Consider the following 957,469-nt stretch of genomic DNA (forward strand, 5'->3'; position numbering starts at 1 on the left):
CTTACTATACTATGTCGTTTTTTTGTGGAAAAAAAGCCTTACAATACTATGTCGTTTTTGGCGATAAAAAGCCTTACTATACTTTTGTTTTTTTGCGATAAAAAGCCTTACTATATTATGTCGTTTTTTAAAGAACAAAAAGGCTTACTATACTATGTGTTTATTTTACGAAAATAAAGCTTTACTATACTAAGTCATTTTTTACGAAAATAAAGCCTTACTATACTATGTCGCTTTTTTTTAAGAAAAAAAGCCTTACTATACTATGTCGTTTTTTTACGGAAATAAAGCCTTACTATAAATAAAATAAATTTACACCACAACCAGTTTTAAGATACTCCATTTTTTTAAATAAATAAATAGAAATTTGCAATACAAAACATCTGAAATTTTGTTTTTTATATGGCTGAACAAATACTTGACATTAACATAACATCCAATACAATCTCTGGCCATGTAAAAAAAAAAAAAGTGCATATATAGTAATGACTTTTGCTATTATAAGTAGACTAACATTGTAGAGTAGCATGTGTACTTTCCATTTTGAATTTATTCTAATCAGAAGGTAAATTAGACCTAATTTTTGCCTATCATAATGTTAAAAATAAAATATTGTATTTTATTCTATTTTAAAATAAGTTTTAAACTACATTACATAATAGTTTTTCCTAAAGTATGTTGAAGAAGACAGAATATTTAGAGAATACAAGTATTTCTATTGGAGTATTTTGGCTATTTCAAGCAAAGGATCCATCATCAACATAACAGCCGCCATCATACAATCGCTTTGAATGCGAGACGTCATCACATTCGTCCTGATTGATGATGACGGCATGCACATATCTGACAGACCACTTTGCCTATTATCCTTACATTTAATGTTAATTATATTACATTATCTTTAAAAAAATAAAATTCTAAATGGTTAGTAAACAGTACTCTACAAAACCACCCTTAAAGCCCAAAACATCTATTCTAATTTTAACATTCTTTTCCTACATGGCCAAAGTCACATCAAACATGAATAGTCCAACCTGACACATTTTCCAAGAGTGCAAATGGCTTCCTCTTCTGACCTCCAAGTCGTCTCCATTAGAGAGTCTTCAAACAGTTAGTCCTCCAGTCCACCTGTCACATGGTCTAAAAGACATTGGCACATTCATTTGAAATTTCCCTGCCCATACTTTTTTTAAATTAAACATTCTAAAGAACAGATATTGACTTGCTAGCATTGCCCATTAGCCACTGTAGGCAGCACTTAATATCCAAACCATGTCAACCGGGAGAGGGCATCAAATGGGTCGACAACAACCTAAACATTAAGCACCGTCTACAGCAGTAACAGCAACACTATTATAATGTACTCCCAATTTACTCTTAAAATGAATGATAATACTATACTTAACTTCTGGAACTCCATCAAGGTCACCCACAATTCAGCAATCTCACCTAAATGAGGGAAAAAAAACAACAACATGGATTAAATCATTTGGACAAAATAACACATTCAATGTAATGCTATGGCTATCCATTACATTACTTTATTTGGTACTAATTTAAGTGATACCATTAATACTATAGATGTCACTGACATAAACGTCACTCCACATCCAAGCTGTCGACCGGGAGAGGGCAACCGTCGAGCCGACAGGGTTGAGACGTGGAGCTCCATCTACGGCAGTGACAGCCATCTTAAATTTTAAAAAAGGTAAAGTTAGATATCCAAACCAGTCCAAAAGAAATGGAGTCGTTTTCAGCCTTTTCTTCCACCAAGCTTCTTGATGCCACCATCCGCCTCCTCTTTCTAAAGAAGAAAAAAAATAAAGAATGTTAGCACATAAAAGCTAATTCAAATGCGTTAGGCGACAAACCACTGCATGCCAGGAACTCTTCTGGTCACTCCACATTGGGGCCAACACAGCAGACCTAAGTGAGGAACAAAAGAAAAACTACATTGGCATTTGGCCAATAGATTTATTAAAGTCATCCCAATAACACACTTTATATATCTACTTTTTTAATGCTCAATGGGATTGTTTGCCCACCACAGACGGACCTCCACGTCCAAGCCCCGTGGACTCGGAATTTTTGCCCTCTCCCGATCGACAGGAATTGGACGTGGAACACCATCTACGGCTAAGCTTATTTAAATATCACCACATATGGATGATAAGGACAATTTAAGACACGATTGAGCTCCAAATACTATGAAATATGCCCACCTTGTCTTCATTTGATTTACCGTACTTGGCATATCTTCTTGATCTCCATTGCAGTCCATTAACAGGCCCCACCTAAGTGTGGGAAAGACAAACATTTATGGCAGCCATTAGACATGACTTGGCTCAACTTACCCAGACTGCCATGATCTTCTTGGCTCACCATTGTGTCCCCTTTTTCCTGAAAAAGAAAATCATGCCACAGCAAACCATTAGAAGAGACTCATCGACATGCCACCGGCTACAAACCACAGAAAGTCTTCTGGTCACTCCAACTTGCACACTTGTGTCTTCCCATCTCAAGCAAACATTACAACGCGCAAACACCATTTAACAGCTTTATTTTAATTTTAACAAAGGTGGGGCCTCCAGCCACCACAAACGATGTTCCATGTCCAAGTGGCATGGACCCAGAATTTTGCCCTCTCCCGGTCGATGCGGATCGGACACGGAACATCTGATGTGGTGATTTGGACTATTTTAGGACACCCAAGTCAATCTAGTCGCCAAATCTATTGACTTGGACTCGATGGCGGTTTAAAAACATTTGTATACTATTACATTTAGCGTGACAGCAAGTCGTCCGTGCCTAAGTGAAGGAAAACATTACCATTAAAACAGGTACGATGCGCCATCGAGTTGAAAAACAACGGATCGTCGAGATTAACGATGATCAAAAGGCTAGTTTCAAGTCGAAAGCGACATTTTGGACAAACATGCAATCGAAGACGACAACATTTCTTACCTTTGAGAATTAGCCATGACAAGTTGGTGGATCGAGAACGAGCGTCGACGAGGACCGTTTGAATTTGAATTCTGCTTTTCCGTTTCCGGTCTAATGAGTCACCTGAACGGAATTACGTCACACTTCTGGGAGCACTCCCCCTGACATTTTGCTAATACGCATGCGCCAAATGTGCTAAAGATTTAAATCAACCAAGGTGTTAATAGGTCCTTATAAATGGTCATTTATTTCAAAAGAAGAAATTATGGCTTATTATAGGCGGTCATGTTTATTGAGATTCTTTTGGTGTGATAAAATGCCTTACTATACTTGGTCAAGAAATATGCCTGACTGTCACTTTAAAAAAATGTTTTATGATAAATAAGCATAAGGACTTATGGTGTTTAACAGTTACCCAATTTACTCCAGTAATTTTTGTAATTCTTTATTAAAATACTGCTGTACACACAAATTTTACAAAGTTTGAGACATTGTAACACAAAAGAGGCAAAAAAATAATAATAATAAACTAACGGATGGATGTGGTTTGTGTGTGAGGAGTGGGCGAAGAAAACGGCCTGCGCATTTATGTCCGGGGGTTCAAAAGCACCGCATTCAAAAAAACGTGTCCAGGGTTTTCACCAGTGCGTGATTAAACACACTCACCAACCAACCATACTCTTCTTCAATCCCGACCTACGGCGACCAATCACATTCAATCATTGGGATGGTAGAAAGGAGTAAAAGGGGGCGTCGTCCATTTCTGCTGGCATTGGTCCACAGATGAGAAAGTTTTGGGGAAATAAAGAGAATAGCTCCCCCTCCCAAAAAAAAAATTTCATTCCATAAAGAGGCAGCTGCCAAACAAGGTGGGTAATCTTGTCACCATAGTAACGGGGTACCACCCCAGTGGTTTGTCCTATCCTCAGTCGGGTGCCCAAATTTCAAAATCTTGCACTTCATTGTCCATCTTTGTGTGCGTCTTTCTGTACACCGCGTGTCCATTTTCACATAAAAAAATAATCCCGCAAATATTTTTCTTTAAATCTTAGTGCATCCTCCCATTAAAGGTCACCCCCCCCCCAATTTACCGATAAATCAACCCCCACCCCACACACAAATGGTGGTTGGTAGAAAGAAACGGTAGAAGCAGGAAAAAACTTCTTCATAAACCATAAGGTTTGTATAGGTTTGTTCCCCCAAATATTAAAAAAAAAAGATTCTCTGTCTTGCACGTCCACGATTTATCTTTTTCCAGCTTGCAGGTATTTTTTGTTGTTGTTTTTTATGTTTTTTTTTAGGAAAGACTAAAAAAAATGTATACACTTTGGAGGGGGAAACAAAAGCCTTCCCGGTTGGACAGTGTAAGCGACTGAGGCCTTTCTTGCTAAAAATGCTGATGTTGAAATGTCTCGGCCGCCGTAGTGCGCCCGGCGGGCCGCTAAGGGGCGCCGCTACAAATTACCAGAAGCCGCCGCCTGCAGTTCCTGGAAGGTGCTATCGAAGCAGCGTTTCAGGTCCGAGTACGTCACCACCAGCACGCTCTTTTCGTCCCGCGACACTAGACTGATCTTTTCTGGACCGCCCGCGTCCAGCTAGACAAATAAAATCCAAAAAAATGTGGCGTTTAAGGAAGAACAAAATAATTCTAAATAACAACGCTAGATCAAAAAAGGGACTGACTTTGTTGAGGCAGGAGACAATGTGGCTCAGGTCGATCCACGGCGTCCCCGATTCGGTCACCTGGTGGAAGAGGTGGTCCCGGAATAGCTTGAGTAGGTAGCGGTCACCCGTTTCCGACCAGGTGGGATCCTTCTGGAACCTGCCGTTTGTTTACAAGGCTCGTTAGCGGCTGCGGTCTAACGGCACCAACGGGGGTGGCCGACTCACTCGGGCCTCTCGTTGATGGTGCCCAGTTTGGCCAACAGGCGGAAGAGGCGGCCATTTTGCACCTCCTGAAAAAGCACAAATCTCATCGTTATTTAAGAAACTACCATTTACGAAAAAAAAGCCTTACTGTAGTACATGGTCATTTTTTTAAATGTGAGAAAAAGCCTTAAAAACATACTATACTTGGTCATTTGTTTAAGAAAAAACCCTTATATGTATTATATGGCTCATAAGCTAAAAAAAAAACCTTATATGTATTATATGGCCCATAAGCTAAAAAAAAGCCTTGCTATACTTGGCCATTTTTTAAGAATAAACCCTTACTATACATGTTCATTTTTCTTTAGCGGCGCGTCACCTTGGCCAAGTCCTCCTCGATGACATCATTCCTCATTTGCGAAGCGTCGAGTTGCGTATAAAAGCGTGCACCAATCATGGGCATGATGTCATTGACGCTGCGCAGGCGGGACTGTTCCGTCAGGAGATATCTGTGGGCGTAGATCGGTTATCGATGGCCACTTTCAAAACCGGACCTAATTTTCTCACAGTATGAGATTCTTCAGGTCGGACGAATAGTTGATGGACACCAGTTCCATGGCCTTCTGCAGGTTCTCCCTCTGAATTCCGGCTGGTGAGTTGCAGGCCAGGGCTAGCACCACTTTTCCTAGCAGCACCAAATCAGCTTGCTGGAAAAAAAATAAAAATATATATTTAAAAATAATAATTATAATGTAAAAGCGAGCTTTGCGACGCCAAACCTGGTATTGCGGCATCAGGGCCAAGTGGTTGCTCTGGCTGTTATCAAACGTTAAGACGTCTAACACGCCGACGCAGTTCACACGTAACCTGCGGGTGAGGGAATAATAAGTACAGTATTTAAAAAAAAACATTCGTTTTCTGACACTACTTTGCTATTTTTCCATTATTCCATTATAGATTACTATAAATCTCCCTCTAGTGGATGTATGACGCAACTGCCATGTTTGTAAGACAACAATAACCCACCTAGTTTTGCCCGTGATGAGGATTTTGCTGGGGTCCATAACTCGGCACGCCAATCCGGCCGTGTGGATGGTGCGCAGGGCCGAGCTGAGTTGGACGATGTAGGCCCAGATCAGCGACTCGGGCAGTAGGCCGGCATGCTGTCGCGGCGGTGGAGCTTCGTGTTGTCCTGCACGCACGCGTTAAGTTAATACTTAAGTTCTTTTTTTCTGTTTATGTTTCATATGTACTGTTAACGGATGCACTTTTTTATATAGTTATATTATATCAGACCATTTTTTTAACTTCAACTAGCGAGCCAACGTCGGCTACTCCGTTCCCCTTTAGCCCGACGACGTAGCGCACCTGCTTCTAATCGCTTTCAGCCACAGTTTCCTCCTTACAACCACGTTTGGATTAAAAAAAAATAAAGAAACGAAAATACTAAGCACTCCTGACTTTGTCTGCTCCCGCTGGTTTCCACATCAAAAGACATCCGTGCTTTAATAGGATTGAAGTGTCTAAGCGAGTGACCTAATTAGCGCCCGCTAGCTAGTAGGTCATCAAAACAAGTGTGGCCGGCTGGCGAAAATCAAAAATCAAAAGGCCACTTTAAGAGGGAGGCAAACTCACCCCACTTTCTCTTGGTGAAAAAGGAGTCAGCTCCCGGGTCGTTGAAATGTCTGCTGAACATGGTTTCCGCACCCGCGTGGAAGTCGTAGGAGAACACCAATGCTTTATGGGAAAAATGACAATAGAAATATCAAGTTAAAATAAATCATTTGGAAGGTCTGCATTTACTTTTGTATACTAAAAAACATGACCTCAATGAAATCTTGTCAACTTACAGTGGTCTCCAAAGGCCTTGGTGGTGAAGACCTCCCTCAGAGTGACAGAATTGGAGTGCTGTATCTTCTTCCACATGTCCACCAACATCATGCATTTGGTGTTTACCAAGCGGAAGCCTGAATAGGACAACAAAACACGGGGTTTAATGCAACACAGAGTGCAGGCTTTCCCCCAGAATACTTCAGTGGTACTACATACAATGCAATTCAGCCCAAGTGATGTTGACAAAATGTCAGCGTTTAGCTTATCTCCAGGCTCGATTGAAATATTGTTATTGTTTATGCCACCATTTTACACCATTTATGAAGAATTGGGGGAAACCCAGTCAGGTTACAGTGCGATTAGGCGAAGTGGTCACCGTGTATCCTCCTCAGGCAATACGGCAGGTCGTCTTTGCTGTTGACTGCCTTGTAGCAGGACGTTATGTAGCTAAAGTTGCTGGTCTTCTGCATACGGTTGGGTGGGGGCAACACCTCCAGTGGAAATAGGCTGTGGTAGCTGTCCACTTCAGAAGGAACATCTGCAAAAAAAAAAAAAAATAAATAAACAAGATGGAGGTTTTTCCTTTGGGATTTTTGGCGCTTTGGGATCCGAAAACTCTACCTGTGTTTTCAGAGTGGTCGATCTGAGCCATGGTGATCAGGTGCCTGTTTATTAACTCCTGAGGGAGGACGTCAGTAAGTCATTGTTTGTGTTAGATCGGTTTGACCAAACTTCCGGCCCACGATCCACAGGTTTGACACCATCATGGTACGGTAAAAAAACGGGTTGGTACCTGTCGTAGTTCATCGGCCATGAAGAAAGACGGTGCATTGGCTTTGGGCTGCATGTAGGCCACGTGGGGTGCCGTAGGGGGGTAGATATGGTATGTAGGAAACACCTGCCGCCAGAAAAAAAGAAATCCGCTTCCTATTAATCGAGAAATGAAAACTTTGAGGGAGAACCAGACAGACTATGACTAAGAGACAAGTTTCAAAACAAAAATAAAAAGCACATACCATTCCGGCCATTGGCGCAGGGGTGTTGTCTGTGAAGAAGTAGGTGGTCCCCCCGACCGTCTCCTTCTGAATGATGTGTCCGCTTTGGTCAGCCGCCGAAGTGGGCACCATGTAGTTGACCGGGTTGGGCGTGTGGCTGCGGCGGCGTGGGGCGGGCGAGGTGTGCGGGGTGATTTTTGGCGAGTGAAGGGGAGACGAGCCCGCCGATAAAGACATTCCTGGAATGGGATCGTTGCGGGCTGTTTAGAAGGATGACTTTTCAAATAGATAGACATCAATAATAGGCGGCACCTGGAACTAGAGATGCCGCAGTGGAGCTGCTGAGGCCCGGGTGGGCAAAGAGAGGCGAGGGGAAGGCCTGGACAGAAGATGGAGCCATGGTGGTCATTCGCGGAGCTCCTTTAGGGATGAACTCGCTTGCGGTCGGGTTGGGTGCCTTAAGGAAAATAATTGAGGGTTACACAAAAATTCTGAAGTCAAACATCCATCATTTTTACTCACTTTTCTCCGTTGGGAAATTCCCAGAGCACCAAAATCGCTGAACAGCGACGAACTCGGAGAGTTGACGGGATCTACATGACGGAATATGCAAAATTTAATATAATGAATATGAAATAATAGGGCAAAGTTGGTTTTACCGTGAGTGCCGTGGCTGAAATTCTTAGCACCATCGTTGAGCAGACTTGGGGAGCTGCTGCTGGTTGTAATTCGCTATAAAAGTCAGAGAAAGTCGGTCAAGACAAGGGTTTTGTTTTTGGGGGGTCCACGGATCAGGTGAGGGTTTATCTGTACATTAGAATACCTGCATCATGGAGTATTTGGACTCGGTAGGACTACCAAAACCATTCACTCCAATGAAACTGCTGCTGAAGTAGGAGTTGGTGAGGTTGGCATCATTCAGACTCGCACCCTCCATCCCAGGAACTGTAAAAAGGCAGAAACGGAGCATTTTATTCACTTGAATGCTGCAAAGTCGAGCAACCGTTCTAACGTAAGCGTAACCAAGCACAAGGCTCGATTAAAAAGAATGTAAACAATTCCACGAGCGCAAGTGAGCGTGATGATAAACGACACCAATCTTAACCGTTTAGTCATTTGACAGTTTAAATAACCGTTACTTCTGACGCTAAATCACTCTTCACTTTATTTGGACGAGCGAAAATGGGAATGTACAAACAAAAACACTACCGCGTGGAGGGCTAGGTTAGCTACGTTATAGCAACACAGCTACACTTCCCCGACGCTGTGTAAACAAACAAACTATATACAATAAAACGCTGAAGGTGTTTATTATACTTTTATTCGATTTTTACAGTGAACATAATTGAAGGGAAATTAATCTCAAAGTGGCCGTTTAAAAGCAACACGGGGGCTGACGTTGAGTGTTTTCTGTCCACTGGCAGCTGTCAGACAACCAGGCCGCCATGGCGTGAGCGGCAACAGGCTATTATTACAGCTTCATTTCCACAACAACGGTCACGTCAGTGTTAAGAAGACCCCCGGTGAGCTCTAAGCCGGAGTAAATGTCCCCGCCAAATGGCAGGTGACGGCCCGCCGTGCTCCAATTTGTTCGGAAGAGCCCGAGGCCGCGCCAAATCCCCGCGCTCAATTTTCAGTCAATCCCGAGCGAGGTCCCCTTAAAGTCGGCTTATGGCCCAAGTGAGGTCCCGGCTCTGAAGTAAAAGTGGTACTCACTGGCTAGCAAAGATCCGTCCAAAGATGTCCCCTGTGGCCCCATGGCTTCGCTCTTCTTGGGTACGCCGGTCCCCGCTGCTCCTCCGGGGCAGGAGGCCGCGGAACCGCCGAGGGAGTACCCTCCTGGCGTCCCGCCGCCTCCGGACAGAGACAACGGGACGGGGCTGAGGCTAGCCATGGACGGATCTTCGTGCAGGAACTGGCACTCGTCTCCATAGAAGCACGTTTTGTCTTTCGCGTAGTATCGGCAGAACTTCACCTTGACGTTGGGTATCCCGACACCCCCAAGCGGAGCGGCCGAAGCTGGGAGTCCGCTGTTCATGGCGCCAACGCCGCCGCCGCCGTTGCTGCCGGAAAACACTCGAACATCGAGAGGCGCACGGAGCCAGCGAGCTAGCCGGGGCTCGGCTAGCTTGCAAACAACCCCCGCTTCCCCTGCCTTTCCGCAGACTAATATCGTGGCATCGGGACCACTTCAAAATAGCCCCGCGGTACTCACGTCATCACGCTGGGGTGCATGTTCACCTTGCCGATTTAGATCATCGCACACGCGGAGCAGCGATCGCGGGGGTCGCCGTCCATGCGGACGTTTTTCTTTGCTAATATATCAAAGAAGGAAAAGTGCAGCTAGCCTCTTGTTGTTTTTGCTCACTGGCAGGCTGCCTGCCCAGCTCTGCTTGCGAGCCGCGATGCATTGTGGGTAAACCACTCTACTGTTTTGCAAGGAATTGTTTTTAATAAAGTTGATTCAAAACATTGCAAATCAAAGCCATTTCTAGCAATATTAGGAGTTTAACAGATCAATATGCATTATAATATTTCCTTTACATTTGAGTATTTTCACTTAAATCAATAAAGTTTTTTGGAGGGCTAAAATGCTTATTAGCCCACTTACATTTAAAATAAACATTGGTGTGCTAGCTAACAGAATGGATATTGGCTTATGTATGCATTTATTGTTGGCAAGCTGATTTGGAGTGTGTCATAAATATATTACATTACAATACATTTGTTTGAAAAACTAGCCCCCCTCAGCACCTGAAATAAGGTCAAAAGGTCACCAAAATCAATTATGAGTTAGAAAAACATAAGCATTCAAAATGATGTAAAATTCAAACTCAATTCAGTAATAGTTTATATGTAGTATACCGGTTTATGAACACAAAGACGTAGTTATTGTGGTCGTGCGTACATAAATGATTCAAAAAATTCATTATTAGTCCCAAATGACGTATCCTTGGACTGAAGTACTCGGACCATAAATATAGTACAAAATAATAATAAAGAGCAAGTGCACAGGACATAAGCACCGCTCGGATGTAGTTTTCGGAACACTAAAGTGGGAAGTAGAAGATTTATCAGATGGCCAAGTGACTTCTTCCCCTTTATTAAATTTGAAAAAAAAAAAAAACACCACTCCACCTTAGAAGTTTCAATGTCAAAGACGCAGACAGACTGATGCTCATCTTGGGACAAATGATTGCGGGTGATTGGGCCGTTTTTAAAAGTATTTGAAACTACAACTACACATGGAATGACGGACTCATGTTTACTATTTTAGGTGTGCTGCTGTGTGTAGTGTTTTTTCGTGGCTGCCATGGATTGGTCGCGCTTGAGAACACCTGCCAATCCAGTCGAGAGGTACGAAATGTTTTTTACCTTTTTTTTTCACTTGTGTCTTCCATCAATTTGCTTTCCAGGTGGAGTGTTTTCATCCAGCAAAGCACCCGAATGCATCGTTTCCAGCGTATCTGGAGGTAGATGCAGGCAGGACGCTGCTCATCTCCACTGATGGTCTCCACAACTGCAGTTTGAGTCAAGGATTGGTCGCCGTGCTCACCATGTAGGTCTCAAACGTTTGTTTTTCCTGCAAGTGGATGGCTGGAGTTAATTGTGGACAAATTTAGAGAAACTGAGTATGTTACGTATGCAGTACAGCGTGTATTTTGATATACTAGGTATATTCGTACTGTGATAACTAAAGCTTCAACTTTGTATGCACTAAAAAAATTATAATGTCTTCAAATGGCACTGTGTAATTTTAATTTAATTGTAGCAGTTGAACGTAGTATTACATTCACTTGAATCAAATGATGTAACTACTTTTTTAAAACTAGCTATTAGAAACTCTACTTAAGGGAAAGCAAATAATTCTCATATAAACTTATTGATATGTACATAAATGCTAGTCATTCGGTCCATTTGTGTTTCTAATTTGAACTTTTGCAGCCCCTCGATGACCCCGCCGGTCCTTTCCGAGTCCGATTCTGGCGAATACGTTTTACAGTGCGGTAGCGGCTTCTCGTTGAACTTTTCTCTGCGGGTCGTCACCAGTGAGTACTCGCCACTTTTCGCCGCTGTATATCCGCCGATTTTCTCAACCCGACTTTTATTTCCACGTTCAGAACGTCCCACTGTCCCCCATCTGACGCTGATCCGCTTCAATGTCCGCATGAGTTCCCCTCATTTTCAATGTGAATCCCAAGGGATTCCAAAACCCACTCTAAGTTGGCCTGGGTACGTTTTTAAAACGACATCCTCTCAATTCCGGTCAAATGATGACTTTTTTTTTTTTTTTTTTTTTTTTGGACAGAGGCAAAAAGGGAAAAGAAACAGTGGATAAAAATCAGATCTCCATTGAAAGTGTTAAGTTAAAAAACAACATGGTGGTGTGTTGCGCCAATAACTCTCAAGGCCGGGAGTGCTCCCAATTATACGATTACGGTAACAAAACCTACATTGTGTTTTGGGTCACAAAAATCTGATATTAAATCCTACCTGGGGACATTTTGAGGTTTGGACGGCGACCTGGAGAGTGAAGACCAAGTCTCCAATGTGATCAAAAGTCCCGGCCAGGCTCTTTTGCTTCGTTGCAGGACCAAACGTGAAGACCTCCAATGGGTGATCTGGGAAAAAGACGGCCTGGAATTGACGTCCAATGATTTCAAGTGCTCCGCCAAAGCCAAAGAGGTGCGGAACCGTCCTCAGTTAAACCCCAACCGAAGCATTTAGGCATTCCGTTTCTACTTTTCCACCAGATGTGCATCAAAAACGACACGCATGGAGCGAACGCCATGGCTTACCTGTTCGTGGACTCGTTGACCGCCGCCCACAATGGCACGTACGCCTGCAGGAATCGGGGAAATGTGTCCAAGTTGGTCCACGTCGGCGTCTCGGGTGGGTTGGGACGACGGAGCCGTTCTGGGGAAATTTGAGAGATTTTCATTAAGTTTTGGAGTGAATTACTCAGCGGAAGGATTTCTGGAGGTGTGGCTGGATCCCAGAAAAATTGTGCTGGCTCGGGATGTGGCGGGAGCGTGTTTGGAAGCCGCCATCTTCTATCATCCTACCTTGGAATCCTGCGAGTGGGAAGGTCCGGATGGGGTGACGTGGAAATGCGTCACAGAGGACTGGGTCGCCAAGCAAAGGTATGGAGATACCTAAAAAAAAAAGAATCAAAAAGTGAATAAAAAAATGAACCAAAAAAATGAACCAAAAAAATTAACCAAAAAAACATGAACCAAAAGAATGGACCAAAAACATGAACAAAAAAATGAACCAAAAGAATGAACCAAAAAAAATGAACCAAAAAAAAATGAACCAAAAAAATGGACCAAGAAAATGAACCAAAAAATGAACCAAAAACATGAACCAAAAAATAAACCAAAAACATAAATCAAAAAAATGAACAAATCCTCTTCTTTTTAGGACGGTGAAGCTTTGTCATGGAATCAAATCGGGAGAATATAAATTAAGCATCAAGGCGGGTGGACAAACACAAAGCCAATTTGTTTCCGTTTGTGTTGTGGGTAAGACAGTTTGGAGCCCAAAAATACATCAATTGCTGGTCACAGAAACAGTTTCGTCCTCCCTTTTGTGCAGACGAACCCAGTTTCCAATTGATCGGCAGGCAAAACGACAGCATCGGCATTCGGACCGTCAACTCCGTTCCAGCCAATTACACCTGGATGTCTTGTTTACCCGGGAACGACAGGTACAGGTTAATCATTCGGAACGTACCGCCATTTTCTGCATCCTTTACGTCCATCCAATCACAGCTGTTGGGGTCACTCCACCTGGACGGAGGTCTCCGAAACGTGGCAAGCCGACTCGGACCAACTCTGCATGAAGACCATAGAGAGCTTCGTGAGGACGGATTTTCCAGATGAAAAATACTTCAAGTTTTGTTTGGTCAACTTGGTGGGCTCTTGGTGTTCGCCTCCATATCCCGTGCATTTTTCGTCGTTGCCACTGGGCTCCGCAGGTTTGTATGGAAAGAATCTGAATGTTGAGAAAATGGATAAAAACGCAGAATTATTTTCAGGGTTTCCCAAAGAAGACAAAAACATCTACATGTTAAAAGTCATCAGTGTGGTTCTCATCGTGGCTTTGCTTACCGTCACTCTGGCACTTACTTACCACATTAAAAAGAAGGTAAGACTCGTCAATCGTCAAACAACAACAAAGACAACGATAAAATGTCCAACAGAAACCGCAGTACCAACCCCAACTATGCATGATCCAAATGGTGGGCCCCAACGATAACGACTACATCTACATTAACTTCAAGGACTTTGAGTATGATCGCAAATGGGAGTTTCCCAGGGAGAATTTGGAATTAGGTTGGCATTCGCCATCGTCCGCCTCGTTTTCGCTCAATTCTAACGATTTTTTTGTGCTCCTCAGGTAAAGAATTGGGCTCCGGGGCGTTTGGTACGGTGGTCCGGGCCACGGCACACGGCATGGGGAAGGCCGGGGTGTCGCGGCAAGTGGCCGTGAAGATGCTTAAAGGTCAGTGAAGGGGACGTCTGGGTTTGAAGGAGCCAATATGATGGGAAATTTTGGTTGTTCGTAGAAAAACACCAAGCAGTGGAGAAGGAAGCCTTGATGTCCGAGCTAAAGATGCTAACACACGTCGGTCACCATGTCAATGTCGTGAACTTGCTCGGAGCGTGCACCGAATCCGGTACATCCATCAAGTTTATTCTTTTCCCGACAAATTCAGGAATGTCCCTTTTTTCTCAAACAGGTCCTGTTTATCTGATTTTTCAATACTGTTGCCATGGAGATTTGCTCAACTATCTGAAAAGTAGCGGCGAACGCTACCACAAGTCAGCAAAGGACGCCGTCGCCAAGGACCGCAACGGCGGAATTTACAACAACATGGCGCCGGGGAAAAGCTCTCCCATGTAGGGACTTTAGAAAACTATTTGGTGTACTATTTTTTTGAGCTGGCGAGTAATCACGGAGGTTGTTGGATAGCGATCACTCAGCAACATATACATATATAACAGTATTACAGAATAACTCCAACATTTGTAGTCTGCAGGAAAGCGGCCTAGAGACGTACATCCCCATGCAATCCATCTCTAGCAAAAGTCCAGATGAGCAATCTCTCCTCCAAGACTCGGACCATCTCGAAGGTAGCTACCCGAGTATTCAAACCAACCCGGATGCTAACATTAGCCAATTTGCTAGACGGAGAAAGCGACAATGACGAGGAAACCGGCGCCGACGACCTGCGAGCCCTGACCTTTGACGACCTCTTGAGCTTTGCCGTCCAAGTAGCTGAAGGCATGAACTTCCTCTCCGCTAAAAACGTAAGTCGACGTCCGCCCAATCCACGGACGGATTCCCTCATCCTCATTTTGTTCGGCAGTGTATCCACCGTGACCTGGCGGCTCGCAACGTCTTGGTAACCAAAGGCCGACTAGCCAAGATCGGCGACTTTGGATTGGCTCGGGACGTCGACAATGACTCCAACTACGTCGTTAGGGGAAACGTAAAGTTCCCGTGAATTTTTTTTTTCTCTCTCCCTTCTCGACGCAAGGATTCTTTTTCGACAGGCTCGTTTGCCCGTCAAGTGGATGGCGCCGGAAAGCATCTTCCATGGCACCTACACCGTGAAAAGTGACGTTTGGGCGTATGGTATTCTCCTGTGGGAAATTTTCTCCCTGGGCGTCACCCCGTACCCGGGGGTGAAGGTGGACCAGGGCTTCTACACCATGATTCAAAACGGATTCAAGATGGACTGTCCTTACTACGCCGACGAGTCTGTGTAAGTAGCGCAAACTTTTAAAGCTAAACGTCCCCCCGGACTTCATATTTCCTTTTCCAGTTACGGGATTATGTGCAAGTGCTGGGCTTCGGAACCTGGAAATCGTCCGTCTTTCTCCAAATTGGTGGCCTTTATGTCGGAGCATCTGACGGACAGCGAGGAGAAGGTACCCCGGTTTCTAACCTATGATTCTCGCTTCCCCTGACATAGGACTTTCTTGTTTCAGCTCTATCAGAACACCATCAGCCACGAAACTAGCGAATACCACAATGCGTCATCCATTTTGGACGCTTCTGCTTTCGCCCCCGAGAACGAGGCGCCGTCGGGGGAAAAAATAAAAGGCGGAGGACAGTGAGAAACAAGTGGTTTAGCGCTAGTGACAAATAAAGGAAACGACCTTTACTGCGCGTTCTCAAATAAAACCATGAATATCATCCTTAGCAAAAACATTGTATCCTAGCATTAGCCTGTTTTATGTAACCATAAATGCATTGTTTTGACTTTTAACAGGGCAGCTATTTGTTTTCAATTTTTATATATATTTGCCACAGTGAGTAATATTGTATTCCACGTTGAACAACTTTTAAACGTCGCTCACTCAAATGTATCTAAAGTTTGAATGTAATGCAAAGTGTATTTTTTCAAGCCAACACAGTATTAAACAGTAATAGCAATAAATGCATTTGTAAACAATGGCCGGGCTACTTTGTTATGGTTTTGTCTGACCTATCAGCGTTCAGTCTGCAATTGATTGACAGGGACCTGGCCAATGGCCGCGTTGACGGAAATGCAATACAAAGCGAGCCAATGACAAGAAGCTTCGAGTTGAGGACCGCCATTACCTTCTGCTGTAGTTTCGTTGTTTACAATTAGATACGTTCATCCCACGCAACTAATCGTTTTTTAACTAGATGTAGTAATATAGTATCGCGCTTGCGTACGAGTTATTTTTACGTCTAAAGGAGAGAGTTTGGAGCATAGAAGCAATTACGTAGAAACAGTTTAAGTGGTGTATTGCACGCTAGAGGGTTCGCCATTTTGAATGTGGCAAGGCTAATCTAAGAACAAAATGCCTCATACGTGTTGCGCCGTGGGTTGTTCCAACCGATTTACACCCGAAACCAGAGGTCGCGGGATTACTTTTCACAGGTAAAATTACATTAGGAATATTTATGTTCTTTTTAAAGTTGTATTTTACCGTAACGATACCTGTTTGCAAACGAGATTTACCTAGTTTTTAGGCGTATGTCCTTTGCATTATTTTTGAATCCCTACCGCGGTGGAAATAAGCCTCTAAATGCCAAAAAAAGTCTATCTCGCTCAATTAATTTGCACCCTGATTATTTTATATGTAAAAATGCACACATGATCAATGTTGTAGTAGTACAACGACTGTCCGCGGGGAGGCAGAAAAGTGCCGATCGGGGGAATAGAGAGTGGCAGAAATTATCAGAAGAAATAAAAGCTAGGCTAGCTATTTTATTATTATTATTATGTTTATATGCATTAACCTTTGAACTAAGCTTACTTTTATGATTTAAATGCAGGTTTCCCAAAGACCCAGGAGTGAGAAAAAAATGGGAAAAAATGGTTCGCAGGAAAGGTTTCACTGCCAGTTCTTCCACCATGCTATGCAGTGAACACTTCCGAGCTGAGAACTTTGACAGGACGGGTCAAACCGTCAGGCTGCGAGAAGGAACCATCCCTCTATCCGTTTTTAAACCGTCCCAAGAAAAGGTAGCGACATTTTTTAATTTTCACAATCCGCCACATTGGTCCATGTCGACGCGATATTATTTCCATGTTACAGTTTACGCTCAAACCTTCGGACGCCAGAACGTCTCGGACCTCCATGAAGGCGCGGGAGACCCCACCACCCGGCGCTCCTCGACCCACGATCGCCCCCCTAATATTGCCCGAGCCGCCACCCTTGCCTGAGCCCACCATCGTGAGTACTGATTGGTCAACTACAAAAACGTTGTTGCCATACCTATGGATGATTTGTCGTTTTTTTTTTTCAGGACCACGCGTATGCCTCGACGCCCGACGACCTGCGGGTCAAACTCAGCGAAGCCCTGGTGAGGGTGGAAAGCCTGGAAAGAGAGAAGAGGAACGCTAAGGACAGAGAAAGAAGGGTTCGGCAAACTGTCAGTTGTCTTCTGGAGGATCTGGAGTTGAAGAAAATCATGAACGAGGAATTGAAAGAACGTCTCGACATATATTCGGGTAAAATGCCTCACCTTTAAAAGTTTGCATTTCAATCCATTTGGAGCCGTGGGCGTCGACCTGTGAACAAATAAGAGAGTTGAATTTTTTGAACTAAAAGGCACATTGTGGAATTTCAGATCTTCCAGTTCACCTGTTGTCCAAACACAGCCACGAATACACCAAAGAACAAAAAGATTTTGCCATGACCCTCCATGATTACGGTCCCAAGGCTTACAACTATCTGAGGGAGTGTCTCCATATTAATCTTCCACATCCACACACATTGCAAAGGTCATTTTTTTAGACATATATAAGCCACCACATATGTTTATAACTCATTTTAAATATAATAATGATGTTTTTTTCCTGCCAAGGTGGATTAATTCAGGGGAGTCTAAGCCCGACTTGATGATGCTGGACACGCCAAGTCAAGATGAGGACGATGCTAATTGTTGCGGTAGTGTGTCGCTCTTTCTTCAAATGATTTCTTTGGGGGCTGAAAATTGAAATCGTTTACAATTTTTTTTACAGGTCGACAAAGAACCATCCAGAAAACCATGAATCTTTCCCAAGTCAACGCGCTTCCCTATGAAGATTTTGTGAACGTTTTCGGCAACGTGGTGGAGAGGTGCCCCGTCGCGGCGGCCGCCATTTGGTCCAAGCTTCCCTTCGCCGACGTCGACGCTTTCCAGGCGGCCATTTGCGATTTTGTCGATTCTTTGCCTGATTCGGGTGAGTGAGTCGCGACCCCGGTAAAACCTACACAAAAAAATATAAATCCCTACGGTTAACTACAAGTTTATCGACGATCGTTTCAGGTAAAGAAGGAATCCTCAGGTGCCACGCGGACCGTGTGGGAAGAGACCTGGAAAGTGGCAGACAAGTGGAGGGAGAACCGGACCCGTTGATCTCGGATGAGTCCTGCACCATGTTCTGCCTAAACGAAGAGTACAAGGAACGTTTCAGCTTCCCCTTCATCATCTGCGTCCGCGCCGACGACAAGGCCGCCATTTATCAAGAGATGCGAAATCGTATCACCAACGACTGCGCGACGGAGAGAGAGCGCGGGATCGAGGAGGTCAAGAAAATGTGCCGTCTCCGACTAAGGGACATGGTGCTAAATGACGAGCCGTCTTAATTTTAACAATAAAATCACTCACATTTAACCATGAGTTTGTTTTTTTGGGTGGTGAGGATATTATCTTATGTTAGATGGAACGTTTTTTCTCTATGGTTTGCCTGATGAGTCGGCATGTACATTTTTAAATGTAAACAAACAATTTCACACTAAATCAATTAGTAAGAATGAGTACAAAGTTGATAAATTTACATTGGATATTTAAATAATAACGACAATAAAGGGAGTGGATAATAGTAATAACATGAGGCGATGGCATCGCTAAGTTTAAATGTTAGTTTTATAACATTTGGAGTCATTTGTGCAGTACAAACAAACAAATAGAGATGATCATACCTGACACCTGCGTTTGAATCCTGTAAGGGTCCTTCCATTGATATGTTTTGTTCCGCCCAAGTCCGTGCCTGATTAAAATTGAAGACAGAAAGACAGAAAAAGCGTTAATTACTAAATTGTCTTAAATTCTGAAAGACAAACGAAAACAAAGTAACTTTAAATAGCAATAACTCCATATAATTAAATCATTTTTAAACATTAGTATTCAAATGGATTTAATGTAGACTTACACATTGTTGACTTGATTAGTATTTTCCTATTCATATTTACCAGCCAGAAAAGAGACGATGGGTCTATGCACGTTGTGTCCGCCAGACGGCAGTAAAACATCCACAATACGAAAGTATTAGGCCACAATGCGTGTATAATAAACAATTGGGGCATAATTTGTACATTTACAAGATTGCACACCATACATATTTGATCAAATCACACTCCTGTAGCCGCTTGTGTGTTTTGTCATTTTTCTGACTAATAAAATAGGTTCAATATCCACAAAATGACAACCAAGTTATCTCATTGGAGGTGGACCCCACAACGTCCATCTTCAAAAAAGCGTTTTTTCCCGTTCTGTTTGGGGTTCCGGAGAGGCCCCCGTTCCAGTAGCCGGCGTCCCCTGGTCCCCAGAGGTGACGGCCGAGTCCTGGTCGGGTTCGCCCCTTCTGGCCCGCCGTCGGTCCTCCTCCTTCTTCCACTTCATGCGCCGATTCTGAAACCAGATCTTGATGTGACGTTCGGTCAGGCCGAGGGTCAGCGCCAGCTCCACGCGGCGCGGCCTGGAGATGTAGCGGTTGAAAAGGAATTCCTTCTCCAGCTCCAGGAGTTGAGCGCGGGTGTACGCCGTGCGGGTGCGCTTGCTTTCCTCGGGCTCCGCCGTCACGTAAGGACCTGAATGGGACACAAAGGACGTGTTTGTGGGTCAGGATTAACCTGAAAGTTTTGTCATATTGACTCTCAACATGCGTTGCTGCACCATTTGTGTTTTGCTGTTGTCAACGGGTCAATTTTTTTCATTCATCTATTTCATAAAGCGAATCAATTCCAAAATATACACATTTAGCTATATAGTTTCTATAGCATTTTTGAAAAAAATACTTTTTATTTTCTGTCCATATTTTCTATATGCAGCAACGAAATGACAGAATATGGTATTTTAAACTGAGGAATTGTATTTTATAAATCCATTTCATTTTTATGAGTGCATTTAAAAAAAAAAGGTGAGTCATACGTGCATTAACTCCAACGTACAAAGTCACGCCATACTTTACGACTCTGGACCTAATAATAATACTGCATTCATAAATGCTAAAAATAGCCTTTTTCAACGAGGTTTGATAAAAGGTTCAAAAAACCAAAGTAAGCGCGACAAAACTAAATTTCAGTTTAAAGTCCACACAACCACAAAGACTCAAAAATCACTTATTTAAGAAATTTAAAAAAAACTATTTCATTGCTCTTATAAAACGGCCTAAAAAGCAAATAGTGGAGCAAGGTGTTGTTTTTTTTCTTACCTGTCCATTGCGTCTTCCACGTGTGGGGGTGACTTTTGGTGCTTTTCATCCAGGGGAAAGGCAGCTGAAACCGGCTTTGCTCATCCGCATCCACGTAGGTCGAAACGGGGGTGAACGTTTGAGGGTGTAGGGGCGTTTGCGGGTGTTGGGGTGCCTGCGTTTGCTGGTACAGGAGCGGGATTCCCAGGTCTTCGCGGAGAGGTAGCCCATACGCGGCCTCCGCCTCCGGATAGGCGGCCTGCCGGCTCATGTAGAGGCAGGCCGGCGGCGGCGGGGTGTGGCCGCCCGGGTCGTCGCCTCGTGGGTACGCACACGGGTCCTTGAAGGGGTTCTGCTGGTACGCCTGGTGGTCCCGATGCATGGCTGCCGCTCGCCGGCCGGCCCGGATGGACGGACCTTCTCCTCTGGTCCGGGTGCAGGTGTGCGGGGGACACGTGAGCGGGTGGCGAGGACAGCCATTGGCTGAGCCGGGACTTGACTAAATGACCTGGAGGAGGTGTGTCAAGAAAAGGTCTCACGGTCAACAAATCAGTTTTTTTTAAACTTTAACTAGGCAGGTTGACATGTTAGACCAGGGTGGTCAAACATATGGTCCGCGGGCCGATCAGGGCCAGGAGGGGTTGGATCAGCGGTCCGATCTGTTTTTCTTTTCTGTTTGGGGAATTGAGTTATCAAAGTGGAGATAACATGCAGGAAGATGAACTCTTACAACAAACTGGACTCAAATCTGGAAATATAATTTTTAAAGTCATTTTAGAAAGTTTTCAGGAACAGTGCACTACAGGGAAGAAACAAGAGAAACAAAACTTGCCAAAATAAAAGCAAATCAGGCATTTTGGTCACAAATTGAAGGAAATCCAGTGCTACATTTTGGGAATAAACACAATACAAATAAAATAAACAGTAGAACAACCCAAAAAGAAAAGTTTATGAGGCAGTAGTCCATCCAAGACAAAGTCTTTTGTCCACAAAAAGTGGCCGATATGGCCGCCTCATTTAACAGCACTTAGCGTCGGCGACAAACAAGAAGCTTGGCGCTCTGCTCGGCCATTAAGGGCCGCCTCTGTGTACGCCGCACGTTAGGCCCCATTAAGCAAGCGCTGTCGCGGTTAGACGTTTGAGATGGAACTCAATTAACGACCCCCCCACGTGTCAACTCTCACGTCAATGCCGCACCTCCGCCAGCGAGTCGGCACATCGCCATAAAAAGGGCGCCCGTACTTAAAACATCCAGGAAGGAAACTGTTGAAAAGGAAGATATATCTTCCAGGTGGATAACGGGAATTTATGATCCAGATGACCTAAGTGGCGCTGTGCCTATTTTTTTTATGGGGAAAACTATTAAACCCACGTTTATGCATTAAAGTATAAAACGTATAAACAACTTAGGCTTCGATTTTCACCATCTGTCTTTTTCCTAGACATAAAAAAACACTGCAATTTGTGAAAAATTACAACTTGTTGACTAACAAAATGGCAATTTCAAGAGTTAAAATCTCAAAAGGCCAAAATGTTTTGATTTGTATTACTGTCAATACATTAGCTTAGCTTATTGGCTAATCATTTATGCTAGCAAGCGACACGACTAGCCTGATCTAAACGTTACAAACGCTCATGTCAGTGTTCGACATGTGTTGTTTCAAGGTGGAATGGAGCTATGATCGGTCGTGGCGACCAATCCAGGTCCTACCTGGCTTCTGGCCTCCGCAGTCAGCTGTGCTACGCTCCGACTCCCCCACGACCCTGTTGCCGAAATACAAAAAAACGGGGAGATTAAAGTCAGTCCTTCATTTTGTCGACTTGGACTTCCGTCTGTCTTTTTCCGTCGTGTCTTCCCGCTCGCCCTTGCGTCCGCGACTCCCGTCCCGCTCACGGTCTCGCTTCTTGGTATCGCCGCCGTACACGTTTTCGCGGTGACGTCGGCGACCGCCTTCTCGTCTATTGTTTGGCGACCGACTCCGGCTCCTCCGCCCGGGGGAATCCCGCCTTGCGGCGTGAGACGCATGTGCCGATTTGGATTCCCCAGGACGGCGTTGCAGTTCCGTCGAGCGGAGGGTGTTGAGGAGGAAGCGCTTGTTGGTGCCCCGTAGTGGACATTTTAGCCTGACGAGAAAAGGACGCACCTTTCATTAAAAAAAAAAAAAACGATCAAATATTGATGTCAATGGCTGTCAAAGGCAATGGAACACACAGCGGTTGAAATGTTTTTGATATACAATATGTTTTAGACTGTATGGGAAAAATAAGGAAATGTCCAGAGACATAATAGTATCATTTTTTTGTTAAGTTAAATAAATGTCAATGTGTATTCATCAATTTGGATGCAAATGACCTATAAACGACGTCATCTTTAATGGACTCACCATCCCGCGGGGCCCATGGTCTCGGCTCTCAAGCGAGCCCTGTCAGTCTCCCTCAGGAGCTCTTCCACAGCACGTCTAAAACAAACACAAATGAGTTCAATGAAACATAATCATGAAGGACAACACGCCGAGCTCAATTCGAAAAAAAGACGCAATGAGTAACGCGAATCATTAGTAATGACAGGCGGGCAGTGTCCCATTTTAAACTGAGGAAAGCCAGTTTGTTAGCGGCTAAGGGCTAATTCTAACAAAACACTAAATAGCACGATGGAGTAATGCATACTTTTCCAATTCCCTCTCCTCTTCTGTCATAATTCCTCGATCGATTTAAGGTTTCCTGGTATGAACTCCCTCACAATGACTTTTTAATGAGACGAGAGCAGACGGCTTGTTTACGGCGATGGGGCTTAGCGGAGTGAATTTAACGGTTGGCCAGCTAGATGCCTGACTGGAAATTCAGGAAAAGAAAATACATAACTTTTATATTATATGGGTTTATCAACGTGTGTAATGCCATTAAAAACTGTCTGCTATACATTTCCAAAAGTACGGCACAAAAAGTACAATGAAACTATGTGTAGAGTACTCTATTACTTGCAATACTGTCTACTTATTTCGTTATTACCACATTTAAGCCTATTAATCCACGCAGGCATATTTTCTCAAGCCCCTTTCCTACGGCTGCGCGCGCCGCCTCCCCCCGATGATTGACAGCGGTGGGCGTTTTCGTACAGGCTCGCAGGGACACCGCCACTTTGCGGTGAATGCGTGGATTTGAGGTGCGAGACGCTGACCATCGGCCCCCCACCGCCAGCTCCTCTTTCCCCCCTTTTTGGGGTAGGGATGCAAGGTCCGGAGGAGCATCCGGATGAGGTATTATGACATCTGCATTGTACAATGTCACTGGGTTCGTACAAATGTGGATGTGTGAGTGTGTGAGTGTGTGTGTGTGTGTGTGTGTGTGTGTGTGTGTGTGTGTGTGTGTGGTCGGGGGTCTCGGCTTTGCATTGCTATTGACGTTTGTTGGATGGAGTCAGACAGATGCTCACATTCCCATCATGACACTGCAGTGTAGGTGGCAGGACTGCAGGATGGAGGACAATGGTGGAAAAAAAATTAAAGTGCTTTTGCAGGCAGGGATTTTCTGTCAAAGTGGAAAACAACAGCCTCTGTGGATTAAAAAAATAACTACAAAGAGGACTTGGCTAAAAAAAAGGCTAGAGTGACAGATGGGATGGATTGGTGGATTTTGCAGTGAGATTAGATGACAGGTGACGGGATGACAGTCAAGTTATCGATGTAGGAAGGCGGCAACGACAACCTTGGGATTAAGCCAGACATTTTTTTATGTCTACGAGTGCGACGCGGTGATGTCACAGCTTTGTTTTAAAAGGCAGACAGAAGGAGCCTTGTGTTCTGATGCTTCATTCATGTCCAGCTGTGGGGATGGAGAAACAAGCGAGTAGTCACATCCAAAGAGGAAGAGAAAGGGAGAACATCCTTAAAAATAAGGGGAGGCTGGAATAATTAACAGCCGGACACTGGGTAGCCAAGGAGACGGGTTGTCACGGGGACCGTAACCAAGGAGACGGGATCCGAGGGAGGGCTCCTTTCCGACGAGGCCATTTTCGGCATCCTGTGAATGTCAAGAGAACGGGACGGGACCGGTGTTCGCTGTCGCCACGGCGACGATAGAGAAGGGGGCGGGTTATTGAGGTACGGGAATATTTTTATAATTGTTTGTATATGCTTCAAATGAATTGAATGTCCATCTGAGATTTCTGGGTAAAGGTCGTCATGGGAACGGAAGTCTGACTCATGATGGGATGGAATGCCAATGTTAAACATGAATGATTTTGGGGTGCACATTTGTGATGAAAGCCATTTGGAGCCTATTTAAATTTTGACATTAAATGGTAACCATGGAGATGGTAAATATACCCCCAAAAATTCCCATAAACTGTTTGTTACCTAAAAAACTTACAAGTATTCATCATTTCCTTTTTCCGATGCTTCTTTCCTGCGACAATCCTAGATAATTCCCTCCCGGCGGAATCTGCAAAAAAAAAAAAAACACAGATTATACCGTCAGATTAGTAGACGGGAGCGGCGATACATAATCTCTATCATGGCGCACGTGTGCAAGGAATAAACGTAATCGCACGCTTGTTGTTGTTTTTTTTTCTCTCCCCCAAACAGCTGTCTGAACGAGTTGCAATGCACCATCCTCCCACAGGGGGCGCACTTCCCGTAACTCTTATGGCCTAGGGATTCCGAAGATGGGCAGCCCGGGCTGCGAGGTGGCTCTCTCCGGGCCCGCCGGGTCTGGGGGACCCCCCGAGCCCGCCTCGGAGACCCCCTGCTCGGAGTGCGGGCAAGCGCACCGTAACCGGGAGAACCACCTGTACAACTACCGGCTGGAGGTGGACGACGACCTGGTGTGCCATATCTGTCTACAGCCGTTGGTGCAACCATTGGACACGCCCTGTGGGCATACGTTTTGCGCCCGCTGTTTACGTAGCTTCCTGCAGGAGAGGGATTTTTGCCCGCTGGACCGGGCGCGGCTACAGCTAGCGGCTTGCCGAAGGTCCAGCATCCTGGTACACAAGCTGCTGGACAAGCTGTCGGTTACGTGCCCGTTAGCACCGGTTTGCTCGCTGAGTATGCCCAGGTGCGATTTGGAGGCGCATCTTAAACGCAGGTGAGTGTTTTGAAGAAGATGTGAAATGAAGCAGTTGAAACTGGTCAAATTTATGAGGTCTGATTGCCAAAAAATGGCATTGAAATGAAGGTTTTCATTATCAAAGGAGAATCTTGGCTAGCAGTCGTCCTATTGGACCAGATCAATTGCCCTAAAGTCTTTCACTTACCCATTTTTTGGCCCTCGGCCCGTTTAAACCAGGTGTTGTGAAACCTTGGGAGGGCGAAAAGCCAAGGGAGGAGGGATTACCAGGCTGTAGGTCATGTGACAAGGGATTAGTGGCGCCCAAGTGGTACGGTGGTGGGTTGGCCGGTCAGGTCAGAAGCTCCTCTCCGAGTTCCCACGTTCCTTTTGGGCAACCATGTTAAGCAACTTTAACACCAGAGATCTTTTCAATCACTTCTTTTGCGAGACGGCCAAAGGAAACCCTGGTTTGTGGTGAGTAAGCAACTTGGCAATTAGCGGTTAGCCACAAAAGACGGACCATTACGCCGGGAAAGTGACTCTGAGGCATTTGGCAATTGTCTGAAAATGTCTCCAGTAAGGACAGATTTTAACTTTAAGTTGACCAAAAACGACCTCTGACGGCTAACAAACTGCATTTAAACTAGGCTAGCTAATGGCTTCCAATGTGAAAACCCTCCCCCTGATCCAAACCCCATAAAGAACCTAAGAAATTGTGACTTGTTGATATGTTCAACTGTGTTTGGATGCTTCACTCATTGACAGCTTATCCCTCTCGCCAAGCATCCTAAGGGGATTTCCTTGAACCGGCTTGGGCTAACGAGCCTTTTCGCTTTTCTGACTCAGCTTTTCGTCGAGAATTTCACCCGTTTGTCATTTTCCCATCACAAGCCACTGGATATTTCCCACCGAAATAATTCCAGACAGATAAAGAAAGGCAGGTTCAATTTCTGGGGATTACCGTAACTCCATTTGAAATCAAGATAAGACCTCTGATCCCACATGGGTTTTTTTCCTTGGGGACTTAGAGGTCCAAGATAGCAACGGGAATCAAGTGTCGCCATTGTGTAACCGTACAACTTCAGTCCAGATGATTAAAAAGGGAAAGCGCTATCTGTGCAGTGGTAAAAGTCGGGATTTTAGCGCATTAACGCTACTAAATCCAACACGCTAACAACAACAACGGTAAAGATAAAGAACCGTGTCTTTTTTTAGGTGTCCAGGAACACGATGTCAACAGACCAGCGTGGACGGCCCACGCAAGGACATCGGTGACAACAAACCACCAGTTAAGAGTCCTCCGAGATCCCCCCTCTCGGCCCAGACCGACCTAGGCGAGGCTGGTCCTTCACCGCCACTCGGACTCAATGGCGTTGAGAACGAGGCGCCGGGTGGGACCACCCAGGCCGGTTTGGACAACCCTGCTTTTGAGGAGAGCACCGAAGAAGACAGTGAGTTTCCATAAAAAAAAAAATATTTGTGGCGGTCTTGGGTAACTAATGTGGTCCCTCAGGTGTGGTGGGAATGGAGTGCATCATCCCCCGAGTGAAAAGACCCCTCAGCAACCCTTGCATCCATCTTCTCCGCTCGGTTAGCTCCGCCTCCTCGGGTTGGGACTGTCCTGAATCCCCGCCTCTTTCTGCCGAAGAAGGTAGGACATTTTAATTGATGGGGTTTTGGGCGCAAAGTTGAACCCTTTTTTGACAGGTTGCGTCAAGCTACCATCACTCCCGGAGGGCGAGATTACGGCAGTGGAGGTCCACCGGGCTAACCCGTACGTGGAGTTGGGGATTAGCATCGTCGGTGGGAACGAGACCCCCCTCATCAACATCGTCATCCAGGAGGTTTACCGGGATGGGGTGATTGCTCGGGATGGGAGGCTACTCGCGGGGGACCAGATACTCCAGGTTGGATAAAGTTCCCTAGCCGAGAAGCTAACTGAGCAGCTAGCTAAGCGGCTCATCCACGTATTACCTTCCAGGTTAACAACGTGGACATCAGCAATGTCCCACACAGTTTTGCACGTTCCACACTAGCACGACCGTGCACCACCCTGCAACTCACAGTACTCCGCGAGCGGCGTTGTGCCTCGCGGGCTCCGCCCTCCACCACGCCGGCCATCCCCAAGGCCCCCTGCCCGACCCCCGAAGGCAACCCGCCCAGTCCCGTGTCGCTGAGGATCACCCTGCACAAACGTGACTCGGCAGAACAGTTGGGCATCAAGCTGGTACGTCGCACTGACGAATCTGGGGTCTTCGTGTTGGACCTGCTGGATGGGGGGTTGGCGGCCAAGGACGGTCGCCTGCGAGGCAACGACCGCGTTTTAGCCGTCAACGAACAGGACCTACGTCATGGGACGCCAGAGCAGGCTGCCCAGATCATTCAGGTGAGGACCAGGACCGGCTGGCTTGGTGCTCAACCCTTACATAATTCGCCATATTTGACATTGCAGGCCAGTGGCGAACGTGTTTACCTCCTCATCAGCCGAACCAATAAGGCAACGCCACCGCCGCCACCCAAGTCCAGCTCCACCAGAGATCTCTACTGCCTTGATCACTTCCTGCCTAACCACAGCGCCAGTCCGAGCCCGGTGCCGTTGCACCTGTCCCGGAGCAGCACACACCGGGTAAGACCGCGGGTATTAGCTAGCTTCAATGGGAATGCAAGGCTAGCCTGACTTTGGATCCACTTTCCCTGTCTTCTTGGAAGGACCTATCCCAGTGCGTCACATGCAAGGAAAAACACATCACCGTGAAGAAGGAACCTCATGAGTCTCTGGGCATGACGGTGGCCGGCGGACGGGGTAGCAAGAGCGGAGAGCTACCTATCTTTGTCACTAGCGTCCAACCGCATGGATGCCTGTCCAGAGATGGTCGAATCAAACGAGGTAAGAACGCCATCATCACTGTCAACTTATTCCAGATTGTCTATGTTCATCATATAACAACTTTAGTATGGGATTATTTTGTAACTCCTCCCTCTAGGGGACGTCCTATTGAGCATCAACGGCCAGGACTTAACATACCTGAGCCACAGTGAGGCGGTGGGCACCCTAAAAGCTAGCGCCGCCTCGGCCTCCGTCCAACTACGAGTCCTGGAAGTGAGCATGACGGAGGAACGGGAACGGGATCGGCTCCTGCACCACCACGCTCACGATAGCGACTTTGACGCTAACTGGTCGCCCTCCTGGCTCATGTGGCTTGGACTCCCCAGGTAAGTTTGCGGTAATGGAGGACAGTAGTCAACTCCAGAGCTACATTTGATGCTTTGTGGTGTCCAGTTACTTGCACAGCAGCCATGAAATCGTCCTAAGGAGGAGCCATCCAGGCAGTTGGGGCTTTAGCATCGTGGGGGGCTACGAGGAAAACCATGGCAACCAGGCTTTCTTCATCAAGACAGTGGTCCTGGGCACACCCGCCTACTACGATGGCCGCCTCAAGTAAGTCTAACAAAACGCGGGAAACTAAAAATCCAACCTGATCTAATCATTACAATTTTTTTTTTTCAGGTGCGGCGACATGATCGTAGCGGTCAACGGCCTATCCACGGCGGGCATGAGCCACTCGGCGCTAGTCCCCATGCTAAAGGAACAGCGTAGCCGTGTGGCGTTAACTGTCGTCTCTTGGCCTGGGAGTCTAATCTAGCCGGGCTACTTGTAAACAGAAAAAAATTTGCTTACTGTACAATGGCCCACCGGGTTTATAATCCAAGACCAAATGGCGCGGTTTGACCCTCAGCTGTGCTCATAAGTCCACTTCACTCTAAAAAGGGGGAAAAACAAAGTCCTGTTTTAGTTTCAAAGTGAACCCTTTCCACATCGAACACCAGCGTTGGATCCATTTCTTTAAGCTCCTCCCCCTAAGGCCTCGTTTTTCGCAAGCTGTCACAAAAATGGAGCTCATCATACAAGACAGCCGGATTGGTTGTTATTTTATACATGTGAATGTGTGTGTCTGTTTGTTTTAATAAATATTTCCTGAAAAAATAAGAACCATTTTTTTGCAGTACTTTGGAGGCTTTATTCAACCCAAAATAACCTTTCACCCATCTTTAATGGTTGCCCCCCAAGGTGCTATGCATAAATTAGCGAATCGAACCATTTGGGAGGCCATGAAGGGGTGTCTGAAATAGGGTTTTATATTTTAAATCGATATTTGAAGTAGTTTTGTGAAGTTAAGAGTCGTAGAGGGAAGATTATTGTCAACTAAAGGGAGGCTCACGTGGCTTTAATGGCGCTTAAACATTGTAAAAGTCTGACGCTCTTTTATCCATTGATTGATTGATTTCAGCTTTAAAAATGTCACCCGTGCCTGCAGGATGGAGACTAGTGTCTAGCTTTTACACACACACACACACACATACAATTTAATCTTATCAATGGTCCAATATAGTTTTCTTAAGATTCTGGAAGAATAGTACAACACACCAAACTTTTAGGGCCTTCTAAAATATAAAGTTTCAATTTCAAGGTATGAATGGAAAAAAAATGTGTTATTGTTTTTTTACTGATTATTTTTTCAGTCATTTCCATTAAATATTATTGCCATCTAGTAGATAGATTCTGAAAAATAAATCATTAAAATGTATGAACAAGACCATTGTCAAAAACATGAAAGTGACTTTTTTATGACTATATATAAATTGTAAATCATTGCTATACTGTAATATAATAACATATTGCATGGCAGACTTTGTAATAACAGCAAATATTGTATAATTGTTCAAGTAATCAATGTAGTATATATATGTATGTATACGCCATGTATTGTTTTTAATATACATATATACTGTGTATATTTGAGATCACTAATTATTAGCATTTTCATCCATTGAAGAATTCCAAGTAGGGATTGACTGACTTTCTTTTGACGATCATTCTCGTATATGTGGAAAGGTTTGTGTCTTGCTAGGAAAAAAATCCCTAAAAAACACAAAGAATGGCGCTATCTCTCTGTCTAAACATCACCTCGGTGCTCCCACGTGAAACCTTTTGACTGTTCAGTGTGAACGAGGCCTATCCAGAGGCTGTTGGACGTTACCTCGCTGCCCTCCCACGCTCCAGGTGAGTACGCCGGGGGGTCGGGCGACGTGCTTATCGGCCCCATCCGGTCCCCCGCCCGCCCTTTTGCGATCAATAAGCGCGTTCCCGCATACACACACGATCCTGATAAAGGCTGACACACCTAACACACACATTGTGAATTCTGTTTGGCCTATAGTGGGATTAGACTCCATTTTTTTTCGTCAAAACGACCTAGGGGCAATTTTAGCATATGATTAGCATAGCATGCATGTTTTTGAGGATGTGGGAGTACCCAAAGAAAACCCACATAAGCCCTGAGTGAAGGATTGAAGCAATTTTGTTCATTCTGACCAACTTTTATAGGGACAATAATACGTTCTGTGTAGGCCTAATCCATCATTCATCCATCACATTCTTGACTGTATGTGTCTGTGTGTGGTTAATTTGTAACATGGCCGGTCGATGAAGCTGCTTGAAGCTGCCGGCTGAGCGCGTAGACGCAACTTGTGTGTGTGTGTGTGTCAAATGTGTGATTAAGGAGTGCATACTCCACACAGCTTTTATCCAAATATCTCCTCTCCACACACTCACTTACTTGTGTGTCCTGGGCCTCTCTTGTGTGTTTACTTCTTGGTCATTCAATGAGTAACCTCTTGTGAATCATGGAAATGTTCAGGTGGATGGATCTGTGGAGGAAAAAATGGTAGATTTTAGGTTGATTGTCTTTGGAGACTATTATATTTATACCTAACTTGGTTTTTGCTAATATGACTAAATGGGGTCTTTTTTTGGGGGGTCAATCTTTTATTTTGATGTGACAGTGGGATTTAATGGTCATGTTTGGGGTATAAAGTCAAGGATTTAGTTACCTGTCATTTTGAGACAATATGAATACAATGCAGTATTCCTCATACCATTACATTTAAAAAAAATTGGAAAGAAAAGTTCACACAACCTTCCCTTATTCCAAGTGATTTTTAAAAATGTATTATTATTTTAAACATGTACATTTGCCCAAGTGCTAAGTCACCAAGGCGCTATCGGGGCAGACCGGTGCTAATTTGTGTCAATATTGGAAAAAGTACCGAGTTTGCACCAGATAACCATTTGTCACGTAAGCAATCAGCCCTGTCGAGTTTGCACTGATTAAACAAGTGGTCCTTCTCACGCGTGCAAAACATTGATGACATCTTTTGGTTTTATTTTAAATTTAGGGGAGTGATCATCACCATTAGAAATGTTACAAATACATTAATATCTATGCAAATAAGTCCCTATCAACAATGACGAGCTGTCCATGAATCCATTAATTAGATAGAAAGTAGTTAATTGCAAGCATCTTTTGGGGTATTTAAAACAATTTAAATGAAGCAAACCTGTCTCCTGAAAAGAGAAAAAAAATCTATTCAATATTAGCATGTAACTTGCGCTACAACTCCCTCCGGTGGACACATTTAGCATTACAGCTGTGCTTACAAATTCTATTCAATATTAGCATGTAACTTGCGCTACAACTCCCTCCGGTGGACACATTTAGCATTACAACTGTGCCTACAAATTTGAGAATTTTACAAGATTTCCCTGGAAAAAAATACAAAACATAAGATATTATTTGTATGTTTAACTTTGCAATTAATTTTCATTTGAGATGCACTTACCCTCATCAAACATCTTTAAGAAAAGATGCACGACCAGAGCCAATAGTGTACAAACAATGTGTTTTATTTTGATTTTTTGTAAGCACTTTATGCCATAAACTCGTAAGGGATGGGCTCCAGCGTTTGTGGCTTGTTCTTCTTGGTGCTGACAAAGTGAGCCTCACGAGGAGAAGCGGGCTGTGGATGATCACGTTAAAAAGTTAGACCCATCAGCACTGAGGACATTCTGGTGCGTTTTTCCTACCTGGCGCTTGAGTTCCACAAAGGTCCCGTTCTTCTTGGCTTCCGTCTTTTTCCTCTCGTTCTCTTTGACGCGCTGCAGGAAGCTGTCACGACTCTTTGAGTGCTTCACGTGCTCAATACGCACGTTGATCTTTTTAGCCAGGATTTTGCCCCTGTTGCCAAATCCAAAATTTAAAAACCAGCTCCCCTATGACTATTTTTTTGTCAGAACCTCGCTAGCGCCTCGGCTTCGACGAGATGAACGAAGCCGCGGACATTGGAAGCTCCGATTAATTTCCCCCGTATGAATGACCACAAAGGACACGATGCACGTCCCAGTGGCAAAGTGAATTACGGGGTTCCGTACCCATCATTTTTTTTTTTAACTTACTTGACTCGCTTGTTGACGATAACGCCAACAGCGTGTTGGGTGACGTTGTAAACTCGCCCGGTTTTTCCGTGGTAGCACTTGTGTGGCATACCCTTCTGGATGGTACCTGTGCCCTGTCAAAATGAGATATCACGATTGTTAATACCTCAGTTGATGATCATATTAAAGGAGAAAAAGTTACCTTGATGTCAACAATGTCACCCCTCTTATAGATGCGCATATAAGTGGACAGGGGAATTGGGCCTGTCAAATTTGGAGGAATTTTAGTATAAAATGCTCAGATGTTAGAATGTGTACCTACAAAACTAAGAGGAAAAAAAACACTCACCATGCTTGCGGAACGGCCTTGCAAACATATACCGGGTCCCCCTCCTCTTTCCTCTTGTGTTCGTCATGATTTCTGATTACTGAGAAAATATGAATATAATGAATACAGACTGCTAGGTTTGCTAATGACTGAATTCCCGAGTCGGTTATAACAATTTTATTTCCCCCTTTCTCAATAACAAAGTATAACATCAACAAAATAAGCTTCTGTGCATTATTAGGCAACATGAACTGTCACGAGCAACCCAGAATTATGACTTTTAAACGTGAATTGATGCAAAAATATGCGTCAACGCTGCCTTCCAGGCCCACATGGGAGCCGCCACGCCGCCGCTGCGGCTTACATTTTGCGGGTTTTATAACCTTTACCCAGAGAATTTTCAAGAAGTTTATACACTTGACATACAATGGAGATATTGTGCTACATACGCGGCCGTATATTTTGACTTTGCAAGATTATTTATAAGTGAATTTGAGGTTTTAAGCGGAGAACATCTTACCCCGAGTCACAACAAGATGGCGGGTATGGTGAGAGAGGACTCTGCGGTCCAGACGCCCCGCCTTGTTGGGTAAAAAGTAGGGATGCCATGGAAATCGCCTGAACAAAAATATGAGTTTATTTAACGTCAAAAAATGCCTGTTTGTAAAAGTATCAATTAAGTACAGTGGGTTCTTGACTTCTGTTAGTGATGATAAAGCAATCTAAATGACGTGCAATATAAAACGTATACTGTTCCTTTGATAAATCCTTACATTGCTGGGCTTGCCAAACGTGTATTGTGCCTCAAAAGGCAATGCAATCATATAGTCATGTTAAACACGAATATGTACACGATTTAAATTGATAGATACTTAGATGATTAAAAAGATTAAAACACGGCATAATTTCGCAAATTGTGTTCACCAAAGAGGAAATAACTTGAAGGGAATCTCTGTCTTATAACTCAAACATAGATCTCAGATAAACAAAACTAGATGTGTTTGGTCATCAATGCTATTTTAAAGGAGTGAACTTTTCCACTACAGTAAACACAACGTGAGTAATTTTCTCCTCTAAAATGTAACATTTCAAAAACTTAATGTATTGTATAATTATGTTTATGATAAGTCCAGATCTTTACACGTAGATTTGGCCAGATGTCCAATGCGGAAGTAACGTGCAGTGAATGCTCTCGCTTTTTCTGTATTAGCCTCTGGCCGTGTCCGCTGCCTGGGCTTCTTACGACTATGTTTTAGCAAAGCAGTCATCGAGGGGTTATCTATCTGACAGAGCGAGGCGGAGTACTTGGAAAATGGCGCTGGCTGAATGGAAATCCTAATGACATTCTCCAAATTTGCCTCTTTATGTACCATGGTGAGTGTCTTGGTTGCAATCGAACGCCCATACAGCCCACAGTGTAAGTTGATACTCCTACCACTCGAGCCCTTGTTTGTAGCGAAGGGCGCTAGTTAGCCACCTTGCTAACACTAAGCTAACGAGCAGTCATACGAGTGACAGCTCGCAAACCGCTGTGCGTACCCAACTGGAAAAAAGACGGGCGATCGTCGCGTGGATTTCAATTAGACTGAGTATTCGCTAGATGAGATGTTTGACCTCTTGGACAAGCTACTTAGTATTCTGAACGCGAGGCAATGACGACATGGTTGAACATCAGCTGCGCAGTTGTGGAGTCCACTCTTAGCGCATTTACGGGTTTCCTCGGGCACCTGAACGCCCCACAATTTGTGTCTAAATTAGGCTAACGGTCTGTTAAGCACATAACGAAAAAGATGAACATAAACATTAACTGGAGGTCGTGAATATATAACTGTTTTGTTTTTACAAAAAATCTGTTTTGCCGCAAACTGAGAGTCACTGTCGCAAAAGTCTCCCCAGAGATTGTGTATTGACTATAAACTCCATTCTATGACTATGAGTCCATTCTTCTGTGACAATTGGCTATTTGTGAAGTCACAAGGGAGTTCACTTCCTTGTGACCCATTCTACATGGTAACAAATGCTATTAAGAGCCGTCTATTCACTTGTGCATGCGATAATGATGCATTTTTTAGGGCGCCAATGCCTCTGCTCTGGAGAAAGAGATTGGATCTGAGCAGTTTCCGGTCAACGAGCACTACTTCGGCCTCGTCAACGTACGTACACATACATTATTTCCCCCTAGTTTTTGCATGCATTGATCTTTTTTTTAACCCCACCTCCAGTTTGGGAACACCTGCTACTGCAACTCGGTGCTGCAGGCGCTTTACTTCTGCCGGCCATTCCGGGAGAAGATCCTAGCCTATCGCGGGCAGCCTCGGCGAAAAGAAAACCTGCTCACCTGCCTGGCCGACCTCTTCCACAGCATCGCTAACCAGAAGAGAAAAGTCGGAGTCATACCGCCAAAGAAGTTCATCACCCGCCTGCGAAAAGAGAACGGTAAGAAAAAGACAGCTACAGTTTTACCATTCAGATTGAATGTAAACCCTCCATATGACTTTGTTTTGCTTCCACGCAGAACTGTTTGACAACTACATGCAACAAGACGCCCATGAGTTCCTAAACTACCTTCTCAACACCATCGCTGACCTTCTCCAGGAGGAGCGCAAGCTGGAGAAGACCAATGGCCGCCTAGCCAACGGCACTTTGGACTCACAGAACAACAACAGCAATGCCACGCCAGCGCCCACTTGGGTGCATGAGATTTTTCAGGGCACCCTAACCAATGAGACCCGTTGCCTCACCTGCGAAACGGTAGGTAACTCCGGCAGAGTAGTCCAATGGCGAGATGGGGAATTCTCTTCTCCTTCCAGATAAGCAGCAAAGACGAGGACTTTCTGGACCTTTCCGTAGACGTAGAACAGAACACCTCCATTACGCACTGCCTCAGGTAATGACCGCCATCTTTGTGCCTGGAATAAAGAAATTAAAGTTAAAAAAAAATTTTCAGAGGCTTCAGCAACACGGAGACGCTTTGCAGCGAGTATAAATATTACTGTGAAGAATGTAGGAGCAAACAGGAAGCGCATAAGAGGTTAGTTTGTCCCGCATTTTAGTTGAAATTTAGCACGTAATGTTTTTTTGATGGCTGCTTTCAGGATGCGCGTAAAGAAGCTACCAATGATCCTGGCCTTGCACCTGAAGCGCTTCAAGTACATGGAACAGCTGCAACGTTACACCAAGTTGTCGTATCGTGTCGTCTTCCCGCTGGAGCTCCGCCTTTTCAACACATCCGGGGACGCTACCAATCCTGAAAGGCTCTACGACCTTGTTGCCGTCGTGGTGCATTGTGGGAGGTGCGCGGCAAATAGATTTTTTACTCTGTCTTGATTGGTAAAATGACCCACAAATCTTTATATTGTTTTTCCAGCGGTCCGAATAGAGGCCACTACATCGCCATCGTCAAAAGTCACGACTTTTGGTTGCTGTTTGACGACGACATCGTGGAGGTGAGCTCAAGTTTAAACATTTTAAACATTGTTTAAATGTTAAAAATATATAGTGTAAAAAAACAACATAACATTTTGAAATTGACCTTAAAAAAAGGAATTTACTCTTACCTTGACGCTATAACAAATAAAGTCGATTATTTTTTGGATGAAACTACGCCCTCCTGTGGACAAATAAATATCGTCCTCTATATTTGTGCAGAAAATCGACGCCCAGGCCATTGAAGAATTCTATGGCCTCACTTCGGAGATCTCCAAGAACTCTGAATCGGGCTACATCCTCTTCTACCAGTCCAGGGACTAATGGAGAGAAAAGATGGACATTTTAACGTTGGCGTAAACATTTAAAGGCATCGCTCGCGTGCCTGTTTTGTACAGACGTTTCTTTTTTCTTTTTTGAGTGCCGTTGTACTTTGAGGGACGAATGAATGATCATAAACTAAGATACTTAACAAAGGGCGACATGGATTGTGTATTTCTACAGTGTACAGAATGGTATTTGTATAAATATACCCCCCAAAAAATGATATCGGAAAACGTCAGAGATGTATTAATAACACTATGGTGCACTTTTGATACCGTTTTGTAGGTGTTGGTGAGTTTAACGTGAGGGAGCCAAGGAGGAGGCCTGAATCGTGATCATTTTCTGTTTTAAAGAAAAATAAATAAAGCCAGTATTGAGGCTATATGCTCTATCTCTCTCTTTTTCTTTCAAAGTCACAGTGATGACTCATAGTTGCTCAATGTCGCCCCCCAGTGGTGCAGATTTACACTTGCGCTGCAACAAGAGCTATTTTTAAATCGCTTGAGTCCCTGCGGGTAGGTAGGTGCTTGCCTTCTGGAGAAAGTTTCTCATAACAGATTTAAATTGGGACATAAGTCATCAGGACTAGATACAAAAGACAAAAATAGCCCCGTAGTTCTAAGATAGTTCTATTTTTTCCCTCAAATGTAAAGCCGTATAATACTCACTAAATAATAGATGTATTTTTTTCTAAGGTAGACTATTTACAATTGGAATATTGCTACATTAAACTACATATGTAGTCTTTCCACATTGGGGATTTCACCTATTTTGGAATCCTAGTGGCATAACAAGGTCATAGCATCAAACCCCAATGCCCAAAAAGTCCAAATTCACGCATGAAAAGGTTAAAGTGAAAAAAAAATCCTCCTGCAGACGCAGGTCCCCTCCCATCTTCCCCATCATGGCGCTATCCGGCCCCTCCCATCTTCCCCATCATGGTTACAATCCGGCCCCTCCCATCCGGCCACGCAGCCGCAGTATGCGTTCCTTTTTTTGTCCTCCGCTCCTCCTCCTCTCTGTCCCCATCCTCGCATCAGCAATCCAAAGACAGAAAGCCGCCCCCCCACCTCCCTCCATCCCGCCTCCTCTCCTCCATCCACAGCTTCCTCCGCCGCCATGGACATAGACGGTCGCCTCTGAACGGCTCCAGCTTTACCAAGTCTCAAGGTAAGACCACCCGTGGACCCTCCAATGGAGGTTGATCCACCCACCCCCTTTTTTTTTCATTCCCGCTGAAGCATCCTTAGAAATAGCCGCGGCGCTAACATATGGCCACTTTGTGCGTCGGCCTCCCTCCGCCGGTGTTCGTGTTCCGTTAGCCGACGTGCTCCGACGCCCTCCGCGTGTCATGCTGATGGAATGGTCCATCTGCGGCGAGATGCACGCTCTTGTAGATGGCGTTTTGGGAAATGGCGTTTTTTATAAGAATTTTGTGAGGTCCTTTTCCATAGGCCAGATGAAAAGTTTGATGGGAATGGGGGGGGGGGGGGGGGTCATGTCATTATGTCGGGGCCTGATGTCCATTAATGAGTTGACGTTGTTAGGATGAGAATGAATTTGTGATGGTAAAGGGGGTCAAATACCATTTGTCTTTCCAGACGGGGGCCACGATGAGCCAAGGGCCAACGGCTACCCCGGATTGGCCGAGCCCCGAGCCCACGACGTGGTCCGTCGTCGGCGGCGGGGGATCGACGGACAACGCCAGCGTGTCGTCCACCTTCCCGGCCGAAGAGTCCCTGTCTCCCCGCCAGCTTCCACTGCTGGTCAACCCGTGGGACATCGTCCTGTGCACTTCCGGGACCCTGATCGCCTGCGAGAACGCCCTGGTGGTGCTGGTGATCTGGCAGAACCCTTCCCTACGGGCACCCATGTTCCTGCTAATCGGCAGCCTGGCGTTGGCCGACCTCCTGGCCGGCTTGGGCTTGGTCCTCCACTTCACCTGCGCCTACCTCCTCCACTCGGACTCGGCCCAGCTCCTGACGGTGGGCCTGGTGGTGGCCTCGTTCTCGGCCTCGGTCTTCAGCCTGTTGGCCATCACCATCGACCGCTACCTGTCGCTATACTACGCGCTGACATACAACTCGGAGCGCACGGCGGCGTTTACCTACACCATGCTGGTGCTGCTATGGGGGTTGTCACTATGCCTGGGCCTGCTGCCCGTGACGGGGGTCAACTGCCTGGCCGAGGAAGCCAGCTGTAGCGTGGTTCGCCCGCTGACCAAGAACAACGTGGCCGTACTGTCCGTCTCCTTCCTGCTCCTCTTCGGCCTCATGTTGCAACTCTATGTTCAGATCTGTAAGATTGTCATGCGCCACGCCCACCAGATCGCCCTACAGCACCACTTCTTAGCCGCCTCGCCGCATTACGTCACCACACGGAAGGGCGTCTCCACGTTGGCTATCATCTTGGGGACTTTTGCCGCCTGCTGGATGCCCTTCACCGTCTACTCGCTAGTGGCCGACTACACTTACCCGCCGCTATATACCTACGCCACGTTGGTGCCCGCCACTTATAACTCCGTCATCAACCCGGTCATCTACGCCTTCCGAAATCAGGAGATCCAGAAGGCGCTGTGGATGGTTTGCTGCGGATGCGTCCCCGCCGGGGTGGCGCGTCGGGCGCGGACTCCCAGCGACGTCTAGCCCCGCCCCCGCCGGATGGAACCTGGAATTTGAGAGTGAAAGAGACGTGGGGGCGCCCTAACCCGGGTGAGAGGTGACAGAAAGCGCGGGTTGACCTGGGTGACCCCCGCAGCCGGGTAGGAGGAGCCACTCGTCGACCGCTGGGTTCTTGGAGCAGAGTGGCGGTGCCCTGTGATTGGCTCTCGCCAAGAGTGGGTTGCCAAAGTGGGTTGAGTCACATAAGAGGGTTGAAGTGGGTCACTGCTGGGTAGCTATTGAGAGAGGGTCAACCTAGGGTCAATTACACAAAAAAATAGAAGATTATGGGATGGTTTAAGAAGAATAAACAGACCTTATGGATGAAAGATGGGTAGATGATCCCAGGGTGGACCCGGATGGATTTCTCAACATCACCCAAGTATTTTTTCTTTTTTTTCTTCCCCCTTCTGTCTTCCTCACTGCTGAGAGCAACCACGTTGCATGCTGCCCACCCTGGGGTCCGCCCCGCCCTCCTCGCCCCGCTCTGCGGAGAACGCACATCACATGTTCCGGCGGCGCGGCGAGCCAGGCGGCCTGGGCCGCCACGTGTTCGTCCTTTGGGATTATTGGTCGCTGAAAAGGCAGATTAAAAAGCAGGCAGACGATGGCAACCGGCACGCAGGCCTATCCCCCCCGCCCTCCACCCCTTCCGGCAGCATCAAAAGTCTACAGGAGCAGCCCCCCCCCTCCCTCCCCCAGCCTGCCGCCCTCCCGCCACCCACCCCGAACGTGCGTGGCAAGCTAAAGAGGTGCGGCGTGCTAAAAATAGACGCCGGCTTCTCTTGTGTAAATGAGGCGGCCTCGCCACTCTTCTCGTCTTTTACTGGATTCTTGGGCGCCATCCTGATAAAGGCGGACCCCCAAGCCCCCCCACCGTTGACCACGCCCATCTCTGGAGGCTATAAAACAATGACATTTTTTTTTTGCTTGGATTTTTGAATGCTAACATGTCTGAAGTTTGCATTAGAGGGCAGCTGTAAAAATAACAAATCAATGGAATTATTATTATTATTTTTTAAATTAACCCATTGTGGCCAAATTCAGTTTTCCATTTAAAAAAAAACAACATAAGGTTGTCATGGTGATTTCCCAGCATTCTAATAAGTGCCATAGTAAAGTTATCTTGTCAAAATGGCCGCTCGTGATTATCTAATTGTCGTTTTGGTTAAAATATTAAAGTCAAAAAAAGTAGAAACAAACCCTATTGAGTAATATCTCAAACTACAGCTCTATCTTAGCTGTAATTAATTTTTGTTGCTAAAATAGTCTCATATAGTGCCACAAAAAACGTTTTTGAAAAATACAGTGACTGTGCTTTCCCTAATGGAGTCATTCTAAAAGTGGTGCATCTGCTTTTAGGATGTTTAAGAGCTCCCGACCATATATCTTTTTTTATGTTGTCAGCAATAACTAACCTTTGGACGGTAGTTATTTTCTAACAGGCGCAGCAATACTCCGACAGCAATAACATCCACGGCACCCCTTCCAGTGATTCTTCCCGCACAGCCAACACGACAAAAGTGTTTGCAAAATGCGCTTCTACCTTAAAAAAAAAATATTTTAATTTCTTGCTTTGTTATGTGAGCTCAGAAAATAAAATTAGCAGTTTTAGTTTTGGTTTCCACTCAACAACAAGGTCAAAAAATTAAATAATTTAAATAACAAGGTCCAAAAAACACTGAATCAAACCCTACCGAGTACTTATCTCAACCTACAGCTATTTGTAATTATTATTTTTTGTCCTAAAATGTCATTACATAATGTTTTGGTTTAGGTAAAAAGGTAAAAACCCTCCAATTATCGTAATTACAGCTTTCACTTTGCATTTGTGTAATGACAAAAACCAGCATGTCATGTCAATGAGACGAATGCTATAATATCAGCACAAACGCCCGCCATTTTTTATGTGGCGGCTTTTTTTCCCCAGCTGCCCCAGTTGTCGTGACCTCAAGTGTCTTTTGTGTACGTTTGTCGTGCTACGAGTTGCATGGCCGCATGTGATGGAGTGTGTCGCTACATTACGCTTTGGATTTATTCATTTTTTTACCTTTTCGTGGATGCTGCTGCTCCCAATGATGATGATGATGATGCCAGTCTTCCTCATCCACCCAGACAGAATGACCACCATTTTTTTTAGCGTTCCACCACTAAAAAAAGCGCCGCAACTTGAAGCCAAAGCGAAAGAAGGATGGAATAAATCAGATGACCTCGGTTAACAATCTTATGAGCTAAAACTGGGGGGGCCGGAAGACATTTTGGATAGTGCCCCCCCATCTATGTTGACATCACGACAATGACAAAAGTCTATTTTGTTATATTCATTGAAAAGTTCTATTTTTTTCGGCTTGAATTCTTCACAGCGCTGTTTTTTCCTGATTGTAGTGACACACAAATTGTTTCTTTTCTCAAATGACATTGTGTAAATAATGAAAATAAGGCATGCTTTCCCAAATGGGGGGACTTTACCACCGTGCATGGTGCTACCAAAGGAGTCACTCTTTGTGATAGGAGTTGGATCGCGCCACTTTTTTGACCCCCCCTCTCGGTACGTGTCGAATTTTCCCCTAAAAATGGGGGGCGAAAAGGGCTTTTGTACCAGAGAATAGCAAAAGACTGTCACATTTATCTGTGGACGTGATTGTAAACTTAAGGAGGGGCTAGAAGTGGTTCGAACTAACTAATATGATGGTTAAAGGTGGCTTTTGAATGTCTAAGGGGAGGGGGGGTTGCCATAGTAACAGCATCATGTGTTGTTTTTCAATGTGAAATGCACTTTATTGTCGTTTATTTGGTGGGCTGAGGGTGCTGTGGGGGGGAATCACGATGGCACAATTTAAGTATCTGCAAAATGAGAATCGACATGCACTAATTTAACTGTTAAAAAAGGAAAAAAAAAACAAAAAGCATTTGTGTCAAGTGTGTGCTGTCTATTTTTCCAAAGTGTTCTAGTTGTATTTTTAATTGCTTTGGTTAGTTAATTTTCTATTAAAAAAAGAACCACGCAAACAAATGACGCCTGTTTTGTCGAAGTCCCCCCATCCTGCACTCGATCTGGTCACCATAGCAACTAGGCTGCCGTCACTATGGAAACAGGGGAGAGCCAGGTACAGTACGCGTGACGACAGTGTGCTCCATTCATGTTTTTTCTTTTTCTTTTTTATTACTCTCTGGGGTTACAAAGCTCACTCTGGATCGTATACACAAAACAGCCTGAAGACTCCATCATTTTTTTTAGTACATTTACTTCCTGGTCATTGTCTACAGCAGGCCTGGGCAATCTCCCTCCCTCTATATTAGATACACAAGTATGCGTGGAGCCATTTTGGAGCCGTTAGGGACATTTGCAAAGGTCATTTAAAGCATAGCTACTCCTATATTTTGCATTGGGAAATGAAGGAACCAACTTTGGAATTTGAGCTTATGGATCATATATTTTTACAGATTATTTTTTATTTTAATATTTAAGAATAGTTGTACCCTGCGATGTTAAATTTTGGTCAGTAGGTGTATTAGTAGTAGCCAAAAGTCTCAAGACTTCGTGAAAAGGCACAGTAATTTTTGGGGGATTTAAAAATTCAGCCATTTATTTTACTTGTCTATCATTTTTAACCCTTTTGCTTGAAAAATGAAAATTAAAAAATATTTCATCCGTGCTTGTCTTTTGTTTACATTCAAATAGCTGTTTTGTGCTTTGGCAGTTAAAGAGTTAATCTCCCAAAAGTTTAATTTCCAAGAAGTATTGTATTAAGCGCTCTTTTGTCATTTTTTTAACAGCCCTTGAAATAAAGATAAAAAGATATTTGGGATATTTTGGAAGACTGCACTAACTCACCTCGATAAAGTCACAATAGACCAAGTATCCTAAGAGATTCATAAGCACCCTCTAGTGGCCAAAGTGTATAGATGCAACAACTCCTGATTTTCTTCATATCCTCAGCCGTAGGTTGCCCAGCCCTGCTCTACCTGGTCATCTATAATATCGTGTCGAGTAAAAAAAAGAAGGGATTAGCTCAAGAGGAATATCTCTAGTTCAATCTAACACTTTCAAATGTGGTTTATACATCAAATGGTACGCGAGGGGTGAGTGCGGCGATACAACGGGTACGGCGGGGTCACTCATGACGCTCGCGGGAAGCGGTCGTGGGTTAAGCTACGTGGGCTTGACGGGGTTTGAGCCCTGCTCTTACGGGGATGGCGTGGGTGAGTGCGCGCTTCAGTCGGACCAGTCGTTTTCTTCCAGCTCTGAGTCGTCTTCGGAGTCCGAGTATTCCACGGCGATGCGGCGGGACAAGATGGTGGCCACGTCGTTGCCCACTGGCTCACGTTTGGCTTGTTGCTCTTGCTGCTCTTGAACCTTCTTCAATTGGATGCCTAGTGGTAGATAGAGGGGAAAAGGGGGAATGGGTGAGTGGTTGTTGTTGTTGTGTATGGTTTTTACATTCCATTAAATAGCTTTTTAAAATGTCATCAACTATGGTTATTATGATTTCAACATACCCATGCGTATGGCTGCCAGCAAGTCACTCCTCGCGTCGGTGACTGTGCCGCTCTCCATGGGCACCGGCGAGGATATTTTGTGCGCCGCACCTTGGAGAGGAGGCGGTGGGGGTCCGGGTGGCGGTGGCGCGGCAGGACCACCATACAGGAGCGGCGGGGGCGGAGCATAGCCGCCGGGCGACACGGGGCCTCCGGGTGGCGAGGCGAAAGCCGTCAGGGCGGAGGGGATGAGCGGCGCCGGTGGTGGGGGTGGAGGGCCCGTGTTGGCGTAACCGTCCATGCTGCCAGGAAACAAGGTTTGAGTTCTAAATCTTGTATGAGCTGGACCAGGTTTGTCGAATTACCTGTAGTCCAATGGAGGCAGTGACGTGGAGCCGCCATTCATAGCCTCGGCAGGTGGGGGCGGTAGAGGGACTTGTTGCTGATGCTGGTGGTGGTGGTGGGGCCGCCCGAGAGTGCCGCCCTGGTAAGCCGCCGGCCTGCCCTTTGCGTCGGGGTGGTGGTGGTGGTGGTCGCCTCCTCCGCGAGGACCGTGGCCCGCCGCCATTTGGGCGGCTAGGAGGCTGGGAGGCGGGCCCGAGTAGGTGTGGGCGTGGCCGGCGTGGTTCATGGCGTTGGGGTAGTGGTGGAGGTCCATGCCGTGAGCCCTGATTATAAAGTCAAAATTTGTATGGTTAGGACATTGACTGATATGTATAGGATTTTTACACTTACTTAACCCCTTCCTTACCTGTTCTCTGGAGACATGGAGCCTTCAGAAGAAGCCCCCCTATCTCTATGTATGGTGTGACGGTGGTCTGGTCTCAATTCTTTATCCAGGGCCATCATGTTCCACTCCTGCCGACGGTTCCTGGCCTTGCGGACCTTCTTGACCTCTCTCTGCAATGTCCCGTCCACGCAACGCTTCTGTTCCTGGGTTCGAGGGGACAAAAAGGGTCTTTTAATCACGTTTATCAAACTATGAGGAGGATGAGCGATGATGATTTGGAGACCTTTTGCTTCCTCTTCTCTTTCCTCTTGTCCTCAGTGTCCTGCAGCATCTTTTCTTTCCACAGGTCGAAGAAGTAAGATGGGTCAGTGTAGAATTTGAGTGCTTCCTTCTTGTCATCTCTGCACAAAGGAAAAAGGTCAAATATATTGTGGATATATTATGGATGACTATAAATGCCATGTTTTTGTTTCCATCAACCTGTAAGATGAGAGGATGCTGAGGGGCGGTGGCTTGTCACTCAAATTGTACATCTCCTTGACAGGATTGGGCACGCTGCTCTTAGACACCACCTGCTGGTCTTGAATGGTAGAGCTCTTGAAGGCCTTGCGCATGTTGATGTCTTGCAAGGAAACTTTAAGAAATAAAATATAAGATAAAATTCACAACAATTGAAATATATTATTTAACAAAAACTATTTGACGCCATTTATTGTGTCTTTTGGAACTCAAATATAATATTTGAGCACATTTCTTCATCCCTACTGTCCACTTAAGAGAAAATAAAGTAAAGAAGATGCCCCACCTTCTTCCACAGTGGAGTCTAGCTGCGTAACCTTGACGGACAGCCGGTCAATGCGGTCCTGGAGAGAATTGGCGCGCAGGTAGAAGGTATTGGCCTCTTTGAACAGCTCGCCAAATATGTCCTCTGCATGTTTGCCTGGTCAAAAAAACAAAATTCAAACCCATGAAAAGACGCCATGTCTCCATTTTTCCAAGCTTAACTGATCACCAAATAAACAATTTTAATGCAAGTGTAGCTTATGGAAAGCTTAGAGTGGAAATACCAAGCAGGGGGGAGGGGGCTATTTGCAGGCCCCCCACTGACAGGATGGGCTTTGGGACAAAATATTCTGCGGAAGGAAAAATCCCGGATGTGGTGTGTTGAGCCCTTTAAACTTTGACCTCTGGGTGTTTTATGTGTGTGTGTGTGTGTGTGTGTGTTTGAGCGCTTAAAATGAAAGTTAACCCACGCAGCTGTAAAGAGGAAAAAAATAGTTTCTGCTGAACTGACGGTGGGTCAATTAAAAAGAACACACACACGCACACACATAGGCAGCTGTCAGAGCTTTGCCAGCCTAAGTCGACGTGTGTCTTACTGAGGCTGCTGAGCTGGCGGATAATGGCGGCCAGCGTGTTGTTCATGACGCACTCCAGCTCGCTGCCGATGCCTTCGGGGAGCTCCCCGCGGCATAGATGACGCGGCTCGATATTCCTCTTGACCAGCGGCATGGTGGCGACTGCAAAAAAAAAAAAGGAAAAATGTTTGAGAAAAAACATGGATGGAAAAGTGTAAAAATAGTAGCAAATAATATGAAAAATATTTGGGCAAAATTATTAAGTTAAGAGAATGAACTAAAAATATACTTAAAAATAAAATTCTAATAAAATTCCAGCATATAATAGAAAAAATAAATTATAAAAAGAGTAATAAAATGAAAACATTAAGAAAAAAAATCTAAATGCTACTGCAAAATATCACACACTAAATCAAGAAATTGATTCAATTCTGCAATACCAAAAAACACCGCCAGGCGGCATTACCCTAGTGGTACGACAGGGTGGAGCTGTCCTTAAATCAATGAAATCTCCAAATCTCTCTAATGATCACCAGTGTAGAGTGACCACTAAATCCAACGTTTTGGATGATGACGGCGATGGGCGACCCTCCCTCGAAGTCCCACCGCGGCCACCGGCGGCGAGGATTAAAGCATTAACCCTAGCAAGACGCGGCGTGCCGGCTAATCCTGGCCCTGCTCGTCAGCAGCAGCCAAGTTGGAACCCTGACACGAACGCATAGAAAACAGACGCTCTTAAATGTGGATGTCGCTTTCCTCAGGGCGTCTGTTAAAGTAGGGGAAAAAAACAACAACAAAAAACATGGCACTACATCATGCTATCTCATCAGCGCCTCCCTTCCTATTTTGGCGGCCTCGGCCCTATTCCTGTTTCCTGTGTCACCTCTCTGCTTCCCGTCCAAACCCTTTGGACAATACAGTTCTGTCTCTGGTGGAGAACAAAAGACTGCCTTTGGCACTTCACCTGAATTTTTAGCTTAAAATCTGCTAAAACGATCATCGCTAGTTAGCTAGCTAGCTCATAAACAGGTTGCCGTTTGAAATTGCTACTATCGATTGTTCGCTTTTTGGGCACGACTTGAAATTAAAGTATGTGTAAAAACGTTAATGTATCATAAAAATATTTCTAAACAAAGTAGGGGTCAAGAGGTCAGACCCATTTTGCTTGACAAGTGGAATAGCACTGAAATCAATGTGTGTGTGAGTGGAAAGTGATGGGTGACATTTGTGTGTTTATGTTGTTCAAGTAAGGGGGCGGCGGTGGGCGGGTGGGGGAGGGGTAGCAATAGGGTCCTCGGGGGAAGCCGTGTTGAAAAGATTCCCGGGACAATGGCGCTGCGTTCACACGGCAACCGCGCTAGCTCTCCCATGCATCCTATGAACCCCTTTTAGTAATTTTCTCACTAGCTTCCTCTTCCTGTGAAACCCAGCTAGACTGTTTATTCATGTCTGGTAGGACATTTGTTGAATGCAGCTCAAAAAATGACTCTTCTATTCATTAAAATGAATGAAATATCAATGAAATATCAATGTATTTTTTTTCTCTTTAACAAACTTTAAATACCGCCGTCTGGTGGCCAAATTAGGAACACCAGAGGGAGAATCACAATTAATCAGATTACAGCATGAAAAATAATGCCGTTTTTGTGACCCAGGAGTTAGATCTTACGCTCTAAAATGGCCGACTTGGCCCCAGATGTGAAGCGAGGGCGGAGAACTTGTTAATTTATGAGCCGGCATTTCAGGCGTGCGTTTTGACCTGGTAAATAATGCAAGTGGCATTGCGTCACTGCCACTTTGCTACATGCGTGATGTCATTCCTTCTGCGGCACTTGTACCTGTCGTTAAATATTCATCGCTGCCACAATCGAGTTTTGTGGTAGTAGTAATAGTTGTAGTATAGTAACAGGGGGATGCTTATGAAAAATACATGGCTACTTCAAAGCAAACTGGAAGAATTTCGCTTTAAAGCGTATATACCTAGTTCTGGTGAGCAAGTTAATTCAGTTTAATAAAAATTAAATCTCTTGTAGTACAATTTTATAAAAACATGATATAATACAGACCTTTTTGGACGACACAAAATTCCTGATGTCACAGTCGGCCACAATTTGATTCAGACGAGGAGCTCCAGAACAACCTAAAACACACATTAGGCACACATTTTAAAACCTTATTAGCATTTCATTGCAATTTTGATGATTTTCACATTTTGTTCCTGAAATATTGTAATACTTCTATTGTATCGTGACACTTCTACTACTACATACCATTAAATTTGTTACCTCAATATAACATGTCAACAAACTATATGTGACAATGGCTAATGTTTTGTCAACTTTTCAGTAGAATATTCTAGAAACCCTATTGTCATTTTTTATGAGTTTTCTACAAGTGATTTTCTACAAAAAATACTTACATAATGGCCAATATTATGACTGCTTAATATACTAGCATCACTGTTTGCAATGCAGTCACATGAGCATCATGCCTTGTCATTCCCATTTGATCCTTTCAGTACTTTCTCCTCTCTTAAAGATACCCCACATGCACGCGCCCACATATTACACACGCACATGCACACGCACACAATAATGGCCACCGCAATCAATCAGTGTTCCGCACCGGTGCTTCCCGTATCTGATGGGCTGACCCACATCTGTTCAACGGAGGCACCCCTCCATCCAACACCGCCTGTAAAAGTCCACGCCGGACGCCGTCGTTCTGGGCGTTTACACCGCCCGTTTCCCCCAGACACAAATAGGTGCCAAATTACACTCGTGGAATGGACGCCGAGCGAGAAATATGCCATTATTTTAAAGCAGGTTTTAGCTAACACGACTACTAGGAATGACCACTCGGTTAGCTAGCTTAGTCCAAATGGTTGGAGTCCTGAGTTAAAAATACAATTATGTGGGAATATTCATTCACGTTTCAGAGTTATAATGAGGGGAGAGGCTAGTTTTTTTAGTAAATGATAATAAAGACCTCACCAGTTGTTGAATTAGTAGAAAAAAAACAGCCGGTCCGCATGTCCCGTTAGATACTCATATTAGCACTGCCATCCTAACATTACATCCCCCCCTCAGCCTGTCTGGCCACTCCGGGGGGAAATCCTTTGAGCATAGGGACACGCCCAATGGACCAATGAGAGCTCGAATTAAAGGCTTTAACACTTGATGGGCACATGTGGCAGCCAATCAAATGTGGAATACAGAATGTATGACAATGAGTAGTCACGGTGGGGTAATCGGTGAATATTTGGGCGTTGTTTGTATGTTTTTTATTTTATTGTAACTAAATTATAGTTAAAAGTGAAAATTGTAAAATCTGATGACAATTACATAAAAAGGTTTGATAATCAGATTGTGTCATAGATTAAGGAAGAGAATCAATTGAGGGGATTATGTTGGTAAGGTTGCCAGGTGTTCAAAAACAGGTTTGTTATGACATTTATCAGGATCAGATTTTTTTGTCCCCTTTCAAAAGTATATTTATTAGAATTTACAGCCAGAAGATGGACTGTCAAACATTACCAAAATTACTGTTATGAAATGTGACATGTAGCTCAAAGCCATGGATGAGCAGGACTCAGTTGTTACAGTGACATTTTACATAACCCCCCAAGTAGTTCTGCCGCCACTTTTATTGTCAGGATACTTGTAAAATATTTCAATACGATAGAGTACAATCCATTTCCATCTGCCATCCTCCATGTGATTAGTTGTATTTATTTGTAAAGGCCCACAGCCAATGTATAGTGGATGTAAAGTCATAAGATCCCACCAATGTTTACATATCAGGTATTTGTGAGATATATTATTATTATATGACCAATAAAATGTGTGACTGATTTAAATACACAAAGACAAAGCGCAATAGTGTGACATCACAAAGACCTGAAAGTCCTCATAAAAAAATCACAGGAAAAACATTAGGTAGCATGAATTTCTAGTAAGAACTGAACAATTAGTATGTTTGGTAAGGGTGGAAATATTAGGTTGTGTACAATGAATAATTAAACATATTAGCTACTTTTTGCTTGTCTTGAGTTTTGTTCTTTTTGTGCATTTTAACAGGGGTGTGTAGACTTTACATTCACTGCACATATTTGTCTGATCTTGCTTTAGCACAATTTTAAAAACCCATGACATTAAAAACTACTCCGATCACGATGTCACTTTTTCTTTGTCCTTTAAGAACAACAAAAACGCACACAAAAATAATCACCATAGTTGTGTGGTCTTTGCCATCCTCCCAGCACCCTTAGTTAAGTCCGCCACTGGGTAGAAAGGGGGCGGGGTCACACTGGGAAAAGAGACAAACGGACGGACGTGGAATCTGTTGACGCTGGCAGTCAAATAGCAGCTTTTCAGTCTCGTTCCCGGCTTTGTCATTGACGGGGCTACTGGCTGGGGTGGGCACGTAGGCGGGGGGGAAATGTGAAGACCGGGCGATTGGCGGGCGGATTGGTTAACTGGTCCGTCCTTGTGTTCGTCATGTGTCATTTTTATGCTAGCAGTGCTATGCTGTTTGCTTGTATATCTTCACAAGTGGAGGGTACTGCAGCAGAGAGGGCGCCCCATGTCCCTCAGTACATTCTTTCAGGCAGGGGTAATGAGGGCGACGATGGGTAAGGGGGGGGCGTGTATTGACGTGTGGGTGTGTCAGTAGCGGTGGGTCTGGTGGGAGTACTGCGGAGGCTGTTGGGAGGTAGAGGAGTATCCCATACTGCTTTGGGGCAGTGCTGTGCTTGGTCCAGGGTTCTGGTAGGCAGCGTGTGGATTGGAGCGCTAGGGGGAGGGAATTAAAGATGTTAATTTTGGCAGATTTGGGATATTTTGAGGTCATGGTGAAGGGTTACCTGGTAGTCTGAGGTCATGATGAGGCCACCTGAGGTAGTGGTGGGCGGGACCACGCGCACTTTTTTCAGAGGCGGGCCTTGGGCGTGGCTGTTGTCGGGGTTGCCAGTGTGCCCAGCGCCGTTTGTGTGGTTGTTTCCCTGTTGCTGTTGTTGGTTTTTCTAAGGGTAAACAGCAACAATTTGTTTGATTTTAAGGATATATTTAGGGTTATATATATATAATATAAATGTCTTACTTTGTCTGCCTTGTCCTCGGGCTCCTCTTCTGTCAGGAATTCTCTCTTTGGGTAAGGAATTTGACATCCTGCAAATACGCTGCAGACAAAAAAATAAAAATGAATATTGGGTGGACTTTTGGTACAATTTAGAAACATACTCGGATGTGGGAAGGGGTTCTTCTAAAAAGTAGGGATCCTGCATGGCCTGCTCCGAAGTGATTCTCCTGATTGGGTCCATGGTTAGCAGCTTTTGCAGCTGTCAATCATATTTTTAAATGTTACTCAAGATCCTTGCGTGTATATTCTTGTGCGTTTCTGCTTACCAAATGGAACGCTTTGCTGTCTGGCTTGACTTTGTGTTTCTCCATGTACTTAATAAGGCTGCAGTTTGTGTATCTGTAGAGGCGGAATGGGGCAAAAGGGACCGTATTAAAATGTCGGGAGGAGACGTTGACGAGTGTATCGGCCGGCTAGGCGGACTTACGTATTCCTCCTAAAGTCTTTCATCAGCGTGGAGTGCTCGGGCATCTTTTTGATGTCCTCCCAGTCTTTATCTGTCAAGATGAAGGAAGGATTATAGTGCGTCACGAAACCCAGCCCCTCCCATTCTTAGTTCTCTTCTACAGACTGGATTACTATTTCAAAAATAATCTAATGGCCAAAAAGTCGGCAAGATTCCGCTAATGTGAGAGTTTTTTTCTTCAGTGGGAGAACAGTGTGTTCAATTGGATTTAGGTCTGGTAATCAGCAATTTTGAGGGAAATACATTTTGCTTCCCCTTGAAAAAGGAAAACAACATTCTTCACTGATGAATTAGAAAACAAGAAGAGGCAGGCTGATCCACTGAACTGGAAAAGATAGGCGGAAATGTTGCTCTCACATAAGTAGACTCTTCTTTGTTTGAGACTTTTCTGCTCAATGCACATTAGTGCCAATAGAAGCAGTTAAGTACACAAATTCTACTTTTTTGTGTGTAATGTCTTATATTTTGGGAACAACCCTAACCCTCTCACCAGCTGGGAAACCCATGACATTAAAGATGCGGTCCAGCTGATCATGATGGTAGGGGTTACTGGTCTTGATGTCCTCTTGGCGACAGTGAAATATGGGTTCGGATGTCAGGAGCTCAGCGAAAATGCAGCCAATCGCCCAAATGTCTGCAAGACAACATTTTGTGCTCAGAGAACGCCACTGAGGATTTGTTAATAAACTCACCAATGGCTTTGGTGTAGTGCCGGGCCCCCAGCAGCAATTCAGGTGCTCTGTACCAGAACGTAACGACCACAGGGTCGAGATCGGCTAAAGGCTTCAGCGGTGAATTGAAGAGACGGGCAAAACCCATGTCAGCTGCGCCAAAGACAAAAATAATTAATTAACAAACAAACCCAAATAATTTCTTCTCAAAAAATGCATCCATACCTATCTTTACTCTCCCCCTTTCTGGCCCTTCCCCCATCACTAAAATATTTGCAGGTTTCTGAGGAGAAAAAAAACCAACAATTAATAATAGCTTTACATCATTGCCCTCTAGCGGACAAAATAAAACAACAGCCTTAGATGAAAGGGTTTCATGTAAATCCCTTGACAAGATTAGCCTAGTTGTTTGGGGTTATTTTAAGAACACGGCAACATGATCCCATTTGTACAGTACAGTGCAGAAATCCAATGTATTGACTCCAAACAAAATACCGCACTGAAAAGACTTGAGTTATTTAAAAAGCGTGACTAAATGGAAGCAGAGGAAAGTGATGCTTGCGCTCTGCCTTGGTTTTTTTTTCTTTTTTTGCTAGCCCAAAATATTCTCTTCCCCCTTGCAATCGGCTTACAAGGTCTCTGTGAAGGACCCAGTTTGCGTGAAGGTAATGAATGCCGTCCAGGATCTGGTAAAGCAAAGACTTGACCATCCCCCTTGGAAGCTGAAGTGGTTTTTTGTTGGCCTTGGATGCTCTGTGGAACTTAATGATGTGCTGTAGCAAGACAAAAAACACTCATGATTGACATTCCCGGGCCACACAAAATGATGCGGCGGGCCAAATTTGGCCTCCGGGCCACCACTTTGACACATGTACCCCAGCTGGAATTGTCAACTTACCCAGAGGTCGTGTTCGGCGTAGTCGAAGAGCAGCCATACTTTGCGGTCGGCGTGCGACAGGAAAACCTTCTGCAGCGAGATGACGTTGGGGTGCTTCAGTTCTCGCAGCAGCTGTAAAAAATAAACACAAAAACAAATTTGATTGTATAAAATATCCTCATTTATGTATTGCTTGGTGAAGGCAATTGTAATTGATCTGCAGGTAATTGGCCGCCATTGGGAATGTCGTCATGTTATGAACACAATAATAACAACCAAAACAAACAACCCTTACCGCAATCTCTCTGCAGGCTGACATGGAAATGCCGGTGCCTTCAATCTGTTTGAGGGCGTAGTCCTTGTCGTCCTTCCTATGAAAACATGAGACGCTGAGCAACCACACCACCGTAAAGGGGTGAAGGTGGGTAAAAGGGGGGTGTCACTTGGCAGCTGGTAGTAATATTTTCTTTTGTTGCAGTATATATGACTGTGTTTACCTACCCTAGAGTGTAAAATTAAGGGAGGTTGATTTTTGTTTAGTTGAATAATCAAATCGAATTAGCTGAGGGTTTTAATCGTTGTCATGGTAACTGAAGTGCACCTGCCATTGGATCAGTAGTGTCAACACATGAACTCAATGGTAGCTAATGAGTTAAAGTATATAGAAGTCACTTAGGAACGGTTAAAATTCGATGAAGCAGGTGCAAAAGTGGACTAAATGTAAAATATTTTTAACAATATGTAGTGTATTTTCTTGAGTTTGAAAAGAAGCCAAAAAGAAGTCGTCAATAAACAGGGTCGACATACACGTAGGCCTCGCTTACCCACAATCCTTTCTGTACTCACCCATCTTTTCTCTTCGCCTTGAAAACATGACCGTAGGTGCCTCTGCCCACTTTGCATCCTTCATACTCAAACAGGTCCTCGACACGTTCTCGTTCGCCGGTCAGCTTCACTTTGAAATCATAGTCCATTTTTTCCCACTTCTGTTTAGGGGCCTGGAACGCGTCGTCCCCTTTCTTCCTCGTTTTTTTTTAAAGCGTCGTTTCGGGAGGCAACTAGGCTACTCCCGTTGAGCTCGGTTCGGTAATTCAGCTAGTTTCCTTCCCCGGCGTGGCCCTTTCTTACCTCGGCCCTGCGTCCGCTCCAAGTTAACCGAGAGCTCGCGGTGCACCGGTGGGGAAGTGTGGAGCTCAGGTAGTCCGGGCAGGGAAGCGAGCGTCAAAGTATATTCCTTTCTCTTGATGCTGCGTTTCCCTCAGCCGGTATCTGCTCCAAAGAGACGCACTTTACTCGGTAACGACGTCGTATTCACGGGGGGCACTGTCGTAAAGTGTCGTAAAAGACAGCGACAGCTCCCTGCAGCAGAGAAAGTCGAGGAAGCAAATAAAACAAAATAGAAAATGTGTGTGTATATCAAACTATTTAGCACCAAGATTATGTCATTAAAATTACAACTAAGGATAATTAATTTTCCATGGTTTCACGAAATATTTGTTGAATAAGCTTTTCGTTGTCATAACTTGGGAACATTGGGTGAGTTTGTTTTCACACGAACTATGACAGCGTAACACCCTCTTATGTTACGATTTTGATATCAAACTAATGTTTCACAAATCTTCCACAAAAATAGGTATTTTTGCCATCATGTCACCTTCACAGTGAAAAAAAATACAATTGCTGTTACTAAAAAGGGGGAAACGACGAGAATTATTTTCCACTGTTTAATGATCACCCAGTTTTTCCCTCTAGCTCTTCTTTTTATTTCTTAAAGTAGAACCTGAACGTTTGGATCTTTTAAATCTTAAATCTTATATGTATTGAGATTGGAAAATAAAAACGTATTTTATAATACATGGAAACATGAAAGCAATGATCCGTCGTTATGAAAAACAATACTTTTCAAGAATATTCGTCACATGGAATCATAAAATGAACTCATTATAAAAAATAGACCCAATAAAAACCCAATTAGGGTAAAAAACGAGAAATGAATGTGGGTCATATTTGACCATTGTTCTACATTAGAACACAATTTCATATGTTGTAAATTAAAGGGTTTAATTCAAGTCATGGCTGTATTTAGAAAAGAAATATTGACCAACACGTGAGGTTTTTATTGGGTTCTTTAGCTTCAAAATCAGCGTTTTACTGACTCAGGAACCTAGACAGCAGAAGACAATATTGTCTGGTATTACACGGATTGCATAGCCCGTAACACCACTTGGTCCCATCTTGGGTAGAACGAGAGAAGGGAAAACGAAGGGAACCGTCCATATTACAACGGCTCTATCGGGTACTATGTCATTTCTCTATCATTGTCATCTCACGTAAATCCACGCCTATGTTTGTCGGTATCGACCTCGCATGTTGACTCCATAGTACGACTGTTTATACGATGTATAACGGCGTCAATTATTCGGCTACGGGTCAGCTAACGTTGTGTTCGGGTTGCTATTCGCTATCGTCACTTGCGCTAACTAGCTGGGACTCCGCTAGCCACTAAGGCGTTGCGCATTCATATTGTTTCTTAGCGTTGTCGCGGTGGGGGCCCAAGTAGTTCTGCGTTAGCTGGTGACACACGCTTTGCTTTGTGCAGATTTTCCGTAACACTTGCGGGGAAAAAAGACATTCTTTTGTCTTTGCTTTCATTTACGCGTAGAGCCTGTCCTTTGAGTATGTCCCACCTTCGCGCGACACGATTGGAGAGTCGTCATGTCAGTCATCGCAAGCGGGCTCGCGATTGGCTGCCGTCCCGGGTGGAAAGCGCCACTTTAGCTTGCTTTATCGCCCCTGCCTTCAACGTGGCCTTCCGTAGCTACTGTCAAAAAACTTAGCTAATATGAAAGCCCGTTCGGAGTACGTCGACGCGAGGGGGTCCTTCAGCGGCAGTTTAGTGGCTCAAATTTCAATCGTTAGCCTTTCAAAGAATTCATCCAACCAAACGTAAGCAAGTTAACCGACGTTTTTTTTTTGTCAGTATGCTCTCCGTGGGTCTCCCGAGCCAAAATGGATGACGCTGACAATATCTGTTTACAGATTAGGCACATCGCCTCATTCTTGGTTTACAAGCGTAGATGTTAATGTAATAACTCCGGTGGGCAAATAGTGACATTGCTGTGTTGTTTTTGCCAGCACCGTTCATGGTGATGGACCCTCCTGGCGGGGGAGACGAGCGTCGGAGACAGGCCGAGCGTCTTCGCAGGGAGGAGGCCTACTATCATTTTATTAACGACCTGAGCGAAGAGGAGTATCGCCTCATGAGAGACAGCAACCTGTTGGGGACCCCCGGTGAGGAGGGACGCTTTTGTTATATCGGTAGTGCACGGACAAAATGACTTAACGTCTTAACACGAAAAACATAATCGTTGGACCGTCATCCTATCTTTCAGGGAATGGTTCTACTTAGCAAGGACAGACAATTTATTTAAAAAAAAAAAGCTTTAACTGTTTTTTTTTTGTTTTTGTTTTTTTAATGGCAGGAGAGGTAACAGCCGAAGAGCTCCAGCAACGTCTTGACGGCGCCAAGGAGAGAGAGTCGTCACAGTCCGGAAACGAGCAACGATTGCCGGTCGTCGAGCCGCCCGAGACGCAACCGTCCAGCGGAGAGGACAGAGTGCCTGCAGGGAGACGAGGATTGGGTAGGACTGGCTTTCATAACACTGGAGACTAGTTTTCAAACCTCTCAACCAGCACTGTAATTGGCTAATGTTAACAATGGAGATATTTACATTTTTAGTACTTTCACTTTGCATTGTCATTACTGAGATACGTCCTCCACTTGCAGGAAATACAGATCCAAGTGCAGAAGCATCTAACGGCGACTCATTACTCGAGTGGTTGAACACATTCCGCCGCACCGGAAACGCCACCCGTAGCGGGCAGAGTGGCAACCAGACTTGGCGCGCCGTTAGCCGGACCAACCCTAACAGCGGCGAGTTTCGCTTCAGTCTGGAAATCAATATCAACCACGAGCAGCCGGACGCGGGCGAACACGGTGACACCGTGGATCCACCCCAGCAATCGGCCGCCGCGCCGAGTTTGACCCCCATGGCGAGCCGGGCCGCTTCTTCCGGCGCCTCCCGCCCGTCCGCCGCGCCCAGGCCGGCCCCATACCCCACGCTTCGACCGGCACTCAGCAGAAGGGTGCAGACTCGGCGTACGCGCAGCAGTAGCACCGCCCCTTCAATTTCGACCCCCGCCACAACACGGAGAGGAGATACCATGTACTCTTTAGTACCACCGCCCACTGTTTCCCAGGCGCGCCAGTCCACGACTTCGCCGCACCTGCCCGCCAACGCGGAACTGGAGCAAAACCGAGACGACGTGACTTTATCTCTCGACTGCCCCCGAGTTTCGCCCCAGGCAGAGTCCCAGACGCCGCCGGCGGGACCGGAAGCGCGTCGGACTCGATCCCGGGGGCGTTGGCGGCGAGTGGCGGCCTCTTGGAATGGTGGCCCCCCGACCCGTGCGACGAGAAGAAGTCGCTCTCCTTTGCAAAGAAGTTCTGCTAGCGTGCCGGCGTCCAGCGGCACCGTTAGCGGCTCCAGCATCCACATCGTCGACGCCGGGACCAGCTCCGTCTCCACGGAGGTCGCGCCGGTCGCCGGTCCCGCCGCGGCCAACGCCGAAAATGCCGAGAGCGAATCGCAGTCCACCGGAGCGGCAAGTTCTTCTGTCCGACGTCACCCAACGATCATGCTGGACCTGCAAGTGAGACGGATCCGACCCGGAGAAAATCGGGACCGCGACAGCATCGCCAGCAGGACGCGCTCCCGAGCCCGCGTGGCCGAAAACACTGTCACCTTTGAGAGCGACAGCGGCGGCTTCCGCCGCACCATCTCCCGCTCGGAGCGCGCCGGGATCCGCACTTACGTCAGCACCATCCGGATCCCCCTGCGGCGGATCAGTGAAACGGGCCTGGGCGAGCCCAACTCCACCGCCCTGCGCTCCATCCTCCGCCAGATCATGACCGGCTTTGGGGAGCTCAGCTCTCTGATGGAGACGGAGGCGGACTCCGAGAGCGCCGCCCCCTCCGCCCACGTGGATGTCTCCGCCCCAAACCCCGACGCCGGCCCTGCCCACGAGAACGCTTCCCTTCAAGTGGTCTCGGGCGTCCCCCAACAGGAGAGAGCGGGTCCGACCAGCATGGAGGAGGAACCGGTCGGTCAACCTCGACTGGGCGGGAACCCGGCCGGCGTGGCCGACGCCCGCCCCACGAGCAGAGACACCAACAACCTGGTGGAAAATGGCACTCTCCCCATCCTCCGCCTGGCACAGTTCTTCCTCCTGAACGACGAAGACGACGACGAGCACCCACGCGGCCTCACCAAAGAGCAGATTGACAATTTAGCCACGCGCTCATACGGCCAAGCCAGCCTGGAGGGCGAGGCGGGTCGCGCATGCAGCGTCTGCATCAACGAGTACGCACAGGGCAACAAGCTACGCCGCTTACCCTGCGCCCACGAGTTCCACATTCATTGCATCGACCGCTGGCTCTCGGAGAACAACACCTGCCCCATCTGCCGCCAGCCCATCTTGCCGGCGGCGCCCGTGGCGACGGCAGCGGCGGCGCACCACGACTGACCCCACCGCTACAGGCTGCTTCTTCCCTGTGTACATAACTAGTGCGTTCATTTCTCCCAGGGAGTTGAGATGGAACCCAGAGTTCTGTAGAGTATGGTTGAAGAAAGGCAGAAATTCAGAAAATAAAGTTTATTTTTTTAGGCTTTTTTTGATTTAAGCTTCCTCCTTCTGTATCTGTCAGGATTTTATTGGCAGGTGGACTTTTGTTAGCTGCTGCTCATAGTCTACTCTTTCTTTTTTTAAACATGATTTGCTCGCCTTCGACTGTAAATACCCAACCAGTAATGCAGAAAATTTGACTTGACGCGCTATTAAATTGTCCTTTTATAGTCGCTTTAACAAAATGGATTACGGTGGTACCTTGACTTGCAAATTTAACCCTTTACTGGACAGCATTTGAGATAGGAGTAAATTGGATTTAATCCAATTTGTAAGTCGAAGCAGTGCGATATTTGAGTTCCTGTATTTAATTTGCAATTGATTTTGTATTAATCTTGGTTGAGTACTTATAATTTGTCACATTCTCTCCACACAACAATGCAGAAGTCATCCTAAAAACAAAAGCCATTCACCTGTCAATGATTTAGACGTGCAATACAGTTTCAAATAAAAGAACTAGGATTTTAAAGTCATGCTTCTTGAAGTATGAATTTGTGCAATGGAAGGATTTCGCCTGGTTCTTCTCCGAAGAACCGGCACAAACCCGCTGTGGGCTCCTCATGTCACGAGTCAATATTTATTCCGTTTCTATTTAAGATGGGGGAAGATCTAAAATTATTGAAACCACAAATGTGTGTATCAAATTGCCATGTGTTGACAGTAAATAAAACTTCTATGGTATGATTTGTTTTCCTTTTTTAAAAGCACACATGTTGACAGTTCATGCACTGACAACCTCATAAGAATATACAACTTTGTTGTAAGCAATGACCGGTTTCATTTCATTATAAGTTATGAAACTATGGAACTAGCTAACTGCTAATAGGAGTCTGGTGAAGAGAGCAGAAAGACAAATGGTAGTCATGTTTTTCTCTTCAAAGTAAAAGGAATGACGCATACAACTATGGTTATTGTCTCCTGTTTCACAACTATTATGAAAATACAAATTTCAAAATTAAATATTTGATAAAATTAAAGTCGAAACAAGTGTTAAAATTGGAATAAATCATAATAATTGTCCCTTTCAACTACTTGTTTTGAAATCGTGATTGCGTTTGATCATGCACCTGACGTGAGGGGGATTAGAATTGGCGCGAATGCGTTGTCAAGCCTGACAGAAAAGAAGTGGACGTCGTCTATGTCTTTTCAAAACAAAAGAGACTGTGCATACTTTGTGAAGATATTTATTATATAGAGTAACAAATGTGATGATAATTTTACATAGTGATAAAACTAGAAATTAAAACAAGAAGATAATGGTAAAATGAAGTAAATAATGTAAACCAGCCCTCATTCTGAGGCTACATCCTCTTATTGTGATGAGATGCTCTCGGACAACACAAGCTAGTCTGTTCTTCTTCCTTCTTTTCGGACCTCCACTTGCTAAGCGGTCAGAACAAACATGGTCCCCCGTCGTCAGCGACGTCTTCGGCCGCCGTCCGGAGCAACAACTCGCCTTCGCCTCGGCTCCGCTGCGGGCGAGCCGTAAGCGAGTATGTCCCCGTTGTTACCACTACCAGTACCGCCAGGACCGCCAGTACCTCGTCGTCCCAGCCGCTCCAGCGACCCTCGTCCACGGCCACCATGTATTTCAACCGGGGGGCCAAGAAAATTCACAGCGAGGGAGGTAAGCCCCAAATAACATTCAAAACCAGCTTTTGACTTGTATAACCTTTCCCTGTTATTATTCAAATGTATTACGTATAACGTAACGTTAATGTTGGTGAGGTGCACTGCGCGAATGTGATGAGAACGCAAATGACGTCCTTCAAAGAAGAGGGTCGTGACGTTGCCTCATGTTACGAAACTTCTTTACATGTATTAGCATTCGGTACTTGGGGAATTTGTCAACATTTAACGTGCTAATTGATAAGAGCGTTTTATGTCTTTTGGAGTCAAATATTCAGGCACCAGCTGGACGGCTAGCCTATTAGCAAGCCGATTTAAGCGTCACGTGACTGTCTGACGCGGGTATGGCTTGATAAGTGTAGCAGTGGTCCTCGGGTTACGAATACCCCGATATACGACGCCATGAGACTGCAGTAAACACGTCATAAGATAGTAGAGGTCATCCTGGAATCTTGGATGGAGTACCAGAGTAGTATCTAGGACCTAGATATTACTATGAGACTTCATGGTTCCTTCTTTTACTAACTACCACGTCACATACTATGCTGTAAAATAGTGTCTGTGCTTGATATAGTACAAATAAATGATAGACTTCAATGACTTTTTGACTAGACAATAGGTTTTGTTTCCATTTTGAGTGACTTTTATTGGATTGTTGCATAACCAATCAATAGGGCGATCCCAATTGATTTTTACTCGAGTACTTTATAGATAATGTGATCATTCACTCCCTGTTATAACAGATTGGACTCTTTTGTTATGTGTGCGAGTGCAATTACGCTTCCACAAATAGAAAGCAGGGCAAATTATGAGCAGATAAATCATTAGTCATGGAAAGAAACACTCGAGCATGACTAAAGTATGTCGTGCATGTTTCTCTGTATAGAGTGCATAATCCCCTTGAATTTTGAGCTCTGAATTCTTTGCTCCAATTAGCACATACACATTTTTGTCATGATCTCCATTTTTAGCAAACTGTTACATTGACACAATATCTCAAATACATTGTATATAAATAATAACACAATGTTTTCAACATGACCCTGTCCTAAAACCTGTACAATTAATCTCAGATTACCAACTATCTTTATCTTTTTCCATTCAAGGAGGGCAATTTATATTCTTTGTAGCATTTATTTCTTTTTCTGATAGCTTAAAGGCCAATACAAGCACGGTATTGTTCAAAGCCGGGCCTCTGGTGAGTGATACCAACAGCCAACGTGTGCTAGTCAGATAAGAGGGAGGTTATTATACATGCCGGACAACAGGGGGCACTATTTTGTCATCAATCTTGTCTGCTCGCCTTCCTCCACCTCATTCATCTCCTCACACATGTATAGCAATACAAATGTGTGCTTTTTTTGTGTGTGTTTACCTGTTGTCTCGTTGTTGTGTGTCATTTTCTCCTGCCCGCCTGCCCACTCGGCCACAGAGCAGTTAGTGTTGACCGCCATTAGACAGGATTCTTCCGAGCCCCAGGACCAGCTAGACGGGTTTGACAAAAGTGAGTGAATCCCCCCCCAAACGGGACAGGACAGCTGTTACCGGCCCACCGTGGTCGTCCCCCTGCACTTCAACACCGCCACTTCCCGGCCCTCCAGAGCTGCAACCCGGCTACCGATGAGGTGGCTCGGAAATGTGAGCGCTAGGGGTGCTTGAGCGTAGCTCCACGGGGCCTGGAGTGATGAGTGCCACATTTAAGACCCTCGTGCTGCATGTGCTTGTTTGATTTTTTTTAAAAGAAATATCAGTTTTTACTTTAACCATTTCATCCCCATTTGCAGGCAGTAAATAAAGTGTCAAAGCTGAACATGCTTGAAAAGTGAATGCATTTTTACTGCATGTTACCACCTCGCATGTGTATATTTCTTTCAGCAATAATGCATCCTTTCATGCTAATTTTTTTAATTGCCCTTGAAATACTGTTGATGTAAAGATCTGTCGTTATCTTTTTTTGGAGATACTGTTAATATGACCACCATTTTGATTATAAAAGCTCACCCGGCATATTTTTAACTGTAATTCTCCACACTAACATAATTCTACTTGTAAATGGTGGAAAGAATGCATTTTTCATGCCTATTTTGTTGTCGCCATAGTGTGTTAAATGAGTCTCACGTGGAGGATTTGACTTAGCCGGCAGGTGAAGTTGCAGAGCAGACACGGCGAGGATTAGCATGCTCGCGGTGTGTCGTAAGAGGCTTTTTTTCCCCGCCGTTCTGCTCCCCGCTACTCTGTGACAGTGGGGGAAATGGGAACCGGCTCGAGGAGAACCTGGTCTTAAGGGGGCCATCTTTCCTCGAGGGTTCACCATGGGAGCGAGTGGTCAGGCGGGCAGACGGAGGCGGAGTTCTATTGGTAATGTGTTTACTTCAAACATTTTGCTTCTTTTAATTGTGATTTGTGGTAATTGATTGTTGTTTTTATAAATTCATAGGGTTGTTTATTTAGTTTTTCTATGTGTATTTTATTGAGGTGGTAGCACGGAGTTGTCAGTGGTTCTAATTTTGTCTGTTTACGTCATATATGAAAACAGGGGTCACCACATAGGGGTTTAAGGACCACACGTTTGACAGCCCTGTTTTACGTAACGTGCCAGAGAAATGGCTGCCTTGACCTCGTCACGCCGCTCCACTCATCTTGATTGGGATTGTGACTTCTCGGCCTGCGGGTAATAGCCATCTCGCAGATCTGCAGATAGCTCACTTGTTATCATTTGGCCATGTCAGACTTTGACCCATGTAGGGAGCTCACGGTGTAGAATAGAATCGGCGTTGGAGCGCCGCGGGACACTCAATCCACCAGATAAGGTCTAGTTTTTATTAGATTTTGAATTATTGAAGCGCCATGTTGTTGCATTTGATTAGAGGGAGTCCTGGAAGGTTGTTTTTTTTACAGATAAATGAATAGTTTTCACTTAAGTATTGTATTGGTGGAGTCAATTTCAGGTCATGTGGGCTATGTTGTGATATCAAGCTAAGCTAACAACAGGATGCTTTGTGGTTGGCTGCTAATGTGTTAAAAGTTCCAAAATAGCAGATTTCCTGGCCGTCACTGTCCCTTTAAGGAAGCGGCGCCCCGGCTTGGCCCCTCCTCCTCCCCCACTCCCACTCTCGGAGGCGTTCCACTCCATATGGCTTCCTTTCGTCGTCTGGGCCGTCGGCATTGGGAGCGGCGACGAGAAAACCCGCTACAATCGTAGTCATTCTCAAGTTCTAGTGGTCCGAGGGGAACTCCCTAATGGGGCAGCTGCGGCGACGTATGGGGGAGCCCACATCTTGACATTTGGACTTCCTCTTCCTCGTCCGTCCAGGTCTGCGACTGGGACGATTGTTGCGTCCCTTCTTGACACTTTGTCAGGGTTCTCCGTGTGTGATCCTGCTGTGTTTGTTGCCTATTGTGTAGGGCGTCCATTATTTGTATGTGTGTATGGGAGGGGGGGTCCCACGGGCACTTAGACAGGCAACACATACACCCTGAGCTAAATGTCTTTTGCATGTCTGTGTGTGTGTTTGTGTTTCCCCCGCCATAACTACCACCCCCGCCCCCTTGTGCCTGTCTGCGCCCTACCCGCCGGCCCCGCCCCCGACTCACCCAGCCTCGCCTCTCTCTCATCAATCCAACGGCGCAGGACCCGCTTGCTCGTCGGCCGGATACCGCAAGGCGGATGATGAGATGTCCGGCACCACGTCGCAGGCGGAGCCCGTAGACGCCACGGCGCGTGCCGTGCTGCTCAACCGGCCCCAGACCACCAAGTTCTGTGACAACCACGTCAGGTAGGACGCCAATATTTTGGAATTTTGCATTTATTTATTTTTTTGTCAACAAGAAGTGACATTTTTTTTATCTTATATCAATTTATGTCTTCCATATTTGGCTCCAATTAAAGAAAATAAAGAATGATCTATCAAAATGAGTTATTAACAGCAATTGATTAGATGTTCTAGTAGTTTTTTTAATTACTTTTTTCTAGTCAGGTGAGATTAATTGATTCAGGAGAAAATTTGGCATCAAGAAGTGGAACTCCCTTCAAAATTGAGCAATAGATGAGAAGGTCAGGGAGGCTGCCAAGAGGTGGATGGAACATCTGGCAAGTGGCTGACTCTTTAGTGTATGCCACAACAATTTACAATCAGAAGATACAATTTGCAATCTGTTCGACTCAAGTAAGGGGAAAAAAATCTAAATTATTTAGCAACAACATGCATTACTTTGCTAATTTCTACTTTTAAGGTCTTGAAGGGAAAGATGGCTCTTTTTAGAATTGGTTGATAAGAAGGTTAAATAGCTCATCTATTATCTGATTATTTGCACAAGTCCCAAAGGTGAGGCCCAAAGTGTACTCATGGTCGCTTTTTCTACTTGACGTACAGCATAATCAATACGTTCATGTGAATATTTGAAGTTCCATTTCTTTTTATTGATTTTCCATTTGTTTGTTTTTAGGCCAATACTTTCTTATTTTGACAATATTGCATTTAAAAAAAACAAAGTATTCTCATTTTACTATTCATAGTTTTAATACATTTTATAACATATTAAAGTTGTATTTTATTTAAATATTTACCCCAATATTTGTAGCTTTTTTATGGCTTTTTGGGCGATATATTTTTACTCTAGTATATTTTTCTAGTTCTTTTAACAAAATGTTTTTGTATTATTTAATTTTGCTACCATTTCTTTATCTTGTCAAGGTATCTTTGCATATTAGATTTTAACTATCACCATTACAGTAAATTGATTGGAATGCCTTAGTTGTCATTATACAAGTAGAATGCAATTTATAGCTTCCCCATAAAGTGCACATAAATACACATAAAAATATACATAAATTACATACAACAAATGTGAAATAAGCCAAGAACATTAAACTGTGTTGTCAAACATATTGACTCATGCCACACCCAAATTCTGAACTATTTCTTTCATGAATCTGTCATTTTGTTCACTCGACCCCACCTAATTTCTCCTTTAAAACATAATTGTTCCCATCCATTGAGTAAAAGTGTACATTAGTCAGCATGTCACTCATTACAGATGTCCGGCATTGTGTATGCAGCTGCACACAGTGGGAGTCATACTTTCCCGCTGATGTCTTCTGTCCTTGGCAAAAAAACAATTCAGGCGTTCTTAACTTAAGTAAAAAAAAAAAAAGGACACTCAGGTTTGTAGGCAACACTAATGCACAGGTTGCATTAAAAGTGGCAATGGTGAAATATGAAGCCGCAAAGAGGATCCAACGTAAAAGCACCTACGGTTTTAATCTCATCAAAATCAATACAGCTATCCAAGTGTTTTAGGGAAAGACCTGTGCTCCAAACCTGTTTGGCTCACTGCAATACCATCGACGAAACTATATTTGCAAGGCAAAATTGCAAATCTTGTTAAATCCTCGCATCCCAACAAGAAACAACGACAGACCCGCATTAGCCTCCCTAACGTGATTATCGCCAGGGACTGAAATATGAGATATTAAAACTGAGAAGCAACAGAGAACCTGCATTCTCTTGACAAATGACTCTTGAGTCACGACAAAAGCATTACAAATTTGTCAAATGTTGACATTTGAATGGTGACAGAGCTACTTTTACCACATCCTTGTTGGTTGGCTAGCTGATATACACATGATAATGTCATGGGCCTCATCAGCGAGCCACAAGCCGACCCTCTGCCCATATGTTTGACACCACTGTAGTACATCCGCCATTAAAGCTTTCTATATTTTCTTTTTTATTCTCAAGGCCTTTTAAGAGCACTTAGTAAGCTTTCAGCAGTCAATGCAGTTATGTGATCAATTCATTGGATTGAGATCATCATGAGATCATGTTTCTGCTGTCTTCACCACTCCAAATTTAGTTTATTTATAGGCGCGTTCCGTGGGGACGTTTTCTCCAAGGTCTGAAACGATGCAGCGATTAAAACCTGGACGGCAAATGTTGTTATTGAGTTAGCCAAGTGATGCATGGTTGTTGACTGTGACTTTCTCTCCCTGTCCATCTGCCCGATAGTACCACCAAGTATGGAGTCCTCTCTTTTCTTCCACGCTTCATGTATGAGCAGATCAGGAGGGCAGCCAACGCCTTTTTCCTCTTCATTACACTTATGCAGGTATGTAACTTAGTGGGCGTTATCAAGTGGAAGAGAATGAATGTAATTGTGACAAATGAATTGGAAAAAGTTGGAATTTAGTGTGCTATAGTAATCTAGCAATACAGCAAGTCTACTTTTTATGGTTGTTGTTCAATGTAGGTAAGTATTTTGAATATTTAAAAAATATTATTTAATGTAGTTTTTAGTACTGTATATAATTGTAATTATTATTGCTATTTCCATTTCTTTTAAATTATATACCTCGCCATATTTAATATCCCCATCTGGAAAAGATTTTATTTTTATATTAGTCACCAGTTTAGTTATTTTTGTATTTTCCTTGAACTAATATTTTTTTTAAATATTTTTGTCATTTTTTGTAGTATTTTGGGTACAGAATTGTATTTTCTAAAATACTATTTATTACCTCCTGATCATTATTATTGTACATTGATGTCATGTAATATTATCTTAATCTCAGTTTATTTTCTGTCAGTTTTATTATTATTTTTTTAACCATACAATTTACCCGATCCTAGTTAATATTAATTTTGTGTACACATTTTTTTTCAGCAAATCCCCGACGTGTCACCGACCGGCCGCTACACCACGCTGGTCCCACTCATCTTCATCCTCACCGTGGCCGGCATCAAGGAGATCATCGAGGACTACGTAAGCAAACACCCACTCAAAGACTCCGTCGACACATTCTCTCATTTCAAGCCGTGTCAACCCTTGTCTCCCCTCAGAAAAGACATAAAGCCGACAACACTGTCAACAAGAAGAAGACCACAGGTACCCGCTAATCAATTAGCCTCCACTTTACTTGCCCTTTCAGAAGTGCGCAAGTGTGTGGTTTTGCCTTCTTTGTACTGTTGTGCATCGCTCATTAGGCACTTTGCTATGAATAGTGCATGAGAGGTCTCCTCTATAGGCTGACTGACAGCTGCTGTTGTCCTTCTGTGTGGCAGTGTTGCGTAACGGAGCCTGGCAGACCATCATCTGGAAGCAGGTAGCGCTTCATTTGTCTTTGGATATGTAGCTTCACGCTAACCAACGATGCTAAACATACTTAGAAAAACAACTGCCTGGAGTGCAGTAATGGAATTTCCATTGATTTTTTTAAGGCAAAATGCAATTTGTGACATCTTGAGTTGCGAAGACGCTCCTGGAATTTTAATACTCGGTATATTTGCAATAAAACTAACTGATGGGAACGATCTCATCTCCATGTATGGCAGCCTGCTTTGTCAGAGTCCAATTAAAAGACGGATAAAAGAATGTTCCAGCTGTGCCGACTGTCACTTAATGTCATCTCGAATGGCTGACCGACTGTTCGTTTCGTTTTTGGTTGCCCTGACGACCATCAGGTAGCGGTAGGAGACATAGTGAAGGTGACCAATGGACAGCACCTCCCGGCCGACATGGTTATTGTGTCGTCTAGGTCAGTGAGTATAATGAATGCACTTTTTCATGGTTTTTGTCCCTTTTTTAAGATTGTGATTTAATGGGGTTTTTGCTTGTGGTTCACAGTGAACCTCAGGCTATGTGCTATACGGAGACCTCTAACCTTGACGGGGAAACTAACTTGAAGATACGACAGGTACAAGAATAAGAATGAAATGCTAATATTTTGTATTTACATTATTTTTCAATGGAATTTAGATTGCAATTGTTAAAGTACTTCTTTAAAGTATTAAAATACTAGTCAGATTTTAGTTTTTTTTAAATTTCTTTTCTCAGTAGGGCATTTTTTATTGATTTTATTTTATACTTAATACAATGTAAAATATTATCAAATAGCATTGTGTTTTTTGACTTTGCTATACTATATTTAGCTTGAAAAAAATGGCATTTTTGCAGGGTCTGACACTGACGGCGAGCCTCCAGACTTTAGAAGACCTGATGTCCCTATCTGGCGTTTTGGAGTGTGAAGGTCCTAACAGACATTTGTACGACTTTACCGGCACACTTCGACTGGAAAACCAAAAGTACGACACACACACATACATGGATTATTACTACATTACATCATGGATCTTTTCCTCTCTCTCTCTCAGAGCGGCTCCTCTGGGCCCAGACCAGGTCCTGCTACGTGGCGCCCAGATCCGGAACACTCAGTGGGTGGTGGGGATCGTGGTCTACACCGGCCATGACTCCAAACTCATGCAGGTGAATGATAAAACATCATTTGACTTTGGGATTCCTGCTCACAATGTTTATTTTTTTGGGTTGAAGAACTCCACCAAGGCGCCTCTTAAGCGCTCCAATGTCGAGCGGGTCACCAACATGCAGATCCTGGTGCTCTTTGGTATCCTTCTGGTCATGGCATTGGTCAGCTCGGTGGGAGCCGCCATTTGGAACAGGCAGTACACTGAAGAGGCTTGTTGGTATCTGTCACGACAAGGTGAGACCCAGAATAACACATTTTTACATAATCAGAAAGTTCAATTTGTATTTCACTGTCATCAAACAGGCGACATCTCTACAAATTTTGCATACAACCTGCTGACGTTCATTATCCTGTACAACAATTTGATCCCCATCAGCCTGCTGGTCACCCTGGAGGTGGTCAAGTTCACACAGGCCCTCTTCATCAATTGGGTAAATGACAGTGGTCGTTTTAATCCATTCACTAGCATTTGAACTCCCAGTTCAAATAGATTAGCCTCCACTTTGTTTTTGCCTGCCATTTATGGTGGTTCATGTCCAATCCGTTTGAAAGCACTTTTTTTTTTTAAGGATGTTGAAATGTACTACGCCGAAACGGACACGCCCGCCATGGCCAGAACGTCCAATCTCAACGAGGAGTTGGGCCAGGTTCTCTCTCTTATTCCACATGGTTAATTAAGCTTGTTTTGCTTCATCCTCATTTTAAAATCATTTTTTCTTCAGGTGAAATATCTATTTTCTGATAAAACGGGAACACTCACCTGCAACGTCATGCATTTTAAGAAGTGCACCATAGCGGGTATCACTTACGGGTAAGCATTTATTTTTTTTCCTCTCGGAAAGCTACTTTCCTCGTTTTTTTCGACCTTCCAATCCTCCCAATCGGAGACTAATTCTGAGCTCTCTGGTCATTAATTCAACTGACTTGTTTCATTTAACGCCGGCATGCCTGACGGGACCCACTAATCAACTCATCCGCTCGATTCCCCCCCTTTTTGCGATCTCATTCATTATCGCAGCCACTTCCCCGACCTCGACTGCGATCGTTCCATGGAGGACTTCAGGTGAGTCTAGTCGTCGTCTTTTCGCTCTGTCTGTTAAACTTTTAATTCTGATAAGCGAAATTGCCTTCTTTTCTTTTTTGGATCCGAAACAATTAGTTGTTAAATGCATTGTCGTCTATAACTGACTGAGTTGTTGGTTTTGGCTTTTGACAGCAATCTACCGTCCAGTAGCAACAACTCAACGGAATTCGACGATCCGACCCTCATCCAGAATATCGAAAAAGACCATGTAAGTCCCATTTAAAGCCTAAATAACAAAATTGAACATTTTAAGAGCAAAAATATGGGCTACAGCAAATAACGTAATGCTCATTTTACTTTAATTTAATTACATTATCCCTACCATGACCGACACTTCCATTTAATTTGATGATTTATGCTTTTCTCCTTTCATTTAATAGGCAGTTTCATTTAAAATAACATTTCAATTAAAAAAGTCTTTGTCTGAGAGTTATTGACCTTCCTCAAATAATATTTAGTGTTTGAATTCAATGTGACTTTTGCATTTTGAAGATTTTTCTTCCTGCTAACAATGAAAAATAATGGTATTAGATGTTTAAATAGCTTTTTTTTGCAATTTTCCTATAATAACTACTATCCATCATCTTATGATCATCAAAATAGAATAATTTGTGTTAATTTAACAATTTGTTTGCAGCCGACGTCTCCTCAAATTCGCGAATTCTTGACCATGATGGCCGTGTGTCACACTGTGGTCCCCGAGCGTGATGACAACCAGATCATCTATCAGGCCTCCTCGCCAGACGAGGGCGCTCTGGTCAAGGGTGCCAAAGGTCTTGGCTTTGTCTTCACTGCCCGGACTCCAGATTCGGTCATCATCGAGGCAGTAAGCATCACTCATGGGTTTCTTGGCTGGAGAGAAATTGACCTTATGTTGTTCTATTCCAGAGAGGGAAGGAGATGAGTTACCAGCTGCTTAATGTGCTAGAGTTCTCCAGGTAGATAATTGTTTTCAGAATTCACAGGGGGGTGAAAAAAATGTAATTCATGTACCTTTTCTTATTCAGTAATCGTAAGCGAATGTCCGCGATTGTAAGGACGCCCAATGGGAGGCTGAGGCTATATTGCAAAGGAGCGGTGAGAAGAATTATTTGACTCTACATTCCACACTATAAAAAGCCACATGACTTTAAGCTGCAGTTTTAAGATGGGAAATATACACAGTACTGTCATAATACAAAAAGATGTTATCAAAAAGTATTTGACTTCTTGCAGCGGACTGAGTGACGATCCTGTGGCTAAAAATATGGTAGAATAACTTATTTGCCATTTTTATTTCAGGATAATGTTATATTTGAACGTCTGACTGAGGACTCCCAATACAAAGACTTAACCATCGCCCATTTAGAGCAGTTTGCCACAGAAGGTAAGTAATCCAAACCCAGATTATAGATGTATTTTCCTTTTGCATGTCTTGAACCTGTTTCCCTTTGTGCAGGTTTGAGGACTTTGTGTTTCGCTTATGTGGACCTGCAAGAGGACGCCTATCAGGAGTGGCTGAAAGAATACAACCGGGTTAGCACGGTGCTTAAGGACAGAGCTCAGAAACTGGAGGAGTGCTACGAACTACTGGAAAAGGTTCATAAAAGTTAACTTCATTTATTTACTGCCAGTCCAAAAATATATATAGTAGTCAATGAGTATGTGCCATGTTAGTTAGTACAAGATGCAATTTTATTGATGACCACCAGGCGGCGAAGTTACCCTCTTTGCATAATGCTATGTTAGCAATGAAGATGCAGAAGTGCGAAAAGGAGTAAAAAAAAACGACTCAGTAGGAAAGAGCGCTCATACTGGGAGACCACCAGACTATTTAGCCGACATGCCAGCCTGCCAAAATTCCCCCCCCCCACCCACACTCACAAATGTGCAGTCAACAACACAACAGTGTTAGCGCACGGGGAGCGTTTGTGTGCGCATCCGAGTGTGTCTAATAAGCGTACATGTGCGTTTAATTGCGGAGCAAATTAAAGTGAAGGGGGAGGAAAGAGGTGGGGGGGGGGGTTGGCTGGGGGGTGGAAGTGGATAGATTCTTGGCATCCGAGTCACGGGGAGTCCCAACAGCCGCCTTGGACACCAACGCGGTGGCCCTCGACGTTGTAATTGGAAGTGAATGATGTTCCTTGGCGTGATGGGAGCACTCACACACACACACGCACACACACGCACTCACACACAAACTGTCCTCTTCAATTTGTACTTGGAGATTCACATTCAATGGACATGAGCATTTGCTCTTTGCAGGAGGTAAAAGCAACAGTGGAGTTTAACCAAAAGCCAATTGGAAAAACACATTCAAATGCTCTCTTCTGTTGCTTTTGGTTTACCTTGAAGAATACAACTTCTAAATACCACACACACACACCTTACTTGGTATTTCTTACTCAGTTTTGCCTCTGCCAATACCAAAAAAAAAAGTTTAAATTATACATACTTTTGTTATTTTAAACAAAAACATGTCAAAAGTTAGTGTGATAGTATGATACATCAACTAAAATATATGAATGTATATAACCAAAGTTCATTAATGGAAACCAATGCATTATAAAAAGTATTTTTTTCCCCCCAACCCAACAGAACTTATTGTTGCTCGGCGCCACAGCCATAGAGGACCGCCTCCAAGCCGGCGTTCCCGAAACCATCGCCACTCTAATGCGGGCCAACATCAAAATCTGGGTCCTAACCGGAGACAAGCAGGAGACGGCCATCAACATTGGTAAAAAAAAAAAAAAAAAAGCTTGCCGTCATTGTTGTCAATCAAGCCTTAGATCTCAAAGAACCCCACCCCCTTTTCTCCTCAGGCTACTCGTGCCGCCTGGTGACACACGGCATGTCCCTCATCATCGTCAATGAGGACTCCTTGGATGTGAGTACAACCTCCCTTGCTGCTCACCGGTTGCCGTGGGAACCGGGGCGGGGAACTTAGTGTACTGGCAGGTTCATTAAAGTCTCCGGTGTCCACTGTGTTTTTGGAGATAGAGTTTTAGCCGCCTTTGTGACGCCGCCACACGCTTACTCTCGCCACGTAGATTACAGTCACGACTTTATGCTTAGCCGCCATCACGCGTTCTCGCTCTAAGTGTTTTGATTTGATTCCTGTCATGGGTCCGTCTGACACGCACACTTGCCCACTGTTCGTCTTTGTGAACACGTGGACATTCTGGCTCGTAAATTGTCAAAGTCAGACGAGGGGGACAGTGTTTATTGGCCAAACGTGTGAAAGTGTACATCAAGACGCTTTCTATTTATACTCGTAGCGCTCTCACTTCATCACGGTTATTATACGGATGACGGATTGCTGTGAACGCTGCCAACTTCTTTCCTGACAACCTAATATTTAACTCATAACAAATGATGCTTTAATGCTTGGAAGACTTGAACTCATTGACTGCCTTTGATAGAACGAGAGTTTAGACAACTATATAAAAACTACTGTTATCAGGTACAGTTATTTTTTGTGCCAGGCAGGCTTATAATATTTTCACTCACTTAAAATAACTTGTTAAAGTATTAGTCCAAGCAGAACAGGCTTATCATCAGCCACACCTCATGTGTGACCTCTGGTCTTTTCACATGAATGCCAAACTGAGCTAGCTACTCCAAAAGATCTGTTTTGATAGTTGGCTAATCGCTAATTATGTTAGCATTGAGACCACTAATCTGCTAATATTTCATTCACACAGTATTGACTGTCGTATTACTTGCTGTTTATAGAGTTTAGCTGGAAATGTACAAAAAAACAAAAGCTGTACTTCCAAAATACGATGGATACTACAAAAATATTGAAATGTAAATCTGGGAATATTTTGTCAGTTTATCTTTATTCATTGAAAACAATTCATATAATAGATTGGACGTCTAGCCCTGTCAATTTCCGCCATTAGATTAACTTTTTAATCCAAAAATCAACTATTCCATCCCTCTCCAGATCTAATTGGCATAAATATGGCTCGCGTCCCAAAACTTGAGTTTGACACCGTTGCGCTAATCTTTTTTTTTTTTTTGCTATGGTGGATTGGCATTCCTCCTCAGCGGGACATTCCTTTACTTCACATCTTCACACCGCCAAGTCCACATCTGTCAACACCTTCTTTTTTGCACAGGAAGCCACAGCACACTCGCTTTATGTGCGCACGTAGAAATGTACGCGCGTGCGTGGAAACAAGCACTTAAAATCCGCTCATTTCTTGGGTGGGGGGGCTCTCCTTTTGGAATGCCCGTTAGCTTGACGTGACTAATGCCATCTGTCCCCCCTCCACGCTAGCAAATACTGCGACGCCGCGTGGGTAACGTCTTATTTCGGTATTCCCAGCAGACCCTCAAGTAACTTTCCCACAATCCTTTTTTTCCGGACTGGCAATTCATCATCTCTTACCCACGTAAACAAGTACCCAGACTGTATATATACTGTAAGTGCCAACATGGCGGCCTCTTCTGGTGTGTTTCCTGGGCATTCATCACCTCTTGACATTTTTAGACACACGTGTGACTGGCGTTTATTTGCGCAGATGCACGCCTGTTAATGAAATGATATGTTTAAAGTCGGAATGGTGACAGATTGCGCACCTCGGAAATGACTCGGCTTTATTTACCCGCGTAGCAGCTGCTAGTTGGCGTCAATGCGAATGTGTGTTTGTGTATTAGGCATTCCGTTGAAATATGACACTTGGTTATAACATTTAAAAATGCTTCTTAACCATACATTAAGAAAAATGCAATTTTATTCATTGTTATGTTAGTTTTAACAGTGAATTTATAAATTAGTGACATGCTAGTAGAAGCTAAATATACTAGAAAATGCTAATTAGATAGTTGTTTGCAGGTGGGCAATGTTGTGACACATATCTGTGTCATTCACATTTGTTTTATATTTAGTTTTATGTCATTTTTCGGTCACTTTTTGTTTATTTAGGGTCAATATTAGGTTAATTCATGTTTATTTGGGCACATTTTTTGTCTTTTCTGAAAAGTAATCTCATTCCAGTTCATTTTTTAATGCTAAATACTACATTATTTACTAAGCTAACATTTACAGCATTTAATGTCCAATTCATTTAATCTAGGAGGAATGGCAGAAATCCTCAGTTTGGCATTGAATGAGTTAACCAAAATTTGCCTCCATGTCTGGGCTGTTTAAGCATCTAAATATAATCCAGATAAAAATTTAGTATGTGAATGTGTGTGTTTTTCCAGCTTCTTCAAGCTCAGATGCATGCGATAAGTCAATATTTATTTTGGCGGATTAAATAAAAAAGGGAGGAAAAAGGCGCAATCAAACAAGTAAAGCAGCTTTTTGCTACGAGTGAATGGCCGTCTAGAGAAAAAAAAAGTGGTAATTTAGCGTGAGAATGGTACGTCGTTAAGACGTTGGGCACTTTTCTGTGTCTCGCCTTTGATCCGTGCAAAGAGGCGCGACGTGGACTTTTTGCGGTTTGGATTTTTGCGTGTTAGCCTGAGTTTTGGATGAGTTGGAAGCGTTTTGGTATGAGCAGGAAAGTTTTTGGGTGCTTTTCTCGTTAGTTCAATAAATACACAAATAGGATGTTGCATTAGGGTGTAAAAGGGATTTTTTGAGGTATTTAAATGGGTTTTTAATCATTGTCGCCTTGTTGTTCAAATAAAAAAGGGATATTTTAAATGTAATATAATATGGTGAGTTTTAATAAAAATGTAATAATAATAATAAAATGTATTTTATATCAAAAAATAGTTTTCAAATTATATGTTCAAAGTTTTTTAAAATAGCTAAAATAAACAAATGGTTATTGGATATAAATAAATACAAATACAATACATAATAAAATTAATATTTGTATCATTTTAGTTGTTGTATGGACTTTTTTTAATACATATTTAAGTCATTAGCATATGCATTTGTATTTTTAAATAACTGAAAAATATCTAAAATAATTTGTTACTTTTAAAACATAATTTTGAGGAAGATATGGTTCTATTTTATTATTATTATGCATTCATTTCATTATCTTTAAATGCTTCCCTTTTGAATCTCAATCCTTTTGCACTTATGTCACATTTTGAATTCTTATACTTTGTTATCGTGGTTTACCGGTAATCATTTTGATTGACGCGTTCCAATTTAGCAAATAACTTTTTGATCATTTCCCCCTCCACACTTTGTGTACATTCCTACGCGCGCGGGTAGAACGGCGCGTCTTATCTGGCGCAAACGCACTTTTCCCAGCACACACATGTCGCCACTTTTGAGTCGGAGAACTGTGACAACCTGTAATCTACCGTTAATCCCTTCATTATGTTTGTGTTTTGCTTTCAGGGGCGGTGAAGGGGGGCCCATAGGTTAAGGCAAACAGGAATTCCGACATACAAAGAAAAACACACAGCCCCGGGCTGAGAAAACATGAGCGCCGAATATTCGGCTGGGGTTGGGGGGAGTAGGGGGGAGGGGGGGACAGATGTGCGCCAGGGTTCGGGGAGGCGTAGAAAGAAAGGCCGCATTGTTCGGGTAATTGTCTTGTGGGGCGATGGGTATTCTCGTGGTGTCTGTTTGGGTCTCTTCGGTCTTCTTCAAATGGAGTTTTTGTGATGTAGAGTGGAGGCTAACTTGCGTCCTGTTCTATGGGTGTAGAGGGTGGGATTAATTTTGGGGCGATTACTGTTGTTTGGGCATTTTAAATGTAAGATTTGTGTTAGATTTTTGGATTGAACGGTTAGATTTGGGAATATTTTGTGGTGTTTTTTAAAAATGAAAAATGGCATGCATTTAGCTGACAATTAAATGGTAAATTAGTGTTTAATCAAATTTTATATCTGGAAAGAAATCTTTAATTGTTGTTTTTATTCTAACAGCAATCTTGAATATTTTCAAAATATAACTGGTTTTAAAAAATATATATTTTGTGTACTACTCTTTCACAAAATCCCAATTTAAAAAAAAATATTGAATTAGATTTTGAATGTTTTTTTTATGCCAAAGCTCTTAATAGATTTTTGTATTCAATTAATTAAGATTACTATATTTAAAATAATATACATGCTATTATATTTTTTATGATCATTTTTCAAAGAAATTCAAAACCTCTTTTAATTTTGACTACTCATTGAAACACCAAAGTCTTTGTAAAAAAAGGAATGTTAATATTGAGCATTGCGAGCATTGATGTCTTCCCCATTTCCTTCTTCTAAAGTGTTGCTCTTAATGGCCGTTAGAAGCCTGCTGCTTTTTACAGCGCACATTTTAGTCGCCCGGCAACCAGCGGGCCCAACGGGAGCAACCGTAATAGCCCCCCCAACCCCAATAAAGCGCCCATTAGTGCGTGTTTTGCACTCTCGTTAAAAGCCGCACCCATTTCCCTCACACTTTCGCCGACCAAAGACGTTTGATGTGGCATTTTGTTGGGGCCTTACCTTAAAACGTATTTCCCTCGTTTGCAGGCCACCCGCTCCACGCTGACCGCCCACTGTTCCAGTTTGGGCGACTCGTTGCGGAAGGAGAACGAGCTGGCGCTCATCATCGACGGCCAGACCCTCAAGTATGCGTTGTCCTTCGAGCTGCGTCAGGCCTTCTTGGATTTGGCCTTGTCTTGCAAGGCCGTCATCTGTTGCCGGTGGGTGATGCCCAGATGAAAAATTTGCCCTTCTTTGACAAACTACCGTGACCGGACGTTTGGCCGCCAGTCTTTTGGTCCCTTTTGGTTGCCAGTCAAATGTACTTAGACATTAAACAGTACTTAGATATTAAACAGTACTTAGATATTAAACAGTACTTAGATATTAAACAGTACTTGGATATTAAACAGTACTTGGATATTAAACAGTACTTGGATATTAAACAGTACTTAGATATTAAACTGTACTTAGATATTAAACTCTCTCTTAGATATTAAACTCTCTTAGATATTAAACTCTCCCGGACCAAAAAAAACGGGGACCAAATGTCCGGGGACCAAATGTCCGGGGACCAAACGTCCGGCGACCAAACGTCCGAGCACCCAAACGACAAAATGCACGTTATTTGAAAAGCATTAGAAAAGTGGTCACAAAATTTGAAAAAATCTCTTTACACATGAAAATCTCATTTTTGGAGGGAGTTTGATGACCTTGGTCCAATCCACAGCTGTCAAAAATTGAACGTGTTGCAATGCTGCTTTTTTTTTCTTCATAAAGTTTCCATTCACCATGCCTAACAAAAGACTTTCCACTCATCATCTTTTATGTGTACGCCAGGGAAGGAGAGAGCGTGTGTGTGTGTGTGTGTGTGTGTGTGTGTTTAGGCAGGAGGGAAGTAATTGACTCATTGCATTTCCAGGCCGGCCGCATCCGGACTCGTGCTTTCCAAGGCAAGGCAAACAAAACAGCGGCTTCCTGTTTGTTACCTGCTCTTCGTCTGCTTCAAATAAAATGCCAATTTTTTTTCCCCCCTAATTAGCCCAACTCCTCTAACACTTCCATTTTCATAAAGCCAATCAATCCCGATCCAGTATTCCTCCCACATCCCAAAAACATGTATGCTAGGCGTATGTTTAGCTTTAGCCACGTTATCCCACCAACAAAAGTAAAGACGTACTCAACAATGTACTTGAACTGCATGTGGCTGCACTTGAAATTCACAATGTTGTCGGATAAAGAAACACGACAAAATAAAGAAAAGGGAACGTTAAACTTTAACAAGGAAATTATGCTACTTTTGTGTAAACACAGAAATTAACCGCTTTCTTGTCAAAGCCGCAGGGGGGAAAATAGTGGCGTATTGTTGAAATAATGCAGTAGTTTTGCAACTCCCCCCTGTGACCTGTTTGCTCTCAGTAGCCCCTTAAGCGGAGAATCTCGTAATGGAGCCTTGTCATTGTCTGATAACAGACAGAACCGGTTTTGGACATGAGATCAGTGATGGACATGGGTCAAAAGGGTGGAGTTACACCTCAGGCATACATACTACTTGAGCCTAAATGGCATAACAAGGAAGTAAAAAAAATGGTTGTACTTCATAAAAATGTACTTTTTAATTAAAAGTATGAATTGTGCAACTCCTCCTTGGAGCATTAGCCACCAGGGGGCAGGACACTGTATGTAAACATGTAAATACACAAAGTACCAAGGATAAAGAATCTGAAGTTTGATTGTTTTTTAATTTTTATTCTTTTTTTTTACAGGGTGTCGCCTCTGCAAAAGTCTGAAATCGTGGACATGGTGAAAAAGCATGTGAAGGCCATCACGTTGGCCATCGGCGACGGCGCCAACGACGTCGGCATGATCAAGACGGCGCACGTGGGCGTGGGCATCAGTGGGAACGAGGGCATGCAAGCCACTAACTCCTCCGACTACTCCATCGCGCAGGTGAGAATTATTGTTTGGTTGAAATCAGGTCACCAAAATGTCTATTTGATAAATATAGTAGTTGTCAATGCATAAATAATAACAAGGGTAACAGTTAATCATCAAATAGATAAGGACTAAAAACTCAAAAAATTCAAACAACTCTTATCTCGTCTTTTTCCAATCTTGTGCCCCCCCCCCTGGGGGCTTTCCCCCCATTATCTGATGGCCAACCGGTCCGCACTCTTCCCCCCCAAATCCCGTCTTATTTTGACAGTTTTCGTATCTGGAGAAGCTGCTGTTGGTCCACGGCGCGTGGAGCTACAACCGCGTGACCAAGTGCATCCTCTACTGCTTTTATAAGAACGTGGTGCTCTACATCATCGAGGTACGTGCGACGTTTGGCAGCTGTTGCCTGACGCTGATGGACGAGGTGCCCGCGCCGTGTCTGCTTTTCGTCTCCCGTGCGAGGCTAAATGTTTAGATAGGCGCTCTTGGCTCCGAGGTTAAGATCGCAATTGTGTGTCTGTGTGTTGCATGTGTGTGTGTGTTTACAATGAGTGGCTAAATCCTGTTTTAGAAGTGCAAGACAAACAGAGAATATTGGATTAAGATTTAATGCGGTCTTAGTGTAGCTTTACTTCTAACCTCAAGAAATAATGTGTACTACATCATTCAAATATGATTTAAATAGGACATATGAGGTGTTTTAGAATTATGACTAAATTCTTGTATGTTAGTTTTCCAGTAGTTTTTGAAAATATTTTTTACCCCACCCAATTTAGTTTTTTAAATTTAGTTATATTTTATTATATTATAATATTAGTAATATTTTTGTATTTCTTAGCTACTATTTATAATATAGTTTTAGATTTCTTACCCAAATTCTATATATATTAGTGTATTTTGTATACTATTTTTCTGATAAGCTAGGCTGTCAACAATGATGGTAATTTAATATTTTTTCCAAATCTATATAATGTTTTGTAAGCTCTCCATGTTATTTGTGACTTGGTAAAATCTTGTCTTCCTAAAATTGTGCATGAAAAAGCAATACAATTTTATGACTTTTAGCTGTATATGTGCATATCTGAGGTCAGCTGCCCTTACTTGTCGGTTAAGACCGAGGGAGGGGGGGTCCTGGCAGCTGTAACCCAAACACCCCCCCCCTCTCCATCTGTCTGACATTTTAGGACGTCAGCAGGTGCAGTTTAGCACACCAATTCCTATCTAATAATTTCAAGAAAGGAAATCTGCTAATTCCATGTTAGCTTTGCATGTCGATACCAAAAAATGAGGAATAAACTCTGACCTCCAAAACTTTCACTTGAAGGTGTTGTCGAATAACCTGTTTTGTTTCTTTGGGTTTTCAGTTGTGGTTTGCCTTTGTCAACGGCTTCTCGGGCCAGATCCTCTTCGAGCGTTGGTGCATCGGCCTCTACAACGTGGTGAGTGGAGCGAGCCGTCGACGGGCCTGCGGTCAAGCGGACTATCTGCTCGCCCATCAGCTTATCGGATAATCAGTGCATGCCGCAGACGCTTCTTGTCTTTTCTGATTGTGGCGTCACCGAGTCGCCTAATGCACAGTCGCCTGTGCACATTCCCCCCATAAAAATGACTTTTCTGGTCATTAGAAAGTATAGTCCTGCAAAAAAACACTATTTTTTATGTATAAGACTAGTTTTGGATAAAATACACTTACCCATATGTATTTTATTTATTTTTTCTAGATCTTTACGGCCCTCCCACCCTTCACTTTGGGCATTTTTGACCGACCATGCAGCCAACAAAACATGCTCCGCTTCCCCCAACTCTACCGTATTACCCAGAATGCCGAGGGCTTCAACACCAAGGTGCGCACGCAGTAGTAAACAAGGCTGTCAAAAAGGGGCGGGACTGAGCCTAAGTGCCGAATAAGGAAGTCTTTCTTCTTCCATTGCCAATTATGTGTTTACAAGATGTGTTTTTTTCCTCCCAATGTGTGGGTGTCTGCAGGTGTTTTGGGGTCACTGCATCAACGCCTTGATTCACTCCATCATTCTCTTTTGGTTTCCACTTAAGATGTTAGACCATGGTATGTGACTCACATAAGTCATAACTTTTTTTTTTCTCTATTAAACAACTGATTTGTTTTTTTTCTGCAGATTCACCCTTTAAAAACGGTCAAGGCAACGACTACCTTTTTGTTGGCAACATGGTTTACACGGTAAGTTTGTCATATTTCACAAAATCCAATCGGCGTGATCTAAAGTGTTCGTCAATTTTCGTCTGCGCAGTACGTGGTGGTCACTGTGTGTCTGAAAGCCGGAATGGAGACCACCGCTTGGACCAGGGTAAGAATGAGCAGACCCCTTTTACTGATTTTCCCCCTTTTGAATCACTAATTATCATTTTTTAATCATTTTGTAAAATCTAAAAATATATATAGCAAAAGCAAAAATAAACATTGTTTTAGATCTATAAAAAAACTGAATATTCAGGGCTATTAATCCAGTTCTTTATATCCATTTATAAAAAAAAATCAAAACAAAACAACAATCATTATACATTCAAATAACAAGTCCAAATACGCACCTGTTAATGTAACACGAGCTATTTACAGTAAATGGTCGCTATACCAGTAGCCTTGTCCCTTCAGCTGTTTGTTGCAGCAGCGTGACCCCTGTGACCCGCACGATTCACAGGGGGGCCCCCTTTGTGGAATTCAACGCATCGGGGGCCCCATGCATCTATATTAAGAGCCTCTATTATTTGTACTATTTGACCTCCTGATTTTTTTATTTTGGCGTCCAGTTCTCCCACCTGGCCGTCTGGGGAAGCATGCTCATGTGGCTGGTCTTCTTCGGGATCTACTCGGCCATTTGGCCCACCTTCCCCATGGCCCCCGATATGCTGGGTCAGGTAAGTTACTCATTTATTTGTCTCTGTTCCGGATCTAAACTTCCTGGGTGTCCCCAATGGTTTGTAGCCCCCTCTAAGGACGAATGTCCCGCACCTGCTGCCCACCCCCTCCGTCCTTTAGTGCCCTTTACGGAGGTGTTGACTCAAGAGGGTGGGCTGCTGTCACTCCCCCTGCTCAAGAGACTCATTGGGGGATCATAAAATCGGGCAAGTGGGTGGGTGGGGTCTCTCAGACCATTAATTCAATTTGTGTCAGAAATCCGGAATGCGCTCAAATATCCCGGCAGCTGCTCCTTTTTGAATGGGGGAGCGGTCAAACCACACCAGACCCCCCAATCCCCCCACGTTACCCTGTAAAAGTGGAGAATACGTCTCCATTTTCATTTGGTATCGTTTGAGTCCAATTTTGCTTCCCATGGTTGACTCATAACTCAAAAGTTGCTATCAATTGTGATTACAAATGTTGCCCAAGAGATTTTCTCATAGTTTTCCGCCCATTCCCGAATTATCCATGCAGATTCTTGTACGGCACAGCTGTTGGGAGAGCCAAATGAAGGAAGAAGATACACTAGATATTTTGTTTTACAGCCCCTCTATCTTTTTTTAAATTACATTTGAATATTTCTTAAGACATTCCTTTTTACTTGACTTTGTACTTTATACTTTAATGATGAGTGATGAGTATGTTAATACTTGAGTCCTTTTTTTCTGTTTATGTTTTGTATGTACTGTAAACGGATGCACTTTTTTTATATGTATCGTATCTTGTGCTGACCCCCACCCATCTATTAACCCCTGGTTTAACCTAATGGAATAAAAAGTCCGCCATTTTGAGATGAATGAAATCTGAATTAAAATGTCCAATATGCAACCACAACAAATACATAATTTTGCTTGTCATCACATTAGGCTGGAAGCGTGATGCAGTGCTGGTACTTCTGGCTGGGTCTCCTCATGGTTCCCACCGTTTGTTTACTCAAGGACTTTGTTTGGGCCGCGTAAGTACATCGTTCAAAATCCGTCACCCTGGTGCGCCAATCCATTCTCATCCACAATCTGTCTATCCTCAGGACGCGTCGTTCGGTGAGAAAGACCTTACTGGAGGAGGTTCAAGAACTGGAGGCCCGCGCCGTCGATCCCGGCGCCGCCGTTCTGCGGGACGCCAGCGGGCGGAGGTAAGGCCCACCCACCCTTCCACTTCCATCCACCACATGTCTTTGTACTATCTATTCGATTTTAGTAAAGTCCAAGCCGAGGTCCCGTAAAGGCACCGTGAAGGTAGACGCACGCACTTGTGTGTGTCAACTGTTTTGCCGTGTGACCTTCAATGACCTTTTGGCTCGTCTTATCTTTTTGCATGCTTAATTTTTGCTTTTACGTTCAAAACGCTTCAAAGGTGGACCAATTTGACCTGCTGCTCAGACCTGGTGTGTTTCGATACGCCGTGTGTGTGTTGTGGTGTGCGTAGTAGTCGTCGTTAGAATCCCGCGCTTGTGCGTCAATTAGCAAGCCGCCCTCAAAACCCTCCTTTATGTGGAGACAAGCCGCTTTCTGTCCCACGACCTCGCGCCGGGGAGGCGAGAGGCGCTTTCATCAGGTCCGAAACCAGAGAGGAAGCTGGCCGCTCGGCGTCCGGAATGAGAGGAGTTACAGTGTAGCGTTTAAGAGGGTGAGAAGGGGGGAAAAAATGAGGGAAAAGAGCACATCTGTGTTTAGAGATGTGGAAAGGTAGGAGGAGAAATCCCTCGGGTGGGGTTGAAATGGTGCACATCTTTTATGTTTTCTATTGGATGGACATCATTTACTTTGGTCTTCACTTGAAAGACTTGAAATTCTTTGGAATGCTCCTGAAAAATTCCAAAAAAGACTTTAAAACGTATCCAATTGCACTATGTCAAATGCCCATAAACTAATGGTGTTCTTCACCTGACCTGAATACAATCGAGCATCCATTTTAGTGATTGGCTAATTTTTTTTGCGCATAAACCTCCATTCATTTGAGTAACGAGGGACGCGTTCGCGGCGACGGTGATGACGAGGTGTTAATACTAGCAAGGCGCTTCGTTATTTTTGCACGGCGGGAGCTGAGACGGCGTGTGGTCTTTGCACAGAGGGTCCAGTCTTCTTCTGGGGTCGGGGGTGGGGCGGGTACCCGAAGGCCAAGTCCACCGCGGGCGTCCTGTTTGCCGACAGCCACGTTTCCAACATGCCGCCGGTTAAGGCTAAGCGCTAAGTACTTCAACTTTTTTTCAGGCAGTACTTTTGTGCCATTGAAGTGATCCAATCAGATTTGGCATCCTAAACTGGTTGCCAGATATTTTTTGTATTGAATTCCTGTTGAATTATTATTGGCCAGGGCCCCTAGCAACCCCTTGGCTCGCCTATCCGCTGTCAGTCATATTTAGTCGAGCTGCCCGACCTGCTTTCTGCAAACACTAAACGCAATAAATGTTGACCCAGTAGAGTAGCTAGTTAGCACGTGCTAACAACCTAACTTGTCCTAGCTAGCAAACTTAGCATGTGTGTTCTCCCGCAGTCTAAACGAACGTGCCCATCTGCTGACAAGAGTCTTTAGGAAGACGCCCTCCAACATGGGACGCTCCAACTCGCTGCAGCAGCCCGTCACGCGTAAGTACGCCGGCCCTTTAAAAAAAACAAAAACCTTGCCAAACGCCTAGCTAACGTCGCCGTTTTTGCGCCCGCAGACGGCTACGCCTTCTCCCAAGAGGAACACGGCGTGGTGTCCCAATCCCAGGTGGTACGCTCGTACGACACCACCCGTCAGAGGCCTAGTATCTAACCCCGCCTGCCCCCCCTGAAACTCCACCCCCCGCGTCCAGATTTTGCGGGATTTGAAAAACTTAAAATGCCATCATGCAAGCGAGCAAAGTCAGAGACTGTTCAAGAAGCCTGATTGGTGCGTTCCAATGTATCCGCCTGTGCATGTATGTGCGTGTGCACGTGCCCCCCCCTCCGAACCCCCCCATTGCACGGACATTGCCCACCTCCCCCCCTCCTCCCTCCCTTCGCAATTCAGTCATCACATGCTGACATCAGAAGGGGGGGGGGGGCGTCCAAATAAACACGCACGGATGAATTCCATTCCGAGCGCTGCCAAACGCAGCGGGGGGGACACGACTGAGGCGGAACGCCGGGTCGGACCCCCTGCCCGCCCGCTCCCACTACTGGAGCGTCCATCTTGCTTATCGCCTCTTTTACTATCTTCACTACTGGACTTTTTTTTTTTTAACTGAAATTCTGTCATATTTTTTTTGTATTTGTTCCGGTATAGACGACTTTTCCATCCAAAACCAGAAGGTTTTATTTTTATTGTTTTGTTTGTTTTTTGTAAATGTTGAATCTCGTTACGGGGACAGACGGCGCTCTGCTTCTGGAATGCCAGAATGACGGCTCGGAGGAAAAAAAAAGGGGAGAATTGTCCCGTCCGATTCTTAATCATTAAATCGAATTAGTCCAACAAAAAAGAAAAGAAACGTCTGACTCGTCTGTTGCTAGGCGGAAGATTGTGGTGAAATCTTAACCTCGTCAAATCAAGCCAAGCCAAAACAACCATTCCCTGAAAGTGACGTTTTTTTTTATTTTTCCACATTAATCTTCAAAACACACCCTCATCGACACTCGCCACTTCTACGGACGACCATTTCCTGAATTTCCAAAGCAGGCGGGGGCCTCAGGGGGGGGGGGGTATCGTCTTCAAAGTGCCGCCTGGCCATCCTTCGGGTGACGTCGGCGTTTTCTCACGCCGGGAGGTAAAGTCCTGAGCGTCACGCTCCGCGCTCACTTCATTAACTGTTAAATAGTCTGCTGGGAGAGCGCCATAACTGCACGCCAACGCGCACCATAAATCACGTTAGTCAGCACCGCTTTTTCACAGAGGGGAAATATTTAAGGAAGTCGACACCAGACACCAATGGCGGCGTTTCTGACAAACTGCTTTAAAAAAAAATGGGGGGTGCGTGTGCCAAGTGGTCAAACCGTCACTGGAGGGTACTTCTGATCACTGGCAACACTGATGCTTCCGGCTTGGGGTGGCGGGCACGGGGATTGAAGGGGTCGATACCCGCCTTGGGTGGGGTCCATGAAAGCTGGGCCAACTGGGTGTGCGTACCCGATGTACTGGGGGTGCAGGAACTGACCCTGATGGGGCATGATCTGTGTAGCCTGCTGGCAGTTGAGGACGGAGAAGTTGGTGGGCATGTTGACAAAGACGCTGGCGTCAGGTGGGAGACAGCAGGAGGCCTGTGCCCGCATTAGGGGTGCGGGGGCGCCGGGTCTGGGGTTGGCGGACGGGGCCGAGGAGCTGGACGAGGCGGCTGTGCTGGATTGGCGTGATGATGAACCTCTGGAGGTGCTTGACATCATGGGGATGGTCTCCAGGGGGCGGCCACCCGAGGTTGGGGAGGGTTCCCGCTTGGGGCGAAGGCAGCGGCAGCAACACATGGCCACCACCGAGCCCACCAGGATGAAAGCCACGAAGACGGAGCCCACGATCAGGAAGGGGACGTAGATGGGGACTGGAAAGAGGACAAAAGGAGGTAGTATTAAAACACCATAATTCCTCATTTATCTGACCTAAACACTATTGAACATGCTTTTCTTTTACAGAAGACAAAACTGAAGGGACCTTATCAGTTTTTCCAAAAAGAAGATTCTGCCCTTGCCATCGACTTGGACAACTGGGAGCTGATTGGCCGAGACAAGTACACAAAAAAAATGTCTGGACCTTTCCCCGTTTAGTGCGAAAGGTGCGCCGGGGTTTGCTTCCCGGGGTGCCCGAGCCTCTCATTAGCACTTCTACACTTTGTTTTGATCTGGTCTAATCCCGTGCCCCTTGCTGTGCCCCCCCCATCCCCCCCTTTTGCCCCAGTCATCTGGCTTGTGAACATGTGTTTAGGTCATTTATAGTTGTGTCCAACCAGTTTTTTGGGATAGTGTAATGTAACTTGTTGAAGTGGCCCATAGTGCGTAAATCAGGTATTTTGGGTGTTTTTATTCTTGGCTGCGTTTTAGGGCGCTTGGCTTGCGCTTTAAAGAAAAGAAGGCATTGGAACGAGAATCAAAGACGCCAGGCCGTCTTGCCTGGCTGACTTTTCGCTTCCAAAGAGCAACTGTTGACGAGGCCCAGGGTAAATAAATAAATGTAGTCATGGGAAATTGAGATTGACTTTCTAGTACATATCACTAAGTTTCTTTCTCCATTTTAGCACCCCCCGACCCACCCCTCCTTTGCGGTTATTTTCCATTCCGAGGGTGCGTTCCGGGTCGTAACCGTACGCCAAACGGGTCGAGCCAGGCGACCGTCTCCAGTTTCCTTTTGTCTGGGTGCACTTTTCTTTCAGTCTGCTCATCAAAAGCAACAGAGTATTAGCTGTGATTAAGCCCAACTTTTTTTTTTAAAAGGAGGTCTGGCGTGAAGGAGACAGCGAGGAGGGCAGGTGACACCCAAGCCAGAAGCCAGGTGTCAACTTCTAACCTAGCATCTCATCCGACACCTCCCTGAGTTCCCCTAATAAACAGCTTATCACAGAAAAAAACTGTGTTATGGCTACATGTACAGGGGCAATGTCCCTTGGGCAAAAGGGGAGGTTGCCAGATGCTTTTCCTGGACTTATAAGGATGTCCAGCGCTGGGTTTTCTAGCATTAAGGAGCGCCTCTAATTGTATCCTATAGGCTAAGGTTGTCAGAATCGGGTTGGCTCGCGAGCCACATTACCGTCAACTTGGTTTCATGTGGGTTGGACCATTTTAGATATAATATTTAGATTTTTTATTTTTATAAATGGATTAAAAGCCCTTAATATTCAGTTTTTTATAGATCTAAAACAATGTTGATTTTACCTTTTTTATATAAAATTTTAGATTTTACATAATGATTTTAAACTGAAAACAAAAAATGATTAAAAAATGACAATTCTTGATTTAAAAGGGAGAAAATCAGGAAATTTAATACACATTTATACTCTTCATTTGAATTTGATTCTAAAAGAGAAAGTCTGATTTACTTTCCCGGGCCGCACAAAATGATGCAGCGGGCCAGATTTGGCCCCCGGGCCGCCACTTGGACACCAGTGCTATAGTTGGTTGTCATATTTGTTTCATCCGTGGGTATTTTAATGGTACTTCTACTTCCAAATGCATTGACTTGGGGAGTACATTAATAACGTCCTGCCTGTTAGTCATCAAAGGCCCTCGCTGTATTCCTTTCCTTGAGTGATTAATAGCCTGTAAAACGCAGGGAAATGGATCAAATGCAAGCGATCCTTGGACGAGGTGAAGCGGGGAGGGGAAAAAAAATGTATGATTGGCTGAAAGCCAGTGCAGGAAATGTAGACGGCAGTTCCTGCCATGATCACAAATGACGGTTAGATTAAAAAATTGAATCTGGACAACCAGGATGCTTCTTGTCTAATGCTAATGTCACTTATAGTAGGACTTTATTCATTACTATTGTAATGTTAATCGATTTTGAATGTTAACAAATATTTTTAGGATTTTTTACAATTAAATTAGAAAAAAAATATCTATTTAAGAGGAAGAAACAGTTTATTTATTGGAGTGTTTACAAGAATGGTTCCAAATTGCAATTAAAGAAACAAGTATGCATATACAATTCAATCCTGGACACCCAAACGTCCATCTTAAGACAGATTTAACCCACATTAGATCCCTAAAAAGCGCATGGTCTTCAAACTTGAAGTTGTTTTGACAACCCGCATATATTTTAATGGGCAGAAACGTCATCACCTTCCAAAGACCAGTCCAACTGGACACTCCAATCCTCTTCAAGTCCCGACTCGATTCTGCCAAACTCTATTTTTAAGACAGAGAGCACTTTGGAAGCCCCGTTTTAACGGCCTATTTTTTTATTATTGTTTTTTTTTCTTCCTGTCTTTCTTCTGGGCTGTCTGCAGCTGTCGCTGCCAACCTGCCGGCCGGCAGCTGATGCGCCTCTCAACAAGGACATAGTGTAGCCATGTAATCGCACACCATCCCATCTTAAAACCCACCGAGGGTTAGCGAGTACAATCTCGCGTCCAATGTATTTCCAGACAACGTTGCCAGCTGGCTTTTTGCAAAAATCATGCACTGTTGCATGTTTTTTTTTTACTTTTTAATAGTGAATTGGACATCTGTTATTGTCCATAGTAGGCAATTACATAATTATACCTCACTTTATTACTTAAAAGTCACTTTTGGTCCATTTTGGATTATTTACTATTGTTTTTTTAGGATGCTTCTTGTTAGTTTGTCACTTTATGGGGATTTTAAAGTATTTTCAGGTGACCTGGTGTTGGATTTTGGGAAATAAAGTAAAGTTGCATTTAATTCTGTACATACAGTAAGAATAAACTACCGTGCGGGCCAGATTGGATCCCCTAGTGGGCCTATTTTGGCCCTCGGAATGCCTGTTTGACACCACAAAAACTCTGCTTTGACTATTAGACGCTTTAAAAGGACCCGAGAGTCTCAGTGGGAAGTTTTGTTTAGTGCATTAGGATATTTGGTTTCAAATCTATACTCTTAAAGGTTGTTTTAGTATCTTATTTTAAGGGGGACTTGGAGAAAGGTTTTGAGCCAAAATAAAATGTATGAAATCCCCCTTTTCCCCCCAAGGGTGTACTTAGGGCAAGCATCCGCATCCTGGTGTACCTACCTGCATCAGATTCCTTGCTCTCTTTCCCCTCGGCACCGGGTTCCAGAGCTCGCCTGTCGTTGTTGCAGCTGCCTTGGTCCAGTCTGGCGTCCGTACTGGAACAGCAGTACCTCAACTCACATTTCCCACAACAGATGATGGCATCCACGCCGTCAATCTTCTCCGGGCATTGGAATCCTTCCTTCCAGGCGCCCTGGGCGTCATGCCATCCATGGCAGTACTCGCCGTTGGCCTTCACCTCCACGGCGACCACCAGGAGGGTCGCAATCACGGCGATCGGGAGCTGCCGCATCCTTTGGGCTGCAAGAGATGCTACGATTGGCCCCAAATCCTGGGAGGGGATTCGTGGGAAAATACACGAGGAATGATGCTCAATTTAAGTGATGGCATTTGTTTGACAATGGACACATTCCCTGCGTAATTGCGTCTCCAAGAAGGAATCCGGGCGGGTGAAGAGATCCACTTGAGTCTCCGGGTGACACTTTTTGTTGTTGTTGTTATGGTAGTGGTTTAAATCCGCTCATTGGAAAAAAGTAAGAGGAGTTTTCCCCCTTTCCACCAGGTTCTTGTGTCCTGAGAATCCCTCGATCGACATGTTGCCGGGACGTCCGAACGAGAAGAGATTGCAAGTGGAGTCCAGGTTCTGTTGCAAGTCCAAGCGGGACCTCCTACTTGGCGTCACGGGTGGGGCGTGGAGACCCACTTTGGAATGACAGCTGGGCAGGTAAAATAGCAACTATTACGTCTATTGACTCGTCAGTACGTGATAAAAGTACTTGTTTTTGTCAGTTGAATGTTTATAAATGAGGAGAATCACTTTTAAAAGAATGAGAACGTCTTTAGTTCTATTCTTGGGGTACTTATTTTAAACTTATATTGTTGGAATCGTTTAATAGAGTCTTAACACTGCCGTCTTGTGGACACATTTGGTCAGTTCAGTCTTCGCGTTCTTTATTAAGGGACACTTCCCACCGTTTATTCTATATTTGAAAATACATATTGTTAAAAATAGATAAGTAAATAAATTACATATATAATGGTAAATAGTGTAGTGGTATATGTGCAAAACTAATAAAAGTAGTTTTGATGTTTTCGCTGTTAAAGTGGTTGGCAAATACTTCATTTCCCACAATGCTAATGACCGATTTTGCGCGGGCTTTCAGTGAGAAGGACTACCAATCCCATGATGCTCTTCGCTACTGGCGTCATTTACTGGGAAGTATAGCGGGACGGTTCAAATGATCAAACTTCGACAGTAAAAGGTTAGAAACTTGCTATTTGACGCCAAATATAAGGCGTATATAACTTTAGAACAAAACGTTCTGTTTTGCTGTTTCGTTTTCAAATGAACCGCTAACCTTTTTGCTAAATGTGAGTCAATTTGCAAGTGTAATTAGCTAGTAGCGTCAGCTAACGTAGTAGCCGTAGCTAACGCTCCAGTTTGTGATAAGTCGTTTTTATTCCGTTCATTTTTTTTCATTTATTCGCGTTTTACGTGTCGAACATGTTTGCTCGAGCAAAGGGCCGAGCACAAAACGGCAATGGTTTAAAAAGGGCCATACGTCCAAAGAAGACGACGCCAATTCATAAAAACGAATGGGTGGTGAGTACCTGCTAATTACTTCAATGAAACAACACAATTCATATTCGTTAACGTGAAGGACGTTCAAACCATTTCAATTGGACGCTTTCAGTTCAACTGGATTCGACGTCCCTCACCGTCAATACCAGAGAATGCTTTAAATCTCTGTTTTTCCATATTTAATGACGCTTATCTGCATTTATATGGTTTCAGAGCACCGTAAGTGACTTGTCCGTGCACAAAATGACCCCTGCTGAATTGGTAAAACTCGTTTAATTGGGCTTTAATTGCGTGTTTTGAAACGTGGAAAGTACAGTATTTTTTTCTTGACATGTTCTCAGAATTATCGTCGTGAGAGCCGCAAGTCCCACAACAAGGTCGTCGCTCAATGGGAGATGCGAGAAAAAGCCTTGAGAGACCGATTTAGGCACACTGGAGGTAGTCCACTGGACAAGGACAGTCAAAGAATCATAAGAGAGGTGTGTTATTGTTTTAATGTATGACAGTGATATTACAGAATCAGTAAATGTGTATTGATTTATTTTTACAGGTCTTTTCTGAAAAGCTGCTTTTGCAGGATATCCTGGCCCGCTCAGACAAAACCTTGGCTGCGGTCAATGAGCTTTTTGGAGACCCTCAATACAAACATATTGGTAAATCATGTCATGTAATCTGAAAAGTATTCTCTATATTCATATAAGTATAAATGTGTGTATTTAATTTTTTAATGGCCATTATAGCTGTATATAATAGCTGTTTGTGACTGCCTATGTTCGCTCATACACGCGTGTATCCTTCCACAGGACAACCTAGCATTACAATGGCCCCGAACTCAGACTCTCCTATTTTCCGGGGTTCCACTGAGCCGTCACCCCGCAGTGAGTCCGTCTACGGGCAACAGGTGTGTGTCAAAGAAGTTTTGACACAAAGCTTACAATTGCTAATGAAAGTTATACTTTTAAACAAATCTGTAATACGCACACATTTCAGGCTGAACCAGAGGACGAATACTACTCCGAGAGTGACGAAGAGCCTGCAGTGGGAAGACCATTCCAAAGGTAATGTTACGACCTCCAAATGCATAATTAAAGACATAGTCACATATTGGTCTAATTTGTAGTATTTGCTATTCAGTAAAATGAAGATTTTGGTGGGAAGGTCCCCGCGACAACGTGGTCGTCATGCAGTCAACGAATGCACACCAGCCAGAACACCTGTCCAAAATGGTATCATTTGAAAAAGTGTATTTTTAATTGGCTACTTGTAAACTTACCAATTTTTGTTTTGTTTTGTTTTTAGCTCTCAATGCCTCAGAGGTGGTCCAGCGTCTGCGGTCCAGGTGCGACCGCTCGGAGAAAGCCGACGAGCAGTCCTTTTTGTTGCTCTCCCAAGTCTTAAACCCAGATATTTCCCCCAGACAGACGGGTGAGGAAAACATTCTTATCTCTCCTGGGTCACTTGGTAGTTATACATTTTTATGGAGTTTCAGTAGAAATTGTGCTAATTCTGTTTCTTTAAAACTATCATTGTTTCCATACAGGTAATGGTCACTCTTCCAGAAGCAGGAAGCAAAGCGGCAAAACTGCCCATTTTACCGACAGCTCCTCTGTGGCGTCCTCCCATGGCCAGAAGTCCAGCCTGAGCCTGTTGCAAAGCATGTTAGCCCAAGTGGAGCACGAATTGGATTCCCTGAGTCCGCAGACGTCGACGCAGGGTCAGCCACAGCCGGCGGAAGGCCTCACTGGGTTCTCATTGGCTTTGGTGTCCATTCTGGCGCGCCTCGTGGGAACCATTAAAGAAGTACTGTCTTAAACCAAGGGCCCCTCCTAAGTATCATTTGTATTTCTGGGTGATGAATCTAGCTCTTCTCTTTTTTTAGCGACAACATGAAGTCGAAACTGGCATTGAGGAGAGACGAAAATTGGAGGAGACGCTGAGAGAGCAACGGGGCTTGATTGATGCTCTCACTGCGGAGACCATGACTCTGAGAGAAGAGACCTCCTTCTTACAGGTGATATTTTTGAGCAACCCATCAATGGAAACTATTGATCTGGTCAACAAAATCATGTTTCTGGTCTTGTTTGTGCATTTTCAGGCTGAATTTAAGCAGCGGACAGCCCAATTGGAAAGAAAGTTGGACTCAGCCGTGTCGGCAATGGCAACGCATATTAACCAACGGCAAGGCGCGGATGTCATAGCAACAGGTATTTAACTGTCACGTATTGAGGTGCGAGTAAATATGATTTGGAGTGCAATTTAGTATTGATAGGGTATTTTTTTTTTTACAGTTCAGCAGCCTATTTCGGAGAAACCACCAGTTTCGACCATACCCACCATTCAAGTTTCCTCAGCTGGGGAGGGAGATGTCAGGAGGACAATTCCTGGTAAGCACTACATTTAGTGAGTACTTTACAGCATTGTGGAAAAGTGGTATTAATGTTCATCTGCCACTTCTGAGACTAAATCTAAGCCTAATCTTTCAACAGAGCCAGAACAGAACTCCTCCAACAAACTGCAAGCCCACAACTCATCATCCAATTTTAGGTCGCAAATATCTCCTGACGACGAGCTCGCCGAGCTCCGCAGACTTAAGGACGCCATCAGCGCCCAGCTCAGCCGAGTTGAGAGGGTCGCAAAGTCACCCGAGATAGGCCATAATGTGTGTTTTCTTTTTCTTTTCCCCCACAACTCCTGAGTATTTAGACCGAAATGTAAATAGCATTATTTTGTCCTGTTTTCAGGTGGCTAATGTCAATACAGCAGCATGTGGAGTGCAGCAGCGTCTCCTAGAGCTCAATAGGCAAAGCACAGCAGCCAGGGAGCGATTGCTGGATCTCATTGAATTGCAGAAGCGCAACATTTGTGCTGGAGTTTCCCCTTCCGGCTCCCCCGTTCCTCCCTCGGCATTCAGCCCGCAGCATTCAGGTACAGCAGTTAACAATGTCTTTTATTTTTTGGGTCGTTGAGTTGTTACTGACAGCTGTCTTATCACTAAGATGGAAACCCTGATGGATCCCCGCCAATGCGACCAGAAAACAGACGGTAAAACGGTTACACACAATAGGAATACACAGAGAATACATCCTGTTACGACCCCAATAACATTCACATTGACAACATGTTTAAATTTCCTGTTTTTGATTTATAAATAAAAATAATTGCAATTTTTTCTGCTATTTAAATCAAAATAAATTCACTCAAGAGTTAATTCCTTCTGCTGTAGGTCAACTGGTTCACAAGTTCATTTTCGGCATTATGAAGAAGCACAGAGGGACGGAAGCGCACAGGTACACACAAGCTAAAATGTCAAAATATGAAAGTTCAGTTGTTAGATGAAAGAAGGATTAAAAAACAAAAACATCCTTTTGTCCACAGCCAAGAGACAAGCAAAATCAGCAGAGCTGGTTTGCTCTTTCTGCTCATGTTCAATGACCAAAGGAGTGTTTTTTTCCCCCATTGACTGCAATGGACGCCAGATCCAGGTACATTTTGACATGAAAGTATATTAATTAGGACGTCGTCCATGCAATATCATTTTGAACTGCTGTACTTATTTTGAAGATTGATAGATAGCACAAATATATATATAATATATATGGTATTGAAAAATGAGCGCTGCGTGCCAATCGGGACTGTCGTTAACATTTGTCGGCCATTTTGTGTCAGTACTGGTGGGTAATGAAAATTTTGGGTTAAGACACAAGTGTATTCTCCAGAATATTAGTGATCAGTCAAGTTTTCAATGCTCATTTGAGCAGGCTTCTTCAGTTTGTTCACCAAGATTTAACTTATAACTTTTTTCCTTCATTATTGCAAGTCTTGTTATTTATTTTTGTTTGTTTTACCTTACAATCCTGTTTGTTTTTACTCTTGTTTTTTCATTTCTCACATTTTATTTGCTGTTATTGTTTTCTGATCCTGTTGCAAATTTGCATACTGTTAAGCACTTTTGGAGATTAAAATGCAATTTCTTCTTTTCCAAGTTTTTTTTTCTTCCCTTTTTATTGTTACCTAGCAAAACAAGCTGACAAAATGGCTTCCTGGATTTTGGATGAAGCAAATTTGACTAGTATTACTATTTTCTGTCTATCCTTCAAACATTTTATATATATAAAATATTAGATTTTTAAAGGGTCAGAAAACATGAAATATATATTTACTTTTTTATTATTTATACTTATATATATTTTTTTTAAAATAAAAACAAATATATATAGTCTTTCATTGAACTAGGAGATTCAATAAACAATATAGAACATTAACAATTCTCTAATCACTTGCTATGTTCCTTAAAGAAATGTGAAGAAGCAGGGGGCGTAAAAACAAACTCCAAAAATGGTGTGGACAGAAGGTTAGTGCTTAGTGACCAAGTGGGCTGATTGCAGATTAACCCCAGCCGAGTGCCTCTCAATACACCCTTCACCCCAATCACAACAGGGGCTCTGACCTTGTCCAGAGATTGACTAAAAAAAGAACCAAACTACACTTTTGTGTTTTATATACAGAAGAAATAAGATTACGATATCCATATTTCTTCTATATGGGCTTTGATTAAATGCTTGAATAATTGGCAAGAACAAGAATTTCGTTTCCATGTGCCCCCACTTCACCTTTCACTATGCAAAACACACATTTGGGTTAAAAGCACACATTAGACTGGCCTTTTTGTGTATGAAATTGTACCGCAAGAGGGCGACATTACGACACTTTGAGTCAGGATCTGATTTGGAAAATCACATTTAAAACATGAATAATATTGATGAAGTCGATTTTTTAAAATTAAAGTTCATAAATTTTAAGTCTATATGAATTACAATAAATTTTTAAAATATTTAACTACCAAAATAGTTTGTATTACCATACTATTCATTTTTCCTCCCCATTTTTTGTTTTTATTTAAAGTAAAGATAATAAAAAAGCAAACATATTTCATGTTTTCTTTCCCTTTAAAATCCAAAGAACAGTAATGAGTAGAATAATTTGAGATATATTTTTTAAAAAGTGGTCAGTTCAGTAATTGTGGCAACCCTAGTTATTATTTATGCACGTGTGTGTGTGCGCGTGCAGGCGTGTCTTATGCAGCTGCGCAACCTTCTGATCTGAAGCGGCCCATTGCTTGCTGTGAAAATATTATCGCAAGTGTTTATTATTGCTTTGGTGTGAAACAGTGGGAGTGTTGTACGCGCTTCGGCTGCGTCTGCATGCGTTTAAGGCCCAGCTTTCAGAGTCCGGGGGCGGGCGGGCTGCGTAGTAACCCTTTTTTCCCATCGGCCGACCCACGGCCCTGTTGTACCCTGGGTAATGGGGAGGCCTTTTTGGAGTTGATTAGTTCCGGCTGGATCTCAGATAGAGTTCTGACAGGCAGGAGAAACGATCTCTCAGCGTGAACTCCCACATTCCCTTGGCACAATAGGGCAAGCAGGGGGGGAGAGAACTTTTTAAACAACTCCACTCAAATCTTATAGTAGTATTACCTTTAAAAAATGGCTCAGATCTGATGCAAATATATACATTTAACAGTGTACTCTGATTGTGGGGTTTACTCCTATTAAGTAAGTATAAAAGAGGGTACTTTGTGATTTTTAAAAAGTTGTTTTGTAAGAAATATATATTTTTTTGCTTTAAAAAGTGTGGGTATATCGGATATTTTTCAATCAGAATGAAGCCTATGACATGTTTTTACCTGCTTATAATTCCATATCTGATACATATAGCAATTGTACATACAAACTTTAAAGTCTTGTTGATATCCCCCCCTTGTTTGACACCCACTCAGATGGGCCCCATTGACTGTTTGGAGTGTTTTTAGCGGCGGACAAAACGCGGCATCCGGCGTGTCGGACACCTGTGGCCCTCTCTGGCATCCGTCACAGGCATTCCCCCCCCCCCTCAAAAAAAAGGAGCGTCATTCACACACACGTTCCCGCTGCGATGCTAGCCCTGCCCCCCACTCCTGACACTCCTTTACTCTCTCCCACTGAGATGTGCTCTTTCTCCACACTTAATTGATTAAGGGCCGTTTTCATAAATCAATTTGGGATGCACATCAGTCAATGCTGAATAGACCCCCCCCACCCCATCACACACACAAAAACTAGCTACCTCTCTCTGCCTGTGAAGCCTGTTATGAATCTACCTCAGCATGCCTTGCCACTCTCATTTACAAAAAAACGCCTTGAGCTCTAGAGTTTGTTTTCTTTGGCTTTGCAATATAAAATATGCAAATGGAGGAGTGAGTGCAGCCATACATTTTCCTTGACAGGTTTGTGCAATTTAGGCATATAGGGCTGAAATTTCAAATGTATTTCTTTAATCGTGATTCATCGGTTTCCTAAGCATTGTGAGTTGGAATTTGCATTACTAAAGGTAATCTAGGCTTGTTTTTCCAACCCTTTACCAGGCACTCATTGGCTGACTTTGACGACACCGGGCGTCCAATCCATTTTGACTGGGAGAGTGGCAGTGAACAAATGGATCAACAAAAAAATTCAACAGTATGTATAAAAAAAATACTCCATCAATAGACGCATTCATATCCAGTCCTCTTTTTCAAAATGAATCTGACATGATCCGTCATCAGTGGCAGGCCCAATGTTTTGGACAAATAATGTCTCAAAAACAATATTTTTTTACAGAATGTTATGATGTGTATATATATATATATATATATATATATATATATATATATATATATATATATATATATATATATATATATATATATATATATATATATATATATATATATATATATATATATATATATATATATATATGTACATTTCAGTGTATGCAATCTGGTTTTGGGTGTAAATGAGAGCTTGGAGTCCACAAGTCAGCCACGGTACGCGTGACGCAAACCACCACTGTGGTTTGAGCAGATTATACCCGAGTAGAAATGACCAAAATAAACACACGCGCAAATGTTATCTTAGCCTGGGGCGTGGCAATGTCGTTGCCCCTCAGGCTCCGCTTTGCTGGAGGTCAAGCTTCATTTCTCTGATTCGTGATAGCTGGGATTAAATCCACGGTTGTTTTTCTTTTTCAATGTACTTTGCTCACCACTTTTTACAGCGTTATACCTCGCCGAGTTTTGAAAAGGGAGCGCGTTGCGACAGCAAACTTCTGTTTCTAATTACGTTAGGCGATTTGTCATTATCAAGACCGTCATCGCGGCGAATGTTTTGACAGCCACGTCACCGTGACACCACTCTGGCTTATTAAAAGAGCCGTGTGCCAAGTTGCAATGCATTATGGGATTTAGTCCAACAGCTGCAAATGATAATACTAAACCCCCCTTCGCTAAAATCCTTTCTCAGTCTGGATTTTCTTACACTTTGCCCTTTTTCTGTCTCACTTTCGCCTTCATCTCCAGCTTTTGTTCTTCTTTAGCGCCCCCCCCCCCCCCCCTCCCCGAAATACCTCCGTTATACCCCATGGCTTCACTTTTGACTTGTTTCTCATTCCATTCTCAGTCCATCCATATTTTTTAGGCCCCCTCCTTTCTCAATGTTGGCTTTAAGGCTAGTGAAAGTGCCGCTGTCTTTGAAAACAGTTTGTCCTAATGACAAACGGGGAGCGAGGGGCTACACGGCCCAGAGCGGGGGGTCACAGCTGAAGCCAATTGCGTCCCTTTCCTGTCTGAGGTGCCGCCGGACCGGGTCGAGCGAAGGGTCGAGCTGGGCCGTCGTTCCGGCTGCGTCCCGGTGCCGGTTCTGAATGGCTGCCAACTTGCGTGTTAAGTAAAGAAGGGCACATCTGTTTCTGATCCCCCACAATGCTTTGCGCTCGGGCCCCTAGGTGCTGGCGGGCCTGTTGTGCACACTTGAAGAGGAATTGGGGGGGAACAAAGACAGTTAGAAAATATTTAAAAATAATAATAATAATAATGAAATTATCAATACCACTTGTTGTTAAACCTTGTGAAACTTTGCTAACGTTAGCCTAGCTTAAGGTTGTGTTGTAAAGCTGCCCAAGGCTCCCGCTGCAGATTGTTAGCTTCGCTTTTTAATACGCGTCTGTTTTATGTTTTAGCTTCAAAGAACTACTCGACTTTTGATCGGCGGCTCACCTTCGGGGAGGAGACGTCGGGGGATTGGTCAAGGTTGAGAGGAGCCACAACAGCTGGACAATGTTGGGAAATGGCCTCAAATGCGAGGAGGTAAGAACAAAAAGATACCATTGAAAGTTGGAGGGAATTTATTGTTATAAAAGCAATGGAAAATGTGATTGGTGGGTTAGTTCGATTTTTGCGGCGGAACAAAATATGCGGGAAGAATAGTTGGGCAATAAATATTACAGGAAAGCAAAAGCAGATGTTTTGATGATTTACAAATATAACTTTAACAGGTATTCAGAGATTGTTTCCCTTTTATTATGAGAAAGAGTATTCTATTCAGATTAAAAACAGAACGTATAGTATTAAGATAAAATAACAACTTGAAAATGTCAGAATTTCAGCCACAACTTTTTTACAGTGTACTATTACACCCCCTTTTTTTGAAAGAAAACGGAATAATCCTGTCATAGGCGCTCCTCAACTCTATATTAACTCCATTTCACATAGCTCATACACAGCTGGAAAAAATGCTGCCCATAAACACACTCCCAACATGAAAAAATAATACATCACTCACACATACACACACACACACATTTTGCAACTACCCCCCCCCCCCCCCCCACTTGCTCCCAGCTCAACGCACCTGAGCCAATAAAGCCTAGGCATACATCTTTGCCAGGAAAAGTAATTTCATTCCCTCCCTCCTGCCCCCCTTTCCATTTCACTCCAAAAAGCATTAATGCCATTTTGTTATGCCCAGGGTACACAAAAGCCCTTCCCATAATTTATATTATCAAATGAGAATTTAACATATTCTTGCCCTATATGTCGGGTGTCTGTTAATTACACACCCACTTTAAGAAATTCTCCTGCCCTTAAAGTCTCCCAAACCCGGATAACATGACCTCCCCCTGTATTTGTTTTTTTATTTATTTTTATTGAATTATTTTTACAAGGCCTGTCATCCATGCCAGGTTCGTAAAATGCACATCTGGAATCACACTCAATCCTCCCTCACTCTTCACACACACACACACACACACACACACACACACACACACACACACACACACACACATTAGCACAATAGTACACATATGAATACACTCTCATAACAAACTACAAACACTAAAATAACAGCAGCGTCCGAAAGTGAGACGTTCCTAATGAGGAGCGCCTTTCTGCGGCACGGTTGGAAACCCGACCCGCTCTCTCTCCCTGTGCCCGCCCACGCGGGGCCCAGGCCATTTTGGATTGGGCCCACAGTCTGAAGCGTGACTATATATACATTTAATAAGGGCCTTTGCGGCGACGTAATGGGCACTTGGGCTCGGGCTGCGACCCGCGTGGGTCGGGATGCGTCGGCGGAAGATACCAGGGAACTAAAAGGGAGGAGAGAAATTGATTCCCCGCCTTTAAAAATGGAAATTTGGTGTATTTTATGGGAAGAAATCAGCCAAAAAGTCATTGTTAACATCACTATTGACTGTCCGAAAAATGAACAATGCTAATCATTGTAACAGTTACAATTTGTAATAATATAATGGTCAAATTATGACAAATTCATGTAAGAACTAACCCCATTCTCCCCTAAACTTCTCCAAATAGACAGAAAAAAAAGTTAGTGGCTGTTTTTCTTAGTTTCAGTGAATCACTTGCGGCATTATTTCCAGAAAGCGTTGATTCCCAAAATTCATTTTGGCAATGTAAGTTAAAAAAAAACTAAAAGTTGAGTTTTTTTTCTGAAATACATCCAGTGTTGGATAATACAAGGCTCCAAAACCACCCAGAAATCTGGCTGTTTTTTGTACGGGGAGCCTAATCAGAGTGAGGGGTTAGCCGTGGACACGGAATCAAGTGAAAGACGCGGAACAGCTTCCTGGCTTCAGAGATTGGGTTGCGTTAGGAACTTCTAATCAACAACATGTGCCACTTTTACTGTATTTCTATGGGTTGCGTTTCATCAAGAAGTAAGAGGGTCGCGCTGGAGTAAAGGGGGGTGCCGTTCTGCGGTAGGTGACCCTCGGGTCCGCCAATAGAACGCTCTGTCAGAATCTTTTATTGTTTTGTGCTTTTTTTTAAATTCCTCTTAGACTCAAATAGGGGGGAGAATAATAATGTGGAAGTGTATGGGAGGGGCCATTTAGAATAGAATCAATTCATCTTGACTAGGCTGAAATGTGAGTACATAAATAATGATTTTATTTAAAAAAAACTTTTTTTAATGACTGTTCTTCTTATTTTCCTTTGAACATCTTAAAGGCAGCTTGGGAAAAGTTTTTATCACTCTCGGAAGAATTCGCTGAAGTGCGTTGGAAAGCCTTTATTGGACTTTTTGTACTTTTTGAACATGTAGTTTATCTTGTTGGATTTTATGTGTGTTACGATATATCGTTTTGGATCAAATTAGTAGTTGTTGCTGTTTTCTCCCTGTTTTAGTTTATAGTTCAGGGACATTAAGGAAAAGTCAAGCTAGGAGTATTTTGGATGAATATTTGGATGACGTGTGTGCCCTGTTTTTGGTAGTAAAAGGACATTTTCTTTTACTTTCTCCTCTTGCGCTCTCTAATCGTCGTCACTGCCTTTGATTGCTCCCTCGTTTCTCCCCCCCATGCCAAAACCTTCCTCCCCCCTTCCCTGGGCCTTTGGCCAATTTACTGGAGCGGTTTCCTGAGTCTACTCAGATTAATGAGTGTATAAATCAGTGTGTGTATGTGTATGTGTGTGTGTGAGTGAGTGAGAAGGGGGAAAGAAAAAAAGAAGGGAGGATGAATGCTTCACCACACCACAAATTGCGTGTGTGTGTGTTCATACTGTACTAGCCTGTGTGTATGTTTATGTTGGGGGTGGCTTCATCTGCGGCCTCCAAACCAAACTTTTCATTTTGCGGATTTTCCTCGCAGTACTCAGCGGATCCATTTGGCCAAAAGTCCCTCAAAACCATCGTGATTGCAATCAGGCGGCAAAAAAAAGAAAAAAAAAGAAAGTGTGGTGACCTTTGACCTCAACCATTGGAGGTCATAGGCTGGGTAAGCTTGGCCGATGAGAGTGTAGTTGCGGAAATGGAAATTGGGAATGATGAGACCGTCTGATGAGCATCCCTCTTGATTGGGCCCACGTGTTGACTTGATGGTGCGTTCGAGTGCACGTGCGCGGTCCGAAAATAGGCTGTTTCGAATCAAAGCGGCAGGGAAAAAAACTGTTTGTCTTCTCCCCGAGCTTGAATAATAACGCCACGCGATTCCTCTATCGCGCTATCGTGTTTGTTGCCTCTCACAACTGGCCCACGCTTTCGCTGACACACAAACGCACCGTCATGTCAACACGCCGCGAATAGGTGTGTGTATGTGAATGTGTGTGTGTGTGTGTGTGTGTGTGTGTGGGTGTGGTGGGGGGGGGGGGGGGGGTGTAGTAATGGCCAGGTGGTTTCAATTAGCGGAAAAAGAAAAGAAAATAAATGTGGTTTTGAAGCAGGTACGTTCACGGATGTCTGAAATCATCATTTGATTGCCATTGAGGCATGTGAATGAGTGCTGCCGACCTTCCCAGTACAAATAGATTTGACGTTTAGTAGCCTTGAGGGAATAGAAAAAAAAGCTTGTTTGTTTGCAAAGAAAAGCGAAGCTGTTAATTTTCAGTTGCAAAGCCGCAATGTTTCTCCAACTGAGAGCTTACAGGACTTGGGGGCGGAGTCGCCAATTGGAGGATGCTGCTAGGACGGCCGCCTTTTTTTCAAAAGGCTCCGTTGCAACAAATCGTACGTGTCAACTATTTTCCAAAGCATGTGGAAAACATTAAGGTTTAGGAATGGTTTGGCCTCCTTTTTTTGCTTCAGTCAGTTGTGAATTAGAATTGTTGGATGGATGAGGAATTGTAAGAGTAATGTTATCATATTTGTGATATAGACTAGGAAATGCTACTCATTTTTTAATCATCCATTCGTCCGTCATTAATTGCCCTAAAAGTCCCATTATAAGTAAATATTTTCTCTATGTTGTTTTTATTTTCTTGAATTTTCAGAATTGGTTACAAAGGAGGTTCACAGCTAAAATGTGATTGATTTAAAAGAAAACTTTTGCACTATCAATTGTATAGCATGCGTGTGTGTTAGTCTAAATATTGTGTCGCGCTCCAGTAGCAGCTCTGGCAGTAGCTCCTCGCTTGCACTGTTTATTTTCTTTCCCAACGGACGACTTCTTATCAAATAAGCAAAGCCCGCTCTACTCCGCCCAAGAACGCTCCGCTAGCATTTGCCTAGTCCGCTAGCATCGAGCTAGCTTAAATGATGTCCAAATACTCTTTTTTTAAAGCCACTTCATGGTCAATATTTTGCTACCTTTTTATATTATTATCTATTATTTTAAATTTAAAAAATACTTATAGTCCTTAATGAAATCATGATAATTTTCTATTATATTTTGGCATTTTAATTTCTTTATAAATATTTACCTTTTTAGACAAAAAAAATAATAACTGTAATAACACTATTTTTTGAGCCCATGCTTTAATTTGTATGACATATTTTATTCCCATTTCTGTAATCCTAAACAAAAAAATTCTTGTAATGCATTAAAAAAAAAATCCTGACCTTAGTGCTAATAGCCAAAACCAAATAAAACTATTATCAACAAACAAAATCTAACCATCTTTCCCCTCACATAGCTTTCTTCAATTCCTAGTCTAAAAAAAATCCCAAATTGCAGCATTTAACTCCCTTTATTCTTCTTCTTTGATGTTACGTAATCTTGTTTTTGTGTGAACGTCCCCTAGAGGAGACATTGCTTGTTTGTTTGGATAAGGATGGAGAAAAAAGGTAGTGGTACTAAGCAGTGGGGAGGACGCCAAGGGATGCAATCAAGACCCCGAGTGATTCTGAGTGACAGATATCATCGTGGTTCCTTATCATCCGGGCCCCGCCTCTTCCCTCTGATCTGGAATCAGCCAGGGAAAACACGGCGACATTGTACATGGAAGGTAGTGGGGGTCTTATTTCTCTTGGCTAGCAAGTGGGCCGCTCTCAAGTCACCTGGAGGGAAGGCTGAGATCATTCTTGCGACATAAAGACGCATTGAGCAAAGTGGGACGGCGGCCCAAGTCTGGAGGTACGCGTACACGTAGCCAGAGACACACTCGGGCCAGTGTGGAGGGCTCCCCCGGGCTGGGGGCTGGGGGGGGGGGGACTATCGTTTTCTCCATAATTACAGCCGTCTGGCAGGCTAGAACGCAGGAAGTCCAAGTAGAGAGGCCACGCTGGAAAAAGGGAGGGAGGGATGGCAGATAGAGGAGGATAGAGACGTACAGGTTGGGTTTGGATGGTTAAACCAGGTGTACGGTTTTATACTTTTAGACAAAATACCTAAAAAGTGTAGACTTGAGCGTCATTTTGTTGCACTAGTAAAAAGTGTCTGGGTTATTTAGTAGCAGGTGTGGTTAATTATGTTGGCTTTTGTCTTTTTGCTTGGTTGTATTTGTTTTAAGTTGTTTAGAAAGTATTGTTTTTCATTTTTCAGCACTTTTCAGTCTATGAGAAGTTGGGTTTTTTTGTGTAGTGTAGGAAAAAAATATGTTGCCTGTTTATGTCATTTTTTTAAATATTGTTTTTCCACCCATGTTACTTTTTTTCCAGATTTAGCTTTACAATCTGGCCCTTCGACTCCCCTCTTGCTCAAGACGTGAGCTTGAATACAAAATTTTACTTTATACAAAAAAATATGTATGTATGTATATATATTTATAGATAAAGTGCAAAAGTGGGCCGAGCAGCTGCGGATTTAACTGGCTCCAGGTCCAATTACCAGTGTCTGCCGCATCTGGATGCAGTTACCGAGGCGAAACGCCATTAGGGATATAAATTCACAAGTTTTTCAGACGGCGGCCGCTCCATGATGTGAGTGGAGAAACTAGACGCAGCGACAGAATCATTTGTTTTGTATGACAACATCAAAACCAGATTGAATAATAATTCACTTAATACTTAAAACAATTCAAATACTTTTTCCAAGTCATCAGTAAAGCACATTTCAAAAGCAAATAATTCATTTTATTGATCATAATAGATATACTAAAACAATAAAAGTAGGTAATTGTCCATTAGAATTTTAACCAAAATACATTCATTTCCATTAGTTTTGACTTTAGCATGTAGCTAGCTAGCGCGCTTCCACAACAAAAGCGGTACTTTTTCTTTCATATTTCAAAACAAGAGTACACTAGAGGAATTTCAGCATAGGGCAAATTTAGGAGCCTAACTTATTTGTTCATTATTATTTCTCCCAGATGAGAGTATACAACACAAAACACACTTTTCATGTGAAGCATATGCCAGTTAAGCAGTGTGTCATAGCCTGGGGAACTTTTCATATCCGGGAGATTTTATTGTTCTTTTTCATTTGCTTATTAAAGCTGACTTAATCGTGTGTGTGTTTTTTTCTCATTCCAGCCCGATTGTTGCTGCCCAGGCGGACGTCCAAACTCAGGTGGGGTCGGACCTCAGGGTGAGTCGTAGCACCGCGTGTGTCAACCATGACTCCATGTTGTTGTTTTTCTGCCCGCCGCCTCTCTCCATGGAGACGGCGGGATGTCATTTTGCTTGGCCCATGTTCATTATGAATTTTGGGTTCATTCGCCCGCCAACGTCGACTCGCTAAAAGTCATAAGTGGGATCCTTGAGGCGAAGCGCAATATCCGCTGGGCTTATGCGATGCAATGTTGTCTATATATCGACCATATTGTGATATGAATAGGATTTGGGAGTGGACAAGTATGCCCAAGCATGGGCTTAAAAACAAAGAAAAAAATAAAATATAATCTTTTGATGAAAGGAAAATAAGGTTAAATGTTAAAAATATTTGAGTACTATTTAATATTTAAGTGCTGTTTAATATCTAAGTACTGTGAAATATCTAAGAGAAATAGTTTAATATCTAAGTACTGTCTAATATCTAAGTACTTTTTAATATCTAAGTACTGTTTAATATCTAAGTACTGTTTAATATCTAAGTACTGTTTAATAACTAAGTACTGTTTAATATCTAAGTACTGTTTTATAACTAAGTACTGTTTAATATCTAAGTAAATTTGACCGGCGACCAAAAGGGACCAAAAGACCGGCGACCAAATGTCCGCTCACGAAAAAAAATGAAGTAAAGTTAAAATGGATTGGTCGATAATGGGGAATACATTTAAAAGTAAAAATTAATAATACAACAAAAATAGTTCTTGTTGGGGGTCAGTAAAAATGCAACAAAAATGTACACATCCATTTTCAACATTATAATGTTAGCCAGTGTGTTAATGGCGTCCTCCGCTTTTTTTCATCTGGCATAAAAGTTTTTTTTTTAGACTTTGCTGTGGCGACGTCATCGGTGAGTCTGACGAGCGACGTCCGGGCGACAAACGCCGCACCGAGCGCTCGTCGGCGGGCGAGAAATGCGACGCGTACAGACATGTCGTCAACCCGCATAAACCGCTGTTTTGAAACGGCAAGGGAAAAAAATTGGGCTGAAAAAAAATACACAGGCTGTAAAAGCCACTAATTTTTCGATGACGCAGTGATATAATTTAAGCCTCCACTCAAGATTAATGGCCGCCAACAAGGAGGTTTTGTTATTGCGGTTGTTGCTTCGCTTTTTTTTATTAAACAACAGAATACATTATCAGCGGTTTAAAATTGTATTTTTTTTCATTGTTTTAATTGAAATTGTGCACACATCGTGTACATTTGACTTAAAACAGATCATTTTTAATGACCCCCAAAATATATTAAGACAATATTTACAGTTTTCAGGGTTATTTTTCTTAAAATTATAAATATATAATGAATAAATGAAATCAAATATAGTAAAATAAACAGAATAGTTACCTGTACTAAATTTAAACACAAAATATCTATAACCCAACTTTTTCTTGTTTGGTAATTTAAAAATAAACTAAAATATGCAGTATTTAAAGTCTAAGAAAGAAGTATTTGCACCATTTTAAAGTAAAAATCTCCCTAAACGGTTACCCAATAACTGATAGTTTGACACTCTTTAAAATAAATAGTATTTAACTAAATTAAAATGTAAAACTAATAATCAAACAAAATAAATTAATAGCAAGCACAACCTTTAGAAATGTAACACTCCATAGAATAACATTGAACCTTGACTGACCAGGTAGTAGACACCCCCCCCCCCCCCAAGTTATTTATACGTGCTACCCCAACCCACAGACCCCCTCTCCCCCCACCCCTAAAAACAAGCCCCCCCACTCGAGCTGTCCATGCTGGGCAGGATGAATTAGCGTGGGACAAAGGGCTTTGTGGGCCGGCCATGAAAGGCCTATTAAACACGCTGCACCCCCCCATAGACCCAAACCCCCCACCCCCCACCCCAACCCCAGAGGGCCTGCCCCGTTGGACGCCCTCCTCCCAGAATGCCCCTCTCTCCCAGCAGGCAGTGCGCCCCTTTGGAACTGTCACGGCAGCACATTGTCAGCGTGATGATTATTAATGTTGTTATGAAAGTAATAGAGAAAGGAAAGGAGAGCTGTCCTCTTGCAAATACCACGGCCCTCAGTCTCTATGTAGCTACGGCACCCTTTTTTGTGGATGTCTTTAGGGATGGCCAATGGTTGTCTTAGTTTGTCCCATGGATTGGACGCCCACTGCTGCCATTGGCGTTGAGTTAAAATGGATTTAAGGATCATTTTTTTGTTAAATTGAGGGATTTTCAGTCAGATGAATGTTGTCATAAATGTTAAAAATAATTTGCAGGTTTTATGACTTTGGTGTTCAACCCGAGGCCCGGGGGCCAGGTTTGGCCCATTAAATCTTTTTGTGTGGTCCTCGAAATAGTTGTAACAATAAAAGTGTTAACTTATTATTAGAATTTATTTTGTAAGCTGAGATTAACATTGTAGGAAAATGTGTTCTGAAATTAACATTGTATGAAAGTGTGTGTGTGTGTGTGTGTGTGTGTTGTACAGTTCAAAAAAGCGACCCACAACAGCACAGCTGCACTGGAGGGGGGGGGGGGGGGGTGCCGGGGTCAATACAAACTCTGTGCATACCAAATTAGGAAAGGGGAGGAGGTAACTGGAGTGTTTTTTTTTTTTGGAGGGGGGGGGGGGGGATTTTATGGTCCATTCATGGAAAGGTATAGTATTTTAAAAAAATATTAATGTGTAGTACAATTGGAGATGTCATTGCACTTTTTGGTTGGGATTTGTAGAACATTGGTAGGGTTTTGTGTGTGTGTTTTTGAGGGAGGGGGTGCAGGATCCAGTCCCCCTGCATTGTTGAGTTCCCTCCTCCTGCTTTGGGAAATGGGAGGACTGGGAAGGCAAAAAAAAGGAGGAGGGAGGAGAGTTGGGGGGGAAGAATTGTTTGAGAGCTCAGTCATCCAAAAACCTCCTTTCAGTGTGAGAAACTTTTTCGGGGGAGCACGTAGAGAAAATGTCGCTGCAGTAAATTAAAAACAGCATAGGAGTAGAAAAGGGAGAAGAAGGAGAAGACAGGCTTTTTCACTTGCTTTTTTTCTTCTGCTTAGTGAGGAGGACTACAACAGAAGTCGTGCTGAAGATAGCTTTTGCTGAGAAAAAAAGAGCTGCAAGCGCTAAATCCAGCCGTTTCGGTGAGTTTTAAGCCTTCTTGTTCCTTTTTTTTGAATGAAGTAGGCGATCGGAGTCTTTGCAAAGTTGCCAAAGTGGAAAAAAAGTGCCAAAGTGATGTTTTGCTGCTGCCAAAGTGATGTTTTGCTGCTTTCAACATGGGCATGCTTGTTAGCGTAGTAGCATCTGTGTAGTAGGTTACAACCGGATTGATTTATCATGGAGAAAAGTGCAGAAAATTGAATCTCTTTTTCTATTTTGTGGTTTAAATGTGGGTTTTACGCTTTTCCTGGATGTGTATTCGGCATGCGGACGCGCTGCGAGACTATTTTAACCTCGGCTTCTCGCTCTATTTAACCCTTCAGAGCATGTTTTTGACTCCAAGGTAACACGTCGTCAATGTGCTAACCAGGATTTATATAATGATTATTTTTATGTTTATAAACATGTTATTAGACATTGGGAAGGCCGCAGCCTAGACGATCTCCACCATTGGGGGACACGTTTGAGGTCTACTTGGTTAACGTACCCATTCAGTAACAATGCTTGGGGAGACATCTGTAGAGTAGTGGATTGTCCCAGCATGACTTGAACGCAACACTCCTGTTGAAATAGGCTTTTTTGGCATGTACTGTACTTTTATGTAAACGTGTGTGCGTGTGTTTGCATTTACTTAACTCTATTTACATGCCATCATATAATAACATTGACCTCAAAGTCGCGTGTTGATGAAGGCTTATTGCTGTTTAACCTATTGGCTTTAATAGTCATGAACTCATTTCAAGGAGGAAAACAGATGTTGCATTTCAATTGGATAAGATTGGGGGCGATGGACTGACGTCCAGTCCTGGTTTAAGTCAGCTGGAAAGGGCCCCAGCTCACCCTAATTAGGGCGAGAGCTTTTTGAGAGCATCATTGTGTTCTTCTAGATCGCTTCTGACAAGTTGAATTGATTCCAATGCTTATTATCTGCCTGATTTGTAGCCTGGTTGATTGAAACAGCAGTGGCTTGTTTTCAAATTTGTGGTTGTGCTCTGTAATTTTCATCACATCATAGTACTACTTTGACAAATATACTGTATACTATAGTAGTATTTTTTTTCTGGTACTAATGGGACTAAATTCCCTACTTTAACAAAAATACTGTATACTATAGTAGTACATTTTTTATGGTACTAATGGGACTAAATTCCCTACTTTGACAAATATACTGTATACTGGAGTAGTACTTTTTTTCCGGTAGTAATGGGATTAAACTCCACTTAGAGTTGGTTAATAAACAGCATATTTAGTTACAACAGTCTAACCACTTTTTTTTTTTAGTATTTGTGACCGCTAAATTATAGTTAGATTTAAAGTGCTGCGTATGCAAATTACCATGATGTCCAAGCACCCCGAACGCACCGCTGTTAAAATTGTACATTCAGTTTGATCTTCCCAAATAAATATTTACATAAAAATACTCTGTAGGAATACATGGTGTCCTTTAGCATAGCAATGTATACAAATAGTCATCCTTGTCTATTAAAAACAATTTACAGATAATTTCTTTTCTTCTTCTTCTCCCCTTTATTCCTCAACCCAAGTAAGCTTGCCCCTAGAGGACAATACGCACACAGCAGGACGATCCCCCCCCAAACAAAGTTTTGCTAGTTTAAAATTTTGCACGGGGTGTTAACGACCCACGTTGCCCACCCCTCTCCAAGAGGGTGTTACATCGACGACAAAAGAAAAAGGGAAGGGGGAAAAAAGGCTCCTTCCTCGAGGGCACGCTTTCATCTATGACAGCGGGGTGCTGGTGCAGCCATAACAAGACGTTTTCGGGGCGTCCAATCGGGGCGTTCAGGGCCCTCACCTGTGTGGTCCTTCTGGATAGGAAAAAAATAGTCGTAACGGAGCGCTAGTTTCAACTCAATTGCCTCAATGTGTAAAAGAAAAGTCTAATTTGGTCTGTAATAATGAGTCAAAAGTATTTGAGTGATTCTACTCATCCATAAAAAGGCACCTGGACAAGCAGGTGGCTTAATAAACCATAGCCACGTTGCCCCCCCCCTCAACTGTCACTCATGATTCTCGCTGTCAGCCGCACTGAGAGGATGGAATGTGAGGGTTGGAGAAAAAAAACACAGAGGTGGACTTGTGAGGCTAATTAAACATGCCGCCATCAAACGGGGGGAAAAAAATCCCTTTTCCGCTTCAGGTAGCTTTTAGCAATGGGTGCAATCTTTTCCCACGCATTTTTTTAGATTATTTGGGAATTCTGATTGGCTCACGTTGTGGTTATCATAAGAATAGTGCAAACATGTAGTTGTATTTTTAATAGTAACTTGTTCTTGCTAATTTCTAATGTAAAGATAATGCTACTTAATTTAGCTAAATGCTTTTTGTTAGTATAGCAACTTTGATTCCAACAAAAAATTACCAATCAATACTATGAGGGAAGGTTAACAATATTATTGTAGTTTTTGCCATTCTTTATTTACATGTTGGACTTGAATAAAATATTGTGATGTTTTTTAAACAATTATGTAGTATAGAAATAGTATAATGACAACCCTCCTTTCAAGCTAATGAAGTTACACATACTTTGTCAAGTGTAAGCGCATGTTTGTTCACCCATCCAAAGGAAGGGTCAGCATGTGTGTAAAGTAGTAGTGTTTGGACAGAGATTACAGGGTGTTGTTAGCGACAGGCTAATAGCTCATTCACACATTTACTTAACCTCGTCGTCCGTGTGAATTATTACATTGGAAAATGCCAGCATATCAACTTTCCCATCCTGAGAATCCAGGCGCCGTCCCAAGGACGTTAACCGATAATCGCACCAAGACTGCCAGGGCCCGATCAGAGTAGATAAATCTCCCCCTCGAGGGGCTGGAATTTTCCGTTGCTTTCTCCTGTCAGCTTTGTTTTAGTATTGTCTTTTGCTTTTTGTTGTTGGTGGGAGAATCACAGTTGAGATGTTTTGTCATGCTTGCATATTTCTATTCTAACTTGGCTTTATTTATTGGAATTCATGCTGAGAGACGACAATTGCGTGTCTACTAGAGATATAGTGTTGGCTGCAGAAGGATGATTGGACGCCACGTGATTGGTTGGGTAGTAAGTAGTAGTTTATTGGTAGTCATGTATATATTTGTGTTAACTTTGCCTTGACATCAAACCATCCCAGTTTAACCACTGCACAGGACGTGTTGATTCGTCCTTCCCATTCAAAATGGATTGGACGTCTGACATCGTCAATGGCAACCAATGAGTTAATACTGAGCTCACTCTGCAATTTTACTTTGCTTTTATAAGTTCCTCCCAGGAGAAAACCACAAGCAGACTTGTGAGTGACGGAAGAAATGGTAACTTTCAGAATTGAGAAAAAAGAAAGAAAAGAAAAAGTGTCCACCTCCAGAATTGTGGTCCAGCTGGTTCTCCTCTCAGGAAGCTAACTCTTCAAAAAGCCCACCACCACCACCACCAGCCCACCCCACACCCCACTCCTCCTCCTCCTCCCCACCCCAACCATTGCTTCTCTTTTCTGCTAATCCCATACGACTCTTGTGACTTTACAGCCGGGTCTTATCTCAAGTTCCCAATGTCTGTTTTTCATATAACTTTTGAACCCGTCTCCCCCTTATCCCGTCCCCCCTCACAACCCTCCCCGTCCCCCTTTCCTGCGTACTCCCGCCGAGAGTTGCCGAGCCAGGCGGCGGATCTCTTCGTGATTTCCTGCTGAATAATAGGCAAAAATTGCTCTTGATTTATAATTGGTTCCATTCAGTCTGCAACAAAAAAAGTTTTCCTCCTTCCTTCTTACTTTTTTTTTTTTTTAGATTTAACTCCACAATGTAGGAACTCACAAGTAGATAAAGTATACAAATACATTTATCTGAGTGTATAATAAATATAGCAAACATAGCTAATAACACTTAGGGACTATTTGGGAGATTTTATATTAACATTTAAATGGATGTTCTAATAGTTTTTGTGGTTTCTACTGCCACACAATAGTAATTTCACTTTGTAAAAACACTGTAGTGAACCAAAATAGCTAAATAGTCATTTTAATAACATATTTTTAGCAGCCTTACTCATAAAAACACTTAAATTTAATTTCTAGGACTTGATTTATAACCTATACACATTTTTAAAATGATTCCTTATTTGTACTTTTGAGAAAATAGTCTAATAAAATGCATTTAAATCAACTAGTTTAGTGAAATGGACTAAGGGTTAAATGCAAAATAAAAATTCCTTAATAATAACAGCATAGTAGCATCTAATTTAACATTTGTGCTATAACTCTGATTAATTTTCGACCAATAGATTGCAAGAGCGATCCATTTGTGACCCGCGTGCCACACTTTTCCCACCAGTGGAAGAAAGCCAGTTGTTTATTGGAGGAAAAAAATCCTGAGGTTTGCATATTTGTGTGTGTCTGTGTGAGTATACTTTTACCATGTAATGGGACATTGTGTGATTGCTCGCGTATGCGCGGCCAGAAACAAAAAAAAACAGCCGCCAAAGCATATTTGTGGAAAGACCAAATATGTAACTGCATGTGTGTGATGAGTGCAACCAAATTGGAGGCCATTAAGTTAGCTTCCCAGCTAAGATTTATACTTCGACGTATGCTACCGTCAATGGTCGCTAATCCGTTTTTCCCAAATTCGCGTTCCGTTCCCATGACCGTGCAGGAATGCGTCCACGCGCTCCGTAATTAGCCCGCGGCGGTTAATTCGCCTGGGCTATCTAAATCATGCAAATGAGCCGACATGGCCCAATTGATTGGAGCGGCCTCCCCACAGCCAGCAGCCAGCCAGCCAGCCGGCCGCCTTACAATTCCGTCCAGATTTCTTCGGTTAATCCCCCCGAGACGCCGTGTAGCTCGTTAGTGTCGGTTTATAAGGACAGATCTCCGGATTTGGACTAGCGTATAGCTCATTATTATCTTGAAAGATAGTTCGGAGGCATTAAAGGGGGGACCCCGGCTCGTTAGGGATGCTTGGTTGGGTTTTTCTATGGCATGGGAGAAATGGTTTTTCCACTCAAAGTCTTGTCTGGGAATTTTCTCTTGACTTCCCACTCTTGTTTTTCTCTTACAGTGGATCTGAAAGTACATTTTGCTTTTGAGTTCCAAACCTCGACTATTTACGGCTTTAATACTAGCCCTAAAAGCATAAAAAAATGGCTAGAGGTCACCCCCATGAGGGGAAAGGACAACTTTTTACAAGCAGTGTGATAGGGGGCTAATGGTGTAGCACTTAACAACAATTTCTGTTCTAATTTTACAGGTTAAGTTGGTATGTTTTCAGGTCTTTTCCTCTTTGCATCGTTGTGTGACATTTGCTAGAAGCTTTGACGTCAACTGCTAACAAAAACATCCTGAAGTGGAAACATGACCATTTTAATAGCATTTTACTTTTGACAATTTAGTTAGCTTCACCTAAAATTGTTGCATTGTGAGACCTAGCTAGTTTTTGTGGCTTTTGATTTTTATACTATAAGACAGGGGTAGGGAGCCTATGTTCTTTTGATGGGTGTATATGGCTCTCCACTTTTTAAAATCATATTTTTTTTCTTCATTAGACTCTTTGGCATGCATTCTCTCATTGAAACTCATTGATTAGCAACAGTGAAATATTTTTTTCACTTTCAAAGTGGTGAAATTGATAATAAATGCTCACATTTTCCTGTATTTTTACTTGTAGTAAATTCTGAGTATGGCTCTCAAGGAATAATGTTTGAAAATATGTATTGTTTATGGCTCTCAAATAGGTTCCCGACCCCCTGACCTATAAGATATGACACATAGGCCAATAAGCAGCTTGTTGCAAATATGTTGGCACATTGCAACCTCTCATAGGGGGGGCTCGCCCCTTTTTTTTCGCGGGTGTCACCGGCCGCCATCCATAAAACCCTCCACTCACCACCACTTGGTCATTGAGCCCCCCCCCCCTCCTTTTTTTGTCATTGAACAGCGGCCATCAGCTCTTCCCCGGGCCCTTCAGAGCAACGTCTCCCCTTTCTCCAGGGGTCCGCGGGGGTCTTTGTCCGTGCGCCGGCTCACTGCTTTACAATGACTCTCCACTCTATTAAGGTGCGTTCTGCCTGTTAGCGTCGCCCGGGGCAACCGGCCTCCCGCGCCGCAGCTATGCATTGTGGGACGCCGAGGCCGAGCCGGCTCCGTTGAAACGCCGCCACTCCTCACACTTGACACCGCATGTGTTTATCTAAAGGGGGGGGGGGGGGGGGGGGGGGACAAAACGTAAAAGTAGGGGTGCTAGGCTAGTGATAAATATTCAACAGGGGGGGGGGGGGTTGCTAGCTTGCTCACCCCCCTTTTTCCTGGTCCTCGTCTTCATGCCAAAAAGCAGATGGAATGTGAGCACTGGGAGAGGAGGCTCCAGCCTGGTTTTGTCCAATTAGCAAGGTTGTCAAAATGAATTTATCCACCCGGGTGGGACTACAAAGAGAATGGGGGCGGGGGGCGGCTTGGGGATGGGTTCTGGGGGTGTCTTGTCATGCGACCACGTATACTATGGACATATAAGGTGACACTTGTTGCTCCTTTTCGTCATTCTTGCAAGTTTTGTAGGCTATTTGTTGTTAAAATGATGGAAATCAATGCATGTCAGGGTGTATACAAATGTAAACAAATGTTTCCTGTCTGCTAGCATGCTAATCTTGGACTTTTTATGCTATTTTTTGATCATTTTGTACTCGTTAGCATAGCACTAGCAAGCTTGGTGTGATCATTAATTATGGGCGTGGATGTTAGAATCAGAATTTATGGAAAAAAAAGTGGGAATAACTATAAAGTGGTGAAAGACAGTAAGATTCCAAGGCCAATTTCTAATGTTATATGTTCATTTTTTTCTTTGGACAGGATTTTTTAGGACTTTTTAAGATACAGCTGACCTTTCCCCCCAATCTTAATAGTTTGCAGTTGTAGAAAGTTGGAAAAAAATGTACTCTCGCTTCCATTTTTTAAGGCTACTTTTGGGCACGTATGGATTTCTCATAGTGGGGCGGCGGGGGGAGTCCAGACTGGTTCTGGTTTTCATCATCCTTCATGCTGCTGTGTAGGAGGCTGCTGTGTATGGCTCTGTTTTTTTGCTAGATGGAAAATTTTGGACATAGATGTCAGGACAACTTTTCATCTGGAAGCAGGGTATCTGCTAAGCAAACACAAAGCCCAGCTGACTAATGAATCACATTCACAGAGACAGTCCACAGGGAGGCTGTTTTTTGGCTTGTTTTTTCAGCATGGCTGACGTATTACTCCTGTTTTAACGAGCGCCCGTAACGCACTGGGCATGTTGGCTAAAATGTTTTTTAAGTCGTTAGTACACTCCAGTTGAAGTGGTATTGTGTCTTGAAAAAAAGAAAATATGCTTCATGTTGTAGTTGTTAGCTTAATGTTCATTTACAATGGAATATGGCATTCACACGCTAGTGGAAATTAGCATTGTGATGCCATAGGCAACAAAGCTTTCTTCTTCTACTACTTTTTTTACCATTAGCATTTTTTATCCCCAAAAAGGACGGTCCGCAGTGGGCACAGGTGCCGGATTCCACTTTTTCTGATTGGCTATCGTGGCTAAGGCCACAAAAGCCACAAACCTTCGGCCTGGCTCGTGCACTTGTTTGTTTACAATGCACGCCTGCCACTAAATGGCCTCCATCCAATCTGTAAAAGTGAGACTAGCATGTGTGTGGCATGCTCCATTTATTTACTCAAAATACCCAACTTTCCACCAAAGCAAATATTGGCAAATAGTAGCAAAGTCACATTTTGTTGTCTTGTTACTAAGCGACTATTACTACTAGAATTTCATGAATTTATTATGCCTCATTGTGTCGTCATTTGACCTGAAAACAAGTTTTCTGTGTTTTTTTCTTCTTCGCAGTTGTTAGTGGTCTATTAAAATACGACTAAATGATGCCTTACAACATAGTTGTAACGCTTAGAGAATTAACATTTGGGTGGAAAAAAAGGGAAAGCAGACTGGATAAATGATGTGATTATTACAGCATGTGTTGTTTTTTGACAATTGGCGGGTGGTCGCTAATCTAATATTGCTCTTATTAAAGGCATACAGTGTGTGGTCGCATGTGTGTGTGAGTGTAAGAGAGAAGAAAAAAAACTCTTGGCTTTAGTTATTAACAACACTTTTTCCGTCAGCTCAAGAATTTCCATCCTCGCTGCTCTTCCTCGCCGTCTCTTTGTCTCTTGCGTCCCGGCGGCCTCGTTCATCGAAGATAAGCGGACAAACATGTAGCCCTGTATGAATATTACGCATGTTCAGTACCCGGAGGAGGGGGGGGAGAAAGAGAGGGGGGTTTGAGAGGTGCGGGACCACCCTTCTCATCCTGAGGGGAAGTTGTTAGTTTAACCTGACAGGAAAGAATTTGGGAAACTTGGCAGCCTAGGGACGTTGGAGAGAAGATGCATTTCTTGCTCTGCGTTGACTATTAACTCGTTCACTGCTCTTGATGGTGCTAGACTTTTGATTCATTTCAATTGAGGTTATTACAAAAATAGTTTATATATAGTATATAGTATATGCAGAATATGCTGGGTAGGTTAGCTAACTAGCTAGCTTGGTACTAGCAACATCTGTTAAAGCAAGTAAGCAGTGGATAACTTTGTTTTTTAATATATCTCTAACAAACTATTATTTGCCTTGGAAATGCTATGCTAGGAATAATGCTAACTTTGCTTTCAAAGTCACTTTGTTATTGAACTATAGTCTTAAAAAGTAATAGTAGCATAAGATAGTTTTTTGTCTCCCCCCAGGTTGACCCCAAACCTTCTGTCAATGCAACATGTTGTCCCCCCCCCCCCTTCCTTAAATGCAAACCCCTCACCCATCCGGGACCCTCTACCTGTATCACTTACACCTGAGCAGGAAGGCATCATGTTACAGGCTTCAGAATAAGGGAGCCTCTTTGATGAGCTTGGGGTGAAGGGGCCACTGGGTGGGTTTTACAGGTAGACCCGCTCCTCTAAGAAAGACTTCATTTGTTCACCGGTTTGAGACACTTTTTTTTCAAGCAAAATGCACAGAAATGTGACGATTCGACAAATGTCTTCCTGGTGATTTACCATCTGTTCATCTTTTATTTTCAGAGGGGCCGTGCATGGAAGATGTCTGGAAATCACGACCGGTCTCGAAGGCGAAGCGTTCCTGTCTTATGCACGCTAGGCGCAGTCTTGCTATGTTGCCTCCAAAGCGCCGCCTCCATCTCCGGTGAGTCGACCTTCACACCACGACAGTCCGCCTTATGTTCCAAGGATAAGGACGTCTATTTAGTAGCATTTATTTTCCCAACACCTGGCCAAGGACAAAATATTCCAGTCGACAGCCAAGAAGTGAACATGTTCTGCCAGCTTTACTGAAGAATGCCATTTTTATTGACCATTTACAGACGCAGTCCCGGAGTTTGTGGAGGAACCCGGATCGGTGGTGCAGAAACTGGGAGGCGATGTCAGTCTACGCTGCGTCGCCAGGCCCTCGTCCGCCGCCGTTAGCTGGCGTCTGAATGGGAAGACGCTGGAGGACGGAGACCTTGGCGTAGAGGTCAAGCCAGGGGGCTTGTTCATCGCCACGCTGTCCAATCTGACGTTGGGTCGGTACCAGTGTGTGGCCAGTACCGGGGTTGGAGCTCTGGCTAGTGTACCCGCTGATGTCACCGCAGCAAGTGAGTAAACACCCACATAGTTTTTAATTTTTTTTCCAAAGTGTGTCCAAAAGAAAGCCCAAAAAGCATAAGTTGTTGTAGTTTTCTTAATTAGAAAAAACGCCCACTATAATGTTAGTGCCCCCACTTTACCTTCTAAAAGGCAAGATAATGCTACATGCTAATAAGTTAGCCTTAGTGCATCCAAGTCTCCAAAATTAGCAGAAACCCTTTTACGGAATTGTCATTTTTCTAAACATACTAAAACACCCTAAAAGGGCAAAACAACACATTTTGGACTCAAAGTCTTAGATGTCTTAAATCATTTTTTTTGTTTTGTTTTAAAAATACGATGCACTATTGGGGTTGAGCCCATTCTGTGCATGCGGGGTTACATTTGATATGCATCATGGGACTTCCAGGGGGCCTAAAGCTGTGTAACATGAACCCTAGGAATGAAGGGGGGGACACTTGGGGCCAGTCGGAACAGGAAGAGTAGCCCCCCCAGCCTAGCCCCTATTGGACAAGGTTAAAACGCACAACCTGGCACAACGCGACGATGTCATCAGCGTAAACCCGGTCTGGAACTCCCGAGGGAGCTCCTACGTGCCCGCTCCCGTCTCCGGGTGTTTTCTTTTAGTCACGGGGGTACTTTGATTCCCCCGGATACCCTCTTCGCTATGATTTCCAATCCATAAAGATGAGGGATGGAAAACAAGCAAGGAAGGCGCTCCGGTGCGGGAGGTCCGCCCAGGCTTTATGAACGCAATCAATCCTCCCGCTCGGTGCACGCAGGCACCTGAGAGAGGCGCCCATATGCGGGAAAGAATGCGGGTGCGAGGCTTGGGCTGTAAAAACAACTGCACCTGATTGATTTCCCAAATGGAGCGATCACAGCACTTAGGCTGACATGTCTTTGGCTTGAGTTAAGGTGTACGTTTTGTACAGACTTTTAAGCATTTGGACTCATTTAAGAGCAACTTTGCTGAAAGATATTTCACCCATTGATGACAATAAAGTATTTTTGATTTGATATAAAGGTGTAGTATCCCATAAGAATAGGTTTTCATTTCAAATGATTCCATAAAATGTAGGTTTTTATAAAGATTATGTCATGTAAATCTTGCAGAGAAGCCGTTTGTTCTTCGGGCTTTGGCTCGAAAGGACGCCAAGAAAAATACACTTTCTCGGGAAAAGATGTGAAAAATAATAGACAACATTTCTTCCCTTTTTTTTGGCTTAAAAATCCTACTATCGCTTTCCATCCATTGCACTTGAGCAAGAACATGGGTCTGTTTCTTGCTCAAATAAACCCCCAAAATACAGTTTCTAATCCCATTTGGCCCCATTGAATTTGATCCATAAGCAGGTTTTTTTCCCATTGTTTTAAATTTGTTGTTAGCATACTGCTACCTTATCGCTAAATGCCAATTCTTCATTTTGTGCAGGCCAGCAACGGGTTAAAAGTGCCCCGTAAAGGGTTAATGGAACCCCCTGGACTCCCCACTTGTGTCTTTTTTTTTCCGGGCTCTTTAGAGCCGCGAGTGGCGCTTCCTCCCCAAAAAAAACCCAAACTGGATCTATGTCCCTGAAACTCTAGAGCGTGGACACCTCTCACCTTTGACCCCCTCCTCCAGGCCTCTGCCAGGGGATTTAAAGGGTTCAAGGGTCAGATCGGTGTCTGCAGACTGTGTGTCTGCGGGACACTGGCGGGAGAACCGCACCCCCCCACACATGTCCTCCCCTTTTGGTAATCCCACTCTCTCCCACATTTCCCACAGAATGCGAAACCGCTGTAATGTTTGACAAGATTATTAATGACAACTTTACGGATTTGGATAGTTAAATGAGAGTTAAGCCAAAAAATCGCCACAAAATTTTCAGGGTTTCGTTTGGTTTGATTTTTTCTTTACACTATCCAAATTACTGTATTGTCTGGACTATAAAACTCACTTTATTTCATAGTTTGGGTTGAGTATGTGTAAATAATTGTACTCTTGAATTCTTTTATGAGACAAATACTGCAGTTTACCATTACTTATTGGTCCAACAAGTTACAATTAATATAGTTTTATTTGTAGTATTGCAAAGTAGTCGAATCAAGAGTAATCTATAGTTTAATAATAAATACAATTGATAAATGACATAAAATTATGACACAAATTAGTTTAGCTCATTAGCTTATGTGGCTAATGGAGAAAATACAGAAGTAAGTTGATTATTTTGTGGTCTACGTTATCGACTTTTATTCTTTCCACTAAAAAAGTCAGCCTGATAAGCCAGATGTACCAAAAAAATGAGTGATTGTTGTCATGTGTACGCAGGGAACATTGAGTACTTGCCAAAATCCCTTGAAGCTCTTTTTGATGTTCCTGTTGCCCTTGAATGGAAGCCATACTAGTATATAAAGTTTGACAGGATTATGGTCTACTTTGAGGCCTTGGAACGTCAACAACTAGAACGCACAATTTACAGCTAAAGTTTGGCCTTTTTTTGACTTCAAGTGTTGATCATTTCTTGGCTTTTTTTGCGAGCGACGTGACCTGATGGATTTTTCTCTTGTTTTCTCAGAGCTGCGCGATTTTGAACCCGATGACCAGCAGGAGATCGAAGTGGACGAAGGCAATACGGCCGTCATCGAGTGTCACCTGCCCGAGAGCCAACCCAAAGCGCAAGTGCGCTACAGCGTCAAGCAGGAATGGTTGGAAACGTCAAAAGGTATCGACAATGTCAAAATATGTTGTTTATTGACTTCAAAAATGTGTGAGAAGAAAAGCGGCACTTCTTTGATAATTCCTGCGAGCTGTAGCTCCTCAAAATAGACGCTTATCGGCCAGGAAATGAAATTGGGAGCGGATTTCCGTCACGGTATGCTCGACGTCGCCCCCGTCTGGTGTAAACTAGTCAAATAAACGCCAGGTTACATACATTTTTTTAAGGGTCATTCACTTGCATTGTAGGGAATTAACTGTGATGAATGGTACTGTTTTGTATTTATAGTTCTAAATTAAAATACATATTTTCACCACAGCGAGCTCGATGTCGCCCCCGTCTGGTGTAAACTAGTCAAAGTGAACGCCAGGTTACAAACATTTTTTTTTTTAGGTCATTCATTTGCTTTGTAGGAAAATTAACTGTCATGAATGGTACTTTTTTATATTTATAGTTCTAAATTAAAATACTTATACGTCCATAATATACCTTTTAATGACAAATAACTGAAAATACTCTTCATTAAAAATTCCATTGAATTATTTTTTCCTCTTTAGTAATGTTTACAATCTGGTAGATTTAGACTCCTCCCCCCTCCAAAAAAAAGTTGTCAGCAGGAAGTTTCCACAGCTCTTCCCCTCGCATAAAAATAACCCCGCAGGAAACGCATAAAGCTGGCGCGCACACGCCCGTCGCCTTTGTTTTCACATCTGCCTCACGCGTTATTACCATTGGCCCTTGGCCGTAAAAAAAAAAAAAAAAAACACTTTTATAACTGTTTCTCTCCCTGGCCTTATAGGGAACTACCTCATCATGCCGTCGGGGAACCTACAGATCGCCAACGCCACACGGGACGACGAGGGGCCGTACAAATGCGCCGCCTACAACCCCGTCACGCAGGAAGTCAAGACGTCCTCCTCGGCTGATCGGCTGCGTATACGACGTGAGTAGAGTTCAAAACCAATAAAAAAATCAAAAAAAAAATCAGCCATTGACAGATTTTGGCATACGTCAACACTAACATGAAAATTGTGCAATTCATAAATTGTAAACTTGAATAAGCTTTTTAATTTGGACCGTACGCCACATATGGCTCACATGTGCCAGTTTGAAGTTGCCTGGTGCTCGTAAGTCTTTAAAACGCTTGGATGGCGTTCAAAGATGGAAAATGGCCGCCACATCAATTAGGAGTGGGACTAATGTGGGTGACGGCGCGGTCCTCTTTGCAGGCTCCACGTCGGAAGCCGCCCGTATCATCTACCCACCGGCTTCCCGCTCCATTATGGTGACCCGGGGTCAGCGGCTGGTGTTGGAGTGTGTGGCGAGCGGCATCCCCACGCCACACGTGACTTGGGCCAAAGATGGCGAGGAGCTGCGTGTGCATAACAACACACGCTTCTTGCTCAGCAACCTGTTGATCGATGCCGCCGCCGAGGGAGACTCGGGGACGTACGCCTGCCGGGCCGACAATGGCATCGGCGCCGCCGTCGCCGCTATTGTGCTCTACGACGTCCAGGTTTTTGGTAAGTGAAAATGGAAGTCGTTCAGTTTGGCTAACTTTTATTGACATGGATGGTGGTTGTTCAATTTGATGTTACAATGTTTTTAAATGAGCATTTTAAAGTTATTTTAGTTTACAGTAATAGTAGTTCACAGTGTTATTTATTTTCTAAATGGGGTAGTTATTTTTCAAAATAAGAGTCATGAACAAATCATGTTTTTAAATAAATGTTTACCTTATTAAAACTAAACAACTAATACAACTTTTTATCTTATTGAAAATATTTTCATTCCTATTTAAAAAAATAAAAATAAAAATAAGTCCTAAATATGAAATATTCTTCCTGACAACCGTGGTAGCAACTAAAGCAAAAACTTTTTGTTGTGAGCACAAGCTGGTACAGACAGACAGACATGTACATGATATTGTATGGAGCTTCTTGATGACTGTTTTTCCAGCCATTTCTTTTTTGGCCCATGTTGTCACAGTCCCTCTCAAGCAGCTGGCTCCAATTAAAGTCAGTAATGAGGACCCCTCCCCCCTCCCCCCTTCCCCCAAAGAAGTCAACCATCAACTCAGCCTTGACGCACACGTGCATAATTTACACTCCCTGTTGGAATGAGCTCTGTACATTTTTTTGGCAAAAATAACAGATTGTGAATTCTCCCTCCTTTTTCAGAACCACCCCAAGTTGCCGTGGAGCTTCAACATCAGGAGGCGGCATTGGGCGAGACGGTGCGTTTCAGCTGCCAGGCTCGAGGCAAACCCTCCCCCACCGTCACCTGGCTTCACAACGCCGTCCCCCTTTCGCCGTCACCCCGACACCGGGTCACGTCGCGGATGTTGCGGGTCTCCAACGTGGGCCCGCTAGACCAAGGCTTGTACCAATGCGTGGCGGAAAACGCCGTAGGAAGCTCGCAGGCGTCCGCCAGGCTGGTCGCCGCAGGTGGGTAACCATGACAACGCAGTGTCTTATGTGGACTAGTCCGCTGGGTGTGGAGTTGAACCCGTTTTTTTGTCTGTGTAGGGATTCCACCCAGAGCCAAGCTGCCCACCATGTTTCGACCACTCAGCCCGGATAAAGTTCTGAGGGAGCAGCCGCCCATCAGAGCGGGCTCGTCGGGGGCAACCTTGCCTTTGGACTGCGTGGCGCTACCGGCTCAAATTCTGCCCGCCGAGGCGCCCATCATCCTCAGCCAGCCCCGCACGGGAAAAGCCGACTACTACGAACTGACGTGGAGACCGCGACATGAGCGTGGGGCGCCCGTGTTGGAGTACATGATCAAGTACAGAAAGGTACAAATATGTCAGTGTAATTAGCCCCGCCCTAAAAATAGTCTGAATTGCTATTAATTGCATTGTCGGACCAGTAATAAATTGCTGTCTTCTATTGTAGCGCTACTTCTAGCTAGGTAGCATACTTATGTTTCCATATTTTTTTACAATTTAAATAATTGACTATTTGGCAAGTTGACTTAAGGTTCCCCTCCTTATATGTGCGGCAGGTGGGCAACCCTTCAGCCGACTGGACGTCCAGCAGTATTTCAGGAGCCCTCCACAAGCTAACGTTAGCTAAGCTTCAACCAGACAGCCTGTACGAAGTGGAAATGGCCGCCAAGAACTGTGGTGGCTTGGGCCAGCCGGCCATGATGACCTTCAGGACGGGGAAAGGTAAAAAATTTCTCCAATGTCATGCATGGTGTGCTTGCAATTTTGCCCTCTAATGGAAAATGTCACTTTAGGTCGTAAAGGCTTAGGCGCTCACAATGATCTGCCTAAAACTCCTGCGGTTCCGTCCCCGAGCCTATCGCGTAAGTATCGATCCGTTGAAAATTCTACTAACTAATATGTGCTTTTTGTTGACTAACATGCACTTTTCTTAGTCTCTCTTTCACTTCTGTCTGCTGGATGAGCTTTAAGTAAGTAGCATATTAACATTCACCCTTTGAAACTAACTGAAAAATTTCCATTTGGAGTTGTGTGCGTTGAACTCTTAATGTTTATTTGATATATTTCACACTTAAAATTCACACAAAAAATGAGCTATTCATGCTACTTTTAGCTAGCTAGGTAGCATATACTGTTTACTTTTTGTATTTTTTTTAGTACTAAATCCCATTGTATCTGTTTGTTGATTTTTGACCGCATTTTTTTTCTCCACAGCTCCTGAAGCGCCAGATAAACCGACAGTTTCCACAGCCACGGAAACGTCGGCCTACGTGACGTGGATCCCCCGCGGCAACCGGGGCTTCCCCATCCAGTCCTTTCGCGTGGAATACAAGAAGGTGAAGAAGGCCGGGGAGGACTGGGTGACGGCCGTGGAGAATATCCCACCGTCGCGCCTTTCCGTGGAGATTACTGGACTGGAAAAAGGTCAGTGGCGTGGTGAGCATCTTCGGGAATTCCACCGAAAAGTCGTCTCACCCGCTCGTTTTGTGTAGGCACGTCCTATAAGTTCCGGGTGGTGGCGGTCAACGTGATCGGGTCCAGCCCACCCAGCGCCCCCTCCAAGGCATACACGGTGGTGGGTGGGAAGACCCACGAACGCCCCGTGGATGGACCCTACATCACCTACAACGAGGCTATCAATGAGACCACCATTGTTCTCAAGTGGAAGGTAAGAATGGCAAAAGAGTTTTTGTTTTTGTTTTGGTGGTTCGAATTGTGTTCAAGTTCATGTGGGAATTCTGAGTTGTGGTTGCCTCTAGTTTTTGCCCGCTCAGAATTTGAATGTTTTCTTTTTTTTTGTGGCAGTACACTCCTGTAAACAACACGCCCATTTTCGGCTTCTACATCTACTACCGCCCGACGGACAGCGACAACGACAGCGACTACAAGAAGGACGTGGTGGAGGGCAACCGCTACTGGCACTCCATCAACGACCTGCAGCCCGAGACGGCTTACGACATCAAAATGCAGAGCTTCAACGAGAAGGGCGAGAGCGAATTTGGCAACGTGGTCATCTTGGAGACCAAGGCCCGCCCACATCACCACAGGCCCGCCCCTTCTGAAGGACCCCGCCGCGAGACGGGTCGGGGCTCGGGTGGGCCCGTGCCTCGCCCGGGGGACCTGCCTTACCTCATTGTGGGCGTGGCACTGGGGGCTTTTGTCTTCATCATCGTGGCCTTCATCCCCTTTTGTCTATGGAGGGCCTGGGCCAAGCAGAGTAAGTCCTGTCTAAATTGGATTTTCCTGTTTTTTAATGTTCTTAAATTTACGCCACATTTGTTTTTGTCGTAACTATTTTTATTTTTACTTTACAGAACAAACATCAGACTTGTGCTTCGCGGCGGTAGCCCCCCCGGCGCCGTCGTCATCATGCCAGTATACCATGGTTCCCCTACAAGGTCTAGGCCTGGTGGGTCACTGCCCTTCCGACCCTCACCGGCCACCCCCACATGCCCTTTGCCATCCGGACAGCGACTATGGGCACAAAGCCCGCCACTTGCACGATGAAACCCTACCCGATGCAAGCACGGTATGTATGCTTAATGCTTATTGGCTGACTTTTCGGGGGTGTTGACATGGTGTTTTACTCTTGTAGGAGGAAGCAGATGTGGAGAGATACTCGTTATTGGCCGATGAGTGCCTAGTCCTTGACGGGTATGTTTTTTTTTGTATACATTGTCAGTCAGCTTTGACCAGATTTGGACAGATTTTTATTTTTTCATTTTTTTTATTCAGGCATCAAGACGGTCACGAGCAGACGTCAGCCAATGATTTTTCGTGTAACAAAGACGAGACGAGGGAGGAGCTTTCCCCAAGTAGGTTTTTGTCTCTTTTTAATGTCTTTTAAAATTCAAAACAATAATAATGTATGCATTTCTCTTTTTCTCTCCCAAAGCAGTCACGCTGTCTTTCCCAGAATTCTCATCGACGGAAGATGAAGGAATTTTCAGCCCGTCGTCATCGTCGTCGATTTCGACAAGCGCTCCGCCGCCATGCGTAGAAGTCTGCCAAGATGACGTCCCTTCCGTGTAAAAAAAAAGACTCTTTGAAAAGAAATCTATTTATTTTTGTATCGCAGATATTTATGTATTTATGTCTTTGTATATACTGTATGTTTGAAGACTGTAAATAAGGATATTTTCCTATTGAAAGATGTTCTATTCACCTTTCATTTCACTCCTGGCTAGTTAACAGAAATATTTTTTATCCATGAATCGAATACTGTATTGTTTTCATCAAGTACTTGATGTGTTATTTCCCCCGTTATTACAGTTCTGTCAGTTCCACTTCTCTTTATTACTATGATTTGTAATAGTACTTTCATAATTGACATTCTATTAGAAAACACATCAATGTTTTTGTCCACACGGATGCTATATTGTACAGTTATTTATTTTTGGAAGTCACTGAACGGGATGCTTCTAACAGTCGTTGATAAGCTGAATTTGTTACCAAAACAGTCGCCGCCAGGCGGCAGTATTTCTCGCGTGGCTGTTTTCTTGTGCCAGCAACAATGAAGGAAATTACTATTCATCCACAATGCAGCTTATTTTTTATATTTGTGTATGCTTACACAAGTTGGAGCACTATTGCATGTAAATAAAAGCTTATGAAGCCGATTTTTCTGCCTTTTATTGGAATGATATCACGTATTTGGTGTTCCTCAAACCTCTGAGCTAGTGGAGAAATAAATATAGTAATTAAACTTTATATGACTTTGCGCTAATAACTTGGACTTTAACGACTTTGTTGTGAGCTTTTTATTTTGGAAGAAGAAGAAAACGCTTCCGCCCGAACAAAAACATTGGGAGAATTTCCGGTGTTTGCACGTGTGGAAAGAGTGACGTAGCATCCAATCAAATCAGATGCACCTTGACAGCATCCAATCACATTGCAGAACACTCGGGGCAATAGACATGCTTCCCAAAGCGCCGGTTTTAAACGTGGTATCGAAGATTGTATTGTTTGTGGGCAAAAAACTCAACTAAAAACGAATTCCAGTGTCCAAAAACATGCGAATCTGAGAAGAAACAACTTTGAACTTCATTCGACATTGGAAGTTGCACTCATAAAGGTGAGTAACAATGTTTATTTGCTAATTATCCTTGCTAGCTGTGCACTCCATGTTACTGTAAACTCATAACGTTGCAATTGGGTTTATTTTCAGACTCCGACTTTCACTCGAAATGTGGTGACAAAGTCGTCCAAAGCCACAAAATACCCCAGCGGATGCTTCATGTATGTACGTATTTATTTATATATGTATTTATATTTGCCTCGTTGACTGTATTCTAATGTTCATATACTTGACGGCATGTCGTAACGTATGACCACACCTGCTGTCAAATTGCTACCGTAAGTTTTTTCCTCATTGACGCGTCTATCGTTTTTTACTACTTTGCCAAATGTTGCGAACTGATTACATGTTGTAGCTTCTATTCATGGGAATACGTACTGTATTTTGTTGTTGCAACCTATCAATGTTTCCAGTACTAGTTAATATAGCTATACTATCCACGTGAATATCTGTGTGACTTTAATTCCTGCTCATTTGGATGCGTCTGTAATAGTATTACGGTAAGTGCAGTTTTCAAACGCTTTTCCTGTTTGTTTTTGCATGAATGTCCACTGTCCGCTAGAGGGCAAAAATAACTGGTCAGGTATATATCAATAGTATATTATCAATGTGTATCATTTGTTAAATAAATGCTTCAATTCTGAATTATTTCTAAAAAAAAATGTATTTCCATTTTCTTTTAAAAAGCTTTTGGAGTCGTTTTATACAGTGAATTAGGATAGTGGGAAAGCAACTTATAGTATAAGTATAAGAATAGACTAAACTAAAGAAAAATCAGTAAAGATAATCACTCAAAAGATAGATTTTGTCGTTCCCTATTTTTTTTTTATTTTTAGGAAATGTAAATACTCTACTATTACTATTTACTATTACTATTACTATACTCTTACTATTTTTAAAAACTGATTAGAGCAATACTTTCCTACATTTGTTGTTGTTGTTGACCCAATAATAAATGACTCTTTGCAATATACTTCTGTACAAAAGTACTCTTATAAACTTTATTAATCCGTCTTTATCTCTGTACAAATACACAATCTAACCTTTGATATGAAATGTGTGTATATACAAAATATGTAGTCCTGATTCTGTACAATGCAACCTGATATAAGTTAGTCAATTACAGTCATTCCAAACGTAAATCGCCTTTTGTTTACAAACAAAAACAATAACATTGCCCGTATGTCACTTTTGCGGCCAACAATCTGTCCAAATCGTTGGTCACACGGCCGAGCTGCCGTCGTGTCCGAGGATGTGGCTGATGTTGTGCGCCGGCCTGTTGGGTTGCTTCCCCGAGTCGGCGGCGGACGCGTTGGCCAGCGACAGTAGCGGCGACATGGGCATGGCCGAGCCGTCGGCGGCCATCCCGGGAGCCGCCATCTCCGGGAAGAGCGAGGTCAAGCTGAAGTTAGAGATATGCGGCGTGATGCCCGAAGAATTGGCGATGGGCATCGGAGGCATGTCGGGTAGCAACGGGAAGCTAGCTTGAGCAAAGCCAACCGGCCGTGGCGGCGACAAGATGGAGCCGAAGCGATTGTTGAGGGCCGGCGGGGCGCCGGATTTGTCACCACCGGGCCCGGGGAACATCTGGTTGGAGAAGTACTGCAGGGTGACGTCGCCAGCCAGGCCGGGGTGGGCGGCCGGAGAGTAGGAGGGGTAAAAGGAGGGCAGGCTGTTCTGGGGCTCCACGGGGAGAAGTGAAGGGGTACGCGCGCTGTTGGGCTGACTGGCAGGTGGCATGAAGGTGGTGTTGGCGTTGATGGGTGCGTTGACCCCGCCCTCGGGGATGAAGGGGAAGCCGAAGTTTTGCGTCAAGTGTTGCTCGGGGGCCGGGTTGTTGTCCGCGGGTGGTTGGCTGTCCGCCATGAAGCGGACGATGGCGCTGCGCCGTGACTCGCCGCCCGACTGGGGGCGGCCCAAGAGGACCCCGCCTCCAGGGGGAATGGGTGGAGGGTTGTCGGGCTCGAAGGGATTTCCGGGTCGAAGCGAGCCCGGCCGAGGGCGCTCGCCCGGTCTCAGTTTGGAGGGCGGTGCGTGGCGCGAGTGTTGACCAGCGGCGGAAGGACGGTTAGGCTCAGGGGGGTGGGCGCCGCGGACCACGCCGTGCATGTTGTTGACCTGGGAGATGTGGCTCTTGTTGACAGAGGGGGGCTTCTGGCCGGGGCTGGACGCCTTGGCCCGGACCTCCCCCGACGAACTTCCACAGCTGTAGTCCATGTTGACGGGTGGGCAGCACTGTGTTGCCCTCTGGTGGTTCCCGTCAGGGGTCAGGAGGCTCTGCATGAAGCTTTGGTGACAGGTGTCCTGGTCGCGTAGCAAAGAGGGTCCCACATGGGCCCCCTGCGGACCCAGGTGGACACCCGGGTAGCCAGTCCCGCGGTTCCTCCCGTCCGGTGGGGGTCCGACGCCCATTCTGAAGCTTCCCTGCTGCTGCTGCTGCGCCCTCTGTGATTTGGGCGCCATGTCACTCCCACGGGATGCCTGGGCCTCGAAACCGCCCAATTGATGCGGCCCCCCCGCCGCACTTTTGAAAGGTGAGCAGTCTGACACACGCTGGACGTCGGCCGACCCCGGGTGGTCCGGGGGGAGCCGACCCTGCGTGTTGTGCGGCACATTGGCCTTGCCCCTCCCTGACGGGTCCACATAGCCCCCACCACGGTCTGGTGCCGGGCCACCGCGGCCCGACTGGAGGTGGTGCGCCAGGCGCTGCTGTGGATCGCCGCTACTGGAGCTTTTACCAATGAGTGCCTCGGCAGAGTAATTGGAGACACGGTGGCGTTCCTGGCGTGAGGGTGCGCAGGACAGGTCAGATGTGCGGGATGCCGGGTTGCCAGGTGGGGAGAGAAGCTGCTGTGGGTCTAGAGACCTGGAGGTCATCATCCGCTGCATTGTGCTGTGGTCTGGACCGGGCTGGAAGGCAAAGGCAGAAGGTTGACTAAAAAATCTGGTTTAAAATGGCTACATGTTAGCTAACATGGGGACTAACCTTGTGGTGGTCCTGTTGAGCAAGATGGCTGTTGTGGTGGGCTCTGGCTCCGCCATTTTGCGCCTCACAACTCTTTTCCTGGTGTCTAAAGTGCTGTTGCTGCTGCTGTTGTTGGATTTGTTGTTGAAGATGTTGCTGGTGTCTACTGTGCGAGTTCTGTTGCTGCTGAAGCTGTTGGTGGTGCTGTTGTTGTTGTTGTTGGTGCTGCTGCTGACTTTGATGCGTGGGCGCTTGGTGTTGTTGAGGATGTGACTGCTGGTGCTGTGTTTGTTGATGTGGCTGTTGGTGAGACTGCTGTGGGTGTTGTTGGGGGGCCTGTTGTTGTTGTGCATGTTGTTGCTGATGCGCATGCGAGTGCTGCTGTTGTTGGACTCCGGATTTTTCCATGTGATGCTGCTTCTGCTGCATGGTGGCAGTGGGTGGGCCAGTCTGGCCTCCTCGAACCAGACCCCTCTTTTTCTGGGCATGCTGCTCCTGCTGAAGCGCCCTCTGGTGCAGCGAGTGCCGCTGGCCGGGTTCAGGCTGCGTCAGGTGGTGTTGCAAGTGGTATAAGTGGTGTCTTTGTTGCTCTTGTTGATGCTGCTTCATGTATATGTTGCCTCCCAAATGTTGCACGGGTGGGTTGGCAGCATGCTGGGGCTGGGGGTGACCTTGCGACAGGTGGGGCAAGGTTGGGTTCTGCTCAGGGGGACAGTGGGGGTCACTAGGTCGGACGACTGTGCTCATGAAAGAGTTGGTGGAGAAAAGGGAGCCCTCGGAATTCATTCTGCCAGACGGAGGAACTTGTCCAACCATCATCTGGTTGCGCTCTGCCACTTTGACATCCATGTGGCCCACGGTGGGACCCGGAGGGGGGCACGGCTTGGCTCGTTTGCCCGAGTGGAGCATGGCCTCCTCCTGGGCCTGTCGTTTGGAGAGGATCTTGCCTTGTCGCTCCGCCTGAACCCTCATTAGGGTCTTCATGGGGGTGTACTCGTTGAGCTGGGCCGCGCCCGAACAAGGCGATAGTGTGTTGTTGGAAGCGTGGACCGAAGTGGCGGCGGGAGAGGGCACGGAACACTGACTGGGAGAGCCCGTGTAGGGATGCTGAGAGGAGGTGGAGCGGATTAGGTTGTTGACACTCAAACTGGCCACACTGCCACTTTGGGGGGAAGTTGAAGCCTGGACTTGGAGGGACTGGGCTTGGCTATAAGTACCCAGGTGAGATGAAGTTTGTGGATGCCTTGTGTCGCCAAGATGTCCTCTGACGGCCCCCTGAAGCGGAGCTTTGGCAGTAACTGTGTCTGCCCCTTTTGGTAGTTTACTCTGCTGCCCAGAAGGAGCTTTTTCTTTACCCGTGAGAACTTTGGGAGGTTGCCACGGGGCGTCATTCCCGGCACAGCTAGCGGCCCTTCTTCCAGGACTGTCCTGTTCCAGCATGGCTAATGCTAGCATCTCAGCTTGCTCCGATGTGAAAGTGAAGGATCCAAAGGACCCGGCAGATGCGGTCATGCCTTGTCCCTGAGGAAGCATGGACGCTACAGAGAAGCCTCTGACACCACCTGCGACCACGGACATGGAATCTGTCACAGGGGGATCCATACTTTGATCGTCCAGGTTAGTGTAAATACCGTGAGATGGTAACAAGTCTTTCTTAGGTAACGAAGTGGACGCTACTGTGCTTGTAACGGGTCTTGAGTCCAGAGTCTGTCTGTTTTTTGCCGCTGTTATGGGAAGTTTGTTTTCAGATGGCACATTCGAGTCTGCCAGTGGCGTCTTCCTGGTCGCACTGGCGCTGACCAATGACGACGGAGCTGCAGTGGTGGTGGAGGTAGGAAGCTCATATTTAGCACAAGGCGCCGTATCTGTTCGGACAGGTTGCTGGGGACATGGGCCTGATTGTGTACTTGTGGTTGTTGCGGTAGTGCATGCCATGGTGGGATTAGTCACCACATTGCTGGTTGCTGTAGCCGTGACAACAGTTCTGCTGGTTTTAGACAGCGTTGTGGGAACTGCAGTGCTACTTTGTGTTGTGTTGGTAGACTCGCTGCTAACCGGTTGTTTTGTTTTTAATTGTACAGGCTGGGTTCCCATTGAGAAGACATTTGAAGCTATGGGCGCTTTGTCATTAGTGGCTACGGCTCCACTCGCTGATGGTGCGGTTGACGCCACGGTGATGCTCGCCACCGTGGTCGCTGTGACACTAGCTTTAGCTTGACCCAAAGTGACAACATTGGGATTCGCCCCGACAGTGGCCACACTTTGCGGTGGCGTAAATACTGTCTGGGCACTGGATGCGATGCTAACAATTGTTTTAGGTGAACTCTGTGGAGAAGTGATGCTTGGCAGAGTTTCGCTAGGCGCTGTGGCGAGGACTATGGGAGGAAGATCCGAGGCTTGAGGTGTTCTCTGATTTTCTGAACCAGGTGGGTTGAGCTCAGTCTTCTTAGACGTTTTGGTCCTTTTAGCCGCCGAACACTTGGTCCGGAGAGTCGTCTGCAAGCGCTTTCTGGCAAGCTTGGGGGCGCTGGATACCAGTCCGGGTTTGACCGGGCTCACGCCAGGTACTTGTAGTTGCTGGGCAGGTAGGACCACTGTGGCTCCCGAGATGGTCACTGGAGTAGAGGGTGCTTGTTTCTGCTGGACATCGGTGGGTGGAGTGGCTTGTGTAGCGTTGTTGTTGTTGATGCTCTGGCTAGAAATGCTAAGCGAAAGCCCCTGAGAGATGCTCTGGTTCAAACTACTTAGGGCTCCCAGACTGTTGAGGGCCACATTGGTGGTGGGTTCTTCAGTTGTGGCAGGCTGGACCAGTTGGATTGTACTTTGGGAAGCATTTTTGTCTGAAGTCTTCATGGGCTGTAAGGCGAACACCTGACCGTTTACAGTGATAGTCTGCGGGCTAGCTTGGACTCCAGTGGCCGGTTGGCTCATCGGCGACGGATGGTTGACTGGAGGTTGTGCTGGGCGAGGAAGAATGTGCACCAGCTGCTTACCACCCACGCTCTGCAATGTTGGTGTGGAACTGTTGCTTGTTGGAGTGGCGGGGATTGGAGCGGGGATTGGAGCGGCGGCGACGTTGGGGACCAAGCTGGGATTCTGAGGTGCTGGTGCCGTTTGGTTGGGGGCTTGGATGATGACAATATGCTGGCAGGGGGTCGGTTTGCTTGCTTCTTCTCCAACGATTGGCTGACTCGGGCAGGAGTTGGCCTGCTGCAGGATGACAACACTGGGATTGTTAGTGTTCTGTGGGGCCGAAACCGTGGCGCTGCTCGGGTTGACCTGCAGGACCTGCATTGTTTGGAGGAGGGGTAGCACTGTGGCCTGCTGTTGACCCTGGGCGACCAAGGCTGCCGGCTGGGGCTGTGAAACCATGGGGTGGGCCACTATTGCCGGTTGGGGCACAACTGAACATTGGGGTTGTGGTGCCAAAAGCGGGATGGCCGGTCGTAGTTGAGGTGGTCGTGGTTGAACGTGGGCTGTGTTGGGGGCTTGGCGCACCGGTGGAGGCTGCATCTGGATTTGAATAGGTTGAGCTGGAGGGGCTTTGGTTCCCACTGGGCATACAGTCACCTGCTGGACGGCTTGGTTGCTGCCGCTTAGACTCTGGCAGACGGGCTGGACTGTGTTGCCCGCCATTTGCAGTGTCGTCCATGTGGTCTGTGTGCTTCCGGCGGCCCCAGCCCTTAAGAGGGTTTGGCCGTTGGGGATGGCGCTGTAGCTTACCAGGGTGGTCTCAGGGACCTTCTGATTTACTGAGGCAAAACAAGAGACAGTCGGTGGAGGCAGAGAGGCCAAAGTTGCAGCTATGTTGGTTTGGGGTGGGACTGCAGGAGGCTGGGGGAGTGCAGTGTTTACGCTGGGAAGCTGGAGGGTGATGTAGGACATGGAGGCTGGTTGAGGCGGCTTCTCCATCACAGACTGCTCCACGACAGCCAGGGTTGCAGTTTGGGTGACGCTTGAACCAGGAGAAGTGGGCTGGAGAGAGGCTTCGTTGGCTTCCGAAGGGGGCCGGAGGATTAAAGTTTCTGTCAGCTGTTTAGCAGGACTGGCGTCTTTTCCAGGAGGACACATCACGTTGCCATTGGAATAGACGATGATTCCTTTGGGGAGTTGATGCGTGGGGGTCACTTTGGCCACTTTGGCACAGCGATTCTTGCCTTTCCAGTGGATGGTGGGGTCTTCTAGGATGTTGATGTCATGGGCTTTGAGCAGCTCGATGTAGTGGGCGCTCTCCTTGCGAAGATCTTCACATTGACGACGCAGTCGACGGATCTCCTCCGCTGTAGAAATGTACGAATGTGGTGAAAAATGTACGTACATGCTAATAAATGCATGAATAAATGAGGGTTCTTGACTTTTTTATTCAATACTAATGATGTTACCTTGAACTTTATCACCACCTTCCAGAAGCATGGCATCATTTTGTTTCTTCAGCTCAGTGATGTAACGAAAAGCCTGGTCCAGTATCATGTTCTTACTCTGTATACACAAACAAAAAAGTAACCCGTCACAAAAATAACAAATACACTTGAATCTTACCTGTTTAAGTGCCTGTGAGCAAGGCAGCAGATTGCCAATCCGATTAATGCCTGAATTTATCTTCTCTTTCCGGTGCCTCTCAACTGAATACAAAGGAAGACAAAGTGAGCAACCACCAATTGACCTCAGGTGAGTTTTGCATTAATATTTTACCTGCATTATGGGATTCTTTATTTTTCTTCTTTCTGCCAAAAGAGGGGGGGATTATTACGTATTTTCGTATGGGTGATTGTGCTTTTAATTAGAGCTTACTTTGGTTTTCGACCAGTTTCGGATTCAGTCATCTCTGGCATCCTTTTACCAAACACACACCAATTTGATCGGGCACCAGGCAAGTCACCAGGTTGACCTGAGGTCCTTCCTACGGCCTTCCTGAAATGTAAACACACTTTACACATATTTTACATTTGCAATGGCAGACCATGCATACAATAAGATCCATTCAAAAGAATACATATATAGATAGGATGGCCCATTAATTCGTTAAAAAAAAATAATACAACCATCAGTGCTTTTTTCTACAACCAAAAGCATCAGATCGCCTCATATTTGCATGCGTTTATAGCCCCAGTGCAACCAAAAACAATATATAATGTTAAGTAATGGGTAGTAGATGGGATTTTTTAAAATGAAGACAAAGTAAACAGCAATCTTGCATAGCCCGGCTAGTTCGCTGTTAACCGAGCTCATCTGTTAAACTACAAATCGAGTAGAGTTTCGTCATCGCGCTGCTGACAAAACGCCATAATAAAAGCGTATGTTCCCCACTAACCTGATGTTTAGACATTTTAGCCATCATCCGCTTCTATGATAACTTAAGCGAGATCTTAGGGAAGCTAGTTCTTTGCTAGCTACTTAGCATGCTATTTCTACCCAGATCTCAAAACAATCCTAGCTTCAAAAATAGGCGGGCACTAGTGAGCTGACAGCCAATCATATTTTGACGCAGGCGCGCCACAGCCAATTAAAATGCGCAAGAGGCTACTATGGATGTTTATATACTGTAATTTCTATGCCCTTGTAGGTATAGTTTCTTTTTAATATTACCCCAAATGCGTCGCACAATGTAATTAGTTTTATTTTTAAGATATTTAACACAAGTTCCAAATCTATTATTCTTTTGTTTGCTTATTGTAACATTATTAAAAAGAAAGTAGTACCCTTTTTTACTTGGAATAAAAGTAATGACAGAATTCACCTTTACTGCAAATAGTAATTATTTATTTAGACGTTAAAAAGTCATACAATATAGAGCTCCAGAAAAAGATAAAATTCTTTAAAGAAAGAAACCATGCTTATACTACAGTAGAGCGAGGACACAAGTCTCCTTGCATGCATTCGGAGTCAGAGCTTCCTCTGGGTAATACACCCACACCCACACGAGCGCTTCAAAACAACACAAGCGGACCACGCGGGCAGTGGATACTCGGGGGTGACCGGCTCTGCCATGTCGCCGAGACCAATTCCGTCCTGTAAGCTCTCGCGTTTCCTTTTTTTTTGGAGGAGAACGCCATTTTCCAAACCCAGGAGAACCTCTGAAATGCTTAACCTCTGTGTTGTAAAATGAAAATAAACCAACCAGGAACTTTTTTTAAATCTTTTTTTTTTTTAAATCAGTAATTGAATGATATAACACCGAGCATGTTGACTGTTTCGCGTCGATAAGATGGATTGCTCTTGTAAACTGTTCCAATACCAAAAAAAAAACTATGGACAACAGACCCCGCCCCCATTTAGCATGAAAACCAAGTCAAACACAAAGTATGCATTTCAAACACCACACTGCGGTTGTCAATCAAATGAGCACTTTTGGGACACTACAGAGTCATTTGCCAGGTTCAATTTGTTTTCTTTTGGTTTCCCCTTCCCTAATTTTGTCTTTGAAAGCATCATCGTGGGGGCGTTTGTCACAGTTCTTTTATCCGCAGGTCAGGTGAGCTGACCCGCCTCCCCCAAACCCCCCAAAAAACAAAAACAAACTATTCAGTCTTCTGAAGCTCTCTGTTTGGGGGCGCACTCAGACTGCGCAAACTTTTCTGTAGGACATGCGCATCTGCCGGTTCTATCCTCTTGTAGTAGTTCTTCTTAGTCTCGATGATCTCGAAACCAAATTTCTGGTAGAAGTCGATGGCTGACTCGTTGCTGATCTGGACGTGACTGTCAAAAAAATTGAAAAACATTGAATTAGAGTGTCGTTGCCATTCAATGTAGGAATAAAGGAGACTTACAGGTAAATGTTGTCTAAAGTGCCATTCTTCTTGCAGATGTTGAGCACATGATTAAGCATCTTTGTACCTTTTTGGACAAAAGAGCAACTTTAAAATGCATCTAGGTTAAGATTTTCATCCAATTTTGCAGGGCTCACCGATGCCGAGTCTTCGGTATGGGGCAAGACATCCCAGCGTCATGATATACAATCGCTTTTGGTTTTGAGAGTGGTCCACTCGGCAGCATACGGCTCCAACTGCGATGTCATTGAAATACGCTGCAAGGAAAAAGCCAACTTTAACATTTAATGATTTTGTTTAGACTGTTTTATGTCATTCAGGCTTTACCAATTCCATCACTTACCAAGTTTGGCAAGCTCGCCCACCTCCAGCACATCCTTGTAGAACTTGTCATTGTAGCTGACTGGAAAGATGACCTGGTTGAGGCGTTTTAACTGCTTGATGTTGTGAGGCGTCACGTCCCCCAGCTCGATCCGGCTACTGGAACAAAATACAAAAGGGTCAACAATGCAATCTCCATAAGACTTTATTTTTTGGGGAGTGACCTTAACAAAAGGCAGGATAAACAAAACTGTGGATTGTTATTTTTTTAACAATACCACTAGTGTGAATGCACTGTGCATTCAGTGGCCTTGGTGTCAACACACACTATTCATAGTCTTGAATAGAAACTGTTCCAATGACAATGCATGAGAAAGGTGAGGAAGACCATGGTGAACCTATCTATACCTAAACATCTATTTTCTACAGTATTTATCATCCTTAGGATTTCAAGGAGAGCTGGATATCATTTTAGGTGACTTTTAGGGGCCAGATAAGCGAACCTAACTGTGGACACCGTCTAAAAGTTTGAAATACACAAAACTGGGATTCGAACTTGTGAGGTCAGGGGTGCGAACCACTTGACCCCAAAACGCACACGCCATTTGTGACATTACAAACACAAGGAACAATGTTTGATCTGTGAATTTTTATGCATCAACATCAACTGGTGGTTGCATATTTATATATTCATTCCATTAGGTTTACTTTAATAAGTATCTAAACACACCTAACATGGAAAAAAAACGCTCACATTTCAGAGGTAAACACTAGCCGCCAACGCACCACTAGAAGCGGCTTGAAACTACCGGGCTTTTAGGGATCGCGATCTGTTATTAACATCGCTGTCTCGGGATTCTTTTAACAACGACCCAGAGCTCGGGTACCGAGTTTAAAAATAGCTTAGCGAGCTAGGCTAAGCTATGTAGCTGGTCCGCCTCGCCGTCTCCTCCCCCGGTTACAAAATACAGCCGTGAACGCCTTCTTAGCAGGTTAAAAGAACGGACACTCACCCTTTCATCTTAAACGGGTATTATTTTCACCGAGTCTTGACTTTTAGCGTCTGAGAGGGTCGACACGGGGAGATTTGACAAGAGTTGGGGTCGGGGGTGCCTTCTCGTTTTACCCTCCACATGTAGCTTTACGACGGTTAGCTTAGCCACCGCACCGCTTTCCACGATTGTGAGCGGACTGTCAACCCTGACCCCGCGCATGCGAAGTCACATGTGTGCAAAGTACTATGCCCTGACGTGAGACTGTCAGTATGTGCACAAACTATACTGTAGTATTCGAATTATATTATCATTTTTTGCAAGTCTTCCATTATTTATAATGCATAATTGCCTATAACTTATCCTAGCATTATATTTTTTCTTAACTAATGTTAAAGGAAATACAACTCTTCTATTCTAGCAGAAAACAATTCTTGTCTAATACATTGCCATTGAAAACAAAAAGAACAAAAACAGGACAACATTGTATTTTTCTTATGTTATATGGTAGTAAAACGCAATTGGACATTTATTAGAATAGATAATAAATTCCTAAATCACATTTGGTCAATGTGGAGGAAAATAAATATGAATAAAGCGAATTATTTTGTTAATTCACTGTAGGTATTTCCGGGGAGGATCCAAAATGGTGGCTTGCGCAGCAGTAGCTTCCGCTTAGTGAATGAAGTCAGCTGACCTCAGTCTGCTGCTGTCACGCACCACAGCGCTCATCGTTTTCTCTCGAAGCAAGACAGCAAAACCACAGCTTCGTGACCTCACGGTGAGACTAGTATATTCTTTTAACCGCCACGCGTTCTTTAAACACCCCAGTGTACCCATTTTTATGTCTATTTACAATTGCTTGGTTTAAGACTGGTAACCCATTGCACCAAAATGCCGGAGATCCGCAGGCCAATATAGTCTCACGTCGTGACAATGTAACCAAATACCCCCAATAATTCCACTGTAACATTACATCTAATCAAAATTGACTTAACAGTTTCCTTTTGCTCGTAATTACATTGAATGACACGGTGACTATTAGCATGCGTAAAAGGGAGCAGATGCGCTAAAGACGATTCTCCCTATCATAACGGTATTCCTGCAAAATCTTACCAATTCGCTGCGTTTCACGGGTTAACACGTTTATGTAAGATTTTAATTCACACCAGGAGCCTAGAATCGTGCCACTAACATGCAACATTCTCAACACAATATTTACCTGCGCCCACTCACACTGTCCTTTTAACCGCTAGGTGACCAGTCAGAATACTTAAACGCATTTTAACCACATTAAAGCATTATGTTATTACATATAATTCTGTTCCCTACTCACAGTTCAAGTGTTCACTCATATTTTCCACTTCCCCATCTATCCAGTCAGTCATGTGCCACCGTCACATGATCATGAAATATCACTTCATGTTACCATCAGTTTTGTGGAATGCGCAAACGATTCTAAAAACGCATTCACACAGCAGCGAGCTGGTCAATATTTCACATTAAATGAATCAAGCAGACCTTTATCAGTCAAAACAAGCTCCGTTATCTTGCTATTGTTTGAGCTTGTCAAGAATCAGTGAAAATCTTGTCCTTCCAGTTAAAATCCAGTCAAGATGGACACATCCAAGCTGCCCAAAATCCGGGATGAGGACCGGGAAAGCCAGTTCGGATACGTGCACGGAGTCTCCGGACCAGGTTAGTACTTCTCCACACACACATTGTCACCATTCATCATCTTTCTAAAGGTCTTCCTTCTTCACTCTTACAGTGGTGACGGCCACCGCCATGGCGGGGGCGGCCATGTACGAGCTGGTCCGCGTGGGTCACAGCGAGTTGGTGGGCGAGATCATCCGACTGGAGGGAGACATGGCCACCATCCAAGTCTATGAGGAGACATGTATCCTCTTTTAGACAACTTATACTTAACCTTCAAGTAGGAATATGTATCTATTTTCCTGAGCCAGCCTCCCAGCCGGTGTGTCCGTCGGTGATCCGGTGTTGCGGACCGGGAAGCCCCTTTCCGTGGAGCTGGGGCCTGGCATCATGGGGTCCATTTTTGATGGAATCCAGCGGCCCCTGAAGGACATCAACGACATGACGCAGAGTATTTACATCCCGAGAGGAGTCAATATTGGATCCCTCAATAGAGATATTAAATGGGAGTTCTCGCCTGTTAACAGTCTGCGGGTATGTAGCATGAGAGTGGACATAACACATTTTATTTTTCATTGCCCATTGTTAATATGTGCAAGCCACACCAATGCAAAAAAAAACAATCTAATAGAGAGAGTTTAATATCTAAGTCCTGTTTAATATCTAAGTGCTGTTTCATATATATTTTTTTTCGATCAATTTTTAGGTTGGCAGTCACATTACAGGTGGAGACATCTACGGAGGGGTCTTTGAAAATTCCCTGATTAAGCACAAGATTATGCTCCCACCCAAAAACCGAGGCACTGTAACCTATGTGGCTCCCCCGGGACACTATGACCTCTCTGTGAGTCCCAACTTTATTCCTCTTTACCCCTTTAAGTTTCTTCACATTGCCACTTGCTTCGCCAGGATGTCGTGATGGAGCTGGAATTTGAAGGCGTGAAGGAAAAGTTCACCATGGTCCAAGTGTGGCCCGTCAGACAAGTGCGACCAGTCACGGAGAAGCTCCCAGCCAATCATCCGCTACTCACCGGACAGAGAGTCTTGGATGCCCTTTTCCCGTTAGCATTTTAGCACTTTTTCGCTCTGTAATTTTATTATTATTATTTAAATCTTTTCTTCTTCTGTGGTAGGTGCGTCCAGGGAGGAACCACCGCCATCCCCGGTGCTTTCGGCTGCGGGAAAACTGTCATCTCGCAGTCGCTTTCCAAGTACTCCAACAGTGATGTCATCGTTTACGTCGGCTGCGGGGAACGTGGGAATGAAATGTCTGAAGTGCTGCGGGATTTCCCTGAGGTGGAAAATCAAACTAATTTCCTACTTTTTACAATATGATGCGCTTTAGATGTTCCTTAACACTCATTTGAATACATCTATTAGATTTACCGTTGACATAAATTGGTCCAAATCCACTTTTCACTTAAAAAAAAGGACAGTAAATATTCTCTTTAAAATTAATTTGACTTTTATGTTCATTTATTCATTTTAAATGTACTTATTTTTTTAGTTTCAATTGCATTTTCAGTTAAAGAGCCACGTCATAATTTTTGTGTACAGCTGACCATGGAGGTGGACGGTAAGACGGAGAGCATCATGAAGCGAACTGCACTGGTGGCCAATACCTCCAACATGCCCGTAGCTGCCCGAGAAGCCTCCATTTACACAGGTAACATACTGCCATTGGACTCCTTTTTCCTCACATTAACGTGCTTTTCCACCATCTGGGTAGGAATCACGCTGTCCGAATACTTCCGAGACATGGGCTACAACGTCAGCATGATGGCCGACTCCACTTCCCGATGGGCCGAAGCCCTCCGCGAGATTTCCGGACGTCTGGCCGAGATGCCCGCCGGTGGGTGATGTCACCAAAATGGCCCCCATTGGTGAAGCCTCTTAGTCAATGTGATGCCAAATGTATGGTGTCTGTTTGTATAGATAGCGGCTACCCAGCCTACCTGGGAGCCCGTCTGGCGTCCTTCTATGAACGGGCCGGACGGGTTAAGTGTCTGGGTAACCCTGAGAGGGAAGGCAGTGTCAGTATTGTTGGAGCGTGAGTATTGGCAGCCATTTTAGCTTCCTTATATGACTCATTTTTCCATTAGTGACCATTTTTACTCTGAAAAGAATTCAAAAGTTTTTGCTAAGTCTTAGTTTCCAACATTTGTGGTACAAAGTGATTTTTAGGCTAGTTTTATTCCTGCAAAATTGATGTTGTTATGAACGCATTTATGCTAACAAGCTGAAGTTAGCCGTGCCAAGGAGCTCAAATATTAGCTTGAACTGAGTGTTCCATTTATCTATTTGTTTACAGTGTGTCGCCCCCTGGCGGTGACTTCTCTGACCCCGTGACCTCAGCCACGCTTGGCATCGTCCAGGTAAGGAAAGCACAGTCGTTGGCTGGCTTGGCGCTTTTATTGATGTGGAGTCTTGCGCTATTTTAGGTATTTTGGGGTCTGGACAAGAAGCTAGCTCAGAGGAAACATTTCCCCTCGGTCAACTGGCTCATCAGTTACAGCAAGTACACACGCGCACTTGACGAGTACTACGACAAGCACTTTGCCGAGTTCGTGCCACTGCGTACCAAAGCCAAGGAGATCCTCCAGGAGGAGGAAGACTTGGCCGAGATCGTGCAGCTTGTCGGGAAGGTAAATTGTCGCCGGTTAAAAACGGCAGTCGGTTACTCGGTTACTCAACAAACTGGATGCTGCAGGCGTCTTTGGCGGAAACGGACAAGATCACTTTGGAAGTGGCCAAGCTGATTAAAGACGACTTTCTGCAGCAGAATGGCTATACGCCTTATGATAGGTAATTTCACCATTAGCTACATTTGCTAAGCTAACTAGTGCATTGATAATGTTGTGTCCAATTTACATATTGTTGAGGCATTTTTTAAAGAGAAAATACTGTGTGTCCCTTTGGTAGGTTTTGTCCTTTCTACAAGACAGTAGGAATCCTGTCCAACATGATCGCCTTTTACGACATGTCACGCCACGCGGTGGAAACAACAGCACAGAGCGACAACAAGATTACTTGGGCCATGATCCGAGAGCATCTGGGAGAGATTCTTTACAGGATCAGCTCCATGAAATTTAAGGTTTGGATTCTAATTGCCATTTTGCGCTATTTCACCAGTGTTCAACATTGTGTGTGTCAACACAGGACCCGGTGAAGGATGGCGAGGCCAAGATTAAGGGCGAGTATGCGCAGCTTCTGGAGGACATGCAGAACGCTTTCCGTACTTTGGAAGAATAGATGTTTTGTTTTTCTCCTTTTTTTGTTGTTGTTAGTCTTGGAAACACCACATTCCACCTTTCTTGCTTCCCTGTATGTGTGTGTGTGCAAATTATGGAGGTCAAAGAGAAAAAGATGTACTGTATTTGTGATGATTTTGTGCCTCTAGTCAGCGCACTCTGGGTCCGGATCTTCTGCATGATCTTGAATTTTCGTGTGTCCCTTTTTTGTTTACATTGTCATCGTATGTGTGCGTGGTTGCCGTTCTCCATTTTTTCATACACTATCATCTCTGTACAGAAGAATTATGAACAAATATGTAATGAAATTAGTTTATTTATTGGAGCATTTTTGACGTAATTGTGCCGTCGTCTTTGTTTTTATGCTCGTACGCGTGTGTTTGTGTGGTGTACATTTGCCGCGTGGATGTTAGTACGAGTCTGATGCCTTCCAAGCAAATAAATGGTTGGGGTTGGAAAAAGAAACAAAAGACAAAGGAAAAACTTGGCCTTTTCTTGGGTGCTGTCTAACTGGTATCACTGCATGTCACAAATAACTTAAAGATGTGGTGATTATATGCTTTTCAGTCTGTGAGAAAGTCTTAAATGGGGATAAAAAACGTCAAAAATATATATAGTTTTGTATAATTGTTTAATGTAACAGCTGTATATCAATTTGCAAAGTATAAGGAAAATATATACGTTGGTATAGTCCACGGCCCGCAGGTTTGAACACCCCCGCCTAGCCATAATGGATTCGTCCACAATTGTCTCATTAAGACCAATCAGCAGTCAGGAAGGCAACTGCACCCTTAAAAGTTTGACATACACTTGCAAACTTGACAAAACACTTGATAAAGCACCAGTGTGGAAGCTTTGCCCAAACAAAGCAGAAAAGAGCGTTTTAAATTAAGATTGTGAATCTCGGCACGCCATCCTGGGTACTCTACGAGTCAGGTAATTTGTTATTATGACAATTTTTCATGTTATCACGGTGTTTTTTAATTATATTTTAATTCCAGTACTTTGTAAGAAGGAGATTTAGCAGCAAAAATGTCGTTTTTCGAAGCAGAGTCTGACAAAATGTGTTATTGTTTCATTTAACGATGTAAAACGAGGTCAAATTGTTTGAAATTGTTTTAAAAATGGCGGCACAGATCAGAGGAAAATTGTAAATAACTACGTTTGAACAGTTTTTAAGCTTACAAATATTATTATTATTATACTTTGTGTATATTTTTGATTAAACACGAACATAAATAATTATCAAATATTTAGAATACCTTTTAAAACAATAGCTACTAAAATACACTAGCTAGCAAGAGCTATGAACTTTTTTTTCGTTTTCAATAAATCTTTATTCAAAACGTTAGGGTGAACAAACATTAATTAAGCACAAGCTGCGTTCTTTTTTCAGTGGTCAGTCATTGAGTATGAAATTTAGCCAAATTTGAAAACAAAGATAATAACAAATCAATCTATGACAGGTGGATAGCCCAATTAAACATTTTCAATCAGTAGTTGACTTTGGAGTTAATAAAATTATTCAAGATGTGAGCCTACCCTCAAAATAAATGGTCAATATTTTCATCATGCAATGAAGTACTCCAATCTGCTTTTTAAGATTGCTCCATTACTTGTCGCTAGACAGACTTCATTTGCCAAAGTATTTTTAATCAAAAAGCCCTAATGGCAGTCTGCTTGCAATAGCTGTTTTAGTTATCTATTTTTCAAATGGGGCACTACACCAGCCATGCACAACCATGTTTGAAAGTTTAAAAAATTTATGGTTTGTGCATGCGCGTGTGTGTGTTAGTATATTTTCATGAAGTCAGACCGGTTCTAATGAGTTCCCTGAGGGCCCACGGAGATGTTTGATGACATTCACTTTAGAGCTCATTACACAGAAGTGTCCAAGTTCGCATTTGAGAACACAAACGAGGAGCTTAGAGCTGTCAAAACAAAAACTCTTCCAACTGATACATTTTACACTTCTTCAATAAATCTGGGATTTTATTTTTTTTATTTGTACTTGTCCAGCGAGCCAGAGCAGATGGACCAGGGGTCAAACCAGGTCGGCGAGGAAGATGACACCACAGACGAGACCACGTCACTGTTGGAGGATGATCATTCTATTGAGGAAGACATGGAGGTAATGACAAAAGACAAAAAATAGACTGGAGAAAATATTTTTTTCTTGAATGGAGTCACAATTAACTTTTATGATTGTTTCTACTGGTTCCCGAGGGGAAAAATAATCTCTTAAATGACTACCGTGTTTTCACAACTAAAAGGCGCACTGTATTATAAGGTGCACCTTCAATGAATTTAACATTTATTTTTTTTCTCAAATATAAAGCACACTGGATTATAATGTCTATTTTGGAGAAAATTTAAGACTTAAATGCTCCTTAGTTGTAAAAATACATTATTTTGATCACCAAGTATCCTAATTTAATTTAAAACTATTTAATTTCATCCACATGTAATATTAGATAATTTAGCTAATAGATCTTCAGGCATGTACCACATGAAAAGTAACTTCAAATTGTGAAAATAACACTATCTTTCAGAGCTCAGACAACACAACAAACTGTATCGGCCCACCCGCACCCCCTGTCCCAACCTACAAGCAGAGACGTGAGGAGTTCCGGAAGTTATTCAAAGACCTGGCCAATTCTGATTTACTTTTACTTGGTGAGTTTTTTTTTTAGGAGGGCTTCCCATCTGGGTGCTATCTAGTCAGCACATTACCATGTTTTTGTTCATGTTGTGTTTCCCCTCCCAGACTACCCATGTGCTCTCCAGCGAGACATCCTCCTACAGGGACGCCTCTACCTCACCCACAACTACCTGTGTTTCTACAGCAATGTCTTCCGTGGCACTAAGGTAATGAGATGCGAGGACCAACACACTTGAAATGCATCACGGTAATGTCAACTTGCAATTGACAATCTGTAGATAAGAGTGGCCCTCAAAGACATCAGCCATATGGGCAGGGAGAAAACAGCAAGGCTAATACCCAACGCCATCCAGTTCTGCACCAGCAAGGAGAAGGTGCGGCCATTTTTATCTTTATATCTTTATTTTTCATAGTGAGCTGATGCAAATATGTCTCCTAACAGTCTTTTTTTTTTTTCGTCCCATACACAAACAGCTGTTCTTCACTTCTTTCTCGGCTAGAGAGAAAAGTTACAATGGGATTTTCCGCCTGTGGCAGAATGCCTTGCTGAACAAGGTAATACACACAACAGCCTATTTGTCTTCTACAGTCGTCATGGTACTGTACCTGAGCTTTAAAAATTTCAAAACATAAACTTTAAAGCTTAAAAAATAATTAAAACCCTTTTAGAATGATCAAATTAGCCCAATTTTTGAAACACAAAAAGATAATCTTTAAAATATATTTAGCTATTAAATTAAATAAAAAATGGCTGCATTTTTGGGTTTATGTAATCCAAATTAAACGGTAAGTATGAGTACTAAAAAGGCTGGTGCACTATCAAAACATAGCAGGTTAAGCTAGTTTGATAGTGTTTTTGTTACATTGACAATTCCTGGTTGTCACCTTAAATGACAGTTGTCTCCCGACTTTTCAGCCAACATGTGACTTTACCCTGACCGATAGAACTGGCTGGAGTTATCTCATCGGCCCAAAGTCCGAATGAGACAACTCCAGCTGGAGTGTACAGGCTTTGGTGCTTATCGGGGCTTTTGCAACCTGCAGCAGAAACGGTGAGGTGTATGTGTATGTTAATTCTACAGTATTTAGCCTATAATTTTTAAATTCATATTAACAGTAAATAATCTGCAGCCTTCACTATTTTGTAATATTTAAATGTTATATTTTGGTATTATTTGAATGTATTTATTTAAATTTTGCCAATGGGGAGGGATATTAGTTGTCAAATGTCATTTATGGGTGACAGAAAATCGATGTAAATTTTATTTTAGAAATAAACATGATTTTTTTTTCGGGCCACATAAAGTAAACTTTGTGGCCTCGATGTGGGCCGCGTGCCGCATTTTTGACACCAACCAAAAAAATCTCATTGGTATAGAACTGTTTTTAAAAAATGGTATTATTTTGTAGGGTAGACTAAAAAGCTCATCCCTTTGCATTTGTGTTGTATTTACATGTTAGGTGGGACAAAGTTGACGGTTATTTCGTCATTTTTCGCAGTAACAGGTTCGCCCACATTGGTCTGTGTTAGTATAGATTAGGAAACAAAAAACGTCCTCTGCAAAAGTTCATTAAGGTCCTTTTTGACTTTCGAAGGTGAGCAGCGAGGTGTTTGTTTTGAATATGACACATATTTCAAACTATTCAAATGGCGACATTATTTGATGTTTTACTCTTTTTGAGATGAATTGAAGCGAGTGAAGTGGGCGGGGCGTCTTTACTTCCGTGAAGTAAGCAACATGTTTTGTGTGCAGTTTTTTCTCTCTCTTCCATTTCATACCTTGACCGCCTGTTGAAAAGTCAACCGCAGAGGTATGACCTCTTGCAAGTAAGCCTTTTAAAAACGCGTTTTAATTGTCTTTATTGTTGTTTTTAAGAGTCGAACGTTCAAGAGAATGGTGTTACTTACACGTGCCGTGGTGCGTTTAGGGACTAGTAGTTACAACTGAGAATTTTGAGTTACGCTGGGTGTACAAACTACAATTAAAACTGAAATTACTCGATACATTTCGGACTTTGTGAAATATACGAAATTATGGAATTGCTGCGTTTTTGTTTTAGGGAAAATCCTAGACAGTAATTTGTACGAGTGTATAATTTCGACTGGAAAAAACGTTACTATAAGTAAATGCAGTAATTATTTATATTATGCAACTGCGTGAGTGTTTAAAACTGACAACTTGCACTGTTGTCTGTCAAAGTCTGAATGATCAGACTGATTATAATCGCACATTGTCATCTTAAAATGTATTGTAATACTCCTGAAACAACTCTTATCACTAGTCTGACTGTCTGTGTTAATGATAAGTGTCATCCTATTTCCCCCTTATATTTTTTTCCTCAAACTCACTGTACGTATGTTAAAAGACAGCCTAAACATTATGATCAGTTACATTTTAAAATTCCATTTATATTGCTATTTTCCTCTTGTTTTACTGCTATCGGTCTCCACTGGAAACTGGAATAAACAATGTAAATAATACACACAAACCCGTCTCTTGGTTACACACAGCTTGCTGCTTCTTTTCAAAATAATAGACTGTGAACTACCTAAATAACCAACTTTTCTTCCAATTCCAGACGCTGACCAACGCAGAGGTTTGGCAGATGGTCAAGCAGCACTATGGAAATGACCTGGGACTGAGCCATGAAGAGATGGAGAGCACCCAGTATCACTCAGACATAAGTAGGCAGAGCAGGTGAGTGCATACTCTCCCAAAATATTGTTAAGACTTTAAAAATGAGGTAAAATGACCATCCATTTGAAGCCTGACTGCAAAATCCGTTGGCGATGATGGCGGTTTGCCAAAATTCGATCGAATGCCCTCCGTTCGACTTCCCGGACTAGAGCTGCCGTCCCTGGATAGCGAAGAAATTGCTTCTACTTTAGAGGTAATGCAACGACGTAATCCCTCAAGTATTCTTTCAAATGACAATTTTGTGGGGTCACCCAACAGGAGGAGCGCCGTCAACAGCTACCGTCCCGCCGCAGTCCCTTTCCGGGATCGGAGCCGTTCCTCCGCCATTCGTCACCGTCCCAAGAAAATGACCGAGTGTCTCAGGGGACCGGATCGGAGAGTGTGGAAGAAGGTACTCCTTTTTAAATAAATTGTGTAAAATGATGACATTTAGATGTGTGAGTGTTAGGGATACTGAGGTAAACAAAAGATGGTGGCTAGAATTCTGGTTTAAATCTACAGGAAAATTAGCAAAATCACAATTAGACTTTAATGTCTCAGTATAACATTTTAACAGACTTCAATAGGAATATATTGTCAGAATTCTGAGAACTTTTAGAATAGTCAGAATCTTTTGGCTCTAACTGCTCTTCCATTAATTCAACGTCTTTTTAGTAATTAAAAAAAACAATGACAACATTGTCTATCTAGTGGAGGAGCGAATTGGACTGCCTCAAGAACAGGGTCGCCTGTACCTCAACAAGGTCTTCCACATGAGCGCCAGTCGGATGTTCGACCTGCTTTTCACCGAATCCGCTTTCATCCGCCACTTCATGAATGTTCGCAAGATAACCAGTTAGTTCCTCTCCCAAACCACTGTTGCCTTCTGGCCAAATACAAAGTAAAAATGGAACTAGAGTCAACTTAGAAAATCTGTGTCCTTTTCAGATCCCCAATTTATGCCATGGCAAAATGACTCTACAGGGGACATGAAGAGAAGTCTCAATTACACTATAACCATCAGTAACCCTTTAATTGGCAAATTCTCCACGGCAACAGAAAATCAGGTGCTTATACATACAAGTTTTAATGCCATCCATACAAATCAGTTCATTTTTTTTCTTCCTAACAATCCTGTTTGTTTTTCAGATATTATACAAAGAGTCACGAGAGGGGGAGTATTACCTGGTAGATTCAGAGGTCTATACGCACGATGTCCCCTATCATGACTACTTCTACACGCAGAATCGCTACCAAATCAAAAGTCACAGCAAGCGAAAGTGTCGACTCAAGTAATGAGAGACAAAAGTACTCGTGTATGTGACTGGGTGACATTTTAAAATTGCTATGTGGCTGTTTTCCCACTAGGGTTTACACGGATGTGAAGTACAAAAAGCAGCCGTGGGGCCTGGTGAAGTCCTTCATCACTAAGAACTCCTGGAGTGGCATTGAAGATTATTTTCGACAACTGGGTAAGCTATTTTTAATGCAGTTAATATGTCCACGACTTAAGGTTTTGCACACTTTTGTAACTAGAAGCTGAGCTTTTGGAGGAAGAGGCCGAAATCAACCCGGGAGTGACGGAAGCTGGTCAGCGGCGGAGACGGAGGACACCCAGTCGGACGTTGCCGGAGCCTAGAAAGCATCATGGGCAAAAGCCTGAATTACATCAAGAAGGCAAAATGGGTATGACATCATCCATATGTTTTTCAATGTAGGTCTGTTGAGCTTTTTCACTTCCTTGTGGTTCAGGCCCGTCGGAGATGAACAACCCGTATGGATGGAATATCTCGGCCATAGTAGCCGCAATGAGTTTAATGTAAGACAATGAGCACATATTTTGTTGCAATTGGAGTATTTTTTTTTCTTTTGGGTGAGTGGTCTAATTTGGTGTATGTACTTTTTAAATTTCAGTCTTCTCATCCTTACTGTGTTAAACGTGGGCTTATTTGTCAAGTTATGGGCAATGGAGGACGTAGCCCATCGCATGTACTTGACCACAAAGCATCGTCTTAGAGAAAGGACTGAGGCTAGGTTTGTATTGTAGTAAGCCCCAAATAGACTGTATATTTTACATGTAAATACATAACTATTTTTACATTGTTTTTAAATACAGCATGGTGTCAGAGTTTGCTTCCAAGCAGTTTTCACCATTCAGGAGCAGAGAGGAGGCGGAGCTTCTCAAGACTGTACTTCAGGACTCGATTAATCTTTTAGCACAGGTAATAGAAATTGAAAACATCAATGTAAATAATAATAATTAAACACTACTTCTCTCTCTTCAAAGCTTCGACGCTCTCTAACTCTGCTGCAAGAGAACTTTGCAGCGGCGAATCTTACCGCTGCTCCTCAGTGACATGAAATGGGTGTTATTGTAGCCATTTCATGTTTTTATTGTGTTGACTGACCTCTTGCAATGTGCCTTCTGTGTGCATCACACAGTGTAAATATTTTATTTTTTATTTTATCATCAGAATGTGATTATTTAGTCCTTTTGTTTACAAGTTTGCACATTTTTAATTTTTTTTTGCACAACGGTAAAGAACCCAGATTGTGTTTTTATAAATTTCTTAGAGTAAGTTAGATCATTGCAGCCTTGTTTTTATGTTTTTCTGCACATTTAGCCCACTCTTTTGTTCAAGGTTTTGCTGTACAGTGCACGTCATCAATGCATATTTTTGCTGAACACTTGCGGGTACATTTTCCATTTTATGTTTACATTGCTGCCTTCACTGTTGTCATTTTGGCTACTTTGGTGCACTTGCAACAATCAATATATTATGTTTTGAATTCCAAATAAATTCATTTTTAAATATGAATCAAGTTGCAATACGTTGCAATTATTATTTTTGAACTCTTTTACAAGAACAAAAATGACTTAATTTTATTATGCCATAATTGAATACATTTTAATGACCGTTTTTCAATGTATAATGCATATAATTGCAAGACGTGAATGACGTCATGCTTTAGTAAATGTGAGCAAGTAGTAATTGTAAACACACGTGCGATGTGTGACGTCACTTGTGCGACAAGGAAATGCGCCGAAACTAACCACGCTTAACCAGAAATATGACGCGCTCGGACTTGAATGATAATATTTCTTGTGAAAACATACTTTTAATAATGTAATTCGTATTTAGGAATGTTATTGAGTAACTTCCGGACACTGAGGGGACAAATCGAACGAAGCGACGGACATGTAAGTACCTCAATTGTTTGGTATGCTTGTCTTTCACAACTTAGTACGTCATGATAAGCATTAAACATTACATTGACGACTTTATATATCTCTATGTATGTATAGTTAATGTAGCGAGAACCGAAAAGTGTTGATATTTTTCTCTTTTTCGATTAGAATGTTAAACGTGTGCGTGTGGTGAAAAAGCAGGAAGTTTGCTCCTTTTTGGTATTTTTGGGGGGGCGTTAACTCGTATAAAGTGTTGTACTTCATGTGGTAGAACTTTGAATTAATTAAGAAAATACAAGGGAGTACTATAGAGTAGGATTATAAATGATAAAAATTATAGTGGCGAAAAAGTCGTCTGTTGCAACTAGCATTAAAAAAACCCACACGTGCAAATTAGCTCTGAATAAAAACACCTGAAGGTTTAAGAATGAAATGCATTTTCTAGCTTACGACTTGGCATCGTAACATACTTTTTTTTTAAATGAGCGCATTTGTCTCATGCAGTGAAAGCCCCCTACCGTCCCCTTTTATCATAATTATCATTTGAAGAACAAATAATACTATAAAAAAAATCATAAACACAAATAGCAATTCCTAATAATGGCATTAATAGAGTCGAAGGTCAAAGTGCAAATGAGAGATAACTCAGGTGAAGATCCTCTGTATGAAATTCAGGCAGGCACTTTTTAGTGGAGGAAAAAAGTGTGGGATAAATCACTTCAAATCTGTGTTTTCAGCTGTCAGACATGAAGAAAATGTGGGTTGATGATGAAAATGAGCGCTTATGCTGCTGCGAGTACGTCAACAGACATGGCGTTCGTAGTCATGTGGCGGCCTGCTGCTGCGATTGCGAAGACCTGGACGACGCCTGCGACAGGTAAGGCGGAAAAGACCGGAAATTTGCTTTAAATATGATAAAACATTTTATCATAAAATCTATACATATCTCTCAATTTATGCTACCATGGCTCATTGAGTGTCAATTTTATTTGCATTAATTTCAATGAGAAAAAGTCTATTATATGAAGGTCGAAGTCAAGGTGGCATTAATAGTCTATGGATAATCATGACATGATAATGATGATAATGTGCAGATATTCAATATGAAGAGAGGCAATCATTATTCATGTGCCTGTGAAAAGCAATTATTAACAGTTAGAACTCAGGGACAGAATGGGCCGTTTTGATGATCCTTTATGAGCTCCACTATAAAGAGTGCGATTTTTCGGACGTGATGTATCGGCGGGCTGTTTTATGATGGGGTCTCCATTTCGTTTCCTCAAGGATTCCACTTCAGTGCAGCCTTTAAAACTTATGTCACTCATAACTCAAGGGAGAACTGTTAGCACTGAAATTGAGGTTGGAATTCCCAGTATGCCTTGTATGGCATTTTCTTAAAAGTTATTTTTTTTTAATGGTCCAAAAATATTATTTTCTCACATATACGCCATATTAATATAAAAAATGATGACTGACATTACCCAAATATTTTTCCCCTTATTAAAAAAAAAGTATATATGCTGTTTTCAGGTTTTTTAAGCAAGAATCTCAGAATCCCGGCTCTATGTCCCGCGTGGTTGCCGACATCAGCGACCGAGTCCGCATCCCCTGGTTAAAAGGCGGCGCCCGCAAAGTGGACTTGACCATCATCCCCCCGCTAGTCCTCCTCCCGGCCATGCTCCACCTCGCCGCATTCCATTTCTTGCTCGGCGCGGTGGTCCTGATCACTCTGCCGATTTTGTTACTGTGGTACTACTACTTCACCCACCGCAAAAAAGCCCGGAACATGTTTTTCCTCAGCTTGGCGCTTTTTTCCTTAGCCTACATGTACTATTTGTTCGTGGCCGAAGTCGTGCCACGTGGGGGCGTCGGAGCCGTGTCGGTCGGCATGGTAACCGCTGGCCTTTTGCTCACCTTGCTCAGTCTGGCCAACACTAAGAGAGGTCCGGGCTTTGTGGAGGTGGACCGAGAGTCGGTTACACTCCTCCCAGAAGAAGATGGAGGTTTGGACATCCGACGGAAGAACTGGTGCTCGGTCTGCCGGGTGGTCCGGCCCCCCAGGGCGGGACATTGTCGGATATGTGGGATCTGCGTCCTTCGCCATGATCACCACTGTGTTTGGTTGGTTCTTGTGACAATATTAAATGCCTATTCATTCCGATTTTGTGTTTTTTGAGTTGCTCAATTTCTTGTTTTCAGGATTGACAGCTGCGTGGGTCTCGCTAATCACCAAAGTTTCCTATTGACGCTCATCTTCTTCCTATCCACGGCCTTCTCGGGCATCTTCCTGGTTTTACGGAGCGTCTGCCCAGAGCAAAACGTCTTCACCGCTTTGTTCTACTGCCCAGGAGTTTACAAGGAATACCGGTAACAAACACCAAACTTAATTAATTAATTAGCAGAGGTCAGGTGTCCAACTTGTGGCTCATGGGCCTGATTCAGCCCATCACCTCATTTTTATGGCCCACCAAATCATCTTGTTTCTCGATAAAATACAATTTAAATCGCTTTTCTGTAGTCCTAAAGAAAATATCATGGATTATAAAAAGTTGGTGTGTTCTTTTTAGGGCCGCCCTGTGCTTCACATGCGCCTGGTACTGCACTGTGGTGTCCTTTGGTCTCCTCCACCTGTTGCTGACCCAACTGCTCAACATCAGCCGCAATGTCACCGAGCGTGAGGCGCGCACCGCCATCCGGGAGCGCGCCGGACGGCGGGCCCCATGGGGTCACGTTGGCATCCACTCGCGAGGCCTGCGTGCTAACTGGCTGGAATTTTGGAGCGGGGCAGACCAACAGAAAGACAGGTGAGCGTGGCTGGGGTAGCTATTCCCCTTTTGGCCACCGGGAGACAGCCTGGTGCCTTGCTAAGTGTGGGTTCCGCTTGTTTGGATTTATCTAGAGTGCGATGGTGATTTAATTTAGAGAAAGTAATTCATTTCAAATCCTTGACGTATTGTGCAGCTTCTTAAAAAAATATTATCAGATATCTTTCCTTTTACCAACTCTTAATTCACACTACCACTTGAGTAGAAAATGCCCCTTGAGGTCAATGTTAGGGATATTTTATTGATAGCTTATTTGACAGCCACCAGCCTCCTATTTTCGACTTTGACTGCACCCATTCGATTTAACCTTGACTGTGTATGGCGCCATCCTCATCTGTCACCCGCCTCCTTGACGTTTTCTCAACGAGCGTCGTCTTTTGTTTCTCCTTTAGTGCCAACTGCGGAGCGGAGGCGACCAGTAAGGCGTGCTACTCAACATCTGATTCGATGAACGTCCCACTATAAGACGCTTCTCTACCTCAAAAGACTCAGGTAGTCAAGACCAATATTTCCATGAAGTAGGCAGGTAGAGATATACTATGTGTATTTAAGAAGTGTGTAAAGTTTGCAAATTCATTTTAGTCTTTTCACCATTGAAGAAGTGGGACAAATGCATTGAGAAATATGAATACATTTTATTTCAGCAAGAAACTAGTCAAATTACATTATTTACTTTCACTCAAAATGATGCTGGATTAGGCTTTAAAAACCAAAAAGTTAATGTTCTTAGAACAAAAAAAATGCAGTTTTCAAATCACAACAGTACTTTCATTTCTAATCAGGTTAAAAATCAAACTCAACAGAATTTTTTGTTTTAATCTAAGCCTGAGAATTACTTTTTTTTTTTTTTTTTGGCAAAAAATGATTGACCAGGCATCCGCGAGTGTGTCCGCCTCTGGGCATTTTCACAAACGGCGCGACCAAAAACTGGGCAGCACCTCAGTCACTTTCCTACAAAGCCTCTCCCTCCGTTCCTCGCGTTCCCGTTCCTTTCGCTGCACCAACGGAAGCCGCTTCCAGGCCCGCAAGCATCGGCGTAGCGCCGCTCTGAAGTCAGACACAAAAGAAAGAGAGGAAAAAAGCTGTCAGAAACTAAAGCGTTCCGCCGCATTGACGAAACCTTAATGAGATTTCACGTCACGGGGTCGACCGTCCACGGGCAAGGACGCCTTTTACTGCCGTTTAGAGGAAGACTTAGTCAATTTTTACTGCGTTTGACTTTTTCCTTAACTCTGACTTTTGAGATTACTGTATTGTCTGATAAATATTATCAATTTTTGAGATTCGTTCACGATCGAAACATTATCAAATATACAAAAGGGATTTCAACTGAACAAAAACAATCAAAATCCCTTTTTTTGTTACAAGTCAGTTGTGCAGTACTAAAATAATGTTGGAAATACATGGTTTACAAGATGTATATTATGTGAATAAACTTATAATGCAAAAAAAAAGTATATCAACCAGTGTAATGGATTGACATTTGTCTTTTTTCATATATATATATATATATATATATATATATATATATATATATATATATATATATATATATATATATATATATATATATATATATATATATATATATATATATATATATATATATATATATATATATATATATATATATATATATATATATATATATATATATATATATATATATATATATATATACATATATATGTGTATATATATATATATATATATATATATATATATATACATATATATGTGTATATATATATATATATATATATATATATATATATATATATATATATATATATATATATATATATATATATATATATATATATATATATATATATATATATATATATATATATATATACATATATACACATATATATATGTGTACATACGTGTACACATATATGGGGGGGGGGACTTTTGCCTTATAGATGTGAAACATGTTGTACTTTAGGAATATTTAGTCACTTGTTATTTTAACTGCCATAGAAAGTATATCATCCAATTTGACTGGTTGGCTGGCATCAATCAAAAAGTTTTTACTTTTGCCAAACCCAACAACTTCTTCACATCACTTATTCACATCCAAGTCCTTTTTAAATTTTGCTCTGTTCTTTCCTTCCTAACTGAGCAAACTTTCCAATCCAGCAGGGGATTAAATAATTCACTCCGACTCTACACGGCTTCGTTTTATGCAAATACAGTTAATCAAAATACATTGTGATAATGGCGTACAGCCAGCAGCAAAATGTTCCACGTGCTTCCCGACCTAATTGACCGCTTAGGAGCTCCGAATCGCTTAAGCAAAGAAATGAATTTTCCATCTAAACTCTCATTTATCATCATCTGGAAGGTGACGCTTATTGCCTTTGCGACTAACTCCAAACTTCAAAAAGTTCCAGGTGAACTGACCTGTTGTCGTGCTCCTGGGCCAGCGACTGATGTTCCAACTCCAGTCGCTTTTGCTGGTGGGCGTGGTCCTGCAGAGCCAATAGGAACCTCCTCTGCGTGTGGGCGCGGCAGAAGACGTGGGCCTGTGCCTCCTGAAGTAGACGCAGTTCTCCCAGCTGTCATAGAGGTAACAAAATAGTCAAAATATGGAAAATTTTATAATCTAATGAGGTCCTTTTGAGATTGTCTTCATCCAAAAACAAGCATGTGAGCTATTTTTGGAGTGAATGAGAAGAAAAACTCTTATTTGTACTTAGAGTTGTGCAAAATGGTATTATCAATAAAAAAAAATCAAAGTAAGATTCATAATACACAAAAATAGAGTACTATACACTTTGTTTTTTCATTTTTTTGACTTAAAAACAAAGTGTTTCAAATGAGAGAATATTTTCAGTTTTATTTTTAATTAAAGAATAAAAAATTCCCTTTTGTGGTTTTGACTAAAAAAGTAAGTCAGAAAAATGTAGTTTTATTGCTTTTTTTAACATTCAAAAACATTTAAAAATCACAAAAAAGTATATACTAAGAAAGCCTACTTCTTCTTCATCTCTTGAGATCACCAAAATCCCCTCCAGAAAATACAATTCCCACCCTAGCATGATTTATACCCCCAAATCCCTTCTATACTTCTACTCCAAACAGCCATCTAATGTATCAAAGCTCACTAAACCGCATACACAATGCGTACGTGCCCCTAACTGTCATTTTACCCCCATCCCTTGGTGTCTAATGCTTCCAAGTATGGAGTAAAGTGATAAAGGCTGAACTTGTATTAACCAGAAATCCCAGGCAGAGCTTATTTTCTCACACGGGGCAACATAATAAGGAACGCCGGCAGAGTGGAGATTAGTCACTGCCAGGGGATGGACTGCTGCTCTCGTAATTGACTGTCTGCTGTTTGTGTTTGTGTCTACCTACTTTTTTCCAGTAGCGCAAACTCTGCCGCAGCAGGTGTCGACGGTGTAGTCCGTCAGCGCGATCTTCCTTCTTGGATGAGGAGTTTCTGGCCGTCTGGCGCCATCGCTGGAGGCATCGCCACTGGAGGGTGTTTGAGTGATGACTCTCGGCAAGCTAAGGTATTGAAATGAGGAAATAATGCGATTTTTTAACATGCTGTATTTATAAACCATTTGCATATGTCAAATTTAAGACCCACAGAACATACTATTTTTTGTAGTTTAACTTGAATACAATAAAACATAAAATAATAATTTAATTGGGCAAACATTGACTTTAAAATTTTGACAGATGGGCCGGGTCAGCACAAGATAAGATACAAATAAAAAAGTGCATCCGTTAACAGTACATAAACAGAAAAAAGGTATTAACATACTCCTCACTCATCATTAATGTAAAAAGTATAAAGTACACAGTTAAGTAAAAAGGAATGTATTAAGAAATATTAAAATGTCATTTAAAAAACAATAGTAGGGGCTGTAAAACATGAAAAATAGATAAGAGTGGATAGAGCTACTGGCTTCTGCGTGGTGGCGGCATCTTGGAGAAAAAAAAACTAAAAACTAAAAATTTGGACAACGTCGGCGGGCCGGATTAAGAATCCTGACAGGCCGTATGTGGCCCGCGGGCCGTAGTTTACCCATGTTTGACTAGCGCCATGCTCATCCTCGATAACAATCAAACATTAATTATCAAGAAATAAAACTTTCCCTAGAAGTCAAGTTAAAAAAAATTCAATAACATTTTTAATCGCGTGCAGACAGACGACGGCTTTTTTAGACGCCTGTTAAAATTATCTGCAATCATGTTGCTAATCCCCGCAAACATGAAGTCGACTTTGAAGAGTAACTAAAACGCATCACTTGTTTGCCTCCCAGTTGCCGCGCGTACATTTTCCGTGTCCGTCAAAAATGAGAGGATTTTTAGCTGGCAAATTGATGCGCTGTGGAATTGGGGCTCTTAGGTCAGAAATTCTCTCATGTAGTTAAAATAGTTAAAGAGTTAGTGGGCTGTCAGTCAAAAAACAAAATCCAAATTGGGAAGATTACCTCTGCGTTGATGTGCGTGAGCTCCATTAGCCGTTTCCACGGCGCCAGGCCTCGGTGACGTAGTAGTTTTCTGTCATAGTGTTGACGAGCCCGATCGTAGAGTTGTTGCTGCAGTTTCATTTGCCTCAATTTCTCGTCTTCCCTCTGCACAGCAAAAGAAAAATCTGGAATCCCCTGACCTGAACCCAATGGAGACCCGGCTTCCATCTCACCATTCTAGCCAGCTTTCTCTCTTTGCTCAACTGAGCTTTTTCCAGTTCCTCCATCTTTAGTTTTTTCTCCTCAGCAGCCTTTTCCTCTGCTTTTCTCTCCTCTTCTTTTACTTTTTTCAGTTCCTCAGTTTGCTTCTTTCGCTCGGCACGGAATCGAGCTCGCTCTTCCATGGCTACCGACCAAAAAAACATTCGTCAAATGTTAGCGTCTTGCTAATTTTCTGAGTTAAAGTACCACCTGAGATGATTGGGCACATTGGCGGTGGCAGATTTTGCCGTGGAGACCCGTCAGATTGGCCAACTTCTGTCATCGTACTGCAAAAAAAGGACATTTAGCCTCATCTTGAAGGTCCATAAACAAGGAAAAAACTTAATTTCTGTCCTTACCTTGGCTGAGGAGTAACCATGGTGGCCATAACCTTCTCCCGCTTGAGCTTGGCGATCTCTTCTTGCTGCTCCTTGAGCTGCTGCTTCTGCTTCATGATAATCTTCTTCTGGGCCTCATTTCGGTTCTTAAAACAGCTTCCATACTTTGACTTGGCTTCGCTTGATTCCACTTCGCATTCGCCCTGGTTTGCGTCGTCGTCTATTTGTCGGTCCTCCACAGCCGTTTGCGTTTCCTTGCAATGGCGGGAACGCACCCGGACGACCACTGTAGTTGGACGATACCGCATCTTGCCGACCTTTTTGGAATTATCCTACAAGGCACAAAAAAAAGTTACATTTGGAACAGCCCAGTACTTGCTTTTGTGTAAAAACAGCTCATCTAAAAGCCAATCCAGTCCACCATAAGGTCCACTCTACAACAATCTCCATTTACACAGCATCACTCCTCCATTACTTTGCCAAACCTTTTGAACCCAAACCGCCTCCAGCACAACATCCGCTGACAACTGGGATAAACCCGATTATGAGAATAGCCTCCATGTTGACCTCAACACTGGAAAAACTTCCATCTTTCATTGGCCGCATCCTGGCGTCCCCCGAGCTCTGTTCCACTATCCTTCCACCTCTTATTTCCTATACCAAACCCGACCTCAATATACTCCGCTCACCTCATAAGCTTCCTTCAGAGTCGGCGATTAAAGGGAGGTTTGTTTTATTTTTTTTGCAGGTGATGCATTTGGGTCATCCACCAAAAGGTTAAAAGATCCCATAGTGGATTACTTGGGCAAAATTGTTTGGACAAAATCCCCATTAAACTCAGTTTGTGAGGAACCAGTACCTTGGCCGAGTTCTCGGGTGGGTCTCCTGTCGGCGTCTCTGGAGGTTTAAACACTCCAGACATGGCGGCGCTGATTAAGGCGTCCATTTTGCGCCGGGTTTCCTCTTGTTGGACCAGAAGCTGGCGTCCCTCGCGCTCTTGCCGACACCAAAACTGCCATTCGCGAAGATATCGCCCGAGAAGACGTTTGCGGTCGCTTTCTTCGGCCTGGTGGAGTTGTCTAAGGGGGTTTAATGCATGGATTTACTAGGCTATTAAAAATATTGTCAAGTATTAGTTGTTATGTTTGGTGGGGAAACGATAACTCTGTAAAACACATATAAAAATCCATTAAGTGCTTTAGTAAGCATGGATTTTATGGTATAGTTTTGCAGGGTTTTTACATTTATGATAGAAAAATATATGTATATGGTCTTGGTAGTAATGGTTTTCTGTTATTAGACAGTAAAAAATGTTATGCACAATATTTTCCTCTAAATGTACTTTTGTTGTTGTTGTAATAGTCCTGATAGAAAGGATAAAATCATTTTTGTGCCTGTTTTCAGTGCGGAGATCTTCTTCAGTTTTGGAAACCTCTCGTTGATTCCTTTTGGCCCACATGATGGTTCGCCACGCCCGCCAACCCTGAAGCAGCCTCCTCCAATCATAGAGCGCTTTGGCTTTCCCCATTCGTAGCCGTTGCTCCATCACCGCCGAGTACCAACGGGCGAAATGCCTTTGAAGACACTGTCAACTCAAGAATGAATATCCAGAAGATGTCTACCAAGTCATGCCAGGTAAGTAACCTTCAGATTTCGTAGGTGTACAAAGAGTTCGACTTTGTTTTTCTGAGGCCGTTCCGTCTCTTCCTCTGACGTCGACTGAATGGTGGGAGATGGAGAAGGTGGTTGGGGTGTCAAGGTAGACTCTTGACTTTCTAGTTTTTCCCTTAAAGTCAAACATTGGTGGAAAAACATTCTCATGTCAATATGACATTAGTTACATGTTGTCACATACCAATATATTTCATAAGAAATTGGATAAAATGGGACTACAATACAAAAATTGCCTGTTCGATTGACGACAGGGTTAATTGGCAACGTTAATATGTTACGATTTCCACAGTAATTGTCCTGTTGAAATCCCTATTCCGAAAGACGAAGTGGGTCCTTGATTTATTGATTTTTCTTTCTTTCCACGGATACTTCAAACTAGCATCGTGCGTCATCCGATTTTAATCATTTCCTGTAGTTTCATGTTTTTTTCTAATAACGTCAAACTCTTTTGAGTTTCACAGAGTGTGTTGTTATGAGCTTTAACCTTACCGCTTCATGGTCAAACACTATGTATTGCAGTATTGTTGTCCTACCTTTGTCTAAGGCGCATTTCCAAGCCTTTTCTTTCTTCCCTCTGCCTCCGCATCCTGACAATCTCCTGCCGCACCATCTCCTGTTGCCTCTTCTTGGCCTCCAGTCTCTTTCTCTCCTCTGACTCTAGCTCTCGCTTCCTTTTGGCCTCTTCTGCTGAGGCTCTATTCTCACGCACCTTTTTAAAGATAAACAAACATACCATATAACACGGAAATAACAAATAACTACATTTTAACGGTAGTTCCATCAAATAATAGTAAAAAGCAGTGTGTATCACTTTCACAGTAGCAGTCAAACGTCCTGACTACTGAGCTAATAGCCGTCGTTATTAAAAAAATAAGTCAAAACATGTTTTACTGTGTATTTACCTGCTGGTGACGCAACTCCATGGTGACCACAGGATCTGCAAAGTTCTTGTTAGTTCCTATGCCATCTAATGCTAGCTTCTCAACCATCCGTTTCTGCAACACTTTCTGCTCTTTCAGGTCTTGCAAAAAATTGTTTACGGCATGGTGATCTTCTTCCTCCACCAAGTGGTCGTACAGATCTGAATCGGATTGACATTGAATTGACCATTCCCAGTCCGGATGAATTCCCTAAACATTTTACCATTGAAGTTGTCATAGTTGAAGTCAGATGTCGGCGCTGGCGACGGCGTTGCTGGGCTCCCCTTCTCGCATGTCATGCCTTCCATTTCCAGCTGGGGATTCCACGTTACGTCCAGCCAGTCTCCCAACAGGGCCTGAGCTGTGACATACATTCTTTGGACACTACATTTCAAGTTTTTCTTCATACCCTACCTTCATTGTAGGCCTCGTCGCGATCATTCATCTTTTCCCAGCTCTGCAAGGCCACAGCTAGACGTTTGCTTCCCGTCTTGGCTCTCTTGGGGAAGAAGACCTCAGACATTGCGAACTCTGAGGCCTTCTCCACTTGCTGACAGAATAAAAAATTAGCAAAAGGGTCACCATCTGATGTAAATAGTCTTCATGCTTATGGAGGTATAATAGCCTCCAGCTCAATGAGGCAATGTTTGTTTCAGTGCTAAACAGATGCCGAGACAGAAAACATAATCAAGCTGCACAATGAATTCTGCCGACCTTTCTCCAGTGATCGATGTCCTCTTTGTTGCCATGCTTCTGGAATAGAGCAAGAACAAATCTAGTGTGAGCACCTTGAGCGATTGTAAATAACCTATTTCACAAAGTAGCATCAGCCAACATCCAACAGCCAGTACCAGCAAATAAATAAAATCTATACCTTAGATTGTGGTAGTTTTACTGAGCCAATCTTCCCAATGTTCTTAGATCTCAATAAGTGAGACCTAGGATAAGGTAGTGCCGCCATCTTCTACAGAGATAATATTATATATAACATATGTTAATAATGTCTTTGAAATGCAGTCGGTAGTGTATGCATAAGAACTTTTATGATAAAAAAAAGTAAGGGCTTGGATTCTGGGTAATGTAGTCCTCCGGTATGTTTTGCTGCTACTGTAATGTCATGGTGGACTCTGTTTTCCACAATGCATTTTTGTGTTTAGAGCGTCTTTCTGGTAACCATAGCAACGCCCTAAGAAACAAAAAATAAAAATGGAACACAGTAAAACGAAATAAAACTCATTTTATTTAAGAAATATTATATCGTGGGACCCGCAAAAGTGTTAAAAGAACAGTAATATTTTTTTAGATTACGCGAATTACCGAAGTCTCTTAATGATGACGTTGCAACGACGCGACTTGTAGTTTCCTCGTGCGTCGTAGTACGCAATGTGCTTGTAAAGCGCACATTCTTCCAATAACTCCAGCGTTTCCTTGCAAGTACTGACTATATGTTTATTTTCTTCTAGTTAAACATTTTAGGGGTTGATGGCATTCTGCAAATCGATATCGGTGCAGAAGATCGCAGGTTACTACTAGCTAAGTTTACCATTCACGCGCTTGTTGGCAGGATGAAACTCGAGTTATCTCGGGTTCTCCAGGGAGGAAGCCGCTTAGGTGTACTCAAAGGGCTCGGCAGGATGGGAAAACACTCCCTGGAAGTACCGGGATGTCTCTTGTACTCACGCTGCGGTGCCGTTCCGCACCTCACCCAAGATACGCTCCACACCTTGGACAGACTTCCATCCATCACACAAGTCTCACTGGACCATTTGTAAGACCTGCATCATTGTATACATGCATTGTATTTACACATGTTTTACTGTGAATTTATCATCTATTCTGTTTTTTTTTTTTTCTACAGGGCAGAGCACAAGGAAGTGTTGGAAGATTTCAAGGATGGATTTAAAAAGTTTGCAGGTATTTGAAAGGGAGCACATTTAGGGTCAAACAATAGTTAAATTATGTTAATGCTTGTGTAATGGTCGTTTTTAATATTCAAAAATGAGTTGAGATGCATTTTGTATTCTGAAAAGGAACAACGATTTGAAGTGTTAATGTAAACGTACTATACAAAAAAAGTGTGAGGACATACTCATCTCTATCCTGACATTGACATTATTACATTGATATTATCACATACATAACATTTTACCTACCTTCAGAATGCCATTGTTACCACTCCATTTTTATCTCTCCCATGGAAAGAGCAAATGTGCTTTATATGATGATATCGAAAAAAAAATGCAAAGCACTCAAGGGGGGAAAAATGAATGTTGTTTCAACTGCAATTTCCAATTTGTAGGCGTGTGCATCCGTCATGTCAGAATAATTCCATCAAAAAACTTGCTGTGCTGCTGTAAAGTAATAGCAGGTGTCTTGGGTAAAAGATGGACGCCTTTAAGACAAAGGGAAACTTAATATTGACGGATAGCTTGGAAACAATAATTCTGTATCGCATCACTATTTCTTTTGAATCCAATTTTATGACCTTAAATTGCCCGTTCTCACGCCCACTTTCTGCATCCCAAGCAACTAGTTAATGATCCGGGTTAACAAGTGTCATGTTGTGAAGTTAAAATGAGCACGATTTGACCTTCAACCTGGAGGCTGATTCGCTCCCATATCGAGGATCTCTACAAATTACCATTCCAAATCTCATTAGCTTGCGTACCGTGTATTATTTATAGAAATGCCCCGCAAGATTGACCTCATCAACATTGCTTTACGAAGGTAAACGCGCTTGCAAAGTTGCAAGCTTTTGCCTCCTCGGGCACCTGAAGTGGAATTGTTAGTGTTGCTTTTTTATAAGGACATCAAGAAATTATGTTTCTGTGACATTTTTGCCCCGCCAAATTTGTGAGTCATTTTTATTTTGCTGACCTTTTGTCCTCCGCAGGTCTTCATGACACAGTCTTGTTTTGCTCGCTGCATGACCCTGCAAGTCGCAGCCCCACCGGCTACACAACCAACAAGGTTAGAAGGTCTCTTTTATTTTTATTATTTGTTCCTTGCCTGTTGTCTATTTCTCTAGTTTAGCTTCTGAGTGTTTTTGATAGATTTAAATCAGGGACGGGCAAAATTTTTGGCCCGGGCGGCCACATTGACTTTAAAAATTTGACAGACAGGCCGGGTCATTAACTAGATATGATACATATAAAAAAGTGCATCCGTTAACCGTACATGTGAAACATAAACATAAAAAAAGGACTAAAGTGTTAACATACTCTTCCCTCATCATTAAAGTAAAAAGTATAAAGTACAAAGTCAAGTAAAAAGGAATGCATTAAGAAATATTAAAATGTCATTTAAAAAAAGATAGAAGGGCTGTAAAACATGAAAAACAAATAAGAGTGTACAAAGCTACTGCCACTGGCTTCCGCATGAAGGCGCCATCTTGGGGTAAAAAATTAAAAAAATAAAAACAATAAAAATATAAAAAAAAATTGGGACAATGTCGGCGGGCCGGATTAAAGAGCCTAACGGGCCCGTACCTGGCCCGCGGGCCATAGTTTGCCCATACTAATTTAAATAGATCTATTCAAGAGTAGATATTTTATTTTTAAACAAGACTAATAGGATTTGAAGGTTTTGTAATTAGTGATTACTGTACATATTTGAAATTATTAATCATAATAACTACAATGGACATTGTGGCCAATTTTTAGACAGTGTCCGTATGGGGAAGTGGCGGACGTATCGAGCTAACTGCAGCCAAGTTCATGGACCTGCAGAAGCTAGTCCGGCCCGACTGCTACGTTAGCATGGCCGACGGTGAGACCTGGCAGGACAACACCTCTCGCAAAAGGGTCCGAAAGTCGGTAGAACGAACCCTCGCCCACTTGGACGAGTGTCTGCTGGTGCACCAAAACTCACAGGTAGAGTCACAGTTTTAATCTTGTAGGAGCTTTCGCAAATGATGTTCTATTTTTGAGAGAATCACATCATGAAACTGTCGCCAGGAGCTGAATGAAGCAGCACTGTTTGGCGCGGTGGAGGGCGGCGATATCCTGGAGGAAAGGGTACGCTCGGCCAGAGAGACGGCGAAACGCCCCGTGGCGGGTTTCTGCCTTGATGGCATCCAGACGGGCTGCGTGGACGCCGCTTTGAGTAGTCAGATCATCGCCGCCGTCATCAAGGAACTGCCTGAGGAGAAACCAAGGTGAGCCATGTTGATTTTCTCATGAGAAAATAAGAAAAGAGGTGATGACCCCATTGGCTACACTGGAAATTGTTCATTATTAATGGGAAATATCTTGCTTACATAGACTTTAGACATCAGTAACTGGCTGAAATGCCTTTTAAAATCCCATATTGCCTGACCTCTAGATAAAAAGACATTTTACCCTGTCTATATTTGTTTATTATCTGTTAAAAACAAGTGACTCCTGGCTCCTCCACTCAATAAACTATTCTTTTTTTTTATTGATGGCTAGTGAAAGGCTTTCTACTGCATGCTCTCCACAGTCTTTCATTAGCACAGCGTGATTGGCAGCACAACACAATTGTGGCATTTACCGAACAACCCCTGGGTTCAGAGAGTCCATTTTTTTTCAGCTAGTTATTTCACGTAACCTCTTTTTGTCTTTTGAGAGTTAAGAACTGTTTAGCTTCTTCTGAGAGTGACATTAATAATCTAATATAACAGTCACCAATCTAATCAATTACTCGCCTGCCATCGCCAGTTAATTAAATAGTCTAATCAGGATGTCCAAACTTAAGCATTTTTTTCTAAAGAAGATACAAAATAATCCAGATGTATAAATATAATACAGTTTTTTTTACACTACTGAAAAGATTCCACAGATTTTTCCATTTACTTGATGTCACCTAATAGTGAGAAGGTAAGTTAGGGAACCTATGGGTCGGGAGCCATATGTGGCTCTTTTGATGGGTGTATATGGCTCTCCACCTTTTTAAATCATAATTTTTCTTCATTAGACTCTTGCATTCTCTCATTGATTAGCAACAGTGAAATAATGTTCTCAAAATAATTCAGACTTATTTTTTGACTTTCAAAGTGCTGAAACGAATAATAAATGCTCACATTTTCATGTCTTTTTACTTTTAAATTCTCAGTATGGCTCTCAAGGAATATTGTTTGAAAAATATCAATTGTTTATGGCTCTCTTCGGCAAAAACTGCAATCGAGGTTGAATTCAAGCTTCTTGTGTTTGCCACATTTAATGATATTTCCTCTTCTGGTCTACATAAGCAACGGCAACTAAAGAGCTCTCCACATAAGACCCATCTATTCCTTAATCGTCTCAAGGGGGGATTCTCAGGGAATACAAAGTCAATGTAGTCCTTTTTTTTACTGTGAGGTAAGCAAGAGACCTCTCATCAGGTTTAGAGAGATACCTACGCTACGGCATCGTCGGTACGGTGTCTGCCTCGAATGCTAAATCGTCCTCGACCTTGACGCCTGTAGCCAGTTATCTGCCGGCTCAGAGGGAATGTGTAGAACACTCTTCTGCTGACAGTGTAGAGAAATGCTGCTTGTGGCTTTTTACATCCTTTCAATGCATTATGGGTTGCTTTTTGGGTGTGAAGTGATAGTGATGAAAGAAAATGACATTCTCATCATATTGAAGCTTTAGTAAGCTGGGAATGGAAAGATTGGGATATATTTTATTCATTGGTGATACTATAGTATAATATCTTATGAGATTTGAGTTACACTTGGAAAAATAGTTGAGTGTAACAACTCTGATGGTAAAGTATTTTTCCAAGTGTAACTTTTTTGGATGAAGAGAGCCATAAACAATTCATATTTTCCAATGTTATTTCTTGTGAGCTATACTCAGAATTTAAAAGTAAAAATACATGAAAATGTGAGCATTTATTATTCATTTCACTACTTTGAAAGTAAAAAAAAGGCTGAATTCTTTTGACAACATTATTTCACTGTTGCTAATCAATGAAAGTCAATGAGAGAATTCATGTAGAAGAGTCTAATGAAGAAAAAATATGATTTAGAAAGGCGGAGAGTCATATATTTCCCGAATACTGGCTTAATGAAGTTATCCAATCCAATATACACCCATCAAAAAAGCCACATGTGGCTCCTGAGCTATAGTTTCCCTACCCCTATGTTAAAATAATGAAGTACTTGAACTAAATAAGTCTGAAATTTGTTTTTTTTAAGCAAAATGTATCCCACTTCTTTAACATATTTCTTAGCCATGATTGTTAACATTTTTTCGCTTCTTTCCCAGACTTGTGCAAGGTGTAGGCCGACCCGACGAAGTTCTGGCATGTGTGGATGGCGGTGTGGATCTGTTTGAAGGATTCTTCCCCTTTCTGGTCACCGAGCGAGGCTGCGCTTTATGTTTCCGCTTTGACATTGCAAACAACCCCGAAAGTTGTGATCCAACGACTCCTTCAGGTAAGAGGACTTTTCTAAGATGTATTTGAATGAAGTACTGCGTGGAATTTTCTGTTAAAATAGAGAAAAGACTTGCTTGTTCTAGTTCTAACCGGATAATGCCAGACAAAGACGCCCACCAAACTGCTGCAGACTCCACATTTTAGTGGTAAAATGACCCTTTTATTTTCCTCGGGCGGTGTGACCTGCTTAGCTAAAATATCATCGCACCCCTCACTACCTCCAACACACTCGCACCGGATACAAAAAGGAGGACAAAAAGGTTAAAAGCAAATCTGTGACATTTGTAATTTTGCTCCGCTGACAAATAGGATTTCTTTTTAGATGGCAAAATGAAGCAAGTAAACCTACAAAGAAAGTTTATATGTGAATGATTGGTAGTACAAACAGAGGCCTTTAAGGGAAATAGTTACTTGTGTTTTTTTAATACATTTGTAGTTGAATTTTTGATAAAGGTCCAATTTTCTACTTTCTTTACCTAGAATTTCATGCAGTTCAATTTCTCATTATAATGTGAAATGTATAAAACAGGTTAAATAACTTAAATTTAATTCTGTGGGAAATTTATATTCAAAAAAAGTTGCCATTGACAGGGATTTTGAGCAAATGCTAACTATTAGCTTTTCCAAGCAAAATGCATTGAAAAAGTGAGTTTTTTTTAAAATTGCGGAAAAAAATTGACTTTTTTTAAACATTTCTGTAACATATCTTCATTCCTGAGAGATGTATTCATTTTCAGGACCTCAAAATCTTCTATGGCAACACTATGGTAAAAAATATAGTATGTAAAATAATGAGGCCAATATGTAAATATGCTACACTCAAGATTTTTCCCTATCTAATGTTCATATATTTCCAAGTCCCCTACACTATGGTGACTCCACCAAAATTAGATCTTCAGATAATGACATTGAAAATATGATCAGCGCCAAGTCAAGAAACTCATCCTTTTGATTTAAAAATAATTGGAGGGAATGAAGAAAAAAAAATGGCCAGACAAGTAAATCAATGGTAGGTAGCGACGCTGTTCCTCCCAAGTGGGAAACTTAACAAGTGTTATGACAAGGAGACCAGCCGCTTCATTAAAAAAAAGTTGCGTTAAACTGGCCCCATTCGTGTCAAGATGGTGCAAATCGATTCGCTGCTGGGTAGCAAGAGAGCAAGCCCGGCTGGTGTTAAACAGGAATTCCCGGTCCCCCTCCGACCAATTACGAGCATCCGTCGGGGGGCCTCGGGGCACGGGACATAGCGGCGGAGCGTATGCTAATGGTTCTCCGCGTATTCGCCATCTTCTCATTTTATCTTTTCATCATTTCGCTCAATTTGATGTCGCTCTTGCTTTGTGTCACTTTCAAGAGTGGTGGACCCTATAGAGAGATATTTGGAGATGTATATCAAAGTCAAATCTAATATAAATATCTAATTGAGTTATTGTGGAGTTGTAGGAATGTTATTGTGTTATTCCTGGTATTCTGTCTTCTTTTTTTATTGTCTTTCTTTGTCAAAATTTTAATTTTACTGTGTTTTTCCTAATATTTTCTCATTTTGTAATCCCGATTTAAGGAAAGTGATGTAATTAGTTAGTAATAATTAATCTAGGATGGTTGACACATAGTTTTTGGTTCCAAAGCACATTTTTAGTAAAATATCAATATAGCAATACCTAGTCTTTTATTTTTTAACTAATCGGTAATTAATCGATTATCATCCAAATTCACAAATACGCATTCCTTCAAATGCATTGTCAATGGCAACTATTGAGTATAATGACATTCTCCTCTCTATCAATATTTAGAATTATGCTCTATTTGGGTCACATTTATATTGAAAATGTTATTAATTTATCTCAGCGAGAATTGGCATCTCAAACAATGGAAAAACTTCATCCTTCCACCCTTAATTGTCAGCTATTGGTATCCTCGTACTGCCTTCTTTCATTCTTGACTCCTTAAAGCAGGGTTCACTTTTCGGCAAAGATAAATCAAAGTTTTCGGTATAACCATGACACGGTAGGTATTGATCGACATAAATAAAAAGGGCCCGCGAGTCAGCAACTCTCGACTTTAGCTCACACTAAATAATGCCGCTTCTTCTACTTCTACTAAATCAGTTTGGAGGACTTGGTTATGTTCATCTTGGCTTTAAATTATTCACATTTCAAGTTTATATTACACTGGTCCATGAAAAAAATGGCTGGATTTCATACTGCAGTGGTTGTTTTCATGTATAGTTAAAGTTAGGTATCTGGTATTGGAATGCTACATTAATTTTTAAAATGTGACAAATGGGCTGGATCAGAACAAGATATGATACAAATAAAAAAGTGCATCCGTTAACAGTACATATGAAACATAAACAGAAAAAGGACTAAAGTATTAATTAACATACTCATCACTCAGCATTAAATTAAAAAGTATAAAGTACAAAGTCAAGTCAAAAGGAATGTATTAAGAAATATTAAAATATCATTTAAAAAAATAGAAGGGCTGTCAAACACCAAAAACAAATAAAAGTGGACTACTACTGCAACTGATAGTTTGAACTCACTCAATAATTTGTAAACTAAGTTACTTTTAGTCATTGTGTGTAGATGTGGTAGCAAATGAGATGATAGCGAGGATTAACGAAGTACTTTTTTGTGTTTTAACAGAGGACATGGCGGAGAAACCCAACAGCGAGGACGATCCAACACTCGTGACACCTTTTGAAATGGACCTTAAAGACAAAAGGTACTTTGTAAACAAATAATCGATAATCGCAGTTCTTCCAATCTCACCACCCGGACTGACCAGGTACCGCGATGACCTCCGACCCCTAGTCGACGGTTGCGGCTGCTATTGCTGCCAGAATCACCAGAGGGCGTATGTGCACCACCTACTGGCGACCAATGAGCTGCTGGCAGGGGTGTTGCTGATGCTCCACAACACGGCCCACTACCTGGCCTTCTTCGTGGCCCTAAGAGAAGCAATGGCCGCCGATAAAGTCCATCTGCTGAAAAGGCGGGTCCTGGCTCGGGCGGAAAACTAACGTGTAAGAGGATAGAAAAGATCAATTGAGCGTGGCGAAGAGGTTTTTTGCGGGTAATCGGTCTGCTTTTTTTGGCACGGATTGACAGATTGCCTCCACGGAAGCAATCAAAAAGTCTGATTTCGCCAAAAGTCCATACAAGGCAACTTAGTCCATGAAATCTCTACTGAGTTGAAGAAAACCTTGAAATATATGTTTGTAGACTGGTGTTTTGAATCAAGTGTTTCACAAAAGGTGAAAAAAATAACACTTTATTCACTTATCATCAGTTAGTGAAGTATCTTGTCAGATTTTAACCAATTTCGCTTTTTTTCTTTGGTAGGATTGTGCGACGACAACGTAACCAAAGTGTGAAATGTTGTTAAGAGGCCTGGCCAAAGGCCAATGAGGGAAAAAACCCAGGAAATTTAGACGCACAGCCAGGATTTTTCCAGACAGATTTAAATTTAAAGTCATACAAAGAGGTGAGTTGATCTAAAAGATATTAATGTAAAGTTATTGTGACCATTGAGTTCTTTTGTAACCCTAATCTAAAAAAAAATACTGTTTAAAATGTCAAATTATGGTTACTTATGGGCAAATAGACAGAAAAGCCTGGCAACCCGGCAGGTTTATAAAGTACTGTAGAAAACCCTTAGTTTCAAATATTCAAAAACATGCTAATTACTACCTGTAAAATAGTTGTAAGTTTTAGGCATTTTTTGTATTACACCCAACGTTAATGGATATAAAGTTTTGACATTTTTTTTCAGTAGTTATTCTGTTATATTAATGTCAAATTAATATTTAAGTTGGACAATGATACAAGGCAAAATTGCATATTCTTTTGTATTTTTGTTCTTCTTTTTTGGCCATACAAAATTAATGTTAACGTTGCAAAATATTCTATTTTTCGATGATAAAGGAAAAATATCCTTTATAAATAATACTTGCATTGGAATCAGGTCATCACGTTTTTCAGATTATCTCGTGTCAACTTAGTAAGTTTTTAGTTGAAAAAGCACAAATTTTGGCGGTACAGACATGGCGCCGTTCCACTTTGAGATTTTGACAAATGGATGCTCAATCTGATTACTAAGAAAATTCATATTAAATGGGTCAATCATTAAGCATATTTAAGGGAAACACTTTAGTTGCACTTATGTTTTTTTTTCCATTAAACTTGCCTTTATGGCTTTTTCACGTGTAGACAAAGTGGTCATTGTGAGTCATGCACAGTTTACAATGATCAAATAGGCTTTTCTATTTTGTAATCTCAAAATCTGACATTTTAACAATTTTCTCAGTTAATCAAGAATGACTTCCTTCATTCGTTAAAGTCCAAAGACCTCAACTTTCTAGTTTGTAATCACATTAAGAATCTTCTACTAAATTCCCTCAAATTTATGACATGGAAAAAAGCTCAATCAGAGTCATAATTTAGTGTTATTTATCTCATGTATTGTCATTTGACCTCATTTTTTTGTACCTGGGCATCAATTCCATCTTTGCCACAGACCTTATTGTTATTAATAGTAATGAATCAAGTGTAATTTTGAGAGACATTGTCCTAAAAATTTGGGTGGATCCTTTTTTGTACCTTTTAATAGAAAATATACACATTTATTTTTTATGTTCTCATAATTAAACAGGTAAGACGTATACTGTTTTTGTATTTATTGTCTATATTTTTGTACAACCTTTTAGTTTTTAATTCTAAAAAGTTTGACACCCATCTTTTATTACACTAGGCATAAAAAAACTTCTGTATTCTCACGGAAATTCTGAATTAATGGATCAAAATGACTCCTATTCTAAAATAGTTGTCGCTTGTGTTTTGTCTTACACTTTTGCAGGCTTTATTTTATTTTTTTCTTTATTTTTTATCTAAGAGAAGGTTATGTGAAGGTTTGAGCTGACAGTCGAGACAGTGGCGCTGTAGGGAAAGGGATGAAGATAAGATAAAGACGCCCGTCTTTGAGTTTTGGCGACAGGTGGATACTCAACTGTATTAATACCTATGTGAAGAGAAGCATTGACCTATCAAAGGTTATTTTCCTTCCAACATTTTAATGTCCTTGTCAGTGTAGGGAGGGTTTTTTGATGCAATTCTTTAGAAATTAACCAGTAAAAATACACATTGGGATGTGGAATTGTACCAAGATGTAATGGTTAGACTGGAATTGGCACATTTTTCTTTTAAAACTTCTACGTAAAATAATAACTGGAAAGGCTGGCAGCAAGTTTTTTTTGTTTTCTACGTAATTGGCAAAAACTGAAAAATCGTGTTGGATTGTTGTCTTGTGTTTTGCCCAAAGGCTAAAGGTTCCGCTTTTTATGCATGCTGCTTTATTCCTGAACACTATGTCCACTTTAGGGAATTTGTTGAAAAACTGCGACCAATTGGAGAAGCAAAGAAAAGCACTTGTGTTTTTCTCACTTTTTGTTGTTGTTGTTGTTGTTGGTGTCCTTGTCGATTGAAGTTGTTTGCTCGCAGGCAGGCGTGGAGGTTGAAGTTGAAACAAAGGTCACCCGCCGGCGTTGGCTCTCGTAGGACGTGCGTATTTAACCTTTTTGGTGAAAAAAGTCGTCATTCTCAAACCAGAACGGCATGTAGCCATTTGTAAAATTGAACAAGTCATCCATATGGAATACATTATCTCACATATTGCGATGATTCCAGCTGTATAGTCGCAATCTAGATCGACGTTGGTTGTCATCTTTAGATTCTGCACGATATCGCTATTTTTTTTTTGTGTAAACAGCGGTCTTGAGAAAAAAAATGTCTTTTTTGGTGGCGGTAATGATAGCTTGCGAGAGTCGGTCACTCACCCGTGGGATCATCAACAAGGAGGCTGACATCAAGGAAGCGTGATTGCAAGGGTGGTGGGAGAGCGTTGACGAACCAACGGCGCACGTCCTGATGAAACGGCGTTGCTGGAAAGCATCGCCGACGCTTCCTCACATTGATGACTCCGCTGGGGGAAAGTAGACATCAGAGGAAATTGGAGGGAAATCATACAGGGATAAAATTGCTGTGCATTTTCTAGCTTTATTGACAAAACATCAAACAGATTGGCTCGGATTTTTCTTTTTTTGGACGGTTGTCAGTACAACTCTAAAGCCTTATTTTGGAAACTACAGTAGTTGTATTTCGTCTACTAATACTCGGATTTTAACCATGTAGCGTATTGAGATTGTGACGATTAAGGTAATTGTGGGTAGTACAGACGTACATATTGTAATACATCATTTAGATTAGTTTATTTTGGGGAAATAATGATACTATAGGCTTCACGCTGTATTGTAGATAGTATTTCAATGATGCAGTACCAAGGTAGGTATGATACATTTTTATATTTTAACAGGGGTTGTGAAGACGTGGCTCTCAAGCCACATCTGGCTCTTAGCATATATTGTATTTACTATTTCTCTTATTTTTATTCTATGTTTAAACTCATTCATAAGGGCCCATTAAAACATAATAAACTATATTTAAAATAGAATTTGGCAGATTTAATTTTTTTATGCTGTTTCTAAGGTAAGTCTACTTTTAACTCTTTAACCGTCACAGTTTAAAATGCTAGGTCTTTATGTCCAACTTGTTGTATTTGTAATATCTCAGATTTGATCATAAGTATACATAATATACAAACATGTAAGGATAATTATTCTTGGTAAAATACTACTTAGAGCAGGTCTACCTTTATTTTTGTTATGTCATATTTTATTTGTATTTTTTTGTCCCTCCTCAAAATGATAGACTTTCTATAAATAAGAAAAGACAGTACATAGAATCCATCTGATTGGAACAGAATCCTCCGAAGATTTGCCACTCGTCCCTAGCCTCAAAATAATCCCATTCTTCCATCTATGCGCGTCACCCCTAGTGGCATGTTTTGAAAATTTATTATGAATGACTGAGTCAAACTCTGGAGTCAGCGCACCCGCGCCTTGGGGGCCGTTGATGAGAAAAGGCCGGCAAGGTAAAAAGGAGGTGAAAAGCGTGGGTGAGACCAGAGTATGCCACGACTACATTAGTTTGCAAGTGCACGTACGCTTCTATACGTTCATTTCAAATGCATAGAATGGGCTGCCAGAATACCCATGGCCAATCACTTTACCTGCATTCAGTGCATTTGTGCTATATTTGATGCACCTTGCTTGTTATGTTAGCAATAGGTTGATAAAAGTTTGTTTTTTTCCAAATTAGCAACATAGACATGTTAGGTAAAGACAATTCTAATCCTTGTTAGAAAGCAATGTTAAAATGTAATATAATACAAAAAAATAACAGGTTTTTGATTGAATTAGATTGAAAATCAAATTTTAAAAAAATCAGTTTTTTAGTTAAAATATTTTCTATTGAATTTTGCGCAAAATAAATTAATGAAATCTTGTTTTTTTGCCATTTGATAATTGTTGGAAAATGTAAATATACAAAAAATACCAAAACAAAATATTAAACAGTCAATTGCATTTTGAAACATTTTATTAGAGAAATATTTTTCTTTAAATTTAAATTGACACATTAGCATTCCTGAAACTACATAAATACTTATAGTATTCAATAACAAAACTTTCAATGTTAAAACTATTAATCATATACTTAATATATGTTTCCAATGAACTAAAATGATGGTCATATTTAATCATTAAAAAATCACATCTATCCCACGGTAAGTACAGTACAATACTGCAATAATATAACAAGTAGAATAATACTATATAGTATCATTGACTTAATATGTGATAATTCAAGAGTTCTCCTGAGTTGATTTTCATTCCGTGAGTATTCCGAGTCAACTTGATTATCACGATAATTATGCCACTATCATTTCATAACTACTTATTACCCAGCACTATAATTATTTTTGCTGAGGGCCACTCGTGCTGCCTTGACAAGCAATTAGTTGCTCCGCCAGCTAGTCTGGAGAGAGTCGAACTTTGACAATGGCTTCTTGTCTCGGAAGGGCTTTTCGCTTAAGTGAAGACCTTTTAAAAGCTTTTAAAAATAGACACTTTGGTGTAAATATGTCTGATTTTCATCTGACATTACGTTCATCTCTTATTCATCCAAAAATTAAATACAATGTCTGGTCTCTTTTGGAAAAACGTGGGAAAAATACTGGAAGACAAAACATCTATTTATTACTCATATCAGGCACTAAGTCATTGGTGTCAAAGCTGCGGTCCTGGGGCCAAATCTGGTCCGCCGGATGTTTTTTTGCGGCCCGATAAGGTAATTCATTTCTGTTTTAAGATCAAACCAACTTGAGTTTGACACCAAAACATCTCATGTCTTACAGCAAATATTGACAGTGGTCTACTGATGTGATGGGATATCGTCATGGCAACACCAAACCCAGCTAGATTTATTTTAAAACTCGGGCAGAAGTCACAAGCGTCATCAGCTGTGTTTTTTTTTGTTGCTTGAGGCGGTTCCTAAAACAAAACAAAACAAACAGTCTTTTTTGTTATGATTATTTTTAGGCAAGCAAAGCCACTCAAGTTCACTTCAAGAAAAGACACGGTCATTTTAGGCTATTTTTTTTCCACAACCCTTGAGACAACTGATTGATTTTTTTGGTGTCTGCTTTTCAGCTGTGACGGGCGATCATGATGATGATGTTTGGAGCCCAGCTGGGATGGGCGGAGGACAGACGCCGCGGGGAACAAAACAACAGCTGGGTGACATGGGACGATGTTTATTGCGAGGACAAAAAACCCAAAATAAAATGGTAAGTGTTGAAATTTACAGTCAAATAGAAATATTTTGTCATATTTTTGATCAAATTCAGCAAAATCCCTATCAAATCTCTCAAAACAATGGCGGATAATTGAAACTGATAATCATCATACCCGAATAAAAGCAGCCATGGTAGGCGTATCATTCTTATCAAGGTTTACCGTCTGCATATTGATTAAGTATAAAGTATAAAGGTATATACTGCTCCATTCAATTTTGTAGACGTTTTTTTTTTGGATAAAAAAATCACTTAATTAACCTGGTAGGTCATTTTCATCATGGTAGAGATAAAGTGCAATTTGCATTAGATTGAAAACAAGCTACTTTCAGTAAAAAGTCGTCAGAAATGTTACTTACGGAGACTGTTATTCGTTTTTTTTGGTAGTAGAGTGAAAAGGTCCCTAAAGTGTCTTGCCCGGAAGATTGGTCGTCCTCGTGAGAAGGCGAAAGTTGTCCACTTGTGACACCTTCTGTGATTCAATTACCGGGAAGGAAGCAAGACGAGGGAAGTCAGGGATTCCGGAAACAAAGATAAAACTAGGATTGGGGGTGATGGATTTGAAAACATAGCTGTTTCATTTTCGAGTTAACTACAACTAGCTGCAACATTATCTCAATTGCTAAGCCAACTTTTTTCATAGAGTTGCTTTTAAATCTTTTAAAATATATATTTATCTATTTTTTAATGTATTTATTGAAGTGTTTGTATTAAATTTGTCAGAAAACAGGACTCAATATCCAATGATGCACTGAGTGGAAGAATGGACCAATCACACGGGAGTACTTTAGTGTTTAAATATCGGAACCATGAGGTTAAAGGTCACTGGGGTCCAAAATACATGTTCAAGTAGCCAAAAACAAGTAAGTATTATGTTTATGAAAGGACAAAGAAGTACTCATTACATTTTGTAGTACTTGATGACATTTTAAGGGACCAAATATGGTAATACTTCAAAATTTGGCCACTTAGGCACAAATACTGTCATTCAGATTTCTTGGTTGAGTACCCTTTCTCACCTTTCATCTTAATGGAACTCTAAATCGATAAAATAAGTGCTTTTGGAGCATTTGAAAAGTTTATCTTCATTTCAGAATCTGCCTGTGTGACTTTTGACTCTTTCTGCTAAGGCTAATTCACATATATACCAAAAAAGTCACCATCAAGTTCAAGGTACCACCTATGTTAACTTAATGATAACGCTACCCATCTCCTCTGTGTTACTCCTTTTCTCTTGTGTGCTGCCATTGGAGGCTCCACTGCCAACATGGCGTCAAAGTCTCACTGTAATTGCTTTCTAGATTGACGGAATAAAGGAGGGGGGGGGTGTTATTGGACGGACGTCTGGTGCCTGGTGTAAGAAGGTGTACATGCTGAGCATAACTTATGTACTCTGACTCCTTAATTGAATGCGAAAGGGCCTCTATTTAAGGCTGATCTGCTTCTAAGTGCCTTTTCCAGTAAGCACTCTGCTCATCTGTTAAATTTCATTGCTGTCATTAGTAGTACTTTAATGATGGAGAACGTTGATTGTGTCTTCAAGATGGCACAAGTGGAAAAAGGACTCTGGAAGTTCATGGTGGCCATTTTTGCAAGATTTTACTTGTCTCCAATCGTCCTTACTTTGTGTTTATTGGGTTTTTTATGATTGACAAGGTGGATAATATTTTACGGGCACTTTAGCTTGTCATCTACATGCACTGGCAACTAGCTAATGTTACGTTCATAGCAGTAAATCTTTGTTTTTTTCCAGGACGGATGTTTTCTGAGTTCAGAGGGATTTTTTTCTTTTGCAAGTCACCCGAGAAAGGTAAGAACCTCAATTATTCTCAGTTATAGGCCAAAATTAGCATCACTTTGTGTATAAAATCTATAAATATGACCTCTGTGGCTACCGTTGAGAAGGCGATCAAGCGGATTGGTTGAAATGTAAATGTTGAGTGTAGTTTGGAAGTTGGTGGAGATTGCCTACATTGACCTTCGTCACATAGTCATCGGGAGAGGTAATCCGGCTAATAAACATTTCTAATCAATCCCAATTGGCGACTAATCAACGGAAATCACGGCTGCCAATCTCCAGGGTGAATCTTGAGAGGTGGAACATGCAGTTGGGAAATGTAGACCAAAGTCAGAGAGATCAATCAATGCAACGTGACTCAAAGGCCTTTATTTCAATTTGTTTTCTTTACTGCTACATTTTTAATAAAACAGTTGTTTTATTTTGAAAAATCTTTTTATTTTTATTTATTCAATAATTTATTCCATTGTTATTTTGTTGTTTTTAAATAAAAATAGGTTTTTCTCAGTTTTTTTTTACATAGTTTTTAAGCGCACTATGATTTTATTTCATACTTTAATGAAGTTTTTGTACAAAATTTTCCTCTAGTTAATTCAATCTTATTCCTATTGCTGTTAGGGCAAAATCTTCCTAAATTGCAACTAGCTTGGATGCTTTTTCCTTTAAAATATACTTACTACGTGCCTCGTAAGCTACTCCGTCCGCCGCTCATTAATCTCACTTGTGTACGTGTCTCATTCATTTCTCCCATTTGTTCATTTTTCAAGGCAATATGCAAATTGACCCTACATTTTTTTTCTTTCCGACAGTGCATCTCATTATCAGACCAAAATGAGTGTGCGAAATCTGCGTCAACTACACGTTCACTTTGATCCCCTGCAAGCGCCCGCTGCCTTTTTAAAAGGCTTTAAGTCGCCCTCGGGGCAAGTTGTGCATTAATTATGTTCTCGTAGCGTTAACTTGACATCGCGGGAAGCTTAGGTCAAACACAGATACGTGGGATTTTATCGATTTAGTAACTTGAAAGCCATTTATACAGTCTCACTCCCCAACAGCTTAGTTTTTAACAATTGTACTGCCCCAGGCGATCTAATTTTACATCTCGCGCTATAATTAATCGGCATGCTTTTTATTCTCTACTGTTTTAGCAAATTTGATTCGTCTGTGAAAGGTAGGTCTTGTGCAAATATAGATTTTTCGGTAAGGGAGACATTCTAATGAGTTTTGTTGTTAGTGTATCGATACGTGGAATGTTTACGGGTTACTGATAGGTATCTGATTGGTTTTTGTGGGTGGCAGGTGTTAAAAAAGGTTAGCGGAATAGTTAGGGTCAATGGAAAGTTCATGTGGTTAACAGGTTAGATAGCATAAGTGAGAGTGAGTTCGCAGTAAAGTGTAGTTAATAGATTCAAAAAGGGGGAAAATGAGGTCATCTGAGGTCTGCTGATGTTGTTCTAATTGCTCGAAATATCAGTACGGTAAGTCTATAAAAATTGTTTTTTCACTATTGCTAAATGACGGGGCTCGGACGTTTGGTCGCCGTCAAATGGTGACAGAGAGTTTACTGTTGAAACCAGCTCTCAAAATTATATTCATGATAAAGTTTAATATCTAAGAGGTAGAGTTTAATATCTAAGTAGTGTTTAATATCCAAGTACTGTTTAATATCCAAGTACTGTTTAATATCCAAGTACTGTTTAATAGCCAAGTACTGTTTAATATCCAAGTACTGTTTAATATCCAAGTACTGTTTAATATCCAGGTACTGTTTAATATCCAAGTACTGTTTAATATGTAAGTAGTGTTTCATATCTAAGTACTGTTGAAACCAGCTCTCAAAATTAGAGTTTAATATCTAAATATCTTCTGTTGATTTGTGAGAGAGAGAGTACAATATTTAAGTACTGTTGAAAAGAGTAAATATTTAGATATTTAAATCTCTCCCATGAATATAATTTTGAGAGCTGGTTTCAACAGTACTTAGATATTAAACAGTTCCCATGAGGGATTTAATCTGTGAGGCGGATATAGATATTATTATAGCAAAAACTGTCATTTTAGTTTTCATTGTGTTTTGGTGTACTACTATATGCATGGTAGTAAAATGTTGAAGTTTATATAAGTCTAGATTTTAAAGTCATTTCAATTTGTCCTGATTTTTTAACAAGTCTTTAGTTTGGCCCAATTCAACAATGTATTCATTATTACTTTTAGATGAGAGCAGCTTTGAGCTTTTTTGGCAGGCCATTTTTTTTCCCCAAAAAGCCTCTCAGCTCTCGTAAAGTCTCAATCTGCCAGATTTGACTTAAAAAAAATGGACCCCAAAGACCATTTGAGTGTGTAGCAGTGATTTTGTAACTGGGATTCTATTGCTTATAAATTCAATAGGAAAAAAATCAATTGAGTCAATTTTAAAACAACATATTAAAAACCAATTTGGACTTTAACCCCCAGGATTTGGTCTTTTTTCTTAAGTATCCAATCCTTGTAGGCTCTTATCAAGCAAAGCACCTTATTTCACCTGGTATTTGCAATTGGCCGGCATCTTTTCCACGCGGCTTCACCTTTTTTCAAATTCCAAATGCGTGAACTTTCCATTAGAAGGGAGTCAACCTCCAGGAGCAAATGTCAACGATGCACACACAATGAGGTCTTGTGATGTCCAAAGCGGATTGCCATGAAATTGGATGAGCGCATTCAAAGTCCCACTGGACAAAACTCTCCTTTTTTTAATGACCCGCTAACCTTTTTTTCCTCCACCCAATGTTGTAAATCAAGCGTTATCCCGGGAAGCAAACGGCTACCTTATCGCTCTTTTGAAAAAGCGGGAGAAATTATGGTAATATCACCAAGATGAAAAGTGCAACTTGAGAGGGAATTCAAGCCTTAGGGTTTAATATTTTTACTCCGTTTAGGCCAGGGATGATTTTCATATCATTTTTTTTTCAAATGTCCGCCAGGGGCCTGCTAAATTGATGAAGAATTTTCATTATTATGTATTATTAGACATTTTTGGTTGATTATTTTGGGCCCTTGAGATAGAAAGAGATTGTTTTTTTTTCGTTTTTAGTCTCGTATGTTGGTTAAAATATGCCAAAAAATTGTTTTGCCATAGCCTCATGAGAAATTTACTTTTTTGACTTAATAAAATTATTAAAAAAATAATAATTAGGGGAGTAGACCTTTTAAAAGGAGTATTTTATGACCGCAAGCTAAATGTTTAAATATTGGTATGTGTTATTAGCAGTTTTTGGTTGATTATTTCGGGCCCTTGAGATAGAAATAGATTGTTTTTTTTTTCGTTTTAGTCTCGTATGTTGGTTAAAATATGCCAAAAAAATTGCCTTGCTTTGCCATAGCCTCATAAGAATTTTTTTTTGACATGGCAATATGAAATTAGTCTTAAAAATATATACCTGTAAAGACAAATGCTTTAAAAAGTCCCATCAGGAATGTTCTAAAAAAATGTGCCCCTGAATTTAGTTTAATTTAATGTGAAAATTGATAGACATGCAGAATAACGATTAACTAATCTCTTGTTATTTTTCCCATTTCCAGATTGACCTCCCATGTTTTGTCCAATTGCCACAAATTGAAAGTACCATCCCGCCACCAAAAACAAGACAGCTCATCCTACATGTACGTATACGCATTTTCTAGTCTTTCGGCAGGAAAGCTGACTGACTGGCGATAACTGCAAAACTGTCAAATTGCAAGTTGTCGGCACCACACTTCATCTGTATTCAAATTCTATGAACTGATGGCGTGTGAGTGTGTGTGTGTGTGTGTGTGCATGTGCTCATCACCGTGAAACAGAGTTCCTACTGTACCTTCTGATTACACCGCTTTAAATAAGCACTTGCTTATTAAATATTGATATCGCACAGCTTTCAGAGTGCAGAAACAGCCTAAAAAAATTATACAATGTATATTCGCTTTTCCATATTTTTAACTTAAACAGAACGTAGAAAAGTTTCTAAAAAAAAATCTAAGTTTGCAAACACAGAGAAATTCATTTTGCTTTTTTATCATAAAACTAATCCGCCCCAGCTTTCATTTTTTACACGTTTTTTTGCAGTTTTGTTAGCATACTAGCTAACAAATAATTCACAACAACCTGCTGATATATGGGGGAGGATTTTATTTTCTCTTTTTGATCCCATTTGAGTCAGAATCCAAAAATGGCAGTCTTTTGACCTCTTTTTTTCTTCTTTTTTTGTAGCTAGTTCCTTCATCATATGCTTTCCTTCCAGTCATTATTTTTGTTTTGTTCAAATGTGACATCCCAAGTCTTGTATCCACTCCCATTGGTCATTCCCACTTTGCGATTTGGTCGATGGAAACATCACAACGATGGTTTTCTGCATTTACCACAAACAACAGAACTCGTAGAAGCGGCATTACATCACAGGGACAAAAAAAAGCTCCATTTAAAAAGTAGTCTTCCATCTTTTTAATCCCAACGTCCTGCCACATTTGCATGCACGGTGTCCAGGACACAAGATGTCCACCAGAACCCACGTCCTCGGCGTTGTAGTTCTTTTTTGTCAGGAAAAAAAAGCAATCCAATTCTTGTCCATTGTTTTTGTTTTGATTGTTTTGTTGTGTTCTTTCTCAACAGCTGAGGATCTTGATGAAGGCCCTTCGGAACTCCACGTTGAAGGTGGTGTAGATGACGGGGTTGAGGGCGCTGTTGACGTAGCCCAGCCAGGTGAAGGCGCTGTAGAGGCGAGGCGGGACGGCGCACGTGCCGCAGTGTGTGTTGAGGATGTGCGTCACGAAGAAGGGAAGCCAACAGATGAGGAACACACCTAAACAGGTATGGGAAAAGAAAATGGAGTTAAAATGGTTGATTATTTTGACACAGTATTACACAATAGTTCTGTACTACAATATATATATGTATATATAATGTTAAGTGTATGAGTGGAGGCAAAACTCATAATTATTGCGTTATTTTCACCAAATAATTAAAATTGTATTATATCATGGCAAAAATATATATATTTTATAGGAATTTACATGAATAATAATACATGATAAATACTGGTCGGAGTTTACTCGAAAAATACTTTTACATTTATGACATAAAAGGCAGTCAGTTCTTTAAAAAGTCAGTAATTCTACAATATTGCAAAAATTTAAATATATCAGAAGAAAAATTATAGTCCGTGTACAAATAAGTGTTTTTATCAGAACAAGTCAATAATAGTCATCTTTTAAGGAAAAATGCCCAAAATGTTAAAGAATAAAAGTCGAAAAAAATGCCTATAATGTTAAAGAATAAAATTCGGAAAAATGCCTATAATGTTAAAGAATAAAACTAGGAAAAAAAATGCAAAACAAAAACCAAAGTCTGAGCACTCCAATTTGAAACTAGTTATGATTTTCAATTTTCTACCATCTCCACTCCTAAATACTTTAGATTAATTTCCTCACCAAGCACAATGGCCAACATCTGCGTAGCCTTCTTCTCGCGGGCGTGCATACTCCTAAACCGCGAGCTGTTAGCATTAAGCGACCGCAAGGTATTGTGCGAGCGTCCATTGGAATGATTCTTCGCTTCGCCACTAGCGGGCGCCGACTGCGCCGACAACCCCGCCGTGGGCCGGCTATTTGCCGCCGACCTGGCCGCGACTTCTTCGCGGTCATGATCCGCGTCCAGCTCGGTGCGACCGCAGGACGCGTGGCTGATGCTGCAGTAGTTTTGCGAATCCACCGGGGGCAGCGCTGAGTTGTCCACCGGACCCGTTTTGGGACGTTTGCGCCATAAACATCCCGATAGTAAGTCGGATTTGGACGGACCCGAAGGTTCCACGCACTGCTGTCGAAACAACATGGAAAATCGTTTTTTACAAAGAAAAAATTTAAAAAGTACTTTTTTTTAAGCCAATACTATAGTTTTCCTTCAAAATAAAAGCTAAACTCACCACTTTAATCTTTATAGGTGACAAGTCGTGATTGGTTTTGACAGTTTCGTCTTGTAAACATGTCTCCTGTCAGATAGAAAATAGAAAATTGCATTAAAAAGTGGACATTAATTATCTGAAATATATAAGACGCTTTCATAATCATTACGAAAACAAAACCTAAAAACGTCTTTTCATCAAGCGCATTGTGACAGCTCGTCAAATTCGAATGTTTATTCCTAATTTCAGACCACTGTCATTCATCTCAATAGAAAATGATGTTTTATTAAAGCCTTGTTAAACATTAAGTGTGATCAAACTCCCTTTTTTTTCCTCCCTTGTCCTTTCAAGCCGTGTAATTTTCTGAAAATGGCTTTTTCAGACTAAGGCTTAATAACTGTTTTCCCATTATAATATCATATTTGCAGGACTACATGTTGCTGTCCATCAGTGTGATTACATGTGGTGCTGAAGGTTGCAGAATTTGTGTGTGGGTGTGTTGGATCTGAAAATGAAGCCCACCCCTCCAGTGTTGTTTTCCTTACATTTAATGTGCTTTTTTTCCGTTAAGAATATCAGTTTAATGGTTACTGGTTCCAAGCAAAATGGATTGGACAATCTCAAAATCCCTATGCATATTTGCCTATATAATCAATACCCTTGAATAGACTCACCTCAGAAACTTTCACTTTACATTTTTAAGTGTTTTTTGACTGATTTTGTTAGAAGAATTTTCTTAAACATGAAGAAAACTAAAAAAAAATGTTTTTAAAGAAGTTTTAACTATATTTACAGTTTATGGTACATGCTACACATATGAGTATTTTCACAATACTTATTTGTGTACTTATTTGTAATGATTTTTAAATGAACTCCCACCCTAGAAACCTTCATTTCAACTTTAAGACTACTTTTACTCTTTGTACTTATGTGATACTATTTATTTACTCCTTCCAGCGATATCTTAATTGTGCCAACTTTTCTTTTACAGTGTACATAAAAATCTCAGCCTCAACTTTCAATGGAGTTGAAGACGAAGAAAAAAACGCTGACCACTGAAGGCGGCGTAGATCCAGGTTGTACTTTCCCACTGGCTTGGCTGAAGGTGATCCTCTTCCTCCTCATACGCAGGAAGACATAGATGCGGATATAGACCAGCAACGTGACAATAAAAGGCAAGTAGAAGGACACTACTGACGAGTACACCACAAAATCCGGGTTGGAAATGGAACACACCATTGGGTCGTCTACATTAACACAAAAAACAACCAAATAGACAAAAGAAAAGGCACACAAAAGCACAATTCAACCATTGAAACTCTTCATGTAAGCCTTTCTTTAGCTCACCAATGTGTAAACATTCTCACTAGAAACTTTAAACGACAGCAAAAAGGACGCTGCCCCCCTAGTGAACCCCTTCTGACCCCGTAGTGAACCCCAATCACAATCCCGCCCATTGTTCGGAATGGCGCGGGATCAAAACACGCTCATAGCATTGGCTTTTGATGAGTGGAAAGTAGTTATTTTTCTTGTCACACGCTTTGCTTTCTTTACAACTGCTCGTGAATGATATTAAATAAGAAATAGTTGAGTAGCTAACCTGTGGTGTTGAAGCCAAAGAGCAAGGGGCAGGACACTGTAAAAGCCAGCACCCACACGGTGCCGATCATCACGAAAACTCTCTTGCGAGAGCGATGTGTGGTGTTGTACAATACGGGCATCACCACTGCTGTGTACCTGCGCGCCAACAATAACACAAACCAGATTTTTAGAAGGTATTCCAAAACAAGTACCGGAAAGAAAATTGGAGTTAAAATTGTAGATTTTTGACAGTATTACAGAATACTTCTGTACTACAATATATCTATCTATATATAATGTTTAGTGGCAATTAAAAAAATGGAGTGGAGGCAAAACTGTCATAATTTTTGCATTATTTTCCCCCAAAAAAATAAAATTGTATTATATCATGGCAAAAAAACATATATTGTAGGAATTTATATGAATAATGTTTTGTTGATAATTACTGGTTGAAGTGTACTCCACCAAACATATGCTAATACAGCAGTATTTTATGAAAAAGTACTTTTACATTTATGATATAAAAGTCAGTCCGTTTTTTAAAAGTTAATAATTCTTCCATATTGCAAAAACTTAATAACAGTGTTGAAAAATTGTCTTTTTAAAGGGATTTTTTTAGGAGAATAGTGAACATTTTGTCAAGGGGAAAAACTTTATTATTATGAAATCAGAAAACGGGAACATTGCAGGAAAGTTTTAGTTAAAGTGATCAGCAACTTGAAGAAAACGTCCAATAACTTTTTGAAGCTAAAAAGGCGTACTCGACAGGATTTGCGCGTAATGAGCTTGCCAAACGTCAATCTGGAAGAGACAGCAATTAATGGCCGACTCGAAGCCAACGTGGCTGTCGTGTTATTTTGTTCATGCCAGGATTGTTTATCCTCATCGAACTAATTACTCCGGTTGCGCTTTGAGACCCAAAATGGCGCACATCGGCTGTTTTTTATCCATCTGGGAGACCAAAAATCAACAAGTCTATGGACTGAGTTGCCATTCTTATGAACTCAAATGCGATTCCCATATAACTTTGCAGTTCATCTTTAAGTCACCAAAATAACTTATTCAAGCGCAATACAGATTTTACGAGAATGTGGAAAAATTTGAAGGTAATAGATCCATCACACCATCTGCATTTCCACGATTGATCACACCTGGAAACTTGAACTTATATTTGACATTTATCCAAACAGGACCATGGCAACGGCTAGCTAGCTGCTGACGTCCGAGAACGCTCACCTGTCGATGCTGATGGCGCACAGGTTGAGAATGCTGGCGGTGCACATCATCACATCCAGCGTGACGAAGACGTTACAGTACAGGCGACTGAAAAGCCAGGCGCCACCGACCACCTGTGTGTGTGACACACATGGGTAATTACCATTTGTTAACGTCACTCAAGTATTTCCAGATTGAGACGCTGAATCAGAAATGTAATAAAAACATGCTAATGTAGGGGTAGGGAACGTATATGGCTTTTTTGATGGGTGCATCTTTGCTAACCTGTGACCTAAAATATGGAAACTGTTGGTGACAGAACTGAAATACTTTATCTAGAACTGCTTTAATCTTCATTTTTTCACTGTAGATTCTTCTGGAATGCATACTTGCATTTGATTGGCAACAGCATAAGAATCTTTTTAAGAAATATTCATTTTTTTCCACTTTAAAAGTGGTTAAATTACAAAAAAAAATGAAAAGGCACTCGTTTACATGTATATATTTTGACTTTTAAATTTGTAGTATGGCTCCAAAGGAATAACATTAGAAAATCTAATTTCCTCTTCTGGTGTTCCTCAGGGGTCAATGATTAGCTCTCATTATTTTCTAACATTAACAATTTAAGTTATGACTAAAAATAAGTTTGATCTCAGATTACACTGAATTTACATCCCCCTTTAAATAGTGTTTGTTAACAAAATACTTTCTCAGTTTCCAGATTATTTTCTCAGGCTAAAACACAAGACAAAATCTACATGCCCTGAATGAACTGAAAGTGACCCACAGGAGTTTCGGGAACAAGAAAAATCCAGGAATTGCATTTTCCAATTAACTGATAAAATCACCAAACTGGCTGTAATATATTCTGAATTTTGTGTTGCTTGCATTGTAGGAAAACTCACAACTGGTGAGCTTGCTGGCTTGCGCACCAATCACTCAACCACCATTCCTCTATATATCCACAAATTGAGATATTGAGCAATTGTGTACACAGTGTGGGAAAACCACACAAATACACATTGCGACGTTCATGTGGAGCTCACGCTGTGTAAAACGACTCAGCAGGAACGCCGATTGTTGGAAGCCAAGCGAGGGGGTGAGTTGTGGGGGGGCCGACATCAATTAGGGAGGAGAAGCCGACAGGAAGCAACATTGCGCGAACGTTTTGTGCCCAGTCGCCAATTACGAAGGAGTTCAGTGACAAAAATCGGACATGTTTTTTTTTTGCACTGTTTATTTTTTTTGTATATTATTTCATTCTAACACTTTCTAGGGGTGCCCTTTAAATATTGGTGGGTGGTTGGGAGTCATTACTTTGACAAAAATTTAATTGTTATTTTCCTTTTTTTTTAGGTAAAATGATAAGTAAACAAATAAAAACACAAGATCGAATCGGTCTTGAAAAGAAGAAAATCCGCTGAACAGACGACTCTTCAATAAATTACAAGTTAATCCAATTCCACAGATTACCCCTCTTGCAGAGTCTATTCTTCTTTAAATTGTCTTTAAGTGAGAGGAGAAGGCTCCAATTCCTAAGAGGCCATCTTTGTCTTTTGAATTTGAAATGAGGACACCACTCTTCCAGAGTCATCTGCTGTTTTTCTTCTGGTTTCTCAGCCTCTCTTAATATGTCTGCCTTCCATCTTGGCATCCAGCAAACAATCTGCTGACTGTGCAAACCTAGCAAGAACCCCAGACGCCTTCTTATCGGACATATTTGGAATATTATACCTCGACTTGCCCAGCTTGTATTGATTCTGTCTGTACCATTATATCACATTCCTGATATATTTCCCCCTCTGGTTCTCTCACCTCCAGGTAGACGGCCCAAGGCATGACGAGGGAAGCCACCAGAAGGTCGGCAACGGCCAAACTAACCACCAGGTAGTTGGTGGTGGTCTGCAAGGAACGCTCCCTCAACACAGCCAAACACACCAAGACGTTGCCAAACACGATGGCTAAAATGAGGAGGGAGTAGAGCATGGCGTAGTAGTTGCGCTCGTTGTCATCGCCCAGCTCCGACACCCCGGCACTGCCGTTGACGTCGTCTGAAGCGTTCCACCATGGCTGCTCTGCTCTGCGAAACATCGCCATAGCCCGCCGGCATGGGGAGGGACACGTTTGGCAGACCTATGCAGGTGAGTGAGTTTAACAGTATTATGTTATTTGGGGAAACGTCATTGTGGTAAACATGATCTGTCTTATTAGCAAGTGGTGCTAGGTCAGGGGTGGGCAAAGTTTTGGGTCCAGGGCGGGCCACATTGACTTTAAAAATTTGACAGATGGAAAGGAGTCAGCACAAGATATGATACAAATAAAAAAGTGCATCCGTTAACAGTACATATGTAACATCAACAGAAAAAAGGAGTGATGTATTAACATACTCATCATTAAAGTATAAAGTACAAAGTAAAGTATAAAGGTTGAAACTTTTACGTGACAAACTGAACCTGATTTGAATTTTTGTTGACATTTGAAATTCTTAAGCTGTCAATGTCAAAGACTCAAAATGGTTCTTTCAGGCAATGGTTTTGCTACACTGCTTCCATGTCAGTTGGCCAGCCAGGTGCAATAGGAAGGTTATGCATGCTAAAATGGCAAAAGCTGTCAAATGCTGCTAGTCTGATGGCTGTCTGATTTATAGCTAAGCTGAAATCGAAAACAAACTTTCTTTTTTAGACTTAAAAATGTCTTTTAATGTAACCAATTGGCTCTTATTGATGGATAGTGATGGAGAAGCAAGAAAAAACTTGATAGATGGAATGAAATCCTACAAAATTATCAAGCTTCAGAGTAATATTGGGGTTTTATAGTGTATTTCTTCTTATTCAAATGTTAATTCAAAACATTTCTCTGCCAGCCTTTCCAGTCCCAAAGAATTGAACATCTATTGTTGTCAACAGAACCAATAGATCGCCCTTCAAATGGTAAGAAAATTGTCTTTAGATCCTCCCATCACTTCAAAATAATATTTTTTTCCCATTTCTTTATACTAGCCACATTTCTAAACAAGTGACATGTTGGTTTCTAAAAATAATCATGACGGAATTTCCCATGACGCGAGATAGTCTTCCCACACACATGCAAATAACGTAATAGTCACCTCGTTTCTTCACTACATCAAACAGAACCAGCACCAAAGCTTATATTTTCACATCCACCTAAACATTTTACATTTCCATATAAAAGAATCCTGCTCTTATCCCTTCACAAAAACCATGTCCCTGCTTTTGACCGTCTCCAAACAGCGCATAAAGAACATCAAACACTCCTCCACAAAACAGCGTGTCCGAGCCTATTGACTTCCATCGTGCCTCTCCACAATCTGTAGTGATTGACGGGTGATTCTTTCAGGGCGTACGCCACCTTTCGCCCTATATCAAGCCATAATTAGCTCCAGCTTCCCACTGAGTGACCCTGAAGGGTTACCAAATTGCGATAGACTGACTCTAGGTGTATTTGACGGATGCTAATGCGCATTAAAGCGCTTTTTAAAACACAACAAGCGTTATTTAAGTCTACTGTTTGTGTATTCAAAACATCCCAAATCCAAGTAGCATCATGATAACTGTGTATAATGTAATTTAACCTTTTATGGCTTAGAACACTCAATAATAAACAGCAAATTAAAATTGCCCTTAACACAATATATATGAGAAGTCAATTTTTCTCAGGCCATAAAAATATCATGTTCCTCAAATTCCAGATATGAAATATGATGACCTAAAAGGGCCAGACATAAATATTGCAGCCATAGAAACAGACAATGTACAAATACACAGTATATTTTCATGTAAAATCCCCACTATTACCGCATCTTAAAATATTATGAATAGATACTTTTATAAAATACACTTACACAATATCCCTGTATTTAGTCAAGTGTAGTACAATGTAATCATCCATCTGTCACTCCTTTGGAGTTAATTAGAAGTCATTTACATCTTCCCATTGGATATTATCTTTTCATATAGATTGACACACACACACACACAGAGGCACACACATTTTTAAATTGGCATAAACTAATGAAATCATTGCCAGGGAGACTTAATTAACACCACGGTGAAATCCAATTAAAGGCTGAGATGGCAGCAGCGTATCATACGTCACCATCGCCCCCAAGTCATCATTCCAAGTGGGAATAATTACATCTCCACTCCGTCCGCTAAATCCATTAAGAGGCCATTAAAAGAGTAAACTTACCACTTAGTTTTTCCTCTGTGAGAAAACATCAGATTCCAAGAGAAATAGGGAAAGTTATGGTGATCTTGATTGTCCAGGTTCTGCGTCTGGGTGCGCTTTGGTAGCGCGGCGGCCGTCCCGGTGCGCTGGCTTCCATTGCGCGCCGGCGAATGCGCGGCTGGAGGCTCTAGCGCTCGAATGTGATGCACGCACGGCAGCCCGCCCCCTAACCCACCTTCTTTTACCCCCACAGGATGACGTTTACTTGCGTGGATTACAAATGAACGCGGGCGGACATGTCAGGTACCCAATCAGATGCTTAGATTTGACGAGTTTTGAATGGAGAGTCTGTTTGTTTGTATTGGTTTATTTTTTGTTAATGTTTTGTGGTTGCTTGGATTCTTGTCTTTAGTTTAAATTCAGGGAAATATGAAAGCAATTTATGTTTGTGTTTTAAAAATGAAGATGTTATTTGATTCATCAGTGGATAAATGTTAGGAAAAAATGTTTAGTCATTGGCTACTTTTGACGTCATTGGCACTAAAACAGATTTGTTTTTAGTTTGTTTATTTTACTCCTTTTTAAAAATAATTTATTTAAAAATAATTTATTTACTTCAAATTTATTATGATACATTTTATTCTCCATAGAAAAATATGCCCTGGCTTAAAATATTACAGACTAATTGACCTTTGGGTTGCAAAAATAATGGGACGGCCATTAATGACAGTCATAAGACGACAACATGTAAAAATACCGTATTTTCATGACTATAAAGCGCACTTAAAAGTCTTAAATGTACTCCAAAATAGACAGGGCGACTTATAATCCAGTGTGCTTTATATATGGGAAAAAAAATAAAATGTGTCATTAGTTGAGGGTGTGCCTTATAATGCAGTGCGCCTTATAGTTCTGAAAATACGTAATTTAATATACATGCTACATAACAATTAGTGTTGCAAAACTTTTTATATACTATGAACTTATTTTGTTTATTTAAAACTATAACTAAGGCCTTTTCTTTATTGTCTAAATCACCACACTAAACAGTGCTAATGAAGATTCCAATGTTATTTTGAAATTATGAAAAAGAGTAGAATAAGTATGTTAAATAGGGCATAAGATGTTAGTGTATAAATATGTGTCATGTGGCAGCCAGCCTAAAAATAACTGCCACGCATTTTAAAGTTAGCAAAGGACTCCCTTGTGATTTAGTGTTTCGTATAGCCTACATTTATGGTTATGGAACTCTCAGGGCACGACCCTAGGGTCCATCCAAGTGGCTTTCCCTAACATCACGACAATGACAAACTGGGCCACCATTGTTCTTTTTTTTTTTTCAGCCGCCAGCGACGTGTTTGAACCCGCGTTCCCGTGTCCAAACGACCTTGACGTAAGCGCGGAAATCTGAGCCATCCTTCTTAGAGCGGAGAAGCGGCTAAATAGAATCCTGGACAGTATCGCAAACACTCACACTTTTGGAAAATGGAGGTGAAGTGTAATCCGTCTTATAATGCACTTTTATATGTCTGGCAATCGTCATGTCGGCTAATCAATCTCCCCGTGCGTGAAAAGGGAAGATAAAGGGAATTGTGTAATTCTAGTCGCCAAATGGACTTGATGATAGATGATGTGGACTTGTTCTTGTTGTATCACTATGTGTAAAGCATTTTAAAGGTTTTTGGCAACTGGACCAAATGTGCTGTCATTGGTCACTTTTGCAGTGGGCCGCAAATTTTAAGCCAAATTTAACGTTTTGCTGCCTTCTTCTGGCCAATGGCTCTAAATACTTATTGAAAAACTTCATTTTTAATTGACAATTGGCTTTAAAGGACAAAAATACAAAAAAAATTTGCATGTATTTTAATACAAGCAAATACACTATGCATAAACCAGTAAGTTAAAGGTCAACAGTTACTTTTTTTTACAGTTAAAATATATATTTTCAAAAATAAAATAATAAACATAAAGCTATTTATTTTCCAGAATAAAATATTTCATATTGTCAGAAAAAAACAAATAACATAAAATAACAACATAAAAAAATGACATCTTTAACATACCAGTGAGTTTTTCCCTTCATTCAAGAATTCCGTTTGACGGTGAAGATAAAAATCACTACAACCCTCACAGGTAAACTTAATTTGACTTAATTGTAACTTACTGTCATGTGCATTGTGACCACATCTATGGTGGTCTATCCATTCAAGTATAATATTAACTACAAGACTTCACTTTATCTTCATTTCTTCTCTTCTTCATCCCCTTTGTCTATTCTCCTAAAAACAAATATATAGCATTTAATCCTCAAACACTTAATTTTTGTTTTGTTTTAGAGTTCCTCAACTCACTTCAACTCAACATGTTCCTGAAGTTCTGCATTGAGGGTCTCTGGCAACAGCATACAAAGCCCCCCAGCACTAATAGGTATGACCCCATACAGTATCATAGGGATGGCATCGTGGTAGACCGCCAGGAGTCTTATAAGAGGAGTCAAAATGCCTCCCACACGAGCACACATAGAGTTCAGACCTACACCACTCTGCCTAGCAACATGGAGAAAGCAACACATATTTTCAGAGGAGAAAAGTTCTTGGGAAAACTCCACTTTAAACCATTAGATATCCCAACTGCACACATAATTTCCAGAAAACATCATGGTTTGAACACCATTTTTTTCCCAGTTCTTGCAGCCCACCCCTTCAGACATGGCGGGTCACATACCTTACCTTAGAGAGGTGGGGTACAATTCTGCTGTGTACACATACACGATGCAGTAAGAGCCAGTAGAAGCGAATTTTCCAAGGACGGCAATGACAGTTGCAACCACAGGAAGGTCTGAAGTCACGAGTCAGTGGCAAAGCAAATTAAAATAAACATCACAAACTAATTTCTGTATGTTAACTTTACCTTCAGGTACAGCCAGGATGCTGAGGCAAGCAACTCCTCCAAAGATCAACAAAGAAGCCTCGCAACGTTTCCTCCCGAAACGCTCGATGAGTGGCAAGGAGCCCAAACGAGCCGGAATCTCCACCAGGCCAAAGATGAACTGCGTCAGGTAAATGTTCAAACCGAAGTTTCCCACGTTGAGACTTAGACCGTAGTACATAACACTGATTCCAAACCTGCCACATCCAGAAATGCTTATTAGGCATAGCACCAGAAATGTACAATTTTGGCGATTTAACTGTTAAAACCTCACCAGACGCAGCCCATGAGAAGCGCTCGTTTTCTTAGATAAGAAACCCTAAAGATGTCCAACATGGTGCCTCTTTTCGTCGTCCCATCCACGTCCATCTAGACAAATGTGAAAATTGCGATGTTAGCATTACTAAAACAATACTTTCAGAAATATTTTGCATTGGTGTTTGACCTTATCTAGCAACTGTGTTGGCACTTTTCGCTTGTTAATTTTTGCCGCTCTGCGAACTTCTTTCAGGGCCTCCTCTTTCCTGCCCTGAGTGAGAAGCCAACGGGCCGATTCCGGCAGAACCCTGGTGGGATTCAAAGGTACGTCACATCAGGCATTTGCCAATTTTTATCAACGATCGATACGGTACGGACCAGTAATATACGGCCAATACGAGAAGTAGTGGCCCGTAGAGAGCCAGTTGGAGAATCCTCCAGTCAGGGATTAAATAGGCCAGACCGGACAACAGCATGAGGCCAATGGGATAAAAAGCATGACTAACGATGGTGCAGAAGGCAAACTTGGAAGACTCGCACCATTCACCACCTTCAGCAAGACACAAAATGTGCAATGACCTTCTGCTATTGTGGAAAAATACCTTTTGATACTGAAGAAATGTTAGAAGTTTTATGGAAATTGGATCTGGTCTTGGCAAATGGTGAAAATCTTCTACAGTGGTATTTGTACTAAGCCAGGTGAAGTCAGTTGGGACAACTGGATTTGTAGTAGTAGTAGTAGTATTAGTAGTATTAGTATTAGTAGTAGTAGTAGTAGTAGTAGAAGCAGTAGTAGGAGTAGTAGAAGCAGTAGTAGTAGTAGTAGGAGTAGTAGGAGGAGTAGTGGTAGTAGAAGGAGGAGTAATAGTAGTAGTGTTAGGAGGAGTAGGAGTAGTAGTAGTAGTAGTAGTAGTAGCACAAAACTCACCTATGACAAACGCATTGGTCAGGATACCCGCCATGGACACACCACACAGGAATTTGAGAGCAATGTAAGTGTAGATATTTGGAGAGAAGGCAGAACTAACACCAAACACCATCAGAAGAAGAATGGCAAGCAACACCACGAAGCGCCGACCAAACCTTCAACAACAACGACAAAAATTCAATCATCACAAAGTTCATTTTGTGGATTTTCCTAACAACGTTTAAGAAACACATTCATCGTTCTACCTGTCAGCCATAGAACCTGTTACAAAAGCTCCAACTAGAAGCCCAGCCATGTAAATGGACTGCGATGCCTCAATAAACGTCTTCCCTTCGCACGATAGACCGAACTGATGGAGATGAGAAATAAACCAGTCAAAACAAGGAAGGACAGTCCACCATTGCCGAAGAAAACCGTCCTGGTCCTACCTCCGTCACGATGCTACGTGCCCCAGTCGGCAATTCAAATCGGGTTCCGTTCTGGCAAGCCGTGGTGGAGTTAAGGCCGTACCTCTCGATGGTCTCCAGGTCGGAGTCCACCGGGGCGTACATGATGCAACTCTGAAAACCTCCATCTGGATCTCTGGGGATGGTCAGCTCTTTCTGGCGCTCTAGCGTCAGGTTGGAATCCGCCAGATCCAGAATCCAGTCCGTGTTGCAGTAGTTGGGGTAACTGAGACCACTAAAAACCTGGCCGATGATATCGAAGGCCACGAAGATGTTGGGGACGCACAAAGCCGCCACCAGACGTTTTTGGAAGGGGCCAAACTCCCCGATCTCCTTGAGGACTTGCGCAAAGGTGCTCATGGTGGAGGGCTTGCCAGTCTGCGGGAAAACGAAAACGCCAAGCCTTTTCAATCCAGGAATTAATCATTAAACGGACATGTGGGCTTTTATCGATGGACGTTTTGTTGCTTCACGTGAAAAAGTGAGAAAAGCGCTGATAACCACCAAGGAAAATGCTTATTTTGTTTCTCTTACAGTAGGACACTCAAGTAAGTTATTAACACTTTTATCATGCAAGGACAAATTCCAGATGGCACTAAAACGTTTTGTACATCAAGTTCTGCACAAAAGAAATGTCATTAAATTCCAAATTTAATAGAGGCTAAAGTCAATTCTATTTACGACAGGGAGAGAGCCACAAACAATTCATTTTATCCATTTTTTTTCTTGTGAGCCATACTACAAATTTAAAAGTCAAAATACATACATGTAAATGTAATTTTTTTTGTAATTTCACCACTTTTAAAGTGGAAAAAAATGAATATTTTTTAAAAGATTCTTATGCTATTGCCAATCAAATGAAGATTAAAGCAGTTCTAGATGTAGTATCTCAATTCTGTCATCAGTCGTTTCCATATTTTAGCTCACAGGTTAGCAAAGAGCCACATGCACTCATCAAAAGAGCCACATGTGGCTCTCGAGCCATAGGTTCCCTACCCTTGCTTTACACATTAAGCTTGACGGGAAGCATGTAAAAAAGCTATAAGAAACAAGTCGCCTGATTGGTTCAAAATGATAACCATGCAATTTCCAAACACTTGGATTGGAGCTCTTTTGCTATTGCATTATATCATATGTAATATTACATATATTTTGTCATGGCATCATGTAGTTATATTACATTTTATGCCAAATAAGGACTTAAGGAAAACAACCTTGCACCTAACATCATTTTCTCAACTACTTGACACCACCCCCAGCAAGCAAAATGTCTTTTTAAACCAGTTCAAAAGTTTAAAATAATAAATCTTTCATCATTCAATAATTTTACTATTCCCTTGCCACATTCTGCTCCTTCAATTATTTTTTTTTAGAAAGCACAGTTCCTGTGGTTCTTTTTATTTTCCCTTCACTGCCTTCTTCTCTTCAGTACATATCACTCATATTTACAGTACAGTACATATGCTATTTTTGGGGCCTGCATAGTAATTGGATTCCACATAATCATGACTATTACTGCCCTTTTACTGCTATACACTCTATTTACTGTATCTGCTTACGTCCTTGATGCCCTTAATCTTCATAACCCTTTGCCACAACCTATTCTAACATTCATTACCTTGTTGTTACTTTGCACTCACCCCTGTTATTCCTTTGAGAGCTGTCTCCTCCGATTGGGTCTTGTGATCTTTCAAGTAGTCCCCCATTTTTATCAATGGCAAATTCCACACTTTTACTGTCTGCAATTGAGTCGCAACTGCAATGCCGCAGCTGTACGATATAATAACGTTTTAAACTGGTCGTACTAATATGTTGACATAAGACTTTTGGACTGGAGGGGAGGAGCCAAGGTTTTTGTGATCATTTATTGGAGAGATTTTAACATATGTGCGTGTATGTATATGTACAAGTACTATATTTTGATATTGTTGTTGTTGATTATTAGTTTCAATGTTGCTTTAGTGTTGCATATTTTTATAAATAGACAGATAAGATAAAATATACTTGCTTGTTTATTATTTAAGATTAATAACAGCAAGCAAATACAGTCAATATGAATGTATATTATACACAAAATGTAAAATAACATTTCTAGCTGACTTCAAAGCACTAAAAAATATGACATCGTGTATTTCAGGTTCTCAAAAGTGTTCCATTTGCTTAAACACATATCAAAGTTGTTTCAGGGCATCATATTAAACTCACAAATTTTGCGTATTTTTTTTTATTATTCTCCCAAAAAATTGAAAGACTACAACTCACAAGGATTAAATAATATTTCTTTTTAAAACCATTTTGTACTCTTGATCTTGTCACTTTCAGTCATCTACAAAGCTGTGCTTAGGTCTTGTTTTTCTCCCTCTTGGTAACCATTGTCAATCCTCCTGGGGAAAAAAAAGTTATATTTTACAAAAAAAAATACATTAATAAACTGTTATTTTTGCAGAGTCGGCGATTAAGTCACTTTTGCTGGGCATGGTCCTGAAGTTCTGTATTGAGGGTCTCTGGCAGCAGCAAACAAAGGCCCACCCCACCTACTGGTACGATACCATACACCACCATGGGTATGGCGTCATGGTGGACCCCAAGGAGCCACACCAGGGGAGATAGAATTCCTCCCACACGAGCACACATGGAGTTTAGACCAACACCACTCTGCCTAGGAAGCAAAAGGAAGAAAACATCATTCCAAGGTCAGTAAAAGTTCCTGTTATTTTTTCTTTGTGTGTAAACAAAACAAACCTCGGAGGTCATCCACCTTACCTTAGCGTGGTAGGGTACAACTCTGCCGTGTAGACGTACAGAATGGTGAAGCAAGCAGGGGCGGCAAACTTCCCAAAGACGGCGATTGTCGTTGAAACTACGGGAAGGTCTGAAACAACAAGTCAGGAGTAAAATTGCACTATTCGAAAACACTACAAGTAGAGTAGATTGCCGATAACCTTTGGGGACGGCAATGATGCTAAGGCAAGCAACCCCTCCGATGAGTAACAAGAAGGCCTCGGTCCGTTTCCGTCCGAAGCGGTCGATAAGCGGCAAAGAACCCAAACGGGCGGGAAGTTCCACCAAGCCAAAGATCAACTGCGTGAGGTAGATGTTCAAGCCGAAGTTGCCGACGTTTAGACTCAGGCCGTAGTACATCATGCTGATTCCAAACCTGTTGTGGGCATTCAGGTATGATTTTTAGTTTTCCCTTAAAAACTGTAACTTGAAACCAGCTGTCAATTTCTCACCAGAGGTAGCCCAGGATAAGAACTCGTTTTCTCAGATAGGAAAGCTTGAAGATGTCCATCACGCTGCCTTTTTTAGGTGTGGCGTCCACCTCCATCTGGACACACTCATAAAATGAGTCATTTTTAAAAAGAAATTTACTACAACTGGGTTTTACCGGTCAAATGTACTTAGATATTAAACAGTACTTACATATTAAACAGCACTTAGATATTAAACAGCACTTAGATATTAAACAGTACTTAGATATTAAACAGTACTTGGATATTAAACAGTACTTAGATATTAAACAGTACTTGCATATTAAACAGTACTTACATATTAAAGAGTACTTAGATATTAAACAATACTTAGGTGTTAAACAGTGCTTAGATATTAAACAGTACTTGGATATTAAACAGTACTTAGATATTACACTCTCTCTCATGAATATAATTTTGAGATCTGGTTTCAACACTAGGTTTGAATACCCCAATGTCTGAGAAGAAAATTTGATCTTTAACTAATCAGATTTTCATTTTCATTTTAGAAATTGCTGCTGACCTTGTCCAATAGATCTTGGGACACCTCCCTCCCATTAACTTTGGCCGCCCGCCGGACCTCCTTCATGGCTTCCTCCTTCCTGCCTTGAGTCATAAGCCAGCGAGCTGATTCTGGAAGAATCCTAACGGGTGGAAATATACACAGTAAGTACAAGCTTGACTATTTTCTATCTCAAATGTTATAAATAAGTGCCCAAGTGCCATATGATAATGGTATGGACCAGTAAAATATGACCAAGACGAGAAGAAGAGGGCAGTAGAGGGCCAGTTGGAGAATCCTCCAGTCCCGGATCAGATAGGCCTGACCGGCCATTAGCACCAGACCAATGGCATAAAAACTGTGACTGATGATGGTACAGAAAGCAATCTTGGACGAATCGCACCACTCAAGACCTTTAGCCAAACACAAGACACAACAACTATGCAATCGAGTTTTGCGAGGAAAAATCAAGATGGTTTCCAATCCAAAAACCTCCTCCCAATGACAAATTTTGGCATCCTGGCCACGCACTCACCTATGACAAATGCGTTGGCAAGTATTCCAGCCACGGATACTCCACACAGGAACTTCAGAACAATATAAACATAGATGTCAGAAGAGAAAGCCACACTGACACCAAACAAGAGTAGAAGAAGATGGGCAAGAAGAACCACAAAGCGCCGACCAAACCTAAAAACAAAACAAAAGATAGAAAGTCATCTTTTTCTCTTTGTACATTGCCATTAATTAAGGAAACAGTTTGTACCTGTCAGCCATGGAGCCCGACACAAGAGCTCCAATCAGAAGTCCTCCCATGTAAATAGACTGAGACACCTCAATCAAGTAGCTCCTGTCACACACCAGATTAAACTGAGGGTTGAACCCAAAAGTGAGTGAGTTCCCAACCAATGGAAAAGCTGACATGGTGACCCCCCCCAACCACTCCCCACCTCTGTCACAATGCTAGACGCTCCAATTGGCAACTCAAACTGCGATCCATTGAGGCAATGGGTGGTGGAATTAAGGCCGTACATCTCGATGCTCTCCAGGTCGGAGTCCACCGGCGTAAACATGCTGCACCTATGGAAGCTTCCATCTGGCTTTTTGGGGATGGTTAGATTCTTCTGTCTCTCCAGTGTTAAGTTGCCGTTTCCCCGATCCAGGATCCAGTCAGTATTGCAGTAGTTGGGGAAGTCCAGACCCGTGAAGACATGGCCGATGGTGTCAAAGGCCACGAAAAGGCTCGGGACGCATAATGTCGCGACCAAGCGCTTCTGGAACAGACCGAACTCGCCGACATCTTTTAGGATGTGTGCGAAGGTGGTCATGGTGAAGAAAAAGCTTGCTGGAGGGGAGGGCAGAAACACGTGCAGAGGACAGGATTTTCAATCTCAACCTTGATGATTGGATGAGTAAGTGTCTCGTTTTATCATGCAAATCTGCACTTTGGCGCAGGAAACAACCCTCTTAACCTTATGGTTAAGAGTTTAAACTGTTATGTATTAACATGTTTATCATGTGAGAACAAAATCCAGTTGGCACTAAGCTCATTCATTGACTAAAGTAGGTTCACAGTCAAATTGGATTGGTCGTATTTGGCAGTGGAGCACTTTCACTTATGCCAATAATATCCAATGTACTGTTAATGTCCCTGAATAATATAAATATAAATAATAATAACTTTAACTAGACTCCAAATAATTTCCAAATTTAAAATAAATATATTAAAAGTTGCAAATCAGATTCAGTTACTAAGATAGATGTATTTGCTATGTAATCCCTATCATTTAAAAAATATATCTATTTTAAACATATTACAAAACTGTTGTTATGAAAGGCGTGCTTGATTACGTCACCGAGTCCTCAACAGCAGTGTGGCCGCGTGAGGGAACCTCAAACTGGGCACAGAGTAACCGAGTGAACCGCTTTGTTACGGTGCCTGTTTTTGCTGTAGTTGGGATTCGTACTGACGTACAATTATGTCGGCTTCTCGCACAATAATATGTTTATTAAGAAACGATTTACGAATCCACGACAACGAGGTAGGCACGCTAAGTTATGTATTCTTTTTAATTTTCTTAAAGATCCAATACATGACATTTAAAGTATGCTTTAATGCAAGTGTTTTAATGTGAGTACGTTTTGCTACGTTAACGTTTTAGGAACAATTTAGATGCTATATTGTGTTTTATGTGCTTGTTTTGCTCTAGTTAGCTTTTTTGCTACTGGCTTGAATTTCCGGCATTGACCTCCACAATAAAGGTATCCAGCCATGCAATCAGGTGAAATTATAGCCTAATATGAAAATGTATTTAAAGGTGCAAAATCTAACTTTTATACCTTTTTTAGATGTTGTCCTTTTGAAGAGCTGGATGTGTTTTCCTATTGCAACCAGATGTAATTTTCTTTTCTTTTTTTAATCTCCCAGTCTAAAATTAGCAAAATATCAGCTTGTCATGCTTGCTGCAAAAAACTAGTATAAAACTAAGCAAAAATAAAAACAAATACAGATATATTAAAGAAACTAAGTGCTCATTGACCCAACGTGACTCAACTGAAAAAAAAAAAAAGATTGTTAAAACTGCTCCAACACTGACTGGGTGTGGTCTTGGCAGTTGGCATTTCATTTTCATTACAGTGCCTACAAGCATTATTTTTAAAGTGGCACGACTCTAAAAAGTGTAACCTGGCAATGTCTTTACTCTGTGCAGGTATTCCACTTTGCTCAAAAGCACGCCGATCACATCGTACCACTATACTGCTTTGATCCAAGACATTATGTGGGAACACACAAGTACAACCTGCCAAAAACGGGACCCTTTCGCCTGCGCTTCTTGTTGGACAGCGTTCGAGACCTCAGGAATACACTGGTTAACAAGGGCAGGTGATTTCTGAGTAACAATACACTTGTAAACAAACCAATAAGTAATAATGAATGTGTGTGTGTGTAATAGCAACCTGGTAATAAGACGTGGCAAGCCAGAAGAAGTCGTGGCTGACCTCATCCAGCAACTTGGCTCCGTCAGCACAGTTGCATTTCATCAAGAGGTTCGTTGATGTCCCCAAATAACCTTTGTGATCGTCATATTCTCCTAATTTACATGACAGATAACTTCCGAAGAGCTGGCGGTGGAAAAAGGTGTGCTGGATGTGTGCAATCGTATGAAAGTCCAAGTTCATACTTGTTGGGGTTCAACGCTGTACCATCGAGATGATCTGCCTTTTCAACATATTTCTAGGTGAGTCATGCCAAATTAAAAAAAAGTGATAAATCTGCCAAGTTAAAAGGGATCAGACGTCTACTAAGGATAAATTAATTGTTGGGATGGTGCGTCCTGGTCTTTGTCTTTTTTTATTTGAAACATAACAGGAAAAAATGATTTTTTTGGGAGATTTCAAAAAGTTGATTTAATCCTTTTTGAATAAAATGTGAGAAAAATAAATTTTATATAGATATATAGATATAGAGATAGACATAGATATATGCATAATGTAATGTGAGTGCAAAACTGAAATATAGTTTATATTTTTAACAGGTTGCCAGATGTTTACACTCAGTTCAGGAAAGAAGTGGAATCCAAGAGTCGGGTCAGGCCCGAGTTTCCCACCCTAGACCGGCTCAGGCCTCTTCCATTGGGGCTCCAGGAGGGAAACATTCCCACTGCAGATGACCTGCAGCAAATGGGTAACTATCAAACTATTAAAATAATCCATATTCATAAAAAATATGACCAAAAATGTGTACTTTCAGAACCTTTAAACGACCCTCGTTCCGCTTTCCCATGCACTGGCGGTGAGAGTCAGGCATTGAGCAGACTTCAGCATTATTTCTGGGATACTGTAAGTACTTTGAATAAAAATTAGCATCGTTTAGAAATTGTAACACTGTTATAATGAAAGTTTTTTGGGGGTATTTTGTCACAGAATGCAGTAGCAGCTTACAAGGAGACACGCAATGGTTTGGTCGGTGTGGATTATTCAACCAAATTTGCACCATGGTAAGTTTCATTTTTATGGAGATGATATCTTTAGATTTAAAATGTGGGATTCTTTTTGCAGGCTAGCGATGGGTTGCATCTCCCCGAGGTACATTTATCATCAGATATGCAAATATGAGAAGGAACGGACAGCCAATCAAAGCACCTACTGGTCAGAAAATGTTATATAGATATAATAGAATTCTGTTAGTATGCTTTCTTTACAATTATTTTCAATTGCAGGGTTATTTTCGAGCTTTTATGGCGAGATTACTTCAAATTTGTCGCCCTCAAATTTGGAAATCGCCTGTTTCATCTTAAAGGTAAATTGCATTCAATTTTTATATAGAAGCAAAATTACGTCTTATCCAAATTGCTTGACATTTTCTTTTTTTTTTAATTCAGGCCTTCAGGACAAAACAATTCCCTGGAAGACAGACATGAAGCTTTTCAATGCGTGGAAAGGTCAGGATTTTTCAAGTGCTTTGTCATGACTCATATGGTTGCTAAATACACTTTTTCCATCATATTTTTTCCAGAGGGACGCACGGGGGTCCCTTTCGTAGACGCCAACATGAGAGAGTTAGCCATGACTGGCTTCATGTCCAACAGAGGGCGTCAAAATGTAGCTAGCTTCCTCACCAAAGACCTGGGTCTCGACTGGCGAATGGGAGCCGAGTGCTTTGAGTACCTTTTGGTAATTAACTTTTTAACATTGGAGAGTCATAGTATGGTTTAATTCTTGGTTTCCATTTCCTTGTTATTATTATTTTTTGAACTATTAACCATAGCTTCTCCTTTATGTGAAAGTCGTGTCTGTCACTTACCGAAATAGGCATGTAAATATCTTATTGCAGGTTGATCATGACGTCTGCAGTAACTATGGAAACTGGTTGTACAGCGCTGGTATTGGAAACGACCCCCGGGAAAATAGAAAATTTAATATGATTAAGCAAGGACTCGACTACGACAGTAACGTACGTTATTATTATTATTATTTTTTGCTACGACTTATGCATTGTTGTTTACTATTAGTAGTGTGAATTTTAACCATTTATGTTTATACTTAGGGTGACTATGTACGGCTTTGGATTCCCGAACTCCAGAAAATCCGAGGGGTTGACGTCCATACGCCGTGGACCCTCAGCAAAGCGGCGCTTTCGCACGCCGAGGTGGTCCTGGGTGAGACTTACCCCGCCCCTATCGTTGTGGCGCCCGAATGGGGGCGACATGTTGGCAAGAAGCAGGTCAGTCAAATGATGGGATTCATTTAAAGGTTAGAAGTTCACAGGTTTTTGTTGATTCTTAGGGTGCCAGTGGGCCGTATCCGAGAGGCAGAAAGGGTCCGTCTCATACCCCCAAACAACATCGTGACAGAGGGGTTGATTTTTATTTTTCCAGAAGCAAAAACTTGTGAGCTTGGATCAACTCCAGTTTCCACAATGGCATATTTTTTGTTACACAACCTGGTTAAGTTATGCTCTTGTATTGTGGTTTGTCTGGCATACTAAATGGTGCTAAATTCCAGTCCGCTTGACTTCTTCTTTCAGAGTTCAATCACATTTTAATGGTGTGAGAAGTTTGCGGCAGGAAAGACACGTGAGACGAAAGCCAGAGATGAGTTGAGGAAGTGCCCAAAGAGATGAAAACAGAACTTAAAAAAGCAGCTGTGGGGAAAGTTTAGTGTTTGAGTGGGTACTTATATTTTTTAAATGCACATCTAAGTTGTAAATAGGATCAAATATGTAAGTATATTATGGTAATTATAGGAAAAACTTTACCTAACAAACATTAATTGAACATTTTTTTATTAAAATAGTTGTTTAATCATTTGATATACATACAAAAATATAAACAAACCAAAACAGTTTTGGTAGCACTTAAGTACTTTTATCAAATACATTCATTTTTTTATGTCAATGCAAATTAACAAAAACAATAATTCAATTATGCATATTTTGACAGTAAAAATGCATTTATCCAAAACTGCAACCAAGTAGTAAATACTTATTGTTTCTTAATTACCGTAAAGCAATTGTTTTGGTCTGAATTGTGCAATTGACCTGTTTTTCACGTGACTGTCGCAAAAGGATTGCCGCTCTGCCGTCCCGCCCACGCGTGACGCACTTCCTTTCCATCAGGTATGTGTCGCAAGTTCGCAGACAAAAAGTTGAAAAGAAGATGGCAAGTGCGTTGAAAGAGGACCTTACCACCGTCCCTCTGGTCGCACTTAACATGACGGTGAGGAGGAAACTTGGTCTTTACTTAAACCCGAGAACCGTAGTAGCCGCCGACTGGACGATGGTGGCTGAGAATATGGGCTTCTCCTACCTGGAAATTGTCAACTACCAGACGACACAAAACCCCTTTTTGCGGGCGTTGGACGACTGGCAGGCGGCCTCCACCGAGGCGACTGTCGGTAACTTGTTGTTGATCTTGGAGAAGTTGGAAAGGAACGACGTTGTGGAGGATCTTCGTCCTATGATGGGTATGTTTTTATATTTTATTTTAGTAAGACTTTTTATTCTTCTGTCACATGCGCTTCCTGTTTGAAAGCGAAACTTTGCATGGCTACTGCGCATGCGCCTGTCAAAATAATATTAGTATGCAATTAACTTTCGCCTACCCAATTAAAACTAACTAGACGTCTATCGCGGTCAATAGCAGCTGACGAGTTTCTTTGTATGCCTTAAAAAATCTATTATAAATCAAAACAACCTGATATATTAATCCAGATCTAACCAAGTACATTTGTTTTTGCTTTCCAACACTACCTAACTGTACATTTCCACAGAGGATGACGTGAAGAAGTATCATGAGAGTTTGCAGAAAATGACCGTCCGCCCCTTGCAGGTCCCTGAGGTGGACAGCTGCGCCCCCCGGACCCCCGAAATGTCTGGCCTAACCTTGGGGGATGATCCTAACGGTCAGTCAATTAAGACTTCTTAAACTTTTCTTCCTTCTGTATTCATTCAAACATGTGTACTTTTTCTTCAGGTTCGCCCGAGCTTTTCGACGCCTTCATTTGCTACTGCCAAAGCGACATTCCATTCGTGCATGACATGATCCGGGAGCTGGAGAAAACGGATTATAAACTCAAACTATGCGTTTTTGATCGCAATGTCCTTCCTGGATCGTGCGTCTGGACCATCACCAGTGAGCTCATTGAGAAAAGGTGAAAGTATAACTAGTAACTGATACCATTTTCTCCCCAGTTTGTTGATATTCATCACTTTTTTATTCCTTTGGTTTTAACATTTCCGTTTGTCCATTCAGGTGTAAACGGGTTGTGGTTGTGATCTCCGACGAATACTTAGAAAGTGATGCCTGTGACTTCCAGACCAAGTTTTCTCTCAGCCTTTCGCCTGGTAAACATTTTTTGGGGGGCATATTTCACTATAGTCCACATTTAGCTTTTTATGCAAAACAATTAAACTGATTTTTTCATCCTTGTCACAGGAGCTCGGCATAGGCGACTCATCCCCGTTGTATACAAGTCTATGACAAAACCCTTTCCAAGGATCCTCAGCTTTCTGACTGTGTGTGACTACACAAATCCGTACACAAAGAACTGGTTTTGGGAACGGTTGGCCAAGGCTCTTTCTCTGCCATAGTTGGAACAATTGTATGTGATTTAGGGGTTATTTTATAGAACAACAACAAACATTCAGTAGTTTGTCTGTGAAAATGTGATTTATGGTACATTAGTCTTGTTGAATAATTTCTATTTTGAACTTCAAATACTGCAATTATTCTTAAATTACTCCATTCAACCTAATACATTGACTACATTGGGAAATGTAAATAGACACTTAGTCATATTTGACTGACTATTTTTACAGCCAGTGCCTTATATTTCATGTTGTATTTGTACTTTTTCACAGCAAGTAAATATGTGTAAATAATGCTATTGGTTTTAGTTTTTAATGTAAATCTCTAATGTAAATTTTTTTATAGTACCGTAAATCTAGCATGTTGTTCCACCAACCACCAGCATTGGCGCTATTAAGCAGGAACTACTTCCTTTGCGACACTAATCTATATCCAATAAGAGCGCGTCATGTTGTAGTATCGACCAATCGGAATCGATGGTGACGCCTCTGAATTGTCAGCATGTTTGCCCTTTCTTTGTGCTACCGGTTAGCTTCAAGTGTGGTGGTAAGGAATACTTCTTGCAATTATATCTAAACATCAACGGGGAAGACAGATCTGGTAAGTTAATGATCTCAACAAAAGATGCATTTTTAATTGACACGACAGATTTGATTCCTAAGATCCGTTAATTCGAAAAAATGTGACTCGTTGCAGCTATTGAAAGTTTTGCAGACTTCAGTCTTGATCAGTTCTTCAAAGTAGCATTCCTTGATCGTGACTCATGACAAAGAATTACGTGTTGCACTCTTAATTGTCAGCCATCCGGCGTCACTGTGTGTTATTTTTCTTTTTGCCATGTTCTATCGGCACCGAAGGGAAGAGGAAGCCATCGAATGACCACAACCAACATGGCCGCCGGGGGAGTCCACATTTGCCGAGGAGGAATGCAGTAGGCGGGGCCGCGAACCTTGTGTCAAACTTTGGGAATGACAGCAGGAGTGCTGCAGGATTCGCAAAGAAGGGAAAGTGTCGCCTTCGTTCCCGATCCTTGGATTACTTGGGACTTTTTCATTTAAAACGCCCAGCCCGTGGAAGCGACACTTTTCCCTCGACGGTGTCGAATGGCATATACCTCAGCCATGTCGGAGGACCTGAGTTCCCAACCGTGGACCATCGACAAAGATGACTATGAGCTACACGAGGTGATTGGTATGTAAAATATCGCTTGCTTGCTTGCTAGTTTTTGTCTCGGATCGGGTTGTTAACGATCGTACAAACTGCGATGTTTCGATGTTAGAATTCTATTTAAGCATCTTCTTTTCCCCTTAAAATAAAGGGAGGGTGGCTAATTTGTAGGACAGTCCGTACCGGGCGGTGTTAAAACTTGGAGCCGGTGGAATGTTTCCACTAAGAAAAAGACAACCCCGCCCAGTCGGGCTATGTCGGTCAATGAAAGGAGCGTTTAATATTAAAAACATTGTGTGGCATGGCTAAAGGCATATTTACTTGCAGAAAGCACATTTTCACTATCAAATCTTCATTCTCTGCACAGAGAATTAATTAAATACACCCTGAGATCAAATGCAATTACAATAATTTTTAAATTGATAGTCATTTGAATTCCTGTAATGAAAAAAACATGTTTCAGTTAAAAGTTTGCATGAATCCAGGTTGAGAAAGTGCTTTAATACTGATCTAGGAGTGGAAATGGTAGGAAAATAATAGAAATTCTGCGTTTTATGGTTTTATTTGTCTTTAGAAGTGCTCTCAAGGCTTGTGCTGGCCCACCCTTCAGATAAGTGACCCTACCCACTTTATGAACACAAAGGTGTGCACAGATACACTTGGTTAGTAGTAAGTCAACCCAACAACTTGATATGTTTTCTAGCCTGCAAAATATATATTAAGATAGGCAATGCAGTTGTTATAATTTTCTGAAATAGGAATTTGAATCACATGCATATGTGCATGTGATTCAAATTCCAATTTCAGAAAATTATAACAGCTGCATTGACTTTCTATACATTCGCTCCCTTGGTGGTTGGTGTATTTGAGGAAGGGGGGGGGGTGGACATCTACAAGTACACCATTGAGTGATCCTAATGACCCACAGATCACACAGTCACAAAGCTAATTTGTACTTGTGAGGGTACACAAACTGTGTTGTTCTTGTGGTCAGGCCTCCTCACAAACAATCATTTTTTGCAGTTCAACATTTAGTTGTAAATGTGACTGTAAATATGCTGTAATTATCATTTTTTATACCACAAAAATGAAAGCATCACAGCTTTTGTTTTGCTATCTTCCCTCTTGGGGGGGAAAGTGGTCTTGTGATTACATGGCTCACACCCACTCTTTTCAACTCATTGTGCTGTGTCGGACTAAACGAGACGGCAAAAGAAATACAGTCTGCCCTCTCACTTTTTTGGAAGCGGCCAATGTAAATCAGTGGACGATGTGCTAATAATGATTGTCTGTTTCTCAGCGGAAATTGCTTGCAACAAAGAATAGTCGTAAACGGTGCTATAAAATGGACGCGCACTTGGCAGCACTGACAAAAAAAATGCACCTAATTGTAATAATTCGATAAATTGTCTAGCTCGAGAAAAGTCATGATAAACTAATCATGGATTTTGATTTCTGTATTTTGCTCATTGAGGACTCCAAAAATTTGTTGTTAGCAAAACATTGAGGCAACACATATAGCTTGCGTTAGAAATAATATGCTTACAGAAAACACAAGGTGCAAAGAGCAAGTTTGTTTTCATTTTGTCCTTTCTACATTGTCCAACAATTAGGATACCGAAGGACGCTTCACCTGAAATGCCCATTTGGCTGTACTGGATACATAGGGGCATTTGTGTTAATGACAGTAAAAACAACGTAGATGGCAGGTTTTTTTGACAGATTGGTTCATTTGTCCTAGCAAATATGAAGTGTCTTTGATGCAGGTGCAGAATTTAAGTGTGTAAAATGTTTTCCAATGTTAACCATAGTGAAACCATTGATAATTTGTGGTCTCAGACTTGTTCAGCTGGTCCCTCCGCTTCTTTCCTCGTCCATCATTACCCTAACAAAAGCCTCTGAGCGATGATTTATGACTACAGGCAGCCTGTCAGTTTACGTACTTGCAATTTCACCATTCTATTTCTTTAACTCAGTAGCACCCATTGATGGACGGCACTAAAACAGTTAACAATTCTTCCGTCAGATTTGAGTACTATTACATTGATCACGACTTTTAAAAGTGTTAGATCCATTACTGTGGTTTTTAGCCTACATTTGTACACTTCTTCCAGCTTGCCTGCCCGGTCATCCCTGACGACTAGCTGTTTGTTTGTGTGGACAAATTTACACCCCGGTGTGGTCTCGGCAACTGGATCAGAGGGTTTGTGTGTGTTTTTTTCAGCCAAGGCCTCTAAGGGGAGGATGAGGTAGTTTGCTAGCTAGCGTTTGGAGTTTGGGTAGTGATTATTAGAAATCTGGATATTGGGCATCTAGTTTTTAAGGCATCCAAGAGGCTTTGTCTCAATATCGTAATACAACTTAACAATTTACCATAATTGGCAATGAAATGTGATCATACACTGCATTTATTGGGTGTCTATTGGCCTCAATGGCAGCCCGTAAATTAAAAACAAATGAAGTCACAATTTATGATTCAACTGCGTGCAGGAAATGACAAAGGAAATTGCTATTTTATTAAATTAGCATGTAGACTTGCATTGTCGCGTCATGGAAAAACCTTTTGCATGGCTTGAAGCGATATTGAAAATGTAAACAGAGAAATATCACAAGGTCAACTCTATTTTAATTAAAATATGGGAACTGTTTCTTCCTTTTATGTAGCTCCTCCCCTATTTCTAAATCGCTACCGGCTCTTGGCTCAATGAAAAGTCTAAACAATGGACACTTTGTTAATATTTGGGCATAGCCAAGATGAGGGCAATGGGGGTTAGCAAAAGCTTACTGGAGGGTGCATGAGCTTGTTGGCTCATTCGTCCTGCCGCTCTTGGCTTCGCACCCAGAATCATCAGATTTTGTGTGAAGTGCACGGCGAGGTAAAACAGTATCAAAGTTTCCAGTTGTGTTCTTTTTGCCATACACCAAAATATTATGTATTAATATATATAATACTTCAGTCCTTTTTTTCCTGTTTATGTTTCATATGTACTGTTAACGGATGCACTTTTTTATTTGTATCGTATCTTATGCTGACCCGGCCCATCTGTCAAATTTTTAAAGTCCTAACCCTGTCCTAGTATCTTACTATGCATGTTTTTATTTTCAAACTCCATCCATAATGGGACTATTCTTCTGTCTTTCTTCCAGGTAGTGGGGCCACAGCCGTGGTTCAAGCCGCCTACTGCACCCCCCGCAAAGAGAAAGTGGCCATCAAGCGAATCAACCTAGAAAAGTGCCAGACAAGTATGGATGAACTCTTGGTAAGATCCACAACTCCTTTAACCCGGTCACATATCGTTAACTAGTATGTAGTCAGGAAGCTCGAAATAGAACCCAGATTTTCTTTGTTTTGGTTTTTCGGGAATCCCAAAATCTTTTCTAAGAACTCTTGAAAGGAAGAAAAAAATGCTAAGCGCCACATACTCGGCTTATTGTTCTTCTGGCCCGATAATCCCAGCAGTTTAGATTGATTCTTTTTCTTTGAAACGAATCCCTTGTGGACATTCCGTCTTTCCACCTGCCGGACATCTGTCCTCCGCGGAGTGCCTTTCCTAGTCGAACAATCTATTTATGTTTGTCCGCCATGACGCCACATGCTTCCACAGTGGCTTCTCTTGTGCGATCGCGGCACCGGTTTGTGACAATCGGCGATTTAGCTCGGATTTCCCCCGACATGGGAGCGTTCTGACTAGATCTAGGAAAACACAACTGTCCCTGCGATAGGCCCGTTTTTCCTGGAGATGGGTCACTTGGTTCATTCCTTTATTGACCCTGAGCTTTAAGTGAGGACATCCATCATTGGACAGATGACGTTATGTTCAGTTTGATGTCCTATGACTCATATTACTGAGCAGAGTAGGTTCTTAAACGCAGTTTTGATTCTAATTCTTGACACCCAAATGGATGTAGTAGCTGTTTTGGGTTAAATTCTGATGAATTTTGTTTGTTTTTAATTCAGGCAGGTGGTCATCTGGTCTTGGTTGTGTTTATGACACATTAGTAAAGAATATTTATTAAACCGTTTGGTTTGCAACTTCAGGTCGGTTTAATTGTATTATATTTATTTTTTTAACATTTATTTATTTATTTTCTTTGACAGTGTAGGCGGAACTGAACTCGGTGGTAGTTTCCACACGGACACATTTGAGTGCCGGGACACGCCAGGATGAAAATAAGCACACGTTAGTTAAAAACAATTTTCCAGTTTTTTTTATTTTTATTTCTCGTTTAGATTTTTACCGATCTGATCAATTTTAACGTGACAAATTAAAGCAAGAATTTGGCTCCAAAAGATGCATCGTGGCATGCAAGAAACGCTGTTGATCTCTTCAAACTTTGCAAAGCATGAAGGCAAGTGGATCTATCATACTTACATAGTCATTAATATAATAAGCCTTAACTTTACTTAAAATGGCACGATCGGGCAATGAATATTGAATTTACGTGTTATAAAGTCAGTTAGATAAACCATTGCAGGCATATACATGTGCTTTCTGCAGAAAATATTAATGTGGGTAATTATTATTACACTGAGCTGCTTCCAGGTTAGTGTTTATCCATAATTGTAAAATTTTAGAATTGGTTCAATTATTTATTATTTATTTTTATAAACTATTTTATTTGAAATATCATGCAAAATGTTTACTTTTACTTCCATAAATTGTATTATATTTACATTTGAAAAATTATAGTATTTTAATTTGCATCACTTCACCTAAACTAGCAATTCAAAAACTGAACCAAAATGACATTTTAATACATTACAGTTGCACCTTTACACACTAGTAACAACAATTTACAACCCAGGGTGTCAACCTGTTATTTGTGGGTCAAATCACCATAAATTTTGATCAAATTACATCCCTGTGTATTTACAGCATACAAGATAACTATCAACAATTAATTGTTTTGTTATGTGCTATCCATCCCATTTATTCTAACCATTTGCTTGACTCCCATATCAGCATGAAAGGCTTCTACTATGAGAACATGTCAGGAAGTCCCCCCCCCCCCCCCCCTCCACACACACACACACACACACACACACACACACACACACACACACACACGCGGCCCGCGTTTACAGTGACCTAATCCCCCAAACAAAGACCCACCCTGGTTGTCACATTGTGTACTGGAAAAAGATGGGCAAAGCGGCCAACTGCCGGAGCACGATATCCTCCCTGTTAGACCATTGTTTGTCTTCTGGCCCGACGCACCCAGCCGACCCTCCTCTTCCACTGAGCTGAGGACAGTAGGGGGGTGCTGAAACATAGCTGCATCATGATCATTGTTAAGGATGGGGAAGGCGACCCATCGAGATGTTTGTCGGGCCTGCCAGACTGGAAAATATTAGGATAATTGAACAAATTATTGGGTTCAAATTTAGGTGTTGTGTGTTTACCTGTTGCTCAAACACAAATAGTTGCTCATTATATATTTTTTTGCAAAAGAGGGTAATGCTATTTTTCATCCTTGTTCAAAGGATGGAGTACAAAAAGTATTTTCTAGGTAGAGCTACTTCTTTGAAGCAGGCACATTTTTTTAGTCATTTCACGCTTGTCAATTACTTGCAATGTTGGAATAATGCCAGTTTTTTTCTTTTTTACAGTCATACTTTGTCTTTCAGGACAGAGAATAGTAGACAATTAATAATGTGTTGGGTTTTTTTGCTTTCCAAAACAAGATCAGGGTATTCTATTGTTTATTTTTCAAAATAGAACCATTAATTTTTCAACTTTGCTAGCCAACATTTATGGATGAACATCTTAAGGCCCTTTTTTGTTGCTTTTTTGCATCCCACTTACTCAAAATCTGATGTCACCTGCTCACCAACTCTCAAAGGAGCTCTGCAGTGATGACTTGGCGTGGAAAATTGACTTAGCTAAGCATTTGTTGCCAAAGGCTTGACCTTGTGGGGTGGGGGCGTCGACTGATTGATGGCCGCACTTTAAACATATCAACTCTAGGGATGATCTTCATTCAGGACTAACCTCATATTATTCTAATGTAAGTATCTAGTCATTTTTCTGATCATTTGCATTTCTTCCGTGTGTTTCAGAAAGAGATCCAGGCCATGAGCCAGTGCCATCACCCCAACATAGTGTCTTACTACACGTCATTCGTGGTGAAGGATGAACTGTGGCTTGTTATGAAGCTGCTAAGTGGCGGTAAGTCAACAAATATGATGGTAACCAGTTGACTAAAAAATGGGGTTGGTCTAGCGCTAGATTAGCGTAGCATTGAGGGGCTGGTGATGGGGAAGTCAAGGTAATAACAGTGTTGGTGTGGCAGAGCCGTAATTTACCCATCGAGGAAGGAGTGCAGCTGTATCTGATTACATTGTTCCTTTGCTGGAATGCTTGCAGTCATTTGACTTGTAGGAAATATGGGGACCACTTACTAGTTGTGGGGGGTAGACCCCATGAATGTAAGAGTCAAAATTGTCATGTAAAATGGCCATAGAAATGCAGTTGAATGATTTTTTTCCATTTTTGAAAGTATCCGATAGGGTGTCAAAGTAGCGGCCCGCGGGCCAAATTTGGTCCGCTGCATCATTTTTTGTGGCCCGAAAAAGTAAATCATGAGTGCTGACTTTTATGTTTTAGGATTTAATTAAAATGAAGAGTATAGATGTATATTAAATTTCCTGATTTTTTCCCCCTTTTAAATCAATAATTGTAATTTTTTAATCATTTTTTTCTGTTTTTTAGTTCAAAAATCATTTTGCAAAATCTAAAAATATATAAAAAAAACAGCTAAAATAAATATTGTTTTTGATCTATAAAAAAATTAATATTCAGGGCTTTTAATCCATTTATAAAAAAAAGAAGAAAAAAAAGTCTGGTAGCAAAAACATTGCCTGAAAGCAATACAAATTTGACCTTCAACCGACCAAGCAAGCGATAATTGTTAGCCGCATGTCACTGTTGATCTAGCTTTGTCACCAGCTTACCGCATTTCTCCACACCGTGTCAAAACATTTGGCTATTCCAACCAGATCCAAAACTGCATTCATGCTTTGTCATAGGTACTTTTCCCCTTCCAAAAGAAGACACGTAAACCCCCTTCATTCATTAAATTCGCATCAGAGAAAGCCAATAGGAGTCATGCTAGAGCAGGCACAGGAATGTCTTCCCCTGAAAATGAATCCCAACCCTTTTACCAAGCTCGTACCGGTCACCACAACCCAGAAAGGTTGCTATCGACTTTGCAAATTTGAGCTCAATCAGTCGATTTGTTGCATGGGAAAGCCACCTGGCAATTATCCTTGGAACTGCTGACCAAAGAGCTTTACTCAAGCCTTGATTCAATCCCATAAACCAAGTAATCCATAACTTTATTTATTTTTTTTAGTCTGAGGCAGCAGTCTTTTACTCTCTTACACTACTTCACCCGCGTTAAAGCAACACTTAGCGCCTCCCGCGTGACAACTTGGCGTTGTCATTGGCCTTTGGCACAGCTGGCATCTGTCCTTGTTGCTATGTGACTTGTATACTTTTTTGGAGGGTTTGTTTGTTTGATTTTTAAATACAGTAATGGGAAGGGATATATTTTTTTTTTTTTAATTTTTTGGTCAATGGTTCAAACTTATAATGTAATAATGAAAATATAAAGGCATGATTCATTTGCAATTGGGGTCGTTTTGAGGACAACCTTGTCAGCTGCTTTCTGATAGGACGGAAAGAATACGTCATTCATAACATGTTTTCAGGGCTTGATGCTATGTGGCACTTAAGCAATTCAATTTTTTTTTTGCATAGAGACTCCAGTTATTGACATATTTTTTTTTAAAGCTATGTTTGGTCCAATGCAGATTTGAAAATATGACCTATTTCTGGGTTGTTCATTCATTTGAATTGCTACTGAGTTTAGTTTTTTTATGTTATCACATTTGTTGTTAGGAGTTCTTTCTTGTTTAAGTGTATATATTAAAGTCTTCTTTTTTTTAATAGGTTCGGTGCTAGATGTGATCAAGCACATCATCTCACGAGGTGAGCACAAAACAGGCGTCCTGGACCAGGCCAGTATAGCCACTGTCTTAAAAGATGTGCTTGAGGGACTGGAGTACTTGCACAAAAACGGACAAATACATAGGTAAGAATTAAAATATTTTTAAGCTTTCTCTTTAAGCAAAAAAGACTTTAGCGACAATGCCTTTATATCAAAAATAAATTATTTGAAGAAAGAGGTAGATCTGTATACAAATATGTATTTTGACCCCCTAAAAGCAGTTTTAGCAGAATAGTACAATTTTACAAGTGTATAAAACATTTTTACAACCATGAAATCCCCATAACACACTGTTAAAATCTTAAATTTTTAATTTTGAGTTGAAAATTGAGATTTATTTTCTTTGTTGTCATTAAAAATGTTCCCCAATTACTTATCAGTGACAAGCTACAGAATTATTAAAAGTCACAAATATAAAATGCCTGCTAAAGAACAAAGCAATCTTTGAAATGTCATCAAACCCAATTCGTCGACAGGGTGAAAATGTTAACATAACGCCGTATGCGAAAGTGATTCTTATTGTTGACCGATGACCGTATCAAGGACGTGACATTTACTCAAGACCGCAAAGGTCAGCGGTGTCATGGAGATGAAGCTGTAAATGGTGCCGACTCAACACTTTATGGCTTATCGCTATGCTATGCTGATGAATTGAGGGATTAAATAAATATGACTCACCTTTTTAAGGTCATGTCGATAAAGAAAAAACTTGCCTAAAATTGACATAACATAAGATAAATGTGGCCATATTTTCATACCACTACATTTTTAAGGGAAGCCCATTTTCTGATGTTTTGATCCAAGTTGAGGCTTTTTTTTCCACTTTGTAGGATAATGACATTGAGGATGAATGAGACAAGTCGCCGCACATTCCCAGCTTGTTTAAGCCCGATCACATGAGTGGTCGTCTCGGGGCAGAGGGGAAGGGTGGGCTGGTGGGCACTGAAATGTAGTTGGATGGTCCTATCTTGACCTAAAGTAATTAGAGTCTTGCGGCCTTGGCTGTTGGTTGGAGGAAGATATTTGCCATGTGCAGGCAAACTGCAAATCTCACTATTGGTCAAAAGTTAGGATGGTACTTTGATATGAACACCTACTGTATTTTTATGACTATAAGGCGGCTTAAAAGTCTTAAATTTTCTACAAAATAGTAAGGGCCGCCTTATAATCCAGTGTGCTTTATATATGGAACAAAAAAATTAAATGTCATTCATTGACAGTGCGCCTTTAAATGTGGTGCGCCTTGTAGTTGTATAAATATGGTATATTTTTTAGAATTCAATATTAAAGGAGTAATGGTAGAAGTTAGAATTGCATAAAAAGTCACCATAGTTTATTTTTATTAAGTGTAGGCGGTCACTAATGTTTATTATGTGCAAAAGATGACTCATGAAATTTTTGTTGAGTCATAACTTTCAACATTGACTTTGAAATTTGTCCCTTTTTACAGAGATCTCAAAGCTGGAAACATTCTTCTTGGAGATGATGGTTCTGTACAAATTGCAGGTATTTTGAACTGATTTATACTCTGGTTTTGTGTGTTTTTTGGTATTGTGTTTGAAATATGATTGTGTTTTTGTCAGATTTCGGCGTCAGTGCCTTTCTAGCCACGGGTGGCGACATGACCCGGAATAAAGTGCGCAAAACATTTGTCGGAACGCCATGTTGGATGGCGCCCGAAGTCATGGAGCAGGTCAAAGGCTACGATTTCAAAGCGGACATTTGGAGTTTCGGCATTACGGCCATCGAGTTGGCCACTGGGGCGGCTCCTTATCACAAATACCCTCCCATGAAGGTCGCTATCTTTTCTATTGTCGGATTTCTGTCCTTCCGAGGACTGAATAAATGTATGCTGTATTTTCAGGTGCTGATGTTGACGTTGCAAAACGATCCGCCAGGTTTAGAAACCGGAGTCACCGACAAGGAAATGGTGAAAAAGTACGGCAAGTCCTTCCGAAAAATGATCTCCATGTGTCTGCAGAAGGATCCGGAAAAAAGGTAAATAATATTTATGGAACGTAATATTTGCACTCGTGTAACTACACACACATTGACAGAAAATTAAACCATAAAATTCCCTCCTTTTTTAATTTTGTAGTTCTTTTTTATTTGCGATTTAGTATCAGAAAAATACATCTGAAATTCTGCATGTAAAATGAATTTATGCCTTTTAGTGAATCTGGAATAATGTTGTTTTTTTAAAAAAAACTTAATGTTCTTTGAGCTTGTCACCATTTGGGAAGATTTTATTGCGGCGGCAGACAGTTTGACAGCCCGTAAAAGATATTTATACGACTCCTGGCCGTGTCGCAATCAAAGCAACGGCGCTAACGATCCGCCTTTCTGCTTCTCAGGCCAACGTCCTCGGAGTTGCTGAAGAATAAATTCTTCCAGAAAGCAAAGGTAGGTTGGCCTCAAAATGCCTCAAGATGCTGCTGCAATATGACTCAGCAATCATCAATCTTTGCATGGGGACGGCTGATTAGTCGCTTGTAATGTTAAAATGGGGAAAAGCAGTCGGACTGGAACAACCAGTGTGCCCACTTGGACCTTTAGCCTTTTTTAAGTGATGGTTTTCTCATTCGTTTTTTTGGTCCAATGCATTTTGAATCAGTGTGAGCATTTTTAGAAGTGTTGGTGATTGGAATAAAACTCAAAATGCTCTTTCTACCCTTTGCAGACCCACGACTACCTCCTCGACAAGCTTCTACAGAGGGCTCCCACAATATCAGAGAGGTCCAAAAAGGTACATGCACGTTTTAACATTTTACAACACTGAAAAATTGGATTTCACTTGATGGTATATGCTTCATTTGTAGCCTATTGGTAACAACTAGTTTAACACAGGCTCTCTCTAGTGGTGAAGATCATTCTGTACAACTTGAAAATGTCCTTTTTGGTTTAATGTTGTTTAATATCTAAGTACTGTTTAATATCTAAGTACTGTTTAATATCTAAGTACTGTTTAATATCTAAGTACTGTTTAATATCTAAGTACTGTTTAATATCTAAGTACTGTTTAATATCTAAGTAATGTTTAATATCTAAGTAATGTTTAATATCTAAGTACTGTTTAATATCTAAGTAATGTTTAATATCTAAGTACTGATTAATATCTAAGTACTGATTAATGTCTAAGTAAGTACTGATTAATATCTAAGTACATTTGAACCCACGGCCAAAAGACCGGCGACTAAACGTCCGGTCAGTGTTTTTTTTTCAATTTTATTATTGTTTAGTGTTCTTATAGGTTTCACTAATTTACCATTAAGACAAAAAATCGTTTCTCGTTCAACATCAAGACTTATTTTTGATCCATCCACAGGTACGCCGCGTCCCGGGTTCCAGCGGCCGGCTCCACAAAACGGAAGACGGCGAATGGGAATGGAGCGACGACGAGTTGGACGAAGAGAGCGAGGAAGGCAAAGCGGCCGTCGCCGCCTTGAGGGTATGCCACAACAACAACAACAAAAACACTTTGTTCCCCACACAAACCCTGTCTTGGTCCGCACGACCTTCTGTGGTGTTGTATATCTGACGTGAGTGCGTATGTGTGTTCTGTTTGACGGCAAAAGGAGCAGCAGGGGAAACCTGCTGGCACCCCCAGGCGACAAGTGCGCTTCGCCTACCCACTCGAGCTGCCTGCGTCCAGGGTTGTTCGTTCACTCCACTCCGCAATATAGATGGCGTTCCCCTAACAAGGAAGGGCTCTCCATAGCTAGATGTAAAAAGCCCAAGTGGGGATGGTGAGAGACGTTCAAATTCCTTGGACGTCTAAAACCGTCAAAGTCAAAAGGGAAAACAAAAACTAAACAAAAATAGTCTAGGGCAGCTCCTCTGAGAGTTCCCATTCCTGGAAGCCATCTGTATTATTATTTTTTGATTGCTTTCTCTCTTAAATATATATTTTTTTGAATGACTTACCAAATCAAATCCAATCAGTTGCAGCTTTTTATCCAAATTCTGGAAATTTCAGTTGCACTTGCGTTGCTTTTTTTTAATGGACAACCTCGGTCAACTATTTTGTGCCAGTTTGACGTGTGCGCTTTTCTGTTTGCGACTGTACTATTTCTATATTTCATCATTATTTTACGTTGTTATTAGCCGGCAACGCTAAAGAATTTACTAAACGTGTGAGCCCTTTAACTCTTCTCATTTCCTGTATTTTGTTCCCTTTCTGTGTGTTCTTTAACAGGTGCTTCTTAGTATTTCAAACTTTGTCGGAAAAAAGTTTTCAGAGACGTCCAATCTGTTGCAATAGATTTGACGTCTGTCACTCACTATTTCAATTTAGCTCCTTTTTAATTGCAATGTCTTAAACTTCAAGTGACTGACTTTTTTCCACAATTTCTGAGATACCTGCACTTGGTGTGTTTACCTTAAACTTACTGTGTGCTAATGCTATTTAAAATAACGCAGTATTTCTCTTTTGTTAGTCGCCGAGAGTGAAGGAAGGGGCGCAAAACTCGGAGGTGAGTCTACCAAGTATTTCTTTTGTTTGAAGCAGATGAGTATGTTAATATTTTAGCCCTTTTTTCTGTTTATGTTTCATATGTACTGTTAACGGATGCACTTTTTTATATGTATCCTATCTTGTGATGACCTGGCCCATCTGTCAAATTTTTTAAAGTCAATGTGGCCCTCGGCCTCAAAACTTTGCCCACCCCTGGTTTAAACCGTGCAATGCCATTTTTATGTCTGCCCTCCAGGTATTTCAAACGACAGAGACTTCAGGTGGAGCCCCTCCGGCGAATGCTAGTGACGTGGAATCGTCACCAGCTCCCCCCAACCCTGCGTCACATGCTACAAGTGGAGGGACAACTACAGCTACTGCTCCGACACAGGTAGTTTTTGTTATTTTGTTGCTCATGTTGCATTTGTTAACCGTGTAGTCAAAGTTGTCATTTATTTGTCCCTGTTCAGGTTTCTCCGGCACCAGGCAACGAGACGTCGCCCATTAGTTTGGTTCTGCGGTTAAGGTGAGTTTTGGCCTTCTCAATTGAGTCTTATTGGATTGGATAACTTTATTCATCCCTTATTGGGGAAATTTCGTTGTCACAGTAGTAAGAGGGTGAGGATGCAGAAATAGGAAAGGCATTTTAGACATATATAGATGTAATAAGTAAGTTAATAAATAAATACATGTTTATTCATTTATATATTTATTCGTGTTGCTGAAATATATTCATATACATACATACATATACAAATACATATATACATATACACATGCATATACATACACATATACACACATATACATACACATGTACACACATAGACATATACACATATACATACACATACATATGCACATGTACATATACACATGTGCACATGTACATGTGCACATATACATACATGTGCACATATACGTACATGTGCACATGTATATGTGCACATGTATGTGCACATATACATACATGTGCACATGTACATGTGCACATATACATACATGTGCACATATACGTACATGTGCACATGTATATGTGCACATGTATGTGCACATATACATACATGTGCACATGTATATGTGCACATACATGTGCACATACATGTGCACATACATGTGCACATACATGTGCACATACATGTGCACATACATGTGCACATGTATGTATATGTGCACATGTATGTATATGTGCACATGTATGTATATGTGCACATGTATGTATATGTGCACATGTATGTATATGTGCACATGTATGTATATGTGCACATGTATGTATATGTGCACATGTATGTATATGTGCACATGTATGTATATGTGCACATGTATGTATATGTGCACATGTATGTATATGTGCACATGTATGTATATGTGCACATGTATGTATATGTGCACATGTATGTATATGTGCACATGTATGTATATGTGCACATGTATGTATATGTGCACATGTATGTATATGTGCACATGTATGTATATGTGCACATGTATGTATATGTGCACATGTATGTATATGTGCACATGTATGTATATGTGCACATGTATGTATATGTGCACATGTATGTATATGTGCACATATACGTACATGTGCACATATCCATACATGTGCACATATCCATACATGTGCACATATCCATACATGTGCACATATACATACATGTGCACATATACATACATGTGCACATGCACATATACATATGCACATATACACATATACATGCACATATACATACATACATGCACATATACATACATATGCACATATACATATACACATATACATGCACATATACACATGCACATATACATATACACATATACTTTTAAGTACTTTTGTTTGTTCGGCAGAAATACGAAAAAGGAGCTCAACGATATCCGCTTTGAATTCATGCCAGGCAGAGGTAAGTCAAACGGATCTGGACCATTTGTGGTGCATTGCTAATTGTTGATTTCATTGTGCAGACACGGCAGATGGAGTATCTCAGGAGTTGGTGTCAGCAGGGCTGGTGGATGGCAGAGATTTAGTCATAGGTGAGTCAAGTTATGATAGAAATGTCTTTTTTTTTATTGATAGACAATAAATACCTTCTTCCTTTGCTTTGCAGTGGCTGCAAATCTGCAGAAGATAGTCGATGAGCCTCAAACCAACAAAAATGTCACTTTTAAACTGGTGAGTTGACGCCATCAAAGTTGCTGCACTCACCACGTCTTAACATTTTTGTCTTGTTTCCATCGCAGGCTTCCGGAATGGAAGGATCGGAAATACCAGATGACGTCAAATTGATGGGCTTTGCGCAGCTAACCATTAGCTAAACTGCTGTTTACCACCTTGGGACCCATTTGCCTAAAAGATGTGAAAACAACAAATAAAAGACACTTATCATTATTCAGAAAAAGAACATTATTCCCCCCATCCTGCCCACCTCAGCTGTTAAAGAAAACCACTACTGCCAAAGAGAAAGCATTCATCCAACGGGCTAAAAAAGTATGACGACGTACACTCCAAAAACAAGAAGCAACGTTTAGACCCGGAAAGCAAGACCACCCACTACCATACAGTAGGTCCCAAAATGTTTGAGCCCATTTCTTAGGCCAATCATTTTGACTTTGTTGCACTGCATGTATAAAAATGTTTCAAATTTGTGTGTAACCTTTGGCATTTCTCTCTTCTCAGGTTAATAAATGGCGTTTACTGCAAAAGAAAAGGCATTTTGACTGTTAAAGTATGCTGGGATGCTGTCATCTAAGATAGTGCAGCTTGGCTACTGCACAGATTTTGCAAAGAAGGCACCAACTACAAGACAAATTGGTGCTAAAATCCCAATTTGTTTTGTAGTTGGTAACTTCTTTGCAACATTTGTGAAGAAGCCACACTGCACTGTGTTGGATGACAGTATTTGTGCATACTTTAACAGGCAAAAATACCTTTTCTTGTGGACTGAATGCCATTTTGTTAACCTGAAAAGAGAGAAATGTCAAAGGTTACACACATTTGAAACGTTTTTACATAAACTGTGAAACAAAGTAAACATTTTTGGCCTAAGAAATTGACTCAAATATTTTGGAACACCCTTATTTGATGCATTTGCACAATCTTAACTAACAACCTTGAACCGTATTACAATGCCTTGTAAACTCTCCAAAAAAGAAGACGCTTTAATCAATTGAAATAATCTTGTCAGTCAACTTTCCATAAAAATCAATTTGTTTCAAAGTATTGTGTTATAGTACTTACTGAAGTGGTCAGTTGCTTGAATCCTGCTGTGTGAAACTTGGTTGTATCGCCCCAAAATGTTAGCATTAGTTCCATCTTTAGTTGCGGGGCTGCTTTTCTGAAAGAAGTTCAACTGGTAAGTACACGTCTAACTATTGTATGCTATTGAATACTGTGTTAAATCACCAAAATTGTCTTACTTTAGCCATGGCAGAGTTCCAGGTTAGTTGTCGTGTACTCGAAAATCAGGTGAAGACAGGCCATCTGTAATCAAATGACAGAGTCAACATCAACAGGTAATCTATAACGTTAAATATCGTATCAGAACGACACAACAAACCTTGACGTAATTGTTTTGCAATACTTCGTTGTTTAACAGAATTTACCGTCTTGTAATAGATTGACTGTGAAGTAAAAGACTGTCAAACCAGTTAGTTAGTCAACAAAGTTGTTTTTTAAACAGAATCCTTACGTTTGAAGTGCAGTTTTTCGTCTGCATAGAAAAAAACGCAAGTACTTTGGAGTTATCTGCCTTTTTTAAGCCAACAAAGTCAATAGGTTATTTACGCTCGCCTTATATTTGAAAATGACCACTCTGCTTGTGTCAAAGTTCCCAATCGTAAATATTTGTTTACACGATTTGTCCGATAAGACGAGTGAGTGTGTGTGAGTGGAATGTGTGGGTTATCTGCCAAGATAATTTTTAAGTGTTTGGGCAATAAATTATTAGTCATAACTGTTATTCTCACCCTTTGAATCATTTGCTTTTTGTTTTAGCTCGGCATATCAGTCTGAGCTTCTTTTATAAGAGGAAATGCGGATCTGAAAACGGCTTCATTGCATGGACGGATGGTGCTACGTTTTTAATCTCGATTGCTGGCAGGACACCAGGTTTATGACAAGGGATGGTGTTCAAACTTTAAACGCCTGACTTCTGTGCCCTACGCGCATTTGGCTTCGCCATGAGTACCTTCACACGTGTCCTTAAGGAGATCGGTGAGTTTGGTTTGTTCCAGAAGCGGCTGGTGGCGGTCTTGTGCATCCCCAGCGTCTTTGTGGCCTTCGACACCATCAGCCAGGTTTTCACCGCTCTCAGCTTCCCCAACTACTGCGACACGGACTGGATCTTGGATCAGGTGGATGCCAACTTGACCCTGGAAAAGCAGAGGTGAGAAGACAAACTGTGGACCTGGTGAAAAACCAAAGATGAGATGTTGGATGCCTGTTAGCATATTTTGGGTGCATGGACGTTTGGTTGACAGTCTTTTGGTCCTTTTTGGTCGCTGGTCAAATGGTGAGAGAGAGTTTACTGTTGAAGCCAGCTCTCAAAATTATATTCATGAGAGAGAGTATAATATCTAAGAGAGATAGTGTAATATCTAAGAGAGAAGTACTGTTTAATATCCATGTGCTGTTGAATATATATATGTATATGTGCTGTTGAAAAAAAAAAAAATATATATATATATATATATATATATATATATACATATACACATATACATATATATATATACATATATATATATATATATATATATATATATATATATATATATATATATATATATATATATATATATATATATATATATATATATATATATATATATATATATATATATATATATATATATATATATATATATATATATATATATATATATATATATATATATATATATATATATATATATATATATATATATATATATATATATATATATATATATATATATATATATATATATATATATATATATATATATATATATATATATATATATATATATATATATATATATATATATATATATATATATATATATATATATATATATATATATATATATATATATATATATATATATATATATATATATATATATATATATATATATATATATATATATATATATATATATATATATATATATATATATATATATATATATATATATATATATATATATATATATATATATATATATAATGTATATGTGTATATGTGTATATATATATATATATATATATACCTACCTATATACATACATGCATACATACATACATACATACATACATACATACATACATACATACATACATACATACATACATACATACATACATACATACATATACATACATATATGTCGTTTTTTTTAAGAACAAAAAGCCTTACTATACTATGTCGTTTTTTTTACCAAAAATAAAGCCTTACTATACTATGTCGTTTTTTTTTTTACCAAAAATAAAGCCTTACTATACTATGTCGTTTTTTTACCAAAAATAAAGCCTTACTATACTATGTCGTTTTTTTACCAAAAATAAAGCCTTACTATACTATGTCGTTTTTTTTACCAAAAATAAAGCCTTACTATACTATGTCGTTTTTTTTTTTTACCAAAAATAAAGCCTTACTAAACTATGTCGTTTTTTTTACCAAAAATAAAGCCTTACTATACTATGTCGGTTTTTTTTTAACCAAAAATAAAGCCTTACTACACTGTCGTTTTTCTACCAAAAATAAAGCCCTACTACACTATGTCGTTTTTCTACCAAAAATAAAGCCTTACTATACTATGTCGTTTTTTTCTACCAAAAATAAAGCCTTACTATACTATGTCGTTTTTTTACCAAAAATAAAGCCTTACTATACTATGTCGTTTTTTTTACCAAAAATAAAGCCTTACTATACTATGTCGTTTTTTTTACCAAAAATAAAGCCTTACTATACTATGTCGTTTTTCTACCAAAAATAAAGCCTTACTATACTACGTCGTTTTTCTCCCAAAAATAAAGCCTTACTATACTATGTCGTTTTTTTTACCAAAAATAAAGCCTTACTATACTATGTCGTTTTTTTACCAAAAATAAAGCCTTACTATACTATGTCGTTTTTTTACCAAAAATAAAGCCTTACTATACTATGTCGTTTTTTTTTAACCAAAAATAAAGCCTTACTATACTATGTCGTTTTTTTTTTTTACCAAAAATAAAGCCTTACTATACTATGTCGTTTTTTTACCAAAAATAAAGCCTTACTATACTATGTCGTTTTTTTTTTACCAAAAATAAAACCTTACTACACTATGTCGTTTTTTTTAACCAAAAATAAAGCCTTACTATACTATGTCGTTTTTCTCACAAAAATAAAGCCTTACTATACTATGTCGTTTTTCTCCCAAAAATAAAGCCTTACTATACTATGTCGTTTTTTTACCAAAAATAAAGCCTTACTATACTATGTCGTTTTTTTTTTACCAAAAATAAAACCTTACTACACTATGTCGTTTTTTTTAACCAAAAATAAAGCCTTACTATACTATGTCGTTTTTCTCCCAAAAATAAAGCCTTACTATACTATGTCGTTTTTCTCCCAAAAATAAAGCCTTACTATACTATGTCGTTTTTTTACCAAAAATAAAGCCTTACTATACTATGTCGTTTTTTTTACCAAAAATAAAGCCTTACTATACTATGTCGTTTTTTTTAACCAAAAATAAAGCCTTACTATACTATGTCGTTTTTCTACCAAAAATAAAGCCTTACTATACTATGTCGTTTTTCTCCCAAAAATAAAGCCTTACTATACTATGTCGTTTTTTTTACCAAAAATAAAGCCTTACTATACTATGTCGTTTTTTTTTACCAAAAATAAAGCCTTACTATACTATGTCGTTTTTCTACCAAAAATAAAGCCTTACTATACTATGTCGTTTTTCTCCCAAAAATAAAGCCTTACTATACTATGTCGTTTTTTTACCAAAAATAAAGCCTTACTATACTATGTCGTTTTTTTTTACCAAAAATAAAGCCTTACTATACTATGTCGTTGTTTTTTTTACCAAAAATAAAGCCTTACTATACTATGTCGTTTTTTTTACCAAAAATAAAGCCTTACTATACTATGTCGTTTTTCTCCCAAAAATAAAGCCTTACTATACTATGTCGTTTTTTTTTTTACCAAAAATAAAGCCTTACTATACTATGTCGTTTTTTTACCAAAAATAAAGCCTTACTATACTATGTCGTTTTTTTACCAAACATAAAGCCTTACTATACTATGTCGTTTTTTTTAACCAAAAATAAAGCCTTACTATACTATGTCGTTTTTTTTTTTACCAAAAATAAAGCCTTACTATACTATGTCGTTTTTTTACCAAAAATAAAGCCTTACTATACTATGTCGTTTTTTTTTACCAAAAATAAAGCCTCACTATACTATGTCGTTTTTTTTAACCAAAAATAAAGCCTTACTATACTATGTCGTTTTTCTCCCAAAAATAAAGCCTTACTATACTATGTCGTTTTTCTCCCAAAAATAAAGCCTTACTATACTATGTCGTTTTTTTACCAAAAATAAAGCCTTACTATACTATGTCGTTTTTTTACCAAAAATAAAGCCTTACTATACTATGTCGTTTTTTTTAACCAAAAATAAAGCCTTACTATACTATGTCGTTTTTCTACCAAAAATAAAGCCTTACTATACTATGTCGTTTTTTTACCAAAAATAAAGCCTTACTATACTATGTCGTTTTTCTACCAAAAATAAAGCCTTACTATACTATGTCGTTTTTTTTTTACCAAAAATAAAGCCTTACTATACTATGTCGTTTTTTTTACCAAAAATAAAGCCTTACTATACTATGTCGTTTTTTTTTACCAAAAATAAAGCCTTACTATACTATGTCGTTTTTCTCCCAAAAATAAAGCCTTACTATACTATGTCGCTTTTCTCCCAAAAATAAAGCCTTACTATACTATGTCGTTTTTTTTTACCAAAAATAAAGCCTTACTATAATATGTCGTTGTTTTTTTTACCAAAAATAAAGCCTTACTATACTATGTCGTTTTTTTACCAAAAATAAAGCCTTACTATACTATGTCGTTTTTTTACCAAAAATAAAGCCTTACTATACTATGTCGTTTTTTTTAACCAAAAATAAAGCCTTACTATACTATGTCGTTTTTCTACCAAAAATAAAGCCTTACTATACTATGTCGTTTTTCTCCCAAAAATAAAGCCTTACTATACTATGTCGTTTTTTTACCAAAAATAAAGCCTTACTATACTATGTCGTTTTTTTACCAAAAATAAAGCCTTACTATACTATGTCGTTTTTCTACCAAAAATAAAGCCTTACTATACTATGTCGTTTTTTTTACTAAAAATAAAGCCTTACTATACTATGTCGTTTTTTTTTACCAAAAATAAAGCCTTACTATACTATGTCGTTTTTTTTACCAAAAATAAAGCCTTACTATACTATGTCGTTTTTCTCCCAAAAATAAAGCCTTTCTATACTATGTCGCTTTTCTCCCAAAAATAAAGCCTTACTATACTATGTCGTTTTTTTACCGAAAATAAAGCCTTACTATACTATGTCGTTTTTTTTACCAAAAATAAAGCCTTACTATACTATGTCGTTGTTTTTTTTACCAAAAATAAAGCCTTACTATACTATGTCGTTTTTTTTACCAAAAATAAAGCCTTACTATACTATGTCGTTTTTCTCCCAAAAATAAAGCCTTACTATACTATGTCGTTTTTCTCCCAAAAATAAAGCCTTACTATACTATGTCGGTTTTTTTTACCAAAAATAAAGCCTTACTATACTATGTCGTTTTTCTCCCAAAAATAAAGCCTTACTATACTATGTCGTTTTTCTCCCAAAAATAAAGCCTTACTATACTATGTCGTTTTTTTACCAAAAATAAAGCCTTACTATACTATGTCGTTTTTTTACCAAAAATAAAGCCTTACTATACTATGTCGTTTTTTTACCAAAAATAAAGCCTTACTATACTATGTCGTTTTTTTTAACCAAAAATAAAGCCTTACTATACTATGTCGTTTTTCTACCAAAAATAAAGCCTTACTATACTATGTCGTTTTTTTTTTACCAAAAATAAAGCCTTACTATACTATGTCGTTTTTTTACCAAAAATAAAGCCTTACTATACTATGTCGTTTTTCTCCCAAAAATAAAGCCTTACTATACTATGTCGTTTTTCTCCCAAAAATAAAGCCTTACTATACTATGTCGTTTTTCTCCCAAAAATAAAGCCTTACTATACTATGTCGTTTTTCTCCCAAAAATAAAGCCTTACTATACTATGTCGTTTTTTTACCAAAAATAAAGCCTTACTATACTATGTCGTTTTTTTACCAAAAATAAAGCCTTACTATACTATGTCGTTTTTTTTAACCAAAAATAAAGCCTTACTATACTATGTCGTTTTTCTACCAAAAATAAAGCCTTACTATACTATGTCGTTTTTTTTTACCAAAAATAAAGCCTTACTATACTATGTCGTTTTTTTTACCAAAAATAAAGCCTTACTATACTATGTCGTTTTTCTCCCAAAAATAAAGCCTTACTATACTATGTCGTTTTTCTCCCAAAAATAAAGCCTTACTATACTATGTCGTTTTTCTCCCAAAAATAAAGCCTTACTATACTATGTCGTTTTTCTCCCAAAAATAAAGCCTTACTATACTATGTCGTTTTTCTCCCAAAAATAAAGCCTTACTATACTATGTCGTTTTTCTCCCAAAAATAAAGCCTTACTATACTATGTCGTTTTTTTTTACCAAAAATAAAGCCTTACTATACTATGTCGTTTTTCTCCCAAAAATAAAGCCTTACTATACTATGTCGTTTTTCTCCCAAAAATAAAGCCTTACTATACTATGTCGTTTTTTTACCAAAAATAAAGCCTTACTATACTATGTCGTTTTTTTACCAAAAATAAAGCCTTACTATACTATGTCGTTTTTTTTACCAAAAATAAAGCCTTACTATACTATGTCGTTTTTCTCCCAAAAATAAAGCCTTACTATACTATGTCGTTTTTCTCCCAAAAATAAAGCCTTACTATACTATGTCGGTTTTTTTTTACCAAAAATAAAGCCTTACTATACTATGTCGTTTTTCTCCCAAAAATAAAGCCTTACTATACTATGTCGTTTTTCTCCCAAAAATAAAGCCTTACTATACTATGTCGTTTTTTTACCAAAAATAAAGCCTTACTATACTATGTCGTTTTTTTACCAAAAATAAAGCCTTACTATACTATGTCGTTTTTTTTAACCAAAAATAAAGCCTTACTATACTATGTCGTTTTTCTACCAAAAATAAAGCCTTACTATACTATGTCGTTTTTTTTTTACCAAAAATAAAGCCTTACTATACTATGTCGTTTTTTTTACCAAAAATAAAGCCTTACTATACTGTCGTTTTTCTCCCAAAAATAAAGCCTTACTATACTATGTCGTTTTTTTTACCAAAAATAAAGCCTTACTATACTATGTCGTTTTTTTTACCAAAAATAAAGCCTTACTATACTATGTCGTTTTTTTTACCAAAAATAAAGCCTTACTATACTATGTCGTTTTTCTCCCAAAAATAAAGCCTTACTATACTATGTCGTTTTTCTCCCAAAAATAAAGCCTTACTATACTATGTCGTTTTTCTCCCAAAAATAAAGCCTTACTATACTATGTCGTTTTTCTCCCAAAAATAAAGCCTTACTATACTATGTCGTTTTTCTACCAAAAATAAAGCCTTACTATACTATGTCGTTTTTTTACCAAAAATAAAGCCTTACTATACTATGTCGTTTTTCTACCAAAAATAAAGCCTTACTATACTATGTCGTTTTTTTTACCAAAAATAAAGCCTTACTATACTATGTCGTTTTTTTTTACCAAAAATAAAGCCTTACTATACTATGTCGTTTTTCTCCCAAAAATAAAGCCTTACTATACTATGTCGCTTTTCTCCCAAAAATAAAGCCTTACTATACTATGTCGTTTTTTTTACCAAAAATAAAGCCTTACTATAATATGTCGTTGTTTTTTTTACCAAAAATAAAGCCTTACTATACTATGTCGTTTTTTTACCAAAAATAAAGCCTTACTATACTATGTCGTTTTTTTACCAAAAATAAAGCCTTACTATACTATGTCGTTTTTTTTAACCAAAAATAAAGCCTTACTATACTATGTCGTTTTTCTACCAAAAATAAAGCCTTACTATACTATGTCGTTTTTCTCCCAAAAATAAAGCCTTACTATACTATGTCGTTTTTTTACCAAAAATAAAGCCTTACTATACTATGTCGTTTTTTTACCAAAAATAAAGCCTTACTATACTATGTCGTTTTTCTACCAAAAATAAAGCCTTACTATACTATGTCGTTTTTTTTACCAAAAATAAAGCCTTACTATACTATGTCGTTTTTCTCCCAAAAATAAAGCCTTACTATACTATGTCGTTTTTCTCCCAAAAATAAAGCCTTACTATACTATGTCGTTTTTCTCCCAAAAATAAAGCCTTACTATACTATGTCGTTTTTCTCCCAAAAATAAAGCCTTACTATACTATGTCGTTTTTTTACCAAAAATAAAGCCTTACTATACTATGTCGTTTTTTTACCAAAAATAAAGCCTTACTATACTATGTCGTTTTTTTTAACCAAAAATAAAGCCTTACTATACTATGTCGTTTTTCTACCAAAAATAAAGCCTTACTATACTATGTCGTTTTTTTTACCAAAAATAAAGCCTTACTATACTATGTCGTTTTTTTTACCAAAAATAAAGCCTTACTATACTATGTCGTTTTTCTCCCAAAAATAAAGCCTTACTATACTATGTCGTTTTTCTCCCAAAAATAAAGCCTTACTATACTATGTCGTTTTTCTCCCAAAAATAAAGCCTTACTATACTATGTCGTTTTTCTCCCAAAAATAAAGCCTTACTATACTATGTCGTTTTTCTCCCAAAAATAAAGCCTTACTATACTATGTCGTTTTTCTCCCAAAAATAAAGCCTTACTATACTATGTCGTTTTTTTTACCAAAAATAAAGCCTTACTATACTATGTCGTTTTTCTCCCAAAAATAAAGCCTTACTATACTATGTCGTTTTTCTCCCAAAAATAAAGCCTTACTATACTATGTCGTTTTTTTTACCAAAAATAAAGCCTTACTATACTATGTCGTTTTTCTCCCAAAAATAAAGCCTTACTATACTATGTCGTTTTTCTCCCAAAAATAAAGCCTTACTATACTATGTCGTTTTTTTACCAAAAATAAAGCCTTACTATACTATGTCGTTTTTTTTACTAAAAATAAAGCCTTATATACTATGTCGTTTTTTTTTACCAAAAATAAAGCCTTACTATACTATGTCGTTTTTTTTACCAAAAATAAAGCCTTACTATACTATGTCGTTTTTCTCCCAAAAATAAAGCCTTTCTATACTATGTCGCTTTTCTCCCAAAAATAAAGCCTTACTATACTATGTCGTTTTTTTACCAAAAATAAAGCCTTACTATACTATGTCGTTTTTTTTACCAAAAATAAAGCCTTACTATACTATGTCGTTGTTTTTTTTACCAAAAATAAAGCCTTACTATACTATGTCGTTTTTTTTACCAAAAATAAAGCCTTACTATACTATGTCGTTTTTCTCCCAAAAATAAAGCCTTACTATACTATGTCGTTTTTCTCCCAAAAATAAAGCCTTACTATACTATGTCGGTTTTTTTTACCAAAAATAAAGCCTTACTATACTATGTCGTTTTTCTCCCAAAAATAAAGCCTTACTATACTATGTCGTTTTTCTCCCAAAAATAAAGCCTTACTATACTATGTCGTTTTTTTACCAAAAATAAAGCCTTACTATACTATGTCGTTTTTTTACCAAAAATAAAGCCTTACTATACTATGTCGTTTTTTTTACCAAAAATAAAGCCTTACTATACTATGTCGTTTTTTTTAACCAAAAATAAAGCCTTACTATACTATGTCGTTTTTCTACCAAAAATAAAGCCTTACTATACTATGTCGTTTTTTTTTTACCAAAAATAAAGCCTTACTATACTATGTCGTTTTTTTACCAAAAATAAAGCCTTACTATACTATGTCGTTTTTCTCCCAAAAATAAAGCCTTACTATACTATGTCGTTTTTCTCCCAAAAATAAAGCCTTACTATACTATGTCGTTTTTCTCCCAAAAATAAAGCCTTACTATACTATGTCGTTTTTCTCCCAAAAATAAAGCCTTACTATACTATGTCGTTTTTTTACCAAAAATAAAGCCTTACTATACTATGTCGTTTTTTTACCAAAAATAAAGCCTTACTATACTATGTCGTTTTCTTTAACCAAAAATAAAGCCTTACTATACTATGTCGTTTTTCTACCAAAAATAAAGCCTTACTATACTATGTCGTTTTTTTTTACCAAAAATAAAGCCTTACTATACTATGTCGTTTTTTTTACCAAAAATAAAGCCTTACTATACTATGTCGTTTTTCTCCCAAAAATAAAGCCTTACTATACTATGTCGTTTTTCTCCCAAAAATAAAGCCTTACTATACTATGTCGTTTTTCTCCCAAAAATAAAGCCTTACTATACTATGTCGTTTTTCTCCCAAAAATAAAGCCTTACTATACTATGTCGTTTTTCTCCCAAAAATAAAGCCTTACTATACTATGTCGTTTTTCTCCCAAAAATAAAGCCTTACTATACTATGTCGTTTTTTTTTACCAAAAATAAAGCCTTACTATACTATGTCGTTTTTCTCCCAAAAATAAAGCCTTACTATACTATGTCGTTTTTCTCCCAAAAATAAAGCCTTACTATACTATGTCGTTTTTTTACCAAAAATAAAGCCTTACTATACTATGTCGTTTTTTTACCAAAAATAAAGCCTTACTATACTATGTCGTTTTTTTTACCAAAAATAAAGCCTTACTATACTATGTCGTTTTTCTCCCAAAAATAAAGCCTTACTATACTATGTCGTTTTTCTCCCAAAAATAAAGCCTTACTATACTATGTCGGTTTTTTTTTACCAAAAATAAAGCCTTACTATACTATGTCGTTTTTCTCCCAAAAATAAAGCCTTATACTATGTCGTTTTTCTCCCAAAAATAAAGCCTTACTATACTATGTCGTTTTTTTACCAAAAATAAAGCCTTACTATACTATGTCGTTTTTTTACCAAAAATAAAGCCTTACTATACTATGTCGTTTTTTTTAACCAAAAATAAAGCCTTACTATACTATGTCGTTTTTCTACCAAAAATAAAGCCTTACTATACTATGTCGTTTTTTTTTTACCAAAAATAAAGCCTTACTATACTATGTCGTTTTTTTTACCAAAAATAAAGCCTTACTATACTGTCGTTTTTCTCCCAAAAATAAAGCCTTACTATACTATGTCGTTTTTTTTTACCAAAAATAAAGCCTTACTATACTATGTCGTTTTTTTTACCAAAAATAAAGCCTTACTATACTATGTCGTTTTTTTTACCAAAAATAAAGCCTTACTATACTATGTCGTTTTTCTCCCAAAAATAAAGCCTTACTATACTATGTCGTTTTTCTCCCAAAAATAAAGCCTTACTATACTATGTCGTTTTTCTCCCAAAAATAAAGCCTTACTATACTATGTCGTTTTTCTCCCAAAAATAAAGCCTTACTATACTATGTCGTTTTTCTACCAAAAATAAAGCCTTACTATACTATGTCGTTTTTTTACCAAAAATAAAGCCTTACTATACTATGTCGTTTTTCTACCAAAAATAAAGCCTTACTATACTATGTCGTTTTTTTTACCAAAAATAAAGCCTTACTATACTATGTCGTTTTTTTTTACCAAAAATAAAGCCTTACTATACTATGTCGTTTTTCTCCCAAAAATAAAGCCTTACTATACTATGTCGCTTTTCTCCCAAAAATAAAGCCTTACTATACTATGTCGTTTTTTTTACCAAAAATAAAGCCTTACTATAATATGTCGTTGTTTTTTTTACCAAAAATAAAGCCTTACTATACTATGTCGTTTTTTTACCAAAAATAAAGCCTTACTATACTATGTCGTTTTTTTACCAAAAATAAAGCCTTACTATACTATGTCGTTTTTTTTAACCAAAAATAAAGCCTTACTATACTATGTCGTTTTTCTACCAAAAATAAAGCCTTACTATACTATGTCGTTTTTCTCCCAAAAATAAAGCCTTACTATACTATGTCGTTTTTTTACCAAAAATAAAGCCTTACTATACTATGTCGTTTTTTTACCAAAAATAAAGCCTTACTATACTATGTCGTTTTTCTACCAAAAATAAAGCCTTACTATACTATGTCGTTTTTTTTACCAAAAATAAAGCCTTACTATACTATGTCGTTTTTCTCCCAAAAATAAAGCCTTACTATACTATGTCGTTTTTCTCCCAAAAATAAAGCCTTACTATACTATGTCGTTTTTCTCCCAAAAATAAAGCCTTACTATACTATGTCGTTTTTCTCCCAAAAATAAAGCCTTACTATACTATGTCGTTTTTTTACCAAAAATAAAGCCTTACTATACTATGTCGTTTTTTTACCAAAAATAAAGCCTTACTATACTATGTCGTTTTTTTTAACCAAAAATAAAGCCTTACTATACTATGTCGTTTTTCTACCAAAAATAAAGCCTTACTATACTATGTCGTTTTTTTTACCAAAAATAAAGCCTTACTATACTATGTCGTTTTTTTTACCAAAAATAAAGCCTTACTATACTATGTCGTTTTTCTCCCAAAAATAAAGCCTTACTATACTATGTCGTTTTTCTCCCAAAAATAAAGCCTTACTATACTATGTCGTTTTTCTCCCAAAAATAAAGCCTTACTATACTATGTCGTTTTTCTCCCAAAAATAAAGCCTTACTATACTATGTCGTTTTTCTCCCAAAAATAAAGCCTTACTATACTATGTCGTTTTTCTCCCAAAAATAAAGCCTTACTATACTATGTCGTTTTTTTTACCAAAAATAAAGCCTTACTATACTATGTCGTTTTTCTCCCAAAAATAAAGCCTTACTATACTATGTCGTTTTTCTCCCAAAAATAAAGCCTTACTATACTATGTCGTTTTTTTTACCAAAAATAAAGCCTTACTATACTATGTCGTTTTTCTCCCAAAAATAAAGCCTTACTATACTATGTCGTTTTTCTCCCAAAAATAAAGCCTTACTATACTATGTCGTTTTTTTACCAAAAATAAAGCCTTACTATACTATGTCGTTTTTTTACCAAAAATAAAGCCTTACTATACTATGTCGTTTTTTTTACCAAAAATAAAGCCTTACTATACTATGTCGTTTTTCTCCCAAAAATAAAGCCTTACTATACTATGTCGTTTTTCTCCCAAAAATAAAGCCTTACTATACTATGTCGTTTTTCTCCCAAAAATAAAGCCTTACTATACTATGTCGTTTTTCTCCCAAAAATAAAGCCTTACTATACTATGTCGTTTTTCTCCCAAAAATAAAGCCTTACTATACTATGTCGTTTTTTTTACCAAAAATAAAGCCTTACTATACTATGTCGTTTTTCTCCCAAAAATAAAGCCTTACTATACTATGTCGTTTTTCTCCCAAAAATAAAGCCTTACTATACTATGTCGTTTTTTTACCAAAAATAAAGCCTTACTATACTATGTCGTTTTTTTACCAAAAATAAAGCCTTACTATACTATGTCGTTTTTTTTAACCAAAAATAAAGCCTTACTATACTATGTCGTTTTTCTCCCAAAAATAAAGCCTTACTATACTATGTCGTTTTTTTTTACCAAAAATAAAGCCTTACTATACTATGTCGTTTTTTACCAAAAATAAAGCCTTACTATACTATGTCGTTTTTTTTACCAAAAATAAAGCCTTACTATACTATGTCGTTTTTTTAACCAAAAATAAAGCCTTACTATACTATGTCGTTTTTCTCCCAAAAATAAAGCCTTACTATACTATGTCGTTTTTCTCCCAAAAATAAAGCCTAACTATACTGTCGTTTTTCTCCCAAAAATAAAGCCTTACTATACTATGTTTTTTTTACCAAAAATAAAGCGTTACTATACTATGTTGTTTTTTTTACCAAAAATAAAGCCTTACTATACTATGTCATTTTTTTTAACCAAAAATAAAGCCTTACTATACTATGTCGTTTTTCTACCAAAAATAAAGCCTTACTATACTATGTCGTTTTTCTCCCAAAAATAAAGCCTTACTATACTATGTCGTTTTTTTACCAAAAATAAAGCCTTACTATACTATGTCGTTTTTTTTACCAAAAATAAAGCCTTACTATACTATGTCGTTTTTTTTTTTTTACCAAAAATAAAGCCTTACTATACTATGTCGTTTTTTTTACCAAAAATAAAGCCTTACTATACTATGTCGTTTTTCTACCAAAAATAAAGCCTTACTATACTATGTCGTTTTTCTCCCAAAAATAAAGCCTTACTATACTATGTCGTTTTTTTACCAAAAATAAAGCCTTACTATACTATGTCGTTTTTTTACCAAAAATAAAGCCTTACTATACTATGTCGTTTTTTTTTTTACCAAAAATAAAGCCTTACTATACTATGTCGTTTTTTTTACCAAAAATAAAGCCTTACTATACTATGTCGTTTTTCTACCAAAAATAAAGCCTTACTATACTATGTCGTTTTTTTTACCAAAAATAAAGCCTTACTATACTATGTCATTATTTTTTACCAAAAATAAAGCCTTACTATACTATGTCGTTTTTTTTTACCAAAAATAAAGCCTTACTATACTATGTCGTTTTTCTACCAAAAATAAAGCCTTACTATACTATGTCGTTTTTTTTATCAAAAATAAAGCCTTACTATACTATGTCGTTTTTTTTACCAAAAATAAAGCCTTACTATACTATGTCGTTTTTTTTTTACCAAAAATAAAGCCTAACTATACTATGTCGTTTTTCTACCAAAAATAAAGCCTTACTATACTATGTCGTTTTTTACCAAAAATAAAGCCTTACTATACAATGTCGTTTTTCTTCCAAAAATAAAGCCTTACTATACTATGTTGTTTTTCTACCAAAAATTAAGCCTTATTATACTGTCGTTTTTTTTTTACCAAAAATAAAGCCTTACTATACTATGTCGTTTTTTACCAAAAATAAAGCCTTACTATACTATGTAGTTTTTTTTTTACCAAAAATAAAGCCTTACTATACTATGTCGTTTTTTTTTACCAAAAATAAAGCCTAACTATACTATGTCGTTTTTTTACCAAAAATAAAGCCTTACTATACTATGTCGTTTTTTTTACCAAAAATAAAGCCTTACTATACTATGTCGTTTTTTTTTTAACCAAAAATAAAGCCTTAAACGACATAGTATAGTAAGGCTTTTTATGGCAAAAAAACGACATAGTATAGTAAGGCTTTTTATCGCAAAAAAACGACATAGTATAGTAAGGCTTTTTATCGCAAAAAAACGACATAGTATAGTGAGGCTTTTTATCACAAAAAACGACATAGTATAGTAAGGATTTTTATCGCAAAAAACGACATAGTATAGTAAGGCTTTTTATCGCAAAAAAACGACATAGTATAGTAAGGCTTTTTATCGCAAAAAAACGACATAGTATAGTAAGGCTTTTTATCGCAAAAAAACGACATAGTATAGTAAGGCTTTTTGTTTATAAAAAAAACGACATAGTATAGTAAGGCTTTTTATGGCAAAAAAACGACATAGTATAGTAAGGCTTTTTATGGCAAAAAAACGACATAGTATAGTAAGGCTTTTTATGGCAAAAAACTTCATAGTATAGTAAGGCTTTTTATCGCAAAAAAACGACAAAGTATAGTAAGGCTTTTTATCGCAAAAAAACGACAAAGTATAGTAAGGCTTTTTATCGCAAAAAAACGACATAGTATAGTAAGGCTTTTTGGCTTCAAAAACGACATAGTATAGTAAGGCTTTTTATGGCAAAAAAACGACATAGTATAGTAAGGCTTTTTATGGCAAAAAAACGACATAGTATAGTAAGGCTTTTTATGGCAAAAAACTACATAGTATAGTAAGGCTTTTTATCGCAAAAAAACGACAAAGTATAGTAAGGCTTTTTATCGCAAAAAAATGACATAGTATAGTAAGGCTTTTTATTGCAAAAAAACGACAAAGTATAGTAAGGCTTTTTATGGCAAAAAAACGACATAGTATAGTGAGGCTTTTTATGGCAAAAAAACGACATAGTATAGTAAGGCTTTTTATCGCAAAAAACGACATAGTATAGTAAGGCTTTTTATCGCAAAAAAAACGACATAGTATAGTAAGGCTTTTTTATCGCAAAAAAACGACATAGTATAGTAAGGCTTTTTGTTCTTACAAAAAACGACATAGTATAGTAAGGCTTTTTGTTTATAAAAAAAACGACATAGTATAGTAAGGCTTTTCTTCCCTCCCAAAAAACGATATAGTATTGTATGGCTTTTTTCTTTGTCCAGTGGCAAAAACATTGGGTATGAAGCAGAGGTGGGAACAGGTTCAAATCAGGAATGAGTTTGAATCATTTCCCGAATGTCATTGAGGTAATGGAGAGGAGAAATATAACTTCCAGTCTAGTACTGTTTTTAGCTGTTGCTGTGGTCGGTCCAGTGGCAAAGACATTGCTTCAGAACTTGAATTGGGAACAGGTTTGAATCAGGAGTGAGCTCCAATCCAGGACACAGAGCACTCATCTTGTTTACCAGTGGAGTTTAGGTAATTGTCAACTAATATGACTTTTGATCATTTCTTCTTGTGGTCATCATAGTTCCAAAAATGCTGTATCTGACTGAATCTTTGGTGGAAACAAGTTCAAATCAAGAATGAATTCCAATCCAGCACTGAGAATGCTCATCTTGTTTACCAATGGAGTTGAGGTAATGAAGAGAATAAGTCTGACTTCTGATACTTCTCCTTCTTGTTGTTACCGTGGTCAAGTGGCAAAAACACGGGGTTAGAACTTGAGGTAGAAATAGTTTTAAATCAGGAGTGAGTTCAATTCCCCTCTTTGCAATTCTTAAATTGTTTTTTGAGGTGATGAAAGTATGAATATAACTCCCAATCACTTTATTTCAGAAGTCACTGTGGTCCAGTTGCAAAGACATTGGATCAGAACTTGAGATAGGAACAGGTTCCAATCAGGGGTGAGTTCAATTCCACTTTTTGTCCTTCTCCGATTGTTTATTGAGGTGATGAGAAGGACAAATATAACTTCCAATCACCCTATTTCAGATGTCACCGTGGTCCAGTTGCAAAGACATTGGCTCAGAACTTGAAGTGGGAACAGGTTCCAATCAGGAGTGAGTTCAATTCTGCTCTTTACAATTCTCAAAATGTTTATTGAGGAAGTGAAAAGGATAAATATAACTTCCAAATCATATATTTCAGAAGTCACTGTAGTCTAGTGGCAAGTACATTGCTCAGAACTTGAGATGGTGAATCCAATTCAGGATTGGGTTCGAATCCACTCTTAGCAATTCTGCAATTGTTTATTGAGGTAATGAAAGGATAAATATAAGTTCCAAATTGTACATTTCAGAAGTCACTGTGGCGCAGTGGCAGAGATACTCCTCAGAACTTGAGATGGTGAATCCAATTCAGGAGTGGGTTCGAATCCACTCTTAGCAATTCTCCAATTGTTTATTGAGATGGATGAGAAAAGGATAAGTATAAGTTCCAAATTGTATATTTCAGAAGTCACTGTGGTCCAGTGGCAAGGTTATTGCTCAGAACTTGAGATGGTGAAGTTCAAACAGGTGTGGGTTCGAATCCCACTCAAAGCTCAGAACTTGAGATGGTGAAGTTCAATTCCCGAGTGGGGTCAGATCCACTCAAAGCTCAGAACTTGAGATGGTGAAGTTCAAATCAGGTGTGGGGTCAAATCCACTCAAAGCTCTGAACTTGAGATGGTGAAGTTCAAATCAGGTGTGGGTTCGAATCCCACTCAAAGCTCAGAACTTGAGATGGTGAAGTTCAAACAAGTGTGGGTTCAAATCCCACCCAAGGCTCAGAACTTGAGATGGTGAAGTTCAAATCTGGAGTGGGGTCAAATCCACTCAAAGCTCAGAACTTGAGATGGTGAAGTTCAAACAAGTGTGGGTTCAAATCCCACCCAAAGCTCAGAACTTGAGATGGTGAAGTTCAAACAAGTGTGGGTTCAAATCCCACCCAAGGCTCAGAACTTGAGATGGTGAAGTTCAAACCCAGAGTGGGGTCAGATCCACTCAAAGCTCAGAACTTGAGATGGTGAAGTTCAAACCCAGAGTGGATTCAAATCCCACCCAAAGCTCAGAACTTGAGATGGTGAAGTTCAAACCCAGAGTGGGGTCAGATCCACTCAAAGCTCAGAACTTGAGATGGTGAAGTTCAAACAAGTGTGGGTTCAAATCCCACCCAAGGCTCAGAACTTGAGATGGTGAAGTTCAAATCTGGAGTGGGGTCAGATCCACTCAAAGCTCAGAACTTGAGATGGTGAAGTTCAAATCTGGAGTGGGGTCAGATCCACTCAAAGCTCAGAACTTGAGATGGTGAAGTTCAAACCTGGAGTGGGGTCAAATCCACTCAAAGCTCAGAACTTGAGATGGTGAAGTTCAAACCTGGAGTGGGGTCAAATCCACTCAAAGCTCAGAACTTGAGATGGTGAAGTTCAAACCCGGAGTGGAGTCAAATCCACTCACAGCTCAGAACTTGAGATGGTGAAGTTCAAATCTGGAGTGGGGTCAAATCCACTCAAAGCTCAGAACTTGAGATGGTGAAGTTCAAACCCGGAGTGGGTTCAAATCCACTCACAGCTCAGAACTTGAGATGGTGAAGTTCAAACCCGGAGTGGGGTCAAATCCACTCACAGCTCTCAAATGAAGGGAGTGTCAGTAGTGGGGTCAAGTAGAGGGTGGGGGAGGGGGCAGGATAGAGTAGAGGGAGGGAGAGGGAGGAGGCAAGGTAGAGTAGAGGGAGGGGGAGGAGGTAGGATAGAGTAGAGGGAGGGAGAGGGAGGGAGAGGGAGGGAGGAGGTAGGATAGAGTAGAGGGAGGGTGAGGGAGGAGGTAAGGTAGAGGGAGGGGTGAGGGAGGAGGTAAGGTAGAGGAAAGGTGGGGGAGGAGGTAGAGGAGAGGGAAGGTGGGGGAGGGGGAGGTAGAATGCAAGGAGAGGGAGGGAGATGGTAGAATGCAACAGCGACCTGGTAGAGTTAAAACATTGGCAAGTACATTATACTTTTAATAATTAGATATACTTTATCTCCTCCCTCACCTTACCTCTACTCTATCCTACCTCTACTCTATCCTACCTTTTCCCCCACCCTACCTCTACTCTATCCTACCTCCTACCCCACCCTACCTCTACTCTATCCTACCTCCTCCCTCCCTCTCCCTCCCTCTACTCTATCCTACCTCCTCCCCCTCCCTCTACTCTATCCTGCCCCCTCCCCCACCCTCTACTTGACCCCACTACTGACACTCCCTTCATTTGAGAGCTGTGAGTGGATTTGACCCCACTCCGGGTTTGAACTTCACCATCTCAAGTTCTGAGCTGTGAGTGGATTTGAACCCACTCCGGGTTTGAACTTCACCATCTCAAGTTCTGAGCTTTGAGTGGATTTGACCCCACTCCAGATTTGAACTTCACCATCTCAAGTTCTGAGCTGTGAGTGGATTTGACTCCACTCCGGGTTTGAACTTCACCATCTCAAGTTCTGAGCTTTGAGTGGATTTGACCCCACTCCAGGTTTGAACTTCACCATCTCAAGTTCTGAGCTTTGAGTGGATTTGACCCCACTCCAGGTTTGAACTTCACCATCTCAAGTTCTGAGCTTTGAGTGGATCTGACCCCACTCCAGATTTGAACTTCACCATCTCAAGTTCTGAGCTTTGAGTGGATCTGACCCCACTCCAGATTTGAACTTCACCATCTCAAGTTCTGAGCCTTGGGTGGGATTTGAACCCACACTTGTTTGAACTTCACCATCTCAAGTTCTGAGCTTTGAGTGGATCTGACCCCACTCTGGGTTTGAACTTCACCATCTCAAGTTCTGAGCTTTGGGTGGGATTTGAATCCACTCTGGGTTTGAACTTCACCATCTCAAGTTCTGAGCTTTGAGTGGATCTGACCCCACTCTGGGTTTGAACTTCACCATCTCAAGTTCTGAGCCTTGGGTGGGATTTGAACCCACACTTGTTTGAACTTCACCATCTCAAGTTCTGAGCTTTGGGTGGGATTTGAACCCACACTTGTTTGAACTTCACCATCTCAAGTTCTGAGCTTTGAGTGGATTTGACCCCACTCCAGATTTGAACTTCACCATCTCAAGTTCTGAGCCTTGGGTGGGATTTGAACCCACACTTGTTTGAACTTCACCATCTCAAGTTCTGAGCTTTGAGTGGGATTCGAACCCACACCTGATTTGAACTTCACCATCTCAAGTTCAGAGCTTTGAGTGGATTTGACCCCACACCTGATTTGAACTTCACCATCTCAAGTTCTGAGCTTTGAGTGGATCTGACCCCACTCGGGAATTGAACTTCACCATCTCAAGTTCTGAGCTTTGAGTGGGATTCGAACCCACACCTGTTTGAACTTCACCATCTCAAGTTCTGAGCAGTAACCTTGCCACTGGACCACAGTGACTTCTGAAATATACAATTTGGAACTTATACTTATCCTTTTCTCATCCATCTCAATAAACAATTGGAGAATTGCTAAGAGTGGATTCGAACCCACTCCTGAATTGGATTCACCATCTCAAGTTCTGAGGAGTATCTCTGCCACTGCGCCACAGTGACTTCTGAAATGTACAATTTGGAACTTATATTTATCCTTTCATTACCTCAATAAACAATTGCAGAATTGCTAAGAGTGGATTCGAACCCAATCCTGAATTGGATTCACCATCTCAAGTTCTGAGCAATGTACTTGCCACTAGACTACAGTGACTTCTGAAATATATGATTTGGAAGTTATATTTATCCTTTTCACTTCCTCAATAAACATTTTGAGAATTGTAAAGAGCAGAATTGAACTCACTCCTGATTGGAACCTGTTCCCACTTCAAGTTCTGAGCCAATGTCTTTGCAACTGGACCACGGTGACATCTGAAATAGGGTGATTGGAAGTTATATTTGTCCTTCTCATCACCTCAATAAACAATCGGAGAAGGACAAAAAGTGGAATTGAACTCACCCCTGATTGGAACCTGTTCCTATCTCAAGTTCTGATCCAATGTCTTTGCAACTGGACCACAGTGACTTCTGAAATAAAGTGATTGGGAGTTATATTCATACTTTCATCACCTCAAAAAACAATTTAAGAATTGCAAAGAGGGGAATTGAACTCACTCCTGATTTAAACATATTTCTACCTCAAGTTCTAACCCCGTGTTTTTGCCACTTGACCACGGTAACAACAAGAAGGAGAAGTATCAGAAGTCAGACTTATTCTCTTCATTACCTCAACTCCATTGGTAAACAAGATGAGCATTCTCAGTGCTGGATTGGAATTCATTCTTGATTTGAACTTGTTTCCACCAAAGATTCAGTCAGATACAGCATTTTTGGAACTATGATGACCACAAGAAGAAATGATCAAAAGTCATATTAGTTGACAATTACCTAAACTCCACTGGTAAACAAGATGAGTGCTCTGTGTCCTGGATTGGAGCTCACTCCTGATTCAAACCTGTTCCCAATTCAAGTTCTGAAGCAATGTCTTTGCCACTGGACCGACCACAGCAACAGCTAAAAACAGTACTAGACTGGAAGTTATATTTCTCCTCTCCATTACCTCAATGACATTCGGGAAATGATTCAAACTCATTCCTGATTTGAACCTGTTCCCACCTCTGCTTCATACCCAATGTTTTTGCCACTGGACAAAGAAAAAAGCCATACAATACTATATCGTTTTTTGGGAGGGAAGAAAAGCCTTACTATACTATGTTGTTTTTTTAAGAACAAAAAGCCTTACTATACTATGTCGTTTTTTAAGAAAAAGTATATCCTTTTCAGTACCTCAATAAACAATTTAAGAATTACTCAGAGTGGAATCGAACTCACGCCAGATTGGAACCTATTCCTACCTCAAGGTCTGACCCAATGTCTTTGCAACTGAACCACAGGGACTTCTGAAATGGAGTGATTGGAAGTTCTATTTATCATTTTCTTTTATAGGAAAAAAAAGCCATACTATACTATGTTTTTTTTAGGGAGAAAAGCCTAACAATATTATGCCGTTTTTTTAGGGGGGGGAAAAGCCTTAATATACTATGTCGTTTTTATGGTAAAAAGCCTCACTATACTATGTTGTTTTTTTAGAGGCGAAAAAGCCTTAGTATACAATGTTGTTTTTTAGAGGCGAAAAAGCCTTACTATACTATGTTGTTTATTTTTAAGAGAAAAAGTCTTACTACATATTTTGTTTTTTGAGGAAAAGAATCCTTCCTGGATCATGATGTTTTTAAAGAAAAATTTGGTTTACTATACTCTGTCATTTTTTTCATTTTTTAAAGCCTTAGTATACATTCTAATTTTTAAAGAAAATAATACTTACTATACAGTGCGTAGTTGTCCATCTCCTTGTACCAGCCTTGTAGTTGACAGTGACATCCCAATGTAACTAAAAAATACTTAGAAACTCATTGTACTACTATTACTGTCAAATGAACATTTTTATCCATAATTCTTTATCACTAATAAGTGTATATTATTGTTTTATTTATCATTAGAATAAAATCAATCTTGTGACATTTGCTTTCTATTGTGCTCCATCATAAACAACTTTCCTCACTTGGTCCATAAAATGTCCCTTGTCTATTTTTGTCTTTGCTTATGATTTGTGACAAGCTTTCTTAAAAAAAAATACCTATCATCACATACAAATATATATTTCTTTTACATACTGGTATATAGCAGGAAGGATAATGATTAAAGTACTTTCTGTGTTACAGTTTAGCCTTGGCGAGTTGATCCCGCAGTTCTAGACGAGCGATGGAGGACAAGTGGACCTCGTCCGGGCCGTCGGCCAGACGAAGAGTTCTCGCCAGGGAATAGCTAAAGTTGATAAAAAAAAAACTAAGTCAGGTTCACTGCTGGTTATTCCGTTGTTTGACAGAACTTACATTCGTGCCAGAGGAAAGTCAGCAGAAACACCAGCGCCACCGTACACCTGGATAGAGCGGTCCACCACTTTGCACACCATTCTTGCTGCTGCCACTTTGATCATTGCAATCTGCACAAGTCAAAAAGACACTAGAAGAGAGAGTGCAATGTAAAAAAAATTAATAATAATCATGAACAATTGTCTTTGACCTGTGTGTTGTCTTGTTGAACAAAATAAATGTTTGCTGACAATCAATTCATTACAAAAATAACTTTTTTCCCCCCAAAGTCCTAATTTTTGTTGGGGATGGGCTCCCAAAATTTTCCAAGTGTTTACATGCATTTTTCAATGTAGTTTACACAGTGAAATAAGTGTCCATAATTGTTGGCCTTACTATCTCTTAACTCATGAAGTGATACATTGATCTTGGACACATCAAACCTAGGCCCAGTTAGATTTAATAAATACATTTGCTGATAATAAATCCATTTCAAAAATAAAAAAACATTCCCTCCCAAGTCCTAATTATTGTTGAGGATGGGCTCCCAAAATTTTCCAAGTGTTTACATGCATTTTTCAATTTATTTTGCACAGTGAAATCACAATGTATCCATAATTGTTGGCCTTACCGTCTCTTAACTCATGAAGTGATACATTGATCTTGGACACTTCAAACCTAGGCTGAATTAGGATTCAATTTGGCACCTTTTGGTGAAAATGAGCCATCTCCGCACGGAACTCAGGGCTTAATCACATTACTCAAGGCTTTAAATTTCTACACTACCTGTTTGCGTGCAGCACGACCTCCGAGGGAATCGAGCGCGTGTGCGGCGCTGAGCACGAGCAAGCGGGTTTGCTCAATCGCCAGCCGGCATTCCGCTATCCAATGAGCCACCACCTCCTGTGCAAACACACACAGAGGCATTTATTAGTAGTGGTGTCATTTGCTCGGTAGGGGTCAGGAGCGGTCCTTTGGTTGCTTTACGTGTTGGTAGAGCTTCTTGCCAAAAGTTTGCCTGGTGGCGGCACGGCGGCAAAGGAGCTCCAGCGCTAGCTCGGCCATCCCCACGGCTCGCATGCAGTGATGTAGCCGGCCAGGTCCCAGACGACCTTGAGCGATTTCAAAGCCTCGGCCTTCGCCTGGTGAGAAAAAGGAAAGTTGTAAAAATGGTATTCACAACGTTTATCGACTCAAATCATTTAAATTTAAAGTGGAAGGATGAAAAGAGACATTTTTTTAAGGGTAGAAAAATAATTTCGTTTTTACATTTGTAATTAAAAAACAAATAAAATACATGTTTAAATGAATTATGTTTCGTCATTTGTATTTTAAGCTGATTTTTTTATTAAAGAAAAATGAAAATGCTATTTTTCCTGCATTAATCTTAATTTCAATTTGACTTAACGTGTTTATACAGGGATTTTAAAATGAATACAATTTTACTTCTTACTATTTTAGCCAGTACTTTTATAAAAAAGAAAACATTGGGGGGCAAATATGAATGAAAAATAAATAACATAGCATATATGATTCCCAAAGTTGAGTATGATAATATTTTTTTTTTTTTAAATCTCCACCTACCTAGAATGATGTTGGCAACTGGAACGCGCACGTTTTCAAAGTGAATCTCAAAATGACCTCCATGAATAGCATCTAGGGAAAAAAAAAACAAAGAATGTGACTTTCCATATAATAACGTCGTCATCACCATTGTATGATAGCCAAAGTCTTTATTTACCGTCTTGTCCAAAAACAGTGAGAGGTCTGATTAACTTGACGCCTTCCGTATCCATTGGCACCACAATCATACTGTGCCTTGTGTGTCTGAAAACATTAAATACAATTATAAGACTATGTCTGTCTTTTTTTCTTTTCTAGTACTGACTGAGTGTATATCCTGGGTATGTACATAATAAAGGAAATGCAACAATTTAACAGTAATCGTAAAACAATGTAAAAGTTATTCTAAAGTGAAATTAAAATGAGCGTGTTCTTTAGCAAAAAAATGTCGTCATGTTAGTCACAAAGAATATACTTTGATGCCCGAATTAATATATTATAACTGTATTTCACTGAAATTTCTATCTTATTTTCAGTTCATTTTGATTGTGAGAAATCTAGCACACAATTTGTTTCAAATTAAAATTAGCATTCAATAAAGACAATAAACTTTCACTTGAGAATGCTCATATTTTGAGACCAACACACATTTTGCCACATTTTAAAGGAATGATATAAATGTAAATTTTCTGTCATTTTTGTCGTCGACTGACCTGTTGCCATCACCCTCGTTGGCATTCCTGCACATCACAATGGCCAATTTGCATCTGGGATTCCCTGCACCTATAATGACACACAAAAATAACATTTTAAGCACCTGACCGCCATGCAACCCCTTCTACGTGCACAGAATGGTCGCCCCAGCTGATTTCCACTTCCTAAAATGTTGACATTTCGTGGCGAAGCTGGGAAAACAAAACCATTACATGACAGACGGGGGCACACAAGGGCAACACAAGAAACATTTTTTTTCTTTGCCGGCTTTTAATGTCAACATGCGGCTATTTTGTCTCACACAACTTTTAGAGACATCTGTCGTCCTTCCTGTTTTAATTTCCATAAAGCAGGAGACGGCGGACATCTGGACACCAGACTGTTTCAAAATATGGTGGCGATATTGGACATCTGTGCTTATGCTTGTAAATGCTCCCATACTAAAACCTCCATAATCGACTCATCGGCTGCCAGGATGGTAATAGACGACCAATCTTTGCACTAAAGTGAAAATATTTTGGGGTTTATTGTAAACTTGAGTCCTTTGTGCAACCAGAAGAGAGACAATATTCTGGGATTTTTAACTATATTGCAAACAGTTGAAATTGTTCACAAGTTGAATTTGTTCGCAAGTTGAATTTGTTCGCAAGTTGAATTTGTTCGCAAGTTGAATTTGTTCGCAAGTTGAATTTGTTCGCAAGTTGAATTTGTTCGCAAGTTGAATTTGTTCGCAAGTTGAAATTGTGCACAAGTGGAATTTGTTCACAAGTTGAATTTGTTCACAAGTTGAATTTGTTCGCAAGTTGAATTTGTTCGCAAGTTGAATTTGTTCGCAAGTTGAATTTGTTCGCAAGTTGAATTTGTTCGCAAGTTGAATTTGTTCGCAAGTTGAATTTGTTCGCAAGTTGAATTTGTTCGCAAGTTGAATTTGTTCGCAAGTTGAATTTGTTCACAAGTTGAATTTGTTCACAAGTTGAATTTGTTCACAAGTTGAATTTGTTCACAAGTTGAATTTGTTCACAACTATTGAGTTGAACTATTGAGTTGAATAAAGTGCCTTACCAAGTCTTAACTATTGTTTTTTTAGTATTCCGGGTTGTTCTTCCACAAGTGATAAAATTTCAAGCCCAAACATGTTCCATCTGGACTGGAATGCAATGACATTTTTGAGTGTTCTTTTTTGTTTAGTGGAATTTCTGCAGGTAGATTTAGACCCCCACCCGCACACAAGCCAGGAGGAACTTTCTCCTCAAGAATTTTTGCAAGCACAATTGATGCTTTGCAGACAGACAGACACAGACAGACAGACCAAAAAAGGCAAGTATACTGGGTTAAGGTTCAGGGCCACAAATTATTCAGTTAGTTTTTACAACACTGTTTCAACTGACATTTTGATTATATCGCTTAACTATAACCTTTGCCACATTGGAAAAATCTAAACATCACAATAAAAGGGTAGAATTGCATAAAATAAATTAAAAAATATGAATAAAGTGTTACAAGAACAGGATTTTAAAAGCTATGATTAAAAAATAATATGTTGAAGAGTGATTTTATGATCAGGGAAAAACTACTTGAGAATTCCTATTACAAAAAACTACAAGACCTTTGTATTAAATGTTAATCAAAATAATTAAGTTGAAACGTAAAGTATTTTTGGAGAAAAGTTGCAATACAAATATTTGCAAGTGGCAATATTAAGAGTATTTATTTCTAATTTCCATTAAACTTTTGTGAATAATAACATATTGGTAGCTAATTTTAGTCGGTCAGGGAGAATAATGCAGTTATTGTGGCTGAATGCTTTTAGTGTACAAGCAGTAGTAGTGTTTTTTGTTGTTTTTTTTGTTGTTTTAAATGGCATGCCACACTTGTTGCTGTGTTATGACAGACGGGGCGTGCTCCGCGGTTGGAGGGAGGGGCTGCAGAGTTTACATTTTGCTCCGGCAACTTTGCTCTGCAGAAACATACGACAAGCGTGAGTGAATGTTGGAAGGTTTTAGCTGGGATAACAGGCTAAAAAAAGGGTAAGAATTTAACAATTGTTTTTACACTGTGGTTTCAATTCATGTCAAATTTAATGCCTATGTTGTTTTTTGTATATATAGTTTTTTTTTTACATTTTGGTTGTGTATCAGAGTTTAACAAGTCAGTTATTTTATTACCAAATGGTCATAAAACTGGATCTTAATCAGAGATGCTTATTTTTTGGTTTGTTTTTGAATTGGGGAAAAGAAAAATGTTTCTATAGTTCTACAACTCTCAATAATGTCTGCATTTCAAATACTTTGGATTCTACTTGGGTTAAATAAATCTTTAAAAAGTTGTTTTAGGAGAAGAATGAATGCTTCCAGGCTGTCACTTTTTATTTACAATAATAATCCTTCCCGGCTTAAATATGTGGCTTGTGGCAGCAAGGGAAAATACTTGACATGTTTTGGAGCGTTCCATCTGTTTTATCCATCGGATAACAGAGAAGAACATGGAAATCAATTAATCACTGTTGATGGAGGAAGATGGCTTTTTAGTTTTGGATTCTATGATTTTAGATAGAAAGTCAAATTTTGCTTTCATTTGTTAAAGACCTATATTTATTTCAATTGTTAAAGACCTATGTTTATTTAATTTGTTAAATACTTATGTTTAATTTATTTGTTAAAGACCTATGTTTATGTTTTTGTTCATATTGTTTATAATACAAAATTAAAAGGGGAAAAATAGTTTTTTGGGGGAGGATAACACTTAAAACGCTATATTTATTATTAAAGTATCTATGTTTATTCATCCTAAATTTTGAAAAAAACATTCAAATAAACCTAAATGTTCTCTCTTACCTATTCAGTTTTTGATCAAATTTTAAGTGCAATGGCTTGTCATCATTCTTAAGAAAAGAAGGAAACAAGTTCAAGAACGAGTAGATACTCACTGCCCTGTTGATTTTGAGTCCATGCAGGGTCTGCGGATTAAACCATTAACAGAGATTCCTCTCAAAATTTTTCCTCTCACACAGAAAAAAAAACATGGAGGATTTCTACTACCACGACGACCAGGACCTCAACCACAACGACAGCTACGAGTACAGCTACGACCACTCAGTGTGCGACAAACAAGCAGTACGCTCCTTTGCGGGGGTCTTCCTCCCGGTCATCTACTCACTAGCCCTAGTGGTGGGCTTGGCCGGGAACGCTCTGGTGGTCAAGATCTATGCTTCACGTTCCCGCCTGCGCACCTTGACTGACGTTTGCATCCTCAACCTGGCCGTGTCAGACCTGCTGTTGCTGGTCACGCTACCCTTCTGGGCGGCTGACGCCGTACACGGTTGGAGGTTAGGCACCCCCGCCTGTAAGATGACGTCCTTCCTCTATAGTGCCAACTTCAGCTGTGGTATGCTGCTTCTGGCATGCATCAGTGTGGACCGCTACCGGGCAGTGTCTCAAGCCGCAACCGGTCGGACTGTTCGGGGTCCGAAGCTACGGAAACAATGGCTCTTGGTCTGTTTAGCTTTGTGGGCCGTGGCTATCTTTTTGGGGATCCCTGAACTGGTCTTCGCCACTGTCAAGCATTCCCACTACAGGGTGTTCTGCACTGCAGTGTACCCGCCAAGCATGGGGCGTCCTGCAAAGGCTAGCCTGGAACTTCTGGAGGTGACTCTTAGGTTTGCGTTACCGTTCCTAGTGATGGTAGGGTGCTATGGCTTGGTGGGGCGAACCTTAAGCCGGGCTCCAGGTTTACGGAGGGGCAAAAAATGGCGGGCTTTGCGTGTTCTCTTGGCAGTCGTGGCCGTCTTCTTGTTGACACAACTGCCCTACAATGTGGTGAAGCTATGCAGGGCGCTGGACATCATCTACATGCTGGTGACGGACTGTGAAGTCAGCAAGGGTCTGGACCATGCCTTGCAAGTGACTGAGAGCCTAGCACTAACCCATGCCTGTATCAATCCCCTCCTCTATGCCTTTGTTGGGTCCTCCTTCAGGGGACATGTCCTCAAAACCGCAAAGCATCTGGGACAACAACTTGGGGGACATCCCAGAACAGGGGAAGGCGAGCCGGCAGTAGAGATTGCGCTTAATACGCGAAATCCAAACCAGTCACGTTCTGGTTCTGAGGAACCGGACACAAGCACCTTCACTATGTAAAAGGAATAACAATAGCTAGTTTTTGGGGTCCTGAGAATGGCTAAAAATATGTGACCAGACGTTTGGTCGCCCAGACATTTGGTCGCCCAGACGTTTGGTCGCCCGGACATTTGGTCAAAAACAAGTAGGCGGCCCAAACCTGTTCTACAGTAAACAAACTATTCAGGTGGATAAGGACTGAGTCATACGAGACAATATGCTAGGTTAACGAGTAGATAATCAGGGATTGACACAGATTGCAAAAATCTTATCAGTTTGATTGCGTTGAATCATTTGGGTGACTCGGTAAAAAGATAAGGGGTCGCATGCTCGCACGTGAGGTTTTGTGGGCAGAAGTCAAGAGGTTTTAGGATTACAGGTTTTGGCTATTCAGAAGAGAAAATCCTTTTTAGGGATAATTCATTCAGAAAAATATTTCATAACAATAAACTACTTGATGCCATGTTGATGCCTTAAACATTTTTTGGGTTTTTTTCCTAAAAAGTGAGTTTTTGAAAGACATTGTATTGAACATTTAGATGAATATTTATGTACATTAATTGTTTACAAGCACTGTTTAATCAGATTGTGTGTAAATTGTTTTAATTGAATTAAAAGGGTTTACAATACCTATCATGTTCTATACAATCATTTTAAATATGTTTTCACTCGGAATACAAGTTGTTTGCTTTTATCTTAACTGTATACAAAGAACTATGTTTTAAGTTGACGTCAAACTGAAAGTATTTTGGAAAATAAATATTAGATGTATTATTAGTTTAAAACTGATAGAACTATTTTATAGATGTTCACTTCAGTCAAATGAAGGCCAATATTTTTATAGTCTTCAGGATTAAAAGACGCCATGGAATTGCTAGACAACTGTTTATTATTCTACATTGCACAGACGGTTTCATGTTTTGGTTAAGAACTTTCATCTTCCCTTGTTTTTTTTAGACAGCTAAATTATTTAAAGTACCTCAAAGCAAGCTGAATTAAACTCACGCACCAAAGTTGATCATTCTTTCCATCCTCAGGACCTGTTAGTCATCCTCTTTCCACTGCACTGGCTAAACTAAAACGGTAGACCGCAACCATTTGGAAGGGATTATGGTGTCCTGAGCACTGTTTACTAAGCAACAATGGGGAAGGGAAAAAACCTGCTGCGTCACAAATGGGGATGTCATTGGAGAAAGCCAAAAAAAGTAAGCACGGGAGAGGAAAATACCCTGAAAACGCATTGGGTCATTGTCAACAAGGTCGACTTTTGTTTTGGCTTTTGCTAAGATTGCAGTGAGAGGCGTTACGACTCCCTTCAGAGCAGGGGCGGGATATTTTTTCCTTAGTTTTTAGAAAACACAGGACCATTACAGCTAATGTTTTGCAAGATTCCTGATAAATTATGTTAAATTATATTTTGTGATTAATCTAGGATGGCATCTGAGGCATTGGTTAGCGCGCATAAATCTCCAAAAACGAGAGTATGGAGTTGAGATAGATTTTATCAACAGTAGGATTTTTGAGGTCAACAAAATTGCATTGGATTTTAAATTAGTTTGACCCATTTAGATGGAGAAAAAAACAGCTTAAAATATTGGAAAAATCTCCATAGAGCTTCTATTTAGATCAAAATTTTCCTTTTTAGCCATTAAATTGCACAAAAAAACATGGCTTTGGTAAATTCCTGGCAGTCAAATGAAAAAGTACTGTATTTTTCAGACTATAAGTTGCATTTTTTTCTTTGTTTAGTTATTTTAGTATATTTCAACAACTAGGCTATAGTTATCCAATACAACTGTTTATATTACATTATAGGTGCCAATTTAATTTGCTAAAAATGCAACTTATACTCCAATTACAAATATATATTTTTTCTCTTCCATTGTGCTTGGGTTAGTGCAACTTTGAACCAAAAAATACTGTATTTATTTCCCCTAAAAGAAGACCTTCCAGAAAAAACAACCCTCAACCTGCAACATTGTATTTGAAAATCATTCTGCTAAATCCACTTAAAACCCTTTCAATTGACAAAACAGTTCCACGCAAGTACTCAACAAGTAAACAAGTACACGCACGGACAGTCTAGGAAATAAACACTTCCAGGATTGCCGTCACATGCACTATCACGAACGATGACTCATATGAAGAAAACAAGTAGGTGTGGACTTACCACTGCTCCACCACTTCTTCCCATTGATGACAAATTGGTTTTCCTCTCGATGGAGACTGCAAGCCACATTGGTGGCGTCGCTGGATGAGACATCGGGTTCTGCAGAACCACAACTTTGTTTTAGTTCAATGTTTGCATGTTTTTTTTAACGACATACAATCTAAGTCAGTCTGTTTTTCTGTGATTTCAATTGGATTTCCATTGAGGTCCAATATCGACTTAAGAGTCATAGCATGTCAGGAATCATAAGGATTATCTCACAATATGGTGATACAACATTGGGAGGGCTAAGAAACCATTAATTCGTATATAAGTATAAAAAATAAGAAAATCATGTTAGCTAGTGTTTTATGGTAGTGAAATACAGAATGTATTTCTCTTGTATTCTTAGCTTTAGCAACTAGAATAGAATTTTACACAGATGCTGCCTTGTGGAATTTTACAGCAATAACACCTATAGGTTAAAAGGCCCATCATCTACTACTTAAATAAAAGTCTTGCGGCCCTCTATCGGATGTGTATTTGGCAGGGGGAAGCTAGAGGATGGACGTATGCTCTGTCCATCCGCCTGCTCCCCCTATGGAGAGGGGAGGGGGTCCATTTTGAAGAAGCGACCTAACATTTCACCACCCCTGAAGGCCAATGGAGTCTAAAACTATTCCGTGCGATAAGATTATTTTGATGTTGGGGATTAGCCCTAACAATGGTACCAGTACCTCTAATAGTACCTGAACTTTAATACCACCAATATGACTATTTGTATTCAGATCAGCTTTGACTAGGTCATTTTAGCATTTGACATTACATCATGTTTCCCCCCCCCCCCATAGCGAACATCCAAATAACATCCAGGAAATCCATATACACGGCAATGTATGTCATATTTGGAAAGCCTGAGGGGGATGTTGACGCCCAATGTGATTACCTCCGGCCAGCAGCTGTTTCCATAAAACATAGTGAACAAATGGATGAGGAAACAAGGAGAAAATGAGTCATTGCCTTTCATAAAAAAACAGTTGAAAAAATACGGCATGAAAAGCTCTCCAAGAATGAGTTTTGAGACATTCCTGGAATGTTTTCTATTAAAAATAAAAGGTCAATTTACCTGTCATGCAGAAACAGGATCGAATCTCTCCTCTGAGTAGAGGCTCTAACCATGTGGTCTTTTGTTCCTCGCTGCCAAACATGTGCAGGACTTCCATATTACCCGTGTCTGAGTTCCAAAAACATAGGTTGAAATTAAACAACTTTGAAACTCTAGTGAGGGTTTAATGTGGTAACATATGCTGGGCTTAAGACCACACTTAACAGTTAAGAAAGCTTCTCATTAAATATGGTTATTTTCAGACTATAGGTCGCACTAGCCACAGAATGCTAAGGGAATAAAATTGGGGGAAAAAAATACATCTGGAGTATAAGTTGCATTTTTATGGGGCAGTTTTTTTTATTTATTAGAAACCAAGAAAAAAAACTATATGTTAAATAAACTGAAAAATAAGCAACAACATACAAAATAGGGATCTGTATTGTAAATCACTTTTTTGGGATAACAATAACCTAAATAAAACACAAAATAAGTTGTTGGGGAAGAGTGAAAAAAATAGGAGATAACCAGGCAAACTATGAAAAAAAGTGTGACTTATAGTCCGTAAAATACGATACATTTTGCAAGTTGTTCATGTTAAGGTAGGATTTTATCCAAAAAGGTCATTAACCCCTGCTTTAAACAGTCATGTGAATGGTTGTTTTTCTTCAAGAATAGCTTCCAGTTCACCGACACTGATGACAAATGCTACACAAAATGGATGAATTGTTTGCTTTTGGGGGGGAAACCCTGGTTCTCAAATGACAGACTTCCTGCGTCTTTTCATGCAAGAGGGCCTCAATAATAAACCTACAGATCAATCTTTGTCATGTAAATGAAGTGTCAAATGCACGGGATGTTTACCTGGGGCCTGGCAGTTGAAAACTTCCGGAGCATAAAGACAGCGTCCGGTCTCCTCGGCGATGTAGGCGTAGTCGAGCTGAGTGAGGCCGCTTTCTGCCGGCAGGAAGAGGTTCCACAGCCCAGCTTCTCTGGCTTTCACCTAACCGCACAAATATGTCACATTATAACTTCTTCATCTATTTTTTTTGGCAAATGATAACACTTACCTTCATATCTTCTATTATTTGAGGCGTGGTCCATCTCAGTGGGGAGTGAGCATACTTGATGTAGTACTCCTCAACTTCCTATGCAAAGAAATGTAGCATCCAAATAATCTTACTTTCCTTTTCATTGGGCACAATAAAGTGGCAGTAATGGTGCCAAAAATGATGAATAGCTGTGTATTCTTATGAGTGAAATCAATAGCCGTCTTGTTCTCATGCTCAGCCAATCAGTGTTAATCAACTTTCCCTCATTTGGAGGGTTTAATGGGGAGGCCAACAAGGGGCTTCTTTGTGTCTTGTTGCTGACCTTCTGTGCGGGAAGCACGTGCTGTCTCATGAAGTCCTTCACCTGTTGGAGCACGGCCCGGCCCTTGGCCGTTTGCAGAAAAATCCTGGCTTCCCGCCGAGCCGGAGGTCTGTAATGAGAGGAGATGAATGAGAAAAGGTCTGCAGCTGGATGGTAAATTCCCAACATTGTTTGTTGGTATAAGCTCTTTAAAGCAGTTGGGATTTTTTTGTTTTATTGCTCCGATACAGATGTGTTGGTTTGTGGCCCACAGTCATGCCAACTAGATCTCAGTCGACCAGTCTATTTATGACCCAAATGTTAATTTACCCGCTGCCATTGATAAAACTTTTATTCGACCCTCCCACTAAAAATGGATTGGTCTAGTCAGTTTAAGTGACTTGGACATAATTGTCAATAGCAGACAATGAGTAAGTTTTACTTTTTTTTTTTCCCAACACCCCGGGCCGAATCGGTCCCTTAGCGGGCCATTCCATGCCCACGTGCCACATGTTTGACACCACTGATTAAAATTCCTTCAAGTCAAGGTGATGACAAACCTTTGCACGAGCTCCAGGGCAAGTGCGGCCAAGGGTTCGACGCACTGGCCTAACTCGGCGGCATTGGGGGCGCTGGCGTTGCCTAGTAGGTGGCGTGCGTAGACCCCCTAAATGGGAAAAAATAACAAAATAATGGGAGGATAATGTTAGGCTTGGTTAGAGTAGGAAATGTTAAGACTTTAACAAGAAGTATTTTTTGTAAAGTTTTTGTAAGGGCTTTTCTATATCATTGGTGTAAATAGAAATAGTAAAATGTAAATATTTGCCATGTTAAAAGAATTCAAAAGACATTAATCCTATTTTTTAAATTACAAAAAATTGCAAATAAATAAAATGAAAAATATTTACATTTAGAGCCTCAAAAAAAGAATTTTTTCAGTTCAACAATGCCTTAAAATAATTCTCCAACCATCAGAATTCAAAAACTTACCTGAGCGATTCCTGCCATCTTAAAAAAGGAGAGTGCCAGGTAGAAATTTAAAGGCGGCAAAGCAGACGGAATCCCCCGGCAGCGTCTATAGACGGACATCAGGTCATCCACTGTAGGAATACCTGCTCAAAAAAAGAAATTATTGTATAAATAAGTCTAATTTTAAGTTTTACATAAACTCAATGTCGATGCTCAAACCTTCTATGCCCTTCAAGCTGCCCATGGAACTTATCACATTAAGACCAGAAGGCCAGTAATGAGGCATGAGGAAGTACGCTAGATCAGCCAATGGTTGCCCTGTGGTGGATAGCTCCCAGTCCAACACTGCTAGCACACGTGCCTTAAAAGCCACAATGCGAGCATCACTGTTTACATTCCATTAAAAAACTACAGAGCCAAAATGCACCTCAGTTGGATGAAATATTAAGTTGTCCACTCGGAAATCTCCATGAACCAACGTGACTTCTCGATCCTCGGCGGGGAGATTGCTTGCCAACCATGTTGAGAGTTCATTCATGGCGGTGATGTTTCTGTGAGATGATGCATTGTACTGCTTAGTCCAGGTAGAAACCTAGAAGAAAAGTTTTTTTGTTGTAAAAATGTGGGAATTAGTGAATGGTGGGAGGAAAAAATCAAAAATACCTGTCTTCTGCAATATCCTGGTCCTTTTCCAAAGCCATCCAATTTAAGTATGGCCAAGTCTAGTGAATGCATCTTGGCCAGAACCTCCACAGCGGCCACATATAGAGCTGCCCGTTCTGCCGGGATGACTCCAGGCAGGCGTAGGTCCCGAAAAATGCGCCCCTGTAAGTTATCAATTGCATTACTTCATACATTCCATTCTATTTAAGCAATCTAGCAACTATTTTCAAATGTACCACAACATGCTCCATCAGATAGAACTCTGTTCCGATGATGTTGACATCCGTACAGTGGAGGAAAGGTTCGGGAACAGGGAATCCAGCAGAATGCAAGGCTTTCTGGATGCGATATTCTCTGTCCACCTTATAATATTTAACAAAAAATCCCAAAAGGATTAACTCATTATTTATTCACATGAATTGAAATTAAGTTATAATTAAACATAGATCCGTGTTGTGTGCATTAAAGTTGATGAATGTATAGTGTGGGGTCATAAGAAATTGCAAGAATTCAAAAAAAGAAGTTGTATTTTTGCAGTTTTTTTTCAATATGTACAATACAAAGTACAGTAGTACATATATATGAGCCCCGCCACCTAGCTTACAAGCGTTGCAATTACAAGTACAAACGATCGATAAACCACATAAATATTATTTGTTGGGATCTACCTTATGAGCACCTGGAAGTAGATCTCCGGGAGGTTTTTTCCTGAGAACATAACTTTTGGATCTTGTCCGGATCAAGAAAGTGGGATTAGATTGTCCAGAACTGGAAAATCAAGTAGTATGTTAGCATCATCGAACTTAGTGATCGGAAATGTTTGGGCCGCACACCAACTCACGTGTACTGCCTAACTGCGAGATCGTCGTCTTGTGACACGAACGAATTGATATAAAGATACTTTTTGAGTTTATCCTCGTCAAATCTATGTTGGGGACGGATCGGAGAAGTTATTTCGTCCATGATGAGCGATAATACGAGTTGACGATCAATAACTTTCCAGGTAGTGCAGTTCTGGGGTTAGATATCAAAAACATATACCAGATGTCAAAATACAATTTACGCAAACCGCCAAGTCTGAGATCTTTTTCTACACAATCTTTTTAGCAATGCTTAGTAATAAATGTATATTTGATTACGTTTTTCGGTTAGTATTTGGTCAACAATACTATACCCCGTCACGATGCACTTCTTCGATTTCCTATTGATTATGTCGTTTCAAGGAAAACTCTGACGCAAAATGGCCGACAGGTGACAGCATTAACCCGTTGGCTTGCAGTGCACATCAGACGACTAGGCTTACATGAGTGCAATGGTGTAAGCGACTGGGTCGTTTGACTAAAAAAATGTATAAAATAAATTTAATGATTTATAGTCCTTTCCTACTATGAATATGACATAATAACTAAGAAAATATATAATTTATTACGGAGAACATGTGAATATTTTGTGTTTCGACCCGGATTGTATACACTGCAACACATCCTGACAGCTGATTGGACTTGTGAATACGTGTACTTTTCGCGTCAATTTTTGTTGCTTTGAGCTACAATCGCGTTTTATTATCAGATCAGTCTTTAAAATAATATAGTTAATTTTGTGAGTCTTCATGGCGACGTTACTAAACGAACTAAAGCTCCGCGTGAGGGAGTTAGAGAATGAACTAATCAAATGTAGGCAAAAACAATGCGCAGCTGAGCAGCTCTACAGACCCAAAATTGAAACGATGAGCGCAGAAGTTGTTGATTCCAACCCTTACAGGTACTATTTTATCATTATAATATAATTTTATTATTATTTAGGGGTGCCGCACCCTTTGGGAGACTGATGACTCATTCGATCTTATTTTTTGCTGTCTTGCAGTCGCCTGATGGCTTTGAAGAGAATGGGAATCGTGGATAATTATGAGGCAAATAAACCTAATTTTCCCTGCAATAATAGTTTTCCTTAGATTGACAGCAATAGACGTCCAATCCTATTCTGTAAAAGGCTGTCAACCACAATGAATTGGACGTCCATCACTGTCAATGGTAGCCAGGTTAAGATAATATGGTATTAATTTTAAATGTGTTGCAGAACATCCGGACTTTTGCAGTCGCCGTGGTAGGAGTCGGGGGAGTGGGCAGCGTAACAGCCGAAATGCTTACTAGATGTGGCATTGGTAAGGTAAATAATGCAAAATATTTTCAGTACTTACATTTCCAGTGGAGTGTAGTAGAAGAAAGAATGTGAATGTGTCATTTCCATGTTTTTTTTTCCAGTTGCTGCTGTTCGATTATGACAAAGTGGAGCTGGCCAATATGAACCGACTCTTCTTCCAACCTCATCAGGCCGGGCTTAGCAAGGTGGAGGCTGCAGAACACACACTGAGGTATCATTTCATAACATCTTATAAAATAAAATATTAAAAAATACATGTATAGTTTGCTTACTTGTTCATTTCATCATTTGTGGCTTGCAGAAACATCAATCCGGATGTGTCATTTGAGACACACAACTATAACATCACCACCCTGGACAATTTCAATCACTTTATGGAACGTTTAAGGTGACTTTTTCCCTCTATTTTAGACAACAATCAGTTTCCTAATTGTTCCTATCTTCTCAGTCATGGAGGCCTAAAAGATGGCAAACCTGTGGATTTAGTTTTAAGCTGTGTGGACAACTTTGAAGCCCGAATGGCTATCAATACGGTAAAAAAATGACAATCAACATCAATATTTAACATAGATTAACCTGTGTTCTCCTTGTGAAGGCCTGTAATGAACTGGGACAAACATGGATGGAGTCTGGGGTCAGTGAGAATGCCGTATCGGGACATATACAGCTCATCAATCCAGGAGAAACTGCATGTTTTGCTGTAAGTAACACATTTGGCAATAAAAAAAAGCAAATAATGCAATTTAAAAAGATTAGTAAGTGTTTTGAACCTGTTTTTTTTCCTTAGTGTGCACCTCCTTTGGTGGTGGCGGCCAACATTGATGAGAAGACCCTGAAAAAGGAAGGCGTGTGTGCTGCTAGTTTGCCCACCACGATGGGCGTCGTCGCTGGTATCCTTGTCCAAAATGTCCTCAAGTAAGTGTTATACACACACATGCAATAAAAATCTGGATTCCTAGAGGGTCATTAAGTATATTTTGTTAGTTACAAGAATTGTATTTACACAAAAATATTTGAAGTTATTAATAAAAGCAAGTTAAAATTGATTAGATTACTTTTTTTTTTTTGCTTCTTAAGTCCAAATATAACTTTTCATTATGTTTTTTTAAGCCTGTGAATGTTTGTTTTTTTGTCATTTTCCTAATAGTAGACTTTAATATTTAAATGACATAAGTTATTTTTTTGGAGTACTAATTTAATAAAAAAATATGCTAATTGTGTCTTTCAAAACTATCTGGATTTTATTCCAAGTAGCTACTTTACTTCTATAATGTACATTAACCCACTATTTCTAATGATTTTTTTTTTGCCATGTAAACATGATACTGTCAAAATTCCAGGTACTTGTTAAAATTTGGTCGTGTCAGCTACTACCTGGGCTACAACGCCATGCAAGACTTCTTCCCCAGCATGTCCATGAAACCCAACCCACAGTGCAACGACCGCCACTGCAGGACACAGCAAGAAGTATACAAGGTGAATAGCAATAGCAATAACTATAATCCATGGTTTTACCCTAAATCCATCTCCATGTTCCTCCAGGCGAAAGAAGCAGAACGACCCAAAGTTGAGGAGGTCCAGGAAGAAGAAGAGGAGGTAGTTCATGAAGAGAACGAATGGGGAATTGAACTTGTTTCAGAGGATGCCAATGAGGATACACAGGAATCAGCGGCTTGTGTTCCTGACCTCCCTGAAGGCATCAGTGTTGCATACACCATCCCAGCTTCGGTCAGTTTGCAGCTGATGGTTATTCTTAAGGTTTAAATGTTGTCAATTGATCAATTTTCCTTATTTTTTGGAAGCAGAATAAAAGTGATGGAGAGATGGTGGAAGAGACAGAGCAGAGTCTGGAGGAACTGATGGCTCAGATGAAAAAGTTGTAAAATGTAAAGCATTTGGAATGATCATGGCATATTTTGAATGGCATCAATAAAGACCAATAGAGAAGCTAAATGCATGAAAAATGTGGCAGTGCTTCTTATGAGATTGTAATCTTCTCAATAAAGTATTTATTAGCACATGGAATATCAAGTGCTGTTTCACTTTTACACATGGCAGACTGGGAATTGAAAAGTAAAGTCATACAGTGCAATTGCACTATTTTTGTATCATAAAAAAAACTTTTTTTGCATTATGAAGTTCTTCAATGGAGGAATTAGACACAATTTCATCTTTTGGAAATTAAAGGAGTAAACAAAATAGAATCATTTATAAAATTAGAATATTTAAATTGTAAAATATAATATATATTGTAGTACTACTCTAAACAAAAATATTTTTGGGTGTTCTCAATATTGCAGTGTAAATAAATCATCTTGACCATAAAATAACTTCTCAACATAAAATACCATTTGGCTAAATTACATATTTCACAAAATATTTTGGCATATTAATACTTTTTTTTTCTATAATACTGTTCCAAGTTTCCAGGTAGGCAAATAGAAGTTCTATTCCTAATTTGTACCTACATGTGTGCAAATATTATTTCCCTAAGGATTGTAGCATACCTTCATTTTAGTGGGTTGGGGTCACCTGGGACTATAAGGAAGGGGGGCGGGGCCTCTCAGGCAGAACGTGTCGGCACTGGACGAATGACGAGAAGGTGCGTTCCCGCATGCTAATGATGGCTCCGCCTCCTTGATCTCCATGGCGCGTTTGTACAATTCGGCTGCTGTTTCGAAGTCGCCTTCCTCGTAGCTGCAAAAAGTTCGACAGTTGGTTCTTGTTTTACTGCCATTTATTCATTATGAAATTAAATGCAATATGTATCCATACACAAAATGTAGTCTTCATTTTAATGTAGTTTTATCAAATGTAGACACTTTTTCAAATACATTTAAAAAATTAGCAATTAGTTTAATATCTAACACTTACCTAAGCACGGCAAGGTTCTTAAGCGTCTCCCCAACGCGAGGATGCGAGCGTCCCAGACTGTCTTCGTAGACTTTGAGCGCTCGCTTGTAAAGAGGCGATGCTTCGCTGTGTTTCTTCTGAAAAATGACCATAATTACACATACATTTAGTAAATGAGATAACAGTAATTGGGTTGAGTGATATGATCACCAGCTGGCAGTAGATGACGGCCAGATTGACCAGCGCCGTGGCGACACTGGGATGTTTGGGCCCAAAACTCTTTTCCCGAATGTCCAGTGAGAGCTCGTACAAGGGGACAGCTTTCTCCAATTTTCCCTGCAACGCATTTGACGTCATTAGGTGCACATTAGAAGTCCAGATGATTGAGGTGCTCGGACGTTTTGGTCGCCGGTCAAATGGTGACAAAAAGTTTACTGTTGAAACCAGCTCTCAAAATTATTTTCATGAGAGAGAGAGTTGAAAATATAAGAGAGTGAGTTTAATATCTAAGTACTGTTGAAAAAAGTAGATATCTAGATATTAAACTCTCTCATGAATATAATTTTGAGTGCTGGTTTCAACAGTAATTAGATATTAAACAGTACTTCTATTAAACAGTACTTAGATATTAAACAGTACTTCTATTAAATAGTACTAAGATATTAAACAGCACTTAGATATTAAACTCCTTCTCATAAATATAATTTTGATATCTGGTTTAAACAGTACTTAGATATTAAACAGCACTTGGATATGAAAGAGTACTTAGATATTAAACAGCACTTGGATATGAAAGAGTACTTAGATATTAAACAGTACTTATATATTAAACATAACTTAGATATTAAACAGTACTTAGATATTAAACAGTACTTAGATATGAAACAGTACTTAGATATGAAACAGTACTTAGATATGAAACAGCACTTAGATATCAAACTCTCTCTCGTGAATATAATTTTGAGAGCTGGTTTCAACAGTAAACTCTGTCACCATTTGACCGGCGAGCAAAATACCGGCAACCGCATCTTACCCTGCGCTTGTAGAGCATGGCCAAGTGTTTGAGCGTATACGCGAGCGAGGGATGATCCGGAGAGAGGGCCCTCTTCCGAATATCCAACGCCCTCTCGTACATATCCTCCGCCGCTTCGTAGTCTCGCCGCTCCGTGTGCAGCGCCGCCAGGTTGTTGAGGGACTGCGCGCAGTCGGGGTGCTCGGGGCCCAGAACGCGTTGGCGCATTTCCAATGAGCGCGTAAGGAAGACTTTGGCCGCACTGTTGGGGGACATGGCGCAAAATAGACGTGATATTTCCGAAAAAAAACCTTGGGGAAATTATTAGAGACTTACTCCAGGTTGTTTTGGAGGTAGTAGAGCACGCCCAGTTCGTTGAGCGTCCGGGCGCAGTCGGCAGAGTCTGTGGCGAGGGTGAGCTCTTCAAGCTGGAGGGCTCGGCGACGTAATAGCGTGAAGCCGTACTAGAGTGGAGGGAAAAGTATTGTTGTTGTTCTAGTGGCTGGTAATGTGGTTGTCAAAACTTTCTAGTTACCATATGGCCTTTCTGACGAGCTGTTTTTTGCCTAATCTTCATGGACCGCTTCCGGAGTTTTTCTGCTTGTTCATACCTGATGAATATAAGGCACTTCATTTGAACAGTTAATATAAAGTCTGAGGGCTAGTGTAAGTAGCATTAATGTGGCCTGCAATTATTCTGTAATGGGCAATAGAAAATGTAAACAAATGATTTATGTGAAACTAAATGAGGTTGAAAAACAAAAATAATAATCAAAATCAAACATGCCGTGGGCAATTTTACTGTATGTGAATAATTGTAAAATTATTTTAAAAGCCAAGCTAATTAAAAAAATGTAAGCAATCTAAAAATATCAAAACCAAAAAATTGTGGTCCATTGTATTTTGTTCTAGGAACTATTTTGTTTTGAATCTCATAGGTTATTTTGTTTTTACAAACTAGTTAACCAAAGTTAATGAACAACATTTTTGTGGAGAATTCTTGATACAGTCAATTCAACTCCAGCAAGCCCCCAATAAATTGAGTTTGAGCCCCCTCCTAACCTGCAACATAGCCAACATACTTGTTTTGCTTCTGATAAAGCACAGCAAGGGACTCCAACTCTCGCGCCACGCTGCCATGCTCAGCTCCATACGCGTTCTCGCTGATGTCCAGCGCCTGTTTATACAGCTGCTCTGCATTGCCATATTTCTTCCACTGAACGTACACAGCGGCGAGCTGGTGCAGGGATCGCGCCACACTGGGATGGTCAGGGTCCAGGGCGGTCTCTCGGATTTCCAGAGATCTTTGGAGAGGAGCCACGGCCTAACCAAGAAAATATATTTTAATATTCCAGTATTAACAAAGCATTTTTTAAAAATAAGGACCAGCACCTGACTGGGTAAACCCAGATCTTTAAGGAAACGTCCCAAAGTTTCGTACAAGTTGGCCAGCTTGGTCATACTGTCCTCACTTTCACAGTTCTTCTCATAGTGCTTCAGGGAGTCAAAATACTCGGTGGCCATGGAGCTTTTGTCTTTGCCTACATATTGCCAATAGGCCAGCAGCTCGGAGAAATGACCCCTGAAGATGACGGAATGATCGATTGCAAATGAAACAGACTTCAATGGATGACATTGTGGGAAATGCACAAACCTCTTGTATAAGTTCTGAGAGACAAATAGGTTCAAGAGGCTCGTTTGCAGTTTTATGCGGTCTTCCTGCTGTTGGAACAACCACGGCAGCTCATCGGCGACACGCCATGTTACACGATCGTGACTATGATAAAAGCACACAACCAATTGAAAGAACAGACTAAAAGTGGAGAAAATTGAGGTTCCCACAAAAAGGCAAAGATGGTTGTTCATCTGTACCTGAGTTGCTGGCTGAAGTAGTGGATCAGTTTCTCTCTGTAAGTGGCGCAACTGCGTTCTACGCTCAGAAACTCCAATTTAACGGCTTCCCTCGCCTGGAAATGCACAAATAGAATAAAGTGAGAGTGAGTTTTATCCTCTTTCCCCAAGAGTCAATTTGGTTCTCATTAACTAAAATGTAACCTCTATTGGGTTGAGATCAGGTGAACCAATTTTTGGCATTTTAAAATGTTAAAACTCTGTTATAGTGGTTATCAAACCTTTTCACCAAGTTCCCTTTAAAAATTACAGCATTTTCCGAATACATGTCAATTTTTTTTTATGGTTTGGATGGGGCTTGCTACTTAATGCCAGGTCACCTATAAACACTTTCAATGTGAACCAATTAGAACCGCCCAATGAGGTTCAGGTACCTGTAGATGCTGGAATCTGATGAGGCCGCAATGAAGCGTGACCACACAAAGTCTACTCAAACCACATAACATGGACGCCAGGACTGGAAACTCCAACTCCGGGAAAAGATCAAGAAGTTCCGATTCGCTCACTCCATTGTGGCTGCAATACACCAGGCAGAGTATCTAACCCAGGAGAAAAAAACAATAAAATAAATCAGTATTCAGTCATTAACTTTTGGAGTTATTAACCACCAATAAATCTATCACCTCTTTCATAATGTGTCGCTCTCTGTCCAAGCTGAGAGAATCCAGAGTCATATTAAGTGCCAGACGGTAGAGAGACAACGTATCATCACACTGCAAGCACTGTTCCAGATTCTTCTCAAAGGACCATCCACTGCTGTTGGAGGGAAACAAAATGTCTGGTTCTCCTACCTGAATCCACTCAATACACAAAGACAAGACAAAAGAACCTGGTGCTGATCCTGGAAAGCAGTTTGACATATAAAGCATTGCAGGTTGAGGCCGATCTGCAGTGGCGTTCCAACTTCTTCTCCTAGAAAACAAAAACGTGAATTATTGCTGTTCTCCTTCATGGTTACATTTCTCCAACCTGATCTTTGACGAGTTGAATGTCTACATTTAGGCACTCTGTAGTCACCACACTTCTGACCTCCCTGGGACTCAATGGATCCAAGTGAAGAGTGGGCCACAACCTCCATGCTTGAGGACACGTCTCCACGTTAACAGACACGACCACCCTGACGTTGACGGGTAGTGGGTCGATCAACCACTTCATATTTCGTTCAGCTTGCTAAAAAGAACATGAAAAAACATCTATTCCAAAAGGAGAAATTGTACTACCAAAGTTGCCATTAGTACCTGAATTTGATCAATGGAGTCAATGATAATAATGATGTTGCCCTGATGGCGTCCTGAAAGTCTCTCCAGCCAACGTGGAAACTCTTCCAGAATCTTGCTGGGCTCCATGGATAAGCCAGAAATGGACCAAAAGTGTTGTAAAAGCTACAGTACGAGAATCAGACAACAAACTAACCAGTTTGCAAGACAATTTGAATTAAACAGTCAAATATGGACCCCTTACTTTAACCGTGAGGCGCTTGATGATGAGAACAGGCTCCGAACTGGAGGAGAATGGTCTCCCAACAAAATGGTAGAGGAACAAATTGTTGGGGGACTGTTTCTGTTGTAGCTCGATCCTACAGAACAACCCAAATTCTAATATTTTTCCAAAACTTTCAAGGAAAAAAAATCAGTATCTTATTACCATTTGGCAAGGAGAAGGGACTTTCCAGATCCCGGACCACCCGAGACCAACAGTGGTGGCGTTGGAGGAGGGGCGGCGATCATGTCGTTGAGCCGGTCTACGTACTAGAAAAAATACAAGTGTGGAGGTTTGATCTGAAGTGGTGAAGAAGAAGAACTTGGAAGCATGGAAGGTCACCTTTTGGAAACCAAGTTGGGAATTGGTGTTGCCACAAGCTTGCTGGTACGATTCCATCTGTTCTTGCTCATCGTGAAGGTCCCATAATGCATCGCTTGAATCTTCTTCGCGACCCTCTTCGGTTGCAGAGTCTTTTGGATCGGTGTTTGTTGCTTCCAAACCAAGTAGCTCCTGAAATAGGAAAATGTGTGCGGATATGTTGATCTCCAAAAAAATACAATTGACCTTTTTGCCAATCATCTAATGTCTGGGGGTAATAGTCAGTTTTACAGGCGCTTTGGGGGTCTATTTAGTCTGATAATACCTGTTTAGTGAATGCTTACCTTTGGCTCACATTCAGATTTAAAAAGCTATCCAGATCCAAAAATACTTTTGAAGATGGAAATACCTGTTTGATGACTTTCTCCAGCTGATCCGAGATAAGCCTGGCCCCATCTTCAGCAGAACCGCTATGATCTAAAACCTTTCCATATTAGTAATACAAAGAGGTAAGTTACTTAAGCTATAAAGTCTTTCAAATTCATCCTTCAAACAACCGATACATAAAATACACCTTAATTTTAGCAGCCTTGTCTGCGGCGTTGACCCTTTCCAGAAGCTTCCTGGTAGGCCCAGACAAATTTCCATCTCCTTGGGTTCTGAGGTAGAGCACTAATGGGTGGCCATCTGGATTCTTCACAAAAGCCTCTTCGCAGTCTTCCACTACCGAGCTATGACGTCAAAACATCACCAAGTAAGAAGCTCAAACTTTGGTCCAGGACAAAACATGCTACCTGTTAACAGTAGATTTCAGAAGCAGTACACAAACAGAACTCCTTTCAATTTCTTGTTTGCGCACCGAGGCGAACGAGGCATCGGCGTCTTCATAGAAGCAGACGTTCAGGTAGAAATGTCCTAGACCTTCACAAAGCCTTCTCAGCACCGTTGAGTGTTTCTGCATCCAGGAAGATTTTTACAAAGCAATTATTAGGGTTAATCCCCGACATAAAAATAATCTTCAAGCAGAGAAGGCATCAAATACAGAATAGATTTAGACTCCATTGGCCTTCAGGAGTGGTGCAATGGCAAACCACTGTCCAAGATGGACGCTGCTCTCTCGCTTCTTTGAGACAAACTTTAGGCAGGAATACATGCACAAATAAAATGGGTGGTGACATAGTAGATGACACACTTTTTAACCTATAGATGTTTTTGCTGTAAAATTCCACAACTCAGCATCTGTGTAAAATTCTGTTCTAGTGACTAAACTACATGGAAGTATAAAATAATATATTACATATTCCACAGCGATCTTGCAAAAAAGAAAAAAAAACTTTATGACAAACCTTGGTAAAGAGCTCCATTTCAGCTTTGGTCTCCGGTGTAAAAATGAAGTAACAGCGCACTGTGTTGCTCCACAAGGCTTGAGGAACGTGAGGGGAGACCTGCAGAAGACTGGCCACTGCCGCATCCCAGTCGTCTATAAGCACCAGATGGATTCTCATTCTCAGAAATGGCAACCGAGTAGAATTAACTGACTTACCTCTGCTCACATTGGCAAAGGGACCCTCGACGTCGATGAGGCTATGGGCAAACTCGGGACCCCGGAACGTCTGCTGGAGCTGCATCATACTACCCATAGATGGTTCACTTCCCAGCACACCCCCAGACCAGTATTCACACTGAGTTCCTGCAGCTAAAGACAAGAACCCCTTTTGAAATTTGCCATGAATGACACAAGATGATTCCCTAATTTAGCTTTACCCGTCACAGTTGTTTGGTTATCGTCAGAATCTGAATCATTTGGAGAGTAAACCTGGATGCCCTGAGCTTGCAGTTGTTGCATTTTGGATTCCAAGTCTCTCTTGGCACGGAGGAGGTCCTGGATTTCCTTCTCCTTAGTCTCCCGGAAAATCTGACAGCAAAAGAACCCAAGACAATAAGGATGATAGAGAATGTTAGAGTGAGTATGGTGTACCTTGAACTGTCTTTTGACTTTATCCCTGTCGTGCTCAAAGGTGGAAGCCCTCTCCATGGCTTGGTACTTAGCCTCCAGGGCGCTTTCTTTCTCTCGCAGGATTTTCTGGTAGGTCTTCTGCAGAGCCTGTAGTAATACTTTTAAGTGAGCGGAATACATTCAGGTGCAATTTGAGTTTTTGGGATGCAAGCAGTCAGATTTTGATAAATTTAGCAGCCATTGATGATGATAGATATGCAATCTGTTGGCTGAGATTATTTGAAAATTGCATGTTTTAAAACAGGATACACAAAGTTAATTTGACAAAATGTACATTTATCTTTGGATTAGTGCAGGGGTCGGGAACCTTTTTCACAAAAAGAGCCACAAACAATTTATATTTTTAAACTTAAAATCAAAATTATTCCTTAAGAGCAATACTCAATTTAAAAGTAAAAATGCATGAAAATGTGAGCATTTATTATTCATTTCAAAACTTTGAAAGTAAAAAAAGTCTGAAATATTTTGAGAACATTATTTTACTGTTGCTAATCAATGATAGAATGCATGCAAAAAAGTCTAATGAAGAAAAATGATGATTTAAAAAGGCGGAGAGACATACACACCCATTAAAAGAGCCACATATGGCTCCCAAGCCATAGGTTCACTGCCCCTGGGTTAGTGTAATATATTATTTTAGAACATCATGCCTTGATTTGAAATGAGAGAATATAAATCAACTAATCAAGCAGTTGAAGCAGTACATTAGAAGTACTACAATGCATACTGTCACCATGATACTTTAACATTATGGTAGAAGGAATACCTGCAGCTCAGCTCTCAGCCTTTTATTCTCCTCATCCAGTTTGGCTTCCTTCTTCTGCATGGACGCGATCTCGTTATTTTTGCTCACCCGAAAGATCTCATACTCTTTCCGAAGCCGTTCATACTCGGCTGCATACTCGAGATCCACGGATCCCGTTGACTTGAAGCTGGCCCCGATCACCCGAGGTCCCCGGCGGAAGGAGCTCCGCAGAAGCCGGGCTTTGGGCTTCACTTCCACGGGGATCTCGCATGCCTCACCACCCTCTCCCCCGTAGCCGTCTTCGATCACCTCCCCGGGGCTGACGAGGGAGGATGCCGTGCCCATGTTGGCTGAATCCCCCTACTAATCTTTTTACAAAATCAGACCATCAAGATCCTGCATGCTAGTTAGCAACTGGCGATTCCAATCGGTTACTGGTTTAGATCGTCCTATGAAAAGAAACAATTTAAGATATAAGTTATTAGTTTTATCGACATGATCGTGTCACGTGCGAAAAAGTTTGTCTACTTTCGACAGACTAATTAGGATCCCTTCACAGCTACTTCCTGGCTGCCTTGGCAACAAGGAGTGGCTACGGAAATCCAGGAAGGACAAACCAGAATATTTGATTTTTTTGTATAGTTTTCTGCAGTGGTGCAGGAACAGGCTGAATAAGCTGGTCAGGGCTGTCCTTTTTTGTCCTGTGGAGGAAGTGGGAGAGTGGATGATGCTGACCAGGATGATGTCCACCATGGACAGCACCTCCCACCACCATGCATGAGTCTGTGGAGTCCCTTCGATGCTCTTTCAGCAATTGACTGCTGCACCCTCATTGCAGGAAGGAGTGCTTCTGCAGATCCTTCCTCCAATCAGCTGTTAGGCTCTTTAACAAAAAAAAAAGGACATGTTAGGACATACCGTATGCATGCATGTACATCTATGTGTATGCATATATGTGCCTATATATGTATGTATACTTATATATGTCCTTATAAACATGTGTATATATGTGCTTAAATATATGTGTATGTACGTGTATATGTGCTTAAATATATATGTATGTGTATGTATATATTTCAGCAACATGCTTATTTATTCATTCATGTATTTGTGTATTAACTTACTTATTAACTATCTATTTATGTCTAAAATGCTTTACCTTTTTCTGCATCCTCACCCTCTTGCTACTGTGACAACAACATTTTCCCAAATACAGGATGAATAAAGTTATCCAATCCAATAACACCCAAAGGTGATTTCTAATTTTGTTACAGTACACTATAATGTATTGTAACTTTGTCATACATAAATGTATGTATATACATATATACACATACATATACACATACATATATACATATACACATACATATACACATACATATATACATATACACATACATATACACATACATATATACATACACACACACACATAATTAAGGAATGAGTATTTTGTGTTCTATTCAATAACACACAACACTTCCCTTTCTTTTAACCTTTTAATCAGAAAATCCAAATACAGAAGCTTGCCTTCCAGCAAGAGTAGACAACCTATTTCCTTTATCAAAATAACAACTAGAACAAAAAAAAAGATGTGATGATCAACCAGCCTATTTAGTCAAATGCATTTTCTAAAAGGTTGCCTACCCCTGCCTTAAGCAAGTTGCTGCTACTCGACATGGCGATATGACTTAAAGCTTTACAAAAACAAAAGAAAAATGCGGAAAAAAAATATTTACATGGTCCGTCTGTGCAAACATTTAATTTTTTTACACTACTCTCCTAAAGTATTTGATGGATAGGCATGCATACATAAACTTTGGTGTGTTAACAAAACTACTTATTGGAGAAGCATTTACTATATGTACACGCTTTTTTGATTTGTTTTTAGTACATTTTACACAACATACAATACACTAATGCGTTTTTTCCCCCCCTTTAATTTCCCTCAAAAGCGGACAAACTTTGGCAAATAAGCAGACTTTTGTTATGGGTCAGTATATAGACCCCATTTCTATTGCCCTCCCCCCAAATATTGGCAGTTGAGACGCGTAAATTTTTCTGAGAAAATACTCGGTCTGTATACAAGGCATTTACAAGGGTGAATAAACATTGACGGATTAAATATGCTACACTTATCCAAAGCTCTGGTACGAAAAATAAAACAATCTGTACACCGTTTGTAATATAATACATCTGATTCTAACGTAGTATCTCCTTTCACACTGGCTCTACAATTTTACGCGGCTAAATACTAAATGAGGACAAACAGACTAAATGGGGAGAAAAGGCCAAATACGAGATTCAATTGGGGAATTGTGCTCGTAAAGTTAATTGTTTCTCCCGTCTTCTTGCTTCAAAAGCAATAGTCCACAAAATCTTTTATATGCTAACATCTTTTGACTATACCCACATTTTACAGAATTTGGGTATGAAACTGACCTATTAATTTTACACATTTGAAGTTCCTATCAGAGCTGTAACAGAGGCTGGAAATGCTCTGGGAAAATCAATGGCAATAAGATGTAAATGGAGCATCAGTGCTTATAATTATTATTATTTTTTTAATGTTTGCTGGTTCTGTTTATTAATTATTGCATTGCTAATAACTGATAACATCATCACAGCTAAATAATGCTTACATTCTGGCTATATTTGATGTGAAAATCTGGTAGGATGTGGTTAGCAAAGTTCTAGGGTTGAGGGTTCCATCCCATGTTGGTCCTCACTGTATAAAACTTGTGTGGGTTTTCTCCGGGTACTCCGGTTTCCTTCCACATGCCTAAAACATACATGGTAAGCTGCTAAAGTACTATGAATTGTGTGGACATAAATTGTTGTCCATCTCTTTGTGCCCTGTGATTGGCCAGCCACCGATTCAGGGTGTCCTCTGCCTGGTCCCCATAGTTGGTTGAGATAGGCTCCAGCACCCCCCTTGTGCGGATAAGCGTTTTGGAAAAATGTAAGAATGTAAAAATATGAGCTAGTTGCAATAGTATGTGTAAAGTTTCAGCTTCTTGAAATGAGGAAAATGATTTTTTGACCAATTTTTTGTAAAATGTCAACATCTATTACAGCTCTGATGTGACTATTTTGCACTTTTTGAAAGAAGAGAGATAGTTTGAAAAGCACGAAAGCCCACATTGCAAGTGAGTGAATCACTTCCAACTTGCACAGTAAAAGATGCCTTGCTCTACAAGAGGTTTTTTTTGGGGCAAGCGGTAGGGGGTTGGGGGGACGGCGGAGGGACTAAGACTGGAACTAGTCCTTAGCCGCCGAGGCTGTCGGTATGCAGGATTTCCCGCTGCTGCCGTTGTGGGACCTGTAGCTGGTGAAGCTGGGAGTGTGTATGGTGCGGATGCTCTTCCCACCCGGGCCCAAAGGGGAAAGAGGGGAAGGGGATTGGGAGGAGGAAGTGGAGGAAGAAGAGCAGGAGAAGGAGGAAGAGTGTGCTCGACCGTTGGGGGTCTGCGAGGAGAAGGAGAGAGCTTTAGCCGTGTGTTGCGAGGGGGGTTTGAGGGAACCGTTGCATAGGGAGGGGATGTGAGAGGAGGGTAGGGAAGCCGAGCGAGTGCCGTGGGGGTGCGGGTGAGGGTGAGGGAGGGAGGACTTGGAGGAGGACGGGTTAGTGGGATTAGCCACGTCTGAGCCGCCTTTAGTAGCACTAGGATAAAAAGCAGGGATTTTAGAGACGGGTATAGTGGGAGAAGTAGTTTTATGATCCCCGCCCACTCTTTTAGTACTTCCGTTAGCCTGTGAACAGAGATGCCAAAACACATACTGATTCAAAACATATAAAACAAGTAAGGCAAACAATAAAGACGTAAAAGTCTAAACAAAGAGAAAGAACAACAACAAAAAGTCAGGACTAATGACTATAGAGACACGACACAATGAAAACAATATGTCTACTGGGGATTAAGGTGAAGGAAGAAGTAGTAGGGGTGGGACTTATTCTTGCGTTCACCACAACGCAATGACACCTGTTTTTGAGACGCTTGAATACAAAGGTAAGGGATTATAGAAGGTATTTGTTGAATTTGAGGAAGCCATTGGTCAAAATCTGTTTTTAAAACCTGGAAATAAATCATTTGACCATTTACTATAATATAATTTTGCTGTTTTCTATGGATACTTTTGTCCCACCCCTACTGAACAGAGACATGTTACCGGGAAACAGGATGCATAGTTAGACAAAAAGGGACATCTCTTCAGCTTCCTTTGTTAGTCAGGAACATCAAGCCCAGCCAAGTGGCCGCAGGAGACGTTTCAGAAGATGTGTGGAAGGTTTTTTTGGGGGGGAAAAGTTAAGGGTTGTGTGTAAGGGGTGATAGAAGTGAGAGCAGGCAGGCTGGGGTAAAACGTAGGGCCGGCCGGCACTTATCTGCCACGACTGCTTGTGAGAAGACCAGGACGTGGTGGTGAGTGGAGTTTGAGATTTACACAGGAAAAGGAAACAGCTCTCAGTGAGGTTAAGAAGCAATCAAAGTAGTCGTTTCGGGTTGAGAAGGGGTGCGGGAGGTGTGAAATAGAAACATCCTGGAGGGAAAGGGGAATTGACGAGGGGGGCTTGGCAACACTGTTAGGAACTCAGCTGTGGTGGGAACTGCAGATGCGATGACAACTTTGCAGTTGGGTTCCGCTTTGCTATGTCTGCCATTGGTTCCAGTTATTATTATCTGTTTTTTTTTACATTTAGTCACCAACACAGTGAAAACCATGAGCAGTGTGGACATGCAAAAGCATCCAGTACAAGTGATGTTATGGGGGGTAACAGTCAAGAGTCATCATGCCTTTCCTGTCAAAGTCGAAAAACATCGATAGATCCACATTCCAAAAAAACTTTGGTACTTTTTCCCCCGCCCAACTTAATGTATAGACGTCTTCCTAAAAAATAAAAACCATTGTCCTCTACCCTTGTGTAGTAGGTAAGGCCCTACAGTAAAACTACCTGTCGGAACTGCCTTTGCGCGTCCTGTAGTTTTGGTTGTTTTCCTGCTTTGTCAGTAGTAGTAGTAGTCGACGACTGCCTGGACTTGGCGGACAAAGGGACGGGCATCCGACTAGTGGGGGAAGCGACACTGGTGTTCTGCAGGGGGACCCAAACGAAACAAAAACAAGAAATGAAACAAAAGAAGGGGAAAGGACAACACAACATAGGAAAAGTGAGTAACCAAGGTACTGATAGTGGTAAAAACCTTGATTGTTAAAACACCAGTGAAAGACCATGCACCAAATGTAGAACCTTTTATGACTAACGACACATGCAACCAGGACAAGAAGTGGTTTTGATTATTGATTGCCGAAAACATTACGGCAATGAAGGGGTTAGGTAGGTAGGTAGTCGACAAAGTGCCACCCCCAAATCATGTTCGGCATGATTGCTTTTGCCTTGTTTGCTGTTGGTATATTTTTGTTTTTTTTTAGAGAAGGAGAAAGCCAAGGTGGACTTTTTGGGGAGATTTTCCGTGGAGTGGATTAATGCTTTTGTCATTTGGGTAAGGTTGGAGTGAAGGTAGGTTTGGAAAGACAAAAGACCCAAAGCCTTGTGGAGCGGCAAGAGCTAGAGAGAAACCTGTTGGCTGGTGCTGAGGGCACTGGGGTTAGCCATGTTGGTGGTGGAGGTGCTGGTGCTGGGGATGACTACAGGTCGTGGGAGGAGTACTGGTTTAGTCTTCTTCTGGAAAGAACCTTTGCTGACTAGTTTAAGCGCTGATGCCTTGGAAGTCGGAAGCGAGGCGGTCCTCCTCAACCCAAGCCCTTCGGATACTTTCCCGTTTTCTCCCTTTTTCACCTCGGCGTAAACCGGCTCTTCAGTGGAGGCGGGTCCTATCTCGTTGATGGTGGTCTCCAGCTGCTTTATGGTCTGTTCTAGGCTATCCAATGTTTTGTAGGTGTTCTTACGGATCTCGTCTGTGCGGCAGACCGAGTCTGAATTCTGCCTTTTGAGCGGAGTCGGACTCTGAGTCTTGAGGGTATCCACAGAGGATTTTGAGCGCGAGACCTCGAACCTTTTGGCTTCTTTGTGCTGTTTCAAGGTTCCGTCTGATTCCTCCTCGTCCTCATACACAACAACCTGTAGTGTTTTCTTACCCGACTTGGTTCCTGTGCGAATAGCTTGGGTCAACGCCGCAAATTGTTTCTTGGGGAACTTGAACTTAAACTTCTTTTTGCCCTCCTGCCTGATGTCGCCATTGGACACTCCAGTATCCGCCAATTCCGAGATGGACGAAGCTGAGGACGACAGGCTGAGGTGGTCCCCTGCCACTTGAGATAGCGTAACTCTTTCCCCATCGGATTTAACCTGTTGCCCAATGCTCCTGTCCGTGTCCGATTCCTCGCTTTCCTCGTCGATTCGTTCCGCCGCTAGCATCCTGTCCAGCTCTTCTTCGCACTCAAAGACAGTGGAAAGGCGCTTGTACGCCGCACGGATATCCATAGGTTCATCGAAAATGATAATGACTGGTTTCTTGTTGAAGGCGTTGTCCAGAGGCATGTTTGGATCTGCCAGATTATTCCCCACGGTTACAGTCTGGACATTTCCTTTTTTAGCATTAACCAGTTCCTTGTACTCCCCACAGGAAAGGGCTTGAACCTTAGTGTTAGTAATCATGAAGGCAATGTTGTCTGGTGGAGGTGGTGCTTCTTCCCCTGGTAAATCAGGACTAAGACTCGCCTCTTCATTGGTGTCGTCAAAGTCCGATTTTGGTGGCTCAATCTCCTCGTTTGATAATTTTCTCCGCGGTGGTGGTAGAGGAGCGGCTTTTTTCGTTGATTCTCTAGCTACAGTTAATGGCACAGTTTCGGGATTCACATTATTTGTGGAAGAAACTGACTCCAAGACCAGCTGAGTCTTATTCTCCATGTGGATTCTGTTCAAGTTCTTCCCCTTTTCGATTTCTGCATTGGTTTTCAAGGACTCAGAGCGTTTTAGGGGCTTCTTAGGGAGTTTGAATACGGTCAGACCTGCAGGTTTGGGGGAAATAGGTGGTGGTGACTTAGGTGGTGGTGACTTGGGTGCTGGCAATTTGGGTGCAGGCGGTTTGGGTGCCGGCAACTTGGCTGGCCGCTGCTCCTGTTGCTGTTGTTGGCTTGGAGAATTGTCATTAACAGTGACATTTGACACCTGTGATGGAGACTGGGCAGGCTCCCGGTGTTCAGGAGATTCCTCCGTTCCAGAATGGGGCGCTTGCTCTTTTGGTATCTTTCCCGTCACGTAGTATATGACCTGCAAAGTTGGCATTTGATGTTAAAATGCCCAGAAGTGGTAACGGACTCAAATGGTATGGTAAAGACGGTCGGAAACATTGAAATGTGACAAAGGACGTACCCCTTGGCTTTGCCTGGCTGGAGCATTCCCATTTTCGTCTGTGTTTGGATCTTTTTCATCCCGAGTGGGCTCTGAGCTCTGCTATGACAATTTCGGGAATTATATCACGATGTACAACCTTTTCTACTGCGAATTAGAATGAGTATCTACCTTAAGAATCTCATTCATTAGACGTTTGTTTTCCATTCATGAACCATCTATGGATTAACTCTCTATACAGCCAGACTTGCATTCAGAACAGTGCTATACTTTACTTATAACTATATTAGAAGTTCAATTGAATATACATTAACAGTGAATTATTTGCAAGATATGTTTTGTGTTGGAAACATGATCCAAGTGATTATTGAAAAATAAAGTAAAGTAATGTAAGGAAGCTGAAGACGTTAAGCTGAGGAAAATTGAAGCAAAGACGGAAAAAGCGAGGCCACGCAAGAAAAGCATGCGAACTAAGCGGCACGGATCTATAGTGAACAAAGTCTGCAGTGATAGTTTTTTTTTTTTAATCAGAGCATATATTTTGTCTAATTTAGAAATGGTGATCAAATAAAGACGCAAATTTAGGGGAGGGCAGTGCAGTGATTTTTTGTTTATTTGGGAACTGCAAGGTAGGAAAACAGTGTCCATTTTTGGCATCCAGAGGATTCCTTTCATGCAGACTTAAACTTGACTGTTTTGAATGGCAAAATCCAAAGAGGGAAGAACGAGGAAGAAGCAGCAAGAGGCTCGGAGGTTAAAAATGTTGCTCAAACCCAAGCGAGTGTTACGAGGCGGTACGGGCAGCAGGCTGGCGGCGGTACACGGGGTTTAGGGGGCTTTTACCTTCTTGTCCGGTCTTAACTCTCTTATTTGTGCTTCCAAGTGAGAGGAGGAGTCCACCGTATTTGGCGGCCCTAATTCCTGAACTGTACACTTCTGGAAAACCTGGTGTACAAAGGTTGTAGGACAAGGAATTTGAGGCAAAATTGTATTCGTGATCAGCTGCCAGCGCCCCCTTGCATTTGCCACTTCTGAGGTGGAGAGGGAAATCACCCAAATGCCAACAGTGTGGAAATCAAATAGCAAAAAAAGTCAAATCACCCAAGAAAAGAGAGGAGAATGGATGTGTGCTTTTGTTCATGTAAGAGTGTGTGTCGAACCTGGAGTTCCGCCATGATCCTGTCGCTATCGTCCTCCTCGTCCTCCCCCCTGGCAATGATGGGAGGAGTGGTGGTGGGCTTTGTGGGTTCTGGTGGGGTGCTTTTGTTGGGCTTGATTTGAGCAGCAGGAAGCGGTCCATCCTCTTCCCCTTCCTGGAATAAAATTAATTGGGGGACGTATTTGTTACTCTAAAGAATTTTACATTCATGACTTAGATATTTGAAAAGTACTCACTAACCAAATTGAAGTTCACAGAAAAATGTTCTTGTAGTTGTTGTTTTCAAGAGAAAATGATTACTGTATTTTCACGACTATAAGGCACACTTAGAAGTCTTACATTTTGTCCAAAATAGACAGGGCGTCTTATAATCCAGTGCGCCTTATATATGGAGAAAAAAATTAAAATGTGTCATTCATTGAGGGTGCGCCTTATAGTCATGAAAATACTGTATTTACTATCCCAAATCAGTATTTGTATTTAATGTTAATTTCAAAGTCATTACTTGGACCTGGATTGTACTTGCACTCTTGTAAGGACAGAGTGAGAGGACTCCTCCATTTCAATGAGATTTTTAAAAGATTGACCTGTGAATCCTTCCTGCTGGTGTAGACCATCTCGCCAGACCGCGTGGTGGTCATGCCAGAGGCGGAATTGCTGAAGGTCTTCCTCGGAGGTGGCGGTGGCGGGGACTTGGTGGCCTTTTCGGATATGAGCTTGTTAAATGTGTCAGGAGAGGCGGGTTTGGAGATGGTCTTGGAGGGTTTTTCGGCTACTGGTTTAGCAGGTTTTTCCATCCCTGGCTTTGGAAGTTTTTCTGGAACCCTCTTGGTTGGTTTATCCAACTGAGAATCAGGCTCTAAAGGGGACAGAAATGTGTTATTTCATTGAAATCCCACCATTGCATGACTATTGTATTGTCAGAGTATATTTAGTAGACCTGTTGGGGACTCCAATGGTGTTTTTGTTTGCTCTCTGGCGGCAGCAGATGTCAGTGATGGTTTACTTTCCACCTCTGGACTGGGAAGGCCTTTGGTCATGTTAGCCTCAGCCTCTTGGAGAATTTTTTCAAACTCTTTTTCATCGTACTGACCCATGTTCTGCCTCCTCTCCTCCCACTCCTTCTCAGCTGCCTATGGTGAAGAAAAAACATGTGGAGAACATTTACGGTCAATGGGCAGAAAGACAACCAGTGTACCAGTGTGAGCGACATCATCATTGCTTGCTATGGGCACACCAAATAGAGTTATCATTGGATTTGACAACGTACCTCTATGGACATAGCTCTGTTCTTGCATTTGTCTTTACTATGTTGCAGCTCCTCGATGACCAGATTCTGGCCGGTGGAGCCGTTCCCTTGATGCACAGGGCTGCCACGAGTCTTCTTAGCTGGCTCGGCGGGAGTCGTCCTAGGCGACTCTCGGCCTTGAACCTTGCTCAAGGCGTTGAAGTGAGTGTGGCTGGGTGTAAGAGGCGGACTGTTCTGAGCGATAGACAAGCTGGCGGACTGCTGGCACGGCCGCAATGCAACTGGGGAGCTCTGGATTTGATGGATAACCACCGGAGATGGGGGCTTAGTTTCGGATTTCATGCTAGAGCTCTGGGAGTCCGGTGGGGCCGCTGTGGAGATTGACGCTGGTGTGGTCTCCAGTGGAGATGGGCTGTTATAAGACGGATCCACCGCTCTCGGAGGACCTTCACTTGCAGATCTGCCATTATGAAAATGACTGGTAAGGGGAAGCATGTGGTGTGATGTCTTAAAAATATGGACTGTACACCTCACCTTCTTAGACTGCTCAGCATATCTGTCAGGCTTTTCACCCTTTTCAGCATACTGTCCAGTTTGTGGGGCTCCTCCTTGAGAAACTTGACGGCCTCCACTTCTACGCGGAGGACGGCACGCATTCGGGTTTGGAGGGCTGGAAATTCTCCTGGGTAAACAGCAACAAAAGATTCCATACACAAATTTGTGGAGTGACCACAAGACAGACTTCATTTTTAATCCCAAGTGATTTGTGAAAGCCTTTATCTGTCAGTTGGTATTAAAAAGGAGGACGAGGTCCACTAAATTAAACTAAACACTATCATTAATGAGTTGACTCTTTGCATTATAGTCATTTGAGGGTACCTTTAAGTCCCGCAAGAGACTCCCCAACTTTCCTTAGAGTCACCGCCCCCTCTTCTACATCCTTGAGGGTTACCGCTCGATGATTGCCTGTCGAGTCCTTCTGTAGAGCCCCGACATACTGCTCCAGATCCCTAAAACAGATATTATTTGGATAATAAGCAGTCAAATACATATGTTGACACATCATCTCTTCTGTTTACAGCACGGGTGTGCCAAAGCAGACCGGTTCGGACACCTATAGTTTACAGAGTGACAAAAACAAGTGTCACCAATTAGCGTTGTACTTTTCCGACTGCTTCAACCTGTTTTGCATTGGGAGCTTGCCTTGAAAACCACAAAATATTGCACACCGACATCCAAATTGCTAACATAGTGTTCCCTATACGTTATATCTAAGCAGCTTTTCTAGAGAATAGCCAAAGAATGGCTGCCTTCATAGTGTAGTGGCGATAACGTTTTGTGCTGAACTGAACAGAACCCCTGTACTCCTTAAATTTGAGGTAGACATACTAAGCAGTACCCCACTATGCTTTGGAATGGATTCAATTATCTTAGGCAAGATAACACAAGCAGAAAGAGAATCTCCTGGAGTTAAACATCCCTTGCCTGTACAAACCTGTGTACTGCATGCAATGCGAGTATTGCCTCGACTTGACGTTAATCAGGCCGTGAAAAAACATTTTGACATTGATGGGCGTGTGCTTAAAGTTACAAGTTGCTTTCTTGAAAGTATTGAAAACAGGTGTTGCCCTCACCCAAGTTGTGTGAGTACACGTTCCTCCAATCCCAAGTACTTTTGTCGGTCCTCTTCCACCAGAACTCTTTGCTTCTGGACAGGGTCATCCAGACGTCGCACGGCTTCCGCTAACTTGGCGCCGATTTCCTGCTCGGCTCGCTTTAGCTGGACTCGTAGGACTTCCTGGTTCTGGAGCTGATATTAGGAGATAAAGACGGGTGGTCTTTTGTTGGGTTTTTTTTGGAAGAGTGGATCCAAAATAGCTCATTACCTGCAGCTGTTTCATCTGATGCAGTTGCATCCTGAGGTCAGACACATTCTTCCTGAACTGCAGGAGGTTGGCTTTGAGAGGAATCTGGTTTTGCTTATCTTGTGGTGCCACCACCGCAGTGGAAGGGTTGCATTTCGTCCCTAAAATTGGCGAGCTGCCTGAAACCGAGAAAAGTCACATTATTAACAAAACAAAGAACCAATGATACTTTATGTTTAACCTGCCATTTAAAATTTGGATGACTTTTTCAACTCCAGCCACCTAATAGTTTGACCTTCTACTATCATGCAGTTTCTACCAAATAGCATAAATGACTCTCTTCTTTTGGCACTTGGACTAAAAACTATGAATATTTTTTGCACTGTAAAAAATCAGCAGTAGTTTTCATCACATATCCAAAATGTTACATTGTTAAAACAGTTAAAATGTTTCATAGCTTGAAATTCAGCCAGGCAGCATTACATGATATTATTAAATGGCAATTATTATGGAATGTAATAAAAAGTTAGAAAGTAGCCAATTTTGATAGAAAAATGCAATTCCCATCTACTAATGAACCAATTCATTTTTGGTTCTTGAATAAAAAGTCAAAACTGGCTAAGTAAACGCAGTATTTTGGCTTGCTTTGCAATCTCAAAACATAATCATAACATTGCAACCCAGAAGCTGCAAACAAAATGATTTTGCAATCCAAATGTGTCACAACAATATGGTATTCATTAAAAAAAACAACAACACAAATGAGCACCATAAAACAATGTTATCTCCGTTCCCAGAGGCACCACAAGTCATTCAGGGAGTTCATTCAGAATGTCAATCTTTGTTCTTTAGGAGAATAAAAGTATGTCTCAACCATGCTAAAAATCATCAATGACGGCCACTTATCTCCCGAGCTGACTGACAGCTGCCCTGACTTGAAGTGCAGGTTCTATTCTACCCAAGTGTCATGCAAAGTTCAGCTGCAGTTTAAGCAAGTGTAAGCATTGCTTTGCTGTCTCACAGGTGACACGACCATTGCAGATTAAACAGGCCTTGACTTGAGCTATGTTGTCAAGTCACATCATCACGATTACCTCAGATTATGTGACCATTTTAAGCCCCACACCAATTTATTTCAAATCCACTTCAAACTCCTGACAGCCTTGGCACACATTCGACTTCATGACATTCTGAGTTTAGATAATGTCTCACAGTAGAAAAGTTTAGCTACTACTGTATTTTCACGACTATAAGGCACACTTAAAAGTCTTAAATTTTCTACAAAATAGACAGGGCGTCTTATAATCCAGTGTGCTTTATATATGGAAAAAAAAATGAAAATGTGTCATTCATTGAGGGTGCGCCTTATAGTGCAGTGCGCCTTATAATGTGGGGTGCCTTATAGTCGTGAAAATATGGTAATTATTTTGCTGATTGAGTTTTGAGCCAGATTTATTTAATAAGGGACAGCACATATTAATGAACATATTTATATTCATGTTAAAGAACATATATATGTAAATATGGAAGATTGTAGCCAAGGGCTAAATTCCATCTTTAGTCCCTTATGTATAATGAAGATAAACAATGACAAATATTAGACATAGTTTTAGACAGTATTGTAATGGTAATTTTGTTTGTCCAATAGCCAGGCTTTAAAATGATTGGCCAAGAGATTCATGTTAAATCGAAGTGAAGGTGCTTTGGCTGAATGGGAACTACACAGTCACCTCTAGAGCCAGCCATTGATAATGTATTGTAATTTTTTTGGTGCAAATAATACCATATCCATGATAGCAATCTAAGGTGAGTACTCACAGCAAAGTTTGTGAATCTCTGAATGTAAATAAGCCTTAAAATACAATATAAAAATGCAATATAACTTGACTATACTCACTTGAACTGTGCGCACTGTGGGCTGGAGACGACGTCTTGGAAGGTCGCTCACTGCAGCCAGAAATAAACATCCGTTAGCAAGCTGATAAACAGGCAAGAATTGCAGTTCATTCAGGTTATATAGTTAGTGACATAACCAAAGACGATGGGAATAGTCAGACAAACGGATGATGTTAATGATGTGATCTTTTAGAACTATGTGACAGGCAAAAGTCAATACAAGGACGAGTTGGAAATTAGAGAGATACAACCTGTTTAAATGTCAAATCTTTTTGTATTCTGAGTTGTAGTTGCCCTTAAAAATGGAGATTGATATTTGGAAAGCCTTTTGATTTGCACCTTTCTGACTCCTGTATTCTAACGGTCTTACCTGAGAGCCTCCTTGGTGCCACTACTGTCTGGCCCCTTTAAAAGTGCATGCTGAACAAGACCAGTCAAGCTGGCAATCTGTTGCTCCATTGCCTTCATGCGCTCTCTGCAGAAAACATCAAAAAATTCTACTTTCAGCGCTAGAGGCTGAGACACGTTGGCGGGAATATTATCATAATTCTAGTCTGTAGCGAGACAGACGGCCTACAGACTTGTTGGCCGAGTTCTTCAAGTTTTTTTGTGTGTGACAACAAGACGCCAGTTTATCATCTCTGGTTCAAAGTCTAAAACTGTGAGCAAACATTGTGTTTATTTGGAAACTTAAGAGTAATACTTTTCCAATCTTTTTTAAGACTCCTTTGGTATTTGTCACTGTTTGGTCATACAGGCGGTCCAGACCAATGTGTTGAACTGATTAGTTATTACAGCTCCCCCATGGTTTTGTTGTTTTTAGTTTCCTAGCAAAGTAACGTTAGTAACCCCCTGAAAGGGTATGAAAACTTTCAATGAGCTTCTCATATTTATCCTGCCGGATTTATCTTGAAAATAATCAGGACAGAGATTGTGAAAACAATGGCCCTAAAGTGAAACTACTCTAATCTTCACGTTAGAGTGGTAAAAAATAATAGAGCAATCTCGCACTCTGTCTTGTGTCAATATCCAACGGAAGCCGACCATACTTTTAAATTCAAGTCTATTTCAAATCATCTCTGAGGAGTAAGTCAGAGTTTTACACTTTTAGAATTGAGTTTCTTTCAAATGGAGGGAATAGACTGAGAGTTTCTGTAATAAAACCTTAAAAAACTACTCTTTACTGCTGGTTTCTGTGCTCAGAGAAGGGATTAGAAATGTTGGTTAGCTTGAAACAGGGATGCAGAGTTGGTTAGTTCATGCTATGATGCCATATTTTCATTCCAATTCTCTCCATTTTAAACTTTACCGTGTGTGAACGTCGTTGGCAGCAGGAACGGTCCCTGGAGGGTGACCTTGAAGATCTGAAGGCGCCACATTGTTCCTTGGTTTGGTCCCCGTGGCATCGTCTTTCCGGAAGGACTGGCGTAGGGACGAGCTCCTTTCAATGGGAACGCCACCGTGGATGTCAACCAGACGCATGTCGCCCATTCGGTGAGGGGATGGCGGAGGGGTTTTGGAGCCTAGTGTTGGAAGTTGGCTATTTCTTGACTTCTGCCTGTAGAGGGAAGGGTGGTCCACTGAGTCTGTGGGGCTAGGCCCGCTGTAAGAACCAGTGGAGCGAATAGATGCTCGGTGGAAGGCATGTTCGGGACCATCGTGGCCAGGACTGTGGTGCACTCCGTGGGCCATGCGTCCTTCCTGGAGAAGGTATGGGTCGGCGTATATGCCTTCGTTCCCCCTGGTCAGATTATGACCTTTCCCGCTGGTGTCCCCGTCGGGTTTGACGTCCCGTCTTTCCAGGATGGCGCTGGGACAGGGCGAATTGGAGCGAGCCGGGGAGTTGGCGGTGGATAGGCGCTCTCTGGGCACGGAGCCGTTACCGGGAAGAGAGCCCTGCCGTGGACCGAAGGGAATTCGGGAAGGAGAATGCGGGGAAGGGGGGATGGCCGCCTGCAAGGGGTGGTGTGCCGGTGGGCCCATAGGAGGCTGCCTTAGGGGATTCGCCATTTCATTGTGCATCTGGAGAAGAAAGAGTGAAAATTCAGAGTCATTTTTCTGTACCACTTCATCAACACTAGACTAGCCAATCACAAAACACATATCAATTCATTTCAATTAGTAAAGGATAGATTTTTTTTGCTATTAAATTAATAAAGGCATTTTTTTGGTTGATATTTTGCCCAATCTTGCTCTGAAAATCTGACCATAAGGACAAATGAAGAAAATAGACTGATCTCTGTGAAATGTGTTTTGTATGGGTAAACCACCTGAAAACTATAAACATTGGACTTCTGCCAAACTAGTACTTTGCATGTGCCTACAGTCCACCAAACCGGTTTACACATTGTTAGAGCATTTTTCTTCTTCCAGCTCAGTAAATAACCCAGCAAAATTTTAAGTATAGGCAGAAGTCATGTGTTAAAGTTCCCAACTTATTCCCCATTGACACTCTACACTGTATAAATCCTACATTTCTGGAAACTGCACTTGAAACAAAAACATTAGCCGAGCTCATTTTTACACTGTTGCCTTTTACAACAAAAGCACAGGCATCAGCACATTTTCCAGACAAGTTGGCAGAGCGCCGACTGACAGGGTACACACTCGCTCGTACCCACGAATCGCGGCAGAGTAATAGCGCCACATTTTGATAGGTTAATCTGCGACAAAAACATTTCAGCAGTCAGCTAATCTGGGGCCGTGGTTTTGAGGTGAGATAACCTAACATTGTGCTTGGGCTGGTAAAATAAGAAAGGGAATTAAAAGGCAACTTGAGCAGATTGGGACATGCCTGGAAAATAAAAACTTTCCAGGAAATACTTGTAAAAATAAAACAGACTTTTAACAGTAACTAGTAAATGTATTCAATCTGTACTTGAAATTGTTGCATATCGATGAGATTGCATGGAGGGGTGTTGCCGTGCAAAATCAACACTCTTCCTGTCAAACAAACAAGCTATTGTTCACCAGGGGTGCTTGGCCTGAGTCACGGGAAGTCAAAGCCTCATGCAAAGTTCACTTTGGCTTCAGGTATCTTTTCTTTTTGTCCTCTGTTCGCATTGTGCGTTTCTTTATTTCTCTCGGGATGCCGAAAGGAGAGAGCACAATTGTAAGGGTGTGACGCTTGCAACGATTCTTTGAGAGGAGGATAAATACTTGGCTTGCAACTTGGAAAACGCATCATTCTAATGACCTTGGCATTTGCCTATTCTATCCATATATAGTAAGAGTCGTGTTTGGCAAGCTCTATGTACAATAAGTGTAAATCTTTAGGTATTTGCAGCTTACAGAAAGTGGTCTGAATAAGTGCAAAAACATTCATGTTTGGCAGAAGAATATTTGGTTTGAATTCAGACTTCTATTCTAGTCTACAAGTCATTGGTTGCCATTGACTGGAAGTTAACAGCACCATTGACAACAATAGATAACCAGTCCAAGAAAAATAAAAATATATCGGATTCAAAACTACGTTTGTATAGGTACAAGTCATACCTTGTAAACAACCTTTGTATCTATGTCAAATACAACCCGAGTTAAACAGTGATAACAATTTTCAAGGAAATGAGGTCAAGAAAAGTGTTGTTGACAAGCCTTGCTTGATTTGCTATGACAGACTAACTTGATAAATTAAATTTAGAGGGTCTTGGGCTGGATAAAAGGTGGTCCGACTACAGCCCAGGGCTTTTCAGGAAACAGATGCGAACAAAAAGGTTAGAAACGTGTTGAATTGAGTTCAAGCTGTGGATCGGTTCAAGCATGTGGAACAATATAAGACTCCTCGCCACCTCCCCCATCCACAAGTCCTACTACAGATTAATAACAAGTGGTGGACGGGGGGGAGAGTTGGGGGCACATTCCTTTCCTTTAAGTGCAAACAGGATATAAACCCGAGATGGATTAACAAGCAATTAAGACCTCATCTAACAATCGCAATATACAGTAACTTCAACACTCAACTACTCCAACTATTTCATTTATCCAAGGCTTGAAGCACCAAACGTACTCACCCTGGCGTCACCGTTAGCCGGCCGGGGTCCGTGGCTGAAGGCCTGTGCCGGATCCTTGTGGTAAACCTTCAGACAGGAATGATCCGTGATGTTTCTGTAAGGGAAAGAAGTCCGTAGGGGTAAATAGGGGGCCCATGTATCGCCATCGGAATATGGCCGACGCGGGGTCATCCCACTCCCGTTGCGCCGCATGAGCAGCTCGGCCAGCGGGACGTATCCCGACACGGGTGTGGAATATCTGGCATTAGGTTGCATATTGCTTAGAATGGACGGCGTGCCTGACTCCCACTAAGACAGGCAAGGCGCGAGTGGCAACCTTTAGCAAGCGCAAAAGCAATTTTACAGCCCTGATAATAAAAAGTGTTGGGCCCAAAGTACACATCGTAATAGAGGTGGAACTGCTTATCGTTTGCACTGTGAGATAACACAATGTCTGCTTACATATTGAGTGGACCAGACTCACACTCTGTTTTTAAGCCTTTATGACAGTATTTTTCAAACTATAAAAGGTGCTTAAAATGTTTTATTTTTCCCCTAAAAATGGTGTTGGGTAGGAATTCAAGTTGGCCTTAATGAGTCATATTCATTATTCATCAAACCTATGAGTAAAAGATTAACATATACTAATTAAAGTTTTAAAAGGTGAAGAGGAATGCAGCACAATGACGATCTAATGTCTTCTAATCATCTTTTGCATGGGAATAAATTTGTGAATTGGGTTTGTGTCTTAAGTAATGACAAATATAGGACATGTAATGACCCAAAAATGTCATAGCTTCTTTACCTGACGTCACTTAGCTCGTAGTACATGTTCCTCATATCGTCTTTGACGTAAACAGCCACGCTGGGCGATTCCAACATCTTCATGGTCAGCATCTGCGGGAAGGCGCTAACGAACAAGGCTCGCACTGTGTCGATGCTGGTGATCTCGTTGGGCATACGGATCTGTTTCGTTTCATCTCCGTACTGCAGGTACAGCACACCTGAGGGACCACCATAGAAAAATCCATCAACACAAATTAACTAATGAGTTTTCCCAAGACACCAGCAGTGAGTCACCATTTACTTACTCATCAAACTTGTAATGAAATGTATTTTCATGACCCGGAAGGCAACATTTCCCAATCTCCACATTTATGAAGACAAATCCCATTCTTTTCCAATGACAATCATTTGTTATTGGGTCATTTTATTCCCCATTTGTCCCCAAACTATGTGTGAGTTGCGTATGCTGTGATTTGCGGGAGAAAAAAAACCCAGATGTGTGCCACAGAATGCCTGGACACGCCCACACAGCACTTGTACAAACAATAGAATCCTAAAAAACAGGCTTAAAATTGAAAGTTTTACACTGGTTTGGAGTTAGAGCCTAAATTTGTTGTGGTGTCATATTTCTTTGCATCTAAAAAGTGCAAATAAAGTGTCCTTTTACTTAGTGGTGTGAGTTGATAAAAGAAGAGAGCTGATAAAAGCTACCAGATGTCGGTAAGATTGTGAGATTCCAAGCGGCGGACGACTTTCTCCCTTGTGAGAGTTGCTCTGTAAGTACTTTGCGTCCAGATGTGTGACGCGACAAGCGGTATGGATACGTAATGACGACAAAGATGGATGGATGCCAGTCCCAGATCGGCAAAGACATCTTGAGACCAATTAATTTCAAGCAAATACTAGGATCCAAAACATAAAAAAACTACTTACTTACATCTCTCCCAGCAGAAGAACAGCAGACTTTTTGGGAGAACGTTTTTTTTAATTTTGCCTGAGTGTCACTATGGGAGGGACGATGGAGTGAAGACTAGTTTTTCTCCACCCCTTTTGTCACGCCATCACAAACCCCCCACCCAACCTCCCTTGACTCGCCTTGAACGCTTTGAGGTGGTAAATCTACTCACACTTTGTACTTAATTACAGATACTTTTTTCCAACCAGACTCTGGTAAAACATAAAGTCCTGATTCAAATCCTTTCACTTAAAAGGACAAATAACATATTAATCATGTGTATCATAGCAGATTTTAGCAGGACAAAAACAACAGTAGTAATAGTGGAGACATTTTTTAAAGCCCATCCTTCCTTGTGATTTTTTTTAATATACACTGCAATAATATAATTTTCTCCATTTTCCAATAACTAACAATTCTCCCAAAGTACAAACAAATAGTCTTAAGAACAGTTTTTTCCCCACATCCATCAGGACTCTAAACTTGCGGTAGCACGACAAACAATCCCTTCTGTGTAATAACTTTGTTGAGTCAATGATATTATTTTTATTATTAATATAACTAATTCATTTTCTATTCACATATTTTAATACTTTGAATACTCTTTGACATGGTCAATCATACTCACTTTTGTGTTTACTGGTCATAACTTAACCTTATTTTTTGGATATTGACAAATATATTGAAAAAGCAAATGTTCAAGCATTGATTTTCCAACTTCACTCAATGACTGATGGATTGACTAATTATGTATTTAAGGTTTAGTCAACTAAATACAAGGTCATTACTCGCAACTTACCGAGTGAGCGATCTCTGGTTTGGTTGGTGGATCGTACCACAGGCAGACTGGCTCGAACCCGGCTCCCCCGGGTGAAACCCATCGGCACGTCCACTTCCGACATGGCCTCCAACGAATCCAAAGAGGTGAGGGAGAGGTGGTCTAAGTCCACGCCGGGCTGTGGGCTGGGGCAGTGTTTGGGGCTTCTGCTCTGGAAGCAAGAAAAAATGCGATACATCAAAATCTGCAACGTGACGTTGCCTTTCAATACATGCGATAAAACCACACACGATGCATTCAGGGGCGACTTTTTTTCACACGGAAGCCAACTGGAAAAGTTGCGACAAGTCATTACGAAGTTACGAGACGTGACCATCGCCCGTAATCGGATCAGGCTTTGGCTAAGCGAGGTTTCAATTCGCCGGTGTGTGCGACAGGACTAAGGAGCTTGGCCAGCTTTTGTGCCGTGTCGGTAAGATGATCTGCATCGCTGGGGTGAGGTGGGGTGGAGTGGGGTGAGGGGGACGGGTGGGTCAGGGAACAGTAGGGTCTTTATGCGGTGACCTTCTTCTATCGTCAGTGCCAGCCAGACCAGAGACTGCTGTAAAAATGTGTCTGCATGCTCATGCTGCTACTTGACACACATAGTAGGGATGAAAGCTGACAGTTTTGGCAGGTCAAAAGCTTAAACTCTATTCCAGTTCGTTGCATTTCTGGGGAGTAGGAAAAATGTCAAATCAGGAAAAAATATAAAGAATAATACAAATATGGGATTCCGTGGATTTCTATCTAAGACTTAAACACAATCGAGGTGATAAACAGAGCAAGCAGGGAGTATGATTATGACAATTCAAGAAAGTTCTATTATGTGTATAATGAGTGATATTATATGTTTTAATATGTTTAAATTTAAATAAAATATTAGCATATATATATATATACCCTGAGATAACACCTGAGGAAAATGAATGAATGAATAAACATGATATTATTTGTGTATTGTAAATTAAGTGAAATAAATTACATCATTTAATTGTTTAGTTAAATGGGATTTGGTGAGTTTATGATAAAATACATATTAAAACTGGCTGTCAATTTTTATAAAAATGTGTATTATTTTCTTAACCTCTATTTTGATATATAGGTTAGGGTTAAGTTAATATGACAAACAGATGCACATTAATAGGATGTTGGATTGTAAGGATGCACACAGCACAAAAAAATGCAGAAAGATGAGGAAAGCCGACTGACTGTGCAAACTGGCGACTGGATTGTCATCAAGTAGCTCTGAAGGTCAAGTTCAGAGTACAGAGAGGAGAGCATGGCCTGCAGAGACTGATGGAAAGGAAAAGAAGGGAATAAAAATGCCAGCAGGAGGCCTAAGATTGGAAAATGAGATGGTCATCAAACCCAACAGAGTGGGGTTCCATGGCAACAACATCAACACAAGACAGATCTACTGAACGTTTTGATCCTTTTAAGGTTTGATTGGACACTTATTTGACACAGCAGGCAAAATGTGCCGAGTTGTAATTCTCATCAAAATATGCTTAGCCATAAAGGATTAAAAAATGAATACAAATGTGGCTTTAGGTTGTGCAGCGAGAAATGCCCGCGAGTAGACGGCTCACTTGAAACCACATACGTGCTGACACTGGAGAGCAAATGCTTTAAAAGATTGATGTGCATCTACGGAAACTTCTGTCACTTCGGAATTTCCTAACTCCAACTTTTGGGAATTATTTCCCAAGCTGGAGCTCCAAACGGCAAAACAAAGTCCCCATTTTTTTGTCCATTTGAACAACCATCCATGAAACTAGTGCATTTCTGTACATACGCCCATAAGATGCAGTCCATCAACTACAACTGAATGCGTGGTAGGAAAAAAAAGCGGCATCACGTTATGCTAGAGCAAGTCATCAGTGGGTTTTGTGCAGCCTGTCAGCAGGTACATTACACTATAATACCCTCGCAACAGGCTCCCGATGGCAGCCGCCATTACTCCCGGCAATTTTCTTTAATCGCGCCATCTTGGCCCACCAGGCCAAGCCGTCTGTCCGCCTGACAGCTGACAGGTCGTTGGCTTGAAAGCTTTTTTTTGCGTCGCTATTTATGATCGAAACGAGCTGCCGTGCTGACATTTGAAATTTGAATAGCATACAAATAAGGAGGAGCGGAAATGTTTCTGGGTTTCGCGCCAACAATGGGTATTACTCGCTTATGCATGTCACTTTTTGTGAACTTTACTGCAAAAACACACAGTAAGGCCCTTTTTTTTGATAGTTTCTCTGTATCTGTCCATATTTGTGTATGCATGTTACCACAAAAGCAACATAAAATGTCCTACTTGACTTGGTAATTAAGAAAACAGCCTCTTGGTGACTTAACAGTGCCAGAGCTGAATTCCTCATGGCACATGTGAACTACATTAGATATGGTTTTGGACTGGAGGGGTAAAAAAAAAAAAAAAAAACACTGACAAAAACAACACCTTTGTGGAATTTCACTGCAGGTGCGAGCGGGTTGCGGCAGGTTTTGTGGCTTCCCCATCTTGCAGCCTGAAGTGTTTAGCTGGGACGACAAATGGCAAGTCTGCATAATCTTGTGCATGATGAACGATTGAAATGCTTGTCCTTTAGTGAGAAGACATTTATCAGAGAGTGCGGTGTTTGGAATGAACCTTTTCATTTCGAGAAGTACACAATGAAGCTTTTATTCGGGAGCGAAGACGATAGGCAAGTAGTGTAGGGAAGATTGGATGTTTTAGATAAGAAGATAATTGGCTCGATAAGGTCTGTAAAACATACAGTTAGGAATAGGAATAGTCTTTAGAAAGTCAAGACTGGCCTCAAAACGAAGACTTTGTTAAGTCACAATCCCAAAAGTCATGTTCTTTGATTTTTGTTAGCAATAGTATACATATTCTGGACACTAAGAAGATATAAAAAGCCAATGTAGATCAGTGGGTATGAATTAAGGTAAGATAAGGCATACTATAGCTTGGTAAGCAGATTGGTTGGGTTATAGGTAAGTAAGTATCGCAGATAAGAAGACTTAGTAAGGAAATTGGTATTAGAATTATGGTAGAATGGGCAGTAGGTTGGTGCTCTATGTAAATAGTACAAATGGGAGAGTTTGTAGTTCAATGGGTGTTTGCGGCAGTTAACTCATTGAGCTTCAAAGATGTACTTTTACGTCTGTTTATCGGGAGGGTGAGAGAATGTCAATCTACTGTGAGTTCCAGGCTTGTAGACAAGGTTAATATACATGACTGACTCTATGTAGTAGTCAAAAACTCTTGGAGGATGTCTGAGTGCCTTTAAAGCAATGTGATTCAGACATTTTTGGGTGAAATACCTGCATAGTTTGAGCCATTCAAGCAACCACCCAATGCCTCTGCCCATTTGCTGCCTGACGCGGCGACCTTTTTGTCTTCCTTAATGACATTACAGACAAATCCCCTCGTCATCCATTCCTATTGTGGCTTCCTCCTCTGATGCATTCCTCTTCTAATCCCCCAGGCCCAACTCCACTGACGGACTTTCTGATCTGCGCTGACTCGTTGCTTTGCGTATTAAGAAGGAATTACTCTTTAGTTTCCAGTGTCACGATTAAACGTGACTTTTGCGGGCTCCTTTATCCCGCCAGTTATTAAAGATGCAAAATGGACATGGCGCCCATAACAAAAACCCTGTTGACATTTCCGACGTCTAAGCGGATGCCGTCCAATTGATTTCACGGTCTCGGGCGTATACAAATTAGTCGTGGTTATCACCAGTAGACATCAAGCCCTCCGCCGCTTAAGCGCGAAGGGGTGGGGGTGCTGGTTCAAAAGTCAACTTTGCATAACCATCAGATATGTACACCACTGGGAACAGCGAGCACTCACGGATTGTGCTTTGACAATTTTGGAGGGATTGCTATTCTATTAAAAAAAGTACAAATGGATGACGCTTACAAAGTTGTAGTCTTTGACATAATACAGAATAATTCAAATAAAAATCACATTTTACCATAGTGGATCTGTGTGGAGCTCCATTCGGCAGCTACATCCATATGGAAATGGAAAGACCCTGATCTGGAGGAAAGTAGGTCTTCCTTTGGGTGTTGTTTTAGACCTTGTAACAACTCTCTCACAACAACTGTTCCTGTTCCTGCCTCTTTCCTTTCTGCCTTACCTCCGCCCCCACCCTCTCTTGTACAATTTCAAAAAGCCTCTCAACACAAGTACCCGTGTTCGACTAGGGGTTCTGATCTCTTGTGTCCGAAGATAAAGAGATACAAGTCATATCCCACGGAGATAAGACTAGAGTCTATGCAAGAAACACAGCAGGTGATGGCCGTAACACGCAAATAGACTTTCCCATACTCCTCCACTCTATTGTGTCTTTATCTTGGGGAAAAAGTAACTTTTTGAAACAATGTTACAGGTTTCCTGAAATCACTCACATCCAGATTTCACTCAACCATGTAAAATCTGGTCTTACATCAAAAATACTGCAAAACTACAATCCTAAAGACAAAAAAATGTACCAGACATGCAAGAATGTGGCCAAGACTTGACATAACTCTTGCTAACCTTGAAGAAAATGTAGCTCCTCCCTAAAACACTGGCAGGCAGGTCAGTTAATGTGACTCAAAACATTGCCATTTTCATTGATAGTAATATTTTTCTCCAGAAATCTAGACACACACGGAAAAGTATTAGTGCAAACTTCAAGGAAATGCATGCAAACTATTTGCTGACGGTGTACCGATCCGTCCAGACTTGCCCTTTAATATCGCTTAGGTTCAAAATAACATGCGCCACTTTAATAGTGCAAAGTAGTGGAATAAAACGAGGCACACACCCAATCCATTGAGCCAGATTGCGTCAAGCTGAAGTTTCACACGGTTTTTGTGAAAAGGTCTACTCAGGTGAAACAGTTGTGTCTCCAGAGAACATCTCAGATCATAAATAAGGGTTGATGTTATATAACGAGAGAGGCGAGAGCTATCCACGACGTTAGCTTGTTAAAAGCAGGACTTGCTTTTCTCCAGGCTATTGGTGATTAGGGAGTCTCCATCGTGTGAATGTGAATGTTTGCTCAGGCAAAAAAAGAAGAAATGAAGTACGCGTGGTCTGCCGTGACAAAATCCTGAGCCAACTAACCACTCCTAAATCCTTCAGTACGACTCATTTTTTTACAGATCATATGCAGGAGAAAATTCCAGGTGCTCTACCACGAAAGAATCCCATTTCAAACAAATCCGATCATTTTGATGCCAATGTCGTTCGTCTCTACGGAGGAAAATAAAGCCAGTTTGATCCAGATCTTACTCAGTCTCTGCACTACTTTTTAAGTAAGTGAATACCTTGAACCCAAGGTGGAGTCCAGATGTTGGTTGGGACAGCGTGAGAAGACTCTACGATTGAAGATAGCAGCGACAAAAAGACCAGTTTAGCCCGAGATGATATACCGAAGAGAGTCGTTAACAATTGTGTCGTTAAAATTTACGGGTATGGTTTACAGTTCTTGGGGGCAGTCAATGTCAGAGCTCTTAAAATGTGTTCCCCAAGTCGCTACAGATTTTAAACCAGGAGTGATATTGACAACTAACATGAAATTTAGAAGATTTAGCGAAAAAAATGTAGATTTCGGTCTTTTGGTCCCTTTTGGTTGACGGTCAAATGTGCTTAGATATTAAACAGTACTTAGATATTAAACAGTACTTAGATATTAAAGAGTACTTAGATATTAAACAGTACTTAGATATTAAACAGTAATTAGATATTAAACAGTACTTAGATATTAAACAGTACTTAGATAATACACTCTCTCTCATGAATATAATTTTGAGAGCTGGTTTCAACAGTAAACACTCTCTGTGACCATTTGGGCAGATTGACAACTAATTATGTCAGTGTCAAAAAGTATTTTTAAAGAAAAACGATTTATTCGCTTATCTATTTCCTCAACTGACTGCTTGTCATAACCAACAGAAAACTCATTCTTTGTACACAAGCAATTATAACGTCCATACTTCTTTGATCAAAACGGATAGCAAAAAACAAGTGACAAATCCACCCCCCAAGCATTCTTCTTTGTGCACACTCTTAAGACCCTGTTAAGGCTCATCATCGTCAAGGTCAGAAAGACACCACTGCTGTATTCGTCCTCCTCTCTCTAAGATTGAACTCCAACTCCCATAGGAAACAATTATTTACTGTCCTCCTTCATTGGGCGTGATCAAAATAATCGTCTGGTCCTAACCAAAGCGCCTGTTTCCAATCATCTACACTGGCCCACCAAAATCAGTAGCAGAAGTCTTAGTAATGACTTGAAGTCTTGTAAACAAGCAGCCAAAAAGTCCACATAGTGTGCCTTGACCCTTTGGGTTAACGAATGGGGGGATGGGGGTTGGAGGTGGAGATCCAGGGGCGCGGCACCCCGACCGTGGAGGCCAAGTGGCGCGTGCAGTGGCGCCGATGCCCCCGTCTAATCCGCCGTGTCTCTGGGGTTAAGCCATTCCTGACAGAAGGCGCGATGATTGGCCCGTTGCGATGGCCGTCGATAACGAGTCCAGCCAGACGGTGTTTTTTTCTCTTCTTCCATACACGACACAATGCTTGTGTCTTAATCAGAGAAGCTAATCGGGTCTGAGCTCCTTCCTTTTTTTGAACGGAGTACTGCTGGCCTTGTTAGTCCTAATTTAGCCTCACAATAGAAACGGGGATTATCTTGCAGTTGTCAACATGTATGTCTGGTGAAGGTGACATTTTTATACTTGTGGAAGGCCATCTTTTTGCATTCCTTCTGATTGTTTGAACTAAAAAAGTGGATAAGGATGGAAATAATAGCCAAAAATGAAAAATTATCTCAAATTGAAAATGTAAAAACAGAACACAGAAGTGAGAAAATACACTATAGATACGAAAAAATGGTGGTACCAATGTGGTATGGTTTTTCCACAAAAATACAAGTGCAGGGTAAAACTGACTAAAGAGTATCAGTTAAGAGTTAAAGAGACCAAGGAAAAGTGTAGTTACTTCGCTCTTTAACCACATGTGTGCTCTGTAAACAAGTACAGTGCAGCTCAGCCTCTGGCAACCCAATGTCATGGCAACATGGCCTTAGAACTCATGCAAACTTTAAGCAAGCTCTCCCTAAGCTTTTTGCACAAAGTGAAAGTACAAAAACTGAAAATTCCTAGCAACGCGAAACAGCCACTTGCAGATTTAACCGACTTTATGTCAACTTGCTACTGAAAGTGAGTGAGAAGAGTCTTTTAGACAAGTATAAAGTCATTGGTAACAGGCTTGCGATTTGAAACTGGTCCACAACAGGCCTAAAAAGGCAGTTTGACTGCGTGGAAAATAACTATTCGCATTGGGATTTACGCCTCATCACGCATAGACACACACATGGACGGAAGGAAGGAATTGTGTGTGTGTGTTTGTGAGCGGCCAAGCGGTTCAGTTGCTGTTAGCTCGCGCTGGTCTTGCCAGTGGGATGTTATCTCATCTCCAATGATCCGTGATCTTTCTTTTAAAGGTTTGGGTGAGGGTGACAAATATATAAACGATGACTTTAATAAAGCACTCCAGACGTGATAATTGAGGAAGTTATGCTAGTGATATTATTGTACTTTGTAACTTAAAACTCCTGAGACTTTTGTTTTGCTGCACCATTGCCAGCGGGGTTGCTCGTCCAGTATGGTCGGCAAGCTTTCGTCATCAGTGTGGGAAAAAAACAAAAACCCTCCACTGATTAACAAGATGGCAGTCCTTAACGCTGCCTGGTTTTAAATATGATATGACTAAAAACAAGTTATATTAATTCCCAAAAATGTGTAAAAATTAGATTGTAGGAATATTAGCAAAAGCTGGAGTAGAATTGGAATATACTTGTTTTGCAAAAGCTGAAAGGGATGGACAATAATAATAATTTAATATTATCAGACTAAAAATAATCGAAATGTGTTATACAGTAATTGATCAATAAATAGTATATGATAACTATTAGTGGGTAAAGTTTATTTTAATTTGACTATTTTAAAAGGAATTGCCAATTTTTCCATGTTGACTGCGCATTGTTTAGCAAAAATATTGCTCAAAATATGAATGCAAATTTTAACAAATATGTTAGATGATAAACAGTAAACGGATTAATACAATCACATTAAAATTTTGCAAAAACAAAACTGCTGTGAGCCCTGATGACAAAACAGTCATAAAATGATATATAGATTTGAATTCTGATGATTAATATTAATCATAACTTCAAAATAAGAATATGAAGCATTTCTGCCACTAGAGGGTCCCTCTCTTGAAAACACCAGAGTTCATAAATATATTTTACATGACAATTATTAAAACACCAGAACATTCCCACCAACCTCCAAGAGAAAGATAGAATTCTGTGCACTACCTGTATGTCCTCTTTTTGCAAGTATAATCCACAAAACAAAAAAAAAACATTAGGAATATACTTTTTACAATTGACAACCTATTTTACATTAAAACATACAAGTGTCATAACTATAGAAATACTGAAACTGCCCAAAAACTGCAAAATGATCAACATTGCAGCACTCAAAACTGTCAATTTCCATCTGAAATAACCAAAAAGTACAAAACAAACAACTGTGCATGCCCTCTTTTTGCACAATTAACCTAATGCGCACCTGCCCAGCGTGCAAGTTGACAAACGAGTCCGCCATATGAGTAGAAATTCAAAACAACAGGAGATCGAGGACGCAAAAAAAAAAACACCACCTACCTTAGTGGTCAATCAGCTGCAGAAAGAGTGCGAAAACCTTGTTTTTCTCTGTTAAAAATCATGGCAAAGTCCATGTGCCCACTCAGCCACGCGACCATCGCTGGTTTCCTGCAAGTGGCTCTCTTTCAAAACGCGCTTCTCTCTTTCTCTCCCTCGCAGGCTCCTACAAGTAAAACGACGGGCCCCCTCCAGCGGTGACATCACGCCTTGTCGTCAAGGCAACCGACCTGACTCCACCCCAAACTAGCCCGGTCGGGGTGCAGCTGACGGAGGATCCTACAGTACCTGTCTGACGAGCTTTTACATTCTGCACAACTCAGCTGCCAAGAGCACACTTTTGTAATATGTTGTGACCACAACAACAAAGAAGAACAATTCTTAAAGTTGAGGAAACAAACGATGATGCCCTTGATGGCAATAGTAGCCCAATCCAGTTCATCTAAAATCCTTCACATTTCTTGCCAAAAATGGGTGTATTTTCCACACTAACTTCTATACTTTGGTCTATGAGTAACACTCACCTTTCCTAAGCACTTGGTTGTATTTAACTTTGAAGTACACAAAGTAAAGCCTCACTCTGCCACTTAGCCCCGAGCATCCCCCATGGCCCAATGCCAGAGTCACCATTACCCGGATTATTTTGGCTATACACGGTCCCTTTGCCGCTACCTTTCATTCTGCTGTGAACAAACAGACAATGTGAGCAGGTGAAGGCCGTCAAGTCTGTTAAGTCACGCAAAGCAAGATTAGAATCGGTCAGAACAGTCATTTGGAAAATGAATACCGTGTTTTGAACTTTAGTATCTAAGAGAGAGAATGGAATATCTAAGTAATGTTTAATATATAAGTAGTGTTTAATATCTAAGTAGTGTTTAATATCTAAGTAGTGTTTAATATCTAAGTAGTGTTTAATATCTAAGTACAGTTTAATATCTAAGTAATGTTTAATATCTAAGTACTCTTTAATATCTAAGTACTGTTTAATATCTAAGTACTGTTTAATATCTAAGTACTGTTTAATATCTAAGTACTGTTTCATATCTAAATACTGTTTAATATCTAAGTACTGTTTAATATCTAAGTACTGTTTAATATCTTGCACAACTACTTAGATATTAAACAGTAATTAGATATTAAATTCTCATAAATATGATTTTGAGAGCGGCTTTCAACAGTAAACTCTCTGTCACCATTTGACCAGCGACCAAAAGATACCTGTTGATACTGTTGCAGCAACTATGTAACAGAAATAAAAATGCCATCCTACCTGTTCCCGTAGCCTCTCTTGGTGTCCCATGATGGCGGAGGCATGATGGGGGTACTTGTGCTTGAGGTGCTCCAGGAAAGCCTCCCTCTTCTTGTCCATGTCCGGTGGCTGCATGGCCAAAATTTCTCGGCTACCTCGGGCACCTCCTAACGTGTGTCTCCGTGGGACGGCACGGCCGTTGCCTTTGGCGTCTGCTCTGGGAACGGGCGTCCCATTTGGCGAAACCTGTCTCCTGCCGGCGTCCTCGGGGGAGGTGACCCTCAAGTTGCCTTTAGTCGGCTCTGAGAAGGGAAGACACAAAAAGATACAAGGTCAAGACACTCTGCAGTTCTGTCGTCAAGGCAGATTGTATCGAAGCAAGTTGGTCTGTGTACAGGTCAAGTAGAGGGTATGTTATTGGAAACTGTAAACGTACACATTGGCAAACTACTTTATCTTGACGAGCGAGATAAAACTCACAGTTTTATAAAAGCAGTGACAAAATCCTGGCAATACAATATAGTTCTTCGATATGTTAACTGCTCCTAAAAGCCATATTTCCCCACAGCAGGTATTCGGCAATCAGGAATGACTCTCAAACAATGTTGCCAAGGGAACAGATTGCATTTTTGAGTGGTGTTGTAGTACATTTTTACATAAATACATATGCCAACGCAGAGAGTCGGCTCAGACAGGCTATGGGCTTTTCTAAATCGAATTGTTTCGTGAGCATAAACAGCGTTTCTGCTTGGCAGCACAAGAAACATATTATCATGGCCCATTTCACCCAAAAATTTCAGATGTGGATCGATTCTTTCCAACAAGGCACAGAAAATATCAACTGATGAGAAAAAGGGAAATAAAGTCTAGATGGCAGGGCCAATGGCTCCAGTTATTTTGCGGCTGCAGGAACTGAATTTAAGTGGTGTAAATATGGATTTTATGCAAGATAGCGTCTTCCAAAGTCAGACATCTTTCCAGCTAGGGAGAGGGAAAAAAAGCAAATGAGAGAAAACCTTATGCAAATTTGATTACCCTGCTTTCCCCAGTTTTGAGTTCTAATTGCGGATCTTTTGAGGAAACCCAGCTTTGATCCGTAAACACACAGCAAAAATGATGGAGGCACGGTTGTCCCAACACACTTTAGGGCCACGTCGTTCGTGTCTGATATACTTGCAGACCTATTTTTAACTCTCAAACACTTTCCCCTCACCACCAACAAAATGATACCCGGCAGACTAAACAAACTCGGAATGAACTGGTACGCAAAGATAACAAAAAAAGTCATTACCTTCCGCACGGTAACAATCATCATCTGCCATTTCGTCCTCCATTGCGCCTTCAGCATTCGCAAAAAGACAAATGAAAGCCTATTGTGGCTAGACGAGACGAATCTACCGGCTGACCCACCGACTGCCTACTTTGCTTTCTGGCTTTTAGATTCCAGGAGCAGCTCACGTGGAAAAAGAAAGAGAGGAGGGGGGGGTATTCGAGATAGGCCCTGCCCAGGATAGACTTGCTGGGGGGATTTAGAAAGTCAACTGCATTCCAGGACAAAGTGCGACCAGCCTTCTTTTCGCCCTCGGGCTGCGAGATCTGCTGCAAGAGTGTCAACACGAGTCAGCAGAAAAAAAATAGACAAACAGGTGTCATGTTTTTTCGTTGGACTTTGGTTCCAGGAAAGAAAAACTAGCATCTAAACCAGTTTTGCAAGATTTTGGTCCAGGTTTGATCGGGGATTGAAATAAATGACATATTTGACATTGTAACCAGTAATGTCACATTGCACAGATTGTTTCTAGACCTGAAACCAGTTTGGCTTAAATAGACAGTGTATGACTGCTTAAAGTCTTCATTTTGAGCTAAAAGTACAGATGAAGGTACAGTCTGGAGGAAAATGAGACAGATTAACCCTTTCTGTGGATTTTTTTAGCCCTTTTAATGCTGTAAGGTGACTTTTTAAGTTAATCAGGATGTCAGTCACTTAGACCTTTCTGTAAAGCCACATTTCAATCTTTGAGCTGACAGACTGAACTGAAAAAAACTTGCATTACAAAACCAGCAATACTAAGAAAACTGTCTTATTTTCAGCATGGGTTTTGACCCAGAGAGTACACTTGAGTGGCACATCCAAATGTTTCTGTGCATTTGGCAACCAGCGAAGTTGTAATGAAGTCTAATCAAATCAACAAAGAACCCAGACAGCACTTGTTCCCAATTAAGGACCTCGTAGGAGGCACTGGCCGTTGTTGTTTTCTTTCTGTCTGGTCTAAGGACAGATGCGTCTGGCAATATTAGGAGCACATCTTTCTCCTCAAGGCGCCCGCCAATGATGGCGAGCTCGTTGGCCTGTAGCAGTCGGTATCGATCCGAAATCACAAGGAGACGGCGCGACATTGGCGCACCTTCACGGTGGTCCGAGTAGAGGAGCGCAATCAATGGAAAGGTTTGTGGTCCATGTAATTGAAAGCGGTGGGCTGAGTGCATGGGCGACTTGGGTAAACGCAAGGGGGCGCGGCACCCCTCTTCCAACACCACTTTACTCTGACAGAAAGCCTAAAAAAACTTTGCAGGTGAAAACATCTGTAAGTGGAAATCATCGGAATCAAATAAGAACATGAAGTATAAAATGTATTAAAATGTACAATTAATCTTAAGCTATGGTGGTTGTTTATGTTTCATATGTACTGTTAACGGATGCACTTTTTTATATGTATCGTATCTTGTGCTGACCCATCTGTCAAATTTTTAAAGTCAATGTAGCCCCTTGCCAAAAAGTTTGCCCACCCCTAGTTTAATCATGTTGGTTATACATTTCTATGGAAGTTATCACTTTATAAAATTCAAAATGAGCTCGACCCAGAGCTTCAGATTAAAGTGTATCCAGCCATAACTAGAATCACAACTTGGACTCCCCAAAACCTTCCTACTTTCAGCATTCCTCATGGAAATAAAAGGAAAAAAATGACCTCCTTTTTTTTCCCTTGCTTTCCTTTAGCATCACAAAGGATCCACAAGTAAATTATTCAGCATTTCCCTATAAACATTCAGCTTAGCGGGCCTCCCTACCGGTTGTACGCAGGAATGAATCCTTGGGCTTGAGCCAAAGTCTGCCACGCAACTAAGCCTGGATACACAAACTGCTGACGTGTACGAAAAAAAATGACTACTCCAATGGATTCATTCAGATGAAATAACAGTAAAATGATGTTTAAAGTTCCTGTTGTCATCTCACATTCTTCTTTTAAAGTGAACAAATTGCCTCTCTTTCTTAATCCCTTTCTGACAAAAAGTAAACACTGAAAACTGGCCTCCAGACAAAGCAGCTCAAATGAGACTTGTCACTGATGGGACTGATGGGAGTGATGGGTTATTTCCGCATAGGTAACACACACCAGAATAGCGGCAAAGCCCCACACAATGCAACCCGGGCTGGTCACATTCATTTCTTACACTAACGCACTGGGAAATATCACATTTCCCGTCTGGGTCTCTGTTTCTCTTTCTAAATTTTGGTTGTATATTAAAACATGTCAGAAACACTGAGCAGGAACATATGTTTTATAACTGAAGAGGAAGTTCAGATCCATTACAGCAATGGTGTCAAAGTGAGGGCCCACGGGCCAAGTCTGGCCCACCATATGGTTTTGTGCGGCCTGGGAAAGTAAATCGTGAGTACTGACTTTTTGTTTTATGATCAAATTCAAATGAATATTATAGATGTATAGGGAATATTTCCAATTTTGTTCTTATTTTCAAATCAATAATTACATTTTTTTAAAGCCAAACTGTATATTTAGGGCTTTTGATCCAGTAAAAAATATCTAAAATGTTTCCTCTTTACCTGTAGATATATTTTTTTAAAAGTCAATATTTACAGTTTTTCCTTAATTAACTCAAAAACAAAATGTTAAAACATATGATGCATTTAAAATTTGCCTTCTTCTGATTAAAACAAAATGTAATTCATTTAAAAACAATCTATAACAAGAGAATATTAAAATGCTCGAAGAGAAAATTTGCACTCATTATAATATCCCACAATCAGAAAAGCTGTCAATTCATTATTCAATGAATTTTAGCAGCCTAATTGAAAGACATAACAGCCCTGTGGAAAAAGCCAAATTGCGACAAAAACTGAGTTTGACACCCCTGCATGACAACCTCTAAAATCCTCCTTCCACAATAAAACCTCCCTTCTTTGTTAACATCGTATTTCCCTCTCAGAATACTGCACTTCAGACATTTCACATATCCAACGAATTGGCCAGCGTCTCCTTCTTAAAATAGAATCCGGGTGCGGCATTCATCCCGCCCGCATGCTGCGTGGTGATCAGCGAGACTTTCTTCCAGCCTTTTGCAGTTCATTAAGCAAAGCCATGCTTCAGGAGTGGCCATGTTTGTTAACGTGCACTTCATTAACTGGTGGCAGGAGTGCGGTTGCAAGCCGGCGGATAAACGTGGGCCCGAATACTTTGCCGGTTTCCCGTGACAACGGCGATCTCCGGGCCAACACGGAGAGTCCAATGGCGTCTTGAGGGGGCTAAGTTGATGGAACAGCTGCAGCCTGGTGGAGGAAATCCGCCCGGGAATCGGAGACGAGTACTGTTTGCTTTAAAAACTTTACCTAAGGAAGTTATAAGCCCCTCGGAATGGAGGGTTGGATAGTAACGGGAAATAGCCAGGCTTGATTTGTCTTTTTTTAAATGGCATATCTTACTTAAGCAAAGAAGAAAGTGGATTTATGAAATTGGGTACGGGTACTACTTGTGCTAGGTCTCGAAAAAACCACTACATAAGTACATTTTAGTTATGTTAAGCACCATTTTTGAAGGACTGTTACAGTTGAAGAATTATTATTCAAAGTTACTGAAGGTAGTATTTGGAATTTGAGAATTTGTGGCCTAAAGACTTCAAGATTTATCAACAAACTAAAAGAAAAATCCATGAATCAATGTTTCAAATCATTCTACATGAGCAGATAAGAGTTAAATAGCCTACTTGACGGCTAATCATTAAACAGAGAACGATGCTTAAATACACCATGGTAAACATAGACAACTTCTCAGAGGGAAGAGCATTAAAATTCCTCCACTTTTAACAACTCAAGTTGCCAGTGGAAAATTACACATGATCTTACTATTTAACAGATTGTAAAAACAGATTACATGGCAGAAGATTATCATTTCAACTGAATTTAGCATCTATAAGAGCCTTTTACAGGCAAATGATGGTAGATGGCCATCCCAATCAATCAAATGCAATTATTCCAACCCTAAATCCAACTCCAAGTCAAATATTAGAACTGAAAGCACCACATCTCCTTAATAAAGCGCAAGATATTACCAGATTCTGCAGTAAGCTCTGATAGGTTATTGAGGACATGATCCTCAGGGACGGCCCCACCCTCCCCAAACCGGAGAATGTCATCAGTGCCGAAGCATCCCGCTGATGTAATGCAGGGAGGAACCCAAAGTGACGTTCAAGTACCGTTCCTTTTCTTCCTGCTTCTCTCTTACCGGCTTTCTGCTCAGATAAAAAAGCCCACCCGCTTGTTTATTAGTGCTAAAAAGCCAGCGCCAAAGAGATTTACAGCTAAGCCCCGTGAGCTATTTAAAAGATGAGGCTAGGTGAGAGTATTTAGATTCCCCAAATCCGGGTTGGTAATAAAAAATATGGATGAGGGATGATGCCAAGTGTGCTTTGAAAAGAAACGTCATTGGAGTTGAGACCAATTGCGCACTACTCTCGTCTTCTCTGCGCAGCAGCAATCATATGGCGTGCAGTAAATAAAATCCAAACTTAATTTAAATTAAATTAAATTTGTTCAATAGCAAGAGAACAAATGAGGCATTATTTTCTGCATGTTAGACTACTCAAGCACTTTTGGGAGTCACCTTCTTAGCATTTGATTGGTTGGTGTGTCTTCCAAAATTTATAAAATGCATCCAAAGTTGGACATGTGAGAGTTATGTCACTTCCTATTTAATTTCTGCCCCTTGTTTTGGCAGGGTCTTCACATCTGCCTTTTAATCACAATTTGAAAGTGTGTATGTGTGTCCCGGGCAAACATCCACGGCTCAAGAGGATTAGCAACGGGACTCATCGTTGATCAAAGCAGCAGCGAAACCGGCTTACTGGGACACACAACCTCGGAGGGAGGAAATAAGGCAAACTTGTAAAAAAATGAGCGGGACAGAAAGAAATGTAACAGAAAGAACACTAACTCAATTAAAATCTGCAATCCAAACAAACCCACTCAGGATATCCTTCTCAAGAAATCTATTGGTTCGTTATTCTCACATGGGAGGGAGCTACCAAGGACATGATTGGTCAACGGATGTCTTCCCTTCTCATTATTCTTCAATGTTCAGTCCTGAATGTGGGAAATGGGAAATAATATCTCTAGAGTTGAGGTTTGTAGCCACTTGACAGTCTCACTGCTCCCAATTAGAACCATTGTTTATATGTATCTTCATGTTTTTTAAAGTGTTTATTGTGCCAAGTGTGATAGAATGTTTACTCTTCCTTCGTCGATACTTAAATGGCGAAAAAAAACATCTCTGTTGTCTTGTATTAGTAACGATGCCATTCCAAAACAACGTGTAGATTTACGTACAAATGTGTGCCTGGGTTTGTTTGCGGTCACCGGAAATTATCGGCATCCCGCTTTTATGGTTCCCAACAGTTTTAACGCGGCACTTTAGTATCTCTCGGCGCATTGCTTGGCATTTACAAGCCACGACTTTTACTATTTGCTTTGCTCTAAAACAAGCTGCTCATTAAGACTGGCCAGCTGCAACAAACCCCTAAAAACAAAATCAATGCAATAAAAATGTACTGAATCCCTATGCAGATATTAAAGTGAGCAAAATGATCGAAAGCTCGGTTCGACTATGCAATCACTTCATTGCCATAAATTAGAATTGGAGCGAACTATGGCAACTCCAACTCTGGTTTTAGCAAAGACAGCATGGAAGAAAATGGGCTCCCACGATTGGTAGGCCCTAATTAGGAGCGCACTGATTGCGAGGAACTCATGCATTATGAATGTGGTGCTCGGACATTTGGTCGCCGGTCTTCTGGTGACAGAGTTTACAACTGAAACCAGCTCTCAAAATAATATTCATGAGAGAGAGAGTTCAATATCTAAGTACTCTTTAATATCTAAGTAATGTTGAAAACAGTAGATATTTAGATATTAAACTCTCTCAGGAATATAATTTTGGGAGCTGGTTTGAACAGTACGTAGCTATTAAACAGTACTTAGATATGAAACAGTACTTAGATATTAAACAGTACTTAGATATGAAACAGTACTTAGATATGAAACAGTACTTAGATATTAAACTCTCTCTCTTAGATATTAAACTCTCTCTCTCTCTCTCCAAAAGACCGGCGACCAAACGTCCGATCACTATGAATGCTGGCAGTAAATTCACTGTGCGAAAGTACGACTATAATTAAGCTTCTCTCAGGTTCTACCAAGAAAGTCCTCCATCAAGCTGTCGGAGCTGAAGGACTCGACGGGATGTTTTGGAGTCTATTAATAAAAATCTCTTGCAGCAGGCGAGAGGAGAATTGACCTTTGGCCTTGGAGGAATTCAATTGACTAGCAGCACAAAGCAACTGAAATATCCCGAAATAATGAAGGAGGCATCCTGGTTGAAGGAAGCCTGACAGGAAGGAAACCTTGAAAGTGAATGCCATAAAAGTACACAAAGCCTTCTTCCTACCATTCTTAAAAATGGAAACGGATACGTCACGGAATGTTCTGTAAGGTAGTGGGGAATATAAAAGCCAACCCACAGTCTCCTCTTTCTTACACGATTCATAATGACAGAAGACAAAACACAAAGCCACAACTGTCCCACGATACTAATTCATATCGTCAGAAAATCTTTACAACACATTTTCTCGCAAGGGAAATTATCCAAGAACCTTGTTTGACCCCTTATATAATTTCATCAGTTAAAAAAATAACATACTTAAATATTTCCCTACTTGAGGGAGCATTTAGCTTTTATTAACACGAGTAACTGTAGACTTCTGAGGTAAAACGGTAATGGCAAAGATAGACTACGAAGTGCAGTCTAGACTTTGGAGGATATGACTGCAAAGCAAGTTTTTGACCGCAAAAATACTTTGCGTCTACTGTGGAAAAACTGAGGTAAAAAGTCTGAAGGATAGGAAGATTGTCAATGTATTATAAAACACTACTAGTTCTTGATTCTGTCCAAATAAACAACTACCTTTCTAATACCATTGTAGCTACATATGTATCCATGTCCTTTTTCACTGTACACAAGTTCACAAGTACAATACTACAATACATCCTTCCAAAATATGACTCCATTTTACAGTCACTTCTTCCTTCAATCTTTCCAATCGACAGAAGTTTTATTCTGCCTTTTTACGTTATACTTTCAACCAGGAATCTATGACAAATGGAAAGTTAACCTAGTACCGACTCCAAATAAAGTACCTCGCCTATGTTGACAGTCTAGGGGGAATTCCCGCACTATGTATAAAATGCTAAACACTAACGGTCAGGAGAAATGAGGAAGCTAAGTTTGCTTTTAGCTGCACGGTCTGTATATCCACATTTAGGGTTTTAGAATTGTCTGACAATGTTTTTTTTGGGGTGCATTATCAGTCCCAAACAGTTTGGAAGGCGAATATGTTTGTATATATAATCCTTCTCCGACTTAAGGATTGGATTGGACTTACTTTGCATCAGGTTGAGTATTTACACAGTGCTGTCAAGTTATCAGTCAGAACAGGAAGGAATTCTCCAAACATACAGTGAGCAGACACCAAGTTTCCTCTTAAAATAGCTACCGCAAAGAAAAACATCCCACGGCTGGTCGGATTTTCAGGAACGAACACTTTAGTCCAATAGATCTGAGATAGGAGCGATTGTCTGGCGGCCATGCAATTACAAATGGGGTCTTAGTAATGAATCATGAAAAAGCGGGTGAATGAAAGCATAAAACGAGGCAGTGAGTTGTTTAATTGCTGTCATAGATTTTATGAAGATTAGCCCATTGGAGTCGTTTTCTTTTACGCCATGAACCTGTCAAGGGTTTTCTTGGCGTTTCGTTCTATGACCTCCACCTTAATGTGTTCACTACGAAACAACTGGGTCCTTGTGAACTATCGTATAGCATTCACTACACTTCTAGAAGAGAGGCACAGTGATGTTTACACTGGAATAAAAAGAGCTTGGCAGTTTAATGGCGCCAGAAGAGTGCCGGGCCAGTGTCCTTTCACGGCTAGAGGACATTTGTCTTGGGCCTCCCTTCAATTGGAAGCCAAGGAGATGGACAACAAGTCACTTTGACTATTGAGGGTGTCATAGATGTATGTGGCAAGGCCAAAACCTGCAGACAGATTCATAGGATTTGGGATAAGGTACTCGGAAACTGTGTGGAGATAGGATGTTATCTGTGGGTTAACAAAAGGTATCTTGGTCATGGATTAGAAAAAGAAAAATAGGACAAAAGATAAAAAGCATATCCGTGTTGGCTACTCTAGAAAGTACGAGTTTGATTTGAGGCTATTTTTGTTGGGTCTTAACTGCTTTGAAGTCTTTCCAATGAGTGTCCAGTCCATTTACGGCTGTTAAAAAATAAATACACAAGCATGGGAAAAGAAGGACACAAGAGAGAAAATGGACATTAATGACTCATTACCAGCAAGACAGGCTGTTATTAGATTTCTGTCTATGGGGCATAATGTTAACTAAGACTAATTCACTCTTCTGACTGTAGATGAGCATTACAGCTGTTCAAGGAACTACACTGTTTATACAACAACTCATTAAAGAACAACAACAAGAATGAATGAATTAACAGCATTTCCTTAGGGATGAATTATTTGAGCTCCAAAAGTGATCCAGTAAAAGTGTGTCAAGATAAGGTCAAGGTAATGCCTGTGTTTATATCTCAAAACTAACAAACAACCTGATGGTAACCTTGTATCAAGTAGCTGCAGGATTTGAAAGGGTAACTCCCTGCAATATGGTCTGATGAAAGGGTGCCTTGATACGATCTGATCGCCAGTTGGCTCAGGGTCTCGATGAGGGACGATATCACAGACCGACAGGCGGAGAAACACCTGGACGGACCTTTTGAGACACCCACCCTCCACTCTTCAAACTTTGGGACTATGCCACGAGTCCAGGTGTCTTTTCACGTCCGCTCAATGACCCACCACGGCCATCACATTCCAGATGTATCGGCTAACCGCTCAGGTCAGCGTTTACCTCGACCTCCCTGGCCTATTCGACACGTCCGTCCAGGTAATCGAGACGGAAGCTGATAACGCAGAGCTGCTGCTCATTTGGGAAAACTAAGTAGGACACGTGCCTGTATTGGAAAGAGGGACGGCTTGGCTGAAGTGAACTGGCAGCTATGGCTTTTCACTTAATAATAGTTTCCTTGCTGCATCAGCACTGGGCAAAAGGCAGAGGAAACTCGGGAAAGACAACTGGAGCCATGGATGATGAGGTTCTATCTGATTGTTGAGGACAGCAAAGGATATTTTGTTGCTTTGTCTTAAAAATGCACTGAAAGAAGGTCAAATATTTACGCTCCATAGCTCAAAGTAGTATCGCAAGCTCATTAGGACTACCTCCACCAAGGAGACACCATTTGTCGTGGGACAAACTCAAGAAACAAATATATTCTCAAAATTGACATGATTGTCATTACGTGTGGGCCATCAAAAATGGAAACTAAAAAAGTTATGTACAATTTTTAAGGGCCAACAAGAAAATGCATCAGAGTATGCGTAATTGCATCAATGGCTGATCACAAAACTATAATAAATACTATAATATTTAGATTTTTTTGTAAATGGATTAAAAGAACTGAATTAAAATCCCTGCATATTCAGTTTTTATAGATCTAAACGTATGGTCTTCAGGATTTTTTATCTAACAAGAATTTGTCAAATCAAGTCAGACAATAAGTCTACTTCACATTGCCTCTGCAAAACTGCCCTGCCAACACCATCCCTCCCCAGTTCATCTCAGTTTCTCCACAACCAACAAACCCATGACTCTGGCATTAGATGAAAAAAGATCAAAAGGGTCTGCGAAATAACTCCTCTGAAGGAGCGCATCTTCCCCCGTGGGAAAATCTCACCTTGCGTTTGATCCTCCGCGGCAAACTCGGACACGGGCGGTCAAATCTCAATGCGAGCCTGCCAAAGAATCGCCCATTTACTGTCAGCCCATCTGCCTCCTCGTGATCCGCTAAAAGGGAGGTGAGCTCCTCCGTACTGATGATGACTTGATGACTATGCGGCGGTAGGACGACGAAGCGCTTCATTTGCGACATCTATTTTGAGTTCCTATAACTAACTAGCCTTGCTCCCTACCCCTGCACTCCCATTAGTTTAATTAGACCCAGCCACACACACACATTAGACTTCCCTCCTTTTATTCCTTTACTGAATGGTTGGCTGCAGTTCAGATTAGGACTAAAAAAAACACAAAAAACACAAGACAACAGCTATGCAAAACAGATTGAATTAACCAAGCAGTAAAGACAAAATAAAGATCCCATTTTCTCTAAGAATGGCAAGAAATAAGTTATGACAAAGCAAGAATTGGTGGAGTTCTTGGATGACTCACCTTCGCTCTCAACCCGACAGTCCCGAAAACTTTTTCCGCTCCCTCCCGTTGGATCTGCACACTTTTCCCTTCCCTCTCTCTCTCTTTTCCTCTCGCTTTCCTACTTCAGCACTTCCTGGGCTGCTGTTTATGCTCCAATCAAGTTATCCGACAGAACGGCGCAACCCCTCCTCCTTCTCCTCCTGAGCCAAGTCTTTTCGCTCTGCCATTGTTTGGAAAAGGTTTCTCACATGCATGCCTGCGAGGGACTGCATTGTATCTAATGATGTCCCGATCCTATATTCAGCATCGGTGTCGGTGCCCGTTACGGCTATTTTGGGAGTATCCGACAATTATGATGTCAAAATTGCCTAGAGTACCTGAATGAGCAATTTGAATTTTTTAACCATGTGACTGATAAAATAGGTTGGTATTGAGGAATATTTTCTTGTAGAATTTTTAAATCTGGATGTTTGATCTGGTACGAAATTTCCTCATTAATGCTTACATTATTTTATGGGTTAATATAAATAAGGGGATTGGATCAGCATCCATATTGGCATACATACGAATCCAAAAAGAAATGACTCTAAGTCCATATGACTATAAGTGACTATAAGTATAACATGACTTACTGCTTAAGTTGGTCATCGGATTGCAAAACAACACTAAAACCATTTATAAGCAATCTCTGAAAGTATTGCACAAAAAGTCAAAACTGCAACACCAAAGTCAGGGATTAAATATGTTAAATATGCAGATGCCACCTTAGTCTACAAAATCTTGCAACACAAAACTCCTCCTTCACTGCAATTTGTACCAAAAAATCCAACACATCAACAAGGGCTGGCTCTAGAAGTGAATGTGTAGTTCCCTTGAAAAAGAATGCATTCAGCCAAGAAGCTCTTGGGCAATCATCTTAAAGCCTGGCTATTGGACAAACAAAATTGCGATTACAACATTGTCTAAAAGTACATTTGTCTAACATATGTCATTCTTTATCTTCAACCAACACAAGGGACTAAAGATTGGAATTAACCCTAGACTACAATCTTAAATATTTACAAATATTTGTTCATTAACATGATTATAAATATGACCATTCATATGTCCTTATTAAATAAACAAAACTCAAGCTCAGCATGGATACATCCTTAGTGGTATAGCCCACAAATCGAAGGATCTCCCACAGGAGCCACCAAATTTCAAACACAAGCTGCCTTGACTACTTTTTCTGCCTGCACTAAAGCACCATTAAATGCCGCATTGTGGCTGAGGCCTGAAGGTGTGATTGGGGTGTTCGAGGGCCGGTGAGGTGAGAGGTGACACAGGGGAGGAGACAGGTTGACAGGAGCACACTGGGCTTTTGTTTGAGGTTGTCAACACCTTCATCATTGCGTTGCGCTAACACCTCCTGACCTGTGGAAGAGTTCAGCGCTAACCTAAAGACACTCTGAATGCCCTTCAAAATTTGTAACAGGATATTACGACTTCTTGTCGGGTTCTGTACAAACACTGCGATATTTTTCACCGCTGCCGATAATGTTCTGCGCAAGTTTGTTTATCTAATCTTTGGTTGGAGGATGTAACATGTGTAAATAAACGGTGGGAATTTGCAGTAATAGGACAAAGTAAGCAAATTTCTTGAGTAATGAGCATTAGGACAAATAAAGTCCTAAGAATGTTGCATTTAGGGTACTTAGTTTGCAGTTTAGTGGGTGGCAGAGACACTCTCTTTAGAGAAGAGAAGATTTTCTGTCTTTTTTGATCACTGTAAAGCATCTGGTTCTAACATTGACTGCAATTTTCTGTCTATGGAGTAGCGCCAGAATCGTAGGTTTTTAATGAACTGATCTCTGTGGCGTGGTGATAGTGAAAACCAAAATACAGCTTTCGTTTTCTTTCCTATCCACTTGTCGCTTGTTTATTCCCAAATTGTCCCTGGAATGCCAATCAAAAGAGCCACGAGGCAAACTGAGGCAGCTGTTTTTGCCAGGTCAGGTTCTGGAGACATTCATCTTCTTGTTTAGTCTGGCCACCACATGTTAAAATGAAGGGAGGGTGGAAAGGGGGCAAGTGGCCATGTTGATTCTTGCATCTGTGCTTCATTGTTCTAAGGGAGAGATTGTGGCCAGTTCACTGGTGGCAAATGAGTTAAATAAGGCAAAAAGCACAGAATCAGACCCAGAACTTAAGTGCTCTATATTTGTGCAGATTTGAAGCAAATGAGACATTTTTGCTTTCTTACTACATCAGACGCACACAAAAAAATCCCTGCCAGATAAATTCTCCCTTCATTGAAAGGCGAGCGGCACAAAACGCTACGAAACAAAAATACGGGAAGGCATCAAAGCGAGCAGGTGAGATTATACATTTCAGAGTTGAATTTGGGAGTCTCCTTGCTCTTTGTGTCGCAGTGGCGCTGTCACAGAGACACCTGCGCCTGACGGAGGGAAAGCGAGTTGCCTTGCATTGCATCTGAAGTGACAGATGGAAGACTTCCAGACTCACAAATCTCAGCAGATCGAAGGGAAGCCGATAAAAGTCATCATTTCCACGCATATCAAGGGCACAAAGTTATTCTATGAGAATAAAGTGAAGTTGCTTCGGCGCTAATATTGCTTTTTTCACAAAGATATCTCACAAAATTCAACAAAAATGATCTCCTCCCCTTGTTAAAGCTGAGGTACTATCTCAGAAGATGAAAAGACAAAAATATTTGAGTCTATCATGCGAACAGTCACTTTTAAATGCCAACTTTAACATCTTATTAGCAATTCATAAACATTTCTCTTATTTTCACATTCGTAAATGTGTCCAAATCTGTCAACTGTGACTAGGACAAAAATAACTAAATCTTATTCTCACCATTTGCAGCTAATTTTCCCTCCATTTCAAAGCCAATGGGAAAGACCCGAAAGCCAGACTTGCTGGCTCATGTGAGTTTTTGCTCGCAGGGCATGTTCCTACCAAACTGATAGCAGAGAACGGGGAGAGCATCAAAAGGCCTAAAAGGCCTTGGCTTCTATCCCCTTAGACCCCCACCCCCTCTAGACCAACCAAGCCTTTATACATATATTTAGCCCTGAAATGAGTCAAAGCCCCTAGTGAGCTTCTCCCCTGCGCTCCAAAGCCACTTTCCTAATCTTTTCATGGAAGGGCTTGGAAGTTTAGGCAAGGCTGGCAAACCAGACAAAAAAAATAAAAATCACAACCAGTAATGTTCACAAAACAAGAACAACATACAAGACATTGCTTTGACGTTACGAAATGTGAGGTAATTGTGTGCTGAATTCTATTCAAGACGCAACCAATTTCAAGGAACTTTTCGGCCTTATCGTTTCAAAGTAAGCAATCATTTACTTTAAAAGCAACATTGTCGTCATGGAGATGTAAGTCCAACTTAAGTTTGGAGAACAATGCAGCGTGTTTATCTTAAATGCCGACCGAGGAATGGGGCTTAAGTGGGATCTTTTCAAGGTGATGGAAAAATAACAAGCTTGTATAGAGTTTAATGAGGATGCAACAAAAACGGAAAAAAACACGATTATTCAGGTTGATGTTTTCTTTCTTAAATCTGACTCCATTAGATCAAATCGCTTGGGACGGAGATCGATTTAAAGTAGATTTAAAGTCCAAATATTTTAAAGATAACACTGCCCAGTCTTGTTATTTAACATAGCGATTTCTTGGGCCTTTTGATAACATGTCAGCCATGAATAATTGATAAATGCTGGTTGCACGTCAAATGAAGTGCCAGCTGTCGCTTCCATCATGGAGCCCCACCTCCTGATTTGCTACTGAAGGGAATAACATTGGCTTGTCAGAGCCTTCCGCGACAACATACAAATTTGTTTTGACGTTAAACAAAGTTGAGGGGCTCTGGGCTCCCTTGCCATGGCGAATGAACTTGTGATATATTTCGCCGTTACACATTTTTGCAGAGTAATTCCATAATGTCAAAGAGTCTTAAAATATCCATTTGCAAGACAGATCCATAACTATTGAAATTGTGCAATAGCAAGATAGTATTTAAAAAATTGTTTGCACTTTTACCAAGAAAATGCCAAATCGGGATTAGAAAAATTCTGTCGAAAAATTAAGTCTGTTTTGGTTGAGTCTACAGACGCTTGAACTTGGGCTTTTGTCTCTAGACTTGCGATATATGCTATACTATGCTACTATAATGAAAACCATATGAAGAAGCTATGTCCAAACAACACCACCTTTTTCTTTCTTCTTCATGGTATTCTTGCTAGATACTTTTAAAATCACTCCATCTGTTTTCTATCATGCTTGCCCTCATTAGGGTCAGGGGTCAGATGGAACCTATCCCAGCTGACTTTGGGCGAGATGCAGACAAAACACTCGATTGGTCACTGGTCACTCACAGAGAATGTGAACACTTTTCCACCAAAACAAGAAGGTCTAGAAAATACAATATAAGGCTGTACTTATTGAGTTTTGGACAGAAATTCAAGATGATAGAAATTGAAAAGATGCTTTAACGAAAAACTTCAAGGTATATTTGTACTTTAAATGTTTACTATGGGTGTGTAAACTAACTAAAAGTAAGACAATACATTCCAAAACAAAAACATTAGTCCAAATGGTATGTCAACACACACATCCCAATTTTCCAGAAGCATTAAACCCTCATTTGTTAACAAGATCTCACCAAAAAATCCCAAGCTTTCTCTTCCCACAGCTTATCGAGTCAACCGAGTTAAAACGCAACGTCAACGAAGCTTCCCACTAGTTGACAAGCTAAAATGTCTTACAGCTGACTTCACCACCCTACTAAAGCGTATTATTCCCCTTCAGAAAAAAATCCCACTGATCCCCGAGTCAATGATTCTGTTGGTTTATACAAAGAAGATGAGAAAAGTTCAGAGTCAAAACCATCTGGTAGTTTAGTCAGAACTTCTCCACTGCGGTCTAATAGAACAAGTTATGCTCCGAGGGATAAAAGTATAACCATCACATGGTGCGCTGCTGACGTAACTCCAAACAAGACATTAAGGGTGGGTTTCCAATCCATTAGCTACACAGCAGGGGGCGCTAACTGCCAGGTGCAAAGGAAAGAAGCCCGGAGGAGCAATTACGTGAAGAGTTTGAGAAACCTTTTGTGTCATACACTTGAGGGCGATTCAAAGGTGGGCAGGAAGTGGCTTTCATTTGCCGTTGCTCCGAGTGCATTGCATCGGGGATAAATCTCAAACAGCCTTCTTGTTTTATGCATCCTGCTTGTGTGATGTCTGAGGGTGAAGGTTTTTTGTTTTGTTTTCCCAGTTACTAAAAAAGCCTCTGGGTCTTGTAAACTTTTTTTCCTCAGTTGGACTTCAAAACTGAGGACCAGTCAAAATGAGTTGAAGGACACTAGTGGCTTCACATTAGTCATCACATAAACTGACATTTTTTAGGTACCGAATGTCCTTGAACTTCATAAAATTGTCAATAAAAACCAGTTCATTAAAAAACTTAATGAGGCTTCACTGTAGAAATAACATGGTATTTTTTGTCTTTGAAAGAAATGCTACTAAAACTGTAATTCTTGAAGGATTTGTTAGAAATAGTAACGTGAAAGACCCTAACGTGAAAAATACCATATTTACACGACTATAAGGCACACTTAAAAGTCTTAAATTTTCTCCAAAATAGACAGGGTGTCTTATAATCCAGTGTGATTAATATATATGGCAAAAAAAATTAAACTGTCATTCATTCATTGACGGTGCGCCTAAAAATGCGGTGCGTCTTATATACCTGAAAATACAGTATTGTTCAAACTTCTTTGAAGACCAACACAATATAATTCAAAGTCTACTGCTAAAAAATTCCAAAGTCGAAATTCAACAAATGGAGTCTTAACTCCACGGTGGTCTTCTATGAAATGACGTCTTTTCTTCACTCTACAGCTGCAGCCAATCACCTCTCCAGTGTCGATTGGCACAGGAGCCAAAAGAAAAAACACACTGCAAATTACACCCCCAGAAGCAAAACACCGCAGTCCCGGTGTGGAGGATTTACAATACACACACTCACAAGTGAACATATAAGCAACACTATTTATTTCTTGCTCATCAGCCCAATTTTTCGTCTGTTTCTGTTTCGGGGTATGACTCACGTCCACTCATTTGCAAAACCAGACTGCGGGTGAACATACTGTTAGCCCACATACTGTCATCTCATGTTGCTAATGACTCACCAGGCTTTTCTTTCACTATATCTAAACTACGTATTTTAAATATCCTTTTACCGTGGTAGGCAAAATAGCAACTATCTGTGAAGTTTTAAATGTCAAAACCATAGAAAAAAGGCCATAAAATCAAATAAACATAGCTTGATACTGTAATCAAGCTTTGACCTTACACAGTTGGGTGGTCTGATTCCATTTGTTTGTTTAACCTTAACGACAACTAAAAAAATGTCTGCTTTTTGTCAGTCTTGTGTATTCGAGACTCGATCGTGCTGCGACTTGCTAGGTGACACAAAGTCAAGATGTGAAGAATTATGAGTTCTCAGGCTCATTCTAGTGACTCACCATGTTAAATCGCTCACCAAGACATGAGTTCATCACAGAAACGTGGCCAACTATGCGAATCCTTGCATGATAGGGCACGATAACCCAAGGGCAAAGGTTTTGGAGGCATTGGGTTACTTCCAAGTTGAGCAAGAAGAAAACAGAAAATGAATGAAACGAAAACAGCAATCCCTTTCGTTGAAGTCCACCATGGCTTCATCTACGGGTCCACGCCTTGTTGGAAAGGCCCCATTTAATGACCAGAAGGAACCTTTTGTTCCACTTTCGGGGTTAGCAAAAATCACTAAGAGTCTGAAATTGCAGCCTGTGTCAAGCAGCGGTCAGCTCTTAAGCTTTGGCGCAGTGGAAATGTCAGCTGTCATGTGCACTTATTATCTTTGCCTTATACATGACCTCGCTGTTTTTTTTCTTCTTTCAGCTGGCATCATGCCCTAGTCTTGGCAGTTCCTATGAGAATCGGACAAATCCGTTTGCAGGGGGATCTCCAATGTTTGCGTTCCCCTTCATATATTTTCTTCATTCCTCATGTTCCGGATCAGTGGTTGTTATTTTGATAGCTGAATGTATCCAAAGAACCTTGACAGACTAGGACTGGGAGCAAGATGGTCTTAGGGTGAAATATTTGAGACATCATCCTGATTTCTATTCACCAAAACATCTGGTTTCCAGTTCAAACCTGCCCCCTTATAACCCAGAAGCTCACTTTTTTGTAACCATAGGGAGTTGATCCATTCACAGGGTTAGACTGGAGACCTGTTGATTTCCCAGCATGCCCTACTCACATTCCTGACCTCCTTGTGTCACTCACTCCTTTACTAACTTCACCCCCATTTTGGTTTCCTCCAAGCCCATCTGACTTAAAGTTAAAGCCCCACCTGCCTCCTTCCGTTAGTTTAGTGGAGAGCGACTGACGGGAAGATATACGATCTGTCAGTCAAATGCTTACAATGCAATCTACAAACCGGGCGAGATTCCTAATGTGAGTGTGACCCCGACACGACAGTGAAAGCTGGCGCCCTGCAGAGTTAGAAGTCTGGTGAGTGTTTCAAGAGGGAGTGATAAGACTCCATTCTTTAAGAGCAGATCCCTTCCTGGCTAATCAGTGCATGCTTCAGTGAGGCAGAGTAGCATTGGCTCAGAGTTCTTTTGGCAGAAACTGTTCCTTTTTCAGTTTTTCAAATGAACCCAATGGCCACGCGTTGGCATGATTGCAGGCAAAGTGGAGTTGTTTGTTTAAAAGGTTTACCGTGGATCAGAATGCCAGAGAGAAATCCATCGGAATATGAAAGAATGTTTACATAAAGTGGGTAGTTGTACTGCATTTTACGTACAAAGAACATTGAAAGGTCTTACTTTAACTCTTCTGTTCTTGCGAGTGTTCAAACTACTGTCATTTTAATTAATATCTTTACAGGACCTGTAGCGACAAGTCTGTCAGTGGTTTTTTTTTGTGGTTGATACAAGAAGAAGTGAATTTCCCTCCCTTCAGGGCGAGGACACGAATAATCAAAAAGAAAGTCTTAGTTGCAAAATTTAACTAAAACTCAAGTCCAGAGTAGATGCACATTGACGATTGTTTCATGCTTACTTACTGTGCACAATGCCTTGATGCTGACTGGACGCTTTAAGGTTGCTGGTTCTACTTTTCACAGAGTTCACTTCCACTAAAGGGGCCTTTGGTTCCACCTGGTTTTCGCTTGGTACTTTATCCGTTGCCGATTTCTGCCTGGTCAAGGCATTGTCGTTTCCAGCCCTCATCAGCTTTTCGCCCACGCTCTGTACCCGGACTGAAGAAGCCGTGCCAGGGCATTCCTTTCTGGGGGAGGGGAGTTTGGATGCGGCTCCGGCCGATGGAGGCCGGGCCAGCCTGGAGGATTTGGACATCCCGGCTGGCTAATTCTTCGTCAATCTCTCCGACTCTGTCCTTTGGTTTCTCTTTGAGCTCCCTACCGATCTCCAGCGTGTTCCGACTGGTGCAGGTAAGCTATGAGACCGGTGGAGGGGAGGGGACTTTTGGGAAGTCAAGAGGGTGGGGGATTGTTAGCTCTCTCTGGAAGGTGCTCCCCTCTCCTGGCGTGCCCTCCTGGGATCATTCTCCAAAACAAACTAAGTGTGTGTACACAAACCTGTGGAGTTGCAGGATGAGCTGAGCTAAAACTAACAGAATCTTCATCTCAAGTGACCCTCTTTATGGGACCTTATTTCTTCCTTCAGCATCCTAGACTTTGCACTCCTACCTTGTACGTTGTGGTCTTGTTTTTCAGTTGCACATGCTGGACGAGAAAGCATTCCAGAAATCCCAAGAGATTGAAATTAAAAGAGGTCAATGGAGAGAGTCCTCCTTCAGGTGCAGCGGCTGAAGCTGTTCCAGATGTGAGCGCACCGCTACATGTCATCAGCGCTTCGTTTCGGTTCAATCCCCGAGCCATTTTTACTCTCCGTCTTCTCTCTATCCATCTTTCCCTCGTTTGTCCGTTTGCATTCCTTCTCTTTACGTGCCAGGTGGCGGTCTGGCAAGCGAAGTCCTGACAGAGCGCGCTCAGATCCTCGCCCCCCCTCTGCTCGGCGGGTGGAATTTACGTAGAATTGAAAAAGCGCAAAAGGAGAGATGGCGTAAGTCTGTGCGATTTGCTGCGCCGGGAACATCAGCTGTGACAAGAGAAAAAACGAGGAGGGGGGTGTGCAAAGAGAGAAACGAAGAAAAAAAACTTGGCTGGAAGGGAAACACGAGCAGGAGAAGATCACAGCTTCGAGCATGAGACAAACCCATTTTACTCCTTTGACAAATTGCTGTGAGCCAAAACTTGGCCCGCACACAAACCCACAGTTACGTTTGCCAAAGTATGTCGCTCGTGGGGCAACTTTGCACGTGAAAAGAGGATTTCACGGCTGAAAAAAAGTCTATTTTGCAGAGATTCTGATTTGTGTACTCTGGAGACAAGTCTATTTCATCTGGATCTTTCGACACTTGCATAATATGCCATCGCACATGTGATAAATGACATTAGGACGCCATCGGATGGCGTGCTGGCTGACTAAACACCAGAAAATGGATTATAGATAGCCGCTGGCTCAACATGTTACAAAAGAGCAAAACAATATGCGTGTCATTTTACTAGCAATCCCAACATACATTTGATAAATGAACGCAAAGCTCGATTTGCCGTGAAACGTCATCGACTATACGGATATGGAATATTAATATCTGCGTGGCTTTAGACCAGGCAAAGAAGATTGACCTACATACGGTCCCCGCAAAAAAAAAAGGGACTTCACATTTCTGACGGATTTTGGGAGGCGAGGGAAAACGCGAAGAGGATAGAGCTCCCATTAGCGTGTGATTGGGTATCGGAAACGTTGTGGGATTTACACGAGTGCGTCACCACTGGCGGGTGGGGTTTTCGGTTTTGCCGCGGTAGCGACGTGCGATCGGAGATTACCTCAAATTTAGGGAGACCGTGACTTTATATGGGTTTTAGTCCAATTCTATCTCTACGGTTATATTGCTATTTGTGCATGTGTTAGTAGATGAAAAGCTCTTCTGCATGAACTGGAAGCATCCCAACATTTAAGCCACTTCTTAGAGTTTGGTATAGTATACAAAAGTGAGGCAGAGCTCAGTTCAAAGGCTTTAAATAGCATAGCGCTTAGGGAAGGTTGTAATTTGAGCGTCCTGGTTAAACGATGTGTTTTTGCAAAAAGTGATGGCACGTGAAACGCATCTTTATACCAAATCATAAACTCTGGTGTTAACATGTTACTTGAAAAATGTCCTGCTATGGAATATTTGCATGGGTGCAAAAAAAGTTGAGCCTACATGTGTATAAGGTTAAAAAAAGGGATTATTTCATTAAAGTGATGTAGTTGTTGGTTGTTAAAGGGGCCGTTTGTGGTATTTCTGCAAGTGACCTTTCGGTCTGTGAGTTATTAGGACGGGAGGTTCCAAGTGACTTATTATGGACCGACTTACTCCCCACCCCTTGGATAATATAGACTGTCCCAACAAAGCATGTAGCTTGTGAAAACATAAACATCAAAGATAGGCCAACTAGATGAAGCTTTACCGGAACAGATGGTAGACGGCTGAGTCACGTCAATTCAAGTTGGTCCAAGTTCTTTGCTCATTAATACGGGAGTTTTTCTCCTTGCAAGCTCTAATGTGGACCACTTTGTTGTGTGGGAGGCTGGATGATGCCACCAGATGAAATAGAAATCTTGTGAGAGAGCGAATGTGCATTTTTTGGGAACTTTAGAACTCATTATAGCTATGAGAATTATAGAAGAATAAAAAATGGTAAAGTATGCAGAAATATACTGGTTCTCTGACATAAAAGTATTGAAGTTTTTGAGTACGGAGATGTCATTTGGCTGATTTTTTTTGCTTTGTGTTGCTAGCCATGACTTTGGGGAAAAAATGTTTTTCTTTCAAGATATGTCAGCTGAGGACTGAAATAATTGACTAAATCGACAAGTCACATGTTGAAGTTGTACAAAGTTATGCTCACATGCCTTTCAAATAATTTGCAGTATATTCGTGCATCACATGAAAATGAAACAGGTTTTTGGGGGTGATATGCTGCCACCAGAGCTGGACATAGTACAAAATGAATTTGAAGGGACACTAAATTAATCTGGGAAAAAATTCCAGGCCAAGAGTTTAGTAGGAAGTAAGAGAAATCAAGTATGATGACTGTGGAAATTTAGGGGATAAACAACTACAATAAATGACTAATAAAACAGACAAATATATACGATAAGAGCAATGTTCTGCCTTGATGGAGGTCGGTTCTTATCTGAGTTCTTCATCTCATTTGCTCTTGCGTCCCAGAGGAGCTATCGCTCTTAGTTGTTCTATCTGTGGGGCCCCCATGTGGCCTGATTAGTCATTCCTTCTTGTTTTTTTTTTTTGAACGCTCATTAGATCTTGACGTGAAGAACCCCCGGATATTTTCACCCAAGCACACGTTCGAAAGAATGAGAAGCAATTCCTTTGACTGAAAGTCTTTGAAAAAAACTTTGGTAATGTTGCATTTCCTCAAATTTGAGATGACAAGAAGGTAGTAATAAGAAAGTGAAATCGTGGGTTTAACATTAAGAGCATGATGACATATGAATAATGAAAGAGGAACAATATTGTTTCCAGTGCAGGGGGAATCCTGTTTATGAGATTTCGACTTGATTTGTTTAGCATAAGTCAAAGGAGGAATGTGTTAATATTTCTGGGTATGTGATTAAAAATCACCCATTTTTAATAATGTTTAATTTTCAATTTGAACTCTTGAACTTTTACTATAACTCTAACTTTTGTAACATTTAGTTCATGGAACAAGAAAACTAAGGGTGAAGAAAATATTCTGTTTTGTGAAATGGTAGCAGATGCTAAAAATACATTTTCTAAAAGAGAAAGAAAAAAAATAACTATAAAGCCTGATGAGCAAAAGTATGGATCCAATGACACGTGAACTGCAGTGGCAGCAAACGCTGGCATCAGTGTCACAATGCAGGACAGGAAGCACAGCAAATGCATGAATCAGTGTACACATACCCGCGCGCACACCCACAAGGCTTCAGTCAGCAACCCAGATGTGCTGAGCCAACAACACGGGGCGGAGCAGATAATCATCAGATGGATCCCAACCGACAGACTGACTGAAAGAGCGCTAGATTTAAAGCAAGAAATATGTGGGATTCGAAAATAAATCACCCCTTAAATGGGCAGAGATCGGGGGTAAAGGAGGCCAAGTGATCTAACATATCCATACGCCAGAGACCTAAAAAAAAATGATGCTTGACTTCCCTCCGTTGGATTTCTGTGAGAGTAATGATGATCTCCGCTCTTGCCGTTTTTTCTCGTTTTCCACTGAAAGGAATTAAAAGCGCTCCTTGTGCTTGATTATGATGAACAGCTGCAGGCTCTCAATTCTGCAATCTTAAAAGTTGGAATAAATTTGGCAACATAATGATACTGCAATTCAGAACTCTCAGGTTTGTTGTTGAGTATTGATCCTTTAAAAATGAAATATCCGCACTTGAGTCATACACGTTACTAATTCACCTTCCGTTTAAAAAAAACAAGGGTCATAAGGGGCTAACCCTTGTCTGACCTTTGACCTCGTCACAGATTTGTGTACGTGTGTTTTTTTGTTATCCGGGCCTGAGCGAGTTTGCCATGGGAAACATCGAACTTCTGATTGGACGAGGACTGGCATAATGGACTTATTGACAAGCAATGACAAAGATGGATGTCCATCAAAAACGAAATAATGTTATTTGTTTCATTTTAGCAAGAAAAATGGGCCGCAAAAAAATAGCTGGTGGGTCAGATCTGGGCTCCGAGCCTTGAGTTGGACACCACAGTGCTTAACTGCAACCTTGAGGCGCCGATGAAAAATCTTTGGGTCTGGATGACTTCAGAAGCCTGAGGTGCCAAGTCGTCTGATTGAAGAATGATGAGGAGTCCACGAGATAAAGCATGAAAGGAAGGGAAGGAAGAACGGAGTGTCGCTGCTTAAGGTCCGTCCTGGTGCTTCTTCAATCCACTCTGATGGCAGCTTTAGCCCGAAACTGTCTGGTCTGATCCTCCTTCCAAACATCAAAGACCAAGTGTGGTGGTCCTCTATCAGTCCGGAGCACCCACTTTCCCCGTGATATGAAAATGGCCGCACTTTTCAAGCACTGAGGTTAATCTTGAATGGACTCTGAATGGAGTTGAGGCTCAAAAACTTTCCATTCCGAGTGTAAAAACACAATGGGAGACTAGTTGGTTGCTCTCATTTGCCAAATTCACCAAAACAACTTTTCCGCCGCCGATCAATTTGAACTTTTTAGGGTTAAAGAGCGTCTTTGTCTTTAGATTACAGTCAGGAGTGAAGGATGATCCTTCAGCATGCTGCTAATTAGCCGACTTTCCCAAGAGCAAAGTGGATTAGCCCAACGTGACCTACAAACATTGGCAGAAAGTTTTGGAAAAAAAAGGGAATTTGTTTCCTCCCTTTTTAACGTACTGCTGATGAGGCAGTATGTACTTTTATCCCCGAAAAAACAGAAGTCCACTTGACTTGAAATGTACAAATGGTTGCTAGGTGTTTTTCTCATGAAAAGACAAAGCTTTCTCAGCATTTTTCTTTCACTTTCCCACACATTCTGTAATGTTCTTGGCGCTTATCAACATCAGTTTGCTTCCTCACGGTGATATGACACTTGCCTTCAGGGACTTGTGGTGTCTTCACTTAGGGATTTATTTCGATGTTATTTCAAATGAAGATGAAATTGAGTGAAAGCAAAATGGCACACGACTAGCGAGCAGGGGAAAAGAGGGTCAAAACAAGTGACATGTTCACGTGTCAAACAGTGAGGACCGCAGACGCGGGAGTTCTTTTGTTTGTGTTCCTGCCAGTTGACCTCAGTGGCAGCGACCCAGATCTTTTGATTGATTCGGAAAGTCATTAAAATCGCAGTTGGTGAGCACGGAACTCGACTGTGTGCCATTTGATGACCTGCCAAAGGAAGGCTTTGTATCAGGTATCCATTTAAGGGACACTTGTTGGACAAAATGTAGGATTTCCAAACTGGATTCTACCAAAAAAATGGCAACATACTCCAAAAACGAAAGAAAAAAATTCAGTTAAATCTATTTACCCAACAAACTTTATCAAATTCTAAAAATCCTCCAGTCAAAACAAGCAAAATTGTCTCAAAACCTCCCAAAAATACATCAACACTTAAATACAAAACCTCAGACGCAATTGCTGCCACTCCATTATTACCAGGACGCCACCCCAGCTGACGCCATTGCTCATTTGGGAAAGACTTTGAAAATGTTACGAGTACTCCGTTAGAAGAAGAATGCAACCAGGTTGCCTCTAATTGCCGATAAAGCTGCTCGGGTATTTCAAGAAGACGGCTTGGGGGGAGGCTTTTGGAATCTTCGCCATCCATCACTTGTGCATTCGATGTCTTCGTATTAAAGCGCTTGGGATTCTCACGGTCTTGAGGTGACCGTAAACTTGATAGAAGAGTTTGTTTACTCCTTTGCGGATCCCGGCGGCGAGTAGGCTGTGGTGGGGGTGCTGGGGAGGTATCAGTAGGCGCCAATGTGTCACTTGTTGCTGACAAACAGGTGAGTTTCATCAATTTCTGGACAGGGCTTAGAGGATAACGCTTGAAGGGGAGGATAAACATGGCTAAAAGAGGCAAAAAAGCATCTGGTTCTTCTTGGTATCAGGGTAATGCTTCCAAAAAATGAAGGATGGATGGATTTTGAGGTTGTCGACTGTACTGAATTTACTGGGCAAAGCAGCCGGAAGCGATTCAAGCGGACCATCACAAAAAAATTACAGTCGGGAACTCTTTGCTGGATATGAAGCCATTAAGAAAAGCGCATTGGAAAAACTGTGGTCCTCGAATCGGGTTTGGAGCCTCCACCTAGATTATGTAGTGTATTATATTGGATTCCGAACCGCAAAAACAAGGCGTGATTGCCATGAAGAAGAAGGCAGTCATTAAAAAGATGTTCAGGAATAGGTTAAGATTTCTGACAAATACTTATGCATGTTTACGTTCTGGTGTTTTACCATGAATTGCATTTTCGAAGCAAAAAAAGTCCCTTCGAGGTCATTATTTTGATCTGAAAGTGAAGGGAAAAAAATGACAGCATCAGTTTGCTCTGAAGACAAGAGAAGGCGAGCTATGGAGTACTGGTGAAACATTGCACTTTATGAGAAGGGGAACTTAAGAGCCCTTAAGAGAGAGGCACTTAATCCACCATGGAAACAGCTGTTTAAAATCTCAGGGGTCCATTTGCTTTCTTCTCAAGGTATGGATAAACAATTGAGGAATATTTGACCTATAGTACAGTCGGTAGGAGACAAAGTGGACATAGACAAGTCATTGAGATGCAAATCAAGTGGAGTTGTGCTAAATGTGAGAAAATGCTTGGACAAAATGCCTGAATACAAACCATAAATTCATCATTAGCCATTTTAGACAGGCATGGGAAGTAGTTTCACCCTCAGTACTAGTTCACGGGTTCAAGAAATGACATCCTATGTGTTCCATATACGTCATACCAGATGCCGGCAATATGTAAACATTGCTAGATTCTGTGGTTAAAGCCATATTGCCAAATCCACGGATGAACAATTTTATTTATCTTTGAATTCGACTAATCTCCAATCTAACAAGATCCCGATAGCCACAGAAATGAGGGCTAAAGTTCAAAGACATGCTTTGGACAGATAAATACAGTTCTGAATTGATATTTTTACCATGCTTGAACAATAATATATTACAAGGAGGACATGAAGGCTAAAATGACAAGCAGGTGGTTTGCTTTGAGAGACTAAAATACTCTTAATTTGTCTCAGCCTAGCCACTTTTGCAATGGAACCCTTCTTGGAGTGGCTTCCTGTTAAGATCACAAGAATGATTGATGGCAAAACGTGCGCTCCGCCCAGAGTGAGCAAATGGTCCAATAGAATAGGAGCGTCTTACTCTTGAGGACCCGCTGATCTACAAATACGTCTGGACTGGACAAACGGGCGTACTGGGAGCACCATTTTCACAGTTCAATACACACAGGGGGTCAAAATTCCTATGGCGATATGTTGAGCGGAAGCCGTACACCACACGTGGTGGCTCGGGGGCCAAATCTGGTCCACAGCATCATATTGTATGGCCCGGGAAAGTAAATAATGAGTGCTGACTTTCTATTTTAGGATCAAATTAAAATGAAGAGTATAGATGTATATTAAATTTCCTGATTTTCCCCCTTTTAAATCAATAATTGTCATTTTCTAATATTTTTTTTCTGTTTTTAGTTCAAAAAATCATATTGTAAAATCTAAAAATATATTTAAAAAAAAGCTAAAATAAATATTGTTTTAGATCTATAAAAAACGGAATATTCAGGGCTTTTAATCCATTTATAAATCGAATATATATCGTCAAAAGCGGTCATCGAGTCATCCGAATACGAGAAGACACCTCAAGAAGGAACTTGGCGGGATCATGCAAAGGGCAACTGCCACTTCCAATCAGAATGCACTTCTTGCACCGACCGGTGCTGACTCGCCTCCATAAAAAATAAAAAAAATAAAAAGTAAAAAGCAGAGCAAGGGGCTTTACTTCTGGTCTGCTTCCAAACTTGAATGATTTAATTACGCTGAGAGCTTTGGCACTAAATTAAACTGAAAACTGCAAGTTAAATCAAGTTTGGCCATTATAAAGTTCAACTTTATAGAGTGGAGAAGATCCCTGTTACTTGCTATACTGCGCACACGACTTAATTATATACTGAATATAAAATCACACACACACAAAAATACACTCTAGTCTGCAAAACGACCCACCCTCAACTTTCCAGTAGAAATACAGTGTACCATAATACCTTTATAACTTAGTATTATTATGATTAAATCAAAACTAAGCAGTCCACATCCATTTTCAAACTAATTTTGATTGAAGGCACGTTAATAGCAATTTTTGAATGTCTTACAATTAAGGTCACTTAGGAAGATTAATTAAAAAAATGGGTCTTACTGTGAATTGTGCCCCCTCCTCTGTGGTCATTGTTGGTGGTGGGAAGGTCCGCGAACTGCACGCGGTGGCGCGACATGGCCAATGTTTTCCACTGGCGGCGGCTGCTGCTTGCCGCTCTCACTCGCTCGACTCTTTTTTTTCTTTTTTTAAAGAGTCCGCAGAGTGAAGTTCAACATCCCGGCTCAACTGAGTCGGGACGCCCCCTTTCCACCGAGGGACGTCGCTTACACTGTGGATACAAATGATCAGAGTTCAGGATTTGGTGTGTGTGATTTGGGTTTAGGAATAATTTTTATAGTCTTGCTACAATGTTTTTTTTTTAATTGACTCCCTTTCAAAAGTCTAATAAAGTTAAATGTGTTTCAGTACTTTAGTTTTTAACTCCCCTTGAAAACAGTACAATATTTTGACATTCAATTACATTAGATTTGATCTATTTTGTGGAAAACTGTAAGAAAAAACAACCCCAAAAATATAGTATATAAAGTATTACCTTTTGTTTCTCCATCTCTTGCGTGGATGACAAAAATATTGCTCAAGATGATGATGATTGATGGTCTTCCCTTTTTTGGGCATTTTTCCTCGATTCTGCTAAAATAAAAGCAGATTATGTTTAAAAATTGGTCTGTCAGGTCAGTTTTATTCAATGTCTATGATAGAAACTGCTTTTCAACTGCAATCTTTGAGTGAAATACATTGCAATTATCTTCCAGCAATGTTAACAGTAGATTTAAATAAGAGCATTTCTTTGGGCAATAGATTTACTATGAAGTTGGTCATAATGTAAATAAGCATTGGTGGAAGAGGTCTAAAAATCAAGTAAATGGGGGCAACAATGTCCTCTAGTGGAAGGAAAAAAGTGCATGATTTAAGGCTTCACACTGACTTAAAACATATCGAGTAATCTGGTGACAAAAATGTCAATTATCATTTAAAAAAAACACTTTTAATTGAATAAAGGCATATTTTATGGGTTTAAAAATAATAAAAAGGGATTTTCATTGACATTCTGCAACAATTAAGTGTATTTTGAAATCAGATGGAGCTTTTCTGGATTTGTTTTGAAAACAAGTCACTAAGTGGGTTAAGCAAAATATCCAAACATAGTAACAACACGGCTAAGAACATTTTACAAATGCCCAATTGTGAGTGGCATGATTTAAAAGTAGGCCAAAAGACTTGGGAGAACTTTTTTTTCTGGAATCATGTTTGTTGATTGAGGTTAAAAATACCCCTGCTTGCTAAACTCTGTTGTAAGTATTGACAAAAGCTTCAATCATGACAGGCAGGCAGTCTGACCCAAAAAACACTTCCCAGCATTCCACAGAGACAAACAAGCAGTCAAACATGGATGAGTCACAGATAAGGACACTTTTGTTGATGCAAAAATTGTAGATTGCATTTAAAAAAGACACAATTCTAAGGTTTTCAACTACAATAAAAACTTGATAAACTTCTTAAGCGTACACGACCTTTTTATAATTCAAAAATAATGTTTTCTCATCATTTAGAGCGTTACAAACCTCATTAAAAATCAGCAGCAAATAAATACCCATTTGACTCATATGAAGAAGTATTAAGAGAACACCTGAAAACATTTTTAACCCTCGTTTAAGGATAATAATATTTTTCAAGACTGAAAATTGAGACATCAACTCATTCATATAAAAAAAAGTACTCAGGCAAGATTTTTTTTATCCATTCTTCTAAGTTGTATTGCAAAAATGGCCTACAAATGCAGTATATATACACACAACTATATAATTTGTATTTTTAGACATACTGATTACAAAAATATGTAATACAATGATTGTATATGTACAATAAAGCTTGTTAACTGTAATATTTCATTTATTGTTACAAAAGCACTTTAGCAAATCTATATTTCTGTACTTGGGGTCAAGATATTTCATGTGAAAGGTCATGTATTTACTTGGTTAAGTGCTATTTTGCCAAGAAGTGCCAAGTGGTATAAATAGAAAGCAGAAATCACCAAATATTGGAATAATAACAACCACAAAAGCAGAGTAGTCAAGTAATGTGCACAGCACTTGGTTAAATGTCATTTTATAAAAATATACATCATTCAAAGGCACAAAAAACAAATCGTCGTCATGGCACTTCGCCTTTACACTGCGCCATTATTCTCAATGTACATTTTGGACAAAGACGCCGCCATGGATTTTGCCATTTCCTCATCCCGCCTTCTTTGAATTTGTGAGCTCCGACACCAGTCGTCATATTCCGGGTTGTCCATGTGGGTGTCGGTTAGGACGTCGTAGTGTCCATTGCTGAGCCAGCTCAGCCAGACTGCCGGCTTGGCCGCGTCTTCCTGGCCTAAGAAGTGCACCATGGTGGACACGGTAGGGCTCTCAGCGCTGCCCCCAGTGGTCAGGTGTATGTTAACATCCAGCATCTGGCTCATGGCCAGGAGTTCAGGGTACCCGGCCCAGGCTCCTTCCTGCGACGCGTTGATGAGGAACTCGCCCACGTCGCCCTCGATTACGGGGTTAAATTGCTCCAAATGGTCGGCGATGTGGTGGATTGTGCGTTCCCGTAGTTCCCCGTGCGCCCCCTGGTTTCCGTAGGTGGCTTTGCACACGGCTCGGTAGAGGCAGTTCCCATCCGGGATGATGTGGTAGCGGAATTTACACTTTTGCTGTAGGTACTTGTTTTGGGTTTCCACTTCAGCTAGGTAGCGGGCTAGCTTGTCATCACTTCGTTGTTCCTCCTGGACGCTCGGCTCAAAGTGGGCGGGACACGCCTCACCTTTGGGCGGAGCTTCACGAGGTTCCTCGTCTATTCTGACGTCAGAAAAAATACTTTCAGGGGAGTCCTCCATGTAAAATCCATCATGGATGTCTCTAAACTGGTGGATCAAGTCCTCTACATCATCTCCATGGGACGGGGTCTTCGATACCCTTGTGATCTGGATGGGAACGGTCCTCTCCACGCCATCGCCTCTGCGTACGAGTAACTCGGCAGTGGAGGTGAAGTACACGGCCCTCTGTCTTGGGGAGGCGGCTTCGTAGCAAGAAAAGGCAGGCATGTCTACGGAAGTAGTCGCCGCTGGTGGTGGCTCGCTGATGGTTCCTCCAGGGAGAGTGACAGTAACTTTGCTGGACGATCTCGGGTAGTGCGTTAAGGCGCTGTTGTAATGCTGCATGTCGAAAACCGTGTCTTTTATAGCGAGCCAGCCCCCGGCCCAGCGCGATGACAGCCACGGCTAAAAATACCGACGCTTGTCAGTGACATGGACGCGGACAGAGTTGCGGAGGTAGTTTTTTTTTTTTTCCTTTAGCCGCCGCCCCCCTGCTTCCCGATAAGCAAAGAGGAGGTGGTGGGGGGGGACGCGACTGAATTCTTCGGCTCCCCTCTGGCGTCACTCGCAATGGGGGTTCCTCCCAAGTTTTGGAAAGACGAGCGCTTTCGAGTTGTGGGAAGTTGTCAAGCTACACGAGGTGGAGGTTGTTTAGTTTCCGGTAGGATTTATTTCAAAACAAGACAATGTTTGCATATTGTAATGATGTGCCTTTCTTCAAATAAACTATATGACTGACATCTAATGTAAATAATGTGTGAAGCCCTTAAGGATTTTATTTATGTATGGATTTTTAAATAAATAAAGGGAAAAAACTGAGTTGCTACTGTCACAGTTATTTTCCATTTTAACCGAATCTGAAATGTCCGTGACTGGACGTTTGGTCGCCAGTCAAATGTACTTAGATATTAAACAGTACTTAGATATTAAACAATACTTACATATTAAACAATACTTACATATTAAAGAGTACTTAGATCTTAAAGAGTACTTAGATATTAAACACTACTTAGATATTAAACACTACTTAGATATTAAACAGTACTTAGATATTAAACCGTACTTAGATATTAAACAGTACTTGGATATTAAACAGTACTTGGATATTAAACAATACTTAGATATTAAACAGTACTCAGATATTAAACAGTACTTAGACATAATATGTCCTAAAATTACATGGCCTGTTAAAAAAGGTGTTTTGTGATGTTGTCACCATAGTGATGATTTTACAGGGTATTAACTGGTCTAATTACATGCATGACATTTTTAAACCACAGCGTCCCAAAATGACTCACGTAACAGACGCCATGTCGATATAAATAGCACCACGTTGTTTCAATAATACGTGAGTGAGGTCATCCGTGTTTTGGTAATAGTTATATACCGTTCGATGGGGGGGGGGGGGGGGGGGGGGGTACATCTTGTTGAGATAAAAATTGTTAACTAGGGTCTTACTGTATATGGGCTTACGCAAAATTAGAAATACATTGTTACAATCTGGGCCACACTGTATTGTTTGGGTAAGAAATACCCATTTATCTTTTGAAATATTGAGGCAAGGATTGACATACTTGGTAAAATTTCTGACATACCTTGTCCATGGTGCTGAAATGGTTATTTTTCTTTGGGTGCACGCCCTGCAACATATGGGGGGAAAAAGATCAGTATTATGTTAGAACATTTTATAAAGTACATTTCGCACTATAATATGTTCAGTTTGCTAATTAAGAATATGGAAAGTATTTTCATTAGTTAGTTACTACTTTGTTGATAACGGTTTTCATTCAAATACCTGAAATATTTAATTAAGAAAAAACTACATATATTAATTTGACCTTGAATTTAATCAAATTGATACAAACTGTGTAATATTGTATACATTATGTTGACTACTTATTCATGTATTACTTATTTATTCATCATTTTTTATTGGTTATTTTAATGAATAATGGATTTTTCATTATTATTGATATTTCCTTCATTATTTGTTATTGATTATTTATCTGTGTACTTTACATCTCATTATAGTACTTGCATAATACCAAAAGTGACAACATCAAATTACTCAGCACCACTGCAGTCCTCTTGTACTACCTCTACTACCAGCTAGAGAGCACTATTTCCCCATTAGAGGACTTTTCCATTTTTTTCAGAGCAGCTGTCGCATGGTTGTGCATCGCATACAAATGAACGCATTGATCGTCCACTGTTTTTCTTTTCTTTTTTTAAAAAACATGTTGACGATTGCACCAAACCTCAACTGAACACAAAACATCAACACACACACCAAATAACCATTTCCAAGACAGTACTAACCAATCAGATCTTTTGAAAGGAGGTTTGTACTGAGATTGTAGACAAAATAAACAAATACTATATTTTTTTACGTTTGTTTTTGTGTGTCAGTGGAGCGGAGAAGGGGGCTGAGCTGATGTCAGCGGGCGGTGGGGGAGAAAAAGGAGGGAGGATCCTCCGTGGGTTGAGTCACGCAGCTGTCAAAGATAGCTGTCACCCAATTCCCCCATCAAATACAACCCAGTCAAACCTCGGGAAAAACCACGCATAGAAAGAGAGAGAGAGAAAAAGAGAGAGAGAGATCTCAGGTGACCCCCCCACCACCACCTCCTCCTCCACCACCTCCTCCCCCAACACAGCCTGCCTACCTCCGCCACGGACTAGCACACGACACGGACCCCCCCCAAAACGGGATACATTTTCATTCCTTTTTTTATGAATAAGATTTCTTGGGATACGCGTTAAAGCCGCAGAAAAACAACGAGGGGACGTGCGTTTGTTTGTTTTTTTTCTTCTTTTTCCACAAGATCTGATTCAGAAAAGGGAATGAAGACGAAAAAAGGTAGGATATGTTGTAGATATGTTGTTATTGGAGGTTATGGTGGAAGGAAATATGGATTTATGGAGCGGTTTGTTCAATTGGGGGTCTATTGTTTGCCGTGTAGACATGACAGGAGGGCTCAGTGAGTGCCATGTGCTGGAGAAACGTCAACGCAGATCTACATTAGATCCCGATTCTGCTCGAATTATTTACTTGATCGAAGATCGGAGGATGCTGAATGCTTAACGTCGATTTTAGGGTTTAAAGTAACGTTTTTCCTAGCGTATGTTAAGCTACTCTTTGTTGGGAAGTTTGAATGCCGAGCGGGAGTGCGCCACATTTCCAAACGGAGTTTTGCTTGAAAAGTTATCTTTTGTTTTGATTTTAGATTATACGATTGTTAAATTACTTAAACGGATGATAATTGATGTATTTGCGATGCTCGTTTTTGTTTGATTGTGTCTCGGATCCGGTCGAAAGAGTGTTTTGGGAGCTGACCTCATTGTTGGAAGTTTGTTCACCGCGTGTCGCGCACACACAAAAGAACGCAAGTTTTAAGTCGTGGAACGTTTACGGGCAATGTGTGAAATAGAGTTTTGGTGTGTTTACTGACTATTCTTTGTTTTAGTTTGGGTTTTTCTTTTTAACTAGGGAGGGGGAGTTTAGAAGTTTTTCTCGTAAGGAGTACAAAGAAAGCCAAGCAGCTCCAGATTCTTTTGTTTAGTCTGGAGACGCTGATTTGCAACAGGTCTCCCCTCCTCCACTACCACCATCATCTCCCCAGCCCACGTAATTACCTCATCCTGTTGGCTGCTCCACACTTTTCCCACTAGAGTTACAGCCTGCTCAGTTTCCCTCTATGGATGTTATTTGTCTTAAATATCTCCCCCATTTTCATTCATCTCTAACTTTCAGTTACGTAAAAAGGTTAACTGACGTGGACAGGAGTCTATTAAAAACATGATGCCCATTAATGCACCTTTTTAACGAACTACAATATGGCTGACGTGACCCACATCTGTCAAACGTCTAATAAAATGTCATTTTTTTCAGAGTGGAAATTATTTTCTTTTTGAATAAAAAGTAATACATAGGTCATTCATATATTATTAACAGTACTTTGAGGCTTGAGAAAGTTAAAAAAATAGTTGCCCTAATATTTTTCAAAAAGGGCAAACATGATATAAAAAAATATGCATTGTGACTTTTTTTTTACAACAATAATAATATGTTAACACAATCAGGCATTAACAGTGATAGACGACCAATTCAATTGAACTAGATGGACTGACAGTGACTGTTTTTGTTTTAGTGACACTGAGATCATCCGCTGCCAATCAAAATGGATTTGACATATGTCATGCTATAGTTAATGCATGAATTACTAAACAACCATGGAAGAAAAGGCTTTAAGATATTCACTGAAACTCCCAACTCAAGTTTACTACAAGCAAACCTTTGTTTTTTGGCATAATATCTTTGGATTGATACTGACTCACTTGACACTGAGTTAAATTGTTGCATTTCATCTTCTGAGGCCCATTTTGAAACATTGACATGCTTTCTGATGTGTTGACAAGTTGGAATTTGCCTATTTTAAAGCTAAAATTTCTTCTAAAATGAAACTGGCTGAATACTCAGACATCCTTGCCACGTTTTGTGTGACTTTAAGTCCAATGTGGTCATCCTGACTCACAGAAGTTTGCGAGTTGCACGGCTTTTATGGTGGAAAGACACATTTTGTGACGTCCTGCTGCCTTTTGCCTTTGTCACACATTTCCTGGCTCCAAGGATGAATCACACTGGATAACCTGACAGCTAAAAAACAACAACCTCCATCTCTCTTTCTCTACTAAGGTCTGATGATGCTGTCGGGAAGCGAAACGGACGACGACGATGGCGTCGACACCCCCCTGGACCTATCATCCAGCGGCGGAGGTGGCGGCGGTAAACGAAAACGACGCGGTAATCTGCCCAAAGAATCGGTGCAGATTCTCAGGGACTGGCTATACGAACACCGCTACAACGCATACCCCTCGGAGCAAGAGAAGGCACTACTCTCGAAACAGACTCAGCTTTCTACACTGCAGGTATACACAAAATACACACACACATATACACATACACATGCACATTCACAAAGGCTGCAATCCAAGTAGGGGGGGAGGAAATGTGGGCTGAATCACTTCCTGTCAAAACATGACACTTTACTGCATTGGAGGTCGTCTGCTTTTGTGGCGCAACTCTGCAGTGTGTGAGGAGGGGGGAGGAGTCAGAGGGTAGTATAGTGCGTAAGTGAACGCTGAGGAATTTCCCTCCCTGCAGCCGTTCCCATCCCAGCTGTCTGGGAACAATGCAGAGTCATTTACATAGCTGCAGCCAGTTACGACTAGCCCGCGGGACCAAAGAAAACAAGGTGGTTGACCTCCGATTGCTGCTATGGCGACCAGCGTTTTATTGCTAGATTTTTTTATGTTGTTGCTAGCTTTGATTACAACAGAGAGAGAGAGAGAAAGAGAGAGATCAACGGAAAAAGGAAAAAGTGTATCAGTCAGCAAAATAAGCTGTTAGAGAACATGCCAAGGCTACATTGCTCAAGAGGTGGTAATGGGAAGAGATACATGAAAAATGCTGGTTTTCTTGAATTTGTTTTTTGTTGTTGATGAGATTGGCGAGAGGTTATTGGAGGAATTGTCATGTTTTAGGAGTTGGGTTGTTGTTGGGTTATTTGATTGGGGGAAAGGTTGACTGAGGGTTATTTTGCATCTCAATAGTTGCTGTGGAAAGACTAATGAATCTCGACCACAGCTGAAGCCAGGCGTCATTGGCGATTGGTTGGTCAGGAGACCTGTCAACATTGGCTACTAGTACATCTTCTCCACCTGAGACTGGTGCTGGTCTGGTCTTGGACTTCACTTGACAAGGAATACGTTTTTGGTCTCAGTCTTAAATATATCTTGGTAAATTTTGAATTAAGTTGCTCATTTTTTTTCCAAAAGTTGCTCATTTTTGGGGAATGTTTTTCCAAAAGTAGCTGGTTTTTCTGGGAATATTTTTTCCAATAGTTGCTTATTTTCTGGGAATGTTTTTACAGAAGTTGCTTGTTTTTTGGGAATGTTTTTCCAAAATTTGCTCGTTTTTTGTTTCCAAAAGTTGCTTGTTTCTGATCTCCTCGTAAGTTGTCAATGCAGGTTGCCATTGGTTGTGGAGGAAAGTTGTTGACATCAAGACTGCTTTTGTTCCTGCAAAACGATTGATGGGAATGTTACCAGTGACTTGCTGATTGTAAACTGGGAAGGTTATAGTGGTATTTTGGCCCTTGATTTGCTTTTATGTAAGGTCTTGTTGGCCTTGTTGTGGGAACATGTTGTTCACCAAACCTTTCGGGGGAGGCTTGTTTTTCCCTGTACATAAAAACAGGGAAGTGTATTGGTGTGTGGCGGGATAACCATTTGTGGCCAACTAAGGATTGGGTTCCTTTGGTTTCTTAAATTCTAGTGACATATGTTTTTTGTCAAAAAAAGACTCCAACTCATACCTGGAAAATCAGATACTAGTTCTTCTGCCCAATAATTGTTGTTGATATCACTGAAAAATTCCTGACAATTCCACAAACTAACATCACCTCCCCATTTTTCCCCAGGTCTGCAATTGGTTCATCAACGCCCGACGACGACTCCTCCCTGAAATGTTACGGAAAGACGGCAAAGACCCCAACCAGTTCACCATCTCCAGAAAATGCGGCAAGACAGCCGACAGCTTCTCCGACAGCTCCCAGTCGCCCAAACACGACGACTACGATAAACGGGTCCTGCACCCTTCCTGCTTCGAGCCTGCCGCCCCTGGCGTCCTACGCAAGGCGGTTTCACCCACTTCCACGGCGACCTCTCCCACCTGCACCTCCCCCACGTCGGGTACTCTACCCACTCGACCTTCTGTCATCTGTCACACCACTGTCGCCAGCCCTACCGCCCTGCACCCGTCTCCGCCGAACTTTGACAAGGCGAGCGAACGGTTGCAGGCGGCACAGGCCCTTCTCAGGTGTCTGGATAAAGGGGCGGGATCCCACCTCCCTACCGGTGCTACCACAACCATCCTAGAGGGAAACTTGAGCCCCCGCAGTGGGCTCTTCAACACCCCTCCACCCACTCCGCCAGACCTCACACAGGACTTCAGTGGCTTCCAACTTCTGGTGGATGTGGCCCTGAAGAGGGCTGCTGAAATGGAGCTCCAAGCTAAACAATTGGTGTCCTAAAAAATCTATGAACTGATGAACAAGACCCTTCCTCATTTCTATCTTTTCTAAAAACCAATCAAATTGTTTTTGTTTTGGGAAAAAAACAATAACAACAGAGTACATCACGGTGCCTTGGCTCTAAATGGTTTCTTCATATCTTATTTGCACCCCTGGGACCAAAAAATTGGGGACAAACGCTACCTGTCTTATGACTGTCATCCAATCACATTTCAGGTCCAGATGGATCTCAGTGTCTTAACTATTTTTTTATTTTGTTTTTGTTTTTTTACCCTTTTGGCATCGACGTATTCACTACTGTAGTTAATGTTACACTATAGTTTGTCATTTAGCGGTTTTTAAAAATGTTATTTTTCATTGTTTTTAATCCTTTATTGCCCACATAAGGGACATATTCCAGATGAAATATGTAGCAGGTTGGGCCAGTGACACACTACACGTTTCTTGACGCTGTTTTTCTTTTTTTTTTTTTACTTTCTATGGACAAAGGCAGCCCGGAAAGAAGCATTCATGTACAATAGGACCACGTGTATAGTTTTAATGTGATGACATGACGCCCTCTGATGTGATTTCTTTTCATACTGTGCAATGTTTGTGGCGAGCGAGAGGTCATGCGGGATTCAAAAATAAACTTCTGTTTTTTTTCTTTTCTATACGCCCTTGCGTGCTTGTGCTGTGTCGGATAATTAGCATAATCCCGCATAAATTAACACCCGTCGTGCCAGCGGGGTATTAAGCAATGCCGCGGACGCCGTGTAAGGCCGTTTCCTGTCTGGCCTTGACAGCTGTTCTATTTCAAAGCTTCTCAATAGGATTTGTCTGCTTGCAAAGACACGTTCATTCATGAATGAGTCAAGTTCTACCAAGGATTTACTTGATTTGGATTTTTTGGGGGAATACTCGATAAAAACTGTCACTTTTTTAGGCTGGATTTGACATATGTCGGATGTTACTGATTCTGGAAGACGTCCAATCTGCTTTGGCGGGTGTCCAGTCAAATTAGATTGGACGTTTGAAGCTGTCAAGGGCAGGGAAATATGATAACTTCATCTTAGTTCAAATTAATTGGATGTCTATCATAGTCCATTGGAGTAAATGTGTTAACAAGCACCCTTTAAAAAAAATAAGTATCCCTCCACCATAGAAATGTAAATTTATATAAAGTTACCACTTACCTAAAGAGGAATGGAAATGGTTCTGAAAACATCTGCCAAAAAGAAATGCAATGTAAATTGGTGCATCCATCACTTATTATTATTATTTTTTAATACTTTTAAATGCCCAACTGGTCATGCCTTTTAATACTGGCCCAGTTTTAATAAGGAAAAATATTGCAATTGGACAGAAGAAGGATTTAAAAGGGATATAATTGCAAGTTTTAAAGGGACAGACTGAAAAAAAAGGACCAGGAATAACTATATAAACATCTTAACTTGCTAGTTAACTCATAATAAAGGAAGGGGAAGATAGGAAAGATTAGAGTATGACAGGACAAAGTGAGAGTAACCTCTGAAAATTCCCTGTTAAGATATTTTTACAATTTTTGTCCCATTTTTTTTTTTATGTTAGTACTGGCTGACATTTCTCTCGGCCACAACTTTCAAAGTAAACGTAATTACGGGGCACCGCCTTTTTCCCTCCTCGATTACAGCCCGATAGAAAACACATGCGAAAAGAGCAGAGGAATGGCCACAAGGTTTCCTTTTTAATGCTCGCACACGTGTCCCCCCCCCCACCCCCATCACATCCATTGAACACGTAGCAACATTCATTACAAAAAAAAAATGCTGCTGCTCCGTAGGCTTATCTTGATTTCATTTTCAATTTACATAAGGGTAAAACATTCATTTATATACAATTAAACTACATCACTAACTCCCTGCTACACCAGGAGTTGATATGTTATTATTGTGATTATGAACAAAGTGTCCTTTTCCGGGGACTTGACGCACATAATTGAATCGATAAAAAAATAAAAGTTACAACGGCGTCCTAAGACGTGATTTCCCGTAAACGTTAGCCAATCAGGAGCCCCTTTGAAACAGAGTGCGAGCAATGTGAAAGGGGCAAGTGATTAGCAGGCAAATTTTGTCACTTTTAAGTCCAATGGCACAAAAAAATACGAGCAGGTCAGTCTAAATGGTACTTGGACGTTTGGTAGCCGGGACGTTTGGTCGTCCAGACGTTTGGTCGCCAGACGTTTGACAGCATGACAGTTTACTGTTGAAACCAGCTCTCAAAATTATATTCATGAGAGAGAGTTTAATATTTAAATATCTACTGTTGAAACCAGATCTCAAAATTATATTCACCTGGGCGACCAAACGTCCGGGAGACCAAACATCTGGGCGACCAAACGTCCGGTCCAAACGTTTCAGGTCTTTTAAACTAAGCGAGCTCTCTTACACGCAAAAACGCAAAAAAAATGTCCTCCTCAGAGCTCGACTGTCAAAAATTAAGGCGTGAAAAGGAAAAAAAAATGCGGAAAAAATAGTCCAGAGCTTCGAAAGTCAGTTTTCCGGTAAACGATTCACTACTAAAATAAATAAATGTTTACAAAATACAAAAAAAATATTAGAAAACCTTGATCACACAGTGAGAAGGAGAAGAAAATATAAAAACAAATATTAAATATATATTTTAAATGAACTTCAGTAGAGGTTAGCACAGTGCGGAGGAAAATAAAAAGTTGTAATACTGTTCATATACATAGTACTAACTGATATATAAAAAATATACAAGCAGTTTCTTGAAAATAAGTCCTTCATGTTTTAAAAGAACTTATTTAAATGTGACAAGGTTAGTTTGATGTCACAATATTAGGTACACCCACGCAATACCAAAAAAATACTTGGAAAAAATGGATATGAGCTAATATATTATACATAGAAAGTATTTTAATACAAATGATTAAATAATTTTAAGTTATTTTTGGAATTTCTTGAGTTTGTGCAGGTGTACCTAAAGTTTTATCAGGAATTGTTGATTAAAATAATGAATTTGTCATTAACACATACCATAATTTTAGTCTAAACATCTTCATTAATGTGTGAGATTCCTACAAATATACTTACACACACCATAGACAAGATGGCCTTTGTTGATAAAAAAAGAAATCTGGCATTCTTTCCCTTTTTTTTTTACTTTCTTATTTTTTTTGGAAAAGCTGCACACCTGTGCAGTCAAAACGTAAGCTGTCAATCACTGTGAAAGACTAATTTTGTCTCACAAATGCACGATTGTGGGCCCCAATCCAACTCAGGGCACTTTCATTTTGAAGTCTGTCATTACGCTACAATGTTGAGCCTCATTAAAAGGCTAAATAAAGTTACTTTGGGGATTGTTATTCCAAAAAAAAAAAATGGTACCTCTACTTATTAAATAAAAATCACCTTAGCGAGATATTTAGTTCCAACATACGAACGAAATTGAAGTTGCAAAACGTAAATACTAAACAAAACGTAAATACACAATTTTGAAATTGAATTGATAGGTAGATAAGTTTTTTAATTGTCCTTAAAGTGACTTTATTCCTAATTTACAATTTTGGACCCCAAGAAAGTTAAGTTTGAAGTTAAGTTGTGTGTTTACATATATTTTGTCTTATGCCAAATGTTTGTCTTGACGTTTTTGCATGTTTTTGTATTTCATTTTAATGACTTAATGAATAATGTTATCTTTTTAATGTGTTTCTCACATCTTTGCTACAAAATGTACACACTTTAATCATTTTAAAATGGTTTAGTTTGTAGAATATCAAAGATTGTGGAACGAATTCGAGAATTTACATATAAAGTGCATGACTACTTACAAAAAATCCAAGTTACCAAACCGCTTTTGTAAGTAGAGGTACCACTCAATCTATAAAAGTATTATGAAGTGTGATATATGCGATTTATGTATGTATGGAGACGGATTAAAGAAAGTGTGGGTGCTACATCAAAGCTGAAAGTAGAGTGTTGTTTGCAGGAAATTAACTGGCTAATCGAAATCTACAATTTTTCAAACATACTTCATTGCGTTTCATAGTCGCGTCTGCGCCTCGGGGATGTAAATCTCGATACTGTCGGCGCTCTCCGTGGCGGAACTCTGGCGCACCGAGGCGGCGCGCTTGGCGGCCAGCAGCCGTTTGCGGGCCTCCACACGCTGCCGCTCGGAGCTCTCCAGCGAGCGGTCCCTCGCCAGCGGGGCGTGGCCCTTCTGGGACCTCTTTGGCACGGGTGGGGGGACGCGTCTCTCCTGGACAGGTGGTAGAATAAAAATGATTTAAGTCATCATGGCAGTTATAAATGGAAATTTGATAGGGCAACAAATAACCTCTTTTTGGGGAGAGCACATGCAGTGAATGTTTGTGTTGTTATGGTGGTCGCAGGCAGCCATTTGTGAAGTTTAAAAAAATTAAAAGTGTAATTGGAGATGGGCAGGCTCTCCAAAATGGTGGCTCACTGTCGATAAGACAAAAGACAGCAAAATAGAAATTAAAAGGCATGCAAAGTAAAGTAAGAAGCAATTGAAATGTTGGTTGGGTTCAGAAAGGAGGTCAAATATTGATTTAGACAAAATTTAAATGCTATATTGATGTTATTTTGAGTTAAATCAATTCAAAATTGCATCTCACAGTTGACAAGACAAAACATAATTGGACAAAAAAAATGAAAAAGGAGCGATATCATATCTTAAGGAGTTTTCGATATGATTATGTTTAATGCATTAAACAGCAATAGGAGGTAATATGCAGTTTTGCAGTATTTAGACATTCCCAAATGATAAAAAAATGATAAGTTTGATGTAAATTGGGAACCTGGATCTCCAGAGGCGTCAGAGGCTTCCAGTTGTTAGCTTTGAGCTGGTGCAACTCGTCAAACTTCAGACTGATGTTTTCAATGGACAGCTGCAGCATGTCCCAGAAGCCCGCCAGGTCTTGCGAGACGGGCCGTGGGTTGGCGTCGGGGTTCTAAATGACACAAAACATTACAATCATTTGTACAGGGAAATACTAGTGTCAAAGTGGTGGCATGGGGTCTAAATATGGCCTGCTGCATCATTTTGTGTGGCCCGGGAAAGTAAATCTGGCGTGCAGACTCGCTGTTTTAGCCTCACATTAAAATGAAGATTATTGATTATTTTATATTTCCTGATTCCCCCCTTTAAATCAATAATTGTTATTTTTTTAATCAATTTTTTCTGTGTTTTAAGGTCAAAAATCAATATTGCAAAATCTAGAAATATATAAAAGATTTTCTAAAAATAAAAAAAAATGTTTTCATGTGAATTCCTGATAAAAAACATTGCTTGATTTTATTTTTGATTTAAAAAAATGCTTAATTTGGTAGTTTGGCCAAACCTGGCATTGTGAATGATGCAAATTTGCAGTGTTTGACATCTCTGGATCTCTATTTTTATCCTATATTGTGCATTTCTAATGGCGTTTATTCCATATCGCCGTTGGCGAGCGCCTTGGCATCGGCGTCACTTTGCCTGGGACGTCTCACACGGACGCACGCTACCCGCACGCATATTCAATGAGCGCCATCGGGGTGATTTGTGCAGGATGACGTCAGCGAGGACGGGAGGTGAGTGAGCGTGCAGAGGATGAAGCCACATACCAAATTCTCCTCACACAGCTCCCGGAATTGCTGGAACTTCTGGGACATGAGCAGCTGGGCGCTCCCCACTGCACTGCGGATCTTGCCCAGGACTGCAGACACACATACACGTGCACGCGCACGCATAACACGCAATTACTCACGGCACCCCGCGCACACTGCAGGCATGTTGCTGCAGCGGGAGGGAGAAGGCATTAGTGAAGCACCAGCAGCATGACAGTAGCAAGGAGGTGACATCATGACTGGAAATGTTGTTCCGCATCTGAATACTGCCGATGATGTCATGTTGATGTTCAGGGGTGACTTTCTAAGGATTGGTGGCATTAAATGGGGTTTTGTTTCAAGGTGGATGGGGTTCAGATTTATTTTTGTTCAGGATTTGGGAGTTTTTAGGATGGGAGTGACTGTATATGGGTAGGCAACCTATTGGGATGGAGATGCATTGGGAAAGCGTAGATTTTTGTTTTTTTTTTGCATATCAATTAAACCTGTGCTGGTGATAATCTATTTTCTTTTTTGGTGTGGGTCAAAGAAAAACAAATATTGTTTGGTAACAGTATATTTTAAAAATGGGGATTTTTTTTAGAGTGAAATTAGCTTTTTGGGTGAAATAATATATGTAAAGGTTCAAAATATTTTCATAATTTAGAGTAATTTGGTTATTAGTATTGTTTTTTTTGTAATTTCAATGCATTAAAATGGCTTAATTCAAATGTGATCAAATTTAAGTTAAATACATTCTTAATTTAGAGTAATTGATGATTATTTACTATTATTACAGATGATTATTTAGTATTTTTAATGCATTTAACTCCCTTCATTGAAATATGAGCAAATTTAAGTAAAGTTGAACTATTGTCACAATTTGAAGTAATATTTACTATAATTTCAGATGATCATTTACTATCTCCAATGCATTCCAATGCTTTCATTCAAATATAAAATATTCATTGAAATGGATTGCACGTCTATCCCCAGCAAGGGCGTCCAATCACTCAATCATTTCAACAGCCATTATTCACATAGTGTTGTGACACATAAATGGGCAATTTGTCAACTTGTGAAGTTGTTCTTTGTTTCCAAAAATCTGTTTTTCCTTTCCCATAAAAAAAACAAACGTACTGTAAATGTGACTCACTGTCATCGGACAGCTGGTTGTCCGTCTGGTCCTTCTCCATCTGACGACACCACCCTTGCATGCGATCCGTCTCGGCCTCCAGCAGATTGAGGAACCAGCGCCCGTCTCTTGGGCACACCGAGCGGCCCACGACTTCCGTCGTCACGTCGGGGTCGACCGCGCTGTCCATCCACGGGTCGGGAGGCGGCAGGATGGACGGGTCGAAACCCCCCTCGCCGTAGTCGTCCCCGGCGCAGGCGTGGTAGTGGTTGCCCGAGCCTTGGATGCGAACCGTGGAGGTGCCGGAGCCGGAGTCGCGAGAGTGCTGGCGTGGCATGGTGGCGCAGTGGCGTGGCGGGGGGAGCCGTGGACCGTCCGATTGGTCGTCCAGGTCGGCCTGGACGGCGGTGGTTACGCTGTTGGAGCGGGTCATGCGGCGTTGACTGTGGAAAAAAAATGGGTAAGAAAACCATTTTTTATTATTATTTTTTGTTAATACTAATAAGACCCAATAATAATACAATATATGTCTGTTTTTAAAAGTATGGCACCATTTAACTTGGATTTAAATATAATATGTGCATTCAGATGAATATTCCCAAAGCAATAGCATAATTAATAAATGAATACATTGGATTAAAAGGCATTCTTTTTTAACATAAAAATCTTTAACATTTTGCTCATTTCACAGTAAATGAATTGGGTTCAATCCCTGTTTTCTCTGGGTGGCAAAAAGCAAGAAAATATGTAAACTATGCACTTTCCAGAAGATTTTTGCCATCCATCGTTACCTCAACAGAGCCAGGAACATTGTCAGGGACCCATACCACCCTGGTTACAACCTGTTCCAGGTGCTGCCCTCTGGCAGACACTATAAGTCTCACAAAGTACGGACAAATATGCTTAAGGACAGTTTTTTTCCCCACATCCATCAAGACTCTAAACTAAACTTATAATGCGGTGCGCCTTATAGTCATGAAAATACGGTAAGAGTGAGAAATGTACTTTCCTGACAGGCTTCTTAACCCACCCACACACATAAGAGTGAGGTCCACCTCATCTCCAGACGAGTACTCCCCCGTAAAGCCCCTCATTCACGGCTTCCTCCCTCATTCATCTCCCCCATTGCACGAAACAGCGCAAGGGAGTTTGAGTTCAAGCGCATGTATGCGGCACGGTTAAAGAATAACTCCTCCGAGCAGGTGTTCAGTCATAATGACCTCAGCCGCTCCGTATCGGCCCAGCTAACGACTTCCTGCGGGGGGCCGAGACGGCGGGCAAGGCCAAACACTTGAAAGCAGACATGGGGAGAGCTTATCGAGTAGATAGCAAAGCACAGGGGAACAGTTTTTCCATGACATAAGAGCGACACGGAAAGTCTGAGATTGACTTGACCGGGATGATTTGCATACAAACTGTTAAAAAGTCCAACTTGAGCACAAACAAGGACGAAAAAGAGAAGCGAAGGGGTGTTTGTTTAATGATTGTTTCCACTCCCTGCTTACTTGATTCTAGTTCAAATAACAAGGTGAAAGTGTGACCTGCAATTGTTGTACATGGACATGGAGGGGAAAAGACAAGATGCCAAATTGGGGAGGACGATAAAAGTGCGACAAGATGTCAAAATTTCAATATAAATCATGCTGTTATTATTTGAATTCCATTATGTTTTGTTTTTTGTCAAGTAAACTGTTGAGTCATGGTGGCATTGAACTTTTACTTTCATTTTGAGACTTCTGAAACTAAAAAACTAAACAAAAGCACCAGAATATACTGTCTATTTTAAAAAAAATTCTAAAACTATGATTTAAAGTATGTATGTTTTTACTACAAACTATATCAACTAATAACTATGAAATCTTACATTTGTTTTATAAATAATATAATGTTTTGCAGTAATATTAATGGGCAATTATATTGGCAGTTCATTTTTTTCTATTAGCAATGACCTCCAAATTATTTTGCTCATTAAAAAAATCAATTAAATTTAAAGAATAAGAAAACAAAGTACATTTTTGTAGACCCAAGTGAAAGGAGTTTTGATGTAAATATTATTGTCTGAAAAACAAGTTTCCGTTCCTACTTAAAATCAATGCTTGTACAACTACTTCCACTTTTACTTGAGTACATCCACAGGAATCCACCAAACTAAAAAAGTACATTTTGCCAATCTAGTAGCGTGTATTATTCGGGTTAAAAAAACATTCTAAATCTGCATGCAAGCCAGTGAAAGCAAGCATCCCCGCAGTAGCTGACTTGTAAGCCCATGAAGCACACTCGGCTGCTTCTTTTCAAGCGCACAACTACTCAAACCCCGTGAAACCGAAACAGCCCCCAAAGGGCGCCCCGCCCCTCCCAAAAAAGTGTCTCGAATCACAATGACTGCCGCAACAGATGGCTGTCAAACACCCTCCCCCCCTGTATTTCTACCTTCCCGCTAGCTTCAGCGCATCCTCTGGGCCCAGCTGTCACTTTGGGGGCCCCCTGCTTGAGGAACACCAAAAAAAAAAGTGCGGGTGTGTGTGGGGTCACTGTGACGCCAAGCATCAGCCAACGGAGACAGCTGCCGAACACTGGACACAACAAACCCTGCTCTGTCTTCCTGTTCTTTTGACTGTTAACTCTTTTGCTGCCTTAGATGGGATTAAACGTCCAATAGGTTTTGAAAGGGAGGGATGGTAGCTATCGTTTTTTTATTTAAATGGGTGTGTGGAATTAATTTGGCAGGATTTTAATTTAGGTTTTTGAGGTGTTTTTGTTTTTGGGGGATAATAGTAATATAATATTGACTTGATTATTGATTATCATTTTAAGTGACAACTGTTCATTGTTTGGACTTAAAATTGACCAAAAACATGGTCTGCGTGTGTACTTTTATCATTTTAGTTGTATGTCATTTCTTTAAGAAGTTTATATTTGTAATAAACTAATAAAATTGAGAGAAAGTAGATATTCTCATCTTAAGTACTGTGTTTTGTGTGTTAAATCTCATAAAGTATTTTTTAAATGTTTTTATTTATCTAAAAGGATGCTTTCAATTGACAAAATGAAAAGGAAATTGTATATTTATTTTTAAATCCATATTAGTTAAAAAATATATATATAATTGACCAGTTTATATTTGGGGGATAAACACACTAAGGAAAAAGTTAAAAGAGATGTGACAATTTACTAAAAAAAAATGAAGAAAAATGAACATTTTATACTAATTTTAAGTCTATATTATTATTATTTTGTTTTAGTTGGCAGTTTATTTTTGGGGGATAAACACAGCGGGCAAAAAGTTAAAATAGATGTTTGATTATTTACTAAAAATACATTGGCATTGTAAAAGGGGAAAAATGGGAGTACTTTAAATTAAAAGTAAACACTAGGTGACTAATATGGAGAGAATGGGCAATCAGTACTATATTTGTTTCCGGTAGGGAAAGCTTTTTGCTTTAAAATAAGTGCCATGACTCAATAAATGTTGGTAAAAAAAAGCATTTCACAAGCCACTCATATTTCACTTGTCTTTGTCTATTGTTGTCTTTTGACTCACCAGCGCTCATCTTCCACCTGAATTCCTATAGAATGGAACTTGGACAGCTCTTGCGATGGCCCCTCCTCCTCCGGCTCCACCTGTGGGGGAACCAATCAGCCATCAGAACCACCACTCAGTCAAATTGGTGTCAATCGAAGGGTTCGACGACCACCTGAATGCCGATGGAGAGGCACTTCCGAAGAGCTTCCCTTTGCGCTTTTCCGTCGACGGCGGGGACGACGGCGCTGTCGCTAACGTGTTGACTGGCCGGTCCGTGCACCTGCGCGTTGGCCGCTTCGATGGCGGCCGTCAGGGCCTTCATACTGTCGATGCTCTCGGTGGAGTTGGATAAACCAGGTTGGGAGCCGATGCCTTTACGTGGACCCGAGCCGCCTCCGTCCATGTAGGCGTCTTGGGCCGATTCGGTGCTGCTCTGTGCCGTGATGGAGATGAAGGGTTTGGATGGGGTGCTTCTGGGGGGGACTGGTGGTGGGGTCTTTTTGTAGGTGGTGATGCATGATGAGACTATGGTATAAGGTGGAGACAAAAAGGGGGTGAATTAGGGGGTAATACAACAAGAAATAAGTCAAAGTATTTGCTTTGAAGGAGGTATAATGCCCAAAATGACAAAGAATTGTTGGAATATCTGGAAATTAACACTAATTCATTTATATAAGACAGCATTTTTATTATTAGGAATTCAATGTGCAGTTTTTTAAAGCTGAAATACAAATAATTGGAAAATAACATGATACTTCTTTGCTTAGAGCTAAAAAGTAGTATTAGTATATTAATATTATTGTAGTTGTTTTAGAAATTCATGTTTCAGAAAAAGACAATTCAAGTACAGGACCATTATTTTTCAAAAGTAGAGTATTTTTTAATGGTTTTTTAATGACATAAAACTACATTTTGTCTGAGTGGCTTCAAAATGTTTGTATGATATTTTTAGATATAATATTCAGATTTTTTTTCAATAGGGTAAAACCCCTGAATATTCTGTTTTTTTTATAGATCTAAAACTCTCATGATTTACTTTCCCGGCCCACACAAAATGATTTGGTGGATCAGATTTGGCCCCCTGGGCCGCTACTTTGACAAATATGGCCTAGGACGTCGAAATAGCACAAAACAGTATTGCATGACAGTAAGTGTAGTAAGTGTAGTACTTCCACGGCAGTCCAAAAGAGCAACAGATTAGGACGGACTTGAAGAAATGTCAACGCTTTAACAAGATTAGAGCGTGAGCTTCTTGACCTACTGATCTAGATGACTGAATTCACCAGCGGCCAAAAACGGAATCCATCCAAACAGCCAACGAAAAACAGTTCGGATTACACTTAAAGCATTTACTACAATGAGGCCACTCAAACATTCCCCAGCACTCACTACTTTCCAACGTATCGTCCTTAACGTCAAAGTATTGTCAAATCAAACCATTTTGCAAGTAAACAATGGATGAAATCGTAATTTTAGTGCACTACGGCACCCTCAAAACAGCATGGCGAGATTCTGGGATATAAACAAGCTACTGCGGGCACACAGCCTTCAACCACACCCAAAGCCAAAACCGTCAGAGCGTCCGCCGCGTTTCTCTCTCTCTGGAGAGGTCAACCGAGAGGCTGACATCATCCTCCGCCCCGCCAGTCAGTGAACGGACACCCGAGCCGATCTTCAAACGCTGGCACGGTGACATCAGCGCTCCGAAAATAACAGCCGCAAAGCAGATGAGAGATGCTTGACTTGCTCAAACAGCCGCTTGGGCTTTTTAGACGAATTGGAGTATTTATCCTGCAGCCATGGACGGAGAAGTCATTTCCAGCTGTTTTTCTTTGGGTTAAAGTTAAAAGGAGATGAACTGAACAGGGAATGTGAGGGATAGTCAATGGGATGAATTTGAATTTTTAACAAGGGTCATGCATGTAAAAAATGAAATCAAATATGAATATGAAATTACAATTAGTTTAGATTTAAACATTCTATTGTGTTTCACTTTTAAAGTTTTCATGATTGATACTTAATCAAGTACTTATTTAATACAAAATATATTTAAGGTGCAGTAATGCATATACTTGTATTTAAACCCCTGTTTGTGATGACTATAACTGCTTATTTTATTTAAAGTATAAGTTGAGTATTTGTTTTTTAATGATTTTAATTCCAAAACTCTTTAGAAAAAGTATTATTTGTATTTAAACTTGATTTATGTCATTGATTTTATTTATTATTCATTCAAAAGATTTAAAAATGTTTCTCTATTCAAAATTGGCTTATTTCTGGGTAATGATAAATGAGTCCTAAAAAATTATAGTTACAGTAACATATTCAAATATTATCAATTAAAAATGTCTGTGTGCGGACTACCATATTTTACGTACTTTACGTTTCACCTGAGTATAAGTCGCACAAACCAAAAATTGTAAAATAAAAAGTACAAATGTTATACAACATTATGGCTTAAAATAATTGTAACCAACAGTCAAAAGCACATTTACCATTAACAGTTTTAGTTTTTTTTACATAGCTATAACCTAAAATAAAGCGCAATACAAACTGTAAAAAATGCAGATATACAAATAATAATAATAAAACATGATATCAATAAACCAGTAGTCCCAATCTATCTGAGGGTATACGATTGACACAACAGGCTTTATCTAGACAAAAGGTCACATTCACAAGGGCGAGGTCTGAGCCCCCTCGTCCGCTTAGCAGGTTCAAAGGATAGAATGTCAGGCTCTACTATCCCTCCCCTCAAGTCATCTAAAAGTCAGTCAGATAATCAAACGAGAGAGACGCTGTCAGTGTGGAAGCCAGACGCTCCAGAGGATGACAGCTGTTTGGAAAGCTCAGACAGGTTAAGTAAACAGCCGGCAGAAAGACGGAACCATACAAACGCCCCACGTTTGACGCGGCGGCTTAGCCACATCAACGCAGACCACAGACTTCCTGCCACCGATACGGCAGCCAAGAAGACCCCCCCGCCCACGTGAAAAAAAAAAAAAAACTGATACTACAAACGCATCAGGGAAACCGCACCGAGTAACGTCGGCGCCACTGAAGTGACGGAGAATGGATTGGGCTGCATGTCTGAGTACCCAGATCCGATTCATCATGTGTGACAGCGACCATTCCTCCAGAGGTTTTACTCATTGGAAGGTTTAAAATACAGGAAGTGATACACAAGCTGTTGTTTTGAAATGAATGAAGGCAAATTGACTTTTTGTTTGCTAAATAAGTTGGCCCATTCTAACAAACACTAACCAAAATCTGACAAATAGTAATGGCATTTTGAAGTATATTTTGATAGTATAGTGTTGTGTTAATGACTGAGACATGACCAACACATGGTTGCAATCTGGAATCAATTAAATTAAGTCAAGATCATGACTTTTGGGAGTCAAGACCAAGATATGACCATGGCTTACTTACTTGCAATCCAGAATAACTAAAATTAAATGAAAATCAAGACTTACTGAAGTTAATATCAGGACCAAAACAAGTGCAAAACATGCCTGCCATCTGGAATCACTAAAACCAAATCAAGATCAAGACTTTTGGTAGTCAAGATCAAGATTTTTGATAGTCAAGATCAAGACCAAGATCTGAACAAGACTTTGCAATCCAGAATCACTAAAATTAAATAAAAATCAAGACTTTTGCAAGTTAAGACCAGGACCAAAACAAGTGCACAACTAAATAAAGAGGATCTGGCCTTGACATGCCTGCAATCTGGAATCACTAAAACCAAGTCAAGATCAAGACCTAAACCCCCAAGAGCAAGACAGACTCCTTTGGGATTCCAAGACCTTCAAAATGTGTCTAAAAACCAAACACTCCTGTCAGAATGTCCTACACCACGATATGAACAAGTTAGCAAAAAAACACCCATTAAAAAAAAGGCTAAGCGGTGCCATTTAAGGTTTCATCAAAGTCTTTAGTTTAGGGTCATAGCTAGGTTAGGTCCCAAATGTTGTCATGTAAACATCTGCTTTCAGTCAGCCCTGATCTCAATGTAAACCCTGCCGGTTGCCTCTAACAACTTCAGGATGCTAAAAAGTGGTTAAGGCATGCCTAAACCACTACTGCAAAGAAACTTGTGGAATTTCTTGGGGTCTACAAGCACCCGGGAGTCAATGAACGACAAGACTCCCCGCTTCAAACGCTGACACTTCGTTGTGAACTGGCCTGTTCCTCCCCCCCTTCTCGAGACCACTCATTTTTGCAGCCCTCCTCACCAAAATAGACTTCCTCTTCTTTGAGGTTCACCAGAGTGTGTCTGTGAAGAGGTGTTCATGCTGGTTGGTGCAGCTCTGTGATAGGCCACTTCAAAAACAACCCGCAAATCAAGCGGGAACGAGCTCCCTCAGGCGGGGGATGGCGGAAAAATATTTCGCCATCCAAACAAATGAGGATGGAGGGGGGGGTTTTGAGACGTTGACAGCCCAGCTGCATCGTTTCGGGGGTCCGAGGAGGGTCCGCCATTTGCCTGTGTGGCACAAACACATCCATTTGTCCGTCCCTTTCTACCGCATGTCAACGCGGCCGGGCCAGCTGGATGGCTTTTGTGATAGAGTCGCCATGGCGACACTAACTTCACCAGAAGGGCGGGAAGCGGGGGTTAGCTATTGTTGCCCGGTTGTTTACCTCTGTGGTGGCCCCACACTGCAGCTGCGACAGGCGGCACCTTAATGGACATGTGTCAAAGTGGCGGCCCGGGGGCTAAAATCTGGCCAGTTGGATCATTTTGTGTGGTCCGGGAAAGTAAATGATGAGTGCTGACTTTCTGTTTTAGGATCAAATTAAAATGAAGAGTATATATGTATATTAGGTTTTCTTGATTTTCTCCCTTTTCAATCAATAATTGTATTTTTTTAATCATTTTTTCTGTTTTTAGTTAAAAAATAATTAGGTAAAATCTAAAAATATATATAAAAAAGCTAAAATGTACATTGTTTTAGATCTTTAAAAAACAGAATATTCAGGGCTTTTAATCCAGTTATTTTAATCAATTTATAAAAATAAAAAACATTATATATATTACTAAATATTATTTCTAAAATGGCCTGCCAGCCCGAGAGGAGGGACAAATAGATCCCAAATGGGCAAAAACAAGCTCCAAATCGCCATGGCGATGGGAACACGCTTGTTGTCAACTGTTTCCAAGCCACGATTTTTTGTTATTTTTTTTATGCAAGGGTATAAAACGCACAAAAACTCCACTAACCGGTCTGTTAAGGGCATTTTTTTCTGGGCGTTTCACATCGTGTGACATTACACGGACACAATGCAGGCCAGTTCGATGTCACCATGACTCGCAACGAAAAATTCTCGTTTGGCTCCACACAAACTTGTGGGAATTTTCCCCGTTTCTACTGACGCCGCCACGAGTCACCTGACATCGTCCGCGTGGTACTCGAAATGAGCCGAGGGGGTCTGAATGCTCCAGATGTCTGAGCACCATCAGACACAATAGCCCACACTGTGTGTGAGTGTTTGGAGCAGGTTTTATGGCACTATATTTAGCACGTGGAAAACTGGGCCACTTGTAAAAACAGACTGCTCTTAAAACTGCTGCAACTTGTACATTTACGCTAAGCGTAAGTATAGAGGTATAACACTTGTTAATTGTTGTGAGGGGGCGGGCGGGAAAGTGTCAACAGTGGATAGCTGACACCAAATCAGGGATTTTCAAACACAGTCAATGATCCTGTTTCAGTCACATTGCCAGTGGGGCTGTCATTCACTCATTTTTTTTATCCTTACAGGGGTTGCAGGGGGTGCTGGATCTAAAACAATGTTTATTTTAGCTTTTTTATGTATTTTTTAGATTTTACAAAATGATTTTTGATTTAAAAACACAAAAAATGATTAAAAATGACAATTATTGATTTAAAAAGGGGAAAATCAGGGAATTTAATATACATCTATACTCTTCATTTTAATTTGATCCTAGAATAGAAAGTCGGCACTCATGATTTACTTACCCGGGCCACACTAAATGATGCGGTGGGCCAGATTTGGCCCCTGGGCCGCCGCTTTGACACGCAATTTAGAGTTTTGCATGTTTTGGGGCGGTGGGAGGAGACCAGAGTACCTGGAAAAAGGCCACACAAGCACGAGGAGATCATGCAACAATGAGAACTGAACCCAGAACTGCGAAACTCACATACTAACCACTTGCCTACTCACTATTAGTAATACCTTGAAGTTGCTAAGTAGTACTAGTGAAAGTACTGCATTTTCACGACTATAAGGCACACTTAAAAGTCTTAAACTTTCTCCAAAATAGACATTATAATCCAGTGTGCTTTATATATGGAAAAAAAATAAAATGTGTCATTCATTGAGGGTGCGCCTTATAATGTAGTGCACGTTATAATGTGGTGCACCTTACAGTTGTGAAAATACAGTAGTCAATAATAGTAATCAAGTGTTTTTTGATTTGAAATAACAGCTTTCAGCCCAGAGTAAGGCCCAACCTAATAAATAATTCAGATAGGAAGGCTGACGTCACATAAATGAGACATTCCACACTTCTAAAGAAGGTCATTCTAAAACAAGCAAAACAGTTCTTGAGAAATAACTGCCCATGACAAACGAGAATTTCACTTTACAAGCGCCAACATGGCCAGCAGCTGCGTGCTATTCACTTTCTACTTCCAGACGAGCAATTTTCCCATTTTCATCCAATCACCAACAAGCATATGTTCTTCTCAAGTTCTTTTCCTATTTTTCCTCTCTTTTTTTGAACTACCCAGGAGTGACAACATCAGGCTTTTGTTTAGAGGCCGAGATAAGCGTCGGGGAGGAGGTGAGCAACAAAAAAGGAGCAGTGGGGAAGTTTTCCCAGCCCTTTCTGTGTCCTTGCGCATTCCAGCTGCTTTGTGGTGCAGAAACCCGAGCGCTGGCTAAGCCCGTCGCGCCCACGCATCTCACGCATGCTTTCCCACTAAGCTGTTGCCGGAGCGCCCGTTCGCTCCTGACACATCGAGGCGATGTTCTTCTTACAACTCGAACGGCGGCCGTGCCAAAGCCGTGACTCGGAAGGGGGAGAAGTAAAGGGGAACGGTATGCGTGACTCAATGGTGACTGGGTTTGGACATGTTGATTTGGGGGAAAGGACGCCGTCGAGTGGACGGGAAAAAAGGGACGGGTGAAACTGATTTGGGGAGAAGGACCCATGCAAGTTGACGCATAGTGGTGGAAAAGTGTTAACTGGGTTTAAAAGCATGGTGACAAGCTTTTGTGAGAAACAGTCAGCTTAAGGGGTGTTGATATTTTTCAGAAGAGGGGGAAAAAGGAAAGAAAAATGGGACTGCTTAATGAAAAGGTTTTAGTTGCATATTTAGTGATTTAATAAAAGAGCACAAGAAATTCCCATTTGAATTGATTTGTGAATGGAATGACTATTAAAATATTTAGTTTTTCTTAAATTAACTCAATGCATTTAAATATTTTTTCATAATTTAATGAACATTGCTTAGTTATTTTAAATATTCGTTTAAGAATATTAGAGTTAAACATGAAATTTAGATACCATGATTTGTATATTGATTCATAAATGGATAGAATATTAGAATATTTAGTTTTTCTTAAATGAACTCAACACATTTAAATATTTTTGTAATTTAATGAACATTGCTTAGTTATTTTTTTTTAGGAATATTGAATTTAAACATGACATTTAGAGATCATGAAAATGGAATTATGCAATTGTAATATTAAATATTAAAATAATTACTCTTAATGTCCCCCAAAAAATAAACAGGGGGAAAAGTACTTAAGACCTATTTCAAAAATATTCTAAAAATGTCAATACATTGCACTTCAATTCAAATACATAAATTATTTCATTTGTACAACTGAATTTAATCTACAACAAATAAAAATATCCTATTTTATCTATAATCTAGACCTTTTGAAAACACATTATATTAAAAAAAAAACACATTCAACTACCCTTTTTGTTACCTTTTCCCTCCAAATCATTTTTCCCTACCAAGTTAACCAGGTTAACCTCCATAAAGAATACCATTCAAAGACCTTCCCTTCGAAATTTATTAGCACATCCTAGAACGTCACATGAGAAGCTGCCTGCTCGCTCCATCTAAAAGCAGCAGCATGTGGTCAAAAGTTCACCTCCCAACCCCCCTTTTTCCAACCCAAGACCACTCACGACTAAACCATTCATCCCCCTCCCAAAAAAACAAAAAAACCCCACAAAAAATATCAGCAAACTCCCTTTTTTCCCTATCAACACTCATTGAGAACCACTGTTAAACATCAGCTTCAACTTGCCCGCCTTCTTGCATTCCTTCCCCCCTTCATCCTTCTTTTTTTTGACGTTCTTTGTCCTGACCACTCGCACATGGTTGAGGGGTGAGTGGGGGGGTTATGTGGAAAGGAGACACTGCAATGGCGGGGTCTTAATCCACAGCCAGAGGCACTAGTTTCCAAAAAAAAAAAAGAAAAACATCTGGGTTTGGAAAGCTAACGTCAGAAAGCTCTCTGTGTATCCACAAGTTCTGGATGGGAGGGGGCATGGAAACTTGAATTTTTGGCAAAAAAAGTGCCTGCATGAAACGTCTCGGTGGGCCTCTCAGGTGTTACTTTTCGCACCCCCGTTTTTTTTGCACGAGGGTTAAAAAACGAGGAAAAGAACGGCTTACAATGGCCTGTCCGACATTCCCACTCTCCTGCCGAGAGTGCTCGTTTGTCTCCCTGCATTCCTTTGCCCATTCATCTCATTCTCCTTAAGAGGAGGGGGTCTTGAAAACTAACCCTCCCACAGAAACACACACATAAGGCCTAAAATCTCCCCCTTCAGTTTTTTCCTTGCTTGGTTAGTGAAGCAGCAAAAAAAAGGGAGGAGATGGTTTTTTTGGGGCTTTTTTTTGCTTGGGTTGTCTCTCAATGTGCATCAGGGCTGAGCTGTGGCTTATTTTTAATGATGGGTTCAAAAAGGAGACAAAAAAGTAGGCGGGGCTGCTAGACGACGCACACATAGACTACTGTAGGGACTTTCACAGAGAGGTCTTTAATTTGCCAGCCCCCCCACATGGCAATGGCTCTAAAGCAGCTACTTCTATGTAGAACGCTCAAATGGAAAAAAAGTACTGACCCTAGATCAGCTACTGCAGCTTGTTCAAGTTATTTTGTCGCTAGAACATGTTATAATAAGGGATTTTGGTGAATTGTAAATATATTGTGTGGATGTGTGTTGTTTATTTTAAAGTTTTGAATTTAGATGGATTCAATTAGTATGTTTTGATTGAAATTATAGTCGACAGAAAATGATTTTTGGGTGATTTTTTTGGTTTCATTGCAAATATACTGTTTGGATGTGTTGTTCGTTTTAAAGTTTTGACTAGTAGGATTTTTTGTCTATTTTGATTGGCTTTTCAGTCAAATGAGAAGCATTTTTGGGTCATTTTTTGGGAGTTTTTGACCTCTACCAGTAGTTGAAATCTAAAGAAAGCATGATTTGTGCATTATGTTCCATATATTTGTCTTAAAGATATTTTTTTGTATAAAATGGGTGAGGGTATTCAATTTGGGAGTTTTAAAGGCAAAGGTCAAAAAGGTCAATAAAGTAATTTTGCAATAACTTAAAGAAAATCAACTAAAATTGGAGGGTATTAAATATGAAGAGAGGTCAAAAATATGGTGATGCTTTGAATTTGACTGATTAAACTGAATGGCTCCTTTTTACCCATCAATATGGTCTATTAAGTCAATTGGCAGCCAATGAGTTAAGGCTTATCCAATTTTTCTGTTAATCTCCCCAAGTCATATTTATGTGTAGTAGAGATTTGGGGGGGATCATCCAGCGTCTTCACTGAGGAAATCCTTAGCGTTTCCTTTTCCAAAACATAAGCATGAAGGACAAGAAGCAAAAGAGTGGGGGTGAAAAAGCTGATCCAAGACACCATTGGGCCGACTCGGCCTTTCTTTCTTTTGGCAGGAAAGCACCCTGCGAAGCCATGCAAACAGGGAGCGACCGTTCTTTTGTGTCCAATCCCTCCCCCTCCCGTCCATCTGACAGCACATGGACGGCAAGGGCGGGCTGAAAGAGTGACGTTGCGTTTCCTGTGTCAAAAGACATCCAAACATCGTCCTCAAAGTCTAGTAGGAGACCCTAAGTCGGGCTATGTAAAAAGTTGATATTTTAAAGTAAAGGGGAGGGGCTTAATTGATATAAAATGTTAGATTTTGAGATAGGAATTCCTCCATGTATATTTATTTGAAACAAGTTGCTGTCAAATGATATCTGACTGTCCAATACTTAAATGAGAGGGCACAGTTGAGCCTAGAACGACCTCTAGCGGACAACATTCTCACTCCAAGGTGTCTCAATTCAAGTTCTTTGACTTGGAATTATAATATTATAACCAGGCATCAGAAATAATCCATTAAAAGAGCCCAGATTATTTGACAGAGGGGCCATAAATCTGGTTTGAGGATGCAAAAAGATCCTGATTTTGTGATTTGGGCAAGTGCAAGTCCCCACTGGTTCACATTCTCAGACTTCCGTGACAGAATGAAGTCATTACCGACATGCACAAACATCAGCATAGATGGATTTATCTCAACAAGCATCCAGTTTGGACCTGAAGCTGAAAATACAAACATGAATGCAGGTTCTATGCCAGACAGCCGCTGCTATATGCTAAACATTAAGTCAAAGGATGGAAAAATATGCAGGAGGCATTCATGTTGTCTCTTATTATCATTGATGCACATCTCACCTGTCTCCACCTGGCCTTTTTCATCCCTCCACATACCCATAAACGCCCCCCATCCCTCTTTCAAGCATCAAAGCGAGTGGAATGACAACATTAAGCAGGTGCGAGTGGAAGCGAGCTGTTTAATTCTCACTTTGAATAATAATTCTACCCAAGAGGTATGGCGGCTTTGATGGGATGACACACAGGTGCCGCTCACATGTACCGCCGCCAAAACCAGGCGTCATGCAGGCCTGTAATTAAAGGCAAACTGGGGGAAATGGGACTGGAAGGAGGGGATTGACAAAGACATTCTTGTGGTGGGCTACTGCACATCGTTTGATGTGATTAATGGCAGGTATTTGCTCTTCTAGTGTTGGCAGGACATGTAAATCTACATCACAGTTGTCATTATGTACTAGTTAGCGTCATACTAGAAAGCTAGACATGATCAAAACATGTTGTGACATCACAACCAGAATTGCTGGGAAAAGTGGGCGTTCCCTGACTATGACTTTATGTACTTATAGCCTTAAGTTGTGGAGATCAGTGAATGTGAAGCGTCACTCCCCCCAACACAAACCCACAAAGACCAAAATAGAAAACAGCCTGGAGTTCCCCCGCAACCTCAGGGCAAGCACAAATAGTTTTATGTTTGAATTTTGGCAAGAGTATAGTTATTAATAGATGATGACGTCAAACAAATAATGATTTAGTTTCTGCTTCCTGATTCATTTGGATCCAATGGATCTTCAAATGAGTTTTAAAATATGTAGTACTAAGAATATGTGGCATTCCTATTATTATCATAATATATCGTTATAGCAACTTAATAACATTTTGTTCACATTCAGAATGAGTAAACAATGAAACAGGGATGGGCTCGGAACTGACACTAAATGAATACTAGCATGTGTTAGAATAAAAACCTCCGTGCTTGTTTTCAAAATTAAAGCAACACAGGTTCAACGCTCACATCACAGTTCACTTAAGTACAGAAACATGTCATCTTTATCCTTTCAATAAAATGAATTTAGCTGGTAAAATTCAACAACAACGCAATATAAACACTTGTTCAAATTCACTCTCACATGGCATGCTTTTAATTTGAAAGCAGTGTTCCTGCTCTTCCTTGCCAAAACAGCCGGCAGACAGAACTGGGCCATACAATCCAAGTCAAAACACAGCCACTCTCGCCTTCTTTCTTTACTTACAATAGCGAAGCCAGTCATCGCAAACTCCGTAGAAGCAATGGAAGAAAAACGCCATGTTGGCAACAAAATGCCAAGATCAGCAAAGCCCAACCGGCACAAGGAATGAGCCTCGAGAGTGTGTGTGACGGTGTGACCGGCTCATGTGTCAGGAGACGGACCCTCCCTCTCCATCCCTAGCCAACACCCGTGACCCCCACCTTCTACTTATTATTTCAAGCTGACCTTTTATGATTCCGATAAAAGTCATAAAAATAAGACAGTCAAACTGTCATTATGAAAGGCAAAAAGGCTTAAGTTGAGAAGGTAACATGTGTAGTGAAAAATGACAGCCAACTGACAGTACTGTGGTGTGTGTGACACTCCAAGCCCGAGGAGGGCGCTGTTGTTCAAATTATGGTGCAAAGCAGAACAAAATCTACTTAAAGTCTACATTTAATATAAAGTTACATTATTTTTTCCAATGGTGGTCCATCATGTGAATAGAAAATATGAGTTTTAAATATATTTGTGAAATTTGACCATTTGGATTGAGCACAAATCTAACAAACTATTTTTTATAATGACATTTTTGCAGTTATTAATATAAAAGCCGAAATGCATGTTAAAATAATTGCATTTTATCATGCATATTCTATTTTCAAGTTATTTTATATGGCATGTATTCTTAAAAAAATAAAAAGTCCATCTGTCCCCTTATTTTTGTCTGTACTACATTAGTATTTTGTATTATAATGTAACAACAATTTTGAAAAGCTCTGAAAAGGGGATTCAAAATGTTAATTTAACACATTTTAACAGGTAAATTAACTTATTCCCTCTCAAATACTAAAGATTCTCCAAGTTATGACATAACACCAAGAAATCATGCATGCATGTTAACCAGTACATTTCTCATATATATTGCATGATCTTCCTGAATAGAAAATTCCGACTTTGAGGAGAATAAAAGCAACGACGCAGCCTCCATTTATAGTATATTCCTAAGTATGGATCTTTTATGCATACCCAACTCAAGCACACAAGGGGGAAAGATGACATCAAGCGCTCTAAGTTTTGAAGCTACAGTTAATATTGATGACCTTCAATAGCCACGGTTGAAAAAAAAATATGGCGGCTTTGATCACTTGCCTTTTGAACATCAAGTGACTGCAACACAGGCGTAAACAAAAGTATAGGGACAGCAAGGCTGGGGAAAACGTACCTATTTTCTAACATCGACAGACAAGATAGTTGAGCTCTAAAAAGAATTAAATTTAAACATGTTTCTGCCCAACAAGAACTCATAATTGAGGTGCTTAATATTTTAAAAAATGAACGAAAGCGGAGAGTTCAAACGCTTTGAGCTGATAGATGGTCTTCATTAGCCGCCTCCCACCTCATGGGACGGCGTCTCAAAGAACAATAACCAACAATCAAGTTAACGCATGGCGAGCTTGCTGTAATTGAGTCGTTATCATAGACTCCTGTGGGTCGCTAGTTTCATTCTTCAGGGATCAATTTCGGATTTAAGGCCTCCTCAGACTCTTGGTCCCCAGATGTTTGGTCACCCGGACGTTTGACAACATGACAGAGTTTACTGTTGAAATCGACTCTCAAAATTATATTCCACTGGGCGACCAAACGTCCGGGCGGCCAAACGTCCGGGCGACCAAACGTCCGGTCACGCCTCACAGGGGTCTTGTCAATTAACGAAAAAACAAACAAAAACTGTGGATGTTAAATCTTGACTTTTAGAATCGCAAACGACCACTTTTAGAAGGTTTATTCAACTTTAGGGGTTATTTAAAGACAAGCTTAAAGGAAACTCAGTTCAATTAATTGGATGTAATTTAATGTCTATCATTAATAGAGCCACTAAAAAAGTCTAAAGAAGCCAGGCAGTATTTTTAAGATGACTTCAAAGGCAAACTACTTTAAGATTTTGATTGATTACCAAATTAGAACAAATTAAGGACACAAAATGATAAGAATTTGCATGCAAGACCAACCTGTGCTGCTTTGAATGGTCCTGACCGTGGTGGTTGTCCGTGGGGGTGATCCTCCCTTCTGATTAGCCCCGCCTCCACCTCGCCCAGACGCTTCCTCCTCCTCTTCTTGCGAGCATCCCTTTTCGATGGCTCGTACGTAACTGTGGCTGCGCATTCGGAAGCAGCCGGGAACGGGCAGATCCAACGCATCCACCGCCTGCGACTCCATCTCGCTGAACACCGACTCGCAAACCGCCTCGATCTGCCCATTCACCTCCACTTCGCTCACCTGGCAATGAAGGAGAAAGACACTTGTGAGAATGTACAACATAATAAAAATGTGCGGGATAGAGAAATGAAAAGGAGAATATTAAATGTCAGCGCGGAAACATTTGATTAACGTTTCGGCAAGTACAAACAATAATAAAATAGTTATTGCCAAGGACATCTTGTGTCTTGATCGTGTATTATTCCAAGTAGTGATTCCTAAAAACTGGGATATCTCTACTTAGTGTTTTTACATACAAAATATTCAGGTTATGAAAAAGCTTGATGGGAAAATATTTGTCCTAAGATAGGAAAAAATATCCAATTTACAAAACGTCAAATGAAATCATACAACTGCCAAAATTTAAATACACATCCAATATATCATTTTTTTTATTGTGATGATGAAGTTGTATTGGCTATCTTCCAATCACCTTACTGGCCTCCAATTGGCTAGAAGGAAGCTGGCTGTGGAGCTTGTTTACGTATGTTTACTCAGCTGCTATTCACAATTTCATATCTTTGTAAGTTTAAATATTTTCAATGGCTTAATAAATATTATTCAGCTATTTTATGTATATAAATATACATATTTGGGGGTTGAATTCCTGATTCATGTGTGTTTATGAGCTTGTTTACGTATGTTTACTCAGCTCCTATTCACAATTTCATGTCTTTGTAATTTTAATTAATTTCAATGGCTTAATACATATTTTCAGCTATTTTATTTATATAGAAAAAATGGTGCAGGATGTTTGCCATCTTAAATTACTTTGTTTTAAACCCTTTATTCCTTTGAGTGAATTATAATCAGGACCTGCACTCATCAAAATTGAAATTCAGTTTAATCCTGAATAATTCATGACACCCTCAAGGCTGCATGTTTATTTGTTTTAAACGTCTCTCTATATTCTGTTTGACCATGCAAAATTCCAAAGAGAAGAAACGAGCAGAGGTTAAATACGGCTTGTGCCCATCATCGGGTTTAATTAGTTATTCCAAGCTCCGGCAGAGCGGCACTGCTACACAAAGGCTCTAATTGGGAGATGAGGGGTTTAGTTCCTCTTCATAATCTGGTTGGATTCTGACCTGATTGTAAATTCAAGAAGGAAAACCTTGCCTACCTTTTGTTTTGTTCAGTGGTTAATTTTTTTATAGCATTTCTGCACAAAGGAACTATTTTGGCATGAGTTGAAGAGCTTCTTTTAGGGAAAAATAAGTGTTTTGTCGCCTCCTTGTGGTCTATAACAGTGTTTCCCAACTGGTGTGCTGCAGGAAATTAAAATTGTAGTAATTTAGGAGAGAAATCTCAATATTAAGAGATTAAAATTGAACTATGAGGTTAAAATTTCAATATGAATTTATAGAGTGTAGTATAACAAGATTTAAATTGTACTATTATGAGATTAAAGTCATTTTGTTGGTTATTTTTATGTCAAGTAAACTTTTGGTTTTCTGGGCTTCAAATTTTGTCAATGTTAAGTTTGTATGAGCACAAAACTGCTTTTGGTTGAAGTAATATTAGGAGGAAAAAATGTCATAATATAACAAGATTTAAGTCATTTTTCTGTTTTTACGATACGTGAACCATTTGTTGTTTAGTCTAAAAATTAAAATAGGGTTAAAAAACACTGCATTCATTATTTTAACATCAGTCGAACTGAAAGTTGACGTTAAATTTTGGAATAATTTGATGGTGAGAATGACTATCATGTTCATATAGGTGACATAGTTTTAAATGAGACAATTTTCAGCTAACATTGTGCCTTGAGATTTTTTTTTTCCGTGACCCCATTTTAAGAACCGACGGCGTAGGAGGTGTATGCATGAATAACCTGGCTGATGGTGCTCATGGCTCTCATGTAGCTCTCGTTTCGGGAGCGGAACTTAGGAGAAGCCAGCAGTCCCGCCGGGTCCAAGCTGTCCAGGCTCCTATTGATAGAAACCTCGCTCACCGCCCGCAGATAACTGTGACTTCTGATCTGCAGCTTGGGCGAGTGCTCTGTGGAAATCCTGTCACAGGAGAGAAGGGGGGAAGAAGAAGAAGGGTTAGGGGTGCCATGGCTTATGATGAAAACACAACTCTGCGAAATGAAGCTGTAAGAATTTGGAAGGGGGAAAAAAAAAGAATAGTATTTGTAGAACGATATGCATCAATCCACAACTGCTTCAGGAGATACTTTCTGCTTATCTAATCGCCGAGAGCTGTTGAGAAACTCTCACAATGGTTTACAAGAAGCGTCCTTGGAGGTTTTATTTTTTTTCAAATACTTAATAGCGAGAACACTTACATGAGAGTACAAGGCCTCCAGATTGCGATAAACATTTGAGAATCCTTGACAATGGATGGAATATTGACATTTAATTTTGTGACCGGACGTTTGGTCACCCGGATGTTTGGTCGCCCGGATGTTTGGTCGCCCAGGTGAATATAATTTTGAGAGCTGGTTTCAACAGTAGATATTTAGATATTAAACTTTCTCTCATGAATATAATTTTGAGAGCTGATTTTAACAGTAAACTCTGTCATGTTGTCAAACGTCCGGCGACTAAACATCCGAGTAACGATACAATTCAATGGCCCAAAAAGGCTAACATGCATTCAGTGTTGTCAAGGATGATGAAAAGGTGCCTCATTAGAGCTCTCCTGTCTCCAATCAATGTGCACAGCATGACTTTCTTGAGTGTCAAACTGTGAGTGTGTACAAAGAACATCAGGCATCTGTTAAATTGAATCTAAACAATTAATACGAGAGGGTAAATAAAGCCTCCTACTTAGGTATATTAGCAACTACCATTTTGCACAGTTTGTGAAGAATTGAATCTTACCAGCAAGAAAACACATCTAAATATCATCTATTGATTAACAATATAGCTAAATAAGATGAATAAATTTATGAGAATCAATGAGTATCAATGAGTATCAATGAGTATCAATGAGTATCAATGAGTATCAATGAGTATCAATGAGTATCAAAGAGTATCAAAGAGTATCAATGAAAGTATGCATGCAAAAGAGACAAATTAAAACAAATATTATAATTAGCGATGCTAGTGGTAGTGCCAACACCACAGTGGTGCTCCTATTGGTGCATTCAGGACTCTATCACCATATTTTAAACTCACAAGGGAGCCATATATGGCTCAGGAGCAATAGGTACCTTACTCTATTCTATTGGAACAAAGAGGTAGTCAAATACAGTTGAGCAGAAACGAAGAAAAATAGGGGGAAAATCTATTATTACTGCCTTGCCAGAGTAGAATCTAATCATAGCAAAGCAAAAATTGAGCAGGGAAGGACATGAATAACAGAAAATGTGATCGTCCCTAATCTGAAATTTCTTCTTTGAATAGATGACGTGAGGGAGTGCTTGAAATGTCTTCCTTTCATTCTCAATGCAACATTTCCTATTTTGCGCTTCGGAATTGCCTACGTCGCTCGCCTGGTCTTTGCACTCTCGGGGTTTGATTGAAGGAAGCAAAGAGGTGGTGCATGACTGAGACCCCGACAGCAATAATAAGACTGGAAGCCTGAAATTATCAACCACCCGGCGAGACAGTGAATGGCCAAAGAGAAAAAATCAGGTCAAAGAACACTCCACCAGGACTCTTATCTCCAACTACATGTGGTTCTGATTTCCCAGTGGGGCTGATTATGTACAGGGCCGACCCAATGATGTCCATTCAAGCGACCTGAATGGATAATCACCTTCAATTCATGGGGGAATTCAGCCATTCCCGGGTGGAGGGCTTCTCTGGGAAGATGTGACATGGACGGACCTCGCCATTATTTCTGTCAACTGATTAACATCATCGTCTTTATCCAAAGATGTTCCCAATTTAAAGCCGGTTTTCAAAGCATTCCGGAATAACCACTCAAACCATAACCCCTATTTTTTCCCACATGTTCCCTGTGCATTATTGTCGTCTTCTCTGCGCAGTAGCAATCTTATGACGCGTAGTAAATAAAGTCCAAACTTTCTTTTTACCCCTTTTTCCATAATTGCGCCGTTTATGCGGTATTTTTGTATTTTGCAGCATGTTTTACATGACAAATTAGAGGGAATATTGCATGTAGCGTATAAATCCATCAAAACACTCACTTGAGCGTGGTCATTTCGGTGAGTGACGGCTGTGTGGCCTTCAGGTAACTGGCTCGCCGTGCTTGAACCTTGGGGGAAGGCTTAGGGCTGCAGTCGGAATCGCCGCTGTCGTCCTCGGCCATGGCTTTGATGTAGCTGCCGCTGCGCATCCTCCGGCAAGGGATTTCGTCGTCCTTTCCCAGTGGGGAAAATGCGCCCCACTCATCTTGAGGGACCTGCGGGGTAAGAGCAAGCTTGTCAGATACACTGTCCAGCAGAGATAAGCACATTTCAGTTGGTGGGTTCATAAAGTGGAACAAAATACACATGGTCAGCGGTGGCATAAATGTGAAGTGGGCCCAGGCACGAAGACTATGCTCCTTAATCCCTGATCATGCAAAATCCATGAATCACCCACGGGAAAAGTGATTCTAAAATGATTTACCTGAATGCCAACCCCTATTTCCTTATCCTAACTACTAATTATCTCGATTCCTTCTTCTATGCCGAACTCAAACTCATTGGATTTTCTTACCTTTGACAAAATCCCTACTTCGATTCAAGCCTTACTCAACCAAAAACCTAAGCTACCTCTAACCAAAGTTTTTAACAAAACAAATGGAGTGTTAAGACCTACCGTAAGCATGCATGTACATCTATGTGTATGTATGTAGTACATATATGAATGTGTTTGTATGTAGTATATATATGAATGTGTATGCATGTATTATATATATGAATGTGTATGTATGTATTATATATATGAATGTGTATGTAGTATATATATGAATGTGTATGTAGTATATATATGAATGTGTATGTAGTATATATATGAATGTGCATGTAGTATATATATGAATGTGTATGTAGTATATATATATGAATGTGTATGTAGTAGATATATGAATGTGTATGTAGTAGATATATGAATGTGTATGTAGTAGATATATGAATGTGTATGTAGTATATATATGAATGTGTATGTAGTATATATATATATATGAATGTGTATGTAGTATATATATGAACGTGTATGTAGTATATATATGAATGTGTATGTAGTATATATATGAATGTGTATGTAGTAGATATATGAATGTGTATGTAGTATATATATGAATGTGTATGTAGTAGATATATGAATGTGTATGTAGTATATATATGAATGTGTATGTAGTATATATATGAATGTGTATGTAGTATATATATGAATGTGTACGTAGTATATATATGAATGTGTACGTAGTATATATATGAATGTGTACGTAGTATATATATGAACGTGTATGTAGTATATATATGAATGTGTATGTAGTATATATATGAATGTGTATGTAGTAGATATATGAATGTGTATGTAGTATATATATGAATGTGTATGTAGTAGATATATGAATGTGTATGTAGTATATATATGAATGTGTATGTAGTATATATATGAATGTGTATGTAGTATATATATGAATGTGTATGTAGTATATATATGAATGTGTACGTAGTATATATATGAATGTGTACGTAGTATATATATGAATGTGTACGTAGTATATATATGAATGTGTATGTAGTATATATATATATATGAATGTGTATGTACTTTGTATTTCGCGAATACGGGATGAATAAAGTTATCCAATCCAACCCAATTCTCGTCTTTGACCCCAAATACTAAAGTCTGTTTCCCAAACTGTGACCACAAAAATATTTCCAACTTTGGTCGACCTCTTTGTGTCTGTCCTCTAACATCATCGATCGTTGAGAAGTACCTCGGCCAATACTTTCTGCTCGACTGACTTTTCAAACACACCAACAATGCTAAAACCAAAGTCCTCATGAGAAAGAGGGAAAAAGTCAGGGAGACAGGGACAAACACTGGCTTGATTCAGCATTAAAAAAAGTAGCTTGGAAATGTGAGCCAAAAACCTCTGAAATCAATGAGAGGCATTAAACCCGGAACACTTCATAGAGCGAACCTTCGCTAGGCAACCAGACTTGACCTTGACATCAACTAATCTATTAAGAAAATACTCCCTATTTCCTCATTAGCTAAATAAGGTCATGCTTAGTAATCATATCATTCCTGAGACGTTGGTTTGGCTATCATCCAAACATAGCGGAAACCATTTTGGTGAGAAACGAGAAGAACAAGAAAAGATTTCCTCGTGTTTGTCATTTTTTTTAACGGGGGGGGGGGGCGGGCAAGTTTCTTTGCTCCCACTTGCTTCTTTCTATCCGAATACTCTTAAAATGCAACACCACACTAAAGTTTCTCTCCCTCTTTTATGCCTCTTTACCCTGTTTTGCAACTTCTTCTAGTCACTTCCTCCTCAGTGGACCTTATTTGCTTTTTCCCCGACAACAGCCTCCCCCTCTTTCAAGCGCCTGTTTTCCTCACCGGGGGCTTTCATGTATACTTCACTCAGACAAGAGGAAATGTAAGCCATTGGTAAGACTTTCATCTTTAGCAGAAGAGATCTGCGATAAGGTGGCTTGATCCGATTGCATGTTTATCTGTGCAAAACTCAGGCTTGGGTGTGAGCTTTGATAAACACCCAGAATCGGTTATAAAACCAAAAAGGCTGTTGGACATGTCTGATGGGGTCGTGAACTTTTTGGACAGATTTGTCCAAGACGAAATTTTGTTCAAAATCTTTAAAAGAAATTTTCAGGTGACAAGCTGACTGAACTTGGGAATAACTTTATGGGGATCATACGTTAATAATGGTACTTAAATATTAAACAGTACTTAGATATTAAACAGTACTTAGATATTAAACAGTAATTAGATATTAAACAGTACTTAGATATTTAACTCTAAGTTCCTCTAATATCTAAGTACTGTTTAATATCTTAGATATTAAACAGTACTTAGATATTTAACTCTAAGTTCCTCTAATATCTAAGTACTGTTTAATATCTAAGTACTGCTTAATATCTAAGTACGGTGTAATATCTAAGTACGGAGTAATATCTAAGTACTGTTTAATATCTAAGTACTGTTTAATATCTAAGTACTGTTTAATATCTAAGTACTGTTTAATATCTAAGTACTGTTTAATATCTAAGTACTGTTTAATATCTAAGTCTTGTTTAATATATATGTACTGTTTAATATCTAAGTACTGTTGAAAACAGTAGATATTTAGATAGTAAACTCTCTTTCTTAGATATAAAACCTTCTCTAATGAATATAATTTTGAGAGCCGCCGACCAAACATCTGAGCACCACCAAGCACCCATTGTGAATTTAGAAAGAGTACCAAGCAAACGGATAGAACCAGAAACCATGACCGAGAATCCAAGACGTAAACATCACAATGAAGGTGAAACCAAAAAAATGAATGACTCAAGAGACAAGAGGATTGTCATTGAGGATGCAAGGAAGGTGACATGCTAGATATGGGGTTGTGGTAACCGTCCTACCTGCAAGAAGTGGCAGGTGCGCCCCTGCTCGGCTTTCACTAGCGCTTTATCTAGGTTGACAGAAGCCTTCTGGTAAACCTCCCTTGCTCGGCTCACCGTCAAAGTCGAGGACCAGGAACTCTTCTTCAGCTGCACCTGGCCATCCAAAGGGCCGACTAGTGGGACCAGCGGCAGTCCCCCGCCGCCAACCCCGGAGCAGGACGAACACTTGACGTCATTGTTGCTTCGGGATGTCTTCAGGGAGTGTGCGCTGATGGTGTTGTAGGACTCCATGAAGTACTGCGATTGCGATTTCTCCGGGTGCCTTCCCATGGTCATGACACCTGACGGTTGTCCTCCACCGTGGTGTTGGTGGTACAAGCACATCTCCCGGTCCAGGGTGTCGTCTGAGCTCCAGTACCCAGAGATGGCACTCTGCATTTTAGGTTCGGACTTGGATCTGTCTTTGTTCTTGCTACGTTTGCTGTGTTTCAGAGTTCCCGATGAAGAAGGAGGGTCATCAGGGCTGGATTTACCGCCATTCATCCTCCCCGTGGTGCCGGATCCGGAGGGTCCCTCTAAAGAGTGAGACTTGGTGAAGAGCTTTTGGACAGAGTGAACCAGGTGGCGGATTCTCCCCGGGCTGTCGCTTCGTTGGTGTTCTACCGCCGTGCGTTTGTACTGTAACGTGTGGTAGCCTTCTCTCCGCAACGGAGCCTGGTGATCGAACTGTTCCAGCAGGTTACAAGGTACCTGGTTGTTGCTATTTTTACCACAGCTCCCTTTCCCAACTCCCTGTGGCCCCGTGTAAGGGACCAGCGCCCCGCACTCGTCTTTCAGCTCATGGTGGGAGCTGTAATGTCTGCGGGGGAAGGTACAGCTGGCCAGATCTGGGTAGGCGCTGCATTCCGATTGGAAAGAGCTGCGTTGGGTGTAGCATGGACGCTGGCCGGGGTGAGACTCCGCCGTGTTCAGGAAGCAGGGCTGACGATCCGAATGACCGAGGGTCATGGAGTCGTAGGATGGGTCGCAGGCGACGGCGTGATGCCGAGTGTGGCTGCTGCTGGACAGGCCTTTCATCGTCATGGTGGCTGTAATTGGGAGAAGGACAACCCAAGAATTAGAAATTGCTTGTGTATCTGAGCTTTTCGGGTTACTGTAAATTTTAGACACGTTTCCGCTGGTCAGAAAGTCAAACTTGGGTATAAGTCACAAACTATGAGGAAAATTATACCTAAATATAGCATTGGATTGATTGGTCGCCTTGTTTACTTTGTGTTGCCGAGTCGAGGGGCCGTTGTTTTATTTTGGAAGAATTAAGAACCTAATGAGAAAGCAGAAAATTGCCTCTGAACATAAATCCTGTGCTTATTTTTGGAACTACCAATTGCGTCCCGACTCCAAATCGCTTCTTTCTAGCGCCCACAAGCAGTGAAGATAATCACATCGCCGGTCGTTTCCCTTCGAGAAAACTAATAGGCCAGTAAAAAGCAGCCTGAACCCGGTAATAAAGAGCCTCGCCCTCACGTGGATACGCGACAACATCCATCCACACCTTTTACTCGTCTCTCTCTAAGCGACTGGTCGCTGCGCCAGTCTAACGAGACAATGATGAGAGCCAGCGTAACCCCCGGCGTGGCGCGGTGACGGCGGCGCGGTCGAGGAGGCGCGATTCATTACTCCGATTTATAATGCACAGGCGAAAGGCCACGGTGCTCCAAATGAGGGGGAGGTGGCGGGGGCACGTGATGGAAAATCAAACAGAGTAGTGCAATAAAAGAGCAGTTTTGTGCAAAAAAGGGACATTTATGGATTCACTTGATCTTTTGGTGCTTTTGCACAAACGCCATGACATGCTACAAGTTTGTATTGTAATTGTTCGTCTTGGGAAAAATCGAGAACTGTTATGATTGGCTATCAAAAGTGAGCAGACTGTGATTACAATGATGGGATTACATTGAGCCTTGTTAGGTGGGAGTCAGAACACCAACCACCATTTAATTTAATTAGTTTTCCTTCTGATACTGATCTTCTAAAGATGATCACATTACTTTAATTCATAGTCAGCGGTCAAGTGGTTGTCACAAATCCAGGTACTCCCAAAATCCTGCATGGTAGGCTGGTTGAACACGAAGTATGGCCAAGAATGTGGGTGTTGGTCTCATTGGCTGGCCACCAATTCAGGTTGTTGGCTGAGGTAGGCTCCTGGACCCTTGCAGTACAGAAAATGAACCCATGTAAAAACTGACAAACTGGGAAAACACTAGTCCTTTTCACAGCGATTTGAAACCACGTGACTCCATCACAAATTAAGGCACAACATTAGCCTGCAGGCCACCCGTCGCTAACCCCCATTAACACTTGACTTCTAGTGAAGCGCTTCCAGAGCAGAGACCACGTCCAGCCGAAGGTATTCATGGCATCGGACAAGAGATCCCTTCTGTTGGCCGCTGGAGCGTAGAATGTGACCTAAATAAAACGGCCCTCGCGGTGATCCACCGCGGCGCGTTCGCAGCGCAGCTGTCCACACGCCGCTGCGCTAAAGCTGAAGGTGGGTCACGCTGGCATTCTGCCTGCTAGCCGCACACATACACAATTACATGCCAGATTGAGATGTGGACGCCTGGTAGAGTTTGTCCAGCAGAGTAGGAGGACCTGCTCGTTATGTTATGCTTGTCAAACAGACACCATTGACGGGGTGTCGACTAATGGACAGCTGTGCCTCTGTGTTACAAACTGTGGCCAACGTTGATGGATTCACAAGGCCGTTTTTGGAAGGCGTTAAACTGGAAATGAATGGTTCCAGACCAGAGATTCCAAAATACTCGGATTGTAGAGTAGTAGGTGGTGGGGAAATGAGCCTTTTGGGCGTAATTGTTTTCAAAACAAACTTCAAAAATGACTGAAAGAAGGCCCCAAATGTAAATCCAAACAATCGCCTTGCCATCTATTCAAGATGATGAGCCAGTCTTGGATGAATCCTCAGTGGGTTTGCGATGTACTTTTCATTTCGACTAAAGCTCAGTTTGGAAAGCGACCGAATCCTCTCGCAACCTGCAATCCTCGGAGAGAGCGTGAAATCAATCTTCTGCGGACGCCTCGTGCACGGAGCTCGCTTTATCGCCTTCGATCAACGTCACTGGCAAGTTGAGAGAGCGAAAAGCTCAGGGCAGTCATTTCCATTTAGAGGCCAAGTCGGTGAGGTGCGGGGAAAAATGTCATTGCATTTGCATAAGATGCAAACTTTAAAACAAGGCTCAGAAGAAGAGAAAGACAAAATAAATTGTTGGTTAGGTTTACACGCACAAAAACAATAAGGTAGCTTTAAACCAAATAGAAAGACATTTTCGCCTCTACATTTCCCAACTACCATATTTTCTCCCATATAAGCCGTATCCTTAAAATCGTAGAATTTTATGATTTCTCTCGTATAAGCCATGGTAAAAAACTACAAACGCATATACCAAGGCTACTCTTGTCTGGCCAGTCAGAGAAAAACAGCATGGACACTCACCTCAATCAACTATGCCTACTTAGCGAGATGAATATTTCAAACAATGGGAGAAACATTGAAATGGAAGCAAGGAAAAGAAGGGAAAAAAACAGCCACTACCATGTCAAGGAAAGGTTTTAAAAGCAGGGCAAGGAAGCATTAAGGGACCTGCTGAATGTTCACATTATGTCAAAGTGGCTTTTAAGCAATGTCAGGAGAGGCCCAGTGTCACCGCTTTATCTCTCATTACTGCCGCCATGTTGAAAGAGTTGGCTTTTTTTGGGGGGGATTGCTCTGTGTGCATTGTCAAGGTGACATCAGTCTTGCCAAATTATCCTCAACTTTCAAGGAAGGCTTTGGAATTCCCCTGAAAACAATAGTCGTAAAGACAGAGTACAAATGACCAAGTACAAATTGTACAGGATCAGTATGTTATTTGGCAGTACTTCGTGATACCAAAATTTTTGGCGAATGAGCATCTCCTTGACATTAAAATTGAATCTCAACGAGTAATGAACAAGGGTCCGGCTGGCGGCTTTTTCGAGACAGCTCTTTTGTTAAGAACGAACTAATTAGCCTCGCCACCATAGCTCGTTCTGACAAATGGAACCTCCACATCGGCGTTTTTCGTGGGTCAAATTCCTTGTGCAATCCTGAAGAAAAACTATGCATTGGATACTTAGCTTTTTATGAGTTGTTATGAGGGATTTTGGAATGTTTAATGCTAATTTACTAAGAATACCACAGTAGTTTATAAACTCAAAGGCTATGAATGAAGTCCAATCCATTTTGAGTGCAAGGGATTGTCAGTGAATGATCGGAAATGAGTTAAATTGGCTGGCTTCCCCGATGAGCGCAAATGGCAACACCAGCTTTGTAAACACATTCTCTTTCAACAGCAAGGGAATGCGTGTCCAAATTTGCGGCCGGGACTCTCGCTGGAGCTTATCGATTATTTGACACGAGCGCTTTGGCATCGCACTGCCGCTACGGGTCCGCTGACATATTGATGGTTCCAAACATGGCCCCAGGCAGAGACCTATTGCTACATAAGTTGCTTTAACATAGACCTACGAATGTACAGATGATTTGACATCAGCCCCCTGGCTGTTGGGTCCTTTGATAGAGGAGTACTTAATCGTTTTGAGACGTACGCCACAGTTATTGGATAGAGACCTGACATGGTGCAATGGTTCTTGGAATTGTATGGAAGAAATAGAGACATTTTAAAATGACTGCATATACAAATATAAGATCCAAAGATTCAACATAAATGCAGAAATCAAAATAAAAATAAAAACCAAGACGAATCAAATCATCAGAAAAACCTAGTTCCTATGTAAAAAGTAAGGAAATGGAATACTTATGTACTGTAAATATTGTTACATTGACTGTCTATGGGAACGTCATTCAAATATTTTCCTAATTTTCAGAAAGTGATCTAGATTGTCCCCATTATTCCAGCTTTAGTTGCCAGATATGCAATTAAAATTTGCTGAAAATCACTTAGCCTTAGGGGCCTCCCCTGGAATCCCCCCCTCCATTGATGCTAACTCTTCCAGGCACTTGGACATGACTATAACCTAGTGAACATACTGTCCAAACGCATGCATAAAATCAATGCCCGTCCCTACTGTGAACAATAAGGACGTTCACTGAGTGGGTGGAGGATTAAAAAAACAAATAAATCCCCCAACGGAACGGGTTCAATTATGCAACTCGGTGTGTTAAGTCAAATTGACTGGGCTCGCCCGGGTTTTCGCGTCTCCGGAATCGGCGGCTAATGGCCAGTCTGCTTCTCTTTTATTATGGGGTGGAAGAAAACAAGTGCACCAGAAGCTAAAGGCAGAGATCACGGCTGCTGTTTGACGGGCTGCATTGTGATGCGCAACACAAAGCATGAACACTGGCTTTGATTAGTCACCACCCTCACAAGCGGGGTTGAACCATCCGGGCCAGCAGAGCCTCTAAACAATCACTGACCTACATTTACGAGCTAAACTTTAATATTTGCGCCGTATTAACCGATTCCCGGTGGTCTATTCTTGGTATTTTATAACATTTTGACTAAGTGCAATGAATCCAAAACAACGTGTCGAGAGAGATGACCAGGTGGGTTACGGGAAATGATTCAATGCACCTGAGTGGGGCTTGAATCTGGCTTCATTTACGTCAATTAATGTACACTGGTGCTTTTGGATGAGATTAAATTTGTTTTGATCGGATATTAAATGTTTTGGGGGTTTAAATGTGTCATTAAAAAATAATTTAAGCTGTTCGTGGTCAAAAATTAAGGTAGAAATTAAATTTAAGTTGCAGTACCAATCCAAACGACAAACAAATTGCGATTTATAGTGCGTAAAATCCAGCATATAAATAGAAAATGTTTTCAAACTTGTTAATATTTTTAGAGGAACTAATGCCAAAATAATACTAACAAAATTCACCCACTTTTAATGGCTGTTTTTTAACCAACTGAAGTAGAAAGAAATACTTATTCAAGCGAATGCCTTCACGAGGGGACTCATTTTAGTATTATATCTTGCATAAATACAATTTCCCCCCACATTAGCCCAGTTTAGTTTGGAGCGCTAATTAGAAACCAAGTGAAAAGGTGATTTATGACAGAGCGTTTTCAACTGAACTGTGAAATGCGCATCCACGGCCATTGGCTTCCGACTTCATAAATGGCCCGAGATAAAAGCCTTTAAACAAATAGGCACGGCGGGCGCGATGACAAATGCTTTCCACACAATCTGCCGTTTCATTTTCAAGCGGCGTGTTATCACGAGAGCGCTTAGGATGCGAAGCGTGGTCGACCTCGGCCCCTCACGTACGCAGATATGATCTTCAATTGGGCTTTGAGAGGCAGGCCAGTTAACAAATAAGTCATTAGGAATTGATGAAGTGGGGAAGAGCCAAGATAAGGTGGGAACGCAGTGGGGAATTTCAATGTTCATTGAAAAATTCGAAAATGAAGCAAATAAAGAACTCGATTTCTTGGAAATGCGGCGACATAAACACAATTTGCAAATTATTTTATTTAGCCTTTCATTTTAAATGGAGGAAATGTCAATCATGTTTCCCTTCTTTTCCTGTCCTCTGACTTAGAATATGCTATGCTAGTAATTAAAAATGATGTCTACTGTATACAATAAACAGTCCAATTGATTCAACCAAATGTATATTTTAAATGATTTTTTTAAAAATTTAGAGCAGGACTAGAAATCATAACAGAAAAATATACTTTAGGATTGCAATACAAATTTTAAATGTATTACTAGTACTTAGTATCAAAATATTTTTAAAAATAATTTCCAAAAATAGATGCATAATTAATTTTAAAAGGCAGTTAATAACTGCAATATTTCTATTATTTAAAACTGTATTACAGATTTGAAAAGGCAGTTAATAACTGCAATATTTCTATTATTTAAAACTTTATTGAAAATTTGAAAAGGCAGTTAATATCTGCAATATTATATATATATATATATATATAATTATTCCAAACTTTTTTGTATTGATTTTTAAACTACCTTCATTATATTTGTTGTACTTTAGAGTTCATCTATTTTGCATCAATTGTTAAAATAAAGAATATAATTAAAAAAACATTTTACATTACTATTTGTATATAACATTAAGATTAATTACATGCAATTAGTAATTGCTTATAGACTTGATACTATGCTTCTTAAGTCGAAAATGTGTACTTTTGTAAGTATTTTGACCCCAAATGCAATTCACAGGACCAATCACATAACCCCCCCATAAGCCCCCTTCAAACTGACCTCCTTCAACGTTTCAACTTGGGCATCTTCCCCCCGTCTGCTTTTAATTCTGCCGCCTGTTCCCAACACGCACGCTCATCTCTGCGCCTGCAAAACAAAACAAAATACAAAAGGTCAACGGCTGAAAAAGTCATCACCGGAAATTACTAGAAAACAAGAAAAAAAAATAAATAAATAACACGTCACACTGCAGCTTGCATTCCTGCTGCCGAACAGGCGGTGGGCGGATTCTCATTGGAGGATAAAAAGGGGGAAAAAAAACTACAACAAATCTCCCACGAAAGGAAATCGAAACGCTCCATCTTCAAAAGAGCGCAGTGTGGAGAGATTAGAAGACCTTAAAAGGTGGCCGTGAGAATAACAAGTTGTCTACTGTTCTAGAGCGAACATGCACAATTCATGGCCAGTTCATGGAGAGAAGACTAAAAGAAGGGGAGAGGGTTCATTTTAAAACCATCTGTTTTCTTTTGGGATGTACTATACAAGATAAAGAAAGGATACTGAACATGTACATGGTGACTTGATATGTGCATTAACCCTTGAAAACAAAGCAGGAAAAAATAACCTTTGGTATACCTGTCAACTTATACACTTTTCATATATTTTATTAGTTTTTTTGGTAATTTCAAATTGTAAAATGCATAACAACTTTTGTATGGTATTTTTGTACGATTTTTTAAACATATTTTTTGAAGTATTTATTGAAAGTATTTTTGAAGTATTTTGAAGTATTTTGAAGTATATTGAAGTATTTTGAAGTATTTTGAAGTATTTTGAAGTATTTTGAAGTATTTGGAAGTATTGTGAAGTATTGTGAAGTATTGTGAAGTATGTTGAAGTATGTTGAAGTATGTTGAAGTATTTTGAAGTATTTTGAAGTATTTTGAAGTATTTTGAAGTATTTTGAAGTATTTTGAAGTATTTTGAAGTATTTTGAAGTAATTTTTAAAGTATTATTAAAATATTTTTTCTAAGTATCTATGTATTTATTCTAATAAAACTGACCTTGTTTTACCCATTTTGGCTGTAATCCGGGTCACTGGTAGCAAACAAAAACATCATCATTGACTTCTAATATTGTCATGCTTTAAGCATATGCATCCACCTTTTCACTACATACATATAGCGTGTCAGCAAGCAATGTACCCAAACAATTAAGCTGTCAGCGCCATACAGCAACATTTACAGAGCCTTGAATTTAGTGTGCAACGACTAGGGGATTTTTTTAAGACATCTAAGAGCGCCCTATGTGAGTAAATATGTGCCACATTGCATTTGGTATGGTTTATTATCACTTAATAAGGGGAATTGCAATCATTAATAAGGGCCTGAGGTTGACAGTTATGCGTTGGACTGTAATTGAACTAATGGTCATTTCAAAGAGCGATAGCAACATGCTTTCTTTCAACTGCTCAGATAAAGCAAGATCAAACTGAAAAAAGTTGACTCAAAAGACTTGGCATCTGTTTTGTGCTCTACTCTGTGTCAATCACAACAGCGTCTGCTGGGAAGAATTTCAATTTCACACTCTGCTGGGGAGCCACGGATACAAGCACATACACACATGGCAATTCCGACAACAGGAGAGGTTGGGCTTGTAAATTAAGGATTAACGTGTGTATTTGCAAAATGAGGTGACGGCAAAAAAAAACGGGAAGAGGCAGATAAAAGTGCCAAAGCCGACTTCGACGACAACAAATCTAAAGTGCAATAAAAACGAAGAGCGGGACAAATAAAAGCGGAAGAAAAAGTTCCATATGCTACAGTGCGATACGGAAATAGGCTTGACTGTATTCATAAAGCTCCCACGGCAAAATAAATGGACGAAAGCGATACATAAAAGATGAGGCAACTTGACCTCTGCTCCAAGACTGGAGGTGGATGGATTGAAGTCATGGCAAAGGAGGGAGGGGCTTCAAATCTCCGACATTCGCAGTTCTGCTTGCAATGAGTCAGCAAGAGTTGTGACGCATCATACAAGATACAAAACATTTCGAGAGTTCCTGACATTGGCGGATACTCAAGTCAGTATGACTTCTGACTGTGTGGGTGACTCACAAGGGGAATTCTGGGTAAATCCCTGTACGATATAAGGCCCAGAATAACGATCTCACAATATAATGATACAACAATCAAACATTAGACTACAAGCAAAATAATTATTGGATAAAAGTAGTGGGTATGAGTATGGATCAACCTAATTAGACTTTGTAAAATAAAATAAAAAAATGGCTATACAAAATGTACTACCGTTGCACTCCTGTTACGCTCCTATTTGTTGATGCCTTCCGATTACAGCAAAAAAAAAATGTGTTGGGTTGATTTCAACGAGAGAAAATCCCACAAACTGTTCAATTCGAGTGTGCTGTTTTAATTAGAGCTTTGGTTCTACTGGAATACTCATTAAGATCCTCGCCAGTTTGGAATCTATCCCTCGATACCCATGAAACGTAGCCAAAACAATCCGATACGATTTGTTGGAGAAACTTGGCGATAGCGCAAGGAAGCACGCGGTGAATTACATCCAGCTGTGTTAACGTTAGCAAGTCTCAGATGAATACGAACGCCAACGTGACTTATAAGAAATGAAAGAGCGTGTTCGAGGCTGGTGGCCGACTCGTTGGATTCGAAATGATCTGGCGCATGCCTTGAGTGCCACCCAGCCGCTCTGCCGCCCATCTGCTTCCTTGTCGCTAGTCTGGAAAACCTCCGAGGGGACATCTGTGACTCACTCAAGTTCATATTTGTAAGCATTTTCCGGAATTTAAGGTGCACTTTTCGCATAGTTTGGCTGGGGACGAAAATGAAGAAGAAGGAAAAAAATGTAAACTTATATTTTACCGCAGTATAATGCCACATTAGTTTACAAAATCTTCCATCACAAAGCTCTTCCTCCACTGCAAGAATTTGTAATAAAAATATTTAAAAAAATTCCAACATATCAACCAAGGCTGGTTCGAGAGGTGACTGTATAGTTCTCTTCAGAAAGACTGCATTCAGCTAAAACATACCTGACATATCTGCAACTCAATACCAAATAACATGCATAAAATCCCGTCTCTGAATTTCTTGGCCAATCATCTTAAAGCCTGCCTGTAAGACGAACAAAATTGCCATCACAACGCTGTCTAAAACTCTGCTACTTGTGTCATCATTTACCTTCAACCTGCACAAAAAACTAAAAGAAATGAGCTTTAAACTATAATCTTACATATATATATACCCTTAAAAGTCCTAAATGTTCTCCAAAATAGACAGGGCGCCTTATAGTCCAGTGTGCTTTATATATGGAAAAATAAAATAAAATATGTCATTCATTGAGGGTGCGCCTTATAATGCAGTGCACCTTATATGTGAAAATATGGTATGTTCATTAACATGGATATGTCCATTAATAGGGACTGTCCCTTTATGAAGTAAATCAAACATCCTAGCCGACACAGGCAACTGCAATCTATCAGAAAATTTTCGAAAACTGGGAGAAGCAATGTTTTAGGTCGGCCCAATGGCCTTATCGTATTGTAACACCCAATTTTAACGAATGATCGGAAGGTGGGTCTGAAATTTTGTCCGAACATGCCAAAAAGAAGGAAATGTACTCGGTGATTAAGCAGTCCCACAAAAGCGGCGGTCTAATCAGGCCTAATCAATGCAAACTAATCCCGCGCCAATTAAGGAAGCGCGGTTCAACGTTCGTAACCCGTATCAATTTCCTTCCTTTTCCCTGTGTGAATCCATTGATTTGAGCAGCCTGTGCTGAAGACAGACAAATGAGGGGATACATTTATGAAGTTTTTTTTCCTTCTCTCTTCCCAATAGGCATTTAAAACCACATTGATTAGAGGCTACACTTTTGCGCCTTAGTTCACTCGCCTGCTAGCAAGATGAGGTTTTTTTTTCCTGGACATATTTCCTATGTATCAGATTGGGATGTAAAAATATACGATTGGGCCATCCCTAGTCGGGAACATTTCAAAAAGGAGCCTCACGGTCCATTTGTTTTTAGGTTAAAAATATATCTCGCGAGTTAAGAATACCAAAACCCGGGCCGCTCCCGAAAAGCCCGAAGGCCCAACAAAGGAAAGACTAGATTTAAGTATAAATGAAAGTAGGGGGAGGGCGGGGAAAAGAACATCAATCTTGAGGGATTTAGCCTAGATTTATGAAAAAAACGGACTTTTATAATCTGTATTTAAATGGAAATCAGAAGGGATCACACGGAGTGACTTTAAGAGCATGTCAGCATGACAATCATGCATAGTACAGTTGCAGTATTACATTAAGACTCTCTTGCAAGGATTTGAAGGCTAAAGATTCAGGAATTTAGTACTTCTATAAAATAGGAAATGCTAAACTGTCAACAATTTTGACAAGAAAATGTACTGGGATTATCGGAAAGACCTTTTTATTGAAGGACAATTGTAGTGGGCGTAGTGTATTTTCATATAGAAGGCGCACTGCATCATAAGGCGCACCCTCAATGAATGATATGTTTACATTTTTTTCCATATATAAAGCACACTGGATTATAAGGCGCTCTGTCTATTTTGGAGAAAATTTAAGACATTTAAGTGCGCCTTATAGTTGTGAAAATACGGTAGTTTTATGGAATATCTGACAATATTAGTACATATCTTCCTTGCATGGAGTATAAAAATTCCCAGGTTAATTCAGAGACGGATTGAGTTAGCATTTGAATGATGTACGCCGCAAAAAGAACTAAAAGTGTGGGTGGATTGGTTAGCAAAACAAGACAAAAAATAAATAAAAATCAACTGATATCTTTACTGGCCAAAAGAGAGAAACAAGGTTAAAAGTTCAAAGCAGCCAGAGATGAATAAAACATGAGCACAGTGTTTCTTACATCTTTTCATGCTCTGCAAACTGGACATTAAACAGTGACTTATTTGAAACTGGCCAGGGGCGGTTTTTGTTCATGCTGTGAAAGTTCTCACGACTGACTTCTTACTCTACGTGGAGCCAACAAGCCAGCTCTTGAGACTATGTTTCACACGATGAGGCGGCACGCACGTCTACAAAACGGCAGCTGATTTAAGTATTCGTCAGTATAGACACATTTAGATGTAAAGTTCAAGTCTAAAGGAGATTAACTGCTCACTATTTACACGTTACAGGGACTGTAAAAGGTGAAATAAGATAGACATAAATCGTCAATAGGATGCAGTATGTCATACTATGTACTTATCGCCAATTTGAATGTTGAGGTTTTGGTGGAAAATTATAGTTTGCACAGTTAATTCAATATTGTCAGTTAATGGGTTTCAATGATGTGTTTTGAATCCAAACCTATAGGCAAGATGGATTTGTGGGGACGTTATTTGCTCCAGTCATCACCATGGCAACGGCTGGTTGATTTTTTTGTCGCTGATCGGAAATTGGGCTCAACTGTGTCTTTTTCAGAGGGTCGGAATTGCTTCAAAAAGAAAAAACATTGGGTGTCTTAAGGTAACAAAAGGGATAAATGTATAAGGCTAAAAAATATAGATATACAGACTACTATGACACTATGGAAAAAACAAGTAAAAAAAAGTAAATGTCCAACAAATCACAACTAAAATAGCTCAATTTAGTGCATACAGTTTAGTTAAAAATCCAAGATCTACATCCAAACTAACTCTAATTGCATTTGGTATATTTTCATGAGAAAACAATTTGTTGTTGTCATGTTTCTGTGCACTATAAAACTGCTCGCTATATAAAAATAAAATGAAAAAAAACATGGATGATCTCATGGCTGAACCTTTCGGAACACTGTCACCACGTATGTCCTGTAACCGAAGCGTCTAGATCTCAACCTGTTCTAATCCCAAGTGAAGGTAGTCGGGCTATCATTGGGGAATTTAAAGGGATTACGGTTGTTGAACAAAATGAGGCTTACACAAAGCAGGCTGCTCGAACTCTGCTGCAAACGAGCATGGCGATACCACGACACCAATTAACATGGAAAGTGCTTACCGCTGCGCCGATTTGCATCGAACGGAGGGACGGCGATGATGAGGACGATAAGGAAGCGGAGAAATAATGGCTTGGAATTCCTTGTTTACTTTTGCCTCTGAGGTTTAGGCACTTTAATTTAATTGTTCGGCTATATAAGGGGGCCGGGAACCTATTTGACAGAGAAAGACATAAACAATTCACATTTTCTAATCTTTTTCCTCGAGAGCCACAAAATACATGGAAATGTATGCATTTCTTTTGTCATTTCATTCCCTTAAAAGTCCGAAAAGTCCAAGAATTGTTGTATTGTTACACTGTTGCTAATCAATGAGGATCAATAGAGTATGCATGCACATGAGACTGATAAAAAAAATATATATATCATATTTTCAGAACTATAAGGCGCACTCTAGTCTTAAATTTTCAGTGTGCTTCATATATGGAAAAAAAAATAAAACTGTCATTCATTGAGGGTGCGCCTTATAATGCAGTGCGCCTTAAAATGTGGTGCGCCTTATAGTCGTGAAAATTCAGTATTATATAATTAGTGATGCTACAAGTAGGTTGCTATATGCAACCATCAAAAGAGCCACATACAACTCGGTATCCATAGATTCCTTACCTCTGGTATAAAAGATAAAAGCCTAAAAAAACTAAATTTAAAAGTAAAATGGGTATTTTGCTACTTCAGTGAAATTTCCAGGCTATAAATCGACTTAGATCACATGCCAATTTTTGATTATTATAGTATTAGTATCCATCTGTTATGAGGCTTCTGGGAAAACTTCGTTTTAATTTCATATAAAGTGGCGAGTGGGCAAATTGCCGCCATTATTATTATTTTTTTTTTGTGAATCTGGCTTTGGGCATAAATAGCGTTAATGGTGCTTTCGAATGGCGTCCTCTGGACGATAAACTGACAGGCACGTATGCGGCCCTTCTCCCGCCTCCACGCCAAATTATGATGACAGTGACTGCTCATCCCGCCGGCTGCTGCGACGTCAACGCTGGCCCAGATTTCGTCAGATTATACAAACGACATCAACGAGCGCGGCTGCTCTGCACAAACATGTTTGCGTTGCGTCTGGAAGCGCTACGATATCCTAATACTGGGGAAAAAAGCAGCCAAGTATATAAAATAAATAGAGTGGTAAAGCTGAGAAAGGGCGGTTATTTCAAGGGGTTTTAGCGTGACTGCTCCCACGGAAGGTGCATCTGCTGCTTTTCTGCGGGCCACTCAAGTCCACCTGAACAGCCATGTGTTGGATTGTGTGCGTATTGGTCCAGAAGAGACCTTGACATGCCACGATTAGCATCGCTGCGCTGCTTCGTGACTCGGTTAGCGTGACTACTGTCGTTGGAAATTAGTACAGTTTGTTTGGTCAAGGCTAAAGTTGGATTGTGAAATTTTTTTGCCTAATTTTGGGGTGTTTTTTGTACTAAAATTGATTTCAAAATAAATGAATTGCAGTTTTAAAAAAATAATATATGTATACACAAGTATACACAAGTATACACAAGTATACACAAGTATACACAAGTATACACAAGTATACACAAGTATACACAAGTATACACAAGTATACACCAGTATACACCAGTATACACCAGTATACACCAGTATACACCAGTATACACACGTATACACACGTATACACACGTATAGACAAGTATACACATGTATACACATGTATACACATGTATACACATGTATACACATGTATACACATGTATACACATGTATACACATGTATACACATGTATACACATGTATACACATGTATACACATGTATACACATGTATACACATGTATACACATGTATACACATGTATACACATGTATACACATGTATACACATGTATACAAAATAAAAATTCTGGCAACCACAGTTTTGATTGTATTTTTTTTTCATCATCAAGATAATAGAGTAGCAAAAATAACTGTTTGTGGCACTCCACTTGTTCATCTTATTGGAGAAAAATCTCTAAGAAGGACACTAGTTGAACTGCTGCAAAATGAACTCGGAGCTTCAAAGCCTGTCTGAACGCATTCAGAAGTTTGGAAGATAAAAATGAATATTCGATACTCGTCAGGATAAAACACGAGCCCCCGGATACCGTAGCTGTCAGGTGCATGGAGCCGTTTGATGCCACTGTCAAAGCTACAGAGACCGCAAATGAACATGAAATTAAGGCAAAAAAACTGCCAGCCACGAAAAGTATAGATCGAATATGGCAGCATATGTCGGCAGCTATATTCCTGAAGTAACTACTATTCATTTCTAAATAATCAAATCACAAAGAAAGGTCAAATAGAGGTCAAATACATACAAATTTATCAACTTTATCAGAACAAGAAAGCTCAAAACGTCCACTTTTGACCAAATTGCAATGTAAACCAAACCAATTTTCCCCAAAAGTTCAAGAAAACTCCAAAAGGTACTCTACTAGGCTCAGAATATCCACCTCACTTCGAGTAAAAGAGGAACTTTTTGGAATGTCGTCATAGAAATGTGTGCGTTGGCGTGGCAACACGTGGCGTGCATTGGCTGCAGAGTGCTAGGCGCTGTCCGTGGTCCTGAAATCTTTTTCCAAGCTTGGATGACAGGCAGACACATTCATTCATCATTTCTCTCTCTATTTGTGACACACTCACAGAGTTCCTGCCAACAAAATATGGAAAAAAAGACCTCCCTCTCCAAATCTCCTGCCCTGAACTCAATCCAAAACCACTTTCATTACGTATATTGAGATTATCCATCCTAAAAATGCAGCATCTCTGGAAAGGCTCAGTCTACATAAGGTGGTGACCCATAAATAAAAAATAAAAATAAAAACTCCAGAAATGATAACTAATAATAGGACTAGAATCTGGCTAATTTAAAAAGACAGATAACTGACCTCCAGATGGCTTTCTATTTTGTACTGAAAAATATATGTGGCGGCAAAGTACTAGTGACCTTTCTCCTTCCACATTAATTTAATTACACAGTAATCCAAGCGCTAAATTTCACTGAAAAAAAGACAAGGTCGGGAGAAACAACAATTACAATGAGGGTGACATCATATTCTGGGAAAAGTATCAAATTCAATGAAATTATGAATTCACTGGTTAATATTAATAGTGGAATCTAGTAAAAATAAAATTATACATCACAATTTCCAAATGTCCCAAAACACTACTTGCAGATATACTACTGAAGTATCGGAAATGACATATTACTGAAGTCCAAAATGGTATTTACACATATTTGATGGACAGTCTGTACCAAAGAAGGAAGCCTGGAAATCATCAGAAGTCCATAAATAGCCGTCTGTCTATTTCATTCTGTTTTTCTCCATCTTTTCTTCTATTTCCTCGCCTGCCTCTTGGCATCTGTTTTTTTTTCTTTCTTTCCCGCTGTTTCGATTCATTACCAAACAGCATTTTTTGTTGTGTCAGCGTCATTAAAAGTGCAAAGTAGCGCTAAATCTTCTAATGAGAGATTTAGTATAATCCCAATACAGCCTGTATCAATTTAATGTGTATGGGCATTCAAATACATTTTCCCTAAATCACTGATCTGCTAAATTAACAATCACTTATTGGGAATACCAAAAACCTAAAAAAAACTGGAATGGACTATTCAAATATGATATTACCCATATTGCTGTGAACACACATTTTCTACTCTATTTTTATTTTCTTTAGGGAAACAAATACGAACGAACACTTTGTGTGTATATATCCATATACATATATACATAGATATAAATATAGATGTACATGTATATAAATATAATACATATACATACATGTACATATATATATATATACAAGATACATGTACATATATATACATATATATACAAGATACATGTACATATATATACACATATACATGTACCTATATATACAAATTTACATGTAGATATACATACACATGTACATATACATGTACATATATAAACATACATGTACATATATACACACATACATTTACATATATACACGCATATACATGTACATATATATACACGTACACATGTACATATATACACACATATATACACATATACATGTAAATATATATATATATATATATATATATATATATATATATATATATATATATATATATATATATATATATATATATATATATATATATATATATATATATATATATATATATATATATATATATATATATATATATATATATATATATATATATACACATGTATATAAATGTACGTGTGTGCTACTAGTGGCGCCTGTAGTTCGCTGGGATAGGCTCCAGCACCCCCCACGGTCCCTTGTGAGGATAAGCGTTCTGTAAAATGAAAGAATGTAAGTTTGAATTCCTCTACCAATCAAAATAGGACCCACCATCCTTCCTAATTTGCTCCTCCGCCACCGCTTTCTCCCAAGAAACGCAATAAAGGCATGGCAAAGCAGATTATTCCGGCCATTTTTAAAGCCTGTTCCAATTTGACTGTCACCATCCTGACAACAACACAGCATCCCTGCTCCAAATATGCAAATCCAGAATCGTCAGTGTGTCAAAGTGAAACCTTCCACAATCTCCATTACCATCAAACCAAACACAAGCGTACGCATGGCTGTTAAATATCACATGATATCCCCCCCGTGAGCTGCTTTACGTAGATAAACAACCGTGAGCATCACCGCCACCAAGCATTCCCTCGCTAACACACTGACACAAACATTCAGCCGCCATCTGTCACGGCGTAACCTCGCTTTCCTTCCGAGTCCTGCCGGGCGGGATCCTCACTCGCTAATGAATCCATAACTTTGTTACCGCCTCGTTACTGCAGTTAGTAGGCGCACATAGTTGGATTTATCGCCATCTAATCGAGTAAAGCCATAGTGGAGTCTATGTATGGATGGGGGGGGAAGCGAAACCTCGTCATTTGTGACCTCCGTCGAGGCGCCCATCTGCCCGCGACAGGTTCCGAATGTTTATGAAAACATGTTCCCGTCTTTGGCAATAACAGGCTGTTAGTGACAAACCTTGCAGTGTTGTGAATGATGTGTTCTCTCACAGACACACGCAAAACTGTACAATTTCACACTATCGAGAGGAAGATATTAAAACAGAGTCCGCTGGGGAACAAAAATGGGGAAAGCTGAATCTCCAAGGATATTATGTGGGAAAGAAACCTGGTGCGAGTGCAAAGTGAGGAATTGCATCACTAACCAAAGTGAGAAAGCTTTCAAGCTCAGGAATGGTTTGTCAAGGTGCTCCAAAATATCCAAATATTCATTCAACTAGTGCAGATTTTAGAATTAGATTTTATTGAACCTAACTTTAGTTTTTTTATGTATAATTCTGCTTTTTAAATCAATTACTTTACATATTTTAAGATGTTTATGTTAAAACACTGTTGGAATTTGTGAAATTTAGCAACTACACACTCAATATGACATAAATTTACCAGTTCTCACAATTTATTTGTATTACAGTACTTCATAAACAGTTTTTACATTACCCTCTGCCCTGTCATACCCTATTCTGTCCTTCCTACCTCATCTTCTCCTAAAAATTGTTAGGGCTTTTGGCATTTTATTGTTTCTCCATTGTGTTAATGGGATGTAAAGTACTTTGATTTACCTTATGTTCAATTACCTGTATTTACAAAAAAATAATACATATGCTGTGCTATGCCTTCACGCTAAATCATCCCTCTAAAAATAGCACCACCTCAATTTCCAAACATCCCAATCGACATCTATCCTTTCCCCACAATACCTACACAACTACTACTTTCCAACTTCTCATTCCGTCTTCCACGTAATCTCCTATATGGGGGCGCTAATCAGATTATCTGCAAGTACGGCAAAGACAGTTGGAAGGGGTTAACTAGCCTGGCCAGCTTTACCCGTTGACCTTTGGTGACGATAAACCCACAAACAACTGGGTGAGCAGTCTGACTCCAACAAGGCATTGTGTCCTGAAATCAGATTTGCATTACAAGGTGCTCCAATTCTCATTATTGAAAATACCAGGTCAACATAATGATGATGATGATGATATCATGATGGAATGAACATTTCATGGAGTGGGGGTCCCTGTGACTGCTTCAAATAGAGCCCCCAGCAAAAGGCTATGCTATGAAGGGCCATGTAAATGTCACTGTCTTTCAGGCAGAGTTCTGCCAAGCATAAAATGAAATCTGGCAGAAATTTGGCTTTACCTTTCTGCACAAAACGCATATATAAACACCTGACAATCTATTACTAATAGAAAAGGTTAAAAAATCCAGGTCAACTTCCTCAAAGGAAATAATTACCCGCCCATCCCCTGCAAAAGCTACAGTATTAAAAAAAGAAATCGATTATTATTATTGCTATCATCAAATCTGCCATTTTTTGATAATCCAGACTAATCCTCTGGTTTATGTAGTCAAATCAGGATTAGTGTATGTACTACATGAGTACTGAAGAATGCACATGTAAACAGTGGTTTTTAGACTCAAGTCCCCGAGATCGTAATCAATCTAGTATAGCAGATTAGGCACACATCAAAGAAGTTGTTCTCACTAGCGCTCTACCAAAACCATTTTTTTTAGCTTCTGACACCCCCCGTTCAAAAACCATTTGTTAAAATCTAAAAATATCTAAAAATAATTTACTTTAATATGGAACAGAATGATTAAAACCGATATTTCTTTACTAAGAAAGAAAAATCTCAAATAAACATTCTTTTAGATCAATAAAAAATGAATATTCAGGGCTTTTGATCCAGTTCATTTAATCCATTTATTAAAAAATATCTAAAAATTATATCTAAAATGGCCCACATCTAATCAAGTTGACGTTAATGCGGCCCGCCTTTGTTCTAGATGGTTTTAGGCTATTTCAGAGTTCTTGCTAACATCCTATGGCAAAAAAAACTAAAGCATTAAATTCTGTACATACAGTATGAATCAGCTACAAAGTGCCCGTCAGGCGGAACGACCCCGCAGACCGGATCAGACCCCCTATCCGCACCTTTAACACCCCTGCTATATGGTCTAGAACAGATGAATAGCTCCCAGTTTGCTGACACCACTGAGGGAACGGATAAAAGGAAGACCACACATGGTGCATGCAAGGTTTGATAAAAGGACGCTAGAAGCGTGATTATACCCGCTGACTTGGCAGAGGCAGCAATTTCCAATTCAAAAAGTGAAGGGGATCAATTAAATTGCCTGTCGTCACAAAAAAATGGGGCCTTCCATAATCGCCATTGTTACGGCCGCTTTATAGCGTCTCTGTTCTCGGATGGCAGTCAGGCGCTTATAGCAGGACTTGCTGGAAATAGTCTACTCCATTCCATTTAGAGCTGGACCTTTTGCTGGCTTATCTCAGCCAACGGCTTCTTAAATAAAGCTCTTTGCTTTAAATAAACCCAAGCGACGGTCACTGAGACTAGAAAGAATCCACCACAGTCTAGGCCCGCAAACTACGGCCCGCGGGCCACATAGGTTTTTTAATCCGGCCCGCCGACGTTGTCCAAATAATGTTTTTTTGATTTTTAGTTTTTTCCAATTATTTTTTTATTTAATTTTATTTTTATATATTATTTTCCGAGATGGCGCCATCACGCGTAAGCCAGTGTTTCCTTATAAACTTTCTCAATCTGACTTTCCATGTATCCGGGAATCTTTAAGAGCTCCCGTCAAAACTGTTAGAGCCTGTCATCATCCTTTCATAAGACATGTCAGCCATCTCCTACGATCACTGTCAAGGGGAAGAGACGGGCCTTTTCCGAAAGCTTCCCCGAGCTTTGGTCTGCATGTAGATGTGAGCCCGCGGCTTTACCGCGCAAACATGCAAAGAGCGTTTGATACCAAGAACGAAGCATTCAAAACAAAAACCAGGTGACTATAATCATTTCTAATCGTGATTCAATTCAGTCAAAGCTGGAAAATCGCCCTCAGACAGGGGCTTCCGCTATGACTTTTTCCCATGAGCGGGCATTCGACGACAACTCCGTTGTCAATAAGGCTGAGCCATCAAAGCGGTCAGCGAGCAGTCAGGTTAGGTTTGGACTAACAAGCTTCACGGCCGCCCGAGCGCTGGAACAAAACAGCGCTTAACATGCAGCAACTGATTCCGGGACAGAAAAGACTTTGCATGTGTCTCCACGGGGTTATGGCCAAAGGCCTCCCCAGGTGGATTGTGTTAGCCAACAAAGCTAGTGGCCTTTCACAGTGAGAACGTGCTCTGGCAGTCGGAAGGCAAACAAAGATGCCTGACTTTTCCATTGCTTTTCCCAGTGGGACTGATGTACCCCTTACCTGGTACTGAAAGCATGTCTTTATAACTACTGGGAGTGGATATGGCTATTATTATGGGAAAAAGTAATCGAAGACAGGCAGGGGATGGAAATATTTTAGATGAATTATGGTTGAAAAATGGGGTGATTTTTGGGCATGTTTTGTTATAGTTTTTTTGTTTTGGACCGCCTGCGGGAAGGCTCAAAAGGTCACTCACTTTGTTATTGTTGTTGTTGGTGGTGGTGGGGACAATAACTAAAATTGCCACTCTGTTATTCATGCACAGATGGGAATAAATGTGGGATGCAAACTAATCAATCTATAAAAAGTGGGAGCATATAAGTACTGCAATATAGAATGGATCAGAAAATGGCAGCTTGAATGAGTTCTGTTGGACAAATTTGTGTTTCTATTGCATTAGTCATTTGCAGTAAAGTACATTTTGGAAGTATTTTTAAGTTCAAACCGTAAACGTGATATTTTTGCAGTCTGTATGCCAAATGATTTGTAAACTGTTGACTTGTGCACAGTCGGCACAACAGAAACGCAGGTGTAGAGTCCCGATTCAAGCCTGTAGGCATGAGTAAATATAAAATAAAGCTCCAAAAGGTAAACAACGCTTGACATCAGCCATGCAATGGCATGCGACTTAGAAGTTACCGAGCATACAGAAAATTCCCTTCGGCAGATTAGCATGCAAGCAGCGTGGAGACCTCGAGTCTATTGAGACCCTGCTTGGATGGCCTTCCGACATTTCTATTTGTGTACTGAATAAAGTAGAATTGTACTTAAAAGTCCGACAATTTCCATTCTAGTCTCTAATTGGCTAACACTGCCTGGGATTAACAGCCAATCCGTTTGGAGTGGATATTAAACAGTATTTGGATATTAAACAATACTTGGATATTAAACAGTATTTGGAAATTAAACAGTATTTGGAAATTAAACAGTACTTGGATATTAAACAGTACTTGGATATTAAACAGTACTTGGATATTAAACAGTACTTGGATATTAAACAGTACTTGGATATTAAACAGTACTTGGATATTAAACAGTACTTGGATATTAAACAGTACTTAGATATTAAACAGTACTTGGATATTAAACAGTACTTATATATTAAACTCTCTGAATTTTCCAAACATCGTTGAAATTGTCACTGACTGAGTTAAGTGACGAAAAAAAAGGAAATTAGAACTATATTTTCTAAGCCTATAATTCCTGAAAATAGCAGATCATCTCAAAAGGAAAAGGATTAGCATATCCAGCTACAAAAGGATTGCCGGTTATGGAGTATGAGTAAGCCAACGTTGCTCCAAAGGGGAATTCTCGGTTTAAAAAAAAAAAATGCTATCTAAAAAAACCCAAGTTCTTCTTTCCTGGGGCTAACAGCCTGCTTGGTCGCCTATCTTGTTTGTGAAGGGGACAAATTAAATCAGCCGGCTGACAGCTCCCGTACGACCCGTATAAGCGGATAAGTGTGCGGGAGTGGTGCAGGATGGAGTCCCTTCTAGCCAGATTGGGGGGGAAACAGAAGACGTCCTGTTTCCCGATAAGGACGAGAGCTGAATCTGGACTTCTCGCCAAAAGGGAATAAAACAGTCCCGGAAAACAAGACTTGCTGACTCACGGATGCTGTCATCCCTAGCGTGATTGCAACACCGCTACGTCTCATGGCCTTAAGAAAATCAAGTGGTAGGCGGGACAAGTTATGAGGAGAGGTCATAACATCCCCGCAAAACACGGAAAACAAACAAACATGTCAGTCATCGTAAAGCCTTCTGGGATGTTAGATTAAAGTTTTTGAGCCAATTTGTTGTACGGTATGTGTTGCCACGGGTCAAAACAAGGCAGTTCGATTGATACTGTTTGGGAAAAACATATAAACAGCCCAGAGGCAGCTATGCGAAGGTCACGTGACTGACACGGGTATGAGATTTGTGGTGTGTCTGCTATAAATTTGATTAAGAATAGGTTCCTGAAATAAATGATGGTTTGATCTTAAATATATATACATATATACATGTATATGCATGTATATGCATGTATATGCATGTATATGCATGTATATACACACATGTATATGTATATACACACACATGTATATGCATGTATATGCATGTATATGCATGTATATGCATGTATACGCATGTATATGCATGTATATGTATATACACGCATGTATATGTATAGACACACATGTATATGTATATATACACATGTATATGTATATACACACATGTATATGTATATACACACATGTATATGTATATACATGTATATTTATATACATGTATATACATGTATATACATGTATATACATTTATATACATGCATATACATGTACATACATGTATATACATGTATATACATGTATATGCATGTACTTGCATGTACATGCATGTACATGCATGTATATACATGTATATGCATGTGCTTGCATGTACATGCATGTGTATACATGTACATGCATGTACATGCATGCACATGCATATACATGCATATACATGCATATACATGCATGCACATGCATATACATGCATATACATGTATATGTACATACATGTACATGCATATACATGTATATGTACATACATGTACATGCATATACATGTATATACATGTATATACATGTATATACATGTATATACATGTATATACATGTATATACATATATATATATTTATGTGTATATGTGTATACATGTGCATACATGTTTACTTTAACTGTGCTTCAGTTTACAATGTTTCAATAACCACTAAAAAATGCTTTTATGTAACATGCAAAGGTGAAGTTTTCAAAGTACCATAAGATAAGTTCTCTGCTAGAGTTTTAACAATCTTGGGAGAAGAGAGAAGAAGTATCAGTAGCTAATGAAGCAAAGGCAGAGGGTGAAAAGTTCAGCTACAAGTCCATCATTATCTGACAGGCAAAAAACGCCAAGGCAGCGAATAATGACTCCATTTTCACGCCGCCACCACGACCATGGCCTCGATGTAGATCCTTAACGGGGGATGGGACATTTTTGTTAGGGGGGGGGGGCTTTGAACGCTTGTTGGAGATGGAAGATAAACAGATAGCGGGTTGCTTCATAGAGATGGGGAAAAAAATGTCTGCCTTGCAGTGCTTTTCACCACTAGAAGATAAAGTTTAAAGAGGCAGTTAAAAATCATTAAATACGCTACATACTGCACGCCTCATTAGTTCAAATGTTGTGTGCGGCGGCTCAGCGTTCCGGTATTCGCGTTGCCTCAAACACGTGCTTGCTTTTTTTTTTTTTTTTTTGCTAATCTGCTAATGGTTTCTCCATAGCCGGCTGACCTCTTGGCCCCCGTCCTTACTTGCATCCTTGACCCTAGACGTAGTCGGAATATCAATTCTGACTCCATACGCCAGCGAGATAATGCAATTTCTAATGAGGGAGATCACCAGGTGCAGAATTCTTATAAGACTGACTCGGTAAAATAAGATTTGTACGCTTTAGGGTTCTAAATGTATTTCTGTCACAGCTGGAGTTGGTCCAGAAAGTCTTTTTTTTTTTTTTTTACAGATGTGGTTTTGTTCATTCACACCTGATGATTTTCACAGGCTACTATATTTGTGACGGTGATTTTTTAATCACATGTGGCACGCTAGGCAATTCGCAAGAAGCTTCTAGGGTGCGAAAAAGCCGGAAGCAAGTGGCAAAAAGCGAAAGATGAATATGGATGACGACCATGACGGTAACAGTGAGAGAAATAGGACAGCTAATATGCAGTACTGTCAAGATGGAAGAATGGAGAAAGGGAGATTGTGTAGAGAAACGTATGTCGTTCTTCTGAATGAATTTCAAGGTTTTGACAAAGTTTGGTTTCGCTTTAAAATGGTGCCAAAATACATCAGAGCAAAGAAATTCCCTTGGGATTTTTCACTTTGATCAGGACCAGCTTTGAGAATATTGTGTTTCATATGACATTAGCGTGTCTTTCTTGGGCTCGGCAGATAAATATAATCTATTTTTTATGCTTTTGTAGTTCTTCAACAGTAGGAATAAGTTCGTTTCACCAAAAAAAAACATCAGACTCTCAACAAAATCGACATTTACACATTCTATTGCACTCTTAGTCTTAAAATTCAACTCCAAAACTGTACTGTGCCTCAAATTAAAACAAAATGCAATGCAATGACCCAGTTATGCCAATAAAAAAATGTAAATTGCTTCCAGCAAAGTGGCACCAGCAATATCTACTGCTACATGAATGTCAGCCTGAATAAAATAAACTAAAATCAACCAACCCCTAAGCTAAACTATACAAAAAAATGCGACTTAAGTATTCATTTCTAGCTTTTTTATACAAAAAAAGTATTTTCAAACCTACATTTCAATCCATACCTACCCATATCATGATAGTACAACTATTAGATAATCATGTGTACAGATCAAACCAGTTTAGAAACCAGTTTAATGAAAAAGCACCTGCAATCCTTATCCAAGAAAGCTTTTGACCCCTCAAACAATCCCGATTTGTACTATTTACTCCCTTATGCTCCCTTATATAAAAATTCTACTCATAGTACATTGTAGGTGCTTTTTCCTCACTTATTTCCTCCAGTCTGTCAATTAAAGTACTCCGACACATATACTACTTATCACACTTTCCCTATCAAGTTAAAATTAAAGAGATAGGGATAAGGTAAAGGTGACCAGCTGTTAATTGGATTCTTCTGAGATTGCCTCATTATCACTTTACACGCCAAGTGGATGAAGGGGGAGGGGGGTCGGAACGATGTTCAAAGCTTCCATTGGTCTATTAATGCAAAATATATGCCCGTCATATCAAGACTAAACTGCCTGTGTCGTTTACACGCGCAAATTTGGACTGAAACCGGTTTGCGTGGCGAGTCCGAGTGATGTGAACGTGTTGAACATTTTTTTTTTTGCGCATTTTTCTTCCCCCCTTTTCTTTTTTGGGTTATTCTTACCTTGGCAACGCAGCTCGGCGTCCGTTTTGGCGTGGAGGAAGCCCCCGGCACGATATTCCTTTGCCGGGAGATGACTGCGGCGTGGATGCAGTAGTAGGACGTCACTTGTTTGGCCGCCTCCAAAGCGCCGTCGTAGTGTCCCCCTGCATCGCTCCGTGTGTTTGGCTGCATCACAGGGCATGTGTGGAAGTGCCTGTATTTGTGTGTGTGTGAAAGAGAGAGAAAGAGAGAGAGAGGAAAGGAGAGAAAGAGAGAGAAAGGGAGGGAGGGAGGGAGAGAGAACACAAGATGAACATGATTGGGATTGAGCAAAACATGGCCTGGATTTATTTGCCTGGATGCAAACTAGCTGTTGATGGTAATAGCATTTATTTAAAACATATTTATAAAAAAAAGTAACAGAATATTTTGGTGAGTATCAGAAAATAACAAACAAAAATATTCCTCCATTTTCAACACTGCTTTTCATGGTTGAGGGGAGTGGAAAATAAAACTAATAGAGTGGAAATTGTGTCATATGGTGGAGTAAATAATACTATTTTTAGGCTTGATTTAAAGCAAATACTACAATAAAAAAGATCAATTATTAAATCCAATTCTAAATCCCCTGATGCCCTTATGAAACAAAGCAAGCAAAATAATATATTATATTGAATGTAGTTTGTATGTTTGTTTTCCCCCATTGATTGAGTATCAGTTTTAGTCAGAGGCTGATGGCTTGCTTTCAACTATTTTATTGCAGAGAGTCAATGAAGATGTAGTGTGGATGCGTCAGTGAAGTCAATAATCCCTCCAGACTGAAGAGTGATTATGAGCAGACACTCAGGTGTGTATGAACCGGAATTATTTGCTGTGTTGTTCCTTGGCTTTTACCATAATGAATCCCATTGGACCCTGGGAAAAGTTATGCGGTAAATCTTTACAGGCTTTCATAGGAAACATGCGGTTGTTTACTTACAATTCATTTAAGACTGATACACTTTTGTGTCTCAAACTCGCATTGTAATGACGGTTTTCCCTCGGAGGGAAGTTTTGTTTGACAAATAGGTTAATGGGCAAATCATTTAACTCCTCTTGCTAGGAAATAATGAGTATTTATGTATGTATTTACTTACACATTTTAAGGTATGTTTTTATTTATGTATTTACTTACACATTCAAATGTATGTTTTTATGTATGTATTTACTTACATATTTTAATGTATGATTTTATGTATGTATTTACTTACACATTTTAACTTTAAAAGGGGGGCTGATTGCTCATTTATTTATTTTTGTTGCTCATTTATTTATTATTGTTAAATTAAAAAAGAAAAACAGGATTTAAAAAATATATTTTTTTAGCAAAATCAGGGTTTTTAAAAGATCATTTGTTGTTTATTATTTTAAATTAAATTATGTGATATTGTGATATCAGTAGTGCTCAATTTTCCATTCAAGAAACTTTTATTTTATCGAAAAAAATTCAAAGCGCTTTTGCATTCACGGACCACACAAAATAACATGGCGGACCAGATCAGGCCCACCGCCTGCGAGTTTGACACCTGTACTATACAGAATTAAGATATAGAAACAGCTAAATAATTACACAACATAACACATACTGGTACTCTAAGATACAAGTCTATTTTATGACCACTCTTGAAACTCAAAACTATTTTTTTGTCTCCAGGCAAATTTCCTGATTAAATTCTACAACTTTAAGCGACTCTTTCTACGTCAGTGTAATACAAACGTGAGCATAGATCTACTCCAAGTTTTACAACTACCTCCAGCACAGCATGCAACAGCCAGCTAGCTATCAATAATTCATCTAGAGGAACGGAGTTGAAAATATGTGAAAGATAACACACAATTGTCACCGTATGTGAATGTCACATTTTCAACCCAATTAGCCTCAAACCGCCAGTATTCACTTGGTGTGTTTACAAGTGAGCATCGCCATCGAGACGGTTGCTTGGCATTGGAAGGCAAATGTGCTGTAGCGACTTCATAATTGCATTCGCGTTTGTACTTTGTGTCTGTATGAGACATATGAATAATGAATAAGCTTACCTTAATAAAGATTCCACTGCCGTTTGCCACACAGAGACGTCAAGCTTGACTATAAATTAATTGTTGGCCTGGAGGTGAGATGAAAAGCCAAAAAATGTACGTTAGTCAGGTAAAAGTACAAAGTAGTAAAAGTCAATTGTTAAATACAGACCTGAAAATTTCTATCAAGGTATCCAGTTGTATTCAGTTCATTTATTCACTGCCATCCCTCCACTCCAAATAGATTGGCCATCTAAAAATGACAATGAGTTAAACAATGAGTGACAAAATAATGAGAAAATATTCTAATACATTCAAATGGATGCCGTATTTAAGTATTCAAACCTTTTTTAAACACAGTAGTATTTTTTCTATTTTTGTCCCAAAATCAGCAAAAAAAAATGCAGTACTAGTAAAAATGTGTAAAAATAACACAAAAATATGTCACCCAAATAATTTTTAAATCAGCGCACAAGCTCAAACGACACCCAGCAGGAGGTATAGCTTTTTTTTTGCTGTTATCTTCTCCCGGCCGCCTCCATTAAAATACTTCAGGGATGATCCAGTGAAAGCTTTAAGTATGTTCCCACCTAACATTTGCCATCGAGGCGTATGCTGCTCTCTGCAGGGACATCTTCCAGTCTTTGATGTTCTCTTCAACCACCTCGTCTCTTTTGGAATTCATTCCCATCAAGTCTTTGCCTTCCAGCATGTTGGGGCTCCTTAAAAAAAATGAGTGCATGCTTTTATTAGCTCATTAGTAGACTTTATCCAAGTAGAAAGTCATAGCTGCCTAATGAGTATCTATTGGGTAATTGCTACTATTGCACCCGATATGATAATAAAATGACCTACTCAACATGGCCGCCAGCTATGTACGCTACTGTAACAAAAAGGAGCACTTGTCTACCTTCCTGAGATAATTATATGACGTCCAATCAATTGTGTGACGTTTAACTCAGTTGGCAGTGTCTGAAAATGTTATGATGGCAATGACTTTATATTGAGAATGCAGTACTTTAACCTTAAAAAATAAAATGCAGTATTTGTTAATTTCCAAATAATACAAAGAAAAATTTTGTTTACTATTGATGTATGTTAAATTCAAGTTGAATGATTGCTGTTATTGTAGTAGTTCATAAAATATTGAAAATTACTGGGGCACAATATTGACCCCTGAGGGACACCTAAAAAATTATGAAATATTTTTATTGTATTTTTTAGTCTGGCAGCTGTTTCTTGACAAATGTTAGGTGCATTATACCAAACTAATTTCAGTTTTGGAACTATAGAATTCAAATTTCCCTAAAAAAAGATAGAAACTGAAATATTTACACATTTGAAGTACATACCAATTTTACATTGAAAATGATGATTGCCATACAATGAAATGTGAAAGAAACCAACATGGATGGAATTTTTATTCAAGATGACTGCTATGTCAAATTGGTGTTTGCATTTCTTGAATATTAAACAAAGTAAAAAGTCTGTCTCTGATGACTAAGAGTTCAACTGTTGTCCTATTTGTGGTAACAACATTTTGTTGATTAAATGTTTCATGACTTTAAAACGGATGAAAGCTTGTTTTTAACATCTCTGCGGTTTCGACACATTCCATTTTGCATGTGCTTGAGTGCAAAAGGTCCCAAGTACAATCCCAGCAATCTGTCAGGGATGAAAAAGAGCCAACGAGTCTGTATGCTCACCTTCCTTCTCGTCGAGTTCTCCTCCGGGGGCATCTTGTGCTCTTCACACCTCCCTACACTTGACAAAAGAAAGTAACATGAAATATTGAACAAATGTGGCGTTCGGCTAAGCGGATGAACGAGAGGTGTGAATTAAAGCAAGAGTAATAAACCAAGGCGAGCTTTCTTAGAGCAAATCACACAAGCTGTCAAATTTCATTGAGTTCAGAAGTTTAAATAAAATGACACATGTTGTGATTACAGTAAAACCTCATTTATCACAGTTAATCAGTATCGTGAATAACCGGATGTAGTGTTTTTTAGGGTGTCTATTCTATATTTGTACTTTCTTTTTTAGGATTAAAATAAAATCAAGAGTATAGATGTATATTAAATTTCCTGATTTTCCCCCTTTTAAATCAATAATTGTCATTTTTAATCCATTTTTTCTGTGTTTTTAGTTCAAAAATCATTTAGTCAAATCTAAAAATATATTTTACAAAAGCTAAAATAAACATTGTTATAGATCTATAAAAATCTGAATATTCTGGTCTTTTAATCCAGTTCTTTTAATCCATTACGAAAAAAGATAGTTCCAAATATTATATCTAAAATGACCAGGCCAATAAATTAAATTGACACACAATTACACTTGACTATACAATTTAAGGGCTCATTATTTTCTGCCTTAAACCTGAATTTCCCTTCCATTCAAGGTAGAGACATTCTTTAATGCTTCTTTTCAAAATGAATGTAGCATTCAGAATCTGCTATTCATCGACTCCAATGTAAAATACAATAAAAATGGGTTAGGACAGAAAATGTGACAACTTGAAAAAGAAGAAGGTGCTTGGAGTGCAACGAGCACATAATTTTTTGCTTGACTGCGACACATTTCTCCTTCTTTTCAGCGTCCATATTTTTTTTCATTTCCATTTTTCTCTTGTCTACCGCTTTCCGACCGAGCACAACATGTTTACCTCGCTGAGTCCCAGCCGAAGTGACAGGTGTCATAAGGGCTCCGCTCACGCCGGCGAAAGAAGCTGACCCCGGAAAACGAGTCAGCTCTCGTTACATTTATCGTGACAGCTCGAAACAGCAGAAAGGAGGGTCGTTACCTCTGCCAAGAAGGTTACATGCCGTCCTTGATCTACAGTGTGTGCAATTTACTGCCTACAGTATTGGATACATCACACTAGATTATGGCACAAAAAGCCAGAAAACACAGGTAAGTTCAATAGTTTCCAAGAAGCTATTTTAAGATACTACAATTCAATTCGAAGGAAATTCATATATAATTAGCATCCGAATGGAGGGTTTATGAAAATGCAGTTTCAATCGACTACTGGACAACTAATGGAGCGTGACCGGACGTCTGGTTGCCGGTCAAATGTACTTAGATATTAAACAGTACTTAGATATTAAACAGCACCTGGATATTAAACAGCACTTGGATATTAAACAGCACTTGGATATTAAACATTACTTGGATATTAAACATTACTTGGATATTACACATTACTTGGATATTAAACAGTACTTGGATATTAAACAGTACTTACATATTAAACAGTACTTACATATTAAAAAGTACTTAGATATTAAACAGTACTTAGATATTAAACTCTCTCTCGTGAATATAATTTTCAGAGCTGGCTTCAACAGTCTCTGTCACCATTTGACCGGCAACGACTAAATGGAGGGTTGGAAAAATTTTTATTAATATTATTTTCGTGAGAAACAAAGCCGACGCATATGATTTACTGTTGTCAACAACATAAAATGATGTGGCAGACACTATCTGGGCCCTGGATCATGGGTTTGACGCCTGTGAGTGAAGTTAGGTGGAAAAATATAAGCTTTTGTTAGAAATAAGTGGCAGGCAATCCTTTCATAGAAACTAGTAATTCCACAAGAGATACTACCTGAACAATGGTGCTAAGCCAATGGCTTTTCGATCGGGTTTTGAAACTAAATCTCACAGACGGAAGGAAACAATGCTGATGTTGCTTTTGATGATGTCAGGGGACGTATCATTACTCAAGTTTCACTTAAAACTGTTTTCACATGGGCAGCAAAAAACAGGATAAGTTGTAATAATGACTCAGATAAATCTAAAAAAAAATAACCGAAAACACTATTTTTGGTTCATTTTTTCTTGTTACTGTGAAAGAAAATCTTTAGTAAACATTCAGGGCTGTTGGCCATTTTACTCCAGAGTGAGTGTCTCACGAGATTAGCATTTTAAAATCCCATTAGTGGCATAAATCAAAGGCTTATCTGCATAGACTTTCACGCACTCGTAAATGGCTGGCAAAATGTGTAAAGTGAATGCAAAGGGTGTCATTTAGCTTTCTTGTTTACCTCCTGAAATGAACGCGGTGTCCATAAAAACCAAGAATAACGCTTGGATTTAAAAGAACCGAACATTGATGTGTTTTTATATAAGTCATGTTGAACATCAGTCATCAGATCTCAACGAAAATGTGACGTTTATAGCCGTCAAGGGCAGTGATTGGGTTTTAAAACACTGGCAAATGTGTGGTTTTAATTGATTTTAATTTTAATTAAAGCCTCTCCGAGTTTGAACCCTTGTGCACTCGGCCAGTCGGAAGTCAGCGCATTAGTCACTTCGTTATCGTGCTAATCTAAGCATTTAGTGAGACCCCACGCCCTGGAAGGAAACCTGCTCATTTAGTCTGTCTGCGACTTTATAAGCGTGTCATTGAACCTCAATGCGACATGCACAATGTGTTCGGAAGAGTGGTTATTGTCTCACTTGAATGCCAATTTAGTTGTCGGTATGTTATTCTTCTTTAGTGCTGTAACACAGAGCAAATTATGAAAATAAGATTGAATATGGTCTGCAAATGAATCTTAAGTACAGCCTACTGTCTATTGCATTTTTCAATAGATGGAGGTAGTCACTTTCTCTATTAGATAAGTGGTCAAAATGAGAATTTCAGTATTTTGTTTAATGTAAATAAATTAATAGCATTAAAAAGTCATCCATTCTGATAAAGAGCTATTTTGGTGGGACACCAATGAGTTAATACTGAAAGATACATTTTAGAACCTACTTTTCTTACCTGTACCTGATTTTGATTATTTTAAAAGCAGCCCTTGGAGTAAAAATTTTGGACATCCCCGTTATTGAGGGAAGTGAAAAACAAAAGGATTTAATTTGATGGTTAACTGTGTATAGTTTTGCCAATTTTTAATGGAACAATTCTGGCAACTATAGTATTTTATTATAAATTTACTGTTGTTATACTATGCTGTGAGGAAATGACTAAAGTATGACTAGAGTATGACTAAAGTTCTCGAATAACTGAGCGTATATAGTATTGCTTGTATTCAGATAAGCTTATCACAAGTGATCCACAATTGTATAATTGATAAATGACCTTATGTTATAATCAATTATTTAAGAGCAAATTGCTACAAACTCTGTCACATTGGCAGATGTTGATAGCGAAGCGAAGAAAAACATGCTTATGTTGAATGTTTTGATGGCATAATCTCCAAATTTTCCAACACAATAACAAGAGTGACAAGGAGAAGGACCTTCATCAATGCCTCACTATGAAATCAATACAACAATTCAAAAAGGGATCAGTTAGGATTACTGACAGCCTTTGGTATTCCACGGTCCAATGCGTCACTGCATCTGAGACTTGATTGACAGCAAGTACACGGCCTTGACAATGGAAACACCAAGTATAAAATACTTCAAAAACCAACTAAAATTACAGGCACTACGTCGATCTAGTCATTCACCTTCTCCGTCCTTCCTCACACTCATTTTGTAATCCACATCCGGAAGCAGCCGACGCTGGCTGGCGTCCGCGGGGGAGCCCGCGACGCGGTGCCGCAAATACGCCGTGAAAGTCACATCGCCTTGGCAGCCAGGCGGTAAATACACAGCGAGAGTACGCAGAGCTGGTTAGTCATGCCCCCTAATTAAGAAGGAGAAGGAAAAGCCCGATGAGGCGAGCGTGCCAGTGAAGCATCGGGCCTCGCTTCCAACAAGCAGTGGAAAGCGCCAAGATGCCGTTGGTCAACTTCCAAGAATCCTCAACTGTCATGTGGATTCCCATAAAAATGGATGAAATTAGAGTTCATGCACTGGGCACGTTTATGTAATCATAATCATTTGACTACTCATGTTTGTTTATTGAATTGTGTGTACAAGCATGGAGTCGATACACTGCAGTTTTTGTTAAATATTGCAAGATACCGTATTTTCACGACTATAAAGGCACGCTTAAGTCATAAATTGTCTCCAAAATAGACATTGCGCCTTATAATCCAGTGTGCTTTATATATGGAAGAAAAATAAAATGTGTCATTCATTGAGGGTGCGCCTTATAGTGCAGTGAGCCTTATAGTGTAGTGAGCCTTAGTGCGGTGGGCCTTATAGTCGTAAATGTGTCTTTATGAAGCCAATAGATTTAAAATGTGGTCATTTGACACTTAAATATGTTTTCCAAGTAGTATTAGTAGTAATTTCAAGTTTATTTACACTCAAAAGAAGTTAATTTAACTAGCTTTAGGTAGGTTACAGCGTATATGCTTAAACTAGCACTTGACTTAAGGTGCCTATTTTTATAAAACTGTTCAACTTCTATAGTACTGGTCACCTGATCTTACCCCGATTTAAACTGCTGAGGTACTCGACATTGCGACACACCCGTCACACTCGGCGGGCGATGAACGAAAGCGGGGCGTGTAATCGAGTGTGAGTGTATTCATTAGGAGAATAGAGCAGCCAACAAATTGCGCCTTGTCCTCTATCGGGCGTACAGGACAAATTCAGGACAATAAGACTCAGTTAAATTAGTTCTTGTGAAACGTGGAGCATGAAGAACACAGCTTTTTTTTTTGGGGCAAAGTGGCCTTCGGTTTCTGGTAAGTAAGTTGAAGTTCCGCAAAACGTGGGGGAAGCAGGTGACGGAAGTTGCCTGAAGCGGTTCTCCTTCTCCGGCCCACCCAAACACACAGCCACCCACACACACACTTTCTCCTGTGAAGCAGAATAACTGCATCATATGGACTATGACACTCATGGACACGACGTACTTGCTTGGACTTGAACAGCTTTATTTTTAGCTCATGCGGTGTGACAGGACCAATTGCGTAACGTTTTCAAATAGATGCTGGACTAGTGAGTGAAGAAGGACCATTTATGAACGACATAGTAGTGATGACAGCTTATGGATTCCTACAATGTACCTGAGTGCAATAGTGACACCGTGTGGAATGCCTTTACTGCATCCTAGTGAAGTATTTCAAAGAAAATACTGTAGTGCAAGGTTCTCAATCTTTCTATACATAAAAAAATGAGTTTCCCAACCCTAAAAAACGTCAGCATGACCAATTTTAAGCTATTTGGGGAGTCAAAGTGTTTTCTGTCTGCTTTCCACGTTTCCCAAACAACTTAAATTTTTCATATTATCTTTCAGAGCCGTCTTATCATTTTCACAATCTTATTTTTTATCTTTGTTGCCTTGCTAATTGCGTTGGCTGCGTTCCGTGTTACACTGACTATGATAACAATGGGTGTGTTATCCAACTGTTTAAAATTAATAACTATCTGACCATTGTTATTATTAACCCATTTCATGAAATATTGATAAATGTGTTGATAGTCGGAGTATTCAAATAATCACCAGAATGTCTTGTCATCATTTTATAATTATTTTAAAATACACTTTTAGTCTCTAAATTCATTCATTCTGTAATACAGGCTATTACTCTAAAACTACTAAATACTGGCTTTTGTTTTTAGATATTTACTCACTGTTGTTTAATTTAATATTGAATAACTTCTTACAGTTTTTAGATGAACTTATTGGCTGTCAATAACGAAGCTCCCCGTCCAATCCAATTTGACTGGGAGGCTCTCAGTCAAAATTGATTGGATATCTAGCGCAATAAATGTCAGTGAAACATGATCATTCAATGCAACCAACCCAACTCCAATGGATTTGATACCTATCCCTATCAATGCCAATAAATAAGTTGATTACTAACTGAATCCTATACAGAAAAAGCACCCTGACTTCTGCTACCTGTCATTTTATTTGCAGAGTATTCATTTTCTCCAATCCTGATACAAGCAATACTTTGTTCTCCACTATCAGCACAGCAGTCCATATCGCTCAAATGCAAGTTAGAGTTATCAGCATGAAGTCATAATCACATCAGTCAAACGTCGCTGCAGAGAAAAAGTTATCATCTGCCCATCCAAAGTACACCAAGTTAACGACAGTATGCGCTACAAGTTTCGGAGGATTGGCATTCGTCTGAGCCGCAGTCGAATTAACTATGTTGGGCGAGCCGCCGTCCGCGGCTGCGCCCCGAAGCCAGCTACATGTGTACTTGCATGTTGGGAGTATCATCCTGGCCTTGGTTGTCCAATTAATTTGTGACATTCTCTCCATTTTTGCATTGGATGAAACGGTGCCTAATGGTGAGTGAAATCTCCATTCTAGTTAACTGACATAGACAGATAGGAGACTATGTTTAAAAAATGAGTGCAGTCTTTAGCAACTGTTTTGGGTCAGATGCATTGTGTCATTTTTGCCTCGATCTGTAGCTCTGTTTCAGACTTCTGTCAAAAATGTATCCGAAAGTTTCCCCCTCGAAGTGACGATGGATAACTGGTCCAATGAGGTCTGGTTCATCGTTGTGATCTGGTGCGAATGGTGGCTCATGGCAGCTTGTTACAGTCTTTACAAGAGGTGAGCACAAAGTTCAAGTAACACCAGCGCTGGATAAGCGGTTATGTCCTGTGTTGGGATTTTCTGCACAGTGGCATTCGCGATCCTTGCAACCCAGAAATTCTTCCGCCACTCTTTTACCTAACTTGGTCCGTGGTGTGCTGCGCTGGGATTGGGACTCTTCTTCTCTGGGACAGACGGTAAGAATCAATTGAATCAAGTCTATTTGGCAATGGAAGGTTGACATTTGCCTTTGACAGCATGGTCTTGGGAGCCGTGATTCTATCGTGGATTCAAACCGTGCTCAGCTTTGGGATGCTTTTCGTGTCCTACCGCAATCTGTACCGGTACAAGACCTGGCTGGTCTGCAATGACCCCAAAAAGATCGGATCAATCCGCTACTGGGTGAGGAGTCTACAGACCAGTACACAAAAGTTTGCTTTCGCTTTCCTAATAATTGCAGTTCTTACGTCTTGGGTCAATCAACGTAGCAATTTGTGTACCTATCATCTCTTAAAGGTACACAACGGCTTTGGTCTTTATTGCGGCTGGAGTTTCTTGAACGCCACGCAGCACCTGGGTATTGCACTCAAGTACAATGCTGGCATGAAGGAGCCTCTTGTCAGCACGATCGTCCTCACCATTCTCCTTGTGTGTGCTGTGATTTGGTAAAGACCCAACGACAATTCTTCGGCCTGATATGCTGGCTGCTAATAATCTTAGATCTTCTACTTAAGGTTCTTCTTGCAGAACTTTTTGCTCCGAGAATACATGCGGCATACCTTCACGATTTACATCATCCTGATTATGGGTTCGGCGGCCATCATTTCCAGAGGTTACTGGTACTACAGCTTTTCTACTAATATGATTTACTGTGGTAAGTGCGACCTACAACATCAATGTTGATAACTATCATTGGAGTTTGAATCAAGTGCCCTAACACGATCCAAACATCAACAGGGTGCCTTATTCTCGTGTTGAGTGGCATGAGCATCACCCAAATGGTCACACTTTGCATGTGCCCAGAGAAAACCAGTGGCCCCGTTGCTATGGACTCACACAGGATGTTTGTGGTTTCTGATAGTGTTTCATATGGAATTAGACCAGCAAATTAAACTGTAATATAACTGTATATAGGTTATGGTGACCCATGTTTAGTTATTTTTCAATTATACTTCTCATGATCACGAATGAGGATTAATTTAAGAGCAGATTTCTTTCTATTATGTACGATGATGCACCACATGTTCATATCCAAAAGGTGGCAGTACAATTTTGCAAGAACACTCACTATAATTTAACTACTAGCTCTTAAACATGTTACTTCTTTGAAATAGCATTAACTACTGTATGTAATGTATATTGCAAAACTATTTTTGCTTTATTATAATGGCATTAGACAAAAATGTGCCGTTGTCTTAATATATTTAATGTTTTAAATGTTATATACCTTAACTCCCCAAATCACCCTCAATCTGTCCTATGTCGTGTTTCAATTTTGTAGTACAATTAGGAGTACATGTCTATATATATATTAAAATCCTGCACAATACAATTGAAGTGTGGTAGATTTATTTGCATTTGGACTTTTTTGGCTCTAAAAAGTTTGACACCCATTGAGATGCTAATTAACTAACAAAAAACTAAGGTAAAAAGTAGTCTTACTCCTGTGATTTGTTGCTTAGATTTCAACACACTTAAAATGAAATATCAGACATCTCAACAGATGCAAGCCGCAGGGTAGGTTAATTAAAAAAAAGATGAATGTGGATTAAATTTAATGAATGAAAGTATCCCTGCTTGTTTTTGTTTTGGTGACCACTTTCTGTGATCTTAGTTATTTTTTTAATCGGGTTATGTCAGGAAAATTGTGGACAGGATTCCTTTCCAGGGGGGCAGCATTGATATAAATGCACCATGCTGCGTTAAAACAATTTCTTGCCAGCATTTGGTCAATTGTTATTCTACTCTATCCAGACAGGCTGCCTTTCTATTAGATTAGCAGGAGGGGGGGAAAGGGGTTATGTCTGAAAACTCTGATCAAAAATTCATATTGGCAATCGACATGGCCAGTGCGAATCAGTAATTAATATCAGTGTTTGCATAACATATTGGTAGAAAGATGTTTTTTTCGGGTTCTTATGCAAAGTGTCATTGAGAGCCAAATCATTCATTACAAACCTAATCAGAATCATTTAGTGATGTGAGGAGATGAAAGAATTATAGTCGATAAGCTGCCACTTTTGGAATACTGATATGAATGGACTTGTTTAGTTTTAAAAGCGGTTATAACACATTTTCCTATATGCTTTTAAGGGATTTTTTTTGGTAAGGTTGGATTTGTTGGCAACTGTATTACTTATGATGAGAAGATAATATAATATAATAAGATAACCCTACCTGGTGAAGAAGCATGCTTTGGGGTAGTTTTTCTTCAACTGGTGTCTTTGACAAAGTGGTGTGAAGTAGCAACAGTTCCAGATAGCAGTTGGTGTAGGTATAAAATCATCAGGTTTCTGTTGGAGAATAAATATATATCAAGAAAAATATACTACAGGGGTGTAAAACTTGCAGCCTAGGGCCAGAAGTGGACCGCTAGGAGTTCATGAGGAACCCAAAATTGGACTAAAACCAATAGAAAGACACCTGGAAATCCCTCAAAATCAAAAATTGTGGCCCAATAAGTGCCCTTAAGGACAAAAAACTGACACAAAATTGACTCACTATTCACAATTTACATAAACTGTACTATTGTGGAACCATTTTTCAAATGATTCACCCATCCTTGTTGAAATGAGTTAGTGAAACATAATTAATAGATGAAAAGAAGCTGAACATAATTCCAAGCATTCATAGCTTTTTATATTTCCACAAGATACTCTACTTGAAAAATGTCTTTGGGGGAAATGAAAGTGTATTGCTTCACTTTGAAGTGAAGGATAATATTAGCTAGGGAGTATACCCATAACAACACAATAATTATTATTTTATTTTTTTCTGCAGTGGAGCAATAAGGGTCACCAGGAACATGAAGGCATATTCCCCAGTTAGCATTTTACTGGTCAGAATCAGATTGCACTTCCCATGAAATTGCCTTTAGAAGTGATTCTCATTCCTATAAAAAAAAAAAAAATAGTGTATATGTGCTATTTAAGGATATCATGTTTAACGGGGATGGCAAAGTCCATTATAAAAATCTCATTGATATGACTCCTATATTGCACCCTGATAAAATCCCATCTTTTTTTCCAGAGGTGTTGGGACCAGAGCTTCCCTGGAGGAGAGGGAAAGTAAAAAAAATGAAGCGGCAGACATGGTGGCGGAGTCGGACTGTCTGGCGCATTGTAATAATTTCTTCCCTCCCTATAGACCTGTCCCAATCCACCCTTGAAAGAGAAATAACCCAGATATGCAAATGTACAGGCCTCAATTAATTTAATACACATAATTATGCAGAGAAAAGATTGGGTTGGAAAAGTAAACTTACCGTATGTCAAGTTCTCTTTTCATTTAAGGGACTGAATTTGCTCTAAAGCATCATTTATCCAAGAGGGGTTATAAATATGTGATAAATACAATTGGAGATATTGAGAGTATCAATTAACTCAATAGTATTGATTCCTATTGCAATAAAATTCTCTAAAAAGTGGGGGACTTTTGTTATAATTATTCAATCCAATATAATCAATCAAAAATAATTTAGTATAACAATACATTCCAATTGTATGTAGTCATTATTTTCATAAAATGCTATACGATATAATTCACAACACAATATAATTTGCTCCATAAGAAATATGCTAAAATTACATTGTTACGTTGCATTATATTTAATTACAATACATTACATTATATTACATTGAGTCATGTTAAATTATCTTGCATTAAGTTACAGTTTGTTACATTATATTAAGGTACATTAATGCAAATTAGATTACGTTATGGTACATTATGTTCTGGCAAATTATACTAGGTTTTGTACATCTATGTTGGAATACATTGCGCTGTATATTATGTTACATTATGAATGTATCATTACATTGTTAGTCATGGTACAAAACATGAAATTATAAGGGCATATGGTCAAAGCTAATTTTCTTGCGATTCACCAAATGTAATTCACTATAATTACAATGCAATCCCATGCCCTCCAATTATGGCATGAACCACTTCAATTATGAGACAATGTGATAGAATTCAACCAAATTACATTACAGTGCTGTTCAATCCAATTAAGGAAAGGGAATACCTCTAATTAGTATGCAGCTCATTTAAATGTGGATTAACTTCAGCCTCAATAACATTCACTTCATTGCCAAAAAGTTTATGCTGATTAAAAATTACATGGTGAAAGCAGCCAAAATCCATTTTTTAAACTTCTATGGCGCATAGTACATAATACAAATAAATTAAAATCCTGCCATGTTTTAAAATGTAACAGTCCAGTTCAAAAGGTTTTTTTTTTTTTTAGAAATTAAGGAACACGTGAGTTTATGCTGGGAGAAAAACAAAATTAAAATAAGACGGGCAAAATGACGCAAATGAGCTTGCCAGGACAATTAGGATAAATGTAAATGGGCCAAGTTAATTAATAAGGGGGGAACAGGCGCACTAATTATCTACTAATCCCCAACTCCTATTCCAGCGTATTTAAGACAAATGTTGTCTAAAAGATTAATTACAACTTTTGACCGTCACATTAATTAGTGGTGTCAATCAACACAACACAAATGAAGATGAGCATTCTTTGAAGAAACAATTAATTACAATAATCATTTGTTAATGAAAAAGGACGACTTGCACTTTTAATTACAGCGCAATTAAATTTTTGTGGCGCCTGAATTATTAATGATCATGGGGAGGCAAGCAGTGGAAATTTTAAGATAACAATAGATCACTTTACTCCTGCTGAGATGTGCAAAAAAACTTTTTATTTCTTTTTTACGACCATAATGTACCTTAGAAGACCTACTCCAGAGAATCTTACAACTACAATGCGAAAAATATATTTATGAGGGGGGTCCGATCCGGTCCGTTAGGTTGTTCTGCCTAACGGACATGTATGTTAATCTATCCCTTCCAGTCAAAATGGTTTGGACGCCTAATAAGTACGTATGTTGACTTTTTGGGCCAAAAATAGACAAGTCCAGCCCAAATGAGAACAAGTTAGCATTAATATAACCTGCAAAACCAAACTGATTTTAAACTCCCCTGCAGTACAGTTGTTTTTATAGTTTTTTTTCTTCAACTAAAATCAACACCCCTTTTCTTACATGTGCACTTTTTGTCTGACATGCAGTTGTAAGTAGAAACCAGACAGTAACATTCCATTAAGGCTCGGACATACTGTCACTCCTAACCTGAATCCAGACTATTACTTTCCACCTCGTTTCACGCGTCTGTCTTCTGTCTTGGGGGGCCCTGCGGCGCCAATCTTCAGCTCCATCTCTTTTTGTCTTCAAGTAAGAGCGTCTACATTCATCAAAATTCTACGCCTCATATCTTGTAACTAAAATATAAAAGTCAGTGACCTCAGTAGCCTTGAACTTATTCCCCTGCCATTTTGTATTCTGCGAAAGATTTCCATGCTTGCTATTAAAGGTAGCTAAAGAGGTACCTTCCTCAAATTTTGCATCCCCCGACTCCAACCCCATTGAGATCCCACAAAAAAAATCTCGCCAAAATATAAATATGCAAATCAAAAAACCTGACTTGGTTGCTTATATTGATCATTAAATCCACTACTTGCTGGAATACTTAATAATAAATCAAATTGTCTATTCAGGTAATCAACCAAAAACTGTATTTCTATTTAATTTAAACCCCTAATTCAATTATAACCTATGGAAAGTTAACTTGCCATTTTTTTCAGACCTGGGGTTAAAAAATGAACCTTCAAGCCAACAGCGCTTTGCACTTTGAGTGCATTTTTGCTGCACCAGAAATCAATAACACCTCTCCTCCCCAGCATATATACAAGGTGGATGGCGACTGTCGGTGCTAACATCACTTAAGGTGAGGCCCCATATCAGGCCCCCTTCCAATTCTATCCCTCGGCGCGCATTCATCAAGCGTCCAAGTGGGTTTCGTGCTCCATCTCCATTGGCAGCCTCACGTGTGTCCTATTGTATACATAAGGGGATTCATTCCCCATAAATTGTTTTTTTTTTCTTGTTGCCCACCTGCCGGTAGTGTTGGCTGGAGCCTCGTGGGACTTTGAAAGAGGAACACAACAACTCAAGCATTTACATTCTCCTGCACAACTTAAGTAGCTTTTCATCGACGTGTGCAGAATCCGCATTGCATCTTTGGTAAAAAGGGGCCTTGAAAGTCTATTGTATTTGATCAAAAGATTCCGGTATGGAATTGCTGCTTGGCACAGTTCAGTTGTATTTCACTTTTCTTTTTTTGCATAATGAATTTGGGATAGTTAAATTGTATCAGTGTACATTTTGGATGATTTTTTTCCCCTTTGCATGTAAAAAAAACAGTTTTTTTGTGGAAAAAAACTCATTTTAGTTTAATTAACAAACATTACAGTCAAAATACATACATGTACATTTTTATCTACTGTCAGTACACGAGTATTTGTATTTTATAGGGAAAAAACACCACTAAACAAAAAGGTTTTATGCAGTATTATCTCTATTTTATGGAGAATTCTCTAAAGCTACTAATAACCAACTTTTTTGTTGTTATTTGTGCACTACATAGTGAAAAATAAAATCTCATTATACTTGCATGCATGCACAATGCAAGCATTCAAATCAATTCAATTAAAAATACATAGTTCTCCTATTACCACCATTATGACAAAAATAATACTCTGTTGAATCAGCATAAAAAACTCACATGACCATCCAATTGCACTCTACTAAAATTACCAAAGGTATCAGCTGGCACTTTTTTAAATTGTTCTTTTATATTCTTATTGAAATTTTTGGGAAAGACGAATTGAAAACTTGGTCTTTGTCTTGACCTTTAGTTTTTCAACTATTGAAAGGACTCCAAAAGGACTGAAAAGGGGGTTCACCTATCAGATAAAAAAAACAATAACTCCAAGAGTCACAATGAGGTTTTTGGAGCCCCTACTTGAATTAGATATGCCACACCTCTGTCAATAATACTGGGGGGTGAGTACAGAGTGCATGAGAAAAAATGGCCAGGGCGCACCCCCATTGTGCCCCGTCTGGCGAGAAGGACGCAATTATAAGTCATGATGATTCATTGTCGCCTGAAGGCTGCGGGTCTCTGATTGCGGAAAATTACACATTAAAGGGCCCTACACTAAGTCCTCACAAGACCTCTTCACACTGGATCATCTGTGACGCTTGAAAATAAGTTGATTTTTAGTGGTTTTTAGAACCAGAAAGAAAGATGGAGTTACTTCAGTCATTGATGGACGGATGGCCCCGAGTTTTTTGCCGTTTGTCCTTGAGCGCTTTATTAATTGCCGCACTTTTTCAGGGCAAACCCTGCGGGCTTGTTCACCTCGGAGATGAGGCCAGGGATCACTTGAGGCACGGCGTTTCAAATTGCCGCAATTCCCAGTTAAATATAAACTCCCAACACTTCATTAAGGTTTTCAATTTCATATCATCAAAAATAAAATTAATGGGCGCTCAGGAATAATTAAATTATAATCGTCAAATTAATTTTTTTTTGTTTAACGCGCAAATTAGCCTGTTTCAATTATTCCCATTTTTTCCTTGTCATTATTATTTAATGGATTTCGTCCGGTTAACATGTTGTGTTAGAACTGATTTCAATTATCATGTTAAATCCATTGGGATGTTGAGGGGGCGTGTCACTTTAAGTGGTTGCTAAAGACGAGAATTTGTAGTTTTTAGGGTTTTTTTAACCCCAAGTTTGTGCTGATTTAGAAAAAGTTTAAGAAAGATCGAATAAAAGTATGAAAAATGTTAAGTGTGGCTTCATTTATTGTTTGAAAATAATTATTTTAACTCTTTTTAACACAATTATGCATTTTTTGGTCATGTTTTTCAATTAAATCACATTTTTTTCATCTAAAAAATCATTTTTTTAACAATTATACCCATAATGAGTGAAAAGATGAATGCATTGGCATTTAGAAATGACACATTTTACCATACAATTGATTTAAGTGGCATTAAAAACATCCATTGGGATTAAATGTCACAATCAGAGCAAGCAATCAGAAAGGATTGTTCCTCTTTTTCTTCCCTTTTTAAACTTCCAATTCCTCTATTTTCATGAAATAACTTTCTCTCCTATTAAAAGGGAGAACCTGTGTTTCCACCTACACGAGCCACTTTGTGTAATCTCAAGCTCGAGGTCGACTTTTATCGATTTGAAATCCCCTTTTCAAGTTCAAAACCGGCTGTATCCATCAAACTGACGCTGCCTTCTTTTGAAGCTATGCCTCCAAGCGCCTCATTTTGACCATCAATCCTATTTATATATTGGGGGAGGGTGGTGATGAGAGCCTATCAATCATTGCAGAGTTGGTTTATGCACTAGCGCTTTTCATTTCACTTCTCACACCAACAACTCCAAACTGCTGGGGTCGTCACCGTGACGACGGAGCTCACCTGAGGTCGCCGTCACAGTCTGTCAATGTCAAAATAGATTATTGCGCTATTTGCAGGGCTGTCGCCTTGATAATGCACTTTTTTTCGAGCGTTTATCTCATTCCATCTTGGGAAACCCGCTGAGCTCGGCATGCCTTCGCCGGCGGCCTCGTTAAGGACGGTATAATCACGGGTGGACGTATCGGAAATGTGCGGAAATGGATGCCGTGGAGATTGACTGGGTGTGTTTGATTTGAATTCTGTGGGGAAATGGCTCATTTAATGGGGTTTTAGGGGAGCTATGATTGGATAGAGGTTTAAAAAAAGGCTTGTATTCAGATTTTGGGTGCCAGATAAGTATAGGACGAGCAGGTTGTCATAAATTATCCAAATAAATCAAGTTAATTGTGTTTAAAATGAAATACAAGTTAAATTGTAGGAGTAAATTAAAGACATCTTTGCATATTTCATTATATTAAAGGGAATTAAAGTAGAGAACTTGAATTATTGATCTTTTTTCTATCATGTTTTTCGGCAATTGCCAGTGGCTGAAAAATGTTTGATACAAGTTTTATGTTCTAAAAAAAATAGACCAATATAAATAATTGTCCATAATTTCCATAATACAGTCAAATGTTCAGTTGAGTTGAAATTGGATTGGATAACTATTCTATTATATAATATTCTATATTCTATTACTATCATGGCAGCTAATGGGTAAACAATATCAATATTAAAATTCAATTACCTGCAGTTGTTAAGGTCTTTGAGTTTCTCTTCCTCAAATGTCGCCTCTTTCAATCCATCCATGTTTTACGATCCTTAAACAAGAAAGAGAAAAAAAATCATCGATAAATAAGACTGTAAGCTGTTTGGACTTGTGGAATGTGTAAATTCTAGCTCGTAAAAAACGGCATCTACAGGACAGAATTAACCGAGCGAAACGATAAATCAAGTCAACACGGTATACGTACATATATATTCTTTTACAGCCTCGACTCTTTTAAAAGTTAAAGTCAATAAATCCCAAAGATGCCATACGGGCAGAAGAAGCATGACAACTCGGTACAAACCTTGAAAAAGGATCATCTCACACTTGTTGTTCCACCATGTTATGACAGACAGTGTTTGGATTCCCATTTTTCTTTCACAAGTTATCAAAGCCTGGCAATAAATCGTCGGCCGGGACTGTGTGATTTCGGGACTATTTACGACACAAGGTCGCCATTGTAAATTAACACTGTGAAATCGATGATATGACCATGTGCCCTTGAGCCCATCGTATTTCACCTTATCTTAAGTAATGCATCTAAGCTTGGCTCGGTTTCGATATTGCGAGAACAACATCTCACTGTAAGAAGACAATACAGTTGTTTTCTTGCATCAAACACTGAATAAATGATTGGCTATCTCAAACATGCCTGTCAAATAGGTTGTATAACTCTTGCTTAGTCAAACCGAGTTACATCACATTGCATGCATTTCACCCAAAAGTTTATATTCAAGTATAATATATAAAGTTTAATTTCTGAACTGAACTTTATGTGGTGTGTTCTCTTTGTGCTTGTGTATGTGTTTGGATTTATATATATATATTTTTTTTAGATCCGATTGCCGTTGAATTATTATTTTACTGTCAGATTCAGGTTATTTTTTAGCTTATCTAAAAGCAGATGCAAACAAAAGTATACCGTATTTTCACAACTATAAGGCGCACTTAAAAGTCTTAAATTTTCTCCAAAATAGACGGTGCGCCTTATAATCCAGTGCGCCTTATATATGGAAAAAACAGAAAACCAAAGACGAAAAACCACCACTGTCGGATATTAAAAAAACACAAACGCCTGAACTGAAACAATACTGTTAAATATGCAGATGCCATCTTAGTTTACAAAATCTTCCATCATATAGGTCCTCCCTCACTGCCAGATTTTATACAAAAAAAATCCAAAACATCAACAATGGCTGGCTCTAGAGGTGACGGTGTAGTGAGTGCTTCATACCTGGAAGTCAATAGCAATTACTGTATTTTCACGACTATAAGGCGCACTTAAAAGTCTTAAATTTTCTCCAAAATAGACAGTGGGCCTTATAATACAGTGTGACTTATATATGGAAAAAATGTCATTCATTGAGGGTGCGCCTTATAGTCGTGAAAATACGGCATATCACTTTGATGCTCGTGTGGAAAAAAACAGTATTGGTACATTCAATACTAGATAGGAGAAATATTGAGTTAAAGTGTTGCACATGCAAAAAAAAAACACATGGTAAAACGTGATTTGATATCCGCTTCCATATTTCACAGCTCCTCGGAGGACTGCCAAAATGATCAATGCAATAAATCTGCATGTGAAATGTGTCGCCTGAGATGAAACAAATACATTTTTATGGCATGGGTGAAATTACATAGAAAGATTTACTGAAAGGATTTGTTTCAGGCACTTGCATCATGCAAATGACAACCCGCACACACCCGACGGGAAGCCCGTATTTTAAACGTTATCGTTGCCTCAATGGCTTGAACGTCGTCCTTTCCGAGCGCAGTGACAATTTGAACAGGTGCTTGAAACAAATCTCTAGGATTTGCAGGGGGATATGTTATGTTATTAGATAAGCCAACGTTGTTTGGGTGATAGAGTGCATGTATAAAAGCGGGTTTAACCTCTCCGTACGGATCAGAAAACGAACAAGAGAGTTGTTAGGACATAACAGGAAACATGCATGCTTGTTTATTGAATTAGGATGTCATTTTGAATTTCCTACTCTACATGTAAAAGCTAATATTACTAAATCACTGCCTAAATAATACTGAAACATAGCCATTTTGCTCTCATTGTGCAATGTAAAAAATGGAGGCACGCCCAGGAAAAGGCTTATTTTAACTTGTTGGTCGATAGATGTCAAAGCCATTTTCACTGGGAGGAAAACATACGAGTACACACCCATGTGACTTCATTTTAATGCCTCTGGTGGACAAAGAATGAATATTAGAGGGAGCCACACAATGAACTGAGTTGCAATATTTAAACCTGCACAAAGTTTGCTATAACATTCTCTTTTTAAAAAGTACAAAACTATAGAGTGCTAGCTGGTAGTGTTAAGATTTGTTCTATCTGGTGGAGAGGCAAATTGAACTTAATGGCCATTCCATTTATTGTATTATTATTACCAGGAAATTCTATTCATATCTCAATATAAAACTGCATATTAATTGAAACATTCCGGTTTCCTATTTTGTTAATATAATGTTTATGATGGTTACAAAACATGAACCCCTGAGCAGTTAAAAAGTAGTGTAACATATTTGAACTGATAAGACTTAACTGCTCTTGAGAGGTACATATTATGGGATATTTGGTTCCTTTTTGGTGGTATCTGTGTATAAATAAATGTGACTTGAATAATTACAGCTGACTGAGTCAAATCTTGGACTACTCAACCTACTGAGTAGGAAAAAAACCCTGAAAAGTAAATAACAAGGGAGCCCCCAATGTTTGTATAACAACAAGTGGTCCCCTGCATTGCCTACTGGGCATTTGGATCCTCTCGCGACCCCCTCCCAATTGGATCTCCGCGCAGAGTGGTAAAATAGGCGGAGGCAACGTTGTCTGAGAAACAAGATAAAGACGTCATCTGCATCCGCCGTTGCATCTTTGCCTCCGGTAAGGCGGCTTCCCACCTCTTCCTACCCCACCCCCACCACCCCCGTTGCACCCTTCGCACCTTCCTTTCATCTTTCTTGACTTAACGGAGAAAAACGCAGTGTTTACCATGAAAACAGACTCCCGCCTCTTTCGCCTCAGATCCCTCCACTCGCCAGCCCCCCCATAGCAGCCGGCACGGTTGGTTCTTCACGCTTGCAGTGTATGTGCAGTCAAGCCACACTAAAGCACGCTCAGCCATCAGTCCTCCCTCCTCAAGCGGCGATGGATGCAAGTACTAAGCACCTACTGCTGCACTACTACTTGACGCTAGATCGCTAAACGGGGTAAGTTCCACTCCACTTTTTCTGTATCCCTTGTATATTCTTTTATCCACCCCACCATCCTCAAACACTCCAATCTAGTGACTGATGTTGTGTAACAAGTGTCTACCGAGTGTTGAGGAATCCTCGCGGGATGTCGCCCCATGCGAGGAGCCGGGGTTATTAAGAAAGTTGATACGAAACAGGTTTTTGCTTGATTTTGGTACTTAAAAAGAGTCCTCCAGGAAGAATGAGGCAATGTTTGAATGAAATGAGTCGTTTTTTTTTGTTTTACAGTAGAGGGGAAGATGTTTCTTGAGGAATCAATGTTTCTGGATCATTTTACTTGGAGCAGTTTGCATGGTTTCGCTCCGTTTTTAGGTTGATGGAAGACTTTTAATGGTCTGCAGGTGTGACTGTTGCCTTCTTTTATATCTACCCGTCGATTGGCTGGTAGCCAGTACAGGGTGTACTGTGTGCATCTAGACTCAGAGTCAGCAGGGAAGTGACCCTAATGAGGACAAGAGTGGTAGATAAGGAATGGATGACCCAATTTGTAGAGGGAAAAATTGCACTCTATACTGCGGAAAGTCTTGTTTTTATTACACTTTAGTTCAACTTAATGCCAGCTTAGGACAGAGAGTACATGTTGCCTTCGTTAGTAAAAGAGAGAAATTGATAAATTGATATTGAAAACAGCTATTTATGACAATGGACAAATCCAATTCAGATCTAATTTATTTCAAGTAGGAAGGCCTAGAAGCGATTGGTGAAAATTTAAGTGGTTGATTGGAGCTCTTTGCATTGGTTGGCTGTTGGCAAGTGGGTGTGTCAGAAGCACAAAGTGGGTATTACAAGCATTATGAGGCACGCCCTTTTGCTTTTAAATGAATGACTTAGCTTGTTGGCTGCCAATGATAAAAGAGATTCAAGACCTTTGCATCCACTTCAATGGCAAAAGGTGATTTGTCAAAGACAGATGAGCCAAAAGATGGCTTTTGTTTCAGATCGTTTCCTAACAGGCTATCAATCTGCCTCATGTCACAATTATAGATTGTGTCCAATTGTGAGTGTTACTTTCTTTTGAAGAGACATAAAACATCCATGAAATGTTCAAGATGATCTTACAGACTAATTGGCAAAAGTGTTTATCCAGGACAAATAGAATATAGACTGGTTACGTTTCAAGATCCATGATGCCACCCATTGGCAAACTAGAACCTGATCAAATTGGTCACAATTTTTTGCTTTTTGAACAGGTTAGACTTGGAAAATGCACAACATAATTCTCAGCCAGGTATATATTGCAAAGACTAATTATCCCGTGACCTCAACGGCGAAGGGGGTCTCCCTCGCCGCTATGCAAACACACTGATATCAAGTGGACCGGATTATGAAATGGCAATTTCTTTTCACTAGGTTCTCCCTCTCTCGACAGCTTTCCAATTTCACGGCTGTTAGATGTGTTGCGAAGAACCGGAACAACAGAGGGTGGAAGGCCTTTTGATTGGAGTACGATGCTAAGGGACTGTGTCATATGTCACCGCGGACCGTTATTGTGCATTACCCGGTGGACCTTATGGTTTAAGACCCGTGAGTGATAGCAAACAGATCAATACGGCAGCCGGCAGGGTGTGAAAGATGCATGAAGCGTCACCCTCGAGAACCGCTGGCCAAGGGTGACTTTTGGATTTTGGGCTTTTGTTGGTTTTCCTCAAGACGCCAAGAAATATTCACCTGACGCAATGGCGTAAAGAATGATAGCGTTACAAAGCCAACAATGAGATTATGGATTCAAATTGAGCAGAACCTGACAAGAATGACGCAAAAAAAGATTGTCAGTTTGTATTTTTTTGCATTTTCTAAGACGCAGAGAATGTTTTGGCGAATGTCGTTCTAGTATCTTTTTAAAATCCCTGCGTTCCTGTCAGATTTCACACATTGGTTAATGAATAATATATGGACTTATTAGCAGAAAGGGCAGCATGAACAATAATAAAAATAATTTAAAAAAATGTAGAAAAAGCTCATTTGCCCTTTGGCCAGTTGACCAGTGCTGCTGCCATGTAATCAATATACTGCATCAATATTACAGGAAAGCATCTTCACTTAAGAGAATAGGCCAAGGTTACTGGAAGATTTTGGAAGACACATGGCAGCATGGTTGGACAGGGGTGCCGTGGGCTGGAATACAGAAGCGGGGAATTGAAATTTATAGGCATGAAGATATGACCGGTGGTGAAAGTGAATGTTCAATGAGGTGTGTCGGATCACTTGGCGAAATGTGTGGAACTGTGTGGACGTTAGCGTCGGGAGACGAGGACTGTTCAATCGCTGCTTTATTAGGCTAAGGCGATAAATCTGAGACAAAAAAGGGGATATTGAAAAAAAATATTTGATTGATGACAGTCGCTTTATGAACTTGTTGGAAAAGACTTTGATGTTCAGTAGAATTAGACGTGGTAGAATTATTAATGAGATTGAAAAGACTAAAGGGAGATTGTACTCAAAAGTTAGATAGACCTGATTCATCCTTGATTATTTTACATCTTTGTTCTCTCCATTTTTTTTAAATATCTAACATATAATCACCCAAGATATATAATTTAGTCTCCAAAATCGGTTATTAAATCTATTAAGCTTTCCTCCTTGAAATATCAGTCTTCCCAACTTTCTTGATTACAAGAGCGGGGGGTCATTATAGGTGATGAAAACATTTATAATAATAAAACCATTATAAAGAAAAAACTGTTGAAAAATGCCTTTTTAAACAGCCATTCATATTCCACTTTTCAATTCATCAGATTATAAAGGTTGAGGTTTTTAAGGTACCACAGACCTAAAATCAAGCATTTTAGACACTGCAAAACTGGACTCTTACATCAAACTAAAAGCTGCAACATTTTACAAGGATAATAAAAGCCAGTGGCCTTCTGCCAGTATTTTCAGAGCAGTGTGTACGTCTGCTTACCATCGTTTTTCTCTTGAGCCTGGCCTTCGCCAAAAACGATTTACTTTAACAGAATGTCTATGTTGATGCAAATCAGGCAGTGGAGCGAGGAACACGAGTACGAACGTTTCCTTTTTTTTCTCCTTTAGGTGGTAAAAGAAGTCTGAGAGTAGCACTGCGCCATCTCCATTCAAACTCAAAAGCCCGGAGGAAAAAAGCCGAAGTAGCTATCTTGGGGAAAATAGCAAAATGGTCCCTTGAGATGTACTATTGGAAAAAAATAGAGACGCACTTGTCAGACTTAATGCAAAATTCCTAAATTTGATTACAGTTCTGGCCTTGAGGTCCCCAAAAAATTGAAAGGACTGAAAAGAAGCCAGGATCACTGCATTGGGCGGACAAATTGAAAATGCCAAGCGCCATTGGGCTTAGCAAGAATGGGTTTGGCGACATTGGGCTTGGCGACATTGGGCGTCTCACCATTGGGCATATCGCCAATTTGACACAGTATTCTGGCTTCTCCCACAGATGCAGAATGAGTCGTTTTCCACGTCGGAATCGTCCGGCGTGACGTACCCCGACGTCGCCGCCAACGCCAGTGGATCCGGTTGGGATGGCAACCAGGCGTTGCGGCCCTTCTCGCTATTCAGCGTTCTGACCCTGACACTGCTGGCCATGTTGGCGGCGGCCACCTTCCTGTGGAATCTTCTGGTTCTGGTAACCATCCTACGGGTGCGCACCTTCCACCGTGTGCCGCACAACTTGGTGGCATCCATGGCGATATCCGACGTGATGGTGGCTGCCTTGGTCATGCCGCTGAGCCTGGTACACGAGCTCAACGGACGTTTGTGGAAGCTGGGCCGCGTCCTATGCCAGGTGGCGTCTGTTTTTTCCAGTCAGTCGCCGGTTGGCCGGCTCAGTCCAACGTGGTCTTCGTTTGTGCACGGCAGGTGTGGATCTCCTTCGACGTGTTGTGCTGCACGGCTAGCATCTGGAACGTGACGGCCATCGCCCTGGACCGATACTGGTCCATCACGAGGCATTTGGAGTACACGCTGAAGACGCGTAAGAAGATCTCCAATGTGATGATCGCCCTGACCTGGCTGCTGTCGTCCATTATATCGCTGTCGCCGCTCTTTGGTTGGGGCGAGACGTACACTGAGGGTATGAAGTGCCAGGTGAGCCAGGAGCTGTCCTACACTATCTTCTCTACCTTTGGAGCCTTCTATCTGCCGCTCTGCGTGGTGCTCTTTGTCTACTGGAAGATCTACAAGGCGGCCAAGTTTCGCATCGGATCACGCAAGAGCAACACAATCACGCCAATGGCGGAGGTGAGATTAGCCAGAGTCTAAAAATGCCTCAAATCTCTCCATACTCAATCACAGGTGATTAAAAATGACAAAAAAAGACCAGAAATTAGACTGTGTACTGTAATTTTGATTCTCAAATTGAAAATAGATGAAGAAAAATAAATTTAGCCCACCATCTTGCAGCCAATTTTCATCTCACAAAATAGTACTACAATAAACTATCCCAAATGAATCAAAACTGGCAAGAAATTAATTTCATTTCTCTGCTTATGGCAAAAATGAAGTTAGCATATGCTCGTTTTCAGCAGCCCACTACAGAGAATTATTTATGATCAAAACTGAATATTCTAGCAAGATTTCCATATTTCAGTCGTCATCTTACATTTTTTTAAGAATAAAATTAGGACATAAATTACTGCTACAACTTACTACATTTTCTTGACATGCACTAATAATTACACGTTTAGACATATGGGAAAAAATACTATATTAATGCAGTTGGACAACTCTTTCCACAAATATGCCACTTGTAACTGCTTCCAAAAGGGGAGGTTTCTGTTTTTGGCAGGAAAATTATCAAGCAAATTAAGGTCAGAATCATCAGTACGCAAAAGTAAACATATTTCTGGGCAGATGCAGTTTCTCCAATTTGTAGGACATTTGGCAGCAAACTTCTTACAGTGTGAACTGAATTCAAAATATCTTTGAGTGTAAAAGTACAAAATCGGTCACCCTACATAACCCCAACAAAAGTTGTTCCTATATTTTCCACTCTTCTGATTACCACGCAACTGCCTTCACACCATATTGGATTGGTCACCTGTATATCGCCGCAGGTGAAGGAAGAAGCGAGGCAGCCCCAGATGGTGTTCACGGCACGTCATGCCACCGTCACCTTCCAGACGGACGGCGACACGTGGCGCGAGCAAAAGGAGAAGAAGGCGGCGCTCATGGTGGGCATCCTGATCGGCGTCTTTGTGCTCTGCTGGATCCCCTTCTTTATTACCGAGCTCATCGAGCCGCTATGCGCCTGCGACATTCCTCCCATCTGGAAAAGCATCTTTCTATGGCTGGGCTATTCCAACTCCTTCTTCAATCCACTCATCTACACTGCCTTCAACAAGAATTACAACAACGCCCTACGAAACCTCTTCTCCAGACAGCGTTGACTGGGTTTCCACCTTTTCCGTAGCTCGCCATTTTTTCTCCCTTCTTCTTTCTTTGTGTAACTTCCCAGCCGGACTGCTTTATTTCCTTGTTAAAAGGATAAGCGCTAGGGAAGGAACATGAGGAGAACTACAGACGTACGAATGGAAGTTTGGACTGCCGGGGGGAGTCATCAGTGAATGAAAAACTCGCTCATTAGGTTTACAAAATAAGGCCCGACGCTGAGTGCTGACTAGTGCTTCCGAGGCAATTATCGTGGTTGGGAGTTGATGAAGGAAATGGGATGCAAAGATTGTAATGAAGTCACAACTGGTGGTACACCTACATCATCCGGTGGCATTATATATACAACACTCTGAGAAGTAATGATCCTTATCCAAAACCAGATTAACTTAGCAAAGCCACCCAAAAAATGTTCTTAAGAGATTCTCCAAATACAGTCATGTGATATGTGAACCTTAAAGGAATCAAGACCATTGTTCCCTCTAATTTTTTATGTAAAACATGCTGTAAAACACAAAAAAACATAAGAGTGGACAGAGCTACTTCAACTTGCTGCCACATAAAGAGTGCCATCATGGGGAAAAGGGTATAAAATACATTTAAAAAATAAATAAAGTTTGGATTTTATTTACTGCGCGCCATATGATTGCTGCTGCGCAAAGAAGGTAGAAAAAGTACTTTTTCTAATGTTCCTATGTTCACCATAGCAGAATTCCATAAAAAAAAAACATTGGTGAGTCTTCTGGGTTTATTTTGCTCAATTTCTACTCCTGTTTTAAGTTTCCATTGGTCAATTCAGTGGCTATTAACTCTGCATTTGAGGGTGGTCCCCTTCCAACACTGTAAAACCATAAATGGTGCAGCTGTACCTAATGTTGTGACATGATAGCGTTCCAATTGGAAATGACATCAAAGAAGTCTTTGCCTTTAGCCAAGATGTATTTAAAACTGCGCCACATATTGTGTTTATCCCTTCCACTTTGTTTCCCCTGTCCATATTCCCGAGACAATTTCTCTAACACGTCTCATTCGCGACTTCAATCGTTGCGGGCGGCGTCGCGGGAATTTCCATTGTGCCAAATGCGGCAAAAAATGACTTCCTAGGTGGCTGCCTATTAAAAAACAAAGTTTTGCATGGTGTTGAGAAGGACTACTCTTTGTTCTTGTTATATTTCACGGCACGTTATGATTGACCCCAAAGCAAGTGAGAGCTAATTTGTCACCTGTCTGCTCGCCAGTTTTATTACTGCATACACGATAAGAATATGTACAAGCATTCATATTCAGAGTTGACCGGCTTGTTGCAACGCTGCATTTTTATATATAAAAGTGTGGAATTAAAGAAGTCTGTATGATAAATATACAAAATTGAAGTCTGTATGAGAAATATTCAAAATCGAAGTATTCTGTATGAAAAATATACCAAATTGAAGTAGTCTGTATGAGAAATATACCAAATTGAAGTAGTCTGTATGAGAAATATACAAAATTAAAGAAGTATGTATGAAAAATGGAAAAAAATGAAGTAGTCTGTATGAAAACTACAAAATTGAAGTAGTCTATATGAAAACTATACAAAATTGAAGTAGTTTGTATGAAAACTATACAAAATTGAAGTAGTTTGTATGAAAACTATACAAAATTGAAGTAGTGTGTATGAAAAGCATACAAAATTGAAGTAGTGTGTATGAAAAGCATACAAAATTGAAGTAGTCTGTATGAAAAGTATACAAAATTGAAGAAGTCTGTATGAAAAGTATACAAAGTGAAGTAGTCTGTATGAAAACTACATAAAATTGAAAAAATCTGTATGAAACGTATATAAAATTTAAGAAATCTGTTGTTCAGACACGGTCTTAACAAACAGTCGTTTGGAGTCACATTACAATACAAAACTATACTGAAGAAATACTATAAAGTTCTACCTGGCTAAAATACAAAATGGATTGACTTGAACTGCAAATTTCCATTTGGAATCTCAAGAAATAACTAAGCAAGTTACATATTTTCTTAGGAATTTCTATTGGCATACTCAGAATCAAACAAATCTCATTGACAAGGCCAAGTTGTGGTTTAAATGTCCCAAGAGTCAAACTTCAAACCCACGATGAAGAGCCGAACCTTTCACAAGAAAGGCCGATGAAGATGTTTCCGAGCAGCAGCCTTTAACTTCAAATAAGAGTTCATTTCAATGCTCGGAGATTTAATAAGGCGCCAACAGCAAGCGCTATCTCGCCACCGCAGACGGCCAGAGCATTTCGCCAGGATGAAAACGTGCTTTCGACAAAACAGATTAAGATGGAGTGTTGCCGGCGGTGACGCCGATTTACGCAGCTCAATCCAACTGCTTTAATCACAGTGAACGGACACTGCCGACCTTTTAAGTCCGAACGGATTGGACGTTCCTAGCCATCAGCAGATGAATAATGAATTAAATACAAGTTGTGAGTGGAAAAAGATAGAACTTTGTATGTATGCAAATGAGTAAAAGCCCTGTAGAATGTCAAAGTAATTGTTCATATGGCTTTTTTTTAAATTAGTGGCAGTTTTCAAATCCCACATTTGTCTGGCGGTGAACCTTCGACTTGAGAATAAAGCAGACGCCATTATCATCCTTTTTTTACTTTGTGACATCCGGACACTTTAATCATGTCTTTTGAAATTAGAATGCCAACTCTAAAGAAGAAGTCTATTCTTAAAGTGCCACTCTAAGAAATCAGTGGTCTTTCACAATGTTCTTTTTTTAAACCATAAAGTCGTGTCTAGTTATTTGCACGGCAATTGTATTTCTTCTGATCTCTTTACTGAGCACCAGCACGTCATGAATACTTGATAAGAAGGGAAAGAAATGCGGGTATTTTTGTTGTGTTGCTCTAATAAGAGGAAGAATGTGTACAAATATTCCATGCACACCAATGTAGTATCACTCTTAGATATTCTATCATCTCAAAAAGACAAAAGCAGATGAACAATGTGTCAAAATGCTTCATCGATGTGGGAAAAATGTGCTAAAATGAAATACGACTGTCCGGCTAACATCCCAACAAAAGTACTACAAACATTATGAGCACACCTGAAGAATCTATACACTTTTTACTACTCAGAATTCTTCTTAATTATCGTTCTGTATACAATCACAACTGAATTGTAAATGCTGAAATGCTAAAGAGCACGCTCAAAAAAATCCTAATGCGGAAATTAGCCCAGATTACGAAACCAGCTCATTTATAGCGGGGGTGTCGAGCTGTAAAACGACAGCGGGGGGGCTCGAAGCTTATTTGTCGCCGGCACAATAATAAGAGATGGTTACTGAGCCATAAGAGGAGAGTCACTGCACAGACACAGGTGATTGAAGACGAACTTCCTTGTTGCCATGGCGGCGGCAGTGCTACAGGAGACAATTCTGTCACACACACATATATATATATAAATTCATAACTATATCACATAAACAAATATCCTGTATAGCAGCACATCGATATGTCTACATGGAAGAGGATTTATCAAATCATCTCATATATTCTGCCATCTCGGTTTGGCTCCCTTCTATACATCAAAACCTGATTGAGATTGTTAGTCAAGCCTCATGTTGTGTAATGGTGGGTGTCCATTTCTGAAACAGGTGGCGCCGTTCAGTTTGGCTGAGAGTTGTTTACGATAGCGCAATGAACCATATTCGGAACTTCAGTGGGAGTTTGTTGGGAAACTCGGTTTGTGGTCTATTTTTTTTTTGTAAATAGTAGCCGCGGGCATTTATTTACTGGAGACACGTTATATTTTTGGAACATTTTGGAACAATCAAAAATAGCTGGAGGCCATATAACAAGTCCAGTACTTGCAGTGAATGGAGAATAGTCAAGACAATCAATTTCAAATACCGTGCTTTTATGATATAAAAACTTTGGAGATAATGGTGGATGAGTTTTGAAGAAATGCTGGTTTTCATATTGAAAAATGAATAGTATATGAAAATATACTACAAGGGAAAGACAAACAATGCATCCACTTCTATGAGTATTATTGATATTCCCATTTGAGTCGTTCTTAAAATCCCCTGCCAGGCTAATTTGACTTATTGACCATTCTGTTGGGCATCTTGCAGAAAGTGCTGAGTAAGCACCCTCGGGAGACCAATAGTCTGCAAGAGTGCGATCATGGGGGGATAACTTTGTGCAGAATGTCAACGCCAGAGCATGAAAATAGAATCAAGCGCCCCACTTGTTGAGTGGCGCACTGGGCCGACAAGGGGAAAGTCATAAAATGCTTCTTTTCATTAGGTTAAAAGACGTCAGCCTTACTTTAATGGATTTTCTTTTTGGCAGACATCCAAGCCACTTTGGTTGGCCATGTTGGACATAATTTTAGGTACACTGTCCTGCAGTAGGGTGAGCCAAAAACTGATTTTTGAACAAAAACAGAAAGAAATGATTAAAAAATGACGATTATTGATTTAAAAGGGGGTAAATCGGTAAATTTAATATATATCTATACTCTTCATTTTAATTTGATACTAAAACAGAAAGTCGCCACTCATAATTTACTTTCCAGGGCCACATAAAATGATGCGGCGGGCCAGATTTGGCCCCCGGGACGCCACTTTGACACACATGCTCTAAAATGAAAGCTCATGCCGAATCAATGTTGAATTTCTGAAACGTTTTTACCCGCTAATACATTTATAAAAAGACTAAAATATGACTGGGACTGTCCGACATACCAAGACTAAAATAAAAAGGTCTGCAAACTAAAAAACAGAGTCATGTTTTTACTTCATGCAAAATAAACTCATGTCATATGGGGAAACAAAACTATGTTTAATTTATCCCATTCCAACACCTGCTCAGAAATGAATGCGAATGACGAGATTAATGAGAAGCTGCGCACGAAGACATCAATAAATAGAAGGAACTGCAAAGCCCTCTACGCACACTCGCTACAGGGAATCACTTCCCACTGTCAGCGTTCATAATAATGACATGCAAACGTGCGGCGTGCCAACCTGCTGGAACGGCGAGAAGAGAAAAAAATTCCCAGTGATTACCTCACGACTCAGACAACCTGAATCGTTGAGTGAGTGCTCGGGGCATGGTGGAAAATGATGGTGTTGTCAGTGAGTAACCTGTCAGTAAATCTCAGGAAAAAACTTTTTGGGGGAAATGTTTTCCAATCGTCAGAAGAAGCCACTTCAGGTTTGTTTTTTTACAGCTTGTTTTCGTTCATTTTGGTGCATTCTGGACTATAAGTCGCAGCCTTTATTCTGTTTGTTAAGACAAAAAGATAGCTAACTTGCAACTGGGCTATCGACGAACCGACATAGATAGATGGAATGTTTCACAAGGTGAAAACAATTGGACCCTTGCTGACACCCAACGACTAATGAGCAGTTTTATCTCACTTAGTGCCGTTAATGGTGACACATAATTGCCCTGGCGGTAATGTCGCGTTTCTCCGTGTCCGGCCCGATAAATTCCACTTAGATCCGACGCCCAATCCCATCTGATAGAGTTTCTAATATCTCACAGAGTCACATAAAAACAACTGGCCTGTGCCCTTGGATCATGTTGGACACTCCAAAATTAGGATTTAATTTCAAAGCCAGAATTGTTAACGATTTCTGTGTGTGCGTGCTCGGACGTTTGGTCGACGGTCAAATGTCTCTCAAAATTATATTCATGAGAGTTTAATATCTAAGAGAGAGAGAGAGTTTGTTATCTTAGAGAGAGAGAGTTTAATATCCAAGAACTGTTTAATATCCAAATACTGTTTAATATCCAAGTACTGTTTAATATTGAAGTACTGTTTAATATCTAAGTGATGTTTAATATCTAAGTGCTGTTTAATATCCAAGTACTGTTTAATATCCAAGTACTGTTTAATATCCAAGTACTGTTTAATATCTAAGTACTGTTTAATATCCAAGTACTGTTTAATATCCAAGTACAGTTTAATATCCAAGTACAGTTTAATATCCAAGTACAGTTTAATATCCAAGTACTGTTTAATATCTAAGTACGGTTTAATATCAAGCTTCGGAAGGAAGGGAAACGGTACAACAAAATGGAATAAAATGGGGGAAGGGCTAACAATCCGGTAGAAACTCTGGAATACAAAGATCAAAAGTTTCAAATATTCTCTTCAGCTCGGGGGAGCGTTTTGTCCACTTGCATCTTAACGAGTTGGCCACTATAAATGGCGCCATAAGCAATTTCAATTAAAAACACAACAGTTGGTATTTCAGGTTAATGCTTAGAGCGTGTAAATAGCCAGCTGTCTGCCTAAATCGGCCATTCGAGTCCAACGGTTTTAGTGTTCATGTTTGACAGGCGCTCTTTTATGTCTAATGTTTTGCATACTAATTTATTGATAAATTCCACACGGCTTTCAATGATCTCAACAGCTGACTGTAAAACGGGGAATGGGAAAATAATATAGAGAGAGGAAAACAATGATGACAGAAGATTTCACAAGTCGCCGACCAGTGACGGGCTGGTCCAGACGTCTGACTTTTTTGTTGCATATTCGGACAAACTGATGCAAAACATGGAACGTTGCAGGTGGCAAAATTCCCATCTGTCTATGACAGAAGATGCTGTTCACGGAAAACTGCCTCTAATTAGCTTCTTGGGTTTATTTTGCTTCAAGCTAAAGCCAATAATAGTGAGGTTTATTGACATTTTATGGTATTAAAATGCAACATCTACAAAAAATAGGCTCATTTTTTTAGTATTTTGCCATTTAAAATGTCAAACTTAATGTTACTTGTAAAAAAAGGAATATTTCATAGTATATATGCATTTGGTTTGGATAGTGAGATTATTTACATGGAATTTCTCTTTCAAAAAGCAAAACTCAAGACAAGTTATCACAAATGTATCATATTTTTTTAAACCCACTTGGAAAAAAAACTGCAATACTGTATAGTCCATAACACGAATCTGACACAAGCCATCCAATCCCACCTTTTGGTCTGACCATCAATAATTCTCAGTACAGAGCGTGCCAAAAGTGAGGAAGCAACCAAAAAGAAGGCTCAGACTGCCAAAAAATCCACAGAAATGGAGCCAAGTCATTAGCATAGACGGCGGCCGGTCACTGCAGGTCCAACACAATTTCTATTATGGCTTCCAAAATGCTCCTAGGGGAAAGCGTGTCAAGTGCTAGGGTCTAATAAATTCAAAATGAAGCAAAACTGTTTAACCTATGAGGACGCCTGATGGCGTTATGGATGGAGTTTATTAACTGTTACAAATTGGGGTTAACTGTTTAATTCCTTCTTAACCGCTATCTTATTCACTGTCATTGATATAAAATCCATTTGAACTGGGCTGAATACAAGGATTCAATCGTCTTAGTTTAATAAAAACATTCTAATTAAACTTGTAGTTTGTTGTTTGCAAGGTGAGGCCATTTGTTTTAGGGTACTTTGATCAAAGTGGCGGCCCGGGGGCATAATTTGGCCCGCCACATCATTTTGTGTGGCCTGGGAAAGTAAATTACGAGTGCTGACTTTCTATTTTAGGATTAAATTAAAATGAAGAGTATAGATGTATATTACATTTACGGATTTTCCCTCTTTTAAATCCATAATTGTATTTTTTTAATCATTTTTTTCTGTTTTTTGCTCAAAAATCATTTTGTAAATTCTAAAAATATATATAAAAAAGCTAAAATAAACAGATCTATAAAAAATGGAATATTCAAGGTTTTTAATCCAGTTCTTTTAATCCATTTATATAAAAAAAATCTAAATATTATATCTAAAATGGTCAAATTTGAAGGCTGGCTTTCTCGAAAGTGCTCTCTAGTTTATTCTATTATATTTTAAACATTTCAGCAATCTAATGTAGGTAAATTCTATTCGGGTGTGTTCCCTGCTGAATGAATTCTTTCAATGCCTCTAATTGAATGAGGGCAGTAGGTGCGTGTGATCCTTTTTAAAACATAGAAGGCGAGCCGAGCCAATAGACGGCCTTTAAAATAGACAGCGAGGTCGTTCGGGGATGTATGATTCAAAGGCAGGTAAGCTTGAAATCATCACAGGAAAGCACTCAAGAGTGGAGATCAAAAGTAAAATATTTGTGCACCTGTCACTTGTGCATTTTAGGAAATACATTTTGAACAAAAGCCAGCTTGGAAATTTAAAGTTGAATAAATACGGAGATCGATGCTGCCATCTAGAGCTCTTAGATCAAATATGTCCTTGGAATTGAGATGGTTAATCTCAAGGGGGTTTCCTTAATAAATTCAAATTCAAGTACAATACGACAACAACAACAATGTACGGTTTCTAAATTAAATGCAGTCTAGAAGCCATAAATGTCCCAATGATGAATTTCTTAATTCAAAAAAGCACTTATCACTAAAAAGCATTATCATTAGCATGATTGGGTATCCCCCATCTTATGCACAACAATACTAGTTGCCTATTACAATACTAGTTGCCTATTATACTACTAGTTGCCTATTACAATACTAGTTGCCTATCACAATACTAGTTGCCTATTATAATACTAGTTGCCTATTAAATCTAAATTTTGCCAAATTATCGCGTTATATCAGAAAAACATTAAACATTGGAGGAAAGGGATAGAAAACTAAAAGTATAAAAAGTATGTTTTCAGATTGCCTTGTTTTTCTTTGGACTATAAGTGCTGACACTTGATTTCATAGTGGAGATAGAGCAAGGGGATGTGCTGACACGATCGATCGACATGTGTCAGAAATTGCACCTTACATTTGATGCGTATAGTACTGGTTTGAACTTGTTTATAAACACTACAACTAGAAAATTGGATCGCAAGAAGCAGCTCATTATTATTACATGTTTCTTGTTCTCAAAGACTGAAATTTTTCAGAGCCAGGTCGATGGACATAAGCACACATCACAGATATGGATAATAATATTACAAAAACAAGCCTGTACTGCTTTTTTTCTAAGCTGAACGTGTAGTATACATAAGAAAATGAATTAAAGTTGCTGGCAATATGCGTACTTAAGGGGAAAGTATACAAAAAAAGATTTAAGATGTCACCAGCCATATTTATTTTACTATGGACATGGTAGCTCCCAAAATTTGAATGAGTAATAGTGATTTCTATCAAATATTTATTTTTGTGATCTGAAATTCACAACTCATCCTCATTTTTTTTAACTTTACAGATCAATAGAGGACTGAGCTCGGCACCCTGTGGCACCCCGGGAGTTAATTATAGATAGAAGAAGCAGAATTTATTTTTATCTTGTCCCACGCTTCATAATTAGGCATATTTATTTTTTTCTACAATAAGATTTTTGTGTGTTATACTGGAAATATTAAGCACACCAAGCAAATAGCAAAGGACATTAATTACTGTCTTTTGTTTTCACTAGTGGCAAGTGTCCTTATTCCTGAGAATAGAGTATTTGCCATCCCAAATGAAGTAGCTAAATGGATTATGGATCTCATTAAAGTTATTAGTTCCGCCTGGAGTATTTCTCAAGATGGTTCTGCTTCCTGAGCAATGACTATAAACCATCCATTCTATTAAATATTTTCGAAAATGTGACAGCCGGTTAACATTAGTCCTTATCCTCCTATTTTATAGCATTGTTTATTTTTGTTATTAAGGCAAAAGTGGGATCAAGCTTTATTCCCGATTGGCATTATTGGATCTTAGTAAGGAAAATTGCCATAGTTACTATCTTGCATGAGGGAATTTCATTTTAAATTTTTCAACATGTGACACTGAACCTGGACGACTTATTAATAATATTTAAAGGCCACTGCTTTTCACCATTTAAATGCATTTAGGAGAAAAGTCACTTTTCATTCTCAGTCTGAAGGACATATGTTGTGCTGGTGATATTTTTCACCTCATTTTTTCCCTCAAAACTTACTCACAAGGATAAACAAAGTACAATTTATCGTACAGGATGTCAAGGCAATGAAAAAATCCTTCTTGTTACTGGTCACTAGCATTCAAAAAGGTATATATTTTTAAATGAATAGTATCATAATAGAAGAACAATGATCAACAGATTTGCTTAGATATATGTTATGCACTCCACTAGAATAAATCAACACATTTGTAATAAACCTATTCATATTGTTTTCCTTATACTTCACAAAGAAAAATCTGCAATGGCACAAAAGTCTTAGCAGACATAAAACTACAAAATTGAGTATTTTAACCGGTCATACATCTTTGTAAGTTTCATTTTCTGCAGTAAAAAGTGTCTATTCATGACCGAGTTAGGGTGAAATACATTCATATGGAAAATGAAGATGCTGTATTTATTATTATTTTTCAAAAGGTAGGAGCAGATTTTGGGATTTCAATGCAATATTTGTAACCAAAAACACGGGAAAAAACTCACCGATTGCTCCAGCCTTTCAATTTTCTCGCCATTCAAACACACGGTGCGTTTCGGGACATCTCAGAAAACCAATTGGAAACATCATAGGTTGAAGATAGCACAACATATCTCATCAAAATGATCCCATATCTGTAAAAAAAAGACAGAAACATATTACCACAACAATAGAGGACTTAGACAAGAGCCCTGTGGCGCACACTGTCAAAATTTGAGCTGACTCAGATGTTTTTTCTTCTCAAATCTGAAAATATATGCAATACATGCAATATATGCATGTCCATGCATGTGTTAGGTAGATGTATGTGTATGTGTGTTTTAATGTGGCTGGCATTGAATGAATTAATAATGCTTGTACAAGTTTTATCTCTCATGTTCAAGTAGATGTATCACCCAGCAGGGGATTTTTTTTTTTGCTGGTAAGTGTAAGTATATAAAAAAAAGAAATAGAAAGTGAAATTTCTACTCATGCTACCACACTTCTTTTTCTAATCAAACCCGCTGACGTAAGCAGCCACACTTCAAGCTAAAAGCAAGCTTTTTGATATGGATATCACCGTCAATTATCATCCTGATTTCACTCTCCCATTATCCGCAATTAGATCACAAGAGAACTTTTGTAGTAATTGCCCGCCTCGCAGCATAGATGAATTTGCATTTTGTGCTTCAGGTTCCCCTGCAAAGCATCAAAATCTATTAGGCCAACTGGGAACAATTGGCTTTAAAAGAATAGCCTTAATGAATGTACGCTTGTGCTGCTGCCGCTAACACGTGTAGGCGGAAAAGTGGCTGTAATTTCTCTTGAACTCCCAACATAAAAACTAATGCTAACTTGTGACTACAAAAAGGCAAAGTATTTATCAGTTTAGTCCAGTACTTTTTCAACCCCCGCACCGTACAAGATAACAAACAGTTTAAAGCTATTCAAATGTATTGTTAAAGCTCGACTAATGTGGTTAACAGAATTGTGCTACTTTAAAAAAATGGGAAGACTGTAGAACATTAACTCTGAAAGGAAAAAATACTGACTGTAAAGGGAATTGTTGTTTTAGAGTCCTATTATCAGCTCAGAGGGGTATTTTGCTGATTTACATAGATAGAAATTCACTCCATTATCTTTATCTTTCTAAAATAGACCCCAAAAATAGCAAAAAAAACATAGTTTTAATCCCAATTTTGCTAATTGCCACGAAGCCTTAGACAGTTTTCCAGCGAAAAAAACGAAAATGCACTAAAAAGTAAATGGAACAGCAGGTAAGTAGCCAATGTAGTTTTCCATTGAGTCAATTACAGCATCAGTTTCCACTATGCAGAGGCAAACGGTTACATCAATTATTTTTACTGCTCAAATATCAATGTTAGTCTTGATTATTCATTTTTATGGCTCTGTACAAGTTTCTATAGTGGAAATACTTGTAAAAGAGGACATTTAAAGCAAATAACTGAAAAAAAGTGTAACATAAGTGTAACATATTTGCATTAGTTAAGCATTCCTGGAATATTTTTTGTCACAACATATTGTTGCATTCAATACAAAAGCAAATACGAATATGTTGCCGAAGCTCCTGTGACACCTAACCTAACGAGGCGGTTGTTGAGTGTGCGCGGTGACGGAGACGTGGTTAAAAGTGTGGGTGGTTAATATACACTCCAGCAGTTGGTGATTGCACGCGCACACTCTTCCGTGACCTTTCTGGTACGCTATTGTCAACAAGCGCATGCTGGAATCCGTTCTGATAACAATCTCCTGATACCACGCAAACACTGATGATAGATAAAAATATTATTGTGAATCATAGATAATGTCACTGTGCGTGAGGGACACTTAGATGCTTAGTCATTGTTTACAATAGATGTGTGGGGAAAAATAGCATTTATATACAATTTTGTTTTATTCTGTGTTTGAAGGATACAATATAAAATTCAAATTTCAAACACTTGTTTTGATTAAAAAAAATTGGATGGTATATTTTTCTTTGTATCTATGTTTACACAATGTTTGTGTTATTTTATAATATATATTTTAGTCATGTAGGTAGGTGTCTTCATTTATGATTGTATGTGTCACTTTTCTAATTATTTGACTTAATTCTAAAAAGTAATTAATGTTCCTGCACAATATTTAGTCAATTATATTTTTTTGTATATTTTTGTAAATATTTACAGTATTATTGTTTGTATTGGGGTTATTTTTATGTCCTATAATGTGTGTCTGCCATCTACTGGTCACTTAGATAAAGAAGGTCACAAGTTAAACTTATGAACTATTATTTAGCTTGAAAACGACCAAAACGCCATAAAATTGTTTTCTTTTTCCTCACTTTTAGGACTATTTTCATCTCACTTTTATAAAGTCATGAATGTTATCATCAAAAAGATAATAAAATGAAAACAAGTGGCTATCAAGTTGTGAAACAGCAATTGACAACTGCCCAGGAGATAATGTATATTATAAATATAATAATAATAGAATATGAACAAACTATTTGTGTTGGTGGAAAAACAAGGATGCTGATTGGCTGTTCTGGCGGTGTTCCGTTTCTGTGTTTTGTGTGCGTGCAAACCAACCGGAATTGACTTTGTGTACACAGGCAACATAAATACACCGTGTTTGCTGACCTCATATACTTGCATCTTGTGCAAGAGTTCAACTTTTGACATAAATTGTAGCTGTTTTTCTAGAGCAATATCTATCCCCCCTTCAAAAACGATCATTATTAAGATTAAATCAGCAAAGTACATAGCAGTGTAACCTTTTTCAACTGTATTTGGATCAATATCTCTCAGAATTAAGTATCTTAAAGTCTAAACTTGACATTTTGAGAGTATTTGAACATTTCCAGTGAGCATGATAAGATAAACAGCTGCTGTTGACGTTAACACGTGATATAGTTTCCGCGTGTGACATTACTCCCAAAAAACTGCTGTTTATCTTGTGATTTTGATGAACTTACCGTATTTTCACGACTATAAGGCGCACTTAAGTCTTAAATTTCCTACAAAATAGACAGGGCGCCTTATAATCCAGTGTGCTTTATATATGGAAAAAAAATTAAATGTATCATTCATTGACAGTGCGCCTTATAATGCATTGCGCCTGATAGTCGTGAAAATATGAGTTGTTGTTTTTTGAAAGCAATCTAATTTAAAGCAATATTTTGCGATCTTTTACATTCAAAACAATTAAATGAGCAAGATAACATCTAAGCCAACCCATCAAATACGATTTTAGTCATATATTCATTTTCGTTTTGGGTTAGAAAAAAATAGAGCATCTAGCAAATCAAAACAGGATCGTTTTGACACCTGAGCAATGGAAGTTGTTTACACACGAGTAATCCACTAATCTTCAACACGGATTAGGATGTTTCCCTTCTCAATTTCCTCACAGTGTCGAGGTTGGAGGGGAAAAAAATGACTTTGATAGCTCAATTCAGGAAAGCTTTTCCGCCGGGAATCCTTAGCGATGTCTCAATTTCCAGATAATCTTCACTAAACTCAACGGGCTGCTCATTTGAAGCGCGCTTGCTTCCTGCCAAATCTTCTCCTCCTTCCATCAGGCCTTTGCTTGGAGCCACTTGCAAAATGCCTTCTATTTTTCCACACTAATTTTCGTTAACTTAAGACGTCAAGGCTCATTAATACACATTTTACTGTACTCTCATAAAACTTGCATCTTGGGGAGCGGGAGTTAATCTATTTTTATGAAAATAGATGATTTAAGACACTAGTGTACAACAAAATTGCCTCAATTTGAAAAAAAAAAACAATTAGCATCACAATACATTGATGTTTAGGAATTAGTTTTAACAGTTTTTGTGTAAACGTGCCTTTTTTAATGGGATTTGGCCTAATGAATTACACGTGCAGCAAAATAGGTCATTACAGTACATTGACATACATACTGTGGATCTCAAGTACTGATAAGCGATTATTTGCAGTACTACTAAGAATGAGAGTGAGAAAAACATGTTCTATGGTGGGAACACCAACCTTTTCTGTCCTTAGGCGGAAAAACACATTAAGGTTGGACTTCTGCCATGTTGTCGTCATTATGAAAAGGGTCTCTCTTCCTTTGCAAAGTGGAAATGCTCCGGGGGTTTATCTCTATAAGCACATGGACAGCTGAAATGAGGGAAAAAATGACTTTTGATTGATATGGAAAACATTGAAAGCATGGAGAGTATGTGACACAAAAACCAAGTATTTATTTTCTTTTTTAAGGCTCAGATATGAGAATAAAGCTGTTTAGTGGCTGAAAAAGATGGTCTATGTGTATTAAAGCCACATGATTCTAAGTATAGAATGTTAACTTTGTGACCCCCATGGCAATTTTTGCACATGATTTATGATCCATAAAAGTGTGACATTTATATTGCAGCTTTTCTGTTTTCTCTGGAACAAATCTAAATAACTCAAAATAAATGGAAGTTGCAGATTGTCGTGTAGGCGAGCACAAACATTCAAAATCCTATTCAGGGAGAAAAGAAGTGCAGATTTGTCTTCAAAATGGTGTAATGACACGGTTTACATCGCCGACTATAAAAATCAGCAGAATGAAACAAGCTTCATTGCATTCGCAGGCGTAGTCCTTTGAGACCAGATGCTGTGCTTTTGTCGAATGATTATTTTTGCGTTAGGATATAAATAGACAGACTTTTACGCTTGCAGAAACATTTTAGCTATAGTAAAAGAGTTGTGTTATCTTTTGGTTTGCATTAAGCCTTTTTATTAAGGGTGTCAGACTCAGGGTTGGTTCGTAGGCCACTTTAACATCAATTTATTTAGATTTTTTTTATTATAAATGGATTAAAAGAACTGGATTAAAATTCCTGAATATTCAGTTTTTTATAGATCTAAAACAATGTCTATTTGAGCAGTTTTTTCTATATTTTTAGATTTTACAAAATGATTTGAGCTAAAAACACAGAAAAATGGATTAAAAATTACAATTATTGACTCAAAAAGGGGGAAAAGTCAGGAAATTTAACATGCATCTATACTCTTCATTTTAATTTCATCCTAAAACAGAAAGTTGCCACTCATCATTTACTTACTCGGGCCACACAAAATGATCCGGTGTCCCAGATTTGGCCCCCGGGCCGCCACTTTGACACGTGCTTTATATGTAACATGCTCCAGAGACACACTGCAAAAAAGAAGTGTTAACTTGATTATTCATCACTAAAATTTGGAATAAATACACCAATAATCCCAAAAAAAGACTAACATTATTGAGTAATGAAATGTGTCAATCATTTTAAATAAACATATCTCAAACTGTTTATTCAAAGGAGGTGAGTTGAGATTACATTGTCTGTCAATGTCCTCAAGGCATAGGTTTATCTCAATACAACTTTATTGATATCTTGTTCCGGCACGTATGCACTGTTAAGGTTGACGTCCCGTCATAGAAACAGGCCATTTTTTTTTTTTTGCAAAACATGTTGTTGAAACAGAACTAGGCCCGGACGTTGAACTTTAATGCTACGTAAGCTGACGGATGCCGCACCTCCCTGTTGAACTGTAGTTCAACAACACACAGCTCGACTCCATGTAGTTCCACTGACCTCGTTTATAAAAGGCTGACTGACTATAAAAGGAATTGTGTGTGTGTGTGTGTGTATATATGTGCCTTTAGGATATAAAGAGTGTATCTAGTAGCTGTGTGGTGGAATTTGACTGTCTTTACATAGGTATGTGCAGCTTTTGTATATATATATTTTAAGCAACTAATGATTTGGCCAGATGTATATATGGAAATACTGTTTTAAAAAGTTATTTTCCACATGTTAACTAGAATCTCCTTAGAAAATAAATTAAATCTTGATTCTTCTGCACAAGTAGTTTCATATAAAAGCTCAAAAAATACAAAATAGACATGTGAGAGTATTTTAAAACATTTAAAGACATGATCATGCACAAGAAAGGATTTTAAATGGAGTCTTGTGGTAAACGCAATGGTGAAATAGCATATGATAATCAAAATGTGATCAAAAAATGGTTTTAAGGAACAAATCTAAAGATGAAAAAAGTGCATGAATGTATTACTGCCATTTAAATATATCTTTTCAAAAATACCAACTCCGATTTTTACAGGGAAACATTTCTTTGCATTAGATCTACACGAGGTACTGGTACAAACATTTTGCCATGTGTGGGCAATACTGAGTTGCAGTACAGTAGTACTACAAACAATCATCCTACCTTGTTTGTATGGGTTTATAACATTATGAAACCAACATAAACTCAACACATTGATATTCAGAGATAATAAGAACACACATGACTTACATATATTGCTTTTACCTGAACGGATGCCACAAAAAAACATTAGATTTACATAATATTTTACATTTGGTGGCGTGGTCTTGGCTTCCGCTCTTCTGCCCGCCCCCTTAGGCTGTTTTGGCACATGAGAGGTGGGGTGAAGTGACGTCACAAGACGCGCAATCTTCCGATTGGCTGCCGAGTCTCACCCGACTCAGCTGTCTGCGACTGTGTTGTCTGACCGAGGAGAAGCTCTGTTTTTATTTAGCTCGACGACACGTTGCAGTCCTCCGGACAATAATGTGAAGAAGCTATTGCGCAGCGGTGGACAAAAATAAAAAAGAGAATCGTGCAGAAGGGTCATCGACTGCAGATTTGAAGTTACAGATCAAGGTAAAGCTCTTATAGACATGGTGGCATGAGTGACGTCACATTGTGCGTTTATTTCATTGTGGTTTGCAACTTATTTTTGTCCTATTTCAGTGCCAAATGTCTAGTTTGGAGGAGCAGTGTTGGAGCTGCTCTTGTACGCCTCAATCGGAGGGAGAACAGTCGTCATCACCGTCTTCTGCGACCAACTGGTGGGCATCCAAAGGCGAAGAAATGATGTCCATCATCACATCGGTGCTGAGTAGCGCTTATGGATCATTGCATCGCCATCGGACGTTCAACTTGATCCGCCGCGGTCTGGTGCTCTTCGCCGTTGGTGTGATCCTCGCCCTGGTGCTGAATTTGCTGCAAATCCAACGTAACGTCACGCTATTCCCCGAAGAAGTGATGACCACCTTGTTCTCGTCAGCCTGGTGGATCCCCCCATGCTGCGGTACTGGGGCAGGTTAGTTTTATCTAAAGTCTTACTAAGAACTATTTAATGATGGTTAATGTTTATTGCTTTTCTCCTTCCCTGCAAGGGAGTCGCCATTACTAAACAGTATACTTGACTTTTACGACATTTTCTCCGAGATAAAAGAAGAGATTAGGCGAGGGGAATTATGCAGGGATGATTCACTTCTTGGCGACGTTTTTGTTGGTAGTTGTGTCACATTTGAGGGTTTTATGGTGACCTTTATCGCGTTTGTTTGGCGGACACGTAAGAGTTAAAGGAGCCAAATTCGGCGTGGTTCTTTTGATACACTTGCGCCCATTGGCTACAGTGAAGCGGACGTGAGGCGGACCTGTCGCTCATTGGTTGGAGTCATAACGGGTGACTGGGAGGGCGTGGCTCCGGAGGTTAAGGCTTTGTTTGACGGAGAAGAAACAGGAAGTCAGATGGGATATAATTATTATTTTTATTTTTTTAACAATAAAATATGTATCAGGCGTACTGTATACTTATTATTTAAGAGTGATTGTCATTTTTAAATAAGAACAATCCCATTAGAATTCATCCAAAATAATAATAATATTATTACACATGAATGTGTTCCCTAATATCAATGTTTTTAATGTTACCAGTTCATGTTGAAATGTTATTTTTCATTCTCATTTCCTCTTTTCAGGAGCGTTATTAGCAAACTCAGCACAAATAACACTAGACCCATGATTTTTAATTTTTTTTAAATTGCAATATGAAATATTTCTCATTTTTTCCACTTACAGCTGTAGTGGGCCTGCTATACCCATGTATCGACCGACATCTTGGCGAGCCACACAAGTTCAAGCGAGAGTGGGCAAGCGTCATGCGATGCATCGCAGTCTTTGTGGGCATCAACCATGCCAGCGTTGTATCCTATTAATACAATGTCCTAAAGTTAACTTAGTTTGTAGGTTGTGCAAATATTTGCCGGTGTTATTTGTCCCTAACCCATCCTGAAAAACAGAAACTGGACATTGACAACAGTGTTCAGCTTTCACTCACCCTCGCCGCCCTATCACTGGGCTTATGGTGGACCTTCGACCGCTCGCGTAGTGGCTTCGGCTTGGGCGTCACCACGGCCTTCCTCGCCACCGTCTTTACACAGCTGCTGGTCTACAATGGAGTCTACCAGTATGTAAACATAGCAGAATTAAATAGTGCATATGATGGATGTTTTTAACCAATGTTATTGTGATTCAGGTACACATCTCCAGACTTCTTGTACGTACGGTCCTGGCTGCCTTGTATTTTCTTTTCTGGTGGTGTCACCGTAGGAAATATTGGACGCCAACTCGCCATGGTATGTTGGTTAGCAGTTTTCTAGTTCGCCATAGTTTCCTATGGTGGGGGATTTTTAAACAAGATGGAGAGGTTATTTGTAATTATTAAGCTTTGTGAATAGTATTTCTTGTTAAGCAAGTACATTTAACTAGTGTTTTTATTGGTTTTAATTATCTGCATAATAACATGTGGACATTTTAAGTATGGCAAAATTACCATGTGAACCAATTGCCCAAAAGAGGAGTGCCGGTTTTGCAAATTCATGATTGCACGTCATTGAAAGTAATTGGCATTCAAAGCTTAGCAACTAAGTTTAAGTTTTGCTTTCATTTGTCTTATCTATTTTAATGTTTTGTCTGACAGGGTGGCATCGAGAAGCCGCATAACGACTGAAGAGTTGTGCGGTTTATGGCGGGGTGGCCCTTTGGGTTTGACGTGCCATGTGACCTCGCCAAGGCCACGCCCATCACGGCTTCTAAAAAAAACGACAGGACAGTGTTTGCCTCTTTTTGTCGTTTTTCTCTTTTTATTTATAAGCTAAAGTTGACTTGACATCTTTTTTTTTTTTAAAAAAGGGAAACTTTCTGAACTTTTTCTGGATTTTTTTTCATCTTTAACTTTTTAAAGTGACTACCACACATCATGGAGGAATGAAGAACGGCAGGAAATATACACAGCTGTGCCAATTTGTCTAGAACAGTAATCATTATTTCTGCAAAATAGCCTTTTGATTAACTTGTATTCTAGCCAAGTGCTTTCATGAAGTTAAATACTGTCAACAGAAGTAGAAATGACATAACTTACATTTTTTTACAAGTATTATAAGACCAAAAGGAAAGTTATTGACATTGATTATGGAAGCTAGATTTTAGCTGTTGTGGAAATGGACATTTAGAAAAAAAGTTATGTAGCAAAATCTCAACAATTGCAGTGTTTGAGCTTGGCTAGGATCAGATTACATTAATGGATGCCAGACATTTAACTAGTATTTTTGAGTTCTTGAAGCCCTAGGAATAGCCTAGTATGGAGGCAATGCAGGTCAGAAATAGGCTAGCCCAAAAAAAATAAGTTGTATTGGGGGTGCTAAACTCCAGTATCCAAAGAATTGTGTTTCTAGGAAGGGGCTGGCAAATAATTTTGCAATCTGTGATTGCCTGTGTATTGAAATATTGTATTAGAACTAGATAATGGTGTTTTTCCTCACTACTATTGTGTAAAAGAAATATTGTACATAACAAAAAAAAACACTATGGCTTGCAAATTCACATACATTCAGGTGTTAATGTCAGTATGCAATCTTGATTAGAGGACACACCAGCCATGATCCATTTGGCGTCATTATACCTTCGACGGCAATATTTTTCTATGAAATAAAACTAGTGTGGTGGAGGAAGGAGCTTTACTTTGGTTTGGGAGGTGATGAAGCACCTCATTTGTGCTTTTATGTGTATTAAGCCTTTTTTTCAATGCTATGTGAAATAAAAATGTGTAAATGAGAACTTGGTTGTGTTATTTGCAATGGGAAAGCACAAACAGTGACATTTAGTTACCTTTAGATGTCAGCAATGGTCCTTGGTTTAGTCTGGAAGTGATCAGATGAACTGTCGCCCTCCTGTGGGAACAAATGGTATGACATGGTTAACTCATTGGCTGTCATTGACGGCGATAGGCATCTAATTCATGCCAAGCTCTTAAGGCACGGGGTCAAAACAACTCAGGTGCACCCAAGGTGAAAGGGGTACGAGGAGGGAGAGGTGGGGGGTGGTGGTCGTCTCTATTTTAGCCGTCGATGAACGATGCCACACAAGGAGAGGGCGGCTCGGGTGACTGACTGCTTTACTGGCCACGACCTCCGTGGAGGCACGCAAATAACGCACCAAAGGTCACATTATTAGGTACACCTAACCACAGCACACGCAAGTTTTTTTTTAAATATAAAAGGCATTTAAATTCATTTTTAAAGTGATTTTATGAACGTGCATCATTGAGGGTTGGTAATAGGCATTAAAATACACACTTAAAAAGGATTTGTGAAATTCTGTAGTTTAAATTGATTATGAGTAAAGGTATTTTTTTTAAGATATTTTGTGTTTATTTTAAAGGATGCTTGATGAGGTTGGTGGGTTTTTGTTTTTAAACTTTAGGGGGGTTTGATCTTTTGAGTCTTCATTATACGTTTTTATTGTTTAAATTAGTGTTTCTGCTTGGTGTAAATTAATATTAGTTGATTAATATATAGTATGAGAAAAAAAACATTAAAAGTGCAGATATAACTTGGATTTTAAATTCTTATTTTGTTTATATGTGCATTATAATGAATGATAGCTTTATTCTTTGTTTCATCTCATTGTAATGTCAATACAATAAAACAATATTTGGTTTTGGTCTGCTAAAATAAGAAAACCAGAAAACATACTTTTTCAACGCCATTAAAATGTACATTTTAATTAATTTCACAAGAATTAAATGCTATGTTGTTTTATCCCAAAGTGATAAGGCAATTTTACAAACAATTCATTTTTGGTATACACCTTAACATCATCCTCGAGATCTGCCTAGCAACCAGATCTCAAATTTACCATCAGTTGAATTTCTATTTAATTTCGTTATGTTAACCCATATTATTTTTATAACCCCTCATTTCACCCTTACATGTCCTTTCTTTAACCATATTGATAAACTAATACATTTAGGGAAAAAACAGCTGAGGATTGCACTTTTGAAACCCCTATGAATAACTCATCTAAATGAATGTGTTCGTTATTTAAGGAAAACGTGCCAAGTTTACGGGTGGAACAAGTGCTTTTTCACCTGCCGAAAAAGGGGACCAGGAAAAGGGGGACAGGTGCAGGAGGCATGTGGACTATTCCAAGCATGCCCCCCACAACCCCCACATAGACCACCACCCATGCACGAGGGCCTGTAAAGGGCCACAGTGTATATGGCTGCAGAGAAAAATACTTTTTAAAAAAAATCTAAGTAAATATATTGTTTTTAAAGAAGAAATTAGATAAAAATCAGTGATAATGACGAGCATTGGGCCTTTAAATTCAGAAAATTTGGACGTTGACAGCTGTCAATGGCATTGATTCATAACTGTCCATTTTTGCATTATGTCTTAATTTAGAAGGTAAAATGTTAGAGATGTTAATATTAAGGAAAAATTTTCATTTTTGTAGATTTGTTTTGCATTTTATTAATGTATAGTATATATGGGTATCAACTAAATGCTATGCTTAAATTATTGTTTAGCTTTTTACTTTGAACTTAGTCTTTCCTCCTTTAGTTTCAACACATTTTTGTTCCTAATTACAAGTTTTATTGCAATTATGTATACAGCACTTTAAACAGCAAATGCAATTTCCCTGCAGCATCATTTCATTTTCTTTTGAACCTTATGATATATAATTCATTAGTTCAACTTTAACTTGATTTAAAAATGTAAAAAAAAAGAAAAACACTGAACTAACATCAAGTTAAATGAAAGCATTGCACTTCTAACCACCACAAAATTAAAATTGACACATTTTAATAGAAAACCTTCTTATATAGCTTTCCCATAACACCCCAAAATATTATTTAACATTACTTTTTTTAACTGTCTCATCTATACACAGTTTTAGCTGATTGGCCATCAGATCTCACATGGTTATACTGCAATCCCCCGAAAAATACTATTAAAAAACAACAAATTATTTCTCAAAGTATCGACATGCCAACTTTATCTGATGTCTAAATACTTTGGCTTTTCCTTTAAAGAGACAAAAGAAGAATAAAAAGAGGAAGACAATCACTCACAGGCCTTTTCAAGGGGGGATTCGGGGGTCTTCGAACTTTTCAAACCTTGTGATCACTGTGCCGTGCAGACTAAATCTTCTTTATTTAAGTCACTTAAGTCAATGAGCACAAACAACAAATGCTTGCTATTAAGGCATAATTGGATCAAGCCTCTAATTGAATGCTGAAGGCGACACTAATAATGGCAAAATACGGACATTAACTCATAGCTTGCCTTTGACGCCTATAGACGTCCAACTTAATTGGGAAGGGCAGCTTCTTTAAGGTCAAATAGATTTAACCTCTATCTAATGGCAGCCATTTTTTTTTAAATCATGTACTTTCATTAAGTATTACCAAATCTCAATCTGGATCATGATTAATAAAAGAAGACATGAAAATGGTGGAATTTTATACATAATATCAATGATGTTTTTAGTTGTATTGTTTAACAATGTTTTTACAATGTGCACTAAAACGTTTTGTAAGTATTATGGGATGCAACTGTTTTATAATTTGCATGGGAAGCAATATTGTTAAAATTCTGTATGTGCAATTTTTATCATTATTATATACATATTTGCATGTGTAAATACATACATATGCATAAATGTAAACATTTACACACATTTATACCTATAAACACAAAACAGGTTTGAATTATGTTCATTTATGTGTTACCTATTTATTTATTATGTATTGTTATTTATTGATTATTTATGTAGTTGTACTTTAGTTTGTTGTTATTTGTGCACTTCATGGTTAAGCTTTAAGCATTATACTTGTACAATAAAAGCATTCAATTCAATTATTCATTTGTATTTATATCAATATCAGCTAAATGTCCAAATAGTGTATTATAATTAACATTTGTAGTTTTTCATTGAACCAACGTTTACAATTTAACATATTACGGTCAAAGCAATAGTCGCAGATCCATTTTTTAACAACACAAATCCAATATTAACTTGATTATTCCTTTTAAAACCCTTTCTATAGAGAGATAACGTGTCTTAATGATAAAAACTCCAATTATCCTAGCTCATTTGCAAGCCTTTCAATCACCAAGGCCCCCTCCCTTGTAATAATTGGACAATGATAGCTGCTGTGACCCCAAATGTCAAAACACTTCCGGGTTCGGACATGCACACAAAAACAAATCATACACCAGGGTCATCTATATAGAAAGAGGGGTACTTTTTTCTAGGGGGGGGTTGTCTTTCACATTGTGTGAAAGGCACAGGAAGCAGCAGGATTTGGGGGGTGATGGGGAGTGGTGGGGGGCAACCCCTGCAATGGGGATATCTTACAGACTCTCCACCCATGGGGGGTTAGGGGGGGTATAGCCCTGTGATCTGTGAGCTGGCACACATGACGGCGTCCATTCACAAATCTTGTGAGCGTCACCTTTTGTAGTGTACTAGCCTCACACACACACACACACATAGACGCACATGCACGCGCACAGTGGTGCTTGCAAAAGTGGGTTATGAGAGCTGGAGGACACTGCACATGCGCATTAGGTGTGATAGTATAGCAGAGAGTGAGTGGGGATGCATGCCAATTGGCTGCACCCAAAAATTATTGGACTGCATTTTTGGAAGAGGGAGTACATAGATATTTTGTGGATTTTTTTTAAAGGGGGTGGGGGAGGTTTTTTTTATATAATCAATTACAAATGCTGATCATGTTGGTTATACAGTACCATTGGCGGTGAGAGACGTCCAATTCATTTGAATTGGGAGAGTCAAATTTAAAATGAAATTGAAGGAGACATGGCAATGGCAGCCAAATATATTCATAATTGATAACCATAAGGTAATTGGGAGAAATGCTATATTTTATTGTATTGGTATTGGAATCATAAATAATGTGAATGTTAGGTAGAAAAATGACTGTTATCCTATTTTAGTTTAAATAGTACATTTTTCTAGTGCAATTCAGTGATTTTGATTAGCTGCAGTTTAGTTGTATTTAACTTTTAAGTAAAATACAGGGATTAGAATTTTGAATTATTCATACAGGCACTATTTGTAATCAATATTATTTTGATACAAGGTTATTTTTTTTAATTGTTCTATATTCAAGGAGTGTGTTAATAAAAAAAGGTATAATGTTACTTATTTGTTATTATTTCTCATTTTGACTTTTCCTGATTTAAATTAGACTTAAAAACATGAAAAGATAACTGACATGACTAACAGACAGTAAAACTAGTCTGTAGTTTTCGCTTTAACTAGAATGGATGTTCAAATACTGGCATTTATTTTGGTTTTTGTATTGCTTTTGACAATATTTCTGACAAATAGAGGCAATGCCTTATTGAGAATGTATTATATTATAAATAGTAAAACAAATGTACATTTTTGTGGGTTTCTACAGCAAATTGATAATATTTAGTTTTAAGGTATGCGTTCGGTCTATTGGTGAAGATGAAATCATAACTGTTTCTATCATGAAAGATATAAGAATGAGGGTTAATAAAAATACATATAAAAGTCTATTTTGAGTTCTACATTTGACTATTAATGGGGAGAATACAATTAAAAAGGGATATGGCATATATAACAAATATTTTTTATTAAAGGTAAGGATTTGAGACATACATCAGTATAGATTTGAATATTATAATCGAGAGGATTATATTGATGATGTAATTTTTGGTGACACCATAGGCCCATATTTTGTAATGATGCCATTTTTAAATCTATTATTATTTGTGAAGGGGTAATTAAACTGAAAACTGAAAAATGATTTAGTTTGGTGTTTTGATTTTGACTGTACTTTCAGAAAATTAGTATTAAAATAATGTTTCTTTAAGGCAAACAATAATCAAATATCTTGTGAGTGTTTACTTTTGCTGTTGATGTGATTTTACATTAAATTGAAAGAAAAAAACATTAAAATCTAGGTTTTAGTCTTCAGATGCAATACATCAATTTATATTTCTACATTGACTATAATGCAATTCTTGTGCTAGTTTTAGAGCAAATTTGCACTTTTAGTCCATGTTAATTTCTGCATGTGAAACTGACATATATTGAAATACTATAATCTTACAACTGGAATTCCATGTTTTCAAAGTGTACTTTAGACTTTAAAGCTTGACTTATAGTCAAAATGGCTTCAGATATCCAAAGTTTTAAGCATTATTATTTACCATGATTGTACCTTCATTTCCGGCCAAGTGTGATTTGAAATGTTGTCCACTGTAGTTTTGGGTCTTGGGGTAAAAAACAGTATGTCACCAGACTGTTCTGAAATGAAAATAGATGACAGATTAGTTAGGAAAATAAGATTTTAGACAGCCAATGCATGTGTAAATATCGCAAAGGTCTTTTCCGTGGAAATAAGCCTAGTGTCTTGTGCCTCCATTGTGTGCTGCTCATTTAGCGCCTTCTTTCCACTCTCAGCGTGACAACAGTGTGTTCGTGTGTGTGTGCGTGCGCAATCAGAATTTAAATAGAGGTTGGTGGAGGAGTGCTAGCATAGCACAATTTCACCTCATTTGGGAAACATCCCGTCTTTAAAATGCAACAATTTGTATGGTAAACACATCTACAGGTCCTAAAACATCCATAGAAAAGACCCTTGGAATAGAAAGGGAAAAGTATAAATAAGCAGCTGGCTCACTCACCCTCCCGTGGTTGATATCTGCCCCCCCCTGAAGTGTGCTCTCCCCTCGGTTTCGGAAGATCCAGCGTCGGCCCCCCGCCCCGGGCGACTCGGTGCGAGCATGTGTCGTTCCCAGAGGAGGAAGAGGACGACTATGCAGAAAAAGTTGGTTGGGAAAAAGTCCCAAAAGTTTTGTCCTGGGTGGGGGCCTCCTCCCAGTTTGTCGGTGTGCATCAGTGGTTCCCCTTTTAAAAGGGATATGGACCACAGGCCAGCGTGGGAACACTTGGGGGAACCTTCAAAATAAGCAGACATAGTAGTTTAGAATGTGCAAAAATCCATTTTGATTTTAGACAGGCTAGAAAAAATTGATGACATTTCTCCAAAACAATGATACAAAGCATGCTTAAGAGTTCTGATCCAATTTTGTCGTTCAAAGAAAAAAAAATGATCAAGCAGGCCGATGATTGCAGTAGTTTGTTGTTATAAAATCTGAATTATTTAATTTAATTTACAGAATTATCGTGTGGTTAGAAAAGATTGGGGGTGACAGTTCATTTCGCTTCATGCTATCTGCCCTTTTTATATGGAGAATTGATATTAAATTCAAACTATGGCTCATAGGCCATATACGGTGTATATGGGAATGAAATACAGACCAATACAAGTATTTGAAAACAATTGATATCCAAATTTGTAATATGTAGTGTAAAATCTAAGTGGCAACAAGTACTATAATTCCAAATAAAAGTGACATTGGGACGTTGTGTTTTTGCTTTAAAATACAGTAATAACAAAAAAAACTATAATTAAATGAAACATCCTTAACACTTTGTTATGCTCTCTTGGCTTTTAACATGCAAAAGAAGTTGAAATAATCCCTGCACATGCAGAGTTCAGTTATATTTCACTTTAACTTAACTTGAGAGGTAAGTTACTTTCACATATTTATTGGTGTTGTCAAATGTGTTGACAACAGACCTGTATGGTTTTTGGTAGAATATTTTAACATGGACTCATTAATGTAATCATGATTTAGGTATATTTTAGTTCACCTTCATATTCAAGCACATTGTCAAATCTTGATCTGTTTATAGTAGCATTGTTTTTCTTTATAATATTTGCCCTGCCAATAACGTTGGTGGGCGTCCAATGCTCTTTCAGCCTTAAAATTGATTGGACTTATATCGCTGTCAATAGCAACCTAAGAATAAATGCTCCACCTCCTTTAGAGCAAAAATAATAATAATGCATGGCTTGTTTTAAATCAATTACTGGAGAGAATCTCGCAGTGGATTTGGGGGTCTGAAAAAGGCGAGAAAGGGGGCGTGCGTGCAGAGGTATCGAACCCAGTTCACGTGGCCTGCCTCCTGCCTTCCCATTGGTCGTAGGCACGTGTCTGGGAGGACAGTGGGGAAACGTCACTCAAGGGGGGCTTCTTGTATGGAAAATAAGAAGCAAACTCCAGAGTGAGAGTATTAAGAGCATCACTTTTTTGCGAGCCTCTTTATTTAGTTTAGTTGAAGCCGTTCGCCTCTGCGGACGTCTTTAAATGTGCGCAAATGGCTCGAGCGCACTCTTAACGACAGCACCGAGGGGGGGCTATTATGTCCAAAAAGTATGCTTTTCTTCGAGGACGCAACCGCGAGGCCGTGCGTGCTGCCCTCGAATATTTGGTAATTTGATAATTTTTTTTCTGTTTGTTTTGGTTTCGTTTTCGCCAAAATTGTTCGCCCCCCCTCCACGAACTTGTGAGGGAGAGCGATAAAGGGGTTAAAACGTAAAAAGAGAGAGGGTGAGGAAAAAGCGAGGCACGATGGACGACCACGAGCGCGGCAGCAGAGTTGAGGCGGAGGAATCGAACAGAGCCATCCTACCATTGCTGCAGGTGCAAGGCAACGCGCAAAACCCACACCGGGTCACCAACTTCTTCATCGACAACATCCTCAGGCCCGATTTCGGACGCAAAAAGGACCAAGGAGGGAACCGCCAACACCACCAGCATCGCCGCGGGGAGAGCACTTTGTCACCCCCGCAGCCTCCGCTACCGCTGCCGCCACCACCACCGCCGCCGCCGGAGAGCCTCGGCAGCCCGGCTGCGCCTCTGACCGAGCCGGTGGGAAGCGCGGTGCCCGCGGAAGGGACCTCCACACCGCACGCAGTCAGCGGCGTTAAGAAGCCAGCCATACCCGCCGAGGAGCCCCTGAAAGCCCGCGGAGAGAGCGGAGATCAGTGCCTAAGCTCGGACTCGGACAGTTCTCAAGCCAGCTCGAACGCACCACCGGGACAGCAACCCGGCATGCTGTGGCCCGCCTGGGTGTACTGCACCCGCTACTCGGACAGACCCTCTTCAGGTGGGTCATCATCGAACCCCGAACACACCCGAAAAAAGCCGACTAGTGGGCTCAGGCCCCGTGTTTACATTTGCAATTACTATACTACCTTGCAAAATATCCAGATTAGCCATTGCAAATTAAAATATTTTTAAAAACGCTATGATAAAAGTAATATTAATTCATGCAATTCAAAAACATTTTTTGCACACTATTGCAAAATAAGGGGATCGAGATAGATTTTTGCATGAGTTGCAGGCATTTTTTAAAATCATCAAAACTTGCAACTAACAAACTTTTGACGCGTCAGCAAAAAAAACAAAATGTATACGAGTTGTGGATGGATCAAATCAAACGGAGTACAACTTGTTCTCATGCATTATGTAGGTGGAGGAGGCAACTACTACGAGTTGTAGAGTTTGTGCGTGTGTGTGTGTGTGTGTGAGTGTGTGTGAGAGAGAGAATGTGTGTGTGTCTGCTGACAAGCATGCATCAATGTGTGTGTAGACTTTAAATTGTGCATTTCACATCATGCCTATGCAATACTTTTTACATTACTATACCACATTATAACATCAAGTAACAACCTTTACATTTACAATCATAATTTCATAGCAAAATGTAATGGAGCACAGATCAGAGCAATTATACATATGCATAACATAATCCACACAATTTTAATTATTGAAACCGAAACAAATCAGAGAATCTTTCTAATTAATTCAGCGTGAGGACATGCAAGAATGAGCCAATCATTTTCAAGTTAAACATCATCACAAGATGTTGATAACATTAATAAATAGCATTTCCACGGTTGCAGGTCCGAGATCCCGCAAACCAAAGAAGAAGAGCACCAGCAAGGAAGACAAGCGACCGCGCACGGCCTTCACCGCCGAGCAGCTGCAGAGACTCAAAACCGAATTCCAGACCAACCGTTACCTGACCGAGCAACGGCGCCAGAACCTGGCGCAGGAACTGGGTCTAAACGAGTCTCAGATCAAGATCTGGTTTCAAAACAAGCGGGCCAAGATCAAGAAGGCCAACGGGAGCAAGAACACACTAGCGCTGCATCTAATGGCGCAAGGCCTATACAACCACGCCACCGTCACCAAGGACGACAAATCCGACAGCGACTGAACAGAACCCCCCCACTTGGGTTTTTTCATATTTTATCTCCTTTTTTTTTTTAAATCTATCCTATCACACAGAAATATACAGAGTATAGTGAGTGATGCCAGATCACATGACCCCACTATAGGAATATTATGATGCAATAATATCACCCAACAAAAAGGGCCAGTTTAACTCATTGACTATACAAATGATGGCGATAGTCTTCCAATACAATTTGATTCGGAGGTTAGCATTCTTTGCTAGCTTAACCCAGTCAAAAAGTATTGCACGGCTATCTCTATTAAAGGTTATAATGAGTTTAAGAGAGAATATACCAGCATAGTCTGCAATATCACGTCTATACAAGATGCTGTATAAAGTTGTCACTGTCTGTTCCCGCCCCGCCCAAGCAGGAGCTTCTAATTAATCAATTATGAATGCCATCCAATATACAGTATACATATATATATGATATAATGATTGTCATTTTTACATCTGGCACTTCTATCAGAGAAGAAACAAGTCCAAAGAATGTTTTTTTTTTGTCTGTTGTTGTTCCTGCTGCATCAAGGCTACTGTGAATTGAAATCACTGCTAACTAACACCATTTTGTTTTGAAATCATGTATAGAGATGAAGAGAGAGATTTTTATGGCATTATTTTCTAACATGTTGCTTCTATGTGAGTGTGAGTGTTTTAATTTGAAATAGCAATATCAATCACTGCTGTATTAAATGAATGACTGCTGCCTATAGTAAACCGTGTAGCATTCGAACCACAAGCACTCATGCAGCTTGTGTGTGACCTTGTTAAATCTTTGCCAGTATTTGAGACATCCATTTGTGACTGTATTAAAAAAAAAAGGACTTCATATGTGTATTTATATAGATTTTATTGACGGGGAGAAAAAAAACAAAAAAACAAAATCTATCCAATGACCAGTGTTGCTTTAGAGTAGGTTTCTGAGGTGTTTACACTGCTTGTTTATATCTTGCAATAACTTTTTTTTTGTTTTTTTGTGAATGGAAAATGTGTCTACGAGGCCTTTTGCATGAACGCTGCAATTTGTTGTACTTGGGGGGCAAACAACTGTGTTTATTAATGGAGCTAATGTGACCGAGATAAGGCTGTATTCATGTTTCAGGGCGTATACGGGAACCTTATGCCTATATCAGGGGCCATGAAATATAAAATCGGACAAATTTTTACATGTGTGATTATATATTATCAACATTTTAGGAGGGGGGGCTTTTTTATAATGCTATTTGTTTGTAAAAAATTGCTCTCGGGGGTCTGAGTACGGGCCGCAGGTTCCCGAACCCCTGCCGTACGCCAAATTTATTTTAGTTTGCCTTTCAATGTGTTTTTCTGTTGTGCATCTGCAAAAAAAAGTGTGTGTGAATTAAAAAAAAACAACAACAAAAGATATGATGATGATCCACCAAACTGAAACACACTTTGCCTTAAAAAGTCCCCATGTGGACTTTTTCGTGTAACAGAACTGTGCCGAATCAGATACGCAGTATTACTTAAAAAACAAAAAAACAAAAAACAAATGCAGACTATTCAAGCTGAATGCCTTTTTACAAACACTGCTGGTATACGACATCCTGAATTTACTCATACAGCGTAGAGCTATCTATCTATATATATGAACAATGTTTAAATAAAAACGACAGCACAGAGTTGTAGAATCCAATGCTATTTTTTATTTTATGTTGGATGCTATCCTTTGGTGAAGACAACAAACTCAAAGTGTACATAATTTGTATCATGTATTAATTGTGTACTTAACTGCCTCCTGGAAATTGCAAAACAGAAAATAAACCTCGAAGATTATGGACAAAAACAATACTTTGTTCTTTTTGTACAAGCCAAAAGCTTACGTTCATGTTTAATGCCATAAAAAAAACCCAACAAGAACAAAAAAGGTTGACATTTTGAATGGCAAAAAATTAATCCTCCTTTCCACGCAAAACACCCACTCGACAGATGAAAACATAGGCCAAAGCAGCCAAACATTATGCAAGAGAAAGCCTTGAACAATCCCCAGCCGTGTCCCCCGCCCTAACGACAACAATGGCCTATCTGCATTTTCATACTTGAACCACTAGTCTTTGTTTGTACGACCGCTTGTCCTGTCTTCGCCACGGTCGGTCTTCCTCACACGCTGTTGGAAAACGTAAAAAAAAAAGGAAAAAAAAAAACTTCCATCCAGGCAAAAAGGAATGGAAGGACGGAAAAGAGAGACGAAAAGAGAGAGAGAGAGAAATGAAGGTCAAAGCCTGTCATGGCTGCAGGTGGCTGGTTTATAAACCCCCCTTGAATCCCCTCCACCCCCTTTCTTCCTCCACCCACCCCTCACTAACCCATTCTCCACACAGAGCCTTCCCACCCAAACTCGCTTCCCCTTCTCTCACGCTCACACACATCTTACTATCACTCGCTTTTATTATTTTCCTTCTTTCCTGGCTTACACACACACACACACATGCACACATTTTATTCATTTGTGCATGCACTTATGCGCTCTCGTGCTGCGTGAAAATATTCACAAGACACGGGAGAGGCTCCCAAAAAGTTCATGCCGGGACATGAAATGATGAACTGTCGATTTGGGAAAAGACGAAAAAGATGATGGAGGAAATATAGAAAAAGAATTCTATTGAATTGCGTCTTTTTTTGCCCTTGGAGGGTAAAAAAAAAGTAGAAGTGACAAAAGTGGGCCATCGTGGAAAATGTTATGTGATGAATTCATTTGATGCCATTGACGGAAAGAAGCGTCCAATGGGTTTGGAGTAGGAGATTAAATGGGATGGATAATAGCATCATCAAAAATGAGCATTCAGACTAAGTCTTGTCAATAGTAGCTAATGAGGAAAGTACTACAAAACTGTATCAGACAATGCAATATACTGTATTATTGTTTGTGACAATAAAACATGATATTTTACAGGAAAAAATAAATTGAAGTAACAGCTGACACTTGTTGAATTTCCTTGCTTACCAAAAAATAAGAAAAACTGATCTAAAGTCCCAAATTTATCAAACAAATGTCACTACTTACAAATTTAATGCTGCTACATAGAAGACTATGGAAATGAAACAAATGCAATTAGGCTAAAATTACCTAAACTTGTCATTATATCTTAATAAAGACATTTTCTGTTATTTAAGTGATCCTTTGGAGTGTGTGAAATTAATTTATCAAAAAAAAACTATACCATAATGCTCTTTATTTAAGCACAATTTTTAAAAAAAATGATGGATGTGACTCTACAGTTCACTCTAATAATATTAATGTGGATTAATGTTGATATTTTCCAAAATAAGAGTTAGGTATTCTCAAAAGTTGATTAAAGTGACCCATTTTTTTTTTTTTTTTATTCAGGTGGTGGACTAAGTGTTGGCGATTCCTAACGCCTCGTTTCACAAATCGCAACACTGAATATTTACGTAGGTGGCAAGAAACTAAATAACTGTCCAGGAATAGCTGTCAGGCAACAATCGCGTGAAATGTGGCTTATTTTCCAGGAGCTGTGCCAAACAATTGTAAATAGGCTTTAAAATTGAAGCTGTCCAAAGGACAAAGTCGAACGCAAGTTCTCATTTCAAAATCTGTTTATACCAGAAAAGAGCATGCTTTCAAACTCTAAAATCACTATTTTGTTCAATTTAACACTCATATCAAGTTTAAAGAAAAGTTCAACATAGGAAAATGAAACTAAATTACTTACTCACCCTTTCAGGAATCTTGGCAAACAATATCTATAGTGGTTTTATGTTCATTATGGTATGTGGCTGATATAATTAGTCGTTGTAGTGAGAGTACAGAGTATATTTAAAGTACTACATTGAAAATAAAATAATAAAACATGCAACAACAGCATAGACTGTTTTTACTAGTACTGTTTTGAACAATAATCTATGAAGATTGTAAAAGTGGATGCCAAAAATAACAAAAACATAAAAAACATGATTAGATACGAGGTAGTGGCTAAAAACTATATTTTTCTATGTCATCCAAACTCGTTCCATTCCACAATTTCTTTAAATTTGTTCTTTATTAATATTACTTCTATTATCTGTTAGTATGCATATTATAGCATCTACCCGTGTAGATTAGTATTACGATTACAGGAATTGGAGAAATGAAATGAAATTCATTTTAGTGCACAGTGTGGGGTTTTCATTGTGTTTATCTTCACAGTCTAATTCACTTGCTAATAATGTAATAAACCAGTTCTAAAACCATCCACATGGGACTCTTTTGAGAAAATATCACATTACATCTATATATATATTCAATAAAATGTATTTTATTCCAATCTGCATCTAAAAATGTTGACTAGTCAACACGTTAAGCAATTAGTGCAACCCTTGACATGTACTTGATAGTTTAACACCATCTCAATTTCAAGTTATCATGATACTTCTAATCTAATATGTTGCTCCTGTTCATAAGTGGGTTTAAGTTTCTAACACTTGGAGTATTTTCTTTTTTTTTTTTGGCAAGATCTTCTTTATCCACCTGTTAAAAACGATCTAATCCCCCCAAAAATGGCCACATGCAGGCAGCCATGAGCTCCTCCTTCCCTACTGTGTCCTTTACACACACACATGCACACATATACACACATATATGCTTCCTCCGGGCCAGAGCGGAATCTGCTTGGAGGTACCCGGGCGTCGTGACGGAAACATCATTAAAGTGTTGAAAGACGTAAAAAAGGTGAAGAATGGGGATGACATCAGGCCAATTTCACACTTGGCACTCGAACGGCGAGGTCTGAGCCAGGAGGACTCTCGCCTCGCAACGCAGATCAAAGCCTACTGTGGTGAGGTGAAAGGACACCTAACTATGCTAATCCCCAGGACGAATATATTTTAATCTTGTTAGAATACAAGTTAATGCCGTGGCTCAGTGGTAAGAATGAGAAGTGGACGGGACGACTTGCAAGGGAGGCACCTCTGTCTGGTATTGGATAAACAAAAAAAATGGCTAAAAAAAGAGAGAGAGTACAAGATCGTAGTGGCAGAATGACGATTGGGGTCGTTTTTCCATTGAAGATGGAAGAAGAAAAAACTAAATGTGGGTGACCCTGTCTGAATCCTTGCTCAGGCAAGCTAACAGGCAAAAGGAAATGAGTATTTTGTGACTCGCATTGAGGCCTGGGTTCCGCGAAGCACCTTGGTAACCCTTGATCTCTCATGTATGGAAGTCAGGGCGCTGGTGCCTGCAGAGGTTTGACTGGCCGCACAATAGCCGCCAGATGCTTCGGGCAAAAGTCACACCCAGGCAACTCTCATTTCACACACCGTCTTTGAGTGAGTGGGAAAGAAAAGTTATCTTTAGCTTGGCTGCTAGAGGGATGTTTTTTCTTTAAATGGAGGAGTAGACCTCAAAAGATTTATTTATCAAATATTGCTATTCATATTACAACAGGGGGTCTATTTCTTGACATGGAAGTCCCAGTTCTAATTCAAATTGCTTTTTAAGATAACTTTCTTCCGGTTTCTAAATTAAAAAATGAAACTTCTTAAACTAAACTTTACAAAGAATTTTGTTTAAAGTTACGGGAAAAAGTACAGAGTGACGTTTTGTCATTTGTTTAACACGAGTCGTGAAGTTTAATTTCAATTTGCAAATTCAACACAAAATAGAATTAAGTGTTATCAAGTATCTGAATAGAACATTTTAAGATTTGAGGTTTTTGGGGTATTTTTTTACATTAAAAAATAAATAAAATAACTGCTTTTCTAAATATAATCCAAAGTAGTTATGACCTATTCAGAATGTGAACTAATGGACTAACAGTGCAGGATTTAGTGTGTATATATATTATTTTTGAATGTATTTATTCATATATAATTATATGTATTGCTACCTTGAATAATGAACATACATTTTCATCAATTTACATTTTAATTGCAAACAGAAAAATTGCCTTGGGGATGTCATTTCATTTAATATGGACATCTGGGTCCCCCCCAAAAACAGGTCAATTAATACTGGCATTATTATATATGTATACAATGTAAAAAAGAAATCCTAAAAGAATATTTCATTCACTTTAAATATCACATCTAAACTATAAGAATTGGGAGCAAATACCTACAGTTCAGTGGCATTAATGGCCATCGGCGTCCAATTAATTTGACCTGGAGAGGCTGGCATTACTGCCAACTCTCCCAGTTCCAATGGATTAAATGTCTATCCCATAGCATTCTATGGGTTGATAAATGTGGGTAAAATAAATAAATAAAACCCAGTTACACCTCTAGAGGACATCTCAATGTTTTGTGTTGACATAAAAGGAATCAGGGTCAAGAAGAGATCAGACTTACCTCGGCCCCCTATCAGTTTCCCAACAGCCTGTCACTCACCTGGTGGTTCTACAACACAGCAGAGCGGCACAAAGCAGGAACTTGGTCCTCCAGCAGCAACCGTGGCAACATCATCGCCCGAGAAGGGGGAGAAAAAAAAGCCCATCCTTGAGCATGACATCTTTCTCCAAACATCGCCATCAGCTCGCAACACTGTGGAAAGAGGAAAATATGTTTAATAAGTGTCAATGAGCATGAGTAGGTAGGATTAAAAATAGATTGTTTGGACATTTTTGTACCCCTCACCAAAAAAAATCCCAAAGCGGAACTATGCGACATACCGCAATTGAGTTATTTAGTCATTTGGGTCTTTGGTAGTTGGAGTCATTTCAAACTGAATGAGCTCACTTACTTACTCATCGTGTCCAATTGGGAAATACTTGATAGAGCTGATTGATTGGGACTCGGCATGATAAGATAAGCGCACGAGTCGAGTGCTTTTTGGCGAGAACAAAAAGATGTTCAATCATCGCTGATCAACCCACTGTGCTCTACCGGCATTAAAAATGAATGTGCATGCAATCAAAGGCGATATTTCTACACTTCAAAACATAAATGACAGTGAAAACTAGAACAATCATGGAGCTTGGAAACCAAGCATGTGGATAATGGAAATTGTGCAGAGAAAGTCAAGGATAACTGCAGGTTCCCATCATGCATCACATGCAATCTGACTAAAAACAGCATTTCGCCAAAGATGTGGGTTCAAAAAGGGTTGATGTTCGTTGTAAAATTGCGATAAAAGCCATATTGAGTTACAAAATACAGTGTTGGTGAATATTTGTTTGCTTTTTGGCTAAAGTTTTTCACTTGGTGCTAGAAAAATACTAAATAAACAGCTAAATTGTGTTGTAAAAGCTATGGCGTCCAATGGATGTCTTATTTTACCATCAAGGTAAACAAAAATGGTAGTTTGAGAAATATCACCTAATGGGAATAAAATGGGATTCGCCCATATCACTTGAAAATAGGCATTGGGATATCACTACTAAAAAAAATGGCAATTGGGCAATAAGACAAGTAGTGTATATTGTAATTGTATACATGGGTATTTATGCAAAACTCATGGTCTGTGTTACAGGCGGCATACAAGGCGAGTTTCAGCTCAGTCAACCGTGTCCTAGCTCGCCGTGGCGGGCGTTTCTCTCTCTCTCTCTCTCTCTCTCTCTCTCTCTCTCTCTCATGCTGCCATTTTAACCACTGCTGAGTGGCAAGAGAGTGAGGGCGGGGTCGGCGGCAGCCATGATGGCGGCGCAATCACAACCAGAGAGATGTGAAGCACCCGATATGTGAATATGTCGTCCACCGTGACGCTGTGGTGGGACGGTGACATGTTGATAAGACTGAGAAAAGAGCAAGAGTTTTGCATTGGATAAATAAATGTAAGGGGGGGTGGAAATATTTGGTGAGTCATTTTAGGTTGAAAATAATGTAAAGTAAGGCTGTCATAAATAGAGATTTTGACTACAAATTTGGAAGGATAATAGATTTGAGTTTATCAATGAAAATCTCTTGGATGACAACTTCATTTTGAAAATGAATCTTAAAAATAACACTATGCAACGTAGATTAATACAAATAAAGTGCAAGAAAAATACTTTCTTGTTTTCAACTTATATTTTAAATAAGTTTTTTCAAAAAAGCCATTTATTAGGGTACACAGCGGCTAGTCACCACTAATTTCATCTGTCTGACAGTCACACTATTATTGTCAAAGAAGGGCAGGGAGTGTTTCAAGACAAATTAAAAGCGCCACCAACCGTACCATTGATTCCTCACTTTCACACCTTAACGACCCCCAAAAAAGAAACCAAAATGAAATTGTACCCATCGTCACTAACTATTGATTTACATTAACAAAGTAGCAAAAATTAAGAATCAGGCTGCAAAGACTCTAATTTTCCATCCATCTAAAAAGTCAAACAATCTCCCAAATTGTATTTCCAAGGAGATTAGGTAGGCTATTGCACTCCCTATTTCTAAAAAATTGAAAAAGGAGCCTAGTGGCTTCAAAAAGGAGCCTAGTGGCTTCTTTCCAACCATATTTGAGGTCAGAGATCATGACGTCCTCTTGGCAACAGGCTAGGGTGTCTAGACAGGTCATGGTATCAAACCAGCTCCCTGTGGTTGCTTCCGGAAGGAGGGGTCAGCGGTAGCCAAGTGCAGGGTAAACAGGGATAGGGCGGGTTCGCCCTTTGGCCCCGCTGAGGTGGGATCACCACTTCCACCCTCCAGTGATCAAAGATAGGGATCTTCCTGGGAGAAGAAGAAGGGGCTGGCGCGGAAGATGCACTCTACATTTGTGTAATCTGGACGTGTCCAAGGCCCCGATTGTCTCCTTTCACACTCCAAAATGGACCCTTCCGGTGCCACTGATTACATTAGGGAGGACAGACTCTTTTCACAAGGACGGCCAGACAAAAGAGGCGCTTCCGTGGCCCTCACCATCTGGTCCCCCAAATAAGTAAGGGTGAACAAAAAAAAAGGGGGGTAAAAAGGCTCAGCCAGTGAGAGAAGAAGCTGAATAGAAGGAACGCTGTTTGAATAGACGGGATGGCAGGACAGATAAGCAAATATACAGTAAAGCTTCAAAGACTGGAAGCCAATCGACATGAGCAAATAAAGCCATGTAACAGCGCTGAGTGGCGTTGACAGATGTAGGCTAAAATGAAAAAAAAGGATGCGAATCAGACAAGCCTCATTATTACTGAAAAGGGGACTAAGCTCCAAATCGAGATTTGCGTTTTAAGGGAAAAAAAATCGGCAAATATAAATTAGTAAAACCCGACGGTTGATGCCATACGTTAAGTCGTTGTATGGTTGTCAGTTGGTTATTAAGTATTGATATATGACATTAGTGGCAAAGAAATTGAGCAGTCAAGATTATCAGAAAAATATCCTGAGGCTAATTGCATAAATAGTGTGAGTCATTCGTTAACGTTTTCGGGAAAAACAAGACGACAATAAATAACTAGAGTTTGGATATTGTTATGTTGCTATAAGAGAATTGCTTAGAACTTGATATACACAAATATGCATTGTAAAAACCATTACTTTGATAGCTAGCCAGATAAAATTAATACAAAACAATCATTAAGCAACCCTAAAACTGTCCATATGAACATTTCTATACTTTAATCTAGTAGTTTTCTCTACCCTTGAGCTACGATCCATGTTATTGTTGTTTGAAGAAGACAATTGACTTGTGCTATGCGTGGCTTGTTTTTCCCTCTCTTGCAACACAAAGCCTAAGAGGAAAATCTGATAAATAAACAGGCTCATTAGTGGCAAAGGTGATGGCGCCCTTGATGGTGAGTGCTTTTGTCATGAGATGTGTTTATGGGAGTGTGTGTGTGAAGGTATTGCATTGACAAGTTGGGTTGGATTGGTCCATGTGGAATGAAATAGAATTAGAACTTTTCTTTGAGCTAGTCAAGGTATAAAAAAATAAACAACTGTCCAACCAACCAAAGTAAAAAAACAACATCCCTCACAATTAACATCACTGATGGTCACTTCAAATATTTTTTGTGTATTTTTACATTGAGTTAAACAAATGTGTATACTAATATATGCGTCCTACCTTTACAAATTGCCAATGGTAAATAGAATCTGAACAAAAAATATATAGTCCTGTGTTTTTTTTATTGAAAAAAAATTCTAGTAAAACTTGTGTGGAGTTTATAGCCAGGAGCATTTAATCTGTAAAAAAAATATAAGCCCTTCATTCACTCTAACTCATTCAATGTGAACAAGTATGGATTAAATTCAGGCAATCCTCTCACACAATTTGAACAAGCTGAAAAGGTATTTCCTCATCTACCCAAACATCAAGAAACATACCCAAAAAAATAATGTAGTCTGACATTTTCTAATTGAATAAAACTAAAAATCCATGTCAACATGGGGCTAAACCCACAAAAAAATGATGTGTGTTCATGAATGGGAAATAGGACAGACGGCATAGTTGAAATTGAATGAAAATGGCGGTCCACTGGTGAGGATTTGACAACTCTATCCGGAAAAGGGGAGGAAATAAGTGTGTCTTTTTATCTTCACAAGATTGACTTCACATGGCAGAACTGCAAAAACAGCAACATGTGTCTCCGCAGTGATGCACAAACATCACGGAGGCGTTTTACATGAACGTTTTTCATCTGTCATCCTTGCAGTTAGTGAGAAAAAAGATGTGACGTGTGATGTTCTGGCAATAAGGCTCATGTTGCAAAACAAGATAATATAGAGCTGCACTGTTGACTTGCGCTGACACAAGGGTTTAACATGAGTGCCTTATTGTACACATCTGAGCCTACTTAGCATTTTGTAGCCTCGGAGTAAAACACACACGTGCGCGCACGTTTGCCGTGCTTCCCGAGAAGTGCAATTATTGATTGAAGCGTCCGGGGGAAGAAGGATTTTTCTATCACTGGCTTAAGTTGCTAACAAAGTATGGCATAGCAAAAATCATGAAACACTGACTAGGGTGCAAAAATATTGCATTGAGACCTAATGCAACTATACAATAGCTATTATATTGTTTTCATGATTATTAGCATAATTACCAAAGTCAAGAGATATGTCCAATAGGGATGTAAAAAAATAGATGTGAGCTTGGCCAACTGTTTTTTTTTTTTTGTTTAACTTTCCATTAACAATGAAAAATAAGCGGAGCATAAGATGACATTATAACTAAAAAATAATTCTAAATTGTATTTATACATGCATGTACGTCTATGTATATGTATATATATGTATGTGTATGTATATGTATATGCATATATATATATATATATATATATATATATATATATATATATATATATATATATATATATATGTATGTGTATATATATGTATGTATATGTATATATATATATATGTACGTGTATGTATATATATGTATGTGTATGTATATGTATATATATATGTTTATGTGTATATATATAGGTGTGTACACTTATTCAGTTATATATTTATTCATGTATTTATTTATTAACTAAATTATGACCTATCTATTTATGTCTAAAATTCCTTTACTATTTCTGCATCCTCACCCTCTTGCTACTGTGACAACGAAATTTCCCAAATACAGTATGTATAAAGTTAACCAAAAAGTGTCTTTCAAGGTCACCCTACAATATTAAAATAAATAAAAATAAAGTTTAAAGTTAGAACATAATTTACTTTTTTTCACTGTATATACCTCAAGATTTTGTATACTGTGAAGTAAGGACACCCTGTCAAGCCAACGGAATGATGCACATGTGTATTTTTGGGGGGTTTAGGGGGGCTTGTTGAAGTTAAATCTGACAATTAGGAGTACGGTACATATATACTGTAGAGTGGGACAGGTGGGAATCAGTCAAGTGGAGTGTACACCAGTGGCATAGGAGTCTGTAGTTTTCTGCGGTAATTAATTATTTTTCTTCACAGCAGTCTCCAGATTATGTCATCAGGCCCTTCCAGAGAGCTCATTATTCAGTGCCGCAAACAAGTCTAAAAGAAAAATCCAATCCTACAGAGACGGGAGCACCGCGTTCCAGGGAGAAAGCGGACTTTCCGTGTGAAACCAACAAGAACCGAGCAACACCTGGCGTCCTGAAGTGGACTATTGCACACTTGGGAGCAGAAATGTAAGAAAATGTCTCCAAGCATTGCTTGCTATTTGAACGCCCACCTGACTGGAGATGAGATATTAGCCCCCTTTTATATAGTCTGTGAAAGCCGATATTGTGCTTCCTTTCTTCCATGTTCTTATTCTGTGTAAACATCATGATGGGATTGAGGTTAAGGCATTTCTATTAGCATTTTTCATTTTTTTTTAAGCCATACTAAATCCACACTCTTGCTCTACTTAAAAGCTCAGCACATTTGTAAGAAAGCACAGTGGTGATTTGCCAAAAAATGAGTTCAGTTCTGCTTTCCACAAATTTACCCCAAAGCAAGTTTTAGTACAATTTGCTAAGCAGTTTTACATTGAATTAAGAGAAAGTCTCCGATAGACACATTTTGATTTAAAGTCCTTATTTTTTAAGTGTTTTCCAGGATTTCATTCAATACCAACGATGGCTGAAGAAGACATTTCACTATTTCAGAAACCTTATTGGTTAAACTGTCTATACTGGATTGGTTGAAATGAAAATGTTGTTTGAACGTCCTTGTTTTAGGGTAGAAAGTCTTTATAAGTAAAGCTAACCGGATCCAAATCAAGATATTCCCTGGAACACCTGCGCCAAGTTTAACGGCCACATTGTTCACACATTGTGCCTTAAAAGTCAACACAAACATTCCCAAAGACGGTAATTAGTCCCCAGTTAAAGAGACGGTAATCACTGGGCAATGAAGATGAAAAGGACCCCAAGGAAAATAGCACAACGCAATGGGCTGGTATTGGATTTCTGGGGTCACGTGCTAAGTCCTTTAAGTACTCTTCAGTGTTTTTGAGGGCATGGCTTGCATTTAATCACACAAACGTGGAAAAATATCAATTTCACATTTGGATTAACGCTTTCACACTTTTGTGTCAGCCACACCATGAAAGGAGACCAATGCAAGACAAAACACAGCTCCTGGATAAGGATCGTGTTAATGCCTATCAATTAGGATCAAACAAGGATTAAGCGGCATGGTTGCGGCAGAGGGACGGGGGCCCATGCCAAGTCACTGAATACCGGAGGTCACCCCCCCGACTTCATTAGGACTGACCTTTCCACGCCATTGTGTCACAGCAAAGAGACCCTGCCCTCATCTAGCCTACACGGCTTATACGGAGGTCAAATATGATCTACGCAAGAAAGCAAATGTGAAATATTCACTTTCAGAGTCCAGGGAAAGCCAATCAGTCGCGTTCACTTTGGGCCAGGTGGTTAATAGCCGCCAACCCCCTACTTATAGCGTAAAAGGAAATCATTTTTTATCCCGCCCTACCTCGGAGAGATGTGTGATTTTCTAATTAGTCGTGGTGCGCTCAGAGGTCAAGCGACTCCAATTCTGCTCAACCATCTTAATTCACTGAAAGGTCAAATGGCAGAGAGGAAACAGGTACTCTAGGTCCCCTTAAATAAGCACCAATTAGGGATGGTGCCTTAAAAGACAAGCCCCAGAAAGTGCAAAATGGTGAAATAACTGACATGTAGGGGAAAATTGGGATGCCACAAATGACTGTTTTTGATCATTGAAAAATTACTAATTCTTTTTTGCCAGTACTTCATACAATATGTGATATAGTAAATTGTGCTGCTTGGAGTTAGAATTTGTGGTCATGCAGGCTCGCAATCTTTTTTTTTTTTTTATAGCTTATAGGTTAAAGTGTGTTTTTTAATTTACAGTAATTAGGATGTCTGTAATACTTTGATACCATGCACATTAAGCATTAAAAGGTATAAAGGTAAGATATACTAGTTTTCACAAAATTATCAATGGGGCATAGTTACATGAAAATGTAATACATTCTGAATTAAAACTCCAAGAATACCATTCTAAAGTAAAAGTATAAGTCAGTTTGAAATAAACCTCTAGTGTAAGTCCTGGTCGAAAGTAGACCGCTGATTTAAATTATATGTACTTATTATCTATTAAGAATGGTTCTGCTTGTTTCATTAGTACTGCTTAAGTATTAATTAAAAACATTACTTAATACACCATGGCCATTATTGTTTGAACTTAACTTAAATATGGTAAACACATCAGCAAGGAATACACAAATAAACAAGAGCAAATAGCACAATTCTGGCAAAATTTGATATTGAAAAAAATATTCAATAAACATTTATGTTACTATTACCAGCCTACTAGTAAATAAAACTTTAAAAGGAGAAATGTAAATCGCAAACAAAAAAACAATGCTATATTCAGTATATATGATCACTTTTGAGCTTAACCAAGTCATTTTTAAGTGCTCGTAATCGTAGTGGTTTTAACACAGGTATTGAGAAATAGATGTATACATTACTACATTGCAAAATTAGCAGATATGCACACAAATTAAGCTTTCAATTTGATGATAAATGAATAAAAGTTGACAATTTACAGATTGAATATCTGTAATTGTTGTAATGTACCGTATTGAAAAAATAAGGTACCAAATATTCACCAGCATTTACAATGCTCAGTAGAAGCAGAACCTTATTAATTGAAAAAAATATTAAGCAACAGTGTACATACCGGACAAAAATCATAATAATTATTTAATATAAGAGACAAACAAACATGCCTTTCCAGGAAAAAGTAGCATGCGATTTGAAAATAGTATTAACTCTATCTCCCTATTTAACATAGAAAAATATGTATAAATGAATCAAAAAAATAAAATGTCTCTGAACTACAATTCTAAAACAAACAGATTCTATTAAATTCATTCATTCAATATTCATTGCGTAAAAATTATTTGAATGAAGGTTTCATACAAGGAGAATTTAATCAGTATTTGAACATCTTATTTGTTAATGAGGACACTTCACACTAAATATTTAGTCAAACGCGTATAAATAATGAACAAACAACCAAAAACGACCTTGCAAAACAAAATTAAAATGATGGAGAAAATGTTCAATGTGCTTTTATATCAAATTAATTTAAGGAAGCGGAGTTAAAAATTAACGAAGAATGTGGCATATTTTAATATTCCCCAAAAACTATGAAAATCAGCACTTTGAGTTAATTTTCCACAGGGATGCACGGCCTTTGTTTCACTAGCTCATCTAAAATGGACGCTCTTATCAGTTGTTTTTTTGATTCGTAGCTATCGACAACACTGCAGAGTCATAGTCCAAAAAAACGAGTCACAATTAAAAATCACCATCATACGGTAAATACAGACAGGCCTCCATTTTAAATACGCAACAGTTAAAAGGGGGATAAAAAAGAAGGTGACGACAAATGAAATCCCCGCCGTTTACGACAGACAATGGCAGCTGCAGCCAAAAAAAAAAAAAAAAAAAAACTTGGAAATGAGCAATCCCAGACATTGTAACTCAGCTGCTTTCATCCAGAAAGCATCATGGCGTCATACCTCGTGACCATATCGTGGGTGGAGACTAAAAAGACTGCGGGAGGACTCAGCATTTTAGAGCCGAGTATCAAGTGAAATTGGGATAAACATCAATATTTCTATTGGACTGGTTGGTTCATTCAAGGTCAAACTAACTTTTATGATTGACATCGACCTAAAATTAACACACCCTGGTTATTTTCGAACATTATACTGTACGCCAAATCACTTAAATGGTTTAAAACAAATAAAATAGAATGTTCAGATAAGCTGACAATGAGGGAAAACAATAGAAAAATCTTCCGCTAATAGAATTACGATAACTACAGTTCAGTTGTATTTAACTTTTGTTGACCATATAAGCAAGGAATAGTGACATTTTACACTAGGAATTATTTTTTGTTGCCATTTCAGAAAACTGACTAACTGGAGAAAACTTTAGGAAGGTATTAATAATTTATCAATTTAGCTTAGGGGCTAAAATTGACATTTATAGATGCCCGGTCAAAATGGATTAGACATCTATACATGGACCTTTGGTTAGAATTATAAAACATACATTTCTACTATGCTTTTTTTTTTATCATTAGCATGTCAATATTAAATGTTAAAGGTCAAGATCCTAATTAGCATGACGAGACATTTTGATGCAGATTGATCACAGCAAATGATTATCAATTTCAAATACCTTGACAACAGATAATCAAGGAAGGTCTTGAAAAAAATAAACATGGTTTAAAAGTTCGATAAAACCACTGCCTGTGTAGAAATCCTTTTTCCAAAACACCAACGCAAATGTTTAGGAAACCCAGCAGTGAGCCAACATCTCCCTGCGGCTATCAGAATGTTCAGAGCATTCCTAGAATTGCTGTTTTGCACTTGAAACATTTGCAAAATGCTATTGAATGAAAGGGTCAGCAGAGCCTTTACCCGCTGGGGGTGCAGGTAGACACGCACGGGTGGCCATTTGCATGAAAAGCTATTTTTTAGGATAATATCGTGGGCAAAAAATATAATAACATATACTACTACGCAAACAGGTGTTTCACTAAAAATATCCATATTTAGTTGTCAGAGAATAGTTTCTATGTGGACCATCACGGACCAGAAAAAATGCTAAAAATTGTATACTAAATTGACAAAAATCCCTATAATTTATCTTTAAAAAAAGGATAATCTGTATTTTACAACCATTTTTTTAAACCAGACTTTCAATTTTAAACTAGTGTCAATCTGAGCAATGCAAAATGGTGAGTTAATAGTTTTTAAGGGTTCAACCTTAGGAAACCTTGACTTAAATAGACTAAAAAATAGACAAATCCAAAACGTCTACCACAAAAAAATTCAATTAACCTGAAAGTGTTGCGACTTTCTCACCTTTCCATAATTACAATTCCACTCATTTTTGACCGACACCACTTTCTAAGCGAACTACTCCAAAACAAATCAAGTCAAGCGCTATTAAAAGAATATGAGGACAAGTATGTGCTCTAAGTAGGTGTTAATGAAGAGATCTTGTCCGGGCTGGTCACTGATACGGCAAAAAGATAAACATCACAAAGCCAAAGTAACATGTCATGTCATAGCGATGCTCCCAGCGCATTTTTGACATGTGACGAGTAAGCGACAAGATCATTTAACAAAAAAAAAACATTTTTCTTGTCACATGAAAATCTGCCACAAACATGTTTCTTCACCAAATTCCCTTTAAGATATAAAAAAAGGTCAACCTTTTTATATATAGGATTACAATATCCAATGAAGGGTGAACATAGTACTGCAAATACTGTAGAATTAATAACAACACATACAAAATATGACAATTGAATAAAGACTAGTTTTTTTTAAATAACTGCTGCAGTACTTTCTCAGTACCCCCCAAAAATTCGAACTGCAAGAAATTCCACCTGATGATCAATAATGTCACTCTAAAAAGATTAACTATTATTAATATTTTAATTCTTACATTGTATTCATCGTCAATTCTTCATCCCTTTAAAGTTAATTAAAAGTACACTGTTTCCAATAGTATTCATGTTATTGGTGCATTTTTCCCAATAAAATTATCAGTCAAATGTTGTTTTTTTAATATCAAATGGCTATTTTCTATATTCATTGCAATAATTCTATAGTGAGTTTAATTTTGGAAAATATGATTGAACAAATTTCCATGGAACGCCTTGAACGCAACAGTTTTTTTTTAAATACAAAAAAATGCATCAAGTTAGCTTAACATATTCACAACGGAGCAGCAGGATTTGAGCTAAAATATATTTCCCCAAAATTGGGCATAAAAATGACTATCCGGGCAAAAAAACGTGACCAGAAACCTAAGTTGAACTGTAACGAATGCGACAAAATGGCTACTGACGTGATATGACTGAGGCGGCGTGTTGTTACTCGTCACGTGGACTCTGTACAGGTCACAGGGTTTGAGTGAGGGGTGTGGGGGGCATAACAAAAAAAACACAATGAGGCAGCCATTTTCAACCTCGAAAAAGCTACCATTGAGCAGGGAAGACTGTGCAGACTGTAGTGAAGGAGTACAAATGTCTAGACGACCTGAGGCTGCAGACAGACAATAGGGGCGGGTGCATAACGCCAACTCTAGTATCTTATTATTGGCAAAATACTGGGCTTTATTGCCGTTCACATGCAGGGTAAATGTAAAATCAATTGCTCTTATGCGAGATATAAATAGTTTGAACTCTATGTTTGCCTCACAGTCTGAAAAGGTAGTTAATAGTGATGGAAGGGGGTAAAAATTGTTAATTTGGATCACTATTGAAGATTGAACAATACCATTGGGTGAGAATGGGAAAGTGACATAGAAAATAAATGAAAAGGGAGAGAAAGTGACAAGAGTTGGTTAGTTTACATGTGAAATAGATACAGTGGATCCAAAAAGGTTACAGTTATGTTAAAAGAAGCAGTGAGTTAAAAATGATTTTATTGGTTTTTCATCCATTGTGAACAATTCCCTGCAAAGTGTTGGCACATATATACTATTCAAATTTAAAGGGCATCTGATTGAGTCCAAATACAGTTGAGATTTTATATTGGGCTTGCCTAAAGATTCTGTACTTACTGATGTTTGGAACTGTTCATCATTCCAGTTGATGAAAAGGTAATTGCTGGCACAATTTTTAACTGTAGGCAGTATGTAGTGGTCTTCAAAAGCAGTTGGATGTATCCAATTATATTATAATAATTGATATAATGCAAAAATAGTATAACATTTGCTAAATCAGGCAATAATAAACATCCATCCAAGTGTAGTTGAGACACACTGTAAAATGCCATTAAAATATAAAAAACACGCTTCCATTTGGTAGAAAAACTCAATAGAGTAAACTAAAATTCACACAAAAAAGAGAACACTGTACATTTGAAAAGGTTAATTTAAAAATGAAAAGCTTAAAAAATATACAAGCAACCAACCTTTTTGTTTGATGCCTTGCTCGAGGGATACTGCTCTTTCCTTGAACCCTGAAAGCAACACGCATAGTATTAAAAACGAATGACAGCGCAAAATATGTCAAACAAAAAATCAACAACGAGTCTTTTCACGCCAGTTGAAATGATGACTCCATGACAAAATGCGTACCTGGTGCGGGGTAATACATCGGCTTACGTGTGGAGAAAACCCGAAGTTTGTGAATAGTTCGGAGGGGACTTGCAAAGGTAGCTTAAGTGCGGCGTGGTGAGTTGCGCATGCTCTTCGGAAGGTTAAATAAGCGCCAACGCACGTCTGCTTCATTCAAATCTATTGCGTCGTGTTCAGGTACCATCGGTTCGTTGAAACTCCATTCAATACAGTCGGTTAATAAAACATTTGCTTAAAGCTAACGTATTAGCAGCATCGTGTAGGTTTATGTTAGCTAACTCACCTGTCTGCGCAATCAGCGAAATGTGCTGACGCACCAAAACTTTGGCATCTTCCCCCCACCACCACCCACAACAACAACAAAATGTCCCTCGTGATGATGGCTCCTGTGGCAGCTGGATAAAATCCTACATTCGGCCAGCTAACCTCGGTGAAAAAGATCGAGTAAAGGAAGAGAAGACGATGGGAAAAAAGTCACTGTCCTATTTTTTCAATATCAGACACACTCCAGACAGTCTCAGCGCGTGCGCGCATGAGTCCGCGCGTGCACGCTGAATGGAGCTGGAATAAGCGACAGATTTGATTGAGAGCAAATCGGACCAATAACGTAGCGGGGATGATAGTGTCGTCCAATCATAGGGTTTATGTTCAAACAAGAACCGCCCACCCAGCCTCCTTGATGTTCAGTTGACAGATTCGCAGAGCCTGAATAAAACACCAAAAGATGCATGTGGGTCACAGACTGGTGCAAATTTATCTACAGTGAGAAAGGATCAAACCAAAAATAGAAGCATGCACTAGCTTTATGAAATTAATAACTACAACAGTTATTTTTCTTCTTAAATAATACACCGAACATGAACATGTGTATACCTGTTAAATAATAGTAATCAAATATACACTAAGGATGTAAATATTTTAGTAGTCGGTGTTATTTTCAAAAGGCAACAAGATGCAAACCAAAACATTGTGTAAAATGGCATACTTATTTAAATTCACTCACTGTATATGCAATACTTCATGTTCAGTAATGTTACATTTTTGTTTTTCAATCCAATATTAAACAGCCTTTCTGTCAGACATTTTTTATGTTGTTTGTACATGTATTCTTGAGTAATGAATGCAATTACAGTTTTTGGGTGACAATTTAAAGCAAGTAATGAATTGACGTACTTTTCAATGGGAAAAACTGCAAATGTTGTCCTCATAAAACCATTTCAAAGATGTTCGTATCCCGTCAAAAGCATGTTTTACTATCTTTTGTGGGTAAAATAACAAGTCTTGTCCGTTTTGGCTTTGCACCCTTTTTTTTAAAATTTGCATTGTTATGGAAAACCACTGGATTTGGAAAGGGCATAATAGAGTGTGACAGCTCCTTCTTTTCACTATTTATTTGGAAGAGAAATCAAAATTCCTGGGAAAGTAAATCCAGAAGGGGGGTTGCGATGAATATCTTATATGTAGCTTTCGGAAACATATGTTTGTAATTAATATTTAATGAAAATAGATGTATAGTATTTAATTCTATGCAGGGACAGACACAAAAATGAAGAAAGAGACCAAGTGATTGAACTTAATATTGCTTTTTTAATCCTCTCCGGTCATTAATATGCACACTGTCTTTCACAAAGTGCACGACCGATCCCCACCATCAGCCATCTTTGCAGATATTGACCTGGCTGGTGCCACAAAATTGCTCCTTCCTCACAGTGGGAACCCATAATGAGGCAATACAAAGAGGTTTCACTTGACTGCTCACCTCTCTTTGGTTGTCTCTCACCGTCTTTGTTGACCTTTTTTCATCCCAGGAGGAATTTCGGGGGGGCTGGAATTTCCCTGAAATGGACAGCAAACAAATTGTCCAATATAAATGATGAATGACAAGGGGATAAGATCAAGACTATGCACTGTTTTGAATTTTTATGACTGGAATAATTTAGAATAGCATTTTATTTCAATGTGCCTGTATTCATAACTTTGCCACTTCTGGAGTCTCTAAGCAGTATTTTACCTTGTGATGTTTTATTTAAATTTTATTGCTTATTCTACATATGGAAGAGTAAAATAGGAATGATATCTTGGCACTTAGCTTGTGAATTGTGTCTTTTCACAGCCAGTCTTCACTATTGCATATTCTTGTTATTCTGGGCCTCGCCAATAGGAGTCACTGTTAATTCCTCAGCTACATTGAATCGTTGGGAGCGGAAGCTGACAGCTCTGCCATGTTTGTTCTCTCCAAGTTAGCAATTTAGCCAAGCGGGGGGCCAACCATCCGCGATTGTTGTTGTCGATGTTCTGTTGAAACGCCACTCATTTAAAATCCCAGTTTGTCTCGATCGCGATGTCGAGTTATTAAGCAGATAAATGTTCATCGGATCCGTGTAGTCACACGCGTTAGAAGGAAAGCGCTCCTGCAACATGACGGCCAATGATGAGGGTAGGTGGATCTTTTCTTCTCCATGGCTGCAATGCTTACTTAGCCGAGTGGCTAACATTGTTGTTTTTGTTGACATTAGTCATCAATCCTGATGTTGTTACATAAAGCATCAGATCTGCATGGGTCAATAAAATGTTATTTGTTAGGATTTTGGAAGATCGGATTCAATTTTTAAACTAGATCGACCTCCGGGGTGATCATCGTATTTAGCATTGGGGGAAATGTGTATACCGACTTTCATATTGCCAGGAGGGCAGATCATTTAAAATACTTGCATTTTCAGTAATGTTTTGCATGCTACTTTGGTAGAAAAGTCATTTCGTGCATGCATTACAATGTATTTATTATAGTGCATCATAGATCCAGTTATTCGCAGAGGATGACCCTTTAGATCTGTAATACGTCATAAAATGATTGCGGGTTATGAACAAAATCGTATGTAAATCTGCTATGTACGCTGTATTTTAGTGGAGAAAAACATTCATCCTATTTCCTGGAAATAATGTAATAGATATACATAGGCATAAACATTGGATCTTCATGAGGTAAGGAGCACATGTGAATGTGATGTTTTTAAAATCCAGATTATATTTGTCATAATAATGGTCATATTATATTTCTGGGGGCGTCCTATTAAGATATTTTATTAAATAATGTTAGATTGGGGTGGGTATGGCCAGGGCAGTTGGTAGAGCGGTTCATCAAAATATCATTGGTCAAAATATACATTTTTTTTAATATAGATTACTCCTTTGAGTATGACAAGCCAGGAACGGAGCGTTCACGCAGGAGGAGGGGTGAAGATGATGATTTAGAGAGGTAAGTAAACTCCCGTGTTTAATTGAAAATTAAAAAAAAAAATCATGTAAAATGTTGACTTACATCAATACCAATATAAAGGATTTTATAATGTTAATATAACATGTATGTTCTGAATTTAATGGATTTGTCTTTTCCCGGAAAGTGACCTGGAAGATTATTTGTTGGAAGAATTTTCACCTTTGGGTAAAAAGGTAAGATGATTTATATATGTTTATATGTTCAAATGTTTCCATACACATTTGAACATTTTCCATGGTTCCCATCCAGAATCTTTCTGAAGATGAGGATGAAGAGCTGAATGATGCTCTCCTGCAAAGTGATGAAGATGAACTAATGGGGTAAGCAATATCATTCATTTATTCAAGGCAGTAGAGTACCTAGCTATAGGCAGAACCATCCTAATGTCAATCTACCATTAAGCTGCTACTACTACTATGTCATATATTGTATTTTTAGGTCATATACTAAAACCCAGGCAGTGCAAATACCTTAAGAGCTATTTAATCATAAACAAAAATCAATAGGCATTAGAAAATGTGCTTTGCTAAAATATGTTTTTGATTCATCATGCAGTTTGCAGGCAATACTTTAAATCATTATTTCCAATTCACATTAAAAGTGGTATTTGTATGTGTACAGTGGCCAGGAACTGAGCCTCAACACATCACACTTATTGTACCAACAAGAAAGCACGCATAACTACTCTGATGATGCCGTCAACTTGGGCACCGACGACTACGAGGATGTGGGCGTGGAGTCTGGTTACTCCATAGATCAGCAGTACACTGAAGACTACACCCAGGATGAAATGCCCCAAGAACAAGTGAATTACACTACAGACCAAGTGCTTGACATCCAAATCAATGAGTCCATCGACGGAGAATTTCAAGTGAGTTTATCTGAATTAACTATGTGGTCTCTTTTTAATAGGGGCTTCCAAACCTCTGTGATGATCTGATATTGTTCAGATGATGACAATAGTGCAGCATAACCAAATTGGGCATAGTATGCCAAGTTGTCTTGGAAATAAAGTGATTAGTGTCATATGTATGGAGCCAAACAACACATGAAAAAGAGCTTATTTAACTCTTTTTGACATCTAAAGCATAGCCCCTTTAGATATATGATGTAAATTATTAGTGGTGTATCCAACATGAAATAAGCAAAATAGCCCAGGGCAGCTAGTGGAGTAATGTAGAGGTTGCCCTTCATTTAAATCTACTGAGGGGATAGTGAACATAGGTTAAGTAAGCTCTATGAGATCTTCTCATTAATTTGTTTGATTGGTTGGTTCTATTGTAACTGCCTTGGTATTGCCATTCATGTGTTCTGTCAGTATAAACACAGTTGTATTGAATGGCTCACTTGAATTGTGCATGGGAATAAACTGTCAAAATATGATACATGCATTATATTGAAATTGGGAATTTGAAATTGCTAATGTAAATTTAAATGTTTTGATATATTTTTTTAGAATCTGAAATTTAGTACTTGGCCACAAGGACTTCTAATAGTTGAATACTTTTAAGGTCATGCAATTATTAATACCAGGATTTGGTATTATGCCAAAATGGTCATTATAGCAATGTGTTTATTATTTGTGAAGGACTTTTCCCTTTGAGTGACAGTAAGTATCAGAAATCTTTTCAGGTAAAGGAGATGTAGGCTCCAAGTCTTTTTTTTCTTTTTTTTTTTTTTGGTGCTTGCTATCTCCCCACCGTCATCGGTTAATTTCTCCATCACACGACGTTTACGCTGACGGCTTGTTTGGCGGAGTGCCATTGTGACCTTGGGCCATGGTATCTTTGAGCGAGTAAGGAGATGCTTTGTGCTGCCAGTCGCTGAGGTTAATGTGTGCAAGTGGGTGGGTGGCTGTTTGATGGGGAGCTTTTATGTGGATCTGATAATGCATCATGCAGGTGAAAAGATTATTGACCTTCCCGAGGACAACCCTATACACGTCCCGGGTGATTGATGGTGAGCTTCTCTTTATTTGTCCACACACAAACACAGAGATAAGCGTCAATCTCCGCGCAAATGTCCGCCGTGGTTCATTTAACCAGCATGGCATGCTGTTTTGTACTTGGAAAAACTATTTGGGGACTCTACTTTTAACCCTTGAGAGAGGTTAAATTGGACTAAGATATATGGCAGTTTTCACCAGTTTCCCTACTACGATAATTACCATATTTTCACATCTATAAGGTGCACCACATTAAAAAGGCGCACTGCATTATAAGGTGCACCCTCAATAAATGACACATTTGATTTTTTTCCATATATAAAGTACTTCATAAAATAGACCATGAGTAATTAACTCTGAGAACCAATTTAAATTGCTTTTAAACCCATTTTAAGGGATTATGCACCCATTTTTCCATCATCCTTCTACCAACTCCAATATTTCGCTACTATTTATTATTATTACTTTTTATAGATCCTTCAACCAATCAACTCTGAGGTACCTCAATAGTCATACTCAAATATCACATTATGAATTTGCAAGCTGTTCTGCGTTTCATTCTTCTAATATCTGCAGAGTGGAGTTTTTTTTTCTCCCCTCTCAAAAAAATTTGCCAAGATTTTCCATATCATGTCCATCATTTACATCTCATTGACTTTCAAATGCTGTCAGGAATAGTAATGAAGCCGTGCTCCTACTGTTATGTTAATTTCCAATCGGAAAGAGGAGGCGGGTGGGGTTTAACATGGTGCCTACCGTAAAATCCTTTGCACAATCTTTTTGTTTGCCTTTTTTCTAATTAGGTTTTTTATTTACTTATTTGGGTATCTGGACTGAGTCTGTTCCACAAATAAACTATGGTAAATTGCTTCCCTTAACATTTTACTATCTATGTCTACAGGACAATGAATATCAAACCTATGAGGATGGAAGAGTCCATGTTCAAGTGCAGGATTTGGAGAATGAACAGCAACAAATGGCACAAGACTCGCAGCTATTTGAAACATCAGAGGTAAGTAATAATATAGCCACAAGTAGACTTTTTGTTAAATTATGTGATTAGCAAAAGCCATTTTCTGGCTCTTTTGGCTAATTGCAATAAACACGGATGGAGCACATTCATCATGAATCATTTTATTTACCCCAGGTTGAAAAAGAAGCCCAGCCCGAAGACCCAAAAGAAGACTCTGATGACGACGATGATGAAGATGGAGACTCCGGTCGTATCCGCTTCAAGTCAGAGCGAAAAGATGGCGGGATTGTGCGCCTGGCTGATGCTGGAACTAAGCGGAGGAACATCCCAGAAACACTAGGCAAGAAATAGATTTTAATCTTCTCTTGAATGTTGCAAAGTGTGATTAAATACTTGTTGTTGCACTTCAGAGTTGTCAGACAAGGCCAAAAAAGATCTCATAGAGTTCGAGCAACAAGAACGGCAAAAACGGCAAAATCGCTATGGCGGCCGAGGAAGAGGAGGAGGCTACACTGGTTTTGGCATGCACAACATGAGAGGAGGAAATCGCGGAAGAATGAACAACCATGGCTTCAACCAAAGAGGCAACATGGGAATGCGGGTAAAACTAAATCCCATTTATAATCTTGTCGCTCATTGACCAATGTTAAAAAATACAAATCTAAATATTCTGCCTTATCAAGGAGGGTAATTTAAATTTGATGAAGCGTAAGAACAAGGCTAACAGTATTGCTCTTTCCTTCCCGTCCCTTCTCACACATCATCATCAGTCCTCTCGAATGCCTCTACTCCATCTTCCCCATCAGCAGCAGCAGCAGCATCACCACTCTTTGTTCCGGCCGCGAGGACCCCACCCCTTCCAAGATCATGGGCGACCACATGGGCAGCAACCCCTACAGCCTCTTATCCCGCCACACATGACCCACCGATTGCCAACACTCCAGTCCCAGATTGAGCCACCACCACCAAGACCACTGGCCTCCCCACCTCCCAGTTTCGGCCATCACAACCAACATCAACCACAACACCACCATCACCATCATCAGCAGGCGCCTCCACCACCACCACAGCAGCAACAGCCACCGCAGCAGCCCCCACAACCTAAAAACATTCACATTAATCCTCATTTCAGAGGCTCCGCGCCATCCTCCGTGCCAGGTTTGTATTCCTAAGTGGAAAAATACATGTATTTATGCGAGGGTCAGCAATGATACATAACTACATTTCGACCACATGGGCACGAGCAGACCAATTCCTCCTTATTATATCCACTAGCCGCCTCAGGCTCTCTGGAACATTTTGCATTGTAAATGGGCCTCACCGGATTAGCAATTTTTCCTTTTTTTTTTTAAATATCCGCACAATTTAAAATCTTGGTGCCAATCTGTTTTTTTTTTGCCTCTTCACTGCCAGGACCACATATTTGGATTAGAATGTCATTTGGTCATTGGGGTGAATGACAAGTGAAGAACCCTCCCACTAATAGGCTTATCTTTTTTGTTGATTTTGTCTGGTGACAACCACATTTTATTCTTTCTGATGGGTTTATCTGACCTGCCTTTCCCTGGACATACAAAAATTTAGGGATAGAATGGAGGTTTTTTTTTCATGCTTTTGCTTCAGTGGCAAAAATGCATCTACCTTAAAATTAATTAATGAAGTGAATCGGAACCATTTTTTTTCAGTGGTAATTTCATTTTTAAAGCCTGTAGAATGATATATAGATATTACTGTAATTTGGGACAAAGACTAAAACAGATTACCAAATAATTACCAGTTTACCAAGTAATTTAGTATTTTGCTTTAAGATATAGACAACTTTGATGGCTTTCTACATCATAATGCAATTCAATAGCTGTACTTTCTTTCAAATTGACTAGCTGGTAAACTAGGAGTCAATGTGGTAATCCTTCTTGTGGCTCTTAATCTACGTTAAATAATGCAATCTCAATGTGTCTATTGTAAAATTCTATTTAATAATTGCCTCCGTCTTCTCTGACTACTGCCCCTCATTTTCATTTTCCCTCCCCCTCTCCAAAATCCCCCTCCACACCCCTCTTTTATTGCAGTGCCCTTGATGCCTCCTGCTCCGAGCCAACCCAGGCCTGCTGTGGGTCCTCAAAGGTTCCCTGTAAGTAGCAGCTGCTCCCCCCTCCCCACCCCCTGCCGATGCTATTCGCTAGAAAGCTATCTAGTGTGAACGTATCATTACAGCAATTAGAGCCGTCCAAGCACTGTTCAAGCCAATTTGTAAACACTGATACCAGGCGCACAACTGGAATGGGGCGATAGGCGCTTTAGACGGGTGGAAGTGGGCGTGCCGTGGTGGGACTTAGTTAGCGGCTCGTCATGGATGGGCAGGAGCTCAGGCCGACCCTTCTCGGCACATAATGGAAGTCAGGTTTCACTGCGAGTTCAAATTTCCTTTCTAGGAGCGTCCCAAAGGCATGGAGAGTGGTATTTGGGTTAATGAAACATGCTGGTATTTTCATGGGGCTCAAGGGGGTGGGTGGGCCCCTCGCCCTTTTGTACCATGTATTTATTCCAAAGCCAAATTTCACGTCAAGGATCTGGAGTCCTCCTGTTAGAAAAGAGGCTTTATTTCACTCTCAGAGGATCTGACTAAAGGATGACAGAAATGCCTTTAAAGTCAGATAGCTGGCTTTTAGTGACTAGATTTTTCCCCCCCGAATCGAATGGTACCTCGCCATTACGTCTTTTCAGAATGCGCCTTTTTACATGGTTGCGTCCTGTGTTGTCATGCAATTTTACACTGGCGGCAATCCTCATCAAAACATAAGTATATTTTATTTTCCTCATCTCCCGACTGCCAGTGTCATTATTTTGCGGTTAATTTCCCCACGCACCCTATTTGTGCTGTATTGATAGCCCAACAGCGGGGGGTTGTTTATTTCTTTCTTCTATCTAAATCTGACAGTGCTAGCTCGAGGGGGGGGGGGGTGCAAGGATACGCAGAAAAGCAGTTTGATGAAGAGCGTAGTGTCAATTCCCGTGCCGCCAATCGAATTTAAGCAGCCGTTGCCACGGTCACCATTTGAAATGCACGTGTCATTGCAACCCGGGAACGTCCCATTTATCAGTGGACGTGTGATTGCTAGTGATTATCATACATTATCATCCCATCAGATCCAATTGCTGGAGGGAACAGTGGGGGGTTTGGGCTTAAGATGTATTGAACAGAATTTTCATCAGGGTGGTTTGGAAATTCTTACTGGTTAATTAATGGAACCCAATTAGACTTTTGTTTCTTCCCTTGGTGCCCAAACATCACCATACGCTTGTCCATAAATGATCAAGTACGTAAAGGGGATGATTTTATAGTGATGTCATGTTTGAAGAAGCTCTTTTAGTTTCTTGACTGTCTATCGTAAAGTTTATGGGTATTTGCGTAAAAAGCTTTTCTCTTTTATTTGTGACTGCTGAATTTAGTTAAATGGCAGTTTGTATAGAAGCAGGAACAATAAGAGACATTACACAGTTCCTTAAACTAAATCCATGTTCGCCATTTGCATTCTTTGCGATCTCTCATTATGATTAGTCTTGGTTATCCCTTGGCTAGCATGAGCTCAACATCACTCACATATTGAACAGCCCCGTAGCCTGTTTATAGCGGATTAGAATTGAGAGGATGAGCCGTGCCATTATATGGACGCCTGAGTCCTCATTGTGCAAACCTGCCCGTCTTGACCTTTTTCAGACACTTGGTTGGTGCTCCCGGAGTGACCCCCCCTCCTACACCTCCCTGTCTTTGTTAAGCCCTTTTGATTAACTTTCTGTTAAGCAACTTTTGGGGATTCAACGTGCCTTCCAGCTTTTTTGACGCCTCCCAAAAACATGGCCACGTGGCAGAGGAATGAAGATGGATTAAGCCTTGATAGCATCTTAAGTCATTCTCAATAGGCTAGGAGGAGGATAGGAGCATCCCATTTGTGCAAGTGGCACATGTTGAATAGCAGGTTAATTTTTCAACAGAGAGGAATTTTTGAAAGAACAATGGAGACTGTTATGAGAGGTAATTGAATTCCAATGAGGGATTAGATGCTTGTTATCAGCTTTTCCTTTGGAAGATAGATGGAAAGTATGCAATGGTTAGAAAGCTAAAGTGCTTCAAACAATGATGAGGGCACTTATCCCCTCTTGAAATCCTCCCGCCTTGTTAGCCTCGACGTTTCAAAAGCTTTTTCAAGGCCCAAGTAGCATTAATGCCGATTATACTGATTGGCACCCATGTTCAATTCCAGGTATAATCCAAAATTTGCACTTTTCCTCAGTCCAGCCAGTGTGATTACCATATTCTTGCAAATAATGGCCATGATTGCGTTTATTTATTCACCTGCATTGGAAGAACAGTTTATACAAATACTGTAATTGGAATTTCATAATGAATAGCGTGTTACCTGTAGTGGTAATATTTGATTTTCTGGTACATGTGTCATTATAGAAATTATGGTCTATATTTTGCCAATTAGTGTGGAGACCACCAATTGAAGTAATTGATGGAAAAAATAATATACATTTATTTTTATAGAAAGGATTTGTGTCAATGTCCTCTTTTTTGAGTCATTTGTTTTCAATGAAAACCAGTCGTTTTAAAAATTAATTATTTTTTGTTATTTTAAAGAGACAGAAAATATTTTTCCCACTACATGAACTATTTCACACATTTTATATTGCTTTATTTATTATATACTATATGTAATGAACAGGAAGAAATTCACAAAATATTCTCTTCCATAGTACTTAAAATGTCCTCAAATAGTATTTTTGCCCAAAAAATGTGAAGTCAATGCACACAATTTCCTTTTTGTGACCCCCCCAAAGAAATGATGAGTCGTACCAGATCTGTCCTCTCCGTGGTGATTTTGACACCTGTGTTCTAGTAGTACCTTTTTAAATGTATTCTTTTTGGTTTCCAAGGGACCGGGAGACTTCCATCAGCACATGCCAAATAATTTTGGTCAGCCCCAGCGGCCTCCTCATCACATGGAGCCTTTCAGGAACCCACCGCATCAAGGCCCCCAGGACAGAGAGCAGCCCCTCTTTATAGGAGGTGAGTCCCATGCCAAGCTTGCACAAAGGTTACATTGCTTCTCCTGGCAGAGTTAATTTTATTCCACATCACCTCTGGCGGTTGTACCTACAGGGCGCGCCCCAAGAGCAACACTCATGTTAAATGCATGTTTGTCCATATGCTGTACATTCATTTGAATTGAGCTGCGGGAAAAGGGCATTAAACATATTATTTTTGCATTGCCTTTTACTAAATGTAGTAGCTGTGCTGTTTACCCTTTAACCTTGATACCACTTTCAGCTATCATGTTTCTCACACACAGTACACCTGCAGAGGGAATTTCTGAAGGTTAAGTATTCTATTGTTTTTTTTTTTTTGCTTGTCATACAGGCCCAGAACGTGCAGATCCGGCAGGCTTTCCGGGCCAGCTCATGTTTGATCACCAGGGCCCCAACACACATATGAACAGCAATCTACAGCAGCAAATGCCCGCACAGGGCCACATGGGGTTCGGTCCACCAGGACCAGCCTTTGGCCAGCCGGGCCCACAGGGCCCACTTGGACTGTTCTCCAGAGAGCCTCCGAGACCCAGCCTACCCCCACCTCAAGGCCACCAGGGGTTGGTTGGCTTGAATCAGCAAGGTCCCCCCCCTCCCAACCAGGCCAGGCCCTTCATGAGCCCTCGTCAGCCCTTTAATCAGCAGGGGGGGCTTTTCCCTCATCCACAAGCCCAATTTGGCATGCAGGTACAATTGAGAGCAGTTACTTTTTATAACCAACATTTTAGTTTTTGAATTTTTAGGTTTTAAGACATTTTTAATCCTGTTCCACGTTGGTTCTCATAAGGCATTTTACTAGCTGGGGTTTTTATTTACTCTGCATTTGATTATTTAATTGATTGCTGCACCCGAACAATATTTACACAAATAAATACCAGCAGCAATCATATTCAGCCCAAGTGGAGCGTAAAGGTTAGACTACTTACTGAGGCCAGATCTACATTATGAGACATAGACAAGAGCGTCCTCTAGTGATCATAGGTCATACCTTTCGTCAGTGTTTCTCTCCATATTTTTAGGTATTTTAGAAAATTTTGCAATAATCCTGAAATGCTGATCTTATTTTAGTGTGTTTTTGCACTAGTTAAACTGCATAAATAACAAGAAAACCATTGCTATTCTTCAGGGTTTGTTACACTGCCCCCCTCAGCCTCTGATTCAGGATCCTCTACCTGGCCATCAGCCCATGCACCAACAACAACATCACCATCACCAGCAGCCACAACAACTCAATCTCAACGAACCTCCTCACTTGATGCACCACGGCCCGAATCTCTTCCAGCAACAGCCCCCTCACGGCAGTCCGAGGCAGTCGAGCCCCCGCATCCAAAACCTACCACAACGCAACATGGGCAACAGGCAAAGAATGGTGAGATGGAGTTCCTCAATACTGGTGTAAAAAAAAAAGTATTTCTTTAACATGGAATATGTAATATTTCCACTTTTAAATTTCAATTTTAAAAACTATTCCATCCTGCTTTTTTCAGAACACACCTCCTTCCAAGCAAATCCACCCTCAGCGCAACAGCAACCTACGGGAGCTCCCAATAGCACCTGGCAATACAAACATGAGCGCCTCCCGCCCCACCGGCCCCCTCCGTACCAATGTCATGCCTGTTGCCAAGGCAACGCAAGGGGTGCGTCCCATGCAGCGTGCTCAAGCGGTGCCTGTAGGCGGCAGAGGAAGAGGCCAGGTTGCTGCCAATCCCACCCCACAGCCCCTGGCTATGGGCAGGACAGTGGTTTGCAAGGAAATCACGGGCAATGCACCAACACAGGTCAGATTTGGAGATTTTAAAAAATGTATTGGTAGTTTGACAGCATTCTCTCTTTTGACTGCTTCAATGTTTAATTTTTAAATGAGCAGGTCAGTAATGAGCACCACTGCTAGGTTTAGTCAAGCATATTAGCAGGTAGGAAACTATTCAAAACATAATCAAATAGTCACTAATGGCAGTAGCTTCTTTCCATTTGGGGGCACAGATCAATACAATTGCCTCTTCCAATGCTATTTACATTTCAATGTCATGCCCCATCCACTCCTCTGTAAATAATTGCGCATTTGTTTTATTGTTTTTTTTTTTTTTTTACCCCCCAGCCACCAGATCCAGACGAGGACGAAGAGACTCGGCAATATCGGCTGAAGATCGAGGAACAGAAGCGCCTCCGAGAAGAGATCCTGAGAAGGAAAGAGCTGCGAAGGCAGATGCAAGCCGGCGTCAGGAAGAAGGAGCTGCTAGATAGAATCAGTACACAAGCCCCAACCCAAAGCAACCCCGCTTTAAAGCAGACGGTAACCCCACAGAACCAACCGGCCCCACCCGCCCCGCCACAACTGCTGGCACCGGCGCCGCAGCCACAACAGGGGCAACGACAACCTCCTCCACAGCTAAGGCCAGGACAGCAGGGCAATCCCAATGGTGCCCCTCAGCTGCAAACGCCACGTCCCAACGTCAAGACGCGTTTGCAGATGGGGAGGGGAAATAGCCAGCAGCTACAGACTCTCCGACCCGGTCCGGACCAGCAGCGAAGTCAGCCCCCACCACCAAGCCCTCTACTGCAGCAGAGAAGGGCAAGTGGGCCGCTGAATGTAAACAAACCCCCCGCCGCTCCCAACCAGTTTACTCAGATCCCCCAACCAAACATTCCTGTGACTCCCGCGCTGGGGCTATGCCAGCCCCAGGCTCAAGGACTTCAACCTGGGGCGAAAAGAACAGTGATGCAGCGGGCCACGCTCGCTGACGGCGAAGGCCAGCAGGTGCCGCAAAAAGTCAGAGTGGTCAAACTTTCCGGCGTGGTGAGCAAAGCTTTACACTTTTTTCTTACATTCCAGGGGATAGTTATAATCAGACACATGTGAACAAGCTTTATCCAGTTTTCATGCAAAACGAGGTGATTTATAATGCAGAAAAACAGTGGTTTAATTGGAATAACGTATTTGCACGACTATAAGGCGCACTTAAAAGTTTTAAATTTTCTCCAAAATAGACAGGGCGCCTTATAATCCAGTTTGATTTATATATGGAAAGAAAATTTAAATCTGTCATTCATTGAGGGTGCGCCTTATAATGTGATGCACCTTATAGTTGTGAAAATACAGTCGTTCTCATTAAAAAATGAACAATTTAATTGGGTGGGTGGAAAATGGTAATGAAAAATATGAGGATATTCGCTATAAAGACACTCAAATAAGACAATTTGAGCAATTTTCACCCATGCGAGCCTTACAGGGACATCCATGTCATTTTGCTGAAATTGATCCCTTATTCTTGATTAGACGGGGGAGCTGATATTTAGGACGCACTGTCTTAACGAACCATGAAAGAAAGTCGTGTGACATTTATCCACAAAGTTAGGGAACATCTCGTGACTGCTTTTAAAGGTTGACATGTTCTTATAAGGGCAACTTCTAAAGACAGTAGGGGGGTTTCACAGAGTGACAGTAACCACACTAAAGCCCACCCTGATTATCACTAGCGCCATTTTCTCCTCTCTTGATAAGTCAATGCTGTGCCTTTTAATTACCCAGCAATCTGTATTGAAGGATCACAAAAGCATGTTAAACATTCATACTGATGTTTGGAATAAGACGCCCATCCCGGAGGATGGCGCTGGCTGCAGATGAAGATAAGTGGGTGTCAGCGCCTTAATGGAAACCTGCGACTCGGCTATCGGACGTGCCACATCTCGGAGGGGCAACGGATAACGGCAAATAGAAATGGCGAAAAGATTCTCTCCCTTTTTTCTCATTGTTCCGCTGTCATCGACGAGAGCTTGACAATGTTATCTGCGTTCTCTTCCTCCCCGCCATCTCTCCGTGGCTTCTTCCCCCCCGTCGAGCCGTCCCTCAGGTGCGAGGCAACAAAGGAACGCCGATCCAAGACCCTTGTAATTAATCTTGGCTGCTCGAAAAAGCAAGAAGGAGGGAGCTGTAGCGTAATACCTGTGTTAAGAAAGTTGCCACTTTTGAGGATTTGGATTTGTATGGCTTAGGAAAACTGATAAGAGGCAAAGTATATTTTCATCAGGGATAATACAAAGCATTGCGTGACACAAAGGCCTCGAAGGAGGAAGAGGAGGAGGAGGACGTGAGGGGGGATGGGGTACACATCCAGCTGCTGTCGTTCCAGTGTAATGCAGCTTAGTATTTGACGGGTCCGATTGGGTGCTTTGATTTCTATAGGGGGGGGATTAATCCATTTACTACACTACTGTGTGTGTGTGTGGAGGGGCGGGATATGTTAGCAGATATTGCCTCTTTTCTCTGCACGTATTGATCCGTCACTTCACAGAGTCTCACGCAAGAGACGACCTTCAATTCCTCTCCACGTGTCAAAGCGGCCCACTTTGAGCTGTGACTTTATTTGATAATGAGTCCATCACTTCGCCTAGTCGATCGTTATTCGGAGCTGAGAGACTTTACTCAATATACAGTTCACGATTTACAAATTCATTCAGTTTTTGGCGATTTTCCGTAAGAATACGCAAAATGATTCCAAATTCTTTTCTAAATAGGAATTAGTGTGAAGTAATGCCTCTTGACAATTAGTCTTATTATGCTCATGTTTCGTCATGATCCTATTTTCTAAAATTGTGGCTCGTCCTTGTATTCTTTTTACAGCCAGGAAAGGTCCCACCGGCCACAGGTATGCCAATGCAGCAAAGACAACTGTTCCAACGGCTAAGCCCTTGGACGGAAAACCCTAACAGGCAAGGCGTCCTTCGGAAGGTCACCATGGGCGAACAACAGCCGCATGGCGCGAGTGGAATGCAACAGGCGGGCCAAGGGGGCATTGTCAACATGCAGCAAAACAGGGTATGTCTGCAAGTTATAATAGCCTTGAGCAAAAATTCTATTCTTTAACTCACCCTTACATTTTAACATGCAGTACTATTGCTAATTGGAGGGATTTTTAAATGTATCACTGATAAATTTTCATGTATAGAAGTATTAATACTATATTTGTACTTCTTAAATATGGTAAGTTTCAGCTGAACCCCATTTTATTCAAATTAATAATTTCTATATATGTACCTTATTAAACAAGTATGGTGATTGTCTTTTAAATACACTTCATGGACAGTCTTAAATGATAAACTGCATTAGTGGTGCAAAAAAGTTAGTCAGTCATTAGTTTTATAGCTCCAAGGCAATCCTTGGTTTGCAATGATTATGAATGCCGCAAAGAAATGAAAAAAACCTCCTAATAGCATTACACTATTGTGCAAATTAAGTAAAAATAACTTTTTTTTGTCTATTATGAACAGTCCTGCCTTACTTTGACAGTTTCATAGCACCCATTATGGAGTTGTGCTGCAATAAATGTAATAAATATTGCTCTTGCACAGCTACATTACGTCGTACGCCGGTAGCCGTGAGATTAGACAATGTGCCAGGTGTATTGACAAGCAGAAAGCAGCGTTTCACGGGTGGGGACTACAGCAGGTCCCCTGGCCTCGCTGCACGCCTGTCACCACCAGGCTCCTGTCACACCCACTGATGCTGACAGGCTAAGGCAGCCACCATAACACTGCTCGCACACACAATGCTCCCCCCCCACGCCCATCTCCCTTTTGCATCAGACGGAATATACCTCTCACTCACGGGCTCCCCCGTATGAAGACGTGCCAAGGCGCGTGCGGCATGTGCTGACATTGATGTTCTCTGTAGAAATATGATAAGTCAATCATAGCAAAGTCATCCATGACTGAGGTGTGTGCAAAGAAAGCAATGAATATCTCCTTTAGGGATCACTACCACTCTTTTTATCCACACTGGTAGATAAAGGATTGGTACGTCAGCATAGTCGGGGAAGAAAGGATTTGACTCACGCTAACATCCCGGTGGTTTTTGTTACAGGTTGTGGTGTCGGGCCGAGGAAGGGGGGATGTTCCCATGGGTCGAGGGGGTCCAATGGGCGCCAGGCAAGGACAGAGGGTCGATGAGAATCAACGGAGGACCGTCACCATTGAAGGGCTCTCGTTGTCCACTACTGACGTCCAGCTGCAGAGTTTACTGAAATCTATCGGTCCAATTGAGGCAAGTATCTGTTTGACTGACCAATGGGATTGCACAGTTTAAAAAAAAATGGAGAACTTAATAGAAAATATGCAAAATGTGATATTACTGGCATGCAGGAGTGACAGTTAACTGTGGAGCAGATATAGGAACTAAATTAAAGGTAAGACATAGTTCCCAAGCATGATCAGAAAGCGCCCTCTGTTGTTCAGATTATTTAGTTCCACATCTGTTACTGAAGTGGTCCTTCTATCTACATTCAAAGCGCCCTCTTGCGTTTTGGGGCAATCTCCTTTGACTTACAACTGACTTTTTATCATTTTATTGCAGATGTTCAGAATGATACCTCAACAAAGGAAAGCAGTTGCAACCTTTTCAAGCCCCCAGCATGCCGCCAGCTTTCAAATAAGCTTCCATAGGTAGGACCATTTATATATTTTATATTAATACAGTGGACACTCCATAGACAAAATTTTAGGGTGGAAATTTGAGATCCATTAGAGTCCTATAGAACTAATTGAAGCTACCTTTAGGGAATTTGTAAAATATCATTATTTCTTGCTAAAAAGACAAAATTGATAGAAAGGAATGTTAGATTAAATTTATTTGTGGGATGTTAGTAGACCGTTTTGTTATTGGTTAATTGCAACCAGAGTGCATTTGCATTAAACCTTGTTTCTTAAAAATGGATTGCTAGGAATTGCCACCATCAGCATGTAAGGTATGGATGTCTATTTAAAGGTACTTGTCTCAATTTAAAGACACACCCTATTCAAATCTTGATATGTTCTGCCATAGCAGGGATAATCCATACACACACACTATATTAACATGAATGTCACACTCACTCCACAGGCACATGATTGATTTATCCCACATTGATGTGAAGCTGATTGACGGATGAAGCGACTGCAATCATAACGCGACTGGTCAACGCCATTCTGCGCCCCATCCCCACCCGGACACACTCCCCAACCTCCAAACAACATCATACGATGCAATGCCATCGCCACCATTTGTTGGGTTAGTCAATTATCATGTCTAATCACTGGTGTCATCCTCGGAACTTGGAACAATTTGACGTGTAAAGGCATGATTTATTACGTGGTCCATAGTATTGGAATGACACTGGAGACACATTCAAGTCTAGTTTATTTTGTACAGTAGACATGGATAGTAAGATACAGGACAATGGTTGCTCCTCTTTTTTTCCATTCGTTTTTTGTTCGTCATTAAAAACAAAAAAGTTATTTTATTTCTTCAGGCTGAGTCTGTAGTCATATGTGCTTCCTCTCTAGATGGCAGCATCAGTTATTTAAAGCAGAATTGAGGCCTTCCACTTGTAACTGTCTTTCTAAACCAGGGTGTGGCGCTCTTCAGTTTAGTTCAGTTTGATAATTATGACCAGGAGTTTCTTTTCACTGATGGACATTTTAGTTGTTGACTAAGGAGTCGTCGTACAATGGTACTTTTTTTTAAATTAGCTGCCGTGTATTGTAGTATTCTGTACAGGATTTCTTCAGTTGTTTTATCATTTTTTTAGTATCAATACGAGCAGATGTTGAGTAGTATGTCTGTTCAGCTGTGTTGACTGACTCCTTTTCAGTTGAAATTGTGGAAATCCAAATAGTCTGAATAGTTCGATAATCCTTAGCCTCTGGGTTGCTGCAAGTCAGAATAAATATACTTGTAGTATACAATATCAGGTCGCTTGAGGCATTGCAATGTCAGACAACTTGATGCACTTTTAACATTTAGCTCACAACACAGTGTTAAAAGAGAATTTCTGACAAAGTGACAAACTGCAGTTTTTTAAACTCAAAGCATCAGGTTTAGGAGCAAAATCAATTTACCCCAAGTATTGCTCAAATACTACAATGATTTAATTTTATAGCCACTTAGAATTTGAAGGGGGCAACCATTATCCATGTAGAAATCAGATGTACATACCAAAACGTTGTCCCACACACAAAGAAGGACATTTTATGTTAAATGTCCAGCCGTAAAAAATATTTTGCTTTTAATTTCTGTTTAAATGATAATGACCGCAATTGTGTTCGTGTAGAAGGAAGGAAAAAAAATATTTCTTGAGGGGAAAATAAAAAAGATGGCCAATATAACCGTGGACAAGCGGGTATGTGAAGCCGGTTGAACTTCAGCGTGTCTGACGTCCATATTTCTGCTGCATTTTAGAAAGTAGATGTCATATATTTATGTTCTTATAATGTTTTATTGCATATACCACCGATGGGGAATCCTTAAATGGACCAGTATTTTTTTGTTACCTCCTTACAAGTACTACCTCACAAATAATAAGGGGATTGCCACTGAATTTTCCCAAAAAAAATGAGACGAGAGATTATTTGAAATGTTTTGGCCAAGAAGAAGGTAAAGATGGCTCTTTTTGATAGTTATTTTGTACGTTACACACAGGGAGTGTTATAGGTAGGAATATATAAATAGTGGTTTGTTACACACATACCGATAGGCTGAACTATAGTGACCATATTCAATAATGTTTCTCTTATAGTGGCTATAGGCAATACTTAACATAATCCTCAATCATATGTGCTGACAATTATGAATGTCTGTTTTATAGACAACATAACAAATCCTTGTATTTTCAATGCGATAATTGGAATGTGAAATATATAAGCAAGTTGCTTAGTTACCAAATAAGCCAGAAAGCTTATTCTATGTATTTTATGGCATTCTGGATTCCATCTGGCATCGTAGTGCCCCCAAAAGGCCACTCTTGATATTACTACTCATATTTTTACGTGACATTCTTTGTCAATAATCGGACATATGTAAAAATATGTACAACGTAAAACAGAATGACGCCAATTTATTTTTTCTCCCCATTGGTTGAGGGCTCTCACTTTGATAAAAATCGGTATGTGCGTACATCACTTTAACTCACGATTGTACCCTAATGACCCTGAAGGGTGTCGCTAATAACAGTTAGGGAATTACTTCTTCCTGTGTGTACGTATTTAAAAAAAATTGAATCATTGATTGGCCTCGTCAATTTAGTGGTATTTCCTTTCAATTACCAAAACACATCAAAAGGCCTTAATCCAAGTTTGGCCGAGTCAAGCATGGAAATGATCACATTTAACATGTGCATGTGAAACTTGTGTATGTTGTACATTTGTTTTCATGGATTTTTTATGCTTTTTATTCCTTCAAGTGAAACATATTTCTCAAAGTTTCTCTTATTTTTTTGTTCTTTTGTTCAGATTTTGTACTAAATCCATTGGATTTTTTTATCAAGTACTGACAATGCCGGTTTTATAGGGTTATAGTGATTAATATGGATAAGACAGATGTTCTTGTTACACCATAAGTGATTCACATTGAATCGTTCTTCCATGTTTATTGAGGTATTTCTACATTAGATGCACTATTTTGAGATGTTTAACACACTTTACCTCTTGGTTGCACGTTTTGCACTTGCATTGGCTCTTAAATGTTACTTTACTGTCCTTTTTTATTTTTATTTTTTGCAGGGCCATCCTGATGATGTTCTGAAAATATTTTCTTAAACTATTAATGCATTTCTTATCTCTCTAGGTCACTACCCCTTCCAGATGTGCAGCCCAAGTTTTATGTATTTAGTATTTCCTCAAATAGTGGCTCTACATTTAATAGATGTCTTTAAAATTATAATATATAAACTGTTGGGGATATCTGTAACTATATAGTTAATGGTCTCCCCAGATTTAAACCCAATTTTGATTCTTACCAAAATAACAGCACTTAAGCAGTATTTCTGTTGAATTAGTTAAATAAATAAACCCCACCTGAGCCACTATATGAGGATTTACAATTGCCATTAAATGCAACGGTCTTTTAAATGTTAATGTTACTAACAATGGGCCCATTAAAGTACTAATAATAATTGTTAGTATTGCAAACTCAAAACCACTTAAGCTTTTTCATTACTATGCCTTCTGAGATGTATTTTATACACATTATGGAACATTTGCGTTACTGTAGTTTATTTGAAGTCATGTTACTTTAAAACTGGGTTCGATTTATTATTTTTTTTTTAATTCACTTCTTTTAAAAATCAAACTTTTTTGTTAACATAAATCCAACTTGCAACTGGCCCATATGACGGATACTTTCCGTAACGTCTACCTCAGCACAGGCTAATTTAGCTCCCCCCAGTTATGGTTGTTGCCCCCTCCAGATGCATCACTTGAAAATAATTCCTTGATATTAATTCTTATTCAGGTGCAGTTGTGGCATCATTTGCGACCTCCATTCCAAAAGTTTTTTTTTTTCAATGAACTAGAATGTTTTGATCAAATCAATAATCCATTTTTTCCCCCTCCTCAGCTTGTGGAGTCTTAACTGTGGCACTTTCTTACAGCACTTCTTCACCTGGCTGAACACCTGGTGTGAATCCACTGAGCACTTTTAATCTTTAACAACTTTACGTTTCTGTTTTCTCACACGTTTCTCCCCCTTTTTCCTCAACCTTGTTCATTAAAGACTTGTGTATCAAACAGGGTGGCCCCACCCCGGATCGCCACTTTGGATATGGAGCAGACTGGTTTACTCTAAAACCCACTGTACACTTTTCATAAGAGCTTTTGACGCACTTTTTGACATTTGGACTGGTGGTGGTTGGATTTTTTTTCTCCAATTTTGTGAAAAACAACAACACACCACGTGTTACTTGGTGTGGATGACTCACTGTTAGAAATCCAACTTATTTAATTTTGGAGCAAAACTTGTCAAATCGTGTTGCCATGTATGTTCAAACTGATGTTTTGACATAAAACAAACAACAAAATCAATGTGAATTTTTAACGGATGTTTTCAAAGATGTCTATTTTTCCAGTTTTAAAGACAAACTTGTTTGGTTTGAAATAAATATCAAATTGTGATGGGAAAATGGATCACGTTTTTATTTTTGTTTGAAATTATTAGAAAACACACTATTCCTTTGTTTTTGTTGTCCGTCAGCCCACAAGTCCCCCAAATCAATCTGTTGGTGCCTTCAAAGCAAGTCGTCCAGGCCCCAAGAGAGCAAAGCAGCCAAATTTTGACCATGTCTTTACCAGACAAGTCAATTTTAAAGTGCTTTCAAAACTAAGAAAATATCCCTTAAATCTGAATCAAAGCAAGTCTTTCCCAGACAAGCCAATTCTAAAGTGTGTCAAACCTGCAATGGAATGACTTTTTCCAGTCAATGTTTGCACGCTGTCATCCACTTTGGATGACGTCTCTCCGACGTCTCGACTGCGGAGAGACAAAAAAAAAGAAAAGCTGAGGAGGATCTCCTTTGTGTCGCTGGCTCTTGGAAACGGGGAGTTTTGTTTTTGCCGAATGTCAGACGCTCGGCGTTTGCAAAATGTCAACATTAGTGAAAGGCACTTGCTCTCGCCTTGTTGAGCTGCGAGGCAGACTTGAGGGCCCCTGGGGGGATTAGAAGGGAGGGCACTGTTTACCTGCTCCCAGGAATGCCGCCCCTCATGCACGCGCCTTTGTATCCGTGTGCAGGGACCCGGGGGTCACACTCCATGGTGGAGACGGACCACCTCGCCCCTCCAAAAAAAGTTTCCACCTCACAATATCAACAAGTACACACAATGTGGGCGACCTGAGAGCAGGACGTGGAATTCCTGCTCGTGTTGCAACACTTCTTAACTGTGGCCTGGTTTACCTTGTTTGAAGACGTGCCTTTAATCATTTTAGGAATGCTCTGTTTCAGTGCCATTGACAGTTAGAGATGTCCAATCCATTTTGACTGGGAGCTTATAATGGGTGGGTTGTCTGTCGCGTTCAGTGACTGCAAATTGAAATGGATTTTTAAAGTATTTTGGGTCTTCACATTTACCTCAATAACATTTTTTATGTGCATAAATCTACAGAGTGAAATTGCTCACAAGTAAATAGTGCTCTAAACATTACAAAGTTTCTCATGTGACTGAGTTTGGACTTGAATTTTTGGCTTGTTCTTTTCTTCCAGATGAGACAATGTATTACATTAAGACTGCTACATGCTGTACTACTACTATTCATCCACAGGATGTCAGGTTTGTCCAACCTTAGACAACTATTCTTGCCCAAATATTCCATAATAAATTCCACACTTTGCAATGTGGCTTGAAACTGGCGATTGGGACGTTTGGGGACGTCACGGTAGTTTTAATAAGCCCATAAAGCGTTCAAAGGAGTCCAACAAACAGGCTTTGTGTGCACTGAGATGGAGCTTATTTGCAGAGGAGGGCAAAGCTCGTCACATTTGACGAGAACGCTCCAAATTTCACATGCATGCAAAAGGTTTCTCATAGTGCAAAATGTCCATTTTTGGTGGCCCTGCGTTGTTATGCTCTTTCTCGTCAGTGAATAGATTCAGACAAAGACATAACTCCCAAGATTGAACACATTTTCTTTATCATTTTCGTAATAAACATATAAATAATAATCTCTAGAAATGTGTTGTCGACACATCGCCCTGCTATGAAAGTTAACTTGTATGCTCTGTCCATATATATATGTATATATTTATATATGCATGCATATATACATATACACATACATGCATATATACATATACACATACATGCATATATACATATACACATACATACATATATACATATACACATACATGCATATATACATATACACATACATGCATATATACATATACACATACATGCATATATACATATACACATACATGCATATATACATATACACATGCATATATACATATACACATACATGCATATATACACATACATGCATATATACATATACATACACATATATAATCCATACTGTGCATCTGCCGCATATCTATTAAAACTATTTTCCTATGGTTATTAGCCTTAAAAATATGGAAGAAAACAAACAAAAATAATTTTTAGCACATTTACATGACTTACTCATTCATTTATTCAACGAAACAGCACAATGTAGCTGTTACCGAATTGTCAAAATCTGCAATTCATTTTTTTTCTCAGAGGAAAAAGAGACAACATAAAATGAACAATGGCTACAAAAACAAATGAAATAAGAAAATGCAGATATGAGGCAGAATATGTCCTTCTCTGGCAACACTCCAAAAGTACTTTTTTTCCAACACTTTTTCCAATACTACCGTATTTAAATTAAAATATATTCTCATATCTTTACACTATTTGAAATTCGGTAGCGATCAGTCAAAATCTAATTTACAATTCTGTGTATAAAAATATAACTTATGGAACCCCGCCAAGTTTGATCTACCCCAAAATATAACAGTCAGTTGCACACATATATTTATATTTATATATATATGCACATTATGAACATTTCAACCTGTCAAGAGTTAGCTTTGCCTTCTTTCTCCTTGCCTTTAATGTCTTTTTTTTTTATCTTATCTTGATCCTTGGTTTTGCATCGGACATATACAAAAATAGATTATGCACACATTTCAACACAGCCATCAGTTCATGTGAGAATAAATTACTCCAACTTTTTTTCTTTCTCTCTTTTAAGGCTCCATTCGTTCATTGAAAGGGGGGACGCGTCATCATCATAATATAGAAAAGTCACAGAAATAATAATAAATATCCCATCATCATCATTATTATCTCCACCTGCATGGGGCCTTGGTCAAGTTTTTTTTTTTCATTTTTTAATTATTATTATTTCATCTACTGAAGAGTCCTACTATTGTTTTCTTTTAATTGTTTCAGCTTGGCACGCCGAGCGGATGCAAGAACTGGGAGTCCAAGATCCACGTGCCCAAGTGGTAGAGCGCCTTGGAGTACCAGTGCACGCCGTCCTGGTGCGTCGAGTTGGCGGCCTGCGCGCCGGAGAGCATCGCCGACAACCGGTAGGCGAGCCGAAGCGGCGCCAGGGCCCAGTGCGCCAGTTCGTGGCTTCTTACCACGGCGTAGCACGATGCGAGCACCCGATCCACCACCAGCGTGCCCTGCGCGGTCACCGGGGCGTACGAGCCCACCCGTACCTCCGTCCACACCCTGGCCACGATCGCCGGCCTCAGGCGCTCGCCGTCCGGCACCAGCACCACCTGGCCCGCCTGCACGTCGCTGGCGAAGATCGCCGATGCTCCGCGGCCCTCGGTGGCGTTGCTGACCACGAAGAGGAGGTGCGCGGCGGTTAGGGTAATGCGGTGGCCGGCCTCGGTCTCCACCACATGGAAGAGCCGCCGTGTGTCTGAGTCCCGGTCGATGAAGGTGAGGAAGTCCGTGAATAGGAGCTTGCCATCGGCGTCTGCAGCCAGGATTTGATCGCCGCTCTGGAGGTCCTTTACCGGCTTGCTGGAGCCGTCCCGGAGGGTCACCGTGGAGGAAGCCGGGAAGCAGCCTCCAGACTTGGCGGCCACAGAGTTTTCTGCCAAAGTAAACAAAACACTATTTTTACTATTGTTATTCAGCGTTGTTCAATTGTTGCATTTACACAGTTGGAGAAACTAAGGGAAAACAGTTTAATTAACTTTTTTTACAGTTTAGTTGTTGATGCAAAATGAACATTTTATACAAAAAATAGCAGTAAAAGTTTGTAAAAGTAGATCATTTTAGGAACATCACTGCTTTAATAAGTTGATTCACGTTTAAAGTGAATGCAAACATTTACCAGGCTGGGATCCATTTATTTATTTATAAAATAGTGTCATGTTATTTAAGTTTTAAGTAAAAAAAATGCTTAAAAATTAAAATATATTTAGGAATCAACTTAAAACAAGTTAATATCATTGTAAAAAGAATTAAGTTGATATTAAGTATAAGCCAATTGATAACTTGCTCCACTCGGTTACATACAAATAAGTGATGCTACTCAGCAGGTGCACATGTTGTGATTTGCATTGCAATAAACAAACAAATGCTAAAGTTTACATTTTGTGCAGCATTGGTCTGCCATTGAGTAAAAAAAAAAATCTGCACATTGTCAATTTTCCAAATCCTGAACTATATACATGTATAATTTGAGTGTTTTTGCCAAATGTTCCTCCAACACTGATTCTTTCCTATGAATACAGAGCTCCCTCAACCAATCAAAAATCAATTCAGCCCTTAATCCATGTGATGAGAACACACAACTCCTCCAAAAGTTCCTGAATGAAGTAAGTAAAAAAAAAAAAAGAACATCCCTTGCCCCTCTGGATGCGTATTGGCCCGCTCCATGCTGTCTGAGACGGCCAAAATAGGCTGGGCTCATCTATTCTTAATTAAAAAACCTAATAAGGAGCAGTCATTGTCATTCAAAAGCAGCTTGTGGACAGCCAAAGAACACTTTTTTTTCTTTTTTACATCCCCTCCCTTCAAACTTCACCCTCCTTTGTATATATTTGCTCAGGTGCAAGGACCTCTATGTGACAATTCACACAAACAGGCGACTCACCAATGACTATTTACCCTGCGAGGCTCTCCACTTGTAGATTTGAATTTAAATGAGGGCCCCCGGACTCCTTAAATGCTCGCGCCCACGTCCCCCCCTGCCCCACCGCCCGTTCGGCTGCTTTGTGACTCGTCTTGATGACAATAATTTTGGCCTTGGTGGAGGCTCTCCACATACCAGTCTCTAGGATCACACTTTATGTAGGAGGGAGGAGGGGGTCATGCTCAGAATTTTGCAGGGGAGGGGGTGCTTTTAATCTTCTTTTAAGATTCACAGGCATGAAATAAGGTGACAACCCACAAACCAGATTTGGTCCAGAACGATTGGACATTGTTCGCCACCAAATCCTTTTGGTAAAGTCGCCTGACCCCTGGATGACACGTCAGGGGCCGGCCTATTTTGCGATGCCGCAAAGTGTGCGCTGAATGATTAATCGGAGATTTATCGGTTCATTTGGAGACTTATGAGTGGAGATTTTTCTCAATGGTGCAAAAACAGCTACTTTATATTGGTAATTTTGCATTAGGGGATGGATCTCATCTACTTGAACAGCATTTTGGATTCATGTAGAAGCTGTGTCAAAATTATACTGGAATTATAGTAGATTATTGATATGAATTGTGTCTTTGAATTTGGTGCATGGGGTAAACCTCATAACCTAAGACACATACTTTCCATATTGCAGTTTTTTTTGAGAGGGGCAAGTGCCAAATTGAGGTGAAATGGCACTAAATTGCAAAAAGTATAGTAAGTTAAAGTTGAATTATTTTTAAAAAGTAAACAAGTAACCTTATTTTTCAGGTGGAATCCTAGAATTTATCATCAAAATGTGGTACTATGATGAGATAGTGCATGTTCCCTTCATAAATCAAAATATGAGACTTGGAATTCACCTGCTAATAATTCACATCTTTCCCAGGTAACCTTGAGTTTTGTTTTCCATAACTTTAAATGGTAGTAATTGTCTGAGATTTATTCCTAAATTTAAATGTGTTGATTTTTATCTGTTGCAGCTCATTTGTAGGTACAGTTTTCTGCAATTTGTCCATTGAACATGCTTGGAGCCAAAATATCCAATGTCTTTGAAACTTTTTACTAGTTGAATGTCTTTGACAATGATATATGTCACCAATTCTTTTTTTATGACATTACATTTGGACATATTTTTTTTAATTAAGTTTTCTTCATCATCTTTCAGCATACCTGCTTTCACCGAACAGTGGATGTGAGCTTTGGACTCATAGTAGACCCAATCAAAGCCGGCCTCCACTGCCAGCCTGGACAGGGTGCCGTACTTGCTCTTGTCACGGTCCGATGTGGTGATGTCCACCGCTCGGCCCTCGTAATGGAGGGACTCCTCAAAGTGGTGGCCGTCCTCGTCCCAGCCTTCGGTGACTCGTAGCTTGACGCCGGGCCATTGGTTCATCACGGAGATGGCCAATGAGTTCAGCTTGTCTTTGCAACGCTGCGAACAAGACAACGGAGCGGTGAGTTTTGTGGCTACGGCACCTTTACTTTTCTTACGGTATAACTTATAGTAAATCTTGCAAGGGCTTTTCACTTATGTTTAAAAAACATTCATAATACACTAAATATGCATTTTAAATTCTTACATTAGCATCTTCTCTAACCTCTATAATACTGTTACACAGGGTTTATTTTATTTTAATAGGAACAAACCTGTAGTTTTATCCTCATACCCCCATCCATCATTTTAGCTTAGTAAAAAGTCCAAGTATTGTCCAAATAATTATAGTGAAGATTCTTTGGAGTCCCTTCTGTGTCCTTAATAGATAAATCTAATGACCAAGGAACCTATTCTCTACCCCTGTATACTCCCAAAATACCCCCAGATCTGAGTTTTTTTTTTTTACCACAAAACAGTAACATAATAGTATAATGGAAATGTTATATTCAAGTGTACATGACATATTTTAGCCATCTACATTGCACCATTTTTCTGACAAGGTAAGTTTTGATTCATACTTTTAACTTGTGATCAGTGAGTAACTAAATTGATGTCATATTTGCATTAGAATTATTTATACCGGAGGGACTAACAATTTGAAGATAGTAGTAAATTAGTGTAAGACTAGACTCTCACCCGAGGGCACACATATTATCTGCAACAGTAGTTCTACTTGTGGTGTAGTACTTATAAGCCTATAATGTGGGCTATCCCTTTTATTTGGGTACCTATTTGGGCCCTTAGTGCACCCCGCTCTATGCACCCTGTACACTTGTTGGAAAAAATAGTGTATATTAGGGATGTCTGTTTGGGTACAAAATGTTTGGAGGTAGACTTTATGATGAGATCTGACATTATGGACATACACGTATCATTTTGCTGTGTGAAGTGTACAATTGAAAGGCAGTACTTGAGGATTTTGGAAGAATGAATGTAAATGTTATGTTTGAGGCTCATCTTGAGGTCTTGTGAGAGCTTTTTTTGGTTGTTCAATGTATTTCTATTAGAACAGTTGTTGGTTGCTGAGACAATGTGAAGCATTGGGAACTTAAGCATGTTGGCTATGGTTCAGATTTTCCTGATGTAACGGTTAAATGTGAGCGTGCATTTTGATTCCTCAGCACCGATAGAGATAGAGAGTGGAAAAAAAGCCCTTCATGAAATATTGATAAGAGCCCACATTCGCTTCACTGCTCTATAACATATGGGTCTCCCTCCCCTCTTTCTCCTTTCGACGTTGACATGCAGTTAAACGGGACTATCGTATTGTCAAGGCAGCAGGTGATCGTTTAGGATAAATTGCGTCCACTCGGGGTGCTCGGCCTTCTCCCAGACAACTTCCTCACACTCCAGTCATATGTCAAATAAAACCGTCACAAAGAAGCTTTTCAGAGCACCACTACCATTCTTCTGGCGCAGCAAAGTCTTATGGGGTCTGAGTCGGGTGGGGGGGACGTGACGTGCCTCCTTAAGTCGGCTGCTGACTGACAGACTTGCGAAATGTCCACAAAGTCTCCCCCTTTCTCTTCTCTTTCTGCACATATATCAGCCACTGCAGCTTTATGAGCATATCACACTTGTAGAATGCATTGCATTAAATGCAGAACCCCCCTCCATACCAGAAGGGGGAGCACATTCTAAGTGAGCCGTAAAGGGCCCCTATTTATTAATTCATTAGGTCGTGTGCCGCAAATCAAGCCCAATTCTGCTCAGCCACCGTAAAGCCCGGCTGGATGCCCCCCACCCCACCCCCGGACTTTGTGCTTTGGGAAAGAGGGGGTTAAACTTGCCCAGCAGCAGCAGCCAAAGCTCTTAATCTGTTTCCCCAAATGATTCGGTTGGAGGAAAAGACTTCTCGGCTACCTGTCGGCTCAAGCGGCGTTTTTTTGACAACTCCCGGGGAAGATGATTTCACGCTTAATTTGACCCCCTCCCGCCCCTCGTCAATTAAGCTTTACTGCGTGGAATCAAGCGTAAAACTGACACACTGGTTCGGAGCTAATTGAGCTTGTAGCCCATGCGTTATTTCATTTAGGGCAATCTTGTTAGGAAGATTGCGGGGGACACCAAGGACGCAAAATGTATTTATTTTACACTTGAGGTAGCTTGTCATGTGTCAAAATATGTGCGGCAAAGCCCCTCAAAACCCAGCCGCGTGCGTAAAGTCGCGCAAAAAACAGCCTGAATAAGCCATATAACGTGACCGCGTGCTCGTGAGAACGAAAGATGACTTAGCATTATTAGGAAATGAGCTTTAAGCACAAATATAACCTTGATTTTAGAGAGGTGCTGATGGGAATTATGGGATACAACCAGATAAATGGTCCAAATGCAATTTTGGGTTTAAAAGCAAATTTTTCAAACACATGCGTGGCTGAGTGAACGCGAGGATGAGATGCTCTCACGGGGTGGGGGTGAGGCTGGGGTGAGGAACGACCGCACGCACGCACGGTGAATATTTCATCTCGGGTCCTCATCAGGACCACCAGCATCCACATCAGGACCACCAGCAACCAATGGAGTTTAGGAAGAATTAAACATCACCTCTAAATGCTCTCGAAACAACAAAAAAAGCCAGAAAATGAGTCCATCTCGCTATTTTTTTGGATGAAATAGAGCAGCTGGAGGAGGATACAAATATAGATACGAGGAACAAGGCGCGCACATGAATATTTTAAATCCACTGTCACCTAGCATGAAGGCCGAGCGTCCCTGACTGTCCGCATGCGCTCTGCCGCGTGGATATCTTTTTTATTTTTTATATCGAGAGAAAAAAAAAAGGGAGAGAGATCGGATATAAATAAATAAAAAGTGCAGGGTCGGTTTCGGCTGCGTGGAGCCGTGGATAATGCGCAGAGTTCATCAGGGGGGTAAAAAGACTTCACTTTGGACGTGCGCAATCGGGATGACAAGGAGATGGAGAAGGGTGGGATGGGGGGGATTTTTTTGGGGGGGAAGGGGGTGGTTTTTCCACACTCACCTGAGTCATGAGCCGGTCGGCGCCGGTGTTCTCCTCATCCTTGAAGATGATGTCCGTGTTGTAGTTGGGCGTGAGCTCTTTAAATCGTTCCGAGTTGCGGGTGATTTTGCCCTCGTAGCGCCCACTGGCCCCCAGCGTCTTTTCAGCTACGTTGGGGATGAATTGTTTGTAGGCTAAGGGGGTCAGCTTCTTGGGGTGCCTCCTGCGCCCGTATCCCCGGCCCGGCCCGCATCCCATGCTGGGGGACACCGCCAAGGACGAGCACGCGACGGCCACCAGGACGAGTCTGCTCCACAGCAGCATGCTTGGAGAGGGGGGAGTGGGGGAGGTGGAGGAGGAGGAGGGAGGGGGAAGGGAGGAGGAGGGAGTGGAGAGGAGAGGTGAGGAGGAGAGGAGAGGACAGGAGAGAAGAGGAGAGGGGGGTGTGTGTCCTTCAGGAGGTGGCCGCCTCTCGGTGCGCCTTTCCCGGCTTGCTCAAGCCTCGGCGCCCTTGTCGCTCGCCCCCCTCCTGGTTCGCTTCTGCGGCAGGTGCGGAAATGGACGTCGGTCTCAGAAAGGGGCCAGAACATCCAAGCAGGCTTCTTTGGAACCCTCTGTTTCTTCTTATTCTTCTTCTTCTCCTTCTTGTTTTGGGGGGATTTTAAAAGAGAAGAAATGAAAATGAAATAATAATGAAAAAAAAATAGAAAGCCACGCCGGATCTTCAAGTCGAGCTGCAGCCGCTTGTGTGAGGCGACCCGCTTTTTACTGCTTTGTATTATAGCAGCGATCTATAGCAAGGGGAGGGACTTGATTGGCTCGCCCTCTTCATGTTAGCCCACACCACACACACACTCACACACTCATACTCACGCACACGAACGCCCACACGCGCACACACACGCACAAAAGCAAAGATTCCTTCCACCTGCATATGTTGCGTCGCTGGGAGGGGCTCTTCCATGGGAAAACACCAATTATACAAAAAAACGCTTCTTGCAGAGCTTTCTGCCATGAAGACCCCTCCTGTCCACTTTCACGGAATGTGTCCAAGCAGTTCGTGCATGCTTAATGTTCCCAATGTGGCATAACATGACTAAATGAGACCCCTCGCCCACCCCTCACTCGTGCGCCCTTGTTGCGCACATACGCGCGTCAAAGGCACCCAAAATGCAACCAAGTCCAGTTGCGTTCGATCTTGCTTGTAGTCGGGTTCTGGGGTTGTTTGGATTTGTATGGCTGTTCAAAATTAAGATTGTTGGCGTTTTTGGATAAGTTTCTCAAACTGAGGGTTGTGGACTGAAAATTGCTCGTGACTAAGATTTTTTGGGGGTCACACTTGGGGATGAAAATGTAATTTCTTTACTTTTTGTGTATTCCTGTAGAGTTGAAATAGTTTTTATTTTCGAAAATAGTCTATATTTATATTGCAAAACCATATTCTACTACCTTTGCATCATTTTTGGACCAAGGAGATGAGGATAAAGGAATGTAACAAAGTATTGTATAAAGTAATGACTTTTTATATAATTTTAACCGCAAAGCTAAATACCTCTCCCTATTTTAGAAGGTACCCATGATTAAAACATTCCTCATAATTCAAACAACTATTAAAAAATGTGTGTAAAAAATATGTCCAGAAAAAATGGTAAAATAACATAATTCACAAACTATCTGTTGTTTAAATTCTATCCATGTAGTAAGTTAGTGTCAAATAATTGTCAAAAGCGTGCACGTCATTTGGACGCCACCACCGTCCTGCCAGCATGGCGGCCCATGCCAGTCTTTCTCTGGCTGCACTTTGCGTCTCATTAAAGCTCATCCTGGCTGACCTCCATCTTGAACGGCGGGCCAAAAGATGGCGTGCACGCTTGGCAAGCTGCTGAGATGCTGCACTCACCATTTTTTAGTCGGGCTTGTTCGATATTTACGACCCATACGGCAATCAATTATAGAACTGGAACAAATGCTCGCTTTTGCCACCCACTGGACTGGAGTGGAATATGTCGTTGGACTTTATCGGCTTCAGTGGTGCTCGATAATATATTTTTTTCACCCCCCAAAAAACAATGACACTCAGGTGGCATATGTGAATCATTTCTATTTTGGTGGGGCATTGACTGGAGTTGCCACCTCCTCCCGCGCCCAATTAGCACGTTAAAGCCTCCACATGTCGGAATGTTTTGTAACATTGTTAGACGGATTAGGAGTGCGGGAATAATGGTGCACAAATATATAAGTAGTATCAGGCTTTCGGGGTTGTTTGTCTTGGCGGCAAATAGGATTTCCTATTCTCCACAAAGTGCAGTGGAATTGTCTTGTTGGGTTGTGAGGGGTGATGGGGAGGAATTAAGTAGAAATACTTTGTAGTTTTACCTGAGTATATGGTGAATTTGGGTGATTTTTAAAATTTTTGTTTTACTGCTCCATAAGTTTAATATGCTTCTAATCTTGGGAGTCTTCAACTGATTGACTTAACTTGGTTCCTATTGTGATGCTATAGTTCAAATGAATTGGATGTGTATTGCAGTAAGTGGTAGGGAATGAGGTGAAAAGGTTTTGTCTTTTCAGAAAACTGTAATTGTTGGATGAGATGTCACAAATATACCAAAAAAACTACATTGTTTTCAAGTTGCATTGCTATTAGCTAATGTAATATGTTATAGGATATGTCAATATTCATTATTCAACTTCTTTCATAACTATTGTATTCAAACTGGATCAAACTGAAAAAGTACTTTCTGAAAAAGTCTCATTTGTTTATTTTCAAAATACGCTTAGATGTAGTTTAATACTTTCATACTTTGTATTCCTTCTTAAATCACTAATATCAGAAGACATTCCTCTACTTTTTTGCACCTATTTGTCCATATACTGCAAGAATGGACTGGTCCAAGATATTAACCATTTCTTCCAAGTATCTCCTCACACGAGTACTTGAGCTTCTCTGAATTGTGGATTGAAGGCAACCATAGTGGAAACGCGGCGGTCAAAAAGCCTGACAATGGCAATGTCACAATACAGTAAATGTTGGAATCACAGCTCGGCGCAGAGTGTAAAGACTTTTTATTTGCTCTCCTTGGGGCCGCTCCCAATACTTAAACATTAAACGGCGAGGCTAGACAGCCACAGCCACTTTGAACTCAGGTGAAAGAGGGCCAAAGGGGGGGTTGGGGGCGGAGTTAAAGCCCAGGTTGCGTGCGCAACTTCATGAATGACACCTGTTACATTTCATAAAACAAAAAAACTAAATTTTTATGGTTAAATGGAGTCAGTCAGAAGATTTTTGACATGGTACATTTTTTGTAACATTTCAAGATGGTAGCATAGGCTAAGAAAACATTGATTCACCGTGGCTTTAAATAGCAACGCCGGCAAAACGAGCATTGGAAATTAGTCGTAACATGCCGTCTCGCCATTGTTTTTCCTTGGGGAAAGCATAGTTAATCCCAAAGCGGCGTTCTAACAAAACAACACACGACGTCGGAGAAGTTCGTGCAATTCAAACAAGAAATGGCGGCGATGGGAGGCGCGCTCTAGCCAGGCGGGCATGCCCGGACAGGGGGGCCATATTTGTTGGGGCGTCCGTGGGAGGTCACATTCGGGAAAATAGTACAAAAAGTGAGAAAAATGTTTTAGCTTGCGCTTAAAAAAGGCATTTTATAGAAAGATGGAGTTCTTTTTTTATAGTAAATATCTTGAAATGTATCTTTAAGATACAGTTAACGTTAAATAAAGTGATAAACTAGATTTCTAATGACATTTTAAATTATATGTATGGCGAGTACCACCTAAACTGTTCAGGTATTTTTATTTTATTTAAAAAGACATAATCACTCATCATATGCTAGTTACATTTTTTAAATTGATATACTCAGAGAAAAAATGGAAGTTTGTTTTAAAATTTAGATTAGAAACAATAACAATGGACGTTCTTTTCAGTCTTATTTCCAAAAATGTTTATTTCAAGGCTTTTTCTAAGGATCTCTAACTGGGCTGCCATTTGACACCTGACCGAAAAATCCTGACGACCGTGGGGGTGCTGGAGCCTATCTCAGCCCCTCCGGGGTGGAAGGTACACGTCACCAATGGCAATGGGGCGATAAGAAAGAAAGGTGCCCTTGCAAAGCGCGTGAGTCTATTTAGGAGCACGCCAGTCCAGGTGAACGTAACTCCGCCCACACGTCTGTAGGTGGGAAACCCCTCGCACTCTTTATCTCTACTGCCTTGGAGCAAAAGAAAGAAAATCTGAAACGTTTTTCCCACTGCGGGGCGGAGCGCCTTTAGGAAGAAAATCCACTTCAGAGGCCAGACGATCATAGGCGACTGGCCGCGTGCAGGTGGCAGACTTGATCACGTGATCATAAAAAGCACTTTTATTCCTTGCTCGTTAGATTTTTATTGTCGCTTTGCGCAGAGAAATTATGCGAAGCGAGTTTTGGCAGGGAGTTCTTGCGTAAATTTGGCGCTCTTTCTGATTTGAATGTTTAAAAGTCACTAAATTAGGAGATTAAAACGCTTTAGGATGTACGAAATACTGCAAAATTATGTGGAAAAGTAGATTTTGTGTAAAGTATATAGTGTAAAGTATTGAAATTTTAATGTCAATGTTAAGTACTAAAATCACTTTGAACATTACATATTATTTTAATTTAATTATTTTTTGTTTGAAAGGAAAGAGTTACCATGTCATAAAATACAATTATTTCAAAAACATCTTTCAATTATCATTTATTAGCAAAACGTATAGAGTTTGCATTATAACAACATTGAGTAAAATGTCCATGTATCATGAGTATAGAGCTGGAATATTGCAATATTTTTATGTTTGGAAAACACATTGCTTTAAAAAATATATTTAAAAAGAACATTTTAAAATAAATGCAACCCTTTTTTGTAATTTTTCCATTCACAACTTTTGCAAATGTATATTTTCTTTCATTTTCCGCTTCCTTTCATACAATATTACTATCATGACTACTCATTCCTCATAACTTAATTCAAATTTTTTTGAGTGACATTTTGGCCATCCTTGGACTTCATATTGTTCTCGTATTATTTAAACTTGAACTTTAGTGATATTTTCCGCCTATAGCGCCGCCCTGACGCCTCGGCATGCCCCCAGCCACGTGCCCATGGTTGTTTTCAGAGCTTTCCGGGCATAAAAGTTTATTTCCCCATATCCATGATTCAGCATTTTTGCCTTTTGGGCCAAAAATTTGGCGGCTCTAGTGTTTGGCCACCTCCTCCCGTTTGCGCAGCTCCCCGAAAAATGGCGCCGGGGTGCGTAAAAGCTCACCCACTTGCTAGACTGGAGGCCAGGCACTCAAAAATGTGTTGAATGTTCCTACTTTGGTGCTTTTGGGGAAAAGTCGTGGGGGAGGAAGGACAATGGGCGCTTGCTCACTCCAAAGGCTTTGGCGGCACGGCCGATACGCCGTTGAATCATATCGTCTTGACTTTTCACTCAGATTGGACTTCCTGCCCGTGTTTTTGTTCTTATCTGCTCGTACTCTGACCCCGCCGAGGCTCTGCCTATAAAAAGGAATTAAGGCCAATCTTCAACAAAAAGCGGCTTCTCATCACTAACGCAATCGACGTTTGAGTGCATGGGGTGAAATGGTTCTTTTATGGAATTCAAAAGGGATATTTTATGATTACATAGTTTAGTAGTAGCCTAACACGGTTAAAATATGAACTGTTGTTGTCCTCACTTTATAAATTTCATCTTTTAAAGTATTCAACATATTTTAGAGAAAATGTATAAAATGCCCTCATTTGCTAAATGCTCAATTTACACAATTCTGTATTTCAAAATAAAAATCCCTAAATAAATGCAACTTAAGTAAATAATACAACAAAAACAATGATTTTCCACAGTCACCATATATGCAAATGTTATTGGTATTTTTTTTCCAAATTTTCATTCAATTTGCAACTTAAAGGAGACTTTTTACTTCTCAATCTCACCCATTTCTCATATTATCAAATTATTAAAATGTGAGAATATTTTAAAAATAATTGTGACCATTTCTAAAAACAATAAATAATAAAACAATGTTGTACATTACAAACAAAACATTATTTTTTTTTACATTTCAAAGTTTTCTGCTCATTAATCTTCTGAAAACTAGTTTTCCCATTCACTACTATTTTGCATGTTTCACATTTCCATCCAAATTTAATTTCCCCACTGTTATTAACTAAAAACAACAATCCCCAAAAATGTTATGCCACTCACTACCACTTGTAGACCTTCTATCATTCTACAGAACAATAAACCTGCACCAAACATGGCCGTTTATTTTCTCCTCGAAATGAGAAGGGTTCACAGAGTTTCTCAGCCTTTTCTCCTGTTTTTTTAAACATAATCAGCATGAGTGTTAATAGCGTGCGGCTCAGGGAAGTTCGCTCAACTATGTTAAGAGCATTACTGCAAGTAAAGGCAATTACAATGGGGATGATGTTTGCATTTTTTAGTGGAAAAAGTCTATTCAAATGCTATTATTTATGTGTCCTCCTGTATCATGGCAAGAACCAAGGGTGAACCTGTCATTGGACTACGATGAAGTCATCACCTAGAGATGATTTGGGGAGCCTATAGGGGGCACTGGGGGGCTAATCTAACCCTGAGCTGTTGTTCTGTGCTTCCATTCACATGCTTGTTTTTAGGCTGGAGTCAAAGTTGATTTTCCTTCCCTGAGATCGAACTGCTTTTCTCCGTGCAATCAAAAAAACAGGGAGGATTTCTCGGAAAGGGGGGTTTCGCGGGGGGCTGAGGGTCCGCCATCAGCAATGTCTAATCAGGGCTTGATTGGCACCCTGCGTAGAATCGGCCTGTAAATCACCCGCGTGTCAAGTGCTCTTTAAACGGAATGGGAATCACGACATTTGTTCTTTTTAAGCGTTTTTTTTTCACTTTCGATGCTGTGGTGTTTAATGCCTAAAGGAATAGTAGAAGCATAATGATTTGGAATTTGATTGGATTTAATGTTGCCTCACTGAGTGGACGCCTTTTGAAAGGCTGTATTTAATCAAGGCACTGGTTTACAGGGTTTAGGAAAGAGGTTTAAATTTGTACTTGCTCGCTAAAATAACAACAATGGAATTAGCCCAGACTATTTTTCAGTTCCCCAATTGCACTATTTGTATACAGGAATATTCTCTCTTGGATTAAAGTCTGTATTTGGACCAGTTTTGTACAAACCTTGGTTTTTGGAGGCATTTGGGCGCCATTTTATCAGTCATTGGCGGGTTTGACTTCACGATATTCGTTCCATTTCTCCGATGTTTCCAATGGAACGCCAACATTTCGTCTTGGGGGAAAGAAACGAACAAAGCCCGCCCGGTGTTGTGTGTGCACACGACTAATGTAGCATGCCAGCACCGAGTGTGACAAAGACGAATGAGGCAACGAAAGAGGAGGGGACGCTTCAACAGCGCTCGACCCTCCGACACCAATTAGCAGATTGATTACGCGCCCGAGAGACGAGCGGACGCACGTCACTCGGCACTGCGCGAGGCCAACGACAGGAAGAAGGGTTGGCTTTTTTTTTTTTTTTAACCCGTGTACTTGGAATGCCAAAGCTGGGAAACAAGAGGCGGATCCAGGATTGCCATACAGAGGCAACCATCCGTGCGGCGGGTGCGCGGCGACACCCTGGAACGTGACGGATGTCGGGGAACCTCGGCTAATGTGTGCCACTTTAGGGCTGACGATTATACTTTGGTGACCGGCAGATTAGATTAGAGATCCAGTTGTGAGCAAAATGACAATGGCGGAAAGTCAAAATGGCCAATTTTGTAGAATTTTGTTGTTGTTTTTTGTAGTTTAGTAGTTAGATTGATGTACTAAGTTTTGGGGGGCTCACTGGCAAGGTGGATTTTTTTTTTTTATAGATGATGATAATTGGGTGAAAATTTAGGAAAGAAAGTCAACAAAACACGATTTTTTTGGAGACTTTTTGTGGGTTTGTAGTTGATAGATTTTCGAACTACATTCAGGTGCTGAATTAGTTATTACTATTAGTTAAAACATAAAAGAAGCTCAAATAAACATTGTTTTAGATCTAGAAAAACATGGACTTTTCAGGGCCTTTAATCCAGTTCTTTTAATCCATTAATTATAAAAAATCTAAATATTATATCTAAAATGGGCCTGCATAAAATCAAGTTGATGTTAATGTTCATCTAAAGTTCATCAGTAGTAGACATGAAGCATTTCACAGTCACATTTTTTGGCATCCATTGGACAAAATCCAGTAGGCTTTGTTGTTCGAGACAGCATCAGAGTCACGAGCAGGGGTCGTAGAGCTGAGTCGTCTCCGGCCGAGCCGTGATTCGATTTGGGAGCCATTAGGTGCTGCTTCTCTTCGGCCCGTACGGCGTACGGCGCTCGGCGCTATGGCTCGCTAAGAGGATGAGACCATGACATCACCTCTCTTTCCGAATACCTCCTCGGTGCATGAATGAATAGGAGAGAAGCAAAGAGAGCAATTTGGGAGATTAAAAACATTTGTGGCGCCTGATTCGGAAGATCTATGGCGTAGCGTTTTGCCCCTCTGGCGCACACACTACACTTTTCTTGTTATGAGCTTCAGACAAGGTCAAAGCTTATTAAAAAGTGGCCATTAACATTCCCTCTCTTCCTCCACCCGCCTGGCAATTATTTGCCAAGTCATGACGGAACGCTGAGCAATGTTTCTCATGAGTCACGGCGTTTTGTTGCATTTACACCTTTCCGTAAACGGTTGTAAGGTGGTCACAGGTGGGGGGAAAGATAGTAAAAAAAATAGTCGGATTTGTTGATGAAAGCGGTCTCATATGTGTGTTTATATATTTTCTCCCCATAATTTCTTAACTAAGTGCCATTTTTTAGAGAAGTAGTCATGTACATATTTATATACATATTTATAATGGGAGTATTTTAGTTTCTCTAACTATAATGTGGCTTTTGAGGTAAATAGGCTATTTTTTTAATAGAATATCATGTTTTGCCTTTGAATTTTTGATCATTCAATTCAAATATGTCAAATGACGTCTCCTTTATTCTCCTGCAAAGTCATAATCAGACAATAACTCATATTTTATGTTTCAGAATTGTATTTTTTGGAACTGAGAGCTATTTTCAACAACAAATCATACTATTTAAATGAAGCCATGTCATTTGGGAGAAAATAATGTTACTTATTTGGGTCATAGTACTTATCCCAAAAATGTATCATCTTAACGCCATTAACAATTAACCTAACTTGCCTTAAGAAGACGACATTTTTCTTATCAAATGAATAGATGCATCCTATGGTGATTATTGTGCTTTCCTGGGAAGTAAGTTTAATGACTAGGTGAGAATTGTTGGGGGATTACCACCTTTATAATGAAGGTAAACACCCCAGTTGGCACTGATTTTTATCTCTTGCCGATGTTGTTTAGTCATGCTAAGAAACATTTTTTGTTGAGGTTTAACATTATAGTATCACCTATCCAAACTACCAGTCTAATGTAAAATAGTTATTATAGTTTTTCGTGACGTCAACTTGTTTTTTCGGGCCTTGTGATTATGGCGGTTTGTTTTTGGAGCTTTAATTGCAATCATCTTTTGATGAGGGAGAGGCCCAACTACAGGAAGCCTCATGCACACCTCAACTATACTTTATTACTTTTTTGTGGTCAGCTAAGTTAAGGGAGACGTGAAGGTGTGCTGTGAAGTTTTCATAATTAAATATCATCAAGAGAGTGTTCCTTATAGGCTTCAAAAAAGGATATGAAAAGGAAATTGCATCAAAATCTGATTTGTTTTTAGCTAAGTCATTGGATTCTAGTCATATTCACCATTTTGTAGTCATTTTACTAGCGTTAATTCATAATTATTTGCTTATCAATGTGTCCGAGTTTATAATAATTAAATTAATTTCTGCAATAGTGGTCCAAATGCACATCAAATCTGCTAATACTTCATAAACAACATGACAAAACATTCAATACCATTATAATTGAGCCACCCTGAACCTTTTTCAGGGTGGTGTCTATTTTTGGATGACATTTGAACATCCAATCTGTCATCCAGTTGACCCCAATGACCTTTTATAGCCCATTTGGACAACTGTAATAGCACTCTGTCTTCTTCCGCCATCTCTGCCTCTCTCTCTTTCTCTTGCTCACTCTCGGTGATGTAATGCTCATCCCCAGACAAAAACGGTTTTGATATTACATCATGGCTTCCAATCCTAACCGCGCATGCGCACCCTCAAAAGCATTTGGGCTAATGAAGCAGCTCAGCCTCCATTGTTGACGTTCAGCAGCCTTTCAAAACTGGTGAATGTGGTGCTAATTTGCCTTTTTTTTTTACACATCATTTCGTACACGCTTTACACTCAGCATCGTCTTCTGTGTATCCTTTTTTTTATGTCAGGCTTCAGGAAAAAAGCAATTAGAGACTGTCTCAGTTTCTATCTACAGTACATTGGCCAATAAATTCTTCGGATGGGAAATCACTTGCCAATGTCGTTGTCGTGGGGAAAGCCTGTGTTTTCACGGCACCCCTGGCATGTCCTCGCACGCTCTAGAAAAAAAATAAAAGACCAGCCAATGATGCACGTCAATCATTCTTGATAATTACGTATTTGGCAGAGTGTAAATATAGGGTACATGCCCTTAGATCAATAGCAAGTTCTTTTATTGGGTTTTAGCTGACAATGTTATACTGATAGAAATAATCTCATCAGGATTGATGGTTTTTTAATGGTTACATGGAAATTAAGCTGTAGTTGTTGGAGTTCTTTGTTTATGTGAGAATATATGATATTCATCTATAATTTAATGATAGTGTTTCAATTATGTCACAATGGTGAATGTGAAATTCCGATATTTTGGGGTTCTACTCTGCTTACCCAAATGGGTAAGTATGTGGAAGCAATAATACTCCTCCTTTGGGTGTATATTGATGTTGTGCCTTTTTGCGAGCAGTGAGAGTTGACTTGGTCTGTAATATTAGTTGTTGTCACTGGCAATTAGGAATTCCCTCAATGACAGGCTGCTGTGTTTTATGGGCTTAAAGTGCTGATATTGACGGTGGAGTAATAGTGTAAATAGTATTTGAAGTAATAGGCCATGGGTTAAACCAGAAGGTAAAAAAAGCTGGACATAAATGTGAGTTTTTATTGTGTAATTAAGTCACTTTATTCATATGTAAGTCTGTGGGAAGTCAGATATACAAACACAAGACTGAGATGAGATAATAAATACTGAATTTAACTCCTTTAAATACTGCTTGCAGGAGGTCATAACATTGGGCTAACTGCATTTGTCATTTTACAAGACTGGATTTTTTTTTAACTGTAGTTCAATGACCTCTAGGTCAAACATTAACGTTGTAGTGGTTCAAGTACTGGCATCAAATTAAGTACTTGTTCATTTTTTTATGATATACTACATGGACTTTTACTACGTGAAATGGAATTGAGCCATTGTTTTAGGACACTAGATTTTGCTACTCTGGCTTACTAGCTAATGCATTAAGTTCAATAGTGGTCCAAGTTCAATCATCTAAATTCAGTATTCATCAAAATCCAACGTTTCCCTATTCCGACCTCCCTTGTAAAGATTTTTGCCTCATTTCAGACTTCCTCCCACCCCTTTCCCAGCCTCCCGTGTGGATGCGAACATATCGCTGATATCTTTCGATCGAGGACTCGGCCGCTCTCGCAATCACAGCGTCTTTGTTCGTCTCATGTTGTGGAAAGCTCCTTTTGACAGAGCGCCGTGATGAATCACCTGTGCCGAGGCTTGTGGGAAAACGAGGCCTTCAGATCCCATCGTGCTCCTCCTCATCCCCCTCCTCCTCCTCCTCCTCCTTCGTCGTAGTCGTCTTCTTCTTTAGTGGAAAAAACAACAACATTCAATTCATTTTGCGCCACTCTTTCATGTCGTCCCGCGCACACACTTGTTTTAAAAAGTCCTTTTTCCCTATTGTGGCAAAGTAAATATGAGGCGGGTTTAGCTCATAAAAGGCAAGCGCTTTTACTCGCTTAAGGTGCTGACGGACTAAACGCACTCTGTTGTGTTGAAGGCTTAGAAAAACAAAAACCAGCACAGAGGTTAAAAAAAAGGACAGCAAATTAAGTGGCGCAGAATTCCGATTCCTTTCCCAGTCGGTGCTAAAAACAATCCTGACACGCCCTTTTTGCGTTTTTTTTCGTCCCGGAACTCTTTCATGTCGCTCGATTTCTCCCATCGTCTTACTTGGAGATTCCTTATATCAACTGGAAAGAGGCGAATATAAACTTGTAGGCGTCTTAGCGTGTGAGCACATGATCAACTCTGGGGTGTTTTGTTCCGAAGACCCGACACTCCCTCCAGGCAGGCAAAGTTCGAGGCCGTCGACCCCCAAGGGGGAAAAAAAAAAATCTATTTGCATCCCGTGCAGTAACAAAAACTATTTTGATATCAGACGTTCTCCATTTGAACTCATGTCTGTTTCTTTATATGTATTTCGCTTTTTTTGAAGAAATGTAATATATATATCTATACTCTTCATTTTAATTTGATCCCAAAACAGAAAGTCAGCACTCATTAATTAACTTTCCCTGGCCACATAAATTGATGCGGCGGGCCAGATTTGGCCCCCGGGCCGTCACTTTGACAGATTAACCTTTAGACATAGGCCTGAATAAGTCAATCACATGACCGCATAGCTTTACAATGGACAAAACATAGCAAAGTATGTTGTCATTGCCCAATGTGCTTCAATTAGTAGCAAGTGGCCAGAAAAAGGGAATTGATGGAGGCAGATACTTTGTACCTGCCAGTTGTGCAGCCATCACTCAGCCCAGTGCTCTAAATGCAGACATAACAAGCTACACACACGAACACACACACACACACACACACACACAGATTAGCCCAAAGCAAACAGTGACAATGTCAACGTCAAAGCAAATAGGTTTAATTTTCAACAAAACATACTCTTGTGTCATTTAGAGCTAAAATTAACAGCAGTGATTTTCAATTTCAATGACATATGCATGGTAGGAGCAGGTGCAAATTGATGGAATAGATGAAAAAATGTTCTGCCAAATAGTGAACTTCAGTTGAAATATTAATGTGAATTGGGAAAAACTATTTAGCTTAACTTGTTGTATTTCCACCATTATGACCTCTTTCCATTTGTGCATTTTTGTACTAATTCATCATGTCTTACTAATTGTGACAACCTTTTTTGAACAGTTCACCAAAAAGCAAAGTGTACATTGCCAAATAGTGAGTTTCAGTCCATGTGGTGGTTTTGTCTATCAATCATAAGCCATTTAGGAACTGTTTATAAAAGCTTTATTGTAACCTTTTAACAGCTTTTGTAATGTAGTTGGTTAAATAGTGCAGGTGTGCCTAATGAAAAGGCCGCCAAGTGCTGAATCTTCCTTTGGTCTGGCCTTGAATGCATCTTTTCCCTTTTATTGCATCCTCCAATCACTTGAATACAGAGGGGCATGTTTCAACATTTCAACAAGGGGCGCCGCTATTTAGTCCCCAGTCCGATTACTTTTTAAGGAATTCTTTTCTCAGACGTTCTGAATGAAGGCGCTGTGTACAATTAAGGCACTTTTTTTTTCGGGAGGCGGACAAACCCATGCTGTCTGCAGAACGGGGAGGCCTGACACCTGGGCAAACACGCGTCTGTCATCGGCTAAGGAAGCCGCCGAGCAACCTGCTCGTTTTTTTTTGTCAGTGCACAAAAGAAAATGCCTGAAATTAATTTAGCACTCAGCATTCATCTTGCGGCGCAGGGCTTAAGGCCTCATTGGGTGCTTGCGAAAGCAGCAGAAAAGGGGGCTTCACGGAAGAATTTGAAGCCCAGTGCGGTTAAGACGTGACATGTCGGGCAAAGTATGTGCATCCTGTTAATTCAGACGTAGGGCTAATACCTGGGATTTTGGCACTCTTCTGATCTGGTGGGGGAACTTAATGGTGGGCTTCTTCAGTTGGTTGGACGGTTGGGTAATTGATGCTTTGTTGGGCCGCCGATTCCACCAGACTTGGAGAGAATAGCGTCAGTTTTTTCAAGTGTGGAGAAGTTGCTTGTCTTATTTGAAACTTGCTAAAAAATATGTTTTGAAGGAAACACTTGGCAATAATCAGTTTAAATATGCAGGTCTTTTATGGGATGGTGAGGGAAAATGTGTTTCTGTCAAGTGGCAGTCATTTTATCCATAGCTGTCTACACAGTCAATGTATCCTTACTGTTATTGAGTTTTGGCCCACGGGCCGCCACTTTGACACATTATCTTTACTGTCATTAAGTTTCTAATCCAAACTGTAACTTAATTTGCATTTGTCGTAAGCATTTATTCAATTTCAGGACATGTCATATTATAATCATATTTTATGTCATATTTTGTCATATTATAATCATATCAATAGCCTTATGACATTGTCAGAATGTGTGTTCATATAGTGTAACCAAATAACTACTTTTAATTGGATAACTTTCATATTAAAAGATACATTTTCCCGTCTTCGCTTTGTAACAATTGACGTCCAATCCATTGAAATGAAACGGCCATTTTGCTGGACGAATCCAATAAAACGTAACTGTTGGGAAAAACTTTTCATGCGATGCATGTAACATCCTTTTGACTGAAAACCAGGGTATCGAAAACATTAGCATATGAAAATAGCAGCATGAGAAGCTCCAAAAAGCTTAGCGCGGATCGCCATCATTGTCCCCCAAGGTAATTGAGTAATTAAGAATTCCATCCCGCCGGACAAATCCCTCAATGCGTCCACTGCGCGTCGTCCGGGACCCCCTTTCAGGGACAGGTTAGCCACCGGGGCAGATTAAGGCTGGCCGGCCGGGTTAATACGGCCCGCTTGTATGGAGCCCATGTCGGGTCGGGCCTGTTGAATGGTGGCTTATGGCGGCTAAAGAGCTGGAGAGGAGGCAATACTTCGGGGATTACTCTTCACCTTCTCCCTCAAGTGGGAAATCAAAACAGTCTGGAGCGTCCGGGGATCATCCACAAACACATTCCACAACTTTTGGACAATATTTGACGCTCCCCAATGACACGGAGGCTTTTTTTGTAGTTGTTGTTGCCTCCTTCCACCAAGGGCCACTCTGAGAGGATTAGTGTAAGTAAGTCGCGGCCATAATGAAATCATGGGCTGAGGAGCTCTCGGGAGGATTTTGATACAAAAGAGACCCGAATTGCTTTCTCTTTTTGTCCATTTTTCTTTTTTTTTTTAAGGTGTGATCTGTAAGTTGCGAAGGATATGGAGAGTGGGGAAATTACCAGTTGGGCGATGAGTGGATTGAAGTATTTTTTGGGGTGAAAATTGGAGCGTTAAGGGTTTGGTTTGGATAAAAAAGGTCATATTTTTATTTGTAATTAAGTGGATAGTATGGATGAAGGTGGTAGTAATGGAAAAGTGGCATCTATTGAAAATGTGGAATTATTAAAGAATATTTAGATAAGATTAGGTTTTGTATTTACAATTTTGCAGTGTTTTCATAAAATATACTTATCAGTGATGTTGACTAGAGTTTTTTATACATTTTTCCTAATTAAGAAGTTGGACAGTGTAGATCTAAAGTACCAACATTAATGAAAAATAATGTATAATATTAATTTCCCAAATTTAGTATTTTGGAAAGCTGCAATAATATCTACATCTGATCTTAAAAATGTCCAATTTTGGGGACTATATTGATGACCAAGTAAGTTTTTACAATATAGCACCCCCATGATTTTTTTTACAGTAAGATCTCTTCTAGAGCGAGCGCCCAAAAATTCGGACACGCTCTGATTCATAATTTGGGGTAAAACTATCACCCCTCCTCTCATCCTCCTCAGCAGCGGAACGCATCATGTTGGCGTTAATCTGCATCCTCTCTTTAGGATTACACAACTCGCACACATTCGCTGTCACATCATGTCTCAATTAGACCCCACACCCAAGACACCCCTCACCCCTTCTTGTCTTTCACACCATGAGCTTTTACTTCAATAGGTTTCTACTTCCAAGGTTTTTTCCAATATAACAACTAGGGGTGCTTGAGCCTATCCCATACCAAAGGACAGTTACGAGAAAACCCCCACAGGCATGGGCAAAACATGCAAATGAAAGAGAGGAAAGTAGAACCTATACAGGATTGAACCCTCAATGTTTGAACTGTGAGGCATATGTACTGACCATCATCGTATAGAATTTTGTCTCCATGTTTTTTTTTTAATAGTCCAATGCAAACTTTTCTCCTTAAAACACCTGTTTTATTGATTTTTTTGGGGTGCCATGTTGGCACATGTAGTTTTCAGTTTGGATAAAATGGCGAGCTTTTAGCAAATGACAATATTTAAGATCAAATATGCCGACATACGCTCTGTCTTGTGACCCCAAGCCGTTATTATCATATATTCAGGATGCAGCCACGCCTTCAACGGCTGAATTTAAGAGTCAAAGTCCAAGTAGCTTTAGGATCGATCAAAGCCCGACTGAGTCACCCCGTTTGTCAATAGGTTTTTCTAACTGGCGCCCATTTCTACAAATGGCGATTTTCCCCAAGTCGCCGTTGACGAGGTACGCTTTGATTCAGGGGATCGGCGGTTGCATTCCTCAGGTCGACTCGACCGCCACTTCCGAGGAATGTTTTCGCCGAGGTGGTTTAATCATTAACGGGCCGCGTAGAGTCTGCGCTCTTATCGGCGCCATAACAAAGTATTTATGGTGGTCCCGTGATTGATGCGTGTTGTTGCTGTGGGTAGCAAGGCTTCTTGTTACAAGTGAAATTGTGTCACATGTAACAATCTGCTGGTTTTGGTAAAAATTGAGTATTTTTAGATATATTTCAGCATTTTTTAGAAAGAAAATATTGTTTTTTCTATTGAAAAAGTCATTAGAAAAGACCATATAACACTATTTTAATTATCTATCTGTGTTTTATAACTAGACAGGGTTGTATTATTAAAGTTAAATTTTATTAGATTTATAATTGCATTACCTAATCTTACATAGTAAGAAAAAGGTTGTTTCTTTTAATATAAAGATTTATTTCTCCCCCTTTTTTCAATTTGAGGGCATGCATTAATGACCACGATGACATCCGGGACCCTCGCCCCGACGGCCCCTTCTTTCACTCCAAATCAAAGACGATCGAACCCCCCCCCCCCCCCCCCAAAAAAAAACCTCCAAAAAAAAAGTTCATTAGCAAAGCGGATGCTCTAAGTCAAAATAAATGAGGCGAGAGTTTGCAAACCTAAGCCGGCGTGGCCGGCGATTGGGGGACTGGTTTGAAAGAGGGGCCTTTTGAGGACCAAACCCCAATCCTAATGTTTGCGCTGGTTGTTGCCCCGGGTGCGTGTGAAATGCTCGGCGTGGACAAAGTAGAGCACGGCCGGTGCCCACGCTCCATTGTCCCGTCGGCGGCTAAAGAGCTCTCTTCACGGCTCCGGCAAACACGCTCTCCAGACTCTTGGCATATCTCTGAAGATCCTCCTTTTGTGCACCCCAACACTCTCAAGGAGAGCGTCGGGGGAGAGCGGGCAGGGCCGGTGAAAAGGCTTAAGTGTCTCACCGACCACCCCCGCCAATGCACACCTCCCTGGCCACGTGATAATTGCACCCAGACACTTTTTAGTGAGTAAATTGCGACGTGGCCCGAAATCGTCAATGGCTGCCGAGGAGACTAAGGTCACTCTTTGTGTAATGCCCACAAAAGGGAAATATTCTGTTTATACCTGAAAATAAGGGTCATGAAAGCCAACATGCTAACTTTGATATTCCTAATATTCATGTATGGATTTGGACAAATTGGCATTAACCATCACAAATTTGAGTGAATATTCAATCTGTTTTAATCTGTGAAGGGGGCGGGGTACTTCCTGGAAGTGGGTTTGGGTGTGAAAAATGAAAATGAAGAGCTGCAGGGCATCAGAAGGGATAATTTGCTAAATTAGTAGTCTGCTTTTTAAAAAAGATTTGCGATGAGATGAAGTCCCTCGTGCAGACAGACAACTCTGTTATTACGTGTAATTGGATAAGTCAATAAGATATAGGAAAACATTTTGATAATGGCTTATAAAAATACTAGGCAGTGTACATAACGTCATGTAATACATAATTTGAGCTGCTATTGCGTCATATAGGCAACTATGAAAATTGGAGTTAGCCCAGTTTAATTCTTAGGAGCTTAATTGCATTTAGTGCTTTTTATTAAGAATTGTTGATGTTGGATATTTGATGCATTTTAGGTGGGAGTAATGAAGTAACTATAGTGGGCTAACTCCATTTAAATTCAAAGCAGAGTTTATCCTTAATAGACATCCAATCATAACAATACATAACTAATTATACTAACTATAATTTTCGGGGTGTATTTAAACTCCTGAGAGCCAAAGTGGACTAACTCCAATTATTTTAGGTTTATATGCTTTTTAATCAATTGCACAAGTTAACAGTTGTTACCCATAATGAGTCTAGAATTGGCTATCTCCATTACTGTGCAACTCCATCATTGTCATGCAACAACATTGTACATTTTTGCGTCTGATGTGATACATGTCGGTAGTTGTCCAATAAGGTAACGGATGAAACGAAGGAGAGTATGGCCGCCACGCCGAAGTGACATTAACAAGACTGTAATCTCCTTGGAATTTCCTCGGCATGTTAGTCTTACTGAGGGGACTGGGACAGCCGGACAGTGGAGTTGAAAGGTCAACGGGTTCAGTTTGTCCAGGCCCATCTGTCGCCCTATTGACACATAGCCCCGCAACCCCAACCACTTTCGTCTTTGCAACCAGCAGACTACATAGAAACAAAAAAAATCTCATTTTTTCAGCATTTTCCGCTATTTTTATTGCAAATGAAAGCACTCTGCAAATAGACCTTCTTTTTAGGCTAAAAATAGATTCTGCACGCACCTACGCTAAAAAGTCTTTCAAAGTTGTTCTCATTCACCCCGTCTATGATTACGCTATTTAATAACAGCACCCGAGCCAAGATGGCTGCTACTCTAGCTTCTACTGATGATCACACATTTGAAATTGTGATACTGTATTTAAAGGGGGATTTTTTCTTTTTTTTTTGCCTTAACATGTAGAAAAAAAATTACAGTCTTTGCTGTGTGTTTAAGTTCATCTTAGTGAAAGACCACATTAAAAGCAGAGATTTTCACATTTGGCTTCAAAGAATGACCTGGAAAGCAAGTAGAGGCTGGGAAAATTCTAATGAGGAAAAAACAATATTGTATAAGAAATAAATACAATGGAGTTAGTGTAATAGTGTAAAGATATATTAATATAAGATGTATTAGTGTGTTAGTGTAAAGATGAGCAAAAAAGCAGGTATAATTTCTTTGTTATCTCTATTTTTGGCATCTAACATGACGTAAAGTTAAGTGGAATAGTGGTCCAAGTCCAAGTATTCATCAAATATATAGAAAAAGTTCATAAATGATGATGTGGCATTCACAAAATGATTTGCTCAAAACTAATTTTGTACTCTCCATGTTTTTGTCATTTTGCAGGATGCAGTTTGGTAGTTTAATAATGGTCTAAGTCCCTTTGTTTGGCTTCATAAATTGTGTCGAGCTGCGTGCTTTCTCTTGGAATTCAGCGCATTAGCGGCGTCACCTTTTTTAAACGGGGCTTTCTGGAATTGCTCACACGGACGCGGCAAAAGCGCAAGTAGAAAAACACGGCAAACAATAGCAACTTGTTTGAGTGGAACGATTAAGACTCCAGCACATTTTGCTGGGCCAAAGCGGCTTAAAAGTGAGGAGTGGGCTTAAGAAATGCCAAATGTGTGACTGGACAAACATCGTCATGTGTTCTCTGGAGAGGACCAAAATCGAAGGCAAAAATTCTGGTTCAATTTTGAACTCCATAACAAGGCAGGGACGATTTCTACGGGTTATTTACCAAGTATTTTCTGGCCGTCTGGCGGCACGTAACCACTTGCAAGTGTTGTTATCGAATATGTCCCTTCATTCAGCAAGTTAGTAACTTCATCTCAAAGGCGTGTCTGTTTACTAAACGGCGGCGAAGGCGACGCCGTCGAGTGACACCCGCTTGAAGATGAAAGTCGGCGAGATGCTCTCATCCGATTCGGACAGCAGCTGGAAGTGAAGGACTAAACGGGGTGGGGAGGGGGGGACTTGATTTCTGTTTGATACACTTTGATTCACACAGTGATGAGCAGTGACTTGTCGGGGGGCCTTGACGGGACGCGGCGTTTGTTTATTAATCACTAGGTTGTGTGATGTGTCTCTCAGCGCGCCAACAGGTATAATTAAGCTCCAAAGGCTTGGGGTGTCTGCGTTTTTTTTTGTTTTATCTCTGTTTGAAGGTGGTTGTGCATGTGTGTGTGTGTGTGTGTGTGTGTGTGTGTGTGTGTGTGTGGGTGTACAGTGTAGGAGAAATAATCCTCTGGCGTGGTCACGGGTGATGTTTTTTTTTCCCAAAATGTTCTCACCTTGGAGGACCTAGGAGGTGTCTGCCGACATGATGGTTTGTTTGGCGTTTTTTGACAGTTCAAAGGTGGCCGCTTGCGTGACGGACCGGTTTTCTTCTGAAGATGAGGCACTGCGGGAAAAATTCAAGTTGTGTGACGTCTCTGGTGTCAAAATACACACAAATAGGGAGAGATGGGAGGTTGTGATGGGGAGAAATTTGGAAGATGGGAGTTGGTTTGCTATTAGGAGATGGTGTTTTGAATTTTTGGGAGATGTATTTTATTAGGTTGGTTAATAACTGAATGGCTTGAATAGTTGTTTGTCTCATTGGTTGGCGACCAAATCATAGGGAGTTCCCCCAACTATTGCCCAAAGTTAGCTGGGATAGGTTTCAGCACCCCCGTAACTCTTGTGAAGATAAGCAGAATGGAAGATGAATGAATGTCTAGTATTTTTTCTCATTAAATAATAATTTATTTTTATTCTGAGTACTTTTTTCTTGCAATATTTCGACTTTTTCATCTTAAAACTACCACACATTCTTCAGTGACTGATTGCTTTTAATAATTCACCATTTTTTGTGATCCTCTTTTATATCTGAACATTATTTTTGGTCATTTTAGACTTTTCAGGGTTTTTGGCCACCATATTCTATGTTGTTATTCAAAAAATTTGACCGTATTTATTAAATTCCTCTTCTTCTACATTCTATTTCAGAAATATGTGGCTTTCCGAAGTGTATGCAAACTTTTTCTGTTACCGACCAATGACATACTGTTAGCTTGACCTTTCTTTTCAAACACATTTGTCGGCGTAAGGCTTCAATCAATCATTTTCTTACATGCTGCCAGTAGGAGCTTAAAAGGTATCAGTGGATTGGTGTTGGCCACATTGTTCCCAAAGCAGCATGGAGTCAGAATTGCCGGGGGATTAAAAGGAAGTGCTCGGAGAAGTCGCGCCGCGGGTGGACGGCCTACAATTTACGGCCATTACGCGGGCCTATTTCGAGCAATCCTGATGGATTCGCCTCAATTATTGTCCATTACAGAGAAAGATGGCCACCAAATTAGCGATAAAATGAACAGTCTGCTTGGTGATATTTTTGCCTCGTGACCTCTTAGTGAAAATCCAAGTCCACTTATGACCTTTTAGGGGCATCCCAGGTTTGCAAGATATTTGAAATTGAGTGCAATATAAAATAAATGGTCATAAACTTTACACTAATTCATAGGTGATGTTATCATTATTGTATATACATATTAGTATATACATAATATATATATACATACTAGTATATACATACTAGTATATACATAATGTATATACATACTAATATATTCATACTAGTTTATACATACTAGTATACACATACTGTATATACATACGAGTACGTATATACATACAGTATATACATACGAGTACGTATATACATACTGTATATACATACTAGTATATACATACTAAAAAAACAGCAAATATCTCCCTTTTTTAAATACATACTTTTTTTAAATTTAACATTTAAATTGAATTTTACACTCATTTTAATTGAAAAAAAACTATAACTATTTTCTGATTTATGCAGTCATTGTTATTTTAGGTATTTTTTTCCTTAGGAAAAACTGCAAAAACCAGGACCATAAAGTTGATGTGTACATGGTTTATTTTCACTTAAAATTACATTGCCGGCCGGATTTGACACCTGTTTAGAAAATATTTTAGCGTGCCATGTAACTTTTTGGGCGCCCCTCTACCCGAGATCATCACCTCCCTCCTGGCATACGCCACCTCATCATCAGACCCACCCTGGCGGCGAGATACGGCCGAGAAAAGGCAGCCGTAACAGCTCATGAACAATTATGTCAGCCGGAGAGGATGACCAGCAGAGCCACCACCACTAAATCCAATTATTTGACGACTTGACCTATAATGCCTCCCCTAACACGACTTTAATCGCTCACGTGGAGTCCCCGGTGGTCCCGACGGGAGGAAAGCAGTCTGCGTCTGTAAAGGAAAGCCGTGGTCATTAGAGCGCCCGGCTGGCTTTTTCAGAGAGATGGAGCTCCAAATGATTAGACGTGTCCTTTTGTAAATGAAATACAAATCACCCTGCAGGCTTTTGGCTTTGACTTCATTTACTAAGTGCTACATTACCTCATAGTTTGGACCTAACAATGGATTTCCCATAACTCTGCGACCGTTTGGAATGATGGAGGGGCTCGCATATCACAAAATGCGCCAGCGCTTATTAGCACTTGAGAACTTATCGATCCACCGTCGTGATTAATATCGGTCGGGGGTGGAGGGGGTGCTATAGCTGACTCAATTAGGCGTGGTTTGTGCTGACCGACGTTGCCAAGAGTGACTCAAGCCGCCCTTAAAGTACGCCCACGCCACCATCGGCGTGGGCCAGACTGGCGCAATCGGCGCCATGGTGTCAGCAACATTTTGAAGATGACCTCACAGGTCCAGTGGATCGTCCATGATGGCCCAAAAAATCGGTGTAGATGATAAAAGTTATATTTTGAGTCAAAGTGGTATTTGTTATTGGGGCATGATTTGTAATGGCTGGTAGAATTTGGGGTTTTGATGCATTTTTGTACATTTTTCAACTATGCATCCTAATAAGGCATCAAATTCTGACCCTTTGGTTTTAAATTCTCATCAACTTTAAAATTGTGCAAGAGTTTTTTTGGGGGGCATTCTTTAGTTGCTTTTGGAAGGTCATAAAATCAATGCAAATGACAAAAGCCTATTTAGTTTGTATTTTGATTCAATTTGGTATGTGTTATTGATGATTGAATAATAATGGCCCATGTTAACTATTCTGGTAAAATTGATTTTTTTTATCCATTTGATCCATTTTTATACATTTTCAAGTCCCAACTATGAGTCTTAAAAAGGCATGAAATTCCATCTTGAAGCTTTTAATATATCTCATCATCCTCATTCTTAAAATTCCATAAGATTATGCCAGTTTTTTGCATGCATTCTAATATTGCTTATTTTTGTAGGTTGGCCATTAAATCAATTTTAAATTGTGCTCTTGTATGTCTTAAAAAAGTTTTCTTGATAAACCCTATATGTCAGAACCCTGTTTTTTAATCCTCTGTCAATTTATTCCAGGAAGTGAAATAAAGATCTACAAACCAATTGGAGGATTTCCAGTCGGCACCAATCCCATTCAACTCCAGTATTGAATCATCAATTGACAGAAGCCTGTTTTTTTTACACGCCGACTTACTCCTTCGCCTGCCTTATGACTGAAGTCATCAGCTCTTTACATGTCAAGGTGAGTTGTCTTTTGCCAAATACCACAGATGAGGTTAAGAGAGCCACGGGGGCAAGAAAGTGAAATAAAAAGCCCTTTAAAAATGCTCAAGACAAACACGCCGGCTGTTGAAAATAGAAGCACACACTGAAATCCATTCCGATGACAGTTGGAAGAATGCAAGAGGGGACTTGAGCCCCATCTTTGCCATATCTTTTAAGCGTGATTATTTACTTAAAACAACAAACCAAAGCCCCGAGTCTGGCAGGGTTGGACGACGAGGCCTTTGATTGAGCTCTGGGCTCCAATTCTTAGTTAATAAATTGTCCCGCGCCTTTGTCTGCGGCATTAGCGTCGGCGCTCTACGTTTTTTCTTGCCCTAATCTCAAGAATGCGGCAGCCTCTGGAGAAGCTGGCCTGTTTCCTCCACTCCCGTACGTCGCGTCTCGGCTTTTTGTTTTCTTAGGATGGGCCTTGTCGTTAGCCATCTTGCTTTTTTCACTTACCCATTGCGTCTGAGCAAGTGTCAGTTAAGTATGGAAAGCGTTTTAAAAAAGAAAAGAAAAAAATGGCACAAACTTTTTTTGATGAGGGGGCTAATGGTGTTTATGGGTATGATTTTATTAAATGTTTTAATTTTTTAAACCTTATTTTTACCTTTTTTGCTCAGGTTCCAAACCATGCACTGACAACTGCCCGACAATAAAATAATCATTAGTGGAGAGCTTTTCAATGAAGGGCAATTTGTTTTTAAAAACATAAAATGCAGACATTAGGTTGAATTTCAGGCTTTGGAAACTTGACTAGATGTTTGGGGGTTGTTTAATGATGATAGTGACACAGTTTTGTTGTACTTAAAATTATTTGGAGTGTTTTATTTTGGAAAAAACTAAAAACTAAACTAAACCGGTGAAGTAGTACAGGCTGAATAGGGGAGCGCCAAGTTACCTAGCAACCAGCCCCAAACTTTGCGCTGATAGGATGGCAATGCAGAAGGTAAGGCTTTCTCTTTTTTGGAACTTTTTGTTTCTCAGTTTGAAAAAGTACTTGAATTAGGGTTGGGTTTTGGTACTTTGTTAATTAAATTTATTTTGGATGCATCATTTCTTTGTTTGAAAAATAATGATATGGTTTGAGTGGGTAGCTCTTTTGGCTCGACTAGGGAGATTCAAAATTTCCTGTTAACTGCGGGACCTTCACAGTAAAATACAATTTCAAAAGAAATAAAGATAAATATCCATATCAGAAGTCCATGTTTTTAAACTGACATAAAATAATGTTGCTCACCTCATTGTTTTTCATTATTCAACACAATATAACAACACTATCTCATCAGAATTCAAAATTAATGGTACTTAATGTCAAATCTGTGCTTTAAGAGTATCCAAATGTTAATGAAGTTTATATTTGTTTTCCAAATTTACACATGTTCATTTGTATTTATTTTGTATAATGCTCAATTCAACAACTGAGATGATATTTATATATATATATATAGTTGTAGTTTGTACAATAACAAAATAAATCCTCCAAAATATAAGTCGGTAAATAATAATTTTGTATGCACTTTTTTTCACTTCTCCACAGGATTTCAAACTCGGCAGCAAGTTGGTGTTGACCTCAGTGGCTCTTCAAGATCACATCACCAGGAGCCTTCTGGAACCCGATCACTCACTTTCGGACCCTCTGTTTACATTCAAAAGAAAAGCAAATGCGGTTCCCCATTCGAGACGGCGGGCAAGCCAACGTGACACTCTTCGGCAATTTGGAGAAGACCGAGAATACGTGCTCGATCCTACCCCGCCGCCTCCAACACTAGGTGGGTAGAAACCACTTTGGGATGCTTTGACTCGTCCTCTAATTTTTCACCAAATTATTTCTTGTCATTCAGCCCAAAGAATGGGCCTGGTAGCTTTACCACCAGAGAGACTGAGCGAGGCCGAGTGGACCACAGTGAAGGTCAGGTCGGTCCAACAACAAGAATCCCGGCAGCCTTGCTCGATATGCCGCGAGCCCTTTCGCCTTCAGCCACAGGTACCCACACTTCATTTTAGGGTGAATACAAATGCCAAAATATGCAAGCTCTCATATTTAAATATGCAGATACCACTTTAGTTTACAAAATGTTTGCTTACTTTGCTTACAAACAAAACAGAACAAATATCAATGCTGAAAGTACCCTGAATGTGTCAGAGTAGTGCTTGTTGTCTCCACCTTAAAGGCTGGAAATTGTACTCAGCGGGGGGCCCTTTTGCCAGTGATGGAGTGTGTTGACCTGGGCTCAAAACAATAGCAAATCAATACGCTAACTCCCCCCCTTTAACCCCCTCTCCCGTGGAGATCCAAGCCAACCAGCTTACATGTCCAATGGAGAGCATTTATTCCGCTGTCCAGCAGTTTTCCTGCTGATTCATTCTATCCCCATGGCAAATAACACTTAACCACACACTTTCACATAGGCGCCCAAATACACGTGACTTTTGTAGAAATTATTCCCATTTTAGTTCGTAATACCAAAATAGGATCTTCTAATATGAACCTTCTCTTGTTAGGTGTTGCTGTCCTGTTCCCATGTTTTCCACAAAGCCTGCCTGCAGGCCTTTGAGAGGTTCTCCGGTAGGAAATGTTGCCCTATGTGTCGGCGGGAGCCGTACCAAACACGCGTCATTCACGATGCGGCGCGTCTTTTCCGAAATCAGTGCGCCACCAGGTAAATAAAGGGCTTTAAATTCAAATAGGACTGTAAAAATATTTTTCTGATACACTTGATGGCCTTTAACAAGAAAACACCAAAATATGGAATGTTTTTGTCTGTTTTTGCATTGCTTAACACCAGGAAATTAATGGCAAAGTTTGCCAGAGCTTGTTTTCAACTCCCTAAAAAGAAAAATCTAATCAAATATGATCTTGATTAGGCTCTCTGATTTTTCTTCTGACTTTTCTTCAGAATTCAAGCTTTTTGGCGAGGCTACATTGCCCGGAAATGGTATGGGAATATCCGTAAAACTGTCTGCCCTAAAGACAAACGGCTTCGACGCAAATTCTTCGAAGCCAAGGTGAGTTGACATCATCACCATGAGTCATTTTCTGGGTCACTTCAATAGAATCATGCTCGTAACTAAGTCTCACCACAAGACTTTATTTCACCTTAATGGGTCAAATCAAGACATTTCAGTTGAAGGCCTTCACTGACCCCAAATACACACACATACATTCCCATTGCATTCACCCTTTGATGCTTTGTGAACTTCTCCATGTTTGTTCACTAATACGGAGAGAGTTTTTTGTGTTTTAGGCAAACAGTCTGAACATTCCAGACTCCTCCACACAAAAGCCTCCCGCACTTGTTTGGGTCTGCCGTTCCTTCATCGATTAATGCGTCGACTCGTGTTTGGATACCTGTCGCGTCTCACATTCTGACCCGCGTTTGTTTGCGCGTTGTTGACTGACGGCGTCGTTCTTTAGGGCGCCTCGTAACGAAGTCGCCATCTCGCCAAGCACAATTTTGGGGGGACGCCAATGTCATTCCGCGACAGGCGTCGTCGTCGGCCCGGTGGTTTTTGGCGGACAAGGATCGTCGCTTTTCAACGCGCTTCTCCATCAACGCGCTTGTTAAAGTCCGTCAGACGTCTACCGAAGCAATTAAGTCGCCCGTGACATATTAGGCTCCGCCCACGGACGCGGCCCGTCAGTCACCGACGCGATTCAGCGCTGATGGCGTGGGTGGTCACGAGATTCTCCAATCTTTTGTCGGCCGCGGGATGATCTTCAAGAACACGGCGCTGACAGGTCTGATCGACTCCCATTTTGAAGGCCCGGTGGGTGATTGGTGGCGTGTGGGGCGGGGTGAGGAGGAGGTGTGGTGGGGGGTTGGGGGGTCTTGTTTGCTTAGCTGACTGTAATGCAAACAGGCGTGTTGGTGCCGGGCTGGGACCTGTGTGAGCAATAAAATATCTTTGTAGAGTGGGGAAAATAAATGAGTACTTAAACTAAAGAATTCCATTTTGTACATTTCAGGGTGAAATTAATTTTATATTATTAGGTTGTAAACACCAACAGTTATTGGAACTTTGTATAAATCATTACATCGGTAGACGTCTGGTCCGTTTTGAGGGGTGAACGATGATTGGTCGCCAACCTGTCATAGCCATTGACAAAAATAATATTGTGGAAATAATAAACGGGAAAAAATGCATAAATAGGTCAATCTGTGGGTCCTGAATTGTGAGTATGTATGATATATACCTAATTTAATAAATTCATATAACATAATTTAATAGGTTAAAAAGTGCACCCGACTATGCTAATTTCATAGAAAAACATAATTTGTATTTTTCTAATCTGTACTTGACTGAATAATGCAGATTTCCACAGAATATTTACACCTTAAGCAATGCATCTTTTTAAACCTTTAGAAAAAACATGAAGAAACTGTAAAGTAGAGGGTCAAAGGGCATGGGGGTAAAAGTAAGGTCTCATTGTCTGACAATTATGGTAATACTTTATAGTAATATGCATTTAGTCACTTTATTATGAAAGTCAACTGTCTCCCCAAAGAAGAAAAAGTCTGATGACAAAAAAAATCCAAGTTTGTGAGTCTTCCATTCTCTGTTGACAAGGAGATAAGACACAGCAGTACTTGTTTCATTTCAAATTTCCTCAACCTGCGTCAAAGCAGTTGCGAGGCAAAGTTCACCGCGGGCTCGACTGTTTGTTCGGCCCGTCCGAAAAGTCGTGCCGCCTCGTAAAATGGTCTCCGCCCGGGCGCTTAAGCGTTGTTGAATTAACAATAAAAAAGGCCGGCTGTAAAGCAACCGCGACAGCTTCACAACTCAGAAAGGGAAACCACGTGTTTTGTCCAAGATGAATGATTAAGAATTTTTCATGTTTCCGGCGTCATCCTGTTTTTGCCAATGCCAATTTTCCGTCTTAGTGCTTTTGTATTGATCCACCTCGACCCCAAAATCCTCACTGTGCGCCGTATGCATCCATGTCAATAAAATACTTCTTCTCCACAGCTGCAGGAGCTGAGCGAGGCCTTCGTGCAACGCTGTCACACGGACGCCGAAGCTTTCCTCGCCGATATCGACCGCTCGCTGTCATCGAGCCGCCGAGTGTTCAGGCAGATGGAGAGAAAAAAACATGTAGACGGGCCTAGAGAAGATGACTGGGAGCGTATACAAAGTCAGGTCAGGAGAAAAAAATATTTAAAAACATTTTTTGGGACTATAAAAGGTCTCCCACGATTAAACCATTATCAAATGACTCATGGATCATATTAACACTCCATTCATTTTTGAAAGGTTTGCAAATGTTCTCATAATTACTGTATTTTTACAACTATAAGGCGCACCGCATTATAAGGCGCACCCTCAATGAATGACACTTTATTTTTTTCCATATATAAAGCACACTGGATTATAAGGCGCCCTGTATATTTTGGAGAAAATTTAAAACTTTTAAGTGCGCCTACTATCTGTGAATATAAAATATATAGGAATTATAAACATGCCTGAAAACACAGCACATAAAACACAATACAAAATACGTTGACTACTTAGTTTTCATGGCTAAAATATTTAGCAAAACATAAAAAAGTGCATTTTTAGGAAGTGACAAGAAGTTTTTGGACGCCTGACAAAAACAATATGCAAAAAACTGTGTGCAGAGCATGCTACTGTACAATAGTTGATTGATATTGTTGATTGAACAGGTCATCCAACGGGGGACCACTGACTGCCCCATATGCCTGACGCCGCTATGCGGCCCAGAAGCATCCAGGGTCTCCTCCGATTCCGAGCACCACAAGCGAAGACGACGCTCAGTGCTCCTCTCCTGCTCACACCTCTTCCACCAAGTCTGCCTGGACGCCTTTGAGTCCTTCACCGCCACTGACCGCACCCCCGCTTGCCCACTCTGCAGATCCAACTACCACAAAAAAGTCATCTAAAACAGGTAGGCTCACCTTTTTAAATTATTCCAACCATTCCACCACAACACGCACAGGAATATCTTCCAACGTTTATTTGCAAACACACAAACATAAAAAAAACCAAAAACTGACACAATAGCTGACTGAAAAATTGATGTTGAAAAATACATTCACAAAAACAAGTACCCCCGTAGAGACAACAAAAAAAATGACTGAAGTGCATCACTTTCAAAGTAAACGCCTGCACAGTACAGAAAGGAATAGAAAACCAGTAGGACAGACGGCCATGTTTTTATATGTGAGGTGCGACGTAACAAAGTCGGCCAAAACCGACTTCCCTGACAGGTGTTATAGCGTCGAACATTTTTCGAGCTGCGCTGTTGATTTTTTTTATTTTTTCTTTCCCATTTGAAATAGCACAACTCTACTTTTCAATCTTTGGTCCTGCCCTGTATTTCACATCCATGTATTAGAGCTGCATATTTAACAAAAAATAGTCCCTGCCTCAATGAAATCAAATGCATATATATAACCACAGGCGCACATTGAAAAACTTCCTTTCTTGACGCGGTTTGAGTTGCCATGACAACACATCCGTAGGAAAGGACGCCGTCGTCGTCGTCACTGGCTTTTTTACGGGCCTACCCCGGTTAGCGACCGTTTCCATGACGACACTGAGAAGAAAAGAATGCGCGAGTCGTACGTCGACGACGTCAGACGTCACAGTGGAACAAATCAAAGACGCGACCTTCAACGCTAACCTCGTTTAAGGCATTTGCGGTGCTTCGGCGTGGCGGCCTGAGTTCAAACGTGGTGCGTTTGATTGTTCGCACGGGACTCGGCAAAATGTACAAATTGCTTGGCCAACGTGCCACGTTTAATCCCAAAATAATACAAAAAGAGCTATCAAACATATTTACATGTAAAAACAATTCCCAAATCCCCCCAAATTCTACAAGCCAAAAATCATTTTGTGCATCGTAACGTGAGTCTTTGCATTTGAAGTGACTCCAACTCAAATATAAAGAGCACCTAAAAAAATCCCTCTATAATGACATCAATAGGCTCAATGACGTTAACATCCTAAGTAAAATCCTTCATACTTTTCTTCCCAATACGCCATTTTAACTCGACACCAACATTTTTTCTGATAATTTCAGTAAACAGGCCGTTCCGAGGCCATCTATTTTAAAACCTGCAGTTTTTATATCCATCGTAAATTACACAGTGCAATGGAAAATTATATCTATAATATTAAGACCAGTAACTGAATGTGTTTGTAGTTTAGTGGGCTCAGAATATTGGAAGCATTTCAATTAGTTGTTGTTTTTTTGTAGATAATTGTCAGTATAGTTAAGAGTTGATCTAATGAGCGCTAAAACATGACTGAATAGAATTTGATGATGTGAAGTGTACAGGATCTTTTCTAGGCTTTGGCCAGGGGACGGAATGTCACGAAGCGAAATTGTCCCTCGGCTTCCGTCTTCGGCGGCTTAGCCCGCCAATCCCTTTCACCTTTCTTCCCCTTTCCCGTCAATCCTTTCACAAAGTTTTCTGATGCCCATTGGCAGACAGTTTCCCAGATTCCGGGTCGGTAGGGCTGTTTGACAGTTGCAATTTATCCAGACCTAAACAGGGGCCAGATAAAGGGAGAGACGTTTCATTAAGAAAAGCATTTAAGACTGACGTCTTCAACCTAAAGCCGTAACTCTCACCTAAAGCCTTGAGGAGTTCCTCCCTTACGGCCGAAGTGAACTTCCTGACCAGACAAAGCGTGGTCACCACGGCAAACAGCAGGTTGTACGACAGCACAATGTAGAAGTTGCCCAGCCAGTTGAATCTCCCGAAATCGCCCAGCAGATCGAACCTGGTGATGCCTGTGGTTAAATTGATAAATGAGCCGATTAAAAAAAGGCAGAGTCAGTGTGCGTCATCCGTTTGCCTGGAAGAGTGGCGATTCTAGGACGTAATTAACAGCCTCTGCGGTGGTTTATGTGCGAGTCGGGGGTGACTAAGGGCTGCAGTTATTTGACCGTATTTGAACTCTTCATATCCCTAACTTTTTGGTTTATACTTAGAAGTTTTTCTACAACTTAAATCATTGGCTGCCATTGATGTCAATGTATTGACCCACATACATACATTCGTCAAATATACAATATTACAGTACTTAACATTCAATAACTGACGTCAAATTGAGTTACTAAGAACTACAAAAGGGGAACTCAATTTTTTTCTGGACAAAAACATTTGTAAATCTTGCAAATTTCTACATAAATATTAGCGTAAAAGTGGTCCACTTACTTTTCTATTAATACATCATTAACACTGACACATGACAGTGATTTATACAAAATGACATAGAATTGAGCCATTGAGAACTATAGTGGGCTATCTCCATTTTTGTGCCAACTCCTGATATAACTTGAAATTGAATGGCTTTTTTCCCCAATGTCAACTTGAGTTACATTTTGGTCCAAGTCCAAACATATGTCAAATCAAACATGTCTATATTAGTAGTTATTTGCCATATATGCTCATTCAAATTGATTGAATGTCAATTGCCTTCAATGATAGTGAATGACTCAACGTGTAACTTAAGTCCATAGGCTGTTAGCACCAAGGACAGCGTTTCCGAAAGATATTTTATTGAGCATAAGTCGTCCAATAATGTTTCCCCTTGGTCGTCTATATGCAGAAATTGGGTTGAGGGAGTCCCATGACATCTTCAAAGCCTCTCCGGTCAAATGGATTGGACGATCGATTCGATGTCCGCAAAGATCTATTTACGGCCGCAGTAAGCACTTCGAAGTCATCAAGGACCTTTAACAAAATTGCCTGAGAGAGAAGACTATGGGATGGAATGATAGACGATAGAATTTACCGCTGTGGGCTACAGTTGATTTCCTAATTATTCCATCGTTAAATCTAAATGTGAGGCTTTGAATTGGGCGTGAGGTTTTGTTATGAAAGACGAGACCCCAAGCATAGCAACAACCATCATTAGGGTGCAAACAGTAACGTCAAATATTAGCTACTCATCCCTCAAAGTCGGCTTTTTAAAGTTAAGAAGAGGAAATATCTTTAAGTCCACCTTCCATTCACTACATTTTTATCTTGACTACAGCTAAAGCATCAACGGTGCAAAGTCGTTGACATACCATAGTGAACACTCCTGTCATTTCTATTCATTTTCCGTAACATGTATTCTCACAAGGGTCACCAAGGGGCTACAGCCTATCCCTATAGTATATATTTTTAAATTTTACTCAACTTAGTCACATGAATTGACCTCTTTTTTCATTTCATGTAGTCAACATCACAAAGCAGAAGCTGTTGATATTTTGCAACACTTCCAAGTGAATCACTATATGTACTCACACTCACACACACATGATATTTGAACAGCTGTGCATCTTTATTAGTGCCATTGTGATGTGACAGTGCCACTCCTAACATCTTTTGTGTATTTTTTTTACCTTAGTTTGTAGCACTGTTTTAACTCTTTAAGGGAAAATGGTCAATACAAATTATTCCAAAATTAACACTAACCATTTATAGAGAAAGTGGCTATTTTTGGTCAAAATTTTCAGTCAAAATGGATTGGTCATCGAGTGATATCAATGTCAGCCAATGAGTTAAATAAGAAGTAAGAAGTAAGAGTTTTAAAAACAAAAACATCAAAATTTGAATATGATATTGTCACTTTTTAGGATGCCTGTGGGCTGTATTGGGGTACATAAGTCATCAGAGCGGATGGGGAGGGTGGTCCTGATTACAAATCATCACTACTCACCTAACGTTCTTGACATGACTGGCAGGGCCGAGCTCAGCACTAAGATTGACACGCAGCATCCAATGATCTTCAAAACAAAACAAAAAACAAGTCAGAAATCAGACTTCATTGACAATTCACTCCTTATTTAAGCCAATCACTTTGACTCAATCGATTTCCCTTGCTCAGAAAAACCCAAGAAGTGTCTGGGAGCAAAAGAGTGGCACTAATTAACATGGCCACACACATACAGAGCACTTGATGTTAAATAGGCTCCACATATTGTACAGTTAGTGCCTGTGAAGTTGCTCATTACCAGGTTCTCTGTGTATTATTGTCCTTTCACCGGAGCGTCGCGGCTAGTTAACAAGCCCCACCACTCCCAAACTCATTACCAAGTGAATAGGTTGCCACTATGGGCCAAAAAAGAACTCACATCCTCCTACTCCCCCCCCCCCCCCTTTCCTCTGACACACACAAAAAAGCCCCCCCGCCCTGTGATGTACAAGAAAAGAGCTTGCACTTTGCCGATGTTTGCGCACCCCACAAACAAATATTGGAGCGATCGACTAAAGCCATTGAGAGGCCCGGAGGAAAACATTAGTGAGCAGTAGGAGGCCTTTTTTGGGGGTGAGGAAATAGATGAAACGGTTGAAGGGGGTGCTGTGATGGGGGGGCAACTTCGGGAAACATTCTCAGCACCCTTGCCCCCACTTCACCCTGACCCTTTCCAACCCTCGTCCTTACCGTTGTCATGGTTGTATCATCCTTCCTGGGAGTGAGACCCTCAAAGAGGCGCAGACTATAGAAGCCAACTACGGAGGAAGCCATCAAATAACTGGAAAATTAGTCAAGGAATGTCAAAATGTTGATTGGAGATTTTAAGGATGGTGCATTTTGAGGCTTCTTCACCTTTTCAGGGTTTGATAAAAGGTGATGAAATAAAAAGTTGTGGAAATGTGTCTTCCCGGAAGGTGTCTAGGCTTAACTATGTCCTGGGTAAATAGAGATGTTGCTTTTGGCTGTGGAGCATGTTAACAAACAAGAAAATAGAGGCAAGGGTGCATGGTGGTTGGGTTAGGGTCACTGAAAGGATACAACATGAGGATGATCTCCAACACGGCTTGGACGATGCCAAAGGTGGATAGAGAGGTGTTTCTGATGCCTCCTCGGTCCTGAAAGAAAAGGAAAGGTTGAGGTTATTTAAAGGAGTTGCATGTCACCAAATTTTCCCCATAGTAGTCCAATATTTTAAGATAGATGTCCCTAATCCGGGCATGAGATCAGAAAGAGCCTCATCACGTTGTTTTTGCAAGATTTGAGAGGGATGGACAGTATTGTTTTTGAAAAGGAGTAAAGTACTTCGCTTTTAGTGTTTAATTCACCTTTTAAGATTTCTTAAGGAATTTTAGATTGATCTATGTTTCAGTATAATTTAGTATTTAAGACTGGTGCAAAAAATGTGTTATTGTGACAAAGCAAAAAATGTAATGCCATAATTGTATTTCTATTTCAGTCTGTTAGTTAGGGTTTAAGTTAAAGTCAGTCAGTTACAGTATAAAGCAAATTTTAGGTTTTACAACCACATTTTTCCGCAGATTTATTAGCCAATATAACAATGGAACAACCTTAACCATTGATTATAACGATCAAATTTCCTATTTCTACATTACTGACCATTCATTTTGTCAATGCATTTTGGTACGATCACATAATTAGATAGTATAGTCAGATGTATTTATAAATCGCTTATTTGTTTCTTTAAAAAGTCAAATAAATGTTTGTTCTAGCGGCAAAATTAAATTATTTTATGTGTATGTACATAAACAGTACATTTTCCTGAATTAAACCGTCAATGTAAACAGATAGTCGGCAGTAGGCCGTAAAAGGCAATCGGACACTTAAAAGCCAACGAGCAAAATCGCGCAAAGTAAATTGTACCGCAAAGAATTCCTCCCAGCCAATCAAAATCATGAATGAAAGAAGATGAAAGCACCTTTTGAAATCACAGCTCACCGTACAATATGTGAACAGGTGTTCAAACAAAAAACACAAAAAGCATTGAAGCCGTCAGCGCGCCAAAAACATAAAAACAACACAACAAATACTTGAGCAAATACACTCCCGAAAAAGCGGCACTACCAAGCTTCTTCGGGGCTTTTGAAAATGAAGCAGGATTAAAAAAAAGGGGGAAAAAAAGACATCTATCGACATGCTCCGCACATATCCTGCATCGCTTTAGTCACTTGATAAATATTTGCTTTTCCAACACTTGGCACGGACGTTTGCTCTTTGGGAGGAACGCAGTATTGTAGTACTACTGCGTATACTCGCATTGAATCCACAAGGAAGACGTGACCATCAATGGGTCACTTTTCTTTTCGTTTTTGGCTGAAACGCAGTGATTTTCTGTGTTTTTTTTCCCTTTTGTGCAAGCAGGGCCATGCTGAATTTCCCTCACTGTACATTTTAATGCTTTTAGGATTTTTTTGAGGAGCATCTTGGTAGCTGGCGGTTTATTTTTTAGCAGTATGACATGAAATTTTTAGAAGAGGATCTCAGTTGTTAGGATTGTATTATTTGTTAGCACAATAACAACAATATTTACTATCTAGGGTCAGAAAATGTAATTTTTATGGCTTGTTTTTGAGGATCAGGCAAACAAATCTGGGGATTTGCTGTTGTTTTTTTTATTATTTGTATTGGCAAAAACTTTCGAACTGTACTTTATTGTTGGTAGAATCGTACATTTCAATGAAAGTTGGTGAAATAGAGTCAGACTTTACACTTTAAGACATTTTAAGACCATTTATTAATGGAAATTTCATACCGAGGTAGTTTTATCTGTGTCAATATAAATCTTTCTTGCAAAATGGCCCGAGAATTTCAATAAATTTCATATTTTTGGGATGTTTGGACATTTCAACTTGATACAATTCAGTCCAATTTAACACTTTGAGGGGTTTAAATATACCACAATAATTGAAATACTTCTCTTTAACACATTGTATGCACTTTAGTAAATGTATGTCCAATTTAATGCATTTTAAAATTGAAACAGGAGCCCTGAAAAAGGCAGGGAACGAGTTAAGTCAGTCATAATGAGAATTTGTTCCCTCTCTTGGTATTCAGTTGCCTTAACGCACATAGCTTTGCGAGGTGTGTCAGGTCCAACTTCTCAAAAACTCCTTTCAGCATAATGCAGTCCAGAATCCCAGCATTTGCTTTATGATAAACACCATGTAGAATTATGACCTTTTTTGATAGCCTCCATAAAAGCTGCCAAATGACATCTTTCATAAAATTCCAGCTAATGGCGGAGCAAACGCACTTCCAAGTTAAGCTTCTTAAGGAGTAAGGTCCAACTTTTAGATTATTCTTTCTAATTATGTTTTATGTCTTTCTTAGCCACCTTCAGTGTCATTATCTTGATTTGTTTGGTGAAGGAGCCAGAAGTGATTGGGGAGGGGGGGGGGGGGGGTCAGACGGGGGTACTGGCAGGTTTTTTCATGCCATTTTATGCTACTGTCATCTCCATAGCGAGCTTACTGCAGAGTCGTGGTGCAGTGCTCTTGCACTGGGAATTAGCGGAGGGCATGTGATGTCATTTATTAAAGGGGGGTGAGGGGAGGTTAGGTGTGTCTTCGCATTTTTGAAGGACGAGCACGGAAAACTTGCTCCGTAGACTTCCTTTTAACTTGTATTTTTTTACTGTAGTTGCGGGAAGGATGATAACTGGGTGGAGTGGGGGGTCATGTAGGTTAAGGGGATGTAAATATATGATGTTACTTAGCCCGTTTTGCTAAAATTGCCAATTATATTTGTTAGTTTTCTATACTATACACAAAGATTGCAATAAATGAGGCAAAATGATTAGATTTTTGTTCCAAAGTTATACTGAAGTTATGTTTGTTGGGACTTGAGCCCAAAACTAATAGTCCACTTAAGGAAATACAGTGTGTGTCAAGTGTTGGATTCGCAGAGTAGTCGGCTTGCAGTGAGAATTTTATTAGCCGCTCTTAGTGCTTGTTCATCAGACTGTAAAACAAGGTGTCCTTTGACAGACTAGCTAGCCCCCCCCATCCGTCCGTCCTTTTACTCCCTGGCTTTTGCCTGGTTCCTCATCACCATCCACCTGCTTGCCCTCCACCTCGTCTTCATCATCCCGTTTCTTCCTCGCTTAGTCGGGAAGAGGAAGGCAAACATTGACAGGGCAATTCTATTGTGTTCAATTCCCCACACTCAACAATCGGCCTCATTTGACTTTCCCACAGTCTGGATCTCTTTGACAACACATTTGGCTTCTTTGCAAGACTATTGGCTTGCAAATATTTAAAAAAAAATCTAGTTTTTGACTCAATGTTATACAAAAAGACATTAACATTTTGGTTAAAATTGATTTGACTATTAATATCTGATCAAGCTTTAGTAAATGTGAAGTCTTGTAAATATGGCTTTTACTTTTAAATGCCAAAATGGATTAATATATGTTAATATATGTTGTTTTATGTTAATTTCTGATTACTTTCTGTCAATTCTTATTGAGTTCAAGTCATGTGGCATTTCTGGATGCTTTTCTGTTCATTGTCGGTAAATTTTTGCTTAGTTTGTGTTATTTCTTGGTTATTTTAGGGCTATTGAATCATTACTAGCTGATTATTTGAAAGCATTTAAATCATTTTGTAGTTAAAAAGTCCTTATTCAACAAGATTTTCAGTACTGGTTCTATTTGGTAGCAGTTGATGGAAATACCTGAAGCATAGCGTTGTATTTTTGTTGTTGTTGTTGTATTTGATCTATGGGATTCTGTCCATTAGATCATAATGACAATGTGACTGTCTTATTTTACAACAAGATGAGAGACCTGGCATATATCCAGCAATAAAGCATTTAGTGGGCCCGGCATAGGTAATTGCAGTATTTTGTCCTGTCAGTTGTCCACGTAAAAATGAATTGATGGAGAAATACGATACATGATGTTGCCCTCGTCGAGACACGATTACAACCACACACACACAAACGCCTCTGTCAGTGTAGATGAGACGAGATAAGCGCCGAGTTTAACACACATCGCATGTTAGGCGGAGATGAAAATCACCCGAGCGAGAAAAAGCGGCTCTTTTAGTTGTCGTGGACTTGAAACGTGCCGTCTTGTGTGTGTAGTTTTTTTTTTGCAAGTGCTGCAATGTGACTTTCAATGAACTTCCAAAACAAAAAAAAAAGTTGGGGGCCCAGATTAACATCTGCCCGGCCTTTTCTTCCAACTGTGCACCTGAGCATATCCGGAATTTTGATTTATGTCTCAAAACGTGGCACGTCAGCTTTTGGGCTTTCCATATTAGGCATGGGGTGGAAAAAACATGTCATTTTGAGCAGGTGTTCCCAATCACTAGGTTGCCTTGTCTTTGCAAAAAAAAAATAGATCATAAGCAATATTCATGGAATAAGGGGTCATTGTTACTCCAATTTCACATTTTGGCTTAATACACAACTGAATTTTAATAGTTAAATTTGAAGTTATTCCGGATCACTTTGACTGTAATATCATTTACTCAACTATTAATGAATATAGTTTTTTTACTTTATTGTAATAAATATTTAGTTTTTTTATTTTTTATTACAGAATAGACCGTTCCACATTCCGCATGTTGTTTTATCCCATTATGCCAAAATAAAACCAGCCTCTTCCTGTAATTTCATTAGTTTAAATTGCAAAGATTACCGTGGGACCCTTGGGCATGGCAGTCTCATCCACAAGAAGGTATAGAATATTTAGCGCCACCAGAAGAACTGAGATTGCCTGTAAAGTGAGAGAGACGGCGTCAAATTATAGCTAAAAAAAACAATGCAAAACGCCATTGACTGAATCATTGGTTTTTTAGCTTAAATAGCGACAATATTGCAATTTGGGTAAAAAGTTAAACCATGGCCAACAGCCAATTGCTGTAAAGACTTTCCCTGCCTAACGATAGGTCACCCACCGTTCCTGCAAGCAGGATCAGCATCACTATGGGATACAGCAAGTTTTTCTCCCAACCAGACGCTTTCTTTCTTCTTTCTGTAGAAAACAAAAAACGGCTACAATAAGCAAAAACATCTACTTCACCCAAATTATTATGGCAACAGAACCACTTCTCCTATTTTGACTGTAGTTAAAAAATGTGAGATAATTGAAGACAAGGATTAACAGCGTCAAGCATAACATGAACAGTTGTAGCTCCTGTTACATAATGATAATAATAATTACCGGGTTATTCCCAACCCAGTTTCTCACGCGGATAATTAATTAATCGTCCAAAAAACACACACAAACACACATCACAGGTATGTGTACCAAACATGTTATCCTCTCTCATCATAGCCAACCCCCTTTAGCTATTTAAAAAAAAAAAACACTTTTCCTCTTTAATTAGCCCATCATCACTTCTAATTGCGCCTCATAAATCTCTCAAGGAGGACAAAATATATATTTTAAAGTCTTCACGTGGCAAATTGGCATCATTCTGCAGTTACACGACTAACTCGGACCGCCATATTGACTGGTCGCGTTCAGATTCCAACCTGGCCAGTCCTTATTCTCAAAGTGCACTTGCTCCTGCACCCCGTTGACAGGTTTGCCAGCCGCACTTTATAAGCACCATCCTTCTAAATTAATGACGTTACTAAAAGGCTTCGCTACCATATAAAGTTTGTTTCTTGTCCAATATCCCTAAGTGCCTGTAGGCTCGCTCGCTTGTGCCGCCGCCAGCCTGCTCCCCCAAAAGCCTCATTTATAATATCCCCAAATGGATGGAAAATGATCAGGCAGGTCTGGTCAACGTCCAAATGAAGAAATAAAAGCAGACAGGCTAAAATGGAGCGTCTGTCTGCAATATTTAAAAAAAAAATGTATACAATAAGTCTCCATCTAATGAAAATATGTTTCCCCCGCTATAGAAAAAAAGGCAGCATAGCTAAATAATAAAAACATATTTATAGTAGTTTTCTACCTCCCACACACAGTAAAAACACATAGTAATATTTCCACAAGAAATGCGCATATTTAATGTGATGCATATGTTACATTAGGATACATTACACCAAAAAAATCTGAGATAAGTGAGATAAATACATACCCAGTTTATTCCTCAAGTTCCTGACACTATCCAGTTCTTTGGTGAGCTGGTGATTTACACCTGCTCTGGTATATGCAAATGTGGAAGTACCTGGCCAAGACAAAAAAATATGTTAAGCATACTCAACTTCAATTTTGTGATTGAAAGTGATTGCATATATTTTTTACTGCTCTAGAGAATACTAGATCATTTTATTCATATGAGGTAAATGTTTTGGAAGTTCAATGAGGCCAATTGATGCTGTTTTTTGCTGCTGTGTGAAATGCATATTTCGTTGTATATTGGTGCTATGGGAATTTTGTTTTTGGAGTAATTTGCATAGTGTGTTTAGTGTTGCAGTTGAACCTCAACTGGATTCTAATTAACCGTTTGAAAGCCATCAACATTGGAGTCTTGGACTATTAAATATAATACGACCAATCCCCGAGATCGACCTAAAAAAAACTTCGATTTGTATCTCAAAATCACCCTGATTGTATATTGTTAATGTTAAAATAATAACACTTTAGTCTGAGATTTAATCACATAAATCAATCCCTTAACTTTCTACCATTGCACTAACTGAAATGATGCTAGAAGCCAGAAAAGAAATCATAACGGAAAATGTATTTTCCCTGGAGATGAGCCATTAAATTGCAAATATTCCCCTTCCCGGGAGAACAAAAGTATTATTTGTGTGCATGACACAACCAAACGTGGCTCTGCATGTCACCTTCTGCAGATAAATGGTTCATCCGATAGATATTATGGCCTTAATAGCAAATAAATCACGGAAACAAAAGACACTATCATCACTCGAGCGAAGCTGTAATGGAGCCTTGGCAAGATCTCAACTGCAGTAGCCCAAAGTGACGTCACTCCCGTTACTGAAGTTAAATATATCCTGCCTTCGCCTTCTGTTGGCAGCATCAAGTCAGAGACTGAGTTACGGCGAAGCAGAGATGCTGAGTGAGGCTTCTGGCAGCCAGTGGCGGCCCGGAGGAATGCGACGTACCCTCGTTAACCTTGTGCCACGTTCGGGGGGAGAACGACGTCAGGCAGATTAAAAAAAAAAAAGGAAAAAATTAAATATGCAAAAGAGCACGCCGAGACAACTGGAGGCAAGGTCGTCGTGCCGCAGAGCATCTGGACACGAGCGCGTTCTAGGCGAGTGACACTTTCAAGGGCGCCGTACAAGGGTCCAATTGTACAAGATACCACATTGTTGATTTATGGCCATTTAAAAAAATTGCAGATTTTTGAACAGATGCAAAAAGAGTCCAATGTTGATAAGTTCAAATGGTTTATTACAAGGGTGTCAGACTTTAACGTCAACTTGATTTCATTTTAGATATAATATTTAGATTTTTTATTAATAAATGGATTTAAAAAACCGGATTAAAACCTCTGAATATTCAGTTTTTTATAGATCTAAAATAATGTTTATTGTAGCTTCTTTTTTATATATTTTTAGATTTTACACAATGATTTTTTAGGATCAATTTGATCCTAAAATAGACATCCCTAATAATAACTGTAACAAAACTCCAATTTACCCCATTTTTCCAATTAATATCATTTTAGCACATAACAATCCATAAAATACGCCGCCCACACAATCCTACAATGACGTATACTACAAACACCCCTCTCCACACATCTCAGACTTGTACATCAATAAACAAATCCTTCACCCGATGCGGCTCAACAGCGCATATCTGTCAACGCAAACTGTAGAAAACAAGAACTCTAAAAGTACGTCAGATGAACTTTCCCTGAACCGCCTTGTGTACCTGAACGCATTCACCTATAGCTTGAGAACTTGGCAAAAGTGTCCCAATGCTGACCACCGTTTTCTTTTGAGCCTTTTTTGAATACATCAAACATCTCCCCAGGGTTGCGATAAGGTAGAGATTGCAATTATTCCGTGGTGTAGTTCAAAGCCCGGCAACGTGGAATGAGCCTTAAGGAAGCAAAACGCTCAGGTGGTACTCAATGGAGGTGGCCAGCGTAGTATTTAAAAACATGTGTTATCACTAAGGTTGATCTTCCATACCTCCCTGGTGTGAAAAGACTCCTCATTTGCTCGCATCTGTACACTTGGTTGCGCGCTTGACTTGGTATTAAAGTCATTTTTGGAAAGGGGCCAGAACTTCCTGCCTCTTGACATTATTCAGTCTTTGCTAAAGAATTTGCAAACACAAGTGAATAAGAAAAGGAAATGCAGGTGAGCGGGGCGGAAGAAAGAACACCTTCCTAAACTTCCTTGGGGACTTTCGCTTTGTAGCAAAGTCAGCGAGGGCACAGCAGGAACTCCGCCTGGTGTCCTTTTTTTTTTCTATTTTAGATATCTCAGCAAAAAAGTTAATCAGTGGCGACAAAAGTGAGCCAGAGGTTCTTGTCAAAGATTAATTTCCGCCTTATTAGCTAGTCGAGTATACCTGCCAGTGCACAAAGCGATCCCGAACTGAACTTTTTTCAGTTCCTAGGTTAAGGATGGTCTTATATTTTGACGTAGAAGTCGTAATTACAATAAACAACACGCTGTAGGACACTTTTGCTAAGGTGCCAACGCGACATACCATTTAATCTTCTCTGGAGAGCTTCCTCTTGCAAATAGATGCAGTAAATCTGCTCATCCAGGTCCTCCAGGATCTGAAGAGTGCAAGAGATGAGATGGAAAGGGGTTATAATTAGGCCACAAGTGGGACTGAAGCGATGGCAGATGGGAGGATGAGTCTGACGTACTTGTAGTCCGGCTGGATAGTTAAAATGGATGGATTTTTTAATAGACTCGGTCATTTAAAGTGTCTTCTCATTTTACAATTGTAATTTGGGCAATTTCTACTATCTGTCAAACTGTATATAATGCATTTTCCTACCGTGGGTTTCACAAGTAACTGGCCCATAACGGTGTACATTCTTGACAATCCCACAGGGGTGCACACTATTGGGCAGACAAATCCAATGTATTAAAACAACAAAAATCTGTATCTTTCAATATAGGTATACTATATAAAAATAACTTACTAAGTAAAAGTAGTCCTCCCATCAAAGATATACAGGAGTACAGGTAGGGTAAGTAGAATTCCCAAAGGTCTATGGAAATAAATACTTAATTAGTAATAATATATAAATATAAAAATGATATTGAATTAAACATTGAAAAAAAACAAGAGCATCCAAAAAATACAATGTTACATTGTGACAATCCATTACTTTATTATATATAGGTATTGTATTTTAGTAAAGTAAAATCAAGAAAACAAAGAATGCATAAATATGGCATTTAAAAAAAAGGAACACATTTTTGACTGGTAAAAAGATTATAAAGGCTTAAATGTTAGTACTTTTCGATTGTAAAAGTAGTTTAATATAGCTGTGTGAATGTCCTCAAATGAATTTGAAATTCTGTTGTAAATTAGACTGATTCCAAAATACCTAGTTACCAATTTAAAGCAAAAGAATAAAATTGGAAGTCAACAAACATCATAACATTTAATTTAATTTAACCATTCCAATATAATATCCCAAGAGTGTGCATACCATAAAGCGACTCCATACTGGCCGCATCATTGTCAATGAGTGCCGACGCCACCCACACGATGCCCAGGATGAGCAAAGCCAGCAAGAAGAGCATCACAAAGGTCTCCAAAACACGTGCCTTAATGCCCTAAACGGATGAAAATAACAAAGCATATTTTCAACGTCTCGCCACAGGTCATAAAACCTCAAATCCTATCAGCTTTAATTTTTAAAACAGCTTTCATTTCCCGCTTCCTCTCATCATGCCACACTTCCCCAAAAATGGCTCGGATTTGCACTCGCGGCACATTGACACGACATCAACGCTCCTGCTGATGCATGTGTTAAAAACAGCTCTTTTATACACGCATAATACGCACTATAAAGCGCATCTAACAGGGCGCTGGCAGGGGTGAAATAGAGAAGAGAAAAAAAGGGGGTGCAAGGTCAGCTACTGTCTGCGATCAAGAGCAGGCCTCCCATCTGGGCCCGATTAGGAGCTCCCCTTTGCACCGTTGTATCCTGCACGCCGCAGACGGCAGGCTTTTTTGGGGTAATTTGCGTTTTCCGGGTCACAAACTGCTGAGTGGTTAATAAAGTGCCTCTCTACCTGTTCACACAGTTTGCATTACCCCCACTGTTGGATAGATAGATAGGCGCTTGTGTAGACGTGCTAGCTCACCAACACAGGCGATCGCCCCCTATTAGGGGAGGAGGGGGTCCTTTTTTTACGTGACTAAATTGGCTGCACATGAGCAATTTGTTACCGGCTAAGAGAAATGGTGGTGGGATTGCTGGTCAGTGTTTGCCAACAGGTACGAGAAGGTGGTCTCCCTTTGATAGTCATCAGCAAGATTTTTACGAGTGTAAATGGGTGGGTTTTGCGCAAATGCAATCAGGCTTGGAGATTTTTTTTTTTTTTTTTTTTTTGGTTTAATCCCTTCAAAAATCTTTGTTCCTCATTGGATATTTGCGGGTTGCATTGTGAGGTTCTTTGAGAAAAGTGTGCCGTTCATTTGTGGATTGTAGTGTGGTCATGTATGATTATTTTGATAGTGGATGAATGACCCATTGCGATAAGTGAAGTAATAGTTTCATATTATTACTCATTTTAGCTATAAACATGAAGTACATGAAGTAAAAACATGTGCTAGGTATAATTTTTCCAAAGAAAAAGCAGATCTTTTTATTCATTTCCACAATGCTTATCCACACAAAGTTCACAGGGGGTGCTGGAGCCATGCAAATATCTCATAAGCCTAAATTACAATTAAAAAAGTTCAACAGAATTTTGACATGAATTTCTCTAAGCAAAATAGTTGTCATTTGTTGTTACAATAATGGAAGCTTCTGCTTATTTGGATATTTTTGGTCCCAGCACCTTTACTTATTTCAGGAGAAATACTTAATTCAAACATTAATTGTTAATCACCTATATACACATTTGTCAGTCACACTGCAGTAATGAAACCTACATTAGACATTTGGCAACTTGCATATTTTTAAAGGCAGAATTCAAACCGGATTCCCATCCGGATCAAGTCAAATGCAAGGCTTTAATGCAAGTGGCTACCATGGCAAGCAAAATGGGCAAGTTACTGAGTGCCCCACTGTGGCAATGCTGGACACTGCATCCACCCCTGCAGATATATTTCTATCTAATCTATAATTTCTTATAGTCTGTCCACTAAATGCACAAATCCAGCTCATAAGATGTACTCAAGCCATTGTATACATTGACAGTTACCCATTTGAACTATTTGGACTAGATGATGACTTAAAAATGAGAATGTGGAAATTGCAAGAGCCCACGTGTGAGCACATCTCCCTCCCATGAGAGATGTGTGTGTGAGAGAGAGAAATGAATGCTTTCAGAGCCCGCAATGGTGCACATTGGAGCCCCGGCGTCCTCTCAAGCGCACCAGTCCACCTTAACAGAACAGTCCATGCCATCCTGAAGGTGTATTCCCTTTAGATAGACCCACTCAATCATTTATAAGCCTCCCAACATTAGCCATTCAGATCATTTAGGGCAGAGCCACTTCTTGTCACCTCTCTCTTGCTATCATTCCCTTTTATTCTCATCACTAGGAAGGCAAGTAAGCTTTTATTTTAAATGATGATCTATAAATAGGCGGGTTTCACCAAGATGTGGCCCATCAAAATAGATCTGTCAACCCGTAGAAGGCATACATGAGGGAGAAAAAAATGGCTGGAAGTTTCTATTCTTGCCGTTCTAATTGTGCAGCTATGGCTAAATATAGCAGCTCTGAAATATTCAGCATCCCCGATCCTCGTCGTGACATCTCGACTTGTGCGCGGAACGGCACAACTTCCAAGAAATGCAGAAAGTAATCATGATAAATGCCAAATTATGAAAATAAGCAATCAATTCATCTCTGGTTTTAACTGTTTTAAAATCAATTTGCAAGACCCCTTTTTTTATGTACTCCCAATAGCTTCATAGTTATTATACCGAGTATTTGTTAGCAAATAAGCAACTGCGGTGGCAAGCCGATATGAGGCGTGAGAAACAAGGCCTAAAGATTGTAATTGAGGGAGGGGAGGGTGAGTAAGAAAAGCCCCCCTTGCCCCTTCTTGCTAAAGACATGCCAGATGCCCAAGGACCTTATTAGCGCATCGTTGAAGGGCCGAGGGCCACGCCGCAATGACCGTGTGGGGAGACGCAAAGCAGAGAGTTGAGAAACCTCGGCCTGTAAAGCGCAAAGGGAACGGACTTCTAAAGCCTCTTAATAAGACTTCTCGATAACGACGCCAGGCGCATGGAAAATGATCGGCATCACATCGTATTGTTCAAACGTGACTAATAAGTCGCTGAAAAACAACTGGTGTTTACTGTCCATACAAAATGACCACAACTTGTGTGGTTTTTTTGGAACTATATTGCCATCCAGCATCATTTGAAATACAACCTGACTCAAGCATTGTATGTGAACTTAAGGCCATCTTATTTTGCTAGGGATGCTCCCGTTTGATAGCTTTGTGATCATACCAACAACAAGGTGCTTTTTGAACAATTCTCTTTTCAAATAGTACAAAATTACATCAGAAATTTGTTCCAATACCAAGAATATTTATTTTCAAGCCAGTATGTCCCACTAACATACGCAAAAACATAGCATAAATGAGATTTACATTTAAAAAAATGTTAAAAAAGCACTACACAAAATTCAATTAAAGGACAAGCTATGGTGATAACAGATATCTTATTCAAAATTATATTCCTGACTCCAAAATATAAGCATTAAAAACTAGTAACTTCCCTGTTGACAGCACAGTCTTAATGAATTACATCTCAATTAAAAAAAAAAACTACAAGACAGTTTAAAAAACTTAAGTCAGTCAAGTAGAAGCAAAAAAAAAAAAAAGATCCTCAGAAACTTGCTTGTTTTTTACCCCCCTATTTTAAATTCCAGTTTGGAGCTAATATGTTCCCATAGCAACCAACATTGTAACGGACAGCTTTGGGGAGACATTGTGACCTTAAAGAAAAGGTATGTAAACACCACTTTATATTCCCCACCCAAAAGAAGGCCTGGGAAAAATGTCTGCATGTGCAGGAGATTTGAAATAAATATCCCGGCCCCCATTGTAGAAGCGCAACAAAGACAAGTATCTTAGTAACACCACGCGGGGTTTGCTGGGCGAAAACCTTCTCCTACCAGCGACCCCGCCACACCACCCCCCGCCCTTACCCTCGGCCCCCTTTCACCCACGAGCCCCTCCCTCCACAATAAACACACTCCTCATCATCGGCTTAGGATGAGATTGATGAGGAGTTTCTTTAACTGCCAGATGAAACCTGTTGGCCCTCTGTTGGGTCAGTCACGGGGTCAGACTGGTCGCAACTCGTTTCAGGATCAAACACATTTCGACAGCCAGGGGAAGACGCGGACACTTTTCACTGCCAGCCCGTTTTTCCAAACGTGGCGCACTTGCAACTCAACGAGATAGGCACAATTCTATAAATTGATTGGCCAAATATTTTCACTGATTTTATAATTCATATACAGGAGTTTTTCACCAAGTGTTTTAGAAATGAAGTTGAGAGAATAATGATGAACTTATTTTAAAATGTAGCACCTCCATTGTGTCACCACAAGATAAAATAATCCAAACTTTGCTTCCTTTAGGTGTCAAAGTGGAGGCCCGGGGGTCAAATATGGCCTGCTGCATCATTTTGTGCGGCCCGGGTAAGTAAATCATGAGTGCCAACTTTCTGTATTAGGGTAAAATTCAAATGAAGATTAGATGTATAATGTATTTCCTAATTTTTCCATTTTTAAATCAATAATTGCAATATTTTTATCAATGTTTTTTTCTTTTGGTGTTTTTAGGTCAAAGTATAGTTAAAGTATAGTATAGTAATTTCAATGAAGTGGAAAAAACTAATAATTATTTGTTGTTTTCCCTTACTAAAAAAAGTTCATATCTAAATGAAAATCCCACATGAAATTGAGTTGACATTAATGTGGCTCACGAACAAACCCGAGTCTGACACCCATTGCTTTAGACTTTAAAATACTGTATTTGTCATAAACTTTAAATTATAAACCCCAGACCTAACATATAGCACTTTAAACTTACAATGTGTATGCATGCACAGGCTTGTATCTTGTTTGTAGTCAACATAGCTTTAAGATATCCCACTTCAGATAATTTATGTCTCATAATTTTTAGTTGAAATATGCTCATCATGTGCTTTGGTCTGTCATGAGGTGAATAGGTGAAATATGACAAAAAAAAGCCTCCATCAAAGGCCCACATCCCAAAAAGTATCCTACAACTGTCAAACTGAATCACTAAAAGCTTGAATAATTACCAAAATATCATTTTCCAATTAGTTCAATTACTAACATAGAAAAATCCCAACTTAAATCAATAATAAACCCATTATTGCACTCCACTTATTATATTTTCTCACTTTATCAAATGGTCCAACTCCCACATCCTTTACCAAGTCAAGCTTTATCCTTCATGTGATTGTAAATAAGAGTTTAAAATCATTTTGAGACAAAAAGTAATCAAAATGCCAAATGACTATGGTACACATCCTCTATATTTTATTGTAGCCATAAAAGTGAAACCAGTTTCCTGCTCAGCGACAAAAATGAAGCTAACCCACTATAGTTCTAAATAACTCAATGACATTATCTCATTTTAAAGAATGATACATGACTAAAAAAATCCTAAACCTAAGAATGACCTTCGTGATGCATTTTGAGGACCAAGCCGTAAAAACGGGAGACATTTTACAGCAGCAAATAAAGCTCAGATCACAACATTAGACGTCAAGAGCCTTTAAGTCACGCCGGTTCATCCACAATTTGGACAATTTGTTACACTATTAATCATTGGGCTGACACTGCCTCCCGACAACGAGCTGAACAGTTAAACCTCAGAAAAAAAACTTCCGCATTTCCATCTTTTTGTCGCAGTGGTGTCTTTTAGTGCGTCGTCAAATATAAATGCGGCCACATGAAAAGGCTGACTGCTGACATTAGTCGCTAAATTCATCACTCGCTTCATTTCCGCACTCAAAAGTAGCCGCCAGCGTACAAACTTAAAATGCCACATAAAACCTCATACTGTTAGCTAGTATTTGATTTCATTTGGCTCATTTATATAGAATAATATAACATTTTAGTTTATTTGTAAGGCTCGGAATTCTGGACATAAAAATAACTATTTTTTTCCCAATTTCATCCATTCTGGATAAATTTAACAATATTTTAATGTTGTTTTTTCTTGTTATGAATGTTAAATGAGGGAAAATGAGCTAATTTAGATTGTGAATGCTGTTTTCCATTTTATATTAATATAAAGAATAGTGGTTGTAATGTATTTCAATGCTAATCATTTCTTAAATTTTACAGTTTCCTTAAACTACATTAATAAAATCATTAAATTATCAACAGTGCACTCTTTCAAGCAAATGTTAGTAATCTGCCAAACAACATTACATTTATTATAGTAAATATCAAAGTATTTCCGATTAAATAATGTCACAGTTAATCACCAAAATATCATAAAATCACCCAACCTTGGTTATTAAGATGCCATAACTTTAAATATTCAAAATTGCAAAAAATAACTGTCAATTTTACACTTATTCCTTGTAAACTGCATTATTGTTAGACTTTCAGAGCTCAAAATTTGGCTTCCAAACCCATCTTAGCACTCAGTTGACACATACCTGGATGTGCAACCCAACAATGAACAGAACCGGCCTTTGACTCTGTTTACGAACGATCCATTGGCGAAAAAAACAGACCAAAAAAAAAAAAAAAGCAATGAGGCCCTCCCATCACACACTAGACGAACTCTCAACAAATTGGAACCAAAAAAGAGCTGGCCTTAGGTTACAGTACTGAACAATTTTTATGTGTATTTTGCCAGAAGGGACATAAACCAGAGAGTGTTTCAAACTGTGACACAGGATAGAGGTGTATTAAAGTCAATTTCTCCCCCCCCTACCATTTTCGCAAGCTTCTATTGTGCTTGTCATGTTGCTACCACTTTATGGATGCTTGGAACACGAGCCCCCAGTCGCTTTTTTTTGCCCACCCTCTCTCTCGGAGGGGTGGGGTGTAATCAATTAAACAAGGAAGTTCGCCGAGCCTTACAACTCGATTATTAGCCTTTCCTTTTGAAGTTTTATTTTAGAGGTTTTGGAGGAAAGGCTTGAGGGGGGGCGATGAGGTATCAGGCTTTAAATCAATGAGGCCGATGCAGCCGCGTTGAAGCGTTTGCAGTCTATGTTGCCTTATTGCGAGGCCTTGTCAGGATGTGGCGCGGGGCGAAGACCAGATTCCCCACTTTCATGGGTAATGAGCTTTCAAAGGCGGGCAGTGGTGCGAGTCAGGGAAAGGGCATGGAATGAGGCACCTGTTGATGATGCATTGGTTTAAAAAAAGTCGCCTCTTTTTACCTTTTTAGATCCAGCGAAGCCTTCTGACTCCAAGAAGAAGTAGGCAAAGGGCATCAGGATGAAGAGGCAGAGGTTGGAGAAGAGGGAGACTAGATTCCATAGGCCTGGAAAAAAAGTATAGTATAATTATCAGTCAAATGTTTTTAAAATAGTGGTTTTGAATGATTGACAGATGATATAATATTTAGATTTTTTTTTAATAAATGGATTAAATGAACTGGATTAAAAGCCCTGAATATTCAGTTTTTTATAGATCTAAAATAATGTTTATTTTAGCTTTTGTTATATATATTTTTAGATTTTACACAATGATTTTTGAACAAAAAACTGAAAAATTGATTATAAAATGACAATTATTGATTTAGAAGGGGGGAAATTAGGAAATTTAATATACATCTATACTCTTCATTAAAATTTGATCCTAAAACAGTAAGTTGGCACTCATGATTTAATTTCCCGGGCCACACAAAATGATGCAGAAGGCCAGATTTGCCCCCCGGGCCGCCACTTTGACACATGTGCTCTAAGCCAATGACATTTAGTGGCAACCTGAATTTTATGGCAATTTAGTTTAGTTTTGTTTCTAATATACAATAAATTACTCCCACTTACATATTAAAATAATTTGAACTTTTTAAATTATATTCCACTACTCAGTAGCAAATTTCCCAACAGGTGTTTGACTCATAACTCCATCCAAACTTTTAATAATTGCAGTTAGAATTGCCTTTCATGTCTCTTCCTCATTTACTATGACAATGTAAAGAGAACTATTATGTAAATTTCTAACTCAGACATCTGTTATCAGTGTTTCTAACCAGATTCTTGTTAGAAGACAGCAAGGTGTACTAAAATATGTCCAAAGGTTAAGATAAAGTCAGACTGGCCTCGCCCATTATAATGCAGTCTAAAGATAGACCTGAAAGCGGAATATCACAAACTTTTTTTTATGAGTTAGTCTATGTGGCTTGGGTCAAAAGGTAGGGAATTTCACTGATAACTGTCATGCAAACTTTGAGATAGGAGCTGGTATTGCCATCTAATGGAGTATGTTGCCATCTATTGGTCACAAGTCAGCATGTCTGTGTTTTGTTGTTGTTTTTTGTAAAATTTGAACTTTTAGTGGACATAAAACTATATAAACTGACCATGGATGAGGGAACCATTGAGCCATTGGATGTAGTAGTTCTTGGGGAAGGACAGTAAGATCTCATTGCTGATGATGGAGAATGGGAGCAGGAAGACGGCACCCCCTGACACAGCCAAGGTGAATGTGCACAGGTACAATCTGTGAGAATCAAATGCAACAAGGTAGTAAATTGGTAATTGTACAGAAATAATTGGATTTCTGTGTAAAATTGTTCCTTCAGATAAAATAGGATACATTGCCTACAAAAAAATGGACTCACGATATTCTGTTGACAACAGCATCTTCATCCTCATGGTCATCTAGAAAACAATTGGGGCCATATTAACAAAGTAAGTGTCATTTTTTAAATATTTAAAGCAGGTTATAGTCTAATGCATTTGGGCTTAGCTTTTTTAATTTGGTTCTTGTTAACTTGTGTTTTTTTGGGGTGGTGGGAATGTAATTTGTTTTGATATCTGGCAACCTGGATGCCCTTATGGCAACTTGCTGCCTCTTACAGGTAGGTTTTGGTAATACAATATTTGTTAAGGTAGTGTATTGAGGATTAGTATACTGTTTACTATCTTGTGTATGTAAAAACTTAATATTTTTATTGCAAAAATCCTTAAAGATGTAGAAAATGCTTACCCGTCTTTCTCCTGTATCGTGTAATAATGAAGTAGGAGACTATGTAGAGTACTGCAAACAGGAGGAAACATATCTGAAAGGGAAAGATTTGAATAATATTAGTGTAGCCTTCTTCCATTTGGCCCCAAAGACAAATATATGGTCAGAAAAAGGAAAACAAAATAAAAATGTCTTTATGTAAGTCGATAAATAAGATGTCACATTTTGTTTATGGACAAAATAAGGTATTTGTCATTAGTTAGGCCAACACGTGAATCGCAGATGGGGCTCACTTAATCTTCGTCGCCTCTAAATATGCTGACTGATATGATCCCGCTTCACATTCCTACGTCTACTGTGACAGCGAAGGCAATGCCACTAATAGAAGTTTAGAAGCTACGACTTAAGCACTTGGCACTGTGACAGTGTTACGACGTGACTCAGCCTGTGCGATGTGGTACCAAAAACATGGGATAGAATCAGGTGTTCAGGACTGATAAAGCAGGCACCCCTTAAAAAAGACAACATGTATGAGGAGATAACACTGACACTTTTCTGCAACCCACTCACAAGCCAGGACATCAATGATAGGCAATACAAGAGCTATGATAGGGAACACATGGAGACAGTATTTCACACCTTAACAGGACATTAAGTCAGAAAGGAGGTGTGGATGAACAGTTACAATTTTAGCTTTTTCAAAGTAGTGCCAATATGAGCATGCCGTACAAACTGTTTTGTAGTTTTACACAGAAAACCCTGTAGTAAGAATGTTCAAGAATTCACAAAAGTGAACTTTATATAATTCAGCTTGCAAATATTTTGAGAATAGAGTAGTACTCATTCAGTGGTATTAAACAGCATTTTTGTAAAGGGTCGATATTATTTTTCCCCACCGGAGGGCGACAAACTCACGTTTTACTGTAATTCCAGTGACGTCCCATTGACAAGATATTGTAAACACGCATCAGTACTTCTAGTTTAGCATTTTCAATACTTATCCGATCTAAATTGTTTTTGTAAAATATAAAATACGTTTGAAAAGGCTGATAGGGAAGAAAATGCAATTGTCTTATGTATCGATCCCTTAACATTCCTTTACCTGCATTTAACCAATATCAGAGATCTACTTCAAAAGTGAACATTCTATTCAGTTGATCGTGGATATTTGGATGTGGATCTGAGTAAATACATAAACTGGAGTAGGATCACTAACGTTATTAATGTGATCAATTGCTGTGAAGTTAATACCGGTGCACCTGACAGCTCGAGCTAGTTAGCAGTAGCCATTGCCGACAACAATTAGGGATTCTTATTTTTAGATCAGATCGGTAACCGCGTAGGTCCCGATTACCCGCTTCCGTACTCACAATGTATTCCCGGACTTGGCTGTGGAAATTCTGCTCCCTGATAGTAACATCGTCTGCTTCCATTCTTCATATTGCAAAGATTCCAAATGGGCTCCAGACTCCACTACATAGTAGCTCAAAGTGCTCCCATTCCCGTATACTTTCACGATCGATTTCGCCGGTGGTTGATTTTAAAAAAAATTGACAGTTCACATCGGATGATGAGGAAGCCCGCTTCGAGGTGACAATAAAAACCCTCCAAAATAAATGACTCAATCACTAGGCGACCATAGGCTGTCCACACCGGAAGCAAAATGTTACATGACGCGGGTTAATGTCGTATACTAACAAACACCATATATGTAATACTAGATGTAAAAGCTTATTATGAGCCATTGGATATGCGCATTTAAATAACTTCATATTAAAATACAATTTACATAAAATTTCTATACATACAGTTTAAAACATTTCCAAGTTATTATGTTCTTTTTTTAAATAAACCAAACCGTTTGTATATGATTGAGGAATATATGATGTCCCCCGACGCAAGATGGCTGTCAAAATTTTACGCTCTTGTCTCCTTCTTTCAGACGTCTAGCATAACAAGTGCTATCTACATGCATGCCCCCATGGATGGAAGCCACATGTGAGTCGATCAAGTTGTTTTGTATTTAAGATAACATTTTGAGCGGATCGCGAACTATCTGAGTATTAGATCTCCTCCTAGCATGAAACATAAACGGAAGCAGAAAGGCAACGCTGCGTTGCAGAAATTATTCACGTCCGTGAGCGATTTTGTAAAAGGCAAAAGTGGCGATAAAGGAGCAGAGGATGGCGATGACTATGTAAGGGCAATCAAACGGAAAAGCAGGAAGGAGATCCGCAAAGAGAAACGAACGATGAAGAAAGTCAGGATGAAAAATCACTACCAAGGTATAAAGACTGAAGTGCAAAGTAATCCAGCTGCCAATCAGAAGAATAAAATGTCTAAAATAAAAGCAAAGCAATCAGAAATCCCCAAAATGGCACAAAAGAAAATCAACAAAACCAACGAGCTTTTGGAGTATAAGAAAAAGAAGCTTTTGGAGGCCAAAGCTGAGGAAGGGAATAGAAACATGCCTAAAGTGACCCAGAAGAACAGTAAAAAGCTCCAAGAGACAAGGAAGAGGGCACTTTTGGAGGCCAATGAACAGGAGGACCAAGAAATTAAGAAACTAGAGCGCGTCTTGAAATTAAATAAGAGGAAAAACAAAAAAACCTTGCCTCAATCGTTTGTGGATGACGGGCTGGACTACATTTTGGGGGCTCTCGATTCGGGGACGTTGGGTGCGGGGATGTATGACAGTGACGATAATATGGATCTTGCCAAGGACAAGTTTGAACAGCTTACCGGGGGTGAAGAGGAAGAGGGCGGGGCTATTGATGGAGAAGATGTAAATGAGGATGGAGAAGAAGATGCTGAGGATGCTGAGGGTGATGATGATGAGGATGCTGAGGATGATGATGAGGATGCTGAAGATGATGATAATGACAACAATGTTGAGGAGGATGATGATGTTGAGGACAATGTAGTACTAAGCAAAAATGATGATGATGATGAAGATGTAATACCAAGTGAGGAAGACGAGGCAATGGTCAAAAAACTTGATGATGAGACGATAAATGACGACAACGCACAAAAGACATCAGAATCAAATTCCAACAATGTAAGATCACACTTCACTCTACATTATGATGTCATGTGCACTATTTTAAACTTGTATGTTTTTTTTCCTATTTTAGGCTACCACTTCTACAGGAAAGTATGTGCCCCCACAAATGCGTAACAAGGAAAATGATCAACGAAAAGCACAGCTGGAAAAGCTGAGGAAAAATGTGAAAGGACTCTTAAACAGGTAACAAGATGGCAGACTTGAGTTTTTCCAAAAATCCAGATGTGACATTGATTAATTTTGCTGTTTTTCAGGCTAAGTGAGCCCAACATGTCATCCATAAGCAACCAGCTAGAGGCATTCTACATGAACCACAGTAGGAAGGACATGAACGATACCTTGACGGAGGTTCTCTTGGCGGCTTGCGTCACCCCGGCATTGATGCCCGACCGCCTGTTGATGGAACACATTCTGTTGATCAGCATCCTTCATCACGCTGTGGGCTTAGAGGTAACAAATTGTTGAATTTTATCTAAACCTGACTATAAAACAGCTAAAAAAACCTACTTTATTTTAGGTCGGAGCCCATTTCTTGGAGACAGTGGTACGCCAATGGGACGATATGTACAAGCACCCAACCGGAGGCAAAGAGTGCGACAATCTTGTCGCCATAGTTGCGCACCTCTACAATTTCCAAGTGGTCCACTCGCTACTTATCTTCGACATCCTGCGCCGCCTAGTGGCAGAGTTCGCCGAGAAGGATATCGAGCTGGTGCTGTTTGTGCTGCGTACCGTCGGATTCTCGCTGAGGAAGGATGATGCCTTGGCGCTTAAGGAGCTCATTACTGAAGCACAGCGCAAGGCAGCGGATGCTGGGGCAAAGTTTCAGGATCAGACTAGAGTATGTAGTGTTAAGCCAATGAGAAAAAATATACAATAACAGTCATGGTTTAGGTACTAACTGAACTCTCTGTTTTGAACATTTTTAGGTGCGTTTCATGTTGGAAACAATGCTGGCGTTGAAAAATAACGACATGCGCAAGATTCCAGGCTATAATCCCGAGCCAGTGGAGAAGTTGAAAAAGTTGCAGAGAAGTCTGGTGGGTACCTCTTTGAAATCTGTCACATTTTATACTCAAACTGACTGTTAAAATAGATGTCAAAAATCCTCCATCATTACCAATGCACATTTGTAAACTAAAATAATGTGTCATATAAATAATATTGCTGTAATCAACTGTAACAATATGTATAATTTGAACACTGCATTTAAACATAGGCAATTAAATGTGCTTTAAATTTCCACCTCAAATCACTTTAGGGTCAATGGCAGTTTACATGGTAGCCACAAGGCGGCGACAAAGATTAGCTTTAAAAAAACAAGCAATTTCAGTGGGTTGCTGAACAGATACTATGAATCTCCAAATCAACCCTTTGGAGGATTTTGGTCCTTTTATTATTGCTCTTTAAGGTTAAATGTTTCCATCCCAGATCAAGAGTAGTGCGGAAGGCAGCGACCTGAAACTGCGGGTGTCTCTGGAAAACCTGCTGTCGGCCGACCAGACTGGTCGATGGTGGATCGTGGGTTCGTCTTGGAGTGGGGTGCCCATGATCAACAACCAAGAAAGCAAAGATGTCGGAGAAGGACAGGTGAGGATTTTTGTTGTAGATTGAAGGACTAAAAAAAATGCATGGATTAAAATCACATGTTTTTTTTAGTTTCAATTCACTGCCAAAGTCTTGGAGCTGGCTCGAAAGCAGAGGATGAACACAGATGTCCGTAGGAACATCTTCTGTGTGCTTATGACTAGTGAAGACTACATTGATGCCTTTGACAAGCTGCTAAGGTGAGTTGAGGTTCATGGAAGTGAGAACAATGATAAAGACAGTTTTTAACAATATGATTGCTTGTGTGAAGGATGGGCTTGAAGGACAAACAGGAGCGGGAGATTGTCCATGTACTGATGGACTGCTGTCTACAGGAGAAAACCTTTAACAACTTCTATGCCGTGCTGGGAGAGAAGTTTTGTTCTCATGATCGCCGCTTCCAGGTAACAAAGACATAAACAAACTGGAATTCTAATCTAATCCAAGTTAACTAATTTCCTGCTATTGACAGCAATAGATATTCAATCCATTTCAAAAGGCCAAAATTCATTGAGCCTAATCACCTGATTGAATGCTAATAAGTCTACATGCTAATGACTAACCACTAACTTCCCCTTCCGAACCTTTCATGACCCACCTACCGGTATCATCTCGCACTTTTCCCCCAAACAACAACACTTCCTCAACTCAGCCCCATGACATCAACCACCGACGACTTATTGTCCTCCTCGGGAATGTTTACTCTTCACGTGCGAGCACGTTACGTTGACTCTCGCTGCTTTTGACCCCTTTTTCTCCCCCCTTTTTTGCTTCCATCTTTTACAGATGACCTTCCAGTTCACCCTGTGGGATAAATTCCGTGAACTTTCCAACCTTCCCGCCAGGGCTTTTAACAATACGAGCCTGCTGGTGACACGATTCCTTCAGAATAAGTGTCTCTCATTGTCAATACTTAAAGTAAGCAAAAGCATCCACAGTGCCATTTTTATTTTGTCTCGTCTTTCTGGATATTCACAAAGTTGGTGTTTTAGGCAATAGAGTTCAGCGAGTTGGATAAGCCCACCGTACGGTTCCTGCGTCAAGTTCTGACTCCGCTAATCTTAGACACCGAGCCTGAAGATCTTGTGAGCATATTTGCAAGGTAGGGAGAAATATTTTGATTGGTGTATATGGCTCTCTGCCTTTTCAAATCATATTTTTTCTTCATTCTAGTCTTCTGCATGCATTCTCTCATTGATTCTCATTAATTAGCAACAGTGAAATAATGTTCTCAAAAGAATTCAGACTTTTTTTTTACTTTCAAAGTGGTGAAATTAATAATAAATGCTCACATTTTCATGTATTTTTACTTTTAAATTCTGAGTATTGCTCTCACGGAATAATGTTTGAAAATATTAATTGTTTATAGCTCTCTCTTTGTCAGAAAAGGTTCCTGACCCCTACACTGGAGTAAAAAAAAACAACAACAAAAATTAAACATTGGTTAACATTGCTGATCAATCACCATCATTTTCTTCTAAACTTTGCAGGATTTCCGGAATCCCCCAGTTATCAATGCTCCGTGAAGGCCTAAAACTCTTCATCAGCCATTTTTTGCTCAAAAACGCCGGGCCACAAGACGACAACCTGAAAGAGCGAGCTATGATTGCCACCAGAGCGATGGACTCCAAAGAAGCTAAAGTCAAACTCTAAAAGTGAAGGTGCAAACTTTAACACTTTTCTTTTAATGGCCGGAATGTAATAATTATGATGAGGATCATCGAGTCACAATATAATTTTTACAGCGTCTGTATGATAATTTAAAAAAAAGTAGAAATGTATAATTGATTCGATCCACTGTCGAGTCACTTTCAAGTTGGGTGTGAAGAAGTTAGAGGGGTATACAGTGAGATCAATAGGCTTACTGTGTGCGCTCCACACACACACTGACCTTTGTGTGCCACTTTTTTAGCCAGCAGCCTTTACCTGCCCCAGTCGGGGTTGACCCCGGCCTGAACTCTTGATCTGTAGCCGCCAAAACAAACACGTTGAGAAGATAAGCAGTGGGTCCCAAACTTAACCACCTATAACAAAAAGACTGGATTTTCAGCAATAATGATAGTGTGAAGGCCAAGTTCTTTACATTACTGTGAAATTCTCTTTAAATAACCACAAATGTCCCCATGAAAGCACGATTATGTACAGTTTCAAATAGCAGAACTAAGAATTAACACAGAAACTGGAGCGTGACATTAAGTTATTCATTGGTGATATAAAATTGAGTGGAAATTAAATTTGTAAACCTTAAATAACATGTATTCTCATTTTTTTTTAAATTACAAACACCAATTGAGTCTTAAAGTGAAGTTATGCCAAGTCTGTCTTCCTGTTTTTCTTTTTAAACGGGTGTCCCAGTCCGAGTCCATTGGTAGTGTGGCGCGAAATGTTTCTTCTTCTTGCTGTTTGCTCACACGGCACGTTTGCACACATCCGACAGCACCATTAACAGTCATTCCCATGACCCCGAGCTGTCAACGCACAAGGCTGCATGTGTCCGACGCCATAAATCAAAATCTTGGCTACAACTCACACACACACACTTTTGCAAAAAAAAAAAAATGCACAATATTTATTTGACACTATTTGAGAGACCACAATTCTGCATGCATGTTTTTCTTTTATAAATACAGTATAGAAAAATAAACAGTTTGTTTTTGTTATAATAAGGCCAACAGAAAACGAGATTTGCAATCAAAGCAGATGGAATGAAGTAAAAAAATCTGTTTTGCATAGAGATAAATTGGCATTGTAAGTAGTTGTTATTTTTATGAATCAGATATATTTGGCATTTTTGAATTAATCCAACAGTATAATTTAAAAAGTCACATAATCCTATTCTTAAGAGTTAACTTAGTTCAATTTACTATAAAAAAAGACCTATATTCTTGTCAAGTTACATACATTGTGAGTTACTGTTCAATTGTATTACACTTTATCCTAATACTATATAAGAAAATGCATTTGTGTCCTCCTTCAGTTTGACTAACATCATGAAGTCACTTATGTCTGATGTGATGGCAAATTATGCAAATAGATGGCTTATGTTTGACCTGTTTTGTCATTGTATATATATTTTTGGGGATTAAAAACGTTGACGATAAAAAGGCTCCCATGCAAAGTCCTCATCTTCCCTCAAGGCTGTGGACTGATGCAGCTTCGATTGCGCTCATCATCCGAAGAACAGTCCGAGGAGTTGTAGAGAAAGCGTTCGCCCTCGTCATCGCTGTCTTTCAAGTCTCGTATTCTTCCGTTTTTGCCTGTGGTTAACTTGCTGCCCTCGTAGTCCGACTGCTCACAGTCTCTTTCCGTCTTGTCGCCCTTGCCACTCTTCTGCTTCTCGGCCTCCTGAGCTGCCTGTTCCTTGGCCTTCTTGCTCCGCTTCCACTTCATGCGCCGGTTCTGGAACCAGATTTTCACCTTATGGGGAACCAATTAAAAAAAAAAACAATTAAGAAGAATTTTTAACTAAAAAAGTGCTAGTTCAAAAGACATTGACAGGAGATTGATATGCTATACCATGGCCTGGACAGACAGATGGATGGGTAATTTGGTATGGATGGATATATAATAGAGAAACTGATACTCAAAATGGGTAAAATTTCTGTGTATTGATGAGATTAAGTAGTAATGAGTCGAACAGCTAGTGATTTTTGGTACCTGTGTTTCTGTGAGCATGAGAGAGGTGGCCACTTCGAAGCGTTTGGGTCGAGATAGGTACTTGTTGAGTTTGAACTGGTGCTCCAGCTCCAGTAACTGCTGGCTGGTGAACGCAGTCCTCGGCCGTCTGCACTTGCCCAGCAGGTTGGATTGCGCTTGGGCTGCTTTGCACAGAATAGAAAAATACAGGACTTCACTTAGGAGAAGGGAGTTGATTATCCTCTGAACAATTGTGTTAAAGGTTTGGCATATAAAGCACCAGGTGATGGCATTTAGTCTGGAAATAACTATAATCATTCTAAATCAGCAAAAAACAATCATTAAAAAATATTTTTGAAATAATTCAAAATTCTCCAAAATATTACCTTTTTTTTATAGTTAAAATATCAGTACATTCATACTATCAAAGCAACCACACACAAATACAACAGAAATGAAGCCCAATAATTCTCAATTATCAACATATACATGAATAATTTAATATGTTTGCTTAATGTATGATAATTCCCCAAACTTTTAACCTTACAACCTGGCATCATTTCAATTTATTTTTCTTCCATTTTTGTCCCATGATGTCATGTTGTCTCTGTTTGTCTTGCCAGGGTATGAAAGTGTCCACATAGAGGATGAGTTAGATCCAGCGCCTACTGTTTTTCTGACCCAAATCTGTTAGAAAGTAGTGCGAACAAAAAGGGTAGTGTGCGCGGTGAGCAAGTCGCATGTCCACTGTGGCTTTCGCAGCCCACCGCCACTTTCCCACTGTCCATTATCTGTCCATTTTAGTTCCTCTCCCAAAAATCATCCATCTGTGTCACCTTGTATGTGTGCACTCCATCATTCGGCCCCACTGGACAAACACCCACAGTTTTTGGTGTTTTTTTTTTAAAGCACCGTTTAGGGTCTACATGTTTATCGACAGTATATTTTGGAACAAAACAGATTGGCAGTCTGCTGTTGAAAAATGTCAGTTATATAGAGACTTAATACATAATATAATGGAAGCTTTTCAATATAGGAGGAAATCTTCCACTGTACTTATTTTCTGCCACTACTATAATGAATGACTTGTAGCCGTCAGTTTAAAAAATTAAAATTGCAGTGTTAGATATATAATATCAGCCAATTGTCTTTTTATTTTTGCTCAAGTGCAAATTCAATATTAAGGTCAATAAATAGCCACATTTTTTTTTTTAAATGTTTAAAATTACAAATTGATTGACCATGATAAAAATGTATCTACATATTCTTGGGCTGAACAAACATTTAGTTTCATATTAGAATTCTTCAGAACAATGCATGGATTTTTTTTCCTCGTATCGTATGAAAATGTTTCCTATTTGCTTCCACATTGGCCATGGTAATATAATAATTCAAATGTATTGTTATTATATTTTTCCACTTGGAGCCAGAATGGGTGAGTACCTTGTTTGTAAAATGAAAACTAATTGGCATTGCAGTAGCATTTTGGGACCCACGCTGATTCAAAATTCATATATTAGTCAAATTTATCTGCATATTTTAATGATTGCTTTAGTCGATGTACAGTTTTAAAAATATCATGTAGGTTTTATTCCGGAGAAAATTGGTAAGAGCTGCGGATTCAATTCAGACGACACTTTCCACTGATTTTGAGTAAATTTGTCCATCCCTTGAATTCTATAAACCATACCAAAATAATGCCATATACTGATCATAAATATCCATAATACAATCAGAATTTGGGAAAAATAAGTGCTAATTTTTGTCTAGTTTTCGTTTACAAGCTTTATATTTTAACTTCCACCTAGTCCATCATTATTTTCATTTAATGAGAATTAACAGGTCATTATTTTATAAGGGGGAGGCAAATTTTAGAAATATTAACATTATATTACTACTACAACAGCCACAAGTGATTAATCACGTTATATTTTGTGGTATACCAGTGCTGTGAGTTCATAATTTACATTTGGTCAAACACTGAAATAGGTTTTTACAGCTTTTAAAATCTTCCTAGTTCCCATTTAATCCTCTACATATTTAATATATTTATTCATATTGAAGTGACTTTAATGCAAGAATTCATTGCGATAAACATACTACTCACAGTTAAAATCTGCCATTTTTGGGAGCATCATCCCAGCCGTGGACACTCGCAGCCAGTGGTCCAGCTGGAAGGTACTGGCCGTCAGCTTGATGTGGTCCCCGCCTCCGCCATGGTGGTGCTGATGGTGGGACCCGTGCGGATAGGAAGCGTAGGCCAAGGCCGGGTGCTGAGCACCGAGCGCGGCCGCCGAGTACGCATACATGGGGTGGCCGTATAGCGCCTGCGTTGGGATCCCTCCGCCGCCGTTCTGGGGGTGGAGCCCCACCACCCCGTGAGGCCCGCTCAAGAAACCCGGCTTGGGGATGAGACCGAGGGCGGAGATCCGTGGAGGGGACGGGGTCTCCGCGCGCAGAGACTCCCCCGGGTTGCCCAGCTCCGAGCCCGTATCGGCACTGCCGGGGCTCGTGACAAGGGCCAGGGGGGACGTCTGCACTTTGGGGGTATCCGCCGCCAACAGGGCATCGATGCGGAAGTTTTTCGACTTCTCCATCTCGGAGGGAGAGAGTACCGCGAGGAAGTTGGGACTGGATCCCGAATAGGGAGCTCGGAGCCCGGCGTGACACTTAATGCTCGTCCGGTGATGATGATTGGACGGAGCGAGACCCCCCTGCAAAAGCCCCACTCCCTTCTTACTAACACCGCCCACAGGCCTTCATTTCCATTAGAGCTCACGCACCAAAAAAATACTCAACACGTTTTAACGAGACGCCGTATTTTACACTAACAGCGTCATCGTTAATATTCGTTTAAGGAATTAAAGTGCAGCACATTGGAAGGATTTCACACCCCTCAAGGTCACACAAGGCACCTTTTTGGAGACACATATTAGTATTGGGATCATTAGTGTTAGTTGAAATTACAGTGTGCTCGAATGGAGGACTTTGAATGCATATAGAGCTGCAAAACATGATCATTTATTTAAAAGTAAATTTGTTGCCCCCTAATGTAGAAAATGTATATTTTTTTGCTAATCTATTTGACTTTGAATGGCTGCAGGTTAAAGATGACCAAAGATGGGTTAATAATAATTAACATTGTTATTATTTTCCAGAACTTTCAAATTAATATTTATTTTTATTAAATGCAAAAAAGAGATATTTACATGATATGATTGCAAGCATGATTGTAAAATATATTTTTTGTTCATCCAAATAGATTCGAAACACAAGACACATTTTAATATTTGTTTAATGTTAACATAAATAGCCATTTCCCAATGTTATGTTCTATTTAAAAAAATGCAAAACTACATGTTCATGTAAACTAACATAAATGTTATATATACGTACATCATCCCTAAGTTATGGGATGTTTGCAAACACTCAAAATATGTATTCTTTTAAAACTCATTCACAAAAACAAAAAATACAGTTCTTAAACATATTTCAATGCAGTGGCAGTTGAATTTTGGAGGCTACATGCAGGTCTCATTTTCAAATAATCATTTCCACAGCTGACTTATGCTTGTCGCGTGAAAGGTGAACTGTCACTTTCCCCAATTGGATTTAGATGACAAATTAAAGAAAAGTGCAGACACGGGCCAATTTAGAAAGAGGACTTGCTCATCATTACCATCGGCAAGCATCAGGAAGCAAGAGACAAATGACACATGAGAACACAAGAGGTGGAGGCCAATTGGGAAATCCACCTAAAAGCTTGCCTGCTGTCGCCCAATAGAAATATATACAAACATGGTCATAAACCCATGCCCAAAATATATCACGTACTTGATACACATCCCAATAAGTGAAAGCCCCCAAAAATAAGGAGAAAGCGGAAAGTAAACGTTCAGTGAGTCTCATTCCAACCAGGCCGATGGAATGGAGGGTTTGTCTAATAAGCCACTTAAAGTTAATGGAAGAGGGAGGTCACCGCGAGAATTATTGACACCCCCGTTGGCCTTAACCTGTCTCCCAATAAAGCTGATTAGTTTTGCCTCATTCGTCAGCGCCACCGACGACGTTTTATTTGCTCAGGGGAAATCAACAAGTCAGCGGACGCTCTGCCGCTGAAAGATCGCGGTTTAATTGCGGACCTTGATCGTCAGTGGATGATAGTGGGCATGATGAAGGATGGCAAGATGGGGCGACCCATTGCAGAGGCATGAAAAAATTGTGCAATTTTAATGTTAAACTGATCTCCCTTGATGGGCTGTTGAACTAAGTGGCTGCCATTGAAGACGATAGACGTCCAATCCCATTCAAAGGGGTTGGACGTCTATTGGTGTTAGTGGCACCAAAAAAAATATCATTGCCTGCCTTGAAATATACATGACCTTGTACTGAGGTTTACTTATCATGCAAATATAATGTAATGTAAGTAATATTTCAGTCTTCTTCAGATATAAAGACCAGTCATGTATTTATCATAGTACTATCTCTGTATATATCTCAAACGTCAATTTAAAAACACTTATCGTAACTGTAATGAAGGAAAATAACTATTTTTGACTTTAAAATGAGTCTTTTTCATATAATATGTGTATCTATTCCTATTTTTAGTTGTAAATCCTGCATACATTAGCATTATATTTTTCTATGATGATGTTTACTTAGATTTTATGACTATAGAGCTTACATTTGAAAATATCTTTCAAATAATTGTTTCCAATATGGCTTTGGATGATGATTGCGCGTACCATCTTGGTGATTTCATTTCATTAAAATGCTGCATGAATATTTCTATTAAGGTTGCAGTGAAATATGGAGCCATTTACAATTGGCTTTGACCAGATTTATGAGCCCCAATCCCCACCACCTCCTCCTTTTTTCATCACATCCAAGAAGAAGGAAAGAAGGGGTCGGTGGGGACCAAAACTTGTTGCCTTCCATGAAAACCCCTTAATGATTGGGTCAATTAACTGCAATACAAATCAACATGACAAATAGCCTAGTTATATCCTATTAATTGGGATGTGTTGATTATGAAAAGTCAATTATTGATGTGACCTTGATTGTCATCTTACCATTTCAAACCACAGACATAAAAAATGTGGATTTGTTTAAAATTATATTTCAATATAGTATTTATTTTTATAGGTTATCTTATTATATCAACCTTTTTATATGTTGTTCATTAGAGTCAGTGACGCATTCCCGTTCCCCCGGAAATTAGAGTGTTCCAATGTTTGGGTCTTGTGCAAAGGTAAAAAAAACAACTCTCGTTTAAATAGATGTAAAGCAAAGCTGTTCATAAAACATTATTTCTATATGATTGACTAAATAAGAAAGTATCACTGATTTTATGGTATATTTGAATAGATCAAAAAATTAGACGGATTCAAGAAGTTACCAAACGCAGCATGTGACGTTTTTAGTGGCGTCAATTTCAGCCAATTGGATTTGCGGATCTAACAGGAAAAGGAAGCAATCAAGGCTCCCCTTGTATTGACTTGCGAGTGCAGGGAAATAACACGCAACGATTCAACTGAAACAAATACCAAATAATCACAATCGCCACGCAGTTCACACATCTAAGGTAACCGATCCTCTTGCTATTACTATACCGGATTTGCACCCGATCAATTGGACTATAAAAGACCTCCAAATGTTGGATACCCCGCCGTGAACGTATACGAGTGTTAGCTCTTTGGCTACCCACTTAGCTCTGTCTCCTACATCAACAAAATAGTTCCACGCGCGTCTAGAAGATGGGAAATACCGCCGATCAACAATATTGAGTCTAATTTATTGATACGATCGATCAGAAAACGTAGATCGCCGTGATCGTAGCCCGCCTGCTGAGTCATTTGCTAACTAAGGATGCCGGGTAGCTCACCGGGTTGAGGCAAACCATAACAAATGTCACATTGCAATGCAATCCATTACAATTAAAGCAGTTGAGATTTAGACGATGCTCTATTTATCACAACTAAGTTGTTTGATTGTTCTCTCCTTACTTTGATCTCATATATACACCTTGATTTGACTTTTTTTTTTGTCCAGGGATAAGTGTCAATATCACCATCAGTCAATGGGAAAGAGGTAAAGATGTTCAGCTTCGAGGGCGATTTCAAGACGAGACCCAAGGTGTCACTCGGGGGAGCAAGTAAAAAGGTCAGATTTTCTTTTATTTTTATTATTTTGATCTAGAAGTACTTTCCAATATGATATACTGGAGCCTCAATCTATATACAACGTTATGTAATTCCTCCCAGGAAGCGAAAGCATCTCTGCTGCATCGCACACAAGAAGAAAGAAGAAAAAGAGAGGTATCATGTTCTTTTTTTTTTTTTTTTTTTTTTTGCATCTGGCACATTTCCTCCTCTTAATTGTGGTATTTTTCTTGTCCCAGGATGATAGGAAACGATTGAAGAATGCCATCATTATTCAGTCCTATGTCCGTGGGTACCAAGACTTGAAACGACAGGTAAGGTAGCAGTGAAACGGTCTCCCTCTGAACTATGGTACATTTTATAATTCTAAATTAAGTACATTTTTTCTGAGAAAAATAATCTATGATTTATTGCTTGTGGTGTCATTTCTGCAACCTCAAAATACTAACATTCATCTTTAATCTCCCATAATGAGAACTTTAATCCCATTGTTTTTTAGTTTTCTGCCCAAATTTACTCTTCATGTATGATGTCACTAATTGGGAGATGTTGTTTCTGATTTTTGGGTGATTTTTTTTCAGTATGCCATGCAGAGAGCTACTTTTGACGAGTGCGCCAGCCGAACACAGCACACTTTAGAAGCGCCCACGCTCAGCCTGTTGTGCAGGCAGCTTATCTTTTTCTACAGACAGAGCGTGGATGCTCATAGATTGGTGAGAAAACAGCTTTTATTACACTCCACACTCCTTGTCTTCTCTACTTCAATATTCTATTTGTGTTTGTCTTTTTATGGGGCAGATATGGCTGTGTCAGAACCTGGTGAAACACAACTGTCAGTTTGTCAAAATGCTGGTGGGGCCGTATAGACAGACGTGTATATTTCAGATTAAGAGACTACTCGGATTCTGCTGCAGGTATTTTCACTTTGCAATGATAAAGTGCTTTGGATTTTTAAAAATAGTCTAAAATACCCTGATTAATGCTGTCAATTCGATAACTTGAGGTGAAATAATAAAAATAAACCCACATTTAATAAATCTGGAATTTACTCTTGACTCCTGCTCATATGTGACCATAAAAATAGATGATGTCTTTGTTTTCTTTCCAATAGACTCTTAAAGAATTGCACCGATGACAGCTTAAATGTGGCCGTGCCCATGAGGATGTTGGAAGTCTTTTCTTCAGAGAAAATATACCTTCCCGTTATGGCTGACGTCAACGATGTGGCGCAAATAGTCGAGCAGATTTTGCACTATATGGTCCAGAAAGGTATGGACATTCTCTATTTGAAGGTCAACACTATGGTTATTGTCATATGTTATTTATAGGATTAGATGGACCATTAAACAGCCAATTCATGCCTGTTTTTTTTTTTGTTAGTATGTGATCAAGGCAAGTCTAGTTTAATTTTTTTATTGCATTTTTTATTTCAGGATACTACAGGTCGCTGTACAATCTGGTGAATCACCGCCTCCCTCCCAGTCTGGAGTACACCGACTCGCCTTCAAGTCCCCTGGCAAGCACACTATTGGATCACATCCTCAAACCTTTGCACTTTAGCTACTCCTCCTGCACAGCAGGCGCCAGGTACAACATACCCCCTTTTTTTTCTTCAAACTTTTGTATTGTCTCCTGAAGTCAACACTGCAGTCAATTTACAACAAGCTGTAAAATCCCCCCCACAACTCTAAAAGACACATTCGCTTCCCTCCGAGTTAAATACGTGAATGTTTGCCGCCAGTCGGAGACGAATTTGAGAGCAAACGTTAAGAGGGCTTCTTTTCTTCGAAGAAAAGCGAGGTGGGAGTGAGAAGGCCTTTGTGTATACACACATGTAGTCTGACAGCTCATTATGTGAGTGTGGGGACTTGACATAGGGGGGGTTTGTGCCAGATGTGAGCCATGCAAAGAAGCCCTGTTTGGGTAGATAATAGCCAAGTAGTCACTTAGCACAGTGATCAACATGCCTTACACATCATAAAGTCTGCACCTCATTGTAACTCTTAATTGCTTCTCTTTTTGACCCCTTCTAATTCAATTTAAACATTTATGTTCTCACCCTATCTCTTGCAGGCATTTTGTCTTTGCCGCCTTTACCGAGGAGTTTATTTCAGCGCCATTCACCGAGCAGATCTTTCACTTTTTCATCCCGGCCCTGTCGGACCCTCGTCTCGCCTTCCCTTTCGAGGGTTTCCTCAGCTCCCTCCAGGGCACCGTTACGACCTCCCCCGTCGCTCAGAGCAGGGCACCCTGGATATTTTACTTTGTACTCTCTGCGGGAGAGAACTGTTTAGGTGGGTAGTCAGTGTAACATCTATCTAGATTTAGCAATTGACTGTAAGGGCCTTCACATGATGTTATACTATCGGCAGGTTCACTATCTGAGGAAGGCCTGCTTCTGTATTTAAACGCCCTTCAGACACTGTTGCCTCTGCTGCCGGTGACTGAGAGCTGCAGCAGGCCAGAGGTGGGCAGTGACTCTGAGGATGAAGATGATGCCGATGTTCACCTACCGCCAATGAAGGTACCATATTCGTGCTATGATGCATTTATAGAGAACTGTCATTGATGTAACAGTTTTTTTTTTCTCTCCACTCATTGGTTAGGATGACAGTCGAATCTCCGTGCAGCTGATAACCGATGAATGTGTGCGTAAGATGGACACCAAGCTGCAGACTAACACGCTGCTCAACTTGGTGTGGAGGGACTCGGCCAGCGAAGAGGTTTTCACCATGATGGCGTCCATCTGTCATACGCTCATGGTGCAGCATCGTCTATTGGTTCCTAAAGTCAGGTGGGTTGCAATATTAACAAGGGGGGAAAATGTAGGTATTTTATATGGTAGGGTTTTCACAAATTATTTTGGATAGCATGTTTTTTTTTTTTTTAAAGTTTGTCTGTTTTCATCAATTAGAACAAGGGTGTCAGACTCAGGTTGGTTCGTGGGTGTATCATTTTAAATATAATATTTAGATTTTTTATAGATGGATTAAAATAACTGGATTAAAAACCCTGAACATTCAGTTTTTTTATAGATCTAAAACAATGTTTATTTTAGCTCTTTTTAAATATATTTTTAGATTTTACAAAATGATTTTTGAACTAAACACACAAAAAAGATTAAAAAGTTACAATTTTTGATTTAAAAGGGGGAAAATCAGGAAATATAATATACATCTATACTCTTCATTTTAATTTGATCCTAAAACAGAAAGTCGGCACTCATGATTTACTTTCCCCGGGCCACACAAAATGATGCTGTGGACCAGACGTCCAATCTTTTTTGGACTGTGGATAACTAGCTGTGATCATTCACTGTCATCCCCTCAAATGGATTGAACCCCTGTCATCGATTAATTCCAGTTTAAAAAAACCCTTAAATTATGAACCCTTAAATTATAAGTCCATTTATATTTACACAATTAGCCTCGCACGGCAGCCCCCCCCCCCCCCCCCATGAGAAAAAAAGAGCATCCCGACACATTTTCCGCACAGTAAGCAGCATGTAAATAAAGAGAAAGAAAGAAGAAAGAGGGCAGCCATCGGCAGTGCGCAGCCCGCCGGCATTTACAACCGTTGAGAGGAAGCAGAAGATGTCAGTGAAGCTGTCAGCTTTGGATGAGGGCAATTACCTCTTCTCGGGGGGCTGATTACATTAGGGCCAGGATGTCGGAGGTGCTGATTGCCTGCTCGTGTTTGAGCTTGCGTGCTTGGTCAACCTGCTCCAGTTAATCATTAGTAAAAGCCTCATGATTTGTATGTGTACGGCTTACTTCAACTCTGCTCACTTACCTCCAAGCAAGCGAAATTTGATGAGGGTATTGTGGAATTATATAAATACTTTTTTTTATGGCTGTGGAAGCAATCAGATGAGCCGATCAAGATAATGAAAAATGGCATCTGATATGTTATTCATTAACTTATGAGTGGCTATTGGTGGGAATAGACGTTTAATTTATATGCAATGCTAGAGAATGGGTTAATGGAGCACATCATGTTTTGGAAAAAGTATTAATTAAAAAAAAAGGAGTCATCAGGCATTTATGTCTTGAAGTTCAGCTTTATTAAACTAGCAAAAGTACAATGTACATAAAATGTTGTTATAATATGTATACTTTTTATGTTATATATCTTTATATATTTTTTCATTCAAAAGGTGATGGCACAGTAAAAATAGATTAATTGTATCAAATAAAAAGCGAAGAAAATGAGAAATTTCAAAAATATTATGCCAGTTTTAGCTTAAAAAATAATTTGAATTAAAATAAAGTACTTTCCATAAAGATTTCTTAAATTTTAATATCATTTTCCAAAGTGATGCAGTATTTCAATTTTTCTTATGAACTTTACTCCTTCATATTTCTATAAATTGTCAAACAGTAATACATTTTTTTAAATTTAACTTATCTGTAGTAGTTATTCAACATAATTACAACAATTTTCACATTGTCCAAATTCTCACGCGTGACCAACCTGATGTCTTATGTCTCCCTTTTTAAAATTTACAACAAGAACAAGACGGTTGACTCATAATTGTACATTTACCTCGCCAGGAGAATCCAAAGTGTGCTCTGTTAATGTCCTTAATTTTTTTATGGCGTCCCCTTCTTCCTTTCCGCCACTTTCCCCATAAATCCCGCCCTTCCAGTTCCATCATTATCGGATATCTGTACAAAATAATTAGCTCGCTGAAGAAGATTAATCACTACCGGAGTGGACGGGATAGCTTTACAAGAGGCTAAGGGGAGCAAATTGCATCCTTGTCTTGATTTACTGATCTTATCCGCTGAAGGAGGGGAAAAAAGGGAGCTTTCAGGGTTTTTCTTGCCAACCCTGTTTTTCACGAATATTCTCAAAGTCGAGACCTCTAATAGATTTGGAGCAATTTTATTTTTTAATGCCATTTTGATGGTTTGAATTGGCTATTAGCGACAAGCACTATTTCTGTGATTTTATTAAGGTTTGTATGCAGGAGTCAAAAATACAAACTTCCCTTTTTAGACCCTTGAAATGAAAATGATCTGGCTATGATTCATCGCAGATTTTTTTTTTCTTTCTACCCCTCCCAACCCAATTCGACTTTGTTTATTAGTGGTTCATTCCATGATTGAAAAGGGGGTTTTGGTGGGTTGTAAATCAGCTTGTCAACTGGCATTTTAGTGCTTTGTTTCCCATCTCAATCAAACACCCGGTGCCTTGTTATGAGTGTGCTGCAGCACTTTCCTTCCTAAGCTTTTCTCCAGAGCCTTATAGCGCTGACAGATGGAGTGTGGTAGGCCATGGACCATTTTTCAAGTCTTCCTTATCGAGTTTTAGGTCAGCTCCATTCGGGGGTCGCCACTTTTGGATTTTAGTAGCGTCTAATGACTTTTTTCCAACACAAAAATCATTTATTTTTCCCCAAAATTGACAGTGTATCAGTCAGTCTATGAATTTTGGTTATGTCAACTTTTTGGAGCATAACTAGATTTTATCGCCATCCATCTAGACTTCATTGCATAAGTTTAAAAAGAAAAAAAAACGGATAACAAATGTGCTACTGCACCTTATAATCAAATGTTTTGGAACATAACTAAATTTTATTGCCATCCATCTAGACTTCATTGCATGTTTAAAAAGAAAAAAACTGGTAACAAATGTCCTACTGCGCCTTATAATCAAATACATCAAGTATAGTCATATTTCTGAAAATAACCAAGTTCATTGAGGGTCTACTTTATAATCTGATGTGCGTTATAGTCAGAAAAAAACTCAAATTTGATGGAAGTGGTCATAAAACCAGTTACTTAGTATTAAACACCAGGCCTGCTGGCATACTTGGCACATTATTGTCACCTTCTCTTGTGAACAGCAATGCAATTCCGAAGCTTAGGCAAACACACACAAACCCTCGAACAAAGAGCCGCTTCGCACCTCGGCGCTACTAAAGACGAGGTATGCGAGGCCCACCTCGGCGTTATCACGTAATTCCCCGTGAGTGTGCAAGTAGGATTGTCACCGTGAGGTCACAGCGAGGACCCCACCTGCACCTCCCATTGTCCAGATCTCCCCCCCTTGGCCATTAAGTTAAATGGGGCTCCAGCAGGAAGCTGTTTATGACCCCCTTTCGTAGCAGCAACTAGTTTACTAATGGAAGGTGCCTCGCCTAAATAAAGCTTAATGGCTCATTTAATCTCCTTTTTGTAATAGGGGTGGCCAAGAAGATGCCATGTTGGTGAACAGTGCCATTTATTTCTCATGTGTGTCCTCTCTTGGTTAACAGGGAACACACATTGGCCAAAAGTGGTTTTACAGTTTTTGTCGCCAGGTTGTTAAAGCTCTGAATGATGAATGTTGACATTGAATGCAACCTCTCTTCCGTTCCCTCTTTTGTTGTTGTTGTGCAGACTTTTGTACAGTTTAGCCTTCAATGCACGTTTCCTGCGGCATCTGTGGCACCTGATCACCTCCATGACCACCAAGATGATCACAGGGTGAGCAATTGTTGATGAAATTCTTCTTGTTTGCTGTTATTGTGATATGTGATTTGTTAGCAGTGACATTTTTGCAAAATCTAACATTTTACTGACAAAACAAGCCATGCCCTCTTTGTTTTTCAGCTCCATGGTTTCTCTTCTCCAACTAATCTCCAGAGGCTCCCCCATGTCCTACGAAGACTCCAACCGCATCATTCCGCTCTTCTACCTCTTCAGCTCTCTTTTCAGCCACTCGCTTATCTCAGTGCACGATAGCGAGTTTTTTGGGCATGAATTGGAAGGTAGTAGTTTTGTCACTCACAATTACAATGCAAATAATAATGATAATAATCGGACATAGGCTTTGTCATCATTATTGAGTCGACAAAAGCCTAATTGTTATCATACCCAGCAGCAAAATTGGTAGTGCTTCTCCATAAAGTGCGCATTTCCAGCAAAAGGCCTGAATAAGTTACACAGAAGGGATTGTGTGTTGTGCTACCGCAAGTTTGATGGATGTGGGAAATAATGATGATGATTCAAGCCATTCTAACGTAAAAAAATGAACTTTTTCAGCCGCCCCACATTTTCCACCAGAAAAAGTCCTATTTTTCTTATAAGACAAATTAATGTGAACATTTTAAAAAATCCATTTAAAATTAATTATTTTTTCCTTTATTTTAAGTGCTCAGGTGTTTGCAACCACTATTTCAATTGACTATATTATCAATAGAGATTAATGTATTTTTTTCTTAAACTGAATTGATTGAACTGAATTAAAATTTTAGTTTTCAATTTATATGCCCAACTTGTTTGACAAAAATAGGTCTATTTTATAGCAACATAATGTCTCTAGCATTTGTTGAGAACCACTGATTTGGTATATTGTCAATTGCAATCGGTGTCCTCATAGATTTTGTGCACCTCCCTTGGACAGGCCAGACGCAGTCATCCATGATGCCTTTCACCCTGAAGGAGCTGGTGACTCTGTCCCGCTGTTTGAGGGACGCCTGTCTCGGCATCATCAATCTGGCTTACCCAGAAACCAAGACAGAGCACCGTGAAGAATACATGGCGGCCTTCCGCAGCGTCGGCGTCAAGACCAACACGGAGGTGCAGCTGCGCATTCAGGCTGAGCAGAAACGCTGGGTCCAACTATTTAAGGTCAGCACGTTATCATATGCAATCAAAACAAGAACAAAAAAGAACAGATTGTCTAAGAATAAAAGAGTGAGTTGCAGGTATGGTCATGAGAAAAATATCCAAGCAGTCAAGTGTAAATACTGCATAGTACTCTGGATAGGATTCTTAAGCGAAGCTGTTAGACAATAAAAACAAGCAGCATTAGATTTATTAAAACACACATTAGCATGAGTGGATTGCCTGTACGGCCTTCCATGCTTAGTGATTGACTTCTACTGTGGTGGAAATCAAGCATACTCCAATAAATGGGTAAATAGAAGGAGGAGCAGCTGTGGAGGTCGTCCGCTGGCTATTTACCTAAAGTAAATGAGACGGAAAATACATCTTTTTTTTTTTTTCCTACCTCGTCTGGCTGGAATTGCACGAAAAAGTGATTACGCGACCTTGCAGCTAACTACCGAGCTTGGAAAGTGACCGCTCTTTTACGCAAGGTGGGTGAATACCTGAGGAGCCAACAGGGTTGATTTTCATAAAAGATCCGCTCAAAGGCCTCTTGTCAGCGAAAACGACCCATTAAAGAAGTGGGGAGCAGGGAAAGTGCATTTTCCAAATTGAGCGCTGGGATTTACAGTCGCTTTAACGCCGCATGACCCCTACCACGATAATGTTTGCTTCGTGTCATCAGCCGTCCCTCCCCATCTTTTATCGGCCCCATTGTCGAGCTATCTATTTAATTGAAAGAAGCTAATTGAATGAAAATGATCAACTAAGCTTGTATTAATATTCCTAATGGAACTTTCTTCTTGGCCATGTTTGGAGAACCATGTCACGCCGGAGTTTGGGAAAGGCCCATTAAGACTCGCACTTAACCCGATGGGCTAATTAAGGAATGCTTATTCATTCTGGGAGTCAGGGGCTAGGCACGCTTCGAACCCATCGCCATTCTCCATTTACAGCGTTTTGCACTCGACATTATTGCACGACGTCGCGGGATTGATTGGCGTTCTATGAAAATGACGTGCTTTAGGGGAGAACTCTTCGATTTTGACCATTCGGCCAAAGCGTTATATGGAAATTGTCCTTTCGTTACTGTTATGGTGGGACGCAAGAACTCATTTAAAAAAGGTCTTTGTGCATGGAGGTTAAATGATGGCTCTTCCACCAAAATGTTCAGGAATAATAAATTATGTTGTTATCTTCAATGCAATGTCAGTTTTTTTTTTTTTTGCCCACTAGGTCATCACGAACTTGGTGAAGATGTTGAAAGCTCGTGACATCCGGCGACCCTTCTGCCCGTCGGGTCACTGGCTGTCTCAGGAGGTCAACATTCGAGCCGATAAGGTAATGTTTGCGACTTGAAAAGTAATTTTATACATCAACTGGAAAACATGAGAGTTTATTGTTGAAATCAGCTCTCAAAATTATATTCAAGAGAGTTTAATATCTAAACATCTACTGTTGAAACCAGCTCTCAAAATTCTATTCATCTGGGCTACTAAATGTCCGGGCGACCAAACATCCGGGCTACCAAATGTCCGGGAGACCAACCGTCCGGTCACCTGCTTGTTTCTTTGTTTAGGTTACTCAGCTCTACGTGCCGTCTGCCCGACATGTGTGGAGAACACGAAGGATGGGTCGCATTGGACCCCTTCAGTCAACACTAGATGGTAATTTAAATTTTTTTGGGGGGGGTCTGTGATTTTTTAAACTATCTTTAAAAAAGTGTTATTCAGAATAATCATTAGGGAAGTGCTTTGTTAAACCAAGACATTTAAAAAAGGTTTTTGCACGTTAATATTCTTGCTTTACCCCTAAAAAAAGTAAAAAAGGCTCAAACTGAATGGCAGAATGGAGGAAATCGACACTGCAATAGAGCCTGCAAAAATATTTAGTCGACTTGACATCAGTCATTATTTATTTATGCATAAGTATTATTGCCTTCTAAAGGCCTGGGATGAAGCAGAAAAAAAATTATGACTCGTTTTCCTGCTGACTAACCCGTCATCTGTAATAATATTTGAATTATTGTAATGCATCATGTAGTGAGGCCTTTTTAAAAGCCAGGAAAGGCACTTGTGTGCGTGAATGCACGGCGTGAAAACAAGCAGATAACAATGTGTGTATGAGCTGCCTTAATGTCACTCCCAGGCTGTACGGCCTCCATTCAATTAGCCTGAAAGTACCTGCTGAACTCGGCCACATCGCCCGCTGCTGTTTGCTCTTTCCTTTTCTCATTTCCTTAAATGGACGTCACCCCCCCCTGCCACTCGTCATCCTCCCCCCTAGCTGATGAACGAGCGACGTATTGAGCACCCTGACGGAGGCCATATTTCTCCTTAAAGATGGAAACTTGATGGCAAAATGCAGATCAGACTGACTAATTGAGTGGAATAATTGAGCTGGAGTGGAGGCTAAGTGAGGAGTTTTGCTATTGTGGCACTTTTTTTTTTTACCCCCTTCCTATTTGGGCGTAGCATTCTAAATCTGGAGTTTAATAGAAAACAAACATCAACTTAATGGATATGTGCTCGTTAGAAGGGTGGACGGCTCGATTTACTGCACGGGTGGGCAACCTGCAGCACTTGGACTGGGTTTTTTTCCTGGAATAATACACTTTATATCAGACTCGGGTTGGTTTCATGTGGGCTTGGCCATTTTAGATATAAAATTTCAATTTTTTTTATAAATTGATTAAAATAACTGGATTAAAAGCCCTGAATAATCATTTTTTTTATCAATCGAAAACTGTCTATTTTACCTTTTTTAAAAATATATTTCTAGATTTTACAAATGATTTTTGAACTAAAAAAACAGAAAAAATGGATAAAAAATACAATTATTGATTTAAAAGGGGGAAAATCAGGAAATTTAATATACATCTATACTCTTCATTCTTTTTTGCCTTTTCTGGTTGGTGCAAAAAATAGTTGAAAAATAGTAATGATTTTATGAAGTTAAGTAAACTTGACTTAATTTAGACTATTTGTAAAAACTCCATAGTAAAAAGTTGATTTAGTGGTTTTAAATGGGAGAAGCATTCCGGTTTTTATTTGTGGGTCTTACTTTTTTTTGCAGTGGGCTCAGAGCCCCCTCAGCTGTCCGTATCAGAGGAGAGACATCTAGCCATCCTCACTGAGCTCCCTTTTGTGGTTCCCTTCGAGGAGCGTGTTAAGGTAACACACTGAAAATTTGAAATACATCCTTAAATCTACCTCTATTCCTCTTAATTTACTAATATGGTTGTGTTAGATCTTCCAAAGGTTAATCTATGCCGACAAGCGGGATGTGCAGGGGGACGGACCCTTCTCCAATGGCATTGTCGTCACCATCCGACGTAACTACATCTACGAAGACGCCTATGACAAACTCTCCCCAGAAAACGGTATGGCCACGTCCATGTGATCTTTACATTATTATTTATTTAATTTTTTTGCAAAACGCTTAGGAAAAGGTGAAAATTCTTGGCAAGACAGTGCAAGCGTGGAGCTGTAAACATTCATGTTCTGTTTAAATCTCTTCTTCAGCCCTATAAAATCTTTATATGAAGGATCAAGGTAAAAATCAAGGTTAGCTTACTATATCCTTCCACTTCGAATTGGATTCCAAGCACTGGGGCTCGCATAATCGTGCTTCCGATTATTCTAATGGAAGGCATAAAAGACCGAATCAATTATTTTAAGTCACCTCTTTTGTGTTTTGAATTGAAAAGGCCACCCGGGGGGCGGGGGCCCACTCTGATTAAAAAGAGTAGTAGGCTGAAGACATGATCTATATCATTTATGTGTCTGTAAGTTATAGCTTCCCGATTTTACCGACATGCATTAATTATTCTGAAAGATGACCTTATATGGAAGTTGATTAGAATATTCTGGTGGTCAAGATAGTGTTTTGGCACTGAAAGGGTTTGTACTATTTTTAAAAAAAATTGTATATTTTACTGTAATGATGGATTTTTGTTGTAAAATGTATATGTTTTCATTTATTAGAGCCAGACTTAAAGAAAAGGATTCGTGTACACCTACTGAACGCCCACGGTTTGGACGAGGCGGGCATTGATGGTGGCGGCATTTTCCGTGAGTTCCTCAATGAGCTCCTGAAGTCCGGCTTCAACCCCAACCAGGGGGTCTTCAAGACCACCAATGAGGGCCTCTTGTACCCTAACCCGGCTGCTGAGACGCTGGTGGGGGAATCTTTTGCACGCCACTACTACTTCCTCGGCAGGATCCTTGGGAAGGTGAGATTTCAAAATTTCTTTGGATTTACGACTTTTACAAGGTTTTCGATATGAATATATATACATATATTCATATCGAAAACCTTGTAAAAGTCGTAAAGCCAGGATTTTTAAAATCAACCTTAAACGCTGGCCACCTCATAGTTATGGTTTAATAAAATAGTCACATTTAAAAAAAAAAAAAAATAGAAACCACAATTATTCTATATTTTAACTAGTTTTTTTTTAATAGTTACATGCAATAGCTTCATCTAAGAAGGATGATGATATAAATCATTGGTAAGGCTGCCTTTACCGTTATTTCCAGAAATTGCAGTATTTGGAGAAGTTTCCGTAATTCAAAGTTAAATCAACTCAATGTTTTCCCCCCCAACATTTTTCCTGACCCAAATGGGCTGATGAAGATAGCTTCAAATGAAGCGCTATCATCTGTAGTCTAGATAAATGACCTTCTGACAAGCGGCCGCTTCGCATTAGAGCTTCCATTAGTAGATGATTCCATCCTCTTGTTTGTGTAGTCATCACCATTCGTTTGGCCCTAAATCAGTGCATCCGTGCACACTGCACATAAATAAGCATGCGCTAATAGCAATTTGATCTGTTTTATAATCACAATCGTCCAGGATTCTGCTCTATGTTGAACTTTTGCTTCTCTTTTTGGAAGTAAAAGGTAAAAATGGTCATATTAGTTATCCATAAACCATGTAAAGTTATCCAATCCAATTAGGAGTTGATTATCCATTTTGGTGAAGATAAAAAGCACTTATCATTTTGTGTATTCTCTCCAACAACAACCTATACTTCAACACTAATGAGAGTTTGACTTTCAATTAACCCCACTACAAGTTCCTCCCTCTCGCCGTAAAAGTAGACGTCTGAGCGACCATTTTGATCGGCCTGGGCGTTATTTGTTTAGTGGCCGGGATAAAAGGCAAAGCCTTTATAAAGATTGAGATTGCATCACCAGCACGGCTTAAAGGACACGGGAGATTAATATAGTTAATTAATGTCGGAGGCGTGCCATTGTTACTGGGGGGTGATGCATTACAGGCAAGAGTGGCTTGTCGGCTGGGGGTACTCACCCAAATGGGATTGAGCATAAGAAGCAGCGGCTGCCCGTCATTCTTCTTCCTCACTTGTCCACCCGGGTGACAGGTAAGAAAGATTTAAGGCCTAAACATGGAAACAGGTTATAGTGAACCATTGGGAAGTTCTCGACCAATGAGGCTTAACCTTTGTGGTTGTCAGCGCCATCTTGCGGGTTACGAATTATAATCCCTGAATATTCAGTGTTTTATAGATTTAACATTGTTTATTTGAGCTTTTTTAAATATATTTTTAGGTTTTATAAAATGATTTTTGAACTAAAAACAAAAAAATATTAAAAGAATACTATTATTGATTTAAAAGGGGGAAAATCAGGAAATTTTATATACATATATATTCTTCATTTCAATTCAACCTAAAAGAGAAAGTCAGCACTCATTATTTACTTTCTAGGACCGCATAAAATGATGTGGTGGGCCATATTTGGCCCCCGGGCCGCCACTTTGACACATGATGCCTACTTAAACCAACAAAGTCCAGTGCTGTGTATGTGGTGTAACATCCCAAACACACTTACTCTTATTTAAGTGTACTTTTTCAAAATATTCCTTTCCCCCAGTTTTAAACCTCTTATCCAGTACAGTAAACCTATATATAAACCTTTTCCCAATGAGCTTCTTCACCCTCACATTTTCAACTCCCTAACTATGAAGGTGACAGCCTCTACCCCCCCCCCCCCCCCTTTTTGATGGATGGTGATGCCTTTTAAAGGCATTATAATTTTATTGATGGCTAACGTTGTAAATTAAGGGATTTATTTGGCAGGCAACAGAATGCACCTGCAATGTTGTTGGCATTTATTCCACCTGATGGCGCCTCGATCTGCTTTAATTGCACTGCCACTGCACTCACTTATATTAAAACGCCTGAGGGCCATAATAATTAATTCTTAACGTCCTCGAGTCATTTTGGCACAATTTCTGGCAATAAACACTCGTAAATAAAGTAAGTGGCATTGACAAAAAACAAGACGCCAGCCCCCCAATGCCCCCTACCACCACCACCGCCATGTTCTTTCCCGTCCTCTTCCCGGCAAGCACGTTATTGATAGGTTTCAAGGGGCCACACTGGACATATGGTCCCCAACGAGTACTGGCCACCATCAAAATACTAAGTGGATTATTTTGCATATAAAACAGACAATGTTTGAAGTTGTGCAATTAACCCGTGTTTAGAAAATAGCCATGATTTACGACTAGGTGCGTGTGTGTTTAAGATGCATGCATTATGGAAATACTCTAGATTTATAATCCATTTAGCTGATGTGGTCAGGTTTTTAGCGCTATCATTTATAAAGAGACGCATATTTTAGTTCGTCCAATGGCTTCCCTTTTGGGACTATTCTAGTACATTAGCTTTGGGGTTTTATGAGTCACCTGCCTGCCATTGCTTCTTAATGGCGTCTTAGGTCAAGGTGAAAAGTGGCATTTATAAAAGTTTGAGATGGGTAAAGAGGATGGATTGTGTTTTGCTCTCAGTCTCGTTGTTGTTTGAGCAGATTTATGACTTTTTTGCTGAAAAAGTAAATAGGATTTGACAGTATTAGGTTTTTCTATAGACCAAAATTTTAAGGTTGATCGCTCAGGGTAGACTTGATTTGAGGATTCAGAATGCTCAAGTAGTAATAATAATAATTATAATTATTATTGACTGGACAATAAGTCATTACACAGAAGGGATTGTATCGTGCTACCGCAAGTTTAGAGTCCTGTTGGATGTGGGAAATATAATATATAGTAGCGGGTGGCCAACTACTGCCAGGTTCTAAAAAAAATATTAAAAACAGTAAAGGTAAAAAAACATTTAATCCAATATGTACATAAATCTATTTTTTAAACACATGAAATTTGAAATGTACATTTTCCTGACCCCAAATGTATTATGTTTTTTTTCACAGGCTCTCTATGAAAACATGCTGGTGGAGTTGCCTTTTGCCAGTTTCTTCCTGTCCAAACTACTGGGCACCAGCGCCGATGTGGACATCCACCACCTTGCCTCACTAGACCCAGAAATGTACCGGAACCTCCTCTTCCTCAAGAGCTACGAGGGTGACGTGGAGGAGCTTGGCCTCAACTTCACGGTGGTCAACAACGATTTGGGAGAAGCTCAGGTCAGTTTTTATTCACAATTTGTCACTTTTTCAGCATCCGTGGTAAGAAAACACCACTCAACACAACCGGCATCTTTTAGGCACGTCTCGAGCTATAACTGTTTGCTCAGGGCTTTAACGCGTCTTATTAGTTCTCGTCAAACAGCACCTGAAAATGGCCGAGTTGCATTGCAGTCTTGGCAAACACGATGGGTTAATTTGCGGGAGATTAGGCACACACCTATGAGTAGCCTGCCCTCTATTTGCTCCCCAACGAAAGATAGCGAATGGCTAGATAAGCGCAGCGATTGTGATACATTAGCACATAATCACACTCTGTACCGTGCAGAAGACTAAAAAATTGGAGCAACAACTTTCATTCCATTGCAATCTGACTCACCCTTCTTAAGAAGCTTATCACTATCCGTTTTTTTTTTTTTTGTTGGCCCACGTCAGTAAGGTCTGATTCAATTCCAGTTTAACGTCTTACTGTTGAGTAAATAAGCTGTCCAGTATGTCTCGGTTATAAGAGAAATGGGAAAATGTTAGTCTTGAGCTTTAATCTTACTTTCCAAATGGCCATGTCAAGTTTTTATGTATACATTTAAGCCTGGAATTTATCATGGGACAACAGATGAGGTTTAAGTGGTACTTTTAGTCTAAAAAGATTACAAGATGTTAAGAGAGAAGAAAAAACAGATTTATATAGTCTCATATTTGACAAATCCAATGTAAATCACCTTTAGCAATCCACACACTCTTTTAGAATGTTATTTCCGTGTGATGAAAATCAATCTCATCCTTAAAAAAAGTGGTTATTTTACTACATCTCCTTAACATTTTTAATGTTGAGGTCCCAAATTGTTGAGCTATTCAACAAAAAAAAAACATTTCCTCTATTTTTGGTACATTTTTATGGCCATCCCCTGACCTAAACCCCTATTTATAACATTTTTTCATCATAGGCTCCCACTGACAAAAATCATTGCTCCCATTTCTCTGTAAAAACCTTGAGTTCAGACAAGATGCCCATATTTTTTTCGCAGAACTGACCGCCACATAATGTACCCATGCAAAGTAGCGTTTAAACCTGCACCAATTACAATTGATGTCAAAATTGACAAACGTGATACGGTATTAACGACGAATAACTCCCGTAAAGCACACCATGAGCTGTCCGCCCGTCCATGTCCTCTCACAGACATTATGATGTCATCATAAACCCGCCTTTATGAACCGCCATGAGCACATTTTATCAAGCGCTAACTGCTCTAAAGCTAATGAAAAGAGAACCCGGGGCCAAATTGTATTGGAGCAGATGTTCATTGGACGCGCTATATTTAGCGGTGCACTTAACCACGGGCACAAGTCGGGGAGGGGAGTTGCACCTTTAATCAGAGTGCTGTGGGATAACATTTTAATTACCTCGCTTTGATTGAGTTCAATCCACCTCACACAATTACAATAAGCTTTGACTTTTTGCAGTTTGGTTTTCAATTGTTCGTTGTAAGATGGTGTTTTGAGGAGTAAGTCACCTGTGGGCTTTCATGATTCTAATGTTATTTTTTATTTTTTTGCTCAGGTAGTGGAACTGAAGCAAGGCGGAAAGGATATACCCGTCACCACGGCGAACCGGATCGCGTACATCCATTTGGTGGCCGATTACAGACTCAACAAACAGATCCGACCGCACTGCCTGGCTTTTAGGCAGGGGATTGCCAATGTGGTTAACCTGGAGTGGCTGCGTATGTTTGACCAGCAAGAGATTCAGGTGACTGGTGGCTGAAAGGATGATTCATGTCAATACTGCAATGCTGAAAAGCATATTTAAAATTGTGTTTTTCTTTTTTAACAGGTGCTAATTTCTGGTGCTCATGTTCCAATTTGTCTTGATGACCTGAAGAAGTTCACTAACTACTCTGGTAAGATTTCTAAAATGGCAAGCTATGATGTCAGGGGTTTTTTAACTATAAAAAGTAATAATTTCACATTTTCTTTTATTTTATTTTTATTCTCCAAGTTAATCATCTGGTTACTAAATTTGGTGTTGTTTCTGAAAATCTTGTCTAACACTTGATAATGTTTTGACAGTTTGTATGTATATATTTGAAGGTAAGGAAAATTGTATTAAAATGTATTCAGTTGAATTTATAGTTGTTTTTTTTAATGGACTTGGCAGGTGGTTACACCGCCACGCATCCCGTCATCCAGATCTTCTGGGAGGTGGTAGAAGGCTTCACAGACGAGGAAAAACGCAAGCTGCTCAAGTTCGTCACCAGTTGCTCTAGACCTCCTCTTCTCGGCTTCAAGGTTTGATCTTTTTATGTGCATCGTTATTAAAATTGTGAAATTTATTTTTATGCGACCGTAAATACAACAGAAAATAATATATAATTAGTTGTATTTTTTTAAGCAGTTACCAATTAGTTATACACTTATCAACTCTCGTTCATGACCCTGCTCTGCTTGGTCTAGACAAATATTATCATTTTCTTCTCAAGTCGGTAGCCAGTTCAACTTTTGAACTTTTTTGTGACAATATTTCCATTGTGGCTGAGTCATGGCGGCTAAGGAAAAAGGGGGAAAAAACGGTATCTTTAAAAATTGCAATGCTATCATCGTACTAAACCATACTACCGTATTTTCACGACTATAATGCGCACTTACGTCTTATTTACCTATTTACTTAATTACTTAATTAATTACCAATATTTTAAAAAATATAATTTTATGGTCATATTGGTTAGATTTTTTAAAAAATGTATTCAAAATTATAAAATGTCAAACTCACTTACGTCAAAAGCTCACTAAAATGGATAAAACTAGCCTTAAACTACTCGTTGATACTTGATGGGTTTTGGAATCAAATCCTGGTGCTGTACTTAAGCACTTTACAAGTCAACATTACTAATTGGGGCCTTTTGGGAAGTATCAAAGATGTCCATTGGGATTGTATCTTTTTATTAGTGTCATTAGCTTGGCTAAAACATTATGGTTGTCCTGCAGTAGAACGAAGGACCCAAACTCCCTTCTGTTACCTCCTGTCGCCTCCTCCTTTTTTTAATCCATTTGACTTTGGCCTGCACGCGTGGGCGGTCCTCTCTCTCTCTGGGCGTTAATTTGTGGATGACGGGGGCGGGCCCCCTGACCCGGACCCCTGGCTGGAGCCGGCTCCGCCTTAATTAGCTGTCGTGAAAGGAGCCTGGGATTCATTAGCAAAGATATAGGTGCTGTCAGGGAGAGCCATTTAAAAAAGATGATGGAAATGGCACTTTTTTTTCCCTTTCCCGCACCTCACGAACTCGCCGGCGTAACGAGCGCTTCTCAATAAGCAACGATAGTTTAATACGGTAATTGTGGGGAAAATGGGGTCGTGGCAAAGCCATTGGATGATAGGGTATTTGCTGACTTGAAAAAGCGGGAAGGGAATCATAGACGACGGTGATGGAAAGGTTCAATGTCACTGAAAATGTCGAATAGACGTCATGAAATGAGAATTCCCTGCTGGGTTAAAGTGCAAGCACTTTTTTTTTTAAATAAATGTATCCTTGTGGTGTATGGGGTGGATTCTAGGAGCTGTACCCGGCGTTCTGCGTTCACAATGGCGGTACCGACTTAGACCGGCTACCCACGGCCAGCACGTGTATGAACCTGCTCAAGCTGCCTGAGTTCTACAGTCAACATCAGATGAGGAACAAGCTACTCTATGCCATCGAGTCGTCGTCTGGATTCGAGCTGAGTTGAGGTTATGTCGGACAAAACCGGGGAAAGGAGTGCACTGAATTGGGCTGGGCTCGTTGTGCATGATTATGTGCGGGTTAGAATCCTATTTAGACCATCGTGGTAAAGAAGTGGGTAGCTGGTTTGGTAAAAAAAAAAAGGATTTGGGAGAATTTTAGTTCATTTAAATTTAGATGGTCATGAAATTTAAATGACATTTAAACCCCGGAATGCAATTTTTGCAACATACAAGTTTTACGCAAGTGGCAATGCAGGATTTTCTTATTGAGAAAGAAGTTAAGAAAGACAAGTTTAGTACGTTTTAATGAGAAACACTAGCAGGATATTATTATATAGCAATCAAATGTTAAGATGAACCAATGACTCTTGTATTGGGGTTCTAAAAAGTTTTTTTAAAGTAGTTTTGGCACACAATGGAACATAGCCATTGGTGTGTTATTGTTTTTTTTTTATTTTATATATATTTTTTGTCCTCATCCCCCACCAAAGACGATGTGTTATATCGATAAAAGGCAATACAAGAATAGAGAGACTTTGAATTGCTTGCCAGAGTGGCGTTTATTTTACGATTTATACAAATATTCCTATAGCGTCATAACCATGAAGAGGCCCTTTTTTCCAGGTTTTTTTTGTTCAGACGGATTTGTGAATTTATTCAACTAGATGATGAATTTGTGAATATGTACATGTTCTCTTGTATGATTCGTTATTTCTTCAGTATTTGTACAGGTTTCCTTTCCTGTGTGTGAGAAAGAGAGAGCGATTGTTTCACGTGAGTACAAATGTTAGTTTGAACAAGAGTGAATGGAAATGAATAAATCTCAGTCTTTTTCAGATTGCTCTTCTTCGTTGTTTAAGGTAATCTTGGAGATATAACGCAAAGGAGAGAGGAGGGAGAGAAAAAAAAGGATTTGTCCTGGCTTTTAATGGCCTATGACATATAATTAAAGTAACATCCAGTTAAGAAACACTGAGCAGAACTATTCTGGCCTTGAGATGCATTACCGGGTTGGGCGCAAATTAAGCTTGTGTGCGTTTGTCATAAATCCATACGCACAGTCATCCATCGCTTTTTTGGACCCAAGCCATCTCCTTTGCAACATCTCATATCTCAGAAGCCCCCCAAACCTTTACCGCCTCCGACTCAAAGTAGTAATTGGGTCTTAAAAAAGACGACTTGTCATTGAAATGAGGGATTCATCTCAATTACCTTGAGATTTATTTTGGACTATTACCTGGTGATGGATTAGAACTGACAAAGTTAATGCGGGATGCTGTGAATCATTCCTAGCATATAATATACTTTAGCCTGCTTATGAAAGCCTTTTAAGGGCAAATTTAAAAAAAATTTCTGTTTGTTTTACAACAAAACTTAGCAAAGTTTTTTTTTTAATCCCCCAAATGGAGTTTTGAACATACTTTATGTTTTCCTACCTTCATTAATGTTTAAAATTAGAAGTGGTGAAAGTACATTAACTTTAAAAATATTTATTTTTGGAAAAATTAGTAATTTTATAAGCCTTTTATTGCTACAGGAGAAAACTTTGATCCATCAATTGGTGTGCAGCAGAAACAAGATATACAATTCCCAGTGGGTGGTTCTTTCTTGGTATGTGGTATCCCCTAGTTGTCGAAACGTGTTATTGCAATGGCAGTTAAATCCAACATTTCACTGTGCATAATTTCCTTGAATTTTAATCTGTCATGTATTCATTTTTTGCACCGTTTAGAAAGTTTTATGGTCTCAGATCATGCAATTCCCTCAGTTTCCCACAGGAGGGCGACAGTTCCCTTTTGATTAACTAAAGAGGCAGGGACTAAATAATTTTTTGTATATCCATCCAAATTATTTTGTTATCTTTACACGACCATAACAAAAGGCCAATTAATTTTCCTATGGACGTGGTAGGCGGTCTTATTGCGTCATTTTGTGTGTACCGTGCGTCATAGGATGCGCAAAAAAAGTCGCTTTTAAAAGGCATGCTGCCTTCGCGTACTCCTCGTAATAAACGCACGTGTCTTTCACTTTCACAAGTGTCTCCAAATTGAAAGGGCACAAACTTACCGTTATGTCAGACATTGCATTTAACTACTTTTAAAGATTGTGTTTCTTACGATTGTCGTAGGTATAGATAATCATCTTTGCCTTGGGCTTTTGAGCTGAATTACGACAGCACTTGAACGCAACGGCAGCAGCACGTTTTACCAGCAGCTTCGCGGTACCGTCGACTGCTGTTCACCGTGGAAAGGGACAGCCAACGCGCCTACAAGGTCTTCATCTGGCCGGGCCAGCTTCCAACAAACAACGCAGTGAGTACACGATCATCGACAACCTGTTCTGTTTGCATTTATGTCGCCCCTTTTGCGCATTTTGTTAACTTCAGATCTATATCAATTTTGGGTGTGTTTCAAACACATGGAAGATAAATACGTGATCTAAGTTATAACCCACCAAGATCTGCCTTAAATTCTTAAACCAAATTGCTCATTAGGCCGATTTAAAGCTTTATTCATTTACTTTTTCTTATGATTAAGTTGTTGATTTCCAATCCCACTTGAGAGTAGCACCTGTGACATGATAGTGTTTTCTGTGACGTATTCTAGAAACCTCTAATCGTCCTTATCACAAGCCAAATGGGGGACTAAATGCAAAAAAAGTATTGTATATTTGCAGTAATCCTTTAAGGAATCAAAATTAATATTGCAAGTAAAAGTTTTTGGATTGATGTCACTTAGATCTATGAATTTGTTCAATGCCCCTTCCCTGTCCAACTAGATTGGACATCTGTCATTGTCAATGACAGTGGAAGAATTAAAAAAAAATGTTGAACTGGATCAAAAAGTAGTAAAAGAACTCAAACATTTAAATGAAATCAAGATTGTTGTTAGTGATTTTTCAAAAAAAAAATCCTAGTGTGCAGGACATTGCTGCAATTTGCATCAGGAATGCATTTCATCAGACAGTAAACAAGCACATTCATTGTGTTTAGCATGAATCATCTTGTTTTGCAGAAACAGCATTCTAATTCTGCTCCTTCCCATCATATCATAAACTATGTGGAATGACTAAACACATACACTGATAACATTTTCTTTGGCCCTTTTTAACATCTTTACTGATAACCAGATCTACTGTCCCATGTGATTTGAAAAATACTCTTTTACTCCCAATATTGAAAGCCTTGTTTTCAAGACATTCATTCTGCCATTTTGTCTCCAGACCTTTCAATTTCAGCTACTTTGCTCCATAGTCACATGACCTCTAAAATGAGGCCAACCACTCTGCTTTTATTCATGCAGGCTTGCATGTGTGCATATTGATAGTATGTGTGTGTCCATGCAGGAGAACGACAACACTGCAGCCAGTTTCATGCCCTTCTCCACAATTCTGCATAATTTCATTACGCTATTGATGGGCCCCCATTATGCACAAACGTAATCTACTTGACTTGAAAAATCATTTTGCATTTTGTCTGCTACGTACGTTATGTTCCCTTCACTTTGGCTGCTATTCCCCCATCGTCAACATAGCCTACCTTACAATTAGCCCTTGCCAAAATCTTTCCCCTCTCCTATAACTCTAAAAATCCCCCCTCATGCTTGTAACACAAACACAATGCAAGCGCAAAGGCCACTGATATAAATAGCGGTCAAAATGAGGCCTGACATGCGTCGCAGTGTAAACAGTCCGGGTTTGTGTATACTATCACTATGACAACCGAGTGGGCCTTTACCGTATTTTAGTCGGGGGGAAGATGTCGTTGTGCTATTTCCGTAAGGTCAAATACGCAGACTTGAGTATCACTTGACGTGTTTGTGAGGTTTCTTGTTTGTGATCTGTTTGGGAATCTTGTTGGTAAAGATTAACAAAATGTATTTCGTTTTGGAGGATTTGAGGTCTAAGTTGGTAAAGTTACACAGTAGATTGTCTGTTAAGGTGTCTGTTTAGACAGATAACTGGCAACATGAAGTGCTTAAGCGCCACCCGTTGCTTGAGGCTGATGTTCAATACTTATTGAAGAATAGAGATGCCTCAATCATGTATATTTTTGTGCACGAGCTTAAGTCAGTCATTGTACTTACTATCATTTATTTAAACATATGTTTTTATTATTTATTTTGTGGAATATCCATTCATCTTGATGAATTTTCCTGCTTTTGCATTTTTGTCAGTAGTTTACATAGCAAACTGGAATAACCACACTCAAGTAGAATAATTTGTAAAATTTGAGTAAATACATATTTTAAATAGCACCAAATTGAAAAATGCTTTGAATTAGAGTACTTTAGAGTACTTTTGTTTGAAAATATTTTGGTATAGTCTATTATATTGAACAAATATTTAATGTTTGGGTAACAATAACCCTGATAGTAAACATACTCTGAGCTAACTATAAACTATCTACATTCAGCTGATCCTGTGAGCGTGCATAGATGCACTGGACTTGTTGTAACTTGTCCAAAGCTCTAAACATTTCATTTTTCTTGGCTTTTCACCACCATGATTAATACTTGCGCCGCCTCAGGGTAAAAATGAGGGTTTTGCTTCTCATGCACTTTTTTGCCTTCAGTTTATCAAATGGTTCAGTACCCTTTTAAATGACTGGAAGTTTTTTCTTGAACTTTTTCCTTAGGAGTGTCTTGTTGTGCAACTGAGCCATGGTGGAGTACTACCAGATCCTTGGAGTACAAAAAGGTGCAACGCAAGCTGACATCAAAAAAGCGTAAGTACACGTCAATATGAAGATGTTTTCCCATATTGTATGAATTTTATTATTATAATTATTTTTTTTATGAGGCTGAGAATAGTCTACTTGCCAATAGTGGTGATGTCTTCAGTTGATTATCTTATTTATTTCATATGCACAGTAACTTATCTTATTTATTTCATGTTGCACAGTAACTTATCTTATTTAATTCATATTGCACAGTAACTTATCTTATTTATTTCATATTGCACAGTAACCTTTGCTTTGAAGGCCAATTTATTAAGAATAAAGAAGGCTGTCAAAATGTCTGCAGGTTTTATTCTTTACTTTTCATAGTATAAGGAAGGAGTTGTCTTATCTTTATAGCACAACAGAACACTAAAAATACCTTTTTAACCTTTTATATTGTCTCATAAAGCAAGATAACATTATTTCACATTTGAATAAGAGGGTAAATAATTTACTCTTAGGTCAGAATTGCAAAATGTTGATTCTTTCGCATGTTTTTGTTGTTGTATTTTAGGTACAGAAAACAGGCCCTGAAATGGCATCCCGACAAGAACCCCGAAAACAAGGAAGAAGCCGAAAAGAGGTTCAAAGAACTGGCCGAGGCTTACGAGGTCCTCTCAGATGGTGAGAATTCCGTAAACTCCAATGCATCACATCAATATAGCATGACGGATTGATGTTTTCCCCCCTCAAACATTTTTTCGCAGAGAACAAGAGGAATATTTATGACAAATATGGCAAACAGGGGTTGTCTGCAGGAGGAGGAGGTGGTGGAGGAGGAGGTAAGAAGATGAACACTGAGCATCATTGTAGACTTAAATCAAAATTTGATGCTATATGGGTCCATGACAAAAAAAGCTAAATATAATTTAAGAAAAAACAGTTTTTTTAGCCAATGGTGACAGTGACAGAAAATACACTGCTTAGAAATGAGTTTATTTAATCATATTTGTTTTTTCTGTTTTTGTCCATAGGAAGCCACAACAATCACTTTGGCGGCTTCGGCTTCACATTCCGAAACCCTGAGGATGTCTTCCGGGAATTCTTTGGGGGCAGAGATCCTTTTGCAGATTTTTTCGGTAAGTCCAACTTTAGCATCTTTAGGTGAAATTTCTTTCCTGCAAAAAAAAAAAAACAAAACATAGTCAAACTAGGGTTAAGCAATAAATCTGCTCTTCCTAAACTCCCCTGAGAATAAGAAATGCCCCCTTGGTTATGTCACATGCTGCGTATTTAGTGTACAACAACAACAGCAGCAGCAGTAGGAAGGGAACCCACTTTACTCGTGTGGAAGCCATGTGTGCCTGATACTGAAGCCCAGCTCTAAATATGGAGCTGTGGGCCACAGGCGCGGGATGAATGCGAGAGTAGACATCATCCGGCTGGAATGCTGTCGAAAATAGCTGCCGTATTAACGTGTGCGTGTAATAAAGGCAGCTTGTGGAAAAACATGCTCACACATATACCCTTCCTTGTATTCATTTTTGGAGAATTAACAGGGTTAACAATGGATTTTATGTCGAGCACTAATTTTTGTATTGTCACAAATCCTTCAATGCAATCTCAATTTGGCCTTGTTTCTTTTCTGGTGTTCTCTAAGGATATTTTAGTTAATAGAGCTAAATATGTCTCATGGGTGTCTTTATTTTGGGACTTTAGTTACTTCCATTTGCGCTCATTGGATTTGGAAATAGTTTTTGTTTTGCAGAAAAGAGGACTGCTATTAACAATAATAATGTAATTGTTGCAAGTGCTTTTGTTATGTTTTTAAATGGCTTCCACACAATAGTTTTTGTGTATAAAAGTAATTTCTAAAAAGTAGGAGGACAAAACTACAGCTTTTCTAGCTAATCAAATGCAAGACATCTTTTTTGGTTTAGATTATAACCCAAACAAAAAGTTTGGATCTTTATTTATTTTCGAAGGATTGTGATACAACAGCTCTCAGTTGTGTACATTCTTTAAATAATATTTAGAAAAGAAAGTGTAGGCAGTAAAACACTGTTTGCTTTTAACATGAATTTTTTACTGGATCATTCAGCCAGCGACCCACTCAACGACTTTGGCGGGCAGACTCGCCACAGGGGGGCAACCCGAACACGGACAGGAGGCAGTGGACTCTTGGATTTCGGGGGCTTCCCGTTTGACTCAGGTGCGTACATCCCAGAACACAAAGAGGATTATCATGTCACCAAAATGGCCTAACGTGCCCATCGTTTTCCCTCATGAAGGTTTTAACGCATTTGGCGACATGGGCAGCGGGTTTACATCGTTCAGCTCGTCGTTTGGCAGCAGTGGCGGCGGAGGAGGAGGAATGGGCAACTTTAAATCGGTGTCTACTTCAACTAAGTTCATTAACGGGAAGAAAATCACCACCAAACGGTATATTTTTTAAATTTTCCCAAACAAAACAGTCGAGTCTTTATATTTAAAAGCATATTTTTCTGCTCAGGACGGTGGAGAACGGACAAGAGCGTGTAGAAGTGGAGGAAGACGGCCAACTCAAGTCGTTAACAATTAACGGTGAGGAGCAAGTCCTAAGAATCGGCAGCAAGTAAAGTAGTCATTTTGTAGATTAACCCTAAAAGCACCGCCATTTCAAAGCAGCTCTCGCGTCTGGCTCGTGTATTTATTACAGTTCGTTCAGAGCCAGTGTAGCACATACACAAAGAGCAGCTTTATATATTCAAAGATGTATATTTTGTTCACATGATATTCGTTGGCATGCCGAAAGCTTTAACTTGTTAAGTCAGGGTTGGGTAACTTTGTGGTTTTCACTTCTAAAAAAACCTTACATGGACTATCAGGGGGGAAAAAAGAACTCCACAATGGTTGCCCAACCTTTTCTTAAGTCTTTCAACTCCACCCTGCTAACCTGGAAGCCACTTGTGTGATAAATAACACTGCTTTTTTTTTTAAATGGAAAGCACACTGCATGATTTGACTGCAGATAGTTGTTTTCTCTAATGTTTTTTGTACCAGGACGTCTAACAGGAGGTGAAAAATTCAATAAAAACGTGACTTTTGATTGTGGAAATGTGTTGCAAGTTGCATCCTGTTTTCTCACAATGCCTGGAAATAATTTTAAGATTGCAAACTGACTCATTGTTCGGTTTTAATACCCATCACCCACCATTTTTTTGTGTGAGCATAACCCAATAACTCCTGTTCATCTCAGTATAGGAAACTTACTGCTTGCCCACTTGCCTTTTGAATGCCTGCACTTTTAAAAAGAAAAAATCTAAGCTGCCTTTTACAAGTCAACGCTGCTACCCAGTGGTCATTTGTAAGTATTGTTGCCTTTTTATTCAACTGTTTATGGTAATCCTCACAATTCTGGGCACTATTAGTTAAATTTCTAAGGTAAGTTCATAAGGAAACGCCCTCAAATAGAGCTAATGTGTGTTTTGCATGGTGTGTGATGAATACCTGCATGCTTATGTTTGTAGATACGTCAAGGTCACATGCACATTTTGCAATATTGATACAAGGAGTATCGTTATGTGGAGGGATGGAAGATCAGGAAGCCTTTCTCAGGTGTGTCACATTCCATTCATATTGAGTTTAGTATTCACGGAGTGGTCGGAATTTCGGCAGTGTGTGTTGCGCATGCCCTCGGACGTTGCTAGGCGACTGCTATCCTGCACCATAAGTGCTTGGTTGGGATAGGGCGATTTGAAAATGAAGGAAATATCAATGGGAAATCGCATGAATTATGAATGGATTTTAGTCTTATGAAGAAATGCTTTCTTATGATTACAAAATTTATGTTCAAGTAATTGTTCACACTTAAGTCATTTACTATGTTTTACACTATTCAATGCTAATAGTAAGTAGTTTCCATTCTTTTCAATTAAGAGCAGAAATTGTTTTTCACATTATTAGCACAATATTTAATGGGAATAGTAAGTAGTTTCCATTCTTTTCATTTAGGAGCAGAAATATTTTCACATTATTACCCCACCAAAGGAAATTTTGTTAAAATGATCTAGTACTCACTTTTGATTATTTTTTCATGATTAAATTTAAAAGCATTTTTTTTTAATTCCTGAAAAAGGCAAGTTAAAGACTAAGAAAAAACAAATGTTACCTTAATTTGTATTTCACCCCTCATGGCCGCTGGATGTCAGTGGTCCCCTACAATTGAAAAATGCACTTGTGAGCTATCTAACAAGTATCCGATATATCACCTTAATTCCTCTATTTGTTCACACAAAATACACATTTCAGTTTATAACATAACCTAAGACAACACCACACATTCCTGACATATGCACCTACATAAACTAGTGTATTAATAATTTCCATAGTGACAACCCCACTAAAAACAATCCCATCAAATGAATCTGTTTTCCCTTTCAAATATGATCCCCTTCACCAAACACCCTGTAATTATCATCAAGACTCCTTGAAATATTTTTTCTAACCATCTGTTAATTGCACAAAGATAGATTGCTGACCCCCTTTGCACTAAAGGCCCTCATCACCATGGTAACCCCTTCATAATAAGACACCTATTGATCAGCCAGAGCCACAAGACATAGCGTAATGTAGGGAGGCAAAAAAGGCTTTTCTAAAAAGCAAAATTTGAAAGCAAAACAAAGCCTCCATCAGGTTGGAAACAAGACGAGGTCACGCTTGTCTAAACTGAGCAGAGCTAGCACCTGGGTTCCTATTTTTTTTTTTTTTACCCCCCACCTACACATCTAGCGCTGCCTCCTTAATTACACGGCAGCGCAATCGCCCGTAATCTGGCGGCGTCATTCGTCTCTTTGCCGCTGCTGCTATTAATTCAATATAAATGGAAATGACCTGCAGGGAACAATAAGCAAATCTCAGTTTTATTTACGTGACTAATGGCAATCAAGACAGTGACATGAAATATGAATGGAATGCATGAGTTCACATTGGAAAGCGAGTGTAAATGTGTAAGTTTTGGTGGAAAATGCCCTTTCTTTTCAAGAGAATGGCATTTTTTAACCTGAAAGGATAGAAATCTCAGATTTTTATATGTAAGATGTGAAAATTAGAGGTTATTCCAATGAAAATTGGCAATTATTGGCCTATAGAATGGGGGGTAAACATTTTGAAATAACCTGTATTGTTTTTTTTTGTGAAATAGATGTGAACTCCGATGAAGACGAGCATCGCCGTCGTAGACACAATCAACTCACAGCGCCGGGCTGGAACCAGCAGCGCTACCTGAGGAACTCACCTCAAAACTCTGTGGCTGAAGATGACGAGGATGAAGAAGGAGGGGAATATGGACTCAACAGAGGTGAGTGACGTGACAATAATCACTTGTTTGATTGCAGCAATTCAATCCGTTTTTTTCCATGAAATTCCCTGCACAAATAATAATAATAATACAATTTCACGGTTAGGTCACACAGACACCAAAAGGAAGAAACTTTGGCTTAAAGAGTCAAGAAGAAGACGACCGCCACCACCACCAACACCACCACGATTCTTTTTCCCATCTTTTGGGGGTTTTGGTCCCTTTTTCTAAACTAATTCTAACCCTTAGCGAATTTTATAATGTATAAAAACAAATCCCTTCATCCCCAATGTCCTAAAAACCTGAAATGTACTTTGTCCAGATATATTGGCGCGCTCTATTTTCATAAACATGGATGCGTTTAAAAAAGACCAAAGTTCATTGTTTTTTTTTCCCTTTAACTCATTGGCTGCCATTTACCAAAATAAACGTCAATATGTTCTAGCTGGGATGGAAAAAAGGGTTTTTAATAGGGTTTAGGTCAGGTAAAACTAATAGAAAATGTTCAATAGTGTTGCGGTCAGGGATAATGATATGCATATGCACCAAAAGCAAGTATGCACTTAGGCATTGAATATAAATATCATTCAAAGCCTAAAATGACATTCATATATTGTGCTATTGGCATTGAATCAGCATAAAACGCAACAAGGCGCCAGCTGCTCGTGTTTTTTTTCCACCCTTCTAATTAGTTTGGAGCACAAATTGATGCTAAATCCGCCGACTATCAAACGTGTTCTGAAAGCTTGTCGCCCAGGGAAAAAACACGTTAGACGGTGTGGGCTTTTGTCGCGTTCAAGGACTTAAGAATCGCATCAGATGAAAGAAAAGGAGCTCGGGTCAAAGCTGAAGAGGTTTTCTTTAAAAAAAAAAAAAAACACTTGTGGAGTAGGAAGATGCAGAAGCGAAAAAAGGCGGCACCAATGTGAGAGGAAAGAAAAAGCCATCTGCCGTCCTTCAGGGAAAACAATTCTTAGCACTTACTTTTATGTGGGACTGTTGCCAGGCAGATTAGTAGAGAGAAGCGATCCTGAAAAATAGTGTAGGATTGGTAGAGCCATATATCAAAAAGTGATATTTGAAAACAATTGCATTCTATTTACTGCTAAAAAATACAAACATTGAAAATCAAGTAATGTGTAGAGTAAGTGAAGAGTTAAAAAAAAAAAACTACATGTTTCATGACGTTTCCCCATCCATCCTCCGACATGGCAACAGGCCTAGTAACAGTTGCCAGGCAACAGCAACAACCATCCACTGGAGCCAGTCAACAAGGTAACACATCATCTGCTTGATATTCAAATATTAGCATTTTTGTTTAAAATGTTTTTTTGTCTTTTCAGTCTTCCAAAAAGTGCCACTAATTAAACATCAAAAATGACGGTATGTGATGCATGATGGGACATGAAAAGAAGCAGGTGAAATAGCATGTTTTTTTATAAAGGGGGGATGCGGCTAATTCAATTGTACATGTTTAAATGCCTTTTTTCTTTTTTATTAAAGAGCCGAGGCAGAGACTCACTCGACTCGAACGACTTTTGTTTGCCGAGACGATCAAAGGCGTCGAAGCCTTGGCGCGACATGAAGGATGGGCTTGCACACGCCCCGGCCCCCCACTACAGAAAATCTTGGATGGCATCCCAGGCACTTTTCCAAACAAGATCAACGCTGGGGAATCGCCCTACCACTAAAGCACTAAGGTTCGTCTTGTAAAGTCGATTGAAGTATTGCCGCTTGTTAACCCCTTTGCCGTCAATGACACTGGCAGGAAATTATTTTTAATACTGCCGTGAAAAGAAAATAACATCAATAGGGTTGAGATTAGTGTATGGTAATACGGTGCTTGGACGTTTGGTCGCTGGTCTTTTGATCGCCGGTCAAATGTTGACCGAGTTTACTGTTGAAACCAGCTCTCAAAATTATATTCATGAGAGTTTAATATCCAAGTACTGTTTAATATCTAAGTACTGTTAGAGTACTGTTTAATATCTATACTGTTTAATGTCTAAGTACTGTTTAATATCTAAGTACTGTTAGAGTACTGTTTAATATCCAAGCACTGTTTAATATCCAAGTACTGTTTAATATCCAAGTACTGTTTAATATCCAAGTACTGTTTAATATCCAAGTACTGTTTAATATCCAAGTACTGTTTAATATCCAAGTACTGTTTAATATCCAAGTACTGTTTAATATCCAAGTACTGTTTAATATCCAAGTACTGTTTAATATCCAAGTACTGTTTTTATATCCAAGTACTGTTAAATTGCCAAGTATTGTTTAATATCTAAGTACATTTGACAGGTGACCGAAATGGACCAAAAGACCGACGACCAAACGTCCGGCCACGGGTAATACGCACATGAAAATGCAAATAGGGTAACAAAAAGACAGACCTGGTTTCTATTTCTCTTTATTATTAACATTAATATTATTGTGGGCGCACAAAATAGATAGCATTTTCTTATAGACACTCTAGTAGAGGGAAGTCATACGACAGTATTGTCAATGTTGCACAACATCACAATGTATTTGTGGTACAACAACTGGTTATTATTATGGGGTGTCAACAAGCGATGCTTTTAGGGCGAAGGAGGAAAATGCTTTTAAAGTTATTGGAAAAAATTGTTGAACTCTTGAGAATCGTGACAAATTATTCAATTTAAGAGAATTTTCCATGTACATTGCTAAGATTTTCTCATTACTAAAAATTAACATTAAACTAGTGTCTTCACAGTATCATTTGCCAAATTTGTATTTATTCTAATCACACGTTTCTCCTCATTTTACATACATAGTTTGCATAAAATCCACTTTATGGCATTTTGTATCATTTATACATTACCACAATCCATACAGTCAACTGTACTACATAATCTTAGTAGTATGTATAGATGTGTATATACATATATGCTTGATTTTAAAATGATTTTTCCCCCATCTATAGAATTTTTCACTGAACATGTCTTTACAGCTGACCAGTGGCATCAGAACTTTGCGTTCAGGTCCTGTGCATTACTCTCACAGAGACGCTGTCCAATAAAAAGCAAGTATATATTATATTTGAGGATTTAGCCCACCCACCTCTCATCTGAAAATACATAAAAAAATATTTACTTATGTTTTAAAGCACTTATGACAACTGAAACTTTGGTTGAAAAGTGAAGGCGAGGAATTTGGCTACTTAATGTACAATAAGTGCAGCTAGTATTGAATATACTATAGTTGTATTTATATAATTATTTTAAACTTGCAGCATTAACTTGGAAAGATATGACCTGATTATTTTGAAATATAAATTTCATGACAACTATCTTTTTTATAGCTATATTAGCTGTCTTTTGACTTAAATAGTACACTATAAAAATAAAAATGAATTAAAATACAGCTGTAAAATGACAAGATATTTTTATAATTTTATTCTGGTCTTGTCATGGAAAAAACCTTTATTCTGGTAAATATAATATCTTAAAACTCTATTTAATGTTTGAAAATAATATTTCACTCTTATATAAAAGAAAAATAACAAAAGTGCATTTTGGAAAGAATCTAAGTACTTTGGTATGAAATTAAATCTGTATTTTATAATAAGATAATATTACACCCATGTATAGGAGTAAAATGACTCCTCTGAACAACTCTGGTGGTACCTGAACGCAACCTTTGGCCACTGATTGCTTGCCACATGACATACAGAAAACCTGCGGGTACATATTGAGAAGAAGAAGTAGAAGTGGCAAGGGGGGTTTCCTTCACTGGGGCATGGCTTTGAGAATGGCATTGACCTCCTCGGCCACGGCTGTCAGCACAAACTCAAACTGCTCCTGCGGGAAAGAAATTCACCCATATATTCGTCATCAGCATCTTCAAAATATGTAAAGTGCAAAAGACACAAATATTAATCAACTGTTCTGTAGGTGCCCACATTTCCTAGTCTAAGGTGATGTCGCAGTCGTCCATGTTCACACTTAAAAGATAATGTGGGAAATTAGTTATATAATTAGTTAAATAAGCCTCACTAAACTGCCTTTCTATATTGCCCATCCTTGCTTGCAGGTAAAGTGAGGACTCTGTGGAGAGTGCGGTACAAACCCTGGTGTGATGTCATTTTCCCTTAAATAGAAGCAACCATGTACACTCAAAGGTTTCCAAAAACAACAAGGTAAGGTTTTTCCAACATTGACTGAGGTAAGCGTGCCCATTTGGCGTAGAGGTTAACTCACCTGTCTACCGTCCAGGGGACCCGGGTTCAAACCCCGGCTGAGACACATTTTCACTTAATTGTTTCTGTGTACTTGAAGTCAAGACACTCAAATGATTACAGAGAAAAGTGTAAGCCACTTGGTGGCGCAGAGGTTAGATCACTGGACTCCCATCTGGGAGACCTGGGTTCGATTCCCGCTGTCGACATTTGGTTGATCACCAAACCATGTAGGTGAGTAAATGGAATAAGAAAAAAAAAAAAGAATAACCTTTTTAATTTATTTTAAACACTTAGTCATACTTTTCAGTAAAAGGTTAAATTCCGAACTGCCTTCGGCAGTTCGGAAGACAGTTGAAGGACCTGTATGTGCGAAAGGCGTTCTCGGGTCGGCCTTCGGCCGACCCTCGACCGCTTGCTTGGTCAGTCAACCGCCGACACCGGGGATCGATCCAACACCTCTCCGGCCGAAGGCGAGTGTGCAACCCACTACACCAACTCGTGCCCCACTTATACATAGGTGTTGAAACGTTTTATCCAAGGAAATGGGGTGAAACACTTAGTCATTTTTTGGACAAAATGCTTCATCCACTACTGAATACTTATATACTTATACACTTACACATTAGAACTTAATTTTTTGGAATATTTGGAAAATCTTTGCAGGCACTTGGATTCGAACCAAGGACCACAGATGTGGGAGACTGATGACTTAGCCACTGGGCCACCACTCTGTGAGAGAAGTTAGTAATACTTATACTCTTATCTCATTCATTTGCCTGAATAATATTTGGAAAATCTTTGGAGGTACTGGGAATTGAACCCAGTACCACAGAGGTGGCAGACTGATGACTTAGCCACTGGGCCACCACTCTGTGAGAGAAGTTGGTAATACTTATACTCTTATCCCATTCATTTACCTGAATAATATTTGGAAAATGTTTGGAGGTACTGGGAATTGAACCCAGGACCACAGAGGTGGCAGACTGATGACTTAGCCACTGGGCCACCACTCTGTGAGAGAAGTTAGTAATACTTATACTCTTATCTCATTCAATACCTGAATAATATTTTGAAAATCTTTGCAGGCACTGGGAATTGAACCCAGGACCACAGAGGTGGCAGACTGATGACTTAGCCACTGGGCCACCACTCTGTGAGAGAAGTTTGTAATACTTATACTCTTATCCCATTCATTTACCTGAATAATATTTTGAAAATCTTTGCCGACACTGGGATTTGAACCCAGGACCACAGAGGTGGCAGACTGATGACTTAGCCACTGGGCCACCACTCTGTGAGAGAAGTTAGTAATACTTATACTCTTATCTCATTCAATACCTGAATAATATTTGGAAAATCTTTTCAGGCACTGGGAATTGAACCCAGGACCACAGAGGTGGCAGACTGATGACTTAGCCACTGGGCCACCACTCTGTGAGAGAAGGTAGTAATACTTATACTCTTATCTCATTCAATACCTGAATAATATTTTGAAAATCTTTGCAGGCACTGGGAATTGAACCCAGGACCACAGATGTGGGGGACTGATGCCTTAACCACTGGGCCACCACTCTGTGAGAGACGGAAGTAATACTTATACTCTTATCTCATTCAATACCTGAATAATATTTTGAAAATCTTTGCCGACACTGGGAATTGAACCCAGGACCACAGAGGTGGCAGACTGATGACTTAGCCACTGGGCCACCACTCTGTGAGAGAAGTTTGTAATACTTATACTCTTATCCCATTCATTTACCTGAATAATATTTTGAAAATCTTTGCCGACACTGGGATTTGAACCCAGGACCACAGAGGTGGCAGACTGATGACTTAGCCACTGGGCCACCACTCTGTGAGAGAAGTTAGTAATACTTATACTCTTATCTCATTCATTTACCTGAATAATATTTGGAAAATCTTTGGAGGTACTGGGAATTGAACCCAGGACCACGGAGGTGGCAGACTGATGACTTAGCCACTGGGCCACCACTCTGTGAGAGAAGCTGGTAATACTTATACTCTTATCTCATTCATTTACCTGAATAATATTTGGAAAATCTTTGCAGGCACTGGGAATTGAACCCATGACCATAGATGTGGGGGACTGATGACTTAACCACTGGGCCACCACTCTGTGAGAGAAGGTAGTAATACTTATACTCTTATCTGATTAATTTACCTGAATAATATTTGGAAAATTTTTGCAGGCACTGGGGATTGAACCCAGGACCACAGAGGTGGCAGACTGATAACTTAACCACTGGGCCACCACCCTGTGAGCAAATGAAGTAATACTTATACTCTTATCTCATTCAATACCTGAATAATATTTGGAAAATCTTTGCAGGCACTGGGAATTGAACCCAGGACCACAGAACTAGGGGACTGATGACTTAACCACTGGGCCACTACTCTGTGAGAGAAGGTAGTAATACTTATACTCTTATCTCACTCATTTACCTGAATAATATTTGGAAAAACTTTGCAGGGACTTGGAATTGAACCAATGACCACAGATGTGGGAGACTGATGACTTAGCCACTGGTCCACCACCCTGTGAGAGAAGGTAGTAATACTTATACTCTTATCTCATTCAACACCTGAATAATATTTGGAAAATGATTGCAGGCACTTGGATTTGAACCAAGGATCACAGATGTGGGAGATTGATGACTTAGCCTTTGGGCCACCACCCTGTGAAGGTAAATGGTAGTACTTGTACTCTTATTTCTCATTTACCTGAATAATATTTGGAAAAACTTTGCAGGCACTGGGGATTGAACCCAAGACCACAGAGATGGCAGACTGATGACTTAGCCACTGGGCCACTACATGGTGAGAGAACATAGTAATACTTATACTCTTATCTCACTCATTTACCTGAATAATATTTGGAAAAACTTTGCAGGCACTTGGAATTGAACCAATGACCACCGATGTGGGAAATTGATGACTTAGCCTTTGGGCCACCACCCTGTGAAGGTAAATGGTAGTACTTGTACTCTTATTTCTTTCATTTTCCTGAATAATATTTGGAAAAACTTTGCAGGCACTGGGAATTGAACCCAAGACCACAGAGATGGCAGACTGATGACTTAGCCCCTGGGCCACTACTCTGTGAGAGAATGTAGTAATACTTATACTCTTATCTCACTCATTTACCTGAATAATATTTGGAAAAACTTTGCCGGCACTGGGAATTGAACCAATGACCACAGATGTGGGAGATTGATGACTTAACCACTGGGCCACCACCCTGTGAAGCTAAATGGTAGTACTTGTACTTTTATTCCTTTCATTTACCTGAATAATAGTGGGAAAATCTTTGCATGTACTTAGAATTGAACCCAAGACCAAAGAAGGGGAAGACTGAAGACTTAACCACTGGGTCACCACCCTGTGAGGGTGGGCAGTAGTACTTATTCTTTTATCCCTTTCATTTGCCTTAATAATATTGGGAAAATCTTTGCGGACACTAGGATTTGAACCCAAGACCAAAGAGGTGGAGGACTGAATACTTATCCACTGGACCACCACCATGTGAAGGCAAGTGGTAGTACTTATAGTTTTATCCCTTTCATTTACCTGAATATTAGTGGGAAAATCTTTGCATGTACTTAGAATTGAACCCAAGACCAAAAAGGTGGAAGACTGAAGACTTATCCACTGGGTCACCACCCTATGAAGGAAAGTGGTAGTACTTATAGTTGTATCCCTTTCATTTACCTGAATAATAGAGGGAAAATCTTGGCATGTATTTGGACTTTAACTCAAGACCAAAGAGGTGGAAGACTGAATACTTATCCACTGGGCCACCATCCTGTAAAAGGAAGTGGTAGTACTTGTACTCTTATCTCTCTCATTTACCTCAATAATATTGGGAAAATCTTTGCAGACACTAGGATTTGGACCCAAGACCAAAGAAGTGGAAGAATGAAGACTTATTCACTGGGCCACCACCCTGTGAAGGTAAGTGGTAGTACTTATAGTTGTATCCATTTCATTTACCTGAATAATAGTGGGAAAATCTTTGCATGTACTTAGAATTGAACCCAAGAGCAAAGAGGTGGAAGACTGAAGACTTATCCACTGGGCCACCACCATGTGAAGGTAAGTGGTAGTACTTGTACTCTTTTCCCTCTCGTTTACCTGAATAATAGTGTGAAAATATTTGCATGTACTTGGAATTGAACCCAAGACCAAAGAAGGGGAAGACTGAAGACTTAACCACTGGGCCACCACCCTGTAAAGATAAGTGGTAGTACTTATACTTTTATCCCTTTCATTTGCCTCAATAATATTGGGAAAATCTTTGCAGACACTCGGATTCGAACCCCAGACCAAAGTGGTGGAAGACTGAATACTTATCCACTGGACCACCAACCTGTGAAGGTAAGTGGCAGTACTTGTACTCTTATCCCTCCCATTTACCTGAATAATAGTGGGAAAATATTTGCATGTACTTGGAATTGAACCCAAGACCAAAGAGGGGGAAGACTGAAGACTTAACCACTGGGCCACCACCCTCTGATGGTAGGCAGTAGTACTTATACTTTTATCCCTTTCATTTGCCTCAATAATATTGGGAAAATCTTTGCAGACACTAGGATTTGAACACCAGACCAAAGTGGTGGAAGACTGAATACATATCCACTGGACCACCAACCTGTGAAGGTAAGTGGCAGCAGTACTTGTACTCTTATCTCTCTCATTTACCTGAATAATAGTGGAAAAATATTTGCATGTACTTGGAATTGAACCCAAGACCAAAGAGGTGGAAGACAGAAGACTTAACCACTGGGCCACCACCCTGTGAGGGTAGGCAGTAGTACTTATACTTTATCCCTTTCATTTGCCGCAATAATACATATTGGGAAAATCTTTGCAGATACTAGGATTTGAACCCAAGACCATAGAGGTGGAAGACTGAAGATTTATCCACTGGACCACCAACCTGTGAAGGTAAGTGGCAGTACTTGTACTCTTATCTCTCTCATTTACCTGAATAATAGTGGGAAAATATTTGCATGTACTTGGAATTGAACCCAAGACCAAAGAGGTGGAAGACTGAAGACTTAACCACTGGGCCACCACCCTGTGAGGGTAGGCAGTAGTACTTATACTTTATCCCTTTCATTTGCCTCAATAATATTGGGAAAATCTTTGCAGACACTAGGATTTGAACCCAGGACCACAGAGGTGGGAAACTGATGACTTAACCACTGGTCCACCACTCTCCCAGGTTAGGCAGTAGTATTGTATTTGTTGTTTAGGCACACTTCACTCCCAGATCATACTCAGTACTATATTGTATCTTAGTGGGAAAAGTTAATTAAGATTACTTAACTTTTTCATTATTGGAAAGTCTTGACTACAAATGGTTAGTTTTATTTAAGGGAAAAATATTTCCTGACTGGGTTTCAAACCACAAATAAAGAAAAGCCTTACTATACTCTGTCATTTTTTAAGAAAAAAATTCCCTATTTATACTTTGAAATGTGAATCAACAAAGATTTGTCATTCCTTTCAAGAACGGTCGCTGGCATCCAATCAAACGCTGCAGCTAAGAACTTTCTCTATGAAGGAGGAGTTAGTAAGCAATGTTTTCTTTTCATCTCCTCCTTCACTAGCTGCGACCACTCCAAATCAAAGGCAAAGAGGGTTGGTAGGGGGAGGGTTCCTACCTTTGTTTGGACCATGCCGGCTCTCTGGTCTCTCAAGTGCTCCAGGGTCGCGGCAATATCAATCTCCTTTGCACCTGCAACCCACACACACACACATATAGATCAGACAACATTGGACGCGCTTCAAAGCAAGGTTGCTAATCCAGCTCCCGTCTGTCAATTGAAAATGACCACATTCATCCACAGGAAAGGTTTGGACGCTAGCCCGAGCCGCCATTAAAAACTGCGAGGGTGGCCACAACAAGGAAAGACGTGAGATGGGTGTGTGGATATTCTTTATCCTCAGTGTAGAATTACTATACATGAGAAAGAGAGCGGTATAACGTTTGTTTGCGTTCTGGCTCAATGGCTCTGAAAGAGTTGAGTAGAAATGACTGAAATTCACATAAGTTATGAGAGGTTCTTTAAAAAAAATGAGACTACTTTTGTCATAATAATGTAATGGAATTCTTTTTAAATCATCATTTTTTTCAAGTAAAAAAGCCTTACTATACATGGACATTTTTTGTTCTCCTACCCAGAAAATGACAAACATATTCCCATAAATCTCCAATGTTTTAGTGTCAGTGAATCTGTTAAATAAAGCAACATCCTTCTTCAAATTTCAGTCCTAAAAAGAATGCTTTTTGATTCTGAAATTTCCACAATAACGAAAGACTTTTATCCTTCATTTACAACATTATTCTGCTAAAATATGAGGTTGCACTGAAGTAAAGTAAAACCAAAAACAAATTCCCAATGCAGCCTGAGTGCTCCAAACAAGAGGTGAGACAAAAGCTTCGGGGGCCTTAGATGATGTCTGATTTTCCAACAACGGGCAGGCCAACGGGGGTCCGCGGCTCAAGAAACAAAAGGTTAAAAAGAGAGCGGCGAGTGGCTTTCATCGTCGAGGGCAACGGGAACGTTTGTCGTCATTTTCAATAGCGGAAAGGGCAAAGTGCAAAGGTCAAAGGGCAGGCAAAGCTGCAGCTAATTGACCTTTGGTGTTTTGGCTGACCTCTACAATGGATGCAAAAGGGATTTAGGATTGAAAATACTTTAACGTGCCCCCATAGAGGAACATTGTTTTTAAAACTTAATTCTTTTTTTATGAGTTAAGTCAAACAATTGGGTTTACACTAGACTGCCCCATGGAGGCTACAAAAGAAAGCTTTTAATAAGGCAAGTGTTTATGACTGTGGTTACATTTTTTTAACTTATTGGTTGCCATTGACGAAAATGAACGTCCAATCTATTTGAATTGGGAGGGTTAGCACTGGTTTAAGTAGTTTATCATTATTTTTCAATCATTTTTTTAGATTTACTGTTAGCCTAAACCACAATTGAATGAAAAAGAAAAATAATATGATATAGTTATTTAAAAAACAAAAAAATTGACAAATCCTATATAAAATGAGTATAGTATAGTAAGGCTTTTTTTCTTAAAATACTACATAGTATAGTAAGGCTTTTTCTTCTTAAAAAACGAAGTTAAAATGGAAGAAAACATATTCAAATGAATCATTACAAAATGAATGTACTCATATACTCTGAGAATATACCAAATATAATGAATAATCATTAATTCCTTCCTTTTATTTATTCATTCAACTACTTTTAATAGTACTTTTGAATACCATTTGCCTAATGACACTTCTATATTTACTTTTATCCTATTATAGTAAATTTCACAATTTAATGTTCAACATTTGAATAATACTTTTGCCTACCTTTTCTTTATCTATATTAATTTAATGTCAGTTTCCCTCTAAAGACAATAACATGGCTTCCAAACACTAAAAATAAAAATCAATGGGACAAAACCATGGCGTTTATGAAAGGTGGATGGCGCCGATAATGTTGCCAGCATAAATGAATTCCATTTCATTTTCATGCATGCGCCATCTAAATTCAGACGGCGATTGCGACTCCACTCGGCCTGACAGCAGCATAAATGACTACTAAATTAATCATGTGTTTTTTTCCCCTCCCTCGCCTCTATTTCTCATTTTAGTGAGGGGCTTTTGTTCCCCCGACACCCCTCGGCGGCCCTCGTCAACCTTAACGCATCGCCGAGACCCCGCGCGGGAAACCTGGCGGGACGTTGCCGGGGCAACGGGAGAGGAGAAAGCCTTAACGTTTGTTTACCTTTGGCCATCTTGTTGAGGACCATGTCGATCAGAATGTATGTTCCGCTCCTTCCGGCGCCGTCGCTGTAAAAACACACACATATGTGCATGGTGTTAAGGTTTGGCGCTCAAATTTAAACATTTATTATTTTTTATTTAAGGGTAAAGATGAAAAAACGAGATCATGAAATCATGTTAGATAGGTTGCTCATATGTCAAAGCACTTGGATTCAGACTTTGAAGATGGGGAGGTACATTTTAGGGGTTTTTATTTATTGTTTTTAACATTGTGTTTTGAAATTGCAAGATAGAAAATGTCATGTTTCCCTCATAGAAATGTGTTTTCATAAAAGCTGTTTTATTCAACTTCTTTTGTTGTTTTTTCACAATTTTATTCTGCATTTTTACATTAAAACAAATCAAATTTAAAATATCAGCACTATCACACAATATCAGTTTGACAAAATGTGACTTTTTTCCTCTCATATTCATTTTTTTGTCCTAAAAATTAAATATTTTTATCACTTTTTATGTTAAATGACATTATTTTTCCATACAGTATGTATTCAAAATAAATTAAAGTCAATTAAAATTCATGCAGAGCCTCTACTTAACTCTGACTCCATTTTTATAAAACACCATTTAAATAAGGACAGTTTTGCAGTTTTCTCCCAATTTCATGAGAAAAAAAACAATTCTAGACATGTGAAAATGGGGTGACATGACATGTGGTCGACTCGTGTGGTCTTTGGGGAGCATAGTGTGTGGCTAGGGGACGCGAGGGGGGGATACTTCTGAAAACCCACCATAGGACAAAGGCTTCTAAAAGCGTGCACCTCAGAAGAAGGTTGAGAGACAGTTTTTTTATTTTTTATTTGGAGGGTCGTGCTTTCACCCCCTCACTCTCTCTCTCTCTCTCTCCATTACTCTAGAGATAGCATGTTGAAAAGCCCCCCCTCCTTTGTGCCCGCCGGCCATTCAATGGCGCTGCATGTTAATTGCAAACAAGACGCGCGCATCTCCTCTATAAAGGGGGAGGTCATCAAAATGGCGAGCGTCTGTTCATTTTGAGGGTTTCCCATTAAAAAAACGAGGTAAAAATATGAGCGTTTTTGGTGGGCGGGGGGTATAAATGAATCAAGCCACGCCCCCTTAAAGCTTCGATACATTTCGCTGATCAACGTAGAATTCGGTTTCTGGTGAAGTTAATTAAAAAGGAGGTTTAATTAAGATTATTGTTGTACCGTTACGTTGAGATCACTATCTTCATCATATTCATCATCATCATCATCATTTGGTTTGTCATACTTGCCTGCAGTGAACAATAATCGGGCAAGATCGACCTCGGTAGCACTTGTTAACCTTTCTGCAATAAGAAAAGACAAAAAAAGACAGAAAAATGATGTTATTGTGGTCAAAATGAATACATTTTCCATTGGCTGGCAAAAAAATTCAATAGGGTTTTAGTCAGGGGATAATAATTGAGTAATTTGTTTGGAAAAGGGTGAGCAGGTGTGTCTTAAAAAACAAAAACTTGTTTAAGCACACATTAAGAAAAAAACACGATTAAATGCCATACAGTGCATGTCTTTTTCTGTTTATTGTAATAATGAATGAAATGTCAGCTACAACGGCTTGATTACTTCTTGTTAATTTGGTGGAAAACACTAGTCTAGTCATATTTTGCAAAAAGTCAAACTCATTTGTGAAAGAGCGCCTGATGAATAGGATTATAATGAATAAAGATAACACTATTACAAATATGACTTATTCTTTAAGCATTATGAAATTAATTGCAAATTATATTTGTGTTTTTTTCGTTATCTATGGAAGTTTAGGAAGGCAGAGTATTAAAAAATATAGTTTTAATTCATAGCTATCTTGTACAATAAATGGAATAATAAATAAGAAGTTGGACAATATAGTCAAATAATACAAAATAACCATTATTAAAAAAGCATATATTTTCGCTATACATATGAATTTATTATTAGATGTCTTTGACTGTTTTTGAAGTAAAAAAAACTAAAAATAAAATTGCATTGCTCATTAAGATCTCCTATTGTGATAAAAGTAAGAATACTTTTCTATAATACTTCAAATAATACATCATAAATGAACTGTTGGATTATATCGAAATTCATAAACATGAACTGTTAAAACCTTTCCCCATTAATTGCCATTGACACCAATGTACGTCCAATCCATTCACCCCTTCAAATTAGAACGGATCGGACGTCTATTGACGTCAAAGTCAGCCAAAAACTTGACAAAAAAATGAAAAAGTGTGACATACAGCATGTGCAATTCCCATGTTTGTGCCTGAAGGAGGAAACGTCAAACATGTTAAGCGTCATCAAAGATGGCCGCACTTCCCATGCAAAAGCCATTGAAAGAGCGAGGAAGGGAAGGGGAGGACGGGGGAGAAAGAGAGAGAGAGAGAGATAAAGTCGGGTTGTGCCCAGGCCTGGCTGAGGAGACACAGTTTCCAATGATCACTTTTGTGACTATGCAACTGGGCTCATATTACTAGCTGCAACATCACAAAAATGACACTGGCAACCGCAAAATATGGGATCGGGGACGCCAAAAAGCCCACAAACCCTAACACATACGAGCTAATTGGAAGGAAAGAAAAAAAAAGCAAAAAAAGGACGCCTCGAGGAGTGAGGAGTGAAAAGGGAGTGCACATTTCCATCCACAAATCAGATGCATCTATTCTCATTTGTTGTCCCTTTGCGGTTTCCCCTGAGGAGCTCCTAGAAGAAACCGGGCGAGGTTATCCCGTCGCTAAGAAAATTCTCCCCCCCATCACCCCACCCGACCCCTTCTCTCCCTCTTTTTTTTAGTCAGACGGCTCTGGTTTAATTGGCTCTTTGAATGAGGTGTTTTCTTCCCAAGCCAAGCCAGGCAATGCGGGGCTGTTAATTTGCTGCATCACGTGCTGGAAGGGGAGGTGAGGCCAAGGGAAGGATGGAGGGACGGGAGACGGGGTGATGGGGGACCGAGTGTGGGGGAGAGAAACCTTGTTAGATACATTGAACCGGTGGGGGGAGATAAAGGGAGGGAAGGGGTGGGTTTGAGAACATGTGGTTAGAGGTGGGGCGTACCTGCGGAAGTCCAAGAGGGTACGCGCCGAGTGGGGGACGCCACGGTCCGTCCAGGAGAGGAAGTGGAACTGGGTGACGGTACGAGTCTCGTTGGTGTGGAGGTTCTTCAGGTAGAAGCTACGAACGAGGAAGTCTTCGCACCAGATGTGCTCGGAGACCAGGTTCACCTGGTGATGATGAGGAACACCATAATAATGTTTAACTTTAGATGAATTACTAACAAGAAAATAGTTTGGTATTGTAATTTATTTGGGATTTTTAGTTTTGGGATGGTATTTTACAGTTTTTCCCGTCCTATTAAAGCCAAGGAGAGAAATTACTATACATAAATATGTTGAATAAACTTTAACCTAAATTTGGGGAAGAAAAAAGTAAAATATGATTGCACATATGTACAAGTTGACTATAAGTAGTGTTACATATAGACTACTTGGGAAATTGTGGATTGGACATCTCTTGCTGGTAAGGTCAGCCAATGACATTTAAAAGGTAAATAATATTTTTATTATGTGTAATGTGGTTCAAAAATGATTGATCAGAGCCAATGGCAACCCGTGGTTTGCAGTGATTGCACTCCTGAGGGTTCTTGACAGTAATTGTGATCGGTTTGAATTGTGAGATTCACTAATTGTAGCCAACGCTTTAAAAAGGGATCGGTTGTAGTTGATGTTTATAAACGGCAAAGTACGGCACCACCTGTGGTACTGTGAGATTTAATGTGATTTTTTCAACTAGATCTGTGATTCTTAAAATGAGTCTGGAGTTCCAATAGTCTTTAAAAACAATTATTATTGTGATTATATGATTTTTCCATTGATTTTATCAATATTTTGATCAATGACAATCACCCTTCCCTTTTATACTCTTATCTTTCCAATCCTCCCACTTCCATCTTTAATTAACTACAACAAAAATAATCCAAAACATGTTTTTCAAATCCTTTCCAGGGCTGACATACCTCATAAAAATGGTAGACATTGGATCCCTCATCCGGCCAGTAGTGGTGACACTGCTTGACGCCGTTCTCCGAAACGGGGGTGAGCATGACCACGACCACGCAGCCGCTTTCCCACACCATCTGCACGCCACGGGAAAAGCAATCGGTCAAGGCTGACGTGCAGCGGAATATTCGGTACGAGGGCTGAATGGATTTCTTAATCCCGGTCCGAGAAGCATGGATTAATCGTCAGCGACGCGGGAAAAATGCGATGTGCAAGCCCCTAGCTAGGCGTTAAAACAAATTGGGAAGGAGAACTTGGCTTTTACGAGCATTTATCAAGTATGTACGGAAGTGGCCAATTCATAGATTAACAATTCATGTTTTATAGCTAAACTAAACCTTAAGAAGGTCCAAATTCAGCAATATTTGACATTGGGATTTTGTCTACTTTAATTGAACAAATTAAAAGATGTGGAGAATAAATTGAATTGCAGAATATGTAGAAAAGTTAGAATTTAGAAAGAAAAATAAGGAGGATTATTATTACAGGATGGATATCTGTTAAAAAAAGATGGATGAATGAACATGAGTAAAAAGTCTATTCATTTCAATGTGTAATTATATGAAAAGAGTACTTTTGTGTAACTATAATACTACTAATATGAATGTAGAAGTTCATGGACATTAAAAAAGTGAGCTTTTCAGGATTCACACATCATATTTTTTAAAAATATTAATTCAAATTGGCTTACAATTAAAACATTGATGAATCCAGTTGAAGGCAAATTGCAAATAAAAGCTGCATATTGAAAGAATTTTATTTTTCAATGTGCGATGGATACAAATTCACAACACCTTATCACCTTATTTTTCAACAGCTTAAGTTTTAAAGTCCTTGAAATGTTGCTGACTATTTGCTAAAAAAAAGGGTGTTGAAATTTTAAATGGCTGCTTTTCAATAGGATGTCAACCCTCTATTCAGATTCCCCTCATTTACATAAAGGAACAAAAGAGAAAATCTATCAAATCCAAACGCCATACCAACAAACTTTACTGAAAGTCTAATAATTCCCATCTTATTCCACTCAACAGTGCTGTAACTTTAGTCTAATTTTCCACATTTTCTACCATCTGTAATTGGAAAACACGCCGCCACGCTTACGCGACTGAGCGCCTTTTTTTTCGGTTGGATAATAGACAGATGCGTCTAGTCACCTGGCACGAATGCCGACAAAACACAAAACAATTATCAGCGTTTCATTGGAGGCACTCGACGCTGCATTTGAATCCGACAGACAAAAAAAAGGGGAAAGCATCCTACGCAATTCGGATGCACTTTGCAGTTAAAAGCCGGCGAGGTAGCCATTTTGTCGTTAATTAACTGCAAGCTTTTTTTTCGCCCGTGAAAACAAATTTCGGAACAATCCGAAAGTTTAGAGGATGGCGAATTGGGGGGTGGGGGGGGCAGCTGCATTGGCACTCTTGTCACGCAACCGCGGGTACGACGCTAATGACTACAGTGGGCGTCTTATTAACACGGGAGGGGGGGACGCCATTTGGCCAGCATGCATCATTTAGTACGCACCTCCATGTAGGAAACCGGGCACTGTTTAACAAAGGCTCGGAGCGTGTGGTGATTAATGGAAAGGAGTGGGAATACGGCAGGAACGTTATTGCAAGTGCCAAATCATCAGGAAATCCGACGGTGCCGTGACTTATGACTTTAATTCTTTCTGTAATGACCACACTAAACCGGACTGGACAGTTTTGTACCACTTGAAAACAGGGTAATGAAATCGTAAAGTGAACTCATTGACTGAAAGCTGGAAGATTTTTTTTAAGGTATCGTGTCTGTAAAAATGGTGCCATCTACTGGAAGTAGAGCAGCAGTTTGATGGTTTGGAAGTTTGGAACTCACAGGGTAGCAGCCTCAGGTATCTCCCCGATCTCTTAACGTATTTTAAGGACTATAATGTGCACCGAATTTTAAGGTGCACTGTCTATTTTGGAGAAAATGTAAGACTTTTAAGTGCACCTTATAGTCTCGAAAATATGGTAATCTAGTGAATTAAATAACATCATATACATTTACTTTTGACTTGATTTAGACTAAATTTTATTTACTTATTTTTCACCAAGTTATCCTCTATTTTACACATTTTCAGCATTTAAATTATTTGACTATGTGTTTAAGATGTGTGTCAATTTTTTCAAGTCAAAAGTTTGCCCACCCCTGCTTTAGCATCTCTGAGACTAAGACTCATTATACTTTTTCTTGAACGTTCTTATGATTTGTGTGAAGCATTTGATTCTTTTACAAAAAAGTATGCCGCCAGACCTCCCGTTGTTTGACGAAATGTCAAATAGAGAAGACTGTTAAGTATTGTTTAAAGCCACGGGCTGGTTAAAAATATAGTTGAGTCAATATTTTTAGCAAGAATAATACACAAGAGGCAAACTGATGATCTCCCGTTGAGAGCTCCCATAAAAAAATAACAGAACGTGTAACCCAGATGTTTTTTTTTTTGTTCCCCTTTCCTCCCCCATTGCGTGCGTCCCCACTGTGATTATTCCAAAACCTCACGGCTGAAGAAACAAATCAGTTTGAGTGATGGCAAGCGGCGGCAGACGAGTCTTACCTGCCAGAAGTCGGCCACGGTGGAAGGAAGCGGGCCCTGCGAGGCGATGTAAGTGGGGTTGCGGGGGTCGTGGTCCATCTGGGAGCCAGAGAACAGAGTGTGACGCCATGTTTGGACTGGATGCCAACACATCCTTTTAAATCCCCCCCCCATCTGGACAGAGACGATCGCTTCTTCCCTTTTACACTCACTGAAGCATTCAGTGTGATTCCTGCTAGCCGCCAATGGGATTTGTGTTTGAAAACATCACCTGCTTTGTAGACCGAGTGCAAAACTAATTGTTGGGGGGAAATCTCAAAGTCCTTGAAGTGCTCGACTGTCGACTAAAGTTGGGTTTTTTTTTATGGTAAAAGGTACTAAATGCGTTTTTTACAGGTACTGACCTTTTTGGGAGTCACTTAAGGCTTCCAAAAAGGACAATTTTTAAGAGTTAAAGCAGTATGATCTTCAGTAAATTACATTTTTTAACTAAATGGCTGACATTTGACAGCAATCTAATGCATTTTGAATTGAAGGCTTTGGACTAGGGGGTCCATCGACGTCAATAACATAAAAAAATACAATCGTCCTGCCCATTTCTAATGATTTTGCCATCTACCACCGACAATGGCAGCCAATGAATAATTGTAATCATCAAGTCTAATTCTTTTTTTTTAGTCCTTCTATCAGGCATTTGTCACATGAACAATTCCCTAGTGAAGGATCAATAAACTCTTATCTTCATGAAGGCAGCAGTACCTAATTTGAAGCCTATAGACTCCCAATTATCTTAAAACACACACAAATTACACAATTCCAACAATGTGCAATTCCTTAAACATGACATGCATGCAAAAAAAAGCCTATCACTGCAACATTGTCGTATTTCTACACTTTTCCTGGTTAAAATTCCACACATGGTTTGTGACCGAAAAGGAGAAAGGGGGGGTGGTTCTCTCCCTCCCGCTGAAATGAAAGCCAAACGCAAGCGCCGCCGTTTCGTTTAGCCAATCTCAAGGACACAGGCGCACCACCGCCGCTTGAATACTAAAAAAAAAAAAAAAACGCAAACATGAAAGCGGCGTCTCGCGTTTTTTCGGCCGTCCTCCACCCCTCGCCGTTGTTCCGAAGCGATTACGACGGTGCAAGCGAAGGAAGGCCTTTTCTTTCGTTTGGAGGTAAAAAGGGCTCACACAAAATGTCTTCTGGCTTTTAGACTGTGCTTTGAGTCTGCTTTTATAACACAAAAGAAAGGCGCTGAATACCTAAGCAAGCTTCGCTGAAGACGTTCGATACCAAAACCCGACACTTTTTGTCTGTTGTCGCTGACTGTGGCAAGTGATTGTCTGGCATTGTCAAAATTCCTGTATTGTTCTTGACGAGGGAGTGTTTTTATGCTGATTTCAGTTAAACCTCGGTTTTTGAAATGTACGTCAATGTTTTTGAAGCATTTTCACGATCAATCGAGCAAAGTGAGAAGGAAAAGTACATTTTTCTTCAAATATTTAGTCAATATTTTGTAGGAATCACATTACAATTCACAGTAATCTGTCTGACTAAGACTAAAAAGTCACCCAACTTGGTGGGAAGGTGCACCTTGGGCAGTGAAAGAATGTTTATATTTATCAAGAAACTACCTAAAAAAAATCCAGAAAAAAATGATAGTACTTAATACTATAGTTTGTCCATAAGCAATTGTTTCATACATAAATTGGTCATCTAAATACAGTAACCCCTTGACATACGAGTGCCCCAACATAGGATTGATTTGAGTTACAAGTAAAATACAGAGCGAATATATATGCCTTGACATATGAGACAAAATGTATGCATTAAATTGTTTATCGACTACTTGAAGTCACATTATAGTCTCAACCAAGTTTTTTTTTACTAAAATTGCTCATGACTATAAACCATCCAATCATTTTTTGCTATTTCTGATATTTGACCAAAAGCTGAGCACCACTAATTCATCTCGTTAGCTTCTTTCAACTACTTCCCAGAAAAGAGAAAAGCCAGATTAGTTATTATTCAATGGCCTACTGCCTCAAAGCTAATGAAGAGGAAGAAGCCACATTGACAGACATAATTATCAGTTTTGCTAGACACAGCCGGGGGTCCCTATTGTGGTGTAATTACCCTTCTTTCAACCCCCCCACCCCCCAACTGTCCTCTTGTATCCCACCACTTCCTCGCCCACTTGCATCCCCTCGGTCGTTTAACCCCCGAAATGTTATCCTTTGAAAAAAAAAAAGCGATATGTGAATATGCCATCAGAGAAAATGGAGCATGTAAAAAACGCATATTGTTTGTTTGCGATGCGTATAAAGCTTTTAGTAGCGATCCCTCATCTATCTACGTTGGAAAATCCCGAGTCCTGTATTTGAAATGCATAGCTTCCTGTTGCTTTTGATGGAGTCCCTTTGCAGAAGCCTCAGGGGAAATCACAACTGACAACATGTGGTGACTATAGTGGGAGTACTTCAAAAAAAATAAAAAAATAGCCTCAGCCCTTTCCCGCATTGTATTGGATATATCTAGAGATGAATACAAAAAGACGCGTATTGTTTGTTGTGTATTGATGAAATGCACCAAACACATCCTAGCTCAAAAAATAAAGCCCCCTCCCCATAAAAAAATCGATACACTGAAATCAATGACGACCCAAAGCAGACAAGTACAAAAAAAAACTACAAAAAACACAGTAAACTGAGCAATACTCACAATTGGGCTTGCGTTGATGTAATCGGAACCACTATGGTTATTCTCTGCTTTCAAGGTGATCCTGGAATGATCATCTGGAACAAAGATGCATAATTCATTAGCATATTTTTTTTTTGCCCTCCCCGTCGGCCCCCGCGTGGAAAAAAAAACGTAGAATACCACGCCACTCGTGTTGGAAATGAAGCCGAGATGGCATGCGTGGGGAGGGAAAGGAGTTCTTTCATCACGCTTTCATCACGCGCAATTCCGGAATAAGCGCTCCACCTCCATTAAGAGAGGGTCCCTGAAGTCCTGGGTATCTCTATGAAAATCTTAACGCTTTTGAACACACGCCTGGCGTTCCTGTTTAACACGTCGCCTTGAGTGACAGCCGGGCTTCTAATCTCAGACGTCGGTGTGTTATATGCAGTCAAGAGTGGGTGTTTGTGTCACCATTGATTGACAGTTATGCAAAAGAACAAGCCAACTGCTACTTGGCGTCGACTAATTCCCCCAACTGAGTATGGATGGTAACGCTTGGGAACACGGCAGGGTGAGAGAAAATTGTCGTTGGTTGTCGTTTGGGTATTGAGAGACGTTAGCCAACTACCATTTTTATCTTGTCCATTGTCACTGGTGAATATATGGCATTTTGATGGATATGGCATTTGTGGAATAACAAATAAATGGATAAATTGGTCCATTTATTTAATGTGATAAAAAAAATATAAGTGCTATGAGATGACATTTCAGAATACTCCAGATTAACCCATTATTCATTATTTTTTAGGAATGTTCGGTTATTATAACTCACTATCTAATGCAGATGTGTCAAAGTGTTGGATCGGGGACCAAATCTGGCCCGTCGCATCCTTTTGTGTGGTCCGGGAAAGTAAATTATGAGTGCTGACTTTCTGTTTTAGGATCAAATTTAAATGAAGAGTATAGATGTATATTACATTTCCTGATTTTCCTCCTTTTAAATCAATAATTGTCATTTTTTTCCTGTGTTTTAGTTCAAAAACCATTTAGTAAAATCTAAAAATATATAAAACAGCTAAAATAAACATTGTTTTAGATGTATAAAAAACTGAATATTCATTCCATGGAAACAGTACTTTTTGCAGTTTAGTATTGTCATTACTACAATCAAGACTACTTTGCAAAATTCACATTAACTGAAACACTATACTTTATACTCAGTGTTAATATTTTCCCCACCATAGCTGCCAGTATTATTATTTTCAAAGTACTTACATGCAAGTACTGCATCTGAGCGGTTCTTCCTGACACACTGCTCGCTCCGGGCCACGTTGCAGGCGGCGGGTTCAGCTTGGTACGAACACAACGCCTCCCATTCTCGCTCCAGACGGTTCTTGTTCTTCAAGTGGTCCTCCATGTACGACTGAGAGAAAACAACATTTTCCATTTCACTCCACCACCACAACACAGAAAGGTGTCCAGACGTTAGGCGTCGGGCAAAAAAAAAAAAAAAGGTTGCGTCGGGCGTCGGGGTAATGTTATTTTCTAGTTGTAGGCGGATTGAAAACACAATTAAGACTCCTGAGAGGTTTGTCGGCTGTAGAAATACTTGAGGGGTGTTTCCATGTCGCCCTTTGCCGCTTGCACTGCCACTGATAAGATTGTCTACGTTTAAGCCGTCATTCGCGGAGGACAAAATTGAATTCGCAAGAGAGACAAAGATGGCCAAAAAAAAAGAAGAAGGGGGATGCTGTCTATGTTTGTGTGTATTCAGCCAAATCAGGGCAAGTCTTAGGGAGATTAGCTGGCAAGGCGAGTTTCTTCTTTTCTTAAAAAGAAGGCGCCATTTTTACCCCTTTCTTGTCCTGTATCATAGTCAGGTTAAATGGTTTAGACCGCTTTTGTGCGGGTTGGAAGATTACAGACTCATAAACTGATGTCAGGGATCAGCTAGCTAATACAATGAAAGCGATACCCACATGCATGGCGTGTTTATCCAGTATTAAAAAAGGGCGTAGGTAGACCCAGCGTCTTCATTGTGGCATTTCGCGCTATCTGTCAGCTGCTAAAAAGCACGTCTTTGCGGAATAAAAAACACAAATGGCGTCTAGCCGGTAATCACAAATAGGCCTGTCCAAGCATACAATGGTTAATTATCCTTGTATGGCTAATGAATTCACATGTCTCTGACAGGATATTGGGGGACTCTTTTAAGACGCGTATACAAATGGGACTAATGATGAGAATCAAAGTTTATTGTTAGGCATGAAAGCTAAAGTGCCAGAGAGGTCCTAAAATCAAGCACTCCTGATTTAATGAGACAGCATAGTGTTTTTCTACCTTCACCTTTCATCTTAAAATCTAAATTGTTCTCTACTGTTGTTGAATTTCTCTTCATACAAATGTCATAGCAAATTCTATAGCAAATTATTCAACTGTTATTCTTGATTTTTCAGACTGCTTCGTATTTCCTTGGGTAATGCTTGATTATTGTTCTTTTCTGGGTAATACGCTTGTCTAAAAAGGAGTATTTTTCTTTTCTATCTGATTATTTGCGATAGTTACCATATTTTCCAGACTATAATATGCATTCTTAACTCAAGTGAGACTTATGTACTTATTTTCACTGACCAGAAGAGCCTATTATGTTGTTTTTTTCAGCTATAATTATCTGAAAACTGGCTATATTAAGCGATACCATTGTTATTTTCACATATTTTTGTTCTTGGTTCCTGATAAAATAACAAAATATTACTTAAATATATTATACTTATATATATTTTTCATTTCATTGTGCATTACTTGAACAGTGCGACCTATACTCAGATGCGACTTAAACCCTGAAAAATACAATACTTGTTTTCCCCTTGACTTCCCTGACCAAGTATTACTTCTGATGATCTGTTTATCCCCAAATATTCTACCATAGTTTCCCCGGGTGTTGTATCCGACTGCCCCAACTTAGTTCCTGACAATCTGACTACAATTTCCATCTGGCAATTATACACTACCACCCTACCTGAGTAGCCCTCCTGACAACTTTGATAATTTTCCTTTCCCTAGTCAAGTATCGAAGCATTCCTCCCTACAAACTAAGTCGTAAAGTACTTTTTTCATTTGAGTCCTCGTTTCCCCAAGCGGCTGGCCGTCACCTGTCATGTTGTACTCTCTCTAGCATCACATCCGCTCCCAAGTGCATCGCGCTCTATTCAAACGACATCCTGAATTGATTGCCTTCTACATTCATATTTCTGCCTTAACGCCACATAGCCCCCCCTCCCTTATCGAAGCGACGAGCTCCCAGGGCGAGGCGGCCGACCGTGGCTTATTCCGCAGACGGGCGAGGCAAGGTTTAGTGAACGAGGGGAGGATTACGTGTGCCAATCAGGGACACGGGATGAGGGAGGCCCGCATGTCAGGGAAACAATGGCTAATCCCATAAAGCAGTCTGCTCAACGGCCAAGTCCGCCGGGCCAAATCGGGATGAAGGCGGACCGCCGGCAACAGGTGACACATTACTGTCAAATTCAAACTAACGGCACTTGGTAAAAGGGGAGGGGGAGGGGTAAGGTGGGGAGATTTATGAAGGTAAACCAGAGGTGGGGAAAGTAAGATGTGCTATTTAATCCACCCCCTTTGCATATTTACATGACTGGTTAATAACTCAATTCAATAAACAGTCTATTGGTTTATTGTATTTAAATATCATTAAAATAATTGAGGATCTATGGTATAGTTAGTACTTTATTGCACTATGAGTATTTACATATATTCATTGTATATGAGAAAATTGTTGCTAAAATGAATGTTTTATAGTTAAACAATTTTACTTGTGGAAAAAAAAGTAAAATAAATGTGCATGATTTTAAGAATTTTGAAATAAAATTAATAATGTATGAGTAAGATGTGTTGAGTTCATTAATTATACAAATATGGAATAAGAAGAATCTTTTTTTTGACCTCATCTACAAAACACTACCAGTTCCATAACAATGCAGTATAGGTAAAATACTTACTAATACTAAAATGCAACAACAACAATGATAATGTATTCATGAACCAACCTATTTAGGAATTTTGCATCCAAGTCGACTCTTTTTTTAACCTCATCTACAAAACAGCAGCAGTTCCAAAATCAATGTTGCCCCTTGGGCCCACTGCAACTGTACACCAATTGTCCTTAACAATTCACCTCCAAAACTAAATTAAACGGCTACAGGGCATGAAAATCACGCAGGGGTGCCTAGGGCAAGATAATGAATAAATGTAGGTACCCCAGCGGCCATTTCTGTGCAACATTTTCCAACCAAGGCATTCTTTTTCCTGCATTTCGTACATGTGGCGCTGTCCATGCAGTGTCGCTGTCCATGGTCCTGAACTGAGCGAGTCCCTTACTTTTACATGACGGTAATGGCTGGCGTCAAAGTAACTCCGGATTAAACAAAGAGGAGCTGATAACTCAACATAAGGGGGGCTTCCAATTTCAATTGGCAAGTTACAAAAGACTTTTTTTCAGCTTTAGTACACTAAGTATTCATCGTCCTTCTCCCCCAAAGCGCAAATAGAGTGGGAGCGACAGAGAGAGATGAGATGGCAAATATATGCCCGAGATGAGCGATAAGAAGGCAATCACACACATGGTTTGACAGGAGATGATGGGGGAATGGTAAGGAGGGTCTCGTGAGGGGCCCCTTTTTCCAAAATGGAGGGGCTCCTGGAATTGTTCGGATCTCAAAGTTCAACTAAAAGACAATCTATATTTATTTATGTATTTATAGTGTGTGAATTTGACATCACACATAACTTTTATGCTAATTGTTAACAATTTTTGATGAAATGCAAAAAATATTAGCCCAATACTATTTAATTTATGCATTTTAAACCACAGAAATTATTTTTAAAATCACATTAGAGTTCATTTAAGAAATATTTCTTCAGAAACATTAACATGCATGTTTATCATGTTATTACAATTAAAATCAATGATAAGATAAAGTAATAAATAAAAATATAATTAAAATAAAGTCAGTTAAGAATTAAAAATATGTCAAATATGTAAATAAAGGAGAATACTGCATATATAATTGAAAATAAGTAAGAACTGGTTGGCCTTATATTGAAATCCCATTTCTCTAACACCCAAAATGTAGGGTAATGACATATAAATTTAGGCTAAGGTCTCAAAATAGTGCTTGAACCCATTCCTAATGGGTCGCCAATAGTCAGAGCAGAAAGGTTACCACACAATTCTCAATACTATGAACATCCAGCAAAATGTCACCTCATTCTGATGAGCTTCATTCAGAACGAGCACGAGCTGATGCTTGTCTCTTTCAATCACCATAAATGTCAACATTATGTCAACACACAACATATTTTAAAAAACACTTAGCTTGGAAGCCAGCTTCCAATTTGGTCTGGCGACAGATAGCATAGATCGCTTCATTTGCTGCTATGGAGAAACTACGGCTAATAATCATAACAGCACGCCTCCCTAGAAATGATTCACAGGCCCTTTTTTTGTTGTTGGCGCCACGCTATTGTCGCCACGTTCAAAGAGGGGGGGAGCTCGGCACAAACAAGCTTTGACGAGTGTAAGAAAAAGCCATCTATTAGCGACGGTACGAGGCATTACTCACATTCCCTCTCATTCATTACAGCCTGCCCTTATATAATAGGCAGACGTGGCGGGTGATGAATGCGGGCGCCATTAATGGAAACACTGCCAGGCATCTCTCCGTCTCTTTTATCAAGCTTGTCTCGAATGAATGACGTGCCGCAAAATTAAAACAATCTATTGTGTGCATGCGAGGTAGGAAAGCTCCACCCTCCAAAAAAAAAAAGACCCGTAATTACTCGAACCCTGACGACAATCACGGATGGGGGAAATTATATTTCAGGAGGAGAAAAAAAAGAAAAAAAAACGGGCTTATTTTGCCACTAGTGGGTAAATAACAGTGTAAAGATAATGAGGGAAAATCATAGAACGGCGTGTTGGAAATATGAGGGAAAAACGTAGAGGAGATAAAAAGACGGATGATTTGATAAGAGTTCTAAAGAGGTGAGCCAAGAATGATGAACAGATATATATTTATATATATATTTCATGTGGTGATACTGTCAATTTCTCTAAAGTTGAAAAACAACTCGGAAGATCAATAATAAAATGCTATTCATCCAAGAAGCTCTATTTTCAACCATCTGGAGATGCGACAATATTCTTCGTTTCATGACTACACCCACAAGATAAATAAATTAATTTTAATTCTTGTCTTTGGTGAATATATTTGGAGGGTTATTGTATGAGTAAATAGTGCAATTTGTGTAAAAAGAACTGTGGAGGATTTTAATTGTGGTGATGTTGATTAAAAATGGGAGGGATGTCAATTTTTGGGGTGAGAATGTTGGTTTTAATGGGGAGTTTTGGGTGAAAAATGTGGAGGGGTGGGAAATATGTGTGATGATTTATGAATAAAAGGGAATCTATGAATTTGATGTTATGCTATTTGGAATGATATGGGTCTGCCATTGGAATTTAATGGGGTTTATATGTTATAAAAATGTCAAATTTGGGGTCAAAAATGTGAAAATATTTGAAACATTTTAAAAATATATTCAGTTTGGAATGTAGTAATTGTGAAAATATGAATATGTAATGTGTCAGGGGAGTTTTTGGGGGGTAAAATAAGTCAAAAGTGAATGTGAGGATCAATTCCAACTATTATTGTAATGCTATAATATAAATAGGAATACACAAATGTATGATGTTAAGTGTCAAAAGGGTCTAATAGTTTTTTTAAGAGTATTTTTGGTCAAAAATGAAACTTTTTGCTGTTATGTTGAAAGTAAAGAGAACATTTTCTGATAAATTTGGTTGCTTACCAGTATCATGTGGCCAGTAGAGATGTCCATATTGGAAGGGACGGGCTCCTCGCACCAGGAGGAGGTGCTACTGCGTGTGGACGGACTACCCGCCCCGGGCCCATCGCTAAACTGCGACGACACGCTGTTTAGCCGTGAGTGGCGCAGCGTCTCCGGACGCTCCGAAGTCCGGATAGCCATGCGTTGGCGACATAACTCCTGAGGGAAGGAAAAACAGAATAAAAAATTGAATAATCAATTATTAATGCAGAAAAGTATGTCCGACATTTCACTGAAAATAGACATAAGCTGCCCTCTAGTGGAAATGAGTTTTTAATCGAGTAAACTGTCACCTCAGAGACTTTCACGTGCACACATATGAAGCCAAAGCACATTTTTTTGCTCAAAATAACACACCCACTAACATTTCCTCCAATTAAGCTAGATATTAACATTTTAATGATTGATAATTTGCTGTTATTATAATTGTGCTTCTACTGTCCACTAAGCAACTATAAAACTAAACATTGCCACACAATAAAAAGGTATTATATTATATTTTCTTTTAAGAAAAACAAAAATAACAATATGCCATAGCACACACAAACAAATCAGACATTTAAAAGATTGATTAAGCAACCTTTTGCCCTAAAGAAAGCAGTGGAGCTCATCCATGATTCAAATAACAGCCAAGACTAGGATGCATTTATGCATTATATTCTGATGGATATCTTTAGCTTGCAAAAGAAAAATCAACCCAAAAAGTGCTTCTCCACTACTTTTATCAGCATTTCAAATGACTCAGCTTTTTCAAAATTGCACCCTTGTGGAGGCAAAATATGAATACAGGCTATTGTCTACTTATTAACAAGATATAGGGGAGGCTTTTATTTATATATTTATTTTAAATTCTGCATTAAAACTTTACAAGCAACTTTGGCCTTGGTAATAAAGTGATATATAGAAATTGTATTCTCATAATGTTGATATGGGAGATGTTGCTACATTGTTACTGTCAGTTATTTCTTTTTAATACTGCTTATCTTTCTTAGGTTCGCAAAAGGCAGATTACACCCTTGATTGGTCACTAGTCAGTCATTGGGGACGCATGGAGACAGACAAGCGGGAATCTAACCCACATACTTTGCACCAAAGTCAGGCAAAAGAACCATTGTACCATTGGGTGCCTGTTACTGTACTATTTATCTTGTCTAAGTGTATATTTATATATTAGAGAAACTTCTTATGCCATTTATGTCAAATTTTCCAATGCAAAACTATACGATTTATTCATTTTTTTGAATTCCGTTAGCTTAACGTTAGGTGCTATTGAATAAATAATAAGAAAACTATGTCTGCAATAATACAAATTGAGAAAAGAATCCAAATGGGATGTTAAAAAAATATATATATATGTTTTTCTAAACAAATTTTCCAACCCTATGTTTGATAAACACTAAAAGCAAAGAAATGCATTCTGGGAGATCCAACTTAGTTTTTTTCCCCCTTGAGAATACTTTGTTAATCTATCTTTTTCCATTCTTTTTCTTCTGGCGTTTTTCTGTAATTTCCCTATAGCAATAAAAGCTTATTCTATCTCATCAGATGTCTAGCATTATGGCTCATTTCTTATCTTTTCAAAGTCACCACAATCTTCCCCAAGCATCGTGTAGCGCGTTTCGGCCCGACACTTCCTTTGGAATTCATTTCCATGCTCAATAACAACCTCGGCCTGAGAAAGAAAAAAAAAGGCATTGTGGGAAGGCAGCAGCGTACGCTATCCGCTGATCTATCAACCTGATATTTCCCTGAGGGTTGCAGCCCTGCTCCTGGATTCCTTTTATTTATTTTTTTCCCCTCCCCTCACTGCCGTCAAGACTTTAATGATTAGAGTCATGAAGCGGCGCCCCGAGCTTCGGCCTTGGGGCAACATCCAAGTCCACCTCATAATTCATTCGACTTCTACGCCGCCGCCGCCTCGCGGGAAGAGCCCAGCTCGGACCGGATACCGAGGTGAGATACGTCCCAGGCTTTTGTGACCCACACCTTCTTCTTTTCAAAGTGGGAAAAAGCAACGGGGGCGAAAACATCAAAAGTATACTCTTACAGCGAGGATGGACTTTTTTTTTTTTTTGGATTAAACTTCCAATCAATTCCATATTGGAGAGTGTTTGGCTGTCGGGATGAGATATGGAGGCGTAAACTCGATTAAATATTGAAAATGTTAACAAGGCACACAAGCTAAATGTGTTCTGAGTGCACAGCTGAGCCCCAATGTGGTTAATCAATATTTCCCCTAGCCACCGGGGGCCCAGGAAAGGGAGGAGGGGGGGAATAGGTCACGGTGGCGTCAAACACATCTTCATAATGTCATTCCATACTTTTTTTTTTTATTGGCTGCCAATGCTGGTGAAAGATGACCAATCCACGTGTTATTCTTCATGGTGTAAGTGTGCTAAAAATGTTATAATTAGCTAAAAATGTGTTGGGAAATAAACTTAAAAAAATATTTGTGATTGAATATGAAAATTATGATTGAAAACATCATGCAGACTGAAAATAATAATTTTTTTCTTTGAATTAGTGCTTTATTTTGGAATTTTTCTTTTTAATGTTAGCCATTATGGTTTGAAACTGTTAGAGGATGTGGTTTAGATCTTAAAGTATTATAAAAGTCAAGTAGATTTGATTTATTTTCCTCATATTTAACTGTACCTTGAATAGGAAATAAACACTTACAATGAATACTGTGAATTTGGTGTGTATGTACATAGAGGAAATCATTGAAATTGCCAAATCATGGGCTGAGCACGCCTATCCAACAACCGATCGGAAGAGGAGCGAGACACCTCCCGATTGGCTGACAGCAAATGTGAGAGTGCGCGTCTCCAAACCTGATAGGTCGCCGTGGCATCGTTGCCGGTGTCAGTTCCCAAGCTGGAGAGTTTCTCTTTCATGCGCAGGTGGGAGCGCTGGCGCACGCAGAAGAAGGTGGCCGACACCAACAGTACCACCAGGATGAAGAGCACGCACAGGACTGAGAGAACCACCAATTGGCCAGACTCTACCCGGGTTTCTTTCACCACGGGGATGCGGCTCAGGCTGCCTCTCTGGAAGAAAAGCACAAGAGGGGGAAAGTGATGGTCAAAAAGGGTGGGAAAACTGCGGCACGTGGGGGTGTAAAAGGCCAGGGAGAAAAGCAAATGTAAAAAAATATATATACTTTATGGGAATAAAAGATAATGGCATAAGGTTTTATATTATTTTCAATAAATATTCCAAACATTTTACATCACATGCAATACATGTGGCATGTTTCGATTTGTTTTAGTTGATGTTTTGATGGATTTCTTCAGAGAAGATGAGACATTTTTCCTACAAAATATTGAGTAAGACATTTGTGGGAATGAATGAAATAAAAGTAGAGAAAAAAACTGACAAATGAAAAAAAAATTGAATTTTGGCATATTGGTACTATATATTTCGGTAATTTTGTTTTGAGTTGCTGTCTGTCTGTAATTATAATAAAATAATGTACATGAGAAGGTACAATTAATGATCATGTTTAAAAAAAGGCAAATAATACATGAAAAATTGGCTATTTTTGCTTACTATTCTGTATAAGGGCTTTTTTCTGTCATATACAAACCATAAAATTCATCGAAATTTGACCAAAACTAAAAAAAAAATCCCAAATCATACCCCAATATAACAAACCCCTCATTTAACAATATTCCTTCAGAGTAAACAACTAACCCCTCCATCAAAAACATGAAACCCACACATGCTCAAATTGTAACATGACATCCCACTTTCCATTCTTTCAGCCTTCTCGTTTGGAACAAAACTCAGAATTCACCCCATGCACCCCCCCTCCTTACTCATTAGCCAGCTAATACCGGCCTCATATAATGCGCATTCAGACAGCACCTCAAACCCCAGCGTCCCCCCACCCCCTTGTCCACTACAGCCTCCCACTACAGACATTCACAATCCCATTTAGAGCTGGCAAGGCCAGGCCAGGCGCTGTGCAGCTGCATAGAGGTCGGGAGCCTAAAAAGCTTGTGAGATTAATTAGCTCCTGCCTGGATTAGGCGGTGAAGCAAGTGGAACGTCAATGGATAGCAACCACTCTTGCTATGGATTAAGAACAAAAAAAAAAGGGAAAGTTCTGACCCTAACATAAAGAAATGCCCTGCTTTTATAATAGGAGCTACAAGATTGTTAAACCAGGGAGTTTGTTTTCGGATTCTTGCAATAAAAGCGTTTGTTTACGAGAAATGCATTTCTAAAGCAGGTTAAACTGACATTGATCCAGTAAAAAAAAAGGATAAATAGTATAAAGATTGACATTTTGAATGCATAAAGACGTTGCTTCGATCCTTGAACTAAACAAGTCGATATTTGTTGTTAAATCAGTGGAAGAAAGAAGAAAAAAATTCATCAAGTTGATGCAATGAATAGTGTGTACAAGGTTAGCTAGAAAAATCTGCTTTGCGAGTACAAATGTACGATTGTTCAGTACTAAGAAAAGGAGAATTTCGTTCAAATATGTTATGATTAAAACGGAAGTAGCTACCTTCCCTCCACAAAAAAAATGATCGCTGACTTAAAGTAAACTATATTTTTCATATATTTGTCACGACTAACATGGCATTTGCGAAAAAAAACATCCACTAAATCGCAAACATACAATTATGTCTTTTAAAGGTAGTCAAACCAGTCAGTTTAAGTAAAAAACAGCATGTAAACATACATTTTTTTAAAGTTACTACAAAAAAATGTTCATGTTACTTCACCAAGTTGTGTTTTAGTTCCATTTGACAAAATGTGTTTGTCTTGCTATAAATAGCCTCCCTTTTTGTTATTTTTTTGGCGGGTAGAAACGAGAAGGGGGTGTCCAAGGTGGGAGTGTGTGGATTAAAAAGTTTAACCAAAAAAAAAAAAGGCACATTATTAATAACTGGGCCATTTGCTTTAGTGAACAAACCCCAAAGGGCTCAAATTTAAAAGCATAATTAAAAAGCACTAAGGAAGGATTACAAGAAATGCATTGGATTTTCAATAAAACAGTTAAAGGACACAAAAATGTCTGCGAAATCACTGGTCAGGATGAAATTGAACATGAATAGTGATGAGATTTTGAGATTTTTTTTTTTAAAAAGACACTTCTAGCTCGACCTTGCGGCTTGTTAGTTTAAGCGGGTTTTCATTTGGCGGTGGTGGGCCGGACCGCCGCTGCCTGCTCGTCGTTTCAATCAAAGATCGGAGGAGGGGGGTGTTGCGTTTGCATTTTGCAGGGCAATTATAATTCCTCTTTGATATCCTCGCACAAAAAAATAAAGAAAAACAGTAAAAATCATCGTGTCTAGATAAAAAATAACTATATCGGCCAAATTGAACATTCCAAAGAAAAACGACCATTTGGATTTTGTACCAAAAATGATGCATATTTCGGATTTTGTACCAAAAATGATGTATATTTGGATTTTGTACCAAAAAATATGCATATTTGGATTCAATAAAACTGAAGAGTGCGCCAAAAATGGGAAATCTGGTGCAATAATTGCTGCAAAACTCACTGTAGATGTTACTAGGATTACATAGAATGGATGCTTAGATCTTGTTGGGGTCTGTGGGGGGTTTTGGTAATAAGTCTGGATGTTGAAGGGGGTATATTTGAATGATTTTTCTTTTTTTTATTTTTTTTTTAGGAGGTATGTTCCTTTGGTAAGACAAGATATGAATGCAAATGTAAATTTTCTGCATGAGTTGCACTGCATTAGACTGAACAAATTTTCTGAATTAGTTTTTTTTAAGGGGTTGGCATTGTTTACATTTTATAGCAGTGAATCCATTAGACGGCCTATTTAGATCCTCCAAATTAGTTTAGGTCTTTTTTGATGAGGTGGTTAGCGGCTTAATTGTATTTGAGAAAGACTATTAGAGTAAAGTTTTTCCATCTATATTAGTTTCTATTTTGTTTCTGAGGGGCGGGCACCCAATCCGGATGTCAAAGAGGGTCTTAAAAGGTTTAGGTTGGTTTCAACAAATATGTCTGCCCGATAAAGCTTGTAAAACACAATTGGAATTGCTAATACAAGATGTTCTTGGGTGAAAATGGAAAATGGCCAGATGGATTTTGTGTGGTGGGGGGGGGGGGGGGGGGGACAAGGGGGCTGGGGTGGGTTTATATTATTCAAACGAAGGGAGAGGAAAGGTCAGGCTGCAGTGCATTGAATCATTGAAAAATGCATTTTTACTGCAATAAAAAATGAAAAAAATATTTCTAGTGATTCCAAATGTAATGATTAACTAATTTAGCTAATTTTTATCCTCTATCAAGCTCAGATAATGACAATAAAACCCAGAATTTCACAGAATTATTAACATAACATGGATAAAACAGCAAAGAAAAATCCCAAATATCACACATTACTTCACATAGCCTACACTACAATGCAAATCCTTATGTCAAAGTAAAAAAAATAGCATTTTGTAAAACCTACACCCCCCAAAAAAGGAAGATAATCACCAAAAACCATCACTATCACATTCACAAGTTTCCATCATCATTCCACACAGGGGGTGAGTGAGTCGATTCAAGAGGAGAGGGGGGTCTTAAAATTTCACGCATGACATGCACAAGACATCAGCGGGAAACAATAATAATAATAATAATAATTACCCGAAACCATGTCGCCGGCCAGGATAGACGTTTTAGTCTTCTTGTATTCCAGAGGCGCTTACTTTACACACTGATGCCAGTGGCGGCTCCGAGGCGCGTTTATGCTTCCCTGGGCCGCCCACTCCCTAACACCCCCCCCCACAAAAAAAGTTCCCTAGCGAGGGTCTCAACAAAAGAGCGAGAAAAAAAGGGGGGTATTAGAAAAAAAAGGGGAGAAGAATGCAGGATATGCCCGCCTGATTTTCCGAGCCGCGGAAGAATGTGCAGAAGCCCCCAGAAGAGCGAGTCCATTCAAGCGCCCGCCGCCGTCCTGCTGAAAAGAGTCGGGGAGGTGCTGGGCTCCCTCTTCTCTCTCCTCTATCTTTTTTTTTTCTTCCCTTACTTAAGGCTGAGCCCCTCCTTATATTCAGCCCCCCCTTACCCCTAGTCGGTCGCACATGTCATATCCAGAGGTTGCCATGGCGACGCCTCCACATGTTGTCGACAGTGAATGTCGATGGAGCGATGCCTGGCTAATAGGCTTGTGGGTTGAGGTGGGAGGATTTTTTTTTTTGAGGATGGGGTGGGGGGGGGGTGTCGCTCATTTGTTGAGCGACCAGGGGTCTCTGTGTTTGCCATGCTGTTTTCTCAGGTTTTTTTTTTTTGGGGGGGGGGGGGGGGGGGGGAGGATATTGCAGGATTCCTTAAAAGTGGCGCCTTCGTTTTCCCGATTTTTTGCATTTGAATTCACTGTGTTTGAATGCTTGGCGACTATTGACAGCGAAATACCAGACTCGCTTTAAAAAATGAACTGGTTTTACGTTGACTAAACAGTACGGTGTATGGTAGCACTTATAAAACATGGTAGCAGATTAAAACACAATATTTCATATTTGCTGCTGGTTGTTGTATAGTTTTGCTTTCATTTGAAGATCCAATATTAAACTTTAAGCACAAAAATAGTAGAAATATATATTTTTAAATTTTATGATATATTTTTAAACTTTTGATTGATTATTTTAGATGCGTATACATTTCTATTTTAATAAAAAAGGTAAAAAGTCTATTTTAAAATTGTAAAAAAAGGTATTTTTTACATTTCTATTTTTAATAAACAGGGTAAATTCACTGTTTAGTTCCAATGGTTCAAAAACTACAATATCGCAGTATTTCAAATACTCTAAACATCTATAGCCATCAATAGCAGTGAACATCAAAATTGTCCCCATTCGCTTCTGAAAGCAAATGAAGCAACTTTGTCAACGCAAATTGCACCTAATTGTTCCAACGCCAACATCTGCCGACGACTAAGAAGAAAAAGTGCTCATTTTCAAGATAAAATGCTATTCTAATTAGCAATCAACATGTAAAAAAAGGGGGTAAAAAACCCCTCCAATGGAGAGCAACAGCTGCACTTAGCAGAGAGGAGGATTATGGAGAGTACACAGAGAGAAAGGAGAAAGAAAAGGGGCGGTGAAGAGAGGAGAACAGGGGTCCTGTCAAATGCAGATGACGAGTCTTTGGGGAAGGGCTTGGGAGGGGAGGGGGGGTTGGAGGTTCCAGTTTAGGGAACGAGGGGGGGGGGGCTCTCCAGTTTATTTTTTCCATTCACAGTGCACCCCCACCTCTTCTCTATTGTCCCTGCGTGTGACAGCTGGAGGTGGCAATGTGAAGGGGAGAACAAAAAAAAAGATGGAGGGGGGGTGGTCTTTGCTGACCAAGACGAGTGGCCAAAATGGCACGGAAAAACGCAAAAGGAGCACCTTGGTTAGGTTGGAAAATACCTAAAAGAAGTGTTTTTTTGAATGAATTTATGGATGGAATATTAGGGACATTGGAGAGAATAGTAATGGGGGTACTACCTGTGTATTTATGGTCTAAAAAATGTCATCACTCTTTCATTAAGATATCAGCTACCCTGCAAATTTCAGTTAATAGGCGAATTGCTTTATGGAGTTATTGCAAAATTGCTTTTACGACCTCAGTTTTGACTTCATTAGCCCAAAATTAAATCACAATCTATCCTGCATGGTTGCTAATAAACAGGCAGAGGGAACCAAATACATACACCAAAAAATAATGATTTTACGGATGTAAAAGTCTGACTTCTCATATGTACATACTCTATCATAAAAAACAATCAACTGAATGAATATTAAAAATTATTTCTGCCAAAATCAGACGTGAGTTTGCAATAAATTGACACATGAATTTGGTTATTTGGGGCTAACAAATGCGTCAAAACGTTCTCTTCTCCTCTAGTATCATTTTGTCACTCTGGGTGACAATTTCTGTCATGCTCCATGCGCACTTGCACTCTCATTTAACAGGAATTATTCAAAACTTCTTTTGCTTCTCGCCATTGGGCATAAATGTGGTCCATTGCAGGCTTACTATCTCCACAGAGATTGGAGACGGATACAAGAACAGGCGATTAGTGTGACTGACGTGGAGATGCTTTTTTTTTCCTGACTGGAAAGAATCCAAAGCTATCATATCTATGCTCTATTCTTCACACCCTCTAGTCAACCACCTGCCGGCAAAAGATGACAAGATTTTACCCCGAGAGAGACCCTCACCAATCGCCATTGCCAAGTGAATCATCCACCTTCAGACAAATAAATGCTTCCCTTCAAATAGAAACCTTGGCTTTAATGGTTTTTCTCGCATTCGCACATTCTGTATACGTGTTGGTTCAATTTTGGAGGGGGAAAAATAATGCATCAGAAGTGGGTGTGTCCAGATACAGACTGGAAAATTGCATGTTTCAAATGCAGTTGGATTGGTTAGAATTCTATTGATGTCAATGGGATAGAAATATGAGAGGCTTTTATAGTTTAAATGGGTTAGATGTCAATCCAAAGCAATTAGGGCTCCAACTACAGTATGATTTAACATCCAATCAAATCAATCGATGATTTAATTCGTCGATGAATCCTATATTTTAAAAAGAAATCTATAAAAAATTGTTTGTGTTAATTCTGAAAACTTTTCTATTAAAAATATAAAAATAGTGTAAATGATAATTTAGCTTCAGATAAATTCAGATAGAATGTAATTATTCATTGCTTATTTTCAGTAAAGACAAACTATATTGTTTTTCATTACAAAAAACAAGAAATGTTCTGATTTTTTAAATCATTGATAAAAAACAGACTTATTTGTAATAAGTCAATGATATATCTGCAAAACTCAGCATTTTCTTCCAATTGGATTACAACCAAACTAACCCCCATGACCTTTGTGACTATAACCAGCATAAAAAATATATATTTCTACTTTGGAAAACTGAAATACAAATTCAAATATGAACCAATTACTTGTCAATTGCACAAATAATCAGTCGACGTCCAAAATTATCATTTGTGACAGCACCAACGAGTAAAAACCAACATCCCAGCCATAATTAGACCATAAAAATCCCCAATTCTTTCCAGTAAGGCGGGTCAATTAAAACTTTTGGCACTTGTTTCCATCACAGACCGGAGGCCCAAATGGAAACATTTTCACACATTCCGGAGTACCAAGCTCGGCACAACACGCTATCACAAGTCATGTCCGATCCCTCCCGGCGAGCGCCGTGGCTAATGACTATAGTGACGGCACCCTTTGACTTTCTGACAAAAACCACAGCGAGGACATCCTGAAAGTGTCCCGTGGTCACCGGCTGTAAAAAAATAGATATATTTATAGCGCCACGCCTGCTTGATCTGGCTGTAAGTACTTCTTTCCGACAGTGGCAGTGAACGTGGCTGGGCTTATCTTTCCTTGCACTCCTCTTGTGTTTGCTTCCATGACACGTTTCATATTTCTTCTAATAATGAAAAAGTGTGGGGGGGGGGGGGGGGGGGAACTGACGGAGCGGGAGGACGTGTTCAAACAAGAGCGGCAAAAATTGAGGGAGGACGGTTGTTAAACAAATGTCAGGTTGAAGTGTACTTCGTCAGACGAAGAGAAGGGATCGGGAGTCCAGAACCAGGTGTAATCGTTTGCTCTCACATTCGTCGACTGTTTACAAGCACGACACGGAGCGTCAAGGCAAAACCGTTGATTTATTCATTTTGTTTGGATTATAAGGCGACCTGTCTATTTTGGAGAAAATTGCAGACTTCTAAGTGCACCTTATAGTCGTGAAAATACGGTAAATGCAATGATAGGCAATCAGATTACATCTTAGCCTAACTATCTTAAGTAATTTTAAACGATTTATTGTAATTATGTATTTGCCAGACGAAATATAAGTTGCACTGTTAGGTTTTTTTTCATTTATTTAGGCTATAGTTATATTTACAGAAGCATATTTAGCCTGTTTTTCTTTTTGTTTTGTTCTGAGTTTACTATAAAATTAAATTATCAACATGTATCTAGGCTAGTGTGACTTATAGTCCGAAAAATATGGTCATCACAAATTACAATGACATTTTTTCAGGAAAAATTATAGTTTTTGCCTGCTCAAATATGTACCCAACACAATTCACGCGATTTTTTTTGCCTAGAGGTAAAGCAATACTGAAAACAAAGCATCTCAATAGCTGTTTTGTAGATTATGTATTTCCTCCTATCTTCCGTTTATAAATATGGTTATAACTCTCTGCTTCCCCGCAGCTTAAAACGCTAACATAGTGAGTTTTTCGTTTTGAAGAGTACATTGTTGCGCACGTGTGGGCTGCCTACTTCAAATGTCGTCGACTTGACAACCATGGATGGGATTTACCCTGATGTGTGCCACTTTAAACCTTTGGCACTGGTACAAGACACAGATTTATCTGACTGGAGAAAATAGAAGACTGACATGCACACACATGTGAGACTTTGCAATCCCTGCTAAATCGGGGTGCTTGATCACCTGCTATTTGAAAACACACGCAAGGATGGTACGTTCAGGGCATTTTCCCTTTTAGATTTTCTTTTTTGTGCTGAAGATTGCATCTAATGGATGAGAAGTGTCTTCTTTTTTTTTTTTGCATTTGATCTGTCTAAGTTACGCTTCACTGCCGGAAGGCAGCGCCTAATGCGGCCATATTACATCAGTGCGGTGCACATCGGAATAGTTTCAAATGTAAGCGGATAAGCTACGCGCCAGAAAATAGATTTCAAGCCTGCGTTAATATCACTTTAACAATACCAGCTGAAGGCTGTGGCAAAACGTGAAATAAAAACCAAAAAACAACAAAATTTGTTTTACTGCAATGGAGTTCAAAGCCAAATCCTCTATCACCTTCCCAAATGGAGTCTCGGCACTCAAGATATATCTATTTTAATGAATAATTTATTGCTGTCAGTTTCCAAAGCCCTGCTGAATTTCAACTAGTTTTGGTATAATTCACATTGGTTAAATTTGCAGCTATATAATGTCAATGCAGAATGGTAAACAGCATTAGAGGTATATCTTTTCTAAGTTTAATATCTAAGTACTGTTTAATATCCAAGTACTGTTTAATATCCAAGTACTGTGTAATATCCAAGTACTGTGTGATATCCAAGTACTGTTTAATATCCAAGTACTGTTTAACATCCAAATACTGTTTAATATCCAAGTCCTGTTTAATATACAAGTACTGTTTAATATCTAAGTACTGTTTAATATGTAAGTACTGTTTAATATCTAAGTGCTGCTTAATATTTAAGTATATTTGACCGGCGACCAAAAGACCGGCGACCAAACATCCGGTCACGGTTTGTCCAAATCAGATCAACTCTAGTTTCCATTTACATCACCAAACAATTAGTAAAAAGGATGAAGGTTATTTATCCAGTCTAGGTTTATTTAACAGCACTCTCCCCCTAAACGACACTAGCATTGTGATGCAAGGTTATTAAAATATGACCCAAAAATAAAAGGACATTTTGAGTCATGATTAATTCCATTGTATTCCAGATAAAAGAAGTGCAGCCACTAAGGGAATATTGGGAGTTAAACCTGTATGAGAAAACAGGGAGGCTTTAACTGTTTTGTTTGAATACAATTCACGCTACTTTTAAACTATTGTGTTCTCGGCAGGCTCGGGAGGAGATAAAACTGCAATTAATTTTAAAAGGGATGCAAAAAAAGGAGAGACAATACATCAAGTGGCACAAGTGGCGGCGGGAAGGCTTGACGTGGGCTGACGGCGGAGGTTGGCGAGCATGGCGGAATTCTAACTACCGTCGATGGGAGACTCGAGGCGGGCTGGGGAAGTGCGATAGCGGGGGCGAGGTTGGCGCGACCAAAGTCACGTTCAGACAATCGTCGGCGCCGAGGTAGCAACGTGATGTTGAGTGCTCAAAGTCCCGCGTGTGAAGTTGTTCCTGGAGACATATTGAGACCACCTGCCTAAGCAGATGCCTCTATGATCATCCAGGGCTTGTGCGAGTTACGTTATGGATGTCGAACTACGGGGGGCGCCGTGTGATAGACATAAGGGTCGTGTCCTTGGTCGTGCCTTTTTCTCAGGAAGGTCTTTCTTCTTCTCTTGTCATTACCATGGCGACGACAATGAGGGTAGCTTAGGGGGGGATGCTCGGCAACCCTGTCTGGAGATGTCTTCACTTGACGATTAACCTTCTGATTTCTCGATTGAATGATTTATAAGGTGACGATGTGCAGGACGTGCTAGTCAAAACTGACTTTCTCGTGATAAATATGCTTATTTAAGGTCATGTGGTTGATGAATATACTCATAATCGGGACAAATTTGTATAGCATAAGTCTTTTTAAAGACAGGAATGATTTGATTCTTGGAGAAGACCTCCATTCTCCAAAGGATTTGTATTGGGAAATACTGAATTGATTCCAAAAATGACGACAACCGTCTGAGAATAGTTTCCTAAGCAGATCGGAAAGGAATATTTAATCAAATTTAGCGTATCACACACTGCAGGGTAATCATGATTCAAATTCCATCACATTTTCAAGGCGCCTAAAAATGTGAGTTTAACATCAAGGCTAAAATTTTAGAGCGGATCAGGAGGGAAAAAACATAGTCCTAATGAAAGGAAAATCCCTTTGGATTATCTATATTTACTTACATTCTGTTGTAAAAGATGAATAAAGCCCAAATTTTCCCCGATTATCGGTATACATGCCTGAACTCTGCTAACAAATCCTTCACATTAAACACTGTTAACATTTACGATTGTCTACCCAGACAGAAAAGGCCATTCTTTAACATACTCCACAGCACAGAATCGTTCAAATCAATCGTTTAGAGACTCTTGACAATCAAGCTTTTCCTCGTTTTGTACCCCAGAGTGGAAAACCTGTTCAAACATGACCCAATCATCCTAAAAAAAAAAAAGCAAATCTCCCCCGAGACTGTACAGTCACAAGCATCTGCCACGGCATTTTTAAATCACAAGCAAAACTTCCGTCTGATCGCAAACAGAATTAATTATGACTTGCGTCAACTTTTTTCGGATAGCGCGGCGACGTGTCGATAGATTGACGGCTCATTGTTGTAAAAGGCATACAATCAATCTGGCCTATTTTCAGCCAGAGGCATAATTACAGAGCCGGGCCCTGGGTTGAAGGCACGGTGATGCCATCCCACTCCCTCTTCAATGTAATGAACTGTGACTGGCGTGTGATTGCATGCATTCAAGGACGCCACTTCCCAAGATCAACAAGCAAGCGGCAATTAAATACAAACCTTTCTTCTTGTTCTGGATATTGACTCGGGCGTAAGTGCGACATTTAGCGTTTAGAACCGGACACAAAATCAATATTTCAATGGTTTTATGCAGGTCGGCTTGCGTCCGTTTGCGCTAACGAACAGATAATCCCATTTGTCGGTACAGTGAATGTAGTCAACGCCCATTCATTGGATGGTTCACACTTTGAACATCCAACTATTATATTTATAGATCGTAGATAAATACAAAACATGGGGAGAGGGGGTTCCACAAACATGGGGGGTTTGTGAATAATCCGACAAAATGCATTTGGAACACTAAGAACAGCACCAATGAACTCCAACCTAAAAAAAATGGGCCAAAATTTGTAAAAAAAAAAAAGTGTCCTATGTTAAAACTAATGTTTTTAGGATGTAATTTCAAACTAATGAATGAATGAAATTCTATAATTATGAGTGTTTCTTCCAAAACTCTTGGTTTATTGGATTATACCAAAATCCCAGTTTCTTGTGTCGAACTATATAAGAAATTCTGGCAAATTTTATAAACTTTAAACATTTTTTGCAGAATTTCAGCCCTGAATCTGCAATTTAACAATTTAATGTACGAGAACAAGTGCGACTTTGCGTTCAAATTAGCAATTAGGGTCAATGACATAAATAAAACCTGATTGGACAGCTGATTATATTCAATTCACAGGGAACAAAACGCACTCACCGAGCAATAATTAACCTCCCACTTAGCGTCTGCCGCCAATCCAAAATATGCAATTCCACGAGTTAGGTGTTCCGTTAGCACTAATTTCAACATCCGGGCAGACTTAAATGTTTTAATTAAATAGCAAACCTGAGTGATAATTCAATTGAAATAAATGTCCGCTTCTATCAAACAACAAGTGGAATGACTGCATGGCGTCCTTTTGCCATTTTGCGGCGCTCGCCTGCAGCGAAGGGCTTTTCCATCGTGCTAGCAGGAGATGAGTGCCAGATGTGCTATAGGAGTAGCTGCATGATAAATGGCAGCGGGTGAGCCCCCTGCTCTTGCATCCCACCGCCGGTCCCTTGGCATGCGGCTCGTCGGGCCAAATGGCATCCGCATCCCTCCCCAGCTGACATTTAAAGCCTCTGCCACGCTACCCCAGCTGTGGACACGGCAGAACCCCCGTCCCCACTTCATCCTCTCCCGGGCGCCGAGCCACCGGGCCCCACTGCTATCGGTGCCAGTCAAAAGAATTTGCATACACAGCCAGCTTTCAAAGGCACGCGGCGGGTAAAGATCATACTTCACAATGCATTCAGATGTCATTTATCACATGAAAACGATGGAGGGCGAGTTCAATTCGTATGCAGCCGCGATTGGGGAAGCAAGTTTTATTTTGGTCCAGAAAAAAACCCAAAAATCCACATATCGGCAAGTGGTTTGAAATGCCAGTGACATGTTGGCTGTCATTGACTGACATTTGTTTTTTTGGCCCGGGAGGGCCAAACAAATTGGACGGCTCGCGCAGTCGTTTGCACTGAAGGTTAGCATTTACAGACTGTGAATGGATTTCTAAAATTGCAGGAAATTTGTTCCACCTCCAAACATGCATTATTTTATAGTAAAAAAAATAAAAACTATGCTTGAAAAAGTGAATCATGATGGACTACGACATTAACTACTATACAACTACCACAACTACAACAACTACTATTACTTCAACTACAACAACTACTATACAACTACAACTCCAACAACTACTATACAACTACAACTACAACAACTACTATACAACTGCAACTACAACAACTACTATACAACTACAACTACAACAACTACTATACAACTACAACTACAACAACTACTATACAACTACAACTACAACTACTATACAACTACAACTACAACAACTACTATACAACTACTACTACTACTACAACAACTACAACAAACAACTACTATACGACTGGAGGTTCTGTGACCGCAGTTTTAGAAAATATACTTGGCAATAAAATATTATGGTTTGATTATTTAGATAGTTATACTGTGCAAAAGATGACATTGAAAGTCCCTTCTTATCATGTGTCATTTTGATATCAAACACACTACACAAACTAGAACCACAAAATATTCCTACTTTCAGTGCAAGTTTATGAATAATAAATTAGTATTTTATTCTACAAAAGAGATTTTGTCAAATGAATATTTATCCTTGCCATTTTTTTTCGCTTTCAAATGCAGCCGGCTGTTATCAGGCTGTATCAGTCCCATTTTGTTTTCCTTTAATCTTAAAAAAAATAAAATAAAAATACTAAAAACAACCCAGAAAAAGCGATATATTTAGGGCATATGACTAACAAGTACCAAGCAGTACCAAATGCATTTTGTCCATCCAATGAGGACAAATCACTTCAAAAACTTCAAAGAGAAAGCTCATCAATTGACCATTTTTCTACACGGGGCAAATAAAAAGCCACGAGCAGTGCATGTTGATCCGGATACAGCTTGTATCTTACGTATACTTTACTTCAAAACATGTCTACCAAGAAGAGAAAAACTCAATTTTACATTAATTTTAAGATAGCGACTTCTCATCCCAGTGTAAAAGTTGACTTATAACTTCACTGCAGGGTATATATATACAGTTTTTATGACATTGTCTTTATACTATGCGGGAAGAGAGCTGAAATAAACCGATTGATTGTGTAGTTTTAAGAGCTTTAATAAAAAGGTGGCATTTGCTATTAAGTATTGTTACTGAGAATAAAGTGATACTTTGAGATACGAGTTATTTCATCCTATGAGGATGTCTGATATTGAACTATTAAAAAAGAACTACAATTATATTTGCATATTTTATGCTTCTTTTCAATGTATTTGTGCTGCCCTTCTGGTCCTCACAAATTCGAGTTATGTTAGTGGTTCTTTGCAGGGGATAAAGAATATACAGTCCGGGATATACGTATTCAGGGTGAAAAAATGTTTAGGTATTACAGCAATTACAGTAAAGGTAAAATAAATGCCTAACTAATAGCTGCTACCTGAAAGCTTTACAAAAAATATCACTTGTATCTCAAGGCATCATTTTATCAGGGACAAAAAAAACTATATACTATATACACACAAATACACAGCTATAGATATTGATGGTATACCACTGCAATAAAGGAAAAGAGAAAAATACCAGATGAAACTCAGCTCAACTATTTGCAAACCTAACTGAATGGCTTCTTATGTTCCATGCGTATCTGTCTGTATGCCGTGTTTCCAATCAATTGCACATTGGCCTTCAACTGCCTTTTTGTCCAACCACCTATGCAATCTGCTTCCAACAATGTCACGAACCCAAACAATAAAAGCATCGCCCGCCTATAAATGTTTCAGCGCGGCGGCGGCTGTGTGTGTATTTCAAAGTGGCTCAAATGCCATTAGCGTGCCGGATCTGGATGTGAAATGTCAGCGTGGAGCAGCCCCGCTGCGCCTGCAGCCCTGCCCGAGTCAGTCGGCCTCTTTAGAGGACTCCAGCTGCCTCCCCGCTGATGAAAGCCCGTCCGGCGGCTCTTGCTTCTCGGCAACCTTTCACCATCACGTGACCTTTTGGACCGTAGAAATGCCTTTGATAGCATGCCATACAGTTTGGTATTTGCCACCCTATATAGCAGAATGCATGCGCCTTGCAGGTGGCGCGGGTGGGAAGAGCAAACTGGTCGGCTTTTAATGAGAGTCGAAACGCTCGTTTCGCTATCGCATCGTCGTGAATAAACGGCAGTTCTCGGGGTTTGTTTGCTCATTAAAGCATTCAGATATATTGGCTTGTGTTTACAACTATAGGCAGCTCTGGGTTTATTATAACCATCAGGACATTTGGGAGGTTAACTCATTTGCTGCCCTGTGATACTCTGATCTTTCCTATCCTCCATTTTCCGGTCTTATCAGTTAGCTGGGGTATCCATTACTCACAGTGAATGATGTCATAATGATACTACAATTCTACTTATATCAAGGTGGCATATGTATTCCAAATTGTTTTTGTACCACTATTTCCAATGTTTATCCTTCTGTTCTATCTTTTGACCACTTAATATTCACAGGTATGGGCACCTTCTATGAATATACTAAACAAAACACTAGTGCAAAGGTTTCCTGGCTGACATGTGCGATTTACATCCAACCACTGGAATCGCCAGTTGACGTGCAGCGCTGGGAATTCGCCACTTAATGAGAGCCTCTTAACATAAGCAGTATGCCAGAGTTATCTCCCAACACGAAGCCCGCTGTCAAAATGTCAACCGATCTCAATTCAACCACCGACTCGTTCCCACCGGGAGCCACGTTGCAGTGGCGAATCCAGCGGCGGTAAAGCGAGGGAACGTGGGAACGAATGCCCTTTCCGATGCCACCTGCGGTGACAAGTTCAAGGAAAAACCTGACAAAAGAGCTCCTTTGAAAAGCCTTAGCAGAAACAACAAGTGTAGGTAATGTTCTTTCGGGACTGGAGTCAAATCGATGCACGGTGGTCAAACCGTTTTACCCTTGTGATTTAGTTGGAGTATTTAGCATCTAGAACAGGGATGGGCAAATCGGTCCTCAGGGGGGCCGCTGTGGGTGCAGGTTTTGGTTCCAACCGAGCCAGCACAGACACTTTGACCCAATGTTCCCTCTAATTTTTCGTAGGTCTGGGCAGAAAGACAATCTCCCTGAGCGCACTGAGTACCAGTGTAAGCGACATCATTATTGCTTCCAATATCACACAAGCCATAAGCAGGTGCATGTCAATGTTACCTCAATTTTTTCATGTAAAACATACTGTAAAACACAAAAAAGCATAAGGATGGACAGAGTTACTACCACTGGCTGCCGCGTAAACGATGCCATCATGGGGAACGGGGTAAAAAAAGGTTGGGATTTTATTTACTGCGCGCCATATGATTGCTGCTGCGCAGAGAAGACGAGAGTACTGCACAATTAGAGGGAAAATTGCTTTGACCAATGAGATTTCTGCAGAAAACTACAAGCACATCCACTGATTGTACTTGTAGGTCACCAGATTGGTGAAAGGTTTCCTCTTTATGGTTTTGAATGAAAACCCACACCCACTGTAGCTCTTTCTGGCATCGTTTACCCATCCCTTATCTCGCACCATGAAGAAAAATTTTCAAATTTTGATTCCGTTCATGACTCAAGTAAATAACAGTGTTATTTATGAAGCTGAGATTTGAATCCAGGACCGCCCATCTGCCTCTACAGGCCAACTATCGGCAGACGTGCTAACGTTCTCTCCTCAGATGGTCTCGGAGGCTTCACAGCATTGTGTTTGTCTTTCAATTCCAAGCGTCGCCAAAGCCCCCTCGAAATCCTCTGATCATCACACCACTCTCTTTCAAAAAATATCCTTCAGAGCATCCCTTTTATTCCTCTCACCTCTCCACACCAGTAAAAAGTACACCCCCACACAATCTCTCTCTCGAGGTTAGCGGGAGTAAAAAAGATGCCTTCTGGTGATATGTGATGTCTGAATTCTATATACCTGAATGGACAAATTACATTCACTATTTGACCACAATAGCCAACAAATACCATTTGACACCCTTTAAAAATCATCATCCTCGGACTTTAACCAGTAGCCTTAAAAAAAAAACATATTTCAACAAAAATATCTCTAGAAAACATCTGGTTCATCCCCTACAAAATTGAAACGTGTGACTAGTGAACCACAATAGTAAATGCAGTTTACGCTATAGAAAGTAGGCGGATAATTGATCTCAATGGGATGTTTTAAAAGAAAACCAAACGGAAGGAAGAACTAATGTCACAGAAGGGGATTGCAATGTACCTTTATCGACTGCTAGGAATTTCTTTGCCCTATTTTTATTTCTTTTAAACACCTTTGGCAGGATTTGTATCCGAGTCCACACACACAATTGTACACCGCTCCCCATCACTTACATTCATTATGGGAAATAAAGCTGATATTGTTGCATTTTCTGGTTCAAGGGTGTCGACATCACCGAGATCCGGAATAGACTGGATATTTTTCCACCTATTGATGGATGTCTACCTCCCCCCCACTCTGACATTTGCTTATCCTCGTCCGCATCTACCGCTATTGACGTGCGCTCTATCCGGACATCTTTGCTAAGCTGTTTTGTCGTTTGTCACCTCTTCAATAGAAATGGAAGAAGGGGGGAGTTGGCGGAGATAAGACTTAATGACACCCACCACGCTGATGGCTTTACTCCCGCTTGTAGAAACCTGCACTATACTTTGCTACTCTTAATTTGTCCCTCTTAGGCATTCTCTAAGCAATTTAACCCACATATTTTTATTTATATATTTAGATTTGGCTGTTAATAAGTGGAGGGAAAAAAAAGCCCACTTGTATGCAGTCACTCCTAACTGTCAATTTAGAGTAAATTTTGTGAAAACAGGCTTTTGGTTTAATACCTTTTAAACTTAATGCATTTGAAGAGGTCTACTCGACATGCGCTACTGTTAAAAGAGAGTATTTTTTACACAATTTGTTCTCAATGGTCAATTTGTCACTAGAAAGCAGTGACATCATTGCATTCAGGCACGTTTGGGCCAAAATGAAGCTTCCAATACGATTTAATTCCATTTCACAACAGTTAAACTATAATAATATTGTCTGTGATTAATTCTTTCTAACTATGCAAGTACCACCAAATGTAAAAAAAATGAAATTATAACTCAATTTGACTTATTATGATGAAGAAAAATTCTATTAAGGAAAGAAAACTGATTTTAATCACAAAATATCTATATTTTTTTATTAAAATGAATTCCAACTTACTGATTTCAATCCATTTAAAGAACAGATCCATTCCAAACCTGACAAAACACACTCCAATTAAGATCCCGTACGTTACACTCCAAGTGTGAAACAATTCCACTACGCTTGACCTACAAAATGATAAAATCCACCTCAATTATAATCCGAATATGAATGTACAGAACAACTCATTAAAATTCAAATTTCCTCCAATTACAATACAGTCCACTCCAATGACGAAGCACGAAAAGTTCACTCTAATTACAAAATGGACACAATCATCTCCACACTTCTGATCCAAATAACCGTCATTACGATATTTTCTGATACAATTCACCCCAACAATTCAAAAATATTTTAAGTGAAAACAATTGAGAAATTACAGATGAATTCCCACGATGATGATAAATTAATGTCCTATGATTCAATCCAGTGACAATTCAAAACACTCCAATTAAAAAATGAGACTATTGTCTCATATCACAATACAAATACGCCCATTTCCGATAAACAACAACCATTTACTCCATTTATGATATTGGAAAAATACTCCATTTATCATAGACAATTTCAATTCACTGACTTTATGATGGTTTGCAAAACGATCCACTCCAAAACGACTATATAAATACTATTTCCATTTATATATATATCTTCCAAATCTTTCCAATCAAGTCACATGACAAAATCTCCACCAATTTCAACAAGTTCCAAGCCCCACCTCCAAGACAATTGGTAAGCAATTATATTACCTAGCATAAAACTCCCAATACACATCATCTTTCTGCTTAATCGTTCCAAAATTTTGATCAACATGACACAAGCCTCAGCGGACACGAATTTTGTCCGAATAATAAGAGTCTTTAACATAAACAGCCACAAAAAGAAAGTCTACTTTTAATGATGCCGCATCTCATCTCTCACTGATTATGACAAATTTCCCCGCATCCCCAATTCCACGGGGAGTAGCAATCGAAAACTTTTGTGTGTGGGACGTTAAATGCGCCACTTCCTCGACATGCGTCTCCACAAATACAAGTCAAGGCGCAGATTTTCTCCCCATGAGGTGGAAGGCAGTCCTCCCTCCTCCCCCTCTTCCTCCCCTCCGCCTCTCTCCTGCAGTGGGACTATTATTGCAGCTAATTATCTACAAATAGGCCCGATATGACAAACACAGCCCCCGCTACTAAGTGCACTAAATCAGTCAGCGCGGGTAGAAATGAATGGAAAAGGGAAGCAAAGAATTGGAACAAAGTAAAAGTCACTGTAGTAATTTTTTTGGGTATTTTAAAGTCAGATGAATGCATTAGATAAAATTGAACCGAGTCGAGAAACAATAGAGAGTAAGATGAGGCATATAAAAGTGAGACAGATGGGCAAAGAAAGACAGCAAAAGCGACAAACTGAGCAAAATGATGGAGCCTACGGCGCGCGTGACGGCGGTTGCCCATAGCAACCGTCCCCGCCATGCACAGGCAGCATCCATCCCAGCATGCCTGGTGCTCAGGCCAGCTCAGGGGTCTGCGAGGCTGTCTGTCTCATTTCCGCAGAGAAACTCATTTACTAAGCCAGCTACGACGCGTCAATGAGCGCTTGATTAGATCCTTACCTCTGACACATATGAATATTTATCAGCGTGGAGTGAATACACATTTACTCTCTTTTCATCTGGATCACTCTTGAGGGTCCTCTGCTTCTCCTCTTAATTTTTGCCCAATGAATATGTCACGGCCATGTCGCCAAGGGGGGGGGGGGAGCCCTCCAGATAATCTGGACGCGGCCGTTGCGTATTGTTGAGCTTTTGTACAAAACGCCTCGGGCCTTTATTGTTGTGTTTTTATTTGCCATGGCGACAAAAGCTCTCAGGGTTACGTCGAAGAAAGGACTACAGGGGACGGATAGCAAAACACTTATACGTGCTTATGCGTGTTGGCGATACGTCGGGCGGCTTAAGCCGACGATGATGGCGTGCGGCTGCACAAATGAAGCTTGCAGGTGTGAAATAGATGTCAAAACAAGTGGCTGATATGCCTTCCCTACACAAACGCGATCATGAGCCATTCTCAATTTTCTTCTAATGACTAATACACTCATTTTATGGACCGCTTTTTATACGGTGATGAAGACGCACAAAGATTCTAATAGAAAGGGAAATTTGACCAATTGTTTCATTACAAAATTATTTTTTAACTAAAAACAATTACAAAAAATTATAATTATTGATTTAAAAGGGGGAAAATCAGGAAATTTAATATACATCTATACTCTTCATTTGAATTAGATCCTAAAACAGAAAGTCAGCACTCATGATTTACTTTCTCAAATGATGTGGCGGGCCAGATTTGGCCCCCGGGCCGCCACTTTGACATCTGTATAATAATTTACTAACAGTACCAATACCTGCCATGAAGCTAAAGGTTAATAACCAACGTCACTTAATTCAGAAAAAGTGTTACACACTTTTTTCCTAGTTAAAATGCTCAAGACTTGCATTATAAGATGATTTAATTACTTAACTAGACATGCGGAAAAATATGTAAATTAGCAGAGATGATAGAGGGGAGAAGGTCAACAACCTTCATGTTCTAAAAGAACTTTCAATGTACTCAACTCTTAATCAAAAAGATTGAAAAACTTGGATAATCAGAACTTTTTTTTAAATACTTGAAACTATTTCAGTGGAAAACTACTTTTAACGCCTCCCAGACGAATTGAGATTCAAACCCTTGCTTTAAATGCACCCAGTGATTGATAGTGGACCAATTCCGAGTGTGTCCTCCGACACCTCCGCACAGGATAAAGCCGCAGAGAAAATGGATGGCTGGATATTTTTAGTAAATGTAGCTTACGTCACTGACGCCAGCCTCCACGATCTTCAGGCCCGTTTCCTTCTCCAGATGCTGCTTCTCTTGGACTACACAGGAGACAAAAGTGGAGGCGGAATATGAGTGAAAGATGACAAAGTAGCACTTTTTTTTGTTTCTATTCCCACTTCTGAGAGTGGAGAGAGTTGGTCAGTGAAACTGAGAATGATGCAACGAATGAGACGAGTCAGACGGCAAAATGATCGCCAGGGACGAGCAGCCCACGCACTAATACGCGTCATTTAGCGCTGGGTTGAGGCGACTAGGAGAATACATGGCTGTTTCTGCAATAGTCGTCAATCGTTTTGAAAGGATTGAGGTAGGGAAGGGTGGGTTATCCATCAGAAATTATGGTGAAGTCACTGTGGTGATGGCTGGAGATGATCTCAAGTAGTCATGAAGATGAAAGATGACTGAAAGTGAATGCCTTGAGATATGAGTGACCCCACATAGGAGAATAGCAAATGGCAGAATGTGAAAAATGGCTTAAAAAGATCAATGCCAATCGCAGTTGAAGATTGAAGTCCAAGTAAAAGAAGAAGAAAAGAAAGTTTCAGATTAAACCAATGTTATTGCTTTGTCTTGATGAATTTACTTTAGATTAATGCTAAGAAACAATGGGAACAAAGGGAACCTTGTTGGAGTAAAATTAATTTTCACATTAATTTATTTTTCAATCCTATTCATGCATCTACTTAATTTGATGACATTTTGTCCAAATTTTAATGAAAGTTCAATTTGACTTTCCAAAGAGGCCTAATAGTAAATTCCAAAGACATATCTGCACCAAACTAGAACTAAATCACTATTCTAACAATACAAGGGCGAAACAAATTTACCCACTACAAACTATAAATAGTGCTCCTTCCATCCCTCAAAACAGAATGTACTCCCATTAAAGCTTGAAGTTACAAGCACACTATTAGTTTGAAGTCTTGCAAATGGAGTTGAATAGCACCATTTAATTCTAGCAACGATACAAAACACCGAAGAGTGCAACCGACTGAAGCTTTAGTACGTTGGTTAATAACTTAAGCCCTCCTTTTGTCCTTACAATAATTAATACACCGCTGCATCTAGACGATCTCATCAAATACGCCCAAGCTATTCCCAGCGGCTCGCTTCGTCAGACATATTCTCATGTAAATCCGACGCATCCGTCACTTTCTACCTTTGAAGCAAACACGTAGGTGAAAAGAAAAAGAAAAAAAATCAAAGCCTTGCTTTCATATATGACGGCAAATTAAATAATGCACAGAAAACGCCGCATCCTTTTGACCGAGTTTGTTAGCATGTGAATGCGAGTTAAATCGAACAAGTGCTTTAAATCCCATTTCCCTCAGATGAAGGCTATGCAAATGACCCTACAGACACTGAAGCTCACCTCGCACTCCACATTGGGTGAGGGCCTGTTTTAATTAGTATTTTAATCTATCCCCGTGATTCTACTCGGGCCCCTATGCATGCGGCATTCCATCTAATTAAGCATGCTACTTTTAGGATGATCATCCATCTCGTTCATTCGCTCGCCATCGCCGCCGCCGCCGCACTTAGACGCACTCGTCTTGTCTGATTGAGAAGGATGCATTGATCAACCAATCATCTCATCAATGTGAAAGCGTATATTTCAGACTGTGGAGAGTGTGTATTGGTGGATGGCAAGTGAAGGAACATTGTGTCCCAAAGAAAAAAGATGGACTCACTTTTTTTGACAGCCCATTATGTCAATATACTTCATAGGGATGTCATGTTTAAAAGTGTAACTTTGAAGATTAAAAGTAAAGTTTATCTTTGAGTTGATTTATGGATGTAGACGCAGAAAATAAGATTCAAAAAAGTTAGAGTTGATAATAAAAATTGGCCTTGGACAGGTAGTTTGCGTTGAAATTCAATTTTTAAACATTAACATCAACTTATCGGAGTACAGGGTTGGACAAAATATGAGTAGAAAAATGTGGAGTGTATTAAACAGCTTATATCTAAAAAAATAATTAATAATTGGAGGAATATATCCCATTAAATTTAAAACAAAATCTTTTTTCCAAGGAAAAACCTAGCCAATTCCCTTTCAAATCTAAATAAAGTGTTTTGTCACCATTTTATGGTTTTACGAGGCTACCAAAAATCTTTTCTGGAGGCCATCTAACCCATACAGCACAAAAAAAACCCAATACTTTTACAAATTAATCTTATAGCGAAGGTGCAATCTAAAATAATGACAACTCATTAACCATGGATCCGTGTCATAAAAAATGGAAAACCTTAACTAATGTCCAATCAAAGCACTTTTTTTAAAAAAAACAAACATTCACAAAGAAGGTCAGAATTCCTCAAAAGTCTTGGCAAGAACACGTTGCCATTAGCCAAAGAACAAACCTCTTCATCCAACGCATTTTCCAAGATGAAGCTCATTTTCAATTCGTGTTATGTATTTAGTCGTCTGGCTGCTTGGAAAGGGGGAGTGGGCTACCATGGTCTGCTGTTTAGGAGGGTGGTAATGAGAGAGGTAATTGGGCCCAGCTGGGCGAGGGCGTAGGTGGCGAGGAGGAGCGAAGACGCTCAAAAGGTCACGTAACGTTTTGCAGCTAATGAGGACTCCTCTGGGTCGTCGGCACCAGTTAAACGGTAAAAAGATTGGCTAGCGTCAACATGTGATGGAATGGAACCATTGTCCAGATTGCTGACTGACCGGTTGTCACCACCCCAGATGGGTCGCTAATCTGGGCCAATCGTTGGACTGCAAAAGGACGGAGTACTTTAAATGTAAAGGCAATCTATGGCCAAACACTGTTCAATGATTGGATGATGTTCTGGAGATGGAACATTGCTATTGGTTTTCCTTATAGCTAAACATCTCAATATTGGAAACAGTAAATATAGAAATATGTTGATTTATTATTGTACTTTGGTATCTTAATCTTAATTAATCTAAAATAGGTTCAATCAAAAAAGAGATCAATTAGAATGGTCATATTGCACCCAATGTGATTATTATCAAAAGCCAGTACCTAATGTTAATTCACCTATTACATTTGGGAAGTAAGTGGTCCGCCTGTGCAAAGTACACGTGGCCATTTCATGAGCTTCAAATGAGGCTGCAAATATTCCTGACAGATTGTGGAAAGGAGACGTCAGGTCTCATTTCAGAGAGACTCCTCCAGACATTCTTAATAGGCATTGTCCGAGCCCATCTCGTCTCATCTCTGGTGTGATCCCCTTCCCTGCTGCTCCTTTTTTTGATCTTTGCCGTTTTACGAGTGACTTCGAACCCTTCATAAAAAAGACAATCTGCGTGGGCTCAATTTTTTTATTTTATCAGTTTTCAATATAAAAAAAAAAAAAGACTCCCTCTCAACGCAAACCGGAAATATTATTATATTGGTCCCAATTTATTCTCTTTCTTCTAATTATGCACGCAACAATGTTTTCACTTTTATTTTCTTGTAATTCAGTTTGGCTTTAACTCTGGCTAATGAGGAACAATTTGAAGAATACTTTTACTCTGATTAAACCTAAAATGGTCATGCTGATTATTTTTTTTGGAAAAATTCACAGCTTAGCTACTTACTATGGGTCTAAAACACAAATATATTTACAGAAGACATTTATAAAAACAAAAAAAATCCAAAGTCAGAAGATTACCAGAACTAGCCTCACAAAAGATGACATTTCAAACCCAAACATGTTTGACAAGCTCTAAAGTCACCATAACATTTATGTCACAAGCAGTAAATTCAATCTTTCCATAGTTTATAGGGTTTAGGTCAGGGGAAGCAATTGTTGAACAACCTAAGAAACATTTACCTCTAAATGGCAAGCTCTATTGTTTTCTTTCAATAAAAATTCTATGAATCACGGTCAAATCCTTGACAAAACTGCAAAAGCCAACCCTCCTTTGTAATACATTATTTTCAAGACGATTGCTTTACTGAGAACACGCCAACCCAATGTCACTCCAATAATAATTAAGCACTTTTATGCACCAAAATAACAGTGATTCCAACTATGGCTTTAAGAATCTGTGTAGGAAGAGCTGAAGAACACTTCAAAAGTTCATCAAGGGCTCGTCAGGAGACGAAGAAAAGGCCATTTCAATCACTAGCCGCCTTGGAAAAAGATTGGAAATCCTTGGCGTACACAACGAGGAGTAGAAACACAACGTGCTAGCCAGACTTTATGTGACCTTTAAATTGCTCGCCAGCATATGCACTCAACATCATTATCTACCGTAGAGTATAATTTGATTAAAATGCGCCGCTTCTCCGCCATATGCTGTCGGCTAATGTAATGGCGTCCCCGCCCTCGTGGTAGAGTCTGACGGCGATCCCAGAATGATTATCATGAAGTCATCGGAGCTTAAAGTCATGAATATAAGTGTTCATTTCTCTGACACATGACATGTGGCTGTTATTGTTGGAAGCCATATAAATTCGGCGTAGCGAGATGGATCACTTCCCCGCCAGCTTCTAAGTATTCGGTATATTTCGCCGTGTCGTAATGCCTCCAAATGGGGGAATGGAGTTGGCATAATTCATCCCCGGTCCTGCTGATTGATCTGTTAATACGCAGATACGTCCCTACGCCCTATCTGGATCCTCGCCGGTGCCTCCCTCTATACGTCAATCCCGTAGAAAAACAAAATGAAAGTGTTTATTGCGTAGGGGGGAGTCGCTCACGCCTCGCTCTCTCCGCAGCCGTTAGCCTTATCAGTAGGCAATCGCTTGGATATTAAAGGCGCCATTCCACTCATCACTTTCCCCCTCGACAGCACAAATAACGACAGTCGGAACCTATCGGGAGAGCTGAAAGAAGACAGAAAAGCTGGAGGGGTGGGGGCGGAAGAAGGATGCACCTGATCCCTTTGCCGTCACCCTTTTCCAAACAGATAGGTCGCTATCAAAACCAATAATGTGACTCGCCAGCTCGGAGAAAGAAGAAGCACCGAGGAGCGGCGCACGATAAATTCATACGTGACCGCCCTCAGATGTGACTCGATGATACTGGGGCAGAATTTACATCGTTACACTATTGCAGCATTACTATTCTTTTTACATCATCAAAATAGGGAAAAATGGGCATTTTATATTCAGATTAACATGGTAAAGAAATGACAATGTATACATATAATGCAGTAATTAATTGTTAAGGTACCATATTTTCACAACTATAAGGCGCACTGCATTATAAGGCGCACCCTCAATGAATGACACATTTTAATTTTCTTTCCATATATAAAGCACACTGGATTATAAGGCGCATTGTCTATTTTGGAGAAAATTTAAGACTTTTAAGTGTGCCTGAGAGTTGTGAAAATACGGTAATCAAAGCTAAAATCACTACAAAATTTTCGATTTGAGATTAGCACACTAACTGAGTATTTTATGAATGTTATGGCGAAATATTGTATTAAAAAATATGGTTTATTGTAGGAATGGTATAAAGTAAAATAAACTAGCCTCGACTACAACAATTTTCTTAGTCATAGGCCTAAATCTTTTGAAGAAAAACCTTTCTCTATCTTGTTTTTTTCTTGTTTTGTAATTGAGGGGTCACAAAAGCCAACGCTTTCTCTGAAACGAGTACTTTTCTTGAAATCAAACCCAATTCAAGTACTGATGATGGAAGAACAGAAAAAAATCTGGTAAAAGAAAAGCATGGAGCCAATCTTTGGTCATTTCAATGCTTATGCTCTCACATATGTGGGAGAGACACAGCATGAGTACAGAATTGTGAGTAGCTTATTAAACAATGGGATCTTTTCGTAGGTCTGTACCACGCTGCTTTTAGCAAAGTCATTAAAAATTTAGATTTTTGCCCTGCAATAATACATGATGACGAATAGGGATGAGATGAGACGGGAACTGCAGCTTTTCCATTTAGCAATTAAATTTCCAGTGACATTTCCAGATACAATTTCATGCAAATATTAGATGTGAATTCATTAGGTTTTTTCCCAATGTGTAAATTAGGAGCAGCAACCAAATTTTACAGTCATGCGTATATTCTTCATCCTCTGCAAAGAGCTGTGTTAATGAACTTCAATATTTTTTTTCAGTTTGTGAGAGAAATGATTTAAAGATCCAAGGCTACTTTATACATTCCTCAATTCTTTTTCACTTGCTTTTTCAAAGCTATATTTTTACAGCATGCCGGTGACATCACTGTGGTCTCCAATCAGCGGTGCCAATCGTCCCGCATCCTCACATGATTTCAAGCCCTGCTGTTCACAACGGGGTCCGGAGGGCTGCCAGGCCACCTTGCTGTTTATTCACCCCGATCGATCATTTCACGCAGATAAGCCAACACAACTCCCCCCCTCCCCACCTCACAACAAACCAACTGCTGTTATTCCGCCTAAAATCAACAAGACCGGCGGCTATGCAACAAAAGCACCAAAGCCACGGTTTCTCTCTTTTTTTTCTCGATGACTGACAATTACAAATGATGTTGAAGGTAATAAAGTGCGCCAGTGGCCCTGATTCGGGCACGGCAATGGCGGCGTCGGCGTAATTAGCATGCGCCGAGGGTCTGCCGAAAGACCCTGCCTCTGATATCAAACACATTACAGGCTCCTTCCTCTTTCAAACGGAACCCGCATGACACTTTTATAATTGCATACCCCCCTTCCTTTTTCTTATTAGGGGGCCTTTTCGGAAGATGGCTCAATAATAAACCTTCACAAGTCCTTGCCTCTGCTGCACATATCTCAAAAAGTCGCAGTCCTTCTAATAAAGGTATTAGCAAAAATGTATGCGTGCACCCCTGGGGGGGGCGTTAGATTAAAAATGTAAAGGCTGCTTGCTGAATCATAATGCATTTATATTGCGGGAATAAACGTCATACCTTTATTGCGATGAACTGTCATTTTAGTTTGGACTGTTTGAGCTTTTAAAAGACAAAAGTGGGAAGCTATGGCCTTGTTAATTGGGATGTATGGCCTAAGAATTGCAGGACCATCAACTGCAATAGACAACATGGTCCCAATTAGTTAGATGAATGCTTCCCTATTGACTGCTGGGGGGTGGAATGCGGGCAAAAGGTGATGGAAAAATGCCATTTATAAAATAAAAGTCAAATGTATCTTTTCAATTGAAGGCAGTGACTTAAAGATTTGATTTGCTCATTGTATGTACCATATTTTCATGACTATAAGGTACACTGCATTATAAGGCACACCCTCAATGAATGACATTTAAATTTTGTTTCTATATATAAAGCACACTGTATTATAAGGCGCCCTGTCTATTTTGGAGAACATTTAAGACTTTAAAAAGTGCGCTTTATAGTCCTGAAAATATGGTAATTGTGTGTCTTTTGGGTATGCGGGGGTGCAGGTTAAACTGATTGTTGATCATTGCTAAGAAAGACAAATTGCTCCATCAGCTAATCTATTTTTTAAGTGAATATAAATATCATAGAGGACAAGGGTTGCCATAATGAACTAAAGAGGCATGTTACGTCTCGAATAGACAAACAGCTCGAATTTAATGGAATATATTCCTCAAATATTACTTCCTTTTAACTTTGCTTGCACTGTGGATGTGTCAACTCTGACAAAGTGCGTACGTTAAACCGTTTGTTAAAAGACAGCAGCATTGTCGAATTATTTCTGAAAGTACAAATAAAGACGTCATCTGCCTTAGAGTATTTCTACTATTTAAGTAACTATGGTTCTGTATACAGACACATACAGACACGCATTGGCATTGTTGCAGTTCCTTGGCTGGCTGCTTGATAAATAGATTGTGGCTGTTCTGACACTGGGTGGGGAATAAGCATTTGGGCATTGATAGGCGCTGACACCAATTCGTCACGGGCGGGAAGAGCGGCAGAGGCGGCAAATGACTCGCATTTTGCCGTCGCCTCCAGATGTGGCAGATACCCCATTGGATGTCAATCAATGACAATCGCTCAAAAATGATGGGATGGCGAAGAACAATGAGCGAAGAGGGAAAACAAAGCAGATTGTGGCAAATTGTGCTTACTGGTTTCGTAATGTACGGTGTAATCTCCAGTGACAATTGGGAGTAGGACGGATAATCGTTTTGGGGTTTGTGAACCTTCATTGGATATTTTTAGGATTCTTGTCACATTGCAAAATCTGTGCAACCGAGTAGCAAACTGTGTTGAGCAGATGGGCTATTTCAAGGAATGCGTCTCATTTAGTAAATATTATTTAGAAAAAATAATTTGAAAAATGGCTGTGTTAAGACCTACCATATGCATGCATGTACATCTATGTGTATGTATATGTGCTTATATGTGTGTATGTATATGTATATGTGCTTAGATATGTATGTCTGTATATGTAGATATGTGCTTATATATGTATGTATATGTATTTATTTATTCATGTGTTTATTTATTAACTTACTTATGACCTATCTATTTATGTCTAAAATGCCTTACCTATTTCTGCATCCTCACCCTCTTGCTACTGTGACAACAAAATTCCCCAAATCCGGGATAAATAAAGTTATCCAATCCAATCTGGCTAAATGACACTGAACTAATAACATATTGAAAAATGAGATTGACTTCAGGACTAGAAAAATGAGTTGACTACTGTTTCACACCTAACAGTACATGCCGAAAAATGAATATTAAACCTCAATGAATGACACATTTGAATGTTTTTTTCCATATATAAGGCGCACCACATTGTTAGGCACACTGTCTATTTTAAAGAAAATGTAAGACTTTTAAGTGCACCTTATAGTCATGAAAATACAGTATATATATTTTTTCTTTAAATATTAAACATGGTGTTTTCAGATTTAAATTGACATTTCAAGACATGCTCTTGAGTGACAAGCCAAGAAAAACTGGAGTAGCCGACTGCTGTCTGATGAGCGCCTACTGGGGGGAAAGCTTATTGGAGGAAAGGCCGGCGTTACACATACACACGTTGCGAACACCCACACGACTACTTCCCCACTGAGGCAACGATGACAGAGGCAGCCCTACCTGTCAGTGTGGCAGCAATTATCCTGCAGGCCCTCCACACGGACCACCTGCTGCAAGTTTGCGCATTACTAACCACATCACTGAGCACATACATAGGCAGTGCGCGTACAAACCGACGAATGCAAGCGCGTGCACGCACGGTTGGGCGAAAAGCACACCCGCCATGAGGGAACATACTCATGCGAGGGCATGCACGCCGCACGAATGAGCTTTTCATCTACAATTCGCTCTCTCCAAACTAATGACCCGAGCCAACGAGGTGTTGGCGCTGACATCCTGCTCAAGCCACGAGAAACACAAATCATTAGAATGATGCGTGAAGGAGTTCAAGCACACATATACACGTATGAGTAATAACCTGGGCGGGCGAAAGGGGAAAAATGGAGGCTTTGACGCTGTTGAAGTAGTCTGAGGTGTACGAAGATTGCAAACAACCGTGACGATTGAACTCTAGTTGGTTCAATAAAACGTTTCTCGGTTTGTGATTGTCAACTTGGCAGGTTGGATACCATGTCGTGGAGTACTACAGCTTTTCTATCGGATTGAGATGCACTGTATTTTTTTGCATAATCCTTCGAAAATCATGAGTGCCTACTTTCTGTTTTAGGATCATATTAAAATAAAGAGTATATTAAATTTCCTGATTTCCCCCCATTTAAATCAATAATTGTACTTTTTTTAAATCATTTTTTTCTGTGTTTTTAGTTCAAAAATCATTTAGGAAAATCTAGAAATATATAAAAACAGCTAAAATAAACATTGTTTAAGATCTATAAAAAACATATTCAGAAATATTCAGGGCTTTTAATTTAGTTCTTTTAATCCATTTAATAAAAAATAAAAATCTATATATTATATCTAAAATACTAAACTAATACATCCAATTCAAACAAGCCAAAATACACATTGATTTTGGTGTGTGCATATTTCTTTGTAAGAAATTAAATTAATACCCAAAAAGTCATGTATAGCAAATGTTACAAGAACGGTTAATCACCAATTCGTCATTTTCTTTTTTATCCTTTTTTTTTTTGTACGCCAACGCTGAGGTCGGGCACGAATCGGGCCGCTGTTAACACAGGCGGGAGGGCAGGATATGAGCTCCAGTGAGTCAGAAGATAGTACAAAAAAAAAGGAAAAAAAGACAGACGAGGCTTCCATTTTGGCTGCAGGGAAGGAATTGATCCGTTCCTCGCCGCCTGGCTGACTCGTGTTTCAGAAACAGCTTGACTGTACAAAACTGTGAAGGGTGATTTGAGCAAGGATTTAAAGGAAAAAAATGGGATGTGGATTTAGGAGGGGGGGCGTGTTCGGGTTGTGACCTCATTACTGAAAATTTGTTCCGACTGTCATTAGCAATCATAGCCGCCGTCACTCATGTCGGGAGTGTTAGGGGGGCATGAAAGACAGGGGTCTACAGGGGTTATGACAATTATCACAGTGTTTGACAACTAGTTAGGCTATTGAAATATTCTACATGTTTTGCAATAGGGACATTTTTGCCTGTAAGGGTCGTGGCTAAATCTTTCCTAGTGGATTTTTAGGGGAAAAAAAACCACCTGTTGTGTCAATTTCAACGTGAAATGTATAGAAATGAATAGATAATTGAGAATTTGGTACTTTTGAGACTGTAATGCAAAAAAGCAGTTGTTATGCGGCAAAAGCAAATGAAAAGCTGCCAATGTAAGAGCCCTAAAAACTGCATAAAGTAACCCCGAAACGCCTCTCACTTTTCTCTGTCTCGGCACGTCATCGACGAGCATCCTGGCGACGAGTCAGCCGGCAGCGCAGCTGTGAAGTGGTGGTGGGTGTAAAAGAAGAAAAAAAAAAAAAGGAATCGACGCAAACGCCTCGCTCATCTGTCAACATGAGAACCGTGACATTCACTTTAAGTTATTACTGCTGATATTATTGCGTTTTTCATATTTGTAAAACGTGCGTACAGAAATAATTCGTAATTTGTTCAATGTGCGCATGATGGACTCATGTCTTAGTATTTTTTGTTCACATATAACCTTTTAGGTGTGTGTGGTGTTTTGAGATCATAAATTAGTGATAAAATATATTGTGTCTACAAATTTGTATCATGTGTATTCACAAATGATTGCCCTAGATGAGTATGTAATGTGTACTTTTTACTTTAAATGAGTATTACAGGAACAAATTATCATATTTTGTGGAATTATGTATATTCTGTGGGAACAAATGTGTACTTTTTACTCTGAATGAGTATTTCAAGAACAAATACTTTCACATTTTTGGAATTATGTGTATTCTATGGGAACAAATGTGTACTTTTTACTTTAAATGAGTATTTCAAGCACAAACTATCACATTTTATGGAATTATGTGTATTCTGTGGGTTCAAATGTGTACTTTTTACTTTAAATGAGTATTTCAAGCACAAACTATCACATTTTGTGGAATTATCTGTATTCTATGGGAACAAATGTGATCATAATTACATCAATTTACCATGTTGTCATTCAAAATTAACATTCTAAGATCAATATTTGAACTTTAGGGCCTCATTAAACGTAAAAATCCAAACTAGCGAAGAGAAACGAAAAAATACCAGAAAAGAAATATTAGAAAACGCATAGATAGAAATTCTTTTTTGACACCCACTCATCCCCAAATCAATCTTACAGCTCACTTACTCACAAATGATTTCTTTCAGGACCGGCAAGCTGCAATTCCGAGTTGCAGCGTGACGAATAAATCTATAAGCGGGAAACGGCGTGTATTCTAAAAAGCTGTTACATGCATACGGTCGAGGAAAAGAAAAAAAAAAAACTGGTGTGATTGAAGTCGCCAGGCAGTTTTTTGGATGTGAGCGCGTTAGAGAGGAGGCTCTTTTCTATTTTTTTCACGGACACCTGTTGGGCTGCCACGGCTCATCTCGTCCTCATTTAGCCGTCTGTCAGGGCTCGGCGGGGCTGATTACAGCCAAGATCTGATTCCACTTGCACTGCTTATCAGTCTAATTAGGGCCCCTGGCAGGTGACTTTAAGAAAGTTGCTGTTTCAAGGCACTGTGATTTGTAGCAGTTGCTCTCAAGGCAATAATCTAAGAATTGAATGACAGTTTGCTTGAATGATTCCACATTGACGTTGTTTTTTTTTTATCCTTCCTACATAAGTGTGATTTTTTTTCACACAGTTATTAGATATGTAGGCATTTTACTATACATATATCGGATTGGTCTTAGTGTTGGATTGTGTCATGATCCCGCAATTGAATTTTATTTGTGATGCCTTTGAGCAGTTTTGTTTGCGAAAATATGGCTTTTCCAATTGAAAGGTTGATTATCATTTGATGAAAATGGAAAATGAAGTAGCAGTGTCTCCACTCAGGCTCTCAACTAATTCAAATTGTATTTTGTGGGCACGAATTAGCATTTTGGGCTCACAAATGAGTATTTTGTGGCTATGAGTATGTCATTTCTACTCTTTGCATCCATTGTTTATAGATGTAAAACAATGTTTATTTGAGCCTTTTTTAATATCTTTTTTAGATTTTACAAAATGATCTTTGAACTAAAAACTGAAAAACAAGATTAGAAAATGACAATTATTGATTTAAAAGGAGGAAAATCAGAAAATTTAATATACATCTATACTCTATATTTTAATTTGATCCTAAAACAGAAAGTCGTTGGCACTCATGATTTTCTTTCCCGGGCTATACAAAATGATGCGGCGGGCCAGATTTGGCCCCCGAGCCACTACTTTGACACATGTCCATTAGGGAATCACAACTGGCACTGTTAAGCTTGAAAAAATACATACATTCTTCTATTTTAAGCTGAAAAAAACAGATTTTTATCATCATCAACAATCATTAAACGGTACAATTTCCGTAGGGACGACGGATCCTAAGAGGTCTCTAATAATAAGTAGCTGTGAAAGACAAATAGTCGCAAATGACAGGAAATGGCGGGCAAAACGTGAGATGGTGGGAATTGATGAAGGAAGGGAGTTGGGGGGTGGGGGGTGGGCTAGGCTTTATACAAAAGGGGCGCAGGTTTTTCTAGGTAGTGTATCAGTCGCCTTTAAAAGGTCAGGAGTGTGCTGTTCGCACATCCAGGTGCTAATGTAACACCTCACACACCTTTCACGCTCTCTCGCCCGCCTGGCGGCTTAGTGGACGAACTGTTGTTTTCTACGAAATAATGCTCGGTAATCCCCATTCACGTGTCACCTTAACGCCAGGATCTAGCGCCAGAGGGGACGATAGTGCACGCGCCTATGAAATATACTTTGATTTGAAACTAGCGTGCAAAGAGAGTTGCTTCCAATCCAGACAGCCACACGTCTATCAACCAGCCTGGCAATCTAAAGCCAACAGCATTTTTTTCAATTAAAATTCAGCCCGACGATACGCCGAGCACGTTTGGTGCGGTAAAAAGGGATTTTGCCACGTGTATAAACGACCACTTTGGCGGGCGGTTGAACAAGTGAAGCTGAAATCCCATTCCAAGTCAATCCGAGGCGGATATTGGAGTTGAATTGAAAGGGCTCGGGTGTCCTTTAAAGCCAAGTCGGAGATAGAGACGAGTTATCGCCTTGGCGGAGAGCCCTGGGAGGGACCGCACTTCTCCGTAGGCGTCTGACCCCGCGTATGCAGGCCGCTGACCCGTGACACTCAGTCGCTATCGATTTAGGAGGAGACTGAGGACAGAGAGAGGGCGAGGAAGGAGCCGCCAAAAATCCTCTTTTAAAGCATATCCATCATTTGGCTTGAGAAAGCAATACGCAAGGAAAGAGTATATAGGGGCAAATATTGATGGTTGTCATGGTTTCCTATTTGTATGGCTACATCATCAATAATTTGTGTGACGTGGATGAGGTGGCCAATGAGTTAATGACTTGATTTGTTGTCAATACTACATTATTAAACACCTTTTGACAATATTAACTACCTTGCCTATTTAGCACTGGGATGAAGTGTATTTGAAAACAGTTCATTAGCCATGTATTGACTTTGACTGGGTTGATAATCCCACCAAAAATATTTTTTATAGGGTCTGAGTTCAATTTTATGCATGAGTTTTTATTTTTTAACTTGGTGTTTGTATTTAGTATTTTAACTGGTACTTTAAATGAAGTCATAATGTAACTCTGTATGTAAATAAAAATGTTCCCAAGGCTATTGTGCATGTAAATATTAATTATGGAGAGTTATGCAATGCATATTTCCATTCAAATTCATAATAGCATCAAGTTATCAGGTTTGAATATACATAGTATTTTAAATTTTAATTGTTTACATGTTATCCAATTTTACAGTTTATGCCAAGTGCTTGAAAGTCATTATCATTCAAGTCTTTTTTTTACTGGGTATAGGGACTTAATTTTTATCCAAACTATTATCTCAATATTGAATTTAAAGTTGCCCTACCTTCCTTTGACTTCCCTCAAATTAAAATCGACTAAAAACATTCTGTAATCATTAACCAGACTATATTGCGATCATATAAAAGCAACCTCTCTCCACTTTCCTTCAACTTTTTTTGACAAGTAGTCACGGGTGTGACTTTCTACGCCCTATTATCACAACGGGACAATTTACACACACACAGACTGTAAAAAAGCGACCACCAAAGCGTACCGGAAAAGACCGTGCAAATTGCACAAAGGAAGTGGAAATTGAACATCTGTCTTCCTTTCAGGCGCATGCCAAAGAAAGATGTTGCTGCACCTGGTCATGAATTATAGACATGATGAGAGGGTGGAAGTGAGGGGGACAGGTTTGCAGGTGAATGAAAATGAGGGGAAGGGGCTCGCAAATGCATCATATGGACATCTGGAGACTGTCGCTGGGGTTCAGTTGGGTCAACGAAAGCGAAAGCCAACTAACATCCGTTTCTAGGGCTCGATTTTTTGCCAGTCAATCAAGACACATTGAGATAAATCCCACCAACGCACTGTACAAATGCTAAAGCTACCTTAACACGTCAATTCTGGTTTCTTTGCCAACATGTGACACAAATCCATTTTTTCTTTCCAAGTGTGAACACTCCAATTCCGAGTTTTTTCACACCCAACATGGGCTCACTCAACTTGTAGAAATTGTATTCCCAAATGTGACTTCTAGTCGGATTTGGCGATTTGAAGAGCTACACAAAGAAATCGGAAATAACAAATACAATCTGAACTGGGTATGTATCACCCCCATGAGCTAATTTACATCCTCACCGTTTCTGGACAGTAGTTTTTTTTACCATGTCATCATTTTTCTTGGCTTTGTTGACTCGTGGAAGATACATTTTTCATGTCCAATCAGGTTTTAGCCTTTGTGCTGCCACGTCAATCTAACATGGCCGTGGCCTTTAGCGGTTAATGACAAATTTAAGCACTGAATTTTCCACACAAACGCATAACAAATCAGCCTTCGGTGGCAATGCATAAATGTGACGGGTTGACTTTAATTACTCAAAGGTAGTTTGATAAAGTAATGGTCATTGTACTTATTTATTATGAATGCCGAACTGAGTTTTCCCCCCACAAATATCAGTCAAATATTAACGCATTGCCTGCCATTGATGGCAATGGACATTATAGAAGCCTCGCCCAACCAAAAGATCATAAAATAATGAATCATATCATTGTTTGCTTATACTTCTACTACAATAATGGCATATACACATCTGGACTAACATAAGAAGCAACCCAGACTAATGTAGAGTGCAATTACATATTTCAAAAGAATATACGGAAACAGAATTCAAGTATAATGACCTGAAAAACAGGCAAACACGCTGCACATCCTCTATTGAAATACTGAAAGGGAACCTAAATTGTACACCACGATGGCAGACAGCTGTAATCCTTTGGTTAAAAAATAATAATATAACCATACTCTGGGAGAAAAAAAAGAGGGGAGTACAAAAGCAGAAAATAGCGCTTTGAAGATGGGAAAGGCAGAAAATGTCACCCGCTTGCTTTGAAGCTCGCCGGCTTCCTTTTGTTTCTCTACACTTGTAGCTCAATAAAACCGCTGCCAGGGCAAAAGATGCGTGGGCCAATTAAGTGCATGGGCGCCATTAGAAGAAGAACATACATGATAAAAAGAATAATAATATAAAAAACATGCATATTGTTTGTGGGAACACCTGCATATTTCCATTGTTTACACCTGCATTAACAAAAGAATGATGAAAAACAGGCTTATGTAATGCAAAAAAAGCTTTGTTTATGTTATGTATTACGTCCATAAAAGAGGTTAGAGAAAAGAGGGGCAGTAATTTTCTATAGCAGCTGTCGTGTAGGTTTATAAAAATGCTGCATTTACGGAAAGAGTAATTACGTAATGTGATGATAATTGAAGTTTCTGGTAAGTAATGCTTCAGGCAGTTAAACAGTGGATAATATTTTAATGTTATAATAACTATTTAAAGGGATGTAAAAAATCGATTATGCAGTAGAGGTGGTAGTAATTGAATTTAAGAGATTTTTGGAAGTTTATGAACGTGTAAAGTTAATAAATCGCGAGTTATGATGTTATATATTTGTTCACTTCTTGATAAAGGGAGTTAAAGGTAAATATTAGGTTTGTGCTACTTAGATGTTGGCAAGTAATGAAATATTGGAGTGATTTGAGGCGATTGAGTTATAGTTTCTTTCAGAGGCTCATTTATGGCTGACAGAATTAATGAAGTAATCAACTAATAATTGATAATGAAATGAATTATGGTTTTTGAAAGTTGATTAAGCTTAAAAGACCTAAAAACTGCTATTTTTGAGACATTTTACCGAATGGGGGAATGTTTCAAACTTTATATTAACTGACAACAATGGATTTCTAATTGATTTAAACAATTAAAAAAAGTAAAAATACTATTATATTTTTCTTGATTTTTTAAAATTAATTTGACATTTAACTTAGATATACCATCAAAACTACTCTTTAAATTCTTACCATTTAAAAAAAATAGTCAGACACACTATGTCTCACTCCCAGACACATTTTCATAAATAGATTGACTTTTCTGCATACAATTTTGAAGCGTATCACTTTCCATCATCCCACGCTGTATCACTTATTACAGTCTGAAGTTTTCACGTTTAAAGTGTGTTTAAAAAGTGTGTTTTTAATCATTTTAACCGCATTTGAAGCATGTGGGAGAGGTACTTTAAGGCCAACACCATAACCTCCCGAAGGTCAGCGCTATTCAGTTGTGGGTGCCAATGTTTCTGGCATTGTCCCTGGTGGGTGGCGTTAACGATTTACAGCGTGTTAACGTCATTTTCCCCTCCCGCTAAGTTGGACGGGAGGGGCGTGATTGAATCAGCACTACATGAAGCTCTTCCGTGAACTCCTCCAGAAGATCATCTTCGCAGCTTCTTTCAATTTGGCATACTGTTGTTGCATTTCTGATATCATTACATTATGAGTCATAGCAGGAGATGGGGGAGAGATGCTCGTTTACGGGGTTGTTTGTACGAGCCGCTTCATAATGCAGCAAAAAAAAATAGGAGGAAAATGAAAAAAAGAAAAGCGGTGTACAAGAACCCGCTGCTCTCCACATGGTGAGAGCCATCAGCGAGGCGGCGTTCGATGCGGGAAGATGAAGGGCGGGAGGGGGAATAGAAGAGATGAAGGCTGAGAGGGTCGGCATAGAGCAAAAAAAATAAATAGGTGGGAGCTGGTGGGGGCCACCACTGAAGAGGGAAGGTTGGATTTTCTGCTCAACATGGTGCTTTAATCCCACCGTCTCTCTTCTGCTCCTCCAATCTATGGAGCCGTGACAAAAACTCAAGGAGACTACTAAACATAGTATAGAAGGGGGCCTCATGCAACGAGCTTTAAAGTAATGGTGAGATTGGATGCTGTTGCTTTGTTACTTGGGTGCTGGGGTGGATTCTATTGGACATTACAGTCTAAAAAATGGGAGATTTAGCCCAATTTTTACTCAAGTAAGAGTAGTGTTACTTTAAAGTAATGTTAATCAAGTAAAAGTAGTGAGAAAAAAGTACTTATGTCTAAATAGAAAAGTATTCGGTAAAAAGGTATATTAATGTCATGAGTGGTTGCTTACAATGTGAAATTATTTTTAAACAATGGCAATATTTAGTTTTACTCGATTTGTAATGGTTTTATACTGTACTATAATTTAAAGCATGCCCAAGTTAGACTAAAATGTTAAATTATACAAATTTAGGACTTAAAATCTGGAGAATTGAAGAGGTAAACGGTTAGAGAATAAATTCCTTGTAGTATAAAAAAACATCTGCAGCCATTAGGGTGCTTTTAGGAAATGTCAGTAGTGCTCTATTTTAAATAGTTGATTTTGTTGGTGGTGATTTAAAGACGTGATTGAAAAGGCCTTTGGAATGCAAGTTTGTGTGTAATCATGTGATTGCATTGTTACGTCTGATTTATCGAAGGGAGTTGCATGACTACTGTTGCCCAAAAAGTCAGAATTAAGGCATAGTATAACTACTCTTAGAAGTAAATTTCGACTCCGGTAAATGTAACGCATTACTACAAACGTCTGTGAAAGGCCATATCATATTTTTAAAAAGAGGTCATTACAAGCCAGTCACTCAATTTGAATCAACTAAAATTAAGACGAGTACAAAGCCTCCTCCCGCATGAAAAATTGTTCAACAACGACAATTCTGGCCGCCACCCAAAAGAGCTCAATTCCAACATTTGGTGTCGCGTAACACCGAGTCCCAGCGAATTGGAACACTTCTCAGCAAATAAAAGCGCTTGATAATTAGCTTTGCTTGCACAATCTCAGCAAGTGTGAATCTTCAGAGACATTTGCATCTGCAAATGTTTTCAATCAAGCAGAATCATAATGAGGATAAATAAACAACATCCACTGAAGATTAGCCGTGTATAATACTGTGGAGAAAATGCCTCCTACTCGGTTGTAGTCCTTCTATAGATTGATTTAATAATTACGCTGAGGATTTGGAGAGATTGCCTGCAAAAGCTGGCACTGGGGTTAGTAACAGAAACCCAGTAATAGTTCTATGTGGGAATCCCAGGAAAGATGGGATTGAGGGTTCCACATTTTTCATCATCTTTTCTTGCCTAGTTCCATTGACATTAATAGTCAATATCTGACTCATATGAGACCTAACGCTTGCATCAGCAATAGCTACCTTCAAATAAGTCTTATTCTTTCTCATCGACCATCGTTTTAGTGACTTGAATTCACGTGGGCCGGACCATTTTAGATATAATATTTTTATTTTTTTTATTTTTATAAATGGATTTAAAGAACTGGATTAAAAGCCTCAAGCTCAAGGTTATGTACATAATAATGCAATAATTAAAGCAATACAACATACAACAATTTTTCTTCTTTAGCTTCAATCACAACATGCAAATTCATCCAACAATGGGTGTCCCCAGTTCGCTTTATTTTATCACCTTGATCATCGATCTCCCGCCATTGGCAAATCGCTCGACTACCTCCACTAGAAACAGCTTTCAATTATTCATGACTATTTGGCCGCAAATACCTCCGAGGTGGAATTAGCAAACAAACAATGCCAGGCGACACTAATCCCCATCTACGGGTGAAGATCCGTTAATGCACTAGAGATACGCCTAGCTGTTGACAGGCACCTGTTACTGTCTGGAGCCGCTTCGCAACAGCGACTTTGACACACTAACGTGTTTACAGAAGCAGCATGGAGGTGAACACTCGAAAGTGTTGGAGAGGAGGAACTAGAAGAAGGACCGCACATGGGGGAAACGACAAAGGAAGGAGGAGGAACATGAGTGATGAGGATAAATAGGATAAAATGAAGCTAGAGACACTATCCAAATCATTAATGGTTCTGAGCTTCTTGGTACAATAGAAAGGTTTCCACATGACAACTTTCCTATGAGAGGCGTACAATGAAAAGCATGTTTGATTAGAGCGCACTCTTCAAAAACTTTAAAAAGATGGGATTCCCGAAGAAGAGTTTTTTTAAGTAACTGTCAGAAACAACTCCGTGGGGAGAGGAGAAGAAGACTAGCACAGTAAGCACAGATGGGAAAAGCTACTTTTAAATGTTTTAAAATAAAACCACATAGGGTTACTACATGTAGTAATTCAAATGACAAACTAATAAATAAGTGACTTATGCGTACATACAAGTGATTTCTGGTGGGTCATAATGGATGGAATTCCAACCAATTAGAACAGTGTTTGCTGAACTAATCAGAACAGAGAATTGAATGAGATTAAAGGAAAGATGTTTTGAGCAAACAAGAAAATATATTTCTACTCAACCATTCATTTTCCACACCACTAATCCTCACAATAGTTGCCAGCCAATGGCAGGGCCCCCAAAAATTGAATCCAAATCAAAATACCAACAAAAATGCCAATCATTCCCAATACAAAACTACCATGTGCTCCATTTCCGAATTCTCTCAAACAACCAGTGCACAGAAACAAAAACTTTGCCCTGGCTACAAGCAGCAACACGTGTTCTTTCCTTCATCGGGTTCGCATTTGTCAGCTCATCAATGCATAAACGATAGAGAAGACGGAAAATGCGGTCCACGTCGTATGGCATTAGCGTCACCGTACGTCAATGTGTGCGTGCATCTGTCTGTCTTTGTACGTTACGTGTGTGTGCCCTCCAGCAGACGGCGGATGATGCAAAAGAGGATGGAATGTCAGACACATACACACACACACATGTCGGCCGCTATCGAACACACATACACACTCAGACAGCCATGGGCGATGGAGGAGAAGAGACCGAGGAAGACTTTGATCACCGAACTGAGCACATTCAAGCACTCAAGCAGAAAGAGTGGTAAGCCAGTGATGGGGAGGAGAGTGCCCAAGGAGAGAGGAGAAGAAGGAGCCTTGTTTTTTGACCTCTATGCTCATTGATACGGGCGTTCGGGGAGCGCACATAGGGCTGTGTTTTCGATTTAAAAAAAAATAAAAATAAAAACTCCATTTCGCTAGAGTCCATGACGCGGACAAGAGCCGAAATGTAGGCGAGAAAATGTAATTCTCACTTTGTTTCTTTCAGCCTCTGGTGGTTTGTTGGTTCAGAGCGGGGAAAATATCACAACGGCGAGATGGAACGCCGGCAGCTCAGATGGGCCACAACTGGCGGTCCCAACACGGGTGATTTTTGAAAAATCTTGTCTGATGAAGCGCTTCGCTGTTTTTGCGAAAGAGAGGGCAGGTAATTATCATTGGCATTTTGACAAGTGTTTGCCACAGTGAAGGTCAACTCTGCCTGCGTGGGAGATCTACGCTAATATGCTCAGCTGGAAGAAGACCAGCACTCAAACAGCATCCGCCATTAACGCGGGTGTTGCGTTTTTTTACAGCAAAGACAGCCTGCCATTTGATTTTAATTTACTAACTACCAAAACATATACAGTAACCCCTCGTTTATCGCAGTTATTCAGTTCCATGACCTGCCGCAATAGGTGAAGAACCTTCTATGCACCCTAGTGGCCAGAGATGTAGTCAACAAATATGACATGCATTTTTTCCCCTATTTCATGCTTGTAATATTGAACCTACGCAATCAACTTTTCATGTATAGCCTTTGAATCCAATGCAGTTTTTGCAAATGTAGTTTTATAATGAAAAAAATGACTCTAGACACTAATTTCTACCTCTGGCAAAAGCCAAATGGGGAAATAATGCTTTAGCACCATCTTGAGGCTAAGAGGTCAGATAGAAACTAAATTATTATGTCTTTTTTAAATGGGAAAAAAGATAAGTTTCAATTTATCTAGTTTCTGTGACTACATATTCACCCAACACAATATCCATCTAAATAAGCTTGCTCTCCCATGAAAAAATGGCTGATCCCTAGCCTAATTTGAACATCTCCATATTTCCATGACACTCCAGACCCCAAAACCCTTTGAGGCATGCGTTTGGTTATATAATCACTAGATGAGCCAGGCCAATATATCCGCACGAAGGACAAGGGCAAACACCAGGCTGCGGGGAGTTCCGAAGAAGACTGGGAGTTAAGTCAGGGGTAGCTGGGCGAGGACGTTCCTATTGTCTTGCCTGTCACGCCCGGGCGACCCCCAGAGCCCCCTCAGAGGCCACAAAGGCCCCAAGAGGCCAGACCCAAGCAATGAGTTTGCCGGCCCCCGGGCCGTGAGAACCTCGGCCTCCGGTCAATGAAGGCTGAGAGGCAGGGGACCCTGAGAGCAAGTGGCTGAGCCATCTGGAGCAAGAGACCAAGAGACCCTGACACACGGCTGTCACCCCAGGGAGGCGGACAGAGACACGGACACAGACAATGTCCTCCCCCGTGTTGCTTCCTCACACTTCAGCGATGACAGAAAGAAGAGCCGTGAGAGTGAGCTTATTATTCAAAAGGATAGAAAGACCTGTTCCTAAAAAGGCGACGCGTGATGGAAAATCCACTGACCAGGAAGAGAGGAAAATGCCCTCCATCCAATGAAAGCCAATGACAATACAGTGAACCATGCCTATTCACGGTTCATTATTACTAAATCCATCTCTTGCTTTCTTCTCTCATGCTTGTACTCAATTACCAGTTCAAAACTGAAATACTACAAAGGGGGTGAGAACAGGGAGGCAATAGTGTCAGGAAAGCATATCATGATAAATGGTGGAATTCTGGAAGCTGGGCAATCGAAAACTTACTGTGCCTATGTTCAACTGTTGGTTACTAAGGAAACTGCAAAAATTAAAATTGACATACATTTTTAGATTTTGGAAATCTTACTGTGCCTGTGAAGAAGAGTTCCTCATTGAAAATTGGAATTTGAGGAAAATTGATGATGTTTTTGATTCCTATTTTTCCATATGATAAATGGTTTAAAATTGGCCTCTAAAAATATTTCAAAGATTATTTTTCATCACCATTTCAAATTTCACTGTAACCCCTTCAATGTAAAGAAATACAAGGTAAATAAACAGGAACACAAACATAAACAGGAACCAAAACCCCATCTACCATCTCATAAAACAGTTGCTTTTATGAAGCATAACAAGACTACTCGACACTACGAGTCCAAGAGTTTAACAGGACTCTGCTCAAATAACTTATTTGGACGGCACGGTACGAACACGGCTGCAAGAAAAATAAAAATCTCCCCCAAACAAAAAACGCAGCCCCGGACTCACACAACGCCTTGTATTTTCGATAAAGCGGCAGCTTTTCCCTTTTGTTTTGCAGCCGAGCAGGGATTAGGCGACGCGCGTCTTTGTCCTGCGGTTTTCCAGTTGAGCAGAACACAAGAGCCTCTACCTCCGCTAATACAGTCAGACCTCCCAGCAGGCCTTTCACCGACGCAGTGGCTAAGAACCTGCTGCCCAAAAGATGCTTTTCAATGAGTTATCAAATCTCCTCAATACTGTCCGCGCCTTTCAAAACGAGTCTCTTTGTCTCTGCCTTTCAATGGGGCATTGAAGGCATCAAATGGAAAGTGATGGGCAGATAGATGGACAGCGGTATGCGGCAGAGCCATATTAACCTCCGTCAGACAATGGCAACCCAGTTACAGTCAAGGTAGAACGCCTGTGTTTCTCTATCAGTACATTTACGCTTGCACAAACCACAGAAAAACTAGGCCAGGACAAGAAAAGACTACATTGTAACATACACAAGAGTATAACAGGCTTGGTATAACATACACAAGAGTATAATAGGCTTTCTTTTGAAAAACAGTCTTCAATAGAAACACACTTAAGCTGCAATAACGCTTTACCGAGATGTAACATTGTAAAATATTGCTTTTATTTTGGGAGTAGCAGTAAGGAAAACACAACTAATGCCCAATTCGATCATAAAAAGATAAAAATAAAAACACTTTCTCCCCAAAATCCAGATGCCCTGATGATGAGAAAAAAAAATATAGACTGCTAAAGCAGAAAATATGTTTCCACCCACGTAGATATCATGAACTGCCATTAAATCTCACAAGACCGTCAACAATAAGGATTCCCAACCAGTGGATTAGATGAAGTCACCTGTAAATTTCATCAAGGTCTTGATTCACTTTATGTCCCACAACTATCATAAAACACGCTCTACCCTTCTGACAGCCACCTATTAAATGCAGTTTTATTGCATGTGATGCTGAGCGAAATAAAAAAAAAGACTATATTTGCTGTTTCCGAGAGTGCCATTGGGCATGCTGTGCAGACTCCCAGCGGCAGCTTGAGCCCAGAATGCAGCACAGGCTTTTGACGAGTTCATTAGGAGGCCACGGCATTTATGCACAGTCACACATAAGGCAAAGGTCAGTCGGGATTACCCAGGTGGCCCCTGCGTGCTGGCTTCAGTTTGATTTTCAGATTCCACTTAAAGCATGCTGCTACTTTACGAGGTGGTAAGTACTTTGCAAAGAAAACACATATACACACATATATAGGAAGGACAAATACTACTCCATACTCTAGTCATGTTGTGATGGGGGAATATGGTCGAGTCGATATTCAGAGCATTGATGCAAAGGAAGTTTTTTTTCGTATGGTTGCTAATAGGTGAGATGGCAAGTCTCTTCTATTTTCACACTAAATGGAGGTGGCCAATAAGGTGGACAGGAAATGAAGCTGGGGGATGGTTTGATCTTAAGGTCAACGGACACACAAATGAAGCGGTTTAATATTTTATCCTCGTCCGTTGTGAATAACGACGACCAATTAGGAGCGTTGGCCGGTTTGAACGTTTGGCAATTGCTATTCAGGAGGGTCGAGATTCATAATTCATCAACATGGGTCAGGCGGACGATGGTGTTGACTTAACATTTGGGCTGACATTTCAGCCCCGCTGACGCCTTTCATTAGCGCTCGCTACACGCCGTCTCATCAAAGTCTATCAAAGCAAAGATGGGGGTTGGTTGTAAGGAAGAAATGGATGAAAATGGTAACCTTGTGACCAATGACTCTTTTACAATGGCTACAGAAAACCCATAGGACATTGAATGCATCAGTCCGGAAAAGTAAATGGACACGTTTTATATTGTAACCATGGATATATGGGTCATTGTGAACGTCATTTTAAAAGCTCTATGTCGGCAGAGAGACAATATTTTAGGTTTTATGCCTTTGTTAAACAAATACAGTCCAGAAAAGCATGATTGTGATGGTGTACTATGATTATATGCACTGTAATATGTCACAAAAAGCCTATTTTCCTATAAATGTAGTGAACTAAATTAATATCATCACCCTTAAAAACAACCATAGCGAGAAAGAACCATGTATGGCACAGATTTGTATGGCTTGCCTTATTCAGCAGTGATAAAATCTCATCACACTGCATTTTACGAGTAGGAGGGAAAAATACATGCACTAAAAAATGGTAGAGTTGACTTACCTCATTCATAGTAAATTGGATAAATATATATTTAAAGCCATATGTCTATGGTGGGCAATATTTTTTGTGCTATAGTGGTCTAAGTGCAAACTTCATCTCATGTATATTTCAGAGCAGACAACATATTTCATTATAAATAAAAAACATATAGACCGACTAATAAATAAATAACATGGTTGTGTGCAGTGTCAAAATTGGATCTAAACGTTGAGTAATAGTGCACCATAATCCCTAAAGATGGGCTTTTCATAACATATTTCTGTATTTATTTAAAAAAAAAAAACTAACATGATATGATTTCACCAATTTTAGTTGCCAGAATCTAATTTAGCTGGATTCAACATCGCTTAACTCACCAATTGACATTGATTTTCATATAAAATTTAATTCCTATATGTTCAAATAAATAAGTCTTCTCTCCTTGTTATTGGCCCGCCAAATGAGTTACATTTTTCATTCTATATCCTCCCATTTGTCTTAATAAAAAGAACAAATAGTGTTCTTTACGCGGCCATTGTGTGGAAAGTGGATGTGCCTCCTCAGTAATGGATGGTCATCTGTCACCACTGTGTTAATAATCTTCAACCATCAGCGGTTCGTCATGTACGAGCATGAGAAGCGGTCATATCAGAAGAGACTAATCTATGTCCTCATTTTCTCAAGCGGTGATTTGACGCCACGCCTGACGGATGTACTGTACCGAGTGATATAGTCTGGTGGTCTCCTACCTGCTACTTGTACTACATCTGCTGTGGTCACGTTGCCGGGGTTGGGCCCAACCCGGAAAGTCAATGCCGGTCCAAGAACGCTGCGGGAAAACAGAAAAAAATGGCATTAAAAACAGTTCAAACCTGGAGGAATGGTTCATCTTTTCTATGACGGTGCAAAAAATGCTAAAAAGTAGCTTGGCTCCATTTAACCTTCAGGAACCCGCCTATGTATGTACATACACTCTCTGCAATTACTCTCAGCTGTCTGGTCAGGAGTCAGCGGTGGACTTGTCTCTCCCTGGAGCAGAATAAATGTTTAAAGGTCCCTGAGCTTGGCCGTCAACTTAAGGCTAACAACCGTGCTCTCTCGGAGTGTTCGAACTCCCTATGGTGGGTGCACAAGGAAAAGGGCTGAAAAAAATGGATCTGATGGATGGGTATTGCATTTGTGAGCATATTAAAACCCCAAATGAATACATATGTTGGTGCCTTGAGACAGTAAGTGAATTTGGTCACCCGAATGCTAAGATTATTTTGATACAGTTGAATGGTTTTCATTTAAATGTCTGTTATGTGTTGCCTTAAATCGAACTATAAAATATTTTGTAATATCCCAAAAATTGTAGTATACTTTGCCCAAAGAATTGATGGCGTATGGTCATCGAATTTGTCATTGACACACCTACAAAAAAGAAACCTGTGGGTAGTTTTCTGTAAAAAACAGCAACAATACACCATCATAAAAGAACTATATCTTAACAGTTGTTTTACACCAAGTGGTTTTAAAAACATCATTTTCATCTCCATAAAATTTCCTGTCAGTAAAACACTACACTGCTTTTAACAGGTGTTTCACACACTTTTCCCACTTTGTAACTGCAATAATTTGATAAATTCAGACCCCAGTATTGTTTGGGATAAAAACACACTGGCTCTAAATTATATCGGGTCACTCGTATGGTTACGCCCAACTGTCGGAGGACATCGACGATAGCTTCGGGAGTTTCTTCGCCATAAACTCTTCTACCATCAGTCACCTGCTCACTCCCAGAGCTGCGAGCAAAATATGAGCCAATACTTGCGGACAGATGGACCCAGCCATGCAATGATTTGTGAACACCATCCCTGTCATATGTGCGCAAGCTCCCCCTTCTAAGGGAGAGGGGGGCGTTTAATGCCCTTTACTAATGCTTCACCTGGGTTCTGTTTGCTCTGGTAAATGTCAATATTTCCACAATCTTTACCCTGGCCTGCAATCCCCATGGCCACAACAGCATCTCAAATTGAACCGATTCCCCCACATTTAAATGAACTAAAGGGATAAACACAAGCGCTGTTGTATTAGGAGGAGGGGGTTGGTGTTTTTTAGGGGGTGGGTCGGTCAGAGTCAAGGATGATAAGCTATCTAGAGGACTTCACACTTTTTCTCCTGTGTTATCGGGTGTGTAAGCATGGGCTTCATGTTAGCTCCGCTGGCGGGATGTGATTAGTGTGGGTGTGGAAACTAGTGGTCGAGCTGGATTGTGTGAGTCCCACTCCCCCTAGTGCCACAGCTGGGTGAAGCCCTTACGTCATCTCAAAAGAGGCTGGTGTACCCTTTGAGCCAATCATTTCTAAGGAAGAGAAAAATAATAAATAAAAAAATCACCGCAGGCCTGACTATCTCGAAACTCCAGCCTCTTCATCAAATGTCCGCCTCGCCTGTTTGTCACATTTCAGCATCTCTCCCGCAGACTCCTTATCGGGAGACTTCAGAAAAAGAGCTGGCATGGAAAAAGCAGGGCGGTGCGCTCTGACCCAGCTCGCAAACGTATTCAGAAAGGGGGACGTTTTGAGAAACTCACCTGCAGCGGACTCGCAGAGAGCTCCACAATGAGCCAGTGCTGTGCTTCTGTACTATTTTGACTCTGATGGGTTTTCATTAGAGGAAAAGGGGAGTGGAGAGGGATGAGTTTTTTTTCCCAATTTATCTTTTTAAGGACACTCACCAACCTTACGGCTTCAGTAGATTGTGCTTGAAGCATGTGCGGAACCGTGAAATTCAACGTAAAGAAGCACAGCAATGCCTGGAGATAATAGTGATCTGACTTTTTAAAGGTATATATTCTTTATCCTCAGTGAAGAACGACTAACGTTATACTGCTACCATGTGCACACACCAGGAGAAGCACAATGTTCGTTAAATTCAGGTAAAAGACAAATATTAAGTTGGTCATTAAATGTATATTGTTATTATAGAGTTATTTATCTATAAAAAGCCCAAGTAAGTTTGGAATTAATTGGTTAATGGTATTTACATTCATTTCAATGGGAAATTCAGATTTGAGCAACATTTTTTATATTCAAATAAACTGAAATGAAGATCTGGTCAACTACTTTAAGTTTTTGACAAAAAAATTATAAAAATACAGTATAGTGGTACTTTAATTTACCCTGTTACTTACACACATCACTTTCTGATGGACCAAAGCATTACCAACTGCAAAAGCTACAAAAATCAAACTTTCAAGAAGATAAAAAAATAATAATGAATAAGGTTACTAACAAATACATGAATGGAAAAAAATCCTAGTTAAAAAAGCTTAGTAGCAAAACCCATTCTGTGACCAATCCCATAAATGTACTTACTCCTATATTATTTTTCGACCTCCACAAGTATCTGTACATTTCCTTATTTACAGGGTTGTGAGTCCTTTTTGCCCCATCTGGCCAAATCACCAGGCCCTCATCAGTACACAAATAGCGCCCATCAAATGCGTTCGGATCCGAGTTGATTAGCATTGATGTGATATGGCAGCTGTAATAACAGGATTAACTCAATCAGTGCCGGCCTGATGACATGTCCCGGCGTCCCTGCTTGTCACACACGTAAATTGGAAGTCTGAATGTAAAAAGATCAAGAGTCTCCTTGGCCAAATTTGTTTTGAGGTCACCAAGGAGAGATTTGGTGAGCGTGCACTGGATACAGAGCGCTTATGGCAACTCGGCTGGGTTTATTATCGACAGATCTCCAGTCCTTCAGGTAGTAACAAGTGGTGTGAAGAGACTGAATCATCTTTTGGGAAAATAACTCTCTAATAGATCATTATACTAATAATTTCAATTATAATCCCAAAACACATTGTTAATTCAATTTTGATTGTGACTTTAAGACATTAGCTTGCCAAGGACGTTGATTTTCATTAAACGGAATACAACTTTTTACTCCTAAATATTAAACAAGAAAAGGTCTAGATAAAAATCTAAAAATTCATTTTTTTATGTATTCAATTTGTTGTGTATCTAAAAATGTTTTATCTGTCTATACATAAAAATAAAATCAGTTACTTTATTACTTACCCAATTCTATTCTCATTCAAGTCAAATATTCATAGTTTACATGACAAAATACAGCATATAAAATTAAAGCATATCTACTATATCCCAAAAGTATGACTTTATGCATGCAATCTTTCACAAATTCATAAAAATACATAAAAAACGGTCTACTTTTCCTTCCAATAAAATAAGTGCCTTAAATCGCCACAGAACACAATATTCAATGAGTCTTCCGTCAAAATCCTCTAATAGAGTTCCCTACTTTAAAAACTGCTGGCAGTGCATAACTTAAAGCAGATTTTTTCACAATACTGTACTTTATGTACACTTACAATACACACAAGCCCATCAAAGTCAGCCTAACCACCATGTTTTTTTTAAATTCTCATCCGACTGTACCCAACCAGCATTATTGCTCTTGTCATATTGGCGTCGAACACGTCTGGGCAACCGCCTACAAGCCCCGACACCCTCCACACAACGTAACCGCAACAACGGCGCAAACCAGACCGGGTTCAAGGACAGTTTAGTGGCTGACGAATACATTAACTGCCTCCTATGCACACAGTTTTTCTGCTGCCTCCACTCACTATTTGACTCTAACCGAGAAGGATTTGATGGCTTGACTGTTCTTTTCACTTTGCCGAGGCGAACGGAGACAGAGGGGGGCGGCGGTTTCGAATACAGGAGACGCATCACGACTGGTCGGGAGGTAATTAGGACCCGCTCGAAAAAGTCAAACACAGCAAAAGGTCAGGTAAACAACAAACGCCTACATTCGCTGGTGCCAGGTTTTTCGAAGCTAGAGAAGTCCTTGTAATGTGTCAAAACGCTTTCCCCTACTTGGGAGACATGGAGCATTTCAACTGTAGTCAATTACAGAGGAAAAACTCAGTGGTAGAAAGACTTGGAATAAAAAAAAAATGGTGGTGTAAAGATCTGGAGAAGCTCAATGCTAGAATAGCTATTATGGCAATTGACTTTTGTCATTAAATTTGAAAATCTGAACTTCAGTTCAAGGAAATTATAGTCCAGAAAGTGAGCAAGTAATTTTATGGCTCACATCAATGACTTTTCATCGAGCGTTATGAAGGCTTTACCATTTAAAAAGCCTGGACTAGAATTTGAGAAAGGCAATTTGTCGTTCAGAGTTTTAGAATTTCTTCCAATCAGTTTGAGGTGAACCAGATTAGATGTCTAAACAGATATGGAGTAAGTTGATAGTCTGGTGCTCCACTCAGGCAACTTCCCGTTTAACAATGTGATCGATAAATGGCTCCTGAAATTGGACGAGGCAGAAACTTACGAGAGCTGAGTGAGGTCCGCGGCGTGGAGTTTCACCTCTTGGGTGAGTCTTTCCATCAAGTCCATGGCTTGGTCAGAGGTCAGGGAGCTGGGGAGAGACGGAAAGTAAGTTTGGAAGTACGTACGACAGACGTTAGACACAGTTATCTGCTAAAATGTCTTTATTTCTGCCCCCAACCACAAGTTTGACATGCCACATGCCTCCAAGACCAAATATTTGTAAAGTACTGTCCTTGGGAAAAGCTCACAACATCAGCTATAGAGTTATAAAGAACAGCAACAAAGTGTTTGTCCAAGAATCACACAAACTGCATCTAAGGAAAGGCGGTATCAGCGTCTCTACGGGTTTTGTAAATCACCTGCTTTTGTTCTGGCAATGAGACAAACAATAAGGTGAAAATGGAACCTGCGTGAGGTGTAATGGCTGTGCCTGTCTGCCATTTTCCTATGCCTCTCATCTTTCTTTCTCTTTGCACACCATCCTCTCTCTCTCTCTTTCGCTTACTCTCTCACGCCCAAAGTGAGAGTACACAAACGCGGCGGGCACGAGCACGCGCCCCTCGCCGCCAGACGAGAATAATAAGGTGCAAATGGAATGGAGGTGAAGTGTAATGGCGGTCTGATAAAGCCATGCCTCATCTCAGCTCAGTCCACGTCGTCTTGCTCTCTCCCTCTCGCGGACTAAATCGCTGAGGAAATAGACCAAACAAAAGGTAATTTGCAGAAGAGGGAGACGAGGGAGAAAAGCGCCGAGTGAAATAAATGAGAAGGGCGCACGAGAAAGCTACTTGGTTGCTGTCGATTTAACAGAGAATGCGTTACGGGGTGGCAAGGTCAACCAAAAGTCAGGGAATGCATTGGAAGCACGCAAGAACCTACAAAAGCATTAAAATTTTAAAAAAAGATTCCATGTTTTGTTTTTTTTATTCTAAATGTTAAATCACTTCAATATTTGCATAAATCTTAATCTGAGTTTAAGCTACCGTATTTGCACGACTATAAGGCGCACTTAAAAGTCTTAAATCTTCTCCAAAATAGACAGGGCACCTTATAATCCAGTGTGCTTTATATATGGAAAGAAAATTAAAATGTGTCATTTTTTGAGGGTGCGCCTTATAATGCAGTGCGCCTTATAGTTGTGAAAATACGATAGTCACTAAAGTGAGATGTTATGCTTGTCATTGTTGTATAGTTAAGTTAGACAATGATATTTATGTTGGTTTGACTAGTTCATACTCAGTTAGGTAATTTTCCACATTTATATTTTTGCTTTCAGATCACAGTTTCTTAAGTTAATGGCTCAGTCTGTCCAGTATTGGTGGCTTGGCGATAATTGTCGAATCGCGGGTCAGGGTTGAGCTTGTTAGTTGAATATCCCAAAATAGATTGTCCTTGGCTAGGTGAGAGGTTCTGCTTGAATAGTCGTAATTTTGCAGTTGCTTTCTGGATTGGCCTAAGAAAGACCACACACACACACACTTTGATGTGGATCGAGACATAGAGGAGGGGGCTTCAACCCACAGCACCCAGTTAGAAAAACAAAGCTACTGTGGCAATGGCTCCACCTAGAGCAACGGAATCAAATAGAGCCACATTGACTGAGCGAGAGTTATTGTCGATCACTTGACCTTCGCAGGAGTCATTCTAGACACGTTTACATCCCTCCTCGTCCTCTCGTAGAGCTCCACAAGTGTCTAGCTTGTTGACGCCAGCCCCTTACCCTCAAACCTTGCCTCATGGGGGTAATACTCTCTGTCTCTTATATTCGCATCCTGCATTTTCCTCCTATTCCCCAAGCACTGACATCACTGTCTATCAGATACGGAGGTTGGCATCCACTCACTTTGGTAGGTCGACGACTTGTCGTTCTTTTTCAGAGAATAAAAAAAAAAAAGCTAGCAGAGACGCAGGTGAAGGACAACCCCGTGACACAACACTTGATAACGCTAATAAAGGGATTTGAGAGAGAGCCTGGGGGGAGGTGAAAGACACAGTGGATAACAATTACCGAGCCTGAGCCCACAGAGTATCATTATTAACCACAGCACAGCAATACACTGATAAGAGTTATTTTTCACCCTAAAAATAGCAGCCTTTCCAATGAAATACGACAAATGGGATTGGAGTTTTTCAAAATAAATTCAAGATGTACTCACTCTGAGCCAGTGATGATGTAACCAAAATGTCTGTCTTTTCCTCTACTGGAAAACTCCTTCAAGCCGACGTGGATCAACTGAGTTTTGATTTTCACGTCATTGGCGCCAGGCTTTTGCATCCATTTCGCCATCTCAGATTCAGTTTGTTTGGCATCGGGATTCGCACCGCTGATCAAGCGCGAGCCGGAGTCTTCCCTGGAGGGCGCTGGCAGATTTTTCTCGACGCTTTGGGACTGCGTGGTTTTACTTCGCACGCTCTCCAGGCCCACGGCTTTTTCGCCAGTGGCAGGTTTGACTTCAGGGGAGTCATCAAATTTGTCAAGGTAGTTGAGGAGCTTGGAGAAAATGGCACTATGCTGCAGTGAAGAAGAAAAAAAGTCTCAAAAAAATAATAACACTAAAGTTTTGTCCATTGACAGTCTGAGTCTCTAACAAATATTTAATTGCGTCATATATAGCAATTCAAGATGTGTAGCTGACATTTTTTGTCACTTATTGAGACCATTCACCTTGTCAAAGGGCTCCCCTTCGGCTGCACTATTTCCTTTTTGGCCTAAAAATCAAGTGGAAAACACACAAGGGTTAAAACACCAAAAAATAAGTAGACTTTACTTCGATGTCTTGTGGTAGTCACCAGTTTTTCATGTTTCCCTACCTTGTTGAACTCTCGAAGGGCTCTTCGGGTTGGCCTCCAGCACATTGTTCGCTTTCACATGCAAGACTCGGTTTGAATCCATTGGGGCCATTTGCTCCCGATCTCCAACCTCGACCTGGCTGGTTCCCCGTCCTGGCTGTGGCATGGCATCAGCTTCGTGTAGAGCTCCGGTAATGACATCTGCCAGTTGGTTTAGGTCTTTAGTCATCCAGGTATCCATATTAAAATTGGGCCCTCCCAAATGGTTCATCATATCCTGTAAAAACCCATCTGGAAGGAGACAACATGAAAATCAGTGTCCAAAATTTCTGTTGAGTAAAGTAAACAAAGCACATAGCTAGAATTACCATTCATGACATTAGGGGGCTTTTTGGCCATCCGTTGGTCAGCCCCAGTCCGGAACAAAAGACTATCCAGATTGGATTTTGGACCTTTTGAACCAAAATCCATCCGGACCATATCCGGAGGCGGGCGCACATAACCGAGATAGCGGAGCTTTCCATTGGACTCGGGTGGTTCCCTTCCCCCAAGGATCTGCTCCAGTTGGTTGAAGTGAGGCTTGTACGAGGCGGCAAGTTTCGGGTGCCTACCCTCGCCACTTTTGGAGAAGACTTTGGTGATGGGGGCTTGGTCTGCTCCTTTTTGGTGGCTGTAGATGCTGGTTTCTTTCCAGCCTGACTTTGGCAGACCACGATTGGGAGGACCATCATAGCTGACGCCATCATTCTGCAGATACAAAACAACAATTTGTTGCTGACTTTTGATTGACACTTTCTTTATCCAGTCTATTTTTGCTGCTCAGTATTAATCTCACCTGAATGCTCACTGTCTTTGGTTGGAGCTGTGGGGGGAACTGTAAGCCTTTCAGAAAGCGCTGAAGGTTCAACTCTGCCTGGCTGGGTCTCCCATTCCTGCCCACATGTTTGTCATAGGACCCAAATGGTGCCTCCAATAGCGCCTGATGGCCTAAGGGCCTACTCCTAAGCTTGGATAGCTCTTGGGATATAACCTGCTGGGTGATGTCATCCTGCCATGTCAAACCTGAAAGAGGTAAATACACAAAATTCATATTATTACTGATATTTATATAGTCACCAATTCAGGTTGTCCCCTGCCTCTGTCCCGTAGACAGCTGGGATTGTCTCCAGCACCCCACCGCGACCCTAATGGGTATAAAGCGTTGCGTAAAAATGAGATGAGATAATCCCCAGTTTTGATAGATCCCGTGTGATCAGAATCTAACAATTGAATGCATGAATTTCTATCGTTTCCAAAGTAGTTTGCATAAAAATGGCCCTCTCAGTGTGACGCATGGCCGGGTGCCGTTGGCAGATATGTATAAACACGCACACCAAAGCCAGACAACAAGCTGAGGGACAATGTCACAGTGCCAACCTCTCTGCTAATTGCCAACACATAGCTGGAATACACAAGTCCAGAGAGGCAGAGAGGGCAGAGTGCCAGGATGCCGGGAGCAGATGGAGCTACCCGAGCGAAGGGAAAAACACGATACCCCCAACATGGCCGACATCGTCAATGAGCCAAAAAGGTGGTGAGCATGAAAAAGCGTGACGGGTCACCTATTGGGCTTTGTTGGGAAGAGAAGAAGTTCAAGTGGTTTCACAGTTGTCAGGATCTATCATTGATTAAATGTCATACAAGTACAGTATAGATATTCACTCAGGCGGAAAACTATTGTTCACGTTTTGTGAGATTTGACAACATGTATCTTGTTTGAAGGGTTTTAACAGCAAAATCTATTCATATCAAGGTCACTGTTCGGTGTATAATCGAAAAAAAAAATTAAAATAAAAAGATTTTTGGAAGGAAAAAGTGCATTTTTGTCACACCGTCTGGTGATTGCTATAAAAAAAAATAGCAAAAAGTTCCCAGTTTTTTTCTTGTTGAAAGGAGAGTCTTATTTATAATTTTAGTCAAGTAACATCAAGAACAGTATCCTGTGTGTCTTAGAAAATCTGTGAAAATGCTCCAAAAGGGCTGTCATCATAGTGTTGCTGCTCTTGGCAGTAAATAAATTACCAACTTTACAAACTTTAAACAAGTCAGACAAACTATATTAAAGAGTGTATGTTTATGAGGCTTCCAAGCCTTCTTAGACATGCCCTATTATTTCATCTAGTTTTTAATTTTACATCTATTAATTAGTGTAGTGTCATTTTGAAGGGCGTTAGAAAATCAACCTTTCCATTAATACACTAATTCCAATAAACAACCAATTTACACTAATGTCATTAAAACTCAACCAGTCAAAATATTCCCATATTAAACATACTTTTCAAAGACAAATACTACAGTTAACAGACTTTTGTCCAAATCAAGGATCTCAAATGCTTTTCATTTCTTCCACAGCTCACAAAACCTCATATTTCCAAATTAAATCTAATGACAAAAGACGACAAATGTACGGCATAGCACAAAACGTATAGAAAACAAGCATCCATAAAAAAGGGTATATATACATTAATATAAACAATAGAGAAGCTCCATTTGTTTCATTTTTGACAGCCCAGGCAAAGCCTTAAAAGCATCATTAGAGGCGAGTCGGGCAAAGGCCAAACTAATATGCATGACTAGCTCGCCGCTTGAGTCATTTCGCATTTTAACCACGGCGGAAACCTTGACAAGGACCAAACAAACAAATGAACAAAACAACAAGGAAGGAAATCATTTTGTTCACACTAAGAGCAGGTTACTTTAATGTGACCCTGGCGCCCACCCACACACGCGTTGGTGACTGAATGCTTACATTAAATGTTCCACTAGATGAATTGTACATCTTGTACGGTGCGGTGCGTTCATGGTCACAGAATTACCTTGGCTATTTGTGTCAATGTTTTGCACATTCAGAAAATGAAGTTATTTTACACCAATGGGTAAAAACAAGAAGTCGATTCATCAATTAAATAGGATTTAGTAAATTGCTTTTGTGATGCTTTCAGGTAAAAAGAGTTTACTTACTATACCTATCATGCTTTTGAATCATTTTATGCGATTGAGATTGAATAAACAGAAGGCTGAATGCAATTCCATTACAGAAGATAATTATATCAAAGAATCTGAAGAATTTCCATATGCCCTTCATTTTATGATTAGAGATGAAATCCAAGAGAGAAAATTCCGTGTCACTGCGTTGCAAAACGAGCAGAAAATTTGTTTCACTACATATTTACATGAAGCAGAAATTGGCTATATATTATAATTGAAATCAAAAGTCAGCAACTATGAATGTCAAATATGGAGTTGTAAACGAATCACTATATAACAGCGTCATTTCCAATACAACATTTTACAACAACTATTTGTCCTATGGTAGTTGAAACGCCATTTTCAAGATAAGGTTTGTCAATGGATGCAATACTTAGACAAAGACCCCCTCGACCCAACAACAGCACTGCTGAAATGATGTTAGACTGATAAAGCAAAGTACCACTGTGCATTGTGGGAAGAGATAAAACTCCAAATCATGACATCACTGCTCCAAGGTCAGAGTTTAAACATAGGGCCATCCATGTTGATTCATTTCTAGCCCTTTCCACTTTTTTAAAAAAAAGAATTATACACCCCCTCATTCCGGTTGACTGCTGACTGTTAATGCTTCACGCCTGTTACAAGATATTAAGCTCAGAGTGGCCTGCAAAAGCCAATTATGTTTGCACTAGGTGGGTGGTTAGGCTCTTTGGGTGGGTGGGGGTCTTAATCCTCATATCTGAGCTCCTGTTTACATTGTAGGCATTTACTGCCACCAGGTGGCTGTGGACTGCAGTTACAGTTTGGCTAGGGAAATAAAATCTAGTTACTGAATTAAAAAAAACTGGGATTAGCTCCAGCACCCCCGCGAAAAATAGATAAATCAGAGTGTAAGTTGCATTTTACTCCAAAAACTGCAATAAAAATATGCATGTATATTTAAAACTAAGTTTATTGTAGCTTTTTATATATATTTTTAGATTTTACTAAATTATTAATAGCTAAAAACAGAAAAAAAGATTAAAAAATAACAATTATTGATTTAAAAGGAGGAAAATCATGACATTTAATATACATCTATACTCTTCATTTTAATTTGATCCTAAAACAGAAAGATGGCACTCAATTAACTTTCTCGGACCGCACAAAATGATGCGGCGGGCCAGATTTGGCCCCCGGGCCGGCCTTTTGACACGTGTTCTAAATCTTGTCATCTTTGACTCTTAGCGTGTTAACATTTCTGCAAATCCGAGAACCAGTCTATCCTATTTATGACAATTATTCATTTAACATGACGTGTATATGAACAAGTACCTCTGTGAGCTAGTTTCTGCAAGAGCGTCCTGAGGCGCAGCAAGCCGGAAGAAGACACGTCGTACGTGTTCAGGTCTGCGACGGCCAACTCTTGACACCTCCCAAAAACTCCATCTGTAGAGCAGAAGAAGTGCGTGAGCAAAATGTGCCAAAAGCGATTTGTGACAGTCTATTCCGATAAGCAGCCCCCTTTGGTGATAGTGTCGACTTTATCGAGAGTGTTAGTGTGTGTGTGAGTGTGTTTGGGTGTCTGGTGTTGCTCGTCTAATCTGGCTCATCAGCCAGGCTCGATGCAGGTCGCTAGGCAACCTGAGTCATACTGGACGACCGTCGAGACCTCTGGAAGAGGATGCAATGTAATAAAGACACAGATAATTCCATCCATTTGACTGGGAAGAAATGGCAAGGACTCAAAGATAAACGGTGTGATAGAGAAAGTACAACGAGTCTGACTTTTGAGACGGCTAGGCAGCTTTCTCTTGAGTGCCTAGACCAATGGTGGGCTAACTTTTCAACCCGGGGAGGGGCCACATTGACTTTAAAAAATTGACAGATGGGACAAGTCAGCACAAGATACGATACATATAAAAAAGTGCATCCGTTAACAGTACATATGAAAGATAAACAGAAAAAAAGGACTAAAGTATTAACATACTCATCACTCATCACTAGAGTAAAAAGTATTAAGTACTAAGTAAAATAAAATGTATGAAGAAATATTAAAGTTTGGCCTAGTCTACATCCTTAAAGCAAGCGTCCTTTTTATGGTGGAAAATGAGTCCAATGTCCTTGGGGGGGGATGCTAATAGAAGGCCACGCCAAGCCATGCGAGACTTCACAAAGGCGTTTTAATTTGCTGCAAGTCTCTCTTGTGGCTCTTTGCTTTACGATTTTATTATAAGCTTCAAGACCAGTAGAAAGTACTACATGTTAGTTCCCCCAAGTGCGTGCCCCCCTTAATAAACAATTAACCAGCAGTGTTTTATTGATTTTGTGGTCACCCCCCTCCCCTTTTGTTCAGGGCTGTTCTAGCCCACGCAGTTACATTTGAATGTCTTGGTGGATGTTAGTATTGATTTACAGTTTTGATCACTCTAGCTTAAGGGTGTTGGTTCGCGGGCTACATTAACGTTAAGAACCATTTTAGATCTAATATCTAGATTTTATTAAATTGGATAAGGGTCCTTGGGTAAGGGGGCTAAAATGTTGACAACAGTCTCCTTAACTTCATTTTTCTTTTAAAATATTTACCTAATGAGATAAGCGTGGCACTTGTTCCATCACGCAAATCCCGATGGCTGTATTTATCTTCCCTCGACACCCCGTCTGGACATATTGATTTTGCCCTGCCGATACAAGCGTCCAAACATATCCTAATAAGTCATCACTTGTCACCTCTTACTTCTAAAAAGAGAGGAACATCTACAGTTTGTGTTGGCTGGCTGACAGTGACTTGCCCTATTAGTCCCAGAAGGAAATCGCAATGATTATTCAGTGCTGTTGCCATGGAAACCGGCAAGTGACGCAGCCCGTCACACAATGAGACGGTTTGTTATGTCACCGTCAGCCAGTTTTCCTTCTTATATAATATAAGAAAGTTACTTTTTTTGATTTCAAAGATCTATTATGAGGTGGCCGACCTCACCCCACACTTCCTCCTTTTTCCCAAAAATACATCATTGGTTACCTAGCAACAGAGTCGGCCCCTTCTTTTCTATATTGTCTGTGACATCATATGATAACAAAAGCATCCGCACCAATCAGCAGACTGCATTAATCAATAAAAAATAAATTGTATGCATTAATTAAAAATGTGGGGAATAAAAGAGGAAAAAAAGTACTCACCATTCACACAAAACTCAAAAGCTTGGCAAAGTTCATCTTCAAACAGGCATCCTGTAACAGAAAAAAACATTGCTGAAAACCCATAATAGGAAGAAAAACTAAATTAATAGAGAAAGTAACATGAAAAAACTGTCATTTTTTTCATCCAAGGGTTGAGAAAAAAGAAGGTTGGCTTTTGACGATAAGAGAATAAAAAGCGGAAAGTGTTTTAATGAGAAATTGCGCATCACTTGTTCCACCTTGGAGTGAAAAGACTGCCTGGGGGGGTTACAACATACAATTTGCATATTGCAGAATGGCGGGCCTACTTTACCTCCTCATCACTTTTTGCCTGAACTCAAGCGAGAAAGGCGTCAGCTCTCAATATTAATTATGACCTTCCATTAAATCAAGCATCCAACCGCGCGTGCCTGCTTAGCCGTTGAAAGCCACTTCCTTTTCCTCCGCCCGTGTGGCAGAGATGATTAAAAATGATGCCATTTAATTAAAACGTAATCTTGGTTGACTCTGCTGATTAGCGATTAAAAATGCAGGTGCAACAACAATTACACAGTTGATATCCTAATGAAGTTTCCAGACAAAAAAAAGTCTACATGCTAACTTTCAACTGCGATAAATAAGTGGTGTCATGTCATTAATTTTTAATAGAAGAAAAGTCATTTTCAGATAACACTAACAATAATATATAACCAATGAAAAGTGTCTAAAAAGACAAATAAATTAAACAATCAGTATTGAAATACACTAAAAAACTTATGCCAAGTATTTAAAATGTTCAGAAAAAATAAAAGGCATCAGTGTTGTGCAGTGAAAATTGTCAATATATTTGAGCATTAAAAACTTAATATTACTCATTATTAAAAGTATTTACCAATAAAAATGACCTACATAGTCAATTAATTACACATTTAACATAAAGTGCCTTAAAGAATTCCCATGCAGGTCACTTTTTTTCCACCAGTTCCTGGCGACAGGCCTGTCCGCCTGGCAACAGTCATGCTATGAATTAAAGATGGTTACGTCGCCCTGGCAACGGGGAAGCCAGAAATAGGCAAGCTTGACCTCATCGTCTGGCCTGAATTGAGACATCAGATTTTTTTTTCTGCCACTACATTTATGCGTCTACTCCTCATCTATTATTTACATACATTCCTATGAGCCAGGATTCCCATTTCTATACATATATATCAACATTTCTGGCCACTTTGATTGTCGTTCATATCTGAACCAATAATAAAAGCAAGCTTTTACTGTATTAGATTCTCAGTCATAGGAAAACTTTCAATAAAACAAAGATTTTCTGCTTAATTCAAACTTTGCGAATGTTATTTTTACATCATCTAACCCAGTTGCATGTCATTTTACTATAACAACATATAGTGCCATTATTCAAGCTGCAAAAAAGATGTCATCACTCTCACTTGTTGCCATTTTGTAAAATAAAACAAGCAAAAAAAAACATCCTTTTTGGTTTGCATCCTAAGCTGTGTGCATCCCTACTGCAATGAGAACTGGTGTAGGATATTAATCACCCTGAAAGGAAGCAAACCTGGCGGCATTCATTACCACATGTGGATAAGCTCCCAAAATGGACACGACATCATCTGAACTGTGTTCTGACCTCATTTTTTTTGTTCTATTCGTTAAAACCAGATGACACAACGGTGGCACCTCGTGATACCTGAGGCTGTTTTCACAGCCCGGCCCGCGGGAGGCTAGATCCATGCTGCGACACAGACGACAAGAGCGTTATTTTGCCAAAAGCGTCTCTGAGGGAGGTTAGGCACTCTTCGGTGTAATTTAATTCCTCACAACTCCTTCTGTTATCACACCAACCAGAGAACATATATTTATAACTATACTTTAATTGTGTAGCTCCATCCAAAACTAACCAAGCATTTATCTACCCATGTTACCAATCATTTATCATATTTAACACATCTAGATGGACTTAATGGAGCATGATTTTGATATGTCCCTTAGAGAGGTCCTATCAGGCAGGTTCATGGCAACCAGCATATGTCAGGATTGGTGCCACAAGGTAATAAAACCCACATGGCAACATCACATCACATGGTATGGCAACTTGGTTTGTCGTAATTCACTGCAGCACGCTCAATTTAATTGTTGGCACGTGACTATGGAATCGTATGACCACCTGATAAAGCCATGCATACATCTGCATAAAATCTTGAATACTATATGACATTAATATTTAAGTCTACACATCCCTCTTCAACTGACTTACCCCAAATACATTTGAAATGTTTTAACAAGCTTCTGTTGACGTTTTTTTGTTTTTTCACAGATTTTTGTACTTCTTTCAAACTTTGTACCCTATTAAATATTCATCTTTATTCTAAATTAACAACCTCCAGGGGTCAGGAACCTTTTTGACAGAAAAAGACATAAACAATTCTTATTTTCAATTGTTATGCATTGAGAGCAATACTCAGGATTTACTAGAAGTAAAAATATGTGAAAATCCTTTAAAGTAGAAAAAGTATCAGATGTATATTGACAAATTAGTTACCCTGATGCAAATCAATGGGATGGATGCATGCATGCATGCATGCAGAAACGTTTAATTAAAAACTGGAAGATTAAAGTGACTCTAGAGAAGAGAGAAAAGAGCCACATGTGGCTCCCGAGCCATGCGTTCCCTACCCCTGCTTTATACCAACTCATCAATCAAATACAACGCCAAAACTACAAAGTTTTTTTCTTTCTCATATAAAACCAACTACATGCAGCTATATAGAACATCATTTATGATATTCCAAAGCCATTAATATGCAGAAATCATAAAGTATACAATGTATATGCAATCACAGGCTTAAGTTTGTCTCCACCGACACGCTACTTGCGTACGTATGCACGCAATGCTTCCAAAAATAAAGTACGTACATGATCAATAAAAAGCAGTCTGTATGAATCATACCTCTGCTTCATGCTGCGACTCCATAACAAGAAGCACTTCAATGGAATAATGTGACGCATGAATGGAATGCAGTAAATGTCTTTAAATATTTAAGCGGATTTATAGATGCCGTGTGGATGGGCTAAGTAAATGTAGTATTTGGTTTAAAATATGTAAGTCATGTTGCATTACTCAGATCAGGTCAGATTAATATGTTCATAAGTAAATATGGGTGCACCCTCTCATGTTATTTTAGACCAGTTTTTGAAGAAAAGTGAGTGTTTTTAAGTTGAAAAATTGATCCTGAATTGGACATTAGTCAATTGTGGGCCCCATCAGCACATCATACAATAATTAAATTAAACAATAATAATACAATAACAGCTGAATGTGTTTTTTTGCGTTTAAGTGGTCTATGATTTATTGTAAAACTTGGTGGGAATGTGCATCTTCGGCAGATATATGCTGTAGGGGATTAATAACTAAATAGCTTGAAAATAAGTCATGATGTGGATTTTACATCAGCTCGGACCCATCATCTAGTTCTATACCACTAGACGTCGCCATCAACATGGGAATGAACTGCTATTCTTTAGTTAAGAATTAAATAAGAATAACAACTTCATATATAATTGTGATGGACTCCAGAAAAAAAGGCTCTTGGTTAAGATGCTTTTTCCTTGCTGTTTAAGGAAACCATCTATTGTATAGTGCGCCACAGTCAAGAGTTACATTATCCTTATTCTACTTCCAAGTCTCCAATGTCTGCACATTTACCACTGCATACAACAGTCTTTTTGGTCTATTTTTTTGTGCATACTAGTGCAAAATGCACACTTTTCCTCCAAAGATAACAGCCATCAAACATTTCATTGTCACATTTGCTATGTTGTTCTTAGAAAACAGGTGTGCAAGCAAGTGCGCAGGTGTTCCTAATGAATGGGAGTCGATCATGACACCAACTAGGCCATGATGTACATTATGTTACTTTACAGTTAAGGATGTATGGATTGCATCTTGCAACATAAGAACTATTATTAGAACAATCGTGCATGATAGTATGATAATTAAAGCCTGGATCATGACAATCGGGAGGTACACATAATAAAAAAAAACAAAGTGGTACTCACCATAGCTTCCATCAGCGTATGCTGGTGTAAAGCAGCAAAAACAGGCGCTCAACGCGACGACGATCGCGGGACACCATGCAGACGCCATCCTGCCACTTGGCTCATTCCATCCGCGCCTTACGATCGCATGACTCCGGCCGATCTGTGGTGGGATCTGCCCCGATGATGGTGGAAGATGATAAGAAGAAGTTAAAATGGCTGCATGAAATAAAACTGCATAGAAGAATGGAGCGTGGTCGACAACGTCTTTCAGAACCGAACAGCGATCGAGGCAGATGGAGGAGCCCCTCCTAACGTGACGTCAGGACGTCGTGGAGGAGAAACGTGCGCGATGAAACCATGATGGGAGTCATGGCAATCAGTTTGGAGACTGGGCGGGGTACACGTGAATGAGCGATGGACAGGAGCAGAATGGAACGCGGACCTTTACCTCATTGGCTGTTGGTCATGGCGATTTGATTGGACGTCTATTGACGTCAATGGGAGTCAGTAGTCCTTTGGGAGTGGTGGTTATAGTGGACATCTATGCAAAAGTTGATGTGCTGTCCCCTTTTAGAAAGTAATTTTTTTGGACCTAGGAACTGAAATTAAGATTAGTTAAGGCCTCAAGTAAGACATTAAAATAGATTTTTAAAAAGGATGACATTGCAGGTTACTTATAATTATTTTAAAATGGGAAATGGTTTGTGATTGGTCATGTTTCAAGAGGGCAATCTATACTACAAGTCAAAATGGAATGGTAATCATTTTTGCATTAAAATATTTAGAGAACATGAGACCAATATTATACCTAAAAACGAAACATCAAAATAAGAATTGATTTTGGGCATTTATTTTGGTATTAGAACCCACCATAACAGTCAATATGTGCATGCAAGAATATGTATTTTTTAAACTCCCTGGCTGCAATTGATGGCCCTGTACAAGTAGAATGATTACAATAGCAATTTTTCTAAAAAATAAAATAAGAAAATTCTCAAGGAAAGTATCTTTCTTTCAGTCTGCCCCATCTGTCAGAATTCCCTCCAGCATTTTCACCGATGATTGATATATGACTCTGGAAAGAAGGATTTTGTTTAACTTCATGAAAAACATATTAAAATACCATAATTCAATCAGATTTGACATGGGCCCACCCTTGGAGGTCACTGTCAGTGTTGGCATGTGCGCTAATCTGTTTCTGCAAGGTTAGAGCAGCTCTTCTTAAGTACGTATTGAACTGTGCCCCTGTAAAAAAAGTCAATTTTGTTAGTAATGTTGGGATAAATAATGCATGAATAGTATATTTTGGCCCACTGTGTTTTAGGGCGGACAGGAGGTGCACAACGGCGGCCAGCTCATTTAGAGAGGTGAAGGCGTTGGAGTCCAGCGAGGAGACAATCTCAGCCAAAAAGGTCCTGATGGCAACACACAAGCTCAAATTGACCAATCTAACTAATACATTTGATTCATTTAAAGTTTTAAAAGTGTATTTTAGTTTACAAGCCTCAATCTAATATATTCACTCCAAGAAAAAGTCAGATTTTTACAGGGGGGGAAAGATGAATAAAAAAAAAAACATTGTTCAGAAAAACTTAATTCTGTTGTTTTATTTTTAATTTAAAAAAAAAAAATTAAAATAAAATGTTATGAGAATGAAGCCATATTTTGAGGAAATAAATGGTCATTTTTTTTTAATTCAATCTCTTCTTTCACTGCTACAGTGATACTTTTATTGCTTGTTTTTTTTTCATATAAAAAAATAATATGTCAGAATATTCCTACCTGGTGACTGGTGCCGACTTGAGGATGACGGAGAGCAATTTACCGGAAAGAGGAGGCATGTCATCTGCGTTCTCTGGAGCAATCACTTCTTGCAGGTGTGTCACCTTAGGGGTCATCAATATAAACAGTCTAATTCTCTAAGTTGCCTTTCTATCCAACTATATAATGAGCCTAATGGTCATGTGATTTATCACTGCTGCAACATATTAATCTCCTCTTGGGAGGGTGTTGCTTCAAAACGCCCTCCTTACCTTTGTGAGGGTATATCTGATCTCCACAATGATGATGGCGACAATGGTGTCGAAGATCCCATCGAGGTCATGGGCTTGAGCCACGTGCAAGAATTCATCGAGGTTGCTCAAAGCCAACTGGCATAACTAGAAAATAAAGCACAACATTGATCATTATAAATCAACCTTCTGACTACTGCACATAAAGATGAAATATATAACTTATATTATGGCTATCAACAGTCCTGATTACTACAGGACACATTTTATCAGAATACAACTTGTACCTGTTTAGCCTCCTCTGGTTCTTTTTTAATTTGGCGGGCCAAAAGCTCTATTATCACATGAAAGATATTCGCTACCACAGCCAGACATTGGGTGGCAGCCTCCAGCTCGTCTCCTTTTTGATTGTCATTCGCCGAGTAACTTATAATCAACTTCGCCAGAACCATCAGGACGGCAGGGAAGCATAAGTAGCCTGATTCTGTACAAAAGAGGATTGAAAGATGACTTAGTTAATTAAAAAAAAGTGCACCAAAGCATTTTAATGACATCACCTGATCGCACGACGAGTGAACACAGGCCCAAAACGTGACTCTTGAAGTTGCTGTCATCCAAACAGAGAATCACATCCCTGCAGACTGTCAGGAAGGTCTTGATTATCTCCGCTGCTAACGTTCTCGACTTCTCCCCTTCGTCCTCGCCGTCTTTCTGGCAAGCGCCGGCCAGGAAGGGCAGCACCTTTTCGCGGACCCACATGGCCGTTCCCTCAAGAGATAGAAGGTACTCTCGCCCTTGGGAAGTCTATTGAGAAATGATGTCTATTTACAATACATTTTCTTTCACGGTCTGCAACACTTTGAACCACACTCACTTCTTCGTGTAGGTGTGTGCTTAGGCGGCCATGATAGGCCAAAGCCTTAAGGGCAATGTCCACGCCGGTTTCGTCCTCGTCGGGAGAGTTGAGGTGATAGTAGAGCTGTGCCTGGACAAGAATACTTTTGTAAGTGACAAATAAAAATCTAGCATTATTCGAAAAGGTTCAAGAGCAATAAGCCCTCTTCTCTGCGCAGCAGCAATCATATTGCGCGCAGTAAATAAAATCCAAACTTTTTTTTCTTATGTTTTCCATGTTTTACAGCATTTTTTACATGAAAAATTAGAGGGAACATTGTTCAAGAGCATTGAATATATTCACATACTTCCCCGTTTCCTAGAAGCTCATGGAGTTGCTTTAACGGACCCTGACTTAGGGCCAAGACCTTGTTGCGCGCTGACCGGTCGAGGAGAAGGTAGTCCAAGTATGCCAACGCTAGCTGAGGCTTGGACTCCGCCGTATCATGAATGGTCACCTTCCGCTTGGGGGCTTCCTGTTAAATAAGGTCATGTGAGTGTTGTTGTTTTCTTAACAACAGATGGATGAACTGACCCTTTGCTTCCCAAGCAGAGATTCGGAAAGCCATTCATTGATGAGCTGCAGGACGCCGGCGGTTTTGCCCCAACTGCACATGCAGTCCAGGAGCTGGCCGTAAACTGAAGCCGAGGTACCGGGTTCCATCTTTCTCAGACGAGACAACACAGAATAGCTAGGGCGAAAGAAAAAAAAAGAAAAAAAAATCAGCTAAAGAGAAAGTAGATGGATGGAAGAGTCAGAGTGCTACTCACCTAAATGTTACTACGGAATTAATGGGCATGAAGGAAGCCAGCACCATAAGGGACTCTTGGCATCGCTCATCCTGAAGACAACAAATTTAATTTATCCTGATGATCAACAACAAATTGAGTTTCTAATTTGGATATTCATATAGTAAGATAAGGACAACCAAAAAAGGAAATAAAGGCATTACTGCAGTAATACTTGACCCATATAGGCACTCATATGAATAATTTACCAAAATGCAGAAGTTCACCAAACAGACAAAGCCAAAAAAACACAACTACATCATATCCAATAGCACTCATAGACTAAAATGCTAAAAAAAAGTATTACTATTTTTTCGAAAACAATTCTTAGCATAAGCATCTAAATTCAAGCCATTGATTGCCATACCGTGAAGGCGCTGAAGTATTTGCTCATGACTGCGCCGAACTGGGTATGCACATGCTTTTGTGTGTCTTCATGTTGCTGGAGGGTCCTGTCGACACTCTTCCACAGGACCACCAGGACTTCCAGCAAACTGGCCACGACATCCTTCTCCAGTTGAATACGATTTTTGTCCTGAGGCTGAGCAGAAAGAAAAAAAAATCCAAATCAGATTGACCCAAGCCTACATATATTATTATTAATTTATTATTATATCTTACTATTGTATTGGCCATGTCATTATCATTGACCTCCATGTTTTCGACATCAGTTTGAATGGATTTGTTAAGGACTCGGCGAATAGCCAGCATCAACTTCACTGTATTAACACAAGTTGAAGTTCAATATTAAACATGGACATGCTATCATGACATTGCAAATAAGTCTGACCTCTATTCTCTGGGCTGGAGTGCGAGTCGGCATACATGTAGAACTTCCGGGCTGCCGCGGGGCTCATCTGGATGAGGGTGATGCAGCGACTGCACCACTCGATCGCAGTGGCGTCGGCGGGGAAGAAGGAGTCGAATAGCAGCTCGGAGAGGCGCTTGGAAACGGGTGCTCTGTCAGAGGACAGGCGGCTCACCAGGTGGTCCAGACTGCACACTTCCCAAAACTGCAGAGAAGTGTGGGGGGTCATTTATATAGTTTTGCAGTTATGGGTGAACAAGTTATATTAGTTACATTAACACAGGGGTCGGGAACCTTTTTGACGAAGAGAGATATAAGCAATTCATATTTCCAAACATTATTCCTTGAGAGCCATACTCAGAGTACTTTAAAACGTACTAAAAGTAAAAATACATGAAAATGTGAGCATTTTTTAATTAATTTCACCACTTTCAAAGTAAAAAGAATTCTGAATTTTTTTAGAGAACATTATTTCACTGTTGCTAATCAATGAGTATCAATGAGAGAATGCATGCAGAAGAGTCTAATGAAGAAAAAATATGATTTTAAAAGGCAGAGCCATATACACCCATTAAAAGAGTCACATATGGCTCCTGAGTCATAGTTTTCAAACCCCTGCATGATTAGCAGAACCATATTTAGCCCATAAATGACTATAGAAGAGATCAGTGGAGATTTGTTATATTTTTGGTGATCAAAAATCCAAATTTCTTAAACAAATTAAGGTACCTTAGCTGCACGGACTGCCTTGAGCTTGAGAAGCACCTCGACAAAAGCCACGCGGACTTTCTCTGAGGTATCGTGGAGGCTGCTCTTGAATTTAGGGAGAAACTTTTCCATCACAGGATGGCTAAGCACGTTGTCCAGAACAAGGCAGAGATACTGAGGAGAATGCAAAGTTCAGGAAAGCCCCATCTAAGGCTAAAATTGTCATATTTCTTAAGGAAAACTCACTGTGAAAAGAGTACTGCGAACTTCGTCGGAGGTGCTGTCTTGAGCTAGCTCTTTAAGTTTCTTTAGGAAGTCAATGACAACCACTGGAGGAAGCATCTCCCACAACCTGGCGAGGATCTTGCAGACGCCCAAAATGGCGCTGCAGCGCACACTTGGGCTTACGTCAAACAAAAGGACCTTAAAACATAGAGAAAGCCATTTTATAGATATCACTGGACTCTTATTTTCCCAAAATGTATTGAAGAATGACTAAAAAAAAAGAGAAAAACACTCACCATGAGCTTGTCCAACTGTTTCTGAATTGCCTCTTCAATTTGCTGTTCGGGGTCAATGATGGGAAAGGCATCCGTAAAAAGCATGGTGGCATTGGCACGAACTTCAAAATTTGGGACCTTTAAGAAAGAGATAAGAAGATAGACAGTAAGGATATGTCAAAATAAAGGAAGATATGCAATACGTACACTGAGATTCTTCCAAAGTATTGGTTTGTAGAGGGCATGGAGCATCTTTTCCACTGGAGGGTAGACTTTCTTCTTGTGGAAATAGAACATGAACTGGAAAAAGCCAAAGATAACATAAAATATATAATTCATGCTTCTTACTTGTGTTTTGTATTTGTAGATTTTTCTTTTATTTTGCTCATTACCTCTTGGATTTTTTTGAGGACGGGTGACGACCTATGCATCAAGATGGCACACTTCATGAAGTCCTGTATGCAATCGCTTTCAATCTTTTCTAAGAAGTTGCCGCATGCCTTTTTCCAAGCTCGGAAGTAAATCTCTGTCAGGTGGGATATGGTCACCCTGGAATATAAGTAGTAGTAGTAAGTAGTACTTTTTGTTTGTTTTTAAGTAGTTATATACTTTTATTATTGGTTGCTATTGATGGAAAAAGAAGTTCAAAAATGGTATACTTTTAAGTGCACCATATGTAAATATGTTCATTATCACTTAATAAAGGGAATTTGTAGTGGTTTAGTTATGAAATTTGGACACAAAAGACAATGTTCAAGCTAACGATTGGGTGAATTAGCCTCCTCTGGTGGACAAATACAAATACTATTGGTTGACATTTAGGAGTCAAGGGTTAAAATCTAATTAAAGAATTAGTATTGTATAGGATGGACATTTTTCATCCGTTTTTCATTAGAACTTTTCATGTCATTTTAACATCTAGGTCTAATTAAACGATCAAAAATGGAAATTTGTCAGGCCTTTTAAGACAGTAAAAGGTATAAAAAATAAAACTATCTTTAAATATGAAGGTAAAGGCCGGCTTCTCACTTGTCATAAAACTGCAGTTCATTTTTGATGGTTCCATGGATCACTGGGATGAAGTCGACATGCCAGCTGAAGAGAAACACCATGAAGCGCTTGCCCTGTGGCACCACAGACACAAAGACATGCACGGTTACACTTTCAGCATGGTGGCAACCAAGGGGCGATTGGCGCAAAACCTCACATCGTCGCTTCGGAGGAAAGGACGACGCAGGAAACATCGAGCCAGCTGCTCCCCCAGCTGCTTGCCACTTTCGGACTGGTAGTCCACATTCAGCAACACCTTGTGGAGGCTCCACAGTCGTTGGATCTCGGCACCCTGACAAAACAATTTAATTGTAAATGGCTTATTTTTGCATGTGGAATTATAGTACATGCAAATATATAACGCTAAACACATTTCAAAGACCCGATCTCTTTTTTTTTAGGTCTTAAACACAATAAGAAAGGCAACTTGCAACCAAATACTGACCGTTTTTTTCAAAATAAAGCACTTCTTCAATGCGATGACAAAAGCACTGAGGCCAAACTTCTTTTTGTTCTTCAGGCCTTTCTTCCACCAATCCTCACACAGAATTTGGATGTGGAGAAGGACATTTGACTCCGTTACGGGAAGTGACAGTAGAACATCTGGATGTGAAGACAAAAAAAAATGAAGTGGAAACTAGGATTGAAGAAGTACCAAAATTGGCACTCACCGTGGAGCTGGTGTGTACATTTCAGAAGACCGATGTACTCGTCTCCATTTTGTAGGATCTTCACGGACATGGTGACCACAAGCGTAACACCGGCTATGACGGCCATGACGTGTTTCTGGAGGATGACGGACATATTAGTAGAAAGCATTCCTGCAGAGAAATTTATATATATATATATATACAAAAAAATGAATCAGCTTACGGGATCGGGAGCAGACTCAACATCCATGGCATCCTCCCAGCGTTCAGGTGGCATCTCTTGGAGGACCACTTGAAGGAGGGTAGAAAGTTTTCTCCATAGATCCTCACGTTGATCCTTTGACAATTCTTGCAGGACTTCCTCCACGTCAAAAGGGTCTGTCTTGACTTTCTGCTTAGCAAAATAGCATGCAATCAGAGAGAAATCAGTAGATTTAAATTGTCTGCACTTGGGAGGTCATTTAAAAATAAAAAAGCAAAAAAAAAAAAAACTTGCAAGGTACTCTGTTGTTGTTGTTTTACATAGTACTCTATTATTGACATCGATTCGGGTACAACTTTCCGATCTGCATTACATTGCTGATCTAAACTATTTTCAGTCTAAAACCGACAAGAAAAACGAGTAAAATCAGAAAAACTTACGTGAAGTTGGACGAACTGAAGGAAATCATTCACATTTTCCTGACAAACGGATTCCAAAAAAGCCTCACGCTTGGACATGATGTCGCTTTTAGTTGACGCTAAAAGAAGTTCTCTGGCGATCTGATCTTCTTAGTGACTGAAACACAAGAACGAACTGCGATCAACGTATTTTCAGGACTTTTTAGGAAGATTTCGATGAGTTGGTATAGTGACAGTTCTTCATTGCTGATAGTGGATTGTGAACCCGCTAAAATTCGTAGGACGGTTTTTTTTTACGTCAGGACGCAAAGCATAAGTACTACGTCAGGACGTAAAGTGGAACACACATGCAGTTATTACTTTTTGCCACATGAGGTCATAGTTTCCCCATTTACCATGTTCTTTTATTAAATATAGTACTTCATATGTGCCCTACCATTGAATATTGGCTGCTGACAAGTGAAGAAAATACATTTAGAGCAACAAAAATAAAATAGTAACCAAATATGTCCCCAAAAAGCAACAATTTATTAATCAAAAAGCCACACATCATTCAAAATCAATAACCTTAAGAAGGCAAAAATTACACATCAATGAGGTTTTTTCATTTTTTAAGGCACGGGATAGATAAAAAGCTCCAACAAACACAAACAGTTAAAACTGAATGGCAAAAATTGATACAAATCTCTGTACTAAGTTTGTTTGCTGGCAGCCCGACAGTTTAAAAAAAAAAAAGAAATGCATGAACAGTCGTCTCTAGCTCGTTTTTTCTTGGCTCACATCTGGCACGAATCACCTTCAAACTCCAAATTCAAGTATATATATATTTTTTTCCAAATCATTTGCAGCCCTATAAAACACCCACAAAAGTTTCTGTCCCAAAATGAACCAAACCAAACCAGATAATATTGCACAAAGTCCATCTAAAATGACACAAAGCATTCATTGATATGTGCATTCAATTTAAATTCAATCTAAATAAATTAATAACAAAAGTCAAAGCATCCGCTACAGGAGAAAAAATATAAACAAGACTTACTTGGCCGACTCCGACTTTCGGGTTTCATACTGCTCCTTTGGTAAAAATAGTGGCATTATTTTTGTTTTAATTCTCCATCTTCGTGCCCTGCTAAGTTATGTACGAGCAACATCAAGAACAGTGGCAAGATCTTTCATTATGAATATAATAAGTTACGATACGTGTACGCTCCAACGACATCATGAAAAAAGCATGAGAAAATGCATGCGGATTGAAATGATTTTACATTATATGACAAAAATGTACAGTACGGAATAAAAGGGTTTAAACCACAACAGGTCACAATGTAAATGTGTCTTGGATGCCCCTTGGCGATGAAAAGCCATCTTCGCTCAGCTCATACCTGCAAAAGAAAATAGAATATTTCAATATTATTAGATTCAAAATGGTGAATAGAGATAATATGTTTAAAATGTATTTCTAAATCATCATTATACATGTAAAGATGTACCATTGTGTCCATCCTTTTGCTATATCTTCTCCACTCAAATCAACCAGCACCTGCAATTGTATTGTAACTGTAATTGTAATAGTAATTTTCACCTAAAGAGGATTACCGTATTTTCACAACTATGAGGCGCACTGCACCCTCAATGCATGATACATTTAATTTTTTTATCCATATATAAAGCACACTGGATTATAAAGCACCCTGTCTATTTTGGAGAAAATTTAAGACTTTTAAGTGCACCTTATAGTCGTAAAAATACTACATTTTTAAAATAAAAATATAAAATACATTACTTTTCCCAGAAGACCTTTGTGTTTGGACAAAATGTTTCCTCCATTCTTTACTGCAACATCCAGAGTTCTTCTATGGAGCTCCACAGTTGACACATTAAACTCAAACCTGTAATTAAATGAACATTATCAATAAAACAGAAATCACATAATTCCAATGCCCAAAACCTACGTCTGATCGTAAACAGGGTTAAGGGTCTTTTTTACGGTGCCCGTCTTCCTCCGTCCAGCGCGGCCTTTGTCGGGCAGTAGGTAAAGACGGACGAAGGGGTCCGAGGCGTCTTTGGAGAAAGCTATTAAATGTCTGAGGAAAAGGAAAAAAAAAAGGAATTAAGTGCATAATAATTGGGCACTTTGCAGAAAATGTGAGACTTTTAAGTGCGCCCTATGTGAGTAAATATGTGCCACGTTTCATCTGTACATTCTTTTATTGCTTAATAAGGGGAATTGCAATCATTAATTGGCCAAAGCTGACAGAAATGCAGACGTGAGACAAAAGTTGACTTTAAATAAGTGTTGATGCTAATGCATGCTTTCATTTAACATAAAATATTATAATTGTGCAAGCACTAGCTTAGCTGTTTGAAAAATCAAATACATTTCAGAAATTACCGGCAGGCGTGCACCACCACGATGAGCTTGTTCCGTTGGCTGCTATGCCGAATGGTCAAATGGACCTCACCCAGGGGGAACTGTGTTGGAGTGGAGCCGCTGTAAACACATTCACATTGTATTGATTTTTACTCAGCTCAATTGAAATAAAAAAAATAACGATATGGCCACACAGTTCCAACACTTATGGAATTTAGTGTATTTTTCCAAGTGAGGAGGTGTATAAATATACTGGCTAAAATATCAATAAAGACCAAACTGATGGGGGGAAAGCAAATACCATTAATAAAGTTGTTTGGGAATATAGAAAATCTTCAACAAAGGATATTGGACCATAAATAATATATTAGTTATTTTACTTGTGCAGCTGTCGTAGCCGTTGCTGAAGCTCCAGGGAGGCGAAGGGCAGCGAGATGTCCGAAACCAGACTGGGCGTGGATTCGTTGTGGGCTAGGTGCTTCTGGGAGGCCGACATGCCGACGCATAGGCTGGAGACGCTGCGTAGGGGGCTAGCGGCGTATGGTTCGCCGTCCCGGTGATGCAGCGTTAGGGAAGAGGCGTGTGCGGGTTGGGGTCGTGGCGGTGGAAGGGTGGGCGAATGGGGGCGTGGTGAGTCGGAGGTGGATGCTCTTGTCGAGGTGGGTGGTTGGGGAGGAGTGGATTTGCGGACGCGGACTGCGGAAGGCTGATCTGAGGAGCCTTGCTTTTCCAGTGATAGGATCTAATGAGGTGATAAAGTATATTCAATTCAAGGTTCGTTCATTTTGGATTATATTGGTGATATGTTAATTCAATTCTACAACCCAATGCACTGGAGCAACACAATGACTCACAGCTTTAAGTAAAACAACTATCACGCTTGAGTGCTGTCTATAGAGAAAAGGCAACAAAAAGCCATTTTTAGGAGGCAATAATGTTCTATAATATCAATTTTTTTGGAAGATTAAAGAGCAGAGAATCTGACATGTTTTTTTTCTAAAGGACAGGAACCCTAAAATAGAATCCCAAGGTAGTTTTGAAATCAATTTAAAACTGCAACATATGACAAATGGGGATCATGAACTCAATTTTTGAAGGCCAATTCATCAAAAGAAAAAAAAATCATAAAATTGTGATGTTTTGCCAGAAGTGTCCAATTTTTTTCCATGGGGGCCGTTTAAAGAAAAATTAAAGGATGTGAAGGCCAATCTGAAATCCTTCCTATTTTTACAAACACTGTAGTTAATTTAAAATGAATGTGTACCAGACCACTTTTACCCGCAAGGCCATTTTTAATCTGATGCTGGAGCTGGGACCAGAGTTTCTAAGCGAGAAGCATTGCATCAGTGTCATATCCTCTTCCTCCAAAAGACCCTTTAAAGGCACACTTAGATTACCCAAGGTGCACTTGGTCTTATCATCTTTCACCTGTGTGGGGAAATATGTCAAAAATCATGACATACAATCAAAACAAAACCACCAACGTTAAAAAATAAGACTCCTACCTCCACTTCGAGCTCCTGCCTCTTTGGATTGTGAACCAGGAATGAGAAGGAATCTTCCCATAACGGTTCCTTGGTCTTGTAACGGATCTTTAAGAAAATTGCAAAGCTGTTATTAATTTAAACCACAAAAACTGGAAAAGGAGACCCACTGTTACAACTCCCCCTGATGGTAAGATATACCAGGGAATCGCAACTACCACAGCAGAAGGATTCAGTCAATGATGAGTTAAACACACACTGCAAGTAGCCTTCAGTGATAATTTATTAACAACAAAGTCCACCAAAACCTGGAATTAAGATAACATAGGGGAAGCAAAAGATACTAAAGTGGCACCCTTAAAATAAAAACAGTAAAAAATACCCTCAGCTGTAACACCCACATTTAAAATAACAAGGAAATGGCATGAGACGGAACTACATTTCATTGAATTGGCCATTTCTACTTCATCGCTCTGTTAATGTGACGTGTGCATCGATTCACAGTTGAACCCTGCCAGAGCTGTTGTAAAGCTTCAACGTTCACTCGAGGATACATAAACTTAATCGATGCATCAAACACAAACAGGAGACCCACCTTGCTCTCTTGAGTCTTGTGCCCAACGGTTAATTGGACATACGGACTCGGCTGGCTGCTGCTCTTCTTTGCTGACTAGGAAAAGAAATGTAGAGGAGATCAATATGAAAATAAGACCGTCAATTCTTCTATTGTGTTTGGTGCAAGCAGCCACTGTTCAACATGAAGGCAGATGGTCCCATTTTGTCGTGCAAGATCTTACAGGTTTTGCATGAATAATATATGCTAGAGGCAAGATATATTCTAGGTTGTGTGAATGCTTAGGATAATGTGGAAAATGCTATGGGACCAATTGTCTTATTCGCTCATTATGGTAATGATGTTAAATCTGGAATGGTTGTAAATGGAATAATATGGAAATGTTGTTTTTTTAAAGTAGGACTTAAAAATGTTTATTTAAAAGCGTGCATATGTTTTCTTAATTATGATATAATACTGACTAAATGTGTAGACTTTTTTTTGTATTTCATCCGTTCAATTTGTTCTGACATTCATTTCAAGGAAGGAAAAAATACCACATTTTAAGGACCATAAGTCAGTATTTTTTCATAGTTTGGCAGAGCCTGCAACTAATACCCAATTGCAACTTAAAATATGTATTTTTGTTTCTTCTTGGTATCTGAAAAATATAAAATGACCTCCTAAAAATGTGACTTATACTCCAAAGCAACTTATATATATGTTCCTATTCATTTTCATTGTATATTATTTAGCTGGTGCGACTTATAGTCCAAAAAATACGATAAGTACAATTAAACATTGTGATCTGACAAATACAGCAGTTTCTTACTATAAAAGCATAGATGAAAGCAGTGCAAATTCAGCGTAAATCAATATAAAAAATGTAGTTTTAAGCACACTGTAAGAGAAGTAGACCATGACATGCAGGCATGCAAGATAACATCAAACGTGCATATTATTTCAACACATTGACGCAGTGCAGGTGCCCTGTGATGTGGCGCATATATGCAAATCCCACTTTACCTTCAGGGCCTTAAAGACCTGCTTCAACCCGTCACAGGTGAAATCAGACAGGTTATTCTTTTAGAGCCAAAGAGGAAGGAAAATTAAGGGGAGACAAATAGGAAAACCAAACCTTAGTTAGCAGCAGAGTTGGGCAACAGGCCGAAAAAGATGAACGAATTAATGTGTAGGGATTCCAAACAAGGAACACTATTTTAACAGGCTAATCCTTCTGACAGCTACTATATCAACTAGTCCACTAGCTTTTTTTCTGTTATAAATCAAATGCTAAAAGTCAGCCTTGAAATTTAATAAGAAAAAAAAAATCATGAATTGGGGTCCGAAAATGTCAACCAGAATTTCCACCCATTGTTACCAATAAAGTCTTATCCTAATTTGACATTTAAAAGCTTTTTTGTTTTCAAGCATTAATTTCCATATGCTTTACATTTTAATTTTCATTTCATATTTAAATATGTGCTGTTATCTTACTACTCACATTAATTACTAGCATTTTTATGGACACGGCAAACCAAAAGATTAGTCACCAACGCCGTCCAGTTAAAACACAACGGCCATGCAAAACGACTCACGCCAATGGTGCGATAATCTGAGCTGTTACTCTCGCAAAACACCAGGCCTGACGCTCGTCGCTCACTTAAATTGCCACAGCCTAAATTTCCACTGAAGATGCTCTTGGGTGAAGGTGTAGAGGAGAAAAAAATGACAATTTAAAAGTGTGACTAAACAGCCAGGGTAATGATATCAAAAGTCTACACACCCCTGTTCAAATTCCAGTTTATGTTGACATTACAACATAAAAATCATTACACAATAAAGAAAATATGATTGAAAGATGACTTTAGCCTGAAGCAATTGTGCAATGTATTGCTTAATACACCCTTTCTTCAATTACAGTAACGGTTAGCTGTTTTATTCAGGTGGCTTTGTTTAAAAAAAAAAAAACTGCTAAGGCATTGATAATTAATTCTGGCTGAGCTCAAAGGAAAAGAAGATGGGTTCAAGGTAAAAATATAGTCATAAAATCAAGAATGGGGATAATAAAGAAAGGCAGAACTGACTTCTACATGCTGGTTCATGTAGAGTTCAGTCGCCACGGAAACCAAAGAACACAGCGGGTAAACTGAAACTTTAAGCCTTGTGCAAACATGGCCTCTCATTTGAATTTCTGGACATTTCCTTTTAAACTGGTTGTGTTTTGGTGTATGTTTTTTTTCTTACTGGTAGGTTCTTCGCCGAGTCCAAATAGACGACCAGGAGCGCTGAAGAAAGCCCGTCATTGGCTAGGCTTCTGTCAGCTCGGATGCTGCGCAGCACCTGATTGGTTCGAAACGAGGCTGACTCAGAAAACGAGTAACCGAAGGTGATGTTCACATACCTGGTCCAACTTTTCCGTGGAGGAGAGCAGAGATAGCCACTCTAGTTTTAAGTGGAGTTTCCCTGTTGGAGCTTCTTCCAGATCGAACCACTTCCAAACATACAAAAAAAATTATATATCAACAACTAAGTACATTTCCAAAGCCTCCAAATCCAATTTGTCCTATTTGCCCTTGTTTTTTTGTTAGAATTTAACTGACTTGTATTTTTAATACAAGCTCATTTATTATTTGTTTTGTTTTGAGATGCGAGCAAAAAATGTAAATATATATATATATATATATATATATATATATATATATATATATATATATATATATATATATATATATATATATATATATATATATATATATATATATATATATATATATATATATATATATATATATATACATTTTTTTAAATTAAGATTTTATCTCTGCTGCTAAACTCAGTTTAGGCTCACAATAAAACTAAACATCTAAAATAACAACATAAGCAAGTGGCTTATTTGCCCATTAGTCAGTGTTTGCAGTTAAAGGTGTGGACACCTAATAAATAAACAAGTCATTTCCAACAGAATCCAGGTACTTGTCGCCATTCCTAACGAAACATTTAAGCGACATCATTACATAAAGAAAAGCAGACAGTAGTTGGATTTGGTTCCCCGGGGCTGAATATTCCCTTTTGTCTAGGCAAAGCTGAGTGGCTTTACTTTAATGCTCACTCAACAAATAGACGCATGTGGGCGGTGTCTCGACGCGATTGCTGATCTTGTGGAACTGAACCTTTAAAAGACCTCAAGCATATAGAGTCGGCTGAAAGGAGGGCAAGAAGAGAAACTAATCAGCTGCTCACCTCGTCTACTTTTTGTTCCTTGTGCAACTCTGTCATGTCGATCATCAGGCTGCCGATGACCAAAAGTGTTAAAAGAGTATTAGTGAACAAAAATGATACGTTTTCAGGTGTCACACAATTGGCAGAAACATTTAAAATCCAAAATTGACCATAAGTGATGTATAATGCAATTCTCTAGTGTACACCAGTAAAACAAATGTGAACAAAAATGAACATACCTTCCCAAGAAATCGTCTTTGTCGGGATCTTCGTCGAATAACTCAATCTCGAGGTGCTGACCAGAGTGCTCATAAACCAAAGCCTGAAGTGGACATTTAACTTTTTATCATTTTACGCAAAGAGCCGAGCGGCACGTTGACTAAAACGGCAAAGCCTCCATTTGTTACCTCATAAACTTCGTTCCATTTGGGGTGAAGGCTCTCCTTGATGGTCTTGCTCTGGAAAAGTTGATTGCCGATTTGCACAATGCCGTAAGGGTCTGACTTTCCCTTGATGAGGCCGCCTAGGAATTTATCCTTGCCCTCCAGATCCTGAGCTTCTAAGAAGTGAATCCGGAGGACTCCCTTGGAAGAAATAGATGAAAAATGAGTGATTTGAATGATAGACTTATTTAACTGAAGTGTGCATATTCACAAATACATTGAAAGATTGAGAGGGACGAACAGATGTAAGAATTCCAATTGAGACCATTCCCTCCAAGTGTTCAACTTGTTGTTATGGTTACGAGCACAAAGCCTTGACTTAACTGTATTGGCGTTTAGCTTAAAAATCTTTCAAACTACTGGGGGATTTAGTTTTGTGGAAAGAGATGAATAAAGGTTTATCTGATCGAATATAAAGGTGCACATTGCCTGTGAAATGGCACTGTTAAGTATTTAAAATGCACTCATTTTAACCTATTTTTCAGTTATTGGCAATTTTCAGTTAGGTCACTGACAACCACAACTGATCTGAGATCAAGTTACAAGGTTTAAGAAACTACATTGTTATGATAGATGGAAGACTATCTTGTATATTTCCAATTATTTTCACTTTTTCTTTTTTTAAATAAAGAAAATAAAGAAATATTGAATAAGGATAAAAACATCCATTGCTGTCAATGGGAGTTTTCCCATAAAAATAACACATCTCCTTTCACTAATGACCACAAACATAACTCTGTAAATTTTAATATTTATCTGGACTTGCAGCCAATGAATAAAAAGGCTAAAAAAAAAATGCATACGGGCAATTTTGCGGTCAGAAATGTCTCGACTCCCATTGACATTGATCACAATGGTTGCCAGTGTTCATTAATGTCAAATTTTTAATGTATTTCTTCATTTTTTAAGGTTTTTTTTTTTTTTTTTTAATCTGGCCTTTACCTTTGGGATAGGAAAGCGAAGCTGGGCTAGTTCCACATCTCCAACCAGAGGGATTGTTATCCGGTTAGGCAAGACCAAATAGGAGGAGATGATATCTTGAACCAGCGTGTCAGAGAGGCCGCTGTAAGAAAAGCAATACAAACAGCAACCTTGCATTATTTATAAGTATAAAAAAGTGCTCCCCCCACAGTTGTAAATCTCATTTTAGCACGGCTGATGTTTTTTTTTCCAACTACATGCATTCCGACCAAATTAGTCATCCGTCAGTGCATTTCCAACCTAAGGTGCAATTTTAATATGCATGAGTTAAGTCATTATCAATATGTCTGCCACATTTCCAGTTAATTGGATGTTGTGAAAATACACTTTCTGCCTTGTTATGCTTATTTAATTCAGAAAAAAACTGTAAATGGCTAACAATTGGTCATGTATTTAAGTGGTAATCACATCTAAATTAAAGTGCTTAGTCAAAACTGAATATCTTCTGAGCTAGTTATCCTCACAAGGGTTACTGGGGGTGCTGGAGCCTATCCCAGCTAACTAAAGGCACCACCAGGCATGTCGTTCTGACCATGAATTTACATTTTTATATTTTTCATTTTAGTGCACAATGTCAAGTACTACAACAAAGTACATGTCAAGCCCTTTTTCATTTACTGAAGAACTGTTTGTAATTACCTCCAAAGGACATGAACATGACTAGACTAAATTAAGAGTACAAAAACATATAACTTGTTCACAAGACATCTAATAGATTAGTCATTGAATGTGGTTTCTAGGATCTGACGTCTGCTGCAATCACTACGATAAATTTATTGTTCAAGAACATTCTCAAGGCGGGGAACAAGACATATATTGGTCCCCAAATAGTGGTTGGCCACAGTCAATACACGCCCATTGAATTGAATTAAGCGGCATTGGTTTTTCCACTATAAGAAATAATGTGAAAACTGGGGTTAGCAAACGTTAAAGCGTTAATGAGATCCTGGTCTGACTGCTGTATTGTTTTTTTTCTGCTTAATTTGATATGTAAGCAAAGATCTAAATGTCAAAACCACGTAAATGCCAAAGATTTAGATTTTCCAGGTCGCTACTTGACATTTCAAGAGCAAAGAGATGCATTATCAATTGAATCAATTTAACTACAACTATTGTTTTCCACCCTTCTGTTGCCAAGGCAACGTCATAGTAAGTGTGACTGGTGAATACCGATTTCCTTGCAGGTTTTTTTTTAGGTTATTTCTGATTATTCTAAAGAAAATTAAAAGGAAATGTGTTTTTTTCCCACATAGTAATTGTATTTATATTTTAATTCTTATTTTTGTTTTTGTTTTTTTGTGTTACAATGATTGACTTGTGTAGATTTTGTAGTAGGCTGCTGCAAATTGTCACCACACACACTCCACCACAGCAATAAAACATAATTACAATATTAATCAGACACGTGTTGCATAATAACATTACTACAATCACGTGCTATGTTCCAGCTGATGCTGTCCGTCTGATTCCACACCAAGGCGACCTTTCACGTGACACCCCCACAACAAACACACACACACACACACAAGTATTGTATTCCACAAGCAATATGAATCTCTTTCACCCACAAAGGATTAAAACAGAAGGTCAGCAAGCTTCTCGTGCCAACATGTCTGCGATACTCAGAGGTGGCAATAATACACACACCCACAACTTAAGTAAAACAGTGTGGAAAAAATAAATGAATAAAAGAAAAAAAGACTGGTTTTATGCATATAACTATATACTTTATACTCATGCAGCTGATTCTCATAGTACGTCATTATTATTTATATTTATTTAAGTGTCTGCTTGCAAAAATACTTTTGTAAATGTACTTTATTTTTAATGTATGACATTGCTAGCATTGTAAACAACCAATAATGGAGTTTGGCTCATATGATTTTTTCTTAAATTTTGGTAAATGTTACAGATATAAATATGATTAATAATTATATTTAATAAATTACAATGAAAACTATTCATATTTTAATTTTTCCTACATTTCTGTAGTTTGGAATTTCCAACTAACATGATAAATGAATGGAAGAAAATACAAAAGTCATTAATGCAATTACAATATGGACTTTTTCTATTTAAATAAATAAATAAGTCACTCTGTCATGGAAATTATGACTGTAACTTAATTCTACCACAATTACACTTTCAGTAAATGATTGGAGCGAATCCACTATATTGAGCAACATATACACTCCCTAGCACGCGGCAGGTAATTGTGTTAGACTCCTTAATTGACTTTCATTGACTTTCCAATCTGCTCGCGCAATACCCAGAAGAAATTCTGTTTAGCAATTACCTTGCACGAAGGTAAAAAAAAGAACAACTCTTCTCAAAAATAAGCCAACTTACATGAGTCCGGGAATGTCCAGTATATTCGTGAGGCCCGTCCAGTTGATATCGAGAAGCTGCAAAAGAAAAAAATTGCATTACAGTTCAGTAAATTGCACATTCCCAGTCACAACTTGACTCATACTCTGAACAATTCCAATTCACTTAAACTGGTTGTATAAGCTCATCTTTCTTCCCAACAAGGTTTTTGGGCCAAATATGAACTAGTCCAGCCCACGTGATACCAAAGTTGGCATTAAGACTCGCATAAATCAATAAATCAAGGCGTATATGAAAAGTTGTCTGCAAAGGCTTATTGACTGTATGCATTTATTCTTAATGGGCAACAACTGATTTCATTCAAAAAAAAAGTGAACCCAAAACAAGTATTCCATTGCATAACTGAGTGATGAGCTCGAAATCTGAAGGCAGCCATGTCATAAGCATTTGGCTCACTTGCAAGACTGCGACGGTGCACACATAACCGACATCCAGCAAGTGTTTACGATGCCGCCGCGCTGCTTTGGTGGCTCTTTACGAGCTCCAGCCACAAGTGGGACAGCGGGCACAAATCCTCACGTGGGAGCGGCTCTTTAAATGATTCATAAGAGCTGCAGCAACCTTGCTCAGGGCTTCATTAAGACTTTTTTTCCTGAGCAAAGATGCAATTGCACGGCACCGTGGGTGGCATGCAGAACAAGGTAAAACAAGCGAAGGATGAAGAAATAAGAAGAGAATCGGCTTGAGGTTCATGCTCACTGCACCAGTTTTCATGCTTTGCCTAATGAACACACCCTACTTTCCCCCAAGCTCATACTAATGCTCCCGCTGCAGCAGATATTGAACACTGCAGCATGTTAGGTGGGTGACTAGAACAGTTTGAGTAAACAAAATAAACAATATAAGTTGACACAAGTGGGTGGAAAAAAAGCATTGTTGTCCAATAGGATCTATGAAACGGTGCTCTGAATATAGAAAATCAATTCTAAGAAGATAGCCCAACTCTTATTTGTAAAATTACTCCAATATCTGTCATACTGGAAATACAATGACCATATTTGCTGGACTATAAATCATAATTTTTCCATAATTTGACTGGAGCTGCAGCAAATAATTAGGTATGACTAAATACTCCAGTGTGACTATATATATATATATATACACATTTTTTTCTTCTTCATTGGGTATTCTTTGGCTGGTGCGACTTATAGTCCGAAAAATACCATAAATAAAACTCTGTCCTTCCAAGATAGGCTCACAAAAAGCCACAAAAAAACAAAATTGAGGTCATCTTTGTATAGCAGACATGTCTAAACTTCGACCCACTGCCCAGAAATGGACAAAAATATTATTCAATATGCCACTCAACAACAAAAAGTGTCCGAAGCATTACTGTCATAACGAAAAACAGTGTTTGAAAGGCATCATGACCCAAGGGCTTTTTTCGTAATTTAGGATAACAAGTGAGGACAAGGCCACCAAAGTAGGGCTGCCAATTAAAAGTGTTTCTCTATAGCTCCACCGGGTGCTTCTCATTTGCTGTAAATCGGTCAAACGTGTAGATTTTTATAACAGGCGAGATAGTTAATGACGTGTCTTAGCACGAACAGAGATTAAAGTAAGACGTGCAGCCGAGAGAATGAAAACGGATCCGCGGTGCAGAAAAAAAGCAAGCAGCTCTGTAAGAAAAGCTTGGCAGAAATATCCTATTTAATGCCGTCTGATGATATCACATGCAGTCAGGGACATAACCATCTGACATTGGGGGGTAAGGACTGGTCGCCTGCCAAATATAACAAGCACTCATGGTCACATTGGCACTTCAAATGTGTTTTTTTGTTAAATACTGGAGAGAGTTGGGAGTTTCTAGGACCCAAAGCTAAAGAAATATACAGAACTTACAGGCTTTTTGAGGAAGAATAGGGAAAGTGCTCCGACAAGAGGCACGTCACCCAGCAACGGCTCCATCACCACACGCAACACGCCATGAATCTGAGAGATTAGAACAGGAACAAGTTAACCCAAGGCCTCATGACCTCCCTGCCATGTTGGAAACTCAATACTTCCAACTAATAATAACATACTTGTATATATATATATATATATATATATATATATATATATATATATATATATATATATATATATATATATATATATATATATATATATATATATATATATATATATATATATATATATATATATATATATATATATATATATATATATATATATATATATATATATATATATATATATATATATATATATATATATATATATATATATATATATATATATATATATATATATATATATATATATATATATATATATATATATATATATATATATATATATATATATATATATATATATATATATATATATATATATATATATATATATATATATATATATATATATATATATATATATATATATATATATATATATATATATATATATATATATATATATATATATATATATATATATATATATATATATATATATATATATATATATATATATATATATATATATGATAATTACAAAACTGGTGATGCTTCATTCATCTCCACCAGGCAAAAACAGATGCCTAATGTTTTGAATCTACATTTGGATTTTCCTAATGAGAATTCCCTATTTTAGTTAATAATGTTAATGGCTTAAGAATCCATGTCAATGACATCCCAAGTGGGAAAATGTGCTAAAAATGGATTTGCTGACATGTTCAAGACAAATGAGAAGCACTTTTTATGGAGCCAAGATGACATCACAGCAAAAAAACTGACCTGAATGCTTTTTATTCCTGCTTTGCAGTAGTATCGTTTAATGTCCACGTCGATCTCTGTGTTGCCTACAAAACTAGCACAGGATAGTCCGGTCTCATTAGTTTTTTGTATAACGTTAAAAAATGAATATATCGGAAGTATTTGCTGCCATACCTGATTTGTAGGTCCATAACTATCTGTCGTCGATCCACGTTCTCCGAGTATACTTTGACACCGTTGACCCTCAGAGGCTACACAGCAATACAAGGGAAACATTTGACATCATCTAGTTCACTAAAGGCAGTGAAATATTATTATGAAATGGATTTGATGGCAGTATAATGGCAGTAAATGAATTAAGGGTGACCAGCAAAAAAAAAAATCAGAGTTTGCAGGATATTGTCATGTAAATACTAGTCATTTTTGCATTTAATTGTATATAATTATTTACTCAGACGTTAACTCTAGACAGCATGTAATTAAAAACTCTATTGAGAGCAGTAATGTGAATATTTATACTTCTGAAAAAAAACTTAGCAGGAGAGTCCAGTGACTGTAAAAATAAAGTTCAAAAAATCACTACCAAAATAGCACTTTAACAGATATTTTTTTCTAGCAAAATGTATTTATTTCAAACCAACCACTGAGATTCTCCAGTTTCTTAAATGGATTAGAAATAACTAATTAAATGCATCTCCTCTTCACACCGGAAAACGTAGACTGAATTGAAGCATCTTTTGAATGCCAAATTCAATGATATTTTTTATCACTTACTGCAACCCAATAAAAACTTGGCAGCGGGCCACAGGTTGTCCACGGGGAGTCGTTTGGACACCCTGGATTTCCAGTATTTCGAGTTTATCCCTAAACATTGCTAACCCCAACCCAAGTGTTCCATCACAAGCAGCATTTAACTCACTTTGTCTCCAATGTCGATCTTGCTGAAGCGAAAGGTGCTGAGGTGGGCATTGGACTCTTTAACTGCCGGCTCCACCGTGTCCCGAAACAGCTTCTCCACATATTTGCAGATGTAAGGCCACATCTGCTTCACCGTCTGACATTGAGGAGAGTCATAATATATAAATGGCGACATGTATTATTTTGACAGAACACCAACACACTAACTGCCGCAGAGCTCGTGTTTATGAAGCGAGGTGCTAAAATTAAGATCCCGCTGCAATCACACAGCAATAAATTGAATGTCGGCACATGAATAGTAATGAGGGGCTTCGGAATGTACTGTATAGGCGTGGCTTCACTCGAGCGGGTAATGCGCGAAGACGGCCGCTGGCTTCTTTTACCTTGTTTAGCCACTCCACTCGCTCCACGTCCGGAAAGTGGACCTGCAGGGAAAACAGAGCAGACAAATTCCACAGTTGGGCCATAGCTTTACGAATGCCAAAGTGTCTTTAAAAGGTCAGCCTGAAGGACAGAGACGGACATAGTCTGCTTCCATGTTTTAAAAAGAAACCATTTTTTGAAGAGTTTCAGCTACCCTTATAAACTCACCTTGATCCCAGAAGTGAATAATAACATGAGGAAATAAATTATACTAAAAACAAAAGTAGGTATTTTGACTTTGTAGACAGACCTTGGCAACCACATAATCTTATAAATGCCTGTTTTGTTTTATTTTTCATGGCAATCTTTTCAGTGCTGTTTTCATTCTCAGTTCTGATGCTGAAATTGAATGCAGTGTTCTAGCTTTTAGTTGACCAACATTTTGATTAAATTCTGCATCTGAATGTCAACTCTTAAATAATCAGATCTGATAAAACTAATGCTTTTTTCTCCTCCTTTGTGCCGTCTCTCACACCGGTTAAGATGTTTAAAAGAAAAATCTCAATGCAATCATGCAATCATTCAGTACTGGAAACAATAGCAAAGTTCAAACTAGAGGAATCTGATTAAAAATCCAGACCAACCAGTTAAACCAAAAGCTAAAGGAAATGGCACGCTTCCTGCAAACACTATGATTCATCCCAATCCTTCCAGGTTTACTATATCAATCTGTGGTAAAAGCTGAAGAAAAAAATCTATTGTACAATACTGTATATCAAAACCCTGAGACAGAACGTCTTGCAAAAACAAACACATAAATAAACCCAGCACCAGTAGACATAATTAAACCCAATTGAATTGGACATTATTTTCCCTCATAAGAACAAAGAAGCCGTGAAGCAGTATTGATTCCAATCGAACCAATCACAACACCACCAAGCAAAATTAACTGATATAAATGAGCCCAAATCTAATCCATCACACTTTCATGTTCAATTTTGCTGACATTTTCCACCTTTTTCGTGCTTTGATGCTTAGCCGAATTGACTCCAACGATCAATGAGTTATCGATCGAACACGGGCCAAAGGAGACGCCCCGCTAACCGGTCAATGCATCTGCCCCGCCTGTTAGTGCGCCCGACGTCTTTTCAAATGCAGCAGCGTGAGTTATGGCACGCAGTCAGGCGGAGACAGAACACGGTGCCGTCCCCACCGGAGTCCCCGCCAAAGTGCTTATGCGGCATTCATCTCATGACGGGGATGGAGCGACAACACGAACATCAAGTCCTACTTAGAGCGACGTATTGAGTCTTCTTGTTAGAAGCTCGACAGCAACAACAAAGACAGAAGTGTACAGGTCAGGGCCGGGTTAGTAAGAACATGAAGGGAGAATTTGTAGGTATAATATGTCTTATTTAGAGACACAATTTGGAGAAAGTGCTACGCAAAAGAGTAGGAGTTAGGGAGTACGTTTTGTTGATAGGGGCAAAGTGATGGTTGGGTGATCAGAACTTTGATTAAGATAAGAGTTTTTTTGTAGAAATTCTTTGACAAAATCAAACCAGGTCACACATTGTTTTTGTTGCCAAAACTTCACAGTTCTCTCAAAGCCAACTGGATGTGACCCAAAAATCTTCCCAAAAAGGGACCCAAACTCAACAGAAAGTGACTCCGAATTACCCCTCAATCTATAAAAAGTGGCTTCAAATCAATCAAAGTGACCTGAAATAGTCCCTCAAATTACCATAAAAACACCCAAATCCTGTGTTTAATTTACCACAAACTGAATAGAAATATCCTTTAAAAAAACAAAACACTTTCTCCTTGTAACATCCCCCAACCAACTACAAATCATCACAAATGTATTTCTCCTACATGACCTAACTGACCGATGATGTCGTAGGGCATGCCAGATATGCAAGTGAGTAGCAGAGCCTTCCAAGAACTAATTGGAGCTATTGTAATTCCCTTCACGTGACAATGTTCCACTAATAAGCAACTATTTTTTCAACCAATAATTCTAGAATACTGCAGTTGCACCATGTTGTCTTCCCCCTCCAAGTGGGATGCACTTTACTCTAAGTACCACCATTGTGCAGCCTCAGGCCCGAGTTGGCAAAAAGCCAGCTTTAAACTTTATTTCTTTTAATTTTAAACCTGTCATTCTAAGCAAGCAGCCACTAAGAGATGATGATCATGACAGGCATCAGTCTGATCACTAAAAGAATGATCTTCTTGAGATGGAATTGGGTTGACACTAAATAGTTGAGTGTCAAACAAGAATACCTGTTACCCGGATAAAAGTGGCTTGTAACAGGGAGAGTGCAGGCTATATCCCAAAATACCTGGGTGTCTGGTTTACCATTGTACCCTGCTGTATTTAGCTCAGGCTTGGGGCTATAGGTCTAACGTCACTGCCTTGGTTGGGGGTGAGAGTGAACAGCTGGTCCTCTGTCACAGCTTTACACCTCCAGTCATCTGACAGGCAAAGTTATAGTAGTACAGGTGGAAAACAGGGCGATCGGGGGTTTAGGGGGGCGTCTTCTTACCCAGGGCGGGAGGTCGCAGGCGCTCAAACCCGTGGCGACGCTCCTCTCCTCCCGTTCCAAGAACGCCAAAGCTCGGCTGAGTCTGCTTCGCTTCCCTCCGGCATTTTTCCTCCAGCAGAAATAAAGCACGAGTCCAATGAGCATCCAACTGAAGCTGAACTCAAAGTATCCCAGTGCGTAAATAGGGAAAATAAGCACAAAGGTCTTGGCGAACTGCAGCCACGTCTGCGTCAGCTCGCTGGTGGCCGACGCCTGGGCGTCTTCGCCGGGCGTGTTCCCCGCAGAGGGGCGATGGAAGCGGGCGCCGGGTGGAGCGGCGGAGTGGCCGCCGTTCTCTTTGGGCGATGCGGGGATGGTGTTGCTGCTACTAGTGCTCGCACCGTGGGCTGCTCGCACGGCCGTCATGCTGTCTCTGGACATATTTCCTTGTTCCTAATGTCCAAAAAGGAAGGGAAAGGCGGCGCAGTGGCTTCAGTTAGTATACGCCGCCGCTGGTGCTGATGCTGCGGCTGCTGACCCATAACCCTCACGGGGAGTCCCGAGACGCCATGCGACCGAGCTCCAAAGCTCCGATGCGCACTCAGTAGAGGGAATGAACATTTTCATAACCTGAGCTCGGATGGATCATGTGCTTTGAACGTGTGCTCAACCCATGCGAGTAAGATTTCACGTCTAAACAAATGACATAAAACAGCATCATCTAGCGGTTCTTAGCAGGAATCAACACTGCAGAGTGCAGATTCCTCTCTATTGGAATGACTATACTGACAATTGCACTATTTTGCATGGAAATGGATCGACACTGATGAATCAGAAATGCAGGCTACAGAGATTTCAACACCAATCATTAACACTTAGATTGTAGTTTTCATTCCAAGTTATAATTTGAACAGAATCGACGATTCAGCAATGGATCGAGAGATGTACTCTGCTTTTGATTAACAAGACTGTTGTCAAGGGGAATGTGACGCGAAGTCCTTAGTTTCCTGAATCTACGCACGCGCACAAAAATCCTATCCGAGCTTTCGTCATGGTCCTGTCTTAGCAAATATGTAGCCTTCAACACTACTATAACAATCAAATATCTAATTCTCCAAACATCAACGGCAGCATGCATCACGAAAAGGTAGATTTCTTTTAAAATATAGTCAGATCTCGAGACGCAAGGCACTTGATGATCGTTTAACTCATTCTTAGCAGTTCAGAGCCTGTTATTCGTTTCAAGCGTATAAATAGGATCCCGATGTTTGTATTTAATGATCGGCCAATATGTCTTTTCTTAGAAAATAAGCATGGATGACACTTGGACTTCTGCTGAGCTGAAAAAGCACCTTTCCAGGAGGAAGGAACAGGAATCAGACAGAAGGCAACAACACCGTGGTGGGGAATCCGTGGAAAGACGTCACAGGGACCAGAGGTAACCAATACTAAGTATACTGTACTCAATAATAAAAATGCATACACTTGTGTGCACAATCCTCTGGTAAAAAGTACAAATGCTGATTCAACCTCTTTACTCATGTGGAATGACTATTAAATGAGAAAGCCAAAATATTCCCTTACAGTCAATACTCTATTTTCTTAAGTTGGGTTTGTCCTCTGCAGAGGCTAAAACAGGCAACAGGCCTATATGAGAATGTAAGAAGTTGAAAATATAGATGCACAAGAGTTAAAAATGAAAAGTTACCACCACCAGGGGCACAAATAAGGGGGTAGCAGAGGGGCACCTGGCCCCAGCTTCTAAGGGGGCGTGGTCGAGTGGACAGCGAGTATTAAAAAAAAAACTAAATAAGTATGTGCAGAGCAATAATGTTTGACTATCTGTGTTTTTTTCCTCCATTTCTTACTGCTGACAGAGAGGATCATGTAGAAAGACGTGATTTGCATACAGAAGATCGAAGGGCTGACCGGGACAGGAGGACGGAACGAGACAAATCAGAGGACGGTCACAGGCGTGCACACAATTCCAGAGAAGACAAAGAAAGGCGATCTAAAGTAAGGTTGAGGGACGACCACGAGGAGGAGGACAGGCGCAAGATGAAAGAGGACAAGGAAAGGCAGAGGGAGGACAGAGACAAAGAAAGACAAAGGGAGGAACGGAACAAGTCAAGACACAGGGAGGAAAGAGAGAAGGAAAGACGACGGGAGGAACGGCCAAGGGAGGAGAGAGACAAGGAAAGACGTGTGGAAAGAGACACGGAAAGACAAATGGAGGAAAGAGACAAGGAAAGAGAGAGGGAAAGACGGAGGGGGGAAAGAGACAAAGAAAGACAAACAGAGGACAGGGACAGGCAAAGACGAAGGGAGGACAGAGACTCGGAAAGACGTGAGGAAAGAGACCAGGAGAGACGTGAAGAAAAAGACAAGGAAAGACGAAGGGAGGACAGAGACAAAGAAAGACAAAGGGAGGAACGAAACAAGTCAAGACACAGAGAGGAAAGAGAGAAGGAAAGACGACGGGAGGAACGGCCAAGGGAGGAGAAAGACAAGGAAAGACGTGTGGAAAGAGACACGGAAAGACAAACAGAGGACAGGGACAGGGAAAGACGGAGGGAGGAAAGAGACAAAGAAAGACATAGGGAGGAAAGAAACAAGGAAAGACAAACAGAAGACAGGGACAGGCAAAGACGAAGGGAGGACAGAGACTCGGAAAGACGAGAGGAAAGAGACCAGGAGAGACGTGAGGAAAAAGACAAGGAAAGACAAACAGGGGAAAGAGACAAGGAAAGACGAAGGGAGGAAAAAGACATGGAAAGACAAATTGAGGAAAGAGACAAGGAAAGACAAAGGGAGCACCCGGAAGAACCGGATAGGAGGAGACACGATGAGAGGAGAGACGATCAGGACAGACGAGAGAGACACGAAGCCAGGAAGCATTCCAGGGAGAAAAGAGGTAGCAAACATTTGAATGACTTTTTTCCCCATCTCCATTTTCAACAATGTCTCATTTCCAACACTGCAGAGCAACACAGAAGACAGAGAGAAGAACGGGAAAGAAGACACAAAGAGAGAGCACTTGGTGTAAGCATCCTCAGTCTCGCCATTGGACGTTGCATTTTGACCATTCCTCACATTTTTTTTAGGATGAAACGCAGAGACGTGGCCGACTGGAGGAACCAGAAGGTGAGCGAGATGAGACGGAAACCAGCAGAGACAGGCAATGGAGAGAAGAAGCCCTTGAGAAACACCACAACAGAACCAAAGTAGCAAAACCCAGTCCTGGCCGGGAGAATGAAACCACAAAATCTCAGGTTTGCCTTATTGGAATGTTGTTACACGTTCTTTCATACATTATACTTAATTAAAAAAAATATATATCCAGGAGGCTGTGTTGCATTCAAGAAACGTGGTGGTCACTAAAGATGCTGGAGACAAACCAGTAAGATTCCAACTCTTGAATATTTTACATTCAACTAAACCTTACATGATTAACAACAAAATAACCAATAATACACAATTGTATGTTTTTTTTCCAACGTGCAGGCAACAAAGGCAGAGTCTTTACAAGAGTACGACGATGATTTTGAGGTAAAGAGATACATAAATGTGATTATATACCATCCATTTAAAAAAAATATATATATTCCATTCATTTCCATTCCTGTCATTTCTTACATTGGCATGCCCTAATTGGTTTACTTGACAAGAAAGCGGTAAGGATTTCTTCCCCACCTCAAATTTGCATTGTTTTTTTTTTTTGCACAGCTTTTTTTTGTTGTTGTACACTTTGTTTATATGTTACTTCTCATTTCGGCAGGAATATGAGGAAGATTTTGAGGACCTAGATGAGGACAGCGTAGGAGATGACAATGTACAAATGTCCGAGGAAGTAAAAGCCATCCAGAGAGCCATGGGTGAAGAAAATGAGCGTGTCAGAGTCTCGTTTTCTACACTTGGCAAAGACGAAGAAGAAGAAAAGCCTCAATTATCCCAAGGTAACCCGAATATACAAAAAAAAACATGGTTTGACTATTAACGCATTTTCTATTCTCAGTAAAACGGGAAGAAAAGAGCAGTAGAGGCTCACAGCGTGGAAAGTTTATTGACTTTGTAGCAGCAAAGAAGCGAGAAGCCGGGAAGAAAGTCGCCATGAGACAAAAGTAGGCGAAGAATAGAATTCTAAGCCTGCAGAAATGTTCAAAATATTTGGAAAAATGTATGGTTTTGAAGTAATATTCTTGTTATATTTCTAATAGAAAGCGCAGTGCCGAAATGCTTCGCCTAATCGATCTGGATTTGTCCACCACGGTGTCCCTCCTGGATCTACCTCCAGTCAGTGAATACGATATGTACATCAGGAACTTTGGCGCAGCCAATACAAAGCAGGTCTGTTTGTCTATTTTTTTTAACAGATATTAGGTTATGTCTTACCTTGTTGTAATCGGGAGGAATTCCTCATCAGGCTTACGTCCAGTGGAACGAGGAAAACGCAGACCGGGACATCCAAACGGAAGAGATTGACTTGAGTGAGAAGTGGACGCAGCATCCTGCAGAACTGAGTGGTGCCTGTGGTGGTAATAACAGAAAAAAAACATTAAAAACACATTTTGCAGATATTTTCTCTGTCATGAGACGTTAATAATAATAATAATACACAGAAGGGGTTGTGTGTTGTGCTACCGAAAGTTCATTTCTGATGGCTTTGGGGGGAAAAAAAACTGTCCTAAAGCCTATTTGTCCGTATTTTGCGAGACCAAATTCCGCATTTCGGTAAAACCAGTACACCGTGCAAATTAAATAGCCTTTTTTTGTTGTTGCACAGATCCAAACCGGACAAATGAAACCAGAAGCATCAGCGGGATGAACTCGGATTCAAGACGTTTGGCTGTCTTCCTGCAAGCTGCCTCGCAGGTGCTTTTCTTTTGTTTGGTTTTGTCCTATGAGTCTCAAAACTCGACATAAGTCCAGTGAGAAAGTATTCATCTGGATGAGCTTTGATGGCAGGTGATGGCGGTGCTCCTGGAGGAAGATCACGCCGAAAGGAGCTCCCTCCAAGGCCGAAAGACTCAAAAGGACGCACTGTCGTTTAGTGATGGAAGTCTTCAACTCAACACCAACTTGCATTTTCTCAGCGGTACTACACGAATCCCGGCTCGTTCTGACAAAACCTTCCCAATTGACCCCATTACATCTTCTTCATCCAGGTCGTGTCATCAGCCAGGTTCTCTTCTCCCAGGCACAGAGGCACACTCTTCTGTCAGTTCACATGCCTTCAGGTTCACCTGACGACATAAGACCACATCACTGCTGCACACTCATCTGCGTCTGGAACATGTGGGAACCCTCAAGACCGCGGAAGATTCTACTTTGCGACTCAGAGGTGCTGTTACTCAAATGACAATCCTTGTTTCTGTTCTAGTGTCAAAACAGTAGCTCCTGGACCAATAAATATGGCCATCTATCAATGCTCTCAGGTGCAGTGTTGCTGTTTCAGCCCTGGAAAGGCCACATTGGTTTTCGCCGGCACATCCATCGGTTCGGTGGAGCTGTGGGATCTACGCGAGCCTGACGGTAACCATCAACGTCTGAAGGTGGGCGAGGACGAGTGGACTTTCAGGCGACCCACTTTCTCCACCGGTAAGTCAGTGCTCTGACGCTGAGGACTTTTAACAATAGCATTAAATTCATTGAAATTGATTATAAATATGTGTGTTTAGTCGCGGCGCCTTCGGCCCATTTCTCATCAGTGACATCCGTGGAGGTTGTTACCACCACTCTACCTGGTGGTCCGGGGTCAGAGGTGGCGTTTCTACCATCCGAGGAAGGTGAGGCATCCCATAAACAAGGGGGGAATGTGGAATATTCCGATTTCTTCAAGGTAGATTAACATAAACAACCCTGTTTTTATATCCAGAGTTATTAGGATTATCCTTTCAATTGGCATCTCTGGACGAGAATGGGCTTTTGAATCTTTGGGTAAGATTTATTTTTATTTTGAGAGCTTTTTTTTTTTTTTTTACAAGGCAAAGCTGTAATAGAGATTGTTCTGTTTTACGGCCTGTAGGTGGTAGTGCAGCTGGCAAAGGCCAATGAAGCTGGTTCCCAGACAGATCTAGGTAATTATTATTATTATTTTTTAATCCATCAACATACTATAGGTTTCAAGGACAAACCTGTCAATTTATACGTTTTTTTCTACCATATTATATACATTTTTTTTGCCTCAGTCACTTCTGCCTTTTCACTATATAAATATATAGCGTGTCAGCAAGCAATGTACCAAGATAGTTAAGCTGTCATCCACATACAGTGACATCTACAGAATCTTGAATTTAGTGCATATTTAGACTGTTGTGTTTGTTCAATTATTATCAATAAATAAGGGGAATTGCAATTATTAATAAGTGGAACAATTGGCCAAGATTGACAGGTATGCAAGTGTCCTATTTCAACAGCATAATGATATTAAAATGCATATTTAATTGCATTTTGTTTTCTTTCATATATGCATACACTTTTACACCCACTGCTAATGTGTTCTCCTAACTACACAAGTACTTTGAAAGTATATTTTCGTGTATAAACCTTCCGGTGAACTTCTAGCCGTCGACAGCTATCAATCATTATAAATGTCATTCTGAGAGGGAAAGAATTTTCAGTGTTGTGAACGTATACTGCATGCTCGAATTTCTAACGCGGGTGTACATGTTTTTTTAAATTTTTTTTTAGGACTGAGGCCGGGCGGCAAAGTGAAGCTCCTCCACAGTTCGAGCTGCGTGACGGCCGAGGGGTGAGATATGATAAAAATCATGTGATGATCGTTTGTCAACACCGGGCGAGCCCCTCTCAAAATAGGCCATAAAGCGGCAGCCAGCTGCCATGCCGAAATTAAGCGGGCTGGCGGGATCTTGTTTGTTATGCTGTTGATTTTTATCACCTCAACATTTGATGGAAACATATCTGGGTATGAGTGTCGAGTGTTTTCCGGGTTGTTTTTGGATGGGAATCTTCTAACCCTTCAACTCTTTGACCTGGCAGGGTGTCGCCATCGCACAGTGACAAAATGGGACCGGTGCAGTCGCTTCATTTAAAATTTCTCCCTACTGACCCCAGTCATTTCTTCATCGGTAACAATATGGTGAGATTGACCTTAAAATGTAGAGAGAAAAGTCAGACAAAGTCTGAAATTACCTTTTTTTCTTTTCTTTATTCAAGGGTGTGGTCAGCCATGGCACCACGCAGGGATTGAAGGCCTTGCCCAAGTGTTACAGCTCGCAGGATTTTGCAATCAGACTTGTCGATGTCACCGCCATCCAGTTTTCTCCTTTCAAGCCGCACTTGTTTTTGGTGAGCAACTACCAAGAAAATGTTATTTTAAAATAGGCACAACAGCAGACATTTCCCAAAAATGTTAAACATTATGTAGTGTACACTAGGGCAGTCAAGATTAATCGAATAATTGACATTTTATCATCAATATTTATAAAAGAAACTGTATGTGTCAAAGTGGTGGACGGGGACCAAATCTGGCCTGCTGTATCATTTTATGTGGCCTGGGAAAGTAAATCATGAGTGCCGACTTTCTGTTTTAAGATCAAATTAAAATGAAGAGTATAGATGTATATTACATTTCCTGATTGTCCCCCTTTTAAATCAATGATTGTAATTTTTAATCAATTTTATCTGTGTTTTTAGTTCAAAAATCAGTTTGTAAAATCTAAAAATATATTAAAAATGCTAAAATAAACATTGTTTAAAATCAAAAAAAGGAATATTCAGGGCTTTCAATCCAGTTCTTTTAACCCATTTATTAAAAAAAAAATCGAAATATTATAGCTAAAATGGTCCGGCCCACGTGAAATCAAGTTGACATGAAAGCGTCCCTCGAATTAATTTAATCTACCAACAAATTGCCTACCAGTGACGACAATAGACATCCAAATCATTGAAGTGTCACACAGATTGGACCTTATTTTTACCTTAATCGTGCGGCAGGTTGGCTGCAACGACGGCAGCGTGCGCTTGCACGACTTCAAAAGCGACAAAGCGGTGGCCGAGTGGACGGTCAGCACTGCCGGAAAATCTGTGGTCTCGCTGCAGTGGAGCCAAACCAGACCGGCAGTCTTCTGTGCGCTGGATGCCGCATCCCGTCTTTACATTTGGGACCTTCTGAAAAGAGAAACGGCACCTGTGGTTACAGAGAGATTAGATGCCGACAGGTATTTTGCACGTAAATGTTATATAAATAACAGTGTGAGAAAATAAAATTGTGTTTTTTTGGCATTTACACAGAAGAAATGTGTATATAAACAGGAGGCATTTGTATTTTAATCCAACAGGTTGACGGCCATGGCTGCATTTGGAGATCCAGCACAACAGAACACATATTCTGGAATAGCAACAGCCCACCAGTCGGGTAAAATAGAAATGCATTATTTCACAAGGGAATTTACCATTCAAAGTTCTGAGGAAGAAAAAACATTGGAAGGAAAGATTTTAGAATCATTCTGAAATATATTAAGGACCAACTTGGTGCTCAGGACTGCCACAAATATTTATTTTGACAGTGGAACCTAGTTTAGAAATGAATACACCCAGAAAAATGTAAAATGTATTTGTTTTTCATGCCATTTTTGTTTTTATTTTTTTAAATACTATAATAAAATTATGCAATCATTAAAAGGTAAAAATAGACAAAAGAACAACCCTAAAAGTGAATTTGAAAATCAATTGTGTATATTTATCAGTAATCAGAATAGACATGTAGATTTTGTAATTTTGTGCCATGTATTTTTGTAATGTTGCAAATGTACATAAAAACTGTGTACCACTCTCTGACTGAATCTTTGTATTTACACACACAATAAATATAAATGCATATTTGGTTCTGACCTTCGGTAACTCCTGTAAATAGAGGTAAAAACGGCAATATAGAACATCAACTGACATGTGGAGGAGTGTTACAAAATAGCATGTTGAACTTCAATCTGAAAAGGTCGTTTATACATGCAGTACTATGCACACAATCCCTTTCACTGGGGTCATACATTGACATTAACACCATCAAAAACTGGCACGCCCTTCAGACTTCCCGCACAGGATACTTTTAGCTTACTGTTTCTAATATATAATACTATATTATATTATATATAATATATAGTAGAGTATAGTAGAGTATCGTATAGTATAATATAATGTCCCCCTATAACATAATATAACATAACATAATTGATATAATATGATATAATATAATACAACCGCACAGCTCACTTGATAGGAAGCATGGATGTCCTCTACTGCCTAACTTGGAACCTAAAGACAAGAACTGCAATAAAACAATCAGCTCTGGTACAAAAAACATCCAAAACATGCTCAAAGGATCAATGTATAAACACCACAAAAATATACTTACCAAATTTGCATACAAGCACAAACTCTTCTTTTTTTCCCCTAGGACCTAGGGGAAAAAAAGAAGAGTTTGTGCTTGTATGCACACCATGAAAAAGAACAACAAGCAGCAAACAGAACAAATGACATCCAGAAAATATAGTCAGGATAACATCAATTTCTTTTATTTCTTTTTTTTTTTGCGCTTTGGTGCATAAGATACAAATGATTTTGAAAGCACAATACAGAAATCGAGTATGAAAACAGGAATACATTGGGTATATTTATGCGAAAATGTCACAGTCTCAAGATGAATATAAAATTGTATACAAAAAAAAGTTGATGTTAATAATCACTCTGTTAATTCTCTGTCATAATTGAGAAGGTCGCAAGTGAGCAAAATATCCGGACGTCCGCATTCCTTCAATATTTTTTCCAGGAGGTCACCAGTGACGTTATTTTCTGCCAAATCATCCAGAGGCCAATCTAGGAGCTGAGCGCTGGACGGCAGCTCGGGAAGGCCCGGCTGATAGTCCTCCAAAGGGTTAGGGTAGAGCACCTGTTTCATGAACGGCAACCTGGCCACCATCCTCAAAACCTTTATCAGGCTTGCGGTGGAAAGCGGGTTTAGGGCAAAGTCGAAGCTACGAAGCGCCAAGCAAGATCCCAGGGCAGGCAGCAACTGGCTCAGCAGGTCGTCGCTTAGGCCGCAGCCACTCATGGACAGGTGGCGCAAGCTGCCCGAAGCTCGCCCCAAGAGGCGGCAAACGGAGGGCAGCGTTTGGCCGTTCAGACGGTTTTCGCTCAAATCCAGTTGCTGCAAGGAGGACGCGTGGTGGCTACATGATAGATAGGACAGATCAGCCAGGCTCAGACTCAAGTAAGGGAGCTCCAGCACTTCCAGAGGCTGAGGTAGGGAACTGGAATAAAAATAAGGACATATTCTAACGCAAAGTTGTCAAACTGCCCACCAAATGATCATTTGCTGCAGTATGCAAAAGTACATCATGTGCTACTATAATGATAAAAAAAAATCTATTCCAAAACTAAATGTTGTTTTAAAAAATAAATATAAGGAATGAAATACACTATTTACATGTATTTTCATTCCATTAAAAATGCTACAAAATCTAAATTAATTCGGTAGTAGCAAGTGGTTATTTTTCGGTAATAAAAGAAAATAGAAGTCACATTTTGGGTTTTATAGGCCACAAAATGTACTTATTGGATACCATGTGCCAGTCGTGTTTAAAGTTATATTTCAATAACAAAAAACAGTACTTTTCAATTTTTGTCAAATTGTCATACCTCAGCATCACCCGCAGTTGTCCTGGCAACCGCAGCGCCGTCAGACTAAGTCGCCGCAGTCCACGCAGCTGCGCCAGACCCCGAGAGAGGTCTTGAAGTGCCTCCTCGTACATTGGTTGGTGCCAACGAAGGTCCAAATTGCAATAATGGAGGCAGAGGGACCTCAAATGGGGAAATTCGGCAAGCCAATGCATTAACTGAGCCAGTCCCCCGACACCTAAGTGGCTATATCGCACATCTACACCGAGCAAGCCCCCTTGCGGCAGATGTCCCAGGAGTGTCCCAATGCTGGACATGGAGATCTCCTCCACGTGCAGGTACCTACACTGCAGCTCCAGGGGTCCGCTTGCGTTTAGGGCAGCAAACACACGCTCCCAAGAGCGAGCATTGACAAAAATGTCAGCCCTCACCTGCAAGGGTGGGCGACCACTCTCTGTTTTCTCATGCATTCCCGTCGTCTCTATTCTTTTCTCCAGGTTTGCTAAACGTGGCCCCTGAAAGACCCCCAGGGACTGCTCAACATGGTCGCTATTGTCAGAATTTTCCTCCTTTACTCTCTTGCGCTGGTCCCTCTCCCGATCCCGAGCACAGACCCGCTTTCGTTCCCCGGCTCGGGCCTGGACCACCATAGTGCATAGTGCTATGGTCAGGGACCAGCCCCCCATGGAGTCCACCATTGGACCCTCATCACCTTGCAGCCCGCAAAGGTCCAAGACTTGCAGTGCACATCTATTTACAAGAAAATAAGTTGTCGTATCATTTCTTTGTTTGTTTTGTTAGTTTAGATCGCGATAATTCAAAATATGTTTTTACTCAAGGATTTTGATCGTAAACAATAATCGATGACCAACCTCTTTTCGGAGAGTCCGCGAACGACTGCAAGAAGAAGCGCCTGAACACATAGTCGACTAGGGGGGCGCTGCCCACGTTTCCTTCGCCCACCAATACGCAGATGACGCTCGGGCCACTTTTGCACAAGCTCCCCGACTGTCAGCGGTCTGCATCCAGCCAACGATGCTTCTAATAGCGGCCCGTATAGCTCACTGGGAACCCAACGCAACCAGTGCGGAGATGCGCAGTGGTTGCTCACTACCTCTTTAGCACACAAATTCACCAATGAAAGCGCCATCGTACGTCGACTAAACTGATTTAAACATGCAGGATTCCTAACAACACGTTAACATTTACGATCGTGCAGGCAGGCTTAAGTCTTCCATGATAGCGCACAAACAAGGAAGCTGCAGCATCTGTTTACTTTTACAAGGTCGCATTCCTATGACGTTGAACGGTGGAGAGAGACGCACGAAGCAAAGATCCGCCCAAAACGGAATAAATGACCCCCAAAAGCCTTTTCCTTTGACAACAGGGGTGAGATTTGAATCAAATACATTTGAATTAAAATAATAAACGATCAAATATCAATTAAAAAAGTCTAAGTGAATATAATATAGTACTTTGCACTAGTCAAACAGCATCCCTCCCACTTTGTACATCAAGTGTAGTTTAAATGATGACCAAGCGCTGTCATTGCCTCTCACTTTAGCACACGACAAATTCAGGAGATAGCATCGAGGCTATTCTTCGACTGGCAGGCACATCAGAGACGTGTTTATGTGCTGCTGTTAGAACAGAGGCGAGAACCTCGCACGTACGCGAGGAGCGCACTAAGTGGAAAGTTGCACATGAAACTCGCAAGTTGACATCTTAGTAGTATAGTAGTAAACGTGGAATGGCTTAATGATTTACTCAGTCACATTTATCATTTCTTATTTATATATTTAGAAATGCTGCATCAGATGTAAATGAAGATGCTCAATGCTAGAATTTTATCCACTAGGTGGCAGCAACATTCAAATGATGCTTTGCAACCTTTTCCCTAAAAGGGGGTCAATAACATTTTTTTCTCTCAGCAAGATGGAACTAATATTATTTTTTCTGTAGAAAAAATATATCTTACATATCCCTGTGTTTACAGCACTGTAAGTGAACACAATCTTAGGGTTCTGAGTATCAACAACGGTCTTATTTGTATTCTGCAAATTAACGATGACATGCTTGAGGGGGTTTCTTATGCACACAAAAAATGAATTTCCATTAATAAAGCTTAGAATCATTGTCCTGCGCTTACTGAATCCACACCCCTGGGGCATTGTTAAGTATGCAATTCATTTCTTGTCCTGCTGTGCCAGGTGTCACTTCATGCCTCATTCTCATATTAAAAACGCTGTGCCGTTTCATTTGCATCTTTACAAGGGAATAATTCCATGCTGGAACATCTAATATAATAAGATAGATGCTACCAGGTATTAGTATTATAGTACATTATGCCTATAGTTGTTGGAATGTGGATCTTTGTCATGGGGTGTTTATATTGTATGTATTACACGCTGGTTTTCCCAAAAAAGGAAACGAAAGCTGCCCTACTGTTATTATCAGCTCATGTTTTTTTGTAAAATAAATACTACAATATTATAGTAGTATATCCTGATATGATTTTTAGTCGTAGAAAAACATTTGTAAGTGCAATTAAAAGCACATAAATCTAATGAGTTCTGGAAAAACAATCATTATTATTGTTCTATTTTTAAATAAATGTGGTAAATATTAAGATCCAATTTCAGGCTAAGCCCATCAGGTCAAGTATCAAGTTCACTAGAATTTGTTTACATTTGTGAGTAAATATCCAACACATACTGACTAGTTAGTTAAAAAAAAGTGTAATCCTCCATTAAAGCTAACCACTTAACCTTTATCACATTCCTTCAATGTTCATTACAAGCATTCGACTCGGCTAAGCAAGCATATTGAGTAAGCGCCATAAAAAGCCATTTATGACCTTTTACCACATCCTTGAAGCACACAGTCAGACTGAGCCTCTATGGTGAGGTAAAAAATAAATGTAATGAGCGAGGTGGACGTTTGCAAACATTTGCAATGTTGTGTTGTGAACTTGGGAGAATACTGTTAGTGGTATCGACCTTTGTGGTCTTTAGTGGTGCTTGTTCGAGTTGGAATTTTACCTGTGTTGATGGGACACCAGTTCCCGAAGAAGACGTCTGCGACTTCAGTGACGACTGTAGCGATGGCGGCGACGAGCAGCACTGTAAGGCAAATAATAAGACACTATTTAGATAAGTGGTAGTTATTGTGTGACAAAAACTACTTATAGGTCATATTTGAAAGCAAAGTGAATGATGAAGTATTTACTAATAGCAAAATGATGCTGTCATGTAGGTTTCCACTATAACAGATGCGACTTTGACGAAGGTTTCTGTGACCTGACCCAACCATTGCAAGCGATTTCTCATTGGAATAGAACTACATCGATTGGTCCTATCCTATGTGACCATACCTGCAATCAATCTGGTTGTTAAACCTTTATTTTCTGAATCATTCAATTAACTGTATTTCATTCACTCAAACTTCTATGTGTTCAAAATTCCAGCATATTTCCTGTCCCTTGTATTTCAAAGAGGAAATCTTACTACAGCACAGTTGATAAGTCCTCTGTTTGGGCCTGCGGAAAACTGCCGGGTAACAACATTGTTTTCACTCTAACCTCAAAACAGCAGTAAATGGTTAACACTATCCAAAATCTTTCCTTGTTAGATGAGCTTCTACCATTACATCTCAACCAAACATGGAACTCTTCAGGTTCTGATGCAGACCGAACTATTGGGTCAAAGCATCGTTATATGGGAGCTGTCCACTGAAGCAGAAACATGGCAGCGAGCTCTAGTGGGGTTTTCCAGCAAAAGCCCTTTTCAGGTGCATATCATTTTTTAAATTGTTATTTTGTAACTCCAATCAATGTGTACCTCAAGACAAAAAAATCACCTACCTCAGAAAACTTGAATTGGGCAACTACTCAAATCAAAGTAACACTATAATGGCAAAAAATATGTACAACACTAACAATTTAGTTTAAAAAAAAATACAGGACTAAAACATTTAAAAATACTCCCATGTATAGAAAATAAATAAATGGTCATTATATTGAATGAAATGTTCAATAACTTAAATACTAAGAATCCTAATGTTGCATGGTTTTCTTTAACATTAAAAATGAGGCTTGATTTGATTACATTTTAACTAAATTGCTTAAATAACAGTCAATATTTGAATATAATTAAAATTCTTTGAAAAAACAAACATTTTAAATGGAAGAAACGTTAAAGGAATAATGCAACCACGCCAGCTACTTTATCCATTTCTTCCTCAACCATAACGTCACACACCATTTACAACAGGTAATAAAAATCCAAATATACAGATAAGCTGCTCATTGGACTTTGTTATTGTGAATCTAGTTTTGCACTGAACAATAAGCAGGTGAAGGAGAAAAAATATGAATAGCCTTTCTATGTTGAGCAATAGAAACACAGATATTTTAATAGTTTTATTAAAATGTCTATGTGTTCATCAGGTGATAATTAAAGGAACTCTAACAGCGGACAGTGAGACATCAGAGGTGCTCGCTATCGATGATGTTTCTTTCACTCCTGACTGTGTCCCTGGTATTTACACTTTTAACAATATTTTTTAACATTAAAAGGCATTGAAAAAACATATTTTTATGGTTTTAGTTCCCAGTGCCCTGCCAACTACCAATCCTTGCCCTCCCACATGCTTTGCTTGTGGGGTCGACGGGCCATGCATAGAGGAAGAAAAGGTGTGTGATTTCACCCCGCAGTGTCCCAACGGCGACGATGAAAACAACTGCCGTAAGCAAATTTCTTTAAACATACAACTTAAAAGTATGTTAGTTATAGCATGAAGTACTATTCCTCGTCTTGGCTAATTCTCCAGCGTCAGAGTGTGACTTTGAGGACGGCTCTTGCGGCTGGTACGAGCTCACGCCTGGCGACGGCTTCGACTGGGTCCGAGGTTCGTCGGCAGATGTACCACCGGAGTACTACGGTCGGCCGGCCCCTCCAGACCACTCCAGTAACAGCACAGAGGGTACACAACTTTCCCCTGAACCCTAAATGTATATCCGTACATGACTGTACGTACACCGATTTTAAGGGATCGAGATGAGGAGCAGGTTTTAGAACAGTGGTGAATTACTGAGCTGATATTTGTCTAATTCGCCTTTTATTGCAGGACACTTCATGTTCATACTGATGAACAGCAGTAGTCTTTATCCAAGAGCGATTCTCCGAGGACCGTGGTTCCAACAGTCGGCCACTGAGTGTACTATGAGTTTTTGGTGAGACAATTCGGTTGCTTCCTTCTCTGTACATTGCCAGATTTTACCCAATTATCTTTGGTCCAGGCATTATAACACGGGTATATCAGTGGGGGCTGCTAACATGTACCTTCGCATTCGTGGAGACCAAAACAATACCATCATATGGAGGAACTTTTTCGACCGGGGAAGCCAATGGAACAGAGTCAGCGTACAACTGGGAAGAATCACGCGACCCTTTCAGATCGCTTTGGCTAAAATCAGCCTAGGTGTGTTTGACGGCATCTCGGCTTTGGACGATGTGTCCTTCCACAACTGTTCCATGCCACCTGCTGTTAGCGAGTGCCCAACACAAACACATTTCCACTGCACCCGCACGAGAGCATGTGTGGACCGGCTCCTGCTTTGTGATCTGGTGGACGATTGTGGGGACGGTTCGGACGAAGAGAGCTGCTGTGAGTGTTACTTTCATCAATCATGTTATTAATTAGAAAAATCTATGATACGTTTCTATGGGACAGCCCCGGAACTACAGTGCAACTTTGAGCACGGCTTGTGCAGCTGGAAACAAGAGCAAAATGGCGCCAGCGATGTCTTCGACTGGACCCGTACCCGAGGCCCCACCCCATCCTTCAAGACGGGTCCTTGCAAAGACCACACACTAGGAACCAGCTATGGCTACTACCTCTACATCGAGTCTTCCGTCCCACAAAAGTTCAAGGACACGGCAATACTGTTAAGCCCGACCTTCCAGCCCACCCACCGACGCGGCGAGGACCCCTTCGACTCTCGCCACCCTTGCGTTTTCCGCTTTCACTACCACATGTTTGGCTCACATGTATTCTGCCTGGCAGTCTATCTCAGGACCGTCTCGACGGGCCGTGGACAGTTGCTGTGGGTGGGTTATGGGGACCAGGGAAACCTTTGGCATAGGAAGACTCTCTATCTTACCAGCGCACGGCCATTTCAAGTAAGTTTCTACAAGCAAGTGGTACAAAAAAAATCACCGGAAATCCATACATCACTCACTTTGAGTGTAATCATTTTGTCCCTTAGTCCTCAAAGATTGGGAGATTTTCCTCCAGAAAAAAGTTCTATTTTATGACCCTATTGCCAGATCGTGATCGAAGGTACAGTCGGAGATGATTTCAATGGGGACATTGCAATCGATGATGTTTCCTTCCTGGGCTGTGTCCCACATGAAGGTACACATGAGATGTCCACAGATAGTTTGTTCAAGCATTAAATGTGTTTTTTTTCCAACAAAGGTGAACTGCCCTTGGCGAACACCACAGACCCCACAGTGACCACTCCGGCGCCCTCGGTTCAGCCCCACCGGTGCCCTCAAGGGAAATTTGCATGTGGATTGTTTGGCGAGTGTGTACCTAACGATAAAGTATGTGACTTCAAGCCAGACTGCTCGGATGGCACAGACGAAAGCAATTGTGGTACAAATTAACAGGCAAATTAGAATAGTAAACCATTTTTATCTACTCTGTGACATGTCATAATTCCATTTTCTTTTCAGTGACGGAACAATGTGATTTCGAAGGTGGTGAAACATGCGGTTGGGAACCGGTCATGCCACCCACAGCTTCCATGCACACATTTCACTGGTCACCCGAACAAGGAGAAAGTGTTCATGCAGGAGAACAGTATCACCGTCCCGTTTCTGACCACACACTGTGAGTACCAGTCAAAATAAAACATAAGTTAAATATATTTATATTAGTACACCTTGTTGTGACTAGGAAAGAGGTCGTTTTAGAACAAAAGAGGCAAAAGAGCATTCAGTGGAAACTTAGCAGCCCATTCCTAAAGGATAGACAGTGACCTTAATGCCCATATCGGTGTTTTATTGAGTGGAGCAAAAAATTACAGTGCACTTTAAAGGCAGCATTGCTATGATTTTTTTTTTGCCCAGGAGAAAAGCAATGTTCTCTCTTAAAAGCCCCAGTGAGGCTCCCGCTAATGTTCCTACTATATGACCTTTCTGGATCAATAAGTCACAGGAGAGCTGTGTCTTATTTAAACCAAGCTGAGGCATTTCTTCAGTGGGTGTGCAATCAAGGCTAGAGGCTGTTTCTATACTATTACAGCTGACATTTAATGCTTCAGAGGTACTAGTGAAGTTTCAGATTCAAGGTTTACACTCTTGCCAGCATCTACTAAACACTCAATGAACTCTATGTATAGCCTAAAGAAATTGAACAATGATGTAAGACAGCTCAAATTTGATAGGAGACAACTACTTGTAATTCTAACAGCGCTACTTTCGATGTACCACAGAAACAAAAGCAAATCAATAACTGTTCACAGGGGCAGTCGTGAAGGTTGGTATATGTGCGCCGACAGCTCCAATGGGGGCTACGGCAACGCAACCGACCTCCAGAGTCCCGTCATTGCGTCCACCGGGCCGCATTGCACCCTAGTTTTCTGGTACCACATGGGTGGATTCACCGTGGGCTCCCTTCAAGTGAGTAACAAGAGGTCGACATTTGTGCCCAATGATGTTTAAGGTCATTCTCCCATTATGTTTCAGCTTCTGCTGAGACGTGCTAACGTCACCCACGAAGTTTGGTCGCAGACTGGTAACCAAGGCAACAAGTGGAGACGAGGCGAAGTGTTCTTGGGGTTGTCACAGGACATTCAGGTTGGCAAAGGGTTTATTATGATGAATTAGTGAAAGACCCGCCCTCCACTCCCATGCTAATATGGAGTTATTACTTAAATACATACAGTTTCTGCCAGTTGGGAGTTTCTTGATTTATGACAACTCATTAAAAGAATTCAGAAACACTAACAATTTTGGATCGCCCATCTGGCTTCTATGTTCGCTCGAAATTGGGTAGCAATGGGAGAAAGCTCTAGGGAGAAGTTAGTATTTGAACGGATCCAAGAATTTTACAGAATAAGCACAAAATTGGACAGCGACAAACAAAGTGACATACTTTTTTAAAAGCCTAGCCTTAGTCTTCTATGCTTTCCCAATTGCTACATTCCAACAGTGACACAGCTCATTAGCTGATGGTCTTGATCAATGCTGAATCAATAAAGTCTAAGTCTGCCCTACATAGGCTTGAGTCGTGATTATGTTAGTAATGACTTCTTTGGTGGCAGCAGCCAGCCGAGGTCAGTTGAGGATCAACAGACTGAGTGCCTCAGCCAAAGTTTTGATTTGTCTTTTGGCGTTATATTGCAGACAGGCTTTAACCTTTATGTCAGCAATTGTTGTCATGCTGAGGCTACCAGTTGATGACTTGCCGTGTTTTGAAGAGATTCCTACTGGCCTTTTCAAATAATCCCTAATAGCAAGGTAGCAGGAGAAATACTACCTTGGTAGTTTATTTCATGTTAGTTATCACTGAGTTTCATCATTTAGTTTTATCATAAAAACTGAACATGTTCATGAGATTTTAGCTTTGCTGGGATCTGACAGGTGGTGTTCCGAGCCAAACGGGGGATCAGCTATATGGGCGATGTGGTGATTGACGACGTCCGCTTTGTGAACTGTGCCCCTGATCCGCCTCCGGATTTGCCATGCAACACTGAGCAGTATACCTGCGCCAACAAGCGTTGCATCCCTCACGATAATCTGTGTGACTTCATCGACCACTGTGGTGACCGCTCGGATGAGGATCACTACATCTGCAGTAAGTCTCTCTAAAATCATTCCCACACTAAGCATCAGTGAAAATTAAATTTTGCATCTCTGGTTTTTTAGAAGGATTTACCGGACGCTGCGATTTTGAGTTCGACCTGTGCTCTTGGCGACAATGCTTGGAGGACGATTTTGACTGGCTAATCAAGGCCGGAAGCACCCCCACTATTGGGACTGGGCCGTCTACAGACCACACCCTTCGGGACCAATCTGGGCACTATCTCTACCTGGAGAGCTCTTTCCCTCAAGCGGCTGGAAATGCTGCCCGGATAAATGGCCCATTGCTAAGCTCCAAGAGCTCGCAGTGCAAGGTGGGCAAGATTTTTTTGGACTGGATTGGAGAATAACACACTCACACTAGCATATATCAGTTGCATACTTGTGTAATGCAGCTGACAGGTTGTGGCGGGCATGATCGATTACCCCGTTTATGTGCCATCTCTTGCTTATGACCTGTCAGACAATCTGTCAATCATCCTGGTAGCTAAATTACTCAATCAATCTTGTTCAACTTCCTTTTACACTGCCCACACAAATAAGTTTGAAAAATATGATCGTATTCTGTTCTTACAGATGCGTTTTTTTTCCCACATGTCTGGAGATGGCATCGGGACACTGGCCGTGTTCCGGAGGAGTGAAGCGGGTCTTCATCTCCTCCTCAACTTGACGGGCAACCAGGGAAACTACTGGCAAATGAAGGAGATCCCACTGAACCATTCCGAGGACTTTCAGGTCACCATTGAGGGGCGAGTTGGGCGGAATCCCAAGGGGGACATCTGCTTGGACGACATCATTTTTTCACCAGGATGCCTTCTGGCATCCTTGAAGTCAATAGAAGACAGCACCACTCCTACTCCTGAAGGTACAGGTTGCCTAGGCCTTTTGTTTTTTCTTCACTGCCATTTTACTGTTGGAGTCTCCATTAAATTCAATCATGTGCACATTAAAATGCATTTTCTTCCAGGTTGGTGTCCTCCAGGTTCATGGCTTTGTGGAAATGGCCATTGCTTCTCCTCCATTAACCTTTGCAACTTCCAAGATGACTGTGGTGACGGTACCGATGAGAGACACTGCGGGACTTCATGTTCTTTTGAAAACGGCAAATGTGGCTGGAAGAACTCCCCAGCTGACAATTTCAATTGGGCACTGGGGACTGGCTCGGTGCAGAGCATACGGCCACCATACGACCACACTTTGAAGGATGGAACTGGTTTGTTGTTTCCCTTTCTTGTTTATTTGGCGCCTTTTGTTGGGGTTTTTTTTATTGTGCATTTGGCTTTCTAATAATGGTTTTAAAGAGGTAATGTTAATGACCACAATTTACCAACTTCTTTTTCAGGTCACTTCCTCTATCTCGAGGTTACACCTGTTGGACTAAAGGGCGACAAGGCACACATCAGTAGTTCACAATGGAAGGAATCGAGCTCCATTTGCAAGCTCTCATTCTGGTACTACATTTCTCAAAAGGCCTCAGGAACAATCCGCCTACTTGTAAAGGTAAAAATATATTTCTACATCCTTCCTCAAATGATCTGTCCTAGATGTTTACATAGTAACAACATATGCATGGGTTTCATTTTGGTTTGAAAGGTTGTGGTTTATCTTGATAATCTTTGAGCCAACATAAAGCAAAATGTAAAGCCGTTTCCTCTCAGAAGTTATTTGTTCGCAGATGTATAGTATTTGAGCCAAGTGGAAGCTATCCTTTGAAGGCAGTTTTTAATAATAAAAGTCTGTAAATAGAGGCTGTGTCCTTGTGGGAGTGAGAGAGAGATAGGACTGACTACTTGCCATGTTAGTGTCAAAAACTGGATGGATTTCCTTGTACAATTGACCAAACTCATAATGGACAATAAAGTCTCTACAAGGGCTAAACAAAGGTCACAGAACGCCGTCTGCTCCCTCATAATATATAGTAACTGCCTTTTGTATGACATGGGGGAGATACTAGACACATGACGCGACGGGTGATGGCGATCCGCTCAAAGAGGCGCTCCGGGAGAGATTGCGCGTTTGAACACTGCATTAGTCACCATGTGCTGCCTGGCTGCCGCCATGGGAAAAGACTCGCGGAGGGATTACATACTTGGCGTGTCTTCTAATATTTTCCATATGCGGCATGAGCGAGGCAACAATAACTCAAGGCGCAGTCTTGAGTAGCAGCGGGACCCTATGACAAATGATGTTAATGAGAACCTGTATTGGTTCCAGCCAAGCTCATTACTGTCTGTCTTCTTAATGATCTTCTCCATGCAGACGGAGAACGCCATGTGGGAAGTGTGGAGCAAAACAGGCCATCAGGGAAACCAGTGGAATCGGGCTGAGGTGGCGTTGAGAAGGCTGAGGAACTTCCGGGTGATATTTGAAGGCGTGCGTTCGCACGACGTGAGCGGGGGCGCCGCTTTGGACGACGTGGAGTTCAAAGACTGCGCCCCGAGTAAGTGACGGAATCCAACTGCGCGAAGCGTCAATTTTCCAGGCGATGTGTGTGCTAACTTCACACTGGGATTCGTTAATGGGATGCGACAGAGGAAGAAGTGACCGTGATTGGATGCTCTTGATGTTGATTTTTGATGGTGCATGAGGCGCCGTCTCATCTTAACCCAAATTAGTACACATACTGTAAATATTGCATTCTGTGTGTCAATCTTTCATTCTGTCCATGTTGTCCAACTTCTTTCAAGTATTCTTTTTGTTTCTCTGGCCGGGGGCTGAAATTTTCTTCACTCTTTTTCCTCCATATCCTTTCCAACTTCACTATAAACCATATTACTTCCTTCTCCCTTATTTACTCCCTCCCTCTTGAGAAACACACATATGCTGCCACTTAGAAGACTGTCTTCTTCGGTGCCTTAAATGAGGTGCAGCGGGCGGAAAGATGCTCTAAGCTTTCTTGACAGGCTTTTGTCCACCGCTCGCATCCTTCCGTGCGGAACGTTGCAAAAAAAAGACTTGGTTTTAATAATGAACGACAGATGTTTGCGTGTGTGTCCGTGTACATCCATCACACAAAATGGTTGCTCAAATGCACCTTACCATCTTACGATATCTGGATAGTCAATACCCAGTTTTCAGTGTTTTCAGTCCTATGACCATCTTCTTTTTTGGACCAGGTCCATCTGAGCCAATGAGTTGTCCTGCAGTCACAGACTTTGTTTGTGACAATGGCCACTGCGTTGAGTCGCACCTGGTGTGCGACGGCAAGCCCGACTGCAATGACCAATCGGATGAGTCCAATTGCGGTAAGTGGCCATGTTGCAAAATACATTGTCAAGCTCCTAATGCTTTCCGCCATATGTTCAGGGGCTGTAGTTGCCATGCCGGGAGCGTGTAATTTCGATGTGGATGATGGCCAATGGGAGGAGTGGTGCCAACTCGCTCAGGACACCGAGGATGACTTTGATTGGAGGATCAATCATAGCAGTGACACAGCAGGAGTCGGACCGCCATCTGACCACAGTCCAGGTTGGCTGCCGTGTAAAGGCTTTCTACTTTCAGCAAAACACAAACTGTTCTTCAAATACTGTGGAGAATTTCAATAGAGTTAAGCCCACTAACTCATTTACTATACACAATTCCACAGTGGAATGCCATAGGGTGTGACTTCACTTTGACCCTCTGATTGGCCATCGACTGAATTTGTCATTGATAGATGGTATTAAAGGCCAGTGGATCAATGTGCAGTTTGCTGCATGTAAACAACTCCATGAGGTCACTGTGAATACTGAGTCTCTCAGTGAGTAAACATTGCTTTAGTCATTGGTGACATAAGCATTTTTCCTCAATGAGGCGTGATTAAAGAGAGAAAAATCATGTTCGTTCATTATTTTGAACAATAAGATGAAGTCAGCTCAGTCTTAATGTGACACTATAAAATCTCTCTCGCAAAGGTGACGGTGGGAAGTTCCTTTACATCTACTCAGCGGCTCAGCGAGAGGGTGACCTTGCCAGGGTGACCACTATTACCGCCTTTCCCGCTAGCGTAGGCCTTTGTCATCTACGCTTCTGGTTCTACATGCACGGCTCAGACCAAATGGGAACGCTGAAGGTAGGTACATTTCAGTCTAGACTTCCATGGCCATGTTTTGATGTGCAGTACTTTAAGAGTGAAAACATTGCATGAATTCTACCATTGTAGGTGTTCACAGTCGGCCCTAGTGGTACACCACTGCTCATGTGGGCCAAGGCTGGAAACCAAGACGAGGGGTGGACATACGCCAACGTCATCCTGTCTAATCCGGCGCCTTTCCGAGTGAGCATCCAAGCAGAGGTCGGTGGAGACATGTGGACCGACATAGCCCTGGATGACATCACATACACGACAGAATGCATGGTTGGAGGTAAATTTGGGAAGTAGGAAGGACCTCCCTATCTACTCTACATAATAAACTGGCATTGACACACAGGCCTGGTGACTCCAGAACCTCCCACCTGCAACCCGGACCACTTTCAGTGCCTCTACTCCTTCCAGTGTATCCCCAAGAGCTGGCTTTGTGACGGCGAGTTCGACTGCTTTGACAAGTCGGATGAAGAAGGTTGCCCCACTTTGATGCCGGGCACCGTACCCCCACAAGGCGGCTGCTCAGAAGGCCATTACCGGTGTACTGATGGCGAGTGCCTTGCAGCCATACTACGCTGTGACGGTGTCCCTGACTGTCCCCTCGGCGAGGATGAGCACAGTTGCCGTAATTGTCAAGGATGGATCTAAGTTTACGCTATATAATTTAGTGAACTAATTCCTCTTCTCTTCAGCTCTATTGCAGTGTGAGCTAGGGGAACTTCTGTGTGACACGTCTTCCACTTGTGTTCCACTTGAGAGGCGCTGCAACCACTTTGCGGATTGTCTTCCCTTCCGATCGGATGAGTCCAGTTGTGACAGTGGGTAACTTTGACTTAAAACAAATGAGCCTACATCCGTTTTCTACAGAGCAATCTGTTACTTATTTACTTCTTTCGTGCAGAACAGACATGCCCCTTTAAAACTAACAATAAAAGCAGCCTCCTTTTCTAGTTTATTTTATTGCTGGACGTCTTTGAATGAAGCTCTGCCAAAACAGAACCTCGGACTGCGTCTCTGCAGGGTACTTGTTAACGAATGTATCTCGTGTTTGCTTGTCAGAATTGGTCAGCTTTCTGCCAAATTCCGGCATTTCCCCCTTTTCCGGTCTCAAACTGCTGCTCTGACAGTTGACACGGAAGCTATAAATCGGGTTATCTGCCATGCCAGTTCAAAGCTCATATTAACCGAGTATCACTATGTACCATTTTGACCTTAAAATAACTGCATTTTGAATGATTATGATGGGTATACTAGCATTTCCTTTGTTGCCATGGTGACCAACATATAATTTGGCATCCCAGGACGTATAACTACTCACATTTGTTAGGTTTAGCACGTATTGATCAAACGACAAAGCACGCTTTAGTACTACAAACCAAAAACACCCTTCCTCTTGCAAATTAAAACCTGATTCGTACAAGGTGTTTTCCGTAATAATATTTGCATTATGAGGGAAAATATTCTCAAGATGCAACATTTTAATATACATGCTAATGTGCCATGTACCTACGTTGCCCTGGCAACCCCAGCCTGCATACCATACCATCTATTATTGAAGTCAGGAGCAAAATCTCATTTTAGTAGAAGTGGCATATGGTAATACCTTAACCTTGAATTTTTAATATTTCCAGATTGTTATTCTCACTTTTTGGAAAATTTCTTTGCTATTTGCCATGCAGATTGCCCGCCGACTTACTGCCTGGGTCGAGGCAAGTGCCATGTGGAGAAGCACGGACCTATTTGCATGTAACACACACACTTTAAAGATTTCTTTTTTCAATCTTGCATTGTCAGACATGAAAATTCCATCAGTTTTGCTCCGTGAAGCACGCTGCAATTTGCAAATTCTGATTCTTCTGCTTTTTCTCTTATTTATCACAATGTCGCCTCAATGGAATGGTTGTTGCATCTTACTGTTCAATAGTTAAACAGTACACTTCCGTTTAGTTAACTTTTCAGTTCTTAGACAAGGGAGGCTATTTTAAATGGCTGCATTCAGCTGAGATAAAATCTACCTTCAACACAATCAACATTACAAAGTTTCAGTTAGAAAAGTTAAGTCCGGTAAAGACTACATTCATAAAAGGAAAAAAAAACAAAGCAGATAAGATGGATTTACAGCAGTCTTCTCTTAAATTTTCAAGCAATACCTCAACGTGGTATCTAAAATTCTTAAGCCCCACACAACTTTTAACATCCCTCTTTCTCTGCACACAAATCCAGTAAAAAAAAAGGAAAACTTAAGCCTATTTGGATAGCTTTCGTTTAGCCTCACACCCTTTTAAAGCCGCCTAACCACCAGGCCAAAACATGGACCGTTCCGTTCACAGATGAAGGCTTGCCGCCAAGACCACACACACGACGGCCCCTCCGTCCAAGCCTGCTTTGGCTGATAACGGCATCCCTGAGAGATGCGTGTTCTGCATTAGAAGCGTGTCTAAGCAAGGAAAAGCAAGCTGACATTCAGCAGATGCCGAGTCGGACTAGTATGATTATCTGAGAGATGTTAGGGCCAAAAACAGGCAACAATCATCCATGGCTTGATTTTTCGCTGCTGTCCAGCTGTGGAATTCCAGTCAGAAACATGAGGAATTTATTATTTTTCTTCATCTTCCTATATTCGATTTCATATCTTAGGGTCCTGATAGTGTTTTCCTGTATGCAGGTGTTCTATGGGTTGGACCGGCAACCGTTGCCACATGAAAACAAAGCCGTCAATCTCCACTCCAAAACCACCGGAGCTCGAAGACACCTCGCTAGGTAACATCTCAAAATGTCCCACCTGTCTCACGGTCAAATTAAAAAAAAATTCTACACATCTATCAGAAGCTGTATACGCTGGAATCACCATTGGATCACTTCTGCTGCTCATTGGCGTAGCAGTTTGCGTCCTAGCTCTGTGCAGCAAATGTTGGCGCACAATGTGAGTTGGGTCTCCGAATGTCACGATTTGGCGGCTCTACTGCTGATAATGAAGCTCAATTTGCCGCCACCTCCACAGAAAGCGAAACCCGATGGGCTACGGGATGATGGAACGCCCTGCATTTGACTGGAAGGCACAGGTAATGTCTGATCCAATATTGGACAATTCTTCTGGGGCATCATTAGTGTTGACACACTGGGCATTACAGAAATCCCTGCCAATACGTACAATAGACTATATACTGTAATATCCGGACTATAAATCATTTTTTCATAGTTTGAGCTGCAATGAATACTATAACGCGACTCATGTTTGTTTACTGTTACCACCAAATCGCTATCCTTATCCCAAAAACTGTAAATGTTACATAAACAGCTCCTATTCAGCCTATTATTCTCCATGTAACTATTTTATCCATGTTTACTATTTATTTTCTAATCAAATAACTGCCAGTTTTCTTTTCTACACTTAATTCCCTTTTCATTATGCATTTTTTGGCTGGTACGACTTGTACTCCAGTGCAATTTATAGTCCTAAAAATATGATACTAAAATTTCACAGTGATTTGAAACATTTCTATGGGTGATTTTAGTTTGGCCACCTCGCAAACAAGCACAGAAACAACAGCAAGAGTCTTTCCATAAGTGTCTACCCTTGGAGGAAGGAGGTAAGCCCACCCTCCGCCTGCTTTCTCAAATGAGAAAATTTCAATTGATCCTTACTTGACAGAACTCGAACCAGAGAGGCGAAGGGCTGTCCTTTGCTAACCCGCTGTACAATCACCAACACCAGCTGTCCCATAATGAATGCCACAGTTCTCCTGCATAAGAAAAAAAAGAACTCAGTAAGCAAATGACTTGTACAAAAATGAAGAGATATGTACATACTACATGCAATGCCTTGCAAAATTAGAATTAGGAATGGAGATGCATAGTTTTTTTAACAGACACAACTGCAAAACATAATTAGTGCTAAATCACAGTCCAATTTAAACCTAGCAATGTTAAGCTATCATTTCACTTCCATTTTTCAAAGTATTGTTATACTTAAATATTTTAAAGTATTGTTGTTTTAATGCTTAGCTGTACATGTTTTGCACATAAGAGATGAGGCAGTAAATTGTGATTTACAAACTTGTCTGGTTATAGTACCTATTCTAATATGAAACAATATTCTACTACTACAGAGCATGATGTAAATGATGTAAAATCTCTAGTGCTGGCAAAATAAATTCAACCCGGTGACATTGGAAGCAATGACGTGCAGTCAAAACAAAAGCACTTTATGCACCTTTATGCCAAGCTAGCACACTCGAGGGTGGAGATTATGAGGCCAACATTGGTTTTGCTTTGTTTTGGTGGACCTGGTCGTTTCGGTATTCATTCCATTGAATGGCATGTAGAGCGAGCACAAGCGTTTTGTGGCTGTTGTTTTTGTGTTGTTGTGGGCTCAGATGACCCCCATGGGTCAATGGTTTAGTCCTTTCATCCATCCAATTAGACGCCATTGAGATGTTTTTTTTTATACCACTTAATTTAACTGTATGCTGATCTTTTCATACTATGTATTTTATGATATGGTTGTGGCTTTCTAAATTCATATAAGCTGTTTAATTTATCATTTTGGAATTTAAACTACAATGAATAATACATTATTTTGGTGCATTTCTAAAGGCTTAGATTATATGGCATTTTTTAGGGTTATGTTTAATATATATGGATATTTTTCTTGATGTGTTTCTAATTTAATTTTACCTGATCAATTTTAAATGTAAATTAAATACTCGACTAGACTGGAATAGTGGACATTGATCAAATTGAGCTGTAAGAAGCAAATGTTGGGTGTTATTCTAAGATGTCATTACATAGAGGATAATTATTCTACATTACACCAAAATAATAGGCATGTGAACGTAAGTATTTGGAAATAATTCAATAATATGGAATGAATCGTTCTTGTGTATAATTCAAGTCGAAAAAGAAATGTCATATTTTTACAGCTGACTTGGGCAAGGTGGCATTTCTTCATTTCAATGACTTCTCAAGTGCTAATATTTGATGGCAGCAGTTGAGTGATTTCTAAAAACGTTCCTTCACTTTACAGCTTTTCCATGACCACTTTTGGAATCCCCACAGCGAGCCGTGTCATAATTGTTAAGTTCTCCTCCCTGCAGAGGCGGTAAGGGGAAAAGCCATGGCAGGGAAAAGGGGAAAAAACACCTTAACCCTCAAGCAAAGTCTCATCTGCGGACTGTAAGGAAAACAAATAAGATGATGATGTCATGATGTCAACATTGTAGTGCTTGTCCCTGCTTAAAATGTGACCACAACTTCTGGCCAATGTTGAGAATGCACTAAAAATGTTTTGCCCTTTCCTTGTATAAAATGAAGGAATAAAACTAACTAAGCTGTCCAGTGGTGTCCATAGTTGGCTGGGATAGACTCCAGCACCCCATGCGAACCTTTTGAGGAAAAGCAGTTCAGAAGATGAATGAATGGACAATTCTTGTTTTGTTTTTTGCATTTTTAGCTCGCTAATGATGATTGGTGCATTAACAAATTGCAGTAAAAACGTCCGTCTTCTCCAGCCAAAAAAGACGCCATCCCATTGGCTACGAGAAAAGTCGCGTCACAGACGCACTTTCTTTTCCTCCAGGAGCGCAACATTGGACCTCACACACTTGCCGAAGCACACCAGACGCGCATCGAAGTGTCCAACTTTGTTTTCCTTCACGTCCCATTACAATATTTTCCTTCTATATTGCCTATTATTACCGTGTGGGAAAGCAAAAACAAATCACCTTCGCGTGCAGATTTTTTTTTCTTTACATTTCCTCCGGGAGGACGACCGCACAGAGTTGCGCTGTTTTTTGCCGTATCGGTGGACGCTGGGGGGCTAGGAAGACGACCACCTCGGATATCTGAGGATCATGGATCGCAAAAGGAGACTGGACCTGCTTCTCGGACTTGTCTTGCTCGTGCAGTGCGTGCAAGACTCCGGAGCTCAGAACGGTACGAAGCAACAACAACACGCCTGCTAGGTTATTGCATTTACTTGACTAAAAAAAAAGAAGACATTTTCTAAAAGGCTGCCAGAGCCACGCAAAGATGTCTGTTATGTTAATTCCCCCTCCAAAATAAAACAATAATAGAACATTAAACCTCTTTTTGTGATGTGAAAATAACTTGGAAATAAAATATATAGAGAATCATGTGATCACATTCAGCAATTAGTTTATAACCATGGGTTTGTCCGTATGGGCTAAATTGATCACAATATGTGAATAATTATGGATTTTGGTCTGAGTTTGTAGTTCTGAGTTTGAATATTCCCTATGTTCAGCAAAAACTCCAGATTGTCCAAATCTTTCTGATTTAATGAGCCTGTCCGCCTCGAATCCATGACGTTCAGGGTTTGAATCATTTCTTCCACATTCCAAAATCATGCTTGTTCATCACTCTGACTTTTCCTAAGAGTGATTTCAAATGATTATGATATTTTTGAGCTGAATGGTTGCTAGTGATTGACACATTTGCATCACAGTCGAAATATTCCAATTGCAGGTTTGAGTCCCAGGGTTTGATTTGCTTTGACATGATGAGGATACTCAGTAGACCAGCTAATAGAAACCTCACTTTCCCATAATATCTCCAAGCATTTGCAAAACGTCCATCATATTCCTCTGAGAAAATCCAGCATCAGCGTGCTGCACACATCACGATAGCCTCGTCCTCGCCCTCCCCAGTCCCTTCCCTCCTGGAGCGTTTATTGCTGCCCGTGCATTTTCACCAGACAGCCGTTTGGCGAATATGTTCAGCTGCTGACAGTGCCTGTAAATTAAAGCAGTGTGTTTTGTGCACGAGCCCCCTCCAATATACACAAAACCAAGAGACCCCTGGTAGAGATGCAATCGGGTGGCAATTTAGAGGGTTCAAGCTGCATGTTTTGGGGATGTGCAAGGAAACTGGAGTACCAGGGAAAAAACCCATGCAAGATCGGGGAGAACTGTGAAGCAGACGCAATAGAAATGGCTGCACGTGTGTTCTATTTACATGCCAGTGTGGTTCTATAATTCCGTCAGTCTATACATGCCTTGACAGGGGAGATGGACTGATTTACATAAATGCACTCTTGACTCTAGTTTTGCTACTTCTGTGACTCGACAATATTTTTAGATAGCTTTCCCAAAAGTAGAGAAGGGAATTGTGCTTTCCAGTATTGGTTTAAAAATGAAGCTATGGACCTTTGAAAGTGAATTTGGAGATTTTTTGGGCGGGAATGCATGTTTGAATATTGCATTAGATTTTACAGACTTGACTGACCTCACTAAAATTTTAATCATTCTAATTTGGTAGGGTTTTAGCAACACTTGGATGGCATGTCAACTTCATAATTTATAGGTTTGTTAACGGCTAGGCAAGATCTTCACTAAAATAAATAAGCGAAAAAATGTTTTTTTTCAAATGAACTGAGAGTAACTGATAAGTTTTCAGAAAAATGAACCTAATTATATTTAAATAAAGTAGCAAAATATATATTTTCCTTGAATATTGTGCTGGCCAGTCGTAAGGAAGATAATGACAACAAAACACGGCATCAAACAGTTCTTAGTGGAAGCTGTTTAGTGAACATCTGTGTGGAATTACACAACATCCTGCAAGTCAACTTCTTGTTCTTTTTTCCTGATGTGATTTTCAGCAGTGGCACACAAAATTGGGTCTGATTTCCGAGATAATTTGCGCCCCGAGTGGAAAAAAAGATGTTCCTCTCGGTGTTGGAATGCGCCTGTGTGTTCAAATGAGCGTGCGAGCAGCGGTGGTGTGTGCGGGAGAGAGAGAAAGAGTGGCCACTATAATGATGTGGTTTGCTTTAAATGCTTTTGCTCAAGGCTGTTAATGTGCTAAGATTTGAACCGTGCATGGAAGCAGCCCCGTGACTTTGTAACCCACATCTTGTTTCCGACCTCGTCCTAACACGATGCTCTTTATGTGAGCAAAACAAAACATTTAAGAGTCCCAACAACACACTTCTGCGATATTTGACGATATGAGAATCTCTCAAAATACTGCTTTGGTCCACTACACAACCTGTATTTGCAGAGAAGCCAATCTATATTAAAACATCCTTAAAACAAATGGCAAAAAACATAATCACAGGACTCCCAATGAATCTTTCTCCAAAGCTCACCTGCAAGTACAGTACTACATTCTAAAGATTCCCCCCCAAACTTTGTATAAGTCGTGTATTTTACTTGTACTTCTTTATGGCCTGCCTGAATGATCTACTGAAAAGATCCACCCTGAATGGATCACGGGGGTTGGGTACTTTCAGAATGGTGAGATGCGGGACAGAGGAGGGGGGGCGGCGTATATTATGTTGCTCTCCATGGCGGGATTCCGAGTGCTACCTAGAAGCGAGGTCGTCACCCCTTACCAGCGTGCGACAGCAGCACCAGGCCAGCGTATTAGTCACGCCCTGGGACCCTCAAGGCTCCATTCCACGCCCACTCGGGTCGCTGTGGGAAGGAGCTCAGACGGGGGCGGCTTTAGAGCTCAGGAGTGGCCCGCTACGCTTCAATAGGTGCCCGAGACAAAGAGCCAGGAGGCCACTAGTTAATGAAACGCGGCACAGTTAAGCTCCTCTTTAAGTTTGCATCATTGTCTTTTCATGTGGGTCCGCCAGATCCACATTTTCCTGTGGTTGTGGGACATGCTCAGCGCCACGGTCCACTTTCAAGGCCCGCTTGAAAAAGGTCAAAAGCGGGGAGACTTGTGATGAATAATAGTTCAGTAAGAGATGACAAGCAATTTCCGCCACTGATAAACATCTTTTTTCTCCCCCACAAATGATTGGAAAGCAGCCGCCTTGCCCGCCGCAGTCAAGCTTGCTGCAGCAGAGGATAGATTCGTTGGCTGGAGATGAATCCTAGTCAAATTCTGAAGGAACACTACTTCCAAACTGAAGTACCTGCTGATTAAATGTCAAATTGTGAAGGGAAAAGGGGTTTCTGGGCCTCTACTTTCTTTGGAACGACCTCTCAAAATGTTTAAAATTACCCCACACAACCCAAATGTCAAATATAATTGTTTACAGGTATGTAGGCATATTGTTGTAGTTCTAAAAGACATATCTTGGTAAAGATTAGAGACTTATGAGCTGAATTTCAGTAGAATGACTCATGAAAAAAGCATAGATTTTTTATGCTCGGTGACAGCAATATGTCAAATAGTGCTTATACATATTGTATATATATATATACATATATGTATACATACATATATACCTATATACACCTATATGTATACATATATATACCTATATATACACTTATATGTATACATATATATATATATATATATATATATATATATATATATATATATATATATATATATATATATATATATATCGATATGTATACAAACATATATATACCTATATGTATACATACATATATGCATATATACATACATATATATACATATATATACATATATATAGACTATTTGACTACAATCAATTACTGGAATAAAAACTACTAAATACACAAAGTCGAGAAATTAGTGGCAAGAATGACATCAAAAGATGACAAGAAACCTAAGCATGCTAAAAAAGTATACAAAGAAACTTATTTGGAATAGAATGTGATGATGAAAGTAACTGTGTTGAGAGGATAACTAGGGCAGGGTTAATCTCCTTAATAGGTTTATCTTAAATCCGGACTAATTAAATATAAAAAACCCCAAAGGACCTGGCCAATCTGACAGAGGTGATGCTCTTATGTCGAATTATCCCTGGTTTCACTCAGTAGTGAAAGCAGTCGTATTTCAACGGTGAACTTTCACACGAACTTGCGGCGCAGGCATGTAGCGGCATGCCGTAAACCTCGCAGCCAACAACTTGCTTTGTGGACGAACCCAAGCGGCCCCCTCCTGCCGGGTTAAGGATATGAAGTCTGGGTCGGGCAGAAAGAGGGGGGGTCTCGGCTATCCGGCGGGGTGCGTTATCTTCTTTCAGCATGCCTCCGTTTCATGGCAACAAGGCACGTAGCACTTAGTTCCCCTCCATCGAGCAGCTTCTTCAGGCTGAGTTTGGACCAGCAGGATTATTTCCACTTTGGAGATGCTTTGAGCCGGAATGTGCATGGATGGGATTTTCCAAATGGAATTCTTCACAATGTTTTTGATCGTGTCCATGCGTGCGCGAGTTTTCTCAGGGAACTGCAGCTTCATCCTTGTCTATTTATCAATAATTTTTAGCAACATTTTTGGTACACAACCACTTGACCAGAGTGCAATCCTAATAAGAGTACGTGGTATACAAAATTATTGGCCATTTCTCAATTTAACGTCACCTCACTAATTCTATCCTTGATCCAGAAGATGTTCTCTGCTTTCATATGAGAGAATTTCTCTAGATAATTCACTGTCTCCTAGTATGACAGAAAAAAAAACTGTTCAGATTCATGGGTCCTGTTTCTCCTCCATGGAATTAAGTTGCGGACATCGTCATCTATCATTTTTATTTTATAAGAGAAAGCCAACATTGTTGTGTGACTCCAATCTGTGAGTGAGTAATGAAGATTGAACATCTGCAAAGCTTGGCCTCATTCATCACTTGACCCTTGTGGATGAAGGACGGCAAGGGAGGGGAGGATAAACGACTAATCCCAAAGGCCTGCGGAAGTTTGGATATATTTTGGTGTAGAACCTTGCACAAGTTTGACCAATGTGTCTAAATGTGAGATGCAGCTGTAAATAGCAAACCTTTGGCAGATTGCTTTCATCCTGTCCGTGAATCAAGAAATCTTGACAACACAAGCCCAGGTGTGTTACAGATGGTTAGAGCCAAAGAACAACTCATTCTCCTTTTGTTGCCCATAACTTGGGGTTTCTAAATTTTAGACGTCCAGTATGTTTGAGCTATTGTTCTGGGCTGCTGTCCACCTGAGACGTCTGGTTCCGTTTTACTGTTTGTCTTTTCTGCTCAGGTAAGAGAAGATTGGACTCATAACTTGAGCACACACGCGCAGGGTGTGTTGTCCCATATTTATGGCTGTTTATTTTTCCGCTGGTTGATATCATTGGAGGCCAGGGTGGGGTGCTAGTGATTCAGGAGGCTCACATCATTTTAATGAATGCCATAGATCACTTCTGCGGTCTGGCATGGTGAAACTGTAATTTGGCAAGGATGGGCTTGGATGGATGTGGCATCTTCAGCAACTGCTGTTTTTTCCCTCTGAATAAGAGGTTTGTGCAACATTAACATTTAATGCAGCATCAGTACAAATGACCTTCAACTCTCTAGTGACTCACCTTAATGTGTCATTTTAAGACCGTTTTGGAGTTTCACCAGTTCTATTTATTAATTTTTATTTAGGGTGGTGTAGCCATACCCAACAAAACTTTGGTAAACTGCATAAAACACATTGCCTAATATAAACTAATATAATACGAGGCTAAGGCCGAGACTGAAATTCGCAGATTCCAACACTATTGGGAGTCGAGAACAAGACAATGCCAAGAATGTTGGTCTTAAAATCAAGTCTTGGGTGTTACAAGACAGCCTGGATTGGTCACCCTGTTTTGTGTTCACCCTTGAGTGATTAGCATTGACTGGGTGTTAATCCCATAAGTCATTTATACCTGGCTGTCGACAAATCTTATCTGCAGGACTTCAGTTCAGCAGGTATGGATGCATTTACACAATAAAGTGTGTTCAAGCCTGGCTATCATGTTATCCTCAATGTTGAAGAACCTCAGTAATGTCCCCCATAATACTTTCTCCTGAGACTTTTACCCAAATGCTATAAATTTGCCTTTGGCACTTGTAAAAGCATTTTAATATGACTCAAGTATTATTATATCTTGTTCAGTTCCGAGCTCGACGTTTTTTCATTTTTGCTACGGACAAATAAATCCATAAGAACATGCTAACCCTCATTTTAGAGGCATCGAATAATAATTTCCCCTCCTTGTTTAGGGTTTTAACATGATTTACAGTGCACCATCTGAACAATGTAATAAACAACCTTTGTAGACAATGGAATTGCTTATTTGTAGAGCCCGTTTGTCAGTTCCTGAAAGCATAATGACGTACTAATTAACACACATTTAAAGGCCTTTCCTTTCCACTCAATCTCCAAAGCTCTTTTTTGACAGCAAAAAAAAAAATGTGTGTAATTGTCCATCTATCCATTTTCTATAACCACTTCCTCTCATTAAATTGGTATCTGATCCACACCATGGTACAAAGCTCATTAAATAAGACTATGAGGTGACTGCCAACAAATGGTAGAGGTCTTATTTTTTAATTAACAACTGTGTATGGAATATTTTTCCAGGATCATTTTATCGACGATGAAAGAGGGGTTTAATTTCACTGTCCAAATGATCGAAAGCAGGCCTGTGGAGTTATCGATTAAAAGTCTTGCCAGCTCACCATTCACCCAAACGGCCTTTGGCCTTCTGCACCATCGCATTTGCAACCCGCACCCCGCCAACTGTGGTGAATCCAAACATAAATTAAACACCCACCAGGATCTAATTTGACATCTGTGATGCAATAAACTGACTTCTGTTGAGCTTTAGCAATCTAATTTCTTCATCTCTATCACTTTTTCAGTCTGTAATTATCCGTCATTTAAAGTTAAATCGTACGTGATTAGAGCTCCCCTTAAACACTGGGCGCAAATATTAACTAAAGAACTAGAACTGACCTCCCCGTGCCGTTTCCTGCATGTCCAGGGCGATAAACACATTGGAGCGGGCAGTGTCGGCAGGCAGCCAAAGGCAGCACTCGCCAGGAAGCCTCGGGCAAACAGCGCGGCCAGTTTGCAAACAAAAAAGCCTGGGCCAATAAGGGGGTTTCAATGGAGACAACTGAACAAATGAATGGGCTCATGACAGCTTCTCCTCATGTTTTAGCCATTTAGGCTCCTGAGTGCAATGACAAATTAAAAAGGTGTTAAAGGTTTGAGGCCAGATAAAACTGCAGTTGTCTTTCACAGGTGGCCAAAGCTCTGCAAGAGTATGCTGAAAACCCCAAGGTGTGACAGGCTGTTGTATAGCCAGCTAAATCATCAGCCATGCCTGACAGCTACCGTGATTCGGGTGAAGATATAAACAGCCCCTAGCAGATTTGCAGTGACAGAATTGTTGTTCGGACATGACAGGTAGCACTCGCAATGAGGCGGCAGCCACCTTTGATAGGCAGGCAATATAAGGGCCTCACAACCTTATCTGACCTCTTTGGTACAGATTGGATTGGCTATAATTGAGTGATGGAGCCAGTCACCAAGGCACATAGGAGTATTTCTTCACTGTAAGACCTAATGGTGTCCTGGTGTATCTGATTGGATGGCTTTGTTGTCATGATACAATTACAATAAGATTTAAAGCTTACAAAACCTTCTTGTTTCCATTGAACGAGGTGACCATTGATTAACTTTGACGGCTTATTTGATCAACTGTTTGAGCTTGTAGAAAATGAAAGACTAGTTGGAAACTGGCTAGTGCCTGTCCACTGTGTAATTTCTACGAAAGAACAGAATCAGAAGAAGGAGAGATGAGAATAACAGGTGGAAATGCACATCTGTCTTGAAGACATAAACAAGTCCAGTCTTGTCAAACTGACGATGGACAAAAGGGAATGGTGGAGAGAAAATTGCCAGGTGAACAGCTGGTGTTTGACAGCAACACTTTACCAGCAGGATTGTGGCCATTTATTGGAAAATGAGATGGAGGAAGGGGGCACACATTCTAATTATTAACTGATTTGAACAAAAAACGTACTATCTGCGGACTTCAATTCACTTGGCCTAGATTCAATGAAATTGTAAAAGCAGAAATCATGACTTGTTCTTGGTCGTTTTTTACCTAACTAACGATTACACATGAATTATTGCCATTCAATTTTAGAATAATATCACACACCAGCACATTTACTATGGGATGGGAGCTTTTAAAGGTCATAGTTAATTGTCAAGCTGCGTAAAAATTATCTCACAAAATCTGCTTGCAGGGCACAGTAAAAATGTAATCATGTGCCAGCCGCTTCTAGTCAATTCCACGTCTTTTATCCTTTCACATCTTCATGTCCTGATGGGACTTTGGACTTTTGTTAGTCCAAATTTATTTTTCCCTGAGCCCATATTGTATCACCACCTTGGCCATTTATTGTCGTAGTGAATAGTACAGATGGTGTGTCATTGTAGATAAGATGTGAAGATGTATTGTTGACGGATACATCATTGTATGTGTAGTCTGCTATGTTGGTTGAACAGTAAGCACATATTTGGCGATTATATTGAACTTCTGCGTTGTGTTTTACTTTAAAAAAAGACAAATTGAGGGTTTGTCGAAACTAGTACGAGCGCAACCCCCTAGAAACAGTAACATTTATTTTGATCAGTGCCCATCCCTTTACTTTTACTGGGTTTTACTGGGCATTCATCCCTCTTCTAATGGAACCACGAGAAAAAGATTTTACCACTCTCAGTCAAAAATAATAAAAAGCTTTCTTCCTTGACAGACTGTCATGCTGAAGGAATTAAAGGCATTTTTACCCGTGCAAAATGGGTCAGTGTTTATTAACTGTCAGCCGCTGACTTGCACAGCGTCTGTTGTCTCTGCGCACCATATACTCTGCCTGAATGTGTCGACAGTGAATCATTTGGCATACATTTAAGTGTGTCGGCCAATTACCCAAGAAGGACAGAGTGTAACAACACTCAACAGTCTGGCATCTGAGTGTGTGTGTCTGTATTTTATATTGAATCCAGCATTCACCGTTTATCAGCCTTGATTTATGATAACCGATGTACGCTTGTCACTCAAAATGAAATGATTTTAGCAAAAAATGCAGCAGGGCGAGTGTGCTGATCACAGTTATCTAGTTCGCTGACAAAAAGCAAGTAGCCCGACGTGTTGAAGCAGGATTAAACATGGAGCAGCGACAGACGGCGTCATAAATATGGCGGGGGGAGAGTTTGATTAGAGGGAACGACAGAGGAACGTGCGACTCAAGTGTCTTCACAAGTGCCGCCAAAAGAGCCAGAGGTGTTATTTTTGGGGGGTTTCCTCTGTGTTGCTCACTTTGGGCAGCGGGGACAAGTCTCTGCAAATCTAACGATGACGTGTCTCGTATTGCAAGGGTGTGATACTTGTTTATTTTATTATAAGCCACATGATGGTATGGGTGATGATGATTCTCTCACTAGAATAAATAGAAAAACTATTATTCCTTATCCACGCCTTAGTCACTTTCACAACTGATTCAAAAGAACTGCATTAATACTTGGTATGATTTGCCAGTGTGAAAGGGTGAGTGTTAAAGATTTATCTGATAGTAACTCCCATATCATATCATCTTTGTGAGATGACTTCCCAGACCTTCAAAACAAAACATCAGCATGACCAGTCTTGTTGACTGCCAGACAGCAATCGACAGCTTTGTATGCTTTCTGACCTCAAACCTGTTTTTGGTAGGTCATGGCACTTAGACAAAATGCAAGGGTATACTTGTGTGAGAATTACTGCTTTTTATTGTGGATTTATTTACTTTGTTGTTGCTTAAAATTGGCATTTATACTATATTTGTATTTTCTTCAATTGAGAAGCTATTACAACAATGGCTTCAGGGAAAATACCATTTATCGTCTTCTTTTATAGTGCTTTTTATTGTTGTATTTTCCTCAAAAAATATGTGACGGTCTGAATTCTGCCTCATCTTTCCTTTCTCATGCTGTCTTTTGTCTCAAGAGTCCATCAGTTTAATCAATGGGGGCTTGGAGACAACTTGAGGGGGCCGATGGGTGCTGATGGCATCCTGCCTGGAATCATGGCAGAGACATTGGGAACAACATAACACATTGTCCCAACAACTGGATGCTTAAAGCCACAGTTGATAAGGAAGCATAAGGGACTTCAGATGAAGTATTATTTACTAAAGTAACAATATCAATGTATATTTCTTTGATTCTTTAGTCTAAACCAAGTACACAGGAGTATGAATCACTAACAGGCTGATTAAGGGGGCTTTTTTGATTCAGAGCCAATGCAAAGGAAGCCTTAGTTTTCAGCCTTCCGTCGCCCTCCCCCCTGGGAAAATCTGGATGGTTTGTAAGTACAGCCTGAAACTGCCAAGCGGCATCTATCTGTGTACGGCAATGCCAACAAAGCTTGCTTCTCTTCCCCTCCTTCATCGTCACCGGCTGAGGGACCGACCGGCTTACACTCATCAGCACTGAATGTTTGAGTATGAAGGGGATGAACAAAAACGTGTTTTTTGAGAACAAGCTCATTTGCATTCCAGTGTGGTGTCTCTTAGGTTGTTTGTCAAAGAGCTCCTCAGCTGTCACTTTTCATTGAAGACTCAGCGTGCCCACGATGAGGCTCATAAGGCAGCGCAGTGTCCTCATCATTACGTCACTCAACATAATTGCTATCTGTGTGATGTTCTGGTGGTTGCAAGTCTAGTACCTCACAGTTCTGGAGGAATAACCAACTGAGAACAACTTCGAGTTACTACAGTGTCTCTCGAGGGTGTCCGTATTGTTCTGCATGGTTGACACTTCAATTAGCCCTGGACTTTGACTTCAGTCCAAAGTTGGCATCAAATGACTCAACTTAGGTCCCTACTGACTGAGCCCCTACCCCCCACCAAGGAAATGGTTCTTATAATAGTCATACATCATGTCTAGGTTATCATTGTTGTCAGAACTTGAACCCATGAACCTGCGTGGGAGTCTTTTATAGGGTTCAAGTCTAGTACTCTCAAAATAACTAATGGGGTGCATTAGTGCAGATTGTGCCTCCCTTGGGGGGTAAAAACTGCACTCCTACTGTTTGCGTCAGTGGAGTGAAGGTTATACTCTGCAAATTGCGAGGTACTAGAGGGGCATAAAAAGAAAAACAACATTTACAAAGTGAGCCACGAGGAATATCATTACAAGAGCTGGGAGTTTTGTGCAAGTTCATAATGGTTTCCCAGAAAGAAAAGCACACCTGGTGAGGAGCTGATGACACACAGCACACCTGGTAGTTGGCTTGGATTCATATCGACTGAGACCGTCTACTCCGAAGCCTCATTTCCACCTGGCATTTGAATGCATCTCCAGTCCTCCCTGGTGAAAGACCCTCCCACAGTGTTTGTACCCCAGTTGTGACTCATAATGGGTTAGCAGCAATAGGGGAAACGCAATGACCTCTGGGAAAGTAGCTGGAACTGTCTGAGAGCGTTCCACTCGACTTAACTACAAACTGGAGTGTGGACACATTTGGCAAGCTGGAGAGCTAAGAGGCTGCACACTGCTGATGGATAAGCCTCGGGCCCCCACCCCAAGGCTCGTATCCCCTTCGGTTGAGAAGCAGAAGTGCCAAAAAGCACAGTGTTAATATACTGGCTGGTCAATCAATCCCCAACTGCAGAACAGAACAAGTAAAGGCTATGTTTGCATGCTGACGGTCTCCGTGACACTGCTCGAATCGATTCCAATTAGAGGGATGTAAATGTGAAAAAAAGCTGATCAGTGAAACGCACCAAAGTGTCAGGCAGGGGACAGAATGTAGTCATACTATGGGAATGTACTATGCCACAATTGAATACGAGAAAAAGACAAGATGGAGAGTTTTTGTTTTGGAGAACATGGTAAAATTTGTCAGCAACCTGTCACTATTTTTTTTCTATGTATGGCTTCATTCTCATGAGAATCAATCAGTTCTATTTTATAGTTAAGCGTCCGAGGTCGTTTTCAACTCGGTTAAGCAATAGCTCTAAGTAGACTGTGGGAACAGTGAGTGCATAAATGTGTGACTGTGTGGGTGTGTGCATTTCACGGTATGATTTAAGTCTGACTGAGCAATAGCCGTCGCTGTCCTGTCCTAATTTTCGAGCTCAGTTAGCCCATGACCTTCAAGAAAAGAGTCATATCTCCCTCAGTTTGTGGGTAGCACAAAGAATAATACTTATAGAGAAAGCGCAGTGTCCAATTAATGCATTGCTTCGGTACATTAAAGCCAAATTGTAAGGCTCAGAGTAGAAAAATGGAGCTCAGCCAACAGTAGCGCTTCATGGTTCTGCAGTCAATCGCTCAATCTTCTGACATTGGAGAAAGACAATGTGCCTGACTGGAATCCTAAATTCCTAAAAGGCTGTGATGCAGGCCATGAACACTTCCTCTTTTGACCATTTGCTTGGTGTCTTTCCCTGAACATGATCATTTTCCTGCACTGACCAAGTAGCTAACCACCAATTACATGGGAAAAAGCCGCAGTGGTGACAGTGGGCTGCCCCTCCAGCCCATGTGCCTGCTTTAGTTTCTATCTAGCATATTGGCTTGTTTCAGTGAACTGCTTGACATTGCTATAAATCATGCAGATGACAAAGAAATCCTTTGTGAATTATTAAAAACTTCACAGCTGGGATAAAACTGTCAAGCAGGAACGCAGATCATTTTTTTTACTGATTACGACCTAAGGTAAAAACGGCTATCTGCACATTCTCGCTCACATCTATCTTCTACTCACCTATTTTTGCTCGTGTTTTTCGGTTTCTCTAATCTGTAAGAAAATAGTAATACTTGGCAAGGAAGTATGTTGAAGTGATATATCTGTAGATGACTGTTTTATGAGAAAATTGCACCATATGTTGGATTTAATCAAATGGGGTATATGGTTTGCCAATCCTGCTTAGGAAGCTGGCTGAAATACTGGTCAAATAATATCAAGGAGTTAAGAATACCTTAAATTATGCAGCAGTGACCACCTCCAGACTGAAGATGAATGTTGCATAATATGAAATATGTAGTCTATGATATCCATCGCAAGTGTATTCTTCTCAAGGAAATAGCAGCAACCTGTATCTGCTGCTCCAATCTAAAGCCTCAAGGAGGTGTATGGCGGAGTGTTTTGACTGGGACAAAACGTGACTAATCGCCCGTGAAAATAGAAACGCTAGTGTAGAGACCACCATGAATTTAAAGTGCCTATGTTCAGCGTGTGAAGCGAACTGAGCACGTGCCGATAATCGGAACCAATTAAAGGATTAATGTGAATGACTACTACATTTTTTTAATTGCTGTGAATTAGGTTTTCAGGGTGCTGTCGACCTGTTTGTTTAATTTTCCTGTACATTTTAAAATTTGTCTTGTGCTTTATTTTTAGGTGCTGTTCTAAACTAAAAACAAGTGTTTTGTTTTGTTATTTTTTTAATCCTGCTGCAGACATTTTGAGGTTTGTGCCGGTGTCACTTCACTCCTCACCTATTCCTTAACTTTCCCTTTATGGACTTGCCTTCAGATAGGGTAGGCTTTTATGCCTGTGAATGTGTTACAAAATCAAGCAATGGAATTTTATAAAAACCCTCTTCTCACCTCATATTTGAACTTAAACGCACACTGATTTCTTTGAATAGGGCACAACAAGTGTAACGATAGATGCCACAGTACTTAATTTACACCAGAAAATGGAAGAACTGAATTTTATTTCATAAAGCGTTGGAATTTTTCAGTTTAAACTAGAGCACAAAAGAGCAAAAGAAAGAACTGCAACACTTACATCAGCCTCATTTGTATTTTCCTGCTGGGAAAAGCTCTATTCTTTTTGGATGCCTAGCAGCAAAACGTAGCTTTCTTATTTCTTTTGTGTCAGGTTTCCATCAGCGATGGTGAGTCAGGTGGGAAACAAATGAGGGGAGAAAAAAAGGGACTGAGGCGAGACATCTACTATGCAGGTTTATGACCTGCTAAATGTCCTTGAACGTTTAAGGTACAACGAAATGACAGTGGGCTGCTGTGTTTTGTGAATCAGACGCGTTGACAGAAATTTGGAGGCCCTGAAAGAAGGGGAAAGATTTGCTTTCACGCTCAAGCTGAGGAACAATCGGACACTGAGATGGCGCCTTAGGGCTATTTTAAACTGTTTCTTGGTGGTCTTACAAGAATGACAAATGCCACAGACTGCGCAAGTAAATCAAAAAGAAACACAGGTTCTCCTTTTTTTGTCAAATCTGACTCATGGGTGACCCCTCTGCGTGACTTGCTGGGAAAAATGCTGTCATTTATTCAAAGCCGCTACAGTAGAAAGAAGCTTTTCATGACCTGCTGTTTGCCAGCTTTCCATCATGGCCTGAGGAAAGCCGAATAATGCTTTAAAACAGGCCTTTATTCCTTCCTTTTGTATAGTCATGTTAAATTCATAAAAAAATGAGGATGTAACAAACGGATATTAAGTGAACTTTCACCTTTTTGTAGTTTACTACTTCATTTTTGCTTGAATGTATCCATGATTTATTCATGGGCCAGCTACAAAATGCAACCAAGGCTAGTCATTGGTGTTGATTAATTTAAATTCAGGTCTGGTACTAGTGTTTAATATTTACAGTAATTTTTTTATTGAAGTCATTTTTTTAGGATGGAGTAACATGTTTTGGCATCATGATTTGATGAATATTTACATTCTGAACTATATTTTCTTCACCGAGGCAATTTTAGGACACGACTGAGGAAGGTACTTTCAATGAATGATCACTTTAAAATGCGTTTAACAGAACAGCACTTTGCGGTATGCGACATGCATGGAGACATATGACTGTTGTAATGCATATGTAGAGTATAATAAAGTATCTGGGCTCACTTCCATTGTGGGCTTTATCACTTTAGGATATGGGAAAGAAAATTTGACTTAATGACAGTGCAACTGACCTTTCATTTTATAGTCTTGTCGTGATCGTTTTGTCAGATCTGCCGAATCTGCCAAATAACATGGATTTCTCTGTGGTCCTAAATGGAGTTTGTACATTAATCATCCATGTCTCTCATTCATATGTTCTCAGTCTTTTCGCTATAAGCATCATCTCCACCAGCTGTTTGGTTTCACTATGTTCCATTTCTATCATTAGTTTCAACACGCAACTCACAACTTCTCAAACTGACCTCTGGTGAGCAATAAGGCATAAATTGGGGGTTTGCAATAAATTATATACATAGATTAATACATATGGGGAACATTGCCTATAATACAAACATACTAAACCGACTACACCTCCCTACTTATGCTTTTTTCCCAATTAAAAACACTAATAGAATTTTACAGTCGTGTGGATGTGAAAGTGGAATAAGTGGAAACATTTCCTTTTTCGTGTAGTGTTTAGCACACTTGGCAAATGTTTTCGACACATAAGGCAAAAGATTCCAACATTTCTGGCACGATTGACTATCCTTCCGCAGGGCTCCTTTTTTTGTTGTACGGAAAACAATGAAAAAAATGATTCCGCTCATGTCTGAATAGAAATTGCTTTTTTGAAAAGCTGTCACTCGAGGGGGTTGGAAAAAAATCCCTATATTGTTAGCAACACGGATTGTGCTTTTCTTAACATTTAGCTTTCCGTGTAGCCAGTGTAGGCAAATTGAAATAAATGAACAGCAATCAATATAATCTGGGTTTATGAGCCTCTGTTCAGCATTAACGTCCATTTTCTTTGGTTTAAGATATGTGGTTTGGTCAATTACTCTTAACAAGGGTTTTTCAATTAACCATAAAATTTCTTGCTTCCTTCTCAGGGGTCCCTTACTCTTACATGGACCATAGGCAAGTTGTGGATGAGGATGTGGCCGTGGACTTAAAGACACATGCACACCGATGGAGGAGATGGCTTCCCAACAGCCCAAGGAACATGGACAGTAACAGGGCTAGTCAGGAACATGATCGTGAGGAAGAAGAGCCAATGCAGGATGAGGAAGACGCTGGGCGCTTTCCTGGCCTGATTTCAGCGGAGGACTTTGGGAACAACTCACAAATTGAGGTGGGAGGCTATGTCAGCATGTATGATTTGCAAGGATAGCCATTTTTTACATTTAAGCAACCACCTGACTGAAAGAATTCTCTCCATGCAAACACATGGACATTGTTTTTTTTTGCCATGATGTTTAATGATTGTTCTCTTTTAAGCAATTACCATTAAAAAGCTGACGAGGAGCTCATTTAAAGAAAATGTATCCATTAAAGTTCCCCGTGAAAAGAAAAGTACTCCCTGGTTTGGTGGAGCAACTATAAATGGCTCTGGATGTTTGCAAATAAAGTATGTGGATAAGTATTTTTGGCCAAATTAAGATTGGGGGGGCCTTGTTTTTTCACCAACTTTAAATGAGAGGTCGGTTCCTTAATTGGGACCAAACAGCAGAGCAGGATATTAACAAAAGTAAGGCACAAGAAGTTGCTGAAGCTAGTGGAGATTAATGGGGGGAGGGTTCTGTTTATGGGGCTTTTGCAAATTAAAGGTACCACAACCACGTGTGGCGCCACCGTCTGCACACAGGATTCAGTACGTAAGACACCGGCCTCACTCGGGGGCTCGAGACAGCTCGTTATATATTTTTTTCAACAGCTTCTAATCTTGTCTCCCACTGAAAGAGGAAGCTTTGATCGTCAAGTCTAAATGTCCAAATAGGCACACACACACAGGGACTCAAACTGTCATTTAAAGCACTTTTAAAGTCTACATTCTGTAAACACACTTAGCCTTTAAAAAGGTTGCACATATTATAAATATGAATATAACGACTATGTATACATTGTCAAATGTATATATACACCTACATATCCTAAATGCACACACACTCTTTATGGTCTGTAAGTACAAGTATTTCAAAGAATGCTAAACACTAAGTTAAAATTGGTTTGGACCTGCTGAAACATCGTTATCGATCACTTATTCCTCTTTTCCCCTTCATCAACTTTATGGCCACTTTACACCAGTGAAGCAATCCCTCCATCTTTTTTTTATGGATTCTGTGCAGCGGTGGGAGGCTGTGTTTGGGTTAACCAGGGCCACCTGGTCCGCTTTGGAAGCCTCTCACCTGGAATTGGGAGTTTATAATTGTGGCGGCACCGTGACAGCAGACGGCTTGGCGCCTGGAGGCTGTGAAACATTGAGTTCTCCAGGTCATTAACCTCGATTCAAGATGTTCGGAAGATGCCATCGAACAACATGGAAAGAAGAAGAAATTTTGAGTCTGAGTCAGCAGGATTCAACTGCATAGTGACAGTATTCTTACTCAGAATTTCTGAGAGAGTAATACTTTATCTGGTGTATGTCGCAAGCAAGGATGATTTTGAACATCTTTCTTGAAAATATAGAAGAGAAGAAAATGGATCAAAAGGTTGAGATGAACTCTGGATTGAACACTCACACACACGAGGATTTATAAATAAGCAAAGATCGTTCCACACACTCCACAGCTGGTGACTATGTCAAACAATCGTAAATATTAATCATTAAAAATCTATAAAAGTCACCATTGACAACGTCCCAAACCGATTATGATTGATTACAAAACAATCCCCAAGAAAATTGAGCTTCAAAGCCAGTTTCACTTAGCAACATCTTTTCTGATAGAAACAAACAAAAAGCAATCAAAACCCATGCCCGGACAATATTAATGTAATATAGTAGGCACCCAACTATACTGTATAATGTTAGCAGAATTTTCCAATGTGTTTTAATGATTATAATAAAATATCACATATCCGTGATAAAGCCAGACAGAAGAATGATGCAACATGTCTGAGTTTCTATGGTTGTGGGAAATTGGAAGTTATGGTATACAATAAGAAACTAATTGCTCAGCTCCGTTATGTAGTTGGGAAGCTATCATCCAGCCAGTCTTGAACAGGAGGCATTTTAATGGAAATGATTTTTTTCCTCATTAAATAAAAGTTGAACATAACTAATGTCTCTTGCCAGGATAATAACTGCAGGATGAAATGATCCATGTAGTGATAATGAGATTTTCTTTTAATATATATCAGGTAGTGCTTGCTGATGTACAGTTACATGATGAATAGCAATAGATATAAAAATTTGCCAAGTATAATCTCGACCAGGGCAAAGCAACAATTTTCAGCACTTAAACATCTGCTTGCATCCATATCAAACAAGCCAACGCGGCAAGCTGACCTCGGGCCTGTCAAAGTACTTGAAAAAGCCCTTCGCAGTTGTCCGTCACCATTTGTGTTCCTACTCGACGAGCGGCATTAATACACAAACATGCAAACCTGGAGAGCGCATGCCGCGGTCCTCTCCCTGCTGGATGCTACATTCTACACCCTCCTCCATTTCCAAATACGTACTGCATAGTATGTCAACGTCTCCGGTGGAGACCCCTTTAGAAGGACCCAGACAGACATATTCCACCCGGAGCCGTCGCGTGCATTCCCAACCCTCATTTTCACACCCCGCTGCTCATATTTACACTATGTGCAGCCTGTCTTGAGGCTTTAACCCATGTCAGACGGGACGGTTTGCCAGGAAAAGCAAACTGGAGTATGTGGGGTCTAACCAGGGACCTGATTGTGTGACTCATTCTAATGTGTGGTAATGTGGGTGTACTTTACAGTGGCAAGATTCTATGTCTGCGGCCACTCACTAGGAGGCACTTTTGAGGGGGGAATTCCCATCTTTCATGATTATTGCTACCCGTCAGCTTCAGAACAGGCCAAGAATGCAAGGTGGTGCTAGAAGAAGATCATGTGGACTGATGAGTTTGGCATGAATCCAGTTTGTCTTTGTTGACATGCTACTGAAACATTGTTTAGATCTCATGATAAAGCTGACTACCTAAAGGATCAAGCCCTGAAAAGTAGTCTGCCATTTTGGGATTTTGCACAACAGAAAAACATGGCAGCAGTGCTTAATTAAAGTCACTACTTTTATTGTTTCCTGTACAAAATTAGTAAGAAGCTTCCTCAACCCCTCCAGGCCTAATAAGATGCCTTACAGCTGTGCATTTAAGCTCAAACCCTTTGTTCTAAAGTTGCTGTTTCAGTGACTTTTTAAATGAGGTCTAATTAACCGGAAATACTACTACAGCATACTATATATCTGGATAATGTTTGTTTAGAGATACCACACTTATGTAGTTTGGCAAAATGCCAGTAGTCAAGAATTCATTAAAACCAAAAGCAAAGTGTGTGAATTATCTTCCCTTTAGAGAATAATGTTGCATGGCTCTACACAAAATTAGCGTAGGCATACAATCCTGAAGTGAGAAATCTGTCCATTCCAAATGAATGTTCCTTTCATGTGATCTAAATTAGAACAACAAGACCAGATCCCTTTCATCAGTGCTCACTCAGACAAATCAAAAAACCTCCTTAGGGCATCAAGTTATAAAGAAGTCATAAAGAGGTTGAAGCATTCGGATGATAAGCACATGATGTGTTTGGAGATGGTCTGGTGCGCAATATTGGAAGTCAGGGATCATCTTGTGATCGCTTTAATTATAATAGCCGAAGTCGGAAATTTGTGGCATAGAAGGACAACTCCCTCAGATACATTTTCCGATAATACCAAACTTAATTTTAAGCTGGATTGGTTGACAGGCTCTTCAGCATTACTGTCAATTGGAAACAAGCCATTGAAAACTAATTATTTGATCACATACATGCTTCAACTCGAAAGACAAGGTTAAATTGTGGACAGTTTTAGGTTACTTCATGCGTGTGGGCTGAATAAGAAACCAGACTGTCTATAAAACATAAGTTTCTACTATGAGTGGCACTCTGCCAACAGAGGTGGATGGAATCACTTGCTGCACAAATTCCAAAGAAACAAAATGCAAGAAATTAAATGACACTGTATATTGATGTTGGATACACAAGCAAAATTGCCATCACTTATTGTTTCTTCTCCAATGCAGGAAGACACAGACCACAACTACTACACATCCAAAACGTACAGCCCATCAGATCCAATGAGCAAGGACTTGTGGGTAAACATTGAGCAGATGGACAAGGAGAAAGTGAAGATTCATGGGATTCTATCCAACACTCACCGACAAGCAGCGGTAAATCCCCACACAACGACCCAAAGGAAGATTTGTTTCATAAACGAGCCACGCGTTAATTGACTTTCCTCCGCTTGAATGTTTAGTTTTGATATAATCCAGATTCTGACAGAAATGTTGGAGTCATGGACTGGAGAAAAAGGCAACCTGAGGACATTTAGGCTTTGAGGAAAAGTCTCAATTAGTCAACAAAGTAAGAAATTCACCAATTGCTGGAAAGAATAATTAGTTTCAGCTCTACTTTCCATTTGTGCCCTGCAGTTAAACCATGATTCACGTTGACGAAATGAAAGAAGTCGTCATTAATGCAATTTGGTGTTTGTGGTTGAAAGCTAATATCAAATTACTCTGGTAAAATATTGTTGGAAACTCAAGTCGCACACGAGCCAGCGTGTGGATTTAACACAAAGGCCAAACTACAGTTTCCAATAGATCGTATTTTGTCACAAAATATATAATTTGCAGCAGAGCCCTTTGCTACTTTATCACATCTAAAGACAAATACAATATTCTCTGATAATATATAGCAGCAGCCCATTCTGAAACAAGTTCTGCATTCCACTTGTTTCCCTTCAACTAGTGATGGATTGAGCCTTGCATTGGTGCAATGGGTTTTGGCATTAAGTTGATTCTCTTCCCTGGAGCAAAGTGGGGTCTGACTTTGCCTTTTGTCCCAGAAGAAAATCGATAAGTGCATCTGGCCTGACCCTGAGATGAAGTGAAACTCCACGTGCTTCTATTCTGCAGCTTTTCAAATTAAGTTTCTAGGGCTGACTTTCCAGGTCCAATTCCAATCGAGTGTCTATTTGCATTTCAAATGAAACGAAGTATCCTTTACGGCTTGGTTTATACACTGACAAAACACATAAAGTTGTACTTCATTAACTTCACAAGCATCAACATATCTTGATGACTCAGCAGAAGTAAATAAAACTCATGATTAATATGTTATAATAATACAGACTTGACTAGAAGTGGCAGTTAAGCTCATCGTAAACGGCATTTCAGGCTGGTAATTCAAATAGATTCATAATCACACGACGATAGAGTCAGACAAATTTCATTTGACTCTATTTAACCAGTTTGTCTGTCTCATCCTTCACAGAGAGTCAATCTGTCCTTTGATTTCCCTTTCTATGGACATTTTCTGCGCGAGATCACCGTGGCAACTGGCGGTAAGTCAACAAAAGTCAGTAGTTCACTAATAAATGTTGTTATTGGATATGCTGTTGATGCTAACAGGCTGTGCGCAGACACATTTTACAGTGCTGTGGTTTGGCAAGGGAATGTGGTCGGGATTCAGAAACTGTCGAGGCATTTGTGAAATGTACAGCGTTATGGATGCGTGTGTGCCATTATTGGGCTTTTTAAGAGTGTGGCTGCGGTAAGGCAACGTCGCAACCCTAAGCAATGGAAAAGATCCAACAGCCAAGGCATTTCTGACAGGTTGCTAAGTGAATCTTAAAAGATTTGGAGTTCTAAAAGACACATGACCATTTGCAGTTCTCACCTCGGTGGGAACGGTTGTTAAAAACAAATCCTTTCTCCTCCCCTTACGTACTAAACTGAACTGGAGAGAAAAGCAGGCGCTGGGTTTGGACTGGAAACAAGACGGGTCCGCCAAGTGGTTAAAGAGTCATTGATTAGACGGCGGCGGTATCAGAAAACGGGTGTCAAAGTATAAAGGTCTACAAAGCCACCATGAACTTTTTTTTACAATAAGCCAGACTTCGGAAAATAGCATGTTGTTTTCTCCCAACGTGTCTTTATCGGTTTTACAATAAGACATATGTAAGCCATCTGGAGAGAGGGTACCACCTTACGTTCCTGAACTCTCGAAACTGGTACACCTATAACGTCAACACATTTTGTAACCTGATGGAAACACTTTAGTTCAAATTTTGTCGTTGAAGTTAACATAGTACGTGCACTCTGACATTTTGTGATCACAGTGTCTTCAACTCTAATTCCGGACATAGCTAGACTCAATTTTAAATGACTTTTTGTAAACTCCAGCTTTCATCTGCATCTTGAACATCTGTTGTCTGGTCCAAGGCTTCAGAGGGTTGAAATTAGGGACAGCTGTAGTTTTTTTTCTTCGAATAGTACAAGAGTTAGTGGACAGGGACTCTGGATATAGATGTGGATCCAACATTTTTTGCCTCACATCTGATGACACAAAGTAGCTAAACTTACACCAAGTTGGCCAAAAGCTACAGCAACATATCTAAAGGTTTTAAACTGTATATATTTCTTCGCAAATTGTGGGGTCCTCACCAAATAGTCATTGGATATACAGAGTTAGATACGAGCTAGAACAAGGGGAAAGTTATTTAAACATGCTCTCTTGAATTCTGCTGTTTCTGGAATGTCCACCAAAAACAACCAAAAAAAAAAAACCATTGAGAATTGGAAAGTTCACTCGACTGCCTCTTCAGTTGAAAGACTTAAAAAAAAGATTTTTCTTTTCCTCTCTGCTGCACTGCCCGTTTCATTAAGAGCTTGATATTCCGAGTCGAGCGCATTTGCTCAGGGCCGCCGGAGAACGATTGCAAGAGTTTTTTGTTTACTCAGGCTGTCTTTCATTACGAATTGATAGAAAAGCCATAAAGTCAGTCCATTAAATTCTTCTCAAAGGACATGTGCACACATCCGTAACTGATGGACAGCATTTAGCGGATCATAATAATAGCAATAATCCACCATTTCTAAAGCCCGAAAGACCTCATCACCTTGGAGACATCCATAAAATCAAGGCAGCATTTAAATAACCACTCATTACTGCATCCGAACTACATTGCACAAACTACATTGATAAAAGTATAAGGCTTGGATACTTAGTATGAAAGGGTAAACTTTCTTTATTTTCTTCTGATAATTGGTCTAGTTCTTACTTAAAGACAGGCAATTGCACCACTTTAGCACCAGGTGGTCTTGTCTCAATACTACTTCTACCTTAATCCTCTAAGTGTACTAATAATAAATGTTAAATGGTTCAGACTTTCCATTTTGTTCTCCTGGATTTGTTCTTATCGGTTATTATGCTGAGATGTAACATAGCATCTCTAGAATATTTGGCCAAATGTCGAATTTGAACATCTTTGATGTGATAATAGCTGGCTGGGCGGTTGTGGTTTTCACCGTCAAGATTCAAGAGTGGAAAATTGCTGTGCTGCCTTGCCTCATGTCTTCTAACTTCCAACTCCTCAATCGCCCTAGACACTCTATATAAACACATCCACACTTAAGGGCTGGTTACACCCCTATTAACTGAGAAGGATTGAAAACAACGTTGTTCCGTCGGTTCTTTCCAAACAAGGCCCATATTTTCTATTAAAACAATCTGACGGCAAGCCAACAAATAAAAATAACTTTAAAGTAGATACTGTGGTCCCTTGATTTAGGAGTTTAATCCATTCAGTGTCTAGTTTTAAAACCATGATATATTTTTAATAAGAAAATGGCAATGTACTTCAAAACTGCGTGAATGACAGAAAATAGAAATAAACTGATTTTGTACTATACTTTGGCCTACAGTAACTTATTGCAATTATTATATTTGTTTCAATAATGGATGGATGCATTAAAATTAATTTGTATGACTGAGGAATATAAGCAATTTATGGTTTTGAGGTATTTATATTGTGAAGGCACTATATTTGGGTTAATATTGAATTGAAGTGAATGGAAATGTATCCTGTGAGTGGCACTTGGCTAAACTCTTTTGACTTTCTTAACAGCGCATAGTTGCGATTACTGCTGAGGTTCTTAACTGAATCCTGGCGATAAAAACAGAAAAACGGTTGCTCAAATGTGCAGCTATTGCAATTCTTCCTTGATTTATGCGACTCTGGTTGGATAGAAGTGCTTGAACGATCTCCCCGTCTTCTTTCATTTGCATTTAGCGGCTGGATTTCTTTTCCAGAAGCCGAGTTTGTCGTCGTTCGTTTGTGTGATTTGCAGAAATGTTAAATACACGTTTTTGGGGAAACAGTCGTTACAGTTTGACACCACCAAATAAAGCTGTATGGTTTTCAGCACCCTATCAGTCTCTACCTTGTGCTGACTCTGCTCAATATGGGGTCTACTTTGCAGGGAAGACTTCAGAGAAAGATTGATTCCCCTCACTGCAAGTTTTGCTCCCTCTTATTGCGGTGATAGATGTGTGTTTATAGGCTTCCTGAAATGCCATCAAATAACGGTCTCTAGCTTTAGTTTAAATGATATTCCCTTACCAAATAGTGATAAAAAAGACAGTTATGTGCAGGTATGGTTATACACAGGTCATATATTTCTATTTTGAACCTTTTTTATATGTGAATCTACCTGGAAACACAAAGATAAAAAGCTGCAGGCACCCTAAACTGGTTAGAACGATCATTTAGTTTGACTTCAGATTCAGGCAGTCACTTGGAATTAAAATGAGCAAAATAAATATTTTTAAACTTCTGCAAAACACATGTGCAAACATCTGCTTTGACTTTAGAGAACAATGAGTAAATTTTTTGTCTATTTGTCTTGACGTGACAAAACAAACTGGCGAAACATAAACAGTTTGTTTTTGTATTTCTAATTCGGGATGACATCTTCTTTTAGAATAAAGGAATTTTAAAAATGTGAAAAAATAAAGCGCAATTGAACAAAATTGACCTTTTCCTGACTCCTGTCATTAGAGCAGTTTTCATCTGTCTGTTTATTAGCGTCAGCCAGTTAAGAACTGAATATTTGAAAAGATAACTGTCATAAATGCTTAGTTTTTTTCATCTCTCTCAGGATTCATCTACACTGGCGATGTGGTCCACCGGATGTTAACAGCCACGCAGTACATCGCCCCCCTCATGGCTAACTTTGACCCAAGCGTGTCCAGAAACTCGACGGTCATCTACTTTGACAATGGTAACAATAGTTGTGTTGCCTGCTTATAGAGTTTTAAAAGATAGGTCTTCTTTATTATATGGTGTGAAACTCTCTAAACCTCCTTGATGCTATCATAAATTGTCTCTCTATGCTGAATGAATGCTGTCAGGAGGATGGTTATCCATCAAAGTCGGCATCATATCGGTCTCCACGACCTTCTGAAGCAGTGTTCGCCCGACTAGAACGGCGTTAATCAATTCCCAGCGCGTGGCCAATATCAAAGAGGTTTACGGTATCTTAGAAAGAGAATGTACAAAAATTGAAGCTTAAGGAGTAGTTTTTGGTAGTTTCAGATTTTCCTAGTTTACCACATGATAAACTTCTAATTTCAAGGATATCCACGAAGTGGAAATTTATGATTATGTATAATATCCTTACTAAATTGCAATTACTCTGGCCAAAGTTTTTTTTTATTCCTTTTCATTGTGCATTCTTTGGCGGGTGTAACTTATACTCTGGAAAATACGTCATTTGAGCAAGCAAGTTTGGTTTTTAATGTTTCTTTTATGTACAGTTATGGAATGTTGCGTATTTAATCATTTCTAATTGGTAAGTTAATTTTCTCATTTGTTTGAGATAGCAAATTTGTTTTTGTAATATTTCTAGAGGTTAAGTTAGATGTGTTCATCAGTTTTTTTTTCTAACTTCCTGATCTCCCAGTGTGTAAATTACTCAGAATAAAATAGAGTTTGTGGTGTGTGCGGTTGTCTACCGAGCATTTGCTAGTTTGATCAAACTCGAGCTACACAAAGACACCGCCGTGATTTGTAAAAGAATCCTGAATTAGGGGAACGTGAGAGGGGGATTTGTGTCTGCTTAGTAAGCTGATGTCATTTGAACACTAAATCCCTAGCCATGGATAATTTAACTAAAATGAGGTTGCGGTGGTGCAATTTGTAGTTTGTGGATACGCTTTTGTTTGTTTGGAGCTTGTGCGCAGCCTGCTGAGCGAGTAAGTGGAAATAGAAACAAGGCCAATGCGTGAAGCACCTCCCCACCCCTCCAAAAAAAATACGAATGGGGAACTGGATCAGGTCGAGTCGTTGACAGACCTCTTCCTCGTCGTTGAGGTGCAAACAGGCGGCGCCACATTGGAGCCCAGTTTTATCCCATCTTGACCTCGTCCTTCAAGGCTCACAGCCTCCCCCCGTTCTGCACATGTAAATCATTACCGGCTTTCCTGTCCCGCCGCTCTCTAGAACTGTCAGCAGAAAGCTTGCTTTTACTTGAGATAGAAGCGCTCTGGCTATAAAAATTGATGAGAAACCCGCCAAAGCTTGACAATCACTCCTTGCAGAGGGAATGGCTGTCACATCAATTGGTTGTCCAGAATCCACCGTTAACAATGTGGCATTAAATAAAATGCCTGAGGGGTCCTCTTAAATTCCTCGTGAGCCTTTTACTAATTGCCGTATTATGGGCTAAATTACAGCAAGTCACTTATATGTATGAGTATAGCTTTAATTTTAATTTGTGTATTTATTTGGTCATGTTTTTGAGTTTTAAGGTGGGTTAAATGAGTCTGTGTTTAATTTGCTTAGTTGTTAATGTATGCTAGTTTGTTTGTCTATCAGTCATCTAATTGAATTTTAATCTGAAAAATAAAGTAGATTTAATTTAGTGTTTTGTGTCAAAAACTGCAAAAGGGTTTGAGCATCTCATATATTGAATCAGTGATAATAATCAAATAATAATTGTCTTTCCAAAATGTTGTCCTCCTAACATTTTTCAAAGTAGACATTAGAAAACTTATTCATCCAAGTGTCATTCCGTCTGATTTCAAACTTGCCAAAGGTACATAATCCATCATGATAACTGCTCTGCCTTGATTCTCTCTCCCCCATTGTCGCTGTTTTTATTGCGCTAGTGCTGCGTTTTCCTATCATCTTTCATTTTATTTTTTAAAGTCATTCAGTTCAGACTTGCAGCATTATCCCCAAGGGAAAACTGCATTTCAAATTTGTGCGTTATTCACCCGCCCGGCAGGTACCGCTTTGGTGGTGCAGTGGGATCACGTCCATCTACAAGACAACTACAACCTGGGCAGCTTCACTTTCCAGGCCACATTGCATGACACTGGACGCATTATCTTTGCTTACAAAGAGGTACTTTTCATTGTTAACTAAAACTAAAAATTACATTTTAATATTTCTTAATACATTCCTTTTTACTTTACGTTGTACTTTATACTTTTTACTTTAATGATGAGTGATGAGTATGTTAATACTTTAGTCCTTTTTTTTCTGTTTATGTTTCATATGCACTGTTAACGGATGCAGTTTTTTATTTGTATCGTATCTTGGACTGACCCGGCCCATCTCTCAAATTTTTAAAGTCAATGTGGCCCCCGGGCCTAAAAGTTTGCCCACCCCTGGTCTAGCGTCTATTCACTGCCACATTATGAACAGTAGTCACTACTCTATCGCTCAGTCATTACAAAAACTAACACCACAATGGACGTAGACTGAAAAAAATACATTATGGCTCATCCAGAGCATAAAAAAAGCCCCCATCTGCTCAGACCTGCTCTTATATTTGCCTTTCAGATTCCCGTGGAACTGTCACACATCAGTCCGGTCAATCACCCCGTGAAGGTTGGCCTCTCCGATGCTTTTGTGGTGGTTCACAAAATTCAACAGATACCCAGTGAGTATTCAGCTGCATTGGCAGTGTCATATTTTCACACCGTTCAATTTTTCTTTTTATCTCGGAACCGGCGTCACTTTGGTCTTGTGGGAAGATATTTTGAGCCAGAATCCTTTTTAACAACCACGGAAAATGATTGCACGTCACAGCCGATTTGTTTAAAGCTCTGAAAAGTGCATAAGGGGGAATGTATGAATTTTAGCAGATCTGTCTATGTGATGTGTTTTGTTCTATAGAGAAAGGTGACAATCAGTTTCTTTCAGCTTCTATTACAAAATGCTGAAGCAATATGAATGTGTGGCTTTAAAAATGTCAGTTCTTCAAGTTGTTGCTATTTGCTTTAAGCTTCCACACTAAAAAAATCAATACAACCATTTTTTACACTTTACTTTGGTCACTGTTTAGGCAAATGGGAGAAAATGCATCTCTATGAATCTGTAATTCATTGCAAACACATTAGGCATTGACATTAAAGTAAATTATTAACTTAATGTAAATTGTTTAGAATTAACAAGTATGCCCCTATGTAGTTAAACAAAATTCTTTCCAGAAACAGGACAAGATGTTTGACAATATTTACACTAGGTACAAACTCTAACCGCTTCACCCAATCTGTTCCACGGTGGAAACAATCCGGCCATAAACTGAAGACCACCTGTACACTCACTTTGTGTCCTCCGTCTGGTACACTTTGTGAATTCCTCTACTCGCACGAAGCCTTAACTATAGATACATTTCTGCCTTCTGGCCTTTTTTGGAAATGGTTCTACCTTAAAAGTCATTACAACCAATGTACTAAAAGGCTACTCCTACACCATGACACTTAGTTCGAATTCTCATTAACAGCCTCAGATCAATGCAGCAGAACATTGCCAGCAAAAAGTGGGTCTCCCCCTTTGTCCTCTGTCAGGTTCATTAATAATTACCTTCGTCCGTAATTATCAATAACTGCAGGAAGACATCTTATTCAATTATTGACATTTAATTAAATAGAAATGGATACAACAGGTAAAAGCCTCCGGAAGGGAGAGTTACAGCAAGTGTCCCTTACAACTTCCGAACGTCTTCTCGAATAGACGTTTTCGTCCCATTCTTATGGTCACAAGTTACAGAGTTGTTGATCATTCCATCACGTATGAGTAAAAACAACATCTGGGACTACAATAACAATCAAAGTATTTTACTAATAACAAAAACAGGGACTAGACCTAACAACATTTAGATTAGAGTAATTATACAACCTCCTTGACCTAAGAATCATATAATATAATCATAATCATATAATCGTTACATACAGAAAAACCCGAAGTGTACGGTTACATAACGATAACAATATTCTTGTTATTGTCCGAATAGCCCTGTCCTCGTCACCAAGGGCCCACCAAATCTCAAGGACCCAGATTGGGTGGATTGTTTGTATAACCATCCTGGAACAGGCTGTCTAGGTTAAAGATGACTTGGTGTGACCTCAAGACTTTTGAAAAACAGAAAGAGAATGATTTAACAAAGTAATGAATTTAGCTATACCTTCTCTCGCCCTCTTTCTACAGTGTATTTGTCCCATTTTTCTGTCCCCCTTTCCCTCTCTCACTAACTACCTCATCTTTCTCCTAAATGCAGATGTAAGACGACGAACCATTTATGAGTACCATCGCGTAGAGTTGACCAAGACAAGGATCAGCAATTCTTCTGCCGTGGAATTTACACCATTACCGAGTAAGAAACATTTCTAGAGCATCTAGTCGAGATAACTTCTCAACAGTTGGTTTTAAAAGCCTGTTTCCTCCACCCAGCTTGTCTCCAGTTCACTACCTGCGCGACTTGCATCTCCTCTCAGGTTAACTTCAACTGCAGTTGGTGCCATCGACTTAACAGGTTGGTAGATCTAAAAATCTTAGGTTTTTAAATTTGCATTTTGGCATATCACCAATATGGCTGCAAATTCAATTAGCAGCCAAAGAGACGCATGTGTAAATACTATCTTAACATTGACCTGCTTTCATAAGGCGTTATGAAGTGGTGAGTACATAATTACCTCCGCCAAGCGACAGTTTTTATTCATTGGCACATTTGTGACAGCGTTTATTCGTTGGCACATTTTTCCCCGGCTACAACACTCGAACCTAAGTCAATATTACAACCGCTTAAGAGGCGTAGGTGTTTCCTGGCAGCTGAAACGGGAAAGTTTTGTTTTGCCGTGGCGGAAAAAGTTCCCGTTGAAGAAGAAAACAATAAAGTGGAGCAGCTGAGAAACAGTTTAGAGTCAATTGATAGTAGCTGTGCAGCAAAATGTTTCCGTCTGTCTCATGCACTTTCAATGCCTTCCGCATTAAATATTAATCTTTCATTTTATACTTGATGATGTGACCAGCTCCCAACGGCCTCTTATATTTTTTTACAGTTCACCTCAGGCTTTGCTTTTTAAATAGAGTTGTTTCCGTGCAAAAAAAAATATATATATATACGTAAAAATGATAATTTGGGGAGGGTTGCTGTTCGCCTGAAGCTACAGTCTCATTAAGCCATATTTTAATTAGCTTATCAAATGTATTTAAACAACTAGCCATGCTCCTATGTATCCCTATGCCTGATTCTTTTGCAGGCTATTTAATAAGCATTGCCCGCCTCCTCAGGCTGTGGTTAATGCGAACTGATGACATTTTTATGAGAATGACCTGAACGAATAAAATCCAAAGCTGGAGTGGCTTCTCACACACACACAAAAAAATAGGCCAGATGCCTTTAGTGATGTGGGTCTTCAATGCTGGCCAACAAGCAGGGGGCACATCCGGATAAAACTGTGCAGCTGTGACGTCTCACAAATGAATGGATAAAGAAATATTGACTTTTCAAAAAGGCATTTTTAACGCGTCTGGTGGGTTGAGGTCAGGAAAGGCATTCGTCTGTATAAGCCACGACAAGATTTCACGCAAAATAGTGAGTGAGTCTGATTTGTGACAATCTCGGAAGAACAAGAATGACAATTCAAGAAGGAAAAAACAAACTGCAGCTATTTTCACTTAAAGACCCCTCTCATCGTTGCCTATTATTCCCATCTATAATGACTGCAGCACATCTGCTTGATGCTTTCTTCACTATAACTGATCTACAACCGAACATCCCGGCAGCAGACTCCCATCTCAGATGAGTTATTGATATTGGAATGAATGTCGGCAACAGATTTTTTTTTTTGGTGGTGCCATTCAGACGTATCAAAAGGCTATTCACACCACTCCTCGCGTACTCTATTACATGCAATCTCGCAGTCAGGGGAAAAGTGGGAGATTACGTGCAGACTGTCAGGCCTGACTGACTTCATCAAGGTTGATTATGTTCGGAATTGAGCACGGATCAAAGAAACTGCATGATTAGAGTGGTAACAAGGCGACAAGAAGTATTAAATTTGAGAAAACTATGCTAAAATTCTATTGCACATTGTCTAGGTGTATGACAAGGGTAGCAGGGTTCACAAAAGGGGGAATTATATTTCAACCACTGGAGGATTTGAAGCTGCCGCTTCAAATACAGTCTGTTTTTTGAACGGGTTTTGAAGTCAAAGTCAAGCAATCCACCCGGGACCATCTTGATCCAAACCCCCATGGCCTAACGTGCTGCCGGTCCCAGAAGTGGTGGAAAAAAGATGGTTGGGAAAAAGAGAATTGTTTGAAGGAAAAGAGAAAAAGATTCCAGATCATTTTCAACTCAAATGAATGGGTTTCAGTCTTGTCATCCGTTAAAGCAATGAATTGATCGAGAGGCAATTCACTGATTGCTTGTTCTCATCACACAGATGTTCCAGTGGATTTGACCGCCATCGGCAGGACTGGGTGGACAACAGCTGTCCAGATGAGGTCAGAGAATATGATAAATACTTGGATAGAGGGGGGAAAATACCAAAAGATCCAAGCACAATACTTGAGTAAAAAGGACCAATGCTGATTTTCAAAACATCATATTTGGTTAGCCAGAAGAAGCAGAAATAATAGTCAGATGGTTAAGATTCAGGTATTCAACAACAAACTTGATCCAGTGAAAAATAGTAACTGAGGCAGGAACAATACTAAAAGTAAGTCAAGAAGAAGCTATTCAAAACATTATTTAGCATTTATGAATAAACCAGACCCAAATAGTAACACAATACTCATCTAATAAAATAAAGGTCTAATAGTCAATCAATCAGGAACACTATACAGATACTCTAATACTAACCTGACCTGATCTGAGTAGTACTTAAAACTTATTTTTCCAGACAAAGGACAAGATGTGCGACATGATTGACACAACATACCTCTACCCTTCCATCACATCTGTTGGCACTAAGATGACACCCGTAAGCAAAGATGTCCAGCCCTCCACCTCAATTCCACCTACCAGTGCCCCAACTGAAGGTAGACCTGATTCTATTTAGTTGTATTTACTTTATTGCTACTGATGTTTCACATACAAAGTAATAGCACATTATTGTGGCCCTATTCTCAAGTATGATCTACTCACAACGCTTGTCCCTTCGTCTTAAAACTCGTCTGTGTGTCCCTCTGAGAGACGTTTTGGATTAAAAGATGGTGAGGGTCACACTTTGATATTGCATCGTAAAGTGTGACCACCACAGCGGGAAGCTAAAGTCTGGATGTTCTCTCTCATGCAAATCTAGTGTCAAAGACAAATTCTTTTGCTGATGATAGTAGAATGGACAAGGTGTCCTTCAAAGTTCGGACTATGTCAGGATAGAGAGAGGACGGAAATAAACCGTACTTTTTTTTACTGAATACATCAGAAAAGCAAAATTAAATCAATGCTTGCACTAAGGTTATTATTAAGAATATTGTAGGTACTTTTTAAATCTTTATTTTTTTCCCATTGTGGCTTTTCTTTTGGTCACACGCAATATAATTGACTTGAATTAGTGGTTTGTTCACATTGGCTCATCTGATTTTCTAATTTCAGACACACCAAAGCGTGTCTGGAAATTAACATGAAAGATCCTCTTGCATTCATTTGTTCAGTGAAACGTGTCTACTAGTGAGTCATTTGCATATGGTGAATCTTTAATTGTGTCTAACTGCCTGTGTGAAGAAGTGGGTCACACTACATTTCCATACTTCACACGTATACTTAACCCCACATTCTGCTCTAATTCCGTGAATTATAGATGTTAGACCATTATAGTTGAAGAATACATTTTTAATCAAGCCTTGAAAAATTAGGAGTTGAAAAGCGGAAGACCTTAGGGTGGCAATTAATTTGGTTAGCAGCCACAAAAACAAACTACAGAGAGAAATATTGATTATCTTGTCTGACTGATTTGTTTTTGCTCCTCGCAGATGATACCAAGATTGCACTGCATCTCAGAGAAAATCAAGGTATGCAATTTTTTTTTTTGCGATTATGGCTGCCAATAAGCCTTTTTTGGCAAATGGTTATGAAGAAAACTTGTAAAGTCTTAAAGAACAATAAATATACTTGAGTACTCTATCACAACAACATTCTCCAAATACAGCAATATAGGGTTTAGCTACAATACACAGTCAAATAAAGTACTGTATTTTCCTGACTATAAGACACACTTAAAAGTCACACATTTTCTCCAAAATGCGCCTAATAATCCAGTGAGCTTTATATATGGAAAAAAAATCAAAATGTGTCATTCTTTGACAGTGCACCTTATAATGCAATGCACCTTATAGTCGTGAAAATATGGTATATAAAAAAATGTTAAGCAAATAAAGTATACTGATTTAAAAAATATATACTTTGGTGAAGTTTTGCCTGCTAATCAGAAGCAATACGCTATAGTTATGACCTTCGGTATCCTCACTTTTGAGTTTTTCTTGGCATCCTATCGTCCACATTTGAATCAAGCTCATCTTTAAAACATAACACAACGGCGCACGGCTTTTATTGGATTCATTTCAGTCCGCCAGCGTTTACAGTGTCTTCGGGCCCAAGGCCACTAGAGACTCGCGTGAGGCCAGAATTATTCTGTGAAAATTTAAAGAGGACATCTCCAAGGCTTCACAAGCACGAACGAAAACGTATGAGGCTTGAATATATATATATATATGAATCCCAGGAAATAGCATACACTCCCAAATTAGTCACAGAGCTTCACTATTCCACGCCAACATGTTGATTTGTAATCATGAAAAACAAGATCCAATTCACATTGTTTGGAATTAATCTTGGTGGAGGTCAAATCCTCTCAACGGGAACCACTGCTGATAATTAACATGGAAATATTCCATACAATTTACTTCTGGAACTCTTATCAGCTGGGTGAGTTTTCCCTTTTTTATTTTTTACCTATACACTTTCCACTTGTTGCTAGGCAAAAATGTGAGGGCAACTAAAAGGTCACATTCCATGGACCTTTAAATATACGGGACATTACATAGGGCCGACAATAGAACAAATGTATTAGTGCTGTGATCTTTGTCAGCATTCAGGGACCACCTCTCAACTGCTCCTCTCCTCCACCCCCGTGTGGGCCGTATAGCGTTCACCTTGACTTGACTCGACATTAATTCTTGCTTATACGTGCTGAAGCACTGTGGCTCATGAATAACTAAAGAGAGCGTGTTTGTTTTGAGCCAGGTATCCTATCTGACCTTATTAAAGAAAGTACATCTGATAGAAGACATGGGAACTTTCCTTTGGAAATGGCTTGTTGTTAATGAGCTGATTTTAGTAGCTATTTTTCAAATGATCACATCTTTACCGGTACACTTGCTGACATCTGATTTGCTCTTTAAAATACAGTACTATACATACAAGAAAGACAGTTAGGCTGGGTACTAAGTGCACCCATGCCTGGTTGAAAAAGAAATAGCAGAGTACAGATATATTTTCATTTGTATTCATTTCTAATATGTATATTATTTATTACTTTCTTTCATATTTAAAATGTGCTAAATGTTTACTTGGACTACAAAGAGCAATTTTAAAATCATTACATTATGTTATATTAAATTACATTTTAAAATCCTGACATAAAGCTCTTAATTATATACATCAAATGCAATATATTAATAAGTACTATGTAATGAGCCTAATATTGTTTAGGCATGTTAAATTGCCTATCATGTTTTCTGATTCGGTTTAGAAATGATAAATAAAACAATTTCATCCATTATTTTATATTACGTACAAACATACTTGATGACATTATACTTAGTAAACGGCATCTTTTGGGGGCAAACTTCTACAAAATACATTAGTAACACTGCCATTTAGCCTAATACTAATGTTTTTTCTATAAAATTTAATCATATGCACTTACCACAATGATGTCAAACTCATATTTTGTCGTGGGCCACATCATAGTTTCAATTTCATCTGGTGAATGATTCCATTATGTCTTCCAACAAGGCTGCCGAAATTAAATGATAAATGTTAGCTTTTCCTATATATGCTGATCGAAAAATTATTTTTGGACATCCAAATGAGTACAAACCTGTAAGTATTGATTTAAAAAGGGGAAGCAGGGTGAAATATTCCCTATACATCTATCATCTTTATATGAATCTGACCATACAACTCATCATTTACTTTCTCGGGCCGCACAAAATGTGAATTACCTGTAATGAGGCTATAATGAATCCTTATTTGTGTGTTTGTAGTGATGCCAGCTGACAGTGCAGTGAACCGGGCGGCTGGCGCGCACCCTCTACACACGGGTTTGATTTTGGGCGTCTTGCTGGTGATGCTCATTATGGTAGCGGGCGTGATGATTACAGTCTACATCTACCATCACCCCACATCGGCTGCCAGCCTCTTCTTAATTGAGGTGAGCCATTGAGCCACTCTGCAAAGCAAAACAGAAGAGTGTATTGCACTTGTATTATTAGCATTTAAACATACCTCACTGTGCGTCCTCAGAGACGACCGAGCAGATGGCCGGCCATGAAATTCCGCCGTGGATCGGGTCACCCGTCGTACGCCGAGGTAGAACCGGCGGGCCATGAGAAAGAAGGCTTCATTGTGTCTGAGCAGTGCTGAGATCCAAATTTCCAGCCCCTGATGGACATCATTACCAGGACAATCCCGAACCTGGAGAATGGACTCGTTATTTTTCGAGCCAATGAGGAGGGAGACACGACGCAAGGACAATGTAACTGACTTGACTGCGTTTTTTCTGGAAATAGAGGAGGAAAAATAAAAATCATGCCGTATATATATTTCCAAGAACAATGTGTGAATGGGTTTATGCGCTAATGTTAAAGGGGGTTTTACATTATAGGCTTTGAATCTCCATTTGTCCTGGTTTAATTATTTCTTCTCATGGCATGTTTACAGGGGCCTTTTTTTCCTGCAGTGTTTATGTGCACATTAAAACTGCAGAGTTCACTTCATTCACAGCAAATGATGGTTTCATTTGATTTGTTTTTTTTTTAATTTTACAGTGGAAAATAATATTTGTGCAAGATTAAAGTAGTAATGTTATTATAGATTTAAGAGCAACAATACCTATAAAATGACAGCAATGCGAGAATGAAGTCCTTTTTTCCCAGGAGAAATATTAAAAATGTAATTAAATGTAATGTATATTTTATTTACTCATTTATTTCTTTTTAATATTTCCTAAAAGAAACATAATTATCATAAAATTACCACTTGTGAAAAATGTTTTTCATACAATTTCTCTCTTAAAAATTAGGACTTTGTTCTTGTTTTCCCTTCAAATTATCTTATATTCTATTTTCGGAATATTTTTCTTTCTCTCAAATGGTCTTTTTATGTTCTTTTAACAGATGATTGGCACTTCTTTCATTAATTATGAATTGGTACTAATCAAATCAAGTGAATGCATTTGTATGTTTGTGCATTTTATTTTTATTTTCCTTTTTTTCTTGTGCCATCAGTGCCATTTAGTGTCTGGGAAGTTTGCACTTTTTTTTATTTGTGGTACTAATACAAAATGACAAGACAGGCGTGTGTGAGTGTGTGTATGATCTATTTTCTTATTGTGAGTGAATGGATAAACAAATAGATATATAAATAAAATACACCAATCTTTTGGGTTTGACCTAGATTTCCACTAGGTGGCGCTACAGTGTCTTGTTTTTGATTTTCATGCTTTAGTTTGAAAATATTGTATCAATTTTTGTGTTTTAAGTATTATTAATATTATTTTCCTGAGTGCACATGGAATGAATGGGAGATCTAACAATAACTCGGACACTATACTGTATAAAACAATACACCGATGCCAAAACATTTGCAGATTTAGGTAAATCGGGCAAACAAGAATAGTAGGGCTGTATATACAAGGAAAAATATTTTTTTATGAATGTCGTTTTCTACTTGGTTGAACTATTCCAATCCTTATTTTCACACAGACCTGTATATTTTTAAACACACATTTCACACAACAGCGCGATGCTTCAATATACATTCTGCGGATAAGTATTTGCAACGTTTTTGTTAAACAATTACATTAAATTGATTCTTTTATCGCTTCTTACCATGACCACGTGTGTGCGTGTACTGTTTCTACTCACTTGACTCGAATTAAAACGGCTTTACATCGGTCATCTTTGTGCTAATTCAAAAGGTGATTCTGAAATTAAGAGCATATTAGCATGGTTGTTAAAATTGCCGGCTAAGTAAATCATAAAAATGTTAGATTAACTTCTTATCAGAAGTAAAAAGTGCATAATATATGTTTGGATCCACTCATTTCCTGGCATTCATTACTATGCTAATATTTCTCATAGATAACATAAAGTAGATCAGAACCGGTACTCACATCAGTAGTCAGGTGATCAGAAAAGCTAGTCGTCATTGGTCAGATGCCATCTTAAAGCAGTATCAGTCTCTACAATCTACATCATCAAATGCAAATTAAAATTCATAATTTATCCCATTAAATTAAATGTGATGCCACGATGCACTCTTGTGGCGAGTAGTAAAGGTACACTTGGAGAAGATCTAAAAATGAACTTTTTATTAGGAATTATTTTTGAATGAGGACTACAAAAACAGAAAATGACAGCATGAATGAAAAGCAGACTATTGTCATCACTATCAATTCCACTGGGGAGGTGTTGAGAAAAACCCACAAACGAGAACATTTTTATACAATATAAAACAAGAATGAGACCTCCCCACTCACGCGCACATCATTGACTTTATATTACAACATCTCCGTTACACTACAATGTGGCGTTGGCGGTATTTTCAAAAGGTAGTTTTCGGTGTCAGTGTTTACTCTTTTTTGATTTTTTGTGAGACCGGCTGTGTGGGGACCTAGATTTGGAACGGGACTTCTTGGACGACTTTTTGGGGGTACGAGAGCGCGACCGCCGAGATCGCTTGGGCGTGCGAGGTGATGATGGAGATCTGGGAGGGGCAAAAGGTTGAAATTCATGATAAATAACACATTCAATAAAAAAAACATTGAAAACACATCTAGGCCATCTTTCGTGCATTACCTTTTTGAAGACTTCTTGACAACGGATCGGGGCGAGTCCTTGTGAGATGGGCGCGATGACGTGTCCTTCGTGTAGGAGCGCTCGGACCTCTCTGAGCGAGGGGATGGCGAGCGGCCACGCCTGCTGCTACTACCACCACCACCACTACCACCACCACCACCACCACCGCCACGGGTGGGGGTGGGGCTGGGCGAGTTGCTGTGTCGCCGTTTCCTCTCGACAGCCGGCGACGAATACCTTTCCAGACAAAAAAGACGCATGTGAATGACTACTTCAAAACAGACCATTGAGTGCTTGTATGACTCACTTGTCTTTCCTGGTGGGCGTATCTTCCTTCTCCTTCTTCAAGTCTTTGAGTCTTGCATCTGATTTCTCTTTATCCTTCTTCTCCCGTTCTTTTTCCCGTTCCTTTTCACGCTCTAATTTCTCCTTTTCCTTCTCCTGCAACAATGCAATGAAAATCAATATTTTTTTTTTTTAATAAAGTGGATTGCTCATGTTTTGTGGTTTGTCAATGTCCATTTTAAGAACCAATTCAAAGCTACCTTCTGGAGTAGTTTGTCCCTATAGTGTTCCACCTGCTCCTGAAAGCTCTGGCCAGGCTTTTTGGGCCTTTTTCCTGATTCCAGCTCGTCTTGGAATTTCATGACTTTCACCTGGTTGGGAAGGTTGTCATGGTGACAAATCTGGACACTATTTTCAACTTATCACAACAATTATTGTCCCTTCTCTTACCTCGATCTCTCGTAACTTGGTTCGCTTCTCCTCATTCATTTCAGATAGTTTGGCCTTATGGTCAGTTTCTTCCCTGACGGGGTTGGAGTAACTTGGTGTGGCAGCCGTCGAACGTGGGCTTTTTTCGTCATCGCTATTCTCCGCGTACCTTTAAGCATCCACAAGTTGGTTAATTTAGTATGTAGTATAAGCGACTGTTTTATTACCACTGAGGCTCACCCTTTTGGCTCTTCGGGCTGATCAAATGCTTCCCATTTTGAGGTGGTTACAGCTGAAGGCCAAGCAATATGTTAAAATGGAAAAACAGATTACGAATACGTTCTAAAAATGGAAGCGCTTGACTGGTCTAACCTTGAGACGCCAGCTCTGACTCATCCACGGCTTCCCACTTTGAAGGCGCCACCTTGAAAGTGACCTCCTTTGATTGGTCGACTTGAAAAGGGAGGAGAAATTGGTTTTGAAATGAATCCCTACAGCAAAACATCGCCATTCGTCCCTTCATTTTACTCACAGGGTACCCCATCGATATCCTCCTCCATAGTCTTAATGGGAACGCCGTCCAAGTCATCCAGGGGGGCGCCGTCCATTATGTTCCCATCGATGGGCCCCTCGTCGATTGGCATTCCGTCCATGTCTTCAATTGGCGAGCCATCCACGTACTCGCCTATTGGGGCGCCGTCAATGTCCTCCGTTGGCTCGGGCTGCACAAAAAAAGTCAAGTTAAATATTGAGTGTAGTCTTAAGACTTCAATCTACATTCCGTTTTTTGTCATTTGCTATAAACAGATACTTCATTTACCTCTACAGGAATTCCTACTGGTTCCTTTTCAGGAGCCAGATTTACAAGACCCAGAAATATGTTCTGCAACCTGATTAGGAAGGGGTCGGGATACACGGTCCAATCCTCCCATGCTCGGAAACAGGACATCACGCGTTGCTGTAACCAAGGAGAAGAGTTCAATGACCAAAAAAAAAAATGAAGTCACATTTTTTGGTGGCTTTATTGCCATGCATACCTTAAAATTTTCACTTTGAAGATGACCTTGGATGGTTTTGTATGTGGCGTTAAGGTCGGCAAATATCTGACAGAGCTTCACCTCAAAACTGAAAAAGAGGAAATAAACAATCAGTTTAATAGGAATAAAAAGGGAATTTTCACAATTTGTGGGGAAAAAAACATGCTATCACAAAAAATGAAGACAGATTTCCCAAGTAACTCACAATTTCCTGTAGTAGGAAGCATTGGCTACTTTGGCAGATGAGTTGTACAGCACGTCAGACACCAGATATAACCGTGCAATCTGAAAAAAATGACAATGATTAAAAGAATCTTTAAGTGTCTTATGATTAGTTGAAGTTTGCATGTTTACCTTCTTGGGTAGAGGGGTCTTGAGGATGGAAAGCGACTCTGTAACACATTCCACGATTTCTTCGGCGGCCTCTGCGTGAGTGAGGCAAAACAACATGGCCTCGGCGACGTCGCCTCTCCGCGGCGTCAAGGCGCGCAACATTTCCTCGAGCTTGTCTCGTTCACTTCAAATACAAACATTCCAGGATTAGCTGACTTTAAACACACATCCGCTATTATCATACAATCTTACTCTTCTTTTAAGCTGCCTTTCTTGAGTAAGTCTTCCTCTTCCTCCTCCTCCTCACCATCATCATACGGACCGTGGAGGTATGGGTTGAGTGGCGGCGGGCGCCACAGGGAGCCATTTTTAAACATTCTAAAGTCATCAGTCCGCCATTTGACCGGTGCTTCGCCCTGGAAATTTCAGTTTGTTAGGTTAACATAAAAAAAAAAATGGTTAGAGATAACCACGACTTCCTGGGGGTAGCTTAACATAAGATGTGAGCTAACCTGCAGTATGGTGTAGAGTTTCCACCTGTAGTAAACATGTGCTGGACTCTGGTTCTCAAACAGAAACCTTTGGGAGAGGATACCAATTAAATTATCATAAAAGCTGAGAGTATACTTTAGTGTCTATGGGGAAAGATGGCTGACCTGTACATGGGGTTGTTGATTTCCCGGTTCATGATCATAGCTTCAAACATGGGGCCTTCACGCACCACAAACTCGATCATTCGGTGGATGAGAGAGAGCAAATTCCTACAAGAAAGACACAGTTAAAGCAAACAGATTCAGACTGACTGGGAAGTATAAATGGCTAAACTAAACATTTCCGTTTAGGCTAGGGAGTTTAAAATGCTTTGAAAAGTTGCCTCTCAAATGACAATTTATGAGTAAAAAAAATAAAATAAAATAACGAAACAAGCACAGATTTTTATTTTGACTTTGAAAGCAACCAAAGAAAAAAATTAATTACATGTTAAACTATTGGTGACCATTTATTCTTAATCCCAAATCAGTTTTTGAATAAATAATCATTTAAGGCATCCCTTTTTAATGCTATACTTTTATGAGGAAAATGTAATGCTAAATGCCTTAAAAGAGAGGCAACATTCAAAATGTCATGTGACCAAGCATAAATTCCAAACAATCTATCTCTTTGATTAATAATGTAAACGACTAATATTTTAGTGCACTATCATAAATACCCTGGTGTCTGTATGTCTTATGTGCAGCTGATTTGAATCATATTAATGCACTGCTCAGACTCTTTTAAAAAAGACACTCGGGAAAGGTGACACACTGATAGGTCAAAAACGCCTGGACAAAGTTAGTCCACATGTTGCCTCTCAGTGCGTCACTTTGCTCTTCTAACTTTGGTGATGTACTGTCTAAGGGAGCATCAACGTATTAGCGATGATGCCGTGTGGCTCACCGGCGGTCATTTGTTGTCAGATGGTGGCCGAATTGATTCATTAGGTCATGATGTCAACACAGATCACAATTACTTGGTATTGAAGCCGATCGTACCAATGGCGGGGTACAATCCCGTATACTTTCCCAATCCATCCCATGACGCCTTTTTCGGGTCCCGCGCTGCCGCAGACAGTTCAACGTGTGCTGCTCACCAAGGCCATTGTCAAAGGTCGTGACTAGGCTAAGTCAGAGTGGCTTGTTTGGATTTGGCAGTGGGGCCAGATTGGTGTGTTCAGGGGCTCCAATGGCGGGACAAAGGCCACCGAGGGAGGAGGACGACGAAGGTGAGCAATAGTCAGACGGTGCCGACGAATGGCTAAGATTACAGGTGGTGCGGCGACAAATGCAATGTGATACGTACGGCTGCTAAACTAACATGCCAGGCCAATACAGAGGAACCTTCAAAGTTGAATGCAACTTGTGTGAAAAAAATAATGGGTGAAAGCATACTTTTGTTATTTTTGGTGAAGTGTCAAAGACGACCTATATCATAATTTTGTACATATAGGACATTTGCTAAATGCTAAATGTGCCTCTGGTTTTTGAGAAATAGTTATAATAAACCTCATTAACTAATGTATTGGGATTATCCTGTTTTTGCAAGTATTGTATTTTAACAACTATAAGGTGCACCGCATTATAAGGCGCACCTTCAATGAATGATACATTTCATTTTTTTCATATATAAAGCACACTGATAAGGCGCCTTGTCTATTTGAGAAAATTTAAGACTTTTAAGTGCGCTTTATGGTACTTTATATACTAAGCAAAATTGTTGTAGGCTTATATGGTCATTGCTTTTGTTAAAGTTAAATTACTAGCAACAGTAAAAGAACCACAAACCTAAATTTAGCCCTTTCCATTTTAATCCTAAGTGATTGTGTTTCCCATTCATTTGCTGATGAATCACATTTTTTACATTAACGTACAGATTCGAAGCATTCCACTTTGGAGGTTCCACGTATATATCTATGTTTGAATTTTTGAGGGGGAAAAAAACCCACGTATGTGTGTGCATGTTTGAAGAGACCACCATTGCTCACTTACGCTGCCCCGCCCCCCGTAGCATGCATTGATCAAATGATCTAGCTTCATCAAGGGATGTTGTTTACTTAAGTTTTCTGAGATTGTACACCAATTTAGGGGGGAAAAGGAAAAAAACATGTACCTTTCTGTTGGGATAACCACTTTGACTATGGCTTGCGACAGAGTCTGTATATGAAGTAACATCAGATAATAAACATAGAACGTGAGTATTGTTAAAAAGGCAACAAGTGAAATATAAAAAAAATAGCATTTGACAAGTGACACTAACCTAGGCAACACCTCTATCAAAAACATTCAGTCATCTAAATCAAAGCAAAAATGGCTAACAGGAGCTACCTTTCACTCGTGATATCGTCTAGCATTTATTAAAGCAACAGATGTAGAAATAAAAATGAAAAAAAATACATGAAAGGAGAGCCGTCATTGTGAGTTACCTTCTCAAAGTCTTCTTTGTTTTTAGGTGGAGGGACCATTGGAGCATTTGGGTTCTTGAGCCTCTCTCGGGGCTGTGCGTTGAAAGGAAGGCCAGAGGGAGGCGGCGGGAGAGTGTGCTCCATCATGGACGGGGGGATGTAGATGGGATGGGGCGGAATAGGCACGCCTTTACCCCATCCCAGTTTCATTTCAAAGTTCATAATCATTTTTCCTGCAATTAAAAGAACAAAAAATACTCAAATTGACTGTCAAACTTGCCAATCAAGCCTCTTTCGTGTATGACAGAAGTAAAGGAGGCAAATACCGTTGAGATTTTTGAGGGCCCGCTCAGCATCCCTCCTATTCATGAAGGCCACAAAGCCACAATTCCTCTCCCGTGCCCTCTCCTCATCCGTCCTGGGCCACATGATCTTCACGCTAGCCAATGGTCCATAGCGGCCAAACTCTTGACACAGCATCTCCTCGTTCATCTAAAAGAAAGTAGGCCATGTTACTTCTGTAATCCGAATACCATTCATGTTCATATTGGTGGACTATTTATCTCATTATACCTGTGGATTGATGTTTCCCAGATACAAGTTAGTAGTGGATGGGTCGCCAACGTCGTGGGAACCTGGAGCGCAGTCATCTAAAACTGTAAACACACAAAAATAGGAAGACAAAAAATTCCTCAAATTCCTTGTTTGATGTGTGGACATGTGTTCTTGGGAAAGAAAAATAATTTTTAAAAAAACACATTTAGTGAATTATCTTCACTGCCACAAAGTCAAAATTACCACTGGATGGACGGTTTCTTCGTGGAAACTCATCCGCTAAAAGAAGCAGAGAGGCAGTGTAAATTTTGCTTTAAGTTAAAGGCGCCTTTATGTTGGCGCAAATGAATAGGAGCCTAGATTTTTTTTTTTAACCTTTGTTGTTAATACATAAATGGAGTTTTTGATGAGACTTACATGAACGCCTTCCTTCCGTTCCACCAAGTGGTTCAAAACGACTAACTCGTCCCTTCAATTTGTGTCTTTCGTCCCTCTCCTCTTGGATTCTGCAAAAAAATGCAATTAAAAATGTCAGCTCATATTTAAACTCAGTGCATACAGTCAAAAAATTCCGACATACTGTTTAAGTTCTTCTTTAAAAAGCTCCAGGTTGCTTTTCTTCTTTTCCTTTTCACTGGTCTTTTTGGCAGACTGCTAAAACAGATAAGGATAAATATAATACATGTTTCTGTCACTACATTAAATGACATGCAATACTCACGTGTCTTTTGTCTAATGGTACAAACTGAGTTGGGGTTTCCAAAGGCAGGATGTTTTTCGTTTGGGTCTCGAAGCGTGACTTGGGCTTGTACAGTTTGCCCTTTTTCTCGTCTGTTGCACTCTCCTCTGATAGAAAACAAAAACAATAACATTTAAAATGAGGCAAACTGTGTTTGTGCATTCATGATAAATGATATTATTACCTTTTGTAGCATTTGCAATCCCACCACGAACAAATGCTTTGATTTTCCCTTCACCACCGCCTTCAAACGCAGCGAGGAATTCCTCGTAGATCTCCGCCGCTGCCCGTTCGTCTTCCTGAAAATAGATTTTGGTTTGAAAATGACACAAGTAACTTTAACTGCAGTTTTAGAAGGAATGCCAAAGAAAGCAGACTAGATTGCAGATTTGATTTATAAAAAATAGACATTTTGGGACTGACTTTCTTCTTGATTTCATCCTGCTCCTTTTTGCTGAGGGTTCTCTTGGTCACAGCCATTTTGCCGATGCTGAAAGACTTCAGTTTGCTTTCCAGCAGCGCCTGTGGATGCAAGATATAGAATTTCATACACCATTTCCTTTAGTTTATAGTAGTGATGATGGTTAATTTTAAGGCATGTTCCATTCTTTCCAACACATTTCAACAGCAAGTGGATCTTTACTATGATTGAACTATTACTTATTTAAAATTGGATTTAAGATAAATACTTCAGAAACTCAGATTGAATACATAGATCAAAAACTGAACCCTTTATAAGGAGTCATATATTATTTTTCATGGGGTTGGATCACACATTTTGGAAAACATTGTCACAGTAGCACCATTGAATTTCGCGGAAAAAAATAAAAACAAACATGTATGGGGTGGGGTAAGTACAGTATTTAAGATCAGACTAACATATATATTTAATTGATGCTTGACATTTTTAAATTATCAGAATCATATTTCTAAGATCAGACACATATGTCTCGATTTTAATCATAAAATTAAAAACAATATTCTGAAATTTACATTAGACATTTGCAGGAAATTATCATCTATTTGCTTGGTTTACTGACAGATCGCAATATCCACAATTCATTCACATTAATGGAAATACATTTTAATGTCAATGTAATTGCAGATCTGACTTTTATTTCGGTTTATTCACAGAAAATTCGCATAAATTGCAAGGGGGCCTCCACCACCGGTTGTTAGGCCACATTATCACTCATTTAACCTCATCTAACATCTATAACACATTTTTCACCTTAACATTTCTATGATATGCACTTAACATTATGTCCGGTTGATACAGGAGTAAGTAAATCGTTTCATACTGGAATAGATTGCCAGTTTTTGCAGCAGGAATGCTAATGTTGCAAAGCTAAAGCCACAGGATAGCAAGTGTGGCCGCACAAGCCAAGCTAAAATTAGCATCTTAGCACCATGGCGTACACGCAGGGCGTGACGTCCAGTTAACAGTTTAGCTTTCGATCGCCCCACAATATCATGACTTTTGCCTACGCGATGCCAGTATAACAATGGGGATGCAGATCGGAAAGGGAGAGTCACCTTAGAGCTGGGCTTTTGAGAGCCTCCTGGCGCTCGGTCCGCCATTTTTTCGTGTGGAACTCAAACACAATCGATTACTGACAAGTAGATGGTAGACGGGGGGAAGAAAATGTGACAGATAGACTAAAGTAGTCGAGCGTCGATCCCCCATCTCATCTCATTTACTGAACCGTTTTATCCTAACTAGGTTCGCAGGGGGTGCTGGAGCCTATCCCAGCTGACTTTGGGACAGAGAGGGACACCCTTAATTGGTGGTCAGCTAATTGCAGGGCACAAGGAGACAAACAACTATACCTAGGGCCAATTTAGAGTGTCAAATCAAAATATAGTTTTTAATTTGGACATCTATGTTGAAAAAGTAATATATTTGATATACAAATGATACCTAGGAGAGACCTTTTATGTCTACAGCAGAAATTCTAAGAAACAAGCAAATTCATAATCGGCCACAGAAGATATGGACACAAGTAGGTATGTAAACAGTTGCACAAAAATATTTGGAAAAACCCTGTACACACAATGTCTGTCTGTTGTCATTATGAATGTTTATTTTATTGTATTTATCATCACTGGCAATGCAACAGAGACAATTGCCACCTTGTTTAATCTGAATTGATGTGTCACATTGCATAAATATGATATGTCATTGGGAATGTCACAACATCTTCTTTGTAAGATCATTGGCCAAAATATTAAAATTTCAACGTCACTGGACTTTTCTGTGTTGCCACACACAAACGTTCCTTTTATTTTTTTTTCCTTAATCCGAACAATGTGGATCACTGTACATGTGAGAGTAGTGGGAGAGTTATGTAGAAGGCATGTACTTCATTCAGCACAGTCAAATTCCACTTTTGCACACAATGAGATTCAAGACATTGTTTTGACGAATCCCAGTTTCTTCAGCTGGAGTTTTATGAACATGATTATCATTTTGTTTGGCTAGTGTCTGAAGCATCTTGTACAACATGTTCAGTGTTCTTTTACAGATCTCTAACAGATGTGAGTATCTCATCACCCTCCCAGTGTTGTTAGAAAAGCACAGTGTTGTAAATAGAAAAAAGAAAAAAACATTTCTGCAATACAATGCCTCAGTGAAAAGCATAATGTTTTGTTTAACAGTTTGCAATATTAAATTAGGCAAGTATAATAATGTGCATACAGAAATATGCAGGATGCAAGAATGTTCACATGTATTAAGTAATGTAACACACCCAGGCACTTTTCATGGTTCAATTCATTTCATAAAAGTAGTTTTATGCAAAAACAAATTCACAAATATTATCGTATTACTATCAATATTTATAGTAAAGGGACAAACTGTCAGTTAAAGTCAATTGGAATAAAATAAATAAATTACAAGAAAATATGTACTAATAGTAGAAGAAGTTTCTGAAAATACACTTGAAAATTGCCTAATAATAAACTAACTCATTTATTAAATAAAAGTTAAGTACCACAATGACATTTATCCTCGAAAAATATTATAATAGTGCATTTGAATAACTCCACTCCATTAAATTTGATCATATTTGCATCCAAATGAGCCGTTACTAACATACTATTTAACTTTAGCCTCCAACTCTATCCATTAACTGATTGCACACATAGTAATTGGCATTTGAAATTGAAAAATGAATAGGCTACATCAATAGTTGATGACATTTTGCATTGCACAATTCTTTTAATTGGCATATGAAAAATGGCTTTCATTTGTGTTTTCATTTTTTCCTCACTATTCTGTCACAAACTATCTTCCTCCTCAAATGAACACAAAAAGGGCAACTGATCCCTGTAAAACGTAACCATGCAAAATGCAATTAAAAGTAATGAGGTTATGAAATATTGGCCTAGCAGACACAAGTTAGAAGGTAAACCATATTGGAGAAAAGCCCAGCAATATGAAGAACAATCGTAAACAAAAGAGGTCTTGTTAGCTGCCAGAGTCCACTGCCAGTTTGACCTCATTATTGGGGTTTATAGTGGTCACTCTATGACAAAAAATGTCATTTTGGCCCCCAAAAAATAATATAACCTACTGAATTATTGGCATTCAGGGTCTATATATAATATATAATCAAATATATAAATGGTGCAGTCCTATTGCGGACCTAATAATAACTTAAACATAAAAACCACAAACATGAGGGTTTAATTTGTTATGTCAGATTTGGCAGAGTACCCATTGCGTCATTCTTATGGGTTATTATATTTCTCCCAGAAGAAAGTCAAATGTAGCTTGACAGCAGATGTTTCTTTATCAGTCTTTTGTCTTTATATCTGTGTGGAATTGAGTAGTTGTTGAAATACCACTTTTCCATTTGCAAAACCATGATGGAGACACAAAGACTTTGGTTAGATGAAGTGTGTATCCAGTGCTATTATACTTTTTAATGGACAGGATATGCTGACTAGTCTGCTTTTAGACCAACATGGAAATTGACTGCACATTTGCATTGTGGCTTATGTCAACTCAGGAAAACAACTTACATGATCAATATAATAGCTCATATACTGGTAAATATGTATTTTTTTCTTTTGATTATTTGTTTTCACATGCAAAAACAAATGCAATTTGTAGAAGAACAAATGCACAACTAGTTGCATCATTGAGAATTTCCCATTTTAATGACATCTAGGGAATTTTTGTCCACCAAAATGAAAACTCTGGCATGTTTAACCACAAGAAGAATGTAGGCAAAGCTTGTAAAGTTAAAGTTATTCAAATACACAAAAACTGGCTGTTAGGACCTTGTCTTCAAAATAAAAGATATATTTAATAGATGTATTGCATGTTAAAATTTAAATCTTTAAAACATTATCAAAGAAAATTGTACTTAACTAATACATTTTTAGATTTTACTTTAATATGTGGGAAAAATCATGAAAAAGGCATTACCAGAAAACGTTTGCTTTAATTTTGAAGTAAATATAACAAGAAACACTCATTAACCTCACACCAGGCGGTGCTTCGCCAATGGCATTAATGACAGCGTTTGTGTTTGTTCATTTTTGTACACGCGCATGCAAGCGGGATGTCCAAAAAGTTTGGTTTGTCGCTGTTCGATCTTTCATCTGGCGTCACATTTTTAACAACATTCACGTGCACCATCATTGAGAATCACTGGTAAGTTTGTTTTGTTTATCGATTGTTTTAAAAACACCGATCTTTTTAAAGCGTTTCTTTACCGCACAGCAAGTATAAAACATGCAAGTGTTGCAAATAAGATAGATCGACATAATTTACGCACGATCGCCAATAAAAGATCGTCTAACCATGCTGGATCATGTTTGCAATAACATTTTTTTTCAGGCTGGAAAAAAAAGTTGTCATCGGACTTTTTTTTGCAGGAATTAATGATCATCTGGAGGTCTCGGTGTCCATTAAAATTATTCAAATATATATGAATTTCATTTCTGCAGGTTTGCAATTATTTTTCTTATTTTGACAATAACTACTCCCTTAATTTCGATTGCAAAACTTCAAATATATTTGAAATCAGATGAAGTATAATGACAAGTCATCTTGATTTGTCCTAAAGATGATAAAAACGCAAAATGAATTTGACCAAACTACAAAATCTCCCTTTCATAATTCATTTTTAGGTGTTTGGATGAGTTTTGCAAAATCTCAGTATAATACAACTTTAGGATGTATGCACTTTAGGACAACTTTAGGATTTATTTACCTTGCAATGTTGTTTAAATCTGTGACCCATTAAAACCTAATACATTTATTGGTTTTTATATTTAGGCAAAAAAAATGGATGCACACATCCACCTATTGTGCAGCTCCACAATTTCCTTCCTGTTTGTCAGTGTACTAGTTTCTTAAAATAGTCTCCATATCATAAGTATATGAATATAGTCTAAACTTTAATGATGACAAATCTCCAATTGGTTCTCCAATGAAAAATAGATATTGCATGAACAATATAATAAGAAATCCAGGTAATCCAAAACAATTGACATACTTTTTCTGATATCTTTGTACAAGCAGATATTCCAGATAATAGCTTATCCCTCCCTAATGTTCCTGTGGACATGATGTTAAAGACCCAGTTAATGAGCCTTTTGGTGTTTTATTGTTTGTAGCCATGTTTAACTTTTTTTTCCTCCTCAGTTGAGAGCACCAAACTGCCAGGATGGTTTTGTTACATAAGTTTTGTAGTGTCTTACGTCATTGTTTTGGGGCCACAATCCATGTAATTGGAGGATTGGCTTCATCTGAAGAAAGTAGGAGGTTTCCTAACTATTGGAAGCAGATGCTTTTCTTTTAGAAACCCACAACAGTGATAAAGAGACCAGTCATTTTGTCCACAAAGTTTTTTTTTGTTTTGTTTTAAATGTTGTAAGTGGGTTTTTGGCACATTATGTTCAAAGTATGATTTGGGGGAGATGGGTTGCCATGACTTTGAAGCAAAAACATTAAAAAACACAACAATTTATTGGTCCGTAGTCTTCAGAAACCTCTTTTGTTCTCGCAATTTCCACTTCCATTTGTTGTTGTTTTCTTTTTCTTGATATATATCATGTTTCTTATTTTTCCAGGATGGGCACAATTTTGTAGCTTTATCTACTATTTAATCATAACTCACAAAAACAAAGTTTGTTTTATTTTGGACTATTGTATAGAATTATGATTTGTTGATGGGAAATGTTTATGTTTCAAAACTGAATATTTCACACCACAGCTGCAATGTCACGGTGCTGTTCTCTATTAACAGACAGATATTTGATTACAATAATAGCATTTCTGGTGTATTTTCACTAGAGTGGGATAAGTGTTGAGGTCATGGCCTAAATCTGATATAATACAGCAGCGCAATGTAAGAAATACAGCTTCCCTCCCTAGATTTGCCTTTAATGGACTGGTGAGAAATTTTGTGAATCAGCAACAGACTGGAAATACAGTTTAATGCATCCCTTTTTGGCATGGAAACAGTATTTTGTGTTTATGTTTTAACACTATGTGATATAGTCATTGCAAGATGGACTTGTATATTAAGTACTGTAGTTAAAATGTATTTATTATAGCTTGATTCCATACCAGTCAGAATCTTGAATTTAGTGCATACTGATTGGGCAGTGCATTCACTTTAGAGAGAATTTTAGATTTTTATGACAGACCTATGTGAGTAAATATATGGTGCATTTTTAAATGCTTAATAAGGGGAATTGCAACCACTAATAAGAGGAGAAATTGGCCAAAGTTGACAGGTATTTGATATAGTTCTCCATACAGTGCAGCTTTAAGTAGATTAAATGTATACTGTAACTAGAATGTACTACGATCATTTATCTATGTGGATTTGCTTGTGAAAATGACTTCTATAATTGGTGTGCTAGCTGCCCAAGTTTCTTGCTGTGAGGTGGGGAGGTCAGGAGTGAAAAGACCTCCCTCTTTCCTCTTTAAAGAGAACATTCTTGGCTGCATAGATACCTGCAGCTTACAATGATCACATGATAGTTGAACACAAGATCTTATAGCAGCAGTCCTGTAGGGGCAACTTTCCGTCGAAGGCTGTGTTGTTGTTTGGAGGTTGGAAATGTGAGACTGAAACAGCTGCTGCTGCTCACACAATAGGCAACGTTGCCAAGCATTTGTGCACAGGCGTTACGAGTTGGTCACATTGGGTGAAGAACATTGTTCATGGTAACAACTAGTTTGAGGAAATGGTGGTCATGTTTAGTGATTTAGTTTTTTAATGGGTTTGTTTTAATGTTGGCAATAGATGTTAAAAATTTTAGAAGCAAAGTGGACTGTAAAAACGATAATAGTTAATTGGAATAGTTAGACAATATGTCAAAATCCAACATTAATTCACTTGAAAACTGCATTTTTAGGCTTATTTAAGACAAACAATAGTGTGCATGCAAGACAAATATACTACAGAAAGCTAAATAGAAATATTTGAACGTGATTTAATCTCACCTCAAGTATACTCTTGGTTTTAAGGTAAAGTAAATGTAAATAAAATGTTGGCCTTATCTCCTCTTAATGCAGCACAAGCAAATTACCTCATTGTGCTTTATTTTTTTGCATGAAAAACAATTGTTTTCATAAGACTCTGACATTGATTTACTGCACAATCATGCAAACTAGTCTATGTAATTTGCTTTCTCATGCATGTTGTAATTATTATTATTATTTTTTGCAGGACATTTATTATTCACCAGACCAGTCCACACTCCTGAGACCCATTCGGCACCCCCCTTTATGGGGGGCAGGAAAATATCGGAAGTGTCCTTATATCCATACTGTTCTTGACTCCCCCCTCTCCTTGTGCACATTGTGGCACTCTTCCAAGATAAATAGATACCTATATGAAACACTGTTGTGCGCTTACGTCCATTTGTGCAGCCTAATGTTGACTATAAGATGTGTCGATAGTTCTACTAATGTAATGGCTTTTGAGTTGGCTTTTTTAATCTGGAGTCATGACTCATGCTCAGTTGCTGCAATGATGTCATCGAGGTTACAAAACGGTTATAAAAAGTTGTTTTGGTCCTCCTTGGAACTGCGGTCGATTCCATGTGTTTTTCTGATTGACAAACTGAGTCTATTTCAGTTTTGTTTTCTGGTAGATATGCTTGGAGCTTTCAATTAATAACCAAGTTAGTAATGAGGTTTGTGAGTTGTAGGACTGTGTCTTGGTTAGTAAAAAAAAACAAAACAAAAAAGGCAAATAATTAACTTGGATAACAGAGGGAGAAAAGGAGCATCTGGGATGATTTTGTGGAAACTAAAGACTTCCTCATGCATCTTCGGGGTTCAGTTTCGAGCCCCATTGTCGCATTTTGTTTTTAAATCACCCTCTTACTAGTTTGGTCTGCCCATCAACATTTTTTTGCAAGATGGTTTTGACAACACACTTGTGAACCTTTTTGAAAACGTGTTTTGTAAACAAAACCTGAATAACTGCTTTAGTATGAACGCTGTTGACTCTGACTTACACTCTTGTTATGTTTTTTTAATGTAAAAAAAGAAATGTGTGGACCAGTCAAGTTTGCAAAACAGCAGAAAATGTGTTTTGCCAGAGAAAAACAAACGTTGATGAAAACCACTGGCACATCTGGCTATATACGATGTATTATGTGGACTACACAGCTTGGATGAATTAGCATTGTTGGTCTAATTGTGATAGAGCGTTAAGGAAGATAAAAGTTGAAGCTTTTAGTTGCAATGCATGCATGCATGCTGCTAGATTTATAGATAAAAATGTATAAGCCACATTTAAATGGAATTGCTGGATTCTTTACTAGGATTAAATGCAATGTCCTCTTTGTATGCAACATTTATTGAAAATAGAACATCGTATAATTGTTCCCTTTATAATACAAGCAGAATTATTTGTTAGTGTAATCATTTTATGGAACAATGTGTGCATGAAGGACAAATATATTAGTGCCAGTAGTAGTTATACCAACAGGAAACACTAGAGAGCGTTGCTTACTTGATAATTGTCCATTTCATAATACTGAGTACATATAGTAGTCATCATATTGGTGTATACTTCCATTTGTCCTTCTATAGCATTGATAACAAAATCTATAATGATGTTCACAAAGAAATGCTTGGCTATTTGATTTTTCTGTTTTTAGACTTATGAATTTGCATGTTTTCTTTTTTTTTAAAGTCCGTCATCTGTTGAACATGACTGCTACTTGTCACTTTTCTCATTTGATTGATCTGACTCTGTGTTGATGAAGTGGGAAAGCACCGTTCTAAATTTATCACCCCAACACCCCATGTTGGGTTCATGCCTGCTGTAGATTTAGATACGACACATGGACCCCCTGCAAAGGAGGGTCGTAGATGGAAAGTGCTTGGGGTGGGGGGTAGGTGGCCGGTGTTTTGTTGCCGTGACTGGGCCACGCGTCATTTCATCTTTTTTGTCCCGCTTGTCTTGTTGCAGAAGTCCTCGGAGCTCGACGCTTCTTCACCCCATCAAAAACTGGAGACACTTCTAACTGACTCTGAATATTTCCAACATTGAATTGAGTGGCTGTTTAAGAAGATCCAGAAGGTATGTGGTTTAGTTCTGTAAGTTAAAGCTGCTCGTTTTGTTGTAAAATATCAACTAATCATGTATTTGGTTGACTTGGTGGGTTTATGCTGATGTATTCAAAATTATTTTCCCCATTTAGAGTGAGGTATGCAAATTGGGTCATTAATTGCTATGGTTCAATCAGTGAAATGCTTTAAGTGTATTTGTTATTAGTAAAGAAAGAAATACTGTAGTTTTATTCTTTAGTAAAGTCTGTTGTAGTATATAATAAAATGCAATCAAGTTTATTGGGAAAAAATAAGTTGAAGTGAAATAATGTTAAGATTTAAAGAGGTCTAGTGTATTTTTTGTTGTTGTTGTTACATGTGACAAATGTTTCCAAGCTGTTCCTCTGGATATTTAATGAGAAAACCGATAGCCAATATAAGGGTTTTTTGTCAGACAGTGGATCTTTATAATTACTCTTTTGATGCTTTAATGACTAATGGATGGTCTACAGTTGTTCATTGTACTGCACCTGCTCTTGCTCTGTCATAACGTAGACAGAAATAGAGTGCTGCCTAGCAGTTACACACACACACACACATACACATACACTAAACATTCCCCCAAGTTTTTCCATTCATATTTGAACACTTCCATTCATCACTCAAAATGTTTCAAATATGGAACAATTCAAATTGTGATATTTTAGTTATTCTAGTTTTGACTAATTATTTAATTTTGCAACCAAAAATAACAATTTACTGGAATTTCTACAACCCTATTTTATAAACTGGGACATAGGCATGATTTGATTGTGATGATCTGAGTTATAGGTTTATTTTAGGCACTTGTCCCAAATATATACAAGCCCTGGTTTACTGATTTAGTTTGGTGGTCTTATTCCACTTGTTGGGGGAGGGTTGAAGGATAAGAAGGTGTGTAGTATGATGTTTTGACAGTCTTCTATTACACTGCATCACTTTCACTTTTCTTTACTAGTGATTGTGGTGTTCTTCATTTCAAATCGCTAAAAAAATGCATGTTTCCATGTGGATGATAGTCAAAACTGTAGAGAAAGTTCTTTTCTGGGAATTCCCTGCTCTATGTGGACAAGGCCCAAGTCTTGTCAAGAGGCTTAATCCTGTTAACTTCACGTGGTGGTCTTAAGTGCATATTTATCTTGCCACGTCTCGTCATTTATTTAAAACCCAGCAGCCTTCTTTTATCGAATTAGCTGTACTTTATGATGAGTCACTAATAGCCTTTGGGACTTTTGGAACGTCTATCCATGACATTGACCTCAGCTGGGTTAGATGGAGGGTTTCTTCAGCTGCAGGTAAGGTCTTAGTCATTATGCAATCACCTATTTTAAAGTTAGTGTTGACGGTCTTCTTTTTTGGACCACTTTGCAACGGAAACGTGTTTATAGAAGACACTTTCCATCAGTGTGTTTTTAGAATTGAGTAGACCTTTTTGGGAAGATGTTCAGGCGTTTCAACCATGGAAACAAAACAAGTGCAATCAACCACATGGTCTACATTTAGAAGACTGAAAACCAGATGTGGACAAAGTGTCAGATTTGAAGTCCACGTTGTCCGAGAATGCGTAGGTTTGTTTGCGTGTCATGATTGGGAGTGAGTAATAGGTATTGTGCTTGTGGATTCCAGATGAATGACAGAAATGGTGTTCGTTTCAGTTGAAATTCTGCAGTTCTACAACATAAAAATTACTGTCCTGAGTTTCAAGGATGTCATATGCTGATATTTATACTATGAGATGCATTGGTAGACTTCAGAGGCACTTTACTTGGAGTCATCACAGTCCATATTTGCCAATGCTTATCTGTTTTATTTTAGGAAAGTCATCCTGAGGTGTGTGTCGTGTGTTAATAGGCTGTGAAATGGCTACAGAAGGTCAGCATTGTTGTGGTGGGTCTATTTGTAGTAGGAATGGAAAGTTTTACACTTCAAGTGGTTGTGATAGGAACCTGATTATGAGGATTTAGCTTTGAGGTTAATACTGTTTGTGATGTGAAGGGTCTTGCAGGGTGATACACAATTTACATGCATTTCTCAGGGTTAAGAAAGGCTATGGATTTCTGTTTCTTGCACGTGTGAGCATATTGGAGCCAAGTAAGTTTGTTATGGAAAAAATTAGTTTCCTTTGGGATCAAGAAAGCCATGAAAAAAATATGTTCTCTTTATTCTGAGAGTTTTGATACTAGGAAGGTGACAGAGCCATTATATGAAAATACTAGCAGGGCTGTTGGGATGCCATTGTGCACCAGAGGTTGTCTTAAGGGCAAAAATAATTGTCTGGAAGTGTTTATCTAATAATGACTGACTTCACATTTGAGATTGTGCAGGCTGAAATCATCCTGTTTAGTTGACTGAACATCTGGGTAGGTGATTATCAGAGAGGAAGCACTCTGTTATGCTTGTCTGCTTCTCTGTACTGTTTCCTTTCACAATTGCGATTAGATGATATGATTTAATATGCTAGGACATCTTTGTTGAGACAAAAGATAAATGGAGTAATTATAACTTCCCTTTATATAGTACAGTGTATTTGGGCATTTAAGAAATGAGTTGTTTGCAGTTTAATTACTTTGTATATTAGTTTTTGATTTAGTGTTATGGCAAATATGATTGGCAGTATGGAAATTGTATGAGTAGTTTTGTTAGAAGTAAATTGTTGATGCAGTATTTGGAATGCACTGTATCATAGAATTTAAATAGGTTTTTGTCCAAGTCTTTGATTTTTGTAAGACTTATTATTTCAAATATGCAGTACAACAGTTTAGAGCCATATTGGAATTCATGTGCATATTTATTGTGGTTGTCAATGTTCCATTTTAATTTTAGATTTATTCTTCTTTATAGCAGAAAAAGGGAAGAACAAAGGTTTGGGGCAAGAAATAAATGTATTTCTTGGCATGAACACGTAACCACAAAAGCATCTAAAGATGAGAGGAAATTATTGTGGACAGTCTGGTTTAATTCAACTCTATTGACCCTTTTAAGCTCTTTTAGGACTGGGATTGTTTTTATATTTTTCTAGGGGGAAAACAAAATGATCTTTAAATGAATTCTCTGTCCTGGAATCAATCCACTTCACCCCTTGTGTGGTTTTCTTTGCCACTTACCCTTTTGACCCATTCCAGTCACTCTTATTGGGCTGTAATTTGGGGTTTGTAACATTTACTGGAAATTGAAACCTCATAAATCACATCTTATTAAGGTCTATTATAAATTTTTTTATATTTTCTGCATGCATTTTTTTATTGACTGAACTGAGTCCATAATCTCCCAAGTTTTGAGACTGGTGCAGCATTGCATCATAACCGTAACCTGTAAGGTCTCGCCTTGTGTCTGCAGTGGAGTCTCCTCGTTGTTAATTACAAGCTAGAAGCCAAAGCCGTTGTGCTGATGTCATCCATCACTCATGAATCAAAGATATGTTACCACTGAGTAAGACAGACATATTACAGTACACAGTTGCCAGTTTCAGACGTGATGATAGCATTATAGAGGACAGGATATGCCTTTTCTACCATTCATACATACCCCATTGTTCTTTGTCTGTTTACATGCTGACGATGAACTCATCCCAGCAAAATTAAAGAAATCATATTTTAGAACCCATCATCTTAAATTAAATCCACTATGTTTCCCTCTTTAGATCTAACGTTTGACAGTTTTTATGACTGTAGTATGTCTGTTTTATATTGGTATTATTTCAATTTGTTCTATAATATGACTTACATTTACAAGTGTTAGTGGTCCACTGACATTAATATAGTCACCCAGTAATCATAAATGACCTGGCTTGTGTTGACAGGTTTTACTGTCTATGTCGGAGTTAGATAAGATAGACTGCACAGTATTCTCGTTTGCTTTGGAGTAACCATGTTGGGCTATGTGCCAGACTCCCTGCAAAGCGACATTGACACACTGACTGAGCTTTGTACATTTATGGGATTGCAGTATGTCTGCAAATTTTGTTGTTGTTGTTTGGCATTAAGGATATGGTTAATTTCACGAGGAATAGGGTTATATTTCAATAATTATCTAGATAGAACAATGCAGGGTAGATATTTGATCCTTGTAATTAATTTGTTGCCTTTAATGTCCATTTATATATAAATATCATACCAATTTTTCCCCTTGTCTTCCATTTAGAACCTGTTTGTTTTCTGAGTCAGTCTGCAGTCCATATTTGTATTATCTTGCTTATTTTATTTCTTGTTATTTCATTTTGCAATATCCCTTCCTTCCTCTCTGTGTTTTTCCTTTCATTTAATTCTTTCTGGAACCAGACTGGAATTTCTCATCAAGCTGAGAGGGTTATTTCTACTCTCTCTTCTTGTCCTGTACACTTTGGTTCACTCCCATCTAGTCTCTCTCCCCTTCCCCTAATGTTCAGCAGTGTTTTTTTTTTTTTTGGCACCCCACTGGTGTTTATGAGCCAAGGATTTAAAAAGCAGCACTCTTCTCGGACACTCCTAACTTTTCTTGCCAATCGTTCACGCATTCATCTATTTATCCCGGGTCTGTAACGCGTACTCAAACCACTCCGCCTGTGTCATAGGGCCTGGGTTAATGAGCTTAGCATGTGCAGCGCAGCTTGGAACCTTGCTTTCTGTTGTTGTGTTTTTAGGCACCCTCGGTGGGTTGCGAGAGAACGAGCCGGGACCTCCTCTCTGCCTCTCCTCCCCTGTTTGAAGGCTACCTGACATCATTCTTTCTCTCTCTCCTCCACTCTATCGAAAAGCTTTGTCAAAACTGCTTAGTTGTCGCATCACCTCTCGTGCAGCTGCATCTTTTCCTTTCTTAATTTCAACAACTTCTTGCCAAAATGTACCGGAATACATGGATTTCTAATTACCTCAGCCAGTCCAGGTTTTGCAGTGAAGGTAAGAGCATTGGTTATGTCGTAGGTTTAAGAATCAGTTTTGAGGTTGGTGACACATTCCTTAGATTGAGGAGCTGTTGCTATGGTGGTTGTCGGGTGATGTACAGCAGACCTGTTTCTTTTCTCTTCAACGGGCTTCTTTTCAGCCAGCTGTCGTTGCATTGCAGCTGTAGCCCCCAAGGACAGTAGAGTAGAGAGAAAGGACTCCTGACTGTGCAGTGTTATTTTTCTATGCCTAGGCAGGCATCTATTTCTAAGATGTGCATTTACATGGTCTTAAACTTTATGATTAATTCAATCAAGAGTATGTTACTGCAATATCAGAGTATAAACTGGCAATCAGTGCTCTATGGTGGCATGGTAAACACAAAATATTTCATGCAGTGCTTATATCGGACACTTGAATTGCACAAGTAGTTATATTGTGTGTTGAGGCAGCACGTTTTTGAGTATTTTTCACTATAGCTGTGAATGCAATGGAGTCAGTGTTTTTAGACTGTTTTTGTTTTCAATTGCCACTATTTATATGTACTTTTTTTTGTCACGGTTGCCTTATTGTCAAATGATGAACCACAGACTCTCACTGGGGCTCATCTATGACCCACTACGATGCTGAACCTTCATTTACGGCTATATTCAGTGTTTGCTTCTATGTACTGATGATATATTCAAATAAAGGCCATTGCATCAGGTCAAACTAAACTCTTTAGACTTAATAATGTATGTGCAAATGACTTTTTGCACTGGTGACTGACCAAGAATTTTCGTCTGCTTCTCATTACTACCCCTGCTTGTGATGTTTTTGGAGTTTTGAGACCTTCTTACCCCAGGTGGGAATAACTTGCAATCCACAAGGAGCTGCTCACAGTTTGAGGCTTTTATGCCTTATTCGAGGAGGTTGCTTGATTGGACATCAATGTTCTTTGCTGCCAGTTTTCTACCTCACTGTTAAAAGTTCCAATGCTTAAATTCAGTCATCATATGAAAGGAGTCAATTGTTTACATCCGTATTAAGCTTATTCAGTCTTTCAGGACTGCACACGGACTGGTATTCTAATTCTTATTGGCATTGAAAGCCTAATTGGTTTATTGTTGAAGACTTTTGTTAAATCTCAGAGTTTGCAGCCTGGGTCTTGCCTCTTTTTGTGACTTCCCATCTGTTTTGTAAGGCTTTGCCTTCCTAAGCTTTTCTCAGTAATGCTTTGGTCACAATTTGAGGATGTTGCCCTCTATGAATGGTGCATGCAGTCTAAGTGTGAGGGTGAGTAATTACTTGGAGAAGGAGACGTCTGTGTGCATTCACGCACGCACTCAGCGTGATGTAATGCAGTCAGCTAAAGGATGACATGTTTCCTTTTGGTCGCTGTAATCCCCAGCATCAAAGTTAATCCTATATATCACCTTGAACATATGTTTCGTCCTCTGTTGGTTGTCTGGTTTTGTATTTCTTAAAGTTTGACATTATTTGAGAGACAAACTGAAATCATTTTATATATAGCTATGTGTTAATTTGATTAATTTTAGGGATCTTGCACAATTAGACACCTTTTTATTTAAAACCTTCTCACGTTTCAGATTTAAAATCAGTCCATGGGTGGATGACATCACTCCTATTTTTTTTACAGTGTAAATTTAAGACAAGGTATTGTTGAAAGGATTCCAGTAGCATTCTTAGTGTTTTTTTTTTCAGGTGCAGTCTGACTATGCATTCCAGTGTGTGTCAGAGGCTTTGATTATCATGTAGTTTTTTTTCCTTTCTTATTTAAATATGTTTTGCCCAATTGAGGCTGATTTAAAGCATCAACCCAAGCATGCAGAATAGAACACACAGATAAGAGATTGAGGGGTTTGTGTCCTGGTTTTTGGGGGTAAGAAGGGAATTTTTTGGGTGGGGCTGCAGTGAAGCAAGTGCGTGAGTCAGCCTTGGAGTCAACTCGGAGGGGATGGAATGGGACCATATGTTTTGTCCTCAATTTGAGTGGATAGAAAAAAAATGTCAAGTAATTTTGCCTTCTCCTTATATGTATTTTTTAAAAATAATGTCCCTGATTGTCCCAACCTGCAATGCAAGGCAATCTTGATGTATGATCAGACTTAACAGTGCCTTTAGCACACCAGCTGTTACTAAAAAGCCACGGGCCATGACCTCATACTCACTCAGATACTTAAGATATCGAAGCAACGATGTAATTCAATAATGACTTCTGTGTCGCTGAGGTCTGATGACAAAATATCTTTGGGAACAACAGGATACTTAGTAGTGTTTTTTTTTTTCAAATGTGCTTCAGCAAGATAGGGTTACTACTGTTTTCTCACATAATCCATTTTGTTTCAGGAAGTTCCCATGAGTGTGATCTTTCAAAGCCCAACCCAGTTGCAAATACTAAAGCTGATGATGATGTAAATGGGTCATTATTTATGAATTATTTCTCCTCTCTGTCCTCAGGATTCACAAGTGACGGACTTGGCAATACCAGATTGCTACAGAAGAGAGCACTTAGGTAAAGTACCATGTTTTAAGTGCCGTTTTTTAAATGCTATACACAGTAGCTGAATAAAATAGATTGTCTATAATGATAATTTTAAACAATTTGAACCTTCTCAAATCATGTTTTTACCCCCAATTCAAAAGTAAAGTACTGTAAAATTGTTCTTTTTATGCACTCAGTTTTCTAACTCCACTTTTCAGAAAATTTGGACATATCTTATGATTTTTTGTCAAATTACGGATAATAAAATCAATAGAGGCACTGAATTAAGTCCATTCTGCAGGGTACAACACTTAAAGCTTGATTTTGCTTCAGAAGTAACAGCAGGTCCACCTCAAACATAGCCATTGTCTATGGATGACCTTAAGTAAATGTTTAAAGTCACCTTCCAGCCTGTTCGCATAGCCTACTGCAGTATTCGAGGCACTGCTGAGAATGCTGGCGGCCTGTCAAATACACCACCCAGCCTACAAATTAGCCTACATACTGTTAAGTTACCTTTGCGCCAGTAACACAAGTGTGGGAAAGACACACAAAGGAATTGTCAATGCAGTGGTCAAATGAAGCAATCTGTGTTTTTTTGTAAATTTAGTTTTTTCTTATAACACTACACTGTGGTTCCTGGAAAGGACAAAAAAACGCACAGAACTATGTCCCCTCCGCACATCTGGATCATATTTTTTGGTGGTTTTAGATCAAATAGCCAGAGATTTAGTGTAGATCTGTTTGAGAACAAAAGGTTTGGCGACACTAAACTTTATCATAATTGAAGTTCCTTGCTGACGTGACTCTGTCCAAAACAAAGATTTATGATAATTTAATCAAATGTATTTATTTTAAACAGTTCTCCCTCCAGCAGTTTGACATACTTTTTATCATAACCTTGTTACTGACTATAAACAGGATAAATAATGTAATTTTTTCCCCTTTTTATTTTCCATCAATGACAGTCCTTGTTCTGTACTTACTAATTTGAACTTGTGCTTTAAACCCAGCTTTCAAAAGGAATTCTCCATCGATGACCTTGGTGACCCAGTTAAAGTTGCCAAGGATTTAGATGGTGATCTCTTGAGTAATCTCAGCAAAGGTATGGAACTCTTTATATCTGTTCGAAAATGATTTTTTTAAAGTTTTACACTGTTATATTGTTTGAGTCATATATTAACTTGAATATTGGAATTAACTGACTAGATTTTTCCTTGACACCCCCAGTATCTGAGTTGAGGAAACGATTTGAAGGCGTTATCACAAGCAAAACTGACTGGGAAATGAACAGGTAGGGACCTCATATTGCTTATTGTCCTACCATATTGATGATACTTTCGATGATCCTGCCATTTGTATGTGTGTTTGTAGAAAGGAGCGTATCGCTCGACGATTGGAAGGCATCGAGGGTGAAGTGCATCCATCTCTTCTACCCAACTTGGTAGCCAATCGACTTCTGGAAGAAGATACACCACGATATACCAGAGCTTCTGACCCCTGTGAAGCTTGCGGTGGTGCGACATACTGTCAAACAATACTTAGATCTTGGCATACAGAAATGAAACCTAATTTGCATCTCCTGTAGTTACAGTGCAAAGGTATGGAACGGAAGGTTTTGAAAATCCAGATGTCCAGCCTAGAGTTCCTGAGCGACAGTCCAGAACGCAATTCAGATCTGACCCCATAGCCTCCAATCATACTGATCACACCCATACTTTGTCATCTACCCCCAGAGGGGCTCCAGAACTGGAATCCAAAGCGGAAAGAATTGCCCGCTACAAGGCTGAGCGCCGTCGGCAGCTCGCCGAGCGCTATGGCATCTCTTTGGACCAAGAGCCGGACACGGATCATCGCTTTACTCGCCTCCAGAAAGAATCTGAGGCCCTCGAGACCCGTAAAAAAGCAGATCTTGATCAGAGTGACATCACTATGAATTCTTACCCATCTACCAGTAGCCCAAAAAGAGGGCAAACTGCACCCCAGCACGGCTATCCGGAGAGCAGCTACGAAACCAGCCGAAGTCGAGTCGACTCCTTTTCCGAGAGGGAGAAACGTATGAACCTGGAGAATCAACGTAGGGCAGCTCCAGCTGAACCATCCGCTTACATGGATGTCACGTCATTGTCCTCCAATACCCGGGTTCCTGCTAAGGACTACTCAGTCGAAAGCCTGCCACCAAGCTCACCCAAGATGAGCAAACGACCTTCGCTTACCACGCCCAAACATGGAGTGTCGCCTGGTGACCTCTTTATCGAGCAGCAGGCCCAGAATATACTCAACAGACAAGGGTGAGTTGTCTTAGTGATCCTTCTTCTTTTCAGCTTATTTTGTTTAGGTTTTTTCTTTGTTTTTCCTGTTGGTGATAGTTCTGAATTGGCGATACTTCATGATAAAATACTGTATAACATATTGAGAAACTTCAGGTTCAACTTCAGGACATTATGTTGCAACAGTCCTGAGCAAAGTTATTATTTATGGCAACACATTGGTTCTTATAATGGTCCACCCGTGCAGTATTTGTTTAAAATTGTACTTTTGACTGGATAAGATTCCAAGTTCCCAGTTGTTTTCTTTCCCCACTTAATTGGCAAAGCTCGATTGAGTATGCCAAACCTATTTAGAACAATGGGTTCTATGTGTATTGATCTAATCATTTAGTTTATTTTAACGTTTTAAAGGCAACTGCCAGTGTTCAAAATTCTATCATTTTCAAATTTTCTCTATTGGATACTTCTGTCAATATAACAATAGTCAAATGTTCACTTTTTGTAGAACGCCAACATTCATTCCTAAAATGTTTAAGTAACAAAGGCCCTGCTACCAATTATGAAGTCTGCATGAAAAAAAACACAGATTGAGTTTTATCAGTTGCCTATACATTCATATATTTCCCTTCAATGGTCCAGTACAAGGGCAAATCTGTGCTCAAATTGGTTCCTTGAGACTGATGCTGATGGTGACACCCCCACCTTAATCAACTGGCCCTCGAGGTACACCAAAAAAAGTTTCCCACCCCAAAATCACCCTCATGTCCCCGTCCGGCTGGGCTTTCTCCATCAAGCCTTAAGAGCAGTGCTTCTTAAACTGTCAGCTCAAGACGCTTAGTATCTGTACTTGTCAAAGTTATTTTAATATTTACATTGTATCTGTTTAAACATCTTAGCATCCCGAACTGATCAGACAACCCTTAAGAATCTCTGCTTTTGAGTTTTGACAGCCGGCTGGCCCCATCGTCATCATGCTTACCGTGCGAGTTTCCGTACCCTATCTTAAGACAATAACTTCATTCATCACCTCATTCCGGTGTGACCAGTTGGATCCCTTTACTGAAATATTATACTCTGAAATAACGGACACCCTATTAACGAAATGTAGTACTATAGCACTTTTCATTTGTGGTAGCAATTAACAGAGTGACAATCACTGCTGAATATATGCACAACTTTGTACTTTTTAGAACATAGTTGCACTCTTAATATCAACTACTAAAATTCTGTACTCATTTTTTTATTGCATTGACTGTTGATGACCTACATTAGACTGTCACTTTTTTAAAATCTTGTTTCTTTGAATGCAAATCTTTGCAATAACTCGTTGTATAAAATCACAACATTTCTAGATATATTGCCTGTTAATATATAGTGATTTTTGTATTATGAATTCAGCAATTCATCTCAAAAGAAATGAATTTAATTTCCTTTTATCCATTATTGAAAGGGTGCTCTTTCAAATTGACTTTTTCATTGAGTATTTGATGCCATGTACAGTAGTAAAATCATAGTTTAGTTTGCTGATTGTAGGCATGACCATGTAACCCATGCTTAATTCAACTATTCTATTTTATAGCCACAAGGTTAATGAATATGTACAACAGGAGGGTTGCGTATGTGATGAAACGTCACATTTTTGACCATGGAGAAGGACTTCTTGTTTTCAGTTAATGGCACAAACACATTCTTAGCCTTTTTTTGCCAAATTTGACTAGGAAAGTAATTAAATGGGCACATATTAACTATCTGTCTGTCTCCTTGAAGAATTCGAGTTAGGGAAAGGCTTGCAAAAGAAGATGGTCACCAGAAGAGCCCAGAGCCGGCAGTTTTTGCCGAAGCTCCGACATATCTCAAGCAGTATCAGCATCAGACGTCGGCGCGGTACAACGCAGAACTATCTATCCCTCAGCACAACCACTCCCATCATCCACAAGCCCCTTTCTCTCAATCTGGGTCAGGACCAGACACTGTTGGGTACCCCAGTTATCTGTCCATGACCTCTTGTAACGAAGAAAGTCAGGAGAAGGTTGGCATTCGAACCGAAGGGATCCTGCATAGCAAGAAAGCAGTACTACCCTCGGAGGTCCGCCGCCGAGAGAAGAGTACTGAGGACCCCTGCCGAGGAAGAGGAGAAGAAGCTAGAAGCTCCAAAGTGTATACGGAGAATGAAGTTCCTCCAAGAAGAGGTCACAGAGGCCGAACAAGATGGGCAACAGCTGAACCCTTCGACCAGCAACAGGAAAACAGCAACAAGTTAAGAGAGCGTGAAAATGCCATTTACGTCTACAAAGGAGTATCTGCATCACATATCCAGCCTAAGGCAGCACAGGCAAGACCAGGGCGAGGTTCCATCCCAGATGTTGATGGTCAAGAACAAAGTGTTAGGAGCTTGCATCACTATCCACAGCATCCGCAGGATAATCACCAGGACAGCCGTGTGTCTGTGGCCCAGCTTCGAAATTCTTACATGGAGAGTTCTACTACTACCGCACCTTCGAGCAGACACAGAAGTGAACTGTAGGTGGAAAAAACAACTTTTAAGAACTTGCTGATGTGGACCTCACATTTGTGCTTGTTGACTAATAACGGCCATTGATTAACCTGCAACTTTGTTTCCAACTCGGACATTTTTTTTCTTCTTTTATAGCACCAGAAACTTGTATCTGCAGCCAACAAGTATTTCTAACCTATACACTAACACACATGCATGTGCTTAGTGCCATTCTTTATTTGTGTGTGTAACTTCTTGAGGAAATCCCTCATTGACTCTTTCACTCTCCCCTGTATTTTCTTTCCTTTTTGAATATGTTTGCCACATTCTCCCGTGTGGGCCCTCCAGTGATGAAGTCAAAGGGGATGACGGCCAAAGAGGCAACCAAGCATGGGACCGGGGCCATAGACCCCTTCAGTATATCGATCCTGGGGAGTGTAGAAAGACATCCGAGAGGTTTAGGACGCAGCCCATCACGTGTTTTGAGCGCCAGGAGACTGTTAGGTATTGCTTTGCATGAAGCGATGCATGGTACCGCAGGATAAAACCTGAATAGTGTCTTAAGCATTTTGTCGTTGGTGCATTATATAACATTTAGTAGGAAATCTGAAATCACATGACTACATGAGCATACATTTGCTCTCTGCGTTCCCTTTTGCCCTCTTAATATTATTAGCAAACTGTAGCAATGATTAAATGTCAAAGGTTGTTCTGATTGGGCCTCCCGGCAGTGGTCATTACATGTGATCTTAGTTGCAAAGCATGAATTGTCCTTTTGTTGGTGGAACTGAACCGGTGTCCGTAATGCTGCTTAATTTGGTAGCTTACTTTGCTTTACTTTTCGTCTAACGCTCACTATAACATTTTCAGCATACCATAATTGTCAGCTACTCACAAAAGTGCTTCTCCTGTTGAGTGTTCTCAATCTGTTTAGTTTTTTTTAATTTCATTTGCATGGGATTTTGCTGATTTGACTAATTTTTGCCTTGTTTGCCTTTTTTTTTCAAGGTCCTCTGTGGCTGCTGACTTCGCTTCCAATGAAGGTAAATTGCTTTTGTTTTGGATTACGCTTATGATATTATGCAGGACTACCGTTAATATAATACAAACACATTGATATTTTTGGGCTTCAATCAATCATACATTCAAGTGGTGTAAATTCTCTGATTATGTCCTTGAGCCTAATGTCGACCTATTTTAAGCACAGCTTAGTGTGGTACTTAGATGTGCTGTTTTAAATTCTGCTTTAATTAGTTCTATATACAAAGCCTTCTTGTACCGAATAGTAGTAGTACATGCATCATTAATCATGGTAAATTGAATTTTTAAAATTGGATTTGTTTTGCAACCTTCCATCGTATATTTTGTAGTTGGGAGGAAAGAAAAAAAAACACACTGTCTTCACTGTTGAGTCGGATGAAACAGGTGTGAGTGGCACGGCCACACGAACAAACACTCTGCTGTTATGTGATATGACATCATCTGGCAAATATGCTTTTTGATTGACGGCTGCCCCTTTTAAGTTGATACAAAATTGTGCCCTATTTTGTTTGTAATATATATCATATTAAAAAATAGATAAGACAATAGCAATAATTTTACTGTACTTGTGTGTGAATGTGATTGATTCAAAGGGTAGTAATACTACATGACAAAATGGTATACTGTTAAATCTGGTATTGGGTGCAACTAGGTTTTCCAATTGATCATTAAATATGACTTATTGTTTTGTAGCCAGATGAATATAAAACGGGATTTTGCAGTCCAATCCAAAGCAAGTATCTTTTTTCCACGAGATTGAAAACCTATTTTATCCTGATTATTATAAGACTATACCTAGTGATGTTTTTTTAAATATATTTTTTAATCTTTGATATTGTGTCTTGATATAGCGGATGAAGAAAAGCTTGATGAACGGGCTAAACTGAGTGTAGCAGCCAAGCGGTCTCTCTTCAGGGTGAGCTTTTATGTTCTGCTTGACCTCTTCCTATGTGATGTTCTTTGTGTCAGAGCATTTTTTATCAGGTTGTTCCAAACTTAGCTCGGTGGATATATACTCCAAGTCAAAGATTTTTTTTTTTACTCCCTACTTCACAGTACAGTGCTTCAAAACATACAACTATTGATTTGTTTTCACTGCATTCTTTGGATCCTTGTGGCACATTGCATTAGAACAAGCATTCCCTTCAGCGTGAGTGTGAAATTGGCATCAAGCATTCTGGGTAGTCTGAGGAATCCTATTTCCCAAGCAGTTCTGACAACAGATGCTATCTGTGTGATCAGTCTTTTAACATTGTAAACATTTCTGGTGCAAAAAACAACAATTCATTGTTGATGACGCACATTGCTATTATTCCAATCCTCAGGAACTGGAGAAAAACATCGGAACGGGTAAACCTCGATCCAGGAATGCGGCAGTTGACCGGAGGCTGAGGCGAACGCAGGACCGGTCCAGAACTCAACCGGTCACCACTGAAGAGGTGGTCATCGCCGCCACGTAAGTCTCTACCACTGGATACTAAATACTCTTTATAGCAGACATGAACAAAAATATGTATCCTGACATTGTCTGCATTCCAGCATTTCATTTGTAAAGACTGTCCATAGATTTTCAAATGAAATCTGAAAATTTGTGTGGGCTGACAACCAACATTCTTTGTCAATTCCCCCTTCTCTGACCTTCCTGATTTTCTCTGCTCTTTTCTCTGTTGTTAATGTATGTTTGACTTCACTGTATGTCCATGTCCTGGATCACTGTAGTTCCCCCAATCATTTGTCACCAACTATGGGTGTTCACACAGCTGTGGCGCACTTGTCTAGTCCCACTCTAGTTAGCGGCACCCTCCATGCAAGCAGGTATACATGCGTGTGCACCAATCATACGATAGATCATTATGCATCGCTTGAAGTGTTTTGGATGCACCCTTTATGCACGCTTATTTTTTTCCTCTCTCCTTAAATGTTTCTGTTACATTCATAAATGTACAGGGGTCTAAAACTTGTGTGGCAGGGTCTAATTGTGGTCCAATTTGGAGCGCCTATTTGACATTCAGTTGTAGTGTTAGTGATGCCCATATATATTTTACAATGGGCAAATAAAAGGCAAATGTATTTTAAATATATTATGAACATTTGGGGTTCTGACCTAATAGGACTAAATTTATTTTCTGCATGTCTAGTGTCAGGTTGCATTCTGAATTCTGAAACAACACACTATCTCACCAATTATGCGGACAAACAGTGTGTACAGTGCATTTTCTTGGATTACATGAGGTCACCGCAACTAAGTATTTCATTTCTATTTCCCGGACATCAACCCGTCATCAGTCTGCAGGCATCGTCATATCACGGCGCGAGCAAGAGGGAGCCGGAGCCAGAGACTCAGCGAGCACCACCACTTGCACAAGCGGCTCCGATGGAGGAACAATCGCAGGCGGCCCAGGAGGAGCCGGATCTGTGCACGCTGAGCCTGGCGGAGAAGATGGCGCTATTTAATCGCTTGGCTCAACCCCCCACCAGGGTTACTCGAACTAGGGGGGACACCCGCCAGCGCAGGAACAACGCCCGCTATCAGACGCAACCCATCACTCTGGGGGATATGGAGCAGGTAGGGAAATTAGCCATTGATGGAAATAAGTGCAATCCTATTCATTTTTTTGGTATTGTTAGTGAATTTTTTAAAACTTGTGGATAGGATTTATAATTATAATTTAGTGGTGTTAAGCGAACCTAATTTGCATTGGTTACCTTTTAAAGTACAGAAGTAAAACAAAAAAGGCAAACAAAAGATCTTTTATGAGCCAACAAGTGCTTTGAATTATTAATATGTACACTAAGCGAGAAAATTATACACATAATTGAAGTAATAAATTGTAAGCCTTTGCATACTCAGTCAGCATTGCATATTTCTCATACAAAAAAATCTGGATGTTTACAAAATGTAATGATTACTACAAAGCTCACGTGAACAAAAATGTAAAACTAGCTGCTTAGGGCCTTAATTTTTTTGCAGTTAATGAAGACCCCATTATTATTTCTTTTTATGTTAAACCAAGGATTTTGGCTATGCATATATTTCTACTCAGGAGCCTTCAGATTTAGACATCCAAGATGAACAGAAACAAAGTGAGATGCTGGTAGAACTCCACCAAGTAAGCGTGCACAAGTTAGACCGAGCGCTTATCGAAAACATTTCTGTCTTCACGTGACTTGCGTGCGCCAGATCGCATCTTAAATTCAGGCTTCATGGCCTGACTCCACTATGACTGCCCAGTGCATGGCTCGAGCTTCTTGTTGACTCATTGCCGTCGTCCTGCTTTGTCAGTGAAGCGATAGTGTCACTTTTAGACAATCTGCTCTGGTTTCAAGCATCAAAATGCATTTGTGGTTCACTTAGGCTGAATGTGGCTCTTTCTTGTCTTATTTTTTTCTTTTTTTCTTCATCAAATGTTTCCCATGATGGCACCTAAACAGAATATTTTTCAGAGAATAATAAAATATTTAGGTTCCCTCGCCTCAAATTTCCAAAGTGGCAACACTATCTACATAAGAATTCACCCTTAATTACAGTTTCAAATTTTATGCTAAGTAGATTGAAGGTCTTGCATGGTTTTCACTGAGAATTAAATTTCATGTACATTATGGGGCCAACACTGAATTTTGAGCAGATTTGAGTGGGCATGGCTTTATGATATGACTCCATTGTCATAGCAGATTTTGCATCAAATCAGGCATTCTTGTTAGTCAGCATGATTCTATCCATTTTTGTGTCGTAATATCATCTCAACTTCCATTAACAATCGTCATGCCTTACATTTATCTTCCTTTTCAGCTTCAAAACGGCACAGGCGCACAGTTCGAGCAGCTCCCATCATCCTCTGCACTTAAAGATGATGGCACCGTATCGACTGACTATGCAGGGGACATCCATTTAACAAGTGTGTCAGGAGGTAATAGGCCTCACGACCCCTTGGACAACTACGATGCACCTTATCGATCATCGCGACGTGTTGAAGAAGAAACGGAGCTGGCACGGGGGAAGCGGAGGTTGCCCTCCCCGGATGGAGCCGTCAAACAAGAGGAGGAGCAGTGGCCATCCAAAGAGAGCCTTGATGAAAACATGCACAAGTCAAACTGTCCCACCTCGCTGGAAAAATGGGAACAAAAGAGTTATCCGAGGGAGGAAATGTGCTATGTTGCATGCCAGAGGAGAAAAACATTCAGTGGAGGTGAGGACATTACAGAATTGCTGTGTACACTGAAAAAAAACATAATAATTTAAGACTTAGAGCAGCTAACACAACTAAAAGTTATTGCCATTCTACTTCAAGACATTTTTGATAGGGATGAGAATACAAAAACAGTGTGCAGCAAAATGCAACTTTAACTTATTTGAGTTTTTAACAGAAATTTTGCTAGTATGTTAAAATATGACCCTAAAATCTGCCCAACTCCTAACAGTACTTTTCAGCCAATGGGGTGTTTTTTATTTTATTTTATTGATTGCATTGCTGTACATCTATCTGCCGTAGAGCTGCCCGAGCCCACTTTGATGAGGTCCAGAGCGGCATCAGCTTCATCTAGGAGTGCCTTCCAGCCCACAGAAACCGACTTATACTCTGATTACAAAGAGCTAAGAACTGAACTGGAGGACAACATGTGTGATGCCATGGCAGCTAAACACATGTCCATCAAACAGAGGTAAGCTTATGATATATTTTATTCAAGTTTTTTCACCAAATAGATTATATGGGTTACTTGGTTTAGAAATATTTAAGTTACTCACTAATCCATGATAATACTGTGATAATCAAGTAAATATTTATATGAAAAAAACACTCAAATTCATTGAGTATATAGAAAGAAATCTCACTTAAAGTTAATATTTAGATAAAAAAACGCTTGACCATAAATACAAAACAGTCAAAACTAATGCTTAATGCTGATGTAGTATTTGTGTAAATGAGTTGCTCATTTGTTTCTGAGTGGCATTGTTTTATTTATATACAAAGAAATGAAGGAAATTATGAGAACTTGATTTAAGAAATAATAAATACTTAGTTTGAATTGCAGCCTGGTATTGATTACCACATTACATAAACAAAGTTATGTCACTTTTTCACAGTCATGGTTTTTAAAAGCCTGCACTACTCAGACATAATCATTAGGATCCATATTGACTGATGACATAACGGAACAATGATTAAACTTGTACTAGTGGACTTTTAAAAAATATATATATTATGTTTGAGACCTATGCAAAAGCAATTTTTGCAGAAACCAAATTTCCTTGATATTGTCCAATGTTCCTGAGGTAATTTCATCCTGTTTTGGATGTGTGCAGCCCTCGACACAGAACAGGACATCCCTTCACTGGGTCAGTGAGCACGCTGGCCTTCCTCTGTGGCCCATTGAATTTTTTTTCTCTCTCCATTGTATGTGTTTAAATGGACCCTGTGCTTTCTATTAACGCACTTTGCTTTGTGTTCTCTTGTGGGGTTGTTTTGCAATCTTCTTTGGTTGTGGAGACCTTATTAGCTTGAATATGACAGAAAATTATGGCCTTTTTTGGGGGAATTTATGGACCAATTCCACTTTTTATGCATTTTTATACATAGGGTGGCTTTGCTGAAGAAGAGTGGTGAGGATGACTGGAGGAATAGGATCAACAAGAAGCAGGATGCAGTGAAGGTGGCTGTGGGGGATCATAACGCTCATTTGTGGGAGGTGGAGCAGAGCTTCAAGAAGAAGGTAAGCAGAGGACATCTTGTCATGGTGGCTTTTAGCTTGACATTTTTTTTTAAAGGTGCATCAGAAATAATGTAGAAGGCACACTGCTACACAGCATAGTTTTTTTTTTTAATTTAGTGTTTATAGATAGTGTTTTTGGACAAAATAATGAATGTGTAATGTGTATGTTGGCATGCTGGATGTGTGTATTTGAAGGGTTTGTGTATTTGGAAGGGCAAACAAACTTTAGTTTTGTTTGATTCTGTATAAAACCGCACATTTTTGCACACTCCACCCATGTTATTTTTGCCCATACACGTCTTTTTTTATGATCAATATTTTGTTATTGTTTGATCTAATACTTTTGGACCACATTTAAGATCATTGATAGAAACTCAAGTTTGGTGGTATACTTGTCACTTTTATTTTTTAGCTTTTTATTGATAGAGTATTGGTAAAAGATATCATGAACACACACTTAAAGTTACTGTTATAAAAGTTAAAAACCCTCCATGCACTCCTCGTATATTGCAATGGATATAAAAAGATATAAAAGGCGCCTTTTCCCACGGCTGCTTCTCTGTAGGGCGATGACGAACTGATCATCGACGATCTTGCCGTGTCTGACCAACTCTGGGTAAGGCCAGTTAACTACAAAGTAGTGGTGTTTAACTGCATACATTTAGACTAAAGTTGCTTGTTTATTTTTTTAATGCTTGTGTGCTGATTCTCTTAATAGTAGAAAATTAGTAGAAAATCCAAATTGTCCTTTTTTGTGTGCTGTGAAATCATCTGGTTGGAATTGAAGTGCAGTGCAATTGAGGTGTTCCTGCATAAAAGGTTTCTTCAGCTCTCTTTTCTCTCTCGTGAACCAGAAAATGACGGAGGCTGCGATGGAGTCACAGAGGATCGAGGCCCAGAAGTCCATCCAAGAGAGGAAAGAGCAGATTGAAGCTCAAGAGGATGCCTGGAAGTTCAAAGGCCACGGAGCTGCAAACGATTCCACTCAATTCACTGTGGCTGCACGCATGGCAAAGAAAGGCAAGAAGACACTACTACTACTACTACTACATTTTTAGTGGATATTTCACATTTTAAATGTTGTACTGTTTGTGTGTTTTTGCACCAGGGTTGGCTTCTCCTGCTGCTATACAATCTTTGTCATCATCATCACCATCACCACCTAAATCCAAGAACAGCAGCATTGCAGTCTCCAAACCACATGAAGGTGAGTTATTATTATTATTATTATTATTTTTTTTTTTTAAATTTAAATCCCCTCTTTTGAATGATTTAAAAATATATATATATATATTTATTCTGCTGACACACTGCTAGTTTTTTGGGGCAAATTAATGTACACCAAATGAACATCAACTATTTTATATTGCACTGCATTTTGTAATAATTTTAAATTCAATTCACACTTTTTCTGTATATATCTTTAATAGATGTGGAAGATATGGATTATGATGATGCAGGTTCATATTTTTTAAATTTTCCTATGAAAAAAAACCAACTAAATTGCACAAAAACTAATTTGATTGCTGGTTTCTTAACCTTCCTACAAAATATTGACCTTTGGCATGATAGATTTATTGCTAATAATTAATTCTACTAGTTGTTTTTCTTTTGTGATCATGTAAAGCGTCCATGAGTGAGAGTCAAATACTTCGTGGTGTGTTTATTAAATTATTGTTATGAAATAGCGTTGCTCCAGTAAGTACATTTTTAAAGCACTTTCTCACAGTGGCAAAAATACTTTTAAAGCAAAAATTCAACTAAATAAATGCAAAAAAAAAAATATAAATTTGCTTCCAAAATCAACAGCAACATATGAACAACTGTGTGTGTGTGTGTGTGTGTGTGTGTGTGGGGATTCATTTGACTTTTGGGTGACACATATGAACATTTTAAAAGTCCAGCCTGCTCTGACATGCTATGCAAGCCAAATAGGACACAGCTTCAATTTATGCTTCCAACAGCTGTCTTCATGTTGTTGCACAGAGATCAAGGCAATAGCGGATCTCAACCTGGAGTCAGACAGGAAACTGGAAAAGCTCGAGTCATTCCTCGGAAAGATCAATAGTAAAGGTCAGACTTCACTCTGGTGTACACATTGTAAAATGTCTCTTCCTATCCAATGACTTTTCCTATCCAAGACTTTATGCATTAAAAAATCAATATTTTATTATATCACCTTTCATTGAATTGTTTTCTTCTATTTTCTAATTGATTGTCATTCCATTTCCCCCTTTTTTTTGGTTAGTGCTGCCCGAGGCTACCATCACAGTAACAGAAAAGAAGGTCAAAGAAGTCATGAACTTGGAAGATGAGTCTTTTTCCAAGTTTTACCGCCAAATAGAAGAGCCACTCACCACCAAGTTGGCATTAGTCGACGACTTTGACGCCATCTTTGGCCCGCAAGGTCCAAAGTGAGTATTATAGTTGACCGTCATCCGTAATTGCAGTAATTGCAAGTCTGATTTCTCGCAAGGTTACGGTCGGATATGGTGCGGCACAGGCGGGCCGTGCGCCCCACCCGTCACGTTCAAGCGTCGAAAAACCCGTTAAAGATGCTCGCCGCCAGAGAGGACATCAGACACGAGTACATTGAACAACGCCTCAATGTCGGCCTATTGGAGAGCAGGAGGATTACGTCTGAGAAAAGTGAGTCCAATTAGAATACATACAGGAGAAACCGTTTAGCTGCTCACTAAATCTTTGCAAGCAATTTTGATGACGCATTTTCTTAAAAGTAGTGTAATTGTTCACTTGCTGATTCAAAAGAAAAGCTTGTTTCCATCCCAAAATTTGCTTTCCCATTTAAATAACTCAGCTGGAATAGGCGCCAGTTTCTTGTAACCTTGAACAGGATAAACGGTCGAAAAGTGGTTGCTGTGCCCTTTTCAGCATATTCCAAAGAGTCTCCATGGGGTTAAACTCTGGACTCAGTTGTAGCCAAGTCATGTGTAGAAATAATTTCTCATGCTTCATGAGGCCTTCTTTCCCTTTTTTGAGTCTTTTAAATGCTAGCGTTGCAGACTTGGAATTTGCACATCCCACCAGAGAAGGAGGAGAACATTTGATGGACTGTAAAAGTGACTTCTCCCAATGTAGTGCAAAAATGGATGGAATAGAATCAACAATCCATAGTTTCCATAGGAATTGCAATGTAAAAACACTGTAGCTACTTCTGATAATGCAATAATAGCAGCATGACTCCTACTCATCAATGAGTTATTCTCATAAATTGTGTCAACTGCTGTTCAAAAACACATTTTATGGCACTATATATTCAAATAAGTATTTTTCTGGCTTATGATAATAAGTCGTTACACTTTCAAAGTCACTGCTGACTAGGCTGAGCAGACACCAAGCTCCCACATGACTTAAAATTACCAACATCTGTTTCCTGCTATTGAACTGAGCAATCAGAGGATCAGTATTGTTTTAAGTTAAATAGATGGCAGGTTTGTTGCCCCACGTGTCGTTTCCTCCCACATGTCTAGCCGGCAACTCCCTTGACAGTGGCTTTAGGCAAATAAATATGTGAATTTAGTCACTATGTAATCATTGTCTCTCTCAGTAGGCATTTGTAATGATTGGAAAATGTATTAGGTGAGGAGTCACACTTTAAAATTTACAATTTATGTGTGTTCCTCTCTTTTTAGTGAACAAGAACTCCAATTTATCCGAGGTGGCTCTAGCTGGGCTGGCCAGCAAGGAGAACTTCAGCAACGTGAACCTGCGCAGCGTCAACATCTCTGAACAGATGTCCAACAACAGTGCCGTGCCTTACAAGAAACTGATGCTCTTGCAGGTCAAAGGTTAGTCTCGTATCACACTAACACTCGCAGTAGACTTATGGGGGTTTAAAAATGATTAGAATCTTCTGTCTGGAGAATGCCAAACAATGATAAATTAGTCTACTTTACCTCAGATAATGTAAATGTATACATTCCTTGGAAATACACAATATATACATGGTCGTTTTTTAAGATAAAAAGCCTTACTATACTATGTTGTTTTTTAAGATAAAAAGCCTTACTATACTATGTCGTTTTCTAAGTAAAAAAGCCTTACTATGTTAAACCTTGTACCTTTTTTTTATATGAAAAATCTCCCTGCTATACACTGTCTTTTTATTACATTTTTACAACACAAAGAGCACAATGACAAGTCTTAATATATTTTTAATCATACTCATTGAACACATGCAGACTTCTTAACTGAATTGAACAGATATACTTTGCTCCAAACACAAAAATAAACAATTACCACAGAAAATGTTTGCCAAAGATAAATAAATTCCTGCAACCACTGCTGACCAATCATCCTCCATCTTTTAACACCTCTGTCCTCCTTGCAGTCATCTTTTTATTCTGCCATATTTTTGCACTTTTAGGCCGCCGGCATATCCAGACCCGGCTTGTGGAGCCAAGAGCTTCGTCCCTAAACAGCGGCGACTGTTTCCTCCTCATTGCTCCTCATCACTGCTTTATCTGGATGGGAGAATTTGCCAATGTCATTGAGAAGAACAAGGTACATTTTACAGTTTTTTTTCCACCCCTTTGCTACTATAAGATGACATTTGCCCTCAATAATAAGTCAAGAACAACCCTATCAAGTTTGAGGCCTCCTGTAAAGATATACTGTGTACACATAGTGACATCTACACTAAACTTGTTTCTGTTGAGTGACATTTTGACTGTATGAACTGTGAGTGGGAAAAAACAGACAACAGTATATAGACAGACCACGCATGAAGGCATAACATAAAACAGAAATGCAAACGTCAATGTCAAAGTAATGAAATCCAGAAAGGTTTAAATACCCTGAAGCATGGAGAATGGAAATAGAAAACATATGATTTCCTCAGGTATGTTACAGTAGGTTTTTATTAGCAACATGTAATTTTTTTCTTTCTTTTAGGCTTCAGAGTTGGGCAACTTCATTCAAAGCAAGAGAGATCTGGGTTGCCGTGCCGACCGCATCCAGGTCATCGAGGAAGGTGTTGATATTTACAGCCAAGCTGCTAAGGACTTCTGGAAAACCCTTGGAGGTCACAGCAGTTACCAGTGTAAGGGTTTACAATCAATTTTCACCTTTTTTTAATTTAAATGTCAGTTACATTGAAACATTTTGAATATTTTTGTACATGCAGCAGCGGGAACTCCGGATGAAGATGAACTCTATGAGGGTGCCATTGTGGAGACTAATTGCATTTACCGTCTGATTGAAGATAAGCTGGTGCCGGATGATGATTTTTGGGCTAAGATGCCTCGCTGTTCTTTACTCAAGCCAAAAGAGGTTAGACATTATACCCAATAGTTTTCAAAGGATAGATGTTCATGTGAAAACTGTTTTCTGTGCAGGTTCTGGTTTTCGACTTTGGCAGTGAGATGTACATATGGCATGGGAAAGAAGTGACACTGGCTCAGAGGAAGGTAGCCTTCCAGCTGGCCAAACACCTGTGGAACGGAACATTTGACTACACCAACTGTGACATCAACCCACTCGATCCAGGAGAGTGCAACCCCATCATTCCCAAGTATGGTAACCAATTTAGTCCAAAAACATTCTCACGGTTGTATATTAATTGTGATGTTTGACGCAGGAAAGGCCAGGGACGTCCAGACTGGGCAGTATTTGGAAGACTCACTCATCATAATGAAACTACTCTGTTCAAAGAGAAGTTCTTAGACTGGAGTGACTCCAGAGTAACAGCCAGCCCCAGTCAAACCAGTAACAATGACATCTATGATCTCAAGGTATGTACTATAAAAAAATGAAGGAAAAACATGTTTAGATTCCACATATTTTCATTTATTGAAGGTGAAAGAGACATGGATTTGTTCTTTTTAAACCAATGTATTCTGTTTTTTTTCTTCACAGGATCAGCCCCATGCATACGATGCCACCCTGATGATGCCTCTCAGCCAGGCACCCATCTGCACTGTCATTGACGGTTTGAATCTGGGGCGGGGCTATGGACTGGTAGAGTGCGACGATTGGCGTTGTTATGAGGTCAGCACGCTCGACGTGGATGTTTGGCACATTCTGGAGTTCGACTACAGCCGCCTCCCGCGTCAAAGCATCGGGCAGTTCCACGAAGGCGATACCTATGTGGTCAAGTGGAAATACATGGTCAGCACTGCAGGTGTGTACTTGTATGATTGTCAACTGTAAAATATTTTTTTAACATATCTTGCAATGTCTCCTTACCAGTTGGCAAACGGCAAAAACCCGAGCAGTTGAAAACGGCAGGACCGGGGAAAGAGAAGTGCTGTTACTTTTTCTGGCAGGGTCGCAACTCAACGGTCAACGAGAAAGGAACTTCAGCGCTGATGACTGTTGAATTGGATGAGGAGCAAGGAGCACAGGTTAGAAAAGAAAAGGTTTGGTGTTTTTGTGGGAATTTGACACAAAGGGCTGTTAAATTTACCTTTCAGATCCAAGTGGTGCAGGGCAAAGAACTTCCGTGCTTCCTGCAGTGCTTTAAAGGAAGGATGATTGTCCATGCGGGGAAGAGAGAAGAGGAGGAAACCTTGCAAAGTAAAGAAGCAGGTATGTGTGTCAATGTCTGTGTGTGTGTGACACACACAGACAGCTTACCTCACTAGCTTCCTCGCGTCCTCCCAGATGACTGGCGTCTGTACTGCGTACGTGGGGAAGTGGAGGTTGAGAGTCATCTCGTGGAAGTCGTGTGTCACTGCAGTAGCCTGCGCTCTCGGGTATCCATGGTGCTGCTGAGTGTAAGCCAGTCACTCATCTACCTTTGGCACGGCTGCAAGTCACAAACGCACACGAGGGATGTGGCGCACACCGCTGCCAGCATGATCAAGGAGCAGTAAGTTGAACTGAAAAGCAGTAAAGGTACATTAAGTTTCCTGTTCTCATCATTTTTTTTGCACAGTTGTCCTCTGGAAGCTGGCCTCCACAGTAGCAGCAAGGTGACCATCGAGGAATGCGACGAGGGAGCAGAACCTCAAAGATTCTGGCAAGCCCTTGGCAGGAGAGATAGGAAAGCGTACGACTGCATGCTACAAGGTAGCCTGGCATTACATCTGACAAGGAGCACAATACCGACACAAACCTGTAACGCTCTAATTTGTTTTGAACGTACCATATCTACCAACTCTTGATCTCCCACAGATCCTGGCAGGTTCAACTTCACGCCACGTCTATACCAGCTTAGCAGCACTTCAGGGGATTTTGTAGCTGTGGAGTTTCTCTACCCAGCCAGGGACCCTCAGCGAGTCAATTCCATGCCTTTTTTGCAGGAGGACCTTTACTCTGTCTCACAGCCAGGTAGAGGGGAGAGGTTCCTAAATGTATCCAACAGTACTGTACTTTTGTTACAAAAAAATGAATAAAATGTGCAAACCTGCTATGTCGTCTTGCTTCCCTCAGGATTGTTCTTAGTGGATAACCACCACGAAGTGTACTTGTGGCAGGGATGGTGGCCTCAGGATAGTGAAAGTACCGGCTCTGCCCCAATCCGCTGGGACTTGGACAGGAAATGTGCAATGGAAACTGTGTTGCAGTATTGTCAAGGTATTTTTTTTCTCCATCACCTATCAAATGAACAAATAACAACGTGTTAAAAACATATTCTTTCAGAAAAGAATCCCAAAAAGGCCCCGAAAGCCTATCTGATCCACGCTGGCCTGGAGCCACTCACCTTCACCAACATGTTCCCTAGCTGGGAGCACCGGGAGGACATCGCTGAGATCACTGAACGGGTGTGTATGGATAAAATGACATTATCTCATCATCGCGTTGCCATCTGATATGAGATGGTGTAATGCTCAAACACATGCACAGGCAATCCTTTATCGGACGCAACAGATCCAAAGTGCAGGTCGACCCATGTGGAAACCATTATCACTATTGATTTTCCTAATTCAATTTATTAGCCACTTTCGACTCTTCTGCTGCTTTTAACTTTAAAATATATACAGTGTTCCCTCGCTACTTCGCGCTTCAGCTTCCGCGGACTCAGGGCTTCGCAGATTTTTTTCAGGATTTTTTTTTTTTAAAGATATTAAATTAAAATTATAAATTACATCATTTTACAAGATGTGGAAACAATATACACACTTGTATACACACTTGTATACACACTTGTATGCAGACTTGTATGCAGACTTGTATGCAGACTTGTATGCAGAGTTGGATGCAGAGTTGGATGCAGAGTTGGATGCAGAGTTGGATGCAGAGTTGGATGCAGAGTTGTATGCAGAGTTGTATGCAGAGTTGTATGCAGAGTTGTATGCAGACTTGTATGCAGACTTGTATGCAGACTTGTATGCAGACTTGTATGCAGACTTGTATGCAGACTTGTATGCACACTTGTATGCACACTTGTATGCACACTTGTATGCACACTTGTATGCACACTTGTATGCACACTTGTATGCACACTTGTATGCACACTTGTATACACACTTGTATACACACTTGTATACACACTTGTATACACACTTGTATACACACTTGTATACACACTTGTATACACACTTGTATACACACTTGTATACACACTTGTATACACACTTGTATACACACTTGTATACACACTTGTATACACACTTGTATACACACTTGTATACACACTTGTATACACACTTGTATACACACTTGTATAGACTTGTATACAGACTTGTATACAGACTTGTATACAGACTTGTATACAGACTTGTATACAGACTTGTATACAGACTTGTATACAGACTTGTATACAGACTTGTATACAGACTTGTATACAGACTTGTATACACACTTGTATACAGACTTGTATGCACACTTGTATACACACTTGTATACACACTTGTATACACACTTGTATACACACTTGTATACACACTTGTATACACACTTGTATACACACTTGTATACACACTTGTATACACACTTGTATACACACTTGTATACACACTTGTATACACACTTGTATACACACTTGTATACACACTTGTATACACACTTGTATACACACTTGTATACACACTTGTATACACACTTGTATACACACTTGTATACACACTTGTATAGACTTGTATACAGACTTGTATACAGACTTGTATACACACTTGTATACACACTTGTATACACACTTGTATGCACACTTGTATACACACTTGTATACACACTTGTATACACACTTGTATACACACTTGTATACACACTTGTATACACACTTGTATACACACTTGTATACACACTTGTATGCAGGCTTGTATACACACTTGTATGCAGACTTGTATACAGACTTGTATACAGACTTGTATACAGACTTGTATACAGACTTGTATGCAGACTTGTATGCAGACTTGTATGCAGACTTGTATGCAGACTTGTATGCAGACTTGTATGCAGACTTGTATGCAGACTTGTATGCAGACTTGTATGCAGACTTGTATGCAGACTTGTATGCAGACTTGTATGCAGACTTGTATGCAGACTTGTATGCAGACTTGTATGCAGACTTGTATGCAGACTTGTATGCAGACTTGTATACACACTTGTATACACACTTGTATACACACTTGTATACAGACTTGTATGCAGACTTGTATGCAGACTTGTATGCAGACTTGTATGCAGAGTTGTATGCAGACTTGTATACACACTTGTATGCACACTTGTATGCACACTTGTATGCACACTTGTATGCAGACTTGCATACACACTTGTATGCACACTTGTATACAGACTTGTATACAGACTTGTATACAGACTTGTATGCAGACTTGTATGCAGACTTGTATGCAGACTTGTATGCAGACTTGTATGCAGACTTGTATGCAGACTTGTATGCAGACTTGTATGCAGACCTGTATGCACACTTGTATACACACTTGTATACACACTTGTATACACACTTGTATACACACTTGTATACACACTTGTATACACACTTGTATACACACTTGTATACACACTTGTATGCAGTCTTGTATGCAGTCTTGTATGCAGACTTGTATGCAGACTTGTATGCAGACTTGTATGCAGACTTGTATGCAGACTTGTATACACCATTGTATGCACACTTGTATGCAGACTGGTATGCACACTGGTATGCACACTTGTATGCAGACTTGTATGCAGACTTGTATGCAGACTTGTATGCAGACTTGTATGCAGACTTGTATGCAGACTTGTATACACACTTGTATACACACTTGTATACAGACTTGTATACAGACTTGTATACAGACTTGTATACAGACTTGTATGCAGACTTGTATGCAGACTTGTATGCAGACTTGTATGCAGACTTGTATGCAGACTTGTATGCAGACTTGTATGCACACTTGTATGCAGACTTGTATACACACTTGTATACACACTTGTATACACACTTGTATACACACTTGTATACACACTTGTATACACACTTGTATACACACTTGTATACACACTTGTATACACACTTGTATACACACTTGTATACACACTTGTATACACACTTGTATACACACTTGTATACACACTTGTATACACACTTGTATACACACTTGTATGCAGAGTTGTATGCAGAGTTGTATGCAGAGTTGTATGCAGAGTTGTATGCAGAGTTGTATGCAGACTTGTATGCAGACTTGTATGCAGACTTGTATGCAGACTTGTATGCAGACTTGTATGCACACTTGTATGCAGAGTTGTATGCAGACTTGCATACAGACTTGTATACAGACTTGTATACAGACTTGTATACAGACTTGTATACAGACTTGTATGCAGACTTGTATGCAGACTTGTATGCAGACTTGTATGCAGACTTGTATGCAGACTTGTATGCAGACTTGTATGCAGACTTGTATACACACTTGTATACACACTTGTATACACACTTGTATGCAGACTTGTATGCAGACTTGTATACACACTTGTATACACACTTGTATGCACACTTGTATGCAGACTTGTATGCAGACTTGCATACACACTTGCATACACACTTGTATGCACACTTGTATACAGACTTGTATACAGACTTGTATACAGACTTGTATGCAGACTTGTATGCAGACTTGTATGCAGACTTGTATGCAGACTTGTATGCAGACTTGTATGCAGACTTGTATGCAGACTTGTATGCAGACTTGTATGCAGAGTTGTATGCAGACTTGTATGCAGACTTGTATACACACTTGTATACACACTTGTATACACACTTGTATACACACTTGTATACACACTTGTATACACACTTGTATACACACTTGTATACACACTTGTATACACACTTGTATACACACTTGTATGCACCATTGTATACACCATTGTATGCACCATTGTATGCAGACTTGTATGCAGACTTGTATGCAGACTTGTATGCAGACTTGTATGCAGACTTGTATACACACTTGTATACACACTTGTATACACACTTGTATACACACTTGTATACACACTTGTATACACACTTGTATACACACTTGTATACACACTTGTATACACACTTGTATACAGACTTGTATGCAGACTTGTATGCAGACTTGTATGCAGACTTGTATGCAGACTTGTATGCAGACTTGTATGCAGACTTGTATGCAGACTTGTATGCAGACTTGTATGCAGACTTGTATGCAGACTTGTATGCAGACTTGTATGCAGACTTGTATACACACTTGTATGCAGACTTGTATGCAGACTTGTATGCAGACTTGTATACACCATTGTATGCACCATTGTATGCAGACTTGTATACACCATTGTATGCACACTTGTATGCAGACTTGTATGCACACTTGTATGCACACTTGTATGCACACTTGTATGCAGACTTGTATGCACACTTGTATACACACTTGTATGCAGACTTGTATACACACTTGTATACACACTTGTATACACACTTGTATACACACTTGTATACACACTTGTATACACACTTGTATACACACTTGTATACAGACTTGTATACAGACTTGTATGCAGACTTGTATGCAGACTTGTATGCAGACTTGTATGCAGACTTGTATGCAGAGTTGTATGCAGACTTGTATACGCACTTGTATACACACTTGTATGCAGACTTGTATACACACTTGTATACACACTTGTATGCACACTTGTATACACACTTGTATGCAGACTTGTATGCAGACTTGTATACACCATTGTATGCAGACTTGTATACACCATTGTATGCACACTTGTATGCAGACTTGTATGCAGACTTGTATGCACACTTGTATGCACACTTGTATGCACACTTGTATGCACACTTGTATGCAGACTTGTATGCAGACTTGTATGCAGACTTGTATGCAGACTTGTATGCAGACTTGTATGCAGACTTGTATGCAGACTTGTATGCACACTTGTATACACACTTGTATACACACTTGTATACAGACTTGTATACAGACTTGTATACAGACTTGTATGCAGACTTGTATGCAGACTTGTATGCAGACTTGTATGCAGACTTGTATGCAGACTTGTATACACACTTGTATACACACTTGTATACACACTTGTATACACACTTGTATACACACTTGTATACACACTTGTATACACACTTGTATACACACTTGTATACACACTTGTATACACACTTGTATACACACTTGTATACACACTTGTATGCAGACTTGTATGCAGACTTGTATGCAGACTTGTATGCAGACTTGTATGCAGACTTGTATGCAGACTTGTATGCAGACTTGTATGCAGACTTGTATACGCACTTGTATACACACTTGTATACACACTTGTATGCAGACTTGTATGCAGACTTGTATACACACTTGTATGCACACTTGTATGCACACTTGTATGCACACTTGTATACACCATTGTATGCACCATTGTATGCAGACTTGTATACACCATTGTATGCACCATTGTATGCAGACTTGTATACACCATTGTATGCACCATTGTATGCAGACTTGTATACACCATTGTATACACCATTGTATGCACCATTGTATGCACCATTGTATGCACCATTGTATGCACCATTGTATGCACCATTGTATGCACCATTGTATGCACCATTGTATGCACCATTGTATGCACCATTGTATGCACCATTGTATGCACCATTGTATGCACCATTGTATGCACCATTGTATATGTCAGGTTTAGAACCATATACATTCAATAATTCGGATCAGAGGTAGCACACGCAGAGTCGGCTTGATGAGATTTTCAAAGACATCAGCTGAGGGAGGGGTCGGGAGGTGCCAGCGCTTGGAGATGAGTCCATCTCCTTGCCTGACCAGTTCCAATCCCTACCGACCTCCAACAGAGTAGCCCCTTTTATTAACAAAGGGTCATGTGACCTAGGTACAAACTTAAGGCGGGACGAAGTGACACAGAGAAATGGGCGTGTCTTAGTAAATGACTTGCCCCTAACTCATGTGTTATGAAGGAAATTTACCACTAGTCTCTGCAAAATTCTATCCAAGTGACTATACAGCATAAAAGTAGTAAAGAATACATTCTATACTTCACAGTATACACACTTGTATACTGATAGGTTCATTAATAATTACCCTCGTAAACATATAGGTTATATTAACAAAGCACCTCCAGCACTCGGAAAAAAAAACATTCTAATTGTTGTTATACAAGCCCTAGCATCATAAAAAACCCAATTTAATTGTAATCACAAAACGTCATACCTGGATTAACCAAATCAAATACCAGTGTCTCCATTAATTTTCTATCTCAACATTCTCATATCCAAATCCCACATTCCAAATCATTCTAAGCCGACATTCCTTATTTTCAGAGACCCTCTAGTCTGGGTAATCTATTTTTGTTAAACTTCCTCCACTCCCATCACCTATCTCGGTAAATATTTTCCCCCGTCAGCCGAGGAGGCCCCGCTATTTTTCCTTACCAAACAGTACTTTTCCCCGCCGCCTCGGTCTTAAATATATCCCTGATATCCGAGGGAGCGCCACTATTTTCCCAAAATAGTATTTTTAACTTCTCCCCGGACTTATTTCCATTAGTGTCTGTGGAACAAGTATTACACTTTTATCCATTCACATATTATTTATATATGTATATTTCCTCTATGCATAAGTGCATATATTATCTTGCATTTTAAGCTGGCCAGAAAACCCATATTTATTTATTCATTAATAAAGCTGTCAATATTTTAAAGCGCTTTGTCTTTCCAATTTTTTCCAATCCTTATAAGTTAGACGTATTTTTTTGGATCGTCATCCAAATCCGCCTTACAACACGTGTTTCCCATATTTTACTTTTTTGTAGTGAGTTCGTGTGCCTCACACAGTTAACTTTTTTATATTTATTATTATTATTACCCCTTCGACTGTATTTCCTAGGCTTATCTTAATTTTACTGCAGAAACCATACAAACGCCATACAATGTTTACAATATATTCGTGCCTACCCTTGAGACACAGGACACTTTCCAGCAAAGTGCCCCAAATATGTACCTGCAGTACAATATATTCGTGGCTACCCTTGAGACACAGGACACTTTCCAGCAAAGTGCCCCAAAAATTTACCTGCCATTGACTAGTATAAACAGGGTTTTTGTCGCCGTCACCCAGCACGCGAGTTACATTACCCAGAATGGACCTTTACATTCAATGTCCCTTTAACGCATTTGGAAACTCCGTCACAACATGCAGACATTAATGTGGACTTACCCGAGATCGCACCAGATGTCTCCCTCCAGCAGGATAAGTCTTCTACCGTCGAGAATCCAGGCGCCCCCGTCGAAAAATCCGGCGCACCAAGGGTTTTGAAGAAGCTGTGCGCACGGTCACTTACCAGATGTTGAATAGTAGCGCCTGGATTCCCGGTCTGGTATATTGACCTCCAAAGCTCAGAAGGACCAAAATGATAGGTTCATTAATAATTACCCTTGTTTGTAATTATCAATAACTGCAGGCAGACATCTTATTCAATTATTGACATTTATTTTAATAGATTGCATCACGGATAAGTAACCTTAAGGGAGGCGATCTTCCAAAGTATCCCTCCCGAACAGTATTTTGCGTACAGCTTTAAGGCATTAAAACAAAAACAATCACGCCCGCATTTGACCTAACAATCATATAACAATTACATAAAGAAGCCCGAAGTGCGCCACGAGTGTTATGGACGTGGTAGAAACAATATCTTTGTTATGGGCTCCGTTGCGGGAAATGGCAGATATCGAGTCCTTGCCCGATCAACCACCTTCACAGCCCGATACTGGGTGAGATGTAGCGTCAACAATCCTTGGAGAAGTCCATGTGAGAGTGGACTAGGTGGCAGTTTATGACCTCGAGCCGAACAATAGAAAGACTTTTAATGATTTAACAAAGAAATGAAATACTACACATATATGTATAATAGTAATACAGAATAAATCTAACATATACGCACTTGTATACACACTTGTATACACACTTGTATACACACTTGTATACACACTTGTATACACACTTGTATACACACTTGTATACACACTTGTATACACACTTGTATACACACTTGTATACACACTTGTATACACACTTGTATACACACTTGTATACACACTTGTATACACACTTGTATACACACTTGTATACACACTTGTATACACACTTGTATACACACTTCAATTCCCGCTGTCGTTTGGATGATCATCAAACCATGTAGGTGAGTAAATGGAATAAGGAAAAAAAAATAACCTTTTTAATTTATATTAAACACTTAGTCATATTTTTCAGTCAAAGGTATTATTCCGAACTGCCGAGTTGGAGGGGCCACTGTATGTCGCGACTCTCGACCGCTGGTCAGTCCTCGACGGGGAAGCGAACCAGGGTCCCTCCATCCGAAGGCGAGTGAGCAACCCACTACACCAACTCATTTTATCCAAGGAAAAGGGGGTGAAACACTTAGTCATTTTTTGACAAAATGCTTCATTCACTACTGAATACTTATTCAGTTAAACACTTAGTTTTTTGTGTAACATTTGGTAGTTGTATCTAAAAAATGCCATACTATACCATTAAACATTTTCTCTGAATTGTTTCTAGATATTTATAGTCAAGACTTTCAAATGACCACCAAGGAAAGTGTGGCGCAGAGGTTTGTTCACCGGACTCCCGTCCGGGAGACCTAGGTTCAATTCCCGGTCGGGACACATTTTCACTTAGTTGTTTCTATGGACTTCTTGTCAAGAAACTCAAATGATTACTAAGGAAAGTGTAGTCACTTGGTTGGCGCAGAGGTTAGATCACAGGACTCCCGTGTGGGAGACCTGGGTTCGATTCCCGCTGCCGTCGTTTGGCTGAAAATACTTGGAAAGAAAAAATGGTCAATGGAATAAGAAGAAGGGAAAAAAAAAAAGAAAAAACTTTTTAATTTATATTAAACACTTAGTCATACTTTTCAGCAAAAGGTTATATTCCGAACTGCCTTCGGCAGTTCGGAAGACAGTTGAAGGACCTGTATGTGCGAAAGGCGTTCTCGGGTCGGCCTTCGGCCGACCCTCGACCGCTTGCTTGGTCAGTCAACCGCCGACACCGGGGATCGATCCAACACCTCTCCGTGCAAAGGCGAGTGTGCAACCCACTACACCAACTCGTGCCCCACTTATACATGGGTGTTGAAACGTATTATCCCTGGAAATGGGGTGAAACACTTAGTCATTTTTTGGACAAAATGCATCATCCACTACTGAAGACTTATTTATTTAGTTAAACACTTAGGCATTAGAACTTATTCTTTTACCTGAATAACATTGGGAAAATCTTTGCCTGCACTGGGATTTGAACCCAGGACCACAGAGGTGAGAGACTGATGACTTATCCACTGGGCCACCACCCTGTGAGAGAAAGCAGTAGTACTTGTAAATTTAGCTCATTCATTTACCTGAATAATATTGGGAAAATCTTTGCATGCACTTGGATTTGAACCCAAGACCAGAGAGGTGAGAGACTGATGACTTATCCACTGGGACAGTGGATACAAATATTACATTGAGACAATATATTTTACTGTTTTTTGTTATAACATGAATTTCACTCCCTCTACCCGTATTCTATTTGGTGTACTGTGTACAGGGGGGTAAAAAATAAAAAATATTGTTTTTTTAATTTTTTTAATTAAATTCATATTAAGAAGGAGAATCCCTACTTTGCGGGAATTCACTTATCGCGGGTGGTCCCAGTCCCCATTAACCGCAATGACCGAGGGAACACTATTTGTGTGTGTGTCTATTGTCAGGAGGCTGAAGTGTGTAACCAGATCATCCTGGTGGAAGATGTATTCGCCAGACTATGTCAAAACACACACCCGTTGGAAGATCTCCTGAACCGGCCATTGCCTGAGGGTGTTGACCCCCTCCGCCTGGAAGTCTATCTGTCAGATGAGGATTTTCAGGTAAAAATCTTGAGATTGCTTTACTTTGGCACTAAAAAAAAACAGAAAAATCATCAAGAAAAATATTTTACAGACATTTTTATAAATAATTTGGCTGGGCTAACACCTTAAATTCAAGTGTGCCTTGTATTTTTATATATTCCAATTTAGGATGAATGATTTAAGACTGCAAACCTAACCCATGATTGAATAAAAATGATTAAGGATGCTTGAATTTTTATGTTCCTTTGTGTTCTTTTTCAAGACAAATCCATCATAAAAGGAGAAAAACTTTAGTTTGGGGGTCTAATTTCAGCTGTGGAAGAACAAATTGTCATAAAAGCTGATGGATTACACTTCTACTTTATGGAATGCATGTTGTCATGAATAGTGAGGCTGTTGCTCTATTGATTTTGTCTTCCAGCTTTCCTTGTTAAATCATATTTCATTCCACAGTGCCACCATGCCTCTTTCACTATTTTTTAAAAATGTATACGTTATATATTTTACTCTCTAGGGTGTTGGAGCTAGTGGAAAGGTGAGTGCACTTCCAGATTAGCATTAACTTTCTTTTGTTGTTGTTCTTGAACTAAAACATTTTGTTTAGCATGTTTACTCACCATGTAGCAGCTGCTGTGGATATCCAACTGACTCCAACATGCACGAGAATTTTCTTGGCTTGCTTTGACTCTTCTTTTCAGTTTGATTGCTGATTTGTGTCGTCTTGTTCCCACAGAAAGGCTTGGAGATGACAAGAGAAGAGTATGCCAGCTTGCCAGCGTGGAAGCAGGTGAACTTGAAGAAAAGCAAAGGACTATTTTAAATGGGGAATTGCACCAGGAAAAAGTCATTGGGGGTTTTATTGGCTCAGGAACAGCCTCTCCTGAGTTACGTAACACACTAAGATGAGAAGTGTACTTGCTTTTCATGTACTATTTGTTTTGCTGTATAATAAAACAACATTTGGTGTTATTTTGAGAGTTATTTTTTACAGTGTTCATGCATGAATGTACTAGATTATGATAGTGAAGAACACTGTCAATGATGTTGTTTGACTTTTGTGCAAAATTATTTATATGGGCAAAAACCAAGCTAACTCTAAACTTGTCATGTATTGTTTTTGTACTCTGGCGCTGTACAGATTTAACATTTTGCAACTATTGTGATGATGCCTTGTTCAGTTAATGACGCTAGTTTGACCTAACAGAATTAATTTGACACACTGTAGTGCCTTACTTTTGTGTACAGTTTATTTACAAATGTATTTTTGCGACAAAAAAAAATTCAAGTGAAATAAACTATTGTGCAAATGATGTCAAATGTGCCTTTTTTGGTTTACTGAACTCTAGATAAATGAATTTAAAAATCATGCTGAGAGAATTGGTGTGCTTTTATCCATAACCACTAGAGAGCAGCCTTGTAGCTTGTTTATAAGGGTTTTTTTTTTCAACAAAATTATTCCAATATAATGTGCTTCAATATGTGGAAATGTGTCAACTATATTAAGCTAATGTTGACAATAATTCAGAAAAAAATACTACATAACTATTCAAATGCCTATCAAGTTAAAAATTAAAATTCTTTATAATAATATGTCAAATATAAGTAAAAAAATGATTGCATAAAAACTGATATCAGTAACTAGAAATTATTTGTCATTACTGTTAATAAACTGGCAAATGTTAATATAATTTCTACTTAATACCAATACGCATACTCTGTGAAAACAATACACATACCTGAGTTGTCGACGAATGACATCATAACACTGTAATTTGTTGCAGTGGTCTACGAACCAGGAGTGAGTTCCAGTCCTTCAATTAGTGCGCAGAATTGTTTTACCACACCGACTGCACAAAACACAAGCAACACATCAAGGCTGCTGTCAAATAAAAGGACATCCCATACTTCCTCTGATTGTTGCAGTCCTGCAGAGGATTGAATTGTCTGCTTTAGTGTTCACATCTCTGATGTTGTCAATGTCAGCAGTTGGCTTGCGTGGAGGAACAAGAGCAATTAGAGGGGAATGTTGGTGCAATCACAGAAGAACAATATACACAGCAGGTTCCTGTTGACAGAGTGCCTCATTCAGCTCATCCAACTGTTGATGAATATTTGCACAAGATAGATGTTGAGGTCTTTATAAAAAAAAAAGAGGCTTACATTGTGTGCTTTTGGCTGTTTTTCTCTTCTACGTTCACTTGTTGGAAGCTGCCCCCACTGTGCAAGTGAACTCGCGTGGCCTGTGAGGAGTTTGATGTGTGACACAGTGCGTATCCTCCCTCCTACTTCTCCACGCCCACTCAGGGCATCGTGCACCATCCAAGATCTCCATCCCCCCTCTCCTGCATGTCTGGGAAAGATGTGAATGTGTTATCTGCAAGCTCATTTTGACTCAGAGCCAAGTTTCTGTTGATGAGCGCACTTATTGCATCCCCTCGATACGATCCAAGCAATACACAGAATGCAAATGAGATAAATGCATCCCATGTTCTGGATTTAACTATAATAGCATTCAAATTAAGACATTACATATAAAAGGTGAACATATTTTCCCTTAGGTCAAGGGTGTCCCTGAATATTCAATTTTTTATAGATCTAAAACAATGTTTATTTTAGCTATTTTTTAAAATATATTTTTAGATTTTAGAAAATGATTTTCGAACTAAAAACAGAAAAAAATGATTAAAAAATTAAAATTATCGATTCAAAAAGTCACAAAAAATCAGGACATTTAATATAAATTGAATATTATTTGTAATATTGTTTTAAATATTTGATAAAAATTGGAACATGGATAAAATTATTTTTTAAGGAGTGTGCTATATTTAAAAAAAATGGGAAAATTCTAAAAAGCTTAAGCGAAATTATTGCATCGCAAGGAGGAACTCGAAAAAGTACTAAAATTTCCGTTTCCACTACAAATTTGCAAAAAAATCGAGAACAATAATCCCGAATAAAAAAATCCAACAAGCTAAGGACTGACAATTAAAGATAATTAGTAGCTTCTGTCATCAATATACTCACATTCTTTTCTCATATTTCTCCATGGTTTTGCTGAGGTTCTGCTCAGTTTCTCAAGTTGCAATCAGCCGCTCGGATGAGGTCCAGATGCTGTCAAATTCACACAAAAAGGGGGAAATTATAATCAGTATTATTTATCCAAGTGTAACATGTCAGTTCATCCAGATTACAAAATACACATTTCATCCATTTTTCCCCCCCAAAGTCCTCAGAATAGCTCCCCTCTGGCATTATTACCCTTGCATTCCTGACCCCACTGCAGAACAAGTTCACCTCATAATTTCCTGTTAAAACCATGATGCTATTCTACCTTTATTTATTATTTAAATCTCCATAATTCGAATTTTGCATACTTTAGTTCCTGAACGTTATCATTTAATATACAAGTGATATTATACCAAATTATTGACTGACCTTGAGTGAGCATATGATAAAATTTGGGGGATTTTTCCTATGCTACGGTGTGTAAAGGTGAAACTAATATGATCATTGAATTATTAGATTATGCAAAGAGTAATTAAAATATCAGTCAATATTTACTGGGCCATATGCCGAGGGCACATTGGCTCACCTGTGATTTCAATGGCGCCAAACAAGAGGCGTGTGGCGCCCTTTTGGCAATACTGTCGCTAATGCTCTTAACCATCTGTCGACGCTCATCGTAAAATAATGTTTTGTTTATGATAACGCTGTTAATTCAGCAAGCTTAGGTGCAAAGTGGCACATTGGGCTTTAGTGTCATTTCTTTGGCAGTAGTATTTGCATTTTGGCGGCGTGCCTGATGCGACTTCCCCTTCTTTACTCTCGTCAGTGCATCGAACGGGACAAGTCGGGGAACAAAGAGAGTCCAAATAAGGCTTAGGCGCTTATTATTCTGCATCTTGTGTTTGCATTTTGCCACTTTCTATTTATGTGTGGATTATCACTTGCTTGCGGCATCACAAAGCAGGTACGCACAATTTCCTCTCTCTACTCTCTCTTCTCTCTCTCGCTCCCTCCATCTTTAGGTTGGCAACGCTCTAAGCTGCAGACTTCCTGTCCAAAGTCGAAGAAAGCCACTTCAAAGCGAACGGGCCCACATGGCTTATGGGAAATGAATTTCAAGAAAGAATACTTTTCTCCTCACTCTAGTGCCCTGGGCTCTTAGTGGTAAGCTCTGCTTGTTAACCCAGATTTAGATCGCTACTGTGATGAAGCCCATAAAAGTGGTGTGGATTTATTTTATGTGAAGCCACGTGCCTGGGGTCCTCTTCGCTTACTGCCACGCTCCTCGCTGTTGTCCAATTTCAACCCGGGCCAGGCGGGAACTGTCTCCTTCAAAAGCTGGATGTAGTTACCAGAGGGGCTGAATCGTCTCTAGGAAAAATAGGACCGCACACTGCAACTTGAGCCCTACACATGTTTGGATTCTCTTACACGTGGAGGAGGGTTAAGGCTTCGGAGTGGTACAAACGTGGAAAATCATTACCCATATAGTCATTGGGCAAGAGTACAGATGCCACTAGGTCTAGGATAACAATTATTAACCAATTTGTGTGTCGCCCATCCAAGAGGGAGGACATGAAGGACAAGGATACATTTTGATTGGACTTCAATCTATTTGGATTGTAGTACGAGTACAATAAAACATTGGTGAAGGTACCACCGCATCTCCCAGTCTTTGAACTAGAGTCAACAGACTTTCCACCCACAAGCACCTGGCATAACCAGATCCTCTAATCAGAACCAAACAAGCCACAGTCTCTCATACAGCCTGTCCTTCCATCCCGTCTTCTTACCTCCTCCCAATCCTGTGGCCCAGCCTTCAGGCCTGGAGAGCAGACACGCCACCGAAGCCTTGTTGGGTGAGGAAGGGGGGAGTCTGGCGTCATGGGCTGCTTTCCAGGTGGGCGATGATGAAGGCAGACAACATGCAGGGGTAGTGGTGGTAAAGATGTGGGGGAGCTGTAGACTGTAATTGCATTACCGCCTCTGTGGCATGAAAGTTGCTTTTCCATTCCACAATTTACTGAAGACATGTTATGCCTGCTGGACCGCTGAAGCCTAAAGTGGATTGGTTAAAAACGAAGAGGTTATATTGTCATCTCCAAAACATGCAGCTTGACATCAAACATTTCAAAAGGAAAGAGGAGGGACGGACATTTTTTTTTACAATTTGAGACACGAAAGGATCCAAACAAAAACACCGAGCAGTGTAACTAAGAGGAGAAAGTGACTCAGCCCCAGGACACACTCCCCTCAACATTGCGCAGACCAAATCTCAACCAAAGCCACTCTTTTAGTCCTCGCTCCAAAAACAAACTAAAAAAAACGCCTGTCATCTAAGCGCCAACGGCTCACATTGACGAGGACATGAGCACAAACACACTTCCAATGCGGTTATGACAAAGATAACCCTCAGGTGGTGAACAGGCTCATTTAAGCCCCCCTTGACCTATAAATGCACATACTCACAACCAAACAAACACACTATAACTGGAGGCAAAGCTGTAGTGTGTGAACAGCAGGCTGATGTCTAAATTGCCATTATTGGCTAATTCGAAGGGTTTGTTAGTCCCCAAACTAACAAACACATATTTTTACTTTTGTCTTTAGACAACACCTAAGGGTTAAAATCCTTCCCCCTTTCAACGGGCCTCTTCAAACCTGATTTTAGCCATGCTCTAAACTCAAGTTAACCACAAACTCATTGCTTTTCCTTCCACAGATCCAGCAGTGTGCTCTCACTGGCCTCATGTACTCAACTGCCATGCAATAAACCCATAGACCAATCTCATCCATTTATATTATAATATAAAAGAACTTCCAACTTCCATTAATCTGCCAAGGAAGCTTGTTTTAGTAGAAGAGACAAGTAAAGCTAAATGTGACAAGCTTTCTGAAGAACTTGATACCAATCCAGGTCTTAGCCAGAACCCTGGACACTCTTAATTCCATAGTGGTTGGTCTTCAAGCCAAGTTAGTCTTATATCTTACGCTTACTTTATGACCACTTACGAAGCACTCATTCAGCCAAAATGATGCAAGCCAAAGCAATCCATTGAGTGTGGCTGGTGTTTGTCGCATTTCCATTTAGCAGATAGCCACGATCCTGCATTGTCAGCTTTTAAATGCTAATCAACAAGAAGGCCAAGTATAAATGAAAGATTGGACTAAAGACACTAAACATGGGGACATTACTCATTTTAATTACATCTGAAGACCATTGGGAAGGATTGTTTTCAGTGATGTCAATGTAGATCAATTCATTTACTAAGTTTCTATTAATCGACCAGTTAGAAAAACCTGTCAGTTAGTCAGTCAGATAGAAAGACAGACTTTACTTCTATCTACCATCTAAGTCCATCCATCCCAGTCCGGAGATAAACAAGTTCCAACCGACACTTGTGTTAAAAAACATTATATTATTGTATGTGAAAAGGCTAAAGCCCTCAGGGAATAGACTGCAAGTGCGTGCCTAAATTAAAAATCATTCCCCTTGTCAAGCTCATCCTCCACTTTATTGGAATTTTTAAGTCCGGATAAACCTGACGGATGGAACAACCACGAAAGCAAACAATGCGTGTGTTTTCTCTGGCTGAGAGATGCTGTTCAAGGGGGGAAAAGAGGGGTAAAAAAAATGAAGGAAGAAAGAAAACAAACTGCTTCTCTCTTGTAGAAAGAGAGAGGCGTCAGATGCGGTGGTGGGGGAGCCTGCAGCGCCTTCCCGTGCCAACACATCCACATGTCATCTCGGTTTAAACACACCTTGGAGAATTTGTGACCTCTTTCCAGCAAGCTTGGTTGGCCTGGCAGGAGGTCCGGCTTGAGATTGTTACTAACCTAAGTGCGTGCAAAATGTGTGAGTCAACACGCGTTTGCTTGCACTTTTTTTTGCAATTCCAAGACATTCGTGTCAATATTTGGAGCAGGGGGTTCAGGGCATGCCGTTTTTCAGGATTCTTCTACTAAATCCTGGCTTGTTTAGACTAATCTTGCATTATTCATTAAAAAAACTAAGCTATTGACTATATTTAAACGGCTAGAGAAGCTATTGTTAACTTTAGGCCAATTTTAAGAAACTCTGGTAAAGAGATTCGGTTTCAAAGTAATAAAAGCAAAAGTATGCTTCCTTAGAATTTGACTATAATTTTTTTCCTCAATAAAATAGAAAACAAACCTATTCAGCAAAAAAAAAAAAAAAAACTGTATATTTGTCTTACTGTTTAACCCTATATTTGTTTAACTGTTATGCCCGAAAGGCCAAATCTGGCCCCTGAACCTCGAGTTTGACACCTGTGGTTTTAACATGTGCATTCACTACTTGTGACACTTACTTGGAAGTAAAGGTGGCATAAAAGAACACACCCCGCCTGGGGTAAAATTCCTGGGGGGAAACCATGTCCGAACGAGCATTTTACACCATAGGATTTAAGATGGCAGCTTAACAGCGAGGGGGGCATCGTGGATGGCCCCAAGGCATCGTGGATGGCTGTTGAGAGTTGCACTGAAAGACAGGCAAAGCAGAAAAGGCATTCACCTGTGTATAAAGGGGATAAGCAAAGCACAGACGCAGCAGAATCCACCTTCCTGCCTGCCATTTGGCCTCCGGCATTGGAGGATAACTGAATTACAGTAGCAACAAAAAGCTCATCTCACTTCCTCTCTGTGGGGAGAGGAGGGTGGTCACAATGTGTGTGTATGTGTCTGTTTGTTTGAGTGCCATGTGGCCATTAGTTCAGGCTCAGCATGGATTCAGGAAAAGCATGTTGTCCAGACAGTGAGAGTTTATGTTTACATGATAAAAATGAATTGCTCACATCCGTGTGGTCATACAGTGAAGCGTGGATGTGTGCTTGGTTCTTTTGCAAATGGTGTGGTTACGTTTCTCTTGAAATGCCACTCAACTTGATGTGCCGTCATCTGAAATGCATTTTGGATGGCTTTGCTGGTTTGGTAGAAACAGATGGGGAACTGAAAAAAAAATAACAACAAAAAAGATATTAAAAAAGTATGCAGAGTTGAATTTTCTGGTAACGTTCAAAGGTAAATTCCTTTTTGTTTTGTCTTGCATTCCATACTGACCACAGTAAATAGCAGCCAATGTAATGTTCCATTTCATGAATGTCAAGTTCAATTCAAAGAATTCTAAGGCAATAGAGAGGGAACCTGTGCTGCCAACCATCTGAAGAAAGTGTTAAGAAACCACTAAATAGTTGATATTTTTACACACAAAGGCATAAAAATCATTGCACAAAATCAGAGCAAGGGGAAAAAGAAAAAAACTGAATTTTTGAGCAAAAAAAAAACTTGACTATAATAATATAATTTGCTTGATTGATGAAAAAAAGGAGAAAATTATAGGTGAGTGAAGAAAGTGGTCTCAATGGAAACAAACCAAAAAGTGGTTGGAATATTTATGCTAACGTCTATGAGGATCGTAAAAAGAATAAAGTTACTTGATAACAATAAGCGTCTAACCATCGAATTCAGAGGGGGTTCTGATTTGTGGATTTTTTTTGGTTTTCCTTCTGTTTCTCCTATGTGGCCAGGTTTGGTTAACTTAGGAAAGGCTAGAGCCCAGGTTTACTTCCAAGCCCTTTAAAAAAATGTTCCAGTTTTAGTTTGGTTGCTTTTGTGGTTTTGGTCTTCAAGTAAAGCCTGTTGACTTCCACGCATGTGGACTCAGCCCAAGGCATAACACACGCTTGCGTGCGTTTCCTTTTGAGGCGACATTGCATGCTTGGACCTTCGCAACATGTAAGTAGACAGGAGTGACCCGTCCTACATTCCAAACAGCTTACTTGGTTTGGGAAGGATACTACCATCCGTAGTCAATTACTGACCTGCTATAGCACGGAAACATGAAAATCCATCCAGTGACACCAACATTGAAGCTTTAACCAAGCCATTGTTTGGAAAGTTAGAATTTGTGGCACTTTTATGTCAAGGCAGCACTATGTTTGCAGGAAAACCATTTAATTAAAGTTATCCCATTGGTTACATCTCTAGCATGTATAATTCTCCTTAGTACTACAAAAATATTTCTATACTATGCCTGTCCCTTTGTCATTTTTCTGTCCTCTGCCGGTCTGCTGATTTTTTCCACTTCAATCTGTAATCAGTTTCTTGGGTGACTGCATACTTGTTGGCCATGACTATCATTTTAGTATCTAGGTGCAACATAAGGTCTGGGCTGGATTATTGTATTTTTGTACTTTTGCGTTTTTCAAGTTTTGGTACTTGTATTTCGCTTTATCTAGTAACTTGCCATTTTTTTGTCTTTGTCAACTCAGTTTTTTTTAATCTTCTGTGGTTATTTACTCAGTTTAATATGTTCAGGTACTTGGTTAATCACATTAACTTGAATTTAGTATGGTCATATTTTTTGTACGTACTTTGGCAGACTTTGTGTTCTTTATAGCATATTTTTTTCAATAACCATAGCATTTAAAATTCAGTGTGACAGACTCAAGATTAAAAATAACTGAAATGCTTCATATTTATCTTTTTTTTTTATGTCAAATCCAATCATCTTCAAATTTATATGAACTAATTGGTTGGCATTGATGTTGGTTTGAATTTAGTTGTCGTCATCAACAGCTAAAGAAGTAAATAATAAAAGAAATGGCCTCCAAAGCTTTACAACTGATGCATAACTGTTCATGAGTGTTAAAAAAGCAAAAGATAAATATCAGGTACAATAATAAGCATATTTACACAAAGTCTAACCTTCAACATTCCTTTTGAGGTAGTTCAATCTTGAAAAATAATGAATGGAAGAAGCAATGCGGCTGTTTTAGGATTTCCAAGTGTGGTAACTTAACTTCTGTGGTTCAACACAGTATAAATAAAAGATGTGTAGAAATTTGGAATGAGGAAGAATTTTTAAGGTCATTTCTTTTCATCTATTTTTTTTCTCCATCCTTTCGTGCATCTTGTGATAAAACAGCTAAAGTCTGCCTCTCACAGAAACCTACCGTGTCTTTTTAACAGCTAGACTGAGAGCAAAAAAAATACTTCATGCAAACCTTTGTAAGATAAAAACATCCTCTTAATCTTACCTTTAAAACCACAACAGGAGGAGGCACTTTTTCCACTTAAAAAATGCTGCAAACATGTTTTAGCCAATCTATTCAGAAGTGGCACCAGATGGAGGTTTTGTTGATGTTGTTGCAAGCGTTCTTATTGGCCACATTCTGTCATTCTTGCATGGGCATTCCTGTCTGCAGATACAAATACAAAAAAAAAGCATTAGAACTGTATTAGAATGCCTTTAAATAAATGTGGAAAGGTCTGTGCTCCTTTCAATGGTTTCTACTCTGAATTCCCTGATTTGAAAGCACAGACTAAAATTTATGCAACAACTGCTGTTTTCCTTTTAACAGTTTTTTGGTACTTTTCATACAAGTTAAGATAGAATTAAAAAGCAGGTTGAGTGCAGGTGAATTAATCCTCCATTAAAATATTAAAAATAAATGTGTTTAGCTGGAAAACAGGTCATTTTCAGATAAAAATGTGCTATTCTTTTTATTTTATGGAGAAGTGGTGTATAATGGGGATGAATTGAATTGAGTTGTGTGCATAATTCTGTATGATAAGGAGAGTGTTTGTGAGAGATGCTTCTGAGCTCGACTTAGATTTGACTTTTCTCTGCTCTTTCACTGCGATATATATACATTTGCCACTTGGATGCACTTGGCATACTTAGATGAAGAGAAATAATGAAGAGCTGACAGCAGACAAGAGGCCATTTAGTCAAGTGAGGCGCATTTTAGATTGGGGGGCCACTTCGGAGCGAGCAAAGCTTAAAGAAAGCTCAGTTCACGTTGTCTCCCCTTTTGTGTCAGGTAATGTATTTAGCTCACATTTAAATTGCAGCCTGGAAAAAAAAAAGAAAAGTAGCAAGCACTTTATAAAGATATAACATGGAACAATGAGATTAAATCAATAGAATGGAATCAGGGGTTTGTATAGCTTACAATTTTGATGTATGAATCTTGGCTCTGGTTTCCCTTGGTTTCTAGACATAATCAAAAATACAAACATTAGATTAATAACACTCTAAATGATCCATTGGTATGAATCCATATACATTTACCCATCCAACAATGATTGAAAATGTACCAAAAGCAACAAATACACATTTAAATCTAGCATTTCAATGAAATGTGGTTCAAAAACAAATAAGTCGATGCATTTTTCCTTTCAGTTCTCATTGTTGTATCTTTTTGTAAAATAATGAGTGTGAATATCAACTCTTTTGGGAGAGATTTTCCTTCCCTTAATGTCGAGAATCAAAAAGTGCCTTATGGTCAGTGGTGGGTGCTTCTTCTTATCTGCGGTCACTAACTCAGAAAATGAGCTGAAATCAAATCAGAGCCGGCTGAAGGGGAACGGTGAGTGCTGCTTAAATCCTGTTAAATGTGTCTAATCTAATGTCAATGAGAAATGAATCACTTCTGAACTCCTGAGTGGAGGTGGTGACCTACAACCTCCATATGTCTGTCTCTCTGGCACCTTTGGAAATAATCCAAGTCAAGAATTCTGCCTCTCTATAACTGAGAGTGTGTCTATTAGATGGCTGTAACATCTGTCTCCAGCAGAGCACTCCGGGGAACGGCTGTTTTCTTTCACTGTCAACAGATGCAATTTTGCCCATCAGTCACCCCTGCTCAAACTTGGGTGACTAAACATCAATCTGTGGGTGATTTGAAAGCACCCTAACATGATTTCTCTATGCGTGAGACTTTCTAAAGGCCAACCTGATTAGCATAATGTTGCCACGGAGCCATGATGGATCCTGGCAGGAGAATAGTCATAAAAAATCTATTGCTTCTTCTGACAAGAAGCGAGTTCTCTATTAAGATGGCTGAATATAGTGCATTCGATCGGTGTAGCAGATCGTCATTAATAGTGTTTTATGCTATCTCTTTGGGATGTACATGATATAAACACTTAGATGGTATTGAGAATAAGATGCTAAGAATAAAATGAAATCAACATATAAAGCAAATAGTAGGAAGTAGGACAGCACCTACCATCCCCTGCATGAGTCTTTGGAGTCCCTTCAAAGCTCTTTCAGCAATAGACTGCTGCACCCTTGTTGCAGGAAGGAGCGCTTTGGCAGATCCTTCCTCCCATCAGCTGTCAGGCTCTTTAACAAAAAAAATGGCTTTGTTAGGACCTACCATATGCATGGATGTATATTGATGTGTATGTATATATGTGTTTATATATGTATGTGTATGGATATATGTACTTATATATGCATGTATGTGCTTATATATATGTATCTGTATGTATATGCATAAATATATTTCATTAACACGCTTATTTATATATATATATATATTTATTCATGTATTTATTTATTAACTTACTTTTTAACTATCTATTTATGTCTAAAATGCCGTTCCTATTTCTGCATCCTCACCTGCTCCTGTGACATTCTTCTTCGTTAATTGTAATCTATGAAGTACACGTTGCTTTTTTTAAGCTGTGAGAAAAAGGTGAAGGTTGGCTCCAGTCTACTGTTTTTAAGTGTGATCTGGGAAATGGGATCTCATTCTCCCAAGCCTGGTGGGGAAACAGGTGCACTCTCAAGTTCTACTGTCCTGTCGCACTTCTCATAGCCGGAAAGCTGAGCCGGGCCGGCACCTGTTAAACATTCCGCAGAGGTTGTGAAATTGAAATGCTGGGAGTAAAGTAAAAAAGATTGAGAGCTGCTTAACAATGAAAAGTGAAAGTAACTCACACATGTTCTTCCTTGTCATAATGTCAATGCTAAATGCATTTCAAGTGAATTCACTTAGGTTTTGGCTAACTTGAAATGGACAAGTCTTCTTAAATAGACTCAGGGGAATATTAGGAAAAAGCTATAGTGTAAAAACCGTATTCATTCATTTTTTGATGGAAAAAAATATCATATGAAATGTGTGTGTGTGTGTGTGTATATAGATCAACTTCACTGAATGTTTTTTTTTTTTTCAATTCCTAAGTGGTCTAAACTTCTCCACTGGGAAACCCATCACTACACCGATGATGTTTGTGGTTGGGTGATGTTGACAACACATTGTGGAAGATGATGTGTTCTGGCCTCAGCTGTGGGGAGACTCTGATGTCATTTATAATGGGGGTCCATTGGGGATGAAGTGAAGAAGGGATGAGAGAAACCAGACCCTTTAGATGCACTCTATTGCTCTAATAGGAGACTAGGCTTGATATGGGGCTACATGCAAATACGGCTTAAGTGATATACAATTCAACTTGTTTGCTTAACATCAGCCAGAAAAAAAGGCGCTGATTGTGCATATAACATGCTTCTTATTCTTCTCTGTGTGTGTGTGTGTGTGTTTGTGGAGGAAGGAAGGCGGCTGACAGTTAGGGTGACTTAATACCACTTGATATTTCATGGCTGGGGGAATGTGGCGGCACTCCCTGCTTTATGGAGCTGGCCTGGATTATTTAGTTGGATGGAGTCGTGCCCAAAGGAACAGCTGAATGATGTCATGCATCACACACAAATACACACGCACACACGCATGCACACTTTAACACTGTAACTCACACTTAAGGTGTTGGCCAGTGTTGGGCTTCATCAGGATTTCCAAAGTTGAGATTGCGGGCTATTAGTAGTTCTTAACATTAGCTTCTTAGAATACAGTGAAGTTATACTTGATTGGTAAATTTGATATTGTTTTTTAATGACAAATAGTTGGTTTTCAATTGTAAAAAATGACTGACTAATTAAATTAATATTATGTAGACTGCCATATAACAAGATGTTATTCATCATTATTAGGGAAGGAGCACTGCAATAGTTGGTGGAAATATTTGTTTCAATTCAGATTGACTGGGAAGGTTTTAAAATCGATTTAAAATAATGTAAACTAGTCAGTGTGCCATTGGTATTTCATGGTAAACATACTGTTTCCTCCAAATAACATGCATTTAGTGTTTATATGCCATTTTTCTGGCAGCATTTTGGCTATGCCATAAGTTAGAATGTTAAATTGTTTGGAAAAAATCAGATATTTCCTAATTAAGGACATTAGGTTGTGCTTAAAATGTAAACTTGTCAGTGTACTGATTGTCCTGCAAAGTATGTTTTCAACAAATGGCCAAAATGTTGGGTTGTGAAAATTCAGGTAATAAAAATGTGCATATTATCTTATGTTTTAAACTATAAAACTATGTTGTCAGTAATATTGACCTGCTTGAATTAACTGGCCATAGGCATAAAATATCAAGTGGTACTTTACCTGCTTTGATTTCTCTTGCTAGAAAAAGTTTGGACTTTGTTATCGAGAGAATTCAATAGGTTGGGGTGTTTTTTTTTTTGGGAGCCAAGGGATGCTGATAATCAGGAGCCAGCGTAGAAGTGGGTCTGGGGGGGTGGTGGTGGGGTATACTAATAGGAGCCCGGGTGGATTTCACACAGGAAAAAAAAGGGTTGCGGCGGTGAGGTGGGACACTTGGGAGCAGATGTGCGTTTGGAGAGAAGGATGAAAGACAGAGGTGGGTGGTTTTAGAGGGGTCTCACTTTGCCAGTAAGCTGACCTCAAGGGTGCACGTGGTGTGCCACTTACAAGTACGTGTGAGTGTGTGTTTGTGTGCGTTTGATCAACGTCAAACACAAGATGGATAAAATCCTCACTGGTCCTTGGCAAGAAATGCGTGTCAACATCTCTCCTTCATATAAGAGCCTAAATATGGAAACTATGATTGGAAATTGTTTAGACAACCTGAAATGGTTTATCCTGAGGCTGTGCACAGCCCACAGATCAAAGCAGAGGAAACATGAATCATATAACTTTTCAGTACAGAAACAAGGGCTTTCTTCCTTCCACGTACTACAGTATATTCTGTCACAATGTTAAGGAAAACAAAAAAGGGGAGCACTTGCCTTTGTCATTTGTTTGATCAGTCGGTTCAACTTCTGTACCTGAAAAATTATTACATCAATAAAGTGTGTGGTTAGGGAACTCAAAGCGAACCACCAAATAAAAGAAAATGATGCCCTTACCACATTTTTTTTCCTGATTAAAGGCGCCGCCTCTCTTCATTTCCTTTTGTCATCGCTCCTTTCCGCAGTTTTCCAAGGAGGTAGATCTATTGCAGTTTGTATCCTCGACTTTAGTAATCACTTATCTGCTGTCTAGAGGCCTTTTCCCGCTTGACCAGCCATTCACCTTTCATTCTCCTGGGATTGGGAAAGAGAGATAACATGCACACAGCCAATTGAATGGTATGATAGCTTGATTTGTCCATTCATTTAAAATGATGTCTGTATTATAGAATATTATGTCGTTAAGTTAGCAGGGTGACATTAATTACATATTGGTCAATATGGCAATGGTTGATTCTTGTCAATTTTGTAAGATATGTAATGTAAAGTTAATCTTCTTTTCCCTTTATCCCCCAAAAATTAAGCCCTCCAGAAATAAAAAAAAAACTTAGCACTCACCTTAATGTTTTTTGTCAATCTTGACTCGTGATGCATTGCCTTTGTGTGAAATCGCCTGGCTCGAATTTCCTCACGATTCCAGGTTAAAGTGTCCTCTATTATCAGGCCATCTCCAAATCCAGTCTTCTAAAACTAGTATTTCTCAATTGGGTCAATATTTCCCACGCTTTAAGGCCTAAATTCTCCAAAGGTCAATATAAAGAAAGAATGCTTGGCAGGAAGCCTTGAAACAGCTGCACATTTACTTTAACTAGGCAATAGATGTGTATCTAACATGTTACACAAGTCTCACTGCAACAGTGGAAATATAGAGCGAGTTATCTGGGGAATAGTCGTGCACACAGGTGTAATGCAAAAAGTCTGCATGAGTCATTAAACTAAGACAAATAAGCAATAGCGTATCTTACGTTCAACTGGGGAGAAGAGCTACAAAATTAAATATAGCTCCTTTGCAAAGTGGCATCAGTAATTTTGACGAAGACAAGAAGTCTTCTCTAAAAGGACGCCAACTTGTGATTCTCAGTGTCTTTTAACACCTACGCCTACTTGCTTCTTTCAACGTTTTCCCGCAGCTAAACAGGAAAGACAAGCGTCATCGATGTCGTACCGACAGGTGGGGTTGCGATATTGAGAACGGGTGGGTGTTGTAAGTCATTTTAAATGATGTGCTATGATGAATTCTGGAAAAACTCTGCATTGAAGTAATACCTCGTTTATCGCGATTACTATGTTCCAAGAACTGCCGAAACAGGTGAATAACCGCAATATACTTTTATGGCCGCTATTTAACATTATTTTGACCCTTTCTATACTATTATTTAACTCCCGATGGTAGACACTGCCCACAAGTGGACAAATAAACAACCCCCCACCCCCATTTCCTTCATTTGTATTATTGTTCCTACGGTATAAAGTTTCATACATATTTAGCGGATGCAAGCCCAATATGGTGAATTACATTAACAACATTACTTATGGGTTCCTTGAGGGTATGATACAGTGCTCGCAGATACCAAATGCACACTTTAAATTTAACTATATTTACAAACTGTAGATGGAGTAACAGAGCAAAAAGGTCACGTTTTCTTGAGTATGGACAAGGAGGTTGAGGGTATTCACTTGTCTCTATTAGCAAACAGTTACCCCAGATCATATTGTCTGTCTGCCACCTTAAATTTGGCACTACAGATGGTCATTTCATGGTCACTTGAACAATGTCATCTCTTGTGATGCTCCAGTGAAGCAACGTTTTGTTCAAAATTACTAAGTAGTGAACAATGTTCAGCTTTATATCTGCAGAAAGCGGTGGCTGGACCTCCTGCTGATAGGTTCAAACATTGGGGATATGTTTAGCATATTAAAATAAACACCAACGACTCCTAAACGTTAATTGTTCCTAGTTTTCAATTTAAGTCGTCCAATAGATATGGTTTGCATGTGTGTGTGTGTGTGTCCCATTTAAAGCACCATGGACGCCACTGCGCAACGTTTGCTTCACGGTAAAAGGGCTGATTAAATATTTAATACGTACCCCCCTACCCAACTCCCGACTTCCAACGGAATCAGGTGTAACTCACTCCTATAATCTCTCCCAGCTTGGTGTGCGACAGTAATTATAGTTAAATTAACTGTGAGAGGCGGAGAGTCGACGCCAGGCAAAGCTTTGTTACTTTAATGTCTGCTTGCAAGTTTATAGACCTGCTGCTGCTCTGCCTTGAAAGAGCTATTTGCATCTATTCTTCCAAACTGTATTGGTATTACGTTAAGATTAAGTAATTAGTGTACATTCTGATCTTAAAGTACATTCAAAATGAGGTACATGCATGCATAAAAATGGAGAATATTTGAATTTTTCAATGCTTCGAATCCAGCTCATCAAGATCGGATTATTACATTTCTTTTGAAATTATCTGGACCATTTAAAAACTGATCTAAGCCACCTGAAAAACGTAATTCTTAGGCCTGTTTAGTCTTTACACTTAGAAATCCTAATTTCCAAGATTGATTTCCAGTTTCTGACCCTGATGAGATTCATTTTAAGTATTATGAAACTCACAAAAATCACCTTGTGATTTGCAGCCTTAATTAAACAATAATGAGATCCAGAGCCAGGCGCTAAACAATAAATGACAGTGTTAAGCATTTCCAAAAATGGGAGCCTAAAAAATGTTAGCAGACAATTGTGGATCTCTAAAACAGTGACAGTGGGCGTGTGGTTGAGCATCAAAGCATGAACTCACAAAGGCACAGAGCGGAGGATATATTCTTAAATGTTGGTTTTCATACAAGTACTGAATTATGTCTTTAATCCATTTAGGTGTGTAGCTCTTCCAAAAAGATCTCTGCATATGTAAAGTGAGTAATAAAGCAAACGGAAGGCACATACTTACCTTAATCCCACACACTCTCATTTTATGTCACTAATCTGACAGATTAACAACCTTTTATTACCTGAATACACCGCCTCCGACATCTTTTACCTCTTTGAGAATCCTGTTTAGAGGTATTTAAATTCTCTAAGCATTTCTTCATGCTTCCTGAGAACCAGTTATCTCAGACAACAGATGAATTAAAAGTGTGGAAAAAGGTAGAATGATGCTTCGGCTAACCTAGGTAGGGAACTTTTAACTTTTAAAGTCCTGCCAACTGTTCTATGGTAAACCAGACTTTAAAGCCACTTCATTATATTTCGGAGAGGATCACGTTCTCTTTTACCCAGAAATGCTGACAAGTAAAATACGGTTAAATTAGGAAATTACAGGATTAAATAAAATAATAATTAAACATACGACCAGAAAAAAACTATACTCAGGACAGGATGGCCAAGAACACACAGAAATATGAAATGTCCTACCAAAAAACACAAATCTGAGAGTGGCAAAGGATATTAAACCAGGAAAATCACTGGAAGTACTAGCACCGCAAGCCAAAAATGATAGGTTATCATAATGAATAATCCAAGTGATATGAGAGGTTGTGAATGACTCACTGTGGATTCTATCTGGAGAATTGAATCATCACCAGATTTCAAGGGAATGACCAACATTGAGCAGATACCAAAAATGTTTGACTCAGGTTCTTTCCAGCGGGAACAAACTGGCATGTTTCTGTCAATGTTTGCAGCGCACTTTCACCATTGCCTCGATTGCACAGCTCGTTCACACGAGCCTGGAAAGATGATAGAAATCTCCAAGGTTGGATCGAGTGGGCGGAGGTGAATTTTTCCGAAACAACTGTGGGAGAGGTGCTTGTTTCCCACAAGTCTACAGGGACTTCCCTCTCTCCTTCACCGCGGTAAAAGCACCACTGATGGACGCCCATGTTTGGCAGGTGCTCACATATACTTGGCGCCTACCGTTGCCCACAGCACTGAGGCCGTCAGGACAAGAGTGCATTCCAAGAGAACCGAGAACATTAGAATTTCACATTATCTCGCATCAATAGACTATTTGCTGCTCGTTGCAGTCCAGAGAGGCTCATCAAGACATGCCAAACTTTTGAAAAGTAGAGGTTGTAATCTTCATGAGATAGATGATGAGGTGGGTGGTTTTAGAGTGGGTGGAAGCTGAACTAACCTGCCTGTTAATGTAAGCAAGAAGCGCCATGAGATTTACTTGAAACTTAAGACAGAAACTGATGCACTTAAATCTTATAAAATCATAAGCTAGATAATGATGGTTTTACGTAACAGTAGACTAACACAAAATCATATAATTTACCATATTTGACAGAGAGCCATATGACATCAGCCTCGGTAGCATGACATTGCAAAAGGTAGGACAAGTTCATGTACATTGAACATAAGTGGGACAGAATTTTGTCTCACAATACTAATCTTAAAATATACATAATTTAGATAACATTTTCTTCGTTTCTTTTTTGAATAACCAGTTGTGGTTTTCATGCAAAAAATACACTGATGCTTAAAACAAAAAGTTAATTCACACTTGACTAAACAATGCAATCACCCAAACTGACATTTACAACAAAACATTCTACTTTTAGCTGAACTCAATATAAAATAATTGGGTTATCTGAAACGCATACTAGAGTATTTCTACACATCTGCTCGCAAAATTCTAAAATCCAGACTTGTTGATTTCGATTCTACAAGTATCGCAATCATATTTTTTGCCAGCGAATATACATACAAGTAGTAACACTGTGATTACATAAACAAAAGGGCTCACTCATTGGCTCACCTTGCAGACCATTAGAACCTTCCCAATATTGAGCCAAATACTTCACTCACACACATAACATACACACACACCCACCCACACATACATACTACACACATCTCTGGAAATACCTTTTCACTGAGTGCCCTTCTTTTTGCTGTGTGTTGCGTAACGACTCTTGTGTTGTATTATTGAAACGTTTGGCTCCGATTAGAGCAGCAGATGAAACGACTAAATGCTAATGTGTGATTTCCCGTGGGGCCGCCCGGCTTCATGAGGTGCAGGTGTTTGTCAGGGAGGAGGGCTTTTTAAAGCACATCCATGCCAATTACGCCCGCCATTGTTTGGATTTTCTGTTACTCGTTGGGCAGGTGGTCCAGGTCTGCATCAGAAATTTTTCAAACGTATCGGGCCCCCCCCTACCCTGATCTGCTCTTTGCCCCCATGAAGTGGAGTTAAAATCAGTCATCTGGTAAATAGGAGGACAGTTGGGTGTTTCGAAAAAAGCTCTGCTCCAGCCAATAAAATGTTATTGATTATCATCAAATATAATAAAAACAGCATGGCATTGTTGATCTCATTAGTTTAGATAATATTTCTGCTTCAGAAAAAAGTTGTTTTTTTATCGCAATTGCACTCATTGGTTTGGAGGGTTCGCTACTCAACACATTTATTTTTCTATTTTGAGTAAAAAGGGCAATTTAGAAAGTAATGTTGGAGAATCACTGGTATTTTATATTCTTTATATAATTTCACCACTAACTTTTTAGTCAATATCATAGTTTCAAATTCGATCTCAACGTTGTGGGTCTCGGTATTATTTTGTTACATACTGGGCTATTTTCAAATTAATTAAAAATGTTGCTTTTCACAAAAATATAAATCTTCATGTGAACAAATTACAGAAGAACAAGCGTTTGAATCAATGCTCCAATTTTCTGTTGACAAATGAAATTGACCAATTGTACGATTAGCTGTAAAACACAGTTTGGGATTGACTTTCAGCCAGTTTCAAGAAATAATTCTTTCTCATAACAGTGAGAGTCCATAGGTGGTGGCATTAGCCTTTTTAGCATCCTGTGTGAGCTCAATACCCTTCCTCATCTCAACCCTTCAAGGGACAGCGCTGCCTTTTTTCCTGCTGTGCTGAGCATGCAAAAGTGCCTTCCGATTCTACTCTTCTCCTTCATTTATTTTTTTCTTTGCCCTCCTATAGTACATCGCCACAGATTTATCACCTCCCGCAGTTTTTTTCCCCCTGAAATCATGCAAAAGGAGGGAAATTATTCTTGGTTCCTGACAGGGGAGCCTAAGGGTGGTGGGGACCTGGTTAGGAGAAAGGGGGGTGCACAGTAAAGCAAAGGAGAAAGGAGTCTGAAAAAATGTGACTCATGTAAACGTTACTAAGAAGAGGGAGGGGAGATGTGGATGAGTATAATTGATTCCGACGACCCAAGTCAGATGGCGTTCTTCCCAGGGGGGAGACGGTGAGTGGATCCCAGCCAGAGTCACCGTTACGGAGGGGGAGGGAGGTAAGAGGGATGAGGTAGGATGGAGGTGTGGAGAATCTCTAAAAAAATAAATAAAATTCTATTCAACCGTGTGTAAGGGCCTGTTTACATGGCAACGATATATGAAAGATGAGAACATTTAGGTAGCATGGTGTCCTAGTGGTGAGCCCATCTGCATCACTCTGGGAGCCTCAGCTACCTCCTACATTCTAAAAACATGCAAGTGGAATAAAATGATAATTTGTTGAGAAGTGTGAATGGTTGACGAAATGTGCCTTGTGGTGGTTATCTGGCGATCAATCAACAACACCAATGCAAATATGCAACTAACATTAAAAGAAATAACAAAACAACTCTCCTCCATCCACATTTCTATGCAGATAAACTCGTATTACCCACACATCTATGACTCCTCAGAGCCAGACTGGATAACTGAATTAGGGATTCAAATGGCTTCTTACTTGCAAACCTTGTTAGCTTTTGTGCAACAGCGAACACAGACATCCTTGATTTGAGTTGTGTCTGGAACTGCTATATTGATGACGGTTATTAGCTGCGCGTGTGCATATGTGCTCCTTGTGTGAGTGTGCGTTCAGCAGGCCTGATTCATTAACCTCATGTAAGAGACAACTCAGTGAATGTAGGTTACTGCTCCGTAATTCCCCAAAGGCAAAGTGTGGGCATTAGCATCCAGTGATCTTGCCATATTCCCCCGAGCAGAGATGATTCCGGAAAGACACGCGTCGTCTCATTTAAAGCATTGTTGGACAGACATGCGATTTGCGCATTTTTCGTCAGGATTTTGTCTAGATTATGAGTCGATGTTTTGGAAATAAAGACGGACTATTGATAGAATGAATCGTGTTTAGGATACAGGACTGTACATGAAGTGGATGGCAGACTTGAGTCAGATGAGGAGTGAGAGAAAGATCGGAACAGATGGCCGGAGTTCCCCTGGGCTAATGGCGCCTGCCCCACTGAACACCGGGAACTCTTGACCATCTGGACAGAAAGGCAATGAGCAGCATCCCAGAGAGGATTCCCCACTGAAGTGACATGGAAAATGGGAGATGGGGCAAGGTCCATTTAAAGCAATATCACCAAAGCAGTGTACAAGGGCCATGTGGGAATTAGTTGACGAGTTATATGCTGAATCATATCCAGGAGTAGGCGCTGTCTCGCTCTCTTTATACAACCTTCTATTTTCTGGTGTGCTTATCTTAAATTTAGACCAGCTATGAACAGGGGTTAGGGGCGTAAAGCAAGAAGTTAGGTAACAAAATTATGCTTGTAACACACTAGGGATTCGAGAAACTGTAAATTACATTGCTCTTAATTCTAGTCTGCAATTGACCGTCGATCAAGTGGGTCGTGGCGATCTAATTTTCAAATAGGTGAAAAACATACTATAATGTGGAGTGATTCAATCATATGCCTAGACGAGATCCTGCTGTGTTACAGATGGAAACTAACTGCTACCATATCTACATTTAAAGTAATTACTTTTAAAGAGTTAAACCTGATGTTTCACGCATGCACACATGCTGAGCGTTTCTTGAATCTCAGCCGTTGAGCAGGGGGGAAAAGTTCTGAAGTGGAAGGAAATCTCTGTAATATTCTGTAAGCTGTCCATCACCTCATGTAGTGTAAGCACTTGCTGGAATGTATAGAGCTAAGCTTGGCAGAAATACAAATCAAAAGCATATTTTTGGTTGGAGCTTCGTGAGTGTGCAGTCATCTCTCATGCTCTTCAGGATGCTTTAAATGGATCCAGACTGGAAGTCGACAGGGGGAGATGGTATGTTTAGTTAAGGTAGATGATTTGAAACAGAGTTTGTTTCTCTTATCTTTCTATCAGGGTACTGCTACACATGGCGTCTATGAATATATAGACAAGGGGGAGTTGAGGGGGTGACGGGAGCTTCCGTTTTGTGTGTGTAAAGTTTTTGGTTAAAGAACGTGGGTAAATAAAATAAAATTAAATGTGCTTTTGTGTCCATTGGGCTATAACTCAACCACTGCAGATAAGCCATGAAATGATGACATTTAAAGTCAACTATGATAACCATAACTGTCAATTCTGTTCCGATGATGGGTGTTGAGAAGTGAAGAGTTGGACTATACATTCATTGCATTTTGTTTCAGTAAAATTAGCGTAACATGCATTACTATGAGTAGCAAAAATGTAACAATAATAGATATTAAATTTTAAAAGATTGCTTGCCAAGGAAACAAACAAAATACATAAATAACAATAACAGGATTTTCTCATTGGTACTGGACTGGATGGACTCAAAGTACAGTATTACCTGGGTGTTTTTAGAGGGGTAGTATGAAACGTATTAATCGTTTAGAAGAAGCCATTCGAGCCTGTCCTCCTGAGGTGTCTACCTCTCTATTCTCCATTTGGAGCTTCAGCGGATCGATGGCTTTCTCCAGCCGCTCGTCATCAATTATTCACCTGATCAACCCTGCTGCTCATTAGATGACTAATCTCTGAGGGCCAAAGGAGATGGGACACTTGGAAACCTGAGACCCGTATAGATGCAGCAGGGGAAAGGGAAGGGCAGCTCACATCTCCATATTAAGAGTGCTCCTAAATATGGGCCTACAGTTTTTCGAACCTACTCCTGACATGTAGAAGCTTGATAAATCTTTCATGTAACCATAGAATCACTTTGATGAACGTGCACACATATCACCGACACACGGCATGTGCCGACAGAGTCGTCACACATGTTAGTGTATCAAGACAGACTGACTAGCACCAGTGGGGTGTGAGTGAAGAGGATTGAAGCTAATGTTCTACAAAATACTGCATGTTGTACTCAGATTACACCATCGCTTAAGATGTTCTTAATGATCAGTGGATCATGTTTTTAAGACTCCCATAAATCTTTGTCGTTTCTGTCCGCTAATACCAAAGTTGCTTTTACAGTCTTGGATGACTTTGTTTGGGGTTTTAATCCCACACTGTTGAGCATAAGGGTCAGGAGACAAGAATAGGGCCATTACTCAATGTTTGTAAACAACAGGGACCAAGACCAAGTACTGTATCAGGAAAGTGACGGATCACAAGACATATAACCAAACCTATAGGCTCTCCTTTTGTACCAGTGGTGCCAAAAGAGAAAGTCAATTCTTTAGCCTCCCAAACCAAAACACAGCCTCTGAAAAAAAAGACCAACCAACCCTCAAGGTGTGCAGGAGAAAGCATACAAAGAATCGGACCGAAAGAAAGAAGAGAAAAAGCTCCAGTTCTTCGTTGCCACTGATCACAAAGTAGAGGGGGGTGCTTTGATCAGACAGGTCCCCCTGAGATGTACGAGGAAGTGAGAGCGCTTGTGTGACTGCTATGCTGCGTGTTAACGCTGATTAAAGGGAAATATGCATCAATGTATAGTGCATTTCTTTTCATCTGTGCCTGCATGTGTAACTGATGTCGCACCTTCAGCTGCCTATGCCCCACCTGAAGTCGCTCATTTAGAACCTTTTCAGCCTCTGTAAAGTAGAAGAAAATGAGTGAATAAGGCTATGAGGTTTTATAAGGTTTTGTCTCTGACAAGCTGCAGAAACCCAGGAAGGACTGCCCTTTGACCTGTGTGACAGAATCATGTGCTTCTAAAACAATTAGAGCCAAGTACCTGAATTCTACACAGCTGTGGTGTGGCTTTAGCTTCCATCCATTCCCTTCTGCTGTGTTGAAGAGGTTAAAAAAGAGAGAGGAGTTTCATGCTGTTGGAGAACAGAAGACAAGCAGGTATCTGATCCATCTATAAAATATGAAGCAATCAAACAGAATACTGCTATTGTTCAAATGCTCCACTTGGAGCCCTCATATTCTGAACAGCTATATTGTATAAAACAACATAACAACTTTACTGACTTTATAATTGTATATGCTTCCTTTTGGGGGACTAAAGTAAATATGTCACTTTCTCGTTATTTTTTATATCAGGGTTTCCATACAACAAACTTTTAATGGGAAATCAACTATCTATTAAACCTAAGGCTCAGACCCAAAGTTGATTCAAAGCTGTTCTTAAAAATTAAATTTCAACTTTAGATACCAATATGTTAGAGGCTTAAAACATAAAAAGATTGAGCATAATGCATAAGACAAATTTAGGGAGTTGAACCTTTTTACACTGCCATTTTATGTCTTAAAATCTATGTTTATTGCTTTGCAAAGATTATGCCTCAAAGTTACAAAATTGAAGTGTAGTAAAAAATAAAGGAGAGGCCCATAAGTACGCTGCTTAAAATTAAAAACCATTTGCAGGAAACGATCCCTACATTTTATCATAGAGGTCCATTAACAAATTAAAAAATATATACAGTACATCATTAAATTAGTCATTTGAAAACTGGCTCAGTAAAGCATCTTTTTTTATTTTCATCAAGATTATGTTTTCAAGGTACACAAACAACCACAAGCACAAAGCCATTTTTGCTTTACTTTTGGCTGTTACTCATTTTATCAATTTGTGTTAAACCTAACACAAACTGTGATCCCCATTTACTACCATTTTCTTCCTAATTGGGAATGAAGATGCACACACATGCACACACGGGCATTCAATAAGCACTAGAGCTGTTTAACCACTTCATTTAAATTTTTTGTTTTGTCAAACTGAATTAACCTTGTGTTCTGTTGTAACAAAACAGAGCAAAAGGTCATCTTAATATATTTTTAAATATCTATATATATTTTTTTTACAATGTATGCATCTATATATGTACCATCTATGTATATAAGCACACAATCACTAGAATATTTTAAAACATTTGGGTACATTCATTTAACCCTGTCTTTTTTTTTTCCATATGAAAACAGACATTTTCACGACACACCCATCAAGAAATTAAATTTGAATAAAATAAACATATCAAGGTCACCACACTTGACACAAGCATACAAAAAAATTGTATTAATCTGGTATAAAATAGCATATTCTCCTGGAAAACAGTACATGAACTCTAAATTTAGAGTCAAAAGATTCCCTCAGGTGCATACATAATCTGGTAACATTTACTAGCTGCAACAGTATTTTTCTCCGTGGTTAAAAGCTTAAAACACATGTACAATAAAATCTTGGCATGTCATGGAATACACAAATAGGCAACCAACAAGTACAGACTTGTTGGCTACCAAAGTGAAATCTTATGACATGGAGATTTGTTTAAAAATTAAAATTATTAGTTCTTCTTTTAAAGGCCACAAGGCAGTCACATGAGGCTGGCATAGGATTATTACAGTCATACTTAAAGAAAGTCACAATGAGGGTTTTAGTGGTCTTATTAACTCATACTAACTAGTACAAGTTTCCACCCCAAAAATAAATAATGACAATGATTTGGCACATTGACCCAGTCATCATCATTTGAATGTGATTGTGCAAACGCTTATCTGTTCTCATAAAGAATGTTCAGTTCCCATGTTCAACCAGAAATTGGTAGATGAATACTTAGTATTACCATAACTGTTATCATCCTGTTTAAGTGTGAAAATTTACTTGTTAAGACTTTCATGTAATGAATGATACCTTAAACTACATTTTTCAACACCTTAACAAGATATTTGTATAGATTCTATCAAGATTACATATGTATGAATCCAAAGACATGGTTTTTTAAGTGTAGATAATCTCTTAGCTACATTAGTTAGACCCCTCAATGTATACAAATGACAACATTTTCAATTTGAGACTCCCCATTGCAAACCATTTAGTAATATTGTCAATGCACAGGTAAATCAGTTCTGTTTTTCCAAATAAATCTATAGTTTTCTTTTTTTATATATATAGAAATGTGGAATAAGGTGCAGTTGTATAAATATATAGAACAAATATGTTATTTGAATTATATGATTTTAATTATGATTTAAAATTGATTGCAACAGTGTTGGATGCAGAACTCTGAGGCAGTTTGGAACAAAACTACATGCATCACTACAAATATTTATAGGAATATTGTTTATTTATTTTTATTATACTTCTAATAAACTTACTTTTGAAAGAATATTTAAATATGCACGAAATTTAAAAAAAAAAAACATAACAGTGCAACATAAATTCAGCATGACCGTTTTTTAAAAAATGTGGCATCTTTGACCTAATGATTAAGAACTGAAAAAGCACTACCCCAATGGGTGTACTTGAAATAAATATATATAAATATATATTTGTGGGAAGGGGCTAATTGGGAAACACTAAATCCCTGGCTTTCTTACAAGCTAATGAGGATTTGAATCAGGAGATTTTATATTACCGTCCTCAACTTCCACGCCAGAGTAGGAGCTCAAAGCAGCCCAGAGTAAAGTGGGTTGCTCACAGTGGTGGTGACCCCTCCAGTGTTGGAGAACCCCTTCTTTAGTATCGAAGACTTTGCTGCAAAGAACACAATTAAAGGCAGAACCAACTGCAAGTACTCCAAGGCATCCAACGGTAGTTGATGTCTGAACAGTTTGAATGTCCTCTCCTTCATTTCCACATTGGTGGAACATAATGTGCCTCTTAAGTTTTGCAAAAGACAAAAACTCCTCGTTACATTTTCCACATTTGACAAGGCTGCGTTTCTTGTTGAGCTGCCGCCAGTAGTGTGCGGCATGTTTTATCAGCTCTTTTTCAGCATTGTACCCACCCGGCAAAGATTGATGCCTCTGAAGTTGAACCAAGACCTCCTGGCCATGAACGTATAGAAGGTGCATCTTCATGTCCGCAAAATTTGAGGTAACCACTTGGCAGCGGCCGCATTTAATTTGCAGCTCCACAGATCCATCATGATCTTGTTCATCTGATGCTTCTGAATTTTCACTGTTAGGATGGAATTAGTAAATATCTGATTATTATTTAGAAAAAGAAAGGCTAAGATTATCATTTATTTTTCAAGAAGGACCTATCTTGACCACAAATAGTCTAATGAATAAATAGATTGCTGAACCAAAAATTGGTTGACTATTAACAGCCATATATTAGCTATCCTCAATGGAAAATGACTAATTTTACCAAGTCTCTTAATGTAGAAGCACTTGTCAATAGAAGCAGCAACACAATGAATTATAGGGTACAGTTAGGTACAAAATTACTGTTTTAAGAAAGTTTTTCAGCCTCAGAAGCTGGGGTTGTTAAAAGGCATTTTCATTTAGTTCAATGGGAAAGATACTTTCAGATGGCAAAATTCACAAAACTGCTGTAAATTGTTTAAATAATTTAATTTAAAGGTTAACTTACCCCACATTCTCTTCATGACGTTTAATCGATGGCTCCACTGTAAGCAAGACCTTATGCACCTCTCGCAGATGACTGATATAAACACCCACATATCCAAAGGCCTTTTCGCAGAACTCGCAACTTAGAGTCCGACGAGATCGAGCTTCTGAATGATGAAGCGTCATATGGGTGCTCAGGCTTCCGGAATGCGCATATGATTTGCGGCAAAATGGGCAGGCATACGGTCGACTGGTGCCGTGACTGTTCATATGACTCTGGAGGTGATGCTTGAATTGAAAGCAGCGGCTGCAGGTTGGACAACGATAAATAGAGCGGCTTGCTACAAAAATCCGGGAATGGGCTGTATTGCTCAGGTGTAGAGTGAGCGGAGGTTGTTGTGGAGAACAATCTAGGTCTGTCGCTGTTTTGGATGTCGGGAGCTGGTGACTTGGTACAAGTTCAGGTTCTTGACCATCTGTGCTACAGGCAGGCAAACTAAGTAACTGGGGAACTGTCTCCATCACCAACATTGGTTTGGGCTGAATGCTACGATACTTTTTAGAAATGTCAACCTCTTTTTGCTTTGAGCCTGATACAAGCATTAATGGTTTTTCAGGGACCCTTCGACGAAAAAACGACAATGTCCTTTTCTTTCTGGCCTCATGTGCTAAGATGTCTTCCATTGTCTTTCTCTTTCTGCCTCTTTTCCTTCCTGGGTTCTTTTGAAGGTTTCCCAGTACTGGGATGAGTGAGTTTTTATTCTGGGGCTGAGAAGGTGGGCTTAGTGGCAGGGTTTCTGATGTTTCATGAAATGAGGATGTAGGATCTTTGGGACTCAAGGGGCCTGACTGGCGAGCCTTCTTATCTTGGGTCAAGCTGAGTTTAGCGGCTGGAATAAGTGTGGTCTTCATTTTAGAATAAGGTAGAATGGGCAGTTTACCCTTAGGAGGAGAAGGGATAATCTGGACTGCTTTGCTAAAGATGGCAGGAGAGATAACAGCAATACTGTTTTGAGACTGAGCTGATGCAGGCTTAGAATGACATATCCTCATCATAGCACCACTTTGCTCCAGAGATTTGCCTGTGGAAGTTTTGAGAGCAGTTGATAGAGTTTGGGATGAATTTTGAGTGAATGATGCTGCAGGTTCTTCAACTTTCTCTGGAACTTGCTCTAACTGGGAGGCTGGGCCAAGAACTGCATTTTCCGGTAGTAGAGTAGGGACAGAAATTTCAGAATGTGCCGGGTCTATAAAAATGACTTGCTCAGACAATTCCTCTTTGGGCTTTTGAATTTGCGTGACTGTCTTTGTTTGTGTTGACCTCTCCCCAGTGAGAGTGTGAGCCCTTAGAGCAATTGGACGCAGTTTAGCTTTATCTGGGGTCCCAACATTCCTTGTAGGCTTGTATCTGGGGATGGGCAGCTTGAGTGTCTTTTGGATGGAGTGACTCTGTTGAGGTTGTTGTTGCTGTGTTGTTTGAGAGACAGAAGGGGGCAGTGCCACCAGAGAAAATGTGCCATCCTGACCAGCTATTTGCATCAAGGCATAGTTTTGGGTCGGCACAACGATGGATTTAGAGTTAGCGCCACTACCAGCTTCAGGAAGGGTAGGGGGAGGTTGACAAGACAGGACTGCAGATGAAGTGGAACTCACAATGACTGGGGCCTTGGGGGCGATGCTGCGGAAATGAAGGCTCTTCATTTGAAAGGCTGGATTCACTGGAAACCAGCTGAAAGAAAAAAAAACAGTTGCATTAGATGATTTAGAACCAAACCTTCAAAGATAACACAAAACCTTGCCACACTGTATTTTTTTATTGATCCTGGTACCAAACAGGTGGAGGAGATAACATAGGAATGAATAAAGGTCTAAAAATAGAAATTTGACCCTCAACCCAAGTATAATTCTGTACCATTGACAACATTGGGCACCATAGAATCATTTCAAAATCTACTCTCAACAAATTGACATATACCAAATGCTGAAGGTATCACAAACATTGCAACAATACAAGAGAAGAAACTGGAAAAAGATAACAGCTTTTTCAAGAAGTGTCCACAAAGAGAAATAGCAAAAGGCATATTGTGTAACAGCTGGAAGTGTTTTTGTGCACACAATATTTACACAGTGCCTGGCCACATGACAGCTTCATAAAACTGGAGGTATTCATTTTTTATATACAGTAGACAGCTGATAGTAGTTTGATTGTTACTGTGTGTGAACACTATGTGGAATAAAACCAAGTAATGGTCCTTCAGACAATTTATATATTCATAGATTTGAATCAATTGGGGGAAAATCATTGTACAATGCAACAGAGGTTTGGAGTGAGACCCATTTCACTTGAATTGGCAACTTTTAACCTTGTAACCTGAAGAAACAGCTACTGTTGTTTTTGACAGTTGTATGAGATCTCTATTGGGCGCTTGGTAGTAGGTTAGCAAGTGACCTAAACTTTTGACCCACTCAAAATATGTTTAGAATGTTTGACATACATGTTCTTCTCTTTCTGCAGTTCAAAATCAGTTGAACCTACATTTTCCTACACGTTCATTCTACTCTGGTTCAAAGACATCTTCCCTTGCTGAGCTCTAAATTTTATTGCATGGGTTTATGAGTCGTTTCTCCTGGAATAATCCAGCAAAGCATTGGAATACTTGTGCAAATATGAAGTTTCAAACCTAAAACCAAATCCTTCGGAAAAAGAAAGGGTCTGAATATCTTTCAAAGTCAACATTGAGCAGAAGACCGGTGTGGTGTCACATAACTTGTAAGGGGATCCAACCTCCATGATTATTGGAATATGAGATCCGAGATCACAAGTATATAGGGGTTAAAAGACAAATATACGTGGAGGTCACAGATTCCACTCAATCTGCCATGGGATTTGATGCGCCATCAGGTTCAATCTGACCGAGGTCATAGGTCAGGGCTAGGATGGTGCAGAAAGGTTGGGTTGCTTTTTTTCTTATTTTGGGGGGAGAGAATGCAAGGGACAGCGGAAAAGGGGGGAGATAGATTAACAGGTGAAGCCAGAAGGTGAGAGGTGAGGAACATATGTTTATGCACGGGAGAGGTCAGGGTTGAATAGAAGGGCAGTGTGTGAGCAGGCAAAGCATGAAGTGAGCATAATTTTAAAAATACATCAACCAGTTTTCCTCAACTTCTGAAGAATATATTTAGTGGCCTCAATTATTCATCTTGTTGTGCCAAATAAAAGTTGCGCTTATGAAATGTACTGAAAAATAAAAAAGCTGTTAAACAGCACAATCATTTGATGTGGAAAAACTAATTATTAATTATTATTGTTTTAAATATCTTTGATGGCTTGGAAGATCTTGGCAGTTCCAAAGGTTTAATAATGTATCTGTTTTAAATGAAAACAACAACAAACCCAGTATTATGGGGAGAGGGCAGTTGAGATTTGTTATCTCCTTGGTAGGTCATAGCATTGCTCATCTGGGACTTAAAGATAGGGCACGGAGATGAAGCCGGTCTGGAATCAACCAAGTGTCCATGTTTATGGGAAGGAGGGGTAAAAACAACGGAGGCAACCCCCCTCTAGGTTTTGGCGCAGATGAAAGGCCAGGATCTAGCCTAGATAAGAAGCCAGAACGTGGAGGGGGTGCGGGGTCGGGGCCAGCCGGCTGTGAGAAGTCGTGTTTAGCAGCCAGCTTCTAGTTTCCTAATTCTACATGCAAACATGACCGATTTCACTGCAATGTTATTATTATGTTTTACCATTCCTCTTTTGAGAAAAAACCTTTCATTTTGTCCAGCCTGGGAAAACATATTATTATGTATGTTAAAGGTCTCATCGGTCTTCTGTGCATGCAAACGACACAATCACTAAGTGAAAACAGTTTTTAACTTAAGCTAAGTGTAAAATCAAGTGTGTTGATCATTCTGTGTGTGCGTGTGTGGAGGAGAGTTCAGCTCTTGTGTCGTGCAGGGTAAGCGCAGTCATAGCAAAAATAAAATCAGTATTTGGACATGTCCAACAGCTCGTGCTGGATGAAACAGCAATTAATGGATATCTGACAGCATCCAGCTGCTAATTCTGTGTATTCATTGGACAACAATAAAAAGGTGAAGCTCCCTCTCATTTTCTATTAGAGCACCATATGGTATGCACAGCGGGTACAAACAAACAACCATATGTCATCCAATGTCACCTGAACAAATCAATGCATGGGAGAAATCCATTCCAATTAGAACCTTGCCGATTTCGTTAGCACGTGAATGAAAATGAATCAATGGAAGACACACTTCCCTCACTATTGCTAATACAGAATACATTTACCTGACTGTACCTGCTTCACATTAATCTGTACAACCCAAAAGTACTGTATGTGCATTGTTTAGTACTCTACATATTACCACAGTAAAATATTAGCCAGTTACTATTTTTTGGCCTGTTAAGAAATCATTAAGATTATATATACTGTACACTATTAATGCTACAGAATGACCTGGTGATGAGTGGCATGACTCTGGATTGGAGGTGACAGCAGTGTGTCCAAGAGCATGTCTAGAAATGTGTGTTCGTGGTTTCAAGTGTTAACACCCTATCCCTCCCCAGGCAGCCAGACTGTTTTAGTCATCCAGACTTTGCAATGCTAAACCTTTACCTGACCTTTCCTTCTGAGGTGACATTTGGACCCATTGGAATAGGTCAAACAGCACTAAAGAGTGTGGAAGAAAAATGGAGGGGAGTTTGATGAAAAAAATAATACGAGTAGGTGAGTGAGTTATTAGCAGCGACAGAATTTGTGCAAAGACTGTTCAAAAAAAAATAAAACAAACTTTTTTGATTACCTGAACTCAAACTATCAAACATATAATGAAAGATGCGATCCACTTCCCAGAAAATGTTGCTTAACTTCTAGATTATTTAGTGAGTCATGCAAACTTTACTGAGACAAACACCTTAATGACACCTTGACTCAATGGGACAAACTCAGGAGGGAATTTAAGAGGAAGGAAGCTTCCACTGTGCTGATTCCGGCTCTTCTCAGTTCAACTACTGAAAAATGCAGGGTGGCATAGAGAAGCAGGAAAGTTCTTTGCATCTAATTTTTGTCTTTTCCAGCATCATGTCATTCTTACTATCATTATCTCATGCATCCAATATGAAAGAGTCTCAGAACACTTTGATTTGGTAAATCCTTTCCCCCCTCATCTCTTCCTTTCCCAAGCTTTCTGCTTCCAACGATCTCTTTCATTCTCACTTCACTCCTCGTCTCTCAGTACCTGAGTAAACAAACAGCGTGGTGTGATGATGCTAATTACAGCAGGTTCAGGGACGTGATGGGCCCAGAGATAGATAAACAGCAAAGCAGGATGAGGCAAGGGTGGGGGTGAAGTTAATGCACCTCAAGAGAAAAACCAAGTGATTGAGATTGTGACCCAAATTACAGAGACTGTGAGATGGCGCTTTCTTGCAAAATGTTTGAAGACTCAATAACCAAGACGTGGACTTCCACGTGGCTGTTGCCATAGATGAATACAGATGTGAGCAACTAGGAAGGTTTACGAGTCTAAAAGATGTTTGAAAGCCCAAGGATAGAGGGCAAATTGATTTGCAGCAATAAGAGGGACATGGTTGGCACATCACGGAACCACTGTTTTAAATGTTATTCAGAAGGGTTTCTTGATTAAAAGAAATCTTATGATCCCAGATTAGGACTAGATTGGTAATGACAGGTGCAGGAGAAAACCTTAATGTTGCAAAGACTTGCGTAAGCTTTTAATCTTGTGTTAAACCCACTGCAAACACCAGCAGAGAGAAAGTAGAAAGGTAGAAAGGATCACGATGTATAAGGGATTGCACAGAATAGGAAAATTGAATAAAATGTGATGGGTGCATAGATGAGCTATTTTTATAATGAGGTCAGTGTGAGCTATGAGATTTTTTTTCTCCTGGGAATTACACACATACATACACAAGCTGTAGTATCCTGCTGTGCATGGCTACCTCCATCAATGGAAGCAATATTCAGAGGTAGATGATGCAACTGAGCAATACATCTTTAACAATGTCCTTTATGCAAAATCAAAACAAGTCAGACATAACTTTTGCCCCAGTGGTCAGATGCATTCAAATTCAGATTAAACCCATAGAATGAATGTTACCTATTTGCAAAGTTCCTTGGTCCTTAGGTGAAACATAGGTCGTGGCTCTTGCACCCCTCTCCTTCATGAACTCCCCCTATAACACAAAATATTAAACATTTTAATTAAACCTGGAGGGGGAAAAAGAACAGAAAAAAATTCACCAGTTCAATAATTAAGGAGTGTTCAGGTTCATAAAATTCACAAGTAGAAAGTACTTCACAGGGCTACACACACTTGGTACACGCCATGCTGTATGTTCTGGCTGACTGTCATTCACAACTCTCCAAGTGTTCAACAAATGTTCCCTTGCAGTGTGACTGGCTGCAAAATTGTTCAATTCATGAGAGGAAGAACGACGAAAGTAAAAGATCTCTCGTGCGATCTATTTGCATCAATGTGTAAAGAGTAACGCAGTGTGGCGACGAGTACATTGGGTAGGATTCACACATGGCTTTGCACATGCACATACACACACAGATACACTCCATTTAACAGAATGAGCGCTCGTTTAGCCAACAGTGTCTCGGCAGGCAGGGACACAGGCTGCCCACTCAGTCAGATCCATCCATATTAAATAAATAAGGAGCGCTCTTGTGTGTAAATTATTCATTTAACACGCCTTATCCTCTTCCAACAACCTTGTTAGAGCAACTCAGGAGTGGAAAGCGGGCATGCAGGGAGGGGGCACAAAGCGACGACGAGGCAGACACTGTAGCTCATGAGCGACTCAGCAGAACCTGTGGTGCATCTCTGAGCTCTCTGGGCGTTCAGTCATAAGGGGGCTAATACAGCCTGACACCTCCTTTGTTTCAAGCAGAAAAGAACTGCCTACACACAGTAACACAAGTGCGTAAGGGCACACAATTGCACTCACACTGGCATGCACATACTTGAAGAGAAAGCACAAGAAATGAATTTTGAGTGAATATTCATGGAATAATCATTCTCCTTGTCTGGATAAATTATTGAAGAATGGGAGAGCAGGACACGCAACGTAGTAAAGAAGTGGATGTTGTCCTGTGCAAGCGGGAACTTAAATCAGAAAACACAGTAAGTATTGACGCTTCACCAAAGTGATTGGAGTATTTCAACTGAACAATGTGAGTTGTGGTTAAGTATGAGACATGGTTAAGAAAATTTGGGGGGAGAAATAAGAAGACAGATGCTTTAATTAATTTAGGGAACTTGCTTTACTCCTCCCAAAAAGAAAACAAAAACCAGAAAGGTGTCTCCCACAGCTGGAAAGCTGCTATCTAAATTTGCTTGGACCACATGAAAATGTCGTCTCTATTCCAGGCCAGGCCGGCGAAATTACAGCCCTGCATATTCCACTCTACCATTAAACCTCAATTAGCACACAACTCTGCCAATGAGGTCATTACACCAGGATTGAAGAGTTCTAAAAGTAGTTGTTTTTTTTAGAAAGACAAATGCTTGTATGAAGGCCACTTGACAATTTTGAAGTCTTTTCTGGTGTGGTTCTAAGGAAAACCACTAACTCCAGGAGAAAAAAGGTGATATTCTTCAAATGTCTGAGAACAAACAAAACATATTGTGGTCAGGATTGCTTAAATTTACCATGACTTGAAATACTACAATGACAGGGTTTTTCCAAGAAGAAAACTCTGTAAGGAAAGACAGAGGAAAAAACACTTTCAGACCCTGACAGTAGTAAGGAAAAGTTTATCTGGCCCTAAAACCTGCTATTATACAAGTACAAAATACAATTGCCATAGATCTATTTGAGCCAAAGTTTTATATTTTCTTGAAGTTATAACCAATTGATTTTATACCAGAAACCTACTTTGTTTTAAAAGTCTCACTATTAAACAAGCACAAAAATAATCAAATAACCTTGACTGACATTGCATATTTCCTAAAATTCCATGTTGAATAATTTGTGATTTAGTTTGAAAGTATAACGTTAAGCTATCTGATATAAAAAGGGGAACACTTCCAAAATTAAGGTTCTAGCTATTAGGAGAAAAATAAGAAATCACCGAATCCCTGATGATTACACTAGTATAATGTAGTCCCTATTGGGGAAGGTGGTTAAGGCTGGCTTTCCCTATATGGTGAACAAAGGAAGGAACGACGTCAACAGACTCCTTCGGGGTAGCACCTCCTACCTTTCTCTCAGTTTCCTCACACTGTAAATTATTTATTGCAACTCACAGCAACTTCTCACCCAAAGACTACCAGTTGAAGAAAAGATTCTCACATCTTCAAAGACAAAACAGTTATAACCAAGATTGTTTCTTTTTTTTTTCCTTCAACTATTCGGTGGCTTTTTACAAAACTTCATTACTACTCTCACTCGCAGGTGCAACGCAAAACGTTGGGGGGCACATTCTCCTGAAAGTGGAACAGACTTTTTCAAGCCAAGCTCTTGCAAAAACTTTGAAAAAAGGGTAGGTTTGGAGAGGGTGAGATCAAAAGCCTGCAAGTTTCTGACGAGTTGATCCAATCAGCCGAAAGGGCCAAGGAGAGGAGGAGACAAGTACTTCCCTTTTAAATTGATCCCACAGAGACCCTCAAGGTTCCCCTCACAGGACTCGCAGAAAAGCACAAAAAATCTGGCCCGTTGGATCTTATGAGGAACTGGGAGGAGAGGGGGAAAGAAGAAAGACTGTTTTGCTTATGAGACAAAGAACAGAGAACCGTGAGGGAGAGACGCCAGTAGTGGCAGATCAAGAGGGGTGAGCTAGACAGGGTGGTCTCATTCGCCAAGGATGCATCTGTGCATAATGCACAGTTAAAGAGCCAGTGTGGAGACTGCAGGTGGCAAAAACAGTGGCACATGCATGATGATGTTGATCAAACAATCGCAATTATATCTTCATTCTGCCCAGGTCTTGGCATCAGAGATTCTGGATCGTATCACGCTGGCCTGAGATCAGACCCTGGACATAGCGAGTATCATTATACACAGTATGTTTGAATCTCAAAGGAACAAGCACTATCAGACAGACCCAGAGACTCAACTGCCTGCCAGACTAACCACAGATTAACCACTGGCCAATATGCATGAAATATAGAGGATATAATTGCATGCTTTTTAGTCACCTAGATGTGTTTGTCAGTATATTACCAGGAAAAATAAGAAAAGAACATCAAAATTACAATAATAGCAAATGGGAAATGAATCATCTTGTTACCGGGTGCTCGGTTAGTAGAATTAGAACACATTTTGTGTTGAGCTTGTTAAAGTTATTTAAGTAGGCAAGACTAGGGGTGAATCCTTAAACTGGGCACTGTGCAAAATACTTACAAAAACCACACATATTGGAAGTCAGGGGCAGATTTGAAGTCTAATCAGACATTAAGTTGTTTACTACAAAAACAAGGAGTGAATAACGCAGTTCCCAGTGAAGATTGAAAATCTGGTGACAGAAACGCAGTTAGCTGCACAGTGAAATTGCACAGTTGTAGCAGGGTTACGATCAGAAGTTACGATAGGCCTTGTGGCCAAAGCGGCATCTTGCTCCCATTATTGCCTGTTGTGTTCAAGTAAAAAAGAAATAAAAGAATCTTGTGAACCTATACAGCAGTCATTTGAGCAAAGAGCTTTGTCATGATGAAAAAGCTTTCTAGCACTGCCAAATAAATACACTGTTACCAAGTCATCAGTAGAGGTCAACCATTATGGGATTTTGAAAGGTCAATGCCGACACTGATTTAAAAGAAAAATTTAGCCATTTGCCGATGTCTAAAGCTGATTTTACAAGACGATATACTTTTTAAAAAGCATGTTGATTATGACGCAATTATCTATCATTATAAATAAATATATATATTAGGAATTGATACACCAAAGGAACCAACATCAATCAATTTACTTAGTGTACAACCAAGTAAAACAATAAGACTCCCTGTGAATATAAAGCGGCTTATGCATTTCTTGTGCAACTGTAAGACACAAAAAACACAATCAACATGCAATTTGCACACACTAGTGATCACAAAATAAGAGACATCACCCACATGCCCATTTTAATCCTATATGAAATCTAATTACGTTGACAGTATAATTAAACATGTTCAAGAATTTTCAATTATTTGATAAGATACTCTCGTAGCACATTACTAGCTCAGTGACATTTACAGCCTACAATAAACCAACTTAGCAGTGATGGACAGCCACCACTCTGCATAAATAAACCCATGCCTAATAAATAAGAAGGGCTCTACTAATATCATTAAAGTGCCTTTAGAGTTGCCACACCCCCTTACTCCATGCTAACCATCCCCACCAGTCACACTCCCCTCTCCAAGATAAATGGTCTTGAATCAAAAGCCTAATTAGCATAAACGATGGGACATTTCATTCAAGAGACCATCCTGAGCAAATTATTTAATTAGCTGGGAAAAAAGCTAATTAAGCAAATTCAAAGTTATATGACCAGGACTCCATTGGCACAGATAGTCATTTGTGGAGGGGATCTTGGAGTAACCAATTCACTTCTAAGAGACAGGGCTCATCACAAGTGGTAATTTTCAGGAGCATGCAGAGTGGAGTAGATAAATAAAAGGCTCTATTTATAACAGCATAACTAGGGGAGGATGAAATAAAGAATGAAAACCAAGATTCAATTTCAGGGCCTAAAAAGCTGCCAAAATAAACCTTTTCAAACATTAGTACAATATTCTTATAGGATAACTAATAAACAATAACATTATCATCACTTGTCTTTTTTTGTGGTGTTCATTGATAGGCGCATTGATGCTGACATCTCTTTAGCATGAGGTTGGAGGGTGTTTGGCCTCCCCATCAGTCTCGTGTGAGCTGCAGAGCCTGGAAATGATTAGGCCTGGGAGGGCAATTAGCCTGAGCATTGCTGGGCTAAATATAGTGCAGATTGGCCCAGCTATGTTCCTGGGTCATGTCCACAAATGCAGCCTCCACACACATATGTTCGCACAATCTGGATTGTTTCATGACTGATGCGAAGGCTCTGCTGACTCAGATGAGATAACATAACTCAGCTGTCGATCAGGTGTCTCAAGTGGCGAGGAGTGGGAATGAACCCAAAAAGGAAACACTTCACTCATCCTCTATATCTTTAAGCCCAAAAGGCACATTGAGATTGTGTTTGAAGTTGATTGTTTCCATATTAAGATCATTTTATTAAAAATACCACGATTAGGTAAATTATACTTCTAAAGCTCTTAGTAGAAAGCAAATATTCCTTGTCATCTCATAGCGTTCTGACCTTTCAGTACCCGTATCTCCTGCCCCCGTGAGAAATAAATGTAGATTTTATCCTTAAAAACAGGAGTTTCGCCCACTTGTTCACCTGGGACAGCTATTGGACGGCAGAGTCGAATAGAGAAGGTTACAAGAGCCTGGGAATGTTTAACATCTAGAACGTAATCAGAACATAGCCACTGCTTAGGGAATTGGACAGGAAATACAGAGAGTAACCCTTTCCTGACTGAAAAGAAAGACAAGAGGAAGTCATTTTGCCTACGACAAATATGCAAACAGAGCGAGCCTTTTAACAGTTGCTCCTTGTAAATTACTTACTAAGCATATCCAATTGAGACTGTACAAAGTATTTATCACTCTTAAGTACCCAATCAAAAATGCAATACAGCAACAACGATGACGCTCCATTGTAAATAGCTGTATTGTAAAATAATTTACTTAAAATCAGCAGGTTTCTGGGAAAAGCAACTCCCTCTGCCAAAAAAAGTAGCGAAATTAAATAACCTCAATCAAATTTTAAAAACATGAAGCAAACACCAAATTAATTGTAAACTTGCATCAGCTTTAAACGACTGTAGTAAGCTGATATCAACATTGCCTCCAGTGATACACAATGAAGTAAAATTAGGAACCAAGAACTGCCCCAAGAATTTGAGAAAGACAGATTTTTGTTTTGTTTGATATGGTATCCGAAATTATTTCCTGACACAGGATGTACCTTCCCCTAGTCACAAGACAAAAAGAGGATTTTCATCCTCCTAAAACGGTGCCTGCTGACGATTAACCTTCTCTTCCTCAAACAGGCTTATGTGGCAAGACTTGCGTGTATTTAGGTGATAGAAAGTTTCGTTTCCGTCTAGTGTTCCTCCTTGCTGTTATATTTTACAGTCTCGTTCACTTTTGTGTATATATTTCCATTTGCTTAACTAGTGATGAAAAGGAATACCTGGAATATTTTGTTCAACAAACATCAACCTAGGTATAAATGTGAGCTTGAATTGTTTTTTTTGTGCTCTGCAATTGGTGGGAAACCAATTCAGGGTGGACCCTGCCTATTAGTCATACACACTTCATGTGACATTTTGGTTTGATGTTTGATTGTGGAACAGAGTGGGCAACCTATTTCAAAAAGGGCCGCAGTGGGTGCAGGTTTTCATCCCAACTCATCAAGAGGACACCTCTTCACCAATCTGGTGTCCTACAAGTGCAATCAGTTGATTGCAGTCACGTGCTTCTTGTTTCCGCAGAAACCTCATTGGTTAAACTGTCTGTGTTGGATCGGTTGCAACAAAAACCTGCACAACAGAGACCTTTGGGAACCAGTTTGCTCAACATTGGCATTGGCCCACTACTTCAAATGCCTAAGAAATGTGACTTTCCAGGTCAATTACTCTTCTTTGTGTTATGGGATCCTTGTAGAGCAACTTTACAGAGTTTGCTGAATTATTAATGTGAACATCTTCTTGACAAAAAGTAAAATAAGTAATAGTAGTTATGATGATCACTGAAACACAACCATATCAAAAATACTGACCGTAATCAGATTAAAATGCTTTCCACTTTCACCCACTAAATTCAATTCCTTGTGCACGCTAAATTCATACGGAGCAATATTTCTGCAGCCTGTGGCGAATACATCCATCACATGGTCGGGTTATTGTGGCAGTGTGAGTTGATGATAAAACATGCTCAGTGCCTTCCTAAAGAAACTGTTTGTTATCATCTTTCATTTGCCACAAGAGAAATGAGATAACGTGGTTCGTCTTACAGTTGGTGTTGCCTCGGTTAAATCGAACTATGTCCTTGGAGTGACATCATTTATTGAAATGAGATGAAATATGCAGAGTGACTGCATTATGAACTAAGCTTCTGTTGGACCAATGTTGGCTGGTACTCAGCTGAACATTGGCTTGCCCTTTCTTCACAGATGTCCCTTGTGAGACGCGTGGTGAGGATAACAGACAAGAGGATCTGAAGGGTTTAATTTACTCCTTTCATGAATGGAAAGGGTTTTCTTTTGATGGCCTATTTGAATGTATGGACAATTTACAGTCATTCCTTAAATATAGATTTGGATCTTAATTACTTTGTTAATTAGCTGTGATTCACAAGAGAAGCCTTGGTTTATCCGAGAGCTCCTGAGAATTTCTCACATCCTTTTCACATTTTGTTTTTTAAATGCATCAGTCCTACACGTGGGGCTCATATTTGGATCTAGGGATCTAGGGCCAGAGGAAAACTGAGCATACCTGGCTTTCTTTCCCTACCTCGTTACATTAAGCTAATCAAAAAAAATGGCACTGTTGTACATAAAAGTTGTAATGACTGCAGGTATTTGAAAAACCTTGTAGTCAAACAATGGTCTTCAGTTCCAAGTGACATAAATTTCAACACTTAAGTATTGTCTCATCCCTGACTTATATTTCTAACAGGTTGCACGGAACGTGAACCAAAAGTAGGCGTATTGGCACTAAAGTTTGTTTGAGACGAACAAGCTGAGTGTAAGGAAAGGCAAGGTCCAGCTGAGGCAGCTGCTTGCTATTACTCTCACAAACACCCCCTCCCCTCTCGCAGGAAATGAGCAATCATTTAGTACTGACAGGTACATGCTGAACCATTGCTATCTCTACTCTGTAACCAACCAAATAATGTATTACAGCAGTTTAGTATTAACCTTAAGCCTTATGTACTTGCTAGGTTTGTCAGTCGACATATCTTTAAGATACAAATGTGTTTTTCAGAGCAAGGGTGAATTGTGACGCGATGCGGTCCACAAGTGAGACGGACACTCTTGCATGTGCAGCCCTTTTTAAATCCGACTCAAACGTGAGGTACTTTTCTGGTTGTGAAAAGCAGTAATTTAGAGGTCTCTGGTGAACTGTGGAGGACTTAGTTGGTCATGCCGAATCTGGAGTGTACTATGTGCCAAGTAACTGGACAAGTTTGCAGTTGCCTGTAACAAAGAGGGTGCTAGTGTAAACACCAGAAGAAAAAAATAACAGTATTTACACAGGCAAAATAACAGATTTTTTTTGGTTACCCTAACTTAATCTTGTCTTCCAAAGATAGTGAAAATAAACTGTTGTATTTTAATAGCAACTCAACTAGTTGATGACAATTTGTTAATTAGAGTTTTTGTTAGTCTAATAGTTCAATGTATCATTGATGTAAATATTCAATATTAAAATTAGAACCCTTGTAGCCTTTTTTTTCCCATGAAAAATGGGTGGTGCGGCTCGTGGTCGGATGCATCTATTGTGCGGAAATTATGATACTCAGGTCAACTACCTCAATTTTGTTATATTGAGCAATCTATTCACTGAAACAACTTTTTAGTGTGGTTTGTCAGCCTCTGTCTATTCTGATTGAAACCCAACAAAGGACTTGTTGCTTGCCATTGAATGCTCTTTTGTTACAGATTGATTCTTCATTGCAATGCACACATCTAGCAGCTCGAAAAGGAAAGCCATGTTCTGCTTTCCAATATTTTGATCCTGTTTACAGCACAAATATAATTAACAGTTAAATTCTAATCTAAAATTCCCACATACAAGAACTGTAAGATACCACAGATATGTTTAGCCCCTGACAGTTCATTCCAAACATCTCTGTTGTGCAGCCCCAGATGTCTCATTACAGCAAAGCATGCTGTGGGATGAGCAACATAGAAGACACAGAACCTCAACGATGGCTCCTTTTCAATTAGAGAAGATTATCCCAAACAGAGCGAGTTTTCCTGTGCAGTGATTAGGCTAGCTTGCCTCATACATGACGCCCATGTGTCATGTCAAGATAAATTTAGGGAGGTGGAATTAAAGGTGATTGTATGAGGGGAGTTGTGGCTCCATGAGTACACAACAAGCTTTAATAGCAGGAGGTTGGTTACTCTGGCATCTAAAAACTTTACAACCTACGAAAATGCATAGGGAGACGGACAGTTACACACTTACTACCGCTCACAACCTCATATAAATTAAAGTGATAGCATCCAACAATTCCTTACAATATACAGTTGCTTTACTTGTCAGGCATTAATCAAATCAGAAAACCGGTATTAAACCAAGGAAATTTCTGCAAGGCCACATTACAGCGCTCATTCTCAAAAGACCAATGCAATATCACCACTATGTTCATACTGCCTGCACGATTCAACTTTATAAAAATGTTGGGATTAACGAGACATTTACCTCATCAGAAGAACTGAAATAATATAGAAATAATTTCTTACAGATCTGAAACCTGATAATCTTGTTGTGCAACTGAATAAGGCAAGGATTAAAGAGAAAATATAGCTACAAAATAGTGACGCTTGCTGATTGACAGTAACTCTGCATAACTTTCCAGAGAGTCTGTGCCATAGTTGGAGTCATGCCACTGACCAGGGGCGTCTGTGGTTAAATTGTCCTAGTCTCCAGGTCCAGAGGAGGCAAGCAGGCTCCACTACTGCTGACATGAAGCAAGCTTGCAGGGGAACGACTGAGTAATGGCAGGGTAATGTGATCCAGGACTCAAATGGAGTGGAAGCAACCAAGACGCCAAAATAATAGCTGTGGGAAGCAGAAAGGGAGACACAAATCTGTTTGCAAGACTAGTATGTAAGAGGATGAGAGGCGGACGAGACACGTAGGGTGGAGTGATGAAATAAATTCTAAGGGGGCAGTCTGTTTGGCAAAACACCATATTACTTGGGATGCGGGACAATGCCATTCATGAATGTACAACACCTCGTGAAGTGGGAGGACCCTCAGAAGAATGATGAAGTGTGGCTTTGGGTTGATATTTTATAGAACTATCTCAGAATGAACAAACATTGTAAAAGGTCCAAATGGAATTTTAACTGATTTTGAGAGCTAACTAAAAAAATTCTGCCACTACTTTTTCCACTGATAACCATAACCATTTGAGGTCTTGGCTTTTCTCAACAACTGGTTTTGAAAGACAAGCTAAGGCTCTTTTTTAATCATTCAGAAATGATATGGAAACAGTAGTCAACTCAAATTCTGCACAACAATATAACTTGTTGATATCAACGGAGACTGCTTGAAGAAACATGCCAATATACTGTCACAGCAACAAAGTCAAAAATTAAGTGTCTGATTTCATTTTCCTTCAAACTCAAACCCAATGATTTTTCTGAGAAACAATATTCACTATTACAGAGCCACAAACTCACTTTTCCATCCACCATATGGTCCTCATTCATTATTCAGACATGAGATGTGCTTTCCTTGTTCTTCAACCATTCACTCATGACATATTTGGGCAGCACTTACCTCACAGGACACGTATAAGCAGATTAGTATAAAAGAAAAATGATGTTTTAAAAAGGGCTAACTCTAACAGTTTGGCGCAATAACCTTAAAAGAAGATGCCCAGAGCATACCCACAGGCCACGTCGGTTCCACTAGTGGAGGAGACCACCCCACAAAAAAATATTTGGCTTGGGTTAGTTGAAGATCAAGATTGTCAATTTAAAATTTTAAGATTTTCAGATGTTTCTCAAGATGTTTTTAATGCAACAAGTGAGCCTCAACTAAAAAAAAATTGGAAAATAATCTATTGAGACTTTATACCAAGCATGTTGATTAGTAGTGAAAATATTGGGTTTGGGGTGGGGGGGTCACTAGTTATAGAAATATGATTATAATTACAATTGAGCGGAAACGTAAGACATGCATATAAGTTTCCTTCAACTGCTTCCACCCTCCTCATCTTACCATAGAACCCACAGTGGAACTGAGTTTATAAGCCAAAATCAACATCACAACCGTCTGTATGGCATGGATTTTGTTTACACAAGGTACCATGTTTACATGCCAACCCCTTACTCATATTCAGAAGGATGGATGAAAAATATGACAATGTTACGCTTCCCTTTAAAAGTGGGAGCATTTCAACATGGCGAGCATGATAAACGAGGCTGTCACAGTCCAACTGTGACTGACTCCTAAAGAGTTGAGAGCTACACTGGGCCTGTGAAAGCTCTTAAAAATGTGTCAGCTTACCAATTTGCCAAGTGAGCAGTAAGTTGCTCTCAAATGGTATGAATACCTTACACATGATCATTCACTTAAGCAATATATTGTATGCACTAGAAAAGCATTAGGTATCATATTATAGGTTAATTCAAGTATGTGATTGTGCAATGATCCCTCTTTAATACATATTTACTTACAAATAGTCATTATTTTTATACTACATATCCACTTATTGACAACCTTTCACTTAAATTCACAAAAGGACTATTACTCAAAAACACAAACAAAGCCTAAACTAATCTGGAAAAAATTTGATTCCTTGTGGTTTGTTTTCATCTCAGCCAAGAAAACTCGCATCCGAGCAAAACAATCTGCTGACGTTGGTTACAATTGAGTTTGATTTAAGGCACTGAATATTGCCAAAGCATCTACAATAATTGAGTATTTTTTATATTTTTTATCACTGGTATTTCCCTACCGTTACTAATCCATCAATCTGTTTTAATGATTTAAAAACAAATCTCAAGGGACAAAAAGTAACAATATGTTTGACTAATGCATGTACCTACCAGTTTTTTATCAGAATAAAAAAAGTTTGTTTAAGCATCAATTTTACATAAACAATCAATCAATCAATGCAAAAAATGCATGAGTAAATCTGACTTAAGAGTAGATTGACATGACCCCACAGCCAGACTTCCACAGGAAAAAGAATTAGTAGGAGCAAGTGAGGGGTAAATGCACACTAACCTTTTGGGGGCAATATGTGATGACAGCTAGACATTGAAATGGCAAAATCTCCCCCCTCCAAAAATGCAGGTCTGAAAGGGTGCGAAATGAAAACTTCCTGAAAGAGTTGTTGCCTCATGTGGGATTTGCTGACCTTTACAGCTCGTTATAATGTGACAAAACCTGGCTTCCTGGCAGTGGTGAAAATAATATTTTGTACCTGGAAAGGAAAACCAAAACCCCCCTCTGGAATACACACCACATTGAGGGCTATTTCCAGTTTCAGTATGTTGGCTGTGGTTAGAAGGGGAATTTCTCCATCACTCCTCCACACAAAACATCTTCGCGATGTCTCAACTGATGACTATCACCTAGTTTAGTTTCTCTTCAACTATGATGACTAAATGCATCCATAAAAAAAACATTTTCACTGAAAAGAAATATGTCTAGGCCTTGCAATAACCAGAAACTTAACCTTATTTCTTCTCAACTGACTGCAAGAAATATCTACGCTGACATATTGCAAGCTCAGAATTGGCAACTGTGGCTGATCAGGCAGAAAGCTTCCAGTCACCAATCGATTAGGAAAGTGATACAGTAGATGGCTTGTTCTACAAAATAATTTGTTTCACATATCTCTCTGCAAAGGCCAAGAATACTTCATGGCGGCAGGCTGTTAAAAAGACGTACTTGGAAGGTGATCGTGCAAATGTCTTTTACATCAACAAAACAACGTGACATTAATATTCTTGAGCATCACAATTTGACAAGAAGCCATTCAGTACTTTGGCATGCATACAGAATTGAATTATTTCCATTTGGTCAACAAAAAAAAAGGAATCTACCAAGTCACATTTTAGACTTTGAGAACTGTATGTTTCTGTTATTACATCACAACATGATAATAAAAAATAATTAGCAAAAATACATACCTATCAGCCAAAAAAACAGGCTAGGCAATCCATGCCTACCGCTGCAGGGTAGGTTTTCAGAGCTGTGGTCTTTAAAACTTCACTGTAAAAAAAGAAAAACAAAGGGGGGGTGAAAAAACTTTGTCAAATACAAACATTGCCCACATGTGTAATTTGGTAATTTCTGCAGGGTTTAAAATGAAACTGTAGTAGATCATACCTGACATGCAATCTTGTATTGTTGACAAAGAGAAAATACATTCATTATTTTGTAACAGGAGATATGTAACACCATCTGCGTTTTAAATGAGCTGTCTCTTTTGTAGACAGAAATAGCCCAGATAACTTACGTCACTATATCAGACTGTACCAGTTATAAGCAGTACAGTGCTGTCCTGTATACATTGTGGATTATTGGTATTATTTTTTTACATTTGTTTTTAAAAGGATCATTGCATCCTCTGAGTGTTGCCAAATATTAACACAAAAATAAGCATTTTTCCACTGTAAATTAGATCAGTTTGGTGTAATGGAAAATTTTCAACACCTCAGTAAAAAGATAGATAAAAAACAGTCTGTAATTTGGAATTGGATAAAATAAATGAGCATTCATTCTAAAAAATGATTGCAAACTGCATCAGCTCAAATAAAAAAAAAGAAAACAATTATTACTTATTGCCCTTTGAATTTGTTTCAATTCATCCGATTAAAAGATAAATAATTAAAATTAAAAAATAAATGAAGATATTGTTGCACTTTCCAGTGTCAAGGGGGAGTGGTCAATTCATATTTGGGACTTTGTGAAAACATGAATGGATTGCCTTATGGATAAATAAGTACAACCCATTGCCATGTTGCAAGAATTGCAAAGAATTGGCAATGCATTTGATTTGGATTTTGCATAATTGTTTAAAAATCTGAGCCCAATAATAACAAAGTAGGAGATCATCAATGAAAACAGAATCATGCACTGTGCACAAGGTTTGCAGCATCATGGGGTCGAGATCAATGTCTGCACATGACCTTTAACTTGTTGTGTGACCTTATTTAATGCTGGATTCCATAATTAAGTCACCCGATTGCTTAGCAAAGGCCTGTTTTTTAATTACGTTATACAAACTGACAGATCTGACGATCGCGTTCATCGACGACAATGTGGTACTATTGTGCACATTCTGATCGGTTGTTTAGTATAGCACATGGTTGTTTTTCAACTTTGGCGGTACAATGCTATTAAAAAAATGAAGATCTAATGCAGATATTGCTAGTGTGTGTACGGGCTATGATGATAACAGTGCAAACTAGGCACTGTTTGGCTTCGTTTGCTTGTTTGAAAAGCAATCAGATCCATTTAACCGTTGAATTGCCTCGAATTATATCTCACCTTGATGTCCAGCGAACTGGATTTTGCACCTTCACTTTATAGAAGCGATCATTTTCAAAAAATAATTGCAGAAATCGTCGCTTCCCATGTCAGTTCAGATTCAGCCATTTTGGATTATACTATGAATCAGATCATGGGGTGTGCTACATTTATTGCAGAAAACTGCCTACAGATATTCGACGTATTAAATACAAAATATAAATATATATTAATTTGTTAAAAGTCATTAGTTTTACATGTAACGTTCTTTTTTTGTAAATTACTCACAATTGAGCGATGCTTTTATGAGGCGCGTCTGCCTGAAACACCCCGCACGGGGAGAAATAGTACAGCCTGACTGCTCACGTCTCCTGTCAATTCTGCCAAATAAACTAAAGCAGAGTTTCATTCACTCAGTCTGGCATGTATTTGTAAAGAATTCAGACGTATAAGTACATTAATCAATAGTGACATTAATTTGGCATGTGCCCCTAGCAAATCCATTCAAGAGGGACCACTTCCATCTTAATGTTTATCACGATCAAGTAAAAAAAAAAGTGAATCTGAAGTCTTCTACTTCATGCAACATGGAAATCATTACAAAAGTCATACATTTAAACTACTCTTTTACATCAATTAAACCAATGGAGAGTTTTTGTGCTCAGGCTAACTGCATCGACATCTAAATGTCAGATATACCAGGGGAAGATGCTCGGAAGATGCTGATGCTGGACCACAAAGGGATGCGGTTTTTGGGATGAAAAGGGGGCGTGGTCTGGTAAGAGGAGAGTATCAAATAAACGATGTTGTGCGGAGCTATAAATGTGTGTTTCATTGTTTAAATATCTCTGCAATCTGCGAGTAAGTAACAATAACAACATACACATACTGCAGGTTGGTATTCATATTGAAATGATTCATTATTGTGAGTTAGTGTCTAATTCCATTTATTTCAATTACATCACTATCTATGACGTGTAAATTATGCATACTTAAGAGCCTATAATTTCAAATTGTGCCACTTGAAGCATGCCCTAATTAAGTGTATCCTGAAGTCAAGAACATAACTGAACAAGTTCCATAGTCCCCTTATTGTAATATACTATAATGATAATATACAATATATCTTATAACTAAACCACTTTTCCTCAGAACCGCGTGTGACATTTAATTAATACTCCGATAATTCACGTAAGGACAATAAATTCCACAGGGCACTAACGATGATTACGTTCTCTTGATGTCTAATGAAGCCATAAAGAGACATTTAGAAGTATGTAAGGGTTCCGATACATTCACAGGCAATGTTTTTGCTAGTGTTTCAGACTGCACCCTGGGCAGTGAAGCATGGTGTTGCTAGTTTTGCTCTTTTGAGTCACCTGGGGCTACATGTCTTCTTGTGTTAACCACTGTCACGGCCTACAGAGTATAGCATGTGACAGCTGCTCTCTGATAGCCACTTTGCTCTTGTATTTTGTTGACAAATGCCTATAAAGAGAAACCCTGCATTTAACCAACTTAAGGCCATTTTTCTCTTTCAATGTTTTCATACACACAGACTATGGTGAAAAGTCAGGAGTGGTTAAAAGTGAGTGAAAGATTGAGAAGGAAGAAGAGTCTCAGTTGCCTCTGTTCCATGCTGATAATACTCTGTGACTCATATCAATATTTTTCATCTCTCTAAATGGGATATGAAATAGCTTTTTCTGTAAGCCTTGATGAACAAAACAGCTATCATTTGCCAGCATTTGCAGAGCGACTAACTGTAACTTTTGATTAGATCCTTTGGGTATTACTGTGAAAGAGATGTTAAAGCATTTGGAATTATATTCTTAGCCATCAGTAGTACTTGGCTGTGTATTGAGCTACATGGACCATAGAAGCACATTGAGGTCTTAAACATAGAAAAGTAGTCGTGTCATCTGACTTTGTGATCAATAAAAGGATCTTTAGCTGCGGTCCAAATAGAATTAAGGATTGCTTTAGGATAATGACATTATCGACCAACGTTCTATGAGGCGTTTTAAGCTGTGTCAGGTTAATTCCCATCTATGAAGGTGTGTAGGGAGACGGTCTAAATCGCATGGGATGGTCGGTATCATTTTCTGAAAGATGGTGACGCACTAACAGTACTAGCCTTAGTACTTTAAGTGATGTAGAAATCTTAACTTGTGCATTTTTAGGTTCATTTCTCATACATATGCCATGAAAAGTTTGGATTGGCAGTGAAGGTTTATTACATCCTTAATGATATAACAGAATAGATATTTAATGTCATTTGTGGATAGAGCTATAGGAGTTAAATGCAATCCCTGGGATTAAATCTAAGTATATCTTAGAGCCATATTTACTACAATTCGATCTCAAATGGATTTCCTTAGTGTACTTGTGGCTTGATTATCTATAAATGACTACTACTTCACATTTTTCTCAACTATAAGGCAGTGCATTTAGACAACAACCCCAGAGAGACTTATAGTCTGGAAAATACTGAAATTCATTTACACTTACAATTTACAGAAGTATTAAATTCAGTGTGTGCTTTTTATAACAATTTCTTGTTGTCGAAAAATAAATTGCAACTAATATAACATATACAACTCCTTGGATATACTTTTATATCTAAACTCTTTGCATTATAGACAAATAAATAGAGTTATACTCCATGGAAATTCCCTAAACATTTAGTAACTGAAACAATATTTTTTCACTGTGAATTGGCACATTAAACTACTAAACAATATTATACTTATGATACATGCAGGTATAAAATAAGTAAATGAGTTCAAAAATAAAATTCAGGATGTTAAATGCAAAATGTTGGGCACACCACATTAGATTGTGCACAATGAACAAATTGTGACACTAATAATATACTAATCTAATCTTTTTAACAAGTTAAAATTCAGGTCAAAATATAAATCATTCTCTCCCTGAGGATATTTTGCATCACATGTCAGGTTGATCCAACTTTAAAATTAGTATTAATCTATTTTATTTTAAATTTTCCTTTCACTGGCATTATTATTTTTAAGCTAAGCACTCTGTTTGACCATCCCTTGTTTTGTATTCCCTTAGTGAATAAAAAAAAGCATTTTCCCCATTATGAAAGACATTGAGGTTTTTTGATGTTTGAGGATGAAAAATGCATTTCTTTAGTTGGCTTAATTATGTATGTGTCCACTGTCGAGTTGAAAACTGCTCCTGATGTGAGGGATGTTTCAAGCGTACCGTTTTGCCCTTGGCATAGAATGCATTACCTCTTTATTACCGGCATGCCGAGCGTTCTCTCATATGCAACCTTATGGAAATATTAAATGAAGTGTCCGCACACCTCAGTGGACACATTGAATAAGCATGAGCATTCTTACTCATGCCTCGCAGCATGAGGCTTAAGTTGATTGTCATTTTGGATTCCTCTTAGTTGGCACACTTCAATACCTGACAGTAAAAAAAGGGTATTTTTTTTGGGGGGGGGGTGGAATTTATTGGTTGTGCACTGGAATTCAGGACTTTTAGAAAAAAACTCTTAAAGTTTGAGGATTTGGGTAAGTACTGTGACTCTGTTAAACAGAGTAGTAATGGAGTTGAATATACGCTTTTGGCAGAAGACTATTAAAAATACAGCTATTAAAATTGTTCTGGCCTTTTTCAGAATTGCTTTATTTCACAATTTTTATGGATTCTATCATGTAGTTAGGCTGCCAGTTCACTGTTGGTGTGGGCTTTTTGTGAATGAGTGGTACAAAAAAAGTTTTCTGTATATGAAGTGGTACAAATATGAGCTTTAAGTACGTCTGAAGTTTTCGGGTGTGGTCGTTGATGTACTGGTATTGTGGTTAACTCACTTGACTCAGTTCCTCCCACTCTATGACTGAGTAAATTTATAAGTGTGAATGGCATTTTTCTATGTACTACGTCCTATAAGATTGCCAAGAGACTATTCCTGAGTGTAGTCGCCATTTCCCTGCAAAGAAACTCTTATTCCTGAAGCTAATGCATGTTCGTCATGCTGAATGAATGTTGCCCACCTGCACAAAAGAAGATAGTCTCTTTCTATTTGTCATGTTTCCAAGCCATAATTGTTATTATTGCAGTCATTGCATCAACAGGGGTTTCATTTAGGAACTCCCCTTTCACACCTAAAACTTAATACTTGCAATCTGTCAAAATTTCAGCACTTCTTTTCTGCCTGTTGTAAAGGTGTGGGTGGCCATCATCGGACCCTGAAGTGGTCACGGGGATGCTGGGCTATGAAATTACAAGCGACCGCTAGCCTAAGGTCCATGAAGTTGTCCCTTAATGAAAATTGTTTCACAGTGGAGGCTGCTCAGAGCAGCGAAGACAATCTGTTTGACAACCCGGGTTTAATATGCAAAGGTTGAGCAAAGGGACACCCAGAGTAATTGCCTGGCATTTTAAATCTTCATTTATACTACTGTGCCACTATTCATGTTTAGACTGTAGACAAATGTTCCACGAGTGCATGTGGGGATAGAGTAGGTGTTTAGTATTCATAATCATCCAGTGAAAACAGTGTTGCTTATCACAGATAGAAGCATAAGCAAACATAAACCACCTACATGATTTTTTAGATTCATCCTTATACCTATAAACAAGAATAACAAAATCTTAATACATATGTTCAATGTTTTTCAATGAAAAATGTTGATTTCCATTGGCAAATTTTGGCCTACAAACTATTCTGTTATGCTATGAAAAGCAGTACAAAGAGACATCCGTTAGAAAGTATAGAATGACCATGTCATCTATATATAACAATCATTTAAAATTACAATAAAAATGCAGAGCAGTCACTCCCATTTCGCCAAAGAGAACACTTCAGTTCTCAGAAATAATTTGTCAGTACGCTGATTTCAGTTGTGAAATGCATCCACAAAAAACACTTTGATACCTTTTGAGTTTTATGCTTAGTTTGATGTACAGCGAAACACATGGATACGCACACACTAAAATGTAACAGGCGTTCCAATGAAAACAATATAAAGGTAAGATGGGCTTTCTACAACTGACAGCCATAAAACGTGACTGGGGCATGACTTTCTGGACCATTCCAGTTGTGTACCATGAGTGTGTGTGTTGGGATAACACAAAGACACACACACATGTATCGTCGTAGCCAAAACAAGTATATGTCTTGGACCACAATGCAAACAGGCAGCGTTACATTCACCCACGGGTCAGGAACTCCTAGTTCTGTGGCCACCCACCTTTACGAAACCATACGACCAGGCCTCATACATTTTACGTCTTCAATGTTATTCCGAGTCAAAATCCCTGATTTAGGTTCACCTTTCCTATCCTTTACTATATCTGGGGTGTGGTTGTCTTCAAACTTTTCGTCAAAAACTCTTGTGAAAGCAACAAAAATGCATAAAGAAGACATAACTCTCTTTAAAATATGTTTCCAAACATTTCCAAACCCAATATTGTTGGATTTCACATTCTGACAGCATGCATTCAAATGCAGCTGAATACTTTAGAGCTAATATTTGTTTTAAGAGTTTCCCTTAAGGACTCCTTTAACCCCCCTCGGGGAGATATATGAGAAAATTCTCAGGCCTGCAACAGGATCTGTTTATTTGCTTCAAGTTAGATCACTAAATGAGTATTTCTACGCTGAAAAAAACTTAACTGATCATTCTCGCAACTCATTTTGTCCATCGTAACATGGTACATCAGCAAAAGGCTGGAATTGATCCATTCTCTTGTATCAATTGCAAAGTAGGCTCCACTTGTCTGATAACAGCCTTGAGCAGAGCGCCACACTATTTTGTAGGGGGTTGGTGGTCTGTTCAGAAGAACCTAACATTCAGCCAACGTCTCCAGGGAGCTATTAAGCAGTTTAGTCTTTTCTGTGTCGCTCTATCACTGCCACAGCTTCTTGTTCCTCCTCTTTATTTGGAGTAGTGCAGGGTGTACCTTTTCCGCCATCCTCCTCTTTGCACTTTCTGTTCCTCTTTTCTACTCTCATTTCCTCTGTTCCTTACCTTGCTTTTCATTCCATCCATCCCTGTCTATACAACACATAGCTGTTTCCATTTTCTCTCTCCGGACAGTTTCTATTTGACGTGCCCTGGCCTTCTTACCTTACCTCTTAACCTGTATATCCAGCTGATGCTCTTAGCTGATAGCCCAGATGGCAGTACTTTATGGAGGATGTACAGAGCTGAATTACTCTCCAACCTATCGCCACTATTGCACAATTGCGCCTCTGGTTGTCCCGCTGAGATGATCCCCTGGTCCTAGTGGAGCACTATGAAGCTCAACCGCTTCTCTTGCATTAATCTCCTAAACGATCCTGCACCTAAGAGGATCAATACTCATTTTCAGGCAGCAGCATGATCCCTTAATGTAGTAGAGGATGGCGGCTGATCCCTCCCTTGTCCTTTCAGTTTCAACTCCCTATATGAAGAATAATAGTCCTTTACTATCATTTCATGATCCGCATTAGTAAAGACAATATCTGTATCATACCTGTCAACTGGTACGTTCTCGCCGTAATTGGTACAACTGAAAGCCCATTTTTATATTGGTACGCTGTACACATGAAAATGGTACGCTAAACGGTGATTTTGAGAAAAAAAAATAAATTAAGGCACTTTCTAGCCATTTTTCACCATCCGCCATTGTTTCTTCCCGGAAACGCATGTCTGCCAAGTGATATATGTACCGGCGCCTCTGATTGGCTAAAAAAAAAAGATCATGATAAACATTTCGTTTTGTAACACTTTCACCATGTGATTTCCGTTTCCTGTTCCCTTGTTTATGTTTACTTTCATTTGATCAGCTGTTTCTGGTCTGTTTACAAGTCAAGTTCGTGATTTTTTACAAAAAAGTAAAGTGGTAAGATTTTCCATGTATTTATACATATATGTAAGGGCGAAAACAAAATTTGGTAAGATCACAAATGGTTCGAGGTTGACAGGTATGCTGTATGGCATTATCATGATCAAAGTAGGCTATGATCTTTGGATGTTAAACAGTGTGGGTGCTTTTATACGAGGAACTAAGTCAAGTGTGACCACAGAAATAAAACTCAGGTTTGGACATTCTAAAACGGTCAGTGGTTTTGGGAAAGTTTCCAAAGTAATGTCAGAGAGGTGTTGTAATATAACTAAATGGGAGAATAAATTAACGATGAAATACTGCTCTGAGTTAAATTCCACTCCTTTACTTGCATTATTATTACTGCTCTTGCATAACCGTCACCATTTACCTTATTTTTCAGAATATAAGCCTCTACGTTTTTATCCCTCGACTTTCAACCTGGTCTTTTATGGTCTAGTGCAACTTATAGGATTTTTACAAGCTAATGAGCTGCATTTGTGAATATTTCTGTGAATGTCCCTGCTAATAGTCCAGCAACTATATATACAAACAAATACTGCTTTCCAAAAAAACAGTCATTGCACCTTATATGGAACAAAATAGACTTTAAAAAGTTTAGTTCTTCTGAGACTGTAACGCAACTTTGTTTAACCAATCCAACAAAGAAAGAGAATCACATGACATTCGCCTCCCTACACAGGAGGAACATTTTCAGTGTGACTAATTTTCATGAATCATGGCTGAAACAACAGAGTGAGACCATGGAAACCAACTTCCATGATAAGAAACTATATGAACAACAATAACGCTACATATGGAATATTACTTGTGTACTATGTCAGGTAATGAAGAGCAAATACATCACAGTTTCAGTTCAAGTGATATCATTTGCCAAAATCTGACTATGCACCTTCGAATTACACATGATTGGATATTCATGCTCAGATTAAAAAAAAGAAATGAGCCATAAGTTACTCACCACTTTAGCAGTCCGTTCACTTACTCTTACTCTAATAATGATTTTAGTTAATAGATTTATTTGCTAATGAAATGTCTAACTTCACCGCTTTTTAAAGATATCAGATAGTGACCTGAGGCTGTTTTACATAATGAGTAGTCATTCAATTTTATTCTTTGATTTCCACAGGCGCTGTCTCATGCTAATAGTGGAGCGTTCCAAGGAAAATGGGAAACAATGTGACTTTTCATTGGATAACAGGCATCTTATTTTCCATGCTCAGCGTGCATGGAGTCTCTGCTAAGGGACCACGTGGCTAACTGAGAGTTTCACCATTGATCTTTGCTGAATCAGACTGTTTCTGGGCCTCTTTTCAGCAAACTATGCAGAGTCTGGGCAGCCGCCCCGCCCCGTGTCAGACAATTATTGGAACAGTGCAAGTTTGGAGGTGTTGTTTATGCTGAAGCTATTACTCTCTGTCTACTCAGTCTGTCCTAAGAGCTGGTCTGTTCAGTGCTTACTGAATTATTCAGTCCTAAGAACCACCAATCGTCTGTGGGTATATACTAGTACATGTCGCTGAATGATGAGCTGCACTAAAAGGCAGCGAATTGCCTGAGGCCTGTAGATTTTTAGCAGTGCAATTTCCTCAACATGAGGAACAAGTGCACTATTTAATCGAATCTGAAGCTGGAAAGATATCCGGGTGATAATACGACTTCATAAAGAAGATAATGATGCTGACTTCTCAGTGACATGCTCAGAGTTAATTTAACAATATGATTCGATGAAGATAAGATTAACTATATATATGTTGATGTATTCACAGGTGCAACACTGGAAAGCAACATATAGAAGGGATTGTAATATTTTAGTTGGGCATTTCAAGACAATATGCATGGTTAATGTCTTTAAAAACCTTAAAAATAATGGTCCACTGGACACCTACCTGTCAATAGAATCATTTCAAATATTAATGAGAATTCTGTTCATATTCTAATGGGAATATTGAACTGATGATACTGACACAAGATGACTGACTGACTCATGTTAACATCCACTCCAGTGACCTATAATAAAGCTACCTGTGTATGTGCTTGGACCTTCACACAGTCTGTAAAGTTCACCTTTCCTCCAACAAAAAGAATTCACCTCAGACATGTGACTGTGTTTTTTTCAGTTTGCTCAGAGCGTAGTGTGATAAGCATTGTGTGTTTGTGCACGAAGGTTTCATCTGATTGGATGCAGGCTGAACCTGCTGATTGCACTGGCATGTCTGTGTCCTCCTCATCTGCAGTAAGCGCCACTCACAAGAACAGCGGGGTCTTTCTTTATGCAGAGGATTGAATCAGTGATGACAGTCTCATGACTTCATCTCACTAACACACATTTCTCACAGACACACACTCATACAAATACAGGCCAAGGATAGGTTGAAAAAAATTATGCATGAAAAGAAGTTTATGTAATGTAGTGTGGTTGAACCAAAGAATTTGAAATGTATCATTAAAACATATCATGCAACTTGTTACTGTTGCTATATTTTTCATAGCTTTAGGATTTAATAAGATTTTGGATGATGATATTACAAAAAGAACAGTATTCTTTGACTTTTAACTCCTTCAAAGGTGACTTCCATCAGGTATTTTCTTTAGTATTGCTTTCATGCACTCTCAAGGCTGATTAAACAAGTTTTTTTTTCCAATTCCGTACAAAACTGAAACTATATCCCACTCTTTGTTGTTGTCTTTTATGGAAATAAAATGTGAATTTTTCATTGATACATGTGACTTGCTTTATGACGTGGGCTCAAAGGAAAGTCATTTATGCTCTTTACCTTTGATGACCAAAGCAAATGACTTAAAAGAGCAAAGCTCCTGCTCACTTTCCTAGAGGCCGGTCAGGTACATCGCACCCATCCATGCATACCATCTCTCCCCCCCTCTCCCCACTCGCAATGCTTCCTTCGATGGGACTAGAGTGTGTGCGAGTGTGTGTGTAACTCAAGTCAGGGAGGTATACGCGAGAAGGTGATGTCGTAAAGTGTTAGTGTCGTAAACCAGGTGCGGATACGAGGAGGTGAAGGGGAGGGAGGACACGGAGGGGCCGACGGGGTGAGAGAGGAGGTGACTCTCCGGCAGCATTTAGACACAACGAAAGGATCATGGCGGATGGCCCCAGGTGTAAGCGCAGAAAGCAGGCAAACCCGAGGAGGAACAACGGTGAGTAAAAAAAAAAAAAAAAAACTACTTGTAACCCTATGCTTTCTATTCGGATGGACTGTTGCGTTCCTCGGTGGCTTCCCTGGCAACTTTACTATGTTTTATTTGTATTTTTGTAGTCCCTGAAAGTGCCGTGAAGTAGCAAGTGAGTGTTGTATCGCTGCCTATGTGGTGTACCGTTATACCTGGGTTGCGCGTCTCGCCCTCCGCCTAGCGGTCCGCTTTTACCCGAGACCGTTATTCGCACCTCACCCTTTCTAAACGGACACGCTGTGTTATCTCTTGTTAACATTCGTGGAAGAAGACGTCTCCCTCCTCTTTTTCTAAATCGGCGATTCACTCGCTTTGAGAACATTGTGTCGAGTTTTGATCGCTCTTAACCGGTCCGCTGCACCCGAGACCGTTATTCGCACCTCACCCTATTCTCAACGGACAACGCTTTTATCTGTCTTTCAACGCCTTTTGCCTTCCTTTCCTTTCAATAAAAAAGATACTAATAGACAATTAGGTTGAACTCGGACGCATCGCTCTTATTTCTATTTTCAACGCGCTTTTTTTAATACCGCGACATGTAGTTGCGTCTCCACGGACGTTTAAATATGAATCAAACTTCAAATCTACTCTTTGGTCCTTTTTTCTTTTAAGTACTGTGCGCAAGTAACGTTTTGCGATATTGTTGGGCGAGTCAGCACCTTATCGAGGCGAGTCAGCTCAACGGAGCGCCTTCCAAAACTTTATCAAGCACACCAATAGTTGTTTTTGTTGTTGGTCTCTTTAACCCGTTGTTGAGCGTGTTTTTTCTCTATAGCGAATATATGGGCGTTTGTTGGTTTAACTGGGGTGTTTTTTTTTACTTTCTTGGTTTTGTTTAGCACTGGTAGTATTTATGTGGAGGTAAATGAGGAACCGAGAGCTTATCAGAAACACGCCAAGGTTTTGAGCGAGGTTCCGGAGCAGCTCACGCGCCTGCAAGCCTGTTTATGTGAGCTTGCGCGCAGTCCATATAAGGACACCGGCGCTCGAGCTCCGGATCCGGCTGCGGCGATGGGAATCCTTCAAATTCCACTGGGACAGTTGTCACTCGATCAGCTTTTCAAAAAAATACTAATTTTCTTGCTACGTTTTGCAAAGTCACTCATCCTAACGCTTGTATTGAGTCAATATTGTCCTAAAACGCATCTGCCTCCATAATATGGGTTGCATTTGCATCCCTTGCACGACTTTCTGCTTATAAATGATGAATATTGACAAGTGGTGCGGTTTGTCGTCATCATTTGTTGTATATTGTGCCACCCAGTGTTATACACATGATATTTCACGTTTAAACAAACAAGGGATTATTCTAGTACTACATTTTCAACATTAAATGCAAATGTGCATCAGCATGTAAAATGTGCAAGTTATAATGCATTATTTCTCCAAACTGCCTATCCTAACAAAGGTCTCAGGGGGTGCTGGAGCCTATCCCAGCTAACTATGGGCACCAAGCAAGGGACACCCAGCCAATTGCAGGGCACAAGAAGACACAGCCTTTCACACTCACATTCATATTTACCAGCCTATACTGCAAGTTTATGGGATGTGCGGGGAAACTGGAGTACCCAGAGAAAACCCACACAAGCCCAGAGAACATCAAAACCTGGGATCGAACCCTCACCCTCAGAACTGTGAGCCTGACGCGCTAACTACTCACCCCTCAGTTATAATATAATATAATAGCTCTAATGTTAATCAAAAACAAATGTAAATGACGCAGAGCCACTGAGCAACATGAATGACTACAGTAATTATGGCACTAGGGTGATGTGCACATTGGCAACTATGAAATCATGAGTCAACTGTTTCAAGAGGTTAATGGCAAGGTGGAAAAAGCACCAGGAATGCTTGCTGGTTATAGTGCATTGCAAAAGACGTTTGGAATGGAAGTTGTTGTGAAAGGTAACATTAATAAGAGCATGTTTCTCTCTATTGTTTGCATTGGTAATTTGTCAGTATTGTCCAGAAGTGTCTTTTTTTCCCCCGTACCAGCTGTCAGTTTGTTCTGAGGCGTTTTCTGTTAGCTGCTTCATCTCTAGAGATTGGGTGTAAATATGTGGACACACCTTAGATAACAGCATAATGGAAAAGCTTCTTTGGTGACAATTTCTTAGAATAGGGTTGCAGAAACATTGGCTTAGAAAATGCATTTTATAATCATCATGTCGGTTTTTAAAATGCATTTTTTTTGACTACACTACTCAATAATAAATGCTACATCTTAACTTTTGGAAACTTCCTAAAAAAACAATTCAGAGTGTGTACTTTTCCCTTTAAATCGACAAGCTTTTACACAGGCCTATTGATATTTAAAGTCCGTGAGCAGGCAGATGTCTTGTCTGTTACTTTGACCTCATTTGCATTTACTTTATTGGCCATGCTTCCTATAACTGTCATGCAAACTAACATATCCCGCAAGAAAAGTTCAGTTTTAATAGTAAAGTGAAATCCCTTATTGTAAAACTGAGTATTTGTGTTCTTACAAATTAGACAGTGTATTTTTCGGATAGCTAAACTCCACCCCGTCTTTGATCACAAACTGCTTTAGCCAGGTTGCTGGCCATCATGTTTTGTGGAGATCAAGGTGAGCTCCATTCCCTGTTGTAAACAGAGAGGTGTTAACAGTTTGCAGAATGACAGGTGTTTGCAATTGGTGGGATACTACTACTCCCCTTTGTCGCTTCTCTCCATTCCGCACCCCTCGGGAATACCCGCCATTCCCTGCAAAGGTAATTTAACACAGCAATTTGGGAATAGAGGAATGTGTCCGGTGTTAACATTCTTTGCAAAAATAAACAGGGCGTCACCGAGATGAGTTTTGGACTCTTTCTCAATAGCTGTTGCATCAAAACATGATAGAAAGTGCTGTATTTTTTCCTCATGCTGATGAATTAGCCATCAAATAGAGAAAATGAGGTCGGCTTTTTGCATATACTTGTGATGTTGGGCACTCCTTTATTGGCTTGATAAACCTACACAGCATACAAAGTGAGCTGGCTGGTATCTGTCACCAGGCCTAAAAAACTTTTGAATACAACCACACGCTGCAAGTTTGCATGGGAACAATAAGAGCGCTGGATACAGTTTGTCAAGTGGAACAAATACTGGCATCCGAGGCGGTGGGGATTGTCTATGAAGCTCCACATGCTCTCTGTCGTGTTTTTTAAAGACGTGTTTACTTTTAAAAGGTTCACCCCTGTTGTGTGCAGACATGAGCGTAGGAGGAAATATTTCATTTATCTCACATCTTTTCACCAACTTCCCTATGAAGCAACTTCATTTGAAAGTGGCAAGAAGAAATGGCCCCACCTCCGTACACTCTCCTCCCTCCCCAAGCTTCTCTTTTATTTTGGAGAAAAAGAGAGAAGAAGCGAAGGGGTTAAGACACAGTAGCCAGGGGTGCTGTTGATTGCCCCCTGACCTAGGCACCCAGCGTGCCTGGAGTATGACTTCACTTTCCTCCCCTGTGCCATTGTGAGGCTTCCAGCATGTCCAATTGTGTTTGTGTTTAAGTCTGTTCAATGAAAGGGGAAGAGTGGGGAGGAGAGGGAGGGAGTTTTTTGGAGTCCTCGGCTCTTTCTCCTCTCCCTCCTTCTCTCTGTCCATTCTTTGGTGACCCCTTAAATTGTGGGCTACGTGTTCCCCCGTGGGCCGGGCAAGTGGGGGATGGATGGCGTTGGAGAGAAGCGACCGAGGTGTCCCAAGACAGTTTAGAGCAGGTGATAGCCGAAAGACTCGTGATGGCTGATAAAAAGCCCGACACATGGCAGCAACACTCTCGTACAGTAGATAAAAAAGACTGTGTGTCAGAGTTATACTTAATCTCGTGTTGGTAACAGTTTTAGGCGGAATGTTTTACGGCTAAGGGGCATTGTAGATGTCGGAGAATTACTTTACTCAGTGGGCAGCTCCTTGAAATTACAATTATATGATGTACGATCCCACCTCTGTTAAGGCCGCTTAATGATTAGCTGCCCCCACAGAGGAAGAGAGCATTAGCCTATAAAAAGGTGCTCCTCCTGCATAAAGAAGGAGTTTTAAACCCAGAGTCAGTTTCAGTAACCCCCTTAACTGCGCTTGGATGTGCTTTATTGTGGTTTGTGTGGTTGAATGCGTAAATGAACCATTGTGTGTTGAGGCTTTAGTGAGAAAGCCTGAGGAGAAAGAGCCTAGTTACCTTTGCAGTTAGCCTGCTCTACCTCATTCACTTTCAGTGGCAGAAGAAAAGGCCCATTCAACGGGCCTGGCATGGGGAGGGAGAGCCCTTTTCACACTGGGCTTGTGGGAAATTTCTCCTCCATACTGTGCATGCCATTTGCATATGACCCATTCTTTTCCTGAAGGTCCCCGCGAGGGAGGAATCCGTGGAACGTAAGCAGAATTCATCAAATCCTTCCCACACAGCCTAAGGCCCTGAAGGACCCACATTGTACCACTCTGACATTTTTATCTTGTAAATGTAGCTTAGAGCTACGTCACGCTTGTTCCCCTTACATACTGCTCATTACATTTCCATCCTGTGTATTTTGGTGGGATGCACTGGTGGTGCTGCCCAACACGCCGTTTTTTTTAGGACAAGGGTGAGGGCTTAATATGGCCCAGTAGACAGTGAGTTTCACCCAACCTCAAGAATGAGTCATAAGGACAATGTGACAAGGAGGGGGCGCACACCTTGGGCCCTGCCCAAATGAGGGTGACGTACCCATCCGTGGACCAGCAACAGTCTTTGTGAAAGGCTGGTAATATCCTGGAGTTTGGAGGTTTGGGGTGGGTGGAGGGGGTTAGGCTGTAACAACGCGTCAGCTTGATGAGCTGAACAAAACAACAGCCGTTGCGCACAAGCAAAATGTGACCCCCCCTTCCTTTCAGGAGAAGCATGAGCTACTTCTTCCCATAGAAAAGTTTCACACCCAGTGTGTTGTTGGGTATGGTCAACTATTTCAGACAGTTCTGGAAAGAAAATCAAAGCCAACATTATTATAAAATCAAAGGGTCAGTTGACCGGAAATTCTGTGGCAATCGATAAAATGCATTTTAAGCCAACAAAAGGTGACCTAATAAAATAAATTGATGTGTGACCCCTAATCGGCCCCCGGCTCTAGGCTTGGAAAACTGACAAAGACAAGCATAGAAACAGCACAGAAATCTAACTGAGCTAACTTAACTGGATCATGCAAACCTGATACCGAAACAGTGACTCACTAGCACAGGTGGAGTCGCAACATGACTTTGGTGACATAAAACCTGCAAATATTTCTACAAAAAAATGCCCCACTGTATATTTGGCCTCCTCCAACAGGTGCATGGGTGAGATAATATTCTTGAGTGAGTGTGTGTACCTTGACAAGTGATTACTGAGTAGTATAAGGAGTATACAATCAAATATTCTGTATGGTGTCCCAACTTGTGCTTTCAATGTTTCCTTCTAATCGTGCACTTGGTGCAACAACAGTTATTCCCTTTGGGTCTGTCTGCACCCCCCCATCATTACCACCACCTCTTTTCTCCCCCCCACCCCCCTACGCCTGCCCATCCATCCGTCCGTCCCCTCCCTCTTGCTTGTGGTCCTCAGTGGAGCGGTTAATGAAAAAGACTGGACAGACACAATAGGCAGAAGGCGGGATCAGTAAGGCGCTCACGCCAGCTTGTGTTGTGTGAAGCAAAAGCTCTTTAGGGCAAACCTCTGCCAGAGCATCACTTCAGAGTATCTGACTGTCAGTTTGTCAACTTTTTTCTTTCACAAAGACGTTTGTCGGCTAGCCCCCTCTAATGTGCTTGACCTTATTATAGTCCCACAGTGGCTCGGTCCACAGGGATGAAATTGGATGACATCAGATGAGAAGTAATCCGTTGCTGCGCATTGTGCTTTGAACACAGTGTAGTGGCTGGCTTTTTGCCAGCCCATTATGATGACCATATTGATTTTCCTCTCCATAGCACACACAACTGATAATGGCCCTCCTGAGGGGGCACATATATATATTCACACACTGATTCCAGTTGCGCAGCTTGACTTTGATGTCCCTAGGGTCGCAATGACTAACAAATCGAGAGCACTCCTGTGTCCCCCCGAGCTTGTACGCTGATCGAAACGAGCTAGGCGAGAGCCCTATGACAGCTCAAGCAAAGAAAACCTTAGTCACCCTGTTTGTTAGTCAGAAAAAAGGGCCGTCTGCTATGCTGAATGTCAACATGGATAAACATCCACACAGGATTAATGAAAGGAGAATAGTGTGCCTGAAAGCAGAGGGAGAGGGCGTAATAGAGGGAGGCACGGAGTAACACCGTCGCCCCATTTAACCCATAAGTATTTTTTGAGCTCCCAGTGGCCCTTGAGTGTGACCCCATCAAAGAAAGCATCACTGCTGTAAATACTGCATGTTATGTGTGAGTTTATCAATGAAAAATACAAAAACATGGTAGAAAGTGTTGTTGTTTTTTAAATCGCATGTAATACAAGTATTTATTTGGCATTTAATCATCTTAACTGTTACTTAATCTTTACCCAGACTGATTGACCCATTTAAAATCTGTTGTTAAGAGACAGTTTACATACTTCTTGAATTTGGCTACACTATAGTTTATTCCCAATTCTTTTTACCAGGAATCCCTTATTCAAACTAAAAGAGTCTTAGTACAAAATACATGTAAATGTAGCAGGACAGCAAATCTCAACCCTATTGTACATCTTTTACTCACGCTGACGAACAAGCACCCCCCTTACCCCTGCCCCACATAGTGACTCTGGCGCCAGTGCTTTTGCCTGTGAGTCAATGAAGCATGGCCTTTAATTGATTATGTTCTGAGTTGTACAACACTATTAATTAGCGCTTCTTTGCCACTTGCTTGTTTTGTCCTTCTGTTCCCATCATAATAACCTTCATTAGCTTTCCAAGTTGTTAGCTCAGCGGCAGTGCAATTTAACATGCCTGCACATTATTGCCCTAACATTTTCAGCTATTCTCATTGTCTTCCCTCATAAACGCTCTTGCTCATTGGCTTGTTCCAGAGGCCTCCAAAACCCGTCTTTATTCCGAGCCCCTTTCTTGTACTCCTATTGCAGTCTCTGGCAGCTGCTTGGCTCGGATTTTCCAACACCAGCAGGTGCGGTAGGCATGCAGCTTCTCAGCTATACACCACTCATAAATAACACCTGACTAAAAGTATGAGAGAACTACAGCTACAGCCAAAGTGGGGTAGAGAGGAGATTGAAAGTTTCCTCTGGCAACAGAACAGGGTGTGCCTCATGGTTGAAAGCTGGCATTCCAAATGGAGAATGGAATTTAAGTGTATTTCTCATTCTTTTGCCGTGTGTGTGTCCCTCCCCGATGTCAGAATTAAATAAAGCCTTTCTTGGCGCGTATCTATTAGAATGATCTTTTTTTTTGGCAAAGAAGCCCTCGCTAAGTGACTGTAAAGATGAACTTGAAATTGGAGGAATGAAACATGACTTTTTATTTAATTAGGATGTAAAAGCTCAGGAAATAATGTTAATTATCCTTTAAAAGCAACTAAAGGGGTCAGAAAATAAAGTATATGCAGGTCTTTTTTCTACATGGCTAATGAACCAGCACTAAGAATAAATGAATACACAAATCACGTCAAATCAAGGACCTTTATAATAATCTCTATCAAATTCTGGCAGTCGCTTTGCTTCTAATTGCTTGTCAAATCCTCAAAAACCAAACACACATCCGCTTTCATTCAAAGTTATTGATCAGCCTCTTGTGGTAAAGATTACTTTGTCATTTTCTCTCGCCTCGCCATGAACAAAACCAGGAAGTGTGTGGGAGATTACGGTCCAGGATGCAACCTGAAAGTCCTTTATCTCTACAAAAACAAGAAGCTTCCTGCGGCCCTGCTCTCATCCAGGCAACCACCCCCTCTCCTACAAAAAAAAAAAAACGTCCCCCAGCACCTGTGGCAACCTACTTAAGGTTTGTCATTAGGGGCTATGACCACAACCCAGAATTTTAATTAATATACAGAAAAGTTATGGTTTCTAAAACAAATCATGACTAGTATGAATATCAATATCATCCTCAATGGAAGGTAAAGCACATGACTGGCGGATTTATTTCAAAACAGTATTTTTAAAGACAGTTTCCAACTTTTAATAAATAGTGCAATGAATAAAACAATGATCATTTACTGTATTTTCCATATCCAAATTTTACCTCCATAAGATACAACTTGAACCTTATACAACACCCCTTTGGCTCTATTGACTTGCCGCCACAGCTGGCAATGTTGCTTGGTCTTGACAGTCGCCTGCGCAGAATTTCAATGACCCGTGTACCCCCCCATCCCCTTTATTCTGCGATTGCTGCTAACTGGCTCCTATTCACTTCTATGTCCCGACTTCCCAAAGGGACCTAGACAAACAAGAGCTATTGAGCCACTGAAAAACCCACCCCCTGCTTGCCTCGGTCATTCTGTGTTTCAGTGCCAGGCTGTAGCGCGTCTTTCTTGCCACGGACGCCAGCAGCAATGGGCAAGGTGCCATTGATTCTTCTGCGTCTCACAGTCTTCTTTTAAAGGGATTAAACATAGACTTAAGTGAGTGGACTGATAAATGGCTGTCGTTAATGTAACATCTGAATGATGAGGAAAGCTGGAACAGTGTTTGTTTGTGTCTCTGTCAACTTTGCCGAGTGTGTCTGTGTTCTAATGCGATGTGTATGCAAGGGAGAACTCACTTATCTCTAGGTGTGGTGTTAGTTGCAGGCCGATTTCAGGCTGCCTTCCTGTTGTTACAGTACATCAGGGGGATCACGGGTGGGGGATGCTCCCATGAGATTACCCCGTGAGAGTCACATGACGGTTAGTGCTGTAATGTATTTCAAGACAAAGCTGTTTATGTTCTGTGTTTGTGCTTCATTTCATAAGCAATCTCGCTGAGTGGATTTCTGACCTCCACCTGAATAAAACCCGATTATGAACTGTGTCGCTAGCTCAGTATCATTCTCACCTTCCCTCCCTCTTCCTAATCAGTGAATCTTAAAACAAAATCATTCCAAGCCACATGGTGCCTAATCCTTTGCTCTTGAAGTTGATTTGTTTGTTGTTCTGAAAGAGTTTTTCTTTACAGGCATTGATTCTATAAAGGGGTCTATTAAATGATACATTCCAAATATTTAGAAAGAAATGCTTACATGCTATATTGCTGAAACATTCCTCATTATTTGAGCCTACAGCATTACTGTTTTCATGTGGATTGGGTTTTTATTTTCTTGATGTGGACTGTCTGTTTTTAAACTAAAATATTCCAGGTATGAGAAACCTAAAAGACTGTTGGTAAGCAGGGAGGAGTTTCCAACATGGTCTGCTTCTACCACACCCTGGCTTGCCTACTAATTCAAAGCAGTGCCCTTCTGATCGAATGTCTAACTGATGAAGCTAGAGCTATTGAATCAGGACTGATGTCCAGCAGGTTGCTGCAGTACATCTATACAGTTCGAAAGGTGAACTGATGAATCCAACGTGATTTAGATCTTTCGGAATCTCACATTTCTGTTGGTCCTGTCTGCTGACATGTAATGGCATCTGCCCCCTTGTAGTTAGCATGGGTGAGCTCTTCAGGAGGACTGAATGTGTTACTCAAGGCGATGCACATTATTATGGACGTGCACACTGAATCTTAAGTGCACTCTCAGAAATAACGGAGATGACTGAAGCATACACCCTGGAAACAAGGTAGTAGGTTTATATTTGGGTCAGGCTTTATCTCGCTTTCCTCACGGAAAAGGGCAGAGACCTAGGGCCAGATTCCACATAATAATTGTATTGTGCGTTGACAGATATCAGTGATGTAAAGCTGTTTATTGTTGGCGATGAGTCTATTCAACACAGTCATGCTCTTTCTCTTGTCCTTGGAGAGCTTATCCCTGAGGCAGCAGTGGCTATGTTTTTATTATAGTCTGGCTTTAAATGGACCAGATCCTCTGATCGACAAGCAGATTAACCAACTAATAAAACATACATCACAATCTCACAGATAGTCTGCCCCTGAGACTCTTGCTATTAATATACAAATATGGAGGATTACTGTCTGCTTGTGTCCGTGGTTGAGGAAAGGGGATTAAGGTCCTCCTCTCCTGGTCCAGACAGATTGGATTTAATATGTGTGTAAGGCTAAATGATTGCTGTACTGCAAAGCCCTCATGGATGTAGGTGCTGATCTCTGCTCTCTTACTGTGACATCATATCACCCCGAAATGTTTCTAGATCAGTTTCAGTCATTATTTTGGGTTAGTTTGGATGTTCCACTGTGTCTTACTTAGGTCATCACTTTTGATGTTGTTTTTAAAATCTGGACAAACCAATCAGCCATTCACCAGTCCAAATCTATTTGGGTTAAAGGTAAAAAAAGTACTGTTTTTGTTTGTTGATTTGAGTGGTAAATACACATACTGACCAAAAAATAACTAACTAAAATACAAAACAACTAAAATAATGTCACATAGTTTGCAATATGAGGGAAAAGTGATAAATAATTATTAATTTCATAGTGAAAAGCATAGTTGATATAAAAGAATTGGAGCCAGTCTGGCATAAATATTTTATCAATACTCTGAAACTTAGTACAAAAAGTCCGAACTGCTTTCATCATCCATCTTTAAGGAAGGTACATGCAGGTTTAATGGGCAATCCGTGTATTCTTGAAAGAACTAAACGGGAAAATGTGCAAGGTCCTCCTACATTTGAGATGTCCTACTGATAGCACAAAAATATATACAGTATGTCCTTTACCTGTTTTAACATGCGGACCACACGCACACTGGCAACACACTACCCTAAGCTATTTATTCCCAAGGGCAACCAGCTAAAGGAGAGCGAGCCCCTTAATCATGTCCCTGTCCCATGTCCTCGTTATCACTCACGATTAATGAGCTCTCCATTAATGAAAAAACAGAAGCCAACCGCTTGTGGAGGAGAGTGAGGCAAGTTGTGTATACGTGTGTGTGAGGGGAACTGATAGTAAACGTTCCGCAGGTGCAATGACATCACCTTCCAAGGTAGATATGATAGCTGTCACATCTCAGCATAGTTAGAGATAACAGGACGTGTGTTTGTGTATATCCCCCACTATGTTTTGATTGGGCCGCCTCAACCTCTTGGGTCTAATCCGTTATGCCTTTGTATATCTGTCCTCTTTTGTGTATCTGGAGGGAGGGTGTTATAGAATAGAGAGCGCTTGATGAGACACAGGAAGAGAAGGAGAAGAGGGCGGCAGGTGCAATGGACACCCAGCGCAATCATCGGCACTCTGCAAAATCTGTGACAGGAAATCAAGGTTGTCTTGGCAACCTGGCACTATCGATTAGGCGTGGGCCATCTCTGAGCTTCCGTCAGAATCCCAGTGGAAATGTTACTGTGTTGTGGGAAATGTTTTGGGGAGAATGAGAGAGGGCTTGGAGGAGTTTATGTATGGAGCAGAAGGATACAGGAGTAGGTTGGGTCATTAGAAAGCAATGACTTGACTCACTCACAATTAGCCACGCTTTGTCAATTTTGGACTTCCATTCAGAGCAGATGGTTTCTAAATTTATGAATATTGCTCTTGGGCAGTCATTTCCATAGCTTAAACACCCCGAGAACACACTTTTACACCCCTCCTCTATATGAATGAAGGGATGCAAGCAATTCTATGTTTTTCCAGGCCATTGGCTTACATTGTAAAGTTTGATTTAAAGGGCATGTGACATGCATAAAAAGGTTTAGCTTGCTATCTCTGCTTTGCAAAGCAAGTGATTTCGCCATAGTTGGACACTGAGGTGGATGTGTTGCATAAGAGCAGTGCAGATGTAATCAATAAACTCTATTGATTTGTAAGGAGGTGTATTTTCGGCTGACTCTAGTCTATTCACGACAGGGCCTGTTTCTCACTTTCAGTCTTTTCCCTCTGGTCTTAATCTCACAAAAGGCGAAATAGCTGTTCCAAATCTCAAACAGATGTGCCCCTCCTCTGTGTCCTTAACCCATAAAAGGTGTATATATGGTGACACCAAGAAAATAATAATTTTGCCTGGTGCCCCAACCAGGATACAACAAAATCAGTTGACCGTAGAGCAGCACTCTGTTGCTGTTATATCTGTCTTCCAACTAAATTAACCATCGATGTCCCCTAATTCAGACTGTTGTTTTCAACACTAATCACCACTTTAACAATATTGTCATACTTTTTACATGGTTGTCAGCAGCAAACTATCTGAAATTGTGCTTTGAGGTCATGGTCAGTTCACAATTCTAAGCATCATCATAGAGCTGTATTGTTTTGCAATGTTGCCTTGGTACTGAAGCATGTAGTATATAGTAATAGCGGAGGTGGAGTGGTATTTGCCCTAATCTAGAGAAAAAAGACTCAAATTTAAACATATTCTATACCTTTTTTTAAATTATGACTTTGCATTATTAGTTGTATTGTTTTTCAGAATTTAAATGAATTCAATTGTGCATATTGTGGCCTTGAGTAACATCTTACAGGAATATAGCAGGCGCCTACCATCACCGCGCCTCTCCCATCTCTCTTTATTTGGGTCTATTCTGGGCTGAATGAATGTGGCGGCAATGCTGCGTGCTGAGTGAGTCAGCGGTCATTAGGGCATGCAGACAGTGCTCTGCCGGAGGCCACAGGAGCCAGGCAGTCTAATGATGAGGCCAGTGAAATGCCCTGGTCCTGAGCGTTCAGGACTGCCTTGAGCCTCATTCACTTAGCCTACTTCCCTTTCATTCAATCTGTTGTGTTGTTACATTATCAAATAGCTGAGACCCTACATTTAGCCCTTGTCATCCTGCTTGAAAGACTAGTTTTAATTGTAAAATAAAACCCATGTATAATGTAGTGTTTGCATGCTTGTGTTAAATGGTTAGTCAAAATCATTTGGAAGTGTCTGGAACCCGTGAGGATGGGATACTCGGTCACACTGCTTGGTTCAGTCATCCTCCCCCGGGAGAAGCTGCCTCAACTGGAATGTAAACATGGCAGCTAAATAAACTGTTTCACACTGAGAAGAAGACAGGAAGGTAGAAAGCAAAAGAAAGAGGCACAAACAGAGGGATTCCCTATTTGAAGTACACCACAAGTGCCAGGAAATGATCAGGACAAATACAGTTAAGGTCCAACAGGCCCGAACAGAAACGTTGAAATCAAGAGTTGGGCATGCATGCTTTATGCCGTGGCCTACAAGGATAGCTCAGCATTCCTCTCCCTCCCTTCCTCTTAGCACCTTATCTCAACCTCTCATTCTAAAATAAGAGGCACTCACACCATGTGACATAGCACCAGCCGTCAATCAAATGCTCCTCAAATGCTCTCTTGAACATATCAGAAGACATGCTCATATTGTTTTTCTATCCTGAAAAAGTGAGGCACATACAAGTATGTCATTCACAGCCCTGCAAAAACTATCTGGCATCGACTGACATAGTTTCATCGCTTTGACTGAGTTGTTCAGTTAATACCGAATGATGAGTTCCCCTCAGAATACTAGGACTTTGCGACTTGGAAATATGCAAGACTCAGTCTATAGTCTGGTTAAATTTGGGTACTAAATATGCCATAACCATTTGTGCTGGTGCAGTGAAAAAAACATCTTGTATGCATTTTGAATACCCCCAGCACCCACTAATCCCCCAACCTTGTTTTGATGTGGCAACTTGACAATTGAGCACAGGTGCAGCCAGCTGCTGTTACGAGCTCCTGTTATTTGCTGTAACGCCAGGGCAGGTGGCAGCCATTACGGCTCTATATCAGGCCGCACACTGGCAGGTTCTGTCGTCACCGTGCCAGGTTCCGTTCTTGGTCCCCTCTCAACACAACTATTGGCACAGCTAACGAAGCTCAGCCGGTCGTGTACAGACTCCCACTACCACCTGTTTCTATATAACATCACCAAGACTTTCCCAGAGGCGCTGCTTTAGATCCCTCTGCTCCACTGCCTGCTTTCTGTTGTATTGCTTTTTTTCCCATGGCAGATCAAACTGCAGAGGTCTGTGGAGGCGTACGGTACCAGAATCAACGCCAACAAGTAGCTTTTTATAACTCTCTATCCCATCTGGATATTCTGATCTGACTTGAATTTACTACTGGAGAAATCTTTGTTCAGAATTGCATTGAGACTCGTTTATTAAACCACAGTTAAAGGAAATAGACTCAGGGAAAAATATCCCTTCTCCAATCCTAACATACAATACTGCCTCCCACCATGAAGGTACCACTAGTAATTGAGATTTTGATATGTGTAAATGTTACGCATTATGATTCAGGCTATAATCTGAAGCTATGAGGGCTTAGTGAAAGATCTCAGTTGAAAATATTGTATTGATTTCTGAATTGTAGGAGCTTAGGGGTTTTGACTTGATTCAATTGAATACTGTAATAAGCCAACGCATTATGAAATGCTGTTTGTATTGAGCAATCATTAGCCATTTGACAGCACCTTATCAATCACAACATTAAACCACCTTTTGCAGCTTTCCTGCCTCCAACCCTGTCTTCGTCCACTTTGTACCATCAGCTCCTCCCGCATCTGGCATCAAGCCAAAGGTGCTAAGCAGCCTCTTAACCTGGTGTCTGAGCCTCGACTCATCCTTTATTCATCCCCATTAAAGTAGCATGAGAGTTGTTCTCTGCCTGTAGACGCTGCTGTTTCCCCCTTCCATTAGAAAGACAAACGGCCACAGTGTGAGTTTCCCTTGCTCGTCTTCCATGCATAACTAATGTGTAGGCATGAATGAAATATGCAGGCTCGACTCCCCCCACTATACCTGTGAGCTTCATTTGTGACAAGACAAAGCTAATTCCAATGTTTGATGGAAATACAGTGCTGGATTAAGGAGGTTTTTCCTCAAATATCGGATTTTTTCAACCATTTCATCTGGACTAAAAGCTTTTTTATTTTCTTTCTTTATTCATTTAAAAAAAACAACCTTTTGGTACTCACTTTGACCTGATAGGAGTAAAGGATAAAAATGATCAGCTTTCTGCGCCTGTCTTGTGCCTCTTAATTAGTTTTCTAGAACCCCATCATTACATGTCTTGTCCTTGATAACAGCCTCGCAAATAAATATTAAATGAATTAAAAAAATCACATTTTACTTCAAAGTGCCACTCCATTGTGAAATGAGATCTTTCTTTCTAGTGTCAGATTAATACATCAAGTATGAAAACATAAAAAGATGACTTGCAGTTGTTAAAGGTGAAAGAATTTCGAAATACTTGAATAAAGTGAAATAAAAACCACACCAAACCCATCTCCCACTTCTAACTACGTATTTTTTCCTCTCTATGATGAGTCAGTTTCTGACAAACTGCTTAAAAGAGAAAAGGGCAGCAGATGATAAGTTGAGAGGTTGAAAATAGTGATGAAAATGACAATAAAAGTGCAAAGGCAGCAACTCTGCCGGGGTGATGGACAGGAATGCGCATATTTTGCCTGGCTGGGGGAATTTTGAGCAGGGAGGTGTGCGTGTGCATGAACACTGCAAGGGGCAGGCAGGTTAATTAAATATCAGCATATCACACAAGCTCCCATCCTGAGTCCTGTCTCCTTTCACTGCCTCTGGCTCATACAGGGTGCATGTCAATAACATGTACGCTAACAACCTAACATTTGCTGACCTGTGATATGGAGCAGAAGGCAACTGGAGCAGTAATCCAGCTTTGGAGGAGCTGTTTAAAATGAGCAGGGCCATTTAAGAGAGGTTGGTAGGGAGGTCAGGATTTTCCCTTAATCCTCACACTGCTGCTGGCAAAGGAGAGTGACGGGGCCAGACGGGTGGTAAACTTCACTGCTGTGCCAGTATGTTTTAGCGAGGAGGGTCAAGTTGGCACTGGGCCACTAGTGCTATGTGTTAAGATGGTATTGCGATCGTTTAGTATGACATCGCTTTGAGATTTGAGGATACTACAGAGACCTGAGCAAGGGCTTTCACAATCAGCACTTATCTTTTCATCAACTGTCGTGCCACTGTGACATATAATATGAGAACGCGCAAATACACGCGGCGACAGTCGTGGTACTAATCACTATCCTCTTGGATAATGGCTGTTACAGCAACATAGTAGGTGCGTGACCATTGATGATAATCTATAATCTGATGTTTCGTGCAGTTGCATTAAAGGCTCATGGCTCAGGGTTTAACGGCATGACAACAACCCATTATTTACATCTAGCGGTATACTACTGTACAATGAAAAAAAATGAGATGAGTTGTGATGAAAATGTGTGCGTTGAATACATTATACAGTCATCTGTTGTCTTCACTGCCTAAATTTAAATAGCCATAAAGAGGAGTACGGACTGGTTTGAGAGGAAAAGTACAGACAGACTATAGAAAAATAATTAAAAGCTTTTGCATGGTCAGATTAGAAAACCTGAAAGCTTTTGCAGCATCAGATTAGGCATCAATATATGTTTTTATCCTCCCTTTGGTCTGACTGTTTAGTAATAGTGCACAAATATTGACATAGAAAGATATTATCTGGGATCATTTCAGATAAAATGTTCTATATTTATCTATACTGTATGAATTTTTACAAATCAGAGATATATGTTGGAAAAAACAGACTGCCCAAAACTATTATGGAGAAGATTTGCACATCAGTTAAGGAAAAAAAACATTAAGAGTCTGTTTTTTTTCTTTTTTGATGGCACATTCATTCCACTTAAATCCAGCATCTAAAAAATTCAGTGTGGGTGTGGTTGCTGACTCAATGATTGATTTTGTTTGTACTCATCCAAGATTTTTTTAAACTTACGATACACAGTGGAAAATAGATGATTCTGACCCTGATGGATTGTTCGTCACACTGTCATTTAAAGTGAGTAAATGCTGCTCTCACCCAACCTATTTAGTTCTTAATGGATGTATTTCTATAACCTAAGTGGCACAGTCACTATTGTTCAACTGTGTTGAATGTGCCAGCACATGATGACGAAAAAGCGCAGGTTATTTATTAGTTAAAATCTAAAGAAATGAAAATTCACTTTATCACTTTGCAAAAGTACAAAACACCAAAAATAATTAGATCATACATCTCACTTGTTCTTTGTTGTTGTGCTTTGGTACAAAGCATTATTGGATTATTTTTTTTATATCTTATGACCGTCAGGCAACTCTGCTGAACACATACATTGTCTGTGTAACAAGCAATTTTAGAAATTCCCCTTTTTGTGTTCAGCTCAAAAATCCCCACATTTAAAATAAGAATCTGGGCAATAGGAAATAATTACAGTGCAAAATGGATTGGCAATGTTGCTATAGTTGCCACATTAACTAAAAAGTCAATCTTTCCATGTGTCCTTTTTAAAAATGCAATTGCAAGACGGTAATTAAATTATTAAAATACACAAACAAGGACTTTTGATATAAAAAAATATTTTTTTCCTGCTAAACATGATCTTTTGTTGTATTGCCTATTGATGCGCTGTCATGGAACAAGTCACAAAATGTCTAAGAAACGACAATATCTTAATCTAAAAGCAGTCACCATCCAATCGGACGGGAAGTGTGGTGTCAGCTCTCTGACGCCCCTCCCACACCATACCCCAACTTCCTTCTGCTGCTAAGATAAAACTTCCCCCAAGTCTCTAGATTTGGCATGCAAACTGTTGTCTTTCTTCTAACGTCTGAATATGGAAATGGAGACTAATTATGAGAAACAAAAGATTCAATGACTTACCTACAATATCCTTTTTTTTCCTTTTGGAGAAGCCTTTGCATTTTTCTGTTCCTATGTGCAGTGTAGTGTGTCTCCATGTTGATGTCCAGCACCTGGGAGGAAGCAGATGTAGGTGGTGATTACAGTGCAGAGACCCCAAAATAACCTTCACTCCTCCCTAACTTTCTTTTCCTTCTCTTTCCATTCTTTTCTCATAAGCAATTTTCTCCAGTTACCCAATCACATTCTGTAAAGTCTCTTGATCTTGTGGCAAAATCCTTTGAGTAAAATTGCGGTATCATTTGTCATCCCAAAAATATTGTTTCTAAACTTTGTTTAAACTCACCATACAGAAAACATGCTGTAACAATTTGACTCAAGTTTCTGTAGCGTGTGGCATGGTATGTACTGTGTATGTCTCTGCTCAGTTACAGTAACATTAGCTGTGAATATGACCATGCAGTTTTTATTATTTTGAACCTTTTAACCCACATCCACTGTAAGGAACGTATGCAAGAGTTTGCCTGTTGTTCATTGGAAACACATTAATCATATAGCCTGCACCTTTCAACAAGATGCACAGATAGAAACACTTAAAAACAGGCTCCTGTTGCGTTTATTAAAAGCCTTATCACTGATGTTTCTGGTACAGCTGGGCACTGGTGCATATAAACAAAAACAAACTACTACATATTGGATGAAAGTCTTCAGTTACACTAATGCATGGTGAGTTGCAAATTTGTCCTATACAGTAGATGTCAATGATACATAAATTTACATGGACCAGAATTGACTGTATTTCCCTTTCCTCTGGACTTGAATGCACATGACCATTGTTGAGCAGGAAGGCCAATGTTTAGGTCATCCTATGTAGAGGAATTTCCCGTAACCTACAATTCTGAAGCACATGTAAAAAAAAGAAACTTTGTGGACCCATTTCTACCTCCCTAAGAAACATATTTGGGTTTCTTTTGATTGCACGTTGACCTTGATTGAACATCTATTGCTATGTTGAAACAAGCTGCTATTTTGCTGGCAAGAATATATATTTGATTGTAGGACTGCATGGATGTGTAAAAAAATGGTGTAATTGCAAAGCCCAGATCCTTGAACTCTTTGGCAAGAATGTAATATTCTTATTTGTGGAATGTATTTCAATAAATGTGTCAAAAGCCTTCACAACCGTCAAAATATGATTCTGTCAGCATTCTCACTCTTGTTGATGAAACTGGTCGTCCTTGTGTGACTTTAAGATACCATACAACTAAGATTTCAATGTTTTACAGTGGTAAGAATGTCGCCCGTATTTTTTTGGTCATGGTTTACGGGGTCTTTACTTGGTAAATTTCACATGTAAAACTGAGAACATCTGGATGTTCCATGCGTCATTAGACCATAGATGACATCACAGCAGAAACCAGTCCAGTGACTGCGCTGCTATGAATCTTGAATACACCCTGTTGGCTGTTGTGTATTGGAAAATATTTGACAGTAGCGTCCATCTTTCAAAACTAGGAATGTGCTTCAACCAAATACTGTGAAATACTCAAAATTTGGGTTATGCTGTCCCCCATCTACAACTACAGTTGATAGAAACATAAAAGTGGAGTGTCAAAGCGAAAACAAAGGGGGAGAGGAGAAAAATGGAACGCCATATTGCCAGAATAGGCCATCCATTTAGTTTGCCCTGTGGCAGACATCTTTGACAACACAGTTCTCCAGGCAATAGAACACACATTATGACTTGTTACTACTTACCACTATTGGCTCAATTTTCCTAGACAATGCAATGCTCCTAGATTTTCTTGACAGCGCACTTATCATCACATAAGTTGTGGAATTTAGCAGACCAGTATTACGAGACATTGAAATATCGGAAAATGTAATACTTGGCAGGTTTGCTGATGTTTTTCTTGAAGAAACTGGGTCGGTAATATTCCTTACACTTCACCATTCTGATTTCTTCTGCCACTGTTTAAACACTAGATAAAATGAATGCATGGACCGAAGAATTTTCCTGTTTTGACTTCATTTGATCATCTTTTAAATTATGTGATATCATATAACACAGTCTGACCAACTGTAAACCAATTATCATAGATGGCACTTTGGTAGTGAGAGATCTGTGACTATCGATTGCCTCCAGCTGGACTGTCAATACCCCCGTCGAATTCCGACAGAGTGGACTAATGGTCTCATGGGCCGGTGGCAGCCAGATGCACACCCACCTACACACACGTACACATACACACACCATCCTACCACCTCGGGATGTAATGAACAAAACAATCCATTAATCCATCAATACATGACAACCTGGGTTTACCTGCTTCCTTAGCCATTTCACATTGACCGATGTATTGCAAGTTGTGACACACATTTACCATCTAGCCTTTTGCATTTCTATCATAATGCATTTATCAAAGTACTGAGGAAAGTAAAAATAAGGTGGGATCAGTGGGGGTAATTTTACATGCTCTCCTGAGGTCTAACATACAGCACACATTCACTTTTTCCTCGCCTGGTTTAACAAGATTTATTCCTGTGACTGTCCAACAGTCAAGTTGTCTGGAGTGCACTCGCATGGTCGTTTAGCAGCAGGGTAATGGTGTGTATGGTATTGCTTGACTGCTCCCGGGCTGTAGTCGCCCTGGAGGAGGGTGTTAGGGAACATGGGAGGTGGAGGGGGGGGAACCTCCCAGATCACATGGGCAAAGCCCACTTTGTAAGAGAGAGAGGATAGAATGAGGTGACAAAAGATCTTTTGTGGATGCAAGTTTACTGCATTAACCTCTCTCTACCCCAGCATCACATGAAGAACAAGAAACTACTGTGGCAACTTAGCAGTAGCCTGAGGCAGCGTGTTTGATTAAGCGATGTGTATGCATGTGTGTGTCAGGGGGTGTCCAGGATGTTTGCCCCCAGGAATCTTGTGACTGAGCTGACATTCTGAGAAATGGGGAGTGTGGTCAGCTGTTGTCAAATTACTACAAAGGAGAGGATTTGTGGGCAAGGCTCACTCTGCACTTTTTGGGACATTAGTGTCAGAATTAAGGGAAGCTGAGGTGGGTTGTCAACATGCATCTGGGCCTAAATTAAGGGGGAATATAAATGATAATTTTAAAAATAGGTAATTAGTTATAAAGCACATCAGATTATTTTTTGTGTATTCAATGGTCCATGGGAGTATGTACCAATGTGTTGAGTATGTTTGTATGTGATGCCTACTTTGGTTTCCATGGCCTAACCCCCTCAGCCCACCCAATGAGACATATGTCAGCCAGAACCACAGCATCAACACCTGACCTTTAATAAGAAGCATACTAGTGGAAAATGCAAGAGCAGCAGTATTTATTTGTTGTATATTTTTCCCTTATTTCTTCAGTCATCTACTATTGATGCGTGTGATATGTTTCTATTGAATAGCACAAGGTTTTCATCATTTTAGATATCTATCTTTTACAACCCATTTCGCCTGTCTTTTTCCTCATCTCGCTCTCCTTTGTGCTCTCTCCATCTTTAGTCGTCATTGGCTCGCTTTGACATTTTGTGACACTCCCTCCCCGGGGCAACCATCACTTCAGATGAACATCGCGTGTGACAAGCCAGCTTTGTCTTTTTAAGCCATTAGCACTTCCTCTCCTCCCACCTTGCCATCACCCCCACTAGTATACATTTTATGCCCTTATTTTTGTTTGGGTGAGCACATCTTTCACTTCTGACCTGATATATAAAGGGCAACAAACCATTTTGAATTGTCAAATTCAGTAATAGAAGTAGAGATTTTCTATTCCATTTTCCGCAATTTTCAACTGCTTTAACGCAATATTTTTTCTGAATTTCTTTGGTGGAATTTCAATTTTGAAGTTCACTATCATCTATGTCGGCAGCGTTCACATTGCTGATGGCAATATTCACTCTGTAGTCTCTTTATAGATAGCCATGTCGAATGTGGTTTACTTACAGGTAAGCAAGATTTAATGAGATTTTCCAGTTGGAGAGTTATTTGGCAGTGTACCTCCCTCTTAGACCCATGTAATTCTCTTTGCTTTGCACTCCCCCACAGTAAACTGTCAGGCCTAATACAGGAAGGAATGTCCAGTCACCTGCTCCTAAAATGCAACAGCCCTGTGCTACACTAACCTAATATAGACCTGCACCACCAAGCAGGTTGGATAACGCTATTATTGCTCATTGCGTATATTTAAACACACACCTCACTCGTACACCAGCTCAACTGTAGGGCATAGTCCAACACGGTGGGAGTGAAAAATCACAATGTAAGGCTAAGACTGGATTTTCAATGAGGAAACCCAAAATTAAAAGAAGAAAAACGAAAACCAGCTCAAAAAAGGGCCATAGCTCTTCCATTCTAGCTTTCCCTTGATAACCTGCTAGAAATTCTTGCCGCTATGAAGAGAACATTGGCAAGCTCATCTTTCCAACTTTTCTGAAGATGGTTAGAAGACTGCCAGTGACAACAACTTCAGTGGAAAGATCATAAAGAAGGGTTTTAGGAGTCTGTGCATGAAAGAACCATTTGACTTTCTCATGCTTGGCAATGGGCAAGACACAAGATGAACAATACTTCTAACCTTCATCGTCTTTGTAAATCATTGTTGGTGATGGCTGTCTTTTCTAGTTCTGGGTGAAAACCTACCCCCATGGAAGTCTGTCTATACATGAGCCTGGCTAAATAGCTTTCCCATACTGACACAGTTTCTGCCAACCAAATCATATAGCTGTCATTTGTGCTGAGAATTAAAAAAAACAAGCACGCTATGTAATGGATGCAAGTGTCTATTTAAACAGTCTAGATACCTTAAGGCAATGACTCTAATAATAGCTTTACAGGGCATCCACTCAAAATGTCAACCTGAGATGAGACACAAAAATCAAAAAGAGGAATGTCACCACTATACTACTCTGAAGCTTTCATAGTACATTAGACTACAGCTTCAGATTGAATGGGGTTTGACAACCAAGGTGACAGGGGCATTTAATTTCCACCATGGCAGTTAAATTAGGTTTGATGGAGACAAGCCCCAAACTGAGATGGGTTTGCTTTTGACCGTTTTGTCTGGAAATGTAAATGGTTTATAGATGTTAACAATTTTCGATTATTATGCTTTTCCACATGTCTCTCGGATTTGGTGAACGAGCCCACGTTTTTCCATGTCCTAACCACAATGCGTGCAACCATTTTTTACATTACATACCTTTACTGAGAATAGCCGTTTGGCTTACTGGTAGAACATTCCAACACCATAGATAACAGCAGCAGCCTTAGCATTAGGGGGGGTTGAGTTATAAGTAGGAGGTGGTATAAGGTTAAGGTATTTGCCTGGGCCACTTGTAATGGCATGTACTTTTTAAATGTTCGATAGGAATACACAAAAACTAACACTTAAGTGTTACCACAATGACCACAGTTTGTAGTTACACCTCTTTGAGGCCAAACCAGAACACCTATAGAGTATCACCAATTAAAAGAATGCACAATGCAACAGAATGCGTTTATAATCACTAGGTTGAGAGGATAATAACATCTTTTTTTTGCCTTAAATCCTACAAGGGGCATTGAGCGACACTGGCCTTTTTATACTTGTCACTTGTTTGACTTAATCAGCAAAGCACTATCAAAGAACACTTTAAAACATCTTGATATGCAAAGTACACAAAGGACATGGCAAACAAAAGTTATTAAAAGGCTTGGCTTTTCCTAACAAACACCAACTTCCCAGTTTCATCATCATGCAGATTGACAGAACAATGGGTGCCATTAACATTAGTCTGACTCTTGTCATGGAAAGTCCTCATCTGACAACAAACAGATGAACGACCCACAGAGGCCAATTAACTACTGTGCTAGAAACCTTGATCTGTGCCATTATAAAGACAAGAGCACTTGTATTAACTCATTAAACCAAGAAAGAAGCTTAACAGGTTGTTGAATAGACTGAAGCAAAGTCACCAAGCCATTTGAATAAGATGTATAAAAGACTGAGCACACCTATTATGTTAATTCAAATTATTATTCTTGTCACAAACACCCTCTAAAAACTAAAAACAATACATAAAGGATCATGTTCTGTTTGCAATTCAATTAAAATTATTTTCCAATGACAATAATTTAATTTTGATTAAGATATATATACTTTAAGCATTTTTGTCCTTCACAGATAAAAGGAAAGTAGTGCATCATAAACTCTGAGAGGTTGCTATTGGCCTTGTTTGATATGTCACAAACCTTTATTGGCTAAACTTTGCTAGAGTGAAAGAGAAAATAAAAAGGAAGTAGAGTGTTGGGTGCTGTTTTGTTTTCACAGCCACATATATCGGCATTCCACTTGAAACACATATTGTCAGGACCAAATGACCCAGCAAATTGCAGGTGCTTTTAGAAAAGGCTAAGCATAAAAATTCTTTCAATTTGTTATCGACACTAGAGTTGACCTTCCTGAATCTATGGAAGGAAGGCTGTTGTTTTAACAAAATCAGTGGCATTTACCTCGGCGCTGACTGAGGCGCCTCACCTTGAGACGGCATACTTGAGGTTTTGAATGGCACTGCTTTGTTTTACTTTGGTTTGTGCTGTTTTTTGTAGTGGTTGGCTTCCCTGAGAAAATAGCATTGCAGAGTTACAAGGGCAGACTCAGTGACGGCAATGTCTGTACTTTTTTAAGAATGCCTGTGGTAGATGCACCGCGACCTGCTTGCTTGCTATCCCCGAGTGAGCCCCAAGTTTGATAAGTTGCCTACCACGTGGAGGGATCCTAAAGACACAGAAACATGGAAGGCGTACAAATAGTTGATCATGAAAAAGAAAACCCCCATGATTTGGTGTACCTAAGAGCCAAAATGTGTCACGGTGGTGAACAAGAGACATACAGTTCCAGAGCTTTGTATGATCCAAGGCTCTATGCGTCACTGTGCGGTTTTTAAACCAATAAAACTGATTCTGAATAGAGGCAAAAATGTTTGTGATATAAGTACAGATTGTGCAATATGTGTGGATTTAGACTTCATGATTTCTGGGGGAACCTAGGTTAAAATTCAGGCCGGTTCACCTGTGTGGAGTTTTCGTGGGTTTTCTCCAGGTACTCCGGTTTCCTCCCACATTCCAAAGACTTGCATGGAAGGCTGAATGGACACTTTAAATTACCCCTAGGTATAGTTATCTTGTATAGATAGTGTCAATCATGGTGAGGAAACGATTAAAATTGGCATCAGGTAGCATCATAATAAGTCAGAAAACAAATACATTTCAAAGTAGAATGTCTGATCCCTGGAATGGGAATATCTGTAGTCAAGTCATGCTTATTCAGCTTGCATTGATTGGAGCACATTAGTAAAATCAATAGATTGCTTGAGTCGTGGAATAATGTGTGATCTATGTCCACAGGTCACGGACTATGCTTTCAGATTATTTTCACAAGATATTAAACCAAGGGGTGAAAATTCTGTTAAATTAGGCTAGATATTTTTTTTAAAATTATAGGAGTATTATTTAGCAATACACAATGTGTTAGTTTTTCCGTATAAATGATCTATTTTATGCATTCCTGGATTATTTATGGGAATACCAATGGGAGGTTTCCAATTATACAGAAAAAATCTATTTTGTTAAAGTACTTCTGATACATAGCAACCTAATATAAAGCAGTCATTGCATTTCCTCTCTCTCACGTGCGTAGGAGTGGTCCTCCTGTTGAGTGTTAGTATGCTAGTGCTGGTAGAGGCAGCTGTCCAAACGTTCAGCCGATTGGCCAGAAGGGTCTACAGCCTTTGTTGATGCTAAAGTGTTACATTGGCTGTCAGAACACACACTTTAGATGTAAGAGCGCCAACCATTTGGCACAGGAAGATGATCTCACTCCATCACAACTTTTGCCACCCTGAGACACCTAATGCAACCCACCGAGCCTTTATTCTCTGCCTAAACTACTTGTGTTTTTCTTCATTCCACTTTGTGCAGCCTTGCTGCTCACATCCATGTATTGATTTTCTCTCCACAGGCTTATAGTTGATCATTTTCTCTCGATAATGCTGGCAATGAGTGCTGCTTTGTAATTGTGTTGCTGAGTGGAGTGCTCCCAAACATCACTGAGAAATGAAGTCATTTTGTGAAAATGGCATGGTCAGTCAGATTTGGGGAAGGAGCAATTGAAAAGTGGCAATAAGGCTATGTTATGAGATGATATACATTAAATTAAATCATGAGGTTTTTTTTAAACCTTATATGGGTGATGATGAATAAATGATCTTTCCTAAAAACATGAGACCCGAGTTTCCTAAACGTTGGAAATTCTCTTTGATAGTTAATTGTTAATGGATTCTGTTCATCCTTTGGCTTTTCTTTGGGGGAAAAAACACAGAGGAGCCAAAGCTGGATCCCCCCCAGCTGACAGGCTGAATGACTAAAGGTTCTTGGGATTGCGTCATGGCAACAAAAAGCAGAGTACAAAAGAGGTTGAGGGATGACAAAGCTCATCTCACTAACCTACTCCCATTTGGGACTGAAGTACAGCGCAATGACCCCATGAAAATACCACCTCACTGCTTCTTCACACAACTCCTCCTCACACACCTTTCATCTCAGCACCAGCTAAACACCTTCAACCTACTTCCCACCCCCTCACTGAACCTTGCGTGATTCAGTTTTTCATCCCTACCACTTGCACTGACCTACTTGATGCAAAGAAATCTTCAACAAACAAACTTCATTCTTCAAAATAGAGGATGGTGGTATTCCCAGATACGCCTCCTCAAAATATTACAAGGCTCTCCTGAAAGTGTGTGAGTGCAGGAAACTAGCAGTTCAGGTAGGGCATATTTGCCAAGTGGAGGCAGCTGGTATGAGTTGTATGTCAGAGAGAAAGAGATAAAGGAGCTTGGCAGGTAGTTGGGAGTGTAGTGCTGACTGAGCCACTCTCACTTGAGAATTGATTCAGCCTGTAGAGTGAAAGTGCAGCTTTCTTAGATGGATATAGAGAGGTAAGGTTGACCCAAGGAGTGGGTAGAAAGAAGTTTTACACATGAAATTGAGAAATAGTGCGATGGAAAAATTAAAAACAAATGAAACCCAGCTAATTTTTCCCATAAACATCTCTCCAGGCTTATAATACAACCAACCAGGTCACATCAACTCCTACACTACACGTAAAGGACTTCAGCCTGTGAGCTAATGATCTCACATTCACACGCAAACAGTCAAACACACACGAACAAACGCAAACATGTCACGTGAGTGTGAAGCTTGTTTATATCATGCACTTTGTTGGAAAACTCTGTACTCAATTAGAGTTGACTACTTAAATGTTATACTTTATAGCTTCCATCTGCTCCTACCAAATTCCAAATATTTCTAATAGTTTTGAGATAGTTGTTGATCTAGGATTTGTTAAGATTTAAGACTGGTTATCTTGATTTTGACCCAAGTTCTCTGTTTTATGATGAGCCTTTGAATTGAAATCCACTAGGTTTAAGTAATTTGTAGTATCTGAAGGACCACTTAACCAAGGAACACTAATACATTATTTTAACTGGACAAAAATGCTGGTTCGTTCATCTCTTTTGGAAAAAAAGTCTATTTAATAAAGAAAGCCTGTAATTTAATCAGACTTCCCGTCTTTTTCTGCTTGTTTAGTGACCAACTACAATAATGTGGTGGATGCTGGCACAGACTCAGACGATGAGGACAAGTTACACATCGTGGAGGAGGAAGGCAGCTTGGCGGACGGGGCAGACTGCGACAGCACCCTACCAGACGACGAGCACCCCAGGGAGCACTGGGATGGAGGTGAGACCAGCTTTTTGCTCGTGGGCCGAATTTTCACACAATCCTCCATACACCATGAAAATATTCTGTATATACTTTACTTAACTAATGAAGTATCTCATCTCCTGACTATATTCTATATATGGTCACATAAATAACCCATAAATCACTGAGTATCTGAATATTAACTAGTTGGGTCCAATTCATTCATTTGTATTTAGTTAGTTAGATGTGAAAATTGGATGTTTTGTCTGCTCTTTTTCTCATTAAAAGAACTAAATAAATATTGAAATTCTGTCCCCTGATGGAAAAATAAGTGCAAGGAAATATGTGCAAGAAGCAGAGGGTTTTCAACTAAGACAGGAAACGCAATATAAAACAAAGACAATGCGAACAGTGGAGACCTTCAAATACACAAAAAGTCACATAGGCCAATGGAGAGGTTTATGACATTGTTAGGCATTGTAGTGAACTTTTTGTTGTCCCTTACCTTGAATTACTTGACATGCTGTCAGAAGCAGGCCGACCCAGAGGAAGGACAGATGTCACAACCACCAATAACAGTGATGTTGGTGTTTAAAGCCTGAAGGGAATACAGCAAAATCATCATCAGCAAAAATGTGTCTTTGGTAAAAATACATGATAAACTATATACGGCACATATGAATCAAACATTTTGTTTCATAGATATTTCAAAATCCAAACTTTTTTTAAGACTTTCAAAACAACCTAAACATTCTAACCAAACATTTTGCATATACAGCAATATTTACTTGCATACTTTGCTGTCTGATGGGAAGAATTAACGCTGATTGTGATGATCAACATTTTTAGAGAGCATCAAGACTTCCTGGTTGTGCTTTTGACACACCTGCAGTAATTTCAAAGTGATATATTGTCTCTCCCTTTTGTGGTCAAGTGTGGAAATGCACTCTAAATTGAAGCAATCAAAATACTAAAAGGGAGCATAATCCATGAGGAATCTTATATGCAATATTTAAATAAATAAAAAAAAGTTTTAAATCTAACTGTGGATAAAGAGGGAAGTGTGGGAAGGGAAGTTTATTGACAGTCATCCTGTCATTTAATATGAGGTGGAGTGTTTATGTTAGGATTTAAAGTAGGTTTAAAATCCAATTGATCATCAATTAGTTGTGTTGAACTGTAAACACTACACACATTCCAATTCAAAGTCAATTAAATAGCTGTGAACAGAGTTACAGGCTAATCCCAAGGCTGTGATATCATCCCTCTCAGCAGCTTTCCAGCTGTATCTCCTTGCGTAAAAGGTGGAGGAGGAATAATGTCATTGCTTTTGGCCTGTAAGCGTGAACATTAAACATTTTGAAAAGCATGAGTTACAGTGACACAGCTCAGCAGGTTGGCTATGCGCCAGTTAGTTTTTGCGCACACGTTCATTTTGCTTCCCTCATACTTATATTTGCTCCCATCTGATGTTTTCACTATTTTTTTTAACCCCGATTTAAGATTCAGTGTCAACTGGTGACACTCACACCCACTGGGGAATTCAGTAATCCTTTAAATAAACAACCTTCTCTCTTTTTATGCATCATCATGCTGATAGTTTTACTCTTGGAAAGTGAGATTCCTGCCTTGAAACGTGAGTGGCAAGCCACTAATCTGTCTTCAGCGTAGCCCAGTTTGCTTGAAATGAAAGCCGTGACACCCTTTCTCATGGGACAGTGATGCTCCAAAGTTGTTGTTTGTCTTCCCCCTCCTACTTCTCTTCTTCTCCCATGCTGGTTTTCATTTTCTGATTCATTCCTCTTGATTATATGGTATCATGGGCGCCTTGCTCTATGTCATTACTCATTCCCTCCTAAGTGATTATGCTTTGGTGGAGCGGTCCAGTGGAGATGTATGAAAAGTGTAGGCCAAGATCAGGATGACTATTTCAAGGAGGGAGGAATAGGTAGTGAGAGCATGAGCTTAAAGGGACTCTGTGTTTTATTTTTGATGGCTTGTAGTGTGATTACATCTCACGCAATGAACAGGGTGGAGTTGGAGAGATGAGATATCATGAGGCACTTTGAGTTGAAGGTGTAAAGGCATTAAGCCAAAGGCCTTTTAAAAAGATGAGCTAGTTGGATGTTGAGTGATTTGTGTCCATTAGAATGCAATAATAAAAATTTATCATTAGCCTTTTAATTATCTAATCTACAAACATTGGATATTTGCTATACTTGCATTTTTTATTACTCAATTCACATTGAATATAAACAATGTTGTATTAGATGTTCATCTACTCATAACTGCAAATGAAAAAAATGTACTTTTATGATGAAAAAAGTATTAGCACAGTCTGAATCCTGAAAGAAAAATTAAGTTAAGTGCATTCTGCAGGCTGCATTTTTTTAGCATTATCATATAGAGTATTTGTAAGGATCTGCAAACTGTCATTAATTCATTGCGTGATGATATAACGGATAACTTTTTTAAAGCTGCAGTTTCACTGTACGTATTTTTGCAGCATTCTCAGATTTGTATTCTTCTCGTAGTGCGTTCACATGTCTGCGTCAGCACATAAACGGCCCGTGTGATGTTTCATGTCAGGGGATGCAGCCTTGATAACACGGAGCCGTTTCAACCCCCTGGCCTCACTTTGCGCTTAACAAAGAGCTGAGGCCGATGCAGCAGGAATAAAAACAAGAGCTTGTCGCACCTTTTTCGCAGACCCCCAGCTGGGACTGCACTTCACACTCTACCTCGACATTTTGGGGCCTGGAGGTGTGTTTGGAGTGTGTGCTCGGGCCACATCAGCATTTCCCCATATTTCCTGTGTTTAGCCACAGCTAAATAAAATGTTTGTCATGTTTAGTTTACTCCAATTGAATAACGGCCCTTCAAGTTAGAATGCAGACATTTTCAACGTATAAAAATAAGCAAGTTGTAGTTTTGGGTCTACTCTTACCTCTTGTGAACAAGGAAAATTTCATGGCATGTCTTTGTAAACATTCATCCTGATTGAAAATATTTATTTTCCTCGGAAACAAGGATTTACTTTGCTCTGAAACAAGGCAAACAAAAGACAGGTGGATCAACAGTAAATTATTATATGTATATGTATATATGTATATGTCTATATCTATGTCTATGTCTATGTCTATGTATATGTATATGTATATGTATATGTATATGTATATGTATATGTATATGTATATGTATATGTATATGTATATGTATATGTATATGTATATGTATATGTATATGTATATGTATATGTATATATATGTATATGTACATGTATATATAAATACATATACATATGAATATACATATATATGTATATAATATTGATTGTAGCGTACTTGGAATTTGATTTGTCAAGGTCATGGGAGAAAAGCAGTGTGGTATGTGAGTTGAGTAGTACCTTGTGTTCCCAACACTGCTGTGGGAAGCAAATTTTGCAATCCTCAGCTGTTACATATCTCCAATAGACAACCTTTCTCTGGATTTCCATTTGACGGTTTTGTTAAGCATCCAGAAGTCCTTTTCAAGTGTTCCTAAAAGCCATAGCAACAAATGACTGTGCATATTGTTTCACGGCTTTGTTATGGAGCACCAGAGGAAGCGCTGGAAGATGACGGCTATTTGTTGAGTGTCAGCGCTACACCTGTTACCATCTCCAAGGAGAACTCACAGCTGGCCTTGTCTGTCAACAAAGACACCTCTTGTAAAAGGGGAATTTGGGAAGTGGAGAAATCCCAGTGCTCAATATGTAGTCGCCCAATTTTACACTGTAAGACAGAATTACACTACAATTTAAAGTAGGCTTATCACTAGTTGCGAGGGAAATTACTTGCCTTTGGTGGTCCAAGTTTAAACTGTAATAAAATACCGTGGTTGATTCTTAGCAGCCAACACACAAAGGAGAGAACCTTTAAAAAAAGGCATGACATTGACCGCATTAATTGCATTTTTAAGTGGTTACAGTTTAATAATTGCACCTCGTGTTCATCCTTGAAATCTCTAACCAGAATTCCTTCTCTCGCTTCTCAGTGAAAGAAGACTGTGTGTCAGACGGTGAGGATGACGCAAGCACAGACGCCTTGGTGGAGGAGATGCTTCAGCAAGGGGACACAGCTGTCATTTACCCAGAAGCCCCAGAGGATGAGCTGCAACGTCACGGCACTCCCGATGCCGGCATTCACGATGAAAACGGTACAGTCTCTCTCAACCAACAGTTGTAGCTTTGTAGAAGTGTCTATGGGGAATACAGAAGCGACATTTCTTTTGCCAGCAAATCTATGACACCAAAATATTCAAACAATACCTTAAACAAAAGTAGGATGTACAAGTTGAATTTTGTGGGACCCTTGACAATAGACTCCACCATGCAGACACTATAAAAAAAAACAAATGCAGCGTCTCAAAAAAATCAATTCTATACCTTACATATTTGTAAATAATGTACATCCCACCAGAGTGGGAGCAAAATAGAGGGATATGGAAAAATTTAACAACCGTACATTGTGTAAAATGGCTAATTGGACATCATTTTGACATTTTTACTAAAGGGTTTATTCACATTTTTCATCAGCAATGTAGTTATTAATGGATATGTCAAGCTATTTTATAGGGAATAGTACATTTATACTTATTTTGAGCAAAAAAGAAAAGGTTTAGTTAGACCACCCCATTTTAAAACCCAAACACTGCAGAGGAAGTCATGCTATTGACTCTCTGGTTGCATCCCACCAGCGGCGTTAACTCTTCTCCATTAACAACACTTGGCAACATAATTACTAACACACACTGGTATTTGTAAAAGTAGCACCTGAGTGCCTTTTATGGCCTGTGGGCATGTGACTTTTACCTGCTAAACTACCACAGCAGGGAGAAAAAAAGGGAGGGTTGGGGTGCAGAGAAACTGCAACACCTGAACAAATCTGTCACATCTGTGAGAGTTGTGACTCATGGCTACCTGTGCGATAAGGTGTGTGTTCCCATCTCGAGGCCCTCACCTGTACCGCTCGGAAACTTAATACATCACCTTTTAACAAAGTAATGTTTCACCTGTGTGAAAGTTATTCTTTTGGACCCTTGCAAAAATCACTCATTCGACTAAATAGTGCATGCTGGCCACTACCTGCACAAATGCTCTATTATTTTAATTCTTTTTATGTTTCTCTATCTTTTACACATCTGTCTTTTTTCCTAAAGAGTGTTCAAGAGCCAAAATAGCACCCCAGTGTTTTTATTATTATTATTTTCACTCACTAATCAACTAGGAGCCATTTGGGTGGTGTCTACCTGTTTGGGGGGGGATTCTCACTTGGTTGTTGAAGAAGTAAAGTGTTGTGGTCTGTTTAAAAGCTTCAGACACTTTCTTACCAGCAACACTTTACATCTCTTTCTTTGTTATTCCATCCAGGAACGCCCGATTCCTTTTCTCAGCTGCTTAACTGCCCTTACTGTTCACGTGGCTACAAGCGTTACAGCTCCCTGAAGGAGCACATCAAGTATCGGCACGAGAAGACCGAGGAATGCTTCAGCTGCCCTGAGTGCAGCTATACTTTTGCACACCGCGCACAACTGGACAGACACATGACGGCCCACAAACCAGGACGAGATCAGGTAAAATCTGAAAAACAAATAAAAATAAAATGAAAATAGATATTACATTTGTCACACCCCCATAAAATACTCTGTATATATATAAAGACAGTGATCTGTTGTCTTTATGCTGCCTGCAATTTGCTGTTAAGTAATCCATTGGATACCCTGTGTTTTGTATATACTACTACGTTGAACGCAATCAACAGTTGTCTCACAGGACATTTTTGTGATGTAATTCCTGTGTTTTTTTGGCAAAGTGATTCTAAATTTCGCAACCTTACATCAAAACCATGCCACGTCTTTTCCTAAACATGACGCTCAAACATGAACTTTTGTCCCCGATTGATCGGTGACACTGTCATGAATTAGTTGCGGTTCAAAGGTTATGTTGTCGTTGTGTATCTCAGTAACTGACCTTCTCTTTGCCTGGTTCAACAGAGACACATCACACAGTCGGGAGGCAATCGCAAATTCAAGTGCACTGAATGTGGAAAAGCGTTTAAATATAAGCACCATCTGAAGGAGCACCTACGCATTCACAGTGGTGAGTGGCCAATCCTGCGTCACCATGCGCCTGCATGTGTGTGTGTATATTTTAGCCATTTGCCTATAATTATCCTCCATGTTTCAGCCTAATGTGTACGCCTCGTTAATGTGATGTAACTGGTCTTTAAGCATTATGACTGAGCAGTTAAGGAAGGGCATTTCCCAACTGTGTCATTACATCAGCATTCCAACATCAGTGAAATGCATGAGAAATTTTTTTTCCATCTTGCTTCAATAGCTTTGTCTGCTCATTTAAGCTTCATTAACTAATGGATACACATTCTTTCTCCAATGTGCAGGAGAAAAGCCCTACGAGTGTTCCAACTGCAAGAAGCGATTCTCTCATTCGGGCTCCTACAGCTCGCACATCAGCAGCAAGAAGTGCATTAGCCTCATCTCGGTCAACGGCAGACAACGAATGGGCAACAACAAATCCCAGACCCAGGTTCAGACACCAATCCTTCCCACATCGCCATCTGTCCTCCGCACCCAAATTAGAGAGAAGCTGGAGCATAGCAAGCCTCTACAAGAGCAGCTGCCTCTTAACCAGATCAAAAGTGAGCCAATGGACTACGAATATAAACCCACGTTGATGACATCCGCACCTGTGGCTGGCATCAATGGCGGGATTTACAATGGAGGTGCTGCGGCTCCTTTGCAAGGCACGGTACAAGCTGTGGTCCTGCCCACTGTGGGTCTGGTGTCACCCATCAGCATCAACATAGCAGACCTGCAGAATGCTCTTAAAGTGGCCGTGGACGGTAATGTTATTCGCCAAGTCCTGGAGAGCAATGCCAAAGGCCAAGGCCAGGCCAACTTGGGGTTAACCACTGGAACGCTCCACCCTTCCCAGCAGCAGCTCATCTCAGCTATCAGTTTACCTATTGTGGGTCAGGATGGAAATGCAAAAATCATTATAAACTACAATTTAGATCCCAACGGACACCAACTCACGGCGCAAAACCTCAAGAAGGAGCATGAGCCATTCTCTACTGCTCAGCCAGGCACCGAATCTTTCAAATGTCAAAAACTTCCTGAAGATCTGACCATCAGGAGTATGAGGACCACTGATCCAAAAGAAGAGGATAAAACCACTAAGTCATGTCTCCTGTGTGATAGTTGTCCCTCTGGGCTGGAAGCACTCCATGCCCTCAAACACTGCAAAAAGGAGAGTCTAAATCTCAACGGTGAGTCTGCTGTTGCTGCACTGCTGTCAGAAGGAGGACTTCCCAACCAGCCGAAGAACCTCTTGTCCTTGCTCAAGGCCTACTTTGCCTTGAACGCAGAGCCCACCAAGGAAGAGCTGGCCAAGATCTCGGACTCAGTCAGCCTGCCAATTCACATTGTCAAAAAGTGGTTTGACAAAATGCAGGAGGGTCAAATAAAACTCGGTGCCCCTACGCCACCTTCAGAGGAAGAGGATGCCTGCGATACCAACAGTGTTGTATCTCTGATCCAGGGGAAGGGGATGGCCTCTATGAGTCCTTCTGCGACACAGGACAGTCCCACGGAAGCAACCCCAGCTGAGGTCAACGGCTCCCGCAGCTCTCCAGCTTCTCCTTTACCACTAAAGATGAGAGGTGATGGTCTCCTTCAAGACCAGCCCCCTCAAAGCACTGATGCACCACTAGACCTATCCCTGCCAAAGTCTGACAAAGACGAAACCGAGGCTGTGGCTGCTAAACCCCGCAATTACCCCTCGCCTTCTTCTGTCCGTACCAATCTGGATGAACCTTTGAACTTAACTTGCACAAAGAAAGACCTGTCGCCACTCTCATGTATGGGGTCCAGCCCCGTTGCACTGTACGCCAGCCCGCCAAGTGCCAAAGCTCTAAATATTGTGACCACTCAACTTCCCACGCTGGTGGCTATTGGCGACCAGGGCCGTATGCAATGTTTAAGGGCAGTAACCACCAACAACAAACAGACTATCCTGATCCCCCAGCTGGCTTATACCTATACCACTACAGCTAACAGCCCTGCTGGAACTGAGACACAGGAAACACTCCACCTCAACGGCATAAAGGTTTGTATCATTCTGATAAAATTATACAGTAAAAAATACAGTATAGTGCTCATTAGTCCTTGCCCACTTTTTCCGACTACATCTCATCAGGGTTGGGCTTAGGGTCAAAATATACTTTTCCCACTGGTCGCAAAGTGACCAGTAACAACATAGTGGTTGTCAGAATCAGTTCTAAAATGACTTGTGGTTTCCAGTCATCGGAAAACTAATGGATGCACAAGTGAATGCTTTCAGTCTGAAACAATACAGACAGTACTCATTAAAACATTCAACTTTTATCATCTTCCTGTCATTTATAGTCACTCACTCTGATTATTTTTTTTTTCATTCCGTTCTTTTACAGCAACTCAGTAGATTGGTCAAACCCTTATTTGAAAGAAATAGAATCAGTCACTTCCTCCAAATTAAATCCTGATTGGAACGCAAAAACCTTAAGTTATTCACCCCTTCACTGTTCATAGCCTGACAATAAAAATTCAATCAATATGTCAGATGTAGAAATGAAATAACAGAATTCGCTTCTTTGCAAAAAACAATAATAAAAATAGCTATTCATTGAGCAGTCACATTAATGGTTGGGCAGTGACGAATGTTGATCTTTGTGGGTGTGTGAGTGATCTTCTGGTCCGTCACTTTAAGGAGACTAAGGTGCACTTTACTGCTGAGTCCGTATTGATCTGCTGGGATCATTTTAAACGTAGCACCTTTGCCTCTCATTGATTTATTGTTGCTCTATGATACGTTTGTGTTAAGTAGATTGGCATCAGACTGCCCTATAAAAAGAACCTACTGTGTGTATTGGTTTCTTAATGACAACTCTTTGTTTCCCAGCACCTCAGGGTGGATTTTTACAGGTTAGTAAGTGAACGGTGACGTTATTGCTTTGAGAAACGAACGTCAATTTTGTAGATGTAGTGCTTATAATGGCCAAGAGTGAAACGTTAGTTAAAGTATTGATGGGAATTGGGCAGTAATTGTTGAAATGCAGAGTTGTACTGGAGGATGTGAATCATTTAAATGGAAAAAAACATAACAGCATTAAATTATTTACCTGGTTACATTGAATTGACAACGCGTCACAGTCTCTAGTCAACAGAAGTCTTCATCATCTTCGTCTGTGGTTCTATAGGATGGGAAAGGAAATATGCAAAAGTACATTAGGCATTGGCATGGTATTTTCAGTATTTTCCAATACCAGTGCCACCACTTTAGTTCTATATCAGCAATCACTCACAATATAATCCAATGGCCTAAATAATGCTTCTTGGTTCCAACATATTTTAGTTTGACTCAACATCTTCCCTTCCCCGCTGCATTGAATTTTGTGAGTCAGTCATTGCTTTTCCACTTTGGCCACCATCAGCATTAGTAATCATGTCTATCTCTCGTTCCCCCCAGGAAGAAAAGCAGGACACATACTCCGAGGGCTTGTCTGTCATGGATGAACACAACGACTCGGACTCGGGCCCTCTGAGGAAAAAGATGAAAAAGACGGACAGCGGCATGTACGCCTGTGACCTCTGTGACAAGATCTTCCAGAAGAGCAGCTCGTTGCTAAGACACAAGTACGAACATACAGGTAATAAATACCAACTGTTTCATTTCCTCTAGACAATAAAAACAGGCCGTGTCTTCCCATCAGTCCTCTTTTGAGGCTAGTAACATTGAGTCAGAGTGCGGGGGGATTTTACTGCGGAAGGGTGGAGGCCACACTTCCATCAGGTATTACTCAGAAGAAGTCTGAGAAGATCTTTCCGCCAAACCGCGAGAGTTCTGCCAGCTTCTTGAATTAAGAAGGAAGCTCTGGTAGTGATTTGGATTGCTTTGAGCCAAAGTTCAGGTCAAGCATTCTCTTGTTTATATCTCTGCTACCTGGCTTGCAATGGTTGTTTTCATATCCAAATGAGTTGAGTTGCGATGAAACCTGCCTTTCGCTGCCTTGAATTAAGTTTCCCCAATGGCTTTGAAGTAAAACGCTTTGTTTTATTACTTTATTTTCACATTATGTTCTCAGAAACCAAAGCACTGTGCCATTTTCCTCGCATTGCTACATTTCCTAGACAAGATTTATTTGTTACCAAAGTAAATTAACACTCCCAGCGGGATACCCCCATTAATTTAACCTGAAAGACATATTGTGACTCAATAGAAGTTTTGTTTGGTGTTGTCAAAGTTGCTTTAGGGGTTTTAGGTCAAGCCTCATATTGGGTTGGTTATTTAGTTTGTTTTTGTGCACATTTAATATGTTGGGTTTCAGAGACGGTCTACTTTTAGCAAGTCTTATAAAAAATAATAAGGGGGTTTGTGGTAAGGTAACTTTAGAACTGTATTCTGATGAAATTATTACTTACCTGTTCCAAAAATAAGATCTCCTCGTAATGTACCTGGAAAAACAAATACTTGAAATTAGTACCAAAATAGTGAAGCAATGATAATTACAGGTATTTTCATTTGAGTATTTACACACCAACTATTCCAATCCATGACAACCAAATGAGCTTTTAAATACTGTCCTCTAATAAAGAACGTAGGCGTGAGTGTTTTTGCCACCTGGAGAAGTGAGCATTGAACTTTTGGTATTTTGTCTCCACAGGGAAACGACCACACGAGTGCAGCATCTGCACCAAAGCTTTCAAACACAAACACCACTTAATCGAACACATGCGACTCCATTCGGGGGAGAAGCCGTACCAGTGCGACAAGTGCGGCAAACGCTTCTCCCACTCGGGCTCGTACTCCCAACACATGAACCATCGCTATTCTTACTGCAAGAAGGAGTCTCAAAGCCAAAGTGGAGGAGGCAGGGAGAGCCCGGAGGAAGACGCCCTGAGCCGGGTACAGGGCTTAAACCTCCTCCCCTTCCAGATGGACTCGGACGAACGTGGGAGCAGTGCCAGAGAGGACGAGGAAAGCGAAGACTTCGAGGAGGAGGAGGAGGAAGGCGCTGTGGACATGGACGACGTCCAAGTGGTGCAGATCGGGGATGAGGGAGGAGACGACGACGACAATGAGGACGAGGAGAAGACGCGGGAGGAAGCTGACACGAGACAAGAACATGGAGAGGAGGGAGACCAGGCCGTGGATGGAGAACAAGGCGTGGTGCGAATGATAGAAGAAGAGGAGGAGGTCAGGAGAGAAAGCGGGGGTGAAGACAACCAGGCTTGTGAAGAAGATGAGAGGCAGGAGAAAGTAGATAAATGACTAAAAATGAAGAGAAATCAGACTCACGTTAACTGGTGACAGCTTGCTTCAGTTCACTACTGTGTAGAAATCCAGGTGTGCCTGAAAATAATCAAAAAAACAACAAAAATATGAGTGACTTTTCCGCAGGAAGATCCAACATTTCTCAAATCCATTTGTAAAGAGAAAAATATTGAGAATGCAAACTTTACTAAAGGAAAGAAATGCATTATACAGACTTTGGAAGCTAGAGCCGACACGTTTTAGATAATGTTTTATTACTAAAACAACCTTGGTTCGTTTCTTTTTATCAGTGTTACTAATTTTGCCACTCATATTTTAACCCTTAAATGCTGTACAGTTGGGAGATATTTCTATACCTTTTTATTGCCAATGATCATAAAAAAGTCAGTATTTTATTAAGTTGGAAGGAAAATAAGATAAATCCTGTGCACTACAAGTGGCTTGGTTTACTTGGGAATTGAGCAGTTCCATTGTATTTTCTACCCTTTCAGTATTATCGCACTAGAAATACCACAACACTTATTTTTGGTTTGTGCCCTTCGATTGTGAGCCTTAGGAATAATAATTTAAAAAAAAAACTGGTAAAAGGACGAGTCATTACAGCCATTCATTACAATTTTCAGGTGACTTTTTCTGTTTGGTTAGTCAGTGACATTTTGGGACAAAAGCTTATGAATTTCTCATCTTTTAATTGTTTATATGTTTTAATGTTTTATGACATTAAACCCAGATGATTAGCATTAGAAGCAAGGCAGAATTTTATCTCTTGAATTGGCCTTTTTAAGGTGAAAAACATGGTAATCCAAAGAGCTGGATAAAAGATGGATTTGGAATATTGCTGAAAATGACGGGATTTTCATGTCATGCCTTCTTAATTTAAAACAATGACTTTCTTGTATTTTTATTGTTCATGTTCTCTTTTTTTTCAACCCCCCCAATCCCTCTCCCTAAGTGTGGTCATGATACTCGTAACAGGAGTCCTCCAACAGTTGTACATTTGCTTTTGTTTTGAACACAGAGACAAAATAGTGGTACGCATTCATTTGATAACAGATAAAAAGCAAATGCTGTTTTAAAGCATGTAACAAATTATATTACAATGAATTTAAAGTCTTATTTCAATCTACATTCAAAAGATTGAGGATGCCTCGAAACATTATAAAGGATGGAATATTAATTTCACAAAAAACAATACAATGCAATGTGTTATGTCTATTTTTTGTGGTACTTAGAAGTTTTAGAGTTTGTTACTTTTTCTACAAATCCGCTTTGACAAGAGAGTAAAAAGGCATTTTCCCAAAATGTCAGACATGGCAAATCTTTACCTGTAGGTTTATTTTTTTTCTTTTAATTTCTTCTCCCTCCACCTTCTGAGCCTTATGCAAAATTTGAACAAAAAAAAAGTGAAGAAAAACATGAGGATGCATATGAAAAGTGCCATTATGCTACGGAAGTTTTAGCAGATGAGATCAGGTATTATTAGCAGGTCCCAGATCAGCCAATCACAAAAAAGTCGTATCTGGCCTTAAGACATTACATTCATTTTTACAACTGTTGCATTATTTCTAATTGGAGCAAAAATTAGCACACATGACTTGTAATTGTTTGAATGATGTCCTGCCTTTTCTGAGCTAGTTTAGTGCACTTGTTGAACACGCAAATGATCAAACATCTCTTCAGGTAACGTAGGCAATTCCGGGAAGTTGGTCAACAACGTCAGTATTATTTTTATTTCATTTTTTTTTCTTTTTGTTCAGTTCCTGTGAGTGTACTGTATGTTCAGCAGTTGCAGTATTATTAACCCCCCTTCCCTCAAAAGAGATGGGGTTGTCTGTTTAGTCATAGAGAACTTTTATATTTATGTGTCTTATTTTTTTATATTTCTTTATGGTTTATTTATTACACTATGTAGTGTACAATACTGTAGTTTGTATTAATACGATAATATATTTTAGTATGGGGGGAAAAAAAATCACACAGGCAATGCTATAACCACGAGCCTGAAAAGAAGGAGACTCCGGATTACTGAAGTTTTTAGTTTTTTTTCTTTCCTCTCCAAAAATAACCCTTCCAAAGCCTGGAAAATTGGAACCCGTGACATCTTTGCATCCATGCTCATGTTACTTTAGTTTTTTTTCTCTCTAATATGAAGCTACTGAACTTTTTGAACAAATAATTGTATGTCTAATAGCATGAGTGTGCTGTTGTATTGAAGGATGACCCGTAACCACCCAAACTGTCTTTTGCCAAGCCAAAATAATTTTCTTCCTATGCTTTTCTTTTTGTGCCAACATGTTACTTTCTACGTCATTGTCAAGACCATGCCCACTTTTATAAGCCCCTCCCTTTTAACACCCTTATTTTATTGTTTGTTTGTTTTTTTTAAATCGTGATTGTTTTTCTTTTTTAATGACTCCCCATCTCACAATAAAATACACCAAATACAAATGCATGAGTTTGTGATGATATACCTTTAAGAGGTTATGGTGCGTAAGTGAGTTGAGGAGCTTCTATGACATTTAGCATCGGAGAAAGCTTCTTAATGCAGCAAACTTTTATTTTTGTTGAATTTTTTACCCTTTAAAAATTGTAGTAATAGCCAATGCAAACAAACCTTTACAGTTAAAGTGAAAGTTTCTAAGGTAAGGGTTTATTAGGCTCCTAAATTTGCAAAACTTCACAAAACAATTGCTAAAATACACAAATTGCTTCCAGAGGGTGTCAGATCTCATCTGTGCAATCAGATCTAGTTTGAGCACAGCTCCCAAATACTAAAATAATTAACTCATTGGCTTTCATTGACGGCAAAAGACGCACAATCCAATTTGACCGCTTCCTGCCCCCCAGTTATATTGGATTGGACACTTTGCTGTCAATAGCAGTGAAAATATCACTCAATGCTTACGACCCCAGTTCAAATGTACACGGTTTCTATTATGCAGTGAAAGAGTTATCATTAGCACTTAACACCAAGTATTTTAGCCTCACTCAAGTAGGGTATGCCATCAATGGAAACTACAACAGTTCATTATTGTGACACTTTGTGAACTAAAACTGCAAACCCGCCCAATCCCTTCTGTCAGGAACATCCCATTCCAATCAGTGCAGTCTGCTTGCTAGCAACCCTGCCCAAGGTCAAACATATTGATCCAGATTAGGTTTCTAGTGGGGTCAACCTTCCACCCTCCCCACCGACATCTAACATGAATTAATAATGGAATGGAGAATAAGAAATCTATAGTCCTTTGAGGAGTTGAACATGATACAATAGTTGGTGGTCATATTTGATAGGTGGGGTCCCCAGAAATCTACAGCACGTCTAATGTGATGTTTTGAATAAATAAAGTAAAGGGTGGGTATCAGATTCATTGCAAAGATTGATCCGAAAATCCAAACCCGCCAGAAACAGCTGACAATTTGCACTCTAAGACCATGAGCATGCTTGGAAGACATTATAACTTTTAAAAACACTTTTTTTTAGCTTTGCGTAGTGTCTGATTTCACACTCTTGGTGTCAAGAAATGAGACTATCTTCTATTTTTAAGGAAATGTAACACAAACAAATTCATGCGACTAAAAGTGTTTCCAACAGGCAACTTGTCAATTAAAAGGTAAGTTTTTTTTTGCAAAATTGACACTTAAAACAAAAGAAGATTAAACCTTCTTTAACCTGCTGGGATTGTAACAGTAATTTGGGTCAATGTTAATCTACAACCAGCAGCATGTATTGGACTTGAATTAAAGCCAAAATAAATTGGAAGTAGAAAAAAAGAAAACAATGTGCAAAGTAACAAAACAAAAACATCCCAAATAGCCACAATGAACTGACAGATTGCAATAGGACAGGGACCCAATTACTAAAAAAATGACGAGAAAGGAACTCCTGGAGAAGATGAGGCTGGTGTAAAAAGATTGTTTAACACAAGGGAAGAGCTACCAAGAAAAGATAGGACTGAAATCCCAATGAGATGACAAGAAAATAACATGAAATTTAGGGTAGCAAAATAAGTCAATGAAAAAAATGTAAACAGATCAACACAAAATCTAAGTCTAAACACCCCTAATATTCTGTGCAATAGTGTGGTGACACGGTATTGTTGGACAACCGCTTTGGCATGTCTTGATTCAGAATGCGGGATTTCGTTGACTCGATGATAGAATCATCCGTCAGCGGTTTGATCCCGCCATCATCATTATCAAACCCGGTGGCTACGAAAAGCGGCCAGATAATACCTCATATGACAGCTCTCGGCATAACATTACTGTGTCAAACTGTCAAACAGCATCTTGTAATTGTGCCTATTACCTACATCTTGTAATAGTGGTCACAAAACGTGGCTTTAAGCTTGAGAAAGGTCAACGAGTGTTTCCCCTGCAGCTGAACGCCGGGGCTTACACATTGTGTGTGTTCTAACAGGCTTTCATTGCCATCCGCCTCTGAAAAAGCGGAGGTCCTGCCGTGTGTTCTGCTGGTCTCAGCATTTCAAAGGAAAATTGAAAAGCTATAACTGCTAAGAGGATATGGAGCGTGCTTGCCAATAACGGCGCAAAGGCCTGATGAAGTATGGCGGCTGCCGGAGCTCTGACATGGCGCCAAGCCCAGGGGACCGAGGCTCCCCGGGGAAATTTAGAGAAAAGCCAAGAGGAGGGGAAAAAGAAGGAGGCTGCTTGGGAGGGGGGTATGGGAGCAAAGCCCCCCATTAGGGAAATAGCAGTCACTTATGTTCGTGTTCATCTACTGGAGCGGTAAATACCAGGACACTCGTAGAGATGTGTGAAAAGTGTGTAAAAGAGTAAAGTAACAAAACTGTAAAATTTATTAATTGGTGGATTTTGAATGGTTATCCATTATTGCAAAGTCAATAAAAATTTGTGAAAAGCTGTTTCAACAAGTTTCTTTGGTGAGAGCGGTTATAAAAATGATTTTTTTTGCTGTTATGTAAGTGTAGTTTTCACTAAGTCAATTTAGATTCCAATGTATATACTTATTTTTGTTACTACTTTGTTTGTTTAAGAATATCCTTATTTATCAGTTGAATATGACATTTATAATTAAAATATCAATATAAAATATCAAATGAAATGTATAATTAAAATATGAGCATAAAATTAACCAAGGAAATTAATAACATTAAAATTCACATTAAACTCACACTATATAATGTGAAATAAGCATTAAAATAAAATAAAAAAATAAATTGGATGGCATTTAACACAGTTTTTTTCAAATGTCACAATCATTAGTGCTATAGTGTTCGTGTAAAACAGTATTATAAGGTCAGACTAATATTGATTGCTGGAATTAATCCACAATATGCAACACAAACGTGTGCTCTACGTAAGCATGTGACATAAACTAGTGTAGAAGCGGTCACAAAGAGTCCAGGGTCACCACACGCTTGTGTGTTTGTTGAAAGGAAAGGGTTGATTGGATTGTCATTGTGCTGTATTTAGCTCATACCTTAACATCTCCACCGAGGATTACCCTTCAGCTCGGCAACATGATGCCAATCTTTGTGCGAGTAGCTCCTCTGAGGTTTCAGGTGTTGCTTTCTATGTGGCATGCACAATGCCGGTCACCTTTTACACATGCAGTCAGTCCACTTGCTTCACTGCTCTTGGTGGTTTTTACACGTGTTCTGTGTTTGGAGAAAACATTACAAACGAATTATATAGCAAGCCTTCCAGCTAGAATGTGAGTACTAGTCCAACGTTACCATGTGAGCAAAATCAATAAAATCAATCAAGTCCATGTGCTAAATATGTCATTTTTTTTCCCTCCAGGTTTGAAGTTGGGTGCAGGATTTACTTATAGTCAACATCTTGAACAATTTGGAAAACTTAGGAAAAAAGTCCAAAGTGCCTTGCTCATATTTCATTGCATTTATTCCCATTGTATTTATTCATAAAATATATTGTATATTGTGTGTATATTGTATATACACACAATGTATATACTAACCAACATACTTTTTAAAAGTAAACAACCACTTGACATTAGAATAAGAAAATTCATATTGTAAACCGATAAATAACTCTCCCAAAGCAATTCCCTATATAAAAGTAAGCAACCACTTGACATTTGAATAACAAAAATCAAATTATAACCCAATAAATGACTTGGCCAAAGCAACTGAAGGCAAAAAAATACTATATTTCTTGCTTATAATTTCCCCCCTCCTTCAGGATAAGGCTCAGGTTTAACTTTCCCCACTTCCCCTCCTTATTACCACACGGCGACTAGAGTAGTGCAAGAAAAACACCAAGGTGACCACAAATATGTGCATGTGTGTTTGCAGGTAGCGCCAGGCAGGCCTCCCACAATGCTGGGACAACTTGGAACAGCTTTTCAGTCCTGACTGGAATAACAAGGAGCTGAAAAGAATTCAATTAAATAGTTGGCTCTTTGAAAAAAAAAGCAGCCGCCCACCTGCCTACGCACACACAATCTGCTTTAGTACTCCCACACAAACACACGTGATAATTTCACCTCTCTGCTGCGTCCTTGCTCAGTGTGTGTGTTCTAAGTAATCCCATTCAGCAGTCATCCTTCTCCTCAGAGAAGCCCCTTGCCCCCCCTGTCTCTCGTGTATCATCTCAAAAGCTGACACTTCATTGGCTGTTGGAGGTCAGGGGATAAACCCATAAAAATGTCTCTTTACACTCCTTTAAATGTTCACCTTTTTGTCCTTAAGATGTCTCATTACTACAGGAGTGTTTTCTTTTAGGGTTCTACAGTACTAAAGTGTTACGAGCTTGTTCATGAAAAGTTGACTGTGTCGTTATAGTTATGTAAAATATTTAAGCAAGGCTGAGCGCAAGAGATTAGGACGCAATGGATGCTGAATATTGACTAATAATCTAAGGTTAAACGTTAGTAACTTTAGACATTGGTGTCATTCGTGCAATAGGTCGTCCCTGAGGATGAGAAGTCGTGTAAACCGGCAGGAAATGGGAGAAGTCATGCGGCAAACATCCAGATGTGGTTCGAGCGTCAGAGTCAGTCACTGGATAATTTAGGATTTTGTCCATTTTTTGTCACGTTGGTCATGATTTTTTGAACAATTTTTTCCCTTTCAAAATCAAAGTCCTCATGAACTTTTACTTATACAATTGAAGAATCTAAATGTCCTTTTTAACACTTTTAAAAAGTATTAAATTCATATTGCAGTCATTGTTATGAAATGCGAAACCATGGTAATTTTACATGAGGAATTTACAAGTTAGTTGCAGTATCAGTTTCGGTTCTTGTATTTACATGTTGGGAAATCTGTCTTTATCTGTTCTAGCCTAGAGCTTTCCTAGAATTCTAGAGTTTCATTTTATGTTTTCTCTTTCCTACATACACGACCATGTCGAATTGGTAATAATCCATGCAGCAATCTATACTGAGAATAAATTTAAGACACTTGTGGATCACATACAATGTTCCAAGATTGTTATTTTTGCACTTTTGGTGGCCTATTTTATATACAATCTTAACCCAAAATGTTTTTTGTTCCTGTGATATTAAAAAAACACCAACAAGACTAACTTGTCAGTGCCTTGTCAATCAAAACCAATATTTCCAAAGCCCATCAAGTATGGTTGGCAATGTTTTTCTGCCTCAGGTATTCTTCCCCCTCATCTTGGCCAACGTGTTTATTTTTCGAAATAATCAGATTTTCGGTGACGCACAACATCAACGAAAAGTCTAAAAACCGTAAATGAAGTCACCATTTACTTGCCCCAGGGCTGCCAAAATCAACATGTCTCACTTCTTCTGACAGTTTGACTGTGACAAGCAGTAAAACATTTATTGTGCTTGTTTTTATTTGTCAGAGTGGACACCCCCAGGGTTTGGCTATAAGAAGTTCTACAAAAATAAACCTGAATTGCCACCTAAACCACCAAAAATGAAGCATCTCATGCCTTCCACCTTCTCACTCCATTGAATAAAACTAAATACAACTAAAAAAGTGAATTTCTGTCATTGTAGTATCTTATCCCACATACACTTTCATTAGAGCTTCTTATCCCAACCTTTTAACGGAAACCAGAAATGAGGCTACAGGCCAGAAGAAATGAGATGAACAAGGGGGAGGGAATTAAAGAAGATGATGGGTGAGGGGGGGGATCCTAATCAGAGCAAGCAGCATCCATTCGCTCCTTCCTTCTCCATCTGTCCCCATTTCCTCCAGTCCTTTTCATTAACACAGCGTAGATCTCCCCCCCTAAGCACCAATGACCTTTTGATCCCAGTCCTCCCCCCACCTCCCGGCCCGGCATGGGGCTCAGAGCTTGGAGCGTTTCCTATACGGCCGGCGGTCCGTGCCCTCGGGCTCGTCTCGTGCCTTCTGCCACTCTCCCCACTATTGAAGCTGAGGACGCCCAAAAGTCAGAGTTGACTAAGAATCAGGCTGAGGAAAGCACACTTAATTAAATAAGGTGGGATTTGGGTGGGTGGGGTTGCGCACAAAATTGAAAATATTATTAGTAATCCGACCCGCCTTTTTACCCCCTCATCCGACGCAGCGAGAACAGGTTGCAGGCCCATCTTTCCGTGCCAGATGGTTCCACATTGACAAATCAATTAGGCTCCACCTCATCTTCAAGGGGACCAGGGGGCTGCAAATGCTTGCCGCCCCCACCCACCCTGGGGTCTCCTCGGTCAACCAATCCTCCGCCGTAATCACCCCTCCCCAACGCCACCCCTTCATTCTGCATCCCACAAAGCTTAGCCTGGGTGACCGGGGGTGAGGAGGCATTAAAAAAAGCAAGAACAAAGAACCTGGCAACACATGAATCACCTGGGTGACTTCCATGCTAATGCACCAGAGGAGAGGATAGGTGGCAAAGAAAATGGCGTGAGTGTGTGTGTGTGTGTGTGTTTAGAAGGCCTTTGCCAAGAAGCTCTACTTGTTGTGCTCCTGAGTGGAGGTGGTTGATGAAGAAGGAGGTGGGAGGAGGATAAACCAGAGAAAATAAGCAGCCTGGAACAAGCTGTGATAGAGGTGAATGGATGTTATTTACTACCACCTAGTGGAATAACAAAAGTGGTGTTGGGGTTTGGGATTGTCCAAGTCAAACATGAAAACAAGTTAGGAAATATATACACATTTTCCCATTTATCAGGCCATTTAATGAGCATCATGAGTCTATTCCAGGGATTATGTAGCCAGGGGCGGGTTGACAGTCACTTGTAGGGCAATTCTTGACAAAGACAGTATAAAGAGTAGCTGTTTTTGTGCTAAGGGGAAAGTAGTTGAAATATCTTTTTATGAAATTAAGGAGCTGTTTTGAAATTAATTGTGGGATGAGAAAAATATGGCTTTGATGCCATTAAGTGGCATCTTGAACAAGCATGAGTGCACTCAAGTACACTACAGACTAAAGGCTGTGCATGGATACTCTCTACTGGCCAACTCGCACAGGAAACAAAAGCTGGATAATTCTATTAACTAATCAGCCCTGAGACAAAAATCAGCCTGCAAGAATCAATAGATCCTACCTAGTTCATGCTATATGTAGCTACCATGTTTGAAGACGATCAGGAGAGAAGACATCAAAGTTAGTTTCCACAAGAAGTGGAACAACTACTTGAGTGGCGACTTGAATAGGTGTTCAGCCCGTTATAGCTATCCAGAAGTGGGCTGAAAAGTTTTGAGGGGATAAAAAAAAGTATGTAGTTCTTTGTTGGTGTTTTAGTTTAAAAAAGTGGAACTATGTCCAGGATAGTTGAAGAGTTTCTTTTGGGCAAAAGTCGTGTTGGGGCATTGTTGAAGAGCATAGTTCTTTGCTACAAGGTGGCTTCTTTCTGGCAAGTAACACTATAAAAAAATAATTTGTTTTTGGTGACATTCACGCACATAATTTTCTCATCTTGACGAACTCGCGTAAGACACATCGAGATCGCACCAAAAATGTCGGCAAGTCGAGGCCCGGGGCAAAAGGTGGGAGGCGTTTTTTTTTTTATAAATGGGGGAGGGTTGACGACGAGAAATGTGTGGGTGCCCTCCTGGCTCCACTCAATCCTCGCGTCCTTTTACTCATGCAGTCTGGGGGCAGCAACAAGAGAGAAGGCGAAAGCTGCTGCTGAGACCCCTGGGGAGAGATTAGCGCTGACAGCACAACAAAGAAGAAGGATGCCAGCGGCCCTCCGGCTCCTTCGACAAATCCAAATGTTATGTATGGCTTTAACCGCGCCAAGGAGGATCAACATAATATATGATCGACCCACTTTGCGGTGCGCTCTGTTGGCAGTGATGTAAAAGCGATTTATGCCCATAAAAGTGTGCAGGCTAATTAAGTAAGATGCTGGCACCAAAGCAAATCCAATGAGCTTATTGGAGCGCTGGCGAAGCAGTCGAGTCCGCCCTCTCAAAAGGTTTACCTGCAAAACTTTCTTTGATTTCACACCACAACTCTCATCTTTGACGTGCATGCGTCAAGGGAGGTTGATCTTTTATTTAAATTCATATGCTATTCGTTGGGAAGAGGTAACTCTTTCGGGGTGGTCTATGGTAATTATGCTTGGTCTTTTTCCTCCAATCAAAAGGGTTGAAGACGTGTCCTAATTACAGCCTCAGACAAGCTGAGGGGGAGAAATGCACACTGTTGTAATTCAGTGGCTCAAAGTAGAGAAAAAGACATGAGAGAAGCTTCATTTTACATGAGTCAGAGCTCAGAAAAATGCAAATTCATGACAGGTGTCTTTTTCAGCAGGAGTGACTGGGGTAAGCAATGACGCAGCAAATTCCAGATCTGGATAAGAAATGTCTTTGTTGCCCAATTTGATGTAAAACAGTTGAAAAATTACCTTTTTGCAGCCTACATGTCCATATTGGATAATTTTACGGGATTTAAGAGACACAGAACATTCTTTCTATGGTTTTATCGTATATTAAAATTAAAAATGTACACCATTCACTATCACTTAACCTTAGAGGGAGTGAACTAATGCCAAGTTAAATACAACAGAATAGTAATTAGGAAGTCACTTTTTGCATAGCACTAGCATGGGTTGCTCTTTACTTTGGGAATAATTAAAGCTTTGAAATGTTACAGAGTTTTTTTTGTGTATGTGTGTTAGATTAAAAAAAAGTGAATTCATTGTATTAATGGTTGTGAACTTGACTGGAACATTGCTGGATTGGGTACTTTTAGATCTGCTTTTCTTTCCTTAACTGGCCACAAAGTATGACTTATCGTTCCAATTTCTCCGTTTTTTTCTCTTCTTTTCCTCCAGGAATGAGCTACTTTTAAATGTTTAATAAACCACAACCGAATATCTGAGCCACGTTTATGAGTCCAAACCGCGGTTGCCTTCCACCATCGTTCGATCCGCCCCGTTTCTCTTTAAACTGGTCCTAAATCCCCCGATTCCAAACTCTATTTTGACTGGACGGCACCGCCTTAGAATCAACAAACGTGTCAGAGTCTGCACTGAATCTGGTGCCCCCATTGGAAACCGCGGCTTGTACCGACTGGAGACGCAATAGGAGGGCCCTCACAATTTCCAAATGAGAAAACAATTAGATCATTTCTATAATTCATGGGCGCAACCGCAGCCTGGGCGCTGAGATACTTTGAGTGTTTGAAGTACTCCATATGCTCATGGTGGTTTCCCAACCTGATCTCAGCGCTGGCTCGGCCTACCCCGCGGAGGCCGAGGTGTGGGCAGGTAATGCGAACATGCCATTATAGAGCATTAACGATTAATGGAGTCGGTGATTTCTCCACCCTAACCCTTTCCCCTCCGCCCTATTTGCAGGTGGGCTTTCGGCAAAGTGGTGGTGTAAAGAGACAAAATGGTTGGGAGGTTTTAACCACTCAGCGATTAAGAGCTTGATACCTGCACCGCTACCTTTTAAAGCATGAGTCAGCTTTGGCTTATCTCAGGGAAGGTGGTTGATTAAAAAAGAGATTTAAAAGTGCATCACAAAGAACACAATATGTTGTAGTACTCAAGAAATATGGAAATTGAATGATGCAGGATTTGGATGCTAAGAAAATACCTACTCTGTTGTGTGTGTTGGACATTTAGTAGTTAAATGAGTGTGAGTCAGGTTTGTTTTGGTGCATATGAGAAGCCTTTTTGAGTGAGTTTGCTGGGTGTAAATGGTTAGGGAGGTGATTCAGGTTTTGGGGAGAGAGGGAGGATTTAAGGAATATTTATTTGCATTCAAAAAGTTTTTAAGGATAAGGTTGCAAGTTATTTCATCTACTAGGTATGTTTTGGCCAAATTGGTGGTATGTGGTAGTTCTTTTCAATAGATAATTGTATTGGCTGATTAATGTGTGATCATAGAACATTTGATTGCCAAGCAAAAGACTAAACATTTTTGGGGAAGGAACAGGGAAAAGTTGAAAAGTATCAAATGTGGTGTGACTGTGGTAGTGGGATCGCAACATCTGAAGCTTTAGTCCTAAGGGCAGAGCTCTAAAAGCAGCCAAGAAAACCCACATAGCCCCCAAACTGCCCTGAATTATCCACCCAGACATCGAATACATATATCACAGAAAGGCTTGAGCCATGATGCGGATCTCAACTGTGAGGCAGATGTGCAACCCAACAGCATCTTTGATTAAATCACTGAATCTTGTAGTTATTAGCTAGATGTCAGTTTGAGGGTCACTTGTCAAGGACCCCCTAAGAAACTTATTGACTGGAAAGCTGCTGCCATATTTTTTTCTTGTCTGGCTCGAGTGAATGGCCAACGGATGGGATGGATTGAACGTGTTTTTGCACGCATGTAAGTATTCCAAATGTCAGGGCGGCTCCACGTTGTTATTAATGAGCTTCCGCCGGAGGGAGTGGATCATTTTCCATGGAAATCCAATGCATTTTAAATAGCAGTGGATCAACATTCCAGGACAGGATTTACATAAGGTAATTGCGAGGTGCCGGGAGTACCTCCAAACTGCCAGTGGATCTTTTTTCCCCTTTCTTACCTTCACTAATGCAATCAAGTCCATTAAGTAGGCAATAAATACCAAGCAAGACTGCATCAGCGCTCCGTGACGGATAATGGCGCCTCTTCATGGTATCTATTTATTTATCTTAGACAGTTACAACTGCTTTTTTCAAGTAACTCTGTATCTTCTCTTTCTTTGTGTATGTTATCCATCTTTTTCTCTGTTGTTGCATTCTATGAACGCACCAAACAAGAGAAAGGCAATTGCTCTTGTTGTTCTTTGTTTTAAAGTAGCAGTCAATTATAGCAAGCTATTGCAATTTCTATGCATTTAAGATTGGGTTAATGTTAATAGAACATTAACTTCAAGTTGGAGTGACAAAAAGATGGAATGGAGAATGTTGTGAGCGAGAGTGGGAACAAAGGTCTACCTACTTTAAAAATAATGCTTTAATAAGCCTGAGTGCTTTAATCATCTTAAAAGTATTTATCGTATAACTGTGTGCATTTCTGGGTGGGATAACTACATTATGAGAATGTTCCTATAGAATTGTATGTGGTTAGTCTACTTTGTAACAGTTTTTGGATGCTTTTTATATATTTTGTATATTTCAGTATTTTTCTGACTAGTCAAACCTGCAAAAAAATGAATAAAATAAATATAAATTGCACTGTACCATAATGTAAGTCATATTTTGGGGGGATTTTTGATTGATCAAGGATCAATAACACAGTTTAAAATAACAATAAAAATAGAGCATAACAGGCCAATTAGGGGTTAATGTAGTTAATTCAACGACTAATACCATAATTTCACGACTATAATGCACACTTAAGTCTGAAATTTTCTCCAGAATAGACAGGGCGCCTTATAATCCAGTGTGCCTTATAGTCCAGTGCGCCTTATAGTCGTGAAAATACGGTATATTTTAACCACACTCCCCAAGCCAAAATATGGAAAAAAAAAGTGCAACTAATAGTCTGAAAAATACGGTTTACCCTACACAATCTATAAGCAAGGTAGCCAATCATCAATCCGTTACACAAAGCCAATACAAATATAAAGCTTTTCAGCAAGGGTCTTACGAGAAGCAGCTTTGCTCAGCACTCCAAAGCCATGGTCTTCTTAATCAAAGCTGGCACACAGGCAATTACCTAATTAGACATCAATTA

General features: G+C 39.9%; 59 protein-coding genes and 10 long non-coding RNA genes across 118 annotated transcripts; 35 read left to right on the top strand and 34 right to left on the bottom strand.

Moving 5' to 3' along the window:
• Window positions 1-324: 324 nt before the first annotated feature.
• LOC144209966 (uncharacterized) lies at window positions 325-2,954 on the bottom strand. 2 transcript variants are annotated; one of them, XR_013329289.1, is made up of 4 exons: window positions 2,355-2,954; window positions 2,223-2,294; window positions 1,593-1,926; window positions 325-1,449 (listed from the first exon to the last, which is right to left on the bottom strand). It is a non-coding gene; the product is annotated as an uncharacterized LOC144209966 (long non-coding RNA). The 2 variants fall into 2 exon arrangements; XR_013329288.1 differs by having other exon boundaries at window positions 325-1,926.
• A 418-nt stretch (window positions 2,955-3,372) lies between these two features.
• Window positions 3,373-10,047, bottom strand: pan3 (poly(A) specific ribonuclease subunit PAN3). 2 transcript variants are annotated; one of them, XM_077736369.1, is made up of 19 exons: window positions 9,856-10,046; window positions 9,357-9,703; window positions 8,464-8,585; window positions 8,300-8,372; window positions 8,163-8,233; window positions 7,953-8,097; window positions 7,662-7,879; window positions 7,439-7,543; window positions 7,267-7,324; window positions 7,022-7,183; window positions 6,663-6,779; window positions 6,448-6,549; window positions 5,839-6,004; window positions 5,592-5,679; window positions 5,380-5,519; window positions 5,192-5,321; window positions 4,834-4,898; window positions 4,627-4,765; window positions 3,373-4,538 (listed from the first exon to the last, which is right to left on the bottom strand). In XM_077736369.1, the coding sequence occupies exons 1-19, from the start codon at window positions 9,873-9,875 to the stop codon at window positions 4,398-4,400; spliced, it is 2,409 nt and encodes an 802-aa protein (XP_077592495.1). In that variant the 5' UTR covers window positions 9,876-10,046; the 3' UTR covers window positions 3,373-4,397. The 2 variants fall into 2 exon arrangements, with proteins under 2 accessions (XP_077592495.1, XP_077592494.1); XM_077736368.1 differs by having other exon boundaries at window positions 8,163-8,372; window positions 9,856-10,047.
• Window positions 10,048-10,787: 740 nt separating this feature from the next.
• On the top strand, window positions 10,788-16,083 carry LOC144209843 (receptor-type tyrosine-protein kinase FLT3-like). The gene is made up of 23 exons (XM_077736378.1): window positions 10,788-10,842; window positions 10,918-10,997; window positions 11,057-11,199; window positions 11,586-11,689; window positions 11,762-11,873; window positions 11,950-12,080; window positions 12,151-12,326; window positions 12,395-12,533; window positions 12,607-12,784; window positions 13,065-13,165; window positions 13,239-13,350; window positions 13,415-13,620; window positions 13,681-13,790; window positions 13,846-13,978; window positions 14,043-14,147; window positions 14,212-14,322; window positions 14,386-14,545; window positions 14,679-14,779; window positions 14,835-14,956; window positions 15,016-15,138; window positions 15,203-15,414; window positions 15,475-15,580; window positions 15,641-16,083. Exons 1-23 carry the CDS (start codon window positions 10,815-10,817, stop codon window positions 15,767-15,769), a joined length of 2,922 nt encoding a protein of 973 aa, XP_077592504.1. The 5' UTR covers window positions 10,788-10,814; the 3' UTR covers window positions 15,770-16,083.
• A 145-nt stretch (window positions 16,084-16,228) lies between these two features.
• Window positions 16,229-18,788, top strand: urad (ureidoimidazoline (2-oxo-4-hydroxy-4-carboxy-5-) decarboxylase). The gene is made up of 8 exons (XM_077736379.1): window positions 16,229-16,563; window positions 16,962-17,151; window positions 17,225-17,362; window positions 17,436-17,640; window positions 17,760-17,913; window positions 17,997-18,079; window positions 18,154-18,354; window positions 18,441-18,788. The coding sequence occupies exons 1-8, from the start codon at window positions 16,484-16,486 to the stop codon at window positions 18,758-18,760; spliced, it is 1,371 nt and encodes a 456-aa protein (XP_077592505.1). The 5' UTR covers window positions 16,229-16,483; the 3' UTR covers window positions 18,761-18,788.
• A 506-nt stretch (window positions 18,789-19,294) lies between these two features.
• pdx1 (pancreatic and duodenal homeobox 1) lies at window positions 19,295-22,432 on the bottom strand. Its single transcript, XM_077736527.1, has 3 exons — window positions 22,298-22,432; window positions 20,608-21,094; window positions 19,295-19,984 (listed from the first exon to the last, which is right to left on the bottom strand). Exons 2-3 carry the CDS (start codon window positions 20,966-20,968, stop codon window positions 19,644-19,646), a joined length of 702 nt encoding a protein of 233 aa, XP_077592653.1. The 5' UTR covers window positions 20,969-21,094; window positions 22,298-22,432; the 3' UTR covers window positions 19,295-19,643.
• A 1,252-nt stretch (window positions 22,433-23,684) lies between these two features.
• On the top strand, window positions 23,685-29,626 carry lnx2a (ligand of numb-protein X 2a). 4 transcript variants are annotated; one of them, XM_077736491.1, is made up of 11 exons: window positions 23,685-23,843; window positions 25,207-25,671; window positions 26,851-27,086; window positions 27,149-27,286; window positions 27,343-27,542; window positions 27,617-28,021; window positions 28,088-28,261; window positions 28,345-28,522; window positions 28,620-28,848; window positions 28,916-29,074; window positions 29,144-29,626. In XM_077736491.1, exons 1-11 carry the CDS (start codon window positions 23,839-23,841, stop codon window positions 29,277-29,279), a joined length of 2,325 nt encoding a protein of 774 aa, XP_077592617.1. In that variant the 5' UTR covers window positions 23,685-23,838; the 3' UTR covers window positions 29,280-29,626. The 4 variants fall into 4 exon arrangements, with proteins under 4 accessions (XP_077592617.1, XP_077592618.1, XP_077592619.1 ...); XM_077736492.1 differs by having other exon boundaries at window positions 25,170-25,671; window positions 29,144-29,625; XM_077736493.1 differs by lacking the exon at window positions 23,685-23,843 and adding an exon at window positions 23,926-24,686 and having other exon boundaries at window positions 25,170-25,671; window positions 29,144-29,625.
• A 2,733-nt stretch (window positions 29,627-32,359) lies between these two features.
• rpl21 (ribosomal protein L21) lies at window positions 32,360-33,891 on the bottom strand. Its single transcript, XM_077735621.1, has 6 exons — window positions 33,757-33,891; window positions 33,258-33,336; window positions 33,111-33,172; window positions 32,930-33,042; window positions 32,561-32,711; window positions 32,360-32,493 (listed from the first exon to the last, which is right to left on the bottom strand). Exons 2-6 carry the CDS (start codon window positions 33,322-33,324, stop codon window positions 32,404-32,406), a joined length of 483 nt encoding a protein of 160 aa, XP_077591747.1. The 5' UTR covers window positions 33,325-33,336; window positions 33,757-33,891; the 3' UTR covers window positions 32,360-32,403.
• A 137-nt stretch (window positions 33,892-34,028) lies between these two features.
• Window positions 34,029-37,368, top strand: usp12a (ubiquitin specific peptidase 12a). Of its 2 annotated transcripts, none has more exons than XM_077735618.1 (10): window positions 34,029-34,292; window positions 34,527-34,610; window positions 35,309-35,389; window positions 35,459-35,672; window positions 35,752-35,987; window positions 36,047-36,123; window positions 36,184-36,267; window positions 36,332-36,529; window positions 36,604-36,682; window positions 36,885-37,368. In XM_077735618.1, exons 2-10 carry the CDS (start codon window positions 34,563-34,565, stop codon window positions 36,984-36,986), a joined length of 1,119 nt encoding a protein of 372 aa, XP_077591744.1. In that variant the 5' UTR covers window positions 34,029-34,292; window positions 34,527-34,562; the 3' UTR covers window positions 36,987-37,368. The 2 variants fall into 2 exon arrangements, with proteins under 2 accessions (XP_077591744.1, XP_077591743.1); XM_077735617.1 differs by having other exon boundaries at window positions 34,032-34,292; window positions 34,447-34,610.
• Window positions 37,369-38,039: 671 nt separating this feature from the next.
• gpr12 (G protein-coupled receptor 12) lies at window positions 38,040-40,330 on the top strand. The gene is made up of 2 exons (XM_077735620.1): window positions 38,040-38,156; window positions 38,588-40,330. The coding sequence occupies exon 2, from the start codon at window positions 38,600-38,602 to the stop codon at window positions 39,629-39,631; it is 1,032 nt and encodes a 343-aa protein (XP_077591746.1). The 5' UTR covers window positions 38,040-38,156; window positions 38,588-38,599; the 3' UTR covers window positions 39,632-40,330.
• Window positions 40,331-42,399: 2,069 nt separating this feature from the next.
• wasf3b (WASP family member 3b) lies at window positions 42,400-49,337 on the bottom strand. Of its 3 annotated transcripts, XM_077735625.1 has the most exons (11): window positions 49,207-49,337; window positions 48,280-48,353; window positions 46,235-46,375; window positions 45,661-45,795; window positions 45,336-45,489; window positions 45,139-45,256; window positions 44,877-45,058; window positions 44,491-44,793; window positions 44,147-44,427; window positions 43,837-44,020; window positions 42,400-43,620 (listed from the first exon to the last, which is right to left on the bottom strand). In XM_077735625.1, the coding sequence occupies exons 3-10, from the start codon at window positions 46,365-46,367 to the stop codon at window positions 43,863-43,865; spliced, it is 1,464 nt and encodes a 487-aa protein (XP_077591751.1). In that variant the 5' UTR covers window positions 46,368-46,375; window positions 48,280-48,353; window positions 49,207-49,337; the 3' UTR covers window positions 42,400-43,620; window positions 43,837-43,862. The 3 variants fall into 3 exon arrangements, with proteins under 3 accessions (XP_077591751.1, XP_077591748.1, XP_077591749.1); XM_077735622.1 differs by having other exon boundaries at window positions 42,400-44,020; XM_077735623.1 differs by lacking the exon at window positions 49,207-49,337 and adding an exon at window positions 48,839-48,952 and having other exon boundaries at window positions 42,400-44,020.
• Window positions 49,338-49,924: 587 nt separating this feature from the next.
• On the bottom strand, window positions 49,925-54,705 carry cdk8 (cyclin dependent kinase 8). The gene is made up of 13 exons (XM_077736366.1): window positions 54,213-54,705; window positions 53,662-53,737; window positions 53,388-53,498; window positions 53,122-53,262; window positions 52,715-52,772; window positions 52,511-52,642; window positions 52,309-52,452; window positions 51,780-51,849; window positions 51,619-51,691; window positions 51,454-51,551; window positions 51,314-51,392; window positions 51,078-51,236; window positions 49,925-51,006 (listed from the first exon to the last, which is right to left on the bottom strand). The coding sequence occupies exons 1-13, from the start codon at window positions 54,338-54,340 to the stop codon at window positions 50,881-50,883; spliced, it is 1,395 nt and encodes a 464-aa protein (XP_077592492.1). The 5' UTR covers window positions 54,341-54,705; the 3' UTR covers window positions 49,925-50,880.
• Window positions 54,706-55,506: 801 nt separating this feature from the next.
• On the top strand, window positions 55,507-59,792 carry rnf6 (ring finger protein (C3H2C3 type) 6). Of its 2 annotated transcripts, none has more exons than XM_077736347.1 (4): window positions 55,507-55,662; window positions 56,502-56,657; window positions 56,849-57,007; window positions 57,154-59,792. In XM_077736347.1, the coding sequence occupies exons 2-4, from the start codon at window positions 56,510-56,512 to the stop codon at window positions 58,950-58,952; spliced, it is 2,106 nt and encodes a 701-aa protein (XP_077592473.1). In that variant the 5' UTR covers window positions 55,507-55,662; window positions 56,502-56,509; the 3' UTR covers window positions 58,953-59,792. The 2 variants fall into 2 exon arrangements, with proteins under 2 accessions (XP_077592473.1, XP_077592474.1); XM_077736348.1 differs by lacking the exon at window positions 55,507-55,662 and adding an exon at window positions 55,696-56,312.
• Window positions 59,793-60,462: 670 nt separating this feature from the next.
• atp8a2 (ATPase phospholipid transporting 8A2) lies at window positions 60,463-85,546 on the top strand. 14 transcript variants are annotated; one of them, XR_013329119.1, is made up of 37 exons: window positions 60,463-60,738; window positions 62,173-62,244; window positions 64,339-64,516; window positions 66,749-66,848; window positions 67,404-67,502; window positions 67,580-67,625; window positions 67,802-67,842; window positions 68,201-68,274; window positions 68,364-68,433; window positions 68,694-68,821; window positions 68,891-69,002; window positions 69,069-69,434; window positions 69,573-69,650; window positions 69,726-69,814; window positions 70,022-70,066; window positions 70,220-70,295; window positions 70,725-70,913; window positions 70,976-71,025; window positions 71,095-71,164; window positions 71,369-71,453; window positions 71,526-71,665; window positions 72,665-72,803; window positions 72,889-72,953; window positions 77,498-77,670; window positions 79,216-79,399; window positions 79,656-79,766; window positions 80,752-80,826; window positions 81,109-81,231; window positions 81,374-81,452; window positions 81,523-81,584; window positions 81,655-81,711; window positions 82,172-82,279; window positions 83,189-83,277; window positions 83,350-83,454; window positions 83,676-83,706; window positions 84,816-84,907; window positions 84,985-85,546. XR_013329119.1 is itself a non-coding variant. In XM_077735713.1 (37 exons), the coding sequence occupies exons 1-37, from the start codon at window positions 60,696-60,698 to the stop codon at window positions 85,077-85,079; spliced, it is 3,639 nt and encodes a 1,212-aa protein (XP_077591839.1). In that variant the 5' UTR covers window positions 60,463-60,695; the 3' UTR covers window positions 85,080-85,546. The 14 variants fall into 14 exon arrangements, 13 of the variants coding, with proteins under 13 accessions (XP_077591839.1, XP_077591845.1, XP_077591837.1 ...); XM_077735713.1 differs by lacking the exon at window positions 83,676-83,706 and having other exon boundaries at window positions 69,069-69,237; window positions 69,307-69,434; XM_077735719.1 differs by lacking the exons at window positions 70,022-70,066; window positions 83,676-83,706 and having other exon boundaries at window positions 69,069-69,237; window positions 69,307-69,434.
• Window positions 85,547-85,875: 329 nt separating this feature from the next.
• shisa2b (shisa family member 2b) lies at window positions 85,876-90,598 on the bottom strand. The gene is made up of 2 exons (XM_077735725.1): window positions 89,955-90,598; window positions 85,876-86,814 (listed from the first exon to the last, which is right to left on the bottom strand). The coding sequence occupies exons 1-2, from the start codon at window positions 90,244-90,246 to the stop codon at window positions 86,270-86,272; spliced, it is 837 nt and encodes a 278-aa protein (XP_077591851.1). The 5' UTR covers window positions 90,247-90,598; the 3' UTR covers window positions 85,876-86,269.
• Window positions 90,599-91,115: 517 nt separating this feature from the next.
• On the top strand, window positions 91,116-95,518 carry spice1 (spindle and centriole associated protein 1). Its single transcript, XM_077736026.1, has 17 exons — window positions 91,116-91,557; window positions 91,750-91,797; window positions 91,878-92,015; window positions 92,087-92,189; window positions 92,340-92,437; window positions 92,527-92,594; window positions 92,671-92,762; window positions 92,836-92,961; window positions 93,077-93,336; window positions 93,416-93,547; window positions 93,632-93,740; window positions 93,825-93,920; window positions 94,023-94,195; window positions 94,278-94,461; window positions 94,533-94,578; window positions 94,760-94,823; window positions 94,912-95,518. Exons 1-17 carry the CDS (start codon window positions 91,459-91,461, stop codon window positions 94,966-94,968), a joined length of 1,893 nt encoding a protein of 630 aa, XP_077592152.1. The 5' UTR covers window positions 91,116-91,458; the 3' UTR covers window positions 94,969-95,518.
• A 9,079-nt stretch (window positions 95,519-104,597) lies between these two features.
• Window positions 104,598-127,648, top strand: boc (BOC cell adhesion associated, oncogene regulated). 3 transcript variants are annotated; one of them, XM_077736393.1, is made up of 19 exons: window positions 104,598-104,700; window positions 106,038-106,092; window positions 109,129-109,212; window positions 118,317-118,437; window positions 118,616-118,888; window positions 121,439-121,585; window positions 122,379-122,522; window positions 122,809-123,102; window positions 123,760-124,026; window positions 124,108-124,376; window positions 124,586-124,751; window positions 124,823-124,891; window positions 125,244-125,453; window positions 125,522-125,697; window positions 125,835-126,246; window positions 126,344-126,558; window positions 126,625-126,683; window positions 126,765-126,844; window positions 126,925-127,648. In XM_077736393.1, the coding sequence occupies exons 4-19, from the start codon at window positions 118,335-118,337 to the stop codon at window positions 127,059-127,061; spliced, it is 3,021 nt and encodes a 1,006-aa protein (XP_077592519.1). In that variant the 5' UTR covers window positions 104,598-104,700; window positions 106,038-106,092; window positions 109,129-109,212; window positions 118,317-118,334; the 3' UTR covers window positions 127,062-127,648. The 3 variants fall into 3 exon arrangements, with proteins under 3 accessions (XP_077592519.1, XP_077592520.1, XP_077592518.1); XM_077736394.1 differs by lacking the exons at window positions 104,598-104,700; window positions 106,038-106,092 and having other exon boundaries at window positions 108,954-109,212; window positions 126,928-127,648; XM_077736392.1 differs by lacking the exons at window positions 104,598-104,700; window positions 106,038-106,092 and having other exon boundaries at window positions 108,955-109,212.
• A 1,442-nt stretch (window positions 127,649-129,090) lies between these two features.
• usf3 (upstream transcription factor family member 3) lies at window positions 129,091-136,513 on the bottom strand. The gene is made up of 6 exons (XM_077735611.1): window positions 136,383-136,513; window positions 135,863-135,982; window positions 135,764-135,795; window positions 135,454-135,693; window positions 131,093-135,351; window positions 129,091-131,016 (listed from the first exon to the last, which is right to left on the bottom strand). The coding sequence occupies exons 2-6, from the start codon at window positions 135,901-135,903 to the stop codon at window positions 129,328-129,330; spliced, it is 6,261 nt and encodes a 2,086-aa protein (XP_077591737.1). The 5' UTR covers window positions 135,904-135,982; window positions 136,383-136,513; the 3' UTR covers window positions 129,091-129,327.
• A 296-nt stretch (window positions 136,514-136,809) lies between these two features.
• naa50 (N-alpha-acetyltransferase 50, NatE catalytic subunit) lies at window positions 136,810-139,417 on the bottom strand. 2 transcript variants are annotated; one of them, XM_077735616.1, is made up of 5 exons: window positions 139,173-139,417; window positions 138,182-138,315; window positions 137,976-138,095; window positions 137,839-137,905; window positions 136,810-137,767 (listed from the first exon to the last, which is right to left on the bottom strand). In XM_077735616.1, exons 1-5 carry the CDS (start codon window positions 139,178-139,180, stop codon window positions 137,590-137,592), a joined length of 507 nt encoding a protein of 168 aa, XP_077591742.1. In that variant the 5' UTR covers window positions 139,181-139,417; the 3' UTR covers window positions 136,810-137,589. The 2 variants fall into 2 exon arrangements, with proteins under 2 accessions (XP_077591742.1, XP_077591741.1); XM_077735615.1 differs by having other exon boundaries at window positions 138,182-138,318; window positions 139,173-139,412.
• Window positions 139,418-139,782: 365 nt separating this feature from the next.
• Window positions 139,783-144,541, top strand: atp6v1ab (ATPase H+ transporting V1 subunit Ab). The gene is made up of 15 exons (XM_077735614.1): window positions 139,783-139,932; window positions 140,752-140,849; window positions 140,923-141,051; window positions 141,127-141,341; window positions 141,514-141,651; window positions 141,717-141,868; window positions 141,941-142,103; window positions 142,365-142,473; window positions 142,537-142,659; window positions 142,743-142,857; window positions 143,119-143,182; window positions 143,249-143,452; window positions 143,518-143,612; window positions 143,730-143,901; window positions 143,967-144,541. Exons 2-15 carry the CDS (start codon window positions 140,768-140,770, stop codon window positions 144,057-144,059), a joined length of 1,854 nt encoding a protein of 617 aa, XP_077591740.1. The 5' UTR covers window positions 139,783-139,932; window positions 140,752-140,767; the 3' UTR covers window positions 144,060-144,541.
• A 273-nt stretch (window positions 144,542-144,814) lies between these two features.
• Window positions 144,815-152,217, top strand: gramd1c (GRAM domain containing 1c). 2 transcript variants are annotated; one of them, XM_077735613.1, is made up of 18 exons: window positions 144,815-144,994; window positions 146,078-146,189; window positions 146,611-146,734; window positions 146,826-146,926; window positions 146,999-147,094; window positions 147,195-147,275; window positions 149,301-149,419; window positions 149,489-149,612; window positions 149,678-149,810; window positions 150,110-150,253; window positions 150,347-150,465; window positions 150,548-150,690; window positions 150,767-150,870; window positions 150,938-151,084; window positions 151,151-151,217; window positions 151,313-151,432; window positions 151,515-151,620; window positions 151,686-152,217. In XM_077735613.1, the coding sequence occupies exons 2-18, from the start codon at window positions 146,091-146,093 to the stop codon at window positions 151,752-151,754; spliced, it is 1,896 nt and encodes a 631-aa protein (XP_077591739.1). In that variant the 5' UTR covers window positions 144,815-144,994; window positions 146,078-146,090; the 3' UTR covers window positions 151,755-152,217. The 2 variants fall into 2 exon arrangements, with proteins under 2 accessions (XP_077591739.1, XP_077591738.1); XM_077735612.1 differs by having other exon boundaries at window positions 144,817-144,994; window positions 150,935-151,084.
• A 201-nt stretch (window positions 152,218-152,418) lies between these two features.
• Window positions 152,419-156,815, top strand: zdhhc23b (zDHHC palmitoyltransferase 23b). Its single transcript, XM_077736198.1, has 6 exons — window positions 152,419-152,600; window positions 153,326-153,465; window positions 154,119-154,709; window positions 154,788-154,955; window positions 155,156-155,392; window positions 155,806-156,815. The coding sequence occupies exons 1-6, from the start codon at window positions 152,544-152,546 to the stop codon at window positions 155,876-155,878; spliced, it is 1,266 nt and encodes a 421-aa protein (XP_077592324.1). The 5' UTR covers window positions 152,419-152,543; the 3' UTR covers window positions 155,879-156,815.
• ccdc191 (coiled-coil domain containing 191) lies at window positions 156,124-164,171 on the bottom strand. The gene is made up of 16 exons (XM_077736196.1): window positions 163,914-164,171; window positions 163,754-163,792; window positions 163,454-163,589; window positions 163,263-163,400; window positions 163,022-163,200; window positions 162,653-162,828; window positions 162,090-162,231; window positions 161,840-162,030; window positions 161,305-161,524; window positions 160,467-160,777; window positions 160,318-160,394; window positions 160,080-160,252; window positions 159,868-160,011; window positions 158,780-158,932; window positions 157,823-157,977; window positions 156,124-156,460 (listed from the first exon to the last, which is right to left on the bottom strand). The coding sequence occupies exons 1-16, from the start codon at window positions 163,998-164,000 to the stop codon at window positions 156,319-156,321; spliced, it is 2,463 nt and encodes an 820-aa protein (XP_077592322.1). The 5' UTR covers window positions 164,001-164,171; the 3' UTR covers window positions 156,124-156,318.
• A 344-nt stretch (window positions 164,172-164,515) lies between these two features.
• On the top strand, window positions 164,516-174,174 carry qtrt2 (queuine tRNA-ribosyltransferase accessory subunit 2). Its single transcript, XM_077736197.1, has 9 exons — window positions 164,516-164,807; window positions 164,898-164,953; window positions 165,933-166,009; window positions 166,702-166,911; window positions 166,996-167,195; window positions 169,252-169,421; window positions 172,072-172,150; window positions 172,214-172,451; window positions 172,771-174,174. Exons 1-8 carry the CDS (start codon window positions 164,605-164,607, stop codon window positions 172,446-172,448), a joined length of 1,230 nt encoding a protein of 409 aa, XP_077592323.1. The 5' UTR covers window positions 164,516-164,604; the 3' UTR covers window positions 172,449-172,451; window positions 172,771-174,174.
• A 9,962-nt stretch (window positions 174,175-184,136) lies between these two features.
• Window positions 184,137-193,056, bottom strand: drd3 (dopamine receptor D3). Its single transcript, XM_077735647.1, has 8 exons — window positions 192,887-193,056; window positions 190,493-190,810; window positions 188,699-188,811; window positions 187,482-187,618; window positions 186,935-187,128; window positions 185,903-185,968; window positions 185,412-185,796; window positions 184,137-184,783 (listed from the first exon to the last, which is right to left on the bottom strand). Exons 2-8 carry the CDS (start codon window positions 190,772-190,774, stop codon window positions 184,587-184,589), a joined length of 1,374 nt encoding a protein of 457 aa, XP_077591773.1. The 5' UTR covers window positions 190,775-190,810; window positions 192,887-193,056; the 3' UTR covers window positions 184,137-184,586.
• Window positions 186,879-195,302, top strand: LOC144209379 (uncharacterized). The gene is made up of 8 exons (XR_013329104.1): window positions 186,879-187,056; window positions 188,653-188,832; window positions 189,573-189,776; window positions 190,034-190,818; window positions 191,550-191,607; window positions 193,119-193,168; window positions 194,209-194,356; window positions 195,202-195,302. It is a non-coding gene; the product is annotated as an uncharacterized LOC144209379 (long non-coding RNA).
• LOC144209374 (solute carrier family 22 member 13-like) lies at window positions 194,881-199,241 on the bottom strand. The gene is made up of 11 exons (XM_077735643.1): window positions 199,066-199,241; window positions 197,408-197,803; window positions 197,225-197,328; window positions 196,980-197,134; window positions 196,430-196,601; window positions 196,239-196,359; window positions 196,068-196,162; window positions 195,776-195,990; window positions 195,595-195,703; window positions 195,217-195,411; window positions 194,881-195,144 (listed from the first exon to the last, which is right to left on the bottom strand). Exons 1-11 carry the CDS (start codon window positions 199,129-199,131, stop codon window positions 195,108-195,110), a joined length of 1,665 nt encoding a protein of 554 aa, XP_077591769.1. The 5' UTR covers window positions 199,132-199,241; the 3' UTR covers window positions 194,881-195,107.
• A 290-nt stretch (window positions 199,242-199,531) lies between these two features.
• On the bottom strand, window positions 199,532-202,659 carry LOC144209375 (solute carrier family 22 member 13-like). Its single transcript, XM_077735644.1, has 10 exons — window positions 202,129-202,659; window positions 201,945-202,048; window positions 201,714-201,868; window positions 201,420-201,591; window positions 201,200-201,320; window positions 200,659-200,753; window positions 200,368-200,582; window positions 200,189-200,297; window positions 199,890-200,084; window positions 199,532-199,809 (listed from the first exon to the last, which is right to left on the bottom strand). The coding sequence occupies exons 1-10, from the start codon at window positions 202,504-202,506 to the stop codon at window positions 199,752-199,754; spliced, it is 1,602 nt and encodes a 533-aa protein (XP_077591770.1). The 5' UTR covers window positions 202,507-202,659; the 3' UTR covers window positions 199,532-199,751.
• Window positions 202,660-203,029: 370 nt separating this feature from the next.
• Window positions 203,030-206,682, top strand: cry-dash (cryptochrome DASH). The gene is made up of 14 exons (XM_077735646.1): window positions 203,030-203,220; window positions 203,890-204,062; window positions 204,133-204,226; window positions 204,287-204,417; window positions 204,715-204,863; window positions 204,930-205,018; window positions 205,103-205,176; window positions 205,238-205,327; window positions 205,399-205,478; window positions 205,561-205,620; window positions 205,695-205,852; window positions 206,013-206,132; window positions 206,226-206,402; window positions 206,465-206,682. Exons 1-14 carry the CDS (start codon window positions 203,158-203,160, stop codon window positions 206,570-206,572), a joined length of 1,566 nt encoding a protein of 521 aa, XP_077591772.1. The 5' UTR covers window positions 203,030-203,157; the 3' UTR covers window positions 206,573-206,682.
• A 464-nt stretch (window positions 206,683-207,146) lies between these two features.
• Window positions 207,147-209,065, top strand: myd88 (MYD88 innate immune signal transduction adaptor). Its single transcript, XM_077735645.1, has 5 exons — window positions 207,147-207,643; window positions 207,950-208,081; window positions 208,153-208,330; window positions 208,432-208,523; window positions 208,615-209,065. Exons 1-5 carry the CDS (start codon window positions 207,337-207,339, stop codon window positions 208,767-208,769), a joined length of 864 nt encoding a protein of 287 aa, XP_077591771.1. The 5' UTR covers window positions 207,147-207,336; the 3' UTR covers window positions 208,770-209,065.
• Window positions 209,066-209,234: 169 nt separating this feature from the next.
• On the top strand, window positions 209,235-225,129 carry oxsr1b (oxidative stress responsive kinase 1b). Of its 3 annotated transcripts, none has more exons than XM_077735654.1 (19): window positions 209,235-209,367; window positions 209,625-209,958; window positions 213,082-213,194; window positions 215,996-216,104; window positions 217,890-218,031; window positions 219,398-219,453; window positions 219,531-219,742; window positions 219,812-219,945; window positions 220,302-220,350; window positions 220,628-220,693; window positions 221,273-221,395; window positions 221,523-221,600; window positions 222,384-222,419; window positions 222,657-222,791; window positions 222,871-222,926; window positions 224,246-224,298; window positions 224,360-224,428; window positions 224,503-224,567; window positions 224,636-225,129. In XM_077735654.1, the coding sequence occupies exons 2-19, from the start codon at window positions 209,871-209,873 to the stop codon at window positions 224,708-224,710; spliced, it is 1,659 nt and encodes a 552-aa protein (XP_077591780.1). In that variant the 5' UTR covers window positions 209,235-209,367; window positions 209,625-209,870; the 3' UTR covers window positions 224,711-225,129. The 3 variants fall into 3 exon arrangements, with proteins under 3 accessions (XP_077591780.1, XP_077591782.1, XP_077591781.1); XM_077735655.1 differs by having other exon boundaries at window positions 209,265-209,313; XM_077735656.1 differs by lacking the exon at window positions 221,523-221,600 and having other exon boundaries at window positions 224,636-225,125.
• On the bottom strand, window positions 224,225-227,029 carry LOC144209394 (uncharacterized). The gene is made up of 6 exons (XR_013329112.1): window positions 226,582-227,029; window positions 225,812-225,875; window positions 225,633-225,729; window positions 224,601-224,741; window positions 224,483-224,513; window positions 224,225-224,400 (listed from the first exon to the last, which is right to left on the bottom strand). It is a non-coding gene; the product is annotated as an uncharacterized LOC144209394 (long non-coding RNA).
• Window positions 227,030-248,166: 21,137 nt separating this feature from the next.
• Window positions 248,167-274,306, bottom strand: LOC144209393 (nephrocystin-3-like). Of its 2 annotated transcripts, XM_077735660.1 has the most exons (45): window positions 273,717-274,306; window positions 272,912-273,037; window positions 272,698-272,848; window positions 272,477-272,629; window positions 272,280-272,413; window positions 271,728-271,888; window positions 271,508-271,664; window positions 271,343-271,417; window positions 270,955-271,125; window positions 270,778-270,881; window positions 270,595-270,709; window positions 270,372-270,515; window positions 270,103-270,303; window positions 269,963-270,045; window positions 269,757-269,889; window positions 269,508-269,672; window positions 269,095-269,189; window positions 268,877-268,999; window positions 268,615-268,804; window positions 268,305-268,546; window positions 267,758-267,833; window positions 267,559-267,686; window positions 267,244-267,484; window positions 266,421-266,546; window positions 266,232-266,347; window positions 265,890-266,054; window positions 261,866-261,965; window positions 261,434-261,559; window positions 261,198-261,359; window positions 260,962-261,126; window positions 260,754-260,895; window positions 260,556-260,677; window positions 260,126-260,232; window positions 259,587-259,695; window positions 259,283-259,360; window positions 259,077-259,215; window positions 258,234-258,341; window positions 257,129-257,227; window positions 250,843-250,912; window positions 250,308-250,393; window positions 250,151-250,222; window positions 249,554-249,708; window positions 249,353-249,469; window positions 248,588-248,697; window positions 248,167-248,519 (listed from the first exon to the last, which is right to left on the bottom strand). In XM_077735660.1, exons 1-45 carry the CDS (start codon window positions 274,038-274,040, stop codon window positions 248,411-248,413), a joined length of 6,075 nt encoding a protein of 2,024 aa, XP_077591786.1. In that variant the 5' UTR covers window positions 274,041-274,306; the 3' UTR covers window positions 248,167-248,410. The 2 variants fall into 2 exon arrangements, with proteins under 2 accessions (XP_077591786.1, XP_077591787.1); XM_077735661.1 differs by lacking the exons at window positions 265,890-266,054; window positions 266,232-266,347; window positions 266,421-266,546; ... (21 more) ...; window positions 272,912-273,037; window positions 273,717-274,306 and adding an exon at window positions 262,039-262,408.
• ackr4b (atypical chemokine receptor 4b) lies at window positions 252,814-255,079 on the top strand. The gene is made up of 2 exons (XM_077735659.1): window positions 252,814-252,870; window positions 253,854-255,079. The coding sequence occupies exons 1-2, from the start codon at window positions 252,830-252,832 to the stop codon at window positions 254,977-254,979; spliced, it is 1,167 nt and encodes a 388-aa protein (XP_077591785.1). The 5' UTR covers window positions 252,814-252,829; the 3' UTR covers window positions 254,980-255,079.
• Window positions 262,644-265,382, top strand: uba5 (ubiquitin-like modifier activating enzyme 5). Of its 2 annotated transcripts, XM_077735657.1 has the most exons (11): window positions 262,644-262,958; window positions 263,061-263,106; window positions 263,274-263,363; window positions 263,459-263,568; window positions 263,659-263,745; window positions 263,806-263,890; window positions 263,953-264,057; window positions 264,145-264,272; window positions 264,698-264,833; window positions 264,900-265,085; window positions 265,163-265,382. In XM_077735657.1, the coding sequence occupies exons 1-11, from the start codon at window positions 262,807-262,809 to the stop codon at window positions 265,238-265,240; spliced, it is 1,203 nt and encodes a 400-aa protein (XP_077591783.1). In that variant the 5' UTR covers window positions 262,644-262,806; the 3' UTR covers window positions 265,241-265,382. The 2 variants fall into 2 exon arrangements, with proteins under 2 accessions (XP_077591783.1, XP_077591784.1); XM_077735658.1 differs by lacking the exon at window positions 262,644-262,958 and having other exon boundaries at window positions 263,075-263,106; window positions 263,274-263,358.
• Window positions 274,307-276,916: 2,610 nt separating the features above from the next.
• On the bottom strand, window positions 276,917-324,551 carry kiaa1217 (KIAA1217 ortholog). Its single transcript, XM_077735758.1, has 21 exons — window positions 323,449-324,551; window positions 303,714-303,994; window positions 293,706-293,895; window positions 291,971-292,169; window positions 291,187-291,280; window positions 288,486-289,198; window positions 287,547-287,651; window positions 287,178-287,227; window positions 285,302-285,459; window positions 285,050-285,225; window positions 284,295-284,425; window positions 283,950-284,097; window positions 283,437-283,875; window positions 283,107-283,299; window positions 282,754-283,025; window positions 282,168-282,320; window positions 281,851-281,952; window positions 281,029-281,106; window positions 279,274-280,926; window positions 278,650-278,787; window positions 276,917-277,451 (listed from the first exon to the last, which is right to left on the bottom strand). The coding sequence occupies exons 1-21, from the start codon at window positions 323,738-323,740 to the stop codon at window positions 276,960-276,962; spliced, it is 6,057 nt and encodes a 2,018-aa protein (XP_077591884.1). The 5' UTR covers window positions 323,741-324,551; the 3' UTR covers window positions 276,917-276,959.
• A 9,641-nt stretch (window positions 324,552-334,192) lies between these two features.
• Window positions 334,193-335,828, bottom strand: otud1 (OTU deubiquitinase 1). The gene has a single exon (XM_077736104.1). It carries the CDS (start codon window positions 335,559-335,561, stop codon window positions 334,524-334,526), a length of 1,038 nt encoding a protein of 345 aa, XP_077592230.1. The 5' UTR covers window positions 335,562-335,828; the 3' UTR covers window positions 334,193-334,523.
• Window positions 335,829-337,757: 1,929 nt separating this feature from the next.
• tgif1 (TGFB-induced factor homeobox 1) lies at window positions 337,758-342,965 on the top strand. The gene is made up of 3 exons (XM_077736490.1): window positions 337,758-338,076; window positions 339,913-340,145; window positions 341,699-342,965. The coding sequence occupies exons 1-3, from the start codon at window positions 338,061-338,063 to the stop codon at window positions 342,308-342,310; spliced, it is 861 nt and encodes a 286-aa protein (XP_077592616.1). The 5' UTR covers window positions 337,758-338,060; the 3' UTR covers window positions 342,311-342,965.
• Window positions 342,966-345,883: 2,918 nt separating this feature from the next.
• dlgap1b (discs, large (Drosophila) homolog-associated protein 1b) lies at window positions 345,884-413,638 on the bottom strand. Of its 2 annotated transcripts, XR_013329175.1 has the most exons (18): window positions 413,539-413,638; window positions 404,435-404,492; window positions 403,319-403,450; window positions 402,901-402,981; window positions 402,750-402,817; window positions 400,695-400,887; window positions 381,503-381,589; window positions 374,237-375,306; window positions 370,835-371,049; window positions 368,567-368,744; window positions 366,486-366,753; window positions 352,729-353,081; window positions 352,575-352,654; window positions 349,055-349,476; window positions 347,917-348,008; window positions 347,112-347,264; window positions 346,628-346,755; window positions 346,408-346,549 (listed from the first exon to the last, which is right to left on the bottom strand). XR_013329175.1 is itself a non-coding variant. In XM_077736001.1 (17 exons), the coding sequence occupies exons 8-17, from the start codon at window positions 375,299-375,301 to the stop codon at window positions 346,334-346,336; spliced, it is 3,042 nt and encodes a 1,013-aa protein (XP_077592127.1). In that variant the 5' UTR covers window positions 375,302-375,306; window positions 381,503-381,589; window positions 400,695-400,887; window positions 402,750-402,817; window positions 402,901-402,981; window positions 403,319-403,450; window positions 404,435-404,492; window positions 413,539-413,638; the 3' UTR covers window positions 345,884-346,333. The 2 variants fall into 2 exon arrangements, 1 of the variants encoding a protein (XP_077592127.1); XM_077736001.1 differs by lacking the exon at window positions 346,628-346,755 and having other exon boundaries at window positions 345,884-346,549.
• Window positions 413,639-420,438: 6,800 nt separating this feature from the next.
• Window positions 420,439-446,833, bottom strand: LOC144209480 (uncharacterized). Its single transcript, XR_013329145.1, has 5 exons — window positions 445,736-446,833; window positions 444,499-444,590; window positions 443,435-443,548; window positions 439,445-439,573; window positions 420,439-420,511 (listed from the first exon to the last, which is right to left on the bottom strand). It is a non-coding gene; the product is annotated as an uncharacterized LOC144209480 (long non-coding RNA).
• Window positions 423,280-430,574, top strand: htr5ab (5-hydroxytryptamine (serotonin) receptor 5A, genome duplicate b). Of its 2 annotated transcripts, XM_077736066.1 has the most exons (5): window positions 423,280-423,355; window positions 423,497-423,681; window positions 427,136-427,483; window positions 427,558-427,938; window positions 428,754-430,574. In XM_077736066.1, the coding sequence occupies exons 3-5, from the start codon at window positions 427,136-427,138 to the stop codon at window positions 429,084-429,086; spliced, it is 1,062 nt and encodes a 353-aa protein (XP_077592192.1). In that variant the 5' UTR covers window positions 423,280-423,355; window positions 423,497-423,681; the 3' UTR covers window positions 429,087-430,574. The 2 variants fall into 2 exon arrangements, with proteins under 2 accessions (XP_077592192.1, XP_077592191.1); XM_077736065.1 differs by lacking the exon at window positions 423,280-423,355 and having other exon boundaries at window positions 423,416-423,681.
• insig1 (insulin induced gene 1) lies at window positions 445,054-449,347 on the top strand. The gene is made up of 7 exons (XM_077735806.1): window positions 445,054-445,137; window positions 445,980-446,104; window positions 446,195-446,546; window positions 447,311-447,435; window positions 447,532-447,698; window positions 447,768-447,867; window positions 448,212-449,347. The coding sequence occupies exons 3-7, from the start codon at window positions 446,201-446,203 to the stop codon at window positions 448,239-448,241; spliced, it is 768 nt and encodes a 255-aa protein (XP_077591932.1). The 5' UTR covers window positions 445,054-445,137; window positions 445,980-446,104; window positions 446,195-446,200; the 3' UTR covers window positions 448,242-449,347.
• On the bottom strand, window positions 447,202-478,217 carry LOC144209479 (uncharacterized). Of its 4 annotated transcripts, none has more exons than XR_013329144.1 (7): window positions 477,953-478,217; window positions 477,504-477,551; window positions 465,074-465,226; window positions 455,263-455,536; window positions 454,797-454,882; window positions 449,399-449,460; window positions 447,202-447,905 (listed from the first exon to the last, which is right to left on the bottom strand). XR_013329144.1 is itself a non-coding variant. In XM_077735807.1 (7 exons), exons 1-5 carry the CDS (start codon window positions 477,686-477,688, stop codon window positions 454,870-454,872), a joined length of 507 nt encoding a protein of 168 aa, XP_077591933.1. In that variant the 5' UTR covers window positions 477,689-477,945; the 3' UTR covers window positions 447,202-447,905; window positions 449,399-449,460; window positions 454,797-454,869. The 4 variants fall into 4 exon arrangements, 3 of the variants coding, with proteins under 3 accessions (XP_077591933.1, XP_077591934.1, XP_077591935.1); XM_077735807.1 differs by lacking the exon at window positions 477,953-478,217 and adding an exon at window positions 477,670-477,945; XM_077735808.1 differs by lacking the exon at window positions 477,953-478,217 and adding an exon at window positions 477,670-477,945 and having other exon boundaries at window positions 454,786-454,882.
• On the top strand, window positions 456,691-460,538 carry en2a (engrailed homeobox 2a). Its single transcript, XM_077735805.1, has 2 exons — window positions 456,691-457,594; window positions 458,394-460,538. Exons 1-2 carry the CDS (start codon window positions 457,057-457,059, stop codon window positions 458,708-458,710), a joined length of 855 nt encoding a protein of 284 aa, XP_077591931.1. The 5' UTR covers window positions 456,691-457,056; the 3' UTR covers window positions 458,711-460,538.
• Window positions 478,218-479,869: 1,652 nt separating the features above from the next.
• rbm33a (RNA binding motif protein 33a) lies at window positions 479,870-497,132 on the top strand. Of its 2 annotated transcripts, XM_077736200.1 has the most exons (19): window positions 479,870-480,106; window positions 480,850-480,925; window positions 481,071-481,119; window positions 481,196-481,266; window positions 481,568-481,817; window positions 483,793-483,903; window positions 484,039-484,204; window positions 484,275-484,465; window positions 484,635-485,022; window positions 485,934-485,995; window positions 488,803-488,935; window positions 489,287-489,642; window positions 490,082-490,324; window positions 490,443-490,733; window positions 491,054-491,752; window positions 493,577-493,771; window positions 494,816-494,995; window positions 495,305-495,393; window positions 495,830-497,132. In XM_077736200.1, exons 1-19 carry the CDS (start codon window positions 480,088-480,090, stop codon window positions 495,876-495,878), a joined length of 3,618 nt encoding a protein of 1,205 aa, XP_077592326.1. In that variant the 5' UTR covers window positions 479,870-480,087; the 3' UTR covers window positions 495,879-497,132. The 2 variants fall into 2 exon arrangements, with proteins under 2 accessions (XP_077592326.1, XP_077592325.1); XM_077736199.1 differs by lacking the exons at window positions 495,305-495,393; window positions 495,830-497,132 and having other exon boundaries at window positions 484,671-485,022; window positions 494,816-495,037.
• A 4,637-nt stretch (window positions 497,133-501,769) lies between these two features.
• On the bottom strand, window positions 501,770-509,557 carry shha (sonic hedgehog signaling molecule a). Its single transcript, XM_077736204.1, has 3 exons — window positions 508,795-509,557; window positions 505,550-505,811; window positions 501,770-503,341 (listed from the first exon to the last, which is right to left on the bottom strand). The coding sequence occupies exons 1-3, from the start codon at window positions 509,095-509,097 to the stop codon at window positions 502,677-502,679; spliced, it is 1,230 nt and encodes a 409-aa protein (XP_077592330.1). The 5' UTR covers window positions 509,098-509,557; the 3' UTR covers window positions 501,770-502,676.
• A 15,697-nt stretch (window positions 509,558-525,254) lies between these two features.
• Window positions 525,255-538,526, top strand: rnf32 (ring finger protein 32). The gene is made up of 8 exons (XM_077736206.1): window positions 525,255-525,345; window positions 532,340-532,505; window positions 534,072-534,303; window positions 534,376-534,518; window positions 535,037-535,194; window positions 535,432-535,540; window positions 537,503-537,673; window positions 538,198-538,526. Exons 2-8 carry the CDS (start codon window positions 532,473-532,475, stop codon window positions 538,432-538,434), a joined length of 1,083 nt encoding a protein of 360 aa, XP_077592332.1. The 5' UTR covers window positions 525,255-525,345; window positions 532,340-532,472; the 3' UTR covers window positions 538,435-538,526.
• Window positions 538,494-563,182, bottom strand: lmbr1 (limb development membrane protein 1). The gene is made up of 17 exons (XM_077736202.1): window positions 562,889-563,182; window positions 561,540-561,612; window positions 561,172-561,211; window positions 560,911-561,050; window positions 559,763-559,866; window positions 552,832-552,958; window positions 552,316-552,384; window positions 552,168-552,232; window positions 551,868-551,940; window positions 549,307-549,396; window positions 548,173-548,249; window positions 547,914-547,991; window positions 543,290-543,366; window positions 542,939-543,029; window positions 542,213-542,279; window positions 540,132-540,293; window positions 538,494-540,044 (listed from the first exon to the last, which is right to left on the bottom strand). Exons 1-17 carry the CDS (start codon window positions 562,949-562,951, stop codon window positions 539,959-539,961), a joined length of 1,482 nt encoding a protein of 493 aa, XP_077592328.1. The 5' UTR covers window positions 562,952-563,182; the 3' UTR covers window positions 538,494-539,958.
• Window positions 556,967-559,959, top strand: LOC144209744 (uncharacterized). Its single transcript, XR_013329224.1, has 2 exons — window positions 556,967-557,024; window positions 559,771-559,959. It is a non-coding gene; the product is annotated as an uncharacterized LOC144209744 (long non-coding RNA).
• A 278-nt stretch (window positions 563,183-563,460) lies between the features above and the next one.
• Window positions 563,461-569,218, top strand: nom1 (nucleolar protein with MIF4G domain 1). Its single transcript, XM_077736201.1, has 11 exons — window positions 563,461-564,576; window positions 564,653-564,765; window positions 564,837-565,032; window positions 565,100-565,423; window positions 565,512-565,622; window positions 566,014-566,172; window positions 566,242-566,369; window positions 566,441-566,573; window positions 566,956-567,087; window positions 567,162-567,271; window positions 567,660-569,218. Exons 1-11 carry the CDS (start codon window positions 563,599-563,601, stop codon window positions 567,820-567,822), a joined length of 2,547 nt encoding a protein of 848 aa, XP_077592327.1. The 5' UTR covers window positions 563,461-563,598; the 3' UTR covers window positions 567,823-569,218.
• mnx1 (motor neuron and pancreas homeobox 1) lies at window positions 568,770-572,431 on the bottom strand. Its single transcript, XM_077736205.1, has 3 exons — window positions 571,913-572,431; window positions 569,827-569,987; window positions 568,770-569,586 (listed from the first exon to the last, which is right to left on the bottom strand). The coding sequence occupies exons 1-3, from the start codon at window positions 572,400-572,402 to the stop codon at window positions 569,302-569,304; spliced, it is 936 nt and encodes a 311-aa protein (XP_077592331.1). The 5' UTR covers window positions 572,403-572,431; the 3' UTR covers window positions 568,770-569,301.
• Window positions 572,432-575,255: 2,824 nt separating this feature from the next.
• Window positions 575,256-595,571, top strand: ube3c (ubiquitin protein ligase E3C). The gene is made up of 24 exons (XM_077736423.1): window positions 575,256-575,389; window positions 575,857-575,967; window positions 576,069-576,122; window positions 576,206-576,280; window positions 576,548-576,679; window positions 576,765-576,880; window positions 577,078-577,235; window positions 577,400-577,553; window positions 578,040-578,260; window positions 578,339-578,490; window positions 578,573-578,760; window positions 582,353-582,439; window positions 582,566-582,723; window positions 583,359-583,585; window positions 584,801-584,905; window positions 585,144-585,231; window positions 586,640-586,737; window positions 586,814-586,946; window positions 587,551-587,798; window positions 590,803-591,015; window positions 592,577-592,765; window positions 592,850-592,916; window positions 593,174-593,304; window positions 594,568-595,571. The coding sequence occupies exons 2-24, from the start codon at window positions 575,902-575,904 to the stop codon at window positions 594,736-594,738; spliced, it is 3,231 nt and encodes a 1,076-aa protein (XP_077592549.1). The 5' UTR covers window positions 575,256-575,389; window positions 575,857-575,901; the 3' UTR covers window positions 594,739-595,571.
• A 1,119-nt stretch (window positions 595,572-596,690) lies between these two features.
• Window positions 596,691-605,055, top strand: dnajb6b (DnaJ heat shock protein family (Hsp40) member B6b). The gene is made up of 10 exons (XM_077736537.1): window positions 596,691-597,045; window positions 599,370-599,459; window positions 599,968-600,077; window positions 600,161-600,235; window positions 600,428-600,532; window positions 601,495-601,605; window positions 601,685-601,835; window positions 601,906-601,976; window positions 604,576-604,731; window positions 604,838-605,055. Exons 2-10 carry the CDS (start codon window positions 599,395-599,397, stop codon window positions 604,960-604,962), a joined length of 969 nt encoding a protein of 322 aa, XP_077592663.1. The 5' UTR covers window positions 596,691-597,045; window positions 599,370-599,394; the 3' UTR covers window positions 604,963-605,055.
• A 2,073-nt stretch (window positions 605,056-607,128) lies between these two features.
• Window positions 607,129-700,875, bottom strand: ptprn2 (protein tyrosine phosphatase receptor type N2). Its single transcript, XM_077736521.1, has 22 exons — window positions 700,465-700,875; window positions 696,415-696,465; window positions 694,570-694,683; window positions 691,082-691,308; window positions 690,615-690,993; window positions 690,268-690,537; window positions 690,122-690,165; window positions 689,613-689,968; window positions 687,458-687,544; window positions 682,852-682,931; window positions 656,841-656,905; window positions 635,839-636,054; window positions 632,966-633,163; window positions 627,359-627,506; window positions 626,123-626,196; window positions 623,420-623,497; window positions 620,799-620,918; window positions 619,841-620,007; window positions 618,043-618,096; window positions 616,750-616,814; window positions 614,623-614,696; window positions 607,129-608,555 (listed from the first exon to the last, which is right to left on the bottom strand). The coding sequence occupies exons 1-22, from the start codon at window positions 700,550-700,552 to the stop codon at window positions 608,484-608,486; spliced, it is 3,027 nt and encodes a 1,008-aa protein (XP_077592647.1). The 5' UTR covers window positions 700,553-700,875; the 3' UTR covers window positions 607,129-608,483.
• Window positions 610,990-614,583, top strand: LOC144209407 (uncharacterized). The gene is made up of 19 exons (XR_013329115.1): window positions 610,990-611,082; window positions 611,146-611,213; window positions 611,286-611,363; window positions 611,427-611,504; window positions 611,567-611,640; window positions 611,706-611,773; window positions 611,847-611,920; window positions 611,988-612,209; window positions 612,278-612,343; window positions 612,418-612,484; window positions 612,834-612,907; window positions 612,983-613,048; window positions 613,137-613,330; window positions 613,419-613,471; window positions 613,539-613,612; window positions 613,704-613,756; window positions 613,827-613,900; window positions 613,989-614,041; window positions 614,108-614,583. It is a non-coding gene; the product is annotated as an uncharacterized LOC144209407 (long non-coding RNA).
• A 405-nt stretch (window positions 700,876-701,280) lies between the features above and the next one.
• On the bottom strand, window positions 701,281-708,760 carry ncapg2 (non-SMC condensin II complex, subunit G2). The gene is made up of 25 exons (XM_077735679.1): window positions 708,500-708,760; window positions 708,081-708,248; window positions 707,879-707,993; window positions 707,653-707,810; window positions 707,365-707,499; window positions 707,187-707,281; window positions 706,550-706,706; window positions 706,365-706,457; window positions 706,179-706,295; window positions 705,904-706,080; window positions 705,679-705,831; window positions 704,932-705,154; window positions 704,763-704,860; window positions 704,509-704,682; window positions 704,124-704,194; window positions 703,888-704,044; window positions 703,661-703,828; window positions 703,333-703,443; window positions 703,016-703,262; window positions 702,746-702,942; window positions 702,480-702,605; window positions 702,229-702,332; window positions 701,761-701,861; window positions 701,601-701,691; window positions 701,281-701,521 (listed from the first exon to the last, which is right to left on the bottom strand). The coding sequence occupies exons 1-25, from the start codon at window positions 708,575-708,577 to the stop codon at window positions 701,461-701,463; spliced, it is 3,375 nt and encodes a 1,124-aa protein (XP_077591805.1). The 5' UTR covers window positions 708,578-708,760; the 3' UTR covers window positions 701,281-701,460.
• A 227-nt stretch (window positions 708,761-708,987) lies between these two features.
• Window positions 708,988-734,578, bottom strand: esyt2b (extended synaptotagmin-like protein 2b). Of its 4 annotated transcripts, XM_077736023.1 has the most exons (25): window positions 734,390-734,578; window positions 733,602-733,765; window positions 730,842-730,976; window positions 723,942-723,983; window positions 723,560-723,694; window positions 722,815-722,891; window positions 722,662-722,734; window positions 721,763-721,852; window positions 719,882-719,937; window positions 717,494-717,614; window positions 716,516-716,692; window positions 716,348-716,430; window positions 716,130-716,178; window positions 715,291-715,380; window positions 715,134-715,229; window positions 713,913-713,969; window positions 712,929-713,003; window positions 712,355-712,441; window positions 712,128-712,277; window positions 711,230-711,591; window positions 710,871-710,969; window positions 710,431-710,562; window positions 710,262-710,367; window positions 709,969-710,018; window positions 708,988-709,860 (listed from the first exon to the last, which is right to left on the bottom strand). In XM_077736023.1, the coding sequence occupies exons 5-25, from the start codon at window positions 723,680-723,682 to the stop codon at window positions 709,797-709,799; spliced, it is 2,217 nt and encodes a 738-aa protein (XP_077592149.1). In that variant the 5' UTR covers window positions 723,683-723,694; window positions 723,942-723,983; window positions 730,842-730,976; window positions 733,602-733,765; window positions 734,390-734,578; the 3' UTR covers window positions 708,988-709,796. The 4 variants fall into 4 exon arrangements, with proteins under 4 accessions (XP_077592149.1, XP_077592146.1, XP_077592147.1 ...); XM_077736020.1 differs by lacking the exons at window positions 730,842-730,976; window positions 733,602-733,765; window positions 734,390-734,578 and adding an exon at window positions 726,471-727,108; XM_077736021.1 differs by lacking the exons at window positions 713,913-713,969; window positions 730,842-730,976; window positions 733,602-733,765; window positions 734,390-734,578 and adding an exon at window positions 726,471-727,108.
• On the top strand, window positions 727,456-735,301 carry dync2i1 (dynein 2 intermediate chain 1). Its single transcript, XM_077736019.1, has 23 exons — window positions 727,456-727,596; window positions 727,754-727,887; window positions 728,327-729,363; window positions 729,433-729,491; window positions 729,554-729,721; window positions 729,793-729,849; window positions 729,954-729,998; window positions 730,228-730,405; window positions 730,465-730,570; window positions 730,667-730,796; window positions 730,873-730,984; window positions 731,233-731,321; window positions 731,415-731,544; window positions 731,615-731,790; window positions 731,885-732,047; window positions 732,128-732,235; window positions 732,325-732,386; window positions 732,475-732,526; window positions 733,140-733,200; window positions 733,449-733,548; window positions 733,626-733,757; window positions 734,406-734,629; window positions 734,750-735,301. Exons 1-23 carry the CDS (start codon window positions 727,582-727,584, stop codon window positions 734,919-734,921), a joined length of 3,510 nt encoding a protein of 1,169 aa, XP_077592145.1. The 5' UTR covers window positions 727,456-727,581; the 3' UTR covers window positions 734,922-735,301.
• Window positions 735,302-735,960: 659 nt separating this feature from the next.
• On the bottom strand, window positions 735,961-738,400 carry LOC144209689 (leucine-rich repeat-containing protein 14). The gene is made up of 3 exons (XM_077736140.1): window positions 737,957-738,400; window positions 737,106-737,834; window positions 735,961-736,717 (listed from the first exon to the last, which is right to left on the bottom strand). Exons 1-3 carry the CDS (start codon window positions 738,232-738,234, stop codon window positions 736,150-736,152), a joined length of 1,575 nt encoding a protein of 524 aa, XP_077592266.1. The 5' UTR covers window positions 738,235-738,400; the 3' UTR covers window positions 735,961-736,149.
• Window positions 738,401-739,983: 1,583 nt separating this feature from the next.
• Window positions 739,984-754,157, top strand: malrd1 (MAM and LDL receptor class A domain containing 1). The gene is made up of 34 exons (XM_077736523.1): window positions 739,984-739,991; window positions 740,099-740,208; window positions 740,340-740,397; window positions 740,579-740,639; window positions 740,715-740,873; window positions 741,532-741,622; window positions 741,692-741,829; window positions 741,915-742,067; window positions 742,212-742,317; window positions 742,384-742,751; window positions 742,818-743,266; window positions 743,414-743,501; window positions 743,565-743,744; window positions 743,825-743,981; window positions 744,616-744,772; window positions 744,839-744,949; window positions 745,736-745,949; window positions 746,021-746,268; window positions 746,531-746,825; window positions 746,922-747,167; window positions 747,297-747,454; window positions 748,214-748,394; window positions 749,071-749,199; window positions 749,261-749,422; window positions 749,848-750,005; window positions 750,096-750,297; window positions 750,364-750,642; window positions 750,710-750,835; window positions 751,697-751,763; window positions 752,683-752,777; window positions 752,844-752,940; window positions 753,019-753,079; window positions 753,533-753,611; window positions 753,665-754,157. The coding sequence occupies exons 1-34, from the start codon at window positions 739,984-739,986 to the stop codon at window positions 753,766-753,768; spliced, it is 5,295 nt and encodes a 1,764-aa protein (XP_077592649.1). The 3' UTR covers window positions 753,769-754,157.
• Window positions 754,158-755,718: 1,561 nt separating this feature from the next.
• On the top strand, window positions 755,719-792,874 carry plxdc2b (plexin domain containing 2b). Of its 2 annotated transcripts, none has more exons than XM_077736138.1 (14): window positions 755,719-755,951; window positions 771,500-771,741; window positions 775,637-775,783; window positions 776,889-776,958; window positions 780,557-780,679; window positions 782,687-782,805; window positions 783,247-783,346; window positions 784,967-785,062; window positions 785,140-785,221; window positions 787,137-787,197; window positions 787,596-787,734; window positions 788,668-788,706; window positions 790,963-791,129; window positions 791,222-792,874. In XM_077736138.1, exons 1-14 carry the CDS (start codon window positions 755,870-755,872, stop codon window positions 791,339-791,341), a joined length of 1,587 nt encoding a protein of 528 aa, XP_077592264.1. In that variant the 5' UTR covers window positions 755,719-755,869; the 3' UTR covers window positions 791,342-792,874. The 2 variants fall into 2 exon arrangements, with proteins under 2 accessions (XP_077592264.1, XP_077592265.1); XM_077736139.1 differs by having other exon boundaries at window positions 755,842-755,980.
• Window positions 792,875-793,274: 400 nt separating this feature from the next.
• u2surp (U2 snRNP-associated SURP domain containing) lies at window positions 793,275-801,760 on the bottom strand. 5 transcript variants are annotated; one of them, XM_077736111.1, is made up of 26 exons: window positions 801,629-801,760; window positions 800,516-800,614; window positions 800,277-800,391; window positions 800,075-800,199; window positions 799,934-800,004; window positions 799,771-799,859; window positions 799,597-799,632; window positions 799,372-799,454; window positions 799,125-799,290; window positions 798,820-799,031; window positions 798,507-798,550; window positions 796,517-796,621; window positions 796,373-796,439; window positions 796,113-796,276; window positions 795,882-796,044; window positions 795,733-795,812; window positions 795,528-795,615; window positions 795,311-795,448; window positions 795,023-795,212; window positions 794,863-794,943; window positions 794,731-794,782; window positions 794,512-794,659; window positions 794,322-794,432; window positions 794,084-794,217; window positions 793,777-794,013; window positions 793,275-793,684 (listed from the first exon to the last, which is right to left on the bottom strand). In XM_077736111.1, exons 1-26 carry the CDS (start codon window positions 801,671-801,673, stop codon window positions 793,543-793,545), a joined length of 2,985 nt encoding a protein of 994 aa, XP_077592237.1. In that variant the 5' UTR covers window positions 801,674-801,760; the 3' UTR covers window positions 793,275-793,542. The 5 variants fall into 5 exon arrangements, with proteins under 5 accessions (XP_077592237.1, XP_077592234.1, XP_077592233.1 ...); XM_077736108.1 differs by lacking the exon at window positions 799,597-799,632; XM_077736107.1 differs by lacking the exon at window positions 799,597-799,632 and having other exon boundaries at window positions 799,934-800,007.
• A 12,444-nt stretch (window positions 801,761-814,204) lies between these two features.
• Window positions 814,205-847,169, top strand: svila (supervillin a). Its single transcript, XM_077735933.1, has 41 exons — window positions 814,205-814,540; window positions 816,986-817,040; window positions 818,024-818,115; window positions 818,241-818,304; window positions 818,385-818,527; window positions 818,599-819,301; window positions 819,920-820,003; window positions 821,048-821,800; window positions 822,123-822,278; window positions 822,783-822,817; window positions 823,667-823,731; window positions 824,141-824,271; window positions 824,535-824,630; window positions 825,102-825,381; window positions 825,860-825,925; window positions 826,606-827,002; window positions 827,306-827,474; window positions 828,392-828,524; window positions 829,090-829,140; window positions 829,379-829,544; window positions 829,633-829,731; window positions 830,511-830,597; window positions 830,773-830,938; window positions 831,001-831,173; window positions 832,178-832,333; window positions 832,912-833,048; window positions 833,439-833,586; window positions 833,671-833,816; window positions 833,882-834,057; window positions 834,124-834,277; window positions 834,402-834,666; window positions 834,735-834,889; window positions 834,959-835,073; window positions 835,149-835,356; window positions 835,423-835,556; window positions 835,662-835,817; window positions 835,920-836,063; window positions 836,130-836,251; window positions 845,715-845,870; window positions 846,367-846,387; window positions 846,586-847,169. Exons 1-41 carry the CDS (start codon window positions 814,483-814,485, stop codon window positions 846,670-846,672), a joined length of 6,702 nt encoding a protein of 2,233 aa, XP_077592059.1. The 5' UTR covers window positions 814,205-814,482; the 3' UTR covers window positions 846,673-847,169.
• On the bottom strand, window positions 844,149-846,643 carry LOC144209550 (uncharacterized). The gene is made up of 4 exons (XR_013329166.1): window positions 846,470-846,643; window positions 845,784-845,901; window positions 845,220-845,313; window positions 844,149-845,110 (listed from the first exon to the last, which is right to left on the bottom strand). It is a non-coding gene; the product is annotated as an uncharacterized LOC144209550 (long non-coding RNA).
• A 2,673-nt stretch (window positions 847,170-849,842) lies between the features above and the next one.
• Window positions 849,843-856,681, bottom strand: LOC144209950 (uncharacterized). Its single transcript, XM_077736524.1, has 7 exons — window positions 855,917-856,681; window positions 853,673-853,826; window positions 853,190-853,359; window positions 852,621-852,695; window positions 850,652-850,916; window positions 850,113-850,229; window positions 849,843-849,956 (listed from the first exon to the last, which is right to left on the bottom strand). Exons 3-7 carry the CDS (start codon window positions 853,252-853,254, stop codon window positions 849,843-849,845), a joined length of 636 nt encoding a protein of 211 aa, XP_077592650.1. The 5' UTR covers window positions 853,255-853,359; window positions 853,673-853,826; window positions 855,917-856,681.
• Window positions 856,682-857,867: 1,186 nt separating this feature from the next.
• LOC144209812 (uncharacterized) lies at window positions 857,868-862,198 on the bottom strand. Its single transcript, XR_013329250.1, has 5 exons — window positions 861,322-862,198; window positions 860,881-861,057; window positions 860,761-860,799; window positions 858,289-858,512; window positions 857,868-858,009 (listed from the first exon to the last, which is right to left on the bottom strand). It is a non-coding gene; the product is annotated as an uncharacterized LOC144209812 (long non-coding RNA).
• Window positions 862,199-866,215: 4,017 nt separating this feature from the next.
• Window positions 866,216-932,905, bottom strand: znf438 (zinc finger protein 438). Of its 5 annotated transcripts, XM_077735604.1 has the most exons (10): window positions 932,826-932,905; window positions 932,535-932,627; window positions 922,285-922,376; window positions 893,189-893,270; window positions 880,359-880,434; window positions 874,246-875,952; window positions 873,284-873,828; window positions 870,658-870,786; window positions 870,462-870,514; window positions 866,216-867,072 (listed from the first exon to the last, which is right to left on the bottom strand). In XM_077735604.1, the coding sequence occupies exons 6-8, from the start codon at window positions 875,922-875,924 to the stop codon at window positions 870,686-870,688; spliced, it is 2,325 nt and encodes a 774-aa protein (XP_077591730.1). In that variant the 5' UTR covers window positions 875,925-875,952; window positions 880,359-880,434; window positions 893,189-893,270; window positions 922,285-922,376; window positions 932,535-932,627; window positions 932,826-932,905; the 3' UTR covers window positions 866,216-867,072; window positions 870,462-870,514; window positions 870,658-870,685. The 5 variants fall into 5 exon arrangements, with proteins under 5 accessions (XP_077591730.1, XP_077591731.1, XP_077591728.1 ...); XM_077735605.1 differs by lacking the exons at window positions 922,285-922,376; window positions 932,535-932,627; window positions 932,826-932,905 and adding an exon at window positions 913,298-913,322; XM_077735602.1 differs by lacking the exons at window positions 922,285-922,376; window positions 932,535-932,627; window positions 932,826-932,905 and adding an exon at window positions 894,552-894,686.
• zeb1b (zinc finger E-box binding homeobox 1b) lies at window positions 904,242-945,852 on the top strand. Its single transcript, XM_077735601.1, has 8 exons — window positions 904,242-904,562; window positions 931,913-932,065; window positions 936,065-936,226; window positions 937,440-937,642; window positions 938,063-938,168; window positions 938,470-940,196; window positions 941,595-941,775; window positions 942,790-945,852. The coding sequence occupies exons 1-8, from the start codon at window positions 904,505-904,507 to the stop codon at window positions 943,395-943,397; spliced, it is 3,198 nt and encodes a 1,065-aa protein (XP_077591727.1). The 5' UTR covers window positions 904,242-904,504; the 3' UTR covers window positions 943,398-945,852.
• LOC144209353 (uncharacterized) lies at window positions 934,976-936,362 on the bottom strand. Of its 2 annotated transcripts, XR_013329099.1 has the most exons (4): window positions 936,040-936,362; window positions 935,706-935,943; window positions 935,436-935,568; window positions 934,976-935,072 (listed from the first exon to the last, which is right to left on the bottom strand). It is a non-coding gene; the product is annotated as an uncharacterized LOC144209353 (long non-coding RNA). The 2 variants fall into 2 exon arrangements; XR_013329098.1 differs by having other exon boundaries at window positions 935,436-935,943.
• On the bottom strand, window positions 936,677-941,816 carry LOC144209354 (uncharacterized). Its single transcript, XR_013329100.1, has 3 exons — window positions 941,431-941,816; window positions 941,248-941,319; window positions 936,677-937,649 (listed from the first exon to the last, which is right to left on the bottom strand). It is a non-coding gene; the product is annotated as an uncharacterized LOC144209354 (long non-coding RNA).
• Window positions 945,853-957,469: the final 11,617 nt, after the last annotated feature.

This window comes from Stigmatopora nigra, chromosome 16, assembly GCF_051989575.1.
Source record: "Stigmatopora nigra isolate UIUO_SnigA chromosome 16, RoL_Snig_1.1, whole genome shotgun sequence".
Lineage (NCBI taxonomy): Eukaryota > Metazoa > Chordata > Actinopteri > Syngnathiformes > Syngnathidae > Stigmatopora > Stigmatopora nigra.

Coding starts and splice junctions, on each gene's coding strand:
- tgif1 (XM_077736490.1), top strand. Junction 340,146..341,698: donor CTCAGCTTTCTACACTGCAG/GTATACACAAAA, acceptor ATTTTTCCCCAG/GTCTGCAATTGGTTCATCAA.
- shisa2b (XM_077735725.1), bottom strand. CDS start 90,246: ATGCGGCAGCTCCCGATCGCCGTGATTGCGACCCTCCTGGTGGTCGCC. Junction 86,815..89,954: donor GAGCAAGGAATCTGATGCAG/GTAGGTACACCA, acceptor TCCTCTTTCCAG/TCCCCATCTACGTCCCCTTC.
- rbm33a (XM_077736200.1), top strand. Junction 481,120..481,195: donor TTTCACCTTTGGGTAAAAAG/GTAAGATGATTT, acceptor GTTCCCATCCAG/AATCTTTCTGAAGATGAGGA. Junction 485,023..485,933: donor CGCGCCATCCTCCGTGCCAG/GTTTGTATTCCT, acceptor CTTTTATTGCAG/TGCCCTTGATGCCTCCTGCT.
- shha (XM_077736204.1), bottom strand. CDS start 509,097: ATGCTGCTGTGGAGCAGACTCGTCCTGGTGGCCGTCGCGTGCTCGTCC. Junction 505,812..508,794: donor CCGACCGGCTCATGACTCAG/GTGAGTGTGGAA, acceptor TCTTGTTCGCAG/CGTTGCAAAGACAAGCTGAA. Junction 503,342..505,549: donor CCACTGTTCGGTGAAAGCAG/GTATGCTGAAAG, acceptor TTACTTTGGCAG/AAAACTCTGTGGCCGCCAAG.
- LOC144209843 (XM_077736378.1), top strand. CDS start 10,815: ATGCTCATCTTGGGACAAATGATTGCGG. Junction 12,327..12,394: donor GCTCCGCCAAAGCCAAAGAG/GTGCGGAACCGT, acceptor CTTTTCCACCAG/ATGTGCATCAAAAACGACAC. Junction 12,534..12,606: donor GGTCCACGTCGGCGTCTCGG/GTGGGTTGGGAC, acceptor TGAATTACTCAG/CGGAAGGATTTCTGGAGGTG.
- en2a (XM_077735805.1), top strand. CDS start 457,057: ATGGACGACCACGAGCGCGGCAGCAGAGTTGAGGCGGAGGAATCGAAC. Junction 457,595..458,393: donor CTCGGACAGACCCTCTTCAG/GTGGGTCATCAT, acceptor CCACGGTTGCAG/GTCCGAGATCCCGCAAACCA.
- usp12a (XM_077735618.1), top strand. CDS start 34,563: ATGGAAATCCTAATGACATTCTCCAAATTTGCCTCTTTATGTACCATG. Junction 34,611..35,308: donor TTGCCTCTTTATGTACCATG/GTGAGTGTCTTG, acceptor TGCATTTTTTAG/GGCGCCAATGCCTCTGCTCT. Junction 36,268..36,331: donor AAACAGGAAGCGCATAAGAG/GTTAGTTTGTCC, acceptor GGCTGCTTTCAG/GATGCGCGTAAAGAAGCTAC.
- dnajb6b (XM_077736537.1), top strand. CDS start 599,395: ATGGTGGAGTACTACCAGATCCTTGGAGTACAAAAAGGTGCAACGCAA. Junction 600,078..600,160: donor TTACGAGGTCCTCTCAGATG/GTGAGAATTCCG, acceptor ATTTTTTCGCAG/AGAACAAGAGGAATATTTAT. Junction 601,606..601,684: donor GGGCTTCCCGTTTGACTCAG/GTGCGTACATCC, acceptor TCCCTCATGAAG/GTTTTAACGCATTTGGCGAC.
- oxsr1b (XM_077735654.1), top strand. CDS start 209,871: ATGGCATATACCTCAGCCATGTCGGAGGACCTGAGTTCCCAACCGTGG. Junction 216,105..217,889: donor TATGAAGCTGCTAAGTGGCG/GTAAGTCAACAA, acceptor TTTTTTTAATAG/GTTCGGTGCTAGATGTGATC. Junction 222,420..222,656: donor AAGGGGCGCAAAACTCGGAG/GTGAGTCTACCA, acceptor TCTGCCCTCCAG/GTATTTCAAACGACAGAGAC.
- plxdc2b (XM_077736138.1), top strand. CDS start 755,870: ATGGATCGCAAAAGGAGACTGGACCTGCTTCTCGGACTTGTCTTGCTC. Junction 771,742..775,636: donor GGAACAACTCACAAATTGAG/GTGGGAGGCTAT, acceptor TCTCCAATGCAG/GAAGACACAGACCACAACTA. Junction 775,784..776,888: donor ACACTCACCGACAAGCAGCG/GTAAATCCCCAC, acceptor CATCCTTCACAG/AGAGTCAATCTGTCCTTTGA.
- lmbr1 (XM_077736202.1), bottom strand. CDS start 562,951: ATGGAAGCAGACGATGTTACTATCAGGGAGCAGAATTTCCACAGCCAA. Junction 548,250..549,306: donor GAACTTGAGGAATAAACTGG/GTATGTATTTAT, acceptor TGTTTTCTACAG/AAAGAAGAAAGAAAGCGTCT. Junction 540,294..542,212: donor AGTCATGTCAAGAACGTTAG/GTGAGTAGTGAT, acceptor ATTTAACCACAG/GCATCACCAGGTTCGATCTG.
- svila (XM_077735933.1), top strand. CDS start 814,483: ATGTACCGGAATACATGGATTTCTAATTACCTCAGCCAGTCCAGGTTT. Junction 814,541..816,985: donor GTCCAGGTTTTGCAGTGAAG/GTAAGAGCATTG, acceptor CTCTGTCCTCAG/GATTCACAAGTGACGGACTT. Junction 833,049..833,438: donor ATGTCATTGAGAAGAACAAG/GTACATTTTACA, acceptor TCTTTCTTTTAG/GCTTCAGAGTTGGGCAACTT.
- nom1 (XM_077736201.1), top strand. CDS start 563,599: ATGAAACATAAACGGAAGCAGAAAGGCAACGCTGCGTTGCAGAAATTA. Junction 564,766..564,836: donor GTGAAAGGACTCTTAAACAG/GTAACAAGATGG, acceptor GCTGTTTTTCAG/GCTAAGTGAGCCCAACATGT. Junction 565,033..565,099: donor ATCACGCTGTGGGCTTAGAG/GTAACAAATTGT, acceptor ACTTTATTTTAG/GTCGGAGCCCATTTCTTGGA.
- lnx2a (XM_077736491.1), top strand. Junction 25,672..26,850: donor GAGGCGCATCTTAAACGCAG/GTGAGTGTTTTG, acceptor GTCTTTTTTTAG/GTGTCCAGGAACACGATGTC. Junction 27,543..27,616: donor CGGGGGACCAGATACTCCAG/GTTGGATAAAGT, acceptor ATTACCTTCCAG/GTTAACAACGTGGACATCAG.
- uba5 (XM_077735657.1), top strand. CDS start 262,807: ATGGCGACGTTACTAAACGAACTAAAGCTCCGCGTGAGGGAGTTAGAG. Junction 263,746..263,805: donor CACTTTATGGAACGTTTAAG/GTGACTTTTTCC, acceptor CTATCTTCTCAG/TCATGGAGGCCTAAAAGATG. Junction 265,086..265,162: donor CATACACCATCCCAGCTTCG/GTCAGTTTGCAG, acceptor TTTTGGAAGCAG/AATAAAAGTGATGGAGAGAT.
- mnx1 (XM_077736205.1), bottom strand. CDS start 572,402: ATGGAGAAGTCGAAAAACTTCCGCATCGATGCCCTGTTGGCGGCGGAT. Junction 569,988..571,912: donor AAAAATGGCAGATTTTAACT/GTGAGTAGTATG, acceptor TGTGCAAAGCAG/CCCAAGCGCAATCCAACCTG. Junction 569,587..569,826: donor TCATGCTCACAGAAACACAG/GTACCAAAAATC, acceptor GTTCCCCATAAG/GTGAAAATCTGGTTCCAGAA.
- dync2i1 (XM_077736019.1), top strand. Junction 729,850..729,953: donor AAGATGCTGGAGACAAACCA/GTAAGATTCCAA, acceptor TCCAACGTGCAG/GCAACAAAGGCAGAGTCTTT. Junction 732,048..732,127: donor GCGACCCACTTTCTCCACCG/GTAAGTCAGTGC, acceptor ATGTGTGTTTAG/TCGCGGCGCCTTCGGCCCAT.
- htr5ab (XM_077736066.1), top strand. CDS start 427,136: ATGCAGAATGAGTCGTTTTCCACGTCGGAATCGTCCGGCGTGACGTAC. Junction 427,484..427,557: donor TGGGCCGCGTCCTATGCCAG/GTGGCGTCTGTT, acceptor TGTGCACGGCAG/GTGTGGATCTCCTTCGACGT. Junction 427,939..428,753: donor CAATCACGCCAATGGCGGAG/GTGAGATTAGCC, acceptor ATATCGCCGCAG/GTGAAGGAAGAAGCGAGGCA.
- ptprn2 (XM_077736521.1), bottom strand. CDS start 700,552: ATGGCGTCTGCATGGTGTCCCGCGATCGTCGTCGCGTTGAGCGCCTGT. Junction 696,466..700,464: donor ATACGCTGATGGAAGCTATG/GTGAGTACCACT, acceptor TTTCTGTTACAG/GATGCCTGTTTGAAGATGAA. Junction 616,815..618,042: donor CCGATTATTGTTCACTGCAG/GCAAGTATGACA, acceptor GTGTTTTTACAG/CGACGGCGCCGGAAGGAGCG.
- otud1 (XM_077736104.1), bottom strand. CDS start 335,561: ATGCAGCATTACAACAGCGCCTTAACGCACTACCCGAGATCGTCCAGC.
- rpl21 (XM_077735621.1), bottom strand. CDS start 33,324: ATGACGAACACAAGAGGAAAGAGGAGGGGGACCCGGTATATGTTTGCA. Junction 33,043..33,110: donor GTGACATTGTTGACATCAAG/GTAACTTTTTCT, acceptor TCATTTTGACAG/GGCACAGGTACCATCCAGAA. Junction 32,712..32,929: donor ATCGTCAACAAGCGAGTCAA/GTAAGTTAAAAA, acceptor ATTTGGCAACAG/GGGCAAAATCCTGGCTAAAA.
- drd3 (XM_077735647.1), bottom strand. CDS start 190,774: ATGGCGATGTTTCGCAGAGCAGAGCAGCCATGGTGGAACGCTTCAGAC. Junction 187,619..188,698: donor TGCGCCATCAGCATCGACAG/GTGAGCGTTCTC, acceptor GTTGGCGCGCAG/GTACACAGCAGTGGTGATGC. Junction 185,797..185,902: donor CACCTATAAAGATTAAAGTG/GTGAGTTTAGCT, acceptor TTGTTTCGACAG/CAGTGCGTGGAACCTTCGGG.
- ackr4b (XM_077735659.1), top strand. CDS start 252,830: ATGTTGGAAGGTTTTAGCTGGGATAACAGGCTAAAAAAAGG. Junction 252,871..253,853: donor GATAACAGGCTAAAAAAAGG/GTAAGAATTTAA, acceptor CCTCTCACACAG/AAAAAAAAACATGGAGGATT.
- dlgap1b (XM_077736001.1), bottom strand. CDS start 375,301: ATGACGATGAAAGGCCTGTCCAGCAGCAGCCACACTCGGCATCACGCC. Junction 368,745..370,834: donor ACCGAAATGACCACGCTCAA/GTGAGTGTTTTG, acceptor CTCCTGTGACAG/GATTTCCACAGAGCACTCGC. Junction 347,265..347,916: donor AGCTGTGTGAGGAGAATTTG/GTATGTGGCTTC, acceptor TGTGTCATTTAG/AACCCCGACGCCAACCCACG.
- LOC144209479 (XM_077735807.1), bottom strand. Junction 465,227..477,503: donor GCAAGGCATCAAACAAAAAG/GTTGGTTGCTTG, acceptor CTCTTTCCACAG/TGTTGCGAGCTGATGGCGAT. Junction 455,537..465,073: donor CTGTGTTGTAGAACCACCAG/GTGAGTGACAGG, acceptor CTTATTTTGAAG/GTTCCCCCAAGTGTTCCCAC.
- pdx1 (XM_077736527.1), bottom strand. CDS start 20,968: ATGCATCGGGACCACCAGGCGTACCAGCAGAACCCCTTCAAGGACCCG. Junction 19,985..20,607: donor GTGGAAGACGCAATGGACAG/GTAAGAAAAAAA, acceptor TGTCCCATTCAG/GTCCTTACGTGACGGCGGAG.
- atp6v1ab (XM_077735614.1), top strand. CDS start 140,768: ATGGACACATCCAAGCTGCCCAAAATCCGGGATGAGGACCGGGAAAGC. Junction 141,652..141,716: donor CGGGACACTATGACCTCTCT/GTGAGTCCCAAC, acceptor TTGCTTCGCCAG/GATGTCGTGATGGAGCTGGA. Junction 141,869..141,940: donor GTCTTGGATGCCCTTTTCCC/GTTAGCATTTTA, acceptor CTTCTGTGGTAG/GTGCGTCCAGGGAGGAACCA.
- pan3 (XM_077736368.1), bottom strand. CDS start 9,875: ATGCACCCCAGCGTGATGAC. Junction 7,880..7,952: donor TGCGGCATCTCTAGTTCCAG/GTGCCGCCTATT, acceptor ATCCCATTCCAG/GAATGTCTTTATCGGCGGGC. Junction 5,680..5,838: donor CTCATCACGGGCAAAACTAG/GTGGGTTATTGT, acceptor CCTCACCCGCAG/GTTACGTGTGAACTGCGTCG.
- znf438 (XM_077735604.1), bottom strand. CDS start 875,924: ATGAAGAGCCTTCATTTCCGCAGCATCGCCCCCAAGGCCCCAGTCATT. Junction 873,829..874,245: donor CGTCATGAAGAGAATGTGGG/GTAAGTTAACCT, acceptor CCATCCTAACAG/TGAAAATTCAGAAGCATCAG. Junction 870,787..873,283: donor TGGCGTGGAAGTTGAGGACG/GTAATATAAAAT, acceptor CATATTTTATAG/ATGGATCAGATACCTGCTTG.
- LOC144209393 (XM_077735660.1), bottom strand. CDS start 274,040: ATGGGCACGGCATCCTCCCTCGTCAGCCCCGGGGAGGTGATCGAAGAC. Junction 267,834..268,304: donor CTTTATCAGAAGCAAAACAA/GTATGTTGGCTA, acceptor TATATTCATCAG/GTATGAACAAGCAGAAAAAC. Junction 266,547..267,243: donor CCATGCTCTACAAGCGCAGG/GTAAGATGCGGT, acceptor AATGCGTTGCAG/GGAAAATTGGAGAAAGCTGT.
- spice1 (XM_077736026.1), top strand. CDS start 91,459: ATGTTTGCTCGAGCAAAGGGCCGAGCACAAAACGGCAATGGTTTAAAA. Junction 91,558..91,749: donor TTCATAAAAACGAATGGGTG/GTGAGTACCTGC, acceptor ATATGGTTTCAG/AGCACCGTAAGTGACTTGTC. Junction 92,016..92,086: donor GTCAAAGAATCATAAGAGAG/GTGTGTTATTGT, acceptor TTATTTTTACAG/GTCTTTTCTGAAAAGCTGCT.
- myd88 (XM_077735645.1), top strand. CDS start 207,337: ATGGCAAGTGCGTTGAAAGAGGACCTTACCACCGTCCCTCTGGTCGCA. Junction 208,331..208,431: donor AGTGAGCTCATTGAGAAAAG/GTGAAAGTATAA, acceptor TTGTCCATTCAG/GTGTAAACGGGTTGTGGTTG. Junction 208,524..208,614: donor TTCTCTCAGCCTTTCGCCTG/GTAAACATTTTT, acceptor TCCTTGTCACAG/GAGCTCGGCATAGGCGACTC.
- gpr12 (XM_077735620.1), top strand. CDS start 38,600: ATGAGCCAAGGGCCAACGGCTACCCCGGATTGGCCGAGCCCCGAGCCC.
- cdk8 (XM_077736366.1), bottom strand. CDS start 54,340: ATGGACTATGATTTCAAAGTGAAGCTGACCGGCGAACGAGAACGTGTC. Junction 53,263..53,387: donor ACGCCGAACACGACCTCTGG/GTAAGTTGACAA, acceptor GTCTTGCTACAG/CACATCATTAAGTTCCACAG. Junction 51,692..51,779: donor AAAGACTTTAGGAGGAATAC/GTAAGTCCGCCT, acceptor CCGCCTCTACAG/ATACACAAACTGCAGCCTTA.
- naa50 (XM_077735615.1), bottom strand. Junction 138,096..138,181: donor GGGCGAGCTTGCCAAACTTG/GTAAGTGATGGA, acceptor TTTTCCTTGCAG/CGTATTTCAATGACATCGCA. Junction 137,768..137,838: donor ACTTTAGACAACATTTACCT/GTAAGTCTCCTT, acceptor TTTTTTTGACAG/TCACGTCCAGATCAGCAACG.
- LOC144209375 (XM_077735644.1), bottom strand. CDS start 202,506: ATGACCACCTTCGCACACATCCTAAAAGATGTCGGCGAGTTCGGTCTG. Junction 200,754..201,199: donor CCCAAGATCTATTGGACAAG/GTCAGCAGCAAT, acceptor GAGTGTGTCCAG/ATGGAGGTGGACGCCACACC. Junction 200,298..200,367: donor CATCATTGCCGTCCCCAAAG/GTTATCGGCAAT, acceptor TTGTTGTTTCAG/ACCTTCCCGTAGTTTCAACG.
- boc (XM_077736393.1), top strand. CDS start 118,335: ATGTCTGGAAATCACGACCGGTCTCGAAGGCGAAGCGTTCCTGTCTTA. Junction 118,438..118,615: donor AAGCGCCGCCTCCATCTCCG/GTGAGTCGACCT, acceptor GACCATTTACAG/ACGCAGTCCCGGAGTTTGTG. Junction 124,027..124,107: donor CGCCAGGCTGGTCGCCGCAG/GTGGGTAACCAT, acceptor TTGTCTGTGTAG/GGATTCCACCCAGAGCCAAG.
- kiaa1217 (XM_077735758.1), bottom strand. CDS start 323,740: ATGTCCAAATCCTCCAGGCTGGCCCGGCCTCCATCGGCCGGAGCCGCA. Junction 287,228..287,546: donor GGCACCAAGGAGGCTCTCAG/GTAAGACCGTTA, acceptor TTCTGGCTGCAG/TGAGCGACCTTCCAAGACGT. Junction 284,426..285,049: donor CGTGTACTCACACAACTTGG/GTGAGGGCAACA, acceptor TATCTGTTTTAG/GGATCTGGAGCAGTATGTCG.
- ccdc191 (XM_077736196.1), bottom strand. CDS start 164,000: ATGGCGGCACTACCTTATCCTAGGTCTCACTTATTGAGATCTAAGAAC. Junction 163,401..163,453: donor CGACGAGGCCTACAATGAAG/GTAGGGTATGAA, acceptor TGTATGTCACAG/CTCAGGCCCTGTTGGGAGAC. Junction 158,933..159,867: donor TCACGCACATCAACGCAGAG/GTAATCTTCCCA, acceptor TCAATACCTTAG/CTTGCCGAGAGTCATCACTC.
- ube3c (XM_077736423.1), top strand. CDS start 575,902: ATGTTCAGCTTCGAGGGCGATTTCAAGACGAGACCCAAGGTGTCACTC. Junction 591,016..592,576: donor ACGATTTGGGAGAAGCTCAG/GTCAGTTTTTAT, acceptor TTTTTTGCTCAG/GTAGTGGAACTGAAGCAAGG. Junction 592,917..593,173: donor GAAGTTCACTAACTACTCTG/GTAAGATTTCTA, acceptor TGGACTTGGCAG/GTGGTTACACCGCCACGCAT.
- LOC144209374 (XM_077735643.1), bottom strand. CDS start 199,131: ATGGGGGACTACTTGAAAGATCACAAGACCCAATCGGAGGAGACAGCT. Junction 197,804..199,065: donor CTCTCAAAGGAATAACAGGG/GTGAGTGCAAAG, acceptor GTTTTCCCGCAG/ACTGGCAAGCCCTCCACCAT. Junction 195,412..195,594: donor TTGTACCCCACCTCTCTAAG/GTAAGGTATGTG, acceptor CCATGTTGCTAG/GCAGAGTGGTGTAGGTCTGA.
- urad (XM_077736379.1), top strand. CDS start 16,484: ATGCCTCATACGTGTTGCGCCGTGGGTTGTTCCAACCGATTTACACCC. Junction 17,363..17,435: donor CCTTGCCTGAGCCCACCATC/GTGAGTACTGAT, acceptor TTTTTTTTTCAG/GACCACGCGTATGCCTCGAC. Junction 18,355..18,440: donor CGATTCTTTGCCTGATTCGG/GTGAGTGAGTCG, acceptor CGATCGTTTCAG/GTAAAGAAGGAATCCTCAGG.
- atp8a2 (XM_077735724.1), top strand. CDS start 60,696: ATGTATTTCAACCGGGGGGCCAAGAAAATTCACAGCGAGGGAG. Junction 69,651..69,725: donor TCAACGAGGAGTTGGGCCAG/GTTCTCTCTCTT, acceptor TTTTTTCTTCAG/GTGAAATATCTATTTTCTGA. Junction 71,666..72,664: donor GCTACGAACTACTGGAAAAG/GTTCATAAAAGT, acceptor CCAACCCAACAG/AACTTATTGTTGCTCGGCGC.
- cry-dash (XM_077735646.1), top strand. CDS start 203,158: ATGTCGGCTTCTCGCACAATAATATGTTTATTAAGAAACGATTTACGA. Junction 204,227..204,286: donor CAGTTGCATTTCATCAAGAG/GTTCGTTGATGT, acceptor TTTACATGACAG/ATAACTTCCGAAGAGCTGGC. Junction 205,328..205,398: donor GCCAATCAAAGCACCTACTG/GTCAGAAAATGT, acceptor TTTCAATTGCAG/GGTTATTTTCGAGCTTTTAT.
- esyt2b (XM_077736020.1), bottom strand. CDS start 726,890: ATGTCCAGAGACAGCATGACGGCCGTGCGAGCAGCCCACGGTGCGAGC. Junction 712,278..712,354: donor GGCAGGAGCTCGAAGTGGAG/GTAGGAGTCTTA, acceptor TTCCCCACACAG/GTGAAAGATGATAAGACCAA. Junction 710,368..710,430: donor AACCCTGTTTACGATCAGAC/GTAGGTTTTGGG, acceptor ATTTAATTACAG/GTTTGAGTTTAATGTGTCAA.
- ncapg2 (XM_077735679.1), bottom strand. CDS start 708,577: ATGTCCAAGCGTGAGGCTTTTTTGGAATCCGTTTGTCAGGAAAATGTG. Junction 703,829..703,887: donor CTCTGCTTGGGAAGCAAAGG/GTCAGTTCATCC, acceptor CTTATTTAACAG/GAAGCCCCCAAGCGGAAGGT. Junction 702,943..703,015: donor TTCACTCGTCGTGCGATCAG/GTGATGTCATTA, acceptor TCTTTTGTACAG/AATCAGGCTACTTATGCTTC.
- rnf32 (XM_077736206.1), top strand. CDS start 532,473: ATGACTGAAGTCATCAGCTCTTTACATGTCAAG. Junction 534,519..535,036: donor CCTTTCGCCTTCAGCCACAG/GTACCCACACTT, acceptor TTCTCTTGTTAG/GTGTTGCTGTCCTGTTCCCA. Junction 537,674..538,197: donor GGGAGCGTATACAAAGTCAG/GTCAGGAGAAAA, acceptor TTGATTGAACAG/GTCATCCAACGGGGGACCAC.
- LOC144209950 (XM_077736524.1), bottom strand. CDS start 853,254: ATGGTTTCCCCCCAGGAATTTTACCCCAGGCGGGGTGTGTTCTTTTAT. Junction 850,917..852,620: donor GAGGTCACAAATTCTCCAAG/GTGTGTTTAAAC, acceptor AATCCACTTTAG/GCTTCAGCGGTCCAGCAGGC. Junction 849,957..850,112: donor GTAAGCGAAGAGGACCCCAG/GCACGTGGCTTC, acceptor ATTTCCCATAAG/CCATGTGGGCCCGTTCGCTT.
- insig1 (XM_077735806.1), top strand. CDS start 446,201: ATGTCTAGTTTGGAGGAGCAGTGTTGGAGCTGCTCTTGTACGCCTCAA. Junction 446,547..447,310: donor ATGCTGCGGTACTGGGGCAG/GTTAGTTTTATC, acceptor TTCCACTTACAG/CTGTAGTGGGCCTGCTATAC. Junction 447,868..448,211: donor TTGGACGCCAACTCGCCATG/GTATGTTGGTTA, acceptor TTTGTCTGACAG/GGTGGCATCGAGAAGCCGCA.
- qtrt2 (XM_077736197.1), top strand. CDS start 164,605: ATGAAACTCGAGTTATCTCGGGTTCTCCAGGGAGGAAGCCGCTTAGGT. Junction 166,912..166,995: donor TGGTGCACCAAAACTCACAG/GTAGAGTCACAG, acceptor AACTGTCGCCAG/GAGCTGAATGAAGCAGCACT. Junction 169,422..172,071: donor TGATCCAACGACTCCTTCAG/GTAAGAGGACTT, acceptor GTGTTTTAACAG/AGGACATGGCGGAGAAACCC.
- rnf6 (XM_077736347.1), top strand. CDS start 56,510: ATGGTGATGGACCCTCCTGGCGGGGGAGACGAGCGTCGGAGACAGGCC. Junction 56,658..56,848: donor CAACCTGTTGGGGACCCCCG/GTGAGGAGGGAC, acceptor TTTTAATGGCAG/GAGAGGTAACAGCCGAAGAG. Junction 57,008..57,153: donor TGCAGGGAGACGAGGATTGG/GTAGGACTGGCT, acceptor CTCCACTTGCAG/GAAATACAGATCCAAGTGCA.
- zdhhc23b (XM_077736198.1), top strand. CDS start 152,544: ATGTTATTGAGTAACTTCCGGACACTGAGGGGACAAATCGAACGAAGC. Junction 154,710..154,787: donor CATGATCACCACTGTGTTTG/GTTGGTTCTTGT, acceptor TCTTGTTTTCAG/GATTGACAGCTGCGTGGGTC. Junction 154,956..155,155: donor GGAGTTTACAAGGAATACCG/GTAACAAACACC, acceptor TGTTCTTTTTAG/GGCCGCCCTGTGCTTCACAT.
- LOC144209689 (XM_077736140.1), bottom strand. CDS start 738,234: ATGGCGCTTTCATTGGTGAATTTGTGTGCTAAAGAGGTAGTGAGCAAC. Junction 737,835..737,956: donor CGCGGACTCTCCGAAAAGAG/GTTGGTCATCGA, acceptor TCTTGTAAATAG/ATGTGCACTGCAAGTCTTGG. Junction 736,718..737,105: donor CAACTGCGGGTGATGCTGAG/GTATGACAATTT, acceptor TTTTTATTCCAG/TTCCCTACCTCAGCCTCTGG.
- wasf3b (XM_077735625.1), bottom strand. CDS start 46,367: ATGCCGCTGGTCAAGAGGAATATCGAGCCGCGTCATCTATGCCGCGGG. Junction 44,794..44,876: donor TCCATGTCTCCAGAGAACAG/GTAAGGAAGGGG, acceptor CTTTATAATCAG/GGCTCACGGCATGGACCTCC. Junction 44,428..44,490: donor CTGCCTCCATTGGACTACAG/GTAATTCGACAA, acceptor GTTTCCTGGCAG/CATGGACGGTTACGCCAACA.
- usf3 (XM_077735611.1), bottom strand. CDS start 135,903: ATGCCAGAGATGACTGAATCCGAAACTGGTCGAAAACCAAA. Junction 135,796..135,862: donor GAAACTGGTCGAAAACCAAA/GTAAGCTCTAAT, acceptor CTCTTTTGGCAG/AAAGAAGAAAAATAAAGAAT. Junction 135,694..135,763: donor TAAAGAATCCCATAATGCAG/GTAAAATATTAA, acceptor CTTTGTATTCAG/TTGAGAGGCACCGGAAAGAG.
- u2surp (XM_077736111.1), bottom strand. CDS start 801,673: ATGGCGGACCGAGCGCCAGGAGGCTCTCAAAAGCCCAGCTCTAAG. Junction 799,633..799,770: donor AACGGAAGGAAGGCGTTCAT/GTAAGTCTCATC, acceptor TGCTTCTTTTAG/CGGATGAGTTTCCACGAAGA. Junction 796,440..796,516: donor ATCAACAACCCCATGTACAG/GTCAGCCATCTT, acceptor CCTCTCCCAAAG/GTTTCTGTTTGAGAACCAGA.
- zeb1b (XM_077735601.1), top strand. CDS start 904,505: ATGGCGGATGGCCCCAGGTGTAAGCGCAGAAAGCAGGCAAACCCGAGG. Junction 904,563..931,912: donor AAACCCGAGGAGGAACAACG/GTGAGTAAAAAA, acceptor CTGCTTGTTTAG/TGACCAACTACAATAATGTG. Junction 937,643..938,062: donor ACAAACCAGGACGAGATCAG/GTAAAATCTGAA, acceptor CTGGTTCAACAG/AGACACATCACACAGTCGGG.
- gramd1c (XM_077735612.1), top strand. CDS start 146,091: ATGGACCAGGGGTCAAACCAGGTCGGCGAGGAAGATGACACCACAGAC. Junction 147,095..147,194: donor TCTGCACCAGCAAGGAGAAG/GTGCGGCCATTT, acceptor ATACACAAACAG/CTGTTCTTCACTTCTTTCTC. Junction 151,433..151,514: donor AGAGAAAGGACTGAGGCTAG/GTTTGTATTGTA, acceptor TTTTAAATACAG/CATGGTGTCAGAGTTTGCTT.
- malrd1 (XM_077736523.1), top strand. Junction 740,874..741,531: donor CCAGCAAAAGCCCTTTTCAG/GTGCATATCATT, acceptor TGTGTTCATCAG/GTGATAATTAAAGGAACTCT. Junction 747,455..748,213: donor CAATCCGCCTACTTGTAAAG/GTAAAAATATAT, acceptor TTCTCCATGCAG/ACGGAGAACGCCATGTGGGA.